Source organism: Geotrypetes seraphini, chromosome 11 (genome assembly GCF_902459505.1).
Source record: "Geotrypetes seraphini chromosome 11, aGeoSer1.1, whole genome shotgun sequence".
Taxonomy (NCBI): domain Eukaryota; kingdom Metazoa; phylum Chordata; class Amphibia; order Gymnophiona; family Dermophiidae; genus Geotrypetes; species Geotrypetes seraphini.
Window position 1 is genome coordinate 26,760,358 of NC_047094.1, and position 1,153,433 is coordinate 27,913,790.

General features: G+C 42.7%; 14 protein-coding genes, 2 long non-coding RNA genes and 1 pseudogene across 45 annotated transcripts; 9 read left to right on the forward strand and 8 right to left on the reverse strand.

Annotated features, from left to right (window-relative positions):
* Positions 1-24,774: 24,774 nt before the first annotated feature.
* Positions 24,775-25,779, reverse strand: LOC117368990 (melanin-concentrating hormone receptor 1-like). Its single transcript, XM_033962834.1, has one exon. It carries the CDS (start codon positions 25,744-25,746, stop codon positions 24,775-24,777), a length of 972 nt encoding a protein of 323 aa, XP_033818725.1. The 5' UTR covers positions 25,747-25,779.
* A 23,107-nt stretch (positions 25,780-48,886) lies between these two features.
* Positions 48,887-76,181, reverse strand: TMEM159 (transmembrane protein 159). 7 transcript variants are annotated; one of them, XM_033915071.1, is made up of 5 exons: positions 76,000-76,181; positions 73,058-73,193; positions 65,508-65,676; positions 55,859-56,000; positions 48,887-49,580 (listed from the first exon to the last, which is right to left on the reverse strand). In XM_033915071.1, exons 2-5 carry the CDS (start codon positions 73,148-73,150, stop codon positions 49,481-49,483), a joined length of 504 nt encoding a protein of 167 aa, XP_033770962.1. In that variant the 5' UTR covers positions 73,151-73,193; positions 76,000-76,181; the 3' UTR covers positions 48,887-49,480. The 7 variants fall into 7 exon arrangements, with proteins under 7 accessions (XP_033770962.1, XP_033770960.1, XP_033770961.1 ...); XM_033915069.1 differs by having other exon boundaries at positions 75,914-76,181; XM_033915070.1 differs by lacking the exon at positions 76,000-76,181 and adding an exon at positions 75,720-75,829.
* Positions 76,182-83,042: 6,861 nt separating this feature from the next.
* DNAH3 (dynein axonemal heavy chain 3) lies at positions 83,043-377,062 on the forward strand. Of its 4 annotated transcripts, XM_033963933.1 has the most exons (61): positions 83,043-83,492; positions 97,426-97,527; positions 99,872-100,091; positions 101,978-102,047; positions 107,457-107,637; positions 113,203-113,392; positions 118,840-119,035; positions 131,885-132,010; positions 134,885-135,080; positions 140,068-140,247; positions 142,424-142,560; positions 143,593-143,698; positions 144,818-144,996; positions 145,734-145,918; positions 153,194-153,317; positions 158,097-158,250; positions 166,143-166,287; positions 175,253-175,464; positions 186,166-186,257; positions 187,948-188,062; positions 192,088-192,204; positions 202,621-202,800; positions 203,223-203,359; positions 206,094-206,295; positions 208,636-208,728; positions 213,459-213,569; positions 215,504-215,618; positions 222,830-223,028; positions 224,890-224,998; positions 226,903-227,016; positions 229,612-229,788; positions 235,367-235,458; positions 237,831-238,050; positions 242,154-242,288; positions 242,538-242,649; positions 244,366-244,607; positions 249,927-250,027; positions 252,127-252,232; positions 256,592-256,721; positions 268,242-268,478; positions 274,044-274,147; positions 274,756-275,050; positions 278,972-279,151; positions 279,342-279,465; positions 282,772-282,928; positions 286,789-286,932; positions 296,831-297,497; positions 301,337-301,502; positions 308,184-308,400; positions 314,655-314,837; positions 322,262-322,460; positions 324,468-326,609; positions 331,542-331,767; positions 333,214-333,458; positions 335,317-335,433; positions 349,345-349,499; positions 356,283-356,450; positions 357,870-358,012; positions 360,471-360,675; positions 365,963-366,100; positions 376,065-377,062. In XM_033963933.1, exons 1-61 carry the CDS (start codon positions 83,445-83,447, stop codon positions 376,416-376,418), a joined length of 12,216 nt encoding a protein of 4,071 aa, XP_033819824.1. In that variant the 5' UTR covers positions 83,043-83,444; the 3' UTR covers positions 376,419-377,062. The 4 variants fall into 4 exon arrangements, with proteins under 4 accessions (XP_033819824.1, XP_033819825.1, XP_033819826.1 ...); XM_033963934.1 differs by lacking the exons at positions 99,872-100,091; positions 101,978-102,047 and having other exon boundaries at positions 376,065-376,418; XM_033963935.1 differs by lacking the exons at positions 83,043-83,492; positions 97,426-97,527; positions 99,872-100,091; positions 101,978-102,047; positions 107,457-107,637 and adding an exon at positions 111,299-111,427 and having other exon boundaries at positions 376,065-376,418.
* A 1,901-nt stretch (positions 377,063-378,963) lies between these two features.
* LYRM1 (LYR motif containing 1) lies at positions 378,964-421,813 on the reverse strand. Its single transcript, XM_033915105.1, has 4 exons — positions 421,704-421,813; positions 397,241-397,399; positions 384,891-384,983; positions 378,964-380,638 (listed from the first exon to the last, which is right to left on the reverse strand). The coding sequence occupies exons 2-4, from the start codon at positions 397,397-397,399 to the stop codon at positions 380,522-380,524; spliced, it is 369 nt and encodes a 122-aa protein (XP_033770996.1). The 5' UTR covers positions 421,704-421,813; the 3' UTR covers positions 378,964-380,521.
* An 83-nt stretch (positions 421,814-421,896) lies between these two features.
* On the forward strand, positions 421,897-446,936 carry DCUN1D3 (defective in cullin neddylation 1 domain containing 3). Of its 2 annotated transcripts, none has more exons than XM_033962739.1 (4): positions 421,897-422,068; positions 432,879-432,955; positions 441,854-442,384; positions 445,834-446,936. In XM_033962739.1, the coding sequence occupies exons 3-4, from the start codon at positions 441,954-441,956 to the stop codon at positions 446,312-446,314; spliced, it is 912 nt and encodes a 303-aa protein (XP_033818630.1). In that variant the 5' UTR covers positions 421,897-422,068; positions 432,879-432,955; positions 441,854-441,953; the 3' UTR covers positions 446,315-446,936. The 2 variants fall into 2 exon arrangements, with proteins under 2 accessions (XP_033818630.1, XP_033818631.1); XM_033962740.1 differs by lacking the exon at positions 421,897-422,068 and adding an exon at positions 422,101-422,434.
* Positions 446,937-462,091: 15,155 nt separating this feature from the next.
* On the reverse strand, positions 462,092-547,799 carry REXO5 (RNA exonuclease 5). 8 transcript variants are annotated; one of them, XM_033962921.1, is made up of 20 exons: positions 547,596-547,799; positions 542,151-542,201; positions 538,380-538,495; positions 535,459-535,585; positions 534,644-534,764; positions 534,390-534,539; positions 531,565-531,653; positions 530,768-530,883; positions 512,398-512,536; positions 507,094-507,188; positions 506,088-506,190; positions 502,240-502,400; positions 500,429-500,546; positions 489,374-489,484; positions 483,972-484,109; positions 482,727-482,819; positions 479,486-479,705; positions 477,445-477,632; positions 470,522-470,631; positions 462,092-462,275 (listed from the first exon to the last, which is right to left on the reverse strand). In XM_033962921.1, the coding sequence occupies exons 2-20, from the start codon at positions 542,169-542,171 to the stop codon at positions 462,221-462,223; spliced, it is 2,271 nt and encodes a 756-aa protein (XP_033818812.1). In that variant the 5' UTR covers positions 542,172-542,201; positions 547,596-547,799; the 3' UTR covers positions 462,092-462,220. The 8 variants fall into 8 exon arrangements, with proteins under 8 accessions (XP_033818812.1, XP_033818811.1, XP_033818808.1 ...); XM_033962920.1 differs by having other exon boundaries at positions 479,486-479,699; positions 542,056-542,201; XM_033962917.1 differs by having other exon boundaries at positions 542,056-542,201.
* On the forward strand, positions 547,598-573,805 carry ERI2 (ERI1 exoribonuclease family member 2). 5 transcript variants are annotated; one of them, XM_033962927.1, is made up of 11 exons: positions 547,598-547,724; positions 548,808-548,896; positions 551,528-551,569; positions 553,738-553,808; positions 553,900-553,983; positions 556,510-556,637; positions 557,511-557,667; positions 564,715-564,830; positions 569,497-569,578; positions 571,184-571,272; positions 571,500-573,805. In XM_033962927.1, the coding sequence occupies exons 3-11, from the start codon at positions 551,547-551,549 to the stop codon at positions 572,898-572,900; spliced, it is 2,151 nt and encodes a 716-aa protein (XP_033818818.1). In that variant the 5' UTR covers positions 547,598-547,724; positions 548,808-548,896; positions 551,528-551,546; the 3' UTR covers positions 572,901-573,805. The 5 variants fall into 5 exon arrangements, with proteins under 5 accessions (XP_033818818.1, XP_033818819.1, XP_033818816.1 ...); XM_033962928.1 differs by lacking the exon at positions 547,598-547,724 and adding an exon at positions 547,866-547,884; XM_033962925.1 differs by lacking the exon at positions 547,598-547,724 and adding an exon at positions 547,893-548,173.
* Positions 548,882-559,092, reverse strand: LOC117369034. Its single transcript, XR_004541069.1, has 2 exons — positions 558,932-559,092; positions 548,882-549,546 (listed from the first exon to the last, which is right to left on the reverse strand). It is a non-coding gene; the product is annotated as an uncharacterized LOC117369034 (long non-coding RNA).
* A 1,041-nt stretch (positions 573,806-574,846) lies between the features above and the next one.
* On the reverse strand, positions 574,847-628,444 carry LOC117369032 (acyl-coenzyme A synthetase ACSM3, mitochondrial-like). The gene is made up of 14 exons (XM_033962931.1): positions 628,116-628,444; positions 615,758-616,005; positions 614,587-614,797; positions 601,555-601,762; positions 598,266-598,409; positions 595,843-595,996; positions 591,533-591,612; positions 587,281-587,404; positions 584,017-584,097; positions 583,488-583,589; positions 582,174-582,301; positions 577,833-577,932; positions 577,257-577,376; positions 574,847-575,353 (listed from the first exon to the last, which is right to left on the reverse strand). The coding sequence occupies exons 2-14, from the start codon at positions 615,959-615,961 to the stop codon at positions 575,267-575,269; spliced, it is 1,743 nt and encodes a 580-aa protein (XP_033818822.1). The 5' UTR covers positions 615,962-616,005; positions 628,116-628,444; the 3' UTR covers positions 574,847-575,266.
* On the forward strand, positions 575,696-576,435 carry LOC117369033. The gene is made up of 2 exons (XR_004541068.1): positions 575,696-576,340; positions 576,377-576,435. It is a non-coding gene; the product is annotated as an uncharacterized LOC117369033 (long non-coding RNA).
* Positions 628,445-629,055: 611 nt separating the features above from the next.
* Positions 629,056-667,900, forward strand: LOC117345664 (acyl-coenzyme A synthetase ACSM3, mitochondrial-like). Of its 5 annotated transcripts, none has more exons than XM_033914635.1 (14): positions 629,058-629,223; positions 636,748-637,007; positions 637,318-637,528; positions 640,496-640,703; positions 643,969-644,112; positions 644,991-645,147; positions 649,200-649,279; positions 650,930-651,053; positions 656,146-656,226; positions 656,312-656,413; positions 660,908-661,035; positions 662,055-662,154; positions 663,345-663,464; positions 664,039-664,599. In XM_033914635.1, exons 2-14 carry the CDS (start codon positions 636,804-636,806, stop codon positions 664,186-664,188), a joined length of 1,809 nt encoding a protein of 602 aa, XP_033770526.1. In that variant the 5' UTR covers positions 629,058-629,223; positions 636,748-636,803; the 3' UTR covers positions 664,189-664,599. The 5 variants fall into 5 exon arrangements, with proteins under 5 accessions (XP_033770531.1, XP_033770526.1, XP_033770530.1 ...); XM_033914639.1 differs by lacking the exon at positions 664,039-664,599 and adding an exon at positions 667,488-667,900 and having other exon boundaries at positions 629,061-629,223; XM_033914636.1 differs by lacking the exon at positions 629,058-629,223 and adding an exon at positions 629,298-630,607.
* Positions 667,901-673,019: 5,119 nt separating this feature from the next.
* On the reverse strand, positions 673,020-841,887 carry LOC117369244 (acyl-coenzyme A synthetase ACSM3, mitochondrial-like). Of its 4 annotated transcripts, XM_033963510.1 has the most exons (15): positions 841,785-841,887; positions 766,327-766,455; positions 708,069-708,321; positions 707,699-707,909; positions 700,073-700,280; positions 697,725-697,868; positions 695,739-695,895; positions 695,107-695,186; positions 691,364-691,487; positions 686,068-686,148; positions 681,614-681,715; positions 679,005-679,132; positions 675,847-675,946; positions 673,710-673,829; positions 673,020-673,312 (listed from the first exon to the last, which is right to left on the reverse strand). In XM_033963510.1, exons 3-15 carry the CDS (start codon positions 708,270-708,272, stop codon positions 673,226-673,228), a joined length of 1,746 nt encoding a protein of 581 aa, XP_033819401.1. In that variant the 5' UTR covers positions 708,273-708,321; positions 766,327-766,455; positions 841,785-841,887; the 3' UTR covers positions 673,020-673,225. The 4 variants fall into 4 exon arrangements, 3 of the variants coding, with proteins under 3 accessions (XP_033819401.1, XP_033819403.1, XP_033819402.1); XM_033963512.1 differs by lacking the exon at positions 766,327-766,455 and having other exon boundaries at positions 841,785-841,882; XM_033963511.1 differs by lacking the exons at positions 766,327-766,455; positions 841,785-841,887 and adding an exon at positions 710,776-710,927.
* Positions 712,791-723,187, forward strand: THUMPD1 (THUMP domain containing 1). 2 transcript variants are annotated; one of them, XM_033963514.1, is made up of 4 exons: positions 712,791-713,145; positions 716,081-716,243; positions 720,617-720,865; positions 721,570-723,187. In XM_033963514.1, the coding sequence occupies exons 1-4, from the start codon at positions 713,047-713,049 to the stop codon at positions 721,839-721,841; spliced, it is 783 nt and encodes a 260-aa protein (XP_033819405.1). In that variant the 5' UTR covers positions 712,791-713,046; the 3' UTR covers positions 721,842-723,187. The 2 variants fall into 2 exon arrangements, with proteins under 2 accessions (XP_033819405.1, XP_033819404.1); XM_033963513.1 differs by having other exon boundaries at positions 712,795-713,256.
* LOC117369243 (uromodulin-like) lies at positions 787,273-831,464 on the forward strand. Its single transcript, XM_033963509.1, has 15 exons — positions 787,273-787,420; positions 788,353-788,591; positions 788,699-788,821; positions 793,043-793,223; positions 800,385-800,522; positions 801,553-801,567; positions 803,766-804,557; positions 807,221-807,325; positions 809,060-809,268; positions 814,732-814,889; positions 819,683-819,928; positions 823,188-823,350; positions 823,436-823,514; positions 824,693-824,734; positions 831,347-831,464. Exons 1-15 carry the CDS (start codon positions 787,306-787,308, stop codon positions 831,403-831,405), a joined length of 2,664 nt encoding a protein of 887 aa, XP_033819400.1. The 5' UTR covers positions 787,273-787,305; the 3' UTR covers positions 831,406-831,464.
* A 27,346-nt stretch (positions 841,888-869,233) lies between the features above and the next one.
* On the forward strand, positions 869,234-922,086 carry LOC117345504 (uromodulin-like). Its single transcript, XM_033914256.1, has 15 exons — positions 869,234-869,384; positions 878,598-878,836; positions 878,926-879,048; positions 887,886-888,066; positions 894,245-894,382; positions 898,095-898,109; positions 903,200-903,988; positions 904,578-904,682; positions 908,191-908,399; positions 913,021-913,178; positions 914,374-914,619; positions 917,791-917,953; positions 918,044-918,122; positions 920,646-920,669; positions 921,699-922,086. Exons 1-15 carry the CDS (start codon positions 869,270-869,272, stop codon positions 921,764-921,766), a joined length of 2,652 nt encoding a protein of 883 aa, XP_033770147.1. The 5' UTR covers positions 869,234-869,269; the 3' UTR covers positions 921,767-922,086.
* A 173,458-nt stretch (positions 922,087-1,095,544) lies between these two features.
* Positions 1,095,545-1,150,987, forward strand: GPR139 (G protein-coupled receptor 139). The gene is made up of 2 exons (XM_033962984.1): positions 1,095,545-1,095,659; positions 1,150,053-1,150,987. Exons 1-2 carry the CDS (start codon positions 1,095,545-1,095,547, stop codon positions 1,150,985-1,150,987), a joined length of 1,050 nt encoding a protein of 349 aa, XP_033818875.1.
* Positions 1,130,550-1,130,732, reverse strand: LOC117345896 (annotated as a pseudogene).
* Positions 1,150,988-1,153,433: the final 2,446 nt, after the last annotated feature.

Consider the following 1,153,433-nt stretch of genomic DNA (forward strand, 5'->3'; position numbering starts at 1 on the left):
GTTATAACAGAAAGATCCAAAATAAAGCTAACTCAGCCACTCATTGAAAGAAAGCAACACGATCCAAAACGCTGTTGAGTCTGGAGTGTGGCAAAAAAACATATACTGATATATTGTTTTTTTGGTGTCAGGTCAAAACCGCGGAAGACAAAGGTGTGTGCCGACAACTGAGCGCAGTGCGGAGGCACGCACCGAAGAAAATAACTGTTTTTAGGGGCTCCGAAGGGGGTGTGTGTGGGGGGAACCCCCCCCACTTTACTTTATACAGATCACACCGCATTGTGGGGGCATTGTGGGGGGTTTGGGGGGTTGTAACCCCCCACATTTTACTGAAAACTTCACTTTTTCCCTAAAAACAGGGAAAAAGTTAAGTTTACAGTATAATGAGGGGGGTTACAACCCCCCAAACCACCCACAACGCCGCTGCGATCTGTATTAAGTAAAGTTGGGGGGCTCCCCAACAAAACCCCCCGTTGGAGCCCCTAAAAACTGTCATTTTCTTTGGCGCGTGCCTCCGTCTTGCGCTCAGTTGTCGCCGCGCGCCTTTGTCTTCCGCAGTTTTGTCTATGAACCGTTTTTTTGTTCCCTGATGAAGGCAATATGTTATTGTCGAAACTAGAATCCTTATTGGGACTAATAGAATAAAGACTTCTTAAGAGATGTGGTTGTTGTCTGATTGGACACCTCATCTGCCTTTCTTTTGCATATCTGAACAATGAATATCTTCCAGAAAAACACAAGAGGCTGTTGGGGTTAGGAGGAAACAGAGGGGCGAGCAAGTAAATATGCCAGTGTGGGTGGGTATGGAGGAGATTCCATTGGGGATGGGCAAAATTTCTGTTCCCTGTGCAATTCTCTAATTGTTCATAAGGGACTGTCAAATGTTTTCTACAAAGCCATGATAACGTATATCAACTGACTCACCTTTGTCCACAGGTTTAGTCAATCCTTAAAAAAAGAAAAAAAAAAAGTAGCAGGTTAGTGAAGCAAGACTTCCCTTGGCTATTGTTATGTTGACTCTATCTCATTAAACCAGCCTGTTTGTTCAGTAATTTTGTTCTTTAATTTTGCCTGGCGCTGACATCAGCACCAGTTTACCCCCCCCTGCTCCCAGTTTTAGACTACTTACATAGGTATCTTCGTGTGACAGCATGTCCCAGATGTAGCTATGCTTATTAGCTTAATTGTAGCGCCATCCAGTTTGCCATTTAGCTTAGATTTGGAGCGTTGTCTTCATCGTTTAATATTTATGAACCTGGGAAGCTAGTTCAGGTGAATTAAAATTCAACAGAAGACTTGACCAAAATACCAGAATAAAAAGCAAGAGCTGCACAATGTTCTTTTACGTTACATGTTTCTATTTAGGGTACCAGCACCAAAATTACAAGATTTCGTGTCTGTACATCCTTTACAAATAATTTACATTTAAGAATGAGTGGTAGATTAATACAAGTGAGCATAGATGTGCACTGTATTTCTTACGCATTCGTTTCTCGTTAGGCTCCTCTCTCTAGGTCTTGGAGCACTATTTGATGATATGAAATACACATTTTTAAGGATGGCTATAACATACAAGGCTCCTCTTTTGTTCGAGGTCAATGTAACTTGTGCAACACTTGAGCTGGGAAAGGTTAGCATCTTGTCGGTAGATAGTTCGAGGCAACTTCTTTCGAAGCTGGCCAGAATTCCCTCATTTGGCTGTGGGCTTCACTACAGAGGATTTAGGAGGAATTCTCCGACACTATGCCAGTAGCATTGCTTCAGCTGGCACAGTATCAAATGGCCAGCAATTGCTTGAGGAAAATGAAGAAAGATTTTGACTGCCGACTAACCACCTTGCAGTGGGAACTTTAAAAGACAGCACGTCTTCTGGAATGTTCATGAACTGGAGTGTCTCTAGCCCCGAAGTTGATCATATATTGCTTGAGAGTTTTGAAACCCCTAGAGCAGGGGTGTCAAAGTCCCTCCTAGAGGGCTGCAATCCAGTCGGGTTTTCAGGATTTCCCCAATGAATGTGCATGAGATCTATTAGCATACAATGAAAGCAGTGCATGCATATTCATTGGGGAAAACCTGAAAACCTGACTGGATTGCGGCCCCCGAGGAGGGACTTTGACACCCCTGCCCTAGAGAGTAAGAGTAGTGAAATGGGATTGCTTCCAGGGGAGATCCGCATTAACAGAAGGTGGAATGGATCTGATAAATGCACCAGTTCTCCGTGAATTGTTAAGTAATTGACAGATAGACCCAGGCAAAGGAGATATGGCCATGATAATAATAATAATAATAATAACTTTATTTTTTCTATACCGCCATAATCTTGCAACTTCTAGGCGGTTCACAATGAAGAATAGCTGTACAGTCAGCGAATTACAGTGTACAAATAGAGAGGAGGTCACTGAGCGGTCAGTGAATACAAGGTGCAAATTGGCAAGAAGAAAGATAAACAAAGGTTACAATATAATTTTGACATGTTACGTTGAAAAAAATTGGAAGCCAACGAATAACTGAGTACAAATTGAGAAGAAGACAATGTACAGTCAGAGGATACAGAATACTGATAGAGAGGAAAAGTGAATTCAGTATAATGAGCGGTAGCTTTGATCCGGGGGGAGAGAGTCTGGCTAGGAAATAAATTTCTTAAACAAGGTGGTCTTTAGTTCTTTCCGAAAAAGCGCCGTATGTCAACCTGGCGCCATCAATGAAGCAGCCTAGCCAAGTTTGTTGCCTGCCAGCTTGAAACTTGAATGTTCTAGGTGGGAATTATGAAAAGTCTGGTATGTCTATTTTTCACCATGTTGGAAGCAAAAAGAGATAATAATAATAATAACTTTATTTTTGTTTACTGCAATACCACAAACAGTTCAGAGCGGTTTACAATGCAAGAGAATGTACAGCGAAGATACAATGCAAGAGAATGTACAATGCAGTTGTGGGCAGTTTACAATGTAAGAGACTGTACGTATACAGCGAAGATGATGTATGAGTCTATGGATGAAATATATCATTGCATAATACCGGATCCCGTGTACTGGTACATATTCTGAATTCAGCTCAGATAATTCTGCTATCAAAGGTACCACGCAGAAGCAGTTTTTGTGACTGAGAGATGGAAACACTCAGTGATGCAGTAGACCATTCAGAAAGAGCTAAACATTATTTGGTATCCAGGATCCTTGCTGGAGGCGCCACCATCAGAAAGCCAGACCTGAAATGACACAGATTCTAAAGAGCTGACTGTTTCCAGTGTTCAGAAAGAGACTTCATATAATTAATAGTAGTAGTAGTATAAACTTGCTTGAGCTGTTTGCTTGTTCAATGTTGTGTTTCTGGGTTCATAGACAACGGCGCGAAAGACAAAAGCGCGCGCCGACAATTGAGTGCAGTGTGGAGGTGTGCGCCGCACAAAATTACAGTTTTTAGGGGCTCCGACAGAGGGTTTTGTTGGGGAACCCCCCCAGTTTACTTAATAGACATCGCGCCGGCGTTATGGGGGGTTGTAACCCTCCACATTTTACTGTAAACTGAACTTTTTCCCTAAAAACAGGGAAAAAGTTAAGTTTTCAGTAAAATGTGGAGGGTTACAACCCCCCACACCCCCCACAACGCGGCGCGATGTCTAAAGTAAAGTGGGGGGTCCCCCACACCCCTCCATCGGAGCCCTAAATACAGTAATTTAGAGTGGCACGCGCCTCCGCGCTGCGCTCAATTGTCTGGGCGCGCCTTTGTCCCGGCGCGCTTTTGACCTGACACCGTGTTTCTGTGCTTTATTCTAGGTACATCAGTAATACTGTACACTCACAGCAGATGGCAGCAGTGAGAACACTAGCTTCAGTAAAGAGAGTACAAGAAGATTGTAAGATGTGTGCTGCAGTTTTATAAATTCTGCAAAAGTTATTGGGGGGGGGGGGGGGAGGTAGGAGGTTCTCCCTACAGCCATATTGAAAAGTGAGGAGAAGGCAGAATCTAAAATTATTCAGTAAAGTTTAGATCGTCTCCAGTTAATACAGAATACAGCGGCCAAACTTATTTTTGGAAAGAGAAAGTATAGCCATGTTTCCCTATTGCTGAGAAAACTCCATCGGCTTCCGGTCCATCATAGGATACAGTTCAAGTGTGTATGTGTGGTTTTCAAACTCCTTTATGGAATATTTGACTCTTTGATTCCCCTTAGTGGGAATTCCTTTAGATCCTGCTATTCAAGAATTACAACAATTCACAAATTAGCATTTCCTTCTCTGAAAGGTATTAAATGCACTGGGAAGCTTAGTAAATCTTTTACTTTTAAATTGGTGAGAATTTGGAATGGACTTCCAGATTCTTTAAGACTGGTAGATAAATTATTTCAATTTTGAAAAAGTTTAAAAACCTGGTTGTTTTCACAATAGTTAATTTGATTTTAGTGTCGTATAGTAATTTTAAGCAATTCAACATACTTTTTTCTAACTTTTTCCATCCATCTAATCTAACCAATTTCTGTTTTTATCCCACAGTTTTTACTTGTTATGTTTCATTTTTTAATGAACTGTAAACCGAGACGAGCTCCTTAGGGAGTAGATTCGGTATATAAAATGAAGATTAGATTAGATTAGATTAAAGTCAATTGGTAAGAGGGAAGCATCCCACTGGTAGGAACACCAACGTTGGCCTGAAGCCCCACCTACCCAACCCTGGACCAACGGTTTCTTTGCCCTTTAAAAGGCAGAAGTCCAGACAAGCCCTTCATCTCTTCAGCGCAGCAGGATAAGGAGGAAGCATCCTACCTGGTTCCGCTTTACCCCACCAGCAGGAACACCAATGTTGGCCTGAATCCGTCCCGAAGCCCCGCCCACTATACCCCGGGCCAATGGTTTCTTTGCCCTTTAAAGGATAGAAGTCAAGGCAGGCCCTTCCCACCATCGGGCTCTGCCAAAGGGCACTTTGTGTGCCCTTCTTGTGGACGGAGGAGGATGGAAAGACAGCAGGGAGAAAGCCCAGATCTGGGAGATCATCAGGAAACTCTATGTCACCTCTGATCAGCGTCTTGAGCAGCAACTACAACCATGCCATTCATCAACCTTCATCAGTTCAACTTCTCTTCATCCTATATCTCCAAACCAAACCACCTCTCCCTCCTGTTTCTTCTAAGCCGTTCTTTCGATATATTAAGGGGAAACGACCCCCGAAGGAAGCGGTGGGGCTGTTGGATGACCATGGAATAAAGAGAGTGCTAAAGGAAGACAAAGTCATCGCCGACAAACTGAACACATTTTTTGCATCTGTATTTACCGAAGAGGATATACACAACATACTGGAAGCCGACAGGCTATACCAGGGGTCCCCAGAGTACCTCCTTGAGGGCTGAATCCAGTCGGATTTTCAGGATTTCCCCAATGAATATGCATGAGATCTATGTGCATGCACTACTTTCAATGCATATTCATTGGGGAAATCCTGAAAACCCGACTGGATTTGACCCTCAAGGAGGGACTTTGAGGGACCCCTGGGCTATACACAGGAAACGAAGATGGGAAACTTTATTGTAGTTCCTATCTCCTTTCCATGTATAATCTGTATGGTTTGTCTTTAGTTTGAAGATATTTGTGTTTTAAACTATTGTACCCCTATTTTTATCAATATTGTACTTTCGCCTAGAATTTTGATAAATAAACTATGAAACTAGGTATGCAGGCAGATTGATAGGCTTAAAAACAATAAATCCCCAGGACCGGATGGCATCCATCCGAGGGTAATCAAGAAACTGAAAGGGGCTATAGCTGATATCTTCTTTTTCAAGGGTCCCGCTGCAACAAGGGGGTATCCGTGGAAAATCAGGGGCGGGAAACTGCACGGGGACACCGGGAAATTCTTTTTCACTGAAAGGGTGGTTGATCGCTGGAATAGTCTTCCACTTCAGGTTATTGAGGCCAGCAATGTGCCTGATTTTAAGGCCAAATGGGATAGACACGTGGGATCTATTCACAGAGAAAGGTAGGGGAGGGTCATTGGGGTGGGCAGACTAGATGGGCCGTGGCCCCTATCTGCCGTCTATTTCTATGTTTCTATGTTACTTCAACTAATAGCCAATCTGTCGATCAAATTGGGAAGGATTCTGGAAGACTGTTACGCCAATCTTCAAGAAAGGTTCAAGGGGAGATTTGGGAAACTACAGACCGGTGAGTCTGACCTCAGTACTAGGAAAGATGGTAGAGGCACTGATAAAGGACCGCATCATTGATCACCTTGACGGACACAATCTGATGAGGACCAGCCAGCACAGCTTCAGCAAAGGAAGAACTTGCTGCACTTCTTTGAGGGAGTAAACAGGCAGATAGACAAGGGTGACCTGGTCGACATTGTATATCTGGATTTTCAGAAGGCGTTCGACAAAGTTCCGCATGAACGATTACTTCAAAAAATTGCGAGCCATTGAATCGAGGGTGAAATACTCACGTGGATTAAAAACTGGCTGGCGGATAGGAAACAGAGAGTGGGAGTAAATGGACAATACTTGGACTGGAAAAGCATCACGAGTGGAGTGCCGCAGGGTTCGGTGCTTGGACCTGTGCTCTTCAACATATTTATAAATGACCTGGAAAATGGAACGACGAGCGAGGTGATTAAATTTGCAGATGATACGAAGTTATTTAGAGTAGTGAAGATGCAGGAGGATTGCGAAGACCTGCAACGTAACATAAACACGCTCGAGAAATGGGCTGCGACATGGCAAATGAGGTTTAACGTGGATAAGTGTAAAGTGATTTATGTCATTAACAAAAATCTTATACCCAAATACAGGATGTCCGGTGCAGTACTTGGAGAGACCCCCCATGCAAGAGACTTGGGAGTACTGGTCGACAAGTCAATGAAGCCGTCCGAGCAATGCGCAGTGGCGAAAAGGGTGAACAGAATGCTAGGAATGATTAAGAAGGGGATCACGAACAGATCGGAGAAGGTTATCATGCCGCTGTACTGGGCCATGGTACGCCCTCACCTGAAATACTGCGTCCAGCACTGGTCGCCATACATGAAGAAGGACACAATACTACTCGAAAGGGTCCAAAGAAGAGCGACTAAAATGGTTAAAGGGCTGGAGGAGTTGCCGTACAGTGAGAGATTAGAGAATCTGGGCCTCTTCTCCCTTGAAAGAGGAGACTGAGAGGGGACATGATCGAAACATTCAAGATAATGAAGGGAATAGTAGATAAAGACAGGTTGTTCAGCTTCTCCAAGGTAGAGAGAACGAGAGGGCACTCTCTAAAGTTGAAAGGGGATGGATTCCGTACAAATGTAAGGCAGTTCTTCTTCACCCAGAGAGTGGTAGAAGATTGGAATGCTCTTCCGGAGTCTGTCGTAGGGGAAAACACCCTCCAGGGATTCAAGACAAAGTTAGACAAGTTCCTGCTGAACCAGAACGTACGCAGGTAGGGCTAATCTCAGGGCGCTGGTCTTTGAGCGGACTGCTGGGCACAATGGACCACTGGTCTGACCCAGCAGTGGCAATTCTTATGTTCTTAACTGTAAGTAAAATAAATTGTCTCTTTTTATTTAGTCTTATTAGCCCCAAAGATACTCAACACAAGGCAAATAACTCTATCCCAATCCACTGGACCAAATATAGGAGCCCAAGCATAGACAATATTCCCCTCCAACTAGCCAATTTCTATTTAACACTCTGCCTCCCAAGTGCATGCAGATATCGATCATATATAACACCAGGAATAAAAATAAACACAGAACCCTTAACACTATGAACATCTTACAATACGTCCAGTCACCATAACCAATCAATTTATTAAAACCAGTACTGATCCAGGGCAAGCAGTGTCTTCCCCCATGTCTGTCTCAATAACAAGACTATGGACTTTTCCTCCAGGAACTTGTCCAAACCTTTCTTAAAACCAGCTACGTTATCTGCTCTTACCACAACCTCTTGCAACATGTTTCAGAGTTTAACTATTCTCTGAGTGAAAAAATATTTCCTCCTATTGGTTTTAAAAGTATGTCCCTGTAACTTCATCGAGTGTCCCCTAATCTTTGCAATTTTTGACAGAGTAAAAAAAATCGATCCACTTGTACTCATTCTACACTACTTAGGATTTTGTAGACTTCAATCATATCTCCCCCCTCAGTAGTCTCTTTCCAAGCTGAAGAGCTGTTACCTATTTAGTCTTTCCTCATATGAGAGGAGTTCCATCCCCTTTATCATCTTAACTTCATGCTTCCAAACCCCTCAGTAGCTTATGCCTTCAATTCTTCTCCAGCAATGAACAGTGACTCACAATTGCAGCTTGTGCTGGTCCTGAACCTTCACTGATATAACTTCCTGGTCCTTCTTTTAAGTCATTGTTCACTGCCGGTGAAGAACTGAAGGATTTAAGATGTACCGGGGGAGGGAAGAGGGTTGGGGGAGTGGAGTTAAGAGACCCCCAATTGCCTGAGTGGGAGGGGAGGGGGAGATGCCAGGAATCTTCAGCTGGCAGGGTTTGGGGATCCCCACCAGCCACATCATAGCTGTTCCGCTACTGGATGGTCCTGAGATCAAAGTGGTTGGGCCCTTGCCCACCCGGGCCCATCTGTGGCATCGTCACTTCTCTTAGAGAGAAGAAATTGCACAAGAAACGTGTTTTCATAAAATTCAGTGTAATTCTTCATGGATCAATATTTTGCTGGCAGAAAAAAAGCAAAATATAACCTTCTCTATGTATCAAATCCCCTTAAATGGAAATGTGGTTGTACATGATTTTGAATCTGATTTCATGTTTACACAAAGGCTCTGCAAGTGTAATGGTTTATTAAATTTGTGTGGGTACATTAAGTCCTGCTGGGCCACTTTAACTGTTTCAGTACAGTAATATAGAAACTCTGCTTGTGCTCTAGTGGAACATAACCCAACCTTCCCTACACGCATTCAAGAGTGCAAAACAAAACAAAAAGTGGCCCCCCCCTCCCGCCTCAATATTCAGCTCATGATGGTCAGCAGGCATGTAGCCAGAAGTGGACTAGGTGGAACCAAGCATATTTCTCAGTTACTCATTCCTCCCCGTTGCTGCCATTGTTGTTCCCTCCCCCCGCCCGATAGTACCTTTACTGGAGGGGTTGCTCGTGCCTCCCCAGCCAAAGTTTGGAAGCAGGCAGGCTGCTTAAGCCTCCGACACCAGCACTTCTGTGCATGCTCAAACACATGAACCGAGCATATACAGAAGTGTGGAGAAGAATGGCAAGTAGGAAAAAGGAGGTATTGATGCCCCTGTATAAGACTCTGCTGAGATCTCATTTAGAATATTGTGTACAATTCTGGAGGCCTCGACTTCAAAAAGATCTAAAAAGGATGGAGTTGGTCTAGAGGAAGGCTACTAAAATGGTGCATGGTCTTCGTCATAAGGCGTATGGGGACAGACTTAAAGATCTCAATCTGTATACTTTGGAGGAAAGGCAGGAGAGGGGAGATATGATAAAGATGTTTAAATCCCAAAATTTAACTGCAAAATATTACTCACCAGATATGGGTTTAAATACCTGAGTCAACAAGTCCCTCATGATCTATGGTTAGCTATATTTTTGTTATTTTTTTGTAAACCTCTTGTATTGCTTTTAGATATGTTTTGTTTTTGACCCTGGGGTGGGGTGGGAGGGGGGGTTTGGTTTGGATGGATGTGATTTTATGCATTGTACTGAAGAGTTACGGTACAACTTTATATTTTCTGTTGTCTGTTTGGAATTTGGGGGAGGGGGGTTGGGGAGGATGTGTTTTCTGTGAATTTTTGGATTTGTATTTGCTATTCCTCTGAGTTCTTGTATTGTATTCTGAAAACCTTTTCAATAAACAAATTTAAAAAAAAATAAAAATAAATAAATAAATACCTGAGTCGAGTCTCTTTCATTCGAAAGGAACCTCTGCAATAAGAGGGCATAGGATGAAGTTAGGAGGTGATAGGCTCCGGAGTAATCTAAGGAAATACTTTTTTACAGAAAGGGTGATAGATGCATGGAACAGTCTCCCAGATGAGGTGGTGGAGACAGAGACTGTGTCTGAATTCAAGAGAGCCTGGGATAGGCACGTGGGCTCGGTCCTGGGTCCACTCCTTTTCAACATATTCATAGGGGATCTGACTCAAGGGCTTCAAGGTAAAATAACACTATTCGCCGATGACGCCAAACTATGTAATATAGTAAGTGAATGCAGTTTACAGAATTATATGGCGCAGGACCTGCTTACATTGGAAAGTTGGTCCTCAACCTGGCAGCTAGGCTTCAATGCTAAGAAATGTAAGGTCATGCACCTCGGAAGCGGAAATCCATGCAGGACGTACTTCTTGAACGGAGAAACTTTAACTAGGACTTCAGCAGAACGAGATTTAGGAGTAATCATCAGTGCAGACATGAAAACTGCCAATCAAGTGAAGAAGGCTTCCATCTAAGGCAAGGCAGATATTGGGTTGTATCAATAGAAGTTTCGTCAGCCGAAAGCCTGAAGTCATAATGCCGTTGTACAGGGCTATGGTGAGACCTCATCTGGAGTACTGTGTGCAATTCTGGAGGCCACATTACAGTAAAGATGTGCGCAGAATTGAATCGGTTCAACGGACGGCCACCAGGATGATCTCGGGGCTCAAGGGTCTCTCGTACGAAGAGAGACTGAACAAATTGCAGCTCTACACTCTTGAGGAACGTAGGAAGAGGGGAGACATGATCGAAACATTTAAATACCTCACGGGACATGTCGAAGTGGAAGATGATATTTTCTTTCTCAAGGGACCCTCGGCCACAAGAGGGCACCCGCCAAACTCATGGGCGGAAAATTTCATGGCGACACCAGAAAGTATTTCTTCACAGAGAGAGTGGTTGATCATTGGAACAAGCTTCCAGTGCAGGTGATCGAGGCAGACAGCGTGCTAGACTTTAAGAATAAATGGGATACCCATGTGGGATCCCTACGAGGGTCAAGATAAGGAAATTGGGTCATTAGGGCATAGACAGGGGGTGGGTAAGCAGAGTGGGCAGACTTGATGGGCTGTAGCCCTTTTCTGCCGTCATCTTCTATGTTTCTATGATCTCTTAGAGAGAGAAAGAGATAATGGTTACTGCAGATGGGCAGCTCTATGACCTCACAATGCAGGTGCACAGAGCCTTAGCCTATAGGAAGAGAAGATGCAAATGATAAGAACCTTAGCCAATAGAGAGAGGGGAGATATGATAAGAGACGTTTAAATGCCTACAAGGCATAAATGTGCATGAGTTGAGTCTCTTTCATTTGAAAGGAAACTCTGCAATGAGAGGGCATAGGATGAAGTTAAGAGGTGATAGGCTCCGGAGTAATCTAAGGAAATACTTTTTTACAGAAAGGGTGATAGATGCATGGAACAGTCTCCCAGATGAGGTGGTGGAGACAGAGACTATGTCTGAAATCAACAGGGCCTGGGATAGGCATGTGGGATCTCTCGGAGAGAGAAAGAGATAATGGTTACTGTGGATGGGCAGACTGGATGAGCCATTTGACCTTTACCTGCCATCATGTTTCTATGTTGGCAACAGTAGCTAGAGCAGCCTGCTAACTTTCTGTTGCTCAGGCAGCGGAGGCAGTGCCCTGGCAGTGAAATTCCTCCGCTGATGGGGCTTGAGCGTTCTCTCCAGTACTGGTAGGTGGGGCATCAATTTCAACTTCATACTGTTGGAAATTTAAAAAAAAAAAAAAAACCCCAAACATTTCTGGGAGACTCATTATTTCTAAGGATGCTGTCTAGAATGTGGAAATTATCCAGAGTGCAGCAAACTTAGACGGGCTTTTACAAAGGTGAGCTGCCGAGCAGCGCAAGCTAAAATGCCATGGCGCTCTTAGAAACAGAATGGGCATCTTGGCATGTAGCGTGTGCTGCTTGGCAGCGTACCTATGTAGAAGGTCATGTTATCCTGTGTGAATGAAAGGGAATGAGAATATACAATAAATTTGCGAGCCATGTGCTACATTCCAGTATATTCCATAGATTCAATAACACTTGTCTGGACATATGTTAAATTAACAATTCCGGGCTGCTAAAAGTGAGGCAGGGTTTGAAATAGTGTTGCTTAGGTACATACGGTGTAGAAAATCACGCTTCAGGACTCCCGAGTGGCTCCAAAACTGGTTCACAGTAGAACAGGGAAGATAAGTGGCCAGCCTTCCCGTAAGCTTGGATTAGAGGGTAATCATGTGAGGCCATATTAAATAACGGATTATCTGTAATTCTATAAGGAGATTAGACAAGTTGAGTTAACTGTAGCGCATACTTTCCAGGCCGTGCTCTAGCCAAAAACATGTCCTGCTTTTTCATGCTCTAGCACTTTTCGTTCCTGAACAAGATGTGTGGTTTGGTCCTTCTTTTTATGTACACAGTATATATCTATAGCCTCAAGTTAAGATAATGAAGCTGTTGTCCCAGGTTTGCAGTTACTGTATATAATTTCCTCTAACACAATACTGGAGTCTCTTTAACTGATGTTGTCATGACCCATGTTAATTTAGAGCAAGTTAGTTCCTGTTTCTGAATAGGGTCCAATTACAATGGAAAATAGTTTCAGCTGAGAATTAGTTTCCTAAAATTTATAGGCGACAGTGCTTAGAAGTCTATTTGCAGTTCTGCAGCAAACAAGACAAACTGCAATTCTAGTATTATTATTTTTTTTTACTGTTCTAGCTTCTGTTCACTGGAATTAAACAGGAAAAGGAGCCCTTTTTTATGTTGATTCTCCCATGAAATATATACAAATAAAAAACTGAAAATGAAGACTATATGTGATGATTTTAAGGTGGCCAAACAGGTTGAAAAGGTCTCGGCAGAAGCTAGAAGGATGCTAGGTTGCATAGGAAGAGGTATGGCCAGTAGGAAAAAGGAGTTACCTGTATTGATGCCCCTGTATAAGACTTTCATAAGACCTCATTTAGACTATTGTGTTTAATTCTGGAGGCCGCATCTTCAAAAATATATAAAAAGGATGGAGTCAGTCCAAAGGAAGGCTACTAAAATGGTACATGGTCTTCGTCATAAGGCGTATGGGGACAGACTTAAAGATCTCAATCTGTATACTTTGGAGGAAAGGCGGGAGAGGGGAGATATAATAGAGAAGTTTAAATACCTACGTGGCATAAATGCGCATGAGTCGAGTCTCTTTCATTTGAAAGGAAGCTCTGGAATGAGAGGGCATAGGATGAAGTTAAGAGGTGAGAGGCTCAGGAGTAATTTAGGGAAATACTTTTTTAGAGAAAAGGTGGTAGATGCGTGGAACAGTTTCTTGGAAGAGGGGGTGGAGACAAAGCCTGGGATAGGCACGTGGGATCTCTTAGAGCAGAGGTAGGGAACTCTGGTCCTCGAGAGCCGAATTCCAGTCAGGTTTTCAGGATTTCCCCAATGAGTATGCATTGAAAGCAGTGCAAGCAAATAGATCTCATGCATATTCATTGGGGAAATCTTGAAAATCCAATTGGAATACGGCTCTCGAGCACCGGAGTTCCCTACCCCTGTCTTAGAGAGAGGAAGAGATAATGGTTACTGTGGATGGGCAGACTGGATGGGCCGTTTGGTCTTATCTGCCATCATGTTTCTATGCATATCTAAATGTGTCAAACTTGCAAAACTTGCAAGGTAATTTATGAGGCGATGATATAAAGTACCGGTACATGGAATATTGAGAAGTGGATTGCAAGTTTGACACACGCATATATATATACTGTATACAGTATACAGTATATATATTGCAAGTTTGACACATATATATATATATATATATATGTGTGTCAAACTTGGTATACTGGGAGTGTGTGGTGATACAAAACTGTTTTTTTAGGAACCTTTTTGCCATGACGCAGTATATGAAACATAGCTATGTTGGCATTTGGTTCTCCTGCACAATCCAAGAAAATATTTTAGATAAGTTTTTGGCTTTTTTTAAAATTAAGTTTAATGAAGTATATCGACCACCATGCTAACCAGCTATTAAATTATACTATTTTGCTGTATGGACACATGAGGAGACATTAGTGAGCCATTGTTTCCAGCTTGAAAAGTAGGCCAACGGTCACTTCTGAGCAGTCCTAAAACAGCGTAATAATTATTCATGCGGGATTGGTTGTTCGTTTGATATTAATTGGTGTGGTCCTGCTATGTTGAGAAACTGTGTAACCTATGACTTGCTAGTGCTCAACTCATAGCATTTGGACGCATAAATGGCGCTATTCCAAAGAACTGCATGCAAATTTTCAGAATTCCCCTCATGGGTTGCACGCTATGGGATTTAGGCAGCCAGGGTTATAGAATAGAGCAGGGGTAGGGAACTCCGGTCCTCGAGAGCCGTATTCCAGTCAGGTTTTCAGGATTTCCTCAATGAATATGCATGAGATCTATTTGCATGCACTGCTTTCAATGCATATTTATTGGGGAAATCCTGAAAACCCGACTGGAATACGGTTCTCGAGGACCTGAGTTCCCTACCCCTGGAATAGAGTGTGCAAATCTAAATTAGTGCCAATTAACCTCATTAATTGTTTAGCATCTAATTAACTGTCATTGGTTCATTAGCTACTTAAGGGCTCCTTGTACAAAGCCGCGCTAGCGGTTTTAGCGCACGCACCAGATCAGTGCGCGCTAGCTGGAAATCTACCGCCTGCTCAAAAGGAGGCGGTAGCAGCTAGCACGCATGCTATTCCATGCGTTAAGGCCTTAGCGTGGCCTTGTAAAAGGAGCCCTAAGTTGTGCATATACCTCTGAGAATTAGTCCAGAATGGGGCATTCAACTTTGGGCAACCTTTATAGAATCCAGGATTTAGGGTGCTGTAGTCACCACACGCTCACCGCAATATATATGCCCAATCTAATTATACCCCCTAATACAGGAATTATTGCATGCTAATTGTAAAATAATGCAAAAGCAGTTATTTGTATGGTAGCAGTTAATGCATGCCAATTAGCATGTTAAACATGCCCTAATGCACTTTGAAAGACCTGGCTTTCCTTTTACAAGCAATCACCCAATACATATGTTAATATGAAACTTTATATACCATCAATGACAGCCAATATTACATATCTTCCATTCTGACAATTCATAGCAATATCTCACAGCCACTTTAATGTGTGTCCGGTTAGTATACAAATAGCATAGTATAGTTTTTGGGAGTTCTTTTTTAAAAATTTTAGCACAAAAGATCAATCATGGGGAGTGTGTGGCACAGTGGTTAGAGTTACAGCCTCGGCACTGAGATTGCGGGTTCAAATCCCATCCTGCTCCTTGTGACCCTGGGCAAGTCACTTAATCCCCCATTGCCCCAGGTACATTAGAAAGAGTGTGAGCCTCCCAGGACACATAGAGAAAAATGCTTGAGTACCTGAATGTAAACCACTTAGATTATAAGTGGTATATAAATACTATAAATAAATAAATAAACTTATAACAGCTAGACATGAGAGTGCTTCTTGGTACGTGTAGAACATTTAAGGCTTGCAACGTGTTCCCAACTCCAAGCTGAGCACTTTAACAAACTGCAAGCATGCATTAAGTAATGTATGAGAGAGATTTAAATAGCCTTCAGAAATATTTCATTACTGCAGCGGAATTTATTTTTCACAGTGTGGAAGATCAGTGGAAATGGAAAAAAACGACTTTGCTTCACTTTTAATGCTCTTTGAATTAGCAAACTTCAAGGCTAGAGACTCATATCACACTCTGTGCTATTTCCTGGTTTATTTTAAAAGTAACAGGCACCCTGACCCACATGATAAAGCAAATACCCAAATGATAAAGCAAATCGTTCACTTTGCTTATATTCTTTTCAGTCTTGGGCTGGAAACCAAGAAAGGTTTAGTGAAAGCATAAAAGCAGGGCCAATCACCGTATTAGAAAACTCCTAGGCAAAAGTGCTTATCTTGTTTTGCTATATGTTCACATACTTGTTTATTGCACTGTTAATATTGTTAAATCAATAAAGTTTAATTTAAAAAAAGAAAGAAAGAAAACTCCTAGGCAGGAGTCGGTAGAGAGCTGTGGGTAATTCAGCGGGTCGCCGCGTCTGATCTAAGGTTGTTCCCTTCCAAACGGCGCTCGCCTATCACAACAGGCGTTATTAAAAGCCAACAATGATAAAACAACTACAAACATTATGAACACATGACCACATCACCGAGGCATACCTCGACTCACACTGGCTCCCAAGTCAAGCAAGAATACTATTTAAATTCTACTGTCTATTATTTAAATCCATAAATGGTGACAGCCCAGCCTAATTGAACAATCGTCTAATCCAAACTACCACAACCAGACACAGGAGAACCCAGACACCATTCACGTATCCTCCAATCAGAGACATCAAACGGAAAAAACTGTAAACATAGAAACATAGAAATAGACGGCAGATAAGGGCCATGGCCCATCTAGTCTGCCCACCCCAATGACCCTCCCCTACCTATCTACTTTGAATAGATTCCACATGTCTATCCCATTTGGCCTTAAAATCAGGCACGCTGCTGGCCTCAATAACCTGAAGTGGAAGACTATTCCAGCGATCAACCACCCTTTCAGTAAAAAAGAATTTCCTGGTGTCCCCGTGCAGTTTCCCGCCCCTGATTTTCCACGGATGCCCCCTTGTTGTCGCTGGACCCTTGAAAAAGAAGATATCTTCTTCCACCTCGATGCGGCCCGTGAGATACTTGAATGTCTCGATCATGTCACCCCTCTCTCTGCGTTCCTCGAGTGAGTATAGCTTTAATTTATCCAGCCGTTCCTCGTACGGGAGATCCTTGAGTCCCGAGACCATCCTGGTGGCCATTCTTTGGACCGACTCAAGTCTCTGCACATCCTTGCGGTAATGTGGCCTCCAGAACTGCACACAGTATGATTGCCTTCTAGCCACACAGGCAGCAAAACTAGACCACCAACTCTCCAATCTACTAATTGCGACCCCAGACTACAAAACTTTCAGAAAAGAAATAAAAACCTTGCTATTCAAGAAATCCATGAATAATAATAATAATAATTTTATTCTTATATACCACCAAAGCCATATAAGTTCGAGGCGGTTTACAGCAAGAGGTGCTGGACAATCAGCGAAGAGGTTACAATCAAAGTCTAACTAACTAACACCGTATGAAACATTTCAATCCTCTGAAGCAACCTGCTGTACTCTGTAACACCTCTGGACATGTCCAGAAATCCTCTTCTGTAATCCGCCTTGAGCCGCAAGGTAATGGCAGAATAAAAATCACTAACATAATGTAATAATGAGGAGAAGGCAACCACTCTTCCATGAGCTAATGCTGAGCTATAGAGTTTATAGGCAGTGGTTCTTAACCCAGTCCTGCCAATCAGGTTTCAAGGATATCCACAATGAATATGCATGAGATACATGTGGGTACACCATTTCCACTATCGGGTCCAGCAGCACCCCCTCCTCCACTTCTACTCTATGCAAGTCACTTTCAAGGATATTGACTATACCTAAGAACAAAAGAATAGGCAGACTTGATCAGACCAATGGTCCATGTAGCCCAGTATCCTGTTTTCACAGATGCCAAACCAGGTCACAAGTACCTGGCAAAAACCCAAATAGTAGCAACATTCCATGCTACCTATCCAGGGCAAACATTGGCTTCCCCCATGTCTATCTCAATAGCAGACTATGGACTTTTCATCCAGGAACTTGCCCAAACCTTTTTTTTTTTTTAAACTATCTACGTAAACCTTTGGCAATGCGTTCCAGAGCTTAACTTTTCTCTGAGTGAAAAACCTATTTACTCTTATTGGTTTTAAAAGTAGTTCCCGGTAAATTCATTGAGTGTCCCCTAGTCTTTGCAATTTTTGATGGGATCTAGCTAGATACCTGGGACCTGGGTTGGCTAGTGTTGCAAACAGGATACTGGGCTTGATGGACCTTCAGTCTGTCCCAGTATGACAATCCTTATGTTCTTAAAACAATTGATTAATTGGTACCCATTCTATATCACTCAAAATTTTGTAGACTTCAATCTTATCTCCCCTTCAGCCGTATCTTTTTCAAGCTCAAGAGCTTTAACCTCTTCAGTCTTTCCTCATGTGAGAGGAGCTCCAGCCCCTTTATCATCTTGGTCATTCTTCTTTGAACCTTTTCTAGTTCTCTATATCTTTTTAAAGATAGGACAACCAGAATTGAATGCAATACTCAAGGTGAAGTCGCACCAAGAAGTGATGAAGAGGCAATATAATATTTAGTCTTATTCACCATCCCTTTTCTAATAATTCCTAACATCTTGTTTACTTTTTTGGCCACCGCCACACATTGATCAGAAGGTTTCAGTTTATTGTCTACTATGACATCTAGATCTTTTTCTTGGGCATTGACCCTTAAGGTGGACCCTTGCATCTGGTAACTATGATTTTGATTATTCTTCCCAACGTGCATCACTTTGCATTTTGTCCACATTAAGTTTCATCTGTCATTTGGATGCCCAGTCTTCCAATTTCCTAGGGTCTGCCTGCAATTTTTCAGTCTGCATGTGTTTTAACAACTTTGAACAGTTTAGTGTCATCTGCAAATTTAATCACCTCGCTCGTTCCAATTTCCTGACTGGCTGGGTGTCCTGCTAAGACTGGTTAAGAAGCCCTGGTTTATCGCATGAATTGTCTAGCAAAATATGGTCCAGTAACACATAAATGAAAGACCTCTTTTTTATTATCAAAGCTCACTCATTACTTTAAGCCAGTACTTTTTATCCCAATCCATGGAACACAACCAAATCAGTTGGCATTTCAGGATAGCCACACTGAATACACATGAAGCAGTTTTGCACACAATGAAGGCAGCACAACCAATGCTGTCTTTCAACCATAAGAAACAGCTCACAAATTAGGCGTTAGCACTAAAAATACTTGGAGACCACATTAAAACAGTCCAATGGATTGCATGCAGTCAGTGGCCTAGTAAGGGGGGGTGTGGGGATGTGGACTGCCCCGGACGCCAAGTCGGTGGGGGCACTGGCACCTCTCCGCCCCGTCCCACCACACCATGCCATGCTCACGCCATTTCTCCCCCCCCCACACACACACACACCGTACTTCTGTATTATCTTTGCTAGTGCAAGCAACTTATGCTTGTTGCTTGCGCCAGCCTGGTTCCCCTCTTAATCATTTCCAGGTCAAGGGGCCAGGAAATGAAATCGATGGGGTTGGGAGAAACGCTAACTGCATGGGTCAAGGATTGGCTAAGTGGTAGACTTCAGAGGGTGGTGGTTAACGGTACCCTCTCTAAAACGTCAGAAGTAACGAGTGGAGTACCGCAGGGCTCAGTCTTGGGCCCGCTCCTTTTCAACTTATTCATAGGGGACCTGACTCAGGGGCTTCAAGGTAAAATAACACTATTTGCCGATGACGCCAAACTATGTAACATAGTGAGCGGCTCTGATTTACACAATAGTATGACGCATGACCTTTTTTTGTTGGAATGTTGGTCATCTACCTGGCAGCTGGGCTTCAACGCCAAGAAATGCAAGGTCATGCACCTCGGCAGTAGGAATCCGTGCAGAACTTACACCTTAAATGGTGAAACCTTAGCTAGGACTGTAACAGAACGAGATTTGGGAGTTATCATCAGTGCAGATATGAAAGCTGCCAATCAAGTGGAGAAGGTTTCATCTAAGGCAAGACAAATGTTAGGTTGTATCCGCAGAAGTTTCGTCAGCCAGAAGCCTGAGGTCATCATGCCGTTATACAGAACCATGGTGAGACCACATCTGGAATACTGTGTGCAATTCTGGAGGCCACATTACCGTAAAGATGTGCTAAGAGCAGAGTCAGTTCAGCGGATGGCCACCAGGATGGTCTCGGGGCTCAAGGATCTCTCATATGAAGAGAGGCTGAACAAGCTGCGGCTCTACTCTCTCGAGGAACGTAGGGAGAGGGGAGACATTAAATACATCTCCGGACGCATCGAGGTGGAAGAAGATTTTCCTCCTCCAGGGACCCTCAGCCACAAGAGGGCATCCGCTTAAACTCAGGGGCGAGAAATTTCATGGGGACACCAGAAAGTATTTCTTCACCGAAAGAGTGGTTGATCATTGGAACAAGCTTCCAATACAGGTAATCGAGGCCAACAGCGTGCCAGATTTTAAGGGTAAATGGGATGCCCATGTGGGATCCTTAAGAGGGTGGAGTTAAGGATGGGTCATTAGGAGAGGGATCTCCAGGAGAGCAGACTCAGGGGGGTGGGTCTGTGAAGTGGGCAGACTTGATGGGCTATGGCCCTTATCTGCCGTCATTTTTCTATGTTTCTATAGGAAGTGACATCAGAGGGAAATCCACTCATGCTGGTGAAGATTTAGAGGTACAGGGAGAAGAGGGAGAGCGCAAGTGTGGAATGGGGAGTGGGAAGGAGCTGGAGGGGGCAGAAGAAGTGGGGACACAAGAGGTGGTCACGGGGGTGCGCTGCCCCAGGCGCCTCCTACCCTTACCACATTACTGCATGCAGTGCTGTGGATATCCAAAATTAGATTGGCTGGATTTAGAACCATTGCTATAGGTCAGCTTTACGAGTTGTAGATGTGCAAACATTTCAATAATTTTCCAAGAGAAAGGGAGGAGGCCACGGTTTCATGTTGCTCAGGTAGCTGGATGTAGTACAGTGTAAATAGGCTTGTAACATTGTGAAACTTTCTGCAGCTACTTTGAGAAGCCATAGCATATTTTGTTGATGCATTTATGTATGAGGAAAGACTAAAGAGGTTAGAGCTCTTCAGCTTGGAAAAGAGACGGCTGAGGGGAGATATGATTGTAGTCTACAAGATCCTGATTGGTGTATAATGGGTACAAGTGGATCGATCTTTTACTGCATCAATACTTTTAAAACCAATAAGAGGAAATATTTTTTTCACTCAGCTCTGGAATGCGTTGCCAGATGATGTGGTAAGAGCGGTTAATGTAGCTGATTTAAAAAAAGGTTTGGACAAATTCCTGGAGGAAAAGTCCATTGTCTGCTATTGAGACAGGTATGGGGTAAGCCACTGCTTGCCCTACATCGGTAGCATTGAGTGCTGCTACTCTTTGGGTTTTTGCCAGATACTTGTGACTTGGATTGGCCTCCGTGAAAACGGGCTGCTGGGCTAGATGGACCATTGGTCTGACCCAGTAAAAACTGTTCTTATGTAATAGGACTGTCGGTCTGGCAGAAGTGCAGATATTGACACAGGTTGATTTTAGTTGTAGGTTGTATTGTTTTTATATTTTGTATGTTTTTTGGAAACCGCCTAGGTTGAGGCAGTGTAGAAATTTTTAAATACATAAAAAATAAATAAAACATCTTAATACTAATTATTGGTAATTAGGCCTCATGGCATAAATTGTGACCAGTGCTAAAACAGCAAGAGTAAATGATAACATAACATGTTTTAAAGGTAACCCAGATTGATAATTATGCCACAAAGTGGGAGAAAACATGATAATCAAGTTGGTAAAATAATTTAAAATTCCTCTAGTTCAGGGGTAGGGAACTCCGGTCCTCAAGAGCCGTATTCCCAAATCGGGTTTTCAGGATTTCCCCAATGAACATGCATGAGATCTATTTGCATGCACTGCTTTCAACGCATATTCATTGGGGAAATCCTGAAAACCCGACTGGAATACGGCTCTCGAGGACCGGAGTTCCCTACCCCTGCGCTAGCTTTGATATCTCAACAGAATACATAAGTTCAATTGGGCTGCAAGAGAGCACCGTCATACCTATAGGGCTTCTTTTACGAAAGTGCGCTAGCGTTTTTAGCGCACGCACCGGATTAGCGCATGCTAGCCAAAAAAACTACCGCCTTCTCAACAGGAGGCGGTAGCGGCTAGCGCGCGGGGCATTTTAACGCATGCCATTCCGCGCGTTAACCCTTTCAGGACCATAAGGATCGTAGGCCAATTTTTGTGGTTTTGATGACATTTTTATGGTAAAAAGGGCTTGCGGATGCCAAAAAATTGATTTTTTTTGTGAAATATCATTATTTTTATTTAAAAAAAATCACACTTCTGGCTTATGGACAGTGTGGCAAGTGAATCTTCTCGTCAATCTGGCAACGACGCTAATGAATGAATGTCGGAACCAGTTTGTTTACATAAAGGTAGTATCATATGGAATCCGTACATATCAAATTTAGAACTGTAGACTATCCCAATCAACATTTATAGGATTTTAAAGTTATGGGACAAATATGTCCCTTGGTCCTGAAAGGGTTAAGGCCCTAACGCACCTTCGGAAAAGGAGCCCATAGTGTTACATCAGAAGTACTGTTCAGCACCATGGATTGGACAGCGTCCTATTAATTTTGTAAGCTTAAATGGCTACTGGTAAGCATCTTCTGATTCTTTTTTCCTTTCCTAGCTCTAATTATAATGAAGCAGCTGGAAATCCTTAATCTGCCATTCTCTTTTATTTGTTTTTTGCACTTGACAGTTTTCTCCTGCCCTTTTTGTACTTCCAGCTCAATCAGAAGTAGGGCTAGAAACCTGGTTCCTGCGATCATAGCTAACTGGGTATTTTCTGCCTGTTTTTATCTTCAGGGGTCGTACTCATTCAGCATCCCTGAGCCCTGGCTTTGGACACAACTCCTCTAATTCTATAAACTTGTGCACTCACATTTCTGACTAGCGTGCAAATTTGCACACACAAGTTATAGACTAAGAACATAAGAATAGCCTTACCGGGTCAGGCCAATGGTCCATCAAGCCCAGTAGCCCGTTCTCATGATGGCCAATCCAGGTCACTAGTACCTGGCCAAAACCCAAAAATTCCTTGCTGCCAATCCAGGGCAAGCAGAGGCTTCCCCCATGTCCATAGTCTTGTTATAAAGACTTTTCCTCCAGGAATTTGTCCAAACCTTTCGTAAAACCAGCTACGCTAGCCGCTTATACCACAACCTCTGGCAACACATTCCAGAGCTTAACTATTCTCTGAGTGAAAAAAATATTTCCTCCTATTGGTTTTAAAAGTATTTCCCTTCAGTTTCATCAAGTGAATATAAACAGTAATTTGATGATTGGCTGTTAATTGGAGTTAACAGCCTATTGGCTATTATTAGGTTTAATTCTTGCCTTCCGGGCAGGAAAAATGAATGACTGGCTGGGTAATATTATTATGCGTGCTCCATCTTATTCTTTCTTTAGAAAATTAGTAAAAATGCAGTTATTTGATCGATTTGTAACCTAATGATTCACTGTTTAAATTTTTTTATCTTGTATGTATTTCTGATGATTTGTATTGCATTTTTTCACTGATTGTCCAGTACTTCTCATTGTAAACCACCTCGAACTATTATGGTTTTGGCAGTGTACAAGAATAAAATTATTATTATTAATTGGCATATGTAACTGCCCACAGTTGCTATTCTATAAGTGGTGCACTCAGATTCCAGAATGTGCAACTTCAAGGTGGGGGGGGGGGCAAGGAGCTGGGAGCTGGGAACTGGCACGGGTGCTAATGTCTAAAGATAAGCACACAGATGTACACTTATGCTAGTCCTCTATAATGGAAGTTGTATATCATTCAGAGCCTAAATGTCAGTGACCTTTTTGAGGATTTACCCTAAAGCAGGGGTGTCAAAGTCCCTCCTCGAGGGCCGCAATCCAGTTGGGTTTTCAGGATTTCCTCCAATGAATATGCATGAGATCTATTACCATGCAATGAAAGCAGTGCATGCAAATAGACCTCATGCATATTCATTGGGGAAATCCTGAAAACCCGCCTGGATTGCGGCCCTCGAGGAGGGACTTTGACACCCCTGCCCTAAAGAGTCTCCCTTGAATGATGACCCATGTCTCCCTCCTCTTCCTCCTTCTCTCGGCAGCACTCCCAGCTCCAGCCAACGCAGACAACAGAAGACCTGACCCGGATTAAACCAAAGGCTTCCTTTGGCTACCTCTAATTTTATATGTTATATTAACATACATAGAAGATAATGCCACGAAAGGCTATTCAGTTTATTAGGATCAGACTTTTCCATGTCTTTGTTTACTTTTCAAATAGGGAAAAGGAAAGGGAGGGGTTGTTTTATAGCCACACTCAAAGTGGTTTACATACAGGTACTTCACCATCTAATGTACCTAGGGCAGTGGAAGATTAAACACTCCCCTCTTACTACACCGCAATAGCGGTTATTAGTGCAGAGAGCCACACTAAATGTTCCGCACTGCTCCCGACGCTCATAGGAACTCTATGAGCATGGGGATCAGCGCGGCTCCCTGTGCTAATAACTGCTATCATGGTTTAGTAAAGGGGGGGGGGGGTAAGTGACTTACCAAGGGTCACCGGGAGCAGTGCAGGGTTTGAACCCACAACCTCAGGGTGCTGAGGCTGTGCTTTGTCCTTTTTAGAGAATTCTAAAAATTCTCTGCAAGTCAGAATTCCGTTAATTTTTCCTTAAAGGCTTATTGTGAACAAAAGTTCTGTATCAAAACTTTTTGGGCTGTCTGCTTTAAGCCAGGCTCCCCGCTTGAGCAAAATTCTCTTTACAAAATATTTATCTACCACACTGTTTAGAGACAAGCGATTGCACCTTTGACTTGGATTTTCGCATCAAAATGAGGTTAAAGAAGATATGTTCGATGACATGTCTTTCCGGACTTCCCGATAGGCGAGACCTCTTCCTTTCCCTGTACATTGCAGAATTATCTCCTTGGACGTTTCTCAGAAGATGAGCACTCAAGATGTTCACTACAAAGATGCGTTTTCTATGGGTGACCTGTAAATCCTGGGCATTCCTTGAGGAATCTTGCACCTCTAAGAAAAAAGTGTCTGACACAAAATTTTGGATAAGTGCAAAACGATGGCTAGCTTTCGGTGGAGATGGGCACAAGCTGCAGTAGCGGCTGACCGCCTCCAGAGGGCGGATCGCTACGAGGTCGAGTTCGGACTGTGCTATGTGGCTGATCCGCTGCTGGTCTAACAGAGACAACAAGTCTTTTCCTAAAGGTGTCACAAAGGATAATATAAATGAATGGATTTAGGCAGCTGTTGGCATACCCCATGCTAATTGCCACACTGTAAGCATAGTGAAAAGGTAATGTAGGTTGGTTCATGGCCAACTGAACCAGCTGCAGGACATAAAATGGAGCCCAGCAAATGAAAAAGACCAAGCAGATTGTTATAGCTATCCTGGTCACTTTCTTTGTCCTTATCTTAGCACTCCTGTGGGTGGTTAGTGCTTGAGAGGAAGCCATTCTTAGAAGAATCCTTCTATAAGCCACTGAGATCACAGTGAAGGGAATAGCGAAAGCAAGAAAGAACTGATAGAGAGTATACCAGTAAATATCACTTTCAGGGTTAGGCAGGCGAATTCCACATCCAATAACCTCTCCTGGTAAGAGTATCAGCCTGGCATACATCCAGACTGGAGTAATACTTAACAAGGAGAGCACCCATAAGATACAGATGATCACCACCGCTACTCTGGGCTTCCTGTACCTAGCTGACGTAAAGGGGTAAACTGTGGCTAGGTAGCGATCAATGGACATCGCTGTTAGGATGTAGGTGCTGGTGAACTGGCTGTTGGTATCCAGAGCCGTGATGATGGTGCACATGGTGCCTCCGAAATGCCACATGCCGTTGCCGAGGAGCTGGTGGATGAGAAAGGGCATGCCAAGAAGAAAGAGTAGATCGACTATGGAGAGGTTAAGTATAAAGATATCGGGAACGCTGCTGCTGTTGCTGCATCGGAGTTTGAATTTCTTAAGGACGGTGCATATAACCATGCTGTTTCCCATTATGCCCAGTAAGCAGATGACGCCAAACACAGTTGGCATGATAAAGTTAGTGTAGGTGATGCTGCCGGCACCATCTGAAAACAAAAAGAGAACCCACAAATACGTGTTACGGCTGAGTATAGATTAAAACATTAAGTATTATAGGATTGCTCAGTCTCTTTTCAACAACCCTATGAGCGTTTGAAAATGAAGACAACTCACTGTTACAAAGCAAGAAAAGGCTATTAAAAAAAAAACCAACCCACAACAAAAAAATCTCACATGCTTTCAGTTGTCAGCAATTATTATGAAAGTGATATTATATTAAGCTGTTTGAAGACAAGGCAGATCAAGACAAACTGCGGATCGAACTGCCTGAAAACTGGTTAGATCTGTAAAACAGAATCCACAGATTAAGACAAGTGACCTGTTCAGAAAATTTAGCCGACAGCTTACTAGTTGCAAACAGCTCCACAAAATAGCTCTACTCAGGGCAGGATTAACCAATAGGCCAAGTAGGCATGTGCCTAGGGCCCGAAATGGTCAGGGGGGGCCCGATGAAGGAGGGCATCAACATTGTTTTTTCCAAACAGTGATGGGCCCCTCCAGCATCGATTGGTAACGTGGGCCCCCTTTGATTGGCAACGCGGTCCCCCCCCTCCATCAATGGAAAGTAAGACAAGCAAGCAATGTTGGTAAGAAAGGCAACAGGAACTGTAATTGTGCAAGCAGTGCTGCTTGCCCAAAGCTTCCCTCTGGCGCAAATTCCTGTTTCCGCCTGGGCGCATGATGGGGTGGGGCCCAGTGTACTTGTGTGGGTAGATGAATTAATCCTGCCCTGGCTCTATTTACATACTATTGATCTGCATTGCCAAGTTTAGGCGATTACTTTTGTGATGAGGCCATAAGATGACTATGTTAAGAAAAACAATAAGCCTGGAACGTTTCAGAACAAAGTGTTTTGGACTGATTAAATGGAAACTGAACTTTCTGGCCATAACCTGACAATATACTTGAACATTTAGAGATAAAACAAAGAGTGAAGCATTTGAAAGAAAAGAACAGCTTTCCAATCATTAGGTACAGGGTGATCTATTAAGCTATAAGGTTGCATGGCACCCACTAGCATAAAAATATTTTGTATGAGTAGGTTGAATGAAGAACATAAGAATAGCCTTACTGGGTCAGACCAATGGTCCATCAAGCCAGTAGCCCGTTCTCACAGTGGCCAATCCAGGTCACTGGTACCTGGCCAAAACCCAAGGAGTAGCAATATTCCATGCTACCCATCCAGGGCAAGCAGTGGCTTCCCCCATGTCTTTCTCAATAACAGACTATGGACTTTTCCTCCAGGAACTTGTCCAAACCTTTCTTAAAAAACAGGACTTAACTAGTTATTAATATATCCTAGAAGCTAATGCCCCATGATCTGTGAAGAAACTGAAGCTGCAAAAAAAGCTGGATGTTTCAGCTACACTGATCCAAAGTGAATCAAAATCAACAAGAGGAATTTAACAGTCTCTTACAGTCCTTAGAGCTGATTACTGAAAATCTGTGGTGAGATTTCAGACATGCAGATTTCAGACATGCACGCAAAGAGACGGAAGAATATTACTGAGTTAGAAGAGTTCTACAAAGTTGAGTGGGGGGAAAAAATTCCCCCCCAAACAAGAACAGTACCAAGGGTTTTAGCTGTCTACACAGAAAACATTTAGATGTTGTGTTTCTTCTGGGAAAGGAAGTGTTGCAGAGAAAGTACTACCCGAAAGGGTGTCTAAAATTTTAGGTCTATATTCACCATCTTTTATTTTGAAAAACGAATATAATAATTATGCATTCAATTTTGCAGAAAGCTGTGGTATTCAGCTTTGTAGCTCTTGAGGATGTTCCATTCAGGTGGGGATTCGTTAGAACATATAATTTGGCCAGGGGTACCTAAAGCTTTGCTCACAACTGTATATGTACACCTTTGCAGGAACGTTTTAATCAACTATGTGTAAATTAAGGGCTCCTTTTATTAAGCCGCGCTAGCGGGGTGAACGTGCGCGACTTTTCCATCACGCGCTAACCCCCGTGCTGGCCTAAAAAACTACCGCCTGCTCAAGAGGAGGCGGTAGTGGCTAGCGCGGCCGGCGGCTTAGCATGCGGTATTACACGCGTTAAACTGCTAGTGCGCCTTTGTAAAAGGAGCCCCAAGAGATATTTACACTAATGGTATGCAAATCTTACCAATATTCACCGCCATAACAGTTTATACCAGTGGTCTCAAACTCGCGGCCCAGAGGCCACATGCGGCCCACCAGGTACTATTTTGAGGCCCTCTGTATGTTTGTCATAATCACAAAAGTAAAATAAAACAGTTTATTGATCATATGTCTCTTTAGCTATAAATTACAATGTTATGATTAACCTTTTCCTATCGTGTGTCCCGGCTGACGGGACATTCCAAAAATTGTTGTTGCCATCGTATGTCCCATGGCATGGGACATACAGTACACGACAGGAACACAAAATATTTGAATTTACAGACTTATGACTTATTTACATTATGTTTACAATAGCCGTAAATGATAACGGTGAATAATACAAAACTTTGCTAAAATAATTCCGATTGGAACCAGCGTAACGTAAAATTTATTACGATAGGAAAAGATTAAGAATTAGCCAAAAGGAAAGATTTATAAACTATAAAGAGTTTTACCTCATGCAAAATTGTCATTTCTTTCATAAGACATGAACTATTTTTTTCTGCGGCCCTCCAAGTACCTACAAATCCAAAATGTGGCTCTGGAAAAGGTTTGAGTTGGAGACCACTGGTTTATACAGTCTTAAAACAAACTAGCTAGAGTAAAATTTTAAGCTCACAGATTATTAAAACCCGCAGAGGTATCTCTATTTTCTTATGTTTAAATAGCTTACCTTTGCCTTTCCTGAACATTATTCTCCCACTCCCAATCCTGTACTAGAGGGCTTTTCCTTTCCTAGAACTTTTGTCTTTCAGTTTTTCCTCTTACTCCCCCGGTTCGAGTTCCTGGCCGGCCAATTGCTTAACTTGACGAGAGATGAGATGTTTTTACACAGTTTAAAATTACAGCGGGGTAAAACCTAAACCCTGCAAATAACGTTATCGAGCCGGAAAGCATCTCTCCAGCCTCTACCTCTCTTTTTTTGGACAAAAGTCCCTACAGTTCCAAAATCCGAGAGTCTGTCCCTGCTCTACAGACTTATACAGCAGACATTGTAAGTCCAGGCTCACACTTAGAAAAACCAGACAAAGACCCCCCCCCCAAATATATATCACATCAGTACTAACCAGCCGAGGAGAAGTTCTGGGTAGTCCTGGGTGTGCTATTGAAATTCCCGGGAGGAGCTGTTTTAAGATCCATCCTTCCTCTTCCAGAAATCTTTGGAGATGATGGGAGGGATGCCGGGCTGGTTGCAGGGGAGGGGGGTGGCTTTGCCTCCCGGTTAAACCCGGGCTGTGGCAAAGGAAGAGCTGAACCGAAAGCTCAGTTTTTGACTTCTGCTCTCTCTGCCCTCAGGCTTCGGTGGCAACAGGCAGCATTTTAATAAAGCAGCTGCCAAGTGGATGCTATCAGCATGCCTCCTCTGCAATCAGGTTATCTGAAGCTGAGAATGAAAAGAGAAGGCTCTGTTAAGGCAAACCCCCCTCTCCCAAAACAACAACCCCAGTAAGCGTTGTAGGGTTTACACTGAGTCGAACCAGTCATTTCCTAAGCAGAACAGAGCCACAACAATAATTATAATAATTGGAGACGCATTGAGATTTGCATTAAAAAAAAATTAAATATATATATATAAATAATTTTTTTTTTTTTTTTTTTGCAAATCACATTTATTTATTTTTTTTTTTAACGAGCTGTTTGCCATCCCATCTTAGGGAAGAGAACCCTACTTTACCATCTGTAAGCAGGAACCTAGCCAGACTTTCTAAAGGCAAGGTCTGAAAAGCTTGTCCCACTATGATTTTGTCTCTTGTATTTAGAGACGGAGCTAACTCAGCATAGGGAGGGAAAAGCATTAGGATCCGTCAGAGCCACAGACTGAAAGTGACACGAACCTTACATTTTGAAGGACATGCAGCTAAGATCCGTGAGGTCTGGGTTTTACCCCTTCCCGGAGCTAAGGGAGAATGCAGCACAGTGGCTGTTAATTGGGACTCGGTTTGCACTGCAATAGAGAATGACACGGGGAAAGTCCCCGCAAAATCCGTCTTAATTGCACAAATCTCAAACACTTATGATTTTAAAGTGTTTGAGGCTTGTGCAGATGAGGACAGAGCTTGCAGGAATGGGGCAGAAAAAGAACTCGCAGGGATGGGAAAATGAGTTCCCGTGGGGACAGGGAAAAATTTGTCCCCGTGTCATTTTCTACATTGCAACGCTTTCAGCCGAAAAGAATTGCACTTGGGGCCTTCTGGAGTAAGTCGGGAGGGGGGGGGGGGGGGAGGGGGATCGTTTATGTTTAATAACCGGTTATTACGAAGGAGTAGGGAAAATATCAATAAGCAGACGTGATAAAGAATTACACTTCTCCCTCCATATTCGCAGTGATTAACAGAACCGCAAATACAGAAAAACCGCAAATAACTTTTTCATATGTTATTCGCTGTTTTCTGTTAAAAACCATTGTGAATAACATGGTGGGAGACCAGGCTTGTTCCTGAAGGCGAGGCAAAACACGGTGAAGAAGGTGCTGAGATTTGGCGATTTTCTCTGTACATGCTTGGAATCAGCGATTTCTCTATACAAGTGGATGTAATTTGGGGGGCGGAGCCAGAAAACTAAAACCCGCAACTAATCGAAACCGTGAATACAGAAAACGTAAATACGGAGGGAGAAGTGTAATCGCTGTAGAGGTAATGAGGAACAGCCGAGACTTTGAATAGATTAGCATCGGGAGAGCTGGGACAGCTGGTTGGTTTCTTCTGTAGCCGGCTATAAACTGCTTCGAACTTAGGATATAGCGGTATATAAGAAATAAAATTATTATTATTATTATTATTATTACAGCTCTTGGTGTTAAGACTTTGCACGGGTACTTTTCAAGAATGACCAGGACAGGGCAGCTGATAAGTTTCAAGTTTGTTAGGTTTTTATATACCGCCTATCAAGGTTATCTAAGCGGGATTTTTTACAATCAGGTACTCAAGCATTTTCCCTACCTGTCTCGGTGGGCTCACAATCTATCTAATGTACCTGGGGTATGAAGGATTGAGTGACTTGCCCATACAGAAAAAAAAAAAACGTAGCCAGCAGGAGGAAGGAAGTTAAGAGCTAAAAGCCAAAGATATATTCCTATGGGTGTCTTTAGTATTTAGTTTAGTTGTATCCATTGATGAATTTCCCCTAACTCTTTTAATTTAGAGGTTCTTAACTTTATCCTTTGGATATGAGGTATCACTAGATGGTTTTTAAGGTACACAAATTAAATTTGCCTGTACTGCTTAGGCTGCATATAAATCTCTCTCCTCCATATTTATTATAGATGTCTTGAAAACCTGACTGAATAGGTGTATCCTGACAACCGGGTTCAGAGTCCCTGGAATAAACTAATCTCATCAATCATAATAAAACCCTTAGCGCACATGCACACTTTAAACTCCGTGCTTTGTGCTTCCGTGCCGCCGCATGCGCAGTAGAGTAGAACTCTGCCTGCGGTGATTTACTCTTTGCTCTCCCCTTTGCGACGCTGTGAGCCCGGAGCCACTGGTGATCACCACGGCGGTGACTCTCCCCTTCCAACCCTCTTTCTATCTGCCGAAAAAACCAGAAGAAACCAAAAGAACTCCCCCCCCGCCACAATCGCTGGCATGTAGGGGGAAAGAGGCGCTTCTGGCTGCAGCAGGGAAGGGTAAGGCTTCTCCCTCCCCCAAGCAACAACAAAAACTCCTGATGTCCGCAGCAGTGACCCACCCAAAGTAAACTCCCCTGGAGTAAGGAGGGAGGGGGGGGATCCCTCCCAACTGTCTGAAGAAGGAACTGGCAGGTTAGACGGTCACCTGGGGGCAGGAGCAAGGAGGAGAATGATATTTGGGTGGGGGAGGAAAGAGATGCCCGATTGGGAGTTGGGGCCTGGGTTGGTGGAGAGAAGAAAGACATGGGATAGCCACTAGAGAGAGAGGCTTTGGGTGGGTGAGAGAAGCAGGCATTTGGAGGGCACCACCTCGGCGAGCGAGGGCTAAAGGAGTCCATCCCCCGCCCCAGAGAAAGTGAAAGCACGGAGGAGTGCAAAAGTGTGTGATGGGGCTCAGTTCGGCTCGTCATGCCCAGCAGTTTGCAAGCTTTCTAAGGAGCAGCATCAGGAGGCGATCCAGCACCAAAGGTGAGCGAACGGGGTTCGTAGGGGAGAGACGGGACACGTTTGCCTGTTGTGTAGCTGGGCAGGTGTGTGCGGGCAGACAGCCACAGCTGGACTGAGGAAAGGGCAAGGGATCCCTTAGCTGGCACAGCTGGAAGGCAGCTTCAGTGAGGGTCTGGGCAGGGAGAGAAACAGAAAGAAAGAAAGATAGATAGAAAGAAAGAAAGATAGACAGCGGGAGGGAGACAGATAGAAAGAAATAAAGTGACAGCAGGAGGGAGAGAGACAGAAAGAAAGGAATAAAGAGACAGCGGGAGGGAGAGGACAAAGAAAGAAAGAGACAGGAGGCAGGGAAAGAGAGAGAAAGAAAGAGACAGACATCTAGTCTAGCACCCGTTAATGTAACAGGCTTATACACTAATTCACAAATACTATGGTACAATGTGTGAGGCTTTTAGAGTTAGTAATACGCTGCTACCTCTAGTTCAGGGGTGTCCAATGTCGGTCCTCGAGGGCCGCAATCCAGTCGGGTTTTCAGGATTTCCCCAATGAATATGCATGAGATCTATTTGCATGCACTGCTTTCAATGCATATTCATTGGGGAAATCCTGAAAACCCGACTGGATTGCGGCCCTCGAGGACCGACATTGGACACCCCTGCTCTAGTTATTTCTAAGATGCTACCAGGTATATGCAGTGTTGTATAGGCACATTTAAGAGACAGTCCTCCAATGGTAGAGCTTACAATCTAGCTAAGACATACAAGCAGTCTTAGGCCATGCTCAGTGTACCATGATGCACCAGGAAGGAGGCCTAAGGCCCCCTTCTATGGGAGGGGCCATAGGCATCTGGCCCAATCAGGATACACCAGGAAGGGAAAGGCCCACCATTTTGAAGAGGCGGGCCTGCCAGAGGGAGAGAGTAGGCATCCCTCCGGCCTTATGTCAAAAAGATATTGGGGGGGGGGGGGCTGTCGGGGTGGGATGTTGATGTTGGTGGTATCAGGGAGGATGTTGGGGGATTCAGGGGGTGTTGGTGGTTGGGGGATCAAGGGATTGAAGGGACTGACAACAAGAGGGAATTGGCATCGCTCCCGACAATCTCGGATAGGGGCTGGTGGCAGTGGATAGCCCTCCTGCCGATTTCAGGGGTGCTTGTTGGGAGGGGGGTCCTCTGCCACAGCCAGCTCTGATCACGGCAGGGGTATATTCCTTCTGATCAGCTCAGCTGGCAGGACTCTCCCCCCAGAGGCATGGGGGGAGGTGTCAGAGGGGGTTGCATGGTGGCGGGAGTGGGCATCTCTCCTGCTGTCAGGGGGTGTCATGTAGGGGGTTGCTTGATGTCAGCTGAAGGCGGGAGTGGGCATCTCTCTCACTGCTGGGGGAGGGGTTGCTTGACTTTGACATCCTTCCCGCTGATCTTCGATTTAGAGCAGTGGTCTCAAACTCACGGCCTGGGGGCCAAATGTGGCCCGCCAGGTACTATTTTGAGGCCCTTGGTATGTTTATCAATCACTAAAGTAAAATAAAACAGTTTCTTGATCATATGTCTCTTTAGATATAAATTACAATATTATTATTATTAAGACTTAGCCAAAAGGAAAGATTTATAAACTATAAAGAGTTTTACCTTTGTCATTTCTTTAATAAGACATTAACTATTTTATCTGAGGCCCTCCAAGTACCTACAAATCCAAAATGTGGCCCGGCAATGGGTTTGAGTTTGAGACCACTGATTTAGAAGGTTTTTTTGGTGTGTTTATTCTGTGCATGTGCCGATCGCTAGCACTAGCGATGGACACATGCAAATTTTGCGAACCTTCACTACTCTCCGCCAACCTCATTTGCATGTGCGCTTTTTGGAGAATGACTTGCTTTTTTGAAATCACTACAATAATGGCTGCAACAGTGGCCCATAGGTTTTTACCGCAAAGTTTTGAGAATCTAGCCCTGAGAGGAGTATACATAGAGCATCAGTGCTGAGGAACTTGATTGCCATGGGGTAGGAGTGGGAGAAAGAAGGAGACAGAGAGGAAAGCTTTAACTTTTTTGTCACTTGCCAGTTGCTAAACTGACTCAGTTAAATGTGGAAACCCTAGGAGAATGGGATACCCCTGTTGCCCTCCTTAAAGCTGGATCTGTTCTAAGTAAAACTATCCAACTTGCATGTATCAGCATTATAATCACCTTCAGAATACTACAGAACAAACATATGCCAATGAGTTTTCAGTAATGTAGCTGTAAAAGTAGTTGATAAGTTCTAGCAATTTGGGCTGTCAACAAAATCATAAAATTTGACATTTTTGGGGCGTTGTAAGTACGTGATTGCTTCTTTTGCAACTGATATAAAGTTTGCCCTCTCATTCTCAAAAGCACCTTGTAGTGCATTTTTTATGAGTTAGCTGTCATGGTGACAAAATCCAAGGTGGCTGCATAAAGGAAGCTACTAAGATCTTGAAGAGATGAAACAAGCACTTTAAATCCCTAAGAATATGACTATTACTGTATCCCTGCTATACTTTTGAAAATGTCTTAAGTCATGTCATGCCATGTGATATCTCTTCAAATCAGAAGTCATTTATTTTTCATGGGTTTTCTCTTCTCTTTCTTCTTTCCTTTTTAAGAAAAAAGGACTGACTCAGAAGTGTTTGGGATGGATGCTGCTAGTAATAAAAAGAACATAAGATTTGCCACTGCTGGGTCAGACCAGTGGTTCATCGTGCCCAGCAGTCTGCTCACGCGGCTGCCCTTAGGTCAAAGACCAATGTCCTATTGGAGTCTAGCCTTACCTGCGTATGTTCTGTTCCAGTAGGAACTTATCTAATGTTGTCTTGAATCCCTGAAGGGTGCTTTCCCCTATAACAGCCTCTGGAAGAGTGTTCCAGATTTCTACCACTCTCTGGGTGAAGAAGAACTTCCTTACGTTTGTATGGAATCTTTTCCCTTCTAACTTTAGCGAGTGTCCTCTCGTTCTCTTCACCTTGAAGAGGGTGAACAAGCTCTCTTTCTCTACTAAGTCAATTCCCTTCAATATCTTGAATGTTTCGATCATGTCCCCTCTCAGTCTTCTCTTTTCAAGGAAGAAGCCCAGTTTCTCTAGCCTCTTGTACGGCAACTCTCCCAGACCCTTAACCATTTTTGTTGCTCTTCTCTGGACCCTTTAGAGTAGTACTATGTCGTTTTTCATGTATGGCGACCAGTGTGGGACGCAGTACTCTAGGTGGGGGTGTACTATGGCCCAATATAACGGTATGATAACCTTTTCAGATCTGTTTGTGATCCCCTTCTTAATCATTTCTAGCATTCTGTTTGCTCTTTTCGCTGCTACCGCACATTGCATGGATGGTTTCATTGACTTGTCTACAAGTACTCCCAAGTCTCTTTCCTGGGGGCTTTCTCCGAGTATAGCACTGGACATCCTGTATTCATGCATATGATTTTTGTTACCGACATGCATCACCTTGCACTTATCCACATTGAGCCTCATTTGCCATTTTGCGGCCCATTCCTCGAGCGCATTTATATCTCTTTGTAGGTCTTCGCAATCCTTCTGTGTACTTACTACTCTGAACAACTTTGTATCGTCCGCAAATTTAATCACCTCAATTTCTAGGTCATTTATAAATATGTTGAAGCGCACAGACCCGAGCACCGAACCCTGCGGCACTCCACTTGTGACGCTTTTCCAGTTCGAGTATTGTCCATTCACCCCCACTCTCTGTTTCCTATCCGCTATCCAGTTTTTAATCCATGTGAGTTTATCACCCTCAATTCCAAGGCTCGCAATTTTTCAAAGTAGACATTCATGTGGAACCTTGTCGATCGTCTTCTGAAATTCTAGATGTTGACCGGGTCACCCTTGTCTATCTGCTCATTTACTCCTTTGAAGAAGTGCTGTATGTCAAGCAAGATCTTCTTTTACTGAAGCCGTGCTGGATGGTCCTCATCAGTTTGTGTCTATCAAGGTGATCGATGATGCAGTTCTTTATCAGCGCCTCTACCATCTTTCCCAGTACTGAAGTCAGACTCACTGGTCTGTAGTTTCCCAGATATTCTTCAAACCTTTCTTGAAGATCGGCGTAACATTGACCACTTTCCAGCCTTCCGGAATCTTTCCTGATTTGATCGACAGATTGGCTATTAATTGGAGCAGTTCAGCTATAACCCCTTTCAGTTCCTTGATTACCCTCGGGTGGATGCCGTCCTGTCCCGGGGATTTATCATTTTTAAGCCTATCAATCTGACTGCATACCTCTTCTAGACTGACCGTCGTCCTTGTCAGTTTTACGTCTTCATTTCCTGTGTATAGCCAGGGAAGTGGTTCTCAAATCAGTGCTCAGGACCCACTTGGCCTGTTGGAGTTTTAGGATGTCCTCAATAAATAAGAATAAGTTAATTTTACATGCAGTGCTTGCATTACATGCAAATCAATCTCATGTCTATTAACTGTGGATATTCCGAAAACCAGACTGGCCAAATGTGTCCAGAGCACTGAACCGAGAACCATAATTGTAAGGTAGCTTAAGGTAAGTCACTATCGAAACATTTAAATCACTAGGTTACTAGAGTTAAGGTCTCAACAACCCACCCCACTAGAGATTCACACCTCACAAACAGCCTGGTTTTGCTCCCTCTGGTTAGACTACTACTTATATACCTTTAAAAGCAACTGGGCAAGGGGGCAAAACCAAACAAAATAACTAACATTTAACCTACGAAGCACGTCAAAAGATCGATCTGCCTAAATTCTGGAACAAAGCAGATGCTATGTTCCAAGATGGTAACCCCAAAGATTTCATTTCACGCTAAGTATAACCATCCTCGATGATATGACACAACTACAAACAAAAAACAAAATCTGCAGACGATCAGATAAATGGTTTGACAACCAACTACTCCAACTCAAAAGGCAATGCAGACAATTTGAAAGAGAATGGAGAAAAAGTAACCAAGAACACTCAAAAACAGCCTGGAGAAAAATAAAAACAATACAAGAGAAATGTAAAAGAAAAACATATTACACCAATCAGATAGGCATAGAAATCCAAGACACTAAAAAACTATTCAAATTACTAAAGGAATTTACAGACACCAAATCCTACCTGGCCACCAGTGACCCCCCCCCCCCCGTCAACACCAGTGACCCCCCCCCCCCCCCCGTCAACACCAGTGACCCCCCCCCCCCCGTCAAACACCCAACTGGCTGAATTCTTTAGAAAAAAGATCTTAACAGACAGGAATACATTTGCCGGAATCCCAAACTACCTTGACGAGACACACTATCCCCCCCACAGAAAAAGAATCTTGTGCAGTGGACAGAACCTGGTTGGACTTCCCAAACATACAATGGGGCGACCTGAACAGACTCTACAAGAAATGCAGCCATGCGGCATGCAACCTCAACTACCGTATTTTCACGCATATAACGCGCGCGTTATACGCGTTTTTACCTACCGCGCATACCCCTCGCGCGTTATATGCGTGAGCGCGGTATACGAAAGTTTTAAAACATAGTTCCCACCCCGCCCGACGCCCGATTCACCCCCCCAGCAGGACCACTCGCACCCCCACCCCGAACGACCACTCGCACGCGCTCCCACCCGCACCCGCATCCACGATCGGAGCAAGAGGGAGCCCAAGCCCTCTTGCCCGGCCGACTCCCCGACGTCCGATACATCCCCCCCCCCCCCGGCAGGACCACTCGCACCCCCACCCCGAAGGACCGCCGACTTCCCGACAATATCGGGCCAGAAGGGAGCCCAAACCCTCCTGGCCACGGCGACCCCCTAACCCCACCCCGCACTACATTACGGGCAGGAGGGATCCCAGGCCCTCCTGCCCTCGACGCAAACCCCCCTCCCCCCCAACGACCGTCCCCCCCCCAAGAACCTCCGACCGCCCCCCCAGCCGACCCGCGACCCCCCTGGCCGACCCCCACGACCCCCCCACCCCCCTTCCCCGTACCTTTGGAAGTTGGCCGGACAGACGGGAGCCAAACCCGCCTGTCCGGCAGGCAGCCAACGAAGGAATGAGGCCGGATTGGCCCATCCGTCCTAAAGCTCCGCCTACTGGTGGGGCCTAAGGCGCGTGGGCCAATCAGAATAGGCCCTGGAGCCTTAGGTCCCACCTGGGGGCGCGGCCTGAGGCACATGGTCGGGTTGGGCCCATGTGCCTCAGGCCGCGCCCCCAGGTGGGACCTAAGGCTCCAGGGCCTATTCTGATTGGCCCACGCGCCTTAGGCCCCACCAGTAGGCGGAGCTTTAGGACGGATGGGCCAATCCGGCCTCATTCCTTCGTTGGCTGCCTGCCGGACAGGCGGGTTTGGCTCCCGTCTGTCCGGCCAACTTCCAAAGGTACGGGGAAGGGGGGTGGGGGGGTCGTGGGGGTCGGCCAGGGGGGTCGCGGGTCGGCTGGGGGGGCGGTCGGAGGTTCTTGGGGGGGGGACGGTCGTTGGGGGGGAGGGGGGTTTGCGTCGAGGGCAGGAGGGCCTGGGATCCCTCCTGCCCGTAATGTAGTGCGGGGTGGGGTTAGGGGGTCGCCGTGGCCAGGAGGGTTTGGGCTCCCTTCTGGCCCAACTACCAAAGGTACGGGGAAGGGGGGTGGGGGCGTCGTGGGGGTCGCCAGGGGGGTCGCGGGTCGGCTGGGGGGGCGGTCGGAGGTTCTTGGGGGGGGGCGTTCGTTGGGGGGGGGGGGGGTTTGCGTCGAGGGCAGGAGGGCCTGGGATCCCTCCTGCCCGTAATGTAGTGCGGGGTGGGGGTAGGGGGTCGCCGTGGCCAGGAGGGTTTGGGCTCCCTCCTGGCCCGATATTGTCGGGGAGTCGGCGGTCCTTCGGGGTGGGGGTGCGAATGGTCCTGCCGGGGGGGGGGATGAATCGGACGTCGGGGGGGGGGTGAACGGAGAGTCGGGACAGCGCACGGAGAGGCGGGGCAGTGCACGGAAGTCAGGGGGGTGAACGGAGAGTCGGGACAGCGCACGGAAAGTCAGGGCAGTGCATGGAAGTCAGGGGGGGGGTGAACGGAGAGTCGGGACAGCGCACGGAGAGGCGGGGCAGTGCACGGAAGTCAGGGGGGGGGTGAACGGAGAGTCGGGACAGCGCACGGAGAGGCGGGGCAGTGCACGGAAGTCAGGGGGGGTGAACGGAGAGTCGGGACAGCGCACGGAAAGTCAGGGCAGTGCACGGAAGTCAGGGGGGGTGAACGGAGAGTCGGGACAGCGCACGGAGAGGCGGGGCAGTGCACGGAAGTCAGGGGGGGTGAACGGAGAGTCGGGACAGCGCACGGAGAGGCGGGGCAGTGCACGGAAGTCAGGGGGGTGAACGGAGAGTCGGGCAGCATGCGCGGTATAATCGTGAGCGCGTTATACCAAAGTTTTTGTGCTTATCATCGTGATTTCTGCGCGCTATACACGTGTGCGCGTTTTATACGGGTGCGTGTTATTTGCGTGAAAATACGGTACTGCCCCCCATACCTGTTAAAAAACCTCCAGCCCAAAATTACTCACCCACCTCATGCAGTGGATTAGCTGCATGCTTACTGAGGGCCTATTCCCACAAGATCTCAACAAAATCATCATCACTTCCATTTTGAAAAACCCAAAGGGTGCAACAGATTAACCATCCAACTACAGACCTATAGCCTCAATACCGCTATACGTCAAGCTTATGGAAGGCCTTGTGGCAAAACATCTCATTGACTACACCTAGAAAACTACAACATACTCCATCCCTCACAATCAGGCTTCAGGACCGACTACAGCATAGAGTCACTTCTAGCTTCCCTCCTGGACACAGCCCGACAGCATAAGAAAATGCTAGGCATACAACTCGATCTCAACGCCGCATTTGACCTGGTAGATCATGACATCCTACTACAAACATTGGAAGCAATAAGACTCACAGGTAGGGTTCACTCATGGTTTCAAGGATTCATACAATCCAGGAACTATAAAAACAAACAAAGAAAAATCTGAATCCTGGACCAACCCCTGTGGAGTACCCCAAGGTTCCCCATTATCTCCAATGCTCTTCAATCTCTACATAGCCTCACTTGGTACCTGCTTGGATAAACTAGGCATAACACCGTACAGATATGCAGATGACATCACCATCCTCCTTCCTTTCAACCAACGTACCCTCACCACAACAGACACATTACACAAAACATTAGAGTCAGAGACACAATGGATGAAAGACCACAAACTAAAGCTGAACCAAGCCAAAACTAAATTCCTACTTCTCGAAAAAAACAAAACCCCAACCATAACAAACTTAGAAATAAACTATCACATACCTCATGCAACCAAACCTAAAACTACTAGGAGTGATGATAAATAAAGGCAGTACCATGCAACTACAAATAAACAAAACAGTCCAGAAATCCTTCACAGTTATGTACAACCTAAGACAAATCCAAAAATACTTCACCAGAAATCAGTTCAGACTTACGATCCAGTCCCTAGTCTTGGGATTTTTAGACTACTGCAACATCCTATATCTACCATGCCCTGCCATCATGATAAAACAATTACAAACAGTGCGAAATACAGCTCTCAGACTGATATACTCGCTGAAAAAATTCAACCACGTTACCACCACATACCTAGACACACACTGGCTCCCAGTAGAAGCTTGTACACTTTTCAAATTCTACTGCACACTATTGAAAGCCCTAAATGGTGATGGACCAACCTACCTGAACAACACATCCAGATCTAGGAAAACAGGCACCCATTATTCACCTCCCATTCAGAGGCACACAACACAAGAAAATGTATGATGGCCTATTTGCCACTCAAGAAGCAAAACTAGACCATCACCTCTTCAACCTGCTGATCACAACACCCGACTACAAAACCATGTTATTTAGGAAATCATCAAATCTAGTAAATTATTTAACTGACCTTTTCAATCTATCCCCGGATCCTAACAACTCATCTAGTAATCGATCTTGTAATTTTACAGAGTATGCCCAGATCACATCTTTTGTAATCAGCCTAGAACCACAAGGTATTGGTGGAATAAAAGACACTAATGTAATGTAATAGTGTTCAAATGTCTCTAATCCCCCCTCCCTATCAAGACAGAGTAGAGTTGACACAGGTCCTACTTAATCCTGGATCAAGGAGGAAAGGAATGGGCTCTGGGGGTAAAAAATATCTACTATGAAGTGCATAAGTATGGGGCAAAGTTCTCCAGGTTTATTTATTCTCTTTCTCTTTCTAGGCATAATCATGGAGTCTCCATTGATAGATTTTAGGAAAGAGATCAGAGGCCTGAATCATTATGGATTTCCTCTCAGTCTGCTTCTGTAGGGAAACAAAGCTTAGTGAATCACATTTAAAGTTTGAAAACTACAGTGTTCCGTTTCAAAGACATGGGGCAAGCCACTGCTTGCCCTGGAAGACATGGGACAAGCCACTGCTTGTTCTGGATCGGTAGCATGGAATGTTGCTAGTTTTTGGGTTTTGGCTAGGTACTAGTGACCTGGATTGGCCACCGTGAGAACGGGCTACTGGGCTTGATGGACCTTTGGTGTGACCCAATAAAGTTATTCTTATGTTCTTACAGATGGTCATGTTCACTACTGGATTTTTTGTGCACGTTCAGCAAAATGTTCACACTTGAATTTGGACGTCATATTAAAAATGCCCCTCCACATCACCAAGTCCCTGAAAAACATTGCAGGAAAACCAGTTCAATCCAATATTTGATAGTGTAGCTTAAAAGCATTTCACTTACACCAGTTTTAATTCACCTGCTATAATCTGCTGTTTGGCAGGTAATTTGTTTACTGTGTTGGGACTGTTATTAAGTATTTCATTCAGCTACCAGTGCAAAATGAAGTTTATTGCATTTTAGTATTATTGTAACAATATTTCATCCCTTGCTCCTTAGTGCCTACTGGTCAGATTTTAAGGCCGAGTAGAACCAATAATGCAAACTCAGAAATTATAGATTACTATGAAAGGCCTCATTTCAGTCCTGAGTTAAAAAGTTAAGAACATAAACATCCGTCATTTTATTGCAGAAACTAATTAAAACAAATTACCAAGGGCCCGAGGAAGGAAGATTATGATATAACTTGATAGCAGCACTCAACTGCATAAAAAGGAATTGGAAGAGATCGTAAGCATTTGTTCTCCGTTACCTAAGGGAACAGGACAAGCAGCAGAGGTAGAGATTACAGTGGGGAAGATTTAGATTAAATATTAGGAAGAACTGTGTTCAAAAATGAAAGTTAAACACTGCAATAATCTGTACAGAGGGACAAGATCTCTGGCATTTGAAACTTTAGAGAAATATTTTGGATGAGTAGCCTAGTGGTTAGGGCAGCAGGCTGTGTGAAACAGAGACTAAGGCTCTTTTTGCGAAGCCGCGCTAGGGTTTTTAGTGCAAGCACATTTTTAGCACGCTAGCCAAAAAACTACCACCTGCTCAAGAGGAGGCGGTAGCGGCTAGCGCAGCCAGCAAATTAGCGCGCGCTATTATGCGCGTTAAACCGCTAACTCGGCTTCGTAAAAGGAGCCCTAAGGTGCGCTAGCGTTTTTAGTGCACGCAGGAAATTACCACACACTACGCTTCTAGAACTAAAGCCAGCTCAATGCTGGCGTTAAGGTCTAGTGCGTACGCTATTCCACGCGTTAAAGCCCTAATGCACCTTAGTAAAAGGAGCCCTAAGGTTTGAATTCCAGTGACCTTCCTTGTGGCCTTGGTCAAGTTACATGACCCTCTAGTGTCTCAGGTAAAAACAGATTGTAAACCCTCTAGGGACAGGGGTAGACCTCCTGTACCTGAATGTATCTTGTTTTGAATTACCACTGGAAAGGTGTGAGCTACTACTAAATAATGGTTTTCAAGTATAGAGGATCCTGCCTTAAATCATAGCATATGCTGGTAGGGCTTCAGTCATCCAGTCAGTCTCCTTGCTTTTATCAAAACATTTCTCTTACATAATGCATAAGGAAAGAACATTTACAAATCAGATTGCAGGAGTTCAATTTGGTACCACTGCACAATAAATAAAGTCTCATTTACAAATAAAGGCAAAACTGACCAACTGGATTTGCCAAACAGCCTTTATCCCAAATTAGCTCAACACTTTAAGCCAAAATACTACTCAGCTTCCTTCATAATTGAAACTTATTAGTCGTCTTCAAAGTAAAAAGTTAAAAATTATAAACAGAAGAAACAATAATTTATGGAATAATTAAAAAAAAAAAGCAGTGAATAAAAAGGGGAAAAAAACAATAGTTTAAAATATAGTAATTTTATTAATGAAACTACAGTATATATTACTATGTAAGCCTTGAAGCTTAGCAAACTGTTTTGGCCTTTGACACATAAATAAGAATGTTAGGCCATAAAGTAATATTGTCCAACATAATACAAAAATGGAGGCTACGGTAAACCAAGAAGAGTAAAAGCTGAAAATACATTCCTTCTCCTAACTGGCTGGTGCACATAGTTCTGCTTGCTGAAGGGATAAGAACCTCATGCCATATCTCTTGTAAATAATCTATGAAAATAAAGTATAAAGAATCTTTAGCATTGAGAGTCACAGTTTAAGGCAGGGTTTCCCAAACCTGTCCTGGGGAAACCCCAGCCAATGAATCTAACAGAGAAATCGGATGGCACAGGGGGTTCGGGCAGAAGACCTCTTCCACATTGCAATGGGTACTGAAATTTAGGGAGGGGGAAAGGTAGATAAAGGACAGAAAGAGAATGGTGCTCTTTTAAAAAGGTGTGCTGAACTTGTAATTTTCTGCTCATATTCCAGTCAAGCTAAGAATGAAAGACAAAGACAATTTTTGCCTCATGCTTTTTGATGGTTCGGGTCTTAAAATACTCGTTAAGCACAGGCAGAAATACTTATTTACCAAAACTTTGTAACTCGACTTTTTTCAATAGCTATGCTGTGTAACACAAATTCTTATTACTCAATCTAAACTCATTCTTGTAAAAGCATTTATGGCACAAATGTTTGTTTCCAAGTACAGACTGCCATACCTTATGGTGATGTTCTCCAACAATGTTCGTGCTGGACAGTCGCTTTCTTATACTTGAGCTGATTGATATGTGCATGTGAAACATAGAAAGATGACGGCAGAAAAGGGCTATAGCCCATCAAGTCTGCCCACCCTACTGACCCACCCCTTTAGTCTATGCCCTAATAACCCAATTCCTTAACTTAACCTTCGTAGGGATCCGACATAGGCATCCCATTTGTTCTTAAAGTCTGGCACGCTGCTAGCCTCGATCCAGACTTTAAGAACAAATGGGATGCCTGTGTCACACGCCCTGTGTACATACATGTTGAAGGTGCAGCCCCTAGCTGGAGGTTAAGGCTACTCTGGTGAGAGCCAGATGATGCTGAGGTTTCTGAAAGATGCAGCCTTTCCAGAGTGGAAGACTTTACCATCCATAGCAGTGAGTATCAAATCTGCAGAGCGACAGTGATTTATGACATGCAAAATGCTGGATCACTGAAAATTTAGAAGCCTCAGTCATCATGCAAAAAGAATGTAAACAGAGGCACTGATGTGACCAAGAACCTTTAGCAAATTGTGGGTGGTGGTCACTGTAATCTGTTATTCAGTTACACGAGCTACACAGAGGCACCAGAACAGTGCCTGTATAGTTCCACATCGTTCTAGCACTAAAAGTGCTCTGCCCTGTCCTGTCTCGAGATGAGGGTGTTCTAAACTACACTTAATGAATCTTGCCTATCTCTCACCAGTACTTTTAACATGGCCTAATGCATAGAGGAGGGAGGTCAATCTGCCTCCTTCATGCTTGTAGCCACCTCAGGAAGGCCCACTATGACAAGAATAAGGAAGCTATAAGGTTTGCTCTGCTTTCTGGATTAGGTGAATTTTTCTCTTTCCATTGCTGGGCCAATGTTTTCATTTTTGGGTTTTTTTTTCTGGCTGAAAAGGTTTGGAGCAAATATGCTCAGTGGAAAAACCTGAGGACAGAAGGGATGAGATCATCAGTGCAGAACACCCCATATATACTGAAAAACCTTCAAAGATTTCCTGACAGTAGGAGAATGACTGTCCAGCATGGGTTCCATCAGATGACATCACCAGAAAGTGTACAGCAGTTTTCTGCCTACTGACAGAGAAGCCAAAAAGCAATGTTACTTACCGTAACAGTTGTTATCCAGGGACAGCAGGCAGCTATTCTCACTAGTAGGTGATGTCATCCGACAGAGCCCCGATACGGACGTCTCACAAGCATACTTGTGATGTATTGCTTGCTTGCTCCCATCGATGATAGAAATGATGTAGGCGACTCCCAATGGGAAAAACGGGAGGAGGCAGAACGAGGTTGGTTATGCTCCCTAAGAGAGAGTCAAAAAGGCTGAGGAGCCTTGGGGACAGTAGAAGGCTGAGGCTTTTGTTGAGCCTTCTGAGGGGGCTGTCTCTTTGCTGGTTGTCTCGCAGCCGGAGCCTGCCTCGGGGTAAACGCCGCTGATAAATCAAGGGCGGCCTAGAAGGACGAGACTGCTGTTGCTTAGGCTTGGGCCGAAGAACGGATTGAAAGGATTTTTCATGGTCAGACAGCTTCTTCGTCACGGTCTCGATAGACTCATCGAACAAATCCGCTCCTGCACAAGGAACGTTGGCAAGCCTGTCCTGGAGGTTCGGGTCCATGTCAATTGTCTGAAGCCATGCCAAGCGACGCATAGCCACAGAACAGGCGGCAGCTCGTGCCGAAAGCTCGAAGGCATCGTAAGAGGATTGCATCAACTGTAGGCGAAGCTGGGACAGCGAGGCAACCACTTCCTCAAATTCGAATCGAGCCTGAGACTCGATGTAGGGTGTAAACTTCTGAAGCACAGGCAGGAAGAACTCCAAATAAGTGGCAAAATGAAAAGTATAGTTGAGAACTCTGGAAGCCATCATCGAGTTCTGATAAATGTGCCTCCCGAACTTATCCATGGTCCTGCCTTCGCGTCCCAGAGGCACCGAGGCATACACCTGAGATGGATGAGACCTCTTGAGGGAGGATTTGACCAACAGGGATTGATGAGAGCCCTCGAATCCCTTGTGATGAACAGTGCGGTACCGCGCATCCAACTTGCCAGGAACAGCAGGAATAGAGTACGGCGTTTCAAAACACCTCATAAAGGTCTGGTCGAGGAGCTTGTGGAGAGGCAGACGAAGAGACTCAGCAGGAGGATGAGGCAAATGCATAGTGTCGAGGTATTCCTTGGAGTACCGAGAACCGGAGTCCAAGGTAATGTCCAGGTCATCCGCCATCTGCTGGAGGAAAGACGAAAAGGACAACTGGTCTGCCAGCACGGGCCGACGAGACGGGCTGGATGAAGTCGAGGCCTCGGGATCCACAGAGACCTGCGATCCCCGGAGGAGGGGACATATCAGATGAGGAATACCCCATACGAGGCAGCTTCTTCTGCGGTGAAACCGTAGAGTGTTGAGAGGAGTGCCTCGAAGAGTGCCTGGATCGATGCCCCTCCCGGTGTCTGGAAGGGGATCTAGAGCGGTGATGTTTGGAATGGTCACCAGAAGCCTCCAACGAGTAGATGGGACTCGAGGCCGTAGAGCGGAGAGGTGGAAGATTCGACGCCTCTCGAGACGCAGTCCAGGCTTGATAAGGAGTACGGAAGAACTCCTCCTGTTGTTTGCGATGCCCATGGCTTCGATTACCCGAAGAGGGATTCCACACCTCTTCATCAGGGGGCGTAATGGGCTCTAAAAGGGGCATATCACTAAAAGAGGCCCGCCTCGAGGGACCGGCCGCCGAGCACCACTCCTCCTCGCCGAGCAGCGAGAGCGAACGGCGAGGAGGAGGAGGATGGGGTGGTCCGCCCCCCGGAGGCGGAACCGTCTGGTCACCCTGAATCGTGGCTATCAACTTGGGTCCCATGGTGGTCATGAGCTCGACAAACTGAGCCTCCAAAAGGGACCGCAATGAAGCCGACAAGGAGGTTGCCGCACCTAAAGTGGGGCCCCCTGCACGGTCTTCACGCTCCTTCGTGGTTGAGTGCTTTTGCTTGGAAGCCTTCGGCACTTTGAGAACCACTGGTGGAATGGGAGGAGGAGGTACCTGATCCGAGGAGACGGAGGAAGGCACCGGTGCAGCAGGCGGAGTCAAAGCCGGGACAAAAGAAGCCGGTTTCAGGAGACTCGACGCTGTAGAAGTGGCGGGAGGTTTTACCGGAATAGAAGAAGCGCTGGCCGAAGTCGAAGCTGAGGATTCCTGAGCAGCTTCCATTTTAAACATCGACTCCCACAAACAACATCGACACTTGAACGCACGCGCTGTGAGAGTGGGACAAGGCCGGCACGATTTCGGGAAATGTTCTGGACCAAGACACTGCAGGCAGCGTCGATGCGGGTCCGACAGCGAAATCGCGCACTGGCACTTGCTACACTTTTTAAAACCAGTAATTGGCCGGGACATAGGCCGAAAAAGCTCTGCCGCAAGATCGAAGGAGCGGGCCTGAGCCACGCGGCCGACCCGGTCGACGTACCGGAAGAAAATTTTTTTTTTTTTTGAAAAATAAGAAATAAAATGAAACAAGCACACGATAAAGAGAAAACAAACTCAAAACCGCAGCGAATAAGAAGGCAAAAAACGAGTTCAATTGGCGCAGAATTGAAGTAAACTTCTCAGCTCCGCGGAAAGAAAAGAACTGAGGAGACGCGCCCAGACCATAGGGCGGGAGGTCACTGGCGCATGCGCGGTGCGGGCATCTCGAAATTTCTGAGTTTCTGCAAGCAAGTATGCTTGTGAGACGTCCGTATCGGGGCTCTGTCGGATGATATCACCCACTAGTGAGAATAGCTGCCTGCTTGTCCTGGGATAATATTCAGTAACAAGAAAAAAAAAAAGCCAACTGTGCAGACAACAGATTAACAAACCAATACAAGCTCGTCAAACACCAATAAAACCAACATGGAAGGTCATATGAAAGAAATGCACCTAAGTCAAGGAAAACTATGCAATCAAATGATTAGCCGAGCAAAGTGAAAATCCATTTAAAAGCATATTTTGCAGTGACATTTTCTATAAGGTGATGTACACCTGACATGAACAGACTAACATTGGCACAGTTTTTTTTCACTGCCTGTTGCTAGGATACAAATATGAACAATCTTATATAGAGGGACTGATTCACATCTCCAGATTACCTATTTGAGTTGTTTCAATGTATTTTCTTATTTACCTGGGAAACATATGGTGGCCTCTGGAGTTTGAATAGATCCCCAGAGTGAACTGATCAAAACAAAATAACAAATGGAATTAACAGCTGAAACACGTTAACAGTAGTACTTAATTACTCTAAAACCCTATTGAGAACTTCCTCTGCACAAAATGATACCATAATTTAAGGCCCAATTTACACACAAAAAAGAGGCTAACAGGGACATCCAGTTTGAGATGTACTCAATTCTGACCTTCTCTGGCAACTTCAATATTAAAGAGGTATTTATAGCCCTACACCTGTAAGTGCTGTCAATTAAAATAGTGAGGTTGCAATTTTAATTTGGTTTTATTTTTAAAGTGGAGACAAACAAGGGAGATTAAGGAGAATAACTCCTTTAAGTACTTGTGAAAAGCTCTGCCAAAATGAGCCAATGGGAAAATTTTCCCCCCAAACGTGTGTTTCTTGTTTCACAAAGAGAGTGCACATGTAAATTATTACCAATCCCTGTGTGGTGTGGGTCTCCACAAGTAAAATGTGGCTTCCTGCATACACGTATAAAAGGAGATTTCAATCTATACAAGAACATGCATCTAAAATAAGAACTTATGTACCATAATCCTTGTTGAAATTAATACTTAGCAAAATGTAACTGTCTCAAGGGATTAAAGGCAGATAATTAATAGCACAAAAGAACCAAAATGAGATCAAGAATAAAAATCTTAATTTTCTGTAAATTTTCACTGTAAAACATCTCAAACCACTTTTGAAATAGTCTTTGTTTGGTCAACAACCTATGAGTTATTCTGGGACACACCACACCTCTTAGAAACAATGTTTTACTCCAGAATAGTTTTTACTCTGCTGCTTTTTACAGTGCATATATAAATTATTGCAACATTTTTTTCTAACTACATTCCTTTAAGGAAATATGACCCCCCTCCAAGCTAATATGTTCAATTTCTTTGCAGTCTTACATACAGTATATAATTTATTGTATTAACAGAATGTCCTTTTGATAACAGGCTATCCTCAGCATCTCATCTGCCATACTTATGACAAAAAAACTTGACCAAAATAATTACAGCAGTGTTCCTTCCACTATGGTAGTTTCATGGAAGAGCTCAGTTTTTGTTATCGTACATAAGATGAATGCATACATTTTCAGCTCTAAGCTCTTCTGTAAATTTACTCATAGCATTCCTATAGTCATTACAGAATATATCACAGGTAAACTCTTGCAAACATTCCCCACACATTCCAACAGCGTAGATTGGAAGGCATTCAGTTATAGGCTTCATCTAGTCTTCCTTGGATCTGTTTAAGGCTGTGTCTGAGGCAGAAGAAAAAATGCCTGACTGTGGGTAGTTTTCAGGATATTCTTGTTTCTTTTCGTGAGTGCTGGATGATAGAAGAAAAGAAGCAATTATTTATTTAGATCAAATATGTTAAAATTCTACTCTGATATTATACAAAGAGAACTTCAAAATTAACAGAAAAACAGAATAAGGCAGCAGATACCATGTGCAACTACTTTGTCTTGCAACACTGCACCCCGATATCTGACTTCACTCTCACGTTTGTCACCGATGATCCTGTGTGCTTATCCCATGCTTTCCATAATTTGTTTACCTTCATTGAGAGTGGTTCATCTACCATCTTTTCCTTAAAGTTGAATATTTCTCCCGAGTCTCCGTCTTCTAGCCACATACCATGATCTTTTCCACTTCAAAAAGCCCAGTCAGGTTGAATTTAACATTTACAAATAATTTTTCAGGATTCTTGCAACTCAGATTAGCAACTATGGGGCTCATTAAAAAAAAAAACCCACAACCAAAAAAACGTTCAAAAAGTGGCCTACATTGGTATTTGGACGATCAAAAAGACAGATCATCCAAGTACCGATAATCAAAGCTGGTTTTGGACTTATCTGAAACCATCTTAGTCCTTTACCCTGCCTCTGAAGAGTGAAAATAGGCGTTTTTAGAGGAGGGAAAAGGGCGGGAGGTAGGCCAACCTAGACTTAATCGTACAGCAAGTATAACCAAAAGTTTAACAAGGTTGCCCAGTCAGAACTTACAAGGTTTTGACTTAGACCAAGCCAAAACATGTATAAGTTCTGAATAAGGACCGCTGAGCTGATCGCGCAGGCCCCCGAACCCCCCCCCCCCCCTGACAATACCGGTAGGAAGGAGCCTAAGCCCTCCTGCCAGAAAGAGACCCCCCACCCCCCCTCAAATACAAGCAGGAGGGATCCCAGGCCCTCGTGCCCAAGGCGCACCACCTATCACCCATCTGAACTCCTGATTGCCCCCCGAACCCAAAACGGCCCCCCTAACCCGGCCAACTTACTTTAAGGTTGGCTGGATGGTCGGGTCTCAAGCCCAGCCTTCCGGCAGGCCCACCATCCTTCAAATGGCGGGCATAGGGCCTGATTGGGCCAGGTGCCTAAGGCCCTGCCCATATGAGGGGCCTTAGGCACCTGGGCCAACTGGAATTGGCCCAGTTGCCTTAGGCTCCTCCTGTGTGTACTTGTTCACTAGATCAGCATTGATGCACGCCATGTTTAAGAAGTTGTCCAACTGAAAATGATATGGCTACACCCTGAAGCAGTATCGTTGCACGAAACATGCATGTCGGCGTTGGTGCTCTGTTGTTCCTGGTAGCAGCTAATTCTTGAACCAGGACTTTAAAAATAAGTCTTGATTAAATTACTTCTCAAACCTAAGAGCTGGATTCTTATTAAGTACAAGCTAATAAAAATAATATAGCTACTTAATGCTGTACGAGCGTATGAGGAAGCATCAGCGGTAAAAAGCTCCATAAATTGATATCTTGTGACGTTTCTGATGGCTCTGTAAACACCGTTTGAGAATTATTTGGATGCTTAAACTCTGTATTTTAAGTCTGTATGTTATGTCCACACTGTAAATGCTGAAATCTAAACCCCTTTGTCTATACTGTAAATGCTGTAAACTCTGTATTTCTCACTAAAGCATGTCCTACCCATACTATGAATGTACCCTTGTAACCCGTTCTGGGCTCCTTTGGGAGGACGGACTAAATAAATGACTAAATACATAAATAACGAAAGTTTTCTACTGCAAAGTATTGTGAAGAGTATATTCAGTATACAAATGGAATGATTTACATAATTTTGTGAAATCTGGTATCTTTAAGTACAGCAGGTTTTAAAATGAATTAAAATGGGATTTGTAATTTTATTCCATTGTTTAAAGTCTGCTGCACTGACCACTAGGCTGCCCCTCTGCTCTGCAGGGATGGTTGACAGAAAAGCAAACCCCTCAAATGTTTTTCAGCAGCCCCAGTCTAAAGTTTTAACAAATTAGATGCTGCAACTTTTAGCGTGTCAGCAGCCAGCACTGAAATTTAGATGGCATTCAAATTGCTAAAGACAATAGAAATCACTCTTAAAAACAACAAAAAACTGTTTAGCCAGTGCCAGTGATAGATGCTGCTGCACTAGTGACCTGGAGTTGCTTTCCAGCCTCTTAAATCAGGGCTAAGGAAGCTCTAGAACAGTGGTTCCCAACCCTGTCCTGGAGGACCAGGCCAGTCGGGGTTTTGGAATAGTCCTAATGAATATGCACGAGAGAGATTTTCATATAATGGAGGTGACAAGCATGCAAATTTGCCCCATGCTCATTCATTAGGGCTATCCCAAAAACCCGACTGGCCTGGTGGTCCTCCAGGATAGGGTTGGGAATCACTGCTCTAGAGCTAGCGTTCACAATCCATTTATTAGATTTATACTCTGCACTTCCTAAAGCTCAAGGGAGGATTATAAAACTGAATAGACAATCCACAGACACAAAGTGAACACATAAAATACAAAATACAACACACCCCACAAGACATCACAGATACAAAAGATGTCCAAAATGAGCACAGGAGTAGCACATCTGCAGCTCAAATCATGGAAAACCAAATGTCACCTGATCTTAAATTATAAAAATCAGTGGGAAAAAAATCTAATAAAATGAAAATAACATTTGTAACTTTTAGCAAGCATATGCCCAACAATGTACATATGTTATGTTTCAAAGGGAGATATGACAGAAGAGCGGGACTTGGGTACGATTATATGTGATGATCTTAAGGTGGCCAAACAAGTTGAAAAGGCGACAGCAAAAGCTAGAAGGATGCTAGGGTGCATAGGAAGAGGTATGACATAATATATTTGGACTTCCAGAAAGCATTCGACAAAGTTCCATATGAAAGACTTCTCAGGAAACTACAAAGCCATGGAATAGAGGGAGATATACAAAGGTGGATAGGCAAATGGCTGGAAAACAGAAAGCAGAGAGTGGGCATAAATGGGAATTTCTCAGACTGGGAGAAAGTGACTAGTAGTGTGCCCCAGGGCTCGGTACTTGGGCCGATCCTATTTAATATTTATATCAATGACCTGGAAGACGGAATATCCAGTGAGATCATTAAGTTTGCAGACGACACAAAGCTATGCCGGGCAATCAGATCGCAGGAGGATAGCGAGGAACTCCAGAGCGACTTGTATCAGTTAGAGAAATGGGCAGAGCAATGGCAGATGAAGTTCAACATGGAGAAATGCAAAGTAATGCATTTAGGTAGTAAGAATAAGGAACACGAGTATAGAATGTCAGGCGCAACTCTGGGTAAGAGCGAACAAGAAAAGGACCTGGGCGTACTGATAGATAGGACCCTGAAGCCATCGGCACAATGCGCGGCAGCAGCAAAGAAAGCAAACAGAATGTTAGGCATGATAAAGAAAGGAATCACGAGTAGATCGAAGAAAGTCATAATACCGCTTTATAGAGCAATGGTCAGACCACACTTGGAATACTGTGTCCAACATTGGTCTCCCAACCTAAAGAAGGATATAAAACTGCTGGAGAAGGTGCAGAGACGAGCAACGAAGCTAATAAGAGGTATGGAGAACTTGGAATATGAGGAACGACTCAAGAAACTGGGACTGTTCTCCCTTGAGAAGAGGAGGCTGCGAGGGGACATGATCGAGACGTTCAAAATGCTGAAAGGCATCGATAAAACAGAGCAGGAAAATAAATTATTTACATTGTCCAACGCGACACGGACAAGAGGACATGGTTTGAAGCTAAGGGGGGACAAGTCCAGGACAAATGTCAGGAAGTTCTGCTTCATGCAGCGAGTGGTAGACGCCTGGAATGCTCTCCCAAAGGAGGTTATTAAGGAATCCACTGTGCTAGGATTCAAAGGCAAATTAGATGCACATCTCCTTACGAGAGTCATAGAGGGATATGGGTGACTAAAACTACATCAGGTGTATACCTGACTGGGCCTCCGCGTGTGCGGATCGCCGGACTCGATGGACCATGGGTCTGATACGGAGATGGCAGTTCTTATGTTCTTATGTATGGCCAGTAGGAAAAAGGGGGTATTGATGCCCCTGTATAAAGTCACTGTTGAGTCCTCATTAAGAATATTATGTACAATTCTGGAGGCCGCACCTTCAAAAAGATATAAAAAGGTTGGATTCGGTCCAGAGGAAGGCTACTAAAATGGTCTGTGGTCTTTGTCATAAAGGCGTATGGGGACAGACTTAAAGATCTCAATATGTATACTTTGGAGGAAAGGTGGGAAAGGGGAGATATGATAGAGACGTTTAAATACCTACATAGTGTAAATGCGCATGAGTTGAGTTTCTTTCATTTGAAAGAAAGCTCTGGAATGAGAAGACATAGGATGAAGTTAAGAGGTGACAGGCTCAGGAGTAATCTAAAGAAATACTTTTTTACAGAAAGGGTGGTAGTTGTCTCCCAGAAGGGGTGGTGGAGACAGAGACTGTTTCTGAATTCAGGAAAGCATGGGATTGGTACATGGGATCTCTTAGAGAGAGGAAGAGATAATGATTACTGTGGATGGGCAGACTGGATGGGCCATTTCACCTTTATCTGACATCATGTTTCTATGACCTGTGATCTCTTACCAAAGTCTGCTGCTGAAATAGCAAGGTTATAGAAAAATGGGATAGGATTGAATTGCTAAGGGTTGGACCAGGTTCTTTTTGGTGTAAATACTCAGATGTGGCAGAAGGTAATGCAGGGAGGAAACATCGTTATCAGAGTCATCATTAAGGTGGAAGTGGTGTGAAATTCAAGATAAACTCATCCTCCTTATCAAAAGCTATACTTTTATAGAGGAAATTGAAGCAAGATGTGAAAGGAGACACATTAAAAAAAAACCCAAACACGTTTGTTTCCTAACAGCAATGATATAAGTTTTATATTAACTGGCTGGACAGCTGGTTTTATAATTTTCACACTAGATATATAGGGGCTCATAATCAAAACAAAAATACGTCCAAAAACCAGCCTAAATCGGTACTTGGGCGACCTAAAAGACAGGTTGGCCAAGTGCTGATAATTGAAACGGGGTTTTGGACATATCCAGACTATTTTAGGCCTCTGAATCCTGCTGTGTGCCCAGAGCTCAAAGGGGCAGTTTTGGAGGAGTGGTTAGGGCGGGAGGTTGCCAGGATGTGGGCTGGCCTAGACTTACGGTAGTTGTCCTGCAGCGATAATCAAAAGTTTTATGAGGCTGCCTGGATGGAACTTATACCTTGTGACTTAGACAAAGTTTAAAACAGGTATAAATGCTAGATTGGGTTGTCATTGAGCTGATCGCAGCAGGGGAATCTCCCTGCTGCGATCAGTTTAGCAGCCACGACAGGGAATCCCCCTGCAAAAGTTACGAAACCCATGAAGCTGCCCCCCCCACCCCTGAATATCTGCAGCAGGAGGAGTGCCCAGTTCCTCCTGCCACCCCACCCCCCCGCAGGAGGGATGCCCAGTCCCTCCTGCCGGAACCCCCCCTACCCCCCCACAAAAATCCTCAACATGAGAGATGCCCAGTCCCTCCTGCCAGATCCCCCCCCCCCCCCGCAAAAATAGTAGGCAGGAGTGCATCCCAGAATGCACTGGGAGACAGGCCTAAGATTCCGTTTGGCCTCTCCCTGGTGCATCCCACAATGTACCGGAAAGGGGCAGGCCTGCCATTCAGTGAAGGCGGACCTGCCAGCCGAACAGAAAAGCATCTATCCATCTGGTCAACTTACAACGAGGTACTTTAGTGGTCCAGGTAGGTTCGGGGGGATCTGGCGGCCTAGCTTTCAAGGGAGGGTTCTATCAGGAGGGACTGAGCATCCCTCCTACCGATGATCTTCGCGATTGTGGAGGGAGGGGTGATGGGTTCCCGATTTTCTTACCAGTGTTTATGACACAGACGCCAGCTAGAGAATCGTGGAGTTAGGTGAAGGACTGGCCTCCTCCCACATCTAAAAAGTCTTGTTTTGGGCATTTGGGACTTGGATGAATTTTTGGTAGAGAATATGGTATAAAGATAGATGTAGTGGTGATCTGGGCGATTAAACTACTGGACGTACATGTAGGCCTTTCTTGAAAAGAAACCCATTTTTGATGCACTTTTTGAGAATGGACATTTTCCTGCTGCCAATTTTGGGCAACTTAGGCCAAAAATGGACTTATGACTTTTTTAAAATTATGTCCTCTTACTGTCTAGTAAAATGGAACTAATGAGCATGGTAACCTAACAAGCACTCATTCTTCACACTGTAAGCTCCATTTTAAGATGTAATGTCCCTAGTGAAGAAATAAGTTTGTATTTAATACAGTAAAGCTTACCTTGTCCAAACGTACCAGTAGTTAATCAGACTTGAAAGAGCCAAATAGCAAACACATAATACTCCAGAAATTGCTATGGATAAGGCAGCCAGTCCACACAAGACACACAGCAAGGCAATCCCACCTACTGATATTACAATGCCTGGTGATAACAAATAGAAGCAGTTATAAATTCCTTGGATAACTCCAGATATCTTCAGAGATGCACATTAAGTCTGAGTTTCATTCAATAAGTATTCTTCACTTTGGCCATGAAGCTAAACAGGTCTATATTCCTCATTAGCAAGCTCAAACTAAAAGTAAGTTAAGCAAATATAAAAAGATATAGAACTTAATCACATTTCTCCTCATACAAGCCAAGACTTGTTTGTAACAATTTTCCTGTACCTACAGCTTAGAAATGAATTTGTTCAATCAAAACTCTATTACTATAAATTTCAGCACACCCACAAGAAAAGCAGGAACAATTATAGTATACATTTAATATCAGCATTATTTCATGTTACTTGTGATGAGATTTATGTTTTTAAAAACATGACAAAATCTAGAACCTCAATACAACAAACTTTGTTAGCCTAGTTCAGGGGTAGACAATTCTGGGCCTCGAGAGCTGGAGCCAGTCAGGTTTTCAGGATATCCACAATGAATATGTACGAGATGGATTTACATGCACTGCCTCCTTGAGATGCAAATCTATCTCATGCATATTTATTGTGGATATCCTGAAAACCTGACCTGGCTCCGGCTCTCGAGGACTGAAATTGCCTACCTTGCCTAGTTTTCCTGTTCATTCAATCCTGCAGCAGGAAGGCAGCCATATCCAATTTAGATTTATAAGGAGTCTGATTTATAGTACAGCATCTATATTTGATTTTACAGTAAACCACAGAGGTTCAGGACTAGAACAGCAGATATATGATGAACTAATAAAGAATATGGTAATTACTATGATTTATGATGGTAATATTTAGTTCATTGTACATTTGGTTTTACATCTTGTTCCCACATATAGTGAAACAGTTTACTTAACTGAAGACTACCTCTACTTTAGGAAGCAGGTGAAAATCTGGCTCTTTTCTTAAGCCTTTAAAACAAAGGATGGCTGACTATACCAGGGGTGGGCAACTCCGGTCCTCGAGGGCCGGTTTTCAGGATTTCTCCAATGAATATGCATGAGATCTATTTGCATGCACTGCTTTCAATACATATTCATTGGGGAAATCCTGAAAACCGACCCTCTGCATGCACTGCTTTCAATGCATATTCATTGGGGAAATCCTGAAAACTGGCCCTCGAGGACCAAAGTTGCCCACCCCTGGACTATACACTCATTCTGCATCTGGACTAATTACAGTGGCCTAGTGGTTATAGAAGCTGGCTCAGTACCCTGAGATTGTGAGTTTGATCTCCTCTGTAGCTCCTTGTGACTCTAGGCAAGTCACTTAACACAGTCCTCTTATTGACATTCAAGTGTACAGTACTCTCTCTCCTCTCTTGTTACTCGCTATATACCCCTCTGGGAACTCCGCTCGTCAGACAAGTCCCTCATCTCTGTACCCTTCTCCTCTACTGCCAACTCCTGTCTCTGTCCCTTCTACCTTGCTGCGCGCATGTTTGGAACAAACTGCCTGGCTCACTATGACAAGCTCTGACTCTGGCGGTATTCAAAGCCAAACTAAAAACTCACTTATTTGAAGCTGTGTTTAATTAAACATCATATCTCTCTGTCATAATTAGACTGTAAGCTCTTCTGCGCATGGACCATCTGTAGCATGTACAATGTACAGTGCTGTATGCGCCTGGTAGTGCTATAGAAATAATAAATTGTTGTTTTTGTTAATTGTCCCAGGTACAAAATAAGTATCTGTCTAAAATATGTAAACCGCTTTGATTGTAATCACACAGAAAAAGTGGCAACTCAAGTCCCTTTACTTTAATATAAACAAGATATAAGGAACTGATCTAACTGTACAAAAAGCTTACCTTGAGTTTAGCCACCCATCTATTTATCCCAATGGACTCTGTACCACCCATCTTGTCCCCATCTATATATCGGTACTTGGCCCCTCAACTATATAGTAAGCTGTATTGTAGAAAAGCATTAGCATCATATCTGAATGTTCTAATGTGTGCTTATTAGATGTTTCATAAGTATTATGGCTGATGTGGAGGGCCATTTTCGATAGGATGTCTAAGTCTGATTTTGGATGTTTCCCACAAAATGTCCAAATTCGGAGGCAAAAAAGCGCCATTTTCGAAACCTGAACTGCTAGACACCCCCAATTTTTTTTTGAAAATTGTCTACTTGAATATCCAGGTCGCCAAAACAGCCAAAGTTATACTCCATTTTCAACCCAAAAATGTCCCAAGTTGGAAACATCCAAAATATTTACAAGGTTGGCCCCTCCTATGTCCAATGGACTGGCCACACAGACATGCCGAAACAGCAGTGGAGCACCCTTAGAGGGCACTGCTGTGAACCTCACTTAAAGGTGCCAGATGTACATCTCACCATAACCATCTTATAATTTAGGGTAATCTCCATACCTACTATACCCACCTGTCTACTCCCCAAAAGCCCTTATGGCTGCAGGTGGCACCTATATGGCAGTATGATAGGGTTTTGATAGGCTCATACTTAACACCATAGATGTTGTGCTTAGTGCGCCTTACGAGCCTGGGTCCTCCTCTCTCTGAGTCACTAGCCCATCTACCAGGTTATTAGACAGCTGTGTGATCTCTACTAGGCTTTCCCATACCAAGTGTTACTGTTCTAGAGACAGGTATGCACTCTTTCATTCAGATTTTTTTTGGGGTGGAAGGGGGTTAAGTAAGCAGTGAGGGAGTGTGTGTGGGATCATATCTGACTGTATCCAGTGGTCATCTGGTCAGTTTGGGTACCTTTTAGGCACTTAGATGCTACAGGTCTAGCTCCGAACATCTAAGTTCCATCTGGGACAACTTGGAAAAGGTTCTATTATTGCTGCAAGACATCCAAGTTAATCAGGCCCAAAGCCTGCCCAAATCACACCTCTTAGCATGCCCCCTACAACTCTGGATGCACAGTGGGAGAAATTTCAGTGCTGTTCAATGTGTATATTCTTGAAATTGTTTAATGGGAGTTCTATTATTAAGTTTCAATGTGCTGATTTCAAGTTTACCTCATTTATTATATTTGTTTATTCATGGTCATTTTACTCTTGTTCTGCTGTTAACAAAATTGGAGGTTTTATGTTAAACTGTACCTGCTGTACATTGCCTTGGGTGAATTTCTTCATAAGGGAGGTTAATAAATGCCAATAAAGAAAGAAACTACACTGCCTTTCTCCTTACACAGTTATACATGACATGATAAACAACAAGATTGATTTACTGTAATGCACTCTACACTGGTTTGACTACAAAGGGCTAGGTTATAAGCAACTTGACCACATCATATCATCTGCACCTCTCCAAAGTCACTAAGATTCTCCCAAGGAATATCCCTAAGCAAACTCTCACCAAAGAACATCACATGGTGTGATATCTACTAGCAAGCCTTCTTTGGAGTAGTCCACACATTCTGGAAAGCGAAGCCTTTCAGGGAGTGCATAACATAAGACTGCCTCCACTTCAGGAAGCAGGTGAAAGCTAACTTCTTCATCCAGGCCTTTAATGGCAGATGAGGTTCAACGTGGATAAATGTAAAGTGATGCATGTCGGTAACAAAAATCTCATGCACGAATACAGGATGTCCGGGGCGGTACCTGGCGAGACCTCACAGGAAAGGGGCTTGGGAGTTCTGATCAAGTCGATGAAGCTGTCCACACAATGTGCGGCGGCGGCGAACAGAATGCTAGGAACGATAAAGAAGGGGATCACGAACAGATCGGAGAAGGTTATCATGCCGCTGTACAGGGTCATGGTGTGCCCTCACCTGGAGTACTGTGTAAAGCACTGGTTGCCATACATGAAGAAGGACACGGTACTACTCGAAAGAGTCCAGAGAAGAGCGACTAAGATGGTTAAGGGGTTGGAGGAGCTGCCGTACAGCGAAAGATTAGAGAAACTGGGCCTCTTCTCCCTCAAATAGAGGAAATTGAGAAGGGACATGATTGAAACAATCAAGGTACTGAAGGGGATATACTTAGTAGATAAGGACAGGTTGTTCACCCTCTCCAAGGTAGGGAGAACGAGAGGGCACTCTCTAAAGTTGAAAGGGGATAGATTCTGTACAAATGTAAGGAAGTTCTTCTTCACCCAGAGAGTGGTAGAAAACTGGAATGCTCTTCCGGAGTCTGTCATATGGGAAAACACCCTCCAGGGATTCAAGACAAAGTTAGACAAGTTCCTGGTGAACAAGACTGTACGCAGGTAGGGCTAGTTTCAGTTAGGGTGCCGGTCTTTGACCAGAGGGCTGCCGTGTGAGCGGACTGCTGGGCATGATGGACCACTGGTCTGATCCAGCAGCGACAATTCTTATGTTCTTATGTAAGTCACACATACATACAGTATACTGGATGCACATACTGTAGCAGGACCTGTTTATCCACTCCTACCCTAGCTGAAATAATATTCAAACACTTTTCTGACCTCATGTGCAACTTTCTTTAAATTAGTCCCCTTATTTTCCAACTTCTGATATTCTACCTTATCTATCCCCCACTTCGTCAAAACAGCAGTTAGGGAGGCCAAATTCCGCATGGAGGAGTCTCTAGCGAAGAACATCCAGAAAGGAGATAAATCCTTCTTCAGGTATATCAGTGATAGAAATAAGAACTCAGGCGGGATAGTACGTCTTAGGAAACCAGACGGAGACTATGTAGAAGCAGACTCAGAAAAAGCCCAACTGTTAAATGAATACTTCTGCTCAGTCTTCACCCGCGAGGCGCCAGGACTCGGCCCTCAGCTACAGACAAGAGTTGACGCAGATGACCCGTTTAGTAATTTTGAGTTTACACCCAGCGGCGTCTGCTGCGAGCTGTCCAAGCTTAAGGTTAACAAGGCAATGGGGCCTGACAACCTACACCCCAGGGTGCTCAGGGAGTTGTGTGATGTCTTGGCGGAACCGCTATCCGCGCTCTTCAATCTCTCCCTTAGTACGGGTAATGTCCCGTTGGACTGGAAGATGGCTAACGTCATTCCACTCCACAAGAAAGGCTCCAAGATGGAGACAGCAAACTACAGACCGGTGAGTCTCACATCAATAGTGTGCAAACTAATGGAAACTCTAATCAAACGCCAATTGGATACGATCCTGAATGAGGAGAATCTACGGAATCCCCGTCAACATGGATTTACTAAGGGGAGATCCTGCCAATCCAACCTAATCAGCTTCTTTGACTGGGTGAAGAGGAAGCTGGATGTTGGGGAGTCCCTGGACATCGTATACCTGGACTTCAGTAAAGCATTCGATAGCGTACCACACCACAGGTTGCTGAGCAAGATGAGTTCTCTAAGATTGGGCGACACATTGACGAAATGGGTTGGGAACTGGCTTGGAGGTAGGCTTCAGAGGGTAGTGGTGAATGGCACCCCCTCCAAAATGACGGAGGTAATCAGTGGAGTGCCGCAGGGCTCGGTCCTGGGCCCGATCCTATTCAACATCTTTATAAGAGACTTGGCAGAAGGGCTGCGAGGTAAAATAACATTATTCGCCGATGACGGCAAACTAAGCAATGTAGTGGGCAAAAGCACAACAGACATAAATTCAATGTCCGACAACATGATGCACGACCTACTCCTACTGGAACACTGGTCTAGGTCCTGGCAACTCAGCTTCAATGCCAAAAAATGCAAAGTCATGCACCTGGGCAGCCAAAATCCATGCAAGATTTACACCCTTAATAGCGAGATCCTAACAAGAACTGAAGCAGAACGAGACTTAGGGGTGATCGTCAGTGAGAACATGAAGACTGCCAATCAAGTGGAGCAAGCTTCCTCCAAGGCAAGGCAAATCATAGGTTGCATACACAGGAGTTTTGTCAGCCGTAGGCCTGAAGTCATTATGCCATTGTATAGATCCATGGTGAGGCCCCACCTGGAATACTGTGTGCAATTCTGGAGGCCGCATTACCGTAAGGATGTGCTGAGACTGGAGTCGGTCCAGAGAATGGCCACCCGGATGGTCTTGGGACTCAAGGATCTCCCATACGAGGAACGGCTGGATAAGTTGCAGCTGTACTCACTCGAGGAACGCAGAGAGAGGGGTGACATGATCGAGACATTCAAGTATCTCACGGGCCGCATCGAGGTAGAAGAAGATATCTTCTTTTTCAAGGGTCCCGCGGCAACAAGGGGGCATCCGTGGAAAATCAGGGGCGGGAAACTGCATGGGGACACCAGGAAATTCTTTTTCACTGAAAGGGTGGTTGATCGCTGGAATAGTCTTCCACTTCAGGTTATTGAGGCCAGCAGCGTGCCTGATTTTAAGGCCAAATGGGATAGACACGTAGGATCTATTCACAGAGAAAGGTAGGGAAGGGTCATTGGGGTGGGCAGACTAGATGGGCCGTGGCCCTTATCTGCCGTCTATTTCTATGTTTCTATGTTTTACAAAACCATAGTATGTTTTTAACGCTGCCTGCGGGGGTTAACAGCTCCCAACACTCATAGAATTCCTATGAGCGTTGGAGCTGTTACCAAAAACCGCACTAGTGTTTTGTAAAAGGGCGGGGAGGGGTATATGTTCCATGCTATTTGTTAAAATGCTTTATAACATATTGTGTTGACATTGTAATGTAGCTTACTATTCCATACCTTATATTGCTGTTTGAATATTTTTACTGCTGTAATTGTCTATTGCATATGTTTTGACTTATTCTTGCTGTACAATGCCTTGAGCAAATTCCTTCAAAAAGGCAGTAAATAAACAAGCAAGCAAGGTACTTTGCATAATCTTCCTGAGCACCACCAAGAAAGTATTAAAAAGGGCCAAACCATAAAAAAAATTACAAATGCAGAAAATGATGGCAGATAAAAGACCATATGACCCATATGGTTTGCTCATCCATTCTATCTACTATCCTTCCTTCTTCCTTTAATGCTTGTCCCATGTTTTCTTAAATTCAGATACAGTCATCTCTATCATCTCCATGAGAAGGCCGTTCCACACCTCCAGCAACCTTTCCATTCAGTAATATTTCCATAGATTACTCCTGAGTTCATCCCCTTTCACCTTAGTCTTATGCCCTCTCATCCCAGAGCTTCCTTTCAGTTGAAAGAGAATGGTCAGTTCTCTTCATAAAGTGTATGAGAGCAAACTTAAAGATTTCAATATGTATACTATGTTCAAACAGTGAAAAGAGCTATACATTTATTTAAAATGAACTGATGAAAAATTTGACATACTAACTGTTCAGTTTGGATAATGGAAGCCAACTGAAAGTAGCCACTGATGTCTGTGGTGACATTAATTGATTTATTTAGGTGTGAAGTTTGTATGTGGCTTAAGTTGTGGATTGTACTTCACACTGAACATTGTAAAAGGTGCTATATGTGAGTTCCTAGAAGGAGATACCTATAGAGACATCTAAATGCCTTGGGGCTAGATTCACTAAGAAAACCAATCGTGTACTGATCGGTTTGCAACCCCTTTGCGCCCCGATTTCCCTCCAACCTGATTCACTAACCTCTGTCCCGATCATTCTCTGATCCGCGCATGCAAATGAGGGGGGAACGGCATTGAAATGATGGCAGGCAGCGATTCACAAACAAAAACCCCGCAACACTGACTGGGCTGGCCGATCACAAACAAGTGATTGCTGGGGACCAGTCGTTCACTGCTTTCCAACTGCCATCTCCTGCTCTGCCTTCTGTCTACCCCGACTTTCCAGCTCTCTGCCTCCGATTCTCTGCCGTGATTTTCTCCTGCCGCCCTGCTCTGCCCCGAATCTGCTCTCCTGCTCCTTGTCCCGACTCTCTGCCCCTGAATCTGCTCTCCTGCTCCTTGCCCCGACTTTCTGCCTTTTTCTCTGCCCCCAAATCTGCTCTCCTGCTTCTTGCCCTGATTCTCTGCCCCGAATCTCCTGCGCGGCTCTCTACCCCAAGCGCTGCCCTGGCCTTCCTCCACAGTGCGAGCTCATGGTTTTAACCTGTGGGTTTAAAGCGGGTTAAAACCATGGGCTCACGTGGCTAGTAAAAGTAAAAAAAAAGTCATTGCTCTTAGACGCATGCGCAGACCATCTACAGATCCCGGCGGTCAGTTGGGGGCGTGATTCCGATCGCCCTCATTTACATGAAGGCGATTTGTGAATTAGCCCCCCGGACACGGATCAGATCTCTCATGGATCGGATCCGATTCATACCCTTAGTGAATCTAGCCCTTAGTGGCATAAATGCCTAGGAGGCAATTTAATAGCTGTCCTCTGGATCAATTCCAAATTCTTTATATCTCTTTGAAGGTATGGTCTCCAGGACTGTACACAGTGCTCTAAATGGGATCTCAGATACTTATACAGAGGTACTATTACTTCCTTTTTTCCTGCTGGCCCATTCTTCTTAAGATTAACTTTGTTAATCTAGCCATGGACTCTAATAAGGGCAAAACTTATAGCCATTGGAAAATATAAAATGGCCATATGCCTTCTTGATCCTTTTACAGTACTTTATTTTGTAGGATTTGTTTTTTTTATGGGAGAGGGATGGGGTGGCTATTTTTATTCTATTTACATTCCCCTTTATATTTAACTGCAGCAGTAATTTAGATATTCTGTGCCAAATTCTGGAAAATGGCTGGTGCTGAATATCTACATTCAGTTAACTTAAATATTCAAGCCATTAATCAGATAAATTTAGGGTAGCCGTTTTGCTGTCCTAATTTTATCTGGATAGTTAGTCCGTTAGTCTCCAGCTCCGTCCAAACCCCTCCCCCCAACACCATCCAGACAGTGAGGCAGTCAAAGGAAATATTCAGTGGCATTTCTAATTAGTACCATTGAATATTCCATAGCTGGCACTTAAAATGGATTAGCAACGTCTGCTAACTAGATATGTGCTTTTGAATACTGACACTCATTGTTGTTGTTTTTTTGACTGGGTTATCTTTAGGTTACTGTATTTTTATGATAATTTTTATGTTGTCAATTTTTACGTTGACTTTTGGAAACTGCTTAGAACAAAAAGGCAGTCTATAAACTGTTTAAATATGTTATGAATTTGATGGCTTATTACAAGATTATGAACAGAAAACAGAATGTATGATGCAAAACATTAGTCTACCCAAAACTTACAAGCTATATGTCCCTTTAGGGACAGCTCTTATACCATGGATTAAAAAAAAATTAAATTATTTTATCAATTGTAAAAGACACTTTCTCAACTCAAGGCAAGTAACAAAACAATGAAAAATGATTTTTGGTAATGAGATAGCAGGAACTAACCTTTTCTTGAAACATTAACAATGGCTTTTACAAAGCTGTGGTAGAGCTTTCTACCACAGGCCAGCAAGGTAAATGCTCCGAAGCTCAAAGAATTCCTACGAGTGTTGGAGTATTTACCATGCCAGCCTATGGTAGAAACCTCTACTGCAGTTTTGAAAAAGGAGCCCTAAATTTACTAAACTCTTATGTTCTTAATTCTGCCACCCACCCCAACAGAATAATTTAAAGAATAAGGATTTTAAATGTTAGCAAGAGCATTCTAGCATGCCACAGAAAAAAAACACCCCTACCTTCTATTATGATTACTCCAACACAAGCAGTGACTGCTGTTCCAATTATAAGAAGCAGAAACAAGCCAATAGGAATGGCTGACATTGCAAAAAATACTAATAGGGTTAAAGCAACACAAGGATGTTCATTTAAGTATTGACCAATTGGTGAATTCAAAAAAGCGACAACCTGCGGAGATCACAAAAGGAAAACAGTATTAGAGCAAAGGAATCAATTTTATAAAACTAATTAGAAAGATTTTCTTTGTGGTATCATACAGAGGTTCTGGTAGAGATTGTTTCTTTGTAACATAGGCAATGTTGGGGGATGCTGATTTTCTTCTGTCATGTGTTTCAAATATCTGGACAAAACCTTGAAATACTGATTTGCCTTTGATATATTTAGCAAGAATGGACAGAAAAGTGCTCCTCTAAATTTTTTTGACGTATTTTGTGTGTAGTAGAGAATAACGCTTTTAGATTTTGAAGTTCAAAGAAATGACAGTTTTGATGGGTGAACCATAATTAAAATAAGTTGGTACAAATGTGTTTTTTTATTAGTCCCTGCATATAGCTTAATATGAATTTCACACCACCAATCCGTATAGATTTTTGGGCTGCTAAAACAGTTGCATGCCAACTACATGTGTAATTCATTAGAATACTAGCACATACTTATATAAATGCCAAAAGTTCCTGTGTAAATACGTTCATCTCGTTCCTAATATGTATTTTACAAGCAGGTGTTCATACAGGCAGAGTCCAAGTGCATTGTGAGTGAAACACACACTTACATATGTAACTTATACAATACTATGTTATACGTATATCACTGGAACTAGGGGCATAGCTACCATTGAGAAAGCCGAGCAATATGCCCAGAGCCACCCAATGGTAGGGGGCCACCTGAAATCCCACCATCCTTTCTCTTTCTTCCATCTGGGGTCGGCATCTCTCGCCTCTATCCCACTTTCTGCATGGGGGCCGGCCTCTCACCCTCTTCCCCACCGCTTCAGCAAACATTATGGGCTGGTCAAAGCATAGGCAGCATTGAAGGCTGCTCCCTGTCCAGTGGGACCTTTTCTTTGCTGCGTCCCACCTCTCTGATGTAATTTCCTGTGGGCAGAAAAACCCTGCCGGACAGGGAGCAGTCTTCAACAGTAACTATGTCACGACTGGCCTGCAGCATTTGCTGGAGTGGCAGGGAAGAGGAAGATAAAAGCTGGAACTGTGCAAGGAGGGGTGCAGAGACTCCTGGACTCTGACATGGGTGGGGGGTGAAAGGGAGTGAGAGAGGGAGTTGAGGGACAGATACTAGACCAAGGAAGGGAACTGCAGGATGAAGGAAAGAGAGGAAAGAAGCTGAACGTGGACAAAAAATTGTGGGTCTGGAGAGAGCATAGGGGCAGAGACACAGGACAGACACTGGATAGAAGCTAAAGAAACACATAAGAAAGATGGATGATAGACACAGAGAAATGCTAAAAAGGACAGGAGACCCTGGTGAGAGAGACAAAAAGAAAAACCCAGAAAACCAGGAGAGACACATGAAGACCAAAGCAACGAGCAGACAACAAAAGATAGAAAGAACAAGTATTACCGTAATATTAAAAAATCTGCATATTTCCAACCCACTTCCAGTCCCCACTATCTAGGAAGTGATGGTGTTACAAGGGGGACCCATCTCAAATTTTCTTCCTATGGACCATTCAGTCCTAGCTACGCCACCAACTGGAACTTAGGCCTATTACTGGCGTTGCCTACTTTCTTTTACATGTACAAGTACTTATCTATGTTCCTTTATAGAACAGGCTCCTACCTAGGGTGACTATTTGGATTTATTTTTAAAATATATAAGCACTCTAATTTTTAAAATAGCCCTATGGTGAAAGATTGAGAATCAGGGACTATACCTACAACAGAAATGTAATGACCATGGTCAGTGTTTGCAAAAATGATGGCCAGTGTTTATTAATCATGGATATCCAGCATCACTATTCAAGTAGAGAATGGCATTGAGCATGTGTTAAGCAGAATGCGGCAATATTCAGGTCAGTCACCAGATAGTGGATTGAATATTGTTGCTATCTGGAGAGTGATCTGAATATTGCTGCTATCTGGATAATTTCCAGGAATGTTTATGCTCTGCCCTAGAACTATGGGGCCTCCTTTTAGGCACCCTAATGCTGTGTGGTGAGAGCCTATACCATAACATTATCTGGGTGCCCAAATTCTGTGTAACCTGGCATTGAAGCACCTTACATATAAATGCCTGCCGTTACAACAGCCATAGGCCCGACATAACTGCAGCCATCCAAATGTAGCTAGGATGCACCTAACTTAGAAGGAAACAGCAAGCAACAGAATATATCTTGAAAGCAAACCATATAAAGAAAAAGCTTGCTTGTGTTTAATCAGAGTGCTCCCAGGAATAGTGCCTGATGTGCCGATTGTTACAGACCCAGGACTATTCTTTCAGCATTGGTGGAAGCTGTTTAAGACATCAGCTGGTTATATGCCCCTGACACAGCCATGTTGGGCACTATTCTTGGGACCACCATGATTAAACACAAAAGTTTTTTCTTTGTCTGCTTCTTGTTGTCTTCTGTTTCTAAAGTAGCCTATAAATTACACACTTAAGTGGCAGCCCTGCCCATATGAATGCTCTCTTAAATGGCAACCCTGCCCATATTAATGCTCTCTTGGCATTTACACGCTATGCAACTTATGTGTGCTATTACAGAACAACTCTAGTTGCTTTTCTGCCATTTACAAGGGCAAGTTGGATGCATACCTTCTTGCAAATCATATTGGGGGATACGAATAAACAAGGTTTCTCAGCAGGGAATACCTGGCTTGGCCTCCGCGAGTGCGGGTCGCCAGACTGGATGGACCCCTAGGGTCTAATCCGGCGAAGCCATTTCTTATGTTCTAAGTGTACACATACCCAAGAAAAGTGCTGGTATTCTGTATATTTACATGCAGAAGGGGGTGTGACAATATGGGCACCCAATTATAGAATTACTCTTCATTAGGATAGTATAAAGGTGATATTCAATGCTGGGGCATGCGTGGCTCTCAGCATTGAATACCCGGGTATGACTGATAATCTGGAAGTTAAACAAGCAATGGCCCATATTCAGGCTGGCGCATAAAGTTAGCAGTTATTTTGCTATCCTACTTCACTGTTTCTCAGCTCAGTTCTTGAGTACCCCGTTGCCAATCAGATTTTCAGGATATCCACAATAAATATACAAAAAAGAAATTTGCATATAATGGAGGCAGTGTATGCAAATCAAGTTTATGCTTATTCATTGTGGATATCCTGAAAATCTGACTGGCACCAGGGTATTCCAGGACTGGGGTTGAGAAACACTGTCCTACTTCATGCGTTTTTAAAATCTGGTAAGAAAACTGAAAATTACTGCTGACAGAAGTTTCCACTCTGCCCTAACTCTGCTCCCCAGACTGCCCACAAACTAGCTGGTTTCGGCATAGTCGGTTAGAGAGGATTTTCAGCAGCACTAGTTGGATCATGGGTGTCAAATGTCAGTCCTCGAGGGCCGTAATCCAATTGGGATTTCAGGATTTCCCCAATGAATATGCATAAGATCTATTAACATACAATGAAAGGAGTGAATGCAAATAGATCTCATGTATATTCATTGGGGAAATCCTGAATACTCGACTGGATTGTGGCTGTTGAATAATCCCAGATAGCCCTTCACAAGCAATTTAACAGCTAGGAGCCACTCCTGGCCATTTAAAATCAATCACTTTGAATATTGACTTTTGTTGCTTATATTTAGGCTGTTATAGAAAAATAATCAAAATAATATTCTAAGGAAAATATAATGAATCTACTATATAGTCAGAACTGCGGTGAATAATATATAAAAAAGAAACAAGTTATAATGAAATCTTGATTTAGTCCACCATTAAATTAAAATGAAGGATAATCAAACACAGGAAAAAGAATAAAAGGCAAATATGGCAGATTAGTAGCATGGTAACACTCTTATTCTAGCAAACCGGGGCTCTTGAGGTCTTACATTGGTTGAGGTATAGTAGGCACAACCACTACCTTGTTGGAAGTGGCGTACAGAGGGTGAGAGGCGCCTGGGATGGTGGTGCTCCTCCCTGCCCCCATCTGCCCTGCCCCCATCTGCACCCCTTCCCTTTCCCCATACCTCTAACATTCCCAGCACAAGCAGCAACCCCAACCAGTGTCGGCTCTTTATCTAACGTCACTTCCTAGGTGCAGGTCCAGAAAGTAATATCAAAGGAAGAGCAGACGCTGGCGCGAGCAGCAGGTTGGGATTGCCGCTTGCGACACAAATATTAAAGAGGTATGTGGGAAGAGAAGCAGCGCGCATGCATGGTAGCCCGGGGGGGTGGGGGGTGGAGGGAAGGAGCAAGGGGAACAGAGAGGAGGACGAGTGCTGGTGCCCCCACCAAGACGGCATCCCCCCGTTACTATGCCACTGCTTGTTGGAGACAAGCACACAAATGAGAGGGCCTAAAAACCAAACTATACCACTTGAAAGTAACCACACATTTAAGGATAGTGCAAAATAAAAGTTGCTCCTAACTGCAACAGTTTAGGCCTTACCAATAAAAACTAGTTTTCTTTTCATTTGCATTCCATGAGCAACATTATGGAACATACAATCTCAAACTTTAAGAATCAATTTCAAAAGTCACTCTCTCTGGAGAATGGTCTCAAACTTGTGGCCCGGGGGCCACATGCAGCCCGCCAGGTACTATTTTGAGGCCCTCGGTATGTTTATCATAATCACAAAAGTAAAATAAAACAGTTTCTTGACCGTATGTCTCTTTAGCTATAAATGACAATATTATTATTAAGACTTAGCCAAAAGGAAAGATTTATAAACTATAAAGAGTTTTACCTCATGCAAAATTGTCAATTCTTTAATAACACATGAACTATTTTTTTCCGAGGCCCTCCAGGTACCTACAAATCCAAAATGTGGCCCTGCAAAGGGTTTGAGTTGGAGACCACTGCTCTGGAGCAAACTGATCAAGAAATGTGGAAGGTGTTACAACTTCATCCTGAATTTTCCAGGAAACCCAGATAGGTCAGACTTCCAGATAGCTTAGACTGCTGACCCTCAGCCTTTTCTCTTTCAGCAGGTAATACATGCTTGAAAAAATGAAGGAAAAATTCTATGCATCTTAACCATTTTTTAGAAGCTCTCTCAAACAAATCATACAAAACTGAAAAAAAAACCCTTAGAAAAAAGTTATCAGATGCAGAGTCCTGTGCCAGATTGTGGAGAATGCAATCTCCCATGCAAGCTAAAACTATCTATCAGCATTGAATTATTATATTTCAGTTTTTTTCACTGTTCTCATATATTTCCACCTTTTCTCCACCTCCACCAAAGCAATCTTTACTTGACCAGAGTTGCCAAGTAACCAAGCAAACTGAGTTGATAATGTTTTAATCCGTACGGATAGGAAGAGCACCCCTGAATTAACTCCTATAAAAGTTGCCAAGTAAAAATCTGAGGGCATTTAAAAGTTAATACAGGAGTTGATGATACCACCATTTCCAGTGTACTCACACTTGTAGCACCTGTCCCCTGTTCCAGCTCCTGACTGCCTTCCCCAGTGCTCAGCTCAGCCGAAGACCTCTTTCTGTAATAGCAACCATCATGTACGGCTTTCTCTCTCAACACTGCTGAGTCTTCTCTAACTTCATCCATTTGACTGATGGGTGCCTGAGGTGCATCATGAACAGGCACTGGCAAAAACACCACAGCAGATCCTCTTGCTACTGGTGGCGCTGGAGGCACCCATTCTCCAGGGGACAATGAAAAGGCCTCCGAGACAGAAGAAGGGCTCTCTGATTCTCCTTCTATCCCAAGTGAAGTAGTGGCTGGAAAGCCGGAAATTATACAGCGAGACAAAAAACCATTGATGGGGTCTTCAGCAATAACAGGAAATGATGATGATTTAGGACCAGATGAAAAAGCTTGGACTTTCCCCTTCCTCTTGCCCATGGTAAGTCAAGCTGCTGGTAGCACGCTGAACCAAGTTAGCAATTTGCCATCTTTGGATGTGCCCCCATTAAGAAAATGTTATAAAGGAGGAACAGGAGGGGGGGGAAAAAAGCAACAACAGGTAATACAGAATATACTGAGTTAAGCAAGAAAATTATTATTTTAAATAAACATAGTAAGAAGTAATCTGGCTCCCAATGAAGATATCTATGTATATTGTATATTTTTGAGAGTGAGGAATAGATCAAGGTCAGGTTTATTTGATATGCCGCCAATTGTACAGATAACCAAGTGGTTTACATAGTTACAATGTATGTTTAGGATAATAATCTTCCAATCACAGCATATTTTCCAAAATCACAAGCAACTCTCTAGCTCTTAAAATCACATTAACATACAAAATAGCCAGATTTAGAGAGATATAAATAAATAATATAATGCTGTCTAATTGTTGGCATTTACAAAACAAAAACCCTCAACTACAAAAAAAAAAAAAGGGCCACACTGCTGTACTCTAGGCAAATAATTTCAGGTCTAGTTGAAAATCATAAACTGAATATGGGATGCGATAAAGAAGATTTAATAGGCAGTAATGAGGGGTAGAGTGGCTGCTACTGACAATTTAACCCCAGAAAGTGTGGCATGAGGTGCTCTACATGCAATTTATGGAACATCCATGTCCAACAGCAATCAAATGTATTAATAAATTCAAGCCTCCTTTCTGTAAAATTTAAAGGAATACAAAATGGTACTGTGGGTCAGAGATGACTATCCCCAAATCTCTTTTCTTCAGCATGAGAAATAAATAACACAGGCTGAATCTAAAAGATTGTTAAAACAGAGAAAATGATGGAAGAATAAAAACCCTATTGAGAATCCAGTCTATACATTCATATCAACTAAGGGCTCCTTTTAAGAAGGTGCACTAGCACTACAATGCCGCACGCGCTAACCCCAAACTACATGGAAAATACTAACGCCAGCTCTATGGAGGCGTTAGCTTGTAGTGCGCGCTAAAATCGTTAGTGCACCTTCATAAAAGGAGCCCTAAGCTCCCTTCCAGTCTCTTCTTCTCCCTTAGATATTCTCTGTGCTTTAACACTCTGAATTTTGCAAGACAAAGGCCCATAGGTTTATGTTTGGGGAAAGATTTCTCATAGTAAAGAAAAATGTATTTAATATAGACCACAGGTTCCTCACTGGCGATACCTACAGAAGAGGTCAAATGAGAGGTGGAAGAGTCTTGAGATATGCAATTAACTGAAAACTGCTTAGATAGAGTGAAGGCAGTTATTAGGAACAATTATTATTAGTGTAATTATATTACAGTAATCTTTAACATGTTAATTAGCGCTATTAGCAGCCAACAGCTACTGACCTATGTAGCAGTCAGCAGTCACTAATGGACATGTGGTTTTGGAAGGGGATGTGGGAACCAAAAAAAGGTTAAAAAACCCCGATTGACTGTGAAAAAAGGAGGCCCTTCAGACTGAGAAGAGAAACATTTTATTTTACACACTATAAACTGAAAGCTAAAATGCTAACCTTTGAGTTGTTGTTGATGGTTTGCCTCATGGAGTTCAATTGTTTCTGTATGTCCTGCATTTTCTCTTGATACATACTTTCAGTATTTGTCATTTTAATTCTGTTGATCAATATTTTTAATAATCCACTGTGGAACCTAGGTAGAAGTTACACAGATATCAAACTGAAAAATACACAATTTCCTTTTCTCTGTACACTCAGTTATGTTTGTGTGTGTGTGTGTGTGTGACTTTGGAGGAAAAGGCAGGAGACATGTATCTCAGTGCCATCATGGTGTTTCTGAGTTATGTGTAGTGCAGAGGGGGTATGTTCATGTCTATGTGGAAGGTATGAGTATTGCATACAAGGGTATGTGCTGGAGGAGCTGCCATACAGCGAAAGATTAGAGAAACTTGGCCTCTTCTCCCTTGAACAGAGGAGATTGAGAGGGGACATGATCGAAACATTCAAAGTACTGAAGGGGATAGACTTAGTAGATAAGGACAGGTTGTTCACCCTCTCCAAGGTAGGGAGAACAAGAGGGCACTCTCTAAAGTTGAAAGGGGATATATTCCGTACAAACGTAAGGAAGTTCTTCTTCACCCAAAGAGTGGTAGAAAGCTGGAACGCTCTTCCAGAGGCTGTTATAGGGGAAAACACCCTCCAGGGACTCAAGACAAAGTTAGACAAGTTTCTGCTGAACAAGAACGTGCGCTGGTAGGGCTAGTCTCAGTTAGGGTGCTGGTCTTAGACCAGAGGGCCGCCGCGTGAGCAAACTGCTGGGCATGATGGACAACTGGTCTGACTCAGCAGTGGCAATTCTTATGTGGGACTAGTGTGTTTTTGGGCCAGTAGAGTGTGTGTGTAGTGGGAGGATACATATATGTAGATCATTCAATTGCCTATGGCAGCAACTTTGACAGGGGTGGATGGGGGGGGGGGGGGTGCAGAGAGTGGTAGCATTTCTCAAATGGTCCATTTACCCAGATTATTCTGAGAGGTACAGTGTTGGGTGATCATGATTGTTTGGGGAGGTGTGCAACATTGAAAGTTTGCCTAGGGCGCCTAATATCTTTGCACCAGCACTGCATGCAAGGAGGTACAAGGTGACAACTGTCTCCCTCCCTCTATTCCTGCTCTGCTGGCTTGTCCAATCTCATTGATATGGCTTTTGACAGGATATAACTTCCATGCCACACTATTATTGCTGCAGTGGTGGTGTATGATCTCGCTACAGCTCCTTAATTTTTCAGCTGGCATTTTTACTGCTTCTTCTCCCCAAGGTCTTCTCCATTAGACTCCATATGCATGCTTACTTGCACATGTTCAAACATATGTATATCAATAGATGAAAAGATTGCATGATCCTTGCCAACAGACACTTATTTTTTTTAGTAAAACATATTAGCTTTGTGGATAAAGCTTTATAAATTATCCCTCATAAGACTCCAGTTTCTTTCCCAATCCCCTGAATCCAGCCCCAAAATGGTCCCTCTTGCTTCTGAGTTTTGTGCAGGAGGCAGGGCCTGTGAGTATGTTCTTGCTCAGTCCCTGTGTCCCCACTCCCCACAACCACCTACTGCCACACCCAAAATACAGACTCCTGTAATTTATCCCCAAACATAGGCTGATCTTAGGGCCGGCATGGAGGGGGGGAGCATCACCACCCCTATTGAGGATACAATAATGAACTGCTTCTCCTTCTCCCCATACCATAATTTATGTATTCTTTGTCTAACTTTTTTTTTTTTTTTTTGGGGGGGGGGGGGGAGAGACAAACTACACCTATATCCCCAAACCGCATCAGGAAAAGGGATGGGGGTGGGAGACTGAGAAAGACCATGAATGGAGCTCCCTAAGGGTGGTGGAGGTGGCCTAGAAGCTGAATATAGACACATGCATTTTTCTAGAGCTTTCTATAGTGCTAATCCCACACCTTGTGTGCTAAAAATATTCCAGTTAGCAACATTAGAGGTATAGAGAAACAAAAATAAAACCGAACATTCAAAGCCCTGGAAATTTTATAGCTCCTTGGAATTTTTTTTTTTTCCCTGTAGTTGGCATTACTGATATCCACTTAGAATGAAACTAGGGGGTTCACAATAGTTAAGCTTTTGTGACCATCTCTGGGAAAAGGTGACTAAAAGAGTCAGCGACAAAAACCGAGATTTCAATGAATTAATTCTGTTTGAAGCAATTTGTACACTAATAAACAACCCAAACTTCATTTTAAAAAAAAAAAATTTGAATTTTTTTTTTTTTTTTTTTTAAATTACAGGTCAGACGTAACTTTTGTAGACTGCTTGCTGTGACCCATGAGACGAAAAATCACTTTTTTTGGATCTGCTACCAGAGACGGTCACATAAGTGGGAGAACACAACAAATTCTGACGCTATCTGTGGGAGGCAAAGCGGTCCGGTTCCTTCAGAGGCCCAGCCTGCTGGCCAAGCCACAAGCCCTCATTTTTAGCCTTAAAAGATAGCCGTGTCCCACTTCCTCTTGCCCAGCCCTTAAAACGATGCTCCCTCCAGTCCCATTACTATACAGAGTCTGCTTTATTTCTGGGGCTGGGCGCGAGGTGATCTTCGTGCCAGTCCCACCCCATTAAGGGAGAGCTTCGCCCCGTTTCCCCGGCCCCCTCGGCTCCGGTGTCCGCAGTCAGAGGTTACGGCGGAGCAGTACCGAAACGAACGCCTTCTCTCCCTGCCTCGCGCCAAGAGAACCCTGTCACTTCACGCACTTGACAACAACATTCTCCTTCCCGCCTCTTCCCCCCCCCAATGAAGGCCCGGATGGTTCTGCCCGGCGGAGAAAGAGGGTTGGGGGGAAGGAAAGGAATGACGTCAAAGTTGTCAGTGAGCGGGCAAGGCACCTACCGTCTTGCCCGTCCAGTGGGCGCGAGGAAGTGCTCAGTACGACAGAGCAAAAAATAGGACAGTACGTTCCGCGCGAGGCTGCTCACCGGAACTGGCTGATCCGGTTGTGGTACTGCCTCTGTTTACATAAGCGGCGGGTCCCTTGGGGAGCCTCGGCGCATCCGAATCCGGGAAGAAAACCAGAACTGGAGTTGTCTAGTTCCGTGGTTCCCAACCCTGTCCTGGAGGACCACCAAGCCAATCGGGTTTTCAGGCTAGCCCTAATGAATATGCATGGCTCAGATTTGCATGCCTCTCACTTCCATTATATGCAAATCTCTCTCATGCATATTCATTAGGGCTAGCCTGAAAACCCGATTGGCCTGATGGTCCTCCAGGACAGGGTTGGGAACCACTGGTCTAGTTCATTGACTTGGGATGAAGTCGTAAATTTATGGATTAGGACAGTGGTTCCCAACCCTGTCCTGGAGGACCACCAAGCCAATCGGGTTTTCAGGCTAGCCTTAATGAATATGCATGAGAGAGATTTGCATATAATGGAAGTGATAGGCATGCAAATCTGCTCCATGCATATTCATTAGGGCTAGCCTGAAAACCCAATTGGCCTAGTGGTCCTCCAGGACAGGGTTGGGAACCACTGGATTAGGATGCATAACAATGCAATTGCAAAGTATAGTAGAGCAGTGGTTCCCAACCCTGTCCTGGAGGACTACTAGGCCAGTCAGGGTTTTCAGAATAGCCCTAATGAATATGCATGGAGCAGATTTATATGCCTGGCACCTCCATTATATGCAGTTCTCTCTCATGCATATTTATTAGGGTTATCCTGAAAACCCGACTGGCCTGGTGGTCCTCCAGGACAGGGTTGGGAACCACTGTAGTAGAGGGTGTTTGTCCATGGTATATAGTAGTACTTTTACTTAGGGTTACCATATGGCTCCTGAGAAAGGAGGACGGATTGAGACATCCGGGTTTTACATTACATTGCTTTCAATGGAAGTAAAACCCAGATGTCTCTCAATCTGTCCTTACTTTCATTGCTTTCAGTGGGAGTAAAACCCGGATGTCTCAATCCGTGCTAATTTTTCAGGAGCCATATACAGCAGTGATCCTACTTTTACAACTAATCATTTGGATAGTAGTGCCGCTAGATCTATACAGCACTGTACATTAAGGTGCATTATATTGTAAACCGCATAGATTTTAACCTTGGTTTTATATTGGCGGTATATCAAATAAATTGAACTTGAACCTCCAATGCTCAAAACTTACTGTGAACACTTGTAACAAACGCATATGAGTCGTGCCAATAATACATGCAAGTTCGCTGTCACCAGCACCTCCAGACCTGCCTTTAAATTTTCATCATTGAAGGATAGCTCTAAATACTGTGTAACACCAGGCAATATCTGGGAATCTCCAGGGGTGGAAATTTTAATAGTTATGCGCTCAATGTAATACATTTGCACATCATTCTCAGAGGCTGCTACTGGGCACAAAAAAGACCACGCAAATTACTTTGGTGTATCGGAAAGATTAAGTGCGTGTTCTGTGGCTATGCATGATTTAAAACTGCACACACAGCACAAGCAATAGTAATACCACACTGCATAACATGGCACTTCACATGACATTCTCATGACACATTTTCACAGTCCTCACTCTTCACAGCCTCATTCCATAGGGTAGCACATCACTGTCCAAAATAGCAGCTCTGCATAGCAATGTGTTGCACAACATACCGCATAGTATTATATCCACCCAGTGCTGCCTCACACAACATTGACACAGTACAATTTATTTTAAAAACATATAGGCTGCCTAAAACCTAAGCGGGTTGCAAAATACGTGGAGGGGCATAATCGATTGTGTGCCTAAGTCTGAGGTTGGATGTTTTGTGCAAGACGTCCACAAACCCAGTAGGAAAAATTTCCATTTTCAAAGCTGCCAGATGTCTATCTTTTATTTTTGAAAATGAGCTAGATATATACGTTTTGGTCCTTAGGATGTCTACCTTTTTTGTCCATTTTCAAAAATAAAAATGGCCATGTGATAAACGCACAAAAGCAAGTTTTGTAGAAGTACCCACCAACTACCTCGTCTAATCGCGGCAGAGGAATCTCCATCAGCTGAGCCGGTTTTGGAGATTCCTGGCGGTTCAGCTGATGAGGGGTTCCCCCTCCCAGGATCAGCTGAGCCACGGAGCCCTGCGCTCCTCCCCCTGACATTCCCGATATTCCCTTGACATCCTGGACCTCCCCCAACATCCCCTGGCGATTTTGAGCCAATCAGGGTCTTTGGCCCCTCCCACTGCATCCCAAGAAGTATTGGGAAGGGGAAGCCCCATCATTTGCATGTGGCCCTGTAGGCAGGAGGGAGTGGGCTTCCCTCCTGCCGTTTTCTTATCCAAAGGTATGGGGGGGGGGGTCCTGGGATGTAGGAGGGAGGCAGGGATGTCAGGGGAAGTCCAGGTTGCCAGGGGGATATCGGGGATGTCAGGGAGAGGGGTGTAGGGCTTTGGGGATTCCTCTGTCGCGATCAGCTGATGGGAAGCCTATAGGGTTTTTTCGCTCTTTGGATGGTGGGAGGGGGTTACGATCATTGGGGGAGTAAGGGGGGGGGTCATGCCTTAAATCCTCCAGTGGTCTTCTTGTCAGTTTGGGCACCTCTGTGGAACTTAGACGCAACTCAAACAGGTCTAACTGCCGAGGTCTAAGTTCCCTCTAGGAAAGCTGTGATTATGACTGCAGTACATTCAGGTTGAAGCCCACCCGATTTCCGCCCATAACACCTCCCAACACGCTCCTTTGATCCCTGGATGCACAGCAGCTTACAAGTATAGTGCTGCTGCACATTCAGAAAGTTGGTATTATTGGCACTTGGACTTCCCTGCTATTAGGACATCTAAGTACCAACAGGCTGGTTTTTGGACGTTTTAAAGTTTTGATTATGAGCCCCATCATATATAATAAAATGCTAGAGCGCGTATGCGCTCTCAAAAATTTGTGCGGTGTGGCGCCGTGAGGTGTGCTTCTGTGGCAACATTCTAACCTCACGGCGCATGCGGGGACTGAAGGCGCGCGACTGTGCTCTCTCCCTGACTCGGCGCGTCACCGCCCGCCCTCACTCACCGCTGCCTCTCACTCTCTGCCTGCCCGCGTCCTCGCCGTGTCACCTCACTCGCTGCCGCCGATCCTCTTCAGAGCAGCCTGCGATCATGGCCGGCTTTAAAGAACCTCGCAGGCTGCTCTCCAATCTCAGTAGCACAGGATAGCGTCAGAGGGAACGTGCTACCGAGTTGGAGAGCAGCCTGCGAGGTTCGCTAAAGCCAGCCACCACGATCGCAGGCTGCTTTGAAGAGGAGCAGGCCAGAAGACGCCGGGATGGAGGGGAGGGTAAGATGGGGATCAATACTGGGAGCCAGGGGGAGAGGGAAAGGGAAAGGGGGCTGCTTTGGGGGGAGGGGTGTGCTGGGGGGAGACATAAGGGGCCATGGATAGGGAGAGGGAAAAGGGGCTACTTTGGGGGGGAGGTGTGCTGGGGACAGACAGCTTTGCTCGGGGGGGGGGAAGACAGAAGAGGGCCATGGAGAGACAGTTAGGGAGAGGGAAAGGGGGCTGCTTTGGGGGGGAGGTGTGTCCTGGGGGCAGACAGCTTTGCTCGGGGGTGGGGGGGGGGGGGGAGGAGACAGAAGGATACAGACAGCGGCCAAGGAGAGAGAGAGATAAAGAAACACAGACAGACAGACAGACACATCTATTCTAGCACCCGTTAATGTAACGGGCTTAAAGACTAGTAATACATATAAAATACAAAGTAAAATTACTAGCACAAAATAACAAACAATAATAACAAAACATAAGAATTTCTCATCCTGTAACTACTGTTTCCTATTAAACAGTACACCTCATCTATTTCAAAATATTCCTCCAGCACAATAACACTAATAGAAACAATTAGCACAGGACCTGCAGAATTTTTTTTTTTTAAAAAGGCCTAAATATTGCCATGCTGAATCTGGGCGGTGTCTAGGGAAAGTCCCACATTAAGACAAACCAAACCCAAGTTGTAATGCCTTTAATAAAAGGCCCCATAAATTTGGCTTCCAAAACCTCCCTTTTGCAAACTAATCCTCCCTCTTTTACAAAGCCACCTAGCAAAAGCCCCGAAGCCCTTTAAAACTCTATGGGCTTTGGGGTAATTACTGCAGCGGCCCACACTATCAGGCTTTGCGAAAGAGAGGGTAAATTTTATTTTTTTATTGGCAGAAAGATAAAATTCAGAACTTCTAGGGTAGCATTTTCCCGAAGGCATCAGCATGATCTTGAGACAACACTGAGCAAACTCGCAGCCACTCACACTGATGGTAGACTTGCTTATCATCCACGATATGTAGTTAAGCATGATGTCAGGAAATGTGATTTAAGTTTATCTGTATTACCGTTACAGCTTTGGTGGGGTACCTGAGCCAAGGGGGCTGATTTCTTTCTTCAGGTAGGGGAGTGGATGGGCTTTATTAAATGCCTGGTATCTTTAGAACATCTTTGCAGGGCCGGATTTAGATGAAAAGAGGCCCTAGGCTATACCACTTATGAGGCCCTTTCACCTCCCATTTTTAAGTTTGTAAATTACATGAGAGATAATATAATAAAATACATCACTCGGGGCTGAGGCCGATTCCCCTCCGGAGCCGGGAAAGGAGTGGGGGTGGGGGCAGAGAGGAGCAGCGGGATCCGATCCGGAGCTGGAGCACGTGTGCCATTCGGATTCCCCACCCCCCGCTGAATTTTGATGAGTCGCTGGCGCAGGCGCCGTGAGGAGTGACACAGAAGCACACCTCATGCCACCAGGACTCGCGATATTTCAACAGCACGTGCGCGCTCTAGGATTTTATTATTTATGATATAATCATGAAAATATAAAATTAAGCACATAATATACATTTTAAAATATGCAAATTAAAACATATGTTAAGAACTTACTTAGAATTCCGCGAAATGAAGATATTTATCACAAAAAATTTTTTCAATAGTCTATAAACACTTCACTAAAGTATTGAACCTACTGAACTCAAAAGGTGAGAATCAAATGATCGTATACGCAATCCTAAAATAAGAATCTTTTCTAATAACATTAACACGTGTTTCATATTATCGAAGTAACACGAATATAACCGAACGTCGGGATATCAATAGGTCTGTTCGTTTGTCTGTTCCAATCTACACCAATTTGCACTTTATTTATGCAAGAACAAACCAGAGCTCAGTAGCATAAGGCACGTCAATATTTGCCATAGCAATCAGTGAACGTATAAACTATACTTTGGTGCAATCTAGTATAAACAAACGAACAGACCCAATGAGCCAAACGCGTTGATCTTAACCAATACATTTTTATGTTTGTTTATTAGTCATATGCGTAGAATTTCTCTTTATTTTCGGTTCAGTGTTTTAGTGTTCACTGTTTTTAGAATAGTGTAATTTTAATTTTGCTAACAATTTGAATGTAGGCCCCTCTTGATCTTGAGGCCCTAGGCTGAAGCCTAGTTAGCCTATAGGAAAATCCGGCCCTGCATCTATGTGATTCAACCACACTCCCCCCTACATCTTTGTATAAATCACTCAGGACTGGAGAGGAGACACAGCAGAAGGCCTGGAGACAGTTCCCTCCCATAGGTCAGGATTAGATTGGTTATATTGTTTATGTTTATTTAAGATTTGATATACCACTCCTGCATTTTGCTGACCTAAGTGCATTACAATGTATCAAACTAAAATTAAATTAGGTACTTGAGAAAAACTACCCTATCTGTCCCAAAGGCTCACAATCTAGCTAAAGTACCTGATTAAAATAAAAATATGTAATACATTTTCAAGATCAAAAATCAAAGAAATAGAAAATAGAAATAATGAAAGAAGATAAAAAATAAAATAAAACAAATTTAAGAGATAGAAAAGTCTCTGAGGTGGCTTGATAGTAAGTTCAGTCTGCAGAACCAGGTCAACCGGCCACCACTAAAGAAGCAGGACCAGGAACCATGCCAATGAAGGCCAGTCCTCTATTGTGTCCTCTAGTGGGAGAAAGAAAGGAAGTGGAGTTTGGGTGGAACATGGGCAAGGCACATAGATCTTGTAATACATGTGCTGTCTTTTGCAGTCTAGATCCTCTGGCTAATGAAGTGTTCATGCTTAAACACGGGCACATTTTCAGCCATTTATGCTAGTATTTTAATAAACAAAAAGTAGGTATCTACCTTTCTTGTGTTAATGCTACACTTAAAGGAGGAGGAAACAGGAATAGTTATGATTGCTCTTATTAGTGGACTCAAACTTTTGACAGTAGGATGATAGATTTATTTCATAACTTTTTCAGTTGTAGCTGCAGCCAGGTTACATTCAAGAACTTAAGAATCTGAGTTACCTGAAGCAATGGAGGTTTAAGTTACTTTCCCAAGATCACAAGGAGCCACACTGGGATTCAACCTGGGCTTTCCAGGTTTTCAGCTTACTGCTCCAGTCAGTAGTAGTTTGTCTACTTACTTTTGGACAGAGACGGAGGAAGGGTAATTGGGGGTGGGGTGTGTGGACCAATTTAAAATTAAGCACCCATAACATTGGGGGGGGGGGGGGGCATCCGTAGTGTTACCATATGGCTCCAGAAAAAAGGGGACGGATTGAGACAACATCTTGGTTGCTTTCAATGGAAGTAAAACCCGGATGGCTCAATCCGTCCCCTTTTTTCTGGAGCCATATGGTAACCTTAGGCATCCGCCTATTCCTCCCCCTATGTTCACCCCAAACTACACCTATACTTAATGTTCTGATTATTTTAACTGTATAGGGTTAGTAGCTTTGAAAATAAATCGAGGGGTACTCTTGTCCCAAATGTCATTATTTCGAATTGGTCCCTATTCAGTACTCAGACCAACTGAGGGTGGGCTAGAAATCAGAGGACCCTGCAGCCAATAACGATCCACACAGCAGCAACCACACTGCAGGCCAAATCACTGCCCCGACCGAGCAGAAAGGAATCATGGGACGTCAGCCCCCTTGTATCCGGGCAACAAGAATGCGGTAACCATGGTTACCATGCCGGACATTGTGCACCCGGAGCCCAGACGGGAAAGAGAGCGTGAAAAGAAAGACCTGCAAACGAGGTCGCTGATTACAGTTTTATTTTATGCCCTTTATATCATTCATTCCAGTAACGTGCAGAAACTGGGTTGCAAACCATTAAACTTTTATGCTGTTTAAAAGAACAGACGGCGAGCAGAGAGAAAGTGACAGATTTCGGGGGTGGGGGTGAGAGCTAAAGCCGTGCCGGCACTTTCATTCCGTGGCTCAGCGGAGGGTTTTAAGTTTGCTCTGAACCTTAAAAAGAGTTCTAATTAATAGGTTTGTGGATGCTATAGAGCTATTAGAAGCGTAAAAAAATAATGGAAAGGCAGTGTGACTGATACAAGTACTTGTTTTAAGGACATAAAACCAGCCTACAGTGTACTTAAAAAAAGGTGTTCAACAGGAAACAAGCCATGTCCGATTTTACAAAGAAGAAGTCCGAGGATCCAAAACTTCTGAAGGTAATAATAAATTTTTCCATTCCATTTGCTTGTTTATAGACAAATATTTTTGTGGCTAGGACCTAACCACTAGCAAACCTTTTTAGCATGCAACTCAAAAGGAGGTGTAGCCATGAGAAGGGTCAGTGGCGTTCACTAAATATGCGCAGTATTTACAGAATTCTGGAGATACAAGACTGGGATTTACACCTGGTTTCAGTTGGTCTAAATCAGGGGTAGGGAACTCCGGTCCTCGGGAGCTGTATTCCAGTCGGGTTTTCAGGATTTCCCCAATGAATATGCATTGAAAGCAGTTCCCCAATGAATATGCATTGAAAGCAGTGCATGCAAATAGATCTCATGCATATTAATTGAGGAAATCCTGAAAATCCGACTGGAATACGGCTCTCGAGGACCAGAATTCCCTACCCCTGGTCTAAATCCTCGAGCCCAAAGTTGAGCATAGAGCCCAACGCATAGTGCTATGTTATAAAAGGGTGTTCATACTTCAGTGCCCTTTCACCATTATTTTTTATTTTTTTTTGCACCAAATTTTAATCACCTTTTACTGAATCTAGTCCTCTGTATGAAATGCACACATTTACATGTATTATTGCCATGCTTTCATGCACTATATGCTGAAAGATGTAAAGACTGGTTTCTAATAGCACACAGGCAAGATGTGTGCACAAATCAAAATGGTTGCCAATTAGCATCAGTGATATAGATTGTTAGCATTTAATTATTGGTACTAGGGCTCGTTAGCCAATTTAGTTGTGCATGCATCTCAGGGTTGTGCATGGAAACTTATGCACCAATTTATAGATTCTGGGGAAATTTTTTTTTTATACCTTTAGAAGTGTAGTTAAAGAATTTTGTTAATGGGAGCATTGCTGCAAATATTTCCAGTAACCTGATCAGTGTTAAATTTAAATAAGCTCATTTATATTTTAACACAAAAAACCAGGTTGATATAATAAGAGTGCTACCATTAATATGCGCTTCTTGGTGCATATTTTCATGCGTTAAGCAGTAATGCATGAGTTTTAATGCACATTCATGCTTGTATTTGTATTTACAGTTTAGGAGGAGAGTGTGGCATAGTGGTTAGAGTTACACCCTCAGCACTCTGAGGTTGTGAGTTCAAACCCCATGCTGCTCCCTATGACCCTGTGCAAGTCATGTAATCTTCGACTGCCCCAGGTACATTAGATAGATTTTGAGCCCACCAGGACAGATAGGGCAAAAAGCACAGTTACTTACCGTAACAGGTGTTATCCAGGGACAGCAGGCATATATTCTCACATGTGGGTGACGTCATCTACGGAGCCCCAGCGCGGACAGCTTTTCAAGCAAACTTGATTGAAGTTTCAAGTTTGCACACTGCACCACGCATGTGCTAGCCTTCTTGCCCACTAGAGGGCGCATCCCCACCTCGTGGTCCTCAGTTCCATATCATAGCAACAAAAGCCATCCCCGGGGAGGTGGGCGGGTTGTGAGAATATATGCCTGCTGTCCCTGGATAACACCTGTTACGGTAAGTAACTGTGCTTTATCCCAGGACAAGCAGGCATGATATTCTCACATGTGGGTGACCTCCAAGCCAACCAAAAAAGGGTAGGTGGGAGGATGGCAAATTATGAAAACAGATTACGTAACACCGACTGGCCAAACCGGCCGTCGCTTCTGGACAAAGTGTCCAGACAGTAGTGGGAGGTGAACGTATGAACCGAAGACCAAGTGGCAGCTTTACAAATGTCCTCCATAGGCGTGGATCGGAGGAAAGCCACGGAAGCTGCCATCGCTCGGACTTTATGACCCGTAACTCGACCCGAAAGCGGGAGACCAGCCTGAGCGTAGCAAAAAGAAATACAAGCAGCTAACCAGTTTGACAAGGTGCGCTTTGAAACCGGGTGTCCTAACCGATTTGGATCAAAGGACAAAAACAATTGAGGAACCTTCCGATAAGACTTGGAGCGTTGAAGATAAAAAGCCAACGCCCTCTTGCAGTCAAGCGTATGAAGCGCCACTTCACCAGGATGAGAATGGGGCTTCGGAAAAAACACCGGAAGGACAATAGACTGATTGAGGTGGAAATCAGACACAACTTTAGGTAAAAATTTTGGATGGGTGCGAAGAACCACCTTATCATGATGAAACACCGTGAAAGGAGGATCCGCCACCAAGGACTGCAGCTCACTAATCCGACGAGCAGACGTGAGCGCAATTAAAAAGACCACTTTCCAAGTGAGAAACTTTAGATGCGACTTGTCTATGGGCTCAAAGGGAGGCTTCATCAGCTGAGCCAAGACCACATTAAGATCCCACACCACCGGAGGAGGTTTCAGAGGAGGATGGACATTCACTAACCCTTTCATGAAACGAGTCACCAGAGGATGAAGAGAGAGAGAACGACCCTCAAGGTGCTGATGGAATGCAGCAATGGCACTGAGATGTACCCGAATAGAAGTCGTCTTCAGGCCAGACTCAGATAAATGCAAGAGATAGTCCAGAACCGAAGACACAGGCACCGAACTCGGTTCCAAACGATTCAAGGAACACCAGGACGTAAACCTAGTCCACTTCTGGGCATAACAAAGCCGAGTCGAGACCTTGCGCGAGGCCTCCAAAATCTCCCTCACGGCCCGAGACACCGGAATCGAAGTCAGGGGGAGAGAAACCAAGCAGTCAGATGTAAAGACTGAAGATTGGGATGTAACAGCGAACCCCGACTCTGAGACAGCAGAGAGGGAAACACCGGCAGAAGTAGAGGTTCCCTGGCACTGAGTTGAAGAAGCAGGGAGAACCAGGGCTGCCTGGGCCAACGAGGCGCAATGAGGATCATGGAGGCTCCGGTCGATCTGAGATGAACCAGCGTTCTCAAAATCAGAGGAAACGGCGGAAACGCATAAAGGAACCTCCCCTCCCATTCGAGGAGGAAGGCATCCGCCTCGAGACGATCCGGAGAGTAAATCCGAGAGCAATAAAGAGGCAGCTTGCGAGTCTCCGGAGAGGCAAACAGATCCACCAGAGGAGTTCCCCAGCGGTCGAAGACCTCGCGAAGTACTCGGGAGTTCAGAGACCATTCGTGCGGCTGGAGAAGACGACTGAGTTTGTCTGCCAGCTGGTTCTGTTCTCCCTGAATGTACACCGCTCGCAGGAATATGTTCTGGGAGATCGCCCATTCCCAAAGGCGAAGAGACTCCTGACACAGAGGCCAAGAGCCCGTACCCCCTTGTTTGTTGACATAGTACATCGCCACTTGGTTGTCCGTCCGCACGAGCACCACCTGGTCGTGCAGCAGGTGGACAAACGCTCGTGCGGCCAGGAAAATGGCTTGAAGCTCCAGCACATTGATGTGACAACGGCGGTCCTCTGCCGACCACAGACCCTGCGTCCTCAGGCCGTCCAGATGGGCTCCCCACGCGTACTCGGAGGAGTCCGTGGTCAGGACCTTGCTGTGAGGCGGAATGAGAAACAGCAAACCCCCGGACAGATTGGAAGAGCCGGTCCACCAACGGAGCGATCGACGTAAACAAGGAGTCACTGATATCCGGGAAAACCCCGGATCGCGATCCTGCCGCCACTGTGACGCTAGCGTCCACTGCGCGAGCCGCAGGTGCAAGCGAGCGAAAGGCGTGACGTGAACCGTCGACGCCATGTGACCCAGCAAAATCATCATGTTCTGGGCCGACACCTCCGACTGCCCTTGACAGTGGCGGCTCCACCGAAGCAGAGCCTCCCGCCGAGGCGTGGGGAGAAAAGCGCGGAGGCGAACCGTGTCCAGCACGGCTCCAATGAATTGGAGAGACTGCGCCGGGTACAACTGAGACTTGGGAAAGTTCACCTCGAACCCCATGTCCTGCAGAAGACTGATAGTCTGTTGGGTCGCTAAGATAACCCCCTCCCTGGACGGGGCCTTGATCAGCCAATCGTCCAGGTAGGGAAAGACCTGCAGACCCCGCGAGCGCAGGGCCGCCGCAACCACTACCATACACTTGGTGAATACCCGAGGGGACGACGCCAGACCGAAGGGAAGAACCCGATACTGCAGGTGCAACTCCCCGACTTGAAACCGCAAGAACCTGCGGCAAGCGGGATGCACCGGAACATGGGTGTACGCTTCCTTTAAGTCCAGGGAGCACATCCAATCCCCCTCCTCCAACAGCGGATAGAGAACCGGAAGCGATAACATACGGAACTTCTCCCGGACCAGGAACTTGTTGAGCTTCCGGAGGTCCAAAATGGGGCGCAAGTCCCCGGTCTTTTTTGGGACTAAAAAGTAACGGGAGTAAAACCCCTGGCCCATCTGCTCGCGAGGCACCACCTCGACCGCCCGGAGGCTCAACAGGGCCCTGGCTTCTTCCATGAGAAGGGCCAACTGGCTCCGATTGGGAGGGCAAGCTCCAGGAGGCAAGTCCGGAGGCGGACTGGAGAAGTTGAGTGAATAGCCCTCTGAGATTGTCCGGAGCACCCATGCGTCTGACGTAATCGCAGACCAGGCCCCGGCAAAGGCCGTCAGCCGACCCCCGATGGGAAGGGGGTGGCACGATGTCGCGGCGGGGGCCCGCCCCCGACCGCCCACCCCGTCAAAAGGACGGCGCGGCCTTGGCCGCCCCCTGCGCAACGGGCTTAGAGGGGCCACCTCTAGTCTGTTGGGGTGGACGCCGTGGCGGCGGTCTGGAAAAGGCCGGCGTAGACTTCTGAGGGTACCTTCTCGGGGGCTGCCGGAAGGGACGCTGGGCAGGGGCCTTAGGCTTCGGGCGCACCAGAGATGCCAGAGAGCGCTCCTGTTCGGAAAGCCTCTTGGTCGCCGCATCCAAAGATTCGTCGAACAATTCAGACCCAACGCACGGCAAGTTAGCCAGGCGTTCCTGCAAATGCGCCTCCATCTCGAGGGTACGGAGCCACGCCAACCGGCGCATGGCCACCGCACAGGCCGATACCCTCGAGGCAAGTTCAAACGCATCGTAAACTGCGTGGAACAAATATAGGCGCAGCTGGGCCAGGTTAGAGCTGAAGGTGGCAAACCTGTCCCTATGCGACTCTGGTATCACCTCACGAAAGGAGGGGAGGTCCTTCACCATCGTACGTAGGAAAGACGAGTACGAAAAGGCGTAGTTCAGGACCCTCGTTGCCATGAGCGAGTTCGCATAGAGACGACGCCCGAATTTGTCTAAGGTCCGGCCCTCCCTACTCGGCGGAACCGCGGCTGAGACCCTGGAGGGCTGTGATTTCTTAACCGCCGATTCCACTAGGAGCGAATTGTGAGAAAGTTGGCCCTTCTCGAAACCCTTGATGGGGAGGGTGCGATACTTCGACTCCATTTTTGAGGGGACCACAGCGACCGTCAAGGGAGCCTCCAGATTCCTCAGGAAGGTCTGGCAGAGGACCTTGTTAACCGGAAGGCGCGGGGATTCCCGAGGCGGGGCAGGAAGATCCTGCTCCTCCAAAAACTCCTTGGTGTAAGCGGACCCTTCCGACAAGTCTACACCCAAAGCCGCCGCCATATCCTGCACGAACCTCGTAAAAGAGGAAGGTTTAGCAGGAGGAGAGGGAGACCGAGACTTCCCGGCGGAACCGAAGGGAGAGGCCTCGTGAGAATATCTGGGCTCCCTACCAGACCCCGACCCCAACGAGGCACAGTCCTGCGACCTCGACGGAGTCGGAGACCGGGTGCGTCTAAAGGAACCTCTCGGGGATCCCCCCGGGGTCCTAGGCACCGAAAGCCCGACCCTTCGGTCCCGGCGAGGAGGCCCGGGAGCTCTCCCTGGCCGGAGACCGGAATAAGACGGGGTTATCCACCCGCAGGTCCTTCACCTGCAAGGCCTCGGCCCCGGCCGGCGACGAGCGACCGCGCCGCCGAGGCGAGGCCCGAGACCGCTTGGCCTTCCTCGGCCGGCGCCTCGCCCGAGACCTGCCCGAGGGCGACGACCCCCGCGAGGACTCAGAGGATGAAGACGAGATCCTCCGCACCCGGCGCACCTTGTCTTTCGGGCGCACGCTACGCTCCGGCGGATCCCGCGAAGCCGGGTCCGAGGGTACTGCCGAGGTCGAGGCCGTGGGCGCCTCGGGAGCCGAAGCCCCGGTACCCGAGGCCGAGGTCGTCAACTGCGGGGCCACCGAGGCCGGAGCAGCCGAGGCCGAAGCCTGCTGCAGATGTTCAATGGCCCCGGTGAGCTCCGAGGCGATTAATGCCCGGAGCAAGTCTTGAAACACAGGGATTGACATTCCCTGTGGCAAGACCTGCCGCTGCTCCTCGGAGGGCGACCTCGGTCTCGAGTATTCCCTCGGGGCGGCGGATGTGGGCATCTTGGGCTTAACAGAGGTGGACCCTCCCGCCGAAGAGCCCGAGGATGGCTTTTTAGATGATCCAGGAGCTGAGGAGGGAAGTGGAGACTTACCCGAGGCCTTGGATGAGGCCGGCTGCTTCGATGGCAACGAGGCCCGAGGCGAAGCCGATGGTCCCGAAGCTGAGGTCGAGGCCGAGGTCGATGTCGAGGCCGAGGTCAAGGCCGGGGCCGAAGCCGAGGCCGAACTCGAGGCCTTCCCGGGCGGGGACTCGACCGAGAAAAGTTCTGCCATGCGGGCTTTTCGGCGCTTGAGTGCCCGCTTCTGGAAGGTGGCACACTTCTCGCAGGACGCTGTAGGGTGTTGGGGCCCCAAGCACCTCAAACAGCACCTGTGCGGATCAGTGATTGATAGGAGCCGTTCACAGCGCCCGCACTTTTTAAAGCCCGTTACGGGCCGGGACATGGGCCCAAGGGAGGCCGGGAACAAGCGAGGTTCCTCGGCCACGGCTACCGGGAGCCCCCGGTAGCGATAAAATTTGAAAGTTTTTTTTTTTTTTTTTTTTGAAAAGAAAGGAAAAAAAGAATAAAGACAAAAAAAACGCAGCGACCGCGCGAAATACCCTACACAGCCGCGGCGACAGAAGGCACAAGAGCACAATTTTTTCCACAGGGCTTCTGGCTCCGCGGATGAAATTGAACTGAGGACCACGAGGTGGGGATGCGCCCTCTAGTGGGCAAGAAGGCTAGCACATGCGTGGTGCAGTGTGCAAACTTGAAACTTCAATCAAGTTTGCTTGAAAAGCTGTCCGCGCTGGGGCTCCGTAGATGACGTCACCCACATGTGAGAATATCATGCCTGCTTGTCCTGGGATAATGCTTGAAGTACCTATATGTGTAAACTGTTTTGATTGCTGTTGTATAACTACAAAAAGGCAATATACAAGTCCCATTCCTCTATCCCTAAATTGGTTCCTCATTACTGGTCATGTCTTTCAAGTTCTCTTTTCAGTAAGAATCTGGTGCTGAGCTCTAAAGTATTTTTTTCGGTGACTACTCAGTTTATTGTTTAAAATGATATGTGTACTAACTTTGTAACTGCACTGTGAAAACAGATGGCAAAGCTAACCTAAATGGAACTGTCAATAAACTATTTACATCTAATGGCCATGGAGCACAATTATTCTTCATTTTATTGAGGCTGGCAGAGAAGCTGAAAAAGCCTCTTAATTCACAATTTATGTGCTCTTACTTATTTTTAACTTGTACTGTTTGGCTAGAAAGAATTTGTCTTTATGTATTAGGAAGCTCGAGAGCTCGTCTTGACAGACGATCTTAACGCGGTTGCCTGTCACAGGTGTGTGGTAGGTGGGGAAGTTAGGATTGGCTAGCAGGTCTTTTCCACCGAGGGGAAGACCCGCTTTTGGAGGGCCGCAGCCAAAAAGAGCATCGGAAGGGAGGGCTTAAAAGCCGGGACTTTGGAGGACTCAGGGCTTAGCTGGTCCTCCGAGGCGGCTTTTCCTGCCCACCCGCCCTTGGGTTCAGGCACCGGTGGGCTGGTGCTGTGGTGGCATGGGGTGCGGTAACCCGACCTACAGGCTGCTGGGTTCATCAGGGGATGAGCGGTGGGTCGGCTGGGAGCCGTGCCTGGTGGGTCGGGTGACCCTGGAGAATGGGGTGTAGGGGACATGCTACCCCTCAGATCCTTGCTGGCATGGCAGTGTCGGGGGCCATAACTGGTTATTTAAGGTAGCTCAGGAATATTGTGTTATGGTGTTAATATGTTGTTAATATATTTAATTTGTAATATTCAATAAACAGGACTGCGGCTAATGTTCACCATCAATGGAGTCTTGCGTGTTAATGTGTTCTGTGGAAGGGGGTGTGGTGGGGATGGTCTTGGGGAGCGGGCCTATCCATGTTCCACTGTTATTACTGACAATAGAAAATATATTATGTGCACATCCAGGGGGAGGGAGGGAGGGTGGATTTATTTTTTAAATGATTCTCTGAATTCTTGTAAAATTAATGTATGGGTTTATTTATTAGTGCTTATTATCTCTTATGGATATGAAATGTATATCATAATGAGCTTTTTGAAGATTTGTTTATTAAATTAAAAAAATTATAATAGTTATGGGATAGGGTGGGGGGAGGGATATAGATTGATTTGTTTCTTGAAAGAGTATTAAGTGATGACTTAAATATAAAATGTATTTAATTTGTATAGCACTTATTGAAAATATTGAAAATGAATAAAGAATTTTAAAAAAAGAAAGAAAATAAAACTGTGATCTTGTACTCTGATCAAATGTTTGGACATACATTTCAAATATGGAGAACACCATTTCTTTCAAGGATTAGCACAGATCTTCTTTTTTAAGTACGTTACTGTAAGTGAACATGATTATTACTGTAGGAGGTTGTTATTTGGAAATTGTAGCTGTTAAAAAATTGTTCCTTCTTTTATTATGTTTTATCATGTGATATCATTTTAGTATCGCTGCAGGACTTGTGCTCAGTCAGTACCATCAGAAATCAGTTTTCTAGTATGCAGAACTATATTGAAAGCTTTCAAAAAGAAGGAATGATATTTAAAACAGTTGCAGTTTCCAAAATGTCAGCCTCCTATGGATTATTTATTTATTTCATTTTTCTATCCTGTTGTCCCTATAGAGCTCAGAATGGGTTACAGGTTAAACATACATAAAATACAGTTAACAGGTTACAATATGACAGTTACAGAACAATTTTACGATACATGGTTGTGTCCTAATTCTAAACATACTAGGGGCTCCTTTCACAAAGGTGCGCTAGCGTTTTTAGCGCACGCACTGGATTAGCATAATGAGATGGATAACCTGGGCATACAGATGGATAAACTGGCCTCACTTGTGTATGCTGGACACTACAGACATTTTTAACATATATTTTCCCATAGTCTATACCAGCTTTCCTTTCAAGCTAACCAGATGGCCCAGCCTGTACTTTGCTGTCTGTGAACACATGTATCCTTTGAAATGCTAACCCAGTTGGCCTTTGCTGCAAAGTGCTTGTCTCCATTCCCTGCTGGGAGGATATTTCTCCAAGGTTCTGCTGAGCTGTTATCAGTGCTGTTTGACTTCGCATATACAAGGCACCCTGAAAAGCCATAAAACATTTATAACAATCAACAATCCCTGCAGGATGATGGGGGAGTAGAGAGATGAGGGAACATTTGCTGCCTGTCTCTGAAGCGAGTTATGGGAACCAGGCACAGCTGGGGTGCTGAAAGGTCACCCTTGCCAACTTTCTGCATAAGACTATCTACAAGGTCTCCATCCTGAAGATGTACAGCAGGGGTGTCCAATGTCGGTCCTCGAGGGCCGCAATCCAGTCGGGTTTTCAGGATTTCCTCAGTGAATATGCATGAGATCTATGTGCATGCACTGCTTTCAATGCATATTCATTGGGGAAATCCTGAAAACCCGATTGGATTGCGGCCCTCGAGGACCGACATTGAACACCCCTGATGTACAGCATTGTAAAACCACAAATTAGCATCTGCAAAGTGATAAGGATCTCAGAGCTGGAGGAAGAAAGTTCACGAAGAATTCTCTGTTTCTGCTTGGGCCCCTCTCCTGGGGGGGGGAAGTGAGAGAGGCGTGGACTGGGGGGGGAGGAATAGTTAGGTATACATTTTTGTACCAATAGGGAAGTACATGACCAGAGTTCGGGGATGTGCTTTTTGGAACAAAGGAAGAATTTCTCTGTATAAAAAAAACATGCATCACAGGTAGAGCCAGAGAGATTCACTTGCTTATGCTAGCCCCTGCTAGGCATATGAGTGTAAGTTCTACTCTCCATTGCATATTGTGAACTGACAATATATTTCTTTCTGCTCTGCCTTTGCTGCTGTAATTTTGTAAGTCTTTATACTAACAATAAAAATATTGTCTGTTTTGGAAAATACAATGTCGTCTCTTAGTCATTCCAATGAGGTAAAATAAGTGCCATTACTTCAATGCGCTATAGCATGCGCTAGCCGAAAAACTACCGCCTGCTCAAGAGGAGGCGGTAGCGGCTAGTGCGCGCTATGTGGCGTATTAAAGGCCCTAATGCGCCTTCGTAAAAGGAGCCCTAGGGGTCTAATACCTATAAACATAAAATAAGAGTTCAGAGGTTAAAGTTTGCCATAGTTTTTCCTCAACAGTGTAAATTTTTCAATACAAGTTTTTATCCTAACGAGAGACACATATTAGGGATCTAATACCAATATACATAATATATAGTTACAGGTTAAATTAGCCATAGTTACAGTGGAAGATGTTTCAAAACCAGTTTTTTCTAATGTGATACATACTGGGATCTAGTACCAATATATGTTTCTTTGTAATCCATCGGTCAATGGCAGGGGAGTTAGGTGAAGCTGAGGAGTCCTTCAAGGGATCTGATCTGCGGGGGCAGTCAATTCCAGTGGTTCGGTATGAAGTGGGAGTAGGAATATCGTTTGGCAGTTTGCAGTTGATAGGCACAACCAGGAGGCGTAGTTATTTAAAAAAAAATTCTATCCCGCTTATCAACTAAGCGGGTAACAGTTAGTACATATATAAAAATAACAGACTTTACATTATATGTCAAAGACACTCATTAAAAGACCATCATCTTGTATTCCAATCATATAGGAGTGTTATATTCTCCACTGACTTCAGAACCATCTAAAAAAGGCTCTGACAAATAGGCAGGTCTTTAACAGTTTTTTAAATGACCTGAAATCTGCACATGTTCTCAATGTCCCTTTCAGTGTGTTCCAAAGTCTTGTACCTGCTACAGATACAGCACCTGCCCTGCTAGTTTTTTGGGTTTGTTTGTTTTTTTATAATGTACCTCTTGCACTTTTTTCTCAATTCATTTCTTAGTTGATTCAGAGCGTAAATTTCGATTTGGAGTGTACCTTTTCAAAATTTGGACAAGGCACCATGGTGACATGCCATAAAGCACATGGTGTATTACAGTCAAGACCTTAAACTCAGCCTCAGTCGGCAACCAATGTAATTTCTTTAACACCAGAGTGAAATGATCATACTTTGATATCCCAGTGATTAGCCTAGTCACCCTAGTGGCTGTATTTTGTATTATCTGCAAGGCTTGTATCCTTGCTCTTGTAATGGCCAAAAATAGATAATGGTAGCAGCTTTGAAATGTGCTTAGCCAGCATTTGGTCTGCCTGTTGGAACATTGATGTGACAGTGCTCTCTTTGTAAGCTTCATGGGCAGTTCATGAGGGACTGGATGGACCATTCAGGTCTTATCTGCCGTCATTTACTGTTACTATGACTTTATTGGCAGTGCAGATGTGTACATTAGTGGCTATCTGCTGTGGAAATCTTTCCTTTTGACAAGGCTGCTGGATCTGTCTTAGGGAAAAAGGAACTAAAAGAACATTGGAGGAATGTGCATGGGTTTTATCAGCTGTTTTTCAGTAATATGCTGAAAGTAATCTTCCTTTAAATCACATTAAAGTACAAAAGTGTCTGAATCAATGTAATGGAGTTTGCCTTAATCATATCACTTGAGCTATCTGTCCCCTAAAAGACTACTTCTGCCTCTAATGCAGTGTCTCTCAATTTTTTTTAAGCTCTGGCACACTAAATGGAGCAAATGTTTTTCATGGCACATTATAATTGAAATTATAAAATTGCAAAACCAACAAAAAAATTAAGGGATCCTTTTATTAAGGCGCGCAAACTGATTTAGCACACGCTAACCGATTTTAGCGTGCACTAACTGATTAACGTGCGCTAAATGCTAAAGCACATGTATCAAAGTCAGTCCTCGCAATCCATTCTTCAATGCAAGACTTGAGGGTCAGTGGCTGTCCCTATTCATACTCTGATTCTTATGTGAGCTAAGTATAGGATAATGAAGCCATTGTGACATCACTGATAAGGTTGGCTCTTAGGTATTGGTGGAAAGAAGCATTATGACATCACAATCTCAGCTCTGGAATGTTGCTACTCTTTGGATTTCTGCCAGGTACTTGTGACCTGGGTTGGCCACTGTTGGAAACAGGATGTTGGGCTTGATGGACCTTCAGTCTGTCCCAGTATGGCAACGCTTATGGTCTTATGTTCTAACCATCCTGTGTCATTCTTTAGTGTCTATCTCAACCTCAGTCCTTCTACACCAGCATTCTTCAACGCAAGGCTTGAGGGTCAGTGGCTTTGCCCATTCATAATCTGATTCTTATTTGAGCCAAGTATAGGATAATGAAGCCATTGTGACATCACTGATGAGGTTGGCTCTTAAGTACTGGTGGAATGAGGCATTATGACATCACAATCTCAGCTCTGGAATGTTGCTACTCAACCTCAGTCCTTCTACACCAGCATTCTTCAACGCAAGGCTTGAGGGTCAGTGGCTGTGCCTATTCATACAGTGATTCTATTCTCTCCTTAAAGAATGACATGGAGATAGTTTTCTGCAGTTATCCTTGGGGATGGGAACGGTGAATTTTGTCACCGTGTCATTCTCTACGTCATGTTCTGTACAGGAAAAAAAAAGAAAGGAACTCTGTAGCTATGTCTGCAGCAGTTCATACCTAGCTCTCTTTCTTCCTCTCCCAAACCATCAGTATATCCACAAAACTGGATTGAGAGCCAGGACAAAGCTATCACCAAGCAATCTCACAAAATCTTAGTGACTGCCACTGACCAATGCTCTATGCCCACCCAAAAGCTACAATCACTGTAGACCTCTATACACCTTCTCAAAATAGGAAAGATGGCACATTTAAATCCAGTGCCCAAATGAATCCCCTCGAATATGCCTCCTTGTGCCATCATGCTGAATCGAACACAATTGATAATTTTGGTGGATGAATGCCAAAGAAGAGGAAATCATGTGTCTCCATTACTTAAAAAAGCACATTGGTTCCCGGTTGCTCATCGTATATTATATAAACTATGTCTGCTTACCTTTAAATCCTTACTATTTAAAACCCCTGCTTTCATTTTTAGAGTTTTAATTCCTTATTCTACCTCTAGATTTTTTAGATCAAATGACCAATACTTATTGGTCATTCCCTCGTTGAAAATTATTAACACGAGGCGTCACACTATTTTTTCTGTAACGGCTCCTCAATCCTGGAATGCCCTTCCACTATATATAAGGGAGGAAAAGAATTTGGACAAATTTAAGAGCAAACTTAAGACTTTTCTCTTCAAAGATGCATATAATGAGTAAACGAAATGCTACTGACTCTCTTTACCCATATATGTTATTATATTCTACATCTGTTTCCCTTCCTCTTGTTTTTTACCTTAAATGTATTGCCTTTAAACACCGATTGTAATTTCTTAATAATTTTCCCTTTTGTTTTGACATTGTTTGTATAAGTTATTATATTTAACAAACTTAAATTTTGTCCAGGAATGTTTGTACCTGTCGATTTAACTTGTCTAAATTCATGTTTGTGAGATATGTTTCCCATAATTTTGTATTTTTATCTAGTGTACATCGCCTAGAACTTGGAATAGGCGATTAATCAAATTTTATAATAAACTTGAAACTTGAAATTGAAAATCCTCTGTTGACATATGAATACAGTGTTTATTACATGTTGCATTTTTTTTCTCATCAATAACATTAAATAATAATTAACTCAGGTTTTTTCTTCATTTCAGCCAAAGATGGATTCTGTGCATAATATGAGTTATCCTAAAGATCTGGCAGGATTACCACCTCTTCCTACTGAAGATGCAGATGAGCCATCAGAACTATACCAGGTATGCAAGTCTTCTATCACTGGGTAAGATATGAAATTATATATCTATTAACTAGGTGGTGAGATTAAGAGCAATCAGACCTAGTTTCTTAGATAGTCTACAGATGTAATTAGCTTCTTTTTGAGCCTTAGTTGCCTGTTCTTTAGTTTTTGACTATTTTATATCACAGTAGGTTGGATGTTTGATCCCAGCATGTTACTTGGTTTGATCTTAATTTAAAGACTGTGCAGTGAATATATATGCCTAGGGATGTGCAATTTACACAAGAGTTATCCTGTCTCATTGCATGTCTAGTTTAATGTGATGTTGGAAGGCCAATAAAGAGCTTAAACATTCTCTGTGATTCTGTGACTATGTGGGTAGTGACATAGTAAGGAGGCACGGGGTGGGGGCGCTGGCACCGCTCCTAATTGCTTGCGTGCCTTCACTTCCCCCCCCACGTGCATCTAGCTCTTCAATGACGCTAGAAGCAGTTCCAATCTGCTGCTCATGCAGCTCCCCTCTGTTGTTACTGCTGGATCCCGGTATTAGGCTGGAGCAGGCAGCAAGCTAGAGATGCTGCTTGCGCTGGAGAAGCTAAACGGGTACGGAGGAAGGAACAGGGCTCGCAGCATGGATTGGTGGCGGAAGGAGGGGATGGAGAAAAGAGCCAGGTGGGGGGGGGGCCCTCCTACCCTCGCTAAGTTAGTGCCAGGGTCCATTGAGATGCAGTAGTGTAGCTCATTGATGTGCCTGATTTACCCCATCCCTTGCGTGATAGTCTGGTACACAATCTGACCCCTGTCTCCCACTCTGTCTACTAAACATAAATTATCACACAAAGGAGCCAGTGGGCAGACAAAGAAAAGCACACAGGACCCCTATATAAACAAATGTGAAACTTTTACTTTAAAATATCTTTATAATATTTGAACAAATTAAAATCTGGGAGGAGGGAGAACTAGGGGCACAATAAAAGAAGGGGAAGGTTCATTATGAAAAGGGCTATTTACAGTTGGAAGGGGACACCTATATAAACAAATGTGAAACTTTTACTTTAAAATATCTTTATAATATTTGAACAAATTAAAATCTGGGAGGAGGGAGAACTAGGGGCACAATAAAAGAAGGGGAAGGTTCACTATGAAAAGGGCTATTTACAGTTGGAAGGGGGGGGGGGAGAGAGAACCCAAAAGCTGCTGGAGCTGCCTCAGGGTGGGGCTGGGGGTGGGCAGACTAATGACTTTGGAAGGGGTCTGGCCTATGGCTAGGAGCAAGGCCAAGGGTAGTTAATATGTACCCTTGACTATGCTGTAGGCTCTCCATATAAGAACAAAACAATTGCCATACTGGGACAGACCGAAGGTCCATAAAGCCCAGTATCCTGTTTCCAACAATGGTCATCCCAGGTCACAAGTACCTAGCTAGATCCCAAGTAGTAAAACATATTTTATGCTGCTTATCCTAGGACTAAGCAGTGGATATCCCCAAGCCATCTCAATAAAGGCCTATGAACTTCTCTTTTAGGAAATTATCCAAGCCTTTTTTAAACCTGCTAATTGATTTCAACACATTCTCTGACAACGAATTTCAGAGTTTAGTTACACATTGGGTGAAGAAATATTTTCTTCGGTTTGTTTTAAATGTACTACTTAGTAGTTTCATCGCATACTCCCTAATCCTAGTATTTTTGGAAAGAGTGAAGAAGCATTTCACATCTACCCTTTCCACTCTACTCGGTATTTTATAGACTTCTATCATATCGCCCCTGAGCCGTCTCTTCTCCAAGCTGAAGAGCCATAGCAGCTACTGTAAGAGAGCTGAGACAGGCTGCAGCACATTTCCAGCACAGGTCACATTGAGTAAGGCTGTCACAGCCTGTGAGGTGGACTGGGAGGAGGGGAGGTCTGAATTTGGGAGTTTTTGAGGTTTCTGCGTGTTCCCCTGTGTTCCCCCCACCTGAAAAACCCTAAAATTGCCATTTCTGTATATAAATTGTCTCTGTCAAAAGGCAAAATTAATCTTATTTCAAGCTTAGATTAAAAAAAAATTCTATAGCAGACAAGCCTTTGGTGTTCTTGGAAGCTAAAGACCTTTTTAGCTCCTAATCTTTGAAATAGCAGCAGATGAGTAGTTAGAAAGTACAAGGCAAGTCTAAAAGGCATGAATGAAGTCCCATTTCTTATCATTACATCTTCAACAATGCAGAAAGATCCCAGTGAATATGTGGGAGAGACGGTATGGGGTATAATATGCTTGAATCCTATCTATATGGTGCTCATATTCTTATTCAGTCCTGTGCCAGTTACTGGAAATTGCCTCTTGAACAGTATGTTCATTTAATAGGAGTTTCTTTCTATTTCAGACTGTTGTTAAACACAGCTATTACCCGCCTTTGATGCAAAATGCACCATGGACTTTGGCGGCTCCTTTTAAAGAGCAACGCCATTGCCGAAGTCCAAGTGAGACTATAGCTAATAATTACACTCTCACAGCACGCAACCTAAAATTGGGAGAGCTACCTGAGTTTGCACCCGTTAAAGCAAGCACACCATTAGGATCACCAAGGCAAAGAAAACATTTCTGTATCCTATTTATTTCAATTATATAGGCATGAATCATACGAATAAGTAGGAGCCTCTTACTGCATGTTAGAGCTGTGAATCTATTTTTGTAGGGGTCCTTTTACTAAGGTGCAGAATTACACCCCACCCCTTTAGTGCGAGTTAAATGCCGAGCCGCCCATTCTAATCCTGTGGTTGCTCAGCATTTAGCTTGCACTGCTCAGCAACGTGGCTTGATAAAAGGGGGGTTAGCAAGTTGCTAATGTGTATTAAGTGCCATGCAACCCATAGGTATACAGTAGACTGTGCGGGGGAGAATGTAGTGCAGTAGTTAAAGCTATAGCCTGAGCTCCCTGAGGTTGTGTGTTCAAACCCACACTGCTTCTTGTGAGGCAAGTCACTCAATCCCCCCATTGCCCCAGGTACATTAGATACATTGTGAGCCTGCTGGAACAGACAGGGAAAAATGCTTGAGTACCTGAATAAATTAATGTAAACTGTTCTGAGCTCCTCTGGGAGAATGGTATAGAAAATTGAATGAATAAATAAATAGTATGAAAAGTTTCAGCCTCTGATAACCAGAGCTGATATTTGTGACATCATAAAGCCTCATTCCATCAATGGCTTCATTGTCCTACTAGTCTTATAGCCCGTTACATTAACGGGTGCTAGAATATATGTCTGCCTGTCTGTCTTTCTTTCTTTCTGTCTGTCTGTCTCCCTCCCGCTGTCTGTCTTTCTTTCTGTCTCTCTCTTTCCTTTGCTGTCCACCCCTTGCCTGCTCCCACTGTCCATCAGTAGCCCTTCTCCCTTCCTTTTACCTCCCCTGCGTCCACCACCACTCCTTCACTGCTCTCCCTGTCCAGCAGCAGCCCTTTTCCCTTCATTTTACCTCCCGCCTGTCCAGCAGCACCTCTTCCCTGCTCCCCCTGTTCAGCAGTAGGCCTTATCCCTTTCTTTTACCCCCCCTGTCCAGCAGCACCTCTTTCCTGCTCCCCCTGTCCAGCAGTAGGCCTCCTTTCCTGTTACCTCCCCCCCTGACAATCAGCACCTGTTCCCTGTTCCTCCTGTCCAGCAGTAGGCCTCCCTTCCTGTTTCCTCCCTCCCTGTCCAGCAACACCTCTTTCATGCTCTCCCTGTCCAGCAGCACCCTTTACCTGCTCCCCTTGTCCAGCATCCGACTTCCGTTCCGTTCGCGGATGCTGTCCTGTCCTGTCAGCACTCGCATGATACCTTTCACCACAGCTCAACTGCCTGCACGCGACAACAGTCGCCGCGGCCTGCACGTGCCAACAGCCGCCTCAAGTCGCCCTGGTACTGGCCTGCTCCCGGCATTGCTGCCACTGCCGCCATCCATACTGGGCGGAAAGGTGGGTTCCATGAGAGGCCCGCAGGGCCGAAGCCGGTCAGCATGTCTGGAGCTTGGGAGGAGGAGTCCTGGTGTCTTCTAGCGCGAATGCGCACTCCTGCCTGCCAGGGACCTACAGATCACGTAAAACGGAACATGCAAGTAAGAGTGCGCATGCGCGCTTAGGGTTTTATTATAGTAGATGTGCTTATTTAAGGTGTTTGTTGTATTTTCTGAAATTTCCATCCAGTAAAAGAGACTTAATGTCCTTTTTTTTTTTTTTTAAATAAATCTTTATTCATTTTTAATCTTTCAACAAGGTAACAAAATAAAATCATACATAGTCTTGAAAACATCACTTGTAAATCCATCAAGAAAAACAACAATTGTATATATATATAAACCCATAACCCACCCCCTCTCCCCATTATTATTATTAATAAACACAATATAATAAGAACCCTTCCCCCTCTCTAATATTCATGGTGTCTATTTCAATAGAAAAACTGGTGTTTAATCATCACAAAAAAGACTTAATTTCCTTAATGATTGCTTTTAGTAACAAAATATTTTCCACCTGCCCAGAAGAAGCTAAAACTTTCTCCCAGAAGCCAATATGATACTGACAGGTAATCCAACTTTCCAGGTATTAAAATTACTCCAATGAGACAGTGTCAATCTGATCTCTTGGATACAATCATATGTCTGCCTGAGCATTGTAAGCTGATTATTTGTTTCTTGATGTAATGTAATGTAATATTTATAATGAATATGCATGAGAGACATTATGAAAGATCTGATTTGTCATATGTATTTTTTAACCTGAATTCTTGAGCACCGCTTTCAATCATCGCACTATAGTCACAAAATTTGGAGAGGCAATCCCTAGGGATGAAAAATAAATTTAATGTACTTATTTGATTTAAATAATCCCGCTTCCCGCTTCTCTTCACAGATCACAATGTGAGTAGATCCCACTCCTTTCAAAAAAAACGAAATATTTACTTGGTGCTGGTTTAAACTTCTTGCTAAAAATCCATTAAGTCCATCATTTTGCTGCCATACCCAACTAAGATCCTGGTTTCACCAGTGATGGCTTCATCAGGGGTGTATTATTAAATTTTCACGGCACACTCAAGGGAACTCTTTCCACCCTCTTTTGGTAACGGACAGAAGGATGCCAAGAAGAATAAACCAGCACTAAGTAAACATTGCGGGGGTTTTTTTGGACAGGAGTGGGATCTACTCACACCGTGGTTTGTGAAGAGAAGTGGGATTATTTAAATCAAATAAGTGCACTTAATTTTACTTTTCATCCCAAATTTTGTAACATAGTAGATGACAGCAGATAAAGACCCGAATGGTCCATCCAGTCTGCCCAACCAGATTCAATTTACATTTTTTTAATTTTTTCTTCTTAGATATTTCTGGGCAAAAATCCAAAGCTCTACCCGGTACTGTGCTTGGATTCCAACTGCCAAAATCTCCGTCAAAACCTACTCCAGCCCATCTACACCCTCCCAGCCATTGAAGCCCTCTCCAGCCCATCCGCCCCCAAACGGCCATATACAGACACAGACCATGCAAGTCTGCTCAGTACTGGCCTTAGTTCAATATTTAATATTATTTTCTGATTCTAAATCTTCTGTGTTCATCCCACACTTCTTTGAACTCAGTCACAGTTTTACTCTCCAACACCTCTCTCGGGAGCGCATTCCAGGCATCCACCACCCTCTCCGTAAAGTAGAATTTCCTAACATTGCCCCTGAATCTACCACCCCTCAACCTCAAATTATGTCCTCTGGTTTTACCATTTTCCTTTCTCTGGAAAAGATTTTGTTCTACGTTAATACCCTTTAAGTATTTGAACGTCTGAATCATATCTCCTGTCTCTCCTTTCTTCTAGGGTATACATATTCAGGGCTTCCAGTCTCTCCTCATACGTCTTCTGGCGCAAGCCTCCTATCATTTTCGTCGCCCTCCTCTGGACCGCCTCAAGTCTTCTTATGTCTTTCGCCAGATACGGTCTCCAAAACTGAACACAATACTCCAAGTGGGGCCTCACCAATGACCTATACAACGCCTAGAAGGCTCGAGTGGGTGGTATAATAAATTTACACCCTCCCAGCCATTGAAGCCTTCTCCAGCCCTTCCTCCCCCAAACGGCCATATACAGACACAGATCGTGCAAGTCTTCCCAATATTGGCCTTTAGTTCAATATTTAATATTATTTTCTGATTCTAGATCCTCTGTGTTCATCCCACGCTTCTTTGAACTCAGTCACCGTTTTCCTCTCCACCACCTCTCTCGGGAGCGCATTCCAGGCATCCATCACCCTCTCCGTAAAGTAGAATTTTCTAACATTGCTCTTGAATCTACCACCCCTCAACCTCAAATTATGTCCTCTGGTTTTACCATTTTCCTATGTGACTATAATGCGATGATTGAAAGTGGTGTGGCTTTACTTTTTTGACTGTGAAACAAGCACAATAATGCTACACAGTAGCCATTTTCTGAGCACTTTGCAAAATCACTCTAGTAGTATATAAAAAGGGAAAAGTAATTGTGTGCAGATTTGATTCAGATATTGTGTTCTGGGATTGAGAGGCTACATACGATTTAATCCAGAACTGATAATTCATTTTCCCATATTATGTTTATACTAGTCTTTAAGCCCGTTACATTAACGGGTGCTAGAAGAGTGTCTGTCTGTGTTTCTTTATCTCTCTCTCCTTGGCCGCTGTCTGTGTCCTTCTGTCTCCCCCCCCCCCCCCCGAGCAAAGCTGTCTGCCCCCAGCACACACCTCCCACCCAAAGCAGCCCCTTTTCCCTCTCCCTATCTCTCCATGGCCACTTCTGTCTCCCCCCAGCACACCCCTCCTCCAAAGCAGCCCCCTTTCCTTCTTCCTGTCTCTCCATGGCCCCTTCTGTCTTCCCCCCAGAGTAAAACTGTCTGTCCCCAGCACACCTCCCCCCAAAGCAGCCCCCTTTCCCTCTCCCTCTGGCCCCCTGAATTAATCCCCCTGCTTACCCTCCCTCCATCCCGGCGTCTTCTGGCCTGCTCCTCTTCAAAGCAGGCCGCAATCGTGGTGGCCGGCCCCAGTGAACTTCGCAGGCCGCTCCCCAACCCGGAAGCACGCTCCCCCCCGACGCGATCCCGTGCGTCAGAGGGAATGTGCCACCAAGTCCGGAAAGCGGCCCGCGAGGTCCGCCAAAGCCGGCCACGATCGCAGGCTGCCCCGAAGAGGAGGATCAGCGGCAGCGGCAGCGACAGCAGCGGTGAGCGAGGGCGGGAGGTATGGTCCAGCTTGCTTCGGGTTGGTGAGGTGAGGGCGGGAGGTCTGTTGAGCTTCCTTCGGGTTGGTGAGGGCGGGAGGAGGGGAGTGGCCAGAGTGATCATTGGCCGGGTTCTAAAATGGAACACGGCCACGGATCACACACCACGGCCGCAGTAATCACACTTTTTTAAAAGCGCATGCGCCACTAACCTTTTATTATATAGGATGTATTTGTTAACCTGAAATCCTGAGCATTATTTAGTACTGTGAGACAGCTATCTAAAGCTCAATTATTCTAGTTCAGCCTGCTCTACCTTGTGTCAGCCTCATCTACTCAAATCTACTTTAAGAGAATATGAAAAGCTGAGGAAACTTGTTGAATTTATCTTTCTGCTGCCCCTGTAGCTTTGTAGGACCAGAGACTGAACACATACAAGTTAAACAAACATGATCAGGGCTAGTGCAAAGATATTTGGCGCTATAGGCAAACCTTTTACTTGTACCCCCTGCCTGCACTCCTGGCTCCAGTCCCTCTTGCAGCCTACCAGCTTGTCCCAGCTCCCCCAGAGCCACTAATCCAGCATTTTTTTTCCAGTTGTTAGCTCCTGTGACCTGCAGGAAGAAGGCCACTTAACAGGGCACGAGCTTTGTCTACTGTCCGTTGTATGGTAAGAATGACAAGATAGAGATTTTGCGGCTCATACTCTCAGAATGACCCTGAGCAGAAAAGGGAAACGCACTATTAAGCTCCCTCTCTCTTGGTGACCATGGAGTACAAATTGTGGAGGCAAGCACTGGATAGTGCTTTGAGAGAGAGAACCGAGAGGGAATTTTACATTGCATGCCATAGTTTGGGGTTTTTTGCTGTCCCCAGAATCTCATTGCTGTAGGTCAGTGGTTCCCAAACCTGTCCTGGAGGACCACCAGGCCAGTCGGGTTTTCAAGATAGCCCTAATGAATATGCATGGAGCAGATCTGCATTCCTGGCATCTCCATTATATGCAAATCTCTGTCATGCATATTCATTAGGGCTATCTTGAAAACCCGACTGGCCTGGGAGTCCTCCAGGACAGGTTTGGGAACCACTGCTGTAGGTGATTAGTTTGCCTAATGGAGGCACCAGCCCTGCTTGTGGCCCAGTGGCGTAGCGAGGGTGAGAGGCACCCGGGTCAGTGACGCACATCCCCTACCTTTATTTCTGCCCCCCACGCCTTCACCGATCCCGCCTGCTGCACATGCCCCCTTCCTTTCCCCCGTATCTCTAGTTAAAGTTGTTGCTCGCGGCGGTCAACGATGTGTTCCTCACGACCCTGTCGGCTCTCCCGCTACATCACTTCCTATGCGCGGCACCCAGAAGTAACATCAGTGGGAGATCCGATGGGGGTCGCAAGGAGCATGTTGTTGACCGCCACAAACAACTTCAACGAGAGATGTGGGGAAGGGAAGGGGAGGCATGTGCGTGGCGAGGGGAGGAATGGGAAGAGGCAGGGGGGGAGAAGAGGAGGGATGTTGACATGGTCCCCTTACTATGCCAGTGTTGTGGCCTATCCACTGGAAGTGAGCCGTAAACATAAAAAGAAAACAAAAATAACCGTTATCATAAAACTTGAGTCAAATGTGTGTTACTATTCAAAAACAGTGCTAAACCATGTAACTATTGTAAAATCAAATCAAATTGTGCTAAATTGTCCTCCGGCCCCCCATTACAGCTCGAGTTCTCAAGCAAAGTTCTGGGTGTCACCTTAGACTCTTCTCTATCCTTCAACGAACATCTCCAATCCCTGGTGAAGAAATGCTTCTTCAGCCTTCACATGCTAAGGAAAGTCAGACCCTATTTTCACCAAAAACACTTCGCAGTCCTAGTACAATCCATCATCCTCTCCAGATTGGATTATTGTAATTCTATCTACCTCAGCCTAACCAAGAAAAGCCTCCACAGACTTCAGTGGATTCAGAACGCTGCAGCTAAGCTTGTTTTCGCGAAAAGCAAATTTGATCACGTCTCACCACTCCTGTCTAAGCTCCATTGGCTCCCAGTAATCCCCAGGATCCACTTCAAATGTGCGTGTCTGGCCTACAAGATCCTACATGGCATCCTTCCTGCCGTTATCCCTCTATCCTGGAACTCCCCAACCCCTACTTCCTCCAGATCCTCCCAAATTTTTAAACTATCCTTCCCTTCCATAAAAGGTATTTCCCATGTAGGCAAACTTGGGTCATCCCTCCCCTTTAGAATCACTGAGATCTGGAATAACCTCACTTCCCCTCTCCGAACCTCAAGCTCCCTCCAACTCTTCCGCAAACACCTAAAAACCTGGCTATTCTCAAAACTGTAACACTTCCCCCCTCTTAGGCCTCTCACCTTCCCCCTTTACACCTAACTCTTTAATCTCTCCACTGTAGTTCCTCTCTCATCTTTCTTCCTGTAAACCGTGCCGAGCTCCACATTCGTGGAGATGGTGCGGTATATAAACCCAAGGTTTAGTTTAGTTTAGTTTAAATTATTAAAATATTGATTTTAGGACTAATTTGAAGGTAGTTGGCTAATGATGACAATATGTGAAATTTACCTATCAGATTTAAAAAATTCCTTTTAAAAATATGACAAATAAAAGTGTTGATCTGTGAGGAAACCTCTTAAAAGAACTTTTATATTATTTTATTGGTTTAGCTATGATGATGTACAGCCATAATCCTTAATGTCTGTGTAACATAGATGTTATATATGTGTTTACTGCAGTAATGCACATTTATTTCAGAATCACTGCAACCCAACTTAGTAGTTTGGGTCAGTCATCGAAAGAAGGATATGGCTTATCTATGGAGGTTGTTTATCCAGAAAGCAGACCGATGTCCCCAGAAGAACAATTAGATATTATGCTTGAACAAGAGAAGGAGATGAATAAGGAAGAAAATATACCATCAGAAAGAGATCTTGAGGTCTGTGTCATTAAAATTTAATCTGATGTATTTTTCCAAAGTGTCTCAATTATCAATACATAATCTGCATATTGGGCCTTATTGTACACTGGACAAAATTCCTGATAATTGCACTGTTTGTTGATAAGTGCTTTTTAATCTGTTACTTACATTACCCCTCTCCTCAAGTCACTTCATTGGCGTCCCACAATGGCATAGCAAGGGTGGGGGCGGGAGTGCCAGCACCCCTCCTCCTCCCCGCCTCCTCCCTTCACCATGCGCGCGCGCCCCTTCCCTTCCCCTCCCCATATCTCTAGTTGTTCACCGCCGTGAGCAACAACTTCAACATGCTCCTTGCGACCGTGTCATCTCTCCCACTGACATCACTTTCAGGTGCCACGCATAGGAAGTGATGTCAGAGGAGGAGCCGACAGGGTTGTGAGGAACTCATTGATGTTCTTATTGCTGGTGGCGGTGAACAACTAGAGGTGCAGAGGAAGGGAAAGGGGGGCACTCACATGGCAGGGGGAATCAGGGAAGGAGCGGGGGGGGGGGGAGATGAGGGCGGAGGAGGGGCATCATTGCATCAGGCGCTTCTCTCCCTCACAATGCCACTGGCTTCCTATCTGTTTCTGAATACAGTTCAAACTCCTCTTACTTATTTACAAGTGCATTTACAAGCCCCTCAATATCTCTCCTCACTTATCTCCCCCTATGTCCTCCTCCCCCTTCCGGTGAAATAACAGAATCAATTTACAGTGCAAATAAACTTCTTTGGTTATCAGCAAAGCGTGTTCTGGCTCTGTATGCAGCAATTTTCCTGGAATTTATGCTCAGTGTATCACAAATGGGCATTCTGGGATCAACACCTTTTATAAAATAACACATAGCACTAGGATCCATGATCAACTTTGGGTGTAAATCCAAGGGTACAAGTTGGGTGCAGATCTACACTATTCTAAAACATTGCACCCATTTGAAGTGAACACTCCTGACACACCAATGCTTCTCCCATGGTCACACCCCCTTTGTAGATGGGTGCATAAGTTTTATTTTCACATGGATCTGCTGTTTCTGCCCCAAATTGGTGTCCTGGTTCTATTAGAACTCTTTTCCACGTGCTAACGTTTGGTACCATATATAGAGTTTCCCCAACTGCGTGGAGGCATTCTGGGGAGTGGAGTTAGGTTATGGTGCAGACAACAACACATGGATTTTTACATATTCAAAATGATGCACAATGGTAAAGCAGAGGCAAATCTTTCTGGATGCTTTTTCCTGGGTTGTTGAACTGCTCATGAAACAAACTCATTGTTAACCAGACTCTATACCTGTTAGTTCCCCAACAGTGCCCTCAGTGTGAAGAGCTCAACCCTCCAGAGGAAACTCCTGTACCCTCTTCAGTGGACATCCCGCAGGATTTAAATTGAGGACCCTGCTTTCCTGTCTGTTCCTCTCCAGCTAACTTGTTTAATAATTCCAAATGATAAGTACAGTTGGTTTTGCATAGTCTTTGGTAGTCCTTGGATTTTCTGAATTGTAGACTAGAGAGACTTCATTTTAAAATCATCACCTATAGCATTGCCTCTCAAGAAACAAACTAGCTGATCATTGGCCGTTTCATCAAAAATGAAAATTTGCTCTGATTTGTACCACTTTTCTCTGATTTTCTTCTACAACTTAGTATACTTATAAACTGTGTCTAAATCAGCACTGATTCATTCTTCAGTTATCTTGATGTTCTGCAAATCATGCTGCTTTTTAAATTTCTCAAGCCATTCTCTTCTGGCTCCAAGTTTCAGAGCACTCTCTGTGCTCATTCTGTAAAGCTTCACACAACCTTTCCAGGATTATTGCTGTACTTAGGCTCCAATTTTCAATCTATACATTCAGAAATTTTTACATATTTTCCATGACATTACTGTTATTATGAGACAGCCTAAAAACATTTTGGGATCTTGGTTTCTGTTGCAAAGACATAGGAGTCTAGGTGAATATCCCTTGGTTGTGAATTGTTAATCACATCTTTCAGCACCTCTTTCTTCATCAGTGGAGACTAGTATAGTACCCTCTTTAGTTTTTCCTTCTGCAAGCAAATTGAGAAGGTGTGTTCTGATCTGCTCTGTTCTGCTTTTGTTATTTTCAGTCCCCACATAGGGGGGGGGGGGGAGAACTCTGCCTGGGAGAGGACGCAGACTCCACGAGGGTGGGTATACCTGCTGAGCCGGCCTGCTTTGTGCATGCTCAAAGCTCAGGGTCCATTCCCTTGGGAGCTAGCTGACCTTCTGATTTATTAGAGACTTGAGCACAGGCCATGGGGCCCCTATGCTAATCCCTAGGGTTTCAGGGAGCTGGCTGCATTTTTATCTCCCCAGTCATGCTGTGAGGATTCATGGGGGTTGAGTTCACAGTCGGTGCTGGACTGACTAGCAGCCCAAAGATCTCCATGTTGGATAACTTCTAGAACAATTTTGAGGCAGAAAGTCTTCTCCATTCAGTCAGGCTGCAGGAAAGCTGACACAGGCAGGCACCAGCCTGGAACAGTCAGGATCTGGTTCCCATGGAGAACCCAGATCGCTTTGGTCTTATGACATGGCTCTTGATCGCACAGCTTTAGCAAAGGTTATTCAGAAGTAGTTATTGCTACTCTCCTCCAAATGAACAAACCTTTGAGAGTTGTGACCTATGCTAAGACCTGGAAGACTTTCCAGCTCTTGTGTACCAAAGATCATGTAGAATCTTTCAGGGTGCCAATTCCTGTGAACCTTGCTTTACAACAGGCTGGATTAGAAAAAGGCCTGGCAATAGCATCTCTCAGAGTTCAGGTGGAAGGCATCTCATTCTTCCAAGCTCAAGAAGGGAAGGTATCACTAGCATCTCATCCAGATGTAACCAGATTTTTGAGGGGGGGGGGGGGGAGCGCTCAGGTTGTGACCTCCAATATGCCAGTCTTTCCTATCATGGAATCTTAATATCATCCTGAAGGGCCTTAGTAAGCCTCCAGATGAACTGCTGCAAAAGGCGTCCCTCCTGAACCTCACAGTGAAGACAGTATTTCTTGTAGCAATAGTCTAGGTGAGAAGGCTGTGGAAAATGGTTGCCTATCTCTATCAAAACTCATTCGACCAGAAGTATGGCATCTTCATGGGCAGAGGCCTGGACAGTTCTGCCCAAAGAGGTTTGTAGAGCAGCTACTTGGTCTACATACCTTTAAAAGTACTATAGAGTGGATATGGCAGCATGAGAGGAAATTGCTTTTGAATCCTTGGTTATGCGGGCAGGCTCATCTGTCCCACCTTAGACATCTGTTACTGCTTTAGTACATTACCTAGAGTACGAGCTCCAGTCAGTTTTTCAATGCACCTGCTTTCTGCCTCGGACAAATATCTAGTCCAAAATGAGTTTTTCTCCTGTTAGTTGCATGAACATGTATAGATAAATTGCAAATAAAGCAATGAATTTGTTGAATTTTGGAGCCCCTATGTGTTAGGGATAGTTGTATACAGCATGTTGGTTCGTTGGTATACCTATGTTGTAAGTTCATGCTAATTAATGTTCTTTTTCATGAGATACAGTGCAGAACAGAAATGTATTGTGCTCTCAGGGAATTTCTCCATTTCCCTCCTTCTGATTTCTTTTCTTACAGTGAAGCTCACCCGATTTGGTATAAACTGAAGAGGGCACTATACTCCACTGGTGGAGGAGGAGCTGAAAGATGTGATTGATATCCTTCTGCAAGCAATTTGCGACCAGGAGATCTTCACCTAGAGGACAGACTCCTTTGTCTTCTAACAGAAAGAAGATTATCGAGGTAAGACCCTAATCTTCCATTAATGTTCTCTTTATTTTCACAGATGGTTTCTGTTGTAAATGTTGAAAATTTTGAGATTTAGGGCTCCTTTTACAAAGCTATGGTAGAGGTTTCTACCATGGACCAGTGAGGTAAATACTCTGATGCTCATAGAATTCCTATAAGCATCAGAGGATTTACCTCACTAAACCATAGTAGAAACCTCTGCCGTGGCTTTGTAAAATCCAGCTTTAGATAATTTGGTTAGCTTTTCACCTGACTTAAAACACCTTAAAATATCTTATTTTGTATCTCATTTACCCCCTCTTTTACTAATGCGTAGCATGGGTTTTAGCACCGGCAGCGGCGATAACTGTTCCGACACTCATAGAATTCCTATGAGTGTCGGAGCAGTTCCCCCTTTCAGCACTAAAACCCGTGCTACGCGTTAGTAAAAGAGGGGGTTAATGTTTTTTTTAATCTCTTGATAATTCTGCTCTAATTTTCACACAATAGACAGAAAGATCCTTTTTTTAAAAAAAAAATTTCTTATAGAATGAAGCAGAATGTGGAAGAAGGATGAAGCAGAAGTTTTTGACCTAGGCTTTCTTCTGAAATGGACCTGCAGCCTCATATTTCAAATTTTTTTTCTCCTTTACTCTTAGGACATTATCTAGAATGACTCTAGATTGTAGCAAGCTTTACCTCTCAAACAGAACAGATGTGACTAGTGGATAGAGGCAGGAAGTCTACTGCCATTTTAGCTTGTTGATATGGTTGATGCAAATTCATGATGACCAAACTCTGGCTTCAGTGCATGTTGGTTTCTTCCTCTCATGGGCTTGGTGGGATTCTGCTTTCTTTCCCCCCATCAACCCTAATTGAATACTTCTCCCCATAAAGATGGATTGAATGGTTATTGCACTTGGAAGCATATGGCATACCAAACAGGACAATAAATAGAAAAACTCCACCGTTAATTTAGGAGCACAATCCACAACGGAAGAAAAAGCCTCAGGTATTAATGCGGCAGAGCAAAAATGCTCAAACCTCCTCCACTCACATCATCGGCAAAAATCTTCTGAAGGGAATGTGCGAAAACCACTACTCTACTTTTGCAGGACTTGATCATTAGCTACTTCTTATCTAATTGTGATGACATAAGTGATGCAACATATAAGCCAATGTTTCACAATATGTTTCTTCAGGGCAGGACGCTGGCAGGAGCAGAATAGCAGGGTATGCAATAAGTGTGGAGAAGTGATTTTTGACAAAGCCCTGAAGAAACGGTTACATATTGTGAAATGTTGGCTTATATTTTGCATCACTTATGTCATCACAATTAGATAAGAAGTAGCTAATGAATCAAATCCTGCAAAAGTAGAGTAGTGGTTTTCGCACATTCCCTTCGGAAGTTTTTTGCCGATGATGTGGGTGGAGGAGGTTTGAGCATTTTTTGCTCTGCCGCATTAATACCTGAGGCTTTTTCTTCCATTGTGGATTGTGCTCCTACATTAACAAGTGGAGTTTTTCTATTTATTGTTATTTATTATCCACTTCAACCATTTTGAGGATACCATTGTCTCCATTCTCCATTTTAAGGACACCATTGTCTCCATCCTCCATTTTGAGGACACCATTGTCTCCATTCTCAGTGGCCTAGGCTTTGAATGTAAGATGAGGTAGTTTTTGGAAATACGTTTCCCACAAAACTCTTGCCTTTTATTCAAGTTATGGTAGTAACAATGATTGCCGTCATATTCATAGCTTTGTTTTTCCAATGATTATATTTTCAGAGATATTTTTACTACTTATACCGTGGAATCTTTCAAGAAATGCTTGCACCTCAAGACAGCAAACACATAGCCAGAATTTCAAAGAATGTACCGGACCATCTTATGAAGAACCCTAAACATGAGAAAATGATTCATAATTTAACTGAGGAGATTGATAGTGATTATACCTTCAGTATCAGGAAATGTATTGGTAAGACCTGTAGTAAAAAATTTTTTTTACCGTAGCTGTTCTGACATAGTGATTCTGCCATATATATTTTGTTTCAAAGCTGGGCAAGTTATAACTCTTCTTTTCTCCAAGGACAGATAGGATTATTCCAGCCACACAAATGGTGATGCCACTATACTGTACAGTGTCACATTGAATCTGCTGTCCCAGAACTCAGAAACTTCTGGAAGATTTTTGGAGCACATATAAATGCTTCCTTTCTACCCCTCAGCTTACTCTATTCTTTTTTTCTACAACAAATGCAATCAGATGGGTTTGGCTCTCCTAAAAAACCAAATGAGGAAGGGTGATAAATTTTCAGTGATACAGAGCAGAAAGGATGCCTTGCAGCCCTGGTGTTGAACGGAAAGATCAATACTCTTCCTAGGGTTGCCAGATTTTACAATTGTTAAATCCGTACACCCCAGAGCCGACTCCAGGCCCACCTATCTGTACCCTAGCTCTGCTTCTTGCTGTCTGCTTTGGTCTGGCTGGAGGCAATCAATGCATTTGCGGATGCCACGCAATGACGTCACGTGCACGCTCACATGCCATGACGTCATTGTGTAACCTTCGGCACTACTTTAGTAAATTAGAATGAAGAACACTCCAATACCCAAATGATCAACTGTAAGACATTATCTCACAATTATGCCATACTTCATTCTCTGGTATTCTCTGGTATTTATTAATCTTACTGGTCCTCAGCGGGCCACCACGCACTCAAACTGCTCTCATTGTGCTGGGCTTTATGCTCCCACTCGTCATCGGATCCAGTGCAGTGAATATTTTAATTATTTTAAGTAATTATAATTTAACCCATTCAAATAAATATATACTAAAAGTACTTAGCTGTGCAAAAGACGCTATTCAGGGGGGGTAGAATCACCAAATCCCTGAATAGCGTCTTTTGCACAGCTAAGTACTTTTAGTACATATTTATTTGAATGGGTTAAATTATAATTACTTAAAAGAATTAAAATATTCACTGCACTGGATCCGATGACAAGTGGGAGCATAAAGCCCAGCACAATGAGAGCAGTTTGAGTTTGTGGTGGCCCGCTGAGGACCAGTAAGATTAATAAATACCAGAGAATGAAGTATGGCATAATTTATTTATTTATTTAGATTTTTATCCCATCCTCCCAGTAGCTCAGAACGGTCTACAAGTGAACATACACAATGGAGTGTAATTGGACATATAAGATATACAAAAGGTTTAAATGTTTGGACATACAAGACTGTGCAGTAGTTTAAATACAGGGAGTATACAGCAAATTAAGAGTAGAGTTTAAGTATAAGTAGTTTAGTTTAAATACAAGTTATTTGAGTTTAGATACAATTTATCAGAGTACAGACTAAGAGAGGACTATACTGAAATTTAGGGAGTAGATAGACAGGAGAGAGAAGAGAGAGGTGGGGCTTAAGGTGGGGTGTAGACTGAGGGTGACCTTTAGTTGAAGAAGAGGGTCTGTACCATTTTACGGAACGTCAATAATTGTGAGATAATGTCTTACAGTTGATCATGACGTCATTGTGTGGCATCCACGCATGTGCGAATTGTCTCTTACCCAATGCGATTGAGAGGAGGCTTTTCAAAACCTGAACAAAGTGCCAGGTTTTGAAAAGCTGTCCAAACCCCCGGACAGGTTCTCAAAAGGAGGACATGTCCAGGGAAATCCAGACGTCTGGTAACCCTAGCTCTTGCTGAACCTCTAAACACAATGCTGACAGTGGAGCAAATCACAGCACCGACAGGAAGAGTCACAGACATTGGTCCTCTAAGCATGCACCTCCCAGGCCCAGCTCAGAGAAAACGATGAGTTAATTACAAGTAGCAAACAGACACAAGGACTTGAACCAATAATTGTATTTATTTATTTATTTAATATTCTTTATTCATTTTCATATTTTACATCAAGTGCACAAAATATTAAATTACAACAAATTATTACACAATATCACTTTTATATCTACTACATAAAATTCTAATAATATTTTTACCCTCTCCCCCACCACCCACCCTTTAACTGCTTTCCAATCACCATATACACATTATATAACATCTTATAACATATTATGTAATATTATTTCCATTACCCACCCCTCCTGATGTGCCATAAAGAAGAAAAAGAAAAGAAGAAGAGAAAAACTGATGATTATTATTCACTACAATATTTTGTCAATGGCCCCCATATTTTTATAAATTTAGTATATGTCCCTCTTTGTATTGCTATTGCTCTTTCCATTTTGAATATATGACAAATTGTATTCCACCAAAATGTATAATTAAGGTTAAATCTTCATTATAATCTCTCTAGCGCTCAGATGCCTGCAATGGATGTAGATAAAGTAAAGCAGGGAAAAGATATCTTTCATCGAGCTGAGAATATTTTGAAGTTATTTGTGTATGAAATATACTGTATTTCGTTTAAATCCAAAAAGTACTTGTAAAACTCTAAACAGTACTTATCTTTTTAGTGATTCGGCTGTAATCTTTAACCCTTTCAGGACCATAAGGATCGTAGGCCAATTTTTGTGGTTTTGACGACATTTTTATGGTAAAAAGGGCTTGCAGATGCCAAAAAATTGATTTTTTTTGTGAAATATCATTATTTTTTTTAAAAAAAATCACACTTCTGGCTTATGGACAGTGTGGCAAGTGAATCTTCTCGTCAATCTAGCAACGACGCTAATGAATGAATGTCGGAACCAGTTTGTTTACATAAAGGCAGTATCATATGGAATCCGTACATATCAAATTTAGAACTGTAGACTATCCCAATCAAAATTTATAGGATTTTAAAGTTATGGGACAAATATGTCCCTTGGTCCTGAAAGGGTTAAAGGGCCAATGTAGCTGGTATAGCTGATAGTCCATTGTTATATTCTAAGTGTTGTTAACTACAAGTAGGGCATTCCTGTCACCCCCTCTATTCGACTGATAAACTCAACAGGTTATCCTCAGTAATGTGAATTCCTAATACATCAGCTTTCTGCCTTCTCTGTCACTGCCACCAGAGTTGCAGAATGGCTAACACACGAAAAGACTTGAGACATATTTCCAAATTTGTGTAAATACTAGAGAATAACACGGGGACAAATTTGTCCCCATCCCCTTGGGATCTATCTCCATCCCCGACCCATCCCCATCCCTGCAAGCTCTATCCTCATCTGCACAAGCCTCGAACATTTTAAAATCTTAAGTGTTCGAGGCTTGTGCACATGAAGAAATACACAGACTGTAAATGATTCACATGTTCAGTTATATATTTTGTAGGACCTGGAAAGGGTGGTGGAGATTATAATTATTGTTTAGTTTAATTGTCAAAATTTCAGTTGGCCAATCCTCTTTAGGTATGAAAGTTAAAAGGTGGAAATTTCATCTTGGGTGACTAATGCAGCGAGGCACCTTTTTTTTTTTTTACTAAAGTGTATTATTTATTTTAAGATTTATACACCGCCTAAACCTAGGCAGTTTACAAAGAACATACATAACGATAAAACAATACATTAAAACAAAACACATTAAGGGCTCCTTTTATTAAGGTGCGTGCGCTAGTGTTTTTAGCGCACGCAGGATTTTAGCGTGCGCTAAACCCGCGCTAAGCTTCTAGAACTAACGTCGGCTCAGTGCTGGCGTTAAGGTCTAGCACGCACAGCAATTTATGCGCTATTCCACACGTTAAAGCTCTAATGCACCTTTGTAAAAGGAGCCCTAAATGTCACTGAAATCCTCACAATCTACACACAATTGCTTAATAAGGCAAAAAGGGCTTATTGCGGGACAAACTAAAGTGTTCTGCGTTTGCTTTGTCATCTGCGCACACTAAATATGTACTACCATATTTATTTTTCTTTATTTTTTTTTTCCAAATCTTTATTCATTTTAACATATACATCAAGTGTACAATAAATATAAATCATCATAGTACATTATCACTTGAAAATTCCATAACAATATATTTCCCAAAAAATTATTATCCCACCCCCTCCCACATCCATACATAAATATTATAATTCCTATGTATATTAATCAGTTAAAATATGCAAATATATATTTAAATTATCATAACCCCCCCACCCCCTCATTCCTTCAAATTATCACCTAAGGAAAAAGAATAATAAATTAACCTTAATTGTTATAATAATTTATTTGGGGGGAGGAGTTGTGTTAGGGGTAGAGAATGAGTGTAGATGTGCTAATCAGCTGGCATGCAGACATTACCACCACGCAAATTTCCTTTTACAAAGCCGCGGTAGCGTGTGCTAAACCACCGGACGCGCTAGCTGCTACCGCCTCCTCTTGAGTAAGCGGTAGTTTTTCGGCTAGCGCGGGGGTAGCGCGTGATTAAAAGTCACGCGCGTTAAAGCCGCTATTGCGGCTTTGTAAAAGGAGCCCTAGGTTTTGGCCAGGTACTAGTGACCTGGATTGTCCACCATGAGAACGGGCTACCATTGGTCTGACCCAGTAAGGCTATTCTTATGTTCTTATGTAGTGTATCCATAACAGAGGCGTCTTTAGCACTTGCTAAATAGGAGGCAGTAAGGGCCAGATTCTATAAACCATGCCTAAGTGTGCCTACATTGTAGGGGGCTGCTCGATGCGGTTATCAATCAACCGCTAGGCGCTGCTTATACAATTCCACCCAGCGGCGTCTAGGCATGCTTAGGCATTTTTAGGCGCTCTAATATTGGCTCCGGACGTCTTGGGAAAGGTTTATCACCGCAAGACATTCAAGTGCCAAGCCCACCCATAACATGCTTTATGGGCTAAGGACCTGAATCATGTATTTGTATCTTCCAACTCCTACCAACAGTTTTGATGGGCTTTTAAAACGCCTCTTTTTATATAATCTTTTGGAAGTTAGATCTCTGTTGCAATATTCACCTGTATTCTTTATCTTTTCGTAAACCGCATAGAACTTAGCGGTATTTGCGGTATAGAACTTTGGACGCTCAGTGGCTAGAAAGCCTAGCAAGAAGTTCAAAAAGTTAGCTTTGAAAATTGGCATGTGGATGTTATGGTGAGAAAAACATCCAAGTGCTGATTTATGCCATTTTTAGATGCCTTACACTGGCTTTTACTAAACCATGGTAGATCTTTTTAACGCAGGCCAGCAAAGTAAACGCTCCGACGCTCATAGGAATTGAACGAGCGTCGGAACATTTACCTTGCCAGTTTGCATTAAAAAGCTCTACCACAGTTTAGTAAAAAGAGCCCTTAGTGTTTTGAAAATGCCCTTATTAGCATGCTGGAAAAGCCCACACAAGTTTGCGTTAAGTCCTTTTCTTAGCGCATCTTAGTAAAAGTGTCCTTTTTCTCCAGTCATTACCATTTATAGCTGGCATTCTATAAGTTACATTTATTTATGTTCTGATTATACTGTATGAATGCTAACATTTAAGAAATATGATTTTTTTTGCAGTTGATTATATCTTGAAAGACCCAGAAGAGAAGGAGAGACTCTTTATTGCCAACATTCCTAGATCATTTCCTCTAAGAATAATCCGTGCACCAGTACCATGGCATGGCACATACCTAGAAGTGAAAATATGGAATGAAACTCATCTGTTTACTGTGAATCCCATGATGCTTCACTTGCAACATCTCTGGTTTACAGAGTAAGATGCCAGTTTACTTAAATTTAATATCTGTTTTGTGGTTGTCTTCATTGAGTGCGCACAATTATGAGGTAATGAATAATATTCAGCCTCACCATCCTGTCAAGGTCTCGGTATGTTTACTGAAAATGTTAAGCAAAGAAAGCAGAGTGAGAATCCAGGTAACTAGTTGAACAAATCGGAACATCACATGAGACGTTCCAGACATTGCTTATGCAAATTGGAAAATATTAGAGAAATGGAGAATAAATATATATGGTATATGAAATTGAGTGAAATTAAACATCAGATGACATATAGTCTTTTTAAAGCAGTGAAACAACAAACAAAGACAAACTACTCCACCAGACTATCTGGAAGATAAAAAGTGGAGCGGGTATAAAGTTCTTATTGATTATACCTAAAAAGCTGCTAATTTTTATTAATATTTAAATAACTTGTATTAGCGTAAATAAAAAATCATGGACAAAGGTGGAAAGACCTTAGACACCCTTTCCCTGTTCACAATAGGACAGCAAATGCCTTCCTATTCAAGGGGTTTGTCTTCTCAATCATTGGTCTACCACCTCCTCCACTGGCTTAAATAGCAAACAAGCATAAATTAGCAAAATAAATCAATAAATGTAATGAGGACTTAGCATATAATCTTGAAATCGGATCAACATTTTTCTGATTGCTGATCTAATATATTTCTGACCGCTGATCTCAACGGGACCCATTTCACCCTGAGCTTCTTCAGGAGATCAGGAACTGAAAAATGTCACATAAAGCCATGCCCACAACTCATACCTAAAACACACATAAATCCAATCAGCCAAAAAAATAACTGACTATATAATCCCATTATAGAATAACATTACCCAGCTAGTGTAAGAGCATTTACCTCTCTGGCCCCCGGTAAAAACCTCTACTGTGGTTTTGTAAAATATACCATTACTTGCTCACTTGAGGTTTATCTTGTTTTTGTTTTCTTGACTGAGATTTACTTACCATGTTTTATTGAGTCCAGCTGATGTTATGGATTGTCTTTCTTTTGCTCGGACATTGGATATTTGACCTATATTCCTACTGTTGATGTTGTTTCTGTTTGTTTTTCATTACTTGGCATTTTGTATTATATCTTAAATAATAAAATGCTAGCCTGCGCATGCGCACTCCCGACGCGTGTTCCCTGATCCCTTTTCTGTCGGGATGTGGCCGCATGAGTGCGCATGCACGCTTATTATCTCACAACAGCCTCCCTGCTCTCCACCTAGCGCTGCTTTCAAAGGGCAAGGACACCATGATCGACTCCACAAGCCGGGACCGCAGCCAGCCACCGATCGCCTCCACAGCGCCTCTTTCCCTCCGTCGATGGCGCCAAAGCCAAGGAGAGCCCCGTGCGCGTCCGATCCGTGCTGCCCACCCTCCCACCGCGACACAAACCTCCGGCCTGCAGCAGCTCCACAGCCGCCGATTGCCTCCACAAGCCCGCGAGGGGAGGAGGGAGAGGGCTGGGGCTATCCCGCTGGCAGCATGGCCCCGATCCCCTTGCGCCCGCTCTCCGCCCCACTGCCAAGCTCTGGAGCAAAGAAGCCGCGGTCCGGCCCGGCCCGCTGAGAGGGAGAGCGGCGCTGGCACCGAGGAGGGAGGGGGAGGGGGGACACACACGAGGGCTCTGCCGCCAGCTCAGCTTGGCCGCTCCGTCTCTGCCGGGGCTAACAGTAGCAGCCCCCGAAGCTCCTCACCAGCCTGTCCCGCCCCCTCGAGAAGGGTTAGGGTTAGGGTTAAAGTGAAATTGTGGCCTGGGCAGCTGTAAAAGGCAGACATGTAACAAAGCACTCTTACGCTTCATTGGGGATCCGATCTGGGAAGGGAGGAAGAGAATTGGCTTGGGGGTAATAATGATGATGAGGTAAGGAAAGGGGGAGAGAAATAAGATGGAGAAAAAGGAAAAAGCAATGAAGTAGGGAAAAGGAAAGACCAGGATAAAGGGTCAGATAAGGAGAAATGAGGAAGGGATGAGAAATTAGATGGTGAGGCCGAAGGAAAAGGTAGAAATGGAACTAGGAGACAGCAATGGAAAAACTAGAAGGAGGGGGAAAAATTGAATAGGATAGTGGAAGGAAGATGGTCTGGTGTGAATATTAAAAGAATGGAGACAGGCAACAGGAAATGCATTTTTAGAAGGAGAAAAAAATGTAATCGCAGAAAGCGTGGTTGGAGAAGAAAGAATGGAAACTAAGAGTTGAACCCGGAAACAGAAATAAGAATGAAATAAAAAAATAAAAAGATCAATTAAAGGGCTGCTGCTGGATAAGGTGAGCAGTGATGGGGTGGTGGAAGAAAAAGGAAGAGAGAAAGGGTGGTGGTGGACAGCCAAGGAAAAAAAAAATAAAGACAGAAATACAGAAAGCAGCTAAGAAGAGAGAAAAAGAAATAAAACCACACACTCACACACACATATTCTAGCACCCGTTAATGTAACGGGCTATAAGACTAGTTACTATATACAATAAAACTTTTGAACAACAACAAAAAAAAAAAGAGCAAGTTAAGTTAGTCAGTGGCTACATGAAAATAAGTTGGCATTAAATATTTGAAAAACAAAAACAATGTTGCTTCCCTGGAAAGAGGATCTTACTATGAACTCTCCTATTTTTCTGAATAGCATCCCACTACAAATGGTTAACACTATCAAAATTCTAGGTTTAACACTGGATCAAAAGTTATCATATCACGACTATATTGGCTCAGTCATCAAGAATTGTTTCTATAAATTGCATATAATAAGATCCCTGGCAAAGACACTTGAACCAGCAGCAATAAATATACTAATTCATTCTCTTGTAATTTCCAAATTAGGCTACTGCAACCCTTTACTAAAAGGTATCTAACAGAAAGAATTGAGATGGTTACAGATAATTCAGAACACAGTAATCAAAATAATTACAAATTCAAAAAAATTTGATCACGTTACGCCTCTCTTGAAAAACGCAAATTAGCTCCTGATCACACATAGAATAATGTATAAAATAGAACTAACAACTTTCAAAGTCAGAGCTTCAAATATGCCAGCCTTTCTAGATAAGTTATTAATTCCTTACAGTTCACTAAAATCTCTCAGATCAAACGAACAATACCTACTGTCCATCCCCTCTTTGAAGGTTATTAACACAAGACACACTGACATCATTTTGGTTACAGTCTCTCAAATCTGGAACTTACTACCATCGGGAGTGGAAAATATGAAAAAGGATCTGCAAAAGTTAGAGGAATGGTCTAATGCCTGGCAACTAAAATTCAATGCAAAGAAATGCAGAGTAATGCATTTGGTGATTAATAATAGGAAGGAACCGTATATGCTGGGAGGAGAGAAGCTGATATGCACGGACGGGGAGAGGGACCTTTGGGTTATAGTGTCCGAAGATCTAAAGGCGAAAAAACAGTGTGACAGTGGCTGCTGCCAGAAGGATGCTGGGCTGTATAAAGAGAGGCGTAGTCAGTAGAAGGAAGAAGGTGTTGAAGCCCCTGTACAGGTCATTGGTGAGACCCCAGTTGGAGTATTGTGTTCAGTTTTGGAGTATCTGGCGAAAGACATAAGAAGACTTGAGGCGGTCCAGAGGAGGACGACGAAAATGATAGGAGGCTTGCGCCAGAAGACGTATGAGGAGAGACTGGAAGCCCTGAATATGTATACCCTAGAGGAAAGGAGAGACAGGGGAGATATGATTCAGACGTTCAAATACTTGAAGGGTATTAACGTAGAACAAAATCTTTTCCAGAGAAAGGAAAATGGTAAAACCAGAGGACATAATTTGAGGTTGAGGGGTGGTAGATTCAGGGGCAATGTTAGGAAATTCTACTTTACGGAGAGGGTAGTGGATGCCTGGAATGCGCTCCTGAGAGAGGTGGTGGAGAGTAAAACTGTGACTGAGTTCAAAGAAGCGTGGGATGAACACAGAAGATTTAGAATCAGAAAATAATATTAAATATTGAACTAGGCCAGTTACTGGGCAGACTTGCACGGTCTTTGTCTGTGTATGGCCGTTTGGTGGTAGATGGGCAGGGGAGGGCTTCAATGGCTGGGAGGGTGTAGATGGGCTGGAATAAGTCTTAACAGAGATTTCGGCAGTTGGAACCCAAGCACAGTACCGGGTAAAGCTTTGGATTCTTGCCCAGAAATAGCTAAGAAGAAAAAATAAAAATAAAAAATTTAAATTGAATCAGGTTGGGCAGACTGGATGGACTATTCGGGTCTTTATCTGCCGTCATCTACCATGTTACTATGTTATGTTACTTACGAGAGGAAACCTCTCTCGAAAGATTTAAAAGTTCAATGAAGAGTTTTCTCTTCAGGCACACTTTTGGAGACTAAAGTCAATCGATCATCAATCATCATTTCAATTTTAAAATTAACCCTCATTTTTCTTACTCACCCCCGATGTTATTCTCTTACATGTCTTCTATCCTATTATGTATTGTAGTTCCTTCCTCTCTCCTTTTGTTTTTGGTTAATTATTTTTGGTCTATTTTATACATGTAATTTTATTTATTCATGATATTAGATCCCCTATTTTATTTCAATCAAATTTTATGAAACTTGAAACTAAGAGCTCCTTTTACTAAGCCACGTTAGGGCTTTAATGCGCGGAATAGCGCACGCTAAATTGCCACATGCGCTAGACCTTAACATTAGCATTGAGCTGGCGTTAGCTCTAGCCGCGTAGTGCGGATTTAGCTTGCGTGCGCTAAAAGTGCTAACTCAGCTTAGTAAAAGGAGCTCTAAGACTAGACTAGGCAATATGCTTAAAACATGTGATTTTTGGAACAATCATCATCTTCAAAAACTCAGATTACCCCACCATCATTTTTCCTGTCTAAATTTGAAAATAATAAAAATAACAGCTGCTGGTGGCAATATGTTTTCATGTTTCATAGATTAAAGTGTTGCAGCTGTAAACTACAGTAATTATATAATCTAAGGTGGAAAACGTACTTTCCTAAACTCTTGAGTAAAAAGAATTTTTACAGAATTTACACTTCTCAACAAATGAAACATTTATAAACCACGCTGGATATAATGGTACTACCTCCTGACTTGATATACAATTTAACACCTGGAAAGAATGTACTTATTTTGATAGCCTATATCTTTTCACTGTAGATAACGATAGTACGACTTTTATCTGCTCGGTTAGTGCTACTATGATGTTCTCTCTAAACACATACTTTGCTTGTAGCATAGAATCTGTCAAGCATCCCTGGTATGATGCGCTTCACCATTCCAAGTGAATATAAAGTATTGTCTCGCCTGTGTGGGGAATATTGAACAATGGTTTATGTTAACTCTTTTTCCTTGATAAGTCACATCATGATCTCATTGTGTTTCTGGATAAGTAAGGAAAGTATCACTGTAACAGAGCAAGCAGGGTGAGGTCTGGGCCTGTACACAAACACCAATAAATATCTGACCCAGTGGTCCAAAATATCCTATTAATATCCTAATTAAGAATCCCCCACTATTTAGTTGTGTATCCCAAGGCTGACATTGATTATTAGGAGCTTCTATTAGTATAATTTCATAATTTCAACTCCTATTTTGAACTGATAAGGGGAAAAAAAGCCTCAGAATCTGGAGCTAATCACCTGATTAGGGTTCGCAATGTGATCATTCACTCTGCTCCGTATACAGTCGTAGGCAAAAAAACTCCTGTGCTAAATTTTTCTAGGTTTTATATATATATGTTAGTTTTATAAACATTTTTTCTCACATTATGTATCTCATTTCTATCAGCTCTCTCATTTCAGCTTATGGGTGGGGAGGGGGGAGCTTGGGGGGGGTCAGGATGGGCTGTGGGGTCCAGGTGGGCTACTTTTTTGGGTGGGAGTGGTTCTGGCAGGAGGGATTGGGCATCCCTCCTGCCGATGATCTTTGGGGGGGGGGTTCTGATAGGAGGGATTGCGTATCCCTCCTGTCAACAATATTTGAGGGGGTGGGGGGTGTCCGGAAGGAGGGATTGGGCATCCCTCCTGTCGGCGATCTTTGCGGGGATGGGGGGGTTTCAGGCAGGATGGATTGGGCATCCCTCCTGTTGGTAGTCTTTGCTGGGGGGGAGGGGGACTGGTTGTCAAGGCCACTAAATTGATTGTGGCAAGGAGATTCCCTTGCTACAAGCAGCTCAGTGGCAACACGATTCTCTAACCGGTGCCAGTTAGAGAGTCGTGGTGGTTAGCTGGCTTAGGGCGATTCTGTATAGGTCGCCCATGTGCGATTCTCATAAGGCAGCTTCTGAGACTGGGCACCCTATACAGAATCCAGACCTAATTTTCTATTATACCAGAATTGTGCACGTCCTCTTGAGTTGAACATATTAATTCCGATTTTTATATTCTGTCTAAAATGGGGCTGTGTTTCAGGTCATTTTGCCAAGTGGGAAAATTCTGTTACTTTTCTTCAAAAAACATCTTATTAATAATATTGATATTTTATTATTTATTTTTTTTTTTTTTTAGGTAGGCAAAAACACATTTTAAAGTTCCAATAAAGATTCCATTCCTTCTATTATTCAAATATTTTCAGTTGCCAAATATCAGCCACTGCATTTCCATTTATTAGCAACTTTTGGATAATTCCACAATGCCGTTTGGTGCGAATTATTCTATTTATTTTTCATGTGCAGACTATTTTCAGAAATGCTATTGAGGTAGATCCTGTGATGAGATAATCTGACATATACTGTATATTTGGAATTTTTGTTCTTGGTGATGAAATGGTATGGTAGGTGTTTAGTCCATTTTCAAGGTAATATATAGAAATAAAACAAAAACATAGAGGAAATAAGGTGGTACCTTTTTTATTGGACTAAATCAGTGGTCTCAAACTCAAACCCTTTGTGGGGCCACATTTTGGATTTGTAGGTACTTGGAGGGCCGCAGAAAAAATAGTTAATGCCTTATTAAAGAAACTAGTCTTTAAGCCCGTTACATTAACGGGTGCTAGAATAGATGTGTCTGTCTGTCTGTGTTTCTTTATCTCTCTCTCCTTGGCCGCTGTCTGTATCCTTCTGTCTCCCCCTCCCCCCCGAGCAAAGCTGTCTGCCTCCAGCACCCACCTCCCCCTAAATGTCTCTCCATGGCCCTCTTCTGTCTTCCCCCCCCAGAGCAAAGCTGTCTGTCCCCAGCACACCTCCCCCCACAGCAGCCCCCTTTCCCTATCTCTCCATGGCCCCTTCTGTCTCCCCCCAGCACACCCCTCCCCCCAAAGCAGCCCCCTAGCCCTCTCTCTGTCTCTCCATGGCCCCTTCTGTCTCCCCCCAGCACACCCCTCCCCCCAAAGCAGCCCCCTATCCCTCTCCCTGTCTCTCCATGGCTCCTTCTGTCTTCCCCCCAGAGCAAAGCTGTTTGCCCCAAGTACACCCCTCCCCCCAAAGCAGCCCCCTTTCCCTCTCCCGCTGACTCTCTCGCTGGCCCCCTTTCTCTGTCTGTCTTTCTGTCCCTCTCCCTGCCCCTGTGTCTTTCTTTCTTTCTGTCTCCCTCCCGTTGTCTGTCTGTCATTTTTCCCCATTTCCCTGTGCAGCAGCATTTCCATCCCATTTCCATCCCATTTCCCTATGCAGCAGCAACAGCATTTCCCTCCTATCCCCCCCTTTCCTGTGTAGAAGCAGTAGCAGCATTTTCCCCCAATCCCCCTTTCTCTTCTCTTCCATGCTCCGTTCGGCCCCTCCCCCTTCTTTTACTGCCGTTGTCGATCTGGCCTGCTCCTGACCCTCCCACCGCCGACAAACCTCGGGGCTCCAGCCGCGTAGGCAGCACTTTAAACACGCTGTTTCGCGGCCTTCTACTGGTGATTTCCTCTGCCGCGTCTATCTCCGATGATGTCATCAGAGACGCGGCAGAGGAAATCAGCAGAGAAGGGCGCGAAGCAGCGTGTTTATAGTGCTGCCTACGCCGCTGGAGCCGGGAGGCGACGGAAAGGGCAGGGGGTGCTAGCGGCCGGCAGCCGCCGCTCCGCAGGTGGAGAGCAGGGAAGGGCGCGAATGCGCACTTGTCTTGCCTCGCGTGAGGCCAGACCGTAAGCCGCGCATGCGCACTTCCTATGGGTCGCTACAGCTCACGGAAAACGGACGCACTCATAGGAAGTGCGCATGCGCGGCTTACCATTTTATTATATTAGATGACAATTTTGCATGAGGTAAAACTCTTTATAGTTTATAAAACTTTCCTTTAACAGTTAAAAGGAAAGATATATAAACTATAAAGAGTTTTACCTTATGCAAAATTGTCATTTCTTTAATAAGACATTAACTATTTTTTCTGCGGCACTCTAAGTACTCTATTTTTTCTGCAGCCCTCACATTTAAAGTTTAATATCTTTTCTTTCTCAAAACTGATACATTTCAATCACTATATTGAAAATAAAATCATTTTCCCTACCTTTGTTGTCTGGTGACTTTATTTTTCTGTGCTTTCAACTATGTTTCCAGGGCCTTCTTGTCCTTTGACTGTTTTTCTCTCCGTCTTCACTTTCTGCCTTGCATCCATCTTTGGCATTAACTTAATGTTCAATTTTTCTGTTTTTTTTTCAAAATCTATGTTTCCATGTCTTACCTTCCCTTCCTATCTCTCTCTTCTTCCATCCTATTTCCATGGTCTGGCATCTCTTTCCTTCCTTTCTCTCCCTCCCTCCTTCCTTCCTTTACCCTGTTCTGGCATCTGTCTCCTTCCCTCCCCCTCCATGGTCTGATATCTCCTTTCCTTCCCTCCCTCCCATGAACTTGGCTTCTCTTGTTCCTCTCCTCTCCCTTGTTTTCCTTCTCCTTCCTTCCCTCTCTTTCCCCAATTGGGTGCAGCAGCAACAGAAGCAGCATTTCTCTTCCCCCTTTCCTGTGCAGCAGAAGAATTTCTCTTCCCCTTTCCCTCCCTCTCCCTCTCCCTTTCCCTGTACAGCAGCAGCAGCAGCAGCATTTCCCTAGGGTCCCCCTTTCCTATGCAGCAGAAGCATTTCTCTTTCCCCTCCCCTTCCGTTCTCTTCCTTGTGGAGCAGCAGCGGGTCTGGCCGGCTCAGTTGATCGTTCCATTCAAAGCTGCGGGTGGTGGCTCCTCGCGATATCCGCGCCTGCGTCTGAAGCCTCTCTGATGTTGTGACATCAGAGAAGCTTCCGATGCAGGAGTGGATAGCGCGAGGAGCCACCAACCTGCGGCTTTGAACGGAACGATCGACTGAGCCGGCCAATCACGCTGCTGCTCCAAAAGGAAGGGAACATAAGGGGGAAGATAAATGCTGTTTTGATTGCATCCAGACCTCGGGCCGCAAAATAGCACCTGGAGAGCTGCATGCGGCCCGTAGGCCGCATGTTTGAGACCGCTGGACTAAATGCATTTTATGATTAGTTTTCAAAGGCAACCCCTTCTTCTTCAGATCAGAAATAAGCAAATGTTGACAAATCTCAGTATATGTAAGAGAAACATGAAAGCATTCCAGAGACAGTCTCACAGGAAGCAGGAAACTTTTGCTTATAAACTGGTAGAAATGTGGAATGGGCTTCCTGACTCGGTCAGATTGATAGGTCAGTCACAACAATTTTGTAAAGTCTTAAAAACTTTATTATTTACACAATACCTCAAGATTCAACAAATTGATTGCTCTACACTTAGGGCTCCTTTTACTAAGGTGTGCTAGCGTTTTTAGCACTCGCTAACCCCTCGCTAGGCGCCAAAAACTAACGCTAGCTCAATGCTGGCATTAGCGTCTAGCGCATGCGGCAATGCAGTGCATGCTAAACGTGCACTAAAACCGCTAGCGTAGCTTAGTAAAAGGAGCCCTAAGGGCTGCATTGCCGCGCGCGATAGACGCTAACGCCAGCATTGAGCTGGCGTTAGTTCTTGGTGCATAGCGCAGGGTTAGCACGCGCTAAAAACACTAGCGCACCTTTGTGAAAGGAGCCCTTATTTTCTCTTATGCTCTTGTTCGTTTTTTTGCTGGTCTTTAATTACTTGTAAACCGAGTTGAGCTCCGCTGGGAGATGACCCGGTATATAAATCGAAGACTAGATTAAATTAGATTAGGGGTGAGGAACAAAGAGAGGGCTGAGTGGACAGGAGACAGAGAGGTGAAAAAGCAGTGTAAATTCACATAGAAACATAGAACCATAGAGTATGACGGCAGAAGAGGGCTGGCGGCCCAACAAGTCTGACCACACAAAAACCCTCCCTCCCTGGTGTACTCCTCTGTCATGCATAACCTTGCAGCACTTCCACCTGTTTTTCCCATCGACTTTTGAAGTCAGCTACACTACAGGCCTCGACCACCTGGCGTGGAAGTTTATTCCATCGATCAATCACCCGTTCGGTGAAGAAGTATTTCCTGGTGTCACTATGGAATCTTTTCCCCTTGAGTTTTAGCGGATGCTCTCTTGTCACCGTGGGACCTGTAAGAAAAAATATTTCTTCCTCTACCTCAATTCGACCCGTGATGTATTTGAATGTTTCTATCATGTCCCCCCTTTCTCTACGCTCCTCGAGAGAATATAAGCGTAGTTTGGTCAGACGTTCCTCATATGGGATGTCTTTAAGTCCTGAGACCATCCTAGTGGCCATTCTCTGGACCGACTCCATTCTCTTCACATCCTTTTGATAATGTGGCCTCCAAAACTGGACACAGTACTCCAGGTGAGGTTTCACCATGGATCTGTACAACGGTAGAATGACTTCAGGCTTTCGGCTGATAAAGCTTCTTTTGATGCAACCCAGCATTTGTCTTGCCTTTGCTGAAGCTTTCTCCACCTGATTGGCAATTTTCATATCTTCCCGGATGAGAACTCCCAAGTCCCTTTCTGCAGTGGTTCTCGCTAAGTTCACAACGTTTAAGGTGTATGTTCTGCATGGGTTTCCGCTCCCAAGATGCATCACTTTACATTTTTTGGCATTGAAAGTTTAGTTGCCAAGTACTGGACCATTGTTCCAACAAAAGCAGATCCTGCTCCATAGTGTTGGGCCTGGTTGCGTCATTAAGTTCTGATGCTCTGCCCACAACGTTGCACAGTTTAGCATCATCAGCAAATAATGTGATTCTGCCCCTAAGCCCCTGAGTTAAATAGCAGCAGGCCCAAGACCGAACCCTGTGGTACTCCGCTGGTCACCTTTGACGATTTTGAGGGAATACCGTCCACCATCACTCTCTGAAGTCTGCCACTAAGCCAGCCTTGTACCCATGCTGTCAGTGTTTTCACATTACAAATGCTTGTTTCTGATCTGGTGAGGAAGAGGATAGCTTCAAAAGCTAATCATAAAATGCATTAAGTTAGTCCAATAGAAAAGAAATCATCTTATTTCCTTTATGTTTTTGTTCTTGGTGGTTAATATAAATCCAGTGATTCCCTAAGCAAGCTATTTTGGAAGTGTTCCTTCATCTGAATCTAGAAACAGCTGTCCACTTTGGCTCAAAGTATATGTAACATTCATAAAAGCACAGAAAGCTTCTCCTCCCCTTGTGTACTACAATGAATGTTATATCTTTTAACTTGGACCACAAAAAAAGACAAACTACTCCACCAAACTGTCATCAAAGGATAAACATGGAAAAGTAGAGCGGATATATAAACGTTCAAAAATTGAAAAAAAAAATTCAAATCTTTTCAAAATATTATTCAAATCTTTTCAGAATATTTTCCAAAATGTGCAGATTGTAAACGATCACAATAATATTTTGGGAAGGTGGAAAGACCTCAGACTCCCCTTCCCAACTCACAACAAAGCAGCATGTGCTCAGGGGTGGTGGACCGATGATTGAAATGACACCCATTGAGTAGACCAGCAGATGCTACTCTGTTGTGAGTTGGGAAGGGGAGTCTGAGGTCCTTCCACCTTCCTAAAATATTATTATTATTATTATTTTTTTTTAATTCTTTATTCATTTTTAATCATTCAACAAGTGTACAATAAAAAGTGATACATAGGTTCAAAAACAACACTTGATAAATCTATCAAGATTATAACAATTGTATATATATATATAAACCCCTCCCCCTCCTCTCTTTCATTACTATTCTTCTTAATTAAATTAACCTTTTTCTTATTTTCTTTTACTTATTTCTTCATTTATCCAATCCCTCCCCCTTCCCCTCTATTAATATTTTATGTTAAGAAAATGGTGTTTATTCATTACAAAACAATGTCAATGGCTCCCATATTTTATTAAACCTTTTATAATTTCCATTTTGTACAGCTATTGAACGTTCCATTTTATATAGATGACAAAGTGAATTCCACCAGAAATTAAATATTGTGATATTTTACAATCCATACATTTTAGAAAATATTTGAATAATATTTTGGGGTTTTTTTTGTAATTCTTTATTCATTTTTAAAACTTTCATCAAGTGTACAACAATCATAATAAACACAATTAATCAGAGCACTTGCATATCTTATCATTATAATCTAAACATACAAATGTAACCCTCTCCCCACCCTCCCTCAAAGCCCTTCATTCATAATAAGAAACCTATATTTGTTAGGTTTCTTATTGAATAATATTTTGAAAAGATTTGAAATTATTTTTACAATTTTTGAATGTTTATATACCCACTCCACTTTTCAATGTATATTTTTTAACTTTACATAAGACTTTGGGTAGTAAAGAATATATAAGCTGATAGAATTGGATTGGATATAATATAGGTGACATAGGCAATACAGGCGTAATATATGATTTGATGGTAATAACAATAAGATAAATCAAAAGAGTTCTTTTCTTGATCAAATTATTGACCGATCTTTGTGTTCTAACCATCTCTTGTTAGTTAATATTGTCTCTTAAGTATTTTTATGGGATTAAAAACCCTTAAGTACTTGATTATTTTTTCCCAGGTATAGAGACTTAAGGTTTATTAGAACGAAAGATATGCTGTCGGGAAATCTGCCACTGCTTCCTACAGAGTTTGAAGATCTAATTCGAAAGCATTGCCTGGAAGCTCAGACTATTCTACTTAAAAAGTTAGTACATGAAAACAGAATCTTAATGTGCTACTTGTTAATTTGACAAATTTTAGATGGAACATGCTGGGCAGTATGTCACTAGTTACACGGCAGTTTGAGTCTAGAGGGAAGTCTAGGGAGTATATGAAAGCTCTGAAAGGAAGTGAGCTCATATGAAATATAGTACACTTACATTACATTACATTACGGATTTCTATTCCGCCTATACCTTGCAGTTCAAGGCGGATTACAAAAGATTTGACTGGACATTTTCCAGTGAAGATAACAAATTTTTTTTTTTTTAACAGAGGGGAGATAGTTGGATAGGATCCTAGGGGAACTTATGGGTTGGATAGTAAACTGACAGTGCCGAACTGTGTGATATAAACAAATGGAATACAGTTAGAGTAGGTAAGATTGCAATCTATTTTAGGGGTCTGTTTACTTGGAAGGTGTTTAGGTGGGTAATTTGGGGGAGAATTATCTGGAGGTAGGTGAATTATCTGGAGGTTAGTGAAGAGGGGTTAAGATATTTGGATGAATTTTTTGAAAAGCAGGGTTTTGATTTCTTTTCGGAATGTTTTGAAGTCGTCCGATGTTGTCAGCAGATTGGAGATGGAATGGTTGAGTATGATGCAGTGGTTAGAGCTACAGCCTCAGCACCCTGAGGTTGTGGGTTCAAATCCCACACTGCTCCTTGTGACCCTGGGCAAGTCACTTAATCCCCCATTGCCCCAGGTACATTAAGTAGAGTGTGAGCCACCAGGACAGATAGGGAAAAATGCTTTAGTACCTGAATGTAAACCACTCAGGCCAGTGTATCACAAACTGTGTGCCACGGCACACCAGTGTGCCTCCTGAGATTGCACTGGCGAGGAGGAGAGTCGTCCATGCCAGCCGACTGCCTACAGGACGTGCCTCTTGCTGCTACAGATTTTATTAAGGAATAAAGACATTGTTAGTGTTTTGGGAAGCAGAAATGAGGGCAGTGTGCTTTGTTGGGAAAGATCCTGATTAGAAGTTTAAAACACCATGTAAAAATACTTTCATTCATGCTTTGGATGTATGTATACATTAAAATACTAATAAAAATAATTGAACTTAAAAAGAAGTTTAAAACACCTGGGTAAGGGGTTTGTGCTGAGGAAAGACAAGCTAGTAGAAGTAACTTTAATGCCATTAGAAATACAGTCTAAAGTTGCTCCAGGGGACTATACATTGGCTAGGAATGCTACGGATCAGGGGCCCAGGGTGAAATAACATATGATGTCTTTGAGGAGAGATGAGGAATCCATGTGTCACTTTCTTTACCCCTGGGAACATAAGGTTGCATGTCAATGGCCTAGTGCTCCCAGGGAGGAAAACTAATTCCAGCTAAAGTGGTATTATTTAGTTTTTATAATAATGAGGTGTTTTGAATGCATTTGCATGCTTAGCATCTCATTCTCTGGCATATTTTACCTTAAACTAATGTGTGTAATGATAAAATAACACATGATTATGCCATTTAACCCATGTTAAGTACCAAATACGAGTGGTGTGTTATTTCCTTAATGCATGTTGGTAATTATCCCTGAATTTCTAAATGATTTACTGAACTGACATGGTAAATTAATGAAATTGACTCAAGTTTTGTGCAGTTAGGGCCATATTCTATAGATGGCGCCCAAAAAATTGGCACCGACCCGAGCAGTGCTTAGAGCAATTCTATAAAAATTATACACACCTTATAAAATCACGCTAAGCTAGAGAATGAAAAGGTGGATGTTACCCATGGCTCGCCGTGGGTAACCCGCCAAAATGGTGGAGGGGGGAAAGGTGCTCACCGCAGGTACGGGGACAAGGCCATCCACCGCCCCATGGAGCGGTGAATGGCCTTGTCCCTGCAGTTAAGGGAGGGAACGCTTGCGGTCACCGATTGCGCGCGGCCCCCTCCCTCCTTACCCGAATCTACCTCCCTCCCTTCCCCTTACCTTTGCGGTGCGTTTTAAGGTTTGAGACTTGTTGAAAGCCGCTGGAGCGTACGTGCAGTCACGTGCATATGTGGGCAGAAGCTTCTGGTTGCGTCAGAGGAGAAGCTTCTGCCCACACACGCACACATAGAAACATAGAAACATAGACTGCATGAACACTCCGGCGGCTTTCAACAAGCTACTCAAATCTTAAAACGTGCCCAAAGGTAAGGGAGAGGGAGGGAGATGCACGGACCGCATGGGGGGTGCCGAAGGGCAGTGAGATGGCGTGAGGGAACGGTGGATGCTACGGTGAAGGGGACAGCGGGGACAGGGCGGTGAAGGGGACGGTGGTCAGGTGACGGGGCAGTGACGGGGACAGATTTTTTTCCCTGTGTCATTCTCTAGAGTGCGCGTCACAACTTTTAGGTGCACCCATATAGGCCAAGGAAAGCTAGGCTTAAATCTCTGAGCCTAACTTGTGCGCACATCGGGCATATTCATGCTCTTCCCCTGGCCACACCCCTTTTTCCGAATCACTAGAACTGTCACGCATTACTTTATAGAATGTGCCTAACAAGTTGTATACATAACTTTTAATTAGTACCAAATTAGTGTCAGCTATGAGGTATTAATTGCCAATTATCATCAACGATTAGGGTTATCAAACAATTAAACTGTGCACATAAGTTGGCTGTGCACACCCATTTGCATGCATAATGCAATTTGGGGATTGGTAATTATATTCTTTATTTAAATATATCAATAAAGAGACATAAAAAAGAACAAATAATATAAAACTTTTATTACAGCATTCCCTGTATTTAAAATATAAGCACATCAAATCTTTCAGGAAATGGATATAAATCTAACATGATGTTTAAATTCTTATTAACTGTAGTCTAAAACTTCCATATTTTCCCGCTTTATGTGATCACAGATGGGTTCCAGCTTGTGCCTCCCTTTTTGTCACTCATAAGGCTAAATGGATTCATTTTGCACCCCAAGAAGAAGATGGTTCCACTGAGCAAGTTCAAGAGTTATTTGCAAGTGCAGCATCTCTTATGTCTTTACAGCTGCGTGAAATGGTTATAAACTCTCTGCAGGATCTCTTTTTAATTTTTAATATGCACAAGGTACTTAGTATACTGTGGAATGATAAAGATGACTTCATAATTTATCACCTGTACGCTTCCTTACTCTTGTCTGGCAATATCTGCTGGTGTCTATTACCCATACCCTGTCTGATGTGAGAGTAGATATGGATATTTATCATCTGTATCCCTCCTTACTTCGTCTGTCAATATCTGTGAGTATCTATTGTCCATACTCCATCTAATATGTTATGTCAGCTTTACGTATGTTTTTAATGTTTTACTCCCCCTTTTACTAAACCGCAATAGCGGTTATTAGCGCAGGGAGCCGCGCTGAATGCTCTGCGTTGCTTCTGACGCTTATAGAGTACCTCTTAATCGTTGCTATCAGTGGCGTAATAAAGGGGGTGTGGATTGCCCTGGTTGCCAAGTCGGTGGGGGTACTGGCACCTCTCCACCCCACCCTGCCACACCTTGCCACCCTCACGCCATCCCTCCCCCCGTCCTGTACCTCCATATTATCTTCGCTAGCGTGAGCAACTTCTGCCTGTTGCTCGCATCAGCCTCGTTCCCCTCTGAATCACTTCTGGATCACGGGGCCAGGAAGTGATGTCAGAGGGATTCCAACGCTGGCATGAGGAGCATGCTTGCAGAAGCCACCCACGCTGGTGAAGATTAAGAGGTACGAGGGAAGGGACAGCGCAAATGTGGAATGGGGCAGGAAGGAGTGGGGGGGGCGCAGAAGGAGTGGGGATGTGGAGAGGAGGGTGCAGGGTGCACAGGAGAGGGTGTCACTGCCCAGGGCGTTTCCTACCCTTACTATGCCACTGTATTCCATAAAGGAAAGTAAGCACCTACTTCCTTAATTGATTCCTTATTCATTTGTGCATGTACTTCTGTAACCATATAACACTAGACAAACTCCAGTTATTCATTTGCTGAGTATAATGCTATATATTTTTCAGGATGTTTTTTATTGGAATGTATGTATTGTTCTCCTTGTTGTGAGCCGCTTAGAACCTCCCTGGTAAGGCGGCATATAAATAAAAAGAATATAAATAAAAGGAATCGACAAGATAGAGCAGGACAAAAAGTTATTTACAATGTCAAATGTGACTAGGACAAGAGGTCATGGACTGAAGCTGAGGGGGGACAAGCCCAGGACCAATGCCAGGAAGTTCTGCTTCACACAGTGAGTGGTGGACACCTGGAACGCTCTCCCGGTGGAGATTGCTGCGGAACCCACCATTCTAGGATTTAAGGGCAAGTTAGATGCACATCTTCTCGAAAGGCGCATAGAGGGAAACGGGTGATTTAAGTTTTCGCCAGGTTACACCTGGCTGGGCCTCCGCGGGAGCGGATCACCAGACTTGATGGACCCAGGGTCTGATCCGGAGATGGCAGTTCTTATGTTCTTATATTATTATATTACTTCCCAATTATAACTACCAGTTATAATGCAAGGAGGAAAAAGGTCTCAGAAGCCATGGAGCGCAATGCTGCACTGGAGCTATGAGAGATAGAGCTGTATACTTTTACTGGCTCTCCCCCATACTTCTATCATAGGCCATAAAAAAACCTCCTAATTTAATGCAAACTTCAAGTATGCTGGCAACTAAATGTACTGTATATAGAAACTTAAATGTAAACAGTGCTTATCTCATCAGTGTTTTGCCCGATTCTATTCACTTTTCGTCTTAGTGCAGACTAAACACTTGTAGCGGGTTTAATCGCTTCTGTAACCAGCCGACAATGGCCAATGTTTCACGATCTGAAAATCATTTCTTCAGGCGGCATTATGGGGCAAAGACTTGGAAAAACTCATTATAAACACAAATAACTATGGTGAATTTAGGAAACACCTAAAGACATACCTGTTCTTGAAATACCTAGGTAGCGAATCTGCACGATCTCTCCCATCACAATCTCCCACCTCAATCCCCCCATCACAACTGTTCCCTTAAACTGCTAGCCACTATTCTTCAACTATGTAAGTTCTACTCTATTTGTAGCATCTTTCTAATCATTGTAAACCGCATAGAACTTCACGGTCCTGCGGTATATAAACTGTTATTATTATTAAAGTGGCAGTGACATAATGCAGTCTTATGGCAAAAACAGGGCTTTAACAAGCTCATAACGAGAAAAGGTTAATTTGGTGGTAAGTGCCTGCAATGCAGATGCCTAGCCTTGTGGAGTAGGCACCTACACCCAGATGCCTATCACCATGTAAGTGTTGTTAGGGGCGGATCGGGAGTGCTTTTTAAATTTACGCATTAATAGGCATTGCTAACAGAATCGTGCCTATAATGTAGACATGGTAAATCCTAGACGCCTACAACTCTTAGGCGCGATTCTGTTAGAGAGGCATAACACATGATTGACATGTCTGGATGCCTACATTGTAGGTGTCATTAACAGAATCTGGCTTTAGGTGTCCACATTTTCATGCCTCTTGCATATATAAATGTATAGAATACTAGCACTTGAAAGTGCCAGCAGGGTGCCTATGTACTATTCTGCAATGGCATGTCTAATTTACATAGGGGCCCTTTTAATGAGGTGCACTAATGGATTTAGTACATACTAATGAATTGGTGCCATGCAGCCAGTGACATAATAGGGGTGGGACTGCCCAAATCATACCTACAACATGCACACTTCTAATCTGTGCTCACTTGGGACATATACCATCAGAAAAAAAAAACTTTATAAATGCACCCCTACAGGGACACTCCTGCAAATATTCTTTTGGGACTATTTTATAAAGCCAGCAAAAGCAACTATGTGTTAAAAAAACAATTTCATGTCTGATTTCTGCTTGAAAAGAACCAATAGGAAGAAAAGTGTTTTTTTGTAATTATATATACAGTTAAATTTTGTGAATTGAGGTGTTAATTGGATTGTAGGGTTGTCTCTTGCATGGTTAATGTACAGCGCTCGGCCCAAAATTAGCTCACCTGTCCGCCCTCTTCACCCTAGCCACAGGCCCTGCTCTACACCTTGAGTTCTCAAGCAAGGTTCTCGGCATCACTATCGACTCCTCCCTTTCCCTCAACGATCACCTGAATTCCCTGGCAAAATCTTGTTTTTTCAGCCTCCACATGCTGAGGAAAGTTAGATCCTATTTTCACCAAAAGCATTTCACCGTCCTTGTACAATCCATCATCCTATCCAAACTCGATTATTGTAATGCCATCTACTTAGGCCTAACGAAAAAAAGTCTTCGCAGACTCCAGCTCATCCAGAACACTGCGGCCAAGCTGATTTTTGCTAAACGCAAATATGACCACGTCTCCCTTCTACTTACCAATCTTCACTGGCTCCCAGTACTTTCCAGAATTCATTTCAAATGCTCCTGCCTGGCTTTCAAGATCATTCACGGCATCCTTCCGCCCCCTAATCCCTCTATCCTTCCTCGCCCTGACACCAACTACCACCAGATCAGCCCACAGACACAAACTATCCTTCCCCTCTCTACATGGCATCCTCCACGCAGGTAAACTGGGTAGATCCCTCCTCTCCAAAATCGCGGGCTCCCTCCAACTATTCCGAAAACAACTGAAAACCTGGCTTTTCTCTAGCATATAACATCTCTTCTCCTGATTACATCCCCTCTTTTTATGCTTTGTAAACTCTTTCTCTTCTTTCTTCCCATATTTTTTAAACTTTGTAAACTGTGTTGAGCTCCATTTCCGTGGAGAAGATGCGGTATATAAACCTAAGGCTTAGTTTAGTTAGTTTAGCTTATATGAAATTTAAAAAAGACTGTTAATTGGATTTGAGAGTGTGATATAAGAAGAAATGGATTTGAGGCAGAGCACAGTTCTAATCCTCTTTTGAAGGTCCTAAAATGATTTTTTAAATATTATGTGTTAGGAATTATTTTTTAAAAATACTAACATTCGGGTGGAGTATATATTTTATTCATCTTTATAGAATAGACATAAAATAAAAATGTAACGTAATGTAATGTAATTTATTTCTTATATACCGCTACATCCGTTAGGTTCTAAGCGGTTTACAGAAAATATACATTAAGATTAGAAATAAGAAAGGTACTTGAAAAATTCCCTTACTGTTCCGAAGGCTCACAATCTAACTAAAGTACCTGGAGGGTAATAGAGAAGTGAAAAGTAGAGTTAGAGGAAAAATAAAAATAAAATAAACATTTTAACAAGACAGCATTGATCTAAATACTTTGGAAGGTAGAAGAGAGGAGAGAAAGGAATAGTAGCAGAAGGGGGAGCCGTTGAACAGTAGAATTCTGGAGAAATTTAAATGATAGAAATAGAACAAAACAAAGACAAAAGGCAAAACAATAGATAAGATTAAAGATAAATCATAAGCTGGAAAGAAAAATAAAATAAAACTTTGTCTTCAATCCACGGTTTCAGCGTCAGTGATGAAGTGGAGCAAGTAATTAGGAGGAGCGATTGACGTTTCCAGAAAGGGCTTCTTCAGGGAAGAGACTTGGCAGACAGTCCCAGGATGCCTATGTCTCCTCCCCTGCGATGTTCTCCCATCCATGCACTCCCTCCCAGACACACTGCCCGTGCCCCAGCCGCTCCAAGGAGGCTGCCCCAGATGAGGCCCACGGTGAATGCAGGATTCTCTCCTCTGCGGGAAAGCCATTTTCAACTTGTTATACAATTACTCCATATGCTTCAAATATATGTACTTTAGAGCAGTGTTTCCTGATGATGTTATGCAGGCACACCTAACCAGTTTAGATTTCAGGATTATTATAATTAATATGCATGAGATAGATTTGCATATATACGAGGCTTATTATATGCATATCTCATTCATGCTCATTGTGATAATTTTGAAGACCTGACAGACTAGGTGTGCCTCCAGGTGAGGGTTGAGAAATATTGCTTTAGAGGAGACTCAATGAACAAGTTAAAATGGATTAAAAAGTAATTATTTCTATGGAAGAGTTGAGGCTTGAATGATGTACTGTAGCATAGACCATAATGGAAATATGCAATGCTTATTAAAAGTGGTTTTATATCTTTTCTTTGAGGATGGGAATGATTTTGGAGAAATGTATCATGATGTGAATTTTTTCATACCTCAAATGATAATTATGAAGCTCAAAGTTGAAGATCCCAAAATTATATTTGAGCCAGACTTTGAAGAATGCTGGAATGTAGTCCATAATTGCTTTAAAGACATTGTCAACAGTGCTGAAGGAATACCAAAGGTATGTTTTAACTGAAAGGAAATATATAGACCATGGTACACTTGGAGTGGGGGGGGGAGGGGCAGGCAGGAAACAAAACCCAGGAAGATGATAAGGCACACAGCTTCAGCAGATGAGGATCCTGAAAATTGCAGTAAGAGGAATAGTCTCTCTAAGGTGGACCAATTAGTCATCAATTGGTCTGCAGAGACACAGGAGAAGATTCTCAAAACTTTGTGGTAAAATCCGATGGGCTACTATCGCAGGTGTAAATATAACATTTTGCAAAAAATGAATCATTCTCAAACGTAAGGAAGTTCTTCTTCACCCAGAGAGTGGTAGAAAGCTGGAACGCCCTTCCAGAGGCTGTTAAAGGGGAAAACACCCTCCAAGGATTCAAGACAAAGTTAGACAAGTTTCTGTTGAACAAGAACGTGCGCTGGTAGGGCTAGTCTCAGGGTGCTGGTCTTTGACCAGAGGGCCGCCGTGTGAGCGGACTGCTGGGCATGATGGACCACTGGTCTGACTCAGCAGTGGCAATTCTTATGTTCTTATGGAGAGTCGCAGAGGGTCACTATATTTGCATGTGAGAAGTCGCTGGTGATAGCGATCGGTACACAAGCAGAATACACCCGCACATTAAAACCCCCCAAAACAAACACAAATTAAAGGATGGCAGGAGAGATGCCCACTCCCTCCTTCCGCCGGGGTCCCTGTCGCCCTGACACCCCACAGCAGGAGGGGAGGGGTGCAATTCCCTTCTGCCGCTGGTGATTCCCACCTCCTGACAACCTCTCTCCCCCAGCAGGAGGGATGCCCACTTCCTCCTGCTGCTGCTGATGCCCATCTACCCCGACACCCCTTACCTCTCAGTTCAAGGCTGGCTGGAGGGATGCCTACTCCTTGCAGCCGGCAGGCGCTTAAGGCCCCTCTGGAAATTAGGTACACTGCCCTGGAAGATAAGCTACTTACCTTAATAATCTTCTTTCTGGAAAAAGGACATATAATTCCTGATACCCCATCCTGTCAGTCTGGAGGCCACCTGCCTACTGTTTGGACAAACACCTGTGTCTAGAGCTGGATATGTTCTCCTGTCAGTCAGATATGTGCAAAATAAAAAAAGAGTGTAGAGTGATAAGTGAGGCACTACGAGCTCCATAAGTTTGATGCTGGCTGCATTTTGTTGGATGGTGTCTGAACCACCTAGGTTGTTTGCAAAGGATGGTTGTTTAAAGTGTTGTTTAATCTTGTTGTTTAAAGTAGGTTGTTTGAAGTAGGTTGATTGAAGTTGTTGTTTAAAGTGTTGTTTACTATTTCTTACAGAGCAGAATAGAAATATTTTGTGGGGAATCTCCCTGTTTCATCCTCCTCCTTATTCTCTTTAGGGCTGTTTGATTGCTTTGGTAGAAACTGAAAGGGGCTCTACAGCACTAGAGAAGGAGGTGTTGCTGAAGAATATAAATTTCTTCCTTTTGCAATCAACTCGCAAGTATGGGAATATCACCTACTTTCAAGACTCGTATGTCCTTCTTCCAGAAAGAAGATTATCAAGGTAAGTACCTAATTTTCCCATAGTTAGTCTTCTTGTAAGCTGTACTGAGCTGTTTTATGGTTTGCAGCAGAAAATAAGTATGTAGGACCGGATGCAATAAATGACGCTCAAAATTGGGCACCGAAAATAATTGGCACTAAGCACAGTACTATAATGAGCTCATGTCTGTGCCTAATTTTAGGTGCTGAAACCTAGTGCAAATGTTGGCACACAAGAAAGGCACACTGAGGCTGCTGTAATCTATAACTAAATGCATAACATTTTGGAAACCCCTGACATGTCCATGGCCATGTCCTCTTTTAAGTAATGCACAAATAGAGTTAGGTGCCATGCCTTATAGAATAGCGCACAACTAGATCCACAAGCAAATATTGAGTCCAATTAACTTCAGTAGTTGGTTGTTAGCATCCAATTAGTAGTTAAGGCTTTTTTACGCAATTAAATTGTGTGCTCATCTTGGGTTCACACCCAAATCTGGGCAACAAATCTGGGCTCCATATGTAGAATCTGGGAGTATTATATTGTATCGTAGGAAAAGGACTAGAGTATTTATAATTCTAAAAAGTTCAGCATATAACATGTTTCTTTGTACATAAACATATAACATTTTTCTTTGTACTTAATGCAATATCTGTATTTTTTTAGGTAGAAATTGAACTTTTTCCTACTATTCAAGGGGAAAATTTTATTCTTCATACAGTTAAACAAGATGAATATTTGGTCTCAGAGTATGTGAATAAAACAAAGGAAGTTTTCACTATTAATACAGTTGGTCCACAGAAGTAAGTTTTCCCTGAAGTAGTTTGGGAGAAAGTAGCTTAAATAATTATTGCCAAAGATCCAAACAATCGTAGAGCTGTCCATGAATCTTTCAAAGCCAGTTCAAACTGTGTCTGAATTCAAGAAAGCATGGGATAGGCACGTGGGATCTCTTAGAGAGAGGACGAGATAATGGTTACTGCAGATGGGTAGACTGGATGGGCCATTTGGCCTTTATTTGCCATCATGTTTCTATGTAATATTGGAGACATGACATCTTAAATTAAGGATTCAACTGTAGACATCCTTAAGAATATTCAGTAAGGGGGGAGTGGCCAGCCCCAAGCACTGTCTTTGCAGGAGATGCCAGTGCTGGCGCCTCTCTTCCACTCCCCCATGTACCTCCTTAGCACAAGCAGCATCTTCCACTTGATGCTCGTACCAGCCTTGGCTCTCTTCTGACGTCACGTTCTGGTCACAGGACCAGGAAGTGACATCAGAAGGGAGCAAGGCCAGCGCGAGCAGCAGGTGGAAGATGCTGCTTGTGCCAGTGAACATTTCAAAAGGTACGCGGATAACGTGGAGAGCGCTCAAGCGGAGGGGAAGAGGAGGACGCACAGTGTGGTGATGCAGGGCACCAACCTTCCTCGCTACACCACTGGGCATATTTAAAAATCATTTGCTTATTTTGGATTCTTTTGCTAACTTTTATTTGATAAACATATACCAGGCCTGATATTTCAGAACCTGCTATGCAGCCAGTATTTGCCTTTTCCTTGTCACTCTTCACACATTCCTTCTTTACTTTTCCTAGTTCATATATGATATGCACACGTGGTAAGAAGCATACATTTTACCACAATCCCTTTATTCTGTGTGTTATAAGAATATTTGTGGATAATTATAAAAACTGCAAATGTCTGAAGTATCTTTGAAGTGCTTTTTAGAGTTGGAGATGATGTACATTTTTAGATAGGCAGATCAAACAATGTAATTTGTGACAGTATAACAAATCCTATTGGGAATGTATAATTTCTTTCCCTTTTATCTTAAAGATATCTAATGTCATACAGAAAATACAGTGATCTTTTGAACAATAATGCAGAACAAGATATTACTGCATTTTTGATGGAAGAACATTCACTTCAGGCCTTTACTAAGGTAATATACAGTATTATTTAAGATTTTTGTAATGATTAATAACATTTTCCCATAATAAGAGATTTGTTAAGTAGGGATGTGGGTGGGTATTATTTTATTTACCTCACAATATGTATGAATTAATTAATGCATTTTGAAGTATTAGGTTAGATTTTCTGAAATAGAAAGGGAGGGCTTGGGGGGCTTTTTTTTTTAATTTATATTTGTCATACATATTAAATGATTTACATATTATCTAAAACATTATAAAAATATGATATATTGTACTTAAAGTATTCATGAAGGAAAATCAAGTGTGTGTTTATAAGATTATATGTATTTTTCTGATACAGTTGTAATATGAAAAAATGAATAAAGAAATTAAAAAAAAAAAAAAAGATTTTTTTTCATGGTACTTTAAACTAGGGTACCATACAAAAACCACATGCAGGTAGAATGAATCAATTTTTAAAAGAGGTTAATATTCAAAGTGACATAACTGGATAGGAAAGCCTCCTGCCCTGTTAAATCGGCTAAGAAAGCAAATAGAAAGTTGGGAATGATCAGGAAAGGAATGGAAAACAAAGATGAAAATGTTATAATGCCCTTGTGTCAGATCATTTTTGCTTTGCATCTGTTGAAGAAATCTGCAAAGGGGCTACTTGGTCCTCAATCCATATGTTTACTTCTCACTACTGTTTAGAGTAAACTCTAGAAGAGTCAGTCTGTTCTCTACTTAAAGCCAACTTTCCCTCCAAACCTACAAGGTTACTCCAGGCTCTTTTACACCCTGGAGGGTGTTTTCTCCTATAACAGCCTCAGGAAAGCGTTCCAGCTTTCCACCACTCTCTGGGTGAAGAAGAACTTCCTTACTTTTGTACGGAATCTATCCCCTTTTAACTTTAGAGAGTGAACAACCTGTCTTTACAATTATACTGTATTTGCTATCATAAGTGGCTTACAAATTCAATATAAATTTATTCAATGGTACAACATATAAAAATGTCCTTTTGAAATAAAATTCTGATTGGCCCTGATTTTATAGGCATGATACGTAGAATTTGGGAGATAATGCGTACATTGTGAAGCAATTTTAATATGAAACCAATATAATGGGTATTTTTCTTTCCATTCATGCAGAAAATTGATGCATTGACAGATCTGAAAAGAGAAATTGCTTCCATGCACATCACTGTTCCACTAGCTGTTTTTTGCCTTGATGCGTTAAATTTGAATGACGAGCTCTGTGCTCGAGTCCAAAAACTAAAAGAGAGATTGATTGTCTTTCAACTGGATACAAACAGGACACTCAATGCAAGGTATATAAAATCTGGTAACCCTACACTGACCCCCCTGCCCCCAAAGATTTGAATGCAATAGTACATACCAGCCTGTATGACAGCTTCAGATGTTGTGGCTAGTCCTATTAGAGCAACAAGCAGGTCTCTGGAGTAGCCTAGTGGTCAGTGCAGTGGACCACAGAGAAGATAACTCAGGCCCCTAACCCACTTGTAGTACACTTGTAGTGGAAAGTATGAGCTCTCCAAATATTACTATTCTAATATATAGGTGACATCTGCAGGCATAAGTGCTATTGGGATGGTCTACCTTTTGGGTACAGTAGATTTTGGATGCATTTTAGAGGACTCAACGTACAAAGTAAGGAGGTTATGATGAGATGTGTAGCTGGGACCTATTATGTGAAGTTCACTGCAGTGCCCCCTAGGGTGCCTCACTGCTCTGATGGGCTGTCTTCTAAGAATGCTGGATCCTCCCATTTCTCAATGGCTGTTTTTTGTGTATTATTAATTTGGCCATTATTTTTTTTTCAAAATGGTTCATAAAGATAGATGCACTGAGGACAAACATATCTAGGAAATAGACATTCCCCCTCCCCCCACCCAAAAAAGACATTTTTCTGGTTTGAAAATGGTCATTTTCTCTGCTGAAGTTTTGGACCTTTTCCCCCAAATCTCTCTGGATTTGTTTTCTGTACTAATATAAAGAACTGACTCAAACGTATCCTTCTTGGTCTTTTTTTTTTTTTATATTGTAGCATTTGCAGTCAATATAATAAAATTGTAGAAAGAGCTGCTGAAGATCCTTCAACCACTGAAGAACTGGTTGTTCTTACCGACTATCTGAAGACATGCAGAAACGTCACTACATATAAGCTGTTGGATGACATTGCTGAAGCAACCAACAGACTTAAATTTCTACTGACCTATGCTAGTATTCCTTGTAAGTTAAAAGTATTAAACATAGAAACAGCTCCATGGCTGAAAATACAGTGTTTAAAACAAACAAAAAACCCAAGGAAGCAAAACCCCACGGTAAACAAACACAAAAGAAAATAAGTGGTGGAGGAACTATACACATCAACCCGAGATACTATGCTAAAATTTATTAGAACATATAAAAAGTGTCTTTTTCTCTATATCTCGTATTGGATCGAAATGTTGAGACAAATCTTAGGTTGAAGAGCCCTGTTTTGGCTTGAAAGTCTGCCTCAGGGGCATACTTGACATCTAGTAGATGGCAATCTTGTGATAACGATGACAAAATAAGCACATATGAGAGAGTAGGAATGGCATCTCTCCCACAAGAAAAAGTATACAACGTTTCCGTTTAGAGATTTGTAGTTGTGTAACTACTCTTAGAAAGTGGTTGCACAACTACTCTTATATGAGCTTATTTTGTCATCATTATCACAAGATTGCCATCTACTGGATGCCAAAGATGAAACACGGACTGTGTCGGGTCTTCAACCTAAGATTTCTCTCAACATTTCGATCCAACACGAGATATATAGACTGTTTTTTATCTGTTCAAATACATTTTAGCATATTATCTGAGGTTGATGTGTACAGTTCCTCCCCCACTTGTTTTGTGAAAGTGCAGTATCATCATTTGGATGTCATAATTTATTACATATTTAACTTATGATTATAATGTGAAAAGGTGATAAGTGTTTTAAACAAGGCTTGTATATAGTTTGTGCTACCTTTCATTTCACCAGCAAAAGAAATACTATAGTATTTATTTATCTAGTTATTCATTTACATTGGCTTGATGTAATGCTGATTGTATTAGCAATTGCAACAAAGTAGTTTACAACCCAACATAATAATAATAAGAGCCATCATGAAGGAGTGAAATTAAAAAGACAGAGAATGTAAGAAGACTGTTCATGGGAAGCAGGAAGAAGAGGAGGGGTGGCAAGGAAAGCTGTGCTTTCGGGAGCATATGTGAATCTAGAATTACATTATATATATATATATATATTTTTTTTTTAAATAATTCTTTATTGATTTTCCATACTTCAAAAGTGCAATACATGAATATATAACACATAAAACATCAATTTAAGCACATCCACTTACAATTATATATATAACCATTCATTTTCTCCCACCCACCTCCACTCAATGATTATACAATAAAACCTAGCGACATTTATTTGCCCTCTTCATATTAATAATATCTTCCCACCCTTCCTCCCACCCTAAGTGTAACTACTCTAGGGTCAAATTAGGACAGAAATATCTCCCCCTCCTACCCTATTTTGGATGTGTATGAAAGTAAACAAAACCTGACTTATAATCAAAGACCTGCTATAGAGAAATAACATATGATGCCAACGGACTCCAAACCAATTAAAAAAAAATATTGTGCCCCAGACTTTCTGCATTCATTTTCTCATATCCATATCTGGAGCACAGATTAGCCCACCAGAAAGGGAAATTCAGACGATCATAGTTTTTCCAGTTTTGGGTTATCATTTGCATGGCTATCCCAGTCATTATAAGGAAAAGACGGCATTTATATCTATCTAAGGGGGGTTTAACATGTAATAATGTTCTGCATATGACTGCCTCATACATAGGTGGAATTGATGAATCTAATATAATGTTAATTTTCCCCCACATTGACTTCCAGAAGTTGAGTATCAAAGGACAATAGAACAACAGATGATCCAGTGTCCCAATGTCTAAATGACAGTGCCAGCATCTATTAGACTTAGAACTGTCTAACTTGTGTAACCTAACAGGGGTCCAAAAAGATCTAAATAACAGAAAAAACCACGTTTGTCTCATAGATGGCTGATGCTGTACATTTCATCCTCCAAGTCCAAATTCGTGGTCATCGAGTCACAGAAATATACTGCTTAATCTCGATGCTCCAAATGCCCCCAAGACTATTTTTTGTTTTTTTAGACAAGAATTCAAAAATTAATTTATACCCCCTAGTGGCCTGATGCCCTAAAAAATCTGCCTGGAAACATAGGATCTGCAAGCTATAATGAGTTTTTAATTTTGGCCAATCAGGAAACCCCTTCTGAATGGTCTGCTTCAACTGCAACCACCTATAATTTTGAGAATTTGAGATACCGAATGATTGCTGCAGTCGTGAAAAATCAAGCAGTTTCCCATTAGATATAACATCATCTAATGTACGAATGCCTACCTGCATCCAATGCTTCCAGAAGATCCCAGACCCGCCAATTTGAATCTTGGAGTTTGTCCATAGGGATTGATAAGTAGATTTTTCTACTGGAAGATCTGTTAATCTATATAATAAAATGCTAAGTGCGTAGACGCACTCTTACCGCGTGCTTCCCTGATCCCTGATCTGTTGGGCTGTGGCCGCAGGAGTGTGCAAGCGCGCTTAGGGTTTTTTTCCTGTAAGACAGTTCGTCTTCGGCGTCGGCGTCTTCGACCCCTACCCTCCTCCCCGGCACACCCGAACCCCCGTTCAGCCCCCATCCGACCCTCCCACCACGGTCTGACCCTCCCATCTGACCCTCCCTTCCCGCGGTCTGGCCGGCTCCCTTAGTCCCTTGCTGCCGCCCCTCTTCCCTTCCCGTGGTCCCGACAAACCTTCTGACTCCAGCAGCAGCAGCTGCTGGAGTCAGGAGGTTTGTCGGGACTGTGGGAAGGGAAGGGGAGGGCGGCAAGGGACTAAGGGAGATGGCCAGACTGCGGGGACGGCGTGAGTGAAAAATCTGTATGATGGCCTTCTAGCCATACAGGCTGCAGAACTAGGCCACCAACTCTCCAATCTACTAATTGTGACCCCAGCCTATAAAACTTTCAGAAAAGAAATAAAAACCCTGCTATTCAAGAAATCCATGAAGACTAACTAACACCATATGAAGCATTTCAATCCTCTGTAGCAACCTGCTCTACTCTGTAACACCTCTGGACATGTCCAGAAATCCTCTTCTGTAATCTGCCTTGAACCGCAAGGTAATGGTGGAATAAAAATCACTAATATAATGGAATATAATGTAATACAGCGAGACAGTTTATGTGATATTGAGGTAAAAGGAAATCAGAGCATGGGAAGGCCGTGAAGCAGCGTCTTTAGTGTGATGCAGCCGCTGCTGGAGCCGGAGGTTTGTGCGTCTTGCAGTGGGAGGGTCAATGGGGTTTCGTGTGCACTGGGAAAGGGTACATGGGGGGGGGAGGCGGCGGCGAAGTTACATTGAGGAGGGAGGGAGTAAAAGCGCGCATGCGCACTCTTGCCTGCGGGGCCTACAGCTCACGGAAAACGGAAGCACGCAGGTAAGAGTGCGCATGCGCGCTTAGGGTTTTATTATATTAGATAACAGTTTATATACCGCAGGACCGTGAAGTTCTATGCGATATGTCTATAGGTATGTCTCTTCCAGGCTGCTGCAATATGCTCCATCCTCTCACACAGCATTTCCATTCTACAAGTCAGTGGGTGCATTGACCACACAATCACCTGGTTCAGTTGCTCATCAACCTGTGTCATCTGTTGTTCCCTGGAGACTTCGGCAGTTGGAACCCAAGCACAGTACTGGGTAGAGCTTTGGATTCTTGCCCAGAAATAGCTAAGAAGAAAAAATTTAAATTGAATCAGGTTGGGTAGACTGGATAGACCATTCGGGTCTTTATCTGCCGCCGTCATCATCATCTACTATGTTACTATGTGCTCTCTCTGTGCCATGATGTCCTGGTTTTGAGCAAGAAGATTACAGGCACAGGTTATCAGTTTCTATCAGCATTTTGATGAGAGTTGTTGGGCATCCCCACCACAACCCTCAGCTGCTGCCTCTCCAACTGCTTCCTGATCCATGAATATAGTGACCCATGTGGTCACATTTCAGCTAAACAGCCAGCTTTAGGGGCCACAACTGATTACATAAAAGCAAGATGTATCTGCACATGGGTGGCTCAGTAAACACAAGTTATCGAGATAATTTTTACACCAGAAGTGCTTTATAAAGCTTACAGCACTTCAACATCTGGGCTTGATTGTGCTATAATCACCAATGAACAACAAATGCACGTATTCTAGACTTTCTGGGGACTCAGGAGCAGATTTTCAAAACTTACCATGCCTTTACACAGCAGTATTTTAGCAGCTGATTTTCAAAACAGCTCACCTTGGTCTTTTCCAAGCTTCCTGGTCTGCCATGCAAATGTAATATAATGAGGTCATGAATATTAAAGTAGTAGTAAATTGAGCTCATCAATATTTAAATTAGTACTCCAGGCGATTCTCTATCATTGCTAGGTGATTCTCCAAGCGCGGCACCGGCTTTTGCTAACCAAAAATTACTGGCTGGCCCAGGGGTGCCGGTACTGCACAAAGCGCGTCTCAGGCATGCGTTTCTAGCTGTGGTCAATCCAGGTCACCAGTACCTGGCAAAAATCCCCAAATAATAGCAACATTCCATTATCTAAGAGTAAGCAAGATTCTGGAACCTCTAATAGTAGCAAGATTCCATACAGAATCCCCAAAGAGTAGCAAGATTCTAGAATCCTGGATAGTAGCAACATTCCATGCTATCGATCCAGGGCAATCAGTGGCTTCTCCCATGTCTCGTTCAATAACAGACTGTGGACTTTTCCTCCAGGAAATTGTTCTAACTTTTCTTACAATCAGCTAAGTTAACAATTGGTGTCTAAATATTGAGAGGAAATAAGTATGTTTAGCATTAATTTGCCATAATGTTTGGATGTTTTGAGCACTGGCTTTCTTGTCTCGACCAATAGATTCACACTATCAACTGACTGGACAAGTTAGCATTGTCATCAACATTCACTGTATCGATGGGCTGATAGTCAACTGTTTTCAGGAATCTACATAAGAAGGCAGATTAGGGGGAAATATTTTTTTTCAAATCTAGGCTTTGTCAAGAGATATATTTTCTAAGGGTGGACTTATTGCTTTAAATTGTTAATGAGGCCAGTGACTAGATCGTGCAGGGGGAGCAGGAAGAAGGTGATGATGGACAAGGGGAGGTAAAACAAAGGGGCTGCTGCTGGATAAGGTGAGCAGTGATGGAGTGGTGGAGGTAAAAGGAAGGGATAATGGACGGGGAGCAGGCAAGGGGTGGTTGTGGACAGCCAAGGAAAAAAAAAAAAACCCCAAAAAACACAGAAAGCGGCTAAGGAGAGAGAAAAAGAAATAAAGACAGACACACACACACATATATTCTAGCACCCGTTAATGTAATGGGCTATAAGACTAGTCTTTAATAATGTGTTTTCAAAAATGAGTAAATCGTCAGTACCTTCCTTGTGTGACCCCCCCCTGAAAAATTCACACTTGTATAGTTGGATGGACCACTTTCTGCATCTCTCTGGACCTCTTTTTCATGGTTGGTCATTCTCCTTTCTAAGGGCCTTGGACTGTGTACCCCATATTTTCTATGTTCCTGTGGTAGCTTGAGTGGTAACCATGCAAAGAGCCTTCACAGATATAGACAGGTTTCAGGTAAAACAAAGCTCTATTTATATATTCTTTTAAAAAGCAGCAGCAGCAAAGCCTGTTCTCTTCACAGGCATAATGAATTAAGAACCAAGTCCCTTTAACTTCATGTAGTCTTCATGCAGCTCTGATCTCTGACAGGGCCCCACAGTCTCAGTGCAGATGCAGGAAGCCACATGATAGAGCCACAACTCTACTGTAGAATACAGTACCCCCTTAAAATACCAAAGCATACTATAATCAATGAACATGCAAATTAATGCCATGTGAAATTTGTGGCAGTAATCCATAGCTCATGGGTGATTGGCTCAGGCATTGACAGGAAGTGTGGCATTTTAAAAAAGTCTCTGGTAGATCTCCATCAACCCCTGGCAGACCTTCCTTCCCTCCCATCGAACCAATGACTCAAAAATAATCCCTGGTGTCTAGTGACACCCTCTCACTCACCTGACCCCTTCCCCAGGTACCTCCAAATCCCCCCTTCAAGAAAATCTCACTCCCTGATGTCCAGTGGCACTCCTTTCCCTCTCTCCCGACTCCACAAAAATAATCCCTGGTTTTTAGTGCCATCCCTCCTACCCACCTGACCCCTTTCTTAATTACTGCTGCACCCTCACGAAAAATCACTGCCCATCTGCCCGACCTTCTCCAGATTCACCTGCACTCTTCTCCTTCCATGCGGATTACAAATTATTTAGGTCCTCAAGAATTTGTCCCAGTGGGCTCCCACTCTATCTAATGTACATGGGGCAATGGAGATTAAGCGACTTGCACAGGGTCACAAGGAGTATTGCAGGATTTGAACCCACAACCTCAGGGTGCCGAGGCTGTAACTCTAACCACTGCACCACACACTCCCACCTTTATGGGACACAGGAGAAATGCCTATTCCTGTCATCTGTGACACCATCTTGAAAAATGGCAGTGCCCTGCCTTGCACAATAAATCCTGGGGATACACCAAGCAGGGCTTGTCTGCCATATGGGGTACACAATCCAAGGCCCACAGAAAGGAGAATGACCAACCATGAAAAAGAGGTCCAGAGAGATGCAGAAAGTGGTCCATCCAGCTATACAAGTGTGAATTTTTCAGGGGGGTCACACAAGGAAGGCACTGACGATTTACTCATTTTTGAAAACACATTATTAAAGATAGCTTTGTGTTACCACCAATTTATTTCAAATGGTTGACTTGTGTGCACTTGTACTTTTGGGGATTTCCCCACAATACAATAAAGGTGAATATAAAGTTTAAAAGCACGCTCAGAGTGTACATTATTCTTGAGCAATGTTGACTCAAAGGCATTATTGGATTTTTATGTTATTATGTTTAAAGTTGTTTTATCATATTATGTACATCGCTTAGAAAATTTGTAATAGGCGATCCATCAAGAGTTAAATAAACTTGAAACTTGATTAGAATTACCCAATGAAGGCCTTGGGGCATTTTTGCCTCCTCCCTGTCCATTAGTAATCAAAACCTGAGCTGGAACTAATTCTTTTGTGTATTCTCTTGAGATGTATCCTAAAAAAAACAATCTCTGCTCCAGTGGACATATTATAGGAGATGGGAAATTGAGACTGTCACAAAGTTTGAATCATTGATGATTAGCATTCCTGCACAAGCATTTCAAACATGCTAAAATTCAACCATGTTTCTGTGGTGATTTGTTGCAGGAAGTTAATCAAAGAAGTATTATTTCTGCTAGCAGATCTTCATTATGAGCTTAGACAGCACCTCAGATGTAGTTTGTTTCTGTTATTATTCTAGATGAAGATATACAATTGAATAGTATTGTCTTCCAATGGCCAGAGCAAGTTCAGTTGGTCCTTGACATCCATCTAACTCGCCTGTCGACCAAGAGAGATCATGCAGAGGAAAAACTGAGAAAAAGGTATATCTTTATTATTGGAAGTTCTGCAGGGTTGGGAAACAAAAAATGGTCAGGATGCTGCAAAAAAAAAAAAGTCATATAATAAAAATAACAACCTCTTAGGTAGAAAAAGTCTGTGACGTATCGAGATAAAACAGTATGTTTCTGTATCTCGTTGGCCACGAATTTGGATTTGGAGATTGAAATGTACAATGTCAGCATCTATGAGACAAACATGGTTATTTTTATTACATAGGATTTTCTGGACCCCAGTTCGGTTAAATAAATTAGATAGTTCTAAATCTAATAGATGTTGGCATTGACATATTGATATAGGGACTTTGGATCATCTGATATATTTTTGTCCATTGATACTTAGTTTTTGGAAGTCAATTTGGGAACAAATTAATCTTATTCTTGAAGCATCTATCCCCTTGACATATGAGGCGATAATATGTGGAACGATTCTTCATGTTAAACCCACTTTAAATAAAAATAAAAGTTGCCTTTTCATGATTTTGACGGGTATAGGGGTTCAAATGATAACATCTAATTGGAAATACCATGTGTGACCGGGCCTGTCCCTGAGTAGGTGGGAAACCGGGCTCAGATCACAGGTAAATTTATTAATGCGCCTTTTGTATGGCTGGATGAACAAAAACCCGGAGAACGGATTTCTTAGGAACTGGAAGCAGGTTTATTAAAGTTTTCAAAAAAAAAACCCCACAAAAAAACATGTTGAAACATATAGCACGTTCTTCATATTTTCCTTCTTCAAGCATAACAGGGCTTCAGTCCTTGTACCCTGCCTGGAGCTTCCCGGTCCATAAAATAAAGCAGGTTAACATTCCAAACCTCCCAACAAAACAAAGCAAAGGTTTGGCTTTCAAATTCTCCCACACAAAAATGGGTCCAAGGTTAATGACCGTAGCCAAGCCCAACCTGGGCTAACTCTCAGGAGCTTCTTACCCCTCCAAGTCCTCCAGATGTAAGGCAACTAAACAGTTTTAACAATTACTTTTCAATTGGGCAGAAGTGCCCTGTCCCTGCTTCAAACACTGCTAGTGTCCAGGGTTTCAATTAGCCTAGATTGGCTTATTGAGGAAAGGACAAGACCTCTCTTATCTCATACTCCCCTAAGTCCATGTCTTCCCCGGGCTCACTCTCCCCAGGAAGGCTGTTCATTTCCCAGTCCATGGATCCATAACCCTGGCTGGTTCTCCACCCTGTGTCCTCGGGCTGCTTCTCCCAACCCCTGTCTTGCCTGGGTGTTAGCTCCTTGCCAACCGGTCCTTTCCACCGCCCCTCTCTTGGTGCACCCTCCCAGGGTTTGTATGGCCAGGCAAGGTCGTGACCATGTCCTTCAATCTCCCACCTGCTGGGTTGTCTCCTGCATAGCACACGGGGCTGAGGAACAGGAACTCCTTGGAAGCTGCACTCCCTGCTGGTGGCTGGCTGATTGTGATTAGCACCACCTGAGCTTCCCCAACTGATTTCCCCTTGTTGGTATTGGAGGCTTTCTGACCTGCAGACCTCGAGTGTTAACCCCAACCCCTCCTGAGCTGCGTTTAGGTTTCAGAGAAGGAGGAAAGGAGTAATAGGGGGAAGAATTCGGTTCAAGTACCCTCCCCCTCTGGCTCTTAGGCTGGGTTATGACCGGGTTTTTCTCTTCCCTTCCTGGCTGTGCAGGCTCCATGCCAGGTTTTCTCGGGCTCAGGGCAGGGTGCATGCTGGGTTTCGTAGTTCTTTTGGCTGGGACAGGGGCTTCCCTGTCACACATGATAGGATTAATTTCAGTTTTTGGTGGGCAACTGTATGTACAACATATAAATATGAAAAGATTATGGCAGAACGTTTAGGTATTAGTAAGTCTTTAATGGGGTATGGGGTACATTACCTAATTTTATTACATTATAATTAAATTATGATTCTCTTTTGTTTCTGTTAGATTCCTTTACACATCCGGGGGGGGGGGGGGGTTGAATATTTATTGGAAGAGTATAATTATATAGATAGTATAATATATAATGTAATTTATTTATTTCTTATATACCGCTACATCCGTTAGGTTCTAAGCGGTTTGAAGAAAATATACATTAAGATTATAAATGAGAAGTAAGAAGGTACTTAAAAATTCCCTTACTGTCCCGAAGGCTCACAATCTAACTAAAGTACCTGGAAATTAATAAAGAAGAGAAAATAAAGATGGTTGAAAAAAGAAAAATTCTATGTGAATTTATAGGATGGAAATTAAACTGACAGTGAAGAACTGTATGAAAAATACATATGGAATGCAGTTAGAGAGGGTAGGTTACAATCTATTTATGGTATTTGTTTAATTGGACGGTGTTAAGGTGGGTAATTTGGGGGAAGGTTATCTGAAGGTAGGTGAATCTTCTGGAGGTAAAAGATTAAGGGGTTAAGATATTTGGATGAATTTTTTGAAAAGCAGGGTTTTGGTTTCTTTTCTGAATGTTTTGAAGTTGTCTGATATTGTCATAAGATTGGAGATGGAATGGTTGATTTTTGCTGCTTGTGTTGCCAGAAGGTTGTTAAACATTTTCTTGCGATGTGTGCCTTTGAGTGGGGGGAAGGCGAAAGGATTCGAGGTTCTTCTGTGTCTTGAGGTGGAGATTTGGTTTAAGCGGTTGTTTAGATAGGAGGGGGAAGAGCCGTGTAATGCTTTGAATATCAGGCAGTAGAATTTGAATTGGATTCGTGCTTGTATGGGTAGCCAGTGAGAGTTTAAGAAGGCAGTTGTTATGTGATCATATTTTTTGAGTGAGTAGATCAATCTGAGGGCGGTGTTTTGTATGGTCTGGAGTTGTTTTATCATAGTGGCTGGACAAGGAAGATATAGGGAGTTGCAATAATCCAGCAGACCTAAGACTAGGGATTGGACGATTAGTCTAAATTGTGCTTGGTCAAAGAATTTTCTGATTTTACGGAGATTTCTCATGGTTAGAAAAGCTTTCTGTGTTGTTTTGTTGATCTGGGGCTGCATTGTGCAACATCTGTCTATCGTAACTCCTAGGAGTTTTAGTTCGGGTTGTATTGGGTATTTGGTATTTTTGATTTTCAGTTCAGTGATGGTAGGAGTTTGGGCTTTTTCGAGCAAAAGGAATTTTGTTTTTTCAGAATTTAGTTTTAGTTTGTGATCCATCATCCATTTTTCTACTGTGTCTAAGGTTGTTTCTAGCTTTGTTGTGGTGGTGGTCTCTGATGGGTCGAAGGGGAGGATTATGGTGATGTCATCAGCATAGCTGAAAGATGTGACATCTAGGGTATCTAAAGTGGCTCCTAGGGAGGAGATAAAGAGGTTGAAGAGCGTAGGTGAGAGATGCAAAAAAAAAAAAAAAAAAAAAAAAAAAGGGGGGACGGGAACTTTTCTAAGAAAGAACTAACAAGATTTTAATGAAGCACTAGCACCTTCAATTTGCACCAGTCACCAATGAGAGTTAACAGCACCAACATGAATTGCCCCTGAACGCAGATAAGTACCACCATTAGATTGGATTTAGCATTCATTACTTAGGGAGGGCAGGGGACAAGTGAAGGCGATGATGGTCCCCTTGTTAACCTCATTGTAGTGACATCACTACTATACGGGTTATTTGGTCTGAGCACTTCACAATTATTTATAGAATTTATTTTATACAATCACAATAAGTTTGGACTTTAAATGATTTATAGCTGTGAAAATAATAATATATAGTATTTGCTAGTCACAGATTACTAAGTAATTTATCTCTCTATCAAGTAGCTAAATTAGTAGATTTACTCTCATAACAAGTTTTATCGGTTATGTGTCTTTGGATTTGTTAGCTTTCTAAAATTGGTTATTGCATTTTTCCGTGTGCTGGTTATCAGTTTTATATGGATGTAGCTCAGAGGAAGCACTTGCTGCTGTGTTATCCTTCTGGTCTGGTGTTAATTCATATTTATTGGCATCAAAGCTTCCAGTGGGCACTGACAAAATTACTTATTCATAAAGAGTTTTATCTCATGCAAAATTGTCATTTCTTTAATAAGATATTAACTATTTTTTTTGTGGCCCTCACAGTTAAAGTTTAACATCTTTCCTTTTCATTTGAATTAACAAAAGATTATAATAATTATAACAGGCATCCACAAACGCCTTCAGCTCTCACCTCCTCCAGCACCGGACACACACACAAGCCGCACTGCCTCCGATGGTTACCTTACATTCTGGAACGTTGCCCGCCTCACTGCTGTAACCTCACGCAAGCGCTTTCCTGCGTCTGCACGCAATTGGACTCCACCTCACAATCACGCAAGCGCTTTCCTGCATCTGCACGCGATTGGACTCCACCTCACAATCGTGTACAGACACAGGAAAGCGCTTGCGTGAGGTTACAGCGCCTGCCAGATGCAACTGCCGGACACGACTGCCAGACACCTGTGGAGTGGACAATCGTGTACAGACCGAGGGGCCTCAAAATAGTACCTGGCAGGCTGCGTGCGGCGTATGGGCCACGAGTTTGAGACCACTGCTTTAGACCTAGAAGTCCCTTCTTCATACAAAATTGGAGTTGGATAGCCAAACTTTGGCCCATCCCTTGTCCTGCCCAGAACAACCCCCTTACCATATAATGCAGTTTTAGAAATCCATATCCCGGCTTTATAAAATCAGGATTTGGGACATCCATTTAATATGGATGTCTAAATGTCAGTTTTCAGGGGTCCAAAACATGAAGAAAGCTTCTAAAAAAGAGCCAAAGTATAAGAGTCCAAGTTGTCTAATTAAAAATGTTATTGTAAATCTAAATATAATTTCAGGCGTGTTGAGTTTGCAAAAGAACTTGAGGACTATAGCAAAGAATTGGAAATCCTAAGGAAAAGTGATGTTGTATCTATGGAAGAGATGAAAAGTAATGTTGAAAGAGTTCAAGATCTTGATGTAAATTTGAACCTGGCACTGACCACATTTGAGGTTTGTATTGCTGAATTTGTCTTTTTTGGTTTAAATTCCTGAGACCAACATTTATAAATTCTGAGGCCTGTTTGGTAAATTGTAGTTGATCGATCAAAAATAACATTATCTCCACGCATAACTTATGATTTTACTTTTAAATACTAGACATCTAAGTGTCCTGAGAATGATTAAAATGAATAATTTGATGTTATTTATTATTGCTTTCTGATGCCAAGATGATATAAATTTAGGTTTAAGACCCGTAGTGAGTAAAGTTTATGAGCCAAACATGAATTAAAATTGGCAGGTTCTTTGATATACGGTAAGTAAGAGATAGATAGGTTAAGAAGCTATACTCCAGCTGAAAATTTGCAAATCCATCTGCTTACCCATAAGCAAAACAGGTTATAATAATAATGAACCATTTAAATATTAAGATAAACTGCAGGATACACATGAATTAGATAAAAATTAACACTGCTTCCAAGATGTAGTGGTCCCAAAGGGGTCCCAAAATTGGTAGATGGGATCACAGAAACAGGGCTGCTGCTCCTGGCTCTGGATCGCCACTCTAAGGTAGGCAGGTGGGATGGTGATTTTCTGTTATGCACCAACCTTCAAACTAGTTGAGATAGCCCCCCCCCTTTTTTTTTCCCCCTTCCTCATCTTTCTCATCCTGGGCTGTCTGAAATCACTTAGGGCTAAATATTAAAAAAACTGCATAAAAAAACAACGGGCTGCTATCGCAGCCCTTATAATAACAATTTTAAAAAAGCGAGCCATTCTCCAAAAAAATGCTTATGCAAATGAGGTTGGCAGAGAATACCAAAGACTCACTAAATTTGCATGTGCCCTTCGCTGGTTATAGTGAAGGGCACATGCAAAGAATAAATGAAAAAATAAATCCCAAACACAATAACAGCGGAAGAGATGCCCAATCTCTTCTGCCCAATCAACATCCCCTCCGACAGTGGGAGAAATGCCCAATGTCTCCCGCTGCCAAATGACATACTTCCCCGGCAGTGAGAGAGATGCCCAGTCTCTCCTGCCCAACTGACACACACCCCTGGCAGCGGGAGAGATGCCCAGTGTCTCCCACCGCCAAGCAACCCTTTAGCAGCAGCAATAACTGACTGTGTGGGTGCTGAGACCAGCCACTGAGCCAACATATACTTTATTCCCAGGCCATACCTCCCATATGGAAGCCAGAAGCATGTAGGGCTTGACAGCAGAATGCTCACAAGTTCAGTATTCAGCCCCTGTGCCTTCACAGTGAGCTGCACCAGCACTTTGTATAAAAAGGAAAGGTTTGCGGGACGGAGAGGTTGTCAGGATAGCGTTGACTGTATGAGTGGCTGCTGAAAAGTTCTCAGCCCAACCAACAAAATTGGGGCAGTCTCCATTGAGGAGTATACACTTAGTCCAGCAATTTTCCACTTTTTTCATTCCTCATAAAGAAGGCAGGGTTTATTTTCAAAACAATAGTTACCTGGTTTGGAGGGTCAGAGTGTGCATGTGTAGATGTGGTGGTGGTAGTGGTGGGCGGTTAGAGGAATCTGTGGACCTCCTCTAAGCCCTGTCTCCTACTGACCTTGCTTCTCCTTTCTATCTTACCTTCACATATGATGTAGACCTTCAGGTTTGGTCGTATGAGTTCCTCCAACCACCATGGGCCTCTTATCATGTGTTGGAATCCTATCTTTTAGTGGCTGACAGAATGAACTCAACTAGCAAACCTTTCCCTGCTCAGCCTGGGAGTATTTTTAAAACTGACCTGTTTGCATTTCCTGGCTGCTGATCAAATGGAATCAGTAACTAGCATATGCAGGTGAATGAGTTTTACAAAGACCTACATGTCTTAAAATATGACATAGTCACAATTGTTCCAGGTGTAACAGACAACCTGGTGTGGCAAACTGGCCTGGATTTCCTAGAGAAGTCAGCAGATAAAAGAGCACACTGGCATACCAGTAAATGCTTTTTATTTCTTTTAAGTTTGCCTCACACATTACAAATAAGATTTGGCTTACCCAAACAAATGCTGCCTCTGCTCAGGACCTCTTTCTCTGGGACCTCCCCCAGCTGACTCAAGCCTGCTCCTCCCTTAGTCCCACCCCTCTGAGACCTGTACTCTTCCCCAAATGCACGATGCCCTCTGCTGCCCAGTGGTGTAATAGCAGTCCTAGAGAGGGAAAATCCTTCAATCTGTGACACCTGGTTTTCCCTTACAGAACATGATCACTGGGAATGAGGAGGGAAAAATAGGGGATGAGGAATGTGGAAGCTTTTTTGGTCAAATCTGGCAATCTTATTCTAGCTTGGACCTAGAAATAGCAATTGGTGCAGTGCCTGGGAGCCAGAATGTACAGTATTCACATTCCATTCTCTCCTACTGTACAGGCTTCCTATTAGGCAGGAAACTAGGGATGGACAGCCCAAACATTTTATTTTTCTCTACCATTTGCAGCGTAGTTTGATTAATATTGTGGTTAATATTCATTCTCGGTTTGGGGCAATGTTATTAAGAGTTTGACCTCTTTGCAAATATTATGCACTCTTTCAGAAATAATGTGCAATCTTTTCTGATAGTGCATATATTCACGCACTAATTTACTCATGTGCAATGTGCACACTATTTGCACAGAGGGCCGCTCTTTCCAGAAGAATGCACCCTCTTTACAAACAGTGTGCTCAAAAGTGCACATTATTAGCAAATGAAAAACATACTGGGGTTGATATTTGAAGTAATTTAAGCAGGCAGGAGAGATTAGCAGTTATAGCAACCATTTTAAGGAGGCAGCCATACTGGGCAGAAGCTCGTGGGCATCACTCCTGCCTGTTTCCCTATTATCCACTAGGAACTGGGCAAGGCTGCCATGATATTGGGGGTGGGTGAGAGGAAGGGGGTTCAGCATTGTCTGAGGTTGTATTTTCAGTGTATTTTCAAGTGCTAAAATAAGTTCATATTGCATAAATGTTTGGGAAGCACAGCTATAGGCTAACTGGCTAGTTAATCCAGTTGAATCCATGAAGCCATTTTAATAAACAGCCTGGTGGTTTAATTTTCTTATCATGTACTATTCTTCTATTCATCTATCCACTGTGGTCAAAACCAATACTTGTGTGAGAGAATATATGTCACCACATCCAAAGAAAACTTTCTAAACATTTTTTAATATATATGTGGACCTTCAGGAAGTGAGTTACTTTGGATTGCACATTTCATCTAGTATCAGCACCTAATTCTTCATTGGTCCTTTTTCTTTTTACAAGCATCTATCATTTGTCTTAACAGTAAGAGAACACTTACCTTGATATATAAAATATCTTCTCAAGAATACAGAGAATAAACTTCCATCAGTTGCTTCAACTTCCAACATAGCACTATGTTACACCATCAGCTGTGTCAGGGTAGAGATTTCTGTGAGAACAATGACTTGCTGTCAAAAGCTTTGCTCTTAAAGTTCACTTCATTTAAACAGAGGTCCACAAATCTTAGTTACGCTAAGGATAATTATATTATTTTAGATTCTTGGAAGACCTTGAGATATATTAATAAGCTAACTGAAATTCCTATAGAACAGTTTTTGTGTCAATCCCTATGGCTAAACTCCAAGGTACAAATAGGTGGCTCTAAAATTGCCTGGAAGGATTGGATGCAGGTTGGCATAAGAACATTAAAGGATGTCATTTTAAATGGAAAATTGCTTGACTTTTCACGGTTGCAACAATCTTTTGGTTTCTCAAAAATTCAATTTTATAAATGGTTGCAGCTGAAGCAAGCTATTCAGAAAGGGTTCCCTGATTGGCATAATTTTAAAAATTACTACAGTTTGCAATTCCTCTGCTTTCAGACAGATATGCTTGGGCATCAAGCTGCCAGATGGTATAAATTAATATCAGAACTTGTACATAAGAAACCCAAAAATGCTCTTAGAGACATTTGGAGCATCGAGATTAAACAATACATTTCTGTATCTCGATGGCCAAGGATTTGGTCTTGGAGGATGAAATGTACAGCGTCGGCATCTATGAAGCAAACTTGGGTTTTTTTTGTTACATCATTCCTTTTGGATCCCAGTTAGATTGAATAAATTAGATAATTCAAAGTCTAATAGATGCTGGCATTTGTCATCTAGACATGGGGACATTAGATCACTTACTGTTTTATTGCCCTATGATTCAGATTTTTTGGAAGTCGATTTGGGGACTTATTAATAATATTTTAGAAGTTGCGATCCCTATGACTTAGAAGTTGTGATTTGTGGTACACTATTATATGTTAAGGATCCCCTAGATAAATATAAAAGACGACTTTTTAAAATTATGATGGGTACAGCTATACAATTAATCACACGAAATTGGAAAAATTGGGATCGACTTAACTTTACATTTTGGTGGGCAAATTTATGTTTAATTTATAAATTAGAGAAAAGGAATGCTGATCTGTCAGGGAACACAAAATTTCAAATTAATATGGGGCCCATTGATGTCTTTTGTAGAATCACTATAGTTTGAATATTATTGATGTATTAATTTGCATATCCAGGGAAAGAGGAGGATGGGAATAAAGTTTTTATATGAATTCTTATCTTCCTTGTGAGATTGAGAGGGGGGGGAAGGATTATGTAACAGTTTCTTAAGGTTTATAAATGTTTAATATGTGGATAAGATATATTTGATATAGGGCACTTATCATAAACTCTGATAACTAATGGATAATGTGGGGGGTAGGGGGTAGGGTTATAACTCTTTATAAGTGTTGTTTTATGTATAAAATATATTCTTTACTGTTTTCACTTATTGAAAGTGTAAAAATAAATAAAGAATTAAAAAAGAAAGAAAGAAAGAAACAGAGGTCCACAAATCTTAGACCCTCTTCTATGAAACTGCGCTAGCAGTTTCTAGTGCAGAGAGCCGAGCTGAATAGTCTGCGCTGCTCCCAACGCTCATAGGGACTCTATGAGCGTCGGGAGCAGCGCGGGCCATTCAGCATGGCTTCCTGTGCTAGAAACTGCTAGCGCAGTTTCGTAGAAGAGGGGGTTAGTTTCTTTAGGGCACTTTATGTATAAAATGTTATTCATAAAGTCTTTAAGATGGTGTCGTCTGATGACATCAGATTTATAACAATCAACTGACATGTACTAACCAATGGCTTCACACGAGGGTCATAATTTGGTGGTGAATTATTGATTTGGTAAAACATGAGTGCAAAGGAGGGAACTATGAACAAGTACTGGGCTAATAGGAACAACAGTGGATATTTGAGCTAGATAGAGTTATGCCTAATAGGTTAAATGGAGAGCTGGATTGGATGACCCTTGTGTGAAGCCATTGGTTAGTAAATGTCAGCTGACTGTTATAAATCTGATGTCATCAGATTCTGATGCCACTATCTTGAAGACTTTGAGTTATGTTTTATACATGAGTACCCTTAGGAAACTAAGATTTGTAAGTTTGTTGTGGACCTCTGTTTAAATGAAAGCGCAAGAAATGTTGATAGCAAGTCATTTTCACAGGAATCTCTTACCTGAAGCAGCTGTTGACGCTTTGACAGAAGTTTATTCTCTGTGTTCTTGAGAAGAAGAAATCTCATATATCAAGATAAATTCTATTACTATTTCTAGTTCTATTACTGTTAAGATAAATGATAGATATAAAAATGAAGAGAGACCAATGAACAATTAGATACTGGTACCAGATGAAATTTGCAATCCAAAGTAACTTACCTCCTGATGGTCCACATATATATTAAAAATGTTTAGATAGATGAGAGTTTTCTTTGGATGTGGTGACATATATATCCTTTTATTCATGGCAACTTTGATGTTTACCAATATAGCAAAAAGAGAAAACCCTCTTAAATTATATAGCCAATAGGAACCTAATCAAAATACGACTAGAATTGGCTAAACCCCCTTAAACCTGAGATGAAAGTCTGAAAATATAATATTTTCTGAAGGGACACTGGGGTTAAGATCAAGGACAGTATGAGCCTGCCATAAATCGTAGGAACCTCTGGCTCAGGCTAAATCTCAAAGGTGACTAGCACCAGACATGCGTCTAAATGAGAATTGCCTCATACATCATGTAGTCCAGAGTCGTCCCCCGTGAACAAAATAGTTATATTTCCAAGTAAGAAAATACAGGCTTAACACTCAGGAAAAAGGGGGGGATAACGACATCACAAACAAATACCCCTTAAGAGACTAAACCAACACAATAAGTACAATAAATAATAATAAATAAGGAAGATATGTGAATGGCGGTTGATAATTTACACATGCATAATTCTAAGTTTTGATAAATACGTACATAGACATTAACATTAATAAATTAGTGCATAACATCTGATAAAATTAGTGCATAATATCTAATAAACAATTCTTACTAAATAAGTACGAAATTGTATTACAAATATATAGAAACAATGTATAAGAAAATTGTGCAAATGTACAAGGACCCTGAGTTAAATGACTTAAATACTATAAAAAGATTATATGTTCATGAAAAGTGCCGGTGCCAGTGCAAAAATTCCTATCTATAATAGCAGCGAGATCTAACTGAAGACCTTAAACATCCAATAAATGTACCTGCACGATGAAAAATCAAAAATCAAATAAAGTGCAATTGCTAAAGTGCAAATGCTAAAGTGATCCGACGACAAGTTTCTCAGTTAGTCGGTCAAAAGTCAAAAAGAAATGAACAGCGTGTACGAATCAAACAACGCTGGAAATGAGCGTTGTTTGATTTGTACACGCTGTTCATTTCTTTTTGACTTTTGACCGACTAACTGAGAAACTTGTCGTCGGTCTTTCCACTGGGTCATCAATTTATTTGTATCCCGCTCCTGATGAAGACGCGAAACAGAGCTCTGTCGAGTGGTGATATGCATATGGTTTGAGTGGTGTTGTGTGTGTATGTGTTTGGGGTTTGTAATGGTCTGGGACCCCGGAAGCATTTTGTAGCGTCGGTGCTCTATCAGCTATTGCAGTTCTGTTATATGAGTGGTATTATTTGTACCTTAGCGTTTCACTTTAGCAATTGCATTTTATTTGATTTTTGATTTTTCATCGTGCAGGTACATTTATTGGATGTTTAAGGTCTTCAGTTAGATCTCGCTGCTATTATAGATAGGAATTTTTGCACTGGCACCGGCACTTTTCATGAACATATAATCTTTTTATAGTATTTAAGTCATTTAACTCAGGGTCCTTGTACATTTGCACAATTTTCTTATACATTGTTTTTATATATTTGTAATACAATTTCATATTTATTTAGTAAGAATTGTTTATTAGATATTATGCACTAATTTTATCAGATGTTATGCACTAATTTATTAATGTTAATGTCTATGTACGTATTTATCAAAACTTAGAATTATGCATGTGTAAATTATCAACCGCCATTCACATACCTTCCTTATTTATTATTATTTATTGTACTTATTGTGTTGGTTTAGTCTCTTAAGGGGTATTTGTTTGTGATGTCGTTATCCCCCCCTTTTTCCTGAGTGTTAAGCCTGTATTTTCTTACTTGGAAATATAACTATTTTGTTCACGGGGGACGACTCTGGACTACATGATGTATGAGGCAATTCTCATTTAGACGCATGTCTGGTGCTAGTCACCTTTGAGATTTAGCCTGAGCCAGAGGTTCCTACGATTTATGGCAGGCTCATACTGATGTCCTTGATCTTAACCCCAATGTCCCTTCAGAAAATATTATATTTTCAGACTTTCATCTCAGGTTTAAGAGGGTTTAGCCAATTCTAGTCGTATTTTGAACTTTGATGTTTGCCATGGAAAGGAGGCACAACAGCTTAACATTCCAACAATTCCTACAGAATACCATGTCAAAGTAGGATTTCATCACTGTATCTGCATAATAACTGTTATCTTTCAAAGGAAATTAACAAAGAAGAGGAGCTGCTGGAGTGGGAGAAGAGTCAATTCCCGATACTTCAGGCTACAATTGCAGGCAAAATTCCGTTTGAACAGCTTTGGGTGACAGCTTATAATTTCTATAAAAAATCTGAGGAATGGATGTCTGGTAAGATTATTATTTTCAGGCTTATTCTGGATGAGAGAAGTAATCACAAATGTGTAATTGAGAAAGATACTCTAGTAATAGTAACATAGTAAATGACGGCAGATAAAGACCCGAATGGTCCATTCAGTCTGCCCAACTGTACATGCTCTATAAATTAATAATGTAAATGGTCCTTTTTCTTAGATATTTTTGGGCCAGAAACCCAGAGTTCTGCCTGGTAGTGTGCTTATGTTCTATCTATTGGAGTCTCCGTCAAAGCTCACTCCAGCACATCTAAACTATCCCAGCCGTCGAAGCCCTCCCCAGCCCGTCCTCAACTGAATGGCCATATACGGAACACAGATTGTGCAAGTCTGCCTGGCACCATATACCTATATAGTAATATAGTAAATGACGGCAGTAGATAGAACTTAAGCACACTACCAGGCAGGACTCTGGGTTTCTGACCCAAAAATATCTAAGAAAAAGGACCATTTAAATTAAATTATTAATTTATAGAGCATGTATAGTTGGGCAGACTGGATGGACCATTCGTGTCTTTATCTGCTGTCATTTACTATGTTACTATGTTAATATCAGCTACATAAATATGTTTTGTATTACAAGATATCTACATGAAACTGAAGTATACGTATACCAAGCAGACAAATTGTATTTATGAATGCAATGTAATTTTCTATTTTAATGTGCATTTCAAGACACATATACTGTATACTATACTAGTTATATAATCTATGCAATGGAGATCAAGATGGCGTCGAGAACGGACGCCTGAACGAGCGGCGCTGCCCACCTCGTCTGAACCAGCACTCGCATTGACTCTCTCTCACATCTCAATATGGGGAAGAGGAAGGGAGCCTCTCGCCCTAACCCTCTGGCGACTGGAGCCTTTCAGCGGATGCTTCAAACGTCAATTCAAAGCACGTTGGCTCGTTTGGGTGAAGAAACCCATTCCACTTCAGGGGAGAACCCAGATTCTTCGGGAACTCTCGGTGCGGGAAGGCGGGCATCACTAAGCCCGGAGCATAGGCTGATTCCTCCCCAACCCGGAAGTGAACGGGTGCAGGGGTCAGAGGTAGTCCTTCCTCCGAGACTGGGAAGCTTGGACACCTCTGGGAGAGGGGTATCTGCACGGGACTCTTTGGAGGAAAGAGCAGGAGAACAGGGTCATCTAAGCCCCTGCACCAGAGAAGAAGAAGAGATGAGAGACGCTCCGGGAGGGAGAACTGTTTTGTTTGGGGAGTTGAGGAAGCCTGAAAAAATTGATATGGAGGCACTCTGGCAGGCCATATCAATCATGGATTCCAACCTGAAACTTTCTTTGTCTGCTTTGAAAGTGGATTATGAAACTGTCCTTTCTAAGGTTGAGCAACAAGGGTCTATAGTAACTAATCTAAAAGAAAAATTGGAGAAGCATGAAGAGGATTTGGGACAAATGAAAAGAGTGGAATTGGAAAGGATTAAAGAGAGCTCCTATATTTCACGCAAAATGGAGAACTTTGAGAACCAACTACGGAGAAACAACTTGAGAATGTTGAATTTTCCAAAGTGTCCTATTATATCACCTGTGGAAATGGTAAAGAAATATTTTCAGGAGACCTTGGCCATTCCAATGGAAAATTTACCTCCAATTCTGAGAGCTTATTACCTAAATATTAGACGACCACAGGAGGAGTCCACTCCTACTGGAAAGCAACCGGTTCAAAATGTAGATATGGACTTAACAAATTATTTGGAAAACTCCCTTGAGGTTGTGACTGATAGAACTACCTTGATGCTCACAGTAGCCCTGGAAAGTGACAGGGAATTTATTTTGTGTTTGTATTTCCGTCATATTAATGACAAGTTTTTGGGCTCTAATGTATGAATTTTTCCTGACTTAGCTCAAAAAACCCAGAGACGTAGGAAATAATTCTTGGCCTTAAAACCAAGAGTTCTTGCTCTAGGGGCTACATTCCTTGTTAAATTTCCATCAAAATGTTGTGCTATTTCAAAATAAGAATTTTTTATTTTTTGAGCCCAAACAGTTATTGGAATTCATTACCTCTAAAGAAGGTGTGGTAACCATGAATAATTAGATATGGCCTTCCATCTGGTAGTGAAATGGGTTATCTTATGTCGTTACTCCAATAATTTAAGAGTTGAATTGAAATTTATTTATTTTCTTGATCTCCAATATTGTGGGCTAAATAAGAGTTAACATTACTTGCTTATAATATTTTTTGTGTTAATTTTTATTTCTTCATCTCTGATCTTATCAAGTTATCATTGTATACTTGTATTATTATAAAATTCAATAAACAAATTAAATAATAATAATCTATACAATGTCATTTTGCCATTGAGGCACAGAGGGAATGAAGGAAAGGCCAGTGAAATACATGATCCTGAGACTTAGTTATAGGCAGTGGCGTACCTAGGGGGGGGCGGGCCGCCCCGGGTACCAGCCCTAAGGGGGTGTTCCCGGCCTTGCCGTTCAGTCCCCCGCCACCCCCGAAGGACCGCTCGCCCCCCTGGCCTCCCCGCACCACCTATGAACAGCCGCAGCAGGATCGCGAAGTCAGCGTCAGCATCCCTGCGCTGCTTCCTACGACGCGATCCCGCCCCTCCTCTGACGTCAGAGGAGGGGCGGGACCGTGGCGCAGGAAGCAGCAGGGATCGCTGACGCTGACTTCGCGATCCTGCTGCGGCTGTTCATAGGTGGTGCGGGGAGGCCAGGGGGGCGAGCGGTCCTTCGGGGGTGGCGGGGGACTGAACGGCAAGGCCGGGAACACCCCCTTAGGGCTGGTACCCGACGCTGACTTCGCGATCCTGCTGCGGCTGTTCATAGGTGGTGCGGGGAGGCCAGGGGGGCGAGCGGTCCTTCGGGGTGGGTCGGGGCATCAGGCCTTCAGGGTGGGGCGGGCGGGCAGGCAAGCAGGCTTTCAAGGGGGAGGGGGTGACAGGCAGGCAGGCAGGCCTTCAAGGGGGGACAGGCCTTCGGGGGGGGGGTGCAGACATTCAAGGGGTGCAGGCCTTCAAGGGGGCAGGCAGGCCTTCAGGGGGGTGCAGACCTTCGGGGGGGGGGTGTAGGCCTTTGGGGGGGTGCAGACCTTCAAGGGGGTGCAGGCCTTCAAGGGGGGAAAGGCAGGCAGGCCTTCAAGGGGGGACAGGCCTACAAGGGGGTGGGACAGGCCTTCAAGGGGGGGACAGGCCTTCGGGGGGGTGCAGACCTTCAAGGGAGTGCAGGCCTTCGGGGGGGGGGTGCAGTCCTTCAGGGGTGGGGTTTAGGCCTTCAGAGGGGGACAGACCTTCGGGTGGGAGGTAAAGTCCTTCGGGGGGTGCAGGTCTTCAGGGGTGGGGTGTAGCCCTTCGGAGGGGGACAGACCTTCAGGGGAGGGGGGTCCTGGTGTAAAAGTACACAGAGGGAGAGAGGGAAGGGGGGGTTCAAAGATACATGCATATGCCAGACTTTGGGGGTTAGAAATAATGGGTCTAAAAACAGAGGAGTGGGAGAGAGATGGTGCATAATGGGATTTAGGGAGGGAAGGAACAGAAAGGGAGAGAACTTGGAAACAGGGGATGGTGTGGAGGGGGGATAGAGATACTGGATAGGAGGATAGTTGGGAACAGAAAGGGAGAGATGGTGGATCCTGGGGTGGTGGGGAGTTGAGAAAAGGTGAATCTGTGGATGGAGACAAAAAAAAGGAAAGATGCCAGATCTCCGGGAGAGGGAAGGGAAACGGAAGGGGAGAACAGAGATGGCAGACGGATGGTTAGCACGGAGAAAGGAGACCCTGGCAAGCAAGACAACAAGAGCCTGGGACCAACAAGATTTGAATATTGATCAGAGAACAAAAGGTAGAAAAAATAATTTTATTTTCTGTTTTGTGATTACAATATGTTAGATTTGAAAAGTGTACATGAGACAGCTTGAAATGGGAACTTTTCTATTTTTGTGAATGGCAAGGCTGAGTTCAGTTAAAATATATGCTTTATAAGAAAATATAATAATGTGTTTTATAAAGTTTATAAGCATTGCTGGCATACTCGGTGAGGTGTTCCTAGTGTTGGTGGTGGTGGTAGCATGTCAGTGTGTTGAGAGGAAGAGGTAGTCTGGGAAATTCTGCTGAGCAAACTCTGGGCCCATTTCCACCCCCAGTTAGTCCACTCCACTCAACTGGTTCACACACTGAGTGGGTCTTTGGGTGTTATTTCTGGGTAGTTGTTTTAGAATCTCTTCCAGTGGTTTGTCAGTATCTCCTTCTGGTCCAAGGAAGGAAACTTTGTCAACCTTAGCATTGACCTTCAGAATATGTTTGTAACAGCGCTGCTTGTGTGGCATTAGGCTATGTAGTGATCGAAAGAAAAAAACAGACCTTTGCACATTTTTGCACTATATGGTGGGTGTATGAGGAGATTCATTTCCTGCACAGTTAAGTCCATTTTTTCTACTGAATAATAGTATAGGTACAATGAAAGTAAATAGCAAAAATGTTTGAGTAGATAATTAAGGAAATCTTTTTTCATATTGCTTGCTTATGGACTGGGAAAAAAGACTGTTCAAGCAAATGTCTCCAGAACTGCTTTAATGGAAAAATGTGATTTTTTTTTTTTTTAAGTACTTTGTGAAATTTATTGTTGTTGTGAAATTTATTGTTATACTTTGTTTAAACTTAAAAAGCGGTGTCATTAACAGTGAATCTAATCGAAAAATCGATTCAACAGGGTGAATCGGATCGAATGAAATATTTTTCTCTGAATCGGGCAGCACTATTGGCTACCATGAGAATGGGCTACTGGGCATGATGGACCATTGGTGTGACCCAGTTAGGCTATTCTTATGTTATGTTCTCATCTGTAGGGGCCTTTGTTTTCACTTCTTATTTTAATGTATTTTTTTCCTGGGAACTTATCAGTGTTTTTTTTATAATGGGAACAAAAATGGAAGAGAATTAATGTGTGTGGAATGGGGGGGGGGTAACTAATTTCTTCAGCTAAATAATTCAATCCACTTCAAACAGACATAGGAGAACTCACGCACCATTCACACACCCTCCAACCAAAAACGTCAAAAGAAAAAAACTGTTCGACAACCTCCTAGCCATTCGAGCTGCAACACTTGACCCCCAACTCTACAACCTATTGACCTCTACCACAAACTACAAAACCTTAAAAAAAGAAATAAAAACCCTTCTATTAAAAAAACACATAAAACCAAACTAACATAATCAGAACTGTCCCAAGCATCACCTGCAACTACTCCATATGTACTTCTGATGTCATGACAATTCAGACATAATTTATGTTATGTTATGTTTGGAATAATGGTTACATAAATGAGGTTCAATAAAAGAAAATTTTCTGTGGGAGCATTTGTTGGAACTTCTGTTATCCTGATTTCTTCTATCTGTGGGCTTTCTTTAGCTAACCTACTTATCTGGGGCTTTCCACTTCTGCAGCTGCCCTTTTCACGGTCCACTTTGCGCTTGCACTCTCTGGGGAGGGGGGGTTGGGTCTGGGCTTGGTGGGGTAGGTGTGTCTGGTAGTTTTGTCTGGGTGGTGGCTGGGTGTTTCTTGGGTGCTTGTTGTGCGGATTGGTGTGTCTGGTGAGCGGTCTGGGTGTTGTTGCTTGTGGGGGTTTTTTTTCATTATAAAATATGGCTGAGGGTCTAGTCCGGCTTATTATTCTTGTGGGTTCTGGGGTGGGATTTGTTTGCTTGCCCCAAGTTTTGGCCTTTTGTTGTGTATTGCTATGCCTCTCATTGGCAATTTTCTCTTGGGAGAGGCTTGTTCATGCTTGTTGTTGCTGTTACTCTCATTCTGTGTTCTTTTTGATAATGTATAAGTTTCTGTACAGACCATGGTTGCTTGTCTGGACCTTTTGCCATTCTCAATAAAAATACTTTGGAAAAAAAAAAAAAAGAAAATTTTCACTGCCTGTTTCTATTCTGACCATTTATTCCATTTCATGGTTATTGCAAAAAAAAAAAAAAAAAAAAAAATTTTACATGAGGGGGGGGGGGGGGGGGGTGTCAAAAATGATGGGCCCCGGGTGCCACATACCCTAGGTACGCCACTGGTTATAGGAGTTGATCTAATTTACCCCTCCTTACAAAACTGCAATTTTAGTGTACATTGAGATGTGCTATATGAATGTATTTATGTATATATACACACAGTATATCTTAATGTACGCTAAAATTATTAATTTTATTTGGTATACTTATGAGAACTAAAAGTCAATTATCTGCAAGAAATAAGAAGCTACTTTTTTGTAATGACAGGGGTTGCCATGCAACTCATTTTAAGAAACTGGAAAAACTGGGATAGGTTGAGCTACACATTCTGGTGGAAATCTCAATGTTATACCTTTAAAATGGAGCGTTGCATGGCCATACAATGCGTTACAAGAGTTTTATGGATGTTTGGGAGCCATTGGCTAAATTTTGTAAGGAGGAATAAATTAGTTTTATTTTATAGACATGTAAACATACACATCCAGGTAGGGGGGAGGGTGGGGGGGGGAGGAAATGGAATGGGAACTTGATTTAGGGATTTCATGAATAGTTTTATTAAGGTTTTATTTTACTTGTATGTCAGGTGAGAGGGTGGGGATAATATAATTGTATGTTGAAGTCTGTAAGTTCCATTGTGCTTGTTTTTAAGTATCCATATTTGTGAATCATTTGTTGCACAATTGTAGTTGAAAAACTTAATAAACATTTTTTTAAAAAAATTCCATTCACTTATATGATAAGAATAGCCTTACTGGTCCATCAAGCCCAGTAGCCCGTTCTCACGGTGGCCAATCCAGGTCATTAGTACCTGGCCAAAACCCAAGGAGTAGCAATATTTCATGCTACCGATCCAGGGCAAGAAATGGCTTACCCATGTCTTTCTCAATAACAGACTATGGGCTTTTCCTCCAGGAACTTGTCCAAACCTTTCTTAAAAACAGCTATGCTAGATGAGATCTCGATCCAAGATGGCTGCCGCTTGCTGCTGCTGTGTGGACGCTTAGGAGTGTCTCGCTTACCTTCGGAAAATGCCCAAGAGAAGGGGAAGAAGCGTTGGTGGAGCTTCCCGACGCTCGGAGACCCCTCTGCCTGCAGTGGATGCCATTTTTAGGCGTCTCCTGAATGAGCAGGTTTCGTCGGGGAATCGCCCGCTGGGAGCGCTGGCAGAGAGTAGTGCCGCGGCGAACTCCCTTGGGCTAGAAGTCTCTCTGAGCCCCGACGTAAGGTCACCGCCCCTACAACCGTTGCCGCTGGGAGCAAGCTCACCGCGAGAGGAGAGCACGCCGGAGGAGGAAGTGTTTTCCTCTCGAGAGGCCAGTACGTCGGAAGGCTTGCAACTGAAGACAGCTGAAAGTGATTTACTCCTTTTAGAAAAACCGGTGGCAGGAACAACTCCAGCTAAAGGGGATCAAGGCTCCAGAGAGGTAAACCAGCCGAGTGAACATTTATTAACGACACAAGCAACTTTTGTTTCTCCTGTTAGACCTTCTGAAGTCACTCTAGACTCTCTTTGGGACTTAGTGTCCAATTTTGGAAATGCCCTTAACTTACAGGTAAAAAACTTGGATAAAGAAATACAAATCCAGAAAGAAGAGATAAAAACTTTAAAGGAAGAGACTGTATCATTGAAATTAGATATTCAAGAAGAAAAGAAGAATTTAAAAACAATTAAGAGTAACCAAGATTTATTCGTTAAAGATAATACGATTATGAAGAGAAAATTGGAAGCTTTAGATAACAATATTTGGATTAATGATTTGCATTTAATTAATTTTCCTAAAGTATTATCAATTTCTCCACGAGATATGATAAAGCGGTACTTTCTGGAAATCCTTAAAATACCTGAAAATTCCTTACCACCTCTTACAAAGGTTTACTATTTACCTATAAGAAATCAGGATTCTCAAAAGAAAGAAGACAAAGGAATACCACAGAAAGAACCCTTGGACGTTTCCACTTTGTTAGAGCAATCAGATAGAGAATTGGCTATCCCAGCCACTCTCTTATTGACTGTTGCTTTGGCCCCAGACAAGGATTGAATTCTTAAACTTTTCTTTAAAAATAGGGCCAAGGACTTTCTGGGTTTCCATATCCAGATATTTCCTGATGTCTCGAGAGAGACTCAGAAGAGAAGAAGGGAATTTTTAATGTTAAAACCAGGAGTGACTCAAATAGGGGGTTTATTCTTTCTTAGGTACCCTTGTAAATGTGTCATAAGATACCATTCCTTGAAATATGTATTTGTAGAACCAGCTCACTTGACTGCTTTCCTTTCTGTGAAACGTCTTGAGTCTGTAGAACCATCTGTACCCTTGTAACAATAATTAGCTCACTTCTCAGTAGCAGTTTAAGCGATTTTCCTTGTTAAAAAATGTTTTTCTTTAATTTAATTTCTACTCTTAACGTTAATCTTGGATCCTAATTTGAGGACTAGTGTGTGATTAAGTTATGATGTTTATTTTCTTTTATTATTTTGAATTACTTTCAGGCTTGAGAGTAAATAATACTATTATGTTCTCTTGATCTCACTTTCTGTACAAGATGATAAGCTTGTTAATAAATGTGTAAATTTCATAAATAAATAAAAAAACCAGCTATGCTATTCGCTCTTACCACAATATCTGGTATTGCATTCCAGAGCTTAACTATTCTCTTAGTGAAAATTTTTTTCCTCCTATTGGTTTTAAAAGTATTTCCCTGCAGTTCAAAAAAGTTCCAGGCCAGTTGACTGATTTGACCTGACTGAAAATCAGCAGTGCTTCCTGGTAGCAGAACTTGATGATTACAAAATATTCAGAAGTAAATTGACTTCACACAGAACACTTCCTAAACAAGAAAAATATTAAAACTTGTGCAGCTTATGATAGTATTTTAACAAGCTCATTGGCTATACACAATAATGTTAAGACCTTTTTTTGTATTATGGCAGTTAAAATTTTCCCTGTTCTTTTCCATTATACACGCAGGTCCGTTCCAAGAATTAAATGCAGAAGAGATTATTGAAGAGATAGGAAATATGTGGAGGATAATGTACAAACTGGCAAAAGCATTTGTTGATACTCCTGGACCTAAACGTGTAGCTGAAAATGTCAAAATTAAAATAGACAAGTTTAAAATGCATCTTCCCGTCATCTCTGTTATCTGCAATCCAGGACTGAAGGCTAGACATTGGAATCAGGTGCTGTAACTATTATTTAAATTTTGAGAAAAAGCCCTATATGCTATTTCTTTATTTGCATGCAGTGGTGTAGTGAGGGAAGTTTGTGCCTGGGGCAAAGGTGCCCAGCATTGCTGCGCTGTGCGCATCTTACACTTCCCCCCATTATCACTGTGCCATGCACCCTTCTCTGTGACCCTCCTTCCATACCTCTTCAAATCTTCGTCAGCTGCCAGCCTCATCCTTCTCTCTGACATCATTTCCTGATCCTCATGAACAGGAAGTGACATCAGGGGGAGGGATGAGATGCTGCTCATGGCTGGCGAAGATTTGAAAAGGTGCAAGTAGGGGGAAGAGGAGAGGGACATACAATTGGGATGAGCACTGTATTCATATCTGGCTTCTGACCAGGTTGGAAGAGTCAGGAGTAGGCATCTGTAACAGACAACCTGTTGTGCAGTCTGTCTTGACTTTCTAGGAGAGGTCAGCACTCAGAAACACCACCACAGTGGTATAGGAACAAAACACTTTTTATGTCTATATAGTTTGCCTCACACATTATAACAAAGCTTGGCTTACCTCTGCCAAATTGCGTCTACCTCAGACCTCTACTTTCTCCTGGGACCTCTCTCTAACCGAGTCAAGTCTGGGCAGAAATACTCCTTTCTGACACCCGCCTCTCTGACTCAGCACTGAGCCAAGCAGTGCAGGCTCCTCTGGGACGTGTAGTCCTTAATCCAGGAGTGCCCACACTTTTTGGCTTGCGAGCTACTTTTAAAATGACCAAGTCAAAATGATCTACCAACAATAAAATTTTAAAAAACACAAAGCATACTGTACGCAGAGAAAATGTTAATTATCATTTGTATTTGGGGTTTTTCCAGAGGTCAAGGCAGATGACTTTAAAATATGCAATGTCACCTCAGTAACAACTGTACAAAAATAGACAAATATACCCCCTCCCCTTTTACTAAACCGTGATAGCGTTTTTTAGCACAGGGAGCTGCGCTGAATGCCCCTTGCAGCTCCCTGTGCTAAAAACCACTATCGCGGTTTAGTAAAAGGGGGCCATAGTGCAAAATATAGACAGCAGATATAAATTCTCAAAACGGACACATTTTGATCACTAAATTGAAAATAAATCATTTTTCCTACCTTTTTGTCTGGTGATTTCATGAGTCTCTAGTTGCACTTCCTTCTTCTGTAAATCCAATATGTCTTTCTTTCTTTCTGTCTTTCCTTCTTTTTGCCCCCTCCCCTTTTCTTTCTGTCTCTCTTTTTCCCTCCCCCTGCCCTCTCTTTATTTCTGCATTTCTCTCTCCCCCTGCCTGTCTGTCTTTCTTTCTCTCTCCCCCTGTCCCTTCTTTATTTCTGTCTTTCTTTCTATCTCCCCCTGCCTGTCTTTCTTTCTCTCTCCCCCTGACCCCCAAGCCATCGCGCCGATTCTCCACTTCTCCGAATCTTTTTTTCTGTCCCTGCCACCCCCCCTCCCTCTAAGCCACCATGCTGATTTCTTCCTGCTTCCCCAAGCCAGGCCTGGTGTGTACAAGCACCGGGCCCACAAGCCTTCACCTCCGACGTCAATTCTAATGTCGGAGAGGAAGTTCCAGGCCATCCAGGCAGTGATTGGCTGGCCCAGAACTTTCTCTCCGACATCAGAATTGATGTCGGAGGTGAAATCTTGTGGGTCCAGCGCTTGTACGCGCCTCGCCTCGCTCAGGGAGGAAGGAAGAACAAAATCGCAAAGTCAACACGATCGACTTGCATTGTCTTTGCGATCTACTGGTTGATCGTGATTGATCATTTGAGCACCCCTGCCTTAGTCCTTCTCAGATACATGGTGTCCTCTGCTGCCCAGCATCTAAGAATCCCTTCCTCTGCCACATCATCTAAGAATAAAAATGTTTTAAGATCCACTTTAAATTTTTGTAAAGATGTTTTGAAACCTGAGATGTTGAAGTAGCATATTCCAAAGTTCAGGGCCTTGTACTGAAAATATTGAACTTCATGTAGTGTCAAGTATAGGGTTACCAGATTTCCTCTGTAAAAAAGGATGATACCTGGCCCCGTCCCATTCTACCCCAGCCCTGCCCCACCCTCCACAAACCTCACATCTCCTTCCCCAAGTCCGGGGCCACATCTGGAGGACATGCATGTAATGTGATGTCTACACATGCGCAGACACCCTCCAGACCTATCCCTGAGCTTGGGGTCTTCCAAAACCTGGACAAACTGCCAGATTTTGGAAATCCCTCTAGGCATCTGGACAGTCCTCTAAAAAAAGGACATGTCTATGTTTCCCCAGGTGTCTGGTAACCCTAGTCAAGTACTACCTCTTGAAAGAAAGAAACAAGTAATTTATTTGGGTGTGCTGAGCTAAGTGTCCTAGAAGAATGAAATGGAGTTAGGAGCCTAGAAAGTTAGGGTGGCTCCTCAGAATTGTGAATTTAAAAAAACAGAAGTAAGATTAGGGTTACCAGATTCTACATATGTAAAATCCAGCCCCATAGACCTGCCCCCCCCCCCCCCGCCAGTCTCACCCATCCCCTCCCTGTTATGCCCATGGCATGCCCCAGCCTCACCCCTCACCCTGCCCCCTCAGCCTGCTCGTCTCGGTCGGGAGAGAGGGAACAGAGAAAAGGACGGGCACCTGCAACCTTTACAAAGACCATGCCCGGGGCCGACCATCCCCCCTGCACCCCCCTTAATACGCCAATGACTGTTATATAAAGGGTTAAGAGAATAAAAATTAACAGGAAGAAGTACCAAGAACCCAACAAAATGCCATAATTACCTTTATTGGTACTCCTAGAAGCAGTCGTGTCATTTTCTTGAAGCCACTGGACTGGGTAGGAGTGACTGGGCCTCACTCTTGCCAAAGGACCTTCTCACCCCTCCTCTCCAAACCACAACTGCATTTCAAGATAGCTCCTGGAACTTGAGGGAGGCGGGGGGGGGGGTCTGCTTCTGGGAGGAGGGGCTTAAGGTGGGTCTGCAGCTGGGGGGAGGGGTACCCTGTTTTGCTGGCCCTGGAGCATTGGACTATATGTTCCCAGGCTATGGGAATAATGTTGCTTGCAAGCAGCATTATTCTCATAACCTGAGATTCAGCAACTGCAGTACTGGGATCCCACAGACAATCAAGGTGTGGTATAAAGCAAACTTTTACCCTACCATGATGAAGTCCTCTCTTTTGATCAGCAAACAAGGAAAAACAATTGGCAAATGCAAAATATAACTCCAAGAACCATATGTTGATTAGAACCCAAGGCATGAATGATTTATTGATGAGATATTGGTGAGAAATTGATAGTTTCAGCCCAGGTCAGTGGGTTATAGATGAGATGAATTAACAGAAAGCATAGAAAAAACTGGAAAAGCAGACATTTATAGATTCTGTAAGGAAGCATTAGAAACAATTGCTTTTCTCATAGCTGGCCACAAAGTTCTGACGGGAGAAAATCTATATACAGAAAGATACAATAATGTGGTTTGCCTCATCTGTGGGAAACCTTGCAAACGTTACAACACAACTGTTCTGGAAAAGCACCAGGATGAAGACACTAACCTCCAAATTCTGTATAGGACACCTTAAGTTGTGTGCGCAAATTGGTGTGCACAGCCAATTTGCACGCACAACTTAATTATTTAACAGGCATAATTGGCAATTAACACTACATAACCAATGTAAATTGGCACTAATTAGAAGTTACATGCACATATAGGCAGATTCTATAAAGTGCTGTGTGCCAGTTCTAGTGTGCAAATGTGAAAAGAGGGTGTAGCCAGGGGAGGAGCATGGGCAGATTGTGGGCATTCCTAAAATCTATGCACATTGTTATAGAATATGCCTGATGCGTGCACAAGTTAGGTGCAGGTATTTAGGTCTGTTTTCCTTCACCTAAAGGGTGCACTTATCAGTTATGCTGTGCACTGCCACTAAGTGCAAATTTATAAGGTACCTTTTATAGAATCATGCTAAGCGCTGTTCTAGTCAGTGCCAATTTTTTTACGTGCCATATATAGAATATGGCCCTAAGAGAATTATGGAGAATGTAAAGGTCATGATCACCTTTGACATTTCAATTGTCACCAATAAAAAACTTGATGCAAGAAAACAGACACGAGAAAGGAGAAAAACACGAGAATAGCGTCAATTATTTATTTATTTAGATTTTTATCCCATCCTCCCAGTAGCTCAGAAAGGCCTACAAGCAAACATTCACGGTGGAGTACATTTGGACAATACAGAGACTATACAGTAGTTTAAGTACAAGGACTATACGGCAATTTAAGTACAGGTTAAGAGTGTACTATACAGCAATTTAAGTAGAGGTTCAGAATGGAGAAGAGAGGGTAGAAGGGAGGGGGAGTTTAGGGGGGTGAGGGGTAGACTGTGGTTGTAATTTTAGTTGAAGAGGAGGGTCTTTACCGCTTTCCAGAAGGTCATCAATGAGTTCTGTAATCTGATTTGCGGGGTGAATTGGTTCCAGAGTTGGGGGATGAAGTGGCTGTAGGAGCATTTGCGGGCGGTTTCTGATAGGAGGGACCTTCTTCCTGAAGGCGGATGCATAGGCGTTTCTCCATAATAGAAGTGTCAGTGCTGAGTGATCATGCCGTGCATCAAGTAGAGAAAAAGAAGATCCTTAAACAGTGTCAGTTATCAAGGGCAAAGTGGCAGGAGGATACAGAAAGATTTCCTGTTGTATTGAGTGCCACAGTCTTGATCCACAGGCACAGCCCTGGAATCCTAAGGAATAGATAAGTGCAGTTTCACACTTATTAGTGCACTTTGCTGTGTTTGTTCTATGGAATATCTCACATTTAAGTAATTTAAAATAAATGTTTAGTAGATAAGATTTAGGAATAGGAAGGTTGGGGATGGGGGGCGGAGGAACAAATGATTATAAGATTAGGATTGGTGAAGTAGTTTCTGAAATAGCTGTGTGCTATAAGAAGCCCCATGATCCCTTTCCCATGTTGAATTTCTGATGTTCCTCTCCGGTTAGTTTAAGTTCTTAAAAATAAATTTTAAGAGAGTACACGTTAAAGAGCAATCTGGTGTATGGGATGTTAAGAAAATATTTTGATAGTCTCACTAGCCACACAGAACGTTTGCCAAAACCACTCTAGGAACAAAAATTTATCTTAATACAAAACGAGCCTCAGAAACACCAAACAGAGAACAAAGTCCTGCTCCTAAATGAGCCATAAACGACTCCCAAATGTTCAAATCACAGGCTCCTCTAACCGGGGAGAAAAACCCAGTAAAAAAACTCAAAAGGCAAAAACCTAATGAGAAAAACCTGTTCTTCTACCCACCGGTTACGCAAAATACCAAAAAGAAAGAAAAACCCTCAAACCTTGGTCATGACAAATGCCCAAAAAATAGCAAAAAAAGGAAAACCCCAAATCACACAGATTTTAGTCAGAACAGCTGCTCCCCCAGTCCTTAGCTCCAAAAAGTAGCAGTTGCAGTCCCAAAGGCTCCAACCGTGATCATAAACACACTGTCCATAATACAGGATCACAATCCAAATAAAGCATGAGGAGCAGAACACAATCTTCCCCCTTCCCCCTTCCCCCTCTTTGTTTTCTCCTTTTTTTTGCATTTGTTATGACCAAGGTCTGAGGGTTTTTCTTTCTTTTTTTGTATTTTGGGTAGAAGCACAGGTTTTTCTCATTAGGTTTTTGCCCTTTGAGTTTTTTTACTGTGTTTTTCTTCCCAGTTAGAGGAGCCTGTGATTTGAACATTTGGGAGCCATTTATGGCTCATTTAGGAGTGGGGCTTTGGGCTAGATTCACAAAGCAAACCGATCATATATTGATCAGTTTGTGACCTGATTTTACTCTGGCCCAATTCACTTACCTCTCTGCCGATCCGATTCTGATCTGTGCATCCAAATGAGGGGAATGGCATGCAAAGTAGGCAGGGATGTGATTCACTAACCAAATTTTGCAAACCGACTGGGCTGGCCTATCAACCCAAGAAGTGGCTTGCATGTGAGGACCAACCACAAACGTCCTTTCCCACTCTCCAGCTCCATTGCCGCCCTGCTCTCTGCACGCTCTGTTCTCTGCTGCCCTGATCTGGCTGCCTTTATTCTGTAGAAGCCCTGGGGGGGTGGGGAAGAGCAGTGGCTTTTGGCCGTCCTGCTCTTTGCCCTTCTCCTGCCTTTCAGCCCTGACTGATCTCTGCTTCCTTCCCTGCAATGCGAGCCTGTGTGTTTAAAGCGGGGTTGCACTACGCAGTGCAGCCCCGCTTTAAACCTGCGGGCTCGCACTGCAGGGAAGGCAGCAGAGAGCAGGAGAGTCAGGGCCAGTGAGTCACCGGGGATCACCCTTCAAGACAACCTTAGTTGAAGAATAGCAGGAGAGCCGGGGCCCCAAAATAACCCCCCCCCCCACACACACACACACACTCAAAAAAAGCAGCAAACACGAACGCATGCGCAGACCATCTACAGGGGAAGCAGTGATCCGTGTCGGCAGATGAGGGCGTTCCTCCAATCACCCCCATTAGAATATTTTTGGTTTCTGAATCCTTCGGATCTGCCCAGATCGGACACGGATCGGGAAGGTTAGTGAATCTAGCCATTTTGTTCTCTGCTTGGTGTTTCTGAGGCTCATTTTATATTAAGATAAATTTTTGTTCCCAGAGTGGTCTTCGCAAATGTTCTGTGTGCCCAGTGTCAAAGCAGCTCCTGATTGGTGAGGCCAGACTTTAGTACAGGAAGAGACAGTTGGAGCATACTGCGAGTGATTTCCTTCACTCGCCGGCGCTCCGGCTGTCCTCTCCTGCCTCTCTGGCTGCCCTCTCCTGCCCGGTCATTCGTGGTTGGAAAATACCATGAATGACCGGGATCGTGAATCGCGGACTGCGAATTTGCGAGGGAGCACTGCATATAAAATTTTACATTTAAACTCTGTAATAAATGTCCTAAAGGGGAAATGTAGATGTTGAATGGTCAAATATATTTTATTGAGCAATCAAGAAAACAACAAAGTAACACAAGAAGTACAAAACCAGCTCAAAAAGTTTGAAATATCCCCCAAAAGAACCTCCCCCCCCAAACCCCAACCAAAACACCCCCCCCCCTCCCCATTCCCACCCCTGGGTCCTCCTTCCAAACACAAAATAACAAAGAATCAGAATAGCAAATTATACACGAAAAGTAACAAGGTAAGTACAAACAAAAGCATCAATTAAGTATCCGGCTATGAGCCAGAGGGGTCAAAGTAGTCCAGAAAGGTTCCCAAGTGGTCTGGAAAAGACGGCCCTGGCGAGATGACAAATCAGTCACATCCCGTCGCTCCCACATCAAGAGAACAATCATACGGCTCCTCCAAAGGGAATAGTCCGGAGCCTCAGCTTCAAGCCATTTCAGCAGGATGCATTTCAGAACAATCAGAATAGACCACTTGAGGAAAGCTGCAACTCCCTTGGAACGTGGAAAGTAGTGAGGAATAGTCCCAAACAAAACCAAAGGGGAACTGCGAATAGTGACATGCCAAAGATTCTCCACAAAAGCAAATATAGCAGTCCAAAAAAGCTGTACCTGAGGACAAGTCCAAAACATGTGTCCTAAGCTGGCTTCCGGAGCCTGACAACGAAGGCAGGCTGCGTGGAGACGGAAGTGAGCCTTTTAGGAGAAATATACAAACGAAAAATCAATTTAAAATGTTGCTCCCAAAAGGTAGTGTATTTACAAAAAGCAGGCAGTCTACGGACAGCCTGAAGGAGTATGTCAGAAGGCAAATCAACAGCAAGATCACCTGACCAAGCATCTCGCAGCCGAGAATGGTCAAACAAAGGGCATTCATCTTTCAAGTGGCGATGATGAAACGTGAGGGGGACCGGTTGTTGAGAACCAAGAGTAAAGGCCGTAGACAAAATCTCATGACAGGAGGCCTGCAAGGAGCTAGAAGGTAAGGAAGAAATGTAATGATGGAGTTGCATGTAAGCAAAATAGTCAGCAGGAGGGAGATCAAATTCTGCTTGCAACTGAGCAAAAGATTTAGGGGTGCCTTCATCAGTAACCAAGTGAAATAGATATCGAATTCCCTTTGTTTCCCACCGAGCAAAACTCGGCCCATCAATCCCAGGCAAGAAAGAACCATTAAAATGAATAGGCAGAAAGGGAGAGACAGAGGGAGAAAGAGTGTGAAATTTACAGACCCAACGCCAAACCTTTCGCAAGGGTCGATGTAATGCTTTCATAGAAAGAGACTCAGGTTCAAGAGAAGGGATAGAATGAAGATAGGCACTAAAATGAGTAGAATGAAAACAGGAAAGTTCCAGAGAGGAGTTAGTAAACGCTGAAGTACCCCTAAAGAGATCATTAATATGCCTCATTCCACAACCAACTGTCAAATATCGGAGATTCAATAAGCCCAAGCCACCTCTGTACCAGGGAGTCGCCGCCCGCTTATAAGACAAATGAGGTCTCTTACCAGCCCAAATAAATTTCTGGACCAGTCGCTCCAATCTGCGCTCGTCACGAAACGTCAAAGGGGAAGGACCTGAAAATGTAGATGTTGAATAAGGTAGGCGATACCGGAGAACCTTGGGGCACACTGGATAGGTTGCTCCATGAATTACAATAGTTACCATCACAAATCACTCGATATGATATAATTGGTCTCTAAATTGCTTACAGTTCATGCCTGCTAACATTGTGATGCTTGTTTCTAAATAAGTTCTCTGGGTTTGTGTGTACTGTGATAGTAATAAGAACCTCACTCCTAAGCCTCAGGGTATGTGCAATATGATCTCAATGCATCGGTTTTACTGCTAAGGTTTGCTACAGTACTTGCATCTTACCAAAGATGGTTTCCTTCCGGAGATCATAGGCTGCAATCTATATACTTATAAAATCGGATGTATCTGTCTGTGTGTGTATGTATGTATGTTCCAGCGTAACTCTGAAATGCATTTGGAGCATTGAGCTTGGGTATCAAATTTCTGCCTCTCAATGGCCACGTTTTTGGTCTTGGAGAATAAAACCACAAGGGCAGCATCTATGAGACAGACTTGGTTTTTTTTTGCTGCATAGAGCTTTATGGACCCCAGTTCATTTACAGAAGTTAGATAGTGCAAGATCCAATAGATGCTGGCATTGTGGTTTAGAAGTTGGGACATTAGAGCATTTGATATTTTTTTGTACCTGTATAAATGCCTTTTGGAAGTTAATTTGGCCCCAAATTAATTCATTGTTAGAAAATCATGTTGCCCTTTCATATGATACTATATTATTTGGTACTTCAATGAGATTTAAAAGCCAAATTTCAGCAAATAATAATAAACTTTTATTAATATTAACAGGGGTTGCCATTCAGCAGATTACAGGGAATTGGAAAGATTATATTATACTTTTTGGTGGAATTCAGTGTGTCTTATTTATAAAATGGAAAGGGTATTTGCTCTACAATAAGGCAATTATAATAAGTTTAAAAAGATTTGGGGGCCATTGACGATTTATTCTGATGATCAGACATCTTAAACACCTAAATATTGGACAAGATAAGGGGGGGGGGGTGGGATTATGAAGGATAATAATTGATAATTGTTATTTATTAGTATATGGATGGGAAGGGTGGGCTTCTTATATAATTATCTATTTGGAATATTACAAATAAGAATGTCAAGTGATTAATTAAGATATTTATGAATGATTGTTGTACACTTGTAATTTTTGAAAATGAATAAAGATTTAAAAAAAAAAAGAAATGCATAGACAGATTTCAACCAAACTTGGTATACATAATACTTACTATCTGGGGAAAAATACTGTGGGGGTGGGGGTGACATTTAAATTTTTTTAAAAATGACAGATATTAGTGTCTACCCCATAGTTTTTGGGCTTGCTGAGATGAATACTGACACTCCTGATGCTGTTTAAGTCCAAGTTAAGCCCCATAAAGAGGGACATTCCTGTAGGACATGTGGGGAATGGGCCATGTGAGGGGTGGGACATTTTGGGATAAATAAATATCTAGGCATATGGGACAAAGGGGACATGGGGGGCTGAGACATGTGGAGCTGGGACATTTTGGGATAAATAAATATCCAGCTTAGTAATCGGCTAGTATATTATATATTGAACATCCTGTGAACTCCAGAAGGAAATTTTTCTTTGGTTTGATGGAAATATTGTAGCAAACCTTAGCAGTACATTTGAGAGATTGAGAGTTTGTTCCACATACCCTGGTATAGGAGTGAGGTTTATTTTTGTCACAGTATGCACAGACTTCTTTGGAAACAGGCACCACAATATTAGCAGGAGTTAATTTTGAGCAATATGGTGACCAATAATGTGAACAAGGGCAGCATATTTGAGTTTTTGCAAAATTAAGACATTCTCATGTGAACACTCTAGAAAAATATTTCTCTTGATCATGATAGGATCTTACATAAACTCAGCTCTATTACCCCCTCTTTTACAAAGTCGTGCTTGCGTTTTTAGCTCCAGCCACGGCGGTAAGAACTCCGATGCTCATAGAATTCCTATGAGCATTGGGAGTCCTTACCGCCACAGCCGGTGCTAAAAATGCTAGTGCGGCTTTGTAAAGGAGGGAGTTTGGTTAAAGTTATTGCATGATGTGTCATGGTGTACATTACTTTGGTGGCTAGATTGGTCAAATGCTGTATTTTCAATGCAATCACACTCCAAAAGTTGTATAATTGAGAACAAGTGTCAGCTATTTTGCCTTATTTTCCAGATCAGTGAAGCAGTTGGGTTTGAGATAAAACCTGAAGAAGATACATCTCTTTATAAGATGCTGGAATTTGGACTATCAAAGCATATTGACAAGTAAGAAATATATCCTAATAGTTGTGTTCTATGGAAGAAAGCATACTTTTGATATTTTATAAGCAATCCATCATAAAAATAGATCTACAGATATAACATAACGTATCATTACAAAATTACAGCAGCAATGATCTTACTGAGAACAGCCGAGATGGACCCACTATGCCAGCAGCATTTTGCAAAGATACAGTATGTGTTTCGGTAGTTGCAAATTAAGTTATGCATTTTGAGCTGATAGAGTAAGAAGGGCTTTTACTAGGGCTGCAGACTTAGGGCAGGATTCACTAAACCTCCAAACCGTGCACGATCCGTTTCCTATTGCATGCCGGCCGACTGATTCAGTAAAAGCCTGCATGCAAATGGGGACGATCGTTAGCACGCCCCTACCCACGACCAGAGTGATCCCCGCTCATGCGCACACCCTGACAGTAGTGACAGGAGAAGCAGCCTCCTGTCACTAATGTGTGTTCATTCTGCCGCCCCTCAATATCTCTCCTCGTTTCTCTCTCCTTATACACCTCCCAGAGAACTCCATTCCTCAGATAAGTCACTCCTAGCCTTACCCTTTTCCTCCACTGCCAATTCCAGACTTCATTCCCTTCATCTAGCTGCCCTCTATGCCTGGAATAAATTACCCAAGTTTGCCTGTCAAGCTCCTTCCCTGCCCTTGTTTAAAAGCAGACTGAAAACCCACCTTTTGATATAGCCTTCAATCCTTAACCCTACTCCTCTGACCTCCAATCCAGCCAGCTGATTAACTGTTTCCCTTAACTGTACTCATGACATCCTGTTTGTCTGTCTTGGCTGTTTAGAGTGTAAGTTTTTTCGAGCAGGGACTGTTTCTTCTTCTTTGTGACTCTGTGCAGCACTGCATGTGTCTGATAGCGCTATAGAAATAATTAATAATAGTACTAGTAGTAAAATGGGCACAGCCACTGACTCTCAAGCCTTGTGTTGAAGGACTGAGGCTGAGATAGACACTAAAGAATGACACGGGATGGTTAGAACATAAGACCCTAAGCGTTGCCATACTGGGACAGACAGAAAGTCCATCAAGCCCGGTATTCTGTTTCCAGCAGTGGCCAACCCGGGTCCCAAATACCTGGCAGAAACCCAAAGATAGCAACATTCCTGAGCTGAGATTGTGATGTCATAATGCTTTATTCCACCAATGCCTAAGAGCCAACCTCATCGGTGATGTCACAATGGCTTCATTATCCTATACATGGCTTACATAAGAATCAGAGTATGAATGGGCCCAGCCAGTGACCCTCAAGCCATGCATTGAAGAATGCTGGTGTGGAAGGACTGAGGTTGAGAGACACTAAAGAATGACACGGTTATCCATAGGGTCAAGGACAGTGACAAATTCTGTCACCATGTCTTAAGGGATAATAGCAGGGATGGGAGATCAGAGGTAATCAGAGCCCTTTCTGCCACCCTCCAAAGTTTGGTGCTCTCAACAATCTACTAGTTTGCCTAATGGTAGCACCATCCTATACTTGTTGACTGTTTCTCTATAAAATATTAGTAGCTAGTTCCTGTAGACTATGGAAAAGAATTCACACATGTTCAGAAACTGGAAGATTAAATGGTTTTATTTTTAATGAAGTTTGCTTTATCAGCTTTTGTAGAAACTGCAGAATTCATTAAAAGTTAGTAAAACCGAGTCCTTTTTTTTGTCATCTAGGCTGGAGCAGATTGGAGCCACCGCCAGTAAAGAGTATTCTTTAGAAAAAGCAATGACTAAAATGAAAACCGAATGGGTTAATATGAACTTCGCGTTTGTTAAATACAGGGACTCTGTGAGTTAACATCATTCATTTAGCAAATAAGTAAATTGTTCCAAAGATTGTTGTTTCAAATAATGTTTAGATGGAAAAAAAAGCATATTTTTAATAGGTACTTGCAATTTGTTTCATTCCTGAATTTATTGTGGTATTTTTAAAAAAATTTTATAAATCCATTTATTGTGATCTAGTAAATGACTTCAAATGCCATAAATGCTCTGGGTAACCTGACATATTTAATGCACGTTAAACTCTCTTATTAAAATATGTACCCTCATGTACCCATATAGAGCATAGCCAAGCAGTTGTGCTCTATATGTCACTAACTATCTCAAAATACGTTTGCAATTGGCATTCACATATAAATATTAATATATACCTTAATGCCACTTTTATGTATAACTAATAAGTTATTATTTATAGTGTAACGTGCTCGGCAACCTCCATCTCGGTCATATCTTAAAAAAGTGAGACCCAGATTTACAAAGAACCATCATTGCACGTTACTGTTCCACATCTTTTCTAAATGATGGTTAAAGTGCTGAAACTGTTAAATGTGCTTTTCTTATCTGCTTATCAGTTCCAAAGGTGTAAAATTAAAAGAAACCAGCACTTATCTGGCTGCTGTAAGTCCTGCGTCTTCAAATCGGATATTCACCCATACCTTAGTTGTCCAAGTGAAGTGAATTTAAATGACTCTATTTTATAATTGTCCATAAGTGTAATAAATTATAACTCAGTCATCTTGCTCCATTGTCCAATAACCTCCTTTAACTGAAGCTGAGTTTCGAATACGTCTTAAGGGAGAACAAAAGACCTCGGAGGAACTATAAAACACATGCTATCAGTGCTTTCCTACAAAACAAAATAAATAGAATTATTCAGCTTATTACATACTCTCTGGCCAGTAGCTTGTGCCTGGATATCAAAGCTGAAGGACTGTGAGGGCGGGTCCTCTTTTAACACTACGTACAGAGTCACATGTAGTGGGAAAACCAATCTGATTTCCTTTGTAAAGGAATACCCAATAGCTGTTACTCTTAGCATTACCCTTCTCCTCCACTGCCAGTTCTAGACTTCGTTCCTTTCATCTAGCCCCCTAGGCCTGGGATAAATTACCCGAGTTTGTCCGTCAAACCCCTTCCCTTCCCTTGTTTAAAAGCAGACTGAAAACCCATCTTTTCGATATAGTTTTAATCCTTAAGAGTTCCAAGAGTTCCTAACAAATAGATCCTACCGAGTAATCAGCAATGGAAACTACTCTAAACCATGGAAAAACCCTTCAGGCGTACCTCAAGGTTCCCCCCTATCCCCCACACTTTTCAATATCTATATCGCCTCCTTAGGTCACCTACTACAAAAACTAAATTTAATATACTACATTTATGCGGATGACATATCCATCCTCATACCCTTAAACGACATCACAAAAGAAATTGTAGATAATCTCTCAAACACAATGACCGAAATCGATAAATGGACCACTAATTTCAAACTAAAACTAAACGCAGAAAAAACAAAAGTCTTTCTGGCTAGTCCCAATGACAAAATTACGAGAACATCGATAAAAATAAATAATCACGAATACGCAATTTCCAAAAACATAAAAATACTGGGCATCACTCTTGACACTCACCTAACTATGACCGACCACACAAACTCACTAGTGAAAAAATGCTTTTACACGCTATGGAAACTAAGAACCATAAAAAAATACTTTGACCCTTCTTCATTCAGGTTGCTGGTACAGGCACTGATCCTATCCCTCCTTGACTACTGCAACATCATCTACCTAGGCATCCCACAAAAAACAATAATAAAACTGAGACTAATACAAAACACCGCCGTTCGCCTAATTTTTGGACTAAGAAAAAACGATCACATCAGCCCCTACTATAAAAAACTACACTGGCTTCCAATAGAAGCGCGAATTCTATTCAAATTCGCTTGCACCTGTTTCAAACAAGCCTGGGGACTAGCACCTTCATACCTACAAACTCACTTCACCCTATACAACCCCACAAGAACGACCAGAAACAAAAACATCTTTGCATACCCAAAGATTACAGGCTGCAGATACAAATCCTTCTTGGACAGAACCTTCCAGTTCCAAGCGAACAGACAGCAAACCTGGCTGAAAAACCACATAAACGAACCAAACATGACTTATAATACTTTCCGCAAATCGATCAAAACCACCCTATTCGCTAAATTCATTGGCTAAAACGGTCCCCTCCCCACTAAGACCCCTCTCACGGATGTTCTAAATCTTTCAGACACTCATTACCCTTAGATCTCCAATTAATATGTAAGTTACCATTTAGACTATTGTACTGCATCTAGACTCTTTATTCGGTACTGTATTTAAACTTATTGTATGTTTTGAATTTGGACTCACTCTACTGTATTATATGTGGATTTATTGTATTGTATTAGTATTGTACTGTACTTGTTATTCGCTGAATGTCCAGCCTTCTTACAATGTAAACCGCCTAGAAGTTGCCTGACTATGGCGGTATAGAAAAATAAAGTTATTATTATTATTATTATTACTCCTCTGCACTCCAACCCATCTGCACTGATTAACCGTTCCCCTTAACTGTATCCATAACAACCTGTTTGTCTTGTCTGTTTAGGTTGTAAGCTCTTTCGAGAATGGTCTGTCTTCTTTGTGACTCTGTATAGCACTGCATACCTATGGTAGCTCTCTAGAAAAAATTCATAGTAGTAGTAGTGTGAAGAGTTTCAGTCTTTGGGAAGCAGAGCTGAGATTGTGATGTCATAATGCCTCATTCCACCAATAAAAGCCAACTTCCTCAGTGATGTCACAATAGCTTGATTGTCCTGTACTCCCCTCTGCCCACCAACCCAGCCAACTGATTAACAGTTCCCCTTAACTGTATCCATGACATTCTGTTTGTCTGTCTTGCCTGTTTAGCTTGTAAGCTCTTTCAAGCAGGGACTGTTTTCATACTCTTTGTGACTGTGCAGCGCTGCGCGCATCTGGTAGTGCTATAGAAATAATTAATAGTAGTAGTAGCTATTGCAGAAAATAAATGGTGGGCCATTCAATTTCATGGTTAAGTCCATGAGGTGCTACTGTGTTCCATGTAAAAACGAACCTTTGTTCTTTATATAGTAATGCTCGAGTAATATCCCCCCCCTCCATGATGGAGATCAATTCTCAACAGGCTATTGGACAATGGAGCAAGACGACTGAGTTATAATTTATTAGATTGATGAACAATTATAAAATAGATTCATTTAAATTCACTTTACATAGTAACATAGTAGATGACGGCAGATAAAGACCCAAATGGTCCATCCAATCTGCCCAACCTGATTCACTTGGATAACAAAGGTGTGAGCGAAGGTCCGATTTGAAGACGCCATCTCTTCGCAGGACTTACGGCAGCCAGATAAGTGCTGGTTTCTTTTAATTTTACACCTTTGGAACTGATAAGCAGATATGAAAAGCACATTTAACAATTTCAGCACTTTAATCATCATTTGGAAAAGGTGTGGAACAGTAAGTTATCCGTTGCACATGGCGCTAAGTGAGATTCTATAAAAGGTTTGCATACCTTGTACAGTAACACTAAGTGCTGTTCTAGTCGGCACCAAATAGTCCTATGAGTGTAACTTTACTTCAATATTGTGTAGGAAATTTTGTAAAAGCCCGTTTCTGTGGATAAAATGCTGCTTTACTGACAGAAATGGCTTTGAAAATTATCCTTCCTGTGGCCACATGCATAAAAGAAAGATTTTGCAAACCATTTTCTTTGTTCTGGGTTATCTTCTCTAGTCATATCTGAAGTGAGGCTATTTATGAAAGCCACATCTGACAATTCCACATCCTTACTATGTTAAGGATTTTCTTCCTTTGTATTTCAGGCTTTAATGTTTTCAATTAAAACTTCCTCCTGATTTAGACCTTTACTTATTATTTTTCAACAACAAAATCTCTTACAGAATAATTGAATAGATGAATTAAACTAGCCAATTGTAGATTGCATTAAATAGTGTGATTGTATTTACAGAACACACAAATTCTATCTGCTGTTGACGACATCCAATTACTTCTTGATGATCACGTTATTAAAACACAAACAATGTGTGGGTCTCCATTCATCAAACCAATAGAAGTTCAAGCTAGGGTAAGAACTAGCTAATACTATTGAATTCATATGTGTGTGATACTTTTATTTTTTGTTTCAATAATTATTTATTTATTTCAATAATTATTTATTGAGGAGTCTGTTATCACAGTGGCAATATGGAAAAGGTTACAGTATTCTACATTTTTTTCTTCCTTCTCCTATGTTCTGTTTCTTCTCTCCTCTTTTCCTATCCCCGAGTCCCTAGATCTATGTTTTTAAACTGCATGGGTGTGTTTTGAAATGTGGTATATCAAATTACTAAATAAACAATAAAACCCAAGTGATATTATTTCACTGAGGTATTGTTTGCTTTCACTGAATAATACAACTTGCAAAGAGAATGCTTCCTTATTTGTCAGGCTGATCTACTAGCAGAAGTATCATAAGACTACCACTAGGGGCCTACTACCCAGTGGCGTACCAAGGGGGGGGCGGGAGGGGCGGTCCGCTCCAGGTGCCAGCCCTGAGGGGGTGCTCCCGGCCTTGCCGTTCAGTCCCCCCCACCCCCGAAGGACCGCTCGCCCCACTGACCTTCCTGTACCACCCGTGAAGCAGCCCGCAGCAGGATTGCGACGTCAGCGATCCCTGAGCTGCTTGGGCGCTGCTTCCTGCGCCGCGGTCCCGCCCCTCCTCTGACATCAGAGGAGGGGCGGGACCGCGGAGCAGGAAGCAGCGCCTAAGCAGCGCAGGGATAGCTGACGTCGCGATCCTGCTGCGGCTACTTCATAGGTGGTGCAGGAAGGTCAGTGGGGCGAGCGGTCCTTCGGGGGTGGTGGGGGGGACTGAACGGCAAGGCCGGGAGCATAGGTAGTGCTGCTTCATAGGTGGTACGGGGAGGCCAGGGGGGCGAGCGGTCCTTCGGGGTGGGGCGGGCGGGCAGGCAGGCAGGCTTTCAAGGGGGAGAGGGTGATAGGCAGGCAGGCAGGCCTTCAAGGGGGGACAGGCCTTCAAGGGGGGGGCAGGGAAGCCTTCAAGGGGGGAGGCAGGCCTTCAAGGAGGGGGGACAGGCCTTCGGGGGGTGTTCAGACCTTCAAGGGGAAGGGACAGGCCTTCAAGTGGGGGACAGGCCTACAAGGGGATGGGACAGGCCTTCAAGGGGGGACAGGCAGACCTTTAAGGGGGGACAGGCCTTTGGGGGGGACCCTGGTTTAGAAGTACCACGGAGGGAAGGGGGTGTTCAAAGAGATGTGCATATGCCAAACTTTGGGGGGGGGGGAGGAAGAAATAATAGGTCTGAAAATAGAGGAGAGGGAGAGAGATGATGGACCATGGGATTTAGGGAGGGAAGGAACAGAAAGGGAGAGAAATTGGACACAAGGGATGGTGTGGAGGAGGGATAGAGATACTGGATAGGAGGGTAATTGGGAAAAGAAAGGGAGAGATGGTGGACTCTGGGGTGGTGGGGAAGGAGGGAGAGATGCCGGATGAAAGGGTAGTTAAGAAAAGGTGGATCTGTGGAGGGAGATGAAAAAAAGGAAAGATACCAGACTTCCTGGGGAGGGAAGGGAAATGGAAAGGGAGGACAGAGTTGGCAGATGGATGGTTAGCACGCAGAAAGAAGAAAGAAGGAGACCCTGGCAAGTAAGTTATCAGAAGAAAACCAGAGCCTTGGACCAACAAGATTTGAAATATAACCAGACAACAAAAGGTAGAAAAATTAATTTTATTTTCTGTTTTGTGATTATAATATGTCAGATTTGAAATGTGTATCCTGCCAGAGCTGGTGTTGGACTGCAAACGTGAGCTAGGATTTAACAGAGAGAGGAAAAGTCCTTTTTGTTTCTTTATTTTATTTACACCACAGCGCCAGTGTGGTTAGGAGAAGCCAAAGGGGGTGAAAAAGCTATAAAACCCACCAGGATTTTTGAAAAAAATCACCCAACTGGGCAGGAAAATCGAATTGAAAAAACAATTCAATAGGCTGAATCGAATCAAAATTTTTTTTCCTGAATCTGGCAGCATTAGTTTGCGCTACTGTCTTAGACTTTAGGACCTGGGATTGGGGAGAGATGGCATCCTCAGTACTTTATAATGCAAGTGAAACGAGGATTTGGTCAGATTTTTGAAGGGTCTGCAGAAAAAAAATATTGTATAGGCCGGGGACATGAGACAGCAGGAAATGGGAACTTTTCTTCCTTCTATTTTTGTGAATGGAAAGGCTGAGGATGTCAGAGAGTTCAGTTAAAATATGTGCTTTATAAGAAAATATAATAATGTGTTTTATAAAGTTTATAGCATAGCTGGCCTACCCAGTGAGGTGTTCCTAGTGGTGGTGGTGGCAGCGTGTCAATGTGTTGAGAGGAAGAGGTGGTCTGGGAAATTCTGCTGAGCAAACTCCAGGCCCATTTCCACCCCCCAGTTAGTCCACTCCACTCAACTGGTTCACACACTGAGTGGGTCTTTGGGTGTTGTTTTGGGATCTCTTCCAGTGGTTTATCAGTATCTCCTTCTGGTCCAAGGAAGGAAACTTTGTTATCCTTAGCATTGACCTACAGAATATGTTTGTAACAGCGCTGCTTGTGTGGCATTAGGCTATGTAGTGATCGAAAGAAAAAAACAGACCTTTGCACATTTTTGCACTATATGGTGGATGTATGAGGAGATTCACATTTCCTGCACAGCTAAGTCCATGTGAAGTTACCTTGTGCTGTATTTGACATCTAGCAAGGTCTCTGTTTGAAATGAAAGATCTAAACTTAAAAATGAAGTGGCCAGAAGTTATGGTAAAAGCAGATAGTGTAGCTGGTTTTAAGAAAGATTTGGACAAATTCCTGGAGGAAAAGTCCATAATCTGTTATTAAGACATGGGGGAAGTGTCTGCTTGCCCTGGATCGGTAGCATGGAATGTTGCTACTCTTTGGGTTTTGACCAGGTATTAGTGTCCTGGATTGGCTACCATGAGAATGGGCTACTGGGCATGATGGACCATTGGTCTGACCCAGTTAGGCTATTCTTATGTTATGTTCTCATCTGTAGGGGCCTTTGTTTTCACTTCTTATTTTAATGTATTTTTTTTCTGGGAACTTATCAGTGTTTTTTATAATGTGAACAAAAATGGAAGAGAATTAATGTGTGTGGGATGAGGGGGTAACTAATTTCTTCAGCTAAATAATTCAATCCACTTAAACAGACATAGGAGAACTCACGCACCATTCACACAACCTCCAACCAAAAACGTCAAAAGAAAAAACTGTTCGACAACCTCCTAGCCATTCGAGCTGCAACACTCGACCCCCAACTCTACAACCAATTGACATCGACCACAGACTGCAAAACCTTCAAAAAGAAATAAAAACCCTTCTATTCAAAAAACACATAAAACCGAACTAACACAATCAGAACTGTCCCAAGCATCACCTGCAACTACTCCATATGTACTTCTGATGTCATGACAATTCAGACATAATTTATGTTATGTTATGTTTGGAATATAAGAAAATTTTCACTGCCTGTTTCTATTCTGACCATTTATTCCATTTCATGGTCATTACAAAAAATATTTTTTTACATGGGGGGAGTGTCAAAAAATGATGGGCCCCGGGTGCCACATACCCTAGGTACGCCACTGCTACTACCACATTTTGTGAATGAGAACTTTTGGGGCAGGAGTGATTGGAAATTGCTCGTGTCCCACACTAGATCCCAGGAATGACATAGTAAGTCTGGGGAGGGGGAGGAGGAGAGGTATTAGAGGGGCAATGATATTTCATACTAGGATCAGGGGTAGAGGGTAGCTGGAGGGGGTTGGGACCAATTTTTTGTTTACCAGACAGCCCAGCGCATTAAAAATCAGTGGTTCTGACTTTTGTGATCCACTGTTTATGGTCAGTCTCTGCCTCATGCTGAGTCAGCCTCTATTTTTCATTTCCGCCCATCAGGTTTTCAAATTGGTCACAGTATAGAGACCATAAGAACATTGTTAATGAGTGAGATTCATAATAAATTAGGTTTTATAGCCTTGAAGGTGTCACTTGATCTTTTTTGACTTGATTCACCACTCTTTTCTGCATTGACATTTCCAGACGTGTCATATGTTGGTTCTTTTTTTTCTTGAATAAGCGTTCCTTTACTGCATGTACCACAACAACTTCATCTTCTCCTCTCACATATGGTGTACCACAAGGATCTATTCTTTTGTCCATTCTTTTCAACATTTTTCTTAGCCCCACTTGCTGCAATGATTAAATTAGCACCTATCTTTATACCAACAACATACTGTACTTGTGATCCTTTATGTCAATCTTAATACGCAATATAGTTTAGAATTTTTATGCTTTCAGGTGGACTTTCTGGGTCACCAGGCCGCACAGTGGTATAAATTGATAAACGGATTTGTAAATAAAAAGCCTAAAATTGGACCTAGGGATATTTGGAGCATTGAGATCAAGCATCAAATTACTGCATCTCAATGGCCACGAATTTGATCTTGGAGGATGAGATGTACGGTATCCGCATCTATGAGACATACTTGGTTTTTCCTTTTACATAGAGCATTTTGGACCCCAGTTAAGTTACAGAAGTTAAATAGCTCTAAGTCTAATAGATGCTGGCATTGTAATCTTGAAGCAGGGACTTTAGATCATTTGTTATACTCTTGTCCCCTTATCTTGACCTTTTGGAAATCAATCTGGACCCAAATAAATTGTCTATTAGAGAATCCTGTGGCTTTGTCATATGACACGATTCATTTTGGTACGTCAATGAGAACAAAGAGCCAAATTTCATCAAATAATAAGCTTTTATTGATTATGACAGGAGTCGCCATACAACATATCACACATACTTGGAAAAATTGGAACAGGCTTAATTACAGTTTTTGGTGGAACTCTTTGTGCCACACCTATAAGATGGAGAGAACATACAAAAAGGGAATTATAACAAATTTAAAGAGATATGGGGGCCATTGACAATATATTGTAATGAATAGAATGAATGGATACCATTTTCCATTATAAGTATTGTACAATGCAAGTGATGGGATGGGTGTGGGGGGGGTTATTCTGAGTTTTATTAAATGATTAGATAAGTAAAAAGAATATTTCATAGGATGGGATGGGAGGGAAGGGATTAAATGTTATGTATTATTGTTAAATATGATAGATGTTCAAGTGATGTATTTAAATTTCAATTGTCAATTTTATTGATACACTTGTTTTAAGAGGTGAAAATGAATAAAGATGTACCAAAAAAAATTAGCACCTATCTTTATACCAACAACATACTGTACTTGTGATCCTTTATGTCAATGACACTATCATCAATCTTAATCCACTACAAACCTGTCTTGACCAAGTAACTGCTTGGCTTGCTGAACATCTTCTTATACGCAATCTAAACAAAACAGCTGCATGTTGGATTACTGTCCACAATCCAACTCTGACAGTTGTTCCTACTTTTTTTAGTGCCCAAGAAACAACAGTTGATTCTTTCTGGGATTTGGGAGTTTATTGGGATTCTCATCTTTCCTTTTCTAAACATATTTCAGTTGTCTTAAAAGCAGGTTTCTGTGCTCTTCATCAACTAAGATCCATCAGAAATCTTCTGGACCGGAATTCCCTACATACTCTGATATCTCTAAATTAGACTATTGTAATGTAATCTACACAGCTGTTACTCAAGCAGAACTAAGACATCTACAATCTCTACAAAATACAGTTGCTTTCCCTTATGTCATGCCAAAAGGTATAATCAAACAACTTCGCTCTTTCATCAATTGCACTAGCTCTCTATTTTAAAACTTTGATGTTGCAGGTGGATCGAGGTGCGCTACAGGAGTGTTGGTGTCGAGATCTGGGGATATCGCATGATGTTTTGGACCTCCTTTCTTTGATTCGGAGGGTGCCTGGAATCTCAGTCAATGCGAATTTGCGTGAATGTCAATTTCGGTTGCTTCACCATGGGTACTTTATGCGGAGCAACAAGCAAAAACCAAAAAAATGACCCCAAAATATCCAAAGAGAAGAAAATCCAGAAGAAACCAAAAAAAACTCTGTGGCTGTTCCTCAATGGACTTTATTTGAAAATGCCAAAGTTCCAAAGGTACACTAAAATCATCCACATAAAATAAAATCATCCACATAAAAGTAAAGTAATCCACATAAAAGCCTTAAAGGACCTAGTCCGCTAGGGATGCAGGATCCAACACGGTCTGCGTTTTGACAAAAAGTCTTCTTCAAGGGTCCCTGGGGGTCCTATAAAGGTGAATACGTGGGAAAGCTAATATGTGGTGAGCCGGAAGTAAGACACTGCTTGAATTTGCAATGGAAAGGCTTTTATGTGGATTACTTTACTTTTATGTGGATGATTTCATTTTATGTGGATGATTTTAGTGTACCTTTGAACTTTGACATTTTTTTTTAAAATCTTTATTCATTTTGTATTTAACAACAAGTGAACATAAGAATTTCTCACATTTAAAATATCACATCACTTGAAATTCAACAACAATTTCTGAAATGAGTGTTATCCCCCTCCCACCCATCAAATCATGTATATTATATAATATAACCTACTAGTCTTTAAGCCCGTTACATTAACGGGTGCTAGAACATATGTGTGTGTGTCTGTCTTTATTTCTTTCTCTCTCTCTCCTTAGCCGCTTTCTTTCTTTCTGCCTTTCTTTTTCCTTGGCTGTCCATCACCACCCCTTACCTGCTCCCCCTGTCCATTTTCCCTTCCTTTTACCTCCCCTGTGTCCACCACCACCCCTTCACTGCTCTCCTTATGCAGCAGCAGCCCTTCTCCCTTTGTTTTACCTCCCCCCTGTCCAGCAGCACCTCTTTCCTTCTCCCCCTGTCTTACATTAGTCCTCCGTTCCTTTTTCTTCACCCCCCCCTGTCCACCAACATCTCTTTCCTTCTCCCCCCTGTCCAGCAGTAGGCATCCCTTCCTTTTTTATCCCCCCTCCTCCTTCTTATCCCTATGATACTCTTACCTTGCTCTGCCCCTGATCAGAGGTTCCCGACAGCCGCCCAGTTGCACCCATTGGAAAAGTTCCCACTGCCGCATCCCGCACCCCTCCTGACGCGGCTCCCGCTGTCCTTTCTGTCTGTCTCTGTCCGTCTCTGTCCCTGGCCCCCTTTGCCTGTCTGTCTTTCTATGTATCTCCCTGCCCCTGTGTCTTTCTTCTTTTCTTTCTGTCTCCCTTCCTCCCTCTGTCTGTCTGTCCAAAGCAGCATTCCATCCCCCTCCATTTCCCTCCCTCCACACCAGTTCCCTGTGCACCTGCCCCTGTGTCTTTCTTATTTTCTTTGTGTTTCCCTTCCTCTCTCTGTCTGTCTGTCCAAAGCAGCATTCCCTCCCCCACCAGTTCCCTGTGCAGCAGCATTAGCGTTTCCTCTACCCCCCCCCTTTCCCTTCCCGTTGTCCGGACTACAAACGTGGTGATTCCAGCAGCGCTTGCATCAGTCTCCACACGCTGCTTCAGGTCCTTCTACTGCCCTGATTTACTCTGGCACGTCCCTGATGACATCATCAGAGACGCGGCAGAGCAAATCAGGGCAGTAGAAGGGCCCAAAGCAGCGTGTGAAGACTGATGCACACGCTGCTTGAATCGCCATTCGGGCCCGCGGGAAGAGAAGGGAGTGGGCGGCAAAGGAGGAACGGAGATCGGCGGCGGCAGGAGGAACGGAGATTGTCGTCTGGCTGCGGTCCGGCTTGTGGAGGCAATCGGCTGGTGACGTATTAGCGCGCATGCGCACTCCTTCGGCCACAGACCTACATGCGCACAGAACACTCAAATAGGAGTGCGCATGCGCGGCTAGCTCTTTATTATATTAGATAATAGCATTCTTTTCATATTTATTATAAGATACAATGACCCCCCCCCCCAAATCTACACTAATAAACCATAGGTAAAAATAACAATTATTCATTATAATAACTTATTAATGGCCCCCACACATCCCTAAACTTATTAAAATATCCTTTTTGCACCGCTAACATTCTTTCCATTTTGTATAAATGACATACTGAGTTCCACCAAAAACTATAATTCAATTTTGTATAATCCTTCCAATTGAATGTTATCTGCTGAATGGCAACTCCCGTAAGGATCATCAAAAGTTTGTTATTGTCAAAAGAAATTTGACACTTAGCTCTCATAGACATTCCAAACAAAACCGTGTCATATGACAGTGCCACATGATTTTCCATCATACAGTTGACTTGGTCCCAAATCGATTGCCAAAATGCCTTAATATATGGACAATGAAACAACAAATGATCTAAAGTTCCAGCTTCAATATGACAATGCCAGCATCTATTAGACCTAGAGCAATCCAATTTTTGCAAACGAACAGGGGTCCAGAATGCTCTATGCAATAGGAAAAACCATGCTTGCCTCATAGACGCAGACATTGTACATTTTATCCTCCAAGACCAAATACGTGGCCACTGAGACACATTAATCTGATGCTTAATCTCAATGCTCCAAATATTTCCTAAGTCCATTTTTTGATTTCTTGTTCAAATATTCAGATAATAATTTATACCACTGTGCAGCCTGATGTCCCAGAAGAACTTTGACATTTTCAAATAAAGTCCATTGAGGAACATCGTCATTCCACAGAGTTTCTTTTGGTTTCTACTTTACGCGGAGCCAATTACATCTCTCTGGCTATACGGAATCTCCTTTGTGCCCTAAATGCTCCCAGCAACCTCACTCTTTTTTTCATGCCTTCTGATCCTGCATGAAAATTTAACGTTTTTGGTGGCAGTTTCTGTCATACGTCAAGGGCATTTTGGCTTTTCCTATTCCTCTCTCTGGCTGGCCTCTTACTAGATAAGTATGAGGCTTTCCATTTGACCCTTATTGGTCAGTGGAAGTTCATGAGGAGGGTGGGAGTCTTGGAGAAGAAAGTAATTCTCTCGGTTTGGATCAGTGCTACCTTACCTTCCTTTTGGGCTTGGAGAAACCGACTGCATGCTCTGGAAAGGAGGGCGGCCTGTCATAGTCTTCGTTGAAAGAGGCAGTTTCTCCAAATTTGGGATTCCTATATTTAGTCTATGTCCCCAAGAGTCCGAAGTGGCATTTTGAACTCCTAACCTCGATCCAAGCAGGCACACTGGTGAGCAGTGGGTGTGGGGGTCCTGGGTGCATGAGGGGCCAATTTATTTCTTTATTTTATTTTCCAACCTAGTCCCGTTTTGATTTTTTTTTTCTTTTTTCTTCTTTTGTTTTGGTCTGTAGTTTCGGGGGAATGTGGAGCTTGCGGTTTCTTTCCTTGGCAGTGGGCTATCTGAGTCCAAGTCTACTGCACTGTATATTCTGCTTTGAGTCTGGTTCTGGAAGGAGGGAGGGAAAGGGGGGAGGGGAGGGGTTGGTGTGTTAGATCTGTATTGTTTGTATCTTGGTTGCAGTTGGTTATATTCCATGGCTGATTGTATTTGTAGACTGGATTTTATTTTTTGAAAATAAAAATTGATTATACATGTGAAACTTTGATGTTGACTTTTTAGGTGCTTTGCTCTGGTATACCAGATTATCTTTCTTGTTTTATAATCCCCTACATTCCCTCTCGATTGTTATATTTTTTTCCAAAAACCACAGATTAATCTTACCAGGCCCTTCCCAGATCAAATAAGAATCGACAAGGAACAGGGCATTCTTCTTTCTCACTCCTGGATTATGGAACAATTTACCTTTATCCTTCTGCTTGGAACAAAATTATAAGGCTTCCAAAATTTCCTTGAAAACTCAGATCTGCATTGCTGCTTTTGAATAACCTGGTGGAGATGGTAGTGGGGGGGGGGGGGACCATTTTAACTGGTCAATTGCTATGTGTTTTTATTTTTATATTATATACTTATGTTTTTTCTGTTTTAAGTTATAAATTATTTTATTAGATTTAGACTTGATTGATTGGATTTCTTTAGATGTGTGTCTTTCCTTTTTTATCTTTTATTTAAAGATTATATAATATCCAAGATACATTCTTGTAACAGAAATAAGAAGAGTACATTACTACAAGAAAAATCAAACTAAAGCAAAAATTGAAGCAACTCTTCTACTGTATCCAGTCCAAAAATATAAGGGAGTAAGGAAGGTTCAGGAAGCATTAGGTGTGTGTGTGGGGATGGGGGGGGGGGAATCAATGTTTTTCCTCTATGTGCAACTTTTTAAAATTGTAGCTCCCTCTGTATGTGGAGAAGCTTTAGCATGCACCCCTGCCTTTTAAAAGTGCCCACCACTTTTCCACTGTTCTTTCCTTCACTGTGTAGATGGTGCATATGATATCCATCTCAAATCCTGTTCTTTTAAAAAGTTGCAAGACATTTGTTTGACCAAAAACTTGAGAAAGAAAATGATACACTGAAATAAAAGCTAGACAGATCTATGAGGGCAGCAGTTAAGCAATATCTTATGTCAATAAATATATAATGTTATTTTATACACAAATGCTTTCTTTCCAGAAATGGGAACAGAAGCTCTGCCAAATGCAAGATATTTTAGATGCATGGCTAAAATGTCAAGCAACCTGGCTTTACCTGGAGCCCATCTTTAGTTCTGAAGACATCATAGCTCAGATGCCAGAAGAAGGCAAGAAATTTGGAATAGTCGATAAATACTGGAAAGACATCATGACAGAAGCGGTAAACTATTTTTTTGGCTCAGCAGTTTTCTCTTAATGCATTTGGACTTATTCAGTTTTAGATGGCGGTGAGACGTAAATACATAAATATGAATAAATACACATCAGTTATTTTATTTTTACATTTACAAAGTATGATCTGATATCTTCTCATACTAACAAGATACTCATACTAACTCATACTCATACTCATACTAACAAGATACTCATACTTCTCATACTAACAAGAAACTCTATATACATTTATATACAAATGTAAATGTATATAAGGCCTGAAAATCTCAATTTTAGTCAGGTGGAAGAATGTAATTACAAGCCATAGATGAAAGGTCACTGTCTAATTATATTTATATGTTATGAAATGATGAGAATTATTAGCTGTTGTAGTGACTTATAATTTTTGGTATCTTCTTGCTCTGCTAGGTGAAAGATGCTAAAGTACTTATAGCAACTGAACAACCAAATATGCTAGAAAGACTTCAAGAATCAAATATTCTATTAGAAGAGATCCAAAAGGGGTTGAATAATTATTTGGAGAAGAAAAGATTGTTCTTTCCCAGGTAAACTAATTTTCAAATACTGGGCCTCATGTACTAAAGTGCGCTGTGACGTCACATAAAAGTTTATTTAAATTGGCATTAAGAGCTACAGTGATCCAAATTCATGCAAAGCAGCTCATTAATGCCAAAACCAATAAAATCAGGGACACATGAAAAAGCTTCATGAGCCCCTTTTTGTAAAAAAAAACACACAAAAAAACAACAAAACATCTCTAGAGATGTAGCTAATTTGTGGTAATGCTGAAAAAAGCACCTACTTTTAGGTGCCCATATATATATATATAGAGAGAGAGGGTTACTATGACTACTTACACCAACCATATAACTGGAGCTGGTGGAACAGCTCGTGCCTAGATTGCTAAAAAAATGTGTGTAAATTATAGTATTCTATAGTTTATGTGCCTAGCTGTGGCCCACCTATGATATGAACGCTTTGGACACTTGTTCATTTGCTGTTCCTTCAGACTTTTTGCCAGCAGTTTAACCAGAGTGTCTGTGTGTATCGTGTCTACTCTTGATAAAGGCACAGACAGCGAAACACTGCCATTGTTGAGTCTATAAGCTTTTATAGCAAATTTATCAATAAAGTGACTCCAGAATAGTATACTCATGGCTGATTACTTGACATCGTATCCTCAGGACTCCATTGTTGTCTATGTTTCTATAACCATAATGTTCTATGATCTCACCATGCATGTGTACAGAACCTTAGCCTACAGAGAGAGGCGGAGATAGTGGATGCTGCAGATGGGCAGATTGAATGGGCCATTTGGCCCTTATCTGCCATTATGTTTCTATAACCATAAAGCTCTATGAACTCACAATGCAAGTGTTAAGAGACTTAGCTTATAACAATAATGCTCTTTGATCTCACAATGCAGGCCTATAGGGAGAGGAGGAGATAGTGGATGCTGCAGATGGGCTGACTGGATAGGCCATTCGGCCTTTATCTGCTGTCATGTTTCTGCCCAGATTCTGCCCTTGTGTATACTTGCCTTCAAACTACATTAGAAAATCATGTAGGTCTCTCATATGACACTGTATTATTTGGTACAGCAATGAGAACTCGGAGTCCTATTTCGGCAAATAATAATAAATTATTATTAATCTTGACAGGGGTCGCTATGCAACAAATTACTCAAAATTGGAAAGATTATACTAAATTAAATTATACATTTTGGTGGAATTCAGTTTGCCACATATATAAGATGGAAAAGATGATAGCGTTACAGCAAGGGAATATTCATAATTTTAAGAAAATATGGGGACCATTGACTAGTTACTCTAATGATCAGATATCTTAGCACATGGGTAATATATATGTGAGATGGGGTTGGGGTGGGGGGAGGGTGGGAACATTGATCATATGAAATAGGTTTATTGGGAAATAAAGGGATATTTATTATATCATAGAGATATATTTGAATGTAAATACAAGTGATGGATGAAAATTGTTTTATTATGTGTAATTCACTTGTTGTAAGAATTTAAAAATGAATAAAGAACTATTAAAAAAACAAACAAAAAACTACACACTATTTTACAGAGTAGCGCATAGCTGAAATTTTGCGGATGGGGGGAATATAATAGAAAAGTGCTCTGGAACTGGTGGGAGGGAGGGGGAAATTATTGATATGGGCTTCATAATCTATGAGGTTGATATTCAGCCTGGTTTAACTTGGCAGTGCCACTGCATATCAGCACTGACAGTTCCAGCCAGTACCAGGGTGGTCCGGGAACAGAGTCAGGCTGGAGCCAAGAATTATTTGGGCACTGGTGCCTGCATATCTATTGGGCAAGTTGGACTGCAGAAAAGGTAGTACTAACTTTTGCTTGGTTCGGTGTTTGGGTATAGCACTGAATATTGGCCATACCAGCATAGCGTCCAGGTGCAGCCACTGACCTGATATGCAATATCAATGCACAGATATAGACCATTACCACCAGCTGAAACTGACTGGTAAATGACTAGTGTTTCAACCTACAGCCTCCATCTGGTTCACTGCATGGGTTGGAGGAGATAGGATACACGGCAGCCTTCAGTTTAGGAACCTTCACTTGTATGGCTATAGTGATCCTGCTTGTCTACGGAGAAATCATAGTTGCATATCTATAAGGGTTGTTCTCTGTGGACGATGAGATCCTACAGGCATCCATCCATCATCCTTCCCATGGTTGAAGCTTACTGACTAAGGAGCCTGTGACATTTGGCAGCATGGGAATAGCTGTGCAGGTTCAGGAAGCTTTTCTAGAATTTTCTGAGCTTTAGAGCAGTGGTTCCTAACCCTGTCCTGGGGGACCACCAGCCAGTCAGGTTTTCAAGATATCCCTAATGAGTATGCATGAGAGAGATTTGCATGTAATGGAAGTGACAGGTATGAAAATCTCTCTCATGCATATTCATTAGGGATATCCAGAAAACCCGACTTACCCTTGCCCCCTCAGTTCTCTTTTTTTCTTACCTTGCTTCCCACTCACCGTACATTTGACCCCCTTATATTGTACCTGTTCCATGCTTACATATATTAATTGTATCTGTATCTGCTGATTGTACCCATTCGCTGATTGTCCAGCCTTTCTTTATTGTAAACCGCCTCGAACTACTACGGCTTTGGCGGTATATAAGAAATAAAATTATTATTATTATTAATTGATGCAAACCATTTAGTTTTTTTGTAAATGATATAATAAAGTTTTAAATAAATAAATTTAACTGCATTTTGTTTTTTCACAGATTCTTTTTCCTGTCTAATGATGAGCTGCTTGAGATTTTGTCAGAAACCAAAGATCCTTTAAGAGTCCAGCCACATTTGAAGAAATGTTTTGAAGGAATAGCCAAGCTAGAGTTCACAGAAGACCTTGAAATCACTGGCATGATCAGTTCAGAGAAGGAAACTGTTTCTTTTATCAAAAAAATCTACCCTGCTAAAGCAAAAGTAATTTTTGTTATGTATGTTAAATATTAATATAGGGTGCTTGACCAAAGCAGCTGTACTGCTTTACTGCCCTGACATTCCAAAGTTTTGATACCTTTCCCTCCCCACTCTATGCATATCTGCCATTTGTCTCACCCATACTGGGTGCCATGGTGGCTACGACTAAGCCTGCTGATACATGCAGAAAAAGAGAAATTCCTTATTGAATCAGGCCTTTGTCTTGAAGAGCATAATGGAACCTACTTCAGTCATGTATCGCTCATGATGACATTTAACATGTGACCAAAAACAACAGAAGGAAGACTGTGGAAGTAATGTTTGTGATGTAGGCTTTTATCCAGTCAATAAAATATATCACAATAGAATCCACATGTGCTTTAAAGTCCTGCGAATAGATGGCATCTTCAAATCGGATATTCACCCATACCTTAGTTATCCAAATGAAGTGAATTTAAATGAATCTATTTTATAATTGTCCATCAGTCTAATAAATTATAACTCAGTCATCTTGCTCCATTGTCCAATAACCTGTTGTCCTCCTTTAACTGAAGCTGAGTTTCGAGTACGTCTTCAGGGAGAACAAAAGACCTTGGAGGAACTATAAAACACATGTTATCAGTGCTTTCCTACAAAACAAAATAAATAGAATTATTCAGCTTATTGCATACTCTAAAAGTTACATGAATAAAATTGTAAAAAATTGTCATAAGTGACAAATGTTAAGGAATGAATGTGAGAGATAGTGACAAATGTTGAGGAATGAGTTTGAGATAATGAGGATGCAAAAAGTGACAACTTGATGAAAGTGTAGTGAAGCCAAAGGATAGTGAAGCCAATGAGTGTTAAACATATGCATCAGTGTTTGTGGCCTGTAGGGTGACCTGTCAAATGCGCGCAGGATATTGGCGTACCAACAATTCCACCCCAACATTTGCACGCAGGACAAATTTGTCCCGCTCTATGCCTTCCTGTTTGCGCTCTGAGGATGTGTGTGTGTGGGAACCCTCACTACACTCACGCTCTCATTGAGGGGGTGTGGTGGGGGATCCCCCCACTACACTTACAACTCACGGTCTGAGCACTTACAACTCGCTCCTCTGCTGCCCTATGCATTCCCGTTTGTGCTCTGAGGGGTGGGGTGGGGGGAACCCCCCACTACACTCGTGCACTCGTTGAGGGGGGGTGCAATTCTGAGGGGGGTGACGTGCTCTGAGAGGTGGGTGGGGAAACCTTTACAATGATGCACTCGGGGGGGTGTTCAATGCCAACGTGCTCTGAATTACAACATTGATGCAATCCCCCCAGTACACTTACAATTGCGCCTCGACAATTCCGTTCCCTTCATGCGTTCACTTGTCAGTGCGAGCATTTGACGGAGCGGAATTGTCGGGAGTAATTGTCCTGCAAGCTATTGATGGTGTACCGGCTTGTAGTGAGCCCAGTCTAAAAAAAAATGAAAAGATGAAATAATAAAAGACTGAACCAATGGAAAAGTATTGTAATGAGTAGACATCATTTTTTTTTTAAGGGAGATTATATTTACACATTGGGGGGTGGGGGCGATATAATTTTTATTTGAAAGTTTGTTTTACTTACTTTAAGAAGGGTGGGAGAGAGGGGATTTCTATTTTTGTTTATGAGGATTTGATTAAAAATTTTAAGTGCTGTATTGAAATTATAATGGATATATTTATGTACACTTATTGTCTGTTTTTTAAAATGACTCAAGAAATTTAGTTACTTTAAGAAGGGTGGGGATGTATATTTTTGTTCTAGATGATATGATTAAGAATTTCAAGAGTTATATTGAAAGTTTAATGGATATTTTATTGTACACTTGTTTAAGATTTAAAATGAATAAAGAATTTAAAACTCAAAAAAAAAAAAAAAAAAAAAAGACTGAACTGCTAAAATACCTGAGGAAGACGGTTTAGCCAAAATATGGACTGTGTTGGATCCTCACCGTTTAAAGCACATGTGGATTCTGTTGTGATATATTTTATTGACTGAATAAAAAGCCTGCATCACAAACATTATTTCCGCAGTCTTCCTTCTGTTGTTTTTGGTTGCAACCTATCCACTGCGGAATTGTCAGGTGCTCTTTTGCTGACATGCATGTGTGCACAAAGAGGTCACGTATCCAGCCACAAATTGTCCTTTCTACGGAGTTATGAGTTCAGTTTACAAAGCTAAGTACTGGGCAGCTAACAGATTGTTCTTCAGAATCCAGAAAATATCTGTGGCTGTGCATAATTATTCTGATAAGAAAACATTGAAGCAGTTTTATCATTTTTCTGATATTCTTTGTAACATTATGTTTTAAAATTTTCATGTTCAAAGGGTATGGTGGAGAAATGGCTTCTACAAGTTGAAGGAAATATGCTTTCCAGCATAAGACAAGTTATTCGTGATGGCACTGACGACTATAATAAGGTAAAGAGAATACTGCCAGGGCCTCCTTATATTGCACAAATAAGATATTCATCTACGTACTGTAGAGATTTGAAAATTCCTTCAATCAGAAGATTGTTTACTTTAGTAATATACTTTATTTAGTTCTTCTTTAAAGTTTCTTTTGTCCTAAACTTCAACTGTATGTGCTACTGCTAACACACACAGATCCTTACATTTTGTTTTACAGAATTTCCATGTGGCTTTTAAATCTGGAAATTGTCTTTGTGGTAGCTGCCTAAGTCCTTGCTTGACTTGCTAATGTTGTTAGTCTGTTATTCAAGAAAACAAGCTAAATGGAAATTATAAAAACTTTATTAAAATTTGGGAACCATTAGAAACATAGAAACATAGAAATAGACGGCAGATAAGGGCCCACGGCCCATCTAGTCTGCCCACCTTAATGTCCCTCCCCTACCTTTGCCCTGTGAATAGATCCCATGTGCCGATCCCATTTGGCCTTAAAATCAGGCACGCTGCTGGCCTCAATCACCTGTAGTGGAAGACTATTCCAGCGATCAACCACTCTTTCAGTGAAAAAGAATTTCCTGGTGTCACCTCGTAGTTTCTCGCCCCTGATTTTCCACAGATGCCCTCTTGTTGTCGTGGGACCCTTGAAAAAGAAGATATCTTCCTCCACCTCGATGCGGCCCGTAAGATACTTGAACGTCTCGATCATGTCCCCCCTCTCTCTGCGCTCCTCGAGCGAGTATAGCTGTAATTTGTCAAGCCATTCTTCGTATGGGAGATCCTTGAGTCCCGAGACCATCCGGGTGGCCATTCTTTGCACCGACTCCAGTCTCAGCACATCCTTGCGATAATGCGGCCTCCAGAATTGCACACAGTATTCCAGGTGGGGCCTCACCATGGATCTATACAATGGCATAATGACTTCCGCCTTACGACTGACGAAACCCCTTCGTATGCAGCCCATGATTTGTCTTGCCTTGGACGAAGCCTGCTCCACTTGATTGGCAGACTTCATGTCCTCACTGACGATTACCCCCAAGTCTCGTTCTGCTACCGTTTTTGCTAGGATCTCGCCATTAAGGGTATAAGACTTGCATGGATTCTGGCTGCCCAGGTGCATAACTTTGCATTTTTTGGCATTGAAGTTGAGTTGCCATGTCCTAGACCATCGCTCCAGTAGGAGTAGGTCGTGCATCATGTTGTTGGGCACTGAATCTTCGTCTGTTGTGCATTTGCCCACTACATTACTAAGTTTGGCGTCATCGGTGAATAATGTTATTTTACCTCGAAGCCCTTCTGCCAAGTCTCTTATAAAGATGTTGAATAGGATTGGGCCCAAGACTGAGCCCTGTGGTACTCCACTAATCACCTCCGTCATTTCGGAGGGGGTGCCGTTCACTACCACCCTTTGGAGCCTACCTCCAAGCCAGCTCCCAACCCATTTCGTCAATGTGTTACCTAATCCTATAGAACTCATCTTGCTCAGTAACCTGCGGTGTGGTACGCTATCGAATGCTTTGCTAAAGTCCAGGTACACGATGTCCAGGGACTCCCCAATATCCAGCTTCCCCGTTACCCAGTCAAAGAAGCTGATCAGGTTGGATTGGCAGGATCTCCCCTTAGTAAATCCATGTTGTTGGGGATCCCGTAGATTCTCCTCATCCAGGATCTTATCTAATTGGTGTTTGATTAGAGTTTCCATTAGTTTGCTCACTATCGATGTTAGACTCACTGGTCTGTAGTTTGCTGTCTCCATCTTTGAGCCTTTCTTGTGGAGTGGAATGACGTTAGCCGTCCTCCAGTCCAACGGGACGCTGCCTGTACTAAGGGAGAGGTTGAAGAGCGCGGACAGTGGCTCCGCCAAGACATCACTCAGCTCCCTAAGCACCCTGGGGTGCAGGTTGTCCGGCCCCATTGCTTTGTTAACCTTGAGCTTTGACAGCTCACCGTAGACACTGCTGGGCGTAAACTCAAAGTTACTAAACGGGTCAACTGAGCCAACCCTTGTCTGTAACTGAGGGCCGAGCCCTGGCGCTTCTCGGGTGAAGACTGAGCAGAAGTATTCATTTAATAGTTGGGCTTTTTCCGAATCCTTTTCCACATAGTCTCCGTCTGGTTTCCTAAGACGTTCAATCCCGCCTGAGTTTTTTCTTCTATCACTGATATACCTGAAGAAGGATTTATCTCCCTTCTGGATGTTCTTTGCTAGAGACTCCTCCATGAGGAATTTAGCCTCCCTGACTGCTGTTTTGACGGCTTTTGATTTGGCCAGGTAGTCTGCTCTAGAGTCCTGCTTCCCTGATTGTTTGTAAGAGATGAATGCTTTTTTCTTCTCCTTGATCAGGTCTGAGATCTCCGCAGTAAACCACTGTGGCTTATTGTTCCTTCGCCGTTTACTTACTGATTTTACATAGCGGTTTGTTGCTTCTTGTATGGTTGCTTTCAAAGTCGACCACATGTCTTCCACGTTATCGGTTTCTTCTTGGCTTTGTAGCGCCTGGTGAACGAAGTCTCCCATTTCTTTGAAATTTGTGTCCTTGAATTTGAGGACTTTGGTTAGTGTAGTAGATTTAGTGAAACCTTTCCTGATATTGAACCATACCATGTTGTGGTCACTGGAGGCCAATGTGTCGCCCACCGAGACCTCTGTGACACTTTCTCCATTGGTAAGTATCAGGTCCAGTATTGCCTGATCCCTTGTCGGTTCCAACACCAGTTGCCTGAGGCTTGCTCCTTTCATAGAGTTTAATAGCCTCCTGCTGCTGCTGGAAGCAGAGGTAAGTGTAACCCAATCCACATCAGGCATGTTGAAGTCACCTAGCAATACTGTGTCCCCACGCAAGGTGATATTTTCTATATCTTCAGTTATTTCCATATCCAGGTCATCCTGTTGTCTTGGGGGTCTGTAAATTACGCCAAGATACAAGCATTTGTCCTTCCCTCTGGCCAAATTAACCCAAAGGGATTCCCCAGTATACTGGACATCTGAGATTCTCGTGACCTTAATGTCATCTTTAGTATATAATGCTACACCCCCTCCCTTCCTACCCTCTCTGTCCCGGCGAAGCAAGTTGTAACCCGGTATGACCATGTCCCACCCGTGGGAGTCTGTGAGCCAGGTTTCGGATATCGCCACCACATCCAGGTCGGCATTCCTTATTTCTGTTTCCAAATCCAGGATCTTGTTTCCTAAACTGTGTGCGTTGACGTACATAGCCCTCCATGTTATATTTTTGTTATGTCTCAGTGGGGATATTCCTGTTTGAGCTATTTGAACACCTTTAGCATTGTTTGTGTTATTTGTGCTTTCCTGAGGCTCAGAACCACAATGTGTACTCCCCATATACCCAGAACTACAGTGTGTACTCCCCCTAGACCCGGAATTACAATGTGACCCATAAATATGATGTGACCCTACTCCCGACTCAAAAGTGTGTGCACTCACCCCTGACCCAGAATTTCGGTGTCTACTTTCCTCAGCCTCATAAATGTATTGGCATTTTAGTTCGCCTGGTATGTTGTTTGTGCCTGTACCCTCCCCCGACTTACCTAGTTTAAAGCCCTGTGGAGTAGGCGGGCTAGGCGGTGTCCAAGGACATTCTTCCCTCTTCTGGTTAGGTGTAGCCCGTCGTGTCCCTGTAGTCCTTGCAATGCTTCTCCATGGTGCAGAAACCCGTCCTTTTGTCATGATTGATGCCATTTTTCTAATATTTTTCTATTAACTATGTAAGATAAGGGTGGGGTGGGGGGTGGGTTTCTATTATATGAAAAATAAAAATAACTATAAGGATTTCAGGATGGGAGGGGGAGGGTTATATTTGCAATTATAAGATATAATGATAAGATGTACAAATGTTTAAATCTTTTATTTGTTGCAATTTTTGTACACTTGATGAAAGTTTTAAAATGAATAAAGAATTAAAAAAAAGAAAGAAAACAAGCTATTATGTAATGGACAACTTGAATTATTCTTTTTATACTACTTTGCATTTTAATAGTCATATAAATAGTAGCATAGTGAGGGTGAGAGGTGCCCGGGGCAGTGGCGCCCCCTACTCTTATATGCTCCTTTTCCGCCCCCCCCCCCCACTGCCTTGCACACGAACCACTTCCCTTCCCCCATACCTCTGTAACATTTCTGACATGAGCAGCAACCCCCAACCTGCTGTTGCACCTTTGTGGGCTCCCCCCTCTGATGTCACTTCCTATGTGTGGATCCAGGAAGTGATGTCAGAATAAGAGCTGACACAGGTGCGACAGCAGGTTGGGGGGTTGCTGCTGTGTCAGAAATGTTACAGAGGTATGGGGAAAGGGAAACGGCGTGTGCACTTGGCAGTGGGGGGGGGGAGGAGAGAAGAACGTGTGCCACTCCCCTACGAAGATGGCACCCAGGGCGGACTGCCCCCCCCTACTATGCCACTGCATATAAATGTGGGTCTTTATATCATTTTTACTTTTCACAGCTTTCCACTTTGTCTTATAGCTTCGTTTTAGGTCTAGAAAAGTTCCTTCAAAGTTGAATTCCAACCATGTATTAGCATGATTATTACAAGAGTAATAGGCAGCCTGAGGTCAATGTTTCTCACAGAATAAAACTGTTGCATAGTTTTAGCTGTAAACATACTGAAAATTGTGAAATTTGCTTTCTAGAATAAGTGTAAATAGAATAGTTGATAGAGTAGTTAGAGGAAATACTGTAGACTAGTAGTTTTTAGCAATGATCTTTGTACATTTTCCTCAAGGTCCCTCGAAAGAACTGGGTTCTGCAATGGCCTGGGCAAGTGGTTATCTGTGTGTCATCAATCTTTTGGACCAAAGAAGTAGCTGAAGCTATACAGGAAAGAACTTTACCAGTAAGACTAAATTGTAGGACTTTTTGGAGGATACATGGGCAACCCCATTTTAGATAGGTCATAGAAGTTGGAATTGAGACATGGAGGTCAGTGTGTTTCAAGTTTTGCCAGCGTTTTAGAACAGAATCTGATGTCATAGAGCCTTTTCTAAAATACAAGAGAAGTGAACATTTAGGGCTTGATTCTCCAAATGGGCGTCCTGATTCTAAGCAGCGGTAAGCATCATACCACCGTCTCACAGCCAATCGGGATGCATGTTTTAAAAAAAAAAAAATGGAGGTGGGGAAGGATGCCTATATTATAGGTGTATGTTGTGTGCCTACAGAGACGTGTAGAGATGCTTATGGATGCCCAAGGTGTAGAGATGCTTATGGATGCCCAAGGTGTGGCATGGTCGTCTGTAAGCATCTCTATGTATCTCCATAGGTGCGAGACAGACGCCTTAAATGTAGGCCTGTAAAATGCTGGCCTACATTTAATGTGTCTGTTAGTAAATGTAGACGCATTTCTCTATAGGACACTGACGCATGATTGACATGCAATCGGTGCCCGCTTCTTAGGCGGCCACTGAGATTGGCATCCTTTAGAGAATCAGGCCCTTAAGCAATGAGCTCATTTGATATAAAAATCTATTTAAGAAAAGTAAATGTATATAATATTGATGGGTTCAAAGCCAGCCCGTGACCAGTTATGTACCAGTACATACCTGGCTATGTTGTACAACAGGAGTGTCCAACTTTTTGGCTTCCCTGGGCCACAATGGTCGAAAAAAATGTTTCTGGGGCTGCACAAATGTGCAAACGCTGCAGCAAGACAGAGGAGGGAGCCGGCAAGACGGTAAATACTCAGGGGCAGCAGAGGAAAACACTGCATCGCCCTTGACTGGGGCCGCACAAAATACTTCACTGGGCCGCATGTAGCCCTCAGGCCACAGATTGGACATCCCTGTTGTACAATGACAATATAACTGATTAAGTGCCAACATTTAATATGATATTATCCTGATGCTATCACAGTACTTCTGTGCCTTGCCAATTTGGCATTGGTGGAGAGAAATCACTGGGTAAATGAAATAGCAACCTCCCATTCATTGGCGTATTGAGGGTAAGTGGCGCCCCCTCCCCTCTTCTCCAGCCCCCGCTCCTTCCTGACCCCCCCGTCACGCTCATGTGCTCCCTTCCCCTGTACCTTTTTAATTTTTCCAGCACGAGCAGCATTACAAACTTGCTGCCTGCACGCATCGTGTTGGCTCTCTCTCTGATGTCACTTCCTAGCTGCAGGTCCCGGAAGTGGCATCAGAGAGAGCCACCACAGACACAAGCAGCAGGTTTGTGATACTGCTTGTGCCGGAAAAAATTAAAAAGGTAAAAGGAAAGGGGCGCACACATGCGGCAGGAGAGGTCAGAAAGGAGCGGGGAGGTTGGGGGGCAGAGAGGAGGACAGGTGCTGGTGTCCCCACCAAGGCATCACCTGGGGCCGACCTCCCCCCCACTTACTACGCCACTGCTCCCAATCCCTCCAATGGAGTGCTGCTCAATAGTAGCTGTTTATCAAATCCTAAACATGCTTGGTACCAAGTGTAACTCCTAATGCCAATATTTTAGGACATAGATGTTTAGTCCCTTTCTGAAATGAGAATTAAACATCTATGAACTTGCTATGCCCTTGTCCCATCCACATCAGAGGACAATTAGATTGTACCATATTTTAATAGATATTTGTATTCAATAAACTTACTTTTAGCCAAGGTTGGTGTGTACAGTTCCTTCCTCACTTTTCTTCTTGCTGTATAGTTAACGTGGGGTTGCTCTCCTTGCTTCCTTTGGACAACAGCAAATCAGAGTGCATGTCTTGCAATGATGTTTAGAATAAATGCCATCATTTTCCCATTTCAGAAATGATTCCTTTTATCTTCCCATTTCTTTCTGCCTAAGGCCTTCTTGAACAAGAGCAACCAACAAATCAGTGAGATAGTTGAACTTGTTAGAGGAAAGCTGTCTGGTGGTGCCCGTCTTACCCTGGGAGCACTGACTGTCATTGATGTACATGGTAAGCGTTTTCAGTATACTTAGAATCAGTGGCATAGGGAGGGTAGGAGGCGCCTGGAGTGGTGGTGCCATGTCATACCCTCCTCGCCAGCCCCAGCTCCTTCCCCGACCCTTATGCCACACTTGTGCCCTCCCTTCCCCATATTTCTTTAAATCTACGTCAGCATGAACAGCTTCTGTGGCCTGCTGCTTGCCACTAGCATTGGCTTTCCCTCTGATGTCACTTCCTGGTCCCTGAGACCTGGAAATGATATCAGAGGGGAGCCAGGCAGGCATAAGTAGCAAGCCAGAGAAGTTGCTCATGCTAATGAACATTTAAAATGATACGTGAGTGACGTCACCCACATGTGAGAATATCTGCTTGTCTTTGGATAACACCTGTTACGGTAAGTAACTTTGCTGTATGGCGGGGGGAAGGGAGGTCACGAGCATGGAGTGGGGAGCGGAGAGGTGCCGGTGCCCACATCAAGACGGCACCTGGGGCAGTCCACTGGCCTCTACCCCCCTTTACTAGGCCACTGCTTAGAATACTGCATTTATAGTAAGGAGTTTGATAATGTGTTCCCTGCTTCCTGATAGGAAAAATAAATTCTAATAATCATAAGAACATAAGAGCTGCCATACTGGGACAGACCGCAGGTGCATCAAGTCCAGTATCCTGTTTCCAACAGTGACCAACCCAGGTCACAAGTATCTGGCAAGATCCCAAACAGTAAACATGTTTTGATGCCCAGTCTCTTAAGGTCCTCTTTAAATTTTTCACAATCCTCTTGCGATTTAACAACTTTGAACAACTTTGTATCATCAGCAAATTTAATGATCTCGCTAGTTATTCCCATTTCTAGATCACTGATAAATATGTTAAAAACAGCGATCCCAGCACAGACCCCTGGGGAACCCCACTATTTACTCCATTGAGAATATTGACCATTTAACTCTACTCTCTGTTTTCTATCTTTTTAACCAGTTCTTTAATCCATAATAGGACATTACCTCCTATCCCATGACATTCTAATTTCCTTAGGAGTCTTTCACAAGGTACTTTGTCAAATGCTTTTTGAAAATCAAGATACAAGGGTTCTAATACAATATCAAAAAGCAAAGGAGACAAGGGACATCCCTGTCTAACTCCGCTCCGCAAACTAAAACAATCATGGAGGGAGGGGTAAATTTTCCCAATTTTTATAGGTATCATCAAGCCTATATTTTGTGCCAAGGTATGTATTGGGTCCTCCCAGAGCTCATTGAAAATATCCCAGATTGGTTATGGTTGGAATGGCAACTCATGTTTCCTCTGCGATTATGCCATGTTCTCAGTATCAAAATGCCTAGATTATATAAAGAAAACAGAATACTAGTAGATACATGGAAAACATTACGATATGTCAATAATTTAACACCTATTCCAATTCACAAATCAACAAATCAAACTATTTGGCTAAACTCCAAGATTCAAATTTGCGGATTTAAGCACTGGAAGCATTGGATGATAGCAGGAATACGTACCTTAGAGGATGTTATATCTAATGGTAAACTGCTTGACTTTTCACAGTTACAACATAGATTTGGACTTAATAAATCACAAAGTTATAGATGGCTGCAACTGAAGCAGACCATTTAGGTAGGGTTCGCTGAATGGAAAAATTTAAATAATCAATATAGTTTGAAATTCTTATGCTTTCAGGTAGACTTCCTGGGACACCAGGCCACACAGTGGTATAAATTGTTAGCTGGATTTATAAATAAGAAACCAAAAACTGGTCTTAGGGACATTTGGAGTATTGAGATTAAGCACCAAATTCCTGCATCTCAATGGCCACGAATTTGGACTTGGAGGTTGAGATGTACAATGTCAGCATCTATGAGACAAACTTGGTTTTTTCTGTTACATAGAGCATTATGGACCCCTGTTTGATTACAAAAATTAGATAGCTCTAAGTCTAATAAATGTTGCCATTGTCATCTCGAAGCAGGGACTGATCATTTATTATTTTATTGTCCATTTATTTTGGCTTTTTGGAAATCAATATGGGACCAAATAAATTGTTTGTTAGAAAATCCAGTGGCATTATCCTATGATACTGTGCTTTTTGGCATGTCAATGAGAGCTAAAAGTCAAATATTATCTAAAAACAATAGACTTTTATTAATAATGACAGGAGTTGCTATACAACAAATTACGAAGAATTGGAAAAGACTTAATTATAGCTTTTGGTGGGAGTTCATTGTGTCATGTGTACAAAATGGAAAGAATATTAGCCATTCAGAAAGGGAATTTTAAGAAATTTCAGGAGATTACTTAATTAATTGTTTTTCCCTATAACATCCGGGAGGGGGGAGATTGGGGATCTGATAGATTAATGAATTTAGATATATTGGGGTTCATGATAAAAGGTTTTTGGGGTTTGTTTTTTTTTTCAAATTCTTTATTCATTTTTTCATCTTACATCAAGTACACAATATTACATCATTTAAAACTTTTACACATCACTTGAATTTCTTTCTATTGTCCTCGTAAAAACATAAATTTATTCCCTCCCCACCCACCCTTCCCACAAATATTTTTATGTGATGGGCATTGTGAATGTGTAGGGGGGGATTAATTCTGAAATGTGTATTAATAATATATTAAGTATGTCATTGATGTATAAAATGTGGTATTAAATGTTACATTTATTGTAAGTTTTTTGAAAATAATAAAGAATTGGAAAAAAAGAAAATTAAGATACACAATATCAACTGACTCGCCATTATCCACATGTTTATTCACCCCTTCAAAAAAATGTAGTAGATTGGTGAGGCAAGATTTCCCTTGAGTAAATCCATATCCATTTTACCTCCTTAGTCCATGCTTATGAATATACTCTCACAAATACAAAAATTACTACGCGCTGTTTCAAGTCTTTGCCAGAATTTTCACATGCATCCACACAAAACAAAAACAATTATATACACAAAGACAAGTGGAGAAAACCAGACCTCAATCTTTTGGCTCAAAGACACAAAGTGCAAAACGCGCCACTATCATCACAGGTGAACTTAGACATCATACTTCGCTGCTTTCAAACTTATGCTGTAAATGTGTATATCAGTGGTTCCCAACCCTGTCCTGGAAGACCAGCAGGCCAATCGGGTTTTCAGGATAGCCCTAATGAATATGCATGGAGCAGATTTGCATACCTGTCACTTCCATTATATGCAAATCTCTCTCATGCAAATTCATTAGGGCTAGCCTGAAAACCCGATTGGCTGCTGGTCCTCCAGGATAGGGTTGGAACCACTGGTGTATATTATGCAGATTGTGGTAGATTCAGGGGCAATGTTAGGAAATTCTACTTTACGGAGAGGGTAGTGGATGCCTGGAATGCGCTCCCGAGAGAGGTGGTGGAGAGTAAAACTGTGACTGAGTTCAAAGAAGCGTGGGATGAACACAGAAGATTTAGAATCAGAAAATAATATTAAATATTGAACTAGGCCAGTACTGGGCAGACTTGCACGGTCTGTGTCTGTATATGGCCGTTTGGTGGAGGATGGGCTGGGGAGGGCTTCAATGGCTGGGAGGGTGTAGATGGGCTGGAATAAGTCTTAACAGAGATTTCGGCAGTTTGAACCCAAGCACAGTACAGGGTAAAGCTTTGGATTCTTGCCCAGAAATAGCTAAGAAGAAGAAAAAAAAAAAAATTTAAATTGATTCAGTTTGGGCATTCGGGTCTTTATCTGCTGTCATCTACTATGTTACTATGTATTATGTCATGAAAAATCAATAGCAAGATTCTTATTGTTGGGGAGCAATCCAACTGTGACAAGCAAAATATGCAAAAGAGAAAAAAAGAACGTGGCTATCAGAAACACTATATAACGTTCTATCTCAAAGAGAAAAGTAGCTGTAAAAATAGCCACTTATCTTAGAAGGTCTGTCAAGCAAGGCTGGCCAATATTTCACAATCCATTGCATAGCTTCCCACTTAGGGGTCCTTTTACTAAGGTGCGTTAGTCATTTTAGCTCGCGCGCTAAACGCTACCATGTCCATAGACTTATAATGGGTGTGTTAGCGTTTAGCACGCATTAATATGTCGTACGCGCTAAAACGGCTAACACACCTTAGTAAAAGGACCCCTTAGACTCCACGTTTTGCACTTTGTTAGTGTCTTTGAGCCAAAAGATTGAGGTCTGTTTTTCTCCACATGTTTCGTATAATTGTTTTTCTTTTATGTGGATAAGAACATAAGAATTGCCGCTGCTGGGTCAGACCAGTGGTCCATCCTGCCCAGCAGTCCGCTCACACGGCGGTCCCCAGGTCAAATACCAGTGCTCTAAATGAGTCCAGTCTCACCTGCGTACGTCCCAGTTTAGCAGGAACTTGTCCAGCTTAGTCTTGAAACCCTGGAGGGTGTTTTCCCCTACAACAGACTCCGGAAGAGCGTTCCAGCTCTCCACCACTCTCTGGGTGAAGAAGAACTTCCTTACATTTGTACGGAATCTATCTCCTTTCAATTTTAGAGAGTGCCCTCTCGTTCTCCCTACCTTGGACTTGAAACATGCATCACTATACATGTGAAAATCCTGGCAAAGACTTGAAACAGCGCATAGCAATTTTTGTATTTTTTATATTGTTTTACGGCTGTGCCTTATTATATAAGTGGTTATAAGAACTATGAATATACTCTGTCAGTTTGTTCTTTATAATACTCTCTAAATAATTTCTGAGTCTCAATGGCCACGATTTTGGTCCTGGAGATTAAGATCTACAAAGTCAGCATCTATGAGTCAAACTTGGATGTTTTTGTTACATAGAGATTTATGGACCCCTACACGCTTACAAAAGATAGATAGTACTAGATCTAATAGATGCTGGCATTGCAGAGTAGAAGTTGGGACATTAGATCACTTAAATTTTTTTTGTCCCTGTATAAATGCATTTTGGAAACTAATTTGGCCCCAAATTAATGAATTACTAGAAAATCATGTAGGACTCTCATATGATACTATACTATTTGGTACAGCAATGAGAACTCAGAGTCCGATTTCAGCAAACAATAACAAACTATTATTAATATTGACAGGGGTCGCCATGCAACAAATAATTCAAAATTGGAAGGATTATACCAAATTAAACTATACATTTTGGTGGAATTCAGTCTGTCATATATACAAAATGGAAAAAACAATAGCATTACAACAGGGAAATATTCATAATTTTAAGAAAATTTGGGAACCATTGACACGTTATTCCAATGATCAGATTTCATAGCACATTAGTAATAGATATGTTAGAATGGGGAAGGGAATGTATATTCTATGGATTTAAGAAATGAAAAAAGGGGAGGGGTATATTTCATGTGATAAGCTGAATTATTTGTAATCACAATTTTTCATGTATTATTTGAAATTTTATGTAAAATCAAAAATTTGTAAGAATGAAAAATTTATAAATAAAAAATTAAAAAAAAAAAATAATACTCTCTAAATATTTACTAAATTGGCTAAAACACAAGTGAAATTATCCAAACTGGATATGGAGGAGAAATACTTAAGGATCTCAAGCGCTCACAGCTAAAAGCCTGATGTATTTTACAAGCTAATAACTACAGGGTGAGCTATCATTGGTCCTGTATATTCTCCTATTTTCTCACTTTTTTATCAAAACATTCTTTTTATATATTTTTTTATTTTAATTTTAAATAAGTTAAATGTTATACAAAATACTTGCAAATCTTTTTTTGATTCAAGTACTGGTTTTCATTTACTAAGTAGTACTCTCCCATTCAAGTGTATATAAACATAGAAACATAGAAGCATAGAAGATGACGGCAGAAAAGGGCTACAGCCCATCAAGTCTGCCCACTCAGCTTACCCACCCCCTGTCTGTGCCCTAATGACCCAATTTTCTTATCATGACCCTCATAGGGATCCCACATGGGTATCCCATTTATTCTTAAAGTCTGGCACGCTGTCTGCCTCGATCACCTGCACTGGAAGCTTGTTCCAATGATCAACCACTCTCTCTGTGAAGAAATACTTTCTGGTGTCGCCATGAAATTTTCCGCCCCTGAGTTTGAGCGGGTGCCCTCTTGTGGCCAAGGGTCCCTTGAGAAAGAAAATATCATCTTCCACTTCGACACGTCCCGTGAGGTACTTAAATGTTTCGATCATGTATGAAGTACTTAGCTTCACGATGACGGAAGATCTCCGTTTCGCTCTTACTACTATTAGAAGAGCTTCATCAGGAAAGCACCAGCATTAACACTACAAGCGAAACAAAGCAATGTTTAAGTTCAAAATTTGCGATAAGTATTTAACATAAATACTTGCATTCGTACTTGCATTAGTGAACGCTCTATAGCGGTGCTTCCGGTTACACTAACGAACTCTTCAACATTTTCCCAAAAACTTTTTAGTAAACCTTTTTAAATCGCTATAAAGCTTTATTCCTAATCAACTACTAACTTACAATTATGTTTATTCTCCCAGGTCCGTAGTTTTACTACACCTCTTTCTTCAGATTCAAGCAGCTATTACAAGGAACTTTTTCAGACCCAAAAACAGCCTCCTTAAACTGCATTTATTTATCGCAAATTTTGAACTTAAACATTGCTTTGTTTCACTTGTAGTGTTAATGCTGGTGCTTTCCTGATGAAGCTCTTCTAATTTATTTTCTTCATGAACACTTTAAGTACAATACATCATACTTATATTCATATTTTATAATGATTTAAATATTATGTAATACATTTAATAAATATGACAAATGTAAATAAAATAGAAAACCCTCCAATCCCTCCCTACCTATTTCAGAAAATCTAACCTAATACATCAAAATGTATTAATTAATTCATACATATTATGAGATAAATAAAATAATACCCACCCCATCCCCACTTAACAAATATCTTATTATGGGAAAATGTTATTAATCATTACAAAAATCTGCTAATGGTCTCCAAATCTTCTGAAATTTACCAAAGTAACCTTTCTGTGTTGCTATTGTGCGCTCCATTTTATATATATGGCATCCGAATTCCACCAAAAGTTATAACATAAGAACATAAGAAACGCCTTCACTGGAACAGACCAAGGTCCATCTAGTCCGGCGATCAGCACACGCGGAGGCCCATTTAGGTGCTCCTTGTTGGAGACCCGGATTTCCCGTATCCCTCAATATGTTTTGCATCTGTCATAATTTTTCCAATTGTGCTCTTCTGTTTTTGCAGCACGTGATGTGGTGGCAAAATTGGCCGAGGACCAAATTTCAAGTCTGAACGACTTCCAGTGGATTTCTCAACTGAGATATTATTGGGAAGAAGATGATGTGTTGGTACGAATGATTACCACTGAGGCCAAATATGGTTATGAGTATCTAGGAAATTCTCCTCGCCTGGTTATAACTCCCCTGACCGATCGATGTTATAGGTATTTTTTTTTTTTTTAAATATTTGAAATCCTCGTTTGTATTTCAGTTTATTTAAACTAATATATATTTCTGAATTGCAACCTCCCTTAGGCATCTGAGCCAATCAGGGTCTTAGGCCCCTTCACGGCGCATTCCAGAATGCACCAGGAAGCGAAATGCCTGCCATTTTGGAGTGTAAATATTTAGATCAATGCTGTCTTGTTAAAATGTTTATTTTATTTTTATTTTTCCTCTAACTCTACTTTTCACTTCTCTATTACCCTCCAGGTACTTTAGTTAGATTGTGAACCTTCGGGACAGTAAGGGAATTTTTCAAGTACCTTTCTTATTTCTAATCTTAATGTATATTTTCTGTAAACCGCTTAGAAACCTAACGGATGTAGCGGTATATAAGAAATAAATTACATTACATTACATCTCTCCGGTCGGACTTTCTACTACAGAGGTACAGAGGGGGGGGGGGGGTGTATCAGGAGGACTTAGGGGTACTAGGGAGGGGCCCATAAGTTTGGAGGAGTGTGGGGAAGTCTGGAGTGACTGGGTAACTGATTGGGGGAGGTTGTGAACTTCTGTGGGGAGGTGTGGCAGCAGGAGGGAGTTGGCATCCCTCCTGCAAGGGGACTTCGCTGAGGGTTCCCTTCCGCAGCCGCTCATCTGATTGTGGCAGAGGAATTCCATTGACGCAATCAGCTCAGCGGGTGCGTCTATTTGAAATGTAGGTCTACATCTGTCGTGGTCCTAGGGAGATGCCTAGGGCCACTTAAGCTCACCCAAGGCCACTTCCAGGCGTCCACACCCAGCCTTAAGTGTCCCGACATGTCTCCCTTAAACGTGACACACGCCTACAGTGTAGGCATCCCGCCTCGTGGTTTGTTTGTTTTTTAAACATGCATCCCGATTGGCTGCTAGACGCCTACCACTACCTATAGTCGGGGCACCCGTGTATAGAATCAGCCCCTCAGTGCCCAAGATGCACTTCATATCCTTGTTCTGCTGCTGTAATGCAGAGGTTGGTAGCATATTATCAGCTGCCAATTCTGCGACTCCCTGGGCCTGCACAAACAAAGCATGCATGAGAAGTCCCTGTGTCAGTGGCTGGGACTTCCACATCACAGTAGCAGCACAAGGAGGATGGGAGTGGCTTAGGCACCAAAGTTCTTTGACTAATGGGGCCTGAACCCAAACTGAGAGGGCCTAGGCCCCCAAGGGGACCCCCTTCACCCCCACCCCTGTGCACTTTCAACTGCAGAGGTAGGCAGGCCAATGTTGGTTGGACTTGTTACACTAAAAAGGTTTAAAAACTGCTTTTGTAGTGATTTCACAGAGAATATGAAATACATTGAGATTAATTAACCAATGAATTTAACTAATTTAACCAATTATAGCTTTTAAAGCTTGGCTAGGATATGGCTAACTCTGCATGCTGTATTCAATAATCTTCTTTGCCTAAATATAAACTTGACATGTTTAGATCCACTTATGATATCTAGCTTTGCTTTGGAAGACTGATCTGTGCAGATGATGTTCCCTTTACACTAGGAGATCCTCATTCATAAAGAACAAGACTGAAAACTAAAAGGCTCCAAGATATAATTACCCGAAGTGGTTCAAAACACTCTATACTAAACTAATCCTTAATACCACTTCCAGACAGGATGTATCCAATATGTATTTTAGTATTCGTTCAGGAAAAAGGCCTTTTTCCTGAACGAATACTAAAATACATATTGGATACATCCTGTCTGGAAGTGGTATTAAGGATTAGTTTAGTGAAAACTAAAAGGACCATTTTCAGAGAAAAATCGAGGAACTATTTCTTCCAAATTCATCTATTAAATGTTGTTTATGCTTTGTATTCAGAACCTTAATGGGCGCTTTGAAATTAAATCTTGGTGGTGCTCCAGAGGGACCAGCAGGAACTGGTAAAACGGAGACAACAAAAGATCTTGCAAAAGCCCTGGCTAAACAGGTACTACTATTAATTATTTCTATAGCGTTTCCAGATGTACACAGCGCTGCACAGTCACAAAGAAGAAGAAACCAGTACCTGCTCAAAAGAGTTTATAATCTAAACAGCCAAGACAGACAAACAGGATGTCATGGATACAGTTAAGGGGAATGGTTAAACTGCTGGCTGGGTTGGAGGGCAGAGGGGAGTACAGGACAATCAAGCCATTGTGACATCACTGATGATGTTGGCTCTTATTGGTGGAATGAGGCATTATGACATCACAATCTCAGCTCTGCTTCCCACAGGCTGGAACTCTTCATACTACTACTACTACTATTAATTATTTCCATAGCGCTACCAGACGCACGCAATGCTGTACAGTCATGAAGAAGACAGTCCCTGCTTGAAAGAGCTTACAATCTAAACAGCCAGGACAGACAAACAGGATGTCATAGATACAGTTAAGGGGAATGGTTAATCAGCAGGCCGGGTTGGAGGGCAGAGGAGTAGGGTTAAGGTACTGGCATTAATACTGTTATATTGCATAAAATAGGTAGTATTAGCTGCTGGCACTGCCTGTTCTTTTTCCTCCCAGATGCTGATCCCTTGTATGAATAAGTGAATACATTTAAAAGTCTAAAGCTTCATTTGACTGCCTGCCATGGGGACCTCTGCTATGCTTCCAAGCTAGGATAGATCCTTCTGGAATGAGTGCACATAGTTCACATCCTACAGCTTCCACAAGCAATCTGGATTGCATTCCTGCGGGCCTGAAGAAGCACCACTTCAATTGAACCCAGTGTAGGACTTGCAGTGTTTAGAGCAGTGGTTCTCAATCCAGTCCTCAGGGCATACCCAGCCAATCCATAATTAGGATTATCAGCCCAGGCAACCTGTCCCCCCCGCACCGGTAATGATCATGGCAGGAGAGATGCCCAATTTCTCCTGCCACGATTCCTCCTAATCTCCCCAGCAGGAAAGATGCCCAATCTCTCCTGCTGATCCAAACCCTGAACGCCCGCAATTACCGGCAGGAGAGATGCGCAATCTCTGCTGCCGATCCAAACTCCAAACCCCTGTGATTACTGGCAGGAGGGTGCCCAAACTCTCCTGCCAGACAACCTCCCCCCTGAACCCCCTTCCCCCTGATCAAGACCTTGAGTCCCCCTGGACCCCTTCTCCACACTCCGCGGACCCTCCCCCCACTAACCTTAATTGATGGCCAGACGGACAGGTCCTCCGGCTGGCCAGCAGGCCCGCCTTCCTTGGAATGGTGGGCCTGCTCCTTTCTGGTGCATTGTGGGATGCACTGGGGAGGGGCCTAGTGCCTGATTATCCCAGGTGCCTAAGGCCTTGCCCATAGGAGGGGCCTTAGGCATCTGGGCCAACCGGAATTGAGCCAGTTGCCTAATGTCCCTCCTGAGGGTAGGGCCTTAGGCACATGGACTAACTGAATCTTGGTTTAAATACCTGGTGTCAATGTCATCAGCCTTCTACTCCAAAAACCTAATTTCATATATAAAAGGAAAGGTACCAAGGAAAGTTACTTTAACTCCTCAAATAGAAAATTATCAAAATGGTTATTGCCTTAATGTGTACTTGAATTATACCATGGTCCAGACCCTTATTTCGCAGTCTGAACTTGTTAACAAAAAGCTGTGCTGAGTCAGACCAAGGTATTTCATGGCCAGCATTCTGTGTTTGACAGTGGCTAATCTGGGTCACAAGTGCCTAGTAGATCCCAAAAAGTAGATCTGTTTCTCATAATTCATTTCCAGAAATCAGAAAAGGCTAGCCCAGTTCTACCTGGCTAATACATTTTTATGGACTTTTCCTCCAGAAACTTATCCCCACTGTGATAATGCTCTCATTTTATAAGAATTCTTGATCTTGTGAACATAAATGTGGTTTTGTGTTTTCAGTGTGTCGTATTTAATTGCTCTGATGGGCTGGATTACCAAGCCATGGGTAAATTTTTCAAGGGACTCGCACAGTCAGGAGCCTGGGCTTGCTTTGATGAGTTCAACAGAATTGAGGTAATATTGAAGTAACTTCTAAAAATGTGAAAATATAGAAAATAATTGAATTTTGAAAATGTAAAAATGCCTATGCAATGAAACATGTGAAAATGTTTAGCATACGGTCAAAAAATGGAACCTGCACATTAAATTGTTATTTAATTGGTGAAGCAAAAGATTTAGTATAAGTATGGTAAAAAGAATGACCTTAGCAGCATGCTTATTCTATTTTCATGAAAATGCATTGGCTAATTAGATGAAAGTCAAGATGAAAATGTATTGTCTAAATAGGATGAGCATGTACACAAATATCAAAGTTTCAACATTTCAGAGAGGATTATGGTATTCAGTTGCAAGCTGGCACGAGCAGCAACTCCAACCATCTGCACGGTCCAGCGCTGGCTCTCCCTCTGATGTCATTCTGGATCCCGGTTTTTAAATCATTTTATAAATGGTAATTGGAGACAAGGGCGTCTTGACTTTTGATTGCTGTGGCAGTTAAAATATAACTGAAATGTGTTCGAATGGGTACGTTAGTGCACGAGCTCAGAAGTCTTTAAAGGTTTGGGGACATATTAATAATATTTTAGAGTCTGCGATCCCTTTGACTTATGAGGCAGTGATTTTTGGAACTGTGTTGCATGTAAAGGATCCCTTAGATAAATATAAAAGGCGACTCTTCTTAATTATGAAGGGTACAGCTGTACAGTTGATTACACACAACTGGAAAAATTGGGACCGTCTTAACTTTACATTTTGATGGGCAAATTTAAGTTTAACATATAAATATGAAAAAATAAATGCTGATTTGTCAGGGAACACAATTTTTAAATTAATTTGGGGACCCATTGATGTCTTTTGTAGAATTATTATAGTTTTAATTTTTGTTGATGTATTAATTGCACATTGAAGTGATGGGAAGGGAGGGGGGTATTTTTGTTGGGGGTTGATGAATTGCTTCTGAATGTTTATAAGTGCTTAATTCTCATGGTTATGACAAGTATGTTATATTACACTTTTGTAAGAACTGAAAATTTAATAAAGAATTAAAAAAAAAAAAAAGAAGTCTTTAAAAGTTAGTCCGAGCTCTTTAACAAGGACCAAATTGGCAACGTCGGCTGTGACGTCACCCACATTTGTGGCTGTTGTCCTGCTTGTCCATGGAGAAACAGCAACAAATTGGTGATACTCATGCTGGGGAAGTTAAAAGAGGTACAGGGTAGGGAATGAGTGCATGCGTATGGCGGGGAAGGAGCAGAGGGTGGAGAAGAGGGTAGGGTGGGGTGCCACCACCCTGGGCACCTCTCACCCTCGCTACGCCACTGGGCTCAGAATCTAATGTACTTGAAACAGTGGAGGAAGTGATGTCAGAGAGAGATCCGAAGCCAACACGAACAGCAGGTTCATCGCTGCTCACGCCGAAGTTAAAAAGATATGGGGAAGGGATACAAGTGTGTACATGCGGCAGGGGGAGGAGTGGGAAGGGGCGGAGACGAGGAGGTGTGCCAGTGCCCCAAGGAAGACCGTGCCCGGGATGGACCAACCCCTCACACCCCCCCTTACTACGCCACTGAATACAGATACATAGGAAAACTGAAAAAGAGAAAGACCCAGAAGATTTTAAAAATCCCTATGTTATGTCTTTAAAATGGAAAAGTTTATGGCCATTCAGAAGGAATATTATAAAAAATTTATGGAAGTTTGGGAACCATTAATTAAATATTGTAAAGATTGATTTATTTTATTTTTTTTTTAATTTCTTTATTCATTTTTAAACTTACATCAAGTGTACAGTAAATAACAACCAAATATAATATAACATCACTTGAAAAATTTTCAATATCATACACCAAGAAGATTTAACCCCCACCCCCCTCCCAAATTCATGTACAACTAATATATACCACATGAAAATAATATCTTACGACAATCATCTATATATTCTTAATGGAAAAACAAGAAATCCCCCCCTCCAAATCCACATGTGTATTAAGATTGGGAAAAGTGTAACTTATTTATTTATTATTTATTTATTTATTTATTCGATTTTTAGCCCGTCCTCCCAAAAGAGCCCAGAACGGGTTACAAAGTACATCCATAATAATCCAGACAGAGCAGAGATGACATTTTACATAAATTACAATATAGATGACAGTTTACTTAAATTACAATATAGACATGACAATAAAACATATGTACTAAGTAGCATCTGGTGAAATTAAGTGACAAAGGTGAGTTGACGGTGGCATTTCAGAGTGAATAACTTTAAGGCGCTGGGTTAGTAAAGAGGAAGGTCCCCACACATCCTTAAATTTATTATAATAACCTTATAAGATTGATTGATTTATATAACTGAGGAAATCATACACTTCCGGGGAGGGGGGTATGGTTTGGCATTGGTTAAGAGATATATAGATAGGTTGGTTAATTGGAAATGGGTGGGGGAAAATAAGTCTTGTCTTTATTATATTAAGTTTATTGTGCTGTAATGTTAATATTATATGTAAATGCATCATCTCTTGTGCACAATTGAAGTTTTAAAAATGAATAAAGAATTTATAAAAAAATTTTTTAAAAATCTCTGCTGATACTTAATTTCTTTCACACATCCAGGTTGAAGTTTTGTCTGTAATTGCGCAGCAGATCTTGAGTATACAGCAGGCCATTGCCCGAAAGCTGAAGACATTTATCTTTGAAGGCACTGAGATAACCCTAAATCCCACCTGCTCTGTCTTTATTACTATGAATCCCGGCTATGCGGGACGTGCAGAACTTCCAGACAACCTAAAGGTAAACATTTGGGGAGAATGGGCTATAAAACTAAAGAAATAAATACTGGAGATATGGCTATAATAAAAAAGGTTAAGAGACGATTTGAGAAGATGTGCATGTCATTTACACATGGGAAAAGCAGATTTACAGGCTTAAATTGGCATGCATGTAGAAAAGATATAGGAAGCATACAGAGATTTTAGGAAGGCATGCTACAAATGAGGCTTTGGTGGACCTTCAAGGTGTATATGTATGATACAATTTTATTTGGAACATTGATGAGATCAAAGAGCCAAATTTCAGCAAATAATAATAAACTTCTATTAATAATGACAGGACTTGCCATTCAGCATATTACCAGAAATTGGAAAGATTATACAAGACTTAATTACACCTTTTGGTGGAATTCCGTATGTTATATATATAAAATGGAAAGAATTATTGCTTTACAGAAAGGAAATTATACTAATTTTAAAAAGATTTGGGGGCCATTGATTGCCTATTCGCCTGATTAGACACCTTTTTACATAAAGAATAATATTATGTGGGATTGGGGAGATATAATTTGTATGAGTTGATTGAATTCATTATTATTGTTGGGAGGGGGGTATTTTGGTACTTAAGGCACTATTGGATAAGTTTTACAAGTGATTTGTATGATTATTTGATTTATTATTGTATACTTGTTGAAAGATTTGAAAATGAATAAAGAATTGGGAAAAAAAAAAGAATAAAAATAGGCATATGTACCAGAAAATCTACCCATTGGCATTTACACCTATAGCTTTTTTTTTTTTTTTTTTGAGTCATTCATAACTCTCAGCTAAGCTCCTGTTTGGAGTTTGGGTTTGGTGGAGTACTTACGAGGAAAATGGTGCCTACCTCTGTGGTGTTCAAAGGCATCTTGAATTACCAAAGGTTAGAATTTTATAGGACATCAGTTCTCTGTAGACTTACAGGTTTCCAGAATCCACCACTTAAAATCGCTGCTTAAATGTGTAGATCGGTGTCTCGCAAACTTTGTCAAGTCGTGGCACACTAAACATAGTAGCCATAGCTCGGAGCATCCGGAAGTGCGAATGCATGACGCCATCATGTCAATGTCAACGCATGCGCAGAGGCCCTCCAGATGGGCCCTGAGCCGCCCGTGAGGGGGTGCTAGAAGGGAAGAAGCACAGAGAGGAGAGGGGCTGGCACCAGCTGATTGACTACAGGATGCGCTTCTCGCCACGAGAAACATGTCCACGTCCTATAGGCAGTCAGCCCGTGACAGCACCTCTCCTCCTCCCTAGTGTTTCGCAGCAAACTTGAAAACTCAGGAGGCACACAGTTTGTGATACACTGGTATAGATGATGTTACTTATCCTCCCCTTTTATGAAGCTGTGTTAGGGGTTTTTTATCACTGACCGTGGCAGTAAAAGCTCCAATGCTCATAGAATTCCTATGAACATCGGTGCTTTTACCATTGTGGCTGGCAATTAAAAATCCCTAATGCAGTTTCATAAAAGAAGGGAGGTGGGGAGAGGAGAGCTGAGTAGACCTCTGTGTGCAATTGTGCAGAGTTGCGGCAGGCACGTTGATATTCATATTTGTTGGTTTGGCTAGCTCCTCTCCTGCCCACAGTTGTCAGTAAGTTCATGGGCATACTGTTCACCACTGCATGAAGCAGCCAGTCAAGGACGCCTCCTTGCTCTAAAAACCTTAATTTCACAGTGCAAGATTAGAAACATAGAAATAGACGGCAGATAAGGGCCAAGGCCCATCAAGTCTGCCCACCCCAATAACCCTCCCCTACCTTTCTCTGTGAAGAGATACCACGTGACAATCCCATTTTGTCTTAAAATCAGGCACGCTGCTGGCCTCGACCACCTGCAGTGGAAGATTATTCCAGCGATCAACCACCCTTTCGGTGAAGAAGTATTTCCTGGTGTCACCATGTAGTTTACCGCCCCTGATTTTCCACGGATGCCCTCTTGTTGCTGTGGGGCCTTTGAAGAAGAAGATATCCTCTTCCACCTCGATACGGCCCATGAGATACTTAAACGTCTTGATCATGTCTCCCCTCTCTCTGCGTTCCTCGAGTGAGTATAGCTTCAATTTTTTCAGCCATTCCTCATATGGGAGATCCTTGAGTCCCGAAACCATCCGGGTGGCCATTCGCTGGACCGACTCAAGTCTCAGCACATCTTTGCGGTAATGCGGCCTCCAGAATTGTACACAGTATTCCAGATGGGGTCTCACCATTGATCTATACAATGGCATAATGACTTCGGGCTTACGGCTGACGAAACCCCTACGTATACAACCTATGATTTGTCTAGCCTTTGATGAAGCTTTCTCCACTTGCTTGGCAGTCTTCATGTCCTCACTGACGATCACCCCTAAGTCACGTTCTGCTACAGTCCTCGCTAGGATCTTACCATTAAGGGCGTAAATCTTGCATGGATTTTGGCTGCCAAGGTGCATGACTTTACATTTTTCGGTATTGAAACTTAGTTGCCAGGTCCTGGGCCAGCGCTCTAGTAGGAGTAGGTCGTGCACCATACTGTCGGGCATTGAGTTTCCATCCGGCACTGTGCTTTTGTCTGTTGTGTTCTTGCTTACTACATTACATAATTTGGCGTCATCGGCGAATAACACTATTTTACCTCGAAGTCCCTCAGCCAAGTCCCTTATGAAGATGTTGAATAGGATCGGGCCCAAGATTGAGCCCTGCGGCACTCCACTGATCACCTCCGTTGTTTCGGAGGGGGTGCCGTTTACCACCACTCTCTGAAGCCTACCTCCAAGCCAGTCCCCAACCCATGCTGTCAACGTGTCTCCCAATCCTATAGAGCTCATCTTGTTCAACAACCTGCGGTGTGGTACGCTTTCGAATGCTTTGCTGAAGTCCAAGTATACGATGTCTAGGGACTCCCCAACATCCAGCTTCCCCGTCACCCAGTTAAAGAAGCTGATTAGATTGGATTGGCAGGACCTCCCCTTAGTGAATCTATGTTGACGCGTATCTCGTAGATTCTCCTCGTTCAGGATCGTATCCAATTGGCGTTTGATTAGAGTTTCCATTAGCTTGCTCACTATTGATGTGAGACTCACCGGTCTGTAGTTAGCAGCCTCCGTCCTGCATCCTTTTTTGTGGAGTGGAATGATGTTAGCCGTTTTCCAGTCCAACGGGACTTTACCTGTACTAAGGGAGAGATTGAAGAGCGCAGATAGCGGTTCCGCTAAGACATCATTTAACTCCCTGAGTACCCTGGGGTGTAGGTTGTCTGGCCCCATTGCTTTGTTAACCTTGAGATTAGACAGCTCAAAGTGGACAGTGCTGGGTGTAAACTCGAAATTTTGAAATGGGACTACCAAGCTATCCCTTGTCTGCAGCTGAGGCAGGGATCCCGACGCCTCACAGGTGAAGACTGAGCAGAAGTATTCATTTAAAAGTTCAGCTTTTTCGGAGTCCGATTCTACATAGTTCCCTTCTGGTTTCCTAAGGCGTACTATCCCGCCTGTGTTTCTTTTTCTGTCACTAATATACCTGAAGAAGGATTTATCGCCCTTCTTGATGTTCTTCGCTAGATTCTCCTCCATTCGGAATTTGGCCTCTCTGACCGTTGTTTTGACGGCTCTTGACTTGGCCAGATAGTCTTCTCTAGAGTCCTGCTTTCCTGATTGTTTGTAAGAGATGAATGCTCTTTTCTTTTCTTTAATGAGGTCTGAGATCTCCGTAGAGAACCATTGTGGCTTATTATTTCTTCTCCGTTTACTTATCAATTTTATATAGCGGTTGGTTGCTTCTTGTATGGTAACTTTTAGAGTCGACCACAGTACTTCTACATTATCTGATGGGTTATCTGATGTGAACTCTTTGATTCCAACGCATACTAGCGAGACTCCTGAGGTAGGCCCTCTTGGGCCGAAACAGAGTGTTTATGAAATACATTGAGTTCACCAGTCTTCTTTGGACTTTTCCACTCCTTTGCGTTTGCATTTTGTGATTGTGGATTTGACTCTCCTGTGCTATACTATCAAAGTCCTGATTAAGCCATTCTATTTTTAAATGTTTACCTGGCTAGATTTGGATAATGTGGAAGAGCAGCTTAATGATTAGAGCAGCAGGCTGAGAATCAAGGAAGTCTGATTCAAATCCTACTACAGCTGCCTCACATTCTCCCTCCGTATTTGCTGTGATAGGGGATTAACAGAACCACAAATACTGAAAAACCGCAAATTTCATGTTATTCACTGTTTTCTATTCATGAATAACATCGTGAATATGGTGAAACCACAAATAACATGGTGGGAGATCTGGCCTGTTCCTAAAGGAGAGGCAAAACATGGTGAACAAAGTGCTGGGAATCAGCGATTTTCTTTGTAAACATTTGGATTCAGCGATTTCTCTATGCAAGCTGATGTAATTTGGGGGGGGGGGGGAGGAGCCAGCAAGCTAAAAACTGTGAATAATTGAAACTTCAATTGCTGAAACCGCAAATACGAAGGAAGTGTACTTAAATTTTGAGCCTCTCAGGGACAGGAAAATACTTACTGTACCTGACTGTAAATCACCTTGACCTACGACTGAAAAGGGCGTGAGCTAAATTCATAATCCCTTCCCTAACTGAGCCAATGGTGCTGAAAATTTGCTCTAGCCACTTAAGATAGCTCCATTGACCTAACTGTGTTTTTGGTACTGTTCAGAACTTGACCAGTTAAATCTAGCCGTTTATAGCAGTGTCTCTCAAACTTTTTTTTTTAGCTTTGGCACACTAAACAAAGCTTTTTCGCGGCAGATTATAATTGAAATTATAAAATTGCAAAGCCAACATAAAATTAAATTTGAGAGTTAATTATTTAAAGTTATTTCGGCTACGAAGGGGTAATTGTAACAATGGAGAAACTTAAGTACATAGAATAGAATTGCTAATCAATGCAATGGATGTGCTTGTTTTTGAGTGCAAAGTAACTCAAATCACGGCTCGATAGTCAACAAGCAAACACACATTTCATCATCCACCATCTGCAGTTGTTCTCTTTTTTTCAATTTAATTTCTGTCAGGGCTGAAAATCCAAGTGTGCAAAGATATGAAGATCCAAATGGTAACAAAGCCTTGATAGCTTTGTTGCTCAAGTTAGGATAACTACTGGATAAAAAATAAAACTAAAATTGCTTGTCGTTAGTTATCAAGGACCCAATCATGTCAAAGAATGATGCTTGTCTGGGCAGTTTTATCCTTACGCACACAGACACTCATAACATTGACAGGCTCTTGCATACATGACATACATGTCATCTATTCTAGTGTACTGTATACTTATGAAGGGAATTTTTTAAAATAAAGAAAAATTCTGGAATCTCTCGTGGCACACCCGGAATCTCTTCGGGGCACACCACTGTGCCATGGTAAACAGTTTGAGAGACGCTGATCTATAGAATTAAACAACTTGATTGCTTTGAAAACTACTCCATAAGGATACATAAAACTGATTGTTACCTCTTCTTTTTATTGAATAAGACCTAAAAAGTGCATCAGGATCCTATAATAGCAAAAATTGACTCTTTTCTGCTTACTGGGCATTAGAATGTAGTTCTTTTATTTCTAGGCTTTGTTCCGAACTGTTGCTATGATGGTTCCAGACTATGCCTTAATTGGTGAAATATCTCTTTATTCAATGGGATTTATTGACTCTAGAAGGTAACAATATACTGTTTTCTACTATGAGATGATTTTAAAATTCATGAGGAGTATACCTTTGTTGGAAAATAAATGATCACTTTGGGTGTCATCAATTTCAAAGATTATTTAAATTATTGAAAACATTAACGATAAGCAAATGATATTTTAAAAATATTTTGCAAATCTTTAACCCCCCCCCTTTTATAAAAGTGTGGTTTTTAGTGCCGGCTATGGCGGTAACAGCTACAACGCTCATAAGAATTCTATGAGCGTCAGAGGTGTTACTGGCACTAAAAACTGCGCTATGGTTTTGTAAAAGGATCTGCACCTAGGAAGTGATGTCAAAGGAAGAGCCGATGCTATCGCGAGCAGCAGACTGGGGTTGCTGCTTGCGTCATGAACATTAAAGAGGTATGGGTGAGGAAAGGGGCACAATTGAGCATCTGGTGGCACCTCTGAGGGCCTGAAGACTTTTGTTAATAAACAGTTGTAATATAGAAGATATTGTGGGGAGGGCTATAGTGTATCCCAGGCTATAGAATAGTGCATAGCCAGAACACTGGCAGTTAAGCATGCCTCTAGGTCAGAGGTGTCAAAGTCCCTCCTCGAGGGCTGCAATCCAGTCGGGTTTTCAGGATTTCCCCATTGAATATGCATGAGATCTATTTGCATGCACTGCTTTCATTGTATGCTAACAGATCTCATGTATATTCATTGGGGAAATCCTAAAAACCCGACTGGATTACAGCCCTTGAGGAGGGACTTTGACATCTCTGCTCTAAGTTCTGACTTATTCTGACTCCCCTTTTGTCTCGTGCCTCTGTCATAATTAGATTGTAAGCTCTTCAGAGCAGGGACCGTCTCTTACATGTACAATGTGCAGTGCTGCGTGCGCCTGGTAGTGCTATAGAAATAATACATTGTTGTTTTTGTTGTTATTCTGGACTCTATGCATGTTTTTAATGCTTTAAAACAGGGGTAGGGAACTCCAGTCCTTGAGAGCCGTATTCCAGTCGGGTTTTCAGGATTTCCCCAGATCTATTTGCATGCACTGCTTTCAATGCATATTCATTGGGGAAATCCTGAAAACCCAACTGGAATACGGCTCTCGAGGACCGGAGTTCCCTACCCTTGCTTTAAAATATGTGCACTGCTAACTTTTAGAAACCTAAGTGAAATGCTACACATATATTGAAAATTGATGACATAAGATTTTCACATACTTGAAAAGACTGAGTTTGTAGCTGAAACCTTGCCAGCTAAAGTTAGGGCATCTATGTGGGCAGCTGGAGTTTTCTGGCTAAGGGTAGCTGGAAACTAAGCAAGAAATGGGATAATTAAAAAATAACCTTGAAGTCTTAGGTTATTACGAAGCAAGAAATAGAAACTGATGGGATGTGATAGGATGAGAAACCCCCTTTCCTTTCTTTTGTCCTCTCCTTTCTTCCATAAAAATGGCACTCTGGCCAATTCTTTAACTTTGCTGGTGCTTTACGGAATATTTGCAGATGTATATAAGAGTCACTTACTACTGTGGAGAAATATCAGCTCTAGTGTTTTGCTAAAGTTCACAGTATGCTTTACTTAGACTAGCACTGTTTTTCTACGACAGAAAAAGCATGAATAATTTAATGGTAGCAATGTCATGTTACAGAGCCTATTTATTCATTATACAGTCTGGTGGAAGAAATAATAATAATTTTATTCTTATATACCGCCATACCGAAAAAGTTCTAGGCGGTTCACAACAAGGTGAGCTAATACATGGGATACAGATAAAATGCAAATTAGAAAAATGGACTTAAAAACAGATAAAGACAGAAAGCATTTACAATATAATGCTGAAAATTCTGGCATGGCAGGGAAAGAAGTAATACATAGAACAGATCAAATACATCAAGTTGAATATAAGGAACTTGATAGAAAAAAATGAAGCGGAATGCATTAAGATACCAGCCTATCAAGATTCCAGAATCCCAAAGAGTAGCAACATTCCATACAGAACCTCAAAGAATAATAATAATTTTATTCTTACATACCGCCATACCAAAAAAGTTCTAGGTGGTTCACAACAAGGTGAGCTAATACATGGGATACAGATAAAATACAAATTAGAATAATGGACTTAAAAACAGATAAAGACAGAAAGCATTTACAATATAATACAGAAAATACCGGCATGGCAGAATGCATTAAGATAGCAGCTGTTTACGAGATCTAAAGTGAGCCGTTTCCATCAGGGCATTGTTTCTCTGCACTGAAGCAAATATGGCCACAATGAATCCAACGTCTGAATCACCAAAGAGTCAGAAAGTTGTAATTTTGGCTTGATAAATGAAACAAATACATCAGCATTTATTCAATTTCTCCGTTTTTCAACTTCATATCAGTCTTGCTCAGAAAATTGTTGCCACCTACCGCCTTTGCTCTGAGCAGTTGTCATCGCAGCATCACTATGACTACGGCATGCGGGCAGTGAAGTCTGTTCTGACAGCAGCAGGAAACCTAAAGCTAAGGTATCCAGAAGAAAATGAAAGTGTTTTGCTGCTAAGAGCCCTGCTGGATGTTAATTTGGCTAAATTCCTAGCACAGGATGTACCGCTGTTTCAGGTACGTGAAGCCGCCATCTGGCTGGCAGCACTAAATTAATTTGGCATTGTGTTTTTATTATGTATTTACAGTGGTACCTCGGTTTACGAGTGCACCGTTTTGCGAGTGTTTTGCAAGACGAGCAAAACATTTGCAAAATCGGTGCCTCGGAAACCGAGCATGGCTCGATTTACGAGCACCCCCCCCCCCCGCAATCCGGCACCCCCCCTGCGATCCGGCACCCCCCCGCCTCGAACCGGCACCCCCCGCCACGATCCGACCCCCCCCGCCACAATTGGGCACCCCCCCCGCCGCTTCTTACCTTCATCTAGGCACTCTTGAAGATCGGCCTCCTCGTCTTCTGGGCCTTGAGCATCTGAGCATGCTCAAGGCCTGCGAGTTCACGTTCTGAACGTGAACGTGAACTTGCAGGCCTTGAGCATGCTCAGATGCTCAAGGCCCAGCAGACGAGGGGACCGATCTTCAAGAGTGCCCAGATGAGGGTAAGAAGCGGCGGGGGGTGCCCAATTGTGTCAGGGGGAGATGTCGGATCGTGGCGGGGGGTGCCCAATCGTGTCGGGGGGGGTGGTCGGATCGTGTCGGGGAGGTGCCCAATCGTGTTGGGGGGGGTCGGATCGAGGCGGGGGAGTGCCGGTTCGAGGCAGGGGGGTGTCCGATCACAGGGGGGGGCCTTCGAGGGGAGCAATGCCGGCTCTCGGGGGGGGGGGGTTTGAACGCATCAAAGCGAGTTTCCATTATTTCCTATGGGGAAACTCGCTTTGATAAACGAGCATTTTGGATTACGAGCATGCTCCTGGAACGGATTATACTCGTAATCCAAGGTACTACTGTATTTTATTGGACAGTTTGTGAGTTTTCATCATGTCTGGTAGCGTACGTGCCGACCAGACATGAAGCCGTCACAAATACAGGCAGTAGACAAGTTAAACCAGAAGAAACAATTTTATTCTTTCTCATGCAGTTGAACTCGCTGCATAATGTAAGCTTGTCTCAACACGCAAAACCATTTGTTCTGTAGTCGCATCTACATTATGGAATGCCCTCCCAATAACTCTTTTTTTTTTTTTTTCCCTTTTGATAAATCTTTATTCGTTTTCAAAAATTACAAGTGTACAATAATCCATCAGAAATATATTAATTAATCACTTAACAATCTTATTTGTAATCTTCCAAAACATAAATAAAAAAGAATCCCACCCCTCCCTCCCATATACTAATAATTAACAATTATCAATTCTTATCATTCATACTCCCACCCTCCCTCTATCTTTTCCAATACTGAGGTGTTTAAGATGTCTGATCATTAGAATAAATAATCAGTGGCCCCCAAATCTTTTTAAACTTATTATAATTACCTTGTTGTATAGCAAGCACCCTTTCCATTTTATAAATATGGCATACTGAATTCCACCAAAAAGTATAATTTAGTTTAGTATAATCTTTCCAATTTCCTGTAATCTGCTGAATGGCAACCCCTGTTAATATTAATAAAAGTTTATTATTATTCGCTGAAATTTGGCTTTTAAATCTCATTGATGTACCAAATAATACAGTATCATATGAAAGTCCAACATGATTTTCTAATAAAGAATTAATTTGGGGCCAAATTAACTTTCAAAAGATATTTATATAGGGACAGAAAAATATCAAATGATTTAATGTCCCAGTTTCTAAACCACAATGCCAGCATCTATTGGACCTTGAACTATCCAACTTCTGTAAACGAACTGGGGTCCATAAAGCTCTATGCAACAAAAAAACCCAAGTCTGTCTCATAGATGCTGCCCTTGTAGTTTTTACTCTTAAGATGGAAGACTAAAGGCTCCTTTTACTAAGCTGCGATAGCTATGCGGCTAGAACTAACGCCAGTTCAGTGCTGGCGTTAAGGTCTAGCGCGCGCTAAAACCGCTATCGCAGCTTAGTAAAAGGAGCCCTAATTCTAACCGTATCAAATCTAACCTTAAAACCTCTCTCTTTAAGGATGCATTTGAGATTTAGATAAAAGGGTTTGTTTGAGTCTTTTCCTTTTCCATATCATTCTGTCCATATCCCTTCTCATTTTTTTAAAATTTAATTTATTTATCATTTTTCAATTAATATAACAAGTATAAACTTGTACAGAAAGGTAAAGTTAGGCAGAAAATAAAATATAATGCGGATTACAATATAATACAGAACAAAACAGATTATTATCTGTTATCATAACACAAATATCCATAAACATATACATACATATATAGCTTAACTTTAACTCAAGTCCTCATCTAATTCAAGATGTAGAATCGGCGGAAAATATAATAAGAAATTACAAAATAGCAATCTATAAGATTAAGGATTGTATAGGTTGGTCTAGAAGGTTATATAATCAAAGAGTACTCATATCTCTCCTCCTTTTAAGAATTCTAACCCTACCCATTTCCCTCCTGTTTCATGTCTTGTCAACTGAATTTTTGTGTCTATATGCCCTTCCTCCTGTTTATAATTCTCTCTCTCTCTTTTTTTTTTTTTTTCTTTTTTAAAATTTGATATTTAAAACTTGTCTTCTCAATCAAGCAAGCAAGTCAGTTAACATAAGTAGTTTTTCACTAAGAGGCCCGACAGTCAAGCTCATAACGGGTCCCCTTTTCTAAGGCTTAGCATGCATTGGCATGGGCTAGTGCCACACAGTGGCGTAGTAAGGGAGGACGGGAGGGCGGACCACCCCAGCCACCATTTATGCACCCCCCTATCAGAGGCATCAAATGCAAAAAAATGTAGGATGGCCTACTAGCCACGCAGGCAGCGAAACTAGGCCACCAACTCTCCAATCTACTGATCATGACACCAGACTACAAAACTTTCAGAAAAGAAATAAAAACCCTGCTATTCAAGAAATCCATCAAGACAAACTAACACCACAGGAAGTAGTTTGATCCCCCAAAGCAACCCGCTCAACTCTGTAACTCTTCTGGAAATGTCTTATGTAATCCGCCTTGAACCACAAGGTAATGGTGGAATAAAAGTCACTAATGTAATGTTGGTGCTGTATCCTGTTGTCCATAAAGAATCCCTGTTACAAGTAAGCAACTCCATTTTATTGTTATTTAACTTGCATTATATAATGCAGCCTCATAGTTGTCAATCGCCCTATTTACTAATAAATAATAATAATTCACATTAATATATTAACACTAGTTTTTTAGCCCGTTACATCAACGGGTGCTAGCAGCCCTTCTTCCTTATTTTTTTCTCCTCCTGTTCAGCAACATCCCCCCTTCTCTGCTCCCACTGTCTAGCAGTAGGCCTTTCTCCTTACTTTTATCTCCCCCCTGTTCAACAGCACCCTTTCCCTGCTCCCCATGTCAAACAGTAGCCATTATCCTTTCCTTTTACCGTCCCCCTGTCCAGCAGCACCATTTGTTCCAAATTCCAGCGGTCTCTCCCTATCATTGGGCCCTCTCCTCCTCTTCCCGTTGCTGGGATATCTGCAGTGGCGCCTTATGTGGAGCTATCTCCATCGCTCACACTCTCTCCCTGTCCTCCTGCTCCAGGGTGCTCGATTCCCCCCTCCCCCCTGAAACAGACGTTACAGTTGATTGTGCGACTGCGTGCGGCGGTCCTTTGCTTCCTGTTTGTCTCCATGGGCAGCGTTTGTGTTTTTTTTCGTGTAGGCCGGCATTATTTTTTTTTCCTTGAGGCCAGCTTCCAACCGCCGCTAAAACCGCTGCATGTGCTATGCGCCGCAAACAGCTGCACACGCCGAAAATAGAATACAGCGACGGAGGCACACATCACGGTGGCAGGGATCACGGCATTGTAAGTGTGCATGCGCGCTTAGGGTTTTATTATAAAGGATAAGAAGGCAAATCTAGCCCTCATATTCTTGGAATAAGAACAAAATTAAGGGCTCCTTTTACAAAACTGCAGTAGTGATTCTCCCACAGCAAGTGCACCATAGCCCATTCAATTCCTATGGGCATTTGCCGCAGGAGAATCGCTAACATGGCTTTGCAGAAGGGGCCCTAAATATTTTTGCTGAGATATTAATGTCTGTAATCTCTAATTTTCTGACTAAGTAATGCATTTCTCCACTCATAAAGTGTTTTCCCTCCTGTCTCTAATAGGGTATCATATCTGATCTGTTCCCTGGAGTGATTCTTCCGAAACCAGACTATGAGATATTTAACCAGGCACTTGATAAAAATATTGAGAGGATGAAACTTCAACCTGTTCCTTGGTTTATTGGAAAAATAATACAGGTGATAATTTTGTACAATACTCATGTGAATAAAGGTCATATGCTTAATATTCTGGTTTGGCCTGTTATTAAATTAAATTTTTTATCTGGCAGACTCTACCAGTAAAGTATAATGGTAATATTTTAACTTAAATTCATAGATCTAATATTTCCCTTCCCATATTGCAAGTGATTTATACGTTATAATCATTATGATTCTCTTTGTCTATTAAAATATATTAATTCTGTACTATTTCCTCTGTGGGTTTAGATTTATGAAATGATGCTGGTACGCCATGGCTTCATGATTGTTGGAGATCCAATGGGTGGAAAGACATGTGCTTATAAAGTATTGGCTGGCGGTCTTTCTGATTTATATGAAGGTAAAATAAACATAATACTAAATTAATTGAAAGACAAAAAAAATATGTTTCAGATAAGCTTTTTTTTCCCAATTTTAAGAAGACAACTATTCACAGAAATGGTCAGCAACATGTCTACTATAGTACCCATAGAATTTACAAGTACAATACAGCAAATCCAACATCTATAGGCGCCTATGTTTCAATCAGTGCTGATTAAAAAGCTTAATTGAGCTTGTTTTTAGATAGGCGCCTATCTAGTCGGGCGCCTCCGAAATAGGTGCCTAACTTTAGGCGCTGGTTACAGAATTTGGGCCTGAGTTTTAGAGTGATAATGTTAATGCTGACCACTGAATTGCTGATGTAGCTTTGTGTAATGTATGTTGATGTCTTTAATTATTGTGAGTGTTTTATTGTGAGCCGCTCTGTTAAAAGTGGGTTATGAATGAATAAAACAAACAAAAAACTAACTCTTATACATCTGCCAAGCTTGTAATTCTAGATAATGGGAACGTTATGGTATCTTATACTGCACTAGGCGCTGCTGGCTGGTTTAGACTAGTAATAAATATTCCATGACATAGGTGCCCTATCTGTGACATAGTAACATAGTAGATGACGGCAGATAAAGACCCGAATGGTCCATCCAGTCTGCCCAACCTGATTCAATTTTAATTTTTTAATTTTTTCTTCTTAGCTATTTCTGGGCAAGAATCCAAAGCTTTACCCTGTACTGTGCTTGGGTTCCAACTGCCGAAATCTCTGTTAAGACTTACTCCTGCCCATCTACACCCTCCCAGCCATTGAAGCCCTCTCCAGCCCATCCTCCACTAAATGGCCATATACAGACACAGACCGTGCAAGTCTGCCCAGTACTGGCCTTAGTGGTATTCCAAGCTGACAAAAACATAAATCAGCGCGATGGACCTCTGGTCTGGCCCAGTGGAGGCAACTTCTTATGTTTTTCTTAGAGCATTTTAATAGTTAGTTGACAATAATCGTAGCAACATGACTTGCAGGCTGTTTCAGAAAGTCAGTGACTTTGTCCTACTTGATGCCTAACCTGGTCACTAGCTGATTGGATGATGCCTCTGCATTTGGTTTTTGAAAAATTCGGGTTATGAGATCTTAATATTTATTTATTTATATATTTAATTAAGCTATTTATAGCCCGCTTATCCACCAATTCTAGGTGGGTAACAACAGTAGATAAAACATACATACAAATATACAAAGCTAAAGAAATTTTAAATCAGCAAGATAAAATGATAAAAACATACCCACCAAGCGCATTGGAAATTTTTTATTTTTATTTTTCAAAGCATTCGCCCCCTCCACATTCTCGCCTGTCACCGAACAAAGCAGCGCCCAAACAAGACTGTTTTCAGCCCTTTTCTGAACTGCAGAAATGTGGGAACCTCTCTTAATTCCGGCGGTAAAGAGTTCCAACACACCGGACCCTGTACCGATTACATAGTTTTGTGATAGAATAGTTTTGTACTGTATGTGTATCATATTCTTTCAGCCTTTTTAATTTTGTATTTTGCTGGTTTTTCTCCCGGTTTGGTATTATGTTTACATAGAATAATGAAACGAACTGTCTCTCACTTCTGTTTATTCCATTTTCCTAAAGAATGATAGCTTTCTTAATGCATCACAGGAAATGTAGTTGCAATTTAAACATTTTGATTATCCTTGATATTATGTGTGTGATTTTTTTTTTTTCTCTTCCTAAAGAAAACTTAATGGAAGAATTTGCTGTACAGTTCAGAATTATTAATCCCAAAGCTATTACTATGGGTCAGTTGTATGGGTGCTTTGATCCTGTCAGTCATGAGTGGACAGATGGAGTCCTTGCAACGACCTTCAGAGAGCAAGCATCGTCAACTACAGAAGACAGAAAATGGATTATATTTGATGGACCTGTGGATGCAGTTTGGATAGAAAACATGAATACAGTGCTTGATGATAATAAAAAGGTAATATTTGCCATTCAATGGGCAATTTTATAATCTGCATTAATGAATAATATATATATGCATTTATATATATGAACTCTACCAAATTTTCTGTACTGGAAGAAGAAGAGCTGTCTCTAGCATAATGGTAGTTCTTGTGCAATCCCTCTGGAGGCTGAACTCGTGGGTTGTGCATCTATTCCAGCCTTGGCTACAGAACTTAGAAATAAAACCACCTTCTTGCATCATATTGAGGGATACGGTAAATCCGGGTCTCCAAAAAGGGCGCCGTGTGTGCCGTGTGTGCGGATCGCCGGACTAGATGGACCTCGGTCTGATCCGGTGAGGGCGTTTCTTATGTTCTTATGTTCACTCTGCGAGGTCACCTGTGCAGACACTCCCCTTGAAGCTTAGTTTGTTTCTGCAGCCTAGTTTCCTCTCATGATTTTATTTCTCAATTCCTAGTCATTTATTTTCTTCGGTGCCACGGGTATTGCCCAAGTGCTGCGGATTCACTCTGTGAGTGTTCCTTCGGCAGGAGATCAGCATGGCATCAGACTATAGTTTGTTCATGAGTGTTGCAGTTCATATAATAAACCATATCAACACTGTTCTTTGTCTATGATCTGCTGTGCTCCCTTTGCTTTGGCTTTTGTAGATTCTGGTTGCCTTGGGACTATATCCTAAACCTTTATCTGAAGCTCATTTCTCTGACATTCCTTTTATTTCAATAGTCATCATTGTAGCCTTACCACAACAGCTCACTTATCTTACGTCTTCTTTCTACACCCTTCCCTTCCTACCATGGTCCTCTTTTACAAAGGCGTGCTAAGTGTTTTAGCGCAGATTTAGCATGCACTAAATCAATGCGTGCGCTAACCGCTAATGGATCCATAGGATAACATGCACACATTAACGTTTAGTGCATGTTTAGCGTGCTCTAAAAAGCTTAGCGCACCTTTGTAAAAGAGGGGGGGATATATCTATATAATTTGGCCCTTTAATTATACTTTTGTTTCTTTTAATTTTTTTTGCTTTTTTATTGGGTGCATTATAACCTATTTAACCTTATGCAGCCTTTATATACTATTTTTGTTTCTTTCCCTCTATTTGTGAATATATAAACCACTTAGATATATGTTATTATCTTTGGTCTATCAAATAAAGGTGAAATATTGCATTGTTGCCAACTGAAGCAAGCCATGAGAATTTGAATTCAAAAGGACTAGGTGAAGGGGTTCCTTCCCTCATGGTCCCTTATTGCCCATGGTCCCTTATTGACTGGATTCTACAAACAGCACTCCTACTTCATACTGAGCTACTGGAATCATACCAAGCCATTGGAATCAACTACCCCTGCAGATCAGATCCCTTGAAGGACTCCTGAACTTTAGAAAAGCAATAAAAACACCTCGTCACCTAACTCTCCTGCCTATAGCGGGTGGATTACAAAGAAATACATATTGGTACTAGATCTTCAGTACATGTATGTGTAATACAAAATTTTGCAATGTAACTATTGCAAATTGTAACCTGTAAACTGTATAATATGTATGTTAAGTGGGTAACCAGAGAAAGTAGGGAAATAACCGCAACAGTATATTAAGGATTTTTCCAGTTTGTGATAGGACAGAGTACGGTATTGGGGTTCACGAAGGGATTAGATAATTTCCTGAAGGAAAAGGGGATAGAAGGGTATAGATAGAGGATCACTATACAGGTCCTGGACCTGATGGGCCGCCATGTGAATGGACTGCTGGGCATGATGGACCTCTGGTCTGACCCAGCAGAGGCACTGCTTATGTTCTTATGTTGTTTTTTGCAGGTTCCATGCTAATTTTTTCATTAGCATGCAGAACTTGCAAAAAAAAAACCCCAAAACAAACAAACAAGAGAGCTCTTCCAACTCCTATTTAGAAGATGCTAAATACTCCCACATTAAGTTAATGGCTCCTTATACTACGCTGTTATAGCGTTTTTTAGCATATGCAGAATTGCCGCGCGCGATAAACCTGCGCTACGCGGCTAGAACTAATGCCAGCTCAGTGCTGGCGTTTAGCATCTAGCATGTGTGGCAATTCTGCGTGTGGTGAGCGCGCGCTAAAACCACTATCGCAGCTTAGTAAAAGGAGCCCTAAATCTGTATTATCCAGTTAGCATGCACTAATGCAAATATGCTACCTGCACTCCTCCTGAATTTTTTTTATTTATTAAATAGTGCATGCTGATAGGTATGTTATTGCAAATTGCTTTAATGTCCTCCTTTCCTGCATTATGTGTGTATACACAGTGTGGTTTAGTCAAAGAGCCTGTTAGATAAATATGAAGGTTCTTCAAAAAGTGTCCGCACTTTCATATTTTCGTGGGAAATGGTTGGGCGGGAGAAGTGGTAAGAGGGCGTGTCGTAGAATGTCATGTGACCAGTCAGCCATGTGGAAAAGTGATGTCATTTACTTTTGAGATATTTAATAGTGTTTAAAATAGATAAAAGTGCGGAAACATTTTGAAAATCCCTCGTAGTTCTCTATAGTCGGCAAAATCGTCAGAGGATGGAACTGAATATCCTTTTTTAGCTGACTAGAGTATTTTTATACAGTGTTACAAAAAGTGCTACTAGTAGAACATTGTCAAATTATAAGTTATAGGAGGGGTGGGAGTGGGAAAGACAATAATTGATAATTGTTTATTATTAATATATGGGTGGGTGGGAAGGGATTCTTTTATATTTATATATTTTAAAGAGTATAAGTAAGTATGTCAAGTGATTAGTTAATGTTTTTCTGATTGAGTATTGTACACTTGTTGTAATATTTGAAAATTAATAAAGATTTTTTTTTTAAAAAAGAACATTGTCAAATATTTGCCCAATTAAATGAAATGATGATTTTGTTACATAGAGGGCAAAATGGCTATTTCTTTATTTCCCCCCAAATATGTTTTTTAAATTTTTTTTATTTTATAATTCTTTATTCATTTTTGTATGTTACAACAAGTGTATCAATTAAACTCATATAAAACTTAAAGATACACACTTGATTAACTCACATATTAGCATCAAATTTAACATTTCATTAGGAAATTAGTATTCTATAATGTTAAAATATTATGTAAGAAATCTAAATTTATATACCGTATTTGCCGGCGTATAAGACGACTGGGCGTATAAGACGACCGGGCGTATAAGACGACCCCCCAACTTTTACAGTTAAAATATAGAGTTTGTTATATACTCGCCATATAAGACTACCCCTTCTTCCGCACACCTTCTGCACAACAAATAAAACTTAAAAGAACATCAGAATTTATTTCAACAATTTTAATTAATTCACTAAAGCTGAATAGAACAATAAACCCATGGGAGCTGCCATGCTATTTGTTTTCTAAACTGTTAACCAAACTGAAACTGTCAATGATAGAAGGAAGATAACACATAGAGGGAGAGAGCAAGTGCCGGGCAAGTCCCTAGCAAGTTTGCTGGCATGACAGTTTCCCTTTAAAAGCCTTCAAAAGCCTCCTGTTCGCCCCCGCAACTTCCTTAAGGGCTAGACTCCACACACGGCCGCATGTGCGAGAGACGTAGTAAAGAGAAAAGGGGTGGGGCCAGAGCGCCGCTGCTTCCCGCTGCGCAGGATGAAGGAGCTGGCACCCTTGTCACACTGATGTCCCGCCATGGCTCCGCTGATGTCCTGGCAGGTTTACTAGTACCGTAAGCACCGTAAGGAGGTAAGGAAGGAGATGTTAGGGCATGTAAAGTAAGGGCATGTAAACAGTACCCAGCGTATAAGACGACCCCCGACTTTGGGGAGGATTTTAAGGTACTGAAAAGTCGTCTTATACGCCGGCAAATACGGTAATTCTTATTGAATATAATAATCCCCCATCCCTCCCTCCCTCCCTCCCAATTCAATAATACATAAAATCATCTTTATTGTGAATTATTATGTATATCGGGGGTGTCCAATGTCAGTCCTCGAGGGCCGCAATCCAGTCGGGTTTTCAGGATTTCCCCAATGAATATGCATGAGATCTATTAGCATACAATGAAAGCAGTACATGCAAATAGACCTCATGTATATTCATTGGGGAAATCCTGAAAATCCGATTGGACTGCGGCCCTCGAGGACCGACATTGGACACCCCTGATGTATGTGATATATTATTTTAAAGAAAAAACAACAACACAAAGAAGAGAAAATACTAACATAATATTAGAAAAATAAGTTTGTAAGAATCTTGTAATATTTTAAGTGATGTCTATAGTGTAAATGATTTATTTATTGTTCTTCACTTATTGAAATTATTTTAAAATGAATAAAGATTATTAAAAAAAATAATAAAAATAAGTCACAGGGTGTCATAACATATAGGGCTCCTTTTACTAAACTGCGATAGCTAAACCTGCGCTACGCTGTTAGAACTAACGCCAGCTCAATGCTGGTATTAGCGTCTAGCGTGCAGGGCAATTTAGCGCATAATCCTTATTAAGAAGCCTATAATCCTTATTGTAAGTTTCTTAAAATGAATAAAGAATTGGAAAAAAAAAAGAAGCCTATAATCCATACTAAATATAATCACATTTATGCCTTAAAATTAAGTAAGCAATCCCATACTTTCCTAAATTTTCTCGTACTACTACACTTCATTGCACAAATTTTTTCATACTTACTATACAAACATAATATGTTCCACCAAAGATTCCAATTTAGAAAAATCCTTCCAATTAGATAAAATTGTTTTTATTGTTATTATTATTAAGTTCTTCAATAATTGTGTTTTATAAGAATTGAATGTAGACTTTAACCCGAAACCTCCCAATATAATTATCTGGTAAGTTAATGGTTCTGATATAGAAAGCAAGGTTGAAATTGTTGACCAAACTTTACTTCAATAAGAAGTCACATAAGAACATTTAAAAAACATGTGTTCCATTGTTCCAACTTGTATCCTTACATGACCAACAGACTTTCCCTATGGTGGTATCTATTTTTGATAACTTAATCGGGGTCCATAGTGCTTTATGCCTTAAGAAGAAGGAAGATTGCATTAAACCTGCTGAGTGTAATGAAGTGGTAATTGATTGCCATACTAGTTTCCATTGGGACTCATCCAATCATTTATTCAATTCAAAGAAAAGATCTATCAGAAGTGTTTTTTGTACCTAACTGCCAGAATATACACCGTCTTCATCAAGTGAGGGTAAAAAGATCAGGATAATGTACGAGATAAAAGATATTGTGAAAATGTGGACAAGCAAACTAGACTAATGATAGCCTTTGTCATAAATAAGTGTTTGACTAGGCTATGATTTATCCATATTATTTTTTGTCATTTCTTTTCTAGTTATGTTTAATGAGTGGTGAGATAATTCAGATGAATTCCAAAATGAGTTTAATATTTGAACCAGCAGACTTGGAGCAGGCATCTCCAGCAACAGTAAGCAGGTAACATTAAGCAGTCTTTGTAATGGAGCAACAAAATCAAAACCTTATGGGGTTCATAATCAAAAAAAAAAAGTCTAAAAAGTATGCTAAATGGCTACTTGGACGATCAAAAAGCCTGATCGTCCAAAGCTGGTTTTTAGACATATCTAAAAACAGCTTAGGCCTTTCTCCTGCCTCTAGATGCACAGAGAGAAAAGAGGCGTGTTTAGAGGAGGGGAAAGGGCAGGCGGTGGGCGGGAGGTGGGCCAACCTACACCTACGCGTACAACACATATAACCAAAACAGTTGACAGGTTGCCTAGTCGGCACTTAGACCTTTTTGACTTAGACGAAGTCAAACCAGGTCTAAGTGCCGAAAAACGGGCCGCTGAGCTGATGGCCGCTGGCGCAATCAGTTCAGCGGCCCGGCAACCTACCCATCGCAACCATCGTGGCAGGAGAGATGCCTCATCTCCCCTACCGTGATGTGATCACCCCTCTACCCGAACTGCTGTGACCCGCGGCAGGAGAGATGCCCAATCTCCTGCTGCGATACATCACCACCCCCCCCCGACGATATCGAGGCAAGAAGGAGCCCAAGCCCTCTTGCCATGGTGATCGTGCTCCCACCCGAATCGATATGGCCAGGAGGGAGCCCTCCTGGCCCCGGCGACCCCCCCCCTCTGACACAACAGGCCAGGAGAGAGCCCAAGCTCTCCTGGCCCCGGCGACCCCCCCCCCCGACTGGATTGGGCCAGGAGGGAGCCCAAGCCCTCCTGGCCCCGGCGACCCCCTACCCCCACCCCACACTACAATATGGGCAGGAGGGATCTCAGGCCCTCCTGCCCTCGACACAACCCTCCTCCCCCCAACGACCGCCCCCCCCAGAAACCCCGATCGGACCCCCCCGCCGACCCGCAACCCCCTCGGCCGACCCCACGACCCCCCCACCCCCACCCCTTCACCGTACCTTTAACGTTGGCCAGATGGACGGGTGCCAAGCACACTCGTCTGGCAGGTCCAGGCGCCTCAGACCCCATCTGTGGGCGGGGTTTCTGCTGCCTGGGCCAATCCGGCCCCATTCTGGGCCCGGCTGGCCTGCCAGATGGGCGGGCTTGGCACCCGTCCGTCTGGCCAACGTTAAAGGTAAGGGGTGGGGGTGGGGGTGGGGGGGTCATGGGGTCGGCCGGGAGGGTCGCGGGTCGGCGGGGGGGTCCAATCGGGGATTCTGGGGGGGCAGTCGTTGGGGGGAGGGGTTTGTGTCGAGGGCAGGAGGGCCTGTGATCCCTCCTTCCCGTATTGTAGTGGGGGGTAGGGGGTCACCGGGGCCAGGAGGGCTTGGGCTCCCTCCTGGCCCAATCCAGTCTGGGGGGGTCGCCGGGGCCAGAAGGGCTTGGGCTCTTTCCGGCCCATTGTGTCGGAGGGGGGGTCGTCGGGGCCAGGAGAGCTTGGGCTCTCTCCTGGCCTGTTGTGTCGGAGGGGGGGGGGTCGCCGGGGCCAGGAGGGCTTGGGCTCCCTCCTGGCCATATCGAGTTGGGGGGGCACGATCGCCGGGGCAAGAGGGCTTGGGCTCCCTTTTGCCCCGATATCGTCGGGGGTGCCGTGGCTGCCGCGGGGCAAGAGGGCTTGAGCTCCCTCTTGCCCTGATGTTGTCGGGGGGGGGGGGGGGGTTCGTGGTTCTATAGGGCAGGAGGGCTTCGGCACCCTCCTGCCTGGATCGTTGTGGGGGGGTATTCTGTAACCGGTGTTGTTTTTGACAGACACCGGTTACAGATTCCAGCTTTTAGGCGAAGGACTGGCTCCTCCTTCGCCTAAAAGCCCTTGTGTTGGACGTTTGGGGCTTAGGCTTTTTTTTGGTTCATTGTGGGCAAAAAGTGTAGACGTCGTGGGGGTGTACTTGTAGACGTAGTGGTGATCTGGGCGTTTAGTAGAGGCAGGCCATAATCAAAACAAGGATACTTGTTTTGGTTATGGACACTTTCCCTGCTTCTGCTTTGAACGTTTAAGGACTTAGGCCAAAAGGGGACTTAGATGATTTTTTTGATTATGCCCCTCCACACGTTCTTTACTGTAGGCATTTTTTGTACTACATGGTCAGGTTCCATGACGCTTCTTTGTAGGTGTGGTATGATATACATGGAGCCTCATCAATTGGGATGGACACCTCTGAAAGATTCATACATGAACACTCTGCCTACAGTCCTTACTAAGGAACACAGGGAACTGGTAAGACCCTCGATTGTTTCCTGTTGTCTACTTTTATGCAAAGGTCTAAATGATAATACTTTTCATGTGTGATCATTTTAAATGCTCAAATAGCTGCAAAATTTTATGGAAGCCTTTTTCTGTGCATAAAACAAGTAATATCCCATTTTGGGTGTTCACTTGTACAGGAATCTGCCCATGACAAAACAAGTTGATGCTTTAGTTCAAAAGTGTTTCTTTACGCTTTGGAAGCTTCATGTGATTAGACCCAGTTTTAATAACTCTTTTAGATTATTGGTCCAGTCACTTGTTTTAAGTATTTTAGATTACTGTAATGTTGTTCGTTTGGGAGGCCATCATAAAAATCTTGCTCGCCTTTGTCTGATACAAAATACAGCAGTTCGTCTGATTTTTAGATGAAAAAAATCAAATCACATAACGCCTTATTACAGAGAACAGTATTGGCTCCCTGTTGAGGCCAGAGTATTTTCAAGCTAGGATGTCTATGTTACAAAGCTTATAACTAAACAGTAAATTAGCAAACAGTAACTCAGCCACCAATAATTACTCTACAGTATTACCAAACTTGCATGAGAAGGTTTGACATCGTGGCCACCAGACACTAAGAAGAACTAAAAAGAAATTAAGACAATGGGAACAATTTTGGATTTACAGATTACAATCTATTGAAACCAATGGATTAAACAATGCCATTGAGTGGCGAGCATTTTTTTTTAAGATTTGTAGTTCTGATATTTTTCTTTCATAAAGGCTCCTATGAAAGGCTTGGACTTTGCTGATGTAATATATATGTCATCACTTTGAGCGCTGCTGATTGATTATTGAATTTAACCAATGGGTCCATTCGAACCATGGCTATAGTACAAGTTTTCCTGCATGTTAGTTAAGTGTTTGTTTAAATTGTCCTTTTCTCATGAAGCAGCAAAATTCCAAAGAAACGAGGCTCTTGTTGGGAGAAGGAAAAAGTGAACTAACAAAGGACTGTGGCTTTGGCTCTTGGTTGGACTTTATTTGCAGCATGGAACAGCGAGGGATTGTGTTAGGCGCATTTTGCTGGGATCCCAGAGGAAGGAGCTACTGTGCCTAGCCATATTTTTGAGCTAAGTCAAGAGGTTTTTTCACCCTTTGAGTGGTGTTTAATTTTTTGTATGTTGCACTACATTTTGTTTGCATTGTGTGTCACTTGAAAACTTTAGAATGTTGTTTTGCTCTGCCTCTGGAGATGGTGCAGATTTTTCTCAATGGACGTTTAGTCCATGAGTTTTTTTTAGTGCATCTTCCCCCACCGGTAGGAGGAGCCTATGATTTACAAACTTGTGAATCTTTTACGACTTAGTGGGTCTGCAGCACTTTGTTGTTCTGCTTTTTTCTGAGTCTTGTATTATTAATTGTATTTTAGTTCAGCTTCTGGTGGCCACAATGTCAAAAATTAAAAAGACTAGGGGACACTTGATGAAGTTACAGGGAAATACTTTTAAAACCAATAGGAGGAAATTTTTTCTCACTCAGAATAATTAAGCTTTCTCACTCAGAATAATTAAGCTCTGGAACGCATTGCCAGAGGTTGTAGTAAGAGTGACTAGCGTAGCTGTTTTTAAGAAGGGTTTGGACAATTTCCTGGAGGAAAAGACAATGGTCTGTTATTGAGAGAAACATGGAGGAAGCCACTGCTTGCCCTAGATCGGTAGCATGGAATATTACTACTCCTTGGGTTTTGGCCAGGTACTAATGACCTGGATTGGCCACTGTGAGAATGGGCTAATGGGCTTGATGGACCGTTGGTCTGACCCAGGAAGGCTATTATGTTGTTGTGATGTTCTAATGCCATGTTGTGTTACAAAGCTTTACATGATCTGGCTCCCAGTTACTTGGTAGAATGCTTTAACTTTTCCATCTTTAGATGCTCTTTACACATTTCAACATTATTGGATTTTCCTTCAGCCGGGGCTTGTCATTATAAAAGATATCACAACCAATTACTGTCATATCAAGCAGCTATTTGGGATTTTGACTTTTGCCAGATATTTTCTATCTCTATATCATTTAAAACTTGTTAAAAACTTATTTACATACAAAGATTTTGTAAAATTATACATGTGCAAAATTTTGAAAAGATTAACTTTTTGAAGCTCGCTGTTGATGTTCAGCTTCTCTTAAATTTGGCAAACCATTTAGATCTGAAAGGTATTACAGTATACAAATGCTATGCTACGATTTGTAAGAAAATGAAAACCAGTTGTTTGTCCACTGATCTTTCTGGTGAAAAGCCATTTGAAGTTTTATAGTTGGTCCAGAGAAAGGCTACTACAATGGTGGGTGGTCTTCGTCATAAGGCGTATGGGGACAGACTTACAAAAATTAGATAGCTCTAAGTCTAATAAATGTTGGCACTGTCATCTTGAGGCTGGGGCATTAGATCATCTTTTATTCTATTGTCCATATATATTATTATTTTGGAAATCAATTTGGCCTCAAATAAATAGGATGATGGACAATCCAGTAGCCTTGACTTATGATACTATTTTATTTGGTACAACAATGAGAGCAAAAAGTCAAATTTCGTCACATAATAATAAACTTTTATTCATATTAACTGGAGTAGCAATTCAACAAATAACATGTAACTGGAAAAATTATCACAAAAATAAATAGAACCAAGAGAGGCTGTTAAATAAATCTATATCCACATAGCACAACCTCAAGAGTATAGGATAACAAGTCCAAGTGTTACTCTTAAGGGAGAAAAGACCTCAGTGTCTAATTGGGAAAATCAAAGCAACCCATATAGACAGGCTAGTTGCAAATATCACTTGCAGCCAGCAGACACATCCTCGGTCAAAAACTCCCAAAAAGTTGAGGACACAATTTCACAGTGAATTTCAACAGTCTTAATTCTAAGTCTCAAAAAGTTTTCAAAAAAACACTTATCTGAAAATTGTTGTCTTCTCAATTGGATTATGCTAGTGGTGATATTTAGTAGCTGCTATGCTCTGAGTTTGTCTCCTATGGAGTGATTTTCTCCTGCTTCCAAGCTCCAGGATCAAGTTCTTGTGTTTGCAATTTGATTGAGAAGACAACAATTTTCAGATAAGTGTTTTTTTGAAAACTTTTTGAGACTTAGAATTAAGACTGTTGAAATTCACTGTGAAATTGTGTCCTCAACTTTTTGGGAGTTTTTGACCGAGGATGTGTCTGCTGGCTGCAAGTGATATTTGCAACTAGCCTGTCTATATGGGTTGCTTTGATTTTCCCTATTAGACACTGAGGTCTTTTCTCCCTTAAGAGTAACACTTGGACTTGTTATCCTATACTCTTGAGGTTGTGCTATGTGGATATAGACTGGAAAAATTATTACAGATTAAGTTATAACTTTTGGTGGAATTCGGTATGCCATATATATAAAATGGAGCGCACAATAGCAACACAGAAAGGTTATTTTGGTAAATTTCTGAAGATTTGGAGACCATTAGCAGATTTTTGTAATGATTAATAACATTTTCCCATAATAAGAGATTTGTTAAGTGGGGATGTGGGTGGGTATTATTTTATTTACCTTACAATATGTATGAATTAATTAATGCATTTTGAAGTATTAGGTTAGAGTTTCTGAAATAGGAAGGGAGGGCTTGGGGGGGGGGTATTTTATTTATATTTGTCATACATATTAAATGATTTACATATTATCTAAAACATTATAAAACTATGAATATAAATATGATATATTGTACTTAAAGTATTCATGAAGGAAAATCAAGTGTGTGTTTATAAGATTATATGTATTTTTCTGATACACTTGTTGTAATATGAAAAAATGAATAAAGAAATTAAAAAAAAAAAGATCTCAATCTGTATACTTTGCAAGAAAGGCCGTAGAGGGCAGATATGATAGAGACGTTTAAATATCTACGTGGCGTAAAGGCACATGAGTCGAGTCTCTTTCATTTGAACGGAAACTCTGCAATGAGAGTTGGATGAAGTTAAGAGGCGATAGGCTCCGGAGTAATCTGAGGAAATATTTTTTTACAGAAAGGGTGGTAGATGCCTGGAACAGTCTCCCGGAAGAGGTGGTGGAGACAGAGACTGTGTCTGAATTCAAGAGTGCCTTTGATAGGCTCGTGGAATCCATTAGAGATAGGAAGAGATAATGGTTACTGCGGATAGGCAGACTGGAAGGGCCATTTGGCCTTTATCTGCCATCATGTTTCTATGTTGTAGATGTTATATTGTAACCCATTATAAATAAATATATTTTGGATTTGTGATGTAAATGTTATGTAAAAATATAAAACAGTTAGTACAAAGACTCCAAACAAAATAGTGCCTTCTATCAAGTCCTTTTTTAATCCTTTTTATTTGCAGATCAATGATATGTTTGACTGGCTAATTCAGCCTTGTTTGGATTTTATTAGACATGAATGTAAATTCGTAGTACAGACTTCACCTATGCATCTGGCCTTTAGTATGATGAGACTGTATACAAGTCTGCTTGGTAAGTTTGTGTATTATAATTGTAGTGTTTTTAAAGATATGTTGTGCAACAAAACTATGAAGACTCTGGTTTCTTCAGAGGGTGTTTATTATTGTTGAATCTGTTAACTAATTATTCACTTTATACATCAGTTTAGTTCAAATAGCACTTTTGTAAGTTATAACTTACAAATGATCCTCAAGGCCCCCAACTACCTCGGCTTTAGAAAACTACTCAAAACCCACCTCTTCCAAGACCAGGACCCTTAACGCCCCTTCTTTATTAACCTACACCTCTCCCCCCCCCCCCCCACTGAACTACTCCCCCCAGACCTACCCCCCCTACTTCTACTTCGTTGTTCGCAACTTTGATCAATTCTGGTATAGAACCGCTTGTAACTCTGTTTAATTGATGTGAACCGCCTAGAACTCTTCCGGGTATGGCGGTATACAAAAATAAAGTTATTATTATTATTATTATTTCATTGGGCCCAAAATGCATTATTTGTTACAGTTCTGTTAGCTTTATATTATTCTGAGTAGAGAAACACATCAGCTTGGAAAAAGGCTTTATTTACTAGTCTTCAGTACTATTCTGAATTCTTCCCCTTAGACTTATGCCTGGTGGCAGTCAGGGCCAAATTCTGTATAGGATGCCTGGTCTCAGCAGCTACCTAAGCAGCTTTTGAGAATCGCACATGGGCATCCTATATAGAATTCTGTCTGTCCTGACGAAGAAACGCCTAACCAACCCCATTCTCTAACTGGCGTCCATTTCACAGGCACCGGTTAGAGAATCACGTTGCCACTGAGCTGATCGCAAGCAGAGGGACCAGCCACCACTATTGGGAGCCCATCAACCCGATCCTGCCAGGTGTCTGAGCTCCGCCCCCCCTCCCGCAGTCCACTGGGGAGAATCAACTGCCTGCTTTCTTTTAAAAACAAGCAGAGGGACCAGCCACCACTATCGGGAGCCCATCAACCCGATCCTGCCGGGTGTCTGAGCTCCGCCCCCCCCGCAATCCGCTGGGGAGAATCAACTGCCTGCTTTCTTTTAAAAACAAACAGAGGGACCAGCCACCACTATCGGGAGCCCATCAACCCGATCCTGCCGGGTGTCTGAGCTCCGCCTCCCCCCTCCCCCCCGCAGTCCGCTGGGGAGAATCAACTGCCTGCTTTCTTTTAAAAACAAGCAGAGGGATCAGCCACCACTATTGGGAGACCATCGACCCGATCCCGCAGAGTATCTGTGCTCCGCCCAATAACTACCTGCTTTTTATTTCCAAGCAGCAGGATCAGCCATCGCCACTACAGAGAGCCCATCGACCTGATCCTGCGATTAAGAACTGCCTGCCTGCATATGTAACTGCTAGGCATATGTTACAATCAGAGTCATACAATTGCTAGATGAAAATTTAACCACTAGATGTATGTGTAATTGGTGAAGTCTTGAATTAGGACTACTTAGGAATTTTTTGAGGCATATGTTATCATCAGAGACACAAATAGCTGTTAAATGCATTAGTAACTGATAGCTGCATGTGTAATTACTAGAGACTTGTCGTAGAACTGCTTAAGATCTATAGCCCTTTGGACCACCTTCAAAACCTACACCAATCCAGTCAACAACCATGCAAACAATAACTCAAGAATTTACAGGGAAACCATTACACTTCTATGCTAGGAAGAAATACCATACCCTGCAAACATGAATCTCCTCCTGATTTTCCTGATCTGTCTGCTAATTGGCAACATCAAAGATATTAACTCCCTTCACCCACAATCACAATCAATCAACTACCCGGATCTCTCACTTTTACACATCTCTATTCCACAAGAAAACATAACAAATCACATTACTGCTATCTCAAATAAAAGAAGACACCAACGAACCCTTAAAAAAAGAATAAGGCAAGTAAAACCCATCAAAACCAATACCACTACCAAACCTATCACACCCACATCTGTCCCCTGTGCATACCTTAATACTAGATCTGTCAGGAATAAAGCCTTCCTAATTAATGATTGGATCATTAACAAGCAAATAGCCTGCCTTTTACTAACTGAAACATGGTTACTATCAGAAGATGATCCAATAATAATTGACCTCCTACCAGACAATTTTAAAATCCTTACACTAAACCGCGTGGGAAAAAAAGGAGGAGGTCTAGCAATTATTCTTAAAGATGGATTTGAGTTTGAACTATTAGATTCCAAAATGAGCGACCAACTAGAAATTCTAGCCTGTAAAATTAGCAACCATCATCTAGAAGAATCCCTATCATGCATATTATTCTATGTCCCACCAAAAAGCTGGCCAAAAGCCAAAGAAGACTTCTGTGCATTTGTCCTGAACAATTCACTCGGTTCTTCTTACAATATCATCGCAGGAGACATAAACTTACACCTAGATGAAGAGGACAATACAAACGCGAAAGAGTTTAAAAACTTTCTATCCCTACTCAATTACAACCTCCCTCTACCCACACAAACACATGAAAAAGGCCATCAGTTAGATATGGTAGCCATGTCCACAAAGGACATCCCAAACCCTGCCATCTCTATACGTAAAGGCACCTGGTCTTATTCTAAATCTAAAACATGCCCAATAATAAAAAGAGAACATCACACCAGAGGCTTTATTATTTTTTTATTTATTTAATATTTATTGAAATTTTCAATATATTCAAGCATATTATAACTTGTACAGAAAGGAAATTTAGCAAGAAATTAATACAAATGAAAACATATATCAAAGAACATATAAGCATAAATTTCTACTCAAGTCCTCAATAAGATCCAAGAAGGAAAATAGGCGATAGAAAGAAAGAAATTATTATAAAACAAAATAATGGCTAGTCGAATGAGATTGAGGCACCCTTTCTTAAACTAAGCACTTTCTTTCTCCAAAGATGCAGTTGTGAGAAAAGTTGTCAGTTGAGATGGCTCAAAGAAAACATATTTATGAGAATGGTAATTAACAACACATTTACATGGGTGTCGCAAGTAAAAAGTCGCCCCCAGAGATAAAACACCAGGTTTCCTTAACAGAAATTCTTTTCTCCTTCTCTGCGTCTCCTTGGCCAAATCTGGGAACATCTGAATTTTACAACCTAAAAACTCTTTTTGCTTATTTTTAAAGAAAAGTCTCAGCAACCAGTTTTTATCTGGTGCGAGAGCTACTGTCAATAATAAGGTTGCAGGGGTCACTAATTCTCTATCAGACATTTCCAATATATTGGATATATTCATTAAATCAGGTCCCGACTTCTGTTGTAATTGCTGTTGTTGTTGGTCTTGAGGCTTACTTGGAAGATAATAAACCTGCGTAAATGGTGGTAATGATTCATCAGAGAGTTCCAATATTTCCGTCATATAACGTTTCAACATTTCCCTTGGGGCTATCACAGAGACCCTAGGGAAATTTATCAATCTGAGATTATTGTTACGAGAAAAGTTTTCCATTGCTTCCATTTTCCTTCTTAAATTGGTATTATCTTTAATTAATACCTCAGTAATTTGTTGTGATACTTTAAGTTCTTGATGAATATTTTGTATTGAAATTTTTGAGTCCTCAAGTCCAGTCTTTAAATTTTTAATCTCAGTTCCATGATTTTCTAATTTCTTTTCTACTTCTTGTAATTGTGGATTAATAGATTTTGCCAAATTGGCTACCAGGTCCCACAGAGAGTCTAATGTAACCTCTCGGGGCTTCAAAATTTGCAATGGTTGTAATTTTAAGTTAATTAGCTCACCCTCTGGCAACTTGTCTCCTCCTGCAATCTGTTGGATTTTCTGTTGGATTTTCTTATCCCCCACTGCTTCTTCCACAGTCTCCTCGTTAAGACTCCTCTGCTCCAGCAGGGAGTCCCGTGGCACAGTCCCCGTGTTCTCCTCCTTAGCCTCCGAGAGGAAGTGAACTCCAACCTCAGGAAGTTCCTCCTCTCGCGGGGAACTGGTCGACTGAGGGCGTGGGGGTGGTGCTCTCACTTCGGGGCTCAACGATGTCTCCAGCCCCATGGTGAACGCCACTGACGCGCCTCCGCCGTGTGTCTCCTGCGGGGAACTCCCCGAAGCTATCGGCGTGCCCTGCATTCTCCTCATCAGGTCCTCGATGTTCCCGAAGACGGCTGTTCTGGAGCGCTGCGAGGCTCCAGCAGCGCTACGTCCCCAGAGGCTTTATTAATCCAATAGATTTCTGGTCACAATATGAATTGCAATCAGAGATAGAAGAAGGAATCACTGGATGACAACCAGCACATCCATTTTAGATAAAACCGCCCCTACACGCAATAGCAAAAGCAATGCAAATAAATATAACAAATGGTTTGACACCGAACTTCTAAAACTGAAACAACTAGCTAGACGACTAGAAAGAACTTGGAAAAAAACAGGAGAACTAACAGACCATAACAAATGGAGAGCTAACATAAAAATCTACAAACAAATGATAAAAGACAAACGTAAAGCATTCTACTCAATTAAAATAAACTCATCTTGTAATGGTTCACAAGGAATCAATACAAAAGAGCTATTCAACCTGATCACAAATTTATTTGACACCGCTCACTACACCACACCCACACACAACTCTAAGTTACCCTCTGCATTTTGAAGTATTAGGTTAGATTTTCTGAAATAGGAAGGGAGGGCTTGGGGCGGCTTTTTTATTTTATTTATATTTGTCATACATATTAAATGATTTACATATTATCTAAAACATTATAAAAATATGAATATAAATATGATATATTGTACTTAAAGTATTCATGAAGGAAAATCAAGTGTGTGTTTATAAGATTATATGTATTTTTCTGATACACTTGTTGTAATATGAAAAAATGAATAAAGAAATTATAATTTAAAAAAAAAAAAAGTTACCTTCTGCAAATGACTTAGCACTACACTTCGATTCGAAAATTAAAAACCTTAGAATTCATTGTTCAACAAACAACCCTAGTGATCATCCGATACCTATCACCCAAGGAAATGATACACCGGCAGACATGATCTGGAGCTCCTTTCAAGATTTAGAGTGGAACAATTACAACAGACTATATAACAAATACTCTAAATCCTATTGCGTTCTGGACTCATGCCCCCCAGAAATCATGAAAGCGGCACCTTTAGTATTTAAACTATCGTTGATGCAATATTTGGCTCATAACCTAAAAACTGGGAAGTTCCTCTCTAATAATGGTCACATAATAATAACCCCAATTCTAAAAAATCAAAAAGAATCTTCAGCTATAATATCCAACTACAGACCAGTAGCATCCATTCCGTTTATTGTAAAAATTATGGAGGGATTAGTACACACCCAACTGATGGATTATCTGGATCAGTTCTCTCTCCTACATGAAACTCAATCCGGTTTTAGACCGTTATTCAGTACTGAGACAGTAATTGCGGCTATTTTAGACAATCTGCACCTACTGTTTAGTAAGGGCCTTAATGCCCTGGTTATGCAATTCGATATGAGTTCTGCCTTTGATCTAGTAGACCACGGGAAACTGCTGCAATGCCTAGACACCATTGGTATCAGGGACGAGGTGCTGAATTGGTTCCGTGGCTTCCTTACGTCCCGCACTTATCAAGTACGTTTTAATTATGAACTTTCAGATACCTGGAGCAATCCATCCGGTGTGCCACAAGGGTCTCCGCTATCTCCATTGCTCTTCAACGTCTACATGTCCTCACTAGGCATGCAGCTAACCCAGTTAGGGATAAAACTATTTAGTTATGTAGATGATTTTACGATCATCATCCCATTCGTTAATTCTATCTCTGAAACTATTCCTAAAGCTTCAGAAGCCATAAACGTGATGGAGCACTGGATGACAACCTTTAGACTCAAACTTAATTCAGAAAAGACAACTTTCTTCGTTGCTTCGCCACATCCGCTTGACACCAAATCACCACTATGTATCAATAATCTTAATTACCCTATCCAACCTACCATAAAGATACTAGGTGTAACTTTGGATCAGTGCCTAACCATGAGAGACCAGGTGGACTCCTTTATCAGAAAGGGATTTTTCACTCTCTGGAAACTCAGTTCCATTAAAGCTTATTTCGATACCGCAGCATTCAGAACCCTAGTCCAATCCCTCGTACTGAGTCTGCTTGACTACTGTAACATCGCCTATTTAGCAATTTCCCAAAAGAACATGCAGCGTTTACAATTGATGCAAAATGTAGCGGTCAAACTGATCTTTGGACTGAGGAAGTTTGACCACGTGACACCCTACTACCGGCAACTGCATTGGCTGCCAATGGAGGCGCGCGTAAAGTTTAAATTTGCCTGCTTCTGCTTCAAAGCACTACATGGACTTGCCCCTAAATATATAACTGACCTTTTCGTCTTCTCAGCCAACAGACACAAGAGAAGCTCACATTCCAACTTCGTTTCCCCCCCAGTGAGAGGTTGTAAACTGAAAAAACACCATGAACATCTTCTCTCGCACCAAGCAGCATCATGGGGTAAAGACCTAGAACAATTGCTTTCACCCACTACTTATGAGGAATTTAGGAAATGTCTGAAAACACACCTGTTCCTAAAGTATCTAGACAACTGATCCTCTCTTCTCTCTCCCCTCTATAACTTGTTCTATTGATCACTCTCTCCTCAAAAATGGATTTCCTGTCCTATTAACCCTCTTTCTTCCTCCCCTCTTAAAGTCAATCAATTTGTACCTTTGCTTAATCTTTGTAAATCGCATAGAACTTCACGGTATTGCGGTATATAAGCTGTTATTATTATTATTGTCGCAGCAAGGGGATCTCCCTACGGCGATCAGTTTAGCATCCACGCAGGGAACTTGTCTCCCCCGCGAAGTCGACCAGTAAGAGGGATGACTGGAACCCATTAAGCCCCCCCACCCCTGAATGTCTGTAGCAGGAGGAGTTCCCAATTCCTCCTGCTGCCACCCACTGAGACATCCCCTGGCAGGAGGAGTGCCCAATTCCTCCTGCCACCACCCCCTTGAGACATCCCCCAGCAGGAGGGATGCCCACTCCCTCCTGCCGGAAACCCCCTGAAGGCATACCCCCTCCGAACCCCTCCCCCTCAAGCCCCCCCACCCCCCCCGGATCCCACCAGTACTTATTTTTCATAGGCTGGCTGGAGGGATACTTACTTCCTCCGGCCGGTAGGCCTATCTCCACAGAATGGTGAGTTTTCCCCTTCCTGGTCCATAGGAGGGGCCTTAGGTGCCTGGGCTAACTGGAATCTTAGGACTCTCTCCCAGTGTATTCTGGGATGCACTGGGAGTGGCCTAAGACTCCGATTGGCCAGATCCCTTAGGCCACTCCCTTGGAACATAGCTCAACTGGCAAGTCTCTGTTACCTGTACCCTTCTGCTCTATGGTAAACTACAAACTATCGCCCTCTTCTATTAAACTGCGCTAGCAGTTTTTAGCGCGGTGAGCTGTGCTGAATGGCTCACGCTGCTCCCGACACTCATAGAGTTCCTATGAGCGTCAGGAGCATCGTGGGCCATTTAGCGCGGCTCTCTGTGCTACAAACTGCTAGCTCAGTTTAATAGAAGAGGGGGTATGTCTCTTCTACTTTGCTGCACCGTATGCCTGGACCAAAGTGCCTGACTCAGTATGTCAAGCTCCATCTCCTGCAGTATTTAAATTCATGCTCAAAGCCCACTTCTATGAAGCTGCTTTCAGTGTCTAACTCCAACCCATCTGCTAAGCATCCATCTGACTTATCATTCCCTCTGTAATTCTCCACCTGATCATTGTGTATAGATGCACATCTTTTGTCCAGTTTGTCTGTTATAACTAGACTGTAAGCTCTTTCGAGCAGGAATTGTCTCTTCAATGTTTGGTGTACAGCACTGCGTATGCTTGGTAACGCTATAGAAATGATAAGTAGTCGTAGTATTTTAGAGTTGTGTCTCATGGAGTAACAAGTTCTCCATCAAAAGGCAGAGAAATATAGGCACACTAATGGTGATTAAGTTATGACTCCTCCAGTGGTCACTGACCCCCCTCTAACCCCCCCCCCCCAAATCTGAATGAAACAGTCATACTTGTCTCTAGAACAGCAGCACCTGGTATGGGAAAACCTAGTAGATCAAGAAAACAAAACAGAACTGCAGGAAAATGTACAGGAATTTATTAAAAACAAAAAATGAAAAAGTTCCTTCGACCAATCAATGCAAACCAGAATAAATTGCTCCTCATCATGACAGGAGTAGCCATGCTGCTTATAATGAAAAATTGGAATAGTTAGGATAACTAAAATTATAGTTTCTGTTGGGAATCCTTATGCCAGATTTATAAGTTTGAAAATATTAATTCTTTACAGAGGGGACACCATAGCAAATTCAAGGAAATTTGGGGCCCATTAACAAAGTATTGTAAGATATAAATGTGAATTATTAACATTATTTCCCTTTGATTCATGAAAGATTGTTATCCACATCCAGGAGGGGTGGTGGGGGAGGGTTAGGGTGGAGGGGGGTAAACAGTTTTATATCAATTGTTGGAATAGAGTGCAATATGTTATATTGCTTGATTGTTCATTTGTTTTGCACTATGTATTCAATTTTCAAAAATGAATAAAGAATTAAAAAAAAAAAAATTAAAAACTTAAGGCAAATACATAAGTTACATAAAATACATCCAAAGAACTGGTCCTAATATTCAAGTGGACCGGACCCAACACGGTCCATGTTTTACTTACTAGTCTTTAAGCCTGTTACATTAATGGGTTCTAGAATATGTCTGTCTGTCTTTCTTTCTTTCTGAATCTCTCCCTCCCGCTGTCTGTCTTTCTATCTGTGTCTCTCCCTGCCCCCTATGCAGCAGCATTTCTATCCCCCTCACTTTCCTGTGCAGTAGCCAAGCAAAATTTGATAGAATATGGTTGCCAGTTATGATCCGGCCTGGTCAGTCTGGTCACTCTGGTCCACTGTTGGCCATTATCTCTCTTCCCTTTCATGGGTCCTGTATTTATCTAGCCCCTTCCCTTCAGGCCCGTTATCCTCCTTCCAAATGGCAAAGTCTCCCTTCCCTTCCGTAGCTGCTGTATCTCCTCTCTAGCCCCTCCTCCACGGGCCCGTTATCTCGCCAGCTTCCTCTTCCCTCCCGCTCCCGCATCGCTTACATTGTGTCCGTCCACCCGTGCCGGGTGCGAGTCGGTGGCGCCCAGCCCGCAAGGAATAAGAAGTTGCGTCGGCAAAGGCGGGCCCTGACGGGACTGAAGGAAGGCCCCGGGGCCAGCCGGAGGTGTTCATTGTTGCGGCCCCCACGGCAAGTCTGGAGGGCGGGAAAGAGCCAGAGCTGTGGCGGCACCGAGCGTGTGCGAGAGTGGAACGGGGGAGGGGATTGGGGTTGCGGTGCGTGATCTTCTTAGCAGCTCTGACGGACGGACCCTCGCTTTCTCGTACTTCGCTCGTGGAGGCAATCGGCGGCTGGCTGCGGTCCCAGCTGGAGTCCTGGTGACGTCGTAAGCGCGAATGCGCACTCTTGCCGGCACAGCGCAACAGATCAGGGATCAGGGAAGCACGGGCTAAGAATGCGCATGCGCGCTTAGCGTTTTATTATATTAGATGATTTTTTCTTAACTTTTTAATTTTTTGTTTTTAATAAGTTCCTGTACATTTTCCTGCAGTTTTGTTTTGTTTTCTCGTTGTGCACCTTCACTGCAGGTTTTGTCGGTTCTTTTTTGTTTTGCTTGAAAACCTCGTAGAGCAGCACATAAGTGTCTTAAGTAGCTTCATTTGTTTTTTCACCTCAGAAACACTTGAGAAAAACTCATGCATTGTTTGTCTTTCCTCCACTTAATGGCTGTAAATATAAAAACTTTCACGAGCGACAATGCTCTTTTCAAGCTGCTATGCATGATAGTGATTTCAGGCATTTGCGCTCCTTGTCTCACACTTCCTTTCAGTTTAGAGGCAATTGAAGACTCATCTCTTTAACAAATTCATAGGCAATTAGATCTCTTCATTCAGATTATTTCTGTATCCTTATTGCTCTTTTGTGACCTGCATAGAACTATTTGGTTATGCGGTCTAGAAATTGATTTATTGTATTGCGGGCTAATGAGTCATTGAGAGGAGGATCCAGGCCCTTAAGCCACTCTTACCACCACGTTTATGGTAGAAAGTGTGAGGCCACCAAAATCCTACTATGCTTCCACATAGGTGTCACCTGCAGCCATAAGGGCTATTGAGGTGGTAGACAGATGGATATAGTAGGTTTGGGGAAATTTTGGAGGGCTCATCAAACATTAGAAGAGGGTTATGGTGAGTTGTCCTTCTGGCACCATTTATTTGAAGTTCACAGCAGTATCCTTTAAGGTGCATCAGTGCTCTGTTGCAGTGGCGTAGTGAGGTGCCCTTCCCTCTTCTCCTTCCCCCCGCTCCTTCCCAATCTTCCTTGCCGCGTTCCCTGATTCTCTAATCTCATTATTCTCTGATCCAATTCCAATCCATGCAAGCAAATGAGGGGAAACACATGCAAAGTAGGAAGTTTGCGATTCACTAACAAAATTCAGGCACACCGACTGGGCTGGCCAATCCAAAGAGAACCCCCATTACAGCTTAGCATCTTCATTTTGCATGAATACCTTGTAAGACATATGTATGTTAGCAGCAGTGGCGTACCAAAGGGGGGGGGGGGGTCCACCACGGGTGCCAGCCATGATGGGGGTGTTCCAGGCCTGGAGTCATGGTCCGGGCACTTCCTTTCTCACGGCCGGTGCCAAGGCTCTGGATAGTCCCCTTGGCCCAGCATGTTCCCAGCCTTCTCTCCCTTTACCTTCCGTGAAGCTGAAAAAACTGCCGGCCTCAGCAGTGATTCAGCTACGTCGCCCGCGGCTCCCCTTCCTGCTTTCCGTGTCTGCCAATGACGCAACTTCCTGTTTCCGCCCGGGTGGATTGCCAAGGCAGTTTTTTCAGGCAGACGGAAGGTAAAGGGAGAGAAGGCTGGGAACATATACTTGACAAGTGGTTGAATCCTTACAGAAGAGAGTATTGCCAATGACGCAACTTCCTGTTTCCGCTCGGGTGGATTGCCAAGGCAGACACGGAAAGCAGGAAGGGGAGCCACGGGCGACGTAGCTGAATCACTGCCGAGGCCGGCAGTTTTTTCAGATTCACGGAAGGTAAAGGGAGAGAAGGCTAGGAACATGCTGGGCCACGGGGACTATCCAGAGCCTTGGCACCGGGGCGTGAGAAGGGAAGTTCCCGGACCATGACTCCTAGGCCGGGAACACATCCTCTTGGCTGGCACCTGGGGGGAACATTACTAAAAATATTTTTTTACTTTGGGGGGGGTGTCAAAAATGATGGCAGGGGATGTCAAAAAACAATGGGCCCCGGGTGTCACATACCCTAGGTACGCCTCTGGTTAGCAGTGTATCTGGTCTACATTTGTTCAGAAGTTTAACATTTTTCCTTGCTGCAGCTTTTTTATACGTTTGGGAAGCTATCTCATGCTATTTAGAAAGCTGATTTAATTGCTGACCTTTATCTGGATTGTAGTGTTTGTTGGCTTACTTAAATGTTTGTTCATTTAGATGAAATTGTGAGCTCAGGTGAAGAGGATAAGGAATCCATGTCCAGTCAACAAATCACCTTATGGCTCCAAGGACTTTTTCTTTTTGCTGTGGTCTGGTCTATTGGAGGGACCATCAACACAGACAGCAGAAAAAAATTTGATCTTTACTACCGGAATCTGATAATGGGAATGGATGATGCATATCCTCGCCCCAAAAGCGTAAAACTCACAAAAAATAATATATTTCCTGAAAGAGGTACATTTATCATTGTATGTATATTCAATATTTATATTAAAATGCAGAATTAAGTGATATGCATAGCTCTTCGTAGATCCATAAGTTATCTATTCAACATTTCCCACTTACATAGAGTATCTGGGAGTTCAGACACTGATAGAAACTAATATTTATAGTACAGATAATAAGTTACTGTAATAGCAAACATCTGTGTCAAAAACTGGTTAGGTCGGGTGGAGAACCTTATCAGTGATTTGATTTTAAGTTAATTGTGGGTCCTTTTCCTAAACAACAGTAAACACTTGCGTGTGCTTACTGTATGTTAAACAGACTTACCATGGGATGTGTGCTGCCGTCCCGCAATAAATTTTCCTGTCTGCATGCATACACCATGTGCTAAAAATATTTTCCATGGAGAGTGGGCATGACAGCGCTAATCAGTTAGTGTGTGAGACATTGCCACATGCTAATTGATTATTTAATTAAAACACAATATTACATACATAATAAAACAACACATAACAAAGTATTATAAACAAACAACATACATGAACTTATTCCCATATCTTTAAAACCAGACAACTACAAAATTACAATGTGGGCAGATCTGAAAAGGCAATTAAAAAAAATAGACTTTTAAACTCTCTTGAAATGCCTAAAAAATCAGTGAGCAGATGAATAGAGTCTGGCAATGAATTCCAAAGTAGAGGACCAGCTACCTGGGACATACTGTACATGAACGATGAAAGAGGGATTAGCACATGGGTCCTTATAGGTGTCAATTGGAGCTCATGCGGTAACTTTTTGTAATGGCTGTATGCCAATGGTGGAATTAGTGCATGGAACAAATACAAAAAGGACAAGAGAATGAAAATTATATGTTCCCCATTATTACCCTGGTATACGGGGGGCTGCTGCTTTCCTTAAGTGGACTATTCTGGTTGCATTGAAATGTATCTTGCTGAAATGGCTTGAGAGCGATGCACCGGATTACTCCCTTTGGCGTTGTCGGATGATTACTCTCTTGATGTGGGAACGGAGAGATGTGAAGGATTTTTCCTCTCTCCCAGGACACATCTTCCAACGCACTTGGGAGCCATTTTGGACTACCATGACTCCCTTAGCTCACAGCCGTTTGCTTAACTGTTGAATCCATGCTTTTCAGTTTCATTATGTTGCAGCTGGTATGCCTGTCTCATTTTGTATTTATTTTGTACAACTGTTATACTTGGAAGGAGGACCATGGGGGGGGGGGGGGAGGTTTGGTAGGGGTTGGTTTGGGGGGTGGGGTGGGTTAGTTTGAAGTTTGGGGATGGGGATTTGTATTACAAATAATTGAGCTTGTATGAATTTTGTATTGTGTCTTTGTTTGGTTTCTTGTTGAGCTCAATAAATATATTTGACTAAAATAAATTCAATAAATAAGCAATACTCTCTTCTGTAAGGATTCAACTACTTGCCAAGTACAGTGGTACCTTGGTTTAAGAGCTTAATTCGTTCCAGAAGCATGCTCTTAAACCAAAACACTCGTATATCAAAGCAATTTTCCCCATAGAAGATAATGGAAACTTGAACAATTCGTTCCAACAACCCCCCCCCCCCCCCCGAGGCTACCGGCGCTGCTCCATCACCCCTTCCCCCCATTCTAACCGGCATCGCACCCCCCCCGAACCAGCATCACAACCCTCCCCCCCCGCGAACGCCCCCCGCAAGAACCGCAAAGCACCCCCGTGCTGAAAGCGGCATCCGCCCACCCTTCCTCCCAAGCACTTGGTCCTTACCCCTTCTGCTCGTTGTAAGTGTGAATGCGAGCTCCTGCCTCTTGCCTGGGCTGGGCCTTGAGCATCTGCGCATGCTCAAGGCCTTCTGGCTCTCGTTCTCTCGGAGAGAACGAGAGCCAGAAGGCCTTGAGCATGCGCAGATGCTCAAGGCCCAGCCCAGGCAAGAGGCAGGAGCTCGCATTCACACTTACAACGAGCAGAAGGGGTAAGGACCAAGTGCTTGGGAGGAAGGGCGGGCGGATGCCGCTTTCAGCACGGGGGTGCTTTGCGGTTCTTGCGGGGGGGGGGGGGGCGATCCTGGAGGAGGGGGTTGCGATGCCGGTTCGAGGGGGTGCGATGCCGGTTAGAACGGGGGGGAGGTGCTCGTACACCAGAAAATGCTCGGTTTGCGAGGCAAAAGTTTGCTGAGTGTTTTGCTCGTCTTGCAAAACACTCGCAAACCGGGTTACTCGCAAACCGAGGTTCCACTGTATATGGAAAAAGTGAAGAAAAAAGACCTCAGTATTCACAGTGCTCAGTTCAAATCAAGCAAGTCTGATTTAGGCAAATGAGCACACCTTAATCATAGGCCAAAAAACTCCACTACAATTTTATATACTTTTCAACAAGACAGTGATATGAATCCAAATACAGGCAGATTTGAACTGAGCACTGAACATAAGAACATAAGAAATGCCTCCGCTGGGTCAGACCTGAGGTCTATCGCGCCCAGCAGTCCGCTCACGCGGCGGCCCAACAGGTCCAGGACCTGTGCATTAAATTTCTATCTATACCCCTCTATCCCCTTTTCCAGCAGGAATTTGTCCAATCTTTTCTTAAACCCCAGTACCGTACTCTGCCCTATAACGTCCTCTGGAATTGCATTCCAGGTGTCCCCCACACGTTGTGTAAAGAAGAACTTCCTAGCATTTGTTTTGAATTTGCCCCCTTTCAACTTTTCCGAATGCCCTCTTGTTTTTTTATTTTCTGAAAGTTTGAAGAATCTGTCCCTCTCTACTCTCTCTATGCCCTTCATGATCTTGTAAGTCTGAACATTGAGGTCTTTTTTCCTCCACTTTTTCCATATACTTGACAAGTGGTTGAATCCTTACAGAAGAGAGTATTGCTTATTTATTGAATTTATAATTTGGAATTAGTGCACGGTCAATAATTGGGAAAATGTAAAAGTCAGCTATTTTCCAACCAAAGCACAAGCGGCCTTAGTGCACGGGAAAGACACACATAAGTGACATGCTAAGGCCACTTTTGTTGCGGCTTTAGTAAAAGGACCCCTGGTCATATGCTCCCCCAAAACTTCAACTTTGGCTAGACACACTTTTGTGAATTAGTGCTATTTTATTTCTGCTTTCCTTGTCAAAATCTCATTTCAAATGAGGGAATCGAAACAATTTTTACCACAACAATTTTTGCTTATTTGACTTGGGGGCCCATTAATAAGCTATGATAAAATTTGCAGTTACCATGGCTAAACACGGGACTTTACTCTGTGGTAAGAGTAGCTGCAAATTTATTATTACAACAATTGGATGGTGTCTAATATCATCTATTACAGGTCATGCATTATCAACCCCATTAATGCACAGTTAACAAGGAAGTACTTAGAGCTGGATTTCAGCAAATGGCACCAAAATTTAGGTAAACTCAGATACAAGATATATAGTAAGAAAATTGCCTTAAAACACCAGCATAAGAATTTCAAAAAAATGTATAGATACAAAATATAATAGTGGAGAAAAAGACCTCAGAGGCAATGCTCCTTGCTTAGGACTACAATAGTCCATAAATAAGAACATAAGATTTGCCGCTGCTGGGTCAGACCAGTGGCCCATCGTGCCCAGCAGTCCGCTCACGTGGCGGCCCTTAAGTCAAAGACCAGTGCCCTATTGGAATCTAGCCTTACCTGCATATGCTCTGTTCCAGTAGGAACTTATCTAACGTTGTCTTGAATCCCTGAAGGGTGCTTTCCCCTATAACAGCCCCTATAAGAGCGTTCCAGATTTTTATCACTCTCTGGGTGAAGAAGAACTTCCTTACATTTGTACAGAATTTTTTCCCGTCTATCTTTAACGAGTGCCCTCTCGTTCTCTCCATCTAGGAGAGGGTGAACAATCTCTCTTTCTCTACTAAGTCAATTCCCTTCAATATCTTGAATGTTTCGATCATGTCCCCTCTCAGTCTTCTCTTTTCAAGGGAGAAGAAGCCCAGTTTCTCTAGCCTCTCATTGTACGGCAACTCCCCCAGTCCCTTAACCATTTTTGTTGCTCTTCTCTGGACCCTTTTGAGTTGCTACAATCACTGGTAAAAAAAAAAATCCACTTTCTACTAGAGTCCACTTCAACTAAAGTCCACAAAAAACACATAAAAATAAAAATGCAAAGTGAATCACAAGCAAAATTCCTAAAAAGCACAAAGTCCCAAAGTCAATGGATCCCCCCCCCCAAAAAAACCAGTATTAGTCCTGCTGCTTCAATTATACCGCAACTTCAAAAGCAGCCCGACGGTGGCCCTGTTTTGCAGCATGCTGTTTCAAGGGTGGCAGTTGCAGCTACAAATTCTCCAGATTGTCCATATCCAAAAGGGAGCCACTCAAAGAATTTGGAAGGCCATATCATAAAAGGAGTCACTCCAGAGGCTCAGATTTAGTCAAGGAGCAGAGGTATGCTGATGTAGAAGGACTGATGTTGAGAGACACTAAAGAATGACAACGGAATGGTTAGAACATAAGACCATAAGCATTGCCATACAGGGACAGACTGAAAGTCCATCAAGCCCAGTATCCTGTTTCCAGCAGTGGCCAACCACGGTCCTAAGTACCTGACAGAAACCCAAAGAGTAGCAACATTCCAGAGCTGAGATTGTGATGTCATAATGCCTCATTCCACCAATGCCTAAGAGCCAACCTCATCAGTGATGTCACAGTGTCTTCATTATCCTATACTTGGCTCACATAAGAATCAGAGTATGGATAGGCACAGCCACTGACCCTCAAGCCTTGCATTAAAGAATGCTGGTGTAGAAGGACCAAGGTTGAGATAGACTCTAAAGAATGACCTGGGATTGCTTCCTGAGGTTATTTGCATGGACGGGAACAGTGATGAATTTTTTTCACCGTGTCATAGTTCATACCCAGCCTGTTCCTTGTGAATCTGGGCAAGTCGCTTGACACCCCATTGCCTCAGGTACCACAGATTGTGAGCCTGCTCAGACAGATAGGGAGTAATTAAGAGTACCTGATTATACTATTCAATGTATTATAAACTGTTATGAGTGAATACCTTCATGAAAAGGCAGTTAATAAATAAAACTAAGTAATACTGTGCTGTAAAATCCTTTAATGCGGCTCACTGCTGGACCATCATAGCATAAGGGAGGCCCGGGGGAGGCCTACAACGAATCCGGGAGAAGGAGAGGGGGCACAGAACTGCAGAGCGTGTGGCGCGGTGGTTGAAGCTACAGCCTCAGCACCCTGGGGTTGTGGGTTCAAACCCCACGCTGCTCCTTGTGATCCTGGGCAAGTCACTTAATCCTCCATAGCCCCAGGTACGTTGGATAGATTGTGAGCCCACCGGGACAGACAGGGAAAATGCTTGAGTACCTGATTGTAAAACCGCTTAGATAACCTTGATAGGCAGTATATAAAATCCTAATAATAAAGTTGAATATAAACCGAGACCCCTTATTTTTTTAGTCCAAAGATCTTGGTTTATATGTCAACTATCACCCTGCCATTGTCTAGAAAGTTTAAATTGGTTTTACCTAATGGCAGTCTTATGTTTCTAATTTATACTTCTTGTATTAATAGGAAGTGTCTATGACTTTTATTTTCGCAAGCAAGCCAGTGGACAATGGAATAATTGGACTGATTATATTACTAATCGACAGCAAACAATCGCTCCCGGGGCTAAGGTATAAACTGAAGCTTTATTGGAATTTTCATTTAGAAAATGGAAAGAATGACTGGCAGAGGTGGGAGGGTTCAGGACTACTTTTCTCTGTCTATATGGCGTAGGTGAATGGGATGGGGTTGGGCCAAGGGGGATGTTTTCCATTGTGGGGGGTGGGAGGGAGGATTTGGATCTGGGCAATATTTTTTTATGGGAGAATGCTGATATTCAGCTGGGATGCACATAAGTCTCTACCTGCTCCGTGCACTGGCCGGCTCCCCTCTGAAATCACTTCTGGCTTGCAGGGCCAGGAAGTGACATCAGAGGGAAATTCAACGCTGGCGCGAGCTGCAGGCCAGAAAAGCTGCTTGCGCTGGCGAAGATTTAAAGAGATATGGGGAAAGGGAGGGTGAAAGTGCGATGGGGGGGGGGGTGCGGAAGGAGTAGGGTGGGGGTGGGGAGCCTCCTACCCTCACTATGCCACTGATGGAAAAGTCTATGAAAATTACCCGCCTTATGTTTTGATTCTTTCTGCTTGTTGTAAATGTGATAAAAGTTTTTTTTACGATGTGACATAAAGGAACTATTTCTGTATTTAAACAAATCTGCTTTTACTGCATTCCATGATAGGTCTCTGATCTTATCATTCCAACAATGGAAACAGCCAGGCAGTCTTTCTTTTTAAAAACCTATTTGGCGCATGAGGTCCCTCTACTCTTTGTAGGACCAACAGGCACAGGAAAATCAGCAATTACCAACAGTTTTCTCATCCAACTGCCAAAGCAAGAATATACGCCCAGCTTCATCAACTTTTCAGCGAGAACATCAGCTAATCAGACCCAAGATATCATTATGTCTAAACTAGATCGGAGAAGAAAGGGAGTATTTGGACCTCCAATGGGAAAGAAAACTATTGTTTTTGTTGGTAAGGAAATATAGATTTAGTCAACTTTCATGTTCATTATTTTCAACTCAACAGAATACAGGCAGCCCCGAGTTACAGACACCCGACTTAAGTACGACTCGTATTTAAGAATGCGATCGTGGCTTCATTTGATTTCACTGAGCAGTATTTCCAGTGGCCTAGACTCCTACACTTCTCCTGTAGCAGATTCAGGAATGACGCACGGCCACATTAAGAACAGTGTGTGCTTGTGCATTCTGTAGTTTAGAGGCACATACTTTTCTTCATACAATAGGTGCCTATACAGGTACACTGATAGCGAATTATGCCCTTAGTGATTCAGATATGTATTTCATTTTCTTTGTTGTAAACTCTACTGTGAAACTAGTGACTGAATTATACAGTTTTCTTAATATTGCTTTGTAATGTGGCACCTAATGACTTAACTACAATGGGGCTTTTATACCAAATTGTGGAGAAAAGTAGCCTTAGATCATTCCTGTGCACTAAGGCCATTTTTCCATTTACCCTATTAATGGCCATGCACTAATTTTCCCATTACCGCCACTCATCATGTAGGTGGTAAGAGTTCATATGCTAATCTATGAACAAGCGACAATGTTGCTGCACTAACCGATTAGAACAGAACACTCCTACTCTTTGCCCCAGACCCAACCCCAGAGCTAAAAGGTTTTTGGATGAGCATGAACAACTGGGGGTTAGTCCTGCTCATCTACTAAACACCAGGGAATATTTAAGGTATGCCTGTGGAGGGGTCCTTGAGGGCAGTGGCGTACCAAGGATGGGGGGGGCAGAACGCCCCCTGGGTGCACACCCTAGGGGGGTACACAGTCGGCCCACCCCCCGGCCAAGAAAAAGGCTAAGAAGCCAATAGGAGTGGTGAAAACACCCTTTAAGGAATGTTTTCCCGATCTGGCTCTATCTCGCCCCCTTCGTAATGCCACCGGACAGCGTTCTCAGCCATTGGTCACCAGTGCTGACGTCAAGGGACTGGCTTGGCCAACCTTGCATGGGCGCTGCAGCCCCGCGTTCTCAGCCAGTTGGGTCCCGTGTGGAGGAAGGGTTGGAATGCTGCTTCTGTTGCGAGAGGGCGGTGGTTGTCGCACTGATCTTAGACTGACCGTCTTCTCCCCCCTTAGCTCATAATGGGTTAAAATAGGTCCTTTACCGGCCAAAGTGGTGAAGGTGTTCGACAGGAGCCAGGTGCTAAAAGACCTGGTTTTGTCTCCCTGGCGTGCATGGTAAAAATCAGAGTAACTGATGTTTCACCACTATCTCCTTACACACACAGTACAGAGAGACATTCCATGAGGATATACCGGGAATTACAGGGCAGGATGAGGGGAAGCAAGTCCAAAAACAAGCAAGAATCCCCCCCCCCCAATCCAGCCCCCACACCTCACGAGTCAGCTAATGCCCAGATTGCCAACAACCTAACAACCTCCGTCATAAACTCGGAACCTCAAAATCTACCCCAATCGCAGTTCCTCCCCCTCCTCCTCCCTTCCCCGCAAGAACACTTTACACAGCTGTACAAAGATTAAGTCAAGCTGCCCCCACTAGAGACTGAAGCTTCATAAACTCAAACACCCAGAGAAGTTTTGGGCACCCAGCACCCATACGAAGAGATAAAGACCTGGTGATGGACTCCAAAAATCTACTTTAGCGCTTAAGAGATTCCTATAACCCAGCCCCTTCGCTCCAGTTCCCCCATTTCTTCCTCCTCCTTCCCCCCCCCCCAGCCAGGACTTTGCTCCAGTCCAGTGGCGTAACAAGGGTAGGGCAGGAGGGGTTGTCAAAAAATGATGGGCCGGGAATGGCCCATGGTGTCATATACCCTAGGCCTCTGGTGTCACAAACCCTAGGTACGCCACTGCTTGAGGGACCTCCTATTGCTTGTGGAAGGATTTCTGAGGGTTCACCCCTGGTGGGGCCTTTCAGGTTAGGTAGGGAATTTTGTTGGAGAGCACTATTGGGAGAGGCCTTGTTTGAGGGGAGCCACAAAAAGGCCTTTCTATTCTGTGTGTGTGTGTGTTGGGGGAAGGCGTTCCATAGCCAATTTGTTGCCTGCTAGAGTTGTTCTGGAAGCCAATAAAGTAATGTCACTTGTGAGGTGGCTTACAAGCAGCATTTTTCTTTTTTCATAGGCAACAGAACAGGGAGATCTTTGATACCCCTAAAATTTTATTTTCCTTCTTTTCTCTCATGAAGTGTTTATATTTTCTACCTTGCATAAGAAGCATTACGCAGCCGTCCTACATCACACATTGAGGATCTGCATATGCTTAAGGCCAGCTGGCTTCTGTCCCATCTGAAACAGGAAGTTGAGGGGGTGGGGGGCAGGAACTGGTTGGCAAAGAGCATGTGCTGATGAATCAAGTTTTGTGCTGGATGGCCTTACAATGTCTCATGCAAATTGCAGAGTTGTTGACCTGGGTAGCAAGGTAAAAAAAAATTTAACACCTTGCAAGAGAGAGGCAGGAAAAGAGAGAAATGTTGAAGAGGGAAGGGAGGAAGGAATGAAGAGAAATGCTGTAGACCTTGGAGGAGGGGGAGGGGGAAGGAAAGGAGGAGAGTGATGCTGAAGAGGGGAGGGAAGAAAGTAGAAAAGAATGAGGAAAGAACGTGGAGACCATGGGGGGAAGGGAATAGGGAAAGGAGAGAAATGCTGGACACCATGGAGTAGGGATTGAGAAGGAGGGAGGGAAGGAGATAGATACTGGATGCCATGGAGAGGGCAACTATGGGATGGTAGGGAAGAGCTGGGGTAGGGGCAGGATTGGGCGTAGAGCTGGTATTGAGGACAGGGCAGAGAGAGAAACTTGGGCACCCTTAATCAAAAAGGCATTCCATTGCCTCTGCCCTACTTCCAAAGGAATCAGCAACCTGCAGTACAGTATGGTAAATCAAGATCAGTAAAGGCTCATCACCTGCTACAGCTTGATTACTTTCTCCCCTTAATGGCGCTATATTTTATCTCACTTTGGTTTCATTTTATTATTATTTTCAAATGAATTGAATATGTGGGAATCACGCTATTTTTACTGCTCTTCTCCCTCTCTCAGGTCAGAGGCACACGGTACACCGTCAATAGCGCGGCGGACAATTGCGCCCTGATAATTCCGCTCTATCAGATGCTCGCACTGACAAGTGCACGCATGAAGGGAGCAGGATTCTCAGTGTGAAATTGTAAGTGGAGTTGGGGGGAGGGGTTTGCGGCAATCATGTAATTCAGAGCATGTTGGCATCCCCCTGATTGTAGTGGGGGGAGGGTTCCCCCCACACACCCCTCAGAGCGAAAACGAGAAAGGTTCAAGTTCGCGCGAGGAGAGTTCAAAAGGAGCACAAGTATAGTGGGGGAGGGGGTCCTCCCAAACCCCCCTTCAGAGCGCAAACAGGAAGGCAATAGGAAAGGAAATAGGGCGGCATGCATTTGGGGTGGGATTGTCGGTATGCCAATGTCCTGCGTGCATTTGATGGGTCACTGAAGTGTCGGGGCAGAATTGTTGGCGCGCCAATGTCCTGCGTGCATTTGACGGGTCACTGAGGCACAGACAGGGAAAACGCAGATACACACAAGTACACACTCGGGCAATACAAGTACAAACACATGTATACCTACACACACACACACAGGTTGTAAAGAATTCTATGAACCATGCTCTCCCCATTTGTTTATTTCAGGAAATTATAAAAGTTGGACAAATTTAAATATTTTTATAGATCTTCATAGTTGCTAAAATAGTTACAGAATAAAACATTTTTCGAGAGATTTTATTTTCTAGTTTTTTATATATGTACTTCCTGTAATATGCCTTGGACAAAGGTGGACTAGAAATAATAAATTGAATTGAAATAATGGCCTGCTATAATTGCTGTAATATTTTTTAACAAATGTACTTTACATTTCTCTTTTTCCAGATGATCTAAACATGCCAGCAAAAGAGATATATGGTGCTCAGCCACCCATTGAGCTTCTTAGACAATGGATTGATCACGGTCATTGGTATGATAAGAAAGATACATCCAGACTAGATATTGTGGATGTTTTGATTGTTTCAGCAATGGGTCCACCAGGTGGAGGAAGAAATGATATTACAGGTGAGTGCTTTATAATGGTTGTGTAGAGAGTGGTTGACATTGCCAGTACCCACAAGCCTTTAAAAAAATCATGTGAACTATGTGCAATATCTTATGGAATGGTTAACAAAGCATTTGGATAGACTGAAAAATTACTGAATTATCTTGGACAGGAAAATGTGAATTACTGTATCTTTCATATTAATTGCAGGACGTTTTACTCGCCACTTGAATATTGTTTCTATCAATGCGTTTGATGATGAGACCTTAACAAAGATTTTTTGCTCAATTTCTGATTGGCACTTCAGTAAAGGATTTGATATTTCATTTATGAGGTAATTGTATTATTATTCATTTCCAAAGATTTAATGGCTTTTTTTTAGAAGGTTTTATTTATCATTTCCACATTAAAATATCACCATTTACATGTGTAAATCACACACACACACACATGTAAAAGCTAATTTCATAAGGCTGCTTGGGTTTTGATGGGTATGTCCCGATATGACTTAAAACTAGTTACCCCAGCAGTATATATCGTAATCAGAAAAATAATATAGAATACTGCTAATACTGGACAATACACATCGGTATTGCAAGCCCAACAAACTTGAAGGGCTATGGCCTCAGAATCGGAGCCTACGCACAGCAGTGAATCATAAACTGGGATGATCCGCGTAGTTATACAGCTCCTGTTGGCCAACAGACACTAGTGACCGATTATGTTGTAAAGACAAGTCAAGCATTGAGATAAGTCTTTTTGGTCTAACTTTTTTTCAAATCCTGGCTATTAGGTATACACAGTATCCCTTTAAAGTTGAAAGGGTTTTAGCTTTATTGAATTGCTTTAAAAAAAAGTTTTAAAAAAATTTAAATACTGGCCAATGATTGGAGCAGGAGCTGTATAACTACGCGGATCATCCCAGTTTGTGATTCACTGCTGTGTGTAGGCTCCGATTCTGAGGCCATAGCCCTTCAAGTTTGTTGGGCTTGCAATACTGATGTGTATTGTCCAGTATTAGCAGTATTCTATATTATTTTTCTGATTATGTCCCGATATGACCACATTTCTCCAATTTTGAAAAAATTACATTGGTTACTGATACTTTGCGGAGAGGGTGGTGGATAACTGGAATGCGCTCCCGAGAGAGATGGTGGAGAGGAAAACGGTGACTGAGTTCAAAGAAATGTGGGATGAACACAGAGGATCTAGAATCTGAAAATAATATTACATTTTGAACTAAGGTCACTACTGGGCAGCCTTGCATGGTCTGTATATGGCTGTTAGGGGGAGAATGGGCTGGAGAGGGCTTCAATGGCTGGGAGGGTGTAAATGGGCTGGAATAGGTTTTGACGGAGATTTTGGCAGATGGAACCCAAGCACAGTACCGGGTAGAGATTTGGATTCTTGCCCAGAAATAGCTAAGAAGAAAAAATTAAATTGAATCAGGTTGGGCAGATTGGATGGAGCATTCGAGTCTTTATCTACCGTCATCTACTATGTTACTATGATACGTTTTCAGATACAATTTAAAATTCTGACACTTGTCCAGCAGGGTATTTACAATACCCCAAGTGGTAGTGATCCAAAAATAGAAACAAACTAGCATACCACTACAACCAAAAAGTGCATCACACTGCTCATGTATTGCACATGCCGACGCGGCCAGCGTTTCACGGACTCACTGCATGTCCGCTGCTTCAGGGCCAGCACTGCGGCATCCAATTATCACTCAATTCCACCGTTTGAAAAATTTGACGGTGGAATTGAGTGATAATTGGATGCCGCAGTGCTGGCCCTGAAGCAGCGGACAAGCAGTGAGTCCGCGAAACGCTGGCCGCATCGGCATGTGCAATACATGAGCACTGCTTGAAAAGTACATCCAGAGACGAGCGCTGTTTAAGATAAGTAGCTTGTCAATTTTTTCAAATCCTGGAGAAGTGCATATACGCATATTAATACAATGTGGATAAAATTGCAAAGATATGGAGGCATATTTTAAAATGATATAAAAAAGATTTAAAAAAATTTTTTTTTTTCTATAAGTAATATTAAAGAATTAAGTTATTAAAGTTTATACGAGTATAGGATTAGGCCCAGGCGGTCAATGATTGGAGCAAGGAGCAAAGCTGCTACGCTGATCACTCGAGTTTGTGATAAAAGTACAGTGGTGCCTCACACAACGAACTTAATCCGTTCCAGGAGCAAGTTTGTTATGTGAAACGTTCGTTGTGTGAAACGCGTTTTCCCATAAGAATACATGTAAAACAAAATAATTCGTTCTGCAGCCCTACATTTCCCTCCCTCCACCTCACCTTATATGCAGAGTTTGCCAGCTTTCTTTTTCACCCAGCCGCACGCTTTCAAAAAGCTGTGCACGCGCAGCTGCTGAAGTTGATCAATGTTCTCTTCTCCTGCAACTTCCGGTTTCCGGTTGCGTCAGAGGAGAAGATTGAACAACAGAGCATGCGCGCATGTGCTGCTCTTTGAAAGTGTGTGGCTGGCTGAAAAAGAAAGCCGGAAAACTCGGCATCTAAGGTAAGGTGGAGGGTGCTGCTGTTCCCGGCTCACATTAGGAAGCGGCGAGAGTAGTTCCGCCCCCCCCGGGCCCCTCGGGCGACTTCGTTGTGTGAAACGAAGTTCGTTATAGGGAGCAAGACAAAAAGTTCGTTATGCGCAGCGTTCACTGTGCGAGGCGTCCGTTATGCAAGGCACCACTGTATTATGCGTAGGCTCCAGTTCTGAGGCCGGTGTAGTGTGATGCACTTTTTGGTTGTAGTGGTATGCTAGTTTGTTTCTATTTACAATACCCGCCACATTATTTGGCTAAATCTTTGACAGTATATAAACCAATGAGAGCTCTGAGATCTGAGAACTGTTTGTTGCTTGATACCAGCAAAAGGTACATAGTAAAATATGTAAGTACTAGAAATTCATGCTTTTCTACTGCTGGGCCTGATTTATGGAATGCCCTTACTGGCATTTTGAGATTCTGTGGGAATTTATTACAGTTTAAAAAAATTATTGAAGACCCATTTTTTTGCCCAAGCTTTTATCTTGGTATGAAGAAATTAGATTTATTTCGGCTGATGTATTTTGATACCTTGATGTCTTGTAAAGCCTTAATGAGAATGTTCTCAAACCTAAGGATTGGATTGGATTCTTTTCATTCACCTTCCACAGTTTTTATTGTTTTGTTTCGTAATTGCAATTGCTATTGTTATGTATTTTTTTGTGTATGTTTATTTTGAAACGCTTTGGGTTAAGGCGGAATATAAATATGTGGAGATCCATACTACACAAAAAGAATACAAGTGTATAAGGAAGTATATCCATATTGGCTTTTACATTTCTGCCTTAAAAATTAAACTATGTCAAAATGGATGACCTCCCTATTTAAATGGTGACACTTAAACAAGTAGGTTTGTAAAACTGGGCAGCTACACGTGAAAGCGGCAAAATCACCACTTCCAGATGTGTCAGCATCTCCACATGGAAGCTGTTGGCTCTGTACCATTCATTTTTTCAAAATGTAAAATGGCTGCTCCTACTGTATATGCTACCACATGCATGCTCAGAGTTTTCAGTTATTTTACATTTATAATACATTATAATTTTAATATAATTCTGATTTTTTTAGAACAAGCACGCTAATGATACAAGCCACAATGGTTATATACAAAACTGCTGTAGAGAACTTTCTTCCTACTCCATCAAAATCCCATTATGTCTTTAATCTTCGAGATTTCTCTCGTGTTGTACGAGGTGTGCTGTTGTGCCCACACACCCATTTGCAGGTATTGTACTGCACCATTTGATGTATGTTAACGACCAGTATGAATAATATTTTATAGCATAACATAATATTTTATAGCTAAAATTACAAACAAATTGATGTCCATTAACAGGTCAATGATTGTTAGACCATCCAATCTGAAGATATGGATAAAAATTTTAGGCCTTCTTTTACTAAGCCACAGTAGAAGTTTCTACCATGGCCTGGGGTGCTGAATGTTTCAACGTTGATAGGAAGTCTATGAGTGGCAAAGCATTTAGCACCCTAGATCAGTGTTCTTCAACCTTTTTAAACCAAAGGACCGGCAGATATAAAATAATTATTTTGTGCACCAGCATCAGTCTGCAGATTGGTGGTTAAAGAACACTGGGCTAAGTCGTGGGCCAGACCCCGCCCATCTCTACCCAATCACCACCCCAGACCCTGCCCCCATAGTCCTAAGTGTAACACTATTTTTTCCATTCATTTTTCATATATACACACAATATCATCTTATTAACAATGCATTGATCGAACCGTAGACCGGCAGTTGAAGAACACAGTTTTGGGCCTGATGCACTGTGGACTGGCAGGAAATTTCTGTGGACCGGCACTGGTCCATGGACCGGTGGTTGAAGAACACTGCCCTCGATCACAGTAGAAACCTCTACAGCAGCTTAGTAAAAGAGAGGTGGTGGGGTTAGAAAGGCATTGTACATGTAAACCTGTTTTCACATTAGAAAATAGGACTTTTAAACACAATTGTCTCCAATATGTGTAAAATACACTACGCAAAAAAGCTCTCAGACGCCTGCGTTGATTACTCACAGGAATTTAAATCAGCTTTAAGCAGGTAAATGGTATCTTTCATTGAGCTTCATGTGGCTATATTTTCAATTAATTTTAGTTTTATAATCAAATTCTTATATATGTAGTGCTTAATAGCATCGATATTGATAACGACAGAGACCAGCACTTATCTTAAAGTCTGTCAGCTGGTTCTTCTGTCATGCCCACTTGTAGCCTTGTTCACGGCCCAATGGGACCCGTTTCGTCAATTTATTGGCTTCTTCGGGGGTCTACATTCCAGCTACAAGAATCAAGACAACTTGTTAAAGCTGCTATTACAATTCAACATATAAGAGACTAGTCTCTATATGTTAAATTGTAATAGATACAAGTGTGCATGACAGAAGAACCGGTTGACAGGCTTTAAGATAAATGCTGGTCTCTGTCGTTATCTATATCGATGCTATTAAGCACTACATATATAAGAATTTGATTATAAAACTAAAATTAATTGAAAATATAGCACGCATGAAGCTCAATGAAAGATACCATTTACCTGCTTAAAGCTGATTTAAACTCCTGTGAGTAATCAACGCAGGCGTCTGAGAGCTTTCTTGCGTAGTGTATTTTACACATATTGGAGACAATTGTGTTTATAAGACTTTTCCCATTGTTTGTATTTTCACATGTAGAAAGCCAGCTATGCAAAATCTACCAGCCATATACATAGTGAGGAGTAGATTCAATAAATGGTGCCTACAGCTAGGTGCCAGGATGATCCGTAAAGTGAGTGATCACATTGATGTTCTAGTTTGAAAAAGCTTCTTTATATTATGGAAACTACAAGCAATGAGATCATACTTCAACACTACTTCATTCTGGTTATTGGTACAATCTTTAGTGTTGAGTATTTTGGACTATTGCAATATAGTACATCTGGCAGGTTATCGTAAAAAGATTACGTATTGTACAAAACACTGCCATTGTGTTTAATTTTTAATTTGAAGAAAACAGATCATGTTACACCTTATTATAAAGCACTTCATTGGTTGCCAGTGGAGGCTAGGGTGTTTTTCAAGTTTGGAACCACGTGTTGTAAGGCCTTGCATGGTTACACACCCAATTATTTAGTTGATCAATTTACATTCATCAATCCCAATCGCTCACTGCGAGCCACTACATTGTTTGTTTTCCCTTCTGCTTATGGTTGTTAATAAGAGAAATTTTTACAAATATTACTGTCTTATCATAAGTACATAAGTACATAAGTAGTCGCCTCCGCTGGGGCAGACCAGAGGTCCATCCAGCCCAGCGGTCCGCTCACGCGGCGGCCCATCAGGCATATTGCCTGGTCAGCGGTCCCTGACTAATTTTATTGCCTACCTCTACAGTTTTTATTGCCTACCTCTACAGTTATCTCTAAACCTTCCACTGCTCTTATCTGTACCCCTCAATCCCTTTATCAAGCAGCTAGTTGGGATACAGAATTTCGCGGACTATTATCTTTCTTCATCTTATATGCATTTTAGAAAATTGTTAAAATCAGTTCATTTGCAAAAATCCTGGAGAATTGACTTGTTAATCATTACATTACATTACTGGCTTATATTCCGCCTGTACCTTTCAGTTCTAAGCGGATTACATCAGAACGATAACTGGACATTTCCAGGAAGAGAAATACAAATTACAATTAAGGCGTAAGGTCTAAAGCAATTTTGATGAGTAGATTCTAAGAGGGGGAGAGAGGGGAAAAGGAAGGGATTAGGACGTTTGGGTGAATTTCTTGAATAGTAGGGTCTTGATTTCTTTGCGGAAAGCCTTGAGGTCAGTTGATGCTGTCAGTAGGTTGGTTCAGTCTTCTTAATTTGTTAAACCTCATAGAACTGCAAGGTTTTGTGGCATACAAATGTGATTTTATGTTATGTAAAGGGTGCTCTGCCTTTCTAGAATACTAGCTTAGTGCGCATTTTCCATGCAAGCATTTACATCTGCCAAAAGCAGGTATAAATGTTTTGTCCAACTAATGCAAGTTTTCTATAACACCGTGCCTGAAATCTGGGAAGGTCCCTGATCTGACCATGCCCTTCCCATGGCTACGTGTCCTCTGGAGATGCGCACCATGAAATTTAGGCACACATGTTATAGAATAGGATGCAGGTCCAAGGAAACAGGGCAGACAATCCGCAAGATCCAATATGCCAGAATTTAATGTAATCTAAGTCTTAGACTTATATACTGAATCATCTCCTAGAAATAGGAGCTTGATTTGGTTTACATAATTAGATTGAAAAAAAGGAACCATTAGATCAATATGGAATACTAATATAGCAGAGCCGGCCCGCGAATAGGGAAAAATCGCATTTGTTCAGCAGGACACTTGCAAAGATATGCTGCTGACTTTTATTTTCCTGAGCAAAACTGGAAAGAGAGGAAAGAAATTGTGCCATTTTACATATCAGCAACTCTCACAAATCTATTTGCTGTTATACTTTTTCAGTTAAAAATATATATATATATATTTTTTTGTAAATCTTTATTCATTTTCATTTCTTACATCAAGTGAAAATACATAATAAAAGACAATTATCTCATAACACTTGAATTACATTGAAATACTCTTACAATATAAAATAAATATCCCCCCTTTTTATCAATATTCCTATTTCCATATAAAATGCATTACCCTCCATAACCCCAAATATTATTATTATTATTAGAAAACCATGTAGGACTCTCATATGACACTATATTATTCGGTACAGCAATGAGAACTCAGAGTCCGATTTCTGCAAATAATAATAAGTTATTATTAATATTGACAGGGGTCGCTATACAACAAATTACTCAAAATTGGAAAGATTATACTAAATTAAATTACACATTTTGGTGGAATTCAATTTGCCACATATATAAGATGGAAAAAATGATAGCGTTACAACAAGGGAATATTCATAATTTTAAAAAAGTATGGGGACCATTGGCTAGTTACTCTAATGATCAGATTTCTTAGCACATGGAAAAAAGATTTTTTTTAACCAGCTGTGTTAGGTTCTAGTTTCCAAAATGATTTGTGTACATTGATGTATCTTTTAGGATGGAGATAAGTTGATCAGACTTTGGATTCATGAAGTGTATCGTGTCTTCTACGATCGTTTAATTGATGATGAGGACAGACAGGTGTTCTTTCAGATGGTAAAAGAAACAATATCTAATTGCTTCAAACAGAGCATCGATAAGGTATGTTGGATAGTTTAAATTGTTTTTATTATTGGTTACACTCAAACACATCTGCTGCCTTGCTGAAACATGATTATGATCCAGTGAGGAGGCCTACCTTTATCGATGACTCCTTTCATGTTTCCAAACTTTCCACTCAGCCCACTCCACTGTTTAGCTTAGTAGATAAGGACAGGTTGTTCACCCTGTCCAAGGTAGGGAGAACGAGAGAGCACTCTTTAAAGTTGAAAGGGGATAGATTCCGTACAAACATAAGGAAGTTCTTCTTCACCCAAAGAGTAGTGGAAAACTGGAACGCTCTCCCGGAGTCTGTCATAGGGGAAAACACCCCTATTCAAGACAAAGTTAGGCAAGTTCCTGCTGAACAGGGATGTGCGCTGGTAGAGCTAGTCTCAGTTACGGTGCTGGTCTTTGACCAAAGGGCCGCCAGGTGAGCGGACTGCTGGGCATGGTGGACCACTGGTCTGACCCAGCAGCGGCATTTCTTATGTTCTTATGTGATCCATTGTTTTCAAAGGGATATAGGTAAAGACTTAAGCCTTTGGTTTAACTTAGCTGCCTAAGTTTTACTAAGTGACTAAATTTAGCTTCTCAGTTTCTGGGTGGCCCGGGGTAGGATTAGGTCAGAGTAGAAAGTCAGGTAGGCAGTACTGATTTCAGTACTGTACTAGCTTTTAGCTAGCTGGCTAAATCTAAGTGCTGCACTAGTAGATCTAAATCTAGCCAACCAGATTCTCCTACTCTCCCAAACCTTGAAGATAAAGTCTGGTGTGAGTACTGAGGCTGACACCTTGAATATGATCCTCTCTGTCTACCACACTGCTGAAAAGCTGACAACCCCACATGATCTTCTCTGCCTCCTGTTGAAATGTTAAAGTGCTACAATGGAGGCACCGAAACCTCTGGACCGCTTCAAATCTTTTTACATCCTTAGCAAGATACAGCCTCCAAAACTGAACACAATACTCCAGGTGAGGCCTCATCAATGACTTGTCCAGGGACATCAACACCTCCTTCCTTTTGCTGGTTATTATGCCTCTTGCTATGCAGCCTAGCATTCTTCTGGATATAGCCATCACTTTGTCACACACTTTTATTGCCTTCAGATTCTCCGACACTATCACCCCAAGGTCCCTCTCCTTATCTGTGCATATCAGCCTCTACACCCTAGGACAGTGCCAGGTACTATTTTGAGGCCCTCGGTATGTTTATCATAATCACAAAAGTAAAATAAAACAGTTTCTCAATCAAATGTCTCTTTAGCTATAAATGACAATATTATTATTAAGACTGAGCCAAAAGGAAAGATTTATAACTGTAAAGAGTTTTACCTCTTGCAAAAATGTCATTTCTTTAATAAGACATTAACTCTTTTTCCTGAGGCCCTCCAAGTACCTACGAATCCAAAATGTGGCCCTGCAAAGGGGTTGAGTTTGAGACCACTGCCCTAGGACAAACAGTTCCCTTGGATTTCTACTCTGCAAATGCATCGCTCTGCACTGTTTTGCATTATCTTTTAACTGCTGAACATTAGACTATTCTTCTTACTTTTGCAGATTCTCTTCATGTTTTCCACTCCTTCTGAGGTGTCTACCCTGTTACAAATCTTGCTATCATCTGAAAAAAGCAAACATTACCTTTTAACCCTTCGGTAATGTCGCTCACAAATATATTGGGCACTCCACTATTCACCTTTCCTTCTTCCGAGTGAATTCTATTGACCACCCTCTCTGGCATCTGTCTGTCATCTCGTTTCTAATCCAGTTCACCACTTTGGGTTGTAACTTAAGCCTCTTAAGTTTATTTGAAAGCCTCTTATGAGGAATTGTGTCAAAGGCATTGCTGAAATCTAATTAGATTACAGCTATCACATGTCCTCAATACAATTCTCTGGTCTCCTAGTCGAAGAATTCAGTCAAATTCGTTTGGTATGATTTACCTTTGGTAAAACCATGTTGCCTCAGATCTTGTAACCCATTGGACTCCATGAAATTCCCCATCTTTTCCTTCAGTAATGCTTCCATTACTTTTCCTGCCTCTTCTCCATCATCATTTTTGTGGTGAGATGTATTGGTCTAAGCCTAAAAACATAGGGGGGGAAGGGAGTAGACTGAGGGAGGAATTATATTAGGAAAAGGTTACTATAGCATGCATAAAAAGGGACAATGAAGATAATAATCCAGATTTAGAAAAGTGATGAATGTTTTCTTCAGCAAACATTAGACTGTAAGGTGCCTATAATGAGAACTATAATAAAAATTATTAATGTTAGAGCTAATTTAATTTAAAATGGTTATTAAAGAGATGGATACTTTTACGAAGGTCATACTGAAATTAATGGGCAACAATTTTTTTAGAATCAGAATTAATTAATGTAGGAAAAACAAGTACATCATCTTAATGTACAGACTGTACACTTCTCAAATTATTCCTTTTTGTAATGGAGACCTGATGACCTACAGACTACTAGCAGAATTGTTTCCCCAGGATGTTAACTATTTCATCAGGCCAGATAGGACAACAGAAGAGGTGGAGTAATGGCATTATCTCTAAGTGATATCCAGTTTAGGGGCTTAGGGCTCTTTTTACTAAGCTGTGATAAGAACATAAGACTTTCCGCTGCTGGGTCAGACCCGTGGTCCATCGTGCCCAGCAGTCCGCTCACGCGGCGGCCCTCTGGTCAAAGACCAGCACCCTATCTGAGACTAGCCCTACCTGCGTACGTTCTGGTTCAGCAGGAACTTGTCTAACTTGGTCTTGAATCCCTGGAGGGTGTTTTCCCCTATAACAGACTCCGGAAGAATGTTCCAGCTTTCTACCATTCTCTGGGTGAAGAAGAACTTCCTTACGTTCGTACGGAATCTATCCCCTATCAATTTTAGAGAGTGCCCTCTTGTTCTCCCTACCTTGGAGAGGGTGAACAACCTGCCCTTATCTACTAAGTCTATTCCCTTCAGTACCTTGAATGTTTCGATTATGTCCCCTCTCAATCTCCTCTGTTCGAGGGAGAAGAGGCCCAGTTTCTCTAATCTTTCGCTGTACGGCAACTCCTCCAGCCCCTTAACCATCTTAGTCGCTCTTCTCTGGACCCTTTCGAGTAGTACCGTGTCCTTCTTCATGTACGGCGACCAGTGCTGGACGCAGTACTCCAGGTGAGGGCGCACCATGGCCCGGTACAGTGGCATGATAACCAGTGTTCCCTCTAAGCGGGCGGGTGTTGTGAGCAAACTTTTTTCACCGTGAGCCAAAAATATCGGGCGCCAGCAAGTTATGAGCCAACTCGCCCGATTCTCCTCTCGCCGCCCTGCCATCTGCCGTACGCCTCTTCCGATTGTGCGCTGTGACGAGAAACGTGTGCGCTGCGATGTAATATTTTGTGCGCCAGCGCAGCTTAGCGGGAACACTGGTTCAAATGGTTTTATTTATTTCCCCAAATTTATTTTTGTTATACGCATTGAAAATATTTGATATTGCGTTTAAATCAAAATCTCAATAAACTTGAAACGAGTGCCCGTGAGATTGTGGGAGGGTTAAATACTCAAAACTTAGAAGTTTTTGCTACGCCAGCTTTCTGGTATCTTTACATACAGTGGCGTACCTAGCATATGTAACATCCGGGGCCCATCATTTTTTGGCACCCCCCCCCATCTGTAAGAAAAACATGATTTTTAGTAACAAACCACACGTCACACATGAGTACCTAGGAAAAGGCAGCATCTTACATATTGCAGTGAGCAGTACATCAATACACCCATTGTAAAACTAAACAAGCCAGACCAGCACAGATCAATCCTACACCGTCAATCCTAACAGAAACACACAGAACACAGAAAACACCTTCGCCTAGTAAGGAATATGTAATCACAAACTAACCCCTCCCTCTTTTACAAAACTGTAGTGTGGATTTTAGCTACGGAGGTAACAGCTCTGATGCTCATAAAATTCTGAGCATCAGAGCTGCTACCACCAAGGCTGGTGCTAAAAACGCTTCACAGTTTTGTAAAAGGGGGGATAAAATAAAAATACATAGACAAAGGTTAAATTGAACCAGCAAGAAGCTGGACTCTGCATACAATGCTTCACAGAAACAGTGACACATGTCTCCTAAAGCAATAAATAAATAGAAATTTTTTTCTACCTTTGTCTTCTGTGGTTTCTCCTTTCCTCATCTTCTTGTAACTCTCTTCCTTCCATCCACTGTCTGCCGTCTCTCTTCCCCTATATGGCATCTTCTCTCCTTCTATGCCCCTTCCAGAAACTGTATGCCTCCCCCTTCCATCTCTCCTTTCACCCCATTGGTCTGGCATCTCTCTCCTCGCCTTCCCTCTCCCACACCTCTCCTCATAGTCTGGTATCTCCCCTTCCCTGATTCTCTGGCATCTCTCTCCTTTCCTTTTCTTCCATCTTTCGCTCCCCCTCCATGCTCTCACATCTCCCCCTTCCTTTTCCCTTAGACTGGCATACCTTCCTCCTACGCTCCAAGCCCTGGCATCTCCTTTAATTCCCTCCCTCATCTTCCTTCTCCCTCCAGCTGGGTACCGCAACACTCTTCCCTGCAGCTCTGCACTTCCCCACAATTGCCATGCTTCGGTTCCTCTTCTTCCTTCCTTCCTCCCCCCCCCCGCGGGACCCTGCGGCACCATCAACTCTTACTCCCTCTAATGTCGGCCCTGCAGCTCCAGACTTCCTCGCACCTTCTCCCCTCCCCCTTTGGATCGCTATTATTTTAAATGTTATAGCCGCGGAGCTGTATCCATCAGTGGAGATGTCTAACCTCGGCCTGCCCCGGAACTCTTACTGCAACAGTGACTTCCTGTTCCTGCCTAGACGGGCGGCTGCTGCAGTAAGAGTTCCGGGGCAGGCCGAGGTTAGACATCTCCACTGATGGATACAGCTCTGCGGCTATAACATTTAAAATAATAGCGATCCAAAGGGGGAGGGGAGAAGGTGCGAGGAAGTCTGGAGCTGCAGGGCCGACATTAGAGGGAGTAAGAGTTGATGGTGCCGCAGGGTCCCGCGGGGGGGGAGGAAGGAAGGAAGAAGAGGAACCGAAGCATGGCAATTGTGGGGAAGTGCAATCCCCCCAATGCGTCCCCTTACCTTACCTCCCCTTACCTTTGCGACGCGTGTGTGCGCTGTGAAGAGAAACTTGTGCGCTGCGATGTAATATTTTGTGCGCGAGCGCAGGCCAGCGCAGCTTAGCGGGAACACTGATGATAACCCTCTCCAATCTGTTCGTGATCCCCTTCTTGATCATTCCTAGCATTCTGTTTGTCCTTTTTGCTGCCGCTGCACATTACGCAGACGGCTTCATCGGCTTGTCGATCAGAACTCCCAAGTCTCTTTCCTTACCATAGCTTAAAATGGATTACTGTGGGGTGCGCTCAGGTGTTCTGAGGTAGGTTTGAGATCTGAATGTGCAAACCACATGCTAAAATATATTTCCATTTTCTCCACAGGGGGGTGTATCAGGGGCGGAGAGTGAGTGTTTCTACGCTGATCAGTTAGCATAACTAAATGATTAGCATAGAATTAGAACGCGAGTCCTTAACATCTACAAAATAGGTGTCGGTAAGAGCTCATGTGCTAAACTTTGTTAATTTCTGCACGCTAATGACAAAATTAGCACATGAGCATTAATTTAGAAAATAGAAACTCGACCATTTTCTGGGTGCTGTAAAAATGGCCTTCAAAACCAAAATTCCAGTACTTTAATCCAGTTAGTAATCAATTTAAAATCATATAACTTGATAATGAACCTCAGAGAGCTAAATTGCCCCGGTGGTGGTTGTGAAACAGATCACAAAACCCGATCTTCATTGGATCAATTGATGTTGTAGAGTAGACTATTTTTTTTTTCTATTTTTTTATTTTTTATCAATTTTATGTATAATACTGTTCTTTCTTCAATAATTCATTGATTCTTCAATTAATCAGCTTAACAGCTTAACAATAATACTTAGCTTACTTTAGCAGCAGATGATTAAGGGAGCGCCTCTACCAACCTGTCCACGTTTCAAAAAACTTTTGTCAGGGCTGAAGCTCCCAATATTAATTCTAAAAGATAAATAACATGTGGGGAAGATTAGCGTAAGGGTGGGCTACGGTCACTTTTTTCCACAGCTTAGCTAAAGGGCCCGATTTTTGAAATCTAGAACTTGGGGAGGTAAATTTTCAAAGCTATTTACATGAGTAATAAGCACTTTATACAAGTTAATTGACTTTCCAAAAAAATGTTCCCCTTCAATGAGGCAAAACACTTTTAACTAAACACTAATTGAAGGAATGTGGAGTACATATAATTCAATCCATTTTAACAACTTCATTCCATAGTAGATGTTGTGAGAAACTACTTTATTGAATGGTGCTTTTAGCAAATAATTGGGGGAGGAAAAACATTTTTAGCTACATTGAGAGGGCCTGACATTTTAAAATTTTCCCTGCAATAAAATCTACCCGCAGCAAAGCAGGTGCAAGTGACTGGGCATGCAGTACTTTTAATTCTATTCCAGAGAAGAGAAAATGATAAAACTAGAGGGCATAATTTGAGGTTGCAGGGAGGATGACTCAGGAGCAATGTTAGGAAATTATTTTTCTCAGAGAGGGTGGTAGATGCCTGGAATGCCCTCCCCAGGGAAGTGGTGGAGAGGAAAACCGTGTTGGAATTCAAAAAAGCGTACGGTAAACATAGAGGATCTCTAATTAGAAAACGAAGAATGTAAATAATAATAATAATAACTTTATTTTTATATACCGCCATACCCAGGGAGTTCTAGGCGGTTCACATTTGTTTATCAAAAAATTACAAGTGGTTCACAACAATTGAACAAAGTTGGAAGCAACGAAGTAGTTGAGGTTAGCAAGAGAAGGGAAGAGTAGGTCAGGGGGGAGAGGGTTGTGGTGAGTAGGCTGGGTAGTGTGGTGGAGGGGGAAGGAGGAGGTTATGGTTCATTGAAGAGGGGTGTTAGGGGTCTTGTCTATGGACTAGGTGAGTTTTGAGTGATTTTCTAAACCTGAGGTAGGTGGGGACCTCAAGGATCATTTGGGCTAGCCATGGGTTCAGTTTGGCAGCTTGGAATGCGAAGGTTTTGTCGAGGAATCTTTTGGAGTGACATAGTTTTAGGGAGGGGAAGGCGAACAGCTGAATTCTGCGGGAGTGCTTGTTTGTGCTATTCAGGTAGAAGGTAAATTAAAGAATAAGGGCTAGATTCACAAAGCAAACTGATCGTGTACTACCGATCAGTTTGCGATCCCTTAGCGACCAAATTCCCCTCTGGCCCAATTCACTTACCTCTCTGCCAACCATCCTCCGATCCGCACATGCAAATGAGGGGAGGGACATTCAAAAGTGGGGAAGGCAGCGATTCACAGCCCAGAATTCTTGATCCGACTGGGCTGGCCGATCATCTCCTAAAATGACTGCTGGGGACCAGTCGCACACCTCTTTACCGACTCTCCTGCTCCATTGCTGCCCTGCCCTCGCTGCCTGTTCCAGGGGCTGAAGAAACCCTGGGGCGGGGGGGGGAGCAGTGCCTGTTGGCTCCCTGACTTCCAATTATGCTGCATCTAGCAGAAATCAGTATTAGCAGCCTTCCCTGCAGTACGAGCCCGCGGGTTTAAAGCGGGGCTGCACGTTTTTTGATCCAATAATAAACATTAGGACCCCTGAGGAAGACGTATTCATCGAAACACAGACCATGTTGGATCGCTTTATGCATATGTGGATTGTTTCTATATTTTCAATACAGACTAAATAAAACCCTGCATCAAGAACATCTTTGTTTTGGTTTCTCCATTCACTGTGGAACTGCTGGGTTTTCTTTTGCTGCTTTGTTTTTGATAGCATTTGAATAAGCCCAAATTGATTTAATGCACATTGGTTAGCGTGTGCTAAATCACGTTAGTGCACACTTAGGAGCCCTTTTACTAAACCACAATAAAGTGGAATTTTCCCGTGTGGTAGTTGAAGAGTTAATGCAGTTTTTACTTGGGGCATTCCCACTATTTTGTAAATTGTAGCTTATGTATTCACATTCAGATTAACATGTAATACTTGTTCCTGGTTAATGAGGAAGCACTTAGGCGGCAGTAAGTGGTCCCACATTAACTCTGCTTTAGGCAGTTAGCGTATGGTAAGTGCAATGCTTCGGCTGCCACATGTCTTCCATGACCACTCTCTGCCCATGCCTTGTACCCTGACACACAAAAAAAAACCAACACCCAGTCAGTGGCGTAGCAAGGATGAGTGGCTCCCTTCCCTTCCCCATACCTTTTTAATTTTTCCTTCTGACGTCCCTTCCTATGTGTGGGACCCATAAGTGACATCAGAGAGAGCAGACACCGATGCGGGCAGCACGTTCGTGATGCCGTTCGAACTGGGAAAATTAAAGAGGTACGAGGGAAGGGAATGGGCGCATGTGCGCGGCGGGGGGGGGGTGTCAGGAAGGAGTGGTGGGGGCAGAGAGGAGGATGGGTGCTGGCACCTGGGGTGGACCGCCCCGCCACTCCCCCCACCCACCACTGCACCCAGTGTACTGAGTGCTAACTGCTAAAATACCGCAAAGCCTGTGCGGCTCTGTGCTAGCAATTAGCATGGGGTAAACCAGGCATTAAAGTACTTAATGCGGTTTAGTAAAAGAGCTCCCAAATTTTTTAAGGTGCACCAACAAACCAAATGCAGCAGTACGTTTGATTTTCGGCTTGAGAAAGTCTGACCATGTAAGTCCTTTCTATTTGCAGCTTCACTGGCTTCCTTTGAAAGCCAGAGTTATCTTTCAATTTGGTTGCATTTGTTTTAAAGCACTCTTTGGTCTACTACCAACATATTTATTCATGTCAAATAAGAATACAAGAAATTCAGGTATGTTGATGTATCCTACTCCAAAAGCCTGCCACTTTAAAAGTTTCTTGGATAAGATACTGGCTTTTCAAGCTGGAAAAATGAATTATTGGAAGTGTTCCTTGCTTGCTCACTCACAATCTTATTACATATTTAGAAAGTTGATGAAAATTTACCTGTCTGATAAATTTGTACGATAATTTTTTGTTGTATTTTCTGATTTTGTATCTTCACTGAAATGTTACAGTTCTCTTGATGTGAACCACCCAGAACTATCGGTTGGGTGGTATACAAAAAAACTTTATTATTATTATTATTTTTAGCCATGGCTTAATATGAAGAGAAGTTTGCCTAATTGTATTGATGTGTTACTCTGGTTTGTCTTTATACTGTATGTATGCCCCCTTTATTACTTCTGAAAGACAAGAACCAGCTCAACTAAACTTGGTCTGGGCTTAGGTTATTGGGAGACATTAGACCATTTTTTGTTTTTAAAATTGGGAAGTACTTTGGTTGTAGGAGGGGTTAGGGGGGGCTATTTGATTTTAGGGGGGAGAAAATTGAAAAGTTTTGTTGACTTGATAACTGTTGGAGGATCCTTTTGGCCGCTATTGTACCATTGTTTTGCACTTGTTATGTCTCTATCCTCCCCCCTTATACTAAACCGCGATAACGTTTTTTTAGCACAGGGAGCCGCGTTGAATGCTCATTATGAGCGTCGGGAGCAGCACAGAGCATTCAGCGCAGCTCCCTGCGCTAATAACCGCTATCACAGCTTAATAAAAGGGGAATATGTCATTAATAAAAGGTTTAAACGTAAAATTGGGAAGTACATTTGGGGGACAAAGATAGAAATTTTGCCTTTGGAAATGTATGAGACCTGAACCAAAGCTAGATAGCATATTGCTCTTTATTACGCTTGTGTTCTAATTATGTTTCAAGAGTCATATCTTTAAAGTGCTGGTTGTTAAGTTTGGGTTGTTCTGAAAAAAAAATTATAACCTTTCTTTTTTTGTCTAGAGATTAAAATTGATATATCAGTAATTATTTTTTCACTAGGTATTAAGTCACTTGACACCTACTGGAAAAGTTACTGATGATAATATCCGCAGCCTCTTTTTTGGAGACTACCTCAAACCAGAAAGTTACCCAAAAATTTATGATGAAATCACCGACTTAAAACAGCTTACATCTGTAATGGAATACTACCTTGAAGAATTTAACAATATCAGCAAGGCACCAATGTCCTTGGTTATGTTCAAATTTGCCATAGAACATATATCGAGAATCTGCAGAGTCTTGAAACAAGATAATGGCCATTTGCTGTTGGTGGGTATCGGCGGGAGTGGGCGACAAAGCGCTACCAAGCTGGCCACCTTCATGAACTCATTTGAGCTCTTTCAGATTGAAATCACAAAGAGCTACACAGCCAACGAATGGAGAGACGACGTGAAACGAGTCATGCTTCAAGCAGGAGTGGCTGCAAAAAGCACATCTTTTCTATTTAATGATAATCAAATTAAGGATGAGTCATTTGTTGAAGACATTAATATGCTTTTAAATACAGGAGATGTACCTAACATTTTTCCAGCAGACGAAAAGGCCGACATTGTGGAAAAAATGCAGGCAGCGGCGAGGACAGAAGGCAAAAAAATAGAAGCTACTCCTCTGGCGATGTACAATTTCTTTATTGAAAGGGTGAAAGCAAATTTGCATATTGTCTTGGGTGAGAACAGTAGAATAATTTTATTGCCTGAAATTCATTGTAATGCTCTATTTAATGGACTTCTGCCATATTCACGTGTGCGTCTTCAGGTGACTCAAACTACTGTGGTCAAGATTTTATATTATGCTCACAGATAAAATCATTCCCCCTTCTAAAAGCAGAACACTGGTTACCAGTTTCTGCTTGTTTCAGTTACAAAGTATGAATGTTTTTACACTGCTTTGCCCGACTATTTAGCCAATCACTTATACTGGCTTTTACAAAGACATGGTAGAGGTTTCTACCATGGGTTTCTACCATGGGTTAGCGCTTTGAACTTCTGGTATAGCAGTATATAAGAAATAAAATTATTATTATTATTATTATTATTAAATGCTCCAACACTCATAGAATTACTATGAGCATCTAAGCATTACCTCACCGATCCATGGTAGAAACCTCTACTGCAGCTTTATAAACGGGGCCTTAATCCTTTATACTGCTTGTACTATTCATTCCTCACAATCTGCTTTGCTTACTCTTCCTTCAAATTCTTGCATGCATTGGAACGCAAGCAGAGATTTGGCCCTTGGTTATTTAAATCCTTCCTTATGGAATTCCTTGCTTATGGAACTATATGTGGAGGGGCATAATCAAAAAAACCGTCTAAGTCCCCTTTTGGCCTAAGGCCTTAAACGTTGAAAGTAGAAGCAGGGAAAATGTCCATTATCAAAAAAACGTCCAAAAGGAAGTTTTTTTTGATAATGGCCTGCCTCTACGTTCAGCTGTTTAAAATGCCCAGACCACCACTACGTCCAAACTTATACCATATAATCAACCTAAAAAAAAGCCTAAGCCCCATACATCCAAAACAAGGGCTTTTAGGCGAAGGAGGAGCCAGTCCTTCGCCTAAAAGCTGGATTCTGTAACCAGTGTTTGTCAAAAACAACACCGGTTACAGAATCCACCCCCCCCCCCCACGACATCGGGGTAAGAGGGAGCCCAAGCCCTCTTGCCCCGTGATCCCCAAACCCCCAGGCCGAATCCGTTGGGACCAGGAGGGAGCCCAAGCCCTCCTGGCCCGGCGATCTCCCACCCCTCCCCCCACCACACGATCCATCCAGGAGGGAGCCCAAGCCCTCCTGCCCCGCGACCCCCTCTATCCCCCACCCCTCCACACAACACAATCCAGCCAGGAGGGAGCCCAAGCCCTCCTGACCTGTGATCCCCTCTAACCCCCACCCCCCACTAAAATATGGGCAGAAGGGATCCCAGGCCCTCCTGCCCTCGACGCAACCCTCCCAATGACCGAACCCCCGACCGGCCCCCCACGCCGACCCGCGATCCCCCCGCCGACCCAATGACCCCCCCCACCCCCACCCCTCTTCCCCGTACCTCAAAAAATGTTGACTGGACAGACGGGTGCCAAGCCTGCCCATCCGGCAGGCCAGCCAGCGTAAGAATGGGGCAAGATTGGCCCAGGCGGCTCAAACCCCGCCCACAGGTGGGGCCTGAGGTGCCTGGGACAACCAGAGCAGGCCTGGGAGCCTTAGGCCCCTCCTGTGGGCGGGACCTTAGGCACATGGTCCCAACCCGGCCCATTGCTTAAGGCCCCGCCCACAGGAGGAGCCTAAGGCTCCTGGGCCTATTCTGGTTGGTGAATCAAAAATAATACAAAAGAAGAGAAAAAATTAACCACTAATAAATAGATCCACAAAAGGTTAAACTATAGAGCAAAAAACCATCTAATTCGGTGGTTTAATCAAAATGAAGGAAAGGCTCTCAGACTTGCCACTCCAAGGATAATAATAATATCATCCAAAAAAGGAATTGTGGTGTGCTTATCTTTCATTGATCAAAAAACCTTCATATTTATTATTATAATTTGACTTAATTTGTCAATATTCAGTAGATATAAAACATTTTATGTTTTTAAACCATTTCACAGGTAATAATTATTTTTTTATATATAGTTTTCTTTAAAAATATAAATTATTTTTTTGTTGATTTTTTAAATTTAAAGAACTGTGCAAACAAGCAAATATCAAAGCTGTGCAAATAACAAGTGTTAGACTAACTAATGCACTAGCCACTTAACAATTGTTATTTGCACAGCTTTGATATTTGCTTGTTTGCACAGTTCTTTAAATTTAAAAAATAAACAAAAAATAATTTATATTTTTAAAGAAAACTATATATAAAAAAATAATTATTACCTGTGGAATGGTTTAAAAACATAAAAAATTTTTATATCTACTGAATATTGACAAATTAAGTCAAATTATAATAATAAATATGAAGGTTTTTTGATCAATGAAAGATAACCACGCCACAATTCCTTTTTGGATGATATTATTATGATCTTTGGAGTGGCAAGTCTGAGATCTTTTCCTTCATTTTGATTAAACCACCGAATTAGATGGTTTTTTGCTCTATAGATTAACCTTTTGTGGACCTATTCTGGTTGGCCCAGGCACCTCAGGCCCCACCTGTGGGCAGGGTTTGAGCCGCCTGGGCCAATCCGGCCCCATTCCTACACTGGCTGGCCTGCCGGACGGGCGGGCTTGGCACCCGTCCGTCCGGCCATCATTTTTTGAGGTACGGGGAAGGGGGGTGGGTATGGGGGGGTCGGAGGGTTGGCGGGGGGTGTCGCGGGTCAGCAGGGGGGCCGGTCGGGGGTTCGAGGGGGCGGTCATTGGGGGGGTTGCGTCAAGGGCAGGTGGGCCTGGGATCCCTCTTGCCCATATTTTAGTGGGGGTTGGGGGTTAGAGGGGGTCGCAGGCCAGGAGGGCTTGGGCTCCCTCCTGGCTGGATTGTGTGGTGGGGGGAGGGGGGAGATCGCCGGGCCAAGAGGGCTTGGGCTCCCTCCTGGCCCCAACGGATTCGGCCTGAGGGAGGGGTTTGGGGATCGTGGGGCAAGAGGGCTTGGGCTCCCTCTTGCCCCATCAAGTTGGGGAAGGTCAGGGTGCTGCGGGGCAAGAGGGCTTGGGCTCCCTCTTGCCCCGATCGTACTCGGTGGGGCCAGGAGGGCTTGGACTCTCTCTTGGCCCGATTCGAGGGGTGGATCGCTGCAGGAGAGATGGGTCATCTCTCCTGCCGCTTTAGCGATCCCAAGTGCCGTGTTTGACGGCACTTGGTGGTATTGCTATTGCGGCAGGGGAGATGGCCCATCTCTCCTGCCCCGATGGTTGCAGTGGGGGATGGGTAGATTGCCGGGCCGCTGAGCTGATCGCGTCAGCCGCCATCAGCTCAGCGGCTCCTTTTTTGGCACTTATACCTGTTTTGACGTGGTCTAAGTCAAAACGTATAAGTACCGACTAGGCAACCTGTCAAATGTTTTGGTTATACCTGCTGTATGCCTAGGTGTAGGTTGGCCCACCTCCCGCCCAACGCCTGCCCTTTCCCCTCCTCTAAAAACGCCTCTTTTCTCTCTGTGCGTTTAGAGGCAGGGGGAAGGCCTAAGCTGGTTTTAGATACGTCTAAAACCAGCTTTGATTATGGGTACTTGTATGATCAAGCTTTTGATCGTCCAAGTAGCCATTTAGGCTACTTTTTAGACGTTGGTTTTTTTTGGGGGGGATTATGAGCCCCTTAGACTCTTCCTACCAAAAATGTTAAGAAGCAGTAAACACCTGGCTTTATAATCAAGGGTATAAGTTTCTTTTACTCATTTTTGATACTTTTGTTTGATCTTTAATTATTTCTTTTCTCCTCATTCTTCCTTGCATGCTTTCCTTCTTTCCCATTTTGCTTTCTTCCCCTCATGATTTTATCTTTTTGTAAACTGCTTTGATTTGCTTGCAGTATGTCAAGTTTTAGTTAACAAATAATAAATTAACATTGTTTTAATTCTTTTTTAGCAATGAGTCCTATTGGTGATGCATTCCGTAATCGATTGCGTATGTTCCCGTCCCTCATAAATTGTTGCACAATTGATTGGTTCCAATCCTGGCCTACAGATGCTCTTGAAATGGTTGCCAACAAGTTTCTGGAGGATGTGGAACTGGATGATGACGTTCGAAAAGAGTAAATTTTCCTCTTCTTTTCTTTTCTCCCATTAATAAAGTGGAGTTTCCTGTGGTTTCTAATTTCAGATTGAAAACAATATGCCACAGACAATTTAAGGGAAGGCACCAGAATGTTGAAATACTTTACCTGTAATTTTGTAAAATTTGACAGTACTTTTTTTTTTTTAATTATAAAATTTGTGTAAACCAAGTTTATTATATAAATTTCCAAGTTTATTATATAATTTGATTAATCGCCTATTACAATTTCTAGGCGATGTACAGTTTTTAGATAATCAAGTACAGGTAACAAATCAAACAAACACAAGTCATGTCAAATTAAAATCACAAATATAAACATTCCTATACATAGTTTAACCTATACATATAATATCAAAACAAAGGGAAAATTATTAATGGATTACAATCAATATTTAGTTGAAATATGTTTAGGGAAAAAACAGTAGGAGGGAAAACAAATATAGTTTGTAATAAAATATAAGATAAAAAGAGACGGAATCTTTAAGTTTATTCATTAAAAGCATCTATAAAAAGAAAACTCTTAAGTTTGGTCTTGAATTTATCCAAATTCTTTTTCTCTTTAATAAATAATGGGAGGTCATTCCAAGACTGGGGAGCGGTTATTGAGAAAATAGTGTGACGCCTCATATTGATAACTTTTAACGAAGGAATGGCCAACAAGTGTTGGTCTTGTGATCTCAACTGTCTTGAGAGAAAATAAGGAATTAGGACTCTAAAAATAATATAGGCAGTATAAAAATATTGACTGTATTGTATAACTAAGGAAAATTTGGCCCAGCATTTATCAGATATACTTGGTTCTTCTGCTCTGTAATGGTACTTTTAAGTATTAGTGTATAGTTTATTCAGTACTTTATATACTGCCTTTCATGCTAAATCAAAGCGATTTACAATAAAAATTTTAGTATAATGGGAAAAGAATACCTATATTCTGGATAGGAAAAACCTAAACAACAATAAACACCCACTCAGATAAAATCAGAAAAATATCCTGGGAACACTTTAGTAAACAGATAAGTTTTTAAGACCGCCCTACATTTCTTATAGGATTGCTCTAATATAAGAAAAAGTGGGAGTGAATTCCAGAGGTAAGGAACTCTACGGAAAAAAGTTGATCGCCTGGTACACTTCCCCCTCCCTATTTGCGGTTTCGAGGTTCGCGGTGTCGATTATCTGTGAGTTTTTTTTGGGGGGGAGGAAAAAAAAAGCATAGTTTAGGGCCTTCCCGCCTCCCTACAGGACTTAAAATGTCTAGTAGCGCTATAGATTACTCCTTACCTGGTGGTCTAGTGGGCTTTCGTGGCAGGAGCAATCTTCCTACACTCCTGCCCCGTGTAGATCGCCAATAGGAAATGGCTGCCGTGAGCTCCCGTCGTAGTCTCTAGAGACTACGGGAACTCACGGCAGTCATTTCCTATGGGCGATCTGCACGGGGCAGGAGCGTAGGAAGTTTGCTCCTGCCCCGAAAGCCCACTAGACCACCAGGTAAGGCTGGGATGCCTGGGGGAAGGCGGGAGGGAGGCGGGGCTGGATCAGAGCCGGACAAGAAGTTATTCGCGTTTTTTCACACTTCGCGGTCCGGCTCTGCGCCTATCCCCTGCGAATACCGAGGGAGAAGTGTAGATTCCGATACTGAGCAAAAGACAGAGGGAGTAGTCAAGCGATGCCTATCCAAAGATCATAAGGCTCTAGAAGAGACATAGCGAGAAATCAGGGAAGCTAAATATGAAGGAGAAGTAGTGTGTTGGACCTAACGAGTCAGAGTTAAGATCTTATGTTGGACTCTTTATAGTATTGGAAACTAATGATGCTTTATGAAGAGGGGGGTAACATGAACATGTAAATGCACATGAGAAAGATGACAAACAGCTGTGTTTTGCACTGATCAGTGACATAGTAAGGTGGGGCGGGTGCTGTCTTGATGGGGGTACTGGTACCTCTCCACCATACCACGCCATGCTCACGCCATCCTTCACCCCCATACTTCTATAGATCTTCACCAGTGCCTGTTGCTCGCACCGGCCTGGTTCTCCTCTGAATCACTGCCAGGTCACGGGGCCAGGAAGTGATGTTGAAGGGAAACCCAACGTTTCAAATCAATCTTCGGTATGTCCCCAAGTTACCTTGTTTCCCATTTCTCTTTAAATCACTCCAATAAGCCCATATGTAGAGTCCAGTTATTCACATATCCTACTGTCAAATCGTGTCATTTGAAGAGATTTCTCGAGAGAACTCTCTCTTTCCAGGCAACCAAAATGAACACCTGATTTGGCAAAATCATGCCAGGAGTCTCATCCTATTATTTTTTTTTTTTAGAAAACTGTTAAAGACACAACTATTTGACAAATTTGTAACCCAAACTTCCTAATGCTTCTTAAATATAACATGTATTGTGTACATTCTAGAAATTGATGTATCGTTTTGAACTGTATATTCGCAGGATGTTCAGCCTTATCTGCTGTGAACCGCCTAGAACCATTTGTGGTCTGGCGGTATATAAGAATAAATTATTATTATTATTATTATTTTTTTTAAATTTCTTTATTGATATTTTGAACTTGACAATGTATACATTTGAAAAATCGGAAAAAAAAAAAACTATATGAAAATACACTGTTAACATCAGAAATATTACAATAAAAATTTTAAATCCCTTCTTAACCTATAACAGTAATGATATTATATTATACTCATCAATATTATAGAATATTATGAAATTTATACCTCTAAATAAATAATACACCCCCCCCCCCACCCGCCCTGGATGTGCAAAGGAATCTAACATAAAGAAAAAGGAATCACTTTAATTATAATGTGACAAAATTAGTTAATGGACCCCAAATCCCCTTAAAGGATTTAACAAACCCTAAACGCTCTGCCATAATCTTTTCATATTTATATGTTGCACACACAGTTGCCCACCAAAAACTAAAATTAATCCTATTATGATTTTTCCAATTAGATGTGATCATTTGAACCCCTATTCCTGATAAGATCATGAAAAGGCGACTATTATTTCTATCCAAAGTGGGTTTATCATGCAGAATCGTTCCAAAAATTATTGCTTCATATGTCAAAGGAATAGAGGATTGAAGAATATTATTAATTTGCCCCCAAATCGACTTCCAAAAGCCAAGTATCAATGGACAAAAAAATAAAAGATGATCCAAAGTCCCAATATCAATATGACAATGCCAACATCTATTAGATTTAGAACTATCTACTTTATTCAACCGAACTGGAGTCCAAAAAATTCTATGTAATAAAAACAACCATGTTTGTCTCATAGATGCTGACATTGTACATCTTAATCTCCAAGTCCAGATTCGTGGCCAACGAGAAACAGAAATATGCTGTTTTAACTCGATACTCCAAATATCTCTAAGACTATTTTTTGGTTTTTTATTTAAAAATCCAGAAATCAATTTATACTACTGGGCAGCCTGATGTCCTATTAAATCTGTTTGGTAGCAAAGGATTTGCAAGCTAAAATAAGTTTTCAAATTTTTCCATTCAGGGAACCCCATCTGAATAGCCTGCTTCAACTGCAAGCACCTATATTGTTGAGTGTTTGAAATACCAAATGAATGCTGCAGTTGTGAAAACTCAAGCAGATTACCATTAGAAATAAGATCATCTAATGTCCTAATATTTGCCTGCATCCAATTCTTCTTATTATTATTACAGAGGTACATGGGGGGAAGGGAAATCGTGAGTGTGGAGTAGGGGGCGCAGAAGGAGCGGTGGGGGAAAGGAGTTTGCGGGAGGGGGGGTGTCACCACCCCAGGCATCTCCTACCCTTGCTATGCCACTGCTACTGATTGCAATCTCTTTAACACAACTGTAGGGAGGCTTGAATAGATAATAAGTAATGGTCTCTGCCTCAGGATCTAAGCTTCTGAAATAATCGTATATTCACTTACTCGTATATATATTCACTTAACTGGACAGGGCCATTGAATAACCGTTTGCTATGTTGAAAGTGGGCAGGAGAGGGATATTCGAGGGGAAAGAGTCAGGAAGGAGCCATGAGTTATATAGGCACCAGAATTATTCAATGCTGTTACCTAGATAGCTAACCAGGCATGAAGGACCACATAAATATCAGTTCTAAATTTGTCAGATTAACTATAAGGGTGCCAGAACTGAATATTGGCCTGCACCCACATGAAACTCATCATCCCTCCTTCCTGTCGCCCCAATCAGCAAAAGCATAAATGAGTGAGATCTGATCCTGTTCAGTGGACCACTGGGGATGATAGGTAGGCCTTGGTGGCCTGCTGGGCTTGGGCAGGTGTGGGAGGGGGATTCTGATCAGAAGGAGCAAGAGGGATTCTGGTGTTGATGGGTAAGGACGGGAGGGGGTCTGGTGCTGAAAGGGCATCTGCATCTGCTTTTGTAGGTCCCAGCCAGTGTTCCCGCTAAGGTGCGCTGGCCTGCGCGCGCGCACAAAATATTACATCGCAGCGCAAAGTTTCTCTTCACAGCGCACACACGCGTCGCAAAGGTAAGGGGAGATAAGGTAAGGGGACGCATTGGGGGGATTGCACTTCCCCACAATTGCCATGCTTCGGTTCCTCTTCTTCCTTCCTTCCTCCCCCCCCCCCCCCCGCGGGACCCTGCGGCACCATCAACTCTTACTCCCTCTAATGTCGGCCCTGCAGCTCCAGACTTCCTCGCACCTTCTCCCCTCCCCCTTTGGATCGCTATTATTTTAAATGTTATAGCCGCGGAGCTGTATCCATCAGTGGAGATGTCTAACCTCGGCCTGCCCCGGAACTCTTACTGCAACAGTGACTTCCTGTTCCTGCCTAGACGGGCGGCTGCTGCAGTAAGAGTTCCGGGGCAGGCCGAGGTTAGACATCTCCACTGATGGATACAGCTCCGCGGCTATAACATTTAAAATAATAGCGATCCAAAGGGGGAGGGGAGAAGGTGCGAGGAAGTCTGGAGCTGCAGGGCCGACATTAGAGGGAGTAAGAGTTGATGGTGCCGCAGGGTCCCGCGGGGGGGGGGGGGGGAGGAAGGAAGGAAGAAGAGGAACCGAAGCATGGCAATTGTGGGGAAGTGCAGAGCTGCAGGGAAGAGTGTTGCGGTACCCAGCTGGAGGGAGAAGGAAGATGAGGGAGGGAATTAAAGGAGATGCCAGGGCTTGGAGCATAGGAGGAAGGTATGCCAGTCTAAGGGAAAAGGAAGGGGGAGATGTGAGAGCATGGAGGGGGAACGAAAGATGGAAGAAAAGGAAAGGAGAGAGATGCCAGAGAATCAGGGAAGGGGAGATACCAGACTATGAGGAGAGGTGTGGGAGAGGGAAGGCGAGGAGAGAGATGCCAGACCAATGGGGTGAAAGGAGAGATGGAAGGGGGAGGCATACAGTTTCTGGAAGGGGCATAGAAGGAGAGAAGATGCCATATAGGGGAAGAGAGACGGCAGACAGTGAATGGAAGGAAGAGAGTTACAAGAAGATGAGGAAAGGAGAAACCACAGAAGACAAAGGTAGAAAAAAATTTCTATTTATTTATTGCTTTAGGAGACATGTGTCACTGTTTCTGTGAAGCATTGTATGCAGAGTCCAGCTTCTTGCTGGTTCAATTTAACCTTTGTCTATGTATTTTTATTTTATCCCCCCTTTTACAAAACTGTGAAGCGTTTTTTAGCACCAGCCTTGGTGGTAGCAGCTCTGATGCTCAGAATTTTATGAGCATCAGAGCTGTTACCTCCGTAGCTAAAATCCACACTACAGTTTTGTAAAAGAGGGAGGGGTTAGTTTGTGATTACATATTCCTTACTAGGCGAAGGTGTTTTCTGTGTTCTGTGTGTTCGAAAGACATGGTTTTCTGTTAGGATTGACGGTGTAGGATTGATCTGTGCTGGTCTGGCTTGTTTAGTTTTACAATGGGTGTATTGATGTACTGCTCACTGCAATATGTAAGATGCTGCCTTTTCCTAGGTACTCATGTGTGACGTGTGGTTTGTTACTAAAAATCATGTTTTTCTTACAGATGGGGGGGGGTGCCAAAAAATGATGGGCCCCGGATGTTACATATGCTAGGTACGCCACTGTATGTAAAGATACCAGAAAGCTGGCGTAGCAAAAACTTCTAAGTTTTGAGTATTTAACCCTCCCACAATCTCACGGGCACTCGTTTCAAGTTTATTGAGATTTTGATTTAAACGCAATATCAAATATTTTCAATGCGTATAACAAAAATAAATTTGGGGAAATAAATAAAACCATTTGAACCAGTGTTCCCGCTAAGCTGCGCTGGCGTGTGCTGGCGCACAAAATATTACATCGCAGCGCACACGTTTCTCGTCACAGCGCACGATCGGAAGAGGCGTACGGCAGATGGCAGGGCGGCGAGAGGAGAATCGGGCGAGTTGGCTCATAACTTGCTGGCGCCCGATATTTTTGGCTCACGGTGAAAAAAGTTTGCTCACAACACCCACCCGCTTAGAGGGAACACTACTCCCAGCCAGTATTCATTCGAGACCTAAATAAGAATATTGGGACCTAATTTTGCCCATGACAGTCAGCATTTAACAAAAATGCTGAAGGTTGCTGACTGAATATTGACAGGATGATAAATATACTGTAGCTAATACTGATATGAATGAAGCTTTAAAATTGCAGATTCATAGCAATGATTTTCCTTAGGGTTGTGTCAATGTGCAAATATTTTCAAGAAAGTGTCAAAGAGCTGTCTGGCAATTATTACAACACATTACGAAGGCACAACTATGTGACACCAACATCATACCTTGAACTGATTCTCACCTTTAAGACTCTACTAAATACCAAAAGGCAAGAAGTTGATATGATGAGAAGTCGCTATCTTGTGGGTCTGCAGAAACTTGACTTTGCATCTTCACAGGTAAATTCTTTTTCAAACAAATGCACATTAATGAAAGTTACATAACCCCTCTCCCCTAATAATAATAATAACAGCTTATATACCGCAATACTGTGAAGTTCTATGCGGTTTACAAAGATTAAGCAAAGGTACAAATTGATTGACTTTAAGAGGGGAGGAAGAAAGAGGGTTAATAGGACAGGAAATCCATTTTTGAGGAGAGAGTGATCAATAGAACAAGTTAATCGCTATAGAGGGGAGAGAGAAGAGAGGATCAGTTGTCTAGATACTTTAGGAACAGGTGTGTTTTCAGATGTTTCCTAAATTCCTCATAAGTAGTGGGCGAAAGCAATTGTTCTAGGTCTTTACCCCATGATGCTGCTTGGTGCGAGAGAAGATGTTCATGGTTTTTTTTCAGTTTACAACCTCTCACTGGGGGGGAAACAAAGTTGGAATGTGAGCTTCTCTTGTGTCTGTTGGCTGAGAAGACGAAAAGGTCAGTTATATATTTAGGGGCAAGTCCGTGTAGTGCTTTGAAGCAGAAACAGGCAAATTTAAACTTTACGCGCGCCTCCATTGGCAGCCAATGCAGCTGCCGGTAGTAGGGTGACACGTGGTCAAACTTCTTCAGCCCAAAGATCAGTTTGACCGCTGCATTTTGCATCAATTGTAAACGCTGCATGTTCTTTTGGGAAATTGCTAAATAGGCGATGTTACAGTAGTCAAGTAGACTCAGTACGAGGGTTTGGATTAGGGTTCTGAATGCCGCTGTATCGAAATAAGCTTTAATGGATCTGAGTTTCCAGAGAGTGAAAAATCCCTTTCTGATCAAGGAGTCCACCTGGTCTCTCATGGTTAGGCACTGATCCAAAGTTACACCTAATACTAAGCCTTGGTAGAGGTTTCTACGCAGTGTGTATGGGTGGTTTTTGTATGAGGAAAGACTAAAACGTTTAGGGCTCTTCAGCTTGGAAAAGAGATGGCGAAGGGGGGAGATATGATTGAAGTCTACAGAATCCTGAGTGGAGCAGAATGGGTACAAGTGTATCGATTTTTCACTCTGTCAAAAATTACAAAGACTAGGGGACACTTGATGAAGTTACAGGGAAATACTTTTAAAACCAATAGGAGGAAATTTTTTTTCACTCAGAGAATAGTTAAGCTCTGGAACGCATTGCCAGAGGTTGTGGTACGAGTGGATAGTATAGCTGGTTTTTAGAAAGGTTTGGACAATTTCCTGGAGGAAAAGTCCATAGTCTGTTATTGAGAAAGACATGGGGGAACCCACTGCTTGCCCTGGATCGGTAGCATGGAATATTATTACTCCTTGGGTTTTTGGTCAGGTACTAGTGACCTGGATTGGCCACTGTGAGAATGAGCTACTGGGCTTAATGGACCATTGGTCTGACCCAGTAAGGCTATACTTATGTTCTTCTGAAAGCTTCTATACTGCTACTAATGACTGGGGAGTCAATTCAGAGCGGTTTACATGAGCTTCTGTAAAGGTGTTACAATTCAGAGTTAGCCTTTTATGAGATAGTTTTCAATATAGACAAATTTATACCATAATCAATCATCTTACGTATATGTACACATTTAGACTATATACACATATAATACTAGTATCGTGTACTATGTTCATACTAAATCTTACTTATATGCACACATAATACCTATATCTATTCTATGTTGTATTCCTAATGGGGATCAGCCAACTATCTCCTCTATGTTGCTTTATTAGTTAAAGTAGTCTGTGAAGAGGATGATCTTTATCCCTTTCTTGAACTTTCCTGTGTCCTTTTAAGAACATAAGAATTGCCGCTGCTGAGTCAGACCAGTGGTCCATTGTGCCCAGCAGTCCGCTCACACGGCAGCCCTTAGGTCAAAGACCAGTGCCCTAACTGAGACTAGCCTTACCTGCGTACTATCTGGTTCAGCAGGAACTTGTCTAACTTTGTCTTGAATCTCTGGAGGGTGTTTTCCCCTATAACAGCCTCCTGAAGAGCGTTCCAGTTTTCTACCACCCTCTGGATGAAGAAGAACTTCCTTACGTTCATACGGAATCTATCCCCTTTCAACTTTAGAGAGTGCCCTTTCGTTCTCTCTGCCTTGGAGAGGGTGAACAACCTGTCTCTATATACTAAGTCTATTCCCTTCATTATCTTGAATTTTTCGATCATGTCCCCTCTCAGTCTCTTTTCAAGGGAGAAGAGGCTCAGTTTCTCTAATCTCTCACTGTATGGCAACTCCTCCATCCCCTTAACAATTTAATCGCTCTTCTCTGGACCCTTTCGAGTAGTATTGTGTCCTTCTTCATGTACGGCGACCAGTGCTGGACGCAGTATTCCAGGTGAGGGCGTACCATGGCCCGGTACAGTGGCATGATGACCTTCTCCGATCTGTTCATGATCCCTTTCTTAATCATTCTTAGCATTCTGTTCATCCTTTTCGCCGCCGCCAAGCATTGTGCGGACGGCTTCATTGACTTGTTGACCAGTTCTCCCAAGTCTCTTTCCTGGGGGGTCTCTCCGAGTACTGCACTGGACATCCTGTATTCATGTATAAGATTTTTGTTACTGACATGAATCACCTTACACTTATCCACGTTATTTGCCATGGCGCGGCCCATTTCTCGAGTGTGTTTATGTCACGTTGCAGGTCTTCGCAATCCTTCTGTGTCTTCACTACTCTGAATAACTTCATATCGTCTGCAAATTTAATCATCTTGCTCGTCATACCAATTTCCAGGTCGTTTATAAATATGTTGAAGAGCACAGGTTCAAGCTCTGAACCCTGCGGCACTCCACTGGTGACGCTTTTCCAGTACAAGTATTTTCTAGTTTTAATTCCTTCAGAAGGGAGTTCCACCACCTTGGTGCCATCAGTGAGTAAATTCTTGTCATAACGCTTTGTATTTGATGTCTCTAAAGAAGGATATTTCCAGCAGATATTCTTGGCTCGAGCGCAGAGTACATGCCGGTGTATGGTAATGTAGTCTGGCCACTAGATATTGCAGTTCCAAGAAATCAATTATTTTGTTCGTCAGCAACAAGATCTTGAATTTCACCCTACTTTCAGTCGATGCCCTCCACGTATCTCTATTATTAAATAACCTTTAATGGTTTCCTCTGCAGGCTTGTGTTGCCTTTTAAATTAGCCTGTTTTTTGTATTTTTAGTTTTAAATTCTTTATTCATTTTAAATCTTAAACAAGTGTACAATAAAATATCCATTAAACTTTCAATATAACACTTGAAATTCTTAATCATATCATCTAGAACAAAAATATACATCCCCACCTCCCACCCTTCTTAAAGTAAGTAAATTTCGAGTCATTTTAAAACAGACAATAAGTGTACATAAATATATCCATCATAATTTCAATACAGCACTTAAAATTCTTAATCAAATCCTCATAAACAAAAATAGAAATCCCTTCCCTCTCACCCTTCTTAAAGTTTTTTGTATTTTTAAATTTGACATGATATGGCTCCTGAGGGTGTACATTTACTGGTCTTGTTCCTTCTGGCAGGACTTCATCTAAGTCGAGAGATCATCATTCTTTGATTTTTCCTTCTTTTAAGTCAGCTTGTCATAAGAAAATATTACAATTATCTTTCTCTCAAAAAACAGTTCAGATATGGAGTAATCTCTTTTTACCATTAAAAATGTCATTTTATTTTGGGGGTTTTTTTTTTTGTTTTTTTTTTGAAACATTTAATATTTTTCTTATTTCAAAACTTTTTTGATTAAGTGGTAACTTTTTGTTTTTTTGTTTTTTTTTTATTTATAAATTTATTCATTTGTTACAACTTATAACAATTCCATGAAAAAGGATAATCGAGGAAAATACATCAAAATAAAAGAAAATCTAATTCAAGTCCACATTATACGAGGGCTGTTGTTTTCTTTTTTTTTATGGTATTTTTATTGATGCTCTTATTGTATGTGGGATAAAGCAGTTTATAAGCGTTGAAATTAGATTAAATTAGCCCCCCATTTTTACAAAAGTGTGAAGCAGTGGCTGGTGTGCTAAATGCTCTGTGTTGCTCTGCCAGTCATAGAGTTCCTATGAGCATCAGAGCACCACAGAGCATTCAACATGCCGGCCGGCACTTAAAACCTCTTCCGTGCTTTTGTAAAGTGAGGGGTAGATTAGTCTATGCTGTTAATACACATCCGTGTTAACAGTTAATGCCGTTTCATAATTTCATAGTTCATAGTTTATTTCAAATTTGATTACACGTTAATAAAAAAAGGGAAATACTAAAAAAGATAAATACAACTGACTAACAAAAACGAAAAACAAACAAGACAGATTAACAAGGGGGAAGTAGAAGGAACTGCAATATAGTAAAGTATAGACAGTATACAGTATAGATTCAAGAGCAATGTTAGGAAATTCTACTTTACAGAGAGGGTGATGGATGCCTGGAATGCGCTCCCTAGAGAGGTGGTGAAGAGGAAAACGGTGACGGAGTTCAAAGAAGCGTGGGATGAACACAGAGGATCTAGAATCAGAAAATAATAGTAAATATTGAACTAAGGCCAGTACTGGGCAGACTTGCACGGTCTGTGTCTGTATATGGCCGTTTGGGGGAGGATGGGCTGGGAAGGACTTCAATGGCTGGGAGGGTGTAGATGGGCTAGAGTAGGTTTTGACGGAGATTTTGGCAGTAGGAACCCAAGCACAGTACTGGGTAGAGCTTTGGATTCTTGCCCAGAAATAGCTAAGAGGAAAAAAATTTAAATTGAATCAGGTTGGGCAGACTGGATGGAGCATTTGGGTCTTTATCTGCCATCGTCTACTATGTTACTATGTTATAGACAAGAAAAGAGAAGAAAAATGGAAAGAACAAAAGGAAAGAGATAACATATTTGTGCTGCAATTAGCTCATTTGAGTAGGGAATCAAGAGATAAAAGAGAGAGGAAACGGAGAAAGGGGAGAAAGAGCTTCATGATCAAAAGCATCTTTGTACAGGAAACATTTCAATGCCCCTTTGAATTTATGTAAGTTGGTTTCAGATCTTATATGTGGAGGCAAAGAGTTCCAAATAGTGGGGGCGGTCACTGAAAAAGATGTGCGGTGATTTTCATTGAGGGAATGAAAAATAAGTGTTGGTTTGTTGATTTTTAGTATCTGGGCGGATCATGTGGTATAATCAATTTGTTGATAAATGCCGGTTCGTTGGTTTTGTGAGTTTTGAAAATTATGGCAAGTTTATATGTTATTCTATGTTGGATGGGTAACCAGAGAGCGCTGTATCCCATTTTAATTGCATATGAAGATTTTAGATAGAACATGCAGAAGGGACTTCACCTTTCCAAAACAAGGAATTCCTATGCTATTTTACAAGAATCTGGGCCAAACGTAGAACCTTTTATAAAATGGGTGCCAGACCACACATCATAGTCCCTTCACATAAACATAGGTGCTCTCTCTGCAAAAGGAACTGATTCCAACATTGGTGCCCCCCCCTCCACCGGATGGCAGCCTGAACAGCCAGAACCGTCCCCTCAACTGTACCTCCCATTTCATTCTCCCTTGGCAAAATCACAACCAGATTAAGACCCCCCTGCAAGGCACAAACTCCTGATCAAAATCCTTCACAGCACAGACTCCATGCAATCAAGATTTTTTTTTATTTTTTTTTGCGTTAATGAACAGCTTTGCATGATTTTGCATGCAGTAGCTCAATAATGCAAAATTTACATTAAATTTCACACAAAGTGGACTTTGTGCAAAAATTTACTATTGTGAAGTGACTTTGCAAAAGTGAACTTCCTGTAAAAATTCCTAAACTTTGACATTTTTGCATGTTTCTATATATTTTTTGCCAATTTTTGTACTTTTGCAAAATCATGTTTTCTATAAGATATTATATTGCAAATTATCTGATATAATATAAACTATGCATGTCATTAGTGCTTTAATTACCTTGAAAAAAACAAAAGTACTGTAATGTTTATTTTAATTATGCAATATGGTATTCATACCTTCATTTGCATTATAACTTACTCTCCTCCCCCCTCCCCCCGCTTTTTATCAAGCTGCGCTAGAGGTTTTTAGTGTGGTCACAAACAGATAAACCCAGCATGCCATTTCTGCTGTCTCATAGGAATTCTATGAGCATCGGATGGTGGGGAGTTAATGAATTAAAATAACTTAGACTGCATTATGAAGATTTCTAGTATAGAGGAATAGTAGTTTTATTATGATGTACACAGGGACAAATTGTTTAACAGTTCCTCATTGCTTCCCTATACTACTTTAGGTTTCAATAATGCAAATGGAACTGACTGCCCTTCAGCCTGAACTAATTCAAACGTCTGAAGAGACGGACAAAATGATGATCAAAATAGAAAAGGAAACAATTGAAGTTGATGCAAAAAAGGCATTGGTATCTGCAGATGAAAAGGAAGCCAACGAGGCTGCAGCTGCATCCAAAGCTATTAAGGTAAAACTGAAAATCTCCCTAAGGAAAGCAATTTTATGTAACTACTTTTTTTTCTGAAGCCAAAACAGTTCACTATAGGCATGTGACACCCAACAGGGCTGGAAAAGACTTCAGAACACATTGGCACTTGCCTTGGCCATGCAGGATGCCTTAGTTTGTCATGTCAGAGACAAATGGATGCATTTTTCTTTATCATTACTTTAAATCCTGAAGTAGTGCTGAGACAGAAACTGCCCTTGATAATAGGGAATCTGGACTTGAGAGTATTGACTTGCTGTGAATTTTGTGTCTTAACTCTTGGCAGCCTTTGTGTGATGCTCACAGCAGTGCCCTCTAAGTTGCCCCAGTGCCCTTTTGACATGTCTGGCCAGTCCATTACAATGCTGGCCCCTCCCATGTCCAAGTGGTCTGTTTTTGTGGTTGAAAAATGGCAAAAAAGGTTTGGCATACTAAGGCTGGACATTCTGATGTCCAAGACTTCCAAATAAAGTCATTTTCATAAAAAAGTTTTGGATCTCTAGCGGTTTTGAAAATGGATGCTTTCCTGCCTGGACCTTTGGACATTTTGCAGTGTCTGAATTCAAGAAAGCATGGGACAGGCACGTGGGATCTCTTATGGAGAGAAGGAGATAGTAGATGCTGCGGATGGGTCATTTGGCCTTTATTTACCATCATGTTTCTTGGTAGCAGCTCACTATTTCTCAGCCTTTAGCTAGGGAAAAGTTCTCTCTTACTTCTGGGACCTCTCTGAATGATTCCAGTCTCTGAATGTTGATTTTGTGTGTGTGTGTGTGTATATACATATATATATATATATATATATACTAGTCTTATAGCCCATTACATTAACGGGTGCTAGAATATATGTGTGTGTGTCTATCTTTATTTCTTTTTCTCTCTCTCTCTCTCCTTAGCCGCTTTCTGTATTTCTGTGTTTCTTTCTTTCTGTCTTTTTTTTTTTCCTTGGCTATCCACCACCACCCCTTTCCTGCTCCCCCTGTCCATTCTCCCTTCCTTTTACCTCCCCTGTGTCCACCACCACCTCTTCACTGCTCCCCTTATCCAACAGCAGCCCTTCTCCATTTGTTTACCTCCCCCCTGTCCATGATCACCTCTTTCCTGCTCCCCCTGTCCAGCAGTACACCTCCTTTCCTTTTTCTGCCTCCCCTGTCCATCCCTGCTCCCCCTGTCCAGCAGTATGCCTCCCTTCCTTTTTCTGCCCCCCCTGTCCATCAGTACCTCTTCCCCTGTCCATCCCTGCTCCCCCTGTCCAGCAGTATACCTCCCTTCCTTTTTCTGCCCCCTGTCCATCAGTACCTCTTCCCCTGTCCATTCCTGCTCCCCCTGTCCAGCAGTACGCCTCCCTTCCTTTTTCTGCCCCCCCCCCCGTCCATCAGCACCTCTTCCCTGTCCATCCCTGTCCCCCTATAATCAGGCCCGCCATTAATCTACAGGGTCTTGGCCAGGATAGGGAAGAAACGCATGCACGTGTACCTGTTGCCAGCTCTGCAGCTTTACCATCCTGCAACCCAGACACAAACACTTCCACCAAGCCCCACACTCCATTTTCTTCCACAGACATGAAGGAGAGAGGCGGGGACAGGGGGGAGGAGCCACTGCTTGGAGGCGTACGGAAAAGCTCAGCAGCAAAGGCACAGTCCACAGCCGGCGAGGTCATATGCTGGGGTGAAGCGTGCTCTGCGCTTGCACCTCTCAACGGACGTTTTTTGCTGAAGGACAAAGTTTATTTTTTATTTCAAAGCCGCCGGTGTGGCTCCTCTCTCAAGCCGCACCTGCGTCGGAGAAGGCTTCCGATGCAAGCGGGGATCGAGAGAGGAGCCGCGGCAGTGGTTTTGAACTAAGAAATAAACTTTGTCCGTATAGAGGCTGAGGGAGTGCGGCGCGAGGTGGAGAGTAGGAGGGCCCGATGCCTTGCGCGCTTTCTGCGCTCCTACCGGCTTCTTAGCCCTTTTCGGTGTCTGCCCTCCGCCGACAGCCCTCCTCCGGACAGCCACCGCTCCGCGCGTCCTGGAGTCCTACGAAGTAAGCACGCATGCACACTCTCGCCGGCCACATCCCGACAGATCAGATCTCAGGGAACACGCGGTGCGAGTGCACATGCGCACTTAGCATTTTATTATTATAGATGTATATATGCGTGTATTTTTTTTATATGCCAGATGTTGATGCGCGTGAAACGTGTACTGACAATTCTGTCAGAATGTTGGTGAAAACACTGCCGAGAGAAAAAAGCATGTAAGAAACACTTTTCTCAAACAACTGGAACAGATCTTCTAGGACACAATCATTAAGTCCAACTTCCTTATCTTGTCCCGACAGGGGTCCACCTGTTTCGCCTCATAGATACGCTTCATCAGGGTATGAAAAATAAAGCTGGCATTGAAAACACGCCTTCAATCTGCTAGTGCAGTTCTTCAGAATGGCCGCCATTTTCATATTTGGTGTGATTTTGTTTTAAGCTTTACCACTACGCCCCCTTTTTTCAGTTCAGTAAATTACACTCAAAAATGGGTGCCCAAAATATCAACGCTAAGCACTAATTTATATAGAATAGCGTGTAGCACTGATTCTCACTCCCACATTTGGGGAGCTGCAACCTGAAACTCATTTAGAAAAAATCCCTTGTATACAAAAATAAAGGTGAAACCCTAAATTACGACAATGGTAGAGATGATTTCAGGAAAGAGAACATTCATGCCAGATAAGTTCCTTTTTTTGTACTGTGGCAGAGTCCAGTCTGGTTTTTCCTAGAAACATAGAAACATGATGGCAGATAAAGGTCAAATGATAATAACCATGATCGCTTTCTCTTTCTGAGAGATCCCACATGCCTATCCCAGGCGCTCTTGAATTCAAACACAATCTCTGTTTATACCACCTTTTCTGGGAGACAGTTCCACGCATCTACCGCCCTTATAGAAACATAGAAACATAACGGCAGATAAAGGCAAATGGCCCATCTAATCTGCCCATCCGCAGTAACCATTATCTCTTTCTCTCTCTATACCCTCTCTATAACTCTATACCCTCTCCTATACCCATTCTCACAAACAGCCTGGGCACGCTTGAAAGTATAATCGTTTTTTTTATTAAGTGCAAACCTGAGTCTGTTACCTCACAGGCTCTGGTAATGCAAACCGTTTCTCAGCTCAAGGATAAACTGTTTTTCTTAAGCAAGATTCAAGGGTGGACCCAGCCAGACCCACAAATATATTCCACAATCCTCAATATAATAAGGTTGGGCTTACCTTAGCCACTTAATCACCAACCATTTCATCTTGACAGTCTCTCCATTCTTTTGCAGGGCTCCTCTCAGCCCTTAGCTAGGGAAAGGTTCTCTCTTAATGAGCTCCCTGAGCTCAGGAAAGTCTCTTCCTTCTGGAACCTCTCTGAATGATTCCAGACTGTGAAAGAAATACTCCTCCCAGCCTGAGTCCCCCCCCCCCATCCAACCCAGCAGGACTGTATAATTTTCCTAATAGATTTCAGTACGGCATTCTGGGACAGGTAGTTTCCCCCGATTTGTCTACCATCCCCTGCTTCCCAGGGGTATAACTGCAGCTTCAGTGAGGGAAAATCCCTGAATCTCTCACATATACTTTCTACATGGTTGGATTGTTTTTGGAGAATGTTGGGTCAACACTGTGAAGCAATCATTGGTGAAATATTTTGAGTAGGACTACACATTATACGATTTGGATGGAATTATATTGTAAAAACACACCTGTTCCTAAAACATCTTGACAACTGATCCACTTATCTCTCTCCCCTCAATAGCGACTAACTGTCCTTTTGATCACTTTTCTCCTCAACAATGAATTTCCTGTCTAATTACTTCTCTTTCTTCTTCCCCTCTAGAAGTCAGTCAATTTGTACCTCTGCTTAATCTTTTGTAAACCGCATAGAACTTCACGGTAATGCGGTATATAAGCTGTTATTATTATTATTATTATTAAATACTTAATTTTGGCACTTTTATAATGAGAAACTCATTGATATATCAGTGACTGTTAAACCCTCTTGGGAGGTCTATGAGAAAAAAGCCTTACTTTGTAATGATTCCTATACTAGGACTCTGGTAACTGAGGGTTTCCATTATTTTTTTAATTAATGTATTTAGTGATTTTAGGGTTCCACCTTTATTTTTGCATACAAGGGATTTTTTTCTGGATTTATTTCAGTTCCTTTGGAAATTTTCGGAATGTTCCTGACCCGCCTATACCCCTCCCATGTCCATGCTCCCTTTTGATTTGCAAGCTATGAGACTTAGGTGCCCAGGATAATAGAATACCAAATTCAAATGAGTGCCAATTGCCATTAACAATTGATAGCATCTGATTATTGATGCTGGCTCATTATCTAATTAACCCCCTTTTTACTAAACCATAATAGCAGTTATTAGCGCAGGGAGCTGTGCTGAATGCTTTGCTCTGCTCCCGACGCTCATAGAGTTCCTATGGGCCTCAGGGACAGCATGGAGCATTTAGCGTGGCTCCCTGCATTAATAACCGCTATCGCAGTTTAGTAAAAGAGGGGGGGGAGATAAGTTGCATGCACATTTTGGAATTGCATCCAATTTTGGGTGACATTTATAGAAACCAGGGGAAAAGGCATAATTTTATATAATCCAAATTGTACACATTATTACTTTAAGTTCCAACTATTTATTGATTTTCAAACACAACACACTCAACATAAACATTCCCCCACAACTTATCAAAGAATCTTGCATGTACATTGGAATATATATATATTGTTACTGATGAAAAAAGTTATTTGCAGAGAAAGCAGGTGTGATCTCTACAAGACACATTTCTGTCTTTTGTGCAGTTCTCTGCTATAATTAGTGATGCAAACCCTGCTGATAAAAGTGCCTGAAGCATTTGTATTTATTGATTTATTTATTTTTTTCAAAATCTTTATTCATTTTTCATCTTACATCAAGTGCACAATATTACAACATTTAAATTTATACACATCACTTGAATTTCTTTCTATTATTATCTTAAAAACATAAATTTATTCCCTCCCCATCCACCCTTCCCACCAATATTTAATCATAAATTTCATATAAATATTACATTCTTATCTATTGATTAAACCTTAAATAAAACTTTATACCACCCTTTCAATGAAAAATGGCGTCTAATCATTGCAATAAGTTGTTAATGGCCCCCAGATCTTTTTTAAATTATTATAATTTCCTTTTTGTATGGCAATTGTTCTTTCCATTTTGTAAATATGGCACAATGAGTTCCACCAGAATGTATAGTTAAGTCTACTATAATTTTCCAATTCTTGGTGATATGTTGTATGGCGACTCCTGTCATAATCAATAAAAGTTTTATCATTGCTTGCTGAAATTTGACTTTTTATTCTCATTGATGTACCAAATAGAATTGTATCATATGATAATGCTACATGGTTCTCTAATAAACAATTAATTTGAGACCAAATTAATTTCCAAAAGGCCATGATACAGGGACAATAAAAAAATTAAATGATCTAGAGTCCCTGCTTCCAGATTACAATGCCAGCATCTATTAGACTTAGAGCTATCCAACTTTTGTAATCGAACTGGGGTCCAAAATGCTCTATGTAACAAAAAGTACCAAGTTTGTCTCATAGATACAAGACCAAATTTGTGGCCATTGAGATGCAGAAATTTGATGCTTAATCTCAATGCTCCAAATGTCTCTAAGTTCAGTCTTTGGATTTTTATTCATAAATCCAGATATTAATTTATACCACTGTGCGGCCTGGTGTCCCAAGAAATCCGCCTGAAAGCATAAGAATTCCAAACTATACTGATTATTAAGATTTTTCCACTCAGGGAACCCCTCCTGAATATCCCATCCTCCTCAAAGAGCTCAGAAAGGGTTTCAGTTTACATTCACAGTGTTACAATTTAGGGTTTGCATACAGTGTGTTTCAGTATACTGTATCTTCATATAGGATTACTTACTAAACTAAACTAAACCTTAGGTTTGTATACCGCGCCATCTCCACAAGCATAGAGCTCGGCATGGTTTACAGGGTTAGGTTGAAAAGGAGCTACAATGAAGGGTTATAGGAAAGGAGCTAGGAAGATAAAGAGGGACAGGGAACCAAAAAGCGGGAAGTGTTAGATTTTTGAAAAGAGCCAAGTTTTCAGGTGTTTGCGGAAGGATTGAAGGGAGCTTGAAATTCTGAGTGGGGATGTGAGGTTGTTCCAGAGTTCTGTGGTTCTAAAGGGGAGGGATGTTCCTAGTTTTCCTACACGGGATATACCTTTTGTAGAGGGGAATGATAGTTTCAGTTTTTGGGAGGATCTAGTGGAATTAGGGTTAGAGGAATTCCAGAAGAGTGGGATAACGGGAGGGAGGATGCCATGTAGGATCTTGAAGGCTAAACAGGCACATTTAAAGAGGACTCTGGAGTGAACTGGGAGCCAGTGAAGTTTGGACAGGAGTGGGGAGACGTGGTCGAACTTGCCTTTTGCGAAAATAAGTTTGGCCGTGGTGTTCTGGATTAGCTGAAGTCTATGGAGTTTTTTTTTTTAGTTAGGCTTAAATAGATGGAGTTGCAATAATCCAGTCTAGAGAGGATGGTGGATTGATGCTAGTGAAGGGTTGAGTGAGTGACTAGACAAAAAGGTAGGTTTTTACAGCTTTTCTAAAGTTAAGAAGTCCTTTAAGGGCTCTGATATGAGGAGGTAGGCTGTTCCAGAGGTTTAGTAAGAAATGGGAATAAGATCGTTTCCAGGATGTCTAGAGTTGGAGGGAGTGTCCTGATGGTGTATATAGTTGTATTTCATCTTGGAAATTTTGAGAAGTAATTGGGTGGCATGTTGTAGAGGGATTTATATGCCAACACTAGGCCTTTAAAACTGCAGTGTTTGGTTATAGGCAGCCAGTTTGTACCAATGCGATCAAGTTTGATTATTGCCCCTCTTATGTTCACACAATAACCAGGGGATGAACCATGTTTATCTTAACGGGGTTTCCTAAGTACAGGTCTTCCAACATCAATATGTAGGAAACCTCCGTTCTGTGTTACATACGAGCTCGTAGCTCTTCTGTTGTGATACTACACTTCTCCCTCCGTATTCGCTGTGATAGGGGATTAACAGACCCACGAAATACAGAAAAATCGCAAATAATTTTTTCTTATGTTATTCGCTGTTTTCTATTAAACACCCTCGCGAATACGGTGAAACTGCGAATAACATGGTGGGAGACCTGGCCTGTTCCTGAAGGAGAGGAAAAACATGGTGAAGAAAGTGCCGGGAATCGGCGATTTCTCTATGCAAGCTGAGGTAATTTGGGTGGAAGAGCCAGTAAGCTGAAACAGTGAATAAGGAGGTAGAAGTGTACTATATAACCAAGATAGCCTGCTACAGTTTGTTCTAACTCTTTCTCTAGGATGAGTGTGAAGGAGACCTTGCTGAAGCGATGCCAGCTTTGGAGGCCGCACTCGCAGCTCTTGATACATTGAACCCTTCTGATATCTCACTCGTGAAATCAATGCAGAATCCACCAGGTCCCGTCAAACTAGTCATGGAGAGCATTTGTGTGATGAAGGGAATTAAACCAGAGAGAAAACCTGATCCAGGCGGAACAGGTAAAATACACTTTTCCTTCCTGCTATCAGTGACATAGTAAAGGGGGGGAGGCGAGGGGGGGGCTTCCTCGGGGCACCAGCACCACCCCTCTTCTCCAAATCCTGCCGTGCGCCCGCCCCTTCCCTTTTCCCATCCGTGAACTTGTTGCCCGCATCGGCATCAGGGCTCTCTCTGATGTCACTTCCAGGACCTGCGCCTAGGGCAACAAATTCACGGACAGCAAATTCACGGCTGCTTGTGCCAAAGATAAAAAGGGATGGGGAAGGGAGGCACGCTTATGGCGGGAGGGAGAGGGGGGCCACTGCCTCGAGCACTGCTCACCCTTGCTATGCTACTGTCTGCTATTACTCCTGATGCCAATTTGTATAGCAAAAGCACACATGTATGCCTCCTATCTTTAGTATTTTGCAAATAGGTTTATACTAAATAACTAAATGCAGTTATTCTAAGTTAAATTCAGAATATAATTAATGAGACATAATTTGAATAGTTTAACTCAGAACAACTTTGTGATTAAGCCCATGTTTATATTGTTATAATTATACAATTAAACCTACTGCTACACTAAAGAGTCACTGTATTAGCATGTATCTTATAGGATTCTTTAATATTGTTTTTAATTTTTAATTCATTTCAATAAAATACTTGACAGTATGAACCCAGACTTAACTTTACTAACAGCTTAGACTCCTCCCCCTTTGTATCCCGGGATACAGAGGGAGGTTCCTAAGGCCCTGATTGGCTCAGATGCCTAAGGCCCCCTCCCAAGGGTCTGAGCCAGTCAGGGCCTTACCCCCCCCCCTGTGGACCACATGATGCACCAGGGAGGGAAAGCCCTGCCATTCTGGAGCAGCAAGCCTAAGAGCAGGAAGGACTGAGCTTCCAATGTCGCTGAAAAGCTACAGGGGGTTCAGGGGTGTTCAGGGGATGATGGGGGACCTTCAGTAGCAGGAGGGAATGGGCATCACTCCTGCCTTTTTTCAGGGGGTGAAGGGGGAGGGTAGAGAATGTTTGGGGGTATTGGCGCAGGAGTGGGCCTTCGGTGGCAGGAAGGGAGTGGCCATCTCTCTTGCCCTATCACTGCCATGGATGGAGGGGGGAATTGCATTGGCAGGAGGGACTGGGCATCCCTCCTGCTGTATCGCTGCTGTGGGGGGGGAGGGCGTCGCATTGGCAGGAGGAAGTGGGCATCCCTCATGTCAATTTTCTTTTGCGGGGGGGGGTTGAGTTCAGCATGGCAGGAGGAAGTGGGCATTCCTTCTGCTGTTTTCGCTGGTGTGGGGGGCCATTTCACGTGCAGGTTTGTCAGGAAGGGAGGGCATGTTATTCTTTTTTTTTGCATAGTCAAATCGATGTTAGTGCCTCAATCCCTTGGCTACTTTGCTTGGGGTTTTAGCTAATTTGCATGGCTAGATTGGAAAATGGGCACTCGAGGGGAAAAACACACGGTGAGCCATTTTGTGAATCAGGTCGGTAATAGCGATCGTCATTAAAGCTGTGAAAACAGGTTTAGCGACGATCGCTAACTTTAGTGCATCTAGCCCTTGGATTCTCAAAGGTGAGAATGAATGAGTAAGTAGGAGGCCCAATCAAAATATTTGAACATTGTTGCCTGAGAAATGTAATTAAAATTGAATAGTCTTTATGATTTCCTTGGTTTTAGGAAACAGTTAAATTATTCAGACAAACTTTTCTTAGTACTGCTTCTTTAAGGGCTCCTTTTACAAAGTCATGTAAAGGTTTCTATCTCGAGCCAGCGAGATAAATGCTCCAGTGTTCACAAGAATTTTATGAGCATCGGAGCATTTACCTTGCTGGCTCACAGTAGAAACTTCTACCATAGCTTTGTGAAAGTTAGCATAAATTATCTATCAGTTCTATTTGCCCAGTGATATGGTAGAACATAAGCTGCAAAGTCAAATTATTATTAGCTATAGTAGTGTTGTCTTATATTTAACTTGTACACTATAGTTTTAGTTTAACATTCTGATTTCATTTGCAAACAGGCAAAATGATAGAAGACTACTGGGGTCCATCGAAAAAGGTTTTGGGAGATCTGAAGTTCCTTGAGAGTTTGAAAGCATTTGACAAGGATAACATTCCTCCTACAGTAATGAAGAAAATTAGAGAGAAATTTATAGACCATCCAGATTTTCTACCTTCAATTATCAAAAATGTCTCTTCAGCATGTGAAGGGTTATGCAAGTGGGTGAGAGCTATGGAGGTGTATGACCGTGTGGCTAAGGTGGTTGCCCCCAAACGTGAACGCCTTAAAGAAGCTGAGGGCAAACTTTTTGTTCAAATGCAGAAATTAAACACCAAGCGGGCTGAACTTAAGGAGGTAGTAGATCGCCTCCAGTCATTGAATGATGAATTTGAAACGATGAATAACAAAAAAATAGAACTGGAAACCAATATAGAAATCTGTTCACAGAAGCTGCTACGTGCTGAAAAACTGATAAGTGGCCTGGGTGGAGAGAAAGACCGATGGACAGAAGCAGCAAGATTATTGGGAATCAGATACACAAATCTTACTGGTGATGTGCTTCTGTCTTCTGGTACAGTTGCTTACTTAGGTGCATTCACAGTGGATTTTCGTCTTCAGTGTCAAGACCAATGGCAAACCCTGTGCAAGCAGAAAGAAATTCCTTGCTCTACTGAGTTTAGTTTAAGCAATATTTTAGGCGATCCAGTGAAAATTCGTGCATGGCAGATTGCTGGTCTGCCCGTTGACTCTTTTTCAATTGACAATGGCATAATTGTTTCTAATTCAAGAAGATGGGCTTTAATGATCGATCCACAAGGACAGGCCAATAAGTGGGTAAAAAATATGGAGAAATCCAACAAATTGTCAGTTATCAAACTTTCTGATACAAATTATACAAGGATTCTTGAAAATTCGATCCAATTTGGAACCCCAGTCTTGCTTGAAAATATTGGTGAAGAACTTGATGCCATTTTAGAGCCTTTATTGCTGAAGCAGACATTCAAGCAACAGGGAGTGGAGTACCTTAGGCTAGGCGAAAATATTATTGAATACTCCAGAGATTTCAGGTTCTATATCACTACTCGCATAAGGAATCCACATTATCTCCCAGAAGTTGCTGTAAAAGTTTGTCTTCTGAACTTTATGATTACACCTTTGGGTCTTCAAGATCAGCTTCTTGGAATTGTCGCCGCAAAGGAAAAGCCACAGCTGGAAGAAGTGAAGAACCAATTAATAATAGAGAGTGCTACCAACAAGAAACAACTGAAAGAAATAGAAGATAAGATCCTCGAGGTTCTTTCCACATCACAAGGAAATATTTTAGAAGATGAAACAGCTATTAAAGTGTTGTCTTCCTCAAAAATACTATCAGAAGAGATCTCTGAAAAGCAGCAAATTGCTACTGCAACAGAAAAACAGATTGATGAAACCCGACTAGGATATAAGCCAGTTGCTGTTCATTCATCCATTGTCTTCTTTTGCATCTCAGATATGGCAAACATTGAACCTATGTACCAATATTCATTAACTTGGTTCATTAATCTATATGTCCACTCCGTAGCCAACAGTAACAAGAGTGATGATTTGAATGAAAGAATTGAGAACATAATTGAACATTTTACAAAAAGTATTTATAATAATGTATGTCGATCACTGTTTGAGAAAGACAAACTGCTATTCTCTCTCCTTTTAACCATAGGCATTATGAAAGGCAAGGGCAAGATTGATGATGAAATTTGGCGCTTCCTTTTGACAGGAGGCGTTGCTCTTGATAATCCATATCCCAATCCAGCTCCTGACTGGCTCTCTGATAAATCATGGGCCGAGATTGTACGTGCATCTAACCTGAATCCCTTAGAGGGGTTCATGGAACATGTAAAATCCAAAGTGGATCAATGGAAAATGATTTATGATTCTGCACTACCACAAAGTGAGATATTCCCTGAACAATGGAACGCTCTTATAGGATTGGTTCGCATGGTTGTTTTGAGGTGTTTCCGACCTGATAAAATTGTTCCAGCCGTTCAAGAATTCATTGTAGACAACATGGAAAGAACATATATTGAACCTCCTACTTTTGACCTTGTAGGAAGTTACAATGATTCAAACTGTTGTGCACCATTGATTTTTGTGTTATCACCTGGCGCTGATCCAATGGCAGGTAATAAGCATTGAAGTTAAAATGTACCTTTCTTTTGAAAATGTTGTTTCTTTGATTATCCTAGTAACAGGTGAATATGACATTTATCAATGACTAAACAATCCTAAATTTTCCATTTTATCTGCTTGATATAACTTAATGAACCTCTTGTTCAAGGAGAGAAGGATACAACACCAAACAGAGATTTATGCAATAAAGTTTTAGACATGTTAAGGACCTTTTGGGTCTGATTCTCAAAAATGTGCATCTCAATGGCAGGCCGGTAGACATCCTGTTGGGCAGTCAGTTGAGACGCAAATGTTTTAAAAAAAACTTCCCAAGGCAGGAAGCCCACATTGTAGGCCTCTGGAGCATGTCTAAGGAGATGCGTAGTGATGTTTAAGCATGCCCAAGGCGGGGCATGGGCGAGCTTCACTGGGAAATGGCCTTGGGTGGGCTTAAGTGTTGGTATGCATCTCCATAGACAAGAGACAGATGCCTGAAATGTAAGCCTGCAAAATGCTGGCCTATATTTCATACATGTGTCTGAAAATGTAGGTACTATTCTGCATAGAACGCCAGTATGTGATTGACATGTGATTGGCAGCTGCTAATTAGGCGGCCATCGATACCAGCCAGATATACAGAATCTGGCCCAAATATATGTGTGTGCTAAAGATAACATATTGGGCCGGATTCTGTAACCAGTGCCTTTCAGCAGCCGCCTTAAAAAGCGACCAGCGATCGCGTGTCAGTCACTTGACAGTGCTGGTTACAGAATCACACCTAAATTCAGCCAAGATAGGCAGCCGAAATGTCGGACTAGCAAATCCTAGCCTACATTTTAGCCGCCTATCTATGCCACTGCGGGATTCTAAAGTCAGTTTGTAGCAAACATAAGCTGATCGCAGCAGAGGAAGTTATCCTGATCAGCTGAGCTGGCAGTGCTCCCTGAAGCTGAGTCTTGCACCTCTGACTCAGCATGAATCAAGCAGTGCAGGGTGCTCTTGGACCTATAGTCTTTTGCACTCGATCAACGCCCTCTGCTGCCCAGGGGCATAATAACAGTCCTACGTAGGGAAAACTCCTTACTCTGCCACACTTATATAGAAGCAACTTTAGATGACAATCCAATAAAGATCCCAGAGGAAGGCTTCTAGTGGGGCAACCGTGTTAGGAGGGAAGTTATCAATGTGGGCTACTGTTAATATGGGTAATTTTAAAACAAATTGTGCCATTTTAGCACAGGTCCCATTTTATGCAGCGAGACTTACAGGCCCCTTTACAAAGGTGCTTCCAAACAGCACATGCTAAATGCCAAGATGCCCATTTTATTCCTATGGGCAGCTTGGCCTTTAGCATACTTTGCTCAGCAGCGCACCTTTGTAAAAGCCTACCCTAGTTACTAATAACCCAGGTTAATAGTAAAATAATACTTCTTAACAGCAGCCCACATTGATAATTTACCTCAAGTCTACAATAGCAAAAAAAAAAAAAAAAAAATCCACCATGGCTTTTAAAATATTTTGTTCGATAAAATGTTTTACAGCTTAGAAATGATTCCAAATATTGGCAGTGTTGTACAATGCAAACACAGCAATAAGACAAAATAAGTCTCTTAGATAAAATAGTATAGGGTGAATATTCAAAATCACTTATGCTATCAATAGTGGCTTGTGCCTCATTTTCATGGCCTACAGACCATTTAAAATGTGGCCATAGAAGTCACGTACAGCCAAAATTTATATGAGCAGATTGGGCAGAGTAAAAACATATGTGCATACGTATGTATTAAATTCTGCAATAACACAATCTAATTATTCCACAAGGGTGGAAGGACTGAGTGGTTATACGTGCTGGCGGCTTACTATTGGGGGGATATTCCTTGAAAAAGCTACTTACGGCGAAACATGTCGGTATGACATTCCCCTTGCCAGAGACCACACGGAAAAGCTAAGTGATAGCTTTTAAACATTGAGCAAAAAATATCTTAATTCCAAAAACGTTTTGATAAAATGCAAGAGTGAATAATAGTATGATTAAACTAGATAGAAAAACAGGACCCGATGACGAGTAGACACATAAAGCTTGGAGCAATGAAATGTTATTGAGCTCCAAGTGGAGCCGCTGAGGATCCTTTAAATTGACTCAAAGTCTTTGTATGCATAAGGGTATTCTAATGGTGGAAAAGATACACTACCATTTGAGATATAATTACGTATGTATTAAGACATTATCCATATGAGTGCTGCCACACAAATAGCAATTATAACTTTATACAGATAAGATGTCTATAAAATTATATCCTGATAGGTGCTATCGACTTGTGCTTGAGCCCTAGTGACTTGATGGACACAGAATGCAGAAGTAGATTGCCAGGCCTTTCTTCTGTGCAGTATACACGTTTCCCATATCATGACTGAAATTAAACAGTGGACTATCAATTTTAAATTGAAATTAAACACAGTAAAGACAAAAATTTTCTTGGCAAGCCCATGGTCACGATTACCCAATATCAAAAAACATAAAAATATTAGGAGTCACATTAGACACCCACTTGACCATGATCGAACACACGAACTTGGTGGCAGAAAAGTGCTTTATTGCACTATGGAAATTAAAAACTATTAAAAAATATTTCGACCCACTATCTTTTAGATTACTGGTTCAGTCATTGGTTCTATCCACATTGGACTACTGCAACATCATTTACGTGGGCATACCTAAAAAAACTGTGAGAAAATTAAGAATAGTGCAGAACATGGCTGTCCGCTTAATATTCGGACTAAAGAAAAGCAAGCATGTTAGTCCCTACTACAAACTGCTACACTGGTTGCCAATGGAGGCACGAATAATGTTCAAGTTCTCGTGCTTTTGCTTTAAACTGGTGTTGGGAATGGCCCCTACCTATCTTTTACCATTTTCGAGCTACACATCTCCACTAGGACAACCAGAAATTGCAATCTTTTTGCCTATCCAAGGATCACTGATTGCAAATACAGGTCCTTTCTGGACAGAACTTTTAAGTTTCAAGCTAGTAAACAGCAGACCTGGCTAGGCAATTACATCAACAGAGCCAGGTTGACCTACGGTGCATTTCGGAAAGAAATTAAGACAGCACTGTTCGATAGATTTATCTCCTAATCAGATACCATTTTAAAACTATTAACTCCATGCTGATAACTTTGAGAAATATGTGAATTTGCTGACTGTTCAGTGACATCTTCACTATTTGTATTCTTTTTTTTTTTTTTTTTTAATTCTTTATTCATTTTAACATATACATCAAGTGTACAGTAAATAACATCAATTAAAACATTGCATCACTTGAAAATCTACAATAATATACAACAAGAAAGATTATCACCCACCCCCCTCCAAATTCATATATAACAACAATATACCACATGAATATAATTTCTTATTACGTTCATATATATTATTGTTGATATATCCAAATAACCCCCAACCCTAAACCACAAGTAAATCAAAATTGGGAAAAATGTAAATTATTCATTATAATAATTTAATAATGGCCCCCACACATCCTTAAACTTATTATAATAACCTTTTTGAACTGCCAGCGCTCTTTCCATATTATACACTTGACAAACTGAGTTCCACCAGAAACAATAGTTCAGTCTTTTATAATCCTTCCAATTATATGTTATTTGTTGGATGGCAACGCCTGTCAATATCATCAAAAGCTTGTTATTATTAGCAGATATTTGACATTTAGCTCTCATAGACATAATTCGCTGATTGTCCAGCAAGATTGTGGCGGTATAGAAAAAATAAAATTATTATTATAAATTCGATGTCGCCGTTGTCGCATCAGACGCGATCACAGCAGTTTAGAGAAAGGGTGAAAACTGTTCTATTCAAAAGTTATTTTGTTCAGTGAGATTAATTGGTGGGGGAGCAGTTTTTGACTGCCTTCATTTTTTGATGTTATGGAATCAGAATTTATTTTGTATTAATGTTCGTACATTGTTTGTATATTTTGGCCCCCTTTTATTAAACTGTACTAGCGGATTTTAGTGCCGGGAGCCGCGCTAAGTGCCCCGCGCTGCTCCTGATGCTCACAGAGTTCCTATGAGCATCGGGAGCAGCACGCAATATTCAGTGCATCTCCCAGCGCTAAAAACTGCTAGCACAGTGTAATAAAAGGGGGCCTTTATGCATTAGGTTGTAGGTCTGTGTATACTGTTTGTTTTTTATTCATATTTTATTATGTATGTACAGTAGATACCCGCTTAGAATTGTTGGTATGCAGGCTATAAATATTTTAAATAAGTAAATATTTAGTTTATAATTAAATGTTGCGATTGTGAGCGTAATGGTCAGTATTCTATTTCCTTAGCGTGTAAGTGCTGGGCATTACCCCTGACATACCTATAACACTCCCACATACCAAATAATTTCCTTGCTAAAGTTATAAAACTACACTAGGGCAGTTACACATATAACAGCCAATTAGCGTCAATTAGCGTCAATTATACCCAAACTGGCAATTAGCACTAATTTATCAATTATGTTACGTGCATGAGTGGCAGTATAATTTTGCGCATGCAGGTTATAGAATTGGGGGGGGGTGAATATTCAATTGCAGTACTTTTATGGATATCATTGTTGAATATATGTACTGTATAACTTAGTCATATAAAGTTATATTGTATCTGTGTAAAGTTATTTGATAGTGTCATGCTGAATATTTGCTTCAAATTTGCTGCTTCAGCTGTTTACTATATTTTGCATATTGAAGAAATCGTATAGATGGGCAACTTTAATAATATGTTTATTCAGAATATGATATACCGCTCTCGCATTTTACTGTAACAGAAACCAGAAAGTAACTCCATAGAACATATTCAGGAATGAAAGGTAGAGATAGAGAAAGATCTTAATGCATATATTTTAATATCTTAATGCATTTCTAATTTGCTTTTTCAGGATTGTTAAAGTTTGCCGATGACATTGGAATGGGCGGAACAAGCACAAAGACTATATCTCTGGGGCAGGGCCAAGGACCAATCGCAGCAAAAATGATTAATCAAGCAATTGAAGAAGGAACATGGGTCGTGTTACAAAACTGTCATCTTGCCACCAGCTGGATGCCTTCTTTGGAGAAAATATGTGAAGAAGTGATAATACCTGAGAACACACATGAAAAGTTCAGGTTGGGTGCTATGAATATTCCTTGTCCTTCTAATCAGTTAATTCACAAACCAGCTAGCTGACAACTCCGTGTGACATACATTTATCTGCTCTCCAGTCCAGAAAAAAAAAAAAAATCAACATATTAAATAATGCATGCAGAATAACTTGGTTTAACAATATGTCTTTTGAACTGAACTCTAACCCTCTCCTTTACTAACGCGTACGCGGGGTTTAACACCATCAGCGGCAGTAACTGCTCCAATGCTCATAGAATTCCTATGAGTGTTGGAGCAGTTGCTGCCGGCGCTAAAACCCACGCTATGCGTTAGTAAAGGAGGAGGAAATGAAGACAGGTTTTTAATAAAAGTTACACTTTTCCCAATCTTAATACACATATGGATTGGGGGGGGGGGATTTCTTGTTTTTCCATTAAGAATATATAGATGATTGTTGTAAGATATTATTTTCATGTGGTATATATTAGTTCTATATGAATTTGGGAGGGGGGTGGGGGTTAAATCTTCTTGGTGTATGATATTGAAAATTTTTCAAGTGATGTTGTATTATATTTGGTTGATATTTACTGTACACTTGATGTAAGTTTAAAAATGAATAAAGAAATTATAAAAAAAAAAAAAATAAAAGAAACATCATCTAAGCACATGACCTAACTATAACAAAAAAAACTCTAGGAGAAGAACCAATGTTCCACACGGATTCTGAAACAGACAGCAACAAGAACAGTGGAACAGAAGATCCCGGAAATACAGGAGATTTAAAGTGAAAGTGTTTATTGTTCTCAAAATGTCATGATATACTCCTTCAAATACTGACAATCTGTATTAAGATTAAAACAGTAATTGCCCCATGTGCTCTCTTAGCTCACTGGATAGTCCGTGAACCCGGGACCCTACACGGGCTGTGTTTCAGCAGTCTTGTGATCAATGAACACAATTTCAGGGTGCAACCAACTTCCAATGTAGACAAAGCGAAGGTTGACTGGAAAAGCTCATGCCAAGGGAGCAAGCATGAGCTTTTCCAGTCAGGCTGTGCTTCGTCTACACTGGAAGTTAGTTGTACCTTGAAATTGTATTCATTCATCACAGGACCCCTGAGGAAGGCAAAATACTGCCGAAACACAGCCCGTGGGGCAATTACTGATTTAATCTTGATAATATTTTGAGAACAATATACACTTGCTCTTTAAATTTTCTGTACGTCCGGGATCTTCTGTTCTTGTTGCTCTAAGTATAGCAAACTCATATTCATTTGGAAAACAGACACCTTTTGCATTCCCATAACAACCTTACATGTCACACCTTTTTACTCACATGACACTGAATTAATGTTTTATGCTAGTAAATAAATACAGTGATGGTTTCTTTCTGTACCTTGCATTTGTTAAAGGCTTTCATTTCTAATCCTGGCTCTGTTATTTTCATTGACACTATTATTATGATTTTAGATTATGGTTGACTAGTTATCCATCAGAACAATTTCCAGTCAGCATCCTTCAAAACGGAGTAAAAATGACCAATGAACCGCCCAAAGGACTTCGAGCAAATCTTCTACGCTCCTACCTCAATGATCCAATCTCAGATCTAGCTTTCTTTAACAGCTCCCAAAAACCGGAAATGTGGCAAAAATTAATGTTTGGACTTTGCTTTTTTCATGCATTGATACAAGAGAGAAGAAACTTTGGTCCTTTGGGTAAGGCAACAATCGGGAACTTTTAACAACAACTGTCCTCTTGTGCAGTGGCGTAGCAAGAGTAAGAGGCATCTGGTGGTGCCCCCTCCTCTGCCCTCTTCTCTGCCCCCCCCCCAGCTGCTCCATCCCTGCCCCCTACTACGCCCCTCGTTCCCTTCCCCCACACCTCTTTAATATTCCTGGTGGAAGCAGCAACCCTAACCTGCTGCACGCTCCAGCGTCGGCCCTTCCTCTACTACTACTGCTACTACTACTTATCACTTATATAGCACTGAAAGGCATACACAAGCGCTGTACATTTTGACATTTATAGATGGTCCCTGCTCGGAAGAGCTTACAATCTAACTTGGACAGACAGACATGACATATAGGGCTGGGGATGCAGAACCCAAGGTGAGAGGAGTTAGGAGTCGAAAGCACTCTCAAAGAGGTGGACTGACATTTATAGATTGTCCCTACTCGGAAGAGCTTACAATCTAACTTGGACAGACAGACATGACATATAGGGCTGGGGATGCAGAACCCAAGGTGAGAGGAGCTAGGAGTTGAAAGCAGTCTTGAAGAGGTGGTCTTATGACTGGACCTTGAACACTGCCAGAGACAGAGCCCGCCGGAGGGATTTGGGTAGCTTGTTCCAAGCATACAGCTCAGCAAGGCAGAAGGGTCAGAGTCTGGAGTTGGTAGTTGAAGAGGAAGGCACAGATAGGAGGAACTTACCAGTTGAGTGGAGCTCACTGGGGGCGGGGGGGGGGGGGGAAATCATAGGGGGAGATCAATGAAGAAAAATAATGAGAGGCAGCTGAGTGAGTATATTTGTAGGTCAGTTTGAATTATATTTAGAAACAGATGGGAAGCCAATGAAGTGACTTTAGGGTAAAGTGGCTCTCCCGGAATATGAATCGTGCAGCCGAATTCTGGACGGATTGGAGGGGTGCGAGATGGCTAAGCGGAAGGCCTGAGAGTAGCGAGTTGCAATAGTCTAAGTGCATGTCCAGGAAGTGACATCAGAGGAAGAGCCGATGTTGGCGTGAGCAGCAGGTTGGGGTTGCTGCTTGTGCTGGGAACATTAAAGAGATACCGTGGAAGGGAAGGGGTGCATGTGCGGTAGTACTAAGATGGAGAGGAGGATGGGTGCTGGCACCCCCACCAATATGGTACTTGGGAAGGACCACACCCCACACCCCTCTTTACTATGTCACTACTCTTGTGCAAAATTCAAGGGTTTACTTTATAGCATGTTTTCTGAAAATTTGGTGTCAACCATATGGCAATCGTCCATATTAAGGGCCAGATTCTGGAAACGGCACTTACATTAGCTGGCGCCTCCCAAAATGGCACCGGCTGCGTGTCAATCATGTGTTGATGCCATTTCCATAATCGCGGCTTCCGTCAAACTTAGATGCCATTAATGTAGGCCGGGATTTTAAAGGCTTGTATCACCAGCGCCTAAGTTTGACTGAGAATCACGCCTAATGGGCACCTAGTCATTTCCAGCCATAACCATGCCCACCTTGACCTTAGGCGCCTTGATGTAGCTGCAATTCTGACACTTATCAGGGTAGTCGCATGCCAACTCATGCTTATATTCGTTTTTAAATTAATTTTAAATTGATTTTTAAATGGATCAGTCAATTACTGCGCCAATTAAAGCAATTTAGATAAGTGGTGGTAGGGAGCTTGACGCTGCCTAACTCACGGTGCCGATTTTAGAATCCAGGCCTAAACGTCTTTTTTAGATGACTCTATTTCCGTGTGTTTGCCTCCAATCTGCTGTGCATAAATCATTATTTAGGTATAATTTACATTGTGAAGTGTTTCTTACAGCACAATGCAATCTTGTTCTTTCTGTATTGGACAGGGTGGAATATCCCATATGAATTTAATGAGTCTGATCTTCGAATCAGTATGAGGCAGATCCAGATGTTTTTGAATGAATATGAAGAGGTACCATTTGAAGCACTGACATACCTAACAGGTATATAAATATTTTAAATAATGTGAATTCATTGTGTCTGGTATGTAGCGGCACCCTCTCTCCCACCTCATCCCCCACCCCCACCCACCATACCTTGACAACATAAGAATAGCCTTACTGGGTCAGACCAATGTTCCATCAAACCCAGTAGCCCGTTCTTATGGTGGCCAATCCAAGTCTCTAGTATCTGGCAAAAACCCAAGGAATAGCAATATTCCATGCTTCCGATCCAGGGCAAGCAGTGGCTTCCCCCATGTCTTAATAACAGACTATGGACTTTTCCTCCAGGAAATTGTCTAACCTTTCTTAAAACCAGCGTTCCAGAGCTTAACTATTTTCTGAGTGAAAAATAATTTCCTTCTATTGGTTTTAAAAGTATTTCCTTGTAACTTCATTGAGTGTCCTCTAGTCTTTGTAATTTTTGACAAAAAATCGATCCACTTGTACCCGTTCTACTCCACTCAGGATTTTGTAGACTTCAATCATATCTCCTCCTTGGCTGTCTCTTTTCTAAGCTGAAGAGCCCTAACCATTGTAGTCTTTCCTCATACAAAAGGAGTTCCATCCCCTTTATCATCTTGGTCACTCTTCTTTGAACCTTTTCTAGCGCCACTATATCTTTCTTGAGATAAGGAGACCAGAATTGAACGCAATACTCCAGATGAGGTCGCACCATGGAGCGATACAGGGGCATTATAACTTTCTTAGTCTTGTTAACCATCCCTTTTTTAATAATTCCTAGCATCCTTTTGCTTTTTTGGCCTCCACCACACATTGGGCAGAAGGTTGCTTCGTATTGTCTATGCTGACACCCAGAACCTTTTCTTGGGTGGACCCTAGCATCCGGTAACTGTGATTCAGGGTTGCACTGATGTGATGTCATAGCATAAATCCCCCAAATGTACCCTGAATTCTTATTTAGCATCATCAATTTTTATATAATTTTAAAAAATTTAATTGTATAAAGTACTTATATGACCTGGGTAAAAATATGTATATTGACATGACGATGTGTATATTGCTGGTAAACATTTACAGTGATGGAGTTTGCAAGACCTCATCTGGATTATAAAAATGTTAATTTACTTGTGTACTTAATCTAGGCATGGACATCTACACTTGTTATTCAGCAGATGTAAATGTCCAAAAATATGCATTTCATGTAGTTTCATATCATTTATGGAAAATTTCATTTTGGTTTGTTTTTTTTTTTTGTCTTTTTGTTATGACTGCAATATTAGTAAGAGTGTGCACTCTTCCCAGATAGTGCCTACACATACTATATATTACCTGTGCATTGGTTTGTGCATGCATGCACTATCAATAAAACGTGTGGTACTTTCTCTCTTTGCAAAGCATACATACTCTTTCAAATAGTTTTAACAATATATAAAAAAAACATTTCAAGATTATATCCTATTGTTTTGGGGAAAAACAACATGAAAGGACATGAAAAATGTCACTAATTTTTCCCTTGTAATTTCTAACAAATGGAAACAAAAACAAAATTACACTTCTCCCTCCGTATTTGCAGTGGATGCATTCCAGATGTAGGCGCGAATACGGAAAAACCGCGAATAACTTTTCAATATGTTATTCGCGGTTTTAGGGATCTGCCACCATTTTTACTAAAGAAAACGCGAATAACCAGCGATTTCAGGGCAGGCAAGCAATTTGTCAGAAGAACTCTTGAAAGCCAAGTGAGTCGGACATTTGCATCCTCGGAACCCCCAGCCCGCTGATACTGAACTGGTACCGGTATAACACTGGGGAGGGGGGGGGGTGAAATAGAGAATGACACGGGGAAAAAATCTGTCCCCGTCACCGCCCCACCATCCTCTGCACCGCCCCGTCACCGCCGATCCCTTCACCGCCCCGTCACCGTCACCGCCATCCCTTTCACCGCCCCGTCACCGCCACTGCCATCCCATTCACTGCCCCGTCACCGTCCCCGCTGCATCCATATAAGCCTTTTTCCTTTCACTCCCTCCTTCCAATTTGAGCCGGGAACACTAGCGATCACACGGTCCCCGCGGCCACTACCTGCCTGCCCGGTCGATCCTGGTGTTTGGCCGGCTCTCTCCCTTCTCCTCACCTTGGTTTGTGGGTTTTCTTTTTCGGCAACCTGCGCGCTTTCCCAGGGAGCCGCACACGCGCGGTTGCTCAGTGTTCGATCTTCTGCTCTGCTGCAACTTCCTGTTTCCGGTTGCGTCAGAGCAGAAGATCGAGGCTGAGCAGCGGCGGGTGTGCGCGGCTCTCTGGTAGTGTGCGGGTCGCCGAGGAGGAGGATCTGCGGACTGGGGTGAGGAGAGGGGAAAGAGCTGGCTGGACACTGGAATCGATTGGGCGGGCGGGTGTGAGCTGCGGGGACCGCGCGATCCTTCATGCCTCACTGCGGGGGACAAGACCATTCACCGCCCCGCGGACGGTGAATGGCCTTGTCCCCGTCGCCGCAGCGACTGCTAGTTTTCTTCCCCGTTTTCGGCGGGTGACCCGCGGCTAAAATGCGGTGGCCGCGGGTAAACCGCCACCGTGTCATTCTCTAGTGTGAAACCTCGCAGCTGCTTGCCAGAAAACGGGGGTGAGGGGGAGGGAAAAGTGGGACTGAGATGCGGCTAGTATCGGGCTGAACTGACTTATGCAAATCCTGCAGGAGCATCAGCATTGCAGCTGCCAGCATGTGGGAACTGAACAGGGGTGGGTGGGGGGAGGGAAGTTGGTGCTCTTTTGCTGTTCTTGTTGTTCTCTTTGTTATTGGGCTCTTTGGCAAATAAAAGTGGTAAGAGAGAGAAAAAGAGAGGGGTGAAGGGGAGGGAGGGGGTAAAAAAACAACAACCAACCAATACAAAATAAACCCCAAACCAAACAATTAGTAAGCGAGAAAGAGCCAGCTAAAGTGCAAGCCCGTTGCCACTGGCTCCCGCCCTATTCAGCCGGACTTCATGACTGACAGACATTGTCACCAATAGATATTGAGAGAGGCATGAATGGCATTCCCCTAGAGCGAATAGAAATTTAGAGGGGGCAGGCAAGCAACCAGCGATTTCAGGGCAGCCAAGCATCCATGGATTTCAGGGTACTGTACAGAACACTAAACGGAAAAAAATTTGAGTGAAGACGGTTTTTTTTTGGGGGGGGGGCAGAGACAGCGGCTGAAAAATCACAAATAATTGAAACCGCAGATACGGAAACTGCGAATACGGAGGGAGAAGTGTACAATCTTACGGGTGTATGGACACAAAAGTACAAAGATGAATGAGGTGCAGGCAAGAAAGTTCCAGTCAATAACCAATTTTATTCAATTCTTGTTGTAAGAAATGTGTTTTGCTTGAGCATGCAAGAAAGCCACAATAACACATACACAGTGGACTAGACACGGCTGTGTTTCAGCAGAACAGTCTGATTCAGGAGTCAATCAAAACTTTATTAAAAAAATGAAAAAATGCACCATAAATATCCGAATAAATTTATAAAAAAACACATATAAAATATGAAAATAAGTAGAAACAAATATAAAATATAAATATGTTACTACTAAAATACCCATATAAATATAGCAAATAAATATATGTTCATATCAAAAAAATACATAAATAATAAAATACATGAACAATTTCATCAAAGAGAATAATGCATATAAAAACATTGTGAATTAAAAATGTTAAGGTAGTTAAAAAAGCAACAAACAGCAATGATATATGTAAGGAAATAGTATAACAAAATGTATGTTCAAGCAAACTGCATGGTTTCAAACTAAACACAAGTATAAGCATAAGCACAAAGGTACAGTGCCTAAGTTAAGTAAAACACGCCATTTAAAAGATATTTTAAACTGATTTTCTAGGTGTCTAAAAAAAATGGTACCGGAATCATGTCTCCGGAGGTGCCTATTGGTGCATAATGCCTCTGTAGGCATGGCTAATGGCAGAAGATGAGGCACCTCCGGAAGTGCAATTCACATCAAAGTTAGGCACCTTAAATAGTAGCATAACATAGTAACATAGTAGATGACAGCAGATAAACACCTGAATGGTCCATCTAGTCTGCCCTGACCTACGTGCCTACCTTTGCCAGAGGTGCGACTCTTTAAACGTCGACGTCGCATGATACGAGATCAGCGGCCGGTTTTTTAAGGTGGCCACTAACAATGGCGTCGTTTAGAGAATCTGGGCCAAAGCTCTTAGAAACTGATTATATCAAAACAAACAGGGGAAAAGGTAATGATGAACCGCCTCAGAAGCCAAAAGACAGTGTGTGAGTGGCAATTACTCCTACATGGATCTATAATACTAAAAGCAATGCTTTAGCATGTCACTGACAATGCAATGCACTACTGAGTGAAACCAGCGCGGCAGATATGTAAGGGAGAAGACAAGGGAAAAACATCTCGATGTGGAGTAATCAATGTAATAAATTACCAATCTGTAGGAGAGCCCCTGCTGACAAAGGGCTAGATTCAATAACCTGGAGATCCGTGTCCGATCCGTAGAGCATTGGTCAACTAAGTTTCAATGCCAAAAAATGCAAGGTCATGCACCTTGGCAGCAAAACTTACACCCTTAATGGTGAGATCCTAGCGAGGACTGTAGCAGAACCAGACTTAGGGGTGATCATCAGTGAGGACATGAAGACTGCTAATCAAGTGGAGAAAGCTTCATCAGAGGCCAGACAAATCATAGGTTGTATACGCAGGAGTTTCGTCAGCCGTAAGCCCGAAGTCATAATGCCATTATATAGGTCCATGGTGAGACCCCATCTGGAATACTGTGAACAATTCTGGAGGCCACATTACTGCAAAGATGTGCTGAGACTTGAGTCGGTCCAGCGAATGGCCACCCGGATGAGCTCAAGACTCAGGGATCTCCCGTATGAGGAATGGCTGGATAAATTGCAGCTCTACACACTAGAGGAACGCAGGGAGAGGGGAGACATGATCGAGACGTTAAAATACCTCACGCGCCATATCGAGGTGGAGGAGGATATCTTCTTTTTCAAAGGTCCCACGACAACAAGAGGGCATCCGTGGAAAATCAGGGGCAGGAAATTGCATAGCGACACCAGGAAATACTTCTTCACCGAGAGGGTGGTGGATCGATGGAATAGTCTTCCACTACAGGTAATTGAGGCCAGCAGCAGCGTGCCTGATTTTAAGACTAAATGGGATCAACACGTGGGATCTCTTCACAGAGAGAGGTAAGGGAGGGTCATTGGTGTGGGCAGACTGGATGGGCCATGGCCCTTATCAGCCGTCACTGTCTATGTTTCTATGATTGGAGGCAGGCCGACCGATTCACCAAACATCTGCATGGAAATGGTGGTGATTGGAGGCACGTCCGCATCTGAGGACACGGATCACTAGGTAGCGATCCCCACGCATGCGCAGACCATCTACTTTGCCTACACATGCTTACCAGAGTTGCCTGAGCATGGGATGGGATGGGGTTGGGAGTGGGGGGTGCCCGCGAGCAGAGCAGGGAGGATAATGGAAGTCTGTGCCGCCCTGACTCTCCCGCTCTCTACCACCTTCTCTGGAGTGCGAGCCCGCAGGTTTAAAGCGGGGCTGCACTGCAGGGAAGGCGGCAGAGAGCAGGAGAGTCAGGGCAGCATAGATCAGTCTGGATGGCAGAGAGCAGGGGGAGTTTGGATTCGGGGCAGAGAGCAGGGTGGCGAGAAGAGCTAAACAATCCCTAAATTAAAAGCAATGCGGCCAACAGCCACTGCTCTCCCCCCATAATCCAGCCCCAGGGCTTCTGCAGCCCCTGTAACAGAGTAAAAGAAGCGAGATTGGGGCAGCAGAGAGCAGGGTGTGCAGAGAGTAGGGCGGAAATGGAGCTGGAGAGTGGAAAAGGACATTTGCGACTGGTCCCCAGCAGTCACTTCTTGTGTTGATCGGCCAGCCCAGTCGGTTTGCAAGATTTCTTTAGTGAATCACGTCCCTGCCTACTTTGCATGCCGTTCCCCTCATTTGCATGTGCGGATTGGAATCGGATCCGCAAAGAGGTAAGTGAATTGGGCCGGAGTAAAATCGGGTCGCAAATGGGTCGCAAACCGATCGGTACATGATCGATTTGCTTAGTGAATCTAGCCCATATCCAGTAGATTCCCCTACACCCTGATGCAATGGATGAAACATGGCTATGTCGGCAGGGGCTCTCCTACACAGCTAATCAGATAAGGTTTTTAAAAAATGAAAAAATTCTTAAGAATTAAATGGAAAGGTGTTTGACTCCTTCTCAAAGAAGAGAAAGTGTTAAAATATTTCAAAAAAGAGCAAGTGATAAAGCTTATGGGACTGATGACAAGGTTGGCCTGAGCTTGTCAGCAGAAAATGAATGTAGACAGCGGCCACTTCTGAGTGGTCCCAAAGCAAGACATAGTTTAATAGTGTGGACATTTATAATCATCTAATAATTGGTTAGCAGCATCCAATTACTGATGGGTTAACCACTTTTCCTTCATAGACTAGGCTCCAGATTGGCACTTATTAGAATTGCCTTCTCAAATTGGGAAAAGTGTGGTCCCCACACATCCTTAAATTTATTATAATAACCTTTTTGAACTGCCAACGCTCTTTCCATTTTATACACATGACAAACTGAATTCCACCAAAAACAATAATTTGGGGTGGGGGGGGGTTGGTTTTTTCATTAAGAATATATATATGAATGTCGTAAGATATTATTTTCAGGTAGTACATTTTAGTTATATATGAATTTGGGAGGAGGGTGGGGGTTAAATCTTAACAGCGGAAGCTGGAGCGGCCCGCTTCCCCCATGCATACCATTTCAACATTAATTACCAATCCCACCCGCACACCAATGAGACACATAGACCTGAGTGGAAAAAACCTGGCCGCAGCCCTGTTTATTGAAAACATATTTAAATACAATTTACATATATTAAACCACATATATTAAACATCCTTAACTAACATTTTTCCTGATTAAACCGCCACAATGGAACCCACCATTGTGACCCCTGATCCCGAGCTACCGGCATAGATGAAAATGGCCCCCGACCCTGCCGTCTAAGCAAGAGTCCGAGGGGTGGCATGTCCCCACATGCCCCATTGTCCAGGGTCATCCGACCCACCGGCACGGCTCCCAGCCGGCCTACCACTCATCCCATGATGAGACCAGCCGCCAGTAGCTCGGGATACCGCCAAATAAAAAACCCCCACTCCCTCACACAGAACTAACGGGTGGGAGGGTGGGAAAGCTGCCTCGGAGGACCGGAAATCGTTACGGTCCTCCGAGCCCTCGGCTTATATACCCCCCCACCCACGCAACCCTGCGGCCCCAATTTAACCTATAGGAGGTCCCTCCCACGGTGGGAAAGACCTCCTCCCTTCTTAAAATATTTTCTGCCTACCTGCCCCCTCCTATCTATCATCCCGACGGACGGCAACGCGGGCCCCCAGCTCCGCGTTAGAGCCGCCCGTCGAGACAGGCTCTCGGGCTTTTTATAACAGCGGAAGCTGGAGCGGCCCGCTTCCCCCATGCATACCATTTCAACATTAATTACCAATCCCACCCGCACACCAATGAGACACATAGACCTGAGTGGAAAAAACCTGGCCGCAGCCCTGTTTATTGAAAACATATTTAAATACAATTTACATATATTAAACCACATATATTAAACATCCTTAACTAACATTTTTCCTGATTAAACCGCCACAATGGAACCCACCATTGTGACCCCTGATCCCGAGCTACCGGCATAGATGAAAATGGCCCCCGACCCTGCCGTCTAAGCAAGAGTCCGAGGGGTGGCATGTCCCCACATGCCCCATTGTCCAGGGTCATCCGACCCACCGGCACGGCTCCCAGCCGGCCTACCACTCATCCCATGATGAGACCAGCCGCCAGTAGCTCGGGATACCGCCACGGGCCTGCAACTCGTTGCAGGCCCCCCCAACAATGAACAGAGCTGCGGTTAGAGGTCGAGCACTCGTTCACAACAAGAAGCAAAATCGTCTAACAATAGATCCCACCCAATGTCTGAAAGATGCACTCTATCCCTGTAAAACAACCCGGAACAAGAGACATCAACCCAAGAGTGCTTAATCTGTAATCCCCCTCTCGATTCCACCCACCGACCGATCTGACGGTTCACCTTAATGAGCCCTCTGGTCCACCTGCGCGACACCAACCGCTTGGGGCGCGGTATAATGTCAGACCAAACAATCCGAGCAGCTGGAAACCAACCCCGAATCACCCCGAGATCATCGATTACAGTGTCAATTAAACATTTCCCGCTAAAAGAGTCAACATCGTTGCCCCCAATATGAAGCAGCAACAGATCCGGGCGCCGAGCACGATGTCGAAGGTCATCAAGAAGAGGCAGCAGCTGATGCCAACGCATGCCTCGCTGACCCCACCACGAGACGTAGACTCCGCGCCGACGAAGGCCCAAGTGTTGACCGCACGGTCTGACCACCGCACGCTCCCCCGCCCAATGGACGAAGGAGTGCCCAATGATCCAAACCGACAGTAATCGCTGAACAGCATCTGCAAAGCAAAACTCAGCAGTCACGCACAGCACATGTTCCCGTAAACCCATGGGTTAGTAACAGACAGCCATGCAGTGAACCAGAGCAACCCACCCCAATGCAATCACCCCCCAACACCAATAGCAGTATCCCCCATCAACTCCGGCTACCCCGCTGTGACCCTGTCAGGCCGGAACCCGCCGGACGAATGTAACCACGATAAGCCGTGGACGACCAACGGCCAATCTGTTGAATAGCCGCAGCAGGCACTCCCGCCTCAAAAGCACTAGTAGCCGCACCGATGCGGAAGGAGTGGGTGCCGTAGCGCGCCGGCTCCTCTCCACACCGACTCAGAGCCCGCCGCAAGACCGCTAAAAATTGATATCGCGTGAGCCGAGCCCCATCCACATGGATCAACAAGGCCAGATCTAAAGGAGGACGAACCGCCATATAGGCATCCAGGGACAGGACGGGGCACGAAGCACAACCCGCCACACGGTGTAGAACCACCATGCGACCCCTGCCCAGCTGGTCCGACTTAGAACGGGCGATAAAGAGGCGCACCGAACTCTGATCCATCCGAACTTGGCTAAACTGGAGACCCCTTGAACCCATGCCGTCCGCTGGGTGAACTAGCAATTCCCCCACTCGCAAGGCTCCGAAAAAGGCCAAGGAAAAGGCTGCCCGGAACAAACAGGCTTCAAAGGCTGAACTCGCTACCACCGGCAATACCTCAATAAGACGGGATAGCAAGGCATGCGTGACCGGCAGCCGAGAATCGGGCAGCCGCGGAGCCACCCTACCCCAGGCCGCCAGCATCCGGCGGGGCAGAAAACCTGACGCAGGGCATGACCAACCAAAGGCCTTACAAAAGAAAGCAAAACCCGCTAAGTGTGCAGCCGCCGCACTACGGGAATAGCCCTCCTGATGAGAACCGGCCAGGAAATCAGCTAGCAATACCTCAGATACTGGGCCTGGTACCCAACCCCGGGCGCACAGGAATCCGAACACAGTCGAGAAACCCCGATTGTACCGGGTCCAAGTGGAAGGAGCTACCGACTGCTGCAACATTCGCCAGATCCGCTCACCACCAGGTCCCACAAACGCTCTGGCATCGGAGACCCTTCCGCCTTCGCTGCAGGGGCCAGCTCTCGAAACTGCAAAAATTGAAAACGAGAGAGAGCGTCAGCAAGCCTGTTCTGAACGCCTGGTACGTGACGAGCCCTAATGTACAAGTTAAGGCGTAAACAACGCAGAATAAGCTCTCGCATCACAGCGTTCACTTGCAAACATCTGGCAGCCTGCCGATTCACAACTGCTACCACTCCCATGTTGTCACACCAGAAAACGACTCGCCTATTCCTCAACTTTTCCGGCCATAAGTCACACGCCACCAACAAGGGGAAAAGCTCGAGCAAGGTCACATTGCGGGTAACGCCAGCCCGCCGCCAACTCTCCGGCCACGCCGCTGCGCACCAGTCTCCTTGACAATAAAGACCGAAACCCACACCACCGGCCGCATCCGATTGCAGGTCAAGATCTAAACTGGAAACGTCCGGGAACTGGATCGGGAGAGACCCATTAAAATGAGTGAGGAACAACGACCACATCTGCAAATCCGCCCGGATCCCAGCAGTGATACGAACAAAGTGACGACGATCACGAACACCTGACGTAGCTGCCGCCAAACGACGGGAAAAAGCCCGACCCATAGGCAGGACCCGACAAGCAAAATTAAGGGACCCTAACAAAGACTGAACGACCCGCAACGTAGGCTTTCGAGTACCCCGTACCAAGTTGATCAAAGACAGCAACTGACGTACCTTGCACTGAGGAAGCCGAGTCACCATGGACAGCGAGTCGATCTCAATGCCCAAAAAGGTGAGAGATGAAATAGGCCCCTCAGATTTATCCGCAGCTAATGGGACTCCAAATTCCGCAGCCAGGTGCTCAAACGTAGTCTTAAGCAGTTCACAATCTTCCGAACCCGCCCCCCCCACGAAAAGAAAATCATCTAAGTAGTGAACTACCGACACCTTCCCCGCTCGCCGCACAGTAACCCAATGGAGGAACGAACTAAATAACTCAAAAAAGGCGCATGATATCGAGCAACCCATCGGCAGACACCTATCAAAATAGAATGCACCTTCGAACCGAAACCCCAGTAAAGGATAGGAGGACGGATGAACCGGTAGCAACCGGAATGCCGATTCAATGTCAACTTTGGCTAACAAGGCTCCACGGCCAGCAATGCGCACCAACTGTAAAGCACTATCGAAAGAAGCATATCGAACCGAACAGATGTCACGAGGAATGCCATCGTTCACTGAGTGCCCCACAGGTCTGGATAAATTATGGATCAAACGGTATTTACCAGGCTCCTTCTTAGGAATGATCGCTAACGGAGACAACACCATCACCGGGAATGGGCGCTCCCGAAAGGGACCTGCAACCCGCCCCCTGTCGAGTTCCTCACGCAACTTCCGCCTCACCACCTCCCGCAACTGAGATACAGAAGACGCGTTAGAAGCCTGCACATTAGATTGAGGCATCGAACAAGGAATTACAAAACCCTCGCGGAATCCCTTAGCTAAAACCCCTGCCGCCCTAACATCCCTGTATTGGTCCAACCAAGGCTGCATGACATCCACCCGGACCGGAGTGGGCAACCCCTGATCCCCCAAGTCACTTGGCTGGGGCGGAAGGCGCCCCAACTCCTCTCTTGGGGCATTTGAGCGCCGAGTGCGCTTGCCCACACGAGGAACAGGCATGACGGAAGCGGCATTCTGGAAAGGAACAGGACGATTTATTAAAGAGCCAACAGACGCCTGGGCCACCCCCCGCCCCAGGACCTCCCGGGGGACGAAAGGAACGAGCTGCCACAGGGAATGAAGACCCCGTCTTACCAGAAGCACTCGGAACAGACCCACCGGGTTTCGCCATATGCGTCAACCACAAATTGATGTCTTGCGTGCCCCAAGACATGTGCCTGTTCTCCTCCATCTTATCCCGAAACGCTTCATCATAATTAAGCCACGCCCACCCACCGAACCGCTGATAAGCATCCAGAATGGAGTCCCCATAGGCCAGCAGAAGACCATAGTCCTGAGGACGCTCTCGCCCCCAGACACTGGCTAACCTCAGGAACGCCCGCGTCCAGTTCAAGACATTGCGAGACACCAACCCCACCTTCGGCTTCCCTACCGCCTTCTTAGTTTTCTTCTTACGTCCGCGCACCCGACCCTCTAAAAGCTGAAAAACATCAATACAAGCACGCTTCCTAATCTTACGACGCAGGGACCGCGGAACCTTTTCCCACAATTCCGATAGCGCCACGAGGGCAGGGGCCCCCCGATCGTCACCTTCCTGTGCTTGCCCCGCACCCGCAACCCGCCTCAGTGACTCCGACGAAGAAGACGACGTCGAAGAAGAAGAAGAGGAGGTTAAAGAAGACGAAGAGGACGAAGAAGAAGCCCTAGCCCTACGGCCCTTCTTACTCTTCCCCTTCCCCTTTCCCCTCCCCCTCCTCCCTTTGCCCCCACACCCAGCCACAAGGGCCATGTTACCCGTGGTCCTGTCGCTGTCAATCCTGCGTCCGGCAACCTCCGCTCCAGGAGTGGCGCCTTCCGAAGCAACCACCATCGCCGAACTTCCACGATCTGCTCGCTCCGGCTCCTCGACTCTCGGCTGATGAGCAGCAGCCTGTCCGGTGCTCGATACGTTCACCGCAGACGTTCCGGCACTGCTCTCCCGTCCAGCGATGACATCCTGGGGGAAAAAATCCAAAGAGGGGCCAGCAACCTGCACGGTATGAGGGTATGTTAGCCCCAGATTCCTAGCCCCCGGCTGTTGCTCACCCATCCCCTCAAAACCCCGCGGGCCACCACCTACCATAGCCCCAGCACCCCAAGGCGGAGGCATAACAGCTCCAGGAAGCGGAGGCGGACCCACTGCCCAGGGAACAGAACCCCAAGGAGCCCCCCAAGGCCCCGACAACCAAGGCGGCCACCAACCCGGAGAGCTGACCGGGAACCCCTGACCCGTCCCCGACGTAGACGGAAGGGCCGGAGGATCTAACAACCCCCTCGCCACAGATTCTCCCCCCCTTATGGAAGAAGCCGCCTCCCCCCCCTGGTCTAAACCGGATCCATCCCTGGCCATCCCGACGGCATCCAGCACAGCCACCGGCAAGCTGGATGCTGCAGGAACCCCAGCAGAAGGAGGGCCCATAACCCCCCCGAAGGCCCCCGCGGGAGTTACCCGTAACCCGGCCCCACACTGAGACGCCCCGCGGCTCCTCCCCCTGACAACCGGCCTCCTGCCACCGCCCCTGCGGGTCGACCCCGCGCCAACAGTCAGAGCCGGCACCACCCCTGCAACCTCCAGCGCTATCGCCGTTCGGGCTGCCGAACGGGAGCGCCTTGGAGGCAAAGATCTACCCCTCCCAGCCGCATTACTCACCGGCTCCGGGTCCGCCTCATCTAAAGAATCTCCGGCCATAAGGGACAGCTCGCAGGGATCAATGGAGTCGTCGATGCACCGAGCAGCCATCACGCGATCACAAGCCACCGCACCGGTAAAGGTAAAACGCCACGTGGTAGGCCCCAGACCGCCCGACTCCGCCGATAACGCCGAAAGCTGCCTCGGAGGACCGGAAATCGTTACGGTCCTCCGAGCCCTCGGCTTATATACCCCCCCACCCACGCAACCCTGCGGCCCCAATTTAACCTATAGGAGGTCCCTCCCACGGTGGGAAAGACCTCCTCCCTTCTTAAAATATTTTCTGCCTACCTGCCCCCTCCTATCTATCATCCCGACGGACGGCAACGCGGGCCCCCAGCTCCGCGTTAGAGCCGCCCGTCGAGACAGGCTCTCGGGCTTTTTATTCTTGGTGTATGATATTGAAGACTTTACAAGTGATGTTGTATTATAATTGTTTGATACTTACTGTGCACTTGATGTAAGTTATAAAATGAATAAAGAATTAAAAAAAAAAAAAAAAAATTTGCCTTCTCAGTGGCTGAATTTTCCTACTCAATATCAGGTTTTTAACCTGCCCTTGCTCTGCCCCCAAAGCAAGCTCTTTTCTAAAATGTACAACTTTGGCTGTTTGATAAACAAAAAGAAAGTTATATGTATAACCATTAGGAATTTTTTTTTATACAGAACAAATGTGACTGGTGCTTCATAAGTGATTATTGCCTCAAGGTTATTTGTGATACTCTTCTAAGCACGATTGCTTCAATGTCAAGACAATCGCTTAAAACATTTCAGTTATAAAGATTTCAAAGGGCAATTTTAATTTGAGAAGGGCTGAGTATTGCTGTTTTTATAGGACTTATGCAATATTTCCATTTAAGAATATGTCTAATTTATTTGGAAACGGGTCAGTCTCACTTTGATATTCCTTTAAATAGGTGAATGCAACTATGGTGGGAGAGTGACAGATGACAAAGATCGGAGGCTGCTCCTGTCACTTCTGTCCATTTTCTATAATAAAGATATAGAACAGGAGATGTACCGAGTTTCAGCTGGGGACATCTATTATATTCCACCACATGGCCCATATCAGGTAATGAAATGTGAAAACCACTGGATATATGCATAGTAAATATTTAGATTAAACTATTTAGTCTAGTCTAATCTAATCTAATCTAATCTTTCATCTTGTTATACCACATCATTCCCAAACTAATGTTAGGCTCGAGGTGGTTCACAAAAAGGATTATTAATATAAAGTACTATTACAATATTAATCATTCTAAAAGTATTTGAAAAAAAGGCTTTCAATGGGGGGGATGGGGGGATGGGGGATGGGTGGGTTATGATAATTTAATATATATGTGCATAATTTAATTGATTAATATACATAGGAATTATATTATTCATGTATAGATATGAGATGGGGTGGGATATAAATCTTTTAGGTATATATTGTTATGGAATTATCAAGTGATAATGTAATATGTTGTGTTCATATTTTAATGTACACTTGGGGCCTGATTCTCTAAAAGTACGTCCCGATTTTAGGCAGCTGTAGGCGTCCTACTGCTGTCTAATCAGCCAATCGGGATGCACGTTTAAAAAAAAAAAATGCTCCCCAGGCAGACCGCCTATATTGAAGGCGAGGCCCGCAAGACACCTAGGCCCTGATTCTGAATAGGACGCCCGGGAGAGGCGTCCTATTCAGAATCGGCCTAAACTAAACCCCGATTCTGTAACTGGCGTCCATGTTACAGACGCGGGTTAGAGAAACGGGTTAGATTAGACACGGCCCGCTACACTTATCGCAAGGGATCTCTCTGCCGCTATAAGTATAGTGGGCCGCGGCCCCCTGACTAGGAGGGTGCCCAAACCCTCTGCCCGAAAACGCACCCCCCCCCCACTACCGACCCCACCCCCGACATTACCGATCTCCCCCCCCCAACAATATCTTTCGCTGGCAGGAGGGTGTCCAATCCCTCCTGCCCGAAGACGCCCCCCCCGGCGCTAACATCCCCCAAACCTCCACTCCACCAAACCTGTTCTTAGATGGGTCTTGCACGTCTTGAGCCGGCAGGCACGCCTCGTCGAAATGAAGCGGGCCCGCCCCTTCCCGGCCCATCCCGCCGAAGCCTAAGGCCTGATTGGCCCAGGCTCTAGAAGCCTGGACCAATCAGGCTTTAGGCATAGCGGGTCCGCCCATCCCCACAAAGTCTAAGGTCTGTTTGGCCAATCAGGCCTTAGATTAAGTGGGGATGGGCGGACCCGCTATGCCTAAGGCCTGATTGGTCCAGGCTTCTAGAGCCTGGGCCAATCAGGCCTTAGGCTTCGGCGGGATGGGCCGGGAAGGGGCGGGCCCGCTTCATTTCGACGAGGCGTGCCTGCCGGCTCAAGACGTGCAAGACCCATCTAAGAACAGGTTTGGTGGAGTGGAGGTTTGGGGGTTGTTAGCGCCGGGGGGGGTGCGTCTTCGGGCAGGAGGGATTGGGCACCCTCCTGCCAGCTATCGATATTGTCGGGGGGGGGGAGATCGGTAATGTCGGGGGGGGGGGTGCGGTCGGTAGTGTCGGGGGGCGGTCGGGGGCGGTCGGTAGTGTCAGGGGGGGTGCGTCTTCGGCAGAGGGTTTGGGCACCCTCCTGGTCAGGGGGCCGCGGCCCGCTATACTTATAGCGGCAGAGAGATCCCTTGCCACGATAAGTATAGCGGCCGCGTCTACTTACAATGTAGGCCAGCATTTTGCTGGCCTACATTTTAAGCTTCTCCTCTACTAGGGAGACGCGTAGGGCCGCCTAGGTTCAGCCTAAGGCCCTTAGACGAGCTTAGGCATCTTGCGGGTCTCCCTAGGTTCCCGGAGGCGCCTTCAGGCTTGCCTGGGGAGCATTTTTTTTTTTAAAACGTGCATCCCGATTGGCTGATTAGACAGCTGTAGGACGCCTAAAATCGGGATGCACTTTGGAGAATCAGGGCCTTGATGTATATGTTAAAATGAATAAAGATTTGGAAAAAAAGATGTACACATTTTTAGATTAAGTTGTAATTCATTCCAAATGGAAGTAAAAAATAAATGACAAAGAATGAGAAAATAAAGACCTAGATTGAATGCCCTTAAAAGATGGATACACCAAAGAATGTGCATGAATAGATCTGCGAATGACTTGTCTAACAATGTTTGATATTAAAGATATACCAGCAATTGGTTCTGCAGATTGACATGATAGATTTTAGAAATAATGCAGGCACTTTTAGACTTAATTCTAGAACTATGAGGCAACCAATGTAGTCTTCTCAACAAAGGCGAAACATGCTAAATTTAGATTTGCTAAAAATCAGCCTAGCTACGGTATTTTGAATTAACCGTAGTTGCCTTAAATTTCCTATACTGAGACCACAATAAACTGAATTGCAGTAATCCAGTTGAAACAATACAATTGACTGAACAAGAACTACGAAGTGATCTGACTGACTTGAGATAAAATAGATTTTAGCTAAAAAAGCTGAAAAATCACTTTCTAAATAAGTTATCAGTTGTTGAAAAGTAAGATTTGAGTCCAAAATTATGCCCTAATACTCTAGTAGATTTTCCTATAAGTAATGGTTCTCCAGTGTTAAAAATATTTTTGGGGGGGATCTAAATAACATAACAATTTGGTTTTAGTAGGGTTTAGCTTTATATAATATTTAGATGACCAACACTGAAGTCTGGCTATATAGGAACATATAAGAACATAAGAACATAAGCATTGCCTCTGCTGGGTCAGACCAGAGGTCCATCACGCCCAGCAGTCCGCTCATGTGGCGGCCCATCAGGTCCAGGATCTGTATAGTAATCCGCTATCTATACCCTTCTATCTTTGTTAGAAGACAAAAATTTCAAGTCCGAATTTACCTTCTGCAATATATACTGTAAATATCATCAGCTTAAATAAAAAGAAATTCACCTGGACCCAAAGGCAACAAACTTAGGACTCCTTTAACAAAGCCACAGTAGAGTTTTCTACCATGGGCTAGCGAGGTAAATACTCCAACGCTTATAAGGATTCTGTGAGCGTCAGCGAATTTACCTCACTGGCCTGCGGTAATAACTTATACCGTTGCTTTGTAAAAGCTGGCATTAATGTAGTCATATAAACATTAAATAATACTGGGGACAATGGTGACCATGCAGAAGATATTTAGCATTAAAATTTACTTCATATGATCTAGTGGCCAGGAAATCAAGTAACCAATTCAATACATTTCCATCAATTCCCAGTTGTGAACGATAAATATATTATGGTCCATGATGTCAAACGCTGCTGACAAATCAAATTGCAACAAAATAGCACAGCACTTTTTACTTAATAAATTTTGAATCTTGGAAATCAATTAGAGGAATTAAGGGCTCCTTTTACTAAGCTGCGATAGTGTTTTTAGCGCACGCAGGATTTTAACACGCACTAAACCCACGCTACGTGGCTAGAACTAACGCCAGCTCAATGCTGGAGTTAAGGTCTAGCATGCGTGAAAATTCAGCGTATGCTAAAATCGCTATTGCAGCTTAATAAAAGGAACCCTAAGTCTCTGTACTATAACAGTTCCGAAAACCATTCTAAAAAGGATTCGGTATCGAATGTTTATTTTATTTTATTTTTTTAAATTCTTTATTCATTTTCAAATTGAACAGCAAGTGCACAAAAAAATATATTATACAAAATTTTCCACAATAGCACCTTAATCTCTACCACATAAAAATCTAGTGATGCAATAACCCTCCCCCAACCATCCATCCTTTATCACATTTTCAATAGGAATAAACACACATATTAAATAGCATACTAGTCTTTAAGCCCGTTACATTAACGGGTCTGTCTGTCTGTGTTTCTTTATCTCTCTCTCCTTGGCCGCTGTCTGTATCCTTCTGTCTCCCTCTACCCCCGAGCAAAGCTGTCTGCCTCCAGCACCCACCTTCCCCCCAAATGTCTCTCCATGGCCCTCTTTTGTCTTTCCCCCCAGAGCAAAGCTGTCTGTCCCCTTTCCCTATCTCTCCATGGCCCCTTCTGTCTCCCCCCAGCACACCCCTCCCCCCAAAGCAGCCCCCTATCCCTCTCCCTGTCTCTCCATGGCCCCTTCTGTCTTCCCCCCAGAGCAAAGCTGTTTGCCCCAAGCACACCCCTCCCCCCAAAGCAGCCTCTTTCCCTCTCCTGCTGACTCTCTCTCTGCCCCCTTTCTCTGTCTGTCTTTCTGTCCCTCTCCCTGCCCCTGTGTCTTTCTTTCTTTCTTTCTGTCTCCCTCCCTCCCGCTGTCTGTCTGTCATTTTTACCCATTTCCCTGTGCAGCAGCATTTCCATCCCAGTTCCCTATGCAGCAGCAACAACATTTCCCTCCTATCCCCCCCTTTCCTGTGTAGAAGCAGTAGCAGCATTTTCCCCCACTCCCCCTTTCCCTTCTCTTACCTGCTCCGTTCGGCCCCTCCCCCTTCTTTTACTGCCGTTGTCGATCCGGCCTGCTCCTGACCCTCCCACCGCCGACAAACCTTGGGACTCCAGCCGCGTAGGCAGCACTTTAAACACGCTGCTTCGCGGCCTTCTACTGACGATTTCCTCTGCCGCGTCTGTCTCCGATGATGTCATCAGAGACGCGGCAGAGAAGGGCGCGAAGCAGCGTGTTTATAGTGCTGCCTACGCCGCTGGAGCCGGGAGGCGACGGATAGGGCAGGGGGTGCTAGTGGCTGTCAGCCGCCGCTCCGCAGGTGGAGAGCAGGGAAGGGCGCGCATGCCACTTGTCTTGCCTCGCGTGAGGCCAGACCGTAAGCCGCGCATGCGCACTTCCTATTGGTCGCTACAGCTCACGGAAAACGGACGCACACATAGGAAGTGCACATGCGCGGCTTACCATTTTATTATATTAGATTATAACATATTATGTAAAATTATTCCCAACTCCCTCCCCCCTTTTGTGTGCTAAAAAAGAAAAGGAAAAGAGAAGAATCAATGATTGGTATCGAATGTTTATTTAAAAATTCCAAGTTGTATAATCACTATTGATTCCATTAAATTTAGTGAGTATTAGAATATTAATAATTGAGCAATAATTTTCTGGCAACGAGAGGTTTTAGTAGATTTCATAAGTAGAGAAAGCATAATCTGACCCAAAGTAGAAGGGAAATAACTGGTCTAAAAAATGATTTTAAAAAAGCAAAACAAAGAGAAAAAAGACAGACTCGCCTCAACTGAGCATGAATATATCCAACAAAAGAGGCAAGTTAAATATCTAAAATACCAAAACAGTTACATATAGTCAAGTCCATAGGTAAAAATATGTCCAATAAAATCCAAATATAATCACTTGATTAGGAGACAAATCTTTCTGATGAAGTCCCAACTAGGATCCCAATTTCAGTTGAGCCTTCTTCAGGGGACTTGAGCAAAAGTTGATTCCCATTGGTAAATCTTGATAATATAAAATCGAAAGCTAAAAAAAATGTCAATGTTGTATGACGACACAGCCGAAACTGGGATCCTAGTCAGGACTTCATCAGAAAGATTTGTCTCCCAATCAAGTAATTATATCTGGATTTTATTGGACATATTTTGACGTATTGACTTGAGTATAATAAATGTAATTGTTTTACTGGTTTATTCATCTCACTTTCTTCTAAAAATGATTTATCAAATCTGTAATTCATTATACTGCTTATAAAGGAAGGTTTCAAGTTTTATTAATTTTAATATATCAACCATCGACATGCATCTAGCCGGTTTACAATACTAAAAAATGAAAGGTTAAAATAATTATTATGGGTGGGGGAAAGAGTGAACATTAAAAAGACAAATTACAAATACGGACATGAGCTTGTTGGTAAAAGGGGAGGGGGAAGTCGATAATTACATAATTAAAAACAAAATTAAAAAGAAAGAATAAAGGGAAGAGGGGAGAGGATATGATATCAGGAGAGGGGATCGCTTCTTAAAAGCGGTTAATGTTAAATTTTGCTAGCTGAAGGATAAGGATCTAAGAAGCAAGAAGATCAACTTAATTTTTGGAATATTAATCTAATTTGGTCTTCTGTTACATGATAGAAATGGGCTCAATATCTGTCTGCTGGAGAAGCAGCTTCATCAAAAAAATAAATGCAAACCAGAGAAAACAGCCCTAAAAAGAAAGAGGAGTGAATAGTAAGAACATAAGAAATGCATGCCTTCACCGGATCAGACCATTGGGTCCATCTAGTCCGGCGACCCGCACACGCGGCGGCCAAGCTAGGTGTTGCCTGTTGAAGACCTGTATCCTGCAATGTGATTTGCAAGAAGGTGTGCATCCAACTTGCCCTTGAATCCCAGAATGGTGATCTTCGCCACAACCTCCTCCGGGAGAGCATTCCAAGTGTCCACCACTCGCTGTGTGAAAAAGAACTTCCTGGTATTTGTCCTGAACCTGTTGCCCCTCAGTTTCAGTCCATGACCTCATGTCCGAGTCACATTTGACATTATATCCAGAAAAAAATGAGTTAAAACCTCAGCTTCTGGTACTTGAGAACGCCATTCATTTTTCAAAGATGAGGTTAATGGTCTCCAAAGTTTAAACAGTAAATGGTGGTTGTCTGTAGATCTACTAAGGGCTCCTTTTACAAAGGTGCGCTAGCGTTTTTAGCGCACACACTGGATTAGCGCACGCTATAGTGCGTGCTACCCAAAAAACTACCGCCTGCTCAAGAGGAGTTGATAGCGGCTAGCGCGTGTGACATTGTAGCCCTAAGTTTCTCATCATAAAACTGTTTTTGTGCTTTATTAAGTTCAGGTGTATAGTGTGAAATTTTAAAGTCTCCAACTTGTTTTATCTTGTTCTAATTTGTTTTTTCTCTCTAACCTCCTACAATCATGTCTTTTTTTCCAGTCATATATTGATTATTTGAGAAGCTTACCTCTTATAACCCATCCTGAAGTCTTCGGGCTGCACGAGAATGCTGACATCACAAAAGATAACCAAGAGACAAACCAGCTGTTTGACGGGGTGCTATTGACACTACCAAGACAAACAGCTGGAAGTGGCAAGTCTCCTCAGGTAAAACCAAATAAAAATAGAAACAAACCATACAGGGTCCAATTTTTCGTGTAGATTTTCTAGGTTATAAGCTGAAACTCTGATTCCAGGGCACATTTGGATCTAACTGGCTAATGCAGAGTTAATGCAGGAGAACTTACTACTATGCTGTCCAATTCAGGGAGAAAAAATTTTGATTCGATTTGGCCCATTGAATCGATATTTTGATTCAATTCAATTCATTTTTCCCACCCAATTGGGCGTTTTTTCCCAACCATCCCTGCAGGTTTATTTTGTAGCCTCTTTACCCACCCCACCCCTCTCTGTCCTCTCCAACCCTATGCCGGCACTGTGGTATAAACAAAATAAAAAAGACTTTTACTCTATTAGGTCCTAGCTCACGCTATCTTCAAATGTTTTTGTTTGTGTTAAATGAATGCAGATATAATGAGTCATACTAAGAGATTTAAGTTAATTTGAGGCCCTTTGATATCTTTTATAGATGCGTTGTAATTGGTTTTTTTCCTTTGATTCTGTTGGTATATTGCACACACACTCAGGGGGAGGGAGGGTGGGAGAGGTATATTTATGTCATGGTTTTATTCTCTTGCAAGGTATTGGTTGGGGGGGGGGTTCTTATCTTGCTGTGGGGATTTTGATTGATTATAAATGCATATATGAATAATGTTGTTTGTGCAGATACTGTACTGCATTTTTGTTAACTTTGGAAAATGAATAAAGATTTGAACACACAATTATATTAATGTTATAATTTAGCAATTCCCCTTCTTGGCTCCCTGCTTCAGATCTATTTGATAGAAGATGGCTGTAGTTCATATTTTAAATTAAATTAAGGAGTTTGAAATACCTAGGTAATGAACCGGAACATCAACCCCCCTCGTAACATCACCACACACCTGAACTTGCAACTGTTAACCCCAAACCCCTAATCACTAAACATGAACACTATATGAACTTACGGAATATTTCTACTTCTGTGTAAACAACTTGGCGCTTCCTGGCCTTGCAACACACAAACTGACGTTAACATTACTAATGTTATCAGATGTACAATGCTATACTCTTTAAGTAGTTATACGAGATATACACTGCTATACTCTCTAATTCGCTGTATGTAAAACTTCTCTTGATTGTATTTTCAGTTTAGTTTATTGTAAACCGCCTAGAAGTCGCAAGATTACAGGCGGGATATAAGAATAAAGTTATTATTATTATTATATGCTAAAATGACCATCAGAATATAATGTATGTCTTAGCATTTAGTGCACATTAATCTTTAGTGCACGCTAAATCATTTAGCCCACCTTAAAAAAAGGACCCCTAAATTTGCAGGCCTGCAAGTACTAAGAACTTGCAAACATCACAAGCTCTCTGAAAATGACCTTCCAAATAAGGACTATCCTTCATACATCATTTCAGGAAGTTGTTCAAGAACTGGCTGGCGATATCCTTTCCAAATTACCAAATGATTTCAATCTAGAAATGGTGATGATGAAATATCCGGTAGTCTATGAGGAATCCATGAACACTGTCCTTAGACAGGAACTTATCAGGTTCAACAGGTATGTTGTACTCTATAGGATCAGAAAGAAACTATTAAAATACTGCTGTTATAACGAGAAAATGCTGCAGACTTCAAGAACATGTTTACTATGGCAGTCGATTATTGTTCAGCAGTTTTCCTTATCATTACACTGAGCATTTTTAACGGGTGGTTTTAATTCTGCCCAAATCTGCTTTCTGCCCTTACTTCTGCAAATATTAGACAAAGACATGATTATCATTGCTTTTATTTAGAATTTCTAGTATCATTGTAAACCACCTAATGGTACTTTGGGATCCTTTTCCAAAACTACAGCAAAAAGTAGCCTTAACGCATCACTTACACAGGTCTTTCCCATACACTCAAGGCCACTTTTCCCGCAGCTGGAAAATGTCCGATTTTTTTTGTTTGTTTGTTTCTGAATTAATAGCACTCGCTAATTTCACATGGATGTCTGTGCCCTTTACAAAGGCTGACCATGGGGTGTACCGCCCCTCCTCCATATCCCTTACTACGCCAGTGTCCCCACCTTTAAACATGCCCCTTTTCAGAAAAACAAAATGTTATTTTTTTGTGCATATTTTATCTCTAGCTTACTAGAGCTTACTAGAGCTGCCTGATTCAGGAAAAAAAAATTCAATTCGATTCAGCCTATTGAATCGATATTTCGATTCAATTTTCCTGCCCAATTGGGTGTTTTTCTCCAACATCCTGGTGGGTTTATTTTATAGCCTCTTCAACCCTTTTATAGCCTCTTCACCCCCTTTGTCTTCTCCTAACCACACTGGCGCTGTGATGTAAACAAAATAAACAAACAAGATTTTTCCTCTCTCTGTTAAATCCTAGCTCACGTTTACAGCTCTGGCAGGATACACATTTAAATTCTGACATATTCCTATTTCCATATGATATACATTCCCCATCCCACCCCAATTTATTATATATTATAAGAGGATTTGTTTGTAAATACAAGTGCCATATGATAATTGATTATATGTTTAATTCACTTGTTGTAAGAATTCAAAAATGAATAAATAAAAATATAAAATCTGACATATTGTAATCACAAAACAGAAAATTTTCATATTTTATGATTATATGAGAAAGATTTTCAAGTGTTATATGTTTGTTATGTTCTGGTATAATTTTGTACACTTGTTGATAGATTTAAAATGAATAAAGAATTTACAAACACAAAACAGAAAATACAATTATTTTTTCTACCTTTTGTTGTCTGGTCATTATTCAAATTACGTTGGCCCCAGGGTCTGGTTGTCTTCTGATAAATCGCTTGCCAGGGTCTCCTTTCTTCTTTCTCCATGTTAACCATCCATCTTCCATCTCTGTCCTCCCCTTCCGTTTCCCTTCCCTCCCCCAGAGGTCTGTCATCTTTCCTTTTTTTATCTCCATCCCCGCAGCTGCAGCGATGGACCCCAACATCCCCAGATCCACCATCTCTCCATTTCTCAACTACCCTTTCATCCAGCATCTCTCCCTACTTCTCCATCACCCCAGGGTCTACGAGTTCTCCCTTTCTCTTCCCAACTACCCTCCTGTCCAGTATCTCTATCCCCCACCCCCCTCCACACCATCCCTTGTGTCCAACTTCTCTCCCTTTCTTGTTCCTTTCCTCCCTAAATCCCATTGTCCACCATCTCTCTCCCTCTCCTCTGTTTTTAGTCCCATTATTTCTTGCCCTCCACCAATCTGGCATATGCATGTCTCTTTGAACCCCCCTTCCCTCCCTCCCTCCATGTACTCCTATACCAGGGCCCCCCCTGAAGGCCTGCACCCCCTCTTCCCCCCGAAGGCCTGCCTGTTCCTCCCTGGCCTTACTTTTACTTAGAGCAGTGGAGCAGCCTGCAGAGAGGATTGCCGGTGCTAGCGATCCTTGCAGGCTGCCATCGGCCTCTGCAGCTGTCATTCCCTCTGCCGTGGTCCCGCCCCTCCTCTGACATCAGGATCAGTTTACTATTGTTATTGTTAAAGGCTATTAATAAATATGATCTGTCCCTCATGTTTTGAAAAAGAAAAGCCCCAGGCAAAATAACTAAATTGGAGAGCAATGTTTGAAAGTGGGACCTTGATAGCTCCTCACATCCTGCTTGTGCCCTATATTCTGAGAAGCTCTTGCTCTTTGCTGTCTTTCATTTGTAAATTTTGACCCTTGGTGATCCCTTAAATGGACTTCTTGTCAGCGATGCATGTCCATTTATCTCCTATTATTGCCCGTGGCAGTGCCTTCTCCCCACCTTCTGTGATAATCCTATTTATTTTGCTTGATAGTCATCTCACTGCAACATTTCAGCTTTAACTTCAATCAAATTAGGGTGATAGATTAACTAGACACACAACATGTATATGTAATGTAGTAGGATCCTGTACTAGATTATTTACTCTGGCAGCAGAATAAAAGTCCAGTAGCAGAATCATTTCCAACAGTTTATCTAATTGCAACATTTCTTGTCATTTTTTAGGCTTACCGAAGTTATTCGAAGCAGCTTAATCAATTTAGGAAAAGCCATCAGAGGGCAAGTTTTGATGTCTTCAGAACTAGAGAACGTTTTCAGCAGTATGCTTGTGGGCAAAGTTCCTGCAATGTGGGCTGCTAAATCTTACCCGTCACTGAAGCCAATGGGCAGCTATGTGTCCGATCTCCTTTCACGACTGCAGTTCTTACAGGTACCAAAGATCTCAGGCCTGCTATAATATTCCACTCAAACAACTTACCCATTTAATTACATACTAACCCCCTCCCCCAGTCCAAAATATGTAAGAGGTTAAAATATTAGCCTGTTTCATCAGACCAAGATGGTTAGGAATCCAAAGTATTTTAATTATTTAATAAATATTAGCTGTCTACCTCTAGAGTACTAAGGGGGGGGGGAGGGGGAGAGTACAAGGAAAAAAGGGGGAAAATTCAAAGAGGATCCCCTACACGAGAAGTCCAAAAAGGACCAATCTTAAGCCTATTTGATAAAGGCTTCTAGAATCAGGTCCAAAAGTGGGCACCTCAGATTGGGTGTAAATATGTGAATGTATAATTTTTACAAAATTCATACGAGTATGTACTTCACATTTCTGTCTCTCTTACATCCAAACTATGCCCTCTGCATACCTTGCGTTTATAATCATCTCTATAATGCTACTCAATGTTTGCAGGTCTAAGTACATATGATCCTATAGACATGTTTACATATACAAGTGTAAATTGCTCTTCAGTTTTAGAAAAGTCTGTTTCTACATGTAAAATTGGCCCTATATACAGAAAAACTTTTATTAAATTATCCCCAAAATGCCCATAAAGGGGCTTTTTTACTAAACTGTGGTAAGCAGCAGCGTGTAGTTACCGCAGGATAAAAAGCACTACTGCAGGACGCATTCAGGTGTCCTGCCGTACTGCTGGGATCTGCGCACACTACCCATATGCTAAAAAATAGAATTAATTTTTTTAGGGATGGCATGTCTGATGGCGACTAGTCATGTCCTGCATTAATTGGTTAGCTAGCGCAGCATCATAATCGATTATCGCAGACTTAGCACGTGAACCCCTGCTGCCTATAAAATAGGTGTCAGTAGGCCGTGGCGTAGCGAGGGTCAAAGGCGCCTCTCCCCGCCCTCATCTCCACTGCCCTGCTCCTTTCCTAATCGCTCCTGCCACGTTCATTCCCCTTCCCTTCCCATTACCTCTAGTTGTTCACTGCTGCAAGCAACAAGAACTTCAACGCGCTCCTCGCAATCCCGTCGGCTCTCCCTCTGGCGTCATTTCCTATGCGCAGCACCCGGAAGTGACAGCGGGAGCGACGACATGGTCACAAGAACTTTGAGGTTGTTGCTCGTGGCAGTGAACAACTAGAGGTACAGGGGAAGGGGGGGACGGAAAGGAGGAGGGGAGCTGGCACCCCCACCAACATGGCACCCGGGGCGGTTTGCCCCCCCCTTCACTATGCCAGTCAGTAAGTACTTATGCTCCAATGGGGAAAATAGCGCATCTGGCCATTTATGAGAATAATGAAAAATGGGGCCATTTTACCGTCACCCAAAGTGGCCTCCCCTGGTACTGGGGATAACGCAGGCCACTTTTTTAGTTTAACTTAGTAGCAGTGGCGTACCAAGGGGGGTCGGAGGGGGGGTGGTCTGCCCCTGGTGCACGGCCCGCCCCTGATGCACGGCCCAAGGGGATACACAGCTGGCCACTCACCGGGGAATAGGCTGCCGCCGGGGAAAGGCTGCCATTGCCGTCATCACAAAGAAGCCGGCGCAGAGTTCTCCCTCCCTGCTTCTCTTCCCCACGAGCCAACCAACTCTAGCCGTCTGACGTCAATTCTGACGTCGGAGAGGATGTTCTGGGCCAGCCAATCGCTGCCTGGCTGGCCCGGAACGTCCTCTCCAACGTTAGAATTGACGTCGGGCAGCCAGAGTTGGTCGGTCCGCGGGAAAAGAAGCAAGGCGAATTCGGCGCCGGCCTGTTTCCGATGGCCAGTGGCAGTCTTTCCCGGTGGTGGTGGCAGCAGTATGTTTCCCAATGGTGGTGGCTTGGGGGGAGGGCAGGGAGAAAGAAAGGGGGGGAGACAGGGAGCCAGAAAGAAAGAAAGGGGGCAGGGTGAAAGAAAGAAAAAAATGGGGAGAGAGAGAGAGAAAGACAGACATAGAGAAAGAAAGGGGGCATGGAAAGAGAAAGAAGGGGCAGGGTGAAAGAAAGAAATGGGGCATGGAGAGAGAGAAAAAGACAGACATACAGAAAGAAAGGGGGCATGGAGAGAGAAAGAAGGGGGCAGGGTGAAAGAAAGAAATGGGGCACGGAGAGAGAGAGAGAAAGACAGACATACAGAAAGAAAGGGGGCATGAAGAGAGAAAGAAAGAAGGGGACAGGATGAAACAAAGAAAAACTTAGGGGAGGGAATAAGGTCTAGAGGAGAGGAAGCATACAGGAGGCTGAAAGAAGGGAAGAAATATTGGATGCACAATCAGAAGAATAAAGTGCAACCAGATTGATTAAATTACCAAACAAAGGTAGGAAAAATGATTTTATTTTTAATTTAGTGATCAAAATGTGTCCGTTTTGGGAATTTATATATGCTTTCTATATTTTGCACTATGGGCCCCTTTTACTAAACTGCAATAGCAGTTTTTAGTGCAGGGAGCCTATGAGCGTCGAGAGCAGCGTGGGGCATTCAGTGCAGCTCCCTGCACTAAAAAATGCTATCGCGGTTTAGTAAAAAGGGAGGGGGTATATTTGTCTATTTTTGTATAGTTGTTACTGAAGTGACATAGCATAAAGTCATCAGCCTTGACCTCTTTGAAAACCCTCGGAATATAAACGATAATTAACATTTTCTCTGCATACAGTGTGCTTTATGTTTTTAAAATTTTATTGTTGGTAGATCATTTTGACTTGGCCACGAAGGTAAGGGGGAGGGAGGGGAGCTGCTGAAAGACATCTAGTAATCCTTGCAGGCTTGACTGTGCAGGGAATTATTTTTGTAAAATCATGTTTTGTTATGTGACTGGCTTATTTAGACTTTAATTTCTATGAATGAATAGAATGAAAAGGATATAAAATTACTTGCTTATTTTTATGTGCGTGCGCTGAAGGAAAGTGGAGAGAGAGTGGGCTGAGGACGCTGAAGGGAAATGGGGAAGAGAGAGTGGGGAGAAGACGATGATTTATAAATTGACAATTGTACAGAATATTGTTTCTTTTTATACTTTAATATAATAAGTTCAATATAAAACAATTCAAGGCTTGTGTGGATGGAATCAGGTGGTTTGTGGGGATGAGGACCGAGCCTATGGGGATTAGTTGAATAAAATGGTATTTTCTTATTTCTCATTATTTGTTTTATTTTTATTTGTTAATTTGTAAAGTGGTGATTGTTATGTATCAGTTTTTTCAAATTTACATCTACTGTCTTTATATTTTGCACAGTATTAGAGGACATGTATTACTGTTTTTGTGGTGTTGTGGTGTTGCATAGTGCGCAGCGGCCACTAAGAAAGCAAATAGAATGCTAGGCATAATCAAGAAGGGTATTACAACAAGGACAAAAGAAGTTGTATCGGGCGATGGTATCGCCCGCATCTGGAATACTGCGTCCAATATTGGTCTCCGTACCTTAGGAAGGATATGGCGTTACTCGAGAGGGTTCAGAGGAGAGCGACACGCTTGATAAAAGGGATGGAAAATCTCTCATACGCTGAGAGATTGGAGAAACTGGGTCTCTTTTCTCTGGAGAAGAGGAGACTTAGAGGGGATATGATAGAGACTTATAAGATCATGAAGGGCATAGAGAGAGTAGAGAAGGACAGATTCTTCAAACTTTCGAAAAATAAAAGAACAAGAGGACTGGTCGCCGTACCTAAAGAAAGATATGGCGATACTCGAGAGGGTCCAGAGAAGAGCGACAAAAATGATAAAGGGCATGGAAAACCTCTCGTATGCTGAGAGGCTGGAGAAGTTGGGGCTCTTTTCCCTAGAAAAGAGGAGACTTAGAGGGGATATGATAGAAACTTATAAGATCATGAAGGGTATAGTGAAGGTAGAGAGAGACAGATTTTTCAGACTGGCAGGGGCAACAAGAACTAGAGGACACTCAAAAAAATTGAAGGGAGATAGTTTTAGAACAAATGCTAGGAAGTTCTTCTTTACCCAGAGGGTGGTGGACACCTGGAATGCGCTTCCAGAGGGGGTGGTTGAGCAGAGTACGGTTTTGGGTTTCAAAAAGGGATTGGACGAATTCCTGAGGGGTAAGGGAATCCAGGGGTACAATTAGAGGGTTACTATACAAGACAAAATGCTCTTGAGTAATAGATCACTACAGGTCATTGACCTGGGGGGCCGCCGCGGGAGCGGACTGCTGGGCATGATGGACCTATGGTCTGACTCGGCAGAGGCCATGCTTATGTGCTTATGACACTTGAAAAAGTTGAAAGGGGACAGATTTAAAACAAATGCTAGGAAGTTCTTCTTTACCCAACGAGTGGTGGACACCTGGAATGCGCTTCCAGAGGGCGTAATAGGGCAGAGTACAGTACAGGGGTTTAAGAAAGGATTGGACAATTTCCTGCTGGAAAAGGGGATAGAGGGGTATAAATAGAGGATTACTGCACAGGTCCTGGACCTGTTGGGCCGCCGCGTGAGCGGACTGCTGGGCATGATGGACCTCAGGTCTGACCCAGCATAGGCATTGCTTATGTTCTTATGTTCAGAGTCTGGTTTCTTGGCAGTTCAGTTTAACTTTTGTCTACATATTTCTATTTTTAGTTTGTGATTATTCCATATTGGGCAAGGGTGTATCTGTCTTTGTGTATGAAAGGGACATGGGTTTCTGATAACATCGACTGTACAGGATCAATTGACTGTGCAGGATCTGGTTTGTTTAGTTTTACAATGTAAGTGTTGGTGTTCTAGTGCTCACTGCAGTGTTTAAGATGCTGCCTTTTCCTAGGTACACTCTTGTTGTGCGATATGTGGATTGTTACTAAAAATCATATTTTTCATATAGACGGGGGGGGGGGGTGTCAAAAAATGATGGGCCCCAGGTGTCACATATGCTAGGTATGCCATTGCTTAGTAGTATGGTCCCAAAATATGCAGGACCTCATCATATGTAATTCATCCCCTCATAACTCTGGGGGAAAAACCTATATTTTGTATTTCATAACCTAGAAAAAAGAGTTTATGTCATGTTTAGCCTGACCAAGTATGTCCTAAATTAAAGGTCTATCACTCTCATGCTGATGACTCTTAAGGATAAGCAGTGGCTTTCCTGTCTACTGTTAATAACGGTTTATGGTCCTTTTCTCCAGAAACTTGTCCAAACCATTCACTGCTTTTACTGTGTCCCTCTGGGAACAAATTCCAGAGCTTCATAATTAATACATGGACTAGAAATCAAATCTACATGCAACTCTATTCAGGAAACAGAAATTGTATCACTCTATGACAGAAAATCTCCTTTAAACACAGGACTGGATAGACAATGGACCACCCAAAGTATTTTGGCTATCAGGATTCTACTTTACTCAGTCCTTCTTGACAGGGGTGTCTCAGAATTTTGCCAGAAAATACACCATCCCCATTGATTATATTGGATTTGAATTTGAGGTAAGATACATGATTGTTTCTCTAAATTTATGCAAGTACCATAATTCAGTTCATATAATATGAAATCTTTAGAAATGAAGCAACTGATTACAGATATTTGAACTTTGGAGAATGGTTTTAATTATGAGTACCACATTTACACTGGAAGAGTACATTTTAAGATCATTGTAATCATTCATCAGATATTGTACCATATTGATCCAAGGGTATTACAATTGTTTGAAATTTACCAACCTAGAAGAAATCCTGAAAACACTATGAAATTGAGCTGAGGGTAGGATGCCTATTATTCATGCTAGAATTGGAGCATCAATGATGTCAGTGGCAGGTGTCAAACTTTGGCATGCTCTGCCAGGCAAGCTGCGATTTTGTGCTGGAAAGATCAACTTTAAGGAAATTTTGAAAACGCAGATTTTTGTTAATGCTTTCCTATGAAAATGTTGCTACTTTTGTTCCTCCTGGAAGATACAGTGCTAACGAATGGCTGGTTTTTAATCCTTTACAATTTTATTGCTGAATGTTTAATTGATGTCTGTCTATTGTTTGTTCATATCCCATGCGACTAAAGGGCGATTAGTATATTATGTGTGTAACCAATATGTTAACTGATGTATTAAAATAGCCCAATGTTGTTTATGACGTTGTCTATGTAATATACACCATCAATCCACAACGGCATATAATAAACTTCAACGTGTCTAATTTCTAAGTGATCTTTTTTTCAGCTAATACCTTTCTAAGTACCTCTATGCAGTGGCGTATCAAGGGGGGGCGGGGGGGGGGCGGTCCGCCCCGGGTGCCAGCCCTGAGGGGGTGTTCCCGGCCTTGCCGCTCAGTCCCCCCCCACGCCCGAAGGACCGCTCGCCCCACTGACCTTCCAGCACACCTATGAAGCAGCCCGCAGCAGGATCGCGACGTCAGCAATCCCTGAGCTGCTTGGGCGTTGCTTCCTGCGCCGCGGTCCCACCCCTCCTCTGACGTCAGAGGAGTGGGCGGGACCGCGGCGCAGGAAGCAGCTCCTAAGCAGCGCATGGATAGCTGACGTTGCGATCCTGCTGCGGCTGCTTCATAGGTAGTGCAGGGAGGCCAGGAGGGCGAACGGTCCTTCGGGGTGGGTCGGGATATCAGGCCTTCAGGGTGGGGCGGGCAGGCAGGCAGGCTTTCAAGGGGGAGGGGGGGTGACAGGCAGGCAGGCCTTCAAGGGGGGGTGCAGGCCTTCGGGGGGGGGGGGGTGCAGACCTTCAAGGGGGTACAGGCCTTCAAGGGGGGGACAGGCAGGCCTTCAAGGGGGGGATAGGCCTACAAGGGGGTGGGACAGGCCTTCAAGGGGGGGACAGGCCTTCGGGGGGGGTGCCGACCTTCAAGGGGGGGACAGGCCTTCAAGGGGGGGACAGGCAGGCAGGCCTTCAAGTGGGGGGACAGGCCTTCGGGGGGGGTGCAGGCCTTCGGGGGGGGGGGTGCAGACCTTCAAGGGGGTGCAGGCCTTCAAGGGAGGGGACAGGCCTTCAAGGGGGGACAGGCAGGCAGGCCTTCAAGGGGGGGACAGGCCTACAAGGGGGTGGGACAGACCTTCAGGGGGGTGCAGGCCTTTGGGGGGTGCCAACCTTCAAGGGGGTGCAGGCCTTCAAGGGGGGACAGGCAGGCAGGCCTTCAAGGGGGGGTCAGGCCTTCAAGGGGGGGGACAGGCCTTCGGGGGGGTGCAGGCCTACAAGGGGGTGGGACAGGCCTACAAGGGGGTGGGACAGGCCTTCAAGGGGGGACAGGCAGACCTTTAAGGGGGGACAGGCCTTTGGGGGGGTACCCTGGTTTAGAAGTACACAGAGGGAAGGGGTTGTTCAAAGAGACATGCATATGCCAAACTTTGGGGGGGGGGGGAAGAAATAATGGGTCTGAAAATAGAGGAGAGGGAGAGAGATGATGGACCATGGGATTTAGGGAGGGAAGGAACAGAAAGGGAGAGAAATTGGACACAAGGGATGGTGTGGAGGAGGGATAGAGATACTGGATAGAAGGGTAATTGCGAAAAGAAAGGGAGAGATGGTGGACTCTGGGGTGGTGGGGAAAGAGGGAGAGATGCCGGATGAAAGGGTAGTTAAGAAAAGGTGGATTTGTGGAGGGAGATGATAAAAAGGAAAGATACCAGACTTCCTGGGGAAGGAAGGGAAATGGAAAGGGAGGACAGAGTTGGCAGATGGATGGTTAGCATGCAGAAAGAAGAAAGAAGGAGACCCTGGCAAGCAAGTTATCGGAAGAAAACCAGAGCCTTGGACCAACAAGATTTGAAATATAACCAGACAACAAAAGGTAGAAAAATTAATTTTATTTTCTGTTTTGTGATTATAATATGTCAGATTTTTAATGTGTATCCTGCCAGAGCTGGTGTTGGACTGCAAACGTGAGCTAGGATTTAACAGAGAGAGGAAAAGTCCTTTTTGCTTCTTTATTTTATTTACACCATAGCTCCAGTGTGGTTAGGAGAAGCCAAAGGGGATGAAAAAGCTATAAAACCCACCAGGAGTTTTGAAAAAAATCACCCAACTGGGCAGGAAAATTGAATTGAAAAACCAATTCAATAGGCTGAATCAAATCAAAATTTTTTTTTTCCTGAATCTGGCAGCATTAGTTTGCGCTACTGTCTTAAACTTTAGGACCTGGGATTGGGGAGAGATGGCATCCTCAGTACTTTATAATGCAAGTGAAACGAGGATTTGGTCAGACTTTTGAAGGGTCTGCAGAAAAAAAATATTGTATAGGCCGGGGACATGAGACAGCAGGAAATGGGAACTTTTCTTCCTTCTATTTTTGTGAATGGAAAGGCTGAGGATGTCAGAGAGTTCAGTTAAAATATGTGCTTTATAAGAAAATATAATAATGTGTTTTATAAAGTTTATAGCATAGCTGGCCTACCCAGTGAGGTGTTCCTAGTGGTGGTGGTGGCAGCGTGTCAATGTGTTGAGAGGAAGAGGTGGTCTGGGAAATTCTGCTGAGCAAACTCCGGGCCCATTTCCACCCCCTAGTTAGTCCACTCCACTCAACTGGTTCACACACTGAGTGGGTCTTTGGGTGTTGTTTTGGAATCTCTTCCAGTGGTTTATCAGTATCTCCTTCTGGTCCAAGGAAGGAAACTTTGTTATCCTTAGCATTGACCTACAGAATATGTTTGTACAGCACTGCTTGTGTGGCATTAGGCTATGTAGTGATCGAAAGAAATAAACAGACCTTTGCACATTTTTGCACTATATGGTGGGTGTATGAGGAGATTCACATTTCCTGCACAGCTAAGTCCATGTGAAGTTACCTTGTGCTGTATTTGACATCTAGCAAGGTCTCTGTTTGAAAGGAAAGATCTAAACTTAAAAATGAAGTGGCCAGAAGTTATGGTAAAAGCAGATAGTGTAGCTGGTTTTAAGAAAGATTTGGACAAATTTCTGGAGGAAAAGTCCATAATCTGTTATTAAGACATGGGGGAAGTGTCTGCTTGCCCTAGATCGGTAGCATGGAATGTTGCTACTCTTTGGATTTTGACCAGGTATTAGTGTCCTGGATTGGCTACCATAAGAATGGGCTACTGGGCATGATGGACCATTGATCTGACCCAGTTAGGCTATTCTTATGTTATGTTCTCATCTGTAGGGGCCTTTGTTTTCACTTTTTATTTTAATGTATTTTTTTTCTGGGAACTTATCTATGTTTTTTTTATAATGGAAGAGAATTAATGTGTGTGGGATGAGGGGGTAACTAATTTCTTCAGTTAAATAATTCAATCCACCTCAAACAGACATAGGAGAACTCACGCACCATTCATACACCCTCCAACCAAAAACGTCAAAAGAAAAAAACTGTTCGACAACCTCCTAGCCATTCGAGCTGCAACACTTGACCCCCAACTCTACAACCAATTGACATCGACCATAGACTGCAAAACCTTAAAAAAAAAATAAAAACCTTTCTATTCAAAAAACACATAAAACCGAACTAACACAATCAGAACTGTCCCAAGCATCACCTGCAACTACTCCATATGTACTTCTGATGTCATGACAATTCAGACATAATTTATGTTCTGTTATGTTTGGAATATAAGAAAATTTTCACTGCCTGTTCTATTCTGACCATTTATTACGTTTCATGGTCATTACAAAAAATATTTTTTTCCATGGGGGGGGTGGGGGGTGTCAAAAAATGATGGGCCCCGGGTGCCACATACCCTAGGTACGCCACTGCCTCTATGGTCTTCAGTTCCAGCCAACCACCAGCCAAATTATTTGAAGGCTTGTTTTTCTTTCTGGCTTTTATTCATCATCAGACCTTAGTTTTTGGTTTTTTTTAAGTGCTTGTTCTCTATATTCTATGTTTTGTGCAAATCGATAAACTTTCTATGAAGAACTCACGTTGGGATGCTATGGAGCAAAACAAAAGGGGGGGGACCCGTTCTTGAAAAAGCCTTTGGGCGAAACTGTTTGAACCTTAAGGTCCTTCCAAAGGTTTAAAAAAAGAATGAAGAAATAGCTAAAGCTAAGTACAAAAGTTTTAAAGTTGTATAAGAAAAGTTTATCGATTTGCACAAAACATAGAATATAGAGCACAAGCACTTTAAAAAAAACTACGATCTGATGATGAATAAAAGCCAGAAAGAGAAACAAGCCTTCAAATAATTTGGCTGGTGGTTGGCTGGACCATAAAGGTACTTAGAAATATATTATCTGAAAAATAAGTTTAGTAATTAGGCACTTTGAAGTTTATTATATGCCTTTGTGGATTGATGGTGACCAATATGTTAACTGCATAGTTTTATGCGGTATATAAATTTTTTAATAAATAAACATTTGGCCCATTTTCTCTGGACTGGTTCATTTGATTTAAAGAGAGATTAGCATGCTACTATGGTAACTGATTTGATATTCAAGTTATGTCTATGTATTAACTACATGGTGAATAATGTGCAATGCAGACAACCACATGTCCTGAGATGGTAATGGATTTGCATTGACTGTACTGCATAACACCCGTCCATTTTGTGCTAGACTTACCATGCACTGTTAAGGTGCTGTATTACGTGTTAGTGCATGCCTACACCACTAAAATGTGATAATTACCAGGTTAAATGCTAATGCAGCTTAGTACCATATTTTCATGCATATAACGCGTGCGTTATACACGATTTTTACAAACTGCGCATAACCTTGCGCGTTATATGCGTGAGCACGTTGTACAAATTTTTTTTTACATAGTTCCCCCCCCCCCCGACGTCCGATTCACCCCCCCCCCCCCGCAGGACCGCTCGCACCCCCACCCCGAAGGACCGCTCGCACGCACTCCCACCCGCACGCACTCCCACCCGCACCCCCAGCCTGAAGGACCGCTCGCACCCCCACAGCCTCCAGACCCCCCCCCCATCATGTAGAAGCTCCTACCGGTGTCCTGCTGCTTCCTCTTGGCGGTCCCGGCCCTTCTGTGAGCCCTGCGCCTGCGCTGATTCCTCTTCCGGCGGTCCCGCCCTTTCTCTGACGTCAAGCCCTCTTGCCCCTCCAACTCCCCGACACGATCGGGGCAAGAGGGAGCTCAAGCCCTCTTGACCCCCAACTCCCCGACACAACCGGGGCAAAAGGGAGCCCAAGCCCTCTTGCCCCGCCGACTCCCCAACTCCCCGACAATATCGGGCCAGGAGGGAGCCCAAGCCCTCCTGGCTCTGGCGACCCCCCCCCCCCCCCCCGCTAGTTGTTCGGGCCAGGAGGGAGCCCAAGTCCTCCTGGTCCTGGTGACTCACACCCCGCTAGTTGTTTGGGCCAGGAGGGAGCCCAAACCCTCCTAGCCATGGCGACCCCCTACCCCCACTACGTTACGGGCAGGAGGGATCCCAGGCCCTCCTGCTCTCGACGCAAACCCCATCCCCCCAATGACCGCCCCCACCCAAGAACCTCCGACTGCCCCCCCAGCCGACCCCCCCACCCCCTTCCCCGTATCTTTGTGTAGTTGGCCGGACAGACGGGAGCCAAACCCGCCTGTCCGGCAGGCAGCCAACGACGGAATAAGGCCGGATTGGCCCATCCGTCCCAAAGCTCCACCTACTGGTGGGGCCTAAGGCGCCTGGGCCAATCAGAATAGGCCCGGGAGCCTTAGGCCCCTCCTGGGGGTGGGGCCTTGGGCACATGGTCGGGTTGGGCCCATGTGCCTCAGGCCCCGCCCCCAGGAGGGACCTAAGGCTTCCGGGCCTATTCTGATTGGCCCAGGCGCCTTAGGCCCCACCAGTAGGCAGAGCTTTGGGACAGATGGGCCAATCCGGCCTCATTCCGTCGTTGGCTGCCTGCCGGACAGGCGGGTTTGGCTCCTGTCTGTCCGGCCAACTACACAAAGGTACGGGGAAGGGGGGGTGGGGGGGTCATGGGGGTCGGCCAGGGGGGTCGTGGGTCGGCTGGGGAGGTGGTCGGAGGTTCTTGGGGGGCAGTCATTGGGGGGAGGGGGGGTTGCGTTGAGGGCAGGAGGGCCTGGAATCCCTCCTGCCTGTAATGTAGTGCAGGGTGGGGGTAGGGGGTCGCCGTGGCCAGGAGGGTTTGGGCTCCCTCCTGGCCCGAACAACTAGGGGGGGGGGTCGCCAGGGCCAGGAGGACTTGGGCTCCCTCCTGGCCCGATATTGTCGGGAAGTTGGGGAGTTGGCGGGGCAAGAGGGCTTAGGCTCCCTTTTGCCCCGATCGAGTCGGGGGGGGGGGGGGCAAGAGGGCTTGAGCTCCCTCTTGCCCCGATCGTGTCGGGGAGTCGGCGGGGCAAGAGGGCTTGATGTCAGAGAAAGGGCGGGACCGCCAAGAGGAAGCAGCAGGACACCGGTAGGAGCTTCTACATGATGGGGGGGGGGGGGTCGGGAGGCTGTGGGGGTGCTAGCGGTCCTTCAGGGTGGGGGTGTGGGTGCGTGCAAGCAGTCCTTCGGGGTGGGGGTGCGAGCGGTCCTGCGGTGGGGGGGGGGTGAATCAGACATCGGGGGGGCATCAGGCTTTCAGGGTGGGGACAGGACTTCAAGGGGGAGAGGAGAGTCGGAGTGGGCGAAAGGAGAGTCAGGGTGGCCAGAGGAGAGTCAGGGCGGGCGAAAGGAGAGTCGGGTGGCGACGGGAGAGTCGGGCAGCATGCGCAGTATACGGGTGTGCGCGGTATACAAATTTTTTAAACATATTTCGGTTTCCCGCACGCTATACCCGTGTGTGCGTTTTACCCATGTGCGCGTTATCTACGTGAAAATACGGTAAATAAGCCCCATAATGTTTTTGCAAATTAATTTGTTAAGAATTAAAAATCAATGCATGAGATTTAAAAAGTTAACTGTGAAGTAGATATACCCAAATAGAATTTAAATTCTCACTAAGGGGTACTTTTGCTAAAGATTAGCATGCGTTAATGGACATTGGCACACACTAAATTTTTATTTATTCAGTTTTCTATATCATTCGCCCAAGGGAGCTCAGGACGGTTTACATGAATTATTCAGGTGCTCAGGCATAATTCCCTGTCTGTCCCAGTGGGCTCACAATCTATCTAATGTACCTAGGGGAATGGGGGAGCAAGTGACTTGCCCAGGGTCACAAGGAGCACTGTGGGCCTGCATCAACCTCAGGGTGCCTAGGCTGCATCTTCAGTCATGGTTCTGCATTCTTATACATAGTAGGGTAAAAGATAGCATGACAAAGATGGCAAAACTTAGCTAACAAAGCATGGTAAAACATATGATAAAACATGATATGGTGAGACATAGCATGGTGTATTTAATTTGGCAAAGCATAGTTAATATAGTATGACATGACTTGGAAAAATGGTAAGGCAAGTGTGCAGACATAGTATGGTAAATATTGCACATAGGATAGTGGTGAACAGTATAACAGTGTGATAGAACATTGTATGACAGAACATGGTATAGGACATAGTACAGAGTTCATCAGCTTTTGGCAGAGGTCCAAGGGATTTGGATTGGTGCATTCTCATAGAGGATCAGAGGAAGAGGTGAGTTTTTATAGCCTTCCTGAAGCTCAGTAGGCCTTCTAATAATCATGCTGCTAGGTAGTTGGTTGGTTCCAGAGACACGGTAGGTAGTGCAAGAAAAATCTTTTTTGGGCACTCTCAAAGCAGAGGGTGCGTCCCGAGGGCATATGTCGCTTTTCTTCTTGTGAGTAAAGCGGTCAATTCAGGGCATAGAGTGGAAGTTTGGAGCCATATAGGCCGGTGCCATCTCGTGGAAGAGTTTGTAGCCCATCACTAGACATTTGAATATACATCGTTTGTTGATCAGCAGCCAGTGGGCAGTTGGGTCTCGTATGTGGAGATTCTTTGAGTCGGATGGCATCAGTTTGTACTTGTTGAAGTCAACGGAGGTTTGTTTTTGGTTTTTTTTGCAGAGAGCCCATTTATGAGCACGTTGCAGTAGTCCAGACAGGAGAGGACAAAGGCATAAATTGAGAGAAGTCCGGTTCTGAGAAGTATCGCCTGATTTTCCATAGCTGCCATAGGTAGTAGATACTACTTGGGAGATATGGTCAGAGAGCAAAAGGATGCTGTGCATCCTATTTTATACATCAAGTGCAGCACTCTTATTCCAGAACAGTATCAGCAGTGGGAGATCAGTACGGGTTTGGTTTGCCCTGGCAGTTTGGTATTAAAATTGCTGCCGCAGTTACCATCTTGGATTTTCCAGTTAGAAAATAAAGCCTATCTGCCTCAAAATACCTCAATTTTGCTTGAAAACAAGTATTATTAACTCCTCAGGCCAGGCCAACTCAGATTCATGCCAAATTTGCAATGAATGGCCACCTGAGGATCATTTGTTTTCCACAAAGATATATTTTGCCCAGAAAATTGCACACTGATTTATCTAACACATTTACAGTATTGTCCAGCTTCTTCTTATGTAATCCGCTTTGAACCGCAAGGTACAAGCGGAATAGAAATCACTAATGTAATGTAATGTAATCCATATTTGTTAAGACTGTACTGCATTCAAAGTCAAATATAAAATTTTAACTGGTCAATATTCAGCTGACAGCAGCCCACGTATTCAGTGTCAGGCTCAGTCTAGGCACAAGCATTGAATACTGGCACCAGTTCCGATCCCCCTCCAATCCTCCCCGAGTGGTCCAGTAAGGCGATAGGGGTTGAAGCAAACACCTCGCTTCTGCCCCTAGCAGCTCCATAGTAGAAATGACAACAGAAACCTCTAACAGGAATCCTATACAGGCCCTACTCAAAGATGCAATGGACCAGATAAAGAAGTCTAGAGTGGGATCTATCTGTTGCTTCTAGGCCTGTGTGGGGAATGTGTGGCGCAGTGGTTAGAGCTGTTCCTTATGATCCGGGGCAGGTCACTACACCCCCCTTCATTGCCCCAGGTACATTAGGTAGATCATGAGTGCACCAGGACAGATGGGGAAAAATACTTAAGTACCTGAATGTAAACCACTTAGGCTCTAAGTCAGGGGTGTCCAACCTTTTGGCTTCCCTGGGCCGCATTGGCTGAAAAAAATGTTTCTGGGGCCGTGCAAACGCTACAGCAAGACAGAGGAGGGAGCTGGCAGGACGGTAAACACCCGGGGGCAGCAGAGGAAAACACTGCATCGTCCTCGACCGGGGCTGCACAAAATACTTCACGGGGCCGCAGGTTGGACACCCCTGCTCTAAGTGGTATATAAACACTTAAATAAATACAAATAAGGCCCTTGGTATATAGTCCATAAAGAAGCACATTTATTGCAATTTAGGGGGTTTAAATTATCAATGTGGGTTACCATTAAGATATGTTGTTTTACAACTACCGTGCTATTTAGTACAGGTCCCATTTATACAATGAACCCGTTACTAATAACTGGGATTAACAGTAAAATAACACATCTTAATGGTAGCCCATGTTGGTAACACCCCCTAATGGTAAAATATTTCCTGATGGAAAATTTGCATATCAGACTGAATTAACGCTATGCTTGAAACATTTTAGGTGACAAAACAAGAATACACTATGGACAGCTCACCTGAAGATGGTGCATACGTGAAAGGACTTTTCTTGGAAGGTGCACGTTGGGACAGGCACACAATGCTAATTGGAGAATCTCTTCCAAAAATTCTTTACGATCCTTTGCCTATAATTTGGCTGAAACCTGGAGAAAGCTCAAAATTTTTGCACGAGAAAGTCTACTTCTGCCCTGTTTATAAGACAAGCGCAAGGAGAGGCACCCTTTCAACCACAGGCCACTCCACTAATTACGTGCTCTCAATAGAGCTCCCAACAGACCTGCCTCAGAAACACTGGATAAATCGTGGTGTTGCAACTCTATGCCAGCTCGATGACTAAATGGACATTAGAACTTATGTTTTCTATCAAATCGGCGTGGTTTTATTCATGTTTTTACTATTCCATCCATCTGATCTTGAATGAATGAATTATTTTCTTCCATTTAGTCATTGCACAGTTCCAAAATGAATTTTTATGTTTGGAAATTGACAAATTCAGGGTGGAACACAAATTTATTACAGTATCAGAAATACAGAAAATTGTAATGAAAACTTTTAAATAAAGTATTCTTCTCTTCATCATTGGAAATAATAGTGAAAAATAATGCTGGTTTTGTATCTTGGTTCAGTAAGAATCTAGTTTTGAGTTTGTTCTTTCAATAATGTTAATTTATTTATTAGTGTACATTGAAACAATAAAAATGTAATGCCAACACAGAAACTTCTTTGGGGTAGGTAGACTGGTAGCACATTTCTGCTATCATATGAAATGGGATAAAGAAATAGATCTTTTACATCATGGGATGAATTTTATACTGTATGAATTTGTTGCTCGATTTGTTAATTTTTTTTCTTTTTGCTTTGAATCATATGTGAGCTGTAGTCTATTTCCAAGTAAAACTGTACTGTGTGTTGTGATTTTCTACTAAAATATAACCGTGCCAACTGGATACTTCTGATTAAAAATGTATTTGGATATGTATATTTTGTTGGTGAAAATCAATTGCTTTTCTTGGTTAAAAAACTAAATACAGAAGCAAAGTGTGTAATGGCCATATAACATTTCAATTTTATTTCATTTATTAGAAATTTATAACCTGCCTTAGTCCAAAGGCAAGATACAAGAAAACAAACACATTAAAAACACAGCATAAGACTTAAACAACAAATATCAATAATCCAGATTGTAGCAACTTTAGGAATTTGCTAACATAAATAAATGCATTTAAGAACATAAGAATTTGCCTCCGCTGGGTCAGACCAAGGGTCCATCGAGCCCAGCGGTCTGCTCCCGCGGCGGCCCATTAGGTCCATGACCTGTAAGTGATCTTTTGTCTAACCCTTGGATTCCTACTTCCTTATATCCTGAAAACCCTCTTCTTCCCTCTTATCTTTGCCCATTTTGCTCCTGTGTCCTCCTTTATCAGTAGCCCTCAATCCCCTTATCTTTCAGGAATTTATCTAGTCCCTCTTTGAAACCCCTTAATGTAGTCTGTCCTATTACATCTTCCGTGAGCGCATTCCAGGTATCCACCACCCTCTGAGTGAAGAATTTTCTGGCATTGGTTCTAAATCTACGAGATGCTAAGCGGTTTACAATACTTAAAAACATATGGTGGAAAGGTACAAAAGGATGCCTAGGTTACAATAAAATAAATTTGAGTCCCTTACAACATTACTGAGTTTATGCAAAATTAAAATAGAATAATTGCTATTTTAATACATACTAATAAATGGAACAGATACCAAGTTATTCAGCTCATGTTTTCTGCAGTGGCATGCGGGCTATTCTTTTTGAAAATGCAAAGTTGGGGAACTGACAACAGGAACATGTGGAAACGAACAGAACACATGGCTATATGCCGACAAGTAACGTGAGCTGCTAAGGCGGACCTTATACTAAAATGTGCTAAGTAATGGACTTAAAGGTTTCACACAGCTATCAAAAAAGGCTTGGATAGCTGTGCTCTCTTAGCATGTGCGTGTGGCATTAGAAAAAAAATTTACTGCCTATTTAGGAGGTGCTAAACCCTCCCCTGTTATGGACTAGCTGAGTAGTGCATTTACACCCATCTCTGAACTGAAACGCCCCCACCAAAAGAAATGTAATCATTGCACGTGGGAAAATTAAAACGGGACAGTTTTGTGTGCTCCATGTTAGACCATTAGATGCACATTAGCGCCCAATGCAGCTTAGTAAAAGAGCTCCTAAAAAATATTTAAATATGCTCTCAAGCACTTAAACACTACTAATACCTAGGAGAGAGATGCAAAAATAGTAGGAACTTTTTATTTTCATTTAAAAGAAAGCAATTTAAAAACATGCCTATAAATGTAAACGGCTGAATTGCCTTTTCAGACAATCGCTTAAGGAATAAAAGCAGGGGCTACTGCCATCTACTTTGAAAATACAAGATGTTCTAATCTAGCCTATATGAGAGCACTGGATTTTAGGTTATACAAGGGGCTACTGGAAAATTCTAAGCCCAACCAAGTTGGGGCAGTCTCTATTGAGGGTTATACACTTAACCCCCCCTTTTATAAAACTACGTTAGGCTTTTTTTTAAATTAACGGCCGCAGCGTTATGAGCGTCAGAGCTAATACCACTGCGGCTGGCGATACAAAAAGCCTAACGTGGCTTTGTAAAAGGGGGCCTTGATCCAATGATTTTCCACTTTTTTTTTTTTATTCTGTCAGAAAAATAAAGAATGAAAAAACAAAAATAAAGAAAAGAAAAATCGCTGGACTAAGGGTTCCTTTTACAAAGCCGCACTAGCGGGTTTAGCGCATGCGACTTTTAATCACGCACTAACCCCTGCGCTGGCCAAAAAACTACCGCCTGCTCAAGAGGAGGCAGTAGTGACTAGCGCGGTGGGCGGTTTAACATGCGGTATTACGCGCGTTAAACCGCTAACGCGCCTTTGTAAAAGGAGCCCTAAGTGTACAGCCTTTGATGGAGACTGCCCTAATTTGTTGATTGGGCTGAGAACTTTTCAGCAGCCCCTCATACCTAGCTTCTATTCAGAATTTACAATTCCTAGATAGTGTAATTGTAGGAATAGTCACTCTGAGCCTTCCCTGACTATAATGAAATATTAAAAACATAACTTAGAGATGAGATCAGAAAATTTGAAGGAAAGATTTAATACCACCATAATTTTTCAGTTGAATTCATGGTTGAATTGTTTCAGCTTTTCTCAGAATTATCCAGTAATAAGAGCATGGCACACTGTTCATATTTTTCTCCCCATATTCCCCAGCTATTCTAAAAGCTCATTTCTAATTTTCCTCAGCTGCACAATGTATAACTTTTGGCTTGCATAATACTCACATTATTATTGCCAGGTACTTGTGACTTGAATTGGCCTCCGTGAAGACGAGATACTGGGCTAGAGGGACCATTGGTCGGATCCAGTAAGGCTATTCTTATGTTCTTATCTTATGTCTAGCCCGACATTATCCATTTAACATGAGGGGGAGATGGAAGCATAGTGGGGGCTGAGTTTACAATTTAGCCAGATAGTGGTAAGATTTAGCTGCAACCCAACTAAAGTTATCCAACCACAGATAGAACAGGCCTAAGGTATTTGAATAAAGTCAACTGGCTAAATAGTTCCATTCACCAGTACCAACTTATTCAGATATCAAAAATTACCTACAACATATGTGGGCTGTTTAAAATTGTCCCTTGAATACACAGTCATTTCGAACAGGGACAGGATCAAAATCAAACATATTTTCAAAATTATTAACATTAGCAAGGACTGGAACATGCACTTCTATGGTATAAAATGTACATTTACTTATACTACAAAGCATTATGTTAGTCATTTAATAAGAACCTTAAAATATGGTTCAAGAGACTCATGAACTTAAGGGGAATAGAAAAATGTATAATGAGAACTAATGTGGAAGAAAGCACCCCCCCCCCCACACACACACACAAAATTAGGCACTGAATATTTTCACAATTAAAATGAATCATGTGTAGCATAACTGTGTAATCTGTATTTTAATAATTTATTCCCTAATGCCATAGCCTTTGTACCCTGGATCTCTCTTTGCATTCAGCATACTCCTTACCTGGCAAGTAAGATCTCAAATCTCTCTAGAATCCTATAGATCCCCATGAAGAGTTACCTGTGTGACCTTCAGGATCAAAAGGTTAAGCAACAACTCTTTAGAGACAATATACAATTTTATATCACATAAAATATATGATCTGTAAGCAAGTTGAACCTCTTCATTCTGACTCCAGTAGGCTTTTTAGCATCCTATGGCTATCCTTAAGCAGTCCTAGGAGTAACTTTCCAGAACATAAAGTTCAAGGTAATATAATGTGAAAGCCATCAAGGCTCCAACATTAAAAAAAATAATAATTATATTTATAATATCTGTACACATACATAGTGCGGAAAGTACAGCAAAATAATGCATGAAGATCAGGAAATTTCATCATAGGATTTCAAGTATATTGGCTTAGAATGTTTCCGAAGTTTTGCTTGGTTTTGAAGTGCACGATGTCGCTGCAGGGAAAGACCCATAGGAGGTAGGTGAATCTATGAAGAGAACAGAGTAAATATCAAAACCACAAGTTTTACAATATCTCAAAATCTATTTCCTTTACCAGACGTTGCATATAGTGATGTGTAAAAGTCTGGAATCACTTGTGAATTTTGCATTCTTTCAACTTTCTGACCTTTTCTTTGTTGACCCAATTGATTTGGCTGTTAGAATCAACTTTTAAGATCACTTATTCCTAAAATTTACAATTTTGTTGATACTGGAACATAGTTACTCTAATTTTTACAGATCATGCTTCAAACCTGGATCAAGACTGCTCAATCAACACGTGTTATTTCTGACCAATCAGGAGGCTGCTTTCATCAGGCAATCACAGTCTAGATATGTAGGTAACAGGGTAGCTTAAAAAAAAAAATAGGGTGTGGGCTTTTGGGGTTTCATACACTTTCTGTATCAACCATGAATAAGACTCGGAACCTGACATTGGAGGAGCATGTTCATGTGTCAGTGATGAACAAGGAAGGATTTTCGTGCCACCAGATTGCCAGCAAAGTCAGCTGCAGTCACAGCGCAGTAGACTGTACAAAAGAAAAAAAAGTGATGGGTGCAGTGGTAGGCAAGCCTTGGTCCAGTCATCCACATGCATCAACATCATGTCAAGACTGTGCACTTCGACACATTTCATTAACCAATTGCAAGTTGACCTCACCTCAACTACTGCTTGAGTGGTCATACAAGTGTTGTGTCAGGTCATCAACAGTTCATCGCCGGTGCCTGCAATTTGGTCTGCAAAGCACACAACAATTCACTGATGATCAATGGCACAACCGGATTGAGTGGGCATGGAAGCACTCAAGTTGGACATGTGAAATGTAGGAAAAGGTGCTTTTCAGCAATGAAAGAATCTTCTGCCTACTTGGTAACCAGGCCCACACCTATGCGAGGAGGATTCCTGGAGCTGAGTTCAAGCCTGAGTGCCTCAACCTCACCGTGAAACATCCTTTGAAGGTCATAGTCTGGGGCTGCATGGCTGCCAGTGGCGTCGGACATCTGCCCATCGTTGATAGAATAGTCACAATACTGCAAAATTTCATGGTGCCATCAGCTCAGCAGCTGTTTCCAAGTCAGTTCCTGGTCCAAGATGACAACACACCTTGCATCGCTCCAAACAGGTGAGCAACTGGAAGCGTTAGAATAACATTGAGTTAAATCGACTGGCCTGCCCAATCTCCGGAACTGAATCTGATCGAGAACTTGTGGCATAAGGTGGCCTGGGAGATATCCAACATCAAATCAATTGTGAATTGACCGAGTCACTCATTGCATCTTGGAACTGCGTTGTCACCCATAATCACCTCAAACTGATTCATTCAATGTCGACATGGTGCAGACAAGTGATCAAGAAGAGAGGATGGCCCACTAAATATTGAGCCATCACCGACACACAAAATGGCCACCTACATGAATATGAAGGATAGATGATGCTCATAAGTACTTTTTTGGCTAGCAAAGTACATTACTCAATTTACAAAGAAAAACGATTTAACATGGTAACTTTAACAAACTCAGAAATTTAAGGCCAAACTAAAAAAAAAAAAGAGTGGATTTTAATAGCTAAATGTATCCCTTATAATGTGGTATCTATTAGGTTAACAAAAAATTAAAATAAAAGGTCAAAAAGTTGAAAGAATGCCAAATTCACAAGTGGTTCCAGATTTTTGCATACTACTGCATTTTATGGTTATACATAATTGTTTGTTTTTTAATCAAGGATTTGGTTGGTTGGTTGTTTTAGAGCATGTATGTTAGCTATCCATCTACAATTACATGCAAATCAAATACTGTAAAGTAACTGAAAAAGGCATTAATATTCACTAAAGCTGTAGTTCTGAACCCGGTCAGGTTTTCAGGATAGCCAAAATGAATATGCACGAGATAAATTTGCATGCACTACCTTCATTGTATTCAAATCTTTTTCATTCATATTCTTTGTGGGTATCCTGAAAACCTGAATGGCTGAGTGCATCCCAGGGACTGGCTCGAGAGCCCCTGCTCTAAAGACAACTTCAAGATTTCTCGGTGCTGGTTATGGTACCAGAGTATTTTTCTGCAGCTCAAGATATGCTACACTGGTACCTGAAAAAATAATAAAAGGATTGCACAGTAAAGAAACAAAAATGTCTTGAATAAGTGAATTAATAAATGGCTACAACAGAGAAGGATTCTCTCTCAGCAAGCAACAAGGTAAGATTGCCTGGGATAAAGAACTTTCCCATTCTATGTTCTTTTCTTTAATTTCTTTATTCATTTTTTCATATTACAACAAGTGTATCAGAAAAGTACATATAATTTTATAAACACACACTTGATTTTCCTTCATGAATACTTTAAGTACAATATATCATATTTATATTCATATTTTTATAATGTTTTAGATAATATGTAAATCATTTAATATATATGACAACTATAAATAAAATTTAAAAAAAACAACCCCCAAGCCCTCCCTATTTCAGAAACTCTAACCTAATACTTCAAAATGCATTAATTAATTCATACATATTGTAAGGTAAATAAAATAATACCCACCCACATCCCCACTTAACAAATCTCTTATTATGGGAAAATGTTATTAATCATTACAAAAATCTGCTAATGGTCTCCAAATCTTCAGAAATTTACCAAAATAACCTTTCTGTGTTGCTATTGTGCGCTCCATTTTATATATATGGCATACCGAATTCCACCAAAAGTTATAACTTAATCTGTCATAATTATTTCCAGTTACATGTTACTTGTTGAATTGCTACTCCAGTTAATATGAATAAAAGTTTATTATTATGTGACGAAATTTGACTTTTTTGCTCTCATTGTTGTACCAAATAAAATAGTATCATAAGTCAAGGCTACTGGATTGGAGCAAACAAACCAAAACTGCAGACTTGTACACGGTGCAGGCAAATAAATCTTAACTAAAAACCTTTTACCAGGCGAGGGACCCAACACGAACTTTTATTGCATTTGGCGATTCCCCGGTGTACTATTAAACGCTATTTTTCCAGGCTTTTTTGTTATATTTTTCTTTTTTTCTTTATCACCATGGACCCCTGATGAAGGTTGTCCGAAACACAGACCGTGTTGGGTCCCTCGCCTGGTAAAAGGTTTTTAGTTAAGATTTATTTGTCAAAATAAAATTTGCCTGCACCGTGTACAAGTCTGCAGTTTTGGTTTGTTTGCTCTGGTCTGGTTTTTCACTGCAGACGAAGTTGGACCTTTGGACCTCTGGTTCTCCTTTTTTGTTTTAAGGCTACTGGATTGTCCATCATCCTATTTATTTGAGGTTCTTGGTATACACAGTTTATGCCAGCTGGCGCCATCTGGGTTATGTGGGGAGTCTGTGGTACAGTCCCAGCACCCTGAGGTTGTGGGTTCAAATCCCATGCTGCTTGCTTCTTGTGACCCTGGGCAAGTCACCTAATCCCCCTCTTGCCCCAGGTACATTAGGTAGAGTGTGAACCCACTGGGACAGATAGGGAAAAATTCTTGAGTACCTGAATGTAAAACCACTTAGGCTATAAGTGGCATATAAATACTAAATAAATACATTTGAATAATATAACAACAGAGCTTATATACACTTAACAGATCTTTATATTAATCAAACAATGATAGGAAAAGACCATGCGCTCAGAGAGGCTCTGGTTCATGAGAAAAGACTAAAGATGTCAGCTTGGAAAAAAGAAGGCTAAGGGGAGATTGGATTTTGTTGACTTCAATCATAAGTGGGGTAGAACGGGTATAAGTAGATAGATTTTTTACTCCATCAAAAATTACAAAAGACTAGGGAAAACACTTTTAAAACCAATAGGGGGATTTATTTTTTTCACTCAGAGAATACTTAAGGCTCTGGGATGTGGTAAAAGCGATTAATGTAGCTGATTTTAAAAAAAGGTTTAGACAAGTTCCTGGAGGAAAAGTCAATAGTCTGCTATTGAGACAGATATGGGGGAAGCCACTGCTTGCCCTGATCGGTAGCATGGAATGTTACTACTATTTCGTTTTTTGCCAGGTACTTGCGACTTGGATTGGCCACTGTGAAGACGGGATACTGGGCTAGATGGACCTTATGTCTACAGAACTATATTGTGCCCAAATTAATCATTGGAGCGTGGCAAAAACCATGTACACTTGAAACCAGAAATTGATGTTCTATTAGACAAAAAAAACAGAAATTGATGTTCTATTAAAGACAAAAAAACTGATAAAGTGCTTCCAGTCTATACTTACAGGTCTTGGATATGGAATTCCATAGTGTAATGCAATATCTATTCTTGCTTCACATTCTTCCATACATTGTTTAATCAGTTCTGAGTCTGTTAACTAGGAAACAATCAAGACAGAAAAAAACAAAAACAAGTTGCTATATTAAATATTTCTAAGTGTATGCTTATTTTATTTACTCTGAGAGCAGTAATAAGCCTTTCCACAAGCTTAAAGTCTCCTGGGTCTACAAGTTCATTTTTAAAAAGGGAAAACTCCTTTGAGATTTTCTCTTTGAAAATCCCACTGGCATGCACAATGGTACAAAAAGAAGCCATGTATTTTGCAGCTACATTGAAGCAGACAAAATGATCCTTACAAGCACTTTTACTCTCCTCCCTTTCCCCATCCATTTGTTTTCAGCGGATGAAAGTATGTGCACTGTGAATAAGGGTGGGGGAGGAATGATCAGTTATCTATGACTACCAATTAGTAGCAGCTGATTATTGCCCCTTAGATTTTAAATAGAGCCTTCACTTCAATAATGAACCCCTGGGGGAATTCGGCACAATGCAGAATTTGCACAGAATTCCCTATTTCCACAGACCTGTTCGTGTAGCTCAAAGAAACAATTAGGCCTGGGACAGCAGAAGAACAGCTGAAGCCAGAGAGGATGCAGGGAGGGAGGGAGTAGGGGCCTGGAAAAAAGGTAGATGGAGTAAAGGGGGAGGGGGCAGGAAAAAGGTGGACACATAGAAACATGATGGCAGATAAAGGCCATCCAATCTGCCCATCAGCAGCATTCACTATCTCCTCGCCCTAAGAGATCCCACATGCCTGGACCACGTTTTCTTGAATTCAGACACAGTCTCTGTCTCCACTACCTCTTCCGGGAGACTGTTCCACGCATCTACCACCCTTTCTGTAAAAAGTATTTCCTTAGATTACTCTCGAGCCTATTGAAAGATGAAGTTCTTTCCTGGATAATCTTCTGATAATACCATACATTAGGTGATCAATCCGTGCTCGCAAACTGTTCGTAGAAGGATGCCAATCACATCTTGCAGCTCCTCCTCCGTCACCAATGGCGGACAGTGCCCTCTTCAGTTTGTACCAAACAATTATCTCCAGTGTAACTAAAGAAGAGAGAAGGAGGGGCACAGGGAAACTTCCCCGGAGATATCATACATTTCTATTCAGCTCTATAACCATGAAAAGGAATAATTAGAACCTGCAACATAGATGAATCCATGAACCAACACATACATAAGGAGCTCCAAGGCTCAACAAATTCAGTACTTTATTAGTAACTTATTCATACATGCACCACCAGAGCCCAGCCTTTTTGCTCTAGCTGCTGCTCGGTGGGCCGCGGGAAGCCAAGCCTCGTGCCTGCTTAGCTGGAGAGGAGCGTGGGAGCACTGCTCCGCCCCCCTCCCGAACCAGCAGGAGCCCGACGACTTTAAAATCAAGCCGCACCAACGGCGTGCAGCCGTTCGGCGTGCCGTCGAAGGCGCACGTCAAAGGCGCGTGCGCCTTAGCACGCGCCTTTGTGAAGCACCTGCGTGAGGCACCCGCACAGGCAGCCTCCGATACCAGCCTACTGACCACACAACCTAGCCCAGACCACAGAGATCACAAAGACAACCACGAATCTCCACTACAGGCACAGTCTCAGCAGCCCGACAAAGACACAGCCGTCTCAACCCCAAAAGAAACTCCTTCCCATGAGACAGACCCAACAGCACCGACTATCTAGACTCCCGGTCTCATGGTTATAGACCTGATAACCCCAGCCGGATAAGTATTACTGTTATATATTACTCTATTGTATAACCTTGCTAGACCTATGCAGAATGTAGCACCACTATATTGAATGTACTGTTCTACAGGATATTATACAGGAAAGCACAGTTACTTACCGTAACAGGTGTTATCCAGGGACAGCAGGCATATATTCTCACATGTGGGTGACGTCATCTACGGAGCCCCGGCGCGGACAGCTTTTCAAGCAAACTTGATTGAAGTTTCAAGTTTGCACACTGCACCACGCATGTGCATGCCTTCTCGCCCACTAGAGGGCGCATCCCACCTCGTGGTCCTCAGTTCCATAACTAGCAAGGAAGCCATCCCCGGGGAGGCGGGCGGGTTGTGAGAATATATGCCTGCTGTCCCTGGATAACACCTGTTACGGTAAGTAACTGTGCTTTATCCCAGGACAAGCAGGCATGATATTCTCACATGTGGGTGACCTCCAAGCTAACCAAAACAGGGCAGGTGGGAGGATGGTGATTTAGGAAAACAGATTTTGTAAAACTGACTGGCCAAACCGGCCGTCACTCCTGGATAGAGTGTCCAGACAGTAATGAGAGGTGAATGTATGAACCGAAGACCAAGTGGCAGCCTTACATATTTCCTCCATCGGAGTGGATCGGAGAAAGGCTATCGAAGCTGCCATTGCTCGGACCTTGTGCCCCGTGACTCGACCCGGGGGAGGAAGGCCAGCCTGAGCGTAGCAAAAGGAAATGCAAGCGGCCAACCAGTTAGACAGAGTGCGCTTGGAAACTGGATGCCCTAATCGATTGGGATCGAAGGACAAAAACAATTGAGGAACCTTCCGATGAGACCTGGTGCGTTGAAGATAATATGCCAACGCCCTCTTACAGTCAAGCGTGTGAAGCGCCGTCTCGCCGGGATGGGAGTGGGGCTTCGGGAAGAACACAGGAAGGACAATGGACTGATTGAGGTGGAAGTCAGACACAACTTTAGGTAAAAACTTAGGATGGGTGCGGAGAACCACCTTGTCGTGATGAAAGACAGTGAAAGGAGGGTCCGCAACTAAGGCTTGCAACTCCCCAATCCGCCTGGCGGAGGTGAGGGCGATCAGAAACACCACCTTCCAAGTCAGAAATTTCAAGAGGGACTTGTTGAGTGGCTCAAAAGGGGGTTTCATCAGTTGAGCCAGGACCACATTCAAATTCCACACGACAGACGGAGGCTTAAGAGGGGGACAAACCCTGAGTAACCCTTTCATGAAGCGTGTCACCAAGGGATGGAGAGACAGAGGGCGTCCATCCAGAGGTTGGTGGAAAGCAGAAATCGCACTGAGATGAACCCGCACCGAAGTGGTTTTCAAGCCAGAGCGCGACAAATGAAATAAATAGTCCAAAACCGAGGATACCGGAACTGATACCGGATCCAGGTGAAAAGACGAACACCAGGTGGAAAACCTGGTCCATTTCTGCGCATAGCAAAGCCTCGTCGAGATCTTGCGGGAGGCTTCCAACACCTCCCTCACCGATTGAGACAGGTCCGGAGGAGTCAGGGAACAAGAAACCAAGCTGTCAGGTGCAATGACTGCAGATTGGGATGTAACATGGATCCTTGACTCTGAGATAGCAGAGAAGGAGAGACAGGCAGGGGAAGAGGCTCCCTGGCACTGAGCTGGAGCAGCAGGGAGAACCAGTGCTGACGCGGCCACCGAGGTGCTATGAGAATCATCGTGGCCGTGGACGATTTTAGGTGTACCAACGTTCGCATGATCAGAGGGAACGGAGGGAATGCATACAGGAACCTCCCTTCCCAGTCTAGTAGGAAGGCATCCGCTTCCAGACGGTCCCGCGAGTACATCCGAGAACAATATAGTGGTAGTTTGTGTGTCTCCGGAGAGGCAAACAGATCCACCTGTGGCGTTCCCCAGCGAGCGAAAACCTCGCGTAGAACTGCTGGGTGTAGGGTCCACTCGTGCGGTTGCAGAAGTCGACTGAGTTTGTCCGCTAGGCAATTCCGTTCTCCTTGGATGTAGACCGCCCGGAGGAAGATGTTCCGGGAGGCCGCCCACTCCCAAAGGCGAAGAGCCTCGGAACAGAGGGGCCAAGATCCCGTTCCCCCCTGCTTGTTCACATAGTACATTGCCACCTGATTGTCCGTGCGGACGAGGACCACCTGGTCCTGCAATATGTGAACGAAGGCTCGAAGTGCTAGGAAGATGGCCCGCAGCTCCAGCACGTTGATATGACACCGACGGTCTTCTGCCGACCACAGGCCCTGCGTGCGAAGACCGTCGAGATGGGCTCCCCACGCGTACTCCGAGGAGTCCGTGGTCAGGACCTTGTGAAAAGGCGGAGTGCGGTACAGTAGCCCCATGGACAGATTTGAAGAGTCTGTCCACCAACGCAGCGATTTCCGCAAAAGCGGAGTCACCGAAATGAGGCGAGACACCGGGTCGCACTCCTGACGCCACTGGGACGCGAGGGTCCACTGAGGGATCCTCAGATGTAGCCTCGCAAACGGCGTGACATGTACCGTCGAGGCCATATGGCCCAGCAGCATCATCATGTGCTTGGCCGACACCCTCGATAGTTGAGAGACCTGGCGGCTCATCCGTACCAAGGCTTCCAACCGCTGGGTCGGCAGGTAGGAGCGCAGGCGCACCGTGTCCAGCACCGCACCTATGAATTGAAGAGACTGAGACGGCCTCAACTGAGACTTTGGAAAGTTTATCTCGAACCCGAGAGTTTGCAGGAAGGCAATAGACTGTCGGGTCGCTGAGATAACCCCCTCCCTGGTCGGGGCTTTGATGAGCCAATCGTCCAGGTAAGGGAACACATGGAGTCCACGTGACCTCAGGGCTGCCGCAACCACCACCATGCACTTCGTGAATACTCGTGGGGACGCGGCCAGGCCGAAGGGCAGAACCCTGTACTGGAGGTGGAGGTCCCCCACCTGGAATCGTAAGAATCTTCGGCAGGCGGGGTGCACCGGAACATGGGTGTATGCTTCCTTCAGGTCGAGGGAGCACATCCAGTCCCCTTCCTCCAAGAGAGGATACAAAACCGGGAGAGATAGCATTCGAAACTTCTCCCGGGCCAGGAATTTGTTGAGCTTCCTGAGGTCCAGTATGGGGCGCAGGTCCCCGGTCTTTTTTGGAACCAAAAAGTAGCGGGAGTAAAACCCCGTACCCCACTGGTCCTTGGGGACCGGCTCGACCGCCCGAAGCTTCAAGAGGGCTTTGGCTTCGGTTATAAGGGTCGGTAGCTGCGAACGATTGCAGGGGACTGAACTTGGGGGACTGTCCGGTGGCGAGGACACAAAGTTGAGCGAGTAGCCCTCGGAGACGATCCGGAGCACCCAAGCGTCTGAGGTAATCCCGGTCCATGCCTCCCGGAAGGACCGAAGACGGCCCCCGATAGGAAGGGGTTCCTGTGAAAGTGCGGAGGGGAACCCGCCCCGTCCGCTCAGCCCGTCAAAAGGAAGGCGCGGGCTTAGAAGGGCCCTGCGCCGGGGCTTGGGTTTGTCCCCCTCTGCCTCGCTGAGACGGACGTCTCGGAGGCGGTCTCGAGAAAGCCGGGGTCGACTTCTGAGGGTATCGGCGCGGCGGAGGCCGGAAGGGTTTCTGCGGCGGGGGCCTAGGTTTGGGGCGGACCAGGGATGCTAGAGAGCGCTCCTGCTCCGACAAGCGCTTGGTCGCCGCATCCAATGACTCGTCAAATAACTCGGACCCCACACAAGGCAAGTCTGCCAGGCGTTCCTGCAGGTTTGGGTCCATGTCGAGGGTGCGAAGCCAGGCCAAGCGGCGCATGGCCACCGCGAGGGCCGACACCCTCGAAACCAGCTCAAAGGCGTCGTACACTGCATGGAATAGGTACAACCGCAATTGAGACAGGTTGGACATAAACTTATCGAATCCTGCTCTTTGGGAGTCCGGTAACGAGTTTCGATATTGAGGAAGGTCCTTCACCATACCACGCAAATAGGAGGAAAAGGTGAAGGCGTAATTTAGAACCCTGGTGGCCATCAGGGAATTTGAATAGAGGCGACGGCCAAACTTGTCCAGGGTCCGCCCCTCCCTGCCTGGTGGAACCGCCGCAGAAACCCGTGAGGGCTGTGATTTTTTAAGAGCAGACTCCACCAGAAGAGACTGGTGTGAGAGCTGCGCCTTATCGAACCCTTTAGGGGGAATCGTCCTATACTTCGATTCCATTTTTGAAGGCACAGACGTGACTGTAAGAGGGTTTGACAAGTTCTTCAGCCAGGTTTGCAGAAGGACACTGTTGAGAGGGAGTCTAGGCACCTCTCTAGGAGGAGTGGGGAGGTCCTGTTCCTCCAAAAATTCTTTGGAATACCGAGAACCTACCATCAGGTCAATCCCCAGGGCTTGGGCCATGTCCTGAACGAAGGATGAAAATGAGGACGGCCTAGCCTGGGGAGACGGGGTTCTCGACCGCCCCACCGAGGAGAGGGGGGAGGCCTCATGGGAATAATGAGGATCCCTAACAGATCCCGAATCCCAGGATCCCCTCTCGAGGGCCCTCGAGGGGGAAGGGGAAGTTATCCTCCTCGCAGAACCCTTGGGTGAGGACCCCGGGGTTCGTGGGACACTCTCCCGTTTCCTCGGCGAGGCGACCCGGGAAGACTTCCCAAGGGGTGAGCGGAGGAGCCTCGGGTTGTCGAGGCGCAACTCCGACACCTGCAGCGCCTCGCCCCCGAACGACGAGGAATGGTCGCGCCGAGGCGAGCCTCGGGGCCGCTTAGACTTCCTCGATCGACGCCCCGTCCGAGGTCGCGTCGAGGGCGAGGCGTGCCTGGAAGACCCGGAGGAAGAGGAGGAAAGACGGCGCACTCTGCGCAACTTTTCTTTGGGCCTTACACTCCGCTCAGGGGGTTCCCCCGAGGTCGAGGTCCGGGGCGGGGCCGAGACCGAGGTGAACGGGGCCACAGTACCCGAGACCGAGGTCGCCGAGGCCGGGGCTCCCGAGGGAGCCGAGGCCGGGGCCTCCGAGACCGAAGGCGCCCTGGTCGAGGTCGAGGCCGCCGGAACCGCAGCACGCTGCAACACTTCCAGGGCTCCCGACAGCTCCGAGGAGATCAGAGCTCGGAGGAGATCCTGGAAGGCCGGAATCCCCACGAAGGTGGGGAGTTCCGAGTCCGGGGCACACTCCCTGGAGGGCGACCTCGGTCTCGAGTATTCCCTCGGGGTGTGCGGAGTCGAGGTCCGATGCGGGGCCGGGGTCGACCCACCCGCCTTGGCCTGACTCGAGGATGGCTTCTTTGCTGAAGGGGATGGAACAGAGGACTTACCCGAAGCTTGCTTCACTGACGACGCCTTCGAGGAAGAGGGCCGAGGCGAGGCCGAGGCCCCCGAGGACGCCGAGGCCGAGGTCAAGGCCGGGGCCGAAGCCGAGGCCGACGTCGAGGCCTTAGGCGGCGCGTCGACGGCGAACAATTCCGCCATTCTGGCCTTACGGCGACGGAGGGCCCTGTTTTGGAAGGTAGCACAGCGATCACACGAGTCTGTCGGATGTTCGGGCCCAAGACAGACAATGCACCACCGGTGAGGGTCAGTGATGGAAAGCAACCTCTCACACCGGCTGCACTTTTTGAATCCCGTAACAGGACGGGACATCCACGAAGAAAAAGAAGAAGGCCGGGAACGTACCGACGTCCCGCGGCCACGGCTTCCGGGAGCCCCCGGAGCCCGACGAAAAACGAAAGACTTTTTTTTTTTTTTTTTTGAAAAGAACCGAAAAGAAAAACAGCACCGCGAACTAATTCGAAGGGGAAAACAAACTAAACGCGGCAGCTAGAAGGCAAAAACACTGGAGCTCAGATCCACAGGGCTTTCTTGCTCCGCGGAAAAATTTGAACTGAGGACCACGAGGTGGGATGCGCCCTCTAGTGGGCGAGAAGGCATGCACATGCGTGGTGCAGTGTGCAAACTTGAAACTTCAATCAAGTTTGCTTGAAAAGCTGTCCGCGCCGGGGCTCCGTAGATGACGTCACCCACATGTGAGAATATCATGCCTGCTTGTCCTGGGATAATCTACTATACCGCTCTTCGACCCACGAATCAAGTACACCACCCTGAGTCATCTTGCTCCCTTTTTTACCCCCTACAATCGCCTGCAGGAAACTCCCAAACTTCTCCAACTGCAGTTGGACGATCCCGTCACAATGGCCAGGCCAAACACACACCAATGCGTAGCTCTACTTCTACTCCTCCTGCTCTCCTCCAGGCTTTGCAACGCAGACAACTCCAAGGTCTCCCCCATCCCCATCCACTTCACGCTGCACCGATCAGTAAAACCCAGAACCCCTACATACACTCTCCACTCCACACAAGACCACCCTCACGCCTATTCGCCCAACAGCCCCCCTCACCCCTATAAACCGACCAAGTCCCACCCAAAAAAACCAAGAAATCTAAAAAAACTTGCGTACTCCCACTACTCCCCACCCAACCACACCAACCACCAGACCCTACTGGGTTTTTACCTGAACATCAGATCAATGAGGAATAAATCCACTCTGATCAAAGACTGGCTGACCGAAACTAACCCCGACTTTGTCCTTCTCACAGAAACCTGGTTGCTATCAGACGAAGACATCGTCATTAAAGATTGTCTACCTCCACGATTCAAGATACTCTCCCTAGCCAGAACATGGGGAAGAGGAGGAGGTCTAGCACTAATCTTCCAAGACCACCTTAACGCTTCCATTCTCAACACAACCTCTTTGGCCAATTCCGAAATTCTAACCATCGCCCTAGCATCAAAATCTCTGCCCTCCTCACTAACCATCACTTTATTTTACATACCCCCCAAAAAATGGTCCACGACCAAAGATGACTTCGCTGAATCACTACTTACCAATTCTCTAACAAGCCCATACAACCTACTGTGCGGGGACATCAACATATACCTCGAGCAAACTGACCAACCTGAAATCTCGGATTTCTGGTCATTGCTCTCCCAACTAGGCTTTGACAAACCCCCCCTATCAAAACCCACCAAAGAGGACATCAGTTAGACCTGGTAACTCTATCCTCTAAGGAACAGGCCAATCCCAATTTTTATTGGAAACAAGGCAGCTGGTCAGACTCCCTTTGGTCCGACCACCGCCTATGTACCTTCACCATTGGATGCCAACTCAAACCCCCTAAAAGCGGCAAAACAAGAATTATCAAAACCCACTCTACCAGAGGAAAGATTGACCCAACGGAATTCTGGTCCCATTTCGAAATCAACACCAATCCAATAGAAGACACGGAACAAATCATGACCTCCTGGATACAAGATAATACCAACATACTAAACGAGATTGCCCCCACTGATGAAAAAAGAAAAAATTTCTACTCCCACAAAATTGGTAATACTAAAACCAATAGCAGCAACCTCTTCAGATTGGTCAACGACCTATACAACATAGAAACCTTCACTAACTTACACGAAGAATCCACCTTAACCGCCAACACCCTTGCCGACTTCTTCAACACCAAGATCCAAAAATTAAGAACAACACTACCCGTCAGTCCCAACCCCCTCGAGCTCTTCCCCATCCTCACAGACATTAATTCATCAAACCCAGATCCTGGAGCCAGAGTCGACCTTAGCTGGAAACAATTCGCATTAACCGATTGGCAAACCTTCAATACTTACTACAACAAGTATACACACTCCTATTGCCACCTGGACACATGCCCACCAAATATCATGAAAACTGCCCCCCCCCAACTTTAAAGCAAAAATGATGACATGGGTTAATCACCTACTATCCACAGGAAACTTCCCGTCTGAGCAAGGTCTTATAATGATTACCCCAATTCTAAAAAACGTGAAAGAACCACCTAACTCCCCATCTAACTATAGACCAATCGCCAGCATCCCCCTATTTACCAAAATAGCGGAAGGGATGGTAAAGGCGGAACTTTCCGTATACCTTGAAAAATTCAACATTCTATGTGACAACCAATCAGGCTTTCGCGCGGACCATAGCACTGAAACCATCATAGCCTCTCTTCTCGAACACCTCCACACGCTCTTCAGTCAGGGCTCAAGTGCCCTGATCATACAACTCGACCTGAGCAGTGCCTTTGACCTGGTTGACCACACCATTCTCCTTGAATGCCTAGCTCACATTGGCATCTCAGACCAGGTCCTTAACTGGTTCCAGGGTTTCCTACAAAATAGATCATACAAGGTATTCAAGAATAACTCTTTCTCTTACTGCTGGGACAACACCTGTGGGGTCCCGCAGGGCTCCCCCCTATCCCCCATCCTATTCAACGTATACCTAGCCTCCCTAGGTAAACTCTTACACAACCTAAATCTCAAATTCTTTATTTATGCAGACAATATCACAATAGCCATCCCACTAACCAACTTTTCACAAGAACTACTCGATCACATTACAAACATTCTCAACCAGATAGAACTCTGGATGCTTTCATTCAGACTGAAATTAAACCCCGACAAATCAAAATTCTTCCTAGCCTCACCCAAAGATAAAATCAAGGAAACCACAATTCAACTAAACGGAAAGATCTTCCCCCTTGATCCGACCATAAAAATTCTGGGAGTCACGCTGGACAAAAACATATCCCTAGAAAACCATACCGACATCATCGTTAGGAAAAGCTTCTCGGTGCTCTGGAAACTTCGCACCATAAAAAAATACTTCAATGACACTGCATTCCGCCTACTTGTACAATCCTCCATCCTTAGCATTCTCGACTACTGCAACATCATTTTCCTTAACGCCACAAAGAAAAATACCAGGAGACTAAAAATAATCCAAAATACCGCAGTGAGCCTCATTTTTGGCCTAAAGAAATGGGAACATGTCACCCCTTTCTACCACCAACTACACTGGCTGCCATTTGAATCTAGAGTTCTTTTTAAATTTGCATGTTTCTGTTACAAATCGGTTAACGGTTCTTCTCCTAGTTACATAAATACCCACTTTAACCTTTATTGCAACAACAGGACATCACGCAGAATTCAACTGTTCGCTTTCCCTTCGCCAAAACACTGTCTTCTCAAAAGATTCCTCGATAGAACTTTCGCCTTCCAAGCAGCCAAGTCGAACCCATGGCTAGCCCAGATGATACTCGAGGCCCCCACTTACCTTGCCTTCAGAAAACTACTAAAAACTTACCTATTCAGCAAACATGACCCTTAATTAATCCCTTCACCCCACATAACACCGGCCCCACCCCTCCCCCTTTCGCCCTCACCAGATCCTCCCTTGTCCCACTCTCTACTTCCCTTGTCTAGTTCGATCAAAGCTGCAATTTCTGTTAAATTGCTGTACATTTTCCCTTCATTGCAGACTACTGTAAACTGCTGTAACTTCCTCGCTGACTGCTGTAAATTGTTGTAATCTATCATAAATCTGATTGTAATTTGTTGTAAATCTGCTTGTAACTTGTTGTAAATAAGCTTGTCAATGCAGATCATTTGTTAATTGATGCAAACCGCCTAGAACTCGCTGGGTATGGCGGTATATAAGAATAAAGTTATTATTATTATTATTATTATTATGTTTATCCAAATAACAGGCGAAGAACTCCAGTTCCAGACTATAGAGTTGTCCGATGCAGAAAGCAGGCAAATTGTAAAACCCACCAGGGTGGGCCATATAGACTCTTGTGTGTATTAAGGTTCTTACCTGGATAATATTTCTGTTATCTTTCATTCCGTTACATAAATTCAGGAGCTGCAGCAAGAATTGAACCCAGTTCATCAAGATCAAAATCTGATGCACTATTAGCTTACACTTCTCCCTTCATATTTGCGGTTTTGATTATTCACGGTTTTTAGCTTGCTGGCTCCTCCCCCCAAATTATACATCAGCTTGCATAAAGAAATCGCTGATTCCAAGCATTGACAGATAAAATTGCTGATTCCCAGCACTTTGTTCACCGTGTTTTGCCTCTCCTTCAGAAACAGGCCAGGTCTCCCACCATGTTATTCGCAGTTTCACCATATTCACGATGGTTTTTAATAGAAAACAGCAAATAACATATAAAAAAGTTATTAACGTTTTTTCAGTATTTGCAGTTGTTAATCCCCTATCACAGGGAGAAGTGTATTTTTCTACTCAAGCCCCATCCCCCCAATAGCTACTCTATCAGGAAGAGCAGCAGCCAATGGTTTTGCATGTAAGCTTTTGGACTTGCAGGCAAACAGACAGGCTAAAAAAAAAAAAAAGGTGGCGTGGTGCTCCTCCCCCCTCATCTTGGTGCTTTAGGCAGCTCCCCAAGATCACACACCACTTCAAGTAAGTTCAAGGTGAATCAAATTATCAATACCTTTATAACATACAAGCTATTGTAATATTGGTACAAAATGGAGTGTCTGGAATTTTACAGAATTGAGTATGTTTTAAATATAAATCAACCTCAGTGGAAAGGAAGATGCTATAGATACAAACCTAAAGGCATATTACTGGCTGAAAAAGGTAAGCCATCCGGACGGACTGTTGCATTCAATAAAAGATGAAAGTTAAGCATATTCTTTTAAAATGAAATGTAAGCAAATGCACGGATGTTTTGTCTTCTACTGTGAACTGGACCTTAGAACTAGAATTCCACTTACATTTTTATTTTTTTGGAATAACATTCTGGCTTCATTGATAATGTATTGCTTTTCTTTGAGGGCTTCTTCCCTCTGCCCGGACAAAGATTGCCACTTGTTTGCTATTCTGAAAATTTTGCGGTAAAGACTAAGAACTTTTTGACGTGTTGCTGCAGACATCTAGAAAAAATAAAAGAGAGACAGTGTTTGTCATGTTTATCAAAGTTATTCCTTTTACCTGTATTGAACTGGTTTTGTGATATTAGTAGAAATGAAAGTCAGGCATGTGCCAAGCTGACATATCTTCTCAGGACTTCCATATTAATGGCAGTGTGGGGGTAACAAATGCCAAATGTTTAAAAAAGCATTTCAGTGCGGTACATGTATGTTTGCATTATATACATCACCTATTATTCAAATAATAATTAAGACAGGCTGTTTAGCATCATTCTCTCATGGTAAGGAGAGCTAAACTACCTTATTTTCACACATAAAACATACATTATGTGTGTTTCTACAATCTGGGTGAGTCCCCTGCATGAGTCCTACCATCCCTCTCTCTCTCCTTCCTGCAGACCTCTATACTACTTTGCCATCTCTAGTACTAGCAGTGATCCAGACAAAAGCAGCCTTCTGCCAGCATCAGGGCCTCCTATGCTGTGGCATGGAAATCTCTCTCATGTGCTTAAGCAGGCAAATTGGTGAAAGTGTGGGAATTGGACCTACATAGAAATGAATCAATTTGGTAGGCATAGCATATTACAGGGCAATGAAGATTTTCTACAGAGGATAAAACGAATGGTAGATTTGGAAAGGGAGAGATGTCTTTCTACGTCTCCAGCATTATAGGTATAGTTTCAAGTTTATTATGGATTGATATACCGCTTTAATTACCAAAACGATTTACATCATACAAAATTTATAAAAAAATGATTAAAAATCAAGGGATGGTATACATGCTAAAAAGATTCTATTGACGAAACATTGAACAAAAGGGAAATGGGTAAGGTTACAATAAAGCACAGTTACTTACCGTAACAGGTGTTATCCAGGGACAGCAGGCATATATTCTCACATGTGGGTGACGTCATCTACGGAGCCCCGATGCGGAAGCATTTTCAAGCAAACTTGATTGAAGATTTAAGTTTGCTCTGCTGCTCCACGCATGCGTGCCTTCCTGCTCCACTAGGGGGCGCATCCCCTCGTGGTCTCCAGTTCACTTAACTAGCAAAGAAGCCAACCTCGGGGAGGTGGGTGGGTTGTGAGAATATATGCCTGCTGTCCCTGGATAACACCTGTTATGGTAAGTAACTGTGCTTTATCCCAGGACAAACAGGCATGATATTCTCACATGTGGGTGACCTCCAAGCTAACTGAAAAGGGATGGAGGGAAGTTGGCAATTTAAGCAAATAGATTTCGCAAAACCGATTGGCCGAATCGGCCATCGCTCCTGGACAGTGAGTCCAGACAGTAGTGGGAGGTGAAAGTATGAACCGAAGACCACGTGGCAGCCTTGCAGATTTCCTCGATAGGTGTGGACCTGAGGAACGCTACGGAGGCTGCCATCGCTCAGACCTTGTGTCCCGTTACTCGACCATGCAGCGCGAGACCAGCCTGAGCGTAGCAGAAGGAGATGCAATCGGCCAACCAGTTGGACAAGGTGCGCTTGGAAACTGGGTGACCTAACCGGTTTGGGTCGAAGGACAAAAACAATTGTGGGACTTTCCGGTGTGGCTGAGTGCGTTGGAGGTAGAAGGCCAACGCTCTCTTACAGTCAAGAGTGTGGAGCGCCACCTCTCCGGGATGAGAGTGGGGCTTGGGAAAAAACATAGGCAAGACAATGGACTGATTGAGGTGAAAATCAGACACTACTTTAGGCAAGAACTTTGGATGAGTGCGGAGTACCACCTTGTCGTGATGGAATACCGTGAAGGGTGGGTCCGCTACCAGAGCCTGTAACTCACTAACCCGCCGAGCGGAAGTGAGCGCAAGCAGGAAAATTACCTTCCAAGTGAGGAATTTTGGATGGCATTTGTCTAGGGGCTCAAATGGAGGTTTCATTAGTTGAGCCAGAACCACGTTGAGGTCCCAAACCACCGGAGGAGGTTTGAGAGGAGGGTGGACATTCAGGAGACCCTTCATGAAGCGAGAGACTAAGGGATGGAGCGAGAGGGCTTTCCCTTCCAGGGGGCTGGTGAAAGGCCGCAATCGCACTGAGGTGTACTCGAATGGAGTTGATCTTTAGGCCGGAGTGAGATAATTGAAGTAAATAGTCAAGGACCAGAGGGACGGGGATCGACACCGGGTCCTGGCTGTGGGAGGTGCACCAGGTTGAGAATCTGGTCCACTTTTGGGAGTAGCAGGTTCTCGTCGAGGTCTTTCTAGAGGCCTCCAATATCTCCTTGATTGATTGAGACACGGGGAGAGAAGTCAGGGGGAAAGAAACCAAGCATTCAGATGAAGAGATTGAAGATTGGGATGTAACAGCGAACCCTGACCCTGTGATAGTAGAGAGGGAAACCGAGGCAGAGGCAGTGGATCTCTGACACTGAGTTGAAGTAGAAGGGAAAACCAAGGCTGGCGTGGCCAGTGAGGAGCAATCAGGATCAGGGTGGCTTGTACTGTTTTCAGGTAGACCAGCGTCATCAGGATCAGAGGAAACGGCGGGAACGCGTACAGGAACCTTCCCTCCCAGTCGAGGAGGAAGGCGTCGGCCTCGAGCCGGTCCGGGGAGTACATCTGGAAGCAGAAGAGAGGCAGTTTGTGATTGTGGGGGGATGCGAACAGATCTATTTGAGGTGTCCCCCACTGTTTGAACACCTGTCGTAGGGTTTGAGAGTGTAGTGACCACTCGTGTGGCTGGAGGAGGCGGCTGAGTCTGTCCGCCAGGCAGTTTTGTTCTCCTTGTATGTACACCGCTCGAAGGAAGGTGTTGTTGGAGATTGCCCATTTCCAGAGGCGCAGGGCTTCCCGACAGAGGGACCAAGACCCTGTTCCTCCTTGTTTGTTTACATAATACATTGCTACCTGGTTGTCGGTTCGGATGAGGACCACCCGGTCGTGGAGCAGATGTTGGAAGGCTACAGCTGCAAGATAGATGGCCCGGAGCTCTAGCACGTTGATGTGACAGCGGCGGTCTTCCGCTGACCACATCCCCTGCGTACTCTGGCGAGTCCGTGGTGAGTACCTTGCTGTGATGAGGGACGAGGAAGAGTAAACCTTTGGAAAGATTTGAAGAGTCGGCCCACCAGCGGAGCGATCTTTGCAAGGAAGGAGTCACTGTCACGGGACGGTCGATCGGGTCCCGGTCTTGACGCCATTGAGAGGCCAGGGTCCATTGAGGGATTCTCAGATGGAGGCGGGCGAAGGGTGTGACATGGACGGTGGAGGCCATGTGGCCTAGGAGAGTCATCATCTGTCGAGCTGATACAGAGGTCAGCAGAGAGATCCTTCGACTCAGACTTACTAACGCCTCTAGGCGCGGAGGGGGGAGGAAGGAACTGAGGCGAACCGTATCCAGCGTGGCCCCGATGAACTGTAGGGACTGCGAGGGGCGTAGTTGGGATTTTGGGAAGTTTATTTCGAACCCCAGACTTTGTAGGTAGGTAATAGTCTGTTGGGTCGCTGAGATAACCCCTTCCCTGGACGGGGCTTTGATCAGCCAGTTGTCCAGGTAGGGGAATACCTGGAGGCCCTGGGAACGTAAGGTTGCTGCGACCACCACGAGGCACTTGGTGAAGACCCGAGGTGATGATGCTAGGCCGAAGGGGAGGACTCGGTATTGTAGGTGCCGGTCCCCTACCTGAAAACGCAAGAACTTGCGGTGAGCGGGGTGTACTGGGACATGTGTGTACGCCTCCTTCAGATCGAGGGAGCAGAGCCAGTCGCCCACGTCGATCAGGGGGTAGAGGGTCGGTAGGGAAAGCATCCGAAATTTTTCCCGTACTAGAAATTTGTTGAGGCGTCTCAAGTCTAGTATTGGGCGTAGGTCTCCCGTTTTTTTCGGTACCAGGAAATAACGGGAGTAGTAGACTGTGGGAAGCGCCTGGACCCTATTCAGGGACACCCTGCAGGAAGCACAAAGAATGTACGCCCCCAGTTTCAGGAAAGGCTGCAAGAACAAGCGATCAAAGGACCCGGTTTGGATGTCAACTGAAGAGGGCAATAAATGACAAAAAAGTATCCTTCCGGAGATGGAAAAAGGACCCAACGGAGGAAAATCACCAGGCGCACAGGAAATGCCAAAAGGAATGCCACCAAGAGGTTAGAAAAGCGAAAGGGGAATACGAAGAGGGGCTGGCCAGGGAGGCGAAAAACTTCAAGGCATTCTTCAGTTACGTAAAGGGGAAGCGACCAGCGAGAGAGGAGGTGGGGCCGTTGGACGATGGGGATAGGAAGGGAGTGATTAAGGAGGATAAAGAGGTAGCTGAGAGGTTGAACACGTTCTTCTCGTCGGTTTTCACGAGCGAAGACACATCTAATATACCGGACTCAGAGGAGCTCATGAGTGGGGAACAGGCCGAAAAATTGGAGTACATAGAGGTAAGTAAGGAGGATGTCCTCAAACAGATAGACAGGTTAAAATGCGGTAAATCACAGGGCCCGGACGGGATCCACCCAAGGGTTCTGAAGGAACTAAGACAAGAAATAGCGGGCACAATCCAGCATGTTTGCAACCTATCCTTGAAAACTGGTGAGGTACCAGAGGACTGGAAATTGGCGAATGTCACACCTATCTTCAAGAAGGGATCGAGGGGTGACCCCGGGAACTACAGGCCGGTGAGCCTGACTTCAATTATAGGGAAGATGGTGGAAGCTATGATCAAGGACGGCATTTGCGAGCACATCGAGAGGAATGGCCTACTGAGAACAAGCCAGCACGGATTCTGTAAGGGAAGGTCGTGCCTAATGAACCTTCTGTACTTCTTTGAGGGAATAAGCAGTCGGGTGGACAATGGGGAACCCATAGACATCATTTACCTCGATTTTCAAAAGGCTTTCGACAAGGTGCCACATGAAAGGCTGCTTAGGAAGCTGTGGAACCACGGGGTGGGAGGGGATGTGCACAGATGGATCAAGCACTGGTTGTCGGGTAGACTGCAGAGGGTCGGAGTGAAGGGCCAATATTCTGACTGGCGGGGAGTCACGAGCGGTGTGCCACAGGGATCGGTGCTGGGGCCGTTACTCTTCAACATATTTATCAATGACCTGGAAAAGGAGGCAAATTGCGAGGTTATAAAATTTGCAGACGATACCAAACTGTGCGGTAGAGTTAGGTCCAGGGAGGAGTGTGAGGACCTGCAAAGGGACCTGGACAAGCTGGAAGACTGGGCAAACAAATGGCAAATGCGCTTTAACATGGAAAAATGCAAGGTCATGCATATATGGAAAAAGAACCTGTTGTTCAACTACAAATTGGGGGGGGGGGGCATTGTTGGGAGACAGCAGACTTGAGAGAGACTTGGGTGTGCTGGTGGATGCATCACTGAAGCCATCTGCACAGTGCGCAGCAGCCTCGAAAAAAGCCAACAGGATGCTGGGCATCATAAAGAGGGGCATAACAACCAGGACGCGGGAAGTCATCATGCCATTGTATCGAGCGATGGTGCGTCCACATCTGGAATACTGCGTTCAGTATTGGTCGCCACACCTCAAGAAGGACATGGCGGTACTTGAGAGAGTCCAAAGGAGAGCAACGAAACTGGTAAAAGGGCTGGAACACTGCCCATACGCCGAGAGGTTGGATAGGCTGGGGCTCTTCTCTCTGGAAAAAAGGAGGCTCAGGGGAGATATGATAGAGACCTTCAAGATCATGAGGGGCATAGAGAGGGTGGATAGGGACAGATTCTTCAGACTGAAGGGGACAACAAGTACGAGGGGGCATTCGGAGAAACTGAAGGGAGATAGGTTCAAAACAAATGCAAGGAAGTTTTTTTTCACCCAAAGGGTCGTGGACACTTGGAATGCGCTACCGGAGGAAGTGATCAGGCAGAGTACGGTACAGGGATTCAAACAGGGATTGGACGGATTCCTGAGGGATAAAGGGATCGTGGGATACTGAGGGAGGAGCTGGGATGTAACACAAGTATAGAAAGCTAACCAGGTAATAAGTATAGAAACCCAACAGGTCGTGCATGTGCAAGACCGGAGGGTTAGGACTACGATGGGAAGATAGGACTTCAATGAGAAACCAAGGTGGCAAGGGAGCCCCTTCTGGTGATTCAGACAGGTCGTGACCTGTTTGGGCCGCCGCGGGAGCGGACTGCCGGGCAGGATGGACCTATGGTCTGACCCGGCGGAGGCACTGCTTATGTTCTTAAGCCCTTCACCCGTTGGTCGGGGGGAACCTCCTCCACTGCCCTGAGGCGAAGCAGGTCCCGAGCCTCGGAGAGGAGCAGGGGTAGCTGTGTCCGGTTGGGTGGGCAATTCCTTGGGGGGTTGTCTGGAGGAATGGCCCGAAAGTTGAGAGAGTATCCTGATGAGATCACGCCAAGGACCCATGCGTCCGACGTGACTTGTTCCCAGCGAGGGTAAAAGGCTTTGAGGCGGCCCCCGATAGGAAGGGGGCCTGGGACTATGGCAGAGGGGGCCCGCCCCCTTCCGCGAATCCCGTCAAAAGGACGGGGATGGTTTGGAAGTCGCAGGCGGTTGGGACTTGGGCATGGTCCGGTGGTGGGCTTGCGGACGCCTGGGTGGAGGCCGCGAGAAGGGAGGGGTGGATTTTTTTGGGTAGCGGCGTGGAGGGGCCCTGAATGGCCTGGGCGCGGGCGGTTTAGGTTTTTGCTGGACGAGGGAGGCAAATGAGCGTTCGTGTTCAGAGAGGCGTTTTGTAGCCGCCTCGATCGTGTCATCGAACAGCTCTTTTCCCACGCAGGGTAGGTTAGCCAACCGGTCCTGTAAGTTGGGGTCCATGTCGACCAGGCGCAGCCAAGCTAGTCGGCGCATGGCGATAGCAAAGGCTGCCTCTCTGGAGGAGAGTTCGAAGCCATCGTAGGCCGCGTGGAATAGATGGAGGCGCAGGTTGGAGAGGGACTCTAGGAGCAGGCCAAACGCTCCTTGGTGGGAGGCCGGTGGGTCAGTCTCAAAGGCTCTCAATAGTCCAATGAGGTGTTTGAGGTAGGATGTGAAGGTGAAAGTGTAGCTTTGCACCCTAGAGGCCATCATGGCATTTTGATATAGTCTCCTGTCGAACTTGTCTAGGGTTCGGCCTTCTCGGCCTGGGGGGACCGCGGCTGAGACCCGGGATGGATGGGCCTTTTTCAAGGAGGATTCTACTAGCAGCGACTGGTGGGAGAGCTGTGGTTGTTCGAATCCTGGGTAGGGTACTGTGCGGTACTTGGCCTCCATTTTGAAGGGTACGGCTGTGACCATGTAGGGGGTATCCAGGTTCCTGAAGAAGGCCTGTTGGAGTACCGGGTTAGGCGGTAAGCGGAGGGACTCTCTGGGCAGTGATGGCATATCCAGCTCCGCTAGGTATTCCTTAGAGTATCTGGAGTAGGACTGGAGGTCTAAGTCCAAAGCGTGGCCCATGTCCTGGACAAAGCGAGTGAAGGATGGGCGAGATGTTCCCGAGGCCCCGTGCGGGGTCGGTGAACGAGACCTCCGTCGGGTGGAGAAGGATGGGGAGGCTTCCCTCGAGTATCGAGGTTCCTGTTCCGATCCACGCTCCGAGACCGGGGAAGTACTGTGAAAGTGTTCCGGGGTCGTAGATCTCCGACATCTCGAGGAGCCCCTCGGAGATGATGTCGGGGTTCGAGGTACCGATCGATGTCGAATCGGTGACCTCGACCCGGACTCCCTCGGTGAAGACCTGCAACCTCGGGTCGGAGTCCCAGTCCGAGGGGGAGTTCGGAGGATGCGTGGGTTGGAGAGTGATAACTCAGCCACCCTTAGCAGTCCCGTACGAGGTGTAGGTGAACGGCCTCGTAGAGTGGGGGAACCCCTAGCCTTCTTGGAGGTACGGCAGTTCGAGGTTTCTGTCGTTTTAGCACGACGCTTTGCACAGTGGCGGTCTGTGGAGGGAGAGCGCCTCGGGTGCCTCGGTGAGGAGTCCGAGGAGGATGGAATGCGGCGAAGCTTGCGCGCTTTTCTTCGAGGTGGCTCGACGCAAGGCTCAGGCTAGTCTGGTACATGCGGGGTCGAGGTCGAGGCCGGTTGCAAATGGGCCATTGCAGCAGACAGCTCCGACGAGATCATCGCTCGGAGTAGGTCCTGAAAGACAGGCACGGACAGCATCGAGGACATGTCCACTGCCTCGGTGCACTCCACCGGGGGCGACCTCGTATCAGAGTATTCCCGTGTGGTGGAGGCACGGCCCGAAGGCTTGGAGGGCTTCGCCGGGGCTGTAAGCATGGGACTTCCGCCATGCGTCGCCGGTGTCCCCGAGGCCGGTTTCTTTGCTGGTACAGAACCTGAAGAGGGGACTTACCCGGAGCCGAGGTTTTCTGTTGTCCCAAGGACTTCGGGTTCGAGTCTCGAGATGATGCCGAGGTATTCGGGGCTGAGGTCAAGGCTGGGGCTGAGGCCGGGGCCAACCTCGAGGCCGAGGTAGAGGGTTGGTCCGGGGCGAAAAGATCCGCCATGCGGGCTTTCCTTCGACGGAGGGCCCGGTTCTGGAAAGTAGCGCACTGGGGGCAGGAGTCGGTTGGATGAGCGGCCCTCAGGCAGAGGATGCACCGGTGATGCGGGTCTGTGAAGGAAAGAAGCCGCTCGCACCGGGAGCACTTTTTAAAGCCAGTCAAAGGCCGGGACATAGAATCGAAAGTGGCCGCGGCTCGAATAGCCACGCGGCCACGGGGACCTGGAAGCCTCCGGGTCGGTGAAAAACGAAGCAGGAACAGTTGAAACAATAAAAAAACTCGTGCACAGCGACTAAATCGAGAAAAACAAGAAAAAATTGCGGTGCTAGAAGGCAGTTGGGGCAGAGCCTGAAAAAACACGACTTCTAGGCTCAGCGGAAAATTTTGAACTGGAGACCACGAGGGGATGCGCCCCCTAGTGGAGCAGGAAGGCACGCATGCGTGGAGCAGCAGAGCAAACTTAAATCTTCAATCAAGTTTGCTTGAAAATGCTTCCGCATCGGGGCTCCGTAGATGACGTCACCCACATGTGAGAATATCATGCCTGCTTGTCCTGGGATAAAAAGGAGAAGGTAAAGGAAATAGTGTCAAGGGGTGAAGAACACTTGTTTTGAACTTAAGAGCTTTTTTTCTCTTGGAAGAAACAAAGTTTGGGGAGACCTGGTCATCCTGAGTGTTGGTGCTATCCTGGTTAAAATATGGAATGAGGAAAAATTAATATTTTTCTGGAGGAAGGACATCTTGCATCTGCTTGCAGGGATCTTTCAGTTAACAATAAATGTGGCAATGAACAAAAAAAAATGAATTTGAAGGGTGTACTATTCCCCAGAGATCATTATGGGAAGGGATGCAAGGCCTCTTTGGCCTTGCCAAACTAACACAGACCAAAAGTTCCTAGGATTTGTTTTGGATTTGTCAATGGGTCCAGCTATTTTGGAGCAAAGAGTTCACAAATTTCTTATGAATGACTATTGGGATACAGTTTGAATTAAGTGCAAGGGCAGTCCTTTTTTATGACGTAGCTGGCTTGGCACTTTCAGGTTTGCAGAATAAGCGAAGGATTAGAAAGGCCAGGATGCTAGGGGGAAAAAAAAATCTGTTTATATGGATGTTTGAACTGAGTGCCCCGAGAGCTTCTCACCCTGTAAACCAACAGAAACCTGCAGAAATGTGCTGCATCACTATCTGTTAATATCTGTAGAACCTAATTTGAGGGTATATACAGCATATTGTAAACTGCATTGAATCCTTGTTGAAATTTTGCAGAGAATATGGTATGGTGTATCTCCCCTGTCCCTCCAGAATATATATCTATGGTTGAATCTTTTCATAACATTTTCCATAGCTCCTTTGAATGATTTTGAGTTTCTATATCCTTGGCAAGATACAACCTCCAAAATGTCTCACCAATGATTGATTTGTACCTGGGCATGATCAACTCCTTTTTCCCCCGCTGGTTATGCCTCTCTCTCTCTCTATGCTGCCAAAGATCCCTTTGACCTTGGGACATTGTTTTGCCACCTTGAGACCACAAGGTCTCTTTCCTAATCCATGCACATCAGTCTCCCGCCTCTATCTTGTACAGCTTCTTTGAACTTTGCACCAAAATGAATCACCCTACTTATCTTCACATTAAAGCTTAAAAGACCAAATACTAGTCCAAGGTTTCTCATTTTTGTAGATCACATCTCATGCTTCCCATTCCCTCAGAAGGTATCCCCTCGGGCTCCTTTTACTAAGGTGTGCTAGCATTTTTATCGTGCACTTAAGATTATGAAAAATACTAACGCAAGCTCTATGGAGGTGTTGGCATTTAGCATGCGCTAAAACTGCTTGCACACCTTAGTAAAAGGAGCCCTAAATTTTCAGCAATATCGGATTCAAAAAATATTGAGAAGACCTGGCCCCAGGACAGATCCTTGAGGCACCCCACTATTCACCTGCCTTTCTGTTGAGCAAATTATAAATTTATCATCACCCTCTGCTGCCTGTTAACCAATTTCTGATCCAGTTTAGTACCTTGGGTCCCATCCTCATATTGCTCAATTTATGAGCCTCCTATGAGAAACAATATCAAAAGGCTTTGCGGAAATCTAAGCAGGACACATCCAGCTCTTGCTCTGAATTCAGTTTTTTTGACATTCAGTGAACTAAGATTTGTTTAGTATAATCTGCCTTTGGCAAAGGTGTCTTGCAACTCACTGGATTGTAGAAACTATCCTTTCCTTCAGCAGCCCATATTCATGATCCTTCCCACCACCGAGGTTGGACTTACTGGCCCATATGTCCTACCTTTTCTCCGTTCCCATTTTTGTGAAGACGTACCATATTAGTATTTATCCAATCCTGAGACACTTCTCCAGTCTTCAAGAACATACATTTTAGAGGACCTATCAAAACTTCTCTAAGCTCCCTCAATATTGTTTATTTAAAGCTTCTATACCGCTACCACTGATTATGAAGTCATTCAGAGCGGTTTACATGAGCAGCTATGATAGAAATATGAACATTAACTCCAGTAATGTTTGTACAGTACTGGAGCTATAATATATGAACTTTAGTCCAAAAGTAACAATAAACTGAAGAAGTTATGATAAAAAAGCCTAGAAATAGTGTTACAAACAGAATTAGATTCTTTCCAAGATGTTCAATATACATATATAAGCAAAAATCATTTACCTTAATCTTTCCTCTGATTGACTCAACAATAAAGAATACTATAACCCTATATCCATTCATTCATTATACTTATTTATATCTTAAACCTCTATAAATATACATACTAAACCTTGGTTGTCATTTAAATGTACCATAATTTAAACTTCCTTCGTATGTCCTGCTTCACCTTATCATGTATTTACATCATATTTCCACCCCCCCCCCCCCATTGATGATTCTTATATTAATTAATCTGAAAAAGGAATATCCTGAGATGTATCTCATCTGGTCCCATAGATTGGTCCATGTTCAATTTTGCAAGTTGCTCATAAACAGTTTTTTATTTATATTACTGAACAATACAAGTTAATCCACTTGTTACAAGAAAAACAGAAAATGTTAAAAGTTATGAGAAAAAAAGTTAAACAAATAATAAGCAAAGGCATTTATGAAAATCACGGCTCGTGCTATTTTTACCAGCAGTGACTTCCTGAAATTATTCCATTCCATTTGCCACCCCCATCCTCTAGTTTAAACATCTGTCCACATTTTGAGTGATTTTTTCCAGTTAGGATCCTTTTGCCTGCTATAGGAAGTCCATGTTCTATTGCGCCAGTCGCCTACTTTAAATATTGTTTTTACCAACGAAGCTGGTTGTGCATTGCAGCCTCTCGTCTCCGTTACTATGAAATAGGAGAATTTCTGAAAACACTACAGTATTGACTAAAGGCAACGTTTCTCCCTAAATTTGGGAGTCTCTTGGCACTACAAAGATGTTATTTCTAACCAAGTCACTTGCATCCAGATGGCTAGTAGCATCATCAATTTTGTACTCCTTATGTTTTTTCCGATATCACTAACAATTTGATTTGTGTTCCTCCAAGAATCCTTGGAAGCATTTAACCTTCCTGTCTCTTGAACTGTGATACCAAGTTGATTCCTCTAAAAGGGTAACCCAGCAGAAGCTGCCTTTTGTTCTCTCTGCCCCCCTCCTCCCCCCCCCATGCAAACACCAAAATTCTAGGGAGTAAGCAAGATAGGGAGGGAAAGAGGGGATGGGGCAGTAAGAAGTCCCAACGGCTGGAACACTAGCAGCCCACAGAAGTACTCATAGCTTGTCAGCATGGTCTCCCAGGCCTCTTGCCAGTTTGGATGTTGCTCAGCCACAAAGGCTGGACACTCAACCATCCCTACTGGCTGCAGCCTCACAAGCTAAGGCCTGGAGGGGTATCCCTTCTGCTCAATCTAGGCCAAAGGTCTGTGGATCGATGCCCAAGAGCTCCAAAAGCCAAGGGACTATTGGATCTTAAGACCGAGCCCCTGGGTGTCAAGTTCAATGAAGAAAAAAAAAGAATCATGCTACTGCATCATTTGCTGGAGGCAAAGAAATACTGGCAAATTCCAGGACTGAAAATGCCCTTTAAGTTATTTTAATCAAACTTCAAATAATATTTTTAGAATCATTTTTATGAAATAAGTTATCGCCTTACCCAGCTGATGTTCTCAGCTCTGGAAGATATTAAAAAGTTACAGTATGTTCAGCTTCTCTGTATGAGAATTGCAATACTCCTTGTGCGCCGCTCTGCCCTGGGAAGAGGCAGTGAGTTTGCAGCATCACTGAACTGCCAGGCAGCGTTTCATAGTGACACAGAGAGTAAGAGGAATTGTCGGAGCATCTGTCCAGCAACAGTGACACCACATTTGTTCAGTAGGCATCCAAGAACCAGGGAAAGCAAAAAGGCCTCCATTCGTGTTGAATCAAAAAAAACTCAATATAACTTGTAGCTGTGTGGTGGAACAGCATCTGGTGCCTACCATCCTGCTTTACTGTTGCTGAGCACACAGCATGCGTTGATAAATGATCCAATGTTCAGGGGCCCGTGGAGAGCGCAGGGCCATTATGGATAGCGGATATTTGGCATCCCACTGAAAAGATTCTCTAGTGACAGCGGGCTTACAAGAAAGCAGCTCCTTGGAGGGCCTCCCTTTGATTTTTAATGCCTAATTTCAATAATGTGAAAGCCAACGAGGGTGGGTTTGGCTTTTCCCGTGCTGCTTCCCCCCGCCTCCTCTTCTCCAGTGGCAGAGCGGCGCACAAGGCTGCCTGCCAGCCTGGTTGGCTGACTCCTCTTCTTTAGTGGCAGAGTGGTGCACAAGGCTGCCTGCCTAGTCCTGCGCCACTTCCCGCGAGAGTTCTCGTGGGAATCAGCACGGGACCAGGCAGGCAACCTTGTGTGCTGCTCTGCCCCTGGAGAAGAGAAGAGGAGTCAGCCGACCAGGCAGGCAGCCTTGTGCGCCGCTCTGCTGCTAGAGAGGCAGCTCCGTTCAGCGAGGGAGGGCGCCAGAATTAGAATAAGGTAACCCAATGGGGGGGGGGGGATTCGCTCCATAAGATGCACCCTTATTTCCACCCACTTTTTTGGAGGGAAAAAGTGCATCTTATGGAGCGAAAAATACTGTAATTAGGGAACATGCGAGTGCCATGATGGTTCCCTTGTGGTCTAATCATCTGCAGATATGACCGTAATGAAGGTGTACTGAGCACATCACATTAATAATATTTTTAGAATCATTTTTATGAAATGTTATTAGATGTTTGATTAAAATAACTTATAGGGCATTTTCAGTGGGATATGAATACTAGATATACTGTTGTTTCCTATTTAATAGCAAATTCCAGGACTGCACATCTTATATAGGTGATGACCACTGAATTGTCAGTATTCTGCACCTCCAACTGTTGATTAGAGAGAGAACTATTTGTCTGGATGGTTTGCTAATGCCTTCTTATGCTAAGATGTATTTCAGCTGATAATCGCCTTCTAGAATTTTTCTGACATTGAAGTATGATTTAAAGTTTGTTTGTACTTCTGAATTGATCGAATTTGCGCTCTATCCCTATTATAACAGGGATGATTAACAATGTTGTCTTGACATGTCTGTTATATGTGATAATCGGAGGGAAACAAGATTCTATGTATGTCATATGGAATTTTTTAATAAATAAAATAAACATTTAATGGTGTGCAAAATTATCTTCTACATGCCTGTTTTTCACAAAAAAGTGAACTACACTGGCTACTAATTCACAGAAAATCTCTTGGGTCAGTACTCTAGCATTTTAATTTGTACCTGTGGTAAGGAGAGTTATGGTCCTTATTTACTAAATCATGTTAATGTTTTACAGTTAACCAGCAATAGTTATAAAGCCTCTGCAATAACTATAGGAGGCACTCCTGATGCTTGGAGAGAGGCAGCCAAGCAGGAAGGCCATGGCTTATGCCAAAGCTGAACAGCATGGAATCTAGCTATGATTCAGGGTCTTTGCTTATTTAACTTTTCTGTATATTAATCCAATTGTTACAGAAAAACAGAAGTTATGGTAACTTTTATTGTTATTCAATTATATAAATAAAAAGTGTTTATGAACAACCAGCACAATTGAACATGGACACAGTCATGAGACCAGATAAGGTACAGCCTAGGATACTGAGGGAGCTTAGAAAGGTCCTTAAAAAGGTATGTTTTAATAGACCCTTGAAGGCTGCAGAAGAGTCTACGGATTGGAGAATGCATACTGGGCTTGATGGACCTTTAGTCTGACTCACTATAGCAGCTCTTGTAAGTTCCTATACCTCATACATTCATTCACACACTGCATGGCATTTACATAATGAATTCTGGTTAAAGGCTTTTTTGATTTATGCTGGGAAGGCCTGTGAATCCTCATCAAACTACCATGAGTTACTTCATTGCACCAATAATGATAAAATCTTGATTCTCACTGCATAAAAAAGTAGTTTACTAGACATAAGGACAGTCAGTTTCATTTTAGCAGTTTTTATTTTCTTTACCTTGTTACTAAGCAGGTAATCAGAAGGTAGCTAGACTGATCCCTAGGCTTTTAATCTATTCATAATATCTCCTTGCTAAATCAGACCACTGCCACTAATAGTGTTGAATACCCATTTTCAATAGATTATAGTACGAGGGGCCGCAGAAAAGTTCTCAGCCCAATGAACAAAGCTGAGGCGGTTTCCATTGAGGGCTTGGAACTTAGTCCAGTGATTTTACACTTTTTTCGTTGTCGGAAACAAAAAAGGTGGGGAAAAAAAAATCACTAAACTACGGGTATAGCTGCTGATGGCGACTGACCCAGCTTTGTTGGTTGGGCTGAGAACTTTTCAGCGACCCCTCGCATTTATATAATCCAGGCTATATGGGGCTCATAATTGAAATGGAAATACGTCTAAAATCCTGTCTAAATCGGCACTTGGACGATTAATAAGACAAGTCGCCCAAGTGCCAATAACCGAAACAGGTGGGCTCACAATCTATCTAATGTACCTGGGGCAATAAATAAGAGTGAATTCAAAATTTAATAAGATTGCTAAATTTGTACAAGAAACCTATTTTTTTGGATAACCAAAAACATCACTAAGGGGTCCTTTTACTAAGGTGCGCTAGTGCGTTTTAGCGTGTGCTAAAAATTAGCCGCATTAGAATGCGCCCATTATATCCTATGGATGCGTTGCCACACATTAGCATTTAGTGTGCACTTAGTAAAAGGACCCCCAAGTGTTTAAGATAAAACACTTATCTTACTAGAAGCACAGAGAAGCTCTTCTTCTCTTCTTGCCAATTGTCAGAATTTTGTGCAACGCTGCGGTACAGTTGGTGGTATTCTGACAGCTGACGTGCTGCTAATGACAGACAACTTACCTTGAAAAAGCCCGATGTATAAGGGCGACATGGGTCCCGTTGGATAGTGCTGCACATGACATAGCAAGCTGTTAAACCGCAGCGGTACACAAAAATCGAACTAAACTAAACTAATCTAACCCTTAAGCTTATATACCGCATTTCTATAAAGATAGAGCACAGCACAGTTCACAAGAAATTTTAAAAAAGGAAAACATAATAAGAATTAAGAGTTATGCAGAGAGCAACGAAGTTTACATTTTTTGAAAATAGCCAAGTTTTCAGATGTTATCAAAATAATTGGAAAGAGCACAAATTCTGCAGCTGGACAGAAAAATTATTCCAGTAATTTTAAAGTAAAGAGATTTCCCTAATTTTCCAATATAGATAACGCCTTTTAATGAGGGGAAAGAAAATTTAAGCTTTTGGATAGATCTGGTAATATCGGGTCTCACAGAGTTCCAGGATAGAGGAATTAAAGGGGGAAGAGTGCCATGCAAGATCTTAATTGTTAGGCAGGCACATTTAAAATAAACCCTAGAGATTACTAGGAGCCAGTGAAGTTTTAACAAAAGCGGGGAAACATGATCAAATTTACTTTTTGCAAAGATCAACCTATCTGCAGTTTTCTGGATCTGCTGAAGTCTTTGAAGACTTTCTTGGTTAGACTTAAATAGATCGAATTATAATAGTCCAACCTTGAAAGAATGATTGTACAAGGACAGCAAAATGTTGTTGGTGGAAACAGGATCTCACTTTTCTCAACATATGGAGACTAAAAAAACATTTTTTTTTTTTTTACCAGAGAGTTAAGATGCTCATTAAATGAAAGTGTTGAGTTTATAATGACACCCAAAAGATCAAAAGGCAAAAAAATAGTGTGACAAGGCGGTGGCTGCTGCCAGAAGGATACTGGGCTGTACAAAGAGAGGCGTAACCAGTAGAAGAAAGAAGGTGTTGATGCCCCTTGTACAGGTCATTGGTGAGGTCCCACTTGGAGTACTGTGTTCAGTTTTGGAGACCGTATCTGGCGAAGGACATAAGACTTGAAGCAGTCCAGAGGAGGGCGATGAAAATGATGGGAGGTTTACGCCAAAAGATGTATGAGGAGAGACTGGAAGCCCTGAATATGTATATACTAGAGCAGGGGTGCCCACACTTTTTGGGCTTGAGAGCTACTTTTAAAATGACCAAGTCAAAATGATCTACCAACAATAAAATTTTTAAAAAACACAAAGCACACTGTACGCAGAGAAAATGTTAATTATCATTTATATTCCGGGTTTTTTCAAAGAGGTCAAGGCAGATGACTCTATGCACTGTCACCTCAGTAATAACCATACAAAAATAGACAAATATACCCCCCTCCATTTTTACTAAACCGCGATAGTAGTTTTTAACGCAGGGAGCAGCACTGAATGCCCCGCGCTGCTCTCAACGCCACCGCCGCCCCAAGATCTCCCTGCTTCGGGCCGACCAGCATTCCCCTCCCCAACATCAATTCTGCCGTCAGAGGGGAAGTTCCAGGCCAGCCAGGCAGTGATTGGCTGGCTCGGAACTTCCTCTCCCATGGCAGAATTGACATCGGGGAGAGGAAGGCTGATCGGCCCAGTAGATTGTGAAGGCTATGCGAGTCTATCATGGAGCCAGGGATCTACTCATTTTGCCTTCGCGATCTACCGGTCGATCATGATCGACGTATTGGGCACCCCTGCCTTAGAGGAAAGGAGGGACAGGGGAGATATGATTCAAATGTTCAAGTACTTGAAAGATATTACCGTATTTTCGCGGATATAACGCGCACCATTGTAAAACGCGCACAGGGGTATAGCGCGCAGAAATCACGATGATATGTACAAAAACTTTTCTATACCGCGCTCAGGCATATAACGCGCATGCTGCCCGACTCTCCTTTCGCCCGCCCTGACTTTCCGTGCGCTGTCCCGACTCTCCGTTCACCCCCCCTGACTTCCGTGCACTGTCCTCCCTTGAAGTCCTGTCCCCCCTTGAAGGTCTGTCCCCATCCTGAAAGCCTGATGCCCCCCCCGACGTCCGATACATCCCCCCCCCGGCAGGACCACTCGCACCCTCACCCCGAAGGACCGCCGACTCCCCAACAATATCGGGCCAGGAGGGAGCCCAAACCCTCCTGGCCACGGCGACCCCCTAACCCCACCCCGCACTACATTACGGGCAGGAGGGATCCCAGGCCCTCCTGCCCTCGACGCAAACCCCCTCCCCCCAACGACCGCCCCCCCCCAAGAACCTCCGCCCGTCCCCCAGCCGACCCGCGACCCCCCTGGCCGACCCCCACGACACCCCCACCCGCCTTCCCCGTACCTTTGTGTAGTTGGGCCAGAAGGGAGCCCAAACCCTCCTGGCCACGGCGACCCCCTAACCCCACCCCGCACTACATTACGGGCAGGAGGGATCCCAGGCCCTCCTGCCCTCGACGCAAACCCCCCTCCCCCCCAGCCGACCCGCGACCCCCCTGGCCGACCCCCACGACCCCCCCACCCCCCTTCCCCGTACCTTTGGAAGTTGGCCGGACAGACGGGAGCCAAACCCGCCTGTCCGGCAGGCAGCCAACGAAGGAATGAGGCCGGATTGGCCCATCCGTCCTAAAGCTCCGCCTACTGGTGGGGCCTAAGGCGCGTGGGCCAATCAGAATAGGCCCTGGAGCCTTAGGTCCCACCTGGGGGCGCGGCCTGAGACACATGGTCGGGTTTGGCCCATGTGCCTCAGGCCGCGCCCCCAGGTGGGACCTAAGGCTCCAGGGCCTATTCTGATTGGCCCACGCGCCTTAGGCCCCACCAGTAGGCGGAGCTTTAGGACGGATGGGCCAATCCGGCCTCATTCCTTCGTTGGCTGCCTGCCGGACAGGCGGGTTTGGCTCCCGTCTGTCCGGCCAACTTCCAAAGGTACGGGGAAGGGGGGTGGGGGGGTCGTGGGGGTCGGCCAGGGGGGTCGCGGGTCGGCTGGGGGGGCGGTCGGAGGTTCTTGGGGGGGGGGCGGTCGGAGGTTCTTGGGGGGGGGGGGCGGTCGTTGGAGGGAGGGGGGTTTGCGTCGAGGGCAGGAGGGCCTGGGATCCCTCCTGCCCGTAATGTAGTGCGGGGTGGGGTTAGGGGGTCGCCGTGGCCAGGAGGGTTTGGGCTCCCTCCTGGCCCGATATTGTTGGGGAGTCGGCGGTCCTTCGGGGTGAGGGTGCGAGTGGTCCTGCCGGGGGGGGGGGGATGTATCGGACGTCGGGGAGTCGGCCGGGCAAGAGGGCTTGGGCTCCCTCTTGCTCCGATCGTGGATGCGGGTGCGGGTGGGAGCGTGTGCGAGCAGTCGTTCGGGGTGGGGGTGCGAGCGGTCCTGCTGGGGGGGTGAATCGGGCGTCGGGCGGGGTGGGAACTATGTTTAAAAGCTTTTGTATACCGCGCTCAGGCATATAACGCGCGAGGGGTATGCGCGGTACGTAAAATCACGTATAACGCGCGCGTTATATCCGCGAAAATACAGTAATGTAGAACAAAATCTTTTCAAGAGAAAGGAAAATAGTAAAACCAGAGGGCCTAATCTGAGGCTGAGGGGTGGGAGACTCAAGAGCAATGTATGGCGATTCTTCTTTACAGAGAAGGTGGTGGATGCCTGGAATGTGCTCCTGAGAGAGGTGGTGGTGAGGAAAACGGTGACAGAGTTCAAAAAAGCGTGGGATGAACACAGAGGATCTAGAATCAGAAAATAATAGTAAATATTGAAGAACTAAGGCCAGTACTGGACACACTTTCACGGTCTGTGTCCATATAAGGCCGTTTCGTTGAGGATGGGCTGTGGAGGGTTTCAATGGCTGGGATGGTGTAGATGGGCTGGAGTGAGCTTTGATGGAGACTTCAGTAGTTGGAACCTAAGCACAGTACCGGGCAGAGCTTTGGATTCTTGCCCAGAAAAAGCTAAGAAGAAATTAAAAAAAAATAATAAATTTAAATTGAATCAGATTGGGCAGACTGGATGGACCATTCGGGTCTTTATCTGTCGTCATCTACTATGTTACTATGTAAAACTTTGCTTGAGAATTAGTAAGAAGAGCTCTACTGCTGCTAGATAAAAAGGAGCCCCTTAAGTTTCTGATTCCCTATTTTAGGGCCCTTTTTTATCAAGCTGCGTTAGGGTTTAAAAAAAAAAAAAAATTGTAGACCGCTGCAGTAAAAGCTCCGATGCTCATGTGAATTCTATGGGCACCAGAGCTTTTACCACAGAAGTCTGCGATTTTTTTAAAAAACCAACCCTTACACAGCTTGATAAAAAAAGGGGGTGGGGGACCTTAATCTGTTCAGGCGCTTCAAATAAGAGTATTTTCTACTACCATCACCTCAGTCTTTCCAACATTAAATTACCAAGGATTCCTTTTACAAAGCCACGGTAGCGACTGCTGCTGCTGCTACAGTAATCACAACGACACCCCAGGGATTTAATGGGTGTCTGAGTGTTTGCCATGCAGCAGCTGCAACCGCAGCTTTGTAAAAGGAGGGGGGAACAATTTATTTTAAGCCACACCATAATAGTGTTCATGTTTGCCACAGATTATCATTTGCTTAAAATGAATACACATGAACTTTTTTAATTAAAATCATAAAAGAAAAAAAATTAAGAAATCTACGTGAAATTTGATATTAAAATGAAAAAAATAAAATAAAATTAAAAATACATGAAAGAAAATAGCCTAAGGACCCATCATGTGACAAGTGACTAGAAGAGTATGCTATGTACCTTAGTTGAACTGCTCAGCAATTAAAAAGGTTGCCAGGAGCTCAGTGCATACCGCTAAAAATGGAAACTGACTCAATATAGTGAATAAAATCCTTTGATAGAACAAGAACAATAAACAATTTTTAAAAAGAGTAAAATGATAAACAAGAAGATGCTGCTGAAGAAAAAGATAGTCAACTTTTTACAATCCAATGGAATGCAATGCAAGATACAAGGTTAACACGGTTTCGCCAAAAGAATCTTGACCGATTCTTGGATTAGGTGTCCAAAGAACTCGATCAAGGGCATACGCTAGATGTGGGAGGCTCATGAATAAAATCAGCAGCTTGAGGATGGGTTCCAAAGTGGTTAACTGGATCAGAACTGGTCCAGAAAAGGGACCTACTACTGCTAACTATTCATTTCTAGACATACACAGCGCTGTACACATTATATGCAGGCACTTTCTCTGTCCCAAATGGGCGTACCATCTAAGTTTTTGTACCTGAAACAATGGAGGAGTAAGTGACTTGCCCAGGCTCACAAGGAGCTGCAGTGGGAATTTAACACAGTTCCCCAGGTTTGTAGTCCAGCTGTACTAGCCATTAGGCTACTACTCCTCCATTCCTTAGGGTGATATCTGAGATCTCAAGGTAGTGAAACAATATAATAAAGGAAGTGGCCGAGGCCAGCAGGATGCTTGATGCACAGAGGGGCATAACCAGCAGAAATAAGAAAGTGATATTACCCCTGTACAAGTTGCTGGTGAGACTGCACATTTGAGTACTGTGTTCAGTTTTGAAGATTTAAAATAAATAAATAAATAAATATATATATATATCTTTATCAAGATACAAAGACCAATAATGGTATGGAGACTCCACCATAAGAGGCATAAATATGTATACCCTGGAATATGTATACCCTGGAGGAGAGGGGTGATATGATAGCTTCATTTATATCTAAGTATTTAAACATCTCTAATTGTGATAGTGTGGGTGGTAGCCAAGCTTAGGAGCCTCAAAACACAGCTGTACAGGGATTTGCTGGTAAAACAAAAACACTGTTACTGTGTTCAAATAGGTAAAGAAGCCTGTTGAATCACAGGTTGAATACTAGGCCAGTGAAGACTCTTTTCAACTCAAAGTGACCAGTCTTTTGGTCAGGCCTATATATAATGTACAGTTCCAAACCACTCACAAACATACCCAGGCCTGGTTCTTCCTTGGGCATCAATAAAAGGCACAGATATAAAATGCTAAGCGCGCATGCGCACTCATACCGCAGTGTTCCCTGATCTGTAGTTCTGTGGTCAGCAGAGTGCGCATGCGCGCTAAGGCGCATGAAAGGCGGTGCGGAGCGGCGGCTGCCGGGAGGAGGGCTTTGTGGAGCGGCGCTGGCTGCCGGGAGGAGGGCTTCGAGCCGCTGAGGGTCTGGCGCTGCTCCCGTGAGGATCGCAGCCGGCTGTACCAAACTTTGCAGGCCACACAGCAGCTCAGTAGAACGTTTCCTCTGACATACGCGATCGCGTCAGAGGGAACGTACTTCTGAGGGGCAGAGCAGCCTACGAGGTTCGCAAAATCCAGCCGCAATGCTCACAACGCTGCATACTGGACCGGGGAAACAGGTAAGGGGTGCTGCTAGAGCAGGGAAAAGGGACAGGGGGAGCAGGGAAGAGTTGCTATTGGACCGGGGGAACAGGGAAGAGGTGCTACTGGACCGGGGGAGCAGGGAAGAGGTGCTACTGGACCGGGGGAGCAGGGAAGAGGTGCTACTGGACCGGGGGAGCAGGGAAGAGGTGCTACTGGATCGGGGGAGCAATAAAGAGGGACAGGTGGAGCAGGGAAGAGGTGCTGCTGGACAGGGAAGTGGAGTGGGGAGGGAAATGCTGCTGGTGAGAAAAGGGGGCTCAGGCCAGCCCCCTCCCACATGCCCCTGGCTGATATCACGACACTGTCTGATGCTGTTCCAGACACAGTCATGGAAAAAGAGATCCCAGCCCCCTCCCACAGGGTATTAGTGAGCATATCCAGCATACCCTCCAACCTTTTTGCACCTTCCATGTTGCACCATCCAGGTTGTGGTATAGTGGTTCCAGGGACTGTTAACAACAATCAGCATTTCCAATGATTCTATTTCCTCTAGTACTGTATGTAGTGTATAATGCAAGCAGTTTTTTGGGTGTGGGGGGGGGTTTCCCCTCGGGGTAAATTGCCTGACCAGCATTTTGTGTGAGGGGACTTTCCCACCCTGTTCCCTGATTAGTTGAAAGGGGACCAACTCTTCTTTTTGGATGTTTTGGAGGGGGCAAATCACCTAACACTCCATTGCCCCAGGTATGAGTCAGATTGTGAGCCCACTGGGACAGATACGGAGAAATACTTGAGTATCTGAAATGTAAACTGCTTACACTGTAGACGGTATATAAATACTAAAATAAATAAATAAAAATCCTATACTTGAGCCTCCCTCCATACAAGTTTTTCATGGTTTATTACTTATGTTATAGCTGATTTTACATCTCCATTATTATGATGCTGTAATCACTTGATGTTTTAGTTATGGAAGGTAGTGTAACAAGAACTTAAAAATAAATTCTCACACTGCACTAAATTATAAGCTCAAAAGCAGAACCTATCAAATGTCTCCCTCCCAAAACTATGGCTTTGCATAAAATAATGTATAAGAAAGCATCCAGCCCTTGGGGGGCTCTGTGTCCCGACTCTGTACAGCGCTGCATACGCTGGTAGCTCTATAGTAATAATTAACAGTATTCATGGCATCTTGTTTGTCTGTCTTGCCTGTTTAGATTGTAAGCTCTTTCGAGCAGGGACCGTTTTCTTCTTGTGACTCTGTACAGCTGTGTACGCTGGTAGCTCTACAGAAATAATTAACAGTAGTAGTAGTGCCCTACTGAGCCCGAGGGAGTACTTGAGAGAAGAGTGGTCCGAGCCGCCTCCATGGCAGCCCCAGAGTACAAGACTGTGCATAATTCAGAATGCACAATCCCATTGATTTTTAATTTAAAGAAGTCTGATCATGTCACTGATTTTTATCGCCGATTGAATTGGCTCCCAGTTGAGGCACAGGTTAAATTTAAGCTGGGCAGTATTTGCTTTAAGGCGCTAACAGGTTCAATTCCTGAATATCCTACAGAATCTTTTATCATTACAAATTCTAAACATTCTAGAAAATCTCATCCATTATTTTCATTCCCTACTGTAAAGAAATGTAAATATAAGAAATTTCAGGAACGATTATTATCTTTTCAGGCAGCCTTATGGACTAGGGATTTAAATCACATATTCTCAAATTCGTAATGGAATATATGGGTGGGAGGGATGGAAAAGGGGAAGGGATAAGAATTTATGAAATGTATCAATGATTGTTTGTAAGTGATGTATTTATTGTTAATGTGAATTAATATATTTAACACTTAATGTAATTTTGAAAATGAAAAAAGAATTTAAAAAAACAACAAAAAAAAACCAATTTCCAAGACGTATATTTTTAGGGAATCTTTCGGAAGTCAGATATTGGATGTTTATTCATTTGTGTTACTAGTCTTTGTGAACCGCATAGAATTTAATGGCATTTGCGGTATACAAGTGAGTTTTATGTTATGTTGCAGTAAGTTCATTGCCCGCCCAAACAGACCAGGCCAGGCTCATGCAGTTGCAGTCCAGCCCCTTATCTCACCCCAACCACATCGCAATAGTTCGAAGCCAGAAAAAAATACCCCGCTACATCAGTTATTGAAACCACAATTATTACCATTAACCGTTCAAACCAGCAAAAGCAAAACTAAGCTCACCTCTGCGCCCCAGAAACGTCATTTACCGCTTCCTCACCTTCTCCAATCTACGGCCATGAGGAATCTGGCATGCGCATGCGCACCTACCCCCACCCCCCCTTACTCTAGCTCTCGAACAAACTTTAATGAGACTCCGCCGCCGCGCATGCCCGTCCCCGCCCACTTCCCGGCTAGCCTCCTATCCCGCGCCGGGTCACGCGCGAGACGTCACAACTGCCGCCAGGGAGGTGAAAGGGGGAGGTGGCGGGAGAGCGCTGCTGCCGCTGCGCGCGCAGGAGACAGCTGACTCCGAGCCCTTAGACAAAATGTGGGACTACAGGAAGTGATGCAGGGCCAAAATTCAGAGCAGGGGAACGCGAGAGATGGTAAGTCATTTAAACGGTGGAAATCGCCGCAGCGGGTCTCATACGTCCGCCCTCCTCCCCGGAGTCTTGCAGCTCCGGCGCGTGGAGGTTTGAGAATCCTCCCCCACCCCCTCCCTTCCTGTGGGGTTGCCGAGGCGAGTTCTCTGTGGTCTCTGGAAGCGGGGACCGGGGAGGAAGGCAAGAGCGCAGGCGTCATGGTTTGTGGGGAAACGATAAAACCTCCCCCCCCCCACCCTCCTGATCAAAATGTGCCTTTCAACAGCTCTTCTTTATCCCTGTTCATTTCATCCCTGAGTGTTAGCTCCTCAGGTCAACACCGTAACCCTCCCCTCCTCATATGAAACGTGCGTTGCATGAATCTGTGAGGTAAGAGCTCAAGCTACCCTGGGCTAGGAAATAATGAGGTAACTGATTTGTAGCTGTATGAGCCTTACAAGCTGTGTCTGTGGAAATTAAGTTGGCTAAAAAAAACCCAACAACAACCCCAAAACGTGTGTTGCAAATACTGTATCTATCTAGCTTTGGCGAGGTTGACACCAGATATATGTTGTTCTCTTGTGTGTGTGTTTTTTCAGTCCTTGTAAAAAGATGCTCTGGGGAGGTTGATGCCCATACAGGAGAGATGATCCTCATTGCTTGAGAAAACTGAATTGCTTTGGGGATCGCCTCTGACCTTTCTCGTGGAGAAGTTTGCTGTCTTGATGCATGACTTTTAAGGAAATACGTTTCTTAGCTGTTATATATGTGAGGAATTTTAATTCTCTTAAAATTCCTAGTCTAGCAGACCACACTGTGTATTATATCCAAACCTGTACTCATAATATAGTACTTGAAATTCTCACAGTTATTCATGAATTGTTATTTATAGGAGTCACAAACTATTTCCTGTATAGTCAGAACTAGGTGTAAAGGAGTTTCCCCATTTATAATTAGGGCTTCTGATTCTAGGTGTGTGTTGCTTGGAATTTTAGGGTTTATTTTTGATGCAATTGTGTGCTTCTATTCAATGATCTCGCCCACCTTCTCCTAGCTCCAGCACAAACCTGGCACAGCAGCAGAAGTCCGTGCCTTTGCTCCAGCTGGCACTGCAGGAAGGTCTGATATGCAATAATAGGCACTTCCTTTTTTTTTTCCAGAGTGCAAGGCATGCCTATTTTTGCCTTTTAAGCCCTCCCTATAGGACTGATGCTCAAACTACTGCTGGTGTTAATGTACAGTTAACGCCAGGTTTGTGCATGTTATACAGTGCCAAATGATCAGAGGACTTGAGCACCAGTGTTAAAATGCATACTCAAGATGGTTGTAAATTCTGTTTAAATGGATGGTAATGAGATCAAAAGTATTCATTCGCAATGCGCAAACGGAAATGATGGCCCATAATGTGAAAATTTCCCGCCAAGTCAGGGGCAGGATAGAAGGTGTTCAGGAGAAGATTTCAAGTCCAAGGAAGCCTCTGCGACTGTAAACGCTGATGGTGAGAAACAAAACTAAAAAGTGAAATCACATATTGGTGCCTGTTTTTCTGCACGTAAATATGAGCTTTTCAAAAAGTTAAAGTAGAAACAATTTTTGAATGGCTCATATTTTAAAAGCACAGAAGCTGATGTGTGCTTGCACTTCCAAGTTTCTCTGGGCACATGCACAACTACTACTAATACTGTGTTTTCCCGAAAATAAGACCTACCCTGAAAATAAGCCCTAGCATGATTTTCGGGGTAGGTCTTAATATAAGCCCTACCCTTAAAACTAAGCTCTAGTTGTAGGCAGCCGCGTTTCCCCCTGGCCCGCGCAGTGTAGCCAAACCCCCGCTGATCCTCCATCCTTCCCTCCCAACCAATCCCCGCCGACTGCGACCATAAATACCTTCCGGCAGAGGAGCATTGGGCTAGCAGCACTCACAGGCTGCTTCGCGGCCTTCTTGCTGGGGCCTTCTGTGTACTTTTGACATCATCAGTAACAGAAGGTTCCAGCGAGAAGGCCGCGAAGCAGCCTGTGAGTGCTGCTGGCCCGACGCTCCTCTACCGGAAGGTATTTATGGTTGCAGTTGGTGGGGATTGGTTGGGGGGGGAAGGATGGAGGGTCAGCAGGGGTTCAGCTGCATGGCGGGGGCGGGGGCGGGTGCTCAAAGGTTCTGCTGCACAAGGGATGGGGAGGTAGGAAAGGATAGAAGCTGTGCAAGGGTTCTGCTGCACGAGGGAGGGAGGGAAGGAAGGAAGGATGGAAGCTGGGTGAGGGTTCTGCTGCACGAGGGATGGGAGGGAAGGATAGAAGCTGGGCAAGGGTTCTGCTGCACAGGGGGATGGAGGGATAGAAAGATGCTGCAGAGGGAAGATACAAGGGGATAATAATAATACCTTTATTCTTTTATACTGCCATAACCAAAAGTTCTAGGTGGTTTACACTAAAAAGAGCTGGACAATCAGTGAAATAACAATACAGTAAAAAATACAAATATTTGTAAAATAGAATTTCAATAATAAAACTCAGTAAGTAATAAACTTATCGAACAAAGTGGTCTTAATTAATTTCCGAAAACTGCAATAGGATAACATAGCTTGCTGAATATATTTACCTAACCAAGATTGTTGCCTACCAGCTTGAAATGCTAGGGTCCTATCTAAGAAGGTCTTCTATCTACACCCATTAATTTTTGGATAAGTAGAAGTTTCTAGTTTCTCTTAATGGTCTATGCAACATAAAATGAGGAAAAAGGTAAGCTGTAGACAATCCCGATATCAGCTTAAAGCAGATACAGGAAAATTTGAATAATACTCTTGCCTCCAAAGGCAGCCGATGAAGTAAACGATAATATGGTCATTCTTTTTTAAACCAAAAATCAATCGAACAGCTGTATTCTGAATTATCCTTAATTTCCTTAGAATTTTTTTGGGTGCTCCTAAATAGATGATGTTACAATAGTCTAAAATAGATAAAACTAATGCCTGCACCAATAGTCTGAACGATAAAGGATAAAAATATTATTTTATGTTTCTTAATTTCCACAATGTTAAAAAGCATTTTTGTACCACTAAGTTTGTGTGTTCTGCTAGTGTTAAATGTCGGTCTAGTGTGACTCCCAGAATTTTGATAGATTAAATAATCAGGTAGTCGTGACCATTAAGATGGAAGCAATGAGTTTATTTTGTCCTTGGGACTAGCCGAGAAAAGTTTGGTCTTTTCTGTATTGAGTTTCAGTTTGAAATTAATTGTCCACTGCTCTATCTGAGTCATAATAGAGGTGAGAGAGGAGGAAAGATGTTGCACATGTGGGGGAAAGAGGAAGAATTGGGGTGAATGATAGGAAGGGAGAGATGATCATGTACATAAAAAAATAAGCCCTACCGAAAATAAGACCTAGTGCCTTTTGTGGGCCCCAAATGAATATAAGACCCTATCTTATTTTTGGGGAAACATGGTACTTATTGTTTCTATAGCACTACTAGCAGCGCTGTACATTAAAACATAGAAGAGACAGTCCCTGTGCCCAAGAGCAGCAATTACTGCAGGCATGGTCCTCCCCCCCTTGCTTTCGGTTTGTTAGTACCAATTAACTGTGAATATCATTTGCATGAAACTTCGTTTGGCCGTCACTTAGCTATGTTTATGCGCTGCTGTTGCACTATGTGGTTTTGTGTTGTGGGCTTTACAACATGGCTTTGTAACTGACATGGGCTGTTGCTCAAAGGGACAGAGAGCCACTCTGATGTCATTACCTAGCAACTACCTTCACAGCTAGATGATGACATCAGGGTAATGAAGACGGATTTGGTGAATTTGGAGTTTCTAGTTATAGCCATCATGGGATTTTTGTTTAGGTTTTCCAGTTATAAGTAGGGCTTCCGATTTCTGATTATAATGCACATATACTATAAATATTTAGTATCTATCTGCATTTGGGAAAATTATGCCATTTTGTTTTTACCTTTTAATCAAGATTTGAAAGTGAAGCATTTGGGCAAGAATATTTAAATTATGTCAATACTGTACAGCTTATAGCACCTTGGAATTCAGTCTTCCTAAATCCTTTTTTTACTAATTATACAGCACTATACAGTTTGTGTTTCGGTTGCTACAACAAAGTAGATATCCTAGCAAGGTTTGTTTCCACCTTTAAATTATTGCTCTCTTTTTTTCGGGGTGGGGGTGGGTTTGGAGCAGGTCTTATTTAGAAGTCTGCCCTCTGCATTGTGAAAAACATTTAGGGCTCCTTTTACTAAGGTGCGCTAGCGTTTTTAGTGCGCGCTGCATTACGCACCAAGAACTAACACCAGCTCATTGCTGGCGTTAGCGTCTAGCGCGCGCTAAAAACGTTAGCGCAGCTTAGTAAAAGGAGCCCTTAAAGTTGATTTTTGTAGGCAGCAGTTTACAAGAATATTAGAGAAGTTCTGTCTTAGTTTATTTTTATTAAATACATTTATAGCCTTTATATCTGGCCAAATTCTGGGTGGGTTACAATACCAACATGCATAATAAAATCAAACATAACGAAATACAACAACCTGTAGCAAAATAGTTTTACAACATAAGCTGATGCAGGGATAATTTAAACCCTAAGGTAAAAGATGTTTTTCCCTCCGACACCATGATTGGTTTTCCAGAACTCCTTGGGACCAATCAGTGAGAGGTTTTACCTGATTGGCTCCTAGGGAATATTTAATAGACGTCGGGGCATTATGTTCAGTGCATTGAGCAAGCAGAGGATGAGTACCAGTATCTTTCTATGTAAGTATGCTATTAATATTTTACCTTACGGTTTAAGTTGGGGGACTATTTAAAAAAACAACAACAAAAGATATCAAGTGAATGATATCATTAGCCTCCACAGGCTCATGAGGTGAGGCATTAGCAGAGAGGCAGAGGCCCTGTTTTGCGATATGTTTTTCCCAGCCTTATACTAACCCTTCTCCTGCCCCAACTACCCATATTTTTCGCTCCATAAGATGTACTTCCCCCCCCCCCCCAAAATGGGTGGAAATAAGGGTGTGTCTTATGGAGCGAATACCCCCAGGTCACATACCTTTTTTTAAATTCTGGTGGTCCAGCGATGTATTGGCAGGAACTTTCCCTCGCTGGACCCCTGCCTCCTGATGTCTTCTGTCAGTTCTCACTTGGCTGGCTGGCGTAGGGAGAGGAGTCGAAAAGAGAGAGGTGGGACCTTTCTGTGCACGGGTGTGTGATTGGCTGAGCGCTGAGGGCCTGTACATAATGATCTTACGCACACGCGGCTCTTTAGCTCTTCAGGGATTCTGCCATGAACCTGTGCGGTTGTCGGTTCATGTCCGTGTTTGGAGCAGCTTTCCTGTCCACTTGCTTGTGCATCAATCAGATGGTTTAGGCTGCAGCTTGTGACAGTGGCCGGTGCTTGGTGGCCCTCTGCTTTCTGGTACTTGCTCTTGTCCCAGTGCTGGATCACTGAGTCGCTGCATTCCCTTTCTGGTCCAGGGATGCCACGTAGAATCGGGTCAGATGCTGACATATTTATAGGCTCCGTCCTAAAGCGGTGGTAGGTAACTATGGGATGAAGCCTTTCACATTTAGGGACCTGTACATGTCATAGGATTTATAGTTCTGGTTTATAGAATTTGGTCATCTTTTAAAAAGGGCTCATTTGGAGGTCTTTAAATACTAACTCATTAATTATTACAAAGTACTGGTCGCGCAGGAAGTTTACTGAATTGAAAGAACAGATTAATTGCCCACCCCTGTCCGTTTTCTGAAAGCTCGCTGTTTAAGTTTTAACAACCTTCTCGTTTATGTGTTATTTGTTGGAATATCTGTTTTGTATTTTTTTTTGGGTGTTTTTTTTTGCATGCTATCAATTGTGTTGCAGACTGCTCTGTGCTTTGTTTAAGGATGGTAGGACAGGGTACACCATTTACATAGAAACATAGAAATAGACGGCAGATAAGGGCCCACGGCCCATCTAGTCTGCCCACCTTAATGTCCCTCCCCTACCTTTGCCCTGTGAATAGATCCCATGTGCCGATCCCATTTGGCCTTAAAATCAGGCACGCTGCTGGCCTCAATCACCTGTAGTGGAAGACTATTCCAGCGATCAACCACTCTTTCAGTGAAAAAGAATTTCCTGGTGTCACCTCGTAGTTTCCCGCCCCTGATTTTCAACGGATGCCCTCTTGTTGTCGTAGGACCCTTGAAAAAGAAGATATCTTCCTCCGCCTCGATGCGGCCCGTAAGATACTTGAACGTCTCGATCATGTCCCCCCTCTCTCTGCACTCCTCGAGCGAGTATAGCTGTAATTTGTCAAGCCGTTTTTCATATGGTAGATCCTTGAGTCCCGAGACCATCCGGGTGGCCATTCTTTGCACCGACTCCAGTCTCAGCACATCCTTGCGATAATGCGGCCTCCAGAATTGCACACAGTATTCCAGGTGGGGCCTCACCATGGATCTATACAATGGCATAATGACTTCCGCCTTACGACTGACGAAACCCCTTCGTATGCAGCCCATGATTTGTCTTGCCTTGGACGAAGCCTGCTCCACTTGATTGGCAGACTTCATATCCTCACTGACGATTACCCCCAAGTCTCGTTCTGCTACCGTTTTTGCTAGGATCTCGCCATTAAGGGTATAAGACTTGCATGGATTCTGGCTGCCCAGGTGCATAACTTTGCATTTTTTGGCATTGAAGTTGAGTTGCCATGTCCTAGACCATCGCTCCAGTAGGAGTAGGTTGTGCATCATGTTGTCGGGCACTGAATCTTCGTCTGTTGTGCATTTGCCCACTACATTACTCAGTTTGGCGTCATCGGCGAATAATGTTATTTTACCTCGAAGCCCTTCTGCCAAGTCTCTTATAAAGATGTTGAATAGGATTGGGCCCAAGACTGAGCCCTGTGGTACTCCACTAATCACCTCCGTCATTTCGGAGGGGGTTCAGAATTTTTTTTCTTGTTTTTTCCTCCTCTACAGGAGGGTACGTCTTATGGTCATGTGCGTCTTATAGAGCGAAAAATACGGTATTTCCTATGAAAATATGAATACCCCCTTGCCAGTCAACAGGATATCCACAATGAATATGCATGAGATTGATTTATATGCACTATTTCCACTGTATGCAAATCTTTTCACACATATTCATTGTGGATATCCTGAAGACCTAACTGACAAGGGGGTCCTCCAGGACTGACTTGGGGAAATAGATAACACTTTTTTTTTAAAAAAACTATTTACATATTGTATTGCCAGAAACATTTGGTAATAACTGGGCTAATGGCTAGAGTAGCCTGCAGAGAATCTGGGCTTCAAATCGTGTATTTCCAAAACAACATACATGGTTATAACATAGGGGTCCTTTTATTAAGGCGCGCTAACTGATTTAGTGCGCACTAAATGCTAAGGCATTATATTCTTTGGGCGCCTTAGCATTTAGCACGCGCTAAATCGGTTATACTTGTGACAGCTGGAGCTCAAGGGTTCATTCCCCTGTGTGACTGAGGGCTTTCCTTTATCACAATTATTTATTTCTTTAGTATATTGTTATTCGAGCTGTCTCTCCCCCTCACTCTTTATACTTTTTAGGGCAGGGGGGACTAGTTTTTAGGTTAATAAAAGGATCCCATAATGTTTGTATATTTATTGGTAAATATCAAAATGAAAGTAATGCTAACAAAATCTACACCACAGTGACATAATACCTTCTGTTTCTTCAGTTTCTTTTGCTCTATGGATGCCAACACCTCAACCAGACATAGGAAAACTCACACCCCATTCTCATACCCCCCAATTAAGGAGGTCAAATGAAAAAAACTATATGATGGCCTCCTGGCCATTCAAGCAGCCAAACTAGACAACCAAATCGCCAATCTACTGACGACATCCCTCGACTACAAGACTTTTAGAAAAGAAATAAAGACCATACTCTTCAAGAAAGCCCTGAAAAAAGAAATAACACCGCAAGTTACTGGGCAGACTTGCACGGTCTGTGTCTGTGTATGGCCGTTTGGTGGAGGATGGGCAGGGGAGGGCTTCAATGGCTGGGAGGGTGTAGATGGGCTGGAGTAAGTCTTAACAGAGATTTCGGCAGTTGGAACCCAAGCATAGTACCGGGTAAAGCTTTGGATTCTTGCCCAGAAATAGCTAAGAAGAAAAAATTAAAAAATTTGAATTGAATCAGGTTGGGCAGACTGGATGGACCATTTGGGTCTTTATCTGCCGTCATCTACTATGTTACTATGTAAGTTTCAAACACCACCTCTCACTAAAGCCAACTACCCCAAACAAATAACCATACTCATTTCTTACTCTCTTTGAAAATGACCAATTTTCTTTTTTTTTTGGTAAGTTCTTGTAATACATCCTTGATAATTCTTTTGTAATGCGTCTTGAACTGCAAGGTAATGGCGGAATAGAAATCCCTAATGTAATGTAATTTATCGTACAGAAATGTTTAATGCAGTTTCTTATGAAAGCACCCAAAACATAATGCAGCAATGTGTGTACTTTCCTGAATGCATCTATTGATGTGATTTCTCCCAAGCCTGTATTTAAAGTTTAAATGTGTTGGAACTTGTTCCCAAGGAGGTAGGATGATATAATTGCTGGCACTGAATTTTCAGCTTCATTATTTATTGGCTATGTGAGAGGTGGCTAATGAATCAATCAGTGCAGCTGTTTCTATTTAATGTTTTGCTGCATCTTAACTGTGCCAGCACAATCAGTTTAATTGAGCTGTTTAAAAAACACGAAGTGACAAATATCGCAAAGATCAGTGGGTTTTAAGTGGTTTAGAAGCTGAACCAATTTACGAACTAGATTCCTTCAGCTCTTTGTTTCAAACGAGGCAAGTGCCTTAAAGCGCCCGTTTCACACCAGTGTAATAATTTTTTTTGAGAGCTCAAGTCAAATAAGCAGGTTTTTATAAGGACATAGACAGTTTGAAGCTCTCAGTATATAAATCCATACATTGCACAGCAAGAGTTTTGTGGTGTGGACCCACCACACAACTCTTACTGTGCAATATAGGGATTTATATATTGGATCTACACTACTTTCAATTGTGAAGACTTTTTAAAAAATAAAATTATTACATGTCAGAAAATAATCAGAAAATAATATTAAAAATAATCAGAAAATAATATTAAAAATTGAACTAAGGCCAGTACTGGGCAGACTTGCACGGTCTGTGTCTGTATATGGTCATTTGGTAGAGAATGGGCTGGGGAGGGCTTCAATGGTTGGGAGGGTGTAGATGGGTTGGAGTAGATTTTAACAGAGATTTCGGCAGTAGGAACCCAAGCACAGTACCGGGTAGAGCTTTGGATTCTTGCCCAGAAATAGCTAAGAAGAAAAAATTAAAAAATTTAAATTGAATCAGGTTGGGCAGACTGGATGGACCATTCGGGTCTTTATCTGCCGTCATCTACTATGTTACTATGTATGTTAAAACCCCCCTTAGATAGATATAAATGCCGTCTTTTCCTTATAATGACTGGGATAGACATGCAGATGATAACCCGAAACTGGGAAAACTGTGATCGTCTGAATTTCCCTTTCTGGTGGGCTAATCTGTGCTCCAGCTATGGATATGAGAAAATGAATGCAGAAAGTCTGGGGCACAATATTCTTTTTAAATTGGTTTGGAGTCCGTTGGCATCGTATGTTATTTCTCTATAGCAGGTCTTTGATTATAAATCAGGTTTTGTTTACTTTCATACACATCCAAAATAGGGTGGGAGGGGGGATATTTCTGTCCTAATTTGACCCTAGAGTGTTACACTTGGGGTGGGAGGAAGGGTGGGAAGATATTAATATGAAGAGGGCAAATAAATGTCGCTAGGTTTCATTGTATAATCATTGAGTGGGGTGGTGGTGGGAGAAAATGAGTGGTTATATATATAATTGTAATTGGATGTGCTTAAATTGATGTTTTATGTGTTATATATTCATGTATTGCACTTTTGAAATATGGAAAACAAATAAATAATTTAAAAAAAAATAAAATCAAGATCATTGACTCCACAGTTTTGCTTCTTTTGCTTGGTTTCTCCGATGTTGCTGTGGATTAATTTGGTGATTTTTTTTTTGGGGGGGGGCTGAGTTTGAAGCTTTCACTATCAACAGCCATTGAATTAATTTTGAGTATGTTGCGGATAATAAAAATTACACTTGTGTTCCTTGTGTGTTAGCTGCTATTTTTTTTTTTAGAAAATCAAAAGCTCAACCTTAGCATGCACAATAGAAACACTTTTTTCCAAGTCAAAACTTACTAAATTTAGTGAAGGAAATGTCTCATGTTGGACAGATCAAGGCTGTTTGGTCCACCCAGTCTGTGCATTTGTGCCTATTGTATTTAATCAATGGTGATTTGCTTTCCCCTCTACACCAGTGGTTCCCAACCCTGTCCTGGAGGACCACCAGCCAGTCGGGTTTTCAGGATAACCCTAATGAATATGCATGAGAGAGAGTTGCATATAATGGAGGAGACAGGCATGCAAATTCATTAGGGCTATCCTGAAAACCTGAATGGCTGATGGTCCTCCAGGACAGGGTTGGCAACCACTGCTCTACACTGATTCTTCTATTAGACTAGACCAGTGGTTCCCAAACCTGTCCTGAAGGACCCCCAGGCCAGTCGGGTTTTCAAGGTAGCCCTAATGAATATGCATGGAGCAGATCTGCATTCCTAGCATCTCCATTATATGCAAATCTCTGTCATGCATATTCATTAGGGCTATCTTGAAAACCCGACTGGCCTGGGGGTCCTCCAGGACAGGTTTGGGAACCACTGGACTAGACTATTAGTCCTAGTTAAAGTCCTTTACATTTACATCATTGTCTTGTTTTACAGCTTTTGATATGGAGAGACTGAATCTGAAGGGAAAAGGGGATCATTTCATAACACGGCTATGTACTTTGAATTGTTCTGTAAGTATTAGTGTGCATGGGAGCTTTTGTTACTCCTTGTCTGACTTCCTGTTCTGTGCAATTGAGTTTTTATTTATTTATCACATAATTTAGATCAGTGATTCTTAAACCTGCCCTAGGGGACCCCCAGCCAGTTGAGTTTTCAAGATATTTCTAATGAAGATGCATAACCTAAAGCCTAAGCTTGGGGGGTTTTACCCAGTTAATTAAATAGCTGCCTATTGGATAACTCAAATTTTTAAAACCAGCTATTAAATATTTAATACAAATAAGTATTATCTGTATCAATTCAATTTTAATCTTATATCCCACAGTTCATTTCATTACAGTACTTTTACAACTTACCAATACTTAATTTATTAATAAATATCAGAATAATTTAGTCAGTGAACCCAATCCCCATCACTCATACTCACTTCCCAACTTTCACACACATACTACAGTCATTGTGATTACTTTTATCCGAAACTGGATCTTGGTTAATTCATGAGTTCATTAGTCTATGATTATCTAGTCAGACAGGCTTCAAACTGAGAGTTGCACAACAGTCTAGCACATAAAAATCAGTTTCTTAAACACAATCGGCAGGCCTCTCTGTCCTCATGATGGTCCTGTAGTATGTGTGTGAAAGTTGGGAAGTGAGTGTGAGTGATGGGGATTAGGTTCACCGACTAAATTATTCTGATATTTATTAATAAATTAAGTATTGGTTAAGTTGTAAAAGTACTGTAATGAAATGAACTTTGGGAGATAAGATTAAAATTGAATTGATTCAGATAATACTTATTTGTATTAAATATTTAACAGCTGGCTTTAAGAACTTGAGTTAATGAATATGCATGAGGCAGATTTTCATATAATAGAGGTGACAGGCATCTCAGCTGATGTTGGCGCTGCTCCTCCTTGCCGGCATCTTGCGGCACACCCGGAATCTCACCAAATCATTGTTTTAATCTTAGGAAGAAAATCTTATAGTTTGTCATGAGCATCTCAGTATAGTCTGTCATGTTCAGTGATGCCAGTAGATAGATTATTTTGACGTTATGATTCTCTTCCTTGACCAAGTGACATGGAAGAACTACACGCTCTTGCTGGCCTGCTCTGGTTATTTTGGTTATTTCTCTGTTCTGTTTGTGTTGCCAATGTATTTTTGCGCTTCAGGTACCAGAGGGCATGTGAATGGAACTTGAAGGAAACTTGATTAGCCTTTGGTTGTAATGAATGTATAAAACCAGCTGGTATCCCTCTCATGACATTCTTGCCAGATTTTGTAATGTACATTCCTGCCCACTTAAGTATCTAATTTTGACTACTTTTTAAAAGCATTCTGAGAAGTCGAACTCTTAAATTCCAGATAAAACTATACAGTTCTTTCCAGTTTTGTGTGCTCTTCAAGCAAGTTTTATTTTTCCCATCACATCTTCATTGCATATTCTATGTATTTTAAATAAAAGTATTAAAAAGGCCATGTACCAGTAACTGCAATATCTTTTGAGTTAGTGTATTGTCAGTGCTGCTGATTCTATCTTTCAAAAGGTAATTGAGATATCCGCTGTGTATTCACATGGTAATTATCATTCAAGATGTGAGCCACTGTAATTAACACAGAGATAGGGAGCTGGTATTCAAGCACTAGTCTTGTACATGTGTAATCGGAGGTTTACATTCATACAGTAAATGTCTTCACAACTGAACCATTAGCAGAATTGCAAAAGTGGTTATAAGGTAGACGGAGCCTGAAAATATGAAACCATTTCTGGAAACTACATTTGATAGAAATCTTTATGTTCCAATTCTTGAAGTTTGATTTTTCTGCACTAAACTAAACCTTAAGTTTATATAACGCATCCTCTCCACGGAAGTGGAGCTCGCACGGTTTACAAGAACTTAAAATATAAGAAGAGAAAGGAAAAGGTTTACATGAGCTTATATACAGAATGGAAGAGTAAGGGGGAAAATAGAATTACATGTTAGAGAAGAGCCAAGTTTTCAGTTGCTTGCTGAATAGTTGGAGAGAGCCCAGGTTCCACAACGGGATAGTAAGGTCATTCCAGAGACCTGTGATTTTGAAGAGAAGAGATTTTCCCAGTTTACCTGCATAGAGAATACCGCGTAGAGAGGGGAAGGATAGTTTATATCTTGGGCGGGTCTGGTGGAGTCAGGACTCAAGGAGTTAAAGGATAGTGGGATACAACACTTATCACCAGCAGCAGCAGCAAAGAAGACCCGCTTGTATCTACTGAGAAAAGTCAATGCCGAAAGTCATAACACGGGATTAGAACTGAACATAAGACAAAGAACATGAACACGGAAAATGAAGATTTTGAGCTTGAAGGCGATTGAAATCCTTTACAACTGCTATTCTATCTCCTGGGCTCTTTTGTAAGCAAAGAAACTAGCAAGGAAGAAATATACCACAGAATAACACTGGGCCACTATTCAATGAAGGCTCTTGACCAAGTTTTCAAAGGCAAGGAACTAACACTCCAAATAAAGATCAGACTTGTCCACGCACTTATTTTCTCAGTGGTCAATTATGTATGCGAAAGCTGGACACTATGGAAACAAGACAGAAAAAAGATAGACTCATTTGAGCATTGGTGCTGGTTAAGGGTTTTATGTGTGCCATGGACCGCCAGAAGAACTAACAAAATCAATTCTGGAAGAAATCAAACCGGCTATGTCACTCGAAGCCCAAATGATGAAGTTAAGAACATAAGAAGTTGCCTCCGCTGAGGCAGACCATAGGTCCATCCTGCTCAGCGGTCCGCTCCTGCGGCGGCCCATCAGGCCCATTGCCTGAGCAATGGTCTATACCTATCTATACCCCCCAATCCCTTTTTCTTCTAGGAATCTATCCAAACCTTCTTTGAAACCATTTAATGTTTTCTTGTCTACAACAGCCTCTGGAAGCGCGTTCCGTGTGTCCACCACCCTCTGAGTGAAAAAGAACTTCCTAGCGTTTGTTCTAAACCTGTCCCCTTTCAATTTCTCCCAATGCCCCCTTGTGCTTGTGGTGCCCCTTAATTTGAAAAATCTGTCCCTGTCTACTTTTTCTATGCCCTTCAGGATCTTGAAGGTTTCTATCATGTCTCCTCTAAGTCTTCACTTTTCTAGGGAGAAAAGTCCCAACTGCTTCAATCTGTCGGTATATGGGAGATTTTCCATTCCCTTTATCAGTTTGGTTGCTCTTCTTTGTACTCCCTCAAGTACCGCCATGTCTTTCTTGAGGTACGGCGACCAGTACTGGACACAGTACTCCAGATGCGGCCGTACCATTGCACGATACAGCGGCATGATGACTTCCTTCGTCCTGGTCGTAATACCCTTCTTAATGATACCCAGCATTCTGTTTGCTTTCCTAGAGGCTGTGGCGCATTGCGCCGATGCCTTCAGTGTTGCGTCTACCATCACTCCCAGGTCTCTCTCCAGGTTACTAACCCCTAGTGGTGTTCCCCCCATTTTGTATGTGAATATCGGGTTCTTTTTCCCCACGTGCATGACCTTGCATTTCCCCACGTTGAAGCTCATCTGCCACTTTTTGGCCCACTTTTCCAGCTGCGTTATGACTGTCTTATTGTGTTCACACTGTAAGAAGAGAAAAATCATTGAAGGAGGACATCATGTTTGGGAAGATCAAAGGAAACAGACAACGAGGGCAACTTGCAATCAGATGGCTGGACATGTTGAAAACAACCAAGGGGATGATGCTGGAGGACCTTACTGGACTAGCACAATACCAATCTCTTTTCAGATCTGTAATTCATCAAGTTGCTAGGACTTGAGCTTGAGTCAATGGCACCTAACTAATTTTTTTGCACTAAGGGCTAGATTCACAAAGCAAACCAATCGTGCGACCCCCCCCCACCCCCTTAGCGACCCCGGCCCGATTCACTTACCTGTCTTCTGACCATCCTCCGATCTGCAAATGAGGGCAACGACATGCAAATGTAGGCAGGGGCGCGATTCACTAAACAAAACCCTGCAACACTGACTGGGCTGCCCGATGAAAAAAAAGTGACTGCTGAGGACCAGTCGATGAAGCCCTTTGCGACTGCCCTGCCTTCTGCAGCCCTGCTCTCTGCCCTGTCAGCCCCAATCTCCTTCTGCCCTGAATGCCTCCTGCAGCCCTGAACACACCTGCCTTCCAGCCCCGAACCGCCTGCCTGCCCCAACTCTCCCACCCTTCCCCGCACTGCAAGCCCGTGGTTTTAACCCGTGGGCTTAAGCGGGTTAAATCCACGGGCTCCCAAAAGTTCCTCGATTGCCAAAAAAAAAATCAGGTCTCTGGCGAGTTGTTGTGTGAAAGCTCTGTTTGAGCGAAAGCTCCTTCTCTGCTGAGAGATTCAAAGGTGGCATGTCAGTTCGAGGGATCTAAAAGGGACAAGAGGAGATAATAGGGACTTCAGCTGGATAATTTGAGACTGGCATTGAAGAGATGCTTCATAGTACTAACAAGGCAACGAAGCATTCAGGTAAGGAAGTGGCTGGCTGTCTTTTTCGAGGGCTTCGGTGAATTTTTTAGAGCTCTTTCAGGTTCCTTGGCTGCGCTAATAGAAGAAGAAGGAAGGAAAAAAAAACCTCAACTCAGACAGCCCGGAGGTCCCGCGCATGCTCAGTCCATCTACAGATGGTCTACGCATGCACAGGGATCACTATAGCGCGATCCGTGCCTGCATATGGGGGCGTTCCTCCAATCGTCCTCATCTGCATGTTAGAATTTCCTGAATTTGTCGAACCTGCCCGGTTCAGGCCCGATCGGGCAGGTTAGTGAATCCTGGCTTATGTGAGGTGAAGGAGTAACTACTGGTCAGAATACTGGGCTGAGAACCAGGAAAGTAATACTCATGTCCTGTTTCTCACTGATACTCTTGTAGTCTTTGGCTAGGCAGGTCACTTCATCCTCGATTGCCTCTGGTACACTCGTAAGGCCTTAGTAAATGGGTGTCAAAGAGCTGTAGTTGATGCAATTTGTTTTGCTATATAATGTGACAAAAATTTGGACCAATGCATATTTTTTTTTTTTAATGCACTTTAATATATGCAGAGCAACGCTATTAATATATAAACTGAATAACACAACTTGGGATAAACATTGTGAGCTGCATTATCCCAGGAAAGAAAACCATCTTCAGAAGTGGTGGTAACTCCCCAGGAAGTATTAACATGCAAATTGATGCACCCAGTGATAGGGTTAAAGGGCCTGCTAATAAGTAGGAAAGCGTATGTGTATGTAGGTTTACATGTCTACTTTTTAATGAGACACAATATAGAAATAATGGCTTCAGCTTGGAAACTGGGAAAGTTGAACAATTTAGTTTCCATATGTTAACCCCCCCCCCTCAAAAAAAAACAAAAACAAAAAACAAGCAGGTATTTATTTGCCCAAAGAAATATCTGACCAATAATAAAATGTGTTTTTCTATTGAAAGGAATGATTTGTTACTTGCATAGTACAGTCTTGTGAACTGGCTATCGCAGGTTTATTTTTGGACAGCGTTCCAAGAAGAAACTGACAAGCATACATTTTTGTCTGTAACTGAGTGGAAGAGTAGCCTAATAGTGAGTGCACTGATCTGAAAACCAGGGGGACTCAGTATGATTCCCACTTTAGTTCTTATGACTCTGGGCAAGGTCACTTAACCCTCAAATGCCCCAGGTATAAATTAGTACCTGTATATACAGTAATAAATATTGGTTAACATTATTAATTTATATTGGTTTAACATACAGTATATATACATCACTGCGTTTGACATCACTGTTTGATTACTTAAGTCACTTTATCTATATGTGTAGGCTAGGGGTTCCCAAACTAGTCCTGGGAAAACCCCAGCTAGTCAAGTTTTCAGGATATCCACAATGAATGTGCATGAGAGAGATTTGCATACCTAGGAGGCAGTATATACAAATAGATCTTATTCATATTCATTGTGAGGTGTCCTGAAAACCTGACTGACTGGGGTTCCCGTAGGACATTGGTCTCAAACTCAAACCCTTTGCAGGGCCACATTTTGGATTTGTAGGTACTTGGAGGGCCTCAGAAAAAATAGTTAATGTCTTATTAAAGAAATGACAATTTTGCGTGAGGTAAAACTCTTTATAGATTACTAGTTTTTTTAGCCCTTTATATTAACGGGTGCTAGCAGCCCTTCTCTCTTTTACCTCCCCCCTGTCCAGCAGCACCCCTTCCTAGAGAAAGAATAAGCATGGTCTTTGCACCTCCCCGTCACCTCCACAATTCTCAAACCAGGCCTTCCTCCTTCCCTTTCCAATCCCATTACAACTCCACTTATTATCTACTTCCTTCCTCCAGGCCAAGGAACTAATTGGACCCTCTTCTTCCTACCCTGGACTTTCTGTTTTCCTGGACTTTTCCCCTTTGCTTCCTCACTGATGTTAATTCAAATTCCCACCCCTCTCTGTTTTTGTCATGGCCCTCCCTCTCTCCTTAACTTCCCCCATTACATTTCTCCAGCCCTCTAAGAACCCCCTACTACACCCTCCATCTCCTTGATCTACTCTTGTCCCGGATAATCCTAGTCTCCCTCTCCCCTCCCCCCCCCCCCGAAGAAAGCATATGCACAGCCAAGTCCTAGAAGTCAGCCAGGCCTCCGTTTCTCTCCTCATCCACCAGCTGGTCCCAAGCCCGATCCTGATGTAGGCGGCTGGGCACACCTTTCCGCCCCCCCCCCCCCCCCACTCTGACAGGAATCCGATTCCAACATGGCGGACAGGAAACGTGGCAACAGTGCACAGGCTGAACTTCTGCCAGTAGTACCGTCCACAGCGGGTCCCTGCATCCTCCCTGTCCATGTAGTCAATGCCTGTGACACGACTAAACTGGCGGCCCTCATTTTTGTGGTGAGGGATCGGCCCCTTCTAGCCGTCATGCTCTCGACTATCCCGACAGACCTCGAAAACTCACCCGGGTGCAGTCAAAGCAGATCTACTGCGCATGCGGGAGCAGGGCACCACGGAGGCACGGACCCACGCAGTTTGAAGTTTTATTATAGCGGATAAATCTTTCCTTTTGGCTAAGTCTTAATAATAATATTGTAATTTATAGGTAAAGAGACATATATCTAGAAACTGTTTTATTTTACTTTTGTGATTATGATAAAAATACCAAGGGCCTCAAAATAGTACCCGGTGGTCTGCATGTGGCTCCTGGACCACGAGTTTGAGACCACTGCCTTAGGACATGTAAATAAAACTAACATATGGCAGCACTTACTGAAAACAAAGATTGGTTTCCAAAAAAACAAGGATGCATCTTGTCACCTTACCTGTTTAAAAAAATGGCAAAAGCCATTTTTAGAATTAAGCACATTTGGAAGAAGAGAGTGTCTGTTTCAAAGTTGGTGATCGAAACATAAACAACCTTCGTTAATACAGATGACACAACACTTATTACCAGCAGTAAAGAATATACATTGTATCTGCTGAGAAAAGTCAAAGCTGAAAGTTATAAAATGGGATTAGAATTGAACAGACGAAGATCATGAACATGGAAAATGATGAAGATTTTGAACTTGAAGGCAATAGAATAGAAGCAACTATTAGTGAAGAAATATGCTTTAGAATGGCATTTGGTCGCTCTATAATGAAGGCTCTTGACAAGGTATTTAAAGGCAAGGAAATAACACTCAAAGTGAAGATCAGACTGGTCCATGCACTTATTTTCTTGGTGGTTAATTATGGATGCGAAAGTTGGACATTATGGAAGCAAGACAGAAAGAAGATTGGTGCTGGAGAAAGATGTTTATATGTGCCGTGAACTGCCAGAAGAACTAATGAATCGATTTTGGGAGAGATCGAATCAACTTGAAGCCCACATGATGAGGTTGACTGTCTTATTTTGGTCACACCGTTAGAAGAGAGAGATCATTAAAGAAGGACATCATGTTTGGGAAGATTGAAGGAAACATGTAAAGAGGGCATTCTGCAACTGGATGTCTGGATAGGTTGAATTCAACCACTTAAACAAAGAACTTCTATAATTATTACTACTCTTTTACAATAGTAAATCCAAATGTGCAGCCAGGTACTTACCTTCATAGATGTCAAAGATGATCAACCATTAATGTTCATAGACGTTCAAAGAACATTCAGGCAAACTCAAACTGCTTCAGCCAGACCCGACAGCAGCTCTGTTTTGTGTAGAGCTATATCAAGGACTCTGGCCATCTGTTCTCTTTGAAAAACAATAAACGGCTAATAAGCAATAGTATATCTTGACGGGATATGCAATTGGTTGGCTTGAATTGCTTTTTCTCTGTAACACTCTCCTTTTCTCCCTCATCAATTTCTTTTGTATATGTCTGGGAGAGCTGTAACTTCAGTGACTGATGCTATTTCTTTTGGAGGGTTACATGAAATGGAGACCATTACATGAGAATATTGATTTGCTTTTGTTCAAATTTTATTGATGCTTCCAAGCAGTTTGGTCTTGAGAGTGGTACTAGAGATGATTTTCACTTCTGTTCTTGGTTTCAGTCAAAAAAAATAGAGAATATTTTGTGTGTTTTGAAATATGTAAGGAGGTATACCGGTATATGCTTTTAATAAAGTCAAGCAAAATATTTCCAAAGTGAATGCTTGGGGCTTGTTCTTGAAACTTTGCACATGAATCAAGCCCTTTGTAACCCATGTTTCACTAAGAATTTTAGGAATTTCCTTTGAGACTTGTGTATGTCAGCTACCTACTAGTTTAGTGGAATGCTTTTTAGATAACATAGCAAAACTTCACTTCTGAATCAACATGTTCAATATACACAGATATCTAGAGCAGTTAGGATTTCAGGACTGTTACTTTTCCTGCAGTGTATTTACAGTTGTACTGAATCTCTTTGAAAAGTGGATATTTCATATTTACAACCATATTTTTGTTTTTAGGTTAGCTTGGCTCCCTCTGTTGGAATGTTGAAGCATGTCGCCCATCAGCTGAGAGGGTGCTGATCAGAAAGGACTGCTCCAAAGCTGGGCTTAGAACATCATGGGCCAGTGTGTCACTAAGTGCAAGAATCCATCTTCTACACTGGGCAGCAAAAATGGAGATCGGGAGTCTAGCAGCAAGTCGCACAGCAAAAGAAGTGCAGGCCTCAAAGATGATCACTTGGGATGCGGTAAAGCCTCTGGGGACATCCTTGTCAATGGAACAAAGAAAATAGATACGACAGTGGAACTTAGTCAGCCTCTAGTACCTTCTGGTGATACAAAGAAAAATGAGTCTGGACCTGATGCAGAAGAGTCCTCCTTACAACAAATTGAGGAGTTGTTTAGAAGATATAAAGACGAGCGGGAAGATGCCATTCTGGAAGAAGGGATGGAACATTTTTGTAATGACCTATGTGTGGACCCAACAGAATTCAAAGTACTAGTTTTAGCTTGGAAATTCCAGGCAGCCACCATGTGCAAGTTCACAAGGTAAGCAAAACCTATATGATACTATTTCATGTGATAACGGGCATTCATGCGAAAAGGGGAAAACATGAATTGTCTAGCTCTATTCCATGTGATATTCCTGCCGTCAAAATGTATGATTATTCCCTCTCCCATCCTACAACACCCTCTCCCCTTGCAATTATTTTAAATGTATTTTTTTAAAGGGAAAAGGGTGCAAAAGTAAACTTATAAATTGATGGCAGATAAAGGCCAAGTGGCTCATACACAGCATCCACTATCTCCTCCTTTCCATAAGATATCCCATGTGCCTGGCTCGTACTTTCTGGCATTCAGACACAGTGGTAGCATCGGGAGCAATGCTGAGCATTCAGTGCGCTGGCCTGCGCTAAAAACCGTTAGCACCGTTTTGTAAAAAGGTAGCGGTGGAGGGGTAAACTCTTTAACATCTAGCTCAGTGGTTCCCAAACCTATCCTGGGGGACCCCCCAGCCAGTCAGGTTTTCAAGATATCCCTAATGAATATGCATGAGAGAGATTTGCATATAATGGAAGTGACAGGTATGCAAATCTCTCTCATGCATATTCATTAGGGATATCTTGAAAACCTGACTGGCTGGGGGTCCCCCAGGACAGGTTTGGGAACCACTGATCTAGCTCTTAAGATGCATAGAGCAGGTGCTGGTTTTTCTTCGTTCTGAAATATGGTAACCTAGTGTTAGGTCTTGGTGTAATGCCTCAGCTAAAATTCTTGGCCATAGATTTCCTCATTAAAAACAATCTATTCATAAATACGTATGCAACCTGGCTTGCTAACTGACCTCCTATTTAGAGCTTTCTCTCAATGCATGACTAGGGAGTAGGAGGGAGGGATTTTCTTTTAATGGGTTGACTTGGTAATGAGTGCTTTGCATACCCATAGATCTGTTTGGTTCCTAGGCCTGGTTTCTACTTCTAGAGCGGCTAGGGATGGCATGCTGCAAAGGCAGTGTTTTACAACTCATAAGAGGGGAAGGAATCTTGGCCGTGATATAACAGTGACACCTAGTGGCCAAACTCGGGGATCATATGCTTCTACTTCCAGGAGGAATTGCAAAACCATGAACCCTGGGGAAGGGCTGTCTGAAGTTGTGTGTGTTGGGAAGTGGGAGGGGAGGGGAGAGGAAGGAGGAGGACATTTAAAAACCTGGGTAGTTTCAAATAAAGTCTCATGAGAGATGCTGGTTCCAGTTTGAGCTGAAAGCCCAAAGGAGCAGAAAGTGACTGCTGTGCTGAAAACAAGCCTCTCTCTCCTAATGTTACACTAAGCTGAATTTACTATCCATTCTATATTATTTCGTTATTTCTTGTCCCTTGAGAACTGGAAATTGTCTCTCGTACATGCTAAAGAAATATTGGCTTTATGCAGTGATGACTTTTTTTCTGTAGTATTTTGTGGCAAACAAGATAAGGCTTTGTGATTTTCAAATAATACTTGTACAACATAGCTTATGCTGGCATTCATGTCATTAAAAATATGCCAGCCTACTAGTTAAATTTTGTAGTGTGTTAGCTTACAGCCTAACAAAAATAAGTAAATAAACTCTAGGATAAAAGCTTCTATATTTGGTCTGATACTGACAGAGCTTTAAGTGTCCAACTTGTCCATTAAATGCATGATCCTTAAAAAGCTCTGGATGCAAAAATTCTTGGGTGCCTAAAACTTGACTCCTGAGCTTCCATTGCCACTGTGGTCTAGAGCAGTTCCCTGCCACCAAGCTGCATGTGAAGAAAAGCAAGATTTGAGGAGTAGGGAGAGAGAAAGAATTGAAGCATAGAAAGAGAAAAACTTCTCATTTTTCCTTTAAAAAACCCCCACATTAAGCCAACATAAGCCCCTCAATGCATACAAAAAGAACAACAAAAGAATGTAGCCAAGAAAAAATTCATTTAAGGGAATATATTTCCTTTGCTCCAAAATATGGCTGTTTAGAAACATGATAATAATAATAATTGATATGCCGTCATACCGGGGGGGAGGTTCTAAGTGGCTCACAACACAAGAAATAATACATATAATTCCATAAAAATATCCTGGTAAAATACAGTAAGGAAACTATGCATACATTTCAATAATGCATCAGAATAAAAACAGACCATAAATAAAAATGCAAGTGATAATAACATAAATTAAGTTGAGAGAAGCGTTAAGATATCAACTTATTAAATAATTGAGTGTTTAGTAATTTCCTAAAATAAGAAGAAGCTTCTAACATCATTTTACCGAGCCATGTATTCAATTTGGCAGCCTGAAAAGAAAAGGTTCTATCAAGGAACTTCTTATAATGACACGATTTTACAGATGGATATGAAAATAGCTGCACTCTCTGTGTGTTTTTATTAGAATGACTCCAAGAAAAATGAGAAAGTAAATAACCTGGTGACAGACCAAACGCTACTTTGTTACAGAAGCATGAAAACTTGAACAACACTCTTAAGCTCTACTGGCAACCAGTGTAGTTTCAGATAGAAAGGGGTGATGGCAGATAAAGGCCAAATGGCCCATCCAGTCTGCCTATCTACAACATCTGCTATCTCCTCCTTTCCCTAAGAGATCCCACATGCCTGTTCCACTCATCTCCTGTACATTAATGCCACGGAGATATTTAAACGTCTAGATCATATCCCCTCTCTCCTGTCTTTCCTCTAGAGCAGTGTTCTTCAACCACCGGTCCACAGAAATTTCCTGCCGGTCCACAGGGCCAGCACGTACATCAGGCCCAAAACAGTGTTCTTCAACCCGCCGGTCCACAGTGCAATCGATGCGGTGTTATCTTCGAGCCAGCTCCCTCTTCCTAACTGATTCAGTGCACAAAGCCACGGGCAGTGGTTCCTACGGGCATCCTGCGCCTGAACCGGAAGCCTTCTCTCTGACGTTGCAACATCAAAGGGAAGGCTTCCAGATGAGCACAGGACATGCAAGGTGCAATTAGTACTATTATGGGGGCGGGGTCTGGGGTGGAGATTGGGTAGAGATGGGCGGGGTCTAGCCCACGACTTAGCCCCGTGTTCTTCAACCGCCGGTCCACGGACCGATGCCAGTCCACAGAATAATTCTTTTATTTCTGCCGGTCCATAGGTGTAAAAAGGTTGAAAAACACTGCTCTAGAGTGTACATATTAAGGTCTCAGTCCCCATATGATTTATGACAAAGATTACTAACCAGTTTAGTAGCAGCCCTCAGGACTGACTCCATCCTCTTTATATTTTTTTAATATCGATTGAGGCACAGGTAGAAATCAGTGTTACACTACCCCCTAATTTTCTGTGCCCTGCTGTTATGCAATTTATAGGAATACTGTGCCTTTATGTTTAATCATCTTAACAATACTTTGAAAGTCCCCATGTGGTTTATCAGTTTTAAGTAATGCTTGCCTTTTTTTTTTTTCTTTTTGGTGGGAGTAAATATTCTAATTCATTCATTCTTTTTAACAGGACTGAGTTTTTTGACGGCTGCAAAGCAATAAATGCAGATAGCCTCGAAGGGATTTGTGCTCGATTTCCCAGCCTGTTAAATGAAGCCAAACAGGAGGACAAATTCAAGGATCTTTATCGTTTCACCTTTCAGTTCGGCCTGGACTCTGACGAAGGGCAGCGATCACTACATCGGGAAATAGCCATCGCCCTATGGAAGCTAGTTTTCACACAGAATAATCCCCCTATTTTGGACCAGTGGTTAAACTTCCTCATCGAGAACCCCTCAGGAATAAAGGGCATCTCCCGGGACACATGGAATATGTTCTTAAACTTTACTCAGGTGATTGGACCAGACCTTAGCAACTACAGCGAAGACGAGGCCTGGCCGAGTCTCTTCGATACTTTTGTGGAATGGGAAATGGAACGGAGGAAAACGGAAGAGGAAACCAAATGTATTGTACTTTCAGACACAGAAGAGCTGTGTATAGAGAAGACTTAGCGTGGCGGTAGCAGCGACAGGAACAACCTTTTTGCCCTTCATTAAACGTAACTCTGGACCTTTCTGGAAAGTACCGAGGATCCAGTTATTTCTACTCTATACCTTTCTCTGCCTTGTATTTGAAAGGGCTTTAAAATGCTGTATCATGTTTTAGGCACTTTCTTATTATTGGTTATTCCTTTTTTTTTTTTTTTATTGTACTTTGATTCTCCAATAATTGGCCCTGGTTACGCATTAAAAAAAAAAATCCCCCAGATTTGAAAATTCAGATAGTGTTGTTTAAACCTTTTTGTTATTTCTTGCACAATTTCTAAATCTTTTCTTAGATCAACTGCTAAATTATACAGTGCCAGATATCTGCATCCTACATCTATCAGGGCAAGTCTGTACTGTGTAATGCTGTTTACATTGTTGGAATTAGTTATAATTTAATTTAAAAGAATTTTTCAGCCAAGTTCAATAGCAGCATTTAATGCCTGTTTATGAGGACGTAGAGATAAGATTGTAGTATTATGGTTCATTTTCTTTGTAAGTTAGTTATCAAAATGTTTTGCTTGTTCATCTCCTATTGAACAGTTCTTAAAAGGTTGTTGAATTAAATGTTTGGTTTTTTTTAAATGAAGACGATAAAAATACTGTACTAATCTGTCCCTGTTAGTCAAATGAGCAGCTGTTAACTGCAAAGATAGTCTGACGTGGGAATTAACACAGCCCTTCACTGGTAATCGCTGCTTTGGCCACAGTTCAGCAATTAAGAGAGGCGTTTCTGAAAGTAGAATGGTGCAAAAGCATCCTCTAGTACTAAAAAAGAAAAATAACCAGCTTTAGTTACTTTAAATTTGGAAAATGAAACTGCAGGGGGGGAAATGGAAATTACCGTATATATTCAAATATATAATTGGCCCAAAAATGGGGGTCCCAGTTTATATTTGGGCCGGTGCCCAGTGCCCCCCAATCCCCTCCCAGACTTATTGCAGGCCTCCGCCGGGCTCCTGCCCTCCCTCCCTGGCCCTGTACCTCCTTTGCCGCTGGAATCCCTGGTGGGCCAGAGGGGTAGCGGGCAGGAGCGAGCTTTCCGCACTCCTGCCCCGCTGCTAACCCGGTTGGTCGGTCACTGCCATGATTTCCGGCTTCAGCTGCCGAGCGGTACCGAGCAGGAGCGTGCTTTGGTGCTGAGCAGCTTCCTGAATGGCTACTGCGAATTCTCAAAGGAGCCATTCAGGAAGCTGCTCGGCACCGAGCAGCACCAAAGCACGCTCCTACTCAGTGGCTGAAGCTGGAACACGGGGCAGCGAGCAACTGACCAGGTTAGTAGCGGGGCTGGAGTGCAGAAAGCTCGCTCCTGCCCTCTACACCTCTGGACCACCAGAGATTCCAGCGACATAGGAGGTACGATGGACTGGACGGGGGAGGGAGGGCAGGATGGAGGGAAGGGGGTTGTGTGCAGTGCCTGGCAGGGAGGGGGCTGGGTGCAGAGCCTGAAAAGAGGAAGGGGGCTGGGTGTAGAGCCTGACAGGGAGGGAGGGGGTGCTGGGTGCAGAGCTTGGCAGGACTGGGTACTTGCATATTAAGCCGCCCAACTTATATTCAAGTCAACCATTTTTCCTCCTTTTGGGGGGAAAACTGGGGGTCTCGACTTATATTTGGATTGATTTTATATTCGAGTATATATGGTAACCTCCAAGCCTCCCTTCCTAGGAGCTGCATTTGTTTAAAATCTATTGTATGTGTCTACTCTAGTATTTGTACTACAGTTGACTTTTTGTTTTTAAATCTGAAAACTCGCATTTTGATGTTGGTGGCATTCCTGAGCGTGCAGTCTTTTATCAAGCAGCTTTGAAAAGTGTGGTCTTTGCAGTTCAAAGATCTCGGTGGCACGACTGTCGTCTCTCTCATGCCTACCTCCTACAGATTGAATTTTTCTCATATTTGAGAGTCATCATCAGTCTACTCTCTGATCATTTCTGTTTTTTTACTTGCTGAATTGTGGACAAATATAAGACGGTTTGTTGCAACTATTTTTTGCCTCATAGCACCCATAGCACATTTAAAAACTCACCTGGCAAGTGCAGTGTACTTGTATTGAAATGGTTTCACATTAAGAAAGTTGTATCGCAAACCGTTAAGAGCGTGGGAAGCCAAAATGAAGCAGGAATATTTATTTTAATGCAAAAAAGGGATTTTAAAAAATCTATTCTTTGATTCTTTTTGTCCCATTGGTCTCCTTATCAGTTGCATTGTATGATGCCATCAGGCAGCTCTAATGCTATATACCGTGTTTCCCCAAAAATAAGACCTACCTCCAAAATAAGCCCTAGCATGATTTTCGGGGTAGGTCCTAATATAAGCCCTACCCCCAAAATAAGCCATAGCACGATTTTTGGGGTAGGTCCTAAAATAAGCCCTAGTTGGACTGACCCCGGAAGCCCCTCCCGAATGTCCCCGACACTCCCCGATTCACCAGCGGCAGTGCTTTCTCACCCCTCTCCCCATGTGAAGCATCTTTCCTACCCTCTCACCCATCCCCTTGCACAGCATCTTCCCATCTCCCCATGCATCAGAACCCCGACGACCCTCCCACCGCGAGGCCGACATACCTCTGTTCCAAACAGCATCGGTGCCAGCACTGAACAGGCTGCTTCGTGACCTTCCCCGCCAGGGCCTTCTGTTTGCTGCATCACTGATGATGTCATCAGTGACGTGGCACAGGGAAGTCTCCAGCGGGGAAGGCCACGATGCAGCCTATTCATTGCTTCTGCCGCTGCTGTTTGGAACAGAGGTATGCCAGCCTCGTGGTGGGAGGGTCATTGGGGTTTTGCTGCACGGAGGAATGGGAGAGAAAGATGCAGCGCAGGGGGATGGGTTGGCGGGATCCTCAGGATTCTGCTGCATGGAAGGAATGGCTTCATATCTGTTCCACAGAGATCTCGAGACTTTTTTAGTTCAGAAATGTTATAACATCTGAAATTCAGTTTGTTTAAGGATGATCTGTAATTTGTTTATTTGTTAACCATTTAAAGCTCTATTTTATAGAGAAGATGCAGCATACAAGAACAATGCTTAGATCAGATTAGATCTAAGGCAATGAAATTGCTTTCGGGGTTCTGCACTGGGGGGGATGGGAGGGAGGGATGGATAGAAAGATGTTGCACAAGGGGATGGGTGAGAGGTGATCGTTGTGCACAAAAAAAAAGTCCTTTTATGTTTTTTGGACCCAAAATTAATATAAGACAGTGTCTTATTTTGGGGGAAAAGCGATATCTTTATTTGTAACTAAAGATTTCCCCCCTCCCACTTCAGCTCACTTGCAGCCCTTGGCCTTTGGCTAGGGTCTGCAAACTCTTGACTTCATGCAGAGGTTGATTAACAAGAGCCCAAACTCTGGCCATTAGGTGTCGCCATTGAGCAGGGATGGAGACTGCCCTGTCCCTCACTCAGAACTATGAACTCTACAGCAGCTTCCTGAGGGTCTGAGGTACCGAATCTTGACCCAGGATTCCAACTCAAGCCCTTGTCAGGCAGTAAGTACACAGTCATTGCCCTTAGGCCAGACCCATTAACTGAATCTTTGGAGAGGATTTGTAGATCTTTCAAATACAACAAAATGCCGGGGGGGGGGGGGAGGGTGGTTCTTCTCTCCCCTCCCCCCAAAATGAGGTGTCTTAGATTTTCTTGATTTCCTCCTACTGAGTCAGTTAAGGGTTTTTGTTGTTGCATCTCTCACTAGTTTGAATTCTTATTGTTTAATAAGGGCTTTTGGATTTTTTTCCCTTCATGATCAAGATGAAATTGATGTACAAATTTCACAGTCAAATTTTGAAGAGCAAAAGTATAAAAAAATTAATGTGCTGGATATTTAGTATATTTCCCTTTTGGATATGTAGTGGGTACAGTGTTGGCCTCTGAAACTTTGCTGTATTTCTAGAATTTTATTTGAAAAGATGTCTCTGCATCGGCCTTATTACACCTTCCCATGCAAACCTGTTTTTTTTGTTTTTTTTTTTCTTTTAATTCACTTTTGTAACTTTTTTTTCCTAGAAACCTATTGTTTTTCTCCACAAGTGTTAGCCAAGATGTGCAGTTTTTAAACTCAAATTATCTAAGAAAAATTTACCCTGATACAATTGGATTTCAAGCTATGATCTAAGTTTGTTTGGGTGGTTTTTGGTTTTTTTTTGTACAACCAGCCATAATGTTCATTAAAACTTTTAAATGTCTGCTCAATACCTTTATGTACAATTGCTGCATTATCATCGCCACATTTTAAAATCAATTTTAAATAAGCTCTAGGAGTGCTATATTTTGGGGATATTAAAGTAAAAGAATCTCAGCCCACCAGTGGTGTATGTCATTTATTGGTAGAATGAGGTGTTAGTAGTTTAAATATCTTGGTTTGGTTTGCCTTCTCATTTGGTTAAGTTAAAATGCGTTAAGATACTTTTTCCCACTGTTGCCACACCATAAAAACTGTCTACTGTTTGAAGTACCTTCATGATATAATTGATCCTTGTGCAGTTGGTCAGTAGTAATTTTATAGGGCAGATGACATCTCACTTTGTATTCTGTGCAGTAATTATTGGTATTAAGCAAACATATATGGCCTTCAAGCCATAGAATGTACTGTGCACAGCAAAAAATGGTTTGATGTTCATGGTGACCTTATGGAGTTGTATGAACCTTTATTTGGTTTATATTTAATTTTTTGAGTTAATTGAGATGTTGCCTAATGAACTTCTTGACACTTTAGAATTCCTCCTGCTGTTTTTAATGAACTTTGCTCATATATATGAGCACACACACACACACGTGCACTCAAATTAGTAGCCTTTAAAATTGAGAGCTAAGCTTGAATGACTAGTGCTGGATTCAGACAGGAATCTTGGACTGGATAAGGCACAGACTGAAGAATTTGAATTGGCTGATGGGAACTTCCTTTCGAGGTCCAAGATTCATATCTTTGCCATGTACATGAACTGCAGAACTTAGTAGAGAATAACACAGAGCCACATTTTCCCCATTCCCTGTAGTGTCTTATCCAGCCCAAGATTCCTGTCTGAATCTATTTCTGTCCAGTCCCTGCGAGCTCCAGTTCCTGCCCCATTCCTGCATGCTCTGTCTTCATCTGCACAAGCCTCAAACCCTTTAAAATCATAAGTAGCAACATTCTAGAGCTCAGATTGTGAAGTCATAATGCCTCATTCCACCAATGCCTAAGCTCTGTCCTCATCTGCACAAGCCTCAAATGCTTAAAATCATAAGTAGCAACATTCTAGAGCTCAGATTGTGATGTCATAATGCCTCATTCCACCAATGCCTAAGCTCCGTCCTCTTCTGCACAAGCCTCAAACCCTTTAAAATCATAAGTAGCAACATTCTAGAGCTCAGATTGTGATGTCATAATGCCTCATTCCACCAATGCCTAAGCTCTGTCCTCATCTGCACAAGCCTCAAATGCTTAAAATCATAAGTAGCAACATTCTAGAGCTCAGATTGTGATGTCATAATGCCTCATTCCACCAATGCCTAAGCTCCGTCCTCTTCTGCACAAGCCTCAAACCCTTTAAAATCATAAGTAGCAACATTCTAGAGCTCAGATTGTGATGTCATAATGCCTGATTCCACCAATGCCTAAGCTCCGTCCTCACCTGCACAAACCTCAAACACTTTAAAATCATAAGTGCTCAAGGCTTATGCAGCTAAGGGATAGCTTGCAGGAATGGGACAGGGAAGAACTCGAGGGGGGGTGGGAGAACGGGAATATTGAGATCCCGCGAAGACTGAGACAAATTTGTCCTCGTGTCATTCTCTACAGTGCAGAGTACATCAATGTGGCTTATTGTTTTGGGAATAATGATTAAATTGGAAGACTTTAGATGTGGTTTCTTTCCATCTCCCCATCTAAAGATTAAGGGCTCCTTTTATGAAGGTGCGCTAGCGGTTTTAGCGCGCGCACTAGCCGGAAATCTACCGCCTGCTCAAAAGGAGGCGGTAGCAGCTAGCGCGCAGGGCAATTTAGTGCGCACTAAGGCCCTAGCGCACCTTCGTAAAAGGAGCCCTAAGTCAAGAGATGGGGCTTTTGCAAATTACTTGCCATTTCATTGAACCCTGAATGCATTTGTTGTGCTGTTCTAGATGTCTGAATTCTAACATTTTATCTGAGGTGCAGTTATTTATCTAAATCAAAAGAACAATTGCACTCGATCCATTCAGAGTGGGAAGTGACTTTACACCCTTAGATGTTCTGTTAAATTTTGGGGAGTCCACAGCTGGAATCCTGTGTGCCTATCCTTTTTAATAAATCTTGGGATTGCAATTCTAATTTAGTGCATTTTTCTGGCCTCCTATTCTTTAGTCTAACTCTAAACCACTGAATTTTGACTAGAAAAATTAATTTCAGCATAAGACTTGTCTCTCAGTTTGGAGGTGGTTATTTTTGAAGACTTCTACAATATTCTAAATAAATTTTAGCATAAAACATATTATAAATTCAATCTCTGATACTAAATAGTATGAAAACTAAAAACCTTAATTTGCTCATGTGACTTTATAGGTATGTTGGTTATTTTGCATTATTATCTGTCTCTTGCCACGGGGTTAGAATTGGTGGAAGAAATGTACGTTAAAAGAATGGCTAGTTACCCACCAGCCAATTGTTTGGCCTAAGGATGATTCTTGCAGGACTGGTTAGGTTTTCTTGTCTCGCATACACTGCAGCAAATCCAATGGATCTCTCCCCTTTGCAATTCCAAGCAGCTGTGTTAAAACTGAGTCATCAGTTTTCTTTCTTGTAAGATATTGCCATTGACCTAATGATAACTAATCAAAACTATTTTCACTGAGGAAAATGTTTACATTTGTATTGGCTATTGTACTTTTTATCCTGTCTCAATTAAATTACAGGACTATCTTATAATTGGTTGTTATCTTTAGACAACCCAGTTATTTCTGTTAATTGTAAGGTTACTGTAATTTTTTTTTTCATTGATGTGCACTTTTGCACTAGGTATATTTAGTTTGTGTCTAATTAAAAAATTAGAAACGTAATTCCTGCCACTGATTATCTTGCAGTAACATTTTTTTTAAAAACCCTAACATTAACTATCTTTGGGGTCCTTTTATCAAGGCGCGGTAGGGGTTTAATGCGTGGAATACCGCACGTTAAACCGCCTGCCGCGCTAGTCACTAATGCCTCCATTGACGAGGCGTTAGTATTTTGGCTTGCCGCGGGGGTTAGCGCTTGATGAAATGTCCAACGTGCTAACCCCCGTAGCGCACCTTGATAAAAGGAGCCCTTTGTCTCATATTTTTAAAATCATACAAGACATGAAACTTGCTGCCTGAGTAGCAATAAGCTTAGCAAAAACTGGGTTGCTTTTTTTTTTTTAAACATCCAGGCTAACATTGTCTAGATTGGATAGTGGTTTTCAACCATTTTCAACCCAGTCCTCAAGGACCCCCTGGCTAGTTGGATTTTCAAGCTATTCACAATAAATATGCATACAAGAAATTTTGCATGTATTTCTGCCTTGGTATGCAAATTAGAGAATGACATGGTGACAAAATTCATCACCGTTTCCGTCCCTGCGGATAACCGCGGTAAACCATCTTCATGTCATTCTTTAAGGAAAGAGGGAAGAATCAGAGTATGAATGGCCACAACCACTGACCCGCAAGCTTTGCTTTGAAGAATGCTGGTATAGAAGGACTGAGGTTGAGAATAAGTGTCTCTGGTATCCAGAGCAGATATTGTGATGTCATAATGTCTCATTCCACCAGTGCCTAAGAGCCAGTCACATCAGTGATGTCACAATGGCTTCATTATCCTTGGCTCACATAAGAATCGGAGTATGAATGGCCACAACCACTGACCCGCAAGCTTTGCTTTCAAGAATGCTGGTGTAGAAGGACAAGTTGAAATAGATACTAGAAAATGACATGGGATTATTTCCCGTGGTTATCCGCGGGGATGGGAACGGTGATGAATTTTGTCACCGTGTCATTCTCTAATGCAAATCTATCTCCATATTTATTGTGAGTAACATAAAAACCTGACTGGCTGGATGGGTGTGTCCTGAGGACTTGATAACCTTTGGTCTAGAATAGGGCTTCACAACCCAGTCCTTGCGATATAACTAGCCAGTCAGTTTTCAGAATGTTTGCAATGAATATGCAAGAAACAAAATTTGAATGCAAATTTATCTCATGCTTATTCATTTTGGATAGTTTGAGAACCTTGGATCTAGAACCTCCGACTATAATGTGAGCAGTTTAAGTGTACTACTGGAATGAGGGGACAGCACAAACTGCATCATTTTTACCTCCCAAAAAAGGCCAACCCCCCCCTCCCCCCCCCCAAATTGGAAAGACTTGGCGAAAAAGGTGAACAGAATGCTAGGAATGATTAAGAAGGGGATCACGAACAGATCGGCGAAGGTTATCATGCCGCTGTATCGGGCCATGGTGCGCCCTCACCTGGAGTACTGCGTCCATATATATATATTTGACATGCATGTTTTGGTTGTGAATGTCTGCTTCAGGGTGTGGTATTCTAAATTAAAGAATAAAAGAACAGTTACTGTCTATCAAATCTCTAATTGCTTCTACCATTTACAAAGTAAAGTTACTAACCTTACTTTCTAACTTATTCACGTACTTTACGTGGCAGTTGCGACCTAGCCATCCAAGGCTGTTCCACCTGTGGATATTTGTAGGGTAGCTACATGGTCCACGCTCCAAGCATTTACAAAGTTCTAGAGTAGACTTGGCAGCACAAAGGAACATTTTCTTTTGGGTCCTCCACTGCTCTCAGTAGGCTTATTTGTCCCGCTCTAGACTCAAGGGACTACTCTGGTACATGTCTCAGCCAAAATACACCATGAAATTAGCACCTCCACTAATGCTAACACATATAGCTGAAAGGGAGCCTCAGAGATCTTGAAATCGGGCAGCAAACTACCAAGATTCCAGATCAAATAAAATCTCAATCATAGGCTCTACCTTTAGTTGTGAAAACAATTTTTTAAGTTATTTTAAGATTTTTAAATTATTTTAAGAATTTTTTTATAAAAAAAATTTTCAAATTTTTTAATATCACAATATGTTGTAGGAAAAAGACAGTGCTATAAGTTTTAAAAAGCACTTATTTTGACTTTAATTCTTTGAACCATTAAACCACGTTCCGTACTGCTTTAATCTTAAACTCCTGACGAAGCCGACTTTCTGTCCCTATATAAACGCCTTTTGGAAGTTAATTTGGTCCCAAATTAATTCTTTGTTAGAAAATCATGTTGCCCTTTCATATGATACTATATTATTTGGTACATCTATGAGGTTCAAAAGTCCAATTTCTGCAAATAATAATAAACTTTTATTAATATTGACAGGGGTTGCCATTCAACAGATTACTGGAAATTGGAAAGATTACACTTTTTGGTGGAATTCAGTATGTCATATTTATAAAATGGAGAGGGTGCTTGCCATGCAACAAGGAAATTATCAAAAGTTTAAAAAGATTTGGGGGCCATTGATTATTTATTCTAATGATCAGACATCTTAAACACCTTAGTATTAGATAAGTTATAGGAGGGGTGGGAGTGGGAAAGACAATAATTGATAATTGTTTATTATTAATATATGGGTGGGTGGGAAGGGATTCTTTTATATTTATATATTTTAAAGAGTATAAGTAAGTATGTCAAGTGATTGATTAATGTTTTTCTGATTGAATATTATACACTTGTAATATTTGAAAATGAATAAAGATTTATAAAAAAAAAAGACTTATAAAAATTTTTTTAAAATTTTTAAATGTCACAATATGTTGTAGGAAAAAGACAGTGCTATAAGTTTAAAAAAAGCACTTATTTTGACTTTAATTCTTTGAGCCACCATTAAACCACATTCCGTACTGCTTTAACCTTAAACTCCTGATGAAGCCGACTTGGGTGAAACGACGGCCCCGTTGGGTTTCATAATGCAGTATCGTTGATTCATCACATCAAGATAAGTGCTTTTTTAAACTTATAGCACTGTCTTTTTCCTACAACATATTGTGACATTTAAAAATTTTAAATTTTTTTAATAAAAAGTCTTAAAATAATTTAAAAAATTGTTTTCACAACTAAAGGTAGAGCCTATGATTGAGATTTTGTTTGATCTGGAATCTTGGTAGATAGCTGCCCGATTCAAGATCTCTGAGGCTCCCTTTCAGCTATATGTTAGCATTAGTGGAGGTGCTAATTTCATGGTGTATTTTGGCTGAGACATTTTTATTTATGCACCTATCTTTGTATTTGCATCATTGGTATTACTACTCTGGTACATCCCATTAGTCTGGACTTGCATGCTGTTTGCACTAGAAGGTAAGATTAGGTTCTTATCTCGGTAATCTTTCCAGTAGAACAGCATACGAGTCCAGACGCTCCGCCTTGTCATTTTTCAGTACAGCCTGTTTTCGGTCTCAGCCTTGTCAGTCTATCTACAGGCTTGGCTTGCAGCATCCATCCGAGAAGGTGCTGGTGAGAAGATATGGGATCACATTATTTTGATTGAGGACTCTGGCCAGTGGTTTCAGAGCAGTACAAGTGTTAGTGCTGGTTGCACAAAGATATGTGGTTTTAGCTTTTTGCTCCACCTTGTTCTTGTTTGTTGCATTTGTTAATTGCATATGTTTTCTTGCAGAGCAGATCAAAAGTCAGTGAGCAGGAGAGTTCCCATGTCCCCCCCCTTGTTATTTCTCCTCTTTTAGGAGCTTGCATTGCTTTGGTAAGAATTGAGGGGAGAGGGCAATGCCCAGTGACACAGGAAGATGAAGCTGATGAGGTAGATGATGCCATATGCAAGCCTTTGCGGGTGAAGATGTATAAATCCACTAGTCTGAACTCATATGCTGTTCTACTGGAAAGATTACTGAGGTAAGAACCTAATCTTCCCTTCTTCCTCACTAGAGACTGATCACAGACTTGATGACAAATGGGCTCACACATTTTTTTAGACCCTGGCTTTAAGCAGAACATTTAAACGTTCCTAATATTTATTTGGTATGCTTTATATAAAAACAATTTCCTCCTCATTTCTGTAGTTATCCCTAGGCAAAAGAAAGGCCTCACTGCAATATGGTGTAAATGGGAACACCTGCTAAGTCAAGTATACATATTCTCATTAAAGAAACAAAGTGGAGCAGTATATTCTGCTCCTGTTACATCTGGGATCATTTGGTTTGCACCTACGTACATGTAAATTATCTTTTCAATAATAGAAACTTGGAGTAGTTCCTCGTCTCATCCTCTAGGCCTTATGGATCCTTGGGGATCAGGTTATTTTAATGTTTTCCATGCAGCTCTCTTATCAAGGATGGTTATTTGAAGATGTGTATCAAGTTTTCTCTAAAGAAACTGTATCCCTGTGCATTGATGTGGTTTTTGGTGAACATGAAATGCAGTTTTCTTACCGTCCTTCTCCAAATACTGTGTTGACTTATTACTGGATTTTTGTAGAATTTGTGGTAGAAGTTAAATATTTTGAGCTCCCCCCCCCCTTTTTTTTTTCTTTTAGAAATTGGAGTAGTAATGATATGCATTTGGTTAAACCTGTAGGACCGAATTCTATAAACAGTGCCTAAAAATTGGGTGCTGAAAAAATTAACACTAGAGAATGTGGGGAAAGCAGTTAGCTTAGCAGTTTTTAAAAAAGGTTTGGTTAATTTTCTAAAAAGTCCATAAGCCATTATTAAGATGGACTTGGGGAAAATCCACTGCTTATAAGCAGCATAGAATCTGTTTTGCTACTTGAGATTTAGCTAGGTGCTTGGGACATGGGTTGGCCACCGTTGGAAACAGGAAACTGGGCTTGATGGATCTTCAGCTGTCCCAGTATGGCAACTCTTATATTCTTAGTATTGGGTCCTAAATGCCTAGAATAGCTTACTAGAGTAGAGGCCCTAGAAACCAGCATTGACAGAATTTAAGTAGGCCCAGGACTGATAAGTAAATGAGCAGTAGGAAGAATCAGGAGGTTGCCATTGCTCCCTTCTCTGTCATTAAAGATGAGGTGACAGAATAGTGGGCAGGGAGGTGGAGAAAACAACTCTCCCAGAATTAAAGATCAGCCTAATGATCCCACAGGTGAGCTAGGTAGCAACACTTTCCAGAAACCTACTGTGTTGATAAAGGTATATTTGTGGTGGCTCCCTATGATCAACCATTATAAGAAAACAAGCAGTAATTAAAGTGTAAGTATTGTCATAAGGGATATTTGGGTTCTCTTTCAAAGTAAAACAAAATAAATGGGGGGGGGGGGAATTCTTGGTTTAAGTCCCCTTGCTGCTGTCTAAAGAAAAAGGCTGTCCCAGTTTTGTGTTTAGAGCTCAGCACCACCCTACTTGGCATCTCCTGTTCCATCTTGCCAGAACCATTTCTCATAACTGTACTGGCCCAACTGAGATGGATGCCATCTTGTAATTTTGTCATTACAAATTCACATTTTATTTCAAATGAAGCTAAATATCTAGAGCCCACAGGCTGTTAGGTAACGTGGAGTCAACAGGCTGTAGCGCCTCAGAAACCATCGCATTAGTACTTAGCTGCTCGTTATGATCCAATAAGGCCGTAAAGAATCAGAACCACTCAATCTTAGTTCCCCCCTCCCATACACTGGGAAGGGGAAGGCCTGCCATTTTGAAGAAGCAGGCCTGCTAGCAGGAGGCAATGGGCATCTCTTCTGCTGATTTTCAAGGGGGTCAGGGAGTGTTGGGGAGCTTGGACCTTTGGCAGGAGGGAGTAGGAATCCCTCCTCTTTTTTCAGTTGGGGGGGGACACCGGCCCCAGCCCCGGCCCAACTTTTTGTTTAATGGGGACATCAATGGGAGGGTCCTAGCACAACTTTTTTTAAAATGGGAGACAGATGTGCATGTGTCACACACACACACACACATCTGTACCCATTTAAAAAAAGCAATAGCTACTCTTCCTATCCTGAATAGCTGAGCTTCCCCTACCGCTCAGCTGTTCAGCACTTTTTTTTTAACAGTACCGCCAACTCTCAGTGATTTTCAAGTATTAAAAACTGACGCTTTATTTTGTGCATGAGCAAGGCATCACTTGAAGTGCTTGTTTTAATATTAATGACCCCATTGTACAACATGTGCAGCAGAGTCGGAGGCTGCTATCAAGCACGGAAAAGACCTTGGGGAGCCATTATGTGCATCAGTAGGTAAAATAATTTGATGCTAAACTGGTTTAGTGTCGATCATTAAAGGCACAGTGAGTTTTGAGCATCTAGGCCTCAGTCTCTTCCAGAGAATCATGTTTCAAGAACAGCTTCTACAAGAGTCCTAGATCAGAGCGAAGGTGTGTGTATGTATGTATATATGTGTGTGTGATTCAGGTTGAGTCTTTCAAGACCAGGTATCCTGAAATAGTGGTGACTGCATTAGTGTCTAAAGAAGTTCCCATTAGTCTGTCAATCTGTTCTAGGTGTTATGTTCATCAAAAGCTACTTTAAATTTCGGAAACTAAATCAGGATCAAATTCAATATTGCTCATTTGGTACCCCACTAAAAGTGCCAACTATAGGTACTTGCCTGATAACATGCTTCTGTATTTGAATAGGGAGTGGGGGAAGGTGATACAGTACAGAAGTTGGTTCTGCTCCGACAGGTTCTTCTCAATTCACACTGTATCCTATAGCTGGGAGCCCTGTGTATGTATCTACGTGCTTCTCTTAGGGGGCATGTTATCACCAGGGGTTACCGTTAAGCCTTGTTATTTTTGCACAGGGTCTCTCCCTAAATAAAATGGGACCCTAGGCTAAAATAAGCTAACAAAAACCTATCGTGCTAACTTTGCCCAATCATGAAACACAGATTTCTACATCTCATGCCCAGCAGAAGCAGTAATGCCAGCTGAAAAAATGCTTAATGAACAGCTCTGCTTCTGCCTAGGTCTGTAATACACTTACATATTAGGGCTGCACTTTTCCTGTAAAAGGTCCAAGACTTTGAAATTCTATACCATTAACTCTTTGATTAATTGATCAATTTAAAACTGAGTTAAAAACTTTTTCTCTTTGTTCAGATGCTTATGGTAATTGGCACTATAGAAACAAGAACCTAACATGTTTACTATCTCTTCTATTTTTTTTTCCTTTTATACCCTAAATTTTGTGTTGTATGTGATTTTGAGATACTATCTTGTTAATATAATCTTAGATTATAAGATGTTGAGAAGGTTTTTCATCCTTAGTGCAAGATAGTAAGATCTGAATAAACTTGGTTGCAATTACTAAGCAAAAGGATGCTAGGCTGTATAGAGAGAGGCGTGACCAGTAGAAGAAAGAAAAGTGTTGATGCCCCTGTACAGGTCGATGGTGAGGCCCCACTTGGAGTATTGTGTTCAATTTTGGAGACCGTATCTGGCAAAGGAAATAAGTCTTGAAGCAGTCCAGAGAAAGACAAAGAAAATGGTAGGGGGTTTGTGCCAGAAGATGTAGGAGGAGAGACTAGACGCCTTGAAGATGTAGACCCTAGAGGAAAGGAGGGACAGGGGTGATACGATTCAGACATTCAAATACTTGAAAGGTATTAATGCAGAACAAAATCTTTTCCAGCGAAAGGAAAATGGTAAAACCAGAGGGCATAATCTGAGGTTGAGGGGTGGTAGACTCGAGAGTAATGTTAGGAAATTCTTCTTTACGGAGAGGTGGTTGATGCCTGGAATGTGCTCCCAAGGAAGAGGGGGGAGAGGAAAATGGTGACAGAGTTCAAACAAGCATGGGATGAACAAAGAGGATCTCTAATCAGAAACTAATGGGTATATATTGAAGGAACTAAGGCCAGTACTGGACAAACTTGCACGGTCTGTGATCCTTATATGGACAATCAGTTGAGGACAGGCTGGTGAGGGCTTCAATGGTTAAGATGGGCTGAAGTGAGCTTTGATGGAGACTCCAGTAGATAGAACCTAAGCACACTACTGGGCAGGGCTCTGGGTTTCTCGCCCAGAAATATCTAATAAAAAGGACCATTTAAATTAAATGATTAATTTATGGAGCATGTATAGTTGGACAGACTAGATCAGGGGTGGGCAATTCCGGTCCTCGAGGGTCAGAATCCAGTCGGGTTTTCAGGATTTCCCCAATGAATATGCATTGAAAGCAGTGCAAGCAAATAGACCTTTTCTCCTTCTCAGCCAACAGACACAAGAGAAGCTCACATTCAAACTTCATTTCCCCCCCAGTTAGAGATTGTAAACTGAAAAAGCACCATGAACACCTCTCACATCAAGCAGCATAATGGGGTAAAGATCTAGAACACTTGCTTTCGCCCACTACTTATGAGGAATTCAGGAAGCGTCTAAAAACATACCTATTCCTGAAGTATCTAGACAACTGACCTGTACATCTCTCTCCTCAATAATGGTTTTCTTGACCTATTAATCACTTTCTTCCACCTCTCTTAAGTTAAATCAATTTGTACCTTCATTTAATCTTTTGTAAACCGCATAGAACTTCACGGTACTGTGGTATATAAACTGTTATTATTATTATCTCATGCATATTCATTGGGGAAATCCTGAAAACCCAACTGGATTCTGGCCCTCAAGGACCGGAGTTGCCCACCCCTGGACTAGAGGGACCATTCGGGTCTTTATCTGCCGTCATTTACTATGTTTTCTATGTAACTTTTACTCCTAGCCATCCACTGCACTAGATGCTAGGGTCCATCCCTTTTATAAGTTATGCTAAGAGTTTGTAAGGAAAAAATTAACAAGAACACAGTGCAAAATTTCTCATATACAGGGAAAATGGAGATTTTTTTTATTAAAAAATGTAAAAAATTGGCTTGTTTAAAATCTTCACAGCCAAACAGTTAAGGGCACTTGGTAGAAAGTCTGTACATCAATCATTGATTCAGTTGTCCTCTTTTATTCCTATCAAACCAAAGCCAGAAAAAGATCGGTGAGGACTGAAAGATAAAAAAAGGCAGACATGGTGAGTTTAAAACGTCATTGGTCCTATGTTACAAACATTCCACAGCAGTGAAGCAATTGCAGAGAAATATTTATATCTGGTTCAAATGTCCCATCCAGTACATCTAAAATGATATATAGGGAAACTTGTACTAGCTAGATTCATCAAACAGATCAGAACAGCAGCTCACATTGTACTGTTTAGATTGGCCAAATTTACCTCTTTGCTGCTCATAGGAATATGAGTGTTGGAGCTTTTATCACTGCAGCTGGTGACAGAAAAGCCTAACGTGGCTTCAGAAAAGGGGATCTTGATTTATTCTTCTTTTCAAGTTTTTTTACCCCATCCTTACAACGGAAGAAGCTAATCCCCAAATTCTGTATAGGTTCCAGCTTCATAAGTAAACTAGTCAATTAAGCACTAAATTTATTTATTTTTTTTTAAATTCTTTATTCATTTTCAAATCCATCAACAAATGCATAATAATTAATCAAACATAAAATTATCATAAATCACTTGACAATCTTATTTATATTCTTTGAAATATTTATCTATAAAAGAAACCCCTCCCATCCCCATTTATTAACAATAACATATTATCAATTTAAATATACCGAGTGACAGCATATTTTTATGAAGCCATTGACAAATTTTATCAACTTTAGAATTAAGAAGTCTAATGTCTTCTGAGCTGTTAGCGTCGATAGGACAAATGATCTGATGCCATCCGCGTAGGCAGTAAGGCCTACTGACTGGCAGAGGGTGAGTAAAGAGGCCAGGTAAATATTGAAGAGTAAGGGGGACAATATAGATCTTTGAGGGATACCAAAGTTATTTTGTATGGGAGAAGGAGGTATTGTATATGACCTCAGAAGATAGAGAAGGGCAGGAAGGGGCAAGACCAAGGCAGAGTGGGAACACTTATGCACGTTCAGAAAAGTAAATTGCAGACTTCTCCTAGCTGGAGTACTCTGGTACACTAAGCTTCATTGGTCCACAGAGAAAGAGTCATCAGTAGGACTTAAAGCAAATTAGTGCCCAATTACCAATTCAGTTAGGTGCATAACTGACAATATTTTAATAGTAGGGCTACTCAACTCTGGTCCTTGAGGTCCAAAGGCAGGCCAGGTTTTCAGGATATCCACAATGAATATGCGTGAGAGAGATATGCATGCACTGTCTCCTGTAGATTTCCTGAAAGCCTGGCCTGCCTGTGGACCTCAGGTACCCCAACTGAATGGCACATGCAATTTTGTACTTGTAAGTTTACAGAATGAGGGGGACAGTGTATTTGACTGATAGGAGAACATATAGCCATATATGTAATAACTACATCAAAATTACATATCTCGGATGTTGCCGCAAAATATCAATTAAGGAATGTCATCTGCCACATCTGCTAACAAAAAGTCCTCCACTAATTTTTTTTTTTTAAATGAGACTCATCTGTAAATATTTACCAAAGAGGCCGTTAAGACTGCTTCATCCGATTCCCACCAATGGCCCTTGCATGACTCTCCTGCACCTCTCCCAACCCAGCTTGGATCGGAATCTATTTTTGGTGTACTTCAATGTATTTATTAGATTTTTCTGCAGCCATAAAGTTTGCCATCAAAAGGTCTTATTTAATGGTTCCCCTTTCTTCCAGTTAGGCAGCTTTAGCACTGCAAATGATTCTATTAATAAAACTTATAAATTCGTATGGGTATCCTCCAAGCCTGACTGAATTGCAAGGAATTGGAACATTACAATAACCAAGCTTAATCCCTGTCTAATCTAGAGGAGGATATCTTGAACACAAGACCAAGTCTCTCCCCCAGGAGGTTTGATCATATTACACTCATAAATCATATGTGGTAGGTCACTCGCTGCTTTATGCCAGAGCCAATACATGCTGGAATCACTTAATCTCACTTTTCAAATCCTAAAATGGGACCACAGTGCTCTGTGTGTGTAAGAAAATAAAAACAGATTGGAAACTAAAAGAAAAGTGCCGGCTCTGCTTCATGATGACTCCGTCACTAACCAGAGAGTGCTGCAGCAGTCAGAATTGACAGTCGGCAGCAGTGCCTGGTGAAGTGCTATTGAATGTCGGTAGCCAGATTGCTCAAAGTGGTTTAAATGGGCAGGAGCCTTGCTGTTATCAACCACTTACTATTTACAAAAATAATCTGCCATTTCAGGCATAATTTGAAGTCGGCAGTCGGCAATGTTATACTATATTATTTGGAATGTCAATGAGGAAAAAAAGTCAAATTTCTGCAAAAAATAATGTTATTATTTATTATGACAGGAGTAGCCATTCAACAAATTACATTTAATTGGAAAAATTGGAGTAGACTTAACTACATTTCTGGTGGAACTCTCCGTGTCATATATATAAGATGGAAAGAACGCTAGCCACACAAAAAGGAAATTTCAATAAATTTCAGGAGGTTTGGGATCTATTAATAGAATATTGTGATGAGTAAATATCATTTTTCCCTTATTGGTACAATTGTAAAGTGAGGGATGGGGAGGGAGGGACTTCTGATCTGATATTAAATGTTAGATTAATAGAAAGATTATATAATACTAGTCTTATAGCCCGTTACATTAACGGGTACTAGAATATATGTGTGTGTGTCTGTCTTTATTTCTTTCTCTCTCTCTCCTTAGCCGCTTTCTGTATTTCTGTCTTTCTTTCTTTTTCCTTGGCTGTCCACTACCATCCCGCACCCCTCCTGACCCGACTCCCACTGTCTTTCTTTCTGTCTGTCTCTGTCCCCCTTTGTCTGTTTGTCTTTCTGTATATGTCCCTGGCCCTGTGTCTTTCTTCTTTTCTTTCTGTCTCCCTTCCTCCCTCTGACTGTCTGTCAAAAGCAGCATTCCCTCCCCCTCTATTTCCCTCCCCCCACACCAGTTCCCTGTGTCTTTCTTCTTGTCTTTCTGTCTCCCTTCCTCCCTCTGTCTGTGCAAAGCAGCATTCCCTCCCTCTTCCATTTCCCTCCCCCCACACCAGTTCCCTGTACAGCAGCATTAGCGTTTCCTCTACCCTCTTTCCCTTCCCACAGTGGCGACTACAAACGCGGGTCCGAGTCATTTGCCACCGCCCCCCCCCCTTCCGTTCCCGCGGGCCCGACTGGCGATTTAAGCAGTGTTCACACGCTGCTTCGGGTCCTTCTACTGCCCTGATTTACTCAGGCACGTCCGGAGCAAATCAGGGCAGTAGAAGGGCCCGAAGCAGCGTGTGAAGACTGATGCATACGCTGCTTAAATCGCCAGTCGGGCCCGCGGGAACAGAAGGGGGGGGGGGCGGCAAATGACTCGGGTCCCGGACAGCGGAAAGTTGCTGGGCTCCGCAGGCCTCCCCACCCCACCATCCTAACGTCAAACTGATACCCAAGGCCGGCCACCACCACCACCACTTCCGCAGCTCGCTCGTGCTTTGGCCGGTAGGTGGAGAGCAGGGAAGCTTTTGTGATGCGCGAAGACGCAGCAGCAGGACAGACCAGAAGCCACGCATGCGCACTTCCTATGTGTCGCTACAGCTCACGGAAAAGCGGCACACAACTTAGGAAATGCGCATGCGCGGCCTAGCATTTTATTATATTAGATGTGATATATGAAATAGTAGGGAGGGGAGGCTGGGTTTAAATATTATAATTTAAGTTGCATATGAATACTAATCAAGTGTTAATGTATAAGTTCAAATGATATTTTCTGATACACTTGCAAGATGTAAAAATGAATAAAGAATAAATAAATAAATGAATGTAGTGATAGGAGTTCATTCAGGAAATTGTTGAAAACACAACTATTTATTGATGCATTTTTTTGAGCATTTGACCTGTTGTAGGGATTACATTTTTCTCCTTTGCTTCTCTTTGGTCTGACCTCTTAATATTTTATGTACATGTAACCTTTTTGCAAACCATTTTGGAATAAACGGTACAGAAATTTTAAAAATACATAAATTCTGAACAATTTAGAGCTGCTTTGTAACTTGCTTGATGCAGCGGTGCACCTTTTGATCACCATGAAACGCTGGCTGCATCGGGTTTGTGTAGTGGCAGCTACCAGATTTGAGCCATGAGAAGGAATACTATATCCTGGAATTCCTATGAGCGTCGGAGCTGTTACCGCCACAGCTGGCACTAAACACCATGCTATGGTTTTGTTAAAGGGGAGTTGGGGGGGGGGGGGAGTTAGATAAATACTGTTTGATACATTTTGTTCTCTCGTTGATGACGGTGTGGTATTTCAATGGGCCAGAGAGGAGAGGCGCTGGCGCCAGCTGATTGCCTACAGCAGTGTTTCTCAACTACTTCAAGCTAAGTACCTGCTAAGTCTAACAAATATCAACTGAGTACACCAACCACAGACCTCTCTAGGCCCACCCAAGCTCTGCCCCAGATCCTATCCCCTTTACTAATTGTAATGCAATTTTTTCCATTCATTTTTCATATACACAGCAGATATAAATTCAAAACTAACACATTTCCTTCACTATATTGAAAATAAAATCATTTTACCTTCCGGCGATCCTCTGCAGGCTGCTATAATTAGCTTCAAAAGGTGAGACTGGGAGGCCAGGGGGGGGGAAGCCGGAGGATGCTAGAGAGAAGGGAGAAACATGCAGGCCTTTGGCGAATCGGGCAGCACTGGCGCTGTACCGCAAAGGGAAGTCATCTGGCAGGTGACTCTCTTCCTCCTTAGTGTGTTGTGGCACACTTGGAACTCAGGAGGCACACTAGTGTGTCTCAGCACACAGTTTGAGATATACTGCCTTACTTGATACCAAACAGACGTGCTTCGAGCTGAGTCGGTCCAGCGAATGGCCACTAGAATGGTCTCCGGACTCAGGAGTCTCCCATACGAGGAAAGACTGAACAAACTGCAGCTCTACACTCTTGAGGAGCGTAGAGAAAGGGGAGACATGATTGAGACGTTTAAGTACATCACAGGTCGTGTCGAGGCGGAAAGCGATATATTCTGCCCCAAGGGATCCTCGATCACAAGGGGACACCCGTTCAAACTCAGAGGAGGGAAATTTAATGGTGACACCAGGAAGTATTTCTTTACAGAAAGGGTAGTAGATCACTGGAACAAACTTCCGGTGCAAGTGGTCGAGGCCACCAGTGTACTCGACTTTAAAAATAAATGGGACATCCACGTAGGATCCCTACGGGGGTCGAGCTAAGGAACTGGGTCATTAGTACTCGGACTCGATGGGGTGGGACAGAAGAGTGGGCAGACTTGGTGGGCTGTAGCCCTTTTCTGCCGTCATCTTTCTATTAGATATTTGATGATTATACCACCTATTTAGTGAGAATTTTATTTTGTTACTGTATTGTATTGTTTGACCACTATTCCACATATATCGGGCTGGTTTTCATAATCTGAAAAGCACCAGAGCATGTATGGAGTTGGCAGAAGAAAGTATGAAGAGCTATTATTGTGGATAGAGATAGGAAGAAACAATTAATTTGGATAACTAATGTGGTTACTACTTATTTTCACATTGGTTTCAAAATCGGCATGAACTTCAAGCAGCTGGCTGCTGCAAGAATCAGATGAGCCACGTGATTTACAGTGGGTGGGGGTGGAATGTGTGGTTTACAAACATGAAGCATTTTGAAACTAAACAATCAAAAGCAAGCAGTGAATCCGAGAGAGGCTGGGCTTCCCACTCGGGCTGAGGGTATACTGCATGAAACCTCTCAAGAGATCTGTACAGAAGTGCACAGTACAAAGGAGACCAGAATCGATGCAATGCACTGAAAGACTGCTTATGAGACATGTAGAGTGCCAGTCTGGGTCTGGGTCTGCACGGGAACGGGGATCGCGGGAATCCCCCCCTAACCCACGGGACTCCTACGGGGACCCCCCTCAAGCCAACGGGACTCCCATGGGGATGGAAGGTTTTGGAAGCAGGGTTCATCCATATAATATAATGGACACGTCAGCCTTAGTAAAAGAGGGGGTTTATAAGTTAATTACCTGAACAGAAAACAAAAAAAGGGTTCCACCAAAGAGATTCCACAAGGAAAACAGCAGCGAAAACACAAAAGAAACTGTGGAATTGATGATCCTGTCAGAAGGAATTGCTGCTTTTTATGGGGACGGGCGGGAATGGAGGTAATTCCTTGCGGGGATGGGTGGGGCGGAGAGGATCCTGACGGGGACGGGTGGGGACAGAGAGGATCCGGGTGGGGACAGAGAGGATCCTGATGGGGATAGGTGGGGATGGAGAGGATCCTGGTGGGGACGGAGAGGATTCTGGCATGGACAGAGAGGATCCTGGTGGGGACGGAGAGGATCCTGATGGGGATAGGTGGGGATGGAGAGGATCCTGGTGGGGACGGAGAGGATTCTGGCATGGACAGAGAGGATCCTGGTGGGGACGGAGAGGATCCTGCCACGGATGGATGGGGATGGAGAGGATCCTGGCGGGGATGGGTGGGATTTCTGTCCCTGCGCAACTCTCTAGTCTGAATCAAAGTAAGGAGGCTTTGATAAGCTGTGAATGCAAACAGCAACAGCTTCAGTTGGGAAATTTGGGTATTTTTGTGACAATAAGTCTTTGATTCTTAAAATGGTCGACTAGCAGTTGTTTTTAGGGAAAGGGGATTTACTACTACTACTATTTAACATTTCTATAGCACTGATAGACTTACGCAGCACTGTACATCAACACATTTAAGAGATGGTCCCTGCTCAATAGAGCTTACATCTAATAACAGACAACAGGACAAGTAGGGACTGAGGGAGTTTCTCAGGGTGCTTTGGATGACGGACTAATGAGTTAAATGCATTCTCAAAGAGGTGGGCTATTAGTCTGGATTTGAATAGATTCAGGGACGGAGCTTGACGTACTGATTAAGGCAGTTTGTTCCAGGCATATGGTGCAGCAAGAGAGAGCACAGTCTGGAGTTGGCAGTAGAGGAGAAGGGTACAGATAAGAGAGATCTGCCCAATGAACGGAGTTCTTGGGAGAGACAAGTGTATCTCTTAGGCATATTTTGTATTTGCGTGGTCTGTGTGGTCAGCAAACCTAGGCTTATGGCCATCAGAACCTGCAGGTGCTTTCATGAAGCTTATTCCTATTGAAAGCTCTGGAATGAGAAAGCTTAGGAGGAAGATGAAAGGGAATAGAGTCAGGAATAACTTAAGAAAACTCTTCTTAAGGGAAAGGGCGGTGGCTTCATGGAACAGCTTCCTCATGAAAACAATAGAGTTGAAGAATGTATCTGAATTCAAAAAACCTTGGGAGAAGTACATGGGGAATACATCTACCATCACTTTTTGGTCGAGTCTGTCTGCCATTTGGCTATGTGAGCTGAACCTGCAGGTACCTCAGAAGACTGTTGGGTTAGTCTGTTTTCAGGCTCTGCCAGTTTGCCTTCTGTTTCAAAACCATATCCCATCTTTTTATCTCTTTTATGCGCAAATGTAGTGGATAGCCACATGCATCTGATCCTGCTAAGCTGATAAGGTAGATTGGGGGACGTAAGGTAAGGGTGCTGGTACTGGAATTTCCAAAGCATGCCTAGAAAAACCTTCCAAAAGTTTCTGAGCTTTAGAAAAGTGAAGCTCCAACACTGGCCCCATCAGATGACATCACCAACAATGCAGCGGTATTATATTGCACGTCACCAGAAAGCAAAGTCTCCTACAGTGATGTAACCGCATTAAAGCCAATTCAGCCATAATTAAATTAAAGCCATAATAAAAATCTTATTAAGAAGGGAGGGGGGTGGGTTTCATTTTATTTAATTTATCTCATAAAATATTTGTCATTATTTTTATTATAATTGTTATGTGTATTGGGAAGGGAGGGAAAGGAGGGGTTTAAATTTTAATAACAATTATTATACATATTAGGTAATACATATATTTCAGTTATTATTGTTCATAAATATAGAATAATATATTGTATTTACAGTGGTACATGAAAGGAATTCAAGTGTATGTTTTATGAGATCGTTTTAAATTTCTATGTTACACTTGTGGATGTATGAAAATGAATAAAAAAAAAAAGCCAATTCAGAAAGAAAAGCACAAATGAGGTGAAAGCGTTCCTATTACACACCGATCAGCTGCCCCTAAGAAATCATCTTTGATAAAGGAACGTGTTCTGCGCTAGGCTGTTTCCCGACAACCCACCCATGCTGGGATCAGAGGGCCCTGCCTCATCGCAGCCAGTCTCCAACTCAGTATAGTTTCTTTGATTTTGGGTCGAGAAAAAGATAAAATTACCTCTTAGTTCCTGGTAACAGGACAACACAAAGAGTATTGCGCTGTAATGTCTTATAAAGTTTGTATATGCTCTTGTCAAGTTTCTTCATGACCTCCTTTATGTCATTGTCCTGTGGAAAATAATAAAGTCAACATTCAAATATCGGGACCAGATTTTTCTTATTCTATTATTTTACTGCTTCATCCCAGAGGCCAGGGTCAAGGCCTCAAAGTAGTGAATGTCATTAACATGTGACGAGAATAAGTTGAATACATTGGAACATGGTCAGACACAAGAAAAACAAACACAAAACAGACCTTCTATTTAGATTATTTCACTATTTCAATGCAACCCTAAATCTAGTTTGTAATCAGCCCTTCCTGTTCAGACAGTCACACTCAAAAAAGTACTTATAATTTGTTATTATATTTGGATTTGGCTCACACCTTTTGGTAGCTGGGTTTTCAGGAGCTCTCTAATTAAATATGATTAATAAATTTAATAATAATAAATCTAATCACAAAAAACATCCAAAGATAAAACAAACCACGATGAGGACAAAATATAAGATAAGTTAAAGATGGAGAAAAGACCTTGGTGTCATTAGGGATGTATCTTCTTGTTTCAACATTGAATTGAAATAGGTTGGTCTGTGGGCCATCAGTTGTTGTCTATATCCCTAATGACACCAAGGTCTTTTCTCCATCTTTTAGTTTGCCTATTACGATTTAACTTATCTTATATTTTGTCCTCATCGTGGTTTGCTTTATCCTTGGATGTTTTTTTTGTGAGCAGATTATTATTTTCCATTCAACTTGTATAAATTGATTTTAATAACTTTAATATCCATATTTATATCCTGCTTAACCATAGTTTGAAGCGGGTTACACCAGCATAAACACATATTTAATATATCAATAAATACCTTTTTTCCCTTTAATTATGCGTGTCCAAGATTGGGGATGGGGGGAGGGGTAGATTTTTGTCTTTGATAACTGTAAAGAATATGGGGATGGGAATTATTATATGTTTTTGTGTGTTCAAAGATTGTTATGGCTTAGGGGGGAGGGAGAAGATAATTTTTAAACTGGATTATTGCAGAATATTAAGTGTTGTATCTAAGTTAAAAAATGTTTTTATTGAGGGGCGTGGCTTGGAGCGCGCACGATATGGCAGCCTAACCGCAGCGCTCCCGTATCCAGGCAACAAACGGAATAAAAATAAAACTTCTACTTTCTTGAATCGCTATTAAAAACACATAAAACAACGTCGGAGATGGCGAATATGAAGCAGGGGAAAGCTGAAAAACCTTCGACATCGGGTATCTCAGCAAAAAGAACAAAAGTTACTCCTCTGTCACCATCGAGTGTGCCGTTCCCGATGGAGACTGAAGAACTCACTGACATTATGACAGAACTGTTCAAAATAAAATTGATGCTGACTGAAAATGCCAACAAAATATCTGAAGTCAAAGAAGAACTTCTTATCATGAAACAAGAAATCCAAACGGAAAGACTGAGAATGACAGTGATGGAAGAAAAAATGGAGAAATTTGAATCCTTTACACAAGAATATGACAAAGACAAAAAAGAAGTAGCAGCTTTAAAAAATCAATTGGTGGATATGGAAAACCGAGGAAAAAGAAAGAACATCAGAATTTTGGGGCTGGCTGAAAATATTGAAGGGGGAGATCCTGTACAATTCCTGGAAAATCTTTTACCTAAACTGCTCCAGCTCAACTCAAAATGGCCGTTAGAAATTGAAAGAGCCCACAGAATCCCCACAAGAAAGCCAGTAAATCAGGCTGCTCCAAGACCTTTGATATTCAAGGTGTTAAGGTATCAACAAGCTCAAGAAATATTAAAAATGGCAAAAGCAAATAAAAACTTGAATTATAAAGGATCAAAACTGATTTTAGTACCGGATTTTGCTAAATATACAGCAAACATAAGAAAACAATTCCTTACATACAGACAGCAGCTGAAAGAAAAAGGATACATATATGGAATATATTATCCATCCACTATGAGAGTATCCAGTGGAAATAAATCCATATACTTTCAAGACCCGGAAAAACTGAAAGAATTTCTGACACAAAAAGAACCTAAGTTTACATAAAAAACAGAACAATTCAGCTGAAGAAAGAAGAAAGAAGAAAGAAGATGGAAAAAAGAGAAAATAAAGAAGATTATTAAAAAAAAAAAATAAATAAATAAAAATTAAGATATAATAAATGTTATTAACTGGAAAAATAATTTATATTTATATTTATTGATATAGTGGATGCAATAATATAATATTATTTTATTAAATTAATTATTAATAAAATATTAGCATCCACAATCATTAATATTATAAAAAAAAAAAAAATAAATAAATAAATATAAATAAAATATATATTTATAAAAAAATTTATATAAATTACATGTTTTAATCAAAATAGAAAATTTATTCAATCATATAGCATATTAACTTATTATGATTAAGGAATAATGAAATGATTTACAAAGAAATTATCATTAAAAATATTGATAGGAAAAATTTATTATTGATATATTGAGAATAAGATTAAAAAATGAAATATATTAATTTATTATAAAAACAATATTTCAATTCTGTATAAGAAAATTATAATTTTATGTAATAAATACAAGAAAATAATTTGATTATTGACAGGATTAATTAATAAAATAGATATCTAATATAAAATTTTTATTTGAGTCAATTATTCAGTCATATTAAATTATAATGAAAAATAAGAAAATAACTAACTGATTGGTTGATAATTAATAAAATATGAATTTATTATAAAACTTATTTATTGATATAAAATGTATATTTTATTCAACTAATTATTCAAATTAATTTATTATGAAGATGATCTATGAAAATGATTGAATTGCATTATTATTAATATTAATATCTATATATTTATATAAAAATGAATATATTTAATTTATATGAAGATCTATAGATATATATAGAGAAATAGAGCTATATTGTAATATGTTTATTTATTAAGAGTATAATATTACATGTATGCATGATATTGAATTTAATTTTATGAATCAAATATATATAATTCTCAGTAAATTTATAAAATATTATAGATTAAATGGATATAAATTTCAATTATATAAGGGTGGAAGTATAAAGAATGTATTGAATTTAGAAATATGTTTTTTTTTTTTTAATAATATAATGAATTATTAGTTGCCTGGAGATGGAGATGTAGGTTTTGCATGACCAATGCGTGTTCCAAATCAGAATATGATAATGGGTGGGAGGGGAGGGAAAATAATGGGTGGGATAGGATATGAATTTTTAATGAATGTGCTAGGAGATAATCGTGTAAACTATCATAGAATATTGGTTAAAATATAACTATTAATTAGATGGATATAAAAATGTATTCGCTGAATGTCAATGGTTTAAATCATCCTATTAAGAAGAAGAAATTATTATCGTTCCTTAAAAATCAAAATGCGGACATTTACTTCATTCAAGAGACCCATCTTTCGGAAATTGAATCAAAAAAATTATCTGGAGGTTGGATTTCTAAATGTTTATTTGCACCGGCTTTAAAGAAAAAAGCTGGAGTGGCTGTTCTAATAAACAAAAAATGTAATGCAGATTTTAAATTAATTAATTATGATCCCTTAGGTAGATGGGTACATATCGAGATGGTCCTGGGAAATACAACCCTGAACTTATTCAATTTATATGCTCCTAATACGAATCAAATGGAGTTTTTTAAACAAATTCAACAATTGCTCTTACCACTGGCTACATCTAATTTAATAGTAGCAGGGGATTTCAATGCTGTAATGGATCCGATTTTGGATAAAAAACCAAGTAAAGTTATGAAATCATTAGGCTTAGATAATTTGATAATATCTTGTGATTTAGTAGATATATGGCGAATTCTTCATTTTAATGATCAGGAATTTTCTTTTTGTTCTCAGGTCCATAAATCTTTTTCACGAATTGATTATATATTTGTTTCTAATAATATAGCGCAGCGTGTCTTAAAAGCAGCAATTGATTCCATTATAATTTCAGATCATGCTGGTGTGTGGATTAATCTTCAAAATTATGATGTTGAAAATTTTGATTTAATTTGGAGATTTAATAATGATTTATTAGCGGATTCAAAATTTCTTGAAGACTTTAAAATAAAAATGCAAGAATTCTTTCAATTTAATGAATCAGATGATATTAATGCTGAGGTCTTATGGGATGCTTTTAAAGCAACTATGAGAGGAAATATTATTTCATATTCAACATTTATTAACAAACAAAAAAAAACAATTTATTGAGATGGGAAAGCAAATTAAATTATTAGAAAATAAATTAATTGAGAAATGGGAAAATAATACACTACAAGAATTATTAAAATTAAAAGTTAAATATAATGAGATTTCTTCTCAAATTGTGAGGAAAGACATTTTCAACAAACAAGTACAATATTATGGAAATTCAAATAAAGCGGGGAAATTATTAGCAAACTTTCTAAAAGCAAAGAAAAGAAAATCTAAGATTATTGCAATTAAAGATACACAAGGTAACACACATACCAACACAAAAGATATTATAACACAATTTCTTGATTTTTACAAAGAATTATATACTTCCAATTCTTATAAAAATAAAGAACAAGACGGATTAACTTTTTTAAATTCATATATTGGACCAAATATTCCAGATCATATAAAAGGAAGTTTAGAAGAACCTATATCTTTAAAAGAATTAGAAACAGCATTGAAGTCTCTTAGAGCTGGATCCGCTCCAGGTGGAGATGGGTATACGGTTGAATTTTATAAATTTTTCCAAAATATCATATTACCACATCTGTTAAATTTGTATCAATATCAAATAAAGAATGAAAATATTTCTGGTACTATGGCAGAATCGATAATTATAGTCTTACCAAAACCAAACAAAGATCCTACTCTGGTTTCAAATTACAGGCCTATTTCATTATTGAATGTGGATAACAAATTAATGGCTAAAGTATTAGCATTAAGATTGGCAAAAGCTCTCCCTTTCATTATTGATGTACATCAAACAGGATTTATTGCTAAAAGACATTCATCAAATAATACTAGATTAGCATTCCACTCATTAAATTTAGCAAAAAATATAAATGATCCAGTTTTTTTAATATCTTTAGATGCAGAAAAAGCCTTTGACAGAGTGGAATGGAATTTTATATACCAAGCTTTACAATGGTTTGGCATAGGATCCGGTTTTATTAAAATGATTCAGACATTGTATAGCTCTCCTGGAGCAAGATTATATATTAACAATAATTTATCAAATAGATTTAACTTGCATAGGGGAGTTAGACAAGGATGCCCTCTGTCTCCTTTACTTTTTGATATTGTCCTAGAACCTTTATTAATTGCAATAAACAAAACTAAGGAGATAAAGGGAATATCATTTACCAGTTTTGAATTTAAATTATCTGCATATGCAGATGATATATTATTATATTTAAGAGAACCGGAAAATACTATTCCATGTATACTTAATTTAATAGAAAAATATGGTACTTTTTCTGGATATAAAATTAATTGGAACAAATCTGAAATTCTCCCAATAAATGTTCATTGTACCAAAGGATTATTCGAACCATATTCATTTATTTGGAAAGATGATGGTATAAAATACTTAGGAATTATGATTAAAAATACAATTGAAGACACAGTCAAAGAGAATGAAAAACTTTTATTGAAAAAAAAACAGAAATGTGTGAGCAATGGAATCCACTACATCTTTCTTGGTGGGGAAGAATTCAAACAATTAAAATGATGATATTGCCTGTGGTTTGTTACCAAATGATATGATTCCAATATTTTTTCAGGGGTCATTTTATAAAAAACTTAACAATGTTATTACAAAATTTGTTAAATGTTTTTATTTACTGAAACACTTATAAGTTAAAAAAAAAAAATTTCAATCTAAAATTAATACAGGTATTATAATACATTACTCAAGTCCCCAACTCTTCCCCATTCAAAGATATTTCTGATATAGCCATGTCATTAAAGCCTTCCTGAATAACATAGTTAGACAGGTTTCTAATTTCACTAGGCAGTAAAGAATTATATATTAAAAATATATATATATTTTTTCATTCACTGAAGGTAGTGCATACATATCCAAGAGGCAGGGGTGGGGTGAGGAATGACCAATTTAAACACAACTAATGTAACACATGGCTTAATGATGTTCCACCTTTGCTCAGCTCATGAAAATGATCCAAACATCTCTTTTACTGTTTCAGAATCAAACCTCTATTGTAACTCCCACTTTGTGTTTAGAATAGATACTTCAGTAGGGAAAGTCTCCCAAGAAGTCAGCGGTAGACCATGTACTTTAGTCATAGAATAGGTAGGTATGACAGAAAAGATAAAATATCTGTGCTTGAAATCTGAAGGAGACTCAACAACTCTTTCTACACAAGGAGGAGGCAATTTTCAGACTTATCCACACTGCTTGCATACCCAACAGTTCTTTGTAACTGTAGGCCTGCAAGCAGATTTCCAAAGGAAAGTCCTTGCGTGTTTGCTGGATCCGCCTTAAATGCCCGCCTGGTGCTGCCAAGGCAAAGTACTCTTGCCACAGACAGTGTGCATACTGTTCCCACACAAAACAGGGGCAACTTTTTAAGCATGCTTTCTGTGAGCAAGCACCACTTATCCTAGGAAACCCCTTTGAAAATTTCTCCAATATTATGAATGATGAAATATTTAAGTTACAGTTTGATGAGAACAGTAAAACTCCAGCATTACTGGTGAAGAAATCAACTGTATAAATCAGACAAAGCTTTACCATAAAGGTGGAACTACTGTGTTCAATCAAAATGAAAAAAAGTATAAAATGATCGGTAAATCGGAGGAAGGCTGGCTTAAGCTCACAGAGGTAGGATGAATCTTACCAGACGTGCGTCGCCCCTTGCAAAAAGCTCGCTGGGTGGAGGGCTCTCTGGGTCCTGAGGCACGAACTCTGCATCCTCGTGGAAATAGCTGGGGGTGAGGGCTTTCCTGCCCCAAATCTTCCCAGACCCATTCTCCTGCTCATTGATTTTCTGAAGGGCATCCATCGCACTTGCAGAGCTTGAAAACTCTAAGACAAAACGCATATAATAAACCAAGCTGCACGGCTTCTCATATGTGCATTATGGAAGCAGATTTTCAGTTCAGAAAACTCTAAAAATTCCCCTCTCTTGCAGGTAGCATTAACCTATAGCACTAGTCACTCAGTGGGTCCGTTACAGCAATAAAATAGGGCAAGAATATTCAACGCCCTTGACACTCCCATGATATCACCCCTCTGCATTAGCATGTGAGAGAAGCAGCACACTGCATATAGAATGGAGGTATACACAACTGCAAATTAGCGCCAATTATTGGTAGCTACCAGCAATTAGTTGTGAATTTAGTACCAATTAGTAATGCTACATGTATAATACAAGGGATCTTCAAAAGGTTTCTGCACTTTTATTTTTTTAAACACTATTTATTTAATATGTCAAAAGCAAATTACACTTACCCCTCCGTATTCACGGTGATAGGAGAACAGCATGGCAGCGAATACAGAAAAAAACACAAATAACTTTTTGTATATTATTTGCAGTTTTTCTGGAAAAAACCCTGGAAAATATACAAAACCGTGAATAACCTGACCTATTCCTGTGAAGAAAGTGTAGCGATTTCCTCTGTGCTACGCTGGGAGCAGCAATTTCCTCTGTGCAATGCTGGGAGCGGAGTCTACAAACGAAAAACTGTGAATAACCGAAACCGCGAATACGGAGGGGGACATGTACATCACTCTTCCACATAATCACCCTGTTTTTTTCTGACTAATGACATGATGTTCTACATCATGCCCTCTTACCACTACCACTTCTCCTGCCCCAAGCATTTCCTGCAAAAATGCTGTGGTTTTGGTCTCCTGAAGGGGCCCTTCTGGAATCTTCCAATAGTTTGTGAGCATTCTGGTAATGTCTTGAGGAGAGGGAAAACAGGAGGTTTTGTGCCTTTGTGCTGCTCATAAGCGAGCACTGTGTAGCAGAGGCCTGTGGAGACTCTGTCTTTACTTCCTGGAGGGATTCTGTGATCACCTCCAAAAACGCTGAAGGCTGAAACAGCCTGTGCACAATCGGGTCCTCCCTGAGATCAGGACCCAATTTATAAATCGCCTAGAACTTGTATTGGATAAGGGCAATACAGAAATTCCAACGAGATTAGAAAATATGAAAGCGCAGAAAACTTTTTGAAGAACCCTCATATAATTACACACCCAATTACTTGCCTGTGTTTACGTGCTATTCAGTGGTATAGTGGGGGGAGGGGGCGGTCCACCCCGGTCACCATCTTGGTGGGAGTACCTGCACCCGTCCTCCTCTCCGCCCCCCTCTACCTCGCCTCTTCCCTTTCCCTATACCTCTTTAATGTTCCCGGCGCGAGCAGCAACCCCAACCTGCTCCTCACGCCGGTGTTGGCTCTTCCTCTGACGTCACTTCCTAGGCAGAGGTCCAGGAAATGACATCAGAGGAACAGTCGATGCTGGCACGAGGAGCAGGATGGGGTTGCTGCTTGCACCGGGAAGGTTAAAGGGGGGCACGCGCAGAAGGTGGGGGTGGGAAAGGAGTGGATTGGGGAGGCATGCGCAGTAGGAGGGGATGGGAAAGGAGTGGATGGGGGGGGGGCACCACCACCCCAGGCTCTTCTCACCCTCACTACACCACTGGTGCTTATAGAATTTGTGGGTTAAAGCACATAGGACTAGCCCAGTGACTCAGTTACACCTCTAAAATGGGTCAGTAATCAACCTTCCTGTGCATGGGAAGGTGGGTAATCATTTAATAATCACGTTTACCATGGTCAATACACTGGCATCCAGGCTAAGAAGTGACTTTTAGATGTTAATCGAGTTTAGCCCTTTAATTGTGCTTTGGTATGTTAACCGATACTTACTTAGAAAATAATATTTTTTAAGTTTTCCAGTTTTATGATCCTGAGGCAAGAACACAGCTTCTATATCTTTAAAATGACTAAATTTCTGCTGCAGATCCTTCTCTGTAAGGGTTTTCTTAAATCCAGAAATGTAAATAATGCCTTCATTTACGAGATCTTCTTCCAGTTCCTTTAACATGAGGTCCCAGTCGAGGGTAAATTCCGAAACCGGCCTCTGAACCTTGTAAAATGTAAAACAAAATTAAGGATGGTTCCAGTGGCATAGACTCCTACACTTCTCCTGCAGCAGATTCAGAACGATGCATGGCCACATTAAGAACAGTATGTACCTGTAGCTTAGAGGGAACACTGGTACTGACAGTTGGCCCTTTTGTCTGCTGGGAGCAGAGGTAAGCAGCAAGAATCTTAAAATCTACAAGTTCTGAGCTACATACAAATCCGACTTAAGAACAGCTTTAAAAACGTAACTCATTCTTAACCCGGGGACAGCCTGTAATCCAGTTCCAGGAGGGAGACTGTTCAGTCAGTCCTGGTTTTGCCAAAACAGTGTGGTATTGGTAGTCCCTGCATCTACCCACCAAGTCCCATAATGCAAGAAAATAAGGCTGTCAGAAATCCAGAACTGACCTAAAATTTCACTCCTGGATCTGTGCAACTTTGCAAAATTCTTTGGAATAGCACTTGGATAACAGACACTGTGTACTGAAAACTGTGTGCTGTCACGTTGCTCCAAGAAACACTACAAATCCTTAGGTCCTATTTTCAAATGAATTCTGACAGCCAGAAAATACGAGACACTCTTCTAAAAATGATCTCAATGTGTTGTATAACACTACAAATTGAAGCAGGGCTACGTAATGGTTGTGCTGGCCTCTTTATAAACCTGTTCTGAAAGAACCATTCAGGCCATATGTCAGCATGCAATCAAGTGTCCCTCTTATCTAGAGCAGCGATTCCCATCCCTGTCCTGGGAAACCACCAGCCAGTCGGATTTTCAGGATATCCCTAATAAATATTATGGTTTACTTAGATTTGATTGTTTGTTTTTTTATTAGAATTGCTTTTTTTTTTTAATCTTTATTTATTGGATTATTCATTAGAATACCTTAGTAACAAACATTCATGAATGAACACAAAAAATGCAAATGTAAATTCCCTACAAGGAACAACAAAATATTTAAGGAAACTAATCAACCATATCCTAGTCCACATTATTGCTGATCGCCAGTATTTTAAAATAAATCATCAAATCAATTCTTTCTATCTACTATCTAGGAACAGGCAATTTTATATATATTATACATCATCCTCCAAAAGTAAACTCAATATTAGAAATTAAACTTTTAGCAAAGGTTTCTCTTTAATAAAATCTTCCACCTAGGCTGGATCAAAAAAACACATATTTATCACTTCCATATGAAATAAAGCATTTACATGGAAATTTCAAAAAGAAAGTAGCTCCGACTGCCAAAACCTTAGGCTTTAGCTGAAGGAACTGTTTCCTCTTGAACTGAGTTTGTCTAGAGACATCTGGAAAAATTATCACCCGTTGACCACAAAATATCTCTTGTTTTTTCAGGAAATATAATTTCAAAATATCTTGTTTCTCAAGCTCTGTCTTAAAGGTCACGAGAAGAGTTGCTCGTTTATCAATTATGTCTTTAGATGACTCCAAAAACTGTGATACATTCAAACTATCAGATACCACTATTCTATCCATTCCACCTTCATCTACCTTTTCCTTGGAGTCTCTTGAGATGTAATATAGGTTATCAATCTCAAAGGTCTCCACTTTAGTATAATGTAATATCTCCCTCAAATACATTCTCAAGAGCTCCATCGGAGAAAGGTAATGTGTGATTGGAAAATTTAACAGGTGAAGATTTTTAACTCTGATAGCATTTTCCATTTTTTCTAATTTAGCATGTATCATCATACTATCCTTTATATTAGAAACAGCACTAGCTTGTAAATTACCTACTACCTGATCTAGCTTTTCAACCTTCACAGCTGTTTCTCCAATTTTATTATCTTGTTCTTTAATTTTCACAGTTACATCAGATGAAAATTGACATAAGTTCAAAACGGTTTTTTGTAAAGATGACTCTATTCTATTAATACTTAGCCAAACATCATTTAGAGTGATCACCTTATCCCTGGGGAGAGCGTCCGAGCTTTGCCCAGTAATCATCTGTACTGGGGTTAGTTCTTTAGTTTGCCCCAGGGATTGTCCTGAAACCTCCAGACCAGATAGTAAAGATGATTGAGGGGAAGAAGAAATTATTCCTTCCTTAAAAGGGGAAGGAGATTCTTCTAACCGTGAAGAATATGATGGTTGAGGAGGTGGTGTTGGTTCCCCAGAAGATAAGGAAACAGCTTGAATATTAAAAGTTACCTGTTCCTCAACAAGTGGCAAGATAGGAACCACAAGATGGCGATCCATCGGGCCTGTTGTTCCAGCAGATGGTATTGCTTTAGCTTTCCTCTTACCCATGTTGAAGATTCGATAACCCTGCTTCCTGCTCCTCTTAGGCTCCGAAGGGGCTCAAAAGGGGCAAGCCCCTTTAGCTACGCCCCTTCAGCTTGCGACCCGGGGCTCGCAACTGCGGGCTACGTACCGCGGCTGTGCCGGTGTTTTAAGGCTCCTCTCCAAGGACCCTCTCAGCTGGCTGGGTCGGGCAGCAGCGGGACTGCCTGCCCCGATGTAGAAAAGTGCAACAAGCACTAACGACAGGCTCCCTCTCTGCTGTGCCGGTGTTTTAAGGCTCCTCTCCAAGGACCCTCTCAGCTGGCTGGGTCGGGCAGCAGCAGGACTGCCTGCCCCGATGTAGAAAAGTGCAACAAGCACTAATGACAGCATTAGAATTGCTTTTAGAATTAGAAATATTATTATGGAGATCTTGATTGCTTAGTATTTTAGGATTTTTCAAAAAAAAAAAAAAAAAACCAAAACAACAACAAAAAAATTTTTTTAAAAAAATTATTTCTTGATGAATCTGCATTATATATTGTACACCGCTTGGATCCTTTTTTAGGCTGTTATGCGGTATAGAAAGTTTTGAATAAACATAGGCATGAGAGAGATTTGCATGCCTGTCACTTCCATTATATGCAAATCTCTCTCATGCATATTTATTAGGGATATCTTGAAAAGCCGACTGGCTGGTGGTCCCCCAGGACAGGGTTGGGAACCACTGATCTAGAGCATTTTAATATGCCCCTTCCCTGTAGGGCTCTGTACCTTAATGCAGCATCCTTCGACATTAGTTCCATTAAGGGTTTCTACAGCAAGCTGGGCTGCTTCAAGCACTTCATACTGAATGCAGACGAAGGGCTAACAAGAGAAAGAATATCATCATTTCTGATTTCTATGTTCACACATAATAATAAACTTTATTTTTATATACCGCCATACCAATGAATTCTAGGCGGTTCACATCAAGAATAGCTGAACAATCAGCAAATCATATAAATACATGACATATACATCATAAATACAACACTAAACAATCAAGATATAAATTTATCAAACAAATAGGTTTTCAATACTTTCCTAAAAGAATGATAAGATTGAGCTTGTGGTACTAGCTTGGAATGCAAAAGTTTGATCAAACAATCTTGTATAGCGATAAGCTTTGGGTGATGGAAATTTTTCTTTAAAAATAAGTCAGGGATTAAACCATGAAAATTCATTAAGGTCTCCCTTCTTCCTCTGAATTTTGTTTTTGAGGCGATATGAATGCTGAAAATTTGCTAAGATTCCTCTCGTTTAGCCTAGTCCCTCCTCTCCCAAATAATTTTTTTTTTTTTTTTTAAATCTTTATTCATTTTACATCTTACAACAAGTGTAACAATAGATAACAGTTAAATTGAATTGAATACAACACTTGAATCTATCATATTCAACATTTAAATTTTTAACCCATTCCCTCCCAATCCAACCATAACCTATGCGTTCACAAAGCTCATATACAATATTCTTTATTATTGATCTAAATATTTAATAAAATTATAAAATCCCTCCCCCATCCCTTCCTTCTTATTGCATTTATAATGGAAAAATGGTATTTATTCATTACAATATCTTGTCAATGGCCCCCAGATTTTATTAAAATTATTATAGTTCCCTCTTTGTATAGCAATTGCTCTTTCCATTTTATAGATGTGACATAATGAATTCCACCAGAAGCAATAATTGAGTCTATTCCAGTTCTTCTAATTAAATGTGATTTGTTGTATGGCAACTCCTGTCATGATCAATAAAAGCTTATTATTGTTAGACGAAATTTGACTCTGTGTCCTCATTGATATTCCGAATAGAATTGTATCATAACATAATGCCACATGGTTTTTCAATAAACAATTTATTTGACCCCAAATAATTTTTCTAAAACTGCATTTATCTTAATTCTGGATCATCATTTAATATACTTAAGATAGAATTGGTCTGCTTTGAGTAAAAAAAATGAACAAAAAAGAAAGCTACCTGGTGTGTTTCAGTCACAACATGAAGTGAAAGGATGGGGCCGAACACCTGGAATATCCTCCTCACAGACTGCAGGCAGAAGCGTTTCCTGAATGGACCAACATAGACACTTGACATCTGCAACATTTTCATTCTCATCTGTATCCCAGGAAATTCAATGCGAGAAAAAGAACATTTGAAGAAATGTTTTAATCCAATAAATCTGACCTTGAAAGATGTATTGACTTTGTCTAAGAAAACGGTATCACATTAAACTGTTTTTTTTTATATTCTTTATTCATTTTTTCATTTTACAACAAGTGCATCAGAAAATAACAGTTAAACTTATACAATATCACTTGAGTATCTACCATTATTAATTTCACAATTAAAAATAAATCCCTCCTTCCCAACCATATTATTACACATGTGATTACATATATATATTATTTTCTATTAATCCAACCCATCAATATATAATTAAACTCCCTCCCACCCACCCCCCATCCCTGTACAATTATATCAACTAGGCAAAAATGATATTTTATTCATTACAATACTCTGTCAATGGCCTCCAAATCTCCTGAAAATTATTATTATTTTTTTTTTAATTCTTTATTCCTTTTTAATTATTCAACAAGTGTACAATAAAAAGTAATACATAGTCGCAAGAACAACACTTGATAATTCCATCAAGATACTAACAATTGTATATATATATATATATATATATATATATATATATATATATATATATGTATATATATATATATATATATATATATATATATATATATATATATATATAAACCCCTCACCCATCCTCCCTTTCAATACTATTCTTCTTAATTCATTTAACCTTCTTTTTACAAAATTATTAAAATTTCCTTTCTGCAACGCTAACATTCTTTCTATCTTATATATATGACACAGTGAATTCCACCAAAAACTGTAATTTAATCTATTCCAGTTTTCCCACTTAAATGTAATCTGCTGAATAGCAACTCCTGTCATAATAAGTAATAGCTTATTATTCTTTGCAGAAATTTGACTTTTCTTCCTCATTGACATTCCAAATAAAATAGTATCATAGGATAAAGCCATAGGATTTTCTAACAATTTATTTGGCCCCAAATCGATCTCCAAAATGCCAAAATGAATGGACAGTAGAATAATAAATGATCAGATATTTAATGATATTTAATGTGGGGATGGGGAGGTATGTTATGTGATTTAATGGGTTTATTCCTGATGAATGGGATGGGTGGGGGAGGGGTATTTTTTATATGCATTTGACAATAATTGTTAGAATGTCAAGTGATTTGTACGAATTATCTGATTGAATATTGTACACTTGTTGCAAGAGTTAAAACTGAATAAAGAATTAAAAAAAGAAAAAAGAATAATAAATGATCTAAAGTCCCTGCTTCGAGATGACAATGCCAACATTTATTTGACTTGATTTTACATATTGAAATGGACTTACATGCCAACCACAATGTATTTGATATATCACTTTTCTGTGGTATAAATCAAATTGGTTTACATATATTCTATGCAGATGCATTGTGATCTCACTAGAGACAGAGAAAGTAAGTTTTTCTTCCTGGGACAATGAAGGATTAAGTGCCTTCTGAACACAGAAGATTTAGAATCAGAAAATGAACACAGAAGATTTAGAATCAGAAAATAATATTAAATATTGAACTAAGGCCAGTTACTGGGCAGACTTGCACGGTCTGTGTCTGTGTATGGCCGTTTGGTGGAGGATGGGCAGGGGAGGGCTTCAATGGCTGGGAGGGTGTAGATGGGCTGGAGTAAGTCTTAACAGAGATTTCGGCAGGTGGAACCCAAGCATAGTACCGGGTAAAGCTTTGGATTCTTGCCCAGAAATAGCTAAGAAGAAAAAAAATAAATAAATAAAATTTTTTTTTATTTTTTATTTTTTTTTAACTTTTTATTTATAGAATTTTCATTCTTTCAATACATGAATCACATATTATAAAATGTATAATAAAATATATATGTATGTACAAATTCATTTTAAATTTTAATTGAATCAGGTTGGGCAGACTGGATGGACCATTCGGGTCTTTATCTGCCGTCATCTACTATGTTACTATGTTTCTAACCATAGAAAGGCAGTACAGTAAAACCTTGGTTTGCAAGTGTTTTGCAAGTGTTTTGCAAGACAAGCAAAACATTTGATTAAATTTTAACTTGATATACAAGCAATGTCTTGCAATACAAGTACATACAGTATACACACATCACAACTGGGCCGATGGTTCTTCTCTCTCTGATGCTGTGGGAGTGTAGTGACTTCTAAATGAGCAAAGTCTTACAATATGAGTGCATACAGTATACACGCGTCACATCATCACAACTGAGCCGATGGTTCTCTTTCTGACGCTGAGGGAGTGTAGTGACTGTTCTACATAAGCGAGGTCTTGCAATAGAAGTATTAGTATTTTGTCTTGTCCTGTTTAACATTTTTTATTAATTTTTTCATATAACAACAAGTGTATCATAAAAATTCATACAATTACCTTAAGTATACACTTGATATCTCCATAACATACTGTACATTTTGTCTTGCAATAGAAGTATTAGTATTAGTATTGAAAATTTAATGGTTATTTTATTGTACACTTGTTTAAGATTTAAAATGAATAAAGAATTTAAAACTAAACTAGAAGTATTAGTATTTTGTATTAAAGTTTATGGGTTGTGGAACGAATTGGCTGAGTTTGCATTATTTCTTATGGAGAAATTCGCTTTGATATACGAGTGTTTTGGATTACCAGTATGTTTTCGGAACGAATTATGCTCAGAAACCAAGGTTTTATTGTATATCAAAACCCATTCCTACAAAAATTCAAACCCAATTCTCAGGACACACTCAGCCAGTTAGGTTATCAGGATAATGACAATAAGTATGCGTGAGATAAATTTGCATGGAATAGATAGCATTGTTCTCGCACTCATTTTCTCAGTGGTCAATTATTGATTCAAAAGCTGAACGCTATGGGGCTCATAATCAAAACTTTAAAACGTCCCAAACAGCAGCCTAAGGCCTAGATTCACTAAACTCACCTATCCGATCCAATCCGTGGCCGAGTCTTGCCGGGCGACCGATTCATTAAAGAGTCCCCATGCAAATTAAGTGATCGGATGCACGCCCTTTAGCGACCCCACGGAGATGCGATCCGTGAATGCGCTTGCTCTCCAAGGGGGTGGCTGCACTCGCTGGCCCCAACGTGTGGCCTTTTCAGGAACAGAACACGCTTTGCAGCCAGACTCTCTCTAGGTAGAGGGATCCAGACTAGAGAAGAAGCCATTTGATTCCCTTCAGTTGCTAATACAACATGGAACAGAACACGCTGTGCACCCCCGCTTTAAACCCGTGGGCTAAAACCACGGGCTCGCACTGTGCTTTTTGCACGATTTTGATGGTTTTATTTTTTTATTTTATTTTGATACTGGGATTTCAGGGCAGCAGAGAGCAGGACAGTCAGCAAGGACGTGAGCGACTGGTCCTCAGCAGTTGCTTCTTTTTGGATCGGCCAGCCCAATCTGTGTTCCTTCTTCTGTTTAGTGAATCGCTGCCTTCCTACTTTGCATGCCATTTCCCCTCTTTTGCATGTGCGGATCGGATCGGGCAGAAGGTTAATGAATCAGGTCGGGGTTGGAGAAGGCTCACAAACTGGTAGCCCTAAGTCGGCACTTGGATGTCCTAATAGCAGGGACATCCAAGTACTGATAATCAAAACCAACTTTCTGGATGTGCAGCAGCATTTCTAAGCTGCTGTGCATCCAGAGATCAAAGTAGCGTGTTGGAAGGTGTGTTATGGGCGGGAATCAGGTGGGCTTCAACCTGGACGTACTGCAGCCACAATCACAGCTTTCCTAGAGGGAACTTAGACCCCGGCAATTAGACCTGTTTGAGTTGCATCTAAGCTCCACAAAGGTGCCCAAACTGACAAGAAGATCACTGGAGGATTTAAGGCATGAGTGGTCACAACCCCCTCCCACCAGCCAAAGAACAAACAAACAAAAAACCCAACACCCCATAGGCTTCCCATCAGCTGATTGCGACAGAAGGAATCCCCATCACCTGAGCCGGTTTCAGATATTCCTGGCAGCTGAGCCGCACAGCCCTACACCCATCTCCTGACCTTCCCCTGAGATCCCCAATATTCCGCTGGCATCCCGGACCTCCTCCGACATCCCAGGTATCCTGCTCCGCCTCCTAACATCCCCAATATCCCCCTGACATCTCCGATTTCCCGCTGACATCCCGGACCTCTCACGACATGCCGAGATCCCCCACATCCCGCTGACATCCTGGCCTCTCCCTCCGTGCCCTGACATCTCCGCTCCCCCCCCACATTCCTGGGCCCTCCTCCCACATCCCTGGAACTCCCCCCCACGTTCCTTTGGAAGAGCAAACAGCAGGAGGAAAGGTCACTCCTTCCTTCCTACAGGGCTGTGTACTGCAAATGATGGGGCTTCCCCCTCCCAATGCATCTTGGGATGCAGTGGGAGGGGCCAAAGGCCCTGATTGGCTCAAAATCGTCATTTTGAGCCAATCAGATCTAGAACGTAGCAGTCACACAGTGGGAGATATAGATACTAGATCAAAATTATTTATTTTTTACATTTCTATTCTGCACTATCCAAAGTTCTAGACGGATTACAACAGATATATACAGCATTAAATAAACAGTTATTAAAAATAAATTGCTGCTAGGATAAGCTTTCCTTGGACACCAGACTTTCATTTTTCTCTCTGCTGCCCATAAGCAATAAGCCATGAATGGCTCATGGGATTGCCCCAAGTGTGAAGTTTTTAAATAAATTGGAAGAAATATTTCTTCATGCAACATGTAATTAAACTTGAATTCTTTGCCAGAGAATGTACTAAAAGCAGTTAGCTTAGCAGGGTTTGAAAAAGATTTGGATAATTTCCTAAAAGAAAAGTTCATAAGCCATTATTAAGATTGATTTTGGAAAATCCACTGCTTATTTCTAGGATAAGAAGCATAAAATCTGTTTTACTCTTTTGGGATCTTGACAAGCACTTGTGACCCAGATTGGCTACTTTTGGAAACAGGATAATGGGCTTAATGGACTTTCAGTTTGTTCCACTATGGTAATGCTTACATTCAATAGAAGGCCCTAAACCAGATGAGATTGGCAGAGCCACCACTCATGCTCTCACTACAAACTGAATCATTTAGGGTCTCTTTTACAAAACTGTGGTAGTGATTCTCGTGCAACAAATATGACACAGCCCATTCAATTCCTATGAGCTGTGTCGCATTTGCTGCACTGGGATTCACTCCTGCAGCTTTGTAAATGAGGCCTTTAGTCTCTTCTCAAGATAAAGAATCAAAATATTTCTTTTACTTTTCAGTTACCTTTTCATTCATTTCTTCCATGAGGTCAGCCTGCACATATTCCGTATTTAATGAAAACTGAACTATACTGATGAAAGACCGAGGGATCTCCTCCTTGGCTCTCTGAAGAACCTGTAGGAGACAGATGTCAAACATAGTAGTAATGTATATACACTCTTCACTCCATATTCGCAGGGGTTAGGGGCAGAGCCAGCCTGCAAATAAGAAAAATTCATGAATAAATTCATTATTTTTTTTTCAAATTCTTTATTCATTTTTCCATCTTACATCAAGTATATAATATTACACCATTTAAAACTTGTACGTATCACTTGAATTTCTTTCTATTATCATCTTAAATACATAAATTTATTCCCTTCCCACCCACCCTTCCCACAAATAATTTAAACAAAAATCATAAATATTATATTTTTATCTTTTGATAAACCTATAATAGAGCTTTATACCATCCCCCTCCCCCTATGTATAAATTTACTTTCAATGGAAAATGGTGTCTAATCATTGCAATAATTTGTCAATGGCCCCCAAACCATTTTAAAATTATTATAATTCCCTTTTTGTATAGTAATTGTTCTTTCCATTTTGTAAATGTGACACAACAAATTCCACCAGAAGGTAGTTAAGTCTACTGTAATTTCAAAAGTTTATTATTGCTTGATGAAATTTGACTTTTTGTTCTCATTGATATGGTGAACAGAATTGTATCATATGATAATGCTACATGATTTTCTAGTAAACAATTAATTTGAGACCAAATTGATTTCCAAAAGGCCATGATACAGGGACAATAGAATATTAAATGATCTAAAGTCCCTGCTTCGAGATTACAATGCCAGCATCTATTAGACTTAGAGCTATCTAACTTTTGTAATCTAACTGCTCTATGTAAAAGGAAAAACCAAGTTTGTCTCATAGATGCGGACACCGTACATCTCATTCTCCAAGACGAAATTCGTGGCCATTGAGATGCAGAAATTTGATGCTTGATCTCAATGCTCCAAATGTCCCCAAGTCCATTTTTAGGTTTTTTATTTACAAATCCGTTTATCAATTTATACTACTGTGCAGCCTGGTGTCCCAAGAAGTACACCTGAAAGCATAAGAACTCCAGACTATACTGGTTATTTCCATTCAGCGAACCCCTCCTGAATAGCCTGCTTCAGTTGCAACCATCTAACTTTAGGGCTGACTCTGACACACCCGTACCTGCCACCCAGACCTCTCCACACCTTACCTGGTGGTCTAGTGGTGAAGTGGGGCAGGAGCGATCTTCCTACACTCCTGCCCTGTTCACAGCTGTTAGCAAAAATGGTTGCCGTGATTTCCCACTGTAGTCTCGTGAGACCACGGGAACTCATGGCAGCCATTTTTGTTTGGGGCTCTGCACAAGGCAGGAGTGTAGGAAGATCACTCCTGCTCCGCTTCACCACTAGAACACCAGGTAAGGTGTGGAGAGGTCCGAGAGGTGGGAGGGGGTGGGTCAGGGTTTAGAAACTCGCAAATAACCGAAATCACGAGTCCTAAACTGGCGAATATGGAGGGAGGCCTGTTTGGTGTTTTTTTTAGAAAAACCAACCCAAGAATTATAGCATCTAATTAAATCACCACAGAAAACACTGCTACAAAGCAATAAATGTAAGGTTGTGTAACACTCCTTAAATATCACAGGAGTATTCAGACATAGAATAAGGAATGTTCTAGCAAAGAATGTCTACATCTGTTGATAAGAGTGAATCATTCTAACACCTGCATGGCTCATACAGTCCACACAAGATAGATAGGGAGGAACTAATTCAGAGGTTTGAAGAGAGATCTAAAAAAGTTGGACTAATATCCTGCCTGCACACACACTTTATGTATTTTTCTTTTATATGTATTATTTACCGGTGTTCCTCCACTGGGTTAATAACAGTAGTCCTAATTATGTGGACTAGAAATATAAGTTTGTGTATCATTGCATTGTTTCCTGGAATGGATTTGTAATTGCTTATGGTTCTTATTTGTTGTAATAAATGAATAATCTTATAAATAAAAAAAAAGATAGATAGGGAAGAATCATATATATATATATTTTTTCAACTTCTTTATTCATTTTTCTATCATGCATCAAGTACACAATATTACATCAGTTAAAACTTGTATACATCACTTGAATTTCTAATGTCATCTTACATACATAAAATTATACCCTCCCCACCCTCCCTTCTCACATATATTTTAATCAAAAATATCGTATAAATATTAAATTCTTATCTATTTATTAAACCTTTAATAAAACTTAATACTACCCCCCTCCCCCATGTATAAATGTACTTTCAGTGGAAAAAGGTGTCTAATCATTGCAATATTTTGTCAATAGCCCCCAAATCTTTTTAAAATTATTATAATTCCCTTTTTGTATGGCAATTGTTCTTTCCATTTTGTAAATGTGGCATAACGAATTCCACCAAAAGGTATAGTTAAGTCTACTGTAATTTTTCCAATTACTGGTGATATGTTGTATGGCAACTCCTGTCATCTATATATATAAAATCGGAGGTATGTATGTGTGTATGTATGTGTGTGTGTATGTGCCGCGATCACGCAAAAACGGCTTGACCGATTTGAACGAAACTTGGTATGCAGATCCCTCACTACCTGGGGTGATATGTTCTGGGGGTCTCGCGGCCCACCTGCACACGTGGGCGGAGCTACAAACAGAAAATCAGATTTTACCCATTCAAGTCAATGGAAAAAAATGTAAAAAGCTGTGGGACCGATTTGAACGAAAATTGGTATGCAGATCCCTCACTACCTGGGGTGATATGTTCTGGGGGTCTCGCGGTCCACCTGCACACGTGGGCGGAGCTACAAACAGAAAATCAGATTTCACCCATTCAAGTCAATGGAAAAAATGTAAAAAGCTGTGGGACCGATTTGAACGAAACTTGGTATGCAGATCCCTCACTACCTGGGGTGATATGTTCTGGGGGTCTCGCGGTCCACCTGCACACGTGGGCGGAGCTACAAACAGAAAATCAGATTTCACCCATTCAAGTCAATGGAAAAAGGGGCGTGGCTTGGAGCGCGCACAACATGGCAGCTTAACCGCAGCGCTCCTCGCGTCCAGGCAACAAACTCGAGAAAACTAACTGTTTTACTTTGCTCACCCGAGCTAAAATTAATAAAATATAACAAAGGAAATGGCTGCGACGAGACAGGGGAAGCCTGAAAAGCCGTGTACATCGGCGAAGAGGTCAAAGATAACCCCCGTGTCACCGTCGAGTGTGCCGATCCCACTGGAAGCTGAGGAATTAACTGAAACATCGGATATCATGGCTGAACTATTTAAAATCAAACTTATGTTGACAGATAATGCCTGCAAACTTTCAGAGGTCAAGGAAGAACTGCTTAGTCTGAAACAGGAATTTCAAACTGACAGGCAAAGAATATCTGTGATAGAAGATAAAATCGGGCAGCTGGAAACCTTCACACAAAAGTGTGAAGAAGAAAAAAAAGAAGTAACAGCTTTAAAAAATCAACTGATAGATATGGAGAACCGAGGGAAAAGAAAGAACATCAGAATACTGGGTATGGCTGAAAATCTTGAAGGGAGAGACCCTGTACAGTTTCTGGAAAACCTTTTACCTAAACTGTTACAACTAAATTCTAAATGGCCGTTAGAGATAGAACGTGCCCACAGAATCCCCACAAGAAAACCAGTAAATCAGTCTGCTCCTAGACCCTTAATCTTCAAAGTATTAAGGTACCAACAAGCTTTGGAAATCTTAAAGGTCGCAAAAGCAAATAAAAACTTAAATTATTAAGGATCTAAATTGATCTTGGTTCCAGATTTCGCCAAATACACTGCAAATATAAGGAAACAATTTCTCACATTCAGACAGCAATTAAAAGAAAAGGGCTACATGTATGGACTATATTATCCGTCTACAATGAGAGTGTCCACTGGGAATAAATCCATATATTTTCAAGATCCAGCAAAACTGAAAGAATTCTTAACACAAGAGGAACCAATGTTAACATGAAAAAATAGATTAAAAGATAATTCTCAACTGAAGAAGAAAAGGAAAAATACAAGATAATAGGAAAAATAAGAAGATGGATAAAAGAAGAAAAAGACAATGATTTTCAAGATCCTGGAAAACTGAAAAATAAAAGGGAAGTTTCATCTGAAGATAGGAAATAAAAATGCAAGATAAAATAAGAAAAAAGAAGATGGTAAAAAAGAAACAAGAAGACAATGATTACTAACAAAATGAATTATTTTTAAAATGTTTGAATATCTTTGATTTAACAATTATTATAATATATTGGATGTTATGAATTAAATTATATATAGATTTTATTCCATCCAATTTAAAAAAAAAAAAAAAAAAACATTTTAGAATTTTTAATTAAATTATTATTAATATACTGGATGTTATGATATACTGTATATTATAATATATTAATAATAGATATCAAACTATTTATAGAATTATTGATTCCATATTTATTACTGATAATATTAATTGGGGGGGAAAATATTGGAATTGATTAACTGAATGGGAAATCATTATAACATAGACATTAATTATAGAATCTTATTGATATAAATATATATTTTATTTATTATCTATTCATATTACTATGAATGATGATATTTAAAAATGTTTAATAATGATTTTATAGAAATTTTTAATACTGTCTTAATAAGAACAGATATGTCTAATTTATATATATGAATATTTGATATATGCGAATTAGAGCTATATATATATATATAGAATTTATTGAAGGAGTAACATATTAGTTATATCTAAGATTTCAAAATATTAATATGATTTATCCAATTATAATTGATATGATTTATAATATACAATGGGATTATTAATGAAGGGATAAATGAATAATAGGGTGGGTAAAGAAATATGGAATATATTGAATTAGAGGTTATTTTTTTTAAATAATTTATGAATGATTAGTTGCCTGGGGGAGGGGAATTAGGTTTTGCATGACCAATGTGTGTTCCAGGTCAAACATTGATAGTGGGAGGGTGGGGAGGGAAAATAAAGGGAGGAAATGGGGATCAATATATATTAATTGTGCTAAGATCTAATCATGTATATTATCATAGAATATTGGTTAAAATTTAATTATAAATAAGATGGATATAAAAATTTATTCTATGAATGTCAATGGTTTAAATCATCCTATTAAGAAGATGAAAATATTATCATTCCTTAAAAATCAAAATGCAGACATCTACTTCATTCAAGAGACCCATCTTTCTGAAATTGAATCTAAAAAATTATCTGGGGGTTGGATTTCTAAATGTTTATTTGCACCGGCTTTAAAGAAAAAAGCTGGAGTGGCTGTTCTGATAAACAAAAAATGTAATGCAAATTTCAAATTAATAAATTATGACCCCTTAGGTAGATGGGTGCATATCAAAATGGATCTGGGAAATACTACCATGGATTTATTCAATTTATATGCTCCTAATACGAATCAAATGGAGTTTTTCAAACAAATTCAACAATTACTTTTACCACTGGCTACATCTAATTTAATAGTAGCAGGGGATTTCAATGCTGTAATGGATCCAATTTTGGATAAAAAACCAAGTAGAATTATGAAATCATTAGGCTTAGATAATTTGATTCAATCTTGTAATTTAGTAGATATATGGCGAATTCTTCATTTTAATGATCAGGAATTTTCTTTTTGTTCTCAGGTCCACAAATCCTTTTCACGAATTGATTATATATTTGTTTCCAATAACTTAGCGCAGCGTGTGTTAAAAGCAGTAATAGATCCTATTATAATTTCGGATCATGCTGGTGTGTGGATTAATCTTCAAAATTATGATATTGAACATTTCAATTCAATTTGGAGATTTAATAATACTTTTTTAGCGGATTCAAATTTTCTCGAAGAATTTAAATTAAAAATACAAGAATTTTTTCAAATTAATGATTCGGATAATATTAATGCTGAGATCTTATGGGACGCTTTTAAAGCAACAATGAGAGGAAATATTATTTCATATTCAGCATATATTAATAAACAACATAAAAAACATTTTCTTGAATTAGGAAAACAAATTAAATTATTAGAAAATAAATTAATTGAAAAATGGGAAAATAATATATTACAAGATTTACTAAAACTAAAAGTTAAATATAATGAGATTTCTTCTCAATTTGTGAGGAAAGATTTATTTAATAAACAAGTTCAATTTTACGGAAATTCAAATAAAGCTGGAAAATTATTGGCAAATTTTCTTAAAGCAAAAAAAAGAAAATCCAAGATTATTGCAATTAAAGATATACAAGGTAATACACACACTAACAATAAAGACATTTTAATACAATTTCTTGATTTTTATAAAGATTTATATTCTTCTGAATCTTATGAAAATAAAGAACGAGATGGACAAAATTTTTTAAATTCATTTATTGGACCAAATGTTCCAGATCTTATAAAAAGAAGTTTAGAAGAACCTATATCTTTAAAAGAAATAGAATCAGCATTGAAGAGTCTCTTAGAGTTGGATCCGCTCCAGGTGGTGATGGTTATACGGTTGAATTTTATAAATCATTTCAAAACATTATTTTACCATATCTATTAAAGTTGTATCAATATCAAATGAATAATAGAAATATATCAGGTACTATGGCTGACTCACTAATTATTGTCTTACCAAAACCAAACAAAGATCCTACCTTGGTTTCAAATTACAGGCCTATTTCCTTATTAAATGTAGATGGTAAATTAATTTCTAAAGTACTAGCAATAAGATTGGCAAAAGCTCTTCCTTTCATTATTGATGTACATCAAACAGGATTTATTGCTAAAAGACATTCATCACACAACACTAGATTAGCATTTCACTCTTTAAATTTAGCAAAAACTATGAATGATCCAGCTTTTATGGTATCTCTAGATGCAGAAAAAGCATTTGATAGAGTAGAATGGAAATTTATGTATCAAGCTCTAGAATGGTTTGGATTAGGTCCCGGTTTTATTAAAATGATTCAAACTTTGTATAGCTCTCCTGGTGCAAGATTATATATAAATAACAATTTATCAGATAGATTTAACTTGCAAAGGGGAGTTAGACAAGGATGTCCTTTGTCCCCCTTACTTTTTGATATTGTTTTAGAACCCTTGTTAATTGCAATTACCGTAATCAAACTAAGGAGATAAAGGGAATCCCATTTTCTAACTGGGAATATAAACTTTCTGCATATGCAGATGATATCTTATTATATTTAAGAGAACCGGAGAATACTATTCCAAGTTTACTTAATCTTCTAGAGGAATTTGGAAAATTTTCTGGATATAAAATTAATTGGAGTAAATCAGAAATTCTTCCAATTAATGTTCACTGTACCAAAGGATTATTTGATTCATATTCATTTATTTGGAAAGAAGAAGGATTAAAATATTTAGGAATTATGATCAAAAATACAATTGATGATACAGTCAAAGAAAATGAAAAACTTTTATTGAAAAAAATTACAGAAATGTGTGAACAATGGAATCCTTTACATCTTTCATGGTGGGGAAGAGTTCAAACAATTAAAATGATGATATTGCCTGTGGTTTGTTATCAAATGAGTATGATACCAATATTTTTTCAGGGGTCCTTTTATAAAAAATTAAACAATATTATTACAAAATTTGTTTGGTTTGGGAAAAGACCCAGAATTGCTTTAGTATCTTTACAAAGACCAATTGTGGAGGGAGGGGTAAATTTTCCAAATTTTTATAGGTACCATCAAGCCTATATTCTAAGACAGGGTATGTATTGGATCCTCCCAGATCTCATGGAGAATGTACCAGATTGGCTATATTTAGAATGGCGGCTCCTGTTCCCATTACATTTAGATCATTTAATTAGTATAACAATGCCTAGAAGATACAAAGATAACAGAATTTTATTAGACACTTGGAAAACATTAAGATATATAAATAACCTATCACCAGATCCAATTTGTAAATCACTAAATCAGTCTATTTGGGTAAACTCCAGGATCAAGATTGGCGGATTTAAGATCGTCTGGAAACAATGGATAAGTGCAGGTATACGAACATTAAATGATGTCATTTCAGAAGGTTCACTGCTTAGTTTTTCACAATTGCAAAATAAATTTGGCTTAAATAAATCACAATTTTTTAAATGGATGCAATTGAAGCAGGCCATTCAAGTAGGGTTCCCTGAATGGAAAAATCTTAATACTCAATATAGTCTGCAGGTTTTATGTTTCCAGGCGGATTTCTTGGGTCACCAAGCCGCAAAATGGTACAAATTGATATATGGATTTTTAAATAAAAAAAAGAAAACTGGTCTTAGGGGTATTTGGAGTATTGAGATTGGACAGACAATTTCTGCATCTCAATGGCCACGATTTTGGTCCTGGAGATTAAGATCTACAAAGTCAGCATCTATGAGTCAAACATGGATGTTTTTATTACATAGAGTGTTATGGACCCCTACGCGCCTGCAAAAGATAGATAATACTAGATCCAATAGATGCTGGCATTGTAAAATAGAAATAGGGACGTTAGATCACTTAATTTTTTTTTGTCCCTGTATAAATGCCTTTTGGAATCTGATTTGGCCCCAAATTAACAAATTACTAGAAAATCATGTAGGACTCTCATATGATACCATACTATTTGGCACTGCAATGAGAACTCAGAGTCCGATCTCAGCAAATAATAACAAGCTGCTATTAATATTGACAGGAGTCGCCATGCAACAAATCACTCAAAATTGGAAAGACTATACCAAATTAAATTATACGTTCTGGTGGAACTCTGTCTGTCATATCTACAAAATGGAAAAAGTAATAGCATTACAACATGGGAATCTTCATAATTTCATGAAAATTTGGCAACCATTGACTAATTATTCTAATGATTAGACTTCTTAGCACATTCACAGTACTTATATAGGAATGGGGAGGGTTATGCATAATTTTTGGAATTATTAATTGTAAAAATGGGGAGGGATTTATAACTTTTGATTATATATAATTTATAATATATACTGTGTATAAATTAATGTTGTATTAATGATAGATACAATGATATATAATAATTAATTATATTACTTGAAACTCTATTATTGTAATAATTGAAAATTTAATAAATAAAAATTAAAAAAAAAAAAGTCAATGGAAAAAATGTAAGAAGCTGTGGGACCGATTTGAACGAAACTTGGTATGCAGATCCCTCACTACCTGGGGTGATATGTTCTGGGGGTCTCGCGGCCCACCTGCACACGTGGGAAGGGTGGGTTCACCCAAGAATGTATATGTTCTTGCTCCTGGAGGTGAAACTAAAAATGTTGTTTATAATCAAGTTTTGTGTTAGTTGTATTGTATTCATTTTGTCAAATATTTCACATTATAATTTGAATATTGTACTTTTTATAAAGCTGTAAAAAAATAATTTCATTCACCACTATAAAGTATCTTTATTTGAATCCATTTACAGTGTTATTGCTATAATTAAATACCCTTGCAACGCCGGGGCATCAGCTAGTAATCAATAAAAGTTTATTATTGCTTGATGAAATTTGACTTTTTGTTCTCATTGACATACTAGTTGCTATGAATTTTACAGGAAAAAAGCAAACCACTGATGTAAAAGCAGGCATGAATCCTTCACCTAAGGGAAAAAACAGAAAAATAAAGAAAGAGAAGACAAGGCAGTGGCAACTTCTCTAGAAGGAAAGAGGTGTCAGCTAATGATGCTTTTAGACCATGTTCAAACAATTCCAAGTTTCTTAAGACAATCAAAACTTGATGCACAGAAAAGTAAAGCATATTTAACGTTGGAGAGTCCAGTGGAAACAGCAATCCTTCTAAGCCTTAAAGGAGTTCGTTCCATCATTGCCAATCAGTGCCAATCAGGGGGGGCGGATACTTGAAATGGGCAGACTTGGTGGGCTATAGCCCTTTTCTGCCGTCATTTTCTATGTTTCTACTCTAGAAAAGAATGCCGAAAGACTGGACTTCTTGTTTAGCAGGTTGTTAGCAAGTGGAAAGACCACTGGACAGACAATTCGTGATCATAAAGCACTGGCTACATCAGGGTGTAGTCATCCCTTGACATAAATCCTCACAGCCCCACGTCTTCCTTCTTCAGGAATTTAGTTATTCTTGCGAAATGCTGATCAACGTCAGTGCTTTATGATTCCCCGGCATAAGATAAGTAATTTTTGTTCCTCTAGCGCCTGATTAACTCATGATATAAAGTGTTTCAATTGCATTTCTTGCATTGCACAAAGCTAAAATATATTCCACTACTTTAAGAAGGGAGGTTTTTTAAGCCAATGACATTCTCTTGACCCTGATTGCACACTACCCAATATCTGAAGGGGAGTTGTGGGGCTCTGAGGCTTTTTACTTATCTTGTGTGGATTATATGGAGCCCTGCAATTGTTAGAATGATTCATTCTATTGATCAACAGCTCAAACACTCCTTATTCTATGTCTGAATACTCCTTGTGTGAGATTTAGGAGTGTTACAGGGCCTTACATTTATTCCTTTGTAGCAGTGTTTTCTGTGATAATATATACTTTTCTTATACATATATAAAGGCATTCTGATCTTTTTAATATTTCATGCATTCATATTACTAATAACTGGAAAGACCACAGTAGACTTAATTTTAATTTCTGGTGGAATTCGTTGTGTCACTTATATAGAATGGAAAGATCACTGGTGGTACAGAATGGAAAGTATAAAAGTTTTATAAAAATATGGGAGCCATTAACATCTTTTTGTCATGATTAAATGCAATTTTTCTATTAATTATACACCACTTAGTGTTGAAAGAGGGGAAGGGTTTAATGGGAGGGTTTATGATCTTATAATGAATAATGGGCTTGGAGGGAGGGTGGGGGGGAGGGTGGCATTTATATTTATAAGATACAATGATAAGATGTTCAAGTGCTCTAATTAATAGTGTTTATTATGAATTCTGTACACTTGATGAAAATTTAAAAATGAATAAAGAATTAAAAAAAATAATAATAATAATATTTCATGCATTACCTCTTTGTTTGAAGTGCACATAATGTTTTCACTCAGACTCGAGGAGGGAAATTCCTTATTTTCCTTTCTGCCCAAGACAAGGATCCTCTGGCCATTTGACTGCAACGTATCTAGAAAACTGACACAAACACCATGCAAGAGCACATTGAAAATAGAGAATAACATGGTGGCGGTTACCCGCGGCTAGCCGCGTTTAGCCACGGGTAACCCGCCAAAACGGTGACCAAAAAAAATGGTCACCGCAAGTTCGGGGACAAGGCAATTCACCGCCCCATGAGGCAGTGAATGGTAGCACGGGGCGGTGAACCATCTGGAACGTGCAGTGAACGAGCGGCAGCCCACTCTCTCCCGCCGGCCGGCCGACCATGCATCTCCCTCCCTCCCTTCTTTTCCCTTACCTTTTCTTGTTAAAACACGCGTTTTCTATAAGGCTAGGAGCTGTATTACAGCCAGAGCCTTGAAGTCAAGTCGCGTTGCACACTGGAAAAAGTCTCCTCTGACGCAACTTTCTGTTTCCGGTTGCATCGGAGGAGACTTTTCTAGCCGGCAACCCGACGCGACTTCAAGGCTCCGGCTGTAATACAGCTCCTAGCCTTATAGAAAATACGCGTTTTAACAAGAAAAGGAAAGGGAAAAGAAGGGAGGGAGGGAAATGCACGGCTGGCCAATGGGAGGGAGCTGCTGGACCGCGTGAAGGGTGCTGAGGGTGGGGGGAGGGAGAGGAGAAGATGCTGAAGACGGGGATGGGGCCGGGGCGGTGAAAGAGACAACGGGGCGGTGACGGGGCGGTGAAGGGGACGGCAGAGACGGGGACAGGGCGGTGAAAGGGACAGCGGGGACGGGGCGGTGCAGAGGATGGTGGTCCGGGGACATAATTTTTCCCCGTGTCATTCTCTAATTGAATGCCAATTTCTCTAGAACTAGAGATAATGTCATTAGTAGTTGTCCTGTACTGCACTTGCTATATAATATTGGTTTCAAAGCAGCTATACACATTTTACAGTTTTATATAGAATAAAAGAAATTATGTTCATTCTCTGTACACTATTTATTCAACAGATGGTCTTATGCTCCACGGTACGGCAAAGATCCTTCATAAAGTAGCACAAAATAAGGATGCGTAACAAGAGGACATTTCCCATGGTAACAAGAGGACATCTGCTAAAACTTAGGGGGGGGGGAAGATTTCATGGGGACACCAGGAAATACTTCTTTACCGAGAGGGTGATTGATATATGGAATGGTCTTCCACATCAGGTAGTCGATGCTAGTAGCACGCTCGACTTCAAGAGACGATGGGACAAACATGTGGGGTCGCTACAGAGGTATGATAGAGGATAGTTCCTTGAGGGTGGAAGGGATCACGATTGGGCAGACTTCTTGGGCCGTCGGCCCTTTTCTGCCGTCATATTCTATGTTTCTATGTTTGCGCTGATCTACTTGGCTCCTGAGGACAGCCTTACAGAGAAGGTTCTGCTGACAGCTTGAGCACTAGAAACGTGTCCAATCATTACACAGAGCTTATGCTAGCACCACCTTGTAATGGTTCAGAGTTCAGACCTAGAAAGCTGAAGACCTCACTCACTGTGTACAAGGAACAAGTCCCCTAACTTCCCTGTGCTCTATGATTAAAGAGTACAGAGAACCCTAACCCTAACCCCCCACCCTATCTTGATCTTATACTATTAAGGGAAAAATGGAATCTATTTGTTATAATAATTTGCCAACTTACTTACAGGCAAAGAAATCTTTAGTAGCCTGCAATATTAGAACTGAAATTTAAATTCCGTGAAGAGAAGAACCTGAATTACCCTGGATGAGTCAATGAAGTCCCATAGGAAGGCTCGCTTAATGCTTCAGAGCGCTCATCGCACGGCATACATGACAGCTGAGGCTGGGCTTGCATGTTATTTCCAGACACATTGCTCTTGAGAGGGCACACCAACGTATTGGACAGACTGAGTTCAGCAGACTAGGAGAAACAAAACTTGGGTAATATATCAGCTAAATAGAGATTAACAAACTAAAACCACAATAGGAAGGAAAATTGGGCAGCTTCATTGTATCCTACAGGCTTTGTCACAGTCTGTGTTCTAATATAAATAAATAATTTAGACACGTAGGCACCCAAACTCAGTAAAAAAAAAAAAAAAAAAAAGCCTTTTAAACAATGGTTTTCACTGATTTTCAAGTGCCTAAAAAATTGGTGCCAAAATCGTGACTCCATAGGCGCTTTACGGTGCCTAATGCCACTGTAGGCGTGGCTAACACTGGAAGCAGCGTTAAGCGCCATTTCCAGTGCCTACCTTTGACAGAGGCGCAATTCTCTAACTGGCGCCATCACGTGATTGACGCACGGTCAGCAGCCTACTACTTATGGGGAATTTAGAAAACACCTAAAAACATATCTGTTCCTGAAGTACCGTATTTTCACGCATATAACGCGCGCGTTATACGCATTTTTACCTACCGCGCATACCCCTCGCGCGTTATACGCGTGAGCGCGGTATACAAAAGTTTTTCTACATAGTTCCCACCCCGCCCGACGCCCGATTCACCCCCCCATCAGGATCGGTCGCACCCCCACCCCGAACGACCGCTCGCACGCGCTCCCACCCGCACCCGCATCCACGATCGGAGCAAGAGGGAGCCCAAGCCCTCTTGCCCGGCCGACTCCCCAACTCCCCGACAATATCGGGCCAGGAGGGAGCCCAAACCCTCCTGGCCACGGCGACCCCCTACCCCCACCCCGCACTACATTACGGGCAGGAGGGATCCCAGGCCCTCCTGCCCTCGACGCAAACCCCCCTCCCTCCAACGACCGCCCCCCCCAAGAACCTCCGACCGCCCCCCCAGCCGACCCGCGACCCCCCTGGCCGACCCCCACGACACCCCCACCCCCCTTCCCCGTACCTTTGGAAGTTGGCCGGACAGACGGGAGCCAAACCCGCCTGTCCGGCAGGCAGCCAACGACGGAATGAGGCCGGATTGGCCCATCCGTCCCAAAGCTCCGCCTACTGATGGGGCCTAAGGCGCGTGGGCCAATCAGAATAGGCCCTGGAGCCTTAGGTCCCACCTGGGGGCGCGGCCTGAGGCACATGGGCCCAACCCGACCATGTGCCTCAGGCCGCGCCCCCAGGTGGGACCTAAGGCTCCAGGGTCTATTCTGATTGGCCCACGCGCCTTAGGCCCTACCAGTAGGCGGAGCTTTGGGACGGATGGGCCAATCCGGCCTCATTCCGTCGTTGGCTGCCTGCCGGACAGGCGGGTTTGGCTCCCGTCTGTCCGGCCAACTTCCAAAGGTACGGGGAAGGGGGTGGGGGGGTCGTGGGGGTCGGCCAGGGGGGGCGCGGGTCGGCTGGGGGGGCGGTCGGAGGTTCTTGGGGGGGGGCGGTCATTGGAGGGAGGGGGGTTTGCGTCGAGGGCAGGAGGGCCTGGGATCCCTCCTGCCCGTAATGTAGTGCGGGGTGGGGGTAGGGGGTCGCCGTGGCCAGGAGGGTTTGGGCTCCCTCCTGGCCCGATATTGTCGGGGAGTTGGGGAGTCGGCCGGGCAAGAGGGCTTGGGCTCCCTCTTGCTCCGATCGTGGATGCGGGTGCGGGTGGGAGCGCGTGCGAGCGGTCGTTCGGGGTGGGGGTGCGACCGGTCCTGCGAGGGGGGGTGGTGAATCGAACGTCGGGGGGGGGGGGCATCAGGTTTTCAGGGTGGGGACAGGACTTCAAGGGGGAGAGGAGAGTTGGGGCGGGCGAAAGGAGAGTCGGGGTGGCCAGAGGAGAGTCGGGGCGGGTGAAAGGAGTGTTGGGCAGCATGCGCGGTATACGTGTGTGCGCGGTATATAAAAATTTCTGTACATAAAGTTGTGTTTTTCGCGCGCTATACCCGTGTGCGCGTTTTACACGGGTGCGCGTTATCTATGTGAAAATACGGTATTTAGGTAACTGACCTATACAATCTTATTCCACAATAACTGATCTCTAGCGCTGTTAATAACTAGCTTCTAACCTTGTTAATTCTACTTAATCTGTAACATCTTTTAACCATTATAAACCGCATAGAACTTCACGGTCCTGCGGTATATAAACTGTTATTATTATTATTATTTAAGGTGGTTACAGACAACGGCGCCAGTTAGAGAATCTGGACCTTAAGAAATAAAATATTATGCACAATATCTACGTCCATTGGTGGGATATCTAAGCAGCAGCGTCTGGTGATTGCGCAGAACGCTAGCAGGCAGATGGAAGTGGCCTAATGGTTACAACGTCAGACTGAAATAGGAAAACCTGGGTTCAAATCCCACCAACATTCTTTCTGACCATCAGTAAATCACTTTATCTCCCATTTCCTCTGGTATCTACTTTGATTGCTGGGACTTCTTGCATTCTGAATTACTAAAAATGTTGTAGCCACTTTCAGCATTATTTGGATGGGAAAATTTGGTCTTACCTACTAATTTTCTTTCTTCAAGTCCTACCAGTTTAGTCAGAACATGTGGTTCTGGTCTGATGTGGCTACCTCCTGGGTCAATTGGAGAACTGATGATCAGTAGATCTTGGAGGTGAAGGTGCACAAGTGGGAATACTCGGAGGAATCTGGATGGCTCCTCTCCTCCACATCCTGGTGGGCTAGATATCGTTACTCCACTCCCATGGCAGAAAAAATGAGGTAGAAAGAGAGCGAGAGTGCAAATGGGAGATGGGAAGGGTGAGAGGAGCAGAACAACCTGGACTTCTCTAAGTATCACTGCTTGAGGCACCTTTAGCAGACTCTGGATGCATCCTTGCCTTCCAAACTCTACTGGTCACCAGTTCTTCAGCAAACTAGAACTACTGGTTCTGGACTAGTCTGGTGAGGATAAAAAGGAAATTTGGCTACAAATCGAAGGAAAGATTAGGTTCTTATCTCAATAAACTTCTTTCTTGTGGATGTGTCTAGTAATCCTGAAAGCTAGGGTTATGCATCTGAACCCACAAGTTGGTTGCAGAATGCTATCAATCATCTTTCAACTCCGCCTCCTACCCAGGGAGTTGCTCCTGCCCCCAAGCAGCTGGCCCACTATTAAGCTCGGCCAAGCCGAGACAGAGCCCAAACAGCCTGCGCTCAAGCCCCTGATAAATCGGGGATGCGAGTAGGTACACAGGGGACAGTCCCTGAGATCCATGAATACAAAAGCAGGCTGGTTAGCTATGTGTTACCAAGGGCTGATCCTACTAGCAGCAGACTGCCATCCTCGAGTCTGCGTCTTCTCCCAGGCAGGGGTCTCAACAAGTAGGAACCTCTGGGCACCAAGCCTCCAATTGAACACCAAGAAGAAATACTCAAAAATAACTAAACTACAGAGCAGAACAGAAACACTTCTGAGCAACCTGCTTGCACAAAAAAAAACCAAAAAAACAACTGAGGAGGCAGGAGCAGCTCCCTGGGAAAGAGGTGGAGTTGAAAGATAATTGACAGCATTCTGCAAGCAACTTGTGGGTTCAGATGCATAACCCTTGCATTCAGGACTACTAGATATATTGCACTAGAAATAATAATTTTATAGATAGATATAGGCCCAGGACTATGCTGAGTCTCATGCTTACATGAACTATTTCACTAAAAACATACAACCCCCCCTCCCTCCCCCCCGAGAGAACCTTAATACAATTCAACATCTCAGACCTTCCTGGATTCTTGGAGAATAAGAAATTGAACTAATTCAAGTGCAGCTCTGGCATCTTCTGTTGAATCATGACCCAGCTTATCACCACGTTGAATCTCTTTCCTAAAGAACATTACAAGAAATGTACAGAAAGGGAAGGGTATGGAAAGTTATAATTAAATTTTGTTTCTGGAGGACTTTCACCATAATCAGTTGTAATTAAGGGTGATATTTATTATGGCTTACTGTGTACTAATGACATTAACATGTGCTATCTGCCACTGCAGCCCAAGGGAATAAAATAATAATAATAATAATAATTTATTTTTATATACCGCTTAACCAGCAGTTTACACAATAGGTACTCAGCATACAATATAATAATAACATCATATATAATAAAATTCTAAGTAACTAATACAAGCATTAAAATTAATTAATAAAAAAACACAATATAAACTAAAATAAGTAAAGATAAAAAGATTTAAAGTACATTATAACTACATGATAATCTGAAAATCAGTAATGTATATTATATTGTTTAAATAAGTGGGTTTTAAGATCTTTTCGAAATTGACAGTAAGTAAGAAATGGAGAAACAAGAAGATTCAAACATGAATTCATTAATCCTGCTTGGAATGCTAAAGTCCTATCCAAATTTTTTTTTTTTTTGTAAAATAGGCTATGGTGACAGATAGCACAAGAAGTTTTAGTATTTGTTAGTCTCTTCGTTGCACAGAATTTTGGTTACTGCTACTAGTAAATTTGGAACACAGTCCACTATATTGAAAGCAGTGTTAATATTCTATTCTAAACTACCAAAATTATACCTCTTTTTTTACGGTGATTTCCTTACATAAAAATGAATATTGAACTGTGAAATAATGTAACACAAGACAAAACAGCATCTGTGTCCAGAAATGTAAAATGCCTTCGGATTATGCTACGCAATTTTATTCACTCTATCAGAAGAATATAACTACAATAATGAAAAATTCATTTTCAGAAACACAAGAGAAAACAAACCCTAGAAAAGCTTCAGCTAAGAACTTCAGCTTGAATTTCCGACCACAGTTGCCAGTGAAAAGCAAGGATGTGTCGATGACATTGGGATGTATCATCTGAAGGAGGAAAACCAGAAACAACAATTCAATCCTATACAGTCTGGGGGAAGCAATACAACCCTATGCTGATCCTTGAACTTGGGTTCTGTTAAATTGGTCAGATAAAGCCAACAATGCTGCAGCTGGAGGATTCAGTCCTCATGAAATGGCGACAACTGATGGCTGGTTAAGGGTGTGCTGGTGAGAATTGTGGTCTGTGGCCTCTCATTTGTGACTGCAGGGTCAAATAAGGGAATGTTAGAAATAGAGAGAGAAAATGTAGTCAAGCAAGAAGGGCCACTGTACTGCCCTGAAAAGCCAGAACACGGTAAAATATTGTAATGATTGAATTATTGAATATTATGTTCGGTATGTCAATGAGAACAAAAAGTCAAATTTCATCAAGCAATAACAAACTTCTATTGATTATGACAGGAGTTGCCATGCAACATATCACCAGTAATTGGAAAAATTACAATAATCTTAGCTATACATTCTGGTGGACTTCGTTGTGCCACATTTACAAAATGGAAAGAATAATTGCTATACAGAAAGGGAATTATAATAATTTTAATGAGATCTGGGGGCCACCAACAAATTATTGTAATGATTAGACATCATTTTCCACTGACAGTATATTTATACATAGGGGGAGGGGGGATGGTATAAAGTTCTATTTAAAGGTTTAATCAATAGATAAGAATACAATATTTATATGATATTTTTGATTGAAATATTTGTGGGAAGGGTGGGTGGGGAGGGAATAAATTTATGTATTTACAATGACAATAGAAAGAAATTCAAGTGATGTGTAAAAGTTTTAAATGATGTAATATTGTGTACTTGATGTAAGATGAAAAAATGAATTAAAAATTTGGAAAAAAATATATATATATTATTTTTTCCCTTAAGTGTGCATGTCCAAGGTGAGGGGTGGGGGAAGGGTATTTTGGTCTGATTATTAATGTAAGGTATAAAGGAATAGGGATTATTATATGTTTTTTGTTTTTGGATTTAAATACTGTTATTGATTGAGGGGAGGGGGGAGATAAATTCTGATGTGGATTTTAACAGAATATTAAGTGTTGTAGCTGAATTTAAAAATGTTATACTAGCTGTTACACTTATTGTAAGTTTTTAAAAATGAATAAAGAATATTAAAAAAATAATAATTTCAGGAGATTTCAGAACCATTAACAAAATAGTGTAATGTTTAATTATTGTTTTTTCCCTTTAAAAATGCACATCTGGGAGGGGGGTGGAGGGAGAGGGGAGGTTGATGATAATGAATTTTAGTGTGTAGATATGGGGTCCATGATAAACATGTTAAGTATTGGAAATTATGAATGGTTAGGGGGAGGAGGGTTTAATTCTGACATGGGCATTATTAGAGTATTAAGTGTGATATGGAGTATAAAATGTTGTATTTACTGTTACATTTATTGTACGTTATAAAAAAAGAATAAAGAATTTTTAAAAAATGTCCTGTAGCTACTGTGTTTTTCTTTTTTTTTTTATCTTTATTCATTTTCAATCTTACATCAAGTGTACAATCATCAAAACAGTAAAATTAAACATATCACTTGACAATCTTTCTACTTAATCTTATAATACATAAAATTACCACCCTCCCCTCCCATCATTCCCTCTATTATTTTCCCAATATGAAAACTAATATATAAAACCTCCCCCTTCCTATCATTAGACGGTGTATATTTCATTAGAAAATGGTATCTACTCATTACAATAAGAAGTTAATGGCTCCCAAATTTTATTAAAATTATTATAATTTCCTTGTTGTATAGCTATTGTTCTTTCCATTTTATAGATGTGACATAATGAATTCCACCAGAAATTATAATTGAGTCTACTAAAATTTTTCCAATTACTTGTGATATGCTGTGTTCTTCTTAATATGGAAGCCATTTAACATTTGGATGCATTTCATTTTCAAGCCTGTAGCAAAAGTCCAAGTCAGTAGCTCCTGAGAAAATGGAGATATGTTAGATATCAGAACACAGTACTGTATTAGATTTATCCAAAGAAATGTTTTTTTGGACTTACTATATTTACATTCTCAATAGTTACTGTGTTCTGACTGAGCTAAAAGTCCAAATGGTGGAACAGGAGAAAAACTGCAATATAAAAAAATAAATAAATAAATAAATATTTCCATCACAGTCCTTTTCTAAGGAAACAGAACTAAGGGATCCTCAATGACTTCCCATATAAGGTTCAAAAAGCTTACAATTATTTTCAATTGAAAGAAAGACTTCAATATCTCTTTTAAAAAAAAAATATAAAAAAAATAGAAGGATGTGTGGAGACCATTATTAAAGTATTATAATGAATAATTTACACTTTTCCCAATTTTAATACTCATGTGAATTTGGGGTGGGGAGGGGGATTCTTGGTTTTCCACTAATAATATATTTATGAATGACATAAGATATTATTTTCATATGGTATATTTTAGTTGTATATGAATTTGGGAAGGGGGTTAAATCTTCTTGTTGTATGATATTGTAGATTTTCAAGTGATGTTGTACTATAATTGTTTGATATTTACTGTACACGATGTAAGTTATAAAATGAATAAAGAACTAAAAGAAAAACAAAAAAAACTAAGGGATTCTTTTACTATGGTGCGCTAACCAATTTGACCCCCCCTTTTTTATGAATCCGTGTTAGGGTTTTTTTTATCGCTGGCTATGCATGCCAATGAGGGTAGTTTGAACATCTTGATAAAAAAGGCAACTTAAAACAACATAGGGCTCCTTTTATCAAGCCGCGCTAGCAGTTTAACACGCGTAATAGCGCGCATTAAACCGCCGGCCGCGCTAGCTGCTTTTTTGGCCAGCGCGAGGGTTAGCACGTGATTAAAAGTTGCTAATACGGCTTGATAAAAGGAGCTATACACTTAGGGCTCCTTTTACGAAGGTGCACTAGCGTTTTTAGCGCGCGCTATAGTGCCGCGCGCGCTAACCCTGCGCTACATGGAAAATACTAACACCAGCTCTGTGGAGGCGTTAGCATGTAGCGCGCACTAAAACCGCTAGCGTACCTTCGTAAAAGGAGCCCTTAGTCCAAACAGTTTCCAGTTTTTTCGTGAGCTATTTTTTCTACAATATGAAAAAACTGGAAACTCGCTGGACTAAGTGTATTTTTTACCAAACTTTTCAAACCGCCCTCGTAAATGCTAAAACGCCCACAGAAATATAATGGGTATCTTAGCATTTAGCACATGCTAATCGTTAGTGTGCACTAAATCAGTTAGCACACCTTAGTAACAGGATTCCTAAGTTAGTAGATGCATATAGTTTCTCACTAAATATTCACAATGTTCATACTGTATTCAAAATTCTCATGGGTGGAAAATTATAAAAGCTTAAGTGTGAGCAAAATGTTTAGACGTCAAAGAAATTTTTATTTCTGTATAAAAATATCTTTTCTCCTTATCATGCTTTATTTTTGATTATCCTTGTTCTCCTCTTTTTCCTGCTCCTATCCCCTCTCTAGTTTTGTCCCATCTTTCCTCTTCTGCATGTGATCTACTGGCAAGTACAGTTAAGAACATAAACATTGTCATACTGAGTGAAATAGGCCGCTGTCTAGGCCTACCTCGGAATGGAGACTCCACACACTATATACTGGTTTCAATAGGTATATATTTATTTACAAATCAGTAACAGCTTACAAGAACAAATCATTCAGCATATAATGTAACAGATGTGATCCTCAGGCCTGAGGGTCCTCTGATGTCTGTTCTGATTACTTCTGCTTATAGGCCTGGTTTTATACATTTCTTGGTGGTTAATACCACGTTAGCCTAAATCACATGATACATCTTTATTGGTTATTTTTCTTATACGTCAATACATAAGTAGATTCATTTATTGGCTTATCTATTTGTGTCATCTTATGAGATGGACCGAAGGTCCATCAAGCCTAGTATCCTGTTCCAACAATGGCCAAACCAGGTCACAAATGCCTGGCAAGAACACAAAAGAGATTGTACGCTGTTTATCCTAGAAATAAGCAGTGGATTATCTCAAGTCCATCTTAATAATGGCTTATGGAATTTTCTTTTAGGAAATTATCCAAACATTTTTTTAATCCTGTTAAGCTAACTGCATTTAGCACATTCTTTGGCAATGAAATCCAGAGGTTAATTATATGTTGAGTGAAGAAATATTTTCCCCAATTTGTTTTACATTTACTACTTAGTAGCTTCATTGCATACCCCCTAATCCTGGTATTTTTGGAAAGAGTAATGCATCTACCCATTCCATACCACACAGTATTATATATCTCCCCTCAGCAGCGACAATGGCTTTTCTCAGTGGCCCAGAGCAGTCTTGGATTTGGAAGGTTGCTCCTACCAGTGCAGAGCCACTAGCTGCCACGAGAACTCACTAGCTGCCACGCGAACTCATGGTCCCGCAAAAACACGGGGGAAGCCAAACAGCTAGCAGCTCTGCATGGGCAGGAGTGAAGGAAGGTTGCTCCTGCTGCAATTCAAAGCTGGACCACCAGGGATACTAAAAGATACACAGGGGAAGCGGAGAGAGGTAAAAATTTTTAGAATCGGCTGGGACAGGAGGCAGGAGAGACCCTCCTGTCCCAGCCACTGCTGGACCACCAGGCCTGCAGTCATCAGGAAGGAGGTAGGGGGACAGGGTATAGAACCTGGTAGGGAGTGGGGATGGGTGCAGAGACTGGCAGAGCAGTGAGGAAGGGGGAGCAAAATACACAGCTCGGCAGGGCAAAGCAAAGCAAGGCACTGCACTTGAATATTAACCCCCCCTTTTTTTCTTCCTTTTTTTTGGGGGAAAAAAAGGTTTCCTTGGTTTAAAGTTGGGTTGGTTTATATTTGAGTATATACAGTACTGGGGATTTTTTCACCCCCAATTATTTTTATATGGTGCCAGTGACCCTATTTCCAGGGTCTCACAACAGAAATATGTAAAACTAAGAAGCAAAATAAGGAAATAACAAATTGGGGCAAATGCCAAAAGGAGGCCTGAGCAAAGAAGAATTCCACATCTTAATGCAGTTTACTATACTAATTCTCTAGGCACTCCTGGAAGGAGACCTGTCCACATCCAAATTAAAAAGCATTGGATGCTGTGGATATAAACTGCACTTCAAAAATGCAAGAATTCTACTGGACATGTGGGTAATATCCATCCAAAAAGACTTCATCTCGTTCGAGAATAGGCATTACCTGCAGAGCCTGGAGGTCGTAATTTATAGAGTGGCCCACTAGCACTGCATCAGAGGGAAGAAGATGTTTTAGTTTGTCCTGGACATCTTTAAGCCTGGTCTTTACTGGCTGAAGAATCTCCTTTGTGATTCCTGAAAAGCTGCACAGGAGAAAGTCAGAACACAGCATCAAGGTATTAACATAGTCAGGAGTGAGGAGACCTATTAAACTAATTCTTCTGAAATTTCACTGGCTGCTTATTCCAAATGCATTACGCTTGCAATGTTATTTATTGCTTTAGGGTGTTAAAATAAAATTGGCTAAAATATCGAACAGGCTTACTAAAAAGCAAGCAGAGCATTAACCCTCTGAGATCACTTCAACCTTGGCAGTGAATCTTGCTCCAGGCTCCTCCTCCATGTACCAGAACAGAGGTTCTCAACCAAGTCCTCAGGACACAACCAGTCCTGGATATGCACGAGAGAGATTTGCATATAATCAAGGAAGTGCATGCATATTCACTGTGGATACCCTGAAAAACTGACTGGCTGGGTATGTTCAGAGGAGTGGGCTGAGTAGCCCTGGACTAAAGTCAACTCATCACTTTGCTTCTCCTTGTTGGCCCTTCAGTTAGAGCAAAGGTCGGCAACCTGAGGCTCTTCTCCCATGGCCCCTCCCTCCCAAACCTACCAAAGTATTTGGTGGTCCAGTGGGGGTCTTCGTGACAAGAGTGTGGCCCTGTCGCTCCTGCCTACTTGCAGCTGCCTTCTAAAATGCAAGGAGGTAGCTCACGGTATTACAGGAAATGCCTCACGGCAACCATTTTAAAAGGTAGCCGTGAGGAGGTAGTAGCAAGAGGGCTGCGTTCCTGCAAAAAAGACCCACACTGGACCACCAGTATCTCGGTAGGCCCGGGTGGAGGGGTGTGTCCTACCTATACATGGCGAAATGGAAGGAGGCGGGGGCATCGTAGCTGCCCTGGAAGGAAGCGGGGGCATCTGAGCTGCCATGAGAGGGCCATGCTCCTGTCCTGAAGATCCCCCTGCTGGATCTGATACTTAGGTAAGCCCTTGTGGGGAGGGGGAATCATGGGTTGGGAGGGAGTACAAGGGTCGGGTCTGGGAGAAGGGAGAGAGCCTTGGCTATGTGCTGGGGGGGAGGGGGAGAGAGGGAGGGATGGAAGGTGCAGAGATCTGCAAGGGATTGAAGGGAAAGAACGAGAGACCTGGAATATCTTAAACCCTTTTCTTTACCCATTGCAGCTCTTTGTAAATCTTGGGTCAAACATTTAGGATAAAATGGCTCTTTGTAATGAATAAATACCATTTTTCCATTATAAATGCAATAAGAAGGGGGGGCGTGGCTTGGACGCGAACTCTGATGGTTGGGTGAGTGAGTAGCTCCGTGCATACAAGCCTATTTATAGAAAATACTACAAAAATAATTAAATTTTAAAAGAAAAACGGCTAATAACATCAAAATATGGCATCTAGCAAACAAAATAAAGGAGAATCGGTGACTGGAGGATCCGGTACAGGAAGCAACAAAAGATCAAAGCCGGAGCCTAGCACTCCTCCTTCAAAGGTGCCGTTACCATCAGACGAAAGCCCCAACGTTATGGAGGAATTACGGCAAATTAAGGAGATTGTTTTAGACAGCAATAAAAAATTACAAAAAGCAATGGACGATGCTGCAATCCTCACTAAAAGAGTGGAGGTGACAGAAAATAGAATAACCATTTTGGAGGAAAACTCGGAGCAAATAAATATGGATATGAGACACAGTAAAACAATATGGAAAGAGGTCACAGAAATTAAAAGAGATCTTGAAGATAGCCGGAATCGTGAACGAAGAAATAATTTAAGAATTATCGGAATGCCGGAAGGGGTGGAAAAAAACGACCCTATAACTTTCTTAGAACAATTTTTGCCTAAAGTGTTGCCATTAAAATTCAAAACTGCATTAGAAATCGAAAGGGCACACAGGATACCAACTCAGAGGAAAAACTCACAAATGGGTCCAAGAACTTTAATTTTTAAACTCCTATGGCAGAATCGATAATTATAGTCTTACCAAAACCAAACAAAGATCCTACTCTGGTTTCAAATTACAGGCCTATTTCATTATTGAATGTGGATAACAAATTAATGGCTAAAGTATTAGCATTAAGATTGGCAAAAGCTCTCCCTTTCATTATTGATGTACATCAAACAGGATTTATTGCTAAAAGACATTCATCAAATAATACTAGATTAGCATTCCACTCATTAAATTTAGCAAAAAATATAAATGATCCAGTTTTTTTAATATCTTTAGATGCAGAAAAAGCCTTTGACAGAGTGGAATGGAATTTTATATACCAAGCTTTACAATGGTTTGGCATAGGATCCGGTTTTATTAAAATGATTCAGACATTGTATAGCTCTCCTGGTGCAAGACTATATATTAATAATAATTTATCAAACAGATTTAACTTGCATAGGGGAGTTAGACAAGGATGCCCTTTGTCTCCTTTACTTTTTGATATTGTCCTAGAACCTTTATTAATTGCAATAAACAAAACTAAGGAGATAAGGGGAATATCATTTACCGATTTTGAATTTAAATTATCAGCATATGCAGATGATATATTATTATATTTAAGAGAACCGGAAACTACTATTCCATGTATACTTAATTTAATAGAAAAATATGGTACTTTTTCTGGATATAAAATTAATTGGAACAAATCTGAAATTCTCCCAATAAATGTTCATTGTACCAAGGGATTATTTGATCCATATTCATTTATTTGGAAAGAAGATGGAATAAAATACTTAGGAATTATGATCAAAAACACAATTGAAGATACAGTCAAAGAGAATGAAAAACTTTTATTAAAAAAAATAACAGAAATGTGTGAGCAATGGAATCCACTACATCTTTCTTGGTGGGGAAGAATTCAAACAGTTAAAATGATGATATTGCCTGTGGTTTGTTACCAAATGAGTATGATTCCAATATTTTTTCAGGGGTCATTTTATAAAAAACTTAACAATGTTCTTACAAAATTTGTTTGGTGTGGGAAAAGACCAAGAATCGCTTTAGTATCATTACAAAGACCAATTGTGGAAGGGGGGGTAAATTTTCCAAATTTTTATAGGTATCATCAAGCCTATATCTTAAGACAGGGTATGTATTGGATCCTCCCAGACCTTTTAGAAAATGTACCAGATTGGCTATATTTAGAATGGCGGCTCCTGTTCCCTATATATCCAGAACAGTTAATAACTATAACAATGCCTAAAAGATACAAAGATCACAGAATTTTATTTGACACTTGGAAAACATTGAGATATATCAGTAATTTATCATCAGAACCTATTGCTAAATCTCTAAATCAATCAATATGGATAAACTCCAGGATCAAGATTGGCGGATTTAAAATCGTCTGGAAACAATGGATAAATGCAGGAATAAGAACATTGAAAGATGTCATATCAGAAGGATCACTGCTTAGTTTTTCACAATTGCAAAATAAATTTGGACTAAATAAAACACAATATTTTAAATGGATGCAATTGAAGCAGGCCATTCAGGTAGGGTTCCCTGAATGGAAAAATCTAAATAATCAATATAGTTTACAGATTCTATGTTTCCAGACGGATTTTTTGGGTCACCAAGCCGCAAAATGGTACAAATTGATATACGGATTTTTAAATAAAAAAAAGAAAACAGGTCTTAGGGATATTTGGAGTATTGAGATTGGTCAGACAATTTCTGAATCTCAATGGCCACGATTTTGGTCCTGGAGATTAAGATCTACAAGGTCAGCATCTATGAATCAAACATGGTTGTTTTTATTACATAGAGTGTTCTGGACCCCAACGCGCCTGCAAAAAATAGATAGTACTAGATCTAATAGATGCTGGCATTGTAAATTGGAAATAGGGACGTTAGATCATTTAATCTTTTTCTGTCCCTGTGTAAACGCATTTTGGAATTCAATTTGGCCCCAAATTAATAAATTACTAGAAAATCACGTAGGACTCTCATATGACACCATATTATTTGGAACTGCAATGAGAACTAAGAGTCCGATATCAGCAAACAATAATAAGCTATTATTAATACTAACAGGAGTCGCCATGCAACAAATTACTCAAAACTGGAAAGACTATACCAAATTGAATTATACATTCTGGTGGAACTCTGTTTGTCATATTTATAAAATGGAAAAAATAATAGCGATACAACAGGGAAATCTTCTTAATTTCATGAAAATATGGAAACCATTGACAAATTATTCTAATGATTAGTTTCTTAGCACAATGATAAAAAGAGTATATGAATGGGGTGGGATTTGAATAATTAATGGAAGTATTTATATAAAAAGGGAGAGGGAATTATATTGTATATGTTATTGAATAATCTTTATCATATTATATTTTAAATACTATGAATTAATAATGATAATATTTCAGATATGTAATAATTAATATATATTGTATGAATTAAATATTGTAAGAATGGAAAATTTATAAATAAAAATTTAAAAAAAAAAAAAAAAAAATTTTTAAACTCCTGAGACATCAACAAGCAGTAGAAATTTGTCAACTAGCCAAAGAGAATAAAAATCTCAAATGTCAGGACGCAAAAATACACATTGTCCCTGACTTTGCAAGAGAAACGGCATTGAGAAAAAAACAATTTCTAGACTTGAGACCTCAATTAAGATCCCTGGGGGCTAGGTATGGGCTCCTTTATCCGGCAGTAATGAAAATTACAATAAATAATACAACTCAAAATTTCTCGGATCCCAAAAAACTACAGGAATTTCTTGAGCAACATGAGCAACCAATGTCCTCTTAAGAACATCTGAAAGGATCTTTTCAAAATTAATTATCTACACATATTATAACTTTTGACTTTTGATAATATGAACATACAGGAAAATTTCAGTTAAAACTCAAAACTTCTAATACAACGGATAGAATCGCACGTGGATGGAACTATAATTTGAACTACATGGAACATTCTTAATAAGAAGCAAGAAGAGAACATTACCCTCAGGCCAACTTAAGGGCATAAATCTTATCTGATCTTCATAATTCGATTCTGGATTTTTAAAATAAAATAGACTTACATGTAACATCGTGGAGCTGAAAGGGATCCGATTGAAATCTATGCGCAGAATACTGTTTTTTATTCACTGACCTTAAATTAAAATAGTTGCTGATTGGCTATAGAAATGTAAGGGGCGTTTCTTGCAAGGGAAGAGAAAATCTCCTTCAATCATATTAACAAATATAATGTCAAGGATAAAACTAGAATATGATTGGTTAAATTAGGTGATTTCCTGCTAGAGGAGGTACTTCCGGTTAAGTTTGCGTTTCAAAAGGGTTGGAGGGAAAAAAAAAATTTACACAGGGCGTTCTTATTTTATCCACTGGCCCTCCCTGGTAAGATCCAAATTTCATCTTAGGAATTTTCCTGTATATTCTTCATAAAAAAAAATAATATATATTTATATTTTATGGTTTAATAACGTCTTATTCTAATACTTCGAAATGATAGCACTGTTGCTATTTTGATTTGCTGGCTCTCCTAGTTTTCATCTTAGGAATTCTCCTATACTTATGATTCATATATATTCATATATATATATATATTATAAATTAAGAATATGTCATTTTGATGTTTAAACACTGTAATATTGTTGTTCATGAGGTTAAAGCTATTTCCTGATTTTTTTTTTTTTTTTTTTTAAATCATCTAGATGCAAGGATCTTATACTATATCATTGAGGATTGAGAATAAGCTTATAAATAAATAAGTATAGATAAGGATTCCCTTATAATTCCTATTTTTTTTTTTTTTTTTTTATAATTCTTTATTCATTTTTAAACTTTCAGCAAGTGCACAATATAAGTAATACATAGATTTACTAACATCACTTGATAAATCTATCAAGATCATAACAAAGGTATATATATCTAAACCCTTCTTCCCTCCTCCCTTTCCATACAATTATTTAATTGAATCAATCTTTGTCATATTTCTTTTTTACATTTTTATTTTTATTTTTTTTCATTTATATAAACCCTCCCCTTTTCCTTCCAATCATAAATAATGTTAAGAAAATAGTGTTTATTCATTACAAAACAATGTCAATGGCCCCCATATTTCATTAAACCTTTTATAATTTCCATTTTGTATTGCTATTGAACGTTCCATTCTATATATGTGACATAGTGAATTCCACCAGAAATTAAAATTAAGTCTTGTGTGATCTTTCCAATTTGTAGTAATATGTTGCATGGCAACTCCTGTCATAATCAATAAAAGTTTGTTATTACTTGCCGATATCTGACTCTTTTTCCTCATAGATATGCCAAATATCACAGTATCATAAGTTAATGCTACAGGATTATCTAATAAAGAATTTATTTGATCCCAGATCGAATTCCAAAAGGCTAATATATAGGGACAGAAAAATAAAAGATGATCCAAAGTCCCTACTTCAAGCTTACAATGCCAGCATCTATTAGACATTGAACTATTTAATTTTTGTAATCTAACAGGGGTCCAAAATGCTCTATGCAAAAGAAAAAACCAAGTTTGTCTCATAGATGCTGACAGTGTACATCTTATTCTCCAAGACCAAATTTGTGGCCATTGAGATGCCAAAATTTGATGATTAATCTCAATGCTCCAAATATCCCTAAGACCATTTTTAGGTTTTTTATTAACCAATTCACTAATAACTTTATACCACTGTGCGGCCTGGTGACCCAGAAAATCTGCCTGGAAGCATAAAAATTCCATGCTATATTGAGAATTTAAAGTTTTCCATTCAGGGAACCCTGCCTGAATGGCCTGCTTCAATTGCAACCATTTATAAAATTGTGATTTATTCAGTCCAAATTTATTTTGCAATTGTGTAAACTCAAGCATCTTTCCATTTGAAATAACATCATTTAAAGTTCGTATTCCTGCATTTAACCAATGTCTCCAGACAATCTTAGTTCCGCCAATCTGAATCTTGGAGTTTAGCCATATAGATTGATTTGTCGATTTACTAATAGGAATTTCAGTTAAATTACTTACATATCTTAGAGTTTTCCATGTATCTAATAAAAGTTTATTTTCTTTATACAATCTGGGCATCTTGATACTGAGAATGTGACAAAGATGTAAAGGAGACAGGAGTCGCCATTCCAAGTATAACCAATCTGGAGTGTATTCAATGAGATTTGGGAGGACCCAATACATACCTTGACGTAAAATATAGGCCTGATGATACCTATAGAAATTTGGGAAATTTACCCCACCCTCCTTAATTGATTTCTGTAAAGATACCAAAGCAATTCTAGGTGTTTTGCCAAGCCAAACAAACTTAATAATTATTGCATTCAATTTTTTATAAAAAGAGTTCTGAAAAAATACCGGAATCATACACATTTGATAGCAAACCACAGGCAATATCATCATTTTTATGGTTTGAACTCTTCCCCACCAAGATATATGTAATGGGTTCCATTGTTCACATAATTCCAAAACCTTTTTTAATAAAAGTTTTTCATTTTCTTTTACTGTATCTTCTATTGAATTTTTAATCCAAATTCCTAAATATTTTAATCCATCCTCTTTCCATACAAAAGGAAATGAATCAAACATAGATTTTATGCAATGCACATTAAGCGAAAGAATTTCAGATTTATTCCAATTGATTTTATATCCTGAAAACATTCCAAATCTTTCAATCAATTCTAACAAACATGGTATAGTTGAACCTGGATTGCGCAAATATAATAAAATATCATCCGCATAAGCAGATAATTTGTATTCCCATTCTTTCAAGGGAATACCCTGTATCCCCTTTGTCTGATTAATAGCTATCAATAAGGGTTCTAAAACAATATCAAACAGCAAAGGAGATAATGGACATCCTTGTCTAACTCCTCTATGTAATTTAAAACTCTCAGATAAATTATTATTAATGTATAATCTTGCCATAGGGGAGCTATACAAAGTTTTAATCATTTGAACAAAACCAGGACCCACACCAAACCAATCCAAAGTCTGATACATGAATGACCATTCTACCCTATCAAAAGCTTTTTCTGCATCTACTGAAAGAGCAAAAGCTGGTTCATTCATCATTTTAGTTAAATTTAATGTATGAAATGTCAATCTTGTATTGTTAGAAGAATGTTTGTTAGCAATGAAACCTGTTTGATGTACATCAATTATGTAAGGAAGAGCCTTTGCCAATCTTAATGCCAGTGTTTTAGCCATTAATTTTCCATCTACATTAATTAATGATATTGGCCTGTAATTTGAAACCATAGTGGGATCTTTATTTGGCTTTGGCAAAACAATCACCATAGATTCTGCCATAGTACTTTTAATACAACCTTTATTAAGTTGAAACTGATATAAATTTAGTAAATAGGGTAATAAAGAATTTTGAAATGTTTTATAGAATTCCACAGTAAAACCATCCCCACCTGGAGCGGATCCAACTCTAAGAGACTTCAATGCTGTTTCTAATTCTTTTAATGATATAGGTTCTTCTAAACTTCTTTTTATATGATCAGGAAGCTTTGGACCCTCAAGAAGATTTAAAAATTCCATACCTTTTTGAACTTTATTAATAGAAGACTCGGAAGAATACAACTCTTTGTAAAAAGCCAAAAATTGATTTAAAATGTTATTAGTTTGATTATGCATATTTCCTTTCTCATCTTTTATTGCACTTATTTTTATTCTTCTCTTTTTTGCTTTAAGATAATTTGCAAGTAAACTTCCTGCCTTATTAGATTTTCCATAATACAAGGTTTGCAGAGAAAACAAATCTTTCCTTGCCATTTTTGAAGAAATTTCATTATATTTGCCTTTAGTCTTTAATAAAGTTTGCAAATTTTCATGATTCCAATCATCTATTAATTTGGATTCCAGCAATTTAATTTCTTTTTCCAAATCTGAAAATTGTTTAATAAGTTGTTTTTTAATATACGCAGAATAAGAAATAATATTACCTCTTATAGTAGCTTTAAATGCATCCCATAAGATTTCCGCATTAATATCTGCTGAGGTATTTATTTGGAAAAATTCCAAAATTTTTAACTTAATTTCTTCAAGAAAAGTTGAATCTGAAACCAATGTATTATTAAACCTCCATAATGATCTATTGTATTCATTATTATCTAGTATAAGTGTAATCCACACTCCTCCATGATCTGACAAAATAATTGGATCAATGGAAGCTTGTGTCACTTGTTGCACTATGGAATTTGATACCAATATGTAAATCAATTCTTGAAAAAGATTTATGAACTGGTGAGCAAAAAGAGAACTCCTGATCATTAAAATGAAGAATATGCCATATATCTTTCAAATTACAAGTATTCACCAAATTATCTAACCCTAATGATTTTATATTTTTGCTTGGTTTTTTATCCAAAAAAGGATCCATAACAGCATTAAAATCTCCAGCTACTATTAAATTAGAAGCAGCCAGTGGGAGTATTAATTTTTGTATATTAATAAAAAAATCATTTTGATTCGAGTTCGGGACATAGATATTTAATAAAGTCAAAGTATTATTTCCCATTCTCATTTCCGCTCGTATCCATCTCCCTAAAGGATCAAAATCTATCATTTTAAATGAAGCTAAACATTTTGTGTTCACTAATATAGCCACTCCTGCCTTTTTCCCTATTGCGGGAGCGAAAAAACAGTGTTTCACCCAATTATCTTCTAGCTTTTTGGATTCAACCACTGATAAATGTGTCTCTTGAATATAATACACATCAACCTGTTGCCTTTTTAAAAATGCTAACATTTTGTTCCTCTTTACTGGGTGATTAAGGCCATTAACATTGAGTGAAAAATTTTAATCTCCATCAATCCAAATAATTTTTACAAAAGTTCTTCCAATTATTATATCTGAACAAAAAACTGAAATCATTTGAAATGAATAAACACCATCTTCATTTATATCTCCCAATCCAACATCCCTACCCCAATTATCAAATCCCTTTAACCCCCCTCCCATCCCTCCCTCTCCCACCCTTAATATTGGCTGATAAAACCTGGAACTGCACATACAAGACCAAGTAAAGCTAAACTAAAAGCTCTATACAGACTTCAATTATAAAACAATATTGTATGTAATAATCATATGTATTTTTATAAATAATTTATGTAATATTCTCAAAATATTAAAAAATCAAAATAAGAAACTAAATAAAGATCTTCCACTCATATTATAAATGATAATAAAGAATGTGAAACTCTATATGTCTGCTAAAAGTATCAGACTTGTAAGAAACCTATAAATGAAAATTAAGCATTAATAATATATTTTCCTTTTTTTTTTTAAATTATTGTTATTATTTATTTTTAAATACATATATTCCCTTTAAATATTCTCAAAGAAGCCTACTAAACCTTAAACTAGAGTCCCTTGAAAATCTTTGCTAACTGAAATCTTTTGTACTGAATTTTTATCAAAACCTCCATTAACTCATCATAACCTATGATCTAAATCTGCCACTATAAGCTCTGTATATTAATATCTTATCTTCATGAATATATTGTAATAACATATATCAGATATTCTAATATCTTATTAAGATATGTAACAGCAAAGGAACAATTCATTTCAACTTTAAAGTCATCCTTTGAGAAAGAGATATTAAATGCTCACAGAGAAACAAACTGCCTTTTTCATCAGCATTCCATTTCACAGTTTCCATTCAAAATAAACAGAGCCAAACTGTCAGTTAGCAGATTCTCAAATATATTAAAGATGAATAACAAATAAAATCAAATAAAAACCAAGAAGAATCAACTCCAACTCCAGGAAGTGAATAAGTCAAATTAAATTGACATCGGCTGCTCCCTTTGATTTAAAAACATTTCCAACTTCATAGGTTCATCAAAGCTCATAGTTTTTGTTGTCAATAGTTATTTTCATAATCGCAGGGTATATCAGGCCAAATCTAGCTCCGATGTCTCTTAACTTCGGCCTCATGTCTAGAAATTTTTTCCTTTTATCTGCCGTTGTTTAAGCGAAATCAGGAACGATGTGGACTTTGGCATCCTGACATTTTAAATTTGCATGTTCTTTAGCCATTCTTAACACCTCTAAAACTTGCTGGTGTCTTAGCAACTTGAAAATTATGGGGCGAGGACCTTTTAAAGTATCCAATCTTTTCATTGGTATGCGATGTGCACGTTCAACTTCTATCGGGTAATTGGATTTGAGGGGCAGGACTTTCATCAAAAAATTTTCCACAAATGAAACCGGATTATTTTTCTCCACCCCTTCCGGTACGCCCAAAAGTCTCAAATTACTCCGTCTCATGCGATTCTGGCAATCCTCGACTTCCCTGGTGAGTGTAAAGATTTTTTCTCTGTCCAGTTTATATTGCCTTTTTTCTGCTTCAAAACTGTCCATTCTCATTTCCATTTTTGTTGTTTTAATCTCCAGCACTTCTGTTCTTTTATTTAAAGTCATTACTTCTTCCTGTATTTCATCCACCTTTTTGGCGTTTTTTAGAAGAATTTCTTTTATCTCTTGTATTTCTTTCCAAAAATCAATGTCACTTTTCTCTCTTGACAACGGACACTTTGAGGGTGTTGCCGGCTCTGGCTTAGATCTCTTAACACTGCCGGTATTAGAAATCCCCATTTCAGACTTGTTTTGTTTTCCTGAAGCCATCACGTTGTATTTTCCTTCGTTTCTTCCGTTAAAATGAAAATTTTATTTCAGTATTTTATGTCATTAATGTCTGTATGTACAGAGCCTCTGCCCTACCCGACCATCCTCGTGCACTCCCAAGCCACGCCCCCTATGTATGGTTGATTTATTAAAAGTTTTTTTATTTTTCCTATTTGTTGCATGCCTGTCTCCTTGGCCGCTGTATGTTTCTATTTTTTTGCTTTGTGTGTTTGTTTGTGTTTTTTTGCTGATTGTCTACTTGGTCGCTGTCAGTCTGTCTGTCTCATTGGCTGCTGTATGTCTGTATGCCTTTTTTTTCAGTCTAACTCCTTGGCCACTGTATGTCTGGAAGGTTTTTTTTCCTGAATTTATCCTTGGGCATTGTATTTTTTATTTTTTTTCTGTTTGTCTCCTTGGCTGTTTGTATTTTTTTGCTGTCTCTCTGTCTGTCTACTTGGACGCTGTATGTAAGTATGTCTGTCTCCTTGGCTAATGTATGTCTGTTTGTCATTTTTTTTCCTGTGTCTCTCTCTCCTTGTCCTCTGTGTTTTGTTATTTTTTCAATCTGTCTCTTTAGCCCCCTGTCCTTCTGTGAGTGTCTGTGTCTCTCTCTCTCCTTGTCCTCTGTGTTTTGTTATTTTTTCAATCTGTGTCTTTAGCCCCCTGTCCTTCTGTGACTGTCTGTGTGTCTCTCTCTACTTGTGCACTGTTGTTTGTTTGTTTTTTTCAATCTCTCTTTAGCTCCTGATCCCCTCTCACTGACCCTTGCGCGACTGCATGTAAATTCCGGTTAGGTTTCCATGGCAACCCTGCTCGCGGGTCTGTGAGTGTAGGGCCGTTTTGTCGGGTCTGGTGGCGCCGGGTTGGGAAGAGTCCTGGCTCCTTTTTTGGTTTGGGCCCTTGCAGAGGGGCTCAACAGCGCACAACCACCTTTCCTTCCCTCCCTCCATCAGGTGCAGTGCAGCTCCACCAATGTTAAAAGCAGCCGCGTCGAAATCGGAGCCCTGCCACTGCCGTAGCACTTTCCCCTCTGCCTTGGTCCCACCCCTTCTCTGACATATGGGACCGCGGCAGAGGGAACGTGTTACGGTGGCGGCAGGGCTCCAATTTCAAAGCAGCTGCTTTTAACATAGGCGGAGCTGAACTGTACCTGATGGAGGAAGGGAAGGAACGGTGGGGCAAATTTGGTCAACGGCAGGAATTGTTTGGCGAACCAAGCACCGTGAAACCGTGAGGAAGGCCACCGCAGCCTCGCAGCTAGGTAGGGGGACAACAATGGCGCTTATGCTCAAGCCCCCGCCGCAGCTCCTCTCTCGATCCTGGTGCGGTTCGAGAGAGGATTCGTGGCGGCGGCTTGAGCATAAGCGCGATTGTTGTCCAAGTTGCCGAGTTTGGCGACGTAAACCCGCGCATGCGCACTAAAAAAAACGCGACGGGATCAGGGAACACGCTTTTTTAGTGCGCATGCGCGTCCTACCATTTTATTATATTAGATATCAAATCATTTGGCATATCAGGTGACACAAGCTGCCATTGATCCAATCATTTTATCTGATCATGGTGGGGTGTGGATTGAAATTAAGATCACAGATCAAAACACTAATAGACCAATCTGGAAGTTTGATAATACATTGCTTGCTGATCCATTATTTAGTGAGAACCTTCTAACAAAAATGAAAGATTATTTTCAAATGAATGATAAAGATGAAATCTCTAGGGAAATATTATGGGATGCTTTTAAGGCATCAACAAGAGGACAAATAATTTCTTATTCGGCTTACCTTAAAAAACAGGTTAAAAAACAATTTTTAAATTTAGAACAAGAGATTAAAATTTTAGAATCAAAACTTATAGAAAAATGGGAATATTCTATTCAACATGAATTGTTAAAACTAAAAGGCAAATATAATGATATTTCATCTAAATTGATTAGGAAAGATTTATTTTCTTAGCAAGCTTTATATTATGGTAACTCAAATAAGGCGGGAAGAATATTAGCAAATTATCTTAAAGCGAAAAAAAGGAAATCAAAATTAATTGCCATCAAAGATGAAAATGGTGAAACATTTACACAAATTGAGCCTATTTTGAAACAGTTCCTAAAGTTTTATAGTTCTCTTTATTCTTCCGAGACTTATTTAGATAAAGAAAAAGATGGTTTAGAATTTTTGAAAATGTTAGAGGGTCCAAAAGTTCCTGAACATGTAAAACGAAGTTTGGAAGAGCCAATATCACTAAAAGAATTAGAAACAGCTTTGAAGTCCCTTAGAGCTGGATCCGCTCCAGGTGGTGATGGATATACAGTGGAGTTTTATAAAACATTTCAAAATTTTCTATTGCCTTATTTATTAAATCTTTATCAATACCAACTTAAAAAAGGTTCTATTAATGGCACTATAGCAGAATCTTTAACTATTGTTTTGCCAAAGCCAAATAAAGATCCCACTTTGGTCTCAAATTATAGGCCAATATCTTTAATAAATGTAGATGGTAAATTGTTAGCAAAAATATTAGCATTAAGATTGGCTAAAGCTCTTCCTCATATTATAGGTATGCATCAAACAGGATTTGTTGCTCAAAGACATTCATCTCATAATACCAGATTAGCATTCCATATGTTATATCTAACAAAGAAAATGAATGAGCCTACTTTTGCTGTTTCTCTGGATGCAGAAAAGGCTTTTGATACAGTAGAATGGACCTTTATGTATCAGGCATTGGAATGGTTTGGTATAGGTCCTGGATTCATACAAATAATACAAACATTGTATAGCTCCCCTTCTGCTAGATTATATATTAATAATACTTTTTCAGAAAAATTTAATTTACAGAGGGAGTTAGACAAGGTTGTCCCTTGTCTCCTTTACTGTTTGATATTGTTTTAGAACCCTTAATATTAGCTATCCAACAGGTGAAGGAAATACAAGGTATACCACATTCAGTTAGAGAATATAAAGTATCTGCATATGCAGATGATTTACTATTGTATTTGAGGAATCCAGAATCTTCCATTCCATATTTACTTGAGTTGATTGAGAAATTTGGAAAGTTCTCAGGATATAAGATAAATTGGAATAAATCAGAAGTTCTTCCATTAAATGTACATTGTACAAAAGGATTATTTGATACATTCTCTTTTGTTTGGAAGGAGGAGGCTATTAAATATCTGGGAATTTGGATTACAAAAACAGTGGATGAAACAATGAAAAGTAATGAAAAATGCATATTACAAAAGGTGACAGAAATGTGTGAGCAATGGAATCCTTTGCATCTATCTTGGTGGGGAAGAGTACAAACTGTTAAAATGATGATTTTGCCTGTAGTTTGTTACCAAATGGGGATGATACCAGTTTTCTTTCAAGAATCTTTTTATAAAAAATTAAATAGGATTTTGACAAAATTTATTTGGCTTGGTAAAAACCCCAGAATTGCTTTAGTGTCGTTGCAAAGGCCAATTGTGGAGGGCGGGGTAAATTTTCCCAATTTTTATAGGTACCATCAAGCCTATATTTTACGTCAAGGTATGTATTGGATCCTCCCAGAGCCCACTGATAATATTCCAGACTGGTTCTGGTTAGAATGGAGACTTATGTTTCCCTTGCGTCTTAGTCATGTAGTTAGTATCAGAATGCCAAGGTTATATAAAGAGCATAAAATATTTATGGATACTTGGAAAACTCTAAGATATATAAGTAATCTAACTCCTATTCCAATAAGTAAATCAACAACACAAACGATTTGGTTAAACCCCAAGATCAAAATTGGCGGTTTTAAAATTATCTGGAAACATTGGATGATAGCAGGTATTCGTATTTTGGATGATGTAATACAAAATGGTAAGTTGCTGGAGTTTTCACAATTGCAACATAAATTTGATCTTAATAAATCACAATATTTTAGATGGTTGCAATTGAAGCAGTCCATTCAGGTAGGGTTCCCTGAATGGAAAAATCTTACTAATTATCATAGTTTGGAATTCTTATGTTTCCAGATGGATTCAACAGATCATAAAGTCGCACAGTGGTATAAATTAATATCTGGATTTGTAAATAAAAAGCCAAAAAATGGTCTTAGAGACATTTGGAGCATTGAGATAAAGCATCAAATTAATGCATCTCAATGGCCACGACTTTGATCTTGGAGGTTAAAATGTACAGTGTCAGCATCTATGAGACAAACTTGGTTTTTTCTATTACATAGAGCTTTTTGGACCCCTTTTCGTTTACAAAAGATAGATAGTTCTAAGTCTAATAGATGCTGGCACTGTCATGTTGAAGTCGGGACATTAGACCACCTTTTATTCTATTGTCCATTCATCTTATCATTCTGGAAGTCAATTTGGCCTCAAATAAATAGGATGTTAGAAAATCCGGTAGCCTTGACATATGATACTATTTTATTTGGCACAACTATGAGAGCAAGAAGTCAAATTTCGGCAAGCAACAACAAACTTTTGTTTATTTTAACTGGAATAGCAATACAACAAATAACATATAATTGGAAAAAACATGACAGGTTAAATTACAATTTCTGGTGGAATTCTGTATGCCATATATACAAAATGGAACTCACCATTGCAACACAAAAAGGATATGTAAATAAATTTCAAAAAGTCTGGGGACCGTTAACAGATTTCTGTAATGAATGATTAACTTTTCCCATTATAAGATATTTGATTAGAGGGGAATGGGGTGGGATTTTATTTCTGATTATTACATACTATATCAATATTTGAATGTATTTACAATAAAGTTGATTTTATGTATTATTGATAGGAAGGGAGGGAGGGGTGGGAGATTATTATATTCAATAAGAATTATATAAATTTAGATTTCTTGCATAATATTATAACTTTATATAATATTAATTTTTTAAAGAAATGTTAAATTTGATGTTAATATGTGAGTTAATCAAGTGTGTATATTCAAGTTTCTAACGAGTTTATTTGAAACACTTGTTGTAACATAAGAAAATGAATAAAGATTTATAAAAAAAAAATAAATGCAATAAGAAGGGATGGGGGGAGGGATTTTATAATTTTATTAAATATTTAGACCAATAATAAAGAATATTGTAAATGAGCTATGTGAACACATAGGTTATGGTTGGATTGGGAGGGAATGGGTTAAAAATGTAAATGTTTTAATGTTGAATATGATAGAGATTCAAGTGTTGTATTTAATTCAATTTAACTGTTATCTATTGTTACACTTGTTGTAAGATGTAAAATGAATAAAGATTTTAAAAAAACAAACAACCATCTGCTCCTAAATTTTATAGTACGTAATTCAAAAGGGGGTCTAATAGATGTTGGCACTGTCACCTTGAGGCTGGGACATTAGATCATCTATTATTCTATTGCCCATTCATATCATTATTCTGGAATTCAATTTGGCCTCAAATAAATAGGATGATGGAAAATCCAGTAGCCTTGACTTATGATACTATCTTATTCGGCACAGCAATGAGAGCAAAGAGTCAAATTTCTTCAAACAATAACAAACTTTTATTTATATTGACTGGGGTAACAGTACAACAAATTACATATAACTAGAAAAATTATGATAGGTTAAACTATAACTTCTGGTGGAATTCCGTATGCCATATATATAAAATGGAGCGTGCATTAGCAACACAGAGAGGTTATTTTGGTAATTTTCAGAAGATCTGGGGACCATTAGCAGATTTCTGTAATGAATGAAATCATTTTCCCATAATAAAAATCTTATTAAGAAGGGAGGGGGGTGGGTTTCATTTTATTTAATTTATCTCATAAAATATTTGTCATTATTTTTATTATAATTGTTATGTGTATTGGGAAGGGAGGGAAAAGAAGGGTTTAAATTTTAACAACAATTATTATAGATATTAGGTAATACAGATATTTTAGGTATTATTGTTTATAAATACAGAATAATATATTGTATTTACAGTGATACATGAAAGGAATTCAAGTGTATGTTTTATGTGATCTTTTAAAATTTCTATGTTACACTTGCTGATATATGAAAATGAATAAAAAATTTAAAACAAGAAAAAAACCCAAAAACAAAAGGGGGTGTAGGCATGGGCAGAACAGGGGGTTCCCAGAAATTAGGCGCACAACTGTTATCAGTTTTAGCAGGCATAAGTCCTTGCATCCGAAGGCTGGGTGCAAGAATCCACTCTATGCACTATTCTGTAAAGGTCGCTGTAAAGGATGGGTTTTTATGCCGATGACTGAAGAAAAGGAGCTTTTGAAAGTCTAGCATCTCTGTGACTTCATTACAATGTTTTGAGATTTTCCCATCCTTTATATTTAAACTTGAATGGTGACTATTAAACAATTTGACAGTGAGACCTTCCTCTCTTTTAAGGGGAGAGTAGGCTTTGGTAATTGTATCATTTTATCCGACACACATTCTAAAAATTAACCTTTTCCTATTGTGTGTCCCGGATGACGGGACATTCCAAAAATGATATAGACAGTGGATAAACAGTGTATATGGACTAATAAAGAGCCAGGAACACAAAATATTTGAATTTACAGACTTATGACTTATTTATATTATGTTTACAATAGCCGTAAATGATAACGGTGAATAATACAAAACTTTGCTAAAATAATTACGATTGGAATCAGCGTAACGTAAAATTTATTACAATAGGAAAAGGTTAAAGAAGTTTCTTACTGCACACCTGGTGAGGTAGTTTAGTACTGGATTATGTGGTTTTACAAGTTCATCCATAACACAGTGGCCACCGACATCTACTAATGAGACGCGTGTAAGCTCCTTTCCTTGCTTCGTCAGGCACTGCCAAATATATTAAAACACACACATTAAAAAAAACAATTAATAAGTAAGACTTCCTGGTAAACTCCAGAGATTCACTATAAATACAAAGGCTCTGGTACACCACACCTTCAACTCTGACTTCTACAAATATTAGGCTTTAAACCTTTTACTCTGGATCTAAAATATTATTTAATTTTGGATCTAGGACAAAGAAATGCCTATATAAGTTTAACATCAAGTGCACAGAAAGTAATGACAATTTGACTAATAAATCACTTGAAATTCCAGCTATAGGTACTTAAAATACTTCTAACACAATAAATGTCTGTTTTATGGCTTGCAATTTCCTTTATTCTGTTAAGTTTCTCCCATTATAAACCTCTCCTTCCTTGGATGGCATCCAAGTGACATCGGTTGAGGGCTAGAGGAATGTTTGGCACCATTCTTGGAGATAATGGTTGTTTCAGTAGCAGACACACTCTTCCATCCCTCCCTCCGTGACACACTCAAGCTCTGTTGGACAGGAGATCTGAACTCGAGCTTTCTGTGCCACAGTGACAGCCTGAACTATGGTACCTTCACAGTGCAACTGAAAGCTGTAGTAGTAGCAGAAGACCACACAAAAAAATGTAATACTTAAAAGTGACGTTGGAGTAAATGTTATCTTCAAATTTCATGATAATGAAAGCATATTTTTACCATTTCACAATCCAGCCCAAAGAGAGGACTAAGGTCTGTCACTTTCCCACTGCATCCTGTGTGTACAAAATCACGCAAGTTTGGCAATCCTGAAAAGTAAAAGCGAGCAGATGTTCAAACACAATGGAAGGGGCAAATCTTATGTGCAGAATCTCAGAAATTTAACCAGTGTTCATATTTCTTGTGCCAAGGGCTAAGATGCCACTACTATAAGTCGACACCCTTATGCTGTGTGGTAAAAGCCTATTTGATAATGGTATTTGGATGCCCAGATTCTGCTACAGAATGTTAATGTAACCCACTTTCACTATGCCTTACATTGAGGTGGCCAAAGTTACACCTGGCAAAGGTCCCCATAAACTTACAGTGTTCTGTAATTTATACTTGTAACTGGGAGCTCCGCCCATGCCCCTCCCTTGCTCCGCCTACATGAATGCCCACCTTGCATTTGTACACTATCCCCCGGATTTGGTATAGGTTGCCCAAAGTTGGGCACGCAATTTTGGGCGTGCAAACTAAATTAGATAATTAGGTGTTAAGAGTCAATTATTGGCATTAACAATACTTAATTGGCAGTAATTAGGAGTTATACGTGGTGATGGAACTAAAGCGCGCAGGACAACTGCGTGTGGACAAAGGAGCTCAGACAAATGCACGCAGGACGTCAGTGCGCTGGATTAAAAATTAAATTTAAAACGCTCCCGAGAGGGGGAACTCCCCCACTTTACTTAGAAATGTTGGCGTCCCCCCCTAGAGAGGAAACTGTAATTTTTCCCTAAAACAGGGAAAAATTACACTTTCCTCTGTAATGGGAGATCCCCCTCCCCGAAACCCCAAATGGCAGTGCCAACACTTCTAAGTAAAGTGGGGGGTTACCCCCACCCTCACCCGGAATGCTTCAAATTTAACTTGTAATCCAGTGTGCTGACGTCCTGCGTGCATTTGTCCGAGCTCCTTTGTCCGCGTGCGATTGTCACGCACGCTTTCATCTTGTACCGTTACACGTAGATTAGCCTTATTCTATAATATGAGCCTAAATTCCATAGTATGCAACTCCAAAGGGGGTGTGGCCATGGAAGGGGCATAGGCAGGTCAGAGGCATTCCCAGAAATTAGGCTCGTGTTATAGAATACCTGCATTTGCACAGTTAATGGCCATCAGTAGGATACAAGCATTTACACCAGCTTTAGGGTTTACTCTCAAAAAAGGTTAGGTGTGAAATGTGTACTAAGCTAATATTTTATACAAGTTGTTCCATGCAAAGCGCCCTTTACAGAATATTAGCTTAGTGTGTAACATTTTGGCTCCATTTTCAGAATCTAGCCCTAATTAAGTGGAGGGGCATAATAAAAAGGGACGTCTAAGTTCGTTTACGTCCATCTCGCAAGTTGTCCAAAGTTAAAAAGAGCCCAAGACACTTTTTTTTTACTTTCAAAAATCGTCTAATTATACGTCCTGCCGATCTGATCGTTCAAGCTACTAAATTGTCTATCTTTATACAACATTTCCGTCCAAGTCCAAAATGCCTAGAACAAGCCCTGTTGGACGTGGGAGGGGTCTGCAAAGTGATGGACTGCACACCCAGACATGCCACCTAAATAGTGGGGTACCTTAAAGGGCACTGCTGTGAACTTCACCATGGCTTCTCCTTACTACAGCTCCCTTATAGGTGATGGTGAGCCCCCCAAACCACCTCCAGAATCCCCTAGACCCACTTATCTATCACCCCAATAGCCCTTATGGCTGCAAGAGCCACTTATATGCCAGTAAAAAAGGGTTTTGGGGGTGTATAGGGCAGTGCACATATTTAAGTATCAATGCAGTGATTACAGGGGCTTATGGGCATGGGTCCTCCTCTCTATGGGTCCCTAACCAAGATGACTTAAGCTGCTTCCGGGCTGGACGACTAGGCTTTCCTATGCCAGGCAGCCACGTGATGATGGTCTGGAGGCTAAAATTTAAAGTTGTGAATAAAATTTTTATGGGGGTGGGAGGGGATTGGTGATCACTAGGGTAGTGTGTGGGGGTCTGTGTTATGTGTTTTCAGTGCTTATCTGGTGAGTTTAGGTGGGTTTTTGTGACTTAGACCATGTTTTACATGGTCTAAGTCACACCGTCCAAGTTCCGTCTAGGCTCTGTTGTAAAACTTTCGGTTTTACATGCTGTACGACTAAGTCTAAGCCGGCCCACGTCCCGCCCAACTCCCACCCTCAACACGCCTCCCAAAACCCCCGTTTATCTTTGGACGTTGAGCGGCACTATGAAGGCCTAGGTCGTTTAGAAATACGTCCAAAACCCGGTTTTATTATCAGCACTTGGACGTTTTTGAGAAATGTTTGTGCAAGTGCCGACTTAGGCCGGTTTTTGGATGTTTTCCTCTTTCGATTATGAGCCCCATAGTGTTTAGGATGCTAATGGATGCAACTGCTACTTTTTTCCATTATTTCCTATGGGGAAACTCGCTTTGATAAACGAGCATTTTGGATTACGAGCATTCTCCTGGAACGGATTATGCTCGTAATCCAAAGTACCACTGTATAGGGCAATCAAGCCATTGTAACAACACTGATGAGGTTGGCTCTGAGGCACCGTGGAATGAGGCATTATGACATCACAATCTCAGCTCTGGAATGTTGCCCTCATTGGGGTTCCAGAATCTTGCCATTCTTTGAGATGCTAGAATGTTGCTACTCTTTGGGTTTGGTTCAGGTTTCTAGTGACCTGGATTGGCCACCGTGAGAACGGGCTAATGGGCTTGATGGACCATTTGACTGACCCAGTGAGGCTATTCTTATGTTCTTGTCAAGTTAACTTCATGACCTGACCTAGGATGGGGTATCCCTCTTCCCTCATCTGCTCCTCAGACAGAAGGAATCTGGTCAGACCACGATTTTTACTTCCAGATTCTCCAACAGGTGAATTCTGCACATCCATGCTGAGGTCTAAAGCCTTCAGGTTACTGGGAACAGATGAATCTAAAAAAAAACAATCACTAATTTATCTTCCACAACTGAAAACCAAAAAGGACAATGTTCTGAATAAAACTTGTTTAAATAGAAATGCAAATGGAGCAGGGTACCTTGCCTGCTCAGGTATGATGGTTCTGCACAAGCCTCCTCTCTTATTTGCACGGTAGGATTTAACTGCAGTCCAAGTACTGCGCTGACAAAGTTAGATGGTGGACATGGTAAACCAAATCTCTGCCAATGAATTATTCAGAGTATTATGGGCAAAGCATGCCAGGTGAACAAACAAAATGAAACAAAGCTCTGTGCAAGAAAGCAGAAGGATGCATTCACAAAAATAAAAAGTTTCCAGCTCGATTCTATTAAAGTACTACAAAGAATATGGCTAGTGACTGGCTTTAGGAACCAGAGAAGGGAAAGTCTTGCCTGTCATGATGTTTTAATCCACAGTGCTGCATAATTTAATACTACAAAATAAAAACAGCATTGGTACTAAAATCAACCTCCAAAATAAAATCAGTGGTCAGGTGGTCAACAAAACATATGAACTTAAAGAATTTGTTGCTGGAAAATGTTGTGAAATCAGTTAGCTTAGCGGGGTTTAAAAAAGGTTTGGATAAATTCCTAAAAGGGAAGGCCATAGGCCATTATTGAAGGGGCTTGGGGAAATCCACTGTTTATTCACAGGATAAGCAGCATAAAATCTGTTTTATTACTTGGGATCTAGCTAGGTACTTGGGACCTGGGTTGGCCACTGTTGGAAACAGGATAATGGGCTTGATGGACCTTCGGTCTGTCCCAGTATGGCAATTATTGTTCTTATCATTTAAGCAGGGTGATTAGCTACAGATAAATAGGGAGAATGAACCACCCTAGAAAGATTCACAAGTTGTTTCATGTGAAACCCTTGCATTGGTTCTGTACTTACATGTCTGAAGATTTTCCTGAGGTGGGTGAGCTGTAGAAAGAAACTGGAGAAGTGAAGTCGACTTGCATCCTGTAGAATTAGAACCACAATGCCTGCCAAGCACCTTTGATGATAAAGATGGCACCAGCTAAACAAGATTAAACACTCCATTAGATGTTGGGGATTAGAATTCACCTGGCTCTATCATCTTCTTTCTAGCTATTTAAACATATTACAATAAATATTCAGTAGCAGTGTTACACAGGTTGGCCAGGGATGCAACAGAGGCAATGAATAGAGCCCCTCGGGGAAGCTAGGGAGGAGGGGCAGGAGGAATAGTGCCTACTGCTCAAGTGGGGACACCTAGAACTGGATGCACAAAGCTCCAGGCAACCTGGCAAAGAAATCTGGGTTAGAAGTGATTTTCTTTTGCTGGGTTAAACTCAGCACAATAGCATGCAAATCATATTCAAGCTAATTGTGCAGAGTAGTCCAGTAAAAGAGGGGAGGAACTGTGCTTGACGCTGCTCAGAAGAGCAAAGCAGTAGGCACAGTTCCTTCCCCCCATCCCTCCTGTCACAGGCTCATTCCTTCTCCTGCCGCTGCTGCTCTCCCCTGCTGGCTCATCTGATTGGGACTCCAAAGCCACATTCAGCTGAGCTGGCAGTGGAAGCCATGAACAGCCGTGCGAGCAGGACTCACCAGAGCTGCCAGTCAACTGAGCCAATCACCAGAGCCACCAATCAGCTCCATGCCGGCTTAGCTGATCAGCAGCTCTGGCAAGTACTGTTGGCGCAACTGTTTGCAGTTTCCCCTGCTGGCTCAGCTGATCGGCAGCTCTGGCAAGTACTGCTGGCGCAACTGTTTGCAGTTTCCCCTGCTGGCTCAGCTGATCGGGACTCCAGAGCCCCGATCAGATGAGACGGCAGGGTGAGAGTAGGGTTGCTGGCTCAGATGTGGAGTGTGGTTTTTTTTCTTTCTTTTCTAGTTGCTGTTGTGCATATGTTGTGTGTTTCCCATGCCTATATTAGGCACAGGACATACACTCATACAACAGCTACCAACAGCTCCACACCTGCTGTAAAAAAACTCCCCATTAAGAGGTGGGCATTCCCTTCTCTTCCCTTTTGAGCATTATAAGGAGTGCTCATTTAAATACGAATGAGCTCCTTGTAATGAATTTGCATAGGGTTCTCAGTGGCTGCTACCACTATTGGTAGAAGCCCTGGAGAACACTTTTGAGCATCGCAAGTGGAGCTTATTTGCAAGTAAGATTGGTTTTGACCACTCTTACTTGCACAGAAAACATTTGAGCATCTGGGCTCTAGTAGCTTGTGTTCGGGGCCCTTAAGACAGGATCTCCAGCCCTGGATCCTCACTGCAATGACTGGAAGGCAACATAAGATAAAGAAAACCATCTCCGGGAAATTGTGAACCAAGGTTTCTTGCATCAAGTTCTGGCTGGAGCCCCAAAAGGAGGAGGAGGAAGAAGAAACTGCTGGGTCAAAAATGTTAAATAGCATAATTTCATATCAACAAACTAAAGAACCTAAATCACGTAACAAATTTTGAATCAAAATGCAACAAACTGTTAAAAAAAGGAAATTCTTCCAAACTGGCAATCTAATGTACAATCCCACTCCCCAACACACACACACACAACACCCCCCCCCCTCACAACTGGCACACTGATCTACTGATCATGTCGAGGTGATCTCTGACCTTCAGGGCAGTCTAAGAAAGACAGAAAAATCTGTTGTCAGTTTTCCAACTGCTAATGTGTCTTCGGTGACCCATATTTCTGGAGCTCCTGGCATAGCCTTAATTCTTAACTTGTCTATGCCTGTGTCTCAACCAGCTCCTGTCAGGTTGCCTTCATCATGCAGATCACAAACCAAGAAACAGCTATGCACATGGCATGCTCAAACCAAGTCTAAGGGGCCCTTTTACTGAAGCTTAGCACATGAGTGCGCAAAGTACCATGTGGCCCATAGGCATATAAATAGGATGCTCAGCTTTAATAAAAGGGCCCCCAAACTGGAAGGAAAAGTTAACTTCTGACATACCATCATACCCAATTTCAAAGTTTTTTTGGTTTTTTGTTTTAATATTCTTTATTCATTTTTAAAACTTCAATTGTGCACAAAAGATGATGCATTTACATAAATTAATATCATTACAGCACAATATACTTAATAGAATAAAGACAAAACGTATTTTCTCCCACCCACTTTTCAATTTACAAACACCTCATAAAATACTTGTAATCAACCCTTCTATATTTCTTAACAAATGCCTAAACATATCCCCCTCCCTGGATGTGCATGTTTTCCCCAAATTATACAAATAAATCAATCTTTACAATATTTGGTTAATGGTTCCCAAACTTTCTAAATTTTTTATAATAACCATAAACTTTTCCATTTTAAAGATATAACATAGGGATTCCCACCAGAATGAATAATTTAATCTATCCCAATTTTTCCAATTCTTTAAAATAAGCTGCATGGCAACTTCCGTCATTATAAACAAAAGTTTGTTATTTTTTGCCAAAATTTGACTTTTTGCCCTCATAGATGTTCCAAATAAAATGGTATCATACGATAGTGCCACTGGATTTTCTAATAAATTATTAACCTGATCCCAAATCGATCTCCAGAATTTTAGTATCAAAGGACAATAGTATAGTAAATGATCTAACGTCCCAACTTCCAGATGACAATGCCAACATCTATTAGATTTAGAACTATCCACTCTATGCAAACGAACTGGGGTCCAAAATACTCTATGTAATAAGAAAAACCATGTTTGTCTCGTAGATGCAGACATTGTACATCTTAACCTCCAAGACCAAATACGTTTTTAATATACCTGCAAGAGGGAGTTGGAAAAAAAATACAGCTTTTCGGCTCCTGCTGCTGAAAATACATAGCTCAAAGTACCTTGGCTGAGCTGCGTGGTGGCGTTTTCCCAGAGTGGCATAACGAAGGAGCTCGTGTATCTGCTCATGGCTGATTTCTCCATTAACATGAAATAATGCAGGAGACACAAAAGCTATCTGCAGAAGAGTTCATGTAAAGAACAAGGTCACCACCAGCAAATAAAAGCAAGAAACATGGTTTCAATTAAGTTTGATTTCTTTTTTTATTGCAGCTGAGGTTGATTTGATCATATTGTAATGTGCCATGCTAACTCAGCTTGGATAGGTACTTCAACTTAGCTGATCCAGAGTAGTTCGATGAAAATGTTACCCATGGATATATAGCAAATAATACATTCTCAAAAATGGCATTAAATACTGAATAAAAGTTATTTTATCTGTAAATCAGGCACTGGCACATACCTGGAAAATCTCTTTTCTCTCCCCCCCCAACCTCTGTGGAACTATCTGATTCTGTAGTGGGGATGCATGGCACACAGAAGACAGTCTCAAATGAAAGAGCGCTATGTTTTAGCACTATTCTATTCCTTACATTTCTATACCATCTCTACTTTCAAAATGAGGACCAAAAGTGGTTTACAAAATATGAAGCAGGTTTATAAACAGAACAGAAAATAAAAAGCCTTATTGACTAAAAATTGAGCTAATCTTAGCTCATAAATTTGTTAAAATAAAGTGTCCTGAGATTTCAAAGAAACAGATAGAAAAAATTTAAACATGGAATCTCAGCCAGGATAGCATTCCAAACTGAGACTGTCTTAAAGGAAAAAGATTGCTCAAGACTCTTTTTTAAATGGATAGCTTTAAATGAAGGGAACATCAAGATAAAATTACATTACATTACATTAGTGACTTCTATTCCACCTATACCTTGCAGTTCAAGGCGGATTACAAAAGAGCTAACTGGACATTTCCAGTGAAGTTACAGTATTTTTTTTTGTTATAAAAGAGGTGAGAAAGCTAGATAAATTCCGGTAGAACTTGCAATTGGATTGTAAGACGACTGTACATTTCTAGGTAATAACTTGAAATTGGATAGTAAGATGACTGTACTTTCTAGGTAATATAACAAATACGTTACAGTTAGGTTACAAATAAGATTCTTGGTTGGTGTTTTGAGGAGGGAGAGATTGCCTAATTGGAGGCTTTGGGAGGGGAATTTACCTGGGAGGAGGGGGAAGAGGATAAATTTTTTGAAAAGCAGGGTTTTGATTTCTTTTCGAAATGATGGTATTATCTCTGATGAGAAGTGATAAAAAAAAATTAAGCCATAAAATAAAGCTCCTTAGGTATGCTGTTAACAATTTCTGTTTTCTGTTTTTAACTTATTATTACTAAGACTAGTCTTTAAGCCCGTTACATTAACGGGTGCTAGAACATATGTGTGTGTGTCTGTCTTTCTTTCTCTCTCTCTCCTTAGCCGCTTTCTTTCTTTTTCCTTGGCTGTCCATCACCACCCCTTGCCTGCTCCCCCTGTCCATTTTCCCTTCCTTTTACCTCCACTGTGTCCACCACCACCCCTTCACTGCTCTCCTTATGCAGCAGCAGCCCTTCTCCCTTTGTTTTACCTCCCCCCTGTCCAGCAGCACCTCTTTCGTTCTCCCCCTGTCCAACATTAGTCCTCCATTCCTTTTTCTTCACCTTCCCTGTCCATCAGCATCTCTTTCCTTCTCCCCCTGTCCAGCAGTAGGCATCCCTTCCTTTTTTATCCTCCCTCCTCCTTCTTATCCCTATGATACTCTTACCTTGCTCTGCCCCTGATCAGAGGTTCCCGACAGCACCCCAGTTGCACCCATTGGAAAAGTTCCCACTGCCGCATCCCGCACCCCTCCTGACGCGGCTCCCGCTGTCCTTTCTGTCTCTCTCTGTCCCTGGCCCCCTTTGCCTGTCTGTCTTTCTGTGTATCTCCCTGCCCCTGTGTCTTTCTTCTTTTCTTTCTGTCTCCCTTCCTCTCTCTGTCTGTCTGTCCAAAGCAGCATTCCATCCCCCTCCATTTCCCTCCCCCCACACCAGTTCCCTGTGCACCTGCCCCTGTGTCTTTCTTATTTTCTTTGTGTTTCCCTTCCTCTCTCTGTCTGTCTGTCCAAAGCAGCATTCCATCCCCCTCCATTTCCCTCCCCCCACACCAGTTCCCTGTGCACCTGCCCCTGTGTCTTTCTTATTTTTTTTGTGTTTCCCTTCCTCTCTCTGTCTGTCTGTCTGTCCAAAGCAGCATTCCCTTCCCCTCCATTTCCCTCCCCCCTCCACCAGTTCCCTGTGCAGCAGCATTAGCGTTTCCTCTACCCCCCCCCTTTCCCTTCCCGCGGTCCGGACTACAAAGATGGTGATTCCAGCAGCGCTTGCATCAGTCTCCACACGCTGCTTCGGGCCCTTCTACTGCCCTGATTTACTCTGGCACGTCCCTGATGACATCATCAGAGACGCGGCAGAGCAAATCAGGACAGTAGAAGGGCCGAAGCAGCGTGTGAAAACTGATGCACACGCTGCTGGAATCGCCATTCGGGTCCGCGGGAAGAGAAGGGGGTGGGCGGCAAAGGAGGAACGGAGATCGGCGGTGGCGGCAGGAGGAACGGAGATTGTCGTCTGGCTGCGGTCCGACTTGTGGAGGCGATAGGCTGGTGACGTATTAGCGCACATGCGCACTCCTTCGGCCACAGACCTACAGCGCACAGAACACGCAAATAGGAGTGCGCATGCGCGGCTAGCTCTTTATTATATTATAGATTGTTTGTCTCCCCATAATTTGTTTTTAATTGTACATCGCTTAGAATGTTTTATATAGGCGATTTATCAAATAAACGTGAACTTGAACTTGAAAGCCTTAAAGACTAAACAAGAGATCTTTAAATGTATTCTCTCACAGATTGGGAGCCAAACGTAGTCCTTCCAAATATAAGCCAACCAGTTGTATTTTGTATTAACTGAAGTCTACTTCTCAAGTGAGCAGAGAGACACACATACAATGAATTGCAGTAATCAAGGCGAGATAATATAATATACAGGCAGTCCCAATTTACAGACGTCCAACTTAGGGCCTCTTTTACAAAGGCGCGCTATGCGTTTTAGCAAGGATTTGGTGCGCGCTAACGCGTCAATAGGATAACATGCATGCGTTAGCATTTAGCGCGCTAAAAAGCTTGGCACATCTTTGGTTGCAGCTTCATTTGATTTCACTGAGCTGTATTTGCAGTGGCATAGCTTCCTATATTTCTCCTGTAGCAGATTCAGGAATGATGCATGGCCACATTAAAAACAGTGTGTGGTTGTGCATGCTCTACCTTAGAGGGAACACTGGTAGGGACAGTTGGCCCTTTTATCAGCTGGGAGCAGAGGTAAGCAGCAAGAATCTTAAAATCTACAAATTCTGAGTTACATAAAATATGACTTAAGAACAGCTGACTGGCAAGGGGGTACTCCAGGACTGAGTTGAGAAACACTGGCTTGGCGTACCAAATCCACATAGAGCATATTTAGAGACAATTCACTGAGACAAGCTTAGTAACTTTTTATGTATGCTTGTTTTGTTTTTGTTTTTTTTGTTTTTGTTGGGTTTTTTGTTTTTTTACTGTACAATCAATGTTATGGAAAAATGCCAACAATATTCAGTGGAAATATCCAAACAGCTCTTTAATATTAATGTAATAACAATGAAAATCCTCCTTAATTTTTTTGATTACCTTCACTTTGATTGGCTTTTTGCATGCATTTGTGTTTTTTCCATCCTTTTCTATCTTTTTCTTTTTGAAGTCAACAGCAAAATCTTCATGCTCACCATCTCTTTCACACTCCTCATCCATTTTACCTCTGATCACCGCTTAGGATTCTATACAGCAAAACATCAAGATGCAATTTAACTTAACAACTGACTGTTTTATATGAAACTAGAAAATGACAAGGGGAAAAAAATCTGTCCCCTTCACCGCAGCAACCAACCTTCCCTCTCGTCACCTCACTGCCCTTCGGCACCCCTCATGCGGTCCGTGTATCTCTCTCCCTCCCTCTTACCTTCTCGGAAGTTGCGTCAGAGAAGCTTCTGCCCACACACACGCACGCAGGCTTCAGCGACTTTCAACAAGTACTCTGAAACCTTAAAACGCGCCGCAAAGGTAAGGGGGAGGGAGGGAGATAGATTCATAGAAAGCAGGGAGGGGGTTGCGTGCGATCGGTGACCGCGCGCATTCCCTCCCTTAACTGCGGGGAACAGGCCATTCACCACTCCACGGGGCGGTGGATGGCCTTGTCCCCACACCTGCAGTGAGCACCTTTCTCCCCTCCACCGTTTTGGCGGGTAACATCTACCATGTCATCCTCTATATGAAACCACCAGATTTCTGGAACTAACCTGCTGGTGTCATATGTTTAGTTTATTTTTATTCATTTGATCCACTGCTTTTCCTATATTTTTATTCATTTGATCCACTGCTTTTCCTATAAAACAGCAATACTGTTTACTCATTCCAGAAAAAATGTTGAGAGAATAGAAATAGACCTATGGAGATTAAGTGAATGTCAAAGGATAATGAGAGGCCATTAAGGGGTCCTTTTACTAAACTGTGCTTAGAAACTGGCTTAGCACGACCTTACAAACCTTTTCTTTGCATAAGCCCATTTCTAGCATGGCTAGCAAAAGGAGCTTTTTTCAGTTTATTTATTTATTTTGATTTCTATCCCATCCTCCCGGGAGCTCAGAAAAAGGTTACAAGCCAACATTCACAGTATGTTACATTGGACAGTACGTTTGGCAAAACAATACAATACAATATACTACACTATAAAACCATACAATACAGTAGCATAATGACAAGGCTGGACAGTACAGTAACTTAAGGACAGCTTGGGTGGGGACATTCATAGGAAATTCCTGGGGAGTAATACAGTAGATTGGACCAGAGGTTCACCAACTAGTGGTTGTTGGTGGGAGAGTTGAGGGGATTGTTTGTGGCTGGACCTTTAGTTGAAGAGAAAGGTTTTCACAGTTTGTTTCATTAATGACCATACATATGGCTACTTAAAAAAAAATTATATTACTAGCTTATATAAACAAATCAAAAATATCACGTTTGAGCCTTAACGAACAGTAGAAAGGAAAAAGGGGGGAGAGAGCCTTGAAACAGCCCTGGTGGCGAAACATGATCGTGTCGGCTTGTTCATTCCCTCCCCGACATGTCCACAAACCTAAGTTTGCTAACTTTTTGAAATAATAAGTTTGAAGACACAACATTTAATAATATTTATTGAAGATAGAAACATAGAACATGACGGCAGAAAAGGGCCACGACCCATCTAGTCTGCCCACACTAATGGCCCACCCCCTAACTACCTCCATGAAGAGATCCCACATGCCAATCCCATCTTTTCTTAAAATCTGGCACGCTGCTGGCCTCAATTACCTGTTGTAGAAGATTATTCCAGCGATCAACCACCCTTTCGGTGAAGAAATATTTTCTGGTGTCGCCATGAAATTTCCCACCCCTGATTTTCAACGGATGCCCTCTTGTTGCCGTGGGTCCTTTAAGGAAAAAGAGATCCTCTTCCATCTCGATACGGCTTGTGACATATTTGAATGTCTCGATCATGTCTCCCCTCTCTCTTCGTTCCTCGAGTGAGTACAGCTGCAACTTACCCAGTCGTTCCTCATACTGTAGATCCTTGAGACCATCCTGGTGGCCATTCGCTGAACCAACACAACTCTCCGCACATCTTTTTAATAATGCAGCCTCCAGAATTGTACACAGTATTCCAGATGGGGTCTCACCATGGATCTGTACAACGGCATTATGACCTCGGGCTTAAGGCTGACGAAACTTCTACGGATAACGCCCATGATTTGTCTAGCCCAGGATCAAGCTTTCTCCACTTGATTGGCAGTCTTCATGTCTTCGCTAATGATCACTCCCAAGATATGTTGCATCCATCTGAGGGTAATCAAGGAACTGAAAGGGGCTATAGCTGAATTGCTCCAACTAATAGCCAATCTGTCGATCAAATCAGGAAGGATTAAGGAGAGGCTGGAAAGTGGCAAATGTTATGCTGATCTTCAAGAAAGGTTTGAGGGGAGATCCGGGAAACTACAGACCGGTGAATCTGACCTCGGTACCGGGAAAGATGGTAGAGGTGCTGATAAAGGACTGCATCATTGAACACCTTGACGGACACAATCTGATGAGGACCAGCCAGCACGGCTTCAGTAAATGAAGATCTTGCTGGACGAATTTGCTGCACTTCTTCTAGGGAGTAAACAGGCAGATAGACAAGGGTGACCCGGTCGACATTGTATATCTGGATTTTCAGAAGGTGTACGACAAGGTCTTGCATGAACGACTACTTCGAAAAATTGCGAGCCATGTAATCGAGGGTGAAATACTCACGTGGATTAAAAACTGGTTGGCGGATAGGAAACAGAGAGTGGGGGTAAATGGACAATACTTGGACTGGAAAAGCATCATGAGTGGTGTGACGCAGGGTTCAATGCTTGGACCTGCGCTCGTCAACATATTTATAAACGACCTGGAAATTGGTACGACGAGCGAGGTGATTAAATTTGCAGACAATGCAAAGTTATTCAGAGTAGTGAAGACACAGAAGGATTGCGAAGACCTGCACTGTGACAAACATGCTCAAGAAATGGGCTGCGACATGGCAAATGAGGTTTAACATGGATAAGTGTAAGGTGATGCATGTCGGTAACAAAAATCTTATACATGAATACAGAATGTCTGGTGCAGTACTCGGAGAGACCCCCCAGGAAAGAGACTTGGGAGTACTGGTCAACAAGTCAATAAAGCCGTCCGCACAATGTGTGGCGGCGGCGAAAAGGGTGAACAGAATGCTAAGAATGATTAAGAAGGGGATCATGAACAGATCGGAGAAGGTCATCATGCCACTGTACTGGGCCATGGTATGCTCTCACCTGGAATACTGCGTCCAGAACTGGTCGCCGTACATGAAGAAGGACACAGTACTACTATAAAGGGTCCAGAGAAGAGCGATTAAATTGTTAAGGGGATGGAGGAGTTGCCATACAGTGAGAGATTAGAGAAACTGGGCCTCTTCTCCCTTGAAAAGAGGAGACTGAGAAGGGACATGATCGAAACATTCAAGATAATGAAGGAAATAGACTTAGTAGATAAAGACAGGTTGTTCACCCTCTCCAAGGTAGAAAGAACGAGAGGGTACTCTCTAAAGTTAAAAGGGGATAGATTCCATACAAACGTAAGGAAGTTTTTCTTCACCCAGAGAGTGGTAGAAAACTGGAACACTCTTCCGGAGTCTGTTATAGGAAAAAACACCCTCCAGGGATTCAAGACAAAGCTAGACAAGTTCCTGCAGAACCAGAATGTACGCTGGTAAGGCTAGACTCAGCTAAGGAACTGGTCTTTGACTTAACAGCCGCCGTATGAGTGGACTGCTGGGCCACTGGTCTGACCCAGCAGTGGCAATTCTTATGTTCTTAAGTACTTTCACTATTCTTTCACAGTAAATCAAAAAATTTAAAAAAACGGGACTACGACACTGTGGTATAGCATTCCAGCTATTTTTGGCCAACAAGTGTTACTTCTTACATCCACATGCAAAAAAAATTGTGATATTTTTGATTTGTTTACATAAGCTAGTAATATAGATTTTTAATATCTTATGCTTATTTAAAAATGTCTTCAATTTTGAGTGCCTTTGATACTACTTTAAAAAATTACCATGGGAGTACTTACTGTCTTCTGTTTAGATAGCAGTAAGAGCATCTGCGTTAACCAGTTAGCATGTGGTAATGTGGATGCACTGACTAGTCAATGCAGAAAAGCTCACTCTCCACCCCCTGATGGATGCAACAACATGAAATGCTTTAGTGCATCCCATGTGAGGCTATTTTTGCTGTGTTAAGCGCACAGCTTCATAAAATGACCACTTAGTAAAAGCTTACAAGATCTATATACTGTACCTCAGGAATAAGTTGTAATGTTCAATCAGAAAGCTTTTAAGATTGAGATTACTTAATATGTTATATCTAACAAAACGGACTCATTCTCAAAAGCTCAGTCCACAGATAGGCAGCCCAGCCACTTTTTGGGCTAGGGACTGACTTCATTAATTCTTGCCCCATCGGACAGAGCCACCCGATGAAAAGGTTAGGTGGTTGTTGCGTGGACAATCCTAGCAGGCCATTGGATTACATTTGGAAGCAGGGGGTCACCAGAGAGAACCTCTGCCTCTTTCTCAGCCTCTAAAAACAAGCAAATGCTCATTCTTCCATAAATTGGTTACTCCCTCTCTCTATCATTCTTAATACATTTCTGCCTAGCTTTCTAGCGCTATGCCTCCTTCAGATGGGCATCTCAGCCCCGTTCTAAGTCCCTAAAATAAGTAAAAGTTTATTTTTCATTAAATGGGTTACTCTTTCTATAAGGTACCTTCAAACCATAGCTGGGTTGGGTTGGGGGGGAATACCTCAAGGGCTCAGGGCCCCTTTACTTTCATGACTAGCAGGGATGCCAAACCTTGCCATTCCATGATGTCTCCTACCTAAGTTGCATCTGCAACAGCATTTAATTCAGCATGTACAGGAGAGCTGTCATTAGTTGCTAAAGCATGCCTGTTAAATTATGTGCTGCTCATTCAGCACAGGAGCAACTCAGGCAGGAGATATTTTTGGCAGGTGGGGCTTGGCATCCCTGCTAGCAAAGGTGGGGAAGGGGGAGAAAATATCAGTCCACTTTTGGGACCCCCCAAAATGGACCTGGCTATGCCCCTACCTCAAACTTTTCATCATTCTTACCTTTAGTACATTTCTTCCTAATTTTGTAGAACTACATCTCCTTCATCAGGTGGGTGCATCGGGGGGTCTTGCTTTGGAAAGCTTGGCAGAAATGTATTGTCAGTCCAATAAAAAAACAAAAGCATTACCTACCTACAACTTAGGTCGTTAATGTTTATTGAAAGAAAAATAAAACCAGCAACAACAACAAAAAAAGGTGTACACTTCCAAGACATCGCAGGATAATTAGATCCCAGCAGCATGGACGTGTCCGTTTAATGCCCGTTCCAAACGGTCCGTGTGTAAACACTAGGAAGTTCTGGACTACAAATCCCAGAATTCTTGCTGGTGACGTAAGGCACTGTGCGTCCTCGTCTTTACTCCCTTCCCCCCTGTTACCTGGAGGGGCGGAATGCCCAGCTTGCAAACATGTTTAATAGGCGACTGCTAGTTCCCCTGCAAGCTTACCAGACGGCCCCGAGTTCATTGGGAAACACAGGCATAGGTCGTTTTCCCGCCTGCCGGTTTCTCCGTGCTACCTCTTTCGGCTCCCCTCCCGAGGCTGGCTGACCCTAACAACCTTCTCGCCGCGATCCAGTGAGCAAAGTTTTTCCTGCCCTCCTTTAACCAAACACGTTGCTCCCCGCACGCTTTCTTCCTGCGTGAATGGTGTTTTCTTTAAATGTGTCCGTCCCTCCTCCCTCCTCCCCTCCATCTTAACAGGGAACGAACGTTCTTGGTCTTGGTTGCCTTGACGGTGTGTTATTCAGGGGAACCAGCACTCCGCGCGACGGGGGTGCCGCGTTTCCTGCTTTGCTGCCGGATGAGCAACAGTCGCCGTCCTGGCTCGTCGAGAAAAAGAAAAGAAAGATAAAAATGTTTACATTTTTAAATTAAAAAAAATTAGAATGTACCCAGATGTTTCTAGAATAACACAAAAAAAGAGGAAACAGTTTTTGCTTTTGAGACCCCCAGGTCTTAAAATTGGGTGCAACCTTTGTATTAAGATTTCCTTGCAAGTGTTTGGTTAATTTTAAAGGAATTAGGTATATTTTCTTTGAGTCTACACAGTTATCTAGATTTATTGTAGAAAATACAATGGTGACAGCGAATACCCCTATCATTAGACAAGTGTAACGCTTGTAATTGGGAATTTTGGGGTCCATTTCAGGATGTTTTACTTTTCTTTCCTTTCCTTGATTTTTAATTGTGATGAAGTAACAATATTCGACTATTTGTATACTCCATCATGTATTGTGGACTAATGTACAGTAGAAACATATTATAATTTCCTTTGTATTTTATTAAGAATGTATTTCCAGTGATACTGTTATTTTCAATATGATATGTGATCATAAAAATTTGAAATTCAATAAAGAATAAATACATTAAAGAAAAGAAAGAAAGGCTATACATTAAATAATAGTGCCCCAAAATAACATAAGTTTTGTTTGCTGGGTCTAGTAGAGCTGTGGTATCAGCAGGGACTGTGGGTAGATGGAGCTTTCAGAGTAGCTTTCCACGGTCCACAATTTAAGAGAAATAAACCTGCAGCTTCAGTTGGGTATGGGCTAAAGACAGCGCAGTTTTCTCTGTTATTTCCTTTATGTATTATTATCGGGCACTGTTATTTTATGTATATTTTTGTGAATGCCATTGTTTCTTTATTTTTCCCCCAAGATTTAATTAAGAAAGAAAGGCAGCCAGGATTTGCTTTAGCTCCTGCCCATGAAATAACTGTTGTGCCAGCCCTGTCCATCTGTGCTGAGGTAAGGAAAAAAAAATACCTTACACCCTTAAGGGTGTTTTTTTTTTCATGTTAATGAGAGCTTTATCCAACTGTTCTCTTATCCTTTGTCTAATAAAATTCAGCATTATAAAATAAAGTCGGTTTTATGATGCCAACTGCCAAATACATTACATTACATTACATTAGTGACTTCTATTCCGCCTGTACCTTGCAGTTCTAAGTGGATTACAGTATAAGATAGCTGGACATTTCCAGGAAGTTACAATTTGGGTGACGCTTACACAGTAGATGCAGGGGGATTACAATGTAGGGAATGTTAAATAGAGAAGGCAGAGGGGAGAAATTGAGGAGGGAGGAGAATTGAGGATTACTAGTAGGGAAGATGAAGTTTAGGGTTGGTTACTTGTTAGGGTCGTTGGGGAGGTCTGCTGGTAGTTTGCATGGAGGGGGGAGGATGCGAGGGGGGGGATAGAAGGCTGTATAGTTTTTTTGAATAGCAGGGTTTTGATTTCTTTTTGGAATGATTTAAAGTCACTTATAGTTGACAACAGGTTGGAGATACAGGGGTCCAGTTTCGTTGCCTGCGTCGCTAGGAGGCCGTCGTACATCTTCTTTCGCTGAGTTCCCTTGAGTGGTGGGTAGGAGAATAGGATCTGGGTTCTTCTTAGTCTGGATGTGCAAATACGATTTAGATGGTTGTTGAGGTAGGTGGGTGCAGTTCCATTCAGTGGTGTGTAAAAAAAAAAAAAAGCATATTTATTTTATTTATTTCTTCCATTTGTGCGTCGCACATACCTATACAAGCTCTAGGTGACATTACAGAGGAAGGGGTTAGAAGAGGGCAGGGAGGACTATGGAGGGCAGGAAGGAGTGGAGAGGAGAGAAGCATATAGAATATTTCATAGAAATTCCTAACTTTACAGATATGTCCACGTGTGGCCCTCTGCTTTGGAAAGGAGGGGAACAGGTTAAAATGTATTTATTTATTCGATTTCTTTTAGCCCGTCCTCACAGAAGAGCACCGAACAGGTTACAAGTTTACATACATAATATGAGTTGACAGTTTTCCACAGTCCACAGTTTTAAGAAAAATAAACCTGCAGCTTCAGTTGGGTATGGGCTAAAGACAGGGCAGTTTTCTATGATATTTCCTTTATGTATTAAATAGTAATTGTATAACCATCATCTAAGCTAATTCTCAACTAAAGTCAGGACCCTGGTGTGTTTAACCGCAAACAATTTATAAACTTTGCCTGTATCATTGTACATGTGTCTACATTTCTCCTTGTTTTGTTTTTAACCAAGTGCCTAGATCAAAGAAAATCTTTACAAATCGAAAGCAGCAGACATTTTTCTACTGTGGTTTATTCTTTCTCAGCTTTCAGGAAGCCCTGGCCTACTAAGTAATCATTCTATTCAGAATCTCCTAAGTCTGATAAGTGAATTGTAACACTATAGACCTTACGGGGGAAATTTTATTAATGGTGCCTAAGTTTTGCCATTTTAAACAGCGTTTCTCAATTAAAATATTAAAGTTAAAGCACCTACCGGTGTCTAAATAAAAGGCACCGGAATCGTGCCTACGTAAGTGCAATTCACGACAAAGTTAGGTGCCAGAAATGTAGCCCCAGATTCTCTATACGGTGCCGAAATCGGCGGCCACCTAAAAAGCTGCCGCTGATCACATGTCAGTTATGTGATGGCACCGTATAGAGAATCGTGCCTCCAGGAAAGATAAGCACTGGAGATATAGGCCAGAGTTTTCCAGGCCTACATTTCCAGCACCTGTCTTTGACGTGAATCGTGCCTACATGTAGGCGTTTTATGGTGCCTAATGCCACTTCTGGCAATAGCCATATCCATAGTGGTGTTAAGCATCATAAAGCTCCTACGTGGGTGTGATTCTGGTGCCTTTTATTTAGGTGTCAGTAGGTGCTTTAATGTGTTTTTGCCTTTTTAAATGGCATTTCTCAATTAAGTTTAGGCGCCATTTTTAGAATTTCCCCCAGAAAACCCTGGCCTGCATTTCTGGTGATTGACACACGATCGGCTGCTGTTTTTTAGGCGCCAATATCAGCGTTGTATAGAGAATCTGGGCCTAAATGTTGGTTTTTCTACTGTAGAAGAGTATGTTGAAAGCGACCATTCATCTTTCTAGCTGGATACACTTCTATTTATTAAAATGTGAAGCAGAACTACATTCTGAGGAGATTCTGAGCATGGTGCTCTGTCCTCTGGTAGTGTCTGAGGCCTAGATGCATCCTTTCCTGCAAATTTTGGCGCTTTTTATAGAATTAGGGGGGTAAATGAGGCAAAGGTATGTGTTACTTTTTGTTGTTTACTGATGAGCTGGAAAGATAAAGGAAGATGGTCAATTTGGGGGAGGGGGAAGAGGAGGGAAGGAAGCAGGAGACAGTCCACCTGGTATAGACACAAAAATAAAACGCCCAGTTAAAAATTAGAAAACACAATTTTATTTTTAAATTTTTAATTGGAACATGTCAGCTTTGGGCAATGTGCATTTCTGATGTTTTTGTCCCCCTTTTATCAAGCCACATTAGGGTTTTTTTTATCACTGGACGCTGCGGTAAAAGCAACTGAAAGATTTCTTTGGATGCCAATTCTATATTTGTTTGTTTTGTGATTTTAGGACTTATGTGGTTAGAGAGATGGCAACCAAGACTCTGGCAAAGTAAGCACTATATTTACTAACTCATTTATTGTACATGTTGAATATAATAGGGCTATCTGTAATCACAGCACATTTCTCCATTTATATGAACATAATCCAAACAAGTATATCTTGTAAGTGTTGCAAATGCAAAATACAGTCCGTTCACAACATTTCAATTAGCATACAGGGGCCGAAGGCCCTGATTGGCTCAAAATGACGATTTTGAGTCAATCAGCCTTAGGCTTCCCACTGCTGTAGGGATGGAGATCTGATAAGTTCTGATCCAGGGCATCAGAACACTGACGGGGTCCGCACGCAGGCGGTTCTGAGCGCAGGCCGGGTCGGCACACCGACCTAGGCCTGTGTGCGGATCTGGGCCTGTGTGTGGATCTAGGCCTGGGTTTGGTTCTGAGGCCCTGTTTCTCATTTCCTCTCCCTCCTGCTACGTATACATTCTAAGCAAGGACAAGGGTTGCACCTTGAGCAGAAGGCTGAGGCATCCCTGACTCTGGCCACATATTAACCAGACATACATTTACCCTTTTTCTCTTATCTTGTTTAAGCATCCCTTATATGGGCAACAATCAGACTTTGCCTGAGCAAGGCTAATCAAGAGAGCTTAAGAAGCATGCATTATAACCTTTGGACTGTCAAATGCCATAGTAAGATTTGAGACATATCAGAAAGGTACACATTGGGAGTCACTTTATTATAACTGTTATTATGTATTCATATGTCACGTGAGATAGTAGCTTTGAGACACATGATATAGATAAACAATGGTTTAATCCTCATTGTAAATGCATTATGAAATTATAACCTTGTAGAGCATTAACTAAGTAATTAATGGAGATATGATTCTCAATAAAAAGAGGGAGAGACCATTCATTTGGGGCGTCTCCTCTCGACTCTAAGATTGCGTGTGTGTTTATTGTGGGGCATTCCTACACACTGCCCTGTAGGCAGGAGTGAGTGAGCTTCCCTCTTGCCCTTTACTCTTCCGAAGGTACTGGGGCGGGGGGATTCTGGGGATGTGAGGGGAAGGGGGCCCAAGAATGTTGGGGGAATGTGGGGTGGGGCGGAGATGTCAGGAGGTATTGGATGTTAGGGGGAGGGGTGTAGGACTTTGTGGCTCAGCTGATCCTGGCAGGGGGAATCCCCATCAACTGAGCTGTCAGGAATCCCCTAAACTGGCTCAGCTGATGGGGATTCCTTCTGCTGCGATCAGACAAGGTAATTGGTGGGTACGTCTACAAAACTTGCTTTTAGATGTATTTCGCATGGACGTTTTTATTTTTGAAACTGGGCAAAAAAGGTAGATGTCCTAAGGACCATTTTCAAAGCTCATTTTCAAAAATAAAAGATATAGGGAGAGATCTTCAACATCCTACACAACATTTTCCAAGCCTTACGCATTGCAGGTAAGAATGGGTGTGACTGTAACAGAGGCAAAGCAGGCAAGTGGAGAGCATGTAAGAGATAACTAAAATGGTAAGGCTGAAAATGAAAACATTCAATCTCAGGTAATGAAAAACAAGTAGTATTACAAAACCAATCATGAATATGATGTAATTGACATGCAAGGTTAAACCTAGACACACACAGGAGACCCAACCCCCCCCTGATTAATTGGTAGCATCAGCTTAGATAAGGAAATCCTAGCCCGTTTACCCTGCCACAAGTATGCAGAAAGATGAGATCTATGTTGAGTTAAGTGCAGCGTCAGAGCAGTTACTGCCGCTGCTGGTGCTAAAACCCACCCTACAGGAGGGGGTAAGTTAGTCCAATAAAAAAGGTATTATTTTTTCCTTTGTGTTTTTGTTTTATTTCTATCTGGAAGAGTGGACACACATGGCCACCACACCTTTTCACTGAAATAATGCTGGAACTGTACATGTCCTGATCGATCTGCAGTATACCGATTCTGATTTCTGTGTTCTGTCTAAAATGGGGCTGAAAATAAATACTTTTCTGTTACCCCCTTTTGGTTTGCTACACATTTTTGAGCAGATGAGCTTTGTTGGATATTAGCATCGCTTTTTCCGTCATGCCAAGTTCATTGACTGAATTTAGGCTCTTTAAAAGGGTCTTCTGAACCTTTTTGGACCAGTAGTGGGTAAAGAAATTGGATCTAATAGGTAGTAAAACTATCACACAATTTCTCTCTCCTTTTTTTTTTTTTCCAGGCAGCTCGGGCTAATTAGAAAAAGCTCCATAACCTCAGCAAATAGTGAGAATTCACGGAAACCTGCATTAAGTAAGTAGCACACTTTCCCCAGTGTTAGTGTTATTGTCATTGAGTATGAAATGCCACAAAAATAGCATAATTTTTTATTTTCATATTGCAGAACAAATTTTTGATTATTTGATTGTTCTTGACTTTGAATCTACTTGCTGGAAAGATAGTAAACAACACTACAGCCAAGAAATCAGTAAGTGTTGTAACAGTGGTTCAGAATGCATTAGGAAATAGGACTTTTTGGTTACAAGAATAGTTTATTTCTCTAATTAGAAGTGGGAAACATTTACAAGAGATGTCATCATAATCACCAAACCAGATAATTTTATTTTTTTGCTTATTTAGTTTGAGGACATACCATACCAATGGTCTTTAATAGAGAATCAATAGTATTGACTTAGTTCAATGCTGGACAAAGTAAAAAGATGTCATCAGCATAAGACAACCAAAAAGCTGAGTATTTGGGAAAATATTTTTACTCGTACTGCCCAGAATGCCAAAGCAATAGCACAATACAAAAACCAGCAGCTCTTACTCTATAGAACACTTGAGATTTGAGGAGTGTTCTAAGTAATCAGAAGAAACTTTTAGAAACCAGAAAACAGGGTCATGCCCCATTCAGCATGTCTCCACATCTCAACCACTGCACTTGTTGAAGAAGCACCCTATTCCAAAATGTGTGGTTCATTCTAGCTTTCCATAAAACACAGTTCACTTATCTGCATGCTGAATTGAAGATTAGTGCTCAATTTCAGATTCATTGAGGTTCTGACACGTTTCGCCAAAGCCACCTCGGAGAACCCTGATCCAAAGTCTGCTCCAGTAAAGCTGCTGGTCTGTAAAGAATGTGGTGCTGTGGTTAAAGCTGCAGCCTCAGCACCCTGAGGTTGAGGGTTCAAACCCATGCTGCTCTGTGTGACCCTGGGCAAGTCACTTAATCCCCCCATTGTCCCAAGTACATTAGAGATTGTGAGCCCGACAGGGAAAAATGCTTGAGTATCTGAATAAATTCATGTAAACTGCTCTGAGCTCCCCTGGGAAAATTGTATAGAAAATTGAATAAATAAATAAATACTGTGTACCACATCCTTTAATCTCTGAGTTAAACATCATAGATGGTGTGTCAGGAGAATGCCTCACTCTTTAACTTATCCTTGAAGGGTTCATTCATACAACCGTGCATCTTCCCAAATTATTTAAAGGGACTACACCAGAAGTGACATTTTCATCCTCTTTTTGATTCACAATCGGGAGCCTTTGCTGTAACAAAAATTACACTGCTGACTTGGGAGTTCCTTGTTTTAGAGGCCCTGTGTTTACCACACGGGGGCAATCTTTCAGCATGTTTGTGGAAGAAGGAACATCAGTGGCAGACAGTTGTCCCACATAGCCTCAATTGAGAAGTTGAGTAAGTCGGCCTTCCTGCACTAGGAGTTTTCACATCCTCATGATCTTTTTGTTTTTATGGTTTTAGACTCAAGTTTGCATACGGGGCTTTCAGTTAGGTTTTGAAACTGAATTTTTGAAATTGAACATTAATCTTTAATTCAGCATGCAAATAAATGAACTGTGTTTTGTGGAAAGTTAGAATGCACCGCACATTTTTGAATGAAGTAATTCTTCTTTTTTTTTTTTTTTTTTAATAATTTCTTTATTCATTTTTAAACTTACATCAAGTGTACAGTAAATATCAACCAAATATAATACATCACTTGAAAAATTTTCAATATCATACACCAAGAAGATTTAACCCCCACCCCCCTCCCAAATTCAGATACAACTAACAAGTGCAGTGATTGAGAGAATTGGAGACATGCTGAGTGGGGCATGACCCCATTTCCTGGTCTCTTAAAAAGTTTCTTCTGAGCACTTATGAATACACCTCAAATCTTTAGGGCTCCTTTTACAAAGCCGTGCTAGGGCCTTAACGCGCGGAATAGCGCGCACTAGCCGCTACCGCCTCCTTTTGAGCAGGCGGTAGATTTTCAGCTAGCACGCGCTAATCCGGTGCGTGCACTAAAACCGCTAGCGCGGCTTTGTAAAAGGAGCTCTAAATGTTCTATAGAGTAAAAGCTGCTGGTTTTTGCATTGTACATAAGCATAAGAAAATACATATTGACCTAAGGTAGTTAATGATCTTAGGTAAATATTAAATCTTAAAAGGAGAGAGAGGTGAGCCCTACGGAACTCCACACTCAAGCCTCCAGTGATCATAGAATTTACCCTTTTTCTATATAGCTGCACCTTTTTGTCCAGTTTGTCTGTCATAACTAGATTGCAAGCTCTTATGAGCAGGAACTGTCTCTTCCATGTTTGGCGTATAGTGCTGCATATGCCTGGTAGCGTTATAGAACTACTCATCATTTCTAGAAGTACTCTGTATGATCATTTGCATAAAAATTCTGTCAACCATTCCTGGACAAAACATGAAATGTCTAGCTCATTGAGCCTGAAAACCAGGACTCGATGGTCTGTCTATAGTGTCAAAAGTAGCAGAAATGTCAAATTGTAAAATATTCATATCTTTTCCTTTGCTGAGGTAGGATCTAATCTCTCCTACCAACAAAAGGTGTATGGGGAGATGCAGTGTAGCTAATAAAGAAATGTTTTGCTGTTAATAATTTGACATATGTTTTAGAATAGTTTTCTGAAACTCATTTTTTTTCATAATTAACTATTTATTAACAAGCACATATAAATACTTGGTTTTTTTTCCTAGTTGAATTTCCTGCAGTTTTGCTAAACACTTCAAATGGAGATATTGTATCAGAATTTCAGTCCTATGTCCAGCCTCAAGAACATCCTTTTCTGTCGGAATTTTGCACAGAATTAACAGGCATAAAACAGGTAGAACTGATAATCTAGTGCTATATTTAGCACAGGACTTGATGAAACCTGGGGAGTACATAAGAATAGCCTTACTGGGCAGACCAATGGTCCATCTAGCCCAGTAACCTGTCCTCATGGTGGCCAATCCAGGTCACTAGTACCTGGCAAAAAACCCAAAAGTAGCAATATTTCATGGCACCAAAAAATTGGATCCTGGCGTCTGTACCCTGAGGTTATTATTCTTGAAGCCTTTGCCAATACAGAAAGAGCAACTGGCTTTTATTGCATGCACGGCTCAAACTCACTGAGAGTCAAGTGGTGTGCTACAGATGCAGGAAAGCTAGTTGTTGCAGTGAAAGAAAAGGGATCGGTACTTCTATAACACTTTTTTTGTAGTTATACAACCACACTCATAGTGGTTTACATACAGGTACTTCAAGCATTTTCCTCATCTGTTCAGGTGGGCTCACAATCTTATCTAATGTACCTAGGGCAGTGGAGGATTAAGTGACTTGCCCATGGTTACAGAGAGCAGTGTGGGGTTTGAACTGGGGTTAGGCTGTAGCTCTAACCACTGCACTACACTTTCCTCAACAAATAACGAGTTAAGGTGGAGGAATACCTAGCTATAATCTGGAAGGTACATCAACTGGATGAGAGCAATGGGTGAGTAAAGGGGTTGAATGGGAGGGAGAGAGCAGGTGAGGGGATGGAAGGGATGAGTCCAAAGCAAGCTGTGGAATGATGACCTGATGAAGTCCAGATGACTTGAGCAGGCATTATATTCCTGAAGTTACATGAGAAGGAGACTTACATTAAACTATTCTCAAAATAACTGGAAAATAGTGCTTTATCTGACATACTCACCTGTAGCTTGTTCCTTAAAATCAGGATCAAGTTGATAAAGGCCTCCCCTTAAAGATCTGCCTATCTCAGTTTTCCAAATGGATTGCGAAGCTTCAACAGGAGAACCAGTTCACTTTTATTTCCGCTGTTGCAAACGATTCTGGGCCTGGTAGCAATCTGTGTGCTTTTGTAACTTGGTCAGGTAAGGATCTGTTCTATTTAAAGATGCTTTCTTAAGAGTTGTGATAAGAAACTGTAGAACCAAGCATAGTAGGGAAAGATGCGACTAAAAAAGGTTTGCAGAGCAGCAAAAGAAGAGGCACAGGAGATGTCAAAGCCAACCTTCGGATACATATACAGTGGTACCTTGGATTACGAGCATAATCTGTTCCAGGAGCATGCTCGTAATCCAAAATGCTCGTTTATCAAAGCGAGTTTCCCCATAGGAAATAATGGAAACTCGCTTTGATGCGTTCCCCCCCCACCCCCCCGAGAACCGGCATTGCTCCCCTCAAAGGCCCCCCCTGCAATCAGGCACCCCCCCTGCCTCGAACCGGCACCCCCTGCCACGATCCGACCCCCCCCCCGACACGATTGGGCACCCCCTCACCACTTCTAACCCTCATCTGGGCACTCTTGATCGGCCTACTCGTCTGCTGGGCCTTGAGCATCTGAGCATGCTCAAGGCCTGCGAGTTCACGTTCACGTTCAGAACGTGAACTCGCAGGCCTTGAGCATGCTCAGATGCTCAAGGCCCAGCAGACGAGTAGGCCGATCTTCAAGTGCCCAGATGAGGGTAAGAAGCGGCGGGGGGGTGCCCAATTGTGTCGGGGGGGATGTCGGATCGTGTCGGGGGGTGCCCAATCGTGGCGGTGGGGGGGTTGGATCATGGCGGGGGGTGCCCAATCGTGGCGGGGGGGTGTGCCGGTTCGAGGCAGAGAGGGTGCCGGATTGTGGGGGGGGTGCTCGTAAATCGAGCCATGCTCGATTTCCGAGGCACCGATTTTGCAAATGTTTTGCTCGTCTTGCAAAACACTCGCAAACCGGTGCACTCGTAAACCGAGGTACCACTGTACTTTATTGGTGGTATTCAAAAACAAGTCCTTGACATACAATGCAAATGTGGTTTTGACTAGGATCCAAATTTTGGCAACATCATCTTCCTTAGGGGACAATAAGGAACTAAAAGTGTAATGAGATGACATGACATTAAAAGAATACAAAGATAATATGAAGCTTTTAACATAACTATGTATATGCAAAAAAAATAAAAGAAACAAGATGTAATGAATGTGACATGCAGATACATAAGAGGGATAATATCAATATATGAAAATGACATACACTTCCCCCTCCGTATTCGTGGAAATAGGGGATCAGCATGGCCATGAATAACTTTTCGTATGTTATTCGCAGTTTTTCTGTAAAAAGCCCGAAAAAAGACACAAAACTGTGAATAACCTTACCTGTTCCTGTGAAGAAAGTGCCACGATTTTCTCTGTACAACACTGAGAGGATCGATTTTTCTCTTTGCATCGCTGGGAGCAGCAACTTCCTTTGAGGTTAATTTGTGGGCAAAGCCTGCGCACGAAAAACTGTGAATAACCGAAACTGCGGATATGGAGGGGGAACTGTATAAAGATATAACGTAAAAAATTTTTAGCACATGTATGTTAAAAAGTTTTAAGTTATACCTTTTATAGGTAATATTTTTAGCTCTTTTCTGTAGGAAGCTTTGGTTGTTTAGTGGTTTGGTGACATTGTCAGCAAACTAGGCCCACTCATCCTTTTCCAGAGTATAGGCTCTGTCACAGTATGGTAACAGATACTTGTGCTTCAAGACTAAAACCAGTTTACATGCTGTAATCTGAAAGCTGATGTTTCAGAGAGAATACTTTGAGGCTATTTCTTAGTGATTTCCAAGGTTAAGAAGAGTTTTGAGGAGTTATATCATTAGTGCACCTAAATAGAGGAGTATTTCCCTAGTTGTTTAAGGGGAATTCTTGTTTTTCTTGATTTATATTGTTAAATTAAAAGGAAGTTAGCCCTTTCTTAAAGTGGGCTGGATGGAAATAGTTAATAGTTAATATTTAATAATGATTTTATTTCCTAATGGTGTTTGACTGTAAAATTCCATTCTTTACTGTTCTGGAAAATGAACTGTTGTAAAATTTAAAAAAAAAAAAAAAAAGAGTTGAACTATTTGTTGTTTTAAATTTTTTATTCATTTTCATATATCCACAAGTGTAACATAGAAATTTTAAAAGATCACATAAAACATACACTTGAATTCCTTTCATGTATCACTGTAAATACAATATATTATTCTGTATTTATAAACAATAATACCTAAAATATCTGTATTACACTGCACAACAAAGTTTTTGCTTCCTGAACACTGCTGGGTGTTTCTTATAGAATTTTGGGTGCTGATCATGAATATTACATCAAAAATTACCCATCACGTACCATTTCAGAGAAATCTTCAATTTTGTCGTGATTTTTTCTTATATTTGGATGCAAACAATTTTTTCTCCCATAAGTGTCTTATCAACAACGGTTTGTGCCGCCTGGGTATGTCCATGCATAAAATCTAGCCAGGTTGGAAGCTGTTTTATGGAAGATGACATCCTGGGCATGTCTGGGCAGGTCTGAACGAGCTTGCGCTGTCTCACCATGCTATAATGGTGGCTTCCATACACCGATCCTGCTCATTTGGTTAATATAGATAGTCCGTGTGTGTATATAGTATCAGTATAGTAAAGTATAGTAGTATAGTAGCTGTAGCAATATAACAGTAAGTAAGCTTGATGCTATAGACGTTTTGGTGTCGGGCAATATGTCTCGTCGGTGTCGTAACAGCCGCGACACATTCTGCTATATCTGTGGGGAATATACACTTACGCCTCAGAGACGTTCGATGACTGCCCTTGTAAAGAAAGCCTATCATCTGTATTTTGGCTGCAAAATAGGTGATCAAGACAAGCAATGGGCGCCTCACATTTGCTGTGCGACATGTGCTGTTAGTCTGAGAGCCTGGCTCAGAGGTACTCGAAAGACGATGCCATTTGCTGTTCCGATGATATGGCGAGAACAGAAAGACCATGTGACGGACTGTTATTTCTGTTTGACTAATGTGTCTGGTTTCTCTGCCAAAAACAAGAAGTCAATTGAATATCCTAATCTGCCTTCAGCAATGAGACCCATGCCACATGATGACAGTCTTCCAGTTCCGAAACCACCAGAGGATTGGACCTTAGACGAACCAGATGAAGAAACTGCAGTGCAGGGTTCTAACAGTGACATTGACCCGGATTTTGAACCATCCTCATCAGGCGATCCACATCTGATAACACAGTCCGAATTGAACGATTTGGTCAGAGATTTGGGTCTGTCAAAAGCAAAAGCTGAGCTGCTAGGTTCGAGACTGCAGGAATGGTGTTTGCTATCACCAGGTACGAAAATTTCTGTGTTTCGAGACCGGCATCATGATATAACCAAATTTTTTGCACAAGTCGACAGTCTCTGTTTCTGTTGTGACATTGAAGGATTGTTCTCGGTCTTTGGTTGTGATCACAACCCGGAAGAGTGGCGTCTTTTCATTGATTCGTCAATGTTAAGCCTGAAAGCTGTTCTGTTGCACAATGGCAACGTTTATCCTTCAGTACCTGTTGGCTATGCAGCACATATGAAAGAAACATATGAGAATATGGAAATGTTACTAAAGTATGTCCAGTATACCAGGTATAACTGGAATATCTGTGGAGACCTCAAAGTCGTTGCTCTGTTACTAGGACTGCAGCTTGGCTATACAAAGTACTGCTGTTTCATCTGCGAATGGGACAGCCGAGACAGAGAGTCGCACTATTCTAGAAAGAACTGGCCACTCCGTAAAAAGTTAGTTCCAGGACAGAAAAATGTAGCACATGAATCGCTTGTTGACCCGACAAAGATATTTTTGCCTCCTCTTCACATTAAACTGGGACTCATGAAGAATTTTGTGAAAGCAATGAACAAGGAAGGGGAAGGTTTTCGTTATTTAAGACAGATGTTCCCAAGAATAACTGATGCCAAGATCAAAGAGGGTATTTTTGTTGGCCCCCAGATCAGACATGTTATGAGTGACAAGCGATTTGAAGATCTGTTAGTTGGGCCGGAAAAAATTGGCTGGAAAGCCTTGAAAGACGTTGTTGACAATTTTCTGGGCAATTACAGAGCCCCAAACTACATTCAGCTGGTAGACAAACTTCTCAAAGCATACAAGAGAATGAAGTGCAATATGTCACTCAAGATTCATTTCCTCCATTCACACTTGGACTTCTTCCCCGCAAATCTCGGTGCTGTGAGTGACGAGCACGGTGAAAGGTTTCATCAAGACATAGCTACGATGGAGAAACGATACCAGGGCAATTGGAATCCGTCAATGCTTGCCGACTATTGTTGGATGCTACAACGTGATGCACCAGACACTGAATATAAAAGAAACTCGGGAGCAAAACACTTTTAATTCTGTTTCATTTAGTCGCTTGTGCGAAACGTAAACTTGACTATATATTTTATTGTCAGTAAACATAAAAATGTCTATTTCTCATAGTTCTTACGTGATGCAGTAAAACCAAAACCATATTTGAGCATACCAAGTTGGTACCTGTCATAATCACCAAAAACTTTTCAGGAATCAAGACTTAACCAAAAAATTGTTGTGCAGTGTTACCTAATATCTATAATAATTGTTGTTAAAATTTAAACCCTTCTTTTCCCTCCCTTCCCAATACACATAACAATTATAATAAAAATAATGACAAATATTTTATGAGATAAATTAAATAAAATGAAACCCACCCCCCTCCCTTCTTAATAAGATTTTTATTATGGGAAAATGATTTCATTCATTACAGAAATCTGCTAATGGTCCCCAGATCTTCTGAAAATTACCAAAATAACCTCTCTGTGTTGCTAATGCACGCTCCATTTTATATATATGGCATACGGAATTCCACCAGAAGTTATAGTTTAACCTATCATAATTTTTCTAGTTATATGTAATTTGTTGTACTGTTACCCCAGTCAATATAAATAAAAGTTTGTTATTGTTTGAAGAAATTTGACTCTTTGCTCTCATTGCTGTGCCGAATAAGATAGTATCATAAGTCAAGGCTACTGGATTTTCCATCATCCTATTTATTTGAGGCCAAATTGAATTCCAGAATAATGATATGAATGGGCAATAGAATAATAGATGATCTAATGTCCCAGCCTCAAGATGACAGTGCCAACATCTATTAGACCTAGAGCTATCTAATTTTTGTAAGCGAACAGGGGTCCAAAGTCGTGGCCATTGAGATGCAGTAATCTGGTGCTTAATCTCAATGTTCCAAATATCCCTAAGACCATGTTTTGGCTTTTTATTAACAAATTCAGCTATTAATTTATACCACCTTGCGGCCTGGTGACTCATAGAGTCCATCTGAAAACATATGAATTCTAGGCTATGATAATTAATAAGACTATTCCATTCAGGGAACCCTGCCTGAATGGCCTGCTTCAATTGCAACCATCTAGAATATTGCGATTTATCTTTGGAAGGGAGTATTCTACACTATTTGTTAATATCAACTTTGATTCTACCCCTTCCTCCCCTCGAATCATAAAGTTGATATTAGCACATAAATGGTTGGTGGTGGAGGAGGTGAAGATATTCTTAGGATTGGAAGCAAATGGTGTCATAATATTATGCTCCGAGATTGCGTCGTTTAACTGACCATGTGAAGTTGGCAAAACAAGTTGCTGAGAGCCCTATTTAGGATGTCGTCAGTATTTAATCATGAAGTAGAACCTGCACAAAATGTCAGATACAACTCTGGACGCCTTGTTGGACACAGTGGGTGAATCCATGCAGATCTTTATTTGCAAACATTTACTATAGACTTCCCCCTCCCCATTCGTGGTTTCGACACTTGCGGTTTCACATATTCGTGATTTTTTTGGGGGGGAGGGGGGACCCACCATAGTTTCAGACGTTCTCGCCTCCCTCCAACCTTCCTCCCGGCATCCCAGCCTTACCTAGTGGTCTAGTGGGCTTTCACGGCAGGAGAGATCTTCCTACGCTCCTGCCCCGTGTAGATTGCCAATAGGAAATGGCTGCCGTGAGCTCCCACTGTAGTCTCAAGAGACTACGGTAACTCACGGCAGTCATTTCCTATTGGCGATCTGCACAGGGCAGGAGCATAGGAAGATCACTCCTGCCCCGAAAGCCCGCTAGACCACTAGGTAAGGCCGGAAGGGAGGAGGGGGTGGGTCAGAGCTAGACCAGAAGTTATTTGCGCTTTTCGCAATTCGTAGTCCAGCTCTGCCCCTATCCCCCGTGAATACCGAGGGAGAAGTGTATTGCACAGTGGTGTAGGGAGGGTGAGAGGCGCCTGGGGCGGTGGCGCTAGTCCCACACCCGCCACGTGCGCCCCTTCCTTTCCTCCATACATCTTTAACTTTCTTAGCACGAGCAGCATCACCAACTTGTTACCCGCGTTGGCGTGGACTCTCTGAAGTCACTTGCTAGGCATGGGACCCTGCAGTGACGTCAGAGGGAGAGCCGACGCTGGCACGAGGTTGGAGTTGCTGCTTGCACCAACAAAGAGCTAGAGGTACAGTGGGAGGAGAAGTGAAGGCGCGTGCATGCGGCAGGAGAGGGAGTGGGGGGACGGAGATGAGGATGGGTGCCGGTGCCCCCGCTAAGATGGTGCCCTTCCCTTGCTACACCACTGATGTTACATAGAAATCAGGGTTGCATTTTAGATTGAGGAGGAAAAGCATTTCATAGATTTTATTTTAAAATATTCACACCTACTATTCCAGAAATGACAGATGGAAATGATGGTGTTCACCTTATTCCCCAGGGAATTAATGTAAAACCCTTAGGATAAAAAAATATGCATGGTGTTTGCTCCAGTGTGGTCATAAGAACCTAAGAGTTGTCATACTGGGACAGACTGAAGGTCCATCAAGCCAATATCCTGTTTCCAGGCCAATCCAGGTCACATGAGCCTGGCAAGATTCCAAAAGAGCAAAACCAGATTTTATGCTTAATTATCTCCATTAGAAAATGTCCCCCTTTCTGTATACACTTCACAAAATGCCTGCAACTCAATTTGAATATCTTCTTTTTTTATGCCTGATCTTTTCAAACAGTAGAATAATGCAGTCTAGCTTTGTGTGAACTAAACCTGGACCTTTTTTGTGATTACTTGTGCAGACTGGGATCTGGGTGTTTGCTTACATTATGAGTGTAAAAGGAAGCAGCTGAGAAAGCCAGATATCCTCAATTCGTGGATTGATCTCAGAGCAACTTACAAAGTGAGTGTGACAATGGTAAGAACTGGTATAGAAATCATTCTACTTAAAAAGGAGTGAAACGATTATGTACTAAATTGTATAGCACGAAGTTTAAATTGTCCAAGAAATATGATATGGTAACTGGTGCTGACCTCTTCACTTAAGAGCAAGATTTAGGATTCTAATCCATGGTGGGGGGAGAGTTTTCTTTTAAACTTAAGTCCCCCTATATTTGTTTTAAGAGCAGACATGAAAAAAACAGGTAACCTTGGGTACCACATCTTTCCTTTATGACTGGTAAAGGAGGCAACTGGGGAAATATTAGTTTAAAAATTTTTTTTTAATTGCATTTCAAACCCATTATCTTTCTGTCTCATTGCCTCTGAAAAGTTCTCTAATATCCACTTATGTCAGGACTTTCATATGCAAGTAGAAAGAATATATGTTAAATGAGATAAATATAAACTTTTTATCAAGCAGTGGTAAAATTACAGCTGAGCTCTTACAAAAAGCACAACAGAATTCCAAATTCCTTTATGGTATTTCCAGCTGTTTTTTGTTTTCAGAATATGGTATATCAAGCAAATAAATAAACATTAACATCAACATCCACTTTCTACAATAAGGGTGTCCAAAAGGACAATCGCAAGGGCAACGTGAGTTGATCGCTGAGCCCATCTGCGATAGACTCACGTTGCCTTTGCGTTCTCCCTGCTTCCCCGACGCCGCAAAAGCTAGGCGCGTGCAGCCATTGCACAAAGGCCAGGCCCACAAGCCTTCCCCCCACCCCCAATGTCAGAATTGACGGTGGGGGGGGAGGCTTGTGGGCCCAGCTGCACATACCTGGCTTTTGCGGCATCAGAGAAGCAGGGAGAAATTGGTGGCAGTGGCTGGGGGGGCGCAGGGAGAGAGAAAGAAAGACAAAGAAATAAGGGGGCAGGGAGAAAGAAAGAAAGGGGGGCAGGGAGAGAGAAAGAAAGGGGAAGAGGGCAGGGAGAGAGAAAGAAAAAGTTGGGGGAGGGAATGGAGTGTGTCAGGTGGCAGGGAGAGAGGAAGAAAAAGTTGGACTCATGTAGGGACAGAGAGAGATGTTGGTTGGGAAATAGAATGAGGTCTGGAGGAGAGGAAGCATGCAGGAGGCAGAAAGAAAGAAATATTGGATGCACAGTCAGAAGGAAGTGCAACCAGAAACTCATGAAATCACCAGACAACAAAGGTAGGCAAAATGATTTTATTTTCAGTTTAGTGATCAAAATGTATCCGTTTTGAGAATTTATATCTGCTGTCTATATTTTGCACTATGGCCCCCTTTTACTAAACCGCAATAGCGGTTTTTAGCACAGGGAGCCTATGAGTTTTGGGAGCAGTGCGGGGCATTCAACGCAGCTCCCTGCACTAAAAACTGCTATTGCAGGGGGAGGGGGTGTATTTGTCTATTTTTGTATAGTTGTTACTGAGGTGACATTGCATATTTTAAGTCATCTGCCTTGATAATAAAATTTGCAGATGACACTAAACTATTTAGTAGAGCTCGGACTAAAGAAGACTGTGAAAAACTGCAAAGGGACTTGAACAAACTAGGGGAATGGGCAACGAGATGGCAGATGAAGTTCAGTGTTGAGAAATGTAAAGTATTACATGTGGGAAACAGAAACCCGAGGTACAACTATACGATGGGAGGGATGTTTTTAAATGAGAGTACCCAAGAAAGGGACCTGGGGGTGATGGTGGACTTGACAATGAAGCCGTCGGCACAGTGCGCAGCGGCTGCTAAGAAGGCAAATATAATGCTAGGCATCATCAAAAAGGGTATTACAACCAGAACGAAAGAAGTTATCTTGCCATTGTATCGAGCAATGGTGCGTCCGCATCTGGAGTACTGCGTCCAATATTGGTCGCCGTACCTTAAGAAGGATATGGCGATACTCGAGAGGGTTCAGAGGAGAGCGACACGTCTGATAAAAGGGATGGAAAACCTTTCATACGCTGAGAGATTGGAAAAACTGGGACTTTTTTCCCTGGAGAAGAGAAGACTTAGAGGGGATATGATAGAGACTTACAAGATCATGAAGGGCATAGAGAGAGTAGAGAGGGACAGATTCTTCACACTTTCAAAAAATAAAAGAACAAGAGGGCATTCAGAAAAGTTGAAAGGGGACAGATTCAGAACGAATGCTAGGAAGTTCTTCTTTACCCAGCGTGTGGTGGACACCTGGAATGCGCTTCCAGAGGGCGTGATAGGGCAGAGTACGGTACTGGGGTTCAAGAGGGAATTGGACAACTTTCTGCTGGAAAAGGGAATAGAGGGGTATAGATAGAGGATTACTGCACAGGTCCTGGACCTGTTGGGCCGCCGCGTGAGCGGACTGCTGGGCACGATGGACCTCAGGTCTGACCCAGTAGAGGCATTTCTTATGTTCTTATGACCTCTTTGTTAGGAGGTACGCAGTCAAATAGTTTCCCATGTCATTTATAGAAATTTTTATTTATTACTGTTTCAGGGCAATAGCATAACTAGAACATATTTGCAACAAGAAACAAAATTATTTTTTATGGGCTTTTTTTCCTGTTTCAGGCAAGAAATGACATGAGAAATCTCTTTGCAAACGAGGACACATTCCTGTTAAGGAATTTAGAGCACTATGACTCATTTCAAAGGGCAGGCAGGAGAATTTTATCAGAATTTGATCTAATGAAACACTTACCCCCCTATTTTATGAAGCCGCGCTAGCGGCTGCTTCGCGGAAACAGCCCCAAAGCCCTTTAAATCTCTTTGGGCTTCTGGGCCGTTATCGCAGCACAGCCGCTAGCACAGCTTCGTAAAACAGGCCCTTAGTTTTGCATGGAATTTTGCATCGTTCTTTTTGGACCCCAGTTAGGTTGAATAAATTAGATAATTCTAGGTCTAATAGATGCTGACACTGTCACTTAGACATAGGAACATTAGACCATCTATTGTTTTACTGCCCTAGAATTCTGATTTTTTGGAAATCAATTTGGGGGAAAATTAATATTTTAAATTCTGAGATTCCTTTAACTTATGAAATAATAATTTGTGGTACTATTTTGCATATTAAAGATCCCCTAGATAAACATAAAAGACGTCTCTTTAATTATGACAAGTACAGCTATACAACTGATTACACGAAACTGGAAAAACTGGGATCATCTCAACTTTACATTTTGGTGGGCAAGTTTGTCTAATATATAAATACTAGTCTTTAAGCCCGTTACATTAACGGGTGCTAGAATAGATGTGTCTGTCTGTGTTTCTTTATCTCTCTCTCCTTGGCCGCTGTCTGTATCCTTCTGTCTCTCCCTCCCCCCCCCCCGAGCAAAGCTGTCTGCCCCCAGGACACACCTCCCCCCCCCAAAGCAGCCCCCTTTCCCTCTCCCTAACTGTCTCTCCATGGCCTCTTCTGTCTTCCCCCCCCCCTGAGCAAAGCTGTCTGTCCCCAGCACACCTCTCCCTAACTCTCCATGGCCCCTTCTGTCTCCCCCCAGCACACCCCTCCTCCCCAAAGCAGCCCCCTTTCCCTCTCCCTGTCTCTCCATGGCCCCTTCTATCTTCCCCCCAGAGCAAAGCTGTCTGTCTCCAGCACACCTCCCCCCAAAGTAGCCCCCTTTCCCTCTCCCTCCATGGCCCCTTCTGTCTCCTCCCAGAGCAAAGCTGTCCCCAGCACACCTCCCCCCCCAAAGTAGCCCCCTTTCCCTCTCCCTATCCATGGCACCTTCTGTCTCCCCTAGCACACCCCTCCCCCCAAAGCAGCCCCCTTTCCCTCTCCCCCTGGCTCCCGGTATTGATCCCCTTCTTACCCTCCCCTCCATCCCGGCGTCTTCTGGCCTGCTCCTCTTCAAAGCAGCCTGCGATCGTGGTGGCCGGCTTTAGCGAACCTCGCAGGCTGTTCTCCAACTCGGTAGCATGTTCCCTCTGATGCGATCCCGTGCGTCAGAGGGAGCGTACTACTGAGGTTGGAGAGCGGCCTGCGAGGTTCTTTAAAGCCGCCATGATCGCAGGCTGCTCTGAAGAGGATCAGCTGCGGTGGCGGCAAGTGAGGTGACACGGCGAGGACGCAGGCAGGCAGCGAGTGAGAGGCAGCGTGAGTGAGGGCGGGCGGTGACGCGCCGAGGACAGGGAGAGAGAGCACAGTCGCACGCCTTCAGCCCCCGCATGCGCCGTGAGGTTAGAATGTTGCCACAGAAGCACACCTCACGGCGCCACACCGCACGAATTTTCGAGAGCGCATGCGCGCTCTAGCATTTTATTATATGATGAGAAAATGAATGCTGCTATATTAGGGAATAATGAAAATTTTAAATTAATTTGGGGTCCATTGACGTCCTTTGTAGAATCTCTATAGTTATGGTTTGTTATTAGATAATATGCACATCCAGGGAGGGAGAAGGGATGGGAGATAAATAAGGTTGAAAAAATTGTTGGAAAAGTTTTGGTGGGGGGAGGGGTGGGTATTAATAAGCATGAATATTTGGAAAATTTTAAGTGATGTCTATATTGTAAAATGAATAATTTACTCTGTATTTCACCTATTGTATATGTTTAAAAATGAATAAAGAATATTAAAAAAAAAGAAAATTCCAAGAAGTTTTCATTGCTAAATCTGTAGTAATTTTTGCAAAACTTTCTAATATACCTGTTTCTTTAATTATGATGATTATTTTTTTTTTCTTTACATATTTTCAGCTTTTCTACCACAGAAGACCTAAGGGACTAAATGGTGCATTGCAGGATCTAGGAATTAAATTCTCCGGCCGAGAGCATTCTGGTAAAGATATGAAAATTAACTGTGATATTAAGCAAGCTGTCCATTGTAACTTCATGGGTAACTGACCCAACCTCTTATATTATAATCCAGTGGTCTTAAACTCAAACCCTTAGTGGGGCCACATTTTGGATTTGTAGGTACTTGGAGGGCCACAGAAAAAAATAGTTAATGACAATTTTGCATGAGGTAAAACTCTTTATAGTTTATAAATCTTTCCTTTAACAGTTAAAGGAAAGATTTATAAACTATAAAGAGTTTTACCTTATGCAAAATTGTCATTAACTATTTTTTCTGCGGCCCTCCAAGTACTCTATTTTTTCTGCAGCCCTCACATTTAAAGTTTAATATCTTTCCTTTCTCAAAACTGACACATTTCAATCACTATATTGAAAATAAAATCATTTTCCCTACCTTTGTTGGCTGGTGACTTTATTTTTCTGTATTTTTATCTGTTTCCAGGGTCTTCTTGTTCTTTGACTATTTTTCTCTCCGTCTTCACTTTCTGCCTTGCATCCATCTTTGGCATTAACTTAATATTCAATTTTTCTGCTTTCTTTTCAAAATCTATGTTTCCATGTCTTTCCTTCCCTTCTATCTCTCTCTTCTTCCGTCCCTATTTCCATGGTCTGACATCTCTTTCTATCCTTTCTCTCCTTCCTTCCTTCCTTTCCCCTGGTCTGGCATCTGTCTCCTACCCTCCCCCAACTTTTTATTTCTTTCACCCTGCCCCCTTCTTTCTTTCTCTCACCATGCCCCCTTTCTTTCTATATGTCTGTCTTTCTCTCTCTCTCTCTCTCTCTCCGTGCCCCATTTCTTTCTCTTTTTCTTTCTCCATGTCCGCCCTTTCTTTCTGTCTTTCTCTCTCCATGCACCTTTCTGTCTGTGTCTCGTCTCCCTTCTTTCGTTCTTTCTCCCTGCCCTCCCCCAAGCCACCACCATTGGGGAACAGGTCGCCACCGCTGCAATCAGGGAACAGGCCAGCGCCGAGGTCTTAGCTCTCCCTGCTTATCTTCCCCAGCGCGGGGCTGACCAATTCTCGCTGCCCGACGTCAATTCTAACGTCGTAGAGGAAGTTCTGGCCCAGCCAGGCAGTGATTGGCTGGCCTGGAACTTCCTCCCCGATGTTAAAATTGACGTTGGGCGGCAAGAATTGGTTTGCTCCGAGCTGGGGAAGATAAGCAGGGAGAGCTAAGACCTCGACGCTGGCCTGTTCCCCGATTGCGGTGGCTTGAGGGAGGGCAGTGAGAAGGGAAGGGAAGCAGATTGGGGACCCCTGCTTTAGGAGAGCTGCAGTCGTGGTCTGTATGTGATTGTCCTCTCCACAATCGGAAAACTTGTGAAGTGGAGAGGACAGATCGCGGACCGCAAAATAGTCCCTGGGGGGACATGTGTTTGAGACCACTGCTATAATCCGATCTTGAACTGAATAGGTAAAGGCAGAATAGAAGACCTGATTAACCTAGCATGACAGTCTGCAGCAAAACTCATGCATAGAAATGGGAGCCCTTTTACTGCTTGCTCTATTCAGCCTCACTTTGTCTATGGTTAGTTTGTAAGACAGCATCAAATACTTTTTTCAAACTGTACTCTTTATTTGATTTTAAGGTTTGGATGATTCCCGTAATACTGCCCGTCTTGCATGGAGGATGATCTGTGATGGATGTGTGATGCAAATCACCAAATCTTTGGATAAGGTTAGTGGCATCTTCACATATCCCTTTTTCTCTGCTGCCAGTGCTGGAGTGTAGACAAACACCAAGAATCCACTCATGCATAATGAAGTATATAGGTTTTGGATTTGTTTCCTTATGCAGCTCTCCAGAAACAGATTAGATTCTCTCCTAAACTGTCTTATTGCACTATAGAAACATTCTGACCATCCTTCTTAAATAGTTCTCAGATTTCTTTATGGGCTTCTCAGGTGCACCCAAAGATGAATTTAGCCGCAAGAGCTTCAAATATGGTTCCAGCTCAAAGTAGTCCATCTCGAGGTAATGATACTGCTAATGGCTTTTCTAAACAGACCAGAGGTAAGAGCAGCCATGAAAGTATGAAGGACAATGATATTTCCAAAACTATTTATAATGTTTATGGAAAAGAAGCTCATGAAGGGTCTAATTCTAAAAGTCCATATATCCAGCCTAACGGCAAAGCAACCAGCAATGACATAGGGACTGCCAAGCAAAATCAAGCCCAAATCTTATTGGCTCCACAGACTTTAATGAAAGGGCTTTCTACTCCTCTGGGTTATAAACAGCCACATGTCACAAACTGTAGCTCGGCACCGCTTACAAAAAATAGTGTGAAGCTTGGACAGTTTACATCAGCTCCAAAAAATTCTTCTGCTCTTCTCAGTCCAAGTTTAGTCTTGGTATCTACCACTATTTCTTCAGCCAATGACACTACTGATTTGGACGTAAGTTCTGGCTCTGATTCTGATTCTTTTTCTCTGTTGGCCGATTGGGAAGATGTTGCTATAATGCCAGAATCTCAAACTGAACTAAGAAATGAATCTGTACAACTAGAAGACAAGCCAACATCGCATACACTGGCAGGAGAGGCTGCTGAACGACCAAATGTTTTAAAAGAAATAGATTACAACAGATTTGAGAATTCAAGAAAATCTACCTTAAAACCAGGAGCTCCCAAACTAAAGTATGTTGCATACAGAAGCCCAGATACCACTATTTATAATGTCAGAAATGTAAAGCTGACCTTGAATGGTTCTACTTTCAAGTTACCCAGTGCTATTCCAAGTATTTCTAGGAGGACTACTAACCTGCCAGTTACGGTGCAATCTGCAAAATGTTCCATGCCTTTACCAGATTTTCCCAAGAGAAAGCTTTCCAGTACACCACTTTTTTCATCGCTAAAAAAGCAACCTTTCGCTATATACAAAGATGAGATGTCATCCTCCAGTGTTTCTTTGCCGTTGACCAAGTCCCATTCCAATTCTGCACCTTCCACAGCCCTGAACTGCACAGTCAACCAAAATCAGCCTTTTAAGATTAGAGAAAATGGGAAAATAACTCCACCGTTCTGTAACTGTGGTCGAAGGGCCAAGAGATTACTTGTTTCTAATCCCGGTCCAAACCAAGGCAGAGCCTTCTACAGTTGTCCTGTGGGAAAACGCAATGAAGGAAATCAGAAGGGATGTGGCTATTTTAAATGGGAGCACTCTCTTCTGAGGGCAAAGTCATTGAGTTCGGCTTCCTTTCTTTCCAAATCTGTGGTGACTTCAGAGTCTTCAAAATCAAATTCAGTATTGTCAGGCTCTCAGCAGAAAAAACATCTGGGTCTCAGGCCCTCTATGAGAACCTAAAATTTTCAGACATTTTCTACAGTTCTTTACTTTGAAGATACATTTAATTATGTAAATTTTGTCTTCTTTGACTTGACTGGCTACAAAACAGACTCCACATAGTTTACCAGTAACATTTCTTGCCTAATTGTTTGAAACTTGAAAATACTGTCCGAGAACAATTAAATTTTGAAACTCATGAACTGCAGTGTAAAAATTGGAAGCTGACTGAATTTCAGTTTCAGAATCGGCGCCAAAATCAGCCTGAAATCCATTTTGAGCCAAAAATACCCTTGTATTTTCAGTGAAAACCAAAAATTTGTATTTTGGCCCTTAGCTTCCGCAACCTCCTAGCCTACCTTACAAACTCTACTGATGTAGTAGGGCAGAATTGATCCCAAATCACTCCTGCCCATGCCAGCTCCTTTCTCAAAACTGCTCTTATGATTTCTAGCAGCAGCGACTGGGGATTGCTCTTGCCCAGAATGCACCAGTAGACCAGCAGTACTTGTAAGATAGACCTGGTAGGGAAGTGGGAGAGGAGCACAGCACAGATCAGAGGCCATCGTGTTCATTTTTGGTTTTCAGTTACAGAAAAAGCAGTATTGGTTGACTTCTAGCAAAAATTAATATATGAAAGCATCAAGGATTTTAACTATTTACTCTGTGTTTTATTAAGTTTATACTAATGCTTTTAAAATCATGAAATCTACAGTTATAACAATTAGATAACTACTGCTGTTTAAAAGTGGACTCATGTATCAAAGACTTTCAGCCACTTTGTGTGTATGGCCTTTTTTTTAAACCATCATTTTATGTGTGTACTGGGAATATCAATTGTAGCATTCTTTTAAACAGAATGAGCTTTAATATCTCATTTTTAAAATTGTACTACTATGAAGTAAATAAATGTATTTTTACAAATAGAAATCTCACAATATCTGTCTTGGTTAGTGATGATGTGGGGGTAGATGCTTATTTATACTACTAATAAATTATACTGTGGCTTAGTGAGGGTAGGAGGCACCCCTGCACTCTCCTCCCTGCCCTCCCTTTCCTCTTGTATCTCTTTAAATCTTTACCAGCATAAGCAGCTTCTCCAGCCTGCTGCTTGCACTGGCATTGGCTTTCCTTCTGACATCACTTCCTGGCCCTGTAACCAAGAAGTAATTTCAGAGGGGAGCCAGGCAGCTCCATTGCCATCAGGAGCTGCCTCACTGGGATTCAGTGTCGAGGAGGGGAGATTCGCTCTGCCAGCCCTCCACCTCCCCCCCTTCCTGCTACGATCCTAAGGTGCAAGCCAAAGGTATGCTTCTTAGCATAGTTCTTTGTGAAGTTCACAAACATTATACTGGACTTGATGAACCTTTGCTCTGTCCTAGTATGGCAACTCTTATGTTCAGTGTAAGTTAGAGAGTTGCGCAGGGATGGAAATCCTGCCCATCCCCACTAGTAACCTGCATGTCCCCGCCCAAATCTCCTCCATCCCCGCCCGTCCCCGCAAGGAATCTCCTCCGTTCCCGCCTGACCTCGTGAGGAATCCCTGCGAGAAATCTCCTCTGTCCCCATTCGTCCCCCCATAAAAGTTACCTGTTCCATAAAAAGCAGCAATTACTTCTAACAGTTTGATTTTTTTTTTTTTTTAAGTCAGTTTATTTAAACCAACAATAAAATACAATATAAACCAATAACAGTGAATAGAAATAAGAGATGCATATATCACTGGAAAGAATTAGAATAGTCAGGTCATGTGACTGTAGGGTTGACCATTTTTTGTTAAAAGAAATAAGAGTTGGATTTTTTGGTAATATAAAGTTCATATCTGTAGAGGTCATGTTACTGTAAGGCTGACCATTTCTTGTTAAAAGAGTTGGATTTTATGGCAGGCTTGGTGGAGGCCTGCAAGGCATGAGGAAGGAGGGAGAGACAGGGTGCAGAGCCTGGCTTGGAGGGAGGGGGCTGGGTACAGAGCCTGGTAGGGGAGGGAGGGAAGGGGTGACAGTGCGGAGCCTTGCAGGGAGGGAGGGTGCTAAATGCAGAGCTGGGCAGGGGAGGGAGGAGGGCACTTGACCATAAACACCCCCCCCCCCATATTCGAGTCATTATATTCCCCTCCTTTTTGGAAGATTAAAAAGGTTACCTCTTTATATTTGGGTCAGTTTATATTCAAATAAATACGATACCTCGCGCTAACGATTAGCATATGCTAAATGCCAAGACACCAATAGGACTACAATGGCCATCTTAGAATTTAGTGCGTACTAAATCCATTAGTGCATCTTAGTAAAAGGACCCCTTTGACAATAATACCAGACAATCAATATAAAACAGGGATAAGCTAGTATACAATTTAGTTTTATACTGTATAAAGAAACAATGAATTGGTTCTAAGCTTTCTCCCACTCTTTCTTTCTTAATTCACTTCTTAGGATTTTTCCACTGATGGTTTTTGGCAGCTGTTCAACAAATTCCACCTGAATGTATAAAACAGATAAGAGATGGTTTTGCTCTTTTTTTTTTTTTTTTATCAAGGGGATGGAAAAGGTTATTTTATAAACATAATTTTGAATCTCAGTGGACCCTTCATCTTTGCAAACCTAGAATGATTAGGTGCTGCAGTCTCCTAGAGCAGTGTTCTTCAACCACCAGTCCATGGACCAGTGCCGGTCCACAGAAATTTCCTACCGGTCCACAGGGCCAGGACGTGCATCAGACCCAAAACAGTGTTCTTCAACTGTCTGTCCACGGTGCGATCGATGCGGCGTTATCTTCAAGCCAGCTCCCTCTTCCTAACTGATTCAGTGCACAAAGCCACGGGCAGTGGCTCCTTTGGGCATCCTGCGCCTGAACCGGAAGCCTTTTCTCTGACGTTGCAACGTCAGAGGGAAGGCTTCCAGATGAGGCACGGGACGTGCAAGGTGCAATTAGTACTTTTAGGGGGGCGGGGTCTAAGGTGGAGATTGGGTAGAGATGGGCGAGGTCTGGCCCACGACTTAGCCCAGTGTTCTTCAACCGCCTTTCCACGGACCAATGCCGGTCCACAGAATAATTCTTTTATTTTTGCCGGTCCATAGGTGTAAAAAGGTTGAAAAACACTGTCCTAGAGGACTTTGCACCTGTAAAAGTAAGAAGTACCATTATCATACTCTATCATTTCAGGGAGCATTTCATGATAAAGACGTTCAACAGTTGCTATTTACATCACACTCTTACCTACATTTCAGAAAACAATTGAAGACATCTTTTTTCAAAAACATTAGGCTGATTAGATTTATATTGACTTCTTTTGTTATGTAATCTTTTATAGAAATTCAATGTTATGTTACATCTTGCACTGTAAATGACGAGCACAGATTTCAAAAAGAAATCCCTGTGTGCTCTCAGATGGCTCTGCCCTTTCCTATCCTGATCTCACCCCTTTGCAGTATGGAAAAAAGCATCCATGCTGTGAAACTGTGCAGGTTTTTGGCTCATGGGAGGGAGAAGGCAATTTTCAGCCTTCATTTTTACTTATGTAACTGTTTAGTGACCCCAGTAAAATCATTTGAAAATTGTTCTCTTTCAGTGTTACCTTCAATTGTGTATCTACTGCAGGGTAGTTATAAAATGTATCAATACAAAATACCACTGGCCAATACTGAGCCCCAGGCAGAATTGAGTAACAGTAGGTGACGGCAGAAAAAGGCAATACTGAGCCCCAGGCAGAATTGAGTAACAGTAGGTGACGGCAGAAAAAGGCAATACTGAGCCCCAGGCAGAATTGAGTAACAGTAGGTGACGGCAGAAAAAGGCAATACTGAGCCCCAGGCAGAATTGAGTAACAGTAGGTGACGGCAGAAAAAGGCAATACTGAGCCCCAGGCAGAATTGAGTAACAGTAGGTGATGGCAGAAAAAGACCTGCATGATCCATCCAGTCTGCCCAACAGGTGCATACTTAGGGCTCCTTTTACTAAGATGCGCTAGCGTGTTTAGTGCAGGAAAATACCGCACGCTAATCTTCTAGAACTAATGCCAGCTCAATGCTGGCGTTAAGATCTAGCTTGCACGACAATGTAGCGTGCGCTATTCCATACGTTAAAGCCCTAGCACACCTTAGTAAAAGGAGCCCTTAGTATTTCCCTGTAACTTCATTGAATGTCCCCTAGCTTTTGTAATTTTTGACAGAGTAAAAAAAATCGATCCTATCTCCCCTCAGCTGTCTCTTTTCCAAGCTGATGAGCCCTAACCCTTTTTAGTCTTTCCTCATACTACTGGAGTTCCATCCCCTTCATCATCTTGGTCGCTCTTCTGTGAACCTTTACTAGTGCTGCTATATCTTTCTATGGTGAATTTAGACCTGGTACATTAGCAACCTTCATATGTTATTCTGAACTTACCTTTCTAGGATACTTGTAAGGGGCTGTGACTTTTTTCACATGCTCCTGCAGCTCTTGAGTCAGCTCTTCTGGATCATGCGACTTATACGACTCTGATAATACCACAAAGGCTTTCACAACCTAGGAAGACAGTCAGCAAAGTTAAAGCACTTTTATATCTACTACATAAAATTCTAATAGTATTTTTACCCCCTCCCCCACCACCCACCCTTCAACTACTTTCCAATCACCATATACACATTATATAACATATTATGTAATATTATTTCCATTACCCACCCCTCCTGATGTGCCATAAAGAAGAAAAAGAAAAGAAGAAGAGAAAAACTGATGATCATTCACTACAATATTTTGTCAATGGCCCCCATATTTTTATAAATTTAGTATATGTCCCTCTTTGTATTGCTATTGTATTGCCACCATGGTTTTTACAGTGCATTTGTTGTGTAAAATTTCTCAACTTATAGATGAATATATATGATAGTACCTTTAAAAGTGGACATCTCACCAATTTATCTAAAAACAGGTCCTTGGCTGGTGGCAGTAAGATATTTAGTTGTATTGTTTTCATCTCACCTCTCCTCTGGTGGGATCAGGGCTGCTGACAACAGCTGATTCGGTCACAGCTGGATGTTCTGTCAGCGCACTTTCCACTTCAAAAGGTCCTATCCTATACCTACATAGGGAAGGATCCAGTTAGTAGATAATTTGCATGTCTACACAAAACAAAGCTACAAGACAACAAATTATTTTCTTTGTGATTTTACCTGGCAAAATCTGCAGAGTAAATAAGCCCAAACAAGCAGCAATTTCACTACAAAAATGTACAGGTCAAATACATTGCTTTTTCTGTGAAATCTATGTATGTATTTTTAAGAACATATGAATAGCCTTACTAGGTCAGACCAATGGTCTATCAAGCCCAGTAGCCCGTTCTCACGGTGGCCAATCCAGGTAACTAGTGCCTGGCCAAAACCCAAGGTTTAGCAATATTCCATGCTACCGATCCAGGGCAAGCAGTGGCTCCCCCCCTTGCCTTTCTCAATAACAGACTATGAAGTGCAAAATAATAAAATTCGCAGACGACACCAAACTATTTAGTGGAGTTGGGACAAGAGAGGATTGTGAGGACTTACAAGGGGACCTGAACAAACTAGAAGAGTGGGCGACAAGATGGCAGATGAAGTTTAATGTAGAGAAATGTAAAGTCTTGCATGTAGGAAACAGGAACCCGAAGTACAGCTATATGATGGGAGGGCTGGTAATGGGTGAAAGTACCCTAGAAAAGGACTTGGGGGTAATACTGGACAAGACAATGAAGCCATTGGCATAGTGCGCAGCAGCATCTAAGAAGGCGAATAGAATGCTAGGTATTATCAAGAAAGGTATTACAACTAGAACGAAAGAAGTTATCCTGTCGTTGTATTGGGCGATGGTGCGCCCACATCTGGAGTAGTGCATCCATTATTGGTCGCTGTACCTTAAGAAGGATATGACATTACTCGAGAGGATTCAGAAAAGAGAGACGAGATTGATAAAAGGTATGGAAAACCTTTCATATGCTGAAAGATTAGAGAAACTGGGGCTCTTTTCCCTGGAAAAGCGGAGGCTTAGAAGGGACATGATAGAGACTTACAAGATCATGAAGGACAAAGAGAAAGTGGAGAGGGACAGATTATTCAAACTTTTGAAAACTAAAAGAACGAGAGGGCATTTGGAAAAATGAAGAGGGGACAGATTCAGAACCAATGCTAGGAAGTTCTTCTTCACCCAAAGGGTGGTGGACACCTGGAACGCGCTTCCAGAGGGTGTGATAGGACAGAGTACGGTATTGGGGTTCAAGAAGGGATTGGATGATTTCCTGAAGGAAAAGGGGATAGAAGGGTATAGATAAAGGATTACTATACAGGTCCTGGACCTGATAGGCTGCCGTGTGAGCGGACTGCTGGGCGCGATGGACCTCTGGTCTGACACAGCAGAGGCACTGCTTATGTTCTTAACTTCCAAGATGGCTTGGGCCTGAATAGAGCCACATAGTAAATGGAACCATCTAGTTTCACTAACTCCAAAAGAACATAAGAATAGCCATACTAAGTCAGACCATCTAGTCCAGTATCCTGTTTCCACAGTGGCAACAGGTGTTGAATCATATTCAAACATTACATATAAATGTTCCTTTAACATATGCTGGAGTGGTCTTCAGTCTCTTTGCTTCTGTTGATATCACCAATTTTGATAGAAGGCTAATAGCTATACTTACTGCTGTAGCAATTCAAGCTAATTTGAAAACATGGAAAAATGCATCCCTGTTATCTTTTCAATTTTGGTTGAACTCAGTTTGTTTAATTGGAAAATAAGAGGAAGCCATAATGGAAAAGAGAGGCAAAAAATGCTAAATTCAGATTACTGTGGGCGTCTGCAGATAAAAGTTGAACTATATTGAGAGAAAGGGATGGATGGATATTGGTTTTTCACTCTCTGCAAATGGGGTGGGTGGGTAGAGAGACGTTTATTTTAAGGATTTTGCTTTCTAATATCCTAAGCTTTGTGTTAATAATGTTGTGAGTAAATTGTTCAACTTGTTTCTCCTGCTTTAATGTATGTTATTATACAAACATTTCAATAAAATTTTGGAAGTAACCCCCCCCCCCCCCCAGCTATATTATCACTTTTACCACATCCTCTGGCAATGCATTCCAGAGGTTAACTATTCTCAGTGAAAAAAAATGATTTCCTCCTATTTGTTTTAAAAGTATTTTCCTGTAACTTTGAGTGTCCCCTAGGTCTTTGTAATTTTTAATGGATTAAAAAAAAAATTGATCCACTTGTACCCATTTTACACCTCTCAGGATTTTGTTAAATTCAATCATATCTTCCTTCAGCCATCTCTTTTCCAAGCGGAAGAGCCCTAACCTCTTTAGTCTTTCCTCATGCCAGAGGAGTTCCATCCCTTTTTATTGTCTCAGTTATTCTTCTTTAGAAACATAAAAACATAGAACATAAGAAGTTGCCTCCACTGGGTCAGACCGAGGTCCATCTCGCCCAGCGGTCCGCCCATAGCCCATAGCCCATCAAGTCTGCCCACACTAAAGATCCACTTCCCTAAATTTATCCTTCCAGATATCCTATGTCTCGTCAAGTCTGCCTATTCTGATGACACTCCCCCCACTTTTACCCTCTTAGAGATCCCACATGCGCATCCCATTTATTCTTAAAATCTGGCACGCTGCTGGCCTTGACCACCTGCACAGGAAGTCTATTCCAATGATCAACCACTCTTTCGGTGAAGAAATACTTCCTGATGTCGCCATTAAATTTCCCGCCCTGATTTTTAGCGGATGCCCTTTTGTGGCCGAGGTCCTTTAAGAAAGAAAATATCATCTTCCTCCTCGATACGACCGGTGATATGCTTAAACGTCTCAATCATGTCTCCCCTCTCCCTACGTTCTTCGAGAGAGTACAGCCGCAATTTATTCAGCCTCTCCTCGTATGAGAGATCCTTGAGCCCTGAGACCATCCTGGTGGCCATACGCTGAACTGACTCGACTCTCAGTACATCTCGACTCTCAGTTCTTCTAAAACTTTTTTTTAGATAAGGCGACCAGAATTGAATGCAATACTCAAGGTGAGATTGCCCCATGAGGTGGTATAGAGGCATTAAAACCTTCTTAGTCTTTACCATCCCTTTTCTAATAATTCCTAGCATCTTGTTTGCTTTTGAAGGTTTCAGCGTACAGATCTTTTTCTTGGGCGCTGACCTCAATAATCTTCCTAGTAGACAGCCCTGTTAGATTTCAATTAGCCTGCTTACTACCTCAGTTAGGTATGTATTTCCAAATGCAAGCAGATTGAAAGAGTGAGCACATTACTCTCTATTACAAAATTCAAATATGGAACTGAGTTAACTGCGTAAGTGTTGATACCAATTGTACTCAGGTGGGTGTCTTATTCAGACCCACCTTATTTTATTTTATGAGGTTCCAAATTGTAATAGTTCAAAAGCAGAGCAGATTTGGCTTTCTTGAAGAAATTCCCCATGCTACTTCTGTTTTATTTCTACTCTTATAGTGCTTTGGTATGAACTGAGGAGCTGCAGCCCAGCCCAAAGATACAGGAGGCGGAGCCAAAAAAACATATATATGATGCCTTCTACACAACTCGCCGTTAGAGGTGCATAAACTACTGGTCAAGACTCTTATGCCTTTCCACTAGAAAGAAGAATATCAAGGTAAGAACCTAATCTTCCCTTAAAAGGTACTTCCATGTAATTTTGAGTGTCACCTAGGGCTCCTTTTACAAAGGTGCGCTAGTGTTTTTAGCACACGCACAACGCTAGCCAAAAGATTACCGCCTGCTTAAAAGGAGGCAGTAGCGGTTAGCGCACGCGAGATTTCAGCACATGCTAAAACCGCTAGAAGGAGCCCCTAGGCTTTGTAACTTTTGAAAGAGTAGAAAATTGATTCAGTTGTACCCGTTTCACACCACTCATGATTTTGTATTCCTCAATCATATTTCAGATTCTTTTCTGTGGTTGGCTGACTTAACGTGTAGATGTGCAAGAGTTGAAAAATTCAATTATATATTACATAGAATTTATATATTAATGTTTATCTTCTGCTTATATAAATACTACATACATATGTAATTTTATATAAAATTATAGTTTAAATAATAAAAGAGCATTTGTTTCTGATAGGACCCAGCAGGAAGTTTAAGGCCAGTTAAGTTCAAGACATGCACTTCAAAAAGAATAACTCTTACATAAAAAAGTTCTTGTTTCTTTTGTCACCAGCAGGTGTCCAATACCGTGTAACAGTGGAATTCACCTTCAGCCAGAGCATTTCAGCATAACTTGATTCTGATCACTTATGCTGAAATTTAAATAAGCAAGTTAGAAAAAAAATTAACCTGACCTACCCAGAGGATGAGATGACATCATCCGATCGGGACACAAACCAGAAATATCCATCTTCATCCCGAATCCCTTTGTCTCCAGTAACGTAAAAATTTCCTCGTAGAGTTGAGGCTGTTTTCTCAGGATTATCCTAGTCAAATAACAAAACTATTTCTAAATGAAAATAAATCTATTATTGCATGTAACACTGCTCTGTAGTTCACGTGACAACTAACAATGCCATCTATCAATTATAAGTCATATTTAAAAATTGTTTAAGCAATCCCTGCAATTTTCCTCAGCATCTGAATTGCCAGATTGGCAAGGATCACAAATTAGCTCTCATTCACAGAAGCTGGTTGACCAGTAAAGATAATTAGGAGTGTCATAGTCCACAGATGGATGTTTGGCTTCACCTATTCACAACTAAAAATCCTTTGTGCCTGCCCCAGGCTTTCTACAGTTCTGATACAGATTGTCCCTCTACTTTCTCTTCTAGCGACCTTTTGATAAAAACATGTTTTCCAGAATTACTTCTGATCAATTCCCTTTGCAACTCATTTAGACCCTTGTTCTCGTACTTCCGTTCCGCTAAATAAGATTTTGCACCTTGTGCATTCCTCATACTTTTGGAAGTATTTTAATGTCTCGATTATATCCTCTTCACTCATCTAGAGTATGAATATTAGTTCCTTAATTCTCTTTCCATTGGGAAGTCATAAAAGTCTGAAGGGAAAAATACAAAAATACGAGGCCAGATATTCAAAACGATTTAATGGGGCAGAAGAAGCTCTTGCACATTAAATCACATGTGATGGTCTAACTACTAATATTCTTTGGCACCTAACTGGGTAGTGCCACTGAATATTAGCACTGACCAAGGTTAGTGCTAAGGTGGTCTGGGAGAAGAGTCAAGGCAGACCCAGAAATTAGTCAGGCACCGCAGTTCTTCAAATGCCACTGCCCACATAGCTAGCCAGGCATGTTGAGCTGAATATAATGTAGTCTTAAGTGTGCCTGGTTAGCAATCCAGATATGGTACTGACTACCGGCTGTAATCGGATTATCTTCCAAGAACCACCAAACACTTGAATATTCAGTGCCAGTACCTGGACATATGCCAACACTGAACATCTGGGCCCATTCCAGCCCATAATGGGTCAATGCTGCTAAAACTGTTGACTGAAGGGCTGAAAGGGAGGGGGGGATTTAAAAAAAGGTCCTTCCGCAAACCTACTCAAGATGGAAAAGAAAATCGAGTCGAAGGAAGAGCTTCTGGTGAGACAGTGGTAAATGGTTTATAGGTGTCACTTTACCAACTTGAAACTGTTCCTTACTGTGTAATGTGTGAAGAGAGAAAATGGTCTGGTGGGTTTTACACGGAGAGCGATCTCCCCTTCTGTCCCAGGTGGCAGAATATTTCCATTGTCATCTATAATCTGAAACAGTTGAAAAAAAAAACAAAGACATATTTTTATAAAAGGTGCCTTAAGTTAGGCGCTTAACAAGTTGAAAACGCTGTTTAAAACATTTTTTAAAAGCAGTTTAAAAGGAAAAATGTAGGCCTGCATTGCGCCTATGGAAGCGCTTTATGACACCTAACACCACTGCAGGTGTGGCTAATGCCAGAAGTGACGTTGGGTATTGTAATGTACCTACCGAGGTGCAATTGCCATAAAAAGTAGGTACCGAAAATCTAGGCCTTAAAAACCCTGAATTTACATTTCCAGCGCCTACCTTTTCCAAAGCTGTGATTCTATAAACAGTGCTGACCCGTGACTGACACACAATCAGCGGCTGCCGACAACGGCGGCCATTTATAGAATCCGGGCCACATTGGCTAAAATGAGAGGCCAAGAGCTCTACCTGAACTTCGAAAGCTCCAGATGCTTTCCCAATAGAACCAGGCTTAATTTTCATTCCTTTCAAAGTTCCACAGACCAATACCTGCATCAAAAAGAACTTGGTAAAAAAAAATGGTCTTTGCAATCTCTCTTGTTTTAGAAAACATTATTCCTGTTGAAGTCAGGGAAGAAAGATCAACACCTTTTTTTGTTTCCTTGAATATAGTGGACTTATACAAAGATGCACTGCCAAGCAGTGCATGCGAAATGCTGAGTCACTCATAGGAATAAAATGGGAGGCTCAGCATTTGGCGTACACTGCCGGCAGCACAACTTTGCACAAGACCCATAAGTTTCCTGATGAGTCGAGGAAAAAATTGCCCTCTAGGAACCACGATTTCTCCTTTGTCACCTTGTTATTGCTGGCCAAATATTTCTCTGAGAGACTGGAGTTGCTATAAGCTTGCTTCTCTGAGCCCAATCGTTTGTCACAGGCCCTTCAGTCCTTTTTCTCCACCCAGGAAACCCTTCTCTGATAACTAGGGGCATTCCAAATTCAAGAAAATTCCAAATTCAAGAAAAGGAAATAGTCACAGAAATAAACCACAAAAGAAGGCATATCATGATCCCAATTCATGCTTTGACTCTTGTTAAGGCTCTTGGAGCAGTGGTTTAAGCATACACACTTCATTCACATTATTATCCTAGACCAGGGGTGTCCAATGTCGGTCCTCGAGGGCCGCAATCCAGTCGGGTTTTCAGGATTTCCTCAATGAATATGCATTGAAAGCAGTGCATGCAAATAGATCTCATGCATATTCATTGGGGAAATCCAGAAAACCCGACTGGACTGCGGCCCTCGAGGACCGACATTGGACACCCCTGTCCTAGACCCTCCTTACAGTGCATGAAGGCGTGAAGGATTTATGCTTCTAACTTTGAGTTTTGCTCTTAACTTGGCCTTTGGGAGCATAAAAATTGGGTGGCAACAAGGGTGGATTTATGGCAGGAAAAATGTTTAGAGGTTTAGCTCTGATACTTCAGCACTAGACTAGAGGTTTGCAAGGAAACGGGGATCAGCGGGAATCCCGCTGCGCCCGAAGATTACCGGCAGCCTGCGGAGCAGGAGGAACTGGGCAACCGTCCTGCTCCCAACAGTTTTACAGGTATGGGGAGGGGGTGGCTGGCCTTGTGTGATGGCAGGAAGGAGATGGCATCCCTCCTGTCATATTCCTTCAGTTCAGGGGGGGTGGGCAGCGGCAACGGCAGGCATCAGTGCCGGGGGGGAGACACAGGTTAATATCATGGGCTTGCAATGCGGTTAAAAGCATTGCAAGCCTGTGATTTTTAAAGGGCAGGAGAGTCGGTCAGGATAGAAGCGACTGGTCTTCAGCAGTCGCTTCTTTTCTGATCGGCAAGCCCAATCGGTTTAGTATAAATTGTTTAGTGAATCGCTGCCTTACAAAATTTGCATGCCATTTCCCTCATTTGCATGCAGCTGATCGAATCGGGTGTTGATCGGGTCGGGGAACAATTGGGTCACAAACCGATCAGTACACAATCGGTTTGCTTAGTGAATCTATCCCATAGATGCTTTTAATGTAGGCCTTCAAAACCCTATGCCCTAGTTAAATTAGGAGTTAAAGTAATGAGTATGCATCATTAGACAGATTTGTCTATTCTCTTCAGATAAGAGAAAATGTATTTACCACATGGTAATTACTAATGTAGTATGACTTCCTAAAATATTCAAGTTTCAAGTTTATTATAAAATTTGATTAATCGCCTATTCCAAATTCTAGGCGAAGTACACTAGCTAATATAACCAGATATGGGTAACAAATCACACAAACATAAATCTAAGCAGATTAAAACAACAGATACAAACATTCCTATACAAAGTTTAAGTCTATTAAATATAATAACTTATACATACGATATCAAAACAAGAGGGAAAATTATTAAGGAATTACAATCAGTGTTTAATTCAATATATTTAAGGTAAAAACAATAGGAGGGGAAACAAATGAAGTATTGGGTGAAGAGAGACAAAAGCATTTCGTTTACTCATTAAATGCATCTTTAAAGAGAAAACTCTTAAGTTTGATCTTGAATTTGTCCAAATTCTTTTCCTCTCTTATATATAATGGAAGGGCATTCCAGGACTGAGGAGCGGTTACTGAAAAAATAGTGTGACGCCTCGTGTTAATAACTTTTAACGAGGGAATGACAAGTAAGTGTTGGTCTTGTGATCTCAGAAATCTAGAGATAGAGTAAGGAATTAAAACTCTAAAAATAAAAGCAGGGGTTTTAAATAATAAGGATTTAAAAGTAAGCAAACATAGTTTAAATAAAATACGATGTGCAACTGGGAGCCAATGTGCCTTAAGCTGGTTTTATTTTTCCTTTCCTTTATTGTAAAGAATTTATTGAAATATTAATTAAAAAATTGGACTTGGTGTACAGGAATGACCCACATAGGCCGCTTTTTGGTAAAAGGGCCCCTTAGTGAATATTTTAGCCCTAGTACATTTTCAACAGGCCAGGCTAGTTTAGGTGCATAAATGAACTGGGAGCATAAATCCTCTGACCAATCAGGCTCTCACCTTTTTAAATTGGAGCCTGAGTGGCATTTTTGATAGGTCATCGAAGTCTGTGATTGGATTTCTGTTTTGGGTAAGACGTGCACAAACACAGCAGGAAAAAAATGTCCTTTTTCAAAACTGCTAGACCTTTATCTTTTATTTTTGAAAATGACCTAAATATAAATTTTGGTCCTTAGGACGTCTATATTTTTTTGGCCATTTTCAAAAATTGAAATGTCCACATGAAAAATGCACAAAAACAAGTTTGTAGACGTACCCAACCACCTTTTCTTATTGTGGCAGAGGAAATCCCTATGAACTGAGCCGGTTTCGGGGATTCCTGCCGACCCAGCTGATGGGGATTCCCCCTGCCAGGATCAGCTGAGCCGTGGAGCCCTACACCCCTCCCCCAGGCATCCCCCAACATTGCTGACTCCCCCTGGCTGATGACAGATCAGCAGGAGGGAAGCCCACTCCCTCCTGCCTATAAGGTTGCGTGCTGAAAATGACATCTTGGAATGCAGTGGGAGGGGCCTAAGGCCCTGATTGGTTCAAAATCGCCATTATTGGCACTTGGATGTCCCTATTAGGACGTCCAAGTGCTGACTTAGGCAGGTTTTGGACATTTTAAAATTATGCCCCTCAATGTGTACAGGCAAGTGACTTTCCCACAGTGGTATTTTTAGGAAAGTTCTCATAACTGTTTCTGTCTGGCCATAGCCTTCATAGATATCCAGTCCAGTCCAGGTTTTCCACTGTTGTATCAGTTCAGGGTTCAAGGGCTCACCTCCACTCACGCAGTGCTTGAGACTCATGAATTTGTAACTGTATAAATAGATGTAAAAGTAAAACACAGATTTTAACAATCGGTGAATTATTGACTGGAGTGCCATTAAATAATGTTTAGAAATATAAAGAAACCTCTAAAAATTCAAACGATATTTATAGAGCATGCATATATTCTAGTCACGTATAGAAGGCAAAATCCCAACACTTTTATACATATATTGGCATTTTGCCTTCTATGCACTTTGAAACATCTGTTTTCATTTATTTCAACACGCTTTTTTAGCAGTCTGTGATTTAGTTTGTATGCATGTGATTTTCAAAGTAATGTGATAATATATGCATGCTTTTTAAATATTGTTTGATTTTGATTGTTTAGGTTTCTTTGTATTTCTAAGAGTTATCGTATATATGTATTCATGTTCTAATCAGATATTTTTGAGCAATATATTAGTGTTGCTTTTTATGATTTTTAAAAAATAGTTATCTTGTTCTGCAGTCTTTTATGCCCCTGAGGTGTGAAACTTGGCCAAATCGGGTACCGTTTCATATGTTTCCAATACTGGTGCTAATAAAGCTTTTCAACCTGACTCCTTGTTTTTTTGTTCCGCTTTGAAAGAGGATGCGATAACAGCAAGTAGTGTATATGGGTTTAAAAATGGATTGGTAAAGTTCCTGGAAGAAAAGGCCATAGTCTGCTATTGAGACAGACATGGGGGAAGCCATTGATAGCACTGGGAACGGTAGCATGGAATGTTGCTAGTATTGGGGTTTCTGCCAGGTAATGACCTGGGTTGATGACTGTTGGAAACAGGATATTGCCTAGATCAGTGGTCTCCAACTCAAACCCTTTGCAGGGCCACATTTTGGATTTGTAGGTACTTGAAGGGCCTCAGAAAAAATAGTTAATGTCTTATTAAAGAAATGACAATTTTGCATGAGGTAAAACTCTTTATAGTTTATAAATCTTTCCTTTTGGCTAAGTCTTAATAATAATATTGTCATTTATAGCTAAAGAGACATATGATCAAGAAACTGTTTTATTTTACTTTTGTGATTATGATAAACATACCGAGAGCCTCAAAATAGTACCTGGCGGGCCGCATGTGGCCCCCGGGCCGCAAGTTTGAGACCACTGGCCTAGATGGACCATTTGTCTGACCCAGTATTTTTATGTTCTTAATCTTTTGTGTCCATGTATGAGCAGAGAAAAGTACAGGCACACATTTGCACATGTGTTGGAATGCTATTCTGTGCATAGTTTTGGGTTTTGTTTTGTTTTTTTGTGATGCAGATATTTATACTCAACCTTAAAGTATTCTACCTACTTCTCTGTATCAGGGCCTCATTACATTTCATTATAGTCTTCATAATGTCTATGTTGCTAACCTTATTAATCTTATATAAGCCGCAATGATTCCCAGTTGACATTTGCAGGGTATAAGAAACCATTGATTTGAATATGCACAAGTTAACCCTTTCAGGACCATAAGGATCGTAGGCCAATTTTTGTGGTTTTGACATTTTTATGGTAAAAAGGGCTTGCAGATGCCAAAAAATTGATTTTTTTTGTGAAATATCATTATTTTTATTTAAAAAAATCACACTTCTGGCTTATGGACAGTGTGGCAAGTGAATCTTCTCGTCAATCTAGCAACGACGCTAATGAATGAATGTCGGAACCAGTTTGTTTACATAAAGGCAGTATCATATGGAATCCGTACATATCAAATTTAGAACTGTAGACTATCCCAATCAAAATTTATAGGATTTTAAAGTTATGGGACAAATATGTCCCTTGGACCAGAAAGGGTTAAGTCTTGTGCAAAATCATTTTTTTGCACGGTGCACCCACAAAATTGTGCAGGGATATCGCACTAACCCCAATGAGTACTTTTGCTGTACCAATCCCTCGGTTAACAGAAGCCTGGCCCAGGAATCTAACCCAGGTAACATAACATAACATAACATAACTTTATTTTTCTATACTGCCTTAATCAGAAGAATTCTAGGCAGTTTCCACAAAAGAGAAAAACTGGACAATCAGTGAAATACAAAATAGTAAAAAATGAATACAACCTGTTGTATTAAAAAGACATTAAAAATTTAAAATTGATAGGATAAGATTAATTGTATTTAAAAAATAAAGATAAAAGCTCAGATTAAGAGATGAATTTATCAAATAATACTGTCTTGATTTCTTTTCTAAAAGCACCATAGGACAACATGGCTCCGCTGATATAGTTACCCAACCAGGACTGTTGTTTTAGGACTGTTGTTTGCTTGCTTGAAAAGCAAGCATCCTATCTAAATAAGACCTGAGTTTACAGCCTAAAATGTTCGGGTAAGCAAATAGGTTGCAGTTCCTGGTTATCCGCACAGGGTTATATAACACAAAATGAGATAGCAGGTTATGTAGGTGCCAGTCCCCAAACTGACTTGAAACAGAGGCATGAGAATTTAAACATTACTCATGCCTCCAATGGCAACCAGTGCAGTGATCGGTAATAAGGACTGATATGATCACTTTTCTTTAGTCCAGATATCAAACGAGCAGCCATGTTCTGCACTATTCTTAATTTTTTCACAACTTTTTTCGGTGCGCCCAAGTAGACAATATTACAGTAGTCCAATATGGAGAATACCAATGCCTGCACCAACAGTCTAAAAGCTATGAAATCAAAATAATTTTTGATGGTCTTTAACTTCCATAATGTAAAAAAAGCACTTTTTCACCACCAAAGTTAAATGGGAGTCTAAGGTGACTCCCAATATTTTTATAGATTTTAAAATTGGATAGTCATGACCATTCAGGTGAAGCAATGTCTTAGTTATTTTGTCGTTTGGACTTGCTAAAAAGATAGTTGTCTTTTCTGTATTCAATTTTAGTTTAAAATTGGTTGTCCATTGTTCAAATTCAGACATAAGAAATTTGTTCTAAAATTTATTTCGTTATGTTATTCAAAGGAATTGAAATGGAAATATCATCAGCATATATGTAAAAGATTAAATTTAGCTTCTGCAGTAAATATCCTAGAGATGAAATGTATATATTAAATAGCATGGGTGATAACGGAGAGCCTTGAGGTACCCCCTGAAGGATTACTCCAGGAATGGGAGTATTTTCCATCACTCACCACTCGATAGGGTGGGTAAAATGCCTAGAATTGCTTTAGTATCTTTACAAAAACCAATTACTTTCTCGGTACTAAAACCTTTTCTAAATCCTGACTGGTGTTCATTGAGCTGTGTTTGGAAAGGCCTTTGAAGAATAATAGCATAGCGTGCATTTCATAAGAACATAAGAATTGCCTTTGCTGGGTCAGACCAGTGGTCCATCATGCCCTTAGATCAAAGACCAGTGCCCTGATTGATCTAGCCTTACCTGTGTATGTTCTGGTTCAGCAGGAACTTGTCTAACTTCATCTTGAATCCCTAGAGGGTGTTTTCCCTTATAACAGCCTCCGAAAGAGCGTTCCAGTTTTCCACCACTCTCTGGGTGAAGAAGAACTTCCTTACGTTTGTACGGAATCTATCCCCTTTTAACTTTAGAGAGTGCCCTCTCGTTCTCTCCACCTTGGAGAGGGTGAACAACCTGTCTTTATCTACCAAATCTATTCCCTTCATTATCTTTGGGCACAGTGGTTTAGTAAGGGGGGGGGGTTCCATTCTGTGTGCCGTCTTGGTGGGAGCACTGGCACCTGTCCTCCTCTCCACTCCCGCTCCTCCCTGCCCCCACTGCCGCAAGTGCATGCCCTTTCCCTTACCCCATACTTTACATTTTGCCATTCTTAGATATAATGCATCGTAGTAATCCAGTTTACAGAGTACAAGACTGTAAAATTGTTTGAAAATCCAGTTGTGAAATAGTTTCAATCTCTTCAACTGGTGTAATAGCATGTTATAGGGCAGATCCACATGTAACTCCTGATGACTACCAATTAAGTGCTTGTTTATCAACAATTTACCAAATTACTTAAGATCCATGTGCAAATTTGTGCACCTAACTGAGCAACCTAGCCATTTCCTCCCTTTTTTTGTTTTAGTATTTCAACTTCAGTTTAAATCAAAGCTTTTATTTGTAGTCAGTAAGAAGTTGCACTGAATGCAGGAACTGACAGGGGTATTTAAGTTAATTGTTTCAACAGAGTAGCATTCAGGACTTACCTGCTAAGGTCCTGCCGCACCAGCATCTGATAGACAGTTGGAACGGAGCAGAAAGTTGTTACAGGAAATCTGGAGAGAGTCTAGAATATTAAAACATGTTTTACCTGCTAATAAAGCTAAAAAGAAACAACCAGTCCATGACAGCATTTTGTCCTTTAGGAATGAGCTTGAGTTGAGTATTAGACATTTTGGTCTCATTAGGTTATTGCAATCGAAATCTAGGTGGTTGGAGATTCTGCATTATAGTGAGGCTATTTTAGCTTTCTTGCTTGTAGGATCTGAGAGCTGGAATTGCATATAGCACAAAAGAAAAAACTGCAGGAATGGTGTACAAGAGGCCAAGTCTTTAATAAGCAAACAATGGGAACATGAAACGGTTTGTATCCAACTGGCATAGCGAGGATGACCGGCCCCTCTCCCCCGCACCTTTCAAACTTCGGCATGAGCAGTGAAGAACTTGCTGTCCGCGTGGGCTTTGGTGCTCTCCCCGTCACTTCACAGAGAAAGTGCCAAAGCGGACACCGACAGCAAGTTCGTCGCGGCTCATGCCAAAGTGAAAAAGGAAGGAGGAGGGGTGCTGGCGCCCCGAGGAAGACTGCACCCCACCCCTTTACACCACCACTGTTCTTTAGACCCAGTTCCATCCTCTTAGATTGCCATGCCTCATCATGATTTCCTTCCTTTGACCAGGCTTTTAAAGAACAAGAATCTGTCTATTGGAGGGTTCCCCATATCCTGGAAATAGGCCCTAATACACCCCACACTTAAGAAACCTTCCGATCCTACACTTAGCATCATAATCATCATCCAGTCTCTAATCTATATTTTATATCCAAACTGGAATTATCTTCCTCCAGCTGCTCCAGAATGTCAATCAGGCTAACATCCTACAACTCCACCAGTCCGGTCGTTGACCCATGCAGAGACAATTATAACAGCTGTACTTAGTGATCTTCACGCTGTACTTGAGAATGGTAAGATAGCACTACCAGTTTACATTTTAATCATTTTGAAGTGCTTTTCACTTCTTTTTCAAAAAAAATAATGATAAATTATCACACAACTTCCTCAATTCAAGGACCACGCAGTGATTTAAGATACCTTTTCCAACCTCTCAAGGTGTACGTCAGAAGAGGATATTTAACTCCATCTTCAAGTTCCTAGGACCACATATCTAGAACAGTCCACCGGCCTATCTGCGACAACTCCCCACACACTGCCTTTTCAGGAAAAGATGAAAAAGACGAGGGCTGACTGAAGTTCTGCTGACATCTCCCTTCAGTCAGGCACCCCTGCAGCCACCACCCGGCACTTGCCATCGGGAGGAGAGGTCCTCGCTCCCAAGAATAAAACCAACGGTGAGCCGCGGAAGAAAAGAGGGCTGACTGAAGTTCTGCCGACATCTCCCTTCAGTCAGGCACCCCTGCAGCCACCACCCGGCACTTGCCATCGGGAGGAGAGGTCCTCGCTCCCAAGAATAAAACCAACGGTGAGCCGCGGACGCGTGCCCACGGCCGTGTGTCCGAAGGGGCATGGCCAAAGGGGCAGGACACGCCCCTTTTGAGCCCCTTCGGAGCCCAGGAGGAGTAGGGAGCAGATTTGCGAAGTTATGGGCAAACGAAAGGCAAAGATTATTTCCACTACAATTTCAGGTCCAATGGATCGTCATTTATGCCATATTCCTGTAACAGCGTTGGAAGGTAAGCCTGATTTACAGACCCAATCTGTCTCTCTCTCATCTGGGGAACCCACGCCTCCACCTCAACCTGTTCAATTTTCCTTAGAGAAAGATGACTCTGATTCCATAGTAGATTCGGATTCATCTCCTCTACACTCATTTGAACTTGAACTGGATGCCAAAAGCATAATAGAGGGGAAGCAATTGTTTTCTGTATCTCCTGTTTCTATGCCTACCGGACCTGTTCATAGGCCTGAGTTGGGCAATAAAGTGGTTACTCTTCAAGATGTCTGGACAGTTGTGAACAGAATTGAGAATTCATTACAAGGCACAGTAGTAAAATTATGCCAATTTTCCTCTGAGATAACAAGTAAAGTGACTGAGCATGATGCCCAATTGGCCTTAATTGAGAAAAAAATTGATAAAGTGGAAGCATCTGTTTCTGTAATGCAATCATGTGCAGTTTCTAATGTTAAGGATAATACTTTATTACACCTACAGATGGAAAAAATGGAAAATGCTATGAGATCCAGGAACCTCAGGTCTCTGAATTTTCCTATATCTCATTACCTTTCCCACTTGGAGTTATTAAAAATGTATTTCAAAAATGTACTTTCCTATACCAAGATAGAATCTTTTATACCAGATAATCTTTATTATATTCCTAGTGGAGTGAAAGTGGTTTCAGAAGAAGGGGATAAGGATCAATTAGTGTCTCCTGACAGTTTAAATATTTCTCAATTCTTGGAATTATCGAAGGATTTTATAGCCAAAAGAGCAACATTGTTGGTCACTTTCAAAACCGATATAGAAAAACAGGACATCCTTAAATTATATTTTATAAATAAGAATGCCTTTTTTTGTGGTCAACAGATAAACGTCTTTCCAGATGTCTCCAAACAAACCCAATACAGGAGAAAACAATTCCTACAACTCAAGACTTGGGTTTTGGGTGTAGGAGCTTCTTTTTTCCTTAAATTCCCATGCAAATGTTTGGTGACATATCAAAATGTTAGATATGTTTTTGTAGATCCAGTTCATTTAGAGAATTTTCTTCAAGATAAAAATAAAGTTAATATATTACCTGAAACTAATACAGAGATTGAGGTTGAGTGAAATATAGAAGGTCTTTCTTTTGCCTGACTTGAAGATTATTGAATAATTTCCTGTTAAAATTTCTACTTATTTTTTTTTTTTTGGTGATGTCAATAGAACAAGCAGCCCTCATATAATGTGGACTTGAATTGGATTCTCTTTTATTTTTGATGTATTTTCCTTGATTATTTGTTTTCATGGAATTGTTATAAGTTGTAACAAATGAATAAATTTATAAATAAAAAAAAAAAAGAAAGACATCTCTCTTCCCCCAGTAGTCTCTACCCAGTCCTCTTCATCCCATAGATTGTTAGATTAGTTTTAGAGTGGTAATGTTAAACTTGCTTACCTCTAACATTATATCACAAATATACTCATCTTGCTGTAAACTGCAATGATTCTGTGTTGAAAATTGCGAGATATAAGAAGTTGTATTGTTGTCTTTTAGTATTATCCTATATAATAAAACCCTAGCCGCGCATGCGCACTCATAACTGCGTGCTTCCATGATCCGTAGGTCTTTGGCCGCAGGAGTGCGTATGCACGAGTCCCCAGCCTTCTTCCCAGCACCTAACTACACTGGCCGACAGGACTGACCGCCAGCGCTGAACTCCCTGCTCTCCCCAATAGTCGGCTCCTCTCACCAGCGGCACCAGTGGCGGAGAAGGCTTCTGACGCTGGCAGGGATCGAGAGGAGCTGCGGCGACACCTCGCGGGGCGGGAAAGGAAGCGCCGAAAAAACACTCCAGCCACTTCGCGGTCCCGACTCCAAAACTGCCGATTCTAGCAGCGTGTGCAGCACTCTACACACGCTGCTTCGGGGCCTTCTACTACCCTGATTTGCTCTGCCGCGTCTCTGATGATGTCATCAGGGACGTGCCAGAGTAAATCAGGGCAGCAGAAGGCCCCGAAGCAGTGTGTGTAGAGTGCTGCACACACTGCTGGAATCAGCAGCTATGTCGGGACCGCGGGAAGGGGGGGGGGTAAGGGAAACACTACTGCTGCACAGGGAAGTGGTGTGGGGGGAGGTAATGCTGCTGCTGCACAGGGAAGTCGGGGGGGGGGGATCAAAATGCTGTTGTATAGGGAAGTAGGGTAGGGGAAATGCTGCTGCACAGGGACATGGAGGGGGAGGGAATGCTACTGTGGCTTCTCCACAGGGAAGTGGGGGGGGGGGGAAGAAAGACAGCAGCTAGCTCCCGTTAATGTAACGGGCTAAAATACTAGTGTAGTTTATAACTTTACAAACTATGGGCTCCTTTTACTCAGCTGCGTTAGGGCATTAGCGCGCGGAATAGCGTGTGCTACAATGCACCGCACGCTAGATGCTAACGCCAGCATTGAGCTGGCGTTAGTTCTAGCCACTTAATGTGGGGTTAGTGCGCGCTAATCTGCATGTGCTAAAAACGCTAGCGCACCTTAGTGAAAGGAGCCCTATATTTTCATGTGTGTACATAGGTCATTTAACCGATGATAATTCTGCACATAATCATGGTGCAGAAATTTAATATATTAGCCCCACGGGACTGAATCTTACTTCTAGCATAGTTGTTACTTCAAATCGTGGCATGCTGTGAGCGAAGACGCAGGATCCCTTAATCCATGGTGCAAAAACACCACTCCAAGCAGATTTTGCCCAGCCTGTGTCGGCTGTATTCCATAGTACGTCTGAAGGGGTTAAATCCAGCCAACTGATAATGCATAGAGAAGAGGATTTAAGAGAAAGCTGTGTGAACACAGGGCGAGTTAAACAACAACAAAAAACCCCATAGCAGATGAGGATCCTTTAATACAGTGGTTCCCAACCCTATCCTGGAGGATCAGCAGGTCAGTCGGGTTTTCAGGCTAGCCCTAATGAATTTGCATGAGAGAGATTTGCATATAACGGAAGTGACAGGCATGCAAATCTGCTCCATGCATATTCATTAGGGCTAGCCTGAAAACCCGATTGGCCTGGTGGTCATCCAGGACAGGGTTGGGAACCAGTGCTTTAATCCATGTAATCTGCCCCATTTCATTCATGTTACATGCTATAGCCACCAGTTTATCTCTGATTTCTGTTTCCATACCTCTACTGGGATTCCATTCCTTATAATCTCTAAACTTTCCTTAAAGAAATATTTTTTATGTTGCTGCATTTCCATTTATCCCACTGGAGCTTTATACTCTGATCTCTTAATAAATCAAAAGTATTTTTTATGAAAAATAAAATCTGCATCCTGTACTTAATATATAATGTTTTAAATTGATTGTACACTGAAATGAATATTATGTATTATATATAACATGCGGTAGAGAGAAATGCAAATAAAGAAATTATATTTATCTGGCTGCGTTTATCATGTCACAGAAACAGAATATAACAGTAGATAAGGTCCATCTAGTCCAGTGATTCCCAACCCTGTTCTGGAGTACCACCAGGCCAATCAGGTTTTCAGGATAACCCTAATGAATATGCATGGAGCAGATTTGCATGCCTGTCACTTCCATTATATGCAAATCTCTCTCATGCATATTCATTAGGGCTAGCCTGAAAATCTGATTGGTCTGGTGGTCCTCCAGGACAGGGTTGGGAACCACTGATCTAGTCCACCTAATTTCATTCCCGGTTTTCTCGCCTATAGGACACATATCTATTTCCACTGTCGTTTCTTATATTTCATATTGAATGGTTTTCAGTACTCTTTCTCTAGACTGCCTCCAGTCTGTTTCTATGCTTTGTGGGAATAGCCAAAGTAAAGTAAAAATACTACTGATGTATAAGATTTATGACTTGGATTTGGAAAAGATTAAATGAATTGGCCTTTCCTCTCTCTCATAAGCTTCTCTGGACTATTATGCCCCTAGAACAGGGGTAGGCAATTCCGGTCCTTGAGAGTCACAGGAAGGCCAGGTTTTCAGGATATCCACAATAAATATGCATGAGATAGATGTGCATCTCAAGGAGGCAGTGCATGAAAATCCATCTCATGCATATTTATTGTGGATATCCTGAAAACCTGACCTGCCTATGGCTCTCGAGGGGAATTGCCTACCCCTACCCTAGAATAAAGTACAGGGGGGGGGAAAGCTTTCAATGCCCAACCATCTTTTGCCCAGATATCTGACTTTTCTTAGGATTACTGGGAGAAAAGATGGCACAGATTAGTGTATGCTCTGCTTGCATTTCGTAGCATCACTGGTTATATTAGAAATGCATAAAGTAAGCTTTATCTTGCCTATAGCAGTGCTCAGCCCAGGCCTTGAGGCACACCCAGCCAGTCAGGATATCCAAAATGAATATGCATGAAATATATTTGCATATCAAGGAGGCAATGTATGCAAATCTCGCATGTATATTGACTGACTGGGTGTGCCCTGGGGACTGCATTGAGAAGCCCTCTAAGGTCTTAAGTTAAATCAACTGGGAGAGAATATAGGTTTATTTACAACCACTTATATTCTGCACAAACTAGGAAACCCTGACTTTTTCTCAGTGGATTATAGAATGAGATCCTGATGGGAATATCTTTGGGGAATAATGCTATTAAAATAACTCTGCTAAACCAGTCTGATTTTCAGAATATCCACAATAAATATACAAAAGATATAGCTACACACAGTAGAAAAGGGAGGATTAAGTGCCTTGCACAGAGTCACAAGGAGCTGCAATGGGAATCAAACCCAATTTCCCGGGTTTTCAGGCTGCTGCACTAACCACTATTCCTCCACTCCATGCTCTTATCTCCCGTATTTGTCATAGGGGAAAGGGAATGTGGACTTGTATAATGCCTTTTTCATTAGCTTTGGCATTCACAGTGGTGGGCCTGGAGGATTAAGCAACTTGCCCAGGGTCACAAGTAGCTGCACCGGGATTTGATCTCACAACCTCTGGGGCAGAGGCAGAAGCTCTACCAGTTGAGCCACAGCTGGGGAGCAATAGCCAGTCAGATATTTTGGGTCCTTTTTTTTATTCCGCACCTCCCAGTTATAGTGTGCCCGATACCATAACTGTATTGAGAATGTTCCACCATCTTTGGGGAGCCTGTGGTTCCACTGGTAAAGAAGATGGCCATCGGCTCTTCACTCTTTGTCTTCACGCATCTGTGGTCAGCAGGTGCAGCTCTTTAAAATAAATAAATTTAATAAAACCATGATTAAAAGATTAAGAGTCCTAAATCTGTCTAAAATAACTTGAAAATGATTTACAGCCTCTTTTACAAAGCCACACTAACGGCTGCTCTGTGCTAATGGCCCCGAAGCCCATAGAGATTTAAAGAGCTTCGGGGCCATTGTTGCGCGGCTATGTAAAAGAGACAGGGGTCCTTTTATCAAGCCACGCTAGTGGGGTTAGGGCGTCGGACATTTCATCACGCGCTAACCCCTGTAGCTGGCTAAAAAACTAATGCCTGCTCAATGCAGGCATTAGCGGCTAGAGCGGCAGGCGGTTTAACGTGTGTTAAACCCCTACCGCGGCTTGATAAAAGGACCCCTGAGTGTTTGTTGTAAATTGATGGATCAATATTTTAAACGCAAGCAATCTCACAGCAAAGGTACTTTAGTTCTTCTGTTTTTGTTTTGTTTCAATATTTAACCACCATGATTTGTTTGTTTTTTAATTTCCCGTGTTCATCTTATTAACTATATTTTATCCTTACATGTGGCCATTTTACCCTCACCTATTGTTTTTTCCTCTTACTGTGCTCTTTTCTTCAAAGATTGTAGTTCTTGCCCTTTTTTTCCCATTTGTGTGAAGTAAGTTTATATGTCATGTTATGTGTCCTATTAACCTACCCCAGTATTGTTTAGTATTTCTAATTTTAATTTGTTTTTATGGAATTTTTTTCATTGTACACCCCCTAGAAATTTGATTAAGCGGTATAAAAATTTTTTATAAACTTGAAACTTGTTTGTATCAAATCTAAAAAATATGTAGTAAAGTTGCTCAACTAGAATAATCACCAATCTGAGTCAAGTTGAATGAAACCAATCACATTGATATCACTCTTATATGAGGGAGATGAACCTCAAACACCCACAATCAACTGGTGTTTTGTTGGGTTTTTAAAAAATCATCTTTATTAAAGAGGCAACAGAGAACAAGGACGCCAACACAATAAGTGTACAGGCAACATAAGAATTGCCGCTGCTGGGTCAGACTAATCCATCATGCCCAGCAGTCTGCTCACACGGCAGCCCTCTGGTCAAAGCCCTAACTGAGATTAGCCCTATCAGCGTACGTCCTTGTTCAGCAGGAACTTGTCTAACTTTGACTTGAATCCCTGGAGGGTGTTTTCCCCTATGACAGACTCCGGAAGAGTGTTACAGTTTTCTACCACTCTCTGGGTGAAGAAGAACTTCCTTATGTTCGTACGGAATCTATCCCCTTTCAATTTTAGAGAGTGCCCTCTCGTTCTCCCTACCTTGGAGAGGGTGAACAACCTGTCTTTAGCTACTAAGTCTATTCCCTTCAGTACCTTGAATGGTTCAATCATGTCCCCTCTCAATCTTCTCTGTTCGAGGGAGAAGAGGCCCAGTTTCTCTAATCTTTCGCTGTACTGCAGCTCCTCCAACAAAGGTACATAGATGCAAACTGCTTAAAAGGGAATACATACAGTAGAGCACTCCCAAACCAAGACCCATCCCAGCAGGAAGAATGGCCACTATGAGGGAGAACAGAGCCTGGGGTAATGAACACCATCATCGGTTCAAAATTCCCTCCCAGACTGTCATTTACTTTTCAAATAAGCCGATAACTTAGCTTTCACCCGACGGGAGCTCTTGCCGTTTCGCTATTAAAGATTTGTCTGGGGTTAGAACATAAGAATATAAGAAATGCCGCTGCTGGGTCAGACCAGTGGTCCATCATGCCCAGCAGTCCGCTCACGCGGCAGCCCTTTTGGTCAAAGACCAGCGCCCCAACTGAGACTAGCCCTACCAGCGTACGTCCTTCTTCAGTAGGAACTTGCACAACTTTGTCTTGAATCTGTGGAGGGTGTTTTCCCCTATGACAGCCTCCGGGAGAGCGTTCCAGTTTTCCACCACTCTCTGGGTGAAGAAGAACTTCCTCACTATTCACACAGCCATCACAGTCTTCATGCATTTGCATTACCGTGCATACAACTGCTGACTATTCATAAGCTTTTATTGTTGATGGTGTTTGTATCAGAAAACGGCAAGAGCTCCCGTCTGGTGAAAGCTAAGTCATTGGCTTATTTGAAAAGTAAATGACGCCGTCTGGGAGAGAATTTGAACCAATGATGATGTTCATTACCCCAGGCTCTATTCTCCCTCATAGTTGATTGCGGGTGTTTGAGGTTCATCCCCCCCCCCCCCCCCCATATAAGAGTGATATCAATGTGATTGGTTTCATTCAACTTGATTGGTGATTGGTAGTTGTTTGTATCAAGCCATTCCTCCTCTTCATTGCCTTAGTAAAATAGCCTCATAAGCCTCAAATCAGTAAATAAATGTTGGCTGGAGGGTTAAATAACTGAATATTCAGCACTAGCCAATTTCCAGATATCAGTGACTAGTGCCACCATTCCTATAACGATGATTTTCAGTGCCATTTCCCAGATAACTATCCAAACAACATAGGCTGTGCCAACATATGAGAAAATTTTCTTAAAAAAAAAAGAAGTGCCCCTTCATGTAGCAGTTTGAGAAAATTACAAAGGCCTTCCTGCCCCAATGGGAGATCGCCATGGAGGCCCCCAATCCCAGGAAGACCTCAATGTCTCGGCGAGTCCAATGCCCCACCTCCCCAGTGTCAATTTGGAACTAAAACATTTAAAAAATCACCCCATTTCCACAGTTCTGAACCTTTTCCATGTAACCCAAAATGTCATTCCTGTCCGGCTTGCCCTCTTCCTCTCTCCCTCCCCTCCTCCTCCGCACCTTGACTTACCCCCAAGGAGTCGCAGGCGTGATAAGAGGTAGAAGCAATCCCCACTTGCTCTTGCCCTGTAGTCTGCTAGCTTCAAAGTAGCACTGGCTGACCTCTAGCAGTAGAGGTCAGATTGTCAAATAAGGATATACAAATGAACATTTATATATTTTACCCTCCCAATTGCATTTCCATTATTTGTGCCATTTTCTTCATTTATTGTAGTTCTATCCTTATTCCGTATGTGGCAGGTTAGTCCATGGCTGTTCTTGTCTATGTAATATATGGTTTACTATATCCACAATTTTATTATGTATACCACTTAGAAATTATTATAAGCGATAGTATCAAATTTTAAATAAACCTGAAACAGATATTTACCTTAAAAGGTCTTTATAACTCAGCCATCCTTCTCTCTTGCTTTCAGGCACCATTAATTTGACTTTCAGAGAGTGACATGTAGACAGGACAGAATCCACCACTGGTGCCAAAACCTCGTTAGTAACAATACATCTTGCCCTAGAAGTGTGCAGTCTGTGCAGGATGTCTTGGGCGGTTAACTGGGTAGTCCCGGGAATGAGGACCAAACCTAAACGACAGCCAGGATGCTGCATTTACTAGACAGGTTTGGATTTTCGTGGCTCTTTAAACTACTGCCTAAATCTAAATCATTAGTAACATTAGTAAATGACGGCAGTTAAAGACCCGGAATGGTCTATCCAGTCTGCCCAAATATACACTCTATAATTTAATGATTTAATTTAAAATTGTAGGTTTTTTAAATTGTTCTTTTTTTTAAGATATCTCTGGACCAGAAACCCAGAACTCTGCCCGGTACTGTACTTAGTTTCCATTCTACTCCATCAAAGCTCACTCCAGCCCATCTAAACCATCCCAGCCGTCGAAGCCCTCCCCAGCCTATCCTCAACTGAATGGCCATATACGAGACACAGACTGTGCAAGTCTGCCCTGTACTGGCCTTAGTTCTTCAATATATACCAGTATTTTCTGATAAGAGATCCTCTGTATTCGTCCCATGCTTTTTTGAACTCTGTCACCATTTTCCGAAGATGAGGTAGGAGACATCCGCACACCAGGAGGAAGAGAGAGAACGCAGAATGACGTCCCCCCATTTGAAGAGCCGAAAACAATTTCAAGAGTAGCACTGGAGGAAGAGGACTGGCCCTATACCATAGACGTGGACTTACGACCCCCAAGAAACCCCCGAATAAAGAAGATGGGGATCATCGTAGGGGACTCCATTATACGTCACGTGGACAGCCACACTGCAGGAGGAAGAGAGGACAGAGTCGTCACCTGTCTGCCTGGAGCAAGAGTGAAGGACGTGGCCAACAGGATCTCCAGGATCATAGACAGCACAAGGGGAGAGGATACTGCTGTGCTCATCCACGTGGGAACAAATGATGTGAGCGGACGGAAGTATGACAGGGAAAAGATGAAGTGCCAGCTCCGCTCACTTGGAAGACAGCTGAAGATCAGGGAGGTGAAGGTGGCCTTCTCCGAGATCCTCCCAGTACCAAGAGCGGATGGAAAGAGACAAGGGGAATTGCAAGCTATTAACGCCTGGATGAGACGATGGTGCGAAGAAGAAGGCTTTGACTTTGTGCGCAACTGGACGGCGTTCTGGGGAAAAAGCAAGTACTACAGAAATGATGGACTACACCTCAACAAGGAAGGAGCAAGAGTTTTGGCAGGCAACATGAAGAAGGCCATCGAGAAGGCTTTAAACTAACAAATAGGGGAAAGCCGACAGTCGACCACCAGTTGATGGCACGGACGACAGGATGCCCCGATGAAGGAGCCATGGGCAACTACTCATACACAGGAGGGGACGACCTGACAGCAAATAAGGAAGACAAGGCAGGAAGGGACAACTCAGACACAGGAGGGGATGACCGCACAGCAAACAAGGGAGACAACACTGGAGCAGTTAAGGATAACGTGAAAGAAACAGTAGGGACAGCAAAGAGTAGAAAGTCCAAAAAGGTAACACGAAGAGAACTCAAATGTATGTATACGAATGCTAGAAGTCTAGGAAACAAAATGGGGGAACTAGAGACAATAGCAAGACATGATAAGTTGGAAATCATTGCCATAACAGAAACATGGTGGAATGAAGAAAACAAATGGGACACCGTACTACAGGGATACAAACTATATAGAAGAGATCGAGTAGGGCAGAAAGGTGGAGGTATTGCCCTATATGTTCAGGAAGGAATAGAATCTGTTGAAGTGGCTACGACGGAAACGAAAGAGAAGCTAGAGTCCCTCTGGGTCAAGATTCCTGGCCAAAACAGCGCAGACACGAAAATTGGCCTTTACTATCGTCCCCCAGGACAGGCGGAGGAAACTGACTCAGAAATGATAGAGGAAATCAAACAAGAATGCAAGACGGGCAATGTAATAATATTGGGAGACTTCAATTTTCCGAGGATAGACTGGAAACTAGGAACCTCCAACTGCGGCAAGGAGGCCAAGTTCCTGGAGGTGCTAGGGGATTGCTTCCTGGAACAAATGGTAAAAGAGCCGACAAGAGGCAACGCCACCCTGGACTTGGTACTAAATGGCCTCACGGGACCGACAAAAGAAGTAGAAGTTACGGTACCGCTGGGGACGAGCGATCACAATGTGATCAACTTTAAGCTTGACATCGGGAATAGAAAACGTGCCAAAACCTTAACCAAAACCTTTAACTTTAAAAAGGGCAAATACGATCGCATGAGAGCCATGGTGAAACAACGACTCAAGAAAAAGGTGGACAAACTTGAAACGGTAGACCAGGCATGGTTCCTACTGAAAAATACTATCACAGAAGCACAAAATCTCCACATTCCAAGGATCTCCAAAGAGGGGAGAACAAAAGGTAAGGGAGAACCGGCATGGCTTACCAGACAGGTGAGGGTAGCCATAAAAGAAAAGAAGGACTCTTTCAAAAAATGGAAACACATGAAAACAATCGAAGCATGGAAAATACATAAAGATGATCAAAAGAAATGTCACAAGGCGGTGAGGGATGCCAAAAAGGACTATGAGGAAAAAATAGCGCAAGAAGCCAAAAACTTCAAACCCTTCTTTAGATACGTGAAAGGGAAAAAACCCGCAAAAGAGGCGGTGGGACCCCTGGACGACCAGGGAAGAAAAGGGTACATCAAGGAAGATAAACAAATTGCTGACAAACTAAATTCCTTCTTTGCGTCCGTCTTTACGGAGGAGGATACCGCTAAAATACCAGAAGCAGTGAAAGTGTTTAGTGGAGTAATAGAAGACAGCCTCACCACAGTTGAAGTGGAGTTGGACCAGATATACTACCAGATCGACAAACTTAAAAGTGACAAATCCCCTGGACCGGATGGAATTCACCCGAGAGTTTTAAAGGAATTGAAGGTTGAAATCGGAGAGCTATTGCAAAAACTTGCCAATCTGACAATCAGAACTGGACAGATACCAGAGGACTGGAAGATAGCGAATGTCACGCCAATTTTCAAAAAAGGATCGAGAGGGGAACCGGGCAACTACAGACCTGTGAGTCTTACGTCTGTCCCTGGAAAGATGATTGAAGCACTGATCAAGGATAGCATAGTCCGGCACCTAGATACACACGACTTGATGAAACCCAGTCAACATGGGTTCAGGAAAGGGAAATCATGTTTAACGAATTTACTTCAATTTTTCGAGACCGTGAACAAGCAAATTGATAGTGGAATGCCGGTGGACATAATATATTTGGACTTCCAGAAAGCATTCGACAAAGTTCCACATGAAAGGCTTCTCAGGAAACTACAAAGCCATGGAATAGAGGGAGATATACAAAGGTGGATAGGCAAATGGTTGGAAAACAGAAAGCAGAGAGTGGGCATAAATGGGAAGTTCTCAGACTGGGAGAAAGTGACTAGTGGTGTGCCCCAGGGCTCAGTGCTTGGGCCAATCCTATTTAATATTTATATCAATGACCTGGAAGACGGAATATCCAGTGAGATCATTAAGTTTGCAGACGACACAAAGCTATGCCGGGCAATCAGATCGCAGGAGGATAGCGAGGAACTCCAAAGCGACTTGTATCAGTTAGAGAAATGGGCAGAGCAATGGCAGATGAAGTTCAACGTGGAGAAATGCAAAGTAATGCATTTAGGTAGTAAGAATAAGGAATACGAGTATAGAATGTCAGGCGCAACTCTGGGTAAGAGCGAACAAGAAAAGGACCTGGGTGTACTGATAGATAGGACCCTGAAGCCGTCGGCACAATGCGCGGCAGCGGCAAAGAAAGCAAACAGAATGTTAGGCATGATAAAGAAAGGAATCACGAGTAGATCGGAGAAAGTCATAATGCCGCTTTATAGAGCAATGGTCAGACCACACTTGGAATACTGTGTCCAACATTGGTCTCCCAACCTAAAGAAGGATATAAAACTGTTGGAGAGGGTGCAGAGACGAGCAACGAAGTTAATAAGAGGTATGGAGAACTTGGAATATGAGGAACGACTCAAGAAACTGGGACTGTTCTCCCTTGAGAAGAGGAGGCTGCGAGGGGACATGATCGAGACGTTCAAAATGCTGAAAGGCATCGATAAAATAGAGCAGGAAAATAAATTATTTACATTGTCCAACGCGACACGGACAAGAGGACATGGTTTGAAGCTAAGGGGGGACAAGTCCAGGACAAATGTCAGGAAGTACTGTTTTACGCAGCGAGTGGTAGACGCCTGGAATGCTCTCCCAAAGGAGGTTATTAAGGAATCCACTGTGCTGGGATTCAAAGGCAAATTAGATACACATCTCCTTATGAGAGGCATAGAGGGATATGGGTGACTAAAACTACATCAGGTGTATACCTGACTGGGCCTCCGCGTGTGCGGATCGCCGGACTCGATGGACCATGGGTCTGATCCGGAGATGGCAGTTCTTATGTTCTTATGTTCTTATGTTCCTCTCTACCACCTCCCTCAGGAACACTTTCCAGGCATCTATCACCCTCTCCGTAAAGAATTTCCTAACATTACTCTTGAGTCTACCACCCCTCAACCTCAGATTATGCCCTCTGGTTTTACCATTTTCCTTTCTCTGGAAAAGATTTTGTTCTCCGTTAATACTTTCAAGTATTTGAACGTCTGAATCATATCTCCCCTGTCCCTCCTTTCCTCTTCTAGGGTATACATATTCAGGGCTACCAGTCTCTCTTCATAAGTGTTTTGGTGCAAAACCCCTATCATTTTCGTCGCCTTTCTCTGGTCCACTTCAACTTTTCTTATGTCCTTTGCCATAGGGCAAATGTATGTAATTCTTATCTAGTAAGGATTATTCATTAATAAAACATATATCGACATGAACATAAGAATCCACTGAAGGCCACAATATCTTTTATTGGAACAGTATAAATTTATCCCAAAAATATTAAGCTGTAGCTTTCAACATCTATATTAATCTCAATTTATGTACAAGATCAGTTTTGGATCGTTCTTATGATTTTCCCAATAAAAAGCAGTAAGAGATACAAAGAACAAAATTAGCATATATATTAGCATGGATTAATTAGACAAAGCCAACAACATGGATTTAATCAAGGGAAATTTTGCCTCACCAATCTACTACATGTCTTTGAAGGGGTGAATAAACATGTGGATTAATGCGAGCCTGTTGATATTGTATATCAAGATTTTCAAAAGGCATTTGACAAAATACATCATGAAGGACTCCTGAGGAAATTAGAAAGTCATGGGTAGGAGGTAATGTCCTACCGTGGATTAAGAACTGGTTAAAAGATAGAAAACAGAGTAGGGTTAAATGATCAGAATTCTCAATGGAGAAAGGCAGATAGTGGGGTTCCTGAGAGTCTGTGCTGGTATAACTACTTTAAAAAAAAAAAAAAAAAATCTTTATTAATTTTCAAAACTAATACAAAATGCCAGGAATTATACAGACTTTAATAATCAACGTAAGCACTTAAATTCCAACAATAACAATGCAGAAGAAAAATATCCCTCCCCTCCCATCCAACAATTTAATCAAGAAATAAACCAAAAAGATTCCCCCCCCCCATCCTGGATATACATAAAAATAAACAAAAATAAAAGATAACTATGTTGAAGTAACAAAAGATGTCAATGGACCCCAAACCAAATTAAAAAAACTGCTAGGCCCCAACATATCAGCATTCATCTTTTCATAGTTGTAATCTAAACCTAAACTGGCCCACCAAAAAGGAAAGTTGAGGCGGTCACAATTTTCCAATTGCGGGTTATCATTTGCATAGCTATCCCTGTCATAATTAGGAAAAGCCTGCATTTGCAGCGATCCATGGGAGGCTTAATATGCAGCAATGTTCCACATATTATTGCCTCATACGTCAAAGGGATTGTCGATTCCAGTATGAGGTTAATCTGTCCCCATATTGACTTCCAGAAGTTGAGTAGCAAAGGACAATAGAAAGAACTGCTGCTTTTAACATACTGTATTTATCAATGATCTAGAAATGGGCATAACTAGTGAAGAAATTAAAATTTGCATATGACGCAAAGTTGTTAAATCACAAGATGATTGTGAAAAATTGCTAAATGACCTTGCGAGACAGATGACGTCTAACGTGAGCAAGTGCAAAGTGATGCATGTGGGAAAGAGGAACCCGAACTATAGCTAAGCGATGCAAGGTTCCATATTAAGAAAAGGATCTAGGTGTCATCATTGATGAAGTTGAAACCCTCTGCACAGTGTGCAGGGATGGCTAAGAAAGCAACATAGAATGTTAGGTATTATTAGGACAGGAATGGAAAACAAAAATGCCTTTGTATCTCTCCATGGTGCAACCGCACTTTGAATACTGTGTGCAATTCTGGACACAGCATTTCAGAAAAAAATATAGTGGAATTACAATAGGTAAAAAGAAGTGTGACAAAAATGATAAAAAGGATGAGACGACTTCCCTATGAGGAAAGACTAAAGAGAATAGGACACTTCAGCTTGATACGAAAGAGGTCTATAAAACGTGGAGTGGAATGGGACGACATGGATCGCTTGTTTACTCTTTTCAAAAACACTAGGACTAGGGGGCTCACATTGAAGCTACTAAGTTGTAAATTTAAAAGAAATCATAGAAAATATTTCTTCACTGAATGTGTAATTAAATCCTGGAATTCTTTGCCAGAGAATAAAGGCGAAAGCATTTATCTTAGGGTTTGGATAATTTCCTAAAAGAAAAGTCCATAAGCCATTATTAAGATAGACTTTGGAAAATCCACTGTTTATTTCTAAGGTAAGCAGCATAAAATCTCTTTTACTCTTTTGGGATCTTGCCAGATGCTTGTACTTTTGTAAAAGCCTATGTAATACCTTACTTCCCCCCCCCCCCCAAACAAACAACAGGCTACGACCACCAGAAACCAAACAAGACATAAATCACCTCCCCTACCTTGACAGATATCAAAAGCTCTCTACTTACTCATTGCCCCACAAACCGGGAAAATGGCATCCATACCAGAACCCGTAATATCAAGACTACAATACCAGATATAGCCAATCTTCTCTCCAAACCATATACGCGTCTCCCTCCATATTCACGGTGGATGCGTTCCAGCAATAGGGGCGAATATGAAAAAAAACGCGAATAACTTTTTTATATGCTATTCGCGTTTTTGGGGAAAGTGACATTATTTTTTTCTATTGAAACAGCGAATAGGAAGAGGAGAACGCATCGGATGCAGGAGCGGAGGGAGTTTCCAAGGCAGATGCTGGTGCTATGGTTGGAACCGACACTACTTTGGGTTGCAGCCTGCTCGCTTCCAACTGCCGGCCTCATTGTGTGGCGAACCACGAGAAGAGCAGGAGTTAGAGGCTCTGGGCTGGCACTAGGACGCATGTGTTTGTGTCCACTCCTTCACCCTGCCAGCATGGACTGCAGCTTCTCTCTGCTATAAGCCTTGGCTACATGGAGGACTTTGCGGGTTGGCACTCTGGCTCCTTCTCCTTCTAGCTCTGGGAATGTACCGAGCCCTGCTTCCCTTGTTTCTTCCTTGATTGCCTTCCGGCTCCTTTTCTCTGACCACGGTCTTGTGGCATACATACAGCCTGTGCTACCCCTGTGATAGTGAGTGGGCAGCAGGGTTAGGCCAGTAGCGGTTGCTTTTGGTGGGAACAGGCTGGACTTTGTCCTGCAAGAGATTCCATTGGCGTTAAAATAAAATCTCTACGTGGCAAGATCGAGGACAGTAAAAGTAAAAAAAAGTTTAATGATGATGTGGTTTTTTTTTTTTTTTTTGGGGGGGGGGGAATCAGTGGCTGAAAAATTGCGAACAATTGAAACCATAGATACGGAAACCACGAGTACGGAGGGAGAAGTGTACCATAAGCATACTCCTGCGTGAACACAAACCAAATCATCTGCGTCATGAACCCTTACGAAATAACGTAATTCCTGGATATGGTCAGGCTCTTCTAAACTGTAAATTGCATTGAACATATTATTGATCCATAAATACTAATGCAATTGTGGCCTGCATTGGCCACTGTTAGAAACAGGATCCCGGACTTGACGGATCTTTGATCTGTCCCAGTATGCAACTCAACTCATGTTTTCAGTTTCTTCAGGGCTCCTGCAATTGCTGCACCACAAGGTGAATATCAAACTTCACTGGCTCCCAATAATCTCCAGAATCCATTTCAAATGTTCCTGCCTGGCTTTTAAGATCATTCACGGCATCCTCCCTCCTCTTATCCCGCTATCCTTCAACTCCTCCAGTCCCGACTCCTCCAGAACTGCCCAAAGGTATAAACTAGCCTTCCCCTCTCTACGCGGCATCCACTATGCAGGCAAACTGGGAAAATCCCTTCTCTCCAAAATCACAGGTCTTTGGAACGACCTCACCATCCCGTTGCGGAACCTGGACTCCCTTCAATTATTCCGCAAACAACTGAAAACCTGGCTTTTCATCAAATTGTAACTCTATCCTCCCCCCCTTTTTCTCCTAACCTTCTTCACATAAGTTCTTGTAATCCTTTTTCTTCTTCTCTACCTACTATTTTAAGTTCTTGTAAACCGTGTCGAGCTCCATACTCATGGAGATGATGCGGTATATAAACTTAAGGTTTAGATTAGATTAGATTAGATCAAAAATCCAACATATTGCTTCAGTGGATGAAATGGAGCCCAATAAACTTAGAACAAACAAACAAAAGACTGCAGGTTTTGTACACGATGAAGGCGGTCTTTATTGTGACAAATAAATCTTTTGATTAAAAACCTTTTACCAGGTAAGGGACCCAACACGGTTAGTCCGAAACACGGACCGTGTTGGGTCCCTTACCTGGTAAAAGGTTTTTAATCAAAAGATTTGTCACAATAAAGACCGCCTTCATCGTGTACAAAACCTGCAGTCTTTTGTTTGTTTGTTCTGGATTGTTTTTCACTGCAGAGAGTTGGACCCTGGTTTTTTCCTTTGTTTTGGTTTGTTGCCCAATAAACTTATCAATGTGCCTTTAACCTGCAGCCTTTCTATCCTGAGAACAGCATCAAATATATTATTAATAATAATAATAACAATAACAGTTTATATACCACAGGACCGTGAAGTTCTATGCGGTTTACAATGATTAAAAATGTTACAGATTGAGTAGTATTAACAGAGTTGAAGTTTAGCAATCAGTTGTGGGGAGAGATTGTGCAGTATAGCTGCCTACGTACTTTAGGAACAGATATGTTTTTAGGTGTTTCCTAAATTCCCCATAAAGTATTCGCAAGCATGAGTAATTGTTTCAGATCTTTACCCCATAATGCTGCCTGATATGAGAGGAGATGTTGATGATGTCTTTTAAATTTACATCCTCTAACCCAGGGGTCTCAAAGTCCCTCCTTGAGGGCCGCAATCCAGTCGGGTTTTCAGGATTTCCCCAATGAATATGCATTGAAAGCAGTGCGTGCACATAGATCTCACGCATATTCATTGGGGAAATCCTGAAAACCCGACTGGATTGCGGCCCTCAAGGAGGGACTTTGAGACCCCTGCTCTAACTGGTGAGGCAACGAGATTCGAGTTTGAGCTTCTCATATGTTGATTGGTTGAAAAAGAGAAAAGGTAAGATATGTATCTGGGGGCTAGGCCGAAAAGTACCTTAAAGCAGAAACAACCAAACTTAAACTTCACACGAGCCTCCATCGGCAACCAGTGCAGGAGTCGGTAGGAAGGAATTATGTGATCGAACTTCTTCAGCCCAAAAATCAGCCTGACCGCCGCATTTTGCACCAGTTGTAACATGTCTGTGGCAAGTGTCCATCTGGAAATAGTGATCTTCTTACATGTATCTGGAATTCTTACAAAACATTTTATTATCCTAATTATCCTCATCTAGATGTCAGAATTAAAGCATTCACTATGCAATAAGTGGCAGGCCGTAAAATACTCAAAGTTAAGAGGTTATGTAAATCCTTATGAATTTCATCATTACCAAAACTATTACAGTCTCTCACTGCTCTCTCTATAGAGACATAAGTCATGACAATGTTCAACAGAACCTATGTGGTTAAAGTTAATTGCAAAATTTATTCATTTAAGTTTTTCAAAATCCTGGTTAATTTTACCCAGTTAAGTTAGGCTCGTGCAAATATCCATCCTAAAGTTAACCAAACAGGTTATCTGGGTACCCTTAGGACTGCAACCACACTAACCGGTTATATATAATCAGATTCTATTGGATTACACTGGCTGACCGTTGAAGAAAGAGTCCTCTTCAAATTTGGATGCGTCTTCTACAAAGCACTACATAGCCTATTGCCCAACTACCTTACTGATCAGTTCCTGTTCTCTTGGCCTTGCCACGCCACACATCAAACATTCTTTACCTTCCCCCCAGTCAAAGGTTGCACTCAGAAAAGGTTCATTAATAGAGACTTATACCAAGCCACTTTCAGAGATCCAGAACTGAGTCAAATGGTTGAGACTTTAGAAACCTTCTTAAAAACATACCTTCTCTCTAAATTTTTGTAATCCTTCCGAAGATATATGAGATCTGGCAATTAAGTTTGCAAACTTATCCTAGAAAAAGTGCTACATACCTCATTGCTGAATATCACTATGGTTACTCCCCTTGGGAAGCTATGCACCAACGCCAGCACCTAGTCCACCCTTCAAAGCAATTTTGGAACTCTTTTTCTGGAATGGCCATCAGAGCTGTTGTCGTATTACCATTGCTTTCTTGTATGTCATCAAAATGTCTTCCTTTCAATATTTCCTTTATTTTCGGGTAAAGAAAAAAGTCATTGGGGGCCAGATCAGGCGAGTAGAGAGGGTGTTTCAAAACAGTTATTTGTTTTCTGGCTAAAATCTCCCTCACAGACTGTGCCATGCGAGCAGGTAGTTTTGGCCTAACTTTTTCATGCAGCCTTTTCAGCACTTCCAGATAGTAAACTTGGTTAACTGTTTGCCCAGTTAGTACAAATTCATAATGAACAATCCCTCAGATATCAAAAAAGATTACCAACATTGTTTTGACTCTTGATTTGGACTGGTGGAACTTTTCTGGTCGTGGAGAATAGGCCTACTTCCATTGTGGAATCTGACGCTTCGTTTCATAGTAACATAGTAGATGACGGCAGATAAAGACCCGAATGATCCATCCAGTCTGCCCAACCTAATTCAATTTAAATTTTAAAAATTTTTCAGGGTCATATTGGTACATCCATGTTTCATCACCAGTGATAACATGGTGCAAAACATCGTCTTGCCTCTCCAAAAGGTCTTGGCAAACTTCGACTCTCCTTTGCTTTTGTTCAACGGTAAGCTCCTTCGGGACTATTTTTGCACACACATCTCCCATGCCAAGATTTTCCTGTTTTCCTATGCTAGGCTTCTCACAATCTGACATATTTTTGCAATGTTCTGCTTGTTGCTGGCCGCCCTGACCTTTGTTCATCAGCGATGCTTTCTCTCTCCCCTCAGAAAAACGTTTAATCCATTCGGACACTGCCATTTTCTTCATGGCATTATCCCAGTAAAATTGGGCTAACATGTCCCTGATTTCGCTTCCACTCTTGCTAAGTTTAACAAGAAATTTAATGTTTGTTCGTTGCTCTAATTCAAGCTCAGACAATCTTGCGATGGCACACAAAAACATGCAACAATAATGAACGCCACTCAGCAAGACACCACCACACGACACGAACACAGCTGTGAGACACTGATATGCCAAGGTTATGAAACATTACCTTGTTGTTTGCACAGTGCTGCCAACGTAAGTGCGAGGAGGCAAGTTCATGAACTTAATTGTCAGTCCTCGTATAGAGATGTAATTCTACTGTTAACTGCTTATGCCTAAGTTATGTTGAAGCTCACTGACAATGGTCAGGCTACCTCTTTTGTGAACTGCATACAACCAAAAGGCTTTTGAGATATATACATTTTTAAAAAAATGTATATTATGGATATGAATACCATCTGGTTGAACTAATGCACCCTAGGCACACCACTCATCCTTCTTTTCACCTAACCAGCTAACATTAGTTTGGATAACTTGTTGCAAGGAAGGAAGTTTAGAAGTTAAAATGTTCTGGTATACTCTTAAGGTTAAACAGACAAATCTTTTTCAATATGGGCCTCGTACTTCATAAACATTCTAAATGGGCCAGTATAGAAAATTCCAATATGGTCAATCTGCATACACATATGATTATTATGTGATATGATTATTATGTGATATATATATATATATCACATAATAATTATATATATATATATATATATTTAAATATATATATATATTTTTGGGATAAATTTATACTGTTCCAATAAAAGATATTGCAGTATTCAGTGGATTCCTATGTTCATGCCGATATATATTTTATTTATAAATAATCCTTTGGTAAGAATTACATACATTTGCCCTATAGCAAAGGACATAAGAAAACTTGAAGTGGACCAGAGAAAAACAACAAAAATGGTAGGAGGTTTGCACCAAAACACGTATGAAGAGAGACTGGAAGCCCTGAATATATATTCCCTAGAAGAGGAAAGGAGGGACAGGGGAGATATGATTCAGACGTTCAAATACTTGAAAAGTATTAACGGAGAACAAAATATTTTCCAGAAAAAGGAAAATGGTAAAACCAGAGGGCATAATCTGAGGTTGAGGGGTGGTAGACTCAAGAGTAATGTTAGGAAATTCTTTACGGAGAGGGTGGTAGATGCCTGGAATGTGCTCCCGAGGGAGATGGTGGAGAGGAAAATGGTGACAAGAGTTCAAAAAAGTTTGGGATGAACACAGAGGATCTCTAATCAGAAAATAATGGTATATATTGAAGAACTAAGGCCAGTACAGGGCAGACTTGCACGGTCTGTGTCCGTACATTTTTACATTTTTATCGGTTAATCTGCAGAAGTACAGCACTTTTTGATACTGTGTGCAGTGTGCACTGACCTGCTCGCATACAAGCCACATTAAACAGCCACCATTCAGGTATTCGAGGTAGAATTAAAAGGACCCTGTCTCCTCTTTGCAGACCACATGCCTCGGAGAGTAGAGCAGCCACTTTCTTCGAGAGCATTCCAAGCTCCTCAAAATTCAATTTCACTTCCTCTCCTCTACCATCTATCCACCAAAGAGCTGGATTTAAAGGTCTCTTTCCATCCTAGAGAATAACAGAAGGTATTAAATGATACGCTATATAGAAGTTACCATATATATATTTGAATATAAACTGAGATTTTTGGGCCAAAGAAAAATGGCCCAAAAATGGGGGTCTTGGTTTATATTTGTCCTCTGATCTGCACTCCCACTCTGCCCCCGCCTGGATCTACTGCAAGTCTTTTGTGGGCCTGCCTACAGCCCTGGTGGTCCAGTGGCATGCCAGGACTGGAGCAATCCTTCCTGCATCCTGTCCCAGCTGATTCTAAACCACCCCACCTATCTAACCTTTGTAGACCTTACCTTTAAAGCCCTGGTGGTCTAGCGGTGAAGCGGGGTAAGAGCAAGACTGAGGGAACTCTCGGCAAGCCTTTTTAATTGTAGCTCTCATGGGGCAGGAGCGTAGGAAGATTGCTCCTGTCCTGGCTCACCGCTGGACCACCAGGACTTCAGGCAGGCTGGGTAGGAAGGAAGGGAGGGAGAGAAGGAAGGAAGGGAGGAAAGGAGGGCTGGGTGCAAGGCAGGGCACTTGAATATAAACCCCCTGTTTTGGGGTTTTTTAAATTGAAAAATGTTTTTACAATGTTACAACACAGAAAAGTTAAGATATGGAAAATAAGCAAAAATACAATAATTTTTCATTTATACAATAAGAAAGAAGAAATTCCATCTAGCTCACTAAATGAGAAAAAGTGTTGAATATTTAAAGGGTAATATAGAAAGCAAATAATAGGGAAATAACCTGAATTTCTTAAGCAAGTCAACCTTTTTTTTCCCCCCTTTTTTTTTTGAGGGAAAAAAAGGTTACCTCGGTTTTTATTTGGATTGGTTTATATTAAGAGTATATGTGGTGCGTACAACATTTTTGTATATTATTCTCTGCGCTGAACTGCTTTCAAGTTTTTAATAGTGGCATATAAATATTTTCTAAATTAAGTTGCATTTGTATAGAAAACCATTCTACCTTTTCCATTTCGGACCATTTGTCCAAGACATCACTTGCAAAATTAAAGTATTCTGGTGCTTCTGATCTGTACAGCTGTTTGATGGCCTCAGCGTCTGAAAGGTTCTGAGGTGCAAATACCCTGTAATCTTTGCTGAACAGCCTGCAGGATGCCAAAGGAGTCCACAGGGCCCTAAACTCTTTGCACTTCAGTAAAATCTTCATAGCTGCAAACGATGCTGGATCCTGTATTACTTCTACTTTGTTACCTACAGTGAGAGGTAGATCAGAACCAAATTGATTGAATCACTGTTTGGTTGTATGACACTTTAGTCTTGCAAAATGTATATAGCATAGTAGAGAATAGTTAATTTTTTTCATATTTTCTTTTTGTAATTTACCCCTCTCCTCCCCCCCTTTTTACAAAGCTGCATTAGGCTTATCGCCGGCTGCGGTGGTATTAGCGCCGCTGCTCAAAGAATTCCTATGAGTGTCAGAGCTAAACGCAGCTTCCCCCCAAAAAAAAAAGGGTGGGGTGGGGATTAATTTCAATTTTACTGCAAATATAGCAGAAAAGGAAATATGACCATACAGCATAAAGAACCCCCCCCCCCCACCGAAAAAGCAATTAAATCCCACATCATAGTGCATCGTAGTGCAGTGGTTAGAGCTACATGAGGTTATGGGTTTGAGTCCCACACTGCTCCTTGTGTCCCTGGGCAAGTCACTTGAGGCTCCTTTTACTAAGCTGCGGTAGCGTTTTTAGCGCGCGCTGATACGTGGAAAAACTAACACCAGCTCAATGGAGGCGTTAGTGTCTAGCGCGCGGGGCATTGTAGCGTGCACTAAGCGTGCACTAAAACTGCTAGCTTAGCTTAGTAAAAGGAGCTCTTAATCCCTATTGCCCCAGGTCCATTAGATAGAGTGGGAGTCTGCCGGGCCAATTCGGGAATAATGCTTAAGTACCTGAATGATTTGTAATCTGCATAGAATTGTAGGATATGCAGCATATAAATTATTAAAAAAAGAAAAAGAAAGACAATAGAAAGCAAAAAGAAGAATGTAAAAGAAAAAAGGGACAATGCTCCTTTACGTACTAAGGCCCTCTTTTACAAAGGCGCGCTAAGTGTTTTAGCGCAGATAAATCAACACGTGCGCTAACCGCTTACGTGTCCATAGGATAACATGCACGCATTAGCGTTTAGCGTGCGCTAATATTTAGGGTACGCTAATATTAAGTGTGCACTAAAAAGCTTATTGCACCTTTGTAAAGGAGGGGATAAGTGATAAACAATATATAGTCAACTTTTTATACCCTACAACCCTAACAAAAAGAGGCTCTTTGGCTAAAGCTGTGGCAGAAGTGGCCTTAGTGCGCACTTATTATGGCTCTTTCCTGCGTGCCAAGGTCACAGTCCATGGCCAGAAAATGGCACATTTTCCAAATTAATGGCCGTGTGCTAATTTTGCTATTTGCACGCAGACATTACAAGTCAAAGATCTTGATGCTCTTTTGGAGTGTGTTTCTGTTTCTCTCTATGCTTATTTTTATCTCTATTTTGTTTACTTTAATTATTATTTTAATTCTATCTTTAAATTATTTATTCATTACTTGTTGGAAAATTTCATTTCTATCTCTATCTCTACCTCTGCCTTTTTATTTTTATTTTTCATACTGTTTCTTCAGGTACTTTAGTTAGATTGTGAGCCTTTGGGACAGTTAGGGAATTTCCAAGTACCTATTTTTATTTAGTTTTTATTTCTTGTATCTTTAATGCATCATTTTTGTAAACCGCTTAGAAACCTCACGGTTATTAGCGGTATATAAGAATTAAATTAAATTAAAATTTAAAAAGATATTGTGTGAGCCTCTACCAAACACCTACTTTGTAGGCAGTGAGATTCCATGCCTAAAAAATAGGCCTGGGATGGAAGAGCCTGTACATCACACGTCCATTGCAGAGCCCTCAAGATTCCAGAATTCCACAATAGCGGTTTTTAACGCAGGCTGGCGCGCTGAATGCTCTGCAGTTCTCCCATCAAGGCTCCTTTTACTAAGGTGCGCTGTTTTTAGCGCGCACTAAATGAAAAATACTAATGCAAGCTCTATGGAGGTTTTAGCGTTTAGCGCATGAGGCATTATAGTGCGCATTAAGCGCGTGCTAAAACTGCTAGCGCACCTTAGTAAAAGGAGCTCTCAGAGTTCCTACAAGTGTCGGGAGCAGCGCAGAGCATTCAGTGCACCGGCCTGTGCTAAAAAATCGCTATTACAGTTTTGTAAAATGGGAGGGGGGGATAGTTATTTCAGAAGTATCTTGATTGATTAAGGTTGACGATATTACTGACACTAACTTTTGATAAGCACTTATATGGCTAGTCCTACTAGAGAAATATTCTGAAGCATTAAGAGATCAATCATCAATATATAGGTCTCCTTTACAAAGGCGCGCTAGCAGGGGTTAACGCGTGTGACTTTTCATCACGCGCTAACACCCGTGCTGGCCAAAAACTACTGCCTGCTCAAGAGGAGGCGGCGGCAGCAGCTAGCGCGTCCGGCGGTTTAGCGTGCGCTATTACACGCGTCAAACCACTAGCGCGCCTTTGTAAAAGGAGCCCATAATTCTTGCTTCAGGGTAAACACACTTTTTTTTTTGTTATTTTTATATCATTCTTCCACAAGTCTTCAAATATTCTTATCAATTTTACTTCAGTCATTTATATAAATACTGTCACCATGGAAAGATATTAATAGTGGAGGATTTTGGTCCTGGAGAATACATACTACAAGATCAGCATCTATGAGTCAAACATGGTTGTTTATATTACATAGAGTTTTATGGACCCCTACGAGATTACAAAAATTAGATAGTAGTAGATCTAATAGATGCTGGCATTGTAGGATAGAAGTGGGGACATTGGACCATTTACTATTCTTTTGTCCCTGCATTAATTCCTTTTGGAAATTAATTTGGCCCCAAATTAAAATCATGTTGGACTATCATATGATACAATATTATTTGGAACAGCAATGAGAACACAAAGTCCGATTTCAGCTAACAATAATAAACTTTTATTAATTTTAACAGGGGTCGCCATACAGCAAATTACTCAGAACTGGAAGGATTACACTAAATTGAATTACACTTTTTGGTGGAATTCAATTTGTCATATATATAAAATGGAAAAAGTATTGGCATTACAACAAGGTTATATTAAAAAATTTAATAAAATATGGGGACCATTGACAAATTATTCTATTGATCAGATATAATAACACATGTATAGAACATATAGAAGGGGTAGGGAGGGAAAATTATTGTAATATTAATATGATATAAAATTCTGATAAAGGGTTTATTTAATTCACATTGTAAGAACATTTAATAATAATTTCAAGTGTTTTTTCATAATTGAATGTATTACATGTATTTCACTTGATGTAAGAATTTAAAAAAAGAATAAAAAATATTTAAAAAAAAAAAAAAAAATAGTGGAGGATTGACCTCAGCGGCTATACCTGTACTTACTATTTCATTTTAGTTCAGGCTTAATGTAGCTAGCCTCTTTATCGGTTGGCCTCCACCATCCATTCGTATTATTGAAATCTAATCTAATCTAATCTAAACCTTAAGTTTATATACCGCATCACCTCCATGAGAATGGAGCTCGACACGGTTTACAAGAACTTAAATGAATGATCTTGAAAGCCAGGCAGGAACATTTGAAATGGATTCTGGAGATTATTGGGAGCCAGTGAAGTTTGGCAAGGAGTGGGGAGGCATGGTCAGACTTGCGTTTTGAGAAGATCAGTTTGGCTGCAGTATTCTGGATTAGCTGGAGTCTTGGAATACTTTTTTTTGATAGATTTAAGTAGATGGCGTTGCAGTAATCTAGTTTGGAGAGGATGATGGATTGGACAAGGATGGCAAAGTGTTGTTGGCTGAAGTAGGATCTAGCTTTCCTCAGCATGTGAAGGCTGAAAAAGCATGATTTTGCCAAGGAGTTGAGGTGGTCATTGAGGGAGAGAGAGGAATCGATAGTGATACCAAGGACCTTACATGAGAACTCGAGCTGTAGTGTATCGCCTGTGGTTAGTGCGAAAAGTGTGGGCAGGTGTTCAAATTTTGGGCCGAGCCAGAGTAGTTTTGTTTTAGATTCGTTTAGTTTCATCTGTACCGAGAGGGACCAGGCACGGAGTCTCATTATGCAAGCTGTAATGTTTTCGTGGAGGTTGGTGAGGTTCTGGTCAGTCTCAAGGAGGACAAGGATGTCATCTAAATAAGTGTAGATTGTTTCCAGGGGGTATAGTTGAAAGAGTTTCAGAGAGGACATGTAGATGTTAAAGAGAATAGGGGAAAGGGGTGATCCTTGAGGGACACCGCAAGATGGAGTCCAAGGAGTGGACATGGTGCCATTTGTGTTGACGGTGTAGGAACGGGAGCGTAAGAAGTTTGAGAACCACATTAGGATGGTGGAGTCGATTCCAATCTCAGAAAGTTGGTAAAGTAGTATGTCGTGATGGACAACATCAAAAGCAGCGGAAAGATCGAATTGTATTAGGACAGCGAATTTGTTACGTGAGTGTAGTTGTTGTACCTTTGAAATTAGGGAAACTAGGAAGGATTCAGTGCTAAAGCAGGGTCTGAAGCCATGTTGGTAGGGGTGAAGAATGGAGAATCTCTCGAGATAGGAGGAGAGCTGGGTAGCAACTATGGTTTCTAGAAGTTTGGTAAGTAGAGGGATATTTGCTATGGGACGGTAGTTTGATGGTAGGGAGGGGTCGAGATCGGCTTTTTTCAGAATAGGTGACAAGGCAATGTGGCCCATTTTTGTGGAGAACAAACCTGATAGTAGAGCAGAGTTAATGAGTCTCGTAAGGGAGGAGATGGCCTGTGCAGGAATGTTTTCATAAAGGTGGGATGGGAAAGGATCTAAGATGCATTTGCAGGATTTCAGTCTGAGGCTGAGTTTAGAGATCTGGGGTTCAGATATGGGTTCAAATGTCGTCCAGGATCTATCCGCTGGGATAGGGTTTGAGTCATTGGGAGGAAGAGAATTGTAAGAGACTGCTGAGGGGAAAGAGCTCCTTATGGTGGAAATCTTTTCATTGAAAAATTTGGCTAAGTCGTTTGCGGAAGGAGGGGAGAGGTGGAGTCGTTTTTTGAGGTTAAGTTTCGCCAGATGTAGAACAGAGTACTATTTTGATTTTTTGATCTGGTGATTTTATCTCCATAGGAATTCTTTCTTGCTTTTTTTAGTATTGTGTTATAGCACTTGATGTCTCGCCAGGATTGTTTGTCTGAGGGGGTTTTCGATTTTTTCCATTTCCGTTCCAGGGCTCAACAATTCTGTTTTAGTTCCCTGTGATATGGAAGGTACCAGGGGGCTTTGTGGGAGTGGGAGATAGATTTTGTAGATAAAGGGGCCAGAGCGTGGTAGGTAGTCCCGGAAAGGGTAACCCAATTATGCCAGTTGGACTCTGGGTCTGTGTGTTTAGGAGAAGGGGGAAGTTGGTTAAGAAATTGGGTCCAGAACAATTCGCTCGTGATTTTTTTGCGGTAGGTGATAGATTTTATGGGCCGGGGTGGAGTACCTAGATGAGACATGAAGATGGGGAGGCAGAAAGAGCCTAGAAGGTGGTCAGACCACGGGACAAGGTCCCAGCGGGCCTCTTCGGCAGAAGTTTTGTGCTCAGTCAGGTCGAGGAAGCTGATGATGTCTAGTGTATGTCCTTTATCATGGGTAGGTGTGGGTGGAGGAGTGGTGAAGCCAAGGGAGGTGAGGAAGTCTTTGAATTCAGTTGTGTCCATGCTGGTGTTATCGTCAAGGTGGAGGTTAATATCTCCTATGATCAGTAGTCTCTGGAATTTTAGGAAGACTCTTGTTATAGTCTCTAGGACAAGTTCAGAGGATTTATTCCAGGGGATAGGAGGGCGGTAGAGAAGCAAGATGCCTAGTGGGTGGGGTTGGAGTTCGTCTTTAACTGAAGCTAGTAAGAATTCTAGAGAGGTATGGCTGCCCTTTTCAAGGAGCTGAACATTGAAGAATGATTTGTAAAGCAGAGCCAGGCCTCCTCCTTTCCGGTTGATTCTGGGTGAGAAGAGGCCGTAGTAGCCAGGGGGACAGAGTTCGTTTTGTGTGAAAGTATCGTCTTTTCCGATCCATGATTCTGTGATGCACACGAAACCCGGATCGGAGTCATCGAGTAGGTCTTTTATTATTTGGGTCTTGTTGCGGACTGATCTGGCGTTACAGTAGAGTGTGGGGACCGGGGTGAGAGAGACAGAGGTGAGGTTGGGTAGGTTGGCTGGAGGGACAGGCTTTAAGGAGGAGTGGTTTCTTCCTCTGTGTTTTTTGTTGTGATGAGTTCTAGTGTGTACTAGTGTGGGGATTCTGAGGCCTGGGCAGGTGTTGTTTGAGACTGTAGAGTCGGGGAGGTTGGGGGGAGAGATATTTGGCAGTGGGAAGTATTGGTGAAAGAGCAGAGAAGTAGAAGGAGGAGCCAGGAGGGTGGCTTCATGGTGGGAGCGAGGAGAGATAGTGAGAGAGGGTTTGGGCAGCGCTTGTCAGGCAGGAGGTGGGAGAGATTAGTGCTGCTAGTAAGATGCAGGCTGAGGAGGGGCTAGGCTGTATAAGAGGTAGTAGTGATGGGCAGAGCAGGCTAAGTAAGTGGTGGTAGAGCTAGACATGCGATGAACATGCGATAACAGTAGAGGAGTAGTACAGGCTATATATGCAGTGTCAGGCTAAGATATGCAGTAGCTGGTTTTACATGCGGTTATACTTATAACAAGTGGTTACAGGTTGTGGTAACAAGTAACATGCGGTAGTAGGTTAAAAATAAGTAGTAGCAGGTTGTAAATGCAGCTATACAGGTAACAAGTAGTAGCAGGTTGTACATGAAGTAATCAGTGATTGTTTTAGCAGGCAATAGGTGCAGAAATATATGAGATGCAGATTGTAACAGAAAAAAAAGGTCTGTGCAGGGATTTTGGGGAAAAAAAAAAGCTCCGTGGGAGAGCTGGATGTCAGGACTCTGAGCACTGCCGAACTGCAGTCTCACCCGGAGGAAAGAAAACACAGTTCCCTCAGAGCCTGGTGTGCTTTTTCACAAGTGACTTGGCACTAGAGGACAGCGTTAGAGTGGCCCCTCTTTGCTGCTGTGTTGAAACCAGCTGATAGAATCCTCAGGAAGAGCAGCAGTTAGGAGAGATGAAAGAAAACACAGTTCCCTCAGAGCCTGGTGTGCTTTTTCACAAGTGTCTTGGCACTAGAGGACAGCGTTAGAGTGGCCCCTCTTTGCTGCTGTGTTGAAACCAGCTGATAGAATCCTCAGGAAGAGCAGCAGTTAGGAGAGATGAAAGAAAACACAGTTCCCTCAGAGCCTAGCGTGCTCCTTCTCAAGTGACTTGGCACTAGAGGACAGCGTTAGAGTGGCCCCTCTTTGCTGCTGTATTGAAACCAGCTGATCAACTTATTGGGTTTTTTAATATATTATTTTCATCTTAAATAGTAGAAAAACTATAACTTATCTTTCATTTTATATATGTAAAAGCTGAAACAGGGGCTCCGGCATAAATCCATGTTTCGCTAATAGGCTTTTTCAAGGAGCAATCCTGTTAAGAAAGACCCGCAGCCAGAAGATACAAGGCTGGCTGCGGGTCTTTCTTAATGGGATTGTTCCTTGAAAAAGCCTATTAGCGAAACGTGGATTTATGCCGGAGCCCCCGTTTCAGCTTTTACATATATAAAATGAAAGATAAGTTATAGTTTTTCTATTATTTAAGATGAAAATAATATATAAAAAAAACAAATAAGTTTATTTCAATAATACGTATGGATGGTGGAGGCCAACCGATGAGGAGGCGAGCTACATTAAGCCTGAACTAAAATGAAATAGTAAGTACAGGTGTAGCTGCTGAGGTCAATCCTCCACTATTAATATCTTTCCATGGTGACAGTATTTATATAAATGACTGAAGATTGTGAAGTAAAATTGATAAGAATATTTGTGGAAGAATATTTGATGATATAAAATTAACAAAAAAAAGTGTGTTTACCCTGAAGCAAGAATTATATACTAAGGCCTCCTTTTACAAAGGTGCGCTAGCGTTTTAGCGCACGCACCGGATTAGCGCGTGCTATAGCGCGTGCTGGATGAAAAACTACCACCTGCTCAAGAGGAGGGGGTAGCGGCTAGCGCGTGTTATTCCGCGCGATAAGGCCCTAATGCACCTTTGTAAACGGAGCCCTAACTTTTGAAAGCATACTTTGTTACTTTATTAAATTTGTTGTCTATCCCGTCCTCCGCAAAGAGCACAGAAAATATCAGATATTACATGTTTTGACTTGGACAATGCTTGGAACTTTGTGGTTAAGCGAGCTATAACTGTGGAATGAAAATTAATTAAAATCTGTGGACCTTAGCCAGGTCGTTTTTCTGTGTTTAAAGATTTACGCAAGAGAACCATCGTGTGTCTGGCTGAAATCCCAACATTCTGATACACCACAATGTCAAGTCGGGTCATGAGCCAAATTCCACTGGACAGTTGAACAACTGGTACTTCCAAAACACTGCAGTTTTAATACCCTCCCCCTCCCCCCCTTTTACACAGCTGTGCTAGCAGCTGCTCCTACAGGAATCGCTCTGATGTCCATCGGGAATTAATGGACGCCGTGCAGCTTTGTAAAAGAAGCTCAGAGTGTGGTCTGTGAGAACATGCAGCCCTATATATAACTCTAAATGAACTGATACTTATCTAGGTTCAGGACAATGAACTATTTTATAAAAAACTACGTGGATCTTAGTTTCTGTTTTCAGTTTTAATCAGCACACTAGTCTTCAGATTTGACAAGAGTTTTAGGGGCCCGTTCAACCATTTGGCAGGATGAGAGATAGGGCTCCTTTTATAAAGGTGTGCTAGCTTTTTTAGTGCACGCTACCTGAAAAACTACCGCCTGCTCAAGAGGAGGCGGTAGCGGCTAGCGCGCACCATTCCGCACCTTTGTAAAAGGAGCCCCATAATGTTCAAAATGCTAGGTCAAAGTGAAAGTAAAAATGAATGCAAAAGTTTTAAATTCTGAAGTAAAAAGTACAGTGAAGAACACATTTAAATATTTACTTAAATGTAAAAAAATTGCCCAATACTTTTTGTTTTTTTTAGTAATGAATGCAACTATTGTTAATGTCTTTATCCAAGAACTTCGTTGCTCTACAATTCAATCTAATTTGCTTTTAGTAAAACTAAGGCCCTCTTTTACAAAGGCACGTTAGGGCTTTAACGCGCGGAATAGCGTGCGCTGAATTGCCCCGCGCGCAAGACCTTAATGCCAGCATTGAGCTGGTTTTAGTTCTAGAAGTGTAGCGCGAGGTTTAGCACGTGCTAAAATCCTGCTTGTGCTAAAAAACGCTAGCGCACCTTAGTAAAAGGAGCCCTAAGCGTTTTAGCACAGATTTAGCGTGCTAAATCAATGCATGCACTCACCGCTAACGCGTCCATAGGATAACATGCACATGTGAGCGTTTAGCGCGCGCTAAAAAGCTTAGCGCACCTTTGTAAAAGAGGGGGTAAATTTTGAAAATGACCGTCACTCATGCGAGTGTGCTTGTGAATCATTAATTCAACACAGCCATAAAGATGCTCAACTACAGTAGCAGGAAGTGGTGGTCAATCCGTTTAAAAAAAAAAAAAAAAGTTCCTTCAAATCAGGCAAGGATGTAATATTTATATCTTCCGATTGGGACTGCAGGCATTGATCAGGGAAATCTCTGTCTGATACACTTGGATTTCCATATAGCAAAGAACACATTACCATCATCATAAGTAGCTGCATTAGAAGTAGTGCTGTCTAATTATCACTTGCACCTTAATCTATATAATAATAACTTAATAATAATAATAATAATAATAATTTTATTTTTGTATACCGCCATACCCTGAAGAGTTCTAGGCGGTTCACATTAGTTAGACAGAGATTACAAGTGGTTACATATCAAATTGATCATAGAGTTGCGAACAGCAAGGAGAGAAGTAGGGGGGAGAGGAGGTTATACAAGATTATACAAACTATTCATACAAATTAATGTTTATGAGACATAACTAACGTAGAAGAGACAGGAGGTAAGAGGGGGAACTCCATTAAATGTATAAGAACATACGAATAGCCTTACTGGGTCAGACCAATGGTCCATCAAGCCCAGTAGCCCATTCTCACGGTGGTCAATCCAGGTCACCAGTACCTGGCCAAAATTCAAGGATAGACACCATTTGTTTTTGAGTGCATAATAACTCAATAAGCAGATAGATAACCGAAAAACAAACATGCAGTCATTCTTTTTTTTCAATTTAATTTCTGTTAGAGCTGAAAATCCAAGTTCGCAAAGATAAGAAGATCCAAATGGTAACAAAGTTTTGATTGCTGTTGCTCACATTAGGATAACTACTGCATTAAAAATAAACTACAGTAAACCCTTGGTTTGCGAGCTTAATTCGTTCCAGAAGCATGCTTGTAATCCAAAGCACTCGTATATCAAAGCGAATTTCCCCATAGGAAATAATGAAAACTCAGACGATTCATTCCACAACCCAAAAACTTTAATACAAAATATTATACGTACTTGTATTGCAAGACCTCGCTCACTACACTCCTGCAGCGTCAGAGAGAGAAAAACCATCGGCTCAGTGTGCATACTGTATGTACTTATTCATTTTGGGGCTCGGCACTTGGTCTGACCTTTTAGAAAGCATTTTGGGAGAGTTGGTTGGGGTTGTTCATGGGGGATTTACTTGTGGTCCATGTTATTTTGAGGAGTCCATATTAGTACATGATGTTTCCCTGACCCCCTGATGTGTAGGAGTCAGGACCCATTTCCTTGTTTTGTCACCCGCTAGACTATCGTGGGCTCTATGATAATATTTTGTTGCTAGTAGGGAGTTTGTAGTCACTATTGTTGGACCATGCTGATGGTGGGGGCTGATTTTTTTTTGGGGGGGGCGGTTTCTTGTATAAACGATTATGTACACACCTGTATATTTTTTTTATATCTTCATTACTGCTATTTGATTTGTGCAGTCATCAATATAAATTGTTTGAATTAAAAAAAAAAATTGCCATTATTTTTCTAGGACCAATCACATCAAAGAATGCTGCTTGTCTGAGAGGTTTTATACTTTAAAAAGAAAAAAAGGGGGTATGAAGGATAATTAATACAAAAATTATTTTAAATAGATTTTATTTTGTGCATTTACTTTATACCTCAATTCTTATTTATGAAGCGATCTATTGTCTCTTTACTGAGAACAATGCATTCATTATGATACTTCAACCTCTTAAACTAAATTACATTAATTTAAATTTGATGAATTAATTTATTTATACATTAGGATAAAAGTGCATGCTCAAGATAAGGATTTATAGGGTAGGTGTGGTTTATTAGTAACAATAGATCGCTTCATAAATAAGAACTGAGGTATAAAGTAAATACACAAAATAAAATCTAAAATAATTTTTGTATTAATTATCCTTCATACCCCCTTTTTTTCTTTTTTTAATTGCCAATTTTGTGGGTTGGATATTGTTAGTAACGATCTGTAAGTAGATTTTATACTTAATGCACACAGACGCTCATAATATTGATAGACTATTGCTTACATGACATGCATGTCATCTATTCTTGCGTATGCTTAGGAAGGGAATTTTTTTAAATAAAGTAAAATTATGGAATCTCTCTGTGGTACACCCAGAATCTCTTCAGGGCACACCACTGTACCAGGGCACACAGTTTGAGACACTGTTCCGGGGGGGAGAGGGGAGCATAAATACCATCTGGAATCAAAGCAAATCAATAGGTCTTGACAAAAACACAAACTATCTTAACAGCAGGCACTTTTATCATCCGGGGCAGGGGTGGGCAATTCCGGTCCTCAAGAGCCGGAGCCAGGTCAGATTTTCAGGATATCTACAATGAATATGTATGAGATGGATTTGCATGCACTGTCTCCTTGAGATGCAAATCTATCTCATGCATATTTATTGTAGATATCCTGAAAACCTGACCTGGCTCCGGCTCTTGAGGACCGGAATTGCCTACCCCTGATCAAGCAGCCTAAAAACTAATTGGAAGGGAAGCCTAGGTGCCCTACACAGGAAACTTCTGTTGTGCTGTCTTCTTTTGTGTGTGTGTGACAAAGTCACTCTGGTATTCCTAGTGCAGGAGTGCAGAGTAGCCAATTGCTGGAGCATGGCTAAGGCAGTCGAAAATCTCTCTGAAAACAGTGCTGACAAGCGCGTGAAGAACCTGCGGATGCTGAACTGATGGCCCAGCAGAAGCCTCCGAGATCCAGAGGATCCGGTGTATCCGGGAGGGTTGTTTTTTTACCTTTTGCCGGACTACAGGTTTACAAGTAATATCTCCTGAAACGAGAGAGCCTGGGGTGAGCCGCTTTGGCGATCCCTCTGCGCAAGAGAATCGGTATTATATTTCCTTTCGATGTATCGCCTCTGATAGTCCTATTATTCAAGCAATTACTTTTTGTATTGCATAAAATCGTAATTAAAAAAAAATAAAATAAAAATTGGTGGCTAGAGAGGTTAACTTCACAGAGGGGACACGCTGGCTGTGGGAAGCGCTTTCTTTTGCCTCGCAGACGCCGAAGTTTCTCTCCTGAGCAGCCCGCGACTGTATTGTTTGGTGGAGACATGGGGAGGGGTGGAGCCACGGTCCGAGGACTTTCCACGCCCCCGGTACTCCCTCACTACGGCCAGGAGGATGGGGGGTGGAGCCACGATCCGAGGAATTTCCACGCCCCCGGGTACTCCCTCACCACGCCCAAGAGAATGGGGGGTGGAGCCACGGTCCGAGGACTTTCCCCGCCCCCGGTACTCCCTCACTACGGCCAGGAGGAAGGGGGGTGGAGCCACGGTCTGAGGAATTTCCCCGCCCCCGGTACTCCCTCATTACGGCCATGAGGATGGGGGGGTGGAGCCACGGTCCGAGCACTTTCCCCGCCCCCGGTACTCCCTCACTACGGCCAGAAGGATGGGGGGTGGAGCCACGATCTGAGGAATTTCCCCGCCCCCGGTACTCCCTCACCACGCCCAGGAGGATGGGGGGGTGGAGCCACGTTCCGAGCACTTTCCCCGCCCCCGGGACTCCCTCATAACGGCCAGGAGGATGGGGGTGGAGCCACGATCCGAGGAATTTCCCCCGCCCCTGGTATTCCCTCACCACGCCCAGGAGGGTGGGGGGTGGAGCCACGGTCCGAGAACTTTCCCCGCCACCGATACTCCCTCACCACGCCCAGGAGGGCGGGGGCATTAGGCTGCCTCCAGCTTGCATCACCTCCGCCCCCCCCCAGCGGTTCCGGCTTGGGACGCTGTGGGGGGGGGAAGGGAAATCCGCCTGCAAGCGGAGCGAGGGAAGCCGTGCACCTCTTCGTGGGCAGAGGATCACTGGCTGTCAGGAACGGTGTACAGTGAAACCACAGGTGTCCTCACAGGGCTTGGCAGATAGGGGGGGGGGGGAACTGAGTCGAGGGGGAAGAGAGAGAGAAACCTGCCCCCGTCTTTGCTGAGGTGGGGCGGTAATTGTGGGGGAGGCAGCCCGCGCGCGCGCTCAAATAGTCTCCACACCGCGTTCTGTGCTTTGGGAGGGGGGAGGGCTGGGCCGTCGTCTGCGCTGCTGGTTTGATCCTGTTTGTTCCCGGCTTCCGACGCCGATCTTTCTGCCTTTGCAGCATCGCACACCTAGAATAACCTGCCTGACCGGATAGGTCAGACCCCCCCCCCCCCGCCTCGGGCGGAATTCAAATCCAGGCTTAAAGCCCATTTCTTCAAAGCCGCGTTTGACTCCTAACTTTTACCAACTTGCAAAGCACCAAAAAAAAAAAAAAAAAAAAAAGGAGTGGGTAAAACGCGGATCTCACCGGATCAAAAACCGTACCACCTTATAAATCTTCCTTCTTTTATTGATAGCTGCGGTTTCAGATTTCATGTCTGCAGGTCCGTGTTTTAGCCCCTCATTCCAACGCTGTAGCTGCTGCCGTTTTTCACCACATGGATCTGGGAAAGGGTAAAACGTGGATCTAAAACCGCACGTCCTTAAAAATCTGAGGTCCATGCCACTTGTAGTTTCTGTGACAGATCTCTGACAATTTACCTCTGACGGATCCTAATGCTTTCCCCTCCCTATGTTGAGACTAGTGGCAAAACTTTTGCCCTGAGGTCTGTGCCACTTCTAGTCTCAGCATAGGGAGGGAAAAGCTTTAGGATCCTTCTGCGGCTAAAATGGCATGGAGGTCTGTCAGAGCCAGAGATTAAAAGTGGCGCGGAGTGGACCTCAGATTTTTAAGGATGTGCAGGTAAGATCCATGAGGTCTGTGAGGTCAGATGCACTGCAGACCTTTGCATACATTTTTTACCTCCCCCCCCCCCCCCACACACAGCTATTTGCCATCCAGTGTCATATCGCGGGGGCTCTTGGAATCAGCGCGGAGGGAGAGATCTGGAGGAAGGGACAATTGGGCTAATTAGCAAAAGCTACGGTGCGCCTCCTTCCTCCTTAGCCATTAGGGAAGGCAGAACCGGGGGCCTGAGATGAGCGTGCAGGGAAAGCGGTGGAATAAACTAAAAGGCGGACTTGTCAATGCACGGACCTCAGATTTTTAAGGACGTGCGGTTTTAGATCCACAAGGTCCGTGAGGTCCACGTTTTACCCCTTTCCCCATGGATCTGTGCTAATAGTATTCATAATGAATTTGAGGAAACGCTTCATCTAAAGGAGGTCAGCGTTTTACCCCAGAGCTGCAGCGAGAAAACTTATTTTTTGTTTGGTTCAACCAGGGTCTTGAATCCAGATCGTCAGGCTCTCAGGTACCCTAACCTCTAGGCTAATATTTTAGCTTGAAAAATTATAAAGTTTTGCCACTTTTAGTCTCAGCAAAGGTTATGGCTCGGATTCTGCCGCCTCTCAGAATCCGTCTATTAAATTGTCTTTGCAAAATCCTTAAACATTACATTACATTACATTACATTACATTAGAGATTTCTATTCCGCCTGTGCCTTGCGGTTCTAGGCGGATTACAATATAGAAGATATCTGGGCATTTCCAGTAGAATTGCATTACAGCAGCTCACTCACTTCAAATCAATTATTTTACCTATTCTGAAGAAAAGTGCAGAATGCAGGATCTCAACTGCACTTTCTTAAACATTTGCTTCTCTGGGTTTTGACAGCTGCCGTTTAACTCTGACGGACCCTAAAGCTTCTCCCTCCACCACCCCCAGGGATCTATTTTGATGGACCTCAATGGCTCCCTCCCCCTCTGCAAATCTGCTACTCCTATTTTTGAGTGGCTTCTCACTTCAATTTCATTCTGACTACCTCAGTGGCTCCCCACATAGTAACATAGTAGATGACGGCAGATAAAGACCCGAATGGTCCATCCAGTCTGCCCAACCTGATTCAATTAAAATTTTTTTTTTTTTTTTTTCTTCTTAGCTATTTCTGGGCGAGAATCCAAAGCTTTACCCGGTACTGTGCTTGGGTTCCAACTGCCGAAATCTCTGTTAAGACTTACTCCAGCCCATCTATACCCTCCCAGCCATTGAAGCCCTCCCCTGCCCATCCTCCTCCAAACGGCCATACACAGACACAGACCGTACAAGTCTGCCCAGTAACTGGCCCACAGATCTACTTTCACGGATCCCGATGTGCCCTACCACTTCCGCTGCAGGTAGTCAATGGAATGGAAACCCTTTCCCCAGGTTATTTGTTGGATGGACCAAACTTCAAATTTTGGTTCTTATTCTCAGCAGAGATCCACAATTCTTCACTTCTGATGGGAATAAATGGGAGGATCTGTGCTGTTAAACCTAACCAAATATAAGGTCTACAGCACCGTAGAGCAACGCAGAGCATTCAGTGCGATGGCTGGCACGAAAAACCGCTTGCATGGTTATAAAAGGGGAGGAGGGTTATTTTTTAAAATTCCCTTCATAAGTATACACTAGAATAGATGACATATATGTCAGATACGCGATATTCTGTCAATGTTATGAGCGTCTGTGTGCATAAGATTACAACCGCCCAGACAAGCATCATTCTTTGACGTGATTGGTCCTTGAAAACTAATTGCAAGTAATTTTAGTTTTATTTTTTTTTATGCAGTAGTTATCCTAACTTGAGCAGCAAAGCAATCAAGGCTTTGTTACCGTCCCCATCTTCGCGGATAACCACGGGAAACCATCCCCATGTTATTCGTTAAGGAAACAAGGAAGAATCAGAGTATGAATGGGCACAGCTTCAAGCCTTGCAATGAAGAATGCTGGTGTAGATAGACACTAAAGAATGACAGTCTCTGGTATCCAGAGCAAATATTGTGATGTCATAATGTCTCATTCCACCAATGCCTAAAAGCCAATCCCATCAGTGATGCCACAATGGCTTCATTATCCTATACTTGGCTCAAATAAGAATCAGATTATGAATGGGCAAAGCCACTGACCCTCAAGCCTTGCATTGAAGAATGCTGGTGTAGAAGGACTGAGGTTGAGAGACACTAAAGAATGACACGGGATGGTTTCCCACAGTTATCCACGGGGATGGTGACTTGTATTTTCAGCTCTGACAAAAATTAAATTAAAAAAAAAAGAAAAGGACTGCAAATGGTGGTTGATGAAACGCATGTTTGCTTGTCAACTATTGAGCCGCATTTTGAGTTAATTTGCACTCAAAAACAAGCACATCCATCGCATTTATTAGCAATTCTATCTACTTTAGTTTCACCATTGTTACAGTTACCCATACATTGCTTAAAGAATGGGCAGACTAGATGGGCCATTTGGCCTTTATCTGCCATCATGTTTCTAATTTTAAATAATTCTCAAATTTAATTTTTTGTTGGTTTTGCAATTTTATAATTTCAAGTATAATGTGCCGTGAAACACATTTGCTCCATTTAGTGCGCATCAAAACACATTTGCTCCGTTTAGTGTGCCAGAGCTAAAAAAGTTTCAGAGACACTGATAATGTGCCACGAAAAACATTTGCTCTGTTTAGTGCGCACCGAAAAAAGATTCGCTCCGTTTAGTGTGCTGGAGCTAAAAAAGTTTGAGAGACACTGATATAGAAAGAAGAGAGAAAGTGACAGAGATTTGAAAATAAGGATAAAGTTGCACATGAGGTTAGACTAGTGCTTGAAAATAATCTCATCCAGGGTAGGACTGGATAAACATGTCCTGCTAAGTTGAAAATCTTTCAGTAGAGGTATATAACTTCATTGAGTGTCCAACAAATCAGAAACGTTGTCGATATCCATAGAATAAAGTTTCCACATGGCCATGTTTGACAAAATTTTTTGTATCAGGAGTCACAGAATCTGTGCAAATCTTGTGAATGCATGAGCATGAATCAATTATAGCATGTGCTTGTCTGTGCATATCTCTGCAGCTTGCATTGAGCCTAATGCAGCTTAGTAATCTGGTAAATGCCAGCAGATAAAAGACCAAAGTCCATCCAGTCTGCTCATCGAGGTGGCTAGAGTTTAATCTGGCACTCCACAGGTTCAACAGTTACTGTACATCCTGGATTAAAATAAACAAGGCTTTGACTCATACTGCTGGCTCTTGTGGATTGCTCATTGTTCATTCCCAGTGCTTTCTCTGTTGTTCGGTGTTTGTGGGATCTTGTCCTGTTGGTCTCTTCTTGTAGTATTCTACAAAGGTTCCACATCTTTATGATTAAAAGGGACCCTTAGTTATTTGGTTACGGATGTAATCTAGAAAAAAACAGTTGACTATACAGTGGTACATCGGTTTACGAGTGTTTTGCAAGACTAGCAAAACATTAGCAAAATCGGTGCCTCGGAAACCGAGCGTGCCTCGATTTACGAGCGCCCCCCCCCCCCCCCCCGCGATCTGGCACCCTCTCCCCCACGATCCAGCACCCCCTGCTTGCGTCGCCCTCCCCCTCCCCCGCCGCGATCTGGCATGCCCCAGGCACCCATCCACCCACCCAATCACATTCCTTACCCCCATTTGGCTCCGGCACCAGCACCAACGCACAGGACATGCCGGTGCCCGAAGATCTGCCTTCTTCTTTGCGCTGGGCCTTGAGCATCCGCATGTCTGTGTATGGCCGTTTGGTGGAGGATGGGCAGGGGAGGGCTTCAATGGCTGGGAGGGTGTAGATGGGCTGGAGTAAGTCTTAACAGAGATTTTGGCAGTTGGAATCCAAGCACAGTACCGGGTAAAGCTTTGGATTCTTGCCCAGAAATAGCTAAGAAGAAAAATTTAAAAAAAAAATTTAAATTGAATCAGGTTGGGCAGACTGGATGGACCATTCGGGTCTTTATCTGCCGTCATCTACTATGTTACTATGTTAGTGACTAGCGCGGTGGGCGGTTTAATGCGCGGTATTCTGTGCGTTAAACCCCCTACCGCGCCTTGATAAAAGGACCCCTTTCTTTTTCTTAAATTTTCCTTTTTGCTTTTTATTGTGATATTTGTTTTGGGGTTTTTTTCTGTGGTATGGGTCTATGGGGATTTGATTGCTTTTTTTGATGTTTTCTTTATGCTGTATGGTTGTCCTTTATTTTACTGGTATTGGAGTGTAAAAAATTAAGAGGCTCATTTTCAAAGCACATAGGGCTCCTTTTACTAAGTTGCGATTGCGGTTTTGGTGCGCGCACTAACGCCAGCATTGAGCTGGTGTTAGTTCTAGCCGCATAGCGTGGGTTTAGCGCGCACTAAAAACGCTATCGCAGCTTAGTAAAAGGAGCCCATAGGCTTACAAAAGTTACATAAGTCTATGGCCCAAATTCTGTAACCAGCGCTTAAAGTTAGGCACCTATTTCGGTGGTGCCCATCTAGACAGGCGCCTATCTAAATTGAACAACAAGCTCAATTAATCTTTTTAATCAGCACTAATTGAAACACAGGCGTGATTCTGAAACAAGGCGCCTTTAAAAATTTAGGCGGCCTTCAAAAAAATAGGCGCTATGCATGTTAGGTGTGGGCGTGGCTACGGGTTAGGCGCCTTCTTGCAGAATCACTGCTCTTAAGCGTGCTTAAGCGCTCAGCTAGGCGCCTAACTTTTAGTTGTGCCTGGAGCTGGCCTACTTCTTGGGTGCCTCCAAAATAGGTTCCGCTCAGCGTGATTCATTAAACAGCATCCAAATTTACTTGAATTGCGCTGAACAGTGCCTAATTAGGCGCCTAACTTTTGGGCGCTTCTTATAGAATTTGCCCTTATGTGCTTTTGAAAATGAGCACCCACACGAACCACTGGTGGGTTGTACATCACCTTATTGCAAAATCTGTACTGAAAAAGACTCACTGGCTCCCAATAACATACAGAGGGGCCCTTCTACTAAGGCGCGCTAACCGATTTAGCACGTGCTAACTGATTTAGTGAGCGCTAATCGATTTAGCACACGCTAAATGCTAAAGCAGCCATTATATTCTAAATTGATTAGTGCGCCTTAGTTAAAGGACCCCAGAATTTCTTATAAAATTTCACTATTAACATTTAAAACATTAATAACGAAGACCCCTCAATTCATTGATAAACTGCTTATTCCCTATGAACCATCCCGAACACTCAGATCAACTGATCTTAAATTATTGACTATGCCATCATTAGTACCAAACGCCAGAACATCTTCTCTGTTGTTGCTCCTCAATATTGGAATTCGCTTCGCACCAATCTGAGAACCGAAAAAAATCTCGACCGCTTTAAGGGTTTACTTAAACTTAAATTAAACTAAATTAAACCTTAGGTTTGTACACCGCATCCTCTCCACAATCGTAGAGCTCAGCACGGTTTACAGGAGTTGGGATAGAAGAGGAACTCCAATGAAGGGTTATAGGCCATAGTATAAAGAATGTTTAGAGGGCCTTAGTATACCAGAGAGGGAGGAAGTATTACATTTTTGAGAATAGCCAGGTTTTCAGATGTTTACGGAAAAGTTGGAGGGAGCTCAGATTCCGAAGAGGGGAGGTAAAGTTATTCCAGGTAAGGTTGTTCCAAAGTCATTTGTTTAAAGAAGCATTTACACTAAGTATCCTTTTACTAAGGCACGTTAAAAATTAGTGTGCGCTAAACGCTAATGCATCCATTATATCCTATGGACGCATTGGCGCTCATTATTGTTTAGCATGCGCTAAGACACACTAGCGTGCCTTAGTAAAAGGACCCCTAGGACAACCCTCATTTCTAAACTCTGTCTACAAACTATCAAGGAAACACAGGGCTCCTTTTGCGAAGGCGCGTTAGGGCCTTAACGCACGGAATAGCGTGCGCTAAAATGCTGCGCGCGCCAACCATTACCGTCTCCTCTTGAGCAGGCGGTGGTTATTCTGCTCCTGTGCGTGCACTAAAAATGTTAGCGCACTTTCGTAGGAGTCCACAGTCTTGCCCCGGTCCTTTTGGCTTCACCTTGAATGTCTTCCTTTCCTTTCGCAATTGTACTTCACCCCTCCATCTTTGTGTTTCCCGTTAGTAAAATGTCTAATTTATTTATTTATTAAAAATTTACATATCGCATACATAATATCTTACATTCCCTGCGATTTCCACATATAACATAGACATAACTAGACAACACCATTACCATATAAAATGTCAATATATCAAATCAGATTTCAACAATTAAGGAAGCAAAAAAGCATTAGATCAAACGATCCAATCCATGGTAGATGACAAAACCAATCAACATATACAGGCAAAACAAATCAATTTTAAACAATTCAGAAATGCAAACAAGCTTTAAATCATACATTACTGTCAGAGTATTCTGAAGAAGATATTTTCAGATGGAATAAGCATAGAAAAGCATTAGCAAATAATTGCGTTCTGTTATTCATATTGTAATTTTTTTTTTAACTCCAAAATCTTTTTATTGTAACTCACTTAGAAATCCTGATAAGCAATTTTATCAGATTTTAATAAAACTTGAAGCTTGAAACAGTATAGTAGCTAATTTAGTTCCGATATACTTTTCTCATTGCAGGTAACAAAGAACACCCTAAAGAAAAAGTAATAAAGGCTCAATCATTGTTTGCAGCTATGAAACTTTTACTGAAGTGCAAAGAGTTTAGGGCCCTGTGGACTCCTTTGGCATCCTGCAGGCTGTTCAGCAAAGATTACAGGGTATTTGCACCTCAGAACCTTTCAGACGCTGAGGCCATCAAACAGCTGTACAGATCAGAAGCACCAGAATACTTTAATTTTGCAAGTGATGTCTTGGACAAATGGTCCGAAATGGAAAAGGTAAAATGGTTTTCTATACAAATGTAACTTAGACCCTCTTTTACTAAGGTGCGATAAGCGTTTTAGCACGTGTTTAGCGCATAATAAATCAATGCATGCGCTAATCACTAACGTCCATAGGATAACATGCACATGTTAGCGTTAATATTTACCGCGCGCTAAAAGCATAGCACACCTTAGTAAAAAAGGGGGTTGTAATAGTAATATTTATATATTACTATTACAAACATGAAAGCTGTTTAGAGCTGTATAGAAAACTATATGCATCTTCTATATAGAGTATTGTTTAATACCTTCTGTTATTCTCTAGGATGGAAAGAGACCTTTAAATCCAGCTCTTTGGTGGATAGATGGTAGAGGAGAGGAAGTGAAATGGAGTTTTGAGGAGCTTGAAATGCTCTCGAAGAAAGTGGCTGCTCTACTCTCCGAGGCATGTGGTCTGCAAAGAGGAGACAGGGTCCTTTTAATTCTACCTCGAATACCTGAATGGTGGCTGTTTAATGTGGCTTGTATGCGAGCAGGTCAGTGCACACTGCACACAGTATCAAAAAGTGCTGTACTGCAGATTAACTGCTAAAAATGTATATATATATTTAATATAATATTCATATACAAATGGAGGGTTATAATTAAAACATACGTCTAAGTCCAATTTGGACGTAGAGCACTAGTCGCCCAAAGCCGAAAAATGTCAATTCTCAAAAAAGTGTGTCTAAAATATTATTTTTTCAAAAATCGTCTATCTCGACGTCCAGGTGTTTGATTGTCCAGACTGCCACTATGTCTATGTTTATATCACATTCTAGACCAGAAATTCGACCATGTCCCAAATGCCCAGAACAAGACCATTTGGATGTGGGTGGGGCCAATCTTGTAATGTCTTGTTGGACATCTAGACATGGCCAACAGAGCAGTGGGACGCCTTAGAAGGCATTGCTGTGAACTTTACAAAAAGGGTGCCAGATAAACATCTCACCAGAACTCCCTTATAGGTTATGGTGAGCCCCCCAAAACACCCCTAACACCCACTGTACCCACCTGTCTACAACCCCAATAGCTCTTATGGCTGCAGGTGACACCTATATGGCAGCACAATAGGGTTGGGGGGATCACTTTTTCCACCATGAATGTAGTGGTTACAGTGGCTTATAGGCTTGGGTTCTTCTCTCTGTGGAACACTAGCCTAACCCCCAGGCTATTTAAGAGACCTATATGTAGCTCTACTAGGCTTTCCTATATTAGTTGCTGATGTTCTGGAGACAGGTATGTATGTTTTTAATCTTTGTGGGGGGTGGGGGGGTGAGGGGGTCAGTGAACACTGGGAGAGTGTGTGTGGGTCTTTACTTTGTCTCTGCAGTAGTTATCTGGTCACTTTGGGTAACTTTTGGGCACTTATAGCTGTTCTAACATTGTCTAAGTTGCAACTTATAAGTTCTGTCCAGGAAATCTCGTAAAACCTTGGACTTTCCCTGCAGGACAACTAAGTCTAGGTCAGCCCACATCCCGCCCTAACCATTCCTCCAGATATGCCCCTTTTAGCTGTGGGCGCACAGCGGCATTCAGAGGCCTAAAAAGTCCCTGGATATGTCCAAAAAATAGGTTTGATTATCGGTACTTGGACGGCCTGTCTTTTAGGTCGTTCAAGTGCCGACTTGGGTGGGTTTTTATATGTGTTTACATTCTGATTATGAGCCCCTGTGCATACAGATTAAACCATAATAGAATTTTCTATATTGGCCCATTTGAAATGTTTATTAACTATAATGAAACTCAATAAGATAGTGGGATTAAAATACTCAAATTTTTAATTCTCTAGACTGTATTACTATTTTCTTCACCATAGAGGATTAATGGTTAAATACATGCTATTAAATATAACATTAAAAATCTATATTTAAATGAAAGTGTTCAGTGAAGTTGCGTCAGAGGAGAAACTTCTGCCCGCAGACGCACGCGACTTCAGGCAGGCTCCGGTGGCTTGAACAAATTACACTGTAAAGTAAAACGTGCCACGAAGGTAAGAGGGAGGGAGATGCTCGGACTGCGCGAGGAGTGCTGAAGGGCGGTGGAAAGGAACAGACGTTGAAGGGGGTGTCGAAAGGAAAGGGTGGTGGTGGAAAGAAAAGGAACAGACGCTGAAGGGGGGTGGAGAGGAACAGATGCTGAATGGGGGGGTGGAGAGGAATAGACAATGAAGGAAAATGGGGAAGAGAGAGTAGGGAGAAGATGCTGAAGGGAAATGGGGAAGAGAGAGTGGAGAGAAGACATTGAAAGGAAATGGTGAAGAGTGGGGAGAAGACGCTGAAGGGAAATGGGGAAGAGAGAGTGGGGAGAAGACGCTGAAGGGAAATGGGGAAGAGAGAGTAGGGAAAAGATGCTGGATGGGAAGAAGACAGAGATGCCAAACTATGGGGGAGCGGAGGGAAGAAGATGGGTGCCAGACCAATTGGGGGGTGGGGATGGAGGGAGAGATGGAAGGGAGAGACACAGTAACAGAGCAAATGGAAGATGCAGAGAGAAGGCAGACAGTGGATGGAAGGAATTGAATGAGGAGAAGATAAGGAAATCAGAAACCAGATAACAAAGGTAGAAAAAAAAATTCTATTTCTTTTCTTTTTTTTTGTTTTGTTTTAGGATAAAGTAGTATATTAGTTGTGTTGATAAAAATTTATAAACAAAGCCCTGCCAGCTGAACATCTCTTTCTCTAGTTCAGCAGCCAGAACTTTGATTTATAAGGAAGGAATAAACAAAATATTGCAGTACTGAGGCTTGTATGGATGCTGCGGGGACAGTGGTCGCGGGGACGGGGATGGGGCAGGGACAGTGGTCATAGTGACGGGGCGGTGGTCGCGGAGATGGGGTGGTGAAGGGGACAAATATTTTCCCTGTGTCATGCTCTAGTATTTATCAAAAAAAGATAAGCAAATAAAGATGGAACGAAGAGTTACTTATTTTCAAAAGCTGAAAGTCCACTCTGTCCGTCGCTCTCAGTACTCCAAGTGCTTAATGTGCTCCCCAGTTGTGTACTATAGTTCAAAATCAAGTTCAAATAAATCAATCCATAGAACACAGCACAACTAAGGTACCTGCTTCATTGCTTGTCCCAGTTTGACAGGTTGAAAAGACTTCCAGGGCAGGCCCCATTGCCTGGCCTGTGCTCTGTCCCGGCCTGCCACTAGACCACCAGAGGGGGGACAGGGTACAGGGCAGGGTGGTGGGACAGGGTACACCCTTTGGTTTAGAATTTTTTTTGTCTTGGTTTTTCCTCCTCTAGGTGCGTCTTATGGTCAGGTGCGTCTTGCAAAAAATACGGTAAATCTGGTTATCTCAGGGGTGAGAGGGGGATATGGAGGGGGGGGGTCTATAAAACTGCATGACTTGTTTGTACTGATTCCATTTCTTGTTATTGTCGTTTGTCACGTCACCCATAAAAATTGTTAAACGTTAAAGAACTGCTAGTAAGCACAGAATCCTGGTGGCTGTTTAGGTTTGGTCCTCATTCCTGGCACTATCCAGTTAACTGCCAAGGACATTCTGCACAGACTGCAAGCTTCTAAGGCAAGATGCATCGTTACTAATGAGGTCCCGGCGCCAGCGGTGGATTCTGTCCTGTCTGAATGTCACTCTCTGAAAGTCAAGCTAATGGTATCTGAAAGCAAGAGAGAAGGATGGCTGAGTTATAAAGACCTTTTTAGGTAAATACTGTATCTTCATTTGCAAGTTCATATTTGGCAGTCTGACCTCTACTGCTAGAGGTCAGCTGGTGCTACTTTGAAGCTAGAAACATGATGGCAGCTAAAGACCAAATGGTCCATCCAGTCTGCTCATCCACAGTAACTATTATCTCTTTCTCTGAGAGATCCCATGTGCCTATCCCAGGCCCTCTTGAATTCAGACACAATAGAAACATGGTGGCTGATAAAGGCCAAATGCCAGCTAGCCGCCTACAGGGCAAGTGAGGATTGCTTCTATCTCTGACACTCGCAGGATCCCTTGGGATAAGTTAGAGTGTCAAGGGGAAGGGAGAGAGAGAGAGGAAGGAGGCAGGCCAGGCTGGCCTGACCTTCTGGGTTACATTGCAAAGGGTCATGGCTTAGGGAAAATAGGGTGATTTAAATGTTTTAGTCCTGTGTCAGCTTTTGAGAGGTGGGGCATTGGACCCACTGGTCATCAGGCCACTGAGGTCCTCCTGGGGTTGAGGACCTATGGGGGCCTCCCATTGGGGCAAGTGAGTCCTTTCATTTTTTTCATATTGCTGCATGAAGGAACACTTTTTTTTAAAACAAAAAAGCCTAAATTATTTGGATAGTTGTTTGGGTAATGATACTGAAAATCACCATTATATGGATGATGTCATCAGTCATCGACATTTCTGGATATTCAGCACTGATATGTGGATATTGACTAGTGCTGGATATTCAAATATTTTCAAACACTACAACGTATAGCTGCACTTGGATACACTTAGTTTAAAATGCTTGGGGAGTGGCTACACAATTATATATTGATTTAGAGCACAGTTTATTTAATACACTTCGCAGGGGAATGGTTAGATGATGTAATAGGTGGTCCGGTGGCGCGTGCTGGCTTTAATCAGCCACTTACAATGCCATTGGGAATTTATTTTCTCAGATTGGCGGAGACACGTGACTGACTCCACGTCCCCTATATTCATGTAGTCATATTTATTCACAAAAACAGAAACTGCAGTGATGATGTACAGGACGCCAAGTCTTTTAATAAACAATCATAAAAAAATGAACATAAAACAGTTTGTTTCCAAAAGGACTGATAAGACCGGACCCGACATGGTCCGTGTTTCGAAGAAACACTCCTTCCTCAGGGGTCCTAAGCGAATTGAGATTAGTATGAGCAAATGTATGTCTGAGTAACAATAGTGAAAGCAAAAGAATATTAGTGTTATGTGTGTTTAAAGAATAGTAATAATAGTGTGAAACAATCAAGTGCAAAGATTGAAATGTGATGGTGAGCACTACATAGGATTAATAATTGTGTGAGCTTAGTGGTGAAAAATGAATCAAGTGATAGTGAACATTACATAAGATTGGTGATTATATAAGCTTAATGGCGAGATAGAAACATAGAATATGACGGCAGAAAAGGGCCGACAGGGGAAGGAAAACTTAGGGGAGGAAGATTTCATGGGGACACCAGGAAATACTTCTTTACCGAGAGGGTGATTGATAGATGGAATGGTCTTCCACGTCAGGTTGTCGAGGCTACTAGCACGCTCGACTTCAAGAGACGATGGGACAAACATGTGGGGTCGCTACAGAGGTATGATAGAGGATAGTTTCTCGAGGGTGGAAGGGATCATGATTGGGCAGATTTGTTGGGCAGGCAGTAGAGTTCTGGCTAGCGCGCACTATAGCGCACGCTAATCCGGTGCGTGCGTTAAAACCGCTAGCGCGGCTTTGTAAAGGAAGCCCTTAAAACTGACATTTAGGGGTCCTTTTACTAAGGATCGTTAAAAGGACCCCTAATTTATTGATTGAGATATATTAACCGCCTTTATGAAGTGATTCACCTAAGGCAGTGTACAGGAGATATAGCTCAATATAAACAACCACATGCAAGCGGAAAATACAGTTAGTAAGGTGAACATGGTGAAGAGCCGGCTGCTCAAGCCCTTCACAGGGAATGACCACCAACGCCCTGCTATAGTTTTTTGAATCCAAACGGTTTATAGTATCAATAAAAATCAATGCAGTCAAAAAACATACAAAACAAAAACTAATTCAATCCAATAAGCTATAGAAACATGATGGCAGATAAAGGCCAAATGGCCCATCCAGTCTGCCCATCTGCAGTAACCATTATCTCTTTCTCTCTCTGAGAGATCCCACGTGCCTATCCCAGGCCCTCTTGAATTCAGACACAGTCTCTGTCTCCACCATCTCTTTCGGGAGACTGTTCCACTCATCTACCACCCTTTCCGTAAAAAAAAAAGTATTTCCTATAACAGGGGAATGAGTTCTATGACCTCAGGCTAGCAAATGAGGGATAAAATGTATCATTCCAACTCGGGGTGTCAAATGTCGGTCCTTGAGGGCCTCAATCCAGTCGGGTTTTTCAGGATTTCCCCAATGAATATGCATGAGATCTATTTGCATGCACTGCTTTTCATTGTATGCTAATAGATCTCATGCGCATTCATTGGGGAAATCCTGAAAACCCGATTGGATTGCGGCCCTCGAGAACCGACATTTGACACTCCTGCTTCTAACTCTTGCCCCTATGCTATACCTTTTATACGCACTACACCTATTTGACTATAATTTTTTTCCAAGCCTGCTATATGCCTTCCCTTGAGGGTTTTTAGCAAATCTGCTTAAGACAACACATTTCCCCTTTGGTTCTTGGTTTGCATAGCTATGCCCCTTTTCTGGTCACCTCACCCCCTCCCAACCTGGACTTTCTGGCACTTTCCAGCTTACTTTGTTTTGGGAAACTGACCTTGTCCATGTCTGATGTTCTTGACAAGCTGTTTTTTGCTGAAAAGTTACATGTTGTTCTTTCTCATACCTGCAATTACTGCTTGTTCAAGGCCACACCTGATTCACACACGGTGCTGGACACAAGATCTTCTGTGTCTGCAAGAATGTAGTGGCTCAGACAGCTAGCAATACATCATATTCTTTCTCAATGGAGAATTTTTTTTAAGAAACACCGATTGTGGTGTTTAAATTTTGACCTGTCAGTTTATAACAAATGCTATATCATTTTTAAGTTATTTTAGACAGATTTAGGACTTTCTGGGCTCCTTTTACAAAACAGCGCTACCGATTAGCAGTGCGCTGAATGTGAAGAAGCCTATTCGATCCCCATTGGCTTCTTTGCTTTCAGAGTGCATTAATCGGTAGCGCCGCTTTGTGAAAGGAGCCCTATGACTTGAGTCTGAATTTTTTTAATCACGGTGCTATTAAATATATTTTCAAGAGCTGCACCTGCTGACCACAGATGCGTGAAGACAAAGAGCGAAGAGCCAATGACCATCTTCTTTACCAGTGGAACCACAGGCTCCCCAAAGATGGTGGAACATTCTCAATACAGTTATGGTGTCGGACACACTGTAACCGGGAGGTGCGGAATGAAAACGGGTCTTTTTTTCTCTGATTATGGAATGTCTTGCAACTAGACCTGTGCTGCGAGCAGAATTTCTTAGCATTGTGGAAGAAATGTAAAAGGTGATGCAGATTAGCAAATAAACATAAATATATTCAATAGCACTTATCTGGATAACAGTGTCTGCTATCCAGAAAAGTGCTGCTGACCAGGATATGGAGGCTCTGTTAGGACAGTACTTCTGAATATCCCTAAAGACTAGAGCAGGGGTAGGCAATTCCGGTCCTCGAGAGCCAGGTCAGGTTTTCAGGATATCCACCATGAATATGTATCAGATGGATTTGCATGCAATGCCTCCTTGAGATCTATCTCATGCATATTTATGTGGATATCCTGAAAACCTGTCCTGGCTCCGGCTCTCGAGGACCGGAATTTCCTACCCCTGGACTAGAGAATTTGTCCCCATCCCTGTCCCCACAGATAGACACTAAAGAAAGACATCGAATGGTTTCCTCCTACCTTTACTATGCCACTGGCTGCAATCTATGGCAGGCAACATGAATGAAATGGGACAGATTACATCAGGGGTCTCAAAGTCCCTCCTTGAGGGCCGCAATCCAGTCGGGTTTTCAGGATTTCCCCAATGAATATGCATGAGATCTATGTGCATGCACTGCTTTCAATGCATATTAATTGGGGAAATCCTGAAAACCCGACTGGATTGCGGCCCTCAAGGAGGGACTTTGAGATCCCTGGATTACATGGATTAAAGGATTCCTTATCTGCTATGGTTTTATGTCATTTTTACGTTATATTTGCTTAACTTTCCCTTTTTTTCACATTGCTTTCTCTTAAATCTAATACATTCTGACCACCTTTTCTCTATGCATTATCAGGTGCTGGATGGATTTAACTCCTTCAGACGTAATGTGGAATACGTCCGACACAGGCTGGGCAAAGTCTGCCTGGAGTAGTGTTTTTGCACCATGGATTCAGGGCTCTTGTATCTTTGCTCACAGCATGCCACGATTTGAAGCAACAACTATGCTAGAAGTAAGATTCAGTCCAGTCGGGCTAAAATATGAAATATTTCTGTACCATGCTTAGGCGCAGAATTATCAGTTAATTGACATATGTGAAACATAGAAACATAGAAGATGACGGCAGAAAAGGGCTACAGCCCATCAAGTCTGCCCACTCTGCTTACCCACCCCCTGTCTATGCCCTAATGGCCCAATTTTCTTATCTTGACCCTCGTAGGGATCCCACATGGGTATCCCATTTATTCTTAAAGTCTGGCACGCTGTCTGCCTCGATCACCTGCATTGGAAGCTTGTTCCAATGATCAACCACGAATGTGCCCGAATGAAAATAATTTTTGGTAAAGTTGTAAACCATATGGTACCGAAAGACTGGGATTCTCATATGCAACAAGGACCACAAGTGAAATTTAAAATTCTGAGATTCTGTAATTAGAGGACTTTTTTTTTTTTCTGCAAAAAAAATTAGAAAGCTTCCTGTTTCCGCCTGGGCGGTTCGCATCTGAGGGAAGCTTTGGGCTGAGCATCGCTCTCAGTTGCCACTGCCGATTTTACCGCCTATGCTGGTGAGGGCACGAACTTGCCGTCTCTGCCGGTGGGAGCCCGATCTTTCTGTCTATGCCAAGGGGGGCCCGATCTTGCTGAGTTTGTGGGACCCAGGAACGGATTAATCCAGTTTCTATTATTTTCAATGGGAAAAATTGTCTTGGAACTCGAACGGGATTCTGGAATGGATTAAGTTTGGATTCCGAGGTACCACTGTAACTTGGAATAAGTAACAGTATCAGTTGAAGTTCAATAGCAGAAAGAAAATAATCAACAACAAGAACAGAAAGTCTTTTTTGTTTTTTTAAGGTAATCTTTTTATTGAACTAATTTTTTTTTTTTTTTAAGTTCCAAAATTTTATTGAAATTTTATATAGTAACATACAATAAAACAGGAGAAACATATTAAACAAATTGCTCATAACACTATTAACACAAAGCTTAGGATATTAAAAGGCGAAATCTTTGAAATGAAACTCCCCCCCACTCATCCCATTCCAGCACGCCTTCTATAGATTCTCCTATTCCAACTAATTTATTTATTTATTTTACAGCAGCTTATAACTTGCCAAGCCTGATGAAGCATTTTATTCTTGGGGTAGGTAGGTAAACAGATAGGCATTGCATGTGCAATGCCTATCTGTTTACCTACCCATCCCCAAAGGGATGCACCTACAAAAGATTCCTTAATAGAACTCTCTCATTCCAAGCTGGCAGATGGACAGATTGCCTGACCACCCTCATCTCATCTGCCCCATCTTACTCATCCTTCAGGAAATCTCTCAAATCTTACCTCTACGATAAATTTCTTGAACCCCTCCCCTCCAATTCTCCCCTCTCCTCCCCCCGATCTCTCCTTTCCTCCCCCCTCAATCCAATACTTCCACCCTTCTTACTTACCCCTCCTTTCTCGGCACCCTCCCGTAATTGATACTTGTCATTCACCACTCTTTATCCTCACCATATAGGTAACTATCTTTGCATAGTAAACCGCCACAACCGCATTATACAGTCTCCTGCACTGTATCATACTCTATAAGTCTCTCGCACCGTATTCTCACTGTATAAATATCTCTGCTGTATATGTACAGTCTCCTGCATTGTAAATCTGCTTTATTTTCCGCTGAATTAACACCTATGCTAAATATGTACAGTCCCTGCATTGTAATTTGCTCTCAACTGCATAGTACATTCCCTTACATTGTATCTTCGCTGTATATGTACAGTCTCTTACACTGTAAACCGCTCTGAACTGTTTGTGGTATTGCGGTATACAAAAATAAAGTTATTATTATTATTATGGGTGGACTTGAACAAATGCGAGTAAAATAACCATTAAAGGGGGAATTTATCAGCGTGGACTATTACGTTGGGTTATTTTAACATTAAGTTATCCCCTCCTTACAAAGCTGCACTAGCGTTTTTAGCGCTGGCCGGCGCGGTAACAGCTCCAATGCTCATCTATGAGCATGGGATCTGTTTTCCATGCCGGCCAGCGCTAAAAACGGTAGCGTGGCTTTGTAAAAGATGGGGTTAGTATATTTTAACACAGGGTTTCATTGCCATAAAATTGGACCTGTGCTGAAATAACCTGTCTTGTGGTAAAATAAACCGTTTTAATTGTAGCCCATATCGATAAACTTGTCCTGTAAATAATGATACAAAACATACAAATACATACAGTCCGGTGCTCTTTAAGGCCTCGCGTCCATTTTTCCAGGCGTCCCAAGAACCAAATGCTTCTGAAAATAAGTGTGCCTTTATTTTCTTCTGGGGTCTAAAATAATCTTGTTCATTTTGTAATTAATGAGATAAACAATTCCGCCTCGCACCGCCTGCGATCAAAAAAGCTTGTGCTTTAGTCACAGCTAATTTAGAGCCAATATAATGCAGAATCTCTAACAACCACCTAGATTTTGATTCCAGCAACCTAACCTAGGGATAGATTCACTTACCTGACTCTCCATGTCCGATCTGTGCAGGCCCGACCAATTCACAAAACAACATTAAAATGAGGGCGATCGGAGGGACGCCCCCTCCGACCGTACGAATCGCTAGTGTGCGATCCTGATGCATGCGCAGACCATCTGCTTTCCCTGTAGATGGTCTGCGCATGCGTTTGGTGTTCGTTTTTGCTGGGGGGGGGGGGCTCACTTGTCCCGACTCTCCTGCTCTGGAAGGGCAATCCAAGGCATTTAAAAGCAGGCAATTTTTCACTCTCCTGCTCTCTGCTGCCCTTCCTCGCACTGCAGCCCCGCTTTAAAACCACAGGCTCGCACTGCGGGGAAGGGCGGCAGAGAGCAGGAGAGTCGGGGCAGCAAGAGCAGGGCTCGGCTGGAAGGGGCGTTTGCTGTGCCTATTGGCCCTGACTCTCCTGCTCTGGAAGGGCGATCCCTTTTAACAGCAAACCCTTCTCTGATAGACTTCTAGGTAGTCAATACCTTCTCAGCCCTTTTATTAATTGCAAACGCATCTTGAGTGCTCGCTGCGATCCTTGGCGGCAGCAGCCTCTTTAAAAGCAGGCAATTATTCTCTCCTGCTCTCTTCCGCCTTTCCCCGCAATGCAGCCCTGCTTTAAAACCACGGGCTCGCACTGCGGGGAAGGACGACAGAGAGCAGGAGAATCAGGGCGGCAAGAGCAGGTCTCGGCTGAAAGGGGCAGAGAGCAGAGCGGCAGAGATGGGCTGCAGGGCTGGGATTTCAGGCCCGAGGACAGTTGGAAAGGATGTTGGTTTCAAAAATGTCTTTAGTGAATCGTGTCCCTGCCTACTTTGCATGCTGGTCCCCTCATTTGCATGCACGGATCGGAATCAGATCGGCACAGAGGTAAGTGAATTGGGCTGGAGTAAAATCGGGTCGCAAAGGGTTTGCAAACCAATCGGTACACGATCGGTTTGCTTAGTGAATCTAGCCTTTAGTGTATTGTTTTTATAATTTTGTATGTATTTTGTGAACCACTTAGGTTTTAAGCAGGGTATAAGTTTTAAAATAACATAAATAATGAGAATAAAAAGTCTAATACTCTAATGAAGCTGATTCCTAAAGGACAAAATGCTGAGACTTGGACTATTTTTTTGTGTTTTTTCTAGCTTTATTAGCAGATAAAACAGTTTTCCAGTTATAATATATGATGTTTGGGTATTTTTTTCCAAATTCTTTATTCATTTATCATCTTACATCAAGTTCACAATATTACAACATTTGAACTTGTACACATCACTTGAATTTCTTTCTATTATCATCTTAAATACATAAATTTATTCCCTCCACCTCCCACCCTTCCCACAAATATTGTAATTAAAAATATCATATAAACATTACATTCCTATTTATTGATTAAACCTTTAATATATCTATATACTACCCCCTCCCCATAATTATAAATGTACGTTAAGTGTAAAATGGCGTCTAATCATAATGAGTTATCAATGGCCCCCCAAATCTTTTTAAAATTATTATAATTCCCTTTTTGTATGGCAATTGTTCTTTATATATATATATGATGTTTTAATATTCTAGACTCTCTCCAAATTCCCTATAACAACTTTCTGCTCCGCTCCAACTGTCTATCGGATGTTGGTCCTGCAGGACTTTAGTAGGTAAGCCCTGAGTGTTACTCTGTTGAAACAAACTTAAATACCCCTGTCAGTTCCTGCATTCAGTGCAACTTCTTGCTGGGAAATGAAAGCTTTGATTAAGCTAAAGTGAAATATTAAGACAAAAAAAGGAGGGAACTTCTGCTAGGTCACCCAAAGTTAGGTAATTTTACATCTGGATTTTAAGCAATTGTCTAAATTGGTGATAACAATCAATAATTAGCATTAGCAAGCACTTAATTGACAGTCATTAGGAGTTGCATGTGGATCTGCCCTATGCCCCATAACATCTGTTCAGCGTCCCTCTTTAAGTTTGATCGGATTTGTTACACCCTGAGGCAGCAGAGTTGTGAAACGCTGGCCACCGTTGATCAACAGCAGATAAGTGGAAGACTTTTCCTCTATCTTCAAATGCATATAATTTAAGAATAATTTAAACAGCACCGAGCAATGCTTTTATCTATCTGCAATATCACAGAGGTTTTTTGCCAGTGAGGTTATCGCCTAACCACCTTTAAACCACAATTGTGGTGGTGGGAGGGCCTCAGTCTGAGGCTTTTTCCTGTTTGATTGTCTTTTATGATTAAGCTTGCAAGGAACCATAGACATCCAGCAGAGGTCTTTCTCACATAAATGGATATTGCAGATAGATAAATTTAGTTTAGGCGTGACCATTTAAACCAGTCATACTCGTATTTCTATAACACATGCAAATTATAGCATTCTGTAATTTACATATATAACTATGCACCAGACTCTGTCCATGTGTACACCCACCTTCAAATTACACACCGGTTTCTTGAATAGCATATAGCTACATATGTGCACATAAGCTGAAATTTGGTATATATGTGCATTTTTGTTGCCTAAATGTTGGCGCCCTTTTTATAGAATTACTTCCAAAATGTGGAATAAATGGTGAAACAGCAATGCCCTTTGAATAAGCAGTTCGTTCTGAAACCCTGAAAGATTTCAAAATGTTTAAGACAAGCTGCAGTATAGCAGTATTTATATCGTATGTAATGTTTCTTAATGGATAAAAATCCTTTCTGAAACAAGGTTCTTAAAGCAAGACATGGGAAGTTTTATCAGAGGAGGCGGGATGCTAGAGAGGAAGGTTCCCGGCTAGAGAGGAGCAGCGGGTGTACAGGCAAGTTCAGAGGGCTGTCAGTGGGATGGAGATACCGGAGAACATGGAGTGGCAGAAGAGGAAAGGCTAAAGGAGTGAGTGGGTGGGTGAGAATCGGGGGAAAGCTGACTGAGAGCCCAGGGCAGCGATAGGAGAGAAAAATATGCCAGCAGAGGAGGAAAGAGAGACAGAGCAGCTTGATGCAATTAATGCATTCAAATTATTAATGGAAGTTAGAATTTTTAGCATATTAATTACATTAAAGTGTTACATTTGCAGTTCCTATATAGGGGCATGGAGCAGGGTAACCTTTTAGTATGGAGAGGAGATGCAAAAGATTGGGTTTAAATTTGAATAATTGAGGGATGTAGTGGAATGTCAGATGATCTCACAAGGTCCATTCTAGCCCTAACCTTTTGAGATTGTGCATCCAATTTCTGTATATTCCCTGCAAACTGATAATGTTGCAGCCAATCATTCACTGATTGTTAAAACCTGTGTTTTACTTTTACATATCTATAAAGTTACAAGTTCAAGAGTCTCAAACACTGCCTGAGTGCAGGAGAGCCCATGAACCCTGAAGTGATGGAACAGTGGAAAACCCATACTGGACTGGATATCTATGAAGGCTATGGCCAGACAGAAACGGTATGAGAAAACTGAATATATTTGATTTCCTAAAAAACAATAATTTGGAAATGCCACTTGCTTATTCTACACATTGGCTTCAATCCACCCTTACCCACTTCCCAAGTTCTCATCCCCCGAGTTCTTCAATTGGTTCAAAACACGGCCATTAAAATCATTACGAAGTCAAAAAAATACGATAACGTCACTCCCCCGCTAAAGAAGGCACATTGGTTACCCATTCCTCATCGGATTACATACAAAATTGCTCTCTTAACTTTCAAATCTCAAAAAAACAATGACTGCCCCCGCGGACCGACCGGGATCTTGATTGGCTGGATCTCAGAGACACAATACATTCTCCCTGCTCTCAACCTGGGGTGTTGGTGTGTGTATGGCGGGTGTATGTGGGGGGGGGGGATGTGTAGGGGGGTCACATGGTGTGGCTAGAATGGTATGCCTGGCTGGTTGTTGTCTGTCAGACTGGATTTGAGTGTGTGTGTGTGGTGTCTGTTCTTTCTATTATGCAGTGACATGGTGGTTCTGTATCTGTCTGAGGCTCGTGTTGGTAACAAGATGACTGCTCGGTTTTCGTGTCTACAGTGATAAGCTTTCTCATGCCAGGTATAGGAGTACTTTAAAGTAGTAATTTGTGACTGAGTTACCGGAGGAACATCTCCTTTTTAAGTAACATGCTGAGACAGCTTAAAAACTGATTTTGATGACATTTCTTAAAATATTACTTATCTTGGAACACTTGATAGCATCAGTCACACTTCTGGTATTTAGTCTGCTATGGTGCTGAGAGGGTAATTCTGTAATCGTGCCTCTTAAGCCTTATCTCTTCAATACTCTAAATGAATTGTTTCCCAAGATCTCTTATGCCTTACCTCTGTATCCTGCTCACCTGTATTTTGATGACTTTACATTGTACCTATATTTGTACCTATAGTCCAGCTTTTCTTTGTTGTAAACCGCCTCGAACTACTACAGCTTTGGCGGTATATAAGAATAAAATTATTATTATTATTATTATTATAAAATTGTTATTGCAGCCTTGGTTGGTTCACTAAGGGGATCTCTGCCATACTGTTAGTTGTTCCATGGAGTCTTCTCCCAGACCTGCTATTATACTCTTGCTTTCTGTGGGTATTCCGCTGGCGGGCATGGTTTTGCAGATTCCTCTGGACTGTTTACTGTTCCCTTCCTTGGACTGTTAGCACTGTTTGCACTGTACTTGTATAACATTGTATTACGAATTTTGTTTATTGTTCTGGCTTTGGCTGCATTATCAATAAAAACTATTTAAAAAAAAAAAAAAAGACCAATGAGCCTGCATTCATTAATAGACTCCTGATTCCATACGAGCCTCCTGGAATTCTTAAGATCTGCCTCTCAACATACACTCTGTGTCCTTTCTTTAAAAATTATCGGTACCCGCCGAGCCTCTATTTTCTCTGTCACGGCTCCTACGATCTGGAACTCCCATCACATATCAGAGCGGAACAAAATATAGATAAATTTAAGGGCAGGTTTAAAATGCTTCCTTTTTAAGATGCCTAAGAATAATTTAACCGTTCTGATATCTTATCTTTTTATCTATCCCTTCCTTTCCTCATGTTTTCTCCTTTTTTCTTTCTTTATCTTCAAAAATTGTAGTTCTACCTCCTCTCCTTCTGTTTTCTATCTGACCCTATGTTGTGTTTGATCCCTGTTAGATCTTGTCTGTCTTTTGATATTCCACCTTCAATTTTAAGTATTATTGTAATGTACAACGCTTTGAATTTTATGTTTAGCATTTAATCAAATTTTTAATAAACTATGAAACTATCCATGGAAGCTCTTAGGGGTAGGTGGGTGCTGTCCTTCCAGGCTGGTGGCTTGCCTCTGTGGCATCCTCCTGGTGATTATCCCTTAGCTCTGAGGGTCTTGGCACTCCCAGGACCTCTCCACCTCTGCCACTAGTTTCCAGGGAGCCTTTTCCCTTGTTGGGCCACTGGTGCCGATTGCACCCTAGCGGCCTGGCGCCTCTGTTGGGCTACTAGTGCTGATCCGTACTGCTGATTCCCCTCCTTCAAGAGGAGCCTCTAGGGTAGTTTTCTGCTGGGGTCATGGTTACCAGCCCTCAGCAGTGCTCAGTGACCACTAGTGCTGCCCAATTCAGAGAAAAATATTTTGATTCGATTCGATTCACCTGTTGAATCGATTTTTCAATTCGATTTCAATTCGATTCACTGTTAATGACATAGCTTTTTAAGTTTAAACATTTTATTTAACCAAGGCAATATCATATCAAAAATTCCCAGCTTCCATCCCCAGCCCCCAAGACTCCCCAGCCCCCAAGACTCACCAGCCCCCTGCCGATTCCCAGCTTCCATTCCCAGCCCCCAAGACTCACCTGCCGATTCCCAGCTTCCATCCCTAGCCAAGACTCACTAGCCCCCCTGCCGATTCTCAGCCCCCCCTGCCAATTCTCAGCCCCCCTGCTAATTCTCAGCCCTCCTTGCCGGTTCTCAGCCCCCCTTGCCGGTTCTCAGCCCCCCTTGCCGGTTCTCAGCCCCCCTGCCGATTCTCAGCCTTCCCTGTTGATTCTCAGCCCTCCCTGCCGATTCTCAGCTCTTCCCTGCCGATTCTCAGCCCTCCCTGCCGATTCGCAAAAAATACCGTTTGCTTCCGAGGTCCACTGCACGAGGTCTGCTCGTTCTCCCCTCAACGCTCCCACGTCCTTTCGTTTCTTCTGATGTAACTTTCGGTTTCGCAAAACTGGAAGTTACATTAGATGGGAATGAGTCTGGCGGCCGGCGATGAAAAAAATAATGAACTTCAATCGGGGCTGAATCGGTGAGTCCGGTTTTTCACAAAAACGAATCGATTCGAATCGATTCACCTGATTCGAATCGGTGAACCGGGCAGCACTAGTGACAACCAGTATCAGAGGGCTGCCTCTGCTCTTCTCGGTCCTCAAGCACTGTTAGTGCCTGCAGGTTTTGGGTGGGCTTTGGAGGGCTCGTCATATAATATAAGCAGGTTATGGTGAGATCTGTACCTGGGACTTTTTAAACTGATGTATCCCCTAGAGTGCCCTTCTGCTCTGCTGAAATGTCTCTTATGTGGCCATCTGAAGCTGTAATACAGGTCATATGGACAGTTTGGGCACCTTTATGGCCCTTATTTGTTTTTAAAACAGGTCTAGTCCCAAATGTCCAAACTGTGCCCTGGATGTTTTGTAAAAAGTTTGGTTATCGCTACAAAATGTCCAAATGCTAAGCCCTGCCCAAATCCCGCCCATAACACACCCCCTTGAGATTGAGGTGCATTGCAGACAAAAAAAAAGCATAGAAAAAGGTTTAGAAAGTCAGTTTTGAAAATGGCAACTTGGACATTTTGGTGAGAAAAATTGTCCCAAGTGCCACTTTGTGCCAAATTTTGGATGTCTTTCTATTCTGAAAATCAGCCTCTTAGGCATTCAGGCCTGCTAAATTATTAGAGGCCAAGTTAAGAGCATAACTCAAAGTCAGGAGCCTAAATCTTTTGAATAACTGAGCCCATTAATGCCATCATGCTCTGTGAGGAGAGTCTAGGAGAATATTGTAAATGAAGTGCTCCAAGAGCCCTACCTACAGAGTCAAAGCCTCCCAAAAAAGCCAAATAAATGCATGACTTGGGGGTGAGGATCTGCCTTCTTTAGTGGTTCATTTCGGTTTCCTTCTCTTGATTTCCTTTATTGACTTTGGAATACCACTAGTTAGCAAAAGAGGGTTTCCAGGTTGGAGTAAAAGGACTGAGGGGCCTGTGACTAATGATCAGACTCAGAGCAGCAAGCTTATAGAAACTCCAGTCTCTCAGAGAGAGGAGAAATCGTGGTTCCTTGAAGGCATTTTTTTCCTTGACTCATCAGGAAACTTAATGGGCCTTTTGCAAAGGTGTGCTGCCGGGCAGTGTACGCTAAATGCTGAGTAGAGAATGACACGGTGACAAAATTCATCACCGTTCCTGTCCCCGAGGATAACCACGGGAAACCATCTCATGTCATTCTTTAGTGTCAATCTCAACCTCAGTCTTCCTACACCAACGTTCTTCAATGCAAGGCTTGAGGGTCAGTGGCTGGGCTCACTCATACTCTGATTCTTCTCTCTCTCCTTAATGAATGACACATGGATGGCTTCCTGTGGTTAATCACGGGGATGGGGATTCCCCTTGTCATTCTCTAACTTATGTTCTTATGTAAACAATCAAGCCATTACTGCTGAGGTTGGCTCTTAGGCATTGGTGGAATGAGGCATTATGACATCACATTCTCAGCTCTGGAATGTTGCTACTCAACCTCAGTCCTTCTACACCAGCATTCTTCAATGCAAGGCTTGAGGGTCAGTGGCTGGGCCCATTCATACTGATTCTTATGTGAGCCAAGTTTAGGATAATGAAGCCATTGTGACATCACTGATGAGGTTGGCTCTTAGGCTCTGGTGGAATGAGGCATTATGACATCACAATCTCAGCTCTGGAATGTTGCTACTCAATCTCAGCATTCTTCAATGCAAGCTTGAGGGTTAGTGGCTGGACCCATTCATACTCTGATTCTTCCCTCTCTCCTTAAAGAATGACATGTAGATGGTTTCCTGCGGTTATCCGCGGGGACGGGAACGGTGATGAATTTTGTCACTGTGTCATTCCCTAATGCTGAACCTCCCATTCTATTCCTATGAGTGACTCAGCATTTTGCATGCACTGCTTGGAGGAGTGTGTGGCGCAGTGGTTGGACCAACAGCCTCAGCACCCTGGGGTTGTGGGTTCAAACCCCACACTGCTCCTTGTGATCCTGGGCAAGCCACTCAGTCCTCCATAGCCCCAGGTACATTAGATAGATTGTGAGCCCACCAGGACAGATAAGGAAAATGCTTGAGTACCTGATTGTAAAAACCGCTTAGCTAACTTTGAATAGGCGGTATATAAAATTCTAATAAACTTGAAACTTGCATCTTTGTAAAAGCCCACTATATTCAAGGAAACGAGAAAAGGTGTTGGTCTTCCCCGACTTCAACAGGAATATTTTTTTCTAAAGCAAGAGAGATTGCAAAGATCAGTTTTCTTTACCATGTTCTTTTTGATGCAGGTATTGGTCTGTGGAACTTTGAAAGGAATGAAAATTAAGCCTGGTTCTATGGGGAAAGCATCTGGAGCGTACGATGTTCAGGTAAAGCTCTTGGCCAATACATGTCTGAAAGTAAAAATGTGACTTTTTTTTAATCGTCTTATTTAACGGTGTTTTGCTGTTTCAGATTATAGATGACGGTGGAAATATTCTGCCACCTGGGACAGAAGGGGAGATCGCTATCCGTGTAAAACCCACCAGGCCATTTTCTCTCTTAACTCACTACACAGTAAGGAATAATTGTCCAGAATGTAATGACTTTGATGGTAATAAATCTGAGCCTATAAACCCTTAGCACTGTTTATCCAGAGGCTCTTCCTTTGACAGGGGTTTTTCTCATCTTGAATAGGTTTGCTGAAGAATCTGTTTTTTAAATTACCTTCCCCCTGATATTCAGCCTATAGCAGTCAGACTATCTGGCAGCAAGAAAGGGCCTGATTTTTTAGTGCTGGAGTATGTCCAGGTACTGGCACTGAATATTCAAATGTTTGGTGGTGCCTGGAAGCAGTAGTAAAGGGGGGGGGGGCAGGTGGGATTGGAATACCCTAGGCGCCATCTTGGTGGGGGCACCGGCATCTTTCCATCCCCCTATGCCACACTCACACCCTCCCCACTGTCCCGTACCTCTTTAAATCTTTGCTAGTGCAAGCAACTGCTCTGGCCTGCTGCTCGCACTGTCCTGGCTCCCTCTGAAATCACTTCCGGGTCACGGGGCCAGGAAGTGACATCAGAGGGAAAGCCAACGCTGGCGCAAGCAGCAGGCCAGAGAAACTAGTCAAGCTGGTGATGATTTCAAGAGGTAAGGGGGGGAAGGGAGGGTGTGAATGTGGTTTGGGGAGCACGGAAGGAAGGGGGCAGAGAGGAGGGCATGGGGGGAGTGCCACTCCCTTGGCTCCTCTTACCCTCACTACGCCACTGCCTGGATGATACCAAGTTACAGCTGATATTCAGTGCCATATCTGAATTTCTAACCAAGCCTAATTAGGACTACATTATATGCAGCTCAACATGCCTGGCTAGCTATATAGGCAATAGCATTTGAACAATTGCAGTGCCTGGCTAATTTCTGGGTCTGCCTTGACTCTGCTCCCAGACCACCTCAGCACTAACCATGGCCAGTGCTAATATTCAGTGACACTATCCAGTTAGATGCCAAAGAATATTAGTAGTTAGACCACCACACATGATTTAATGGGTAAGAGATTTTTCTGCCCCATTAAATGCCCCGTATTTTTTTCCTTTACACCTCTTATGACTTTCCAATGGAAAGAGAATTAAGGAACTAATATTCATACTCTAGATCAGTGGTTCCCAACCCTGTCCTGGAGGACCACCAGGCCAATCGGGTTTTCAGGCTAGCTCTAATGAATATGCATGGAGCAGATTTGCATGCCTGTCACTTCCATTATATGCAAATCTCTCTCATGCATATTCATTAGGGCTAGCCTGAAAACCCGATTGGCCTGGTGGTCCTCCAGGACAGGGTTGGGAACCACTGCTCTAGATAAGAGAAGGGGATATAAGTGAGACGTTAAAATACTTCCAAGGGTATGAGGAATGCTCAAAGTTCAAACCTTTTTCAGAGGAATGGAAGTACTAGAACAGGGGTGGGCAACTCCGGTCCTTGAGGGCCGGAGTCCAGTCGGGTTTTCAGGATTTCCCCAATGAATATGCATTGAAAGCAGTGCATGCAAATAGATCTCATGCATATTCATTGGGGAAATCCTGAAAACCCGACTGGGGTCCCTAGAGGACCGGAGTTGTCCACCCCTGTACTGGAACAAGGGGCTAAACGAGTTGCAAAGGGAATTGATCAGAATTAACGCTGGAAAACATTTCTTTTTTTAAAAGGATGCTGGATGAATGGAAGAGTTTCCCAGAAGAGAAAGTAGTGGGGAAAAAACACGTTACCACAGGGGTGTCCAATGTCGGTCCTCGAGGGCCGCAGTCCAGTCGGATTTTCAGGATTTCCCCAATGAATATACATGAGGTCTATTTGCATGCACTGCTGTCATTGTATGCTAATAGATCTCATGCATATTCATTGGGGAAATTCCTGAAAACCCGACTGGATTGCGGCCCTCGAGGACCGACATTGGACACCCCTGCATTACCAGAACTGTAGAAAGCCTGGGGCAGGCACAAAGGATTTTTACCCACTCGTCTATTAAACTGCGCCAGCCGTTTGTAGTTAGGGAGCCACGCTGAATGGTCCGCACTGCTTCCGACACTCATTGAGTTCCTATGAGCGTCTCGAATAGCACGGGCCATTCAGCGCGGCTCCCTGCGCTAAAAACTGCTATCGCAGTTTCGTAAAAGAAGGAGTTAGTTGTGAATATGTGAAGCCAGTCATCTATCTGCGGACTGTGACACTCCTAAAAGAAGCCTCTTGCCAAACCAGAAGGGCCTTATTATCTTGACTGATCAATCAGTTTCTGTAAATCTGAGCTAATTTGTAATTCTTGCCAATCTGGAAATTCAGATGCTGAGGAAAATTGCAGGAAATTGCTTAATACAAAGTAGTTGAGGACTAAACTAATATCAAGTGAATTTTTTAATGCCAGACCTCAAACACCCAAAGCACTGCTTTTTAATTGTTTTCATGCCCTTTCTGGGGTGGTGTATTCATCATTGGTCTTGGCAAAGAGACGTGTGCAAAAAGATTTTTTTTAATATTAATTTTAATCAGGCTTTATATAAATTATAAAGTGCTGAATTGCCAGTTGACTGCTCAACAGTTACAACGGGTCCTGAAGAACATTCAGAAGGTGTCACCCAATATTATTCACTGGGAAATGCAATTGAAAATTGTTTTTAGACTTTACATTCCACCAGAACGTGCAGCCCGGATGGGGATTACTGCGTCGCATTCTTGCCCGAAATGCAATCAGGCTCGCGCATCTTTGAGTCACATGTTTTGGGCCTGCCCCGCAATCCAACAGTTTTGGAGACATCTTGGCCTATATACTACATCGTTTTGGGGAAGGCGATGGCTTCCACAACCGAGGGCGTTATTTGGATTTTATAATATAGCCTCGCCCAAACCCAGGGGAATGTCAGCATTTATCTCCAGAGCCCTTTTGATGGGAAAAAAAGCCATCCTCACCAACTGGCTCTCCCGTGATCACCCGTCCTATGCACAATGGAGATCCCTAATGATAGTGCACGCAACACTGGAGAGACGCATGGTGGGAGACTTGACTCTTGGCCCGGGTCGCAAATTTTGTCAGGTGTGGGAGCACTTCTGGCAGGACCTCATACCGCGTGCTCGCAGTAGACTTTTGAATCTTTAAGATTTTATTCCCACTCTCAGCTGTTGGACTGGCCATGGATTCTTGGGGAGGAGAGGGGAGGGGGGTATGGGAGGGGAACTGATTATATTGTTGAAAATGTTATTTCCTGACTGGTACTACTGTTTGTATTTGCTTCTTATTGCTGGAATAATAAAAATCATTTAAACATAAATTATAAAGTGCTGTAAAAGAAAGACACTTATCTTTATGCCCGACACCTGCCCAACCGTTTCACTCTTGGTTTCGTCAGGGGCTATGCCTCCTTAAATACAAACACCAATTTTGTGGTGAAAAAATCATTTGCTGAAGGCCAAAAACAGCACTGCTCTCAGCACGGCACTCTGCCTGTACAATGCTGTTTTTAGTATCTCCAGGCTGGCTTGTTTGCTTTATCTGCTGCTCATAGCTGAATAAGTGCTGTCCGTCCAAAATTACAGGTTCCTGAGGAAGGGACCTAGAGTCCCTGAAACCGGGCTGGTTGAACCTACTCCTGAATTTCATCTGACTTGGCAGTGTACAGTGTCTCCTTGCCTTTGTTTTTCATCTACGGACCATGCCTGCCAGCTAAGTTTTCCTTTTTGATTCTTGGAGTCAGCTGGAGGGACCTTCAAAGTATTTTTCTCTGTTTCAGCACTGTGAATATGTGATTTATTATTATCACTGTTGAACTTCACCTTATTTCACCCTATTTTTTGATTTGGTTGGTGGGTGCACACAGGAGGGACTCGATGATGGTGTGCAGGTGGAGGTTATTAGACCTTCACCTTACTTAGCATATGAGTTCTGGAGATGTTTTTCTCCTTTCGCTGGTCCTTCACACTGAGACTCCTTCCTTTTTTTCAATTATATTATTTATATGGTATATGATTGGTAGTCCAGTGCTTGAGACAGAAGTTAGTTGCTGCTGTTTGTGGTTTCTGTTTTTAGTCTTCAGCAAATGATTTTTTCACCACAAAATTGGTGTTTGTATTTAAGGAGGCATAGCCCCTGACGAAACCAAGAGTGAAACGGTTGGGCAGGCATCGGGCATAAAGATAAGTGCCTTTCCTGTACAGCACTTTATAATTTATATAGAGCCTATTAAAAAATATATTTTTGCACCCATCTCTTTGCCAAGACCAATGATGAAAACGCCACCCCAACAAGGGCATGAAAACAGGTACAAAGTAGTGCTTTGGGTGTTTGAGGTCTGGCATTAAAAAAATTCACTTTTATTAGTTTTGTCCTCAACTACTTTGTATTTTTGCATTGACACATTGGACATCTCTGAATTTTCCTTATTCAGGTGATTTAGGAAACTGTTTAAACAATTTAAAATATGATTTATAATTAATTGATAGATAGCATTTGTTAGTTGTCACGTGGAATACAGAGCAGTGTTACATGAAATAGATTTCTTTCATTTAGAAATAGTTTTGTTGTCTGACCAGGATGATCCTGAGAAAACAGCCTCAACTCTACGAGGGAATTTTTACATTACTGGAGACAAAGGGATTCAAGATGAAGATGGATATTTTTGGTTTGTGTCCAGATCTGATGATGTCATCTCATCCTCTGGGTAAGTTAATATTTTTTTTTTTACTTGCTTATCTAAATGAAACATTTCAGCATATGTGATCAGAATCAAATTATGCCGAAATGCTCTACTGCAGGTGAATTCCACTGTTAACGCAGTACTGGACGCCTGATGGTGATAAAAGAAACACAGAACTTTTTATAGAAGAGTTATTCATTTTGAAGTACTTGTCCTGAATCTCTTGCTGTGTACTGTCAAAAAATAAATACTGTTCCATGAAACTTACAAGTTATTCCACACTTTTTATTTCAATGATATGAAATAAAAAGTGTCAAGTAAAGTAACTAGTATAGTACTGTATGTATTTGAATATAAACCGGAATTTTGGGGGTCAAAAAATGGACCCAAAAATGGGGGTCCTGGTTTACATTCAGACCAGCGCCCCCCTTCCAGAATTATTGCAGGCCGCTGCCAGGCTCTGCACTCTGTCGTCGTCCCCCCTCCCTACACTCTCCTCTCCTCATACTTCCTCTGCATATCCCTGGTGGTCCCGAGGTGCAGCGGGTAGGAGCGAGCTTTCCGCGCTCCTGCCCAGCTGCTAACCCGGTCGGTGGTGGCTGCCGCGAGATCGGGGTTTCTTCAGCCGCTGAGCAGCACCGAGCAGAAGCGCGCTTTTGGCGCTCCTGCTCAGCACTGGGCGGCTTCCTGACTGGCTCCCGCAAATTGTATGTGGCTATTTTAGCACCTGTACGCTTTGGGCTCCTTTTAAAAAGGTGCGCTAGCGTTTTTAGCGCACGCACCGGATTAGCATGCGCTACCCGAAAAACTACCGCCTGCTCAAGAGGAGGCAGTAGCGGCTAGTGCAGGCGGCAATTTAGCTCGCGCTATTTTGCGCGGTAAGGCCGTAACGCACCTTTGTAAAAGGAGCCCTTTGTAGTGAAATTGTACACTGCAGTCTTTACCAGGCCAAATGACAAAGAAAATACTTTGCTGTCTTGTACCTTTGCTTTGCTTTGTGCAGACATTCAAATTATCTACTAACTGGATCCTTCCCTATGTAGGTATAGGATAGGACCTTTTGAAGTGGAAAGTGCGCTGATAGAACATCCAGCTGTGACCGAATCAGCTGTTGTCAGCAGCCCTGATCCCACCAGAGGAGAGGTGAGATGAAAACAGTACAACTAAATATCTTACCGCCACCAGCCAAGGATCCTGTTTCTTTAGGTTTTTAGATAAATTGGTGAGGTAGCTACGCTAGTCCACTTTTAAAGGTAATTCCATATATACTCATCTAGAACTTGAGAAATTTTGCACAACAAAATCTAAAAACTAGGGCCATCTTATCAATTCAACCCTACCTGGACCAGCACCTTGATGGAAATATAAACCCTCTCTTTCTAAACTAAGCTAAACCTTAAGTTTATATACCGCATCATCTCCACAGGATGTAGAGCTCGGCACGGTTTACAAGAACTTAAAATATAGGAAGAGAAGGAAAAAAAAGGTTTACACGAACTTATATATAGAAGAGAAGAGTAAGGGGGGATAGAATTACATTTTAGTGAAAAGCCAGGTTTTCAGTTGCTTGCGGAATAATTGGAGGGAGCCCAGGGGTAGTAAGGTCGTTCCAAAGACCTGTGATTTTGAAGAGGAGGGATTTTCCCAGTTTGCCTGCATGGCGAATACCGTGTAGAGAGGGGAAGGATAGTTTATACCTTTGGGCGGGTCTGGTAGAGTCAGGACTCGAGGAGTTATAAGATAGTGGGAGGAAGGATGCCGTGAGTGATCTTTCTCTCTCCTCCCCCCTCCCCCGCTAGCCTGGAAATCCCCACCATTAATATGCACTGAAGTAAAATGAACAGGGCCAGTTGAACCACGAGTTCTAGAAACCAGATTTACTGTATCATTCCCTATATGATGGTCTACAGCTGGAGATACAATATTTACTTGCCTTAAATAAACAAATTTCAACTTTCTATTCAAAATTCAGTTTTTGCAAATAAATGATAAGAAATAAACCGTTGTCTGAACATATCTTTCCTTTATACTTAACAGGGACCTGACATCTTTTTTTCCTATGTTTCTTCTTTATTTCTATTGAACTCATTTTAGACCATTTTTGACAAAAATTTGGGAATTCATACCTCCTTCCTCAGGTCAGAGCAGAAATAAATCAACTTCTTCAAAGCAAATTTTTTTTTTTTAAAGTCAAAATATCTTTCCCACATTTCTACTTTCATTAACTGCATATTGATTTTTGTCTTCTGACCCGGCCACCTTGTTCAGAATTAAGAAGATTGCGATGTGCAAAATCTTGGATGCTTTGTTAATTTTGTTGACTGTCTTCCCAGGTTGTGAAAGCGTTTGTGGTATTGTCTGAGTCGTATAAGTCGCATGATCCAGAAGAACTGACTCAAGAGTTGCAGGAGCATGTGAAAAAAGTCACAGCCCCTTACAAGTATCCTAGAAAGGTAAGTACAGAATAATATGTGAAGAGGCAAATCAAAAAGTAAAGGCAACTGAAATTATGTGATAACCGAAACAGAGCTTTCGAAATGCACCATTGCCTGTTGGATAGTTCGTCCATGCACAGTGCAGCACTCGGTCTTTAGGACAAAAACAAATTTTATCACTTTTTACCCTAACCCAGGGGTAGGGAACTCCGGCCCTCGAGAGCCGTATTCCAATTGGGTTTTCAGGATTTCCCCAATGAATATGCATTGAAAGCAGTGCATGCACATAGATCTCATGCATATTCATTGGGGAAATCCTGAAAACCCGACTGGAATACAGCTCTTGAGGACCGGAGTTCCCTACCCCTGCCCTAACCTATTATTCTTTCCTTCTTTGTTATGCTATTTCTCTCACGATTGTTCTTCCCTTTCTTTCCTACTGTTTGAAGTAAGTCCATATGTCTTATTATGTGTTTTACTAAGCCACTTTGGTATTGTTTAGTATCCCTAACTTTTTAATCTGTTTTTATGTATAGAAAACTGATTAAGCAGTTAAAAAAATTTTTTTTTAATAAACTTGAAACTTATGCAGCCACGAGGTCAGAAACATAGATGCTCTATTGCAAGATTGCACCATCGAAGAACAACGTGCAGTAGGGCCCTCCTCCAAAAAAATCATGTTAACCTTTTTTTTGGGGACATGAAGGGGCCTTTTCTGGTGCATTTCCAAGCGCAAGGGTAAACAGTGAAAATGACCATACATTACTGCAAAATGAACTTAAACCTGCAATTTGCAGCAAAAAAAGAATGAGTCTTGCTGCACCATGACAATGCAACAGAAGAGACAGTGCAACAGCTTTGGTTCGAACATCTTCCACATCCTCCTTACAGCCTGGATCTGGTGCCTAGCGATTGTCACATCTTCGGTCCACTGAAGGAGACGCTGCGAGCTCTCAGATTCACCTCTGATGATGAAGTCGAGGAAGTGGAGCTCGCCAGGCTTCAGGAGCAGCTGAAAAACTTCTTCGTTGCAGGAATGCGGAAGCTAGATGAATGATACAACAAATGCGTCGTCTTCCATGGGGATTATGTGGAAAAGTGATATGTTCAATTGCTCAGTTACTTATATTAAAACCGTTGAATGTATTTTGCCTTTTCTTTTTCATTTACCCTCGTATCATTGCTTAAGACCGCTATGCTACAGACGCCTACACGGGGAGATAATTAAGTTCCCGCAGCCTTTTTAAAGAAAGAGACCGCACAGTAGCGTAGGGCTCCTTGTACTAAGGTGCACTGGCGTTTTTAGCGCATGCAGGAAATTACCGTGCGCTATGCGGAAAAACTAACGCAAGCTCAATGCTGGCGTTAAGGTCTAGCGCGCATGGCAATGTAGAGCGCGCTATTCGACGCGTTAAAGCCCTAACACAGCTTAGTAAAAGGAGCACCTGGAGTACTGTGTCCAGTACTGGTCGCCGTACCTCAAGAAGGACATGGCGGTCCTTGAGAGAGTCCAGAGAAGAGCAACTAAGCTAATAAAAGGTATGTAGGACCTCTCATATACTGACAGACTGAAAAAGCTGGGGCTTTTCTCCCTGGAAAAGCGGAGACTTAGAGGGGACATGATAGAAACCTTCAAGATCATGAAGGGCGTAGAAAGAGTAGACGGGGACAGATTTTTCCAATTATGGGGAACCACAAGTACAAGGGGGCACTCGGAGAAATTGAAAGGGGGAAGGTTTAGAACAAACGCCAGCCACTTTAAAATCATAAAGAGTTTGAGGCTTGTGTGGTTAAGGCAGAGCTTACAGGAATGGGACAGGGACAAAACTCACGGGGACAGGATGGGGAAATTCAGTTCCTGTGGGGATGGGAACAAATTTGTCCCCATGTCATTCTCTAGTCCAGTGATTTTCAGTCTGCTACCAGGTAGGTGCCCAGATGAAGTTAGGACAGTAGCTGCAATTGGATAACTTCTGGTGGCTGGCTAGACCCAGATATTCAGTGCTGGTGCTTGGAATAGGCCCAGCATTGAATATCTGGATCAAACTAAGCCAGTACTAGGTGAATTTTTATGGTCTGTGCCCTGAAAAAGGCAAGGACAGCTGAAGACTAAATATCCATATTCAGGGTTACCATATGGCTCTAGAAAAAGGAGAACGGATTGAGACATCCAGGTATTACTTCTGGGGGTTAGCGCTCAAGAAAGGGATCAAGGTGTCTTCGTAGACAATATAATAAAACCTTCCGCCCAATGTGTGACGGTGGCCAAAAAAGCGACCAAGATGATAAAGGGACTGGAACTCCTCTCTTATGAGGAAAGACTAAAGAGGTTAAGGACCTTCAACTTGGAAAAGAGATGGCTGAGAGAAGATATGATTGGAGTCTACAAAATCCTGAGTGGAGTAGAATGGGTACAAGTGGATCGATTTTTTTTTTCACCCTGTCTAAAATTACAAAAACTAGAGGACACTCAATGAAACTGCAGGGAAATACTTTTAAAACCAATAGAAGGAAATTTTTTTTCACTCGGAGAATAGTTAAGCTCTGGAACACGTTGCCAGAGGTTGTGGTAAAAGCGGATGGCGTAACTGATTTTAAGAAAAGTTTGGACAAATTCCTGGAGGAAAAGTCCATAGTCTGTTATTAAGACATGGGGGAAGCCTCTGCTTGCCCTGGATCGGTAGCATGGAATGTTGCTACTCTCTGGGATTCTAGAATTTTGTAACTCTTTGGAGATTCTGTATGGAATGTTGCTACTATTTGGGGTACCGGAATCTTGCTTACTCTGAGATAATGGAATGTTGCTACTCTTTGGGGTTTTGGCCAGGTACTAGTGACCTGGATTGGACACCATGAGAATGGGCTACTGGGCTTAATGAACCATTGGTCTGACCTAGTAAGGCTATTCTTATGTTTTTATGAAAGCAATGGAAGTAAAACCCAGATGTCTCAATCCATCTTCCTTTTTATGGAGCCATATGGCAACCCTATGTATGTTGGGCAGACTGGATGGCACAATAAAACAGGGGAAACAATTCCACAACAATCAAACAGGCAAGAGCAAAGTGGAAATGTCCAATCAGATTGGTGCACAAAAAAGTGTGTTTCAACTCATCTGATAAATCCAATGGTCTTTATTAATCCAAAATAGCTCATACATCCAAAGCAGCTCAACGACTCGACATGATCATGATTCGGCCACCCGGCCTGCATCAGGAGTCTTAGGAATCTTTGGGTATCAAATGGTCTCAAATGGTCTAAAGCAAAATGAACAAACCGTTGCTCCGAATCTGTAACACCACAAAATAACGCGGCCTTGTAGATTTACCCTAAAGTGAGGTGATTTGTTCGATTGTGTAACTGATTAGTGGCCCCAGTAAAATCATTTGAAAATTTTTCTCTAGCCATGTTTTCCTCAATTGTATCTACTGCAAGATAGTTATTAAATTTCCAGTGAGTCTGGATTGATTTATTCATCAAAATTTATTATGGAAGAATGGATTTACCCTAAAGTGAGGTGATTTGTTCGATTGTGGAGTTTTCCACTTTACCTCGCTCTCTATCTTCAACTGTGAACTTTAGTGGTCACTAATCAGTTACCCAACTATAAATGAAGACTGAAAATTGCCTTTTCCCTCCCCCCCCCCATGAGCCAAAAACCTGCACAGTTTTATAGCTTGGATACTTTTCTCCAGGCTGCAAAGGGGTGAGATCGGGGCAGGAAAGGGCAAAGCCAGCTAAGAGCGCAAAGGGATTTCTTTTTGAAATCTGCGCTTGTCTTTTACAGTGCAAGACAGGTGCAAAGCACCTACTAGATTTTCAAAGATGAAGGGTCCATCGAGATTCAAAATTATGATGTTTATATAACAACCTTTTCCATCCCCATTATTGTAGACAGGAAAAAAATGCTTGAGTACCTGAATAAATTCATGTAAACTGTTCTGAGTTCCCCTGGGAGAATGGTATAGATGAAAATTGAATTAAAAAAATAAAAATAAAAAGTGAGTAAAACAACCTTATTTTTCTGTTTTACACATTCAGGTAGAATTTGTTGAACAGCTACCAAAGACCATCAGTGGAAAAATCCGAAGAAATGAATTAAGAAAGAAAGAGTGGGAGAAAGCTTAGAACCAATTACAAATGTAGATTGTCTCTTTATACAGCTTTCATAGTTTTTTCCATGTTTTATATTGATTGTCTGGTATTGATCTGCTACAGCTCATAAGGCTCTGCTCTTCAGGCTTATGGCTGTTGTATTAGGGACCTTCCCCTGCCTTGATTTGCCTTATTTGTAAAAGACAGATAGCAGCATGTACATCAGACATGTCAAACTCTGGCCCACGGGGTGTTAAAAATTGGCCTGTCAGACATTTTAAATTTTATACTAAATCTGGCCCGCCAGCATTAACCGCTTCCACTGCTGCTGCTCTTCACTCACGTCTGCCTTCACTTGGCCTCCTCTTCAAAGCAGCCTGCTGAGGATCGTCGGCCGGCTGTAGCGAACCTCGCAGGCCGCTGTCCACCTCAGGTAGCACATTCCTTCTGACAGCGATCCCGTATGTCAGAGGAAGGGCGGGATTGCGTCAGAGGGAATGTGCTACCGAGGTGGACAGCGGCCTGCGAGGTTCGCTACAGCCGGCCGACGATCCTCAGCAGGCTGCTTTGAAGAGGAGGCCAGGTGAAGGCGGACGCGAGTGGAGAGCAGCAGCGGTTCGTGCCGGCGGGCCAGAGGAGACCAGGAAGCCGGGGTGGAGGGACGGTAGGAACGGCGGGCAAAATCTGAAGGTGAGACCGGGAAGAAGGGGGGAAACATACAAGCCTTCGGAACAGGGGCGGGCCCTGGTGTAGAAGTACCCGATGGGAGAGAAGGGGTCCAGATGTGCATATGCCGGACTGAGTGGAGGGTAGGGTGGGGTGGGGAAGAAATAAAACAGAGGAGAGGGAGAGAGGGAAGGAACAGAAACAGAGAAAAGTTGGATACAAGGGATGATGTGAAGGGGGGATAGAGATACTGGATAGGAAGGTAGTTGGGAAGAGAAACGGAAAGATTGTGGATCCTGGGATGGTGGGAAAGGGTAGTTGAGAAAAGGACTGATTAGTGGATTGTTTTCAAGGACTCCTGATGCTGGCTTTGTAGCTGAAACACGGTCCGTGTCGGGTCTGGATTCATGGCTGTCATTAAAGTGTATTTTCTAGCTTGAAGATCTGGTCTTCTCTGCTCTATTTTCTGCTTACAGTAGTTTTTTTTGTGTATACTTTATTGTTATAAACCATCTCGCAGCCTTCGGAGAAGGTGCTATAGAAATTTGATAAACAAATATACTGTATATATAAATAAAGTTGAGTTAAATCTTATGTTTTATAACTATTTGTAGTCATGTACTGGGTCAAATGTACTAAGCATGTCCACTTAGAATGGGAACCTTTTTTGCCTAGTGGTGTAGTAAAGGGGAGTAGGGGGGTGTGTTGACTGCCCCGGGTGTCATCATGGTAGGGGCGCCAGCACATCTCCTCTTCTCTGCCCCACCCCTCCCCTGCCTCACGCGTACATTCACTCCCCTCCCCCAAGTACCCCTTTGCTGGCACGAACAGCTCCAACTTGCTTCTTACGCTGGCCTTGCTATTTTACTGACATCATTTCCTGGTCCCGCGACTAGGAATAAATCAGTATCTATACAAAAGATAAAAATTCCCTCCCCCATCCATCATTACCATCAGGAATAATGCCAAAACAAAAGATATACCCCTCCTCCCGCTCCCACCCCCTGGATGTGTGGGTGAAAAACAACGGAAAATAAAGATAAAAGACAACTATAGCAAATCTACAAAAGACGTCAATGGACCAACAATGAATATGGAATACAGTATGGATTCTCAATCCTGATCTTTCTTTGCTATTTTTTGGAACCCAGACCGGAAAAATCTGTCTGACACTGTCTTTGTGTCCCAACTACTGGAGTTACCATCTAAACTCGCTTCAACCTGTCCTGATCTTACCGCATACGAGAGAGAGACCGTAGCTCAGCACTGGCCTTAGTTCCCTACACATGGTCGCACATGTTAGAAAGTCTAACTGTATGTTTCCAGAAGGATGAAATTGGACCTGCATGATTTTAATTACTTCTGGAGATTCATGTCTGTAATAATATACTTTATGAAGGAGTAGTCAGAGGTCCAACCGGGTTTTCAGGATAACTCTAATGAATATGCATGGAGCAGATTTGCATGCCTGCCACTTCCATTATATGCAAATCTCTCTCATGCATATTCATTAGGGCTAGCCTGAAAACCCAATTGGCCTGGTGGTCCTCCAAGACAGGGTTGGGAACCACTGATCTATGGTATTATTAGCCTTCATTTATATGGGATCATCCTTGTGGAATTCATCGCCTGGCGAAATTAGTGCTGTAACAAGTTATCTTGACTTTCATAAGACCTTGAGAACCTGGTTATTTAAAAATGCTTTCTGATGAGCTGTTTTGCCTTGCGTCCCTGTTATTAATATTTATTTTGGAAATGTTACAAGTTTTTTTATTTTTTTTGTGTGAAACACCTGTTATTTTTATTTAATTTTGAGTTGCCTTAAAACTCAGGTGTAAGGCGGTATATAAAATTAATCAATCCAATCATCCATTTTCATCGCTCTTCTGTCTAGGTCAGCCATCACAGTGACAGATCTCTCTGGCTGTAAAGGAAAGACTGTGAATGGTTTCCTTGAGAAGTGTTTCTCAACCTTTTCAAGCCAAGTACCCCCTAAGCCTAACAAATACCAACCGAGTACCCCCGCTCAACCCCGCCCTGACTCCATGTCAAAATAAAACCAGAAGAATTTACAACATAGTATTAATAGTACAATAAAATATTCGCTGCTCCTATACACACTGCCCAAATTCTGAAGCTGACCCTCCACATCGGGAGCCAAGCTGGAGCAGTCAATGCAGAGAGCACAGTGAATAGGGCCTTTTCTTCCCTCACACCCCCATATAGAAAGAGAACAGAAAGCTTAGTTAAAATCAGGCCCATAACACCTATCGGCTATAATAACAATTCTTGCATTTCCTCTCAGGTCCTTCCAGCCCGGCACACCTCTTGCCTGTTACCAAGCCCAGGGAGTCATACACCTGCAGCGCTACTTCAACTCCACAAGAATCCCAAACAGCTGCCTCTTACCGTCAGGGAGGCGAAGGGTAGAACCACGCCACAGTTCCAGACTCAGCCTGTAGACAAGACACACTCTTCAGCTCCAGCGGTTCCCACGCTGCACGCCACCCTTTAAGCTCCCCTCCCCTCAAACACTGCTACCCTCCACGCCATCCACAACAACCACCAGGGTATGGCTTGCAGAAGCTGCGCACCAACAATCCTCCCTCCTATTGGCCTACCACGCAACCAGAAGCAATTGGTGTCAAGACGAGAGAGGCAGTGAGGAGGGAGGAAGGGGGTATAGACTCAGGTGGAATTAAATGGAGCGAGTGGGCGGCGGTCAGCTTGTGTACCCCCAACAGGCAGTCCGCATACCCCCTAGGGTATGCGTACCGCAGGTTGAGAAACCTTGTCCTTGAGGACCTGGCACAGGCTTGCGTTTAACCAAAACAAAGACATTGTGGAACTGATGTTCTAGATGACAAAATTTAGTCAATATAGCTAAAAGCTGCTATATGTTAAAAAAAATGATACAAAATATACACATATGTAGAGCAAATGCACTGATGTGAAGTAATACAAATCCAATAGAACTGTATGTAGATGGTGCAGACCCTACACTGTCTGTGTTTTGGCTATACTTAGAAATAGTCTTCCTTCAGGGTCCAATATATGATGACAGATCTATTTAAGTGTAATTAAACAACTGAATGAATGAATCCAATATTGTAAAAAGCAATTCTAAATCAAATCCACAAATAACATAGAAAAATGGCGACAGAAAAGGGCCATAGCCCATCAAATCTGCCCACTTTATTGACCCTCCCCCTTAACTACCCTCTGAGAGATCGCACTCTGATGACCCATCCCCTTAACTCTACCCTCTTAGAGATCCAACATGGGCATCCCATTTATTCTTAAAGTCTGGCACGCTGCTGGCCTCGATCACCTGCACTGGAAGCTCATTCCAATGATCAATCACTCTTTTGGTAAAGAAATACTTCCTGGTGTCGCCATGAAATTTTCCGCCCCTGATTTTCAGCGGATGCACTCTTGTGGCCGAGGGCCCTTTAAGAAAGAAAATATCATCTTCCTCCTCGAGACGACCAGTGATATACTTAATGTCTCAATCATGTCACCCCTCTCCCTACGTTCTTCGAGAGAGTATAGCCGCAATTTGTTCAGCCTTTCCTCGTACAAGAGTTCCTTGAGCCCCGAGACCATCCTGGTGGCCATTCGCTGAACCGACTCAACTCTCAGCACATCTTTACGGTAAAGTGGCCTCCAGAATTGTACACAGTACTCCAGATGAGGTCTCACCAAGGTTCTGTACAATGGCATTAGGACCTCGGGCTTCCGACTAACAAAACTTCTACGGATACAACCCAGCATTTGTCTAGCCTTGGATGAATAGTGCGATCATAAGCAGCAAGAACAGCCTCACAAGCATATAGCTATCAGGAAGGCTTGCATTTAACCAGACAATAGGAGGCCGATATTCAGGGCTATTTAGCCGACTGGGAATGGCTCCCTGCTGACTAAATAAACACTGGCGATATGTAGTGGGAGATAGCTGTCTGACTCCTGCTCAATATCCAGCTTAGTATAGTGAATATATAATAAGTAATTAATTAGTTGGTAGGGAGGTTGGGTTCAAGCCGATGATGTTATGAGGAGTGAGAGAAAAGAAGTTTCCTTTCTCTTGAAAGAAATCCCAGAATGGGAAGATTTACTCCATAATCTGAGGCTTGTCCCTGCATATTAAATTTTTTAAAAATTAACAATTAAATTTAATAAATATCTTCTACAGTTTTTTGACTTTTCAATGGTTTTTAATATATATATTTAATTAATAGACAACCATTTAATTTGTAGTTTCTTGTTGTATTACAGCTATGTCATGTAACATATCCCATCACTGCCAGTATTCAGTGGCTCACTGGCTAAGCTTGCCAGCCAGATAGAGCCACATAAAAGGGTGGTCTACTTTTAGCCATTGAGTCTTAGCTGGCTAGCTGCTGAATATTGGCCTACCCGGTTAGCTCTTGGCCAGCTAAAAATAGACTGGAAATTCAGGGCCGGTTGCTAAATATGAATTTATGGGTTTGCCGCAGACTGCAGGAGATCGCTGGTGATCTTCCGCAGCCTGAATATTGGGGAGAGGTGGGTGTCCCTACTAGGCAATGGTCAGGAGACTGCCTATCTAAGTACTGACTGTGAGGAAGGCTGGCTTAACCGTTTGCCAAAACTAGACATTTGCCTAGGGTGGCAGCTTCTTGAGAAGAAGGAAATGTTAATATTTAATAAACATATGAAGTACAATTGTGCATTGTTATAGGATTGTTGTGGAATGATCATAATTGTTGAGTTTAATTATCAAAATCATTAGGCCTGAAATGTAGTAGAAAGGGACACAAGACTGACCCTGGATCTGAATATCATCAGTGTGGCATCTCCAACTTATTTAATTAAAATATACCAATGACAAATAACATTTTGTTGTAGAAAATAATGACAGGTTTTATACCACATGAATTATGAACTGAATTTCTAAGAAAATAAAGAGAGAATCAATGCTAAACAAAGAAAGCTATGAAAACAAAACAAAAAAAGACAGCGATCATTTGTAATTGGCTCTAAGTTTTCTCCCACTCCTTCTTTCTTAATTCATTTCTTCTGACTTTTCCGGTAATAGTCTTTGGCAGCTGCTCAACAAATTCCATCTAGATGAATAAAATGGAAAAAGGGAGACGGTAAGGGATAGTTACACCACCACATTCAAAGCAGTTTACGTACAGGTACTCAAGTATTTTCTCTATCTGTCCCGTTGGGCTCACAACCTATCTAATGTGCCTTGGGCAGTGTAGGATTCTCATTTGTGCCTACCTGGCCCCTCAGCTCTAAAGCAGAGATACGACTGTGCATCCTCCCCTCCACCCCAGGAAGATCTCTCCTGATGGAAACCGCCCGCAAACGCTCCTACAGCCACTTCAGCTTTGGAACCAACTCCCCCCTCAACTGAGATCACAGAACTCATGGATGACCTTCCGAAGAGGAGCAAATAGTATGAGTATAAGGTTCTACGACTGCTAAATCCTTCATATATTATTCTCTACTTACCTTCCTAGGATACTTGTAAGGGGCTGTAACGTTTTTCACATGCTCCTGTAGCTCTCTGGTCAGTTTTTCTAGATCATGTGACTTATAAGACTCTGACAATACTACAAAGGCTTTCACAATCTGGAAAGAAGCATTCATTAACATTAGGGAAGCATAGTGACTTTCACTGTGCAGTGATCTTAACTTTAAATGGGGCATAGGAGAGTGCAACCTGCACAGAACAGCAGGTACAATGCTGGCTGCCTTGTTGGATACGCGTTGCTGGACAGACCTTACAGATTAGCTTGGAATGTTGCCATCATTTGCTCTGTTAGGAAAGGATAGGATAGGGCAAGGGTAGGCAATTCCGGTCCTTGAGAGCCGGAGCCAGGTCAGGTTGTCAGGATCGCTACACTAAATATGCATGTGATAGATTTGCATCTCAAGGAGGCAGTGCATGCAGATCCATCTCATGCATATTCATGGTTGAGATCCTGAAAACCTGACCTGGCTCCGGCTCTCGCGGACCGGAATTGCCTATCCCTGGGATAGGGGATGGGATTTGATATACCACCTTTCTTGGGTTAGAATCAAAGCAGTCTAAATATTATATACAGGTACTTATTTTTGTACCTGGAGCGATGGAGGGTTAAGTGACTTGTCCAGAGTCACAAGGAGCTGCAGTGGAATTCAACCCCCCCCCCCCTCAATTTCTCAGCCAGCTACACAAACCACTACATTATAAGATCATCTGAGCAGAAGACTGAAATCAATGTACATCTAGTAATGTATCAAGTGCTTGAGGACTGTCAATATTGACTTTTCCTTTGATTTAGTGATACCGACAATTCCTTTGGCCGTGATATTAACAAGAATAGATTATTCCAGGTCATTTTGAATTTGTAAGTTATAGGAAATGTGTTTCTACTGTATATTACAATTATTCCCATTTGTAAAATCCAAACTCAAAATCATAGGAATAAAATTGGGCAACCACTATGGAACAACCAAAATAGGAACAACCTTCCTCACTAATCCCTCCCCCCCCCTTTTTTACAAAAGCGCACAAAAGGTTGGTATGATGAATGCTGTACTCCAACGGTCAAAGAGTTTCTATGAGCGTCGAAATGGCGCAGAGCATTCAGTACGCTGTCCGGCGCTAAAAACCTCTTGTGCGGTTTTGTAAAAGAGGGGAGTAAGTGCTGTCTTTGATATGTCTCTGGGCTCAGTTTTCCTCTTCTTAAATTGTCAGGATTATTTACTATCGTTGTGACAGACTGCTCTTTTCTTTCATTGCTTTAACTAATAGTAAAGGCTGGATCTTCTCCATAGTCACAGAATTGGGGGGAGGGGGAGCAATAATCAGTCACCAGGTCATCTGAATTCTTGACCAACAAATCTCATTTTCTTCTGATCAGATCTACCAAGTTTCTTCTGCCTCCCACATCTCATCTTTCAGGTGAGACTGTGTCCATCTAGCTAGTTCTAGCTGGTTTTAAGAAAGGTTTGGACAATTTCCTGGAGGAAAAGCCCATAGTCTGTTATTAAGACATGAGGGAAGCCACTGCTTGCCCTGGATCGGTAGCATGGAATTTTGCTACTCTTTGGGGGATTCTGTATGGAATGTTGCTACTATTTGGGGTTCTGGAATCTTACCCCCTCTTCTACAAAGCCACGCTAGCGGCTGCTGTGCGGTAACGGCCCCGAAGCCCATAGAGATTTAAAGGGCTTCAGGGCTGTTGCCGCGCGGCTTTGTAGATGAGGGGGTTAGTTACTCTGAGATAATGGAATATTGCTACCCTTTGGGTTTTGATCAGGTACTAGCGACCTGGATTGGCCACTGTGAGAACAGGCTACTGGGCTTGATGAACCATTGGTCTGACCCAGTAAGCCTATTCTTATGTTCTTAATCTTCAGAATTCTACTATTACATCACATTCCAAATGTTTCTTTATCATCTCTTTGCTAAAAGCTCTTGTTCCCTTTGTGTTCTACTCCTGAGAAGATACATGCACCCAGTTGCGTTATGTTTAACCTTAAATCGCAGTCTCCCCTAAGAAATTAATTATTTGACCAAACAGATATTTTTTACAAAACTAAAGAAACGGGTTCTCGGCTAATAGCAGTAAGTTATTTAGTTGTGCTGTTCTCATCTTACCTCTCCTCTGATGGGATCAGGACTGCTGACAACGGCGGATTCGGTCACGGCTGGATGTTCTATTAATGCACTTTCTACTTCAAAAGGTCCTATCCTGTACCTACAGAGGAAAGGACCCAGTTGGTAGATAATTTGCATATCCACGCAAAGCAAAGTTAAAAGATGACAAATTAAACAATCACGCTCTTACCTGGAGAAGACTGCAAAGCAAACCCTACTGCTTTCTATTGCTTGAATGCCAAGAAATTGTTTCTTATTAAATCAAACTCGATAATATCCCCTCAGTGTATTTGACTTTGCACGTTTCGGGTTATGTACCAGGTCTCTTGGATGCAAATTGATTTAGGCTATAATTTTCAGCAGCATTCCAACACCACGAACCAGTGAATTTGCTATGGGGAGATTCTACCGCTCTTATTTCCCCCTGCAATTGTTTGGCCAACATGGTCAGGCTGTAGCCTTCCTAGGCACTCTGGCCACCGATAGGATCCAAGTGAAGTTCAAAGGCTGAGTCTGAGGTCAGAAAAAGCTCAAGGAGTGGATCCTGCAGAAAACTTGGATGATAATCCAGATAGAATATAATCTGTCTGACCAGATTATAAATATTAGACTTAGAAATATTGTGCAGTGTGTGTGGGGCTAAGGCTGCATTTAAACTAGCAGTTTAAGCTCTTAAATGCCGCAAAATTCAGTGTGAAGAATGCCAGACAATGTGAAGACAACATCACTGCTTTCCTGGTTGCAAAGGATGAACATGCACGGGTCTCTGGACAGAGGTGAAGATCTGGATATGAGAGAATAGCCTCCCTCTCTTACCCAAAGCAGCAGCGGCAGCCGGTCAGCAGAGGCAGCGCTGAAAACAGGCTGCTTAAAGCCAGCCCCAGCAGGGCCTTTCCTCTACCGCATAGGAAGTGACATGTCAGAGGAAAGGCCCTGCCGGAGCTGGCCACAAATAGCCTGCTTTCAGCGCTGCCTTTGCTGACTGGCTGCTGCTGCTGCTGCTGCTTTGGCTGAGGGAAGGAGGGAGGGGGATTCATGGCTCAGGACCGCTGCTGCTTTGAGGCTGGAGAGAGGGAAGGAGTGGTTTGTGGGTCCGGACCACTGCCGCGTCTGCTGCTTCAGGACTTGAGAGAGGGAGGAGGAGTTAATATTGATCATTGAGATCTGGCGTTAGACACTCCTTTTCCCTCCTCCATCTCTTTGATGTCTGGCCACCACAGGCCTCATTGCCTCCTCAGTTCTTCTAGGGCTAATAAAATGAACTCTGCAAGCTGCTCATCCCTGCAGGGTGCAGGGGAGATGGATGGATAAGGGGGGGGGGGGGAGAATAAGTGACCCAGAAAGAAGGGAGGAACAGATGCTGGACCTACAAGTGGAGGCGGGGGCATGATAGAGAGAGGAAGAGAGTGAGGTGGGCAGAGAGAAAAAACTATTTTTACAGTAACTCTCAAGCAACCAGAAACTACAGTTAGCCATCATCCACCATGGGTGCCGGAAAACTGAGAGTTTATAAAATGGGCTTATAATGTAAGGGGTTTTTGTACTCATTAACAAGAGGGTTCATAACACGTCCAAGCTGAAAGTGATGGGGAAAGAGAAGCATGATGGGTGTTGGACCAAAGAGGGACACTGTCACATGTTTTGAGTATTTGTTCAATTGTACTGGGGATACGTAAAGCAGGATGCACGGCTGAGACCAAAACCCCAGTGATTCCTAAATCTTCCCCCTGGAGTAGAAGAAGAACTGAGAGTCCAACAGGAAAGAAGCTCATGCTTGCTGCTAGGCGAGTTCTCTCGGCTAGCTGGACGTGCCCAGAGCTTTCTGCAGTGGAACAGTCGTACCGAGGGATGCTTTGTGATTGAGACAGAATTGCTGTCAGCATGGGCGAATGGGAATTTAGAAAACGTGTGAGTGATGTGGGAACCACTTTTAAAAAATAAGAGTGGTCAATACACAGTGGCATGATATGAAATGGGAACTTACATGGTTTATTAATCTTGTTATACCGCTCATTTATTTCACGGTCCAAGCGGTTTACAGAATGTAATAAAAGTAAAATAAAATAAAATAAATATACAAAAAGAACTTCATTATTAGATAGTATAGACCTGGCCCATATAAACAGCAAACATACTAAGAAACATTCACTCTTAAAAAAAAACAACAAAAAAAAAAACTCCATTGAGCAGAATAAATCTAACCATACAAACACCAACCATACCAAAAAGCATTCATTCCTAAATAAAATCATAAAAATACCATTGAATTTTAAAATTTCACCAGACTGCCGACTGAAGATCTAGAACATTTAGAATATGTGAGTAATATCGGATTGATTTAAATCTTGCCCGAATGCTTGTTTAAAAAACAACAACTGTTTTTAACATAATTTTTGGAAAGATTTTAAATTTGCCTCTAATCTCAACTCTCATGGCATATGGTTCCATAAGTTTGGAACTGCAAAGTAGAACGCTTTATTTTGAGTAGATTCCCATCTAGCTCTATAAACACATGACGTGAGATAGGAATTATGAAGTGGGGGGGAGGGAATTGGGGTTGGGAGTGGGTGTTATGACTGTGGAATGAAGTTTTGCTGACAACTTACATTTAAAATTAATTTTAAAAAAAATTAACAACCCCCCTTTTTTTTAACCATACGGCCTCTTTTACAAAGCCGTGTGGCAACAGCCCCGAAGCCCTTTAAATCTCTATGGCAGGGGTAGGGAACTCCGGTCCTCGAGAGCTGTATTCCAGTCGGGTTTTCAGGATCTCCCCAATGAATATGCATTGAAAGCAGTGCATGCAAATAGATCTTATGCATATTCATTGGGGGAAATCCTGAAAACCCGACTGGAATACGGCTCTCGAGGACCGGAGTTCCCTACCCCTGCTCTATGGGCTTCGGGGCCACTAGTGCGGCTTTGTAAAAGAGGCCGATAGTGTGGTCTTTAGCGCCGGCTGCGGCAGTAACAGCTCCGATGCTCATAGAAATTGAGCTGTTACCGCCGTGGCCGGCGCTAAAAATTGCGCTACGGTTTTGTAAAAATAGTTAAGCATTTTTTTTAAAATCACCAGTAGTTGTCCAATGGTATTCAGCTGCTTCAGATCATGCTGAAAATGTTAATTTGAAAATAAGAAATTAGAAAAAAAAATTTACCCAGAAGATATAATGATGTCATCAGATCGGGACACAAACCAGAAATATCCATCTTCATCCTGAATCGCTCTGTCTCCAGTAACATAAAAATTTCCCCGTAGAGTTGAGGCTGTTTTCTCAGGCTCATCCTGGTTAAATAGCAAAACTGTTTCTAAATGCAAGAAATCTTTTTCACATGCCACAAGATTGTCTGAAGTGAGTATAATGCTGGAGGTTTCAAATAGTCAGCTTTAACAAGGCAGTGCAAGGTTAATTTTTCCAGGATTATGAATTGTACGAGCATGGATGACATCTAATTGGAAGCAACAAGCATCTCCAGGGTGTTTTAGTAGTATCAGCCACAGTTCATTGCCTGGCTGAAAAAGCAAATCTGTGTATTAAAAAATAAAGAAAACTTGGGGGCCCTGGAGGATGTTTTAAATGGTTTGAACCTATATGAGTCTGAGGTGGATTCTAGTGGATGATGAAGAACATGATGTAATGAAGCCAATAAGAACATAAAAGCTGCGTTTATTCAGGAGCACAGAACCATTGTAACATTCACATTTGTCAAACAGTAAAGGTTCAGAAGATGAGAGCCTATCCTTAAGTTATAGAGTTTAGGTAAATCTCAGCATCTTGGGGTTTTTGTTTGGGTTTATTTTAGTTAAGACGCTGACAGTTTTTTCCACGCAGCGTTTGGATTGGGTCTTTTGGTGCAATATTACTAAGTTGACCATACGTCCCATTTTGGGATCCCTGTCCTGTTGTCCCCACACACAGCTTCGGGACGCCGAAATGTCCTGTTTTCTGGGGGTCCTGTCCCGTTATGAGGAAAAAATGAAATGGTCACGTTAAGTATTACAAGCCCGAGCCATTCCTTCACATTAACTATAACAGCGCCATCTAGTGGAGGCCGAAACATGGACCGTGTTGGGTTCAAAGATATAAGTGAAAGGACTCTATTTAAAGCTTTGTGTTTTACATATGTGATATATTTTTTATGATCATTTTCAATAAATTATAATTGCCCAAAGTTCATGTGCACAGTCCCTTCCCCACTTGTTTTTTGTTCTGCTTTGCTTTGCGTGGGGTTGAGTTTTCCTGGTTTTTTTCCTACATTTACTAATTAAATAATGAATGCATATAAAGGGATAAACAAACTTGCCCTGAAGACCCACAATGAATGTGCATGAAATAAATTTGCATATGAGAGGTCTCTAATGAATGCAAATTCACCTCATGCATATTCATTGTGGGTTTCCAATGAATGCAAATTTACCTCATGCATATTCATTGTAGGTCTCTTGAAGACCCACCCAGATGACTGTGGGATCCCAGGTTTGGGAGCTCTGATATACAAGAGAATTGTATGAGCATCCTGCCACATAGAGGGATATGGGTTTGATTCCATTTCCGAATACAAGTCCTACAAATGCACTCACTCAGCTGCCCCTCACTATCTCTCTTCACTTATCTCCCCCTATGAGTTGGAGGACACTTGTGCAGTGCACATCATTCTGATCTGGACAATTCCATTCTGGTTTCTTTGTACTCTTCTAGGCGTGGAATCCTGCCATCCACCAGCCTTCCTGTTCACCTGTTACCCCTATCGCAATCCTTTCCTGGCATCTCTCCTTATATTCCCTCCACCTCAGCAGGGATCTCCTCTCCTTCCTTTCTCAACTACCCCCCTCTCTTTAATTCTTCCAAAGGTTGACAATTCACACACGCTGCCGATCTGAGGCCGGCCCAACATCTTCTCTCTACTGTGGCCTGCCCTCTTTGACATAACTTCCTTTTGTCCGCTGGGGTGGATCAATCACAGAGCGATGCGGGACCAGGAAGGAAGTGCAACAGTCGCGCTCCTGCTTTGTGCGTCACTCTGTACAGAGAAAGGCAGCCGTCCAGCAGGTGACTGCACTGGACCACTGCCACTTAAAAAAGGTACTGGGGGGCTGCGGGCTACTGCTTCGGGCTTTGGGTTGCAGGCTGCTTCTTCGGGTGACTTTGGGCTGCAGAAAAATATGTTTTCTTGCACTAGCTTCAAAAACTTTCCAGAACAGAAAAATGCAGAGCAAAAAAGAAGAAACAGTAGGATTATGCTAACTTTCAATTTAAGCCCCAGGCCAGATTTTTACTTAACTCTCCATGATTGTCCCATCCTGTTTAGAAATCCACACTCTACACTCTCTTTTAAGGATCAAACCACTGAATTTTTGAAGTGAGCTTTTCAAGTCCTATATATCCTGAGACAATTTGTTCTTTTCTGATGAAACACAATTTAAGAAGGGTGGTACAAAGCTGCTGTTTCGGGTTGCGGGCTTCCCAGCACCAGACGCCCCAATGTGTAGAGGAGGAAAAACCAAGAAAAAAATTCTGAACCAAATTTTTTTTTCTTGTTTTTTCATGCTCTACTGGTGGGTGCGTCTTATGGTCAGGTGCATCGTATTGACCGAAAATACGGTAATAATTTTTAGTATGGCATGAGCAAATATATTTCAAGATAAAACTTAAATTCTGCTAAAGGAACAGCCTTTGCTGAAGTGATGGTACAAAGTTAAAAAAACAACAACCACTCTGCTGTATTACCATAAAAATACATTGCATTTAGGAAACGTGCTCCTTACCGTGTAATGAGTGAAGAGAGAAAATGGTCTGGTGGGTTTTACACGGACAGCGATCTCACCTTCCGTCCCAGGAGGCAGAATATTTCCATCGTCATCTATAATCTGAAAGAGTAAAATATAGTTAGACCAAACTTTTTAAATAAAAGCCAATATTCAGAGCTACTTATCCAGATGTTATGTTACGTGCAATCTTATATGGTAGGTACTGCTACCTGAATTAGTACGAATCAGAACCATTGTTGGAATTTCAGTGGCATTATTCAGACAGTCCAATATCAACAACTGGGTGAATGAATAAACTGAATATTGTTCCAAGGAAATGTAACAAACAACAGCAAAAAGGGAACAATAATGAAAGTTACTAATGCCTTTCTAGAACAGCGCTCAGAATCCAAGAATGGAATATTGAAAGCTCAGCGTGGGGACCTAACCCCTACAGAGACTTTCACTGAATCTATCATTGCACCGTCTAATTTGAAAGGTTATTAAAATAACTTCATAAAGTGGTAAATAATTCTTAAATCTCCATAAAGTGCATGAAATGTCCAATGCTTAGCAAATGCAAAAAATGGTGTAAGCCAAAAAACTTAACTTCAATGTCTGAACAGCAATGGTCCGGCGGGGTTCTGACGCGTTTCGCCAAACCGGCTTCCTCAGAGAACCCGCTGTGCTGTAAGCAACCTCAAATATTGATTCTCCCTAGTTCAAAAGGAAAAAGCTCTCAAAGGAAGCCGGTTTGGTGAAACGCGTCAGAACGCCTCATTCCACCAGTGCCTAAGAGCCAATCACATCAGTGATGTCACAATGGCTTCATTATCCTTGGCTCACATAAGAATCAGAGTATGAATGGCCACAACCACTGACCCGCAAGCTTTGCTTTGAAGAATGCTAGTGTAGAAGGACCGAGGCTGAAATAGACACTAGAAAATGACATGGGATTATTTCCCACGGTTATCCGCAGGGGCGGGGACGGTGACAAATTTTGTCACCGTGTCATTCTCTAGTTTGCAACAATAATCAGTCCATTAACCACTAGAGGCTAAATTCATTGTATGGTACCCAAAAATTGGTGCAAAAAAAAAAAAAATTGGAGCTAAACAGCATTTTTTAAAGGGTGCCTAAAAAAATAGGTATCCTTTATAGAACAGTGCATTGCGTCAGAAACCACGCCCAGCTTCCGATGCAAGGATTTACATCAACTGAAACCTGGTCTAAATCCTGGCCCACAAATTGGGTACAGATCCCCTTAATTCTATAACACTGTGTGCATTTTTGAAAGAATGCCCCTGACCTGCCCATGTCCCTCCCATCATTAGGCCCCCTTTTCAAATCTGCTTGGAAACTGTTAGGTGCTATTTCATAACTGGGTGCACAAGTAGGGTTACCAGATTTTTCTCCGGAGAAACCTGGACATATGGCCCTGCCCCATTCCGCTTCTAGACACTCCTTCTTCTGCCCCATTCTGCCTGTAGCCTCACCTCCCGCAAAGCCTTGTCTTTGTTTTTCGACCTGGCCATGTCTGGAGGGTTTCCAAGCATGCGCGGATGCGTGTGACATCATCCACATATGCTCAAAGGCCTTCCAGAAGACATGTTCGGGTTTTCCCAGATGTCTGATAACTCTATGCACAAGTGTACTCCCACATGGATCTGCCATATTTGGTCCCTCTTGGTGCCTTGCTTCTGTTATAATGATTTCCTGTGCTAGGTTTCCAGAAGAGACCGTCAGTTTGTGCAAGCAGTTCTGTAAAATCTTTTTACTTCGTGAGCACCAACTTTCCCTCCAACTCTCTTGGGTTTTGTCAGACTTCTATATATTCAATGTCTCTTTCAGAGACATAATCCTGGCAACTTGGGAGTCCCACATATGAGAATATTATGCCTGCTTGTCCTCAGAAAAAGCAAAGATACTTACCTGTAGCAGATGTTCTCTGAGGACAGCAGGCCTATATTCTCACAACCTGTAGACTTATGGAATTTTATATTTTGATGTATGTGTGGGTTTGGCCAGTTTTGGCCTTAAATGATATTTGTCGTTGATGCGACGTATATGTTATATGTAATTTGATTTGATATGTAAGTATGCAATTTGTGTCTGAAGTGTTTTATACGATAAATATAAATTTTTTATTTTGTATGTTAATATGTAACTCGCCCTGGAAAAGGGCGGGTGAGAAATAAACAAACAAACCTGCCCACCTCCCCTGGTTAGCTTTGCTACTGAACTGATGGTCCTTCAAGTCAATGGCAGGAAGGCACCGGCACACGTGTGGTATGGGCACTATCTTAAAAATTTTAAAGTGACAGTGCAATTGGCAGTGTCCGTACTGGGTTCCATGGATGACATCACCCACATGTGAGAATAAATGCCTGCTGTCCTTGGAGAACACCTGCTACAAGTAAGCATATTTGCTTTCTATAAACCATGCCTAACTAAGCATGGCTTATAGAATACCTCTTTTTTTCGACACCAATTTTTTGGGTACCATATATAGAGTTTAGCCCTACCCATATACCAGCTCTGAATATCCAGGTTTAATTCAACCACTGTGGCTGGCATTGAAAAAACCAGTTCAGTTTTTTTGTGGCGAAGGCTCATTTAGGGGCCCTTGTACAGAATTCTGCTAGAATCCAGTCTTAGTACATTTTAAATGTGGGACTTTCCAGCGTGCTAAGGCCATACCAGTGAAAAGTTAATGTTAGGAGATGGTAAGTGCTCCTGTATTAACTTCATGTCAGTAAGTGCTAATTTGAATGCTCTAGCTGGAGAATATGTCCCTGCCCATGACACGCTCTCTCCTGAAAAAATGAAATAAAAATAAATAACATGTAATTAGTGACTTAACCCTCCCCTGGTTTTATCTTTACTTTTAGTTTTCTTTTGTTTTTGTTTTTTTTTAGAATTGTATTTATGATAATTGTTGTTAATCCCTTCCCTCCTTACATGTACTATTGTATTAGTAATGAATGTTATGTTTGTTGGTTTTTAATATTTTACATAATTTTGGAACTTGTGCAAATCGCATTGGATTTGGACTATGTGAGGTAATCAAAGAAACTAAATAAACTTGAAACTTGAAACTAAATAAACTTGAAACGCACTGACAGGCAAATTATCTCAAAACACTTTAATGCGATTTGCGGCAAGCCTTTCTTCCTGCATTAAGCATGCATTAGTGCTTAGTAATGTGGTTTAGTAAAAGGTCCATTTAAGTCTTTTTAGAAAAACAATTACCGTATTTTCACGCATATAACATGCGCGTTATACACGATTTTTACAAACCGTGCATAACCTTGCGCATTATACGCATGAGCGTGTTGTACAATTTTTTTTTTCATTCCGATCCGGCATCCTCCCCCCTGCTCACATCACCCCCCTCCCCCGCGATCCTACATCCCCCCCCAGCACCGCAAAACATCTCTTACCCGATTGGGTACCGGCACCAGCACCAATGCACAGGACGTGCCAGTGCCAGTGCCCGAAGATCCTCCTTTGTTGTTGCTGGGCTGGACTGTGCTGGGCGGTGCGAGGGAGATCCTCCTTCTTCCTCGTGCCGGGCTGGACTGGGCTTTGAGCATTTGCGCATGCTCAAAGCCTTCTGGTCTCGCTCTCTCCGAGATTCTCAATCTGATGTAGGATCGCGGGGGAGGGGGGGGTGACGCGAGCGGGGGGGAGGATGCCGGTTCGCAGGCCAGAAGAGTAAGCGGGAGTGGGGAGGAGGTTATAGCAGCATGCGCGGTATATGCGTGTGCGTGCTATATAAATTTTTTTTTACTGAAATGCATTGGACCCGTGCGCTATACGCGTATGCGTGTTATATGGGTGAAAATACGGTAGTCCACAATGCACTTATAATTAGGGTTACCATATTTTGGAAGAGAAAAAAAGGGCACGTGATCCCACCCCCCAGTCTCAACCCCACCCCCACCATGCCCTTTCCCTGCATCCCACCGGTTTTTGGTAAGCCACGAGGGAGAAGAGGGTTGTCTATCATACAGCACACAGGGCCTAGCCATTACCTGATAGTCCACACTCTGCCTCTCTCTCTCCTTCCAACCCCCATCCCAAGTGGGATCCAACTCCCCATAACCACTACATTAAATCTTCAGGCAGTCTGCCCTTGAAGCCACTTTTCTGCAACGACTTCCTGTTCCTACGTGGGCAAGACCTGCAGAGAAGCGACTTCCAGGGCAGCCCAACGGCAGCAGACTCACCTTGTTGCCGCTCCCGCTGGCTGCCCGAGGATTCAATGTAGTGGCCAGGGAGGAGGTAGGTAGGGGACTCTGGAGAGACGGTTAAACCCAGATGGACTCCCTCATTAAAAAAAAAAAAACATCCGGGCACCCAGACAGTCCTTCAAAAAGAAGACATGTTCGGATTTTCCTGGATGTATGGTAACCGTACTTATAATTATTTGCTTTAACTCTGCTAAAAGGAGAGGTCAAAATCTCTACCTGAACTTCATAAGCTCCAGATGCTTTCCCCATAGAGCCAGGCTTAATTTTCATTCCTTTGAAAGTTCCACAGACCAGCACCTGCACCAAAAGGAACGCAGTAAGGAAAACTGGGCTATGCAGTCTTTCGTACTTCAGAAAAATATTCCTGCTCAAGTCAGGGAATAAAGACCACCAGTACCTTCTCTTGTTTCTTTGAATATGTTTCCTCAAACATCACAGGAGGCCAGGAAAAAATGTATTAGATATTATTACTTTGGCTTCTGGAAACTATTAAGGAACTTATATACTGCCTTTTTGTAGTTTATAGTTTATTTAAAATTTGATAAAACGCTTTACAATATATTTCAAAGCCTTGTACAATTAAAATAAAAAATAAATAATGGGCAAAGACAATACAAGGGCAGACAATTCAAGGACAGACATACTAAGGTGGGAAGGAGGAATAAAACAACAGGGAAGTGTGGAAGAAAATTACAATTAAAAAAAAAAATTAAAAACAGAGGGAAGATAAGAAGGGAAAGGATAGGGAAGTTTTAAAATTGATAAGAAACAAAGGTGAATTAACCACATTCAAAGCAGTTTACATACAGGTACTTCAAGCATTTTCCCTATTTGTTCCAGTGGATTCACAGTCTGTCTAATATACCTGGGACACTGGAGGATTAAGTGACTTGCCCAAGGTCACGAGGAGCAGTGCAGGATTTGAACCAACTGGAGCTCTAACCACTACGCCGCATTCTCCTCGATAACAGAATGCAGTGGACTACTGGGGCAAGGCAGAGGGGATTAAGGCCAATGGATACCCTAAGCACAGCTCAACAAATGCATTGATATTGCCCCTGGGCCCCTGAGGAATATCACTATTGTACAGAAGAAAACGTATATACGAATATTTATCAAGATTAGAAAAGAACTGAAATTCATGTTGGATAATGGGTATGACAGACAGCAGTGAAAGAGTTAAGGGCATGACAGCTAGGAGAAAAAACCCCTTCTGTGGTGACTTTCTTCCTTTGTTGCCTTAAGCAAGTGCTTAATAGTTAATCCAGGACTTCCAGGTCAATATTCAGTCAGTGGCGCTTAACATTTTGATGACCACTGCTCGGTGTTATACCTGGAAATTCAGTGTCAGTCTATGCCTGGGCTGGGTCCACCAAATCAAAGGCAGATGCTAAATCTTACATTAGCCATAAATAGGGTTACCAGATTTTTCCATGGCCACGCCCCCAGGCCCACCCAGTTCTGTCCCTATCGTGCCCCGTCGTGCCCCCAGCCCCACCCCCCCTTAACCTGTTTGTGCATCGGGACGGCATCCACGCAGGCATGGCTGTGATGCAATGACGTCACGCGTGATGTCACTGTGTTGCATCCGCGCATTCGCAGATGCTGCTCCAACGTCGGGAGCTTTTCAAAACCCAGACAAAGTGCTGGGTTTGAAAAGCCGTCCGGACCCCCGGACCTCCTCAAAAGGAGAACATGTCCGTGGAAATCCAGATGTCTAGTAACCCTAGCAATAAACCTCTACCACAATGATCCAGGTACTTAGAAATCTCATCTTATAGTGCAACCAAAACAAGTACAGTGGAACCTCGGTTTGCGAGTAACCCGGTTTGCGAGTGTTTTGCAAGACGAGCAAAACACTCAGCAAACTTTTGCCTCGCAAACCGAGCATGTTCTGGTGTACGAGCACCTCCCCCCTGCTCTAACTGGCATCGCACACCCCCGAACCGGCATTGCAACCCCCCCCCCCGCGAACGCCCCCCCCCCCGCGAGAACCGCAATGCACCCCCATGCTGAAAGCGGCATCCGCCCACCCTTCCTCCCAAGCACGGTCCTTACCCCTTCTGCTCATTGTAAGGGTGAATGCGAGCTCCCGCCTCTTGCCTGGGCTGGGCCTTGAGCATCTGCGCATGCTCAAGGCCTTCTGGCTCTCGTTCTCTCGGAGAGAACTGTTCTATAATTTTTACAATCAGTTGTGTCTGACCCTGCTTTTAAACTGAGGAACAACAGTAACATAGTTTAAGAAGGAACCACCCCTTTCTGAAAGATTCCTATACAATTCCTACAAAGGAAGCCTAAAGCCTTTTCTAGAAAAACAATTCCAAATACTAGAATGACAAGGGTGTAACAAACTAAAAGTAGAACCCATGTTTTTAATTACTGGCTTCAAATGAGGCCATGACAGAGTGGATGAAGTGGACAGTAAAATAATTAGGGAAGAGAAAAATATAAAATCAGATGCATCCAATGATCCAATGACCTATTAAGTGTCTAGACAAAATGCAAAGTCTCCATAACAAAATTCAAAATCTTCAAGATATATGGTACAATCCAATCAATAAAATCAGTGTAGATTAACACAAAGCCCAACGTGGTCCGTGTTTTGGCAAAAACGAGCCTTCTTCAGGTGTCCTTTAAAGGTGTATCAAAACCGTTATGTTTAACAGAACAAAAATCTAATCCTATATAATAAAAGGCTAACTCGCGCATGCGCACTTCTATTTGCGTGTTCCGTGCGCTGTAGGTCTGTGGCCGAAGGAGTGCGCATGCGCGCGAATACGTCACCACCCGATCGCCTCCACAAGCCGGAAAGCAGCCAGACGACGATCTCCGTTCCTCCTGCACCATGGCACACCAGGCATGTCCCTGCCTCCCCCGCCGCCGGCCTCGGGTTCCTGGGGGCCGGCGGTGCGAGCCGCCCGGTCGGTGCTGAGGCCCCGCCTCCCCGCTACACAGCGCCGCCAAACCCGACAAAACGGCCCTACACTCACAGACCCGCGAGCAGGGTTGCCATGGAAACCCAGCCGGAATAACATGCAGTCGCGCAAGGGTCAGTGAGAGGGGATCAGGAGCTAAAGAGAGATTGAAAAAAACAAACAAACAACAGTGCACAAGTAGAGAGAGACACACAGACAGTCACATAAGGACAGGGGGCTAAAGACACAGATTGAAAAAATAACAAAACATAGAGGACAAGGAGAGAGAGAGACACAGACACTCACAGAAGGACAGGGGGCTAAAGAGACAGATTGAAAAAATAACAAAACACAGAGGACAAGGAGAGAGAGACACACAGACACTCACAGAAGGACAGGGGGCTAAAGAGACAGATTGAAAAAATAACAAAACACAGAGGACAAGGAGAGAGAGACACACAGACACTCACAGAAGGACAGGGGGCTAAAGAGACAGATTGAAAAAATAACAAAACACAGAGGACAAGGAGAGAGAGACACACAGGGAAAAAAATGACAAACAGACATACAGCAGCCAAGGAGACAGACAGAGAGACAGTGGGCAAGGAGACAGCAAAAAAAAAAAATAAATACAAACAGCCAATGAGACAAACAGAAAAAAAAAAAAAATACAATGCCCAAGGATAAATTCAGGAAAATAAACCATACAGACATACAGTGGCCAAGGAGTTAGACTGCAAAAAACACATACAGCAGCCAATGAGACAGACAGACTGACAGCGACCAAGTAGACAATCAGCAAAAAAACACAAACAAACACAGAAAGCAAAAAAAGAGAAACATACAGCGACCAAGGAGACAGGCATGCAACAAATAGGAAAAATATAAAAACTTTTAATAAATCAACCATACGTGAAGAAGGAATAAAAAAAAAAAAGGAAGAGACACCTACAGGGAAACACAGGATCAAGAGCATACAGAGAAAACAGAAGTTTGCAGGAATCAGGAACATATAGAGAAAGGAGAGCAGAGACCCCTGCAAGAAGAGAAAAATAGCAAAGAGACTGGGGATGAGAAAGAGAGCAGAGATGCTTGCAGGGAGAAAAAGCTAAGCAGTAATGTTACAGCTCGAGAGTGGAGACTGAGGAAGAAAGCAGAGACAGCGCTACACAGGGAAATGGAGGGAGGAAAGAGACAGAAAGAAAAATACAGACATAAATTCTAGCACCCGTTAATGTAACGGGCTTAACGACTAGTCTATAATAATAAAATGGTAAGCGCGCATGTGCACTCTAAAGCCGTGTTCCCTGATCCGTCGCGATGTAGCCACAAGAGTGCGCATGCACGCTTATATGTCACCACACAACAGTCTCCTCTTTTTCTGGCCCAGCCCGCTGAGAGGGAGAGCGACGCTGGCACCGGGGAGGGGGGGGACGCCAGTTCAGATCGGCCGCTCCGTCTCTGCTGTCTCAGCAGCCCCCGAAGCTCCTCAGCAGCCTGTCCCGCTCCCTCGAAGGGCTCCCGATGGCGGCGCTGCTGCTGGTGGCGCTGCTCCCGCTGCTGTGCGTGAGTGACACGCCGGAGCTGGACCCCGCCTGTCAGCAGCGGATCAACCACATGGCGAACGGCAGTGGCTGACAGGAGGAGACAGAGGTGAGATGATGGATTGATGGGAGATAGAAAGAAGGGAGATGCTGGACTGTTGGGGGGATAGACAGAGGGGAGATTCTGCTCTGGTGGGGGGTGGGGAAAGGAAGGGAGGCCTACTGCTGCACAGGGGGAGCAGGAAGAGGTGCTGATGGATAGGGAGGGAAAAAAAGGAAGGGAGGCCTACTGCTGGACAGGGGGAGCAGGAAGAGGTGCTGATGGATAGGGGGGAAAAAGGAAGGGAGGCCTACTGCTGGACAGGGGGAGCAGGAAGAGGTGCTGATGGACAGGGGGGAGGTAAAACAAAGAGAGAAGGGCTGCTGCTAGATAAGGGGAGCAGTGAAGGGGTGGTGGTGGACACAGGGAAGGTAAAAGGAAGGGAGAATGGACAAGAGAAGCACGCAAGGGGTGGTGGTGGACAGCCAAAACAAAGAAAGACAGAAATACAGAAAGCGGCTAAGGAGTCAGAGAGAGAGAAAAAATAAAGAAAGACAGACATACATATATTCTAGCACCCGTTAATGTAACGGGCAATAAAGCTAGTAAGGATATATTGTGCCAAACATCTGCTCGCATATTTTTGCTGACTCACAGACCGTGTTCGGTCTTGTGTTAGTCTACGTACATTGAGTTTCCTGATTTGGATTGTACCACATATCTTGAAGACTTTGCATTTTGTCTAGAGGGTCTAGACACTTAAAGTCTTTTCATCCAGATCATCAGTTCCACTTGGTTTTATTGTTTTGTCTTTCCTGTGACTTTGTGGAATCCAGTGGGTTTTCTTCTTGTTTTGCAGCACATAATTAGGACTTCGCTGAACCCTACTGCATTTGTACACCCTCTTCAGTAATGAGAGTACCATAATTTATATTACATAACTCTTGAACTTTAGGTTACTTGGGTGACATTCCCACGTCTCGGGAAGTTCCATAAATTTGCTTTTATCTTACCATTTCTGTTTGGCCATAGCCTTCATAGATATCCAGACCAGTATAGGTTTTCCACTGTTCCATTATTTCAGGGTTCATGGGCTCACCTGCACTCAGACAGTGATTCAAACTCTTGAACTTGTAACTTTATAGATATGTAAAAGAAAAACAATCTGTTTAAAAATCAACAGATAATTTTACCATGGAAAATAAATGATTATAGCATACAAAAATCAGGAATAAAATCACAGCAAGACAGAGCTGGAAAGATATTAGTGGTTCATTTAGACCAGGGGTCTCAAAGTCCCTCCTCGAAGGCCGCAATCCAGTCAGGTTTTCAGGATTTCCCCAATGAATATGCATGAGATCTATGTGCATGCACTGCTTTCAATGCATATTCAATGGGGAAATCCTGAGAACCCGACTGGATTGCGGCCCTCAAGGAGGGACTTTGAGATCCCTGATTTAGACCATTCCATTGTTATCATAAGAACATAAGAATTGGTCTATCATGCCCAGCAGTCCGCTCACGCGGCAGCCCTCTGATCAAAAATCAGTGCCCTGAGACTAGCCCTACCTGAGCACGTTCCGGTTCGGCAGAAACTTGTCTAACTTTGTCTTGAATCCCTGGAGGGTGTTTTCCCCTACAACAGACTCTGGAAGAGCATTTCAGCTCTCCACCACCCTTTTAACTTTAGAGAGTGCCCTCTCGTTCTCTCTACCTTGGAGAGGGTGAACAACCTGTCTTTATGTACTAAGTCTATTCCCATCATTATCTTGAATGTTTCTCCAATCTTTCACTGTACGGCAACTCCTCCAGCCCATTAACCATTTTAGTCGCTCTTTTCTGGACCCTTTTGAGTAGTACCGTGTCCTTCTTCATGTACGGCGACCAGTGCTGGACGCAGTACTCCAGGTGAGGGCGCACCATGGCCCGGTACAGCAGCATGATAACCTTTTCCGATCTGTTCGTGATCCCATTCTTGATCATTCCTAGCATTCTGTTTGCCCTTTTCACCCACTCATTTATCCCAGACTAGTCTTATAGCACGTTACATTAACGGGTGCTAGAATATATGTGTGTGTGTCTGTCTTTTTTTAATTTTTCTCTCTCCTTAGCCGCTTTCTGTATTTCTGTCTGTCTTTTTTTTTTTATTTTCCTTGGCTGTCCACTACCACCTCTTGCCTGCTCCCCCTGTCCATTCTCCCTTCCTTTTACCTCCCCTGTGTCCTCCAGCACCCCATCACTGCTCACCTTATCCAGCAGAAGCCCTTCTCCCTTTGTTTTACTTCCCCCTGTCCAGCAGTAGGCCTGTCTTCATTTTTCTGCCCCCCTCCCTGTTCATCAGCACCTCTTCCCCTGTCCATCAACCCCTTTTCTGCCCCTCCATTTCCCTCCCACCCCACTTCCCTGTGCAGTATTTTCCTCCCCCCCCATACCTTCCTCCTGAACTGCATGCCCTGAACTAAAATGCTTTCCGGGTTTGGCTGCCGCGGCCTGCAGCCACCAACAGCCGCCGTGGCTAGCAGCCGCGGCAGCTGACATCCAACTCGGGCCGCCGCGGTCGACATCCGCCTCGGGGGGGGAGGAAGAGAGAGAGCGAGCTTCGGGTGGCCAGCAGCTGCGGCGGCCGACATCCGCCTTGGGTCGCCGACAGCCGCGGTGGCCAACATCCACCTCGGGGGGAGGGAGAGAGAGAGCTTTGCGCGCGTGCGCACTCCTATCTGCGGTGGCTTACAGCTCACAGAAAACGGACGCACGCGATGGGAGTGTTCACAGAAAAGATGGAGAACAATAGAGCAGCGTACTTATTATAACTCATTTATCAATGGAGAGGATTTTGCATTTTCTCATGGAGTAATCTACACTGACATGACTACCCTTTTCCACCTCCAGCCACGCCCTGTTCTGCCTCCAGCCCCGCCTGGTTCTGCCTCTAGCCCTGCCCAGTTCCACCTTTAGCTCCGCCCAGTTCCACCTGCCATCTCTCTTTGCGTTGAGCTCTGGCTGTGTCTGGAGGGCCTGGAGCATGCACGCAGCTTGTAGAGTCTTTCCAAACCCCAGACAAATGCTGGGTTTTGGAAAGTCCGTCCGAGAGGACATGTCTGGATTTTCCTGGATGTCTGGTAACCCTACACTTTACCAATGAAATCAGAAATCCATTTCCTAGTTCTCTGCTAATGAAGGGATTGCCTCAGAGGACAACAGGGGTCAATGTTCAGCTGTCAGAAGAACTCAGTGTTTTGCTGACCCCCACTAGCCTTATTCTCAGGTCCTGTTCGGGCTTTTTGGAGCCGGCTAACGCATATTCACTTAGGTCTGATATTTAGCCCTTAACTGGCCATGGCTCACCACATAAAGTTAGGACATCCTTTTATGTGCTTAACCTGACCGGTTGCTGAATATTGGCACTTAACTGGCCAAGTGACAATCCCACCTCTGAAACACCCCCAACGTATCTGGTTTGCAGTTAGGTGTTAACTGGTTATTTTCAGCAGTTAAGTGCTACTGAAAATGACCAGTTAGTACCTGTATCTGCTTTAAGCTGATATCGGGATTGTCTCCAGTTTATCTTTTTCCTCATTTTGTGTTGCATAGACCATTAAGAGAAACTAGAAACTTCTACTTATCCAAAAATTAATGGGTGTAGATAGAAGACCTTCTTAGATAGGACCCTAGCATTTCAAGCTGGAAGGCAACAATCTTGGTTAGGTAAATGTATTCAGCAAGCTATGTTATCCTATTGCAGTTTTCGGAAATTAATTAAGACCACTTTGTTCGATAAGTTTATTACTTAGTGAGTTTTATTATTGAAATTCTATTTTACAAATATTTGTATTTTTTACTGTATTATTGTATTTCGCTGATTGTCCAGCTCTTTTTTGTGTAAACCGCCTAGAACTTTTGGTTATGGTGGTATAAAAGAATAAAGTTATTATTAGTATTATTTAACCAGCCATTGGCATAGCCAACCCAGTATTTTGAATGGACTCACAATTAACTTGGATGGAGCATTCCCCCCTCCCCCTGGAGATTTTTTTTTTTTTTAAACAGGTTTTCACATCTAGAGTCTCTCCTCTCAACTCTACAGCCTCCTGACATCTGCCCTCCAAACTCTGAACCCTGTCTCGCCCTGGTGTACCTTACAGGCATCCCCAACACCAGCAGCAATTCATTTTTGCTGCTGGTGCCGGCCCCTCAGGCTTCCCTTTGCCGTGGACGTCACTTCCTGTTTCCTGTCCAGTGGGATGTGGCAGAGTGAAGCTTGCGGAGCCGGCGCTGGTAGCTAAAATGAATCACTGCTGGAGCTGGAGATGCCTGTAAAGTACACCAAGGAGGGATGGGGTTTGGAGATAGGAGGGCAAATACTGGGAGGCCACAGAGTTGAGAGGAGAAGGCAGTGTGGTGACATCGCTGGGTGGGCCAAGCCCACCCATAGCTACATCACTGTAACCAGCCAGTTGCTGTTTCTGGCCAGATAAATCACATTGAATATTGACCCCAAAACGTTTAGGAAGCTATAGTCATTAATTCCCTGAGGTTTCAGTTGCTGAACAGCAGGAGCATTATACGTTCGATGCTTACAGGAATTTTGTCATTTACTCCAGAAGTATTGCGATTCCTATTTAGAATTTATTTTCTTTGACTTCAGTTTCAGAGCAGGAATTTGTTGCCACAACCTTGTTTAGAATGTATACGTAAGAATGCAGGAACTGATGGATATTTTAGTTAATGTTTCAACAGAGTAACATTCAGGGCTTACCTGCTAACATCTTGCAGCACCAGCATCCGATAGGCAGTTGGAGAGGAACAGAAAGTTGTTACTGGAAATCTGGAGAGGATCTGCAATATTTAGAATAACTTTATCTCATTGAAGGAATCTGGGACTGGTTTTCCTAAGTGTTGAACTAAGTTTTCTCTTTAATAAAATGCTGAATTATGTTTAGCTGCAGACCTAACTTATCTGATGTTCTAGCCTGCCTGCACTGGGTGTTAGCTTGGACTTCTAGAATTCAGTTGTATAGCCAGAAGAATGTATAAATATCTCTGTAACTTCCTGTTTTCAGGACTTCTGAAGCCAGCTTGGAGCTCAGGAGTCACATATGTATGCTAATAAACATCTGTGCTTTCTTCAAGTCTCTAAGTTTTGTGGCTGCCCAAAGTGACCTTTCATCATAACTGGAATGGAAAACAAGATTTACATGCATTAACAAAGGAACTGGCTAAGTCGTAAACATCAAATAAAAAAAGATAGAAACTGAGTTATGTTTCGGTACCTAAAGCTTCAAACAAGCAGCACAATTTAGGTGACATGGCTATTAGCTAACATTATTATAATACTTATGTCTGATGCAGATATGTTTCACATTTCAAATACATTAGTCTGAGCCTTACATCTAGGATAGCAGTTGCCTCAAATCGTGGCATACTATGAGCAAAAACACAAGATCCCTGAATCCAAGGAACAAAAATATTGCTCCAGGCAGACTTTGCCCAGCCTGTGTCAGATGTATTCCATAATATGTCTGAAGGAGTTAAATCCATCCAGTACCTGTCAATACAAAGTTAAAAGAACAGCTGTCATGCATTTGCTGTAAGAGAATATGACAACAAAAATAATGAAATCTTGCAAGCAATAAAGTCAAACAAAAGGGGACATTGATCAGGGCAGTGTCTCACAACCCGTGTGCCATGGCACAGTGGTGTGTCACGAGAGATTCCAGAATTTATTTTTAAAATTCCCTTCATAAGATATAATTCATATAATAAATATATACTAGAATAGATGACGTGTAAGTCGTGTACGCAAGAGTCTATCACTGCTGGCGCCGGACACTGGAGGTAATTCTTTTCTCTTTTTTTCTTCTTTTTTCTTCGAAAGATGGTAGGGAGGATGGGCTCAAGCCAGTGATGTGAATGTGAGTAAGAGAAATGTCTTTCTCTTTGAAAGAACCCTGTGTGGGTGAAAACTTAATACTCAATATTCTGAGGCTTGTTCCCGTTTATAAGTAGATAAAAAGAAAGAAAAGAGAAAAAAGAAGAAAAAAAAAAGAGAAAAGAATTACCTCCAGTGTCATTTTGGTGGTTCTATATATTATATTTAATTGATAGGTAACCATCAGGTTTTTTTCTACTTTTGAGATTATTATAATGAAATACATTCTGTCTTTTGGCTACAGTGTACATTGAAAACATGTCAATCCACCAACAGAATTCAAAAAAGTTTTAACTCATACTGACACAGGGAGAACAATAGATGGAGAAAAGACCTCAGTGTCCCTCAGGATACCACAACTTGAGTATCCAAAGGACTTAACCTGCCTTTAAACCATCCTCGGACATAAAAAATCCACCTCACAAAAACCGGCTTATATTCTTTACTCTAAACTCTAATATTCAGTATTATAGGACACTATACTCATAATAAGCCAGAGTCACTTATCTTGTAGACGAAAAAACTCCCTTGTCTTCCAGTAGATTTAGCAAAAATCAATGGCTGGTGTGACTTATCACGCTGCCGTTCATCTCCGGCAGCTCAATCTTTAAGGCTTCTGGATTCCCAGCAGGGCCTGTGTTTCGCGATTGCTTCATCAGGGGACCCACAAACAGTCGCCTATAATCTGAGCTAACACACTTCAAAATTGCTTTAAAAAAAAATCATTATACGCCAGTTTTTATGACCGAGGATGTGCCTCCTGCCTTCAAATTGTATGGTTTAAAGGCAGGTTAAGTCCTTTGGATACTCAAGTTGTGGTATCCTGAGAGACACTAAGGGGTTCATAATTAAAAAAAAAACAACGTCTAAAAAGTGTCCTAAGTGGCTACTTGGACAATCAAAAAGCCTGATCGTCCAAGTACCCATAATCAAAGCTGGTTTTTAGACGTATCTAAAACCAACTTAGGCCTTTCCCCTGCCTCTAAACGCACAGAGAGAAAAGAGGTGTGTTTAGAGGAGGGGAAAGGGCGGGCAGTGGGCGGGAGGTGGGCCGACCTACACCTAGCCGTACAACAGGTATAACCAATACAATTTAGTCGGCACTTAGACCTTTTTCACTTAGACGAAATAAAACCAGGTCTAAGTGCCGAAAAACGGGCCGCTGAGCTGATGGCCGTTGGCGCCATCAGTTCAGCGGCCCGGCAACCTAACCATCGTGGCAGGAGAAATGCCTCATCTCCCCTACCGCGATGCCATCACTCTTCTACCCGAACTGCCGCCACGGTCTTTTCTCCATCTATTATTCTCCCTGTGTCAGAATGAGTTAAAAAAATTTTTGAATGCTGTTGGTGGATTGGGATTATTCAACTTGTGTGATTTGGATCTTTTATTGAAAACATGTAACAGAGACTGCAGTGATCTGAAGACCCGTTTTCATTCCGCACCTTCCGGTTATAATGTGTCCAATACCATAGCTGCGATGAGAATGTTCCACCATCTTTGGAGAGCCTGTGGTTCCACTGGTAAAGAAGATGGTCATCGGCTCTTCGCTCTTTGTCTTCAAACATCTGTGGTCAGCGGGCGCAGATCTTTTAAAATATATTTAACAAAATAATGATTAAAAGATTCAGACTCAAGTCATAGGCCCTCTTTAATAAAGCCGATTACCGCTGCTACGAGGTGATAATCGCAATGAAGCCCATTGGGAATTATAATAGGCTCTGGTGCTGTTGCTGCGAAGCTCTGTAAAAGGGGTGGGAGGGATAGAGTCCTAAATCTGTCTAAAATAACTTAAGTTTATATGAGAAATAATTATTTATACTGCAGTTGGTGTTTTTCTAAACACTTACTAAACCAAATCACAGTGGGTCTGAGCACTGCACAATATTTATTTAATTTTTTATATACTGTGGTTTGGTTCAGTAAGATTTATTTATCGCAGGTATTAAATCTGTACACCCATAGCACCTATTATTATTTATATATCACTTATATCCTATGTGGTCTCACATTCAGGTACTTTATCATGTTTCCCTATCTGTCCCATGGGCTCAATCTCTATCTAGTGTACCTGGGGCAATGGGGGGATTAAGTGACTTGCCCTGGGTCACAAGGAGCAGTGTGGGATTTGAACCCACAACCTCAGGGGTGCTGAGACTGTAGCGCTAACCACTGCGCCACACACTCCCCACCGTAGCATATTGAGTTTCTTTAAACTCTCCATGTTCACCTTACTGATTATATTTTATGCTTACATGTGGTCATTTTACTGTGGTTGTACTGTTAACACAATGTAAGTTGTTTTTATTTATTTACTAGTATCTTAGCCCGTTACATTAACGGGTGCTAGAATATATGTCTGTGTCTTTATTTCTGTCTCTCTCTCCCTCCCTCCCGCTGGCTGTCTCTCTCCCTAGCCCCCTTTGTCTGTCTGTCTTTCTGTGTCTCTCACTGCCCCTGTGTCTTTCTTCTTTTCTTTCTTTCTGTCTCTCTCCCTGCCTCCTATGCAGCACCATTTCTCTCCCACCACTTCCCTGTGCAGCAGCCACAGCAGCATTCCCTCCCCCTCCATTTCCCTCCCCCCACACCACTTTCCTGTGCAGCAGCAGCGTTTCCCCTACCCCCCCTTTCCCTTCCCGCGGTCTGGCCGGCTCCCTTAGTCCCTTACCGCCCCCCTCCCCTTCCCGCGGTCCCGACAAATCAAGGCAGTAGAAGGCCCCGAAGCAGCATGTGTAGAGTGCTGCAGACACTGCTTGAATCTGAAGGTTTCAGGACCTGCAGCCCTTGCCGGACCCGAAGCGAGCTCTGGGGGTTTTTAAGTCCGTAGGGGGAGGGGAGGAGAGCAGCTCCTCTCCCTTCCAGCTCCGTGCTTCTTGGCTTTATCCTTCAGATGGCAAGAGCTGCCGCGGCTGACAGGCTCCGCGCTGCCGCGCGCATGCGCACTCCTACTTGTGGGTCCCTACAGCGCACGGAAAACAGGAGCACGCAGGTGAGAGTGTGCATGCGCGCTTAGGGCTTTATTATATTAGATTGATATTATTTTATATTGATATAAAATTATACCTCTTGTACATTGCCGTGGTGAATCTCTTCAAAAAGACGATTAACATACTCCAGTAAATAAACATATCAGAGCTGAATACCTGGGATAGTGGTGACTGGCGCCATCATCCAGATAACTATCCTAATAACTTACCCCCTACTTTTATTAAGGTTTAGCGCGTGCTTAATGCTAACACATCCATAGAATATAACGGACACATTAGCGTTTAGCATGCGCTAAACGGCTAGCATACCTTAGTAAAAGGACCCCGTAGGCTTTGCCAACAGGTGAGAAATTTTCTTTAAAAATGTGCCCAACCTGGCTTGCCCTCTTCAGCACCCCAACTTACCCCAAGGAGTCCTGAAGGCAGGGCCGGATTTTCCTATAGGCTAACTAGGCTAACTAGGCTTCAGCCTAGGGCCTCAAGATCCGTGTCACATTTTTTATAAAGGTTAGTACCAATAACAACATGTTTCATTTAACATATTGATATATATCAGAGTAATGATGTATTTTATTATCTCTCATGTAATTTACAAACTTAAAAATGGGAGGTGAAAGGGCCTCATAAGTGGAATAGCCTAGGGCCTCTTTTCATCTAAATCCGGCCCTGCCTGGAGGTGACAGAGATAGAAGTAATCCCCACTTGCTCCCACCATGTAGGCTGCTAACTGCAAAGTAGCACCGGCTGACCTCTAGCAATACAGGTCAAATTGCCAAACAAGGATGTACAAATGAATGGATATTTACCTAAAAAGGTCTTTATAATTCAGCCATCCTTCTCTCTTGCTTTCAGATACCATTAGCTTGACTTTCAGAGAGTGACATTCAGACAGAATAGAATCCACCGTTGGTGCCAGGACATCATTCGTAACGATGCATCTTGCCTTAGAAGCTTGTAGTCTGTAGATGATGTCCTTGGCCGTTAACTGGTTAGTCCCAGGAATGAGGACCAAACCTAAACAATACCAAGATTTTGCACTTAATAGGTTTGGATTTTAGTGGTTCTTTAAACTACTGGATATAACTAATGATTATTGTAATTCTCTTTTACTTAACATCTCACAAAAGGAAAAAAGAAGACTGCAAATTATTCAAAATACAGCTATTAAGCTAATCCACAACGTCAAGAAATACGACCACGTCACGCCTTTAATGATTGACTCCCATTGGCTTCCAATTACCAATCGCAAGACCTTCAAGGTGATACTATTAGTATTTAAAACATTAACCTTTAATGAACCCCAATTCATAACCAGAATGCTAATCCCCCATAATACCTCTCGACCTCTCCGGTCGACCTTCCAGAATCTCTTAGCTATCCCTTCCTTGAAAATAGTAGGCACCAGAAGACACAATATGTTTTCCGTAATGGGTCCCCAATGGTGGAACTCATTACCTCAATATATTAAAGATGAAAAAGACCTTACTTCCTTTAAAAAATCCTTAAAATCTTATCTTTTTAAAGACGCTTTTAACATTTAAATTTTAGACATGACATAACGTCTTCAGGTTTTAACTCTTTCCCCTCCCTATTGTTTTTCTCCTTCTTTGTTTATTCCCTCTAAGAAAAAATTGTAACTTTTCCTTTCTTACCCCTCCCCGATTCACGTTTGTTTTATTTTTAAGAATTATGTTACTTCGTTAGTCTTTTTTTGTAACCTACTTCTTTTTTTAGAATGTTGTACATCGCTTAGTAAATCGAATAAGCGATTCATCAAATAACAATAAAAACTTGAATGATAACAAGAAATTAATAGCAATATTGACAGCTGTGGCAATTCAAACTATTTTGAAAACATGGAAAGATGCGTCTTTACTGCCTTTTCAGTTCTAGTGGAACTCAATCTGTTTGACTGGAAAGTAGGAGGCAACCATAATGGAAAAGAGGGGTAAAAAGGCTAAGGGCTCCTTTTATCAAGGTGCGCTAAGGGGGATAGCGCGCCGGACATTTCATCACGCGCTAACCCCTGCGGCAAGCCAAAAAACTAACGCCTTGTCAATGGAGGCATTAGCGACTAGCGCGGCAGGTGGTTGAACGCGCGGTATTCCGTGCGTTAACCGCCTACCGCACCTTGATAAAAGGAGCCCTAAAAGTTTGATAGATTGTGGTTGCCCATCCAAGAATATGTGAACAGCAATAAGGACTGATTGTTGCGGTTGATTGTGTGTGTATGTATGAAAGCCACACTCTGTATATGGGGAGGGTGGAATGGGTTATGTTAGTAGTCCATGAATATCCTATGCTCTTATCAACAAAGTTATAAGCATTGTTTAAGAATCTTTGTTCTCCTGTCTGGATGTTTATTGTTATAAAAATTTCAATACAAAAAAACTTTGGAACTAAACTACTGTCGATATTTAATCATTAGGGCACACATTTGCAATCCTTACCTAGTACGGATTATTCACAACCCCTCCCCCACCCGCTTTACAAAGCCGCACTAGTGTTTTTTTTTGCCGGCCGCTGCGGTTACAGCTCCGATGTTCACAGAATTCCTATGAGCGTCCGAGCTGTTACTGCCGCGGCCAGCGCTAAAAACGCTAGTGCGGTTTTTGTAAAGTTTATCAAGTTTATTTAAAAATTTAATTTGATGGTAATATCATAATCCATTGTGATTTACAAAGGAAATAGAACATGTGTTCTTGCATCAACATAAGAATCCGTTGAAAGCTGCGTAGAAGAATATAACCTACCCTTAATCTCTAAACTAACGGAAAAAATCATTCACACTCAACTTACAGAATTTATTGAAAACACCCATGCCCTTCATCCATGCCAAACAGGTTTTCGTTCTTCACATTCTACTGAACTGTCACTGCTAGGCCTTACTTCAACTATTCATTACTATCATGAACACCAAAAATCAGTTCTTCTTATTTCCCTTGACCTGTCCGCAGCCTTCAACACTATTGACCACTCTCTTCTTATTAATCGACTTAAAGACTGCGGTATTACAGGTCCGGCTCTTCAATGGTTCATTTCATACTTTAATGAACGTAGCTTTAAAGTTCAGGTAAAGAATGAAACCTCTCAACCTATAGCACCAACTTATGGTGTTCCACAAGGATCTATTTTCTCTCCACTACTTTTCAACATCTTTCTGTCTCCTCTTCTTACGCTAGCACAATCTATTGGTTTCACAATCTTCGCCTATGCTGATGACATACAACTACTCCACCCAATCAATACCTCAAATGCTTCAGATATAACAGACATAAACAATAAACTGGATACTGTAAATGACTGGCTCTATACAAATAAACTCTCTCTTAACATTGATAAATCTTGTGCTCTTCTACTCCCAAACAAAAACAGTGAATCTTTATCTGGCAAAATTTCTATCAAATCCACTCCTCTACAAATGGAATCAAAAATAAAATTATTAGGAATCATCATCGATGAGGATCTTACATTCCATGAACAAATCAGTTCAGCAGTAAGAATCTGTTTTTTCAAACTTCGTCTTATCCGTTCATTAACTTCAATCCTAGGGATAGAGGCAATCACAATTCTGGTTCACTCTCTTGTCATTTCCCACTTAGACTACTGCAACTCTCTTTATAACGGCCTCCCACAAAAAGAAACCCGCCGTTTACAATTAATACAAAATACAGCAATAAAACTCATTTACAAAATAGGCAAATATGATCATGTCACCCCGCTTCTGAAAGAGGCACATTGGTTGCCCATCATACATCGTATAACCTATAAAATCATTTTACATAGTAACATAGTAGATGACGGCAGATAAAGACCCAAATGGTCCATCCAGTCTGCCCAACCTGATTCAATTTAAAATTTATTTTTTTTATTTTTTCTTCTTTGCTATTTCTGGGCAAGAATCCAAAGCACTACCCGGTACTGTGCTTGTTGCTCACCTTCAAAATAAAACTCTCACACCAGCCTCTATATCTTGATAAGGTTCTCATCCCCCAATGTTCCTCACGTACTTTGAGGTCAACAGACCAAAAACTTCTACGAATTCCTTCCGTAAAAGAGTTCTATTATACCCGGAAAATTAATTTTACAGTAGTCGCCCCAACGTTATGGAATGCCCTACCACAACAACTTAGAGAAGAACAACATCTAGATAAATTTAAGACTAACTTGAAGACGTTCTTATTTCGTGACGCTTTCGCCTGTCCTTAAAGCTACCTTCCTTTTCTTTTCTTCTTTTTCTCTATTTCCCTTCTCAGTTTTTTTTTTTTCTTTCTTTCTTTTTTTACTTTTTTATTTTTTCTTCTTTTCTTTTTCTTCGCTCCTTCACTCCGCTGGTTCCAATTTATTTAACCAACCGCTTAAAAAAAGCGACCCTATCCAATATGTTTTTCCCCATTCCCACTTTCTCCAAAACATGTAACTTTCCCCCTCCTTTCCCTCTTATCCTCACTTTCATGTTAGTCAAGTTATGTTTTTGATGTTTGTCATTTTGAAAGTGGCCCCTACAATATTAGGTGGTAGGGGTTAAGTGAAAGGCGTACTGACAAACGACAATGTTCACCCATCTGCTTTTTATATTTATGATTCTTTTCTCTTTTTATAATTTTATTGTAAACCGGCCAGATACCTGTTGATGGTCGGTATATTAAAAAGTTAATAAACTTGAAACTTGAATATAAGAACTATCCCATGACAATAATGGCAGAAAAAAAAAATTGTCTCATTGGGCTCTTTTTACTAAGGTGCGCTAGCGTTTTTAGCGCACGCACAAGATTAGCGCGTGCTAGCTGAAAAATGACTGCCTGCTTAAAAGGAGACGGTAACGTCTAGCGCACGGGGCATTTTAGCACGCGCTAAGCGTGCACTAAAACCACTAGCGCGTCTTTGTAAAAGGAGCCCATTGTGTCTGTCTTCTGAAATAAACAAATAAAAATATCCTGCAAACCTCATAAAATAAATAAATAAATGCTAACACAGGACTTTTCCATGCAGGAAATGCATTTTTAATGTGACCATTTTTATGTGGCATATTGAGACCATTTTCAATATATTTTTTATGCAGGTCCTGTGCTAATTTCTCCATTACTACTACTACTATTAATTATTTCTATAGCGCTACCAGTCGCGTGCAGGGCTGCATAGAGTCACAAAGAAGAAGAAAACAGTCCCTGCTCGAAAGAGCTTACAATCTAAACAGCCAAGATAACCAAACAGGATATCATGGATATAGTTAAGGGGAATGGATCAGCTGGCTGGGTTGGAGGGCTCAGGAGTAGGGTTAAGGATTGAAGGCTACAGTATATCTAAAAAGGTGGGTTTTAAGTCTGCTTTTAAACAAGGGAAGGGGCCTGATGGACAAACTTGGGTAATTTATTCAGGCATAGGGGGCAGCTAGATGAAAGGAATGAAGTCTGGAATTGGCAGTGGAGGAAAAGGGTACAGCTGAGAACAGCTTATCTGAGGAATGGGTTCTCTGGGCAGTGCGCAAGGAGAGAAAAGTGTGGAATAACTTGTATGTTTCATAGCTCCACGTCATTCTCTTCTTGGTTGGGCTGAGAACTTTTCAGTAGCCCCTTGTATTGTGATGTCATAATGCCTCATTCCACTAATACCTAAGAGCCAACCTCATCAGTGATGTCACAATGGCTTGATTTCCCTATACCTGTGCACATTTCCTAGAAGCATTTGCCTCATTGAAACAAAACGTGTCAAGAAAAATGTGGAACAACTTGTAAGTTTCAGGCTCCACCTCATTCCCTTCTTGGCTGGTCTGAGAACTTTTCAGCGGCCCCTCATAGATGCCTAACTTCAGGAGCCATTTATAGAATCTGGTCCATAGATGTGATTTACATTAAGATTCAATGACAGAATCTGGCCACTCAGATGCCATTATAGAATTAGTGCTCAGTACCTAGGTGCCAAATTTATGTTTGTCCAATTATAGAACTGCCCCTTTAGCTTACACCTTTTTCCATGGTGAAGTACATTCAGGTACATTCAGATATTGTTCCTGTCCCTAGTGAGCTTACAATCTAACCCCCCTTTTATCAAGCTGTGCTAGAGGTTTTTAACGCAGGCCAATGAGGTAAGTGCTCAGACGCTCATAAATATTCTATGAGCATTGGAACATATACCGCACTGTACCTCACTAAAATCCTCTAGCGCAGTGGTTCCCAACCCTGTCCTGGAGGACCACCAGGCCAGTCGGGTTTTCAGGATAGCCCTAATGAATATGCATGAGAGAGATCTGCATATAATAGGGGTGCCAGGCATGCAAATCTGCTCCATGCATATTCATTAGGGCTATCCTGAAAACCCAACTGGCCTGGTGGTCCTCCAGGACAGGGCTGGGAATCACTGCTCTAGCGCAGCTTGATTAAAGGGGCTGTAAGTTAGTACCCGGAGGGTTAAGTGACTTACCCAAGGTCATATGGTCAGAGGCCAAGGTCATATATTAAAATTCACAGTAGAATTTGAACTTGGTTCTCAGCCCACTTCTTTAGACAATTAGGCTACTCCTCTACTGAATATATGAATAAGATATGGTTCAACACAGCAGCATCGAGGGGCCATTCTAAAGCTGTCCACTGGTGCCAAGTCACTTGAGAAAAAGCACACCAGGTTCTGAGGGAACTGTGTTTTCTTTCATCTCTCTGAACTTGTGCTCTTCCTGGGGTTTCTATCAGCTGGTTCAACACAGCTTTCCCTGTCCGGGCTCTTGTCCAGCAGCAGGAAGAAGCCATCGGCGTGATGCAGCACGGCCCTGATGCCGGTGTCGGAGGATCTCCTGTGGCCTGCCCTGTCTCCCCCTCTCCTCGGCAGACTTGCACTCCTGCAGCTGCATTGTTGGACACATCGAAGGGAAACTAGACTTCACTTCAGGGATCTGCTGTCGGCAGCGCCTGGCCTTGCCTGTCTGGTGACTGGGTCATGGCGGTCTTCATTGGTGTGGTTCCTGATCCTGCTTCTTTGGTGGCGGCCGGCTGGACCTGGTTCTGCAGACTGAACTTACTATCAAGCCGCCTCAGAGACTTTTCTATCTCTTAAAGTTGTTTTATTTTTTATCTTCTTTCATTATTTCTATTTCTTTGATTTTTGATCTTGGAAATGTATTACATATTTTTATTTTAATCAAGTACTTTAGCTAGATTGTGAGTCTTCGGGACAGATAGGGTAGTTTTTCTCAAGTACCTAATTTCATTTTAGGGCTCCTTTTACAAAGGTGCGTTAGGGCTTTAACGCGCTGAATTGTCGTACGCGCTAGACCTTAACGCCATCTTTGAGCTGGCATTAGTTCTAGAAGCGTAGCGCGGGTTTGGCGCGTGCTAAAATCCTGCGTGCGCTAAAAACGCTAGCACACTTTAGTAAAAGGAACCCTTAGTTTGATACATTGTAAACCAGGGATCTCAAAGTCCCTCCTTGAGGGCTGCAATCCAGTCGGGTTTTCAGGATTTCCCCAATGAATATGCATTGAAAGCAATGCATGCACATAGATCTCATGTATATTCATCGGGGAAATCCTGAAAACCAGACTGGATTGCGGCCCTCAAGGAGGGACTTTGAGACCCCTGTTGTAAACTATGCTCTTTGAAGATGCCTTTGCAGCGCAACCGTCCTTTTCAGGATGTTCTCTTTTAACCAAATAGTAGAATTTTCTTCTGACCAGCCTTTCTGCTCAGAAAATCTGATGTCCACCCTACCTTTTGGTTTATCTTTATTTGTTCTTTCCTTTCAAAAATATTGTAGTTCTTCCCCCCCCTCTTTTTTGTGCCAGTAGTCGTATGTTTTAATACTTAGTTGTTGTTGTTATTGCTGTTTCTGTTTTTGGATTTTTTTTGGTTTTTTTTTAGATGATGTCATTTTAATATTTATTGTCTTTTTATTATTCTGTCTTAATTGTCTTTACCCCACTCAAATGTTTTATGAATGTTAGCTGCTTTGAAACTTTGATATGGCGGGATAACAAAATTTAAATAAACTTAGGGGTCCTTTTATCAAGCTGCGGTAGGGGTTTAACGCACGTAATACCGCGCGTTAAACCGCCTGCCGCGCTAGCTGCTAACGCCTGCATTGAGCAGCCATTAGTTTTTTAGCCGGCCGCGGGAGATAGTGCGTGATGAAATGTCCGACGTTCAAACCCCGCTAGTGCGGCTTGATAAAAGGAGCCCTTAAACTTGATAAACTTACGGCCTCTTTTGCAAAGACGCGCGGCAACAGCCCCGAAGCCCTTTAAATCTCTATGGGCTTTGAGGCCGTTAGCGCAGTGCAGCCACCAGCGCAGCTTTGTACAAGAGGCCATTAAACCGCTTAGGTCAGTAAAATGCAGGAGCGGTATATCAAATAAACATACAGTGTTGTCTTTGTTGCTTTACTTTATCTGGTAACTGGAGCCACTAAAAATCAGGCCTATTTTTTTTTTTTTTTTTTCTGACCTGCTCGCATACAAGCCACATTAAACAGCCACCACTCAGGTATTCGAGGCAGAATTAAAAAGACCCTGTCTCCTCTTTGCAGACCACATGCCTCGGAGAGTAGAGCAGCCACTTTCTTCGAGAGCATTCCAAGCTCCTCAAAACTCCATTTCACTTCCTCTCCTCTACCATCTATCCACCAAAGAGCTGGATTTAAAGGTCTCTTTCCATCCTAGAGAATAACAGAAGGTATTAAATGATACGCTATATAGAAGAGGCATATAGTTTTCTATACAGCTCTAAACAGCTTTCACGTTTGTAGTAGTAATATATATATATATTTTTTTTTTTTTCTACATTAAGTTAAATTTTTTATAGAAAAACATTCTACCTTTTCCATTTCAGACCATTTGTCCAAGACATCACTTGCAAAATTAAAGTATTCTGGTGCTTCTGGTCTGTACTGCAGTTTGATGGCCTCATAATCTGGAAAGTTCTGAGGTGCAAACACCCCGTAATCTTTGCTAAACAGCCTGCAGGATGCCAAAGGAGTCCACAGGGCCCTAAACTCTTTGCACTTCAGTAAAATCTTCATAGCTTCATTGGTCCTTTGGCTAATTTTTCTTTAGAATGTTCTTTGTTACCTGCAGTGAGAAAAATATATCAGAAATAAATTAGTTACTGTCTACTGTATTGTATAAATATTTTGCAATAATGAAGTGAAGCTACAGCCACCAGTGGTTCCTTTTAAGTTTTCTTTAAATCATGTTTACTAGGCAAAACAAAATATTTCCAAACAGATAAAGCAATTTTCATACAAAAGTCAGAGCTGTAACAAACCGATGCATCCTAACTTGACAAGCTCTCAATGAAACATAACCCCTACCACAGTAAAGGATCAACCTGTACCTTCCGCTTCCAAAGGACAGAGACAAAAGTAAGGAGATCTGCCCCAAAAAATCATCACTTTTGGACAATACCAAAAATGTGACTGAGTTGAGCGTTGGCCGTATTGCACTTCCGACAGCCTGCAAGGAGGCCCGGAAGGCACGATACGGAGATATGTAAAAGTGCAACAGAAATTGATAACAAATTTCCCAAAACAAAGGGGTAAGTGAGGTTCTCAACATGGATTTGCAAGCAGCCCTAAAAAGATCCTCCGATAAGTGCACATGTAAATCATCAGAGCAGTTTTGTGCCAACCTGCTATTGGCTATCTAAGTTTCCAAATTTATTTAAAATTTTATATACCCGCCTTATCAATAGTTTCAAGGTGGTTAAACAATAAAATCAGGGGGAGGACAAATAATAACAAAGGACTCCTTTTACTAAGCCCCTTTAGGGCATTAACGTGCGGAATAGCGCACGCTAGACGCTAACGCCAGCATTGAGCTGGCGTTAGTTCTAGCTGCGTAGCTTGGGTTTAGTGCGCGCTAAAATGCTGCATGCGCTAAAAACGCTAACGCAGCTTAGTAAAAGGAGCCCGTAGACCTCATCAATTAAAACAGTGGACAAATAAGAAAAAAGGACATACTGAAATGAATGGAAAAAGGGAGAAACTACAATATAAATAAAGGAAAGAAAAAGGTCTAGGCCAGGGGTAGGCAATTCCGGTCCTCGAGAGCCGGAGCCAAGTCAGGTTTTCAGGATATCCGCAATAAATATGCATGAGATAGATTTGCATCTCAAGGAGGCAGTGCATGCAAATCCATCTCATACATATTCATGGTGGATATCCTGAAAACCTGACCTGGCTCCGGCTCTTGAGGAGAAATTCAAATCTCGCAGTGAACAATCCCAGTTTTCCGAGGCTTTCTTTGTAGCTCAAATTCTCCATACCTTTTACCAACTTGGTGGCTCGCCTTTCCACCCTCTCTAGCAGGGTTATATCCTTCTTTAGGTAGGGAGACCAGTGCTGGATGCAGTACTCCAAATGTGGTCTGACCATTGCTCTATAAAGCATTGTTATGACATCCGCCGATCTACTCGTGATTCCCTTCTTTATCATGCCCAACATCCTGTTTGCTTTCTTTGCCGCCACTGCGCATTGAGCCGACGGCATCAGGGTCCTGTCTATCAGTACCCCCAGGTCCCTTTCTTGTTCGCACTTGCCCAATGTCACACCTAACATTTTATATTCATATTCACCACCACCATCCATGCCCAGGTGCATCACTTTGCATTTTTCTATATTAAACTTCATCTGCCACTTTTCCGCCCATTTCTCTAGCTGGTTCAAATCTCTCTGGAGTTCTACGCTGTCCATTTGTGACCCGACTGTCCGACATAGTTTTGTGTCATCTGCAAACCTGATTATGTTACTTGTTGTTTCCTCTTCCAGGTCATTTATGAAGATATTGAATAAGATAGGCTCAAGAACCGAGCCCTGGGGCACACCGCTTGCCACCTTTTCCCAGTCCGAGAACTTCCCATTTATGCCTACTCTCTGCAATCTGTTCTCCAGCCATTTGCCTGTCCATCTTAGTATATCGCCTTCTATTCCATGGCATTGTAGTTTCCTCAGAAGCCTAGCATGTGGAACCTTGTCGAACGCTTTCTGGAAGTCCAAGTATATTATATCCACCGGGTCTCCACTGTCGATTTGTTTGTTCACCTTCTCAAAAAATTGAAGTAGATTCGTCAAACATGACTTCCCCTTCCTAAAGGGTCCTTTGGTTTGATTCAAGGTGGTAACATTAACTGCATCCATGATTAACGTGACCATTTATTTTTTTCATCAAAACGGGATATCTATTAATATTCAGTCCCGCCCCAACCCCGCCCTAGCCACACACCCCAATCCCGCCCTAGCCTCACCCCCAATTTCTTCCATTCATTTTTCATGTACACATAATATCTTATTAATTCATAATGGTAACCATAAATTTTTTTAAAAACCACAAAGCATACTATACGCAGAGAAAATGTTAATTATCATTTATATTTGGGGGGTTTTCAAAGATGTCAAGGCACATGACTTTAAAATATGCCATGTCACCTCAGTAACTATAGAAAAATAGACAAATATAGTACAGATATAAATTCTCAAAACAGGCACATTTTGATAACTAAATTGAAAATAAAATCATTTTTCCTACCTTTGCTGTCTGGTGATTTCATGAGTCTCTTGTTGCGTTTCCTTCTGACTGTGCATGCTTTCTTTCTGAACTCAGGCCCAACAGTTGTCCCTTTCTATTCCCTCCCTCCTTCCTTCCTATGTCCTCAGTGCCTCCTTCCTATGTCCTTAGTGCCCCTTCCTATATCCTTAGTGTCCTTGGTGCTTCCTTCCTATGTCCCCCTCACTGCCTTCCAGCCTTTGTCTCCACCCCCTCCCCTATGCTCTGGCATCTCTCTCTTCTCCTTTCCTTCCTTCCCACTTCACCCCATTGTCTGGCATCTCTATCTCCTTCACATCTCTCTCCTCTCTTTCCATCTCCCCCTCCCACTCCATTATCTGGCATCTCTTCTTCTTCTCTCCTTCCTTCCTCCTGGTCTGGCATCTGTCTCCTCCCCCTCCCTCCATATACCCTGACATCTTTCCCCCCTCCATGGTCTGGTAGCTCCTTTCCTTTCCCTCCCTTCCATGGTCTTGGCATCTTTTTCCTCCCCTCTCTCTCCCCAATTGGGTGCAGCAACAGCACTTCCCTTCTCCTATCCCCTCCCCAATTGGGTGCAGTAGCAGCTTTTCTCATCCCCTCTCCCCCCCTTGGGTGCAGCAGCAGCAGCTTTTCTCTTCCCCCCTCGGGTGCAGCAGCTTTTCTCTTCTCCCTCCCCCCTTGGGTGCAGCAGCATCATTTCTCTTCCAGTCCCTCCCAACGGCAGAGTCGCAAGCTTCCCTCCATCGCTGACCTATCTTCCATAGGTCAGCAACGGAGGGAAGCTTATAACTTGCTGCTTTTTCTTGCTTTGGGCCTTCCTCCTTGCCGGGTCCTGCCTTCGCTGAAACAGAACAGAAACAGAGTCGGACCCGGCAGCGAGGAAGGCCCGAAGCAAGTTGTAAGCTTTCATCTGTGTCTCCCTTAGCTTCCCTCCGTCTCTGCCTGTAGTGAACTCCTGCTCCGAAGCTCGAATATGTGCGCGCCGGCTTCCCTTCTCTTCCCCCCCCCCCCACCCCGGGACGTAACTTTCGGTTTCGGAGAGAAGAGAAGGGAAGCCGGCACGCACACGTTAAAGCCCCAGAGCGTAGGTTCAATTTGAATTCTGGAGTCAGCCCAGGAAGGAACATCGACAGCAGCAGCATGATTAGGGCGTGGAGAACATGGCAGCAAGCAGGCACAGAGAACACTGCGGGGGTTTGGCGCTGGACCGACCGTCCCCTTGTCCCCGCGCACAGCTTCGGGACGCTGTCCCTGAAAACGGGACATTTCGGCGTCCCGAAGCGGTGGCTCGGGACAACGGGACGGTTGGGTCCAATAACGGGACATATGGTCACCTTAGCCATGATTCTTGATTGATAAATTTAGCCTGAATTTTTGTACATCCATCTGCAGTCTTTCTTTGTGTTGTGCTCTTTTTTACTGCAGATTTTTTTGGGTTTTTCCTCTTGTTCGCTTTGAGATCTATTAGCATACCATGAAAGCAGTGCATGCCATAAGATCTCATGCATATTCATTGGGGAAATCCTGAAAACCCGACTGGATTGTGGCCCTCGAGGAGGGACTTTGACACCCCTGATCTAGTGCAACTCCCTCTCCCCTCCAACCAGGGGTCTCAAAGTCCCTCCTTGAGAGCTGTAATCCAGTCGGGATTTCCCCAATGAATATGCATGAGATCTATGTGCATGCACTGCTTTCAATGCATATTGAAGAAGGGACTTTGAGACCCCTGCCCCCAGCCAACTACAACTTTACTAGAGTAAATATGAAGCAGACTCCGCCCCCACTACTCTCCACGTTCTGAAACTATCTTTAGCACGCTTGCTCCGCCTCCCCATCAATCGCCTTAAGCACGTCCACTCTTCCCCGCCCCTTTAGTTTACGTACATTACGCTTCAGCCCTTACGTCCTCCATCTCCTTTGGCTGCCTTAAGCACGTCCACTCTTCCCCGCCCCTTTAGTTTATGTACATTACGCTTCAGCCCTTACGCCGTCCTGCTTCTTTGGCTGCCTTAAGCACGCCTGTTCCGCCCCGCCCCTTTTTCACGTCCGCAGACGCGTCATCCCTTCCGCCTCTTTGAACTGCCCCTATTTTAGTGGCGGGTGGACAGGAGGCGTTAGACCCTCAGTTCGGAAGGTTTCTGTTTTATTTACTGGAAACAAAGGCTACAAAAATATTAAGAGCAATAAAGTAGCGCTTTCCCTCGGAAATCCCTGGTATGTGGTAGTTGCGGGTGAGCGGGGAGCGGTTGGAAGGCGCTCGCGCCGCAGGCCATGAGTTCGGAGCAGGAGGACCTGCGCGCGGGCAAGAAGCGGAAGAAGGCGCATTACGGAGGCTTCTCCAAACGGCAGAAGGACTTCAAGCAGCTGGAGGTGGGCATGCAGGGCATTCTCATCACCTGCAACATGAAGGAGCGCAAGTGTGTGGGCGAGGCGTACAGCCTACTGAATGAGTACGCCGACCAGCTGTACGGGCCGGAGAAGGTGGGTTGCCGGAGCGTGAAGCATCCCAGCGGTACCAGGGACCCGAGCAAGAATGGATGGGCCATCACATGGAGAGGGGGGAGCAGAGCAGAAGTCTTGAATTTTTGTTTAAAAAATTGCGAGGGGTGACTGAGGCTCGTTTTCTATACTTGTGACAACGTTTCTCACTTGTGTATTTTTTAAAAAATTGTTCTTTGATCTGTGGTCTCTCTCCTATTTTTACTACCTGCCTGATAAGTTTCTGTATTTACAATATTAGCTATAGTTTCTAATGACATGTAAAGTACGGGTAGTAACCATATTAATATGTATAATAACATACAGTATAACCCAGGATAATAAGCATTGTTACCGAATGGTTCTATAAAATTAATGCGTTACAGTATTTCCTACAATGACCACTGTGGAAACAGGATACTGGGCTAGATGGACCATTGGTCTGATCCAGTATAGCTGTTCATACATATGCGAGGGACAAAAGCAAGCAAAGAATATAACAAAACTGCAACGGGTAAAGACCAAATAGCCCATCCAGTTTGCCCATCCACAGCATTCTCTAGTGATCTCCCTAAGAGATCCCTCATGCCTGTTCAATGCTTTCTTGAATTCAGGCAACCTTTGTCTCCACCACCTCTACCAGGAAACTGTTCAATGCATCTATCACCCTTTCTGTAAAAAAGGTATTTCTTAGATTACTCCTGAGTCCATCACCCATGAAGACGGGCTACTAGGCTAGATAGACCATCGATATGATCCAGTAAGGCTGCTATTATGTTCTAACTTCATCCTATTCCCTCTCATTCTGGCGCTTCCTTTCATATGAAAGAGACACGTATTTAAATGTCTCAAGTAACAAAAGAATGATAACAATAAATACTCAAAATAATTAACTGAGTTGTTATCAGCCAGCAGTGGAGGCCCCTGTCAGAACCACACTTAATTCAAAAAGGTGGAGAAAAATCCTCAAGATATACAATTCCCATGCTATAATTATGTCTTGAGGCTTTTTGAATTAAATGTGTGGTACTGACAGGGGTCTCCACCACCACCAGTAAATTATTTTGAGACTTAGATGTCTGTCTCCGCTCCTTCATTTCCTTCAAAGTATATGTATTGAGATCTTTAAGTCAGTCCCTGTATGCCTTATGATGAAGACCATTGACCATTTTATTAGCCTTCCTCTGAACCGACTCCATCCTTTTAATTCTCCAGAATTGTACATAATATTCTAAATGAGGTCTCGCCAGAATCTTATACAGGGACATCAATATCTCCTTTTTCCTACTGTCCATACCTCTCCCTATGCATCCTAGTATCCTAGCTGTCACCTTTTCAATGTGTTTGGCCATTTTAAGATCATCACATACTATTGCGCCCAAGTCCCGCTCCTATTCTTCACCTCTTAAATTGTACTGTTCCCTCGGGTTTTGCAGCCCAAATGAATGAACATAGAAACATGATGGCAGATAAAGGCCAAATGGCCCATCTAGTCTGCCCATTCGCAGCTACCAAATTTCAGGCAATTCTTCAAGCTTTGCTAGGTCTTTCCTCATATTATTCACGCTATCAGAGGTGGTGACACCTGTTGCTGGTGACTTGCCTCCTGAGCAAGATGCATAATAACTACATTCTGTTTCATTTTTGCCAAATTGAAAATGAATGCCACATGAAAAAAAAAAAAAGCAGCGTTGAAAACAGGGCTGTAGAGTCGGTGGATAAATCCTTTGACTCCGACTCCTCAGTTTCTGGTACCTACAACTCCAGGTACCCAAAATTGTCTCTGACTCCATAACTCTGACTCCACAGTCCTAGTTGTAACACTTCTACCAAAAAGTGGAAAAAATACCATATATACTCTAATATAAGATGAGATTTTGGGGCCAAAAATGGCCCCAAAATGAGGGTCTTCCTCCCCCCCCCCCGGACTTGTTACAGGCTTCTGCCAGGCCTGCCATTTGACATGGTGAGCTGGGACAAGAGAGGTCCAGCCGATTCTGGCAATTTTTTTGCCTCTCTCCACGTACCTTTTTGACTCCCTGGTGGTCCAGCGGTGTACTAGGCAGGAACAAACTTTCCATGTTCCTGCCCCACGTGGAGCCCCCTTTAAATGGCTGCTGTGAGGTTTTGCGGTGTATCGGACAGGAGTGAGCTTTTTGCACTCCTGCCTGGCATTGAACTGCTTTTTGAATGGCTGCTACCAGTTCTCGCGGGATTTATGAGAACTGACGGAAGCCATTCAGGGAGCGGCTCAGGGCCAGGCAAGAGCACAGAAAGCTCACTCATGCCTGGTACACCACTGGGCTGCGAGAACCCGAGGTAGCCATTCAGGGAGGGGCTCAGCACTGGACAGGAGTGCAGAAAGCTTGCTCCTGCCTGGTACACCAGTGATTTAAAAAGGTGATTCAAAAAGGTAGGAAGTTAAAAAAAAATTCAGTGTCAGCCAGGACAAGAGACGGGCGGGGTCCCTCCTTTCCTGGTCTACTACTGGACCTCCAGGTTATATGGCAAGCTCAGTGGAGGCCTGCAGGACAGAGGAAGAGAAGGTAGACAGGGTGCAGAGTCTGGCAGGAAGGGGGACAGTGCAGATCCTGGCAGGGCACATGAATATTAACACCCTTCCCCTGGCTTATATTTGAGTCATCCTTTTTGAGGGGGAAAGGGTACCTCGACTTATATCCAGATCATCTTATATTTAAGTATATACGGTATGCAGGCTGGGTGATATGATCTTCACAGATAAAAGAATATGATGTTTGATGCCAAGAATTAGAAGCAAAAGTTTTTAGAGGTTTGTGATGTGTTCCTTTTTATTTTTGTTCAATAGTTTACAGAAGACCACTCATCAGAAAGTGATGAAGATGATGTTGAAGCTGCCTTGAAGAAAGAAGTTGATGAAATTTGTACAGCAACAAAGAAGAATCTGAGAAGATTTCAGTCGGTGGAAAGTGGTGCTAATAATGTGGTCTTTATTAGGACGCTCAGTGTGGGTGAGAATATAATTGTACTACAAAAAAAGTGTGTGGAGAGTCATTAGGTTCTCTGCTATTTATTATCATTGCCAAGGCATATTCCAAAATCAGTATGGTGTGGGTGGGGCGGTCAAATACAGTTATCCTGTTGCATTTCTTGATTTTAATACCCAGCTTCCCTGGCTTTCTGTGGCTTTTCTGTAGCTTTCTGTGAGGTGATTGTTGGTTTTGGTATGTTAATAGACTGATGTGTTGGAATTGGAATCAGACTGTAGTATTAACTCTTGTAGAGCAGGGCTTCCCAAATATGTGATGGGGGACCTCACAACTGGTCTGATTTTCAGGATATCCACAATAACTGTGCATGAGGAAATTGGCAAATGCTGGGTCAGTTTCCCTCCAGGCATTTACTCATCTAGAGGACAAGATATAGGAGCTAGAAGGACTTTACACCACGGAGGACCCAATCAGGACAGCTGAAGACTTCATGAGTGAGAGACACATTGAGGAGGAAGTCAGGGAACTTGAGAAATTCATTGAAGATGCATACAGGAGGAGGGTGGAAGAGAACGAACTTCAGATGAAAGAAGAAGTTACACCATCACCAACATGGAAGGGAGAACAAGAAGCAGATGACCTCAAAGAAGACACCCACAGAGGAATACCGCACGAGGGGAAGAAATTGGCTAGTCGATGCCCAGAAGAAGAAAGAGCGAAGCACACCGAGGACATTGACCTGAGACCGAAGCGAAAATTGAAGAAGGGAAAGTCAGCGATCCTAGTGGGAGATTCGATCCTGAGGCACGTGGACAGCCACATAGCAGGAGGGAGAGAGGATCGTCTGGTGACCTGCCTCCCAGGAGCAAGAACCAAGGACATCGTGGATAGATCCTGGAAGGGGCGGAGACGGAAGAGACCACAGTAATGATCCACATCGGGACGAATGATGTCAGCAGGAGAGACTACAGAAGAAGCACGCTGATAGAACAGTTCAAGATTCTGGGAAGGAAGCTAAAGATGAGGACCCAGAAAATAGCGTTCTCAGTGATCCTACCGGTACCGAGGGCAGATGTGAAAAGGCAAGAGGAACTACAATCAATAAATGCGTGGATGAGGAAATGGTGTGAGGAAGAAGGATTCCACTTCGTGAGGAACTGGACAATGTTCTGGAGCAAGAGCAAGCTCTACAGGAGAGATGGACTGCACCTGAGCACGGCGGGAACTAGACTTCTAGCAAACGACGCCAAAAGAGGAATAGAACAGGCTTTAAACTAAGAAGAAGGGGAAAGCCGACAGTCGACCAAGCGTCGAAGATTCGGAAGAAGGTATCTGAAGATACTGAGGGGAAAAAGGACTGGAAAGAAACAAGGGACAAATTGCAGGAGTCGACTAACCCAGAAAAGGAGCTTAGAATGATTGTAGCAAAAGAGAAGAAACTAAAGACCGAAGCACAGGGAAAGGAAGACAACAAAATACCAGGATCTAAATTGCATATATACTAATGCAAGGAGCCTAAGAAACAAAATGGGTGAACTAGAAGCCATGGCCAATGCAGAAGACATAGACATTATTGGAATTTCTGAAACATGGTGGAATGAGGAAAACAAATGGGATACAGCACTGCTGGGGTACAAGCTCTACCACCAGGACAGGTCAGGACAAAAAGGAGGTGGAGTAGCCCTATACATAAAAGAAAGCATACAATCGACAAGAATGGACACAGCAGAGATGACCAACAAGCTGGAATCTCTATGAGTTAAAATACCAGTAAGGAAAGGGCCTGAAATAAAGATGGGCCTATACTATCGTCCACATTGGCAAACCGGAGATATCGAGGAAGAAATGGAAGCCGAGATGAAACGAGAATGCAAAAGCGGCAACATGGTTATTATGGGAGACTTCAACTACCCCGGGATAGACTGGAGTCTTGGAAGCTCAAAATGCGCTAGGGAGACAGAATTCCTGGAGGCTACAAAAGATTGCTTCATGGAGCAGCTTGTTAGTCTGGCATCCATCTTCTTCCCTTCCCTCCTCCAATGGTCTGGCATTTCTCTCCTCTTCCACACCCCCATGGTCTGGCATTTCACTCTCTCCTCTCCCTTCCCCCCCAATTCCATCCAGTATCCTTCCCCCTTATTTCTCTCTCTCATTTCCCTGCACACCAATTCCATCAGCATCTGCCCTCTTTTTCTCCCTCTACCACCCTTCTATGCTCCTCTCTCCCTCCAAACCAGCAAGGTCCCATGACTGCTTTTGTTGCCTCTGCCTCTGAAAGATGTAAGTGACATTGGAGGAGGTGGGCCGGCAGACGCAGGGAGTTGCGGCAAGGTTCTGCAATGACTGCAGCTGCCGGTCCACCCCTTCCAACGTCGCGTCTTCTGGAGGCAGAGGCGGCAAATGCAGTCATCGCGGGACCTTCCTGCACTTCAGTGCAGCTGCCGACTCTGCTTTGGAATAAGAACGGCAGCCGCGCTGAGGTGCAGATGCCATTTAGAGCAGCTCAGAAGGTTCTGGATCCATCTGGCTGTGTACCCCCCCTAGGGCTGGCACCCGGGGCGATCTGCCACTGTATGAGGGGACAAAAAATAATAAAAAGAATGGATAACTTGACCGATTTAGACATGTCATACAATTATAACCACAAAAATATATCATAAAATGTAGTTCTAAACTCAAGACTCCAGACGAAAAGCAGACTACAGAAAGGAAACCAGAAAAGACCAAACCCATAGTACTAAGATTTAAATGCTAAAATCGGACATGTCCATTATGAAGAGATGTGTAGATCACTGCTAATTATAATGAGTGAGTCTTTAAAATATGAGACGGTAATGGACGGAAGTGATAAATACTGGAGCCAAAACCAGAGCACCGTGATGAAACTTGAATGGAAATATGGATACCTATTTATACTTTTGAGTAAAATTGCGATGCGAACATGTCATAGAAAAGAATAAATAATGTGTAAACTAAAAACCAAGAACAACATATTGTAACACCGAACTCAGAATTAATGAAATAACATGCTAAAAGAACTTAACCTCCCCCCCCCAAAATAGGGCATATACATACTTAAAATGACAGCTGGTTACAAACAGTATGCCTAGACTATATAGACCTAAACAGGTGAAAAGTAAACATATGAACAGCTGATAATAGAGTGTATCTTGAGAACATAAGATAGTAGCTCAAAGACAAGCCGACCGGGTAGATGAAAAGTGAAACCTGGAAAAGATCTAAATTACTGTTCAAATGAGCTTCTATTAAAACCAAAGAATAAAAACCGTAGCACTTGGGAAAGTAAAAAAGGGAGAGTAAAATGGACTTACAGAAAAGGTCTCTGCACTGATGAGAAACTCATAAGCAGAATAAATGTGAACACGCGACAGTGGGGCTATGATATGTGATCCATTGAAAGAGGCGTCAAAAAAGTGTCGGCAGTGGATTAGATGCACACTGATAGGGGGAGGGGCTTCGGGCTGTCAAAAAAGGCTGCTTTAATAAAATGAAAATACTGGTGAAAAAACCCCAAACCATGATAAAATGCCGAACATGACTGCAAGTGGTAGTGAAAGTAGCATAAGGCACCCGTAGTACTGTTAGTGCCAGAACTGCTTAGAATAAAGAACCGTGCTATACATGAGGAGAAAAAAAGAAAGAATGAGGTGATAAGATGTAAAGTGCTGGCCCCTCACTGCACCACTTGATAAAACTAAGGAGCAATGTTCTATGCTGCCGGGTCCTACCTTCGCAGAAACAGAAAGTAGGCAGAACCCAGTAGCCAGAACAGCAAACTGTAAGCTTCACTGACCTGTCTCTCGCCTTAGCCCGTAGCGAACGCATGCTCCGGGGCTCTAATGTGTGCGTGCCGGCTTCCCTTCTCTTCCCCACCCCCACCCCCGGACATAACTTCCGGTTTCGGAGGGAAGAGAAGGGAAGCCGTCATGCACACATTAGAGCCCCGGAGCATAAGTTCGCTACAGGCTAAGGCTGAAATCTCCAAGCTGTTTTTTTTTTAATGTTGAGCAGTGGTGGCAGCAGCAGAATTCACGATCGGATGACAGCCGGGCGGTCATCTAATTTAGCCAGGTGGAGCGCCTGGCTAAAAGGTCCTAAGGAGAACACTGGGTATAGAAATTTTTAAAATAAATAAATGAAGTAATTGTTCTATGTTCAGTATAGCATGGAGAGTAGTAAACCTCCTTTAAAGGAGTTAAATTCTGTTGGCTGAAATTTATGGTGGTTGCCAATAGAAAAATTATGCAAAGGAATTTCACATGAATTTTTAGTAATTTAGAAATCTTTTTTAAGATCATTGAAAACTGAGGATTGGTTGTAAGATTGTTGAATAACTTGCATTTATGAAACACATTGAACTTTCTGTTTTGCAGAACCTGAGAAGTTGGTGCATCATATTTTAAAAGACATGTATACTACTAAGAAGAAGAAGGCAAAAGTTATTTTTCGAATGCTTCCATTCTCTGGCACATGCAAAGCTTTCTTGGAGGATATGAAGCAATATGCTGAGACCTTCTTTGTGCCTTGGTTTAAAACACCTAACAAGGGAACCTTCCAGATTGTGTACAAGGCTCGTAACAACAGCCACATGAATAGGGAAGAAGTCATTAAAGAATTGGCAGGTACAGAATATCTGTTTATATAAATATTTCATCCCCTGGCAGTGGAGTGTTTCAATAACATTTTTTGATTTGCAGAGGATGGGAAACATGCAAACTGTAGGGATAGCACCATTGGCTTGTGCAGGTCAGGTGAAGGACACAGTGGTATTGATGAGATGGGTCATTCAGGATAGTAGTAATATCCAAAACTTAAAAAGGAATTTGCAAAGTTACAGAAAGTCAGCGCTCCTCTTTAAGGAGTGGAATAACCCATAATGATCTTCAGAGCACTATTTTTCATTCTCTGTAGATGCCTAAGTCTGATTTGGAGCCTTGAGACAAGGCATTGAAATAGTCTGATCAATTAAGCAATAAATCGTGCATTAGCAAAGCTAATTTGACACTTGTGCAGTACTCCCAGCTCTAAACTTGTTCCACTTGACAACTATTTAAATGAAGTATGAGGGTCACATCAAGTGTCTTTGATTTCCTTAAATATGTAAGTTGAGGTAAAGGCAGAACCACTGTAAACAGTTAACACATACGTTTTGTCACCTGTTAGAAATATCAATATTAAAAAAAATGGTATCTTAGTTTTGATGTTCCCTTCTGTAACTTATTCAGTGTATTTGAATTTCAAAATGACAAGAGATTGCTTCTCAACCCTCTCATCTAAATGAAAACTTAAAAAAAATTCCCATTTTAATCTTGTTTGTCTTCTGCAGGTGTTGTGGGAAACTTAAATCCTGAAAATAAAGTGGATCTTAATAATCCAGAGTATACCATAGTGGTGGAAATTATAAAAACTGTGTGCTGCTTGAGCGTAGTGAAAGATTATGTATTGTTAAAAAAATATAACCTGCAAGAAGTGGTTAAATGCAACAAGGAGGAGCTGCAGGAGAAATTGGCCATTTCAACCAAAGAAGAAATAAGCGAAATAAAGCCAAAAGAGGAAACTAAAGCTGAACAAGACCATAATTTGAGTGCTGATGATTGAGAGAAATAATATTGTATGGAAGACTCTAACTCAAGCAACCTGGCAAGCTGTCATGAAACTGTGATTTATTCAACTGTATTTCGAGAGGTTTTGTTTTATTTTTTGCTTGTTTCATATTTTTTTTTTAATATGTGTAACTTTTAAGCTTTTCATTTTTGAACTTTACTAGAACGTTGTTTACATTGTTTTTTGTAGTGTCTCTAATTTGCTTTCCAAAAGTGCTACAGATGAGAAGGGTACAGCACTGTTGTAGACAAATATAGGAATATCAGTTAATTGTTTATAGAGCAGGAAGAGATTACTTCTATTATTTTTCCTAAAACAATATAAAATATGCATCTTAGAAGGTAACTAATGTCCAAACTTTTGACTTAGCTTGTAATTCTCAGTGCTGTTTTCTTATGAGTGGTTGCTGCTTATATGTTTGGTATAAGACATGCAAATGAATGGTTTGATAGCAAATTCTGCAAACAATGCTACTTTTATGTAATAGAAATAGCCAGCAGCAAATATCGACCAAATCTGTAGATGCTTTAGACTAGTGTTCAGTTAACACTAATGTCATACCTATGAGATGGCCTGTAGTGGAATGGTTTGGTTGGCCTAACACGCAGATGTTTGCACTGCATGGGACTGTCAGATGGTGTATCAATCTAATGCTCTCCTAGTTTGTGTTTTTTATTTGTTTTTATGATAGCATACATATTCTGAGTATCTCACCTTAGGATTTTGAGGATGATCCAGTCGTCTCTCTTTTTTTGTTTTTCATCCATTACTTTTTGCTGCTCCTTTGGGCTTTATTGCTGTATTGTAAAGTGTGAGTTTATGGAGAGGGTTATATTTACTCTAATCTCCTTAATACTACCAGTAAATGCAACACATCTTTCATTTACTTTATAAGGTACAAAAATTTCAGACTAAAAATTTGAGCTCCAGATACTTTAAAAATTGACACGTGATTATTTGATTATACTTTTTGACATCATGGCTGTTCACCATGCAGTTCTTAAAGTAATAGCATTTTAATTGTTTGGTTAATGATTTGGTTAATGGGGCAATGAATATATTCTGACCATATATCAGAATCTGTATGCAGAATTCATGCTTCTGGGTTTGGAATGTGTCGATACAGTACATATAATAAATCCAAACTCCAATGAAAAATAATCCTATTTGTATTCCAGCTGTATTGATTGCAGCTGGAATACAAATAGGATTATTTTTCACTGGAGTTTGGATTTATTTGTACTTTGATACTTCATTCCCTCTACTATAATAGGGTTTTTGTTGACACAGTGCATTACATTGTAAAATCTACATTATTCTTAGTAAATGTAATTTGTAGATTCAAGTCTGCCAGTTTCTTCCTTTTTAAATTTTTTATTTAGTTACAATGTGGTCCTGATTCTATAAATGGCATCTAAAACATAGGCGCAGAGGAACACAGCGCATAGTCCCTGTCCATCTTCAGTTAGTTGCCAGTAAGCATCAAAATCTTAGGTAGCCTCTTTATGCCAAGGTTTTCTTGACCTAAATACCGTGTTTCCCCAAAAATAAGACCTACCCCGAAAATAAGCCCTAGCATGATTTTCGGGGTAGGTCTTAATATAAGCCCTACCCCAAAAATAAGCCTTAGTCCCTGGATTCGCCAGAAGCAGCGCTTCCCCCTGCCCCCGCCGCACAGCTGAACCTGCGATGACCCTCCCATCCCATCTCTCTCCCTCCTGTCTGAACCCCGCCAACCGTGAGCCCTCCAGAGCAGCATTGACAGCACTCCCACCAGAGACTTGGGGAAGGGGATATGGTGACAGGAGTGGAGCTGATGGGGCCTTCTTTGTGCCGCATTGCTGATGACATCAGTGATGCAGCAGAGGGAATGCCCTGGCGGGAGAAGGCCGCAAACAGCCTGTTTAGAGTGCTGCCTTGGATTGGAGGTATGTAGGACTCGCAGTTGGCGGGTTTCAGATGGGAGGGAGAAATGGAAGAATGGGAGGGTCAGCGGGGGTTTGGCGGCGGGCTGGGGCTGCTTAAGGGTTCTGCTGCACAAGGGATGGGAGGGAGGAAGGGAAGGCTAGAAGCTGGGCAAAACAAAGGTTCTGCTGCATGAGGGGTGGAGGAAAGGATAGAAAGATGCTGCAGAGGGAAGGCACAAGGGTATGGGTGAGAGGGGAGGAAAGATGCTGTACATGTGGGGGAGAGAAAGGAAAAAGGAAGAATTGGGGTGAAGGAGAGGAAGGGAGAGATGATCATGTACATGAAAAAAATAAGACTTACCCTGAAAATAAGACCTAGTGCATTTTTTGGGCCCAAAATTAATGACACTGTCTTATTTTTGGGAAAATACAGTACTATCGCCTAAGTCTTATTTAGGTGCCTAGGTGCAAAACACACCAACATTCCACCTCTAATCATGCCCATTTTCTGGTAGGCATCTTGGACTAGTCACCTGCCTGAAAGTTGTTGGCGTCTACCACACAATTTTCATTTCGGTCAATTATGAGATGATATTGCTCATCGGCCCTGATTAAACTTTTAAAATAAGTCGGGCACCTAGATCAGTTAGGCATGCTGATCTAGGCACCTAATTTTGGGTGTCTTTTATAGAATCTGGGCCTTCTGAGTCCTTTAGCTATTGGGTAACGGACCCATATTGCATATAAGTACATGTAAAAAAGATGTTTTAAAGTTTTTGCAACTTTAATCCCTCAGTGGTGAATTTTTCATGACTTTCTAGCAGTCTGTATGATTATAATACTAAGACACCTACACTATGAAACCTTTTATATGTGTCTTTTTATGCGGTTTTTATGTTGTAACTACATATGAGTTTAAAGCAATTGTATTATAAAGATGGTGATTGTTTTCTAATTTACTTGGCTTGGCTTATTGATTTTTAAAAACAAAGTCTGGGTTTTGTCTAAACTATTCAAGGTTATTCACTTCTTAATGAGCCATTCTACTTCTGGTATGTGTTTAGGACCATTCTTCTGCTCAAAGATAAATATCTTCCCTGCCCTTCCTTCTTAGGCATTTGGTAGATTAGAATGTGTTTTCCTCTAGGATCTGCAGGAACCAGAGTGGAATTGTCCAGATAGGAATGATGTGCAACAAAATTGTCCTCCAATCCGTCTGGTAATATGATGATCTTTATTGTTCAAACATCAAAACGATACATTCACCAACTCAATGACTCGACATGTACATGTTTCGGCCATCAGGCCTGCCTCAGGAGTCTTAAAAATCGCGAATGATAACATGCAAATTATGCAGATTTGACCAAGAACCAATCAAAATGGAGTATCATACCGCATATGATACGAGCGCTGTGAACTGATCCCGTGCATCTAATTATAAAAAAAACTTGAAGCGATCCAATTTGAAGCTACCTAAAACGTTTTAGGTAGCTTCAAATTGGATCGCTTCAAGTTTTTTTTATAATTAGATGCACGGGATCAGTTCACAGCGCTCGTATCATATGCGGTATGATACTCCATTTTGATTGGTTCTTGGTCAAATCTGCATAATTTGCATGTTATCATTCGCGATTTTTAAGACTCCTGAGGCAGGCCTGATGGCCGAAACATGTACATGTCGAGTCATTGAGTTGGTGGTGAATGTATCGTTTTGATGTTTGAACAATAAAGATCGTCATATTACCTGACAGATTGGAGGACACTTTTGTTGCACATCATTCCTATCTGGACAATTCCACTCTGGTTCCTGCATATTTGTATTTGTGGTATTGTTTTCCCCTGTTTTTTCGTCGTTCCTCTAGGATCTGCCTGTATTTATCACTTGATCTTCATAATCATCCACATCCCTGTTACTGTAAAGCATCATGACAACCCAAAGGTGCCATCATCACACTACTGTAGGAATGAAGTAAGGTTAGAAACATAGAAAATGATGGCAGAAAAGGGCTATAGCCCACCAAGTCTGCCTATTCCAAATACACCCCCCCCCCCGAATTCACTCCCTTAGGGATCCTACGTGAGTATTCCATTTTCTCTTAAAATCTGACACGCTGCTGGCCTCAATTACCTGCAGTGGGAGTTTGTTCCAATGATCCACCACTCTTTCGGTGAAGAAGTACTTTCTGGGGTCGGTATGAAACTTCCCTCCCCTGATTTTCAGCGGATGCCCTCTGGTGGTCGAGGGTCCCATGAGACAGAAGATATCATCTTCCGACTCGATACGTCCCGTGATGTACTTAAACGTTTCAATCATGTCTCCTCTCTCTCTTCGTTCCTCAAGTGAGTACAGCCGCAGTTTATTTAGTCTTTCTTCATACGTGAGATCCTTGAGCCCCAAGACCATCCTGGTGGCCATTCGCTGGACTGACTCGATTCTCAGCACATCCTTCCAGAAATGTGGTCTCCTGAATTGAACACAATACTCCAAGTGAGGTCTCACCATGGATCTGTATAACGGCATCATGACTTCAGGTCTTCTGCTGACGAAACCCCTACGGATACGACCCATCATTTGTCTTGCCCTGGAGGAAGCCTTCTCCACTTGATTGGCAGCCTTCATGTCATCACTAATGATCACCCCTAGATCACGTTCCGCAGTGGTCCTGACCAAGGTCTCACCATTTAGTACATAAGTTCTGTGTGGGTTTTTCTTACCCAGGTGCATTACCTTACATTTTTTAGCATTGAAGCCCAGCTGCCAAGTTGCTCACCATCGTTGGTCTGTGTGTTAAGCCACACATTGCCTGGTATTGAGACTAAACATTTTCATTTTGGTGTCCCCCCCAAATGCTTCTTTCTTGTACAGTCCCACTTTATTCTGGGACCGTTGGGTTATTTTCCTATACCTGCCAGAACTTGTAGGAAGCCTCAAATTTCAGAGACTTAAGCTCCACCCCTCTTACCTCAGCACGGTTCCCTCAGGAACCAGTTTCTTTCCTTCAAGCCAGACTAGGAGCTTTGTCTTTTTTGCTCGTGTTTTTCTCTAAATTCAGTGTGTTTGTTTGTTCTGCAGAGGTTCCCCATGGAGACAGCTCTGACTGCAAGAGATTGCAGACCTTTGGAAAAAGTCTGCTTCTAGGGATTTGGCTGCTTCTCAGTGCATCCTCTGGACAGCCTTCATTTTGGGTAAGAGCTCCGAGCATTTTTCCCTTTTGAGAGCTGGCTCACCCCATGTTCGTCCACTAGTGGGTCGAGCACAGGCTGTGTGGCTCCATGGAGTTGTTCTCAGGATTGGAGCCAGACTGCGTTCCTCTGCCAGGTGTCCTCATGGCGTGTCTGAGGGTGGCAGAGGCACCCGGCTGTGGAAGTCTGGCTGGTGGGGCAGTCTGAAGTTTTGAAGTCCAGCTCGCCTGCTTCCTAAGGCAGGGGATCTCCCTGTAAGCTGTTTCATCTCTTTCAGCAGTGTTTCCCAGTAAGCACATATCACAGTTAGTACAGGCTAACAGTCTGAATCAGTGATTTGATGGGCGGGTTTCTGTAAAAGGGAGTTTGGGGTGGTTTCCCTGCATGCCTTCCCTGCCCCCCACTTAAAAGCACCATTTTTGAGGGCTTGGGTTTTTACCAGCTCTTTTCTAGGAATATTGGCCATTATCCATCTTGGATTTTCCCGATTTAGAATAAGTTATTTTTAGCACTTAAAGCTTGGAGATGTTATCAGATGTGATATGGCCAGAGACTGGTGAATCTGTATTCCATTGGTTCCTCATATTCTGGAGCTCCTATAAGACGGCCTGAAGAAAGGCCTAGCAGTGGCTTTCCTCCGAGTCCAGATTGCCAGTCTTGTATGGGCTTTTCTCCTCTGAGGGGCTCCTTGGCAGAGCTTACAGGAATGGGACAGAGACAGACAAAGAAATTGAGTTTCTGCGGGTATGGGGAAAAATTTGTCCCTATGTCATTCTCTAGTTCATAAGTCCTTGACCAGGCCTCCAGGGCACCCTGTTGTTTTGGGAGGGGGCTCGTAATTGGAGCCCCTATCCCAGGACATGGATTTCTATTTAAAACCATGTGTTAGTTTGAAGTGATATGTTAGAGATTCATCTCATTTTTTACAATCTGGAAGATGTCCTCATGGTGACGATGGATGTTGTATCTTTATACACTAATGTACCTCAACAGGGCACCCTAGATGTTGTAACTTATTACTTGGTTGGCCAAATGGATCTGTCCACTGAAAAACAATCAGAAGAAGATCATTAGCTAAAAAGGTTATTTCCAACAATTATTTTGTGTTTGAGGAAGATATTTATCTCCAAATCAAGGGAGTAGCTATGGGAGCCACAGTGGCTCCAGCCATTGCCTGCTTCTACATGACTAGCATGTAATTATGTAGAAAAGGTTTATTGATGATGTGATTTTGTTTTGGAGGGGCCTAAAGGATATATTACAACTATTTTTGTCACAACTTCACTTGCTTTGACCCTAATATTCAATTCACTTATAGAATTGAACAGAATGAAATTTCATTCCTGGATATCAGTTTTTTTTAAAAATGGAGATAGCATGCGAACTTTGATACATCGAAAAAGTTCTAACAGAAACACTTTGTTGCATTACTTAAGTTACCACCCCAAAACATTGCGCAACAGTACAGTATACCTATAAGACAATTTTTATTTTTAAGTCGGTGTTTACTTTTGAAAAAAAATATAAATCATACAAACAGCATGAGCATATAATAAGATACACAGACATGAGAAAAACAGCATAAAATACAGCAGTAGTCCAAACAGATCCAGAAGGATTTAACAAGTGGACATTGGAAAAGAAGATACAGTACTTTAAATTACATTACATTGATGTCTTCTATCCCGCCAATACCTTTCAGTTCTAGGCAGTCTACAACAAAAAATTAGCCTGGGCATCCCAGGGAGATTACAAGGTTGATAGCTATAGTATGCATCAGGATCTGGGAATGGTCGATACGGTTTGGTTAGATCATTTGACAAAGACCAGAATTATATGACCAACATAATTTTGAGAGTTTTGTGTCAATATAAGATTTGAGTGGGGTCCATTGTGCTCTATGCATCAGAAAAATTAACCTGCGTAATAGAAGCAGGATGAGAAATATGAAACGGGTTACACCAAATTGACTCCCATTCCTCACTAGTAATACTAGCACCAATATCACTTTCCCTTGCTTTTTTCAGTGCTGATGCCTGATTAGGTAAAATGCTCTTGAACAATTTAAAAGAAATGCAGTATGACCTAAAGTAATAAATTGCTTAGAAAGTGACAAACTTGTTGGGCAGCAATCTACGTGTTTAAACTGAATTTTAGATTTCTTAATAGCAGATTTCAATTGCAACCATTGATAAAAATGTGAGTTTAGGAAATGCTATTTATTTTGTAGATCACTGAACATGAGAAACTCATGCTTCGAATCACATAAAGACTGAATGTCCCAAATATCCCTACTCTGCCAAGATCTCCGTGATACTTGAAAACAATATACGGTATTTTTATTATACCAAAAAGGACAATAACATCCATAGATGTTCAAATTGCTTATCTAAGTCTTGAAGAATCTTAACAGTAATAGACACAATGGGGTTATAGGACAATTTCTTCAAGTAGGATGTTCCAATAATAAGAAGAAGAGAGGGACAGGAGTAACAATAGTTGATTATAGGTGTAAACAATGGAGGGTGCATTAGAAAAATCAATAGAGCTTAACCATTCTGCACCTTGTTTCATTATAAAGGATTTATGATGTAACAATAGGTTGGGAAACTTAACTCTCCCACAATCTTTAGTGGCTTTTAGGTTGCTTTTTTAAAATATATGTTGGTAATTGCAACAGCGATTGTCCAACCATCAAGTAACATAATGGGTATGTGTTGTTCTTACTCTTCTAGGACTTTTAGTTTTACCAAGGAAATTCTAGGTGGTTCCATAAAAATATTTTAATTAATATTTAATCAAGCTGTGATATCAGTAGGATATAATCCATAAAAATAAGGACATCAATCTTTCCAATTGTTTATAGAAGGAATAAGGAAATAGTAACAGAAACATAAGAACATAAGCAGTGCCTCCGCTGGGTCAGACCAGAGGTCCAACGTGCCCAGCAGTCCGCACATGTGGTGGCCCAACAGGTCCAGGACCTGAACTGTAATCCTCTATCTATACCCCTCTATCCCCTTTTCCAGCAGGAAATTGTCCAATCCTTTCTTGAACCCCAGTACCGTATGCTGCCCTATTACGTCCTCTGGAAGCGCATTCCAGGTGTCCACCACACGTTGGGTGAAGAAGAACTTCCTAGCATTGGTTTTGAATCTGTCCCCTTTCAACTTTTCCAAATGCCCTCTTGTTCTTTTATTTTTCGAAAGTTTGAAAAATCTGTCCCTCTCCACTCTCTCTATGCCTTTCACGATCTTGTAAGTCTCTATCATATCCCCTTCTCCAGGGAAGAGTCCCAGTTTTTCCAATCTCTCAGCGTATGAAAGTTTTCCCATACCTTTTATCAGACGTGTCGCTCTCCTCTGAATCCTCTCGAGTAACGCCATATCTTTCTTAAGGTACAGCGACCAATATTGGACGCAGTACTCCAGATGCAGACGCACCATCGCCCGATACAACGGCAGGATAACTTCTTTCGTTCTGATTGTAATACCCTTCTTGATTATGCCTAGCATTCTATTTGCCTTCTTAGCGGCCGCTGCGCACTGTGCCGTCGGCTTCATTGTCATGTAAACCATTACCCCAAAGTCCCTTTCTTGGGTACTCTCCTTCAATAATATCCCTCCCATCGTATAGCTGCACCTCCCATCATATAGCTGCACATGTATATAATTTTGGGGATCAGTCATTTTTAAAGTTTCTAATCTTCCCCACCATGAAAGATTAAGAGGGGACCAAATGGATAACACTTCTTTGATTTTAATTAGAGTTTTTCCCCATAATTAACCGAGGTGGAAGGAAGATCTCTATCAAAATAAATCCCTAAACATTTGAGACCAGACTTGACCCATCTAAAAGGATATGAGGAAATAGTAAAAGGTATACACTTGTCATTAAGGGACATAAGTTCTGACTTATCCCAGTTTACTCTGAACCCAGATAAAAGAGAGAAGCGAGTTATCAGTTGGATTAGAGATGAAAGTGAATACTTTTCAGACAAATATAACAGAATAATATCAACATAGGCTGATATTTTAAATTCCAGATCATAACATTACCCTTTATAGAATATTGTGACCTAATTCCTGACAATAATGGCCCTAAAGTAAGATTAAATAAAAAGGGTGGCATTGGGCACCCTTGCTGAGTACCCCTATGTAACATGAATTGTGAGATAGAATCATTAACTATGAGCCTAGCTGTTGGTTGATTGTATAAAAGACCACCTGTACAAACTCTATTGGAAAACCAAGATATTCATGGACACAAAATAAATAATTCCATTCTACCCTGTCAAAACCTTTTTCTGCATCCAGCGAAACAACCAGCATTGGCTGGCATTTAACAGGGTGGAATTGAAGCATATGGCAAAATAATCTTGTACCATGTGCACACTTAACACTTTTTCTCAGAGATCCAACTTGATCTCCAAAGATTAAAGTCATGATATTTTCTTGTTTAAGTACCAAGAGTTTTGCAAATATTTTATAGTCCAAATTTAAAAGTTAAACTGATCTATAGTTTGTACAGACTGAAGATCTCTGGTTTAGGCAAAAGGATGATGGTTGCTTCCAAAAATCGGGATGCTGAATGTATTTTTTTAAATTAAAAACTAAAGAAAAAAATTAACATCCAGTTATCCAAATTTTTGATTACCCGGACTACACTCTGTGTTCTACTGTATTTGAGCTCCATCAATGTTTGTTTATAATTATTTCAATGTTTTTTTTCTGTTGCATCCCAGAAAGCATTCAGTACATCTTTCATGTTCCATAAGGACATAAGACCAATAGGTCAGACCAATGGTCCATCAAGCCCAGTAGTCTGTTCTCATGGTGGTCAATCCAGGTCCCTACTACCTGGCCAAAACCCAAAGAGTAGCAACATTCCATGCTAACGATCCAGGGTAAGCAGTGTCTTCCCCCATGTCTTTCTCAATAACAGACTATGGACCTTTCCTCCAGGAAATTGTCCAAACCTTTCTTAAAACCAGCTACGCTATCCGATCTTACCACATCCTCTGGCAACACGTTTCAGAGCTTAACTATTCTCTTGAGTGAGAAAATATTTCCTCCTATTGGTTTTTTAAAAGTATTTCCCTGTAACTTTATCGAGTGTCCCCTAGTCTTTGTAATTTTTGACAGAATGAAAAATCGATCCACTTGTACCCGTTCTACTCCACTCAGGATTTTGTAGACTTCAATCATATCTCCCCTTAGCCATCTCTTTTCCAAACTGAAGAGTCCTAACCATTTTAGTCTTTCCTCATACGAGAGGAGTTCCATCCCCTTTATCATCTTGGTCGCTGTTCTTTGAACCTTTTCTGGCACCTATATATCTTTCTTGAGATAAGGAGTCAGTTTATATGAAAACCATAAGCAATTGCAGAGTCATTCAGTTTCTTCATGCAGGAAAGCTGCTACAGTCAGTTGGATCCATTTCCTGGGCATGGCCCAATGGATTTGTATTAATAAAGATTGACTGAAGGAACTCTCCATTCAATTGCTTCTTTGTAAACCTACCCTCATCTGTTTCCTCCGGTTCCATCCCTACTTTTTGGTAGAGGTGAGACGTGCAGACCAAGAAAGGAGAGAGGACGATGGCTGCCATATCTGTGGTGGGTCTTCTATCCCAGGAAAGAGTAAAGTGGGTCCTATTTTGGAGGAGATGTTTTTATTTCACAAGGGTCCCATGAATGACACTGTTTTGCCGTTTTGTGAGGACTGAAATCGTAGAGGTAGAGAAACAGATGAGAGATGAAATTTAGATTAGAGAATGACACGGGGACAAATTCGTCCCCACAGGAACTCAATGTCCCCATTTCCACGAGTTTTGTCACTGTCCCTGCCCCGTTTCTGTAAGCTCTGCCTTAACTGCACAAGCCTTGAACACTTATGATTTTAAAGTGTTTGAGGCTTGTGCAGATGAGGACAAAGCTTGCAGGAATGGGACAGGGACAGGAAAAGAACTCATGGGGGCAGGGTATGAAAATGAGTTCCCACGGGGTCTGGGAAATATTTGTCCCCATGTCATTCTCTAATTTAGATTCTACTAAGATCATGGCTATTTTTCTTATGCCACATTATTATTTGAAGAGATGGAGGAGTGCTTCTTGTAGCTAGATCTTTTATCCTTGACAGGAAGTTTTTGATACAACAGCCTTTGCTGGCTAATTTCCCTGGTGCTGAAAAAAGAGTGCCGTGTAATCCTGGTTAACAGTACGATGGATCTTTGTTTAACATTTTTTTCCAGAAGATGGCACTCCAAGCACCAGAATGCTCAATGTGTGAGGTATTGGTCTGAATCAAGGATCTGCTGCAGAACAGTACTGTTCTGCTAGTGAGTACTTTTGAATTACAGTCATCCAACATAAGTACGATTCGTACTTAAGAACACGGTTGCAGCTTCATTTGATTTCACTGAGCAGTATTTCCAGTGGCATAGACTTCTCCGGCAGCAGATTCAGGAATGATGCAAAGCCACATTAAGAACAGTGTGTGGTTGTGCATGCTGTACCTTACAGGGAACACGGGCAGGGATAGTTGTTCCTTTTGTCAGCTGGGAGCAGAGGTAAGCAGCAAGAATCTTAAAATCGGGTGGGGACGTGGCTTGGTCGCGCATGGAGAAAGTCGGATAGTGAGTGAGCTCTGCATCGTTAGACCCTGAAAGTGATAAATCACTCGAAAAGTTTTAATTAGTTTTTTAAAGAAAGGGTAAGATCATATAATGGCTTCGGGAAAGCAGAGTAAGAGCGATTCCGTGTTTATATCTTCTGCGAGTGTAAAACGAGCAAAACCGGAGCCAGAGACGCCGTTTAAAACATCAACATCAAAAAATGGCGATAGTGATATTATGAGGGAGTTGAAAGAAATAGATCATTTTGGATACAGCCAAGAAAGTGAATGATCTTACGGAGGAAATGTCTGTTCTTACTAAGAGGATGGAGCAGGCTCAAATTAAAACAAATAATATTGAAAAAAGATTGGAGACAGCTGAAACGGAGAGAGTTAAAAGTAAAATGGAAAGGAAACAAATTGAATTTCTTACCCGAGAGCTGGTTTTTTTTTTTTAATTTTTTTTTATATTTTTTTTTTTTTGTCTTCCTCCTTTTTCATTAAAGCTAATCAATCTAACAGTCATTTTTTATATACAAAATTTGTTGTAGTAACCCATAATTAAATCAAAATGTTTGTTAAGTGAAATTGGAAGAGGTTGAAAAATAAAGGAATCCATGTGTGGTATAAATCTTCTCGTAAAAACAGGAGATAAATATCTTATCTGAAATTTCTCTATGTAACTATAACCAAAATTTCAAATAGCAGTATACAATAATCCTGGCATGTAATAAAAGAAATATTAGAGTATCTGAGGTAAAGAATATCAAGTCCTGCATTAAGAAAAAGAAAGATCATCTCTCATTAAGACAAAAATTAGTCAAATTTAGTTAGAGGTGCTAAAAAATTATCTTAATCAGTCGTAGGTATACAATAATCATTGTATGCTTCCTCTAGTCATTCTCTAGTCTCTCTCATTCATCCCTTATTTTCAAAAATAGGAGTGAATCAGCATAAAAGAGACATATGCACATAGTTACAGTGATCAACAACTGACATATAGTAATCATAGTATATGTGAGAGTGTCAAAGGCAAAGAGATGGAACCCTGAGACAAATAATTGAGTTGAAATTTCATTAGGTGACTATCAAACAAGCACTAGTGCATATAGCAATCAACATATGTTTCATAATGAACGTGAAATTATCTGAAGTGAAGAAAATAAAAAACCAGGAATAATAAGGATTAGAGATTCTAGTTGGAAGTGCTGTGTAAATATGATAATCAGATATAAATGCAGAACAACCATTGTGTACCTGAGAGTGACAAGAAGACAGTAATCAAGGGTGACGTATGAATATAGAGACAGAGAGTAAGGATTAAATTAGAGTAGATATGAATATATGGAGTGGACTAGTTCTATAGCTATAGCACTGCAAGGAAGAATAAAGAAAGGGAGATGAAGAAGAGTCAATGAACAGCGATACACAATCATGAGTCTACAAAAAAGCATTAGAATAAGTGAGAAGAGACAGTAAAGTAGGAAGTGGAATAACAAAGATATGTATGCAAGAAGAGAAGAGAATTAAAAAAATGCAGGTATATGGAAAAGAGAAATGAATCCGACAGATATTAACCCATTCAGCAAGTCACAATGAAAAGTAACATGTAGGCAGTAAAGTAAAGTCCCAACAATAAAATGGCAGGGGCAGGAGTCATTCGTAGAGCAGTGTAGAGGCTGACTGAGTCCGGCCGTCAAGTCAGTGAAGAAGAAAAGTGAACATCGGAAAGTTAGGTGAATAGTGGTTCTCCTGTCGTGATGAAAATAGATATAGAGTCTGTATCAATGTAAAATAGATCAGAGAGAAGGGTTATTATGATCTCCTTTAGCAGGTAGGGTGAAGAAAATAGGAAGCATTAAGCCGTAGGTCTGAGAAAGAGACTCAGGTAGATGACATTCCTTGCGATTGCAGATTATCCAGAAATGATTGAAGGAGCTCAGGTGACTCGAAGTGCCTTGTTGAGTTGTTGAGGGTCACGATCATTCGGGCCGGATACTGTAATCCATAACGAGCCCCTATGGATTTCAGCCGTGCACGCAGGTCTAGAAAGGACTTTCGTTTCCGTGCCGTGGTCTTGGCGAGGTCGGGAACAATTATGAATTTCTTGTCAGCGTAAGTTAAATTTTTTTGTGTTTTGGCAGCAGTTAAAATCTGGAGAGCTTGAGGATATTGTAATAGTTTAGCCACAATCGGCCTCGGTCTTGTAAATCCCGGCTTCGGTGAAGATGGTGTTCTGTGAGCCCGCTCAAACTGAAGCGGGAGATCTGTGGTGATGTTTAACAACTTCGGCAAAGAGTCAGTGAGAAATTTAATTAGATCCGATCCTTCAGAATTCTCCTGTAATCCGATTATTCTAATATTGTTACGACGATTACGATTACAGAGATCCTCCAAGTCTTGATCCATTTTTTAAAAACGCTGTTGTACTTGCGTTTCAAATTGTGCAAAGGAAAGCGCCGCCATGTCAGCTCTGTTTTCTAGAGAGTCGACACGTGCCGTGCAGGCAGCAGGAAGCGGTGAGAGAGTTTATTTCAGCTTTCATTTCGCATTTAATATCGTATTGCTTGGTAATAAGATCTTTAAGAGCCCGAAGCTCATCTAAAACTGCGTTGGATGAAGCCTGCAGGGACTTACTAGTTGACGGTTTCTCCGGCGAGGGAGGATCGTGCTTGGAGCGCTTAGATCCGGTGGATTGAGTCGGAGAGGTCTCAGCTTTATTAGATTTATTAGCGGACATCTCATAAGTTGTTAGAGACAGAGTTTGCCAGAAAAAAGCAACTTTAAAAGCTTGCTCCGAGTCGATGATTTGGTGCGTTTAGAGGAGAAAGGAGACTATGCGGCCATCTTGCTTCCTGGCTCAACAGCACCCCCCTTGGAAAAAGAAATTAAACATTTGGAAATTAAATTAGCTGATAAGTGGGAGCAAAATACCTTGGGAGCAAAATACTTTATTGAAAGCAAAGGGTAAATATAATGAGATATCATCAAAATTTGTAAGGAAAGATGTGTTTTCCCAACAAACTTTGTATTATGGAAATTCAAATAAGGCGGGAAGATTATTGGTAAATTATCTTAAAGCGAAGAAAAGAAGAACAAAAATTATTGCTATAAAGGATGAGTAAAATGAGACACATACTCAAATTGGAAACATTTTGAATCAGTTTCTAAATTTTTATAAAGACCTATATTCTTCTGAGCCTTATGAAAATAGAGAAAAAGATGGTATAGAATTTTTGAATCTGATTGAGGGACTGAAAATTCCTGAACATATTAAAAAAAGTTTAGAGGAGCCTATATCATTAAAAGAATTAGAAACAGCGTTGAAGTCTCTTAGAGTTGGATCCGCTCCAGGTGGGGATGGTTTCACGGTAGAATTTTATAAATCATTTCAAATTACCCTATTACCTCATTTATTGAAATTATATCAGACTCAACTAAATAAGGGTTGCATTACAGGTACTATGACAGAATCATTGACAATAGTTTTGCCAAAGTCAAATAAAGATCCTACATTGGTTTCAAATTACAGGCCTATATCCTTAATTAATGTTGATGGAAACTTTTGGCTAAGACATTGGCTTTACGCTTGGCCAAGGCTCTCCCTTTTATTATTGATAAGCACCAAACTGGATTCATTGCTGGGAGACATTCATCTAATAACACCAGATTGGTTTTTCATATGTTAAATTTAACAAAAGCCATGAAAGATCCGGCTTTTTCTGTGTCCTTAGATGCAGAGAAAGCCTTTGATCGGGTAGAATGGACCTTCATGTATCAAGCTATGGAATGGTTTGGAATAGGTTCAAGATTTATACAAATGATTCAAACATTGTATAGCTCCCCTGTTGCAAAACTATATATTAATAATAATTTTTCATAACACTTTAATTTGTGGAGGGGGGTTAGACAAGGTTGTCCCCTATCTCCTTTGCTTTTTGATATTGTTTTGGAACCCCTGTTATTAGCTATTCAGCAAGTAAAGAAGATACAGGGTATTCCTTATTCAGACTGGGAATACAAAGTCTCTGCATATGCAGATGATATTTTGCTTCATTTGAGAAATCCAGAAACAACCATTCCATGCTTACTAGAATTGATTGAGAAATTTGGAAAATTTTCAGGGTATAAGATAAATTGGAGTAAATCTGAAGTTCTTCCACTAAATGTGTATTGCACAAAAGGATTACTTGATTCATTTTCTTTTGTATGGAAGGAAGATGGATTAAAATATTTGGGAATTTGGATAAAAACACGCTGAAAGACACAATGAAAGAGAATGAAAAATCTTTATTGCAGAAGGTAACAGAAATGTGTGAGCAATAGAATCATTACATCTGTCTTGGTGGGGGAGAGTTCAAACTATTAAAATGATGATATTGCCTGTGGTTTGTTATCAGATGGGAATGTTACCAGTTTTTTTTAAGGGGTCCTTTTTACAAAAAGTTAAATAGTATTATTACAAAATTTGTTTGGTTGGGCAAAACTCCTAGAATTGCTTTAGTATCTTTAAAAAAATATATTGCGGAGGGTGGGGTAAATTTTCCCAATTTCTATGGTATCATCAAGCCTATATTTTACGACAGGTATGTATTGGGTCCTCCAAGAGCTCATTGATAATACCCCAGATTGGTTATGGTTGGAGTGGTGACTCATGTTCCCTTTACGATTATGTCATGTCCTCAGTATTAAAATGCCTAGATTATATAAAGAAAGCAGAATATTTATGGATACATGGAAAACACTGATATGTTAGTAATTTAACGCTTATTCCAATCCATAAATCAACAAATCAAACTAAGTGGTTAAACTCCAAGATTCAAATTGGCGGATTTAAGGTCATCTGAAAGCATTGGATGATTGCAGATATACAAATTTTGGGTGATGTTATTTCAAATGGTAAGCTGCTTGACTTTTCACAGATGCAACATAAACATGGTCTTAATAAATCACAAAGTTTCAGATGGTTGCAACTGAAGCAGGCTATTCAGGAGGGGTTCCCTGAATGGAAAAATCTCAATAATCAGTATAGTCTAGAGCAGTGTTCTTCAACCCTTTTACACCTGTGGCAAACTACTAGGACTAAAATTTAAAAACCCCTTTTCCGCCCCATCTCCACGAGCTCGGTCCCCACAAATCATCTGATCCCATCCACACAAGCCTCAGTTATGATTTTATATTGAATGTATTTTATTAAAGTATAAAAAGAAACAATATTCTGTACAATTGTCATTTTATAAATACAAATAATTCAGAGCAAGGATCAACAAAACCCCTGTCTCCCCTCCCCTTCACATATATCCCCTCTACTATCAAGAAAACGGAACAAGCCAAATTATTACAGAATGCTACACAGAAATATCATGCTAACAGAATACTGCAGTCACACATGACTGGAATAGTTTTAGGGGAGTACAACTAGGGCAACTGCCCCCTGGTCAGAGAGCGCGCTAAGCCAGCTGGAAGCTAAAGAAGCACTTCCTGGGTTTTGCAGTCCCCAGTTATGTCTAACACCAGCTCTAGCAGGATATATATTTCAAATCTGATATATTCTAATCACAAAATAGAAATAAAATTATTTTTTTCTACCTTTTGTCGTCTCTGGTTTCTGCTTTTCAATCATCTTTTCACTCTCTTCCTTCCAGCGTCTGCCCTCTCTGTCTCTTCAATCCAGCATCTGCCCCTTCCATCCACTGTCTGTCCTCTCCCCCTTCCATATAGTATATGTCTTCTTTCTATGCCCCTCTCCCCTTTCCATCCAGCTTGTGCCCCCTCTCTCCTTTTTAAATGATTCATTCACTGCTCTCTTCATTTTTATCTCTCCTACACCAGATCTATCATCGTCCCTCTCTGCTTATTTTTCTACTGACCCCTTCCTATCATCAATCTCTCTACTTTCTCATGCTTGTGTCTCCCCTTCCCCTCCTCTAATCTCTCTGCCAGCTGTTTTCTTCCTTTTTTCATTCTCCCTTCCCTCCTCCTCCTGTCCAGCAGTAACTCTCTTCCCTTCCTCCCCTCCCAGCAGCATCTTTCCTTCTCCCTCTCCAGTAGCAGCTGTCCCTTCTTTTCCCTTGCCCAGCAGCTTCCCAGACTCCTTTCCCTCCTCCCCTCCCAGCAGCATCTCTCCTTCTCCCTCTCCAGTAGCAGCTGTCCCTTTTTTTCCCTTACTCAGCAGCTTCCCAGATTCCTTTCCCTCCTCCCCTCCCAGCAGCATCTTTCTTTCTCCCTCTCCAGTAGCAGCTGTCTCTGTTTCCCCTTGCTCAGCAGCTTCCCACCCTCCAATAGTGGCTTTCTCCCCTCCCAGCAGCTCTCCTTACTTCTCAGCGCAGCGATTCAGGAAGGCAGCCTCAGGTCCTTTATTGGGTCGTGCCGCCTCTGAGGAAAGAGGAAGTTGCATCATCAGAGGCAGCCGCAACTCAGCAAAAGCCCCGAGGCTGCCTTCGTGAATCGCGCTGGGAAGTAAAGGAGAGCTGCAGAGAGGGGAGAAAGCCACTGTCGGAGGCTCCCCAAGATCTCTCCGGTCCAGCGCAGACTTCAGATGTTGATCTTGCCGGCCCTGCGTGGACCGGCAGGAAATTGAAGGGAGTCAATCTTGCCAGCCCTGCGCAGACCGGCAAAAATTTCCTGCGGACCGGCGGTTGAAGAGTTGTGGTCTAGAGTTTTTATGCTTTCATGTGGACTTCTTGGGTCACTAGGCCGCGCAGTGGTTTAAATTGATAAACGGATTTATAAATAAAAAACCTAAAAATGGACTTAGGGACATTGGAGCATTGAGATAAAGCATCAAATTACTGCGTCTCAATGGCCACAAATTTGGTCTTGGAGAATGAGATCTACGATGTCTGCATCTATGAGACAAACTTGTTTTTTCTTTTACATAGAGCATTTTGGACCCCAGTTAGATTACAAAAGTTAGATAGCTCTAAGTCTAATAGATGCTGGCATTGTAATATGGAAGCAGGGACTTTAATATTTAATATTCTATTGTCCCTTTATCATGGCATTTTGGAAATCAATTTGGTCTCAAATTAATTGTTTATTAGAAAACTATGTAGCATTATCATATGATACAATAATAAACGGTATGTCAATGAGTACAAAAAGTCTAATTTCATCAAGCAATAATAAACTTATTGATCATGATAGGAGTTGCCATACAACATATTACTAGTAATTGGAAAAATTACAGTAGACTTAACTATACCTTCTGGTGGAATTCGCTGTGCCACATTCACAAAATGGAAAGAACAATTGCCATACAAAGAAGGAATTATAACAATTTTAAAAAGATTTGGGGGCCATTGACAAATTATTGCAATGATTAGACTGAAAGTACTCTCATACATAGGGGGGAGGGTATAAAGTTATATTAATGGTTTGATCAATAGATAAGAATATAATATATGATATTTTTGATTAAAATATTTGTGGGAAGGGTGGGTGGGGAGGGTATAAATTTATGTTTTTAAGATGATGTTAGAAGAAATACAAGTGATGTGTTCAAGATTTAAATGATGTTCTTGATGTAAGATGGAGAAATGAATAAAGAATTTGAAAAAAAAAAAAAGAATCTTAAAATCTACAAGTTCCGAGTTACATACAAGTCTGACTTAAGAACAGCTTTAAAAACGTAACTCATTCTTAACCCGGGACTGCCTGTATAGTTAGTCTTGTTAGCACACGTTTCTCCAAACTAACAAGCCCCCTCAAATATTTATTTATAATATTTATAATTTTGCCTTCTTTATTTAAAATATTTATAAACCGCTCTAGCCAATAGTACTAGGCAGTGTAGAGTTTAAACATGCATAATCTTTACTTTTTATTGTGAACCACTTTAATACTTAGGTCCCTTTACTAAGGTGCGGTAGCCGATTTAGCACACGATAACTGATTTAGCGCATGCAAATGATTGCTGTGCGTTAAAACGCTTAGCGCGTCTTTGTAAAAGAGGGGGACTGTGCTAAGCAGTTTAGCAAGTAAATCGAATCTATGATCCCAAGTGAATGACAAAAGAAGCATACATAATTTCAATAGCACAAGCGTAATAAAAATTATAGAGTTAACATCAATAATATTGTATACCTTACAAAGGTACAATCATAGGCCATAAACAGTCATAAACAGTCAAGAGCCTCAGGGTCCAGCCCCTGCTGAACTTACTCACTCTCGCAAAATCTTCCAAATAGCGCTGGCAGAGAGAGCTAACGTTTTTTCTGCTGCCTATCTTGCCAAAAGCAAAATACCGCTGATAGCCTGAACTTCAGATGTAAGCACTATCATGACCCTCAGGAGGTGGTGGCTTTGGCTTTCTATTGCCAAATATTTGGAAGACCTAAAGAACAGTTCCTAAGGTGCAGTTTAACTTTTCTTGCTGACCCTAGTAAATCAGTCATTAAAAAAAAAAAAAAAGAAAACTTTTTGATAAACCTGAAACTTTGTTGGTTGGAATGATGAAAAATGTTATGGCTGATATTCAAAGTGAGTTAATCAGTTAAGGGAGGCTCTTATCTGGTTAATGCATGATGAGTGGTTGCTGAGGAGAATGTTCATCTCAATGAATATCCCCTTTAACTGCTAAAAGTAAAATATGTGTGGTCCAGGGGGCGGAGTCGAAGTGGAGCTTGCACTTAGCAGGTAGGGCTGGTCTCAGGGCACTGGTCTTTGACCTAGGGGCCACTGCGGGAGCAGACTGTTGGGCACGATGGACCACTGGTCTGATCCAGCATCGGCAATTCTTATGTTCCTGTCTTTGGTTTAACTTACCTGGTTAAGTTTTGGCCTTCTGCAAGTGCATGGATGTTTAATGCCAGTACTTAGACGTGGCCCATCACTGAATATCTTGGCATAATTTCAGCAGCAGCAGTGGTCAGTATTTTTTTTTTTTTTTTTTAATGCTAACTGCTACCATCTGAATCTTAAACTATTTAACCACAATTGTTCATAGTAACATAGTAAATGACGGCAGATAAAGACCTGAACGGTCCATCCAGTCTGCCCAATAGTTATACCTATTAAAAATACATGATTAAATTAACTTGTCTCTTTGATATTTCTGGGTCATTGACTGAAGTCCACCTCGTATTGTCCTAGGTTCCAAATGCTGAATTTGCCGTCCAAGCTCACTCCAGCCTATCCAACCATCCTGTTTGCACAATATCTACCATAAAGTCTGGCCAGTAACATCCTCGTGTTCCAAGTTAGTGGAGTTCACATTGATGTCTTCTCCAGCCCAATCCTATACCAAATCATCAAATATGGGACACAGACCGTGCAAGTCTGTCAAGTACCAGCCTTAGCTCTTGAATTTATGTTCTTCATTTTCTAATTAGAGATCCTCTGTTTATCCCATGCTTTTTTGAATTCCATCACCGTTTTCCTCTCCACCACTTCCATCGGGAGGGCATTCCAGGCATCTACCACCGACTCCATGAAAAAGAATTTCCTAACATTGCTACACAAGATACATTTGGAGAAAAAGGGTGAGCATTACGTTGCAAGTCTTTCATGGATTACCTGAGTTATCTTTTATAAGGTTCTCTATATTTAAGCATCCTGGGGAAGGAGTGCTTTCCGAAACACAGACTGTGTCAGGTCTTGTGTCTCCATATATGAGAACCATTATTTGGATTGCTACATTGTATTTTCTCCAATAAAGACTTTGCACCTTGTACATCGTATCTGCAGTTTTTTCTTGTTTTCGTCGTTTTGACTCTTCACTGCAGATTGGTTGGAATGTTCATTTGTTTTGCCCAGGTAGATATATTCAGACTTCAAAATAACTTCAAAACCTACCCAACATGTTACGGTGCTGTAGGAAGTACTAAAATGTGTTTACCACAGCTTAAAAAGGGTTACTGCGGGATGCGCTGTGGCATCCTGTGGTAACTATGGCATTTTGCGTGCAGACACTGTGCATTAAAAAACATTGCAGACTATCCAAAATACAAACGCCGGTGAATATAACCATGTCACTCTGCTTCTGAAAGATTTTCATTGGCTTCCAATAAAGTCAAGACTAATGCTTAAAGTTTTGACTCTAACTTTTTACGGACAGGGCAACCAGAATATTTAGCTAATCTTTTGATCCCATATAGACCAGCTAGAAATTTACGTTCTACTAATGGCCATCAATTATCCTTACCTTCAGTCCACTTAGTGGGCTTAACCTCTACATGTAATTCTGCTTTTTTTTTGCTTATGAACCTTATCTGCAGAATTCGTTGCCATTAGAATTATGTAGTGAACTCTCATATATTACATTTAGAAGTCTGTTAAAAACTTATCTTTCGGACTGGCATAATTGCTTTTCCAATCGGGGTATTCAGTATCATATTGGTACAAGCATTGGGGGAGAGATTTGCAGTTGCTGCTTTGTATAAATGTATTTTTAATTTTATAATCTTTTTTTTCTATTTCAATTAGAATTAACTTACGGCCTCTTTTACAAAGCTGTGCGGCAACAGCCCTGAAGCCCTTTTTTTTTTTTTTTTTTTTTTTTTTATTATTTATTTATAGAATTTTTTTACAAAATTTCCAAGCATATACATCTTGTACAGTAAAGTGAGATCACACAACATATTAAATTAACATTCCAAAATTAATATTACTACAAGGAACTTCTAATCTAGCTGATCTCACACTAGTCCTCAATATTATTAGATCCATAATTAAGAGTAGAACAAATATAATTCAAATTAGTTAAATAAGAAAAAAAAAAATATAATCCTTTTCTGACTAAAGTGCAGGGAATTAACCTTAAATAGACGTTATGTTGTTATTATTCCTTTTTCTAGACGTTTCACTGAGATAAAGCTAATCAGCTGAGATGGCTCTGTAAATATATACTTAAATGATAAATATCTAACTACACATTTACATGGATATCTCAAAAAGAAAATACCCCCTATTTGAGTCACTCCAGGCTTAAGAATTAAAAATTCTTTCCTTCTTTTCTGAGTCTCTCTAGAGACATCAGGAAAAATCTGAATATGCTGCCCCAGGAAGTCTTTGGATCTGTTTTTGAAGAAAAGTTTTAATATCCAATCTTTGTCTGGAGCCAAAGCGACAGACAACAAGAGAGTAGCTGGAACAGCCAGTTCCCTATCTGATTGTTCCAGTATTGCCGAAATGTCCATTGACCTCTCCCGGGGTTCCTCAACTTTCCCTTCTTCTTTGGATATGGGCTTAGCAGGTAGGTAATACACTCTTGTAAGAGGAGGTAAGGAGTTTTCAGGAATTTCCAAAATTTCCATAAAATATCTTTTCACCATTTCTCTAGGAGAAGTTGACAGGATTCTTGGAAAATTTATAAATCTCAAATTATTTATACGACCATTATTCTCCTGCACTTCCAACTTCTTCCTGAGTAATATATTATCTTTAACCAACATATCTTGATTTTGTTTCAGTAAGATTAACTCCTTATTTGTATTTTGTGTCTCAGTTTTAAATTGTAACATATCCTGCTTTAAAACTTTTATTTCTTCCTTTTGTTCTTTTAATTCTTTATGCAAACTTTTTATTTGAGGATTTAAGGAATTCCCCAAATTCACTACCAAGTCCCATAATGCTTCGAGTGTGACTGTAGGAGGTTTTGTAGGTGAAAAAAGTTGTAATGGTGTAGTATCTAAATGTTCAGAAATTAGCTTTACCTCAGTGTGGTCTTGTATTCCTCCAACCTCTGTTGTTGTCCCGGTCGCAAGTCCCGTTGTCATATTCAGCGAGCCCTCCATACTAGCCTCTGTGGACAAAGAACTAGCCACCTCCTCAGGTGGATTCTGGTCCCGTGGAGAGCTAGTAGCTTGCGGCGTGGGTTGAAGGGGTGGCGTCCTAACGTCGGGGCTAAGAGTAACTTCATGCTCAGGGGAGCCCACCGTACTACTCTCCGGGGGTATCCCCAATGCGCTAGCACCCGACCCTTCTTGTTCCCGTTGTAGGCGTCGGAGAAAATCATCAATAGTAACCACTGGAGTTAAGGGTCGCCGGGAGGCTCCTCCGGCGTTCCTTCCTCGTCTTTTTGGCATTATTAAGAAAAAGAAGAAAAGAGAAAAACTTCAACGCCGTCCTCACTGCAGCAGTTAAGGAATATATACTTCTTGGATCCAATAATAGGGAGCAGGATCTGATCCGGATCTAAATAATCCATATGAATTTCCCACTACCGGCTCCCGGTCTCCACGTGGCTCCTAAGGGGCTCCCAAGGGGCCTTGCGTGCCCCTTAGGGCACGCCCCTTCGGCCACGCGGCTGCGGCCGCAACCACAGCAGCGGCTGCTTTAAGTAATATCGGAGACGGACCCGGTGACGTCAGGGGTCCGTCTCTGCTAGTGCCTGCATGCACCGCCAACCAGCCAGGAGGAAAGGAAAAGCCGCCGCCGTTCACTCCGGGGTCAGCACGGGACACCCCACAACTCCACTCCGGTCCAGTAAGCTGCTCCCAGCACAGTCACAGCAGCGGCTGCTTTAAGTAATATCGGAGACGGACCCGGTGACGTCAGGGGTCCGTCTCTGCTAGTGCCTGCATGCACCGCCAACCAGCCAGGAGGAAAGGAAAAGCCGCCGCCGTTCACTCCGGGGTCAGCACGGGACACCCCACAACTCCACTCCGGTCCAGTAAGCTGCTCCCAGCCAGCCCTGAAGCCCTTTAAATCTCTATGGGCTTCGGGGCCGTTAGCGCAGCCGCTAGCGCGGCTTTGTAAAAGAGGCCGTTAGTAAAATACAAAGAAAATAAGGGGTCCTTTTAACTAAGATGTGCTTACCAATTTAGTGCATGCTAAATGCTAAGGCATTCATTATATTCTTAGCATTTAGGGTGCGCTAATCTTTAACATGTGCTAATTCAGTTAGCACGCCTTAGTAAAAGGACCTCTTAATAAATTACATTCTTATTCATTATGGAGTTCTTTTCTTTTTTCTTTAGTACTATGTAAACCACTATGATGATGTATCAAATAGTGGTCTATAAATACCAGTGGCGTACCTAGGGTATGTGGCACCCGGGGCCCATCATTTTTTGACACCCCCCCCCCCCCCATGTAAAAAAATTTTTTTTTTTTTTTTTTTTGCAATAACCATGAAATGGAATAAATGGTCAGAATAGAAACAGGCAGTGAAAATTTTCTTTTATTGAACCTCATATATGTAACCATTATTCCAAACATAACATAACATAAATTATGTCTAAATTGTCATGACATTAGAAGTACATATGGAGTAGTTGCAGGTGATGCTTGGGACAGTTCTGATTGTGTTAGTTCGGTTTTATGTGTTTTTTGAATAGAAGGGTTTTTATTTCTTTTTGAAGGTTTTGCAGTCTGTGGTTGATATCAATTGGTTGTAGAGTTGGGGGTCGAGTGTTGCAGCTCGAATGGCTAGGAGGTTGTCGAACAGTATTTTTCTTTTGACGTTTTTGGTTGGAGGGTGTGTGAATGGTGCACAAGTTCTCCTATGTCTGTTTGAAGTGGATTGAATTATTTAGCTGAAGAAATTAGTTACCCCCCATTCCACACACATTAATTCTCTTCCATTTTTGTTCCCATTATAAAAAACACTGATAAGTTCCCAGAAAAAAAATACATTAAAATAAGAAGTGAAAACAAAGGCCCCTACAGATGAGAACATAACATAAGAATAGCCTAACTGGGTCAGACCGATGGTCCATCATGCCCAGTAGCCCATTCTCATGGTAGCCAATCCAGGACACTAATACCTGGTCAAAACCCAAAGAGTAGCAACATTCCATGCTACCGATCCAGGGCAAGCAGACACTTCCCCATGTCTTAATAACAGATTATGGACTTTTCCTCCAGGAATTTGTCCAAATCTTTCTTAAAACCAGCTACACTATCTGCTTTTACCATAACTTCTGGCCACTTCATTTTTAAGTTTAGATCTTTCCTTTCATACAGAGACCTTGCTAGATGTCAAATACAGCACAAGGTAACTTCACATGGACTTAGCTGTGCAGGAAATGTGAATCTCCTCATACACCCACCATATAGTGCAAAAATGTGCAAAGGTCTGTTTTTTTCTTTCGATCACTACATAGCCTAATGCCACACAAGCAGCGCTGTTACAAACATATTCTGTAGGTCAATGCTAAGGATAACAAAGTTTCCTTCCTTGGACCAGAAGGAGATAAACCACTGGAAGAGATCCCAAAACAACACCCAAAGACCCACTCAGTGTGTGAATCAGTTGAGTGGAGTGGACTAACTGGGGGGTGGAAATGGGCCCGGAGTTTGCTCAGCAGAATTTCCCAGACCACCTCTTCCTCTCAACACATTGACACGCTGCCACCATCACCACTAGGAACACCTCACTGGGTAGGCCAGCTATGCTATAAACTTTATAAAACACATTATTATATTTTCTTATAAAGCACATATTTTAACTGACCTCTCTGACATCCTCAGCCTTTCCATTCACAAAAATAGAAGGAAGAAAAGTTCCCATTTCCTGCTGTCTCATGTCCCCGGCCTATACAATATTTTTTTTCTGCAGACCCTTCAAAAGTCTGACCAAATCCTCGTTTCACTTGCATTATAAAGTACTGAGGATGCCATCTCTCCCCAATCCCAGGTCCTAAAGTCTAAGACAGTAGCGTAAACTAATGCTGCCAGATACAGGAAAAAAAAATTTTGATTCGATTCAGCCCTATTGAATTGGTTTTTCAATTCGATTTTCCTGCCCAATTGGGTGATTTTTTTCAAAACTCCTGGTGGGTTTTATAGCTTTTTCACCCCCTTTGGCTTCTCCTAACCACACTGGCGCTGTGGTGTAAATAAAATAAAGAAACAAAAAGGACTTTTCCTCTTTCTGTTAAATCCTAGCTCACGTTTGCAGTCCAACACCAGCTCTGGCAGGATACACATTTCAAATCTGACATGTTATAATCACAAAACAGAAAATAAAATTAATTTTTCTACCTTTTGTTGTCTGGTTATATTTCAAATCTTGTTGGTCCAAGGCTCTGGTTTTCTTCTGATAACTTGCTTGCCAGGGTCTCCTTCTTTCTGCATGCTAACCATCCATCTGCCAACTCTGTCCTCCCTTTCCATTTCCCTTCCCTTCCCAGGAAGTCTGGTATCTTTCCTTTTTTTCATCTCCCTCCACAGATCCACCTTTTCTTAAATACCCTTTCATCCGGCATCTCTCCCTCCTTCCCCACCATCCCAGAGTCCACCATCTCTCCATTTCTTTTCCTAATTACCCTCCTATCCAGTATCTCTATCCCTCCTCCACACCATCCCTTGTGTCCAATTTCTCTCCCTTTCTGTTCCTTCCCTCCCTAAATCCCATGGTCCATCATCTCTCTCCCTCTCCTCTATTTTCAGACCCATTATTTCTTCCCCCCCCAAAGTTTGGCATATGCATGTCTCTTTGAACACCCCCTTCCCTCCGTGTACTTCTAAATCATGGTCCCCCCCCAAAGGCCTGTCCCCCCTTAAAGGTCTGCCTGTCCCACCTTGAAGGCCTGCACCCCCCTTGAAGGCCTGTCCCTTCCCCTTGTAAGCCTGTCCCCCCCTTGAAGGCCTGCCTGCCTGTCCCCCCCTTGAAGGTCTGCACCCCCCGAAGGCCTGCACCCCCCCGAAGGCCTGTCCCCCACTTGAAGGCCTGTCCCACCCCCTTGTAGCTTCTCCCCCCCCTTGTAGGCCTGTCCCCCCTTGAAGGCCTGCCTGCCTGCCTTTCCCCCCTTGAAGGCCTGTCTCCCCCTGAAGGCCTGCACCCCCTTGAAGGCCTGCACCCCCCCCCTCGAAGGCCTGCACTCCCTTGAAGGTCTGCACCCCCCCCCAAAGGCCTGTCCCCCACTTGAAGGCTTGTACCACCCCCTTGTAGCTTCTCCCCCCCTTGTAGGCCTGTCCCCCCCTTGAAGGCCTGCCTGCCTGCCTTTCCCCCCCTTGAAGGCCTGCACCCCCTTGAAGGACTGCACCCCCCCCCGAAGGCCTGCACTCCCTTGAAGGTCTGCACCCCCCCGAAGGCCTGTCCCCCCCTTGAAGGCCTGTCCCACCCCCTTGTAGGCCTGTCCCCCCCTTGTAGGCCTGTCCCCCCTTTAAGGCCTGCCTGCCTGCCTTTCCCCCCCTTGAAGGCCTGTCTCCCCCTTGAAGGCCTGCACCCCCCTTGAAGGCCTGCACCCCCCCTTGAAGGCCTGTCCCCCCCCCTTGTAGGCCTGTCCCCCCCCCCTTGTAGGCCTGTCCCCCCCCTTGTAGGCCTGTCCCCCCCTTGAAGGCCTGCCTGCCTTTCCCCCCTTGAAGGCCTGTTCCCCCCCTTGAAGGCCTGCACCCCCTTGAAGGTCTGCACCCCCCCCAAAGGCCTACACCCCCCCCGAAGGCCTGCACCCCCCTGAAGGCCTGCCTGCCCCCCTTGAAGGCCTGCACCCCTTGAAGGTCTGCACCCCCCCCCCCGAAGGCCTGTCCCCCCTTGAAGGCCTGCCTGCCTGCCTGTCACCCCCTCCCCCTTGAAAGCCTGCTTGCCTGCCCGCCCGCCCCACCCTGAAGGCCTGATGCCCCGACCCACCCCGAAGGACCGCTCGCCCCCCTGGCCTCCCCGCACCACCTATGAACAGCCGCAGCAGGATCGCGAAGTCAGCGTCAGCGATCCCTGCGCTGCTTCCTGCGCCACGGTCCCGCCCCTCCTCTGACGTCAGAGGAGGGGCGGGATCGCGGCGCAGGAAGCAGCGCAGGGATGCTGACGCTGACTTCGCGATCCTGCTGCGGGCTGCTTCACAGGTGGTGCAGGAAGGTCAGTGGGGCGAGCGGTCCTTCGGGGGTGGCGGGGGACTGAACGGCAAGGCCGGGAACACCCCCTTAGGGCTGGTACCCGGGGCGGCCCGCTCCCCCCGCCCCCCCCCTAGGTACGCCACTGAATACTAATAAACATATTTGGATGTGACGATGCTAATCAGCGCGTGGGGCATTGCTGTGCTCTAATTGATTAGCATGGAGTTAGCGTGTGAGTCCTTTCCTCCTACAAAATATGTCAGTGAGGGCTCCTGTGGTAATGGCCATGCAACATTTGTACAAATAGCACATGGCCATTAATTCTGGAAACAGGAATATCTGCCTAAAAATCAGATGGAATCGAGTGTGGTCGAGGTCTTAGTTCTAAGATATCCCACACTGCATCCAAAGTGTGTGATATCTTAGTATTAAGACCTCGACCATACTCTATTCCATCTGATTTTTTGGTTTACGTTAACTGAACTGGCACTCGCCAAGAATTTTTCCCTTTTTCAAGAGGATTTATACCTGCAGGTGTCGGGTGTGGCCAAGGGAGCAACATTTGCGCCCTCCATTGCCAATCTATTCATGTCTCATTTTGAAGGATTGCATGTATACCAGTCAGTCTTTTTAATTTTTTTTTCAACGTTATGATTTGGCTGCGATATATTGATTACAAGGTGGATGTCTGAATCAACCAATATCAGTCTTTATTGAAACAAGAAAACGTTAAAAAATATCCCAAGGATCCCTGTTTCGCCGTTGCACAAGTGGCCCCTGAAGAAGGCGTTATTTTGTATCAACCGCTGTCCAAACAAGCCAAGCCATAGCGAGCTGCTTGCTGCGAGAGCAAAAGTCCTCCTTATTGGGACTTTTTTAAAAGCTTTCTTGTTTCAATAAAGACTGATATTGGTTGATTCAGACATCCACCTTGTCTTCTTTTCGTTTGTGCAACTTTATCCTAAGACAAGGGCTTCTTCTTTTTTGCCTGCTGCTTCGGTATATTGATGACATTTTTTTGATTTGGACTAGTAGTTCAGATAGTTTGATGCAGTTTGTGGACTGATTATACACACGTGACAGCAACATCCAAGTCACTTGTGATTTTTCAGACAGATCTTTGCACTTTTTGGATGTGGATATTTCCATAGAAGACGGTCAATTTTCTACATGTGCTTTTTAAAAACCCTATAGACCAGAACACCATGTTAGAATATAGAATTGTCATTCTTCTAGGCTAAAGAACAGTCTTCAATACAGAAGGATATGTTCATCTGACAAATGCTTTTTTAAAATTTTGTATTAAAATCTTTATTAAATCTTCAGTTCTTACAAAAATGCAATATAACATACTTGTCATAAATCTGAGAATTAAGCACTTATAAGCTATCAGAAACAGTTCATCAACCCTTAACAAATAACATCCCCTCCCTTCCCTCCAGAAAACTCATAAATCAGAAGATCATTTAAGCATATACCTCCCCCCCCTGGATGTGCCATTATTACATCAAACAAAGTTAAACTATAATAATTCTACAAAAAACATCAATGGGCCCCAAATTAATTTAAAATTTTTTTTTGTTCCCTGACAAATCAGCATTTGCTTTTTCATACTTATACAATAAACATAGATTTGCCCACCAGAACGTAAAGTTAAGACGGTCCCAATTTTTCCAGTTGCGTGTGATCAATTGTACAGCTGTACCTGTCATAATTTTTATCTAAGGGATCCTTTACATGCAACATAGTTCCACAAATTACTACCTCATAGGTCAAAGGTATCGCAGACTCTAAAATATTATTAATATGTCCCCAAATCGACAAATGCTTTAAAACACAGGTTAAACCATTTTTGAAGAGTTTAACAAATCGTGGTTATCCAGACAGGGTATTATCTCAAGCATATAAGTGTTCCAAATGATTTGGATGACAAACTGACATGTGTTCTACAATTCTCGACGGGAGGGGCGAGAATCATCAAACAACATTGGGATATTATGAGGACCCATTTAGCATTCAGCGACAACGACTTACGAGTGGCGTTTTCCAGAGCTAGCAATCTGAAAGAGCTTATTTACCACAGCGTGGTGTACCATGACATCCGGGACTCTACACATGCAATAGTTGCAGTATATGTACCAACACCATTACATTGCAAGTTTTTTTGAATCCTGGAGATGGCAAGGAATGTGTTCTGAGGCATCATACTGATTGCAAGACCAGCTTTATTGTTCAAAATGTCATGTTGGTAAGACAGAAATCTCTACACATGGATGTTAGAACACATGTCTTGCATTGGAAAGAGTAAAATGGGAGCTCACATTGTCAGCCAATCATAAATTTTCTGATTTGAAATACATGGGCATTGATCATATTCCAGCTAACCCCCATGGGGGTGATCGTGACAGGAGACTTCTTCAGTGTAAACAGAAATGGATTTATCACCTCAAAACTGTTGAGCCTATGGGACTCAACATCAATATCCAACGGTCCGCCTTTTGGTGACATCATCTAGTGATGTCATCTTTTTTGTGCTTTTCAATTGGCTGCTCAGGTTTAACAAGATGGCTTTAAAATTCTTGGCGGCCATTTTCAATACGTGGCAAGGTGAGATCAGTCCGTTGCAAATACGCCAGCTGTAAGCATGGCTCGATACCTTGCATTTTTAATATGACATAGCTTTTTGGTCGTCTTCTGCCTTGTTTTTGATTTTCCTTTTCTTTTTCAGATTGTGTCACATTTAGTTCTTCATACAGACGGTGTCTTCCCCTCATACAGACGGTGTCTTCCCCTGACGAAGCCGTTTGAGTGAAACGGAGCAAACTCCATAGGGAATAAAAGATAAGTGCTCTGCTGTTACACATATATATTTACTGTTGACACAAATGTTTTAGAGATTTTTTGGCTGATGTTAAGAATGGTTCTTTGGGGGCCCGCCATAAGCATTGTCTTGGCGGTCCTTCGTTTATGCTGAGATCTTTTTCCTCTTCATAAACAAAACATTTACATGATAAGACTTAGGACCCATTAAGCTTTAATTTGGTACCATCCTGCATTGTTATATAGTAATATAATTTTGTGGACCTTGCCTCTCTTTTTTTTTTTTACTTAAATTATATAATGAAGCAAAGAATGTCTCATCAAGCTGAGCTGGTGAGGGTGGTTTGATGGATTGAGGATAACCTCAAATATTCTTTCAAAAGCTTCCTATGCTTATGTAAGAGAGATAATGAGCCCTCATCGGGCCTGTACTGAAAATTCTGTGCAATACATCCAGATGGGAGCATTTAGGCCAAGCTGGTTGTTGCTTGACATATTGTGGGATGCCTCTGCAAAGAGTCAGAATTGAAAGGTGACCTTTGGAGCGAGTTGCATGAAATGCTCCATATGTCTTTTTTGCCTGCTACTTACTTCAGTCATCTTTTTTTCCTTGTGCCTCAGGGGTCAGAAATGCACCCTCATTTATTACGTGGTTAAACAGGAAAATCGGTCCCAGCACGGTTCTTATCAATAGCACTGACGAAGCATGATCCTTCATACGCTCTAAAAATGCGGCCGTCATTGGTTTCTTTAAGGTACATTTCGGAGGCATGTGCCAGCTGCAAGGATTTTGCTGTAGCTATTAGATTTTAGACGATAAGTAGAGAAAAGCCCAGTAAAATCCAACCCTATCTCAGAGGAAATGATCTTGATTGTTATTTCGTTTTTCAAAATGATAGGGAAATATTAAAACCAACAAATAGAAAATACCTCTAGAGAGCAGAATTGTGCAAATATTGAGGAAAATTGTCCTTCTCCTTGCACTTCCTTTCCTTATCATTTGCAAACTCCACTTTTAATTCTCCTGATTCAACTCCTAACTCAACTCTTTGATAGGCTGATATCTTAATGCATTATGCTTCATTTTTTTCAATCAAGTTCCTTATATTCAACTTGACGTATTTTATCTGTTCTAAGTATTACTTCTTTCCCTGCCATGCTGGTATTTTCTGCATTATATTGTAAATGCTTTCTGTCTTTATCTGTTTAAGTCCATTATTCTAATTTGTATTTTATCTGTATCCCATGTATTAGCTCATCTTGTTGTGAACTGCCTAGAACTTTTTTGGTATGGCGGTATATAAGAATAAAATTATTATTATTATATTTGATGGCGCTCCATTAAAGTTTTCCCCCTTTCTCTGTTAATACCACCTACTTTAAATCCTCTGTTATAGTCCTGCTGTCTTAACTCAGAGCCTCTTATTTGATTTTTATGTCTAGTGTATCAGTTGTTGACTAGATTTTATAAACTGCAAAGGATCATCTCATAATCCCTTTCTGAATGTAAACCAGTATGTTTCATGCAAAAATCACTGTGCCCAGCATTTGTGTCCCGACCTAATTGCAAAAATAATTTTATGTATACAGAAATAAGCCCCCTGAAATTCAGCCGGTGGCGGTCAGCGCTATTTAAAATGTTTATCATTACCAGCTAGATTAGCCCCAAATAGTCAGTGCCAGTCCATGTCTGGCTAATGGGAACAGTCACCATAGCTTATGTGGGCCTGGCTGATATTCAAACGCAAAGGAGGACTACAACAGAAATCAATCCTTGCTGGTTTATAATACCGCTCTCAGAAACCTGTGCTGTCCTCACTCTACTGTGTTCGGAACCGTATTCACAGGTACAAGATATCTTTCATTGAGTCGGTATTTTTTATGCAAAAACCACAATCACGCAAGCTCGTATAAAGTGCTGAGTGCAATAAATAAGTGACTTTAAAATAGATATCAAAAAACTTTTTGCACTTATCTTATAAAGAGCTGGCTTGTAGTTCTTAGTTGTTCATTATATGGCTGAACGCCCTACGGGACCCGTTTCACCGCAAATAAAGGGCTTCTTCAGGGGTCTTATATTATAATTAGAAATGTGCTACAGTATTAGTATTAACACAAAATGGCGCTGGCTGATATTCAGCCAGGACTCGCATTACTAATTAGATCCAGGAAAGCACCCCAATCCCTTTCCTGGTCTCCCAAACAGTCCTCCTCCCTCCCAGTTTATGGAATAGAAAGCCCTTCCCTCCGCCCAAAATGAGAGTATCTCTAGTGCATATGCATGAAAGAGATTTTATTATAATGGAGGTAGTTGGCATGCAAATCTTCTTATGCATATGCATTAGGGATATCCTGAAACCCGATTAGCTGGTATTCCCCCACCAGGTTTGAGAACTACAGCTCTAGGTGTCTCTGTAAAGCATAAGAACATAAGAATAGTCACAATGGCTTGATTGTCCAATGCTTGGCTCACATAAGAACATAATAGCCTTACTCGGTCAGACCAATGGTCCATCCAGCCCAGTATCCCGTCTTTGCGGAGGCCAATCCAAGTCACAAGTACCTGGCAAAAACCCAAATAGCAGCATTCCATGCTACCGTCCCATGTCTGTCTCAAAAGCAGATTATGGACTTTTCCTCCAGGAATTTGTCCAAACCTTTTAAAACCAGCTACCTTAACTGCTCTTATCACATCCTCTGACAACACGTTCCAGAGCATAACTATTCTCTGAGTGAAAAAATATTTCCTCCTAGTGGTTTTAAAAGTATTTCCTTGTAACTTCATCGAGTGTCCCCTAGTCTTTGTAAATTTTGATAAAAAAAATCAATCTACTTGTACCCGTTCTACATCACTCAGGATTTTGTAGACTTCAATCATATCTTTCCTTAGCCGTCTTTCTTCCAAGCTGAAGAACCTTAACCTTTTTAGTCTTTCCTCATATGAGAGGAGTTCCATCCCCTTTATCAGTTTGGTTGCTCTTTTTTTACCTTTTCTAGTGCTGTTATATCTTTTTTGAGATAAGGAGACCAGAACTGAATGCAATAATCCAGGTGAGGTTGCCCTATTGAGTGATACAGAGGCATTATAACATTCTTACCCCCTCTTTTACAAAGGTGCACTCCTCAATGTCTCAGATACCGATCCGATGAAGAGAAGTTCTCTTATCCCTGGAAGCTTAGGATCGATGTGAATCAGAACGACGGTACCTCGATGCAGATTGTCTAGTTGATGAAGAATATTGATGCATCGAAGAAGGACATCAATGCTTCGATGAAGAGCAAACATGTTTTGATGAGAAGCGACGGTGCTGCAATGTTTAGGATCGATGCCTCGATGGAGAGCATCGATGTCTACTGTCAGATCGATGAGAGGTAGACTGATGCCTCGATGGAGATCTTGAATTGTGGCCTTGAGGAGCTATGCTTAAGCTAGATTAGTACCAAGGGAGTTGATGTTAGCATCGGTGTCGTGTGCAATTTAAACATGTCATCGATCTCCCTCCTGAAAACTCATTGAGTTGCTTCTCAATGAGTTTTCAGGAGGAAGATCGGTGACATGTTTAAATTGCACCCGACACCCTTGGCTCAACAGTTGGTAAAATTCTTGAAACATATGGCCTGATTGCAGGCTGCCATCTGGCAGCCAGTCGGGTCCCATGTGTTTAGAAAAATTGAGTGAGGATGGACCCCTATATTGTAGGTGTCTCTAATGTGTTTATGGAGACGCATAGGGATGCTTAAGCATGCCCAAGGCAGGGCATAGGCATAGTTTTGCCCTGAAGTGGCCTTTGGCATGCTTAAGCTTCCCTATGCGTCTTCGTAGGCGTGAGACAGACATCTTAAATGTAGGTCTGCAAAATGCTGGCCTACATTTAAGGCGTCTCTTCAGCAATGTAGATACGATTCTCTTTAGGACGCTGATGCGTGATTGACATTCTATCGGCAGTCACCTCTTAGGCGTCTGCCAGATCAGCATCTTATAGAGAATTGGGCCCTAACTGCATAGGAAAAAGTTTCCTTTCAATAAGTGTAGTGACAGGTAACATGGATGCACTTACGACCTCCTACCTAGGTACATGCATCTGCACAGTCTGCATCGGAGACAGCACATGGTACAGTCCAGGCCCTTTTCTTGCCATAACCTATCTGTTTCCTGTCCCATTTCAGGATAAGCAGATGCCCCAATTCTATAAACTTGATGTACAGGTTTTATATTTTGTGTACAAAGCTGCACATGCAAGTTACAGAATAATCCACTACACAGAAGGGAATGTCAGTCTCTGCACAAGCACTGAAGAGTCCAAATAAAGAGCAGAGAAGTCCAGGTCTTCAAGTTTCTTTATTTTTGATATACCGTCTATCAAAACAAATGTCCAGACGGTGTACAATAGAAAAAGATTGTAAGGGACAATTAAAATAGGTAAATAAAAGCAATATTTTATCAATAATCATATCAACCAAGCATTATAAGAATTGCCATACTGGTTCTAACAGTGGCCAACCCAGGTCCCAAATACCTGGCAGAAACCCAAAGAATAGCAACATTCCAGAGCTGAGATTGTGATGTCATAATGCCTCATTCTACCAATGCCTAAGAGCCAACCTCATCAGTGATGTCACAATGGCTTCATTATCCTATACATAAGAAATGCTAATTCTGGGACAGACTGAAGGTTCATCAAGCCCAGTATCCTGTTTCTATAAAGGCTACGTTTTGGCTAAAAAGCATGCCTCAGGCATCCTGGTGAATATCTTTGACTTAGGTGCACTCCATCTGCTCTGAATCTCTGAAGATTGCACTTAACTTTGAGCATGAATATTTGCGCCTGCCAAAACTGGTATAAATGCTCGCACCCAACTGCAAATGTAGGTATTCTATAACTGCACCTAATTTCTGAGAATGCCCCTGATCTGCCCAAGCCCCTCCCATGCCCACACCTCTTTAGAGTTGCGCACTATGAAATGTACATGCACATGTTATAGAAAAGGGCATATGGCAGATCTGTCCATAACTCCTAATTACAGCCAATTAAGTGCTTGGTAACACTTGTTTTCATCTAATTAGCTTGCATATGGATCTGTGATCTGCCCCCCAAATTGTGTGCCCAGCTTTGAACAACATATATAGCAGGGGTAGGCAATTCCGGTCCTCGAGAACCGGAGCCAGGTCAGATTTTCAGGATATCCACAATAAATATGCATGAGATAGATTTGCATCTCAAGGAGGCAGTGCATGCAAATCCATCTCATATATATTCATGGTGGATATCCTGAAAACCTGTCCTGGCTCCGGCTCTCGAGGACCGGAATTGCCTACCCCTGATATATAGAATCCAGGGATAGTCCATGCAATTCCATTAATAATTTTGCTGCATTAAATGGCTTTTGTGATTTCTGACCTACCTTAGTATAACAGCCTCCTTCTCAGTTATCTTTAATTTCTTATGGTTTATTTGAACAAGTTTATTAGGATTTTATATACCGCCTATCAAGGTTATCTAAGCCAGTGGTTCCCAACCCTGTCCTGGAGGACCGCCGGCCAGTCAGGTTTTTGGGATAGCCCTAATGAATATGCATGAGAGAGAATTGCATATAATGGAGGTGAAAGGCATGCAAATCTACTCCATGCATATTCATTAGGGCTATCCCAAAAACCTGACTGGCTGGTGGTCCTCCAGGACAGGGTTGGGAACCACTGATCTAAGCGGTTTTTACAATCAGGTACTCAAGCATTTTCCCTATCTGTCCCGGTGAGCTCACAATCTATCTAACGCAGGGATCTCAAAGTCCCTCCTTGAGGGCCGCAATCCAGTCGGGTTTTCAGGATTTCCCCAATGAATATGCATTGAAAGCAGTGCATGCACATAGATCTCATGCATATTCATTGAGGAAATCCTGAAAACCCGACTGGATTGCAGCCCTCAAGGAGGGACTTTGAGACCCCTGATCTAACGTATGTACCTATTTTTCTAAACTGCTATCTAGGCTGTGCCCAGGCTACGTTGTAATACAGGGTACATCCACATGAAACACATTGCTTAGAATGATACTGAATTGTCAGACCGTGATAACTGTACTAGCAATCTCTAACGGTGGTAAAGTTTGAGAGGGAAAGGGCTAATCTCTCTCGAATTTACAAGCGTAGCGAGTTCCACTTTGAAACCTAATAGCTAGCACATTTCTACAGCTAAGATTGATCTCCTTGTTGCACTCGGCAAGAGCTGAGCAGATGCCGAGTACTTTGTTTTCCAGACACCCTTGACAATTTTTGATGTCCTCATCGATAATCATATCCTGCTGTTTTGCCGCTAAGAGCTCGGAGACATTCAGCACGATTTATGAAAACTATGAATCTGCTGCGGCGAAGTTCCGAGGAAAGGTTCGTAAGAAGTCCTTATTTATCATTTCTCTCTTTCTGTAAATGGCCATTAATGTGGACTCAACAGGGTAAGCTAATTTTAGTGGTATAAACAGTACACTGCAGATAGTTCAGAATACCACAGCTAGACTGATAACTGGAACATCAAGATATGAGCATATTACTCCATATCTCAGACAACTGCATTGGCTGCCAGTTTCAATACATAGCAATTATGTTATGTCATCAATTTTTTTATGGTATGATCCCTAAGTTTTTTAAGAGTTTGATGTTTGGGTATCAGCCATTAAGATCATTGCGCTCTGAAAGTTCAGCATTGCTGAAAACAAAGGCTAATCCTAAATATGTGGAAACGAAGGCCACGACTTTCACAGGTGCAGGAGTTAAGTTGCGGAATAGCCTTGTTGGTCAAATTCGAAAATGTAGAGACGGGAACTCAGGTAGGAAAATGTTAAAAACACAACTATTTGTAGATGCATTTCTTTGAGCAATTGACCTTATGCAAGGATTGAATCTGTTTGTTTTTGTTCCTATCTTGTTCTGATTTTTATAATATTTTATGTATGCAACTTTTTGTCAACCGTTTATTGGAAAAAACCGGTATAGAAATTTAATAAATAAATAAGTAATTCAGGAAGGACCTAAATTCCCTTCTTTGCCAATGGGGAAAAATAATAAGAACATAATAATTGCTGCTGCTGGGTCACACCGGTGGTCCATCCTGCCCAGCAGTTTGCTCACACGGAGGCCCTCAGGTCACAGACCAGTGCTCTAAATGAGTCCAGCCTCACCTGCGTATGTTCCAGTTTGGCAGGAACTTGTCAAATTTTGTCTTGAAACTTTGGAGGGTGTTTTCCCCTATAATAACCTCCGGAAGAGCGTTCCAGTTTTCCACAACTCTCTGGGTGAAGAAGAATTTCCTTACGTTTGTACGGAATCTATCCCCTTTCAACTTTAGAGAGTGCCCTCTCGTTCTCCCTACCTTGGAGAGGGTGAACAACCTGTCTTTATCTACTAAGTCTATTCCCTTCAGTATTTTGAACATTTCGATCAAGTCCCCTCTCAGTCTCCTCTTTTCAAGGGAGAAGAGGCCCAGTTTCTCCAATCTCTCACTGTACGGCAACTTCAGCCCCTTCACCCCCCTTCAGCCCCTTCAGCCCCTTAACCATTTTAGTCGCTCTTTTCTGAACCCTTTCAAGTAGTACTGTGTCCTTCTTCGTGTACGACGACCATTGCTGGATGCAATACTCCAGGTGAGGGCGCACCATAGCCCGGTACAGCGGCATGATAACCCTCTCCGATCTGTTTGTGATCCCCTTCTTAATCATTCCTAGCATTCTGTTTGCCCTGTTTGCTGCCACCGCGCATTGTGCCGATGGCTTCATCGACTTGTTGATCAGAACTCCCAAGTCTCTTTCCTGGGAGGTCTCCAAGTACCGCCCCAGACATCCTGTATTCGTGTATGAGATTTTTGTTACCGACATGCATCACTTTACACTTATCTACGTTGAACCTCATTTGCCATTTCAATGCCCATTTCTCAAACTTGATTATGTCACATTGCAGATCTTCACAATCCCCCTGTGTCTTCACTACTCTGAATAACTTCGTATTGTCCACAAATTTAATCACCTCACTCGTCATACCAATGTCCAGATCGTTTATAAAGATGTTGAAGAGCACAGGTCCAAGCATTGAGCCCTGCGGCACCCCACTGGTGATGCTCTTCTAGTCTGAGTATTGTCCATTTACCTACACTCTGTTTCCTATGCTCCATCCAGTTTTTAATCCACATGAGTATTTAACCCTCGATTCCATGACTCACAATTTTCCAAAGTAGTCATTCATGCGGAACCTTATCGAACACCTTCTGAAAATCCAGATATACAATGTCGACCGAGTCGCCCTTGTCTATCCGCCTGTTTGCTCCCTCGAAGAAGGGCAGCAAGTTCATCAGACAAGATCTGCCTTTGCTGAAACCGTGCTGGCTGGTCCTCATCAGACCGTGTCCGTCAAGGTGATCAATGATGCAGTCCTTTATCAGCGCCTCTACCATCTTTCCCAGTACCGAAGTTAGTCTCACTGGTCAGTAGTTTCCCGGATCTCCCCCGGATATTATTGTTGTTTCAAAAGGTAAAACATTTGTGTTGGTTAGAAAATCCATTCTCAAATTGTACAATGTTACCCTGCATTGCTCGGATGTTGCATCTGAAGAAGAAGCCTGGGGGTTCTTGGAGAGTTACGTACTGCAACACCCTTATTTTTGCTGGTCTCACAATAGGTATCGAAATATCCCAAGTCTCTTATTTTTTTCCTCCAGAACTTCAAATGGGAGGAAATATTTTTTCATTCAAAGAATAGTTAAGCTCTGGAACTCATTTGCCAGAAGATACAACAGTGATTAGCATAGCTAGGTTTAAAAAAAGGTTTGGACAAGTTCCTGGAGAAAAGGTCCACAGTCTGCTACTGAGACAGACGTGAGGGAAGCTTCTCCTCCTCCCTGGCATCTAGCAGCACACCTGGAATCTCCCAGGTCATTCTAATATAACGCGGCATACATTTTGTGATGCACTGCTGTAAAGGAATGTAAGTACCTACCTTTCTTTATAGGATACTGTTGTAACAGTGAAAATGTGCACTTATAAGTGTGTGTGCCTGTGCCAGAGATATGTGTGTAACTCCCCTTCCTCTCCTTAATACACCACAGACCTCCCTTTTTGACTCCCAGCGCCTTCCTTCCAATTGCAGCACAGAAGTACAGCGCTGCATGACAGGTGCTTATTTACAGATTAATATATAGGCAGAATTTTGTGCATATGTGCACAGCTATACATTTATATGCCATTACTCTAACAAATTGTATGCATAATCACCGTGTAACTGTGTGTGGGTGTACTTTATAGAATAGCTTATGCTTATCCATCTTAAAACACCATCAGGGTTCTTATTGGAAAAGGTTTAGTTGGAACCTAATTGCAGGCTTTCATTTGGAATCAGTTATCCTTCAGTCTATCCCCTGTTAAAAGACATCATTCATTGCACAGTTTTCTTATACAGAAGCTAACCAGTTCCCTGCAATGTTCTATTACCTGGGATCTGGGCCTTCCAGGGAATGATTAATTTTTTCATACTGACACGTGAAAATACCTCTTGGTTGTCTCCCTTCGGGCTTTCTCAGCATCTTTCAGCAATGTGCAAGCACACAGTGACCAGGAAGAGCAACTTAAGATCTAATTTCACGGCATAGACAGTCGAATACCGGTTTCCCACAAGGATCTGCTTTGTCTGCAGTGTTGTTTAATCTCTACTTGCTAACTCTGTGCAATCTGACGAAAGAACAAGGTGTATCGTATTGGCTTTATGCCACTGATATACAACTTTTCTTTAAATATCTTCTTAAAGGTCTGTATGTTATTAATCATCCACAAGTGTCCTGTCAAGTTATTCCACAATTTTACTCCTGCCGCCAAAATGGCTCTGGCCTACTGATAGCATATCTTACTAACATTTGCTTCCTCTGTTGTTCAAGCGTACTTGAATTATCTTAAGTGTTGGACATACTCTTCGATGACAATTGTCTTGCTGAGGCCCTTACAAGCTTGTATAATATATTTGGATTCAGTCCTGCCGTGCTTACTGAAATTCTTAAACTGGCTTGAACCTAACTACGCCCTCTGAGTTCTATTCACAGTAGGAGGTAAACTAAGACACAAGGAAGCTCTACAGTTTGCATCTTCCAGCTAGAACTTTCTGTAGAGTTTGTTCTGATTAGGAAACACTAACACCAGGAAGCAAAAAAACTTACCATTAAGATATTTTCCCCCGTAATCTCTATAGCTATAATTAAGTGACGATAGTGATTCCAGGGCATGAATGATGATTGATAGAAATAAAAGGTGCAGATTAAGAGAAGGATAATTTTACTTCAGACAAAGAAATTCCGAGTAGAATAAGAAATTCAAAGCACTTCTATGAGTAAGATTGAATGACTCATTAGCTGAAAGCCAAAAAAAAACAAACATACCACGTGAACTAGTGAAAAGGTGAAGGTATAAGGTTTAGTGGGGGGGGGGCGAAGGTTTGCCGGCAGGAGGGCTTTGGATCCCCCCTGCTGGTTTGGGGTTTAGTTGGGGGATGGGGGGAGGTTTGCCGGCAGGAGGGCTTGGAATTCCTCCTGCCAGGCATCACGCGGGTGTTGGGGGGGGGGGTGTTGGCAGGGATGTGTGTCACTGCGGGGAGGGGGGGTGTTTCCAGGATTCTGTAACCGGCGTTGTTTAGGCGTTGGGACTTGGGTGATATTTTGGTTGGAAATGTGTCTTAAGGATAGACGTAGTGGTGGTTTGGGCGATTAAACTAGTCAACATAGAGGTAGGCTATTCTCAAAAAAACCCCACCCTCATTATGGATGTGTGTTTAAGAATGGACATTTCCCTGCTGCCTGCTTTCTGCATCTAGGGACTTAGGCCAAAAGGGGCCTTACACATTTTTTAAAATTATGCCCCTCCACACTTTTATATTTGTGCTGTCCAATGATCTCTGTTGTTTGGGAGTTACTCTGCAGTATATACAAAGGCAATCACTTTCTCAGTTAGGACACCCTCTGCCTAGTTCTGTCTCCTAATCCTACAATTCCACCTCTGCACTCCCTCTATAAAATGACATTGACCAAAATGTTTCGACACCTCACTTTCTCCCCCCCCCCCCCTTTTAAGAAGCCACGTTAATTCCTTATGAAGTGGGACCAGGGGGGTATTCTATAACAGGGGCAGGAAAGAAAAAGGCAGAATGACAGGTGGATTCAAAGTGAGCTCGGAAAGAAGGAGGCTATATTAGACACTGGTTGTGAAGTTGGTCGAAGAGAGTAGCCAGGGACATTAGACGATAGTCGAGCAGATAGATGTGAGGGAATCCCTGACATTTAGGCGTCTACCTGGCATTACAGATTTCTAAATGCAGCAAAGCTGGACTCCAAAATTTGAGTGGCCTGGTGAAGGGCAACACAAGCAGCTTAAAACTTTAGGATGGTAGTGCAAGCAGGGCAGGATTATAGCATAGGCAAACTAGGCATGGGCCTAGGGCCCAAATATTTAGGAGGGGCCCTCTCAAATCACAGGGCAGAATTTTTCCCTGGTACGTCAGCTGCTGCCACAGAGAAGAGAATCGGGAGGGCGGAGAGCCATTGTTCATCATGGAGGTCTGTCTATTCTTCCTCACTCCCTGTGTACTGCCTTTTAGTCAGCAGGGGGAGCCAGCGAGCAAGGCCTCTTGTCTGCTGTTTCCTCCTCTGCCAGTTTTCCTCTGTAGTCAGAATCATGCAAGGCTCCATTTGTGGGAGCTTTCAAATATATTTAAATTACAGTGAGGGACTCCAACATACCTGTTTGCCTAGGGCCCAACAAAGAATTAATCCTGCCCTGAGTGCAAGTAGAGACAGAGCAGAAAATAACATAGAAACACACAAAATGAAGGCAGATAAAGACCATATGGCCTATCTAGTTTGCCTATGTATGCCATCTACTATCTCTTCCTCTACCTTAGAGATCCAACGTACTTGTCCCAAGCTTTCTTGAATTCAGACACATTTTTTGTCTCCACCACCTCCACAGGGGGGCCATTCTGTGCATTCAACACCCTTTCCATAAAAAAATATGTTATTAGGTTGCTTCTCAATCTATCCACTTTCAGCTTCTTCCTATGTCCACTAATTTCAGAGTTTTCTTTCAATTGAAAGAGGATCATCTTCTGTGCCATGTTTTGGCATCATGCGTTTAATTGATAAGACATTCGAACTTATACTTTATATGCAGTAAGACTGAGTGTCCCCTGAGGAATGCATACAGGTATGCCGAACCTGGATCCTTGTTGGGGCAGTACACATTTTAAGAATGTAAATTGTTTGGTGGAAGGACATCTCTCTTGCCTTTTTCCTTGGTCTATTATTTTCGTAAGGCAAGATCCTCTCTTTGTTTGGCTCGCTGGTTTGACAATCAAGCCATGAACTGGTGATATAGTAATGGTTTACCCATCCAGTCTGGTTTACAAGGACTACAGGAGAATGAGAGGTGAGGGAGTAGTGCTGGACCCACAGAGAAAGGAACAGAGGAAGGGGAAAGAGACTGAACTGGTGGGGAATGGATGCTGAACCTGCGGAAGGGGAGGGGGGGAAGAGAGGGGTGCCAGAAGTGATGTGATGTGGATGGTGCCACCAAAGCATGTTGGCTCAGAGTGTGCCACTATCCCTTGAGCCGGTTCTAGGTGATCTGTTATAGAATTTCCCCCTGTAGGTGTGTTGGGAGAGATAAGAGCTATACCAATATAAGATGGAGTCATAGATTCCATGTGAGGACAGCATTAAGAAGTAGACTGGGATTAATGGTATGAGAAGCAGTGGCAAGAACGAGGGTGATGAACTGAGCAGTGATCACTGGCTATATCTACAAAAAGATCACTAGACACTTTAGATGGGTCCTTCTTAATGGTATAGAGAGAATGAGTCAAGGATTGCTTGGATTTGAAGAAACTCAAGGTAATGGATGTAGAAAGCATAAATAATTTGGATGTAAATGGCAGGAGACCAAGAGAGGACAATAGTTTACCTGACAGGTAGAGTTTGCCGAATGTTTTTGAGGTGTTGTATAATCACAGCATATTTGAAGGTGGTATGATCAGTTGACCAAATGTGACATTCTTGGTCAACAAATTTAATTAGTGTCACTCACATAACAGATTCTTAACAGACTTGTGATGAAAAGTGAAATTATTTACTGAATCATGGCATTTGGAAGAGTTACAAACTTATAACAAAACAAACATAATGCCTTAATGAGTAATGTTCTCCGTAAAATGACCAGGCTTACCTTTACTTGCTGAAGAGAAAATTCTTTTTCTGTCTTTTTCTGAAATTTACCCAACTGCCCACTCATGAAAATTGCATTTAGGTATCGTAATAAAGAACTGAGGCAGAGAGGGAGGAGGATTTGTTGTCACTGAATAAACAAATGTGAATAAATTAGCCAATCACTTGATAACATTCTGTGATTCATTTCAGATTGAACTAGTTAACTGAGATAACCCACTTTATCACTTATTAACGCTTTATGGTTTTGTTTTCAAAGAGCCATTCTGGTACAGAGGACTTAGGGTTTTAGCCAGGTACTAGTGACCTGGATTGACCACCGTGAGGACGGGCTACCGGGCTTGATGGACCATTGGTCTGACCCAGTAAGGCTGTTCTTATGTTAGGAAAAAAGCAAAAAGAGAAGCCACAGAAAGAACTTTACATTTCTGAAGGTTGCAAATGATTCCTGATAATAAGGTTTCATTTCTTTGATTGTAGCCTGTTGACAATAAAATAAAAAAAAGTTCAAACTCAAATGTACCATTTATTGTCCTGGAATCTGTTTGAATGCAACTTGCTTGTTTTGTTACAACCAGATTTCCCAAAATGATAAAAATGCAATATGGCATTGGCACCCTAATTCTATAAAAAGTGCTAAAAATTGCACATGTAAATATGATTCAAAGCAAAAAACGGCACCAAATGCAGTACTATCAAAGCTGTAAATACCTCCACCAGTCTCAATATCAAGTCACCTACGTTCCTCAGATTGCTACACCGATATATAGTGTGGTAGCATATCCTCACTGGAACGTTCTTTTGTGTGACATTGTGATCTAAATTGTTTAAACTTATTATAATGAACTGTTAATAATTTATAAAGATATACTGTGCATTTAAAGTGACTTATCTTTTGCACCGGGTCTGCTTCATTCCCCATTTCACATGTGGCGCAGTGGTTGGATCTACAGCCTCAGCACCCTGGGGTTGTGGGTTTAAACCCCGCGGTTTGGTGGGGAATGAAGCAGACCCGGTGCAAAAGATAAGTCACTTTAAATGCACAGTATGTCTTTATAAATTATTAACAGTTCATTATAATAAGTTTAAACAATTTAGATCACAATGTCACACAAAAGAACGTTCCAGTGAGGATATGCTACCACACTATATATTGGTGTGGCAATCTGAGGAACGTAGGTGACTTGATATTGAGACATGTAAATATGAGCATGCTCCCAATTTGAATATCTCGGTCAGCGAATTGGCTAGACAGCGCCGATATTCATTGGCTGACTGGCTAAGTGTAGTGACTAGATAGACCCACCTAAAATACAGGTCTATCTTTGGCTGCTATGCCTTAGCTGACCGGTCGATGAATATCTGCTTGGCCGGCTATATCTACAGCGGCCGCACTTAACCCTGAAATTCAATGCTGGTGGCTGGATTCAGCCCTGGCATTGAATATCTTGGTTCATTGTTGACCGCGGGAGGTAGCAGGGCTGCTTCCTGTGGTCTGAATATTGGCCCCAGAAAGTCCAGAAACATAAGGAAAACTGAGAGAGAGAGAGAGACTGAGAGAGAGAGAGAGACAGTCTCTCTCTCTGTCTCTCTCTCAGTCTCTCTCTGAGACAGAGACAGAGAGAGAGAGACAGAGAGAGAGAGACAGAGAGAGAGAGACAGAGAGAGAGAGAGAAAGAGACAGAGAGAGAGAGAGACAGAGAGAGAGAGACATTCAACCCAGGTCCTCATAGTGTATCTGAGCAAAATCCAGTGTGTAACTGATTATAAGTGTTTCAAGTTTCAAGTTTATTAGGATTTTTTTATATACCGCCTGTCAAGGTTATCTAAGTGGTTTTTACAATCAGGTACTCAAGCATTTTCCCTCTCTGTCCTGGTGGGCTCATAATCTATCTAACGTACCTGGGACAATGAAGGATTAAGTGACTTGCCTATGAAGGATTAAGTGACTTGCCCAGGGTCACAAGGAGCAGCGCGGGGTTTGAACCCACAACCCCAGGGTGCTGAGGCTGTAGATCCAACCACTGCGCCACATGTGAAAAAAATTAGATTTGAGTATGAATTTACGTTTCTTCAAGGATAATTCCTTATGAAGTGGGACCAGGAGGGTATTCTATAACAGGGGCAGAAAAGAAAAAGGCAGAATAGCAGATGGATTCAAAGTGAGCTCAGAAAGGAGGAGGCCATATTAGACACTGGTTGTGAAGTTAGTCGAAGAGAGTAGCCAGGGACGTGAGACGATAGTCGAGCAGATGGATGTGTAGGAATCCCTGACATTTAGGCATTCACCTGGCATTATAGATTCCTAAATGCAGCAAGGTTGGACATAACATACAGTATTCTGTAAGTTGGGCGCAGAAGTGGAAGGAGGAGAAAAATCCCCTGGGGTAAGATGCTCGAAAAAGGGAGGAAGCAAGAAGTTAGACCAGCTAGTGTTGTTAAGTGGATATTTGTCTATTATGTCTCCCTTTTTAAAAATATAATTTGTAAAATGCTTAGAAACCATGATTTGCGTTTAATCAAAAATTTTAATAAACTTGAATTTTGTAAGTGATACGATAAGATGCAGATAACCAATGTGCGGATTTAAGTAATGGTGTAACATGGTCATATATTTTGTGTCTTGTTATAAGTTTTATGGTGACATTTTGAATCAATTGAAGTCTTTTTAAGTCTTTTACTTGTATTCCTTAGTTACAATAATCTAAGCGACACAAGTTATGGCCAGTCCTAGTAGAGCCAGCAAGGGCAGTGTAGTCAACCATAGAGATGGGGACTCAGGCCCATATCTGACTAACTACTACATTTGTGATGGAGAGTGTGAGCCCCAAACTCTGCAATCTAGGAATATTAGCGTATATAAGACAGGGAGTGAAGGGGAGCCTGAAAGGTATTCAGGGGGAAGTCCCGTGGGGAGTTTTCTCTTTTGCTTCCTGAAAACACTGGCATGTCTAAAAGAGGGAAATCTTAAAGCTGATTGGTCTTAGAGCTTTGCAGGACGGATGGGTGAATGTGTAGAGCATGGAAAGTTCGAAGAAGGGAACTTAGTAAGGTACACTGGGCAAGGTCGGGCAGCACCACACCTTAGCCGAGAGGGAGAGAATCGCACATGACGGCACAGAGCAGTTCAGAGAGGACTGTGCTATCAGTGAATTAGGTGGCGGTTCATAGACAACGGCGCGAAAGACAAAGGCGCGCCCGGACAATTGAGCGCAGCACGGAGGCGCGCGCTGCTCTAAATTACTTTTTTTAGGGCTCCGACGGGGGGGGGCGTGGGGGGGAACCCCGCCGCTTTACTTAATAGACATCGCGCCGGCGTTATGGGGGGTTTGGGGGGTTGTAACCCTCCACATTTTACTGTAAACTTAACTTTTTCCCTAAAAACAGGGAAAAAGTGAAGTTTTCAGTAAAATGTGGGGGGTTACAACCCCCCACAACGCGGTGCGATGTCTATTAAGTAAAGTGGGGGGGTTCCCCCCCACCCCCCTCCCGTCAGAGCCCTAAAAAAAGTAATTTAGAGTGGCGCACGCCTCCACGCTGCGCTCAATTGTCTGGGCGCGCCTTTGTCCCGGCGCGCTTTTGACCTGACACTCTAGGTGGCTGGGGGCAAAGGACTCGGGGGACAGGGAACACTAACTCACTGGTGTGGAGAGCTGGTTTATATCTAATTAAACTCTTTGGCCTCTTTAAAGTCATTGCCTCGGAGGTGGGGGAGGGGGGATGTCCCAAAGGTAAATAGCCCAAAGAGGGAGATGATAGCATTCTCCCCTCTGCCAAGAGAGGGTGTTTGGGCTGAAGATCTTTACGTTTGTCCCCATGAACCATTTTAATAGCCTTCCTCTGGACCAACTCCATCCTTTTTATATCTTTTTGAAGGTGTGGCCTCCAGAATTGTACACAATATTTTAAATGAGGTCTCACCAAACTCTTATGCAGAGACATCAATACCTCCTTTTTTCTAGTGGCCATACCTCTCCCTATGCACCCTAGCATCTTTCTAGCTTTCACTGTCATCTTTTCAGCCTGTTTGGTCACCTTAAGGTCATCACATAGAATCACACCCAAGTCCTGCTCTTCTGTCGTGCACATAAGTTCTTCACCCTCTAAACCGTACTGTTCCCTCGGGTTTTTACAGCCCAAATGCATGACCGTGCATTTCTTAGCATTAAATCTTAGCTGCCAAATTTCAGGCCATAATGTTAGGCACCAGTATTTTAGGCCTGGGTTTAATTGGCCTAATTTTCCGGCGCCTAACACAGACACTTACTGGTGCCTGAGGCAATCCACAGCCAATCTCTGCCCCCTAACCACACCTACTTTTCAGGTAGTCACGGGTAGGTACTTCGGTGTGGACCAGGGGTGTCAAAGTCCCTCCTCGAGGGCCGCAATCCAGTCAGCTTTTCAGGATTTCCCCAATGAATATGCATGAGATCTATTTACATGCACAGCTTTCATTGTATGCTAATAGATCTCATGCATATTCATTGGGGAAATCCTGAAAAGCTGACAGGATTGCGGCCCTCAAGGAGGACTTTGGCACCTCTGGTGTGGACAATACATAGTGCCGATCGATGTAGGTGTCTACTGGAAAGTTAAATTTTTTAAACTGGTGTTTAATGGTGCTGTTCAATTAACAGCGCTGACTGAACCAATGAAAAAATTAAGTTAGGCTAGGGTTACCTTATGGCCCCAGAAAAAGAAGGACGGATCGAGACATCCGAGTTTTACTTCTACTGAAAGCAATGGAAGTAAAATCCAGATGTCTCAATCCATCCTCCTTTTTCTGGAGCCATAGGGTAACCCTAAGTTAGGCGTTTACATCAGTAGGCATCCCGATCTAAATTGATGATACGTTGATGATACTGGTAGGTACCATTGATAGAATCAGGGCCTTACTGTCTAGTCAATGGGTGTTGGTAGGGGCTCCCATGCTAATGGCCATGCACTAATTGGGAAATTAGCATGGTACCATTAATTTTCTCTCTAAGCCAAAGGTGTCAAAGTCCCTCCGTGGGCCGCAGTCCAGTCGGGTTTTCAGGATTTCCCCAATGAATATGCATGAGATCTATTTGCATGCACTGCTTTCATTGTATGCTAATAGATCTCGTGCATATTCATTGGGGAAATCCTGAAAACCTGACTGGATTGCGGCCCTCTAGGAGTGTCGCTCACAGATTTTACATGGTTGCTCACAAAATTACTTGCAAATCTAGAAAATTGTTTTTTTTTTAGAAAAATATAATTGTCTTCCAATAGAGATGCAGAACTTTTAGCCAATCACACTGCAGCTTAGAAGCACAGCGAAGATAGTATACATTTTGAGGGCACTTACCAAAATATTTAATCCTTGTCTTCAAACATGAAAACAAATTCAAAGTGCAAGCAGCATTTGCCTCAGAAAGACCTTGTACATAAGAAAATAAGAGTTGTCATACTGGGATAGATCAAAGGTCCATCAAGCCTAGTATCCTGTTTCCAACAGTGGTCAAATCAGGTCACAAGTACTTGGCAAAATCCTTTAGAGCTTTGTAATTTGGCTGTAGTTTGAGTCATGTCTTTTAAAGATTAACAATAAGCAATTTTTGATCTGATTTTTGTTTTTGATGGAGGAAAGGAGATGTACCAAGATAACTGTGAAGTAAAAACAGAACGAAGTGGAAGAAAGTTGGAATGAAACTGTGGAAAAGTTAGAGCAGAACTTTAACGTTAACTGTAAAAAAATGCTTTGTGGCCTCTGAGATAGGCAAATTATATAAACAGACCACTAAAACCTAGGAAAATAGCCAAAAATAAGTAATAATTAAACATTCAAAAGTATAGTACAATGGTAGGCAATTCCAGTTCTTGAGAGCCGGAGCCAGGTCAGGTTTTCAGGATATCCACAATAAATATGCATGAGATAGATTTGTATCTCAAGGAGGCAGTGCATGCAAATCCATTTCATACATATTCATTGTGGATATCCTGAAAACCTGACCTGGCTCTGGCAATCGAGGACCGGAATTGCCTACCCCTGGTATAGTAAAACCTTGGATTGCAAGTAACTTGGTATACAAGTGTTTGACAAGCAAAACATTTTATTAAATTTTAACTTGATAAACAAGCAAGGTCTTGCAATAAAAGTACATTCAATATACACGCGTCACATCATCACAACTGAGCCAATGGTTCCTCTCTCTCTCCCTGTCTGACACCGCAGGAGTGTAGTGACTGTTCTAAACAAACAAGGTCTTTGCAATACGAGTACATACATTATTTTGTATTAAAGTTTTTGGGTTGTGGAGTTCCATTATTTCTTATGGGGAAATTCGCTTTGATGTCCGGGGCGGTACTTGGAGAGACCTCCCAGGAAAGAGATTTGGGAGTTCTGATTGACAAGTCGATGAAGCCGTCTGTACAATGCGCTGCGGCAGCAAAAAGATCGAACAGAATGCTAGGAACGATAAAGAAGGGGATCACAAACAGATCAGAGAAGGTTATCACGCCTCTGTACTGAGCCATGGTGTGCCCTCTCACCTGGAGTACTGCATCCAGCACTGGTTGCTGTACATGACGAAGGACACGGTACTACTAGAGAGGGTCCAGAGAATAGCAACTAAAATGGTTAAGGGGCTGGAGGAGTTGCCGTACAGTGAGAGATTGGAGAAACTGGGCCTCTTCTCCCTTGAAAAGAGGAGACTGAGAGGGGACATGATTGAAACATTCAAAATACTGAAGGGAATAGACTTAGTAGATAAAGGCAGACTGTTCACCCTCTCCAAGGTTGGGAGAACGAGAGGGCACTCTCTAAAGTTAAAAGGGGATAGATTCCGTACAAACGTAAGGAAGTTCTTCTTCACCCAGAAGTGGTGGAAAACTGGAACGCTCTTCCGGAGGCTGTTATAGGGGAAAACACCCTCCAGGGATTCAAGACTAAGTATATAAAGACAGGTTGTTCAACCTCTCCAAGGTAGGGAGAACAAGAGGGCACTCTCTAAAGTTGAAAGGGGATAGATTCCGTACAAACGTAAGGAAGTTCTTCTTCACCCAGAGAGTGGTGGAAAGCTGGAACGCTCTTCCGGAGTCTGTTGTAGGGGAAAATACCTTCCAGGGATTCAAGACTAAGTTAGACAAGTTCCTGGTGAGCAAGAGCGTGTGTTGGTAGGGCTAGTCTCGGTTGGAGCGCTGGTCTTTGACCTGGGGGCTGCCGCGTGAGCGGACTGCTGGGCACGATGGACCACTGGTCTGACCCAGCAGCGGCAATTCTTATGTTCTTATGTTTACTAAGTAATTGTTTGCAGCTATATGGGCATTTTTCAGTGGCAAATAACGGGTTATCTTTGCTGAATATGGCTGGTTATTCAAAAACAGCTAATTTAGGCAGATCGGATTAAGTGCTGATATTGAGTTTATTTCTCTACTAAAGTAAGAGGGGGGCATTGTTGGGAGACAGCAGTCTAGAGAGAGACTTGGGTGTGCTGGTGGATGCATCACTGAAGCCATCTGCACAGTGCGCAGCAGCCTCGAAAAAAGCCAACAGGATGCTGGGCATCATAAAGAGGGGCATAACAACCAGGACACGGGAAGTCATCATGCCATTGTATCGAGCGATGGTGCGTCCACATCTGGAATACTGCGTTCAGTATTGGTCGCCGTACCTCAAGAAGGACATGGCGGTACTTGAGAGAGTCCAAAGGAGAGCAACGAAACTGGTAAAAGGGCTGGAACACTGCCCATACGCTGAGAGGTTGGATAGGCTGGGGCTCTTCTCTCTGGAAAAAAGGAGGCTCAGGGGAGATATGATAGAGACCTTCAAGATCATGAGGGGCATAGAGAGGGTGGATAGGGACAGATTCTTCAGGCTGAAGGGGACAACAAGTACGAGGGGGCATTCGGAGAAACTGAAGGGAGATAGGTTCAAAACAAATGCAAGGAAGTTTTTTTTCACCCAAAGGGTCGTGGACACTTGGAATGTGCTACCGGAGGAAGTGATCAGGCAGAGTACGGTACAGGGATTCAAACAGGGATTGGACGGATTCCTGAGGGATAAAGGGATCGTGGGATACTGAGAGAGGTGCTGGGATGTAACACAGGTATAGAAAGCTAACCAGGTAATAAGTATAGAAACCCAACAGGTCATGCATGTGCAAGACCGGAGGGTTAGGACTACGATGGGAAGATAGGACTTCAATGAGAAACCAAGATGGCAAGGGAGCCCCTTCTGGTGATTCAGACAGGTCGTGACCTGTTTGGGCCGCCGTGGGAGCGGACTGCCGGACAGGATGGACCTATGGTCTGACCCGGCGGAGGCACTGCTTATGTTCTTATGTTCTTAACACTATAAGCTGACCAATATTTGTACTTGAAAAAAATCACTGCAGGTTCCTCTCATAGGATCTAGCCGCTACATGCCACAAGATTCATTAAAATGCTGCATCGCCATCGTATCCAACAGAGCCTGAAAAATCTTTAGAATTGCCCAAATAGTATCCAAGCCAGCAAATATGTAATAATGTAAATAATGAAAGACCATATTTTACCTCCGAGCAAAATAGCCTCTGCACACATGGACCTCAGCTAATGAAACCTGAAATCAAAAACCACGGTGCTTTTACAAAGGCGGACTTTGCTGATGTTATATCATTCCAAATTTACAGGCATAAATCCTGGCCAAACTTTTGTATCAGAAGCATTTATTTGGAACACTCAGTTTACCATATACATTTGTATGTCAATCAAAACCACGCAGTATGCCACATATTCATCCAATGCCCTGTCTCAAAGCATCCACAAGAGACATTGGGCCTTTCGAAAGCCGAACTGATGATGATTTAAGCACTCATTTCGACCAACAGATTTGACTAATACTGGCTTAACACTATTTTCCCCAAAACTTTTCCGTATTGGGCTTTAATTAGTCATCTGGTCGACACGTATACCTCGCTTCTTCATTAGAGGCTTAATCGTGGATTGTTTACATCCTTCTCGTTATACTCCTTCTTCTAGAGATTTATTTTATTTATGCACGTATATTTTAAATAAGTGAAAAAGCAAAGAAAATGCAAGACATACCCAATGCAGGCGACCACACTTAGCTGATAAGGTTCAGGTTTTAGAATGGCTCCGAATCTTATTTTATCATTCCAGATGGTGTCGCTCCATAGTGTCATTAGATTACTCAGCAGAAATCAGGAACAAACACAGAACACCTGGACAAGGATATGAGCTTAAACACTTATTTCTCTAAACAATAGACTTGGGAATTCCTCCAATAAGTCTGTCCTCAGGCTGCTTTATAAGGGGTGTAATTGGTAATATTGCTACTATCCCAGGCTGTCCCAGTTCAGTAAGTAGAGCTTAAATAACACATTTGTTTTGCTAGCACTGAGGAAAAGGCTAGAAGTGGGAAAGTGTTGAGCTTGTTGTTAATTCTAGTAGGAAAAAATTACGGAAATGTGGTGAAAAAGGCAAATTTAGGAAAACTACTTAAAATGCCTTTTTCTAGATATTGACTCCTCATGACTGCTGACTTTTGAGAACTTTTTCATAATTGTTTGCAGAAGCCGCTCTGGCTTTTATCTTTCGCTGATTTTCTGAGGATTGTTTGTTTATGCTTGCCTGGTTTTATTTTGTTTTATAAACTTATGTATATTTTGTGGAGATTTTGTTAGAATTTTTCCTGATGTCTCTAGAGCTATGCAAGTAAGAAGGAAAGAATTTTTGAAATGAAGAATAAGAGTTCTAGCTCTAGAGGCATCTTTTTATTTAAAATTTCCATGCAAATGTCTTGTTAAATTACAACAATCCAATACAGTTAGACCTAGACTGTATACAACGGTCCCATTCACTGTTTTCTATATATTTTTAAAGGTAGCCTCAGCCCCACCACTCCACCACTATGTTAGTTTGTTATTGCAGGAAGAATTATGTGGCAACTTATCATTGGCTGCCTATATGCATTTTTTATCAAAAATTCATTGGCATTTGTTTTATCTCAATGGTTCTAATATCATCCAATAAATATTTATGTTTTGCAAAAAGCCAGTGTACTTAGCTTGTTCATTCAGCCAACGTCTGGGAGTCTAACCCGACATGACATGTTTCGCACCGTAAAGTGCTGTATCAAGGGTCTCCCAAGAACGCTCGTTCATCCGACTCCACAAGTTTAAGAGAGTCGGATGTGGAGTCGGATGAACGAGCGTTCTCGGGAGACCCTTCATACAGCACTTTACGGTGCGAAACATGTCATGTCGGGTTAGACTCCCAGACGTTGGCTGAATGAACAAGCTAAGTACACTGGCTTTTTGCAAAACATAAATATTTATTGGATGATATTAGAACCATTGAGATAAAACAAATGCCAATGAATTTTTGATAAAAAATGCATATAGGCAGCCAATGATAAGTTGCCACATAATTCTTCCCGCAATGACAAACTAACATAGCGGTGGAGTGGTGGGGCTGAGGCTACCTTTAAAAATATATAGAAAACAGTGAATGGGACCATTGTATACAGTCTAGGTCTAACTGTATTGGATTGATGTTATATGTGAATTGACTCAGGCTAAAATAGTATTAAAAATCTATGCCATAGATTTCTGAAGGCTTGTTAAATTACAAGACATTGAATACTTATTTTGGGATCCCATTCAACTGCAACAATTTCTAATAGCTCGAGAACAGAAATGATTTTCCCCATTATTTTAATGATTCATTACTGAGAAAATGGTGGATGTAAGATTCCCAATAGTAATTGAATGGTTAAGATTCATTTGAATCAAGAACCAATTCTTTGTTTTCCTTATTTTTGTTAGTTGGAAAATCGCATGTCTCCCCATTATTTGAGGGCTTGAAAAGGAATGTTTGTGTTGTATGAATATTGTAAAAAAAAAAAAATTGTTGTAAAGAAACCTTTATCCTTGATATCTTTTGATATTGTAAATCATTTAAATTTATAAAATAAAACAAAAACTGAGGGCTCCTTTTACAACGGTGTGCTAGCCGCTACCGCCTCCTTTTGAGCAGGCGGTAATTTTTCAGCTGTAACGTGTGCTAATCTTGTGCGTGCACTAAAAACGCTAGCGCACCTTTGTAAAAGGAGCCCTATGTAAACCGTTTAGGTTTTAAACGGTGTAGAAAATTTTTAAATAAATAAAGAAAATAAATGCTTCACTTGAACTGCTGTAGTCTTTGCCTTTTCAGGACCAGGAAAAGTCAGTACTTCTCATATTAACAGTAGTGTGTGAGCATGCAGGCCCTTCTCTACTTCACCGTGCTGCTAACTTCCTTCATGTGGGTCTCACTGACAACAGCCGGAACCATATGGGGTAAGTAAAAGCGGCTTCATCACAGCATTATATAGGGTAGAATGCAATTATGTGCCCAGTCCTTTTCATAGAGTTCAGGCTTTTCTTTCAGCTTTCTTTGGCTCGCTTTTGTAAGCAGTCCTTTTTTTTTCCGTAGCTTGCTTGGTTGAGAGTGCTTTACAGAAGCTTAATTGTAAGGAATGTCAACTTTTTCAAACTTATAAAAACTGCCTTATTCGACAAATATATCACCTAAATAATTTCCTCACCGAACACTTCTCTCTTTTCTCGTTCCCATTTTACCCACCCCCCCTCCCCCCTCTGAATTCCTAAATAAACCCTATTTTGCAATCCGGGACATATCTTCTAATATGCCCCTCTGAAAATTCCTAAACTGTATATTATATTTATTCGATGTATTTTTGTAATTCGTGATCTTTTCCTAGCAGGTCCTCTCGAAAATGTCTTAGCGTACTGTACACTTTATACTTTTGCATTCTTAAAGTTGATGTACTCTGTATTTCCTCTAAATATCTGCATATTGTAATCTCGCTGAATATCCAGCTCTCTTGAATGTAAACCGCCTAGAAGTCGCAAGATTGTGGCAGTATAGAAAAATAAAGTTATTATTATTATTATTAGCAAGAGAGGGCACCTATATTTAGAAGCCTAGATGGCACCTACTGGGAGTCTGCTCTATATAGGGAAAATAAAGGGTAAATACCTACTTTTCTTTATAGCGGTGTCTCGCAAAACTTTGCCAAGCCGCAGCATACTAAACATGGTAGCCGTGGCTCGAGGCTTCTGGAAGTGCGCAGATGTCAATGTGATGACACCGTGTGCGTGTGTGATATCACCACGTCGACATCCGTGCTGCGCGAAGTTCCCTCCAGCTGGACCCTGATCTGCCAGGGTGTGTGTGTGCTGTTAGGGAAGATGCGCGAAGAGAAGGAGAGGCGTTGGCGCTGGCTGACTGCCTATAGGATGTGCCTCTCACTGCAGAAGGCGCGTCCTGTAGGCAGTCAGCCGGCGCCAGCACCTCTCCATCTCCCCGGTGTCTCGCGGCACACCTGGCATCTCGGGGGGCACACTAGTGTGCCACAGCATACAGTTTGTGATACACTTCTTTATAGTATACTAGCACAGGGGTAGGCAATTCCGGTCCTCAAGAGCCGGAGCCAGGTCAGGTTTTCAGGATCTCCACAATGAATATGTATGAGATGGATTTGCATGCATTGCCTCCTTGAGATGCAAATCTATCTCGTGCATATTTATTGTGGATATCCTGAAAACCTGACCTGGCTCAGGCTCTCGAGGACCAGAATTGTCTACCCCTAGGTGTATAATTTTGGCACAGCCACTAGGTGTAAATGCTGACACCTAGATTGCTAATACACATAAATTTATTTATTTATTTTAAACATTTATATCCCACATATCCAAAAATCTCAGTGGGTTACAAAAAAAAAAAAAAAAAAAACCCCACACATAAACATAATTGAACACCCAAACCCTGATACTCTAATACTAACACATCACACGATAAACTTTCTAAAAATATTCAATCTTTCATAATACCTACAACCCCCTCCCCCAGTTTAATAAACAAAATCTATATGACAAAAGTAACATTCTTTATAAATATACAAACATATAATATAACAATAATAGTGGCAGCGTCCCATCACAGATTTTTAAAAAGCCTTCTGAAAATAGTAAGCCTTCCAATGCTTATGAAAATTGACGGACGGAAGGGCATTTCATAATTGACGACCTACCGCACCAAAAACACGAGAGCGAATAGTTGCCTTAGCTATAGATCGTAACGAAGGAAGTGCCCACAATTGCTTAGACTGAGAACGCAGCAAGCGAGAAGGCGCGTATGAAACATTTAGAATATAAGAACATAAGAATTGCCATCTCCGGATCAGACCCTGGGTCCATCAAGTCCGATGATCTGCACACGCGGAGGCCCCGCCAGGTATACCCTGGCATAGTTTTAGTCCCCATATCACTGTATTCTTCTCAAGGGAGATGTGCATCTAATTTATCCTTACCCGTATCACTCTATGCCACTCTTAAGGAGATGTGCATCTAGTTTACCCTTAAATCCTAGAACGGTGGATTCTGCAATTACTTCCTCTGGGAGAGCATTCCAGGTGTCCACCATTCGCTGCGTGAAACAGAACTTCCTGATATTCATCCTGGACCTGTCCCCCCTCAGCTTCAGTCTATGTCCTCTTGTCCGTGTCACACTCGACATTGTAAATAACTGCTTTCCCTGCTCCATTTTGTCGAATCCTTTCAGTATTTTGAAAGTCTCGATCAGATCGGCCTCTTTTACAAAGCCACGCTAGCGGCTGCTCTGCGCTAAGAGCCCCAAAGCCCATAGAGATTTAAAGGGCTTTTGGGGCTGTTGCCGCGCGGCAGCCGCTAGCACGGCTTTGTAAAAGAGGCCGTTAAAGTAGCCATTACGTTTGGCAGAGTTTGATGCAAGGCCTTACATATTAATACCAAGATCCTAAACTGAATTCTCAAAACCACTGGAAGCCAATGCAATCATAGTTTTCTATAATTTATGTGCCCCACCCATGCTCTGCCCAGACTCCACCCACTGCTTTAGGTTCCATTTTGTAGACTAGAGCAGGGCTGGTTTTCTGCATATCCACAATGAGCATGCATGAGAGAGATTTGCATACCAAGAAAGCAGTGCAGGCATGAGAGAGATTATGTGGAGCGATTGAACCCTCGGGGAATAAATCTAGCCCCAGTTTAAAATCAGACTTTCTTTTTCTATGCCCTGGTCGCTGGTGCCCCGAGACTGTGTGAGTGAGACCAGGCTTACGTTAGCATCCTATAATGGGTGCTTGGTTGCCATTATTGAATAACCTAACAGCAGGTTTCCGGGTCTCACTGCATTTTGTCAGGTAGAAACCGACATTTCAGCCACCATGCTGTGGCTTTCTTCAGAGTATGCTGAAGAAAGCCACTGCATGATGGTGGCTGAAACATTGGCTTCTGCCAAAACCTAGCGAGACCCGAAAACCTGCTAGAAGCACAATGCAAGCTGTGGAAACCCTGAGAGAACATCTAAAAGGGGTCATTCACAGAATTGCCGCCACATAGTGTCCAATATATACTGTAAGCGAAGTGCATGATTGTGCCAGGTCTATAAGGAAAATGCTCTCAAGTTTTCCTCAGATAATTTGTTGGATTACTTTCTTGGGGGGGGGGGGGTCAAAAAACCTATTCTGGTTCTGACAATAAAACCATACCATAAGAGACGTGACCTTCTCAGAAGGAATATAGTTTAATATCACCATGAGCGGAGGTTGTAGGAACCAAAATAGTAACAAAACTGAAGCAGACACAGGATAGACAGGAATGGACTCTGGTCACAGAGAGCGGGACTTGGGTGTGATTGTATGTGATGATCTTAAAGGTGGCCAAACAGGTTGAAAAGGTGATGGCGAAAGCTAGAAGGATGCTAGGGTGCATAGGGAGAGGTATGGCCAGTAGGAAAATGGAGTATTGATACCACTGCATAAGACTCTAGTGAAACTTCACTTACAATATTGTGTACAATTCTGGAGATCGCACCTTCAAAAAGATATAAACAGGATGGAGTCAGTCCAGAGAAAGGCTACTTAAATAGTCGGTAGTCTTCATCTTAAGGCGTATGGAGACCAACTTAAAGATCTCATTATGTATACTTTGGAGGAAAGGCGGGAGAGTGGAGATATGATCAAGACATTTAAATACGTACATGGCATAAATGCGCATGAGTCGAGTCTCTTTCATTTGAAAGGAAGCTCTGGAATGAGAGGACATAGGATGAAGTTAAGAGGAGATAGATTACTCCTGAGCCTAAGGAAATTATTTTTTACAGAAAGGGTGGTAGATGCATGGAACAGTCTCCCAGAAGAGGTGGTGGAGACAGAGGCTGTGTCTGAATTCAAGAGGGCCTGGGACAGTCACTTGGGATCTCTTAGAGAGAGGAAGAGATAATGGTTACTGCAGAATGGCAGACTGGCCATTTAACCTTTCTCTGCCATCATATTTCTATGAGACCTGTGACAACACAGTAAGGAGGCTAAAGATGGCAAAATGTCCTGTGGTTCTATCTTTAAGCATGAAGCCAGAGGACTGTGAGATGAAGTGTTAATGTTTTGTCATTCTCATTTAATCCTCTTTGCTTTTCCTTGTTTTTAAATAGTTTATTTTAGCTTTCTACCTAAGAGTCTGAAAAGCTCCTCCTTGCATTTCGAATGTCTTACTTCTGCTCTGTTTGTTCACAATTGAGGGTAATCCAAACCTCCCTAAGTGTCTGCTTCACTTCTTGGAACAGAAAGCCTGAAGACTGATCCCATAATTTTGCTTAACAAAGAAAATTGAAGCAAAGGAGGTCTTATATTACAAAATCGCCAAGATGCAGGAAGCTTTGAAAATTGTAGAATTTGTGGGTAGTTTTCTGGTCTTTAGTTATGATGAATGCCCCTGTTGTACCATATACAAAATCTTTTTGGTGACAAGTAGCTCCATATTGAAACCTATCCTAAAACCAATTCTCCTGTCTTTAGATTAAGAATTTGGATTATCAGTACAGTGGATCCAAAAGCTTCAAACAGTGCAAAATGTAGCATCTAGGTTGGTGCTGGGAGTGGGTATATCAGAGCGGATATAGCTTTGCATTGGCTCCCAATTAAAGTTGCTGCCTTTTTAAATTGCTGGTCCTGTTTTTAAGGTATTGAGTAAGAAGAAACCAATTTCCTTGGAAAGGTGTTTCCACCAGTATACCATCTAGGGCCTTATGGTTTGCTCATGACAATTATTTATAGATCCCTATGGAAGTGGTTGGCTAAGTTGAGAGTGTTGCAACTCTGGTGACTTGGAACAACCTTCCAACTGAGTTGTGAGTGGTGTCTAATCTGTGGGCATTTAGGAATAGATTGAAGCTATATTTGCTCCCCTTGAGGACTGGAATTTGGTTATTATTGGGTCAATGGACTCTGATATGCTTTGTTGGGTGTCTTGTTTTAAAAATTCTTTCTTTGATTGTTTTATTGTGTACAGTGATGTTTAATCAAACTTCATTTACCACCTATAATAAATATGCAGACCTAAGTGGCATTTCTTTGAGGAGCACACCTGAGCATTTGTCCAGGGATTCCATATTTTCACAAGGGCTCGTTGGTTGTGCTATCAGTTAGAGAATGACACGAGGACAAATTTGTCCCCTTCCCCGCAGGAACTCAAGTTCCCTGTCCCGTCCTTGTGAGTTTTGTCACTGTCGCTGTCCCTGCTCCATTCCTGTAAGCTCTGCCTTAACCACACAAGCCTCAAAGACATTATGATTTTAAAGGGTTTGAGGAATGTGCAGGTGAGGACAGAGCTTAGGCATTGGTGGAATGAGGCATTATGACATCACAATCTGAGCTCTAGAATGTTGCTACTTATGATTTTAAAGTGTTTGAGGCTTGTGCAGATGAGGACAGAGCTTAGGCATTATGACATCACAATCTGAGCTCTAGAATTTTGCTACTTATGATTTTAAAGTGTTTGAGGCTGAGCAGATGAGGACGGAGCTTAGGCATTGGTGGAATGAGGCATTATGACATCACACTCTGAGCTCTAGAATGTTGCTACTTAGGATTTTAAAGTGTTTGAGGCTTGTGTATATGAGGGCGGAGCTTAGGCATTGGTGGAATGAGGCATTATGACATCACAATCTGAGCTCTTGAATGTTGCTACTTAGGATTTTAAAGTGTTTGAGGCTGAGCAGATGAGGACAGAGCTTGCAGGAATGGGGCAGGGACAGGAAAAGAACTTGCCGGGACGGGAAAATAAGTTCCCGTGGGGACGGGGAAAAATTTGTTCCCGTGTCTTTCTCTACTATGAGTACATTTTACTACAACATACCAAACTCCTGATGTAGGCCTTGCAGACGAAACACAAATTGTGTCGAGTCATCTTTTAGAGCAATATATCGCAAACTGTGTGCCGCGGCAGATTCCAGATGTGCCCCAATGAGACGCCGGTAAGGAGGAGAGGCGCTGGCTGGCTGCTTATAGGACGTGCCTCTCGTGCCGAGATTCATGTTCTGTAGGCAGTCAGCCGGCACCAATGACTCCTCCTCGCTGGCGTCTCTCCTCCTCCAGGATCCCTCCACCAAAGTGACAGCTTCAGGGTAGCGGCCGGAGGGCCTCCGTGCATGCGCAGACGTCATTGCGTCGATGACCGCGCACTTCTGGGCGCTTTCCAGCCGGAGCACCAGGTTTATTGTGCCGCCAGTCGAAATGTTTACGGGACACTGTTTTAGAGTCACCTTATATCAAATAAATTTTATTTATTGAATGCCATAGACTTCCTGTTCTCTTCATCTCCTCCGCTTTAGTAGTGCATAAATTGGGACATATGTTTTGGACTTGTCCTACCATTCGCTCCTTTTGGGACGCCATATTTCTCTTTGTGGAGCGCATTTGGAACATCACTATACAACGTTCTCCCTTTTTTTTGTTTGGTGCTGTTCCCCATTATTTTCCCCGTAAACGGGGGGCTGCTGCCTTCCTCAAGTGGACAGTCCTCATTGCTCTGAAATGTATTCTTAAATGGCTTGACGTGGAGGCGCCGGACTACTCTCTCTGGCGGTGTCGTCTGATTACCCTTCTGATGTGGGAACGACGGGCTGTGCTGGACTTTTCCTCTCTTCCGGGGAGCTCTTTTCAGCGCACTTGGGAGCCCTTCTGAAACACCGTGACTCCCCTGGCTCATAGCCGCTTGCTCAACTGTTGATATCCTGTTTTTGTCTACTGTTGTGTTCCTTACTTATATATGAATATGTATTCTTGTACTGTACTGCAGTTCCTTCTATGGGTTGCAACTGGAAGGAGGACCGGGGGTTGGGAGGGGAGGGTTGGGAGGGGGGTTGGGAGGGGAGCTTTGGTGTTGTGGGTCTTTTTGTTATAACTTGAGCTTGTTCTGTTGCACCTTGTGCCTTTGCTCGTTTTCCATGTTAAGCTCAATAAAATATATTTGTTATAAATTGCCACATTTTATGACTTAACTGCCACCAATTTTGTAGGTGGTAAAAGGCTCTTGCTGCATCTGTGCGCTAACCAGTTAGTGAGCAGGAGTGCAGGAGTGCTCACTCTTTGCCCTGACACGCTCCCTGCAAAAAATGTGTTGTTGCCCACAGATTTCCAAGTTACCGCAGGATGCCTGAGCGAATCCCACAGTACCCCACATTTTGCTATGTTAGGTGCACATTAGCGCCTAACGCAGCTCAGGAAAAGGACCCATTAAATCTGTTAGCGCACCTTACTTTCAGGATCCTTTATGTTCAAACATTTTATTGAAAGAATAAAGTAAAAATACAAATATATTATACAGAAAGATATTCTTTACAAATGATTTCACAAATGTTAAAATTCTAATCCATATATTCTATAAAATTCTATCATTCCTCCAAACATTTTATATAATAAATCATAATCCCCCTCTATCACCCTCCTCTCACCCCTTCCCTCCCCAGTCCCTCCCCATTCCCTCACCCTTCCTCCCTCCTCCAACCCCTCCTTCCAAATCTTTTCATTTCCCATCCCCATCCATACCATAATCAAATTCCCCCTCCCCAGGTGAAAGGTGACAAAAATAAAGAAATAAAATAAAGATCTGGAATGTAATTTAGACAACCTTAGCTTCAATGTAAATCATTGAGATTAAGGATCCTTTAAAGAATAAAATTGCAACCAACAATAGCCCTTATATGCCTAGCGGTAGAGTCATAAGACTACTGCTAGGGATCATTGCTGCTATTTTTGAACCCTGTGCTTTCCTTTTTGGATTTGCTATTCTGTGTGTAAAGTTATTATCAGGAATTCTGGTGGTTTTTGTCTGGTACCTATGCTGGGCTTTGATATGTACAAAACTCTTGTAAGTTTCTGAATTATGGGTGTCCTTTTCCTTTAAATGATTAGAAGACCTTTGGTTTCAGTCCCAAAATGGCTGCCAGGACCTCCCGTCAATTGCTGTCAATAGAAGTAAAACCCGGATGTCTCAATCCGTCCTCCTTTTTATGGAGCCATATGGCCACCCTATGAAGTCTAAGCAGCCATTTTAATTGAGCAGTGAAACAAGTGGGGTTTGTTCCTGCCCCAAAGATGCCACTAGACTGACAAGGCTTCTTAAGCTTCAGGTCTCTGCAAAAAAAAAAAAGGAGGGTGGCATTGGGACCTGTATTCTGTGTGAGAGGGGAACACATCATCTGCCAGGGGATGGGTGGGGTAGACAAGATGGTTTTAGCTTCAGCTTCAATTCTGGCAGTGAATTTTGGCTGTGGATTTAGTTATGGATGGTATTTATTTTCCTTTGCTTTTATTTAGGTCCTAGAACTGCAATACACACCTACACGTTTCCAATTGAAAAACACGGGAATGTCTATATTTTGAATTTTGGTTTTGCCTCTGTTTCTGCAGGTCCTCCACTGGGTTACAATTCATCACAGGCTCCAGTGAATCGTTCCTGTGTGGCACCTACAGGTACTGGATGCTGCCTTTTCATTCTGTCTATAGTAGCGCTGTTCTGAGTGGGCACGCGAGTCATTTGAGGTTACAAAAATTGCAGTGTAGCTAAACCTATAGGCAGGGGGTAGCGAGGGTGAGAGGCACCCCTCCACCGCCTCCATCTTCACACATTCCTTCTCCGCCCCCTCCTGCCGCTCACGCGCTGCTTCCCTTCCCCCTGTACCTCTGTAACGTTCCTGACGTGAGCAGCAATCCCCCAAGCTGCTGTCATGCCAGCGTCAACTCTTCCTCTGACGTCACTTCTTAAAACGGTCTAAATCTCGATAGGACCCGCATATGACAATGCTGCTTTGGTTGTGAAAACAGAACCTAATTGACGCCTCAAAAGGCACAAAATCAGTTGCCGTGTCATAGCCAGTCTCAAAGCACGATTACGGTAGGCGCATAGGCCAGGATTCTATGAACATTACCGTTTATGGCGGCCACCTAAAAAATGGTTGCCAATTGCATGTCAATCATGTGACAGCGCTGTTTATAGAATCGTGGCACCTACCTTTTACGTGAATCGTGTCTACAGAGGCGCTTGATGCTGCCTAACGCCACCTCTGGCATTAGCCATGCCTACAGCGGCATTAGGCATTGTAAAGCACCTCTGTAGGCGACGTTTTTAAAGGTGCTGATAGGCGCCTACATTTTTCCTTTTAAAATTCTTTTTTTTTTCAACAGAGTTCTCAACTTAAGTTAGGCCCTGCTAGGGCGTCTCCCGGTACCTAACTTAAGGCGCCATTTATGGAATATGGGCCCTAATGTTGTAGCACTTTCACAAAGTATGTAGAAGCAATGTCACACAATGTTTTGGAACACAGCGCCATGAGATCCTTGGAGGATGAGAGGGATGCAGGTGGTGCGCAACAGGAGGGTGGGAAAGGAGCCGATGGGGGTGGGGAAGGAGAAGAGGGCGGGGGACCATCCCTGATAGCACTAAACTCTTGAGCGACAACTCAAAAAGCTGACATTTAAATAAAGGGAATCACTCACATGTCAACCAGTAGATAAGTGAAGTAACATTATTTTTATTGAGATGTTCCTGAAATCACAGGACGGCTTCTAAGCAGCTTGTTTTTGTCTGCAGAGTCCTCATCCCTGACGTACCTGGTGGATACAACTGGCTCCATGTCTGATGATCTTCAGCAGTTGCAGATGGTCAATGAATGGCTTCTGGACCGAGTCTTAGCACGATTTCCTTGTGGTGCCCGGCAGTACACCATGGTGGAATTCAATGACCCATGTATGAGATGTTGTGCTTTTAAAAAATGATATACAGTACCCCCTCCAAATCCGCGGTTTCAGTACCCATGGATTTGGTTATTTGTGATTTTTTTTAAAAAAAAGAAACGTTGCATCCTGGACCTTCCCCAGACCTTACCTGGTGGTCTAGCAGAGACACGGGGCATGATCAATTGTCCAACGCTCCTGGCCCGTGCAAAGCCGTCATCAAAATGAGTTCCCGTCGCCGCTAGACCACCAGATGAGGTCTGGGGAAGGTCCGGGACGCAGGAGGGAGGCGGGAGTGGATCAGAACTGGCCTTGAAAGTTATCCACGATATTTCAATATTCACGGGCCAGCTCTGCCCCTAACCCCGCGAATATTGAGGGTCTGCTGTATTATTTCATTTTACCTTCGTGTCTACATTCATTCGCAGTCCCTCTGGCTTTTGCCATTTTTGCTAAGCAGAGGTTTCAAACTGTCATGTAGAAGGAGGACTTCCACCCGAAAGGAACGATCTTTACATTCCACCCATTTTCCACACGAATCCTGAAACTGCCTGACTGAGTTCCAAATAAGGTTTGCTAATTGACATAGCACACACCAAATGCTAAGACACCCATTATATACAATAATATAAGCCCCCCCTCCCCCAGCAGAATACATGAAGATCCTGTTGGCTAAATAGCTTGAAACGAGTGCGAATAAAGGCATGCTTTTAGCTGTTGCCCCTATTCGTTTGGGTGCCCTGTTTAATGAGCTGTGTTTAAGAAAGAGAGTCATTGGGATGTTAATGGACTATTCTCTAGTGTCATATAAGGGGACAGGTAATAATTAGAAATCACCATATTTTACAATCCTGAAAAAAGACTTGTTTTACGGTTGACTGAGAAATCTCCTTAATAGCAAAGGTGTTGATGCCACTGTAACCCTTTGCGACTTTCCCTTGACAGCCGTTGGACCCAGCTACAACACAACATCCAAGAAAGAGTTTGCCGATTTTTTCAACAATATTGTGGCCATCGGAGGGGGTGACTGCCCTGAATATACAATGCGAGGCCTCGAGCTGGCCTTAGAGACCTCCCCACCTCATTCCTTCATACTTGTTCTGACCGATGCTTCTGCAAAAGATTTCAACGAAACCAGCACAGTAAACCGTGTCTATTCGCTAATCAATGCAAAACAGTGTCAGGTGTGGATATTTTTTTTTTTTAAAGATACTTTAGAATGTTTCTCATATAATGAAGGCAACTACCAATGAATTGAGCCAGTTATAAATCTTTTTTTTTTTTTTTTTAGGTATACTTTTTGATCACTGGCCTGTGCTCAGACCTCGGGGACCCACAGTTCCTGATTTACAGAGACATCGCGGCTAATAGCTTTGGGCATGTTTTCCAAGTGAGCCTCTCAGATTTGGGCAAAGTAAGTCAACTTTCCTAGCAGGGCTACTCCAGACCAGTGGAGTAATAAGGGGAATAAGGGGGGGGAGGTCCACCCCGAGTGCAGTCCCTCCTTCTCTCCTTACTGCTTGCATGCACCCCTTGCCTTCCCCCGTACCTTTTTCGCTTCCCCGGCACGAGGTTGCTCCTGCGTCGGCATTGGCACTCTCTCTGACGTTACTTCCAGGACCCGCGCCTAGGAAAGTGATGTCAAAGGGTGAGCCGACTCCGACGTGGGCATGCTGCTCGCACTGGAGAAGTTAAAAAGGGAAGGGAAGGGGGTGCATGGCGGAAGAGGGCGGGGGAGGGCACCACCGCCCCGGACACCGCTCATCCTTACTACACCACCGCTTCAGACCTTTCCCTGTTACCCCCTGCACTCTGTTGAACTGGGATTTGAAATGATTTGTGTATGTGCAATAATCTAATTGACTACATGAGAACATAAGAATTGTCGCTGCTGGGTCAGACCAGTGGTCCATCGTGCCCAGCAGTTCGCTCACGCGGCGGCCCCTAGGGCAAAGACCAGTGCTCTAAATTAGTCTAGCCTCACCTGCGTACGTCCCAGTTTAGCAGGAACTTGTCCAACTTTGTCTTGAATCCCTGGAGGGTGTTTTCCCCTATGACAGACTCTGGAAGAGCATTCCAGTTTTCTACCACTCTCTGGGTGAAGAAGAACTTCCTTACGTTTGTACGGAATCTATCCCCTTTCAACTTTAGAGAGTGCCCTCTCATTCTCCCTACCTTGGAGAGGGTGAACAGTCTGTCTTTATCTACTAAGTCTATTCCCTTCAGTATTTTGAATGTTTCGATCATGTCTCCTCTCTGTCTCATCTTTTCAAGGGAGAAGAGGTCCAGTTTCTCTAATCTCTCACTGTACGGCAACTCCTCCAGCCCCTTAACCATTTTAGTCGCTCTTCTCTGGACCCTTTCCAGTAGTACAGTGTCCTACTTCATGTATGGTGACCAGTGCTGGACGCAGTACTCCAGGTGAGGGCACACTATGGCCCGGTACAGTGGCATGATAACCTTCTCTGATCTGTTCGTGATCCCCTTCTTTATCATTCCTAGTATTCTGTTCGCCCTTTTCACAGCCACCACGCATTGCCCGGACGGCTTCATCTACTTGTTGATCAGAACTCCCAAGTCTCTTTCCTGGGAGGTCTCTCCAAGTGCCGCCCCAGACATCCTGTATTCGTGCATGAGATTTTTGTTACCGACATGCATCACTTTACACTTATCCACGTTGAACCTCATCTGCCATGTTGATGCCCATTCCTCGAGCCTGATTATGTCACGTTGCAGATCTTCGCAATCCCCCTGCGTCTTCACTACTCTGAATAACTTCGTATCGTCTGCAAATTTAATCACCTCACTTGTCGTACCAATGTCCAGATCTAGTTATTAAAGCGTGCACAATGTTTACCGAATTAGATTCATCCAAAAATAGTCTTAGTTGTTTAATAAGCCACAAATGAAAAAAGCAACCCTTGACCACCATACCTATTTATTTATTCAATTTTCTATACTGTTCTCCTAGGAGAGCTCCTGTCCTGGTGGGCTCACAAGCTATCTAATTTACCTGGGGATATGTGGGGATTAAGTGACTTGCCCAAGGTCACATGCAGCATGGGTTTGAACCCACACCCTCAGGGTGTTGAGGCTTTAACCACAGGGTGTTGTAGCTTTAACCACTGAGCCACTCTAGAAATCAAAAGGTAGCAAAAGTGAGCCAAGTATAGGACAATGAAGCCACTATGACATCACTGATGAGGTTGGCTCTTAGGCATTGGTGGAATGAGGCATTATGATGTCACAATATCAGCCCTGGTTATCAGAGGCTGAAACTTTTCACACTATTTATTTATTAAATTTTCTACATGGTTCTCCCAGAGGAGTTCAGAATGGTTTACATGAATTTATTCAGGTACACAAGCATTTTTCCCTGTCTGTCCTGGTGGGCTAACAATCTATCTAATGTTCCTAGGGCAATGGGGGGATTAAGTGACTTGCCCAGGGTCACAGGGAGCAGCATGGGTTTGAACCCACACCCTCAGGGTGTTGAGGCTGTAGCTTTAACCACTGGGGCAATTATGGATAGATAGGAAGGGAAGGCATGGAAAAGTAGATTTTGAGAAGAAAGCAGAAAAATGGAAGAAAATTGAATGTTAAAAGTGAATGCTAAAGATGGATGTATGGAATCCGTTCAGGGACACTAGTTTATAGACCCAAGGTCAGAAAGAACTCAAAAATGCCCAAAAACAAAAACTGACCTAATAGAACTAAGAAGCCTTTGAAGAGTGATCAAAAAATGTTTATAAAAATACTCAGATATGAAACTCTGAAGGGAAGGCTTGAAAACCTCCCTTAGGTAAAGAGTTTACCTTCCAATCATTGTTTTTCCATAAAAAACTTTTGATCACACTCTGGGGAGGCTAAAGATTGTTAAATGTTTCAAAGATTCAAAGTCCAGTGATTACTTCTTTTTGTAAATACCATGCAAACGTCACTGCATAATTAAAGCTGAAAAGTTCACTTAGCTGTTAAACAGGATTGAGGGGGGTCCCAAAGTGGCCCCGTTTCGATCCCTGCTTCAGGGGACCCGAGTTGTGCTTGTTCAAACAAGTTCCTGGATTGAACTTGTGCTAGTATGGTATAACTTCGTGACTTGCAACGTGGCTGGCGGTTTGAATTTTAAGAAGAGACTTTTCAACCCCTCCAGCTACGTTGCAAGTCACGAAGTTATACCATACTAGCACAAGTTCAATCCAGGAACTTGTTTGAACAAGCACAACTTGGGTCCCCTGAAGCAAGGATCGAAACGGGGCCACGTTGGGACCCCCTCAATCCCGCTTAACAGCTAAGTGAACTTTTCAGCTTTAATTGTGCAGTGACGTTTGCATGGTATTTACAAAAAGAAGTAATCACTGGACTTTGAAATCTTTGAAACATTTAACAATCTTTAGCCTCCCCAGAGTGTGATCAAAAATTTTTATGGAAAACAATGATTGGAAGGTAAACTCTTTACCCAAGGGAGGTTTTCAAGCCTTCCCTTCAGAGTTTCATATCTCTGAGTATTTTTATAAACATTTTTTGATCACTCTTCAAAGGCTTCTTAGTTCTATGAGGTCAGTTTTTGTTTTTGGGCAAAGATGGATGTATGGCAGAAAGTGAAGGAGAGAAAAATAGCAAATGGATAAGGTGGGCCTGGATACACAGTTAAGAGCATAGACAGAAGGAAATGCAGCCAGAGACTTGGAAAAATGGTTTGAAACCCAAAATCACCAGGTAACAAAGGTAGGGGAAATGATTTTATTTTCAGTTTAGTTATTGAATTGTCTCAGTTTTGAGAAATTATATCTGCTGTCTATATTTTGCACTGTTCAGGAAGAAATCTAATCTAATCTAATCTAAACCTTAAGTTTATATACCGCATCATCTCCATGAGAATGGAGCTCGACACGGTTTACAAGAACTTAAAATAGTGGGTAGAGAAGAAGAAAAAGGATTACATGAACTTATGTGTAGAAAGGGGGAGAGAAAGGGGGGAAGGATAGAGCTACAATTTGCTGAAAAGCCAGGTTTTCTGCATGTTTCTATTTCTCTGGGGGTTGCACTGCATGCAGAGTCTTACATCTTAGGGTTTTGTTTGTATATATTAGTACTTTTAGGTTGTAGTCCTATATTTACATAGGGGTTCTCTGTGTTTTGCATGTGTGACCAAGGCCAGGTGTTCTGGTAGGAATGAATGTTGAGAAACATACAGTGTGCTTTGCGTAGTTTAATTTTCTGGTTAACCATTATGGATTGTTAATAAGATTATATTGTGTGCATATATGAAAAATGAATGGAAAATTGGTATTACAATTAATACTATTATGGGAGCGGAGCTTGGGCGGGGTCTGGGGGCAGAGCTTGTGGGACCCCCCCCCAACAAAAAAGTGTTCCGCTGCCTATGACTGCACTTACCTGGATATTCAATGCAGGAGCCCAGACATAGCCCAGCATTAATTTAGCCTGTGGCTTTCAGCAAATAACATCACTGACCACCATGGGCTGAATATTGAGCCCTTGATTTTTTTTTTTTTAAATAAATCTAGGCTTATAAGTGTTTCATTGTGTTATGTCACTTTTTTCCTTGTATTTTATATATACGTTTCATTTCAAATTTCTTTCTTTTACTATCTAAATATCTTTTTTTAAGGTATTTAACCACTTGGACTTCACTCTTTCAAGGCCTATTAACAGTTCCACACGTTTATTATCTGGAGACTATAATTACAATGGAAGTCATTCTGAATTCTTTGAGATTGCACAAAAGTATAATGCATTAATTGTGACCACTGATGGCTTCATTCCTAACATACGAGTCGTCGGACCTGATGGTAGGTATGAATTACAGTGCGGTCTGTTTCCTGTGCCTGAGTAATCACTTCCTGCTTCTGAACAGTAATAATAAGAAACGTTTTAAGCCTATTGAAACAGAACAACAAGAAGAAAGCACGATGGGTCCTAAGAGCTGATGTGAAGGAACAGTAGACCCGACACGGCTTGTGTTTCAGCAATGTTTATTTCCAAGTTTATTTAAAATTTTCTATCCCGCCCTAGAGAACACTGTCGGGGCAGCTACCAAATTAAAACATAGTGAAATATAGTACAATGTACAAAATAGTCATACATATATTCATAACATAATAAAATAACACAATGTACAGAAACCTCTACAAAATACATAAAATGAGAGTAGCTGGTTTTAAGAAAGGTTTGGACAAATTCCTGGAGGAAAAGTCCATAGTCTGTTACTGAGAAAGACACGGGGGAAGCCACTGCATGCCCTGGATCGGTAGCATGGAATATTGCTACATCTTGGGTTTTGGCCAGGTACTAGCGATCTGGATTGGCCAGGGCTACTGGGCTTGATGGACCATTGGTCTGAACCAGTAAAGCTATTCTAATATTCCTATGTTCTTAAAGGAAAAATACAGTACAACCCCCCAAAAAAAAACTTACACTGAAAATATTGACAGTGAGCTTGCTTAGCGCTTTTTAGCCAGCCAGGAGCCATTTCGGGCTGGCTAAATAGCATTGAATTTTAGATGGACTGTGTTTTACAAGAATACTATGTTAAATGTTGTACATTCATCCTCTTCTGGGATGACCATGTGACTCTTTGGGGCCTTTCTATAACGTTCTCAAAAAGGGGGACATAAGCAGCAATAATATGTATTATTATTGAAGCCTAAGATAAGTTGAGAGGAAATACTTTTTTTACAGAAAGAGTGGTAGAGACATGGAATAGTCTCCTGGTAGAGGTGGTGGAGACCAAGACCGTGTCTGAATTCAAGAAAGCATGGGACAGGCCTGTGGGATATCTTAGGGAGAGGAGGAGATAGTGGATGCTGCGGAGGGGCAGACTGGATGGGCCATTTGGCCTTTATCCAGGGTCACAAGGAGCAGCATGGGATTTGAATCCACAATCTTAAGGTGCTGAGGCTGTAACTCTAACCACTGTGCCACTATTTGGGATTCTGCCAGGTACCTGTGTTCTGGATTCAGTGGCGTACCTAGGGTATGTGGCACCCGGGGCCCATCATTTTTTGACACCCCCCCCCCCCCCCTCATGGAAAAAATTTTTTTTTTTTTTTTTTGCAATAACCATGAAATGGAATAAATGGTCAGAATAGAAACAGGCAGTGAAAATTTTCTTTTATTGAACCTCATTTATGTAACCATTATTCCAAACATAACATAACATAAATTATGTCGGAATTGTCATGACATCAGAAGTACATATGGAGTAGTTGCAGGTGATGCTTGGGACAGTTCTGATTATGTTAGTTTGGTTTTATGTGTTTTTTGAATAGAAGGGTTTTTATTTCTTTTTTTAAGGTTTTGTAGTTTGTGGTCGAGGTCAATAGGTTGTAGAGTTGGGGGTCAAGTGTTGCAGCTCGAATGGCTAGGAGGTTGTCGAACAGTTTTTTTCTTTTGACGTTTTTGGTTGGAGGGTGTGTGAATGGTGCGTGAGTTCTCCTATGTCTGTTTGAAGTGGATTGAATTATTTAGCTGAAGAAATTAGTTACCCCCCCATTCCACACACATTAATTCTCTTCCATTTTTGTTCCCATTATAAAAAAACACTGATAAGTTCCCAGGAAAAAAATACATTAAAATAAGAAGTGAAAACAAAGGCCCCTACAGATGAGAACATAACATAAGAATAGCCTAACTGGGTCACACCAATGGTCCATCATGCCCAGTAGCCCATTCTCATGGTAGCCAATAGTGCTGCCCGATTCAGAGAAAAATATTTCATTCGATTCGATTCACCCTGTTGAATCGATTTTTCGATTAGATTCACTGTTAATGACACCGCTTTTTAAGTTTAAACAAAGTATAACAATAAATTTCACAACAACAATAAATTTCACAAAGTACTTAAAAAAAAAAAATCACATTTTTCCATTAAAGCAGTTCTGGAGACATTTGCTTGAACAGTCTTTTTTCCCAGTCCATAAGCAAGCAATATGAAAAAGATTTCCTTAATTATCTACTCAAACATTTTTGCTATTTACTTTCATTGTACCTAGACTATTATTCAGTAGAAAAAATTTAGTTTGTTCAATCAAGCAGAACATTCACTCATAGAAGTCCAATGTCCACACAGGATTTGATTGAACAAACCATATTTTTTCTACTGAATAATAGTTTAGGTATACTGAATAGCAAAAATGTTAAAGCCACACAGAAAAGCAGTAAAAGTCAATAGGTTCTCCAAGTGGGAACAACCTGATGTCTCAGCACTTGAGGAAAAGACCACGTAATAATGTTTATAAGATAAATCATATAAATGATTATACTGAAGCAGGGTGTCCTCAGCGTGAGAGGTAAGCGAGAGGAGAGAATTCTCCAGTGCTTTACACAATAAGGCTCCTCTGCCTGCAGTGCACACCATCATAGGACACCTCAGGTGTGCTCAAATTAATCAATGTGATAAATTAAACAGTGATAAACAATTGGTCAATCACAAGAGTGCAAGATCAAACAGGTTGTTCCCACTCAGAGAACCTATTGACTTTACTGCTTTTCTGTGTGAGTAGATAATTAAGCAAATTTCTGATAGCCTACAGAACTGATTCTCACCTTCCATCCCCAGCCCCCAAGACTTACCAGACCCCCCCTGCCGATGCATTTACTTACTGCCTGAACTGGATATTAAATCGTGGGGAAGAGAGGAGAAATGCGGGGAAAGAGCCAGCCAAAACTAGTATTTGTTGCTGCTGAGTGCACCAATCCAGGGCAAGCAGACGCTTCCCCCATGTCTTAATAACAGACAATGGACTTTTCCTCCAGGAATTTGTCCAAACCTTTCTTAAAACCAGCTACGCTATCTACTTTTAACATAACTTCTGGCCACTTCATTTTTAAGCTTAGATCTTTCCTTCCAAACAGAGACCTTGCTAGATGTCAAATACAGCACAAGGTAACTTCACATGGACTTAACTGTGCAGGAAATGAATCTCCTCATACACCCACCATATAGTGCAAAAATGTGCAAAGGTCTGTTTTTTTCTTTCGATCACTACATAGCCTAATGCCACACAAGCAGCGCTGTTACAAACATATTCTGAAGGTCAATGCTAAGGTTGACAAAGTTTCCTTCCTTGGACCAGAAGGAGATACTGACAAACCACTGGAAGAGATTCTAAAACAACTACCCAGAAATAACACCCAAAGACCCACTCAGTGTGTGAACCAGTTGAGTGGAGTGGACTAACTGGGGGTGGAAATGGGCCCAGAGTTTGCTCAGCAGAATTTCCCAGACTACCTCTTCCTCTCAACACACTGACATGCTACCCCCACCACCAACACTAGGAACACCTCACCGAGTATGCCAGCAATGCTTATAAACTTTATAAAACACATTATTATATTTTCTTATAAAGCATATATTTTAACTGAACTCAGCCTTGCCATTCACAAAAATAGAAAAGTTCCCATTTCAAGCTGTCTCATGTACACTTTTCAAATCTAACATATTGTAATCACAAAACAGAAAATAAAATTATTTTTTCTACCTTTTGTTCTCTGATCAATATTCAAATCTTGTTGGTCCCAGGCTCTTGTTGTCTTGCTTGCCAGGGTCTCCTTTCTCCGTGCTAACCATCCGTCTGCCATCTCTGTTCTCCCCTTCCGTTTCCCTTCCCTCTCCCGGAGATCTGGCATCTTTCCTTTTTTTTGTCTCCATCCACAGATTCACCTTTTCTCAAATCCCCACCACCCCAGGATCCACCATCTCTCCCTTTCTGTTCCCAACTATCCTCCTATCCAGTATCTCTATCCCCCCTCCACACCATCCCCTGTTTCCAAGTTCTCTCCCTTTCTGTTCCTTCCCTCCCTAAATCCCATTATGCACCATCTCTCTCCCACTCCTCTGTTTTTAGACCCATTATTTCTAACCCCCAAAGTCTGGCATATGCACGTATCTTTGAACCCCCCCTTCCCTCTCTCCCTCTGTGTACTTTTACACCAGGACCCCCCCTCCCCCGAAGGTCTGTCCCCCCTCAGAAAGGCTACACCCCACCCCTGAAGACCTGCACCCCCCGAAGGACTTTACCTCCCACCCGAAGGTCTGTCCCCCTCTGAACGCCTAAACCCCACCCCTGAAGGCCTGCACCCTCCCCGAAGGATTGTACCCCCCACCCGAAGGTCTGTCCCCCCCTGAAGGCCTGCACCCACCCCGAAGGCCTGCACCCACCCCGAAGGCCTGCACCCACCCCGAAGGCCTGCACCCCCGAAGGCCTGTCCCCCCCCTTGAAGGCCTGACCCCCCCTTGAAGGCCTGCCTGCTTGTCCCCCCTTGAAGGCCTATCCCCCCTTAAAGGTCTGCCTGTCCCACCCCCTTGTAGACCTGTCCCCCCTTAAAGGTCTGCTTGTCCCACCCCCTTGTAGGCCTGTCCCCCCCTTGAAGGCCTGACCCCCCCTTGAAGGCCTGCCTGCTTGTCCCCCCTTGAAGGCCTGTCCCCCCCCCTTGAAGGTTGGCACCCCCCCAAAGGCCTGCACCCCCTTGAAGGCCTGTCCCACCCCCTTGTAGGCCTGTCCCCCCCTTGAAGGCCTGCCTGCTTGTCCCCCCTTGAAGGCCTGTCCCCCCCCTTGAAGGCCTGCACCCCCCCTTGAAGGTTGGCACCCCCCCAAAGGCCTGCACCCCCTTGAAGGCCTGTCCCACCCCCTTGTAGGCCTGTCCCCCCCTTGAAGGCCTGCCTGCCTGTCCCCCCCTTGAAGGCCTGCACCCCCTTGAAGGTCTGCACCCCCCCCGAAGGCCTGCACCCCCCCGAAGGCCTGTCCCCCCACTTGAAGGCCTGCCTGCCTGTCCCCCCCTTGAAGGCCTGCACCCCCTTGAAGGTCGGCACCCCCCCTGAAGGCATGCACCCCCCCTGAAGGCCTGTCCCCCCTTGAAGGCCTGTCCCCCCCCCTTGTAGGCCTGCACCCCCTTGTAGGCCTGTCCCCCCCCCCTTGTAGGCCTGTCCCCCCCTTGAAGGCCTGCCTGCCTGTCCCCCCCTTGAAGGCCTGCACCCCCTTGAAGGTCTGCACCCCCCCCCCGAAGACCTGCACCCCCCCTTGAAGGCCTGCCTGCCTGCCACCCCCCCTCCCCCTTGAAAGTCTGCCTGCCTGCCCGCCCGCCCGCCCCACCCTGAAGGCCTGATGCCCCGACCCACCCCGAAGGACCATTCGCCCCCCTGGCCTCCCCGCACTACCTATGAAGCAGCCGCAGCAGGATCGCGACGTCAGCTATCTTTGCGCTGCTTAGGAGCTGCTTCCTGCGCCGGGCTACCTTAAGCTACTGCCCCCCCCCACGCCCGAAGGACCGCTCGCCCCACTGACCTTCCAGCACACCTATGAAGCAGCCCGCAGCAGGATCGCGACGTCAGCAATCCCTCAGCTGCTTGGGCGCTGCTTCCTGCGCCGCGGTCCCGCCCCCTCCTCTGACGTCAGAGGAGGGACGGGACCGCGGCGCAGGAAGCAGCGCCCAAGCAGCTGAGGGATTGCTGACGTCGCGATCCTGCTGCGGGCTGCTTCATAGGTGTGCTGGAAGGTCAGTGGGGCGAGCGGTCCTTCGGGCGTGGGGGGGACTTAGCGGCAAGGCCGGGAACACCCCCTCAGGGCTGGTACCCGGGGCGGCCCGCCCCCCCCTAGGTACGCCACTGTCTGGATTGGCCACTCTAGAAACAGGAAACTGGGCTAGATGGCCCATTAGTCTGACACAATATGGCTGTTCTTATGTTCTTCTCTCCCTATAGGCTATGGCTCGTAATACTTGCATTGTGAGGCCATAGAGCTTTATGGTTATAGAAACATAGAAACATGTTGGCAGATAAAGGCCAAATGGCTCATCCAGTCTGCCCGTCCACAGCATCCACTATGTCCTTCTCTCCCTATTGGCTAATGCTCTTAACATTTGCATCTCCTTTTCCTATAGGCTAAGGCTCTTTACACCTGCATTGTGAGGTCATAGAGCTTTATGGTTATAGAAACATAGAAACATGTTGACAGATAAAGTCCAAATGGCCCATCTAGTCTACCCATCTGCAATAACCATTATCTCCTCCTCTCCCTATTGGCTAAGGCTCTTAACATTCGCATCTCCTCTTCCTATAGGCTATGGCTCTTAACACTTGCATTGTGAGGTCATAGAGCTTTATGGTTATAGAAACATAGATTTTAGTCACACCAAAATGATATTCAAATAAACTCGTATTATCAGAAAAAAATTTTAATTATATGTGCCTGCTGGTCCTTACTTTAACGGAGAAAGAGACCTCAGTGTTTCTCCAGATTACTCTGAGGAAACTTTCTATGGCAAGTATTCAGTTGCCATAGAGAAATACATCCTAGGTCTCACAAAACTCCGTATTGTTTTTAAATATTGTCAAATATCTTAAATTTTAGAATTTAAATATACATAGTAAGCAAGGCACTTATCTTATCAATCGTGTCTGATAGTACTGCAAAAAAACCGCTGCGGACTGCAGTCAAAAAAACCCAGTGCAGATCCCTGCATCCAGGGAATGTATCATTCACTGCATCATATAAATATCCCGGCAGGCCCTGTTTCGCACATCGGCTGCATCAGGGGATTTTTCTCAAAAGAAGAGCTGCCGCTTCTACTTGAGCTATAAGTGGTATATAAATACATTAATAAATAAATTCCATGCTTCCAATCCCAGGCTTCCCCCATGTCTCTCTCAATAGCAGACTATGGACTTTTCCTCCAGGAACTTCTCCAAATCTTTTCTAATCCCAGATAGATATGCTAACTGTTGTTATCACATCCTCTGCGCTTAACTATTAACTATAAACAGTGCCTAAATCAGCTGGAGATAGTGGATGCTGCGGATGGGGCTGACTGGATGGGCCATTTGGCCTCTATTTGCCATCGGGTTTATTTGTTTTTATGTAACTGTGCTGGTGATCTCACTGTAGTATTTAATATGTGTTGATAAAGTCTTCATAGAGGCAGAAAGTTGGATGTAGAATATTTTATTTTGCCAGGTGTGGAAGCACAAGTCAAACAGATTGTGTCAGAATCGTGGGGATCTATGTCTCTGGTGAAAAACCCTCCTAAAGGGCGATGGACCTTACAAATACAAGCTGGAGGCCCGCATTCTGTTCGCATCGAAGGCTTTACAGGTACATTAAACAGTCTAATTATTATTATACACACTGTTGAAGTAGTTTATCTATACAGGATTTTAAGGTAATTTTCTCTAACTCACTTTTTTTTTTTTTAACAAAAAGCTTTATTTATTCCTCAGGAAACACAACATAACATCGTACTTATAAACCGCATAACCGTAAGTTCAATGCGGTGAACAAAAGATTAAAAATAACATAACCTAAGGATGATTTAAATTAGTTCGCTAAATATTTTGAAAAAAGATGAGTTTTCAATTGAGTTCTAAAGTGCTTGTAAGAGCAAGCACTACGCAACAGTGGCCTAAATTCCCTGTTATAGAAAGCTGCCTGAAATGCTAGTGTATGTTCCAAGGATTTCTTGCTCTTACAAACTTGAGCGGACGGAAAATTAAACAATGCATGTGGTTCTCTCCTACGTTTATGGAATGCTATGAGAAATCTATCAGTCACATTGTTTGGAGCAGGGATCTCAAAGTCCCTCCTTGAGGGCCACAATCCAGTCGGGTTTTCAGGATTTCCCCAATGAATATGCTTTGAAAGCAGTGCATGCACATAGATCTCATGCATATTCATTGGGGAAATCCTGAAAATCTGACTGGATTGTGGCCCTCAAGGAGGGACTTTGAGACCCCTGGTTTAGAGTAATACCATACCCAACTTTGTAACAAACAATTACGACACAGCCATAAGTGACAGCGTACGAAAGTGTTGCATAATAAACATTCCAAATAAAACACTAATGAACTTGTAAACATATAAGAAAAGACAAGCCATCAAACTGAAATAAATAACCCCCCTTTTACTAAACCGCAATAGTGGTTATTAGCGCAGGGAGCCACGGTGAATGCTCCGTGCTGCTCCCAATGCTCATAGGGTTCCTATGAGCGTCGGGAGCAGCGCAGAGCATTCAGCACGGTTCCCTGTGCTAATAACCGCTATCACGGTTTAGTATAAGGGTAGGGTGAGGTGGAGGTAAGTTAATAATAGCACAAATGCTAATTTTCTTTCTTTTTCTCCTTTACAGCGGCTAATACATCGTGTAAGTGGACACCCTTGTTCTCGATAATCTACTAAATATGCTTTTACCAGTAATCAAAATGTCCATCAGCATCTATCTTTGGGTAGAATGAAATTAGTTTGTAGGCTTGTATAGCGATTGTCTAACTGGGTGCCCACATTACAAGCCACTTGTGTGCGGAAACGTAAGTAGAACACTAGCACTTTCTCAGGTAAGTGTACACTCATGCATGGAAGTAGTAGCAAAGCCACAAAGCGCTATTTTGTCAGGGATTGCATGAGTTTTAAAGTTTATTTGGATCTTACTATCTTGCCCAACGGACGAATAATAAGATTGACAGACAAGGGAGGGGAGGAGGGAAGAACTACAATATCGAATAGGATACCTGGGGGGGGGAGGGGAGAACACAAGGTTAAAGACTGTGTAGCCAGGGACTCGCCTCCACTGTTTGTAGATAGAGGAACTAATAGGGTTAGTGGAAAATATCCTGAACTATCTCTTGAGCAATTTAAAGAACCCCTCCTTCCTATCCCTCAAGTGATTTAAAGAACCCCTAACTTTTATGTGTGTGAAAATGTACCTCATCTGTATCCCCTCCCCCTTCTTTTTCTCATAACACAAGAAAGCACTTATTTTTAGTGGCTCCTGCTGCCGTACTCAGCGCTGGTTAATTTTTCAAACTCCCTGAGAAAAAGAGGGGGAAGGGGAGATACAGTTGAGGTACATTTTCATACACATTAAAGTCAGGGGTTATTTAAATCGCTTGAAGGATAGGAAGAAGGAATGGACATATATGATTAAGAAAAAACATAATACAGGATGTGGACCTGAAATGATATATAGATCATAAGAGGTCCTACGACCTGTTACTGACTATTCTATGCTATGTCCCTCCTCAAGTAAAAATAAAGTGTTCATAGGGAAAGTTTGAGGGTTCCTATGAAGTTAATAATAACAAACTAAGCATTATGCTTTGTATTAACCCTTGAGCTCTTTGTTCTGAAACAAGATAGGTTAATCATCCTTTTACCCATTTTTTTCTATATAAGTCTCTAATTTGGGTTGGACATTTAAGGCTGATTTCTTGCAAGGTCTGTGGCTGGTGACAGTGGTGTAGTAAAGGGGAGGGGAACATTCCGCCCTGGCCGCCATCTTGGTGGGGGCGCCAGCACCTCTCCACCCCCCACCCCCCACACTCGCATTCTCCCTTCCCCACCCACCCGTACCTCCTTAAATCTTTGCCAGTGTGAGCAACTACTCTGGCCTGGCTCCCTCTGGAATCACTTCCAGGTCGCAAGGCCAGGAAGTGACATCAGAGCCAAAGCCAATGCTGCCACAAGTGGCAGACCAGAGAAGCTGCTCATACTGGCAAAGAAGTAGAAGGGTGAGAAGGAAGGTGTCAGTGTGACTTATGGGGCGTGGAAGGGGAGGGAGGTGCGCCACTACCCCAGGTGCCTCCTAACCTCACTACACCACTGGCTGGTGGTGTGCTGATGCTGGGTTATGCTAGTACTTTATAACAGAATCTGGGCACGTAGAGGCCATTATAGAACACGCTTTCACTAAATGGCATTAGGAGCTGCCCATGTATAGAAGCATTCCCTTAGTACCTAGTATATCACATCAATGTTTTTCTAAAACAAAACACTATACCCCCCCCCCCAATATTCAGTTGGCAACGGTCAGTGTGTTTTTACACACTGATCGCTACTGGCTAAATTTCAAGTGACCTTATCTGTAAGGATTCTGTGGAGCGTGTCTGTTAAGTATAGTTTTCCCCTGCGAATTCACGGTTCGCGGACTCACTCATTCGCAGTCTGCTCCGACCGCCTCTTCCTGTAGTAAAGTCGGGCTACACCAATCAGGAGCTGTGTGTCAAAGCAGCTCCTGATTGGTGTAGCCTGACTTTACTACAGGAAGAGGCGGTCGGAGCAGACTGCAAGTGATTTTCTTCATCTGCCGGTGCTCCAGCTGCCCTCTCCTGCCTCCCCTGCCTTTTGATGGGCGAAAAACCGTATTCGCGGTTTTTCAAAATTCGCAGGGGTCCGTGAATTTCGGGAGAGTACTGTATATTGTTCTTCAAAATTTTCTTTGTGCATATTTGACTGTAATAGTTTAAATCATCATCATGTATCATCATGGGTTAGATATGTTTCTTAATTTAAGAACCTATGTGTAGTACATTGATCAGTATACTGTGCATGCATTTATTTAACCAGCCACAGCTCACTGCTCGGAGTGTCATGCCAATGCAACCTGCGAAGAATACATTGGCATCCGAGAATGCTCATGCAAAGACGGATTCATCGGTGATGGATTCACGTGCTCCGATATTGATGAATGCGCCTACTCCTGGTCCAACAACTGTTCTTCGGGCTATTGTGTAAACACCATTGGCTCATATGATTGCAGATGCCCCACTGGGTACACGAAGGTCTCAGGACACCTATGCATTGATATAGATGAGTGTTCGCGCCCTGACTTAAACCGATGTCACCCACAAGCAATTTGCACAAATTATAACGGCTACTACACTTGCACATGCTTCAGTGGTTATTATGGAGACGGCTATCACTGTGAAATTGATGAATGCGGATTTGAATCCTGTGCCTTTGGAAAGGAATGCATTAAAAACTTGGGCTCGCACTTCTGCTCTGATCCATGCGTCAACCACACTGTTCTTAATGAATCCTGGAGAAGCACCACCTCCTACACAAGAGGCTCATACTGTGACAGGACAAAGAAAGGATGGTATAGATTCACAGGCAGCGGAGGAACTCGCCTGCCAGAGTCCTGTGTACCAACTCATAGGTGTAATACCCTTTCCCCCATGTGGTTGAATGGAACACACCCAGTGGATGCAGATGGAATAGTGAACCGCACTGCTTGTGCCCACTGGAATGGAAACTGCTGCCTTTGGTCAAGGACTGTACAGATCAAGTCTTGCCCTGGTGGATACCACGTCTACAAATTAAATGGAACACCAGTCTGCTCCCTGTCCTATTGCACAGGTAAACAGGATTCACTTCTGAGTATTTGTATTTCTTTATTTATATCCCAAGGCGGGTCACAATAGAGTACAAACACAAAGAGAATCACATACAGTACAACAAATCGAACTTGAATGAAACATAGGGCTCCTTTTACAAAAGTGTGTTAGGGCCTTAACGCGCGGAATAGCGCACGCTAAAATGCCACTCCCCTTGAGCAGGCGGTAGTATTTCGGCTAGCGCGCGCTATAGCGTGTGCTAATCCGGTGTGTGCGCTAAAAACACTAGTGTACTTTTGTAAAAGGAGCCCATAATAGTGATAATGTAAAGCCTCCTAAAATTACAAAGAGGCTACCAGCGCCTCGCACCAAAACCTATAAATCAAGTCCCATGCTTCTCTGTATGGGCCTATTGGATTAGCTTGATTTCTTCTTGTTTAAAGCAATTAAGGCTAGATTCTCAAAACGGCAGCGTTGTCGGCGGCCGCTGATCACGTGTCAGTCATGCAAAAGCGCCATTTAGAGAATCACGCCTCCGTCAAAGGTAGGTGCCAAAACTGTAGGCCAAGGTTTTCAAGGCCTACATTTCCGGCTTCTACCTTTGATGTGAATCGTACTCAGTTGGGCGCTTTACGGCGCCTAACTGCCATTTCCGGCTTTATTCACATCTCCAGTGACGTTAGGCGCCATAAAGCGCACTGGAGGTGCAATTCCAGTGCCATTTTTGTAGGCGCCAGCAGGCGCCTTGAATTTTAAGTCTTCTTTTGAACGGTGTTTAGGGCTCAACTTAGCTATGGAATTCCTTACCTATAACTCTTCGGTCACTAACTTCGATCGATAGATTTAAATCCAAACTGAAAACTTTTCTCTTTTCTGATGCATATTAGGGTTGGGAGTAATGGATTGCGCTGAAAGCATTATGCAAAATGCAAAAACAAAAAACAAAACCTACCGTGTGCTCCTCTATCTTTCCTATCGATAATTTGTAGTTCTCCCCTCTTCCCTAGTTTTATATGTATGTGCTATTTTGTTTTGTATTATTGTATACTAGTCTTATAGCCCGTACATTAACGGGTGCTAGAATATATGTGTGTGTGTGTGTCTTTATTTTTTTTTCTCTCTCCTTAGCCGCTTTCTGTATTTCTGTCTGTCATTTTTTTTTTTTCCTTGACTTCCACTACCACCCCTTGCCTGCTCCCCCTGTCCATTCTCCCTTCCTTTTACCTCCCCTGTGTCCTCCACCACCCCATCACTGCTCACTTTATCCAGCAGAAGCCCTTCTCCCTTTGTTTTACCTCCCCCTGTCCATCATCACCTCCTTCCTGCTCCCCCTGTCCAGCAGTAGGCCTGTCTTCATTTTTCTGACCCCCCTCCCTGTTCATCAGCACCTCTTCCCCTGTCCATCAACCCCTTTTCTGGCCCTCCATTTCCGTGTCTTGCAGCATTTCCCTCCCACCCCACTTCCCTGTGCAGTATTTTCCTCCCCCCATACCTTCCTCCTGAACTCCATGTTAAAATGCTTTCCGGGTTTGGCTGCCGCGGCCAGCAGCCGCCGCGGCCGACATCTGACTCGGGCCGCCGCGGTCGACACCCGCCTCGGGGGTGGGGGGAGGAAGAAAGAGAGCGGAGAGAGTACGGTGCGCAAGGGAACGACGGCGGCGGGGACGGCCAACTTACAGAGTAGCCACTGCTGCGTCTTTCAACAGGGAGCACCGCTGCGGTCGACATCCACCTCGGGGGTGGGGGGGAGGAAAAGAGAGAGCGGAGAGAGTATGGTGCGCAAGGGAACGACGGTGGCGGGGACGGCCAACTTACAGAGTAGCCACTGCTGCGTCTTTCAACAGGGAGCAGGCCAGACCGTAAGCCGCGCATGCGCACTTCCTATGGGTCGCTACAGCTCACGGAAAACCGGCGCACACATAGGAAGTGCGCATGCGCGGCCTAGCGTTTTATTATATTAGACTAGTGTTTAAGCCCGTTACATTAACGGGTGCTAGAATAGATGTGTAGACTTTTAGCACAATGGGTCGCTGAGGCGTTTCTTTCTTTCTTACTTTATGTTTTTTATCTCTCTCCCTGCCCCCCTTTCTTTCTGTCTCTGTCCCCCTGTGTGTCTCTGTCTCTTCCCTGGCCCCCTGTCTTACTGTCTCTCTCCCTGGCTGTCTGTCAGTCCTTCTTTGTTTCTGTATCTTCTCCCTTCGCGAGTGTGGGGTAGTTGTAGGCGCGCACGCGCACTCCTTCCGGCCACGGACATAAGGAACACGCAGGTAGGAGTGCGCATGCACCGCTTAGGGTTTTATTATCTAGTCATTAAGCCATTGTAAGCTGCTCAGATGGTATTATTTTCTATTGGTTTGGGATAACAAAATTTTAATAAACGTGAAACTTGAAAATATGGGTCTAAATATAGTTTGCAACGTGATGAATAAAAATAATTTTATTTTTTATATACCGTCAAAGCCATAGTAGTTCGAGGCGGTTTACAATAAAGAAGAGCTGGACAATCAGCGAATATAGGTATAATGTAAAGTCATCAACATACGGGCGGGTGGGAATCAGGTAAGGCATAAGAGAAATTGGGAAACAATTCGGTTAGTGTGGAAGAGATAAGGCTTAAGAGGTCTTAGGTTACAAATACATTTCTTTATACCAATAAAGAATACATTTCTTTATACCATTGCACAGATCCCAACTATAGTAACAGTTCCTGCTCCTGCACCGCAGATGAAGAATGCAAGCTGGTAAATGGAACCTCGGGATGTTACTGCAAAAACGATTATGGCAGCTATGGTATGTAGTAGATTAATAAATGCTTCAGTTCCAGAAATATCGCTCAGGCACAAAGCATTCCGTGTGTCCTAAATTCTGTACTGCACCAGTTTTCTTCCATCTCACGCTCACTTCTGTGTGGCGATCATGTTCCGGAACAATCTCCTCTGCCCCATGGAGTAGTCGCCCGCTTTAAGTCGGACTGGAATCCTCCTCTATCTTCAGGTATTTTCTTAAGGTTTTCAACGTTTCAGCTTCCTTTTCATCTATTCCATATTAATAACATTATTCGCTCTTCTTAGGGCCTGTGGGCAGTGGCGTCATAAGGCTGAGTGGCGCCCCCTCCCCCGCCCTCTGCCCTACTGCGCGCGCACCCCCTTTACCCGTACCTTTTTAACTTCTCCAGCGTGAGCTGCATGCTTATGTCGGTGTCAGCGCCCCTTTGGACGTCAATTCCTAAATGCGGATTCCGGAAGTGATGTCAGAGAGAGCTCCGATGCCGACTCCTCTTGTCTCTAGTCCTAGTGGTGTCTTGTGTTGCCCTAGAGAATGACACGGTGAAAAAATTGGTCCCCGTCACCGCCCCGTCCCCGTCTCACCATCCTCTGCACCGCCCCGTCACCGCCATTCCCTTCACCGCCCCGTCACCGCCACTGCCACCCCATTCACCGCCCCGTCACCGCCACTGCAACCCCATTCACCGCCCCGTCACCGTCACCGCTGCATACATAAAAGCCTCAAACGGGTACGATTTTATATACTTTTCTAATATCTCCCCTATGTATCTGCCATTGCCCCCCCCCCTGTGTCCATATTCCATCCCCATGGCATGTCCCCTTTTTGTCTCTGTCCCTATGCCCCATGCACATAATTTCCCCTCTTTCTGTTACCTTCCTGTGTCCAGATTTCCCCTATCTTCCTCTTCCATACCAGTGTGTCTCTTCTTTTCAACCCCATCTAGCTTTTTTCCCTCTTTCTTCCCCCCACCCTGCTTCTAGCATCTGGCTCACCTGCCTGTCCTTCCCTTTCTTTCCTGCTGTGGGTTTTTCTTTCCGTTTTCATCACCTTGGCCCAGAATCCTTTTCCCTTTCACTCCCTCCTTACAGTCTGAGCCGGGAACACTAGCGATCGCACGGTCCTCGCAGCCCCCACCCGCCTGCCCAATCGATCCTAGTGTTTAGCCAGCTCTCTCCCTTCTCCTCACCTTAATTTGCAGGCTTTCTTTTTCAGCGACCTGCACGCTTTCCCAAAGAGCCGCACACGCGCGGCTGCTCAGTGTTCAATCTTCTGCTCTGCTGCAACTTCCTGTTTCCGGTTGCGTCAGAGCAGAAGATCGAAACTGAGCAGCAGCGGGTGCGCGGCTCTCTGATAGCGTGCGGGTCGCCGAAAAAGAAAATCTACAAACTAAGGTGAGGAGAAGGGAGAGAGCTGGCTAAACACTAGAATCGATTGGGCAGGCGGGTGTGAGCTGCGGGGACCGCGCGATCCTTCATGCCTCACTGCGGGGACAAGACCCATTCACCGCCCCGCGGGCGGTGAATGGCCTTGTCCCCGTCGCCGCAGCGACTGCTAGTTTTCTTCCCCGTTTTCGGCGGTGACCCGCGGCTAAAATGCGGTGGCCGCGGGTAAACCGCCACCGTGTCATTCTCTAGTAGACAGTATATCAAACAGCATTGAACCTTAAACCTTAAAAATATTGCTTGAAATGGCAAGCATAGAATTTTAAAAAATTGCTTTTCCTGATATTATCTTTAGATATGGAAAATCTGCATCCAATCCTAAAGTGTGGCACTAATGAAATGAAAGTGTCATTCCCTATGTGCCAGCTGGAAAACCTGGTACGAAATCCCAAGAGCATCCGTCTCAGAGACAGCTCCTGTGTTGGCTTTCGGGAAAGAAATTACACAAATTTGTTCTCTCTGGTAACTTCTATTCTGGGAAGACAGTGTGGCACAGAGTCAGATGTAAGTAGTGCTCTGAAATTTTGCAGTTTGTCTTGGCTGTTTAGATTGTAAGCTCTTTTGAGCAGGGGACTGTTTTCTTCTCCTTTGTGGCTCTGTACAGCGCTGCGTACGTCTGGTAGCACTATAGAAATATTACATTACATTAGTGACTTCTATTCCGCTCGTACCTTGCAGTTCTAGGCGGATTACAAAGAAGCTAACTGGACATTTCCAGGAACTAATCTAATCTAATCCTTAGGTTTGTATACCGCATCATCTCCATGTTCGTAGAGTAGAAGAAATAGGAAGGAACTACAACAGAGGGTTAGAGGTAGAAGTGTGAAGAAAATTTAGAGGACTTGGGATGCCAAGATATAAGAGTTTCCTTGATTCCTAAGTTGGAGGGAGACTTACATTTTTGAGAAAAGCCAGGTTTTCAGATGTTTGCGGAAAACTTGGAGAGAGCTCAAGTTCCGAAGAGGGGAGGTAAGGTTGTTCCAGAGCTCAGTGATTTTGAAGTGGAGGAACATTACAGTTTAGGAATTAAGATTACAAAGAAGCTAACTGTACATTTCCAGAAGATTTGCAAGTTAGGTAGAGGTATACATGGTAGATACTTTGGAGAGAAAAAAATTACAAGAAGTTGTGAGACAGTTTGGGGGGAGTTTACAAGGGAGGAGAAAGGACAAGGGGAAGAGTTAGGATGTCTGGATAAATTTTTTGAATAGCAGTTTTGATTCCTTTTCGAAATGATTTGAAGTTGCTTGTTGTTGTCAGTAAGTTGGAGATGGAGTGGTCAAGAGACCAATGCAGATTCCATCTGGAGTCAACTATGGCTTTATGGCTTAGGTCAGTGTATCGCAAACTGTGCGCCGCGAGACACCGGAGAGGAGGAGAGGCGCCGGTTGACTGCCTACAGGATGTGCCTCTCACGGCGAGAGGCACATCCTATAGGCAATCAGCTGGCGCCAGTGCCTCTCCTTCTCTCCCTGCATCTTCCCTTCCAGCACCCCTCCATTGGTGGCCCATCTGGAGGACCTTCGCGCAGGCCCGGACGTCGACGTGATGACGACATGCATGGATGTGACATCGACACATCAACGTCCGCGCACTTATGGATGCCTCGAGCCACGGCCACTACGTTTAGTGTGCCGTGGCTTGACAAAGTTTGCGAGACACATAAGGGCAAATTCTATAAGAAGCACCCAAAAGATTGACGCCTACTTAAGCACTGTTCAGCGCAATTCAAGTACAATTGGGTGCTGTTTAGTGAATCCCGCTGAGCGTCACCCATTTGGGCACCTATTTTGGAGGCGCCCAATAAATAGGCCAGCTCTAGGCACGCTTAAAAGTTAGGCGCCTAGCTGAGCGCTTGAGAGCAGTGATTCTGCAAGAAGGCGCCTAACACATAGCCACGCCCACGCCTAACATGCATAGCGCCTATTTGTTTGAAGGCTGCCTAAATTTTTAGAGGCGCCTTGTTACAGAATCGCGCTTTCTTGATAGGCGCCTATGTTTCAATCAGTGCTGATTTAAAAGCTTAATTGAGCTTGTTCTTCAATTTAGATAGGCGCCTGTCTAGGTGGGCGTCACCGAAATAGGTGCCTAACTTTAGGCGCTGGTTACAGAATTTGGGCCATAGCACCTATTCTATAAAAGGTATGCCCATTTAAACCAAGAAAAATAAAGGTCTAAATACCTGTACCTAAGTTGTGCGCTGATTGGGTGTGTTCTAGAATGGTGTGCTTAACTTTTAGGAATGCCCACGATCCACCCATGCTCTGCTGCTGGCCACACCCCCTTTTCAGATTCATGCACTAGAAGTGACGCGAACCACTTTCTAGAATGTGCCTACCAAGTAGTGTGCTAATTAGTGCTAATTAGAGTCAATTATTAGGTTTTAATTGGCAATTATCGGCATTGACTGGCATGCTAAACCACAGGTGTCGAAGTCGGTCCTCGAGGGCCGCAATCCAGTCGGGTTTTCAGGATTTCCCCAATGAATATGCATTGAAAGCAGTGCGTGCACATAGATCTCATGCGTATTCACGGGGGAAATCCTGAAAATCCGACTGGATTGCGGCCCTCGAGGACCGACTTCGACACCCCTATAATAAACAATTAAGCTGCGCACACAAATTGGCTGTACATGCAACGTGGGACACCGTATATTGAATTTGGGCCAAAGTCCCTCCCTACAATGCCAAACAATTTGCAAAACCTTATAAACAAAAGGTAAGATACTAAAATGTACTTTCCTATCTTTTAAAAAAATAATAATCTATATTCCTCATATCCTACAAATTATTCAGGTACTCAAGCATTTTCCCTCTAATTGTCCTGATGGGCTCCCACTCTATCTCATGCACTTGGGGCAATGGGAATTAAGTAACTTGCCCAGGGTCACAAGGAGCAGTGCGGGATTTGAATCCACAACCTCAGGGTGCTGAGGCTGTAGCTCTGACCAAACACCACACACTCCCCTATAATGGAATTCTCTTCTGTTTTTAACTTTGATACGTATTTGTGTTGGTCATCATGGTGATCAATTGCTAGGCATTATATAAACTGTAACCCGGATGGTCTCGGGACTCAAGGATCTACCATACGAAAAACGGCTTGACAAATTACAGCTATACTCGCTCGAGGAGCGCAGAGAGAGGGGGGACATGATCGAGACGTTCAAGTATCTTACGGGCCGCATCGAGGCGGAGGAAGATATCTTCTTTTTCAAGGGTCCCACGACAACAAGAGGACATCCGTTGAAAATCAGGGGCGGGAAACTACGAGGTGACACCAGGAAATTATTTTTCACTGAAAGAGTGGTTGATCGCTGGAATAGTCTTCCACTACCAGGTGATTGAGGCCAGCAGCGTGCCTGATTTTAAGGCCAAATGGGATCGGCACATGGGATCTATTCACAGGGCAAAGGTAGGGGAAGGACATTAAGGTGGGCAGACTAGATGGGCCGTGGGCCCTTATCTGCCATCTATTTCTATGTTTCTATGTATTTTCTAAGGGATCCTTTTACCAAGCTGTGGTAACCACTAGGGTGTACTTCCAAGCACTAAATTGATGATTGATATTTTTTAAAGTTAAAATGGCTACATCCTTTAATGGGTTTATTGAGTTCTGTTAATTTTTGTTCCGTGATACAATCTTTTAGTCTATTTGATTATTGCAATTCTTTGGTTTTTTTTGGGTCTTGCTAAGAATTCTGCTGCTTGTTTAATTGGGATAATCACGTTTTGATCACATCATTGCCCTATTTGTTTCAAGGTTTTTGACACTGATTTTTAAAATTGTTGCTGATAAAGTACCATCAGGTTTAGCTGCTGCTTTGAAAGTTTATGTTCCACACCGTTCTCTACGCTTTCGTAATCAGGCTCTTCTTGAAGTCCCAAGTTTCCACCAGATTAGGCTAGATATATATAGGGAGTCAATTTTTATAATGGTGGACTCGACTATGTGGAATGCTTTGCCATTAGAATTTCCAAGTGTATTGAAGACTTAATATACCGCTATAGAGAGGCCTATTAAAGTGGTTTACAAAGTAATAAAAATATAGTGGAAAAGAGCTACAATATTATAGAAGAAAAAAGTTAACAAAGGCAAAGGCAAGAGGGAGACAGAAAAATGAAGAGGTCAACACATCTTGGAAGGGTCCAAGACCACCTAGGCCATGAACGACACCTTTATAGCTCATAGGCTTTTCAAAGAGGTACATTTTAAGTTCAGACTTAAATAGAAACGTAGAAACATGATGGCAGATAAAGGCCAAATGGTTCATCCAATCTGCCCATCCGCAGCATCCACTATCTCCTCCTCTCTCTATTGGCTAAGGCATTTTACACCTGCATTGTGATGTCATAGAACTTTATAGTTATAGAAACATAGGGCTCCTTTTATCAAGGTGAGGTAGGGGTTTAATGCATGGAATACAGCGCGTTAAACCGCCGCGCTAGCTGCTAACGCCTCCATTGACAAGGCATTAGTTTTTTGGCTTGTCGCAAGGGTTAGCGCGTGATGAAATGTCCGACGCGCTAACCCCCGTAGCGCGCCTTGATAAAAGGAGCCCATAGTAACATTATGGCATGATGGCAGATAAAGGTCAAATGGCCCATCTGCAGTAACCACTATATCTTCCTCTCTCTAAGAGATCCCACGTGCCTATCCCAGGTTTTCTTGAATTCAGACACAATCTCTGTCTCCACCACCTCTTCCAGGAGACTGTTCCACGCATCTACCACCCTTTCTGTAAAAAAGTATTTCCTTAGATTACTCCTGAGCCTATCACCTCTTAACTCCATCCTATACCTTCTCATTCCAGAGCTTCCTTTCAAATGAAAGAGTCTCGACTCATGCACATTTACGCCATGTATGTATTTAAATGTCTCTATCATATCTCCCCTCTCCCGCCTTTCTTCCAATGTATACAGATTGAAATCTTTAAGTTTGTCCCCATATGCCTAATGATGAAGACCACACACTATTTTAGTAGCCTTCCTTTGGACCGACTCCATCCTTTTTATATCTTTTTGAAGGTGGGGGTCTCCAGAATTGTACACAATATTCTAAATGAGGTCTCACCAGAGTCTTATACAAGGGCATCAATACCTCATTTTTCCTACTGGCCATACCTCTCCCTATGCACCCTAGCATCCATATAGCTTTCGCCATCACCTTTTCAACCTGTTTGGCCACCTTAAGATCATCACATACAAACACCCCCAAGTCCCGCTCTTCTGTCATGCACATAAGTTCTGCACCCCCTAAACTGTACTGTTCCTTTGGGGTTTTGCAGCCTAAATGCATGACCTTGCATTTCTTAGCATTAAATTTTAGTTGCCAGATTTCAGACCATTCTTCAAGTTTTGATATGGACTCTACCAAGCAAATATCTAGTGGAAGCGAGTTCCATTGTGTGGGTGCTTGGCCACTAAAGGGCTGATTCTACAAACAGGCTTCCTGATTGTAGGCGGCGGTAGGCATTCTTCTGCCATCTCACAGCCAATCAGGACACATTTTTTTTTTTAAATGCAGGTGGAGAAGGACACCTATATTGTATGCTTTTGTTGCGTGCCTACGGAGATGCATAGAAATGCTTATGGACGCCCTAGGCATGGCATGGGTATGGTCTTCATCGGAAGTGGCCTTTGGCATCCGTAAGCATCCCTATGAGTCTCCATGGGTGCGAAACAGATGCCTTAAATGTGGGCCTGTAAAATTCTGGCCTACATTTAAGGCATCTGTTAGTAAAAGTAGACTTGCGATGTCGTCGTGTGGCATCTGCCTCTCCTGCCCGACAGGGATTTGTTGGAAGCTTTTCAAAACCTGGACAAAGTGCCGTGTTTTGAAAAGGAGGATATGTCCGGGGAAATCCGGTAACCCTACCTCTAATAAGCGACAGCTAGTACTGAAAAAAAAAATGCAGATTTACTGAGTGTGAGGATGGATAAAAATGCTTTCTTGTCTCTTCCACAGAAAAATAAAACGCATGTCACATATACCAATATTGCTTATTTGCCACCAAGAATGAATACCTTTATAGCCCGAGATAAGGAAGTCAAGATCAGCTTCTCCTGCACTTATCCGCTGGATATGAAACTCAGTCTTGAGACTGCCCTGAGACCAGTGATGAGGTAGGTTACATTACATTAGTGATTTCTATTCCGCCATTACCTTGCGATTCAAGGCGGATTACATCCATACTAAAACAAAAATTACATTCAAAATTTGAAGGAATAAAATAAGCGATGACATAGAATTTTTAAGGTAATATATGTTGGGTAAAGAGTTACCAAAGGGAAGTGGAGGTCTTTAGGAGATAAGAATAGGGTGAAATTATGGGTTTTAGATAACGTTTGGTAGATAAAAGAGTATTAGAGAGATCCAATAGAGTGTTGGATATTGGGTTGGGATTGGTTGTTCTGGATAGGTTTTATGTGTTTTTTGAAGAGTATGGTTTTAATATCTCTCCTGAAGGCTTTGTAGTCTATAGTCGAAGATAACAGAGTGGTGATTTGTCTGTCCAGTTTAGCTGCTTTGGAGGCTATTAGGTAATCATAAAGTTTTTTTCGTTTGACATCTTTGGATGATGGGTGAGTGAATAGTGAGTGGGATCTTCTGTGTCTGGTTGAGGAGGATTGATGTAGTCGGTTATTCCAGTAGGTTGGGCTTTCTCCGTTGAGAGCCTTGTAAAGTAAGCAGTAGAATTTGAAGTGCACTCTCGCTTCTATTGGAAGCCAGTGCGAGTCATGGTATGCCTCTGTGATATGGTCATATTTTTTTTTTAGGAAATAGACAAGTCTCAGGGCTGTATTCTGTATTGTCTGCAATTGCTTCATCATGGTTCTTTTACAAGGACGGTATTTTATAGAAAACAGGGAGGAAGTTGTACTGGCCTTGCTGAAAACTGCTAACCAAAAGCCCCTACCTCCATTCTAAAATTTTCGTAGCCTGACATTCAGAGTAATATCAGTGGCCATGTACAGAACCATCTCTGACATCCACTCAGGGTTATTTGCTCGGTCACTTGGAAAGCATCACCAAACACAGTTCAGGCCCTTAACACACATGCTCCTGTCCTGGAAACTTTCCACCTGCCAGTTGGATTCCCCTTTTTCTCTAGACCAGGGGTGTTCAACCTTTTGGCTTCACTGGGCCGCATTGGCAGAAAAAAATGTTTCTGGGACCGCACAAACTTTCAAACGCTGCATCAAGACACAGGAGGGAGCCAGCAAGATGGTAAACACCCGGGGGCAACAGAGGAAAACACTGCATCGCCCTTGACCGGGGCCGCACAAAATACTTCACGGGGCCGCTCTAGACACCCCTGCTCTAGACAAATATCCTACCTCTTAAGATATCACCTGATATATTCTAGGAACCTGTAATGTATAGCAAAGATGTTTCATCCTTGTGAGGGTAATATCTCTTGCTGGGATCATTTGGTGAAATACCCACTAGTTGAGTTAAGAGTGGAGTCTTTTGAGTTTTCAGAAAAATGTTAAAAACCTTTGGGTCAATATTCTGACCCGGTGGTGGCTCCATTTTTGTAAATACTAGCTATGGTATTAAAAAAAAAAAAATGCACATATGTATTCAGCATTCAAATAGGCTGTTGTGCTGAATATATGTTGAAATAAGCTGAATATACATTGAATGTTGGTGGTTTGACGTATACCTCCGGATTCTATATGAGGGGCTTTGATTTAGCGTGCAAATTTGTGTGTGTGCCCAATTCACGCATGCAAACTAATTGACTGGCACTGATAATTGGCATCCTAACAAGCAAATTATTAGTGCTAGTTGGATTTAATTAAAAGTTGCATGCATAAATGTAGGCATGGGATCTGCGTCTACATTTTACGTGCGAGTTGAGAAAGGGGGCATGGAAATGGGATGGTCATTGGTGGATTGGGGGTTTCCTTGAATATACATGCGTAATTTTACAATAAGGGGGATCCAATGATTAATTTAGGCATAATAAGTGTTAAAGTGCTTTACAATAAAAAAATAAAGCAATATACAATAAGACAGTTTGCAATAAAAATACATAGTATGCTATAAAATAACAATATAATATAAAAAAAAACTTTTTAAAATTATACAAAAATAATTACTAGCACAAAGAATTGATAGATGGTCCGTTTTATGGCCATTTTGAGACATGAGAAAATGAGTTGTGATTAGACCAATAAATACTAGTCTTATATACTAAGCAAAAACTCTAAAAAGAAACATACTGTGAATTTGTTTAGTAGAAAACCACATTCATCCAAAACCAAAATCAAAAGAAGACAAAAAAATAATAAATACAAAAAACGGAGAAAACAGACCTCATACACTGTACCCTAAGCCACCCGTATCATCACAGGTCTGAAAAAACTCCGTACGTATATATTATATCAGTCTTTCATTTCATTCAATAAACTTATTTTTCCAAAACTAATTTTCTTTCTTTATATTTAAACTGAATGAAAAAATGATTTACTCTGCATGAAACATGTTGCAATGACTACAGCCAGGAAAAGATATTTTTCAGTTCTTACTAAGACATACAAAAGCGTGAAAGACTTAGAACATAAGAACATAAGATTTGCCGCTGCTGGGTCAGACCAGTAGTCCATCGTGTCCAGCAGTCTGCTCACGCGGCGGTTCTTAAGTCAAAGACCAGTTCCCTAACTGAGTCTAGCCTTACCTGCGTACGTTCTGATTCAGCAGGAACTTGTTTAACTTTGTCTTGAATCCCTGGAGGGTGTTTTCCCCTATAACAGCCTCCGGGAAAGCGTTCCAGATTTCTACCACTCTCCGGGTGAAGAAGAACTTCCTTACGTTTGTACGGAATCTTTTCCCTTCTAACTTTAGCGAGTGCCCTCTTGTTCTCTTTACCTTGCAGAGGGTGAACAATCTCTCTGTCTCTATTAAGTCAATTCTCTTCAATATCTTGAATGTTTCGATCATTTTCCCTCTCGGTCTTCTTTTTTCAAGGGAGAAGAGGCCCAGTTTCTCTAGCCTCTCGTTTTACGGCAACTCCCCCAGCCCCTTAACCTTAAGTTGTCTCTCTCAGGTAATGTATTAATTGCTTCTTCATGAAATGCTCCAAAAAGGCTTGCTCCCGACAGAAAGCACTTCTGTTTCGCCTTACCAAGGCTACATCAGGGGAAAAATGGTAACATAACTTCACTCATCATTAGTACTTCCAAACGCTTTCATACAGCAAAAAAAGCAGGAATGATAAGGGTGGCTTAGGTCTGTTTTTGAACACAAAAAAGAATCCAACAGAAACTGCAGTAATCCAAAGGACAAGCAAGGACAAAAACAAAAACTGCAGATCATGTACAAGATGCAGGCACTGTTTATTGCAACATTAATTTAATTTTAATTTAATTTAATTTAATTCTTATATACCGCTAATAACCGTGAGGTTTCTAAGCGGTTTACAATACAGAATACATTGAAGATAGAATAAAATAAAAATTATTAAAAGATAGGTACTTGGAAATTCCCTAACTGTCCCGAAGGCTCACAATCTAGCTAAAGTACCTGAGGTATAAATACTTATTACCAACCAAGGGACCCAACACGGTCCGTGTTTCGGACAACTTGCCTTCCTCAGGGGTCCGTGGTAAATAAGTTATTGTAACAAAAAGCAATATATGGAATAAACGAGTGCCGCTCAAACTCCCATATCGAGTGTAAGAACATAAGAAGTTGCCTCCACTGGATCAGACCAGAGGTCCATCGCGCCCAGGGGTCCGCTCCCGCAGCGGCCCATCAGGTCCATGACCCATGAAGTGGTTTCTGACTAATCCTATAACCTGCCTCTGCTTCTATCTGTACCCCTCAATCCCCTTTTCTTTTAGGAACCTATCTAGACCCTCCTTGAACCCCTGTAGCGTGCTCTGGCCTATCACAGCCTCCGGGAGCGCGTTCCATGTGTCCACCACCCTCTGAGTGAAAAAGAACTTCCTAGCATTTGTTCTAAACCTGTCCTTTTTCAATTTCTCCGAGTGCCCCCTTGTACTTGTAGAAGTGTGTCGCGTGTTGGGTCCCTTGGTTGGTAATAAGTATTTATACCACTAATGTTGCAATAAACAGTGCCTGCATCTTGTACATGATCTGCAGTTTTTGTTTTTGTCCTTGCTTGTCCTTTGGATTACTGCAGTTTCTGTTGGATTCTTTTTTGTGTTCAAAAACAGACCTAAGCCACCCTTATCATTCCTGCTTTTTTTTTGCTGTATGAAAGTGTTTGGAAGTGCTAATGATGAGTGAAGTTATGTTACCTTTTTTCCCTTGATGTAGCCTTGGTAAGGCGAAACAGAAGTGCTTTCTGTCGGGAGCAAGCCTGTCCTTGTTTGAGATCTGTTTTCTCCATTTTTTTGTATTTATTATTTTTTTTGTCTTCTTTTGATTTTGGTTTTGGATGAATGTGGTTTCCTGCTAAACAAATTCACAGCCCGTTTCTTTTTTTGAGTTTTTTGCTTTGAAAATGAGTGCCATGGTATCGTAACATCACTGGGATATGTTTTTAAATAGATTTGGTGAAAGAAGAGACCCTTTTTTATAGGAACATCAAATAAATACCTACCAAAAAATATCCAGACTCCTAAATAAGCATCTACCACATGTATCCAATAAACTTCTTCCTTCAATGTTAGGTAATCCTCTTCAGTTATCCAAATATATCGTTATTCTCCACTGTATCCTATAAGTACTTGAATCTTTACTATGTAATTCAATCGGATAAATTCAGATATCCTCTAATTTGTAATTTTCAACTGTATCATGTAATGTACAAGAATCTTTGTTATATAATTCTCCTGGTAATGTCCAGATATCTTCTAATTTGTAATCCGCTTAGAACCGCAAGGCACAAGCGGAATAGAAATCACTAATGTAATGTAAATATGAGGTTTCATTTATATTACAGTGCGGTTAATATTTCTGTTGGAGGAACTGGGCAATTCCAAGCAAGAATGGCTCTCTATAAGGATCAGAATTATATTTCCCCTTATGAGGGATCCGAAGTGAAGCTGTCAACAAAGGCCATCCTGTATGTTGGGGCAATCCTGGAAGGGGGAGATACCTCTCAATTTGTCTTGGTACTGAGGAACTGCTATGCCACCCCAACAAGGAATTCTACTGATCCTATGAAGTACTTAATCATTAAAAACAGGTATGGCAAAACTGCATTAGTAATTACCACCCCCCCCCCCCCTTTTTACAAAACCGCGATAGTGTTTTTTAGCGTAGGCCAGCACGCTGAATGCTCTGCGCTGCTCCCGACGCTCATGGGAACTCTGAGTGTCGGGAGCAGCGCAGAGCATTCAGCGCACTGGCCTGCGCTAAAAACCGCTATTGTGGTTTTGGAAAAAGGGGGGTTAGTGAACATTTTATTTCATTACATTTATTAATGTGATAGACTGATGTACAAAAATGCATATTGTGATATACAAAAAAAAAAAAAAAAATCAAACATCAACAGCAGCAAAATAAAACAAAACAATACATAATAAAAAAATAGATACGAAACTATAAAATCAGTTTTTTTGACCAAAGATTTGCAATTAGAGTCTTCACTATTATGACCTAAGGTTATATGAACTCTGCATATCTTCAGAAGTCATATGCATATTGCACATTGCATAGTATAATGTTTTAACCATTTCAAGATGCATTTAAGCAAATCATCAGTAAACATTTACATGGTTTCTTTCCGGTATCATCTTGTAAACTTGTCTAGAAATTGAAAGAGTTGGTTGGTCCATTTTAACCTCGATATCCTTGGGCAGAATATCTGGCCACTATGACTATTCTATACACTCCTTCAAGTACCTTTTGCTCTCTTAATGACCTTATATTGGTTCTACCAAATCCATCAAGAGCCTATTGAGAATCCACTCGTAAAAGTGCCTTCTACTTTACTGCCCCATTGACAATGTTTTGGTTTTTTTTTCCTTGTCTGCCTTGTTGGGCCTCCTGTACCTTTCATTCTTGCCAGATCTCTACGTTGAAGTCAACAAAACCTCTTAACTATTCCCTCTTCAAGACAAATAATATAAGATACTACACACAAGACCATTTTTTCCATAGCAACCCCCACACTTTGGAATGCTCTTCCACCCTACTTGCGACATAAAACATCCCTCTCAAAGTTTAAGTCCAACCTTAAAACTTTCTTATTTATTGATGCATTTGACTAGATCAAGGGTGGGCAAACTTTTTGACTCATGGGCCACAATGGGTTCTTAAATTTGACCTAACATTTCTCCCTCTCTCCCTTCTTTCCATCCCCAGGTCTGCCATCCCTCCCTTTCTCTTCCCAACTAGCCTCCCCCTATCTTTCGCTCCCTCCCTCCACAGGTTCACAATCTCTCCCCCACTAGCCTCCCCCTATCTTTCGCTCCCTCCCTCCACAGGTTCACAATCTCTCCCTTTCTCTTCCCAACAGTCCTGGCCCGTTTATTTTTTAAATCCGGCCCGGTTAGAGGCGGCCGTAGTTTGCCCATGTCTTCAGCGTAAGGGACCGCTGAACAAAGCACCTACTGTAAACTTTTAGCTGTGCCCAGGGCAGGATTAATTTGTCGAGGGTCCCTAGGCACACAAGTACACTGGGCCCCCTGCCCCGCCCCACCCCACCATGTGCCCAGGCGGAAACAGGAAGCTGCGTCAGAGGGAAGCTTTGGGCAAGCAGCACCGCTTGCACAATTACAGTTCCCGTTGACTTTCTTACCCGCGTTGCTTACTTGTCTTACTTTCCGTCAATGGGGGGGGGCCGCGTTGCTGATAGTGGGGGGGGGGGGGAGGTCCGCATCGCCAATCAATGCTGGAGGGGTCCATTGCCGTTTGGAAAAAACAATGTTGATGCCCTCCTTCATCAGTCCCCCCCCTGACCATTTTGGGCCCTAGGCACTTGGCCTGTTGGTTAATCCTGCCCTGGCCGTGCCGCTGGCAGGTCCGGCATTAGGGGGGAGCAAACAGGGCAGCTGTGAACTGGCATGTCTGCCCCCTTCTATCCTTACCTTCCAAGTCGCTGAAAAATCCATTTTTGCTGCAGGGGACTTTCAGCCGCGGCAGCCAACCTGAAGCGCTGCTTATAGCTCCCCTCCCTGCTTTCCTTCTGCCACGGTCCATCCCCAATGATGCAACTGACCAGGCCAAAGAAAAGCAGGGAAAGAAGCCGTAGGCAGCTGTTCGGATTGGCTGCCGCAGCTGGAGACCTCCTGCAGCAAAAATGGATTTGTCAGCGACGGAAAGTAAGGATAGAAGGGGGAAGACATGCCAGTTCGCAGCTGCTCTGTTTGCTCCCCACCAACACCGGCCCTGCCTGCGCGACAGCTAAAAGTTTATAGTAGGTGCTTTGTTCAGGGGTCCCTTACGCTGCAGACATGGGCAAACTATGGCAGCCTCTGATGCCGCGGGCTGGATTAAAAAACTAAAAATAAAATAAAAAATAAAAAAAATAAAAAACTAAACAGGCTGAATATGGCCCACAGGCCATAGTTTGCCCATGCTGGACTACCATATTTTCACGCATATAACGCGCGCTTTATACACGATTTTACAAACCGTGCATAACCGTGCGCATTATACGTGTGAGCGCGTTGTACAAATTTTTTTTTTCATTCCGATCCGGCATCCCCCCTCCGAACTGGCATCCTCCCCCCCCCCGCTCGCGTCACCCCCCCTTCCCCGCGATCCTACATCCCCCCCAGCACCGCAAAACATCTCTTACCTGATTGGGCACCGGCACCAGCACCAATGCACAGGACGTGCCAGTGCCAGTGCCCGAAGATCCTCCCTTGTTGGGCTGGGCTGGGCTGGGCGGTGCGAGGGAGATCCTCCTTCTTCCCTGTGCCGAGCTGGACTGGGCTTTGAGCATTTGCGCATGCTCAAAGCCTTCTGGTCTTGCTCTCTCCGAGATTCGTGCGTGCTATATAAAAATTTTTTTACAGAAATGCTTTGGACCAGCGTGCTATACGCGTATGCGTGTTATACATGTATTCGCGTTATATGCGTGAAAATACGGTAGATACTCGTACTTCAGTCCTTTTTAAGATATATAGTACTCCCCTGCGAATTTGCGGTTCTTGAATCGCGGACTCAGTCTTTGCGGTATTTTCTGACCGCTTCTTCCGGGAACTAAAAGTCAGGCTACACCAATTAGGAGCTGCTTTGACACACCACACGCTACCTCATCCTCCTCACCTTGATTTGCTTTTGTGAAAAAGGCAGATTTAGCAAAATTTTAATAATAAATGAAACTTAGCTATTCTTCAGTCACTACAACATAAGATAACTGTCCCAGATTTCCAAAGGTTTTCACTTTTTATTCTGCTGCACTTTCAATGAGAATGTACGGTAACCTATGTCCAAAATCCTGCATTCCCCATTTTTTAATACCCTCGGCAATTGCGCACGACTTCTTTTCACAGCTGTCCGAACAAACAGGATCCAACCATCCGAGTCGCAGAGAATGGTGTGTCAGTTCAAGGCCGATTTTCCATCCAGTTATTTAAGTTTGTTGGGGATTACGACTTGGTTTACCTGCACTGTGAAATTCGTCTCTGCAATACAAAGGCGGCTTCTTGTGCACCTGTAAGTATGCCCCAACGATCAACGGAGAACAGTCATTGCTTAAAAAGAAGGAAGAGAGCTGTGATGTGATATTTGTATTTTTCAGACTTGCTCTGGAGTGCAGTCACGTAGTTCTGATGTGGGAGAGGACTATTCGATCATGGTGGGTCCCATAGCCCGTGCAGGTAAAATCGCCATCATTTTGCCCTTCTTAGAAATAGTTGTTCATTAAAAACAAAATTTGGCATTAAAGTTTACAAAACTGATGTATATTACATTAATTTTAGAAGTTTACCCTCATATGGAAGGTTGGCCCCTAGCAGTAGAACATCAAGACCACCAGTAGGGGTCAACACTGCCATTTTTGAACTCAGAGCTAGACGGGGTGGGATGGGAGTGGAGTGGTCCAGTCTTGCTCTAGCCCACTATACACCAGTGATCACTCCTGGTTAAGTCTCAGGGGTGGTGGGGGGGGAGGGGTCAGGCAGATTGGGGATGACTGGAGTATCTGTGATGTACTTGTCTGAATGATTTGTTCTCTCTTTTAAATACATTTGGAGTTCCTTTATTTCTTATTGTTTTAGATTGTAAACTGCTTTGACTTTTTCTGGAATTACAGTATAGCAAGAATTTAAATAAATAAATAGTGGGGCCTGGTATAGAATTCAGGCATGGAGAGGAGACTAGCATGGGGGGGGGGAAGAGGTTGATTACAAGAGGAATGGAGCATGGAGTAGAGATTGGCTTGGGGGAGGGGAAGCTGGAGGACTTCTCACATTAGTGGTAAGACCCCCCTGATTGATCCATGGGCTGGACAATATTTCTTCTGAACCTGGATAAATATCTTAAGCTGATTCCAGATGAATATTGGCTGGCACTGGGATATGTGCAGGTAGCTAGCTCCTGCCAGATGTTAAATACCAGTGCCAGAACATAGCATGAGTATCCAGGTCTAATTATTAGTTGGCAGGGATCACCGCTTATAAAAACACTGACTGCCGCTGGCTGAATATTGACCCCTAGTCTTAGTTTCCTGACCAATGTACTACGACTATATTTTGCATAATAATAGCTCTTAATGACAGATAGAAGTAGCCTTTATAAAGCAATGTTTTAAGAAAGGTTTGGACAATTTCCTGGAGAAAAAGTCCATAGTCTGTAATTGAGAAAGACGTGGGGGAAGCCACTGCTTGCCCTGGATCGGTAGCATGGAATGTTGCTACTCTTTGGGTTTTGGCCAGGCACTAGTGACCTGGATTGCCCACCGTGAGAACGGGCTACTGGGCTTGTTGGACCATTGATCCGGCCCAGTAAGGCTATTCTTATGTTCTTAATGTTAACCTTGTTTGCTATTGTATTCTAGGTGTCTGGCCCTCGCCTTTCCCTTTGCAATCTGGCAGTTCTGGTGAGTTTCTTCTCATGCATCAGAAGAAGAGAGAAAATAAGCTTGGCATGGGTTCTTGAGGGCCACAACCCAGTTGGGTTTTCAGGATTTCCACAATGAGTATGCATGAGATCTATTTGCTTAAAATGGAGGCATTGCATGCAAATGGATCTCACGTAGGGGGCAAATCAACAACTAAAGGCAATTTTTAAATTATGCGATAACCAGAATAGAGCTAGCAAAATGCAACATATGTATTCGTACATTGCCTGTTGGATAGTTCGTCCACGCCCAGTGCAGAGCTTGACCTTTAGTCGTGTGGCAGCCATGAGGTCAGAAACATGGACTCTCCATTGCAAGACTGCACCATCGAAGGACAATGTGCAATAGTGCACTTTCTTTGAGCAGAGGGAGTAAAACCTGTGGAAATTCACCATCAGATCTTGACTCTGTATGGACATAGCACCATGAATCAACGAAAGGTTTATAAATGGGTAAAAAATTTTAAAGCAGGAAGAACAGGTGAAACCAGTGAAGGTTGCTCTGATCGCCCATCAACATCGTGCACATTGACAGGACAGATGCCTTGATTAGAGAAGACCAACGGATAATGGTGTCTCAGTTGGATGCTAACTTAGATATCAGCTATGGATCTGCATTTGCAATAATGCATAATGACTTGGGATACAGGAAAGTCTGTGCACGATGGGTTCCCAAACAACTCACTGATCTTCACAAGCAACAGCGTGTGGAAGTTGCGACCCAGTTCCTGAGATGGTGCGAAGAAGATCCGAGCATTCTGGAAAGAATTGTTGTCGGCGACGAGACATGGGTGCATCACTGTGACCCGGAGAGCAAAGACGAAGCATGATGAGGTAAAGGAAGCGGTGCTCACCTAGCTTCTGGAGCAGGAAAACCAATCTTCTCCGCAGGAATGCAGAAGCTAGTTGAATGATACAACAAATGCATCGTGACTATGCGGAAAAGTGATACGTTCAATTGCTCAAAGTTACTTCTATTAAAGATGTTAATTATATTTTGTCTTTACTTTTTGGTATACTTTCATATATTCATTGGGGAAATCGTGAAAACCCAACGTTGAGCACCCCTGGTGTAAGGTGTCACAAGTGGTTTTTGACAATGGCCCTGAAAGCAAGTCTATTTGTCTCAGGCTGTATTCATAGGCTGCTGCTTTGAAAATTACCCTAAAGAATTTATGAGTGCTTAGATCCGTGTCTCGCAGACTTTCCGGCCGGCGGCACACTAAACCCAACGCCCTGACCGGAAGGCACCCAGAAGTGCGTAGTCGTAGACGTGATGATGTCACGCACCTGTGTGTCATGTTTCAAGTTTCAAGTTTAATAATAATTTGATTAATCGCTTAATCTAAATTCTAAGCGATGTACATGTTAATAAAATTACAAAGTAAGGGGGATAATACAATAAATAAAAAAACTAAGACTAACACAACTATTGACAAATTTGACAAAACTAGGAACATAAGGGAGGAGATGGGTAGGAATTACAATTTGTATAAAAGTTAAAGAGACAAGTAAGGAGGATACATAAGGAAAGGGAGGATAAAAAAGTTACTTCAATAAAATTGTAGAAAGAAAGATAAAATTAGTTCAAAGAAAGATAAAATTAGTTCATCATTATGTCAACGTTTGCACATGTGCGAAAGTCCATCTGGCTGTGACCCGCCTTGGTGGAGGGATCCGAGGTTCAGAGAGACACCTACGAGGAGGAGAGCCATCCGTGCTGGATGACTGCCTACAGTACGTGCTTCTCTCTGTGCGAGGCACGTCTTGTAGGCAGTCGGCCAGCGCGGATGACTCTCCTCCCTGCCTGGCGTGCCGCGACACACAGTTATGCAGTTCTTTCATGCACAAATGTTCTGGGTTATTTAATGCACATATTTTTCAAAGCAACACTTAAGACTGAGGCAAGATGCAATTATGTAATAATAATAATAATTTTATTTCTTATATACCGCCAAAGCCATGGTAGTTCGAAGCGGTTTATAATAAGAGGAGCTGGACAGTCAGCGATAAGTTACAAAATAGAATCAATGAATACAAGTACATTGAAGCAAGTACTAATAAGAAGAGCTGGACAGTCAGCGACATAGCTATGAATTCAGTATACAGAATATAAGAGATAATGAACAACAATTCTTAGGTGATAAATCAGTTGAACAGTTTCGTTTTTACTAATTTTCTAAAACCTTGATAGGATGAGGAGAGCATGATAATGTTACCCAGCCAGTCGTTCAATTTACGTGCCTGGAAGGCTAGAGTTCTGTCCAGGAATCTTTTGTAACGGCAGGCCTTTATTGTTGGGTGAGTAAATATGTGGATTTTACGTGTGGGCCTGATAGTGCAACCCAAATTGAAGTGGGAGACCAGGTACATAGGGGCCAGACCAAAGATTGATTTCAAACAGAGACAAGAGAATTTAAATAACACTCTAGCCTCAAGGGGCAGCCAGTGAAGTTTATGATAATAGGGACTTATGTATTCCTATTTTTTAAAAACCGTTTAGGACATTTACCATGATGTGTCATGCTGATACAAGGAAATGACCTTCTTTCACAGCAGGTCCTTCTTGAAGGAACGAGATGCCTAGATACCTTTGTCTATGCGGTACAGTGGGGTAGTTTAAGAAGCTTTTAAAGACCCATCTTTTCACGCACATATTTCTGTCAGTCTGAAGGATATGGCGATTCTCGAGATGGTCCAGAGAAGAGCGACAAAAATGATAAAGGGCATGGAAAACCTCTCATATGCTGAGAGGCTGGAGAAGCTGGGGCTCTTTTCCCTGGAAAAGCGGAGACTTAGAGGGGATATGATACAAACTCATAAGATCATGAAGGGTATAGTGAAGGTAGAGAGGGACAGATTCTTCAGACTAGCAGGGGCAACAAAAACTAGAGGGCACTCAAAAAAATTGAAGGGAGATAGGTTCAGAACAAATGCTAGGAAGTTCTTCTTCACGCAGAGGGTGGTGAACACCTGGAATACGCTTCCAGAGGAGGTGGTAGAGCAGAGTACGACTTTGGGGTTCAAAAGGGGATTGGACGAGTTCATGAAGGAAAAGGGGATCCAGGGGTACAATTAAAGGGTTACTATACAGTACTGAAGGTTGTAAAGTAATAGAGTAGTAGAATAATAGGTCACTACAGGTCATTGACCTGGGGGGCCACCGCGGGAGCGGACTGCTGGGCGTGATGGACCTATGGTCTGACTCAGCAGAGGCAATGCTTATGTGCTATACATACAACTATGCGGTTTCCATATCACAGACATAAAATCTTGTTTCCCTACGATTTCCACATATAACGTAGATATGTCTGCGTAAAATCATATTGACTACAAAATAAAGAGATAACTTTCTTTGTAATCTGTGACGATATTTGCTATATATTCATATGATCACAGCTATACTCCAATTAGAAATTTTTTTCAATTATAATTGTGCAAAATATATTATTTAAAATATTTGTGAAGTGCTCAGACCAAGAAACCCATATAATAGTGATGTCACTACAATGAGGTTTACAAGGGGACCATCATCGCCTTCACATGTCCCCTGCCCTCCCTGTATATTAAAGCGTATCTAAAACCTATCTGGTAAGTATATCCAGCTTGTTGTACTTATCTTAATTAGGGAGCAATTAATGATGTTGACTCTCATTGGTGACTTATTAAACTAAAAATATAAGTGCTTCAGTAAAATCCTGAATGTTTTTTCCTCTTATCTGATTAAATTCCCGTCCCTCCGACCCGGTTTTCGTCTCTTCGTCAGGGAGGGACACTAAGAAGAAATCAAACAAACAGTGTGTGTCAACTCATCTTTACATATTGAATAATAGTTACTTAAAATCTAAACACTATTGAGTTCATAAAGAGCCCTTTAATCAAGTTCTTATAAGCCTTTTAAGTTCAAATATTACCTGGTGAAGGCTCTCTGAGTACAGGAACAGTCACTATTATATGGGTTTCTTGGTCTGAGCACTTCACAAATATTTTAAATAATGTATTTTGCACAATTATAATTGAAAAAAATTTCTAATTGGAGTATAGCTGTGATCATATGAATATATGCGTAAAATCATAAACATCCCCCAATATAAAGTGTCAGTATATTAAGCCAAAACAAAATTCACCAATTGAAAAAAAAAACCCAAAAGACGTCAGATCAAATGATCGATTCCAAAGTAGATAGCCAAACCAATTCACATTTGCATGCAAAGCAAGTCAAATTCCAACAATTCAGAAACGCAAACAGGCTTTAAATCAAACATTACCGTCAGGGAAATCTAAAGAGGATGTTATCAGATGGACTAAGCATTGGCAAATAATTGCGTTTTCAGCATTTTCTTAAAATTCATCCTCCCAATGCAGAATCGCAGGATGCTGGGCAGGGCATTCCATATTTCTACACTAAGTTTCAAGTTTATTTAAAAATTTGATTTGATCACAAAACCATAATCCAATGCGAATTACATTACATTACATTAGTGACTTCTATTCCTCCTGTACCTTGCAGTTCTAGGCGGATTACATCAGAAGATAAACTGGACATTTACGGGGAAATTACAATTTAGGGGGCTGGTTACATAGTTGAGTCTATGAAGGGGAGTTACAAGAGGAGTAAAAAATTGAGGGGGAATTTTACAGGGGAGGGGGAAGGACAGGGGGGGAGGGGAAAAAAGAAAAACACATTGATTAAACCAGACGGTTAATACCACTTTTGACCAACCAAACACAACAGGGAAAAAGAAAAAAAGATCAAATACAATTTGTAAACAAAATAAAAAGGGCATAGGTGATGAAACAATAGGATGGGAAAAGGTCACCCGCTCAATTTTCACTTAACAGCACTATTAGTCCGCTAAAGAATATCCTGATTATATAGAATTCAAATAATCCGGTTAAAGGCGTCCTTAAAAAGCCAGCTATTCAGGAGACCTTTGAACTTACTAAGTCATTTTTCTTCCCTTATATTGATTGGGAGCGAATTCCAAATTTGAGGGGCCGCGACAGAAAAGATCGTGTCCCTCCTTGAATAAATGAGTCTTAGGGCTCCTTTTACTAAGCTGCGCTAGCGGTTTTAGCACGTGTGCTAGACGCTAATGCCACCATTGAGCTGGCGTTAGTTCTAGCCACCTAGCGCGGGATTAGCGCTCGCTAATATTCTGCGTGCGCTAAAAACGCTATCGCAGCTTAGTAAAAGGAGCCCTTAGTGAAGGGACTAAGAGGAGAGATTTTTCTTCAGATCTTAAAGATTTTGTGGGGATATAAGGGATTAAAAGCCTTTCTAAGAATGCAGAAACTTTGTTTGTTAAACTTTTGTGTGTCAGTAAATGATATTTTATATGTAATTCTATGATGTATAGGTAACCAATGCTTTTCCTTAAGGAGGGGAGTCACATGATCAAATTTTTTCCTTTTGGTAATTATTTTTATTGCAGCCACAGATATCATTGATGTTGCAATCCTAACATTCTTCCCTCAGTGGGGTAGTAAGAGGGGCGGTGCGCCCCAGGCGCCATCTTGGTGGGGTCCCCGGCATCCCTCCTCCTCTCTGCCCCTTCCCACTCTTCCTCTCGCCATCTGTGCACCCCTTTTCCTTCCCCCGCATCTCTAGTTCATGGCCATGAGCTACCACTTCAACGTGCTCCTCGCAACTGCGTCAGCTCTCATGCTAACGTCACTTCCGGGTGCCGCGCACAGGAAGTGATGTCAGAGGGAGATCCGACGTGGTCGCGAGGAGCGCGTTGGACTTGTTACATGCGGCGGTGAACAACTAGAGGAATGGCAGGGGTGATCGGGGAAGGAGCGGGTGTGGAGATTAGGGCGGGGGAGCCTCTCATCCTCGCTGCGCCGCTAATTATCATTGGGAGGGCAGGAGAACCGATATGATGCAGCACTTGCCTTTTGATATTTGTTTGCGTGTATTTTTTTCATGTACGTGTTACTATTGGAAGCTGCTTAGGTTTTAAGTGGGCTGTAAGAAAATAACCCCCCAACCTTTTACAGCTCCGACGCTCATAGAATTCCTCTGAGCGTTGGAGCTGTTACCGCCATGGACGGCGCTAAAAACCGTGCTATGGTTTTGTAAAAAGTGTGTGAGGGGGAGGGATAGCGGTAAATAAATAAAAAGTAGATGGAAACTTCCCTATCCCCCCTCTCCAGAGAGCTTACACTCAAGACTTAATTTCACTTGTCCAATGTTGTATCTGCTCTTCTAAAAAAATAAAAAAAAAAGTCCAGGTCAGAATTAATAAAAATGCACGTTGTTCTGAACATTGCAAATAGGTTTTCTGCATTTACACACCCACAGTTAAAAAGAGAAAGAAGAAACCCCAAACACCCCATAAAATACAACACCAACAAAATGAAACAATAAATAGTGCAACAGCCAGGCAAAACAAATCAGGTGATCCAATGACAGAGTGTCTTTTATTGTCAGTTCTACCCCCCTCCCCTTTTACGAAACCGCGTTCTTGTTTTGAATAAAGCAAAGAAGGTTTCAGAAACTGTGTCAGAAGAACATAAAGAGATGATTCTGCTGCTCGCTGTAGGATGTCCTGGTTTTACCCCAAGTTTTGTTTTTTTTTAATTTCAGGAATATGTGCACCCTGGACACTCCTTCTACCTGCCATTATCGCTGTGGCCACTGGATAATTCTCTAATCTGACCACGTCTTCAAAGAAAAGCCGAACTGAATGCACATATCATTCAACAGTAATGTGATTGTATTCCTGTTATGAAAGGCAAACACAAGCAAAAAAATCCAACGAAACTGCAGTGATCTGTCGATCAACGAACAAAAAAGAAAACCCAGCAGGAATGGTGTACAAGATGCCAAGTCTTTATTCAATAAACATAGATATGAACAAAAAACAGTTTGTATCCAACATATAGCAAGGTCTACTTCCCGCAGAACCCTCAACCGGATGCTACTAAGTCTCCCATCCACTAAAGATCTTCACTATAAACGAGTTTTCCACTCCATTCTTACCTTCCTAGGAGCCAAAACTTGGAATGACCTTACAGAAAAGACCAGAAATGAACCTTGCCACATCATCTTCCAAAGAAAACTGAAAACCCATCTGTTCGATACTTAATCTCCTTTACCCTCTCTTCTCTCCCTTTCCCTTCCTCCCTTCCTCCTCTATCCCCTCTGTTTCTCTCCCCTTCCTGTCCCTCCTACCTATCCACCTCTCCTCACCTCTCTTTGAGCCTGTATATCAGGGGTGTCAAAGTCCCTCTTCGAGGGCCGCAATCCAGTTGGGTTTTCAGGATTTCCCCAATGAATATGAGCATGAATGAAAGCAGTGCATGCAAATAGATCTTATGCATATTCATTGGGGAAATCCTGAAAACCCGACTGGATTGCGGCCCTCGAGGAAGGACTTTGACACACCTGTTGTATAGGTATGAGCGACGCACAAATAGAAGATTAGATATAGTCCAAGAAGTAGATGAGCTGGGACCCGACATGGTCCGTGTTTCGAAGAAACACTCCTTCCTCAGGGGTCCTAGAATCACATACTGGGGTACCAACTGGAAATGGTGGTTTTTTGGCAACTGAGCGAGCTGAGGAAGCTCCGTTGTAATGCAGAATCAAAGCGAAAGTGAGTCCCGGTTCATCGACTTCTTGGACCATATGTTGGATACAAACTTTTTTTGTTCATATCTATGCTTGTTGATTAAAGACTTGGCATCTTGTACACCATTCCTGCATTTTTTTTTTTTCCTTTTTGTGTATTCATATTACGCACATGCATTCTGACACACACACCTACCATATATAGATCTTTCAGGTTATATACAAGTTGGGCTTTATTTTGATGTGAAATCATTCTCAAACTAGTCTTTTCTTAAGAAGTTGTCAACACACTAGTGCTTTAGGTTCATTATTTGTATATTTTTAATTTTATTATTTTTATTTCTTTTTTTTTTCTTATTTGAATTATGCCTTTCCCTCACAATTCTTGAAATTTTGTTAATTCTTTTCTATTTTAATAATTGTTTACTCAGGTACTTTAACTAGATTGTGAGCCTTCGGGACAGATAAGGAAGTTCTAAATACCTGTATTTTATTGTAAACCGCTTAGATCTGTAACATGCTTAAGTGGGATATCAAATGTTAATAAAACGTAAACATTTAGAATGAGCAAGGTTGCTAACAGATACAGTGACCTCACTGATGTAGTAAAGGTGGGGGCAGTTCATCCCGGGCGCTGTCTTCGTGGGGCTGCCAGCACCCGTCCTCCTCTCCGCCCCCACTACCATGCATGTGCGCCACTTCCCTTCCCCTGTACCTCGTTAATGTTTGCGGTGCGAGCAGCAACCCCAACCTGCTGCTCGCACCAGCGTTGGCTCTTCCTCTGATGTCACTTCCTGGACCCGCACCTAGGAAGTGACATCAGAGGAAGAACCGACACTGGCGTGAGTAGCAGGTTGGGTTTACTGCTCATGCCGCAAACGTTAACGAAGTACGAGGGAAGGGTGCGTGCAAGTGGCAGGGGAGGGGCGCCCCCGCCCCAAGCGCCTCTCACCTCGCTAATCCACTAAGTGACCTTTTCATGACTTGCGCTGTGACTACTGGCCGCTATCATCATTCTCATAGATGTCTAGTTTATGGTCCTGACCATCCGTTTCCCCTCCCCCTGCGGAAATCACCTTCAGAGGGGCGGTTTTGAAGCCTCCGTTTGGGCTTACCGTTGGCAGCTACTTTCCCACGCCTGACGGAGGCCGCACAGACTGAACAGCCAGGTCCCTGACCATCCGCTTCCCCTCCCCCTCCCCTGCTGAAAATCAACTTCAGAGGCAAAGGGGCGGATTTGAACCTTCCGTTCGCCACTCCCCCCCCCTCCCCAGCCTCGCTCGCTCCTCCATCCGTGCCACCATTGCCGAGATGGCGATCCAGGGTGGCCGGGTAATGGCGTACGCCACATGCGGCCACTGAAATAGGAAGGCCGCTGCAGCCTCCCTCCCGATCTGTGCTGTACCTTTTCCGATTGGGGAGAGCTCTTCTTTGCCGGCTCCGGACCAAAGGCGAGCCGCGAGTGTGGGGCCGTTTCTGCAGCTGCGAGGTGGAGAGCAGTGCTTGTCTGTCGTGCATGCGCACTCCTACCGCCACAGCCCGACAGATCAGATCTCAGGGAACACGTGGCAAGAGTGCGCATGCACGCTTAGAGTTTTATTATTATAGATGAATTCTGAATGTGATTTTAATGCTCCTGATTTAATTACTAAGACTGTTTGGGAGATAAGAGATGTTAACATAATTCAAGAAGAATCTGACACATTAAAAAAAAAAATAGCTGCAATTTCTGGATTCTTAGAACCCACTAGGGACAGAAAAAGTAACCGTATATAATATGTAAACTGCTTTGATTGTACCACAGAAATGCGGATTACCAGATCCCTTCCCCATTCTCTTTCCCTAATTGTCTTAATTGCTCCCATAACCCTGCTGACTTCCTCCGTTTCCTTCCCTGCACTATCGCAACCTTTGCTAATCCAATGAGTAAACTTGCTATGACACTGAAAAATCGTTTTCACCTGATTTGGCAATCTCTGTACACAGAAACTTCTGCAAGCGTGCAACATTTTGACATACCTGCAGGCAAAGAAACTTTCTGGGTCAGCTCATTGGTTTTTGTTTTTTTTCTGAAATACTACTGTCTACCAGTATTTGTATATGGAAAAAGCTTCTCATAATCATTTTTAACCTGTGGTCCTGCGGACTGCTCTGTTTCCCGCACTGCCACAATATCTCTCCACGTCTCAAGGGGCGATTTCTGATCTGTCTGTTTCGGTGCAATTTGCAAGGTGTTTCAACAATGCTCGTCCTTCATTTCACTTTGAAAATTGCTGCACGATCAAAGCATCTGTGACCACTTGCTTTTAGCACATTGAGGGTGTTGACCTTAGAATAACTATTTTTCTGCATACAGTAAGAGAATGACACGGTGACAAAATTCATCACCGTTCCCGTACCCGCGGGAAACCATCTTCATGTCATTCTTTAAGGAGAGAAGGAAGAATCAGAGTATGAATGGCCACAACCACTGACCCGCAAGCTTTGCTTTGAAGAATGCTGGTGTAGAAGGACTGAGGTTGAAACAGACACTACAGAATGACAGTCTCTGGTATCCAGAGCAGATATTGTGATGTCATAATGCCTCATTCCACCAGTGCCTAAGAGCCAATCACATCAGTGATGTCACAATGGCTTCTTTATCCTTGGCTCACATAAGAATCAGAGTATGAATGGCCACAACCACTGACCCGCAAGCTTTGCTTTGAAGAATGCTGGTGTAGAAGGACTGAGGTTGAAATAGACACTGGAAAATGACATGGGATTATTTCCCGCGGTTATCCGCAGGGACGGGAACGGTGATTAATTTTGTCACCGTGTCATTCTCTAGCATACAGTAAATGGCTTTGAAAACGGTTCACCCCAGCGTGACTAAGGCCACCTACAGACCGTGCACTAGTTCTTAAAAGCTGCTTCTAGAAACACCTCCTCATAAAGCAACTAACCTTGTGAAACTGTGTACAATTAGCCATATTGAGGGAGGGCGATGTTTAGGTGACTAATTTATAGTATGTGGTACAACACCCTTTCCCCACCAGAGGAAGGTGTGGCTTACTGGCAGCACCCAGAGGTGGTGAGATCAAATCCCAGTGCTGCTCCTTTTCATCACGCGTTAACCCCCGCGCTGGCCAAAAACTACCGCCTTCTCAAGAGGAGGCGGTAGCGGCTAGCGCAGCCGGTGGTTTAACGCGCGCTATTATGTGTGTTAAACCGCTAGCGCGGCTTGATAAAAGGAGCCCTTAGTCGTACTGCATGTATAACCGAAAGCTTAACAAAACTGCCTAGATGGAACTTGGACGTGACTTAGGCTATCTAAAACCAGTCTACGTCACAAGAAGGTATCCAAAGTGACCAGATAACTACTGCAGGGGCAAAGTACAGACCCCTACGCCCTCCCCCAGTGATCACTGACCCCCCCCCCCGCCATAAAAATCATAATAAAAATGTCACATATCTACCTCCAGAACATCAGCACCTGGCAGCCTGGCATAGGAAAGCCTAGTAGAACTGCACAGAGGTGGCTTAAGTGGTCTGGAGGGGAGAGGAGGGCCCAGGCCCATAAGCCACTGTAACCACTGCATTCATGGTGAAACGTGCACCCCCAAAACCCTTATGTACTGCCATATAAGTGGCACCTGCAGCCATAAGGGCTATTGGGGTGGTAGACAGGTGGGTCTAGTAGGTTCTGGGGTGTTTTGGGGGGCTCACCATGACCTATAAGGTGGTTGTGCTAAGATGTGTATGTGGCACCCTTTTTGTGAAGTTCACAGCAGTGCCCTTTAAGGTACCCCACTACTTTGGTGCAAAAGGTCTTGTTCTGGGCATTTTTGACTTGGATGAATTTTTGGACGAGAATGGGGTATAAAGGTAGACGACTTAGCAGTCTGGGCAATCAAACGGCTGGACATAGAGTTAGACGATTCTTGAAAAAAATAAATATTTTGGACGTATTTTTCGGGGACGGACATTTTATTTAGCCGACATTGGGTGACTAGCGATGTAAGCGAAAAACTGACTTAGACGTTTCTTTTGATTATGCCTCTATAATGTATTGCAAGATTATTTTTTCATAACTCTCAAATGTTATTCTATGGGAAAATAGTCTCAAGTTTATTAGGTTTTTATATACCAGCTATCAAGGTTATTTAAGCGGTTTTACAATCAGGTACTCATGCTTTTACCCTATCTGTCCCAGTGGGCTCACAATATATGTAATGTAATTTATTTCTTATATACCGCTAAATCCGTTAAGTTCTAAGCGGTTTACAGAGAAATATACATTGAAGAGTATAATAAAATAAGATAAATGAATAAAGAATTGGTACTTTGAAATTCCCTTACTGTCCCGAAGGCTCACAATCTAACTAAAGTACCTAAGGACAAACAAATTAGCAAGTAATAGAAAGGAAAAATAAAGAATAGAGTAAATGAGATATAAAGCATCCTAACAATAATATATATCTAAAGTACCTGGGTCTATGGAGGATTAAGTGACTTGCCCAGGGTCACAGGGAGCCCGCGCAGGGTTTGAACCCACAACCCCAGGGTGCTGAGTCTGCAGCTCCAAGCACTGTGACACACGCTCCTCGAATAATGTGTGGATTTTCCGCGACGCCACAAGGAACACACGATGAGATCTGAGACGTTAACTCTTGGAGCAACTTTTCTTTTGGCATCTCCATGCAAATGTATAATTCAATGTTTAGGGGTGAAATATGTCTTTTTTTTTTAAATGCCAGAACAACTCTGAGCGTTCCTGGACTTAAAGATCTTATGATAGTCATAAAGAGAAAAAATAAGGGCTGCTTTTTTAATGACTGTTAAGCCTATTCCTTTGTAATTTTGCTATATTTGAGTTGCTCCTTACTTTTGGTGTTTTCCTCTTCTGTAATTCTGGTCTAAGAAAGATTTAAGTTGTTCTATTTAATGGATAAATGTACTAGGGGTCCTTTTATTGAGGCGCGCCAAATGCTAGAGCATCCATTATATTCTATGGCAGACATGGGAAACTCCGGTCCTCGAGGGCCAGAATCCAATTGGGTTTTCAGGATTTCCCCAATGAATATGCATTGAAAGCAGTGCATGCAAATAGATCTCATGGCTATTCATTGAGGAAATCCTGAAAACCCGATTGGATTCCGGCCCTCGAGGACAGGAGTTGCCTGTGTCTGTTCTATGGGCATCTTGGCAGTTAGTGCGCCTTAATGAAAAGACCCCTTAGTTTCTTGGAAAAAAAAATTTCTTTCTGTTTTGCCTGAACAAGAGATCTCTTATGAAGTTATGTTAAAATTGCAATAAAGAAATAATTAAAAAAAAAGCCTTTGAAAACTGCCCCTTTAACACATTAGGCTCACTAGGGTGGTAGAATGAGAAAGAGCATATTTGTTTCATGCCAGCTTTTTTTAAACATAGAAACATAGAAGATGACAGCAGAAAAGGGCTCCAGCCCATCAAGTCTGCCCACTCTGCTTACCCACCCCCTGTCTATGCCCTAATGACCCAATTTCCTTATCTTGACCCTCGTAGGGATCCCACATGGGTATCCCATTTACTCTTAAAGTCTGGCACGCTGTCTGCCTCGATCACCTGCACTGGAAGCTTGTTCCAATGATCAACCACTCTCTCTGTGAAGAAATACTTTCTGGTGTCGCCATGAAATTTTCCGCCCCTGAGTTTGAGCGGGTGCCCTCTTGTGGCCGAGGGTCCCTTGAGAAAGAAAATATCATCTTCCACTTCGACACGTCCCGTGAGGTACTTAATGTTTCGATCATGTCTCCCCTCTCCCTACGTTCCTCAAGAGTGTAGAGCTGCAATTTGTTCAGTCTCTCTTCGTATGAGAGACCCTTGAGCCCCGAGATCATCCTGGTGGCCGTCCGTTGAACGGATTCAATTCTGCGCACATCTTTACTGTAATGTGGCCTCCAGAATTGCACACAGTACTCCAGATGAGGTCTCACCATGGCCCTGTACAACGGCATTATGACTTCAGGCTTTCGGCTGACGAAACTTCTATTGATACAACCCAATATCTGCCTTGCCTTAGATGAAGCCTTCTCCACTTGATTGGCACTAGTGACCTGGATTGGCCACCATGAGGACAGGTTACTGGGCTAGATGGACCATTGGTCTGCCCAGTAAGGCTATTCTTATGTACTCCCCAGGTTTCATGTCTGCACTGATGATTACTCCTAAATCTCGTTCTGCTGAAGTCCTAGTTAAAGTTTCTCCATTCAAGAAGTACGTCCTGCATGGATTTCCGCTTCCCAGGTGCATGACCTTACATTTCTTAGCATTGAAGCCTAGCTGCCAGGTTGAGGACAAACTTTTCTATGTAAGCAGGTCCTGCGCCATATAATTCTGTAAACTGCATTCACTTACTATATTACATAGTTTGGCGTCATAGGTGAATAATGTTATTTTACCTTGAAGCCCTTGAGTCAGATCCCCTATGAATATGTTGAAAAGGAGTGGACCCAGGACCGAGTCCTGCGACACTCCACTGGTCACCTCCGATGTTTTAGAGAGGGTACCATTAACCACCACCCTCTGAAGTCTGCCACTCAGCCAATCATTGACCCATGCAGTTAGTGTCTCTCCTAACCCCACCGATTCCATCTTGCTTAGCAGCCTGCGGTGTGGGACACTGTCAAAAGCTTTACTGAAGTCCAGGTACACGACGTCCAAAGACTCTCCCAAGTCCAACTTTCTTGTTACCCAGTCAAAGAAGCTGATGAGATTGGATTGGCAGGACCTACCCTTGGTGAATCCATGCTGACTGGGATCCCGAAGATTCCCTTCATTCAAGATCGTGTCCAATTTGCTTTTAATTAGTGTTTCCATGAGTTTGCACACTATTGATGTGAGACTCACCGGTCTATAATTCGCAGCCTCTGCCCTGCAACCCTTTTTATGCAGAGGAACGACATTAGCTAATTTCCAGTCCAGGGGAACTTTCCCCTTACTTAGGGAGAGATTGAATAGCTCAGCCAACGGTTTCGCCAGGACATCGCTCAATTCTCTGAGCACTTTTTGATCCAATTGGGTTTTGATTTTACTATTTTCTCATAGTCATCTCTTGTCACTTTCCAATTTTCTGTTTCTGCAATATTAATTTCTGAAAAATGAGCCTGTAAACCCAGAGGACGGCGCTGTATGATTAGCACTGTACCTGAATTAATTTTATATAAAATGAATTCCATCCCAAATTATACTAGCTTACTTACTTTGGGCTCCTTTTACAAAGCCACGGTGGCGAGTCCTGGAGAGGCTAATGTATCGCAGCCCTTAGGATGTGAACGGGCCGTGTCACATTTGCAATGCGGGAAACGCTGCTGTGGCTTTATACAAGGGGCCCTTAGTATAGCTATCATAAGATACTTAAGCAAGCTTAATTTAGGGATCCTTTTGCTAAGGCACGCTAATCGATGTAGAGCGCGCCAAACGCTAACGCATCCATAGACTAACATGCACGTGTTAGCGTTTAGCACGCACTAAATCGATTAGCGCGCCTTAGGAAAAGGACCCCTTGGTTTGGTTTATCATAAATTTAATAAAGAGACTGAACTTGGTTGAATCCGTTAGCACAGGGGGTAGGGAACTCCAGTCCGCGAGAGCCGTATTCCAGTTGGGTTTTCAGGATTTCCCCAATGTACTGCTTTCAATGCATATTCATTGGTGAAATCCTGAAAACCCGACTGGAATACGGCTCTCGAGGACCGGAGTTCCCTACCCCTGCGTTAGCATGTATTTTTTGACCAAAGACAGAACAGTACTTGGATTATGGGGTGTCTGACAAAAAGATGTACCCACCCTGTAATCCATGATGCTGCTTTTTCAGTGCAAAAACCAGAGTGGAATTGTCCAAGTAAGAATGATGTGTTTGAACAACAAAGATCTTCATATTACCAGACGAATTGGAGGACACTTTTTTAGTGCACATCATTCTTATTTGGACAATTCCACTCTGGTTTATGCATATTTGTGTTTGTGGTGGTGTTTTTTCCCCCTGTTCCTTTCTTCACTGCTTTTTCAGTGCCAGATGTTTTTCAATTCTGTATCTTGGATTTAACCTCATAAAATGGCCCATCCATTCTGCCCAGTTAAAATCAAATTTCCAGATATAACACCACAGGAACTTTCCCTTTGCCTGTGTTTTCTCTTTTTATCCTCCTCCCATATCTGTCCCCACACATATCCACAATTCATCACAGCACCATCTACCTTATGCTTTCTTTGAGCCCTGGTGTGATCATGCCATCGCATTAGGGTTATAACAGCCGTTCCATTCAGGTTGCTCTTATGATATGACCTGCTGACAGCTTCTCTTTGTAGAATGATTTAGTGGATTTCAACGGACAGAAAAGTTGTTTATATGTTTCTCATTTTGCACAGGTTGCCCCCAGGGTCCTCTCTGTTTTGGAAATGATCTTTTTCCCTAGCTGCATGCATGGTCATAGGTGGTCAGTGGCTCAGCTGTTTGGGGAGGCTAAAGTGGGAGGGACTTGGGCAGAGTCTGAGTTCACAATTGTCTGAGAATATATGTGAAAGAATTAAAAATGGTAAGAAGAATTACTGGTAAACATTGTAAACGTTAATATATATACAGTAAAACCTTGGATTGCAAGTAACTTGGTTTGCAAGTGTTTTGCAAGACAAGCAAAACATTTTATTTAATTTTAACTTGATATACAAGCAATGTCTTGCAATACAAGCACATACAGTATACACACATCACAACTGAGCCGATGGTTCTTCTCTCTCTGACGCTGCAGGAGTGTAGTGACTGTTCTAAACAAGCAAAGTCTTGCAATACGAGTACATACAGTATTTTGTATTAAAGTTTTTGGGTTGTGGAATGAATCGTCTGAGTTTCCATTATTTCTTATGGGGCAATTCACTTTGATATACGAATGTTTTGGTTTATGTGCATGCTTCTGGAACGAATTATGCTGGCAAACCAAGGTTGTACTGTATACAGTACTGAATATATAGTTATATTAGCCAATAGAATTACAACAGATTCTGTCAGTCTGCTTCTCTATCATCTCACCTCTGCACAGCCAGTTTACCCCCCCCCCTTTTTTTTTCTCTCTTATTTTATTTATTTATTTATTTTAAAATTTTCTATACCGTTTTAAGCTAAAACGGTTTGCAAAAATGTTACAATACATAAAATTTTACAACAAATCAAACAGACGAACACAAATAATCAAATCCTTCGGAAAGCCAGTGAACAGGGAAAATCACTACTTAAAGAAATGCATTCACAAACATTTGTGTTTTAAGTAGTTTTCTAGCACTGCATTTCCGTATTTTCAGAGCGCAATGATCTTTTCAGTTGCTCACGAGTCATCATATTCTTAAAACATTCAGGGATTGTACCGTATAAGAACTGATGACAAATCATCACTGCTTTATACTGAATTCTAAATGCAAGAGGCAGCCAGTGTACCTGTCGAAAACAAGGTGTAATATGTTCATATATCCTTCTCTCTCTCCCCTTCCACCTTCAGAGAGGTTGTTGAATTTGCTGTCCCGTGAACGTGTTGCTCAAAATGAGAGCTGGGTGGTTGCACAGTGCAGCTGAAAGGAAAGTTTTGCAGTGAAAAAACAGCCAGGACTTTTGGATTGCATGCAATGTGTCAAAGTCCAGTTTTCAGGCACCGCAACAAGCTGGTGCTCAGGATTTGTCCAGCCTTGACTTGAAGGACCTATATACTGTATATATCTCTATCTATCTAATGTTTCATATTACGAGCATATGAACCAACAGATCCACAGTTACCATTTTCAAAAATATATAAGCGTACATTAACCAATTGTTAGCTTAGTAACCTCTGTCACTGGTGATAAGCACAATGCATACACTCCAGGGAATTATGCTCCAAATTAATACAACAGAATAAAAAAAGAATATAATAAACAGAACAGCATTTACAATATTATGGAAATGTATGCACCTACTTAATCACATAAATGAACATAAAGAACATAAGAATTGCCATACTGGGACAGACCAAAGGTCCAGTATCCTGCTTCCAACACTGACCAACCCAAGTACCTGGCAGAAACCCAAAGAGTAGCAACATTCCAGAGCTGAGATTGTGATGTCATAATGCCTCATTCCTCCAATGCCTAAGAGCCAACCTCATCAGTGATGTCACAATGGCTTGATTATCCTATAAGAATTGCCTTACTGTGACAGATTAAAGGTCCATCAAGCCCAGTATCCTGTTCTAACAGTGGCCAACCCAGGTCCCAAATACCTAGCTAGATCCCAAGTAGCAAAACAGATTCTATTCTGCTTATCGTATTTTTCTTCTGCATGGGGTAGGCATAAGGAAATTGCTGGACATGTGGGTAGGAAGATGCTCGACCAAAGTGCAGAGTTGCCAAGTGTGGCCCATCCCAAAATGAGTGAGAATGAAGGACAATGAGTTTAGCATGTATGTGAAGGAACTGAGGCCTAAGAAAGAGCTATTGGCTACTCTTATTGCCAAGTAATGACTTCATGTGCACCTAAAAATGGATTTCTGCTTCAAGGGTGACATGTTATATTTTTTTGCACTCAATTATTTCAAGCATTTACCAATACTAAACCACATACACATATAGGGAAACAATTCAACTGTATTTAAAGATCCCTCAATGTATTTGAACTCTTAAAAATCATCACTTTCAAAAAACAGTGATTAAAATTCCAGTTTAACAAAGACACAACTTTGAGGATGTAGAAGTGATGGCAAAAATTGTATTAAGCAGGATAAGGGAGGGGGGGGGCATAACCCAATATGTATGAGACACCCCTTGCCTGGGAACCTAGAAAGACAGTATTTTAGGCTGTTATATTAACGTCTGTCTGTCTTTATTTCTGTCTCTCTCTCTCTGTCCTGCTGTTTTTCTTTCTGTCTGTCTCTCTCCCTGGCCCCCTTTGTCTGTCTGTCTTTCTGTGTCTCTCCCTGTCCATGTGTCTTTCTTCTTTTCTTTCTGTCTCCCTTCCTCCCGCTGGTGGTAGAATATATGTCTGTCTTTCTTTCTGTCTCTCTTCCTCCCTGGCCCCCTTTGTCTGTCTGTCTGTCTCTCTCCCTGCCCCTGTCCCTGTGTCTTTCTTCCTATCTCCTTCCCTACTTCCCTGTCCAGCAGCCACAGCATTCCCTCTCCCTCCATTTACCGCGAGAGGAGCCTGCACGGACCTAACAGCCCGAGCCCCCAGCAGTGTAACTTCCCGGCGGCTCCTCTCACGATCGCTGCCTTCTCCGACGCAGGAGTGACTCATGAGAGGAGCCACTGCAGCGTCTTTGAAGTTAAAAAAGAAACTTCAGCCCGGCTCCGTGCTTGGCCGCGGCGGCCTGCAGCCACCGACAGCCACCACGGCCTACAGCTGCCACGGCCTGCAGCCACCGACAGCCGCCGCGGCCGACATCCGCCTTGAAGAGAGAAAGAGAGAGAGAGATTCGCGCGCATGCGCACTCCTACCTGCGGTGCCCTACAGCGCACGGAAAACGGAACACACGGTGGGAGTGCGCATACGCGGCTTAGGCTTTTATTATATTAGATAAAATTGATAAGGTGAAGCTGAAGGATATAGAAATGCTTCAGAGTTACAGTACAAGAATAATATTGCTTGGTTAGCATTACTGGAAAATGCTAAAGTTTTAAAATTGATGTATGTCACAGTTGCTATTTCCTGTCAGATGCCTATAAGATTGGGAAATAGATGAGTCCTAGTAGGTCATTGTGTCCTAAGTGAACATGCTGTTACCCCCTCTTTTGCTGACTGTTGTCTGTCTGCCAAATAGGATTTGAGCCATGTAAATACTGGGCCACTGACACCTGTTTCTGCCAGTCTTGTAAGCATGATATTAAAATCCACCATGTCGAAGGTTGCTGAGAAATCCAGCAACTTGCGGGCCTATCTATCCACTAACCTTGTCCGGTCAGCACTGAATATTAGGGCTTAACTTTGTCCCGCCCCTGAGGTAGCTGTTGCAGGTACCAGGTTATCTGCTGCTAAATATTTGGGGATAGCCAACCAGTGTCGTAGTAAGGGAGGCACAGGGGGGTCCGCCACGGGCACAGTCTTCCTTGGGCGCTCGCACCCCTCCTGCTCTCCCCCATGCCCCCTTCCCTCTCCACCCCCTGTATCTTTTTTATCTTTTGGCGTGACTAGCCACAAAGTAGATGCTCGTGTCGGCTTCGGCACTCTCCGACATCTCTTCCGGGGCCCGTACCGTTTTCAAATGAAGGAAAACTCTGGAAGGAGAGGGCATAGGATGAAGTTAAGAGGGCGTTAAATATAGAAGAGTCCACTACTTTCATACAAAGAAATAAAAACCATACATGGTCCATCATTGCAAAAAGTGTTCTCTGCTGATTAACAATTTAATGGAGAAAGCACGTTCAAAAAGATAAGTCTTCAAAAGTACACGGAATCGAATAAATGAAGGTTCCAAACGTAAATGAGTTGGTAAAGAATTCCATAAGGATGGTGCAAGTGCAAAGAAAGCTGAGTTTCTGGTTCTCTCCCATTTTGTTTTTGATGGGTGAGGAATCACTTGTCTATTATCTAATAGTGAACAAAGAAGAGAGACTATGGAATTATTAAAGAAGCCAGATAATCTGGAAACATCCGAGCGCAATGTTTTATAAGTCAAGGTTAAAATTTTAAACTGTATCCGGGAATGAACAAGTCACCAATGTAATTGTTTTAAAAGAGGGGTTACATGATTATATGTATGCTCATTATTCAAAATTCTCACGGCCGTATTTTGTAAAGTCTGAAGACGCTTTAATTATAATTTGGGCAGACCTGCATAGATCACATTGCAGTAATCTAATTTCGAATTTATGAATGCATACAAAAAGTTTCAATAGTGATTCTTTAGTGACAAGGTTTCAAATACCTTTAAGCCTCCTTAGGGCATAAAATCCCAATTTAACCACTGCTGATATCGGAGCAGTGAATGATAACTGGGAATTAATAATTATTCCCATATAGCGAAACAAATCAAATGGCTGAATTTGTTTATTTCAAAATGTAGGAATCAATGAAGGAATCAGCTTCTCACCTGTTATCCAACAAGTAGTAGTTTTTTTTCAGGATTGAGGACCGTATGATGATCTGACAACCAAAGTGATATCTTTGATAGGAAGGTCTGTAGACCAGAAAGATCCAGTGAAGTTGGTGATGTATAATATACCAACAATATATCTTCTGTTGGTGTTTTCAGGATATCCACTCAATGGAGATATCCTGAAAACTCCAGCTGGTTGGTGTGCCTCAAGGACAGTTTTGCAAACCTCTGGTTTACAGCAACAATTCAGTAGCCAAGAATTTAGCACTTCAACAACTGATTGCAGTGCAGGAAAACAAGGAATGATTTAAAAGGCCTGTATGGTACAGTTTAAAAGTTGTACAGAGCAGAAATCTGAAAGCGAAACTATAATGATGAGTCCCCCCAATGTAAGGTTTTGCAGGGGTGATGTTGCAGCAGACAAGCCCCCAATGGTAAAAGGCGGCGGCCTTACAATACGCCAGGTCCCAGGTTCAATACCCTCATTGAAGGTTCAGTAGGAAGTGAAATTAATGAGAAGGACAGCTAAAAGTGATTGTATATAGAATATATTGTGCAGAAATAGGCTTAATATTACAGAAAGACAATATTTATAAAGATACTAATGCACAGAAAGATATTCGAGAAATGGGCCGCAACATGGCAAATGGGATAGGTGTAAGGTGATGCATATTGGTAACAAAAATCTTATGTACAAATGCAGGATGTCTAGGGCGGTACTTGGCAAGACCCTCCAGAAAAGAGACTTGGAAGTACTGGTCGACAAGTCGATGAAGCCATCCACACAATGTGCGGTGGCGGTGGCAGCGAAGAGGGCGAACAGAATGCTGGGAATAATTGGGAGGGGGATCAAGAACAGATCAGAGAGGGTTGTCATGCCTCTGTACTGGGCCATGGTGTGCCCTCACCTAGAATGCTGCATCCAGCACTGGTCGCCGTACATGGGGAGGGACACTGTACTACTCGGGAGGGTCCAGAGAAGAGCGACTGGAATAGTTGAGGGGCTGGAGGAGTTGCCGTGCAGCGGGAGATTGGAGGGGCTGGGCCTCTTCTCCCTCGAGAAGAGGAGACTGAGAGGGGACATGATGTAAACATTCAAGATACTGAAGGGAATGGAGTTGGTAGATAAAGACAGGTTGTTTACCCTCTCCAGGGTAGGAAGAACGAGAGGGCACTCTCTGAAGTTGAAAGGGGATAGATTCCGTACAAGCATAGGAAGGTTTTTCTTCACCCGGAGAGTGGTGGAGAGCTGGAACGCTCTTCCAGAGGTTGTTGTGGGGGAGAACATCCTCCAGGGATTCAAGACAGGGTTGGATGGGTTCCTGCTGAACCAGAACGTACGCGGGTGGGGTTGATCTCAGTTAGGGCTCTGGTCTTTGATCTGGGGGCCACCGCAGGAGTGGACTGATGGGCGCGATGGACCACTGGTCTGACCCAGCAGTGGCAATTCTTATGTTCTTATTCTATTATGTAGCTGCTTCTGTGTTCTTGTGAATGAGAGAGAAAAAGACAACTTCCTGAATAGGTTTTGTGAGGACAAAGAGAGAGAAAGAAACAAGAGTCCAGAGAGAGGTGGGGCAAACAAGGGTTCCACTCCAGAGAGAGAAAGAGGGGTGTTGCGAGAGAGAAGAGGCTTTTATAGGTTGGAATCTTATTCTAAAAATAGAATCTATTGTATGTCCCAGTATCTTTCTGTTTATAGTTTGAAACAATGGTTAGTTTAATTGATAAGTAAGGTGTGACACTTGCAGGAATGGTAGATGGGATTAGTGTGACTGACTTCTTTGTCCCATTCAAGTAGCCTATCTAATTGATAAACAATCCAGTCTGGCTAGAAAAGGGGTGCCCACACTTTTTGGGCTTCCGAGCTACTTTAAAATGTCCAAGTCAAAATGATCTATTAACAATAAAATTTTTAAAAGCACAAAACACACTATACGCAGAGAAAATGTTAATTATCATTTATATTCTGAGGTTTTTCAAAGAGGTCAAGGCAGATGACTTTATGCAATGCCACCTCAGTAACAACCATACAAAAATAGACAAATATACTTCCTCCCTTTTTACTAAACCACGATAACAGTTTTTAGCGCAGGGAGCTGTGCTGAATGCCCTGTGCTGCTCTCGATGCTCATAGGCTCCCTGCGCTAAAAACTGCTATTGCGGTTTAGTAAAAGGGAGCCATAGTGCAAAATATAGACAGCAGATATAAATTCTCAAAATGGACACATTTTGATCACTAAATTGAAAATAAAATCATTCTTCCTATCTTTGTTGTCTGGTGATTTCATGAGTCTCTGGTTGCACTTTCTTCTTCTGACTGTACATCCAATATTTCTTTCTTTCAGCCTACTGTATGCTTCCTCTCCTCCAGACCTCATTCCCTCCTCCAACTTTTTCTTCCTCTTTCCCTGCCTCCTCCCCTTTCTTTCTCCCTGCACCCTTCTTTTTTTCTGACTCCCTGCCTCCCTTTCTTGCTTTCTCTCTCCATGCCCCCTTTCTTTCTGTCTCCCTGACCCCCCTTTCTTTCTTTCTGTTTCCCTTCTTTCTTTCTGTCTCCCTGCCTGCCCCCTTTCTTTCTTTCTCCCTGCCCTCCCCCAAGCCACTGCCACTGTCATCGGTTAACAGGCCCCCAAGCTCTCCCTGCAGAAGCATCAGGCCGACTAGCATTCCTCTCCCAGATGTCAATTCTGACATCGGAGAGTAAGTTCCGGGCCAGCCAGGCAGCGATTGGCTGACAGCTAGCAATGCTAGGCAGACAGAAACCACAACCAAACAGCTGACTCATAAGTGTGCAATAAACTCAAAATACCGTAACTAAGCAATAAAGGGAACTAGAGAAAACATATGAAAGCAAAACCACAATCAAACAATTGAAGTATAGGGTGGGAAAAAGCCAATAATCACTTACCCGTGCTGGATCTCAGTTGGCTACAATTTTTTCTTCCTCCTTGGCTCTCTTTGCTTGCACCTATTTATATTTAACATTGAAGTATAAAAATACCCTTTTCATTCCATTAACTTCCAGGGCTAATTTAATCACTCGGTTGTGCATTTTCTTACTGGCAGTTCTCCCTGATAAACACTAGATATAGTGGCGCTAGAAAAGGTTTAAAGAAGAGCGACCAAGATGGTAAAGGGGATGGAATTCCTCTCATATGAGGAAAGACTAAAAAAGTTAGGTCTCTTCAGCTTGGAAAAGAGACGGCTGAGGGGTGGTATGATTGAAGGCTACAAAATCCTGAGTGGAGTAGAATGGGTACAAGTGGATCGATTTTTCACTCTGCCAAAAATTACAAAGACTAGGGGACACTCGATGAAACTGCAGGGAAATTCTTTTAAAACAATAGGAGGAAATTTTTTTTTCACTCAGAGAATAGTTAAGCTCTGGAATGCGTTGCCAGAGGATGTGGTAAGAGCTTAGTTCTATTTTTTTCTGTACAGGGACCTGAATTATGGAACTTACTTCCAAACCACTTTAGATTTCAGACCTCGATTAATCTATTTAAAAAGGATCTTAAGTCATTTTTTATTTTCTGATGCTTATTCTTAAGCACTTTTTAAAATATAAATTTACATTTTACTGTCATTATAGGTAGACTTTGGCTTATCGGTTGGCGCACTGGGACCCTCCTTTTGTGTTTCCCGCCTTATCTTCAATGTCATACACTGTAATTCTTCTCCTTTCCCACATGATCATGTTGTGTCTTTACGCACTTCCAACTTTTTAATTTAATTTATATTGGGGTTCTTTTACTAAGGTGTGCTAACCGATTTAGCGCGCACTAAATGATTTAGCGCATGCTAATCAATCTAGCATGCGCTAAATGCTAAGGGGCCTGTTATATTCTATGGGTGCCTTAGCATTTAACGCGTGCTAAATCAGTTAGCACGCACTAAATCGATTAGCGCACTTTAAATCGGTTAGTGCGCCTTAGTAAAAGGACCTCATTGTAAGCCGTTTAGACATTTTATGATTGGCCAGAATATCAAATTATAATAAACTTGGTGTGGTCAATTACCATGCCATTTAACCCATTAAAAAGCAGTTAAGCTGCACACAGATTTAAGTTAGGTGTTGCTGGGTGTCCCTAACTTGGGTCATCTTATAGAATCAGGCCCCATCTGCCTGATATTCAGTGGTATTTAGCTGACCCAGGAACAGCTCCTGGCCAGCTAGATAGCGCTAAGCTGGTTAACCACTGATATTCAGCAGGAGATAGCTGGCTATCTCCCACTGGATATCCCAGTCACCAGCTGTGTCACGTGACATAACCTGTCAGTGACATTATTCATTGGCTGACTGGCTAAGTCTAGCAGCCAGATATACCCACCTATATAGCAGGTCCATTTTGGATGAACATAAGAACATAAGAATTTGCCTCCGCTGGGTCAGACCAGAGGTCCATCGCGCCCAGCAGTCTGCACCCGCGGCGGCCCATCAGGTCCATGACCTGTCATGTTTACTTGATTTAGCCCTATAGCCCCCTTGTTTTTATCTTTACTCTTTCCATGCTCTTATCTACCCTTATCTGTATCCCTCAATCCCCCTATCCTTCAGGAATCCATCCAATCCCTCTTTGAATTCTCGTAGCATACTCTGCCCGACCACTTCCTCCGGGAGCGCGTTCCATGTGTCCACAACTCTCTGTGTGAAGAAGAACCTCCTGGCATTGGTTCTAAACTTGTCTCCTTCCAGTTTCTCCGAGTGCCCTCTTGTGCCTGTGGTTCCCCGTAGTTTGAAGAATCTATCCTTGTCTACCTTCTCCATGCCCCTCATGATCTTGAAAGTTTCTATCATGTCTCCCCTAAGCCTCCTCTTTTCCAGGGAGAAGAGTTCCAACTTGTCCAGCCTGTCAGCGTATGAACAGTCCTCCATGCCATTTATCATTTTCGTAGCTCTTCTCTGGACCCTCTCAAGTATCGCCATGTCTATCTTGAGGTACGGCGACCAATATTGGACGCAGTACCCTAGATGCGGGCGCACCATTGCACAATACAGTGGCATGATGACTTCCTTCGTCCTGGTTGTAATTCCCTTCTTAATGATGCCCAGCATTCTGTTAGCTTTCTTCGAGGCCGCTGCACATTGCGCTGATGATTTCATGGTTGTATCCACCAGCATACCCAAGTCTTTTTCAAGATTACTCTCCCCCAGCAATGTTCCCCCCCATTTTGTAGCTGTACCTTGGGTTCCTTTTCCCTATATGCATGACCTTACATTTTTCTATGTTAAAGCACATTTGCCATTTGTTTGCCCACTCTTCCAGACTTAGCTGGCCAGTTCATGAACATTGGCTATGTCTACCACAGTTGAAGTTACCCTGGGCAAGTCACTTAATCCCCCCATTGCCCTAGGTATATTAGGTAGATTGTGAGCCCGCTGGGACAGACAGGGGAAAATGCTTGAGTACCTGAATAAATTAATGTAAACCGTTCCGAGGTATAGAAAACTGAATAAATAAATAAAAATACTGTATCATGAGCGTCTACTCTTCTTTCAAGCTGCTATGTATGATAGTGACCTCCGGGACTTATCTCTTTAATAAGTTTATAGGCAACTAGTTTTTCTTCTATCTGTTCAATTCTATGGATCTTTCACTACTCTTTTGTAAACCGCATCGAACTACCTGGTTATGCGGTCTAGAAATCGGTTTATTGTATTATATTGTATTGTATTAAACTTTGAGGTTCTCTACATACTAGCTTTTCCACATATTTACCACTATAGGACCATCAGGGACCCCTGAAGAAGACTTTCTGTCGAAACGCAGACCGTGTTGGGTCCTGAGCCCTTAATGGACCTGGTCCTTTATGATTTTTTTCATGTGGATCATTTCATTTTTATGTGGATGATTTTATTGTACATTTAGAACTTTGATATTTTTAATAAAGTCCAATTAAGGAACATCGTCACTCCACAGTGCTTTTTTGGTTTCTTCTGGATTTTCTTCACTGTGGATACTTTGGGGTCAATTCTCTTTGGTTTTGGATTGTATTAAACTTGCCATAACATTTCAAGAGTTTCATTACCGCTCTTTCCAAGTTTAACATAATTCAATCACACACCGCTGGTGTAATTTCGTGGACTGCCATGATGAAGCATACGAGTATGAAGTTCTTCCTTTCACTGTGACTCAACAATGAAGACGGCAGCAGTCCAACTGCAGTTTCAGAAACGTTGCTGTTTGAGCTTCACATGAATCAGCACACCAGTTGCCATGTCTACTTCTTGGAATGAAAAACAGAGGCAGTCTCATTACTTTTCAGGCAGCCTTTGTAAATGTAAGCGCCCTTCTATAGAATGGAGGAGAGGGTGTGTCTTTGACATACCTTTCACGATTGCTATGATTGTTCTATGTTTACACACTTTATTGTGAACATTATCAAATAAATTCCTGCAGTTCAAGTTTAAGGTGCTGGTAACTCGCATATTTTTTAAATTCCAGAGATTTAGCTTGTAAAATAAAATCTTGAAAGGTGTGGCCATGGTGATGCAGCAAATATATGCAAACTGAGGCAACAGGGATGACCTATTTTGCTGAGTCCATTTCTATTGAGTGGCTGTTGAATCTCCGATGTTCCAGTTGATGGCCTGTTTTGCAGAGGCCATTCCTCTTGAGTGGTCGTTGAATCTCTGATGCTTCCGTTGACTTAATTTCACTGCTAGACCTAATTTTTCTTGTTGACCTTTTCCCCTAACTCTAGTACTGCAAATCAATGTCCATAGCTCCTCCAGGAACCTTGTCTGCATGCATCCTGAATCTGGCCGACTACCATGACTCTCTATCCCTTATCTACAGCAGCTAGCACCTGGGAGCAGAAATTGGGCAAGACAATTGAACACAGATCTCTTACTAACCCATCTGGTGGACCAGGTGCCCCAGTTTTATGGCATGTCAAATATTATACATTGGTATGCAGTGGCCCTGGAAGTTTAGGGGGTCAATATTTAGCATTAGTTAAAGAGGTAGGAGAAGTTCCTACTTGGCATGTAAAGGGATAGCGATGCTGAATATTCAGGCAGATTCATTGGCACTACCTCATTAGGACTGTGATGGTCTGAGGATGGAGTTGGGGTAGAGCCAGGAGTTACCCTGGCACCATTGATATTGAGCTGCAGTACCCAGACGACTATCCAATTAATGTAGGGCTAGTCACTTTTACATACGTTCTCTATTTCTGTGAACAACACCCTCATCCTCCCTGTCTTGTCGTCTTGCAACCTCGGGGTAATCTTTGACTCATCTCTCTCCTTCCCTTCACATATCCAACAGACTGTCAAAACCTGTTGTTTCTATCCCTACAATATCGCTAAAATCAGACCCTTCATAAGAACATAAGCAATGCCTCCGCTGGGTCAGACCTGGGGTCCATCGTGCCCAGCAGCCCGCTCACGCGGCGGTCCAACAGGTCCAGGACCTGTGCAGTAATCCTCTAACTATACCCCTCTATTCCCTTTACCAGCAGGAAATTGTCCAATCCTTTCTTGAACCCCAGTACTGTACTCTGCCCTATTATGTCCTCTGGAAGCGCATTCCAGGTGTCCACCACACATTGGGTAAAGAAGAACTTCCTAGCATTCGTTTTGAATCTGTCCCCTTTCAACTTTTCCGAATGCCCTCTTGTTCTTTTATTTTTCAAAAGTTTGAAGAATCTGTCCCTCTCTACTCTCTCTATGCCCTTCACGATCTTGTAAGTCTCTATTGTATCCCCTCTAAGTCTCCTCTTCTCCAGGGAAAAGAGTCCTAGTTTCTCCAATCTTTCTCTATCTCCCTTTCTCTCTCTCTCTTTATATCTTTCTCTCTCTCTCTCTATTTCTGTCTCTCCCTTTCTCTCTCTCTTTCTTTCTAGCTCTGTCTCTCTATATTTCTCTCTGTCTCTCTTTCTCTCTCTCTTTCTGTCCCTCTCCACTCTATGCCCTTCATGATCTTGTAAGTCTCTATCGTATCCCCTCTAAGTCTCCTCTTCTCCAGGGAAAAGAGTCCCAGTTTCTCCAGTCTTTCTCTATCTCCCTTTCTCTCTCTCTCTTTATATCTTTCTCTCTCTCTCTATTTCTGTCTCTCCCTTTCTCTCTCTCTTTCTTTCTAGCTCTCTCTCTATATATATTTCTCTCTGCCTTCCTTTCTCTCTCTATTTCTGTCTCTCTCCACACTCTCTATGCCCTTCATGATCTTGTAAATCTCTATCGTATCCCCTCTAAGTCTCCTCTTTTCCGGGGAAAAGAGTTCCAGTTTCTCCAATCTTTCTCTCTCTCTCTTTCTCTCTCTCTCTCTATTTCTGTCTCTCTCCCTTTCTCTCTCTCTTTCTTTCTAGCTCTCTCTCTATATATATTTCTCTCTGTCTTCCTTTCTCTCTCTATTTCTGTCCCTCTCCACACTCTCTATGCCCTTCATGATCTTGTAAATCTCTATCGTATCCCATCTAAGTCTCCTCTTCTCCGGGGAAAAGAGTCCCAGTTTCTCCAATCTTTCTCTATCTCTCTTTCTCTCTCTCTCTCTCTTTATATCTTTCTCTCTCTCTCTCTCTATTTCTGTCTCTCTCCCTTTCTCTCTCTCTTTCTTTCTAGCTCTCTCTCTATATATTTCTCTCAGTCTTCCTTTCTCTCTCTCTTTCTGTCCCTCTCCACTCTCTCTATGCCCTTCATGATCTTGTAAGTCTCTATCGTATCCCCTCTAAGTCTCCTCTTCTCCAGGGAAAAGACTCCCAGTTTCTCCAATCTTTTTCTACCTCCCTTTCTCTCTCTCTCTTTATATCTTTCTCTCTCTCTCTCTCTCTCTCTATTTCTGTCTCTCTCTCTTTCTTTCTAGCTCTCTCTATATATATTTCTCTCTGTCTTCCTTTCTTTCTCTCTTTCTGTCCCTCTCCACTCTCTCTATTCCCTTCATGATCTTGTAAGTCTCTATCATATCCCCTTTAAGTCTCCTCTTCTCCAGGGAAAAGAAACCCAGTTTCTCCAATCTCTCGGCGTATGAAAGGTTTTCCATCTCTTTAATCAAATGTGTCTCTCTCCTCTGAACTCTCTCGAGTAACGCCATATCCTTCCTTTCTGAGTGCGCTGCCAAGACCCTCATCCATACCCTTAATACCTCTCGCCTAGACTACTGCAACCTGCTTCTCACTAGCCTTCCGCTGAACCATCTCTCTCCCCTTCAATCTGTTCAGAACTCTGCCGCACGCCTCAGATACTGTCAATGTCACTAAGCCCACATTACCCCTCTCCTCACGTCACTTCATTGACTCCCTATCCATTTCTGTGTACAGTTCAGACCCCTCTTACTGACCTACAAGTATATTTGCTCCGCAGCTTCTCAATATCTCTCTTCTCTCATCGCTCCCCACACTCCCCCCTCCTCCCCCCCCCCCCCGGGCACTCTGCTCATTGGAAAAGTCTCTCTTATATGTACCCTTCTCATCTACAGCCAGATCCAGACTCTGTCCCTTCTACACGTACCTTGCTGTACTGTTTGTCTGGAACAAACTGCCTGACTCAATGCGTCAAACTCCGTCTCTGGCAACCTTCAAATCCAGACTCAAACCTCACTTCTTTGAAGATGTTTTCAATTCCAAACTCCAACCCACCTTCTAAGCACCAATATTTGTTCTATCATTCCCGCTGTAATTTCCCTACCTGAGCACAGTATATTGATGTACTTTCTTGTCCAGTTTGTCTGTCTTGACTAGATTGTAAGCTCTTTTGAGCCCGGACTTTCTCCTGTGTTTTGATGTACAGCGCTGCGTATGTCTAGTAGCACTATAGAAATTATTAATAGTAGTAACGGGGCAGGTGCTCTGGACCTAGCGTAACAGGAGGCCCATAAGTAAAAGCAGCCCTGAGCACAGGGTCCTTGCCGGTTTAGCATCTTCCTTCTGCCCAATTCTCCTTCACCTGTCCAGCTGCTTTGCAGGGGGAAACAGTAGAAGAAGGAGCAGAATCACCATCAATCCATACCACTGATGGCTCTGCTGGTCCAACCCCTCAGAAATAGCAAGTCACAGTAAAAGGGGCTGGCAAAGCCGAGTGGTATGGACTCACTATGGCTCCATGCTTTTATGCTGCTTCCACCTCCCCCAGAAAGTGGCTTGACTGAACTTGGGGGGGGGGGGGGTTATCCCAAAAAGTTAGCCCAGGGCCCATAAGTAGTCAATATGGCCCTGCTTAGGACCGCAAGAAGGCTGAATATTGTAATGACCGGGTAACTTCTGATAGGCTGCTGAGTACCCAGTCAGGGGCTGCCACTGAACTTCTGGATCTAATTCAGCTGGTGGCAACCAGAGTTTAACGAAATGCTGACTACTGCTGGTTGAATGTTGACCAGTTAGTATTTTTATTGACAGGACTTTTATTTATTTTATTTTTTTTTTTAATCATCTAACAGGTGAAAAAAAATATGCAAGACATAGGGCTCCTTTTAGGGCCTTAACGCAGGGAATAGCGTGAGCTAAAATGCCTCCTCTTGAGCAGGCGGTAGTTTTTCGGGTAGCGAGCGCTAATCCGGTGCTTGCGCTAAAGAGGCCAGCGCACCTTTGTAAAAGGAGCCCATAGTTTTAACACGCAGCAACAAATAATCCCGAGTTGATAAGCTTTTAGAATTTTTCCAAGCCCATTTTATCAATCCTGAGAGTGCCCTTCTATAAGTGTTATTGAAAAACTCAGTATAATTTCTATGAAACACTTCCTGGACAAGAATGTGATCTAAATGTCTACATCTGTCAACAGCAAACTTGGGAACTCCCCCGGAACATCTCGCCTCAGGTTGCTTTATAAAGGAGTGTAACTGACTCCTCTGCTACTGTCACAGATTGTCCCAGGTAAGACTGTATTTCTTTTAAGCTCTGCTTTTCATAATACAAACGATGTACACTTCTTTTCCTATGGCTGGAGATAAGAATGAAAAATAGGAAAATTCTCAGAAAGATGCAGGACTGAGTCTGCTGTTAATTTGTAGGGAGATGGTACGACTTCATCCGGATTAGCCTTTTCTGAACAGGATTCCGAGTTTAGCATTTCTGAAATGATTTTGCTGGGTGTGCAGGCGTTGCTTGGTTTGGTTTAACCACCATAAGACACTTTTCAGAGCTCTTTACGTGAGATAAATGCATTGTACACTGATCATCTGAAAATCGCTCTCCCCAAATGTATGTAAAAGGACTGGTGGCATCCCACCACCCACACTCTTTTGGCTAGATCGGGAGGAGGCATTCCCAGGCTTGTGTACCTGATTGTAAAAACCGCTTAGATAACCTTGATAGGCGGTATATAAAATCCTAATAAACTTTAAACTTGTGGAGATGCATTCATCAAATCTATTTTCCTTCAAAAATGTATGCACAGAAAAGGCTGGTGCAAGTGATTTTGAGAATTTTGTACCCCAAGAAAATTTTGTTTGCCTCTACTTTTGTGTTTTGTTGCTACATATTGAGGCAAATCTCTTCTTTCTCTATTTGGTAATTTTATGAAGACATTTTCTGTTCTACCTAGGCTACCCAAGGGCTATATCTATAAAGAATGCACAAGGCCAAGAAGATACCTACTTATCTGTAATCTGTGTGTAAGCTTTTTCAGGGTCATATTTTGGATGGGTTGTGTGCATGTGGGTCATAAAATACATCCCTACATGTATTTCAGCTGGGTGCTACCTTTGCTCCTGCTTCTAAGAACTTATAAATGCACATGGCGGCATTATAGCCCCAATTGTGCATCTTTTGTGATTTTATTCTAAAAATCACACATCTACAGATTATATATACTTTTAATTCGACCAAAAACTTATTTTTAAAGATAAACGACCTCCTGAGATGTGGCCTTAAGCTAGAAAATTGCAATCTCCTACAGGAGTGTATCAACTTCTTCATTAGGTCGATATCTACTCAGACTAATTTTCTTTTATAATGCAAAACTTCAATTATGCACTCATCTTTTTTTTCTTCTTTTTTCTCTTCAGTTAGCTCGAATTTTAGTTGGAGATCTTTTCACCCGACATGAATTCATGTTTCGCTGAAACAGCTGAGTCATGAGGGTCTCCTTTAGTGAAATCGGGAATGTTTCTTCCGCAACTTGGGAATTCCCCCAGGATGTCTCTCCTCAGGTTGCTTGATAAAGGAGTGTAATCCTGGAAGAAACATTCCTGATCTCACTAAAGGAGACCCTCATGACTCAGCTGTTTCAGCGAAACATGAATTCATGTTGGGTGAAAATGTCTCCAACTAAAATTCGAGTTAACTGAGGAGAAAAGAGAAAAAAAAAGATAAGTGCATAATTGAAGTTTTGCATTATAAAAGAAAATTAGTCTGAGTAGATATCGACCTAATGAAGAAGTTGTACCCTCCTGTAGGAGATTGCAATTTGCTAGCTTAAGGTTACATCTCAGGAGGTTGTTTACCTTTGAAAATAAGTTTTTGATCAAATTAAAGATATATATAATCTGTAGATGTGCGATTTATAAATATATACCAGAAGACTGTTATGTGCTGAATAAAAGCCAGTAACTTTATTCCAAAAATTAGTATAGGCACACACTTTTCTTTATAAAATAGCCTCAAATAGACACCTACTGACCTCTTAGCCTAGGTGACATGGGCAGTTCAAAATCTATACCCTTTGTTGATGCTAATGTTGAGTCCTTGCCATTTCATGACCAAGAAATGTTTAGCAATTCTTATATTAACAGCAGTGTGTGAGAATGCAGACCCTTCTCTACTATACCATGCTGCTGCTTTCCTGCATGTGGTCTTTACCAGCAACAACCGGATCTATACGGGGTAAGTAAAAGTGGCTCCCTTAGAGTATTGGTCTGGACTAGAGGTCTGCACAGGAACGGGGATTACGGGAATCCCACGGGTCCTGTGGGAACCCCGCAGGAATCCCCCCTGGTTCCGCGGGGATCCCCCCTAGGTCCATGGGACTCTCACATCCCTTTTTCAGTTACTTGCTAAAAGATTTATAGCTTAGCACATCTTTATAGCTTTATAGCCTTATAGCTTTATAGCACATAGATTTATAGCTTAGCACATCTTTATAGCTTTATAGCCTTATAGCTTTATAGCACATCTTTATAGCTTAGCACTTAAGATATACAAATTGTTCTCAATGCATCCCATTTGTTGAATGTGGTTTGGTTGATGGACTTCCCAGCCCTCTTCCTGTGCCACCTACCTGAAAGTGTAGGCTGAGGTTTGGTCCTTTTCTACTGGTCTCCACAGGTCTCCACAGACCTTCCTCCTACTGGTTACTTTTGATCTCAACTGCACTGGGTCCACTGTCAGTACTGGTCAAAATCTCTATTATATTGTGCCCTTCAATACTTTGCTGCTGCCTGCTGAACCCTCTAACCCAGAAGAGAGATTTACCCTCCCTTTCCGGGGGGAGGGGGGGAGGGGGTTTCCCAGTCCCAGTCCCAGTCCCAAGGATCTCTTACATAGCTTCAAAATCCCTTTCCTCATCACCTAAGCACATATGCAAATTAGGTTTGCCAAATGCAAATCGGTTCACTTTCTCCTTCTTTATCAGCAGTCACACCGATTGGAAGGGTAGGGGATATCTGAGACCTGCCACCACACTCCTAGTCTTTCCATGCTAACTAAATCCTCTCCAGCAGGATTATAGTTCCCCTAGTCATAGAAACATAGAAACATAGAAAGATGACGGCAGATAAGGGCCATAGCCCATCAAGTCTGCCCACACCATTTACCCACCCTCTTAAGTCTACTGACCCCTAAAGTACAATAATTGTACTGTCATTCTACTGACCCGCCAATTCAAGTCCTAGTGACCCTATCCCTTGGCATGACCTCGTAGGGATCCCACATAGGTATCCCATTTGTTCTTGAAGTCTGGGATGCTGCGTGCCTCGACCACCTGCACTGGAAGCTTGTTCCAATGCTCAATCACTCTCTCCGTGAAGAAGTACTTCCTGGCGTCTCCACTAAACTTCCCTCCCTTGAGTTTGAGCGGATGTCCTCTTGTGGTCGAGGGTCCCTTGAGAAAAAAGATATCCTCTTCCACCTCGACCCGTCCTGTGATGTACTTAAAAGTCTCAATCATGTCTCCCCTCTCCCTACGCTCTTCGAGAGTGTAGAGCTGCAATTTGCTCAATCTTTCTTCGTACGGGAGACCCTTTAGCCCCGAGACCAACCTGGTGGCCATCCGCTGAACCGATTCAATTCTGAGCACATCCTTACGGTAATGTGGCCTCCAGAATTGCACACAGTATTCCAGATGAGGTCTCACCATGGCTCTGTACAATGGCATCATGACTTCAGGTTTCCTGTTGACGAAGCTTCTCTTGATACAACCTATCATCTGCCGTGCTTTAGATGAAGCCTTCTCCACCTGAGTGGCTGCCTTCATGTCAGCACTGATGATCACTCCCAAGTCTCGTTCTTCTGTAGTCCTTGTTAAAGTTTCTCCATTCAGGGTGTAGGTTCTGCAAGGATTTCTGTTACCGAGATGCATGACCTTACATTTCTTGGCGTTGAAGCCAAGCTGCCAGATCAAGGACCATTTTTCTAAAGTACGCAGGTCTTGCTCCATAGCATCCTGTAGATTATAGCCGTTTACTATATTGCATAGTTTGGCGTCATCAGCGAATAAGGTTACCTTGCCTTGAAGCCCTTGAGTTAGATCCCCAATGAATATGTTGAAGAGGAGTGGGCCCAGGACTGAACCCTGTGGCACTCCGCTAGTCACCTCTGACATTTTAGAGAAGGTACCGTTAACCACCACCCTCTGAAGTCTGCCACTAAGCCAATCTTTAACCCATGCAGTTATAGTCTCTCCTAATCCCATCGATTTCATCTTGTTCAGCAGTCACGTCTCCTCTTCCAGGGGCAGCTCCACAGGGGAATGAAGAGACCCCAGTTTCCTGGGACAGGATGTACACCCCATTGCATTGCATACACAATATGAGTATGTGCCAAACAAAATGTGTGTACACAATTTTGAACACCATGTATGGAATCCAAGGGTAACTGGATAGCTGGATATGAAACTTAGATTTATGTTTTCTATTTATATCCCACTTTATGCAAAGCAGGTTCCAAAAGCACATAGAGTACATAGTAAAAAAACCCACACATTACAAAAACACATATTATACAAGCACAGACTTGTCATAACTGCTTTGTCCTATATAAAATACACATCAAAAACAATACACCCCACCCTCACATACAATACTCACCCACATGCCAGAAATACCCTATCCCGGTCTCTTTGTATCGCTTATATAGTCAAGTTGTAGAACTACATTGTCTTCTCTCTTAGCACCCATATTTCATCTGACAAAACGGATGATGTTTCAACAAATGTTTAAACGTGCCAAGATTCCCTTGCTGATGTATGTAACCTAGGAGTTTATTCCCCTCTGCTGGGCCCGCACATGAAAATGTTGCAGCCCTCATGGTTTGCAATCGCAACTCCTTTCTAGCTGGTATCATCAAATCACCATCACTAGCAGAACGTAACTTTAAGAGTGAAGTCTGATAAGCGACTACTTCTGACAGGTGACAATCTATAGGTTAGCGACAACTATTTATACCTCACTCCGTAGTATACCGTAAGCCAAGGATCTCAAAGTCCCTCCTCGAGAGCCGCAATCCTGTCGGGTTTTCAGGATTTCTCCAATGAATATCCATTGAAAGCAGTGCGTGCACCTAGATCTCATGCATATTCATTGGGGAAATCTTGAAAACCCGACTGGATTGCGGCCCTCACGGAGGGACTTTGAGACCCTTACCGTAAGCCAATACAGCTTAATGTAAAACTGATATGTGATCACACTTTGATAACTTATATAATGTGCGGATAACAGAATTCTGTGCAACCTATAATGCTGTTAATACAGTGGATGGAACACCCTGGAACACTATATTGCAGTAGTCTAGATTTGAGAGCACAATTGATCAAAGGACCTTTTTAAAGTCATCACCCAACTGATAATAGTACAAGTCGCAGCTTGAAGATGGTAGTACCTAGTTGGATATTAATGAATATTATGTCAGGAGCAGGTCAGTAGGCGTTAACTGGGCTGAAGTTGCTCTGGCTCATATAACTCTCATTAAATATTGACACCTCCCCCCCCCCTTATTTCAATGGGGTAAGCGCTCAATTGTCTTGCACTCACTTGTCTGCATGCAATTGTCTGTGCGCTTTTGTCTTGCGTGCATTTGACTTGCCCCTGAATCATAGACATGTTTCGAAATTCAGTGTTCCCTTTCAAAATGGGTCAGACTGTTTTTTCAGCTTGCCCAACCAAAAACGTCAAAAGAAAAAAATCTGTACGACAACCTTCTAGCCACTTGAGCTTCAACACTTGGCTCACAACTCTATAACCTATTGACCACGACCACAGACTACAAAACCTTCAAAAAAAGAAATAAAAAACCCTTCTATTCAAAAAACACATAAAACCCAACTAACACAATCAGAACTGTCCCAAGCATCGCCTGCATCTACAAAAAAAACAAAAGGATTTGACCCCAAAATATCCACAAAGAAGAAAATCCAGAGAAAACAAAAAAACCTCTGTGGAGTGCCAATGTTTCTAAATGGACTTTATTTGAAAGTGTCAAAGTTCCAAAGGTACACTGAAATCATCCACATAAAATAATTTCATCCACATAAAAATAAATCATCCACAAAAGAGCCTTAAAGGACCTAGTCCGCTAGGGATACAGGACCCAACACAGTGTCTCACTTCCAGCTCACCACACAATTGTTTCCCACGTATTCACCTTTATAGGACCCCCCAGGGATCCCTGAAGAAGACTTTTTGTCGAAACGCGGACCGTGTTGGGTCCTGTATCCCTAGCGGACTAGGTCCTTTAAGGCTCTTATGTGGATGATTTATTTCTATGTGGATGGAATTATTTTATGTGGATGATTTCAGTGTATCTTTGGTAATTTGACACTTTCAAATAAAGTCCATTTTGGAACATCGTCACTCCACAGAGTTTTTTTGGTTTTTCACCTGCAACTACTACATATGAACTTCCAATATCATGACAACTCAGATGTAATCCTTAACAACTCAAAGAAATGTACACACTGCTCCCTAAATACTTCTAATCTCCGGACAATCCATTTGGAATCCGCCTTGAACCACAAGGTAATGGCAGAATAGAAATCCCTAATGTAATGTAATGTCTCATTGTGCAGTCCTTTTCTTCGAAAAACAACAAACAGACTGCAGATAATGTACAAGATGCAGGCGTTGTTTATTAAAGAAAAAAATGCAGTGTAGGATTCGCTTGAATACATTCGTTCTATATAGGCGTCTGTTTGATATTTTTTATGCGGTTTGTCTCATACCTTAACCACCATGGATCCCTGAGGAAGGCGTGTTATCCGAAACACAGACCGTGTCGGGTCCCTTGGTTGGTAATAAGGTTGTATATTTCACTGCATTTTTTTCATTAATAAACAACGCCTGCATCTTGTACATTATCTGCAGTCTGTTTGTTGTTTTTCGATTGTTGCTTGTTTCACTGCAGACTACGTTTGATTTTTTTTTTTGTTCTTGCAGTCCTTTTCTTCCTCAGCTTATGCTTTAGATTAAATGAGCCATATTTAGTGTGATTTCTGATTCGCTATGATGTATCTCTGACATCAGGGAAGTGGGAGGCTTTAATATAGAACAAAAAAAAACGCTGCGGCCATAGATTAAATGAGAGCACCTGACAGAGATTTCTCAGTAAGCATTCAGAGGGAAATTCTGTAAATGGCATCTAAAATGCCTATTTCTTGTCTATCACACTTAGGGCTCCTTTTACGAAGGTGCATTAGTAGTTTTAGCGCACGCATCAGATTAGGGCGTGCTACAGTGCGCGCTTGCCGGAAATCTACTGCCTGCTCAAAAGGAGGCAGTAGCAGCTAGCGCGCGTGGCAATTTAGCGCGTGCTATTCCACGTGTTAAGGCCCTAGCGTACCTTCATAAAAGGAGTCCTTAGGCGCCTATTCCAGAATCACACTTAACTTAAAACTTAGGCGCTTGTAATGTATGATACTGTCTCAGTATGCCTAACTTGGGCACCAGCATTTATATCAGGCACAAGTCTGGCGCCTAAAGTTAGATTTGGGAATCAGCACTAATCACAATTCTATTATGGACATGTGCCCTTTATAGAATCATGCTTAGCACCATTTTTTTATGCTGAATTTTGAGTGCCATTTACTAAATCTAATCAGTCACTGTCAACATGTTTTCTCCCATGCTACCACTAGGGGTCAGCCTATCACCAAGAATGCAGTCCCTTGTTTACCAGTCTGACTCCCTACTGGTAGCATTGTTAGAAAAGGACTTGAACACTTCACCTGGGTCAGTCACTAGGTGAAGTGGACCGAAGGAAAGAAAAAGAATGGAAGTGGACCAATTAACACAGAAAGTCACTTTAAAAGATAAGCTATTGTCCCTATTGCACATCTTGCCATAATATAGAAACATGATGGCAGATAAAGACCAAATGGCCCATCTAGTCTGCCCATCCGCAGTAACCATTATCTCCTCCTCTTCCTATTGGTTAAAGCTCTTAACATTTTCATCTCCTCTTCCTGTAGGCTAAGGCTCTTTACACCTACATTGTGATGTCATAGAACTTTGTGGTTATAGAAACATAGTAACATCATGGCAGATAAAAGCCAAATGGCCCATCTAGTCTGCCTATCCGCAGTAACCATTATCTCCTCCTCTTCCTATTGGCTAAGGCTCTTAACATTTGCATCTCCTCTTCCTATAGGCTAAGGCTCTTTACACCTACATTGTGATGTCATAGAACTTTGTGGTTATAGAAACATAGTAACATGATGGCAGGTAAAAGCCAAATGGCCCATCTAGTCTGCCCATCCACAGTAACCATTATCTCTTTCTTTCTCCGAGAGATCCCATGTGCCTATCCCAGGCCCTTTTGATAGAAACATTATGGCAGTTAAGAGCCAAATATATATTTACGATAGGGATACTAGATTTTCCGTTTGGAAAATCTGGACCTCTAGACCTGCCCACAGGCCCGCCCAGTTCCATCGAACCCTGCCCCCCATTACACCCCAGAATAAGGGCGGTGGTTTCTTATTCTGTCATTGTTTTACTCTGCTCTTATTTATTTTTGTAAACTACCCAGATGTCATTGATGAAGGTGGCATAACAAATTTTAATAAATAGATTAGTGCAGGTGTGGTTGCAGCACGGATTTGTACAAGGTTATTGCAATATTTTCTTTTGTTCTTTATTCCTTTCCTAACTTTCTTTCACTTAACTCATTTTTTTAAATCAACTGCTAATAAAACAGCTCTCCAAGGTTCTAGCTGCAAACAGGAATTCTTAATTTTTGCTTTGTGTTTGTTTCTGTAGATCTTTCATTGAAACTGGCTCCAGTTAACCATTCATGTGAAGCATATACAGGTACTGAAAGCTGCCTTTTTATTCTGTCTATATCAGTATATCGCAAACTGTGTGCCATAGCACACTAGTATGTCTCCTGGGATTTCAGGTGTGCCGTAGCACACTAGTATGTCTCCTGGGATTTCAGGTGTGCCGTAGCACACTAGTATGTCTCCTGGGATTTCAGGTGTGCCATAGCACATTAGTATGTCTCCTGGGATTTCAGGTGTGCCGTAGCACACTAGTATGTCTCCTGGGATTTCAGGTGTGCCGTAGCACACTAGTATGTCTCCTGGGATTTCAGGTGTGCCGTAGCACACTAGTATGTCTCCTGGGATTTCAGGTGTGCCATAGCACATTAGTATGTCTCCTGGGATTTCAGGTGTGCCGTAGCACACTAGTATGTCTCCTGGGATTTCAGGTGTGCCGCGGCACACTGGGGAGGAGGACATAAAAACATAAGAATAGCCTTACTGGGTCAGACCAAAGGTCCATCAAGCCCAGTAGCCCGTTCTCATGGTGGCCAATCCAGGACCCTAGATCCTGGCCAAATCCCAAAGAGTAGCAACATTCCAGCATCTCAAAGAATAGCAAGATTCCAGAACCCCATTGAGAGCAACATTCCAGAGCTGAGATTGTGATGTCATAATGCCTCATTCCACAGTACCTCAGAGCCAGCCTCAACAGTGTTGTTACAATGGCTTGATTGCCCTATACTTGGCTCACGTAAGAACATAAGAATAGCCATACTGGGTCAGACCAATGGTCCATTAAGCCCAGTAGCCCATTCTCATGGTGGCCAATCCAGGTCACTAGTACCTAGCTAAAACCCAAAGAGTAGCAACATTTCAGCATCTCAAAGAATAGCAAGATTCCAGAACCACATTGAGAGCAACATTCCAGAACTGAGATTGTGATGTCATAATGCCTCATTTCACAGTACCTCAGAGCCAACCTCATCAGTGATGTTACATTGGTTTGATTGCCCTATACTTGGCTCCCTTAAGAACATAGAATGGCCATACTGGGTCAGACCAAAGGTCCATCAAGCCCAGTAGCCTGTTCTCATGGTGGCCAATCCAGGACCCTAGTACCTGGCCAAAACCCAAAGAGTAGCAACATTCCAGCATCTCAAAGAATAGCAAGAGTCCAGAACCCCATTGAGAGCAACATTCCAGAGCTGAGATTGTAATGTCATAATGCCTCATTCCACAGTACCTCAGAGCCAACCTCATCACTGATGTTGCAATGGCTTAATTGTCCTATACTTGGCTCATGTAAGAACATAAGAATAAATATACTGGGTCAGACCAATGGTCCATCAAGTCCAGTAGCCTGTTCTCACGGTAGCCAATCTAGGTCATTAGTACCTGACCAAAACCCTGGCACGTCCTGTAGGCAATCAGCCAGTGCTGTTCTCTGCTGGCACCCCATCCCCATCCCACTAGCATCTCCAGGCCCGTCTGGAGGACCTTCGCGCATGCGCGGATATCGATGTGATGATATCACACACGCATGTGACATCATCATGGTGATGTCCGGGCACTTCCAGACGCCTCGAGCCATGGCCACTGGCCTATAGTAATGCTGCTCTGATTGCTGGGCTGTTATTTGTGTTATTTTCTGGATTTGTATGTTTATTTGTTTAAAATTTTAATAAATTATTTACGGAAGGAACGTTACACTTAGAAAAAGGAAACCACTCAAATGTTAAATATAACAATAGATAACGTAACTTAGCATAAAACTTTATTTGTGTCCAGCTATAACCTCACATTTCTAAGCGGGTAACGCATCAAGAAAAACTGTTCATATGCAGTGTATTACAAATCATCTAACTAAAAATAAGCACATTTATACAAAACAAAATAAATATTAAGTTCCCCCAAATTTCTTAAACAAATAGAGGGGCATAATCAAAAGGGACGTCTAAGTCCGTTTACATCCATTTCACAAGTCGTCTAAAGTAAAAAAGTGCCTAAGTGATATTTCCGAAAGAGACGTCCAACTTCTTTTGACTTTCGAAAATCGTCCAAATTATACGTCCTGCAGATCTGATCTAAAATGTCTATCTTTATAGTCCATTTTCGTACAAATGTCCATCCAAGTCAAAAACGCCTAGAACAAGCCCTGTTGGACGTGGGAGAGGTCTGCAAAGTGATTGACAGAACACCCAGACAGGGCACCTAAATAGTGGGGTACTTTACAGGGCACTGCTGTGAACTTCACAAAAAGAGTGCCATGGCTTCTCCTCACTACAGCTCCCTTATAGGTGACGGTGAGCCCCCCCAAACCCCCTCCAGAATCCCCTAGACCCACTTATCTACCACCCCTATAGCCCTTATGGATGCAGAAGCCACTTATATGCCAGTACAAAAGGGTTTTGGGGGTGTATAGGGGAGTGAACATGTTTCAGTAACAATGCAGTGATTACAGGAGCTTATGGGCATGGGTCCATCTCTCTATGGGTCCTAAACCCACCCCCAAAATGACTTAAGCTGCTTCTAGGCTGGACAACTAGGCTCTCCTATGCTAGGCAGCTAGGTGATGATGGTCTGGAGGTTGAAATTTCAAGTTATGATTAAAATTTTTATTGGGATGGGGGGGGGTGTTAGTGATCACTGGGGTAGTGTGTGGGGGTCTTTATTATGTGTTTTCAGTGATTATCTGGTGAGTTTAGGTGGGTTTTAGTGACTTAGACCATGTTTTAGATGGTCTAGGTCAAAACGTCCAAGTTTCCTCTAGGCTCTGTTGTTTAACTTTCGGTTATACATGCTGTACGACTAAGTCTAAGCCGGCCCACGTCCCGCCCAACTCCTGCCCTCGACACACCTCCCGAAACACCCCGTTTAGCTTTGGACGTTGAGCGGCTCTATGAAGGCCTAAGTCGTTTAGAAATACGTCCAAAACCCGGTTTGATTATCGGCACTTGGACGTTTTAGAGAAATGTTCATCCAAGTGCCGATTTAGGCCGGTTTTTGGAGGTTTTTCTCTTTCGATTATGAGCCCCATATGGTTTAAGAAGTCTTCTAAAATGTAGATATGAAGTTAATAAGAGGGAGTATATATTACATAGAAAACATAGAAAATGACGGCAGAAAAGGGCCATAGCCCATCTAATCTGCCCACTCTAATGACCCACCCCCCTTGATTCTACCCCCCTGGAGATCCCACATGTGTATCCCATTTCCTTTTAAAATCTGGCATGCTGCTGGCCTTAATCACCTGAAGTGGCTGTCTGACCCTTAGTAGAATGAGCTTTGAGAAATTCCGGAACAGACTTCTGCTGAAGGAGCTATGCGGAAGCAACCATCTTCTTGATCCAGCATGCTATAGTAGCCTTGGAAGTGTCATCCACCTTACGAGGACCCGCTAAGAGAACAAAAAGAAGATCCAATTTCTGAAACTCCTGGGTCCGCTGAACATAAGAGTGAAGGACCTGACAGACATCCAACTTGCACAACTGCCTCTGTTCATTCCAACGATCAACCACCCTTTCGGTGAAGAAATACTTCCTGGTGTCGCCATGAAATTTCCCGCCCCTGATTTTCAGCGGATGCCCTCTTGTGGCCGAGGGTCCTTTAAGAAAGAAGATATCATCTTCCACCTCGATACAGTGCTCTCTACTTGCCGTTTGATAAGAAAGCAGTCAATTGTGCTATCACTGACAGTGAGAAATGAGAAAAACACTAAAATGTGCCAAGATCGAGCCGGATTATTAAAAATAAAATGGTTCACCAAATAACCAGGTAACAGACCATGAAGCGCCTCATAGCAAAAACAGCTAAACTTATAGATGATCTGTGCCTCATCTGGCAGCCAATGCAATTTACAGAAATAAGGCGTTACACGATCTGTTCATTTAAAAAAAAAAAATAAATAAATCAAACGCAATGCTGTATTTTGAATTGAGCGGAGTTTTTGAAGATGCCTACGAGTCCCTGCAGGCCAAAGTATATCGCAGTAGTTCAAAAGGGAAAGAACCAAGGATTTCACACAGTGGCATAGTAAGGATGAGTGGCACCCGGGACGATGGCAACCCTCCCTGCCCTCTTCCCCGCGTCCCCCTTCTATTTCCCTGTACCTTTCTAACTTCTCTGGCGTGAGCAGCATCATGCCCACATTAGTGTCAGGTCACCCTTTGACATCACTTCCTAGGTGCGGGTCCCAGAAGTGACATCGGAGAGAGCGCTGATGCCGACGTAGGCAGCAACCTTGCACCGGGAAAATAACAAAAGGTACAGGGGAAGGCAAGGGGCATATCTGCGTGGCAAGGGGAGCAGCGGAGGGGGGGAGTGAAGAGGAGAGGTGCTTGCTCTTAGGACGACCCCCCCCCCCCACCCCCATTACTATGCCACTGATTGAACAAGTGAAATAACATTATTTATATTGAGATGTTCCTGAAATCATGGGGACGGTTTCTAAACAGTTTATTTTTGTCTGCAGAGTCCTCATCCCTGACATACCTGGTGGATACAACTGGCTCCATGTATGATGATCTTCAGCAGCTGAAGACAATCAATGAATGGCTTCTGGACCGCGTCTCGGCACGATTTCCTTGTGGCGTCCGGCAGTACACCATGGTGGAATTCAATGACCCAAGTATGAGATATTGGGCCTGATTCTATAAGTGGTACCTAGATTGAGGACGCCAAGCACACCTACCTGAATTCCGCGCAAATCTTAATTTTTCTTAATTGGTTTAATTGAGGTTGTAATTGACCACACCATTAAAAAACAATAAAAAAAAATTAAAAATGATTAATCAAAGTTGTGAATAGAATTCCACACGGCACCTAGCAATGCCCAAGTGGAGGTGTCTAGCCACCCAGTAGGCACTTTTAGGGGTGGAGAATAGGTGTGGCTGGATTTAGGTATCGTTAGGCATCTGTGATTGGCACCAGTAAATTAGGGCAGGAAAAGCCTGGTCTAATATAATGGCCAGTGGCATAGTAAGCGTGAGCAGCGCCAAAGGAGGTGGCGCCTTTCCCCCCTTCTTCCCTCCCCACACTTTTTTAACTTCGGCGTGACCAGCATGCCCACGCCGATGTCCGCCCACCCTTTGACGTCACTTCCTAGGTGCAGGTCCAGGAAGTGACATCAGAGAGAGCGCCGGTGCCGACATGGGCAGCAACCTCGCGCCAGAGCAGTAAAAAAAAGGTACGGGGGAAGGCAAGCGGCGCAAGCGCGTGGCAAGAAAAGGAGCGGGGAAGGGGCAGAGAGGAAGAGGGGTGCCGCGCCCTTAGGATGACCATGCCCAGGGCAGACCTCCCCTCCCCATGCCCCCCTTACTATGCCACTGGCAATGACATCTGCCACTAGGATGCCTAGCGACGCGTCCCCATCTGGAGACCTGTAGTACAAGTGTATTGTTATATTAAGCAAACAGATATTAATGTAGCAAGTTCATTTTAGGGATGGGCAACGGTTAAAACTTTTTAATTGTGTGATTAAAAATTTTAATTGCACTATTAATCATGCTGAAGCGCCACTTGCAAAGGTAAAATAGGAAGTTGGATTGGATAGGGGCAGGACACATCAGGCGGAAGACTTCCGAGTCAGCTGTAGAAAGCGTGTAGGAATTTCTGCCTCTGCCAGTGACCCTATGACGAGCCAAGACGGTTTGAGTAAATGCGGGGAGGTGGGAGAAAAGATGCCCGACCATGGGATAGACAAGAGGAGAGAAAGCAATGCTAGACAATAGAGGGAAGTTACAAATTCTGGTCAGCGTTCAAAAATGCAATCAGAGTTAAAATTTTAAGAAATTAATCCAAGTTTATTTACAATTTGATATACTGACCATCAAACAAATATCTGGACGGTTTACAATTGCTAAAGTTAGGGCTCCTTTTACTAAGCTGCGATAGCGTTTTTAGCACAAGCAGAATTGCCGCGTGCGCTAAACCCGCGCTACGTGGCTAGAACTAATGCCAGCTCAATGCCGGCGTTAGCGTCTAGCGTGTGCGGCAATTCTGCACGCGCTACGTGCGCGCTAAAACCGCTGTCGCAGTTTAGTAAAAGAAGCCCTTAGAGTTTTAAAAACAATGCAATAATAAAAATAAAAATAATAAATAGGGGAACATAAAAACCAGACGAGGACAAAGATACGGACAAAGTAGGTATAAAAGGCACTAGGGGAGGGGAAGATTCAAAATTACATCGAAGTCAAAATAAAAGGGAAGTAGGAAGGGGAAGGGAGAAAACAAAAAGGAGAGGGGAGGGGGGGAAGTCGCTTCTTAAAAGCGGTTGTTTTGAACAATTATAAATTGGGAGAAAAAAGATCTTGATAATCAATTTAATAGTACACTAAGGGGGATATTCTATAAATGGTGTCGAAACTCGGGCACTGGAAGGTGCCCTACCAGCGCCCTAAATTGAGAAATGCTGTTTAAAATGGCAAAAATAAAGTGCCTACCAATGCCTAAATAAAAGACACCAGAATAGAATTGCATCTATGTAGGCGCTTGAGGCCACTGAATGCCAAAGTAGGCATGGCCAATGCCGGAAGTAGCTTTAGGCAGCCTATAGTGCCTATGTAGATGCAATTCATGCAAAAACAGGCACCGGAAATTTAGGCCTGAAAAACCCTGGCCTACATTTCCGGCACCTGAAAATAGTGCACAGCTTTCCATCAGCTGATCGCAGTTGGGGAATACCTGATCAGCTAACGGCAGGATACCCCCAACACTGTGGCTTCGGGGAGTCCTGCCGGCTCAGCTGATTGGGGATTCCCCTGCTGCGATCAGCTGATGGCAAGCCCTGGGCAAGTTAGGCTTTTGAGGTGCGATTCGCTAACGGGTGCCGTTGAGTGATTGACACGTAATTGGTGGCCACCTTTAAGGCAGCCACTGACTTTGGCGCCATTTAGAGAATCCGGGCGTAAATGCCCACCCCTAGTTATTTTAAGAGGCATTGAAATGGAATATCATTATCATCTTCAAATATGTAATCAAAGGCGTTTGCAATTCTCTTTTATTAGATGCAGAGAAATTATTACAAATTTCCAAGTTTCTTTATTTTTTTGATGTACGTTTTATCAAACAGATACCTAAACGGTTTACAATAAAATATTTATTAAAAGAAAATGGCAAAGGGCTCCTTTTACCAAGCTGCGCTAGTGGTTTTAGCGCGCGCTAGACGCCAACGCCTCCATTGAGCTGCCATTAGTTTTTCTGCGTAGCACGGGGGGAAGCGCACGCTAATCCGCAGTGTGCGCTAAAAATGCTAGCGGCTCTTTGTAAACCTTGGGTCAAACATTTTGGATAAATTGGCTTTGCTGTAAAAAGGTTGTTGACCCCTGGTCTAGTATATGCTCAGACTGACAAAATTTCAAATGGTCTTGGGGCTCAAGGATCTCACGTATGAAGAAAGACTAAAGAAATTGCGGCTGTACTCACTCGAGGAAAGAAGAGAACGGGGAGACATGATTGAAACGTATAAGTACATCACGGGACGCGTCGGGTCAGAAGATGATATCTTCTGGCTCATGGGACCCTCGACCACCAGAGGGCATCCGCTGAAGATCAGGGGAGGGAAGTTTCATGGCGACTCCAGGAAGTACTTCTTCACCGAAAGAGTAGTGGATCATTGGAACAGACTCCCACTCCAGGTGATAAAGGCCAGCAGCGTGACGGATTTTAAGAGAAAATGGGATACTCACGTGGGATCTTTAAGGGAGTAAATTCAGGGGAGGGGATACTTGGAATGGGCAGACTTGGTGGGCTATAGCCCTTTTCTGCTGCTTTTTTCTATGTTTCTATGTTTCTATGATGGCAGATAAAGGCAAAATGGCCACAGCATCCACTATCTCCTCCTCTCCCTATTGGCTAAGGCTCTTAACATTTGCATCTCCTCTTCCTATTGGCTAAAGCTCTTTACATCTGCATTGTGAGGTCATAGGGCTTACAGACTCCCACTCCAGGTGATAAAGGCCAGCAGCGTGACGGATTTTAAGAGAAAATGGGATACTCATGTGGGATCTTTTAGAGAGTGAATTCAGGGAGGGGATATTTGGAATGGGCAGACTCGGTGGGCTATGGCCCTTTTCTGCCGCTTTTTCTATGTTTCTATAGTCTGGAGCGACTGCAGAGAGAGTTTTTTTTCCAAGTCTATCACCGTGGAACCCTTGCTTTGTTAGGATATCACAAAAAGCTTTCTGGCAGATCTTTACGGTAGCTCCTAAAACTCTTATTTTCCCTTTAAGGGTATTAGGACATAAGATGACCCACTGGTTTTGCAAGTTTGTCAATGCTTGGTTATTCCGTCAGCACATTAACTCTATTTTGCATTGTATCTGCTTGTATATTGTTCTTTTGGGAAGCTTTTCTGGCTTTAACTGGAATGCATTGTACTGACTTTGGTATGCAGAGCGTACTCCCAACGTAAATTGCCATGAGCCATATTGGTAGTGGAGTTTCATAAATTCAGTAGACTCTCTGTTAACCAGAACTCTCAAGCAACCAGAAAAAAAAATCTAAGAAATCCTGTAATACTTTAAAGGCAGAAATTTAAGTGTAAACTTGGCACGGCACACCTGAGTACACCCATGCTTTGTCTACCACATGTCCAGTAGTTTGCCTAGAACAGTTTATGGTATAGGATTGGGGAGGTTGGGATTAGGACTTGTATACCACCTTTTTTATTTTTTTTTGTAGTTATACAACCATACTCATAGCGGTTTACATACAGGTACTTCAAGCATTTTCCCTATCTGTCCTGGTAGGTTCACAATCTATCCAATGTACTTGGGTCAGTGGAGGATTAAGTGACTTGCCCAGGGTCAAAGGGAGCAGCACAGGGTTTGAACCCACAGCCTCAGGGTGCTGAGGCTGTGGCTCTAACTACTATGCCACACTCTCCTAAACTGGAACCTTAGTAAAAGGAGCCCCCACAAAAAATGAATAAAAGAGGAGTGCACAACAAACTGACACACGTGAACAAATAAGGGTAGGAGGGAATCGGTCAGCTAATATATACATCGAGATAAAATAAAGAAATAAAAGGGAGGAAAGTGAGGGAAGGGGCGAGTACAATATGGTGGGGTTTGCTTCAAAAGAAGCGTTTTTATTTTTAGCAAAGTCCATAGAGGAACAAATTTTTAGATTGAATAAGGTTGGGCAGACTAGAAGGACCATTTGGGTCTTTATCTGCTGTCATCTACTATGTTTACTATGTTACTAACGACATGAATTCTATTTGAAAAGTTTTGAGCTTTGACTTGAATTTGTGGAGGGAATCTTCTAAGCGGAGATCCAATGGGAGGGCATTTCACGGAAGAAGGGGCAGTAATCGAGAAAATTTATAAGAGAAATGTAACCGTATACGAAGGTACAGCAAACTAGGGCCCTCTTTTGCTGAGGTGTGCTAAATCAACGCGTGCACTAACCGCTAACCCATACATGGAATAACATGCATGTGTTAGCGTTTAGCACGTGCTAATATTTATCGCACGCTAAAAAGCATAGCGTACCTTAGTAAAAGAGGAGTTAGGAGTTGGGGGCATTAGTAAGCTGTGGGAAAATACGGCATTTTACTGCAGCTCAGCTTACTGCAGGAGTCATTAACCTGGGGCAACTCAATACTGCAGGTTAGTGACTCCCACAGCAAAAGAAATAATACAACTTGGGATCAACCTCATAAGCTTGGTCATATTCCCTGGGAGCCTGGGGCTTCTAATGCATTGCCCAATGCTCCTTGGGAGCCTTTCTTAAAGGGACCAGAACTCAATAAAAAGAAGAGTTCGCCTCCCTCTCTGGACTATCAAGAAATGACTAAGGCAGGCTTGGAGGAGCGTACAGGTGGAATGGTCTTCGGAGAAGGCCAAGAAGGCCTACAGGGCAGGGATCTTCAAGGTCTTTGTAGAGGCCACTCAGTAATCAACTGTTCTCTAATCCAGTGATTCCCAACCCTGTCCTGGAGGAACACCAGGCCAATCGGGTTTTCAGGCTAGCCCTAATGAATATGCATGAGAGAGATTTGCATATGATGGAAGTGATAGGCATGCAAATTTGCTTCATGCATATTCATTAGGGCTAGCCTGAAAACCCAATTGGCCTGGTGTTCCTCCAGGACAGGGTTGGGAACCACTGCTCTAATCAACTTTATAAACTCAAGCTTTGACACAGTGAAGGCTGATATAAGCTTACTTTCCAGGCAACATCATTTATGTCAGTCTCTAAAGCAGACATGGCATTGTAGTACTGTACATGTGGCTTATACACTGCCAGCTCCATTAGGAGATTTTTGAAGTGTACTCTTCCCAAAGTGTACCTCTGTCTTCTTATCTGTTGGACAGTTGCAAGCTTGAGACATAAGAACTTAAGAATTGCCATCTCCGGATCAGACCCTGGGTCCATCAAGTCCGATGATCTGCACACACAGAGGCCCTGCCAGGTGTACCCTGGCATAGTTTTAGTCCCCATATCACTGTATGCTTCTCAAGGGAGATGTGCATCTAATTTATCCTTACCCATATCACTCTATGCCACTCTTAAGGAGATGTGCATCTAGTTTACCCTTAAATCCTAGAATGGTGGATTCTGCAATTACTTCCTCTGGGAGACCATTCCAGGTGTCCACCACTCGCAGCGTGAAACAGAACTTCCTGATATTCGTCCTGGACCTGTCACCCCTCAGCTTCAGTTTATGCCCTCTTGTCCGTGTCACATCGGACATTGTAAATAACTGCTTCCCCTGCTCTATTTTGTCGAATCCTTTCAGTATTTTGAAAGTCTCGATTAGATCTCCTCGCAGTCTCCTCTTCTCAAGGGAGAACAACCCCTGTCTCCTAAGTCGTTCCTTGTAGTCCAGGTTCTCCACACCTTTCACTAGCTTTGTTGCTCGTCTCTGCACCCTCTCTAGTAGTTTTATATCCTTCTTTAGGTATGGAGACCAATGCTGGACACAGTATTCCAGGTGCGGTCTGATCATGGCTCTGTAGAACCGTATTATAACTTTCTCTGATCTACTCGTAATTCCCTTCTTTATCATGCCTAGCATTCTATTTGCTTTCTTCGCCGCCACCGCACATTGCGCTGACGGTTTCAGGGTCCTATCTATCAGTACACCCAGGTCCTTTTCCTGTTCGGTCTTTCCCAGAGTTACACCTGACATACTATACTTGTGTTCTTTGTTTTTTCTGCCTAAATGCATCACTTTGCATTTTTCCACATTAAACTTCATCTGCCATTTATCTGCCCACTTCTCCAATTGATTCAAGTCGCTCTGGAGTTCCTCGCTGTCCTACTGCGATCTGATTTCCCAGCATAGCTTTGTGTCGTCTGCAAACTTGAGAAACTTCCCATTTATGCCCACTCTCTGTTTTCTGTTCTCTAGCCATTTGCCTATCCATCTTAGTATATCTCCCTCTATTCCATGGCCTTGTAGTTTCCTGAGAAGTCTTACATGGGGAACCTTGTCGAACGCTTTCTGAAAGTCCAAGTATACAATATCCACCGGTTATCCACTATCAATTTGTCTGTTCACTGTTTCAAAAACTTGAAGTAGGTTCGTCAAACATGATTTCCCTTTCCTGAACCTATGTTGACTGGCTGTCATCAGGTTGTATGTGTCTAGGTGCTGCACTATGCTATGTTTGATCAGCGCCTCAACCATCTTTCCAGGGACAGATGTGAGACTCACAGGTCTGTAGTTGCCTGGCACTCCTCTTGATCCTTTTTTAAATATTGGCGTGACGTTCCCTATCTTCCAGTCGTCCGGTATCTGTCCTGTTTTGATTGACAGGTTGGCAAGTTTTTGCAATAGTTCTCCGATTTCAGGTCTTTTAGGACTCTCGGATGAATTCCGTCTGGTCCAGGAGATTTATCACTTTTAAGTTTGTCGATCTGGTGGTAGATCTGGTCCAAGTCCACTTCTACTGTGGTGAGGCTGTCCTGTACGACTCCCTTGAACACTTTCACTGTGTCAGATATTGTTGCGGTGTCTTCCTTTGTAAAGACAGACGCAAAGAAGGAATTCAGTTTGTCTGCAATTTGTTTGTCATCCTTGACGCTCCCTTTTTCTCTCAGGTCATCCAGCGGTCCCACCGCCTCCCTTGCGGGTTTTTTCCCCTTAACGTATCTAAAGAAGGGCTTGAAATTTATGGCCTCTTGCGCTATTTTCTCCTCGTAGACCTTTTGGCAATCCTCACTGCCTTGTGACATTTTTTCTGAGCATCTCTATGTTTGTTCCAAGCTTCGGATGTTTTCGTGCATTTCCACGTCTTAAAGGAGTCCTTCTTTTCATTTATAGCTTCCTTCACCTCTTTGGTAAGCCACGCCGGCTCTCTTTTGCCTTTGGTTTTCTTTACGTTGGACATCCGCGGAATGTAGAGGCTTTGTGCTTCCATGATAATATTTTTCAGTAGGGACCATGCCTGTTCCACCGTTATGACTTTGCCCATCTTTTTCTTGATCTGTTTTATCACCATGGCTCTCATGCTGTCATATCTTCCCTTTTTAAAGTTTAAAGTTGTGGTTGAGGTTTCCCTTTCCCAACATCAAGTTTGAAGTTGATCATGTTGTGATCGCTCGTCCCCAACGGGACCGTTACTTGTACTTCCTTTGCCGGTCCCGTAATGCCATTTAGGACCAAGTCCAAGGTGACGTTTCCTCTCGTCGGCTCTCCTACCATCTGTTCCAGGAAGCAGGCCTGTTTTAAATCAGTTTGTTGATTCTGTGGATAAGAGAGAGTGCTTAGATGATTTTCAGTTTCTTTTCAGAAGTCTCAAAATACGTACTAAGATCCTTTTGTTGTCTATGTTGGCGCAGGTTGGACAGGGATTTGAAATATGGTTTTGTTGTTTTGGATGTTACTGCTGCCTTTGATGCAAACATTCTATTTTGCTAAAGTGTCTTTTTAATTTGGGCATTAGTGGCACTGTTTTGGACTGATTTATTTCTTATTCTGAAGGATGTGAGAGACAAAGGACTGTTCCACTGGTGTCACTCTTATTTAAACTTTATGCCTCTTTTAGGGTGGCCAAAAGTCTACCCATTGAAATAAGATGGAAAATTCCAGATAGTGAGTTAACATGGGTTTAACACTTTTACCTCTTCTCATTCCCAACCAACAGACATGAAAGAAAAACACACATGAAATTTGTCTCCCCACCGGCTAGAGGGTGCAAATATAAGAGACACCATCAACAACTGCTATCATATCAAGCAGCCATATGGGGTAAAGACCTAGAAAAACTAATTGCGCACACAAACAACTATGGAGAATTCAGGAAACACCTAAAAACTTACCTATTCTTGAAATACCTAGGTAACGAACCGGAACAGCAATCCCCCTCGTAACATCACCACATACCTAAACGAGCAAACTGTTAACCCCAACCCCTATTCACTAAATATGAACACTCTACGAACTTACGGAATATATCTACTTCTATGTAAACAACTTGGCACTTCCTGGCCTTGCAACACACAAACTGACGTTAACATTATTAATGTTATCAGATGTACACTGCTATACTCCCTAATTCATTGTACGAGATATACACTGCTATACTCTTTAATTCGCTGTACGTAAAGTTTCTCTTGATTGTATCTACAATTTCTTTGATTGTATTTAAAGTTTTCTCTTGATTGTATTTACAACTTCTTTGATTGTATTTAAAGTTTTTCTCTTGATTGTATTTACAGTTTTTTTTATTGTAAACCGCCTAGAAGTCGCAAGATTGTTGGCGGTATATAAGAATAAAGTTATTATTATTATTATTATTTAATCACTTTTGAAAATTGCGTTCTGAATGTTAATTCCAGCTTTGAAGTCAACAAGTCTCTGTAACCCTTTGTATCTTGCTCTTGACAGTTATTGGACCCAGTTACAACACAACATCAAGGAAAGAATTTGGTGATTTCTTCAACAATCTTATAGTCAGAGGAGGGGGTGACTGTCCTGAATATGCAATTGAAGGTCTTCAGCTGGCATTGGAAACTTCCCCACCTCATTCCTTTATACTTGTTCTGACAGACGCCTCTGCAAAAGATTACAATAAAATCAGCACAGTAAACCGTGTCTATTCACTAATTGATATGAAACAGTCTCAGGTATGAATTTTTTAAAAATATACTATATAACTTTTCTCATATGAAGGCAAATTCCAATGAATTGAACCAGTTACTAATCTTTTTTTTAGGTATACTTTTTGGTCACTGGTCTTTGTTCGGGCCTCAGTGACCCACAGTTCCTGATTTACAGAGACATCGCGGCAAGTAGCTTTGGGCATGTTTTCCAAGTGAGCCTCTCAGATTTGGGCAAAGTAAGTAAACTTTCCTGATAGGACCACATCAAACCTTTCTCTATTATCCAGTGCAACCTGGGGGAAGAAGGAGATGACTTTCCCTAATCCATCCAAGTACAAGCAGTCCCCGGGTTAAGAATGAGATACGTTTTTAAAGCAGTTCATAAGTCGGATTTATATGTAACTCAGAACTTGTAGATTTTAAGATTCTTGCTACTTACCTCTGCTTCCAGTTGTCAAAAGGGCCAACTGTCCCTACCGATGTTCCCTCTAAGCTACGGAACATAAGAACATAAGAATTGTCGCTGCTGGGTCAGACCAGTGGTCCATCGTGCCCATCAGTCCGCTCAAGCGCCGGCCCTCTGGCCAAAGACCAGCACCCTAACTGAGACTAGCCCTACCTGCGTATGCTCTTGTTCACCAGGAGCTTGTCTTGAATCCCTGGAGGGTGTTTTCCCCTATGACAGACTCCGGAAGAGCGTTCCAGTTTTCTACCACTCTGGGTGAAGAAGAACTTCCTTACGTTTGTACGGAATCTATCCTCTTTTAACTTTAGAGAGTGCCCTCTCGTTCTCCCTACCTTGGAGAGGGTGAACAACCTGCCCTTATCTACTAAGTCTATCCCCTTCAGTACCTTGAATGTTTCGATCATGTCCCCTCTCAATCTCCTCTGTTCGAGGGAGAAGAGGCCCAGTTTCTCTAATCTTTAGCTGTACTGCAGCTTCTCCAGCCCCTTAACCATCTTAGTCGCTCTTCTCTGGACCCATTTGAGTAGTACCGTGTCCTTTTTCATGTACGGCGACTAGTGCTGGACGCAGTACTCCAGGTGAGGGCATACCATGGCCCGGTACAGCGGCATGATAACCTTCTCCCATCTGTTCGTGATCCCCTTCTTTATCATTCCTAGCATTCTGTTTGCCCTTTTTGCCGCTGCCGCACATTGCATGAATGGCTTCATCGACTCCCAAGTCCCTTTCCATGCACAATCACACACTGTTCTTAATGTGGCTGTGCATCATTCCTGAATCTGCTACAGGAGAAGTGTAGGAGTCTATGCCAGTGCTTGGTGAAATCATATGATGCCGCAACCACGTTCTTAAGTACAAGTCGTACTTAAGTCGGGCATCTGTAACGCGGGGACTGTCTGTAGCCGGTCTTTCTCCTAATGTCCACCTTGTAGGATGCAGAGGTTCATTCCCCTTCTGAAATGGGTAATAACGGCCCAATTTTATAAATGGCAAGGCACCAAGTAGTAAGACAGCTAGATGTGATACTATAAAACAGGGGTAGGGAACTCCGGTCCTCGAGAGCTGTATTCTAGTCGGGTTTTCAGGATTTCCCCAATGAATATGTATTGAAAGCAGTGCAAGCAAATAGATCTCATGCATATTCATTGGGGAAATCCTGAAAACCCGACTGGAATACGGCTCTCGAGGACCGGAGTTCCCTACCCCTGCTATAAAAGATAGATGTACTTTATAGAATCACACCTAGTGGCACCTAAAGTGGTTTTAGGCATCCTAACCTTAGATGCACCACATTTATGCCAAGGCAGAGGTAGGCAATTCCGGTCCTCGAGAGCCGGAGCCAGGTCAGGTTTTCAGGATATCCACAATGAATATGTACGAGATGGATTTGCATGCACTGCTTCCTTGAGATGCAAATCTATCTCAGGCATATTTATTGTGGATATCCTGAAAACCTGACCTGGCTCCAGCTCTCGAGGACCGGAATTGCCTACCCCTGTGCCAGGGTTTTCTCGGCCTAACTACCAGCGCCTAAGTCCAAAACAGGTGCCTACATGTAAAACACACCCTTGATCTGGTCACTAACCATGCCTACTTTTTTGTTAGGTACCTTGGACTAGCTGCCTACCTGAAAGTGATAGGCACCTACCAAATTAGGGGCCTTCTGTCCAATTATGTGAAATTAACATCAATTACGAGGGGGTGCTGAAAGGTTCTCAGCCCAACCAAGAAGGGAATGACATGGAGCCATGAAACTTACAACTTGTTCCGCACTTTCCTTGACATTTTTTGTTTCAGTGAGGCAAATGCATCTAGTAAATGGGAACAGGTATAGGGAAACCAAGCCATTGTGACATCACCGATGGGGTTGGCTCTTAGGCATTGGTGGAATGAGGCATTGTGACATCACGAGGGGCAGCTGAAAAGTTCTCAGCCCAACCAAGACGGGAATGACGTGGAGCCATGAAATGTACAAGTTATTCCACATAGTCATCCCTAAGTTCAGCACACTTGACATATCATGTCTGAAGTTTCTTTAGCACTTCTAAAAAAATACTCTGATGTCTAGTTAAAAAAAATGCTGTTCCACTGCCGCAACCGCCTAAAACCATGTTGACATTCTCTCATTAATCCCTGCTTACATATATGTCTGTCATTTGGTTCTTTATAATAGTCTCTACCATTTTGCCCGATACCGACATCAGACTCACCAGTCTATTATTTCCCAGATCTCGTCTGGAACTTTTTATAAAAGTCGGCGTCACATTGGCCTATGTTCCTATGAGCGTTGAGAGCAGTGCAGAGTATTCAGCGCAGCTTCTTGTGCTAATAACCACTATTGCGGTTTAGTAAAAAGGGGGTAAGTTAGGCACCTAGATTGACTAGGGCGAACTTTCTAGTTGCCTAACTTATAGAATCTGGGCATAGATGTCTATTGCTTAGATCACCCTACTCCTATTCAAATCATGCCCATACTATGATCCCTTGCTATCTGGACGTTCATCGGTTTTAGATGCCCATAGCTTGGCTTTGTAAAATTGGAACTTAGAGGTCTATCCGTGATACATGCTTGAATGCTGGTTTATGGACATCCAAAATGCAGCTGGTGCTTTGAATTAATCACCTAAAGCTATAATGTGCTGTACATTTTAGCATGCTTTCTGTCAAGTCTTTTTATTATTAATAGTCATAATATACAACACACAAGAATTTTTGACATTTAGGGCTCCTTTTATCAAGCCGCGTAATACCGCGTGCTAAACCGCCGGCTGCGCTAGCCTCCTCTTGAGCAGGCGGTAGTTTTTGGCCCGCGTGGGGGTTAACATGAAATAAACATACACGGTCAACAACCATCCCCCCCCCCAAACCTCCCCCATCATCTCTCCTCCAAGCATGTCGGCTTGCAGTATATAAATTGATGAATTCAGAATTTAAAATAAAATTACAATCACATTTTCCTTTACTAAATTTATGTTGCTATAAGGAAGGTACTGTCGGCCAGATAATGTGGGCTAGATCACAGAATGGTTTTATTTTCCTGTTTGTAAATCCTCATGATGATACTTGTGGATTTTTCTGAGTTTGTTGTATATATAATTTGTAACAAATGAATAAAAAGAAAAAAGAAAACAATCGCACCTACCAGCACCTCATTGTAGCCTTTAGTTTTAAATTGTTTTTATTGTTTTAACTGTTCTACCTTGACTTATTGTTTTACTTTATTTTAGTCTTACTTGCTTGCTAGTCCCCGGACTCCTCCCCCAATCAGGTCAGCGCATGTCCTATTTAGTTGGACTCTCTGCGGCGCATGCCGCTACCCAAGGGCGCCCCTACAGCAAAACCTGTTTGTCGTTTTTTAGCCTTATTAAGCCACAAATCCATAGGCTTAGCCTACCTTATATTTTATATCTTAACATTGATTTTTCATTTCCGATATACTGTTATTAATTCAGACCCCACTATGCTTCCTACACACAATAATATCCCAGTTCATTGGGGTCATAGACCCTCTTCATACAGACCCCCCTAGAACTCTTCCAAATACAATTTTGACAATTCCTACTTCACCTTTGCCCTCTAGTGATCCAATATTAAATACTTTTGTGCCAGTCCATAGAAATTTCATTCCTAACTATACTACTCTAAAACTAGGTCATAATAATTCAAGATCTCTCAAAAGCAAGCACCACCTTCTAAAAGATGCTATTCTTCATCAAAGTCTACATATTCTCTGTATTACTGAAACTTGGCTCTCGGAAGGTGAGGAAGCTTATCTTTCTTTCTGCTGTCCTCCTAATTATGATTATTATTGGAACCACCGCCACAATCGTAAAGGTGGAGGTCTAGCCATTATCTTTCACAAGAATTTAGTTAAGATACGCAACCAACCCGTTAATAATGCCGTTATTGAATTTCGTCACGCCAAAATTAATCTAAATCATAAAATTGATCTCCTTCTACTCTATATTCCTCCCCCTATAGACCACACAAAGTTAACTTCTCTTCAGAATTTAATATTTGATTTTTGCTCTGCCTCTAGTTATCCTTTAATTTTGGGAGACTTTAATATTCATTTCGATAATCTTACTAACTCAAACACTATTGATACACTAAATTTTTTCAAAGCGTTGGATCTGCAAACTCTGATTCATGAACCAACACATTCAGCTCAACACACTCTTGACATGATTCTTACATCCGAATCTCAAAATATCTCTCATTCAGTTCCGTTTATCTCTCTCGTACCTTGGTCCGACCATTATTTTATTTCGCTTAACTTCTATTTCTCCAAACTACTATTACCAAAGCGTTCTTCTGAACTCAAAAAGATCTCATTTAGGGACTTTTCTAAACTTGAAACCTCTGACATCATACCTTTTTTCAGCACTTCTACTATTATCCCCAACTTCAATTCTATTGAGGAACAATTACAATTTTGGAATTCCTCTCTCGAAACTCTTTTGAACACTAAAGCACCAATGATTTCTAAAACCATCTCTCCTCGTAAACTCTGTAATCCATGGTATTCGGAAGAACTTTCTTTGTTAAAAACACAACTCCGCTTTTTAGAAAAGAAATTTGGATCATCCAAAACTCCTTCTAACTTACTATACTATAGAGAAAAGGCCTCCCTTTACAAAAATAAAATCACTCAGGCAAAAAAAACCTATTATGCCAATAAAATTCAAAAAGCTAAAAATTCCTCTGCTCTATTCTCTATCCTAAAATCCATTACCCCAGAGACTAAAAACAGTAATACTAATCAAATCTCCACTCTAAAAGCACAGGGTCTAGCTGACTACTTCTGCAAAAAAATCGCCACTATCTGACAAACTTTTGCTGTTAACAAGATAAGCAATCCTATAGACAACAACACAACCAATTTCATACCTACAGCTAATTGTATTAATTTTAAAATACCATCTTTAAAGGACATAGAAGGCAATCTTCAAACAATCAATCTAAAGGGCTCTCGATTAGAAATCATTCCCCCTTTTATTTTAAAAAATTATTTGCTTGCTTCGGACCTTTCATCCTTTCACTCATTCAAAACAGTTTACTTTCTGCAACTGTCCCCACCTTTTGGAAAACTGCTATTGTTACTCCAATACTGAAAAACCATAAAATCAGTCAGGACGATGCTTCTAATTACCGCCCAATTTCCAATTTACCTTTTCTAGCGAAATTAACTGAAAAAATGGTTTTTGAACAACTCTCAGATTTTATCGAATCCTCAAACGCCCTCCACCCAAATCAAACCGGTTTTCGAAAACACAACAACACAGAATACTCGATGATTGGCCTTGTAACTAACATCCATTACTACTTGGACCATCACAAATCCGTTGCCCTTTTTTCGCTGGATTTATCTGCAGCTTTTCGAAACAGACATCAAAGTGTTTCGAAAAGAAATCAAAACATTTCTATTCAAAAAATACGTCCCTACTAACTAATCTCCTCCCCTTTCGCACATGCTCTCCCCCCCGTGAATAACACATTAGTCAACTCCTTGAACCATACCTTCCAAAAATATTCTGATTCCTAAATAAGCATCTACCTTCAGTATCCAACAAACTTCTTCCTTCATTGTTAGGTAACTTTTCTTCTGTAACCCGTATATACTGATATTCTCCACTGTATCCTGTTATCACTTGATTCTTTGCTATGTAATTCTTTCAGAAAAATCCAGATATCTTGTAATTTGTAATCCTCTACCATACCATGTAAAGTACATGAATCACTGTTATGTAATTCTCTCGGTAATCATTGTTACGTAATTCTCTCGGTAATGTCCAGATCTCTTCTAATTTGTAATCCACTTTGAACCGCAAGGCACAGGCGGAATAGAAATCACTAATGTAATGTAATGTAATGATACCATTGACCATGATCTTTTACTGAATCGGCTAGAATCTCTAGGTATAGGTGGTCAAGTTCTGAACTGGTTAATTTCTTTTCTTTCCGACTGTTCCTCCAGAGTCAGATTTAATGATGCCTATTCTAAACCTTACTCACTTACCTATGGGATACCCCAAGGTTCTATCCTGTCACCTCTCTTATTTAACATTTTTCTCTCTCCACTACTCACCATTTCTCAATCACTAGGTTTTACATCATTCTCATATGCGGACGATATTCAACTTCTGCACCCTTTTGACCCGGAAAATGATGAAGTAATAACGGCTATCAATAAAAAATTAGACTTGATAAAAAATTGGCTAAGTTCTAATAAATTAGCATTAAACATTCAAAAATCTAAAACTATGTTCTTCACCTGGAAAAAAGACCTAATGCCAAGGTTCATCCTCGATAATATTCCTTTAGAGTCAGTACCTACGCTAAAAATTCTAGGAGTAGTGGTTGATGTTGACCTATCATTTCATAATCACATTAATCAAATAGTTAAATCTTGTTTCCATAAATTATGTCTGATACGTTCAATCTCTACATTTCTAGACCCTAAATCTGTTAATATACTAATCCATTCTATGATCATAGCTAAAATCGATTACTGCAATTCCCTTCTAATCAACATAACACAAAAAGAAAAAAGACGGCTTCAGATAATCCAAAATACGGCAATAAAACTTATCCATAAAGCGAAAAAATACGATCATGTTACACCATTAATGATTAAATCACACTGGCTTCCTATTAGCCACCGTATTAACTTTAAGATATTATTTCTGGTATTTAAAGTTCTAACCTTCAACGAACCGCAATTTATGACAAGAATGATTATTCCTTACAATGCCCCTCGCTCCCTTCGGTCGTCTTCTTTAAACTTATTAACTGTCCCCTCTCTGAAAATCGTGGGCACAAGAAGAAGTGACGTGTTTTCTGTTATGGCTCCTAAACTGTGGAATTCATTGCCACATTATATCAGAAATGAAAAAGATCATACCTCTTTTAAAAAACTTTTGAAGACTTTTTTGTTTCAAGATGCTTTTAATACTTAATATTTTTATTTTGGACTCTCCATACTTTGTTTCAGAAATCAACTCTTTTCCCTCCTTCTCGTTTTTTCCCTTTTATGTATTTTCAATATAGAATGAATTGTAACTTTTCCCCCCCTTTCCTTCTATGATCATGTCTGTCTTTAATCTGACTGCAAGAAAAATTGTTAGTTGTTATATTTATTATGTACATTGTCTTTTGTACCCTATTATTTGTTTGACCATTAACTAGTGGCTTTTTAAGTTTTTCATCGCTTAGAAAATTTGTATAAGCGATTCATCAAATGGTAATAAAACTTGAAACTTGAAACTATTTAAAACTATTTAAAAGCCATCTGGTCATAAACTAACTGCAGATAATCTGCCCAAATGAGTAAACATTTAATTGTATGCTTCACAAAAAGTCCTGGCTGATTTTCAAAAAAGTTTCCGCACGTTTATATTTTTAAACACCACTTATTAAACATCTCAAAAACAAATTACATCACTTTTCCACAGGTGAGCCGGCTTGCCTGACTGACTAGTCACATGACATTCTATGACACACGCTCTTACCACATCTCCTGTCCCAACCATTTCCCCCGAAAATATGGAAGTGCTGAGATTTTATGAAGAACTCTCATATATAAAGTTATATAACAAGTGTCACCTCTCTTTATGAGTCATAGTTTTCAACAAGTGCTACCCAAAAGCAATTATAACATACATACAGCCCCATGCCATGGCTACAGATGACAGAAGGGCAGTTACTGGTCTGCGGACAGGGGAGAGGAAAAGAAGGAAGTGAGGTGCTGCTGCTGGGTGGGCCTGAGCTAAGATTATATGGACCTATGCCCACCCAGGCCCATCTGTAGCCTGGGTGGGCATAGGTCCATATAATCTTAGCTCAGGCCCACCCAGCAGCAGCACCTCACTTCCTTCTCTTCCTCTCCCCTGTCCGCAGACCAGTAACTGCCCTTCTCTTTCTCTAAACCCCCGTCCCTCCCCTCTCCTCTTTAGTGTACCTCAGAGGTATCTGGTGGCCTTAGCGATTCATTTTCATGGCCTGTGCTGGCCCTGCAGGGTTCCCAACATCACATCTGCCATTACTGATGTCACTTCCTATTTCCTCAATGGGGGGGAGGGGGAGAATGGCAGAGTGACCCCTGCGGGACAAGCACAGAATTATCCTATGGGATAAAAGAATTACTGCAGCTACCTCTCCCCCTCTCTGGTATTCTAAGCCCTAACCTCTCTTTATACTTATTTCTATAATTCCATTGGAGTTCCGTTCTATCCCAACCCCTGTAAACCGTGCTGAGCTCCACATTGTGGAGATGATGCGGTATATAAACCCAAGATTTAGTTTAGTTTAGTTTACCAGGTACCTCTGAGGTATACTGGGGAGGGATGGGGATGGGCAGGTGAGGAAAAGGAGAAGGATCAATGTAAAGTTAAATAAAACCTTTTATAAATCTATGGGGTGGGGTGTGTGGAAGTGCCCACCCAAGTTAGCTCTAGGCCCACCCAAAATACCAGATCTGGCAACACCACCGAAGCAGCCCATGGAGTTATAAACCTTGCTTTATTAGGTTGCTATTCAATTAAAGACTTAAGTTTTCGTAAAAAATAAAAGGATGAGATCAATAAAAAATCTCTTTCTTCTTTTAAGGTATTTTATTACCTGGACTTCATACTTTCAAGACCTGTTAACAGTTCCACACATTTGTTCTCGGGAGATTTTAACTCTAGTGGAAATCATTTGGAATCCTTTGAGGTCGCAGAACAGTACAACACACTAATTGTGACCACCGATGGCATAATTTTACACATACGAGTTGTAGGCCCTAATGGTAGGTATGACTTGTGGTGTGTTTCCGGTGCCAGACTAATTATTTCCTGCTTCTGAATTGTAAAAATAAGGAATGCTATGAGTCTAAAATGAGAACAGTTGCAGTAATAGATGCCTCAGGGCAAAATGTCTCTCACCATTTTGCATTGTCATATCAAAATAACATCTACAGTAAGTATAAATTTGTGCCTTAGTCAATTTCAGATGTGTCTCCATATTCCCCTATACATCTTTGAAAATATCTATATATCGCCTAAGCAAAACACACTGCTCCCATGTAACATTGTAACCAATGGCACATCTACGATTCAGTAGACCCTGGGAAGGAGGACCAAGATGGTACCCACCCGTCCTAGTTCCAGCGCCCTCCCCCAGGTATAGCACTTCCATTGAGTCTGGAACTGCCCCCTGGTGCTCAGCCATATACCTACCTGCAGAGTCCTCCATAGCTATAGTATCAGAGACAGCATTAAAGGCTGCCTCTCTGTCCAGCGGAACCATTTCTCTTCTGCGTCCTGCCCACAGGAAGTTGGATCAGCACAGTGGGATGCAGCAGACGAAGAGGCTGGCTGACCAGAAAGGCAACCTGTAGCTGTCTGTGATGCTGTGCTGAGGAGGACCCCACGGGTGAGTTAGTAGCTGAGCATGGTGGAGAGGGTAGTGTTCGACCTCGGTTTGTAGAATGGAGGGTTCAGCTGTAGGACAACCTTGGGCATTTTCCTGGGCTCCCTCAATGGTAGTTTCACATACTAGATGGCAGACAAAGATACATCCAATCTGCCCAATAAGATAAATTTATAGCATGTGTTGCAATATAACATATATATTCTTGAGCTTTATCAGGTTACAGACTATAGAAGTCTGCCTGGCACTGGACATACTCCCCAACTAGTAGAGTTGCTGTTGAAGCCTACTCCAGTCCATTCAGATGTATCTAGCCATAATTGGGGCAAATATCATAGAGGTCTGCTTGGAATTGGCCTTATTTCCCAGTTACTGGAGTTACCATCTAAGCACTGCTATCCCACTATGACAAGGGCCTGTCACCGGCCAGCAGAGGGAAGACTCAGCATCAGAAGAAGGAGCTCATTTGCATATGGATGCCACAAAGATATCTGGGAGCTTTCTACTCACCCTTAGTAAAAAAAGGGATTGAAAAACAAGAGTTCCAGAACAAAGCACCTGGAAAAGTAGAGCTCCTTCTGGAGCTTAGGCAACCCTCAAGGGAGAAATACTGGTGAAAGCCTAACTATTAATAAGCTAGACCTTGACTAATAGAGTTTGGAATGATTAGAGAGTGACTGAATGACCAGGAGAATCCCCAGACACTGAGGGGTCAGTATCCTTAGAAAGAGATGGAAGGATTATGGAGTCCAATGCACCAGTAGTATCCTGGCTGATGGTGATTGATGAGGGATGAAAGGAAGCAGCCAGAAGAATTAGAGATCCTAGGCTGATAGTGACTAGGGAGTGACAGGCAGAGGGACTGGAAAGGAATGGTGGCAACCAGCAGAGAGACTGGTAATGGTATTAGAAGCAGACAGAACTAGAGAACCCTGACTAATGGTGACTGATGAGTGACCAGCGGAGGAACTGGTAGTGATTAATGAAGAGACTGGTAATGGTAGCCAGACCTAGAAGTCCTTGGTGGGTTGAAGAGGACCTGGTGGCAACCAGAGGGATTGATGGAGACTGGAACAATCTTTGGGTGGCTAGATTGAGCAAGGAAGTGTGTTTGGAGGAGCCTGGTTGTGTTTTTAGAAGAGCCTGGTACTGAAGTGTGTCTAGAAGAACCTGGAGAAGGAAGGGAAAAGAAGACCAGAGGAGCCCTGGTGGTGGAGAACTGATGGGAGGTGACTGCTCGGTCCGTCATGCCCACACAGTTTTGAATTCTGTTTCTGTTTTCGCCTCCACCACCTACCATGCTCTTCATGAAAAAGTACTGCTTGACATTACTCCCATATCAACCCCTCTGAAACCTCAATTCATGTCCTCTTTGCTTGCCCCATGTTTTCTTGAATTCAGCTGCAGATAATGTACAAGATGAAGGCATTGTTTATTAATAAATGCAGTAACATATACAACCTTATAGCCAACCAAGGGACCCGACACAGTCCGTGTTTCGGATAACACGCCTTCCTCAGGGGTCCTAATGAATTTAAGCATAAATACTTAAGATAATGTGTAAACATAAAAAGGTGAAGCAAGCAAATGGTGATATGACAAAGGTGATAGTGTCATACAAAGACATATTAACGAGAAATAAAGTGAAAATGTGCAAATAATATCCGGTGTCTCTAAGAATGATTGAAATATATAGTGATATAGTGCAAAAGGATGCAAAAATTTTTAATGACTAGAATATCACTGAATGAAAAACTAGAAATAAAGTGACACGTGTCAAATGAAAAACAATTAGTATCAACATAGGGATACGTGCTTGCTGTTGTTTACTGCAGACTACATTGGATTTTCTTTCTCCCTTTTGTGCATTCTTGAATTCAGCTTCCACCAGCTTTTCTATAAAGAAATACAGTATTTCCTTAGATTACTCCTGAGTGGCATTATCCAGATGATGCCAATAAAATCTTTATCATCTTTTATCTCATTCCAGAGGTTCCCTTCAATTGTCAGAAATCATCTCCTGTGCATTTATACCATGAAGAAATTTAAATGTCCCTATGAAAGTACAAATAATGGAATATTTAAATATGTCCCCATGAGCTTTATGATGAAGAAAATTAACCATTTTAGTAGCCACCCTCAGAATCAGCTCCATCCTATTAATTCTCCACAGTACTCCAAATGAGGTCTCACCAGAGACTTACACAGTAAGTCACCCAATCACCCAATCATCCAATCACCTCCTTTATCCTACTAACCATTTCTTTTTGTAGCCAAGCATCCTTCTGTTGCCATTGCCTTTTTTTTTTTTTTTAAACCTGTTTCACCGTCTGGTCCTACCCTTTTGTTTTTATACACAGGAGTACTTCACCCTTTATTATATACCACAGCCCAAATGCTTCTCTGAATTTTACAGCAAAAAAATCTTTGTTGCAAAATTTAGACCACTTTTCACAAGGTCGCTCCTCATATTATCCACACCTTCCATGGTATCTACCGTACTCTCTTGCAGATTTTGGTATCATTTGCAAAGAAACAAAACTTATCCAACAACCCTTCCACAATACCATTCACAAAACATGTTAAAAAGTACCATATCAGGGAGTGATCCCTATGCTTGGTATTCTGCAATCCATTGGATTCTACTGTAGAATCTGCACTATCCTCTGCTTCATCAGTGTTTCCTTTAATATACTCACCACTAAGGTCAGATTAACTAACCGCTTCTTTACCTTTAACTACAAAAGCAGAAATATTTGTTACAAAATTTGGATTTTTCCTCCTCAGTTTTTTCATATTTCTTCCCTTCATCCTTGAGTCCGAAAATGCCACTTTTGTACTTCCTTCTGTCTTTTAACATATCTATCTAAACAAAAATGTTTCCCTGTCATACCCCATATTACTACATTATTTTTTACCATGTTCATCTTTGCTTTCCTGACTACTTTACCAGCTTCCAATAGCTTTTCCATAAATTGTTGTCTGTCATCCTCTTTCTGCACACTTTTGTAGTTTATTAAAGCTAATTTCTTTTCCCTACCTTTTCGGCTATCACTTTTGAGAACTATATCAGTCTCATTTCCTCTTTCTTTTATTTAAGTTCCTAAAAAAAGGTTTGCTGTTCTCAAAATACCTTCTTTTAGTTTCGCTCTCTCCTTTTTTACTTCCCCTTAATGTTCCCTTCCAGCTATTGACGCTTTCAGGTATTCCCCCATCTTCACAAAATTAATTTCCCTGAAATCTAGGAGCTTCATTTTTGAATGTACCCTCTCCATGCTTGTTGTGGAAAGGGGAGGGCAATGAGAGGAAAGTAGCAGGGGGAAGAGGAGAAAGAGAGTTTGTATTAATCGATATGAAATGGAAGGAAAGTTGAATAATCCCCCTCCCCAGTTGTACATCCTTCAGGGAGTTGTTAGTAAAAGACAGTGGGGTCTTAGTAAGAGCACTACACCCCAGGACTTCAGCTTTGCATCTATGGCCCTCTGGACTGATAGTAGCAAATTGCCAATATTCTATCTCTCTGTAGGATTATTAATAATCCATTGTGGTCTGAGGTTTTCCCACTCTTGTTGCAGAGGACAGGATAACTGGATGAAAAATCGGCTGTATTTTACCAGCCTCTGCCCATGGCTTGGATAGAAACATAGAAACATAGAAATAGACGGCAGATAAGGGCCACGGCCCATCTAGTCTGCCCACCCCAATGACCCTCCCCTACCTTTCTCTGTGAATGTAAGAGGTTGCTGGAGATTCCAGGATTGGAAATGGCGTGCTTCGCTGTAACTTGTGACTGAGAATTTTCAGATATCGTTCCTATACTGTGGCATAAGCTCTTCTGGGCTCTCACTTATGTTAGGAGGCATTTGTTATATTACTTATGTTAGTGCGGCTCACTGGTAGAGCTGCTGCCTCCGCACCCAGAGGTTCTGAGATCAAATCCCGGTGCTGCTCCTTGTGACCCTGGGCAAGTCACTTAATCCTCCAGTGCCCACCACTTTGAATGCCAAAGCCACAAAAAGGCGTATACAAGTTCCCTTTCCCTTAGTGGGTGAGATGGTGGGTAGCATGACAATATTGTAATCGTTGATGTATGCTTCTGCGGCTGGCATCATGATTGTTGTAGTTGTCTGGGTCTTGTTAGACACGGCAAGATCCGGACAACTGCAACAACCATTGTAATCATTGGCTTGTGAGTCTTGGGAGAGGTGCTATTGTTGTTATTATTATTATTTATATACTACTACTGGGGGGTTGAGTTTCACAGAATAGGTTTTCTACAAGTACAGTGGTGCCTCGCATAACGAACGCCTCGCACAACGAACGCTGCACACAACGAACTTCATGTCTTGATTCACACAACGAACTTCGTTTCACACAACGAACTTCGTTTCACACAACGAACTTCGTTTCACACAACGAACTTCACACAACGAACTTCGTTTCACACAACGAACTTCGTTTCACACAACGAAGTCGCCCGAGCTGCCGATGTATTGCATCCTTCCGCGCAGGCACTGCAGGCAGTCGTTAGTCACTGCGCTTAACTGCCCTCTCTCACTGTATACAGTCGTCCTTTTAAGATAAACTCAATATTTTTTATATATCATGGCTTCTAAAAAAAGCAGGAAGGTGATTTCTGTTGAAATGAAACGGGAAATAATTAGAAGGAGTGAATGTGGGGTAAAACAGTGTGACCTCGTCAAAGAGTTTGGCCTCAGCAAGACCACCATTTTCACCATTTTGACAAATTTATCTTTTTTTATGTCATCTTAGCATATTTTATGCTGCAGAACGAATTATTTTTTTTAACATGTATTGTTATGGGAAAACGCGTTTCACATAACGAACTTTTCGCATAACAAACTTGCTCCTGGAACGAATTAAGTTTGTTGTGTGAGGCACCACTGTACATTAAAACCTTGGTTTGCGAGCGTAATTCGTTCCGGAAGCATGCTTGTAATCCAAAGCACTTGTATATCAAAGCGAATTTCCCCATAGGAAATAATGGAAACTCAGACGATTCGTTCCACAACCCAAAAACTTTAATACAAAATGCTATACGTACTCGGATTGCAAGACCTCGCTCGTTTAGAACAGTTACTGCACTCCCGCAGCGTCCAAGAGAGAAGAGCCATTGGCTCAGCTGTGATGATGTGACACGTGTATACTGTATGTACTTGTATTGCAAGACATTGCATGTATATCAAGTTATAATTTAATCAAATGTTCTGCTTGTCTTGCAAAACATTTGCAAACTAAGTTACTTGCAATCCAAGGTTGTACTGTATAGTGTTATTTATATTTGTTAGGATGGGATATAAATCCAGATAAATAAAATATAATAATAATAGCTTTATTTATATCCCATCATACCTTTTCAGTTCAAGACGGTATCCAGTATATCTATAAGCCATCCCAAAATATAGTGTAACTCCAGTGCCTCACTGTCGCAAATGGGGCAGACATCTTGTTTTACAATAATAAACAATGTCCCTTCCTAAATGCAAAGCATTTCATATGTGATATTTTTTGTTGAAACTGTCATTTCTTTCCAGGAACGGAAGCCGAAGTCCAAAAGACTGTGTCAGAATCGTGGGGATCTATGTCTGTGGTGAAAAATCCTCCTGAGGGGCGCTGGACCTTAGAAATAGATGCTGGAGGCCCACACTCTGTTCGAATTGAAGGCTTTACAGGTGCAGGAGCCAGTCTGGTTATTGTTAGGGTAAAGGGCCATGTCTATAATACAATGTCTGCCATGCTATGTTTGCTTTGCTATGGTTGTATATATAATTCTATGTCTGCCATGTTTGTAATATTATGTTTTTGAGAATGACATGGGGACAAATTTGTCCCCATCCATGCAGTAACTCAATTTCCCTGTCCCGTCCCTGCGAGTTTTGTCAATGTCCCAGCCCCTGCCCCATTCCTGTAAGCTCTGCCTGAACCGCACAAGTCTTGAACACTTATGATTCTAAAGTGTTTGAGGCTTGTGCAGCTAAGGACGGAGCTTAGGCATTGGTGGAATGAGGCATTATGACAACACAATCTGAGCTCTAGAATGTTGCTACTTATGATTTTAAAGTGTTTGAGGCTTGTGCAGATGAGGACGGAGCTTAGGCATTGCTGGAATGAGGCATTATGACATCACAATCTGAGCTCTAGAATGTTGCCACTCATGATTTTAAAGTGTTTGAGGCTTGTGCAGATGAGGACGGAGCTTAGGCATTGGTGGAATGAGGCATTATGACAACACAATCTGAGCTCTAGAATGTTGCTACTTATGATGTGCAGATGAGAACGGAGCTAAGGCATTGGTGGAATGAGGCATTATGACATCACAATCTGAGCTCTAGAATGTTGCTACTTATGATTTTAAAGTGTTTGAGGCTTGTGCAGATGAGGACGAAGCTTAGACATTGGTGGAATGAGGCATTATGACATCACAATCTCAGCTCTAGAATGTTGCTACTTAGGATTTTAAATAGTTTGAGGCTTGTGCAGATGAGGACAGAACTTAGGCATTAGTGGAATGAGGCATTATGACATCACAATCTGATCTCTAGAATGTTGCTACTTATGATTCTAAAGTGTTTGAGGCTTGTGCAGATGAGGACGGAGCTTAGGCATTGCTGGAATGAGGCATTATGACATCACAATCTGAGCTCTAGAATGTTGCCACTCATGATTTTAAAGTGTTTGAGGCTTGTGCAGATGAGGACGGAGCTTAGGCATTGGTGGAATGAGGCATTATGACAACACAATCTGAGCTCTAGAATGTTGCTACTTATGATGTGCAGATGAGAACGGAGCTAAGGCATTGGTGGAATGAGGCATTATGACATCACAATCTGAGCTCTAGAATGTTGCTACTTATGATTTTAAAGTGTTTGAGGCTTGTGCAGATGAGGACGAAGCTTAGACATTGGTGGAATGAGGCATTATGACATCACAATCTCAGCTCTAGAATGTTGCTACTTAGGATTTTAAATAGTTTGAGGCTTGTGCAGATGAGGACAGAACTTAGGCATTAGTGGAATGAGGCATTATGACATCACAATCTGATCTCTAGAATGTTGCTACTTATGATTCTAAAGTGTTTGAGGCTTGTGCAGATGAGGACAGAGCTTAGACATTGGTGGAATGAGGCATTATGACATCACAATCTGGGCTCTAGAATGTTGCTGCTTAGGATTTTAAAATGTTTGAGGCTTGTGCAGATGAGGACAGAGCTTGCAGGAATGGGGCAGGGACAGGAAAACAACTCGTGGGGCAGGATGGGAAAATGAGTTCCCGTGGGGACGGGGAAAATTTTGTCCCCGTGTCATTCTCAATTATGTTTATCATGCTATGCTAAGCTTGAATATATGCCTTGCTAAGCTGCCATCCTATGTTTTGTCGTGCAATGCTCATTATGCTGTCACACCTTGCCGCGTTTGTCATATTATATTTTACCAGGCTTTGTTATGTATTTATTTATTTGCTTCGATTCCTAGCCCATCTTCCCAGGAGCTCAGAATGGGGTACAAAAGGACATTCAAAATACAGTAAACCCCCGTGAATTCACAATTCGCATATCGCAGACTCAGTAATTCGTGGCATTTTCCGACTGCCACTTCCTGATACTAATCAGGAGCTGCTTTGACGCTATCGTGTCGTGTCAAAGCAGCTCCTGATTGGTGTAGCTTGACTTTAGTGTAAGGAAGATGCGGTCGGAGCATACCGTGAGCGATTTTCTGCACCTGCCGGTGCCCCAGATGTCCTCTCCTGCCTTTTGACAGGCGAAAAACCATATTTGCGATTTCTTGAAATTCGTGGGGGTTACTGCAACATTTTGAGATCATCATAATTATATAGATGAAGCTCAAGTAGAACCACAGCAGAATAAGGAAGTCACAGTAGATTAAGAGAGGCTTGCTGTGAAGCAAGTGATCATAGGGGAGGACGGGGGGGGGGGGGGGGGGGGGGGTTAGAGGAGAGGTCTGCTTGTTGGTGGTATTCAGTTGAAGAGGAGGATCTTAACTAGAGAGTTGCACAGGGACAGAAATCCCACCCATCCCCGCTCTTCCATGTCAGGATCCTCTTCGTCCCCACCCGTCCCCATCAGGATCCTCTCCGTCCTCACCCGTCCCCATCAAGATCCTCTCCGTCCCCACCCATCCCCGCAAGGAATTACCTCCATCCCCGCCCGTCCCCATAAAAAGCAGCAATTACTTTTGACAGGATCATCAATTCCACAGTTTCTTTTGTGTTTGCTTCTGTTTTCCTTGTGGAATCTCTTTGGTGGAACCCTTTTTTTGTTTTCTGTTCAGGTAATTAACTTATAAACCCCCTCTTTTACTAAGGCTGACGTGTCCATTATATTATATGGACGAACCCTGCTTACCAAAGCCTTCCATCCCCGTGGGAGTCCCGTTGGCTAGAGGGGGCTCCCCGAGGGAGTCCCGTGAGCCAGAGGGGGGTCCCCGTGGGAGTCCCATGGGTTAGGGGGGGATTCCCGCGGGACCCCCATGGGACCCGCGGGATTCCTGCGATCCCCATTCCCATGCAGACCTCTAGTCTTAACTGCTTCACTTGTATCCCATTCTGAGCTCTCCTGTGAGGACGGGATATAAATCCAAATAAATGAATAAATACTTTTTACCCTACTGCAGGTGTCCCATGGTAGTTTCCGGATCAGTGTACGCTTTCCACGTGCTAAAAAAATATTTTTAATTTTTTAGCACTGGGGGTGGAGAGTAGGCATGCCCAGCGCTAATCGTTTGGCTCAGTGCGGTAAAAAGGCTCCTTTGAAAGGCATAAGGAAAAGTCTTTGGCCCCCTTTTCTCAAGCTGCGTTACAGTTTTTTTTTAAAATCGCGTGCCACTGCGGTAAAAGCTCCGACACTCATAGAATGCCTATGAGCGTCGGTGCTTTTACCGTAGCGGCCCGTGATTAAAAAAACCCTAACACAGTTTGATAACAGGGGGGTCTTTAATAGGGATGCGCATTTATTTGAAATGTCACGTTAAGTTGTTTGTACCCCAGAGAAACTGGGAAACACCTGAATTTTTTTCCTTTTTGGAAGCAGTGCACTCTTCTGAAACTGTGTCCACTCTTTGTGACAGAGGGAGCACTCTTCCTGACATTACATCGGAAATGGCACAAACGAAGAAGAAACCAAATGAAATTTTCCATGAATAATACAGGAAAACTATGAAAAAAAAAATTGGGCTACACAACTCTTGTCATTAAATCAAAATAAATGTATTTACATTCTGTAGCGACATATTATGATCATGAGGTCTGTGTTTGTATATTCTATACCAAAATGCTAATAAAACTGATTGAACTAAAAAAAAAATAACAGAATAAATAATAATAACAACACATCTGCTAATTTTCTTTCTTTTTTCTTTTTCTTTACAGCGCCTAACACGTCATGTAAGTGGGCATTTATGTTCCTGATACTCTATTAATTTTGATTGTATACCGAGGGGCAATTCTATAACCCAGGTGCCAATATTTATGTGCGCGTTATGGACCAAAGTCTATATGGCATCTTAAAAATTGTCGCTGACTAGAATGGCACTTAGCATGATTGTATATTGTATTGTATCAGGTTGGGCAGACTGGATGGACCATTCGGGTCTTTATCTGCCGTCATCTACTATGTTACTATGTTACTATGTATAAAAGATGGATGCACCTTATAGAATCACGCTGAGCGCCAGTGCATGTCGTAACTTTCAGGCGCGCCCATGAAAACAGGCCTTAAATCTCTGCATCTAGCTTGCGCATCCACCGGACGTATTGTATAAAAGTGCGTACAAATTCTAGAAACACCCACAAACCGCCCATGTCCCTTTTCAGATTCACACGCTAGAACTGGCACACAGCACCTTATAGAATTCGCTTACCAAGTTGTATATGTAACTTTAAATTTGTACCAATTAAGTTGTGTGCGCAATTTGTCTGTGCACACCAATTTGTGTGCACAGCATAAGGCGCGATATACAGAAATGAGGGGTAGGTGCATAATGGTCTAAATATGATCACATTTCGCCACAACTCCAAAAATTGCATTGGCTACCAGACGCCTTCAGAGTACAGTATAAAGCACTAATGATTTGTCATCAATTCCTGTATTGAAACATTCCAGAATTGTTTAAAAATAATATACAGTGGTACCTCGGTTTACGAGTGCACCGGTTTGCGAGTGTTTTGCAAGACGAGCAAAACATTCGCACAAACGGCGTCTCGGAAACCAAGCACGCTTCGATTTGCGAGCACCCCCCCTGCGAACTGGCACCCTCCCCCCCGCGATCCGGCACCCCCCCCGCCGCGACCTGAGGTCCCCCCCAACCCACCTGAACCCTCTTCTTACTTTTCTGTAGCCTCCGCAGCGGTACCGGCATCAGCATGTCCTGTGCATGCCGATGCCTGAAGATGTGCTTCCTGTGCTGGGCCTGAGAGTTCACGTCGAACGTGAACTCTCAGGCCCAGCACAGGAAGCAGATCTTCAGGCACCGGCATGCACAGGACATGCTGATGCCGGTACCGCTGCGGAGGCTACAGAAAAGTAAGAAGAGGGTTCGGGTGGGTTGGGGGGACCTCAGGTCGCGGCGGGGGGGGGGGTGCCCAATGGCAGCGAGGGGGGGGCCCGATGGCGGCTGGGGGGGTGCCGGATCATGGGGGGGCCTTCGGGGGGAGCAATGCCGGTTCTCGTGGGGGGGGGGGGGAGCAGCGCTGCTGGCCTCAGGGGGGAGGGGGAACATATCAAAGCAAGTTTCCCTTACTTCCTATGGGGAAACTTGCTTTGATATACGAGCATTTTGGATTACGAGTATGCTCCTGGAATGGATTATGCTCGTAATCCAAGGTACCACTGTACTTAGTTATACACCAAAAAGATCATTGCGTTTTGAGAATTGGGCTTTACTGAAAACGACTGTGGATCCAAGACTTGTTGAGACTGGTAAAAAGACTTTTTGTTGTGCGGGAGTTAAGAAATGGAATTCCCTGGTAAGATACAGAATTGTCGTGCAAGGGGTATGTTTAGAAAATTACTTGCCTTTGGAGGCAAGAGTATTATTCAAATTTTCCTGGATCTGCTTTAAGCTGATTTCGAGATTGTCTCCAGCTTACCTTTTTCCTCATTTTGTGTTGCATAGACCATCAAGAGAAACTAGAAACTTCTACTTATTTGCTTATCCAAAAATTAATGATCTTCTTAGATAGGACCCTAGCATTTCAACAATCTTGGTTAGGTACATGTATTCAGCAAGCTATGCTATCCTATTGCAGTTTTTGGAAATTAATTAAGACCATTTTGTTCAATAAGTTTATTACTTAATGAGAGTTTTATTATTGAAATTCTACTTTACAAATATTTGTATTTTTTACTGTATTGTATTTCGCTGATGTGCAGCTCTTTTTAGTGTAAACCGCCTAGAACTTTTGGTTATGGCGGTATAAAAGAATAGTTATTATTATTATTAAAACGCAGTTATTTGTAGATGCTTTTCTCTAGAAATAATCTTCTCTGGTAGAATTGATGAACTGCTCACGATTGTTATTATGCAAAGTTATGGTATTATTTTGCAGCCATGATTTTTTAAGGTTGGTTTGTATGTTTATTTTATTATGTTTTTCTTTTAAAACTATGTATATAAATTATGTAAACCGTTTAGTTGTAAACAGTCTAGAAATTTTTAAAATAAATAAATGTTTAGAATGCTAGCCAGTAAAGGCCAAATAGCCCATCCAGTTTGCCCATCCGCAGCCTCTACTGTCTCCTCCTCTCCCTATAGGCTAAGGCTCTTTACACCTGCATTGTGAGGTCATAGAGCTTTATGGTTATGTTTCTAGAAACATGATAGCAGATAAAGGCCAAATTTTCCATGCAATCTGCCCATCTGCAGCATCCACTATCTCCTCCTCTCTCTGAGATCCCACATGCCTATCCCTTTTACTAAGGTGCGCTAGCGTTTTTTAGTGCACGCCCAAGATTAGCGTGCGCTAGCTGAAAAATTACCGCCTGCTTAAAAGGAGGCGGTAGTGGCTAGCGCGCGCTAAGCGCACACTAAAACCGCTAGCGCACCTTTGTAAAAGGAGCCCACAGTCTCTGTCTCCACCACCTCTACCGGGAGTACGTACTCCCCTTCCCTTGTACCTCTTTCATTTTCCCTGCACAAGCAGCATTATGAACTTGCTGCCCGCATCCATGTCGCCTCTCTCTGACTTTTGGGCCCCACGCCTAGGGAGGGATAGCTGGCACGACACGGGCAGCAGGTTTGCGAGGTTGCTCGTGCCTGGAAAATTAAAAATGTATGAGGGAAGGGAAGTGTGCGGCGGGGGTGGGGGGGAGGGGGAGGACGAGGGAGGCGCACCACCATCCTGGCCACTACTCACCCTCGCTATGCCACTGTACATGCATACGCCACATCAGGTAAGTGTTGGGCTTTCACCTGTTCTGTAATCACAAATAAGTGCAGGGCAACTGACAGTAAAATGTAATAAATGCTGCCCTCTTACATCCTCTTACTGGCTTTCATCCTGCACGCATCACCCCTCCCCCCCCCCCACAATCGCACAACACTCCCCCATTGCTCTCCATAACCTTACCTGAGCATTGCTCCTGATCCGCACAACCCCCCCAGCATTAAAATCCCAGCTATCCTGCACTCCTCTAATCCTCACACACACACACATGGCTCTACAGCAATCACAATCACCCCCAAATATTCACAGTCCTCCTCATACCAGAAACAATTCAGGCCCTCCTCCTGAGGAAATGCCAAGCACCCCACCCCCCAGGGCCTAACAGCCACTGTGCCACCAAGGATGAAATAAACCACCCCTCAATCCCCTAGACCCCCCCCCCCCTCCCAGACCCCATACTCATTCTGGGATCCACTCAGAGATGATCCCTGGTGGTCCACCAGTGGAAGCAGACCCCTATGCTCCTGCCAGCTCTAGTGGCACACCCTCATAAATGTCGGCAAGGACCTCTAGTGGACATTTTGGAGTCCTAGCTGTAGCACTGCAAGACTTCTGCTAGGGTTCTCATGGTCATTTTGGAGGCACCATTAGAACTGGCAGGAGCAAAGGGACCACTCATACCAACGGACACAGGATCACCAGAAACAACCTCAGACTAAGTTCTGGGGGGGGGGTATGGGTCTGTGAGAGTGTGGAAGAGTAGTATCATTTCAGGCTTGGCCACATGGTGACTGATAGGCCCAGGGGAAACTTGGCGTCTCCCTGGGGGTTGAAGCATTTCTGAAACAAGGGGAACTGTAACTATTCCCATGAATGCATGTGTAGGTTTGCCACATGGCAGATTTGCATATGTAAGTGTCACCACCTGGTGGCAATTTTGTAACCTACACATGAAAGTGGTGGTGCACACACATGTAAGGCCCACTGCTTGCCACATTTATTTTGCCTATGTGCATGTGTCTAATATCATGTGGTGCCTCCCTTCATGGTTTCTCCTGGGGGCAGGGACATGTCAATTTTAGATGGGTTGTACGTATGAAGACCCGCTCTTCTAAAATATGTTCCTTTCTCAGCACTTTTTTATTCCCACATAAATATCCACCCTCTATATTAATGTTAACAAGTGCACCAGTGTCCTTTAAGCCAGTCTGGATGCCAAAATCAAAATGGTGCCTGTGAAACTGACCCAAATGCAAAAGTTCCTGTTCAATTCTAATCTAATTTAATCTGGTATTTATGAGTTGCGCTATACCTGAAAAGGTTCAAGGCGATGTACAAGTCAAAGGAACTACAACTCGAGGAACATATTGTTCAGAAAAGAAATAAAAACCATCCTATTCAAGAAATCCTTAAAAACAAACTAACACCGCTAGACTCATCCCAATTCTCTGAAGCAACTTGCTCTACTCTTCAATTCCTCTGGAAATGGCCAGATAACTTCTTTTGTAATCCGCCTTGAACCGCAAGGTATTGGCGGAATAGAAATCACTAATGTCATGTAATGTAAATAACCAGGAGGAGTTAGAAGAGAATAGGCAGAAGCTCTAGAACATAGTGTGAGGTTATTATTGCATATATAACATTATCTATCCATTGTCAACAGAGTGTATTGTCCCAAAGCTTTGTATATCTCATTGACAAGTAAACTGTGTGGCATGGTGGTTAGAGCTACAGCCTCAGCACCCTGAGGTTGTGGGTTCAAATCCCGTGCTGCTCTTTGTAACCCTGGGCAAGTCACTTAATCCCCCATTGTCCCAGGTACATTAGATAGAGTTTGAGCCCACCAGGACAGATAGGGAGAAATGCTTGAGTACCTGACTGTAAACCACCTAGACCATATGCATGAGAGAGATTTGCATACCAAGAAGGCAGTGTAGGCAAATCTTTCTCATGCATATTCATTGTGGATATCCTGAAAACCTGGCTTGCCAGTAGACCTTGAGGACCGGACTTGGGCAGCCTTGACCTAGACTATAAGTGATATATAAATACTAAAAATAAAATTTTAAAAAATGCTTGTATTTTCCCAGCCACTTCTCACTGCTCAGAGTGTCATCCAAATGCAACCTGTGAAGAACACATTGGCATCCAAGAATGCTCATGCAAAGACGGATTCATCGGTGATGGATTCACGTGCTCCGATATTGATGAATGCGCCTACTCCTGGTCCAACAACTGTTCTGCGGGCTATTGTGTAAACACCATTGGCTCATATGATTGCAGATGCCCCACTGGGTACACAATGGTCTCAAGACACCTATGCATTGATATAGATGAGTGTTCGCGCCCTGACTTAAACCGATGTCACCCACAAGCAATTTGCACAAATTATAACGGCTACTACACTTGCACATGCTTCAGTGGCTATTACGGAGACGGCTATCACTGTGAAATTGATGAATGCGGATTTGAATCCTGTGCCTTTGGAAAGGAATGCATTAAAAACTTGGGCTCGCCATTCTGCTCTGATCCATGCGTCAACCACACTGTTCTTAACGAGTTTTGGAGGAGCATCTCCTATGGGACTGGCTCAAATTGTGACAATATAAAAAAGGGATGGTATAGATTCACAGGCAGCGGAGGAACTCGCCTGCCAGAGTCCTGTGTACCAACTCAAAGGTGTAATACCCTTTCCCCCATGTGGTTGAATGGAACACACCCAGTGGATGCAGATGAAATAGTGAACCGCACTGCTTGTGCCCACTGGAATGGAAACTGCTGCCTTTGGTCAAGCACTGTACAGATCAAGTCTTGCCCTGGTGGATACTACGTCTACAAATTAAATGGAACACCAGCCTGCTACCTGTCCTATTGCACAGGTAAACAGGATTTACTTCTGAGTATTCTGTATGGGCCTGTTTGATTAACTTGATCTCTACTTATTTAAAGTAATTAAATACAGTTTGCAAAGTGAGGAATACGTTTCTTTATAGAAAACTCCAAAAAAACTCTGTGGAGTGACGATGTTCCTAAATGGACTTTATTTGAAAGTATCAAAGTTCCAAAGATACATTGAAATCATCCACATAAAATAATTCCATCTACATAAAAGTAAATTATCCACTTCTGGTTCACCACACAATTGTTTCCCACATACTCACCTTTATAGGACCCCCAGGGACCCTTGAAGAAGACTTTTTGTCGAAACGCAGACCGTGTTGGGTCCTGTATCCCTAGCAGACTAGGTCCTTTAAGGCTCTTATGTGGATGATTTATTTCTATGTGGATGGAATTATTTTATGTGGATGATTTCAGTGTACCTTTGGAACTTTGACACTTTCAAATAAAGTCCATTTAGGAACATCGTCACTCCACAGAGTGTTTTTGGTTTTCTCTGGATTTTCTTCTTTGTGGATATTTTGGGGTCAATTCCTTTTGTTTTATACGTTTCTTTATACCATTACACAGATCCCAACTATACTAACAGTTCCTGCTCCTGCACTGCAGATGAAGAATGCAAACTGGTAAATGGAACCTCTGGATGTTACTGCAAAAACGATTATGGCAGCTATGGTATGTAGCAGATGAACAAATGCATATGTAGTATATTAACAAATGGGACTTTTTTCAGGACCAGGCAGCTACTTTACCTTTCTTCCACTCCACTCTCTTGTGTCTGGTGACCAAGTGCCAACGCGATGTCTTCCATAGCCGATTAACATTTTTGGGAGGTAGCAAGGGAAAAGGAATGGAGACTTTTTATACCAACACTGGTCGCCGTACATGAAGAAGGTCACGGTACTACTTGAAAGGGTCCAGAGAAGAGCGACAAAAAATGGCTAAGGGACTGGAGGAGTTGCCGTACAATGAGAGGCTAGAGAAACTAGGCCTCTAATCCCTTGAAAGTGGGCCTCTAATCCCTTGAAAAGAGGCGACATGATCGAAACATTCAAGATATTGATGGGAATAGACTTAGTAGAGAAAGAGATATTGTTCACTCTCTCCAAGGTGGAGAGAACGAGAGGGCACTCTCTAAAATTAAAAGGGGATAGATTCCGTACAAACTTAAGGATGTTCTTCTTCACCTAGAGAGTGGTAGAAATCTGGAACGCTCTTCCAGAGGCTGTCATAGGGGAGAGCACCCTCCAGGGATTCAAGAAAAGGTTAGATAAGTTCCTGCTGAACCAGAACGTACGCAGGTAAGGCTAGACTCAAATAGGGCACTGATCTTTGACCTAAGGACCGCAGCGTGAGCGGCCTGCTGGGCATGATGGATCACTGGTCTAACCCAGCAGTGGCAATTCTTATGTTCTTATGAAGTCCGTTTGGACTGCTGTCAATTTATGTGAATATTTCAGGCTTTTTCTCCGTTTTCAATTGTTAATGCATATCTCCTGGGGCCAGCCCACCCCTGGCTGGTAGCATTGTTAGCGATTTTTTCATCGGCATAAAAAACTCCACCAATATTAAATGCTCATCTCATGCTACGCAAACGCCTACCACTGTGCACAAAAATGCAAAAGAAAGCTTTCACTTTACTCAGAAATGTCAAACTCTGGCCGTGTATTAAAATTTGGCCCGCCAGACAATTACAAATTTGCACTTAAGCTGGCCCGCCGGCAGACATTTTCCTTATCCAATCAGGTATAAGCGCCGCATCAGCTGTAGGTTCACGCGGCTTCCCGGTCTCACATTAAAGCAGCCTGCAGAGGATCGCTGGTCAGCTGTAGCGATCCTAGCAGGCTGCCGTAGCCTCAGCAGCACGTTCCCTCTGCTGTAGTCCTGTACATCAGAGGAGGGGGCGGGACCGCAGCACAGGGAATGTGCTGCGGAGGCCGAAGGCAGCCTGCTAGGATTGCTACAGCTGACCAGCGATCCTCTGCAGGCTGCTTTAATATGAGACTGGGAAGCCGGGAGGGAAGGAACAGAGGGCCAAATCTCAGGTCAAAAGGAAAGATGCCAGACCTCCAGGGGAGGAAAGAGAAACGGAAGGGAAGGGAAGAAGACCCTGGCAAGCGAGTTATCAGAAGACAAACAAAGCCTGGGACCACAATATGATTTGAATAATGACCAGACAACAAAAGGTAGAAAAAATAATTTTATTTTCTGTTTTGTAATTACAATATGTCAGATTTGAAATGTGCATCCTGCCAGAGCTGGTGTTAGACAGCAGATGGTGAACTAGGACCTAAAAGAGAGAAGAAAAGTCTTTTTTTATTTATTTTGTTTACATCACAGAGCCGTCGTGGAGTTGGAGACCCTATACTTCTACTAAGACTAAGGGATCCTTTTATTAAAGTGCGCTAAATCAGTTAGTGTATCTTAATTAAAGGACCCCTAAGTATCTTAATACAAAAATTCGGCCCGCGACTTAACCTATATTTTAGATTTTGGCCCCTTACGTGCAACAGTAATCAGATCTAATCTAATCTAATCTAAACCTTAAGTTTATATACCGCATCATCTCCATGAGAATGGAGCTCGACACTGTTTACAAGAACTTAAAATAGTGGGTAGAGAAGAAGAAAAAGGATTACATGAACTTATGTGTAGAAGGGGGGAGAGAAAGGGGGGAAGGATAGAGCTACAATTTGCTGAAAAGCCAGGTTTTCGGTTGTTTGCGGAATAACTGAAGGGAGCTCAGGTTCCGCAGCGGGGTGATGAGGTCGTTCCAAAGACCTGTGATTTTGAAGAGAAGGGATTTTCCCAGTTTGCCTGAATAGTGGATGCCGCGTGGAGAGGGGAAGGCTAGTTTAAGCCTTTGGGCAGTTCTGGAGGAGTCGGGACTGGAGGAGTTGAAAGACAGTGGGATAAGAGGAGGCAGGATTCCGTGAATGATCTTGAAAGCCAGGCAGGAACATTTTAAATGGATTCTGGAGATTATTGGGAGCCAATGAAGTTTGGCAAGGAGTGGGGAGGCATGGTCAGACTTGCGTTTTGAGAAGATCAGTTTGGCTGCAGTATTCTGGATTAGCTGGAGTCTTAGAATACTTTTTTTTGATAGATTTAAGTAGATGGCGTTGCAGTAATCTAGTTTGGAGAGGATGATGGATTGGACAAGGATGGCAAAGTGTTGTTGGCTGAAGTAGGATCTAGCTTTCCTCAGCATGTGAAGGCTGAAAAAGCATGATTTTGCCAAGGAGTTGAGGTGGTCATTGAGGGAGAGAGAGGAATCGATAGTGATACCAAGGACCTTGCATGAGAACTCGAGCTATAGTGTATCGCCTGTGGGTAGTGTGAAAAGTGTGGGCAGGTGTTCGAATTTTGGGCCGAGCCAGAGTAGTTTTGTTTTAGATTCGTTTAGTTTCATCTGTACCGAGAGGGACCAGGCACGGAGTCTCATTATGCAAGCTGTAATGTTTTCGTGGAGGTTGGTGAGGTTCTGGTCAGTCTCAAGGAGGACAGATGGCAGGACACGTTGAAAACAACCATGTGGATGATGCTGGAGGACCCTACTGGACTAGTACAAAACCGATTTCTTTTTAGATCTCTAATTCATCAAGACACTAGAACTCGAGCATGAGTCGATGGCACCTAACACCAACTTTACATTCAGCAGGTCACAAATGTTTGCTGTGGTCATTTAAACAACTGCTATAGTTATTATTTTTTTCCACGTATGATTTTAATTATAGAACTGTCTTCAGTGCTAACTATATTTAGTGCATTTAGATTTTTCTATTATTTGAAAACCAGGTGACACCTGCAAGGCGTATGTTGAAAGAAATATCAAATTTCTATCCACAGGAAGTGCTATGACATTCTTGTATGATAATATCATCATCTGATAGCAGCCAAGTCTCTGTAAATATGACAAAATCTAAATTATTTCCTCTCAGCCAGTCATTAATAAGTAATGATTTGTTTCTCATTGATCTTATGTTCAAATAGGATCCTTTAAGAGTTGAATAGCATATAGGTGCTTTAGAAATAAAATAAGAATAGGTCAGATTCTTTAAGACTCGTTCTTTTTTGGTGCAAGATCTAGTGGGTCTGTGAGGGGTAGAAAGAACTGGAATAGTAAAAGGACCAGATTCATTATAAGATGGAGACTAAAACTCTTTTCTGATGTTAACTTTAGAAGTGGAAAATCTGCGCCCAGCCCTGGAGTGTGACACTGATAAGATGAAAGTGTCATTCCATGCTTGTGAGCTAGAAAACCTGGCACTGGATCCCAAGAGCATCCATCTCAGAAACAGCGCCTGCGTTGGCTTTGAGGAAAGAAATTATACCAATCTGGTCTCTCTGGTGACTTCTATTCAGGGAGGACAATGTGGTACAGAGTCATTTGTAAGTAGTGCTCTAAAGCTTTGCCGTAAGGGTATTCAGCTGCGCAGATGTGGTCAGTCCCACAAGCCTGCACTGAGTTTTGGACTTTTGTCGGTAAGGGCTCCTTGTACTAAGGTGCGCTAGCGTTTTTAGTGCACGCAGGAAATTACCACGCGCTATGCGGAAAAACTAATGCCGGCTCAATGCTGGTGTTATGGTCTAGCGTGCGCGGCCATGTAGCACGCACTATTCCGCACATTAAAGCCCTAACGCAGCTTAGTAAAAAGGAGCCCTAAATGTTCACCAGAGATTTAACATTAAGAGAAAAACTGCTCAATAAATATTTATTTAGCTGCTTGGAAAAATAGTACAGAAACTTTTAAAAGTCTATAAAAATGATGTGGAATCAATGACGATTACCCCAGCAAAGGTTATACTACCTGGCTGGTACTCTGATGGTTCCTGAAGACTGACCGATCATCTGTAGGTCACCAGTAAGTTTGCATTTTACTTTGCTATATGACTGTTTCAAATTATAGTTGAAAATGGAGTAAGCGTGTGGTATCAATACTGTAGCAGTAATAAGCCATGATTCTTAAAGGGGGCCTCTGGGGCAGGAGTGCCGAGGTATCCTACTAGGTGTCAGGGAATTGCCGGATGGAGAGTACAAGGGATTTATTTCTTCATTTACACAACTTATACCCCACACTATCCACAGTCCAAGGCAGCTTAACAAAAATGACATATAAAATTGAAATCGCAGAAAATGAGAGAAAAACACAGTAAACCCCTTAGTAGCCCATAAATCCATCAATTACAACGGGTAAACTACAGATTTTTTTCGTTACCATAAATGCTTGATTAAATAAGTATGCTTTCAATAATTTGTGAAATGGCACATAAGATCTCATATAACGTAATTCATCCAGAAGGGAGTTCCACAATGTAAATCCTTCCACAGAGAACATTTGTTGCCTCAGATTCTCTAAGCAAATGATTTTATAAGAGGGGATGTCCAAAAACAACATCTTCGAGGAGCGTAACGTCTCCTAGGACCTTGACGGACAATAGATCTTCCTTGAGGCAATGAATGGTGAAAGGCCCTGAAAATAAGAATCAAGACCTTAGACTGTGATCTCCACTTTAATAGAATCCAATGTAACCCGTGTAAGATAGAGGAAATATGCCAACTCCCCCCCCCCCTTTCTGAGATACCATTCTTGCAAGATATAAATAGGATGGAGTTAATACAGAGGGACCACTACAAAACTGGTTAGTGGTCTTTGTCATACAGCGTATGGGGACAGACTTATAGATCTCAAGATGTATACTCTTGAAGAAAGGAGGGAGAGAAGGAATATGATAGAGACATTTAAATGCAATAGTTTCCAAAATATTACTCGCCAACAGTGGGCCGCCACCACAAAGTTCATCGACGTACAAGTGCAGGGCCCCTCAACTGCCGAGCTGGATCCAACGGTCAAATCATAAAAACAGTAAGTAATTTGAAAAATAAATATATAACAAAGGAAAAGAAACTCAGAAAAAGAAACTAAGATCAAAGACAAAAGCAAAAATTAGAAATCAACAATAAAAATTATAAAAGACAAAAGAAAAGAAAAAAATAAAAAGTAGTCGGAAGGAGACGGAACAGTAGATGACTTAACTGTCCGCCATCTTGTTAGAATCTGTCTGTAAATAAATCTATAGGGCCTCTTCCCCATCTCTTCTCTACCTCTGATTTCACTACATGGTAAATTACAAAAAAAATAAGAGAGTGATCCGACCAAGGAATGAATTCTCCCCTCAAAGTCCTGTTCTCTGGCTGAAAAAAATTCTTCATTCAAAAAGACCAGGTCTAATGTATGACTCACCTTATGAGTTGGCTTATCTTATTTGTTTCCAATCTAAGGAGTAAAGAATATCTAAAAATGAAGCTATTCTCACATCTAAGTCCTGACGATCAACTTGAACATTAAAATCACCTAAAATAATAGTCTGACAATAAAATAGTCCATTTGATATCAAATCCTAAAAAATAGGAGCAGGATTAGATAAAAGACTGATCTGATATAAATGAATGCAATATTCAAGAATTGAACTGCTATAAATTAATGCAATATTCAAAGCTTCAATGCTGTCAGAAATATAAAATTATTTCATAGAATGTCCTAGACTTCCTTTTGCTGAAATTAACAATCCATCTAAAACTAGCAAAAGACTGATACTGAGGAGGGCAAATCTTGTTCATCAATAGTACATCAGTATTTAGTAACCAAGATTCCATGAGGCGTACTATAGCAGGTTTGTGGCAATAAGAGCTTATTTAAAAATAGACTGCGGTGTCGGGAAGTATTATTTTCAAATCAATGGATTCTCTAAGTTTCTCTCTGATGCTCCGAGGGAAGAAAGTTGTTCATTTTTCAACCATAATGCATCTTGCAAGTTTTAATGCAAACTGTGTTATCTATTTAGCTTAATAATGAGCTGCTTTGCATGCATTTCGAAACTTAGCAACTCATTATTATGCAATATAAGTTATAGTACAAAATCCTGTGTGAGGCTGTGTTACGAGCAAAGAGCTCAGGCTATTTGCCAATTAATGCATGTTAATTGGCAAACACACTTTATTGCCTTAGCAAATGGAGCCCATCAGGAATGCTTTCTTAGTTCATGTTCTGAGATCAAAATGAAAGGATTTTCAAATATTTGAGGGGGGAAAGTCAGCAAAGAATCCTACTGGAAACTATCACTCTAATTATTACAGAATGATTATATTTATATCTGATATATTTTATGCTGCTGAAAATTAATTGTATGCCTGATTCCCTTGCACATAATCAACTATGGAAAGCTCTGTGCTGCCAGTCACTATTCCCTCTAACTGAGCGGGTGTCTATCAACTGCATTGCTACCAGTAGGGGGCAATGCTTCAATATTATGTTTTTGCTAAGGACAGGCAGGTTCCCTGGAGTCTGACAGAGCTTGCCTGTCCCTCACAATTGAAAAGTGATAGCAAAACAGCACCCTCTACTGGCAGGACTGAAGGTGAAGACTGGAGAACTTAGTTTAGAGCTGCGGTCTCAAACATGCGGCCTGTGGGCCACATGTGGCTTTCCAAGTTTTATTGGCGGCCCGCAGTCTGGACTGCATCATTCCCTTCCTTTTGGAGCAGCAGCGGGTCTGGCCGGTTCGTTCCGTTCAAAGCCGGGGGATGGCGGCTCCTTGCGCTATTCGCTCCTGCATCGGAAGCCTCTCTGACATCACAACATCAGAGAGGCTTCAGACGCAGGCGCGGATCTTGCAAGGAGCCGCCACCCGCGGCTTTGAATAGAATGAGCCGGTCAGACACGCTGCTGCTCCAGTGGCGTACCAAGGGGGGGGCGGTCCGCACAGCTGGTCACCCTCCACTGTTCTTCCTAGAGTGCGGCTCGTCTAGAGCAGGGGTGCCCAACTGCTTCCCTTCCCTTCTCACCGCTGCCATCGGGGAACAAGCCGGCACCATGCTCTTTGATCTCCCTGCTTCTCTCACCGCCCGACCTCAATTCTGACGTCGAGAGGACATTCTGGCTAGCCAATCGCTGCCTGGCTGCCCAGAATGTCCTTTCCGACGTTAGAATTGACGTCGGGCGGTGAGAGTTGGTCGGCCCCGTGGAGATCTCGGCCTGTTCCCGATGGCGGCAGCAGCCTATTCCCCGGTGGCGGTGGCATGGGGGAGGGCAGGAAGGAAGAAAGAAAGAAGGGGGGGGCAGGGAGCCAGAAGGAAAAAAGAAAGAAAGGGGGGGGGGATAGGGAGCCAGAAGGAAAAAAGAAAGAAGGGGGGGGGGACAAGGAGCCAGAAACAAAGCAAAAAATGTGACAAGAAATCAGAGAAAGACAGACATAGAAAAATAAAGAAAAAGTTGGGGAGGGAATGAGGTCTGGAGGAGAGGAAGCATACAGGAAGCTGAAAGAAGAGAAGAAATATTGGATGCACAGTCAGAAGAATAAAGTGCAACCTGAGACTGATGAAATTACCAAACAAAGGTAGGAAAATGATTTTATTTTCAATTTAGTAATAGAAATGTGCTAGTTTTGAGAAAGAAAAGATATTAAACTTTAAATGTGAGTGCTGCAGAAAAAATAGAGTACTTGGAGGGCCGCAGAAAAAATAGTTAATGTCTTATTAAAGAAATGACAATTTTGCATAAGGTAAAACTGTTAAAGGAAAGTTTTATAAACTATAAAGAGTTTAACCTCATGCAAAATTGTCATTTCTTTAATAAGACATTAACTATTTTTTTCTGCGGCCCTCCAAGTACCTACAAGTCCAAAATGTGGCCCCCCAAAGGGTTTGAGTTTGAGACCATTGGTTTAAAGGGAACAATGCATGCCAGTGCTGCTGGCCATAGGAAGAAATAACACTGCTGAGAATTCGGAGCCTTTGCAAATGAAAATAGCCGGAAAAAATAAGCTCTAGTTTTTGTAAATACAACAGCCCCTATAGGGATCACACAGAAGATGGTTTGATCCAACTGCATCAGTGGAAATAGATTCTTCCCCCACCCCCCAGGTTAGATTTTAACTGACAGCAGCTATATAAAAAAATCCAGATTTACTAAGTATAAGACTAGATTAAAATGCTTTATTTTCTTTTTCACAGAAAAATAAAACACATGTCACATATACCAATACTGCTCATTTGTCTCAAAAACCGGATGCCATTATTATCCGAAACAAAGAAGTCGACGTCAGCTTTTCCTGCACATATCCACTGGATATGGAACTCAGTCTTGAGACTGCCCTGAGGCCAGTGATGAAGTAGGTACTGACCGCAGGACATTTGTATTCTGGAACTGGAAGGTTCCTGCTTCCTTTCCAAGAATCGCTATTCAATAATTCTCATCTCTATCCTAAAAATTCTCTTAGCCTGGCAAATGAGAGTCATGTCAGTGTCTGGGTGGGCATTTAACAGTAACAGAAAATGAATAGACTAAATAAGCCTTGTGATTTTTAGTAAAAAGGAAGAAGCAGAGTAGATAGAATATTTTCATCTCTTCAGATTTTTAGAAAATCATTAAAAACACAACTTTTTCTACATTCTGAAGCTCGTTAAACTCAACTTATGACATTCTTATATAACTATTCTCAAAGTGGACTTGGTTGGTCTCAAGTAAGACGTCTTGGGTTTTAGCTACTTTGGGCTCCTTTTACAAAGCCGCGCTAGGGCCTTAACGCGCGGAATAGCGCGTGCTAAATTGCCGCGTGCGCTAGCCGCTACCGTCTCCTTTTGAGCAGGCGGTAGATTTTCAGCTAGCGCACGCTATAGCATGCGCTAATCCAGTGTGTGCGTTAAAAACGCTAGCGCACCTTTGCAAAAGGAGCCCTTTGTCTTCAATCTTTTGTGTAAACCGAGTCGAGCGTCTTAATTAGAAGATGACGCGGTATACAAATCTAAGGATTAGATATTAGGGAACCTGAGCAAGTTGATTAGTTTGGGCTACTACCATCCATTCTTAAGCAGTTGGAGTCATGGTAGTGACCTACCACAGTGTGCCAAGCTGGGCCTCTTCAGTGCTGCCTCAGACACCTGTCTTCAAAGTTTAGGCAACCACCATAGAAACAAGCTAACTTCTTTCTCTTTATTAAAGAATGACAGGGTTGGGTACCCATGGTTAACCGCAGGGACAGGGATGGGGGGACAAATTCTGTCCCCATGTCATTCTCTAGACTTCTGATCTAGATATCTCAATTCCGATTTCTGCGTTCTATCCAAAATGGGACTTTAAGTATGTACGTTTGTTTTATTCCTCTAAAGGCATTAAATTGATGGAATATGAACACATGTAAGCCAACAAGCAAACAAATAAAATCAATATAATGTCTCTTATGCATGGTTCTGAAGCCATCTGACAAAACTGTGCTATTATAACTTACCACCGAGATGCTTTTCAGACAACACTAATGAATTCAAGAGACCTTATGAATATTAAACAAATGTTTTCTTTTAATACAGTTCGGTTAATATTTCTGTTGGAGGCACTGGACAATTTAGAGTCAGAATGGCTCTTTATAAAGATCAGGCTTATATTTCCCCATATGAGGGATCTGAAGTGGTGCTGTCGACAAAGTCCGTCCTGTATGTCGGAGTACTGCTGCATGAGGGAGACACCTCCCAGTTTGTCATAATACTGAAGAACTGCTATGCAACCCCGACAAGAAATGCTACTGATCCTGTGAAGTATTCTATTATTAAAGACAGGTATGGCATAATTGTGTTACATGAAAATACTTACCTTTCTTGTGCTGTAGATAAAAGAGAAAGTGCACATCAAAGTGAAGTCTGATGGGGGAAAAAAAAGTAACCAACTTCCAGCAGACTTGAAAATGTGGTCAAGTTCTTTCAGATATCAACACCATCAGATGATATTATATAACAACAAAAAAAACATAATAGGGATAAATTCAAGAAATTATATCAAAATTTATGCACCGGGTTGTTGCGCACTGACCCCCAAATTCTAAAAAGTGTGCCTACTTCGGGGTGCCTAGTAGAGAACGACACGGTGACAAAATTCATCACCGTTCCCGTCTGGTATCCAGAGCAGATATTGTGATGTCATAATGCTTCATTCCACCAGTGCCTAAGAGCCAATCACATCAGTGATGTCACAATGGCTTCATTATCCTTGGCTCACATAAGCACAGCCACTGACCCTCAAGCTTTGCTTTGAAGAATGCTGGTGTAGAAGGACCGAGGTTGAAACAGACACTACAGAATGACAGTCTCTGGTATCCAGAGCAGATATTGTGATGTCATAATGCCTCATTCCACCAGTGCCTATGAGCCAATCACATCAGTGATGTCACAATGGCTTCATTATCCTTGGCTCACATAAGAATCAGAGTATGAATGGCCAAAACCACTGACCCACAAGCTTTGCTTTGAAGAATGCTGGTGTAGAAGGACTGAGGTTGAAATAGACACTAGAAAATGACATGGGATTATTTCCCGCGGTTATCCGCGGGGACGGGAACGGTGATGAATTTTGTCACCGTGTCATTCTCTAGTGCCTAGCTTAGGGTTGCCGGATTTTACGATTGTAAAATCCAGAAATCCTAGACCCGCCCCAGTCCCGTTCATCTCTGCCCCAGTCCCACCTTAGCTCCACCCCCTGTTGCCTGCTTTGGTTAGGCAGGAGGCAATCCGCGCATATGCGGATTGCCTCCTGCCCGATGCGATTGAGAGGAAGCTTTTTGAAACCCGGACAAAGTGCTGGGTTTTGAAAAGCTGTCCAGACCCCTGGACATGTCCTCAAAAGGAGGACATGCCCGGGGAAGTCTGGACATCTGGTAGCCTTAGCCTAGCTGATGTTGACATCTAACTTATTTGAGTTATAGTCTAAACTGGAGCCGATAATCGTCATTCAACACTTCTTGGCGCTAACTGCTGGATTCCCTAACCAGCGCCGATGTAGGAGGCTGCCTTAAAGTGGCCGCCAATTGCAATATCAATCACGCAACGGCGCCGGTTAGAGAATCATGCCTCCTGGAAACAGGCAGTGGAAATGCAGGCCAGGGTTTTCCAGGCCTACATTTCATAATGTTAGGTCTAAACGCTTACGCCGGTTCAAAGACTGGTGTAAGTGGTCATACCTAACTCTAGGCAGTTAAGCGTGTAAATCAGGGGTGTCCAACTTGCGGCCCGAGGGCCACATGTGGCCCAGTGAAGTATTTTGTGTGGCCTCGGTCGAGGGCGATGCAGTGTTTTCCTCTGCTGCCCCCTGGTGTTTACCGTCTTGCCGGCTCCCTCCTCTGTCTTGCTGCAGCGTTTGCGTGTTTGTGCGGCCTCAGAAACATTTTTTTTGGCCAATGCGGCCCAGGAAAGCCAAAAGGTTGGACACCCATGGTGTAAATGATCGTATTCTATAACCTGTACTCCTAACTACTTGATGATGCTCTCCTGACTTGCACATGTCTCTCTGATGTTCTGGAATAATCTACCTTGAGAAGTTAAGAGAGAAGCAAGTTTTATTAAGTTTAAAGTTTTGTGGAAGACATTCATTTTTTTAAACAAGCTTTTAATAAAGATTTGGGAAGGGACAGTGATATTTATTAGGAGTTGGTTTTATGCTGTCTTCTCTGAGTCTCATGATGTTGGAGTTCCTTGTTTTTATGTCTAATATTTTCTTTTTATTGTAAACCGCCTTGTTCCTTTTTTGGGTTAGGCCAGTGCATCGCAAACTGTGTGCCTCCTGAGATTTCAGGTGTGCCACGACACACTAGGGAAGAGGAGAGGCACCAGCGCCAGCTGACTGCTTACAGGACGTGCCTCTCGCGGCGAGAGACACGTCCTGTAGGCAATCAGCCAGCGCCACTGCCTCTCCTTCTCTCCGGCCCTCTTCCCTGCTGGCATCCCTTACTGGTGTCTCAAGCCCATCAGACATCACGCCTGCGCACTTCCGGGTGCCTCAAGCTGCGGCCACTACCTTTAGTGTGCCGCAGCTCGAGAAAGTTTGCGCGACACCGGGTTAGGCGGTATCTAAAGTTTTAATAAACATATTGAAGCGGCACACTCTGGAATTTGAGCGTACGACTTATAGAATAGCGCACTGTGTCGCAAACTTTTCAAGCAGCGGCACACTAATCTCACGGCTGCGGCATTCAGAAATGCATGAACATCAGCGTGCTGACATCATGCGCATATGTGACATCATCACGTTAACATCTATGCATGTGTAGATGCCCTCCAGCTGCGGCCCTGAGCCTCCCTTTACCACTGGTGGGGGGGGGGGGTGCTGCAGAAGGAGAGGTGAGGCGAAGGACCAGAGGTGCCGACGAAAAGGAGAGGCGCAGGCTGACTGACTACAGGACATGCCTCTTGCCACGAGAGGAGCATCCTGTAAGCAGTCAGCCGACACCGGCGCCTCTCCTCCTTGCAAGTGTATCACACAGTTTGCAATGCACTGGAATAACGGCTAAAAACAGTTATGTGTGACTGCTAATTGGTGCCAAAAAATATCCATTAAGACCAATTAACAGTCAATTATTTAATTAAATTACATGTGCAACTGACCTTACTCTATAAATTGTACATTACACGTAAAGTTGATTACCCAGTTTCAAAGAATGCAGGGATCTCAAAGTCCCTCCTTGAGGGCTGCAATCCAGTCGGGTTTTCAGGATCTCCCCAATGAATATGTATGAGATCTATGTGCATGCACTGCTTTCAATGCATATTCATTAGGAAAATCCTGAAAACCCGACTGGATTGCGGCCCTCAAGGAGGGACTTGGAGATCCCTGAATCAGGGGGATGAACAGCTCCGCTGGGTCAAATCAAAGGCCTGTTGAACCGACAGTATAAACATGGCCCAAAATGGCATCTTCCATTTTCAGTTTTTTCAGTTTCTGCATATGACTTGTTTTCACAGCTGTCCAAACAAACAGGATGCATCCATAAAAGTGACAGAGAATGGTGCGTCAGCTAAAGGCCGATTTTCTGTCCAGTTATTTAAGTTTGTTGGGGATTACGACTTGGTTTACCTGCACTGTGAAGTTCATCTCTGTGATAGAAAGGCAGCTATTTGTGCACCTGTAAGTATGCCCCAACTTTACAAAAAGCGAAAAAGTAACGGAGAATAGAAAGTAAGAAGTGAACTGTGATGCGATATCTCTGTTTTGCAGACTTGCTCTGGAAAGAGGTCTCGTGGTACTGATTTCGGAGACAGCTATTTGATTGCAGTAGGACCCATAGTACATGAAGGTAAAATTGCAATCATTTGTACACGTTGGTTGTTTTTTTTTTTTTTTCAGAACACTCCAAGAAAAATGCATGAAAGCTTAAGAATTTAGAGGCTAAGGGGGTCATTTTCAAAAAAGAGAGATGTTCAGAAGACAGCATAAACCAGTGGTCTCAAACTCAAACCCTTTGCAGGGCCACATTTTGAATTTGTAGGTACTTGAAGGGCCTCAGAAAAAAATAGTTAATGTCTTATGAAAGAAATGACAATTTTGCATGAGGTAAAACTCTTTATAGTTTATAAATCTTTCCTTTTGGCTAAGTCTTAATAATAATATTGTAATTTATAGTTAAAGAGAGATATGATCAAGAAACTGTTTTATTTTAGTTTTGTCATTATCATAAACATGCCGAGGGCCTCATAACAGTACCTGGTGGGCCACATGTGGCCCCAGGGCCATGAGTTTGAGACCACTGGCATAAACTGACCCTTGGACAACTTACTGATCAAAACATCCATGCATGCGCAGATGCCCTCCAGATGCGGCCCTGAGGTCAGGGACTGCCAAAACCCGGCAAACTGCCGTGTTTTTGAAAATCCCTCTGGGCACCCGGACAGTCCTCTGAAAAGAAGACAACTCCAGGTTTTCCTGGATGTCTGGTAACCCTAGGAATGCTATCAGTTGTGCATATTGCATGGTGCACTTAAACACAGAAAGCTATACCAGCCATTGATCTACCACAAATGTGTATGCCTAAATTTCAGCTCGTCAATGCAACTTTGTACTAGGATTCCATAACAGTGCCTGTTTTTGCACCTCATATTTGCTTAGGACCACCAGGGATGGAGTCCTCGGGCTTCAAAACCCTTGTTTCATGGACAGTTTGTGAAAGTTGCCTGGTGGAAAAGCATCCTTGCACCGTGTGGTCTGGAGTACACGATTGGGAGGGGCAGAAGCTTTGGGCTTAGTCCCCAGAGGCCTACTAAGACCAGAGAACAGCTATCTGGTTCAGCAGGCAGTTGAAAATCTGTTCCCGAGCCCTGGATTGACGGTCCCATGTCTCAGTCGGGCGCAGAGGTCTTGATCCAAGTGAAGGCAGTTAGACTGTCTCATGGGGAACAGAACTATCTGCTGCAAAATCCCCGAATTTTGTAAATCTCTGGAAAGCCTAGTCGGACAGTAAACATGCGGCCGAGCCGCCAGTTAAGGGCCCGGAGGCTGAGCATAGCCTCTAGGCACCTCCGAGAAAGAGCTAAGTGCCATTATAGAACAGCCAACATCTTGGTGCCAAATTCTAGAACTGCCACCAAGTGCGTGTTTTATAATGCATTGATTTTAGCCATACATAAAGGCCCAGATTCTATAAAAGAAGCCTGAAGTTGGATTTCTAAATCAGCATGCCTAGCTGATCTAGGCACCTACCTTAATTATTCAATTTGGTTCAATCAACACTGTTAATTGAAATGATCCATTAAAAAAATAATTAGCTGGTAAGCGCCTACCATTTTAAGGTAGGCATATATTCTAAGGTAAACGGTCCCAATTATATGTTAGTATCCTTACTCAAACTCCTATGTTAGGCCAACGATAGAACTGAGAAGTAAAATTTGCTCATTAATAGATGAAGACTTTATTTCTCGAGTGCCCAAAGTCAGCAGCCAGAGCAAATCATGGTTGTTGAACATATAACTGGGCTATCATCGATTATTGTCTTATTTTCTCTATGAGTTCTCTATGAGTTCTCTATGAGCCCTTCGGTGGAGGTGGGAGGGCCTTTGTCTGAGGCTTTTTCCTTCAGTTTGAATTAGTTATTAGCCTATGCCAGGGCTGCCCAAGTCCAGTCCTCGAGATGCACTGGCAGGCCAGGTTTTCAGGATATCCACAATGAACATGCCAAGAAGGCAGTGCAGGCAAATCTCTCTCATGCATATTCATTGTGGATATCCTGAAAACCTGGCCTGCCAGTAGATCTCGAGGACCAGACTTGGGCATCCCTGGCCTATGCTGTTCTTACATCACACCATTGGACATTTCAGCATCAATTGAAATTGAAATTGAAAATGTTATTATATACATGATTCTATACATGGCATCTAGTGGATGATTGGCACTAGAGCTCCTCAGCACCCGACGGTTAGGCACCATTTAAAAATTCAGGGTCAAAATGTATATTCTGTACTTCAGCCATTACAGGATAATACAAACAAGTGCAAAATTGCCACACATGGCTCAAGAAAAGAGCTGTCAAATATTTCCTACTGTAGAACGAGGAGTTCTAAAAGAATATCACTTCCACACTTTTTATTGTGACTTCGTATTAAATATTTATGATGAAATCTGATTTATTCTGCAATTATTTTGCTTTTTCTGTTTATTAGAAAATCATATTCCTTTGTCTTGTGAACAATGTACCACAAACATATATAGCATGTAAATTTTAAACTATATATGATAAAAACATGAACCTGTACAGTATATAATTCTATGAAGATAGATAAGCAACTTTTCTAATATGATATTAACTGTGTTTGCTGTTGCATCCTAGGTGATTTGCCCTCCAGCAGCCTTGGTGAGTTTCTTCTAATATTTTATAAGAGGAATAAAACTAGGACTAGTGATTGATGATGGTGTCAGATGTGGGATGTTTTAGAAAATAGTTATGGAAACTGGGTTGGAAAGTTTTTGGCTTGTTTTGATGAATTCTCCCTCTATTTTTTCATGGAAAGTGGGTACCATGTTTGTCTTATACCAGAGAAACCTTTGCTTGCCAACTCTAAAGAAACAGCGCTAATTTCAGAGGAAGCACATACTAGAATTGTGTCTTAATTTCTCTTCCCAATCTATCTTGGTAGTGCCAATAAGCTATAAATATAATTCTTACCAGCACAAACATACAGGGCTTAGACTATTGCAACGCACCTCTTTCAGGTCTCCCGCACATCCATCTCTCACCCCTTCAATCTGTTCAAAATGCTGCTGCACTACTCACTGCATTGGCTCCCCATCCGTTCCTGAATACAGTTCAAACTCCTCTTACTGACTTACAAGTGCATTCACTCTATAGCTCTGTAACAGAATAAACATAAACATCTCCAAGATATGGTGACCCATCATTTGTAGATATGTAAAAAGAAGGCTCTATAAAGCAGATTCAGATATTCAATATATTCTGCAGTACAATCCACAACCAGCATATTCTATAGGCATTCACTGTTAGATTCTCTGTGGGTTGAAATATCTTTGAATCAACACAAGAGGAAAATCTGTGTAAAGAAATAATTAGGTCTAATAAAAGGAACCACAATTCAGAAAGTGTCCAGTTTTCTCCAGAAGCAATACACCAGCCAGGACAGCTATGACAAGATTGTTTTGCTCTGGTCTTCTGGAGGGGGCAATCACTTTTTGGTCTTTGAAGATCATTTTTTGATTGAAAGTCTGAAAACCTTTCCAATCGTAAAGAGCTCAAGGATTTGGGATTCAAGTGCGATTGTGAAGATAAAAAACTGTGTAGGTTCTAAATGTTAGAAAAACAGAAGGTGTTGATTCTTCTGCTCACTGTGGGATGTTCTGGATTTACCCTTTTTGTTTTTCATTTCAGGCATATGTGCGCCCTGGACACTCCTTACACCTGCCATTATCGCAATGGCCCACTGGATAATTCTCTAGTCTGATCGTTTCTTTGAAGAAAAGTTGAACTGAATGCAAATATCATTTAACAATAATGTGATTGTATCCAAATTAAGTTCAAGTTCAATAAGTTCAATTTATTTAATATACTATAAATATAACACCAGAAGGCAAATCTAAGCAGTTTACAATACAAGATTAAGAAATTAAAAAAACAAAAACCAAATTAAATAGGGTAAGAACAGAAAGAAGACAAAACGTAAAGGAAAATAATTGAGAACATGAGGAAAAAGGGAATCAGGAATTACAATAAAAATAAAAAGATTGGGGAAAGGGATGAACAATGCGGTAAGGGAGGAAACAAAGAATTTAAATCTGTCCACACAGAAGCAAAGTAGCCATCAGGAGGAAGTAAGTTAAGAGCAAAAGCCAAAGAGAAGTAGTATGCCTTTAATTGGGCCTTGAAGGTTACAAATGATTTCTCACAATGAAGGTAAAAAGGCAAACAAGTCCAGAGAGCCATACATACATAAATAGATCTTTCAGGCCACATACAAGTTATGCTTTATTTGGCGTGAAATCGTTCTCAAGCTAGTCTTTTCTTAAGAAGTTGGCAGCTTACTTGTGCATTACGCTCTTTAGAGCGAGCCATGATGCTGACAGATACAGCGGCCTTTTCATCCCATGCTACGATCATCACTCTCAGAGATGTCTAGTTTATTATCAAAGATGAATTCTGAATGTGATTTTAATGTTCCTGTTTTCATTCCTCAAATTATTTGCAAGTCAATAGGTGCAAGTAAATAGTGCAAAAAGATGGTAGTAATCAACTCTGACCACCTCTGACTGATGAGGTAGTGCCAGGGCAGAGGATGGAGTCAAGGTGGAGATGGTCTCCTGATATTTGGGTTCCACCAACTCCCGGTTAGGATCAGAGCAGATAACAATCCTTAGAGAATGTACTACAAACAGAATGGAATATAACATAAAATATAACGTTAAAAAAATAATCTTTTGAAACAAATATGCCTTCAAATTTTTTCAAAACAGAAAATAAGAAGACCCAGTTTTCAAGTCTCTAGGTCAGTGTCTCTCAAACATTTTAGCTCAGGCACACTAAATGGAGCAAATGTTGCTCACGGCACAGTATAATTGAAATTATAAAATTGTGAAATCAAAAAAAATTTGAGAGTTATTTATTTAAAGTTTTTTAAGCTATGTTTGGGTAATTGTAACAATGGTGAAGCTAAAATAGATAGAATAGAATTGCTAATCAATGCGATGGATATGCTTGTTTTTGAGTGCAAATTAACTCAAAAAGCAGCTCGATAGTTGACAAGCAAACATGCATTTCATCATCCACCATTTGCAGTTCTCTCTCTTTTTTTTTAAATTTAATTTCTGTCAGCTGAAAACACAGATAAGAAGATCCAAATGGTAACAAAGCCAAATGGTTGCTCACTTTAGGATAACTACAGCATAAACAATAAAACTAAATTTACTTGCCGTTAGTTTTCAAGGACCAATCAAGTCAAAGAATGATGCTTGTCTAGGTGGTTGTATCCTTGCGCTCATAACATTGACAAACTCTTGCGTTCACGATGTACATGTCATCTATTCTAGTGTACACTTCTCCCTCGGTATTCGCGGGGGTTAGGTGCAGAGCCGGACCGCGAAGTGTAAAAAATCATGAATAACTTCTCGGCCAGCTCTGACCCACCCCCGCCTCCCGCCTGCATCCCTGGAACCTTACTTGGTGGTGTAGCGGTGGATTTTCCTATGCTCCTGCCCCATGCATCAGAATGGCTGCTGGAAGTTCCCATTGTAGTCTCAAGACTATGTGATGGCTAAACTTCCTCTGTATGTACCGAACTAGTCTCTCTGCTCCCAGGCTGAAATACGCCTCAAAATTGGTCATGCCTTCCAACTGCAAACTACCAAACTACATTCCTACTCCCACTACATATCAAGTCACTGGAATCAACTGTCCCCGCAGATCAGATCCCTTGAAGGACTCCTCAACTTTAGGAAAGCAATGTACCTTGGTACCAGAACCCAGTATGTATCATGTAAGGAAAGCTTATAAGGTAAAATCCTGTATTATAACTATGGCAAATCCAACCTATAAACTGTTTGTTTGTCAATTAGGATACATCTTGTACTGGAAAAATTGCACTTTAAGAATAACCAGGGTAAATTATAACCGGTAAACTGTATATTATGTAGGTTAGTATTAGATCTTTAATATATGTCTAGCTAGGAAAAAACTTGTATCAGAAACTTGTACTGAAATTATGGCAAATCTAGTGTAAATTGTAACCTGCTAACTATATACTATGTATGTTTAACCTGTAACCCGTTCTGAGCTCTTTGGAGACAACGGGATAGAAATTGAAATAAATAAAGTATTCTGGAGAGAATCCATTAAAGATTTTAAAAACCAAAGAAGCCAATTTACAGAGTATACGAGCACAACCAATGCGACTGAATAAGAAATGGGGTAGCCCTGTCGAATTTCTTCAAATGGAATATCAATTTGGCAGCTGTATTTTGAAAAGTCTGCAGTTTCTGTAATTGTGGAACAGAGACTATTGCAATAGAGCCATGTTTTTCAGTGCTAGTAGCCGGAAAACTATCTCGGTAAGGTATGACAGCAAAAAGTTTTAATTTGGTTCATTTTCCCCTGCATTCTCTATAGGTCACCAAAATTTGGACGTCTCAGTTTGGGCGTGGATCTCAGATCAGTATGAAGCTAATTAGTTAATGAGCTGTTAACAGTCAAGAATTGGTGTTAACTGTTGTGTTGACCATTATCATCATATTTCCCTTTTATTCAAAAAACTCCATTGGTTTTCTGTTCCAACAGAGGATCATTTATAAGGTTTCACTTCATATTTTTAAGACATTTCAGATGGGTTTACCAGAATAATTTTTTTCTCTTACAATTCCTTATTTACTAAACTGGGTCCTGAGCTCTTTAAATGACCAGCACCTTGTTCTTCCCGGACCTAAGAGTGCACCACTTTAACTCACTAGATCCAGAGCGTGAAAAAGGGTATGAAACCCGGCCACTTCCCCTGCTTGACACTGCTTCTCAGACTCAGAATAAACCTAAAGAAAACCCGGCACTTCCCCTCCTGGCTAAGCTGTCTCACAACCAAAGCAGCACTGAGAAAGAGTTTCCCTCAGGGAAGGGGAGAGAAGTAGGAAACCAGGAAGTGACTCTGAAGAACTTAAAAGGCGGAGCCAGAGTCGGGCAGAGAGGTGCTAGAGGGGGGTCAAAGGAGCTGGGGAAGCTGAATGGAAGGGCAGATCTGTTTGCTGATAGAGTTTGATGGAGTTAAGACTCTGCTACATGAAAAACTCTGCTTTTAGTCTAGTGCCTGCTAAGAGATGTGACCGAATGCTGCCTAAAACGGTTTCCTGAACCTAGGATCAAGACTGTGTTTGGGGCATGGCAAGCCCTACTGAGAATATGACACTAAACTAGCATTCCGTAAAGGGTGCTCCACATCGAGCACAGTTTATAGAATTTACCCCTTTATCCTCACCTTATGCATACTTTCATTTAAAAGTTGTCTCAAAAAAGAGACATTTGTATCTGGCTATCTTGTGTGAATATTTTTTCCATGCAAAAATGCATGCAGACTTTTGAAATATTCAGTAGATGGCGCTCAAAGAATGGTAAGCAAACATGGTGGAGGGAGACAAAGACACTTGGCAGTCTTTTGGCGTTCAGTTGGAGAGATTTATTGAAACATGCTAGATTCTTGGCTCGCTCGACTCGACACATGTTTTGGCCATTAAGGCCTGCATCAGGAATCTGTGATAAGGTTTAACAACACCAGTGGTAAAACGATAAGAAAACTCTCCAGGAGCTGCTCGAGCAAGTCTGTGACAGGATGATGTCACTTTGTTTGTAGACCTTATTTTGCTTGGGATCTATGTTTATGCTGTACAGCATTCACACTATGTCCATCGATATATAATGTTGTTATGCTTCATATTGCTTTTTACTATTTTTTTGATATTTTTTATATGCTTTCTTAATGCTCTATATCTACATTTTTTGAGTGAAAGACTCTTTACAATATGCTCAGTGCTCCTCCACCCAGGCCATTGGCAGAACGCTATAACCGTGTGTGTGACTGCTGGGAACCATCATCGCTCATGTACGTTCCCACTTATATATCTAATAAACTTCAGAAAATGTCTAACTTTAAATTGCTACTATCTTTAGCAAAGATGTTCCACGGTGACGATGTGCAATGAGGATCAGCAGTTCACTGTTTCTCGTTTTTACAAAAGCGCTCGTGCAAAATCAGGAAATTATACGAAAACATTCTGTCATTTCATTACTCTTTTTCTTAGTTCTCCGGTTCTCCTAAGTTAAAAAGGTACGGGGAAAGGGCGCACAGGAGTGCGGCAGGGGGAGGAGTGGGAAGGGGGACGGAAAGGAGGCAGGGTGCCGGCACCCCGAGGAAGACCACCCCCGGAGCGGACCGCCCCCTCGCACCTCCCCCTTACTACTACATAATTTAGTCGCAGCTACTCAGTATTCAGTCATACCGTGTGCATCTTTAGCGAACGCCCCTGACCCTCCCATGGCCACGCCCCTTTTGAGTTACAATACAACCAAACAAAAGGCAAACGAGATGTCCTAAAACAACCCACCAATTACTTTATTAATACAAATAATAAAATGCCATAAAAGTCTATGGTTTGGTATCCATCATATCTGACGAGTCTTTCTATGAAAATCACAATCGCGCTATGTTTACTGTGCAAGACGCCATCCCATACCAGCTGAGTCGCTGTTTTTCATGAGTTTAATCAAACCATATTGCTTATTACAGTGTTCTCATAAACCCCTGAAGAAGGCATCTTCGGATGCCGAAACTGGGATCCTAGTTGGGACTATTCAGAAGATCTGTTTTACAAAGATTGGTCCTCATTTATAGACTTGTGACTTTCACAGAAAGACTCGTCAGATAGACTTTTGTGGCATTTTATTATTTGTGTTAATAATGTAACTGTCGGGTTGTTTTATGACATCTCATTTGCCTCTTCGTGTTTGATTGTATTGCTATACTAGTATTATAGCCCGTTATATTAACAGGTGCTAGAATATGTCTGTCTGTCTTTCTTTATTTCTGTCTCTCTCTCTCCCTCCCGCTGTCTTTTTTTCTGTCTGTCTTTCTCCTGGCCCCCTTTGTCTGTCTGTCTTTCTGTGTCTCTCCCTGCCCCTGTGTCTTTCTTCTTTTCTTTCTGTCTCCCTTCTGCCCGCTGTCTGTTTTTCTTTCTATCTGTCTCTCTCCCTGCCTCCTATGCAGCAGCATTTCTCTCCCCCCACTTTCCTATGCAGCAGCCACAGCAGCATTCCCTCCCCCTCCATTTCCCTCCCCCCACACCACTTCCCTTTGCAGCAGCAGCGTTTCCCCTACCCCCCCCCCCCTTTTCCCTTCCCATAGTCTGGCTGGCACCCTTAGTCCCTTGCCGCCCCCTCCCTTCCCTTCAGGCGGTCCTGACAAACCTGCCGACTCCAGCAGCATTTGCAGCACTCTACACACGCTGCTTCGGGGCCTTCTACTGCCCTGATTTACTCTGGCACGTCCCTGATGACATCATCAGAGACGCAGCAGAGCAAATCAGGGCAGTAGAAGGCCCCGAAGCAGCGTGTGTAGAGTGCTGCAGACGCTGCTGGAGTCGGTAGGTTTGGAGTCGAGACCGCGGGAAGGGAAGGAGGGGCGGCGAGGGACTACGTGAGCCGGTCAGACGTCAGGAAGAGATGGGAGGGTCAGACAGAGAAGAACTTACTTTTTTTAAGTTTAAAGGTGTCTCCGCGGCTCCTCTTGATCCCCGCCAGCTTCGGAAGCCTTCTCCGACGCTGGTGCGGCTCGTGAGAGGAGCCGACACCGCGATCTTCTAGAGAGCAGGAAGTCCAGCGCTGGCGGCCAGTCCTGCCGGCGAGTGTAGTTAGGTGCTTTAAGGCTGGGGACTCGCGCATGCGCATTCCTGCGGCCACAGACCTACTGATCACAGATCAGAGATCACGGAAGCACGCAGGTAAGAGTGCGCATGCGCGGCTAGGGTTTAATTATATAGGATTTTGAGGCAGATTGCTTCTTTCTCCTTTTGTTTTGCCTTTAGAGTTGCTCACAGATGTTTAGAAAATAGCATTTAGCAAGATGCATGCAGAAATCCAAAATGGTGCCTATTAATACCAATTAGCTTGTTTGCCAATTTTCATTCCAGACACATCTCAGGATAGCACACCATTTATCGAATTTGTGTGTGTGTGGATAAAACTTTGTATCTAGTACCATTTCATGCATTTTCCACCCCCAGGGGCACCTGCCTAGAAAATGAACAAAGTATGTACGAAACAGCATTATACACCTTCTCTTACCCACATATACAGTAGAGTGGGCAGTTTTATAAACCTCTTTTCCTATGGGTAATGCATTATTTTACCTGCAGAAATGGTTTATAAAACTGCCCTTCTTAACCACACCTATAGACTTGCTTCAGACTTCAGAGGTTGCCACTGTTCCTTCTAAGCTGGGGGGCAGTGCTTCAATATTATGTCTTCCATCACTAGGGACAAGCAGGTTTCCCGGAGTCCTGTAGAGTTTGCCTGTCTCTCACTATTGAAAATGTGATAGTGAAACAGCGCCCTCTACTTGCAGGACTACAGGTGGAGGACTCCTGATCAGCTGAGAGGGAGCAGTGGAGATGCAGCACCCTGATATTGTCACAATCAGTTTTGATCCAGTAGTTAGGGAGCCAAGAAGAACTACTTTGACACTAAACAGCCTTTACAACCTGATTTAGCAGTTTATTCCGCAAGCAGGCAACGTTGGGGGAGAAAATCTGCTGCGAAGGAAACTTTCTAGGTCAACTCATCCTTTATCCTTAAATATTCAGTGTTTACACCTGGCAAAGTTCCTCGCAATTAGTTTTCATCAATGTCGCTATTTTCCCAGTCTTGCTGACTGTTCCACTTTTTTTTTTTCCACAATAATAAAATACTTCTCCATCTTTTAGTATGCTGTGCTCATGCCAACTTAGAACCATGGGATAATGCAGGCTATAAATATGTAACTAAATAAATAAAAAAAAGTAAAAAAAGAAATTGCAACATTGTGCCATGCCAATCTTTTTTTTGATAGAATTGGGTTTGATTGTATTGCTTTCTCAAAACCATCTTTGAGTCAGTTTCCTGTTTTCTGCATCTTATGATTAAAATACGACAGGAATGCAAACACTCCCCCCCTCCCAAAGCACTAAACAAAAAATTGTGGTCTGACCAAGTGGCCCAAATAGTATGCAACTAGATCATGCAACATCTTGTAGGGTCATAAGAACATAAGCAGTGCCTCTGCTGGGTCAGACCAGGAGTCCATCGTGCCCAGCAGTCCGCTCACGCGGTGGCCCAACAGGTCCAGGACCTGTGTAGCGATCCTTTATCTATACCCCTCTACCCCCTTTTCCTTCAGAAAATTGTCCAATCCCTTCTTGAATCCCAGTACTGTACTCTGTCTTATCACGCCCTCTGGAAGCGCATTCCAGGTGTCCACCACCCATTGGGTCCTTTTACTAAGGCATGCTAGCCAATTTAGCGCATGCTAAATCGTCTAGCACGCCTTAGTAAAATAGGGGGGGACAGTAATCTACCATCTCACTTATATAGGTTATGGGGGGATAAAGCCTCAGAGGCTGGGGCCATAAGCGCAGTAAGTTCTCCGTAGCACACTGTTTAGCACAGTGGTTCCTAACCCTGTCCTGGTGGACCCCCAGGCCAATCGGGTTTTCAGGATAGCCCTAATGAATATGCATGGAGCAGATTTGCATGTCTGTCACTTCCATTCTATGCAAATCTCTCTCATGCATATTCATTAGGGCTAGCTTGAAAACCCAATCGGCCTTTTGGTCCTCCAGGACAGGGTTGGGAACCACTGGTTTAGCGTATTTTGCCGATGACTGTATAGAGAAGCAGAATAGATACGATAAGCTTGATGGACCTTTGGCCTGACCCAGGAAGGCTATTCTTATGTTCTTATGGGCAGAAGTCGAGGGAGCAGAAGGCTGGTCAAAGGACTCAGGATTTTGTCAAGGCCCTCTTCTTTTATTGGGTTGAGTCTCATATGTTTGTATCAAGAGGGAGCTGAGTTAATGCGCTGCTGCTTAGCTGATTGGAGACCGGGTGGGATTTCCTATAAATCCTGGCAGAGACTTAATTTTGTCAGCAAAGTATGCAGCAAAATCATTGCAATTCAGTTTTGACTGGGCAGGCTGGTTCTGTTGTGAGGATTACAGTAGACTCTTTCCTATGCTAAACAGGTGCTTGGTTGACTTGGCAGACTATTCAATGCGTTGAGAGAAATACTGTTTTTTGGCTGCTGTTAAGGCTTGGCAGTACTGGGTCATATGTTTCCTAAGCTTTGCCTGTCCTCATCCAGGCGAGATTTACACAATCTCCTTTCCAATTTTCATCCTTTGCGCTTAAGGATTGGAAGTTCTGCTGAAAATCAAGCTGAGCGTTTGTGAGTGGGGCATAAGACATTTTTTTAGCTGGTGCTGTTTTCTCTAAGATCTTAAATAAGTGTATATTCCAAATATCAACCTGTCCTGGCGCTGGAGTTGTCGTTCACCCACATGTGGACATTCAAGGCCTCTAGGAAATTCTCAGTAGTCAGGATTTTCTTGTCTTTGATCTCCTTCCAAACTCTGGGAGGTGCCATTTGTTTCAGTTGGTCACTTAGGCAAAACTTAATTAGAAAATGGTCTGTCCATGATAGGAATGTTATTACAATGCTGGTATTCTGGAATCCCAACCCGTTTGTTGACTACCAAGCCCAGTACACTTCTCCCTCCATATTCGCAGTTTCAGCAATCGCGGTTTCAATTATTCGCGGTTTTTCACTTGCTGGCTCCTCCCCCTCCCCCCACCCCCGGATTACATCAGCTTGCATAGCGAAATCGCCGTGTTTTGCCTCTCCTTTAGGAACAGGCCAGGTCTCCCACAATGTTATTTGTGGTTTCACCATATTCATGATGGTTTTTAATAGAAAACAGTTATGAAAATATGAAAAAGTTATTCACGGTTTATCTGTATTTGCGGGTCTGTTAATCCCCTATCACAGTGAATACAGAGGGAGAAGTGTATGTTATCCTTTTCATGGACTGGGGAAATGATCACCTGTGTGAATCCTACTGTCATGGAGTCCAGAAAGACAGCCGTAGTGGTAGCTGGATTTTCGTTGTGTAGATTGAAATCTCCAATGATCACCATCCTAGGGCAATTCAGGATCACTTGTGCAATCAGATCGAGGAGTTCTTGCCCAGATGATGTGTTATGAGGTGCTCGGTATACCATGAGAAGCCAGATTGGTTTCTCCTCATCTAGCTTGATTAAAAGAGATTCTGATTCATTTAGCTGTGGGGTTGTGATTCTGCACAGTTTTATTGTATCCCGAATAGGGATTGCAACCCCTTCACCCCACTTCCTGGTCTTGGTTGGTGTTGGATGTTGAAACCTGTTGGGCATAGTTCAGTAAGTAGCAAACCCCCGCTTTCATCTAGCCAGGTTTCACTTGTTCCTACAATATCAACGTGTCATTCGTGAATGATATTATGGAATCACTTACAAGAATGCTCATGCAAAGACTGTGTTCTCCAACTGGTTCATCGTGATGGCTTTGCTTGCTCTGATATTGATGAATTTGTCTATTCCTGGGCCAACAACTGTTCGTTGAGCTACTATGTAAATGTTTTACGTTCTTCTAATTGCAGATGTTCCAATGGGCATGCATTGTTCTCAGAAAACAGTTGCAGAGAAATTGATAAATGTTCAAGACCCGTTTTAAACCAATACAATTCCCAAGCAATCTGTATAAATTATGATGGCTATTAGCAATGCATATGTGCTGATGAGTACAGTGGAGTTGGGCATTAAATGGGATTGTGGTAGTGTGAATGGAATTGGAGTGGAGCCTTCATAAAACAGATAAGAAGGATAAAAAGTGAAACAATGTCCTGCTATTAAATAAATGCTGAACCCTGTTACCTCACAGGCACAGAAAATGAAGAATAAAATTTATTTTAAGTTCAGAGACAAACTTTGCACAGGCTTGTAGCTGACAGGCCTCAAACCCACAGTACATATAGCTACTTGCAGGTTTGCACAACCAAAGGTCTGTCTCTAGCCAGGCCTCAAAAGCAGGATTCTTGCAAAGCTAAAGCTTGACCTACCTTTATCAGGTTCTGGTGGCTTACACATAAGTAGGGGTAAGGTGACCATACGTCCCGTTTTGAACGGAACAGTCCCGTTTTCGGATCCCCTGTCCCGTTGTCCCCGCACACAGCTTTGGGATGCCCAAAATGTCCCGTTTTCAGAGACAGCGTCCAGAAGTTGTGCGCGGGGACAACGGGACAGGCGATCGCTTCCTGTCCCTCCCCTGCCACATCAAAAAAAAAAAAAAGCCTCCCTCCAGGCCCGATTTAGGTCCACCGCTGCTGCTCCTCTGCTGCCACTACTCGAACCCGGAAGCCTTCTTCCCGACGTCAATTCTGACGTTGGAGAGGACGTTCCGGGCCAGTCAATTGCTGCCTGGCTGGCCCGGAACGTCCTCTCCGACATCAGAATTGACGTCGGAAAGAAGGCTTCCGGGTTCGAGTAGTTTGCAGCAGAGGAGCAGCGGCGGTGGACCTAAATCGAGCCTGGAGGGAGGCTTTTGTTTTCCGCGATAGGGGGGGGAGGAGGTAGGCAGGCATGCAGGCTGGCTGGCTCTGGGGGAGGGAGGTAGGTAGGTTTTGGGGGAGGTATGCAGGCAGGCTGGCTAGCTCTGAGGGAGGGAGGGAGGTATGCAGGCTTTGTGGGAGGTAGGCTGGCAGGCTGGTTGGCTGGCTCTGGGGGAGGGAGGGAGGTAAGCAGGCTTTGGGAGAGGTAGACAGGCAGGATGGCTAGCTCTGGGGGAGGGAGGTAGGTAGGCAGGCAGTGAGAGGACATAAGAAGGAGGGATGAAGGAAGGAGAGAAAATGGCAGAGAAGGGGGGGGGGTTGTAAGTAGAAGAAAGACTAGAGAGATAAAGGCCTGGACCAAAGGGGAAAGACAGGAGTCCCCCGAGGTCGCTGTTGTCATCCGACTCCGGTCTTTCTCTCACAGATTTTGGAGTCGGATGACAACAGCAACCTCGGGAGACTCTTGATACAGCAATGTATGCAAAACATTTCGAGTCAGACTCCTAGGTATTGGCTGTGATATAAGCTAAGTACAAATGCACTATTTAAGCACTTTATATTTATATATATTTATTAGAGGAAATGCTATTATGCAACAAAATTTTTTTTAGATAATTTCACCACATAAAAAGCAGAATAAAGAAAAGTTTACTATCAAGAAGGTGACAGCCAATGATGAGGCACCACGTAAGGCTTCCCGCAATTTGAAAAGCGGCTTTGCGGTGGAGTGGTGGGGCTGAGGCTTCCCTTTGAGATTTATTACTGATGTTAACAATATAGAGTCCAGATGATAAACGCCTATAAGAGTCTTCAGCAGGCAGGGCTTGGGGGATCTCCGCTAGCCACACCCTTCTGTGCTGCTGCTAGGTCGTGCCCCTGCTTAGATGGTGCCTGGGGCAGTAATTCCCCCCTTCCCTCCTTTACTATGTTACTACATGAAACAAACCAGTATAAAGAGTGGTCCCCCTTCGGTCACCACTTAATTACCTTCTATTAGATGTTGATCTTCAGGCCCTCAGAAATGCCACCAGATGTTCAACAATGTTTCATAACAACTGGCTTTATGCATTCGATCTTCACCGGGTCACTTTTAACTTTTAACACTATTTACTGTGCTTAACTTTAACTGTATTAAACCTTCAAGTTAATATAATATAACTGCTGCATTCATACTTAACTTAGGTGGTAAGTGGTAAGGGACAAGTACGCCCACATGTTTCACCCTTAGGGGGTTTCCTCAGGGCTACAATCCCTTAGCTGAAGTTTGTTCTGCGCGACGGCCACCCGGTAACTTCAGCTAAAGGATTGTCTGGGACCCGCGCCTAGGAAGTTCTATCAAAGGCTGAGCCGACACCGACGTGAGAAGCGTGCTGCTCATGCCAGAGAAGCTAAAAAGGTATGGGGAAAGGGAAGGGGGTGTGTACGCGGCTGGGGGGAGGGACGTGGGGAAGAGTGCAGGGGAGGGGCGCCACCGCCCCGGCTGCCGCTCACCCATACTATGCCTCTGCCTTTAGGAGAGCCAGAAGCTGCATGAAATGCCTCTTATACAAAGCCGCAGCAGCGATTCTCCCATGGCAAATAAATGGGCTTCAGTGCGTTTGCCGGAGGGGAATCGCTGCCACGGCCTTGTGAAAGGAACCTTAAAAGAAACTTGAATTGCAACAGTTCGGGATGTGCATTTGTTAGCATGCATTCAGTCTGTCGGGGTGCCTTAAATTTTCTTTTAGAGCGCACAAAACTGATTTAAAGCATGCACCATTGATTTGCTCTTGTTACAAATTCCTAATGCCTGTTTTAAAATTTTGTATTGACATTAATGTGTGAAATGAAGCCCAGAAAAAATCTAACAATTGGGAAAAAAATCCAAAAATGAATTGAAAATTGTTTGCCCGGTCGCATTCCTAATAACAGGATGAATTTCCAGTGGGCACTTTTACAATCAAAACTGAAATGAAGGTAACAATCAGCTTTAGACCATCCTCCAGGCAGAGAAGGGGCAGAGCCAAAATGATTTCCAGTCTCCTGTAATCGCTCTACCTGTCTCTCTGTGCTAGATGTGCAGCACTGGAAATCAACACTTCCCCAGCCCATGCAATCAAGGGAAACACAGCAGGGATGTCCAATGTGTTTCAAGGACAAAGATGATAAACACCGAGAGGTTTCCAATCAAATCACTGCCGCATTTTCCAGCGCAAAGCCAGTGGAATAGCAATTGGATTGCTCCCTAGCAGGCCACAGGACAAAGTTTCTCAAGAGCAGATTTGTAAAAGAGAATGCATTTGCAAGTGCAAGACCCCTTGGGTACCTGGCTGATGAGAAATGGGGGCCACACCAAGTATTTTTCTTTATAATAGGGCCATGAGCCGAGACCAGCACCAAGCTGGCAGGCCGTGGCAAGCACTCTTCACACAGTCTTTTTCCTCTCTCTCCACTCCAATAGTTGTGATAATAATCTCCAATTTTTATTTCGTCTTCTAACGGGAATTACAGGCGCTCTTAAACAATACGTTTCCAACATAAAACAGGCACTATGTACCCCTTTAAAAGATAAAATCTCCTAGCAAAAGATCCTCCGTTTGGGGTGGATCATGATCTGTTGGGGGAGATCTGCCCAAAGACAATTCTCCCGCCCAAAGCATGAACTTAAGAGTAGGGCTAACAGATGTCTGGATTTACCCGAACATGTCCTCTTTTTAGAGCAGGGGTCTCAAAGTTCCTCCTTGAGGGCCGCAATCCAGTCGGGTTTTCAGGATTTCCCCAATGAATATGCATTGAAAGCAGTGCATGCACATAGATCTCATGCATATTCATTGGGGAAATCCTGATAACCCGACTGGATTGCGGCCCTCAAGGAGGGACTTTGAGATTCCTGTTTTAGAGGACTGTCCGAATGTCCAGATGGTTTTAGAAAACCCGACACTTTGTCCGGATTTTGGACAGCCCCGGCTCTGCCCCAGCTTGGGAGGGGTGGGGGTGGGGTCGCATCTGGAGGGCCTCTGAGCATGCGCACCCGTGACGGAGTCCCACCAGTCCTTTAACCGTTTATATCAGTGGTTCCCAAACCTGTCATGGGGGACCCCCAGCCAGTCAGGTTTTCAAGATATCCCTAATGAATATGCATGAGAGAGATTTGCATACCTGTCACTTCCATTATATGCAAATCTCTCTCATGCATATTCATTAGGGATATCTTGAAATCCTGACTGGCTGGGGGGGTCCCTCAGGACAAGTTTGGGAACCACTGGTGTATATAAAAAGGTCTCGAGAGTCTTTATTAATTTAGAAAGTCTTAATTGACACAAGCTGAATCAACACAAAGGGCTCCTTTTATCAAGCCGCGTCAGCGGGGGGGGTTAACGCGCGTAACGTTTCATCACGCGCTAACCCCCACGCTGGCCAAAAACTACCGCCTGCTCAAGAGGAGGCGGTAGCGGCTGGCGCGGCAGGCGGTTTAACGTACGCTATTACGCGAGTTAAACCGCTAGCACGGCTTGATAAAAGCCCAAAGTCTTTGTTGATGTAAATTCTGGACCCAAATCAGTTCGCTGATGGCGTTTATTAGCAATTGAGACATTTTTTTGACTGGGTGCCAGTGTGCACAACACAGGTTTCTCATTAGAAGAGACAGTTGCTTTTACTTAATTATTTCACTAGGTATTTTCTTAGGATAATTTCAAACAGAGGAGCGATATGATGTGAATTGTGAGTGACATCCCGAGTCTTTTAAGGCAAGGGTGGGGAACTCCGGTCCTCGAGAGCCGTATTCCAGTCAGGTTTTCAGGATTTCGCCAATGACTATGCATGAGATCTATGTGCACGCACTGCTTTCAATGCATATGCATTGGGGAAATCCTGAAAACCCGACTGGAATACGGCTCTCGAGGACCGGAGTTCCCTACCCCTGTTTTAAGGCTTGCATTTGTCTCTGCTCTCAATCACCGATACCTCCCCCTTTACACAAAAAATTATTTTGGAATTAAAAATCATTTTGAATCGAGTGGGAAGCTGTTTCCCCAGTGATTTTCTGCAATTAGGGGAGTTTATTTGTTGTTGATCCATATTATACAGCAGGGGTAGGGAACTCCGGTCCTCGAGAGCCATATTCCAGTCGTGTTTTCAGGATTTCCCCAATGAATATGCATGAGATCTATGTGCACGCACTGCTTTCAATGCATATGCATTGGGGAAATCCTGAAAACCCGACTGGACTACGGCTCTCGAGGACCGGAGTTCCCTACCCCTGTTTTAAGGCTTGCATTTGTCTCTGCTCTCAATCACTGATACCTCCCCCTTTACACAAAAAATTATTTTGGAATTAAAAATCATTTTGAATCGAGTGGGAAGCTGTTTCCCCAGTGATTTTCTGCAATTAGGGGAGTTTATTTGTTGTTGGTCCATATTATACAGCAGGGGTAGGGAACTCCGGTCCTTGAGAGCCGTATTCCAGTCGGGTTTTCATTCCCCAATCAATGTGCATGAGATCTATTTGCAGGCACTGCTTTCAGTACATGTTCATTGGGGAAATCCTGAAAACCCGACTGGACTACGGCTCTCGAGGACCGGAGTTCCCTACCCCTGTTATACAGTAACAGTAAATTTCATACGGATTTCTCTTTTTATATTAAAACATTTTATTGAAGAAATCAATCAAATATACAATTATACAATATATGCTCATTAAAATTAAATTCAAAGCTCAAATATTACATAAATAATTATATAATTTCTCCACAATATATTTTCTATATTACCTATTCATATACCCCCTATACCTTTCCCATCTATCCCCTTTCCCTCCCCTTCACATTTCTCTTTTTATATAGCATATTTTTGATAAGTAGGCACAGAACACTTAATGGGGGGATGGGGGACCCTAAAATTACTGTATATATTATTGTTAAGCCTGCTGACATATAGGACAGGCCTACAGGATCAGGGAATTTTTATATTTCAAAGTGAAATTGGGTCCAAGCCCGGCGGCATCCCTCTAGCTGCCAAAATAAAGTACTTGACTTGCGCACCCATTTATTCTCGAGTCCGTTTCGGAAATAACAAAATTCTAAATCGAGGTTAACTGGAGCGTTTCAAAGTGCCTGGAATTTATTTTCCCACCGGTGACTGCTGCTGGTCTCAGTGGGCAGCAAAGGGAGTTAAGAAGCAGCCTCTGCTGTTTCAGTCGGCACAGATCACCTGGCAGGCTAGAAAACCATTCATGGTGCCGGCATAACTAAGGGGAAATACCTTGATAAAGCCCCTCGGGCGAAACATAGCCTATGTTGGAATGAAGAACCCCTGCTATGCTTCATTAAAGAGATGAGTACTTGATTTAAACTAAACTATATAGGAATAGAAAAATTATATATATAAAAAAACAGATCGATGAAGATGCTGGTGCTAATAACACTGTGAATGAAATCTACTCACAGTCTGCATCGCTGAGGTCTTAAGTGGAATAGAATCGAAACTATCTAAGGTTGTTTGTATTTTTGATATCTAATCTAATCTAATCCTTAGGTTTGTATACCGCATCATCTCCAAGTTCGTAGAGCTCAACGCGGTTTACAGTAGGAGAAATAGGAAGGAATTACAACAGAGGGTTAGAGGTAGAAGTGTGAAGAAAATTTACAGGACTTGGGATGCCAAGATATAAGAGTTTCCTTGATTCCTAAATTGGAGGGAGACTTACATTTTTTGAGAAAAGCCAGATTTTCAGATGTTTGCAGAAAACTTGGAGAGAGCTCAAGTTCCGAAGAGGGGAGATAAGGTTGTTCCAGAGCTCAGTGATTTTGAAGTGGAGGGAGGTCCCTAGCTTTCCTGTGTGAGAAATGCCTTTTAGCGAGGGGAAGGATAGTTTTAATTTGTGGGAGGATCTGGTGGTATTAGGGTTTGAGGAATTCCAAGAAAGAGGGATAAAGGGAGGGAGGATACCATATAGGATTTTGAAAGTTAAACAGGCGCATTTATAGTGGACCCTGGCGATTATCGGAAGCCAGTGGAGCTTGGCCAGGAGCGGGGAGACATGGTCAAATTTACTTTTAGTGAAGATGAGCTTGGCCACGGCATTCTGAATCCGTTGGAGACTGTGGAGGTTTTTCTTAGTTAGGCTTAAGTAGATAGAGTTGCAATAGTCCTATCTGGAGAGGATGATGGATTGGACAAGGAGGGTAAAATGTTTTTGATGGAAGCAGGATCTAACTTTCCTCAGCATGTGAAGGCTGAAAAAGCATTTTTTTACCAAGGAATGGAGGTGGTCATTGAAGACTGATATCTGATATTAACCTTAAAAAAAAGTAGCGCACTATTATCTAATATATTTGTAGGCTATAAAACCTGACATCGTAGGTCATTTGGAAATCCTTCTTGCCTCGCCGAGAAAGATCACCAGCAGGAATACTTAGGGTTATCAGACGTCCGGATTTTCACAGATGGCTTTTCAAAACCCGGCACTTTGTCTGGGTTTTGAAAAGCTTCCAGCTCGGGACGGCGTCAGGAGGGCATCTGCGCGGGCGCGATGATGCAATGCGGTGTAGACAGCGCGCTTGTGCACATCACATTGTCACGTCACACCTGCGCATGCGCAGATGTCCTCCCGACGCGGCTCCGAGTGCGAGAACAGGTAGAGTGGGCGGGGTTAGGGGAGTGAGGCTAGGGAGAAACAGGGTAGAACTGGGCGTGGCTGGGGGGCGGGCCATGGGTCTAGATTTTACAATAGTAAAATCTGGTAACTTTAGGAATACTCAACTTTAGGAAGGCGGTAAAAATCCATCTTTTTATCTAGAAGTTTCAGGTTTTATTAAGGTTTGTTATCTATGCAATATCATATACTTCAATGTGTATAACACTTTTTAAAAAAGGAGGACAAAACAAAACGTTTTTATACAATTTTTTAAAAAATTCTTTATTGATTTTTAATCAAAAACAGTGTTTTTATACAATTGAATACAAATTATATACGTTCTAATACATAACTGGTACAGAAGGAAAGAGGGATGAACTACAATCTTTAAAGAAAGAGAAGAAACATTTAGGGAAGAACACATATGGTGGGAACACATAAGAAAAAAAAAATTAAAAAAGGAGATATAAAGGCAGAAATAATCATAGAAATAAAAAAGGATAAGTTTGTGACCTACTCGTAGGTCTGATTAAGGTCTAAAACAGTGGTCTCAAACTCGCGGCCCAGGGGCCACATGCGGCCCACCAGGTACTATTTTGAGGCCCTCGGTATGTTTATCATAATCACAAAAGTAAAATAAAACAGTTTCTTGATCATATGTCTCTTTAGCTATAAATTACAATATTAGTACTAAGACTTAGCCAAAAGGAAAGATTTATAAACTATAAAGAATTTTACCTCATGCAAAATTGTCATTTCTTTAACAAGACATTAACTATTTTTTTTTCTGAAGCCCTCCAAGTACCTAAAAATCCAAAATGTGGCCCTGCAAAGAGTTTGAGTTTGAGACCACTGGTCTAAAAGGTTTAGTGATTGGTAAGTTATGTTGTCTATGTTCCAAATGCTTCCTTATACAGGAAACCTTTTAAGGAACGCTTGAATTTTTCTAAAGAAGGTTCATTGCGCAAGTATAATGGTAAATTGTTCCAAAGCTGGGGGTGCCATAACCGAGAAAATGGCAGATCTCCTGGTCCCTATTAGTTTTAAAGAAGGGATAGTCAGTAAATGTTGTTGGGTTGACCTAAGTACCCTGAATGGAGAATACGGTATCAAGAGACGATCCAGAAATATCGGAGCATGTGATTGTTGAATTTTAAAAGTTAACAATATAATTTTAAAAGTTATTCTATGTGTGATTGGTAACCAATGTGCGGCTAGTGGAAGTGGTGTAATGTGATCCCTAAACCAATGCTAATCCAGACTTTCTGTACATCCAACCTGCGAACCGTTTCCTATGGATTGTGAGAAATTGCCAAAACTGTCTGGTACTGTGAATAGTCCCAATACCTATGCTAATATTGCGGGTGATTGTTAAGGATGGCATGGTGACGGGACAAAAGCACGCGAGACACCAGCGCGCCAACAATCGAGCGTAGAGAATTCGGCGTAAGACACCAGCGCGCCACGGGAAAACTTACTTTTAAAGAGCTCCGAAGCGGGGTGTGAGTGGGGATCACCCCACTTTACTTCATACTGTTCGCGCTGCCGTGGGGGGGGGTGCAATCCCCCCATTATAGAGAGAACTGAACTTTTCCCCAAAAAATCAGAAAAAGTTCCGTTTTCTCTATAATGGAGGGTTCCAACTCCCCCTCCCCCCCAGCAGCGCAAACAGTATGAAGTAAAGTGTGTGGGGTGGTTCCCCACTCACACCTCACTTTGGAGCTCTTTAAAAGTAAGTTTTCCCGCAGCGCGCTGGTGTCTTGCTCCGAATTGTCTGCGCTCGATTGTCGGCACGCTGGTGTCTCGTGCGCGAATGACTATGAACCGGATGCCATACTACTGTAAATAATCCAAACCCCTATGTCAGATTTGTCCTTCTGTTTATGGAAACTGTCCTGCTACTACAAAAAATTATTTACTCACTCGATTGTCACTTTTAGAAGTCTCTACGCTAACTTTCTTTCACTGAACGCTACTAGTAATCACCTTTCTTATCGCTAATTGTTATTATGTATGCAAACTTGTAACCCATTCTGGACTCTTCTAGGAGGACAGGCTAGAAAATTGAACAAATAAATAGATGATACTGCTTCCATGAGGTGGTGCTTGAGCCATTCAAAGTGGGAGCTGGGCAGCGACCATGGGAAGCCCTGTGCAAAGTGACAGCAAGGGTGACTTAAATGGTATGCAACCGAGTGCAAAACACACATTTGCTAGATTCTTAAATCAACCAGATGCTGGCATGAGATGGAATTACAGACCTGCAGTTCACAGCCACTTACTAGATTCTGTTCCACTTTAAAACTCAAGAGTTTCAGGAGCTCGTAGCTTTTTATTCTGCAATTACAGAGAAATCTATTTCAGCCAAGGATACAGTTTAATTTGCAAAATGATATCAAAACATCAAAGTCATTCGTCTCATTGTTATGCATCTGAAACAGCATAAACCACTTAATGAAATGCAGCAAAACAGATTGTACAGAGAAAACAAACAAAAAAAAAACCCCCTCTGTGGAGTGACGATGTTCCTAAATGGACTTTATTTGAAAATGCCAAAGTTCCAAAGGTACACTGAAATCATCCACATAAAATAATTCCATCCACATAAAAATAAATAATCACACAATTGTTTCCTACGTACTCAGCTTTATAGGACCCCCAGAGACCCCTGAAGAAGACTTTTTGTCGAAACGCGAACCGTGTTGGGTCCTGTATCCCTAGCGGACTAGGTCCTTTAAGGCTTTTATGTGGATGATTTATTTTTATGTGGATGAATTTATTTTACGTGGATGATTTCAGTGTACCTTTGGAACTTTGACACTTTCAAATAAAGTCCATTTTGGAACATCGTCACTCCACAGAGGGGTTGTTTTTTTTTTTTCTCTGGATTTTCTTCTTTGTGGATATTTTTGCGTCAATTCCTTTTGTTTTTTGCAAAACAGATTGTGACATTTTGAATGGCCTCTTTAAAAAAAAAAAAAATAAAAAAGTCCCTCTGGTCAGGGCTGTCCTCCCTCCTAACCCCCCATCTATGGTCTGAGCCTTTCCTGTCTGCTATTTTTAAAAAATGGTGTCAAATTGGAGCTCCCTCATGATCTACTCTCCTGCCTACCTCTTGAAAACTCTTTCTGGCATCCCTCCTCTCCTTTTGATATCTCTCCCCTTTTGTGTATACCAGAGAGTCAGTGTATCCAGTCTAGCACTGACAAGCTGTGTTGGAGCCTTAACTGGAAGCAGGTGAGGTGAGAGAGAATCCTGCTTCTGGCTCAGTATAAGGAGATTGGAGGGGGGAAGCATGAAGAGGATGACAGGGGGTGACTGTCATGGGGTCAAGAGCTATTTTCCCTCTAAGCTGAGCACATGAGCAAGCGCTTATAAATCTTAAGAGCGTCACTCACAAAAATACTTGCAAATCTGGAACATTGTTGGGTTTTAGAACTTGTTGCTCACACAATGTTTTTTTTGTTTGTTTGTTTTGTTTTGTTTTTTTTAGAACTTTTTGCTTTTATGAGAAAGAATTTGCCTGCACTAGCGAATCCTTAGATTAGAGGGAGCATTGGTCAAGAGCCACACTCTGATATACAGATTGGGAAGAGGGATGGATGGGAGTGCGACCTCACCTTGAGTAATGCGTTCAGTTCTGGTCTCCTTATCTCAAAAAAGATATAGTGGCACTAGAAAAAATTCAAAGAAGAGCGACCACGATGATAAAGGGGATGGAACTCCTCTCGTATGAGGAAAGACCTGGAAAAGAGACGGTTAAGGGGAGATATGACTGGAGTCTACAAAATCCTGAATGGTGTGGAACGGGCACAAGTGGATTGATTTTTTTACTGCATCAGGATTTACAAAGACTAGGGGGACACTCGATGAAGTTATAGAGTAATACTTTTAAAACCAATAGGAGGAAATATTTTTTTTGTTTTTTCATTCAGAGAATAGTTAAGTTCTGGAACGCATTGCTAGGGGATGTGGTAAGAGCTGTTAATGTAGCTTGTTTTAAAAAAGGTTTGGACAAATTCCTGGAGGAAAAGTTCCTAGTCTGCTGTTGAGACAGACTTGGGATGGTAGCATGGAATGCTGCTACTATCTGGGTTTTTGCCAAGTACTTGTGATTTGGATTGGCCTCCGCAAAGATGGGGGTTAGATGGACCATTGGTCTGACCCAGTAAGGTTATTCTTATGGAGTCTGTATATAATTTTTTTAAAAACCAACCCCAGGGACAAGAGGGAATTGGGAGAAGGGCCCTCTACTCCAGTCTTGAAGTGTTCCATTTGCCTTACTTCTGCAGCACTAGAAAAATGCCCACAGCCCATTAAAGCAACACGGAAACTGGCCTATGTTGCAATTTCTTAGTTTTGCATGATACAGATGTATGCAGCACACATGTGTAATTTTATGGATGGATGTTTCTTCTAAATTAGAAAACAAGGTTTATTTAATGCACATTTACCACAAAAAAATAACTGGCCATGTTAAGAAGATCATAGTTGTGTCAGAGATACAACAAGGCAGGGAGGAATCAGAGAAATTCGTCGAAGAGATAGGGTTTGATTGATTTCCTGAAGGCTTGGTAGGAGGGTGTGTTAGAAATGAGGGTGGTTAGACATTTATTCCATTTGCCAGCTTGGAATGACAGTGTTCTATCAAGGAATCTCTTGTAGATACAGCCTTCCAAGGAGGGGAAGGCAAACAGGTAGGTGTTATGTGTGCGGGAGGTGCCTGGAAATGCGAAATGGTGTGACAGGTAGATTGGGGATGAACCTGTTATGGTTTTGAAGCAAAGGCAGGCAAATTTGAAGATGACCCTTGCCTCCATTGGCAACCAGTGAAGTTTTCTGTAGAACGGGCTTACATGGTCCGACTTTTTGAGACCATAAATGAGACCATAAACTTAAGGTCAGGAAGAAAGGGATTTTGATTTCAGCTTATACCTTTTATCACTAGTAGCTCAAAGCGAGTTACATTCATTTACAGTAAGATTTTTCCTATTCCTGGAGGATTCACAAGAAAAAAAACCCTTTTACAAAACCGTAGCGTGGTTTTTAGCGCTGGCCATGGCGGTAACAGCTCCGATGCATATAGAATTCCTTTGAGCATCGGAGTTGGAATGCTTACAGACTTCCTTTTGCAAGAGGTAACCAACAATTTAAATGATCTCTTCCTTCCAAAAAAGGGATTAAAGGAGTCAAGATTTTTAGTCACCCTCTGATCTTTTTTTTTTTTTAGTTCGAAGATTTTATTAAATTTTAATATACAATAAGTGCAAAAAGAGAAATGTTAACAAGGCAAGATACAGACAAGTTGTACATAAAGAAAAGATAGGGATTCATACAATAATATTCTCTACACATAGGCTTAGATCAGTTTGTTGTATTACGTGAATATTATTGTGTGAATGATCTTTAAGTTTTCTCAACTTTGGAATGATCTTCCATTTCTTTTAAGGAGTTCTGGCTCACTTCAATTTTTTATTATTATTATTTTTTTTTGCAAAGCTTTAAAAACTACTTTATTTGCTAAACACTTTCAAAATTAATTTCCCAAAATTTAGTCTTATTTTTTATGGTTTTTATTTGTTAAGTTAATTATTGTAAACCAAGTCGAGCTTTCTTAGAATGATGACTCGGTATATAAAGCCAAGCCTTAGATTAGATTAGAATAGCATTCTGAAAAGCAGAATCAAGATATAAAACAAAGCAGAGCTGCATGTCTACTGCCAGTGAATGATGGAATATCAACAACCCAGTCATACTTTGACTATAAAGAGTAACTAGGTCTTTATAGTACTCTTAAACAGTATTTGTGGGAATTCAGTTGCAAGAGCTTATGAATCAAGCAAAGCTGACTTTACTGCACAAAGAACTTTCATGGACCCCATGCTTTCTTGATTGGGCCATAAGAAAAGCCTTCACCGGAACAGACCGAGGTCCATCCAGTCCGGTGATCCGCACACGCGGCGGCCCCTTTAGGTACTCCCGAATGGAGACCCAGATATACCGTAGCCCTCAATATGATTTGCAAGAAGGTGTGCATCCAACTTGCGCTTGAATCCCAGAACAGTAATCTCTGTCACTACATCCTCCGGGAGAGCATTCCAAATTCCCACCACGCGCTGTGTGAAAAAGTACTTCCTGATATCTGTCCTGAACCTGCTGCCACTCAGTTTCAGTCTATGACCTCTTGTCCGTGTCACATCTGAAAAAGTTAGTAACGCTGCTTCTTGGTCGATTTTATCAAAACCTTTTATTATTTTAAAAGTCTCTATTAAATCCCCTCTCAATCTTCTCTGTTCGAGGGTAAATAGTCCCAATTTCCTGAGGCGTTCTTTGTAGCTCAAATTCTCCAATCCCTTGACAAGTTTCGTGGCTCGCCTCTGTACCCTCTCCAGCAGAGTTATATCTTTCTTGAGGTATGGAGACCAGTGTTGGACACAGTATTCCAATTGCGGTCTGATCATTGCTCTATAAAGTGGCATTATTACATCTTCCGATCTACTCGTGATCCCCTTCTTAATCATGCCCAACATCCTATTTGCTTTCTTCGCCGCTGCCGCGCATTGAGCCGAAGGCTTTAGGGTTCTGTCAATCAGCACCCCCAAATCCCTTTCTTGTTTGCAATTTGCTAATGTCGCCCCCAACATCTTATACTCGTGTTCTATGTTTTTTTTCCCTAGATGCATCACCTTGCATTTGTTTATGTTAAAATTCATCTGCCACTTAGTTGCCCACGCTTCTAGCTTGTTCAGATCCTTCTGGAGTTCCTCGCCATGGCCAAGGTTATTTTGTTTTGCTTTCCATAGGTCAACATTTGACCCCTCTGTTCCTTTTAAGTTACAATCCACAATAACTAATAAGAGTTAAATACAGCTACCATATTAGCCTGAATATAAGACTGGGGAGTGCGTGGCACACTTGTTAGAGCTACAGCCTCAGCACCCTGAGGTTGTAGGTTCAAATCCCATGCTTCTCCTTGTAACCCTGAGCAAGCCACTTAATCCTCCTATTGCCCCAGGTAATAGATAGAGTGTGAGCCCACCAGAACAGACAGGGGGAAAATACTTGAGTACCTGAATGTAAACCACTTAGCCTATAAGTGATATATAAATACAAACAATAAATAAATAATAAATAAGACAACTCCCTTAACTTCAGACCAGTATGGCAGCAGCACTTTGGTGCAACCCATAGCCCTCTCCACCTATCCACTCTCTTCTCTCCCCAAACCCAGTCCTTGCCTTACCATCCCATCTAAGCCCTGAATCTCTGCTCTCCCCTTCTACCAACCTAATTCCCATTCTTACTCCCCTCCAACTACCTAGTTCAACTAGGGTCAGCCAGCAGGAATCTAAAGTTATTATTCCATGTCATCAGCAGCAGGTAAATCCTGAGACTTGTGGGTTATGTCCACCTACCAAGAGGTGGAGATAGAGAGCATTAAACTGTCACACAGAATGTCATGCTCCTTGTCAGACAAAATGTTCTATCTCTTTGGATGGTGTCTCTCAAGCTCCTGGTTTTCTTTGCTATTTTGCTCCTGAGTTTTGTATTTGAATTTAAATCACTATTTGGCCAAATACAGATACCGTATTTCCCCATGTATAGGCTGCCCCTATGTATAGGCCGCAAGAAACGCTGATTTAAGTTTTAAAACTCTTAGATAAGCCGCCCCATGTTACTAGACGCGGCTTATTTAAGAGTTTTAAAATTTAAATCGGCCTATACATCATCCCCCCCCCCTTAAATGCCACCCTCGCTGGTAATCCTGGACGAACACACCTGCCTCCTCCAAACACGCTGGCTGCCTCCTCCAAACACGCTGTGCAGGGCAGGAGTGATGTTTGCAATCTCAAGCCTTGCCCCGCACTGCTTCCTAATTGGCTGCCATCAGTTCTCGCGATGGCAGCCATTCAGGAAGCTCCTGCCCTGCACAGTGTGACTGGAGGAGGCAGCGCCTGCCAGCGGAGATATCTTCGGAGTTGGACAGTGGTGCACGCAGAGGGGCCTGGGCCTAAGCTCCATGGCCGGCACCAACCTGATCCCCAAGTGGTGAATTTGTCGGGTCCGCACCTTCCACCAGTGTCCACAGTTTGCTCAGGTATTTAAGGGGGAAGATTTTTTTTTAAAGTTCAGTTACGGTACTCCTCTAATGGGGCGGCTTATCTAATAGCGAGTTTTAATGTCTTTAGATAAGCCGCCCCATTTAAGCAAGCCGCACCCACCACACAGGTTTGTAAAACCCATGTATAGGCCTCGGCCTATACATGGGGAAATACGGTAATGCATTTAGGGCACTATTTGGGCTGAATCAAATTGAATATGAATATTCAGTACCCCCCTCATTCTAGAGTGCAGTGTTAGAAGCTGTTTTGGGCCTGGAGAAAACTAGAATCTTTGTCGGACATGAAACTTTTGATTATACACATCCAGGAAGGGGGGGGGAGGAATATGTACTTAATTTAGTTTTCAATTGTAATTTGCTTATTTAATTTAATTTAATTCTTATATACCGCTAATAACCATGAGGTTTCTAAGCGGTTTACAAAAATGATGCATTAAAGATACAATAAATAAAAACTAAATAAATAAGATAGGTACTTGGAAATTCCCTAACTGTCCCAAAGGCTCACAATCTAACTAAAGTACCTGAAGAAACAGTATGAAAAATAAAAATAAAAAGACAGAGGTAGAGATATAGATAGAAATATTCCAACAAGTAATGAATAAATAATTTAAAGATAGAATTAAAATAATAATTAAAGTAAACAAAATAGAGATAAAAATAAGCATAGACAGAAACAGAAACACACTCCAAAAAAGCATCAAGATCTTTGACTTGTAATTATTATGATCATTTAACACCAGATCTTAAATGCCTTGGTCATTTGTATTACTCTTGATTGTCTTTATACTGTATGAAAGGGGGGGATGTGATATGTACTTATTATATCAATTGATGGAATTAAGTGCTGCTTTATTTTGTACATTGTTTAATGTTGGTTTTTAAAATGAATAAAGATTGGGGGGGAAAAAAAGATCCAAACAAACACATGGAACAGTATATGGGGGCTGTACTTCCCATCTTTTTTAGTTGATCCTTTAAAAGATATCACCAGCTGTGAAATCTCACACTTCCAGATTTTATAGTTCAACCCTTATTATCACAGTTAGTCTATGCCAGGGGTGGCAAAGTCCCTCCTCGAGGGCCGCAATCCAGTCGGGGTTTCAGGATTTCCCTCAATGAATATGCATGAGATCTATTTGCATGCGCTGCTCTCATTGTATGCTAATAGATCTCATGCATATTCATTGGAGGAAATCCTGAAAACCTGACTGGATTGCGGCCCTCGAGGACGGACTTTGACACCCCTGATCTAGTGCAACTCCCTCTCCCCCCCCAAGGGGTCTCAAAGTCCCTCCTTGAGGGCTGCAATCCAGTTGGGTTTTCAGGATTTCCCCAATAAATATGCATGAGATCTATTTGCATGCACTGCTCTCATTGTATGCTAATAGATCTCATGCATATTCATTGGGGAAATCCTGAAAACCCGACTAGATTGCGGCCCTCGAGGACGGACTTTGACACCCCTGGTCTATGCTCTCAAAGTTTCATTTTGATATTCAAAGGCTTTTCTGCTTATTTGCAAAATGGACAAAGAACTAGTTCAAGATTGTTAAAAGCAGATCAAATGGGGACCAGATTAACTCTGTATCTTCAAAGACACGATTTGAAATTTGAAAAGAACGTCCTACCTGCTTTCTGCAGCTCCAGTCGTAATTGTATGCAACTCAGAGGCATGATGTGTTTTTAGTTTATTTCAATCAGTGGAGCCAGAGCAGAAGTACAATATCGTCGTAGTTCAGTAGTTCTCAAACCTGTCTTTGCAGAGCACCAGCCATCAAATTTTCTGAATATCTTCCATGAATATGCATGAGACAAATTTGCATGTGACAGAGGCAGAACGTGCAGAGCTCTCTCATTCATATTCATTTTGGATACCCTAAAAACTGACTGGTTAATGCCACTCCCGGACATATTTGAGAGTCACTGCTAGTTTATCTTGTAGAAAAAACATGACATTTTATAACTGTTCATGAAAGTACGTTTCAACTTCTATCTAACCCGCCCCCCCCCTTTATTAAGTCATGTTAGAGGTTTCTACTGCGGTCTGGAGCACTAAATGACGCTTTGATGGTCATAGGAATTCTATAAGCGTCAGAGCATTCAGTGCTCGTCTGCGATAGAAACCTCTACCTCAGGGCTGCCCAAGTCCGGTCCTCGAGATCTACTGGCAGGCCAGGTTTTCAGCATATCACATTAAATATGCATGAGAGAAATTTGCCTGCACTGCCTTCTTGGTATGCAAATCTCTCTCGTGCATGTTCATTGTGGATATCCTGAAAACCTGGCCTGCCAGTATATCTCGAGGACCGGACTTGGGCCCTGCTCTACCTCAGTAAAAAGGGGGGGAGGGGTAATTTTTTAAAGAATGTTTTATCATTTTGAAACTAGCCAGGAGGAAATATACCACAGTGCACCCCAGAATTATATAGGACCTTACTATTCTCGTTCATAATTCATAGCCCATGCAGTATCACTTAATTTAATAATGACAGGTAAGATATTTAAAAAATAAATTGTGCTCCTTCAAATTAGCAGCCCTAGATTTCGGCACTGAAGAGTTACGTTATTTTGTAATATAAAAATGCTAGAAAGGGGGCATTCTCACCCTGCTAATAATCCCAAGATGTTAAAGGAACTATATACTGCACAGCATGGACTTTACATAGTGCTTTATGTTTTTTTTAATTGAGAGAAAAACTACAGAAATACGATCATTGTTAATACACCGCACCGTTTTGGGCCTAGTTTAATCTTCATCAAGTCATTAGCAAGGCAGATGCGGATAAGAAATCAGTAACATTTATTGCTGTTAATGTGCATGGTTCATAGACAACGGTGCGAAAGACAAAAGCGTGCGCCGACAATTGAGCGCAGCGCGCACCGCCGTGCCGCTCTAAATTACAGTTTTTAGGGGCTCCGACGGGGGGTTTTGTTGGGGAACCCCCCAGTTTACTTAATAGACATCACGCCGGCGTTATGGGGGGTTTGGGGGGTTGTAACCCTCCACATTTTATTGTAAACTGAACTTTTTCCCTAAAAACAGGGAAAAAGTAAAGTTTTCAGTAAAATGTGGGGGGTTACAACCCCCCACAACGCCCCCACAACGCGGCGCGATGTCTATTAAGTAAAGTGGAACGCTGCGCGATGTCTATTAAGTAAAGTGGGGGGGTTCCCCCCCACGCCCCCCCGTCGGAGCACTAAAAACAGTAATTTAGAGCGGTGCGGCGGCGCGCACTGCGCTCAATTGTCTGGGCGCACCTTTGTCCCGGCGCGCTTTTGACCTGACACCAATGTGCATGTTTCTAAAAGATGGACTTACGGGGTGTGACAGAATCAAGGTGACTTCCTCAGCTCATTCTGCGTTGTGCCAAAAAGAAGTTCGTAGTGCATATTGAGCAGATGTTTACACACCTAAAAAGATGACTACGTTGGCTCAACTTTGAACCTTATGCCATCATCCACGCTTCATTTCATTATTGCCCATATACTCACCTGTTATTAGTGTCAGTTTCCACAAACACAGGCACCAGAGTAGGGAAAGAATTTTTAGACAAGATGAAGCTGTTCCGTTGCAAGTAGAGAATTAAATTTCAATAAGGTACTATAGCATCCTGGGTGGGCATGAGGAGAAGATAGAGGGGGGGGGGGAGGGGAAGGGTGACTACTTTTGGAAGCACAGAGCAAAGAAGGCTATGGAAGGAGAGGTAGGTAGCAGAGTAACATAGTAGATGACGGCAGATAAAGACCTGAATGGTCCATCCAGTCTGCCCAACCTGATTCAATTTTAATATTTTTTTAAATTTTTGTTCTTCTTAGCTATTTCTGGGCAAGAATCCAAAGCTCTACCCATTACTGTGCTTAGGTTCCAACTGCTGAAGTCTCTGTCAAAGCTCACTCCAGTCCATCTACATCCTCCCAGCCATTGAAGCCCTCCCCAGCCCATCCTCAACCAAAAGGCCATATACAGACACAGACCGTGCAAGTCTGCCCAGTACTGGCCTTAGTTCTTCAATATTTACTATTATTTTCTGATTCTAGATCCTCTGTGCTCATCCTACACTTCTTTGAACTCCGTCACCGTTTTCCTCTCCACCACCTTTCTCGGGAGCACATTCCAGGCATCCACCACCCTCTCCGTAAAATAGAACTTCCTAACATTGCTCTTGAATCTACCACCCCTCAACCTCAAATTATGTCCTCTGGTTTTACCATTTTCCTTTCTCTGGAAAAGATTTTGTTCTACGTTAATACCCTTCAAGATTTGAACATCTGAATCATATCTCCCCAGAGGCCGACTGAAAAATTTAAAAACTAAAGAGTAATGAAATGAAAGAAAGAGAATATCCAGTGGCAGTGAATTGAAGAGGAACCATGAAGTTAAAGGAGAGGAGGGCTGTTTCAGTAACTCAGTTGCATCAGAAAGAATTTTAGTGTGGTTTTTGTGATATGAAGGGAGAGGGTTTTTTGCAGTTTCAGAGGTGAAAGTTGGAAAATCTCAAAGGGAACAGTGAGAGATCCAAGTGTATTAGAGTTAGTGTTCAAGAAATTTGAGTTTGCTGTGCCATGTGTTTTTCTTGGCGAGACCATGGACCAATTTTACAGTAAACTGCCTGAGTGATTCTCTAAGGCGAAGGCCTCCCAGCAATTGCTGGACCCGTTCCAGAACCCGTTTCCATACACTGCACAGAGTGGCTGCCCTGCAACCTGTGAAAGTACTGCGGATTGGTTTCCTTAAACTAAACTAAACCTTAAGTTTGTATACTGCATCATCTCCATAAAGATAGAGCTCGGCACGGTTTACAGGTAGTTCAATACATGAGGGAAGGACATAATATGAAATTAGAGGTTAGGAAGAGGATAGCTAGCTTTACATTTTAAATAGATAGCTTTACGTTTTGGAGAAAAGCCAGGTTTTCAGATGCTTTCGGAATAACTGGAATGAGCCTAGGTTCCGCAGCAGGGCAGGGAGGTTGTTCCAAAGCTCAGCGAATTTGAAGAAAAGGGATTTCCCTTATTTACCTGCGTACATGACACCTTTTAACGAGGGGAAAGATAGTTTGAGTATGTGGGCGGATCTGGTAGTGTCAGGTCTCGAAGAATTCCAGGATAGTGGAATTAGGGGAGGAAGAATGCCATGTAGGATCTTGAATATTAGGCAGATACATTTAAAGTGAATCCTAGAAATCACCGGAAGCCAGTGAAGTTTTGACAGAAGCGGGGAAACATGATCGAATTTGCTTTTTGCGAAGATCAACTTAGCCACAGTGTTCTGAATCTGGGAAAGCACCCAGATCAAAACAAGTTTGCCTGGCCCTACAGAAAGTATACAAGAAGGCCCAAATTCTAGATATGTCACCTAAAAAAAATCAGAGCCAACTAGTACGACAGTAAGCGTAAAAGTTATGTGTACATGTACTGTATAGAATTGTGCATAGTATCACTAGATGGCCTAACATTAAGGCACTCCTTAGTTAGGCCAGGCCTAAATAGCTGCATCTAAATTTGTGCACAAAATGGCACCTAAGTAAACAACATGCGCCTAACTCAAAAACACGCTCATAACCTGCTCCTAACCATGCCCACTTTTAGGTACACGCTTTGCACAAGGCACATACTTTGTATAGAATGCCGCTTTCTAAATTGTGCGCATAACTTTCAATGACCCCCCAATTGGCGCCATTACAGTGTGTTAATTGCTATCGGCGCTGATTAGGCCTATTATTCGAGTTGTGCGAGTACATCAGCTATGTGTACCAATGTATGTGCACAACTTTAGACATATTATATAGACTTTGGGGGTGAAGTGCCTAGTCTAAATTAGAGGTTATTCTATATTAGAAACTATCTCATACAACATGGATTTGGTTAAGCTATGCCCAGTGGCAGAGCGAGGGTAGGAGGTGCAACCCGCACCATTCTCTCTACCCCCACTCCTTCTGTGTCAACCTCCCATTGCCCTCCTTCTGTCCCCTCTTAAAATCTTCACCAGCATGAGCAGTTTCTCCAGCCTGCTGCGTGCGCTGGCTTTCCCTCTGATGTCACTTCCTGGCCCCATGACTAGGAAGTGATTTCAGAGGGAGCTAGGCCGGTGCGAGCAGCAGGCTAGTGTAGTTGCTTGCACTGGCGACGATTTTAAAGAGGCACAGAGAAGCACAGAAGGGAGGGCACAAGTATGGCATACGGGGGTGGAGAGGTGCCGGTGCCCCCACCAAGACAGCACCCGGGGTGGAGTGTCCCCCACCCCAACCCCCTTACTACGCCACTGGCTCGGAATTAATAAGCCAACAGTAAAGAGCATCACAAACAAGTGGAATTTGATATATTTTACATGGAGCCCGTGACATAAAATCAGAGCTTCCATCCTAGTCTCAACAGTGTTTTAAATTTGCTATTCCTGGTGCCTTCCATAGCGATGGACCAACAAGTGCTGGAGTCCACCTCACAGAGAAAGACATTGCCATGGCAACAGGGAGGAGATCTGTTACCATGGCAACAGAAAGATAACGTGGGCCTGCTCCCGGATCAGGGGTGATGCTACTGTAGTAAAAGAGTAGGGCATTGGGTGACGTGTGAAAACCGCGCACAGACAAAGCCGGGCCGACAATCGAGCGCAGGACATCAGTGCGCCGGATTTAAACTCAATTTGAAAGCGCTCCGAAGGGGATTGTGGGGGGATGGGGGAATTCCCCACTTAACTTAGTAGTGTAGGCGCTGCCGTTGGGGTGTGTGTGGGGGGGGAACCCACCCACATTACAGAGGAAACAGAACTTTTCCCTAAAAAAAAGGGAAAAGCCTGTTTCCACTAAAATGGGGGGGGGTTTCCCCCCCAACATCCCCACAATGGCAGCGCTGACACTACTAAGTGCGGTGGTTCCCCCCCAACCCCCTCGGAGCGCTTTCAAATTGAGTTCAAATCTGGCGCGCTGATGTCCTGTGTACGATTGTCAGCCCGGCTTTGTCTCGCGCGGTTTTAACTATGTATCAGGGTATTGTGCCTAGGTCAAGCAAGCAGTCAATATTTCCTGCCCCCTAAGTCCCTGAGTCTAGGCGAAGTGAGTAAATTCCCACTGCAGCAGAATAAGGGCAAGAAATAAACCATTCCATATGATCTCGGTTAAAATACGTGCAGGTCAACCCAGCCACCGACCTTGTGGCATATTGCTTCATCTACCCATTGCGCCTGGAGCGGAAGATGAAAGCCACTGCTGCCCTTGGCTTGGCACGTTTGTTTTGAAAGATCATCACCACGGAAATAGAAGAATAAAGGCATCTAAGGGAGACATTTGGTTAGGCTAAAAGAAGTTGTCAGAATGAATCATAATAACTGTGCAATTTTGCAGAAGATTTTCCAAGTCTGAGAGGCTGCAGTGGTTAATGTTGTGCACCAGTGGGCGGTCCTAGGGTACATGACACCCCGGGTAGGGTTACCATATGGCTCCAGCGATTTATTGGAAGCTTTTCAAAACCCGGACGAAAACGTCAAATCAAAGCGGTATACAATAAATAAAAACAGTGGGCAATATTTAAAATAAAAACATAACAAGGGGAATGTACACTAACTTGGATGTTGGAGCTTGATGTTAGTCTTTCTACCCCGCCCCTCTTTCTACTCTCTCTCCCTGCCCCTCCCCCCCAGCCACTGTCTCTCTTTCTCTCTTTCCCCCTGCCCCTCCCAAGCCACCGATGACAACGATTTCTCCCTGCTTCCCCGACGCGCAAAAGCCAGGCCCGTGCAGCCACTACACAAGCCTCCCCCCCTCTGATGTCAATTCTGATGTGTAGTGGCTGCATGGGCCTGGCTTTTGCATGGGAGAAATCGTTGTTGTCGGTGGCATGGGAGGGGCAGGGGGGAGAGAAAGAAAGAGAGACAGTGGCTTTTTCAGATGTGACACAGACAAGAGGTCATAGACTGAAACTGAGGGGCAGCAGGTCCAGGACAAATATCAGGAAGTTCTGTTTTGCACAGAGAGTGGTGGACGCTTGGAATGCTCTCCCGGAGGAGGTTGTGGCGGAGACTACCGTTCTGGGATTCAAGCGCAAGTTGGATGTACACTTTCTTGCAAATCACATCGAGGGATACGGGAAATCAGGGTCTCCAACATGGAGCACCTAGCTTGGCCTCCACGTGTGCGGGTCGCCGGACTAGATGGACCAAGGGTCTGATCCGGTGAAGGCGTTTCTTATGTTCTTATATAAATGATAATTAACATTTTCTCTGCGTACCATATGCTTTGTGTTTTTTAAAGATTTTATTATTGGGTAGATCATTTTGACTTGGTCATTTTAAAAGTAGCTCGCAAGCCAAAAAAGTGTGGGCACCCCTGGTCTAGATGTTCCGACGTCTAAGGCGTCAAAGTGATTTTCAAAAAAAAAAAAAAAAATTATTTTGACGTCTTGTTTGAAAATGGACGTTTCTCCACCTCTGACTTTGGGCATCTTGCAGGAAACATCCAAAGTTGGACTTAGATGTCCCATCGAAAATCGCCCTCCATGTACCATAGTTAGGTTGTGAGCGTGCTGGGACATATAGGGAAAATACTTTAGAGTGCCTGATTTAAAAAAAACAAACAAACAAACTTGCTGTATATCATCCGTGGTGAATCTCTTCATAAAAGCAGTTAATAAATCTCAATAAATAAAAATAGCTTAGTAAAAGGGACCCTTTGGCCCTCTTTTACGGTGATGGGTCATAAGCGCGCCAGACAAACGGGTGCCGACACATTGGAGCGGACAATTGAGCGCAAGACATCAGCGCGCCGCACAAAAACCTTATTTTAAAGGGCTCCGACGGGGGTGTGTGTGGGGGAACCCCCCCACACTTTACTGAATACTGTTCACGCTGCGGTGTTAGGGGGGTGTAACTTTTGTAACCCCCCACATTATACAGAAAACTTAACTTTTCCCTTACAAAATAGGGAAAAAGTTAAGTTTCCTCTATAATGGGGGGTTACAAACCCCCAAAACCACCCCCCAACGGCAGCACGAACAGTATTTATTAAAGTGGGGGGATCCCCCACACCTCCCCCATCGGAGCCCTTTAAAATAAGGTTTTTGTGAGGCGCGTTGATGTCTTGCGCTCAATTGTCCACTCCAATGTGTCGGCGCCTGTTTGTCCAGCGAGCTTATGACTGTGAACCCTCTTTTACAAAGGTGCACTAAGGGCTCCTTTTATAAAGCCGCGTTAGCGGCTTTATTGCACACACCTTTTTAGCCCACGCTAACCTCCGTGCTAGCTGAAAAATTACCTCAAGAGGAGGCGGTAGTGGCTAGCGCGGCCCGCAAATTAGTGCGTGCTATTATGTGCGTTAAGCCGCTCCCGCGGCTTCGTAAAAGGAGCCTAAGCATTTTAGCGTAGATTTAGCGCGTGCTGAATCAATGAGTGTGCTAACTGCTAATGCATCCATAAGATAACATGCACACGTTAGCATTTAGCGCGTTTAGTGCGCGATATTTAACGCACGCTAAAAAGCATAGCATATCTTAGTAAAAGAGGGTGTTTGTCTTCAGAACTTATTAGCAGGTCTGGTTCTCAGACAAGCTTAAATATGTAAATATATATTAAAGTAGTTCATGAATATTCATAGTGGTTATCCCAAAAAGCAAAGCCCAGAAGACTAACCCCCTCTTTTACGAACGCATAGCGTGGATTTTAGCGCCGGCAGCAGCTGTAACTGCTCCGACGCTCATAGAATTCCTATGAGCATCGGAGCAGTTACTGCCGCTGCTGGCCCTAAAATCCACCCTATGCATTCGTAAAAGGAGCCCTAGGTTTTTCTTTTTATGTAAACCACTTAGGATTAATTTAGGCCAGGGGTGTCCAATGTCAGTCCTCGAGGGCCGCAGTCCAGTCGGGTTTTCAAGATTTCCCCAATGAATATTCATGAGATCTATTTGCATGCACTGCTTTCATTGTATGCTAATAGATCTCATGCATATTCATTGGGGAAATCCTGAAAACCCGACTGGATTGCGGCCCTCAAGGACACCCCTGATTTAGGTGGTTTGTCAAATGTAATAAACTTAAAACTTGAACTTGACTTGAACTCCCCTTTGGAATTGCTCAAGAAATGTTTTTCTGAAATCTTAAACTTATCAGAAAATGGTTCTATTGAAATTTCTAAGGTTGTTTCTATAATTTTTTCAGTTGCTTCTGTGTTACAGGGATCCCAAAGTCCCTCCTTGAGGGCCGCAATCCAGTCGGGTTTTCAAGATTTCCCCAGTGAATATGCATTGAAAGCAGTGCATGCATATAGATCTCATGCATATTCATTGGGGAAATCCTGAACACCCGACTGGATTGCGGCCCTCAAGGAGGGACTTTGAGATCCATGGTTTAGCACATTAGTGAATCATTTCATCATAGAATAATTTCAAGATGGTTCAAGGTATCCTCAAGTACAACTAATGAAATAACCCAAAATATTCAACAGTATTGAAGGAGTGAATCTTATGACTGCATCCTGCCAATAAATTTAGAAGGGATCAATTCAAACTTTACTGCCTATTATTCAAAGCATTAAATGGCTCTGCCCCCCCCTACCTAAACAACCGCCTAAATCAGATCCTTACTACTAGACAAAGAAGAACTCTGACCCCATTTACCTATCCTCCACTCAAAGGTACTCAACGCAAGAAGATGTTTGACAACCTACTTGCGACGCAAGCAGCAAAACTCGACCACTCCATTTCCAACCTGCTGACAACAACGAGCGACCTCAAAACATTTCGAAGAGAGATCAAAACCCTGCTATTCAAGAAATATGTCCAGATATCTTAACTCTCACCCCCTCCCTCTCCTCCCCGGTAAATTCCCCTCTCAAAGCCTCCACTTCTCTGGTAATCTTTTCCTTTTCTAAATATCAACCAAGAATACAGTTCCCTAAAATGTAAAGCTCCTGGAAATGTCCAGCTTTCTTAGTTGTTATCCTATTTGTAATATTGCCTAGAAATGCCCAATTCTTATTTGTTATCTAATTCGCAATATCTCCTGGAAATATCCAGCTTTCTTATCTCACTTGTAACCAAAAATTGTAACTCTCCTGGAAATGTCCAGTTAGCTCTTTTGTAATTCGCCTAGAACTGCAAGGTACAGGCGGAATAGAAGTCACTAATGTAATGTAATGTAATGTAATCAATAGTGGGGGGTAAAAATACACAATATTAGAAAAATCCCAACGCTGTATTCAAAGAAAAAATTTTTTTCGCAGTTCTCAAACAGGCATAAGAAAGACCTCAGTAGTGACTCGCTTCACATGAAGGAAAACACTCCATGACTCTAATACTACTATTTATCATTCCTAAAGCACTGAAAGGTGTACACAGCACCGTACATGTGCATTCAACATGTAATAGACAGTCCCTGCTCAGAAGAGCTAATTTAGACAGACAAACAGGACATATAGGGGTTGGGGAGTTTCTCACAGATAGAATGATAAGTTGGGCAAAGGTATCTTTTGGTGAGTGGGAGTTAGGAGTTAAAAGCAACCTTGATAAAGTGAACTTTTAGCTTGGATTTGAATACTGCTAGACATGGAGCTTGACGTAATGACTCAGCATACGGCACAGCAAGGTAGAAGGGACAGAGGCTGGAGTTGGCAGTGGGGGAGAAGAGTACGGTTAGGAGGGACTTACCCAATACTGTAAACGGAATTCATGGGAGGGAGTATAGGGGGAAATATGTGAGGAGAGATACTGAGGGGCTGCCGAGTGAATGTATTTATAGGTCAGTGGGAGGAGTCTGAACTGTATTCGGAAATGGATGGGAAGGCAATGAAGTGATTTGAGTATTGCGGCTCTTGCGGAATATAGGTCGTACAGCAGAATTTTGGATGGATTGAAGAGCAGAGAGATGAGAAGACCTGAGAGAAGCGAGTTGCAGGAATCTAAGCGAGAGGTGATGAGAGTGTGGATAAGGGTTTTTGGTAGTGTGCTCGGAGAGAAGAGGTCAGATTTTGGTAATATTATAGAGGAAAACGCGGCAGGCTTTAGCAATTTGTTGGATCTGAGCAGAGAAGGAGAGAGTGGAGTCAAAGATGACCCTCAGGTTGCGAGCAGATAAGACAGGGAGGATGAGAGTGTTGTCCATGGAAATAGAGAACGGGGAGGGAGGGTGTGGTTTTAGGTGGAAAGATAAGAAGCTCGGTCTAAGCCATATTCAGTTTTAGGTGGCAGTGAGACGTCCAGGCAGGAATGCCAGACAGACAGGCCGAGACATGGGCCTGGATTTCTGTACAACCTAAAACTAGTCACCCCAGCAGTATATAACGTTACCATAGGAATTAGTCTAGAATACCGCTAATAACAGACAATACACATCAGTATTGTTAGCCCAACAAACTTGAAAGGCTATGGCCTCAGAATCGGAGCCTACGCACAGCAGTGAATCACAAACTGAGGATAATCCGCGTAGTACTATAGCTCCTGCTCCAATCATTGGCCGGTATTTATATTTTTAAAAACTTTTTCTAAAGCATTTCAATGAAGCTAAACCCTTCACCCCGAACTTCAAAAACTTTTTAGGGGATACTGTGTATATCTAATAGCCAGGATTTGAAAACTGCGTAGAATGAACCGTGACGTTATTACGTTTTGTTACGTAATGACATTATGAATCTATATATATAAAATCGGAGGTATGTATGTGTGTATGTATGTGTGTGTGTATGTGCCGCGATCACGCAAAAACGGCTTGACCGATTTGAACGAAACTTAGTATGCAGATCCCTCACTACCTGGGGTGATATGTTCTGGGGGTCTCGCGGCCCACCTGCACACGTGGGCGGAGCTACAAACAGAAAATCAGATTTCACCCATTCATGTCAATGGAAAAAATGTAAAAAGCTGCCATTCTCACAGTAATTCAAAAACGGCTTGACCGATTTGAACGAAACTTGGTATGCAGATCCCTCACTACCTGGGGTGATATGTTCTGGGTGTCTCGCGGCCCCCCTGCACACGTGGGCGGAGCTACAAACAGAAAATCAGTTCACCCATTCATGTCAATGGAAAAAATGTAAAAAGCTGCCATTCTCACTGTAATTCAAAAACGGCTTGACCGATTTGGACGAAACTTGGTATGCAGATCCCTCACTACCTGGGGTGATATGTTCTGGGGGTCTCGCGGCCCTCCTGCACACGTGGGTGGAGCTACAAACAGAAAATCAGATTTCACCCATTCATGTCAATGGAAAAAATGTAAAAAGCTGCCATTCTCACTGTAATTCAAAATCGGCTTGACCGATTTGGACGAAACTTGGTATGCAGATCCCTCACTACCTGGGGTGATATGTTCTGGGGTTCTCGCGGCCCACCTGCACACGTGGGCGGAGCTACAAACAGAAAATCAGATTTCACCCATTCATGTCAATGGAACAAATGTAAAAAGCTGCCATTCTCACAGTAATTCAAAAACGGCTTGACCGATTTGAACGAAACTTGGTATGCAGATCCCTCACTACCTGGGGTGATATGTTCTGGGGGTCTCGCGGCCCTCCTGCACACGTGGGCGGAGCTACAAACAGAAAATCAGATTTCACCCATTCATGTCAATGGAAAAAATGTAAAACGCTGCCATTCTCACTGTAATTCAAAATCGGCTTGACCGATTTGGACGAAACTTGGTATGCAGATCCCTCACTACCTGGGGTGATATGTTCTGGGGGTCTCCCAGCCCACCTGCACACGTGGGCGGAGCTACAAATAGAAAATCAGATTTCACCCATTCATGTCAATGGAAAATATGTAAAAAGCTGCCATTCTCACATTAATTCAAAAACGGCTTCACCGATTTGAACGAAACTTGGTATGCTGATCCCTCACTACCTGGGTTGATATGTTCTGGGGGTCTTGCGGCCCACAACTCTATGTTGCTTGCTCAAGGGTGGGTTCACCCAAGAATTTATATGTTCTTGCTCCAGGAGGTGAAACTAAAATTGTTGTTTATAATCACGTTTTGAGTTAGTTGTATTGTATTCATTTTGTCAAATATTTCACATTATTATTTGAATATTGTACTTTTTATTAAGCTGTAAAAAAATACTTTCATTCACCACTATAAAGTATCTTTATTTGAATCCATTTACAGTGTTATTGCTATAATTAAATACCCGTGCAACGCCGGGGCATCAGCTAGTAAGCTATAAAACGTAGGTTGCTGCCATCTTGACACGGTTTGAAAATTTGTGACCGAGTGAACTGATGTGAGTGTTGATATATTGTTCTTTTGGTTTTGGGAGTATGAATGTTCTAATTTTGTTCTTAATTTCCAGTGAGCCTGTGATTTTGAATGTCCTGGTGGCCCTGACGCAGCGGATGTTTAAAATTCCCGCGAAACGCTGGCCGCGTCGGCAAACAGACACTAGTGACCGAATTTACTTTAAAGACAAGTCAGCAACAAGATAAGTCTTTCTGGTCTATTTTTTTCAAATCCTGGCTATTAGATGTACACAGTATCCCCTAAAAAGTTTTTGAAGTTCGGGGTGAAGGGTTTAGCTTCATTGAAATGCTTTAGAAAAAGTTTAAAAAAATATAAATACCGGCCAATGATTGGAGCAGGAGCTGTAGTACTACGCGGATTATCCTCAGTTTGTGATTCACTGCTGTGCGTAGGCTCCGATTCTGAGGCCACAGCCTTTCAAGTTTGTTGGGCTAACAATACTGATGTGTATTGTCTGTTATTAGCGGTATCCTGGATTTCTGTAGTCATCTGGTGTGGAGAGGTGGATCTGGGAGTCATCAGCATAGAGGTGATATTTAAAACCATGGGAGGAGGTCAGTACACCAAGGGAGCGGGTATAGAGGGGGAAAAGGAAAGATCCTAGGACAGAGCCTTAGGGTACACAGATTGATAGTGGGATAGCAGCGGAAGAGGATGCACCATAGCATACACTGAAAGTGAGGTGGGAGAGAGGGGAAGCAAAGCAGACGAGAACAGAACCCTGGAATCCCAGCGAGGGCAGCGTCCCAGGGAGTAGGTGGTGATCGACAGTGTCAAAAGCAGCAGATAGATCGAGAAGGTTGAGGATAGAGTGGAGGCCATTGGATCCGGCCAGGAACAGGCTATTGGAGAGTTTAGCAAGGGCAGTTTCGGTGGAATGCCTCGCCCAGTGATTTTCTACTTTTCTTTTGTTCTGTCGGAAAAATATGGAGCGAAAAAAGTGGGGGGAAAAAAAATCACTGAACTAAGGGCTCCTTTTACCAAGGTGCGCTAACGGTTTTAGCGCAATGACATGCGCGCTAAATGCTAACGCCCCCATAGAGCTTGCGTTAGCATTTTTTCGTTTAGCGCGTGCTAAAAACGCTAGCGCACCTTAGTAAAAGGAGCCCTAAGTGTGCAGCCCTCGATGGAGCCCGCCCCAACTTTGTTGGCTGGGCTGAGAACTGTTCCGTGGCCCCCTCGTAATTATCCACCCTTCCTCGGCTCATGTGTTGTGCCAGTATGTCTAAGTCAAAATCTTCCTCCAACTTTTCAGGTCAGTTCATGACAGTCACGAGGGCTAAAAAAAGTTCTGCAACGCCGAGCACATTATACAAAAGACGCATATTATTCTAAACACTGCATATATTGTTCAAATACAGCGTTAAGTACGCATTTGTAATATCTTAGCTTCCTTTTAAAATGTGAGGCATATATAATCAGCGGCTGTCAGAGCTTTTCGTAGTCCATTATTTCTCTGGACACCCTAATATGCAGCTATTCATCTGAAAGTGCTGGGCTTAATAAGGATAATACTGCAAACTCTGATTAAGTCTAGGAAACTCAGCAAAGCAGCAATGGATAGAAAAGAATATTACGTACGCCTTAGAATTGATGAGGACCTGGTTATGGTTTCTTATAAACATGAACAAACTCATTATAACTACTTTATAGATGGGATAAATAGTTCACCCATCTTACACAACTGAAAATTGTGTCTGTTTATTTTTATCTTATTCACACATTAGCACCTCAGATAAGGCCCATCTGGTCTAGCCAATCTCATTTCTGTCAATTTTTATTAAATTTTCTAATAAAAAGGCATCACTTTCCCTCTCTTTTACAAAGCTATACAGCAAACCACCCCCCAAAGATCTTTAAATCCCTTTGGGTTTTGGGGTACTTACTGCAGCGGCAGCCGCTGGCTCGGATTTGTAAAAGAGGGGGGGGGGGAGGTATTTGGGAAATTTTCAGGCTATCTGCCCATAGGGAAAAGCCCAGAATCAATTGGTGTGAGAGAAAACCTAATATCCAGAGAAGAGCGACTAAGATGGTTAAGGGGCTGGAGGAGTTGCCGTACAGCGAAAGATTAGAGAAACTGGGCCTCTTCTCCCTCGAACAGAGGAGATTGAGAGGGGACATGATCGAAAACATCCAAGGTACTGAAGGGGATAGACTTAGTAGATAAGGACAGGTTGTTCACCCTCTCCAAGGTAGGGAGAACGAGAGGGCACTCTCTAAAATTGAAAGGGGATAGATTCCGTACGAACGTAAGGAAGTTCTTTTTCACCCAGAGAGTGGTGGAAAACTGGAACGCGCTTCCGGAATCTGTCATAGGGGAAAACACCCTCCAGGGATTCAAGACAAAGTTAGACAAGTTCCCGCTGAACCAGAACGTACGCAGGTAGGGCTAGTCTTAGTTAGGGCGCTGGTCTTTGATCTAAGGGCTGCCGCGGGAGCGGATTGCTGGGCATGATGGACCACTGGTCTGACCACTGGTCAGCAGTGGCAATTCTTTATGTTCTTGTGCAATTAATACAATGCCTGAGGGGTAGAGAATCACACGAAAAATGAAAATAGTCCCACAGACTTAATTGTTAAGAGAAAAATTCAAACACAGTATTAATGTGTCTAAAATGTGCTCATAGAAGCAGTATTTGCTTTTAAAGGAACGACCATAAAGCAAAACTATTGGTCTACTTTGTTCTAATCATAGCCACATTACAAGCGTCGTTCCTTTCATCTAGCTGCCCCCTCTGCCTGGAATTAATTGCCTGAGTTTCTCTGCCAAGTCCCTTCCCTACCCTTATTTAAAAGAAGATTGAAAAGCCACCTTTTTGATATAGCTTTCAATCTGTAACCCTACTCCTCTGCCCTCCAACCCAGCCTGCTGATTAACCGTTCCCCTTAACTGTATCCATGACATCCTATTTGTCTGTCTTGGCTGTAAGCTCTTTGAGCAGGGACTATCTTTTTTTTGTGACTCCGTACAGCGCTGCGTGCATCTGGTAGTGCTATAGAAATAATTAATAGTAGTAGTAGTAGTGTGAAGAGTTTCAGTCTTTGAGAAACAGAGCTGAGATTGTGATGTCATAATGCCTCATTCCACCAATAAGAGCCAACCTCCTCAGTGATGTCACAATGGCTTGATGGTCCTGTACTCCCCTCTGCCCTCTAACCCAGCCGGCAGATTAACCGTTCCCCTTAACTGTATCCATGACATCCTGCTTGTCTGTCTTGTCTGTTTAGATTGTAAGCTCTTTTGAGCAGGGACTGCCTTCTTTGTGACTGTACAGCACTGCGTACGTCTGGTAGCGCTATAGAAATAAATAGTAGTAGTAGTATTTGTGACTCAGTGTATAAAAACAAAACATATCTTTGTGAAGGCTAGTGTAGTTTATATAGTTTTAGACTCAGCCCTGGCCCGGACTGAGTCTTACATTTGCTGCATCAGGAAGCCCCAAAAAATTAGACAATTCAACCAAAATTCCAAAACCACATTTCAAAATACTATCAGGCCACTTAGGATGGTACCTATGTTTTCACTAAAGTTTTTTCCAGTGTTAAGATGCCCATCTCAAAAACTGCACTCTCTATAAAAACCAAGAGGGGCGTGAGCAATGACATCAATGAAGGAAACCCAGAAGTAACGCCCCAGAGCGTCGGCATCCCTCCTGCCATTTTTTGGGGTCCACAGAAGGGGGAAGGGAGGGAGTGCTTTGTCAGGGGGGGAAGGAGAGGATTTTTTTTTTCATTTTTTTTATAGGCCAGATCTGGCCCATTTTTTTAAACAATGGGGAAAAAAAAAGGCCGCTGACAGCAGTGACAGGAGGCTGCTTCTCCTGTCACTACTGTCAGGGCTGTGCCCCTACTCAATCGCTCACCGAGTGATCGAGTCGGGGAGTTTGCATGCAAATGAGTTGCACCTCTGTGCAAGTCATTTCATGCAAAAAAGATAGTGAATCAATCGCTGTTTAAAAGTCGGCCAACAGCAATTGAGTCGCTATCTTTAGTGAATCTGGGCCTTAGTACCATGTGGCTTAAGTTTGCAGAGAGCCATGTCACAGCGGGGAAGCAAGAATCCTGCTGTTTCTTCTGCAGCTGAAGTCAGGTGAGGGGAAAGAGACTGGGGGGGGGGGGGCTGTACATGAGAGAGGGTGAAAGAGACTGGGTGAAGACTTGAGGGGGGGGTAGACAATTCCTAATTGCATTTTGCCACTATTTGACAAAACATGTGGCAAAATGTGACAGCCAGTGTTTTGGCCCTCCGAATGTTACAAAATATAAAATGGGGCCCCCGACAGAAAAAAATGTTGGACAAGCCTCTTGTAGAATCTCTTCCAAACAGTTATGCCAACATTTTCAGCTGCATAAAGTTATATGGACAAAATCTCCATTTCATTTGAAGTGCTTGCCGTCCCACTGAATGACTATAACATTTCCTATTTCCTGCTGAATCAGAAAGTCAGTTTGAGCATAAACTCCATGAACCCCCACTTAATATTCCTAGTATGCAGCTCACACTGTGTTTTGTAATTAACCATCTCAATTTGCACTGGATCAGAGTTTGATTAATACTCATCTCAAATTTTTAATTCTCCATTAGGGCAATAAGTCTGCACAGTAATATTACATTAAACAGCACACCAATCGATTGAAATGAATCTTTTCCCATTTTGTATTTTGATGTGGCCAAAAAGTATGGGCTTATTGATTTTCCTGGCCTGCATTGTTCGAGGGATTTATCTGGAAAGGCATTTGTTCTTTACTGCTTTACTCATTCTGCTGACTGAAGCCCCCCCCCTCCCCGAAACCTTGTGTGTAGCTTAAACGTTAATTTTCAGAGCCATGTCCACAGGTAAAACAATGCTTTGCTCTTAGAAAATGGGCTTTTTGAAAATTAGTGAAAACAAAATGCGCCAAAATCAATAGCGACAGGGCCTCTGTTTCACCTTTACAAAGGCTTTGTCAGGGGAATATTATGGCGGTACCTTTTGATAAAGCAGAAACAGCGATTAAGTATATTTAAATAACAGCAAACTTAAGTAAGGTGCTAGGTTTAAAGGTAACAACTCATGGAGCACAACTTTAGCGGGAAATTCAAAACAGCAAAAATGGTGCCGGGATCATCAAACACCAGCAGTTTTTACAGCCAATCAGATTGCTGTATGTCATCAAGCACAAATTTTAAAGCACCAAAAAGGCGCCTGAGATAGCTGAAGCCTACCAAAATCTTCAACCAATAAGAAAACCGTAAATTTTCATTTCATTTTGGGTTAAAGTAAATAAAGGAGCCTTAGTAGAGACTCCATAACAGCTTAATAGAAACTCAATAAAAAAGCTGATCCTGTCGTTAAGTCCTGATGGAACTAATGTTTGAAGAGTGAAAATCCAAAAGGCCAATCACAGAGCGGCGCGACCAGGCAGGAAGCGCAAAGGTCGCGCTCCTGCGTTGTGCGTCGCTCTTCTAAGACAAGGCAGCCGTCCGGGAGACTTCGCTGGACCTCCACCACTAACAAAGGTACTGGGGGGCTTTGGGCAGCTTTGGACGGCTTTGGGCGGCTTCAGGCGGCTGCGGGCGGCTTTGGTATGTGGGTGGCTTCGGGCTGTGGGTGGCTGCGGGTGGCTTCGGGCTTCCCAGCACAAGACGCACCAGACCACCAGACACACCTACTTGTAGAGGAGGCAAAACTAACAAGCAAAAAAATTCTGAACCAAATTTTCTTGGTTTTTCCTCCTCTACAGGTGGATGCGTGCGTCTTACGGTCCGGTGTATCTTATGGCCCCAAAAATACGGTATATGAAAATACATAAAACAGAACATATAGTGAGACTTAATACTTAGGGCTAGCCGCTACCGCCTTCTTTTAAGCAGGCGGTAATTTTTCAGTTAGCGCGCGCTACAGCATGCTCTAATCCTGTGCGTGTGCTAAAAACGCTAGCGCACCTTTGTAAAAGGAGCCCTTAAAACCTGCAAATGAACTTGTAACTTTCCAGTAACCAGGGCTGACTTATAATGCTTCCGATCACTTTTCTATTCCTACAGGGTAGTTAAGAGAATAACGCCTTGAATATTTTCAGTCTTGAAAGAGTTGGCATGATTGTGCAGGTGTCGGCTGTTAAATCACTCCGATCAACTGAAAAAAGCTTGCCGCTCTGCCTAAGAATCGCTGGAATATTCTCTTCCATTTCGTGTGTTGTTGAGCTCAACCTGAAACCATTCTTCAAGAGCTAAACAATGCCACTGTGAAGACACAGCTAATTCAGCTTCTCAACTCATTGTCACTAGACTCCGACTAGCGCATTGTAGCTAGAAAAAAGACACACACGCTGAAATAATCAGACTTTACAGTAATGTAAATAAATGCCCTACCGTATGACAGCACAAAAAACTCCAAAAAGGATTGCCAAAGAAACTTCAAAAGAGACCAACAATAAGGCAAAAATGGTCCAAAGGTTCCCAGAGTGGTTCAGCAGTAACGAAGACAACTCTGTGATAATAACATCAATAAATTACTTTATAAATTTAGTGAAGTGAGGTACCCTCGGTGTGAGGGGTCAGCGACGGGAGCAATCCTCCAACGCTTCACACAACAGGGTGGGGGCAACCAAGCCCCCACCTGCACACCATCATCGGGTACCTAAGTGTGCTTTAAATCAAAATAACGCAACCACCACAAACGCAGTGAACAGTGAACACAAGTGAATTCGATCACAGCTACCACTCTGGGAACCCCCCCCCCCCAGCCAACTCCCAGTCCTAGAATGAAAAATGAAAAAAATAGACAGCTTCAGTAAATCTTCATCTGTCGTCCAGGGGTACAGAAGGCAAGGCAGATGAAAAGCCACAGAATACCAGGACTGTATGACAGAGCTTCTCAAACCTGTCCTGATGAGACTATAGTCAGCCTGGATTTTAGGATACCCGCACCCAATAACCTAGGTAATGATAATAATGTAACGAATTAATTAAAATTATTCTAATGCGTGAATTTTCATTGTTTTTATCTAATATAATAAAACGCTAGGCCGCACATGCGCACTTCCTATGTGTGCGCCGGTTTTCCGTGAGCTGTAGCGACATATAGGAAGTGCGCATGCGCAGCTTACGGTCTGGCCTGGAGTCGGATGTCGGCCGCGGCGGCCCGAGTAGGATGTCAATCCGCCCCTTCTACTGACCGGACAAGTCGCCCCGCTGCGTCTCTTCTCGGGGCTCGGAGGACACCTCTGAGGGTGGTCGGGGCCCGGACTGCTCGATCCATGCGTCTGGCTGGCTCTCCCACCAAAGCCCCCCACGGTGGCTGCTCCTCCCGCATCCGGCCCCGCATCCAAAGCCTTCCCGAAGGCGGCAGCCCCCCAAAGAGCCGCACCAGTGTCGGAAACCCCTCTGACGTCACAACGTCAGAGACAAGGCTTCCGACGCCGGTGCGCCTCCGGAGAGAAGCCGCCGCCGCGGCCCCGAACAGCAACACAACATTTTCATGGGAGCCAGCCCTTGGAGAAGGCCAAGAGGAGACAACACCGTGAAAAGCTCCAACAAGGGAGCCAACCAGACCACGAGTGCGGGGCCGCTGTAAGTGGGGATCGGGTGAGGAGCAGCCACTGCCTGAAGTTTTGAAATTTGGCAAGGGAGCTGGGCAGAATGGGGTGGGGGACTTCTAAAATGTAAGGCTGCATGGTTTACAGATAAGGGAGAAGGGTTCCTAATGAACAGTGGGGAAATACAAGTAAGGGAGAAGGGCTACTGCTGGACAGGGGGGGAGCAGGAAGTAAAGGAGAAGAGCTACTGCTGGATATGGGGAGCGGGAAATGGAGGGGGGGGGGTGATGCTGAACAGGGGGAGATAAAAGAAGGGCTACTGCTATATAGGGGGAGCAGGGAATGGGTGGGGGTGCTGCTGGACAGGGAGGAGGTAAAAGTAAGGGAGAAGGGCTGCTAGCACCCGTTAATGTAACGGGCTAAACAACTAGTTTTAAAATATTTTCCAACACATTTCTAATAAAAATAGTTTCAATTAACATTAAGGGCTCCTTTCACGAAGCCGCGCTTGCGGTTTTAGCGCACGCACCGGATTAGCGCACGCTAGCTGAAAATCTACCGCCTGCTCAAAAGGAGGCGGTAGCGGCTAGCGCGTGCGGCAATTTAGCGTGTCCCATTCCGCGCGTTAAGGCCCTAGCGCGGCTTTGTAAAAGGAGCCCTAAATGTGTGAATAGTGCTCAGAAATCAATGTGTGCCTTAAATATGTAAAAAAAAAAAAAAAAAAAGACTAAGGCGCCCCATTTCCATCATTGTGCTATCAGAGGAAATACAGGCAGTTCCCGGGTTAAGAACGAGTTCCATTTTGTAAATCGTTCTTAAGTTGAATTTGTATGTAACTCGGAACCCTGTACAGTACACAGTCTATAAAAACATTAAAGAAACAGTCCTCAAAATAAAGTACTGTAGTTTAAATAGAAAGAAAAGGTAGGAGGTTTACACTTATTTTTGTTCATCATCAGTCTCACTGTTCCCTTTCCACCACATCCAACATTTCTCCCTCTCATCTCTCTCTTCCCCAAGTATCTGTACCTCATGCCTCTCCCACCACCATGTCCAATATTTCTTTCTCCCTCTTATGCCCAACAATTCACCTGCTTTCTTCATTTCCCCATGTGCATCATCTCTCTTTCCCTCTCACTCAGACACCCATTCCCAACAATTCTCGCTTTCTATTCCCTCCCTGCCTCAGCATCTCTTTCCCTCACTTCTTCCATCCTATGTCCCACGTTCATGCTCCCCTCTCTCACTCCATTCTGTGCCCCACGTTCATGCTCCCTTCCCTCACTCCATTCTGTCTCACGTTCATGCTCCCCTCCCTCCCTCCATTCTGTGTCCCACGTTCATGCTCCCCTCTCTCACTCCATTCTGTGTCCCATGTTCATGCTCCCCTCCCTCACTCCATTCTGTGTCCCACATTCATGCTCCCCTCCCTCACTCCATTCTGTTTCCCATGTTCATGCTCCCCTCACTCACTCCATTCTGTGTCCCACGTTCATGTTCCCCTCACTCACTCCATTCTGTGTCCCACGTTCATGCTCCCCTCTCTCACTCCATTCTGTGTCCACGTTCATGCTCCCCTCCCTCACTCCATTCTGTGTCCCATGTTCATGCTCCCCTCTCTCACTCTATTCTGTGTCCCATGTTCATGCTCCCCTCCCTCCCTCCATTCTGTGTTCCACGTTCATGCTCCCCTCCCTCACTCCATTCTGTGTCCCACGTTCATGCTCCTCTCTCACTCCATTCTGTGTCCCACGTTCATGTTCCCCTCCCTCACTCCATTCTTCCATCCTTTTTCTGATGTTTGTGCCCCTCCCTTCCTTCTGTGTCCCAACGTGATCCTTCTTTTCCCTTCCTATACCAATGCAATCCCTCTTCCTCCCTCCCTGCCCCAATGTGCCCCTCGTCATCCCCCTCTGTTCCGTGTCCTAAATTTGTGCTTCCTGTGTTTACCTTCTCTGGCTGGCTCCCTCCTCCCTTGCTGAACTTCTCATGGCAAAGCCACGAGCAGTGGCTTCTGCACGTGGTCTGCTGGTCTTCACAAAGCCACGATCAGTGGCTCCTGCACGCAGTCCACTGACCCGGAAGCTTTCCCTCTGATGTCTGCAGGTCTTTCCTGTGCACTAAAGCCACTTGTGCACACCTATTGTGTAAGGGCCCCTGTGCAACCCTCGCACTAATTAATTAGCACATGGCAATGCCTCATGTGCTGTTTTGTGCTGTCACGCCCCTTCCACCCCTTAACATGCCTTCTTCAAGAAAATTAGAAAATATGAGCAAAAAGGCAAATTTATCACAAGACATCATCACATGTCCTATGCTAAGCCTTTTTAATGTGCAGTAAGCGTGTGCTAGCGCTTTCCATGGTAATTATTAAAGTCAAGTCTGTGATATTTCTGTTTGTGGCTTCTTATGCTTATCATTTTAGATTTAACTAGAAGCAATAGGTTCTCTGTAAAACAGGACCCTCTGTGCACTGGCGTAGTAAGGAGGGATGCAAGGCGGGGGGACGGTCCGCCCTGGGTGCAGTGTCTGTTCTCCTCTCTGCCCCCCTCCTTCCCCTGTCACATGCGTGTACTCCTTCCCTTCCCTCGTTAATTTGTCCTACATGAGCAGCATTACAAACTTGCTGCCCGCATCGGTGTCGCCTCTCTCTGTCATCACTTCCAGGCAGGGCAGGATTAACCAATAGGTCTAGTAGGCACGTGCTTAGGGCCGAAATGGTCAGGGGGTCCCGATGAAGGACATCAACATTGTTTTTTCCAAACGATGATGGGCTCCCCAGCACCGATCGGCAACATGTGCCCCCTCGATCGGCAATGTGGGCCCCCCCCGATCAGCAACGTGCCCCCCCTCCCCATCGACGGAGAGTAAGACAAGCAAGCAACGTGGGTAAGAAAGGCAACGGGAACTGTAATTTTACAAGCGGTGCTGCTTGCCCAAAGCTTCCCTCCGACGCAGCTTCCTGTTTCTGCCTGGGCGCATGGAGGGGTGGGGCGGGGCAGGGGGCACAGTGTATTTGTGTGCCTAGGGGCCCTCGACAAATTAATCCTGCCCTGCTTCCGGGCCCCGAGCCTAGGACGTGATGTCAGAGGGATAGCCGACACGTTGCAGGCAGTAAGTTTGTGCTATTGTTCTTGCCTGGAAAATTTAAAAGGTGCGGGGGAAGGGAAGGGAAGGGGGCACGTACGCAATGGGGGGGGGTCAGGAAGGATCAGGGGGGCGGGCGGAGAAGAGAGCGGGGGAGGGGCGCCGTACCCTGGGTGCCATTTACCCTTGCTACTCCACTGCTTTTTATCATTACCCTCCCCCTTTTGCACATTCTTTGCTAATTTAAATTATTTTCCTTCCATTTCTTTTCACTTGCTTTATTCGCCAAATCTCTTGGGTTTCTTTTCTTTACTTTTTTATCTTTATTGATTTTCAAACTTTGACAGTGTAAAACAATTAATTGAACATAAAATACTGCATAAAACGCACTATTAACTATACAAGTAATACATAAAACAATCATTTTCTCCCACCCTCCTCCCAATTATTAATACAATAAGATATATGATGTGATTACAATATTATAATTAAGTAATTTAAATCCTCAAAATACATTTCCCTCCCCCCACTCACCCACCCTGGATGTGTAAGGAAATCTAAGAAAAGGAGAGATACACGACCTTTATTGTGAGGTAACAAATGTAGTCAATGGACTCCACACTTTACTAAACCCCATACATTCCGCATTCATTCTCTCGTTTTTACTTCTTTTTCTACTTGATATACGTAGTTTCTTTTATTTTCTTACCAGTATTGTCTCTTTAATTCTCTGCCTTTATCTCATACAATTTTTCATCTTCATACCTTTTTTTTTAAAAAAAAAAATATAATGCTGTCTCGTGTTTCTCTTAACTCAGTCCAGACCAGCAGGGCACCCTTCCAGTGCATCAGCTCTTAAAACAGAACAGGATAATTAGAGAGAGCACAGAAAGTTGCTGGCTAACTCAGTTTTTTCTTGCTGTGCTAAGCCTTTCCTGGATTTTACTGTCCAATATATCAAAGGCGTTGAAGTTTTGTTTCCCCACAAACCCAGGCATTCGACGCATATACACTGCTCCAAATTCCATGTTCACCTCTCCCAAACACCCTACCCCACCCCTTCTCTTTCCCTTCGTTTTTCCAAAGATATCGCCCTAGACCGGGGTGTCCAATGTCGGTCCTCGAGGGCCGCAATCCAGTCGGGTTTTCAGGATTTCCTCAATGAATATGTATGAGATTTATTAGCATACAATGAAAGCAGTGCATGCAAATAGATCTCATGCATATTCATTGGGGAAAACCTGACTGGATTGCAGCCCTTGATGACCGACATTTGACGCCCCTGCCCTAGACACACATTCCATTCAAGAAGAAAAAGGTGGTTATGCGAATATGTATACAAGAAGACATAAAGCAATGCAAACAAATTAGGCCTAACAACTGAACAATAACTACAGACCTGGAACTCTCTATTCGCTCCTCAAGCATTTAAATCTTGGACTTGCAGACTGGCCATTTTCTAAGCTCATGCAAGTCTATTGTCCCAGCTGTTGAGACTGAGAGTCTTTAATTAATTAGAAAACAAATGGTATACATTAAAGCAGTGGTTCCCAACCCTGTCCTGGAGGAACACCAGGCCAATCGGGTTTTCAGGCTAGCCCTAATGAATATGCAGGAGAGAGATTTGCATATGATGGAAGTGATAGGCATGCAAATTTGCTTCATGCATATTCATTAGGGCTAGCCTGAAAACCCAATTGGTGTTCCTCCAGGACAGGGTTGGGAATCACTGCATTAAAGAACTAAGGCCAGTATTGGACAACTTGTACAATTTGTGTCCCATATATGGTGATTCGGTGTAGGATGGGCTGGGGAAGGCACCAATGGGAACTCCACTAACTCAGAACATGAGGACGTTATTGGCCACACTTTACAGTAGATATCCTGCAAACAACGGGACGGTTGGCTAGGCTGGAGTGAGCTTGTCGTGACTTTAGTCTATGGCCCACAAATATCAAGGAAGAGACAAGTTAATTTAATCATGCATTTTTAATGAGACTAACTAATGGGCAGGCTGGATGGACCGTTCAGATCTTTATTATGTTAATATTCCCCTCTTTTACTAAGGGGTGCTAGCCGATTTAGCCCATTATATTCTATGGACGTGTTAGCCTGTAGCGGGCACTAAATTAGTTAGCGTGCTTTAATAATAGGACCCCTTTGTTAATATGAGCAACTGGGTGCCACTCTGATAGCTCTGCCTGGGGTGGCAGGCCAAAGCCTATACTTCGCCAGCAAGTAACAAGTAACCTCCAGAACTGTCCAAGCTCTGAGGTCTCCCGTGGTATCTAAATATTGTAATGTCGGGAATTTCTAACTTCTAGTCCCAGCCGTTGAAGCTGCGCTGCAGGATCAAAGCGTACACTGGCTCTTGCTCTGGAGCAGTTGTCTCCAACTTTTTTTGTGTGTACAGGGGCCACCATAAGATTTCAAGCTTACACATGTAAACTGCCTTAGCCTGCTTGTTCAGACTGGGTTAAAAATTAATGCTAATATTGATTCTACAACATTTCAATGATATATTTTTAAAAACTCACTTTATTTTGGATTGCCAACAGCAGCAAATTCCATAAATAAGACAATTGCGTAAACTCAGTTGTTTTCAGTTACTCTATCAAGTGGGCAAGACTGAAATTAATGCATTTCCAGGATTTGAAGAGCATTTCAGCTACAATGGAGGCCTTCGAGGGCCATGCATTGGAGACCACTGCTATGGCGCATTTGCTTAGAGCCACAGCCCACATCCATGTGTTTGCCAACCCTCAAGTGAAGCACATGGGTTGATGTGTGCCACTGTACCCAGCCATCTCCCCCATCCCTTCAGCTGCGACGATGATGCTTGTACTTGTTGTCTTTGCTATAACGCATCAATACAATTGAGGAAATTGTAAGATTTGTGATTGGTTTGTTTCAATCAGGTGACCTTCTGTTTGTTCCTTTTTCAGAATGTATCAGCAATAGAGGGGGGGAAGGGGGTTGCCCGCACTTCAAAAACACCGACAGCTCTGAAAGTCTTTGAGCAACAGCATTTAGAAGTTTCCCCTGAAGCAGAAGGCTCTTCTTGCAAAACGTGGACCATGTTAGGGAGAGATGAACTTTTCATGAATGAGGATTAAAAGACCCAAGAATTAAAAGGGTTGTAGATTATGCAAATTGGTGGTTCAGTGTTTCTGTAATGACTAGGGTTGCCAGACGTCCTTTTGAGGACCTGTCCGGACGGCTTTTCAAAACCTGACACTTTGTCCGGGCTTTGAAAAGCTTCCAACAAATCGCCATCAGGCAGGGGGGCATCCGCGCATGCGTGGATGCCCTCTTGCCCAACGAGAACAGGCAGCGGAAGGCACGGCTGGGGAGGGATTGGGGGCGGCACTGGGGCGTAATGGGGCAGAGATGGGCGGGGCTAGGGCAGGATTGGAGGCGGGCTAGGGGTCCGGATTTTCCGTTTAGAAAATCTGGTAACCCTAGTAATGACCAGAGAAGTGACTGGTGCTGAAATACAATAATTCAGGTTCCTGACCTAAACATTAAGATATTGCAAGCAGTCAGCAGCTCCTTGTGACCACGCAAGAGGTTTTTAGCATCAGCTGACACACTGAATGCTCTGCGTTGCTCCGACGCTCATAGGAACTCTATGACTCTAGGAGCAGCGAAGAGCATTCTAGCGCACCGGCCAAGCGCTAAAAACCTCTTGCGCGGTTTTGTAAAAAGGAGGGTGGGGGGGTGTGTTTAGAGGGCTAAGGGCCACGGAGGCCAATCCAGGTCCCTAGTACCTAAGGAGTAGCAACATTCATAGAAACATAGAAGATGACGGCAGAAAAGGGCTACAGCCCATCAAGTCTGCCCACTTCTGCTTACCTCACCCCTGTCTATGCCCTAATGACCAATTTCTCTTATCTTGACCCCTCGTAGGGATCCCACATGGGTATCCCATTTATTCTTAAAGTCTGGCACGCTGTCTGCCTCGATTACCTGCACTGGAAGCTTGTTCCAATGATCAACCACTCTCTCTGTGAAGAAATACTTTCTGGGTGTCGCCATGAAATTTCTCCGCCCCTGAGTTTGAGCGGGTGCCCTCTTGTGGCCGAGGGTCCCTTGAGAAAGAAAATATCATCTTCCACTTCGAAACGTCCCATGAGGTACTTAAATGTTTCGATCATGTCTCCCCTCTCCCATGCTACCAATCCAGGGCAAGCATTGGCCTATTGAGATGGTTAACTAATTATCACAGTGGATTTCATGCATAGAAATTTTGGATTGTTTATACCGCTGTGCTCTGTGGTTTATTAATGGAGTACTCAAAACCCTAAAAGAAGGCCAACAATAGAGCAAAAAGATCCCAACTTGCTCATAAGTAGAGTCGAAGACTCTATATCTCAAGTGCCAAAGCCAGTAACCAGAGCATGTCATAGTTACTAGGCTTATAACAGGGCTATATAAATTGCTCACAGAGAAAATAAGACGTTTATCAATGATAGCCCTGTTATAAGTCTAGTAACTATGACATGCTCTGGTTGCTGGCTTTGGGCACTAGAGATATAGAGTCTTCGACTCTACTTATGAGCAAGTTGGGATCTTTTTGCTCTATTGTTGGCCTTCTTTTAGGGTTTTGAGTAGTTATACTGCTGATTGATTTTGATTATTAGTGGAGTCACATTTTCAGCAGAAGAGCCCCACAGTTGAATTTTCCAGCCTACTGAGCAGCCTACCTGTCTTGTTATCTGTTAGCTGCCAACATTTGATTCTGAATACTTTCAGATCTTGACAGAGTGCATTGTAATAAACTAAGCAATTTATAACTATTACATGAGAGAATTCAGGGCTTTGGTATCTAGAATGGTATGAACTGAGTATAGAAACCACAATGCATGAAAAAGTTATCTTGATTGCAATAGAGATTTGCGAGGCATAGGTCAACAGGCTACCCAGTGGATTCTTTTATAATATGGTGATCTTGTAAAGAGTCCTGATTGTCCAACTTTCTCTTATCTGACATTGTGCTCGAGTCCTAGCGACTTGATGAATTGCAGATCTGAAAAGGAGGATAAAATTAAAAGCGTGGGATAAAAATAGAGGATCTCTAATTAGAAAATGCAGGAAGTAAAGAACTAAGGCCGGTTTTGGACAGACCTGCACGGCCTGTGTTCCATATATGGTGATTCGGCTGTAGGGTGGGCTGGGCTGGGAATCAATGTGAATACTAATATGGAGCATGAGGATGTTACTGGCCAGACTTTACGGTAGACGTCCTGCAGCCAATGGGATGGTTGGATAGGCTGGAATGAGCTTGGACGGCAACTTCACTATTTGGAACCTAGGACGATACCAGACTTTACAGTCTAAGGCCCAGAAATATCAAAGAAGAGACAAGTTAATCATGTACATGTATTTGTTAATGGGTATAACCAATGGCAGACTGGAAGGACCGTTCAGGTCTTTATCTGCCGTCATTTACTATGTTACCTGGCAGAAACCCAAAGAGTAGCAACATTCCAGAGCTTAGATTGTGATGTCCATAATGCCTCATTCCACCAATGCCTAAGAGCCAACCTCATCAGTGTTGTCACAATGGCTTGATTAGATGGCAACTTCAGCAGTTGGAACCTAGGACAATACCAGGTGGACTTTACAGTCTATGACCCAGAAATATCAAAGAAGAGACAAGTTAATTTAATCATGTATTTGTAATGGGTATAACTTTGGGCAGACTAGATGGACCGTTCAGGTCTTTATCTGCCGTCATTTACTATGTTACTATGTGCTAGTCTGGAAAGGTCCTCCAGCGTCATCCCCACGGTTGTTTTCAACGTATCCAGCCATCTGATTGCAGGTCGCCCTCTTTGCCTACAACGTACCTACAGCAAAATTGCACTAAATAATAAGTTTGCTAATCATGAATTGCAGAAAGGGGTAATCCGGGAAAATAAAACTTAAAAAATAGGAAGCCTCAAAGCCAAGAAACGGGCTTCGAAATAAACCATTGTTAGAATCAGAAGCCCAGCTCATATCACTGGCTTGCTATTAACAGTCAGGAAAAAAGAAAGTAAAAAAAACCCTCCACGCTATTGTAGGAGAAAAAGACTGTTCTACAAAGCCGGACTTCCTAATTCCAAATTGGACCCCATGCAAAACACCAGCAGTTCAACATAATGTCACTGTAATCCTCTCAGGCATATGCCACACTTAATATTCTGAATATGGGGAGAGTGGGGAGAGTGTGGCATAGTGGTTAAAGCTACAACCTCAGCACCCTCAGGTTGTGGGTTCAAACCCTCGCTGCTCCTTGTGACCCTGGGTAAGTTACTTTAATCCCCCCATTGCCCCAGGTACATTAGATAGTTTGTGAGCCCGCTGGCCAGACAGGGAAAAATGCTTGAGTACCTGAATAAATTCATGTAAACCAATTCTGAGCTCCCCTGGGAGAACGGTATAGAAAATTGAATAAATAAATATCCATTGAGTTCAAAAACCTTCAAATTGGATCAAAATAACTTCTTTCAAGCAGTATTATAAATCCAAGCCCAGCCAGAGAGGATAAACAACATACCCACATGATGTGTCATCGTTGAACTGCATGCAGGTTATCTCTATCTGTTGCTTTTTGTCCAATTTAATCAAAATCTTTTCTAAATGTAAGAAGGGGGTCCAAAAACTTTGGTATCGTCAGCCATTTTGAACAGCTGCCGTTAAGTGCATGAGCAAAGGAGCTGCTTTCCTGCCCCCATCGACGCCTGGACCACCAGGGACAAAGGTAGGCTGGGGGAGGCCTTCTGTAGGGGTGATCGCAGCCTGGGGTGGGGGTGGGTGGGAGAGCAAATGAGGTCAGGGTTTTCTTTTTTTATGTTTAAAACAAACTCATGCGGCCAGCCAAATATTGGATGGAGTATGGCCAGGGTTCAAACTTGCACACTTAAAATATAGAATGCAGTTTACATGCATATCTGCAGCAGCTAAGTACTAACTAGAGAATGACACGGGGAAAAAATTTGTCCCTGTCTCCGCCCCCGTCCCCCCCAAACCATCTGATCCCATTCACACAAACCATCTCCCTTCTGTGTTCCTTTTTTCTCCATTTCTAATATCTCCCCTCTGTATCTATATACTCCCTCCTGTGTCCGGCATTGCTCCCTCCCCCCCCCCCCGTATCCATATACCATCCCCATGTATCTCCCCTTTATATCTCTGTCCCTATGCCCCCATACACATAATTTTCCCTCTGTTTCTGTTACCATTTCTGTGTCCAGATTTCACCTCTCTTCCACTTCCAACCCCATCTAGCTCCTTTCCCTTTTTCTCCCCCCCACTTCCAGCATCTGGCTCACCTGCCCTGTCCTTCTCCCCTTTCTCTTTCTTGCTGTGGGTTCAATATTTGTCTCCCTCTTACTTCATCCCCTTGGCCCAGCATCTCTTTCCCTTTTACTCCCTCCTTCCTACTGTGAGGGAGCACGCGCGGTCACAGATCGCGCAGTCCAGCAGCCTCCTCCCTCCTGCACTCTCTGCCCAGCTTCACTTTGTGCTATGAGAAATGACAGCGTGCTCCAGTTCTTTAGAGCAAAGAGAGCTGTCTGCAGAGCCATTGCTGATTCCCCCTGTGGCGTGCTCCCGGCTCCTTCCTTGCGTGATTCCGATCTGGGCCATGCTCTCCCTGCCTTTTCGGTGTAGTGTGGCTTTTGCAGATGGCAAAGTGAAGGCAGGACAGTGGTGGAACCGAACCCACCCTGGGGGGTGCTTCAGTACAGGGCCAGCCTGGGTGAGAAGCAAGGAGAGGGTATTATGATCCGGCAGGTTCGGGTTTTATTTCTTTGTCTTGGAGCTCCCTCCCTCCCTCCCCCCTCACCTTATGTGGCGAAATTTCATTTTTCTTCTCTCTCAGCGGCATGCTTTCCACCGTTGCGCGCAGCTTCTTGAGTTGAATCTTCTCCTCTGATGCAACCGGAAACAGGAAGTTGCGTCAGAGGAGAAGATTCAGCTCAAGCAGCCGCGCGCAACTTGTGGAAAGCATGCCGCTGGGAGAAGAAAAATGGAATTTGCCATATAAGGTGAAGAGGAGGGAGGGAGATGGCTGGATGGCGGCGATCGGGTGGGAGGGGGCTGATAGACTGCACAATCAGTGACCGCGCACGTTCCCTTACTTCATTGCGGAGACAAGATCATTCACCACTCCACGGGACGGTGAATGCCCTTGTCCCCATCTCCGCGGCGACCACTATTTTTCTCTCCCTGTTTCGGCAGGTTACTCATGGGTAACAGCCACCGTGTCATTCTCTAGTACTAACACTTAACACTAGCAGTATGGCTCATGGAAGTGCTCATGCCTAAATGTTAACACATGTATATCAGGTTACGCAGGTATTTCATAAAGAAGGCGCCTACATTCCTTTATTTTCTAAACTGTTCTCCCAGGGGAGCGCAGAACAGTTTACATAAATTTATTCAGTTACTTGAGCATTTTCCCCTGTCTGTCCCGGCAGGCCCACAATCTATCTAATGTACTGGGGCAATGGGGGGATTAAGTGACTTGTCCAGGGTCACAAGGAGCAGCGTGGATTTGAACCCACAACCTCAGGGTGCTAAGTGTAGCTTTAACCACTATGCCACACTCTCCTGTCATAGAATTGCTCTAGGGCTGGATTCTATAAATCTTGTTCAGAAATAGGCACCAGAAATGGTTGGCACTAAATGCAATTCTGTAAATAATGCACACCCTTTATACAGTAGAATCACTCTTTGCATCGATTCCAGCACCCAAACTTCAAGTGTCATACCAGTGTAAATGCTGGTGCCAAGCTGGGCTCGCTAAACCCTGTATTCTGTAACTGTGCATGCAACTTTTTGGATTGCCCTTGATATGCCCCTGCCCCTGTGGCCTCACCCCCTTTTGAATTATGCGCTATGGGCGTTTGGCACACAGCCATATAGAATAGCACATACTCAAATGCACAAGCAAATTCTAATGGTTGCCAATTAACCTCAATAATTGGTTGTAGCACCCAGAAATTGATGGCTCTGAGCGTATTATTCAATTAACTAGTCTTTAAGCCCGTTACATTAATGGGTGCTAGAATTCTGTCTCTCTCTCTCCTTGGCCGCTTTCTGTCTGTCTGTCTGTCTTTCTGTCTCTCTCTCTCCTTGGCTGCTTTCTGTCTTTTTTCCTTTGTCTCTCTCTCTTTGGCCGCTGACTGGCTGTCTGTCTTTCTTGTCTGTCTCTCTGGCCCCCCCCCTGCCTGTCTGTCATTCTTTCTGTCTGTCTCTTCCTGGCCCCATGCCTGTCTGTCTTTCTTTCTTTCTCTCTCTCTCTCCTTGGCCGCTGTATGTCTGTCTGTCTTTTTTTGCTGTCTGTCTCTTTGGCCGCTGTCTGCCTGTCTGTCTTTTATTCTGTGTGTCTCTCTCTCCTTGTCTGCTATCTGGTTGTTATTTTTTTTTTTCTTTCTATCTCTCTCCCTGGCCCCCTGTCCTTCTGTGTATGTCTTTCACTCCCACCTACCTGTCTTTCAGTGTGTGTGTCTCTATTCCTGTCTGTCTGCGAATGTCTCTGCCCACTGCCTGTCTGTTTATCGTGCCCCTTCTCCCACCTACTTTTTTAAAATTTTTATCACGTGTTGTGTTGTATACAGTGGAAAGGGCAAACGGCACACAGTAACCGCTTCTGGATACAGTAAACCGTCATGCGCGCACGCTCTGAGCACACATGCGCTGAATGTGCATGTGCCGCACGCTTTAACATTTCTCTGCCGCAGGCCACGGAGCTACAGATCACGGAGGCAGGGATCACGCAGGTAGGAGTGCGCATGCGCGCTTAGGTTTTATTATTAGTGATTTTGCACGCACATTCCGATTGTGTGCAGATCTGAGCCCCATATATAGAATCAGGGGGATAATGCCTTAACTCAAGGTTTGACAAGAGAAATTCTTAAAGGAATGAGCTGGAAGATCAGGGTAAATTACAATGAACCTCTAGAGTATGTGGTAGACTTAGAAGATTACCAGGAAGGGAAAATTAGAAAAATTAGAGGCATATCTCTCACTTGGAACTGATAAAAAAGGTACAGTGAGGTAGGAAAACAGAAGGAACAGACCCAGCTATTTCATTTTTACAGTGCTGGTTGCCTGACACTTTGCAATTGAATAGTGGCAAAGATCCATCATTTTGCGAGTACTTTGCAAATCCCTGGACAAAGATCTAATATTTAGGTGACTGGTGCTGAAATACAATAATTCAGGTTCCTGACCTAAACATTAACTACGGTACTGCAAGCAGTCAGCAGCACACAAGATAAAGCAACACAAAATTCATTATAACAAAAGGCATTTCAGCACCGCTGACTCAGATTGAAATGTTCCAGATGGCTATACGGTGCAACTATATAGCACTTTAGGCCTTTTAAATAACAAATGAAAGTCTGCTCTCGTTATTCACGAGTTCCCGCATCGTGATTATGCTTCTCCGCGGTTGCATGCATTGTGACCACTATTTGCCATTTGCGCGTTGTGTTTCCCAATTCGCGGACCTCTGACCTTAATTTTGCTTTCACTTCCGGTTTTGGCTTTGCTTCCAGAAATGGCCACCAAGCGTCAAGAGAGCGCGTTACAATATGTTTGCAGCATTCTAAATCAGGGGTGTCCAACCTTTTTGCTTCACTGGGCCTGCATTGGCCGAAAAAAATTTTCTGGGGCCGCTCAACGCTACAGCAAGACAGAGGAGGGAGCTGGCAAGACGGTAAACACCCGGGAGCAGCAGAGGAAAACACTGCATCGCCCTCAACCGGGGCTGCACAAAATACTTCACGGAGCCGCATGCGGCCCTTGAGCCACAGGTTGGACACCTCTGTTCTAAATGTTCTGCTATTCGTTATTCACTTTGCACGGTTTTGAGGCACACCATGTACTGCTGGAACCTAACTTCTATTTTCCCATTGGCACAGCGTTTTGTGATGCATGATTCACAGTTTTAGTTACTGGGAAAAGTATTGGGAGTCACCTTAGACTCCCATTTAACTTTGGTAGAGCACACAAATTTGGTGGTGAAAAAGTGCTTTTTTACATTATGGAAGTTAAAGACCATCAAAAATTATATTTTGATTTCTTAGCTTTTAGACTGTTGGTGCAGGCATTGGTATTCTCCATATTGGACTAGAAACATAGAAACATAGAAAGATGACGGCAGAAAAGGGCTATAGCCCATCAAGTCTGCCCACTCTACTGACCCACCCCATTAAGTCTGAGTACTAATGACCTAGTTCCTTAACTCGACCCTCATAAGGATCCTACTAGGGCATCCCATTTATTCTTAAAGTCAATAACGCTGGTGGCCTTGATCACCTGCTCTGGAAGCTTGTTCCAGTGATCTACAACCCTTTCTGTGAAGAAATACTTCCTTATGTCACTATCGAATTTCCCTCCTCTGAGTTTGAATGGATGCCCCCTTGTGACCGAGGGTCCCCTGAGAAAGAAGATGTCTTCTTCCACCTCGACACGTCCCGTGATGTATTTAAATGTCTCAATCATGTCCCCCCTCTCCCTGCGCTCCTCTAGAGTGTAGAGCTGCAATTTGTTTAGTCTTTCTTCGTACGAGAGACCCTTGAGCCCCGAGATCATCCTAGTGGCCATCCGCTGAACTGACTCAACTCTAAGCACGTCTTTACGGTAATGTGGCCTCCAGAATTGCACACAGTATTCCAGATGAGGTCTACTGTAATATTGTCTACTTGGGCGCACTGAAGAAAGTTGAGAAAAAATTAAGAATAGTGCAGAACATGGCTGCTCGTTTGATATCTGGGCTAAAGAAAAGTGATCATATCAGTCCTTATTACCGATCACTGCACTGGTTGCCATTGGAGGCATGAGTAATGTTTAAATTCTCAAGCCTCTGTTTCAAGTCAGTTTGGGGACTGGCACCTACATACCTGCTATCTCATTTTGTGTTATATAACCCTGTGCGGATAACCAGGAACTGCAACCTATTTGCTTACCCGAACATTTTAGGCTGTAAACTCAGGTCTTATTTAGATAGGATGCTTGCTTTTCAAGCATCCTGGTTGGGTAACTATATCAGCGAAGCCATGTTGTCCTATGGCGCTTTTTAGAAAAGAAATCAAAACAGTATTATTTTGATAAATTTATTTCTTAATCTGTACTTTTATCTTTACTTTTTAAACATAACTAATCTTATTCTATCAATTTTAAACTTTTTAATGTCTTTTATACAAGCTGTATTCATTTTTTACTATTTTGTATTTCACTGATTGTCCAGTTTTTCTCTTTTGTGGAAACCACTTAGAATTTCTTTTGATTAAGGCGGTTAGAGAAAAATAAAGTTTTGTTATGTTATGTTATTTATGTATTTATGATTTTATACGGTGAATAAATTTCACATTGGAGTTTTGGACCTCTGCTCTGAGCTACTAGTTTTTTTTTATCCTGGTTCTTGTGGATTGGCTGCCCATTTGTTTTCTTGGACCTTAAAATGTACATTGGGAAGAATAATTCAAATCATAGTTACCAGATGCTAGGACCCACCTTAGGGTTTAGCACCCAAAAAAAGATCTAGGAGTCATCGTAGACGATATGCTGAAAACCTTCCACCCAATGTGTGGTGGCAGTCAAAAAAGTAAACAGGATGCTAGGAATTATTAGAAAAGCGATGGTAAATAAGACTAAGAATATTATAATGCCTCTATATCGCTCCGTGAGACGACCTTACCTTGAGTATTGCATTCAGTTCTGGTCTCCTTATCGCAAAAAAAAAAGATCTAACGGAATTAGAAAAGGTTCAAAGAAGAGCGACCAAGATGATAAAGGGGATGGAACTTCTCTTGTATGAGGAAAGACTAAAGAGGTTAGGTTCTCTTCTTCTTGAAAAAGAGACGGTAGAGGGGAGATATGATTGAAGTCTATAAAATCCTGAGAGGTGTAGCACGGGTACAAGTGGATCGATTTTTCATGCCCTCAAAAATGACAAAGACTAGGGGACATTCAATGAAGCTACAGGGAAATTCTTTTAAAACCAATTGGAGGAAATATTTTTTCACTCAAAGACTAGTTATCCTCTGACAATGAGTTCCAGAGCTTGTGGTAACAGTGGTTAACTTAGGTGGCTTTATAAAAGGTTTGGACATGTTCTTGGAGGAAAAGTCCATAGCCTGCTATTGAGACAGACATGGGGGAACGACAGCATGCCCTGGAATGCTGCTATTATTTGGGTTTCTGCTAGGTACTGGATTGACCACTGTGGAAACAGGATTCTGGGCTAGATGGACACAGTATGGCTATTCTTATGTTTTTATTTACTTATGTAAAGGAAACCACAAAAACTTTGTAGGAAAAGCCACCCTTGTTTAAAATGTTATTTTCTTCATTTGAGATGCTGCCTACATAAAGCTGTTGTCTGTGTATAATCCCCAAGAAAGTATGAAAACATCTGAGGAGGTATTGCATTAGCCATCTGGTTGTTCCCAGCCTTGTTATTAAAAGCATTTAAATTAATCAAGAAGAAATCTGATGGTCCTATGTCTGAGTGCTACAAACTAGGAACGCGTGTTTGTAAAATGAAAAAGGCTGTTTAGTTTTATTATTCTCATAAAACAAAGAGCAGCATACGATAGTACTGAAATCTAAATTTGGCGGGAAGTCTGAGGCTTTTTCCTTCCTCGATGAAAAGTGATTTGAGACTTTGGGCTCCTTTTATCAAGGTGCGGTAGGCGGTTAAACGCGCAGAATACCGCGCGTTCAACTGCCTGCCGTGCTAGTCGCTAACGCCTCCATTGACGAGGCGTTAGTTTTTAGGCTTGCCGTGGGGAGTTAGCGTGTGATGAAATGTCCAACGCGCTAACCCCCGTAGCGCGCCTTTGATAAAAAGGAGCCCTTTTTTTCATGCCTTTGAATATTTTTAAAGGTAATTTGGTGGTTGATTTCACAGTCCTTTTTTGTGGATATTAGCCATGTTTATTTTTTAACAATTTCTCCTATATATATATATATATATTTTTTTTTTTTTTTTTTTTTAATTGTCGCAGCGTGCTTGGGATTTTAACGATTATATTACTGGCTTTCTGTGGTTCTCATTGGCTTTTCGGCGTGATCTGTAAGCAATAAGTAAACCTCTTTGTGCTCTTGCCACGGTTTGGTCAATTTGGGCCATATTCTATGTAGGACACCTACAATATCAGCGCCAAAAGGACAGCTCTTAGCATGATTCTATAAAGCGCCTCCGAAGTTATGTGTAATTTATAGAATCATGCTGAGCGCCCAAACACAAGTCTAACATTTAGGCACATCCATTTAGACCAATGAGAACCAGGCCTAAATATCTGCACCTAACCCCCTCTTTTGCAAAGGTGCGCTAAGCTTTTTAGCGCGCACGAAATATTAGCATGAGCTAAACACGCGCTAAACGCTAATGCGTGCATATTATCCTAATGTTAGGGTCAAGAACAGGAAGGATATCTTCCCCCCGTTGATTTTAACAGGTCAACAAAATAAGCAGCAGAATAAAATAAGTTGGAACCCCTCCCCCCCCCCAAAAAAAAAAAATGACAGAAGAGGGCAAATGAATCAACTAAAACTTTTTCAAGTCATCAGTAGCGGTATACAAGCTCACAATATACAATATCCTTACCACGAAACACAAGTGTCTGTGAAAGAAACATCAGGCAAGTTTTGGTCATTTTCTTCTTCGCATTTTTAGCGACTCCTTCTATAACCCCGAGCAATTCTTTCCTTGAATTTCAAAGAAAACACACGCTTTCGCTCTTGGCAAATTGCCTTCTCTTGCAGCTCATTTTTTTTTTTTGTGAAATGACTTGAAGCCTTTTTTTTGCATCTCTTCTCATTCTTTGCACCTTCCCGCCGTACACCTGCAGAACCCAAAGCTAGTTTCTTGATAGATGACAGACTTTCAAACCAACAAAAGAGAAAGCCTGGGGGGGCCTCTCAGTTCTATTCCATTACTCTAGGAGGGATAAGAAATATATGTTGAAGTAAAGATTTTGCCGATGAAAAAATAATGTAGATCTAAAGTGAAGGATCATATGCATCAAATAAAAAGGCTTTAATTTATGAAAGCTTTTGCCCCCACCTCCACCCCCATTTTTCAACTTTGAAGGAAAGTTGAGCAAATCAGGTCCACAGTGTAGTGAATGGAGTGGCCTAGTGTTTAGTGCAGCTGCCTCGGCCCCCTGAGGTTGTGAGTTCAACTCCCACTGCAGCTCCTTGTGACTCTGAGCAAGTCACTTGACAGTTCATTGCCCCAGGTACAAAATAAGCAATCTGTCTAAAATTAAACTGCTTTGATTGTACAAACCACATAGGAAAATCAGTACAGTGCTCCCCCTGTCATTTGCGGTCGGCGATTCGCGGTCCCAGTCATTCGCGGGTATTTTCTGACCGCGAATGACCAAGCAGGAGAGGGCAGCCAGAGAGGCAGGAGAGAGCAGCCCCAAGCACCAGCAAGCAAAGGAAATCACTCGCGGTATACTCCGACCCCCTCGTTCCTGCACTAAAGTTCAGGCCTCACTAATCAGGAGCTACGTGTCTTCCATTTTTTTTTTTTTTTTAGATACAATATTTTTTTTGATAGGACTCTTGCATTTCAAGCAAGTACACTTCCCCCTCTGAATCCGTGGTTTCAGCATCCGCGGATTCGGTTATTCGCGGCTTTAAACCCAAAAGCCCATTTTGATTTTTTTGGGCTATTTTAAGCCCTATAAGCCCCCCTTAAGCCTTACCTGGTAGTCTAGTGGGTTTTTTGGGGCAGGAGCGATCTTCCCACGTGCCTAGCCCCGTGCAGATCGCTCACAGGAAATGGCTCTTGAGAGACTATGGGAGCTCAATGCAGCCATTTCCTGTGAGCAATCTGCATGGGGCAGGAGCATGGGAAAATCGCTCCTGCCCATAAAACCTGTTAAGCCCACCAGGTAAGCCTTAAGGGGGGGGGGGCTTACAGGGCTTAAAATAGCCATGGGGAAGCGGGGGTTAGAAGCAGAACCGGCCCAAATATTATTCACGGTTTTTTAATATTCGCAGACCGGCTCTGCCCCTAACCCCGTGGATATGGAGGGAGAAGTGTAAGCAGCAATCCTGGTGGGGTAATTGTATTGGTGAAGTTCTGCTGTTTTATGGTGCATTTTAAAAAGTAATTAAGTCAGCATCTCTTATAATAAAACGCTAAGCGCGCATGCGCACTCTCACCACCGTGTTGCCTGATCTGTAGTTCCGTGGCCGGCAGAGTGCGCATGCACACTTACCACGCATCTCTGGGCTTGCCGGCTCCGGCCAGACAAAGTTCAGATGCGCTCCAGGTCGGGCCGCACCTTGCGCGAGCGCAGCGAGTCGATGTTGTCTAGGATCCATTCCTGGTAGAGGGGGGTCGGCGCCGGGGCCAGGGGTGAGGCGGCGGCGGGTCCCAGCATGTCGATGAGGATGAGGAGACGCGGGGTGCGAGCGCGGCGAAGGGAGCCGTTGGGGCTTGCGCGCGCCGATCTCTGGGCACGCGGGAGGAAGTCGTCGCGCCCCCTAGGTGGGTGAAAGTGGCTTTTAAGGTGGGCTGGGACAGTTGCAGCCAGGCGCCCTGGCGGGTTCCCGTCTTCATCCAATAGGGAATAGCTTAGGGTCCACCGGTTCAAAACTGCTAAAATTGCCTCTTTAGAGGAAATGATTTGATCAGTAGCTCTTGCAGTTTTAGCACAAGTCCCACTTCGTTACTAACAGTAAAATAACCTTTTTTATATATATATATATATATATATATATACAGTGGTGCCTCACACAACGAACTTAATTCGTTCCAGGAGCATGTTTGTTATGCGAAAAGTTCGTTATGTGAAACGCGTTTTCCCATAACAATACATGTTAAAAAAAATTATTCCTTACTGCAGCATAAAATATGCTAAGATGACATAAAAAAAGATAAATTTGTCAAAATGGTGAAAATGGTGGTCTTGCTGAGGCCAAACTCTTTGACGAGGTCACACTGTTTTACCCCACATTCACTCCTTCTAATTATTTCCCGTTTCATTTCAACAGAAATCACCTTCCTGCTTTTTTTAGAAGCCATGATATATAAAAAATATTGAGTTTATCTTAAAGGACGACTGTATACAGTGAGAGAGGGCAGAGTCTCGCGGCAAAAACTGGGACTAACTTTTTTTTTTTTTTTTTCTAGCATCGGGGAAGCGGCGAGAGTAGCTCCGCCCCCCCCCCATACGCAATCAGCAGTTAGGCGCCGGGCCCCTCCATAAAAGGAGGCGAGCCGACGGTCCGCCACTGCACAGGGAGCCAGGCGAAGGGCTGTGAGAGAGGGCAGTTAAGCGCAGTGACTAACGACTGCCTGCAGTGCCTGCGCGGAAGGATGCAATACATCGGCAGCTCGGGCGACTTCGTTTTGTGAAACGAAGTTCGTTGTATGAATCAAGACATGAAGTTTGTTGTGTGCAGCGTTCGCTGTGCGAGGCGTTCGTTATGCGAGGCACCACTGTACATATATATACTACTAGCACCCGTTAATGTAACAGGCTAAAACACTAGTTGTTTGATAAATTTTATTTCCTAATGTGGATTATTACTGTTAACAAAACTTTTACATTGAAAGTATTTAAGAAATTTGCTGTATTGTAATTATTTGTATTTCGCTGATTGTCCCAGCCTTCTTCTGTGTAAACTGCCTAGAAATTGTTTGATTAAGGCGGTATAGAAGAATAAAGTTATGTTAAAGTTTTTATGTTATGAAAGGAAACTGCAATGAGAGGGCATTAAGAAACATAAGCAATTGCCTCTGCTGGGTCAGACCCGAGGTCCATCGTGCCCAGCAGTCCGCTCACGCGGTGGCCCAACAGGTCCAGGACCTGTGCAGTAATCCTCTATCTATACCCCTCTATCCCCATTTCCAGTAGGAATTTGTCCAATCCTTTCTTGAACCCCAGTACCGTACTCTGCCCTATTATGCTCTTGGAAGCACATTGGCTAAGGCTCTTAACATTTGCATCTCCTCTTCCTATAGGCTAAGGCTCTTTGCAACTGCATTGTGATGTCATAGAGCTTTATGGATTATAGAAACCTAGAAACATGATGGCAGATAAAGGCCAAATGGTCCATTCCGCAGCATCCACTATTTCCTCCTCTCCCATAAGAACATAAGCAATGCCTCTGCTGGGTCAGACCCGAGGTCCATCGTGCCCAGCAGTCCGCTCACAGCGGTGGCCCAACAGGTCCAGGACCTGTGTCATAGTAATCTTCTATCTATACCCCTCTATCCCCTTTTCCAGTAGGAATTTGTCCAGTCCTTTCTTGAACCCCAGTACCGTATTCTGCCCTATTACGTCCTCTGGAAGCGCATTCCAGGTGTCCACCACACGTTGGGTAAAGAAGAACTTCCTAGCATTTGTTTTGAATGAAGGTAAGAGGTTTTGCAGACTTCATTTCTATTTCCCCCTTAGCCGTCTCTTTTTCAAGCTGAAGAGCCCTAACCCATTTTAGTCTTTCCTCATGTGAGAGGAGTTCCATCCCCTTTATCATCGAGATCAGAAACCTGCTGTAGCAATAACACAAAGCCTACTCTTCCCCACCTGAGCGTACGCGTGCTAAGGAGCCCAGATAGCTCAGATAAGCCTGTTGGGATAGCTTTTGAAGGTTCATTGGTTGCATTCTGCTGGAACTCGGTGTACAAGAGTTCATTCCTAAGGCCCCCCCCCCCTACTTCCCCCTAGTCCTGCCATTGCTCAGGGCTCTCAAATGCTTGCCCATGCAAGAACAAAACCACTTAGGAAAACTGAAGAAACGCTGCCACTGATACCCTGACCTGAGCCATAACTTTTATGGGTTCCGCCAACTTCAGGCTAAGTGAAATGTCGGGTTAGAATAATAGGAGCTGACAAGCTATTCATGCACAAAGAAGGATTTTTCAAAAAAGGCCATTTTTTTGTATTAGGCTGTAGACACAAAACCATCAGGATGACATTCCAGCAAAAATAACACCAAAGCTTGTGCGACCTTTGGCCTCCCTTCTCAATCCATTAATTGCTTTACAAATACCAATGACCAGCAGTAAATATTTGCCTAGGGTTGCCATAATGTATCTTTGAGAGGCAGCTAATTCATGTGAGCCTAAATCTGCAGGGCTTAAATGACCCTGCTGCAGGCAATCTATCAGTTCTTCTCTTTCCATGCCCCCTTCAGATAGGCAAATAATCAGGTTTGTCTCCCATAAGTTGCACCTGTCGTCTTTGTTCTATGATGCTATTTCTTCTACAGTACGTGGCGTGAACCCTACAAGTCAGGGCGAGTTCTGAAACCAAAGTCCATAAAGGACAACCCATGAAAAAAAAACATCCAAAGAAGAAAAGTGAGCTCGAACAACAGACTTCCAACAGGAGCCAGGAGAGAATCCAGAGAGCAAATTTATTTTATGAATCCACAAAAGCAAAGGTACAGTGTTCCCCCGCGAATTCGCGGTTCGCAGACTCACTCATTCGCGGTCTGCTCCAACCGCCTCTTCCTGTAGTAAAGCCGGGCTACACCAATCAGGAGCTGCGTGTCAAAGCAGCTCCTGATTGGTGTAGCCCGACTTTACTACAGGAAGAGGCGGTCGGAGCAGACCGCGAGTGATTTTCTTCACCCGCCGGCGCTCCAGCTGCCCGCTCCTGCCTCCCCTGCCTTTTGACAGATGAAAAACCGCATTTGCGGTTTTTTTTGAAATTTGCGGGGGGTTCCTGGAACGGAATCCCTGTGAATTTCAGGGGATGTACTGTACCCAAGAGACCGTGTTTTCGGTGACAAATCGCCTGTTTGAGGGATCAAAAACACTCTTTGTCACGACTCACAGATAACCATACCTTGCTATATTGTTTCATATACCCCGCGAATGTCAACTGGGAATCATTGCGGCTTACATAATTAATAAGGTTAGCAACATAGGCATTATGAATCATAGCAAGACTATAATTTATTTATTTAAAAAATTTATCCACTGCCTATATCTAGGCGGCATTACAATGATAGCATGCACAGAATAATGAAAACAGATGCATTTTTAGCACCTTCCTAAACTGAAGATAGGAGAAGGACTGACGTTAGCAGGTCGGGAGGCAGTTCCAAATTTGGGGGCCTTGAAACTTGAAGGCGGATTCGAAGAGTGATTTCCTCCGATGCACCAGTCCTCAATTAAACAGCTTTGTGGACTGGATTTGGTAAACAAAGTCTATCCTAAATGGCGACCGTTCACTTCAAAATGCAGACCGCTAGCGTCATGAGCAGTGGCGTAGTAAGAGTAGCGGCGCCCGGAGCGGTGGCGCTGCTCACCCCCCCCCCCCCCCCCATGCGCATGTCCCCTTCCCTTTTTAACTTCTCCGGCATGAGCGGCATGCCAGCATCGATGTCGGCCTGCTCTCCGACATCAATTCCTAGGCGCAGGCCCCAGAAGCGACGTCAGAGCGAGCGCCGATGCCAATGCGTGCAGCTACCTCATTAGCTTAGGTGACAGGCTGAATAATAGATCTCACACACAAAAAAAAAAAAGAGCCTCATTTCAGTAAGAAGAACCAAATGTCAGAATACTTCAAAGAATAAATATGGAGTTGGATAAGGCTTCTTCTCAAATAATATTTTGAAAGTTCTTCTTCCTTTATTGTCAGCAAAGTAACTGTGCTTAATGTTTAAAAAGCTCCAGAAGGTTGAGCTAAATTACCTTGCCAACTAATAACAAGAATTCTGTACAGGTTTTTAATTAGGTTGCCTAACAGCTAATTCTTCCTTCATTATTTATTACATTTCCATTCCATGGTCTAATTACTGGTGGTGTTACTCTCCCCCCCCCCCCTCCTCCCCATACACATGCACATTCTTTCTCTCTCTGATAGAACTGACCAGGATTCTATGGTTTTCCCTTATTTGTCACCTTGTGAAACAATTGGGTTCAGATTAAAGCATTTATAAGGTCCTCAGTGGCACTGACTGTATAAGCTATTTATTTATTTTTTACATCCCAGCCATTTGCACGGATCACGTTGGAAGTACAAATCATTGCATGGCCAAAATGATCTGTCCTGAAAGGGGGTGAGATTTGGGGTATTCCACTCAGGCATTTAACTTATCCAATCATGTACTGTTATTCATTCTCTAGGGGGGGGGGGAGGTTAATCTAATATAATAAAATGCTAGGCCGCGCATGCGCACTAAAAAAAACGTGTTCCCTGATCTGTCGGGTTTTTTTTAGTGCGCATGCGCGGGTTGTACGTCACCAAACTCGGCAACGCAAGCCATGTCCGCCGTTGGCCTCGAGCTCCTGGGGGCCGGCGGCTCGAGTCGCCCAGCCGGTGCTGAGTCCCCCCCACTCCCACTTCAGCTGGCACGGACGGTTTGAGAATGAGGGAGAGAACAACGCAGCCAGACGGACCGCGGGAAGGGAAAGGGGGGGAGGGTTTCGAGGGAGCCGGCTGGCCGCATAAATTATTTTAATTTGAAATCTGCCGCCGTCGCCGCGGCTCCTCTCTCATCTTCCGACATAATATAAGTGCAGCTCATGAGAGGAGCCGCGGCGGCGGCTTTGAAAACGGCTCCCTTAGTTCGCTGCATTTTTTTTTTAAAGTTTAAAACTGCCGCCGTGGCTCCTCTCACGATCCCGGCCTGTGTCAGAGAAGGCTTCCGACGCAGGCCGGATCGTGAGAGGAGCCGCGTAGGCATCTTTAAACTTAAAAAAAAATCCAGTTAAGAACTAAGGGAGCCGTTTTATCTCCATGCTGCTACGAAGGAACAGGTGAGGGGGAGGGAAATGCTGATGCTGATGCACAGGGAGCAGGCAGGCATGGCAGGCAAGCAGGGGAAGAGGGAAAGGGGCTGCTTTGGGGGTAGGGGTGTGCTGGGGGCACATAGCAGTCATGGGCAGGGGATCACAGAACAGGCAGGCATGGCTCAACAAGGGGAGAGGGAAAGGGGGCTACTTTGGGGTGAGGGGTTTCCTGGGCCAGACAGCAATCATAGGGGGGGAAACAGAAAGGGGCCACGGGGCAGGCAGGCATGGCACAAAAGGGGGCAGGGGCATGGGGAAACGGGGCTGCTTTGGGGGAAGGGTGTTCTGGGGGCACACACCAATCATGCCGGGGAAGAGAAGGGGGCCACAGAGAGATAGGCAGGCATGGCGCAAGACAGAGACACAGACAGAAAGAATGACAGACAGACAGACAGCATCCAAGCACAGAGAGAGAAAGGAAAAAAAAAACAGTCGTCTACTCTAGCACCTGTTGCACAGGGGGGAGAACGAAAGAGATGCTGATGGACAGGGGATTGAAGAAAAGAAACGGAGGACTAATGTTGGACAGGGGGAGAAGGAAAGAGGTGCTGCTGGACAGGGGGGAGGTAAAACAAAGGGAGAAGGGCTGCTGCTACATAAGGAGAGCAGTGAAGGGGTGGTGGTGGACACAGGGGAGGTAAAAGGAAGGGAAAATGGACAGGGGGAGCAGGCAAGGGGTGGTGATGGACAGCCAAGGAAAAAGAAAGGCAGAAAGAAAAAAAGCGGCTAAGGAGAGAGAGAGAAAGAAATAAAGACAGACACACACACATATGTTCTAGCACCCGTTAATGTAACGGGCTTAAAGACTAGTAATAATAATAACAGTTTATATACCGCAATACCGTTAAGTTCTATGTGGTTTACAGAAGATTAGTGGAGTACAAGTTGAGTTGACGTACAAGTTGAGTTAACTTAAGGGATGTGGGAACAATGGGGAGAAAGGGCAAGAGAGGGGAAGGAGGGAAGTGGGTCAGCTGTCAGGAATAGGTGAGTTTTGAGGCGTTTCCTTAATACCTCATAAGAACATAAGAAGTTGCCACCACTGGGTCAGACCATTGGTCCATCGCGCCCAGCGGTCCGCTCTCGCGGCAGCCCGTCAGGTCTATGACCTGTAATGTGGTTCCTGTCCGTTTCTGTAACCTACCTCTTCTTTTTTATCTGTAACCCTCAATCCCCTTTTCTTTTAGGAACTTGTCTAAACCTTCCTTGAAACCCTGCAATGTGCTCTGGACTTCACAACCTCCGGAAGCGCGTTCCATGTGTCCACCACCCTCTGGGTAAAAAAGAACCTCCTAGCATTTGTTCTAAACCTGTCCCCTCTCAATTTCTCCGAGTGACCCCTTGTGTTAGTGATTGGATTGGATAAGTGGTGGGCAATAGGAGTTGTTCTAGGTCTTTACCCCATAGAGCAGCCTGATGTGAGAGAAGATGCTCATGGTGTTTTTTTTAGTTTGCATCCTCTAACCGGGGGAGAAACGAAGTGCGAGTGGAGCTTCTCTTGTGTTTGTTGGCTGTTATTTCTCAAAAGCTTTTTTAGTAATGTGTACTCATATAGACACGTGACATACTACTTATAAAATGACTCTCTGCATATACGTATGTACAGTGTGGTCGGAGCTGAGCCAGTGACCGGTATTTGAATATCCGGGTGGGAGGGGGGAGGAGAGGAGGAGGGGGTTTAGTGGCTATAACTTAACTGGCAAAGTCAATATTGAGCGCTGGCTGTAAAACCCGGCCAGCCAACAGTCAATATTGGCATTATTGCATGATATAGCTGCTGAATATAGGCAGTTAGTCAGCTAAGTGACCAGGAGCCATTCCAGGCAAATTAAATAGCGCTGAATATTGGGCAGATTAAGTTTTAAACACTTTTACTGCTTCCTCTTTTGAAACATGCATTCAATATATTTCTATTTGATACCTTATCTATATATTCTATATTATCTGACTTTTTGATTAAGCAATAACCTGTCAGTCCCATTTACATTGGATAATTGAGACTACTGAAATACAGTAAAACCTTGGATTGCAAGTAACTTGATTTGCAAGTGTTTTGCAAGAAAAGGAAAACATATGATTAAATTTTAACTTGACATACAAGCAATGTCTTGCAATACAAGTACATACAGTATATACACATCACAACTGAGTCGATGGTTCTTCTCTCTCCGACGCTGCAAGAGTGTAGTGACTGTTCTAAACAAGCAAAGTCTTGCGATACAAGTCCTTACAGTATACACACATCACAACTGAGCCGATGGTTCTCTCTCTGACGCTGCAAGAGTATAGTGACTGTTCTAAACAAGCAAAGTCTTACAATACGAGTACATACAATATACACGTGTCATATCATCACAACTGAGTCGATGGTTCTTCTCTCTCCAATGCTGCAAGAGTGTAGTGACTGTTCTAAACAAGCAAAGTCTTGAAATACGAGTACATACAGTAATACCCGTGTCAACATCATCACAACTGAGCCAATGGTTCTTCTCTCTCTGATGCTGCAGGAGTGCAGTGACTGTTCTAAACAAGCAAAGTCTTGAAATACGAGTACATACAGTATACCCGTGTCACATCATCATAACTGAGCCAACGGTTCTCTCTCTGACGCTGCAGGAGTGTAATGACTATTCTAAATGAGGCGAGGGCTTGCAATTCAAGTACGTATAGTATTTTGGATTAAAGATTTTGGATTGTGGAACGAATCATCCGAGTTTCCATTATTTCCTATGGGGAAATTCGCTTTGATATATGATTGTTTTCGATTACAAGCATGTTTTCGGTGTATTTTGTATTAAAGATTTTGGATTGTGGAACGAATCGTCCGAGTTTCCATTATTTCCTATGGGGAAATTCGCTTTGATATATGAGTGCTTTGGATTGCAAGCATGCTTCTGGAACGAATTGTGCTCGCAAACCAAGGTATTACTGTACATATATTCAGTAGTACTGTACTATAACAGGGGGCTTAGGATAAGAGGGTAAGCAGTGGACACCTACCTTTCTTTATAGGAGAGTAGCACACTCTAGTCTACCAAGGGCAGGGTGATGGGAGTAGTCCACCCCAGGGGCAGGGAGTTGGGGGATGCTTGGAGCAGTTACAGGGCTGCGGTCCACATCCATATGATTGTTGGCATGGCCCCGCTTCCTCTGACATTAACTTCCTGTTCCTGGCCAAGGAACTGGCAGATGCGCAATCACTCCAGACACCCCCTACTGCCTGGAGGGGAATGCTCCACTCTAGGGTATCCCAAGCCAGATACACCGCTGGTGGCACAAGTGGCTTACATTTATGGCAGGGTCACTTTACCAGCCCTATAGCTCCTATAAATGTCCATACATGACACAATCAAGCTCGAGAAATGGGCATTGACATGGAAAATGAGGTTCAACGTGGATAAGTGTAAAGTGATGCATGTCGGTAACAAAAATCTCATGCACGAATACAGGATGGCCGGGGCGGTACTTGGAGAGATCTCACAGGAAAGAGACTTGGGAGTTCTGATCGACAAATCGATGAAGCCGTCCGTGCAATGCGTGGCGGTGGCAAAAAGGGCAAACAGAATGCTAGGAATGATTAAGAAGGGGATCACGAACAGATCAGAGAAAGTTATCATGCCGCTGTACCGGGCCCTGGTGTGCCCTCACCTGGAGTACTGCCTCCAGCATGGTTGCCATCAGTGTTCCCTCTAAGCGGGCGGGTGTTGTGAGCAAACTTTTTTCACTGTGAGCTAAAAATATCGGGCGCCAGCAAGTTATGAGCCAAATAAATATGTTGTCAAAGTTGCTGATACATGAGGACGAGGTATTCAAAGGAATTTTAGGCCTACACGCTAAATTAAATAACGTTAAATAATATTTTTAAGAACACAGAAATTGTAGGGATGAAATGATATCTTAATAAATGTTTTACAACAAATGTAGTTATGTCTGTTACATCCATATGTGTAAACTGTAATTAAAAACAGTCCAGAAGACAATACGTTTGATGCTTTCAATTTCTAGACCAGTGTTTTTCAACCTTTTTTGGGCAAAGGCACACTTGTTTCATGAAAAAAATCACGAGGCACACCACCATTAGAAATGTTAAAAAATTTAACTCTCTGCCTATATTGACTATATATAAAGTAATTCTCTTGAATAGGAATCAAATAAACACAAAGAAAGTATTTTATAATTACTTTATTATGAAATAAAAATTATAAAAAATTATAAAATACTTTATTCAGTGCGAAACCTGGGCCTGTTTGGCTGAACACAAAGCTGATATTCTGGCTGGAATGGAAGAAAGACACACACGTAGCTCTTCGTCAACAGCTCTCAGTCTCTCTCTGTATTTGGTTTTTATAGCATACAAAAATAGACAAATATACCCTCCATCCTTTTTATTAAACCACAATAGCAGTTTTTTAGCGCAGGGAGCTGCGTGAATGCCCAGCACTGCTCTTGACGCTCATAGGCTCCCTGCGCTAAAAACCACTATTGCGGTTTAGTAAAAGGGGACCATATTGTAAAATATAGACAGCAGATATAAATTCAGAACTGTGCATAGTAAGTGAAGGGAAGTTTTCATCTCTGGGAATTTACCCAGTTAACTATTAAGTTATTTGGGCAAATTCCTTGAAAACTGTGGTAATACTGCCTCCACTTTGCTAAATTTAAAATAAAATCATTTTTCCTACCTTGTCTGGTGATTTCTGGTATGCACTTTCTTCTTCTGACTGTGCATCCAATCTTTCTTCCCTTCTATCAGCCTGTATGCTTTCTCTCCTCCACACCTCATTCCCTCCCCCAACTTTTTTCTTCCTCTCTCCCTGACCTTTCTTTCTTTTTTTCTGTTTCTCTTCTTTCCTTCTGTTTTCCCTGCCTGCCCCCTTTCTTTCTTTCTCCCAGCCTCCTGTCCAGCAGTAACTCTCTTCCCTCCCTCTCCAGTAGCAGCTGTCCTTTTTTTTCCTGGCCCAGCAGCTTCCCAGATTCCTTTCCCTCCTCCCCTCCCAGAAGCATCTCTCCGTCTCCTTCTCCCTCTCCAGTAGCAGCTGTCCCTTTTTTTCCTAGCCCAGCAGCTTCCCAGATTCCTTTCCCTCCTCCCCTCCCAGAAGCATCTCTCCTTCTTCTTCCTCTCCAGTAGCAGCTGTCCTTTTTTTTTCCTGGCCCAGCAGCTTCCCAGATTCCTTTCCCTCCTCCCCTCCCAGAAGCATCTCTCCGTCTCCTTCTCCCTCTCCAGTAGCAGCTGTCCCTTTTTTTCCTAGCCCAGCAGCTTCCCAGATTCCTTTCCCTCCTCCCCTCCCAGAAGCACCTCTCCTTCTTCTCCCTCTCCAGTAGCAGCTGTCCTTTTTTTTTCCTGGCCAGCAGCTTCCAGATTCCTTTCCCTCCTCCCCTCCCAGAAGCATCTCTCGTCTCCTTCTCCCTCTCCAGTAGCAGCTGTCCCTTTTTTTTCCTAGCCCAGCAGCTTCCCAGATTCCTTTCCCTCCTCCCCTCCCAGAAGCATCTCTCCTTCTTCTCCCTCTCCAGTAGCAGCTGTCCTTTTTTTTCCTGGCCCAGCAGCTTCCCAGATTCCTTTCCCTCCTCCCCTCCAGAAGCATCTCTCCGTCTCCTTCTCCCTCTCCAGTAGCAGCTGTCCCTTTTTTTTCCTAGCCCAGCAGCTTCCCAGATTCCTTTCCCTCCTCCCCTCCCAGAAGCATCTCTCCTTCTTCTCCTTATCCAGTAGCAGCTGTCCCTTTTTTTTCCTTGCCCAGCAGCTTCCCAGATTCCTTTCCCTCCTCCCCCTCCCAGAAGCATCTCTCCTTCTTCTCCCTCTCCAGTAGCAGCTGTCCTTTTTTTTTCCTGGCCCAGCAGCTTCCCAGATTCCTTTCCCTCCTCCCTTCCCAGAAGCATCTCTCCTTCTTCTCCCTCTCCAGTAGCAGCTGTCCTTTTTTTTCCTGGCCCAGCAGCTTCCCAGATTCCTTTCCCCCCTCCCCTCCCAGATGCATCTCTCCTTCTCCTTCTCCCTCTCCAGTAGCAGCTGTCCCTTTTTTTTCCTGGCCCAGCAGCTTCCCAGATTCCTTTCCCTCCTCCCCTCCCAGATGCATCTCTCCTTCTCCTTCTCCCTTTCCAGTAGCAGCTGTCCCTTTTTACCCCTGCCCAGCAGCTTCCCAGACTGATAGTGGTTTTCTCCCCTCCCAGCAGCTCTTCTTACTTCCCAGCGCAGCGATTCACGAAGGCAGCCTCGGGTCCTTTGTTGTGTCGCGCCGCCTCTGAGGAAAGAGGAAGTTGCATCATCAGAGGCAGCCGCGACTCAGCAAAAGCCCCGAGGCTGCCTTCGTGAATCGCTGCGCTGGAAGTAAAGGAGAGCTGCAGAGAGGGGAGAAAGCCACTGTCGGAGGCTCCCCAAGATCTCTCCGGCCCAGCGCACGGCTTCCGATGCTGATCTTGCAGGAGGTTCAAATGAGTCAATCTTGCCGGTCCTGCGCTGTGACGAGAAACTTGTGCGCTGCGGACCTAATATTTTGTTGCGCCAGCGCACGCCAGCGCAGCTTAGCGGGAACGCTGGTTGCCATACATGAAGAAGGACACGGTACTACTCAAAAGGGTCCAGAGAAGAGCGACTAAAATGGTTAAGGGGCTGGAGGAGTTGCTGTACAGTGAGAGATTGGAGAAACTGGGCCTCTTCTCCCTTGAAAACAGGAGACTGAGAGGGGACATGATCGAAACATTCAAAATACTGAAGGGAATAGACTTAGCAGATAAAGACAGATTGTTCACCCTCTCCAAGGTAGGAAGAACGAGAGGGCACTCTCTAAAGTTGAAAGGGGATAGATTCTGTACAAATGTAAGGAAGTTCTTCTTCACCCAGAGAGTGGTGGAAAACTGGAACCCTCTTCTGGAGGCTGTTATAGGGGAAAACACCCTCCAGGGATTCAAGACAAAGTTAGACATGTTCTTCCTGAACCAGAACATACGCAGGTAAGGCTAGTCTCAGTTAGGGCACTGGACTTTGACCTAAGGGCTGCCGCGGGAGTGAACTGCAGGGCACGATGGACCACTGGTCTGACCAAGCAGAAGCCATTCTTATGTTCTTATGTTAGCCAGAATACACAAATTATAGTTCCCGGGTCCAAGATCCAAGATGGCCAACGGTCCCGGACGCTGAACAGCACGCCGGAGGAGACTTTCTGAAAAAAAGTTTCTGCCGAATAAGTTTACCTACTTAGAATGCCGAAGAGGAGAGGTCGCAGCGCCGCTGGAGCCTCGCGGCGTTCGGCGGTCCCCTCGTTCGGCAACATAGAAGAACTCCTGCGTCGGATGCAGGATATCCCGGCAGCGTCGGCACCCCCGCTGGAGACGCCTCAGAGGGGCGGAAATGAGGTGATCTCCCTGGGGCTAGAGACAACGCTGAGCCCCGACGCTAGGGCACCTCCCCCACCTCCTCAGGTTACCAGCTCCCACGAGTGGAGGAGCTGCCGGGAGAAGGCAGGCATCTACCCTCGGAGGCCAGGGAGAACAGAGAGGGGAGTGTGGAGATGGACTCCCTGAGTTTTCAGGTGAGTCCAAGAAACACCGAGGACTTGGAAACATCAGGGATTACTTTAGGCCAGCAGAAGGACTGCCAGGAACAGCTGAAAACTGGTGAGACTATTCAAACTTTTAATCCTTCATATGTTATTGAAAAACCCAGAGAAGTAACACTGGATTCAATTTGGGATTTAGTGGCTGACCTGGCCAAGTCTGTCAAGCCCCAGCTTTTGCAGCTGGAAAATAAAATTACTTTTCAAGAAACTGAGATAAAAAACATAAAAGTTGAAATTGGTGAATCTAAGAATTCTATTGAGAATATACAACAGGAGTTAAAAGTATCAAAACAGCTTAATGAAGCAATAATTAAAGATAATACAAATATGCGTAGAAAACTGGAATCTTTGGAGAATTTTTCTCGTAATAATAATCTCCGACTGATTAACTTTCCTAGGATAGCCTCGGGGACACCTAGGGATATGTTGAAACGTTATATGTTGGAGATTTTGGGTATTTCAGAGGATACATTACCACCACTTACTCAAGTATATTACCTACCAATGAAAGTTATTAAATCACCATCTAAACAACAGGAGAATAATCAACCACTTAATGTTTCAGCAATCTTGGAACTTTCGGATAGAGAGCTAGTATCTCTGGCAACATTGCTCCTTACTGTGGCTCTTGCTCCAGATAAAAACTGGTTGCTTAGATTGTTCTTTAGAAATAAAATGAAAGAATTTCTTGGACAATAATATTAATGTTTCCAGACTTGGCACGGGAAACCAGAGGAGAAGGCGAGAGTTTCTTTTGATGAAGCCAGGGTTACATCTCTTGGTGGGATTTTTTTCCTTCGACACCCTTGTAAATGTGTAATACAATACCATATGAAGAAATATGTATTCTTTGAACCATTCCAGTTGACAGCCTTTTTGGCAGGAACTCGGCTGGATGAAGGAAAATCAAAATCAAAGTGAAGTGCATTTGAATAATGATATCCTTTTTCAGCCAAGGGATCTTGTTTTCCTAATAGTTGAATTGATAGTTGTTAGCAGTTGTTAGCATTTGTTAATATGTCCGCCTTATCCTTCTTGGATCTATTGTTGAGGACTTGAGCTGAATTTAAGCTAAACATTTATTTGATTTAATTTGATTATTATGTATTTTACCTTTGAGTAGTACTTTCTTGCTTTTCTTCAACTTTCTGTACAAGTGGATACTTGATTTATAACATGTAAAAATTTGATAAATAAATAAAAAAGAGAATACACAAATTATAGAATGCTATAGCTGACATGCATATTTGCTCATTCCACCCCTGCATATTCCTCCAGTAAAGTTCAAACCATGCATGCTTTTCCATTAGTCCATATTGTAGAAGAGGACATTCACACATATAAATGACTAAAATTCTGTCATTCGTGCACATTCCTACCACCTAAAACTAGGGGCTCCTTATAGAATTACCCTCTTATATGTAAAGTCAGCAGTGATAAATGTCTGTATTAGCTGCTATCTGCTGCCACAATTATCTTCTTAGAGCCTGATTCTATATAATAGCGCCTTAAAAAACTGGTGCAGAAAGAAATTTCCAATTATTAATACAGCTTGTTAGCCAATTAACTTGCAAGTGCATCTCAGAAGCACTTCCAAATTTGGGCACCCAAATCTGGGTGCCATATATAGAATCCTGGGTGCCATATATAGAATCCTGGGGTGGTTTATTAAAAGGGCCCCTAAGTAGTACATTTAATAGAAATCAGAGACTATATTTCTTCATTCAACATATAATTAAGCTCTGGAAGTCATTGACAGAGAATGTGGTAAAAGGGGTTAGCATAGGAGGGTTTAAAAAAAAGGTTTGGCAAAGTTCCTAAAAGAAAAGTCCATAAACCGTTATTAAGGTAGGCTCGGCAACATCACTAGTTTATCAAGCATGATAAGAATATGTTAAACACAGTTTGCTCATGCATTTCAATATTAGCATACATTTTCTATCATTGCAAAGCAATTCAATGTGGCCATATGTTATAAATTCAGTTTTTCTCTCTCTCTCTTTACCAGTTCTATGCTGTTCATCCCAATGAGGAAAACAGAAAAGATTAATGCATGGAAAGCTAAGCATGATGAATTAGTAGTCAAGATACCACACAGACTATGTTATTCTTATACCAGTCTAGGACCAGCTGGCACATATGCTTGAGTACCTGATTGTAAAAACCGCTTAGATAACCTTGATAGGCGGTATATAAAATCCTAATAAACTTGAAACTTATGCATGCCTTAAAATGCAATTCACTTCTTTTTTTTTTTTTTAAATGCAAAGTTTTTTTTATTATGTAAATGTTTACAGTGCAGTAAATCATACAACGAGCACAATACTCAACGAACCATAAGACCAAACAGACAAAAAAGTCTAACGTGTGGTTTCTTCTCGGAGACTCAAAGATTACAACAATAGCAAACCAAGAATTAGAGAATGACACGGTGACAAAATTCATCACTGTTCCCATCCCCGTGGATAACCGCGGGAAATAATCCCATGTCATTTTCTAGTGTCTATTTCAACCTCAGTCCTTCTACACTAGCATTCTTCAAAGCAAAGCTTGTGGGTCAGTGGTTGTGGCCATTCATACTCTGATTCTTATGGGAGCCAAGGATAATGAAGCCATTGTGACATCACTGATGTGATTGGCTCTTAGGCACTGGTGGAATGAGGCATTATGACATCACAATATCTGCTCTGGATACCAGAGACCGTCATTCTGTAGTGTCTATCTCAACCTCGGTCCTTCTACACCAGCATTCTTCAAAGCAAAGCTTGTGGCCATTCATACTCCGATTCTTATGTGAGCCAAGGATAATGAAGCCATTGTGACATCACTGATGTGATTGGCTCTTAGAAACTGGTGGAATGAGGCACTTTGACATCACAATATCTGCTCTGGATTCCAGAGACCGTCATTCTGTAGTGTCTATCTCAACCTCAGTCCTTCTACACCAGCATTCTTCAAAGCAAAGCTTGCGGGTCAGTGGTTGTGCCCAATTATACTCTGATTCTTCCCTCTCTCCTTAAAGAATGACATGAAGATGGTTTACCGCGGTTATCCGCGGGGATGGGGACAGTGATGAATTTTGTCACCGTGTCATTCTTTACCAAGAATCCACTTCCCCTCTACCCATCTACCCCCTCCCACCCTCCCAAGCAATCCAGTATCAAAAATTCAATAGAGCACTTCGAGTTCTAGGGGTCCAAATAGCCCTAAATGTATGCTACCGACCAGGGCCACAGTTTTTAACATCCAAATATTCAAATTTCAACAAAGTAAACATTTCATTTCTCCACATAGTAACATTAGGAACCTCTGCCTGTCTCCAAAGTAAGAGAATACATTTCCTAGCCAGTAAAGAAGCTTATTGTAGCAAATGCAATTCACTTTTTATGGAACAAAAATCCAGTGAATGGCTACCCACATGGGAGGCATTCATAATCCATTCCTGCATCTTTACCAGTACCATCCTTGCCATCGAAGTTCACTTCAGCCTATCCAAACCATCCTGCCATTTGCGGGATGCAGAGTGTACAAGTCTGCCCAGCGCTGTCTTCATGTTCCAAATTATCGGAATTTCTGTCAAAGCCATCCCTAGTACTTCCTAAACAGAACTGCCATATATGGGACACGGACCGTGCAAGTCTGCCCAGTACCGACCTTAGTTCTTCATTATTTATTTATTTATTTATTTTAATTCTTTATTAATTTTCAAAACTACAACAGTGTAATACAACCAATGCAACTCATAGTAATACAATAATAGCATATTCATCTTTCTCATGTTCATAATACTCCTCCTCCCCCCTCCACCTACCCATCCATCCAAACAATTATCATTCCGTATAACACAAACATATATTATCATAAATATCCTATCTATTCTGAATAATGATATCTTCACACCCATCCCAATTATAAATACTAGTTTAGTATGGATCTTTTCAGCAGGGCTGAGGCTCACTGGTTGATGAGATCATGAGGTCATGAGATCAAATCCCGGTGCTGCTCCTTGTGACCCTAGGCAAGTCACTTAATCCTCAAGTGCCCACCACTTTGAATGTCAGCTTTGAAGTGCCAAAGCAACAAAAAGGCAGTATACAAGTCCCTAGGGTTGCCAGATTTTACAATTGTAAAATCCAGACACCCTATTCCCACCCATCTCCACCCCAGTCCTGCCCTAGCTCCACCCACTGCTGCCTGCTTTGGTCAGGCATGAGGCAATCCACACATGCACGGGTGTCATGCGAAGATGTCACATGCAAGCACACATGATATCATTGCGTGACGCATGCGTGGATTGGGTCATTAGGGCATAGACAGGGGGTGGGTAAGCAGAGTGGGCAGATTTGATGGGCTGTAGCCCTTTTCTGCCGTCATCTTCTATGTTTCTATGATTGGTCGTAAATGTATTTTGCAGTATTGGTTACAGAAAGATCCTCCTAGTTTTTGGCATTGGAGGAATCAATTCCATCGTTTATTGTTATTTGAGGTTTGGGAGGTTCGTAGATTTCATAGACGAACTCGTCTCTTTATGAAAATTTGGGACCCTTATATTCAAAATCTTTCATCTAGAGCATGAAGTATGATTATTAATGTTTTACACTGAAGCTTTGGAAACATTCATTGCATCCTAATACCTGGTATTTTGTGTCACCTTCCATTCGGGGGGGGGGGGGGGACTGGGGGTTGTATGAGTAAGATGGAATTGGTTATATGGAAATGTATTACAATGTAATAAATTGAATATAAAATGAAAAGAATGAGGGGGGCAAGGGGGAAAGGGGGATGGGGAGGGGAATGGGGGGTGTAGGGAGGTTGAAATAGGTCATATGGAAATATATTTTGGAGGAATGATAGAAATATGTATGGAAATATAATTGTGAATTTAATCGTAATGCATATCTATTTGTATTATATTATTGTATATTCACTTGTTTCCTTCAATAAAATGTTATAAAGTAACATGATAAAAAAAATCTAAAAATTTATATGTATTTTTACTTTATTTCTTTAATAAAATGTTTGAACAAAAAAGAATGAGGGGGGAAGGGTAGGGGGAAGGGGAAGGGATCAAGGGAGGGGGTGTAGAAAGGAATGGATTAGGTCATATGGAAATATATTTTGGAGGAATGATAAAAATATGTATGGAAATATTATTTTTGTGAATCTAATTGTAATGAATATCTCTTTGTATTATATTATTGTATATTTATTTGATTCCTTCAATAAAATGTTATAAATTAAAAAATCTAGGCTGCTGCAAGAAAAAGATGCAGCACAGCTTCTGCGCTGTCCTCCCATGCCCTTCTCCTCAGATACCATGCTAGGGGCAAGCAGCAGACAAACTGAAGTGCCAAGAAGGCACACACATTATATCGTTTCCAATATCACTGCAATTTAAGAGAAGAAACAGTCAAGCAGAGAGAGAAAGTCAAAAGGAGAGGAAAAATAGATTTTCCCAGAAGAAAAAAAACCCACAGCAAAAATGAGTTTCTCTCTTTATATATACGTATTTATATATATCTCTGTTAGCCAATGTTCAGGGATGGCTCCAGAAAAAAAGAGGACGGATTGAGATATCCAGATTTTACATCCATTGCTTTCAATGGAAGTAAAACCCGGATGTCTCAATCCGTCTTCCTTTTTTAGGAGCCATATGGTAACCCTAGGTGAGTTCACCAGCCAGGAACGGCCACCAACCAGTTAAGTCACGTCTCGGTGGCTAACTGGTTAATTTCAGTGGCATTTAACTGGGAACTGCTGCTGAAAATGCCCGGTTAGCACCCTGTGGTTGTGGGTTCGTAGTGTAATTCTGTAGCACACTCACACCCAAATGGGGAGGGGCCTAAGGCTCTGATTGACCCAGACACCTAAGGCCCCTCCCAAAGGATGTGCCTTAAAAATCTGGGATAATCAGAGCCTTAGGCCCCTCCCCAGTGTAACCCAGGATGCACTGGGGAGGGGAAGGCCCACTATTTTGAAGAGGCGGGCTGTAGGCCAGAGGGAGTAGGCATCCCTCCGGCCAGCCATTATAACAAGGTAAGGGGGAGGTGCATGGTTCAGAGGCAAGGGGGGGCTGCGAGGCAGCAGGAGGGAGTGGGCATCTCTTCCACTGCCGGGGAGGGGGGTCATGTGGGGTGTTGTTTAGCAGCGGGAAGGAGTGGGCATCTCTCCTGCTGCTGGGAGGGGGGAGTGTTGTAGGGGGGTTGCTTGATTTCGGTGGCAGAAGGGAATGGGCATCCCTCCTGCTGCTTTTCAAAGTGGGGATTTTGGGGGGGGGGGAGTTTTGTGCGTTTATTCTGTGTATGTGCCGATCGCTTTCACCAGCAATGGGCACATCCAAATTTAGCGAGCCTTCGCTACTCTCTGCCAACTTCATTTGCATGTGTTTTTTTTTTGGGGGGGGGAGAATAACTCGCCTTTTTGAAATCATTACAATAATGACTGCGACAGCAGCCCATCGGATTTTAACGCAAAGCCCAGGGGTAGGGAACTCCGGTCCTTAAGAGCCATATTCCAGTCGGGTTTTCAGGATTTCCCCAATGAATATGCATGAGATCTATTTGCATGCACTGCTTTCAATGCATATTCATTGGGGAAATCCTGAAAACCCGACTGGAATACGGCTCTCGAGGACCGGAGTTCCCTACCCCTGATCTAGCCCTTAGACATTTATGCAAGATAAATGTTTAAATGACAATTCATGCATGTATTAAACTCAAGCAGGGACTGTATATACAAGTACAAATATAGAAAGAGAGGGCTACAGATAGTCACACATTACAAGAGAATCAGACAAATAGGCAGACAGACAGACAGACACAGAAAGAGAGCCAGCCCCCGGCATTTTGTCCAACCATGTGTAAAGTTAATTTACAGATATTTAGGAGAAGCTTTAAGACCTAGCTATTTTCTCATTCATTCACATGCTGCTGTCTTGTGGGAATATACAGTATTAAAGCTGCAGTGTTTTTATTATTTTTATGGGTTTTTTTTTTATGTGGTGTTATTTATTATTATACACACAGGGCAATTGTAGTAAATACATAAATACCCTACCTGTCTAAGAAACCCCCCCCCCCCCCAAAGCCTGTTGCTGCTTATTAAGTGTGCCCTTTCTTTATTTAGCGACAGAGCAGCTAACGAAGCCAGCAGAGCGCACACTCCGCCAGGTTTTTTTGGTATCACTGTTCTGTTACCATAGCAGCCAATCCCGGCTCTGATGATCGGCAGAAGCCCTGGCTGGCCAGGATAAGATATTGCAGGGAAAATGTATTGTCCAGGGAAAGTGCTGTTGTCACCTTCCACCTTTGTTTTTAACATGAGTTTCCCCTCAAACTTTTTTGCCTTTGCCCATTTTCCCCTCGGTGCTCTCTGCCACCTCTTCTTTCCCCATTCCAGGTGAAGTGGCCCCACTGAAATCTTCCCTCTTTGAACATGGCTAAAAGTACAGTGGTGTCTCACACAACGAACTTAATTCGTTCCAGGAGCAAGTTTGTTATGCGAAAAGTTCGTTATGTGAAACGCGTTTTCCCATAACAATACATGTTAAAAAAAATAATTCGTTCTGTAGCATAAAATATGCTAAGATGACATAAAAAAAAGATAAATTTTTTGTTATTATTTTTATTTAGATACATCTAAAAACATAATTTTTTTTTAAACAAACACACATTCACTCCTTCTAATTATTTCCCGTTTCATTTCAACAGAAATCACCTTCCTGCTTTTTTTAGAAGCCATGATATACAGTATATAAAAAATATTGAGTTTATCTTAAAAGGACGACTGTATACAGTGAGAGAGGGCAGAGTCTCAGCGGCAAAAACTGGGACTTAACTTTTTTTTTTTTTTTCTAGCATCGGGGAAGCGGCGAGAGTAGCTCCGCCCCCCCTAACGCATCAGCAGTAGATGCCGGGCCCCTCCATAAAAGGAGACGAGCCGATGGTCCGCCACTGCACAGGGAGCCAGGCGAAGGGCTGTGAGAGAGGGCAGTTAAGCGCAGTGAGTAACGCAGCTCGGGCGACTTCGTTGTGTGAAACGAAGTTCGTTGTATGAATCAAGACATGAAGTTCGTTGTGTGCAGCGTTCGCTGTGCGAGGCACCACTGTACATGCAAAGTATTTATTTCATTTTCTATGCCGTTCTCCAAGGGGAGCTCATATAACAGTTTACATGAATTTATTCAGATACTCAAACATTTTTCCCTGTCTGTCCTGGTGGGCTCACAATCTATCTAATGTAAGGGGGAGGAGGGATTAAGAGTCTTGCCCAGGGTCACATGGAGCAGCGTAGGTTTGAACCCACAACCCCAGGGGGCTGAGGCTGTAGCTTTAACCACTGCGCCACTCTAGAAATCAAAAGGTAGCAAAAGTGAGCCAAGTATAGGACAGTGAAGCCATTGTGACATCACTGAAGAGGTTGGCTCTTAGCCATTGGTGGAATGAGGCATTGTGATGTCACAATATCAGCTCTGCTTCTCAGAGGATGAAACTTTTCACACTATGTATTCATTCATTTTTCTAAACCGTCCTCCCAGGGGAGCTCAGAATAGTTCACATGAATTTATTCAGGTACTCAAGCATTTTCCCCTGCCTGTCTCAGTGGGCTCACACTCTCTCTAAGGTACCTGGGGCAATGGGGGATTAAGTGACTTGACCAGGGTCACAAGGAGCAAGATGGGTTCAAACCCACAACCTCAGGGTGCTGAGGCTGTAGCTTTAACCGTTGCACCACACTTTCCCTACAGAGCATTCAGAACGTGACACGGGTTCAGTATACAGCTGACACCGTCTCCAGCTTAAGTTTTACTTTTCCGTGCAATAACTGCACAGGAAGATGCTGGAACTACCCCCCTGCGGTTACCACACAGGTTTTGCACTTACCATGCTGTAATCTGGGCACGTGTAAGTGTAAAACTTTAGTTAAAGGACCCATTAATTTGCAGGCTTTTTGTTCTATTTTTTTATGTGCTATAGAAACTATATACATGTAACATTGGGGTCCTTTTATTAAGGCACGCTACAGATTAGCGCACGCTAAATGCTAAGGCGCCTATGGAATATAATGGATGCCTTAGCATTCAGCACGCGCTAAATCGGTTAGCGTGCCTTAATAAAAAGACCCCATTATTCTTTTTGTCCTACTTTTTCCCAGAACCTAAATTTGGCTTTAAGACGATGATGCAACATACCAGGCATAACTATGGGTGGACCCTTTCGAGTAGTACCGTGTCCTTCTTCATTTACGGCGACCAGTGCTGGACGTAGTACTCCAGGTGAGGGCACACCATGGCCCGGTACAGCGGCATGATATGCTCTATGACCTCATAATGCAAATGTAAAGACCCTTAGCCTATAGGGAGAGGAGAAGATAGTGGATGGGCAGACTGGGCCTTCATCTGCCATCGTGTTTCTGTGTGTAAATCTATGGAATATCCCTGACTCATGCACACCCTTCCCGTAGCCATCCCGTTTTTGGGGTTTCTCATGAGAGGATTTGGATGCGGCTCTTTATAGAATAGCGAGCAGCCAGATCCACACCCAAATCCCAAATTAGAGCCAATTAGCATAAATAATTGATGGCTAATGGTCAGTTTTTGACTATTAATAGCTCTTTACCTTATATATGTTGGTCAGTCTCTCTTGCTGGGATTCTTTTGTTTTGTAGTGCTGTAGTTTTTTATATCTGACTGGATGGAGGATTGTGCCTAGCCCTTGAAATAGCTCTTTACGAAACACTGCCGCTGTCAGGCTTGGGACTTATTAGTGATGTGGAATATGGAATTATAGTTTTTTATTTTGTCTCCTTTGACCGGTCTTGACTACATTCTTAAGGATTCCCAGGATACAGCTATGTAGATATGTTTATTGCTACCTTTAATCACTTTTGACAAAATATAGGTGGAGTTTTTTCAGAGACCTTTGATTTGCGGAAAAGTTGGAGAGAGCTCAGGATCTGAAGGGGGGAGGTAAGGTTGTTCCAGAGCTCAGTGAAACTGAAGGGGAGGGAGGACCTTAGTTTTCCTACACGGGAAATGCCTTTTAATGAAGGGAAGGATAGTTTTAGTTTGTGAGTGGATCTGGTGGTATTAAGATTTGAGGAGTTCCAGGAGAGTGGGATAAAGGGAGGGAGGATACCGTGAAGGATTTTGAAAGTTAGACAGGCGCATTTAAAGTGGACCCTGGCGTTAATTGGAAGCCAGTGAAGCTTGGACAGGAGCGGTGAGGCATGGTCGAATTTACTTTTAGCGAAGGTAAGCTTAGCCGCGGCATTCTGGATCCGCTGAAGTCTAAGAAGGTTTTTCTTGGTAAGGCTAAGGTAGATTGAGTTGCAGTAGTCCAATCTGCAGTAGTCCAATATTAAACATATAATATTGTGCAAAGCAATCAATTTTACCTAGCTGATACTCAGCATTGCTAGGAGAGGAACCAGACCGCCGGCAGGCTTTGATTAACATGGCCGCGGCGTCTTTACAAAACGAATTAAGCTATCGCATGGCATTCTGAGGTTTCGAAGAAAGTTAGATGCTGTAGTTCCCAGATGATAAAGTTTCAATTTATGCATCCTTACCCCCTCTTTTATTAAGGTGCGCTAATTGAATTAATGCAGGTTAAATGCAAACGCGTCCATAAACTAACATGCACGCTTTGTCCGGGTTTTGAAAAGCTTTCCATCACATCCTGTTGGGCAGGAATGCATCTGTGCATGTGCGGAAGTCCTGCCCGATGAGAGCGGGGGCAGCGGGGGCAGCGGGGGGCGGGATTGGGGGTGAGACTGGGGCGGGACTGGGTAGAACTGGGCGAGGGTCTAGGGGGGTCCGGATTTTCCAAATGGAAAATCTGGTAACCCTAGGCTTGAGGACCCCTGCCAACGCAGGTATGAAGGGATCATGTGGGTGGAATAAAGAGCAGTAGCAAACTGGGGCAAAATTTTGTGCCCCCCCCCTTTCCGCAAGACCCAACATCTGGCAACACGTTCGATAACACAGATGCAAACACACACAGAGGTAAAAATTTCAAAAACCTCAAGGACAGAGATGAATGTCATCCCAGCACTTTGTAAACATCATAATAGATTTGACCTATTCATATCTGGTGTCTAAAGCTTTTACTGGGTTCTTTCATAAAGCTGATTAATAGATTATTTTACTGTATTTGTTTGGTACAGGACTTCATTTGCCTCTGAATTTGCTCACCCAACAGTCATTAGTTCTTATGGTACATTTATCACTCTGGTATGAGTCGGAATAATTCAATTTGAATGCACTTCATGGTTTTTCTTGCAAAATTAACAGCAGAAAGATACACTTAGTATTCAGCCGCCATCCCCCACTGGTTTCTGTGTATATGATTCATTTGAATGGGTTCTTTTATTTTATTATTGTTTCCTTTGTTGATATTCAGCTTGGAGGGTTGTAGGCTGTTTTCTCACCCTGAGCTAGAAATAATTTATGGAACTTTAATAGATCAGGGTACGTGTGTGTGTACATCATTACAAACTGACAATTAAAAGCAAGAGAGACGACTAGAGCAAAACGCCTTGAATATCAATCTACAAACAAAGGACATGACGGCAAATAAGGACGCTAGCCACCATCTAGTCTGCCAAATTCACCGGCGTTACCTTAGTTTCTTAAGGAGCCTCACGCTTGTCCCCTGCTTTCACGAAATCTGTCCTCCGGCTCCTCCTTTCTGAGGCGGCTGTGTGCCTGCGACGCCTTTTTGGAGAAGTATTTTCAAATGCCAGCCTTGAGCCAACTCTCCTTACAGTCTCATATCCTGACCTTTGTTGCAATACCTTTTTTGATCTGTGGAGGTCGAATAGGAGAAAAATGTTGACCCTTTCCCAACTTGCCTCTTGCATGCTAGGACAGTGGTCTCAAACTCCAACCCCTTTGCAGGGCCACATTTTGGATCTGTAGGCACTTGGAGGGCCTCAGAAAAAAAATAGTTCATGTCTTATGGTGCATTTCGAAAAGTAATTAAGTCAACACTGTTTGACAAATTTATTTCCTAAGTGAGGATGCTATTGTTAACCAAAACTCTTATATTGAAAATTTTTGGAAATTTATTGTAATTCACTTAACTGTATTTCGCTGATTGTCCAGCCTTCTTCTGTTTGATTATAGTGGTATAAAAGAATAAAATTGTGTTATTAAAGAAATGACAATTTTGCATGAGCTAAAACTCTTTATAGTTTATAAATCTTTCCTTTTGGCTAAGTCTTAATAATAATATTATCATTTATAGCTAAAGAGAGACATATGATCAAGAAACTGTTTTATTTTACTTTTTTGATTATGATAAGCATACTGAGGGCCTCAAAATAATACCTGGTGGGTTGCATGTGGCCTCCAGGCCGCGGGTTTGACACCACTAGGAGATATTTACCAGAAGGCCTGTTTCACTAACGTGCAGTAAAGTTTTGTACTTACTGCAGAGCAAGGGAATTCTATAATGATGGTTCAGAATCAGAATCAGAAAATAATATTAAATATTGAACTAGGCCAGTTACTGGGCAGACTTGCACGGTCTGTGTCGTGTATGGCCGTTTGGTGGAGGATGGGCAGGGGAGGGCGTAGATGGGCTGGAGTAAGTCTTAACAGAGATTTTGGCAGTTGGAACCCAAGCACAGTACTGGGTAAAGCTTTGGATTCTTGCCCAGAAATAGCTAAGAAGAAAATTAAAAAAAAAAAAAAAAAAATGGAATCAGGTTGGGCAGACTGGATGGACCATTCGGGTCTTTATCTGCCGTCATCTACTATGTTACTATGTTACTATGTTCTAGTGCGAATCCACGCCTGTGTGCTTAACCTTAGGAGCAAGCATTTAGGCCCATCAAATGGCTTAAATAGGCAGACAGGCACAGCAGCGTAGCGAGGGTGAGAGGCGCCCCTTCTCTATCCCCCCGCTCCTTCCCTGATCCCCCTGCCACGTGCACACGCCCCCTTTCCCCGTACCTCTAGCTATTCACCGCCACGAGCAACAAGACCTTTGACGTGCTCCTTGTGAGCCCGTCGGCTCTCCCTCTGATGTCACTTCCTAGGTGCGCCACCTGGAAGTGATGTCAGTGGGAGAGATGTTGTGGTCGTGAGGAGCGCATTGAAGTTGTTGCTCGCGGTGGTGAATAACTTTAGCAACGGGGGAAGGGGGCGTGGTGAGGAGTGGAGTGGGATGAGGCGGGGCGCGAAGAGGAGGAGGGAAGCTGGCGTCCCCACCAACATGATGCCCGGGGCGGACCGCCCCTTCCCCCGCCACCCCCCTTACTATGTCATTAGATCGGCATCTAAGTGCCTTTATTCTATAACTGAGTGTAACTGCCTGATATGCCCCTAACCCTATCCATACCACTCCCCCAGGTCCATGTCCCCCCTCCCCTCCTTAAAGTTGCTCATTCTGGAATTTTGGAGGGTTAGCGTCATGTGGCGTATGCTCAGGTCCTTTCCGGGGTCCAGAATTGCCACCCGATCAGGATTCGAGTCTTCTAGGCATGAAACAATATCGCCGACTACTGAGGAAGTCCTTCTCTGACTGGACACCCCAGTTCCACTCCCAATCCTGTCCGATCCGCCCCCCCTCCTCCCAACTGCCTGCCCGACAGTGATTTATTCCAAGCTTTTCAAAACCCGGGCAAAGTGCTGGGTTTCGAAAAGCCGTCTGGACCCACGGACATGTCCGGGGAAATCCTGACGTCTGGTAACCCTAGTTTTATGCGAGAGCATTACTGAGGACCATTGTGGCACTTAGGTTTCAATGCTCCTTTATCAAAAGCATTAAACCACTAATAAAAACACTAGCCAGCCGATATTCAGCACAATTTGGCCTATCAGTAACAGCAGTGGAGGAACGTGGGCAAAACATCCAGGCCAAAAAATAGACCCTTTTAAAAAATCTAGATCTATTTTAATAACAAGTACATGCTAAAAAAAAAAAAAAAAAAAAAGTGTCCACATTGACCAGATGACTATTGGAGAGATGACGACATGACCATCCTTAATCCCCCAGTGGTCACTGGGTGCAGTGAACTGTAGAGAAGGGGACCTAGGCCCATACCCTACTCAAACTGGTACACTTGTGGTGGAAAGCGTGAGCCTCCAAAACCTATATAGGACCTGCTATACCTAAACATAGGCGATGCCTCAGGCTTAAGAGCTATTGTAGTTAGGGTTACCAGATTTTCGAAACAGAAAATCCGGCCCCCATGGCCCCACCCCCTAGCCCCCCCCCCAGTTCTGGCCAGCCACGCCCCATTTTCCCAGGCCCGTTCCCATCCCCGCCCCTCTTAACCTGCATGAGCAATGGGCGACATCGGACGGCATTCGCGCATGCACTGGTGTGAAGCAATGACATCACACGCGTGCGCGCGACGTCACCGCGTTGTACGCGCGAATGCCGTACTGACATCACTCATTGCCAGAAGCTTTTCAAAACCCGGACACAATCCGTCCGGATCCACGGACATGCCCTCAAAAGGAAGTCATGTCCGGGGAAATTCGGACCTCTGGTAACCTTAATTGTAGTGGTGTAGAGTACAGTACAATTTTTGCTACTCAGGCTCACCACAGAGTATAAGGGGATTACAGTACTCCCCCGATATTCGCAGGGGTTCCATTCCAGGAAGGCCCGCGAATGTTGAAAAACCATGAATATGGATTTTAGCGGGGGAGACTGGAGAGGGCAGCCGGAACGCCGGCAAGTGAAGGAAATCACTCGCGGTATGCTCCAACCGCCTCTTCCTGCACTAAAGTCGGGCCTCACCAATCAGGAGCTGCATGTCAAAGCAGCTTCGGATTGGTGAGACCCGACTATAGTGCAAGATTAGGCGGTCGGAGCATACCGCGAGTGATTTCCTTCACTCTCCGGCGCTCCGGCTGCCCTCTCTTGCCGCTCCGGCTGCCCTCTCCTGCCCAGTCATTCGCGGTCAGAAAATACCGCAAATGACCGGGACCGCGAATCACTGACCGCAAATGACCGGGGGAGAACTGTATAGTGAGATGAGTACCTGGAACCTCTTATGTGAAGCCCACTGCAGTGCCCTCTAGGGTGCGCCACTGCTCTGCTGGGGTGTCTGTGTAGCTAGCCTACTAAGAATCCTGCCCCCCAGACATCCCCATGGCTTATTTTTGTGCATTTTTCTCTAGGGCTTTTTTTTTTTTCCCCAAAAATGATCCCATGAGATAGATGCATTGAGCACAAAAATGTCTAGAAAATGATGATTTTTGAAACATAGAGCTATTTTCGAACCAGAAAAACATCTATATTCACCACTCAACTTCTGGATATTTTCAGCAAAATATCCTAAATCTGATATGATGTTGCTCATGGTGGTGAACAGCTAGAGGTATGGGGGGGAGGGAAGGGAAGGGGACGTGCGCGCGTGGCAGGGGGAGTGGGGAAGGAGCGGGGGGATAAAGACGAGGGTGGAGGAGAGGTGCCTCTCACCCTCGCTACACTGCTGTGCCTGTCTGCCTATTTAAGCCATTTGACTGGCCTAAATGCTTGCTCCTAAGGTTAAGCACGCATGCGCGAACTCGCACTAGTACCGTCATTATAGAATTCACACTTAGCGCACATCATCCCAGTGCCAAACTTTGGCCGATCTATACAGAAGTATCCCCTTGCTCTGCAGTTAGTACAAAATTTTACTGCGCGTTAGTGAAACAGGCCTTCTGGTAAATATCTCCTAGCACAGTGGTGTCAAACCCGCGGCCCAGGGGCCACATGCGACCCACCAGGTACTATTTTGAGGCCCTCGGTATGTTTATCATATCTAAAATGCTCCTCCATGTCTCTTGGCCTGATATTTTAGGTCAGGCGCTTTAGATTTCAAATAGCTCAGTGTATTTTCCTATTTTAAAAGCACGCCAAAATTCTCATCATGGGAAGGCTAAAAATTTGAAAATTTTAGTGCAACTCTTATGGCTTTGCTGAGGAAAATTATGACTGTCAAGAAACTTAAGTCCAGGTTGCCCTCTAGGGAATTCGACAGCTGAAATATACACTGGGCGATTTTGCCTTCACAAAGGTTCAGCTACTGCTGGCGTGGACTTAGGACTCCACTAGTTAATGCCCCCAAAATTGTAACTCCCCTGCATCAACTGTGTAAGCGCCCCCTAAATTGTAACTTTCTGGAAATGTCCAGCTATCTTATACTGTAAATTGTAACTTCCTGGAAATGTCCAGCTATCTTATACTGTGATCCGCTTAGAACTGCAAGGTACAGGCGGAATAGAAGTCACCAATTTAATGTAATGTAATGTTTTACAAAGATGCGCTAGGGCCATAATGCGCGCAATAGCGCATGTTAGATTCCCGAGCACTGCTAGCCACTACTTGCCTCCTTTTTAGGAGGTGGTAGATTTTCAGGTAATTTTGTGCGTGCTCTAAAAACCCTAGCGCACCTTCGTAAAAGGAGCATAACCAGGTAACTCTCGGTATGCCGTTGGCAGCGGCAGCTTGTGGTGATTTATGGAAAAAAAAAACCCCACCTAATTTAGAGATCGAAAAATTCCGAAAGCAATTTTTTGTTGAAGTCTACGACTCAATTTTACGCATCACTAGCTCTTGAATATAAGGGTCATTAATGCTAGCTTAGATTCTGAAGCTAATTGTACTTGGAATACTGCAATTTATTGGGTTTTCCTCTCATCTATGTCAGTGCTCCTTCCTTGCACTTCATAGCCATAAAAAAGCACTTCATTGTATATTGATGTCCTATACAAAGCAATTCGGTAAACCTTTTTGGAGACTTAATATGCTAGGAAACATGGCCCAATGTGGACTCCACTCAATTGGACTGAATAATTCAGAAGTTCTATATACATAAAGCACTTTATATATCCCTCTATATTTTGCAGCAGACCCGTTTGCCAACAATACCTAGTGATGTAACTAGGAAAAACAGTCAAAAGCCGAGATCCCTTGAAGAATAATAATTGTCCTATTAACAAACATGAAAGCTTTTATAGTATATATGACAAGACATTTCAGCAAGCAATATGTCAAATCACCAACGCACCCAGGTTTTTGTTTTTTTTTAAATCTGTAAGTCTCAGGAAAAACAAGGTCTAGAAAATAAGAAGCATTCATAGAAGGTTTTGGGTTTTTTTTTTTAAACTTGTATAAATTAATATTATCCACTAAAACACATGGCTGAGCAGTGGTGGCATGCGCTTATTTCTTATCTGTATTGAGCAAGTAAAGAATTTCCTCCGCCATAGTAATTATGAGGCTTCTAAAGATAAATGTAAAAAGTGTCCTTTGAGGAGCAAATTAGGCCCTGATATTCAGTATTGCCATCCTCTCTAGGTACTGGCACTAAATATACAGGTATTTGATGACATCCAGAAGTTATCAGTGTACAGCCGACATCTAGAGTTGTCCTTCGATAGCTAACCAGCCTTTTTTTTTTTTTTTTTTTACAAAGCCGTGCTAGCGGCTGCCTCTGCGGTAACTGCCTCAAAGCCCTTAGAGATTTCGTCATGAACATTATTTATTATTGGTACAGTCCACTGTCCTCGCTCAGTTGGTCTATTGTAATTCGGTCTACTTGGGTATTAAACAGGGTAGTTTAGACCGGCTGCTGTTAATACAAAACACAGCGGCTAAGCTTATCTTTGGAAAGAGGAAGTATGATCATGTATCCCCATTACTGAGAAAACTTCACTGGCTACCAGTTCGTTATAGGATCCAGTTCACATGCACATGTGTTATCTTTAAATTCCTTTATGGAATATTTGATCCTTGTATCCCTCTGTGTTGGAATGTTACTAGATCCTGTTATTCAAGGATTACAACAATATATAAACTATCATTTCATCCTTATAGAGCAGGGGTCTCAAACTCGTGGCCCGCCAGGTACTATTTTGAGGCCCTCGGCATGTTTATCATAATCACAAAGTAAAATAAAACAGTTTCTTGATCATATTTCTCTTTAGCTATAAATTACAAAATTATTATTAAGACTTAGCCAAAAGGAAAGATTTATAAACTATAAAGAATTTTACCTCATGCAAAACTGTCATTTCTTTAATAAGACATTAACTATTTTTTCTGTGGCCCTCCAATTACCTACAAATCCAAAATGTGGCCCTGCAAATGGTTTGAGTTTGAGACCACTGTTATAGAGGATTTAAATCTGCTGGGAAGCTTAGCAAATCTATGGCATTCAAACTGGTTGAAATTTGGAATGGGCTTCCTGATTCCACCAGACTGATAGGACAGTATCTACAATTCCGGAAAGATCTAAAAACATGGCTGTTTACATTATATCTGAAAAGTTTACCTGCTGAAGTGTTGTAGCAACAGTATACCCTAATTTTTTTTAATTTTTAATTAATTTTATTTTTAACTCTATTTTAGTGCTGTCCTTGAAATGATGCATTTATAATCAAATATATTTTATTGAGCTCAACAAAACCATCAAACAAGAAACAAACCAAGTACAAGCAAGCTCAGCATTTTAAAGAACAAAACCCGTCCCCACAGATAAAAAAAAGCCCCCCCATCCCAACACAACCCATCCCAAAGTAAATAACCCCCCCCCCCCCGCAGGGTCCTCCTTCCAAGTACATCTCAGCCAGAGAAAATTATACAAAAATTAGGCAAACCAGGTATAGCAAAAGAAAACATAATACAAAGATTACAAAGATTCAACAATTCAGCAAGCGCCTCCTTGCCAGTGTGGTCATTGTTAAATGATGCATTTATAATTACTCCACTCTTAGGCTTTCTTTCATAGGCTTTTTCTTATGTCATCCTAATTTAATCAATTGTGAACAAAGGGCTAGATTCACAAAGCAAATCTATCATGTACTGATCAGTTTGCGACCCCTTTACTATCAAATTTCCATTTGACCTGATTCACTTACCTCTCCTGTGATCCGCTTCGAATCCGTGCATGCAAATGAGGTGAAACGCATGCAAAGTAGGCTGGGACGCGATTCACAACACCAAATTTCCGATCCGACTGGGCTGGCCGATCGCCTGAAGAAGCGATTGCAGGGGACCAGTCGAAAATGTCTTTCCGACTGGAAGCCCTGCTCTCTGCCCTGCAACCTCTCCTGTCTGCTCGCCCCGAATGCTGCCCTGCTCTGCCTCGATCTTCCCTGAATCTCTCCTGCCGCATCGCCATTCTCCTGCCCTTCCCCGAAGCTCTCCTGCCGCATAGCCATTCTCCTGCCCTTCCCCAAAGCTCTCCTGTCCTTCCCCGCCCAGCGAGCCCGTGGTTTTAACCCACGGGTATAGAGCGGATTAAAACCACGGGCTCGCAGGGCAAAAAACTGACAAAAAAGTTGTGTGCTGGCCCCATGCCACTGTTTTGTGTGTGCTGAATGGAGAAGACCGCGGAGTAGCTGTACCTAGCACTGTGCTCCACTCTTGTGGATAGTGAACACACCCCAAGTGCTCTTTATGGATTGCGGCATGATGTTTTGCCTGAAAGGTGAGAGGTTTATTTAGTTATAGGTTTCTCTTGTCTGGCAGGGCTGTCTCAAAAAAAAAAAAAAAAAGATCGCATCTCAGACAGGCATACGCAGACCATCTACAGATGGTCTGCGCATGCGCGGGGATCGCTATTGAGCAATCCGTGCAGGCAGATGGGGGCGTTCCTCCGATCGCCCCCATCTGCATATTTTTCATTCCTGAATTCATCGGACCTACCCGGGTCAGACCCGGAGCAGGCCCGATCGGGCAGGTTAGTGAATCCAAGCCAAAGTCGAGCTCCCTTGGGAGATGTCCCGGTATATAAACTGAAGATTAGATTAGATAAATTATGTGATGTGTGTTTGGAATGACTAATAGATTTTGTTGCGAAGAATGCCACGTATGTCCTGGTGTGTAGGGTATAAGGTAACAGTCTACGAAGGAAGTAGTGCAGGTTTTTAAATTCTGAATACTAGCAGAAGAATCTTGCATGCTAATCTGTGACTTATGGGAAGCCAATGTAAAATTTTTAGCAAAGCTCTATCTGCTTAAGTGCCACCGAATATTAGCAGTGGGGATGTCAAGCGCAATTTTACCAGGCAAGAGCCTCTCCTGCCTGGTTACGTCATTTTGAATATCAGCCCCCGAACGTTTCATTCCTTGCAGTGATGTAATCTACTGTGACACCACTTTCTCACTTCTGTTTTATGCTTGGTCTCATTTTGCTGCGTGACGATGCAGAAACTGTAAGGGTGAGTGAACAGTAATTCAGCAGAAAAAGAAGAAGAAGACAGAATTCAATAGAATGGAAATGTCTGAAAAGGGAGCCGAGAGGAAGAATTTAGCATAGATTTATAAATCAGCAGAATGTTGCAAGGTCTTGCCCAAACTTTGCTACAGGTTCCTAGGGATGTGAATATTATTTTTTTTAAATTAGTTTTGGAGAAGCACACTAAAGCTCTCTTTTACTAAAGTGTGCTAAATGATTAGCGCACGCTAATCGATTTAGCGGGCGCTAAACGCTAACGTGTGCATGTTAGTCTATGGAAGCGTTAGCTTTTAGCACATGCTAATCGGTTAGTGCGCCTTAGTAAAAAGGGGAAACCCCCTCCTTTACTAATGTGTAGCACGGGTATTAGCTCTGAGCATCGGAGCAGTTGCCGCAGCTGCCGGCGCTAAAACCTGCACTACGCATTAGTAAAGGAGGGGGAGGGGGTAAGTAATGCACAAGCCAAAACAAAATGCTGTGAAATTTTTAAAAAAATAAATAAATACCCCCCCCCCCCCCTTTTACAAAACCGTAGCACAGGTTTTAGCGCCGGCTGCAGCGGTAACAGTTCCGACGCTCACAGGAAGTTTATGAGCATTGGAGCTGTTACCGCCATGGCCAGCGCTAAAACCCACGCTACAGTTTTGTAAAAGGGGGGGGGGTAAGCCATGAAACAAAGTTCAGTGGAACTTTCTGTCCTTGGAAAAATTGTTGTGGCTCAGTCTGCCAACCACTCCCCCCCCCCTTTTACAAAACCATAGTGCGGTTTTTAGCGCTGGCCATGGCCGTAACAACTCCGACACTAATAGAATTCCGATTGGTTCTTAAAACCGCTAGTGAGCCAGGCCAAGTCTTATGTCATTTTTTACAACTCATCCAATTGGTCTCTCAAGTCACTCAAACTGGCATCTTAATAACAATGGACTTGGAGGCATTATATTCCAACAAACTTCAAACTGCTGTCTTAGAGCTTTTAAAACATATCTTAACCAACCAGATTAATCATGACCGTATACCATCAGAGTTTTTAATAGCTTTAGCAGACTTGATATTGAATCATAATTACTTTTCCTTTGACATGCAATTTTTTCTTCAGGTCCACGGGGTTGCCATGGGCACAGCCATGGCTCCCAGTGTAGCCAACCTCTATGTGAAGACACCTTTCTGTATCATTCAGAATGGTTCCAGCATGTAAAGATTTGGCTCCGTTACATAGATGATATCTTTTTCATCTGGTCAGACACTCACTCTTCTCTTCAGAATTGTCTAAAATGGATTAATACCTTGGATATTCATCTCAAGTTTACTATGAATACTTCAGTGCAGAAGATTTCCTTTTGGGATGTTTTAGTTGTAAAAGATCCCCCAACTTTAGTTACTACAGTTTATAGAAAAGTGGTAGACACTAATAATTTATTGAAATTTAACAGTTGCCATCTTACACGTCTTAAACAATCTTTACCAGTCAGCCAGTTTCTCCAGATTCGGTCCAGAGAAGATTAGATGGTTAAGATGGTTAAGGGGCTGGAGGAGTTGCTGTACAGTGAAAGATTAGAGAAACTGGGCCTTTTCTCCCTCAAATAGAGGATATTGAGAGGGGACATGATCGAAACATTCAAGGTACTCAAGGGAATAGACTTAGTACATAAGGACAGGTTGTTCACCCTCTCCAAGGTAGGGAGAACGAGAGGGCACTCTCTAAAGTTAAAAGGGGATAGATTCCGTACGGACATAAGGAAGTTCTTCTTCACCCAGAGAGTGATAGAAAACTGGAACGCTCTTCCGGAGTCTGTCATAGGGGAAAACACCCTCCAGGGATTCAAGACAAAGTTAGACAAGTTCCTGTTTAACCAGAACATACTCAGGTACTTGTTATTGTAGATTTGGGTAGGGTGGTTCCTTTGGGAGGGGAAGGTCTGGGTCTTTAGGGCCTCCATGAAGGATCAACAGGGAAGTTCTGGTGTTGTCTGCTGTTGAGTTTGTACTGTTGTTTAGTTTGAAATGTATGTTTGTACTTTATTACAATTTTCTCAATTAAAAAAAAATGTAATGTAATGTAATGTAATTTATTTCTTATATAAAAATGTAGATGAAATAAATTTTGTTAGTTTTTAGGATATGAATTGAACTAAAGAAATTAATCAATTAAACATTTAATTAATTTTATGTTTTGGTATTCTTGGTATAGCATTTTAATGAACTGAATATCAGTAATTGATTATATTTACCCAACTATGTATAGTTATAAAACTATGTCTGCCATGCTGTTTTGCCAAACCATACTCGCTATGCTATGTCTCACCATATTACGTTTCACCATGCTTTGTTAGCTATGTTTTGCCATCTTTGTCTATGTTTACCATGCTATTACCATACTATGTCAGAGAATGCAGCACTGTGGTTGGAGCTGCAGATTAGGCATCCTGAGGTTGTGCGTGCAGGCCCACGCTGCTCCTTGTGACCCTGGGCAGGTCGCCTGCTCCCCCATTGCCCCAGTGTACATTAGATAGACTGTGAGCCCACCGGGACAGACAGGGAATTATGCTTCAGTACCTGAATAAATTCATGTAAACTATTCTGAGCTCCCCTGGAAGAACGGTATACAAAATTGAATAAAGAGTGTGAAAAGTTTCAGCCTCTGATAACCAAAGCTGATATTGTGACATCATAATGCCTCATTCCACCAATGCTTAAGAGTCATCAGTGATGTCACAATGGCTTGATGGTAGTTAAAGTGAGCCAACTATAGGACATTTTGATTTCTAGAGTGGCGCAGTGGTTAAAGTTATAGCCTCAGCACCCTGGGGTTGTGGGTTCAAATCCACGCTGCTCCTTGTGTCCCTGAGCAAGTCACTTAACCCCTCCCCCCCACCACCCATTGCCCCAGGTGCATTAGATAGATTGTGAGCCCACCAGCACAGACAGGGAAAAATACTCGAGTACCTGAATAAATTCACGTAAACCGTTCTGAACTCCCCTGGGAGAACGGTATAGAAAATTGAATAAATCAGTCAATAGCTGGCTTAACTTAAACATCTAAGGGGGGGGGAGTTATCAAGGTACACTACAAGGAAAGTTTGTACCACACTTTGATTTATCATGGGAGTCACCAACCAATGGTATCTTCGTTGCTCACTAAAGGACAGATGCTGCCTGCAAGCTATCTCACATGCAGCAATAGTGCATTGACCTGAGAGCATCAAGCTGCCATCTTAAAAGGGCCATTCTGCTGCCCTCTCTCTCCCCTCCCCCAACACACCCTCACTCAAAACTCCCTTGTGTATTATCTGTACCTCCCAATCAGAACCCTCCCAATCAGAACTCCTCAATTAGCACCCACACCAGAACACCTCTGAGTGGCACTAGCACCCCCATCTGAATCTCTTGCCTGATCCAAAGGCCTCCTCTCTTCAATAAGACTGTCTGATTCAAAGTCTTCCTTTAAGAATCTCAACCAATGAGACTCCCATTCCCCAACCTCCAGGAGCCTACCAGCCCTTACCTGGTAGTCTGGAGGTTTCTTGGACAGGCCCAATCCCTAGGTGCTCTTGCTCAAAATGGCACCCCTGGAGGAAGTATCACAGTACTACCACTAGGGGATCATGTTTTCAGATACGAGAATGTTTTACATCTAATAACTATGTATCCCATGGTGACTTAGCTATCGCTGCATTACAGTAAATTAAGCTATTTAACATGTGTTAAAGGGCAAATAATGTGACTTAGAGCCCTTACACAACTTGCTAACGTCCCTCTTAAGTTTAGAACCACACTGCCTGTTTGTCCAACTGAAATAACACTGCTGAAAATCTGCAAAACAATAAACTGATAAGTCATCTGGTTACCTTACGGTCGAAAGAGTCCCTCAGAACACTGACCTCAAAACATTTTATCCAAGAACCAAGCTAACTGGCATAATTTGACTATGCTAAACACCAGACATATTGACAGTGCTCGAGGACCAGAGTTTTCCATCTCTACAATGGATTATTCTGCCATCATCAATTTATAATTGGAGTAGAATTAATTGTTATTAGTGATCATTGCTGAACATTTTGAACTCTGATCTCTACCTTCCTCCACTGGCAAAAATAATAAACATAAGGAAGATGACATTCACTCTTATCATATTTTGATTGAGCTGGAAAGCAAAACATAAGTCTTCAAGGTTGCACTGCATGGACTCACTCAACTAATTATACTCTTCTAAGACCAAAAAAAAAAGATTTGACATTTCTTTGACATATACATTTAAAAGCTTTACAACCAAATTGTTCTTTGAACAGACAAAGTACGTTAGTCAATCTCCAAACTGCATTTGTAAAACATCAGATCAGCAGTTTATCTCTTTTTTTTTCTGACTCAGATGTATAACTAAAAGCAAAACCAGGCACATTAATGGCCTTTGTTAATAATAAATTTTTTTTAAAATATATTGTAAGAAAACCTATAAAGGGCACTGCAGGTTGCTCTGTATATCAAGCAGCATTTCCTGATTTCATTTACTGTTAGGCTTAGTGTGAAATGTGCTAAAATTTACCAGCCACATAGATAATACATTCTGGAAAATCTTGCTCCCATTTAAAAGCTTTTGACAGCTCTCAACATGGAGCTGATGATCAGGTCTCTGGCTGCTGATTGTCTGGTGTTCTTATTTCCTTTCATCTGCATATCTTATACAGAAAGTCCAATGCCTGGTCTAACATTGTTTCCAAATTTTATTACATTGCTTCAAACCCCATATTCATTTCACTTTATTGCATGAATTGATCACCTTCCCTAACCCCACTTCCCTCCCTCTCCCTCCCCCCAACATCATCACCATCACGTTTCCTCTCCTACCTTGGCATTTTTAGATAATAGGCAGGAAATGGGAGATAAGATAGAGATATTTTAATACCTCCATTGCGTGCCCTTTCCCTTCCCCCATAGCTTTTTAACTTTGGCGCGAGCAGACCCCAACTTGCCTTCCATGTCAGCTTCAGCACTTTTCTCGGATGTCACTTCCAGGACCCACACCTAGGAAGTGGCGTCAGAGAGAGCCCCAAAGCCTACGCGGGCAGCAAGTTGGTGGTTGCTTGGTCCAAAGTAAAAAAGGTACGGGAGAAGGGGCACGCATGCGCACAGCATGGGGGGGGGCAGAGAAGAGGGCAGGAGAGGGGAGCCACCTCTCCAGGCGCCGCTCACCCTCACTATGCCACTGACAGCAGGTGAGTCTCTTTCGGCTGAAATACTATTTTTAGGGCTCCTTTTACTAAGCTCGCTAGCAGTTTTAGCGCGCACACGCTAGACGCTAATGCCTCCATTGAGCTGGTGTTAGTTTTTCCACGTAGCGTGGGGGTTAGCACGTGCTAAAAACACTACTGCAGCTTAATAAAAGGAGTCCTTACAGAAAAGGTGATGGATGCGTGGAACGGCCTCCCCCATGGAGGTTGTAGAGATGAAGACTGTATCGGAATTCCCAGAAATCATGGGGCAAGCACACAGGATTTTTAAAGGACAGGAAGGGATGGTATGAACGGGCAGCTTGGCTAGGCCGCGCTCTGGTTGAAATGAAAAGGGATTAACCAGCCAGAAATGGCCGCTGACTGATTAGATCATTTGTTCAAGTCTATCCACTAATTTTCAGCAACGGTTAGCGCCTAAGTGAAAGCCGGCTATTTGAGGGCATTCCGGTGGTGAAATCAGCACTGGCCGGCTAAGTACCGATTTTCAGCACATCACTTGCCAAGGAGACTGCATAAAACAGAGTCCTGTCTTTAGGCAGCAACCCATTGCCACTTAAGTTCTGAATGTTGACTTAAGCGACCATAAAACTGATATTCAGTGCCGAAGTCAGACATGACCCAGTACTGGATAACTAGGAATAATGTTGGTGGAAGCCAGGAAAATGTTCACTGCCGCAGCTGAATATTTATCTCCATCATTTTATCTGTTGCTCCATATTTCCTTTCCTCCTCCCACTGCATCCTCTGGCATTAGCACCATCTTGCCTTCCCTCCTATGCCTTAAAGCAGTGGTCTCAAACTCGTGGCCCGGGAGCCACATGCGGCCTGCCAGGTACTATTTTGAGGCCCTTAGTATGTTTATCATAATCACAAAAGTAAAATAAAACAGTTTCTTGATCATATGTCTCTTTAGCTATAAATGACAATATTATTATTAAGACTTAGCCAAAAGGAAAGATTTATGAACTATAAAGAGTTTTTACCACATGCAAAATTGTCATTTCTTTAATGACATTAACTATTTTTTTCTGAGGCCCTCCTACAAATCCAAAATGTGGCCCTGCAAAGGGTTTGAGTTTGAGACCACTGGCTTAACTGTAACCATGACATTCTGTTTGTCTTTGGGAAGCAGAGCTGAGATGGTGATGTCATAATGCCTCATTCCACCAATAAGAGCCAACCTCATCAGTGATGTCACAATGGCTTGATTGTCCTGTTCTCCCCTCTGGCCTCCAACCCAGCCAGCAGATTAACCGTTCCCCTTAACTCAGTGGTCTCAAACTCTTTAATAAGACATTAACTATTTTTTTCTGAGGCCCTCCAAGTAGCTACATATGCAAAATGTGGCCCTGCAAAGGGTTTAAGTTTGAGACCACTGCCTTAGATGATTCCTCTAGCTAGCTGCAGACTAAAGGGCAAATTCTATAAGAAGCGCCCAAAAGTTAGGCGCCGAATTAGACACTGTTCAGCGCGATTCAGGTAAAATTGGGTGCTGTTTAATGAATCACGCTGAGGCGCACCTGTTTTGGAGGCACCCAATAAATAGGCCAGCTCTGGGCACAACTGAAAGTTAGGCGCCCAGCCGAGCGCTTAAGCGCGCTCAAGAGCAGCGATTCTGCAACAGGGCACCTAACACGTAGCCACGCCCACGCCTAACGCGCATAGCGCCTATTTTTTTGAAGGCCGCCTAAATTTTTAGAGGCGCCTTGTTGCAGAATCGCTCTTTCTTCATAGGCGCCTAAGTTTCAATTAGTGCTGATTAAAAAGCTTAATTGAGCTTGTTAATCAATTTAGATAGGCGCCTATCTAGTTGAGCGCCTATCTAGTTGGGCGCCTCCAAAATAGGTGCCTAACATTAGGCGTCGGTTACAGAATTTGAACCTAAGTCTAAAAAAGCTTCTTAGCCTCCTGTTGCCTCCTCTGCTGGCTTCCTGTTGGACCTAAAATTGAGTGGCGGTCTCTTGATCTTACAAGGCCCGCTGGCTCCACACAATTCCAACTTCAGAAGGAATTTGGCAGAGGAGGCGGCTACATTCGGTGAGGCATGCTGCTTGCTCACTTTCTCTGCAATGGCCTACCTGGCGGGGTGAGAACCCGGGGCAGAGCACTCCACCTCTGGCCAGAGCACCCACTCCTTCAGGCAGCTCGGGGGCGCTGGAGCAGTCGCAGGTCTGTAGTCTGCCTGCGCGCAGCCGTCGGCTCTGCTGGTCCCCTGCCCCAAAATAGGAAGCTGATGTCAGAGGAGGCAGGGGCTGGTGGAGCCGACAGTCATGCCAGGTGGACCGCAGACCCGCGACCCCTCTAGCACCCCTGAGCTCCTTGCCCTCCTCGCCCCGCCCTTGGTACGCCACTGAGTGACAGGCCTTGGCCAAGGGTCGAAGAGCCAGACTGAGTATGAGAGATCAAGATGGCCAGCTGTAACCAACCTACAGTCTTCTCACCTGAGGTTCCCCTGTGGTACATTAGCATGCTACAGCACACCCCATTCTCCTAATTCTAAGTAGTGTACCACAAGATAGGTGCTAATTATGCATCTAAATTTAGGTGGTGGATACATGGAACGCGCTACCGGAGGATGTGATAAGCAGGAGCACGCTACAGAGCTTCAAAGAGGGTCTGGACAGGTACCTGGAGGACAAAGGGATTGAGGGGTACAGATAGGAGTAGAGGTAGGTAATAGGGATAGGATTAGAGGCAGTTACAAAATTAGTCAGGGACACTGTTCAGGCAATTAGGCCTGATGGGCTGCCGCGAGAGCAGACCGCTGGGCAGGATGGACCTCTGGTCTTCCTCAGCGGAGGCTACTTCTTATGTTCATTCAGATGGAAATTAGGTATCCAAATAGAGTTAAACAACAGTTAGTCACCTATAAGTTAATGCCTAAGGGCCTGATAATCAGAATGATTTAAGCGGGCCAGAGGCTCTGGCCCACTGAAATCACTGATTGGCATCTAAACATTGATATTCAGTGGCACTAAGTCAGGCAGTGCCGCTGAATATCGACTCTGACCAGCCCCCAAAAGTGAGCTGGTCATGGGAGGGCCAGGGGTGTTTCTGGGGAGGAGTCAGTGCTTATGCGGCCTCTGGTGATATTCAGTTGGGACCCACATAGGCATTTTTACCTTTAAGACAAAAATATGCCCCTGCCAACCCCCTCTCCCCTCATGTCTCTTCACTCCCCCACCCACATCAAAGTTCCCCCTGCTGCCCACATCCTCTCAAGTGTAGGTAGGATCCCATACTTTGTGGTCCAGAGGGGAGCATCAGGGGGGAGGGGGCGGGGGGGGGGGGGCAGGAGTGCTGCCTCCTCACTCCAGCCTCTTTGTTGTACCTATGCAAAATGGCTGCTGCGATGTCTCATGGCTGTTCATGGCACTTCGTATTTTACCACAAGAGGTCACAGCAGCCATTTTGCACAGATGCCGCAAGGGGGCTAAGCTCCTGCCCCTGAAGACGCCCTGCTGGAACACCAGGTATGTAGGCAGACCTGGGGGAGGGGGAGAGAAGAGACCCTGTTGGAGGGGTCACGAGGAAGTGCATGAGGTTTCTCTTAAAAAAAGGTAAAAATACTTAAGCAGGCCCTGGCCCGATATTCAGCCAGAGCCTGCAAAACTCTTATGCGGACCTGACTGAATATTGGCTAGTCCTGCATAAGCTCCAGGTGGCCTGGCTGTCTTGAATTATGCCCAAATATTCGGTGCTGGTGCCAGACATGGCTCGGCACTGAATACTGGGTCATAATTTAGCCGGTAACAGTGTTTAGAAAAACCCTGAATGCCACTGGCTGAATATTGGGGAGTAACTGCTTTAGCATTTATCTGCAAAGAGTGTGTGCATGTGGGCAGGGCATGGGTGGGGCACACCCATAGGTGCCAACATTAATTTATTTATAATTCATTTTAGATCCTGTCCTCCCCAGAGAGCGCAGAATGGGTCACAAGGTAACATACGTAATAATTAGACAAAATTAGTTGGACACCATAACAATTAGTCAAAACAGGTTACAGTGACATTCATATAATACAGTTTGTTCATCCTAAATTAGCAATCTTAAGAGAGAAATTAGTTGCCCACATTTACACCCGTCACTTTTATCACAGAGAATGGTGTGGTAGCCACATTAATCTACTTTTGGAGGTAAAATAAAGAAGTGAAACTAATCTAATCTTCAATTTCTGGGTCACGCTATGCCTATCTAGGTTCAAGGCGACTTTACAAATCAAGAAGTTTAGATTACGTTTGGAAGTTTCAGTAATGAACTCTAAAGTAAGCAGTATAGAATGAGGCAGTTAACCAGAGACAGGAGCTCTAGCAGTCATTCAATCGCAGGGAACATTGAGCTGTCATCAGAATTACAGTACAACAGTTTGAGGTACAATACGGTTGAAACAGATTCAAGTAGATTGGTGCTATTATGTCATGCAGAGTTTGGGGAGGGAGCGCTTGTGGTTTCTGGAAGGGTGAAATGCTATGTAGGTCGCCGTGAAACGAAATATAAAGGAGATAAGGCTTTTTTATTAGGCTGACAATGCGCTTTTGAAGGTAGCCCTGATTCCTTATTTGCACTCAAATGGTTAATTTTCAGACTATTTGGGGGGGGGGGGTGAGTTATAATGTGCCGCCGCGGCGAAAAGGGCGAACAGAATGCTAGGAATGATAAAGAAGGGGATCAGGGACAGATCGGAGAAGGTTATCATGCCGCTGTACCGGGCCATGGGGCGCCCTCACCTGGAGTACCGCGTCCAGCACTGGTCGCTGTAGAACATAAGAACATAAGCCGTGCCTCTGCTGGGTCAGACCTGAGGTCCATCATGCCCAGAAGTCCGCTCACGCAGCGGCCCATCAGGTCCAGGACCTTTATACTAGCCCTCTATCTATACCCTTCTATCCATTTTTCCTTTAGAAAATTGTCCAATCCCTTCCTGAACTCCAATACCATACCCTGTCCTATCACTCCCTCTAGAAGCGTGTTCCAGGTGTCCACCACCCGTTGGGTGAAGAAGAACTTCCTAGCATTGGTTCTGAATCTGTCTCCTTTTAATTTTTCGGAATGCCCTCTCGTTCTTGTAGTTGTCGAAAGTTTGAAGAATCTGTCCCTCTCCACTTTCTCTATGCCCTTCGTGATCTTATAAGTATCTATCATATCCCCTCTAAATCTCCGCTTCTCCAGCGAAAAGAGCCCCAGTCTCTCTAATCTTTCAGCGTATGAAAGGTTTTCCATATCTTTTATCAAATGCGTCGCTCTCTTCTGAACCCTCTCGAGTATCGCCATATCCTTCTTTAGGTACGGCGACCAATATTGGACGCAGTACTCCAGATGCGGGCGCACCATCGCCCGATACAACGGCAGGATAACTTCTTTCGTTCTGCTTGTAATATCCTTCTTGATTATTCCTAGCATTCTATTTGCTTTCTTAGCAGCCACTGCGCATTGTGTCGATGGCTTCATTGTCATGTCCACTATTACCCCCAAGTTCCTTTCTTGGGAACTCTCACTCAATAACAGCCCTCCCATTGTGTAGCTGTACCTCGGGTTTCTGTTTCCTACATGTAAGACTTTGCATTTCTCTACATTGAACTTCATCTGCCATCTCGTCACCCACTCCCCTAGTTTGTTTAGGTCCCTTTGTAAATCTTCACAGTCCTCTTTAGTCCTAGCCCCTTTGAATAGCTTGGTGTCATCTGCGAATTTTATTACTTTGCTCTTCGTCCTCATTTCTAGATCATTTATAAATACATTGAATAGTAGCGGTCCAAGCACCGACCCCTGCGGAACACCACTCATGACCTTCCTCCAGTCCGAGTAGTGGCCCTTCACTCCTACCCATGAAGAAGGACACGGTACTACTCGAAAGGGTCCAGAGAAGAGTGACTAAGATAGTTAAGGGGCTGGAGGAGCTGCTGTACAGCGAGAGATTGGAGAAACTGGGCCTCTTCTCCCTTGAAAAGAGGAGACTGAGAGGGGACTTGATCGAAACGTTCAAAATACTGAAGGGAATAGACTTAGTAGATAAGGACAGGTTGTTCACTCTCTCCAAGGTAGGGAGAACGAGAGGGCACTCTCTAAAGTTGAAAGGGGATAGATTCTGTACAAACGTAAGGAAGTTCTTCTTCACCCAGAGAGTGGTGGAAAACTGGAACGCTCTTCCGGAGTCTGTCATAAGGGAAAACACCCTCCAGGGATTCAAGACAAAGTTAGACAAGTTCTTGCTGAACCAGAACGTACGCAGGTAAGGCTAGTCTCAGTTAGAGTGCTGGTCTTTGACCAGAGGGCCGCCGCGTGAGAGGACTTTTGGGCACGATTGACCACTAGTCTGACCCAGCAGCGGCAATTCTTATGTTCTTGTGTTCTTATGTTATGTTTAACCCAGCTTAATTTACTGCTAGAATCACTAATACACAGTAACTCTGTATCGCAGGTTAGTAAATCCTGTGGCAAATAAATAAATGCCATAACTCCGCTCAGCTGGTAAGTCCCTCCTGTCTGTACCCTTCGCTTCGGCAGCCAACTCCAGACTCCGTCCCTTCTGCCTTGCTGCGCCGTATGCCTGGAACAAGCCGCCCGAATCCTTGGCAGTGTTCGAGGCCCAGTTAAAAGCCCAACTCTTCAAGAGGGCTTTTGACGTCTAACTCCTCTCACCTTGGGTTCTGCACCCCCCCAACCCTATGGGCTCCTTTTACGAAGGCGTGCTAGCGTTTTTAGCGCACGCAGGATATTACCGCGCGCTACGCGGCTAGAACTAATGCCAGCTCAATGCTGGCGTTAAGGCCTAGCTCGCGCACGCTATTCAGCGCGCTAATGCCCTAAGTAAAAGGAGCCCTATATGTCAGGTCTGTCTGTCCAAGTTACAGCATAAGCTCTTCCGAGCAGGGACCGTCTATAAATGTCAAAATGTAGAGCGCTACATACGCCTTTCAGCATTACATAAGTGATTAGTAGTATACCTACCTTCTTTAATAGCACAAGCCCCACAAACAGCACGTCTTTTAGGAAAACACTAAAAACATGGCTATTTCAGAAATATCTACGAACTGGTGCATTATGGAGATCTTGGGGAGGATGTGGCTGTTTGTTACCAGTTCTTCGTTTTTTGTTATATCTGTCTATGTTTGCTATCTCCTGTAACCCGCTTTGAACTTAGGGCTAGATTCACTAAGCAAAATGATCGTGTACCGATCGGTTTGCGACCCCTTAGTGACCAGATTTCCCTCCGGCCCGACTCACAAACCTCTCCAGCGACCCGCTTCTAATCCGTGCATGCAAATGAGGGGGAACGCATGCAAAGTAGGCAGGGGCGCGGTCCACCCAACAAATCTGGGACACCGACTGGGCTGGCCGATCAAGAATAGAAGCGACTGCCGGGGACCAGTCGCACACGTCTCTGCCGACTCTCCTGCTCCATTGCCCTGCTCTCTGCCCCGATCTGAAGAAAGGCTTGCAGCACCGGGGGACTAAACACGTCCAACCTCCTCGTGCGGCTCCTGTCCCTGTTCTGCTCTCTGTCCTGAGCTCCGCCCTGATCTTCCAGCCCTGCTTTCTGCCCCGAGCTCTTACTCTCTGACGCCTTCCCTGCGGTGTCAGGTCAAAAGCGCGCCGGGACAAAGGCGCGCCCAGACAATTGAGCGCAGCACGCGCCGCCGCACCGCTCTAAATTATTGTTTTTAGGGCTCCAACGGGGGGCGTGGGGGTAACCCCCCACTTTACTTAATAGACATCGCGCCGCATTGTGAGGGCGTTGTGGGGGGTTGTAACCCCCCACATTTTACTGAAAACTTCACTTTTTCCCTGTTTTTAGGGAAAAAGTTCAGTTTACAGTAAAATGTGGAGGGTTACAACCCCCCAAACCCCCCATATCGCTGGCGCGATGTCTATTAAATAAACTGGGGGGGTTCCCCAACAAAACCCCCCATCGGAGCCACTAAAAACTGTAATTTAGAGCGGCACAGCGGCGCGCGCTGCGCTCAATTGTCGGCGCACGCTTTTGTCTTTCGCGCTGTTGTCTATGAACCCTTCCCTGCAGTGCGAGCCCGCTGGTTTAAAGCGGGGCTGCACGCCGCAATGCAGCCCCGCTTTAAACCCGCGGGCTCGCACTGGGCAGCAAAAGCAGGGCTTGGCTGGAAGGGGAGAGCAGGAGAGTCGGCGCGCGTTGAAATTCATGCAGAGTGAATCTGAGGCAGGGCTTGGGGTGCCGAATCTGAGCAGCAAGCCAGTTTGCCTATCTTTTAAATATCTTTTTCAGAAGTCAAAATTAGTGATGACAGACTCTCCAAAAAATAAAGCTGTGCTTTTAAGTAAACTCGCTTCCACCTATAGCCAGCAATAAAAAAAAACAAAAAAACCCAACCCGGACACAAAACGCATGCGCAGACCATCTGGCAGGGAAAGCAGATGATCTGCGCATGGGTGGGGATCGCACACCTGCGATCCTTGCCGGCAGATGAGGCGTTCCTCTGATCGCCCCAATCTGCATATTGAAGTTTCAAAAATCCATCGGACCTGCCCGAATCGGACACGGAGCAGTCCCAATTGGGCAGTTTCGGGAATCTAGCCCATAGTGGTTAAGCAGGATGTAAACACTGATATTAACCCCCCTTTTACTAAGCCCTGGTAGAGGTTTCTACTGCGGCCCGGAGCACTAAATACTCCGACGCTGCTCCGATACCCACAGAATTCCTTTGAGCATTGGCGCATTTAGCGCCCCGGGCTGCGGTAGAAACCTACCAGGGCTTAGTAAAAGGGCTTAGTAAACTAATTTAAATTGCCCTCCATGTGCATAAGAAACAAGTTCCTATTTCTGTGCATAAAATACCAATTTTAATATTTTAAAAATGGCTTTTTAAAATTGTCTTTCTAATGTGCTGAACATTAGAGATCGTTCCTTCACATATATCAGTATTTATTTGCATATATGTTGCCAATCTCTTCTCAAGTGCCTCTCACTAGCCATGATTTCTTATCAAGGGACTCTAATTAGCTATGCTCCACTTGGTAAGACAATCTGATTGTTCAAGAATTACATTTTCCAAAGGGTTCCTGGGAGTTTCTAGGACCGCCCCCCCCCCCCCCCAATAAATCACTGACTCTACATTGAGAAGGTCTCCACTAGCTACTGTATGAATGATATCGTTAATGAGCTCAAGCGGGCCAAGTAAAACCTGTTAAAAGTTCAAGAGGAGAGTACGCTTCAGCAATCATGTATTTATCCAGATATAATTTAGTTAATGTACTACATTTGCAAACTCTAAATATGCTCTCATTGCCATTAAATACGAAAGGAACAACCTAATCGCTGATGACCTTCATGGCTATACTGCATGCATTAATCTGAACTAGAGGAGAGAATGGATACAAAAACTCCAAAATTAAGATCAGCCTTCTTTAGTTGACAAGCCGATCACATTCCACAGAGATACAAGAGGTCTGGGAAAATATTAGTAAAATATGAAGACCTATAGGACAACACTAGCAGTCTCTTCTATGAGAGAGAAGAGACTGCACGGACAGTACAAGAATCTTAAATCATAGACAATAATATAAGCATCTTACTTGAGCCCATGATAGGAGATTCTTTAGCTTGGAGATCATTAGCTTGGAGATCAAGCAACACCAGTAGATTTTTTTTAAAGAAATTTTGCCTCCTTGGTTCAGAAATTCTTGACAAGCAAAGCAAATATTTATTCATTTGACATACGTACGTACAAGCATTAACAAAAATGAAAGTTAACTGGAAAAACAAGATCCAGGAAGGAAGAATGCAGACCAGGTGGGCCAACCGGAGAAGCCTAGGGGTGGAGTTTGCTGTATTATGTTAAACACCACAAAGAGAATAGAGACTATCCCATGTCATTCTTTAGTGTCTATCTCAACCTCAGTCCTTCTATCTACACCAACTTTCTTCAAAGCAAGGCTTGAGGGTCAGCGGTTATGTCCATTCATACTCTGATTCTTCCCTCTTTCCATAAAGAATGACATGGGGATAGTTAACCGTGAGGATGGGGACAAATTCTATTAGGACAGCAAAACAGCTGTCCTAACTTTGTGGAGAGTTGACCGGTCACCTGTCTCAATAATCAATCAGTGCCAGCTTAACTTCCAAAGGAAGGAAATCGTGGAGGCAGGCACAGTCATAACTGAAGAGGTCTTTAAAAATCTTTATTAAAACAGGTTAAAATACTGCCCGACATGACTGTTTCACCCTAAAGCATGGTGGTGTTTTACACTGACACCGCAAGGTAAAAGTTAAACCTCTGAGCAGCTCATGCAGACCAAACACAGCCATGTCGGGCAGTATTTTAACCTACGTTAATAAAGACTTATAAAGACTTCTTCAACTTTGACTATGTCTGTCATCACAATTTATTACTTGTTTCTCGGGACCTACTTAACTAGGGTTACCAGATTTTCCGTAATGAAAATCTGGACCCATGGCCCCACCCAATTCCGCGTGACATCACTGCAATGCATCTGCACATACGCAGATGTCCTTCTGACGTGCAGAGTTTTGAAAAGCCATCAGGACCCCCCAGACATGTCAGGGGAAATCTGGACACTTGGTAACCCTATATTTAACTTCTGAGTATTTAATGTTGGGACTCGTAGAGAATGACACGGTGACAAAATTCATCACCGTTCCCGTCCCCGCGGATAACCGCGGGAAATAATCCCATGTCATTTTCTAGTGTCTATTTCAACCTCAGTCCTTCTACACCAGCATTCTTCAAAGCAAAGCTTGAGGGTCAGTGGTTGTGGCCATTCATACTCTGATTCTTATGTGAGCCAAAGATAATGAAGCCATTGTGACATCACTGATGTGATTGGCTCTTAGGCACTGGTGGGATGAGGCATTATGACATCACAATATCTGCTCTGGATACCAGAGACTGTCATTCTGTAGTGTCTATCTCAACCTCAGTCCTTCTACACCAGCATTCTTCAAAGCAAAGCTTGCGGGTAAATGGTTGTGGCCATTCATACTCTCATTCTTATGTGAGCCAAGGATAATGAAGCCATTGTGACATCACTGATGTGATTGGCTCTTAGGCACTGGTGGAATGAGGCATTATGACATCACAATATCTGCTCTGGATACCAGAGACTGTCATTCTGTAGTGTCTATCTCAACTTCGGTCCTTCTACACCAGCATTCTTCAAAGCAAAGCTTGTGGGTCAGTGGTTGTGGCCATTCATACTCTGATTCTTATGTGAGCCAAGGATAATGAAGCCATTGTGACATCACTGATGTGATTGGCTCTTAGGCACTGGTGGAATGAGGCATTATGACATCACAATATCTGCTCTGGATACCAGAGACTGTCATTCTGTAGTGTCTATCTCAACCTCAGTCCTACACCAGCATTCTTCAAAGCAAAGCTTGCGGGTCAGTGGTTGTGGCCATTCATACTCTGATTCTTCCCTCTCTCCTTAAAGAATGACATGAAGATGGTTTATCGCAGTTATCCACGGGGACAGGAACGGTGATGAATTTTGTCACCGTGTCATTCTCTAGTTGGGAGCCAGCTATGCCCTGAAACTGGAAATGGCCTGGACCCCTAGGTTTCAAAATAGATGCAAAGTCCTCAAGTCCTCTGTACCTTCAGTTTGCACACTGCCTCAGAATTCTGAAAGGTAAATTGTGTAGGATGTTTCCCCACTGGAAATCCCACTACAGCTCTTTGTGACTTTAACACTTCACTGGCTCAGGTACACACTTGAGACTGTGAGCCCTCCAGGGACAGAAACAAACCAATTGTACAAGAATTAATTGGCTTGCAGGCAGTATATAAGAAATTAAATAATAATATCTGTGGGCTTTCAAGTTGAAGAGACTTGAAAGCCCACAGATATTATTATTTAATTTCTTATATACTGCCTGCAAGTATATAATTATTGCTTTCCCTCTTACTAATTCTCTTCCCTCTGCATTTTGGGCCTGAAGTGAAGACAGAGAGCTCCGATTTTCAGAGAATAAGATTTGACCTGAGTAGTCTTACAAGACTAATCAGTTAAAAACAAAGATTAGCATAATTCTCTGCACCAATGCTTAAAGTTATTTCAGAATTACAGAGTGGGGGGAAGAGATATTTTCATCGCAATTAGCTAAAGTTCTGTTGCCAGTTGACATCTAACTCCACGCAATCACCTACCAAGAACACCCGGTGTATTACTAAATCTGTGATTTCTTTAGTGGATCATTAGGATACAATTTTAATTCATTCAAGCATAGACAATGGCTGCAGATAAAGACCACATGGCTTATCTAGTCTGCCCAGTCTAACTAATAATCTCTACTATCCCTTCCTCTCTCTCTTAGTTGCACGTCTAAGCAAGAGAAACGCCCATGCCCCACCTACATGCATACCCCTTGCAGTTAAGTTCTATGGCACTTACGCACCCTTATAGAATACTGCTCAGGATGCTTACACGTGTAAGTTGCACTTTTTCGGGAAGTGGTAAAACGCAGACCTCACGGATTTTAACTGCACGTCCTTAAAAATCTGAGGTCCGTGCCTAGGTTATGGCTCTGACAGAATCTAGGACACTTTAGCTCTGATGAATCCTAATGCTTTTCCCTCCCTGTGCCGAGACTAAGGGCTCCTTTTACGAAGGCGCGTTAGGGCCTTAACGTGTGGAATAGCGTGTGCTAAAATACCATGCGCACTAGCCGCTATCACCTCCTCTTGAGCAGGCGGTAGTTTTTCAGCTGGCGCGCGCTAATCCGGTGCGTGCGCTAAAAACGCTAGTGCAGCTTCGTAAAAGGAGCCCTAAAAGTGGCATCATTTTTGCCCTGAGTAGAAAATGACACGGTGACAAAATTCATCACCGTTCCCGTCCCCGCGGATAACCTTGGGAAATAATCCCATGTCATTTTCTAGTGTCTATTTCAGCCTCGGTCCTTCTACACCAGCATTCTTCAAAGCAAAGCTTGTGGGTCAGTGGTTGTGCCCATTCATACTCTGATTCTTATGTGAGCCAAGGATAACGAAGCCATTGTGACATCACTGATGTGATTGGCTCTTAGGCACTGGTGGAGTGAGGCATTATGACATCACAATATCTGCTCTGGATACCAGAGACTGTCATTCTGTAGTGTCTGTTTCAACCTCAGTCCTTCTACACCAGCATTCTTCAAAGCAAAGTTTGTGGGTCGGTGGTTGTGGCCATTCATACTCTGATTCTTCCCTCTCTCCTTAAAGAATGACATGAAGATGATTTCCAGCCTCAGCACCCTGGGTTGTGGGTTCAAACCCACGCTGCTCCTTGTGACCCTGGGCAAGTCACTTAATTCCCCCCATTGCCCCAGGTACAGTAGATAGATTGTGAGCCCGCAGGGACAGACAGGGAAAAATGCTTGAGTACCTGAATAAACTCGTGTAAACCGTTCTGAGCTCTCCTGGGAGAACGGTATAGAAAATTGAATGAATGCACAAATGAAGTGTCGTCATCAGTAGATTTGATAATTGGCTACATACTATATTTAACTGGTGCTATTCTGTAACTTGTGCATACAAGTTTATAAAATTAGGGGGAAAAAGTCTACATCACCCTGTGTGTGTCGGATTCTTCTTACATGACTTCCTGGATGCTTCTGAACTGATGTCCCAGGGTTGTATCCAGGTTCAGTACCTCTTTCTGAAATGGGTATTTTTCTCGACACATTCACAATGCCGTCCCACCGTTTCCGGAAATATATGCAGAGTTTCCCTCTCTTTGGGTAGCCAACCAGTATTTGAAATGATGAGTGTAGCCTATTTTTGGCATTGGAGGAGGGACTTATGCTTCCGTTCTCTTTCTTGTAACGTACTAGGAAACATAGAAACATAGAAAGATGACGGCAGAAAAGAGCTATAGCCCATAAAGTCTGCCCACTCTACTGACCCACCCCAATATATCTGAGTACTAATGACCTAGTTCCTTAACTCGACCCTCGTAGGGATCCCACTAGGACGTCCCATTTATTCTTAAAGTCAAGCACACTGGTGGCCTTGATCACCTGCTCTGGAAACTTGTTCCAGTGATCTACAACCCTTTCTGTGAAGAAATACTTCCTTACGTCACTATCAAATTTCCCTCCTCTGAGTTTGAGCGGATGCCCCCTTGTGACCGAGGGTCCTTTGAGAAAGAAGATGTCCTCTTCCACCTCGACCCGTCCCGTGATGTATTTAAATGTCTCAATCATGTCCCCCCCTTTACCTGCATTCCTCTAGAGTGTAGAGCTGCAATTTGTTTAGTCTTTCTTCGTACGAGAGACCCTTGAGCCCTGAGATCATCCTAGTGGCCATCCGCTGAACCGGCTCAACTCTAAGCACGTCTTTATGGTAATGTGGCCTCCAGAATTGCACACAGTATTCCAGATGAAGGTCTCACCATGGTTCTGTACAGGAAGTTCAAGAAAAAGTAGACATGAAAAAGTATTCTATAATTTAAAAGCTTTATGTAGGCCACAGTTTTTAATCTGAAATTTTAAACAGTGAGGTTCTCAGATTCATTATGTCTTATGGGCATAGGCACCTAATCAGTTCTCTGCTTTATTCTTCCTTAACAGCCAGCTGATCAAAGCATCCTTTGAAAAACATGCATTTTATAGCTGCTAGTCTTCCACAGGAAGCCGAGCAGGTTATTAGCTTCACACAACACAAAACTATTCAGAACAAACAGAGGACCGAAGCGATCATTTGCAACTCAGCAACCATTAAATTAAGCAGGAATATACAAAATGCGGGTTTAAAACCACAACAATAAGTTCCAAAATGCTTCCTGCACAGAAAACATGATTAAAACGATGAGGTCAAGATTCAGTTGGCTTGGTGACTGGCATAAATTAAATCCTGCTGCTAGCATTTTAACTTAAAATCATATATTTATTGCCCCTATCTGAACATACATAGTGGCCATGGGTGTATAACACCTAAAAGTTAGGCGTGGATCCCAGTGCCAAGTGCTAGTCTATAATTGATCCCAACTCAGAGCACCATTTATAGAAGAGTGCTTAGGGCTCATTTTTCAGTGTCAAAATACTCACTCATTCAAAATTGTTGTGTTTGTGCCAATGGTGGGGGTGAATCATTACAGACTCCTAGTAATACCGAATCTTCAGGGAAGAAAAAGCCTTAAAATGAAGTACACAATAGTGAAAAAAGCTGTCCACATTAGAATCATCGGCATTTAAATCTCCACCCAAATATACTTGTAAAAGTCTCAAAATGAAAACACATACACAATGGAGTGACTTATCTGAAAGTGAGGAGAGTAATTGCAGTCATCCAGTCCACTTCTCCATCGGATCTTTAAACAATCTTCATACTCATCTCATGCTTATCCTCAACAAAGATCCTTGTTTCGCCATATGCTTAGGCTGCTTCAGGAGTTTTCTTATATCAACTCTACGTCTCTACTGTACACTAAAAAAAGCCTGAAAGCTTGTCTCAATGAGCGACTATAACAATGGGCTGGATGGCCTGAGTTGGTTGCCCATGAGGAGACAGCTCGTAGGTGGTTGGGGAAGGTAGTTGAGGTATGGGGGGGGAGGGCGGAGGTAGATAATAGGAGGACTAGGTTTCCTGCAGGGTAGCTGGGAAGCGATTGGCCGTAAGAAGAGGAGCAGGGTATGATGGGTGGGGTGTATATGGGATGCGTGCCTCCCAGGTGCAGGGTTTTCCCTGTTCCTTGGAGACAGTTTTCCCTCCCACCCTCTCCTTCATAAAAGAGGTTTACTTGGGAGGCGGAGGGGGCTTGGTGTTGTCGCAGCGGCAGCAATCATGATCTACAAGGTTCTGGCTCATCAGAAGATGAGCAGTTATTTGGTAGTAAGCTCAGTTGAGTGGCGATGCCACGGGTCAGGTGACACTGAGAGTGGGGGCATGGAGATCCATGCCTACCGCCCTCCCCCGGCTCATCTGAGGATGAGCAGTTAGAGGGAACTGAGCTCAGGTGAGCAAATATACCTTGAGGCAGGTGGCTTGGAATAGGGGCATGGAGGGCTATGCCACCCCCTAGGCTCTTGCAGACATGGCGGGGTCAGGGGAATATAATTTCGAGTTTTTGTCAAATTAAAATGTCTTGTAGCTCGGGAGGTAAAGCAATCGTTGATTGCTTATTTATTTGTTGTCCCAGTAAACAAAGCTGCGGCCTGGTTATTACCATCAATAAAGTGTCTGTGGTCTATTTATTGTTGATATTATTGCTGAAGTCATATGAGCTTTGATAAGCAATTAAAGCGAGGGGCTTGGTGATTAAAGGGGTAAGGGAGAAGGGGGGGTAGGCAGGGTGCAAGGGGACGACAACTCGGCCATTCCAGATCCTTATGTTAATAAATGGTGGTGAGGAAAAACCAACCATTCACACTTCTTCTTTAAAGAACATCTGACATTCTCTTCCGGCTCATTTCGAACTCCATTTCTGGTTCAATACTTTCATATGGTATATCAGGTCTTAAGTATTTTCTAATAAAATGCATGCCATTCCAATCTTTGTTTCGGTCCCTTTGGCCAAACTGTATCCATCTCAAAGATCCAGTATAGCTCCTTCTGAAATAATAACTACTGGATGCTCCCTCTATGCTGAGGTAGAGGAATCGAGTCAATCACAGTGCATGACAATTCATTAAAGGTATGCTTTTCATCACAATGGGATACTAACCAATCCAAGAAGAAACAAAAAACAATGTGGAGAAATGATGTTCCTAAGATGGACTTATTAATATTAAAATTTGGCAAACCACATAAAAACCTCTAGGACGCAGTTTATTTCTGACTGGCATTTTTATCCACGTATTTTTACCATAGGACTTCATAGGGACCCCTGAAGAAGACATTCTGTCGAAACACGGACCGTGTTGGGTCCAGGGTCCAAAGCTTTTCAGCGGACTGCATCCTAGAGGTTTTTAATGTGGTTTGCCAAGTTTTAATATTATTTTAATATTGATAAAGTCCATCTCAAGAACATCATTTCTCCACATTGGTTTTTGTTTCTTCTTGGATTTGTCTGTGGAGATCATTGGGTCAATTCTCTTGTTTTTATACTAACCAATCCACCACTCTCTTATGTTCTAAGTTGTACTTATGCTCAAACATCCTCATTTTCAGTGCACGGTTGGTATAACCAATATAGCATAGATGGCGTGGACAAATTAGAATAGGTAACCCATCTCTAACACTGGGAGGCCGCGTGATAGCCTTTCATAGGCACAGGGCCAGTCAGATAGAGGAGGGGATAGGTTGATGGGTCTTTCACGCCACGGGGAAGACCTGCTATTGGTGAGCCGCGGCTGGGAAGAGCATCGGGAGGGTGGGGATTTAAAAGCGTACCTGGTCCTCCGAGGCGGCTTTTCCCGCCCACCATTTGGGTCACGGCTCAGAGGGCCGGATTGTGGTGACTTGGGGTGCAGTATCTCGAGCTACTGGCTGCTGGGGTCATCAGGGGGATGAGCGGTGGGCCGGCAGGGAGCCGTGCCTGGTGGGTCAGGTGACCCTGTAGAATGGGGCATGCAGGGGACATGCCACCCCTCAGATCCTGGCAGGATCGGGGACCATAACTTTTGTTTAAGATAGCTCGGGAATTTTGTGTTATGATGTTAATATGCTGGTTATATATTTAATGTGTAATTTGCAATAAACAGGGCTGCGGCTAATTTTTCCTATTGTGTTGGGAAGAGATTTGTGTTGGGAAGGATAAGGGTGGTGGGGCATAGGTGAATGGGTATGTTCAGGGAGCGGGCCTATCCGGGTTCTGCTGTTATATAAATGGTTGCTGTATGAAAACTCCTGAAGCAGCATAAGTGTATGGAGTTAAATGCTTCTGTGTGAGGAAAAGTGTGGCCCCTATACAGACTGATTTACCCTGAGCCCTGCACCCCGAATCCTCTCACATTCATCCCTCTGCACGCTCCCTGCCGCCATAAACTCGTTTCCTTTTTGCTGTGCAAGACTTTCTGATAGGTCTACCCTACCAGTGATTCATTTTCTCATCTTTATGGCCCTGAAACATGACTAAATATAACACTGGCTGCCATAATGACTTCGTGGAATTTCTTTCCTAAAGTACTATGCATCTGTCAGCAAAAAAAAAAAAAAAAAAGCCTTTCGCAAGCACAGCACCAAGCACAGAAGAAGCCGCCGGGCATTAAAGATTGTCTGACTCTGATATTATTCAGGAACCAGTGAAAAAGACTGTTGTGTCTCCTCGTCCTGCATTCTCGAGTCTGGACAGCATCTTGCAACCTTCTCTACAACGTAATATCATTTTCCCCTATGTCCCTGCATGGACCTCTTATCTTGTTAATCGCCTCGAACCTGTACTGAATAAGTGTGATTCAGTACAGGTTTGCAAGTGGTTTGCAAGTGTTTTGCAAGACAGGCACAACACTTTATTAAATTTTAACTTGATGTACAAGCAATGTCTTGCAATGCAAGTACATACAGTATAGACACATCACAACTGAGCCGATGGTTCTTCTCTCTCTGACGCTGGAAGAGTGTAGTGACTGTTCTAAATGAGCAAAGTCTTGCAATGTGAGTGCATATAGTACAGTATATACACGTCACATCATCACAACTGAGCCGATGGTTCTTCTCTCTCTGACGCTGCAAGATTGTAGTGACTGTTTTAAATAATAATAATAATAACAGTTTATATACTGTAGGACCGTGAAGTTCTATGCGGTTTACAATGATTAGAAATGTTACAGATTGAGTGAATAAACAAAGTTACAGATTTAGCGACAGGTGGTTCTTGCGCTCGGTTGTTAAGGACTAAGATTGAATAGGTTGGTTTCCTAAATATTTCAGGAATAGATGTGTTTTCAGGCGTTTCCTGAATTCTCCATAGGTAGTAGGCACAAGCAATTGTTCAAGGTCTTTACCCCATAATGCTGCTTGATGTGCGAGAAGATGTTGATGATGACTTTTAAATTTACAACCTCTAACCGGTGGAGAAACAAAGTTTGGGTGTGAGCTTCGCTTGTGTCTGTTGGTTGTGAAAGAGAAAAGGTCTGTTATGTATTTAGGGGCTAAGCCATAGAGTACCTTGAAGCAAAAGCAACCAAACTTGAATTTCACACGTGCCTCCATCGGTAGCCAGTGTAAAAGTCAATAGGAAGGTGTCACATGATCAAACTCAGCGAGGTCATGCAATACAAGTACTTATAGTATTTTGTATTAAAGTTTTTGGGTTGTGGAACGAATCGTCTGTACAGTACTCCCCCGCGAATGTTGAAAAAACGTGAATATATTTTTTTAGCGGGGGAGACAGGAGAGGGCAGCCGGAGAGGCAGGAGAGAGCAGCTGGAGCGTGAAGGAAATCACTCGCGGTATGCTCCAACCGCCTCTTCCTGCACTAAAGTCTGGCCTCACCAATCAGGTCTCCCTATCTAAAGAAGGATATAATACTACTGGAGAGGGTGCAGAGGCGAGCGACGAAGCTAATAAAAGGTATGGAAAATTTGAGCTACAAAGATCGCCTCAGAAAATTGGGACTTTTCACCCTCGAGAAGAGGAGACTGCGAGGGGATCTGATCGAGACTTTTAAAATACTGAAAGGATTCGACAAAATAGAACAGGAAACACCTTTATTCACATTGTCGAAGGTGACTCGGACAAGAGGTCATGGACTGAAGCTGTGGGGAGACAGGGCCAGGACAAATTTCAGAAAGTTCTGCTTCACACAGCGAGTGGTGAATAACTGGAACGCTCTCCCGGAAGAGGTTGTGGAGGAAACCACCATTCCAGGATTTAAGGGCAAGTTGGATGCATATCTTCTTGAAAGACACATTGAGTAACTAAGTATTCGCCAGGGTAGACCTGGCTGGGCCTCCGTGTGTGCGGATCGCCGGACTAGATGGACCCATGGTCTGATCCGGTGCAGGCATTTCTTATGTTCTTATATTCTTAAAATTCTATCCTCAAGTTTATTGGAAGCCAATGCAGCCTCTTCGACAAAGAATATGGTGCTGGGACTCAATATCCAATGGCTGCTGTTTATAAAATTGCCGACTGCCAAAGACCGAATACCGGGGGGGGGGGGGGAGGGGGGGGCACTGATCTTCTGATGCTTGGCAGTACAGTGGTACCTTGGTTTGCGAGCATAATACATTCCAGAAGCATGCTCGTAATCCAAAGCGCTCGTATATCAAAGCGAATTTCCCCATGGGAATTAATGGAAACTTGGAGGATTCATTACATGTCCCCAAAACTTTAATAGATTAATTACCAGAGTTGTATCTTTAGCGATGCCTCCACTGCTGCCTCGGCCATGGACCTATCCGCACGGCTCCTCCAGTTTTCTCGGGGAGGACTCTGCCACTGTTTGCTGCCTCTCAAGGTGGACGACGGAGGTCTCTCTCCCACGGAGGACCCCCAGCGTCCAGCCTCCTCGTCGCTCTCTGCATCTTAGTCCACCATTGCGTCCATGCCGTCATTCAAGCTCCACCCCTTTTCGATTGTACTTCCTGTTTCCGGCGGAGCTGGATGTGGCATGGGCAAGGAAGTGGTGCCGGCATGGGTTGATGGTATCCACTAGAGGTAAGGGTTTGGGGGTGGGCTGCGCTCTTTTATCGAGTCAACACTCGTTTTGCGAGTTAAAGTTTGCTTGAGTGTTTTGCTTATCTTTATTTATTTATTTTATTTATTTATTTGGATTTCTATCCCGTCCTCCCAGTAGCTCAGAACGGTCTACAATGAACATACATAGTGGAGAGTAAATAGATATATAAGTAATACAACAGGTTTAGTAATTGGATTTATAGATTTTGGAGAGAATTGAGTACAGGGAGAGTATAGCAGAAAGAGAGAAGGGGGAAATACAGTAGTTTAGTTTAAGGAAAGTTATATGCGTTTAGATACAATTTGTTGGTGGAGAGAGTAAGAGGGGGTTAGCTTGGAGTTTTGGGAGGAGAAAGGGGAATGGAGGGGGGCGTAAGGGGGGAGAAGACAGAGGAGATCTTTAGTTGAAGAGGAGGGTCTTTACCGATTTCCTGAAAGTTAATAATGAGTTCTGTTGTCTAAGTTGGGGGGGGAGTTGGTTCCAAAGGTGTGGAATGAAGTGGCTGTAGGATCGTTTGTGGGCTGTTTCTGTGAGCAGGGATCTTCCGGGGGGGGTGCATAGGCGTGTCTCTGACTTTGAGCGGAGGGTGCGAGTGGGGTTGTAGATGGGTAGCTTGGATTTTATGTAGGAGGGGGTGGTGGAATAAATTCTCAGTTGTCGGCGCGCGCCTTTGTCTTTCGCCGAGTTGTCTATGAACCGCTACAGACAGCATTTTTGCCCCAATCTTAACATGAGAGACTAACGTCTTACCCTCCAAATTCAACTTCATGCTATTTTCAGGTCTCAAACATTTTCTGGGTTGATAGATTTCCCAAAAAAATTTGGGTCTTCTTTTGTTGCTGTGCCCTATGCGGGTTTCAGCATTGAATTTCTGGTTTGTAAAAGTACGCCTTTCGGCGCAATATAAGTGATAAACAGTAGTAGTAGTAAAAAGCCAAATTCAGACTTAACCAGCCACGGGATGGCACATAAAACTAGAAGAGCTTTGGAGGCAACTGGACTCCATCCCTGAAATGCCCCCAATGCAGCTGGCTTCCACTTCGGTGTTAACTGGTCATTTTCGGTGCCATGAACCAAATAATCACATACAAATGAGTGACCCAGTTAGCGGCCATTCCTGACTAGTTAGCTCACTCTGAATATCGGCCGGTATATCTTTTTTTGGACTGTCTCTCCTGTTTTGTGTTTGCATTGAATCAAGAGGACACCATTCTCATTTTTCCACTTACTACAAGCTACCTAGTGAAAGTTTAGTTTTGAAAACCTTAATCTGGTGTGTGGTGTGCTTTTTTTTTTTTTTTTTCTACTCTGACTTGTGCTGACAACTTCAGAAGACTAAGGTCCCGAAAGACTGTCTTTCGCCCCATCAGAGAAAAGCCCCAGGGAGCCTGCGGAATGTTCTCCTAAATTCTAATAGCTGGGCAAAAAAAAAAAAAAAAGACATTTGGAAAGGCAATTAAAAAGAAATAAGCTCCCAGTGAAACCACCTCTTGCTTCAAAGTTAAAATCTTTTTCCTTCTTCACTGAGCAATACATGACACATCTAGACAGAGCCAGGTTTTCATACCCAGAAGCAAAGACTAAAATTTCTGAAAGAATTTTTAATATCCAGTCCCCATCACTTTGCAAAAGGAATGTATCTCAAAAACCTTCCACCAGAAAGAGCAAAACCAGGTATCTCAAGCTCTTGTGACAGACTATCGCTGTATCCTCTTCATCTTCAACTTGTAAAGCTTTTGAAGTTTATGGCAGAAAATAGGCTGTCAGTATAGGTGGTGGGTTGAATTTAGGTGTTTTCAATTGTTTGGGTATTTCTTAAATCACTCTACTAGTGAAATACAGTCAAACCTCGGTTTGCGAGTAACGCAGTTTGCAAGTGTTTGCCCTAGTTTACTTAATAGATATCGCGCCGGCGTTGGGGGGGGTTTGGGGGGTTGTAACCCTCCACATTTTACTGTAAACTTAACTTTTTCCCTAAAAACAGGGAAAAAGTTAAGTTTTCAGTAAAATGGGGGGGGTTACAACCCCCCCCGCCCCCCCCAAAACGCCCCCACAACGCAGCGCGATCTCTATTAAGTAAAGTAAAAACAGTAATTTTCTTCGGCGCGCACCCCCGCGCTGCGCTCAATTGTCTGCGCGCGCCTTTGTCCAGGCGCGCTTTTGACCTGACACCGTCTGTAGCAGGTGCCAAGCTTTGGACTGCGCTGCCTGGTGTTCTGCGATTTTGTGATGGGAGGCTGAATTTTAAGAAAATGTCAAACACAATTATTTGTTAATGCCTTCGTGTGCTAATTCTATTTGCTGCTGAAGACTTACCGTCCTGTAAATGTTTTTACGGGATTTTATCTTTCCATCTTGCTGGACGAATTTGAAAAAAGGTTTTAACAATGCAACTGTAAATGTTTTATTGTGTTTGTTCTGTCGAAACATTTTAGTAATTTTAATATGTATGCATGTAATTTTGTAATAATAACAATAATAATAACAGTTTATATATCGCAGGGCCGTGAAGTTCTATGCGGTTTACAATGATTAAAAATGGTACAGACTGAGTAGTACTAACAGAGTTGAAGTTTAGCAATCAGTTGTGGGGAAGGATTGTGCCATGGAGCTGCCTACGTACTTTAGGAACAGATATGTTTTTAGGTGTTTCCTGAATTCCCCATAGGTATTCGCAAGCATGAGTAATCATTTCAGATCTTTACCCCATAATGCTGCCTGATATGTAAACTGTATTTAAGCGGTATATAAATTTTTAAATAAATACATTTCCACAGAAGAAAAAGGACAATCCAAACAAAAGAGAAGGCGGAAAACCAATGCTGTTGCACTGTTTCTCCTACGCTCAGGCTTTATGTCTTTCAGGTGGATTTCAGCTTGTTTTTTTTGCCAAGCCCTTTATGTTATCCCACATTTGCATAAGGTGGCTTATATAATATCATAGGATCCCCGAGGAAGGCATGTTGGGTCCTCCAATGACAAATGTGGACATTGTATTTTAAAGGATTATACTGAATAAAGGAAGCGTCAGGAACACTGGTTTTCCACAGTCTCTTTTGGAAACCCGCACAGGGCCCAGCATTGAATTTCCAGTTTTAGCATGGGCATCGAACAAACCCCCCACCCCCCCACTATCTGCCACCAGCTGAATATCAACGAAATAGACTTACCAACATTTTCAAACAGAAAAACCTGGAACCTATGCCACCATCGTAGCAAGGGAGCGTGGTCTGGGCATCTTATGAGTGAGACTAGGACGTAGCTAAACCATAGGCATCGCAAAATATCAAATGCTGATCTATTAGCAAAATAAATATATATTAGAGACCATTTAAAGAAAATCAAAAATAAACATCAACTCTAGATTTACTCATTCAATCATAGTACTTATTTAAATTAATTAATTTAGCTATAATTGATTAAGATTTTGCGGAGACATCTTCCCATACTGGGACTTCTTCAAGAGAAGGGAAGCGACTTATTCTATTATTTAAATAGTAGAAATAAAATGTGTAAGAATTTATATAAGAAGATTGATGCAGTTTAGAAAGTGTTAGCTGATTAAAGATTAATGGATAATTTGGTAGGGAGGTGGGGGAACAAGCCGGTGATGTTATAAGGAGGCAAGAGAATAAGTCACTTCCCTTCTCTTGAAGAAGTCCCAGTATGGGAAGACGTCTCTGCAAAATCTTAATCAATTATAGATAAATGAATTAATTAAAATAAGTACTATGATTGAATGAGTAAATCTAGAGTTGGTGTTCATTTTTGATTTTCTTTAAATGGTCTCTATTATATATGTAAAATATAGACATCCAATCCCCATTTCAAAAGGGAAACTAGGACCGGATTCTTGTCGGGGCGCCGAAAGTTAGATGGCGGTTGGCCCTCTTGCACAATTCAAGAGAACAATTTAAAGATAAGTTTTGCCTTTTTTGGAAATAAAAACATAAGAATTTGCCTCCGCTGGGTCAGACCAGAGGTCCATCGCGCCCAGCAGTCCGCACCTGCGGCGGCCCATCAGGTCCATGACCTGTCATGTTTTGTTTGATTTAGCCCTATAGCCCCTTGTTTTTATCTTTACTCTTTCCATGCTCTTATCTACCCTTATCTGTATCCCTCAATCCCCCTATCCTTCAGGAATCCATCCAATCCCTCTTTGAATCCCCGTAGCGTACTCTGCCCGACCACTTCCTCCGGGAGCGCGTTCCATGTGTCCACAACCCTCTGTGTGAAGAAGAACCTCCTTGCATTGGTTCTAAACTTGTCCCCTTCCAGTTTCTCCGAGTGCCCTCTTGTGCCTGTGGTTCCTCGTAGTTTGAAGAATCTATCCCTGTCTACCTTCTCCATATAAGTTGAATGAAGTCTATTAGGAAGCCATTGAAGCACACTAATTTGGCTGTACAGATGAGAAGGTGTTAGTGAGCCATAGCTGCCAGCATGAAAAGTTAGCTGACAACGGCCACTTCTGAGCAGTCCCAAAAACAACGCATTAACGGCTCCTTTTACTAAGGTGCGCTAAGGCTTTAACGTGCGGAATAGCGCGCACTACATTGCCGCGCATGCTAGACCTCGATGCCAGCGCTGAGCGGTGTAGCGTGCGGTAATTTCGTGCGTGCGCTAAAAAACGCTAGCGCACCTTGCATTAGTGTTTTCTATCCCGCCAATACCTTTCAGTTCTAGGCGGTTTACAAAAAGAATTGGCCTGGGCATTCCCAGGTAGCTTACGGAGTTGATAGATAGAGTGAGCTTACACGAATTGAAGACTAGCATGAGCGATGGGATCTGGGGGAGGGTTTATAAGGTTTTAGTTAGCTCATTTGACAAATTTTTTTGAAAAGTATAGTTTTCAGTTCTTTCCTGGTTGTTTTGGTCAGCAGTTTGGCGAGGTGGTGGTCTATTTTCGCCGCTCTGGTAGATAGTAGTTCGTCATATAATTTTTTTGCTTTGTATGCCTTTTGCTGGGGGATGGGTGAAGAGAGCCTGCGTTCTCCTCGGCCTTGATGGGTTATTTCTGATTAGGTGGTTGCTTAGGTAGCTAGGACCAGTTCCATTTAGGGCTCTGAAGAGGGTGCAGAAGAATTTGTATTGTATGTGTGCTTATAGTGGGAGCCAGTGGGAATCATGGACAGCAGTGGTAATGGGAGCGTATTTTTTCAGAGAATATATCAATCTGAGAGCTGTGTTTTGCACCGTTTGCGGGATTGGTTGTGCATTTGGTACTAATTAGTGCGATCCGGCTATTGAGATACTTTGTGATCTATTCCAAATTGGACATTCTTTCTAAAAAGGCATTTTACATGTCTTAGAACAAATGCCCCACCTTTCTTTTAACTGAAAAACACAACCTGACACTTGCTGGTTCTGAAATCATTGTTATTCTTCAGAATCATATCACAAATCTTTAAAAAAAAATAAAAATGAGCGAACAGCATCTGCTTTACATTTGCTAGTGGTAAGTACTTGTACTGATAAAGAGATGACATTTATCTAGGCACAGCTGTAATGTCTAACATTTGAAATCTGAAGATTTGGGGCATAGAAAGGGAAGCTTTCTTAACCTTCTATTGAGATGAACTTAAGAAAAGAGAGAGATTTTGAAAGGAGAATGAATAACTCGGAGCAGGATTTAGGCTAGTAACAGAAAAATAAATCAGTCTGGGTATCTGAGAAGATCCCTGTTCTAGGAGAAAGATTTGACTTGTTTTCATCAGAAAATAAGAAAATAAAAATAGCTTTACAGGGTCAGACCAATGGTCCATCTAGCTCAGTATCCCATCTTCATGGTAGCCAATCCAGGGCACAAGTATCTGGCAAAACCCCAAATAGTAGCAACATTCCCTGCTACCGATCCAGGGAAAGCAGTGGCTTCCCCCAATAGCAGACTATGGATTTTTCCTCCAGGAACTTGTCCAAACCTTTTAAAAACCGGTAATGTTAATCGCTCTTACCACATCCTTTGGCAACGCGCTCCAGAGCATATCGGTAACTATTTTCTGAGTGAAAAAAATATTTCCTCCTATTGGTTTTAAAAGTATTTCCCTGTAGACTTCAATCATATCTCCCCTCAGCCATCTCTTTTCCAAGCTGAAGAGCCCTAATCTCTATAGTCAAACGTACAAACTTAAGGAAGTTCTTCTTCACCCAGAGAGTGGTAGAAAACTGAAACGCTCTTCTGGAGGCTGTTATAGAGGAAAAAAACACCCTCCAGGGATTCAAGACAAAGTTAGACAAGTTCCTGCTGAACCAGAACGTATGCAGGTAAGGCTAGTCTCAGATAGGGCACTGGTGTTTGACCTAAGGGCCGCCACGTGAGCGGACTGCTGGGCTCGATGGACCACTGGTCTGACCCAGCAGCTGCAATTCTTATGTTCTTATATCTTTCCTCATACGAGAGGAGTTCCATCCCCTTTATCATCTTGGTCTCTCTTCGTTGTGCTAAGATTGTGCACTCAACAACCATCCTATAAACCCAAAACGTTCCGGATTCTCTAGGGCTATGAGCCCCTGTGACAGAAGATCCTGGTGCAGTGGTAGTCCAATACAAGCTGTCTCACTGCAACCGGACCCGATTCACCTACCAAGGACAATGCGGCCAATCTAGGCCCCGGAATTACCAATCTTCGACAGGAAAGGACACGGCCAATCTTCCTGGAAAGGACCCGGCCTACCATCGTTCATGGGGTGGGGGGAGGAATGCATACAGGAGCCCGTTTAATAATAATAATAACTTTATTCTTCTATACCGCCATAGTCAGATGACTTCTAGGCGGTTCACACTGAAGAGAGCTGGACAATCAGCGAATTACAAAATGCAAATAGTGAAAGTACCATGTCCTTCTTCATGCATGGTGACCAGTTTCTCTAGCCTCTCATTGTACAGCAACTCCCCTAGTTCCTTAACCATTTTTGTCGCTCTTCTCTGGACCCTTTCGAGTAGTACAATGTCCTTCTTCATGCTAACTTATCTGGGTATAAAAACCTGGAATGGCCTCCCAGAAGCAATCAGGAAAGAGAAACTACATCGCATTTAGGAAAAAACCTAAAGACCCACCTCTTTGACATTTAACATATTTGACATATCGCTTCAATACCATTGTATGTTAAAATAATAGAAGGCCTAGTGGCACAATACCTCACCGAATATCTGGAAAAACATAACCTACTCCACCCCTCACAATCAGGATTCCGAACTAACCATAGCACAGAAACACTACTTGTCACATTACTAGATACAGCCCGACAACACATCAGTAAAGGAAAAAAAATGATATTAATACAATTAGACCTCTCCGCAGCATTTGACCTAGTTGACCACACCTTACTACTACAAATTCTCGACGCCATAGGAATCTCAGGCAAGGTCTACAAATGGTTTCAGGGGTTCCTCAAATCTAGAACCTACAGGGTAAAATACAATGATATAAAATCAGAACCATGGACAAATCCCTGCGGAGTTCCACAAGGATCACCTCTCTCACCTACGCTCTTCAACCTCTTTATCTCCTCCCTAGGAGCCACTTTAGATACCCTAGATGTCACATCTTTCAGCTATGCTGATGACATCACCATAATCCTCCCCTTCGACCCATCAGAGACCACCACCACAACAAAGCTAGAAACAACCTTAGACACAGTAGAAAAATGGATGATGGATCACAAACTAAAACTAAATTCTGAAAAAACAAAATTCCTTTTGCTCGAAAAAGCCCAAACTCCTACCATCACTGAACTGAAAATCAAAAATACCAAATACCCAATACAACCCGAACTAAAACTCCTAGGAGTTACGATAGACAGATGTTGCACAATGCAGCCCCAGATCAACAAAACAACCCAGAAAGCTTTTCTAACCATGAGAAATCTCCGTAAAATCAGAAAATTCTTTGACCAAGCACAATTTAGACTAATCGTCCAATCCCTAGTCTTAGGTCTGCTGGATTATTGCAACTCCCTATATCTTCCTTGTCCAGCCACTATGATAAAACTATTCCAGACCATACAAAACACCGCCCTCAGATTGATCTACTCACTCAAAAAATATGATCACATAACAACTGCCTTCTTAGACTCTCACTGGCTACCCATACAAGCACGAATCCAATTCAAATTCTACTGCCTGATATTCAAAGCATTACACGGCTCTTCTCCCTCCTATCTAAACAACCGCTTAAACCAAATCTCCACCTCAAGACACAGAAGAACCTCGAACCCTTTCGCCTTCCCCCCACTCAAAGGCACACATCGCAAGAAAATGTTTGACAACCTTCTGGCAACACAAGCAGCAAAAATCAACCATTCCATCTCCAATCTTATGACAATATCAGACAACTTCAAAACATTCAGAAAAGAAATCAAAACCCTGCTTTTCAAAAAATTCATCCAAATATCAGTGTTCCCGCTAAGGTGCGCTGGCCTGCGCTCGCGCACAAAATATTACATCGCAGCGCAAAGTTTCTCTTCACAGCGCACACACGCGTCGCAAAGGTAAGGGGAGGTAAGGTAAGGGGACGCATTGGGGGGATTGCACTTCCCCACAATTGCCATGCTTCGGTTCCTCTTCTTCCTTCCTTCCTCCCCCCCCCCCCCCGCGGGACCCTGCGGCACCATCAACTCTTACTCCCTCTAATGTCGGCCCTGCAGCTCCAGACTTCCTCGCACCTTCTCCCCTCCCCCTTTGGATCGCTATGATTTTAAATGTTATAGCCGCGGAGCTGTATCCATCAGTGGAGATGTCTAACCTCGGCCTGCCCCGGAACTCTTACTGCAACAGTGACTTCCTGTTCCTGCCTAGACGGGCGGCTGCTGCAGTAAGAGTTCCGGGGCAGGCCGAGGTTAGACATCTCCACTGATGGATACAGCTCCGCGGCTATAACATTTAAAATAATAGCGATCCAAAGGGGGAGGGGAGAAGGTGCGAGGAAGTCTGGAGCTGCAGGGCCGACATTAGAGGGAGTAAGAGTTGATGGTGCCGCAGGGTCCCGCGGGGGGGGGGGGGGGGAGGAAGGAAGGAAGAAGAGGAACCGAAGCATGGCAATTGTGGGGAAGTGCAGAGCTGCAGGGAAGAGTGTTGCGGTACCCAGCTGGAGGGAGAAGGAAGATGAGGGAGGGAATTAAAGGAGATGCCAGGGCTTGGAGCATAGGAGGAAGGTATGCCAGTCTAAGGGAAAAGGAAGGGGGAGATGTGAGAGCATGGAGGGGGAGCGAAAGATGGAAGAAAAGGAAAGGAGAGAGATGCCAGAGAATCAGGGAAGGGGAGATACCAGACTATGAGGAGAGGTGTGGGAGAGGGAAGGCGAGGAGAGAGATGCCAGACCAATGGGGTGAAAGGAGAGATGGAAGGGGGAGGCATACAGTTTCTGGAAGGGGCATAGAAGGAGAGAAGATGCCATATAGGGGAAGAGAGACGGCAGACAGTGAATGGAAGGAAGAGAGTTACAAGAAGATGAGGAAAGGAGAAACCACAGAAGACAAAGGTAGAAAAAAATTTCTATTTATTTATTGCTTTAGGAGACATGTGTCACTGTTTCTGTGAAGCATTGTATGCAGAGTCCAGCTTCTTGCTGGTTCAATTTAACCTTTGTCTATGTATTTTTATTTTATCCCCCCTTTTACAAAACTGTGAAGCGTTTTTAGCACCAGCCTTGGTGGTAGCAGCTCTGATGCTCAGAATTTTATGAGCATCAGAGCTGTTACCTCCGTAGCTAAAATCCACACTACAGTTTTGTAAAAGAGGGAGGGGTTAGTTTGTGATTACATATTCCTTACTAGGCGAAGGTGTTTTCTGTGTTCTGTGTGTTCGAAAGACATGGTTTTCTGTTAGGATTGACGTTGTAGGATTGATCTGTGCTGGTCTGGCTTGTTTAGTTTTACAATGGGTGTATTGATGTACTGCTCACTGCAATATGTAAGATGCTGCCTTTTCCTAGGTACTCATGTGTGACGTGTGGTTTGTTACTAAAAATCATGTTTTTCTTACAGAGGGGGGGGGGGGTGCCAAAAAATGATGGGCCCCGGATGTTACATATGCTAGGTACGCCACTGTATGTAAAGATACCAGAAAGCTGGCGTAGCAAAAACTTCTAAGTTTTGAGTATTTAACCCTCCCACAATCTCACGGGCACTCGTTTCAAGTTTATTGAGATTTTGATTTAAACGCAATATCAAATATTTTCAATGCGTATAACAAAAATAAATTTGGGGAAATAAATAAAACCATTTGAACCAGTGTTCCCGCTAAGCTGCGCTGGCGTGCGCTGGCGCACAAAATATTACATCGCAGCGCACACGTTTCTCGTCACAGCGCACGATCGGAAGAGGCGTACGGCAGATGGCAGGGCGGCGAGAGGAGAATCGGGCGAGTTGGCTCATAACTTGCTGGCGCCCGATATTTTTGGCTCACGGTGAAAAAAGTTTGCTCACAACACCCGCCCGCTTAGAGGGAACACTGATCTTAACCCCTCCTCTTTTACCTCCAGAAGATTCACCTACCTTCAGATAACCTTCCCCCAAATTACCCACCTTAACACCGTCCAATTAAACAAATACCATAAATAGATTGTAACCTACCCTCTCTAACTGCATTCCATATGTATTTTTCATACAGTTCTTCACTGTCAGTTTAATTTCCATCCTATAAATTCACATAGAATTTTTCTTTTTTCAACCATCTTTATTTTCTCTTCTTTATTAATTTCCAGGTACTTTAGTTAGATTGTGAGCCTTCGGGACAGTAAGGGAATTTTTTAAGTACCTTCTTATTTCTCATTTATAATCTTAATGTATATTTTCTTCAAACCGCTTAGAACCTAACGGATGTAGCGGTATATAAGAAATAAATTACATGACATTACATTACATTTAACTGTTCAGCTTCTGTATTGCACCCCTTACGTCTAGGCCCCTCCCCTTGCTTCTCCATGCCCCCCTCTAATTTACCACTTCCTCTTTGATCTGTCGCCTTGAGCTTGTATAGGTTTGTGCGACTCACAAATGGAAGATTAGATTAGATTAGTCCACTTTTCAAGGTAATAAATAGAAATAAAACAAAATTTGACTACATTTTTATTACTAACTTTCAAAGGCAATACCTTACCATACCTTATAGTTTCTTATATCTCACAAGTTTCTGCTAGGAATCATTACGGTTTACAATTTAGTTACAGGACATACGGTTCACATTACAGCAAAGTTTTCAGATCTTAGATGGGTTGGTTTCTAGGGGTTATGAAGAGAAAAGATGTGTCTGTAGCATTTTCCTGAAACTAGTAGGTAGGGAGTTGTCCTAGGTTTAGGGCAGGGATAGGCAATTCCGGTCAGGTCAGGTTTCCACAATGAATATGTATGAGATGGATTTGCATGCACTGCCTCCTTGAGATGCAAATCTATCTCATGCATATTTATTGTGGATATTCTGAAAACCTGTCCCTGGCTCCAGCTCTCGAGGACCGGAATTGCCTACCCCTGGTCTAGGGGAAAGCTATTCTGGACTTTGGGTCCTTGGTATGCGAAGGAAGATTTGAATAGCTTTTTCCATTGAACTAATTTGGGAGAGGGGAATGCCAGTTTACCTTCTGACCCAAATAAGGCTAGGCTTTCAAAGGTTCATAGTCAAAAGCGCGCAACGACAAAGGCACACAGACAACCCAGCGCAGACAACTGAGCGCAAGGCGGAAGCGCGCCGAAGAAAAACAGTATTTTAAGGGGAAACCCCCCCCCCCCCCCCGCTTTACTCAATAGAGATCGCGCCGGCGTTGTGGGGGGGTTTGGGGGTTGTAACCCCCCTCATTTACTGGAAACTTAACTTTTTCCCTCTTTTTTAGGGAAAAAGTTAAGTTTTCAGTATAATGTGGGGGGTTACAGCCCCCCAAACCCCCCACAACACTGACGCGATCTCTGTTAAGTAAAGTGGGGGGGTTCCCCCCCCCACCCCTCATCGGAGTCCTTTAAAATACTGTTTTTCTTCGGCGCGCTTCCGCCTTGCGCTCAGTTGTCTGCGCTGGGTTGTCATTGCGCCTTTGTCGTCGCACGCTTTTGACCTGTCACCCTTTCAAAAGCTGGTCAATAAATGTAGTAGTAGCAGCTTATCTTTTTTTTTTGTTTTGTTTTACTTATCAACTTTATTTGAGATAGCATTTTCCAATAATTTTAAGCATGTAGAGAAGAAGGAATAGTAGTACTATGTCCTGTTCCGTGTACGGCGACCAGTGTTGGACGCAGTATTTCAAGTGGGGGGCTTATCATGGCCCCGTATAACAGCATGATAACCTTTACAGATCTGTTCATGATCCCCTTCTTAATCATTCCTAGCATTCTGTTCGCCCTTTTCGCCGCCACCGCACATTGCGCGGACAGTTTTATTGACTTGTCTACAAGAACTCCCAAGTCTCTTTCCTGGGGGCTCTCTCCAAGTGTCGCACCAGACATCCTGTATTCGTGCATAGGATTTTGGTTACCGACATGCATCACCTTGCACCCCCACCTTTCTGTCCTACTCTGTCTCTGCGGTACAGCTTGTATCCCGGTAGAACAGTGTCCCAGCCGTTGTCCTCGCTCCACCAGTGTATACCGAAACTGTGACCCAGAAAGGAAGCACTGCGCTTGCAATTATCCACAAATCCACCTGGTTCCCAGCTGTTCCCCAAACTCACAATTTCCTCGCTGCAGATGCAGTTCTTCTGCGCTCCCTTTTGAAATATTACAAATATAATGCTGCGTGGTAACAAAAAAAAGATTAGTGTAAACAAATTGTAAAAGCTGTAATTTCACACAGAAAAATGATTTACGATTATACTTCCCTAATGTATCAAATGGGACATTATTACTGCGGAGGAGTAGCCTAGTGGTTAAAAGAGCTGGCATAGTAGGAAGCCAGTATTCAAACCCTGCTTTCCCCCTTCTGCTTTCTGTGACTTTATGTGAATCACTTAATTCTCTGTTGCCTCAGGTACAAAGTTAGAACTAGATTTACTGACTAAGGGCTAGATTCACTAAGCAAACCAATCGTGGTGAATCCGCGCATGCAAATGAGGGTAAACGGCATGCAAAGTAGGAAGGACACGACTCGCTAAACTTTTCCAGGAACACCGACTGGGCTGGCCGATCCAAAAAGGAAGCGAATGGTGGGGACCAGTCGCTCATGACCTTTCCTGCTTTCTGCCGACTTCTGCCTTTCTGCCCCAACTCGCCTGCCCTGCTCAGCCCTGACTCGCCTGCCCTTCCCCGCAGTGCGAGCCCGTGGTTTTAACCCGCGGGTTTAAAGCGGGTTAAAACCACGGGCTCGTGAAGTTAAAAAAACAGTAAGGTATAAGTAAAAAAAATAAAAAAGCTCTGCCGGGTACGAAGGCCCAGCACATGCGCAGACCATCTACAGTCAAGGTCGTGGGGGGCGTGCCAATGATCGCCCCCATTTGCATGCAGGCCTTTAATGAATTCGTCAGCCTGCCTGCAGTTGCCTACGGATCGGACACGGAAAGGAAGGTTAGTGAATCTAGGCCATGGCATTAGCACTTGTTAAAGGGATTTAACACATGTTGTTTAATGCAAACCCCGTGTGATAGTGTGTGCAGGGTTTGACATGGATCTTCAGGATTACAGCCAGACAACTACTGTTTATCACTTATATAGCGCTGAAAGGTGTACAGAGTGCTATATAAGCACTATTGTGACATTTAATAGGCGGAGCTTACAATCTAACTTGGGCAGACATGACATATAGGGATGCAGAACCCAAGGTGAGAGGGGTTGAAAGCACCCTCAAAGAGATGGAGCCCGCCGTAGGGATTCGAGCAGCTTTTTCCAAACATACAGCGCAGTAAGGTAGATGGGACGGAGTCTGGAGTTGGCAGTTGAAGAGAAGGGCACAGATAGGAGGGACTTACCGGCTGAGCGGGGTAAAAAGAAAACCCCAATGCTTTATTACCACAAAATGCTGAAGCTCGTTACCTCACAGGCACAATAAATGAGGAGTAAAGTCTCTGGAACCACAGATGCAACCTTATGTGGGTCTTTTGCTGACAGGCCCCAATTCACTGCAGTCTTTTTTTTTTTTTTTTAGTTCAAATATTTTTATTGAAAACATTTTCACATAAAACAATTAGACAGTAGAATTTACTTCACAATGCTTTAACAATTAACGTAACGTAATCAAGGTATACATATAAGTCTAAAATACATAATTCCCACCCCCCACCCTACCGCCCTCATATAGAGAGTGTAACATCATATTCAAACATACATATGCATATTATTCACCTCCAACCTTATTATTTTCCACAAATTGTTTAACAGGTAGCCATATTTTATCAAATTTTGCTTTTTTTCCCCCTCTCTTTTCCATAACAACTGATTCATGTCGCCCAACCAGACTAACAGAATTCCACTAGAACTAAAACGATAATGATGCTGAATCCTTCCATACTTTTAAAATCGATTGAATGGCTACTGCTGTCAAAATAGCCAATAATCTCTTATAACTTTTCTTTATAACAAAAGAGTCATCACAGATATTGACCCTTAAGCATACACCTCCAGGGTGGGTAGGAGGGGGAGGGTTTTGCATTGGAATTTCATTCGGGAAACATATGGATGGTTTCCTGTAGGTATGTACTTTTTCTGATTATTTGGTGGGGGGGAGGGAAATAGTTGTGCATTAATGTCTATAAGTTTAATGTGCATTTCGTGTAATATTATGTATATTGAAATTGTTTATTTGCACAATGGTAGTTGGGAAATTTAATAAAGATAAAAAAATAATAATAATAATTCCAGTATATGTCAAGGGTATATTAATAGATATTGAAGAGATTGGTGGAAATGTTATTGAGTGTCCAAACTAGAAAAAATCCTTAGATTAACAAATGTAATGGAACACTCAGTGTTACATATAATGTAAATTTTAAACAGAGGAGAAAAGACCTCCAAAAACCCCTGGATTATAATCAAAAAGATCATAACCAATTGGGGTTGGGTTTCATCACTGGTCAAAAAAAACCCTGTATAATTTTTAATTTTTATGTGAATTTTCCATAATTCAATGTGTAAATAAATTAATTATCAAAATCTCTCTTGTTTTGCAGTTGAGCATTAAATAACCAGCAGCTCTATGTTGAAAAACTCCAATAATCTATATTAGGCTTTATGATATCAAGCACTTATCTTAATGACCCGACGGAGGCCACATCCGTTTCGCTCCAACGGGCTTCTTCGGGGGTAATGATAAAGCTTGTTATATTGCCGGTAAAGATTATATATTGCTCAAAAGTGCAATATATAATCTTTACCGGCAATACAACAAGCTTTATCATTACCCCCGAAGAAGCCCGTTGGAGCGAAACGGATGTGGCCTCTGTCGGGTCATTAAGATATCATAAAGCCTAATATAGATTATTGGAGTTTTTCAACATAGAGCAGTGATGAAACCCAACCCCAATTGGGTTATGATCTTTTTGATTATAATCCAGGGGGTTTTGGAGGTCTTTTCTCCTCTGTTTAAAATTTACATTATATGTAACACTGAGTGTTCCATTACATTTGTTATATTAATAGATAGCAATATTTGAACAAGAGCCCCAAATTTCTGCAATCATTCAATGAAAGAGCAAATGGTCTAAAGTTCCCTTTTCACATTTGCATGACCAGCACAATGAAGAATTATCAGTGCCAGACAAAATAGTTGAAACTATTATAAAAAATAAAAACATGTGAACAAACATGGTTTAATGGGCCAGAGTTAGAATGTGATCAGCCAAGGGAGATCTTGCCTCGCCAATTTGCTTCATTTGACCCTTTCACAAAACCATAGCACAGTTTTTAACACCGGCCATGGCGATAACAGCGCCAACGCTCATGGGAATTCTATGAGCGTCAGAGCTGTTACCACGCTAAATTCCATGCTGTTATCGGCGCTAAAATCCACACTATGATTTTGTAAAAAGGGGGGGGGGGGGCAGGGTTAAATGTGTGAATAAACATGTGGATAAAAGTGAGCCAGTTAATGTAGTTTATCTAGATTTTCAGAAAGCTTTTGACAAAGTTACTTATGAGAGACTCCTGAGGAATTTCTGTTGTGGATTAGGAATTGGTTAATGGACACAAAATAGAATAGAGTTAAATGGCCATTTTTCTCAATGCAGGCAGGTAAGAACATAAGAATTACCGCTGCTGGGTCAAACCAGTGGTCCATCCTGCCCAGCAGTCCGCTCACGCGGCGGCCCCCAGGTCAAAGACCAGTGCTCTAAAATGAGTCCAGCCTCACCCGTGTACGTCCCAGTTTAGCAGGAACTTGTCCAGCTTAGTCTTGAAACCCTGGAGGGTGTTTTCCCCTACAACAGACTCCGGAAGAGCGTTCCAGCTCTCCACCACTCTGGGTGAAGAAGAACTTCCTTACGTTTGTACGGAATCTATCCCCTTTTAACTTTAGAGAGTGCCCTCTCGTTCTCCCTACCTTGGAGTGTGTGAACAGTCTGTCTTTATCTACTAAGTCTATTCCCTTCAGTATTTTGAACGTTTCGATCAAGTCCCCTCTCAGTCTCTTCTTTTCAAGGGAGAAGAGGCCCAGTTTCTCTAATCTCTCATTGTACGGCAACTCCTCCAGTCTCTTGACCATTTTAGTCGCTCTTCTCTGGACCCTTTTGAGTAGTACCGTGTCCTTCTTCATGTACGGCGACCAGTGCTGGACGCAGTATTCCAGGTGAGAGTGCACCATGGCCCGGTACAGCAGCATGATAACCTTCTCCGATCTGTTCGTGATCCCCTTCTTTATCATTCTTAGCATTCTGTTCGCCCTTTTTGTTGCCGCAGCGCATTGTGCAGATGGCGTCATCGACTTGTCGATCAGAACTCCCAAGTCTCTTTCCTGGGAGGTCTGTCCAAATACCGCCCCGGACATCCTGTATTCGTGCATGAGATTTTTGTTACCAACATGCATCACTTTGCACTTATCCATGTTGAACCTCATTTGCCATGTCGATGCCCATTTCTCGAGCTTGATTATGTCACTTTGTAGATCTTCGCAATCCCCCTGTGTCTTCACTACTCTGAATAACTTTGTATCGTCTGCACATTTAATCACCTCACTCGCCGTACCACTGGGATCTGTATGAGGGGGTGCTGGAAAGTTCTCAGCCCAGCCAACAAAGTTGGGGCAGTCTCCATCAAGGGCTATACACTTGCCCCTCTTTTACTAAGGTGCCCTAACTGATTAGCGCGCGCTAATCGAATTAACGCACGCTATACGCTAACGCATCCACAGACTAACATGCACGCGTTAGCGTTTAGCGCGAGCAACATCGATTAGCGTGCGCTAATCGGTTAGCACACCTTAGTAAAAGAGGGCCTTAGTCCAGCGAGTTTCCATATTTTTCATTCCATCGGAAAAATAGGGAATGAAAAAAAGCGGAAACTCGCTGGACTAAGTGTATAGCCCTCAATGGAGACTGCCCCAGCTTTGTTGGTTGGGTTGAGAACTTTTCGGCACCCGGTAGTACTGGGACCAGTGCTATTTAACATATTTATAAATGATCTGGAAATTGGAACAAGTGAGGCAATTCAATTTGCAGATGATACAAAATTATTCAAAGTTGTCAAAACACACGAGGACTGTGGGAAAAATTGCAGGAAGACTTTAGAAACTGGAAGGCCGGTCATCCATGGCAGATTAAATTTAGGGCTCCTTTCACTAAGGTGCGCTAGCGTTTTTAGCGCACGCGGGATATTACCGCGTGCTACACGGCTAAAACTAATGCCAGCTCAATGCTGGTGCTAGTGTCTAGTGCGTGTGGCAATTTTAGCGCGCGCTATTCCGTGCGTTAATGCCCTAATGCAGCTTTTTATCCCAGGAATAAGCAGTGGATTTCCCCAAGCCATCTCAATAATGACCTATGGACTTCTCTTTTAAGAAATTATCCAAGACTTTTTTAAAACCCCGCTAAGCTAACTGATTTCACCACATTCTCCGGAAACAAATTCTAGAGTATAATTACATATTGTATGAAGAAATATTTTCTCCAATTTGTTTTAAATCTATTATTTAGTAGCTTTATTGCATGCTCCCTAGTCCTAGTTTGGAAAGAATAGACGAGCGATTCTACCCTTTCCACTTCCCACTCCACTCACTAGACTTCTATCGTATCACCCCTGAGCCATCTCTTCTCTAAGAGCCCTAGCCACTTTTATTCTGCAAGACCTTTTTTGAGATATGGCAACCAGAATTGCACACAGTATTCGAGGTGTGGCCGTACCATAGAGCGATACAAGGGCATTATAACATTTTCATCTTTGTTTTCCATTCCATTCCTGATAATTCCTAACATTCTATTTGCTTTCTTAGCCATCGCCACACATTGAGCTGAGGGTTTTAATGTGTCCTCAACGATGACACCTGGGCAGTGACTCCTAACATGGAACTCTGTTAGAGAATGACACGGTGACAAAATTCATCACCATTCCCGTCCCCGCGGATAACCTTGGTAAAAAATCTTCCTGTCATTCTTTAAGGAGAGAGGGAAGAATCAGAGTATGAATGGCCACAACCACTGACCCACAAGCTTTGCTTTGAAGAATGCTGGTGTAGAAGGACCGAAGTTGAGATAGACACTACAGAATGACAGTCTCTGGTATCCAGAGCAGATATTGTGATGTCATAATGCCTCATTCTACCAGTGCCTAAGAGCCAATCACATCAGTGATGTCACAATGGCTTCATTATCCTTGGCTCACATAAGAATCAGAGTATGAATGGCCACAACCACTGACCCACAAGCTTTGCTTTGAAGAATGCTAGTGTAGAAGGACTGAGGTTGAGATAGACACTACAGAATGACAGTCTTTGGTATCCAGAGCAGATATTGTGATGTCATAATGCCTCATTCTACCAGTGCCTAAGAGCCAATCACATCAGTGATGTCACAATGGCTTCATTATCCTTGGCTCACATAAGAATCAGAGTATGAATGGCCACAACCACTGACCCGCAAGCTTTGCTTTGAAGAATGCTGGTGTAGAAGGACTAAGGCTGAAATAGACACTAAAAAATGAAATGGGATTATTTCCCGCGGTTATCCGCAGGGACGGGAACGGTGATGAATTTTGTCACTGTGTCATTCTCTACTCTGAATCACATAGCTATAGTTCTGCCAAGTTTGTGGCTGTAATGAAAAAAAGCAACCAGGATGAAAGGGTATATAAGACCAAGAATATTATAGTGTTTTTGTATTGCTCCATGGTGCAACCTCACCTTGACCCTCATTTTTGGGCCAATTTTTTGGTCCCAAATTCCTGGTTTATATTCGATTATACGGTAATAAAGACAGTAACTGAAAGAAATGCTAGAAGTGCAGAGGATCTTAGTGACCCCTATCTCACACAACATACACACGACCCACCTCGTGTACTTTCTCTACATAAGACAGACCAATGCCAAATTTAGCTGATTCAATCAGTGAAGCTGAACCTCTACCAGAGCTTAACGGTTCCTCATTTGATAGCAGTCTTTATAAAGGAATATTGGCCGACATTAATGCTCCAGTACCTTTGAGTGGTATAACTGAGGAAAATACAGTTGAAGGTGACACTATGCCTGCTGGTTCAGAAGACACATCTGTGATGAATTGGGTGCCCCTTCTAATCAGTCTCTACAAATTTCTGCAAAGACTGTCATTGCTGTTCTTGAATGCATGAGTAAATATGTTCAACTGGCTAGTCAGGACGACTCTGCTATATTAGGTATCAATTGTGCTTACCACACTGGCCTTACAGGTAGACATGGGGACCTGTCCAATTGTGGCAGAGGAAGAGCATGGGGAGAATTTCTCTAAGCAGCTGGCTATCTCTATGCATATAGCTCTGGAGATCAGAGTCCCAGAACCCTGAATATACTGATAAAAGGGGGATTTCTATTTGTCCTATTTACCCTCTTTTTACCCAATAGTGTTCTCTATGAGCGTCGGGAGCAGCGCGGGCCATTAAGCGCGGCTCACCGCGCTAGAAAACTGCTAGCGCAGTTTAATAGAAGAGACCCTAAGACATCTTCCAAATTGACACACCCTATTGCCTAATCGATTGTGAAAACACTAGTGACAGAAACTACCTGCGTATAATAATTGTAAATCACCTGGTAAGGATCATGGGATTAGATATACAAAGTGGTCAGATCTGTACCTGCCACAGCAGTCATAAAATTGAATTAACGTACACTTCTTCCTCCGTATTCGCGGTTTCAGCATTCGCGGTTTCGACTATTCACGGTTTTTAGCTTGCTGGCTCCTCCCCCCAAATTACACCAGCTTGCATAGAGAAATCGCTGATTCCAAACGTTTACAGAGAAAATCGCTGATTCCCAGCACTTTCCTCACCGTGTTTTGCCTCTCCTTCAGGAACAGGCCAGGTCTCCCACCTTGTTATTCGCAGTTTCACCATATTCAAGATCATGAAGGGCATAGAAAAAATAGACAGGGACAGAGTTTTCAAATTAAGGGGGCACTCAGAGAAATTGAAAGGGGAGAGGTTTAGAACAAACGCCAGGAAGTTCTTTTTCACACAGAGGGTGGTGGATACATGGAACGCGCTACCAGAGGATGTGATAAACAGGAGCACGCTACAGGGGTTCAAAGAAGCTTTGGATAGGTACTTGGAAGACAAAGGGATTGTGGGGTACAGATAAGAGTAGAGGTAGATTATAGGGATGGGATTAGAGGTAAGTTACAAAATTAATCAGGGACCACTGTTCAGGCACTAGGCCTGATGGGTCGCCGCGGGAGCGGACCGCTGAGCAAGATGGACCTCTGGTCTGACTCAGCGGGGGCAACTTCTTATGTTCTTATGTTGAGATTGCACACATCTCTGGACACTGTATAGAAGATATAGCAGAATCTGATATGCATCCACTGCCTCCATTATATGCCAATTTCTTTCATGCATATTCATTGTGGATATCCTGAAAACCTGACTGGCAAGGGGGCACTCCAGGACCGATTTGAGAAACACTGCTATAGGGTTAAAACAATTACTGAATAAATCTTGCTAGCCTTTGTTTAGATGCACCGCTGACCCCTGAATAAAGTAGCTGGTTCATAATGTTTTATTAAATAACATGTTCTCTTTTATTAACACGGGGACCATTTCATACTGCTCATATCTTTGCTTTAGTTTCTTAAATCTGATATATTCTGTATCAGCCCAAAGAAGGCTCGGTAATTGTTAAACAGCCACCTCAAAAAATGAGGCAGGGCAGCAAAGATAAAGGATGCACAGAACATTTTCTTTCACTTGCCAATAACATTTTTACTATTATGTCATGGCAACAAAATAAAGACTCAGACGCTATTACTTCAGCTTGCTTATATCCTGTGAGAAAAGAAATTCAGAGATTGAATGGGGCTGTTTAAGTATCTGCCTGCAAAACTGCCAGGACAAGATGGACTACAGTTCTCTTGGGTTTCTAGGATACTCCCGTGTGGCAGGTTTAGGCCTTGGTGGAGACTTTTCCAAGGTAGTGTTAAAAGCCTCCATTGTAGATTCAGGTAAATCCTCGGCTGAGTCAGACTGTAAATCAGAGTCATAAAAGGGCTTTGGTGAAGCAGTGCGTTGAAAGGGTCGATGCCGAGGTCGAGTCCGGTGTCGATCCGATGACGAGGAGGATGAACGACGAGACACTCTTTTACTAAACTAAACTAAACCTTAAGTTTATATACCGCATCATCTCCACGGAAGTAGAGCTCGGCACGGTTTACAAGAACTTAAAAATGAGAAAGGGTAGGAAAAGGTTTACATAAGTTTATAAATCGAGCGGAAAAGTAAGGGAAAAGAAATTACATGTTTTACGCTTGGAAGACCATGAAGGAGCGCAATGTTTTCCTTTTCAAAGCTCCTAAAGAGGGACGATGTTTACTGGATTTGGAGCGACGAGACGAGGAGGAGGAAGAATGATGACGCCTCGATGAACTGGAGTGGGGCCTCGATGGAGAAGGGACCTCTGATGATGTGGTCTACGCTTAGGCATGGAATGTCGATGCTGCTCTGGAGAGCCAGTGTCGGTACCTCCCCATTCCTTCCGTGACACCTCCCCCTCTCACTCCTTCTCACCCCCCACTCCACATTTGCACTCTCCCTTCCCCCCCCCCCACACACCCCTCTGTAAATCTTCGCCAGCGCGAGTGGCTTCTTCAGCATGCTGCTTGTGCCAGTTTTGGGTTTCCCCTCTGATGGCAGTTCCTGGCCAGAAGTGATTCAGATGGAACCAGGCTGATCTACAGAGGTACAGGGTGGGGGGAGAGATGGCGCGAACATAGCATGGTATGGCGGGGCAGGGTGGAGAGATGCCAGCACCTGCCCCCGCCCCCTCCCCCCCCCCACTCACACACACACACAATTCCCTCCTTACTACTCCACTGGACACATGCAAAACACACACACACAGTCACATGCATTTTAAAGTCTATTTTCTTAAGAAATAATTATGCAGAGATAGTTATCCTGAGTCTATCATTGCATCTACGTCAAACTTTCTTATCTAGTGGGTCAATGGTTTTAGAATGTTTTAGAAAATGCCTCTCTGTGGATGTGTGAACTGTGAATACTGAGCTGTGCTTGCGTCTGAGGCAACTTAAAGAAGACAAGCTCCAATGCACCCAATGATTGTTTTCCAAAAGTTTCCGGACCTCATGCTGTCACTGCCTGACTAACATTTTAAAGACATTCCTTGTAGTGAGTTTATTCTCCATTTTGTGAATAGGAATATTAACGCCAAGCTCAAAGAACAGCCAGCGATGTCTCTAGACCAGGGGTGGGCAACTCCGGTCCTTGAGGGCTGGAATCCAATTGGGTTTTCAGGATTTCCCCAATGAATATGCATTGAAAGCAGTGTATGCAAATAGATCTCATGCATATTCACTAGGGAAATCCTGAAAACCCGATTGGATTCTGACCCCCGAGGACCGGAGTTGCCCATGTCTGCTCTAAACAGAAACATTTGGGGTGGCAACATGGGTGCAAGCTAGATACGGGGGGGAGGTGGCAAGTCAAAATGAAATTTCTTCATATCGCACCCCTCTTCCCCCCTCCCTACCACCACATTTAGATATAGAATATAAGGCATCATATGAGGAGTGGCCTAGAGGTAGAGCTGCTGTCTCAGCACCCTGAGGTTGTGGGCTCAAATCCTAGCACTGCTCCTTGTGACCCTGGGCAAGTCACTTAGGCCCAAATTCTGTAACCGGCGCCTAGAGCTGGCCTATTTCTTGGGCGCCTCCAAAATAGGTGCCGCTCAGCGTGATTCACTAAACAGCACCCAATTCTGCTTGAATCATGCTGAACGGTGCCTATTTCGGTGCCTAACTTTTAGGCGCTTCTTATAGAATTTGCCCTTTAATCCTCCATTGTCTCAGGTACAATATAAATGCCAGTATATATATAAACCACTTTGAAATATATAATAGAGAATGGCAAGGGGAAAATATTTGTCAACGTCCCTGCCCCTTTCCCGCAAGCTCAGTCCCTGTCCCCGCCCTGCAAATTGTCAGATCCTATCCGCATAAGCCTCGAATATTTATGATTTTATACTGAACTTATTTTATTCAAGTATAAAAAGAGACAATATTCTGTACAATTGTAATTTTATAAACACAAATAATACAGAGCAAGGATCAACAAAACCCCTGTCTCTCCTCCCTTTCACAAATATCCCCTCCGCTATTGTGAAAACTGAACAAGTCAAATTACTACAGAATGCTACATAGAAAAATCAAGCTAAAAGAATACTTCAGTCACACATGGCAGGAATAGTGTTAGGGAAGAGCAACTTCCCCCCAGTCAGAGAGAGAGCCCTAAGCCAGCTGGAAGCTAAAGAAGCACAGCCTGGGGTTTGCGGTCCCCAATTATGTCTAATACCAGCTCTAGCAGGATACATATTTCAAATCTGAAATATTCTAATCACAAAATATAAAATAAATTCATTTTTTTCTACCTTTTATTGTCTAGTCATTTTCTTCTTCAAATCACATTGGTCTCAGGCTTTGGTTTTGGGTTCCTTCTGTCCTTCATCATGGCATGGCTGGCTCCTGAAGGTAAAATAGGCACAAGAGGAGCTGGAGAGGAGATGCCGAGTCTGACACTAGTGCAATTTTATTTTACCACAGGTGCAATACTTTTCACCGCTCCCACGAGACGGTGAAAGATCTTGTCCCCATTCCCGTGGGGTGGTGAAAGGTCTCGACCCCCATTCCTGCAGGGCGGTGAAAGGTCTCGTCCCCCATTCCTGCTGTAAACCAGTTGCAAATGTCTCCATTCCTGCGGATTTACTGTGGTGACCACGGTTTACCACGGTAAACGGTCCCTGTGTCATTCTCTAATATATAACCACTAAAGGCAGTATACATGTTCCATTCCTTTTCTGTATATAAATAAATCATCACCCCCTAGGGACATGATTAAAAACCTCCTCTTTGAACCATAGGGCTCCTATATAGAACTCTCTGAGGGTCAAATAGCATCTGATTCAACTGCATGGCTGAAATAGATGCTGTTTGAATCTCACAGGAGTTCTGGGGTTCAAAGAGGAAGTTTTTCATCACACTTCCCTTCCTCGGTTAATCTTTGAAAGAGCTGCTGTGGGACTCGACGCTGCTGTTGCCAACACCAGAGCCAGACACACGACAGGTTGGCTTATAGACAGTGGTGTACCCGTCGGCGTGGGAACCCGTGGCAGAGCATCCCCTCTGGTCGAAGCACCCCTCCTCCAGGCAGTGGGAAGGTGCACAGGGTTGGGGGTTGCCTGTGAACGGCTGTTGATTCTGCTGGTTCCCAACTCCAGATCAGGAAGTTGACATCAGAGGGGACAGGGGGCAGGGGCCAGCGGAGCTGACAGTTGCACACAGGTGGCCCATTGATCTGTGACTGCCCTGGCACCCCTGAGCTCCCTGAATCTGGGGCGGACCAACCTACCCTTTTACCCCGACCTTGGGGTACCAATGATTTGATGGCAGGGTTAGATGCTGGCTCTGGTCCTGGGTCCACTCCTTTTCAACATATTCATAGGGGATCTGACTCAAGGGCTTCAAGTTAAAATAACACTATTCGCCGATGACGCCAAACTATGTAATATAGTAAGTGAATGCAGTTTACAGAATTATATGTCGCAGGACCTGCTTACATTGGAAAGTTGGTCCTCAACCTGGCAGCTAGGCTTCAATGCTAAGAAATGTAAGGTCATGCACCTGGGAAGCGGAAATCCATGCAGGACGTACTTCTTGAATGGAGAAACTTTAACTAGGACTTCAGCAGAACGAGATTTAGGAGTAATCATCAGTGCAGACATGAAAACTGCCAATCAAGTGGAGAAGGCTTCCTCTAAGGCAAGGCAGATATTGGGTTGTATCAATAGAAGTTTCGTCAGCCGAAAGCCTGAAGTCATAATGCCGTTGTACAGGGCCATGGTGAGACCTCATCTGGAGTACTGTGTGCAATTCTGGAGGCCACAGTACAGTAAAGATGTGCGCAGAATTGAATCGGTTCAGCGGCGGCCACCAGGATGATCTCGGGGCTCAAGGGTCTCTCGTACGAAGAGAGATTGAACAAATTGCAGCTCTACACTCTCGAGGAATGTAGGGAGAGGGGGGACATGATCGAAACATTTAAGTACCTCACGGGACGTGTCGAAGTGGAAGATGATATTTTCTTTCTCAAGGGACCCTCAGCCACAAGAGGGCACCCGCTCAAACTCAGGGGCGGAAAATTTCATGGCGACACCAGAAAGTATTTCTTCACAGAGAGAGTGGTTGATCATTGGAACAAGCTTCCAGTGCAGGTGATCGAGGCAGACAGCGTGCCAGACTTTAAGAATAAATGGGATCCCTACGAGGGTCAAGATAAGGAAATTGTACAGGGCATTGGAGAGATCTGCCATCTGTGGTCCCCTGGCTAAGGACTGTTGCTTTGATGGCAGGATTAGATGAGCACGAAGAACGTTAAAAAAATGAAGAAGAAACATTTCCAGCAAGCCCTAAAAGGGAGGCTTATGGTACCACATTCCAGTGGGGAACAGTTCCAAAGAGGATGAAAATATTGCAAACTTGAAGGGCTGAAGTTGGGACCCAAAGTGGTGAACTGGGTTAGAAACTGGCTGTCGGACAGACGCCAGAGGATGGTGGTTAATGGAAGTCGCTCAGAGGAAGGAAAGGTGAGTAGTGGAGTCCCTCAGGGTTCGGTGCTGGGGCCAATCCTGTTCAATATGTTTGTGAGTGACATCGCTGAAGGGTTAGAAGGAAAAGTGTGCCTTTTTGCAGATGATACCAAGATTTGTAACAGAGTAGACACCGAAGAGAGAGTGGAAAATATGAAAAAGGATCTGCAAAAGTTAGAGGAATGGTCTAATGCCTGGCAACTAAAATTCAATGCAAAGAAATGCAGAGTAATGCATAATCGGAAGGAACCATATATGCTGGGAGGAGAGAAGCAGATATGCATGGACGGAGAGAGGGACCTTGGGGTGATAGTGTCCGAAGATCTAAAGGTGAAAAAAACAGTGTGACAAGGCAGTGGCTGCTGCCAGAAGGATACTGGGCTGTATAAAGAGAGGCGTAGCCAGTAGAAGGAAGAAGGTGTTGATACCCCTATACAGGTCATTGGTAAGGCCCCACTTGGAGTATTGTGTTCAGTTTTGGAGACCGTATCTGGCGAAGGACGTAAGAAGACTTGAAGCGGTCCAGAAGAGGGCGACAAAAATGATAGGAGGCTTGCGCCAGAAGACATATGAGGAGTGACTGGAAGCCCTGAATATGTATACCCTAGAGGAAAGGAGGGACAGGAGAGATATGATTCAGACGTTCAAATACTTGAAGGGTATTAACGTAGAACAAAATCTTTTACAGAGAAAGGAAAATGGTAAAACTAGAGGACATAATTTGAGGTTGAGGGGTGGTAGATTCAAGAGCAATATTAGCAAATTCTACTTTACGAAGAGGGTGGTGGATGCCTGGAATGCGCTCCCGAGAGAGGTGGTGGACAGTAAAACTGTGACTGAGTTCAAAGAAGCGTGGGATGAACACAGAGGATCTAGAATCAGAAAATAATATTAAAAATTGAACTAAGGCCAGTACTGGGCAGACTTGCACGGTCTGTGTCTGTATATGGCCATTTGGTGGAGGATGGGCTGGGGAGGGCTTCAATGGCTGGGAGGGTGCAGATGGGCTGGAAGGTGCAGATGGGCTGGAGTAGGTTTTAACGGAGATTTCGGCAGTAGAAACTGGGTAGAGCTTTGGATTCTTGCCCAAAAATAGCTAAGAAGAAGGTTGGGCAGACTGGATGGACCATTCTGGTCTTTATCTGCCGTCATCTACTATGTTACTATGCAAAAAAAATTATGAATAGTTCAAAACAATAAAGACAAAACCAGGGTGATTAAAATATGATGACTACGCATTTTTCCCTCTAATACGAAAACATGCTTCAGGCATTGACTTATGACAACATTTTTCCCGGGCTGATGCTGTTTCACCTTATGGCTATCTCATCTTATAAGTTCTGGAGCAAGATACAAGTTGTACAAAAATCTTAAAGGCAAGCAATGTTATGTATTGTAATCTGCTTTTAGGGCACGGTGAAATGTTACAATCAGAGTGCATTTTCAAGTTCCGGAACCGAATGGATGAGAATGGCAAGTCATCCGAGGATATTCGAAGCGAAATGAGATTTTCATTATGAACCTAATGTGTTTATTAAACAAAATATTGGCTTTTTGACTTTGTTTCAAATGAGGCATTACAGTTCAAATGGATGGGAATGGTACACAGAAATTACATTACTCACACAGACACTACTTAGAGGTGCACTGGCCTACAAATAACCCACTTACAATTCAATGGCTATTCAGCCGGGTCTTTAAAAAAAATAAAAGAGGGTAGTTGTTTTTTTCTTTCATTTGTCTGAGGTACAAACTAAACTAAAATTTCCATGCCACTAAAATCACCTTTCTACATATAGATATTCCTCATGCATTATGCATATTTATTGAAACAATTTTTGAGACAAAATCATGTTTATGTTTAAAAGGGCTCAGAAAAGGAGCCTACGCACCGTCTTATCATAGACCAGAATATTCTGCGTAGTTTTTTTTATTGCTCCTCGCTCCAGTCATAGGCCAGAAAAGCCTGAATATATTTTTATTCAAAATTCTTTCATATGTATAATTCTTTTTGCTATTTTTATACCTTTTATTTAAAATTATTACTTCAATACTCCTCTCTCTTCTAAGTTATTATTCATCAAGCAAGCAAAATTTGAGATGCACTTCTCTTTAACTTTGAGAAAATTGATAGTTTTACTTATCTTAAATTTCACTTCTTTAATAGCTGTTACTTCTCAATATTCATATTTAAGCCATCTATACTGACGCAGGCCAGCGTTTCGCGGAATTAAAACTCTTTCCGCTGCGTCAGGGCCAGAAATATAGCATCAGAACATAATTCTCTTTGCAACTATCACAGATTCTCAAAAATTTAAGATAGAAACATAGAAGATGACGGCAGAAAAGGGCTACAGCCCATCAAGTCTGCCCACTCTGCTTACCCACCCCCTGTCAATGCCCTAATGACCCAATTTCCTTATCTTGACCCTCGTAGGGATCCCACATGGGTATCCCATTTATTCTTAAAGTCTGGCACGCTGTCTGCCTCGATCACCTGCACTGGAAGCTTGTTCCAATGAACAACCACTCTCTCTGTGAAGAAATACTTTCTGGTCTCACCATGAAATTTTCCGCCCCTGAGTTTGAGCAGGTGCCCTTTTGTGGCCGAGGGTCCCTTGAGAAAGAAAATATCATCTTCCTGAGAAAGAAAATATAAATTTTCTTAAAGTTAAAGAGAAGTGCATCTCAAATTTTGCTTGCTTGATGAATAATAACTTAGAAGAGAGAGGAATATTGAAGTAATAATTTTAAATAAAAGGTATAAAAATAACAAAAAGAATTATACATATGAAAGAATTTTGAATAAAAATATATTCAGGTTTTTCTGGCCTATGACTGGAGCGTGGAGCAATAAAAAAACTACGCAGAATATTCTGGTCTATGATAAGACGGTGCGTAGGCTCCTTTTCTGAGGCTTTTTCCTGAATTAGAGTAAAAAAATCTTTAAAAATAACTTTTGAAAAAAGAGATATGCACTGATCTTATTAAGTGAGTTCAATATTGTGTTGGTATATTATATACATTAACCACTTGGGTTGAGATTTTTTTGTATTTTTTTATGTTTAAAAGGGGTCAATGAAAAGTTCTCAGCCCAACCAACAAGTTTGGGCCGTCTCCATCGAGGGCTATACACCTACCCCCCCCCCCTCTTTTGCTAAGGTGCGCTATGCTTTTTAGCACGTGATAAATATTAGCGTGCGTTAATCACATGCTAAACGCTAATGCGTGCATGTTATCCTAAGGATGCATTAGCGGTTAGCGCATGCGTTGATTTAACGTGCGCTAAATGGGCACTAAAACGCTTAGCGCACCTTAGTACAAGAGGGCCCGAGTCCAGCGATTTTCCACTTTTTTTTTTTTTTGGTTCCATATTTTTCCCACGGAACACAAAAAGTGGAAAATCGCTAGACTTAGGCCCACATTCTATGTGCAATGTCGCTATCGGTGGCCACCTACACATCGGCCGCGATCGCATGTCAATCACACAACGGTAGCATATAGAGAATCGAGCCTTCGGGCAGGATAGGCGGCGGAAATGTAGGCCCGGGTTTGCCGACCACTGGCATTATGCATAATGAAGGGTGGATCATGGGCATGTTTTGCTTCTAGGCGCCTAACTTAGGCACAGGTATTTAGGCTAAGAAAACCCTGGCATAAATAGGGGATGCCTAAGGTATGGACGCCTATCGGCTCCTAAGTCCAATTTTAATGCCAGTAGACACAATTCTATAAATGGCCCCTAACTCAAGATTGACAGCCATTAGGCGTTGCTTTTGCTCGGCACCTATGTTTTAGGCGCTGTCCAAAATGTATAAATCCAGCCCCGATTGTAAGCATCTTTGGGGCACTGATCAACTACCTCTCATGCATCTTAGATATTCCCAAAGCTTTATCTTTTACGATTTGTTTATGTTAATCCCCTTCTGCGATAGCCTTGTTTACAGCAATTGTATTCAGTAGCGTAGTAAGGAGCGCGCAGGCGAACCGCCCCAGATGCCATCTTCATGGGTGGCGCTGGCACTAATGCCTCTCTTCCTCTCCACCCCCCTTCCCCCGTGTACTTCTTTACATGTTCGCTGGAGCGAGCAGCATCTTTCACTTGCTGCTCGCACTGGCGTCAGCTCCTTTCTGATATCACATTCTGGTCGCGGGACCAGGACGTGACGTGAGAAGGGAGCCAATGCCGGGGCGAGCACAGGATGGAAGGTTCTACTTGCGCCAGTGAACATTTCAAGAGCTACACAGTGGTGGGGGTGCCTGAGCAGCAGGGAAGAGTGGGGGGGAGCGTATGGCAATGGCGGGCACCAACTTCCCTCGCTACTCCACTGATTGTATTCAAGGGACAATGATGAAATGATTTACTTTCTGTTTTGCACCACGCCAAAGGGAATACGGTTTGTAAACGCGAAAGAGCACAGAACACAACTGTTTGTATTCCAACATTATTGTTTTAATTAGAGTGTCTCCCATTGAGACACTAACAGCTGGAGGTTCTCTATGAAGATTTTCATGGCTGGCACCCACCCATGAGGGAATAAAATAGAACATGCCTATTAAGAACAGAAGGCCAGTATAAGCACAGCTGGGAGCAGATTTCTTTGCACTTTAAAAAAAAATGGGTTTTTTTTGAGAACTTGCTTCTTTCTCTTGTTTTTATTGTCATGCTGGAACACTATGTGTCTCTAATAGAGAATGAAAAGAGCCACAGAGAAGTACCTGGTAGAGAAATAAGCACTGGAAGGGACATGCTTTCCAGAAATGTAAAAATGAAACAATTAGCACAGGATTTCTGTAATAAAAAACCCATCTTTTGTGTTCCACTTCCATCAAATGAAAACATTTATATTGGGTGATTTAAGAGGTAAGCATATCAAGAGAAACAACCTGAGCACAGCTCATTAGTAAGGTTTCCTGGCACCACACAAATGATTTGTGGCAGGATTCTGATTTCCAGCATAATGATCAAATGGACTGTCTGTAAGGATAATCTTCAAAGAGTCCCACAGAGCAAAGGTAAGAAATTTGAAATAATATTTAGTTTAGTGAGTGGGATTCGACTACAGCATGGCCAGTTCTCCAGCTGTACAGTGGCTGTTATCAAAAGAGCCTGTGCCTTCCAATTCCTTTATAATGAACTAGCTGATGCCCCAGCGTTGCACGGGTATTTAATTATAGCAATAACACTGTAAATGGATTCAAATAAAGATACTTTATAGTGGTGAATGAATGCAAGTCTCACTGGAATTAGCAATCTCTTAAACTGAAAAGGAAGATCTGTTGAAATAAGTGGCATCCAAAAGTTTCAGTATTGATTTAAACAACTCAATATGTGGAAACTCAGGTTGAAAAGAAACTCCATGCAGTTTTTTCCCGGTTCAGAATGGAACCTGTGAGCCTAGTTCAGCATATGTGAGTACTCATGTAATGTAATAACATTATGAACTGGGGTGCATGAAGGAAACAGTTACAAACACAGTTAGAACATACAAACTCTATATGTATGGTGTCCGTGGTAGAATAGAAAAGATGTCCCTAGTGGTTATAGTGTCATATAAAGTGTTTTATAGTTGGAATTACTGTGAGAATGGCAGCTTTTTACATCCTTTCCATTGACATGAATGGGTGAAATCAGATGTTCTGTTTGTAGCTCCGCCCACGTGTGCAGGTGGGCCGCGAGACCCCCAGAACATATCACCCCAGGTAGTTGGAATTACTGTGAGAATGGCAGCTTTTTACATTTTTTCCATTGACATGAATGGGTGAAATCTGATGTTCTGTTTGTAGCTCCGCCCATGTGTGCAGGTGGGCCGCGAGACCCCCAGAACATATCACCCCAGGTTGTGAGGGATCTGCATACCAAGTTTCGTTCAAATCGGTCAAGCCGTTTTTGCGTGATCGCGGCACATACACACACACACACATACATACACACATACATACCTCCGATTTTATATATATAGATAAGTAAGCCTATATTCTCTAGATGGTAGGCATGGTTGACAGGACATCAGAATCATCTTAGGGGTGGAGTCGGGGAAGAGTTGGCATTATGTGGGTACCTGCAGAATTCAGTGCTGGTGACTGCATAGCTAAATGGGCATTCAGGACCACACATTAGTAGTCTTAACTATGCCTGCTTAGAGCTATGGGTGTACCAGAACTGAATATCAAATGGCACCCACTTAACTTCCCCCGCGCCAGCCGAAAAACTACCGATTGCTCAAGAGGAGGCGGTAGCGACTGGCGCGGCCAGCAGTTTAGCATGCGCTATTACGTGCATTAAACCGGTAAGGCAGCTCTGTAAAAGGAGCCCTAAGTGTCAAAATAGATAAGTTTTCAGTTTCTTCCGGAATATGGTGTAGTTAGGTTCTGTCCTGGTCATTTCAGTAAGGTCGTTCCAAGTTTTTACGCCTAGAGAAGTGAGCATGGAGTGGAAGACACGTTTGTATTGCAGATTTTTTGTGGAAAGGAGATTTAGAAGTGTTCTGTTGAGGGTTCTGCAGGAAGTAGACCATGCCTTGGAGAAGAGTTTTTATGTTCATTACTGTGGTGGACTTTTCAAGGTTTATGACCATATCACAGAGGCATACCATGACTCGCACTGGCTTCCAATAGAAGCGAGAGTGCACTTCAAATTCTACTGCTTACTTTACAAGGCTCTCAACGGAGAAAGCCCAACCTACTGGAATAACCGACTAAATCAATTCTCCTCAACCAGACACAGAAGATCCCACTCACTATTCACTCACCCATCATCCAAAGATGTCAAACAAAAAAACCTTTATGATAACCTAATAGCCTCCAAAGCAGCTAAACTGGACAGACAAATCACCACTCTGTTATCTTCATCCACAGATTACAAAACCTTCAGGAAAGAAATTAAAACCATACTCTTCAAAAAACACATAAAACCTATCCAGCACAACCAATCCCAACCCAATATCCAACACTCTATTTACCCTTAGATCTCTCTAATTCTCTTTTATCTAACAAACGTTATCTAAAACCCATAATTTCACCCTATTCTTATCTCCTAAAGACCTCCACTTCCCTTTGGTAACTCTTTACCCAATATATATTACCTTAAAATTCTATGTCATCGCTTATTCTATTCCTTCAAATTTTGAATGTAATTTTTGTTTTAGTTTGGATGTAATCCGCCTTGAACCGCAAGGTAATGGCGGAATAGAAAACACTAATGTAATGTAATGTAATATTTAATAAAACCATTATACCTAGCTACCATTTTACTAAAAGACGTTTCCTCTTTCATTTGGTGTTTGTACCCATTGCTCTGTTTGGTTTTCCACTAGCTGCAGAGTGCCATTTAGAACTGGCAGCCAGAAGAGTTACATTTGCCGGCTGCTGGTAAATCTATAATCTATATATATAAAATCGGAGGTATGTATGTGTGTGTGTATGTGCCGCGATCACGCAAAAACGGCTTGACCGATTTGAACGAAACTTGGTATGCAGATCCCTCACAACCTGGGGTGATATGTTCTGGGGGTCTCACGGCCCACCTGCACACGTGGGCGGAGCTACAAACATAAAATCAGATTTCACCCATTCATGTCAATGGAAAAAAATGGAAAAAGCTGCCATTCTCACAGTAATTCAAAAACGGCTTGACCGATTTGAACGAAACTTGGTATGCAGATCCCTCACTACCTGGGGTGATATGTTCTGGGGGTCTCGCGGCCCACCTGCACACGTGGGCGGAGCTACAAACAGAAAATCAGATTTCACCCATTCATGTCAATGGAAAAAATGTAAAAAGCTGCCATTCTCACAGTAATTCAAAAACGGCTTGACCGATTTGACCGAAACTTGGTATGCTGATCCCTCACTACCTGGGGTGATATGTTCTGGGGGTCTCGCGGCCCACCTGCACACGTGGGCGGAGCTACAAACATAAAATCAGATTTCACCCATTCATGTCAATGGAAAAAAAATGTAAAAAGCTGCCATTCTCACAGTAATTCAAAACGGCTTGACCGATTTGAACGAAACTTGGTATGCAGATCCCTCACTACCTGGGGTGATATGTTCTGGGGGTCTCGCTGCCCACCTGCACACGTGGGCGGAGCTACAAACAGAAAATCAGATTTCACCCATTCATGTCAATGGAAATAATGTAAAAAGCTGCCATTCTCACAGTTATTCAAAAACGGCTTGACCGATTTGAACGAAACTTGGTATGCAGATCCCTCACTACCTGGGCTGATATGTTCTGGGGGTCTCGTGGCCCACCTGCACACGTGGGCGGAGCTACAAACAGAAAATCAGATATCACCCTTTCATGTCAATGGAAAAAATGTAAAAAGCTGCCATTCTCACAGTAATTCAAAAACGGCTTGACCGATTTGAACGAAACTTGGTATGCAGATCCCTCACTACCTGGGGTGATATGTTCTGGGGGTCTCTCGGCCCACAACTCTATGTTGCTTGCTCAAGGGTGAGTTCACCCAACAATTTATATGTTCTTGCTCCTGGAGGTGAAACTAAAAATGTTGTTTATAATCACGTTTTGCGTTAGTTGTATTGTATTCATTTTGTCAAATATTTCACATTATAATTTGAATATTGTACTTTTAATTAAGCTGCTATAAAGTATCTTTATTTGAATCCATTTACAATGTTATTGCTATAATTAAATACCCGTGCAACGCCGGGGCATCAGCTAGTTCCTTATAAATATTGACGCCACCGTGTAAAAAAAAGAAGCATGTAAAGGGCAAGTAAACCTGACTTTGAAATATTAAGGTCAAACTTATTTTCTGATCGTGCCAGATCTAATTATATTTTGACTGCTTTAAATATTCTGCAGTTTGGAGAAATAAAGCTTCATATGTTTATGTGTTTGCTCTGCACAGTGGAGGTGGAACTGGCTACTTCCTTCCAAATCATGCGTTTCCAGTTCAATCAGCATCAATTTCAGTCTTCTCCCCTGTTGCTAATGACAGGGGGAAACACAGAAGCATCACAGGATTTTTTGGGGGAGGGGCAGTCATGATTTCTCCCCTTTTGTTTCCTTTCCCTTACTTTCTGAAGTGACAGAATCGCAGCTGCCATTCTGAAACTGAGGCCCCCTCTTTTACAAAGGCGCGCTAAGCGTTTTAGCGCAGATTTAGTGTGTGCTAAATCAACGTGTGCGCTAACTGCTAACTTCCTATTGTCTTCCTATTGTTTTTCCCCTGAATTAAAGATTTTAATTAATGATTTTAATACTGAATGTAACCATTAAATAACTTTCCTTTTGTCTCACTATAATTTGTGGAAATACCCTCTAAATGTACTGTAATATGTGTATTTAAGATAATCGTTTGTTTTATTTAATAATTGTAAGTATGTTACCAAAAATTTTTATTTATCTGTACATCGCCTTGAATTTTGAAAAGGCGATAAATCAAAATACTTAATAAACTTGGAAACTTGGATAAACTATCGTGTTTAGCGTGCGTGTAGGGCACGCTAAAAAGCTTAGTGCACCTTTGCAAAAGAGGGGGTAAGAGAGAGAGATGAAATCCTGGAACTTGGCACAACTATGGTCTTTTATAAGGATGCCCCTGGGTATTAACATTACTCTTTTGCTTCTCCCTGGACCTCCTATGTTTCTCTCCACTTCAGGTGACTACATCAAGTAGACGGGTACTAGCAAAAAAAAACCCAATCCATAGTGGCTGCAGAATTAAAACATGTTGGCATGTCTGCAAGGAATGCAGGCACTATGGATTGTTTTTTTCAAGTCAGTACCCATTTACTTGATTTAGAAGGATACCTGAAGAAGGCATTCCAGGAAGAGGTCTGCACGGGAACGGGGATTGCGGGAATCCTGCGGGTCCCGCAGGAATCCCCCCTAACTCACGGGACTCACACGGGGAGCCCCCTCTATCCCATGGGACTCCCACAGGGACCCCCCTCTAGCCAAAGGGACTCCCACGGGGATGGAAAGCTTTGGAAGCAGGGTTCATCCATATAATATAATGGACATATCAGCCTTAGTAAAAGAGGGGGTTTATAAGTTAATTACCTGAACAGAAAACAAAAAAAGGGTTCCACCGAAGAGATTTCACAAGGAAAATTGCAGCGCAAACACAAAAGAAACTGTGGAATTGATGATCCTGAAGTAATTGCTGCTTTTTATGGGGACGGGTGGGGATGGAGGTAATTCCTTGCGGGGATGGGTGGGGACAGAGAGGATCCTGGCGGGGACGGGCGGGGATGGGTGGGATTTCTGTCCCCGTGCAACTCTCTAATTCCAGGTAGCCGAAACTGGGATCCTAGTCGGGACTTTGACTCTGTGATTTTATCAAACATACTTGGACTTTTTATGTTAATAAATGCCCTTTGGTTGTTTTATGACATCTCACTGATATCTCACTAGAACTAGAATAAATGCATATTATTTAAATTAATATCAAGGAAATAACTTGGGGCTCCTTTTATCAAGGTGCGGTAGGCGGTTAACGCGCAGAATACCGCATGTTCAACCGCCTGCCGCGCTAGTCGCTAACGCCTCCATTGACGAGGCATTAAGTTTTAGGCTTGCCGCGGGGGTTAGCGGGTGATGAAATGTCCGACGCGCTAACCCCCGGAGCGCGCCTTGATAAAAGGAGCCCTTAGGGATCCTTTTACTAAGGCGTGCTAGCCAATTCAGCGCGCGCTAAATGCTAATGCATCCATTATATTCTATGGACACGTTAGCTTATTGGATTAAAAAGGCAAATGTGGATGTTGAGAAATCAATATAATCCTTTAGGAGAATAAAAATTAAAAGATATTAAAAAAACTTTTTAAAAATTTAATTAATAAAAAAATAATAACACTAAACATGAAGGTTAAAATCTAGATGGCCTCTGTGATGAAATGTTGCAGAAAAATCCAAAACCAGATGGGGTCTATGAGACTCCTATAGCAATGTGAATCTATAGTGGTCTGAAATGGACCACAGTAACAATCACAGATCAAAACGCATGAAGCCATGTGGGTGTGGAAGGCTCTGAAGCTTTCTGACATACCAGAACATGACAAGATGATAAGGTGTGCCTGTATTTATTTAAATTAGACCTCCTAATCCACAATACTATAGAATAATACAATGTGAAACACCAACATCTCCTGTGGGAAATCTGGGCTCGCTTAGATAGATAGATAGATGGATGGATGGATAGATAGATGAAAAAGACAGGAATCTGTTTATAGATTGTACTGTTTCTATTAGTCAGTTGTTTGTCCAATTCAAGGTCTCCTCATTTTAAATCAGGTCGAATTTTGGATGTCTGCCTTCAAATTTTAATTAAATACAGAAAAAACTAAATTTTTCCTAGCAGCTCCTAATGATAAAATCAAGGAAACTATGATACATGTGAACGGGATGGATTATAATATTGAGCAATCCTTAAAAATACTAGGAGTAACCCTGGATAAACATCTCACATTGGAAAAACATTCTGATTTAGTATTTAAGAAAAGTATCTCGGTGCTCTGGAAACTCCGCACCATTAAGAAGTACTTTGACGAAACTTCCTTCCGTCTGTTAGTTCAATCTTCCATTCTGAGTATTCTTGATTATTGTAACATCATATATCTGGGCGCTTTCAAGAAAATCCTCAGAAAATTAAGGGTGGTTCAGAATACGGCTGTCCGCCTTATTTTCAGCCTAAAAAAATGGGAACATGTTACCCTCTTTTATCAAAAGCTCCATTGGCTGCCATTGGAATCCAGAGTTTTAAATTTTCATGTATTTGCTATAAAACAGTATTTGGCATGCTACCGGGTTATCTTATCCCTCATTTTACATTGAATTACACTAACGAGAGCTTTCGAATAATACATTTGTTGCATATCCCTCAATAAAATCATGTCATTACAAAAGGTTCCTTGAAAGAACCTTTTCTTTTCAGGCGGCCAAATTGAATTAATGGCTTGCCAATACTGTGTTAGAAGTCTCTTCTTATCTAGATTTCAGAAAACAGATAAAAACTCAATTATTCAATAGATTGGGTTTTTAATGCTTTTTATTATTTTAACATTTTCTATTTCATTTTTTTTTTTAATAATTTATTATTTATTGAATTTTTTCAATATAATCAAGCATAAAACTTGTACAGAAAGGAAATTCAGCAAGAAATTAATACAAATGAAAACATATATAAAAGAATATCAAATATAAGCATAAATTTCAACTCAAGTCCTCAATCAGATCCAAGAAGGGTAATAGGCGAATCAAAGTAATTATATTTAAACCAAGCAATAGCTAGTTGAATGAGATTAAAGCACCCTTTCTTAAGCTAAGCACTTTCTTTCTCCAGAGATGCACTTTCTTTCTCCGACCCATGGTCAAACCCATGTGGAGTACCACAAGGATCACCCATATTATCACCCATATTATTCAACCTCTTCATAGCATCCCTCGGCATAACCCTAGACGCCCTAAACACAGTATCATTCAGCTACGCGGATGATATAACTATCCTCATCCCCTTTAACATTCAAGACCCCTTATCCACAAACCACCTGAAAATAATAATGGAAACGGTAGAAAAATGGATGTCAAGTCATAAACTGAAACTGAACTCGGAAAAAACTAAATTCCTACTACTAGAGAAGGAAAAAAAAACATCTTTCACAGAACTGGAATTAAATACAATCAAGTATCCAATGCAAAGCACACTCAAGATCCTGGGAATACAACTAGACAGAAACTGCACAATGCAGACCCAAATCCACAAAATCATCCAAAGAGCATTCTTCACAATGCGTAACCTAAGAAAAATAAGAAAATTCTTCAACAAAGATCAATACAAGATATTAGTACAATCCCTAGTACTAAGTATTGTAGATTACTGCAACAGCCTCTACCTATCATGCCCAAACTACATGATAAAACAACTACAGACTGTTCAGAACACGGCCCTCAGACTCATCTACTCCCTCGGCAAATATGACCACATCACCAATGCATACCTAGACTCACACTGGTTACCAATAAAAGCAAGATCCCAGTTCAAATTCTACTGTCTACTATACAAAGTAACACACGGAACAGCACCCAGCTACCTAAACAACAGACTATACCGTAACCTCTCACACTGATCAAGGAGAACTCAGAGCCTATTCATTCAGCCCCCTCTCAATGGTACACGACGAAAGAAACTATACGACAGCCTTTTAGCGACACAGGCAGCAAAGATTGACACTACCATCTCCAATCTACTGATCAAATCAACAGACATTAAAGTATTCCGAAAAGAAATCAAAACACATCTCTTCAAAAAACACTTCCCATCATCTTAACCTCACTATAGCACTTGAAAATACTCTCATGAACACCACCACCACCAACATAGCAATACCTCAACATTGTACAACTCACTTCAGTATCCCGACTGTATTATTTCTATTCATCACAACAACCTATTATATATCTACTATTTGCTCTCAATTTCTCCTGGAAATGTCCAGACGAACAATTGTAACTTGATACATTCTTGATTCTATGTACTTTAATGCTCCTGGAAATGTCCAGTCTTCTAACTTGTAATCCGCTTAGAACCGCAAGGCACAAGCGGAATAGAAATCACTAATGCAATGTAATGTAATGTAAAGATGCAGTTGAGAGAAAGGTTGTCAGTTGAGATGGCTCAAAGAAAACATATTTATGAGAATGATAATTAATAACACATTTACATGGATGTCGCAAGTAAAAGGTCGCCCCCAGAGATATAACACCAGGTTTCCTTAACAAAAATTCTCGTCTCCTTCTCTGCGTATCCTTAGCCAAATCTATTTCATTTTTAAATTGCCTGTATCTTTTATTTGGTATGTATTTCTCCCCATTGTATGCATATAACTTGTCGAATCTTAAATGAAATGCATTGCTTATCCTTAACTTTTGTGAACCGCCTAGAACTTTCGGGTATGGCGGTTTATAAAATAAAATTATTATTATTAAATTATTATTACTATTACCTCACTGCCTAGGAGACTCCTTCCAGTTCTAGAAACTACTGGGTGGTATAAAAGATCAGTTCCTGTATCTGGTAGAGCTTCTAATGGTCTCTCCAAATCCAGATCTGCCCTTGAATCAGTGTTGACCTTTGGTGACCCCTGTGGTGTTCTCGGCATGATACTGGAATAGTTTGCCATTGCCTTCTCCCAAGGCTGGAAGGTGTTACTATGGGATTTGAGCCTGGGCCTTCTGATTCCCAACCTACCTGCTCTAACCATTAGGCTACTCCTCTGCTTCCTAGAGCTCCCTTGATGCAATTAAAAAGGAAAATCTCTTTCAATTGAAAAATAAAATCTCTTTCTGACTCTGAATCAATTTTCAGTTCCCTACTTATGACTTTAATAGTCTTGGTTGCAGGTTACATTTCTTTCCTTTCAATTCACATATCTCTATTGATTTTAAGATTATTTATATCAAACCATAAACAGCATTAACACATATATATGGGATATATGATTTACAATATGCTACAAAGTATAGAATTCATATAAGGCTCTAGAGAGGATCCCATATATTATCTACATTATGGAAAGTCCCTTGTTTTCCATCAATTCTTTCTCATACCTATGAATTAAACAAACTTGGTTCCACCATTGACTCATACTTATGAAAGAATTATCTTTCCAATTACACAATAACAGTTTTAATGTAATACAAATTAGCATATCCAATAGTTTAGAAGAAAACTTATCTAAATGTATATGAGGTGATAGGGACCTCCAAATAATGGTTTCATAAGTATAGGGGGAAGGGCAAGTCAGTAGCTGAGAAATACAAATGATTACACCAGCTCAAAAAAGGCCCCATAAAACAACACATGTGATAAAAGAACCTGAGGTACATATTTCTTTGCTGTTCTGCCTCTTTGTTTCCATTCAGCGGAAAAGAAAGACATATTGAAATCTCCAGAACTAAAAGATAATCTAACCATAATGACATGATTGATCATTGTCTTTTGTTTGTCCCCTTATCAATTAACCTTGATCTCACCTTTAAATGCTATTAACAGTGTTTTACTGGACTTGATAAATGACCTGATTAAATCAAACAGAACCAAAAAGCTACCTGTTTTGCTGCCTTGTACAAATGCTTCCCTTTTCTTCCTACCTCCCCCCCCCCCCAGTATATTCTAATGGAACCCTTCACGGGTTTCCTGTTTTACCTAGGGTTACCGTATGGCTTCAGAAAAAAGAGGACGGATTGACGGTTAGGGCCCGGGGATGTATCATCACCAGCTACCCTTTCTGGGTCATTGAGTGACAACTCTGTATTAGGGGTTATTGATTTTTTTTCCCTAGGTGCGAGTTGTGATTACTGAGGGACCTCCATCTTTCTCCTTAAGTATTGCACAGTTGGAAGTTTTCTCCTTCATATTTGCTGCTATCAATTTAGTTGACTACCAATGACTCAAAGTTCCAGATAGAATTGTTTTAATGAATACCATAGATCTCTATGAAGAGACCTCAGCCCCACCACTCCACCGCTGTAAATTATTCTGATGCGGGAAGAATCACGTGGTGCAACTCATCATCAGTCTCAACATATTATATTTTTATATATATTTTCTTATTCTTTTGTTATGTAGCTTTAAATATTTTTAAATTAGTGTAAAAAATACTTTAATGTTAACATAAATCACTTATCTCAGCCAGCCTTGGTACGGGAGTTATGACCAAACATGTTTCGCACATTGCCGTGCTTTTTCAAGGGTTGAAACATTCAAGGTACTGAAGGGAATAGACTTAGTAGATAAGGACAGGTTGTTCACCCTCTCCAATGTAGGGAGAACGAGAGGGCACTCTCTAAAATTGAAAGGGGATAGATTTCGTACGAACATAAGGAAGTTCTTCTTCACCCAGAGAGTGGTAGAAAACTGGAACGCTTTTCTGGAGTCTGTCATAGGGGAAAACACCCTCCAGGGATTCAAGACAAAGTTAGGAAAGTTCCTGCTGAACCGGAACATACGCAGGTAGGGCTAGTCTCAGTATGGGAACTGGTCTTTGACCAGAGGGCCGCCGCGTGAGTGGACTACTGGCACGATGGACCACTGGTCTGACCCAGCAGCGGCAATTCTTATGTTCTTACAAATATAAGGAAGGATTTTTTCCTGCCACTATACTTTTATCTTTCCTTTTGGGGTTTTATATATATTTTGGGATGCCTAGTGACACATAGCAGTGTTTAGGCGGCACCAAGTATGATTCTATACAATGGGCATAACCTTTATAGAATCGCCCTTAATGCCTTACTAGTTGGCACTGATTTTTTTAGGTGACATACATAGAATCTGGCCTTCACTGGCTCCTATCTAGGAGGTACTAAGGGCTCTCGTGTTCAAGTTTCAAGTTTCAAGTTTATTAAATTGTTTGATTAAACGCTTTTCCAATTTCAGAGCGTTTTACATAAATAAAATAGAGTTTAAAATGGACTCACTTATACAATTACTATTCTTCTAAACAAACTGGGTAACAACATTAAACAGGAAGACAACTGATAACAATGGGAAGGTGGGGAGGAAATACAATATTTGTTAAAAGATTACATAAAAGGGAAACATGTTAGGGAGATAAGGGGATAAAATGATAGACCGAAAAGGTCAGGAAAAAAGAGTATTTATAATCTGTCAATTAAAGGCTTCTTTAAAAAGAAGACACTTTAAGTTCTTTTTAAATATTTGTAAGTCTTGTTCTAATCTTAAATATAAAGGAAGAGAGTTCCATAACATTGGTGCCGTAACAGAAAAAATGGAAGCACGGCGGGTTCCGATAACTTTTAAAGAGGGAACATTTAAAGTACATTGTGAAGCTGATCTGAGAGCTCTGGATGAACTGTATGGAATCAAGAGCCTATCTATGAAAGCCGGAGTATTAGATTTTAATGTCTTAAAGACTAAAAGAGCTATTTTGTAAGTAATCCTGTAAGATATTGGCAACCAATGAGCACTTTGTAATAAAGGTGTGACGTGATCGAACTTTTTTGAACCTGAAATAATCTTTATTGCGGTATTTTGAACAAGTTGAAGACGCCTTATATCTTTTTGGTAAACCCCTTTTAATAAGGAGTTACAATAATCTAATTTTGAGATAACTAACGAGTGGATCAGTGTGTTAAGAGAAAATGAATCAAGAAGGGGAGCAAGTGAACGGATCATTCTTAATCTGTAAAAACAGTTTTTGACCATTGCACTGATATGTTCTCGGAAAGTGAGATTGTTATCTATTAAGACCCCCAAGATTTTGGTTTTAGTGGTCTGATTGAGGGGTTTATTGTCAACTATAATTGGACTTGTAAGTTGAACTCCTTATGGAGGCGCTAGCCAATTACCACGCTGGTAATGTCAGTGCACTAGTTATCTTGGGCTAGATTCACTAACCTGACTTCCATGGCTGATTCCAGCAGGCCCGACCAATTCACAACAGCAAAAAATTCTAATGAGGGCGATCGGAGGAACGCCCTCCTCCGACCGCAGGGATTGCTAGGTTGACCGCACGGATTGCTAGTGACGCATGCGCAGACCATTTGCTTTCCCTGCAGATGGTCTGCGCATGTGTTTTTTTTTTTTTGCTGTTTTTTTTACAGGCCCCGACTCTCCTGCTCTCCCAGGGAAAGGCTAACCCCGGCGGCAAGCAGCCTCTTCCCTTTCGCCGACACTGGCTTGTTGCCTTTCTGCTGCTCAGTGGAGATTTGTATTCTGCTGTTTTACAACGTCTTCGACTTTTCTCAAGTCCAAGGCCTAAAGTTTTCCCGTCAACACTGAAGCCTTTTGCATAACGCCAGAGCTTCGATTGCCTGATCAGTCTGTCAAATCCCTCCTGGGCTTTCCGCCGAGTCTTTCTGGGAACTTGAAGCAGTGTAAAGAGTCACAACCTGGGCTGGAGGCTGAATGGGCAAGTAGCTGGGGCTTGTAGCCGCCTCTTTAGACTTGCACCCACTTTTTCTCTCGGCTTGATTGCCGAGACCTAACGAGTTCCCATTAAATTGTTTGGGAAATATTGTGGCAGATGCTGCTTTCTCCCGGTCATGCCCTGCCGGTCATGCCCTGCTCTCTGCCCCAAGCTCTGGATCTCTGCCGCTTCCCCTGCAGTGCGAGCCCGTGGGTTTAAAACGGGGCTGCACTGCGGCTGACATGCCTCCTCTGAAAAAACAATAATAAAAAAACGCCTAAGGTGCGCCGATGGCAAAGCTAATTTTAGCACATCTGCATTACATCATGTTTCCTGCATTAAGCGTGCATTAGCACTTAGCACTCAGAGGGAAATTCTACTGGCACCTACGTTAATTAACAAAAGCCATTTAAAATGGCAAAAAAAAAATGGCACCGTTAAAGTGCCCTCTGGTGCCTAAATGATACACACCAGAATTGTGCCTACATAGGCGCTTTATTTATGTATTCAATTTTCAATACCGTTCTCCCAGGGGAGCTCAGAACGGTTTACATGAATTTATTTAGGTACTCAAGCATTTTTCTCTGTCCGTCCCGATGGGCTCACAATCTAACTAATGTACCTGGGGCAGTGGGGGTGATTAATCTAATCTAATCTAGTCTTCGATTTATATACCGGGACATCTCCCAAAGGAGCTCGACTCGGTTCACATGTAATTAAGACTAGAGTGCATAAGAAGAACAGCATAAGAAAAGTAAGAGCTGTATTATTATCATTTCGTTGATACTGTAGTTAAGCCGTTTAAATATTGTGTGAACAGCAGAGTTTTCAGGGCTTTACAAAATTGTTGTAGCTGGCCTATCAGTCTAATAGAGTCAGGAAGTAGAGAATGACACGGCGACAAAATTCATCACCGTTCCCATCCCCGCGGATAACCGCGGGAAATAATCCCATGTCATTTTTTAGTGTCTATCTCAACCTCAGTCCTTCTACACCAGCATTCTTGAAAGCAAAGTTTGCGGGTTAGTGGTTGTGGCCATTCATACTCTCATTCTTATGTGAGCCAAGGATAATGAAGCCATTGTGACATCACTGATGTGATTGGCTCTTAGGCACTGGTGGAATGAGGCATTATGACATCACAATATCTGCTCTGGATACCAGAGACTGTCATTCTGTAGTGTCTATCTCATCCTCAGTCCTTCTACACCAGCATTCTTCAAAGCAAAGCTTGAGAGTCAGTGGTTGTGGCCATTCATACTCTGATTCTTCCCTCTCTCCTTAAAGAATGACATGAATATGGTTTCCCGCGGGGACGGGAACGGTGATGAATTTTGTCTCCGTGTCATTCTCTATCAGGAAGTCCATTCCAAATCTCTACCAGCTTGAAGATAAGAGATTGACTAAGCTTCCCAGCAGATATAATTCCCAGAGTCACAAGGAGCAGCACGGGTTTGAACCCACAACCTTAGGGTGCTGAAGCTGTAGCTTTAACCACTGCACCACTCTAGAAATCAAAATGTAGTAAAAGTATAAGACAATGAAACCATTGTGACATCACTGAAGAGGTTGGCTCTTAGGCATTGATGGAATGAGGCATTATGATGTCACAATATCAGCTCTGGTTATCAGAAGCTGAAACTTTTCACACAATTTATGTATTCAGTTTTCTATACTGTTCTCCCAGAGGAGCTCAGAAGGGTTTAAATGAATTTATTCAGGTACTCGAGCATTTTTCCCTGTCTGTTCCTGTGGGCTTACAATCTATCTAATGTACCTGGAGGGGATTGAGTGACTTGCCCAGGGTCACAAGGAGCAGCGTGGGTTTGAACCCACAACCTCAGGGTGCTGAGGCTGTAGCTTTAACCACTCTACCACACTCTCCCCTTTAGGCCGCCGAACGCTACTAGGCACCAGAATTATAGGCCCAGAAAACCCTAGTCTACATTTCCGGCACCTATCTTTCACGGAAGCGTGATTCTCTATAGGGCGCCTTCGCATGATTGACATGCAATCCGTGGCTGCTTTTTAAGTGGCCGCTGCTATCGGCGCCCTGTAGAGAATCTAGGCCATAGTACTTAGTGAAAACAAGAGAGTAGGCAGCCACTGTTAGGGATCACTGGCCCGTCCCTGTCTGGGTTTTGCCACCTGTGTTGCTGAAATTCAGACTATTTCCCAGCTGTTATTATACAAGTTTGACCGTTTGCGGGTTATATCATTCCTTATCCAAGTCAATTCTACTGTCTTCCCTTCCTGGTGGTCAGTGATAGGCAGCAGACCTAGAGTCTGTGACTCTGAATTTCAAATATGCCTAATACAATGTCCCATTAATTAGTTTTCAATTGCAAGTCAGTCTTCAGTATATAATGAAAATGTCAGCACATTAAGGAATCGGTATTGATGCCTGGCTTCTCTGGCTCACATCTACACCACGGATTCTATTTGTAAAGTCATATTATGTGGTTTAGTGATAAGAACCTAAGTGTTGCCTTACTAGAACAGGCCAAAGGTCTTTCAAGCCCAGGATCCTGTTTCTAACAGTGGCCAACCCAGATCACAAGTATTTGGCAAGATCCCAAGGAATAAAACGGATTTTATGTTGCTTATCCTAGGAATAAGCAGCGCATTTCCTCGCGCCATCACAATAATGGCGTTGTATAGCGCCTCTGTGGATGGGATATTGGTGTCTTTTTTTGGAGGCACCCTTAGGCGCCTCCATTTAAAAAAAAAAAATAATGGTTTAATTGTTTTTTTAATCAGAACAACCAATTAGGGTGCCAATTTAGCCAATTAAGTTAGCTGGCAGTAGAGCACCCGCTGCCACCTAACATACGGCGCACTATCGGGCCTTATGCATTATTCATTGGCTCTTTTTCGCTAGGCAAATGGTGAGGAACTGTCATTTTTGAACAAGGCCCCCCCCCCCCCCATTTTCTAAAACCACAAACATGATCCTTACGAATTCAGACTGCCTGATCTGCTATTGGATGACATACTCTATAAGCTTCTCTTTGGGCAAACAAATTTTATGGCATCCTTCAGCCTAGGAAAGCAGGTAGACATGAACAATCGTATGGTCCCTTTTACAAGAAAATACATCTAAGAAATATCTTTCAGTAAACGATTAGATTTGTAGCCTTTATGCTGCTCCTCTGCTGGTTGATTTCCCATATATTTGCTAACCGTGGACTGTGGCACTTATATATAATCTTCAGAAGAAGACCCCCCTGCCCAGGCTCCCCTGTACAGTGCTGCAGTGGAGGCTGGGAAGTATTTATTGGCAATGAGCGTGGTTAAGTACAGTGGCCATGGAGACAAGCTATTTGCCAGGGACATCTACTGGAGGAAAAAGAAAAAGGAGGAAAAAAAAAAAATCAATAATAAAATTATGCTGCACTTTAAAAACAAACACACATATGATTCCTGAAAAGCCCTCCACTTAACGTACAATCCTCCATTTGATGTGCACACTGTATTTTGAATAAACTTTTATCCAAAGGTGCATACTAGGTTAATTATTTCCAGCACAGCTTGGAGCTTGCATTTTCATTCCCAGATTCTGTTTTGTTCTGTTTTTAATAACTGCTAAAACAGTTGTAGTGATCCTTCTTGTCCTTTACAAAAGGTTTTGCTCGACCTCTCGTTGCACAGATTTGGAGCAACATTTAAACGTAGCCACAACCTTATACGAACAGATAGGTTGGGTAGCAGGAAGCAAAGAAACTGTGGTGCGAATTTCCTTTCGGAAGAAGAGTTTAGCACCGTAACAAGAGGCGGGTCACAATTCTGCCTGGGAGAACCGTTTTATTCGCCCCTGAGGTGCCACATGGCTTTTTTCTCCCCAGAGGTGGAGCAGCCAATGCAAAAGGCTCATCAACATTATATGTATTAATTTACCTTCTTAATGACAGCTCGGCTCTGGCTCCCAGGAGCAGAGCATGCACTGAGCAGTCAGGGTACCACACCACTTTCTCTTAATTATTACAGTGCACGGCAGGTGGAGGGAGTCCTGGGATGCAGGGATGCTCTGAAGGGCGCAGCTGTTTGCTGGATGCAGAGCGCTGCTGAGGGAGGATTGACAGCCTGCTTCTTTGCACTGCCTTCTCTCGTCCTCTCTCGCCTAGGATCTAAAGGAACTGGCTTCAGCAGCTGAGAGAAGCAAGTCAATGGAGCATAATCACATTTACAACAGCTCTCTCCTGTCTCACGACAAGTACGGCTGTGGCTTGGGATATGTACCCGTCATCTACTACAGTTTGCTGCTTTGCTTAGGATTGCCAGGTGAGTGGCTCTTCTTTTTTTTTTTTTTTTTCACCTTATATTTGGTGTAGAGTTCATTTTAGCAGGTGTTTGTTTTCCTCTCTGTCCCAGCTCCTTCACAAAAGCAAGTGGGCAACCGTGGATGCAGCTCCGATAGTCACTGAGTGACTCCCGGCTTCTGCACTTCTTGCTCGCGCTGAGACTGTTCAGAAACAAGAACATTGCCTATTAAAAAATAAAAATAAAAATAATTCACTGGCTGTTAGGAAATGTTTAACCAATGTAGCAGAGTAAATTACACGCTGTGATTGGGAGTTTTTTGAATCATGCTAATCGGTGACCATGGGATGGTGAAAAAAAAAAGTTTTGGTGTCATGAAAGGAACAGGGAGCTAAGTTCCATTCCTAGAGGGTATTAGGGATTTGAGGCAGTGATGGGAAATTATCAGTTGAAATTACACACAAGAAAATGAGAGAGGGTATAAAACCATTCAGTGTTCTGCAGAAAACATTCATGGATAGGGTCATTCCCCAAAGCTTTCATTTGTTTGCAAGCTCTGAGATATTATTTATCATTATTATTCAAGTCACTGTTTATTCCGACCATCCAAACTGCATCCAAAGAATTCTCATTTCAGAAGACTATCTTTGATACCAAAGCTAAATTGTATAGTTTTATGTGCCTGGCATTAAAGATCCTGCCACCCTGATTTAATCTCTTTTAATTTTCTGCCATTCTCCGAATGGCCAATTCTGAAAATGAGAACAGAACTTGACGATCTTACTGGAAATGTAGGAGATTAGGTTAGGTGCAACAATCCATAAATGGCCACTGCCCCCCCCCCCAAAAAAAAAAAAAATAATCCCAAGCAGCTCTTTCATCTGTTGGAACTGTCCTTCAATAATTTATCCTAGTGGTGTCAATATATTCCTATGAAAACATTTTGTCCTCCAACGAGTTTTGCTTTTTATTCCTAAACGGTGAAGTTTCTTGCTTCTAAGCTTAGGCAACTCTTTTCCTCGAGAGTCACAGGCAAGTATGGTTTCTGGGATAGGCACCGTAAATATTCATCAGACACATTTGCATACGGTTGCCTGTTTAATTTGCATCTTTTGGTTGTTCTGAAAACCAGACTCTTTGTAGTTCTTAACAAGCCTGAGATATTTAGCAGCACCAAACATTACAAGAAAACGTCATCTTGGAGAGCAAATTGAATTTTGCTAGAGGATCAGAGTTGCTTTTTCCTGCTCCACTGCACATCCTCATTACTCCTTGCTATTTACAAGATAATTTGGTTTAATTCAGGTAAGCAAATATTTTGGATATACAGGTTTCACCCCATTGCATGCATGGAGGAGTCATTTTCCTTTTATTAGAGAATTCAAACATGTTGGGTGGGGGGGGTCGATTTTCAAAAGATTTTAACAGGTTTAAAAGAAGCTCTTGACTAAACCCTACTGAGCTGGCCAGCTGCTGATTCAGCTGAACATCTCTGCTATTCAGCCATTCCCTAACTGGTTAAGTTAGGGGCGGGTTATGGACGGAGCTTGGGCAGAGCCTGTACTTTAATTGGTCAACAGTGATAGTCCAGCCACTAAGCAAGTGCATAGTGTTAGACCTGCTAAAAGAATGTCCTAACTTGTGCTAAGTTAACCAGGCACCAGTATGAATATCAGCCGGTCTCCAATTAACTTCCAAGGCAGTACACAGAGTAGACAGGGACAGATTTTTCCAATTATGGGGAACCACAAGTACAAGGGGACACTCAGAGAAATTGAAAGGGGGAAGGTTTAGAACAAACGCCAGGAAGTTCTTTTTCACCCAGAGGGTGGTGGATACATGGAACGACCTACCACAGGATGTGATAAGCAGGAGCACGATACAGGGCTTCAAAGAAGGGTTGGATAGGTACCTGGAGGACAAAGGGATTGAGGGGTACAGATAGGAGTAGAGGTAGGTTATACGGATAGGATTAGAGGATTAGATGCAGTTACAAAATTAGTCAGGGACACTGTTCAGGCAATTAGTCCTGATGGGCCGCCGCGGGAGAGGACCGCTGGGCAAGATGGACCTCTGGTCTGCCTCAGCGGAGGCAACTTCTTATGTTCTTATGTTCTTACACATATCTGGATATTCAAAGCTGGGAACTGCAAATGCCCTGGTATTTAACAACCATTTGGTTCATTTTGGTTCCGTAAAAATTTAATGCAAAGCGATTCAATGCACATTAACCTACAAAATAACAGGTGCACAATTTCAGCACATGCAAAATGTTTAATATAGGTTACACATTTTTATTAACACGAATGTATAAAATAAAATCTATTCGTTATCAAGCACTGGCAATTTGGAACACCTTACCTAGGAAGTTCAGACTTTGGAAGGCTTCTCTCATTGAAACTAGGTGCCAGAACTGTAGGCCAGGGTTTTACAGGCCTACATCTCCGGCGCCTAGTTTTGATGAGAATCACGTCCATAGTGGCATCTACATCTACTTCTGTCATAAACCACGCCTACTGTAGATATAGGCGCCGGTAGGCGACACCGTGGATGGGAGTTGGATGCTGTCAATGGAGGCACTTGCAAGTGCCTACATTTTTGTAAATTAGATTTTAATTAGTTTTAAACGACGCGATCAATTATGGCACCATTTATCACCAATTAAAACAATAAAGTTAGGCAGCAGTAGGGCTCCTACCGCCACCTAACTTACAGTGCACTATAGAGAATTTGGTCCGCTGTATAGAATCATGCTTAGCACCGCCTAAGCCAGGGGTGGGCAATTCTGGTCCTCGCGGGCCGGAATCCAGTCGGGTTTTCAGGATTTCCCCAATGAATATGCATGAGATCTATTTGCATGCACTGCTTTCAATATATATTCATTGGGGGAAATCCTGAAGACCCGACTGGATTCCGGCCCTCGAAGACCGGAGTTGCCCACCCCTGGCCTAAGCAGTGTTAGGGGCACTATTAGGGGCATTTTCAAAACCGCAACGTACGTCTCTCAGGCCTCCCGCGCATCTGTCTCTCACCCCTTTAGTCTGTTCAAAATGCTACTGCAAGCCAAATGTTAGGTTGTATCCGAAGAAGTTTCGTCAGCCGGAAGCCTGAGGTCATCATGCCGTTATACAGAACCATGGTGAGACCACATCTGGAATACTCTGTGCAATTCTGGAGGCCACAATACCGTAAAGATGTGCTAAGAGTAGAGTCGGTTCAGCGGATGGCCACCAGGATGGTCTCGGGGCTCAAGGATCTATCATACGAAGAGAGGCTGAACAAATTGCAGCTCTACTCTCTCGAGGAGCGTAGGGAGAGGGGAGACATGATTGAGACATTTAAATACATCACCGGACGTATCGAGGTGGAAGAAGATATTTTCCTTCTCCAAGGACCCTCAGCCACAAGAGGGCATCCGCTAAAACTCAGGGGTGGGAAATTTCATGGTGACACCAGAAAGTATTTCTTCACCAAAAGAGTGGTTGATCATTGGAACAAGTAATCGAGGCCAACAGCGTGCCAGATTTTAAGGGTAAATGGGATGCCCATGTGGGATCCCTAAGAGGGTGGAGTTAAGGATGGGTCATTAGGAGCTTGATCTCCAGGAGTGGGCAGACTTGATGGGCTGTGGCCCTTATCTGCCGTCATTTTTCTATGTTTCTATGTTTCTATGACTCATATTCTGAGAGAGCCGCTATGCTCACGTTACCCCTCTCCTCAAGGTACTTCATTGGCTCCCCATCCATTTCCCAATACAGTTCAAACTCCTTTCTGTAGCCCCTCTCCCCCCCCCCCCCAATATTTCTCCTCACTTATCTCCCCCTATGCTCTCCCCGTGAACTGCATTCATCGGGTAAGTCCCTCTTTTATGTTCAAATGGTTTTTATTGAAGGAAAGAAGTTGGACAACAATGAAGAACATACCAAGACACACAAATGCATAGATACATAGAACATCAGTAGAGTTCGAAACTCTGAGAGCTCCACTCCTTCAAACAGTGGAACCAACAACACTCCTTCGAACAATTTTATCCATATAGAAATAAAGCCAAACCCACCCACCCACCCCCGCCACCCATCCCCGTCCCAAACTCCCCCTCTTCCCCCCAGAAGGATGGAAGGTGGCCGAGTACCCAGGATCTGGGAAGCAGAACGGAGACCATTGCAAGTCAGCCAAAATCATTAAGAATCAAGCTTCGTGCTCTGGTAAGTCCCTCTTATCTGTACCCTTCTCCTCCACTGCCAACTCCAGATTCCATCCCTTCTTTCTTGCCGTGCCATATGGCTGGAACAGGCTGCCTGAATCAATACGCCATGCTCCGTGTCTAGCAGGATTAAAATCCAAGCTAAAGCCCACTTTTTTTAAACCTGCTTTCAACTCTTAACTCCTACTCACTGCTGTCAGATACCTAGACCCATTGTATCATAAGACAAACTAGAAACTGCAATCTATTTGCATATCCAAGCATTACCGGCTGTAAATTCAAAACCTTTCTGGATAGAACTTTTATGTACCAAGCAAACAAACAACAACACTGGACAACTACATTAATGGAGTTAGTCTGACCTACTTCGCTTTTAGAAAAGTCATAAAAACTGCCTTATTCGACAGACATATCACCTAAACATTAACTACTCCAAATACCACTTCCAATTCTTTTTTTCCTAATATGCCCCCTCTGAAAATTCTTAACAAATTGTATTCTGTAATTTGCTACTTTTTCTAAAAGGGCCCCTCTGAAATTCTAAACAAACTGCATATTGTAATTCGCTGCATTTTTAAGATTCTGCATACTGTAATTTCACTGTCTATCTGCATATTGTAACTCGTTGTTTGTCCAGCTCTCTTCGATGTGAACCGCCTAGAAGTTGCACGATTGTGGCGGTATAGAAGAATAAAGTTATTATTATTTCTCTACCAGAATCTCCCCAACCCTGAGATGTCTTGTCTGTCTGTCCAAATTAGATTGTAAGCTCTTCTGAGCAGGGACCATCTATTGAATGTTAACTGTACAGAAATGATAGTAGTGGTAGTACTTAAAAAATTATATGCATAAATTCTAATTAGTGACGATTAGCATCAATTATTAGGTATTAATTGCCCAACTTGGGTTGCACTATACAGAATCTGGGCCTAAATGCCCAATTTTTTTTTTTTTTGTACTTTGGGGGGTGGGGGGTATGTCAAGGATGGAGAATGGGGTATGGCTATGCTAATTCGCTAGCACACTGGCATTACCACCTTGCTAACTTGAAACGAACTGGTTTGCACATCCATAACACAAGAGCCCTTAGCACCTTGTAAATAAGAGACAGTAAGTGGTCCCACCATAATTTAAAAAAAAAAAAAAAAAAATAGCCACACACTTACGTTAATATTAGCACATGGCCAGAAAAAGGGCGAATTTCTGGCCATGCTGGAAATGGGCTTAGCTTGTGTGAAAAGCCTGCATAAGGATGTACTGTCCATTTCTAGGCACAGCTCAGTAAAATAGTCCCTTAAAGCAATAGTCCCTAACCTTTTTGACACCAAAGACCAGTTTTATAGATGCAAATTTTTCCAGGGACCGGTAAAGGGGGGGGGGGGAGGGAGGATTCGTGGCAGGTTCGTAGGGCAGTTTTATACACAATATACATTAAATTTCTATTATTATTAAGTTATAATATCGTAATAGAAATTATACAACTTACCATAATGCAGAATCAGTGGGAGCCCTGAGCTTGCAGAACCCCGAAGACCCCTCCAACCCATCCCCCTGCGCAGCATCTTTCCATCTCTCACTCCCATCCCATCCTGCACAGCAGAACCTCGCCGACTCCCCCCCCCCCCCACCACCACCACCACGAGGCCAACATGCCTCCGTTCCAAACAGCAGTGGCGGCGGCACTGAATAGGCTGCTTCGCTGCCTTCCCCACTAGGGCCTTCGCTCTGCCACCGCGTCCCAGTAGCCCGTTCTCACGGTGGCCAATCCAGGTCACTAGTACTTGGCAAAAACCCAAAGAGTAGCAACATTCCATGCTACCGATTCAGGGCAAGCAGTGGCTTCCCCCATGTCTGTCTCAATAGCAGTCTATGGACTTTTCCTCCAGGAAATTGTCTAAACCTTTCTTATTTTATAACATTTTATTGAAGGAAACAAATATACAATAATATAATACAAAGAGATATTCATGACAATTAGAATCACAATTATGATATTTTCATACATATTTCTATCATTCCTCCATAATACATTTCCATATGACCTATTCCATCCTATTTCCACCCCCCCACCCACCCCACACCCCACCCCCCTGTGAATGGAAGATGACACATATTACCAGGTATTGGGATGAAATGAATGTTTCCAAAGCTTCAGTGTAAAACATTAATAATCATACTTCATGCTCTAGATGAAAGATTTTGAATATAGGGGTCTCAAATTTTCAAAAAGAGACGAGTTTGTCTAGGAAATCTACAAACCTCCCAAACCTCAAATACAAGTAAACCTTTCTTAAAACCAGCTACATTAACCACTCTTATCACAACCTCTGGCGATGTGTTCCAGAGCTTAACTATTCTCTGAGTGGAAAAATATTTTCTCCTATTGGTTTTAAAAGTATTTCCCTGTAACTTCATGAGTGTACACTCTTTACTCAGCTTAAAGTATGCATAGTAACCAGTAATGTGTGTTCTCCTAGCAGTAGTAGGACTAGACATTTCCAATGTGGTTATTTGGGGAGGGGGACGTATCTGCCTAGATTCCATTTTCAAATTTATGCATGCTATTTCCAATGGGAAATATATACCTGCAGAAAAAACAGATGCAAATGTCTGCCAATATGGTTCCCCCCCCCCCCCCCCCACCCAAAGCAATTTTCAAAAGGAAAATGTGTACAACTTTCCCTTTGAGAACTGTTGCAAAGCTTTCAATATCTCCCCCTATTAATCAGGCTAACACAGGCTGCATTTTTCAAAATGAACTGAAAAAAAGTGAAAAATGAGTTTGGATTAATAGGTTCCAGGTCATAGGAGTCTTGATACATTGTACCGTATTAGTTATACTCATGATAAAATCTCACGGAGACGCTGATGCAGTTCAAAATAAATACAGGGGGTTAGAGAGTTCTGTTTTGCAATAACAATAAGTTATATAACTCTCGAAACTCCAGTGAAGAGCGTTCCATGGTAAGACATCGCTTAACTGTTAATTAAGAGAAATAATGAATGTTCCCGTCTGCAGTGACCCACTTATCGTAGAGGATAAAAGGAAGATGCTGGAGATCTGATTTTTATTTATTGAATATCTTAAAAAAATAAATTGCAGAAAAGTTTTCCCATGCTTGAGTTCAGATCACATGACTGTTATCACTGAAGATAAATGAAGCAGCTAGGAACAACCGTTGCCTAGGAGCTGGTGAGTTCTTCCATCTTCTTTTTTGTTTTTTGTTTTGTAAATCTTTATTAATTTTAAAATATAAATAGTGCAATACAATGAATTTAAACATAAACAAATCAAGAAACACACTTTAAATATGCAAATAATTAAAAAAACATTCATTTTCTCCCCCCCCTCCCCCCTTAACTAATAAAAGTAGATATACGTTTATAATTTCCATACAATAAATAAAATAGGGACAACAAACAAGGATCTATCATGCGAGGAAAGGCTGAAAAATTTGCGGCTGTACTCACTCGAGGAACGTAGGGAGAGATGAGACATGATCGAGACGTTTAAGTATATTACCGGCCGTATCGAGATGGAAGAAGAGATTCTCTTTCTCAAAGGACCCTCAGCCACAAGAGGGCATCCGCTCAAACTCAGGGGTGGGAAATTTCATGGCGACACCAGGAAATATTTCTTCACCGAGAGAGTGGTTGATCCTTGGAACGAGCTCCCGGTGCAGGTGATCGAGGCAAACAGCGTGCAAGAATTTAAGAGCAAATGGGATGCCCATGTGGGATCCCTTAGAGGGTTAAGCCAAGGGAACCTGTCACCAGGAGTGGGATCCCTAGGATAGTAGACTTGGGGGTGGGTCAGTAGAGTGGGCAGACCTGATGGGCTATGGCCCTTATCTGCCGTCATCTTCTATGTTTCATTTCCCAGTCTCGCATTAGTTATTAAGGTTAGGAAGCCCAGGATTGTTATACCATATGTAGGGGCTCCCTTCTATCTTATCAGTGTTAAAAATATTTTTTAAGCTGGTGGATTCTCTAGAGCAGGGCCGGCATTAGGGGGGGGGGGGCAAAGAAGGCAGCTGCCCTGGGCCCCAAAGTTCCAAGGGGCCCCTAAGCCTGGCACCTTTTCTCCAGCACAGCCCAAAATGATGAGCAATTTTCCTCTCTTTCTCTCCCTTCCACTCCCAGCAGTTCAATGGTGCTCCTAACCTACCTCTATTGCTGCAAGCAGGGACACCGCAGCGATTGAAAGGAGCTGCCCCGGGGCCTCAGTCTTCCCCATGATGTGAGGTTGCCACATTAAGTCTCGGCAGTAGTAGATATTATTTTTTTTTCCTGCCCCCAAAGAGGCCACTAGACCACCAGGTCTATTAAGAGAAGGGGTCATGGTATAGTGGGGTGAGGGAGGAAGGGGGGTCATGGTAATGGGGGGGGTGAGATAGAAAGGTATTGTGGTGTGGGGGGAGGGAGGAAGAGAGAGTTGGCAGAGTCTGAGGGAGTGTTGCCAGCCAGCCCAGTGGTCTCAAACCCTTTGCAGGGCCACATTTTGGATTTGTAGGTACTTGGAGAGCCTCAGAAAAAATAGTTAATGTCTTATTAAAGAAATGACAATTTTGCATGAGGTAAAACTCTTTATAGTTTATAAATCTTTCCTTTTGGCTAAGTCTTTAATAATAATATTGCAATTTATAGCTAAAGAACATATGATCAAGAAACTTTTATTTTACTTTTGTGATTATGATAAACATACCGAGGGCCTCAAAATAGTACCTGACGGGCCACATGTGGCCCCCGGCCATGAGTATGAGACCACTGAGCTAGCCAGAGGATAGAGGGAGAGAGGGAAGGAGGGAAGAGCATGAAGGGAGGGAGGGATGCCAGCCAGCCTTCCAGCCATCCAATGGAGGGAGGAATGCCAGAGCAGGGACAGAAGGAGGCCAGCCAGCCTTCTTTCCTTCCAGTCAGTCTTCTTTCCTTCCAGCCAGCCAACCAGAGAATAGAGGGAGGGGAGAACATGGCGGGAGGATGATATGCCAGTAAGCCAGTCAGCCTTCCAGCTAGCCAGCAGACACAGGATAGAAGGGAGACAGAGTGCGGACAGCGGATGGAAAGGAAAGAGAGTGAAGATAAGATGAGGAAAGCAGAAACAGGTAGAAAAAATATTTTTGTGTTGCTTTAGAATAAAGTAATATTGTAGCTGTATTGATAGCTGTTTATAAATAGAAAATGGAAATAAGGTAATCTTTTTATTGGACTAATTTTAATACTTTTTTTTTTTTTTTTTTTACTAATTTTCAGAGAACAAAACCCCCTTCCTTAAGTCAGGACAGGACAGGATACCATAACAGCAGTATACTTTACTGACCTGAGGAAGGAGGTTTTGGTCTCTGCATATTGAAAAATATACGAGTTAGTACAATAAATGGTATTATCCTATTTTTCATTTTTTTGTTTTATTTCTATTTTGTTCATTTGTAAAGTGATGATTACTTGTCAGTTTTTTCAAATTTACATCTGCTATCATTATATTTTACACAGGGCTCCTTTTACTAAGGTGCGCTAACGTTTTTAGCGCACGCTAAAGATTAGCTCGCGCTAAACAAAAAATACTAATGCAAGCTCTATGGAGGCGTTAGCATTTAGCGTGCGCGTCATTGTAGTGCACGCTAAGCTAGGTACCAGAGGCCTGGGTTGGCCACCGTTGGAAACAGGATATTGGGCTTGATGGACCGTCGATCTGTCCCAGTATGACAATTCTTATGCTCTTATGTGAGCCAGGTATAGCACAATCAAGCCATTGTGACATCACTGAGGAGGTTGGCTCTTAGGCACTGGTGGAATGAGGCTTTATGACATCACAATCTCAGCTCTGGAATGTTGCTACTCTTTGGGTTTCTGCCAGATACTTGGGACCTGGGTTGTCCACTGTTGGAAACAGGATACTGGGCTTGATGGACCTTCGGTCTGTCCCAGTATGGCAGCTCTTATGTTCTTATGTGAGCTAAGTATAGCACAATCAAGCCACTTTGACATCACTGATGAGTTTGGCTCTTAGGCATTGGTGGGATTAGGCTTTATGACATCACAATCTTAGCTCTGGAATGTTGCTACTCTTTTGGGTTTCTGCCAGGTACTTGGGACCTGGGTTGGCCACTGTTGGAAACAGGATACTGGGCTTGATGGACCTTCAGTCTTGTCCCAAGTCTTGGAAATTCAGTCTTGGCAATTCTTATGTTATGTTTTAAAGGCCCATATTTCCAGCGCCTAGGTTATATGGAGAATCGTGCATAATGGCGCCTAAGGTCATCTCCACTCCTAACCCCACCTAATTTGACCTTAGGTGCCTCTAGACACCATGTTGTAGGCACGATTCTGGTGCCTACTTTTATAACCAGTTTTTAATTGGTTTTAAATGGTGCGATCAATTACCGAGCCAATTAAAGCAATTGTTAGGTGTCGGTAGGAGCAATCTAGCTGATTACCAGCACCTAACTTAACAGCGCCATTTTCAGAATCCAGGCCTGAATGTCTATGTAGAATCAATCTGTACTAATCCAGTTTGTTTAGTAGCTCGGGAACAAGAGTATTTCTAAAGCTTAATGCTAAACTTGAACAGCTTTTGACTGTTTGGGCTGTTTGGTTTCTCACTGAAAAGACAATATAAGCCATCCCACATTGGATGCAGTATCCCCTAAATGCTGGCAATTCTTTGTAATGCTTTGAGCTGCAAGCTGGACTGTGGTGTGAGGGGGGGGGGGGAGAGAGTGTGGCACAATGGTTAAAGCTACAGCCCCAGCATGCTGCTCCTTGTGACCCTGGGCAAGTCACTTAATTCCCCCATTGCCCCAGGTACATTAGATCAGTGTTTTTCAACCTTTTTACACCTATGGACCGGCAGAAATAAAAGAATTATTCTGTGGACCGGCATCGGTCTGTGGACCGGCGGTTGAAGAACACGGGGCTAAGTCGTGGGCCAGACCCCGCCCCCATAATAGTACTTATTGAACCTTGCACGTCCCGTGCCTCATCTGGAAGCCTTCCCTCTGACGTTGCAACGTCAGAGAGAAGGCTTCCGGTTCAGGCGCAGGATGCCCGCAGGAGCCGCTGCCCGTGGCTTTGTGCACTGAATCAGTGAGGAAGAGGGAGCTGGCTCGAAGATAACGCCGCATCGATCGCACCGTGGACCGGCGGTTGAAGAACGCTGTTTTGGGCCTGATGCACGTGCTGGCCCTGTGGACCGGCAGGAAATTTCTGTGGACCGGCACTGATCCATGGACCGGTGGTTGAAGAACACTGCATTAGATAGATTGGGAGCCCATCGGGATAGACAGGGAAAAAATGCTTCAGTACCTAAATAAATTCATGTAAACCATTCTGAGCTCCTCTGGGAGAACGGTATAGAAAATGGAATAAATAAATTAATGTGTTATAGGTTAATGTGTGTGTGTGTGGGGGGGGGAGTTTGTTTGTTTTTAATTATTTATTTAATTATTTTAAGATTATTACAAGTAATAAAACACTTGCTTAGGTAAAACAAAAGAAACGCAAAAATTAAGCAAATACATTTTTCACAAGATAAATTTACAATCTCCTTAGATCCCAATTAGAACCATTAGGGGGAGCAGCCCATATTTGGGACTTTAACTTTATCTTATAGAAGAAAATAATAAACAAATCAGACAGGCATTAACGAACATAGTAACATAGTAACATACATAGTAGCATAGTAGATGCCTGCCCAACCTGATTCAATTTAAATTAAAAAAAATTTTTTTTTTCTTCTTAGCTATTTCTGGGCTAGAATCCAAAGCTCTACCCAGTACTGTGCTTGGGTTCCAACTGCCGAAATCTCCATTAAAACCTACTCCAGCCCATCTACACTCTCCCAGCCATTGAAGCCCTCCCCAGCCCATTCTCCACCAAACGGCCATATACAGACACAGACCGTGCAAGTCTGCCCAATCTGCAAGTCTGCCCAGTACTGGCCTTAGTTCAATTTTTAATATTATTTTCTGATTCTAGATCCTCTGTGTTCATCCCACACTTCTTTGAACTCAGTCACAGTTTTACTCTCCACCACCTGTCTCGGGAGCGCATTCCAGGCATCCACTACCCTCTCCGTAAAGTAGAATTTCCTAACATTGCCCCTGAATCTACCACCCCTCAACCTCAAATTATGTCCTCTGGTTTTACCATTTTCCTTTCTCTGAAAAAGATTTTATTCTACGTTAATACCCTTCAAGTATTTGAGTGTCTGAATCAGATCTCCCCTAGGGTATACATATTCAGGGCTTCCAGTCTCTCCTCATACATCTTCTAGAGCAAGCCTCCTATCATTTTCGTCGCCCTCCTCTGGACCGCTTCAAGTCTTCTTACGTCCTTCGCCAGATACGGTCTCCAAAACTGAACACAATACTCCAAGTGGGGTCTTACCAATGACCTGTACAAGGGCATCAACACCTTCTTCCTTCTACTGGCTACGCCTCTCTTTATACAGCCCAACATCCTTCTGGCAGCAGCCACTGCCTTGTCACACTGTTTTTTCGCCTGTAGATTTTCAGACACTATAGAAACATAGAAACATAGAAAATGACAGCAGAAAAGGGCCACGGCCCATCTTAGTCTGCCCACTCTAATGACCCACCCCCTAACTTCCTCCATGAAGAGATCCCACATGCTTATCCCATTTTTTCTTAAAATCTGGCACGCTGCTGGCCTCAGTTACCTGTAGCGGAAGATTATTCCAGCGATCGACCACCCTTTCGGTGAAGAAATATTTTCTGGTGTCGCCATGAAATTTCCCACCCCTGATTTTCAACGGATGCCCTCTTGTTGCTGTGGGTCCTATAAGAACAAATATGTCTTCTTCCACCTCGATACGACCCGTGACATATTTGAACATCTCAATCATGTCTCCCCTCTCTCTGCGTTCCTCGAGTGAGTATAGCTGCAACTTACCCAGCCGTTCCTCATACGGAAGATCCTTGAGTCCTGAGACCATCCTGGTGGCCTCAATTACCTGTAGTGGAAGATTATTCCAGCATTACGGAAGAAAAACTTCAAAACTGCATTATAGGGCTCTTTTTATCAAGCCGTGCTAGCGGGGTTAGCACGTCGGATATTTCATTATGCGCTAACCCCCGCGGCCGGCTAAAAACTAAAGCCTGCTCAATGCAGGCATTAGCGGCTAGTGCGGCAGGCGGTTTAACGTGCGATTCCTAAACCATGGTGAGACACTTCAGGGACTGGACGGACTACACCTGACCATCAGAGGTAAGAACGTCTTCGGACATCGACTAGCCCGCCTACTTCGTAGGGCTTTAAACTAGGTAAGTTGGGGGAGGGTATCCATTCACTTACCAGAGTAGTAAGTAACTATCCTGAGGAGGTTAGTCATGACTCCACTTCTGAGTCCGAGGTAAGTACCCACATCACAAGCAATTCTTTAGGAGTCACACTAACTCAGGCGGGGCTTAGCAAACATAAAGTATGGAGGGCTATGTATGTTAATGCACACAGTTTAGGCAACAAAATTCTGGAACTGGAGACGGAAATACTGAACGCTGAGCTTGACGTGGTGGTGATTTCCGAGACATGGCTCACGGACTCTCATGAGTGGGATATGGCTATACTGGGTTACAACTTACTTCGTCAAGACAGAGAGGGCAAGTTAGGAGGGGAGTGGCGCTATACACTAAAGAAGACATCAAAACTACCAGAATCACGGATGTCAAGTACACCGGAGAATCCCTCTGGGTGAACCTGACCAGAGGTACCGAAAAATGCCTGTACCTCGGTGTAGTATACAGGCCTCCAAGACAACTGGAAGACAAGGACTTGGAATTAATCGAGGACATAGAGAACATCACTTTACGAGGGGACACTGTACTGTTAGGCGACTTCAACATGCCCGATGTAGATTGGAACACACTTTCTGCTACAACCAGCGGCAGCAGAAGGCTATTAACATCCATAAAGGGGGCACAACTTAAACAAATGGTATTAGAACCCACAAGGAATCAGGCGATACTGGACCTAGTACTCACAAATGGAGAGAGCGTCTCGGAAGTCTCGGTAGGCGATACGCTAGCCTCCAGCGACCACAACATGGTATGGTTCAACCTCAGGAAAGGTCACACTAGATCGTACACGTCAACAAAGGTACTCAACTTTCAGGGCACTGACTTCAAACTCATGGCAGATTTCGTCCATGGGGCACTGCAAAACCAAGCTGAAACCAAGGACGTGGAGGGGATGTGGTCAACCCTGAAATCTACCCTACACGAAGCAACGAACCGCTACAAAAAAACAGTGAGCAAACGACGAAGAAACAACAGACCCCAATGGTTCACTATGGAGATCTCGAACCTCGTCAAAAGTAAGAAAAAAGCATTTATTTCCTACAAACAATCTGGGACAAGGGAGGCTAAAGCAGACTATATAGCCAGATCTAAAGTGGTAAAAACGACAGTCAGAGAGGCCAAACTTCGAATAGAGGAAAATCTAGCAAAGAACATTGAGAAAGGAGACAAATCTTTCTTCAGGTATGTTAGCGACAGAAAAAGAAACACAGACGGGATAGTACGCCTTAGAAAACCAGAAGGGAATTATGTTGAATCAGATTCCGATAAAGCAGAACTTCTAAATGAATACTTCTGCTCAGTCTTCACCTGCGAGGCACCAGGGTCCGGTCCACAGTTGAAGAAAAGGCAAAGCTCAGATGACCTGTTCCGGAATTTCGAATTTACACCCAGCGATGTCTACCATGGATTATCAAGACTCAAGGTGAACAAGGCCACGGGACCGGACAATCTACACCCCAGGGTGCTCAAAGAGTTGTGTGTTGTCCTAGCAGAACCGTTATCCGTGCTCTTCAATTTCTCCCTAAGTACCTGAAGAGTACCCTTAGACTGGAAAACGGCCAATGTCATTCCACTGCACAAAAAGGGTTGGAGGACAGAAACTGCAAATTACAGACCGGTGAGTCTCACATCAATAGTGAGTAAACTCATGGAGACACTAATTAAACATGAAATAGATATGATTCTGAGGAAAGAGAATCTACGGGATCCCCACCAATACGGATTTACCAAGGGTAAACAGAAAACTGCCAATCCAATTTAATTAGTTTCTTTGATTGGGTCACCAGAAAACTGGATTTGGGAGAGTACTTAGACATCGTGTACTTGGACTTCAGTAAAGCTTTTGATAGCGTTCCACACCGTAGATTATTAAGCAAGATGAAATCACTGGGATTAGGAGAAACACTAACTGCATGGGTCAACGACTGGCTAAGTGGTAGACTTCAGAGGGTGGTGGTTAATGGCACCCTCTCCAAAACATCGGTAGTAGCCAGTGGAGTGCCGCAGGGCTCAGTGTTGGGCCCGATCCTTTTCAACATATTCGTAGGAGACCTGGCTCAGGGGCTTCAAGGTAAAATAACATTATTCACAGATGACGCCAAACTGTGTAATATAGTAGGTAATAGCACTTTGCCCGACGGTATGGCACAAGACTTACTCTTGTTGGAACGTTGGTCCTCGACTTGGCAACTTAACTTTAACGCTAAGAAATATAAGGTCATGCACCTTGGCAGCAGAAATCCGTGCAGAAATTACACCCTAAATGATGAGACCTTAGCAAGGATCACAGCAGAGCGCGATTTAGGAGTAATTATTAGTGAAGACCTGAAAGCTGCCAATCAAGTGGAGAAGACTTCATCCAAGGCTAGACAAATGTTGGGATGTACCCGTAGAAGTTTCGGCAGCCGGAAGCCCGAGGTCATTATGCCATTGTACAGAACCATGGTAAGACCTCATCTGGAATACTGTGTGCAATTCTGGAGGCCACACTACCGTAAAGATGTACTGAGAGTCGAGTCGGTTCAGCGTATGGCCACCAGGATGGTCTCAGGGCTCAAGGATCTCTCATACGAAGAGAGGCTGAATAAATTGTGGCTGTACTCTCTCGAGGAACGAAGGGAGAGGGGAGACATAATTGAGACATTTAAGTATATCACCGGTCTTATCGAGGAGGAAGATGATATTTTCTTCAGAGGGTAGTGGTGAACGGCACCCCATCCGAAATGACGGAGGTAATCAGTGGAGTGCCGCAGGGCTCGGTCCTGGGTCCGATCCTATTCAACATCTTTATAAGAGACTTGGCAGAAGGGCTGCGAGGTAAAATAACATTATTCGCCGATGACGCCAAACTAAGCAATGTAGTGGGCAAAAGCACAACAGACATAAATTCAATGTCCAACAACATGATGCACGATCTACTCCTACTGGAGCGCTGGTCTAGGTCCTGGCAACTCAGCTTCAATGCCAAGAAATGCAAAGTCATGCACCTGGGCAGCCAAAATCCATGCAAGACTTACACCCTTAATGGCGAGATCCTAACAAGAACTGAAACAGAACGAGACTTAGGGGTGATCGTCAGTGAGAACATGAAGACTGCCAATCAAGTGGAGCAAGCTTCATCCAAGGCAAGGCAAATCATAGGTTGCATACGCAGGAGTTTCGTCAGCCATAAGCCTGAAGTCATTATGCCATTGTATAGATCTATGGTGAGGCCCCACCTGGAATACTGTGTGCAATTCTGGAGGCCGCATTACCGTAAGGATGTGCTGAGACTGGAGTCGGTCCAGAGAATGGCCAACCGGATGGTCTCAGGACTCAAGGATCTCCCGTACGAGGAACGGCTGGATAAGTTGCAGCTGTACTCACTCGAGGAACGCAGAGAGAGGGGTGACATGATCGAGACATTCAAGTATCTCACGGGCTGCATCGAGGTGGAAGAAGATATCTTCTTTTTCAAGGGTCCTGCGGCAACAAGGGGGCATCCGTGGAAAATCAGGGGCGGGAAACTGCACGGGGACACCAGGAAATTCTTTTTCACTGAAAGGATGGTTGATCGCTGGAATAGTCTTCCACTTCAGGTTATTGAGGCCAGCAGCGTGCCTGATTTTAAGGCCAAATGGGATAGACACGTGGGATCTATTCACAGAGAAAGGTAGGGGAGGGTCATTGGGGTGGGCAGACTAGATGGGCCGTGGCCCTTATCTGCCGTCTATTTCTATGTTTCTATGTTTCTAAAGGACCCTCGGCCACAAGGGGGCATCCACTAAAAATCAGGGCGGGAAATTTCATGGTGACTTCAGGAAGTATTTCTTCACCGAAAGAGTGGTTGATCATTGGAATAGACTTCCTGTTCAGGTGGTCAAGGCCAGCAGCGTGCCAGATTTTAAGAATAAATGGGATGCGCATGTGGGATCTCTAAGAGGGTAATAGTGGGGGGGAGAGTCATCGGAATAGGCAGACTCGATAGATATAGGATATCTGGGAGAATAAATTTAGGGAAGGGGATCTTTAGTGTGGGCAGACTAGATGGGCTATGGCTCTTTTCTGCCATCATTTTTCTATGTTTCTATGTTTCTATTAGGCGCGTTAAACCCCTACCGCAGCTTGATAAAAGGACCCCATAGTCTTGTTGGAAGACAAAGGAAATGAGCAAAGTGGCTCTCTCTTCAATTAATGAAGTGGATGTCTCCAAGATTTCTGATATGTTTCCCAGATCCATTGTTTGATTTTGAGTATTTTGAGCTACCACAGGAGTTTTGCTCCCTTGTTGTTTTTTAGAACCAAGTAGGTAATAAATTTTATTTAATGGAAGAATAGTTTAGTTTAGCAAAACCCAATATTTGAACCAAATACTATAGGTTAATATTAAGGATTGGTTGTACAGTACTCCCCCGATATTCGCAGGGGTTCCATTCCAGAAACCTCTGTGAATATTGGAAAACCGCGAATACAGTTTTTCATGGGGGAGACTGGAGAGGGCAGCGGTAGAGGCAGAAGAGAGCAGCCGGAGCGCCGGCGAGTGCAGGAAATCACTCGCTGTATGCTCCGACCGCCTCTTCCTGCACTAAGTCAGACCTTACCAATCAGGAGCTGTGTGTCAAAGCAGCTCCTGATTGGATAAGGCCTGACTTAGTGCAGGAAGAGGCGGTCAGAGCATACAGCGAGTGATTTCCTGCACTCGCCGGCACTCCGGCTGCTCTCCTGCCTCTACCACTGCCCTCTCCTTGTCGGTAGTTCGCGGTCAGAAAATACCGCGAATGACCGGGACCGTGAACCGCTGACCACAAACGACTGGGGGAACACTGTATAGGTTTCAAAGTTCCTGGCAATGACTGAGAAAAAAGCACTAAAGCCCAGATACTCTACATGGCACCTTTGTCGGCGAACATCTTAAAAGCAGCACCCGAACTCATGTCAATCACCTGATGGTGCCGTTTAGAGAATCATGCCTCTAGAAAAAGTAGGCACTGGAAATGTAGGCCAGAGTTTTCAAGGCATTGTAAAACACTTATGTAGGTGTGATTCTGGTGTCGTTTTTTTTTAGGTGTCAGTAGGCATCTGGAAAATCATATTAAAATGTCTAGGCTCCATTTACAGAATATGGACCTAAAGGCCTCTTTTACAAAGCTGCAGTAGCGATGCTGCTATGGTAAATGCACCAAAGCCTATTTAGTTCCTACGGGTTTTGGTGCATTTACCGTGGCAGGATCACTACCATGGCTTTGTAAAAGAGGCCCTATGTTATTTGCTTGTGATATTCTGAGGGCTTTACGTGGTTGAATTTTTCTCTTATTTATTTGCTGGCTTTGTTTTGTTGCTTGAAAATGGACATTGTCTGTTTATGGTGTTTGGTTTGGCTTCACACTGAGAAAAGCACCAAGCCATGTGCTATTGATTTACTGTTACACTGAAAAAAAGCACTACCCCTCCCCCAGCACTTTACAAAGCTGCTCTGCTGAGCAACGTGAGCTAAATGCCGAGCCACCAATTCTATTCATTTCGCTTGCGTTACTCGGCAGTGCGACTGTGGAAAGGCGGGGGGGGGGGGCAAGTTCCTTGTGTGTGAGGCTCTGAGGGCTATTCTTGATATGTTTGCAATTGTGTCTCTTTTGCTCACAATAAAAAAAAAATAATGTCTTGCTTTATTTTTTGCAATTGTGTGAACTGAATAAAAACTAAAATTTTGGGGAAAGCTAAAATGATTTGCTGTGAGTTTGTGAACTGAATAAGAACTACAAGTTATGGGACAGGTCTTAATAAAAATAAAATGTTCATCATTAACTGGACTAGAATAAAATAAGAATTAAATTTCCATGTTTTGCCCATGAATAATTAGAACTAAAATTATTGTCTGGAGTAAAATATCACTAGTGTCGAGCTGATGTTTTGTTTCCTGTTCGCAATGCAGAACCAGCATGTCTCACAAGTTGTACTTTTATTGATGTTCTGTCAATCAAAATAAGTTAGAAATAAAACCCGCTGTAGGCTTAAAAAATGTTTATTTGCAATGCCTTAGGCCACGGATGTCAAAGTCCCTCCTTGAGGGCCACAATCCAGTCGGGCTTTTGGGATTTCCCCAATGAATATGCATGAGATCTATTAGCATACAATGAAAAGCCGTGCATGCAAATAGATCTCAAACATATTCAATGGGGAAATCCTGAAAACCCGACTGGATTGCAGCCCTCAAGGAGGGACTTTGACACCTCTGCCTTAGGCCCATAAAATCGCATAAAATAATCTTTCTGCTTTGAGCGGGATTTATGCGGGAAAGAAAATTAAGACTGTGGGGACAGGGAGGGGACGGTGATGAAAAATGTGGGGACAGTGAGGGGACAGGGATGAATCTTTGTCCTTGTGTCACTCTACTTCAGAGCTCGGATCCATCATCATCTTTAGATAATTCTTTATATTTAGACTTTTGATTATTATATCAAAATCTTGCAAAATAACCAGTGTGCAAATTGAACAGCTGCTTGCATTAATTAGCTGGCAAATTTATACTAGTGGGCATCGGGGGCACCCTGGGAAAAGAATACTTATGCACTACAAGGCAGTATACCCAGAGAGCCTAAAGCTATGTAGGAGTAGAGCAATGAAGGAATCGGGCATATATATAAGGAGCCAGAAAGTCTCTAGGCAATGCCAAATTACAAAAAATGAACTGGGATATCACAGGATAAACCAGATATGGATCAGGAACATGAATCACAGAATAAACCAAGGACAGGAACCAGATCAGCAAATCCATGAGCAATCCCTGTATAAGGTGTTGGAAAAGCAAGTATGTATCCTTCTGGCTTTCTTTACATTCAGGCCTAAACCAGATCAAACCCATTACTGGTCCAATGGAAACTTCGGGAGGTCTGCCTGTTTTACTAAGCCTCAAAGGATAACTATCTCCTGGCTGCCTCCTTGACAATGTAACTCCTATGGCAATGCAACAGGTCTCTAGCTTCATTTCCCAAGGGTCACAAGTTTTTTCTTCATCAGCCTTGGCAAAAGGTCATGAAAGATTGCTAATTTTTACATTACTCAAGGACTAAGGAGAAGTGAATTGAAACCTAAGGATGAGTGATTGGTAGTTGTAGACCAGGACAGTGGATTATCATAAGCATTGCCTCTGCTGAGTCCATCACGCCCAGCAGTCCGCCCCCGCGGTGGCCCCCCAGGTCAATGACCTGTAGTGATCTATTACTCTACTACTCTATTACTTTACAGTCTTCTGTACTGTATAGTAACCCTCTAATTGTACCCATGGATCCCCTTTTCCTTCATGAACTCGTCCAATCCCCTTTTGAACCCCAAAGTCGTACTCTGCTCTACCACCTCCTCTGGAAGCGTGAAGAAGTACTTCCTAGCATTTGTTCTGAACCTATCTCCCTTCAATTTTTTTGAGTGCTCTCTAGTTTTTGCTGCCCCTGCTAGTCCGAAGAATCTGTCCCTCTCTACCTTCACTATACCCTTCATGATCTTATGAGTTTCTATCATATCCCCTCTAAGTCTCCGCTTTTCCAGGGAAAAGAGCCCCAGCTTCTCCAGCCTCTCAGCATATGAGAGGTTTTCCATGCCCTTTATCAACAAGATGCACCACAGCAAGCATGGAAAAAATAAGTACAACAAATATCTGTAGATTATGTAAGAAAGAGGTGTAAATGGCTACTCATCTCGTAGCGGGCTGCAAAGTTCTGATGCAGAAAATTTCTACATAATAAAGTGACATCTCATCCGTTGAAAACTTTGCAAACATTGCAATATTGCTGTACTGGAAAAGTAGCAGACTCATGACCCCATGAGTATTATAGACAATAAAGAAGATACGATCAATTGGGAGGCCGCCTCGTTTCAGTCGATAAGAGTTGGATGTAAGAAAAACCAGACATAGCGGTGAAGAAGAGAAACACAAGAACTATGTTGATAAGAAGTCTCGGTGCCGAGTAATTATTCTGTGAATCGTGTGAAGACAAAGAAGATCCTCGGGTACCAACAGCTGCAGTTGGAGACCAAGAAAATATGGCAGAAAGATACAGAAATATTTCCAGTCCTTTTGGGTACTACAGGATTGATGGTTCATAGACAAAATCGCGCGAGACAACGGCGCGCCGACAACTGAGGGCAGACAACTGAGCGCAAGGTTGACGGCGCGCCGAAGAAAAGCACTATTTTAAAGGGTTCCGACGGGGGGTGTTGGTGGGGAACCCCCCCCCCCCACTTTACTTAACAGACATCGCGCTGGCGTTGTGGGGGGTTTGGGGGGTTGTAACCCCCCTCATTATACTTGAAACCGAACTTTTTGCCTGTTTTTTAGGGAAAAAGTTCAGTTTTAAGTATAATGTGGGGGGTTACAACCCCCCATACCCCCCACAACACCAGCGCAATGTCTGTTAAGTAAAGTGTGGGGGGGGTTTCCCCCCACACCCCCCGTCGGAGCACTTTAAAATAGTGCTTTTCTTCGGCGCGCTGTCAACCTTGCGCTCAGTTGTCTGCGCTCAGTTGTAGCGCCGTTGTCTCGCGCGATTTAGTCCCGTCACCGGATTGATTACAACGAGCTCACCTGACTAGATTGCCTATACGTACAGGTAACATCTTATGGACTCCAGAAAGCAGCTCTGCAGCAAGTGAGAATAATACTAGCGTGCTAGTCAGAGACTGAGATCATACGTCACATGTCCTTGCTTAGAAGTGAGGTTCATTCTAAAATACGATTATCTTTCCCCATGACCTTGGGCAAGACACTTCACAATTCATTGCCTCCAGTACAAACTCAGGACCCAATTTATTAAGCATGTTTTCAGTAAGCACACATAATGAAAGAAAACATTTAGTTTTACTGAAACACACGACCAAATTTGCATACACTAACCCAGATTAGCACGTTATTTACTACAGATCAATATTATGTCATGGGACCTATTAATTAATGCACGATAATGCTCTTTTATAAATCTAGTAATTAGGTTGCTTAGAATGTAAGCCCTCTTAGGGTAAGGAGCCACCTACTGTTTTGGAAATGTACCTTGGTTCGGGCACAGGTTTGGGAAAACCAATAATCATATACCAGTGGTCTCAAACTCGCAGCCCGGGGGCCACATGCGGCCCACCAGGTACTATTTTGAGGCCCTCAGTATGTTTATCATAATCACAAAAGTAAAATGGAACGGTTTCTTGATCATATGTCTCTTTAGCTATAAATTACAATATTATTATTATTAAGACTTAGCCAAAAGGAAAGATTTATAAACTATAAAGAGTTTTACCTCATGCAAAATTGCCATTTCTTTAATAAGACATTAACTATTTTTTCTGAGGCCCTCCAAGTACCTACAAATCCAAAATGTGGCCCTGCAAAGGGTTTGAGTTTGAGACCACTGGCTTAACTGTAACCATGACATTCTGTTTGTCTTTGGGAAGCAGAGCTGAGATGGTGATGTCATAATGCCTCATTCCACCAATAAGAGCCAACCTCATCAGCGATGTCACAATGGCTTGATTGTCCTGTTCTCCCCTCTGGCCTCCAACCCAGCCAGCAGATTAACCGTTCCCCTTAACTCAGTGGTCTCAAACTCTTTAATAAGACATTAACTATTTTTTTCTGAGGCCCTCCAAGTACCTTCAAATGCAAAATGTGGCCCTGCAAAGGGTTTGAGTTTGAGACCACTGTCATATACCAGATTAAATCCAACTCCAGAACCAATACGGTTACTACACCTTTGTCTCTGGGCTCTGTCAAAAGGTAATATATTATCAGAACACAGGAGATTATTAATAATAATAATAATTTTATTCTTATATACCGCCATGCCCATCGAGTTCTAGGCAGTTCACAACAATTACATTAGGATCCGCATTGACATGCCGATTTACAAAAAGTGTATTGGATTTACAACACCTTCCGCCGAACATGGCTGAAGAAGCGGAGGAGGGAAGGAGAGAAGGAGGAAAGCGGTCAATAGAGGGGGGGGCAGGGCCGAACGAGCGGATTTACAACAACTTTAGCCGAGCTTGGCTGATGAGGAAGGAGGCAGAAGTCAGCGATCAGTAAAGGGGGGGGAAAAGGGTCGAACGTGTGGCCGGGTGATTCCGGGGAGGGGGCTTGTTTGTTGAATAGATAAGTTTTGAGTGTTTTTCTGAAGTCGAGGTAAGTGGGAGCCTCAAGAATCATTTGGGCGATCCATGGGTTCATCTTGGCTGCTTGGAAGGCGAAGGTTTTGTCTAGGAATCTTTTAAGATGACAGAGCTTTAGCGAGGGGTAGGCGAACAGTTGAATTCTGCGGGATTTCCTGTTGGTGCAGTAAAGGTTAAAGAGGGGGTTGATGTATCTTGGCGAGAGACCATTTACCGATTTGTAGCAGAAGCATGCAAATTTGAAGAGCACTCTGGCTCAAAAGGTAGCCAGTGTAGTTGGTGGTAGAAAGGGGTGATATGTTCCCATTTCTTTAGGCCGTAGATGAGGCGAACGGCGGTGTTTTAGATCATTTTTAGTCTTCTGGTAGTTTTCTTCGTGGAGTTCAGGTAAATAATATTACAGTAGTCTAGAATGCTGAGAATGGAGGATTGCACTAGAAGGCGGAACGAGGAGTCATTGAAGTATTTTTTGATAGTGCAGAGTTTCCAGAGTACCGCGAAGCATTTCCTGACGCTGAGATCGGTGTGAGTTTCTAAGGATAAATGTCTGTCCAGCGTAACACCCAGGATTTTTACTGTGTTTTCAAGGGGGAAAGGCCTTCCTTTCAGTAGGATTGTGGTGTCCTTGATTTTGTCGTTGGGGGAGGCCAGAAAAAATTTTGTTTTGTCGGAATTTAGTTTCAGCCTGAATGCTAGCATCCAGAGCTCAATCTGGTTGAGTATGTTTGTAATGTAATCGAGTGTTTCAGGTGTGAGGCTGGTAAAAGGGATAGCTAATGTGATATCATCAGCATAGATGAAAAATTTGATCTTGAGGGTGTGTAGAAGGTTACCTAGGGAGGCTAGGTAGATATTGAACAGGGTGGGGGATAGAGGGGAGCCCTGCGGTACACCGCAGGTGTTTTCCCAGCTGTATGAGAAAGCGTTGTTCTGGTGTACTTTGTAGGATCTGTTTTTTAGGAACCCCTGAAACCAATTGAGGACCTGATCAGAGATGCCAATGTGTGACAGACATTCAAGGAGAATGGTGTGGTCGACCAGGTCGAAGGCACTGCTTAGGTCTAGTTGTATAATCAGTGCACTAGAGCCCTGACTAAAGAGTGTGTGGAGATGGTCAAGAAGGGTGGCTAAGATGGTTTCGGTGCTGTGTTCTGTGCGAAAGCCAGATTGATAGTCGCTTAGGATGTTGAATTTTTCTAGGTATGTGGAGAGTTCTACTTTTACTGCCCCTTCTGCTATTTTGGTGAATAGGGGGATGCTTGCTATCGGTCTGTAGTTGGAAGGGGTGTTTGGCGATTCTTTTGCGTTTTTTAAGATGGGGGTAATCATGATATGACCTTGCTCTGGTGGAAAGATTCCTGTGGATAGTAGGAAGTTAACCCATGTCATCATGTTTGCTTTGAAGTGGCTCGGGGCTGCTTTCATGATGTTTGGTGGGCATGTGTCCAATTTGCAGAAGGAGTGGTTGTATTTATTATAGTAGGTGTTAAAGGTTTTCCAGTCGATTGTTGAGAATTGTTTCCAGCTAAGGTTTGTTCTGGATCCTGGGTCTGGTTTAATTATACCCGGTTCTAAGTTAGGTGTATTAGAGTCAGGGAGGATGGGGAACTGTTCGAGGGAATTGGTCCTGGTCGGTAAAGTTGATCTTAATCTTTGGATCTTGTTGTTGAAGAAGTCTGCAAGGGAGTTGGCAGTAAGAGTGGATTCTTCATAGATATTTGTGAAGGTATCAATGCTGTAAAGGTCGTTGACCAATTTAAATAGGTTACTGCTGTTGGTCTTAATGTTACCTATTTTGTGAGAGTAAAAAATTTTTCTTTTTTCGTTTATGAGGTTTTTGTACTTTTTTAGTTTATGTCTCCAGGTTAGTCTGTGTTCTTGGGTTCCTGATTTCTGCCATGCTCTTTCTGCTTTTCTGAGCGTGGCAGAAATCAGGAACCCAAGAACACAGACTAACCTGGAGACATAAACTAAAAAAGTACAAAAACCTCATAAATGAGGATATGAGATTCAGAGTTACTTTAAGAAACAGTGCATGAGTAAGGATTCATATATCGAGAGGGTTAACTGTTCTCTACCAGTCTATGATCCTGTTTCAATAGAGACATTTTCTTCAAGAAGCAGCTCAGTCTGGTGTCTCTCATCATTAGGGTCGCTTTGTTTTATGCCTTTCTCTTGTACATTTCTGATTGCATCCTCTTCATGCCTAAATATCTGGGAAGCACATTTTAAATTTCTGTTGTCATTTGGCAGTGTTGGGTGGGAGCTATTTTCAAACTGAAGCACCAAAGGTCAACAGGAAAAAGGAGGTATTGATGCCCCTATGTAAGACTTTGGTGAGACCTCATTTAGAATATTGTATACAATTCTGGAGGCCGCACCTTCAAAAAGATATAAAAAGAATGGAGTTGGTCCAGAGGAAGGCTACTAAAATGGTGCGTGGTCTTCGTCATAAGGTGTATGAGGACAGATTTAAAGATCTCAATCTGTATACTTTGGAGGCAAGGTGGGAGAGGGGAGATATGATAGAGATGTTTAAATACCTACATGATGTAAATGCGCATGAGTCGAGTCTCTTTCAATGGTCAGACCACACTTAGAATACTGTGTCCAACACTGGTCTCCATACCTTAAGAAGGATAAAATTCTTTTGGAGAGGGTGTAGAGGCGAGCCACGAAACTAGTCAAAGGCATGGAGAATTTAAGCTACAAGGAACGCCTCGGAAAACTGGGACTGTTCACACTCGAAAAGAGAAGACTGCGTGGGGATCTGATAGAGACTTTTACAATATTAAAGGGATTTGATCAAATTGACCAGGAAGCAGCATTACTGACATTTTCAGATGTGACGCGGACAAGAGGTCATAGCCTAAAACTGAATGGCAGCAGGTTCAGGACAAATGTCAGGAAGTTCTGTTTCACACAAAGAGTGGTGGGCGCTTGGAATGCTCTCCCGGAGGAGGTGGTGGCAGAAAATACTGTGCTGGGTTTCAAACGCAAGTTGGATGCACACCTTCTTGCAGATCATATTGAGGGATACGGGAAATCCGGGTCTCCAAAAAGGAGCACCTAAATGGGCCTCCGCGTGTGCGGATCGCCGGACTAGATGGACCATGGTCTGATCCGGTGAAGGCGTTTCTTATGTTCTTATTTGAAAGGAAGCTCTGGAATGAGAGGGCATAGGGTGAAGTTAAGAGTAATCTAAGGAAATACATTTTTAGAGAACATGGAACAGTCTCCCGGAAGAGATGGTGGAGTCAGAGACCATGTCTGAATTCAAGAAAGCCTGGTATAGCATGTGGGATCTCATAGAGAGAGGAAGAGATAATGGTTACTGCGGACGGGCAGCTCTATGACCTCACAATCCAGGTGTAAAGAGCCTTAGCCTATAGGAAGAGGAGATGCAAATGTTAAGAGCCTTAGCCAATAGGAAGAGGAGGAGATAATGGTTACTGCAGATGGGCAGACTAGATGGACCATTTGGCCTTTATCTGCCATCATATTTCTATGTTTCTATCTTTTCTCACTTCTTGAACAAGGCCTCCTAGGCCTGCAGCAGTGGTAAGCTAATTGCCAGAAATCAATATGTAACATCGTAAATCGCAGCAGATAAAGAAAGACCCAAATGGTCCTTCCAGTCTGCCCTATAATTAGGTGCTTTACAGTTTCACAATTAAATTTTCTTTTTTCTTTGTTATTTCTGGGCCATAGACCTTAGGCGTCCACCCGGTACTGTCCATAGGTTCCATCTACTGGAGTTATCATTGAAGCTTGCTCCAGCCTGTCCAAACCATCTCCTTTGTGGGATTTAGCCCATGAAAGTTTGTGCATTCATATTCATCCCACACTTTTTAGAATTCCATCACAGTTTTCCTCTCCACTACCTCCCTCGGGAGAACATTCTAGGCATCCACCACCCTCTCCATGAAAAATAATTTCCTAGCATTACTCTTAAGTCTACTACCCCTCAATCTCAATTTATGTTCTCTAGTTTTACCAATTTCACTTTTAAAAAAACACATTCCATGATAGGGAAGATGTCAGTATAAAGATCCATCTATCCTAAAAACTAATTTTGTAGGGTCAAGATTCAGCCAGCAGTGGTTGGCATTTTACCAGCAACCTGAAAAGAAACAGAAATGCTGTACAGGTTGGGGTTGGAAGGGAGGGAGAGAGACTGCACGGGATGGGGGTGAGAAGGGAGGGAAAGAGAGAGTCTGCATGGGCTAGGGTGGGGGGTAATAAGGGAGAAAAACAGAGAGGCTACTTCACAGACTTGGTGGGAAGGGAGGAAACAAGAGATGCCCGCCCAAATTTGACTATCTGGCTACACCACTGCTTCAAGATCAGCATAGTCTCCATCACTTCATATAGAAGTCTAATTTGCACTGCACAGGAATTTCCATGGCCCCTCTTCTTGATAAGAACTGCCTTCCTGCTCTCTCACCTGAGTGGCCTCCCATTGACTGAATTCTACTCATAGTCTTGGTGATTCTAGACCAGGGGTGGGTCAAAGTCCCTCCTCGAGGGCCGCAATCCAGTCGGGTTATCAGGATTTCCCCAATGAATATGCATGAGATCTATTTGAATGCACTGTTTTCATTGTATGCTAATAGATCTCATGCATATTCATTGGGGAAATCCTGAAAACCCAACTGGATTGCGGCCCTCGAGGAGGGACTTTGACATCCCTGCGCTAGACCCTTCTTGAATGGGATTGGTCATTGGAACCGGAAACATTATATTGATTTGCTTTTTTTTGCCAGCGATAGTAGAAGCAGGCAAGGAAGGCTTAGTCATAGGGAACATAGAATTGAAGAATTGCAGATAGAGGTTGAACATTTTTAAGACACTTTAGCTATCCTTCTGGCTTCCAAAACTTAATGCTGAAATCTGCATAGTTCTGCCAAAATCCATACTGATTTCTGAGCACATCTGACAGGGCCTCCCTAAAAACATTTGAGTCCTAGGCACGAACGTAGTTTGTCAATGCCTTAATCTGGGCCTAATCAGGGAAATTAATCTAAAAATATTTCAGTTTTAAAGATCTTATATAAAACTTCAATGTGCTATTAGGTTTACAGGAAGGAAAGCCATTTTGATTACTAGTGATCTAGTATGTGCTATCGTAGGCAGCGGGTGGACCGCCCTGGACGCCATCTTCGCACGGGTCGCTGGTGCCTCTCCTCTTTAAATGTTCGCTGGCGTGAGCAGCACGCGTGATGTCATCGCGTCAGCGTCTGTGCATGCGCGAAGGCCCTCCGATGGGCCCTGAGCCGCTAGTGGGGCGTGCCAGCAGGGAAGACGCACAGAGAGAAGGAGAGGTGCTGGCACCGGATGATTGCCTACATGATGTGCCTCTCGCCGTGCGATGCACGTGCTGTAGGCAGTGAGCCAGCGCTGGTGCCACTTCTCGTCCCCAGCATCTCGTGGCACACCTGAAATCTCAGGAGGCAAGCCAGCGTGCCACAGCACACAGTGTGCGATACACTGATTTATAGACTCTGAACCTATCCGAGCATTTTCAGCAGCACTGTCTGGTTAAGTGCCACATAACATGCCCGGTTAGGCCCAGACACGCGATTTAAATGGCCAGATGTCATTTCTGGCAGTTTCAATTGCTCTGAATAGTGACCCCCTGCACGACTAGACGAAAAACAAGACATGATTGGGAGAGTTAATATACAAACAAAAGACACACTGGAATAGCTCATTTTAGACTCAGGACCACACTCAGGTGGCAGCATTCGCTTTCATGGATTTATGAAACCCATAGTCCAGATACTGTACAGCTCAGAAATTTGGGTTGATGGGTTTTTATCAGTTGGACAGAGCTCTGATTTGTTTGGCAAACATCTCAGTTTAAAGGTCGACTAGTAATTAAGTTATTCCATATTGTTTGTACCACAGACTAATCACTTTTTTGTCATTTGATATCATAGTAATGAATTGGCCTCGATTGATATGCTTTATGTAGCTGCAGGATGCAGAGCCAGACAAATGTTAAATTAATTGCTGGCTGGGTTAACTATATGGAATATAAAGCTACTTAGCTGCATTTTCTGTGGGATTCATACAATTTAAATGTGAAAACTATGGTTTTCCTTCACTGTGAGAATTTTTTCTAGATCTTTCTTGTTGCACATTACGTCCGGGAGTGGTGAAAACAGAAAATTAATCCCTGACCATGAAATGACTTGCTTTGCCAAAACTGAAACACCCTGAGGGTTACATCCTTTCAGTACATTTTAAGTATTTCAGATAAATAATATTAAATTAGTTTAAAGAGCGATCTAGGTTCATATTTTCTGAAGTCTATGCAGAGGGTAAAGACCATTACAGTCTCATCACAGTTCAGAAATTGTCAGTGGTTATGTCTTTTGGCTACATCGAGAATTAAAACCTTAAGTATCTGAACCAATCACAGTATCTCAGTCTTTGAATGTGAGCATGCATGCTGTACAAAAAGCCCAGACCCACTTCTAGGCAGTGAGCTGTGCTGTCTGGAAATGTACATTTATTAGATAAGGTTTTTTAAATGTTTATATCAAAATAATCTCTTCATTAGTCTTCTTCAACCTGCACTTTATCCAACCCTTCTCTGGCAGCATTACATTCTTTCCTAGGGTTGCCAAATGGGCTCCAGATTTCCCAACAGGGTTAATCCAGTCCTGTGTTTGCCCTAGTGTATGCAGGGATTTGTAGTCTTGTTTTTCTTAGGAATGCATTTGGGAAATTAGAGCTACATCATTAATCCAGTGGTTTCCAAATCTGTTCTGGGGGACGCCCCAGCCAATTGGATTTTCAGGGTATCCACCATGAATATTTATGAGGTAAATTTGCATGCGACAAAAGAAGTGCATGCAAATGTATCTCATGAATCTTTATTACAGATAGATATCCCACAAACCCAACTAGCTGGGTCTCCCCCAGGACAGGTTTGTGAACCTCTACATTAATCAAGTTGAAACGATGGTTTTGATCAGGAGGAAGCAGATCTCATCCTCCAGTGCCATAAAAATGGTCAGATTTTCATAACTATAGTGAGTACACATAGATGTATAATCAGGCAATACCAACTATATTTGGAAATGCATCTCATACATATTCACTGTTTCATACACCATGAAGAGCTATATATCTATTATGTCTCATATAATCACAATTTTAATCAGTCAAAATTTATTTCTTACTTAACATTCCATGTAAACCACAATCATTTACCTAATTCATATAACTTAAATACCCTAACCACCCAATAAAAGTTTGGCCTTTGTATAGAGATCCTGGTTTGGAATTTTCTCAATGATGAGAGGCTTACATACAAAGTATTATGATTGATAAGAACATAATATCTAATTGAATCCTGGAACAACTCATAGCCCCTGACCACGCCGATGGGCGAAACACGGACTTGTGTTGCATAATGGTACAATTTTGAAGAGATGATGCATGGAGTATGAAGAAAACTTCTAGTGGATAAACAAACCGAGCTAAAAGAAAAAAGTTTGCACAGTATTTGAAGATTATGAAGTTCAACATACGGACAATAACATAAGTTTGATATGAACTTTTATTGGGTGGGAAGGGTAGTTAGATATATTTATTAGATCTATTTAAGTTATATGAATTAGGTAAATGATTGTGGTTTACATGGAATTTTAAGTAAGAAATAAATTTTGACTGATTAAAATTGTGATTATATGAGACATAATAGATATATAGCTCTTCATGGTGTATGAAATAATGTTTTAATATATGAGAGCTATTGAATAGGAATTATAAATCCCGTTTTTGTAATAAGTGGTAATACCATATTCACTGAGAATATCTTGACAAACTGGCCATCTTCCAGTACTTGAATATCGGTTTAGGTCAGTTGTTCTCAACCAGAGAATGACACGGTAACAAAATTCAACACCGTTCCAGTCCCTGTAGATAACCGTGGGAAACCAACCCGTGTCATTCTTCAGTGTCTATCTCAACCTCAGTCCTTCTATACCAGAATTCTTCAGTGGAAGGCTTGAGGGTCAGTGACTGTGCCCATTCAGATTCAGATTCTTCTTTCTCTCCTTAAAGAATGACACCAGGAGACACAGAAAGAGTGATTGATCATTGGAACGAGCTTCCAGTACAGGTGATCGAGGCCAACAGCGTGCCAGATTTTAAGAATAAATGGGATGCCTATGTGGGATCTTTACGAGGGTTGAGTTAAGAAACAGGGTCATTAGGTGTGTGATCTCTGGAAGAGTAGACTTAGGGAGGTGGGTCAGTAGAGTGGGCAGACTTGATGGGCTATGGCCCTTTTCTGTCGTCATCTTCTATGTTTCTATGACATGGACATGGCTTCCCACACTTATCACAGGGATGGGAACGATGATGAATTTTGTCATAGCGTCATTCTCTATTCTCAACCTTTCTTCTGTTGCGATACATCTGATAGACAATGTTCATGTATATGACACACCGAACACTAAAATGTACAGCTGAGCAAAATGTGTCTAAATATTTCATTGTTTAACTTACGTGAATTTGCCTATTCCATATCAAAAAGCTGTGTACAACTTGTCATCAGCGCTAACAGAGGGTCATCTCTTGTAACACATGACCTTTGTGACCCATCATGCCTCTGACCCATGACCCGCAGTACAATTTCCCAGCTCCAGATGCAGCGTCAGTGAATAAGGCTACAACTGAGATGATCTACGGCAGTGTATTGCAAATTGTGTACCGTGGCACACTAGTGTGCCGCACGAGATTTCAGGTGTGCCGCGAGATGCCAGGGAGGAGGAGAGGCGCCAATGCCGACTGACTGCCTACAGGACGTGCCTCTCACAGTGAGAGGCACGTCCTGTATGCAGTCAGCTGTTGCCAGCACCCTCTCCTCCTCCCTGGCATCTCTCCTCCTTTACACGACTCTTCTTTTTTGGTCCCCCCCACCAACCCAACTGGCAGCTCAGGGCCCCATTTGGAGGGCCTCCTCGCACATGCGCATGGCATCATCACATCAACGTCTGCACACTTCTGGGTGCCCTCGAGCTGCAGCCACCAGTTTCGCGTGCCAGACACTGGTTTACAGTCATTCTTATACATCTTGACAGATAGTTCACTACTCATATGCAGCTAACATTAGAATGCCAATCAAGAATGTGACATCACAATGATTGTGTGCCCATCATAACATGTAAACGTAGAATTAAACTTAATTGATCAATCAGTCATCCTAGAGAGGCCTAAATAATCATTAAAGAGGCCTAAATAATTCTGCAGCTTTTTTCATATTACATTACACTGAAATCGAAAGAAAAAACTTATTATATTCATAGAAACATGATGGCAGATAAAGGCTAAATTGCCCATCTAGCCTGCCCATCCACAGCATCCACTATCTCCTCCTCTTCCTATTGGCTAAAGCTCTTTACACCTGCATTGTGATGTCATAGAACTTTATGGATATAGAAACATAGAAACATGATGGCAAAAGGCCAAATGGCCCATCCAGTCTGCCCATCCACAGCATCCACTATCTCCTCCTCTCCCTATTGGCTAAGGCTCTTTACACCTGCATTGTGATGTCATAGAAGAGTCATGTAGAGGAGGAGAGACACCAGGGAGGAGGAGAGGGTGACGCCAGAGGGTGGTGGTTAATGGAAGTCGCTCGGAGGAAGGAAAGGTGAGTAGTGGAGTATCTCAGGGTTCGGTGCTGGGGCCGATCCTGTTCAATATGTTTGTGAGTGACATTGCTGAAGGGTTAGAAGGAAAAGTGTGCCTTTTTGCAGATGATACCAAGATTTGTAACAGAGTAGACACCGAAGAGGGAGTGGAAAATATGAAAAAGGATCTGCAAAAGTTCGAGGAATGGTCTAATGCCTGGCAACTAAAATTTAATGCAAAGAAATGCAGAGTAATGCATTTGGGGATTAATAATAGGAAGGAACTGTATATGCTGGGAGGAGAGAAGCTGATTTGCACGGACGGGGAGAGGGACCTTGTGGTGATAGTGTCCGAAGATCTAAAGGCGAAAAAACAAGGCAGTGGCTGCTGCCAGAAGGATGCTGGGCTGTATAAAGAGAGGCGTAGCCAGTAGAAGGAAGAAGGTGTTGATGCCCTTGTACAGGTCATTGGTAAGGCCCCACTTGGAGTATTGTATTCAGTTTTGGAGACCGTATCTGGCAAAGGACGTAAGAAGACTTGAGGCGGTCCAGAGGAGTGCGACGAAAATGATAGGAGGCTTGCGCCAGAAGACGTATGAGGAGAGACTGGAAGCCCTGAATATGTATACCCTAGAGGAAAGGAGAGACAGGGGAGATAGGATTCAGACGTTCAAATACTTGAAGGGTATAACGTAGAACAAAATCTTTTCCAGAGAAAGGAAAATGGTAAAACCAGAGGACATAATTTGAGGTTGAGGGGTGGTAGATTCAAGGCAATATTAGGAAATTCTACTTTACGGAGAGGGTGGTGGATGCCTGGAATGCGCTCCTGAGAGAGTTGGTGGAGAGGAAAACTGTGACTGAGTTCAAAGAAGTGTGGGATGAACACAGAGGATCCAGAATCAGAAAATAATATTAAATATTGAACTAAGGCCAGTACTGGGCAGACTTGCACGGTCTGTGTCTGTATATGGCCATTTGGTGGAGGATGGGCTGGGGAGGGCTTCAATGGCTGGGAGGGTGCAGATGGGCTGGAGTAGGTTTTAAAGGAGATTTCAGCAGTAGGAACCCAAGCACAGTACCGAGTAGAGCTTTGGATTCTTGCCCAGAAATAGCTAAGAAGAAAAAATTACAAAATTTAAACTGAATCAGGTTGGGCAGACTGGATGGACCATTCAGGTCTTTATCTGCCGTCATCTACTATGTTACTATGTTAGGGTGCTGGCAACTATGTTAGCCCTTATTTGCCATCATATTACTATGATGGCAGCACCCTAACATAGTTGCCAGCACCCTAACATAGTAACATAGTAGATGACGGCAGATAAAGACCTGAATGGTCCATTCAGTCTGCCCATCTGTAGTAACCATTATCTCTTTCTCTCTCCGAAAGATCCTGTTCCAGGCACTTTTGAATTCACATACAGTCTCTATCTCCATCACCTCTTCCGAGAGACTGTTCCACGCATCTACCACCCTTTCTGTAAAAAAATATTTCCTTAGATTACTCCGGAGCCTATCACCTCTTAACTTCATCCTATGCCCTCTCATTCCAGGGCTTCCTTCAATATCATATTAAATTTTCAAACTGCTACTGATAAACTATATCGTGGGTCATGGATATTGACCCATGACCCAAATGACCCATCCAATTATTGTTGACCCCATTTGATCCTTGACCCATGGTCAGCTCTGCTTGTCATACAACAAAACAAATACTGTGAAAGTTTTCAATTAGCAATAATCGCGCCTCGGATTAACCTCATTGGCTACGATACTGCCACTGCGCAAAGCTATATTTAAATTCTGGTGTCATCTCAGTAACAGCAACACCAAATCCCTTCACTAAGGGGTACTATGAAGCAACACAAAAACTTGCAAATAAGCTACTCAGAAACTATAAAGCAAATAGAATCTATAAGCAATAGATCTACAACATTTTCAGTTGATGCTGGAGGTAGCAGTCGTTATTGGGAATAGTGCGGAAGCAGAAATAGGGACTAGTTATGGGGATTTCAAGAACTTGACTCTCAAAATAGCTAGACTTCCCAACTTCAGGGCACTGATTGATGGTTGTAAAGGAAACACAGGTTTTCTGTCTACAAGGGTCTCAAAGTCCCTCCTTGAGGGCCGCAATCCAGTCGGGTTTTCAGGATTTCCCCAGTGAATATGTATGAGATCTATGTGCATGCACTGCTTTCAATCCATATTCATTGGGGAAATCCTGAAAACCTGACTGGATTGCGGCCCTCAAGGAGGGACTTTGAGATCCCTAGTCTACACAATATTTTTTTTTTGTGACACACCTCTCACCTCATGGGGACATACCATTGAGAACCACTGATTTAGGCAAATCAACCTATAGACCTTGGAAGCAGGTTTAGGGCAGGGGTCCCCACAGCCAGTCAGGTTTTCAGGGTATCCCAAATGAATATTCATAAGTAAAATTTGCATCTGCTGAGTCTCCAATGCATACAGGTTTATCTCATGTAAATTAAAATGTGGTACCCTGAAAACCTGACTTGACTGTGGGGACCCCAGTACAAGTTTGGGAATCTCTTGCTTGCTCATATAAATAAAGTGGTAAAATATCCAGATTAATAAAAATAAAAAAAAAAGTCCTAATCTAATATTATTTTTATATACTGTTATTATCCCCAAAACTGTGTCCAAAATAGTTTGCAACAATTATCTCAATAACAACTGCAAATCTAAATGACAACAATGGTTATGACTCAATTAATAAAATCAAATTTTTTAAAAAATCTCTGAAATAATCCAGGTTTTAAGACTCTTTTGAAATAGTTCATATGAAGAATTTGACTTAACTGCTAAAGGAAGACTGTTCCATACTAATACAGCTTGATAAACAACAAATAGAGTCAAATATGCCCTTATATTTTATTCCTCTAACTCAGGGTTAGGCAATTCCAGTCCTCGAGAGCCGGAGCCAGGTCAGGTTTTCAGGATATCCATAATAAATATGCATGAAATAGATTTGCATCTCAAGGAGGCAGTGCATGCAAATCCATCTCATACATATTCATGGTGGAGATCCTGAAAACCTGACCTGGCTCCAGCTCTCGAGGACCAGAATTGCCTAGCCCTGCTCTAACAGAGGGACACATCAGAGCCAAAAAATATTGTGACCTCCAGAAGAGGTTTGAACCAATTCATATCCTCTGGTGATCCATAGGCAGTTTCAGGATTAGAAAAAGGGGGTACACAGAGAGCATAACATATCATCCCCCTAATCCAGGGGTAGGGAACTCCGGTCCTCGAGAGCCGTATTCCAGTCGGGTTTTCAGGATTTCACCAATGAATATGCATTGAAAGCAGTGCATGCAAATAGATCTCATGCATATTCATTGGGGAAATCCTGAAAACCCGACTGGAATATGGATTTTCTGATAGATTTATAACAGTATTCTATTTGGACGGAGAGTGGGGGGAGAAAGGAGAGAGGGGACAGGATGTAACGTATATAAGAGGTATTTAAAGTATCCATTAACATCCCTGACAGATCATCGTGTTATTGCATCTTCTGAATGAAGAGCTCTGCCCAAGGACATTTTTCCTCATCAGGCTGAAATGATTTTGCAAGGCTGTCAGAGACTGTGAAATGTTTTGCCTGGCTTTCTTCAGCAGAAATTTTGCTTTTATAACATACCGTAAATTCTTTTTATTATTATTATTATTATCAATTCATAGCATTTTACAAAATAACATCAAGTGCATAGCCTTGAACAAAAACTAACACACAAATGTAAAGCAAAAGGGGGCTAGGGCATCATTCCATCATTCAACTTTAAACCGAGGTCCACACGATTATTTGGAGACAAGAGCAAGCTAAAGAAAATAGAGGAGATTTGAAAAATGACATAACAAATTCTGCAAGTTCTAATAACTGAAGATTTACTTTTGATGTATTAAACATGGTCTCTGTGAGATATTAACAATGTTGCAAATTACCCAAAGTGAGTTTCATTCTAGTTTGTTCACTCTTTCCAAAAATATTAGAACTCTGGGACATGCAATGAAGCTACTAAGTAGTAGATTTAAAACAAACCAGAATTCATTGTTGGAGAATGGTGAAATCAGTTAGCTTAGCAGGGTTTAAAAAAGGCATGGCTAATTTCCTAAAAGAGAAGTCCATAGGCCATTATTGAGATGGCTTGGGGAAATCCACTGCTTATTCCTAGGATAAGCAGCATAAAATCTGTTTTACTACTTGGGATCTAGCTAGGTGCTTGGGACCTGGGTTGGCCACTGTTGGAAACAGGACACTGGGCTTGATGGACCTTTGTTCTGTCCCAGTACATCAATTCTTATGTGAGCCACGTATAGCACAGTCAAGCCATTGTGACATCACTGATGAGGTTGGCTCTTAGGCATTGGTGGAATGAGGCATTATGACATCACAATCTCAGCTCTGGAATGTTGCTACAGATTTCTGCCAGGTACTGGGACCTGGATTGGCCACTGTTGAAAACAGGATACTGCCTTGATGGACTTTCGGTCTGTCCCAATATGGCAATTTTTATGTTCTTAATGTATGTTTTATGCAACACTGTTTTGAAACAATGTCAAAAGAAAGAATTTTGTTTCTGCAAATTGGCACTTAACAAAATAAAATAACACTCTTTTCAGCTACAGTGGCAAAATAACGCTCAGAATTTAGGAAGTTCGTTGGTTGAGCTGCGAACTTTTCAGCACCCCCCTTGTACTTCAGATTGAGATTACCACAGGGAGTTGGTGCCTGGCACCATTTTATGTTCAAATCTTTGTTATTGTGAACGTGAAATACAACAAGATCAAAGGAATCAACATCCAACAATACACAATTTTCAGCCCCCCACCTCCCCCACCCTACCTAACCACCAAAAAACCCCCAGTACAACCTCCTCCCTCCCCCCAGGGTCCTCCTCCAGAAAATATTCAAAAGATGACCAAAAGGTCTCCCGAATGCCAAAGGCCCATACTCTTGTGGCTCTTGGGCTACGTCAGGAGGAACCCCCCCCAAAAAAAAAAAGGGGGACAGGCAGTGACTGACCATGGGAGCAAGCACGTGGAACACTAGCAAAGCTAGGCAAGAGGATTCAAAAGGAGGCTACGGCCTCTAGGAGGTAAGGAATCCAGATGGGCTCCCCAAATCAGCAGGTAGCTGTGCCACCGTCGAGGGCAACCAATCGCCTCTCAGGCCTCCCAGGTGGCCAAAGTATGTACCAGGGATCTCCAAGTCCAATAGGAGGGAGGCTCCGAAACAGTCCAGGATTGCAAAATGCACTTATGAGCAAGGAGACATACCCTATGACACCATTGGGGACCCCCCTTGGGGAGGCCGCGGAAAGCCCCAGGGAGATCTAAAACCAAGTTCTCTACAGTACCCGAAATGGGACCCCGAAATAAGCCCTGGAGGTAATGGACGATGCACTGCCAAAAAGCTTGTATGGTCTAACAGTCCCAAAAGGAGTGAGCAAATCTTGTGTCAGGGGGACAGCAAAGACTGGGGTCACTTCTGACCAGGGATTTTCAAATTAGTTGGGGGGGGGGGGGAAAGAATCACTAAGGCTTTTGCTGACTGAACTTTCTGGGTAGGGGCATGAAATTGAGGAAACCTGGGTGGGGCTTGAATGAGGGGGAGGGGGTTCAGCTGAGACCAAATATGGGAGAGCCTTCAGGAGGAGAGTTTGTGATTGAGGAGGGTACAGGAGGGAACTCATTATGACTTTAGCCAGCCCTGTTAACAAAGCATTAAGCCTCAGCTTTGTAGCCTTAAGATTCCAAAACAGAAAAATAACAAAGCCTCCCTACTTCCTACCCCCTCTCCCAGGCTGTAAACCCTCCACCCCTTACCCGAACGAACCTTCTGGGCCTACCTGTATCCCTGATGGTCCTAGTGGGGGTGATGGTGACAGGAGTAAAGCACACTCACTTTTGTCCCTTGTGGCTGCCTCCTGAAATGGCTACTGCGACCTCTTGTGGCAACCTCTCGGTACTACACAAGTACAGTGAGCACCAACGGGAAGTTCCAGCAGATATTTTGCAAGAGGCAACCGCAATGGGCAAGAGCTTGTGGGCTTTACTCCTGCCCCCATCTCCCCCTCCCCCCCCCACACACACCTAGGACCACAGGGATAAAGCAGGCCCAGGGTGGGAAGCTACATGTATCACAGGGAGTGGGGAATCATTCTGGAAAGGGAGGAGGATTTATAGTCTTGTGGGCTGGGGGACCAGATTATATACATAACATAACGTCATGCTTCTTAACCACGTAACCATAAGTTCAACGCGGTTTACAAAAGATTATAAGTAATAAACAAATATGAAGAACAAGAAGAGTTATTTGACCAAGTATTTTGAGAAAAGATAGGTTTTCAACTGAGTTCTAAATTGTTTATAAGAAGAAGCTGTAAGCAATAACGATCGAAATTCTTTATCGTGGGAAGCTGCTTGAAATGCTAAAGTATGATAAAAAAATTTCTTGCTTTTACAACCCTGTACGGAAGGAAAAGTAAATAGGGTGTGAGATCTTCTGCTATGTTTATGCGATGCTATAGAAAATCTATTGACCATATAGAACAGAGCAGTGCCATACATAACCTTATAACAAAGACAGCCCAACTTAAACAGGACACGAGCCTCCATCGGGAGCCAATGCAACTTTTTCTAATAATCACTCTGATTAGCAGTAATGATCCAGCTGTTTCCCTGGTGGAGATTCACCCTTCCCTCCCTCCCTTCCCTCCCCTCCCTCCCTCCCCTGTGTCATTTACCCTTCTTTTCGTTTTTTCCATTTATTGTAATTGTAACTTTTCCCATCGTACCCTTTTTTCCTATTGTGTACATATGTTCAGTGTTCTTGTCTTTTTGTTTATAGTTGTGTTACATTCAGTTTGTCCATCCTTCCCTCCCCACCTCATTTAAAAATTTAAACATTTCATTGTAAACCACTTAGTGAGTGCATAGATGGCATATGAAATAAAATTGAACTTGAAGCTGAACTTGAACCCCAGAGAGAGTAGACAACACGAGAACTGATGTGTAAACTTTAGAAACATTGTCTAATGTTGACAATTTAATGTAAAGAAGTTCAGAGTGACGCACTTGGGGAGTGGAAATCCAAAGGAGCTATGTGATACAGGGCAAAAAAGCAGATATGCGTGGAGGGCCATAATCAAAAGCAACGTCTGAGTCCGATTTGGGCTAGTCGCCCAAAGACGGCACCGGTAAAATGTCCATTCTCGAAAAGTATGTCTAAACTTCTATTTTTCGAAAATCGTCTAGCTGTACGTCCGGGCTTTTGATCGTCCAGATCGCCACTATGTCTATCTTTATACAACATTCTTGACCAAAAATTCATCCAAGTCCTAATTGCCCAGAACAAGACCTTTTGGATGTGGGAGGGATCAGTATTGTGATGGACTGGCCATCCAAACATGGCAACAGAGCAGTGGGCAACCTTACTGCTGTGAACTTCACACAAAAGGGTGCCACGTAAACATCTCACCAGAACTCCCTTATAGGTTATGGTGAGCCCCCCAAAATGCACTATAACCACCTGTCTGCAACCCCAATAGCTCTTATGGCTGCAGGTGGCACCTATATGGCAGTACAGTAGGGTTTTGGGGGGTTGGTGGGCTCACATTTCCCACCATGAATGTAGTGGTTAGAGTGGCTTATGGGCCTGGGTCCTCCTCTCTATGGTTCACCAGCCCATCCCCTCAGACTACTTAAGCCACCCCTGTGCAGCTCTACTAGACTTTCCAATGCCAGGTGCTGATGTTCCAGAGGCAGGTATGTACGTTTTTATTCTGACCTTTGGGGAGGGGGGGTCAGTGAACACGGGGGGAGTGTATATGGGATTTTACTTTGTCTCTGCAGTGGTTATTTGATCACTTTCGATACCTTTTGGGCACTTATACCTGTCTTTACATCGTCTAACTCACAATGTATAAGTTTCATCTAGGCAGTCTCGTCAAACCTTTGATTATCTCTGCAGAATGACTAAGTCTAGGTTGTCCCACATCCCACCCTAACCACTCCTCCAAAAACGCCCCTTTCAGCTCTGAGCGCACAGCGGGATTCAGAGGCTTAAAATGTCCCCGGATATGTCCAAAATGTCGTTTAGATTATTGGCACTTGGACGACCTGTCTTTTCGATCGTCCAAGTGCTGACTTGGGCAGGTTTTTAGAGGTATTTAAGTTTCAATTATGCGCCCCACAGGCAAAGAGAGGAACCAGGGGGTGATAATTTGGCCACTGTGAACATTTTGAAACTTTTTGTTGTCATTTTGGAACAATTCCTAAACCTGTTTTTTGTGGTGGACACCTGAGTAACTTCACATCCCTCTTCTTAGTCACTGCTGCTTTTATCATCTGAGTTTTGGTGGAGATTTTTGTTCTTCCTTTTTTCCTTTTGTAACTTGCCAGGGTTCAAAGTCCCCATGGACCTCACCCTGTTTGTAAGGATAGATTTCATACAAAACAATATGAAGAAACTTGAAGAGACAAAATGGGAGAAACCTTTTAGTACATCTGGCACTCTTTGTGTAATCTCAGTCAAGTCTCTTTCCTTCACTGGGCCTCCATTTACTTAACCGATGAAAAAAAAACAAAAAACTGTGGATACAGATGTTCTGGAGATAATTTATTATACACTGACATATGAAAACATGAAAATTCAATTTAAAAAGTGCAATGATAAAACATATAGTGATAAAAATCCAACCGGCCCCTACACGATCCGTGTTTCGGCGAACACGCCTTCCTCAGAGGTCCAATGGTTTGCAAACTCACATATAAAGAATTGGACTGAAAACAGTCTATTGTCTTTAAACATGTGAACAAAGAACACCATTGAAGTAGCTTGTCTGCGGTGTTCTTTGCTCACATGTTTAAAGACAATAGACTGTTTTCAGTCCAGTTCTTTATATGTGAGTTTGCAAACCATTGGAGGAAGGCGTGTTCGCCGAAACACGGACCGTGTAGGGTCCGGTTGGATTTTTACCACTGTATTTTTTATCATTGTACTTTTTAAATTGAATTTTCATGTTTTTATATGTCAGTGTATAATAAATTGTCTCCAGAACATCTGTATCCACAGTTTTTTGTTTTTGTTTTCATCAGTGGATTGTTTTCACTGTGGATTATTGGGTCTTCCCATTTTTCTTTGTTGAGCAGACTAGATAAGCCATTTGGCCTTTATCTGCCATCATGTTTCTATAACCATAAAGTTCTATGACATCACAATGCAGGTGTAAAGAGCCTTAGCCTATAGGAAGAGGAGATGCAAATGTTAAGAGACTTAGCCAATAAGGAGAGAGATAATGGTTACTGCAGATGAGCATTTTTTTTGCTACTTCAGCTTGTCTGCGGTGTTCTTTGCTCACATGTTTAAAGACAATAGACTGTTTTCAGTCCAATTCTTTATATGTGAGTTTGCAAACCATTGGATCATGTAACCCAGTAGCATGATAAGCTAAGTATACAACTTATTTGAACATTTTTAAATAGAATAATCTCAAGGAAACTTCTAAAAAGAGCACGGTGGATAAAAAAGTTAAAAAGTTTTTAAAAGGTTTACTTAAATAATTGCAAAAACAGAATGTGAGCCAATGAGGAATGAAAACACCGGTATTCCCACCAATATTGAAACTACTAAGGGTGGAGGAGGTGTACCATAGGCCACATTTTGTTACATTTGAAATATATGAGAGTATGTTTAACAATTTGTAATTCTACGGAGGGGAATGCTGGATATTTTGGAGGTTGGGTAAAGTATTGGAGACAAGGATTTAAGGGCAAGTTGGATGCACATCTTCTTGAAAGCCACATTGAGGAATACGAATAACTAAGGTATTCGCCAGGGTAGGCCTGGCTGGGCCTCCGCATGTGCGGATCGCCGAACTAGATGGACCCAAGGTCTGATCCGGTGCAGGCATTTCTTATGTTCTTATGTTTTATATGATTCCCAACCATAAATGAAACAGATTTAAATAGTGCCATCTTTAGTGTGAGTTCACTTTATTTTATCAAGGACATTCTGTAAAGGCTGCAGAAAATAAGCTTCCAACTGATGATCTTATATTTGCTACTCTGAACTCCCTCCAACCTTCCCTCCTGCCACTAAACCCCCTCCTCCACTAATCCCCACCACCCTCCTTTCTTCGCTGTCGCTTCTCCAGTTTGTAAAAGAAATGGCTATAAATTTAATATTATATTTTGGGTACATGGGAGCCCTTTTTTTTTTCCTTGCGTTGGCAGCAATCCAGCCGTACCTGTTATTAACTTGAGTACAAACTGCTCAATTCTGTGACATTTGAAAACCTGCAGAAATTGTGAACAAGAATATATCTCCTCTGCATCACAGCCCAGTGCCCTCTGAGCTGACCTGACCTGACTACCTTCTTTGCAGCGGCAAAAATAAATGAAATAACCTGGTAGCTGGTTTTGAAAAAGGCTTGGACAAGTTCCTGGAGGAAAAGTCCATAAACTGCAGTGAGACAGACATGAGAGAAGCCACTGCTTGCCTTGGATCGGTGGCATGGAATGCTGCGACTATCTGGGGTTCCAGAATGCTACTATTTGGGTTTTTCAAACGTACAAGAAATTCGGATCTTCATAAATACATATCCACCCCGTACTAAACTTGTTCCCGAGAATAGGGGTTAATGGATAATCAAAAAATACTGCTTTTATTTTTAATTTGCAAACTAATGCTAACAGCTCACTCAAACTTTTTACCAACTATCAACACACCCACACTTAAACCTCTAGGAGGGTGATATATAATATATAGACCAAAGGATTCAGTTCAAAGGACCTCCTAGAAGACCATAAGAATAGCCTTACTGGGTCAGACCAATGATCCATCAAGCCCAGTAGCCCATTCTCATGGTGGTCAATCCAGGTCACTAGTACCTGGCCAAAACCCAAGGTGTAGCAACATTCCATGCTACCAATACAGGGCAAGCAGTGGCATCCCCCATGTCTTACGGTATATGTTACTTCAAGTCCACATCCTGTGTGATCACTGCTATATAATTATCTATAACAAAACCTCCTTCCCATCCCTTAAATAAATATAATTATATCACATTGATGTCCGTGCATGATCAGAGGCCCTCCAGACATGGCCTTGAGCTCAGGGGCTTTCCAAAGCCCAAACAAAACAGCTGGGTTTTGGAAATCCCTCTATCGCCAAGGGGGGGGAGGGGACAGAGAGGAGGAGAGGCGCTGGTGCCGGCAGTGACAGACTCGTATCTTACACGGCACACCCAGAATCTTGCCACGGCACACAGTTTGTGATACACTGCTATATATTAGTGATTTCTATTCCGCCATTACCTTGCGGTTCAAGGCGGATTACATCCAAACTAAAACAAAAATTACATTCAAAATTTGAAGGAATAGAATAAGCGATGACATAGAATTTTAAGGTAATATATATTGGGTAAAGAGTTACCAAAGGGAAGTGGAGGTCTTTAGGAGATAAGAATAGGGTGAATTATGGGTTTTAGATAACGTTTGGTAGATAGAAGAGTATTAGAGAGATCTAAGGGTAAATAGAGTGTTGGATATTGGGTTGGAATTGGTTGTGCTGGATAGGTTTTATGTGTTTTTTGAAGAGTATGGTTTTAATGTCTCTCCTGAAGGCTTTGTAGTCTGTAGTCGAAGATAACAGTGGTGATTTGTCTGTCCAGTTTAGCTGCTTTGGAGGCTATTAGGTTATCATAAAGTTTTTTTCGTTTGACATCTTTGGATGATGGGTGAGTGAATAGTGAGTAATAGTAATATATCACATTATATCTAAAGTATATCACAGTACGTACAGTATACAGTGAACAATTACATGAAACACATGTTCTTTCAATCAGATTCCCTGAAATTGCTTACAATTGCCCCTGACTGAGGTGTCAGCAAGAATTTCTTATGGACATGTGAGCTGCTCAATAGCTGTACAGATGCTGCATTCTAAACACATCTGTTCCCCGGTAAATGATCTATTCAAGGAGTTCTCCAATTTAATTTATCGAATGACAATACTAACAGGCATCTGACTTCTATCTGCTTCCAGCTGGCAATTATGTGTCTTTACTTAACGAAATTCTACCGTTTGTATGGGGTGAAGAATCCTGAAATGCAGATCTGATGCAAAGGTTCAGAACACCTTTTGTCTGTGAGAACAGCACCGTGCATTCAAATGTAAAAGGCTTTGCTCGTTTTATGAAAATTAAGAACGATAAGCAGCTCTGAAAAGCCCCGGGCTTCACTTGTCTTTGAAGATTTCTATGCAACGTTTGAAAGGACAATGCCACGACTTCAATACTTTCTTTCATGTTCTAATAACTGTACATAAATTGTCAGTGCTTTTTCCAGTCAGATATGCCAAATGTAATGCTAAAATCTTCTACCATTTTTTGGGATAACAATTGGGACAGTTTTGAAGTTGTGAGTGAAACTGAGGAGGAGATCCAATCTAGTGGGCCAGCAAGGTCAGGAGTGGACGTTTGTAGCCCATATTTGTTGAGAAAAATGGACAGTTTTGTTGATCCTCTCCTGACCACGTTGGTTAGCAACTAGAGTTTGGAAACTGGATACTTTTCAAATGAACTGAAAGTGACTAGGGTATTTATATACCGCTCTTCGTTATAACCTGCACCTAGGAAGTGGCATCAGAGGAAGAGCCAGTGCTGGTGCAAGCAGCAGGTTGGGGTTGCTCATGCCGGAAGAGTTAAGGAGGTATGAGGGAAGGAAAAGGGTATGCACGTGTGGCAGGAGGGGACAGGGAAAGAGCAGATGGGGGTAGTGGAGGGGCGCCACCACCCAAGGCGCCTGTCACTCTCGCTATGCCACTGGCCTGTCCCTTAATATTGAAAATGTGATAGTGCAACAGCACCCCCCACTAGCAAGACTCTGGAGGACTCCCGCTCAGCTTGGAGGGAACAGTGATTTGCTGAGCAGGCCCTCTGAAATGTCAGTCTTTCCAGTACGGTGCTAACCATTTCTGTTGCTGAGGCAAAAAAAAAAAAAAGTGGGACACACAGAGAAACACAGCCACGGTACTTTCTTTCAGGAAAGATTGGGTGATGATGGATGGAACATTTTCAAGCCATTGTAAAGAGTGATTTTTTTTTTTTTTCACAACCCAAACAATTTTGGAGAAAACATTATAGGTGCAAGTTCATCAGTTTCTGCAGAGAGCTGAAATCTTTTCGTCGCCTGGGGTGTTTTATTTCAACTGTGATTTAATGTGGATTAATGTGAGTGATAGGTTTTCCTGCGGTCAGAGCAGGGTAATTACAATGGGTGGCCTAAAGCTTTCTACCAAGGGGACATGAACCTGCGCCGTTAAACACCCTGAGTGAAGGAGAGAGGGCATCTGATGCATAGCTGAAAATTCTATATAGAAGTCAAATTAGAAATGGAAAGCAGATGCTGTAGGAACCATCTAAGCACAAAAACCGGGGTGCTCTACTGTCAAAAATCAGAGAACACAGATAAAAGCTTCAGGAATGGCCCCATTTGCAAAAGGATTTTTCCCATTTGGTAACTAGGTCTGTTTGACAATTGTTGCTCTTTTACTTGGATAACAGCACATGTAGAATTTATTTGAATTCTAAGAAGGATCTCGACAACGTATTTGTATTTATTTATGCCCCACCTTTCCCAAGGCGGGTCACAATAGAGAACATACACAAACAAAATCACATACAGTACAACAAATCGAACATGAATAAAACATAATAGTGATAATGTAAAGCCTCCTAAAATTACATAGAGGCTACCAGTGCCTCGCATCAAAAAACTATAAATCCAGGTCTCATATTTCACCTTATAAAAGAGGTACTTCTTCAACATTTTCTTAAAACTACTCAAACTTGTTTGCTGTCATAAATATCCTGGAAGCTTATTCCACTCCCGAGGACCCACACACGCAAGCAAGGAAATAACACTCCAAATGACAATCAGACTTGTCCATGCACTCATTTTCTCAGTGGTCAATTACGGATGTGAAAGCTGGACACCATGAAAACAAGACAGAAAGAAGACTGACTCATTTGAGCTATGGTGTTGGAGAAGGATCTTATGCATGCCTTGGACTACCAAAAGAACTAACAAATTGATTCTGGAAGAGATCAAGCCCAAATGATGGAGTTACGACTGTCTTATTTTGGTCATACTGTCAGAAGAGAAAGATCATTGGAGAAGGACTTCATGTTTGGGAAGATCAGATGGCTGGACATATTGAAAACAACCATGGGGGTGATGCTGGAGAATCTTACTAGAGTAGCACAAAACCGATCTCTCTTTAGACCTGTAATTCATCGAGTCACTAGGACTTGAACGTGAGTTGATGGCACCCAACTAGAATTTATAGCTTGCATACTTTAGTTCCACTTAGGTCAGCGGAATAAAACAATGGATGTGCATGGGGTTTTTTTTAATGTATGTACACCATTTAACACCCCCTCCCCCATTCAACCATTCAAATAAACAGCAGTTTTAAAAGGATCCCAGAGTGCATTGTTGTATGCTCTTGCCCCACCCCCCACCCCTTTTCTCCTGGCTGCTTTTCTAGTGTGTGGAGATAGCTGACTCCTTTTTAGAGCTGCACATGGCCATAGGAAAACATTGTTCCTCATCTGCTTACACCTTTGAATCTGCTAGTCTAAATACAGCTTAGTGGGCTAAGTTATAGCACAATATTATTACTTCACAGAGGCAATTCTCAAAAGGTCACCTACACCTAGGCACTGGGATGATGCACACAAACCCCCAGATTCTATATATGACGATTAAAGTTGTGTGAATTTGGCTGCGCAGCCAAATTACATGTGCATCTTAATTGTTTTAACAAGCCAATTGGCACTGATAATTGGCCACTAACTAGCAGTTTTCTGAACTGCAACAAATTTTGACAAAACCTTAAAGTGCCAGTCTTGGCATTCCACAGAACAGGTCCAGCAGTAGAAAAGCAGGATTTTTTTTTAGTTCATACATACCGCACACTAGAATCCTTTTACTAAGGTGCACTAATCAATTTAGCGCATGCTAAAAATTTGCGCACACTATATGCTAAGGCGCCCATAGACTATAATGGGCGCCTTGGCATTTAGCGCGCGCTAATCTTTAGCGCTCCTTCGTAAAAGGACCCCACTGTGCGATCTCTCTGTATCAAGTAACTGAAGACTTTCAGGCATGCTGGCATAAAGACCTTGCTGGACTAGTTTAAAGATTTTTAAATTGAACACAAAATGACACAGATGCATTGAGGCGCAACGTGCTAATTTTGATAATCCAATTCGAGATGTGATGTTCAGTGGGAGCTTTTTCCAAGGATCAGTGAAAGATACCATCGACCAGGTATCGCATGCACTGTAGTTCTATGTGCGCTGGGTTATGGTTACTGGGATCCTTTTTATCTCCCAACGTAGTGATATGTTTCGATTCACAGTTAAAGGTCTTATCTGATGGGCTAAGTATTACAGTTGTGATCTTTAATATCCTTTTCTTGTGCTAGTTATATATAGAATTTACCCCTACATGGGAATTCTACATTGACAATTATGCATGTAATTGCCTTTATAGAATTACTAGTGTTTAAGCCTGTTACATTAACGGGTGCTAGTAAAATCTCCTTCCCTCACATGTCCCTTATTTTCAGCCCCAGCTCCAAACCCATTTTTAACCCCCCCCCTGCCCCCTTCTTCCATCTTTTCCCTTTCAGCCTCCAGCCCCAGCCCCCATTTCTCACCAGCAGCATTTCCCTCCCCCCTACTTCCCTGTGCAGCAGCAGCATTCCCTCCCCCTTCATTTCCCTGTGCAGCAGCAGCATTTCTCTCCCCCCCACCCCATTTCCCTGTGCAGCAGCAATCCCTCCCCCTCCACTTCCCTGTGCAGCAGCATTTCTGTTTGTTTTTGGCTAGCTCCCTTACAGTCCCTTGACGAAGTTATTTTTGAGTTTAAAGCTGCTGCGGCGGCTCCTCTCACAGAGATGTCAGAGAGGCTTCCGACGCAGGTGTGGCTCTTGAGAGGAGCTGCCACGGCAGCTTTGAACTTAAAAATAACTTCAGCAAGGGACTGTAAGGGAGCTGGCCAGACCGCGGGCCGCACTGTGTTAGACGGAGTGAGGGCGTCCCTACTTAAGATGCCTCTGCATGTGCAGAAGAAACCACCGCTGACTCCTTCTACTGCGCATTCAAAGCCACATTGCTACAGAGCACGGATCACGCAGGTAGGAGTGCGTATGCACGCTTAGGGTTTTATTATTAGTGATAAGTCCAAAGCTGCGTGCCTTCCTTTAGATACATCACTGTTATACGAGTCAACTAACTTCACAGTGATGGGAGCTAAATGCCTCAATATAAATAAAAGCCCAGCACAGTACCTTCAATCGTTCAGAAAAAAATACATGCAAAACATGCCTCTATGCCCTCCCATGCCATGCTCGCGTCCTCCCTTCTTCCCCCCCCCCCAGTACCTCTTTAAAATCTTCACCAATGTGAGCACCTACTTTAGGCTGCTGATCACGCTGGCCTGGCTCCCTCTGAAATCACTTCCAGGTCGTGGGGCCAGGAAGTGACATCAGAGAGAAAGCCAACGTCAGCAGGCTGATGAAACTGCTCGTGCTGGTGAAGATTTAAAGAGGTATGGGGGTGAGAAGGGAGGGCATAAGTATGGTGCGGGGGCATGGAAAGAGCGAGGGGGGGTTGGAACGGAAGGGGCAGAGAGGAGGGCGCAGGGTGATCCTCTGTCATGAACTACGTGCAAAGAGTGTTTACAATGAACTACTCATGGAGGGACATTTTCGATAGGACGTCCGGTAGAGAAAATGTCCAGTCTCAAAACAGCAAGATGTCTATCTTTTTTTTTAATGCTCTATGTAGACGTAGATCTACTCCTTATCTCCTTTAGAAATTACCAGACATCTTCTTCATGTAGTACGTTTTTTGTAATTCTTTTGTAATCCGCCTTGAACCGCAAGGCAATGGTGGAATAGAAATCTCTAATGTAATGTTTTGGTCATTAGTACGTCTATCTTTTTTTAGCCATTTTCAAATATAAATGCGCACAAAATAAAGTTTTTTAGACCTCAAACTAGCCAGTATTCTTTGCGAACTGTTCACAGAGAGCCAGCAATGTAGATGGGCATTCTAGGGGGTACTGTAGGGCCACATTTTGGATTTGTAGGTACTTGGAGGGCCTCAGAAAAAAATAGTTAATGTCTTATTAAAGAAATGACAATTTTGCATGAGGTAAAACTCTTTATAGTTTATAAATCTTTCCTTTTGGCTAAGTCTTAATAATAATATTGTCATTTATAGCTGAAGAGACATATGATCAAGAAATTGTTTTATTTTACTTTTGTGAGTATGATAAACATATCGAGGGCCTCAAAATAGTACCTGGCGGGCCGCATGTGGCCCCCAGGCCACCAGTTTGAGACTGGTGTACACCAAAACAATAGCCCTTATGCCTGTAGGTGTTATCTTAATGTAGGTACAGTAGGTTTTGGAGGGCTCACCATGAATATAAGCAAGATATGGTAACATCTGTACCTGGAACTTGTAAGTGAAATTCACTGAAGTAATCTCTGCTCTCTGGGCTCAAATATCTGTGTTAACATCTGAAGCTGCTCAGGCTGAGAACTTTTCAGCACCCCTTCCTAATAAAGGCTGGAATGTTAACATCTTTGGGTGGTGGGAGAGGGGTCGGCAACCACTGGGGGAGGAAGGGGAGTATGCCTTAATCCCTCCAGTGGTCATCTGGTTAGTTTGGGCAGCTTTATAGCATTTAGATGCTTTTAAAACAGATCCAGCTCCAAACATCTTTTAAACCCTCCCCCCTCCCAGGACCTTTTGTTAAAGGTTTGATAATGCCTGACGAACGTCCAAGTCCTAAGCCTGCCCTAAGCCCACCCAAAAACACACCTCTACACCTCTAAAATGCCCCCCTTAAGATTTGGATGCGCTGGAGACAAAACAACCAGAAGAGATGTCTAGAAAGTCTGTTTTGAGAATGCCCACTTGGACGGATTGACCAGTAAGGCATCCAAGTTTGTTTGTTTATTCATTTATATCCTGTCCTTACCCAGGGCAGGTTACAAACGTACGTACAAAGCTATAACATTACATTAAACATTACATGCACCATCAACCATACATACCCCCATAATACAAAACCCCCCCTACAAAACTCCCTTTATACAAGAAGTACAAACCATAAAATACCGAGGCGACCTGCGCCTTATTATCTTCTTCTCCTTATTATTAATAACACAGTCCTAAACCTTGTCTTTCTGTATATACTCTGGAAGCTTATTCCATTCCTTAGGCCACTGGTCTCAAACTCGCAGCCTGGGGGGCCACATGTGGCCCGCCAGGTACTATTTTGAGGCCCTCAGTGTGTTTATCATAATCACAAAAGTAAAATGAAACAGTTTCTTGATCATATGTCTTTTTAGCTATAAATGACAATATTATTATTAAGACTTAGCCAAAAGGAAAGATTTATAAACTATAAAGAGTTTTATCTCATGCAAAATTGTCATTTCTATAATAAGACATTAACAATTTTTTCTGAGGCCCTCCAAGTCCCTAAAAATCCAAAATGTGGCCCTGCAAAGGGTTTGAGTTTAAGACCACTGCCTTAGGCTCTATACAATGGAACATACTGTTAATTTCAGCTGCCTGACCGATGGAATTTGTAACTCTGATTGAAGGAACTTGGCGGAACCCGTGGCAGAATGCTCTTGACGAGATGTTTGGGTGCCAGATTGTGCAAGCACATATAGGCGTTTAGCAAGTGTTGGTTTATGCTGTCTTTTGGACGTCTATCTTTTTGAAAATGAATCCAATGGTCAGAAGTATCATTGGTCTCCCACTACAGATACAAGCATTTACACTAGCTCTGTCAGTTAAGTGGGTCTATAACCCATGCATATATGTGCTAGGCACGTCCCTGACTCTACCATGCCCTTCCCAGGTCACGGCCCCCCCTTACAGTTGCACATTATACATTTGTATGCTCAATTTGTAGAATCCCAACTAGGGGCAGTAAAGTGCTAATTAATACCAATTACAGGCAATAATTGGTTGTCATTTCCAATTAGAAGCTAATTATTAAATTCTACATATAACTGACATTATTTTATAACTTACGTGCACATTATCCCAAATTCTGTATGTGACGCCTTTAGTTGTGCGTACAAATTGGTGCAAACAGCCAATTTGCACGCACGACTTAATTGTTTAAGAAGCCTAATGGGTGCCAATAATTGCACATTAACACCTATTAATTGACACTAATTGACGTTAATTAGAAGTTATGCGCACAACTTGGTAGATACATTCTGTAAAGTGGTGCATATCATTTCCAATGCATAAATCTGAAGAAAGGGTGTGGCCAGGGGAGGAGCATCAGTGGATTGTGGGCGTTCCTAAAATTTATGCACAGTGTTATAGAATATGCCCAATGCCTTGCACAATGTAGGCGCAAAGCATTTAGGCCTGGTTTTCCCTGACCTAAATAGATGTGCCTAAAACTAATGACATACACTGGCACTTAGCGCAATTCTATAAGGTGCACATACCTTTTATAGAATCACAAGAAGTACTGTTCCAGTCAGTGCCAATTTTTGGGGTCTTATGCAGAGAATCAGGCCCTAAGCATAAAATTTATCCCCAAATTCTATAAAGTTCGTTGAATGTTAGGTGCCTAATGTAATCGATTAATAGGCTTAATTGGCGTCAATAACATCTCATACTTGCTGTTAATTGGACTTAATTGATAGGCACCTAACTCAAAAAAATGTAATTCTATAAAAAAAAGTAGGTGCCTAGTCCAGAGCACCCACCTAAAAGCAGACATCGAGTAGATCATGAGCGTGCTTTCAAGTTAGGTACCTGTTTTTGATTTAGGTGCCATTGTGCGTCTAACTTAGGCTTAGGCACTTAGGCCAAGAAAACCCTGGCATAAATACAGTGCACCTAAAAAATATTTTTTAGCACTTAGGCCCTGATTCTATAAAGGGCGCCTAAATCATGCCTAATGCTGAGTGTGACTTAAATGTCCAAACTGATTGGTTAATAAGCCATTTAAGAGCCTTAATATCTACCAGTGCTGAGCGAGACTCTACAAAGGACGCTTGTCTTTGACGTCGAAACGATGCCTAACTTTAGACGCATTTTGCAGAATCAGGGCCTTAGTGTGCCTGGGGCAGAGGGTAAATATGTTCTGCGTTAATTCAGCTATATCACCATGCCTAAAGACGCCTAAAGTTAGGCACCAAAATCCCAATGGATCACTGCTCCATTAGAGTCACTGCTCCCATTAGAGTCACGATTATTATCATTGGCCCCTTGTCAGAAAAACACTGGAAAAGAAAGCACTCCCTTGTATAAAGAAGAAAATATTCTCTGGCCAAATTACCGAACTGGTGCAAGAGCTCATAAAAGTCACTGGACACAAATTTCTTGTATTTGAGAGTTACTAAACTTCATAGCAATTCTCTCAGCAAGAGACCTTGCCAAGACCTTGTGTCGCAAGTTGCTGCAGTTTGAGATAGAGTTCATTCTCCTGATGCAGCAACTTGCGAAACAAGGTCTTGGCAAGGTCTCTTGTTGAGAGAATTGTGGATTATAATCAACATTTGATTTGGAGAGCATTGTGGATTGCAATCAATGATTGATTTGCAGGAAAGCAGCGGATTTGGACATTGATGTACTGCTTTAAAGTTAAGTAACCTCTTTTTGGAATACTACTATGAAGTTTAGTAACTCTCGAACACAAGAAATTTGTGTCCAGTGACTTTTGGGGTTCATTTTGGGGGGGCCAGAAAACTTTTCCTTCCTTATTGAAGGGAGTTTTTTCTTCTCCCGCATTTTTCCGGGCAAGGGGCCAATTATCGTGACTAATGGGAGAGTACTCTTCCCTTTGGAGCAGTGATCCATTGGGATTTTGAGGCCTATTTGATAGAGGTATTAACAGTTCCATTAGTCACTGGGCACAAACTTTAGGTAGACACAATTGGTGGGTGGGTGTTTTACTATTTTATAAATAGTAGGGAGTCATATCTTTGTGTGTATCTGACTGTGTCCTATCTCCACAGCTAACATCTTGACGGTGATCATCCTATCTCAGCTGGTGGCTCGCAGGCAAAAATCCTCCTACAACTACCTTCTGGCTCTGGCAGCTGCCGACATACTGGTCCTTTTCCTTATCGTCTTTGTCGACTTTTTGCTGGAGGATTTCATCTTAAACAAGCAGATGCCTCACATCCTGGACAAAATCATCGAAGTCCTGGAGTTTGCTTCCATTCACACTTCCATTTGGATAACGGTACCGCTGACGATTGATCGGTACATAGCTGTGTGCCACCCACTCCGATATCACACGGTTTCCTTCCCAGCTCGTACTCGGAAAGTCATCGTGACTGTTTATATCACCTGTGTCTTAACCAGCATCCCTTACTACTGGTGGCCAAATATTTGGAACGCAGACTATGTTAGCACCTCTGTGCATCACATTCTCATTTGGTTCCATTGCTTCACTGTTTACCTGGTCCCCTGTTCCATTTTCTTCATTTTAAATTCAATCATTGTATACAAACTCAGGCGAAAAAGCAATTTTCGGCTGAGAGGATATTCCACGGGGAAAACCACTGCCATTCTGTTCACCATCACCTCCATTTTTGCTGTCCTTTGGGCACCCAGGATAATTATGATTCTTTACCATCTCTATGTGTCTCCTATCAGTAATAGCTGGTTGATGCATATTATATCAGATGTTGCCAACATGTTAGCGCTGCTGAACACTGCAATTAACTTCTTCCTGTACTGTTTCATTAGCAAAAGGTTTCGCACAATGGCCGCTGCAATGCTAAAAGCTTTCTTTAGATGCCAGAAGCAGCCAGTGCAGTTCCACACCAATCACAATTTCTCGATCACGAGCAGCCCCTGGATTTCGCCTGCCAACTCCCACTGCATCAAAATGTTTGTGTACCAGTACGATAAAAATGAGAAACCTCTAAAAATGTTACCGTGAACGGTCGCCTGCTCTTAGCAGTTTGGAATGTAACCTCTCTTTCAGGTGGTTTCGTCCACCTTGCATTCACTTACATAGTGGCACTTTAAAAAAAAAAAAGAAAAAAAGAAGAAGCAAGGGTTCTTGAAAGGTGTCATTTAATGATGTGAAAGACTTCAAGGCTGGTAGAAACAGTTCTGCAGCTTGCGTCTGGGATAGCTGTTAGTGGATGCACTTGATCTTGTTCATGGCCCTACCGGTGTCATACCGCTCACTCTATGCTATCAGCTCCAGGGCTACGCAGTTGATCTTTAACAATAAATCATTGGGAAAATATATGAGCAAGGCAAGTACAGGAAAAAATGATAGGAAATGCTCATTTTGAATAGGAGCCAAGATGGTGCTTAACTGAAATGGTTTAAAATTATACAGGGAACTTTCAAACAACTAGGTTAACTCATTTCAAAACTAGCAAGAACATGTTGTATTATAATTAAATTATTATGTAAAGCCTAAGCATTCATCCAACAGGTTGAGACTGTTTGGCTATTTCAAAAGCTTTTTGCTGATTGTGGTGATCTGGTTATGATTTAAAGCCTATTTGCTTTGACAAAAGTATTGCATTATTACTTTAAAAAGGTATTGAATATCATGTTGGCCTGTATTTACTTCATTTCAGCTTCCTAGACAAGAAAGCCTCCAAGCACCTGCCTAGTCTAAGGAAAATCTTGAAAAATCTAAGGATTTCTTGAAAAAATAAAGTATTAATAACATATAGCCATTCATCTGTAAGCCAATGAAGTTCAATATTAATGCACCATTTTTTTTAATTTTTTTTTTTAATAATAGATAGTTGAATTAGTAAGTAGGAAACGTAAAATTGTTCGGCTCAGTCCTTTTCCATTCTGAGATGTATTCTTAGCCTTTTGGAAAGCTACTTCCATTTCAAAACTGATTTGGATCCAAACGAAAGCAGGGCACTGCTACAATGCTCCTTGCTCAAAATCCCTTGAGGCAAAGTTTGAATACAGCATGAGCAAATGAGTCGACTTGGAATATGATTTTTTTTTTTTTCTTTCAGAATGGAATGTGGCTAAGATAAAACATGCATGTCTTTTATTCCAAAACAAGAAAGAGCTATGAGAACATTTTGTGATGCTTTGTTTTCATCTTTGGCAGCTTTCAAACTTTGCAACGTCGGCCAGTGGGTTGGCTGCTTTCATAATAGGCAATGTCAACCTATACTAGGATAGCTTTAATAATGCTTTATGACATCAGCGCCCCCAAGTTTACATTAACACAGGTGGCAAAGTTGGTCCTCGAGGGCCACAATCCAGCCGGGTTTTCAGGATTTCCCCAATGAATATGCATGAGATCTATTAGCATACAATGAAAGCAGTGCATGCAAATAGATCTCATGCATATTCATTGGGGAAATCCTGAAAACCCGACTGGATTGCAGTCCTTGAGGACCGACTTTTACATCCGCCTTAACCGATCTTTTTTTTCCTATAGAAAGGAAATTTAGGTATTGGCAGCATCAAGTGCAGATGAAGGATATGAGCCAAGAATCACCTGTGTGTGACAGGAAATTTGAATAAAATTGTCTAAGTGATTCACAATTTATTGGGGGGGGGGGGGCGTAGGAGTATATTTACAAAGCAAGCAGGAAACTAAGCTAAAAAAAACCTGATCCCTATGTTTTGAGGCGATCCCATTATTTACAGTAGGAAAAAAACCCATGATATTTGCGTTGAATTTTTTAAAACCAAAGAAAATAACCCTATGTGTGTGAGCTGTTTTTGCACCAAGGGGATCCTTTGCTACCAGCACGCCCTAAAGTGCTTGATCTTCTGTAAGGCCCATTTTATTCCTATGGGCTCTGTGGTCGTTAATGTATAGTAATAATGGCAGACACTCAAAAATTAAACAAAATGTAAAAATGGAATAAGCCAAAATATTTACTAAATACCCAACACAAGGTTTATCAATAATGGAGTGCTATATCGAAGGAAAAGGATCTCAGAAATCAACGCCAGAAGATCATACAATCTCACAGAGGCTTTAATGTGAAGGGGGTTTCATTCATAGATCCAAAAGCATTCAAATTTATATGATAACAAACTTTATTAATAATGGTTTTAAGTTTTAAGGGGGGATCTAGTAATAATGTTAGCACATGCTGTTAGTTAACAACCCCCTAGAATATTTTATTTATAACTCTGACAAAGTTGAATAAATGAGATCTAGGATTTTCAGGGCTGCCCAAGTCCGGTCCTCGAGATCTACTGGCAGGCCAGGTTTTCAGGATATCCACAATGAATATGCATGAGAGAGAGATTTGCCTGCACTGCCTTCTTGGTATGCAAATCTCTCTCTCATGCATATTCATTGTGGATATACTGGTCTGCCAGTAGATCTCGAGGACCGGACTTGGGCAGCCCTGGATTAGGGGATTCTGATAATT

Excerpts from the sequence above, each read along its gene's own strand:
- LOC117368990 (XM_033962834.1), bottom strand. The coding sequence starts at position 25,746 with ATGCCAACTGTGTTTGGCGTCATCTGCTTACTGGGCATAATGGGAAAC.
- TMEM159 (XM_033915066.1), bottom strand. The coding sequence starts at position 71,512 with ATGGGCAAGAGGAAGGGGAAAGTCCAAGCTTTTTCATCTGGTCCTAAA. Across the intron at positions 65,677-71,074 it reads AGGGGACAGGTGCTACAAGT|GTTGTCGCTTTTTTGAATTC; the intron begins GTGAGTACACTG and ends TGATCTCCGCAG. Across the intron at positions 49,581-55,858 it reads TACTGGTACGTTTGGACAAG|CACTCACGAAAAGAAACAAG; the intron begins GTAAGCTTTACT and ends TCTATCATCCAG.
- DNAH3 (XM_033963933.1), top strand. The coding sequence starts at position 83,445 with ATGTCCGATTTTACAAAGAAGAAGTCCGAGGATCCAAAACTTCTGAAG. Across the intron at positions 83,493-97,425 it reads AGGATCCAAAACTTCTGAAG|CCAAAGATGGATTCTGTGCA; the intron begins GTAATAATAAAT and ends TCTTCATTTCAG. Across the intron at positions 97,528-99,871 it reads AGCCATCAGAACTATACCAG|ACTGTTGTTAAACACAGCTA; the intron begins GTATGCAAGTCT and ends TTTCTATTTCAG.
- LYRM1 (XM_033915105.1), bottom strand. The coding sequence starts at position 397,399 with ATGTCTGCAGCAACACGTCAAAAAGTTCTTAGTCTTTACCGCAAAATT. Across the intron at positions 384,984-397,240 it reads TATTCCAAAAAAATAAAAAT|TTAACAGACTCAGAACTGAT; the intron begins GTAAGTGGAATT and ends ATTGTTTCCTAG. Across the intron at positions 380,639-384,890 it reads GAATTCCATATCCAAGACCT|ATTCACCTACCTCCTATGGG; the intron begins GTAAGTATAGAC and ends TTCTCTTCATAG.
- DCUN1D3 (XM_033962739.1), top strand. The coding sequence starts at position 441,954 with ATGGGCCAGTGTGTCACTAAGTGCAAGAATCCATCTTCTACACTGGGC. Across the intron at positions 442,385-445,833 it reads ACCATGTGCAAGTTCACAAG|GACTGAGTTTTTTGACGGCT; the intron begins GTAAGCAAAACC and ends TCTTTTTAACAG.
- REXO5 (XM_033962917.1), bottom strand. The coding sequence starts at position 542,175 with ATGGATGAGGAGTGTGAAAGAGATGGTGAGCATGAAGATTTTGCTGTT. Across the intron at positions 534,540-534,643 it reads ATCATACCTGAGCAGGCAAG|ATTCATCTGTTCCCAGTAAC; the intron begins GTACCCTGCTCC and ends GTTTTTTTTTAG. Across the intron at positions 482,820-483,971 it reads TTGTGACTGAAACACACCAG|CCCTTCGTCTGCATTCAGTA; the intron begins GTAGCTTTCTTT and ends TTCTCTTGTTAG.
- ERI2 (XM_033962927.1), top strand. The coding sequence starts at position 551,547 with ATGGCAACCAAGACTCTGGCAAA. Across the intron at positions 553,809-553,899 it reads TTCACGGAAACCTGCATTAA|AACAAATTTTTGATTATTTG; the intron begins GTAAGTAGCACA and ends TTCATATTGCAG. Across the intron at positions 557,668-564,714 it reads TGCTTTTGTAACTTGGTCAG|ACTGGGATCTGGGTGTTTGC; the intron begins GTAAGGATCTGT and ends TTACTTGTGCAG.
- LOC117369032 (XM_033962931.1), bottom strand. The coding sequence starts at position 615,961 with ATGAAGATTTTACTGAAGTGCAAAGAGTTTAGGGCCCTGTGGACTCCT. Across the intron at positions 591,613-595,842 it reads AAGTAACAACTATGCTAGAA|ACTCTCTCCAGATTTCCTGT; the intron begins GTAAGATTCAGT and ends TTAATATTCTAG. Across the intron at positions 584,098-587,280 it reads GCTATGGCCAGACAGAAACA|GTATTGGTCTGTGGAACTTT; the intron begins GTTATGAGAACT and ends TTTTTGATGCAG.
- LOC117345664 (XM_033914635.1), top strand. The coding sequence starts at position 636,804 with ATGAAACTTTTACTGAAGTGCAAAGAGTTTAGGGCCCTGTGGACTCCT. Across the intron at positions 656,414-660,907 it reads CTCTCTTAACTCACTACACA|GATGATCCTGAGAAAACAGC; the intron begins GTAAGGAATAAT and ends TTGTCTGACCAG. Across the intron at positions 663,465-664,038 it reads CTTACAAGTATCCTAGAAAG|CCACGAGGTCAGAAACATAG; the intron begins GTAAGTACAGAA and ends AAACTTATGCAG.
- LOC117369244 (XM_033963510.1), bottom strand. The coding sequence starts at position 708,272 with ATGAAGATTTTACTGAAGTGCAAAGAGTTTAGGGCCCTGTGGACTCCT. Across the intron at positions 707,910-708,068 it reads AATGGTCTGAAATGGAAAAG|GATGGAAAGAGACCTTTAAA; the intron begins GTAGAATGTTTT and ends GTTATTCTCTAG. Across the intron at positions 681,716-686,067 it reads CTGGAGCTTATGAAGTTCAG|ATTATAGATGACGATGGAAA; the intron begins GTAGAGATTTTG and ends TTACTCTTTCAG.
- THUMPD1 (XM_033963513.1), top strand. The coding sequence starts at position 713,047 with ATGAGTTCGGAGCAGGAGGACCTGCGCGCGGGCAAGAAGCGGAAGAAG. Across the intron at positions 716,244-720,616 it reads TATTAGGACGCTCAGTGTGG|AACCTGAGAAGTTGGTGCAT; the intron begins GTGAGAATATAA and ends TCTGTTTTGCAG. Across the intron at positions 720,866-721,569 it reads AGTCATTAAAGAATTGGCAG|GTGTTGTGGGAAACTTAAAT; the intron begins GTACAGAATATC and ends TGTCTTCTGCAG.
- LOC117369243 (XM_033963509.1), top strand. The coding sequence starts at position 787,306 with ATGTCTGATGATCTTCAGCAGTTGCAGATGGTCAATGAATGGCTTCTG. Across the intron at positions 787,421-788,352 it reads GGTGGAATTCAATGACCCAT|CCGTTGGACCCAGCTACAAC; the intron begins GTATGAGATGTT and ends TTCCCTTGACAG. Across the intron at positions 807,326-809,059 it reads AAACGATTATGGCAGCTATG|ATATGGAAAATCTGCATCCA; the intron begins GTATGTAGTAGA and ends TATTATCTTTAG.
- LOC117345504 (XM_033914256.1), top strand. The coding sequence starts at position 869,270 with ATGTATGATGATCTTCAGCAGCTGAAGACAATCAATGAATGGCTTCTG. Across the intron at positions 904,683-908,190 it reads AAACGATTATGGCAGCTATG|AAGTGGAAAATCTGCGCCCA; the intron begins GTATGTAGCAGA and ends TGTTAACTTTAG. Across the intron at positions 913,179-914,373 it reads GCCCTGAGGCCAGTGATGAA|TTCGGTTAATATTTCTGTTG; the intron begins GTAGGTACTGAC and ends CTTTTAATACAG.
- GPR139 (XM_033962984.1), top strand. The coding sequence starts at position 1,095,545 with ATGGAGCATAATCACATTTACAACAGCTCTCTCCTGTCTCACGACAAG. Across the intron at positions 1,095,660-1,150,052 it reads GCTTTGCTTAGGATTGCCAG|CTAACATCTTGACGGTGATC; the intron begins GTGAGTGGCTCT and ends CTATCTCCACAG.